Raw genomic sequence first — 1040077 nt, 5'->3', positions numbered from 1 at the left:
GAATCACTTTTCAATAAATGACAAATAACAGGATATGGTAGAAACACGATAAGGATGCTGACATATTTAAAAAATTATGATCAATTGCAAATAAGATCGGATGACAAGCATGCTAGTGACTTAAAAACTGTTACTTACATACTTTATAAATTTCTGTAAATAAAATTTTTATCGCGATAAAAATTCAATCACGATTATTGGAAAAAAAGCTGATTGTGTAACCTTTTGAATTATTTAAAAATATTATATTGTAAAGGAAAATGTAGATAATAAAAGCAAATGCGATGAATGACACGTACAGACGTAAAAGAGAAAAATCAAGTTTTTCTCGCTAAAGATACAAAAAAAGAAGAAACAAAAGAAATTTATATAAAATTCTTTTGCGAACACTATAATATTCGAAAGGCCATAAAATTAAATTTGCAAATCACAAGGTGCAAAAATATCAGAAATGCATAATTTATGGAGAGTACAACAAACTTCAGTGAGATATAGAGATTTTTCGATATCAAATACGTCTAGTGTTCTTATTTCTTCAACATTTTTCTTAAGTTTTACTGAATCGCATGGAGTGTTTTATATGCATGTTTGCTTTTGTGAATATATTAACAGTGTTAAGATAACTAACTTTAATTTATAACACGTTCATATCAATATTTGAGAGAGGAATCGGAAACCGCCTTTTATAGTGTGTTATCGTAAGTCACATCGAGTTATACCATTATGAGGTGATTTCGTGAACTGTTGGAAAGATGATAGCACATTCCTCGCACATAAAAAATGAACTTCCGAGAATGAAGCGAAAAACTGCTGGAGAGAAGAAGAGTCGACAAATTCTTTCGTTCGTAATCACGTAATATATTTAGCTTCGTATTACATTTGCACGTTTGGTACTGACAAGGTAGGGACGAAACAATGGCATGACAAAATGCTCCTCGTGTTTCGCAATTAGCTATCGATAGCTATTCAGCGCTTCCGTTTCCCATATATTACGTCCTATCTTTTATTTCCTCGACACTTTTATATACCACCGTTATTGCAACCTGTGCCACATCGCGAATGCACACGTGCGTCACAAAAGAGAGTAAAAACGCCTGTTATATATACTTACACAAGCACGCACCTTCACCCCCTTTCTCCCTGGGAGAGACAATGGGTGTGTCTATCTCACGTGACGGCCACGTGAGCACCCTCGAAAAGGGCTTTCCCGTTCCCTAGCGTTCATTCATGCAGCAGGTCGGATCGTGTCGTGGGCGGCGGCGATGACCCTAGACTTCTTCGACCGAAAGTCGAGGAGAGCTGGGACTGGTTACGAAAAAAGGGCAGAGAAAACGTGTGGATCAGCCTGATGTACCGTTCAACGAATTAAAAGAGGTTGCCGCATCATTTTTGCGCCAATTCCAAATATGTCCGACGAGATAGTATCCATGCAAGATCGCAGATATAATTAATTCTCGTAAATATACATGTATGTACTGCGTAAAGATAAAATATAATAGAGAAATATTTTTGGGAAAGTGAGAAAGAAACTTTCTATTTAGGAGCATGAAAGATGCCTCAAATATCAAGCGACGAATAAAAATATTATACACTCTTCCTCACGTCGAAACAAAAAATTTTACCTTTTTTTTTAAATCAAAAAATAAATTTAATTTTTCTAAATTTATTTTTGGCTATTAATTTATTTTTAATAAAATATAAATATAAATAATCTGCGATCACGCCTGTCTTGTCTATGTATACATATTCATTTCCCTGTTTCCTTTGATCAAAATCATAAAATCTCTTTATCATGATAGAATGTTACCTATATCGCTGCAATCTTATCCCATCGCACGGCACACGATTCTGAATATTCTTAAGATTGCGATATCTGGCGATGCGATCGAACAAACGTAACTGAACAATAGTTTTTCTGCCCGCTTCTCGAGAGAGTCTAGCTCGGCAATTACTTAATCGTCAATTTATTTCGATAGCGACAGGTCGGATTCGCGACGTGGCGCGGCAATTATTTTACTTTCCGCTTTCGTGGCGATCGTGATCACGCACGGCGAGCAATTGCTGCCCGAGATCGGTCCGCCGCATTAATCGATCTTTCTGTCGGACACAGCATGCGCGCACGTTATAGAGGTACACTTTGGCAGAGTTAAGTAGATGTCAATGCGTTCCCACGTGTCCGTGTCTCGTCCGGCAGCCTGGCCACTTTCGTGCACAGGATAGATACTTATAAAAGAAAACAGACGTCTGTCATTTCGCAATACCGTCTTTCCGTATAACGAGAGCGATAGCCTCGATCGACCGACCGATCCTCGCAAGTCGTAATTACTGTCCAGCGAACATTACGCCTTTGGCGGCCCTGCAGGCTATAAAATACTTTACATTTTAACTATTTTTAAAGTGATCCTTTTTTAAGATTTCCTTTTTCTCGACACTTTTGGCACGTTGCACATGGTCTTTTTTAAGAATGTATGATTCGTATCTCAGAACATTATCAAAAATATAAAAACTTCGTAGAATATTCTAGTACTACGTTATCTACGTTTTAATATTCGTGTAAAATTTGAACACAATTCACTTATTAAAAATTATTTAATTTTTTGGTTGCTCTTATGTTGCGAATTGCATTTTGCAGCACTTATTTGCAAATTTGATGGGAAAATATCATTAGCAATTAAATCCAAATTTTTACGTAAACTAATAAAAACTCTAATCGTAGCATATGAGATAATATACATAATAGTCCTAATCGTATTTTATAGAGCCAGAACGTGTAGAATTAAGAAAACTCTTAATTAAGGAGCAGAATTAAAATGTATCACGAGAAAGATATACCAGCCTCTATCGTTTATGCATCTAACGTATACGTAGATGCATATATGCATGTGCATGTGTATCGAATTGATATCGTAACACGAATCATGAATCATTGACTAAGTTCGTTGAGTAAGAGGGAGGGTTCGCCGCGAACGTGCAACACCACGTATTGACGATAGATAATGCCGGAGAAAGAGATCGTGATCCCGCGATGGACACGGTCGGGTTACCCGAGGTTAATCGAACAGCGTGGTGTGTGTAACGACAACAATTATTATACGATCTAGTGAAATTCTGACATGCATATTGTTAATGCTTGCGAAAGCATTTTTGCGCTCAAAAAATTGCTCATTATTAAATACATCCTATGTCTATCAATTCTGGAGTCACGATCGTTCCATTTCAAATCGATATTTAATCTACAGCCTTTATTTTCTGTGTTTTACTGTTTTACATACGTAATCACTAATAAACCATAGTAATTCAAGAGTCCTGTTCAAAATCATTAAAAATTTAATATCATTAAAAATATTAATCATAAATTATTAAATCGCTAAATTTTTTTTTATTAAAACAAAAAAATTTTATTTTTCTGAAAAAAAATAAGTTCTATGAAAATAATATAGTTTCTTTTTAAATGGAATAATTCATTAATTAAAATTATTATAAAAAATGTGAAGTATAAGTGTCAAATACTAAGAGAGAATGCAATTCGTTAACTCATTCATTGCGTTTTATTCAATTTTAATACACAACAAGCACTTATCTCGATATAATTCAATGAAATGCTCAAGTGCGTATAGATAGACACAATAAGATCAATTTATCGAGCAGCATATATAAACAGTGAACTTGTGAAAAATTTCAATTCCGCAAATTTACGATTCTCACACTGACAATGAGTCCTCTGAGTTATGGCACTTCGTAATCTCTGTCACATTTGCAAACTCGTCGTATGCTACACACGATGTGCAGGTTTTGCCCACGTTACACTTTATACGTGTTCCGAGTCCACGGCCACGGTACTTACCCCTGGTATAAGGTTACAACGAAAATAACGAAGAAACGTTCGCCGCAGACGTACGGCCGGCCTAACAATTAGGATTTACCGTTTGCCTCGTTCTCGTAACGTAAATCTCTCCGAAAACGCGGAGAAACGGCGCGCAGGCTGTAAAATCGTCTTTATCGAATCTTTCGTAAGCGGTATCCCTTTTCCAGCGCGTCGAAATGGCGCGTCGGACTCGCAGGGTGATTTTAAAGAACATACAACGATATGCGGCTCAAATAAAAATAAGATTTTTCCGTCTTATTTAACACATAACTAGATGCATTACTTTTTTCAATTGTTGATTTAATTTATTTTCTTTTTAAGACATGTGATGATAACTGATGTTAGATCAGATTTAAGTGACAAATGACTATTTAATCTTAAGTTTGCTTAAAACAATTTATATAATTTCTATCAGAGTTTAGAATAAAATACTATTTATAATTTTATGTACCATGTAATATAAACAATATTTGAAAAATTAGAATTAAAAAATTTCAACATGGAAATACAACTATATCAAAATATAGTTTAAATTAAAATACACGTTATATCAAAATATACACGCAACATAAACTATAAGTCAAATTTTATCATAAAATTTAGATAATTTTTAGATTGTCTAAAGTATGTTTTAATTTTATGATTAAATATAAAATGCGACTTTTAAATCAAATCGACAAAATTCAAGATTGACCAGAGATAATGTTCCGTAATAAATTCATTTATTTGATCTTTAGCTATTGTTTAAAATACATAATTTTTGTAGTAGAAAAGAGAGTCAATTATACGCATTCAACGTATGCGTAAAATTATGATGAAAGAATATAAAATTGTATCTTTTTAAATCAGTCATGCTCAGTAGAAATTTACCCGGGTCAAATGCACGACGTAAAAAATAACATTTCCGCAATTTACAGTTGCGGTTGCATCCGGAAAGTCACGCGTGCCAGTTTACTAACGTACTAATGCACTTACGCGTTACCAAGGACTGCATGCGCGGAGAAGCGCGGATAAGTTCTACGTAGTTTTACGCATCCATGAGCCGCGATTATCCGCGGAAACGTCTGTGGCTTAATAAATGAAGGATCAAGACGTGTGTGTCACGTTTACAGTAATCTAAGGTTACTGACATTAAGCTTCATAATTATTGTAATAGAATTGAGCGTGGATTGTACGCACTTGTGTATATTTTATATATTAACAGCAGTTGCAAAGCATTGTCGCGTTATCAAATAAATACTGTCCCTTTTATTTATACACTATAAAAAATTAACATTTATATCAATTAACATTTTATATCAAATCCTTAGTTCTCTTTCTGATGTTATAAAAAAACGTGATTATTTTTATCATGTATTTTCTAGTACCTTTTCTATATACCGGTTTGTTAAAATATCTCTTCCGGAATCGTAACGATCCTGCTGCGTTCTTCCTCAGCGGGAAATTGTCGATATTTCGTCGAGTGGATACTAAATGCCGTGTCTCAACGTGTCAAGCCTCTCGCGGATTTCTACGATCGTTTCTATATCGAAGCAACATTTACGGCACGCGTTTTTTCTTGCTTGCACAGCGATGTAATGCTAAGCCGTCAAGAGCCTGTGTATTCAAAGTCTTCGAAAGCCATTGTCCTCCGTTCATTCCTGCTTGCGAAGCCATCTTCTTCGCTTTCTTTGAACGTCGTACATAGAGCTAAAGTAGACGTACCATTTGCCGCGTGAACGCACGCCAACGATGTCACGACAGGACGAAGAGTAGCTCAATGTTCAAAGAGCAGCGGTAAAAGAGAAAAAAAAGCAAGATGAGAAAAAAATTAGCGGAAGAAACTCACAGCCAATGATTCATTGCAAGAAGAAGGCTGCTGGTCAGCTATTCTGATTCAAGATATGCGTACAAATATTCATATAACACATCAATTAAGTTTCTATAAACTCTATATTGAAAAGGTACTTAATTTATTGGTGGGAAGTGTTAATTTCACTGAAATAAACACTTATTTAAATACAACAAAATATAAAATTTTGTTACTAAACCGTCTAATAAGTAAAATAAGATATATTTTATAGAAGTGTGTGTACTATCATCACAATCAAATTTTGTTATAATCAATATTTTTTATAACAAATATCAAAGAAAATTTCACAAATAAATTTGCTTTAAATATTTCTTTTTTTATTTTTTTTAGTGTAGTATAATTCGAAACTATTATACTTAAAAATCAAATCTGTCAATAGCTGATTCGTAAAAGAAAAATAGAAACATTGAAAAATTAAATCCAATATACTACAATACATATTTTTCCTTCGCCGCACAAAAACACACAAAGAATGTGTTATACAAGAATGCTGCAAATCATCTTTAATTATATTTAGATAAATCCTCGTATCATCTTATATATAGTTTTAAAGGCTCGGGAAAAAACCCGTTTTTTTTTTAATTTTTCCGCGGATTTTTTTGGTTTTTTTCCCAAGGGTAGAAAAATTTATCGGAAAAATTCAAAAAGTATCAAAGTTTTACGACATGATTTCTTAATTTTAGTTCGCTATACTTATTTTTGAATCCGTAGTTTACCATACTTCGTGAGATAGCTCAATTTTCCGTCTTATTACTTTCATACTAATTAAAGTTTTTAAACTTGTATTATAAAAATTAAAAGTATGTAGTCTAAATTCAATGTTCATAAGATAATAGCAGGTCGAGAAAATAATTTGAATTTAAAGTAATTACATTTATAACCAAATATGTAGGAAAAAAATAAACTATAAAACGAGACTAATATTAATGTGATAAAAGACATTAAAAATTAAGTAACATGTCATTTATATAGTAAAAGCAGCAATTTTTTGCAAAAAAGCAATTTTTCCGAAAAAAAAACGGGAATTTTTCCGGTTTTTTTCCAGCGATTTGAAAAAAGCGGTTTTTTTAAAACTATAATCTTATACAAATTTTTAAGAATCACTAAAATTTTCCGTGATATAAACGCTGATATATAGTTTAAAGACGAAGATTTTCTATACTACGGAACTAATCGCGATTTTACGTAGCATAAAACTACAGATCGCTATTGGTACTACACAAGTTGCGTTGTTTATTGATGACGAATGAACTGTAGAACAAGGCACATATTCATCTCAAAACTTCAAGAATAGACATATGTATACATTTTTAAAACAGAAAAAAAATAATTTTCTTTTTACCGCAATCACATGTCCATCATACTTCTAAAGAAAGATTATAACAGTATTGTGGCATAGTTTGATAAAACATGATTAAAATAATTAATAATTATTATTAATTCATAATTATTAACAATTGCGCGTTTTAAATTTAAAAGTTATCAAGATAACGAACTTGTAAAAGTTTAGAAAAGTATCTGACTGTTGATATCTAATTTACTATTAATCAATGAATAATATTTTATTAAGTTTTATGATAAAGTTATTTCTCTTCTCACCTCGGAATCAAAAATATTTGTACTGACCTACAATTGAGTCATACTTTCGGTTTCGTTTCGCCGATTTTACTGAATTTTTACGAACCTGCTACGTGGGCGAAGTGGATTGGCGTGTATGTGTCATAGGATGCAAATCGTGGTGCAATGGGATAAAGCTTAATGTCTTTGTCCTTGCGAATCTCGCTGAACGGCGCCACGCCCTCGTCGCAAATTGGCTTTTGCTTTTTGCCCTCGCAGACACACGCATACACATATAAATACACGTGCAACTATACTAGGCGATAAAGACGTAACGTTGCACTCGATTATGGCGTTGCTCGTGGGTGCGATAATGCTCCATGCACCACACGGGCACGAATTCATTCTGCTTCAACTGAGACGAGAGTATCGCGTCGTTCGGTTCTTATAAGGATTGAAGAAAAAAACACTTGCTACCCTATCTTGAATTTCACGATAATAAATGATGAAACATTGACAGTTTCAATCTTGAATGATCCAATGACAATGTAGAGATTCTTGCTTGATTTTGTTAAGATCGACGCATGAGAGGCTCGAAGAACGCGAAAGAGTAAGTACAAATTTATCGATTTAACTTATAAAAAAAAAAAAAATAAACTCTACAAAGGATGCTATCAAATTGAAACGGCTAAATATGATTAAATGTTAATAACATAATATAATAAATTTACGAAATATGAGTTGCATAATTAGGATAAAAATCAACATTTTTTGCGAAAAATCATACCAAATCTAATTTGCAAAACAATATTTTTTAAAAATGATGAGAAACATTTAAACAGACCATTCAAAAGTAACTACTTTTAATTCTCTCTTTATTCCAAAGAATAAATTCTCAGATTTAATGTCACAATTCTGCTATGTCAATATTTAAAAAATTGTAAAATTCAAAATACAACACATTATATTAATTTGTCTTTAAAATTAAATTTCTTGCATTTTTACTAAAATAGCCACACAATCCATACAATTCATTGAATTATTTCAACATCCCATTTCACATAATAACAGATTTCAAGCGGTGGAATATTAATATAATTTTTTTAGTCATGCTTAAATGCTTATTTTGCGCGTCGCGTTTTCCAAATTTTATTCGCCCGCCATCCGCGAGCCCGTCGAGTAATACGTGAATCGTTGGATCGACCAATTAGTATCCAGAAAATGGATTAATGGTACGTTAATAATTTCTCGCCCTCTCGCAGAATTCGTCGTGCATGCGTTGCCGAATATCCGATCGTCGTTTTCGAGTGGATCAAAATTATTAACCGTTAAACTGACTCACGTAGTACAAGGGTGAAGTTTGAACGTGACGTCACGTCAGTTGTTAGTGAAATGGTCGTCGCAGGCACGGAGTAGATCGACTCCGCGGGAGCTTTCCGCTCGGAAGTGTGATATCGACGATATCGTCGCGATCGGCCCCGTATTTCGATGCTCATCAACAGTATTGTGCGAATTTGCGAATCGGCGACATTGCAGGACGCGTACGACACGAAATTTTCTCGAATTGGAGTCGAATTCATATTCTGCCAACAGCAACAAGGCGGCGGTCATGTCCCTCCTTTCGTCCCCCCGCCAGAGTCGTCGTGCCGCGCGAATTGTCGCGAAGGACGACCTCTAGTTTAACTTTGCGCGTTCGGTGGTACCGTCATCTCGTTTCGGGAATCACGCGTTTCGGAGTGCATAGAGTGGTCGTAAGTACACAAGCGCGGCATAGCAACAGGTGCGACACCGCCGCGAAGTTGGCCGCGCGATTCGCGAGTTTCCTTCTCCGCCATTTTGAATTATCCGTTGCTTCTGATCGCGGCCGGGTGTATCGCGCGGATGTTCACGCGAGCAAGTTTTCCGTCTTCGCGATCGTAGCAGTCGTGCACGATCAACGCCGTGGTGGTGCGATGCCGCGAGTGATAGTGGATGGCGTGGATGTGTGTCGATCGCTAATCGCTACCGTAGCGGTCGTGAGCACAATTCAGAGTGGAGTACCGCGAGTGTTATTGTTTTGGTCAGTGATAACGGCTATCATAATCCTGCCGTAGTGAAACGTGCATGTATGTGAGTGTCAGTGCATCGAGCAGTCTGCGAGGGAGCAACCCGCCGCCCTGGAGCGATAGATGACTGAGAGGAGGTGGTGGCCCGGGGATTGGCATCGGGCAACGGCGGAGCAACCCTGGGTGAGTATCTTCCTCTGGTCGAGGATTAGATCTCCGGTGTGATTTCCGAGCTCAGTCCTCAGACTCGCGCATGCCGTACTCAAGCGGAGCGAAAAGTCATTATTATGACTCGTTGTTTTGCTTGAGTTTTGAACACTTAGTTTCCCGTATAGGATGCATAACATAGTGGGCAGCACAACGAGTTGAGCGACGTACTTTGCAAGGGCAGTGCGGCTCAATGGATAATGACATAACTTATCGATCGGTTGATCGCGCGCATTTTTACCGACGTAACTTATCGATCGTACCGTCATAACTTATCAAGTTGATCGCGCGCATTTTTACCGATTCATAATTGGTAAAATATAAGTATGCCATTACCTACTGAACTTACTGTCCCTGCAAAATTTGTTACGCAATCCCAATTCGTACGCGTAGGGGAAAGTAGGGTTATTGTACGCACTGGGTAATTGTACGCTTCGTGGTTTGGCACCTTCCCGATGAATAGAAATTATATCACGACGATATTTGTAGGCTGAAGGCATTTTTTAAATATATAACCATACGTTATATCATTTAAAAACGTAGTTAATTGAAAAAATAAGAAAAAGTAAAATCATGATTTTTCTTGCGATTTTGGCGTTCAGAAAATAAGGCAATAAGTCCGTATTTTTACTTTAGTCATTTAATTTTGTTATACCTAACAAAAGTACGTTTTTTCCTGCGTTCTTTGAGCTATTGTTTATTAAATTTAATTAAATAGTCATCAAGTAATTGTTTTTTTATCAAATCAAGTTCGCCGTCGACAATTTTACGCATCCATCTTGAAAGGCGTGAGACCACGTGAGATCAACTATAGTGCCACTAGTACAGTGTAGTGCAGTGTAGTGTAGTTAAAAGAATGGGCTATAACCTCATTTTTCCTCCGCGTCCATTTATCCAACCGCACGTACAATTACCCAAGGCCCGAGAAATTTTTTCGTTTAACCACTTGCTTCTTTTTGCTGAATATAGCATTACCAAATAAAAAATTGTTCAATATGACAATACATAATGATAAAAAAATGTTTAAAGTTTCTATTTCTGTACTCGTATCGATTTCAACTTTAAAAATCACTTCACTGCGATAAATTTCCCTTAGGTGCGTGCAATTTACCTACTTTCCCCTACTGCTTAATATCAGGATTGTGCTGTAATATTTCAAGATTACATCTACATGCGTTTTTTATGTAAACAATATGCAATGTTTACATGATCTTTTTCACGTAAATGCAAATATATGTTTGCTTTAGGCAGTGTTTAAAAACATTAGTGATACTATTTCGTCCTTGTTGTTTATCAAACATTAAACAAGGCTAAAATGATATCTTCAGCCTTATAGTTCGTGTGTTATATGTTTTTAATGTTTGGATATATTTATATTTTACAGATTAAATGTTATAACTCCGCTGCTGCGCATCGGACTGCAGGTGAGTCTTCATTATTATTTTTATTGCTGCAAGATGCTGTGAACGCGAATATAAAGTTATCGCTTCGTGCCATCGCATGACTATAGAGACATTTACAATGTATTTAAATAATCACTTGATATAATAGGTCGTAGTACAAGATATTGCAAGTACTACTGTCATTATTGCAATGCGCGTACATCATCATTGCAATATGCAATGCGTTACGGATATTAATTGGTATATACTTACCCGCTCTGAAAGAGTTTCTATAAATTAACAAGGTAACGATGAGAGATCATTGTTCTCAGACAATATCCCATGAAACGCACGTTTCCAACAGCTGACAGTCCCACGTGTCGGCTTTGCATAACATATGTTACGCAACAATTGCGGCACAACATGGTAGATCCGCGGATTGCAGTTGCCATCATTGTCTTGCGTAAAATATCGATCATCATTGCGCGTAACCATTTATTATCGTTTTATTTCATTGTTATATGCCTGCGAGCTCTACCTTTTATTCTTCTCTTTGATATTGCGGCGACAAGCATTTGATTAATTCGATATGACATAACAGTATTTAAAGGCCAAATGCTTCAATGGTATTTTTAAGATTAGATGAATTTACATTTCATTGTGTATACATTGTTATGATCAATAAAACATTGCTCAAAGTTTTGTTGATTTTCTTCAATGTACGTTCAAAAAATGAAATATAGATAAAAACTAGTTTTATAAAAACTAAAAAAGAGAAGCATTTAAATTAAACGATTAATTTAACGTAATAAACGGTCAGATAATTAGTCAAAATTGTAAACAAAATTTAGAAAAAAATGATTAAAGAGAGGCCTTGTTAAGAACAAACTAATTTAAATTATTTATAGTAAAATTTAACAAAGAAGACTTTGGCTTCTTACAGAAGCTTACTTTGTTTGCGATAAAATTTGTACAATAAATATATAATTATAATTAAAAATTATGTCAACAATTTATATTTAATTTCTGCAAAAAGTTGTGTTCAATCTTTGAATCTAAAATTTTAAGTTAGCGGCTGAGACAGTATCTGTTATATACGAGATAATGAACGATTAGCTATGTGAGTTTATAAGTTAGCGACGATAATACTCACTGACCGTCACGCATCATGGATGAAATCATTCACGCGGTCAATTAATGCAATAAATCAACAACATCCTGTAATTAAAATGCATGCTCTAGTAATGCATTAGAAGAGTCCTACATTTGAGTTTGATTTTTATATACTGTGAGAAGAACATTATAAAGTATTTGTTGTTAATGTCATTTATATTATATGTTATGTCATCACATTCTGTAAATTTATTTTTATTCTCATATTACTCTAGATAACTAGATGACTAATAATATATTAATAGAGGTATAAGACAGTTTAGCCATCCAGATCGATGTTAAAAATGGATATTATAATTTTTATACAGCAAAACATAGGGAATATTATCAGAATTTTCATTTAATTTGCAAAATCTTCACATATGCATATGTGAAGATACAGCGGCTCGTTACAAATAAGTAAAATCGTGGGAGGCAAAGAGAGTGCATTTGCGTGGGTCTGTAGCCTGTGCCACGTCCATTTGTCTCTGTGTCTGTTCGTTTGTCGAGTACAGTAGTATGCATGTGCTGTTAGGTCGAGATTATTTCTCTGTGGAAAGAGGGATTACCGTAAATCGTTCTTAATATTATGATCCTTTGACCGGCCGACGCGACGGCGACAGCACGCTTTCACTCTTGATCAAAATATTCGCTATTGTAAAATTTTGAATAAAGTTATAATAAAAACAAAATTAATTTAAAAAAATAAAATTATGATAGATTTTTGATAGAAAATCTTAACGTTTTTATGTCTCAAATATTAGATTGAAAAAGTTGAAGATGCATAAAGAATTCTTAACATTGATTTATTTTTGAAATTCTTGTCAATGGACTAACAAACAAAACATGCATACGTCAAAAATAAATTGCAATTTTTTAATTGCATATAATAGAATTTTAGTGTTCAGAATATATTCTTAGAGCACCAAAAAGTATAAAGTCCACAGATTTACTAAATATATTTATTCCAAAGAAAAATAAGAATTTTAGGATAAGATTTTAAAGTTCAAGGTATAAGGAAAATTTAGCACATTGTAATGAAATGTCAAATGAGATGTCATTATGATGTATTTATTATTAATATAAACATTAAAAAAATCAAGAATTTTTCTGTAACTAAAAACTGAATTGTAAAAGTACAGAAAATACAGTCCTAAATATACGGTTGAGTAAAAATCTACCCAAGTTTTGTTTTATAAAAACAAAGAATATATATATTACACACACACACACACACACACACACACACACACACACACACACACACACACACAGAGGAGGTTTAAATATTTAAAAAATTTTAAATATTTTTTCGTACACAGAACTCTTTGAAAAAGACCAGCACCTCACCTACATATGCGAAAAATTGGCTTTTTCGGAAGTCATTAATTTTTTGTTGATTAAGTAATATCGGAATCGAGCGCAACTTTTTGGAAGGCGCTTTAATATGTTGAGAACAGTAAAAAAAATATTTTTTCGTACACAGAACTCTTCGAAAAAGACCAGCATCTCACCCACATTTGCGAAAAATTGTCTTTTTTGGAAGTTATTAATTTTTTGTTGATTAACTAATATCAAAATCGACCGTAACTCTTCGGAAAACGCTTTAATATGTTGAGAACAGTAGGAAAAATATTTTTTCATACACAGAACTCTTCGAAAAAGACCAGCATCTCACCTACATTTGCGAAAAATTGCCTTTTTCGGAAGTTATTAATTTTTTGTTGATTAAGTAATATCGAAATCGACCGCAACTCTTTAGAAGTCGCTTTAATATGTTGAGAACAATAGGAAAAATATTTTTTCATACACAGAACTCTTCGAAAAAGACCAGCATCTCATCTATATATGCGGAAAATCGGCTTTTTCGAAAGTTATTAATTTTTTGTTGATTAACTAATATCGAAATCGACCGCAACTCTTCGGAATGCGTTTTAATACGTTAAGAACTATTGGAAAATTATTTTTTGGTACACAAAACTCTCGAATATACACGAGCGTCTGACCCATATGCGCGAATATACGATTTTCGCGGAAGATAACAATTTTTTTGTTATTAATAAAATATTGAATCGACCAGAACTTTTCGGAAGGCGTTTAGATACATTCAGAACTGAAGGAAAAATATTTTTTTGTACACGGGACTCTATTATGTAATATTATAAAATAAATATTTTTTAATTTTTTTTTTAATTAAATGAGCTGTGTTAAACGCTAGAACTCTTTCTAGAACTCATCTAGAACTATAGATCTTTTAAAATCCTACAAGAATTGTGTCTGTAAAATGACGCAGGACAAACTGAGACGCTGCGTGAACCTGGCGTCTCACTTTGTCCTATGCGTTTTTTCGCTTTAAAGGCCAGAACTATTTGTTTTATCTATCAGAAACTGTAGAACTATTGAAAATAAACCCAGAACTGTCAATGTTTAGTGAGTTTTCACCAAATGATATGCCAGCTTTACACACACTTACAAATGAAATAAAAAATTTCCTGTTTTTTTTTCTTTTTCTCACAGCTCCAAATTTTTTCTTTTGCAGTTATTTCGATCATTGCACTCAGATACAATGCAATAACTCATTGTAAAATATTCAAAAAAGCACGAGAAAATTAATAATCACAAAATGCAACGAAGCTGTACGCAGTTTGAAGTGACAGCTAAGAGCAGCTAAGAGCCGAATGATTTCGAACAATTCTGAATCAAACCGATTTGCTGGTTGTCCCCTCCTTACCGCTAATCTCAACGGCCCCTCCTGTCCTATCTAACGGTATAAGCTCTATCTACTTTAGTCTATGATATGTATTCATTGAATCATGGGTCACGCAATCCATCGCGTGCTTTAGCGCTTTAAATACGTCCCCAAGCAACGAGACGGAATAGATTATAGGGTTGATGACCAAGGATGCACTTTGCGTGGGGTGTGGTCTTTCCTAATAATACTAATAAGGGAGTCAGATATACGTCGGCAAACGTTACAGTTTATTGACAAACTTGAATAAAAAGTAATATCTACAGAAAAAAACTAAATTACAAATTTAAAAGCTCACAATAAATGTTTGAATCCCATTTTCATAGATATAAATTACACATATGTAACACATCGATTTCAAATATAAAATGTAAAGAAAATTAAAAAAACAGGGAGAGAAATTAAAAAATGCATGAATAAATATGCATGCCGAATGGCTGCAACGAATATATTGTCGACAAGATAATGTTTATTATCGAGAGAAGTTACACCATTTTTTTTTTCTTTGGGATAATGTAAGAAAGTGCAGAATTTTAAGTGCGTATAGTAATTGATCACTAAAATTACAATTGTACAATTCGTGTGTGTAAAAAAAATTGTACATACTTTTTACAATGATCATTTCGCCTACCAGATAAGCGGAATAACTTATTTTATGAGCAACATTGTATGGGCATTGTACGTTAATTATACACTTTTCTTCATTCCAGTGTATTCCTGAAGATACATATGTCATACCGCTTTAATACAGCAATGTTATCGATTTTGTTGAAGAAGTATTATCTTTCCAGTTCATAATAAAAAGGCATGAGCCACGCGATTTTTATAAAAAAAAAAATATATATATATCATTAATTCAACAATTTTGTTTAATGCAACTTATCTTTAAAATGTCAAAATATCAAAGACATTTATTTTTGCAAATATAAAATAAAATCATTTATAACGATTTTATTTCGAGTATCATGCCTTAATTAAATTAAACTGGAAATTCTACATGTGAAGTTGTGATTAAACATTTATATGTATTTAGTAAATATCAAAGATTGCTTATATATATAGTACAAGATGTGAAACAACTTCCGATCGTTTTATAATAGCACTGTTGAAGAACACGAATAATGCTATCATAAAACATTCTAAGATAAGTTTTAATAATTAAATATTCTGTATTTAATATACTATTGCATTATTGTAAAATAATGTAAATATACATAAAAGTTTGCCAAAAAATGTTATACGTAAGATATTTTCTAACGCTGTAAACGAAGATATTTTGATCAAAGACTAAAAAATAATTACATTATCCTCTTTTGTTTAAATGTTATTTTTCTATTACAAATGAACACGTTAAATTTCTTTACGTAATGCACTATAAATATGAAACCAACATATTACAACTTAGTACTCACATCTCTACATTACTTCCCGACCTTTTAACATAAAAAAAATGACCATAGTAAACAATATAAAATACTTTTGATAATTAAATTTATCGCTTCCTTTTTAGTAGTTTTTGTTTATGCTGAAACTTTAAAATAATCGAGATATGAAGTTAAACATTTATTTACATTATAATCTTATTCTTATTAGTTTCAGCTTTATTAACTAATCTTAACTTTTCAAGACTCATGTTAGTTGCACACATCTAGTAAAAGTAACAGGCTTTTACATCAAAGTTATAAATTAACTGTTTAAAAATATTATGCCAAGATAATATATTTTTTATAATTAACATATTTAATCTTATCTAACTTTGTTAATGTCATTATTAAGAAGTTCTCATTGACAGTAACGTAAATCATATTTTACACTATAATTGTACATTTGCTTGATACATTGCTAAACCACAAAACTACAATATTTTCATAAATTATTATGTGTATTATATATAACCTAATGCACTAACGGCAAAAAAAGTTCTTGTACCATGCATGTGAATCACACTGCAGCTCCCTACTAGAGCTATGCAAAGTATTTTTAGATGATAATACACTGCATTCAGTTTTATACACAATATATATATATATATATATATATATATATATATATATATATATATATGTATATGTATATATATGTATATATATGTATATATATAGTTTCCTTGACTTTTTAATAATTTTTTGCTTTAAAAACTAATTATAATAAGATATACAATCTAAATAAGGAAAATTATCAAGTGCGCTTATTGGCTCTTATTGTCTAATTTTCCTTATTTTTTAAAGGATATTACTCTAACACTGGGACAGAAGTGAAACATTGGACTATGATTAGGTACATTTCGTCTTTTACACATTATTACGAAATTGTCTGTAACATGTTTATATTATTACCGCTTTCTTCTTCCTCTTCTTCCTAAAAGAATATATATCATGCATTTATAAAAAGAACTCATATTATTTCTTTTCATGTAATATGAATGTTGATTTAAAAAATAATTTTATATTAAAAATCTAAAGTGTCACTTACCTCATCAAACCCGAAACAGGTTTCCATTTCCTTTTGCAATTTAGGATCATTTTGTGAGTTCTGTGTAGATTTTGATGGAGTACTGGGTTCTATCTTTAGATCATGCATTTCTATGTCTTCCTCATCTACTTCGTCAATTTCGTCTCCTGTTCCTGTTACTATACTATTTTCTTGAGTTAAAGGATCTTGCATTACCAACTCTCCATCCTCATTCGCGACAACAGCCATCTGTTATAAGTAATCACATATTTATAAACAATGGTTTTTGATAATATAATGATAATATATTCAATATTATATAATTTACTTTAATAGATAAATTCTGTAAAGTATTTTATTAAATTTATACCTGATCAGTTCCTTGATTATCAGCTAACTGGATCACTTCTAACACAACATATTGTTGGCCATCGCTGCCTTGAACTGCCATCATGTCATCTTCATCTTCTTCTTCTTCTTCGTCTTCATAACCTTTAAGTTTAGAAGCTAAATCACCTGTTGTTATAACATAACACATGGATATTAGTCAATGATCCATATTTAGATCATATCGTAAGTGTCCCTGTGAATATGAATGATTTCGCATACTATGAAGTAACATAAAGAAATCACATTCATAAATGACACAACGCAGATTCAAAATTGATTGTGATTTCTTTAAAATTTCTTATAATTTTTAGATTTACAGTTTTGTATTTTACCTGTCATTACTTCAACACGTTGGCCATCAATAATTTGAATCTTTTTCTGTCTGCCGATTTTAAGAGCTTGCTGTTTTTCTTGCAGAGATGATTCCGGATCGTGAACAGCCATATGACGAATAAGATTACCTTTATGTCTGCGCAATATAAAAATTTTATATTAAGAAAAATTATACTAATAAGTTGGTATTTAATATGTTATCAATAGTTTCAAATGATCAATTACGTATACACACCTAAATGCTCTTTCACACTCGGGACATTGATGTGTTTTTTCTTGTGGCGGTGGAGGAACATAAGAGGGATTATGATAGAGATTGCAATGCCGTTTGAGTAACTGTTTTTGTCTAAATGATTGAAAGCAGTGATCACATTGATACGGCTTTTGATCAGTATGAATAAGCATATGACTTTCCAAATGACGTGCCGATATAGATGCATACGGACATAGATCGCACTTGTAACATTTCTCTCCTTCATGAGTTTTGCTATGTAACTTGTAGCTATATCTGAAATGTAACATATGTATTAAAAATAGAGTTTGTTTAAATGTATGCGTTATAATATTTGTATTTAATACGTTTGTGTCAACAACGCAATATCTCTTAGAAATTTTTCATGTACCTGTCCGGGAATGTTTTTCCACAACGTTTGCATTTTAGTGGTTTATCAGAAGTATGTAACTTTTGCACATGAATTCTAAGATCCGTTTTTCTGCCACATGTAGCTGGGCATAATTCACATTGAAATACTGGTTTATCGCCTACTACAATTTGAGAAAGTAAATTTGTTATTGAGATAAAATGAATACTTGATCTCTTTATACATGAGTAACGTAAGTTATAAAATAGCATGCACACACAATCTATGTTATATTTCTATATATATTTGTAACAAGCACTATCATTTACAAATGTCACACAATCATATATGCAAATTATATCATATTATAAATTATAAATAACGCTTTCTTAGTAAATTTGTTATTATTTTATTTTGAAACTTTTCGAAAAAAATTATTATATATTCTTGACTATATAACTTACCATTATGTATTAATTTATGCGCTTTCAAACTATTGGATTGAGTAAATCTGGCTTGACAAAAATCACATTCATATGGTTTTTCTCCAGTGTGTATGCGAAGATGGCGTTTCAGTTTAAATGTATCAGGACTTGCATATGTACAATGTGGACACTGCAAAAATAATTAAATATTGTATTTATTTAGTTATTGACACAGAATTATAAAACTATATTCTAAAAAAAGGAATCACTTAATAGACTTTCAGTTTTTTATATGTTTGTGTTTTTTATGTGTATTTATGCAACTTATTCTTTATAAATACATGAGACAAATAGCATATCTATATAAAGTTTTTACATGTGTGATGAACTTAATTAAGAAAAAACATGATAATGTATACCTGATAAGGTCGTTCGCCTGTGTGGCATCTAATATGTCTTTTCAGTTTTGACAGCTCAACAGATGCATAATCGCACTCATGACATTTATGTGGTTTTTCATGGGTATGTCTATATCGAACATGTCTTACAAGTTCACCTGTAAGCAAACATATAAAAATAGGAATTATATATACATATAATATGACGTTAACTTGGCAAAATTTAGAAAATACTGTTAATGTAAAAAATATTTTATACAAAATAAGATAATTTTGAATCTTGGAAAATATATTTCATATTTTTTTACATTTATTTCATGTAATTCAATGTATATGTGAGCAGAAAAAATCAACATCATATTACATACCAGAAGTTGTAAATGCACTCTCGCAATATTTGCAATGATGAGGCTTGGTCCCAGTATGAGTGTTAACATGATTCTGAAGCGAGGCCAGAGTTTTAAACCCTCGCTCACAAACACTACATTTATGTGGTCTTTCTTCTGAATGCGATTTCATATGCCGTGATAAAAGATATCTGTTACATAAATGAATAGTTCATTATTTTTCTAATTTAACATGCCACTTCTTTACATACGCGATAATAAAAATAAATTCAAAAATAAATTAAATTGTGATATAATACATATATAAAGAGCATGGAAAAGTAATAATGCATGCTAAAAAGTAATACCGTTTTGGGCTGGTATAATTGCAATAATTGCACATATGAGCTTGCGTCACGGTTTGAGATTTCTTTGGGAGGAACTTAATGATTTTAGTCTTGTCATCTTCCGCCTCAGATTCCACTGGCGCTTCATTGTCTTCATTATCTTGAAAGTCGTATACAGTGAGATCTTGTTCACCTTCTGCTTCTTCTTCCTCAGCTGCAGCTGCTGCCGCTACTGTCGTTGCTTCATCTTCCACAGGTTTACTCTCTTTCTCTTCAGTCTCAGGTTGCTGAACTATTAAAACATAACTTACTTCTCCAGGATTTGTGTCAGATGGTACAATTGTGACAGTTTGATATGCATCGCCAGAATTAATTACAACTTGATTGTTGTCACCGTTGACTTGTGCCTAAAATTTATATTCATAATTACACATGTTTTTTGTTTTGTAAATTTATAGTTGTTGACTATTAGCACTACTTACATCCTCATCGCCCTCGGCATTTTCAAGTTCTTCAATCTCTTGATACTCATCTTGAGCTGTCTCGTCTTCATTTTGTACATCAGTCTCTTCCACTTCTTGTATCTGTACTTGTGTCATTACAGGTGGTTCATCACTATTTGCCTGGTAATAATACTGACCAGACTGATCGACAAAGTATGTCCCACCCTCTTCTCCACCAGATAAGCCCTCCACTTGTTGTACTATAAATAATAAAATATATATAAAATATTGCTCAGGGTAATAGACATGTTTATATAAAAACCACTGTAAGAGATGGTACTAACATTGCACATGTTGTAATTCACCTTGTCCTCCCTCTATCTCTTTATTAAACGTTTCCAAGTAAGTTTGTATTTCGGTGACAGATTCTTGTCCCTCTTCCAATTTTATAGCTGCTACGTTACTCATGATTGAATCATGTAGCTCAAACAATGGCAACTATGTTCATTAATCTAAAACATAAATACATACATATATTACATATCCAGATAACTTGGAAATATATGATTGAGCTATCATTACAGATATATTCTCCAATATCAATCCAATAACACTCTCACGTCAACAATTCTAAAAATAAGTGTAAACTGTGTTAAGTATGCACTATATAAACGAAATGCACATTTTCCTTCATACACGCCCTATTCCCGTTTATAAGACGAAACATACAGCGATTAACTAAGATTTTCAGGACAAAGCAACAATATCCTAGTTTAGTTTTCTATTTTTCATCAGTCCGCGATCTCGAAAGCAAACTTAAAAAGTTGCGAGTCTACATGGCGAGGAAGAGGGAGGGGGCCACAAAAGCGAGCCCGGAAAATAAAGCGTTCTGACCGTCGTCAGGAGCGAAAACATGTTTGTGGGTCAGGATGCGAGTCGCCGTTCCTCCCGGTGCCTCGCTCGAGGGTACGACGAGATCGAGTGCTCGACGGCGGGCATCGCCGCGGTCGAATTAGAGGAAAAGAATCGATAATGCGACGGGGAAGAGCGAGCCGTGCCGTCGCGCCGAGGGCACGGCGGCGCTCGGCGAGCGAAGACAAGCATCCCGAGGTTGTCGGCGTCGCCCGCGACGGCGGGGCGCTCGCTTCTCGGCGTCTCTCGGCGCGCGCGACGATCAAGGGGGCAACGTGCGCCGCGGCGACGGCAGCGGAGCGCCGCCATACGACGACGCGGCCAGCGGCGCTGGAGGAGGCACCGACGTAGTACGACGCCATGGGAAAGCGAGGGAAGCGAAGCCGAGCGCGCCATGACGGGCGACGCCAGCGAGGCGAGGCGAGACAAGGCGAGAAAGGAACGGGTGAGCAACACGGTGGTGGTGATGCGGGCGGGTACCTGGGGCAACACCGTATTTCGCGGACTCTCGTAACACACGACGGGGCCCCACGAGGTCGCGCATTCTGTCGGGGAGCTTTTAAGACAAACGCGGGTGCGCTTTCGCTTTCAGGACACAGGGGGCATTAACGACAAAAATTTCAGAAAATTATCACCGTCGGCGCTGTCATCAATATGGAGGACACCGTGCGACGATGCCGCCGTGCTGTTGCGCCGCGTGCCGTCAGGAACCGAGGAATAGTCTGGCACGGCCCGAGACCGTCCGCCCGTTCGAATATCGTGGAAACTTACCGAACGCCGACGTAGGGTACACGACTGTGAATGCTAGCCAAGCCGATGAGTCGATACCAAGCCACCAAATATACACGTAAACCCACGATCGTCGCGTGAGGGCGTTGTATAAGAGCAAATATGGCCGATCGAACTACGAAGGTTCAAATGCTGCGCGTTGGCAGCTGCGCACTGGCACGTCACGCGTCACGCTCGCGTGTTTATATGCCGCTTGCTCGATCGTCGTTTCGGCTCGTCCAGGCATCTTCCGGACGACGCGACGCTAACCTTCCGTCAACATTCCAGATGTCCCGAACTCTTGAACTGCAATTATTGCAATTTCATTCGAACAAATTTGCATAAATGCGCGATGTAAATGAGAAAATCGATCCGTCGAGTGCGAGGGATAGTAGTGTCACCGCGATGCTTTTATTGAAGACGTAATCGTTATTTATTTTTTTTATTTTTTTTTTATATAATTGATTTAATTTTTTTTTTTTTTTAGATATTTTTAATACGAAGGTACGTCTTCTAAGTAGGCTTTTGTTGCATCCGGTTTCTCTACACGCGTAACTGTACGCAAGTCGATATGGCAGCCAATCAACTTTCCGCTTTTTCCGGAATGGCAGATATGTAGTAAAAGGCGATTGGCCATCGCATTCGCTTCTTATTGTAAAAGATTGATTGGTTGATTTTTCTACGCGTTCGCATTGTGCGAGCCTGTCTTTTCGAGGACGAACTTTAAAATTGATTTAATCAACAGGAATTCAAGCGAAACACAGACTACCATCAATTCGCGTACTTGGTCGCAAATTCTTTTCTATTATTCTAAATTTGTCATCAGTAGATTGCCTGAGATTAACGTCAAGCTTCATATGAACGCAATTGATGCCAATTTTGTTGTAAATGTTATTGTTATTATTGAATATAATTACAATGGAAAATAAATAAAATGACAGAAGTCTTTGAGATTAAACTCGCAATTGTATATCATATATTTTTCAAAACAGTTTAATTATAGAACCGTGTACATTATATACGCAACCTACATTAAAGCCATATAATTAAATATATATAACAATATTAGGAAAATGAAATCAAGGATATATATAACAAAAATTTATGCCTATATATCAATCCACGAGTTTAATATAATCAGGATATTTCATAGAATATGTATAAAAATAGCAGTTTTAATATAATTTTACAATATACTGTACTTCTGCATACCTTGCATTACAAAACACCACATGGTAACTTATTAGATGATAATTACACGTGTATACATGCATATATGTATATACATGTATATTTGTACATATATATATGTATGTATGTACATATAAAAAAATGACATAACATAGTATATAATTAATTTCTAAAGTTACACAAAATAAACATCTATAAATATTTTCTTTTGGAAGAACAGAAAATGTATAAAAACTTTAACATGTTAATTATTATGTAATAGAAGATAATATCTTTGCATGATTATAGATTCAATTTAAAGATTTTTTTAAATATTTTTCTAATATATCAAAGTTGTTCTTATTACAAATACGTACTTTCAAACATGTTTTAATCACGAGAAAACCGACATTCTTGTTGATCCACCAAATTTTTAATATCTACTTGTAAAATATAGCCCATAAACATTGCCATTAAAATGGTCAATATTATGGAAACTAAAAGCATATATTTTACAATAACAATCTCGCTGTATATTTTGCTGTTATATTTTTCTAAATGGTTTATCTGAAATTATTATGATGCATATATTAAAATATTTTAATATATATTTAGAAAATAAGGCTGTGCAATATTAGCTTACGTACCTTAGAAGAAAATGCATCAATACGATCATTTCCTGCTACTGTGGAAGTTAGCGCAGAATGAGATTTTTGTATTTCGTTATTTTCGATAGTACCGTCGCAACATCGCAATCGATGCATCTCTGTCGCCTTTTCAGACTACAGGGGAGACAGTATTAGCATGTGAACAATTTTATGTATGAATATTTAAAATCTGAGGTTAAATATGGAATTAATTTACCTTCCAGAGTGCACTCAATTCCTGCGCTGTAGCAGTTGCATTTTTTAATGGGAGGCACATGACTAGAAATCGATCGTTGTACAATAGACCGCGTACATTATAACCAGGTTGCAGTACAACCGTAACATTTCTTTGTTCAGACGGTTGCAGAACTCCCGAACTTGGCCGTACTCTAAATTTCTCAGGCGACGTTGTCTTTATCTATAAAATCACCACACCTATGTTATTTTAAATTTCTAGTAAATTTCAAGATTATTTCTAGTAAATTTATTTCAAGATATTGTTATAATAGTAAAACAAAATTTATATCATATACCTTATAAGATAGAGACTTGTCAGTTTTAATATTTGTAAGCGTAATTGTCCCAGTGATATCATTCCCATCTCTATTAAATGTAATTACTTCTGAGGGTTCTATGGATAACACTAGAACAAATAGCATTTAATGCATCTCTGCTTTTTATATTACATATTTTAGTGCAATGTAATAAGTTTATGCATAAAGTAAATTTTATACGTACATTGTTCTTCATTAATCTGATCTCCAATACTAGTCGGACTTTGCTCCGTGAGTGGTGAATTGTCTACAAAGTGGACCTAGAAAACATATAGTATGTTTAAAGAAGGTATTGAACAGATTATTAATCAGCATGAGTAATTTCAAATACATCTGCATATTCCATTTTATTTAACATTCCTTTGCTCAGGAAAATAACTAATTTGAAGTGTATGATATGAAAAACAAATTAATGTGATTGACAAAAGAACAGTAACAAAAAAAAAGAAACTCGATGACAAAAAAGCATCCATAATAAGTATAAACATCTTGACATTATTCGTATTACATGTCATACAGTTATTTCAGTTACATAAAAAAAAATATATGTAATACGTAATACCTTTTTATTATCCAGCTTGCCATTCATTACGCCATCTCCACTCGTTTGCTCGTCAGAGACAAACTTAAAGGTATAATCATTATTACCTCCCCAACATTTCATCGCATCGTTTGCATTGACAAAGTCCTTCAAGTTGGATTTATTAACAAACTTAATCTTCGGAATAGCTTTAGCGGGTAACCATGATTTTATTATTTTAAAAGTTGCATTTAAAATCCAGGCCATCTCAAAAATAATGATGTAATTTAAAAAATTTGGGTAATAAGATTTGAATAGACCAATGAGATACTTGGTAAGTTCCATATCCATATTTGAAAGTCCAGCTTCTGCCATATCAAAAAAAAGTGATATCTGATTTCCATTTCCTTCTCTGCAAATACAAATAAAAAATTTTTAAAACAGTATGAATGGATTACAAATAATTTCAATGATATTTAAAATTTCCTTTGTATAAAGATGAGGAAATTATAATATATAAGGAATATATACCTTTCTAATCTTTCAAACCAATAAACTATGCATCTCTGAAGCTCTGGAAAATCTCTTAATCCTTTAACATGCAACTTTGATTTAATTACAAAAAGTTTCTTGCCATCTTTATCTTTACTAAAGCCAAAGACTACGCCTTCTTCTAAATAATCTTTCCTGATATTATCTTCGGTGATATCTGTAACCCAGTTTACAATGAAAGATATATTTATTTACTAATAGAGAAAAACATACTTTATTTTACATTATTCTAACATTAACCCTTTCAGTGCTTTTTGATGAATGGTTCATGTGCACACAGAATATTGCCTATAATACAATTCAATGCTGAACACTTTCATTTATTATTATTAAAGCCAAACATATACTTGCTTACACAGTGCTCACAATATACCATTTGTCAAATATGTTTACATGTTTACACAACACTGAAAGAGTTAGATTACACCTTATTCAAATTAAGACATATATAGATTTGACAAAACAACTTTTACAGTTTTATGTTACCCTATAGAGAGTAGTAGAAACTAAAAACTGTATCACACACAAAATTTGGATATAATATTACCATTTGTTCCAAACTTTCTTCTCCAAGTGCAGGTTTCCCAAAGCATATTGAGTGCCTCCTGTTCGTTGAACTCATGATGTTCTAAAAATCGTCTCAGCCAGTCATCACTATTCTTTATTCTGGTTATATCAGCAGGGTGGAAACCTCCTGTGAAAATGATTATTAATCAGTAGGATCCAGAAAAAAAACAAGTACAGTTTTCTTCTCACATTTCATAATTCTGTAAATAATTAACATAAGCAAACGCATCTTCAATTATACACATCTAGTTCTTTGTCAATTAAAGCGCCAATTGTTTTCAATTGAATACGCGATCGACTGGATACGACCTTTGCACATGTTACATGAGCATCGTTACACACACGTACATACATACACACACATACACATACACACACACAACATATATGTGTAGAATGTATAAATAATTCTTAAAATAGCGATACATTTTTCATCTGTCAAAAACTGCCGTGATTGGTTTACATATGTACGATATTAATACACGTATGCCAGAAATCGCTTTTGATCACAGAGAAAAGGGGAAAAGGAGCCCATGTGTACGTACTGGAATCGGGTGGTCCCTCGTCATCCAGCTTTTTGAAAAACTTCTCGCGCAGCTCCGTGATCGCTTTCGCGTGTGTTTCCATCTTTCTTCGTCAGGCTAACGGCCGGGAGGATGACACTTTGACCGGCCCCAAGAAACTGCCACACGATAGCGAAATGATAATTATTTGTTCGCCCGCCTGGCCTGTGCGTGCCGTGTCGCTCTGCTGCGCGTGCTGAGCAAAATTCCCTTCTACATACGCACAAGTCCGTGCCCACTGGTGCCCACCCCGACCGACCGGCGCAGATGGACACGTCGGAAAGTGAAATAAGGACACTGAAGGACACTTGAGGAGAGAAGGGGAGAAGAAAAAAAACAACACGAGGCACCGAGTGTGCACAATTGAACCAAACGGATTGTTCGCGATTTTATCTAAGCCAGGATATCAGGAGAAATTGCAGACGACGCCGCCCGAGCTCTGACGGTATTCCATTTCGAATTTATCACTTTAGCCTCGAGCCACGATAATTGCAGCTGTGATTAACGGACTCTCGCCTTCCCCACGACGATTCTTGCGTCATGTCATGAGAGAGCAATGTATAATTTTTTTTATGATAATTTATTGTCGGTGCTCGCGGATGATTCTCGGTGAACTCTTCACGTCCATAGTTCACTTTTCGTGCCTGTGAATCAGCTGTGAAAACAGCCATCTTTAGTAATTGTCAGCTGTCGCAATTATCATGTGGAAGCATCCTTATGACAATCTTCGACAATCCTTACAAAGCTTGTTACGTGATGTTTGATTACAAAAGGTCGTAAATTCATCAGGCACGTCGCGATTGCTAAAACGTAATCTACCGTTCGCATACAATCGCAAATTTCTCATAATATTTATGTAATATTTTCGCTTGTTTCTTTCAGAGTTGAAGACAATAACAATTCGTGACAGACGATATGGATGACGAAACGCTGAATAAGTAATTATACGATTTCACCACGCGTTATTACATTTATGTTATAATTTTCAATGTAGTCCATAGGAAAGATTCTTTAAAGTTTAAAATATATGAACGGCTGCTTTTAGTTTTTGCTTCGAGGCTCAGCTGTTTTGCAATGTGATTTATTCGTATGATATCAGAGGCGAGAAATGACACGCAATAAAAGATTTGTTCTTTTCCCACACCCTAGAGAAGGACTTGACTTCTCGCACAGTTTATCTTTTCTCTTTTTTGCCAATGTGAAAAGAAAAAGAAGAAAAATTAACTGCGCTAAAAGTTCAGTTCCAGAGTGTGGAAAAGAAACAAGTTGAAATTAATTGCTACAATTTTATTTTTTAGTTTTCCATTAAAAATATAACAATTTTGTAATCCTAGAACTTGTAAAGTATAGTGCAAATTATTTTGACTATCCATTTGCAACAAATTTACAATTGTCAAAAACCAATCACCAATGATTTTTGAAAGATGAAGATATACCATTATTCTAAAAATTATTTCACACTTCCACGTGACTTATTGAACATATGTCTCACTTTGCTACACATTTTATAGGTTTTAAGATTACAAAACTATATTTTTAAGAGAAAACTTAAAAATAAAGCTATACATATTAAGCTTATAAAGCTGTACGTACAATTAATTTATTTTATGTCACATCAAGTCTTTGACATTATGTAAACAATATTGCAGTATGCAAATTTTGGAACATTGTTGTTTAAGTATAACAAATGTATTTGAAATTGAAATATTACTTTTATAATGTAATATATTCAAACATATAATCATAATGTGTTTAATTTTATCAATTTAAAGCTCGACTTAAATAGACTATTTATTCTGTGAACAAAACACTATTATCTCAAATTGTGACATTAGAAGTGCAAAAAATACATAATAAAAATTCTTGTATAATATAAAATATTAAAATGGAAATTTAGTAAAACATTAATCAATCAAGTTTTATAAAACATAGTAAAAACTTTTATTTCATTTATAATCATAATAAATAAATAATAATCACATAGCTGGAAATGAATTATTCCTAAATAATCCAAAAATTAAATAAACTATATTCACAGCTAAAAATTAATAATTTATATGTATATATATATATATTTTTTTTTTTTATTTAATTTCTTCTCGATACATACAGATAATTTTCAATATATAAGTTTGTTCTGTCATTTACAAATATTGCTATATTGAAATATATTTCCATTTTATTATATTTTGCAAAAATTTTATTATGTATTTTTTCTCTTCTGACGTCTGACATAATGGTAATGAGTAGCCTTAAGGAAGAATCTTGAAATAAAAAACTAACAAGTGAGGCAACTTGGCTATAAAAGTTATATGTGACCTTTGTTATTATCATTCTATATGTCAATATAATAAATACTTACAGAAAAAACTACGCAAAAACAAAGATTTATCATATTATGATTTTATCCTTAGTTATGCAATAGTACTGTCGCTTCGAAATATTAACATGTATTTTTAGACTGGCAGCTGAAGCTTTACTAGAGGAAGCTAAACTTGGTGCACGAAGGGCTGAAATAATGGGTCCCAGTGGATGGGTAAAACCTAAAGAAACCGTTAACAAAAGATTCCTTCATTCAACATTACGAAATGCAGTAATATCAAACAAGCATCGATCACTGAAGAAAGATAAAGTGAATGTTCAACCCCGTAAAGCAGACGCCGTTAAAAAATCGTAATGCTAGTATCATTCTTGCGTATTTCTGGTATTTTTGAACATTTCTCATTTCTCATTAGGAGGGAGAAGAAGAGATGTGATAGATATTGTTATTAAAATAAACAACTGTAGTTTTTTTTTTATTTATTCTATTATAGTACATTCATTCATGTTATAATTAAATATTACATATTTTTGTATGAAATAAAAAAAGAATTCTATAAATATACCAATAAACAGTACAAAATGAATTGTTAATTGATTATTATTATTGTACAAAAATATTTTTAATGTTTTGAAAATGATAGTATTTCTTTTCTTGCCAACATTTAAGTGTATTACATTTTTTTAATAACGTATTTTGAATTTTGGACACGTTATTTTGTCTTAAAACCTTTACCTTTTAAATAATTGCTTATGAAAAACTTAAAAATTATAACTTGAAAATTATATTTTAAGCATTATGTTTATATTATTAAATCCTTCCATAAATCAAAAAAGTTAACTAACATAAATTCCGCTTCATTCCGTGGTTTATAATTAATTACTTTTTCATACGACTGCTACAGGTAATGAACAAATTATATAGATCCGCTCTGATGTATTTTCTTTTTTTGTTCCAGCAAGTTTTCCATATCGCTAAGTGCTTTTTCGATTTGCTTCGCAAATTTGGCGGCATTCTATAAATTTTGAAATTATTTTATTATTACAAAGTATGATTATTGTTATAAAATAAATAACTAAATATTATATTTGATACTATATTGAAATATAATAGAAACAATGTAAATATTTATAATACAAAGCAATTATCATGAAACTGAATTATAATATGTGAGTGTGATAAAACCGAAAACAATTATTTCACCGTTTTTGACGAAGATCGTTTACTAGAAACATGGAAAAATAAAAGGTCTTCTCCCGCAGCCGTATAAGAAACGCCATAACCATCATCGGTCACAGGACCAAATCCACCACCAAATGAAGGGCAGTCAGGGTGCTTTTTAAAATCTACTAATAAACTTAGGCCTTGTGGCGTTTGTGATGTTGACAATAGCCATGGTTCACGTAGAACCTCCTGCAATAAAAAGCATTTATCGTGTTTAATAAGATTACATTTAGTAATCAAATATAATAGGAAATGAAACAGCTACCTTCAAAAATGGTGAATCTATTTCTAAATACTTGGATACTACATATAAACCGAATAAATGCCTATCTATTCCTTTACCACACATAGCATCTAGATAATTTTTTTGATGTCTTTTTACTGCATCCATTAACAATTTGACTCTTTCCTTTACCTATGTTAACAGAAAAATCTGTTAGAAATACATAGAGGAACAGATCTTTGTACCATTCATTTATTATTTCATTTTTGTATACCGTTATCATTTTGTCTTCCATAGCCTTAACCCATCTACAAGATTCAATAGTGCATGATCTGACCGTTTCTGTTCTACCGTTTCGGAACAGTCTCGTTATGGAAGCTTCATAAGTTAAATCAAATTTACCAGCATCGCGGTAATATGCCAATTGCAATGCCATTTGTATATAACCATCTGGTGATATGGAATTAGCTTTTATCAAACCTTTACCATAAGCATCGTGCAGATAAACACGTAATTCGACATCATTTAATATACTGTGCGCTACCTGTTAAATTAAAAATCTATTGTTTTATATACATAGTCATGATATTTGTTAAATGTCGTACATGTATTATATTTAGATAGGAAAAGAGTAATTTTTATTACCTTATAAGATTGCTCAATAGCTTCGATACATTTGGTATTTAAATTCCATTGCAATCGAGTTGGAGCTGGTGGTGTAAATTCCGGAGTACCCACATTATGCCCGTCCTTATATCTGAGAATAATATACCTTTCTTAGACGATAAAGAATTTTAAATTTCTGTATCTTATTTTATTGAAAGTATTGAAATTTATGAACAAAATTATATAGTAACATGTTTATTTGAATAATAAGGACTATATTTACATCATCAGGAATAGATGATAATATATAACAGTTTTTTCAGAAGCGCAAGAGAGAACAAATAAATAAGGATGCACAATAAGTCATGTAAATTACGGATTATATTTCTTACTGTTGATTCAAAAACTCCGAACATACTACGTGTTCTGCCAGATGTTCCATGAGTACACCATCTGCCCTGTTCATTTATACTTATTTTATATATAGTAATTTAATAAATGCATCAATTTGTATACAAAAAATCTTATTTTAATGAAAATATAGATCTAATTGTATTTGTAATATACTATGAATAACAAATTAGCGATTTATATTCGTCTCTGTTAAAAATAGTTGAAAATAGAAAAATTTTCTAAATTTTTTATTTTAAATAATTATTGCTTATATGATAAAAAATGTCAGAAGAATATTAAAGATTTATTATTATTTATACATAAAATATATACTCACCAAGAATGTTCTGCGTTCAAGCCAATCTGTGAACAGAAATTATTTTTGTGAAACATTGAAGTTAATGACAAGTTTCGCTACATAATTATATAAAGATATATTATACATAATTATCTAAAAATATAAAGATACTCACTCTGCCATTGCTTCCAATGCACAGCGTAAAAGATTTATCGAACCATCGATCATGTCCTTTTCCATGTAATAGGATTCTACCATAATTGTCCAACTTTTCTGGATGCTTCTAAAACACGAAATGACAATAATTATATAAATATTGCAAATATAATCTATATTAATATTATTTTAAATATTAGGATTTTATTAGCTAACGTACTGGATCGTATTCATAAGGTACATCGTCCAATGCAACCACAAATGCAGCCTTCTCAATAATATCCAAAGAAGCCTTGTTTACACCTTTCGCGAAGAAGTCTTTCCTGGCCTGCGCCCAGGCAGTTCTTTCGCCAGCTGTTAAAGCAGCCAATTTCTCCTCTCCTTCCGACGGTGTTGAATTATCGTCCAAAATTTGTTGAATCTGACTGTAAGGCAATATTATCACAATACACGTGTGTAATAAAAATGCATATCGATAAAACGATAACTTACAGTTCTATCTCGCAGGCTTGAAGAATTCTATTTCGATAATAAATTAAAACTTTGAAATATCTGCCTTTATGATATACTACAATATGTTTAGCATCTTGATAATGCACGATTTTGTCACATTCAATTCCTGGAATTCGTGTAGTGTTGAATAATCTTTCATACTGCCAAGAACACAATGGTACTAATCCTTGGACTAGAGTCTAAAAATATACATATGTAATGTTTTAAATATAAACCTTTTATTCCTATAAATGAATTTGTACTTGTTACATAAAAGTAATATGCAGCTCTTGTATAACACTTTATGCTTTATATATTTTTTGCAAAGAAAAATGAATAAAAACGGTGATTATTTTTGCCTTTACTGAATGTATGACAATCTATCTATTTTTAATATAATAGTGACTATTAGAAAGAATTACTAACCGGTGCTAACTTTTGCCGTTCGATAAGACGTCTATATTGTAAGCAGTACCATATTGCACCTGCGGTTCGCGCGACTTGCGAGTTTGTAGGAAACCAGATGTTGCTTATTCCATAGTAATTCGAGTTTACTATTAAGGGTGATCTTACGCGCAAATAGACGTACTCCTCCCACCAATCAGTCACATAGTTGGTAGCCCTCCAAGATTTTAAGACCAAGTAACGTTGCAACTTGACTCCGATGCCATTTTGGAACTCGTTGGCCAGCTTTTCCATGCGAGCGTAATTTTCATCATCGAGCAACGGTCGTACGCTCTTCAGATACTAATTAAATGTACAATATTTTCATTTTTCCATTACAATGTTAAAGAAGAAATGCTTACAACAATTATGAACTACAAATTGAACTAGAAACTAAATTAAAATATTTACTCGTCCAACAATAAAAAAAATGTAATTACATATCGAATCCAATTTATGCGTGTGAGAAGCGAGTGCTTATTTATGTCTAATATAAAATCATAAATACATTATTTGTCTAACCCTTTTTATAGTATCGGGTACTGTCGGTAACGGTAATCGTGGCAGTAATCCTTGGAAACTGTAGAGCATGGGCTTATGCCAACTTGAGAATAATTTCACCAGCAATAGCCAGACCTGGGTTAATTTGGACGGCTTGTAACCTTTGCCTCTCGTCTCATACATCCATCCTTTATATAAGAGTAACAGTTTTAACGTATTCCGAATTGCATATATGACTGCCAGCCATAGAAACAGCGCAACCACGAAGGAGCCTGCCAGGTGTGCGAATATCGAGGATCTGCCATAAAAAAAAGGGTTTTAAATTATTGTTAATCCGTGCGCGTGCAATAAACCGTATATAATTTACAATTGATACATGGAATTATAGATTTACCCAGAAATATATTGGGAAATTTTTCCAACGAGGTCATACGGGATTTTGTAACCAGCAAAGTGTATCGCCGTTACTAAAATTACAGCGATCCATAGGCTCTCTAAAGAAGCCGGATAAATACCGTTTTTCAGGTTGTTCTATGAATAGGTTACATATATAAATATGCGTAAATAATATTCGATATTTGTATTGAGAATGTTCAAATCAGCCAAAGCTCCATAACTTACTTGAAACCGAAAGAATCTCTTCTTCCACGGTTGTACACCAGAGAACCAGACCAAGTGACGTACTTCATCTCGATCAAAGTCTTCCATCCTTCGTGTGTTACAAATACTAAATGATTCGGACGAATGAGCTTTCGTTATTCCGCGTTAGCCTTCTTGTAAAATATGTGCATTAAAATTTTTTTTATAATTAACATATTTCGCAACTTAAAATTATAGCTTAGGCTTGCGTTGGTATTAAAGCGATAAGAAAAAGTAAAAAGTAAAAAAGTACAGCGTTTTGAATAATGCTAAAGGAACAGCCATATGATTATAATCCGGAACACAAGATTATTAAGATATATGTCAGTCCAGAAAGCAAATAATATAAGAAAGTTAAAATTAAAAAATCTAGTTTTTACTAAATATAATAGAGTAAAATATCAAACTTTTTCAATAAACGGTAATGAATTGAAAATTTGCAATGCATTTTAATTCATTTGAATACATTTTGGATAAAAAAACAGCATTTATGTCAATTCAATTTTATATCATGGTTTAAATAGATTGGACGATTCACGAGAATTTCTTTTAGATTTAAAAAATAAAAATCACTTTATTTCAATCTAGTTTTATGGATTATATGGTCCGCATAACTGTCTTGGATTGAAAAAATAAAAAATCTTGTAATTTTAATCTCACTTTATGTATTAAAATAGATTCAAGAAATTTTTAAACTTTGATTGGATAGAAATGGATTTGTGTGGTTATTACCGAATCCAAATTCTTGATTTTTTGAATCTATTTCTATCGATTTTAAATATTTTGAATCCATTTTCGTTTCCTAGATCCTTTAGTTTCGAAGAAAGCACGTCGAGAACATCGGTTAAACTACAGAGAAGAGGCAACTTTATCATGAAGAACTACGCGATTGTAATGATGATAACGATGCAAGCTGAACGCAGATGTACGCACCAGTTGAATTTACTTAAACCACAACTGTGATACACACGAATACTTACGTGAATTGCAAAATGTCTCCAAACTTTTATACACGGGCCATCATATGGCAACGAGTTTGGTGTACTTCTATGTGCAAATCACTGTCCACGGTAGACTTACCCAACAAACAGAAATGGATTAAAAAAAAAAAAAAAAATGGATAGAAATGAATTTAAAAAATCAAGAATTTGGATTTGGTAACGACCACACTAATTCATTTCTATCCAATTAAAGTTTATAAAATTCCTTGAATCCATTATAATTCATGAAATAAAATTAAAATTACGGAATTTCTATTTTTTTCAATTCAAAAAAATTATGCGGTTTGTATAATCCATGAAACGGGATTGAAATGAAGTGATTTAATTCTATTCTTTTAATCTAAAAGGAGTTTTCGCGGTTTATTTAATTCATCTTAATCCATGTCATAGGATTAAAATGATTTAATTGCTGTCTTTTAATTCAAGATGCAGTCAAATGAATTAAAATGGATTATAAATTTTCAATCCATTTTTATTTACTGGCTATTGTATAACAAAAGTCAAATATATTCGACTTTCAAAAAAATGCCTGAGACTGCACTCGGCTTAAATGATTGCACATAATTTTTATCATTCCTCTCTCGATCTCCGTTCTGTTTTTTTTTTTTTTTTTTATTAAAAGTATAAATCTATTTGTAGTAACAAAAAAGTTGTAGTAATATTTCTATCCGATAAAACATTTTTCTCGCATAATCATATTTAATCACATAAACTTATAAGAAATGTTTGTCCGTATAACCATGTATAATCCGTTATATAATTATATATATTTTTATATAATGCTGTCTAATTCTTATGCATTGTATATATATAAATTCCTCATTATATATTTTCATCTATAGTAAATACTTAAGCTTTATATATGATTTATACATGATTAATAAAAGATTCCAGTTCATGCATACATTTTTATATATTGATATAAAGTTATTGTGTAAGACATACACCCACATAGCACGGGAAACTGCTGGGGAACTCTTGGGGGAGCTCATCAAATTGTTTTAGTTAATTTTAAGCTTCAAAAGAACTCGCACAAAGTTTCTCGGAAGCTCCTACGTTCGCTTTTGAGAGCTCTCTGTCAAGCTTTATTTAAGCTCCCTGAGATCCTCATTTAAGGGAGCTTAGCAGCCTGAACTCCTAGGAAGCTTATTTCGTCGAATTTTGGAAACTCCCTGTGACTTCCTGGAAGCTCAGCAACCTGAACTCTCTAGGAACTTAATCGGTGCTTTGCGCTGTGTGGGTATATATATCTATTATATTTATATAATTAAATATAAAAAATAAGACTGTAGATATATTTTATTAATATAAATATTTAATACGATATTGTTATTTAATATATTTGTAGTAATAAGGAATTGCGAGCTTGTTCTCCATGCCAAAGATCTGTATTCAAATCCATTCAGAACAAAGAAACTAATGCCCGTCGATTAAAGCGATAAAAACACCATTTAAAAAAATGGAGGGGCCAACTTCACACGAGAGGAAAAGATGTGATATATATTGTTATTAAAATAAACGTTTTTTAGTACACAGAATTCTCGATAATCCTATAAATATAATTATTTATATCAATAATTTTAAATAAAAATTAAATAAACTATGTTCGCCAGAACTCTTTCAAGAACTCATCTAGTCTTTTTATTTATTCTATTATAGTACATTCATTCATGTTATAATTAAATATTACATATTTTTGTATAAAGTAAAAAAGACTTTTATAAATATACCAATAAACAGTACAAAATTAATTATTAATCAAATATTATTATTATACAAAAAATATTTTAAATGCTTTGAAACTGATAGTATTTCTTTTCTTGCCAACATTTAAGTATATTTCATTTTTTTTATAACGTATTTTGAATTTTGGACCCGTTATTTTGTTTTATAACCTTCATCTCCTAAATAATTGCCTATGATAAACTTAAAAAAATTATATTTTAAACTTCTATTAAGCTGGATCCCCCACCAGCAAAAATCGAGTTTGTACTAGGTCAAAAATTTAGTGTTTTTTAGGTGCTAATTTAGTACCCTAGTCCGAATTTTGGTGTTCAAACCGTTTAGCAATAATTAAAAAAAAATGAGGGGGTGCAGCTTAATGGCAAGCTGGACCCCTCTATAATAAAAAATATATATATAGTGGTCACAAACACAAAACAAGTACACTAGAATTTAGTGCTAATTTAGTGCTCAAAGAAACCCCTAAAATAAATTAAAAATATATAATTGTTTAAAAAAATATCACTATATACTAAATGTTTATTAGACATCGTAGTATCAAAATAAATTAATTGCAAATTTGATGCTCGATGCAAACTGCTAAAAAATAAATTGTTTATACGCGGAGAGCACGCGCCGCGCACTAATTTTACTCTCCAGATTGTCGCAGAATTTGGTGCTCGTAAAAATCTTAAAATGTTCTTTAGACATCGTAGTATCAAAATAAATTCGAATTTAGTGCTCGCTACAAACTGTTGTATATAATTAGTTTATGCGCGGCGCGTGCTCTCCGCGCATAAACAATTTATTTTTTAGCAGTTTGCATCGAGCACCAAATTCGCAATTAATTTAATTTGATACTACGATGTCTAATGAACATTTTGGTATAAAATTTTTACGAGCACCAAATTCTCCGACGATCTGGAGAGTAAAGTTAGTGATAGATATTTATTTACTTCGGCTTATTTTACATGCCAAGAAGGGACTTGGTTTACAATGAGTTCCTTACCACACGCATCCATCCATAATCCATTCTTTCGCCTCGCGACCGCTGCCTACTTACCTTATAATACTATTTACATCCTTATTACCTAATATTTACAGTTCTCTTACCCTGCTACATACATTCTTTATCTACTCTAAAATTTACATTGTACTTTATTTACATTTCCATATGCCTATCATCATTTCGCCTTATCCTGTTCTTTGTGTTACCCATTTTTTTACAATCTTTCTTATCTTTACCTCTATTTTACATATATACGCTTATGCCAATATTTATCCTACTTTTACCTAATCTTATACCTCTACCTCTTCTATTGCTATTGCCCCGTTCTGTTTAGCTCCTCTTCCTCTTCCTTATTAATGTCTATTTCATTTCTTAATTTCTCCTTCTGTTCCTTTATTTCTTTCCTCATCTTTTTCATTTTCTTTCTCTTAATCCATATCCTTCCTAAAATTCTTTCTTTAATCCTATCAAGATTATCTTCCCATATTTTTCCCATAATCTCGTCTTTTCCTTTGCCTAATTCCGCCCAATCCTCTTACAAATCCTGACAGTTCCCTATGTAGTGTTCCATATTATCCCAACCTTCTTCGCAGAACACGCATTTCCTTTCCTCTTCTCCTAACTAATATTTATTTGCCTCTTCCATATTCCCACATCTCAAATTTATTAGTGCCCTGATTCCCTCTCTTCCCCTTATCTTGTTGATAATTTTCTAATTTCTAGGTACCTAGGTCCGGATTCCCCACTCTTTACCTCTTATTCTCTGTATTTCTTGTTGTATCTTGACTTTAAAATCCTACTCTTCTCTTCTTGCTTCTGTATATCCCTCTCTCTCAATTATCTCCAGTTCCATCTCTCCCCCTTCCTCCTCCCATGCCACTACTACGCTCACTCCCCAACCATTTTTATTGTAATATTTTTCCCTCTCTTTGCTATATAAATCCTTCCTTCTTTTCCTCTCTTTCTCCATCCAACAGTACTTGACTAAATTACCTGCTACCCCGTTTTTGATCCTATCTTCATATCTTTTGGCCCTAATTCCCCATCCTATACGCAGTTTTTCCATTCCCAATTCCCTGGTTACAATGTATCTTGGTGTGCAAAAATCTAATTCAAACAGCCATCTAACGTAGTCTAACATTATTTTCTCCAACGCTTCTTTTTCTGCTCAGTTCCATATTTCCGCTCCATACGCCATCACACTCTGAATCAGGTGAGAGTAAAGTTAGTGCGCGGTGCGTGCTTTCCGTGCATAAACAATTTATTTTGCAGCAGTTTGCATTGAGCACTAAATTCGAAATTGATTTATTTAGATACTCCGATGTCTAAGGAACATTTTAATATATAATTTTTACAAGCGTCAAATTCGATGATCTGATAATTAATTTTTTGCTATATCGGACAGGAGGAATTAATAATTATTATTATATTAATAACTTTGAATCCTGTTATATTTATATTATTTGTTTTCCATATTATTTTACTACCAAAAACATACAAATTTGATGGTCTGTAAGTATTATTCTCTGAGATCGCAATGCTGCGCTAGATATATAGTGATATTTTTTTAAACAATTATATATTTTTAATTTATTTTTGGAGTTTCTTTGAGCGCTAAATTAGCACTAAATTCTAGTGTACTTGTTTTGTGTTTGTGATCAGTATATACATTTTTTTTATTATGGGGAGTCCAACTTGCCATTAAGCTGTACCCCGCCGATTTTTTTTTTAATTATTGCTAAACGGTTTGAGCGCCAAAATCCGAACTAGGGTACTAAATTAGCACCTAAAAAGCACTAAATTTTTGACCTGCAAACTCGATTTTCGCTGGTGGAAGGTCCAGCTTAATAGAGGTATATTTTTAGCATTAAGTTATGTTTACATTATTATGAAATCCTTCTATAAATCAAAAGAGTTAACGTTATAAATTCCGCTTTATTCCGTAGTTTATAATTAATTACTTTTTCATACGACTGCTACAGGTAATGAATAAGTTATGCAGATTCGCTCTGATGTATTTTCTTGTTTTGTTCCAGCAAATCTTTCATATCGCTAAGTGCTTTTTCGATTTGCTTCACAAATCTCGCGGCATCCTGTAAATTTTGAAATTATTTTTATTACTATAAAGTATGATTATCGTTATAAACTAAATAACTATATATTATATTTGATACTATATTAAAATATAATTGAAACAATGTAAATATTTAAAATACAAAATAATATAAAACAATTATTATGAAACTGAATTATAACATGTGAGTGTGATAAAACCGAAAACAATTATTTCACCGTTTTTGACGAAGATCGTTTACTACAAACATGGAAAAATAAAAGGTCTTCTCCCGCAGCCGTATAAGAAACGCCATAACCATCATCGGTCGCAGGACCAAATCCACCACCAAATGAAAGGCAGTTAGGGTGCTTTTTAAAATCTACTAATAAACTTAGGCCTTGTGGCGTTTGTGATGTTGACAATAGCCATGGTTCACTTAGAACCTCCTGCAATAAAAAGCATTTATCGTGTTTAATAAGATTACATTTAGTAATCAAATATAATAGGAAATGAAACAGCTACCTTCAAAAATGGTGAATCTATTTCTAAATACTTGGATACTACATATAAACCGAATAAATGCCTATCTATTCCTTTACCACACATAGCATCTAGATAATTTTTTTGATGTCTTTTTACTGCATCCATTAACAATTTGACTCTTTCCTTTACCTATGTTAACAGAAAAATCTGTTAGAAATACATAGAGGAACAGATCTTTGTATCATTCATTTATTATTTCATTTTTGTATACCGTTATCATTTTGTCTTCCATAGCCTTAACCCATCTACAAGATTCAATAGTGCATGATCTGACCGTTTCTGTTCTACCGTTTCGGAACAGTCTCGTTATGGAAGCTTCATAAGTTAAATCAAATTTACCAGCATCGCGGTAATATGCCAATTGCAATGCCATTTGTATATAACCATCTGGTGATATGGAATTAGCTTTTATCAAACCTTTACCATAAGCATCGTGCAGATAAACACGTAATTCGACATCATTTAATATACTGTACGCTACCTGTTAAATTAAAAATCTATTGTTTTATATACATAGTCATGATATTTGTTAAATGTCGTACATGTATTATATTTAGATAGGAAAAGAGTAATTTTTATTACCTTATAAGATTGCTCAATAGCTTCGATACATTTGGTATTTAAATTCCATTGCAATCGAGTTGGAGCTGGTGGTGTAAATTCCGGAGTACCCACATTATGCCCGTCCTTATATCTGAGAATAATATACCTTTCTTAGACGATAAAGAATTTTAAATTTCTGTATCTTATTTTATTGAAAGTATTGAAATTTATGAACAAAATTGTATAGTAACTTGTTTATTTGAATAATAAGGACTATATTTACATCATCAGGAATAGATGATAATATATAACAGTTTTTTCAGAAGCGCAAGAGAGAACAAATAAATAAGGATGCACAATAAGTCATGTAAATTACGGATTATATTTCTTACTGTTGATTCAGAAACTCCGAACATGTTATGTAGTCTCCCACGTGTGCCATGATTGTAGCATCTGCCCTGTTCATTTATACTTATTTTATATGTAGTAATTTAATAAATGCATCAATTTGTATACAAAAAATCTTATTTTAATGAAAATATAGATCTAATTGTATTTGTAATATACTATAAATAACAAATTAGCAATTTATATTCGTCTCTGTTAAAAATAATTGAAAACAGAAAAATATTAAAGATTTATTATTACTATATATAAAATTATATACTCACCAAGAATGATTTACGTTAAAGCCAATCTGTGAACAGAAATTATTTTTGTGTAACATTGAAGTTAATGACAATAAATTTTGCTACATAATTATATAAAGATATAATATACATAATTATTAAAAATATAATTAAATAAATTAAAAATATAATGATACTCACTCTGCCATTGTTTCCAGTGCACAGCATAAAAGATTTATCGAACCATCGATCATGTCCTTTTCCATGTAATAGGATTCTACCACAATTGTCTAACTTTTCTGGATGCTTCTAAAACACGAAATGACAATAATTATATAAATATTGCAAATATAATCTATATTTATATTATTTTAAATATTAGGATTTTATTAGCTAACGTACTGGATCGTATTCATAAGGTACATCGTCCAATGCAACCACAAATGCAGCCTTCTCAATAATATCCAAAGAAGCCTTGTTTACACCTTTCGCGAAGAAGTCTTTCCTGGCCTGCGCCCAGGCAGTTCTTTCGCCAGCTGTTAAAGCAGCCAATTTCTCCTCTCCTTCCGACGGTGTTGAATTATCGTCCAAAATTTGTTGAATCTGACTGTAAGGCAATATTATCACAATACACGTGTGTAATAAAAATGCATATCGATAAAACGATAACTTACAGTTCTATCTCGCAGGCTTGAAGAATTCTATTTCGATAATAAATTAAAACTTTGAAATATTTGCCTTTATGATATACTACAATATGTTTAGCATCTTGATAATGCACGATTTTGTCACATTCAATTCCTGGAATTCGTGTAGTGTTGAATACTCTTTCATACTGCCAAGAACACAATGGTACTAATCCTTGGACTAGAATCTAAAAATATACATATGTAATGTTTTAAATATAAACCTTTTATTTCTATAAATGAATTTGTACTTGTTACATAAAAGTAATATGCAGCTCTTGTATAACACTTTATGCTTTATATATTTTTTGCAAAGAAAAATGAATAAAAACGGCGATTATTTTTGCCTTTACTGAATGTATGACAATCTATCTATTTTTAATATAATAGTGACTATTAGAAAGAATTACTAACCGGTGCTAACTTTTGCCGTTCGATAAGACGTCTATATTGTAAGCAGAACCATATTGCACCTGCGGTTCGCGCGACTTGCGAGTTTGTTGGTAACCAGTAGCTATTGTGAATTCCATAGTAATTCGAGCTTACTATTATGGGTGATCTTCCGCGCAAATAGACGTACTCTTCCCACCAATCAGTCACATAGTTGGTAGCCCACCAAGATTTTAAGACCAAGTAACGTTGCAACTTGACTCCGATGCCATTCTGGAACTCGCTGGCCAACTTTTCCATGCGAGCGTAATTTTCGTCATCGAGCAACGGTCGTATGCTCTTCAGATACTATTTAAATGTACAATATTTTTATTTTTTCATTACAACGTTAAAGAAAAAATGTCTAGAACATTTATGGACTATAAACTGAACTAGAAACTAAATTAAAATATTTACTCTAACAATAAAAACAAAAGTAATTACATATCGAATCCAATTTACTCTTGCGAGCAGTGAGTACTGTAAGATACGCAAAAACATAAACCTCGAATCATAAAGGTCAAAGTCAGACTGTTGATATTTAAGAAACAAACACCAAGATGCCAGTGGAGCCTTGGTTTAGCAGTGAGAGTACTAGTTGTTGGAACAAGGGATTTCGAGTTCAAATTCACCCAAGCTCCTTTATTTTTCAACTATCTTGCAGAAAATCTACATTGGCAGCAAAGGTATATGAAGCAGTAATAACGCTATCTTGCAGATCAACAAACAGTATCTTACAGTACTTATTCATGTTCAATATAAAATCATAAATACATTATTTGTCTAACCCTTTTTATTGTATCGGGTACTGTCGGTAACGGTAATCGTGGCAGTAATTCTTGGAAACTGTAGAGCATGGGCTTATGCCAACCTGAGAATAATTTCACCAGCAACAGCCAGACTTGGGTTAATTTGGACGGCTTGCAATCTTTGCCTCTCACCTCATACATCCATCCTTTATATAAGAATAACAGTTTTAACGTATTCCTAATCGCATATACGACTGCCAGCCATAGAAACAGCGCAACCACGAAGGAGCCTACCAGGTGTGCAAGTATCGAAGACCTGTCGTGAAAAACAGAAGGTTTCGAATTACTGTTAATTTGTGCACGCGCAATGAATCGTATATAATTTGCAATTGAGACACGGAATTATATAAACTTACCCAGAAATATATGATGAAACTTTCCCAACGAGGTCATACGGGACTTTGTAACCAGCAAAGTGTATCGCCGTTATTAAAACTACAGCGACCCATAGACTCTCTAAAGTAGCCGGATAAATACTATTTTTCAGGCTGTTCTATGAATAGAATGCATATATAAAGATACGTAAATAATATTCGATATTTGTATTGAGAATGTTCAAATCGATCAAAACGCCATAACGTACTTGACACCAAAAAAATCTCTTCTTCCACAGTCGTGCATCACAAAACCAGTAACATATTTCACTTAGATCGAAGGTTTCCATCTTTCATGTGTTACAAAAGCTAAATACTGCGATCAAATGGGCTTCCGCTATTCTGCGTCAGCACTTTTGTGAACTATGTGCATTGAAATTTTTTGCAATAATTAACATATTGCGTAGCTTAATTATAACTTAGGCTTGCATTGTTATTAAAGCGAGGAGAAACAACGTTTGGTTTTCTGAATAATGTTAAAGGAATAATTATTGTGATTATAATCTGGAACACAAGGTTATCAAGATATATGCCAGTCCAGAATGCAAATAATATAAAAAAGTTAAAATTAAAAACCTAACTTTCATTGAATGTGATAATAGAGCAAACTATCAAAGTTTTTCAATAAAGGGAAATGATGTTGAAGCTAGCAGCGGATTCGCAGCAGCAGATTCGTCAAAGCAGGGATTCTCATTCAAAATAAAATACATAAGAAACTTTGACATATAAAGGCAAACTAGCAAGTAACTGCACGAAATACACTTATACGCTTCTAAATAGATCAGACTATCCAGAACAATTAACAAAAATGCGCAAGTCTACTAAATTGTTTAAATTATATTACGAGTTATTGCAGAAACAAGGGAAGGAAGCCTCGGTCGGGGCTGCAAATTTTTCTAGAACATCTTTATAGCCTTCTAAATCAATCCCGATTAATAAAAAAAATTAAAAAAAATGCGCACGGCTACGAAAAATTATTTAAACAATATAAAATTTATTGCAAAAACAGGAAAACGAAGTCTCGGTCGGGGCTGCAAATTTTTTTAGAACATCTTTATAACCTTCTAAATCAATCCCGATTAGTAAGAAAAATTAAAAAAAATGCGCACGGCTACAAAAAATTATTTAAACAATATAAAATTTATTGCAAAAATGGGAAAACGAAACCTCGGTCGGGGCTGCAAATTTTTTTAGAACGTCACTATAGCCTTTTAAATCAATCCCGACTAATGAGAAAAATTAAAAAAAATGCGCACGGCTACGAAAAATTATTTAAACAATATAAAATTTATTGCAAAAACAGGAAAACGAAATCTCGGTCGGGGCTGCAAATTTTTCTAGAACATCTTTATAGCCTTCTAAATCAATCCCGATTAATAAGAAAAATTAAAAAAAATGCGCACGGCTACAAAAAATTATTTAAACAATATAAAATTTATTGCAAAAATAGGAAAACGAAACCTCGGTCGGGGCTGCAAATTTTTTTAGAACATCACTATAGTCTTTTAAATCAATCCCGACTAATGAGAAAAATTAAAAAAAATGCGCACGACTACGAAAAATTATTTAAACAATATAAAATTTATTGCAAAAACAGGAAAACGAAGTCTCGGTCGGGGCTGCAAATTTTTTTAGAACATCTTTATAGCCTTCTAAATCAATCCCGACTAGTAAGAAAAATTAAAAAAAATGCGCACGGCTACTAAATTGTTTTAATTATATAACGAGTTATTGCAGAAACAAGGGCTTGGTCGGCGCTGGAAATTTATTAGCAATCATATTAAGGTTGCTTGCTAGCGCCGTATAGGAATATAATATTGTCATTATAGAAAAGAAATAGTATGATTTTCCAATTTTCTACTTTGATGTAAATTATAGATCAGAAATATAATTTGACTGCTAAACATACATATTGTTATCTCTCTTTGCGCTACCCAAGACCAACCAACGAGGGGGTGGCGAGAATATGGTCTCTTTTTTTGTTTTGTTCTTACTGTTTGTGAATGTTAAAATTTTTTTGACTTTTTTATATTAAAATTTATTTGCGTTTTTGGTATTAGAATTTTTTTTATTTTTTAGTTTTTGCAATAAATTTTATATTGTTTAAATAATTTTTCGTAGGCGTGCGCATTTTTTTTAATTTTTCTTACTAGTCGGGATTGATTTAGAAGCCTACAATAATGTTCTAAAAAAATTTGCAGCCCCGACCGAGACTTCGTTTTCCTGTTTTTGCAATAAATTTTATATTGTTTAAATAATTTTTCGTAGCCGTGCGCATTTTTTTTTAATTTTTCTTACTAGTCGGGTTTGATTTAGAAGCCTACAATAATGTTCTAAAAAAATTTGCAGCCCCGACCGAGGCTTCCTTCCCTTGTTTCTGCAATAACTCGTTATATAATTTAAACAATTTAGTAGACTTGCGCATTTTTGTTAATTATTCTGGATAGTCTGATCTATTTAGAAGCGTATAAGTGTATTTCGTGCAGTTACTTGCTAGTTTGCCTTTATATGTCAAAGTTTCTTATGTATTTTATTTTGAATGAGAATCCCTGCTTTGACGAATCTGCTGCTGCGAATCCGCTGCTAGCTTCAACATCATGAATTGAAAATTTGTATATTGTATTTTAATTTATTTAAATGTAGTTTGGATTAAAAAACAGCAGTTAAGTCATTTTAATTTTTTATCATGGATTAATATTGATTGAATGACTTGCAAGAACTCCTTTTAAAATAAAAAAATAAAAATCACTTTATTTCAACCCGTTTCATGGATTATATGGTTTGCATAACTGTCTTGGATTGAGAAAAATATAAATTCTGTAATTTCAATATCACTTCATGGATTAAAATAGAGTCAAGAAATTTTTAAACTTTGATTGGATAGAAATGGATTTGTGTGGTTATTACCGAATCCAAATTCTCGATTTTTTGAATTTATTTCTATCGATTTTAAATATTTTGAATCCATTTCCGTTTACTGAATGCTTCAGTCTCAAAAGAGGCACGTCGAGAACGTCGGTTAAACTACAGAGAAGAGGCAACTTCATCACGAAGAGCTATGCGATTGTAATGATAATAACGATGCAAGCTGAACGCAGATGTACGCACCAGTTGAATTTACTTAAACCACAACTGTGATACACACGAATACTTACGTGAATTGTAAAATGTCTCCAAACTTGTATACACGGGATGCCATCATATGGCAACGAGTTTGGTGTACTTCTATGTGCAAATCACTGTCCACGGTAGACTTACCCAACAAACAGAAATGGATTAAAAAAAAAAAAAAAATGGATAGAAATGAATTTAAAAAATCAAGAATTTGGATTCGGTAACGATCACACTAATTCATTTCTATCCAATTAAAGTTTATAAAATTCCTTGAATCCATTGTAATTCATGAAGTGAAATTAAAATTACGGAATTTCTACTTTTTTCAATTCAAAAAAAAGGTGTTTTCGTAGATTATCCAATCTATTCTAATCCATGACATAGGATTGAAATGATTTAATTGCTTTTAATTTAAGATGTAGTCAAATAAATTAAAATGGATTATAAATTTTCAATCCATTTCCGTTTACTGGTTACTTTATAACAAAAGTCAAATATATTCGACTTTCAAAAGAATGTCTGAGACTGCACTCGGCTTAAATAATTGCACATAATTTTTATCGTTCCTCTCTCGATCACCGTTCTGTTTTTTTTTTTTTAAAACTATAAATCCATTTGTAATATTTCTATCCGATAAAACATTTTTGTCACATAATCATATTTAATTACATAAAATTATAAAAAATGTATATAAATATGTATAATCCGTTATATAATTATATGATTTTATGTAATGCTGTCTATTAATGCTGTTTTTATGCATTCTATATATATAAATTCCTCGTTATATAATTTTCATCAATAAATACTTATGCTTTATATATGATTTATACATGATTAATATAAGATTCCAGCTTATGCATACATTTATATATTTATATAAAATAATTGTGTAAAACATATACATTATATTTCTATAATTATATTTAAAAAATAAGACTGTGGATGATACATTTTATTAATGTAAACATTTAATATGATATTGTTATTTAATATGTTGGTTGCAATGTGATACAAGGAATTGCGAGTTTGTTCTCCATGCCAGAGATCCATGTTCAAATTCATCCATAACTAATGCCCATTTCCACCAATGTAAATTAACTTTGATCTCAGTTTAACTTTATCTTTTTTCCAATTCTTAGAACTAAAGAAAAATAAAGACGAAATTAAACCGAGTTTAAAATTTGTTTACAAAATAAGCATAAATTGGTTTTTAATCAATTTAGAAGCAATTTACTTCTCGGAAGGCAAAGGCAAACCACCGAGAATATATTTTTGAATACGTTAAACTTTGTGCTGCATGTAATTTTAAATGCATTAAATTGTTATTGCGTATAAATTTTGGTAATTGCCCTGATTAATTATATATTTATACCCATTTGTACTAATTTATTATTAGATTTTATGTGGTTTTTTGAAATTTTTTTTGTTAGGACTTGGTTAATTATATTGATTCTTATTCCTTTTGACCAAAACTTTTAAAATAAGGTCTAGCAACGTTGACGGTCGACAAGGAATTGGATGGGTGACCGATTTTGTGATCATAAAAGTTAAGCAATACTAAGTATGACTACAGCTTGGTTAATCGATCGAGAACTCTTTGGGGAGTAACCAGAACTGTGCTTGTTTTTTTCAACTACTTTTGAAAAAGTAGGGCCAATTTCACAGAGGTCAAGCACCGATCACTGAAGAAAGATGAAGTGAATGTTCAATCATGTAATGTAGACTCCTACATAGGCGCGAGTCGCACCTCTAGATTCAATCATGTAATGTAGATGCTGTTAAAAAATCATAATGGTCATATAGTATTATTCTTGCGTATTTCTGGTCTTTTTGAAAATTACTCATTTCTTGTTGAGAGAAAGAGAGCGAGAAAGAGAGAGGAAAAGATGATATATACATATATATATATATATATATATATATATATATATATATAATTAAAATAAATGACTGTAGTTTTTTTTATTTATTCTATTATAGTACATTCATTCATGTTATAATTAAATATTACATTTTTTTGTATGAAATAAAAAAAGAATTCTATAAATATACCAATAAACAGTACAAAATGAATTATTAATCGATTATCATTATTGTACAAAAATATTTTGAATGCTTTGAATCTGATAGTATTTCTTTTCCTGCCAATATTTAAATATATTACATTTTTTGTCTTGATTGGTAAGCATATTTTTTAGATCTTTCAGGTTTTTCTCCTGCAAATATCTAATAATGTAATTTCTATAAAAGTTCTATGTACAATGGATGTCAAAGTTACCTAAAGCTAACAAATGAAATTCTATCGTACAATTTCACATCTTTACAATTATCATTATCAGAACTTTCAGTAAATGTACAAAGATGAAATTAAGTGTACAAAAATGTTACGTATATTCCTATCTTGGATTTCATCTCTCTCTTTAAATATCTTAATAATGTTTAATAACACCACCGAAGAATAACAACAAGGTTTAAAAGCACCAGTATTTTTAAATATATCTTTAACAAATATGATAGATAGAAGAATGTAATCATACGCTGCTCTTCCAAGTATAAAATTGCTTACAATTAGTAATTACTTATAATTAAAACATTTTGCATTGATAAGTTGCACATATCAATATATGGCATCGCTTAAACATTTGCTTAAAAAAGAAATCGAAGTAATCACATATTCGTAGTTACTCATCCCTATCTCATTGGATATTAAATTGACAAAACTGATCATACAGATCGAGATGTCTCTTTATATTAAGATACAAACAATACTTATCTACTTGTGTATATTCATGGAGAAAAACATCGTTTCTTATATACGTAAATTGCATTGCATACAAATCACTCCTTGCTGCTAAATTAGGATATAGTACAGATATATATATGCATAATAAAATTATTAAATCGCTTCTATACTTACAGTAGATATGCAATGTGATAATATGCGTTTTATGGTAAATCTTACAAAATTCAGTGTTACCAATATCTAAAGGTTTTAACTTTGATAACATTTTTGTTTATATCACATGTGTGAAAATTGTCAACAGTTTCAATAAGTAATGAGATTTGCAATCAATTTTTAGCTTCCTGTATAGTAATGTCAAGTGTTTTTTTTTTTAAATTTGCATAAGCAATTGAGATTTGGTACTTGTACTTTTGTGCACATTTTCCTGTGCAACATTGTTAATCACGCGTAAATTGTCAGTTTATAAACAGTTATTTAATGATAAAGATGATATTTAAGATAAATGATATGTATATATATATATATATATATATATATATATATATATATATATATATATATATACACACACACATACGACAAATGTGAAATGATTTTATAAAACTCTATTTCTATATGTGCAATGTCTATAACGTATCTTGAATTTTGGGCCCGTTATTTTGTCCTATAACCTTTATCTACTAAAATAATTGCCTATGAAAAACTTAAGAAAATTATATTTTAAGCATTAAATTATGTTTACATTATCAAATCCTTCCATAAGCCAAAAAAGTTATTTGGCGTTATAAATTTCACTTCATTGCGGTCTATAATTAATTATTTTTGCATACGACGACTGCTACAGGTAATGAATAAGTTACGCTGATCCGTTCTGATGTATTTTCTTCTTTTGTTCCAGCAAGTCTTTCATATCGCCAAGTGCTTTTTCGATTTGCTTTGCAAATCTAGCGGCATTCTATAAATATTAAAATTATATTATCTTATTATTAGAAAGAATTGTTATAAAATAAGCACCTATATACATTTGATACTATATTGAAATATAATAAAAACAATATAAATATTTAAAACAATAAATATAAAGCGAATATCATAAAATCAAGTTATGTGATTGTAGTAAAACCGAAAACATTAATTATTTTACCGTTTTTGACGAAGATCGTTTACTAGAAACATGGAAAAATAGAAGGTCTTCTCCCGCAATTATATAAGAAACGCCATAACCATCATCGGCCACAGGACCAAATCCACCACCAGCTGAAATGCAGTTAGGATATTTCTTCAAATCCAATCTTGAAGTTTGACCATGTGGCGTTTGTGATGTTGACAATCTCCATGGTTCACTTAAAACTTCCTGCAATAAAAAGCATTTATATCGTGTTTAATAAAATTACATTTAATAGATTATTATTTGTATAACAATGAAACAATTACCTTCAAAAATGGTGAATCTACTTCTAAGTACTTGGATACTACGTATAAACAGAACAGATGCCTATCTATTCCTTTACCACACATAGCATCTTGGTAACTTCTTTGATGTCTTTCTACTGCATCCATTAACAACCTGACTCTTTCTGATACCTATATTAGAAGTAAAAACTATTAGAAATACACGGAAAAATAAATCTCTCATTTATTATTTCGTTTTTGTATACCGTCATCGTTTTGTCTTCCATAGCTTTAACCCATTTAGAAGATTCAATAGTGCATGGTCTAACTGTTTCTGTTCTACCTTCTCGGAACAGTCTCGTCATAGAAGCTTCATAAGTTAAATTAAATTTGCCAGCATCGCGGTAATATGCCAATTGCAATGCCATTTGTATATAAGCATCTGGTGATATGGAATTAGCTTTCATCAAACCTTTACCATAAGCATCGTGCACATAAACACGTAATTCGACATCATTTAATATACTGTGCGCTACCTGTTAAATTAAAAATCTATTGTTTTATATACATAGTCATATTTGTTAAATGCCGTACATGTATTATATTTAGATAGGAAAAGAGTAATTTTTATTACCTTGTAGGATTGTTCAATTGCTTCGATACATTTAGTATTTAAATCCCATTGCAATCGAGTTGGAGCTGGAGGTGCAAAATCCGGAGTGCCCGCATTATGTCCGTCCTTATATCTAAATAATATACATTTCTCAGAATAAAGAACTTTAAACTTATGTATCTTATTTTATTAAAAGTATTGAAATTTATGAAAAAAAAACTATTTTATTAACATGCTTATTTTGAAAAATAAGGACTATGTTCACAATGATTATTATTTATCAATACTGGACTTGACATAAATTTAAAATCGACAAAACGAATTCGATTCGAGTAGCCCTTACCTTTCAGATAACGTTTTGATATCATGCAAATCTAAATACACACATTTTATTGTATGCATCAATTTAACTAATCAGTTTCATTCAATTATCTTAGTCAAGCAATAATTTTTATTTTTAAATAGTTTTAACTGCACATTGTAAATGCGATCACAATCAAGCAGAAATTTGATATATTAACAAGCATTTGCAAGCAAAACATTTATATACGGAAACGATTATAAAAGTAAAAAAATCATTCTATTATAATTACAATAAAAGTAAACAATTGTTAGAAATTATTAGGAAATTATAAAAATAAGTGATTATTAATTTTTGCCACTAGACTACACTGTGTAACAACACACAACAAAATTACCCAATTTCAATTTCAGCAGCTATAATAAATTCCCAAAGAGTTCCAATCACTGGTGCATCAGCCCTAATAAGCATATCAGAAGGAATCATTAAAGATAAAACGTGAAAGAGAAATGTAAAAAGCATTCATCATCACTATAAGTATCCGGTAGAGGAAGGCAGCATCCAACAAAACGCAATATTTAGGAAACTGAAACATAAGCATAGCAAGAACTCCACAGAACTTTAAAGACGACTGCTGCAAAGAGTACTCAAAGACACTAAAGATTTGTTCAGAGAAGTATCTTTTAAGAGAGTAGCTACTCTTCAGGGCTCAAAAAATCAACTTCTTTTTTGCTTTTTTCGAAAACATAATCTTAAGAATATCCCTGACTAATAGTAAATCCACGAATTTTTATACATAGCAAAAAATGTTTCATAAAACTTTAAACGTATTTTTATCGAAACCATGGTTTTGAATATGGTAATCACGATATCAAATAAACTATTGATTGGAATATTGATGAAAAACGATTGGCTTTTACTTTTACAGTTATACTAATAAAACATGTTATTATACGTATATCGTCTAAAACTTAGTTAACAATCTACGTTGGTTTGTTCTATTTTTTGGAAGATCAAACAAGGAGAAAAAAATGAAAAAAGTTTGAAGAAATATTTTTTCAAACTGTCGCCATATTAACATGTATGCACAAGATATTAATTATTGAGATTCAGGCAAAAATTACAAGTATATTCATTAAGAAAATCATTAAGAAGCATTTTTTGTATTTAACGTCAACAACACGACTTTCATTTTGATCGTATTTGCAATGCAGATTTAACGCCATATTATATTACATTGCAAAAAGAACAAAAAAAAAAAAAAAACAATTTTTACATCTAAAGTATGTATTTTATAAACATATATAATTATTTAATAGATTAAAATTTTTCTATTAAAAACTAGCTTTTTTTATCATTTAAATATGTTAATACACTTTCCAGTCATAATAAGTTATTGATAATTTTTTTTAAATCCGTCTTTATTTTTCCTTATAAAAATTTTTCAAAGGTATTTTTAAATTCGGCTCTAAGAGTAGACTACCCCCTTAAATAAAAGAAAAAGTACATGTATTACAATCCAAATTACTTCTACAGAAGTCCTTGAGAGAAAAGGAATAGACAATAACATACAACAGTTTTTTCAGAAGCACAAAAAGAATAGATAAGTAAGGATGCAGAATAATACAAATTACGAATTGTATTTCTTACTGTCGATCCAGAAATTCCGAACATACTATGTACTCCCACAGGTGTGACATGACTGCAGCATCTGCCCTGCTCATTACTTATCATTATATGCAGTGTTTCAATAAATACATAAATTTTTATACAATAAGTCTTATTTTATATTAATAAAAATATAGATGTAAATGTGTTCGTAATATACTATGTATAACATATTAGCGCTTTACATTAGTTTCTGTTAAAAATAGTTGAAAATAGGAACATTTTCAAAATTTTTTATTTTAAATAATTATTGCTTATATGATAAAAAATGTCAGAAGAATATTAAAGATTTATTATTATTTACACATAAAATATATACTCACCAAGAATGTTCTGCGTTGAAGCCAATCTGTGAACAGAAATTATTTTTGTGAAACATTGAAGTTAATAACAATAAGTTTCGCTACATAATTATATAAAGATATATTATACATAATTATCTAAAAATATAAAGATACTCACTCTGCCATTGCTTCCAATGCACAGCGTAAAAGATTTATCGAACCATCGATCATGTCCTTTTCCATGTAATAGGATTCTACCATAATTGTCCAACTTTTCTGGATGCTTCTAAAACACGAAATGACAATAATTATATAAATATTGCAAATATAATCTATATTTATATTATTTTAAATATTAGGATTTTATTAGCTAACGTACTGGATCGTATTCATAAGGTACATCGTCCAATGCAACCACAAATGCAGCCTTCTCAATAATATCCAAAGAAGCCTTGTTTACACCTTTCGCGAAGAAGTCTTTCCTGGCCTGCGCCCAGGCAGTTCTTTCGCCAGCTGTTAAAGCAGCCAATTTCTCCTCTCCTTCCGACGGTGTTGAATTATCGTCCAAAATTTGTTGAATCTGACTGTAAGGCAATATTATCACAATACACGTGTGTAATAAAAATGCATATCAATAAAACGATAACTTACAGTTCTATCTCGCAGGCTTGAAGAATTCTATTTCGATAATAAATTAAAACTTTGAAATATCTGCCTTTATGATATACTACAATATGTTTAGCATCTTGATAATGCACGATTTTGTCACATTCAATTCCTGGAATTCGTGTAGTGTTGAATACTCTTTCATACTGCCAAGAACACAATGGTACTAATCCTTGTACTAGAATCTAAAAATGTACATATGCAATGTCTTAAATATAAATCTTTCATTCGTGTGATTGAATTTGTATGTTACATAATACTAATGTGCAGCTCTTACTTTATGCTTTATATATATTAAAAATAAATAAATAAATAAAAACAAAAACTTTCCGCTTTTATTAAATGTATGAAAATTTCTCCATTTTTAATATAATAATAATAATAAATTATCAAAAAAGAATGACTAACCGGTTCTAACTCTTGGCGTTCGATAAGACGTCTATATTGTAAGCAGGAACATATTACGGCTGCGGCTCGCGCGGCTTGCAAGTTCGTAGGATGCGAGAGGATGGCGTCGATTCCATAGAAATTTGAGTTGACCATTAGAGGTGATCTTCCGCGCAAATAGACATACTCCTCCCACCAATCAGACACATAGTTGGTGGTCCACCAAGACTTTAAAACCAAGTAACGTTGCAATTTGACTCCGATACCATTCTGGAACTCGTTGGCCAGCTTTTCCATGCGAGCGTAATTCTCGTCATCGAGCAATGGCCGTACACTCTTTAGATACTATTGAAATGTACAATACTTTCATTTTTCAATTACAATGTTACAGAGAAATGCTTGGAACAGTTGTGAAGTATAAACTAAATTAAACTAGAAACTAGATAAAAGTATTTACTCGACGAACGATAAAAAAAAAGGTAATTTCATATCGATTACAATTTATGCGTACGAGGAGCAAATACTTATTTATGTCTAATATAAGATCATAAATACATTATTTGTCTAACCCTCGTCATAGTTTCAGGTACTGTCGGTAGCGGCAATCGTGGCAGTGATCCTTGGAAACTGTAGAGCATAGGCCTATGCCAACCTGAGAACAATTTCACCAGTAACAGCCAGACTTGGGTTAACTTGGACGGCTTGCGACCTTTGCCTCTCGACTCATACATCCATCCTTTGTACAAGAGTAACAGTTTCAACGTATACCGAATCGCGTATATGACTGCCAGCCATAGAAACAGCCCAACCACGAAGGAGCCTGCCAGGTGTGCGAGTATCGAGGACCTGTCGTGAAAAACAAAGATTTGTGAATTACTGTTAATCCGTGCGCGTGCAATGAATCATACATAATTTGTAATTGAAACACGGAATTATATAGACTTACCCAGAAATATATGGCGAAACTTTCCCAACTAGGTCATACGGGACCTTGTAACCAGCAAAGTGTATCGCCGTTACTAAAATTACAGTGACCCATAGACTTTCTAGAGAAGCCGGATAAACGCCACTTTTCAAATTGTTCTGTGAATAGGATACATATATATATAAAGATGCGTTAATGATATACGATATTAGTATTGAAATTATTCAAATGAACCAAAACACCGTGACTTACCTGAAACCGGAAGAATCTCTTCTTCCACGATCGAACACCAGAGAGCCAGACCAAGTGGAGCACTTCTCGATCGAAGTTTACGTCCCATCCTTCGTGTGTTATAGAGAAGCTAAACGCTACGGCCGAATGGGCTTCCGCCATTCTGCGTTAGCCGTCCTGTAAAATATGTACATTGAAATTTTTTCAACAATTAACATTTGTCGCGACTTAATTATAATCTAGGCTTGCATTGTCAATGAAGCGATAAGAAACAACGTATGACGTTCTGAATAATGTTAAAGGAATAACCATTGATTATAATTCGGAACTCAAAATCATCAAGATATGTGTCAGGCACAGGGATAGAGATAGGGCAAAATATCCTTTAATCTTGAAAAAGACACGTCAAGAACGTCTGTTAAACGTCAGAGAAGGAGCAACCTCGTTATAAAGAGCTACGCGATTGTAACGGTGATAACGATGCAGGGTGAACGCAGATGTACCAGTTGACCTTACTTAAAAGCCACAATTGTGGTGCACACGAGTGCGTGCGTGAATTGCAGAACGTCGTCAAGCTGGTAAATACATCATATGGCAACGAGTTCGGTGTACTTTTATGTGAAAATTACCGTGCAATCTGCGGTAGACTTACTTTATAATAAAAGTTAAATATATTCGACTTTCAAAAGAATGCCTAAGATTGTGCTCGGTCTAATCCTTGCACATAACTTTTATCATATCACCGTTCCCTGTCTTTTTACTGAAACTATAAATCCATTCTCAATATTCCTATCTGATAACAAATTGTTGATAGAATCATATTTAATTATATAAAATTATAAAAATGTTTATAAATATGTATAATATATTGTATAATTATATATTTTATATGATACTGTCTCATTCTTATACATAATTATATATAAATTATATATATATTTATCTACAAATACTCATAATGGTTTATATACATTTATATACAATTATGTAATGAGTATTCCCGATGGATCTTGTAAGAAGATCCGTTTTCCCATTATGTATATATATTCTTTAATGTAGGATAACAAAAAAACCAATTTTCAATATCTAATTTATAATTTAATATAGGTGCGAGTAATAAGGAAAAAATCATTTATTTTATAAAATTCATATTTTTAATTGATGTCAATTCAATCTGGATTGATGAGAATCTTAAAGTAAAAGGAAAAAGTCATTACAATTATCCCAAATACAAGGATATCATGACAAATTAAAATGGTAATCGTTAAAAAAATACATTTATTGATTATGATTAATAGCATAGGAAAAAGTCAATTTTGTAAATACTCAGTATATGCATCACTTGTTTAAATGTTTCGTATATGTAATTAATAAAAAGTCCTGAAAGATATTGATAGCTGTGTATTTTTTGCTACAATTAGCAATACATTTTTAAGTCAAACCTATAAATTGTAAAACATTAACATGACGCTATTCACATTTTATAAGACAAAAAATCGTGGTTGCTTAAAAAATGTTACTTTTTTAATGTGAAATATATAAAAGCTTATTTTTTTTTATTTTATTTTGCTAAATTAAGATTATTGCTTTAAGATTAATTTCTATCTTCAGGGATATAGCATTGCGAGAGTTGGCAGTCGACGCAAAGTGAAAGTCCTGAGCAAAAAATTCGTAAAAAAAATACAAATATGTATCACGGGTCGTCACATGTCTGTCAAACGCGAAGCGTTTGAACAGATTGGAGGATGTTACGTGAACATGAGGATGCTGGTAGTTGAAGGTCTTTTTTGTGTTACAATTTTGGTTCGCGCGTACACGCATTATAAGAGCGTACTGCGTGATAGAAAGTCCGTCGGCGTTTCACTCGATTTTCACTCGAGTCATGATGGAGAGGAATATCGAGAGAATGGGAGAGAGGAACGCCTCGATAACGGCATTTGATCGATACAAGATACATAATTAATTTAACTAAATCCGCGCGCGCTCGTGTGTAAGTCGCAAAAATATTTGCAAATATATCACTTAGAGAGAGAAAAGTAATTGACGATAATTCACGGAGGATGTGCGAATGAATGTGGACAGCCCGTCACGCTTTCAGATTGAAGACTTTTTAGCGAGAGTCCATTACTCATTCGAGGATCCTTTTCCTTCTGATTTCACCAGGAAAGCCAGTTTACTAACAATGTAACAAATGTCGAACATTACATGTTGTAAAAGTTTTGTAATGATCTTTTCAACTGTGTACGACTGTGGAAGAATATTTGAATTAAACTTAAGGTTGTCTAGAAAATACACGTTTTCCAAAACTAATGGAAAATGACATGAGATATCTCGTATGTCTGTGTAAGAAAAAAATTTATTTGAATACTTGCAATGAATTACTTACAGTACATAAATATTTATTCAATAAAAAAAATAGTTCAATTACATTAGTGATTTTTGTACTAAAAAAATATTTATTTACATTTTGTAAATATATTCATTGCAAATACTCAAACAAATGTTTATTAAAATTTAATAAATTTTTTTCTCTCAATGTAGATATACGCATTATATGTATTCGTACAATTTTACAATGCTATATGACTTAATAAGACATAATTAATAACTTTGTATACATTTTTATATGACATAAGTATTATAATAACTTTATATAAATATTGTTCAATTTTTTTCATGAGAAGATATTTTCAAGAAAAATCGACGCAGCGAAATCATTCTTGGCTCATGGATTTATTATTGCCTCCTGCAATTTACAGGTAGTAACCGTACCCGTTTGTGAATACACTTAATAACCTTGGACTTTGGACAACGATCCGTCCAGTTAGGAGAGCCGTCATAAACTTAACGAATAATTGAGCATAATCTCTTGACGCGTTCGGATCTATTAAGCTCCGTTGTATCTCTCGATCGTAAAATTGTTCAGTAAGGTGTGTTTGCGACGGCTAATCGATGATCTCAATGAAGGGTATCAGTCTGGTAATCAGTCTGCATTTGTTTTCGGTAGGTGTGCGAGATCTCTTGACAATTTTATTGGCCAACTGTCTTATCGTAATTCTTCAGAATATAGTAATCATTCTTTAACTGTTACGGTTTTTCGATAAGCCGCCTGATAAGAGAAACAATATTTTATGTTGGGAAAATTTTACTTTTTTTAATTCGTCTTTTAGATCAAGTTACAAATTATGTTCGATAATTGTACGTCAGTGTCATCGTGACAAATAAATTACATCGAGCAAATTCTTTCCACGACGTAAGAAGAGGTCATGTGCCCCATTTCATTTGTCTGCTATGTATATGCATTTTGAGTTAGGATTAAAAAAAGAATAGGCAATAAATTTCTTACAGTTTTTTTCAGGGAGGAATGGGTATATAGATGCAAATCAGCATCAATTATTATATTAAATTAATCAATTTAATATAAATAGTGATATTACTAATTTCTATTCGACATGCTGTGTTACGACCGGAATTAATTCGGCGCACATTCTGGTTGAATTCAAAGAAGTATATAAAATCACACGAATAAATATAAGCACTAAGACCTAGCTGCGACCGAAGAAGGCTTTCTTACTATCATTGTGCTGTTACATTATCGGTCCAAAACATATTTGTCATAAAGTTTTTTATAAAACAGATTTTAAAATAGATTTTAAATCGACGATAACACAACCACGCAAAAAGAATGTGTTATGTTCGAGAGATTAGACTCATGTATCCCTATGTATTTTGAGGCTCTGAAACCGAATATATCTTCAGAATGCCCAGGCTGAATAGTATGTAATTTTAAGGAATGTTTGGCAATTTTTTGAGAATAAAAAAAATCCTGATCTGATGGCGCAATTCTGAGGTCATATTCGGTTTCAGAGCCTTAAAATACATAGGGATACATGGGTCTAATCTATCGGACATGACACTTTTTTGTATGGCTGTGTAATTAATGTTGCAAGTGCAATACAACTTTGCGAAAACAATTATACATATATTTCTATTTTACGTAACAAATAATAGAAACTTGCAATTTCAAAATCATTTAGTAAAAGAATAAATATGAACAAAAATTAATCAAGTTTGCATTATAAAATTTTACACAACATTTAAATTAATCCATTAAGCTTTGTGCAATCTAAATTAAATTTAAATTGCACAAAGCTTTACAACTAGTTGTGTGTATAATTTATCTTCAAATTTTAAGTTAAATGAATATTATGCTTCTGAAGAGAAAACCATTATAAAAAAAATATCACTCATTTGCTGCATAACGACATAACTCAAAAAACGATATTTTCTAATTTAAATGTTTTAAACCATTAAAATTTTATATTACTTTTAATGCAATTTTTGTATAATAATTTGATCTACCAATTGTAAAAGTATAAAAGTAAAAGTACTTTAGCTCTTCGTCAGTGTATTGCATTTTTATCGGAATTATTTGTTTTGCAAGCAATTAAAAACAATTGTTTAGTTATGTTGTAGCAGATGAATGATATAATGCGACAAAACGTTATAAAATAAAATATATTTTTAGAACTTCCACAGACGTTGAAGACTATTATTTCCATCGCGAGCGAAATTCTACATTACGACTATTAACATCCATGTATAGTGATACGCTTTATTGTGCATTATCTCTGTCGTTACGATAATACGAAAAATGAAAGATAATAATTAGTGTCTCGACAATGAATATTGTGAAAAGTAAGGATACGTATATATGTGGATACGGGTCCGAGTTTATCGCGTTATGCGTCAGAGATCACTATGGAGTCGCGTAAAGTCCTCTGAAACGTACAAAAAGAGTATCGGAACAATGATAACATTAATAATCAAACCAGAGTCTGTAGAAGTTCAATCTCGATGTTAGTTCAAGTCACGTGCAGAGAGACTCTTCTATTTCTCTTTTAATCGCTCTTTCTCTTTCTTCCTCTCTTGAACCGTGTACTTATGTAGACAATTATCTTTCTTTATCATGTACAACTCCGATAAAGAAGATTAGGAATTAATCAAGAATTCAGATAGGAACTCTAAAATTTGCTCGATAAGCATTATTAAAATAATCTGATTCATTCTTCAAGTTTATTCTCATCCGCCACCACACATGGATTATATTATGTGTGTGTGTGTGTGTGTGTGTGTGTGCGCGCGCGCGCGCGTGCGTGCGTGCGTGCGTAACCAATTTAAACGTTCAATATAACTTTTTTAATGGTTTAACATTTAACATAATTATTTTCAGATCTGTATTTCTGTAGCAAAATTGTCCTTTCCGTGTACATATATATAAATTATCTGAAGATAATTATGTTGAACCATTAAAAAATTTATATCGAATATTGAAATTGATTATTAGAATGTCAAAATTTTTTGTAGAAGTATCATCATGCTTGAACGTCTTACATAATTATTTTGATAGTCCAACATAAAATTATTTTCTGATCTGTATCTAGTTAAATTTTTAGATATTACAATAAAATTGTTTTTTCCGTGTATTATGTATATAATATGTTAAATTTCTGATAAAATTTTTAAGAAAACATATTAAAGAATAAATCAATCAGATATGCTATTAATATAATAGATAATAAAATCTATGACATTCGGTACACAATTTTAAACAGCCTTATTACAATTTCTGCTTGTTGTTCTGATTCTTAAATATTTTTACTATCACGAAAGAAAATCAGACAAAGAAAAAACAGACCACGGTGAAACTGTAATTATCAGTGAAAATCAACTACAATTGCTATTTATGTAGTTTTTTTGCGAATTTAACATTTTTGCTAACATTTAACATTTTCCTATTCTTATTTATGGTACAAAAAATCTTGTGGTACACATTTAAAAAAAATCGTTCTTTAAATATGTATTATTCTGCATTTGAGGAAGCATTATAATGCTTTTTTGACAAAAGGTATTAAAAAACTTCTCTATATTATTTCATGAAAGATAAAATTAATAATAAGCAAACTGAGCAAATATCTAATATCTGCAATAGATATTAGACACATCTTCAATATCAGGGCATGACTTTTCATTGAACTTTACTCGTTGATTAATCTATATTACTTACAATGTGACATTAATTATACTTGCCAATTTCCTTGGCTAACCTTTCTTAATGTAAATCGTATCGCTAAGTCAACGTCTCTGTGAAGTCAGCACCTCATTAAAAAATCGGAAATTTTATCAACAATCAAATCAACGAGATCTTTTACCAGCGAGATGAAAATTGTTAGCACAATCTTGAATAATCTTTGATCTGCTGAATCAACTACGTATGGTTTTTCTTATCATATGCAGCGGTCTAACATGAACTTTGAAATTCCATAAATAAAAATTTTTCTACCACACGCTGTAATCTGTTTCAAACCTTGAAATTCCAAAGAGTTCCACTAAATTTTTTCAAATCTATAATCTATATCCCATTCAATAAAAATTATGCAAATTTTATCATAAATGCTCCTGCCAAAACATTAATATCAAGTAATATCGTTAACGTCGAAAGTCCCAATTATAATACATTAACATTGATGTCTATTGCAAAGTTTCAGTTTCTACTGGTATTGATCTTTACAAGGAAAATAATTGCTATCTCATTGTCTTTTATTAATTCATGCTTAAAACATTGCTATGTACATATTTATATAGTCGATGACTTAGCTACTTATATTCATGATACAGTTAATAATTGCAAAAATGATATAATTTGCAAACGAAATTAGCTGATTACTTTGAGGATTAGACAAGTAGGATATACCCTTCTTTAATAAATAGACAAAGTATAAATATATAAAAAACAACCCATAAAAAAAGTTTATCTGCCTAATTTTCAAATTAATTAGATATACCGAGAAAAAAAAGTTGAAATATTAGCAAGCAAAAATGTTACTTATGACATTGTCTTCAATATTTAATTACAAAAAAATTTGATTGTGATGACGAAATTTCTGTGAAATATATATATATATATATATATATATATATATATAAATTTTTCTTATTAATTGATTTATTTACGAGAAATAACATTTTATTCCGCCAAATTTAAAAATTTATATCCTACAAATAAATATTTTTACTATCTTTTTCTCAGTATGGTTTCGTTCACAGATATTTTATAACTTTTGCGGTTACTTATTGACTGTACCATGTAGTAATCGGTACTAATATATTCGTATCTTTGATTAATGTTTGTTACATAAAAAAAAAAAAAAATACATTTATATTTTCCTTACAATTTTTATTATAATTTAATTTTTCTAAATTTTTTATGTAAATTGAATTTTACTCTCTTTTACTCGCGTACATGCCCCCTTAACCCGGATAGACGAGTAAGTTGATAAAAGATCCGACCAACGTGAATGTAAAATATCTTATGTGTGAGAAACTACGTCAAGATATCTTCATTATGTGTGACTTCTGTCTGGATGATAACGCGTAATATTACTAACAAACGACTTTATCGTTTAAATGCGATACTTGCGATGCAAGCCTATTTTCGGCTGAACACCAAATACTCATTTATTTAGTCAAAAATGTCGTGATAAAAATGGGAATTTTTGCTATCATTATCTCACTGAAAAAATCATTTAATGTAATTTTTTTTTTGAGTGATACCTTAAAACTTTTAAATTTTGAGCTCGTTTGCATATATCTTCATTTGTATATAATTCTCGTTAATAAGCACCAAGTCGCTTATATTATATTTCATTAATATGTAATATAAGTGACACGCAATAAAATATAAAATGTTCTGAATGAAAGGTTAATGGCTTGAAGAATACTTTATAACGATAAAAAAATTTTTTAAATCTTTTTTCGTATGATTTCATAAAATTATAGGAATAAAAATAAAAATGTTTATTTGCCAATTTAATTATAATTTTAAAACTCAAATATACCGTTTAAAAAATAAAATAAAATCGAGTTTTACTGTAGCCACCTTCTATATTTAACGCTAAACGGACACTATAAAATATACAATATTTCATTATATGAAACAGTAATTCTATTTAACGCTATCTATAAGAACTGATTAGTTTTTGCGCGACATGCGATACAAACATCGATATCATATCTAATTAGATATAAAAAAAAGGTTGTTCTTATTCTTCATTACGTACAATACCCAAGATGCATATGCAATGTAGAACTAGTGTTCAATATCAACTGCATCAAATATAAATATAGAAACGACCTTCGCACGAATCAGACGCGATCAAGATGCGCTTTGAAACACGCGCAACGAAATGGTATTATTTCGTACAACATCGCCTTTCTTATCAAACAGCAGCAATACGTAACCATTACCTCTCCATTCACGAGTTTACTCCAAATTCATCTTGTCAGCGGCCTCGAGACTGATTGCACAAACCAGACAAATCGTAAATATCCGCTTTTATTAATGTACACAATTTATCGGCAATCTTTATCGTTGTTCACGACTCTAACAAATTATGTTACTTGAGCATTCAACGTGCAACAGAAATACATGTATTACACGTTTTTTAATTATTTGAGCATAATTAATCTACGAGAATGCAAATATGATATATATATATATTTTTATTTGCCTCATTACAACAAAAAACACATTTCGAGAATTAACTTGTTATCGAATCCACGTTATCGAATCACATATATATTTCGCGAGTATAAGTAATTATGATTGATAGATTGTATAAGATGATTACTTATACAATCTATATTTTATGAAAAAATATGATGTAATTTCCGCCGGAACTATTACGATCTGTTGACAATCAGCAAAATGATCTACAAGACCACTGAAGCGAGGCGATTTGCAAAAAAAATGTTTATTAGAGCAATTTATTATGTTATTTTTTTTAAGTTTTGAAAAGACATATAATATTAATTATTTAGCGTTAGATAACGATCAATTCATTTGAGACTGTGATAATATTCAAGTAGTCAGAAAAAAATAAAGTTCTGTTAAACATTATATTTTAGTATCGTATACTTAATGCTAAGTGTGGTTTTAAACGATCGTTTAAGCACACTTAGAATAAAGCTTGAAATTATTCAGACAAGCAAAAGATATGAGCAAAATTCCAAGTTCTTCTTTAACATTTTTTGTTTGAATCTTTTGAAACTGCGTTACAAGTTGAGCTGATTGCGAGATAAAAAGTGGAGTTACGCGCTCGTAACATCTCTCGAAGCTTCCACACAGCGAAAGTAAATATTCCATAAAAGTCAGTTTTAATTGCGTTTATTTATTGATTTATTGTTTGTTTAATAATGCGTTGTACACAAAACAGAACTTTAAATTACTTTGTAAGGACAGATTATAATATTCCGTAATTTAAAAGTAATTTCAAAGTGCATTACTATCTTGTATAATTAGTGCAGAACATCATCAAAATAAATTTAGATGTTGATAAGAAATAAAAAGAAAATCGTATTGACGTCGTCACGATGAGACTCATTTCTTCTGATTACACAGCGACTATGGAAATGTACATTACGCTCGCTTATCGTGTATAATATATAATCAACATAATATCGTGCATCCGATGGCACCCGTCCATCAAAACAATATATGCTCTTGTTTCTGAAAGTAATTAAATTTCGCAATTTGCTGTAAAAGAACTATTTTGTTGTGAAAGGTTCGTAAAACCTATCGCACTATTAAGAATTAAAATTAAGTTGCAGTTGCGTGTTGAAAGTTGGGACTCTCAAAATGATAACAATATATGCTCTTGTTTCTGAAAGTAATTAAATTTCGCAATTTACTGTAAAAGAATTATTTTGTTGTGAAAGGTTCGTAAAACCGATCGCACTATTAAGAATTAAAATTAAGTTGCAGTTGCGTGTTGAAAGTTGGGACTCTCAAAATGATAACAATAGATAAAGCTCAAAAGTGAAATAAAAGACAAATCTGTTTTTCTTAAAATTGAATCTTAACTTTGTATAATTTGATATTAGCAAAAATTATCATGGGCAACATTTAAATAAAGTTTTACAGATACATTAAATTTTGCTCTTTTAAATCGATTTTAATAATTAATGCGATGAGTATTTTTTTTACATTCGGAGATGTAAATAAATTATTTAAAAAATAACTTGCGCACAAATATGTCATTACTCGAATTTATATTCGCGCAATAAAGTTGAACTGTGTAGTTTACTACTAAATTATTATCTCGATATCCTCGAATAACTAGTAGGAATTAGCATGTATATATATATATATTCGGTCTGAATCGCAATTGAATTTAAATGCATTGTACGATGTGGCCTTCAGGTTTATTACGGAGACGGCGAATAAAGGTATCTCCATAAGAGAAGAAGTATCACGGAGTTACTTTCTACGATAACGCAACACTGATTGCACCCATCGCGATGTATGTTTTTCGAAATAGAATTTCGTTAATAGACACATAATGTAATCGTGATGAAACTAAATTAGTACAATACCACAATTTCTAAACGCAGATATTTGCCGACGATAGTGCTGGTTTTAAATAAATAATAGTAAAAAAAATAGTAAAAAAAATTAGAAATTTTATTTGTTTAACACAAAGCAGGATAAATTGTAGAGATACCATAAAGTATAAAGAGGTACTTAAAAACACACCTCAGTGTTCAGTATACATAGATACAGAGAAATTTGCATTTAATTACCGATACAACTGCTACGTAATTTGCCTAGAACAATACAAGAAAAGATCGCTGAAAAAGATATTGAATCTATGAATTGTCAAAACATCAGCGAAGAGAAAATTTGCAGCTTTAAAATGAAATTAATCGTTCAAGGCACCTGTCCGAGGCCGAATTCCACGTTATAACTGGTATTTCAGCACTTTTGCTGTTATATTGGACTTTGCCCGCCGCATGGATGTGACGCGTATGTTAATCATGTATATAACTAGACTCCGTCGTACTTCACTTAGAACGATAGATTCTAGTGCGAACATATAACTGTGAACAGCAGTACGTCATAATAATAAATTCTAACAAATCATGTAAAAAGCTTTGATAGAATTTAACCATCCTTACATAATTGTTTTTTTTTGCATGTTTGCGTACATTTCAATTGTTTAAAAAGCTATCTCTGTGCTCTAATCGTGCTGGTTATATAAAATTGTATTCATTATATAAAATGCTATAATAGGATTGTGCCATAAATTCCAAGATTACGTCTACATAGATTACTTCCGTTATGTTTACACAAATCTTTTTCATGTAGGATTCAAGCAAATTATAAATTGGATAATACAGAAAAAGTAATTAAATTAAAACATTGTTTATACTTATGACTTTGGTATTAATAAAATAAAAAGATGTAATCAGGAAAATAAAAAAATAAAATATAAATGTCAATATTTTTGATGAAATCTAAATCTTCTATACTTAATTATTGTTTATAGATGTAGTAAAATATAATTTACATAGTTTACCTTGTACACGTAAAGTAAATTATTTATATTTTATGTGTAAACCAACTCAGCACTACATGTAAAAAGAGATTATGATTGTATTGTAATATGTACATAAGTGACCTTTCTCATAATGAATAAATTCATCTGATCTCTATTGAATAAGCAGCATACAATAGGTTATTCAAGAGAATTAACCTATGACTATAATGATATGGCTATATGATAATACTAATTAAATGTATTAATACTAATTACATATTACGATTATTCACGATATTGTCATTATCAACTTTATTGTATTTTCAGGATAAACTGTTAACTTATTCGAATAAATTTATTTAAAGAAATTATCATTTCCAATTATTATTTAGTAACAATTGTCTTATGTTATAAAGAGAATGGTATTAAAATATCGAGATATAGATTGAATATAATTTGGAACAGCGCGATCAAATTTTCAGTCAATTTTATACAAAAGCAAATATCGCATTTAAAAGTCATTTAAACAAAAATACGATCCATTACCTTTTAATTAATTGCACATTTTTTTTACTTGAACTTTTTCTATAAAACCATCATAAATTTTTTTATATCTTAATCGATATTTTCTTCACACTTATATATAGTTTAAAGTTTTACCAACCTGGATTCATAAAAATCATTTTTTTTTAAACGTAATTTTTTGTTTAACATATTTTTAATATTTTAAACATGATTTTTATCAACTCTGGTTCAAACTGTTGCTTCCTTTTTCATGTTTAAAATTCGATGAAATGTTAATCAACTATTTTATCTTTGATTATTGTTATAAAATGCAAAAAATAAATCAAATGAATTATACAAAACTTACAATACTATACGTTTGTTAAACATAGATGAAACGTTTCGTAATACTGTTTGCGGAAAATAACTTGTGTGTAGGAAGCCGATTATTTTTATCCGTGGACTTTCATTTGGCATGTTCATACAAAAAAATAAAATAAGTGGCATTAAGTTAAATATTAAATTAAATATTAATGCAATTATTTAAATTAATATTTAAATATCTAATAATAAATTTTTAATAATAATATTTGTAAGAAAATATCAAACTAATTTAACCATACTAACACCAATAGTGAATTTGTGAAACATGCAAGCTTCCGTGCGACTTTTAATAAGCTGTAATAGAGTAATTGTTATCTTGCTGTTAACGTTTCCATCTGCCATTGATTGTACATTTTATACTTTATTTTATATGTCGTATTTAATCTCACTCGCTCATTGGATAAGTTAATCTGAAATGTCTATGCATATATTCTTGACATTTAAGTGTTTAAAAAAACGCGAACAAACTGCACGATATATATAAAATAAAACAGGAATTTTCGATCATCTGAAAATTATAGGACAAATTCGAGATAAACACAACATCTCAAAAGCAGGAATTTGTATGTGAAATTTATGACTGTAGAATGTTTCATCATTCCTTACACATGTATTACACTATACATTAAGAATGCCCACTATGTATTTATCGTCATCTTTTATCATGAAAATGCATTCTCCAAGCGTACAGAGATCTAAAGAAAACTTTCGGATGTAACTGCTACTTCGTTGTGATTAAGTAATGACAGATTACTTCAAACAAAACGTACAAAATTTTTAAAATATAGACTTGTTATTTTTCCTTTCTCCTCGCAATTTTCATAATTTATTAATTATCAAAAACAATTATGTAACATATTTTAAAATTTTGTTACTTAAAAGCTTTAGAAAAAAAGTTCTTAGTGCCATCTTTTTATGTTTAAATGTCTGATATTTTTTTGTAGTATCATGTTACTTATATTAAAATTTTAAATTTATGAAGTATTTCGTTATTTGTCATTCTAATGAAGCTTTAATAATTCATCATCATAAATATTTAGACAAGTCAAAATGATCGTAACATACAGGAGTAATGTATGGAAGGCGATATCAATCATTGCTATATGATGTCTTACTAATGACAGCGATCGTAGAGGGGGAAACTTATTATGTTGCATTATTATGCATTCCAACATGTTGCGATAGTAGTTACTTCAGACTAAATATTCCTTTGAGACAAAACTCAACAGTTTATCAAAATTCTACAGACATTTCTTTAAATACTTAGAACTTACACGTTACATATTTTTGTAATTCTCAAACGTTACAAACGCAGCATTATGCAATTTAAATAAATAAAGATTAAAATTAGACATCTAATAGATCAATATGTATAACATTATAAATTAATACTACAATATATAATTTGCTATATTTATTTGCTACCTAACATCCACAGAATAAAATAAAGAACAATTAATTTACTAATAAGAAAAGACAGAAATGCAGAAACCACAATGCACAATTTATAAATATATAATTTAATTGCATTGATTAATTCGTGTGTTTATTTCGACTAAAGTTTCATGACTTTGTACAAAATTTTCTTTTACTTATCTATTTACATAAATGTAATTTTTACCACAAGTCTAATAAATATTACGTCACCTCTCTCTTCCCTTTCATTGCCCGAATAGTCACCCTATTTAATTGTACGGCATGAGTGGTTGAGATAATCGCAACAATGGACAATTACTTTTTACGTATGTAACATACAAAAAATTGTACTATGCAATTGTACTTGTAAGGCGCAAATTATGCATCGTGGCGTCTGCATCTTTGCCTTTACTTTTTAGTAAATAAATTGTGCTTGATTTTTATTCCATAGGTTTTATAGGTAGCAAATAAATATAATAAACTATATGTTAATTTAAAATACTACGTATTGGTCTATTAGTTGTCTAATTTTAATCTATTTTATCTTCATCTTAATTTCAATCATTAAATGTTAAATTACGTAATGCTACGTTTCTACGCATGTGTATGCAGACTTTGACCTAGAACAAAAATAACGGTGCTAGCGCCGAATGTGTTTTTTTTCATTTGAATATAAAGTGTTGAGAAAAAAAATGCCGGAAGTATTGGCAACCTTATGAAAAACCAAGCTATTAGTATAGCTGCGCATATTTTCATTGCGTATTTATGAAGATATAATTCGAGACTCTTCTTTGAATCGCTAAGTGACTCTTTCTCTCCATATTTTCTGCCCCTTCTAAGGAAATTTCTCCAAGGACTAATAATTAGAGAAAATATCATCTTTCGTAGCGCGCTACGAATTTACGTATGTTAAAATATAGCTTTGGCGTGTCATTATACTACATTTTGATTTAATAATTTTCAAACATGTCCATTTACAAATTGCGACAACAATTCCTTTTTGCTCCGTATTTTCTGTTTTTTTTTTTTCTGAAGATATTCCACTTAGAGAAAACATCATCATAGTATGTCGCATGTCATTATACTGTAAACACTTGGATACGTTTGATGTAACTCCGTAATGAATTAGCATAACTGTACTGCGCTTTTGTAGAGCGGATATAACCACGTATGTTCATTTATATTTCATGTGCTTAACCGATAGTGTTACGTATTAATATGCGCATTTCTATGGTATACCTTTTGTTAAATAGAAAAGTCCTGTTTGAGTCATTGTGAAGATTATACTTTTCTCTATTTAAATTCTATTTAAAAAAAAGTAACAGAAAATGTCTATTGAAATTTCCTTAAATTGTGTTTTTTAAAAGTTGTTTACCGTGGCTCACACAAGAAACTCAGAAGAAATCAGAAAGTAAAATGACACAAACTTTTATAAAGTTGTAACAGACCTAGCGCTTGACTTACAATTAGTCGTTTTTGCGAAATATTGCGTTTAAACAAAATGGCAGCTGGTTAAAGTCAATATAACGGTTTTTTCTTTACTATAAATATATATTTGCTCATTACTTGGCTGCAACGAAAAAACCAAGTATCACAAAAATTCTTTTCTCCGTTGAGCATTATAGTTTTAAGTGTCGTATAAAACTGCAACTTGATCGATTCCTTATCTAGATCTAGAATATAATCCTTTGAATTCCAATGGAATATGAATAGGCGATTAAATTCATATTTATGAGCATTTATGTCAAATTTTTACAAATTTATCAAGCGCTGTGTTTATTAATTCGGCTGATGAGTTTATCAGTCGAATTAATAAATTTGAAGAGCCTAAAATAATTTTTTTTTAAATCATTACTATCAACGAGAATCTTTGTGTTGCCAGAACAGAATTTAAAAAATTTAAATTAAAGATTGATAATCTTTAAAAAAAAAAAAATTATTTTTAGGCTCTTAAAAAACTCATCAACCAAATTAATGAATTTTAAAAGCATAAAAAAAAATATTTTTTTTAAAGATCATTATTCTTTAGTTTGAATTGTTAAAATTCTGTTCTGGCAACACAAAGTTACTCGTTGATAGTATATTAGTTCGAAAAATAATAATACTAATCTTTAGTGTTAATAATACTTGTGTGTCATCCGTTGATAAACAATTTATACGTACGCTTTGCTGATAGTAGCGCAAATATATATGTAACTTTATAGCTTATCTTTCCTACAGTTGATTTAACGGCGCATTTAAACGTCCCTGTCGTCAGAACAAAAGTGAGCTAGGGCGGAAAAAAACGCCTTTCCTTCAAAGAAACGACGATGAAAAATGTATACTGAATATCTTTTTTTTCCCTTCTTTAATTATTGCCGCTTGAGGTTTTAAGTCGCATTTTAATTCAACTCACGCGGATCCGATTCTATCCGGATTGTCACGAGCAATAATAATTTGTTGATACCTCGTAAATTGTGCAGACGTCGGGAATGGAAAACGACGCAGGCGTGAGCGTGACGCGGAAGCGCGTACAAATGCGTTCGATGATAAAACGCTTATTTAAATCGCCTGTCTTTCGTGAAGCCTCGTATTTCTCGAGATTTTGCTTGACAGCTGACCTTTCTACGACACGATGCACACGTGGCACTGGCAGTCGTGACCGAGCCGCGAGAGTTAGGTCCGTTTGCATCGACATAGAAAAAGAATCATTTTCACATTACAATCATATTCTCATGTATAAGCAAGGGTATAAAATCTTTTTGAAAGAATGTGATAATCTTAAACAGACACTGCTCACAGGAAGAAACAAAATTTTTCAGATAAGACAAAAAGTTTCTTCATACTTAAGCAAGTTATGTCTGTTTAAAAACATTTTAACTATGCAATACGAGCTAAAAGTTATCTTTGAAAACTGAAGGCTTATCTAGGTTTATTCTCTCTGTTTTCTTAATCAGCAACAAAAAATTTTGTTGATGAAGAATTTTGGCTCTGAAACTGCAAAGGAGCTGCAAAGAAGAAAACGATGAAAAATTTGATTTATAATGGTTTTTTGCAACAAAAATAACTATATTGTGTTGCACTTTTAAATAAATAACTTTTAAACGAGTAAGTGGATATAAATGAAATTTTTATACGAATATTAGAGAGTTTTATTAACATATGTAAACATGTTTTATTTAATTGGTAATGCTACTTTCCCCTTAAATTTGCAAAGAAGTACTCTGAAACGCAATTTTATATAAAAAACCAAAAATAAACAAAAAATTTAATTTAATTCAGTGCTCAAATTTTACACTTGTTCTTAAATGTAATAATAGAATATTCTATGAAATTTTTATATATTTCGTAATGTTTTGAGATATGACTCATACGTTCTTAAAATTATCAAATACGTTTAAGAATTTTATACTCTTACTTATATATGAGAATATGATTGTTGGTTTGATACTAATTTTTTTTTCTGTGAATGGAGATTAGCTTCAATTTCAGTTTACTTTTACCTTTGAACTTTTTCTAATTCTCAATGCGAGAAAAAGAGAGAAAGTTTTAAACCGAAATTGAAGTTAATTCACATCGGTGCAAACGGCCCTCAAAGAAACAACAAATCTGCTCTCTTTAAAATGCACTTTCTACGCATTCTTTCTGTATTCTTTCTCTTTCTCTCTCTCTCTCTCTCTCTATCTGCACTTATCTCGTACCGCTTGTACGTAAGGAAAAAAGCTATAGAACAGGTCTAACGATGCAATGGTATGTTGCGCTCGGACACTCGGCAGGCACCGTTAAAGTATTTGCCAAACCGAGGAGAATGGAAATCCCGCGCGAAACATGCGAAATTTCGTACTGCCCTGTCACTGAGCCCGCAGGGAAGTCGCCTTACTCGGTATGCTTTGTGTACCTAGATTGTAAGAAAAAGGATGCAAACAACCGGAACCTAGGTCTAAACAAAAGAAGAAAAAAATGAGATTTCAAGAGGCCGGAAGCTCGCAGAGTTCTTTTCTCGGAAAACGCTTAATCTATTGATGTATTGTGATAATATTATTTATTTATTTTGACGATAAAGAAAAAGGACACGAGAAGCACGATATCAAAGGAAAAAGAGACCTACGAGAAAGTTCTAAAAATAGATACGAAACGTAAATATAAATGCTTAAACTGAGAGAACCAAGGGAGCGTGACTCTTAACACAGTCAAGTATCGAGAGCATCGCTGCGTGACGGGAGCACTTTATCACTCGGAAATCTCGACTTTTTTTTGAAGATTATCTCTCGATGGTTCTCACGTGGACTAGTTTTCTATTAATTGTCTGTTGACGTAATGCGCGCATCGACGCGCCGTTCTCACTGATCAATTATTACGTCGCGGAGGAGTGGCGGCGCAAATAACAGGAGCGGCAGAATCGCGACGGAATTGCGAGTCTCACGCGCGTATATATCCAGAAGTATACATCCCGCGTGGCTGTCACCACGTACGTCACGTTTCGCAACCCGAGAAAGCGTGGCTCTCCCGTTTCAAACATGGACGGAGTAACGACTGCAAGGTCGATCCCCCGCGCCGAGTCCATTTAAGTTTGTCCTCTTCTCTCCCCCCTTCCCCCGAGAGAGAAAAGAACAGGGGCGGAGGGGAGGGGGGGAAAGGAAAGGACAAAGAGAGCTGAAAATGTTATGGGTCTCCAAAGGACTTGGGTAAACGAAGGAGAGAAGCCAAAGCCTCACAGGCGATTGGTCGGAATGTAAAGGCGTGCGACCGCGCCTCCAAGCCGAAATATAAGCCAGATTCTCTCTCTCTCTCTCTCTCTCTCTCTCTCGTCTTTCTCTCTACGGGCTCTAATAATAGAAGCAAATCTCGTTAAGCGAACGATGAATGCGCCTGGCTGCGTAATACTCACCGGCGGAGTGTGTACGCGCGTGCTGTTTCCCCCGAGATTCTACGCGGAAAGAGACGAGACGGCGACGTTCACGGCTGCTGGAATATCACGCACGGTGGTTCTGTGCCTGCGACGACTGCCCGACGACGCGATGCAACGAGGGCCCCGGGGCTCTTGACGAAACGCACTTCCCGTTACCACGATACTGTATAGAAGCGTTTCGCGCACCGTGCACCCGACGAGAGAACGCGACCAAACCTGTCAGAACACTGCTGCGGACTGAGGCGCACGCAGCGAAACGGCGGCGCCAAAGTAAGGTGCCGTGTTCGCGCTGCACGCCTATGCGCATGCGCGATGCACTTCGGCGAATGTCGGCCAGTGTCCTGAGTGGAGGGACAGCTCCGCAATCCGCATATGCGCGGTAGCCTGCGGTAGCCGAGCCTCCTCGCGGCGGGAGGTCGCAAGTTACCTTGAGGAGGTATGGAAAATAACCACGGAAACAATTCAGCTCGCAATGGTAATACTCGTTATTAATAATAATTGTAATAATAAAGATAAATAAAAATTAGGAGAATTATGCTGATAAAGTTGATGAATTGGGTATATGTGTGTACCTAAGGCGTCGAAGCCTTTTTACTTTTTTGCTTCAAGTTAGCTGCCTTCTATATTCCACGTAAGACACGTTGCACGGAAATTCCGGAAAGCAGCTGACTAAACGAAAAGGCATTTTTGACGCATAGCATCTGTAAGGGATGTCTTGTGATTATTATCTCATGGTAATTTTGTAACGATATGACCGATCGTGCATTGGTGTACGAGTCTCGCGAGGTCGACGGGAGATGTCGCTAGCTTGACTCAAATGTGCCGCCTAATCATTTTGGCTTCAACTTTACGGACGTGTATGAGAATTAAAATTTTATAATTAGTTTTCTGAAAAAACATTTTTAAAAATGTTAAAAATAGTAGGTTGTCTCCTTTATTTTATTTTAAAAAATCTTTATTTTAATGAAAGGACAATTTTTAACGTTTATTAGAAAACGTTTGTTTCCACACTTGAAAATAACCTATAGCTATCCATTAATATCAAATCAAATGTTGTGAAATCATTTATTTGATATTAAAGGATATACTTTTTCAAATCAAAAACCTAACTTTCGATTGTGTTGATTGATTCATTTACGTGACAAACGTTACGTTTTAAGCTGCAGAGCACTGTCATTAGATAAAACGGTTTTTTAAAGTGTAGTTCTGTTAATCTTGTTAAAAGGAAAAAAGAAAATTTTTCGAAAAAGAGAGGAACAAAGAGGGAGAAGAAGAAAAAAATGAAGAAGAAGAGGAGAAAGATGAAAAAAAAAGAGAAGAAAGAAGAGGACAAGGAGGAAGAAGAGGAAGAAATCGCTTTTGCTGCGCATAGAGCAACGACAATGGGCGAGTTTAAACTGGCAAATAAGTGGCTAGCTAGGACTGCTCGCCGAACAATTGAACATGATTGATTGAATCCACAGGTAAGAATCAATTACGTTCAATCGCTCGTCGAGCAGATCTAGCTGCTTTGCTAGCTTGAACTCGCTCAATGACGAAAACAGACGATCGACGACCATCAAAAGTAGGTATGTACAAACAGTTGCGTTTATTTGGAACATTTCAGCAAAGAGAACATACATACTTTGCATAAAAAATGTTTTAAGTAGAAACGAAAAATTTCGTGGAATAATTTATTGCGAACATAATAATTCAAGCTCCTAATATATTGCCATCCGACAACAAGCCTGTCAGACGTTCCGATTAACTGCAAGATAGAAAAGATAAGTCGAGGTTCCAAAAATTCTCTATCTTGCAGGTATACGGTGCTCTATCTAAAACAAGGTTATTAGATTTGGTCCTTCTACCGAAGAGATCGATCTCTGCTCCAAATTGTTTACTTTTTTTACTTTCTTACAGTGCCATTTTTTAAAAGAATGTAGATATACAATTATCTTTTCTGATTAACTTGAATTGGGTTGCAATGTTAATTGCAATTTTAAGTGACAATTTATTTCTAGTTTTTTTTGCGAGTTTTAATTAAAATATCTATTTGTAATTATATATTATTATAAAATACTTATTACATGAACAGAGTAGTTTTTAAGTATTTTAAAAAATTTTAAGAAATGATTTCTCATATTAATACAAAAAAACTTTATATGATCAAAACGACTTTAAATTCCAAAGATAGAGAGTCAAAGTTGAAGGAAAAATTTTGTTTTTTCCAAATTTCGAAAACTTGGATTTTATTTTCATAGCCTTCAAACATACACAAAATTTCATTAAAATAATTCGTATTGTTTTCGATATTCTTGGAAAAAAGAAAACGAAATTTTTTCTTCAACCTTCACCTTCATCTTTAAAACTTTAAGCCGTTTTAGACGTACGAAGCAAGAAATTACTTCTAAAAATCTTTTAGAGTACTCGACGATTACCATGTATAATAAGTTCATAAAATTAAATATAAATGCACACGTAAGGCTATTAGATACAATTTTTATTTACAATAACACGTAAGGAAGTAATTTATAAACTTTTGAGAGCACTTTGCACAAGACGTTATAATTCCATTAAATAATTTACATAATTTAAATTCCATTATAAGTATCTAAAATATCACTCACAGATTTTCGATTATACTATTTGCTCTTAAAGACCGCAACATTTTACTCGAGAGCTAAATAACTAGATAATAACACAGCGTTCAAATGTCGTTCGTGCAAGACGTTTAAGTATTCAGCATTGAGAAACAGAATCGGAATTTCCTGATTCCGAGTTAAATGGACATAAATCTTCGTAAAGCACCCGTAATATTTAAACCGCCATTATCTCCCAATCTCAATAGTGAGATCGTCCTATATAACTTTCCTTTGCATACACGATATTCTTTAAGGTAATCTTTCGATCTAGTCGACACAAACGGAGTAAAACGTTCCGCACGCGATACGCAGATCAAGCGGCACGTATCTCATTGATAGTGTCCTCGGGTAGAATTAGTAACGGAAATGACGGATACCACCGAGCCTTATACGCATTGTCTCTTCTAGACTTTCCTGCGAGCGCGTCCCGAGTCGCGGGAACGGTGAAAGCAAAAGCGGAAGTATATCGGCGATAACAATTCTGGGAGAAATCTATCGCCGATAAGCGCGAGTCGCGACAATCGATAAAAATTGTTCGTTCCGGCGCGGCGGTTCGATTTCCTGCGGTCGACCAGGAGGCAGTATTCACGCGAAAGGAAGGTACAACCGTTTTCGTTAATCCCTCTGACAATACCGCGACGAGCGTGGGAAACAGATGGGATTCGATTGCGATCTCGTCGTCATTTCTTATTATCTAGTCATTCTCCAGGCACTCAACGTGTAATCGTGTGTTTTATAATGAAGTCTCGATCTCTCAAGGTTTCGTGGATAATCCGCTCGGAGCTGGTAACTTAGTCTTTCTCATCGGAGAGATGCCTTAGGCATTCCGGAGTGGACACATGCAAAATTATCTTGAAACAGCGCGGTGGATTCTTAATGAGATTTGCATCAGATGCAAATTAAGAATCAGATGTTTACGGCAGAGATTTGACCCGTGAGATAGCGAGGTAACGAAACGTATCTGAAACGGACAATCGAGAATTGAGAATCTATTTGTATTTAATTCATGTTATCGATCGGTGAACGATGAACTATTTTATGAATAATTTTATTTTGAAAATATATTTATTACGCAGTATAAAAGTTTAATAAAATAGTGAATTTGAAGTATAAAGTTTTAGGGAAATTTGTAGTTTAATTAAATTTTACTTTTTTTTTATTCTTTAATTACTCAAATAAACTTCATTTTAACCGAATCATAATTAAAACATTGCTAGTGATATTTAACGCTATTATAATTCTACTAATGAAATTTGGTCACAGTGCTTTAAATTTGCGCATTAAATGTTATAGAAAGAATAACATTAAAAGAAAAAAATTTTTTGCAGAAAATATCATCTACAATAGATATTTCTAATATATATTTTATAAAAAACCTGTTATCACAAGCAACGTTAATAATTAAAGAATTAACAATATTTAGCTAATGTATCTTATAAAGTGAGAATCAAGAAAAGAAAATTTAAATATTACGGATTAATTGACCAATCGACTTCAGTACAGTTTATTATTTCTTTGTGTTTATCGAGTCTAAAATAAAACAAGCTGCATTTGCATTATTAGTATTATTACGTTTATAATATAGGATGAGTTATAAGTATGTTTCAAAATTTTGTGAGTGTATTTCTGGATAAAAAAAAGAACAAATGTTCCTATGAACATTTAGGCCTAAAATGCTTTGTTGTCGAAATAATGAACATAAATACAATAGTGATTAAATAATGATTAAAGCATACGTTCCCATAGGTCCTCTTTATTGTTAACGGATGTTTCATAGACGATGGTCTTCAAATGACCCTACAGATAAAGAAAAAAGTCTCATCCGATGCTCATTACTTCAAATCTATTTGTGTTCATTATTTCGATAATAAAGCATTTTCGACTTAATGTTCATAGGAACGTTTGTTCTTCCTTTCTATCCAGGAACACGTTCACAAAATTTTTACTTGTGCTTTACTCTGTATTTATTACTATATTATTATTACGATATCGCAATCACATTCGATAGCTATCATTTTGTCGCATTTAATATTTTCCGACTAAGAATGAATAAACGATAGTTATAAGAATTGAGGTTCATGCAAGAAAATTCAAGGGAATATAAATCTTGATCATCCTTGATAATTATATCGTGAAATCCATTTCACGACTTGAGAGATATTAACGGTTGCGCTTCCGTATGATGTTATAAAAGCCCATTTTGATTCTGTCGATCACTAGACGAGGGCCGGATCGAGCTAACGCTAAATAAAGTAATCCCGGTGATTGTCGATTATACTGATTTGGTAACATCGCGAAGATATAGCTGTACCTCGCGTCTTTCCGTCCGGCACGCAATCATCTGCGACTAATTGCAAACGCGGCGATCACGTATCTAATGGCAAATCGGGGATGACGTTCCTTAGACGTCCGACCCTTTCTAAGGGGCAGAACTTTCACGGTGCGCTACATTCTTCGGACATTATCCCGTTTCGATCGATTTGATCGGCGCTCGGTTAATTTAACACGGTGAAACTACTTGCTGCATCGCCGTCGCCTCGAGTGTGTTCCTCTTCGCTAGGCGCCGATTTCGAAGTCAGTGACCAACGCTGCTTAGCATTATTAGTCGTTGTCCAAATTAATCGAACGATATCTTCGACGGATCATAGAAAATTATAGGGTATTATAAAATAAATCTTCCTTGCGCTATATAACGAACTTTAACGACGAAGTCTATCAATACTTACATAATAATTTATCGAATAAAATTTTTACGATTGTATTTACACTAACTGATATTTTGTTTCACGTCTACGTCTTTTACAGATATTTTAAACTAAAGTAAAATTGCATTAAAAAAATAAAGAATTAGTAAGTTATTGAAATCATTAACTTTCCATCTTCTTTTATAATAAATTATAATTTAATTTGTATGATTTCGTATATAATTTAAAATTTCTTTGTTTTTATCCCCTGATTTTTTTGCTATACGAAATGTCTTTATTTTGTTTTATGCATTTTAAATTTTTAATTGCATCTTATAGTAACAGTAACCGTAAACCATCAGATTATTTTTTATCTCAGTGGTATCTATTGTGACAGTAAAGAAAGAAAAAAATTATCCCATTTTTTAAAAATATTTTTTAATAGTTTATAATTTCTCTGAGTTTTCTGAATATTTTTTTCATTTATTGTGGCACAATCATACAGTAAAAAAAAATGTTACATAGACGAGAAAAGTTAATCATTATCCACGTAATGTTAAGTAATGGTGATGCGTCTAAAGAGAGATTAAATCATCATAATGTCATATCTTTTTACGATGTAAGCTTGCCTCGTCCCACGTTACGTCGTCCCACCTTAAGATCTTACGATGTGGTTTGGAAAAGACTGCGTCATAGTATATTGTACGATACAGGTTGATCGAATCGGGTCATTGCACCTTCCCTTCGAAACCTACTTTAGCTTTTGGAAGGACAGTGAAACTTTTTCATGCGACTCAGCTCGCGCATCGGTTGCACCTCTCTCCGATGTCGGGTGGATTCTAGCTCTATTCTCATCGCGCGGAATTTCCAACGAAGCGTGAAAATCGCGTCTCTTTTCGCGTGGCGTGAGAAGGCCGCGCGCGAAACGAGGTCGGAGGAAATCGGCGACACGAAGATCTCGGCGATGACGCGATATCCATCCGGACTTCGACGATCGTAGAAGCGGAGAAAGCGATACGTGCCGAGTCAACGGTGTATACCGTGACTCATTTGACATCTTCCTTACAAATCTTCGCGTCTGTGTCTCTCGACACCTCTCCCATTGTGATTCAACAATGACGACATTCCTTCCTCAGAAAATCTTTTGGTCTATTGACCTTATCGAGTTTCACTTCATCACTTCGATCGACTCGGCTTCAGCAATACGAATTAACCAATTTTCAGTGATGAATTCGCTTATCATGTCATTTATGGAATTACAGTTCTACTGGCATAAGTGGAAAACTTAATTGCAGCTTGCGATACTCGATCTTTTACGTGCTCGGACCGACTCTTTCAATATTGACAAATTCTCAAGTTCTCTTCTGTATATGTGTACTCATTATGTCTTATGTCATTCTTAGGTAGACAAATATGCAAATTATACATCTAGAATTTATATTTCTTAATTTTGTTAACAAAGATAGTTAGAATTAGTTTTGCTAACATAACGATTATATAATAATATCTTTTTACTTTAATTTTGGTAATTATAAAGCATTATAAAAATCTTGAATATTTTTTTGCCTAAGATTTTTAAAGGTAGATTTTAGATTATTAAAATAATTATACGAGACGCTCGAACTAGTTGCTGAAATGTTATAATAAAACTTTTACAGCATTGCTCATTATGCTTAAATATCCTTTATAATTATTTTAATAATCCAACAAAATTATTTTTAGATCTGTATTTATAGTTAAATTTTGAGATACGTCAGCAAAATCATTTTTTTCGTATTTATATTAAATTTTAGGTCTGTTTGAAATAATTAGTTATTGATTGTGTTTGCTTGAGGCATCATTTTACTATCCGTTATCCATACAGATGTCTTACCACGTACAAAAGAGAATTTTATACATTGAACAATATTATATACTTTGCTATACTGCGAAGGTGATAACTTGGCTTCCACACTTATGTGTTAAAAAGAAGAGTAGTCCTTCTCGCGTACAGTTATCCGTTTGTTCGCTACGAGAGCCAGTCTCAGATGAATAAGTTCAGCAACAGTGCGGGCAAACTATACGCATTATCTGCCGGGGAATCGAAACCGAGCACGGTAACGGTTTTGCATCTGTTACCTGCATGCTACAGTCTATGCTGCGTTAATGCCCGCGGGTCTTCTCATCGCGTAAAAACACCGTTTTGCGCCATTGCACCGTACCGCTCATAGTTATACTTGGCATTGTACGCGAAGCGAACCGCAATTCAGATGGTACTTCCGCGTGTTTTAATTGTTTTAAGATTCTTGGTACGTTATAACGTTGACAAATCTTAATTTCCTTCCTTTCATAACGACAGAATTGAATATTCGGAAGACGTTGTCGCGGATCGCGTTAGCTTCATTTTCAAAAGTCTTCGAAAGCGTGCCGGTGGAGGCGTACGTCAATCGGCGTAAACCCAGAAGAGAAAGCGACAATTCTCGTAGTCCTGTCGTGTCCGACTGAATTTGTAGAATTATGAAAGCGTCACAGATTTTTTGTGCACTTTGAATGCGCCGACGTCATCTCTTTTTTTAATTGTACCGCTATACATAGCGCGTAAAATCCGGATGCAGCAGTAACGTTTTTTAGAAATTGATATTGACGTAAACGCATTTAATTTACGAGCGATATAACTTCTTGTTCTGGAACTCAAATTAACTGGAGATCCTACGTGAGAGAATTTAGCTCACGATATATATATATTTTTTTTAAACAATTGTGTCATACAAGGGATATAATTATGGCACACCCACAGTACGGTTGATACGTACGTGCAGTTTTTAATTAAATAGTTCTTGTGCTGCGGTTGTTCTGTAAAAAATCATTTACCTCTAATTAGAAAAGCACTTTTCTAATTAACGTCAACTGAAATGAAAGTAAAGCAAATTTCTTTTTGCAAAGAAAAGTTTGTGCACATCTACACGCTTACTTATGCAAATACTTTTATCTCGAAAGTAATCCTTTGGGAACCGACTGCTTTCTAAATTAGTCAGGATTTGTGACGATAAATAAAGTCCTCTTGAGTGACCTTTTTTTGAATGATACAGCTGATTTTTTTTTTTACCAAAAATTGCCAACCAAGAAGAATTTAATCGAGATGATTCCGGTGAGAGCATCCAATTAAGAGGAGAAAGACCGCTCGAACAGAAACTTTTCAATCTTGAATATAACAAAGATTTGTTTGTTACGATGTGACGGGATCGAGACACTAGTTGCGACAGCGACGGGGTTAATGAGAATTTTCAACGGTTAATAGCAACTGTGCTTTGTACTCTAATTACTAGAGAAAGCATGCAATAGGAGAAGATCGACCTTTCCGGCGCGGCGTCTTGCAACCAAACGTGTTATTTTAAACAATTCATCTTAGCATAAATACTTAAGTGTCGTGCGTATGTACATCGCGATTGTAAAGATGCTGTATTATCCTGCAGTCAATCTTCTCTAACAGATACTTGTGAGATTTGTAAAAGAAAGTAGAAACACATGTCTATTAAAACATTTTATATGTATCATTACCATATCCTTTTACATATGCGATATGTTTAACGTCCTTGTACATTTAAACGTTCACTTTGCGCAGATTGTTATCGGTATCGTCTTGGAAATTTATATGTATCATGCTGAACCGGTTGAAAAAAATTACACGGTATTTTGCTACTGTGCGTTTACACGCACACGATTTCATCACTTTGACGTTCGGGTACAGTGAAAGCGGGATAAAGGGCACTATTAAATGAAATAGAGATCGAGCGACACCGTATGCATTACAATACCTTCATTTGCAAGCATTATCTCAACGCGATGCGCACTGATCTGTACATACTCGTTGCAAGTCAGATATCATCGCTATTTAATAGTCACGAAAAATTTTCAACTTGTTTCGTTATGGAGGAAGACGCGATGCAACGAACGCGAATAATTATCAAATAGAATCAGAGAGATTTCGTAAGAAATAAAGATACTAGATATTTTATCGTATAAAAGAAACTAATTTATTGTGCGCAATGAGTAATTAATCATAAACGGACGGTATAATTATTAAAAGACTTTCGTAATTTTTGTAGCAAAAAAAAATTAAAGAATGATAACTGCACTAAATTGTATAGGTAATACTTTAACAAAAATTTATAAAATCTTAATAGAATTAGACTTGTTTCATTATTAAGATTGTTCTTAATAGTTTATAGTATTGTCCAATTTCCTTAATTACGAATAAAATACCTTTTTATTGAAAAAATTCGAAGCTTGCTCAAGAATAAATTATTTCTTATGCAAGCAGGATATAAAAAAAATCCTTTGCTTACTTCCAAAGCTGTAATTTATTTACGATGCAATCGCGAGTTCACCGGAAGGCTCTTAATGGAAAATCGCGCCCTTTCTTCTTGTCCGAATTGAATTAATTGGTCGCTATTGAATTAACTCGTTGCTTGATCAATCGATTAGAATTACACAAGAGTAGAAGATGCACAATGGCAGTGGAAAACGCACGGTCGCGTGAGAAAATTTATGCGTGTTGCGCATGCGAACGGACAACAATATAATCGCAACTATACCGTCTTCCATCTCTTCGCTGCTTTGACTTTCCATAGGCATCGGCTTTCTTAACGAATTTCCTACGGGCTAGATCGGGGTCGTAAGAGACGCGGTAACGACGATGTAGGCGTGTAGTAGTAGGCAGGTTGCGGGAAAAAAAACATCACACACGCGCGAAGAACAATTTGAGTATACCAACAGCGTGCACATGTGCTCTGAGAGAAAAAAGCAAGTACACCACCAGAAATTTTGCAATAGTAAATCTACCTGTCCGTTCGCGGAAAGATCGAATCTTCCCCAGATTCAGCATGTTGAATACAAATCTCTTCTATAATGGAATGTAGTTCCGTATTCAGTTTAGAGATTAAACTTTCTCGATTTAAAACAGACACCAAGAACAGTAGTGAAATCTAGAAAGAAAGAGACAAGTAATTAAATTATAATTAAAAATCACTCGCGGCATCGTTGGCTCTAAGAAGAAAGAAAACGCGGCTATGCACGCGTTGTTTTATTTTTCCGGGAAATTCGAAGACATTAGCTTCTCGTTTCACATGTGCGCGAGATGAAGAAGACTTATCATAGGGCATTAATGGATTTCCCAATGCTAACGGGGAGACACGTTTGGTCCTATTGGATTAGAACAGAACGCGTCGCGTCGGTCAACGAACTCGCCTTCGATACACGTTCGAGTTCTTCGATAATTAATTATTCAACGAACTCTTTTTTAATAATGCGCGCAGAGTCGATGACACAGTAGAGATCTACGGAATTCAGTCGACATTGCGAGGCTTGGCGGTCGAGGTGAAAGGTAAAAGAGAAAAGTTTAAATAGTTCCCACTTGCATGGCAGCTAAGACAATTCTAAATCATGCGGCAAGAAATTCTTTACATGGCGATCGTTCCGCTGGAAGATTAAGGTGATAAAATTCTATCTCGACTTGTTCCGCGATTCACACTGACGAAATATCGAGCGACAAGGATTATTCGTTGCGATTTATATAACAAGGAAGTGTGTAATAAGGAAAATTTCGCGTGCCTCTAATCGATATTTTGTGAGGAAGCGACTAAAATTTGTGATGGCAATGTAACGCAGATATCTTTCTCTCCCTTTCTCCTCGCACATAACCACGCACCGTTTAACTGCATAAGGACGAAATATATCAAGTGCTTAATTTTCTCTCTTTGTAAATCCTGTTGCAGAAAGTACAATAATTGTCCCGGGAACAATACCGCAACTATTTCCAAGTAAACTACGTATCGTACGTACGAAATGCGTGCACTGATGAAAGGAAATTCTTCGCACAAAATTGTGGAAAAGTACCGTACGATAATTCACGCGTAATACTCATTTTGTGCAAATATGTAGTCGGTAATTACTACGAGCAACACGTACGTAGAGTTGTGTGCTCTTTCATCGTCGATTGCTTTGTCAATTTAATTTTTCACACATACACAGAGAACGCGATAAATGCGCGTCTCATGTGAACAACAGCTATGCAACAAATAATCTGATTACTTTTTCTCTGAGCCGCTACGAATGTTTAATTGATAAGGTATCGCGTATCGCTATTGCAGTCTTGATGACACACTTGCCTTTTTAAAACTTCTATTTTATTCCTAATGGAACATTTAATAATTATTCTCTCTCCGTAAAGAGCGCACTCTTAAAGTGGGCGCGCGGTAACTGTACGCCGCGATTTGTTCAACACGAATTTAAGAATCGTTATTTTGTTTTTAAGTCTGAAAGAATTGTCGGGAATGAAAACCCGATCTTACACGACGAAACATTCGCACGGGATGTGCAGCATGCACACGTGTATACGTATATACGCGGATATAGATGTGTTCGGTGCATACATAGTAGCCGGTCCGTGAATATACACGCGCGGCTACAAAGTGTTACGTTTGTTATATGGCGGTCGCGGTATGTGGGTCAGGAAGCCGGCGTTACTAACAAGTGACTCGATTCGAGGTGACTCGTGAAGCGACACACACCGCTAGCTTTCGTCGCGCCGAATTTCCACCTTCTACCAAATCTGGCTTCGTTACTTTTCGATCCAATACCTTCGATCGTACCTCGTAAAGATGACCGCGAAGATAATGCCTTACGCTCAGTTCCGCGACTGGTGCACAAAGTAGTTCGAATCAGCTCCGAGGAGAATCACACGGTTAATCCGATGCGATCCACATTGCAGCGTATACGCATCGGGAAATGACCGGTCAAGGTAAAGTGTTGAATAATTCAGTAATATTTGATAACGGTATTTTTATCAAGTGCGCATCTCTTAGGTAGGAAATAAAATTATGTATAAATGTAATAATAATTAATTATGTAATAATAAGTAATTATTATTACTTTATATCCAACATGTAATTATATTCAGATTTTTTTACACGAAAGTAAATATTCACAAGTTTTTGTAAGAAATATTTAATAACTCATCTTGCATCTGTGAACACTACGAGATCTTGGCTCTTCGGGGAGACTTCAATGCGCGCAAATGCGCGACGCGCGACATTAAATGTGGCGCGAACCTCTGGCGCGAACATGCTTCCTCGCGCGCGTTGCATTTCCTGCATCGAGCATGCGGTCAACGTTTTGATCCTCGTTTTGCTATCGGTCGAGTATGCGCCCTACCGCAAAGTAGAATAAACAAGAGCCAAAGTAATCGAGACTCTCGCGTGGTTGTCTCGGTGCGGCGCGTCGTGAAGCAGCTGGCATGAATACGATGCATACGCGGCGGCGATACGGGCGTGTAGACGATGGTCGCATGCTCGTGTATTTAATTTCTAATTGAATAATCGATCGCGACCTCTCTTCTTGATCGAGTGGCACGGAATGCGGTAGGCAAACTATGCGTCGTTGCAAGAACCCGGTTATGTGGCTTTCGACTTATACATTGCTCTTTTCTCTCATAAGAAAATGATTATGAATATATAAATATAATATAAATTTAATATAAGTTTAATTAGAAATATAAATTTAATCTCTTACAGCTTCATCATGGATATTCCGTGTCTGATTAATTTTTATTCGTGGGAATTTTTCGAATTTTTATAAAGGTAATTAAATTATGTTAAATTTTCTCTTTTCGAAAATGAAGTACAGATATTTGTTTTAGAAACTTGAAAGAATCGTGAATGTTTAGAGATTTTTATGAACCACTTTAAATAGATGGAAGTACCAAAGGTACCAAAAAAGTATCTTTTTTTACATAGTACTTTAAGAGATATTTTACGAATATAAATTACACATAAATTTTGAAAAGTTGCTTGACTTCTTTTCCATGAAATTATTCGAAAAGTAGTAAGTACAGTTGCTTATTAATTCATTTATTTAGGCACTTGGAAATGAAAATAAGTATAATTTATCTCTCTCAGTCCAAAGAGATATCTTCGAATCAAGTAAGAATAATTTTATGTCATACCAACGCATATAGAAAATATACAGGAAATGTTTTTGCAATTTTCCAAAGTTCATAGTGATGCTCGCTGGAGCAGAAACGAATCCGACGTGAAACACTTTTAAAACGCATGTAGACTATTAAATTTCATGGTTGTGTTGATCAGCACGCATACGGCGCTCTACAAAGATAGAATTATGGACGCTCCTCATTGTTAGCATCACGTAGAAACCATAATTAACTCGGATGAGGAAGCGTTGAGGGTTAGGCAAGCGGGTTTAGGGTGACGCGGTTGGGTGATTGCGTTCTTAGTCCTTCCTGCTGAAACGTAAGGAATCTAGTTCTTTCTCACTTGTGTGAAGAAACAAGACACAACGTCTAAATAAAAAATTATATATAATTTTATACATATATATTTTTCTTATTTTTAATTTTATCTTTGAAATAAAAAATTGATTAATAATTATTATATATATATATATATATCTCACACACAAATACAAAAAAAATAAATATATATTGTATTTTTAATTTTTTTTATAGTACAATAGTAGACAATATATAAAGTTTCTATTGATAAAATTTGTTTTCCTTAAACATAATAAATGGTGTTTGATAAATTTAGTTTTCAATCGGTGTGAGGACGTATGGAGATTGTGCTGATTCTGTTGCATTACATATTTTGCGAGAAGTACCTTTCTTCCGTGATTTATATTTATTACTATTTGTCGCGTTACGAAAAAGTTATTTACGCACGTACAAATTATGGCCCCACTTGTGCTTTTCGCAAAATTATGCACATTACTGTTCTCGCGAGTACGTCGCTACAAATTGCCATGGAGTTTCCACGAGTTTTCACAATTGCGTGCACTCGCATGAACTCTGCATGTGTTATTTTCTCCAAGATACTTTGTTTCCATTTCTACGGTCCCATGTCTCAAGCGGTGCACTTCGCCCTGCGAAACTGCAATTATATCCCGTATGACGATTGTGTGCTGATAATTATCAATTATCGTGCGGAATAGAAACTCGAGAATTATGCGAATCTTGGGGATTTATACCTATAATCTTTAGAATTAACTTTGACGTAAAGCGTCGGTTGTAATAACTTAGATTAGACGTTTTCGACATTTTACCGTAACGACAAAACGTATTACGCGATGCATGTAAGCTGTGTGTAATATTTTCAACGTCGTTTGCTAGCTCTTTCATGATTTTTATCGTACAATTACGAATAGTCAAATCTAATTGATTAAATATATCAGACATGTATCAATTCAATTTCTCCTTAACAAACGATTAAATTTCTTAAATACGCGAGCATTGATTGAATTACAAATTCAGTAACTATTATACAAAATTATAGACGAAAAGTGTTTTAAATTATAATTAAAAAAAAATAAGATATACACAATTTTCCGAGTATTGCTTTCAGATTACGTATACTTTTCTTCTACGAGAACTACGAGAAATTTTACCTGATGCAAAATAGTAAATTCTTTCAGATTTGTTTGAGACAGGACCAACCGAAAATTCCTTCTTCGTGAAAAATGACCATAATTCTATTACCCTAAGGGATCGTGTTCTCGCTGCTCAGTGACGTGTTGGCTCGCAGGTTGGCCTGAATTCCGGAGAAGAGGCGCGTAAATGGAAGGGGAGGGGGGTGAACAGTCAGTCAGTCGCACAGGCCAGCCTCGTTCCTGATGGCAACCGGCACAGCGGTCGTTACCTGCCGAGGTGGTGGTAGCAAAGAACGACAGGTGGGAGAGCGGAATACCTGGATGACTTCCTACCGGGGAACAGGCGCCTCAGTCCTCAAGTAAGAACGTCTGACGTCGGTTACAGCGGTCTACGAGAGAAACGTCCACGAGTTCTACGTGGGCGCACGAGCACCATCGTCATCGCCACATTAACCCCGTTCGAAGAATACCCGCGGGGAACAGACTCGCGCGTTTAGTTGACTCTCGCGCTTTGAACTGGCGATCGCGTTCAGTGAAAGAAAACTGAAGAGAGGGTCGTTCGCACCCCAAAATGGCGTTTCGTCTGATGAACATTCGGTGAACTTCCCTAACGGAGTGCGCTCGTTGCGGACGTATTAATTATTGTTCCGAATTGGAGTAACATCGGAACATCCTCCGCAATAGTTTTCTGGAACGAGAGGACGTTCAAGGCCGGAGTTCACGTGAAGATTTACGGTTGCTAACGAAATGGAACGCTGGATGCTTTGCTTGCTTCTCATCGCTCTGGTTGCCAAAGGTGTGTGAATTCTGTTTAATGTTAATTCGGTTATTGGTTATCGATATAGATACGTATTTAATGATTATTGTGTAAAAATTTTCTGAATTATAAGAGGCATATTTGTGACCATTTGGAATAATATTGTTTTCAAAGATACTCAGATGAAAATGTGAGGAATTTTACATGTATATTAAAACACTAAATTAACATCTCAATATAATCGCAGTATCTCTAAACAATACATGTGATAATACTGATAATATAAATGAGTTAATACAAATTTATAATTAAATGGGCAATTTTTAACATATAGATTTTGCATAGATAATAGAACTTTTATTTTAAAAATATATAAAAGCTTTAACATGTAATAAAAATTATAATAACTAAAGTATATAATTTAAATTAATGCATAAAAAAGTGATTTTTTTTTTAATTTGACTAAATACAAATTGACAAATAATTTTATTGGATCCTTAAAATAAATATAAAGGATGTTTAAGCATGGGCAGTGCTACAAAGAATTTTAATATTCTAGCAGCTTGAGCGTTTTACAATTAATTTCGAGGTTTTATTATTATCGAGAGACGCGTGGCTCGCATAAAATGTATTTTTTTTATCTTTTCATAAAAAAGATTTTTATCTTTTCATAAAGAAAGTATATATTTAAAATGTGTGAACAGAACACTTGAATCTCTTATTACTTGCATTGCATAAAATGAAACTCGATATGAAATCGGTCATTTTCATGATTACCTTAATCGCGCTTTTGTGTAACGCTTCGTTATGAATTTTCCATAAAACATAATTGGATATCTTTTTAGAAATCTTTAATATGGCGGATACGTATTTCGTGCAAAGATGGATTAATCTTCCGTGGAAAATATAATGGCTCATTAACGCACTGGGGTGATTATAATAATCATTACTGCACCCCATTCACTTGTCGCTTTCTAAACGCCAAGATATTTAATGAGTCGACTGATTATGAGACAATGCTTACAGTTCGTAACGACATTCTCTATTTTACGTATCATTGAGACACTCTATTTTGCGGAACCGGCGATGAAACTACCGCTAATCAAGCACGCAACATGGCGCTTAATCGAATGTTCGTTATAGATTAATTATACGATTTAAAAATTAACGCCAACTTTCGAATTTCGTTCGAGTGGTTATAGGCGAATTATGACGCTAATATAAATCTAGCTAGGATTTTTATAAAATAGGTAAAATTAACTTTTCAAAATAGAAAAGTTTGCTCGCTTACTTCTTAAAATTAATAACTTTATTCGCATCGGCGGTGAAAAGAAATCAAATTCAAACTAGAGCTACTTAAATAATTGATGTACGATTGCATTTCTCAGAGGTATACGTAATATAAATATAATTTTTCTATGATAATTAATAGAGATATCATGTGCGCAATTCAATGCGGGGTCAAGATCATCCCACGCTCGCAGCGTTATTGAACTTAACAACGGATTACCGAAGCACACTCGTTTACATATGCAATTCGCAGACGAGAAGTATCTGAAAATAAGCGAAGCTTACTCGCTAATTAGCGCATGGTGTATGTAATGCGTGCGCGTCGTAATCTGCGCGTATTTCGTGAGAGGATACACACCGATTCTTCTTTATCAGATCTAAAATTTCACTCGGCGTCAGCGTCCGTGACGACGGACTGGATCTGCGTTAAGGATCACTTAAATGATAACTAGTAACCGGCAAAGTGTATTCGATTTAATTAGCGCTGGATGACAATTAAAAAATTCTTATGTAATCTTATATATAATCTGCATAAATAATATAATTATTCTTTAGAAATTCTCTTATATCTCGATCGCGCGAGATAGTCATCCTGTGAGATAGTCCATCCGTAAATTCAATTTCTGTCTCCCGTCCGGTTAATCGGGATAGTTCTTCAATGTCGTGTTAGCTGCAAGACACCGCTACGCTCGCTCCGGAGGAGCACGTGCTCGTCATTGCACGCATAAACTCGCGTAAATAAGACGTGGCGCATTCACGCAGCACGCGTTCTCATATCCGTCGCGCACGCAGGTAATCGACTTTCCACGATCCTCGCTCGTTTTTCCACGGCGTGGAAAGTGGCTGGCAAAGCAGTTTTATCCGTGCTAAAATAACGCGTGAGAAGCTCGCAAAGATTCATAGCCCAACTATCACTCGGTCGCGGGACGCTGTCGCGAGGAAAGTCGTTTATCCATTTACTTGCAGCACGTTACCGCAAAATGCACAATTTTTATAATAACGCGGATTATATGAATTTCGCAGGACGTACTCAAATAACTGAACCTTCGTTTATCCTCTGTAATTTCAACGGTAAGTTTTATCAAATATGTTTCCATATCGACTTTGATTTACGGCTGGTTCGACAGTGATAATTTTTATAATTCTTCCCCTATAAGCGCTACAATATTATATAGTATTAAATAATATTCCTGAAATATCATTTAATATTAATAAAAAATGATTATATATATCCACTCCTAATAATATGAATATTATACGTATATTATGTGAAAAGTAAATAATATTATTTACTTCAATAGTTGAAATTATTGGGCATATTATAACTTTTAAATGTAATAATTATAAAGTTTATGTTTTATGTATAATAATTTACATTAATTTTTAAAAGAAAAATAATATTTGCATAACATTTTTACAATATTCCACGGATATGAAAATAATCTACCACAAATATTATATAAAGCAAACATATAACATTAATACAACATTTTTATAACATTAAAAAATATTACAAATATGTTATTGGACCAATAGTGTAACAACACAATAATAGTAAGAAAGCCTTCATCGGTCATAGCTAGGTCTTAGTGCTTTTATTTTTATTTATGTGATTTTAATTAAAAAATATATTTTCGAAATAACGTTCTTGGAGTATTATTTTAATATTATTTAAATTTTTGATAATATTTATATAATATTCTAGTAATATTGTAGCGCTTATAAGGTCATGATTGATTTGATATTGCAATAGATACATTAAATCTAAATGTAGTCCACACTTTTGTTATTCTGTTCTAATTCCTCGTTTCTTTTGGTGGGAAGTTCCTGTGCCTTCCTCTTATAGCGAGCAATCGATATAGAAGAAATTGGACACACGATGAAAAGAGCCTCTCGTCATTTCTTGATTTATATTTGACTCGTAGGAGACCATTTCTGTGTGTGTAGGTTAATGACCGAGATTGTCTCGCGATAAAGTGGCGGTTACTTGCATTTCCCAAGTGTCGCCGTGCGCGTCAAACTTTTTTTTTCTTCCGCACGTTCTTCAAACACTTCCTCTAACCGCACGTTCTCGAGCAGCTGCCTTCTTCCAATTGCCGTTGAGTCATATCCAGTTATTGTCCTCTCCGAGTACGTGCCGTTTCCTGTTGAAACTATAAAAGATCAATGCTGTTGTTATCGTTAAATCGATCGGTGTCAGGTGTCACTTAGGACGCGCAGGTTTCATCATTACTCATTGTTTTATCGAATTAATTATACTCATCGTTGACAGATATTCTTCATGTATTTTTATATTCTCGTTCTAACAAAATTTAAATGAATAAGAAAATAATTAAAATTACAAAAGTCAATGCAAAAGAGAGAAACTTTTGCACCCATCTAATAGATTTTCGTATATGCATTTATTAAACAGTGATCAATCCATGTTTCGTAATTCCGTGTTATATAAGTGATATGATGATATTAAAACAAATGTGACATCAACGATATTACCAACCGACTTGCTAAATAATACATCCGACTTGCTAAATAATGTCATCAGCGCTAGACTTAGATATTACCGCAAGTTTAGAAACGCAGTTTGATTTAAACGCTTTTAGAAAATCTTAATTTACTTTGACACAATTTATTTTGTATTAAAGTAAATTAAGATTGTTAAAAAGATTATTAATAATGTTATATGTAAACAGCAGTTTTTTTGTAATTTAATGAAAATATTTATAATTATCGATCTGTCGGAAAGAATTGATAGTAGTGTTGAACGCTAAATCTATTTCTAATTATAATTTCAGAAATGTCTCAATTATTTGCTTTTTAACTATTGTTTGGCGTCTAATATCTCTTAGAAATGCTATGTAATCAGTTTTTGACTCTCAGAATTATTGACAGAATTGCTGGTTCTCGTGACAAGTGCATGCACTTCCGTCGTATTATAGAACTAATCGCAGCTTCGCGCACATATGGGCTCACACGTATCGCACCTTGAAAACAAAAGGCTGGTACGTTTAATTAGCTCGGCTCAGTACCCAATTTCCCACAATTCCGTGAAATAACGGGAGTACCCGGTGAGCAGGCAGGAAAAAGAAGGCGAGTTCGCCGCGTACCTTTTCTCTCCTACTTATGCCCTGATTATCTACTTTTCTTGCGGCGTGGGCGAAACCCCGAACATTGAAAATCATGTGCTGAACTACATACGAACAAAAGCCGATGAGTGCAAGTCGGTAGAATCTGTGAGAAATGAAACTTGGTCACAGTAAAAAGAAAAGTATTTATATAAAGTCATATATTTTGTATACACAGAAAGAGAAACTTTTTGATTGTTAATTATAATTCCAAATTGAATATAACGAATTTTATGTTTTTTTTATAATATAATTTTACGTTATAAAATTATTTTTAAATATTTTTTGCATTTGCAATCGAAGCTTATAAAATTATTAAATATAAAAATATATAGTTTTAAATATAAATATTTAATATCACAGGTAAATAATTTTTTAATAAAACTCGTAACGTGCAATTATGTTTGCTTGTCGGCATGAAATGATTTCTTTCATCAATAATCAATAATTCTACCTCATTGAGTTTTAACGTGATAGATGTTTTATTGTAAAAATGTCATGGAAAAATAACTGTCCAAAATGTTATCTACGTCTTTACACGGTATTTAGATTCAAATATGATCACAATGACTGATCATTTAGAATGTTTCAACCTCCACTTCGAAAGAACTGTAATCGCTCTTTATTGTCATCAAATATAGAGTTTTATATGCAAATAACAAAATTCGAAAATAATACTAGTAATCTGTTAAATGTTTTCTGCTAAATTTGTCACGGTGGCAAGGCAAGATGATAGATCGGTACGACAATCGCTTAGTTTTAAGAATAACGGTGAAATAGCCGTGACCTAATATTTACACCGGAATAACTTTTATTCTTTCCATGCGATTCCAACGCGTTGTCTCCATTCCGCTGTCCTACATAGGCTCATTTAGACGCGAGGCACGTGCCACTTACCATTGTATTTCAAACAACTTATCCAAACGTCCGAAAGATTCTTGTAAAGGAAGAATTGTGATAAGAGGAGAATATGATTACACGCACATGGAACTTGGAAACTGACGATCATAAATTCTATTAAGTGTCACGGTTTTTGATCACTTCCTTTTAATTTTCGCAATCCGCCGGCAGTATCTCGCCCACAATAATTCGCTGCTTAGTGATTCATTTTTCTGCATAAGATGCATAAGATGCAGCTTGTTGTCGGGTTCTAATCGATTCCTCGGTAATTTGCGATCCACGTGGCTGCATACGTTGATGGCAATCATGTATAAATGCCGGTAGAATGAAGTACTTTTCAAATCAACCAGACCTCAGCTCCAAGTTCTGCCCCGGTTTACGGCTTAACAATTACGATGAAGCCAGCTAGCAACCTACATTAGGCGGATATAACGAACAGTTACTGTTCGCATTTATTTCGATAACACGATCAACGGTTATCGTTTCCGCAAACGGTCTAATCTATAATTTAAATTTTTATTTACAGTTAATGCGTTAAAAAAATTAACGCTGTTCGATCATCAATTGTAACAAAACTCTATATAATACGCGTTTTCTCGTCTTCAACAACAATAAATTTGCACTTATTGTTAGACGAAATTTCGATCGCGTAAATTGAATATTTTCGATATAGTATAAACGCGAACAATTTTTTATTTAAAACTTAAACTGCGGAACTGAAATGTATAGCAAGCGGATAACTGGATTCTCAATTAAAAGCACGTTCGCCACTTCACTAGCACAGTATTCGTATCCGCAATTTTTTATTAAAAAAATTAATCACGCGTTACTGAAGCGGATGGGATCCCAGTCGCCGCTCATAAAATGGTTGCATATTTTCCTTGGTGTGTGTTATAAATCTGCTGGTGGTTGCTGCAATCTTTGTTTTTCGTGGCACGTGTGCGTAATGCATCCTGCATTCCCTGTAGGAATATGAACATGTAACGTGCGTATCGCAACGCGAGGCGGATAATATAGCACCTGCTTCGCGCGTGCCTTACATCGCCGCGATCTTTATCGATCGGCTTCCGCCTCCTCGAAGAAGACTATACAACAAAATTGAAGTAGGGAATTTAGTGTTGAAGTAAGAAATTTATGGTGTATTATGAAACAATAGAAAATAATAGTCATAAAAATGATAATAACAATGTGAAACTAACTCAATCTTTATCAGATTGCAATATCTTTTATCTACTTATATCTGTAATCAAAAATAATGTTATTGTGTCTTACGGCATTTAATTTATCTTCTAACTATGATTATGAATAAGAAAATTTCAGCAGAAAACGCTGTTTTATAAAGAAAACTTTTGCTTTTTTTACAAGATGTATACATTGTTTAGTAGTTTGTTAACTATTGTTACGATTGCCCTTCTGTAAGCGTTCTCTTTAGTTTCTCTTTTAAGAATTTTCGTTTATGATTTGTTTCAATAAATGCCTTAATTGTACATCGATAAAATTTATAATGTAAGAATTATTCTAAAGACATTTTAATTTATATTTCTTTATTGCGTTTTCCGATTTCACAGTAGAGCTCGCTATAATAAAAGAAATTTGACGCAATAGTGATATAACAATGAAATTAACGGGGCTCCTTACTCCATCTGCTTCGCTTCCTCTTGATCATTCTTTGCGCGGCTGGCCGGCTGGTTGACCGCTTCGTGAATTCTTGGCGCATCACACGCACGACTATAAGAACGATAAATATGTTAATTGAATAGTGCGAACCGTTACGCACTCAACCCACGAAGCGTCGATTGTGCGTTGTTGGCGATAGCACCGTTTGGTTGCTCGTTCGGGAATGGAATGTTATTCCTAAATCGCCAGGAATACGTCCGAAGTATTAACAGGGATTTATTTCATCGTAGGTGGCAAATGCTCTTATCTTCGAATGCTACACGCATATTTTCTTTATCTGCAGTATACCATTAGGTTTACGTATCAGATCACTTTAGAGTTGGTGATTAGAGAAAGCTATTCTGTAGCTATTATGTGAATTATCCCTGTTCTGAGAAGCTTTTTGCTATTAGAGGGCGTTTTGCTCTTAGGGAGCATTTTATACTTCTCTCTACAATGATATTCTAGAAAGCAATCTGCAATAACAAGAATGGTTTCCCATTATTTTCTCTGATAAACCTTTGATAAGATCTAGGTATGAGATACCTGAACTCCTATAAATGGAGATTTTTAAAAATAAAATATATCAAGTCTCATTCGACTTCTTACGTGGAATAAGGAGCCAAACCCGAGATCCATCGGTTACGAGCCGACCGCTCTCACATGGAGCCTTTCGAATAGATTATCATCCCTAAATCGCTGAGAACACTTTCGAAGCATTAACCCCCCAAGGATTTATCGCGTATTAAGCGGATGACATGTCCTTTTCTTGAAAGATACGTAAGGATAATAGATGTGTTTTTAGTCTTAAATGCGATGGGTAATTTTGAAGTAATGCTCATATCGCACATATCCTTTTTATATACAAAGTCAACGACCCATACTCTCACGCCACAACGTCCGCTTTTGCCAAGCGCGTGCGTTGCGCCGCGGTTTCTACAATTTCGCTACATTCGATGCATCAATCTTACGCTGCCACCAGACAACGCACCGATGCAAGTCGAGATGCGAAGCGATTTCACTGATTTCGAGACCTGCCTAGGTATATACATCCGACGAGAAACGCTCGGGATTTGCGTTTCGCACGCGATTCATGCGCGGTTCTTACGTAACATGGAAATCGTTTCAAAAAGCGACACTATGCTTTGTTAAAAAAAGATACATGAAATAGGCAATGATGAAGAAAAGAAAGAAGCTAAGAGGAAGAAGATATGTTTTAGAGTCAGTATAGACCTATAAATATTTTATTATTCCCATAATGTACGCAGGTATAATCATGATCTTAATACAATTTTTACAATGGTTTAAAATTATTTCAACGAACTATATGAAAAACTCTTTATTAAAGGTTTAAACATTTTTCTTATAAATATTTTACGATCTTAAATAGGTAATAAAAAGAGTACAAAAAATCTTATGGCCATATACAATGATAAAACTACGATAAAGATTAAATTTATTGATTAAATTTAGGCACTTGCAAAAAGAAATTCTTATTTTTTTTACAAATCTTAAGTCAAGATTTACATAAAGAAAAATTTGGTGAGATAGACCAAGCGTTTAATTAAATAGTGCTCAAATGAATTTTATAGTCATTGCAGTAAATTTATTGAAGACGTAGAATGAATAACGCGTGATGAATTAAATCAAATTTCTTATTTCTATTAAAATTTTTAATAAATATTTGCGCAGAACAATTTATTTAGATCTACTAACTCGTTTCCAAGTTATTTATCTAAAACTGCAACAAAATATTATCATTTTTGTTGCATAAGTTATTATAAACCAAATTTTTTGCTGTTTTGTTCTTTATAGCTAGTTTCCGGGCCAAAATTCGGCCATTCGCAATTAAAATTTTTTCTCATTAATTAGAAAAAAAAGAATCAACTTAAGAAATCTGCAGTTTTCAAATTTCGTAAAATTTAATTAGAATTGTCTAGTCAAAATATTCTTGGGAAAAACTTTCTTGCGTCTGCAAAGACGTAGTTGCGGACAATGTGTGCGTGAGTGCGTGCGCATTAAATTCTTGTCAACAAGAGGAAAAGGATGTGTAGCCGGTGAATAAACGACGACGGTCGTTGCACAATGGCGGCGCGACGAGTGAAATTCGTCAGGTAGTTGAAGTTTACTTCCCTCGAACATCGCATTTCGGATTGGCACACACCGGCCGCCGGGTTGGCAACGTGCGTCTGCATAGCCGATGACTTCCTAGACGATTGCGCGATCGCTGCAGGATGCGACCATCGCTTGCTTGCGTTATCGCTTCCGTTACGTCGTCTCACCGGCGCTTTACGTTGTTCGCATCTCCCACTTTTTTTTTCTTTTAACGAAAACTAGCAGCAAACTGCAGTCCGATATGTTGCACTTTGCTCGGGTCGGGACTCTCTAGTAACCGTGTAAACGCACGTGTATGCACGTAAATGACAGGATGGCGATAATGCCGGGTTACCGCCGAGACCGAGCATGTATTTCTGCGTTTATTTCTGTCTGCGTACCCGGTGAAACGTGACGAGATGGAAGGGCGTAACGTGATCAGGAGCGGCTTCGGGCGTTTCTGCATCTACCGGCGCGCGGCGCAAGATTGAAGTATGCATAGCTTTCATCGTAGTTGGTACTCAGTCGGAATCCAGATTGGCAGAAAGTAGGGGCATTGCGAAACTCGTGAAATTCTGGGTTAATCCCGTTACTCATGATAAATTCCTAACAGCAGCTAACTAGCAATTTCTGAATTGTAAGACATTAGAGATGAAGAATTCCGAATGGAATAACTTATAGGTCACGACGACGATCAAAATAACATTAAACTGTGATTGATTGAAAAGTGACTTTTAATAATCATTTTAATAGTCATTTTTAATACCATTTAGATATCTTTTAATATAACTTTTTGTTCTGTCAAACATTTAATTAACAATCAATAAATTAAATAATAATCAAATGATTTTTATAATTATAATTATACTAAATATGTTTTGACTAAATTTTCTGTAGCCTCAACAATTCTTTTCATACAACTTATGATCAAATGTTTCGTTAAATGTACCAGTAATTACAAAATCTTATTTGATCGCTATTTAATTAAACGTTTGATAATTTTTCCTCTCGGTGTGTTGCGAATAGAATTTTAGAGAAACGTGGAAAGAATGATTTTTCTAAAGCATCTGAAAATTTAGATACAAATCTTAAAATATTTTTTTTTAATCAGCAACAATTAAAATAATTATGTACAACGCTCAAACTGGTTAATAAAATTGGTATCAAAGCTTTTTGCAGCATTATTATCATGCTTGAACGTCCTTTATAATTATTTTGATCATCTAACAAAATGATTTTTACACGTATTTAGCTAAACTTGTAGACTTTAGCAAAACAGTTCTTTTCGAAACAATATTCTCTTAACCTTTATTGAGATATCTCAAGAGATTACTAAATCTCGCGAATTAGCTATTTTAACGGTTTTACTGTACCGCAACGTTATATTATGAGGCTATAAACTTACCCCACTTTGCAACACCTTCCGCAATCACTGGGCAGCGGATGTGTATTTAGACCGAACCTATGTTTTTCATCAGTCATAGGAAAAAGCGGAATAATGTAAAACGCCTGAGCGGGAACTAGTTTCCTGTACTCACTTTCGTTGCGCAAAGGACGATACGAGAGTTACATAAATGGAGGCCCTTGCGTTTCGTCCAGGAATAACGTAAACTACTCCTGCTCGGTGATTGGAGCATTTTGTTCAAAAGGAAGGTGACGAGACTCACTCCAACCATTGAAATCATCGGCTTGAAAACGGCAACGGCAATCCGATGAGGCAACGTCCCGCCTTGCGTCGTTCGCCGTGGACGATGGGCCCGGTGCGTAATGATGTGAGGTTGCGTGTCTTCGATACAGCGAAGAGATTGAAAAGCATGTTCACACTCGCGATACCGCTCGCGATGGCCGGCCAGAAAACGCGTTGCATTATTCGTGTAATTAGTCATGAGAGATTGAATCGCATAGATACTATGGATAGCCGAGAGTGTTTATCCTTTGTGTGAGGGATACTTGGGCAGTTCTCGCGCGAGAATTCTTCGCGCGCGGGGCATTCGTGGCAATTTCGTGCCGTGAAATGAACGCGCGCGATTATAATAGACGTGACCGCCGAGGAAAAACGTTTCCGTGCGCGATTGTCACGAAAGAAACTACATCCTTTCGCATCTTTTATATTCTTAGAAAACACCCAGCAAAATCGCCCATTTCATTTACATTCTAACTTCCGTAGACGTGATTGCGAATCGGCAACACGCGATCGAACCGGCGTTAGAAAGGAAAACAGGAACGACTGCATTAATTAGCACGTCGTTCTGGATAACTATCGTCGCCATACGAGGGCAAAAGTGAAAACTTCCAGCGTACAGGAATTAAGTCTCTGCACTTGAATTTCCAGTGCACGAAAAATATACGTTGACATTCTACTAAAGAATAATAATAAAATCGATGGATTAATATTATAGTATTGATATAGATTAATATCAAGTTAATATTATAATACAATCAGACGTAATTAAAATATAAAATTTGCATTAAATTTAAATATATATAAATAAAAAATATACAAACAGATATACATATATGTCTAATTATATGTATGATACATTTCTCATGTGCGTGTGTGCGTGCAGCAAGAGAGAGAAAAGTTTCTCCAAGAATCTATTATATTTTAATTTGCGAAAGAAAGTTATATCTTATTGTTAGTTTAAATGCAGAGATGCTGTGTGACACAATTTTTTATTTTATTATTATCTCTTTCCTTATTTTTAATGCCATATTATTCGTAGAAAATATATGTTGCATCTTTTTTTACGAAACTTACATCTGGGGGTCGATTGTGTATCATGTAACTAGAGTGAAAATGACAAAAGTGAACAAATTTACTAGAGTATTTATAATTTCATTGGTCAACACCTAATGAATTTGGTCACTTTTGCAATTTTCACTTTAGTCACATGATACACAATTGATCCCCAGAATAAATAAACGTATCTATTTATCTATGCACACGCTGTTATCCGCGGAATATTTGATGATAATCGCATTAAAATAACGAGAAACATATTGCTGCAGAATCCAATGGCGCTGGATGCGGTTATCCGGGTGCACCGGCACATAGCAGCGTGCGTTTTTCCACCAGAAATACCGATTTCGTCATAGATGAGGAGGATGCCCTTCTTAACGAAACCATGTTATTGGAGGGCACCATAGCTACATATTCCTGTGAACGAGGATTCGAGCTTCTGGGACCAGCGAGAAGGGAATGCAAACCCGATGGGATGTGGACGCCGGAAAGCGTGCCTTTTTGCGGTAAGTGTACCACCTGTTTCTCGAAACGCTTATAATTATATGAAATATAAACTTACTTCTTTTGATCGGCAATATGTACACTGAAAGAAAACATTTCTAAATTTTAATAAATAGTTATTCAAATAATACTAATGAAATATTTACTTACGGTACATAAATATGTATTTACTTTATAAGAAAAAAGAAAAATACTTTACTTAATGGTTCTTGTAGTAAATAAATATGTGTAAGTACTATTCGAATAAATATTTATTAAAATTTGGTAACTTTTCTCTCAGCGTACGTAATTGAATTTAGACGATACTTTATCGCTAAGCGTAATGCATTTTTACCAAAATATTAGTGTCCGTGATAAGTGAGTAAGAATGAGTGTATAAGAATGATTCTCACTGATTTTGTACATGATTGTGAACAAATAATTTGTTATGATACTTGTATGATGTAATGATGCAATAGCATAATCAAAAATATTTCACGACAAATATTATTATTAATAATCTTTACGTTAAATGTCTCAAACAGTAGTCTTCTTTTTTTCTTTTATTTTTTCTATTTAATTTTGAGTCGATCTTTTTGATAAACTTTTAAATTTTTATCAATAACTTTTAACTTAAAAATCTATTGAAATACATTTTTAAAGTAAAATTAAATTGATTTTATAGAAAATGAGTAAAATCCAAAATTTGATTTTTTTCCAAATAGATGGTTTTTTTCTAATTATCTATAGTTCGGAAGTCATTATGCAGTTCCTAAACATTTTCGGAGAAGGAGAAATCGAGTCCAAGTTGGACAGAGAATCCGTAAGGAAAGTATGACTGGATAAGTCTAGAGCACTTCGCGTATATAGGATAAGACATCTTCATACGGAATAGTCCGCCTTTCTATAATTACATTCGACGCGGACGGTCGCTGACGGCTCGGCTGTATTTGCGTCCACACTGTTTCGGGGAGGCAAGTGACCCGGTTCCCGGTGTCCTTGACCGAGCAGGTCCGACGACGACGACGACGACGACGACAACGACGATGATGACGACAGCTACGACGACGACTGGCATAAGAAGTGCCGTGTCGGAACGTGCCGGTGGGGGCAGTGCACCGTTAACTCTGAACCTGTTACCGCCTAAGAGCGCCCGCGGCCTTCCCAACCTCGCGCACATTCCTCAAACACAGACCTGCCAGACTCTTCGTTGTCCTTGGATCGGCTCGAACCGAATCTACCCCGTTCTTTGCACGACCCCGGAAGCGCCTTCGCGTTTACATCCCGTTTTCACTATCCTGCTTCAATTATCATCGCCTATTGCTTATGCTCCGATCGTAAATTTGTACTCATTTTTTTTTATTTTGGACGAATAATGAGTTAAAGGAAGTACTTGGTTTATTTTACGCCAGGTGGAATGTTAATTTTTTTTTAACGATGTCTATGAAACCCATCGAGCCCGAGACGGCTATCACGATCATTAGCAAGTCGTTTACTTCGCGAAGTATCTTACGCGTTTTCCTATGCACACGTGCGTATGCTAATACCCGCGTTTCTCACTCAGCGAGAGATATCTGATCGGTAATGGATGCTTCGCATATTCCGTGCATACGCTATAAGCAGCTACTTATTGCGCGGAATGCGTTTTCTATCCTTGCGTTCGATCATCTCAAGAATGAGGTGACCGATTCTCATTCCATTGCTTCTCGGATACTTCGAACACAGAGTAGATCAAATGCTATCAAATCGAGCTACATTTTAACAGATTGTAAAATAACATTTATCAAGAAAGAAAATAATTTTTTAAGAAAATTTTTTTATTTTTTTAAAGTTTACAATATTTTTATCTAGAATTTTCATTAAATTTATTGATTAGTTGTTCATATTGTATTTTATTTCGTATTAAAGGAATAAAATTTTTTCAGAATTGTAAATATTTTTTTGAAAGCAATGAACTACATGTGCATATTTATTCAAGTATAAATTTAAATCATTTAAAATTGAAAATATTTTGAAAATTATCATATGAAAATTCATCATTTGAAAAGAAGTGGATACTATTGATATCTGTATATAAAATAGTTATGCACGAATGCAACGTACTCATTAGTATTATAAATCTATTTACGAAGAAATTTTAAGTGAAAAATAATTTGTAAAATAAACAAAAAATTTTTGCATTTATTGTGCTATAAATTATTACACGGCATAGCATTTTCATCTATTTTCTAAGAAAAGCTTTTGAACTTTACATTTCCACCAACACGTTTCAATTTAACTTCCATTTTAGTTTAACTGCCCTTTCATCTTCCTTCAGAAGAACTAGAACTAGAGTCAGAGAAAAAGTAAAGTAAACCGCAAAGTGACCCATTTTTTTGTTTCGTTTAGACAGTCGTGCAATTAACCGACGACTGAATGAAATATGTACGTTCACTTCCGGAAATGCACAGCGTCGTTCTTCCTTTTAAGAATACAATTCTTGCACATGTTCCCGCGCGAAACGTATCGAAGTGAAAGAGCATGGCTCGGAGAGAATTGCTCCTGATGAGATCTCACGGCCACGCTCCGCGAATTCAACGACAGACCGAACTGGTCCAGGATCACGAGAAGTGGCGCCGTGTCGTGGGCGGAAGTGGGTCGCGTGGATTACGAGTACACGCCCCGACGATCGCGAAGACTGTCTCTTCGTGAACCAAGCAGAACGCGAAAATGAAAAAAATGAGAAGAGAAATGCGTTTGTCAGGTGCCGCAAATCTCCCTTCATAATGAGCAATAACATAGTATATTTATATTACGATAAATAATTTAGATTAAGCTACCATTATTTTTATTATTTTATGAATATCTCACGTATAACTTTCACGTACTTTTATCGACTTGAGTCACTGATGAGATCAAGTAGATCTCATCAGAACATTGATACACTCATATAAAAAAGTTATGTTTAACTTAGTTTCTTTTAAGTTAAAGTGAAAATAATTGAACATATAATTTTACAATTCAAAGAACAATACTGACAAAAATGTAAGAAATACTTTAGTTGTTCTGATTTTAAAAATATGTACTTCTTTCATTTAAAAAAGGATTTGCGTCGCACAACCAAACTATTTCTTTGATTCTAATAAAAGGGACAAGAAATTTCTTCAAATTAAAGAAGCTTTTATTTAACCGTATAATAATGCACACATTTCTTTGATTTAAACAAATATTTTTTTAATCGAAGAAACTTCTCTATGGGTCTAATGCTTTGATACTTTTATCTATCAATGAATACCGTACAGATGTTATAATATATTGAAATGATAAAATTCTTACATCAAATTGACGTTCCATTTTATAAGTGAGGAAAGAGAGCGCTGGTACGATAATTAATACAAATTAATCTTTGATAATTAATCTTTTTAATTGACCGTGAAATGTAAGATAGTCGTACAAGTCTCTCAATTATATACGTCAATGCGTATATTGTCGTTAAAGATAAATCATGACTAGGAAAGCATTACTAGATATAGGCGGCCTGATAAAGCAGTCGATGGAGATTAACTGCAGCCATCGACGATGACGATGCACGTAAACGTAGTTTTTGTCAATGCGCGACATCTCGGGCATATCTAAACGGCATATCTTACTGGAACAGGATTATAGGTCACGATTCTCAACCGATTAGAGGAAAAAAGGGACAGGTGTGAGTGAAACTGCCTTGATCAGAAAGGCGGAACATTACCTTTGAAATTATTTTCGAATTACACGGTCTGCGTATAAAAAATCGTTAACGACTTCTTAACTCGAATGTTCTAAGCGCTGAGCTCCATTCTTGAGCGATAATATTGTCAATTATCCTCAGCAAATTTAGGCACTTAAATATGTTTATGATACTGATCCTTCTATTACACGTTTCTTTCTATTTTAACTCTATGTTTACTTAAGTCGTATCAATATTTCATCTATCTTATTTCTTGTTTAAATGTATGCTTGAGAAAAGCAGCAAAATTAACACGAATTAAATGATACTATCTTTTAACCGGTTACGTATATTTTTCGCGTTTAAAAATCAACAATTTTCTCGACAATTATGATAACACGCTTTAGATATTTAATGAAATTCAATTTCTTGGATAACAGTTGAGAAAAAGAATGTTGCGAATATGTTTTATGTGTTGTCATATTTATTTTCATAAAAATATACTTTAATCGTCCATAAATCTGGGAATTGTAGAACGTTAGAATATCCAAGAAATTCCGCGAATATCTATTTTAAATGATACGGTGGAGGTTCAGCAGTTCAGTAGAGCAGAATCTGATATATTCCTACGGTAATCTTTATACCTATTTCTCGAGGCAAAAGGAAATACCGTGCAGATTGATGACGTTGTAATGGTGCTTTTTTGCACGCGGGGCAATAACCGTCGTACATACATTCGCGGGCGTTTCTTCGTTGTTATTTTCGACGATCGCGAGGCATGCGTGCGCGCGAGCAGTGTTTGCACAAAATTGCTCGACTGCCCACCCAAGACGGTCGCAACAGTTTTCTCGTGATCCGCCGACCGCGAGAGCAGGTTGCCACTTGCGCAACTGTGCGTGAACTTGACTTTTCGAACGTGTACCTCTCGTTCGCCTTCCACGATACGTACACGCTATTTCCGCAAAGAATTCATTTGCGACCAGTCTTCCGGGCTTAATGAAGGGGAGGTTACGAACGGGAGGTATACGAAGGACTTCGAGTATCAGGCTTTTAAATTTCAGATTTTGACTCGAAATTTGTCAGGCTCAGGAAGAAAGATGTGTATAAAGTCTCTGATGAATATATACAATACAATATGAAATAATTTTATTCAATGTATTTATAGAATATTTTTAGTAATCTCTAGAATTTGAGAAGTATATTTCTCTCAGTTTGAGTAGCATGAAGCGACGTTTAATTCTTATTACACAAAATAGTTTATTTTATTTCTTTAGCTATCTTTGACAATCCTTAATTATAATTTTATCTGTTTTCATTGTTCGTATTGTGAATGCTCTGAAAAATGAATTATTCTATTTGAGATAAGTTCTACATAAAGAGTTCTATAAAATTTAACGCGCGTTTACATTTGAAAATGTTTCAAGCGAGATAGTTTATACGCCATAATAAAAAAAAAAAAAGAATTGCATTCACCATCCAGGCAAATGGCATAGTAAAACTTTAAGTCAGACATAAAATCGGCGCTTGCCTGTGAAATGTTTCCTGTGTTTTTCGATCTTGAAAATACATAAATACTTGGCATTTTGCGAAAGTAAGATCGCACTTTCTTTTTCAGTACCCAATAAAGAACTTCCTGAATAGTTCAGCTGCTGCAAGTTGTAATAGGTATCGCTAGTTATTATCATAATAAAAGCGGTTCGATGAATTTAGCGTTTTACGGGGGCAAACGTTGTCTTTTGTTGGGTCGTGAATCTCTTCGCGTCATCGGTAATCGGTATTCTCATCATGATAAAAATGACGTACAAGGATACAAGAGCGATTAGTATGCGCAGTACGTGATGTTAGCTTGCCTTGATGATCAAATTAGAAAGATCGTATATGGTCGAAGCCTGGCAATGAAAAATAATGGAATAGTCATAGAAGGGTGACGTAAGCAATAGCAATTGATTTCATGGAGATATAATAATTTTTAAGGCTTGGTTCTCTCGCGATACGATATTGTTTCTATGCTATTAGCGAAATGACAAGAAATGGCATGTAATAAATTATTTACACTATTTACGTAGTTTTCCTTTAAAAATAATAGTAATGCCATAATAGTAATTCTGAAACCTATAAAATAGAAAATATCTATCCAATATATCACGTAGAAGTGTAAAATAATTCTTGAAATAACATTCAAGTATATTATCAGTTGTCAAAACTGCCGTAATAAATTCGTTTGGTTTTACGTAGCAAATAATTTATTGCTCGTCATTTTTTGTCTCTACTGTCATATAAACAATATCACGCCACAAGAAAGAATTTTAATATAATTTTTTATATTTTATAATATTACGTATAAAAAAATTGCATCATATTTGTGAAATATAATAAAATCATATAAGTAATTATTTTAGAGTAATTAAAACTTTATATTATCTTTATTCCTTTCGGCAAAATATTTTTAAAGTTAAGTGAATAATTTAATTTATTGACCTGAATATTTTGCTTTAATATTATTTTTATTTTTCTCGATTTTAATTTTAATAATTTATTTTCATAATTTATTTATTTACTTAATTTTAATTTTATTTTCTGTAACGCTATAGAAATAAGTTTTTGATTATCTTATATTTTATTGAAAAAATTGATTCACGTAAGTAATACGCCTTAAATATTTATATTATTGTACAATAACTTATAAATTGGATTTTATTATTAAAATCGCAAAAGCAATTTAGTGTTACTACTAGAATAAAACATTACTGTACATGATTACAATTATCAGATCGGAAGGACGTACGATCGGACTGTTCTCTATATCTCTCATTATTGGAAATAATAACTTGGAAATAACGACAAGGTAAAAACCTTTCGCGTTTGCGTGTATAAGAAATAACTGTAAATTATGAGGTAGATATGGCGTGCATACGTATACATCTTGTGGGAACGTGCGCGGCATACGCGGACTTTCATGGGGGGCGCTAGCCAGTATGTAGGTTTAGGTCGAGAATGCATCGATTATCGTTTTATGTGCCGAACCGACGCCTACCCGATGGAATCTCGATTGCTTCGTTAGGATGATTAAGTACAATAGGCATGACAGACGTGAACGCGTCTCGATGAAGAATTTAATTTAGCTTTAATTAATTATTTTTATTAAAAACAAATTATTATTCATGTTAAAGAACAAATCACACTTTAACTCACACATAAATAATAAATCTAGTATGTAATTACAATTTATCTCCGTTTAGATTATCTAGAATTTTCACGTGATTGAAAGATTAATTTCATTTGACTTCAATACTAACTTAACGCTAACGTCAACAATTATTTCTGATCCGCGATCGATTGTGTAACTCGACGCTTTCTTATTTTCCAACGGCTCCCGAGTTTTCTTCCGTACAGGCGCGGAATACAATTAAGCCCGAAGATTAGTCTTACAATTAGCGAATAAACCTGACCGCTCTTTCTCAACGCGTTTATCGGAATATCTTGAAGATGCGCTTGATGCATGTACGGGCGGATTTTCAGTCCTTTGTTAGCGCATCGGACTTCTGTATGCGATACGCTCGGCGTCTTGTCTGTGCATCTTTCGATTGTTCCACCTAAGATTCCGAAAGATACTTTGGGGCCGTGGTAACAGATTGCGTACAGAACCACGCGTTTGGTAGCTCAAAACGGCACTACGAAATACCTCGCACCGAGCATTTACGAATTATGTTGATCACGGGAACATTGTGTATGCGTGAAAAATTCGTTAATGTATAAATGATATATAAATGTGTACGACTATCGAAAACAGTTGGCAAGTATTTTGCAATGGTAACTAACGAATTATTATCTATTTTACAAGGATATGAAGTAACGAGTTACAACAAATAACGTACAATAAATACTTTCTTATAATTTGATAATAATGTTATACTTTTCCACAATAGTAATGGTAAGTTAAAGTTGGAACAAGTCACTTTTGATAATCTAACTTGTAACCTTACTCAACGAGTTGCTTGTCAAGTGATTGTTCACTTGGCGTTACCACTACAACCATTATGAAAAATTGTCAAGTCATTATCAAATTGTTATCATAAAAAAATAAAAGTAACGATAAAGTAATGATTTTCTGCTATTTTATATATTGTACGCAATACTTGTTATTATCTTCCAAATGCTATGTATTAAATTTGCATGTCGAACATTTATGATAACGTAAATGGACGAGGTTGCATAATTCGATCGTAAAATAGTACTTAATCTCAAGTGATTATCAAGTAGAGAACGATATCGATTGGCTCATTTACACTCGATTACGATACGAGTATAAATGTCATTATTCTATATAATTCTCTTGCAAAACGCACATAATTGGGCAGTAACCATGAAGTAAAGAACGATACCGGATTAGCTCATTTATACTCGTGATCGAGTATAAATGAGCTAAATGTCATACTATGTAATATCCTTTCATAACGCAAGGGAATTACAGAGAGAGACTCGCTTGATTGCTCGGCCCAGCACAATGAAGGATAATTCCTTCGCTACGGCTGGATTCCGATTAGACACAATTAAGGCCGAGGCGACGCGTAACGCAGGCACGCGGCACGCACCGTCGTCATCGCACCGGCGCGGCGCCGATAAAATTCTCACGTTACGGTACAGTAAAACTACCGCAAGGCCGCCAACGTGTTCGCGAATGCACGGCACTTGCTGCACAAAACTTGGCGATGGCCACGGATGGCCGTGGTCTCCATCTGTGCGTGCCGTACGGCTATTCACCCGTGCGCGGCGGCGGCGACCGACCTTCTTTTTATCAGACAGATATGGCAATGAGTTACAGCGATTTTCTCACAGGGAATTATCGCCGCGTCACTAAGGTATGCGCCGGACATAAAAATAAACAGAAGGCTGTAAAACTTAGCGCGGTTGTATGCACTTGCATACACTTGCGTATGAGTTATCGATGCGATCATCCGCCTTATAATCACGCAGCTACCCTCGCTCGCTTAATTCATGAATCAACTTCGGAACAGGTGGCACGTTATAATCTCTAATGCGCGATGTAATCTCATGCAAGTCTTCTGTCACAATGAGCTCATTAACGGGGACTTTAATCGAGTATCTCGTAGATACCGGGAAGACGACGAGTAGTTGGTGAAGAAAGTAGTTGGAGAGAAAAGAGGATCAGTTTTTATCGTAAATTTGGAGGCGCAAAGGGTGCGAGATCCTCTTTTGTCTTCATCGGATTTATTTACGTAAGAGCTCCATTTTTTTATTCAAAGCTGTAAGATGCTCGCATCATCACCTTATTTCGTAAATGACCTAATAACATTTCGAATATATATTTATTCTTGAAAGAAGAATGTTCCTCTTTCTGTACGTGGAAAGATCTAATTACCTTCCGGTATCTGTGGATACAGTTCATTTCGCATCAATTATCGAGCATGACAATCATAATTGCATTAATTCTCCTTTGCAGTTCTGAACGTGGCAGGCGGCAAAGCGCCGATGCAGTCCAGCACCATGGACGGCGCGACTCCACAGCGCGCGGTCGACGGAAGCAGCAGCCAGGTTTACACGTCGGAAACCTGCACCCTGACGAGGCCCGAGCTCAAACCGTGGTGGTACGTGAACCTGTTGGAACCGTACATGGTGCAGCTGGTGCGACTGGACTTTGGCAAGCCGTGCTGCGGTAAGTAATACCGTATATTTCTTCGCGCTCCGCCGCTTGCGAGGATTTACCGTTTTGCTTAATAAATGAACTTTTGAAAATCACAAGCGATATTTCTGCACCCTCTCGTTTAACATTCAATGAGCTCGTCTAATATGTCCCGTAAATCCCGTAAATGCATTAACCACAGATCGCAAAAATGAAAACAACTTTTTGCGGTTTAAAACGTGTTTAAAGGAGGAAATAAAAGCATTAGGTGGAGGTGGAAAGTCTGAGACATTGAGGCGTGCTAATTTTCGATAATATTTTGGATTATTTATTATATGTTTTATAAATTCCAAATGTGAATTATTAATCGCTTAGACTTATTAAATGAAGAATTTGTACAGGAGAGCTGTTTTAAATATTTTTCGAATGTGATGACAGCTTTAATGTTAAATGCAAGATAGATGTGTTAACGTTCGAAAATATTACTCGGTACTGGCCAAAGCGATGATTAAGAGAGCGAACCGAGGAAAATTGATATTTGCACTGTGGTCTTCAAGCGACGATTCGCTCTGTTTCAAATTATTGTTCCGGACGAAACGGCCGACTGTTTCTTTCTAGCGAGGCAGAGAGCCTCGGCGTTAAAAGATCTGTCATCGGGGTCTAAGAAAAAAAAAAGTAGCAAACGATCGTAAGAAAGCTCGCGATGGCGACGGTAATTGGATCTTTACCGTTCATGCGATGATTTACGAGCGCGTCGAATCGCAGCGTACATTTTCTTCGCAGTATCAATCTTGCGGGTATCGAATCCAACGCCCGTTATGACGTTTCGTGTCTCAACGAAATAAATCGGTAAAAAGCTGCGCGGTTATAAAAGATCGTTTACCGCGCGCTGCAATTCGCCACGAGACGTTCCATTCTGTAACGAGCAAGTTGCTGCTGATAAGCGCGGGCGATAAAGCCTCTCGGTATAAATACTATAAATTCTAATGCGAGCCGCTCTATACACTGTCGAGATAGAATTCCCGCGATACCGTAAATATTCCGTGCGTCGTCCGGCACTTTCGTTTCCATCGCTCGTTTTCTCGACTTTCTATCAATAAATAAGCATGGGATATCCATTACTGGGATAATTACCGCATTAACGTTGCCCGCCAGCGAGATAGATTCGCGATCGCAAAACAAATTCAGCATTTAAGGTTACTCGCCTAAGCTTGAATTATAGTATTTCAGAATGAGTTATACCAAATAATTTCTTGCGTAGGCATATACTTGAAAAGCATATTAATTAATAATTAATAAATAACGCTGATAGCTAGTTGTTTCTTCGTTTTTTTTTCTCCTCTTGTTTATTAAAATTTGTTTTTTATTTAAGAAGTTGTAATAATTGTAATAATTGTATATAATTAGTTCTTCAATAGTACATCAATGCTGCTCTCTAAATTTCGTAGAGTGAAACTCTACTCTAATAGAATGAAAATTGAGCATGTGCAATTTTCGACTGATTTTTCACGAGATTTAGAAAGTGGATTATTATCTATTCAAAAAACTCATTCTGCACTTTACTTTATTAAAGATATTTATACTTGTAATTTATTATTCCATTTTCTATTGCTATTTGCTGCGTGATCTATGTTGCGTAGAGATAACGCGGACAAAAGTGCGACGCAGTTGATCGCGTTCTCTCGGCTCGCTTGAATCTGGACGCGATCCATCTTCGACGCTTCAGCGAGCATTCGTCGATTTAAGATCATGATTATAAATAATCGATCGTTGGGGGCTAGCCAATGGTGCTTTCAACATGAAACAAATGGATCGAGAGTTTTGCGCTCGCGCAACCACAAAAAATTTATCGCTTATATCATACAAGCTATCCGTAAAATCTCACCGTAAAATTCGCACTTCCTTCCCCTCCTAGTAACCCTGTCGAAGGCCCTGTTTGCATACGAGATCATTTAGAAACTTCCACTGACTCTTCCACTGACGAAAGTGAGAGTCTTTCCACTTTCAATTGTTAGAAAACCATTGCAGTACCATCTCCCGCGGTACGCCGCATGCATTTTTCAACAGCGTTTGTGAAACACGAGCTCGATCATCAATCAGCTCAAAGCTATCACGCATATTTAAAACCGGAACTAATAACACATATTTTATCATTTTTTTCCCCTTTAAGGCTTTACATACATATTTAAGTCACTATTTAAGTTTATATGTATGCAATCTCCACAAATATACTGTACATGTAATTTATTATTTATTCGCTGTATTATATAGAGTGGACATATGATATTCCTATAATATTCAAAAATATTATATTCTCGGAATATTATTTGTATTTTTAATAATATTTGTTTAATATTCTAGGAATACTGTAGCGCTTATAAGGGAGATTCAGCGGATGATAAAGCTACGCGTTTCCGGAATTTTAATTGTATCAGACACTCCTCCGTTAATGGACCTCCGCGCGGCGCTAGAAAATTTGCGTTATCGTTTCGAAAGTTCATCCGCTCGAACGGGAGAAACTTTCACCGTTAAACGAGTGATAATAATAGTATTGTTGGTGCTGGGCACGCGCAAGGCGGGAGCAAGAAGCGAGAGCGTTTTGTTGTTCAGGGAAAATGCGTTCTCGGGCCGTTCCTTCCTCGAGTAAAAGTATTTCCATCTTTTCGCGAAGCTAAACCACTCATCAGCGGCAAATTAGCGAGATCGTCCGATTATATATCGGAGAGCTATAAAAGTGAATTCGGAATCATGCGAGCGAGGCGAACGCGAGGCTAATCCCGCGCAGCGGAGTGGATTGCTAACGACTTCCGTGTCGCCGCGTTCGCAGAAAATTCGCTGGATAAATCGCACGCCGCGCCGGAGAGAGAGAGATGAATTATTTAAATGTGATAATCGACGATCGGTCTTTATACACGCGCGAATCGAATTGAATCGCTGCGCCGCGCCGTGCGAGGTGGAGATGAAACAATACCCGGCATAATGCGGCCTGTTTTAAGCAGCTGTTTAGTTACGGCCCAGCACCGAAGAGATACCTCACGATAATTCTCATGCCGGCTCCTCGCAGTCCGCACGACCGCTCATAATTGAACAGACGGCGCATTACAATTACTTGGGCCTCTCTGCGTGAAAGAGCAGCTTTCACGTTACGCCTCAGCGGCGAAGAAGAATCGATTCGTTCAATTTCGTCAATAAATTGCATCGTTAACGCTCACGTATTACATCTTCACTGCTTTTAATTGTCGGGATGCTTGTAACGAGCTGATGAACTAAATAGCATCGCGGCTCTTATTACAGTCGCATTTGTTAATTAAATTGTGTGAATTTTCCATTGAAGCTTGAAGAGTATAAATAATGTAATCCCTCTGGCATTAAGGAGAAAAGTTTTTTTTTAATACTTTTGTGACGTAGGTAAAAAACGAAATCTTATTCACTTGACCCAACTTCATTAAGAATATCTATCTCTCAATATGAAACATGAAAGTTTCCTACTTAAGTTTTATCTTCCTATCATGCAAATTTTAGAAGAAAGAGATTAGTGTCGAACTTGTGAAAAATATTTAACACGACTGTAACAAGTAAAATCGGATAAAACGTAATTAATCGTAATTATTATCAACATTCACGATTAATAGACAACGGTCTTCCTCGCTGTCTTTTTACGCACGCGACACTTGGCGGAAGGCACGAGCGTGTCTCCCGATCCTTTCTCGATACTAGAGTTTCTCCTTTATCTCGTGTTGCTCCTCACTCATGTGCTACATGTCTATGCACTCATTACAGGTGAGAATAGTGGCTCGCACACGTGCAACAGGAAAGTCCCGCGTACTGTACGTACGTACGTGTCGCGTGTATCGTATCTTTTAACGCGATCATTTTACTAGCCGGGAAACTGTCGCGGGAGTTTGAATCCGCGATCATCATTGCGGGGACAGAACGTGGAAAGCATGTAATTGCAACGGTTTGCAACTCCACGGACGGGCGTTTGCGGGCGGTTGTCCATAACCGGTCACACTCGGGATATCATCTGGGTCAGAAGACGTAGCGCTCGAGATGATTTTACCCGTCCAGATAGTTGTAATCGGCGCGCGTTGTATCCTCTCTAACAATAAGCTAAACCGCAAATGAAAGTTTCCATCCAACCACAGTTTTCGATTTACCTTAATCTATCAAAATCCGTGGTAGCGATCTATTTAGCTGCGATCTATTTAGATGACGACAAAGTGTATCGTTTGATTAAGGTTTCGTGATTTTTCAATTAAATGGATCATCGCTGGGCCACATGGAAAAGTATAGAGTTCGATTGAAAATTAATAAGCTTAATTAATTGCGATCCCATTATTGTGTCTTGAATCTGTTGCGGTAATTTTATTATTTGCCCGAAATCGAATCGTGTTCAATTTACGTGCCAGAAAAATTAAAGAGTTTTTTCATGTAGTAACAAGACAAAAAAATTATGTAAGTACAAAATCCATTCTATACCTAATAATATTTGTTACACTTTGAAGAAAATTCCAACGAGATTTGAATTATCAACTATTAATACAAATATTTAACAGGAAGTTGTTTTAACGAACACGTGACATCGTTCAAAGACTTGAAATCTCATTGAAAAAGGAATCCTTCCATTTATACGTATAATTAACTATCAGAGAGCTGCGTGCGATTATTACAGCAGTGACACAAATTAAACTAACGTCTCGTATCATAAATGTATGCCATTAATTACATGCATGAGCGCAGACGAGCGTTTCTTAGGGAACCCGATAATTACCAGTCACCGCTTAAGCCCATAATCTTCTGAGTTTTCCTTTAGTGAAACCTACGTTATTCCGGCACGCAAAATAAACTTTGGATCGACGTATCTTACGACGAGATATTTGCAACGATACTTTTCTGATGATATCGCAAACAGAGATGAGATAAAAATGTTGTAACCAAAGTCGCTCTGTGAATTTTAACAAGCAAATCGTTCGATTTCAGAGGACGGCGCCATCGTCGTTCGAGTTGGTAATAATCGACCAGACTCAGGAACGAATCCTATTTGCAATCAATACACCGGATACGTGGGGGAAGGGCAGCCACTCTTTTTGCCTTGCAATCCGCCGATGCCCGGAGCTTTTGTCTCGGTGCATCTTGAGTTCCCGAGGAGCACGAGTATTAAAGCGCAGCTGTCCTTGTGCGAGGCTTTCGTCTATACCGATCAGGTAGGTTTGATATTGTACAACTAGGTTTTACGCTAGAAAAAAAATAAATCTGTTCTTTCATCTTCCACCGTGCAATGGTGATTGATTGCATAAAAAATGAACGCAGGCCTTGCCGATCGAGAGGTGCCCTCAATTCCGGGACCAACCGCCGGGATCAACGGCGACGTACAACGGCAAGTGCTACATATTTTACAATCGCAATCCGTTGAAGTTTACGGATGCTTTGGCCTTTTGCCGTGCACGAGGTGGTACCCTTGTGGATGAGAGCAATCCTGCTCTGCAGGGATTCATTTCCTGGGAGTTATGGAGACGGCATAGGTACATTCATACGCATGTAATTAATATATAGAGAAAATCTATGAGAACTGGTAATATTAAAAAGAAATATAAAAGAAACTTTAAAAAAATTGTCACGAATGAGACGGGAAGAATGGGAATTTCATCTCTGAATTTTATCAGTAAAATATAACTGAATAAATGGAAATATAAGCTATAAAAAGCTATAAAAAATAATAACATATCAAAATGATAGTCTGTTTAGAAAATAATAAGTGAAAATTTGATTGATTATTGACGAAGGAGCGACACGTCCAGTCAATACTGGATAGGCGCAGTTAGGGATGCTAATGATCGGGCGTTGTGGAAGTGGTCCGGGAGCGGCGAGGAGGTCTCTGTTTCATTTTGGAGTCTACCGCAAGATAGTACCAATGGAAATTGTGCTCGGTATGACGGTAGTAATGGCTGGCTTTGGTCCGATACACCTTGCACAGCCAGACTTAATTTCATCTGTCAACATCGTGAGTATCATTTTGATTGCCGTACATTTGCATCCTTTCTCTTTAAGCGACACTCCAGAAGACATTCGAATGTATTTAAGAGCTTTTTTAATTCTTTATGGTCTGTGAGTCGAAAATAATGTTAAATATACCAAATTATATAAATTTGAATGTAAATCATAAATTTTTCTATTTTATTTTAATATTGTACATATTTTGAAAAATAGAAAATTCTAATGGAGAAATTTTCAACTGCAATATTTTTAAATCTATTTATTACTTGAAATTCTATATTCAATATTCTTTTCTACTATGTTTATAATAAGTGCTACTTAATTACCGAATAACTGTCTTTTCATTGACCAGAGGAATAATAAACGTGATTTTACAATTAAAAATAAAAGAAAGAAAAGCTTGGCTATATAAGCATTAAATTTGTTGTGCTTTATTTTAGATTTATTAAATAGATTAATAAAGGACGTTTAATTTAAACGCTAAAACGCATGATACAAAAATAGCGCAAACGTTTCAACTCGCAAATTGCATTTCAGTGCAAAGATAATTTCGGTGTTCCAGAACCACAAGCTTGCGGTAGACCCGAACAACCACCAAATTCCACGATGATTGTGACCACCGGGTCGTCCAAGGCACCTGTATACGAAGTCGGGGCGACGGTAGAGTACAGTTGTAACGTGGGCAGTCTGCTAATCGGACCGTCGGTCCGCACTTGTCTCGACACCGGTTTCTACAACGAGTTTCCGCCAGTGTGCAAAAGTAAGGAGCACGCGCGTTCGGAGAACTGTACTCGAATGAAATCATTGCGTACGTGACTCGCATCGTAATGCAATATGCGCTTTCGCCGTTTCAGATATCGAGTGCGGCTACCCCGCGAGCATAAAGAACGGCGGTTACACGCTTATCAATAACACCGTCAGTTTCCTGAGTCAGGTGCTTTATTATTGCGACGACGGATACGAGATGACCGGTAAGTATTACAGCTAATCGCGACACGATTATTCACGGCGCATTTGAGACAAAGAACGAACGCATCTGGTATAAACTGTCCGTGAGAAATGATTATAAGCTGATTTTTGCGACCGTAGGACGTGCCCTATTGATGTGCGACGTCGACGAGCGTTGGAACGGACCACCACCGCGATGTGAGCCGATTCGCTGCGCTGCACCGGCCCCGGTCACGCATGGTTATATAGAGAAGATCGACACAGACGAAAGTGCTGCGGCGAAGAATCTCAATCGAAGTCTGCTGGTTAACAGCATCGTCACTTACACGTGCGAGAAGGGCTATCGGCTCGTTGGTTCTCGGCAAATAACGTGTTTGAGTACCGGATTTTACGATCGCGTTGCACCTACCTGCATAGGTATTTATTTACAGTTTTATTTATAATAATAAAAGAGTTTATTATCAATTTTTATAAAGAAATAAGTTTCGAAAAATTATAAAGAATTGAAATTCAAGTTTTTATTTAACTTTTGCACGAAAATTCGACTTGGCGATAATTTGCTAAATTCAACAAATATTTGGAATAATAAATAATTACAGTTTATATATTATATTTCTGACATTTTTATTAAATTCTAAATAATAAAAATTAAATATTATGTTAAGTAATCATTAATACAAAAATAAATTAGTAGTAAATAACTAATATTTGTTTGATAAATTATTAAATAAAATATTTAGTACATGTATTTTTATATATTCAATATATCAACTTTTTTGTACCAGACGACTCACGGGCTACCATGGTCTCGCCTACCCGAGCGACGATACGTCCGTCCACTACAAAAACTCGAACGTATCTTACTCCGAGAGTGAGGACCACGACGAGTAGCAGCACGGGAACTCCCGTCACGACCTCCAATCCATCTAGGATTGTGCCTGGCACCGCGGAACTCCCAGCAACTGTGAGAGAGACCGTCTCGAGGAGGCCGACAATCGGTCTGAGACCCGCGCTTCCTACGTCAGTAGACACCGGTAGTGAGCATCCGCAGGACAACGAGATATCCCAAAGCGTGGACCACGCACAAGCGGGAATCGGCGCGGGCGTGCCGGAACCGTCTGGTCCTTTCCGAGTGGACAACGCTGAGCATCCCAGCGGCACCCATCAAGCCAAACTGAACCTGGGAGCCGTGATCGCCCTGGGAGTGTTCGGCGGTTTTGTGTTCCTCGCCGCGGTGATCACGACGGTCGTTATTCTCATACGCAGGTAAAAAAACGAACGTACTCTTTTAATCCATCTTGAACGATGATTCGATGACTTTGAGGATCATCGCCAAGATCATCCCTCCGTCCCACGAATCTTTTCTGTATTTGATGATATCAGCCCACTCCCGATATATATAGATGACATTTGATCAGATTGTACATTATATCGCTTACTTTGTATTAATTCGATCTACTTTCTGTCCTCTACCGCTCTGTCTTCTTCCTAACTTGTAATACATATATGCTGCATTGTAATCTAGATTTTCTTTTTTATATAAGATGATTTTGCTTACTGAAATCGCGTGTACATGTTTCTCAGAGTCTTGATGTAACAAAAGAGTCTCTAACATGTCAGATAGAATTACGTGGGGATAATAGTACTACTTCTTTACCTTTAGTACTGTACCTTTCATTCATTGATCATAAGCTTCTTGTAATTTAGCCTGTTTTATTTACTTTAAACATAGCCTCAAATTACGCTTTGCAAAGGCGACTTTCTCATTTCTGATCGAGTCGTAATGATTTTTTTTCTTATTTGTATCGTTTACTAACCAATGGTTCTCAACGCGAGTTATACGGCCACCTAAAGACCTGTGGCACATGTAAAAAGTGGAATATCATTAGGGGCTACAATAAATAAGTCAATCGAAATATCTTTCGTCGGGTTGAGGATAACTGTAAGTAAATGCAAACAAAAGTGACGAAGTAAGGTTGAGAAACAGTGGTGTAGACGCATCGCAAGACTCTTGCGTCATCTTAATGTAGCATCAGGGAAACGCGCGAGTCTCGTAGTCTAGTCCGTCGATGACGATGATTAACAACAGAGTCCATTTGTGCATTGCGGTGGTTAGCGGCAGTGGCAGCGTCAGAGGAAGGCGCCGCAGGGGGCTCGGTGGGGTTGGTGCGCTGAGGGGTGGCGGTAGTGGTGGCCTTGGGAGGGGCGACACCGGGATGCCCTCGCGTTGGTATACGCTACTCGCGCTGCCCTTCCCCGACCAGCACCTGGGGCGCCGCGACCTCACGGCACGCCGCGGTAGCGATCATCCTTATTCCTTCAGCCTATCGGCGGCACATCGCGCCGGTTACTTCTCGAATCCCTCTCTGTAGATCGCCATCGACGCCCTTCCCTCTCACCCCGCCGTAAAAAGATAGAGAAAAGAAAGAGAGAGAGAGAGAAAGAGAGAAAACTATTCTACCTTAATAAAGCCTACAACCACCACTACCACCCCAACCCTCCACGCAACCACCGCCCACCACAACAACTATCATCACGTACCAGCTACCACGCGCCACCCTCGCGAGTGATACTAGTCAAGGTAAACGAGAGCAAGGTTTCTACTGAGTACCTTCTTTAATGTTAGATCGGTTCGCTTCACGTTTCACGTCACGCCTAGCAAAAGTAGAAGATGGCTTTGTAGTGCGTTGCACGCACGCTGGATGCACCAATACCCTATTACAGCAGCTGAATCTCCGTTGCGTGTTCAAGAAATCTAGAAAGTGATCATATCCTGAACACAAAGGTATCTAAAGGACATCTAATAGATGCCTGAACAATCAAAACGTCTTGTTGCTTCATATTAATTGTTTGCGAGCTCCGTCATGTCTTACTTTCTTTGTTTTATTTCATTATTGTAAGATGGGAAGAAATTGGCTACAGTAGAAAAAGAAACGACTGCGGTCTAGAAGTTCCAAGTATCACATCGCACAGAAATCGTGGTGGAAGATAATTATGTACATTGCTTCTTATATGTTTTTTCCATGCCTGCAATACTTTGTCATAATTTCTTTAAGATTATTACAGTCGTACGATAATTAGACATTTGCATTATACATACATCATAGTATATATAAATTTTTCAGTATATTAGAATTGTTACTTTAGTGCTTAGATTTTCTTTTCTCTCTTTTATCATCGGTGGCTTGGAAACTGTTTAGGGTTGTAGAAACAAAAATATTCTGGGCTCTCTCTCTTCCATTTACTTTTATGCACTAAGAGCGTAGGAGAAGCACGCGTGAGGAATCCGACTCGACTCTTCTCCCATTGCACGTAACGCTTTGCCTATTTGTCTCATTCGTTTGATGCAAATATAGTTTAATGCTGAGGAATAAAAATTACTTAAAACTGTATGATAACTTGACATAAGAAAGTATTATTTTCTTCCTTTATGTAGAAACCGCGGAAGAAGCAGCAAACACTATCGTCACCGTGCATCGCCCGATTGCAATACTGTCGCCAGTTTCGACAGCAGTTCCTCGGAGAGTCGAGGAGGTCTGAATCGGTACTATCGCCAAGCCTGGGAGAATCTACATGAAACCGCCGGTCACAAAGCCGGCCATCCGCCGCTTCGTCGTAAAGAGACTCTAGATGAGCCAGGATACCGGGAGAATTTCCGCGGTAACAATACCGAGCGTGACGGCTCGGAACTGGTCGTCAGCGATGTCGCTGCGTATCCATCGAGCAAGCACGCCAGCGTCTCCGATAAGAAGCGTCATCATCACCACCACCATCATCATCACGGAAACGCGACGCCCGATTGGAGACAGTCGCAATCCCATCATAGATACTAAGCAGAGAGCGAAGCTGTAAAACGGACGAGAGTTATTCGCTATGTCATCATCCGCGATCATCTGGACGATGATTTGTAAGAGACATAGAGTGTCCGTAGCGAACGTTCGCAACTGTCACGGGTTAAAAGATCTTCCTTCAACGAGGGAGCGAATCTTCCACTAACATAAATTGTACCTTATAGATAACGTCTTACATGAAATAGAGACGGAGAACCGAACATAGATCCTACGTATATTGTTCTGTTACGTTATAAATTATTTTCCGTCAGCCTGTTACAAAATGTAAATATTATACACACTATAGCTTAAAAATAAAAATGACGGATAGTCGCTCGTCGTAAGGAAGGTAGTAGAAGCTGGTCAGATAATGTATGCCAAAAAGCAATGAAATAATATAACAATAACGATCAAACAGAGAGACGCAGTAACGTAATGCTTAAAGATAAGTAATTGTAAGATCAGGGATTTATGTAATTGTTTAACCGTTTACCCGTTCAAAAAGATTTGTCTAAGGAGACACCGGATATCGGCAAACTTACATCTGTTATGGGTACCTTGGCCTCGCTTTAAAAGGATTACTATGTTTCCAGAAAAACAGGATATTGCATACATATATCATTAAGGGAAGGCCGATGTTATCCATTTAGGAATAGAACAAACGTTGTGTTAACTATTGTGCACGGTGTACGAGCTGCACGCAAGTAAATGAGAATTCAAAAAGGCACACTATATATAGCTATAGTATCATATATGAGTGCCTCGTTGATCGCTGTTATATCTTCAATATATTCTACTACCGACTTTGTGTATTATAAGTATGTAACACTTAATTATAGTTATTACTTTTATCAAACATTTCTATCAAGCTCATTGAAATTGACATATATTTAAGAAATAATGTAATTGTTACAATAGATTTTTATTAATTGACTGAGATTGTATGCGAAGTGATTCTGTACATGCGTTTTCCGTGATTTTATTCGTCGTAATAAATTACAATAGTGCCATTTGGGGCAAACTTGTTCGATTTATTGAAGAAACAGTTTTGTCACTCAAACATGGTACATGGTAACGGATACTAGCGCATTCGTAAATTACATATATAAGTATATCACTTATATATAAGTAAGACTTAATTTCACATTTATATGAAATTATAGAAAATAAATATGTATTTATATGATATATAAAAGTTCTTTTATTATCCACAAAAGATAATAAATACAGTCTTCTTGAAACATTTGGAATATTAATAATCACTTGAATAATTAGCATTTTTTTTAATGGCTTGGATATTTAAGATATAACTTATTTATGTATCACATAGAGAGCTCAATTTTGTAACCATTGTTTGATTAAGCCTTGTATCTGTATTCTAGCTTCTTTTAGCTGAGGCATGTCATGCTCCGATGGAGGATACATGTTTGCACAATGCGCAGTGCCTTTAAATAAATTAATGTATATAGGAAATTGAATAAATAATGAAATATCTATAACACACATTCAATTTACCTTTGATGTAAATGGCAGGTGCCTGTGGATTGGCAGATTCTGTGATGCCCAGCACATGCCAAGGATCAATAGAACCATGTACAAATACTACATTTGTCACTTGCAGATTTAATGCACCATACAAGATATTCGTTCGTGTGACACCAGATGTCAATAAATTCAAGTTGTATCTTCAAAAGAAATTTCATGTTATACCATATGTTTTGTTATAATCAGAATATAATTAATAAGTAAAAACAAACCTAGGCCCGAAAATATCGAGGCATTGTTGTACAAAAAATGCCGCTGGAAAAGTATCTCCGTATATATTAGACTGTCCAGTGGAGGTTTGGAAAAATCCAAATTCTGTACAAGTTTGATACATCCATTGACGTCCTACAAAAGATCATTTATGACTTACCCCATTAACGCGGTAATAAAATAATTTTGAAATTAAGTCTATATGCAAAGTTAATGTAAAAACGTTACCTCCTTCCGCTTGCTCACTGGCCCAAGTGACATTTCGAAGCTCATGAATCATCTTGTCATATCTATAATCTAAACACTTCTCCTTGGTAGCGTCCAATATCATATTGCTTACATAAGCAAGTCTATCAATAGATTTTCCTATTTTCTCATCTACTAATATATCACATACGGTCTCAATTGTGATATTGGCAGTCTGGGAACTTTGGCGATTGTCCTTGTTGTATTGCACAATGCCAGCAAAGTTACTCGCCAATGTTTCATACAAATTCGATATATCCACTTTCTTTGTATGTCCAGGATCAATTGGGTCGCATAATCTGTAAAACATAATTTGTAAAAAAACATAAACATATTGCGATCAATATTGTTTGATAAGTGTACTCACTTGAATTTTTTCTGTATTTGCTGTTGGCCAGTGACGTGATGTAATAACATATTAATTTGCGAGTTAGCATCTTGTATTACGTCGACACATTTTTCAGAATATCCTTTTAAAGCATTTGTAACAACAATATAATATTCTGCAATACAAAATCGTTTGTACACTCATGTGGCACACTTGTTAAAGCTATATCAATTACGATTATGTTACCCTCAAAATCAATTTGTGCTAACAGTGGTCCACTAGCAGACACAGCTCCATGCACCAGATGCGGATATTTGGCTCGCATCCAAGCAGCCAGAGATCCACCATATGATCCTCCAAATACAATCCATTTCGCATTATTGGGAAATTTGTATCCAATATTAACGCTCTGGATGAAGTACGCTAAATCTGCTAATGCCTGTTCCGAGCTTAGATAAACCAAGTTCTTTACACTAAGATCCCTGAAAGTATTCGTAACAAATAAAGTTTCTAAAATAACTTTTCCTCTTGCATTCATTTGTATCCTACGTACGAAGTGGGGTGGCTTTTCCCATAAAAACGATGCTCTAGATAGAAACACATTGCTCCAAATTCTTTAGCGTACTCAATCCACTGACCTTCTATCATCCATTTCGGATTTGCTATACCTTCAGCTCCAATCATTAAAAATATTGGGCCATTGGGTTTATAAAAATCAGAATTAACAAAGTATCTCTGTAAAGAAGGAATAAATCATGTGCAATAGTACAGATTAGTTTAAATTATTATACAAAAGGCTCATTTTTGAAATATTTAAATAATAAGTTTAAAGAGCTAAAGAACTGTCTTGTTTTTTTATCTTATTATTTTAATAATAAAATTTTTGATAACATAATAAATGAAATATAATGTGAAATTAAAATTTTGTCTCACATTACCTGCTTCCAAACATGAACATCAGTTGGATTAAAGTGATCCAGATACTGCGTAAACCACTGCTCCTTGGGAAGTGATTTTTTGGAGGACACAACTGGTTCACCTAAATTGCCGCCTTTACTCCGACCTCTCAAGAAGGTACGCCATGCCGTGCTAATACTCAAGATGCTCAATGCAATGGATAATAATAGCAGAAATTGCATCTTGAGATATATTTAAATTATTTTTATCTTTCCCTAGTGTGACTGAGAACAGTCTATAAGCAAATACAAAAATACAGTTAAAAAAAATTTATACAAAAAGATATTAAGAAATTAACAAGAAATTTATGTGGCTGCAAACAGATGGAACACTTTTTCTTTTAACTTTCACTTAATAATACAAAAAAACTACATCTTTCAAGCGTGCAGTTATTATTCATGCAAAATGAATTTATATATTTATTACAAAGATTAATATACGTTACATTCTCTGTTTAGGTTAAACACAGATGACTTTCCACTTGATCTTTATACTATAAAGTTCTCTGAATCTCTGGCAAACATTTCACTGGATATAATACGAGATAAGACTGACGATGATAAGTGAAAAATAATGGTATGTTATTTACAAATGGAGAGAGAGAAATACCCTTTGAACTTGAGAGAAAAGATATGTGTTTACATTTATACCTACTATATATCTCTTGTCGCCTCTCTTTTTCTCTCTTTGACATTTCATTATACGTCTGTCTCCTTTTAAAGGTCAAAAATGTATAACGTACATATACGGTACGAAGAGCGAACTTATTATACCTATCGAATGCGATCTTCCTTGTCATCAGTCGGGTTTTGCAACACAAAAATTCATCAATAATATCTTTTTATTATTTTATTTTTATTATTATATAATTTTCATCAAAAAATTTATTGATATTTATAGCTAAATTTCTAGCTTTGTGACATTCGAATGTTTCTTCACATTTTTTTTTCTGATTGAAATTGTTAACAAATTTTTATTTATCAAATTTATAAATAAATAAGTGATTATTTTTTGTTTATTTTAATCTGTTAATTTTCTTCAAAAGTTCATTTCTTTTTTTTATCAAGTATACGGTTTTTTTATTTCGCAATAAAATGGAATTTAAATACAATGCGATAATAGGTGTTCACATCGCCGCTGTTAAACTTTACAGTGAAAACGAAGGAGAAAATAAAACGCGGGAACAAGAATCAGTGCTTCATCATCAGTCGAACATCCAGTTTTATTCAATCTTTTCCCATCGGGAACGACGAACAATGATAAAAGGTCGACATTGTCGACACGACGACAGCCTTGTGAGCTGGCTTAGCTGGCTATTCCGTGAGATACCGTATGACCACGTGTGACGAATCGACCTACGGAAAGCATTGTGCGTGAAACGTTCCACTCGCATACGCGAGAGGCTCGCACGCGTTTCCAACAATCTCCTGGCTAATCCAATCGGCGATACAACGCGGCTCAATTAATGAGTCGCATGAACAACGCAGCGCGAAAGGATTGGATTCCCGCTTCGACACAGCCGCGAATGCCAAATAATTTTTATCTCGCGGTTGGTTAAATATTTATTGTCGCTCCAAACAATAGAGGACGGGGCGTTTGATCGGCCGCCGCCGACAAAGTTCCTCGGTGCGCTATAAATGCGCATTTATAATCTCGCCCGGGATTTAGATGGGTTTAGGTAAGTACGGGGACGATCCTCTCGCTAAACTTTTTATTTACACACGATATCTTCATCACTTAATGTTTGTTCGTGTTGTATGCTCCAACGCACTCCAATTGCATTTGCGGCAAATGTATTGGAGCACGCTGGAGTGTGTCAGAACATGCGACACGAACAAACTTTTAATATCATCTGTTTCCTTCAATTCTAACTCTAACCGCCTGGGTTCTTGCAGATTAGTGTGACGCTACGCTGTGCATAAGGCAACATGAAGTTCGCGGAGCATCTATCAGCTCACATTACGCCCGAGTGGCGTAAGCAATATATTAGCTATGAGGTATAACATTTAAGTACAAACATTTAGATTTACGCTGTACAAATGTAAAGATAATGATATGAGAAATAAGATTGTAACTTGTGCCCTGCGCATAATAAAGAAATATTACATATTAGGAATTAAAATTTTGGAAGCAATTTCTTCAATGAACGCTATAGATAAACAATAAATCTTGCAGGAAATGAAGGCGATGCTTTACACAGCAGTGGAAGAAGCACCCTCGGATGAAAGCGTAGAGCCAGAAGTGATATCACGCCACTTCGCGTCGTTTGACGAGGTGTTTTTTACATTCTGTGATCGTGAATTAAAGAAAATCAATACATTTTACTCTGGTGAGGATATTTCCATAAGGACAAAAGAGTCACTTATAATTTTTAATCTTTACAGCAGTTATGTTAAGCGTTTTATTTATTGCAGAAAAATTGGCAGAAGCGACGCGCAAGTATGCAGCTCTGCAAAGCGAACTGAAGACTGCTGTGGAGTTGCAACAGGGAAGCGGGAAGAACAAGGGAAAGGCCAGCGCAAAGCCGCTTCTGCCTACCAGAAAGCTCAGGGACTTAAAACTTGCATTTTCAGAATTCTATCTTTCTTTAATCCTCCTTCAGAACTATCAGAACCTTAATCACACTGGATTTCGCAAGATTCTCAAGAAGCACGACAAGGTATCTTATCACATCAGTGATGTAATTGCACTTTTTTTGTAATTTTTCGCTTGTCAGTCATGCTGCTTGTGTCATTTCAGAGGCTACAATTATCCCAATATCATTAGCGTCATGTCTTTCCTCCCGTAGTTGCAAAATAGTGGTGCAAGAAACAACTGCTCTATGTATGACACAATACCTATATTCCCTGTGTACCCAAGTAAAAACCAGTAATGTGTTGTCCTCAACAGTTTGTATTACTTTTAATGCACGGTTGCCTTTAACTCCTATAACGCATTATTAAATGCTTCCAGTTATTATCAGTTGACGCCGGTACAAAATGGAGAGTCGAGTGCGTGGAAACGTCACACTTTTACACGTCCAAAGACATAGACAAATTGATCCAGGAAACGGAAGCTACGGTGACGAACGATCTCGAGGGCGGCGATCGGCAGCGTGCTATGAAGCGTCTTCGGGTGCCGCCACTTGGCGAGCACCAGAGTCCGTGGACTACCTTCAAAGTTGGTTTATTTTCTGGTAGTTTTATTGTTCTATCTGTCGCAGTTGTCCTTTCAGGTATTGTATAATATTTATTTATTAAATTGTGACGTATTTGCAGCTGTGCTATTTAAAATCTTATTACTTTCAGCCGTCTTCCACGATAGCGGGGAGAACCTGAAAATCGCATTTAGACTATATCGAGGACCCTTCCTTATTATCGAGTTCTTATTCCTTATCGGCATTAACGTCTACGGATGGAGATCTTCCGGTGTCAATCACGTTTTGATATTTGAGCTGGACCCGCGAAATCATCTTTCGGAGCAACATCTTATGGAATTGGCCGCAGTCCTTGGAGTCGTCTGGACGCTTAGCTTATTAAGTTTCTTATACAGTACCAGTCTAAGCATTCCGCCATACGTAAATCCATTAGCACTCGTCTGTCTCATGATGATCTTTCTATTAAATCCGGTCAAAATGTTTCGTCACGAAGCTCGTTTTTGGCTGCTAAAGATTATAGTAAATAATTATTATAATTTGCACAACATCGCACCTGTCATATGAATAAAGAATTGAGTACAGTCTTTTGTCTTGTTTCAGGGACGCGTTTTAATATCGCCATTTGCGTATGTCAATTTTGCCGATTTCTGGCTGGCGGACCAGTTCAACAGTTTGGCGACTGCGTTCTTGGACTTTCACTTTTTAATATGCTTCTACATTACAAACGGCGATTGGCTGAAGGCGGGTGACACTATGCAATGCATGTCCGGCTCTCTCATTATCAGGCCTATTGTGAACTGCCTGCCAGCGTGGTTTCGCTTCGCGCAATGCGTTCGTAGATATCGAGATTCTAAAGAAGCGTTCCCACATTTAGTGAATGCTGGAAAGTATTCCACGACGTTTCTCGTTGTTGCAGCCAATACTTTATACGCCTATCATGCATGTAGGTTGAATTACATGAACTCAGGTAGCATGTGTTGGCTCATACGTTTTATGTATGTTTTCTAAACGTATCTAATATTTTATAATGTTTAGGGGACATTTGAACGTTTGAGAAATGTATATAAAGCTAACATGTGCCATTTCTAAAAATGTTATCTTTCTATAATTTGATTCTAATGTTTCAAAAATAGTAAAGAGATAATATACTTTTTCAGCGGAATATAATAATCGATGGGAGAATCCCTGGTTATGGCTATGGGTGTGTAGCTGCCTTATTAATTCAATATATTCGTACACGTGGGATCTTAAGATGGATTGGGGCCTTTTAGACAGTAACGCCGGTGAAAATCGTTTCCTACGCGAGGAAGTGGTTTATTCGGCAGCCGTAAGTAAAATAGTAAAATATTATATAACAATGCAAGAAAAGGGATATTACATATTACATATGTTTTAGTGGTTCTATTATTTCGCAATAATAGAAGATTTTATACTACGATTTATATGGATTGCGAGTTTTATTCTCGTTGAATGTCGATATATCTCTAGCGATTTAATGACTTCTATAGTAGCACCTCTCGAGGTCTTTAGGTAAGCATTTTTTGCAATTTTAAATTTACTTAGAAATTTCCTTGTGTCTTATGTAAAAATTTGCTTATGTTTGTTTATTGCAAAACTGTTTTTAGGCGATTTGTATGGAACTTTTTCCGTTTGGAGAACGAACATTTAAATAACTGTGGTAAATTTCGTGCTGTACGCGATATTTCGATAGCACCTATAGAAAGTTCTGATCAGTCACAGATCATACGTATGATGGATGACGAGAACGGTGTACTTAATAGGGGCAAACGTAAAAGTGGTGGTAAAAAGCAGAACAATACAAAGGAGGAAAAACGAGCACTGCTTAAAGAGGAAACTATCGATGTCGATATATCAAATGCCAGTTGAATATATAGTTCGAGATTTTTGTATTATATTATGTTATCTTTAATTTTTTTCCAATATGGAAAGTCTTCGAAATCTGGTACTTAGAGAAAATAGTTTGCACGATTTTGTAAATGATGCATATCGATTTCACTAGAAGGTAGATGGTTATCATGTGCTTTCCAGCAGATGATTAGAAAACTGAAATTATCATAGTGCCTTTCATGCTTCTCTTATATAAGATACTCTATGATGTAACAATTCAAGATATAGTTTGCACCGAGAGTCTTCCAACACAAAAACGAACAATTGTAGCTTAAATAAGTAATTTCACGAATTTTATAACTCTTGGATACAAGCATATAGTAGAAAGATGCAATGTATTGAAGCGTATGCTTTTGCATGCAAGCTTTATGAATTGTTGATGAGTCAGGTCATTTTGCCTGCTATTTAAATGCTATAACACATCATAATTTTATCAGCTATACTGTTACTAATTATTTTTTTCTAAAAATGTCATTTTTTAATAATGAGTAATCAATACAACGCATAAATATTTATACGTATATTGAAAGTAGAGAAAAAGGAAGTTGATATGAAATAATCTGATACTACGCTCACAACAGAAGTGATACTAAACATGTATTAATATTAGGGAGACTGTTATAATGTGCTTTTTATACATATATATTGAACATAACGTTGTACTTATATCATCATGTATATTGGCCTACACATGTGTTGTTATATAAATTATTTTCTAACAGCAGGAGAAAAGTAAAATATCGAATTTACACATTCGATATTTAATTTATTAATACTGTTTCATTTGGATAGTATAATGTTTTATATGTATTATACTTATCCGACTGTTTTATATGAGTATATTTTGTCAGTATTCTACCCCATATTAATTTTGACGTAATAGCATAATACTTTTTTTTTAATAAAGAACATCTTATTACATACTTAAAGAAACTTTTGCTCAATGAGAAAAGATAAAAGTAATATATATTGTTACATTATACTTATTATTTCAAATGATTAATATACCTGTAACTATTACTAACCATTTACGCAAGTGTGCCACCAAATAAGTTAATAATAAAACATTAAACTGACTACGTATATACACACATATATATATAAAGCAGTATTTTATAGAATCTAAGATGAAGTAATTTTATTACATTGAAATAACAAAAATAATATATTTTAAAAATACATTTGACGTTGCTTTAATAAAGCTGTGTTTATATTTATAAATCATTATTTTAAATGCATGTATTTATTTGCTAATTACATTAAGGTAGAGATAGTAAACAGATTATAATTATATTTCCTAAATTAAAATTTTTTTGTTGAAATCTAAATTTATTTTTATATAATTTATATTTATATATTTTCTTTATATTATTAGGTTTATATTTATAAACCTAAGTCGTCTTTATATATACATAAACATTACATTTTATTTAATATAAAATTTACTTAGTTTAACGATAGTGCCAATGTGTCTAAAGATATGAATTTTACATATTAAATCTTGCATTCCAATAAAATTGTGATGATTTTTTATAAATTTTTTTACATATAAATAATCAGAATTGCAGTTGTCTGGAATGTAGACGTTAAATATTTTTATACTCTATATACAGTAGAATTTCTGACATTTATAATACTCAAAAGGTATGCAAGTATATGCATTACTGCTGTATACGGTAATTTCTTAAGTAAGACTATGTACATAATTTTGAACATTGCTATATATTGATTATACTTTATATTATAACAATAAAATGTTTTAACACATACTGTTATATTCCAATCACAGAAACATACTTAATAATTAAGAAAAATAATATTCCAATCATTAATTTACATGCTTTAAGTTTCCAGTTTAAATTCGGAGGTCTTGCGCCGTAGAACAAAGCCTAACTTCAATAAAGTAAACAGCATTTACGACGATGTTACGTAACAAGATAACGTATAATAACGCGGTAGCAATCGCTTCCTTCTTTATTCTTCCGCTCTTCAAGAACGATGGATCATTGAAACTATTTCTTTGCGAATTTTTATATGAAATTATATTGTTTCTTTTATGTACACAATTTCATATGTTAAATATAAAAAAGTAATGTCGTTGTATTAAATAGATAACTCACATCTATTTATGTCTATAATCATTTAATGTTACAACACTATTCATCTATAATTGCACTATTACTCAGATTTATTAAGAGTTAAATTGAATCTATATAGCTATTTCACATATTATTATTTATCAAGAAATAAACTAAACATATGCATCCTAAATTTTATTTAGAAATCTTCATGAAATATTAAGTTCACACAGGATTTTTATAATAAATCAATTCATTAATAATCACGTTTGTTTCCCTGGAAAATCGATATAAAGAAAAAAATATAGTTGAAGCCCCGGTCGAAGGAAAAATAGAAGAATAAAATTCATACTAATTATGTCTCAATCGACAATTTTAATAAAATGATCCTTATCGTTATATGTATAACATTACGTGTCGGACACAATGATATAATATATTATTAACTATATGTAGCAATAATCTGACGATATAACAATTAATGATTGCAACTATGATCAACGTGTCATCATAATGTACGATAACAATCGAACGCGATAGCATATAATAAAGAAGTGAACATGTAATAATATATACTGTACAATTTGTCGGGCGCATCGATGATAATCGGCGCACGCAATTTCTTCTATAGATTAAAACAACAAACTTAGCAGATACGCTGGATCCCCTTAGCTCATCTAAGGATATGTATAACAACCGCATTCGTGCATATCCAAAAAGTGGCGGATATTCAAGCGATAGATCCGTCCTTTTCCGTCATTCTCCCATGCGTTCATCGTACTTAAAACGAAATAAGTATATGCTCACGTGCTCTAGGGAGATATAGAAGAAGAATCACAGAGCACGAGCGTAAAAAGAACGGATTTAATGATCTTGAATGGATTTCTCTATGGAGAAAAAAAAGGAGAGCGTAACAATATCTGGGGATTGGGCTCTTTCGACGTGCACGAACGTAGTTAAATAAAAATAACAGAAAACAAAAGGCTTACTCGATATATGTAAAGCGACGTCCAGTTGCCCTTTCCGTCCGCGCAATTATATGCCTATGCAATTAATACTAATTGTATATTTACAAATCTCAAATAAGAGCAAAAAGAATGTAAAGACCGGAGTGGTCCCAATGCAGTTGGCCTTAACCAATGAAATCTTTTTCCTTCGCAGATCTCCTAAATAGATATACATATCTTTTTCTCTAAATATACTTCTCAGTAAAATCTAGGAAGTCTAATCTCGCAGACTTAAAATGTATACGTTAAATCGTGGTCCCTATTAAATCATGTCCTCCTCTCGAGGTGTTCGAGGTGCAGGTTCTGTGATTCGTGAATTCTTTTAAAAATTCAGTAAAATAAAAATTGATGCTTCTTCGAGAATTACACAAATACTCCAAATTCTCCATCGTTCGTTCATCCACTTTATATCTCGTGCTCCCCGTAAAGCTATTGAATTGGAATGTTAATACATGCAGCAACCGCGGGTGAATCAGACCGGAGGGCAAATCAGATTTCGAACAAGGCACAGACATGCACACACACACACACACACACACATGCACACACAATTTTCTTTCGATAAAAATTTATCCATACTTCATACTTTCGTTGGTTCCAGCAATTCGATCGCTAATCCTATTCATCCGCCGGCTGCTATACCACGAGCTATTCGAGTTGCTTAAATCTACAATGTTCGCGATGCAACAAAGATCACTGAAAAAAGAGTGTGGTAAATGATAAAAGATGATAGTCACTAAATCTTGGTAAAATAGTTTCAATTATATATTCAGTTAATATAATCTAATATTGTAATTGTTTAATAACCGATTGGTCACTATTATTATATTTGATTACTATTGACATAATTACTAAATATTTAATTATATTAATTAAATATTTAATTAAAATTATTTCACGAAAACTTGATTATTATTACTAAATTCTGTTTTTTCAGTGAAGAGAATAAGATAGAACCCCTTGCAGAAATACTATTAGTATTATTAAATTGGCCAGTAATTATTACTTATTTTGTGTATTAACAGTATTTGTTGGTTAGTACTTTTAATACTCAAAATAACACTCAGAGAAAAGTTGTGTTTAAATTGATGAAATTGTTTTATTAACTTGATGTTTTTAAGTTGGAGTAAAAATATCTTTGAGAAAAATAAGAATTTAGTTGATTTCAAGAAATGACTATAACCCTTTTTAAAGTAAATAAATTATTTAAATAAATAATTTTTTAAGAAAGAAAGTGACTGATAGAAACGTAAGAAATAATTTAATTGTTCTGTTTTTAAAAATATATTTCTTTTATTTAATAAAAGATTTGCATTGCACAACCAAACCATTTCTTTATAATTTTTATAAAAGAAATAATCCAAAAATTTCTTCAAATCAAAGAAACTTTTCTTTAACCGTATAACAATGCACAAATTTCTTTGATTCAAACAAATTTTTTTTTTACTTAGAAGAAATTGTTCTCTGAATGAAATAATAATTACTGGCTAATTTAATATTGTCAGTGTTACGTTTCTGTAAGGGATACAGGCAACATTCATTCTTGATGTGACTACGAAACCAGATATCCTAAAATAACGCGTATATAACGTACATATAAAGATGTGTCGTGTCGATAGAACGTATTGCTTTTTAAGACAAATGTCCCGGATCAAATTGTCATTATCCGAAGCTTGAACGCCTTTGAAAGAGCTTTACTTTCTTCGAAACCCGTTACATATTCTCGGATGAAATAAAAAAAATATGCACAAGAACGTTCATCTCGTCCATTCTCGAACGTGATAAATAAAGCGCTGCTCTTTACGTTATTTCAATGATCATTTCATTCCACTTCGGGCATAGCGCACGCGGAAGAATGAGCGCGATACGCGCAGAAGGAAAGAGAGGAGATCTAACGTTATCGGTCGTCGTTTTATTTCACGCGCGATTAATACCGATCATTTCGTTATTCGTATCGCCGTTCGCGTTTATTCCACTTTCCAGAAGGCGAGCGCGCGGCAGGAATTCACCGCGACGGACGGCGAAGAGGAGGGACGTAACGTAGCGCGGAATTAAAAGCGCGACCCCGCCGAGAGGAGCGTGATACTTTCCGCGGCGCCGCGGCGACGAGAGAAGGCAGGAGGAGGAGAGAAAAGGCTGAGATGAGAGGAAGGTGGAGGAACAAGGCGCGTAAAATCCATCCCGGCAAAAGCGAGCAAAGCGAGCGGCCGTTACGCGGCGCGTTCCGTTCTCGCAGCACTCGTCATTATCGCGAGGAGGACGGAGGCGGCGCGGCGCCGATCGCGCCGATCGCGCCGATCGCGCAGAAAATCGCGACACCGCGCCGCGCCGACGGGACGGGTTCCTCGCCGCATCGGCACGGAAAACGAGCAGAAAAACCGAATAATAAAACGGAAACGAGTCGCGGCACGGTACGGAGCTCTCGCACGAATTGGTACCGCATGGGTGTATATAAATAGGCGGTCGACACCACCGGGGCTTGAATATCCCGTCCGGGGGACAGGATTCCCACGAGTTTCCTGTTCCCAGCTTCACGTCTCCCGTCCCGTTCTGGTCGTCGCCGTGGAAAAAAGTAGTCGGTTCGCTCGCTCGTTTATGGAAACGTGACTAAAATCGCGCGTCCGGTTTATCGCGCGGCTTCGAGTAACACATGAAGCAAACACACGAAGCTGTGCGAAGCCGATAAGCGCCAGATAAGAGCAGCGCGCACGCAATTAATCCGCTGCTGGGCCGCGCGATAATTGTCGGAAATGGGCCAAGTTCGAAATGCTTGGGTTTTACGATTCTAATAATAACACAGTTCTAGTCTCTGCAGCGTTTTATAGAAGCTCCGTTAAATATTTTTTAGATAAAGGGGCGAACAAATTTTTCTAGACGTTATGCTCTTACTTTGTGTGGTTTAAATAATTAATTTCAGGAAATGAATCAATGTTAATTTGCTTCAACCTTACACTGTTAAATATTAAAGAAGCAAATATAAACCAATATCTTAAGTTAAATAACATTTTGTTATTTTTAACTTCTATGTGTGTCGAAATTTATTATTTTAATACAAAATATGTAATTAAAAAAACAATCTTATCTAATCATCCACATTTCTGCGATGAGATTGCTAGTTTCAAAGTAAGAAGTATTAATGCAGCTGGTAAATAATAAATTAAACTTAAGTCAAATTTAACATTTTAGTAGTTAAGTTGTTTAATTTCGTTATTTTAGTTTAAATTGACGACATATTAAGTAGGAGCAATAGCGCTTTACAAAAATGATAAAAAATAATTCAAATTGGATAAAATTTGAATTTAACAGTGTATTGTTATGATGTGTCAGTCGAGCTTCATTCCTAATTGAATTTTGTAAAGATGTAGCCTGTCAACTTCACAATTCAACAAATCACAGGTTCTAAGAAGAGGCGCTCATTCTCAGCGATAGTAAACTTTCTCTCGATCTCCTTCATTCGTCATAATTACGCGGCGGAATGCTCGGAAGGAACTAAGCCGGAGTATTAATTGAAATATTTACAATGTTTGTAACTCTGTGAAATCTGACGCGACGAGTTTTTCATATTTTCACGTACTGATCATCTCTTTTCACGGAATAAGGCATAACGTTTCGCGATGCATGACGTAATCTCCATAATTCTTTCCTCCATGCGTGGAGAAACGTCGAATTGAATTCACGTTTCGCAGACTCTCGCGCTTTCAATTTAAATCGAAGAGATAATCGGCGTTCTATCAACACGACGACTCGCAAGAACAGATCTCGCTAGGACTGCGTAGTCGGTATTCTAAGTTTACGTCGTAGACTCTTGAGTTACGGATTACGACAGGACGGAATAATGCATCCAAGCGGTTTACAATGTTTATAGTAACTTAACTGCTTCTTGCGCCTTTTCCGCCTAGTTCAACGAAAAACGACGCGCGATAAGATTTCCGCGGAAAATAGGTCGTGCCGATAGAAAATCCATTCTTCGAAGTTCTGTTCTTCGAAGTTTTCAATCGCGATGACTCAATGAATATAAAATAAGAAGAAACTTGTTTCGCATTAGGATCGATGAAAAATCTTTAAATCCCGTTTAATTAAAATAAGTTTTCACTTGCACCAAATAAAATAGAGTAAAAGAAGAATTTTCATTCACATATAAATTTATTTGCATATAAGCAGGTCACGAAAGATTAGAAATTCAGTTCTACGAAGAATGAATCTCTATTCATTTCTATTCATTTAAACTTGTTTATTCCTGGCAGGAGAAATACTGTTTTCGCATACAAACCCACATTGATATCTCACGTGCTTCTCTCGCAAGAAAAGGAACGCGAGGAACCGTCAACGTGACCGATAACGACATTCCTTCGATCGAAGAACGTCGTTTCCCGACGTACGATGATTGTTTGAAAGTGATGATTGTCTCTTTTCATTAGAGTATTATAAAAGTTTAAAGAAAAATAATATTATCCACGAATAAACATGACCAGTTTTTGTCAAAACTCCTGTCAACTTTCGTTTACAAACTATACATATGTCTCATAGGCGTTCTTGTTGTTTTACAAAATATGATAAACTTTACAAATTATAATTGATTATATATTTTATAATGAAAAAATTCGTATCAATATTTGTAAAGATCATCGCATTGACGAAATCGGTGCGTTTTTTCGTACGTAACGTCACAAATGTCAAATAAAAATTTATGTCTATTTACACTAATGTAGATTAACTATAATTATCTTATTCTTCGTTTTTTTTAATTTCTAGAAAAGTAAAGTAAGTTAAACCAAGATCAAAGTTAATCTGTTTGATGGAAATGGATATTAAGAGCCTAATAGGACACCAAACTGTTTAATTTAACAAGATTACGGAATCGAAGAGAAATGCATCGAAACATTTAATGTTTCTTTTGAAATGTAATAATTTTTAAGAATTCTAAAGGCAACAATGCTTCTGGCGTTCCTTAATTTTTCTCCTCAATACGCGATGACAAACGATCGCCGGGACATCTCAGTATACAATAAATATGTGATACAAACTGAATAGTTCTAGGATTGACACATTTTTTAATACGCGTCTTGCACAACAACTACGCGCAACAAAATGCATGCACTTTTTGTCTCCGCGCCGCGCGTTATTTTCGTAAACGCGATGATAAGGTCTCGTATCCGCGGATCGAGGATGAGGGTGATTCCTCGTCATGATGGCGTTGATTCGATCAGCGGCGATGCACGTTCCACGTCCCCAACAGCATGGGAGCGAATTTCATATCGCCATGCGTTTCCTCGCCTCACCAAGTATTGATAAGTATATTGCTCATCTATCGTCAACTTGTTCTGGTCCCGCTGAGGAAGGTGGAAGCCAGATTTTAGCTTGGAGAGACGCGTCACATTTGAAGAGAAGCATCTACAAGATGGAATCGACGCCCAACACATCTCCACTTCATCGTGGAAGTCACGAGCATACCCATTGTTCCCTTGAGGCCACGTTTCAACCTTGACCCTCCCGCGACAAAACGCGGTTCCACGTCGTTCCGAAGACAGCGTCGATTTGCCGCCGCCGGAAGCACGCTTTCCTCGTCCGCGTCGTCGACGGAGAAGAGTACCGCGAACTGCTCATTAATCCTAGCGCGACTCTATCTCGGGATAGAGGGACTGATAAGCAAAAACGAGAGGATGACAGGCGGAAGATCTCGGTGGATATAGCGGAGGAGAGGGTACTCGCGAAATCGATCGATCAGATCTTCCGGCCGTCGTTTCGATTCCCCCGTCGACGAAACAAGAAAGCGGACGCGAGGACTTTTAAAGAGGAACGACTATATCGACTGCGCGAATTGTCGCTCACAGGTGTGTGATGATGATCTCGTCGTCGAGATCGTCCTTTTCGTCGTCGGTCTCCTCCGGCTGATTTGCCTCGGCGGCTGCCTGAGCAGCCTTCGGGTCCTCAGCGATTGCCTTGAGTCGTCGTTGCTTGCGTCTGTGCAGTAACTCGACGATGATATAGCCGATGGTCCCGATGATCAACACCGTCAGCATCACATACAGCTTCATGCGAGCGCAAAGATGCGTGCTGTACGCGTAGGCGATCACGAAGCCGGCGCTCTCCCACAGCCTGTAATTCGAGAAGGCCGCCTCCTTGTTGCGCCTGAACAGCGTGCCGTAGAGTCCTGTAACCGTCAGTAAAATGAGTAAAACGCTTGCTCGTCGTGGCAAGCTAAATAGAGAGGAACACGCAAGAATTAATCTAATCTAGTATACAAAAAATTTCTTCGCAAAAACTTCCGCCATTGAAAGCATTAAAATTAAATCTTTCGTATTAATTTCGTGAGCTATAATCTTTCATTCAGCTACTGATTCCGATTTAGCAAGTAAATATATTAATCAAGAAAAAATCGAAAAATAAAGATTAATTCGGAAAATTAATCTTTCTAATATTCATTGGAAAATCTCTTATTGGAATTAAAAATTTGCGCACTTAATTAAAACAATAAACGACTTAAGGATAAACGATCTCGTTTGTTGTGGTTGACAGGTGCTTTTATCGGATTCGCGGCTAGGAATAGTGCATACAGACACCACGTGTATACATCGAGGTCGACCGTTTTGCGCTCATCGTTGCTATGCATTTGACGGCGAGATAACGATCCTACAGGTGGATCGAATCCTTGACTCGCTGACGCTCGTTAGATGCGCTTTCAGAAGACACGTAATAGCGATAATGATAGCGTGGCCGGTGATGCACGATGCCGCGTTAGAGAAGTAAATGATCCAAATGAAGGTGGGAAATTCATAAGAGAGAAGTAGAATATATATCAAGCGTGTACATTAGTCTGTTATGATGATAGTCTTATATTTGCTAAAAGCGTTTTCATTTAAATTAAAGAAAATGTTTTGAAAATTTGAACTTGACAAATGGAATTTTCCAATTCCTAGTCTTCAAGACTGACTAATAATTTAATTCAACACGAAAAGCTTCGAAATTGCCTCGAAGAAAATTTCTATTGTATATTTCGATTATAATTTCTGGGGTTATAATTTCTTCTGTGACACTTTTTGGAAGGTATTTTTAGGTAATAACGTCTATTATTGTCTATTATTTCTGTAGCAGACTAAAATTAAATGTTCTCACAATGCGCAATTAACTGACAAAACCGGATGCGAAGCAAGAATAGTTGTCTACAGTGTGCGTTTTTGTATACACGTAGTTGAAAGAATTTGCATATCGGTTTCTGTACAATCTCATCATGTGATTCGAACAGATCGGCAGGGAGCGATTAATCTCGCAAGAGTTACGCACCGAGGCAAAACAAAAAAAAAGAATGATCGCTCGAAACTCGCTTTTTTGTGCAAAAGCTCTAATTACATACAAAGACAAACCCACTGTACGCGAGCAACACGAAATTGCCGTGTGCAATTCGGTTATTTATTATACAAGCGAACAGCGATTGTAAATACAAAATATTGAAACGTCGCTCGAATATTTTTGTTCGGTTTCGGAAAATTAACCCACGATTATCTTTATTTAATAAACCTAAAAATTTTTAATTCATATTTTTTAACGGGGATATCTCTTTGTGTTAGTCATAGCGTAAAATAAAGATGAGAATATGAAACTGAATGTGAAACGAAATGTCCTTCAGTGTGCATTAAGTCTTGAGGCTAAGTACGAGAAATTAGTATCATAATTTTTTTATGAGAGCATTATCTCTGAATTTTTGGACATGATCCAGTCAACGAAGGCTAGAATCATCGTCTTCCGCTGACGCCGTACACATAATACGTCTGGGTATCTACACAATTTCATGTAAGCAAATTTTTTACGACGCGAGAGTATAAAGAGAACATTTTCTGTGTCTTCATTAAGAGTATAAAAACGCCGACAATATTTCTTATTAAAAAAAATCTAGCATGTAATCATCGTCCAGAATGTTTCACGTACACCAAAACGTTTTACGCGTCACGAAATTAATGTTCAAAATTGCTATCATCTCCTTTGGCGACTCCTCCGAGAGTTCGTCTTGAAATGCACTCTCATTAATCATACGTCGTTTATTAATTCGAGCGATTATAGGACAGCGACATGTGTAAACTGTGAAGAAAATTATGTTATTATCGATCCAGCAGACGATAATTATCGAAGCAATTTATCCACTTATTAATCCGCAATTTATTACTTCCTCCTGGTACGTTCGATTTTTTTCACAAATTACGTCATTAAATTTTCCACCTATCTTATCAATGGCGAGCAATCGCAAAAGGGGGGAACACTTTTTGCGGGCGACATCCACTTGGAAAATTTGCATTTACATAATGCAAATTATCGAAGGCGAGCGATGTTATGGATGGATGCTGTAAAACTCAATAGCGATAAAAACTCGTCTGTTTTCTCTTTTTTAGGACTGTATCGATCACTGACCCTAACTCTCAGTAAGAACTTTATTGATGACAAACGATATATCCTCAGACAAGCATTGCTTGCTGTGAATGTATTAAGGACACCTGTCAAATGTGCGTCTGATCTATCAATATCCATATTGCGAGAAAACAAATGCAAAATGTAACCGGGAATGTAAATCTTGACAGAACCGGTGGCTTATAATCAAAACTCATGAATTCGATTTTTGAAGACGAACTATTGCGTAGTAATAAATCCATACATTTAAGATTACGATTTGCTATCTTTCTTCGTGTTCGAATTTTTCTCAATTTGATAATAGTACATAATTGTTTAGTTTTGCAATACAATGATATCTAGTTTGTTTAATTATGTTTAATTGTGCGACTAATAACATGCGACATTACATGGACTTTTTTATGCTCCCGATATTAAAAATAATAATTTCTTTTTTTTTACTGTGATGTAATGTTATATCGTGTAATATATTTTTTTTACTAATAATTATTCATACTTTTTTAGGTTTAGTTGCATTAAATAAATTAATCGTTAAAAAATTAACATATCGATGGTAAAATGCAAAATCGTTCCAATTAGCACAGTCTCTTTTATTATGTATAAGATTTTTTTATGCCTTTTCTTATCTTGCGCAACATTTTAACTATTTCACATTAGCATGTAAAATGCGATAAACACTCACCGTTAACCTGCGTCTGCCAGACGGCATCGCCCACACCCCACAAGCCTGATACCGAGAAAAAGACATAAGGATTCTCGGGGTGAGGCTTCCACATGAGGAGGACGACCACGAGAGAGGCGTGAACGATGGCGCCGAGAGCCATCAGCGGCTGTCTGCCGACGAATTTCATTATCGAGCCGAATAGCAACGAACAACCGGCATTGACTACTCCGAAGCAGATCATAACGTAGCCTACCCTGTGGACGCCCAGGGCACAGGAGATGTATGCCTGGAAAGCAAATACAAAAGGATTCTCAATTTAGTATCATTTCTTTTATCAATTCACTGAACAGCTTATGATATTCTAAGTTCACTGAACGTGTCACGCAGATTTTTAATATATTAAATGGATAATTAAAACACATACGATATACGCTATTAAAAACTTAAAAAAATTCATAAAAGATAAAGAGCTAATTTTTAGTTTTTTTGTTTCAAATATTGATAATAACAAGGCTAATTTTTGTTACTTTAAAAATAAAGCGAAGAAATGAAAGATCGACATCTTTATGGGAAAGAGTTAATAATTTGTAATAAATTATGATTTTTAAACTTTCTTTTCTCTTTCTTTTTAATATAAAAATATTTCTAAACGTTATAAAACGCTACATGTCTCAAATTTATGACATAGCTAAGCCGCAAGATCCGCAAAGAGTAATCAGTCTCTTTCATTTCTGCCATTGCTTTCACATACACACATTGACAGGATTTGTATGTATGTTAATTTGATTTTCAAAACACGAATAATTATTAGTCAGTCTGAATGGCACGCTATTAAAAACGTTATAAAAGAATCTTTTCTTTGACATGAATTGACGCCCTTATTCTGAAGGAGTTCTGATGTCAACGTCTTTGTATTTAGGGTAATTATAATATCATCAATCAATTACTGACATAGTAAAACAGCCTGAGCTCCAACTTTTTTAACTTCTGGATTTTTTTAAATGTCTTTCATTCTTATTTAAATTCATTATGACGTAAGATCCTGAGAATACATTACACCTAGACTCTGAACGCGCGCAGACATACACGTCCTTGAATCCTGACAGCATACAAGGATACACTTTTTTACTATTATGCTAGGATTATTTAAACATGCCTGATTATGTTTATTTAAAACGAGAATGGCAATCGATAATGCTTTATCGAAGATAAAAGTATATTTTAAAGTTTCTGAAATTAAAGAAAAAATCTGACGTTGAGCGAGATAACATTTGCAGCTGTGTATTCAATCGCGCTAATGACTAATTGTATCGACATATTATTAAAAATTAATAAATCGTTAATCATATGTTGTTCGAGAAACAAAGATATGCGTTAAGAATTAATATAATCGGATATTATTTAACAGTTAAATGTATCATAAAGTTCTAAAGCTGATATATAATTGGCAGAGATTTATACGTTTTCGTAATAATTAAATGTAAAGAAGCGTCATAAAAATGTCCGAATGTGATTATCTTTCGCGGGCGTCGTACCTTTTCAAACGCCTCAAGCTGCCAAACGCAGCTAATCTCGAGACATTCCTTCAATTATCTACATTCGCAATGCTATTTCGAATGACAGAAAGCGCATTAAGTGCATTTATCGCGAGAACATTCCGGACCGATCATTAACGCGTAAATGCCCATTTAAATGCAGGACGCCCTTCATAATTCCGAGCCAGAATTTTTACGGCGGGGTCGCAGTCATGCCGAAGGACATTTAACGTCTTACAATCAAGTGGCGATTCAATTTTAAGTTTAATCAAATAAACCGTCATTTTGGACGTCACGGCCACATTGTTGCATAAAATAATCGTATCCAAACCTTCCTGTGTTATATTAATATGCGGATTGTATAATCTCAAGTAAATGTTAACAAGATCAAAGTGATTTGTTTTTATAATATCACGTGTAATTTTTTTATGCTGCGTACGAAATTTTTTTGCATTTGCAGCAATAATTTCAATATAAGAACTCAACACAAAATGCATCAGGTTGATTTGATCTTTTCTTTTTCTGAAATTAATGTATCTGCATGCGAGCATTTTCTTTTCCATGCATAATACATATTATATTATATCATTCGTGGCGCTCAAATAATTATCTCATTAAGACATAAATAAATAAATGTTTTATAAATAAATGTTCGAAGCATTTTAAAAGAAAAAAATTTAATAAAAATCGAATAGCAAAATTAATTTCTTTTTACACTTGTAATTATTGATTGATTTATTTGAGCCAGAAATACTTTGTATTTTTTTTAATTAAAAAAAAATTTAATTTCACTATTCTGTTCAGTGTTAAATGTACAGTTGATAAATCGGCAAGTCGCTTCTTCTAAATTACTTTTTTTGTTGTTTACTTATCGACATAAATTTTTATGCAAAACTATTTAGCAATGTTAAAAAAAATTTGATCAAGGAAAAGTTAGGACAGTTTACATCTAATTAACTTCTCAGATCCTTCAATTAACATTTCTTTCAACTCGAAGAACGTACAGTTTTATTGAACTCAAAATGTCATATCATCGCATTTTTTTAATATTTCTGTGCGATTCTCCATCAAGCGACATTCACGAACGTTTGAATGGACGTTATGTGTCCCGAGGCGTTCACGAGATCGGACCGGAGCGAGCGGCGCGACGGCCGCGACACGTGCACGCATACGCGTGCACGCACCGGCGCATGTGTGACGTGAAGAAATAATACTGGTACACGAGATTCCAGATATGGAAGTGGTATCACCGGATCGGTGCGAGAATAAGCTTGCGAGGCTATTTATAACAAGTCCAGCGCCACAGCTGACTCACAGCGGAGCCTGTAACCACCACGTTCTCCACATTTTTTCTTCCTCTTTCTCTCTCTCTTCCACTCCATCTCGTTTTTCCTCGATGCGAGTTTAATTGCCCAATTATCCGGCTCCCCGGAGTCGAAAACGTCGTACGACCTGTCGGCGAACCAATTTCAAACGAGTCGCGACTCGCGAACCGGAGGTTGTTTTTGCCATAATGCAGGGTCGCCCTGTAATAATGAGGAGCTTCACCCGATGCGCGACCTTCCTCGATTAATTTCAGTCTCTTACGTGAGATTCAGATTCTTTTTGCAATTTCCATATAGATTGTTAATGAGCAATATCTGACATTTCTGCATAATTTATCAAGTTTTCATGTAAACTTTTACATAGGAAGAATTCACAGAGAATACGATATATTCTTATTATTAGTGCATTTTATTGTGCATTTATATAGAAGAATTATCTCGAATATTATTTTCCAAGTATTATAATAAGGTTTCGCAGAGATAATCCTTATTTGGAAAATATCAATGATCTTGACTATCATGACTACTGTCTCATTATAAAAAATTAATTGTAAAGAAACAGTTGGAACTCGGTAATGTTCGGAGATAAGAAAAGACTGATCCGTTAAAACTGTAGAAGCTTCAATCATAATCGCAAAAAATCGGACTACTCGATGTCGCTCCGAGGCGCGTTTTTGTTCGCAGTCGCGGGATGCCGTACTTATTTGTAACGTCCGAGAAAAAGTACAGATACGGTATATCGTTGGGCGGATCGATTACCGGGTAGACAGCATGCAAATTACGCAAATCCATCTTTCCAATCGCGAATGATTAATTTGACCACGGTCAGTGATTACCGCCGTATTCTTTCTTTCCTTCTCTCACCGACAACTTCTTAGAGCGGTTTTTAATTGCATTCCCTATGCGTGAACAAGTATCTCGCGCTACATCCTGTTTTCAAATATCTTCTTGTTTAATGATGCCTTTGCTCGCATGTCAGATACACATCAGTCCGCTGCAAATGTCTCTTTCTTAAACGTTTATTTATTTTTTTTCACTTAATTTTTCTCTCTTCTGCTCTTGTCGCTTTCATGACAAATATATCTCAATTAAGGTATATTTACTTTCTAAATCTGTCTCGTATAATTATTGTAACACATTTACTCATTTTTCTCTTTCGTAACGTTTATCTTTATTATTATTTTTAGTTAAACATAAGGTTAGCAGGCCTATGTCAGTCACAGCGCACAGTTCTTAGTACTGAATAATAATAATCTTTAATTTTTATAATATCCAGTTTATTTGAAATATTTAATATTAATGATTCCGATAATATTGCGTTTCAAGTTTCAAACATAAAGTCTCTAACTTTATGTTTGATATTGTTGCCAGTCCAAGGATTTAACTTATTATTGTTTATCTTCAGTTAATAACATTTTGATATAGTTTGCTTTACCTTTTATTCTTTAAAAAAGAACTTATTACTATTATTTTTATTATTTATTATATTTTTATTCATTTTTAATATTTTCATTTTATTGAGATCGATCCCATGTGATTCAAAGCTCAGAGATTTCAATGCCCGCATATGATATATACAATTAACATTACGTGGTGTATATACATAGAAAATACATTAATGGATGTACATATATTATCATGTACTGTAATGTATATTCAAATCATGTCTTATCCTGATATATTTCAATCTTTTTTATATTTTAATCTTTTGTCTAATAAAAGATATAAGTGCATCCTATAATACATATTTTTATGCACAAAAATGTTTCTGTGTATCATAATAAATCTTTCAATTTATCTCATTGTGTAAACATATGACACATATAAATATAATATTCCCCAATATAAGTTATAAAGCATAGGGTAAAGTCGGTATTTACGCCGCAGGGGGATGTACGCCGCAGCAGTCAGAAAAAATAGAAGAAATAAAGATAGTTTGCTCAGAACTATTTTGTTATGTGCCTTTATGTTATATTAGTATTATATTGTAATTACAGTTCTTTATTGTTAATATTAACGAAAATATCGTAAATTGAATTAATTTTTTCACGTAGAAGTAGCGCGATCGTGTATTACCGTCTACGTAAAATAATTACTGTAGAAAATATAAAAGGCATAATGATTATTTCATGATATGTAAATGTAGAGCGATAGTAAAGGATAAAATACAAGCAAGATTCAAGTGCATAGCTCTTGTATTCTTTATTTAATTTGATATCTTGTATATTCCATTTGTTTAGGATATACGGCCTTTTCAGCGAATGGGATTTATGCCGTAATACAGACACTGCGTGATTGGAAAGCAGCACTTACTCTATGTTGAGCACTATGTTGAGAACACAATGCGCACTCTGTTGATGTCTGTGCATATTAATTTCTTTAATATTGCATTATTATTACTTTGAATACATATTTACTGTTCTTATTCCCTAATATACTTTATAAACACATTTTGTAAGTTATTATGTTAGTTTATATCATATCTGAAAATATTATTTGTAAATTTCGATGCGCCGTGTATCTTACACATGAGTAGTCGGAAATCCCGCCACTTTTTTTATATGACAAAAATGCAAGGGTTTTTTTAAGTTTTTTTTTCAAGTATAAGAAAAGAAATATTTCATACTTAAAATTTTTTTATAATAGTAAACAGTATGAAGTTTTTATTAGCCTAATTTATTTTCCTTAAACATAGTAAATAATACTTAATAAATTAAATTTTCGATAGCTGCGGCGTATATACCGACTTTACCCTATATGACTTTAGTAAAAGACTTCGTGTGTCCCATTAATATCAAAATTTTTAAAGGTTTACTTTAAAATAATGTAAAAAAAAATAAAACCATTGTTGAAAGGGGCAAGCTTAGTGCTCGCAAGTTCTGTATCTCTAAATCGGCAACACGTGTTTCCGGAGGACGATCATGCGTCCTCGTGTGGCCATCACGCATCGAGAAACCGGCGTTCTACATCTGGCGCGTGTCCAGTTGATCCAGATCGATCTTTCGTTGCATTTTGTTGATCGCGGCTCGCTATTCAAGGCATGCAGCGCATGAAAAGAAATCGAGCGAAAGGCCTCTCATAGAGAAAAAAATGTCTATAAATATACGCGCGCGACTCTAGCGTGATAATGCTTTATTTTCCGTTATAAATAAAATAATGCAAAAAAAATTAACGGTTATAAATACTAAAATATTTGTTGATATTAACGGAAACCAAATTAGAGAGATTTTATTAACAAAAAATGAATTAAACTGCTCCATCGTAATTATAAACTAAACATCTAACACACATGATCATCGTCTATAATTATTTTACTCACGAAGGAAGATTTTCAAATAGATTGTACATAGAAACATGTAAAAGGATATAAATAGACCTGACATGATAAATTACTTATGACGTCAAATGTACAAGACACAAGAGCCAGTTTAGCTATTTATATATATCGAACGGAAATTAGACACTAATTTCATAGAAAGTGGAGCCGGAGTGGTAAATCTCTGCCTCGAAGACGACGATTAAAGCAAATAAAAAAAAAAAGAAAACTAGAAGGATACGACATGTGTTGGCACGTCGTCGGCTTTACGATCCTGGTTGGGAATTTTCGCGCCAAAGAAAAGAAAAGTGTCTATATCGACTTCCATCACGAGTGGGAACTCCTAGTATCGGTGAAGATAACGAAGACTGTCGTCGCGACTCGCGGTAGTTCAAGACCGGATGACAGACTCCGGCGCCAGTTAAAGTGCGCGCAAAAAGAGAAAATCCACGGGGAGACCGACCGGTTGCAGAGCTCGACGATCGACCAGAGACTTCCATTATATATATATATATATTTCTTTGCAGCCTCGGGTTTCCTCGGAAGTAGGTTACCCGCAGATTCTCGGGATCTGATCGGGATGTGTCTCGAAAAGAACAATTCTCGAACAATCGAATGCAAATGGAAAAAAGATTCCATAAGACACGTACGGCACAGTTTAGCAAAAATATTGCAGAATATTGCTATAATGTTTTAGCATTTTTATATTGTAACAAGAATAAAATGTCTGTTTCAGAAATATTGCTACGTAATGTTGTTACAGCAACGTTAATACAATATTATCAGGATTGGATAGTATTGTCATATAAGAAATAATACTTCTTTGTTGTTTCATACAAACATTACAAATAAAATATTAAATTTTTTTGATGATCCATAATTATAATTGTTTTGAATAATATAATTTTAAAAACTTACAAATTTTTTTTTCAATAAGAACAAAACGTTTTACAAAATTTAATTTTAGTCTGACTTAAATTAATTTAATCTTAACGTAACTTTTAATATAACTAAATTAATTTGATAAATCATTAACTTTAATATTATTTAGTTAAAAAATATATTAATTTACCCAACTCTGAATATAATATGTGTTTCTGCAATGTTACTGCAACATTATAATATTTTTGAATATTTCTGGCGTTTTATCACTGCTGCAATGTTATTGAAACATTGCAGCAATATTTTGCAATGCTTTTTCTATGCTGTGCTATAAATAGTCGACTTGATTGTTCTTATTAAAGTATGCTCAAGGACCGATTGACAGATCTGAAATAACGTGTGACGCATCTGAATCATTATGCCAGCTCTGACGTCGCACCGGATGTTCTTTCCGTGTTCTCGCACGGATTACTGGCAGCTTTTGTAGCGACACGTCTGTCGTTGTTATATCCCGTAATGAAATATTCCTCCCGCGGTCGAGATTTTACCGTTCGCGAAGACTGTCGTTCGTCATGACAAATAATTACGTCCGCCGCGGCGGTTTACGTTATCGCGCGGCAGCGTCGATAAATCTTTGAGCGCGGTCTGCAACGCCATAAATACGGTCGGCTCTACGTGCCCGGGAATAAGAAAGGAACGCTATAAACGAGAATACGGAACTCCGCTTTTTTTTTTCATTCGTCTCTCATTTTGTCTCTCTTCGCCGTCCGATGATGGCTCGAGTTCGGATTATAATTACGGAGCCGGACCGAGCTGACATCATTGCTTCGTTAATGTCGGATCCTGGTACGAAGCCAAGGACGACCGTTTCCTTATCAATCGCCTTGGCGAGAACACGTGGACCGAGGGGCAATAAAAGGTCGATACACGATGCGGTCGTGTAGATTGCAAAATAAAATGCCATTGTTTTACCGGCGACCGTAGCTTACAATGTGCGCGAAAGGGAGAGACCGATGTCGATTTATATGCCGGCGATCGAAACTGACATTAGAAAGTAACGTGCGTTTTAACGCACACGATAGGACATTCTTCTACCGTGATAAATTCGTTTATATATTCTATTATACAAATAATCCGTTTCCAAATTTTTCTTGAGAGTAAAAAATGCAAAATTCATTTTTGATTAACAAAAAAATCGTTTCTTTACAATTCTTGTCATAAAAATTGCAAACGTGCATATATCGAAAAAGTATTAAATAAAATCTTTATTAATGATTTCGAATATTGTATCGATTGTTTTAAATATTTATATGTAATATTGCATAGTACATAGTAGAAAACATTTTGTATTTATGTTAAAATCGGCCCTTGTTAAAATTATGTTAAATTTTTAACACATATCCAAGTGTTAATTTAGCATATAAATTTAACGCAAATTTTTTAATTGTGTATATTTTATGTATAGATGGAATTTATCTTCGCAATAAACCCAAACATCAGATCTCATCTAGAAACTGTTTCTCACTGGAAACTATAATTAAGTTTCCAGCATTACTGACGTCGACAGATTTCGAAATGTGGAACGGGCGCTGTTTAAAATTCATTTACGCATTTGAAGAGTCTCACCTGCGTGAAATCGGCGCCGATGAAAGCCTGCTCCATGCCGATCCATATCGTGATGGGTATCAACAGTTGCTGGTAAGGTTTCTTCAACTGGTAAGCTGTGGCAGAGAGCAATTGAATGCCGCTCAATTCTTGGCTATCCGATCGTCGTTGCTTCTCGCCGTACCTGGAAAACAATTAAGAATGACTTTATGAACATTTGTATGCCCCCTTGAGAAGTCAGTTAAAATATAATTGCCTCGTGTTTTATCGACTTATTAACTTAAATTATTGAACAAAATGCATCTCCAGCGTGATTAAATGCAAACGAGTAGAAATAAAGCATGTGCACGTGATAATCTGTCTGATTCCGAGAATACAAAATTGCGAGCCACCGAGCGAATCATCTAATAATACGTTTCAGCGATAATGGAGGATCTCTCATTCACTCGCTTTTCCGCTGTCAGGAAAATCTGTGCAATTTTTATCAATTTTAGATGAATAGTACAAACATCTATATTTGTTAAAATCAATATATATATAGCATTCTGATCACTCTCTCTTCTTTCCTTCCCCTTTCTCTCTCTCTCTCTCTCTCTCTTTGTCAACATGTAAAATTCTTTAAAATTTACTTTGAGTTGACAATGTCACCTGCGTATATACTACCACAACAACCCGCGCAGTTATATTTTACGTCAAACATAATTTCGTACGATACACGTAATGCGATATAAGTCAAGAGTCAGGCGAACAAAAGAGCGGGAAACGCGAATGAACAATGATGATCGGCTGCCGCTTATAACGTATGATTTTCCGGCAGACTTTTGCGCCGCTATTCGCAAAGAGGAAGAGCGCGCTCGCTCGGATGGGGATTAATGACGACCGCGATTAATTATCATCGCGATTGTACCGTCCACGTACTTATTCAGTGTCCGTGCAACGCGAGCCACGCGGAAACGGGTTGCGCAATTAGCAAACTTCCACCGATGCACACTGCCATTGAACGGTGCCGCGTGTCCGAGCCGTATTCATTCATCGTTCTGTGTCACGATTAGATGAACAATTACGGGTGGCGTATGACTCGATATATATTTATATTTTTCGTAATAAATCAGCGATTGAATGTAATAATCACATCTTTTTTATACAAAATCTGATTATGTTGCCGCAGTACGCGGAAAAAATGGTCCTGCTGATGTATCTAACAATTTAGCTAAATGTAGATGTGAAAATTATTTTAGTGGCTCATCAAAATAATTATATGTAATGTTCAAGTATGATGACAATGCTTCAATAAATTTTGACATTCTAGCAATCAATTTGAGCAACCTACATAATTAGTATACTTTGATCCAACAAATTTATTTGCAACATTTAAAAGTTTAGATTGGATCAAAATGGCATATACATAAAACTTGATTTATATAAAAAAATTTATTTTTACTAACATCAACCCGTCTATATGTTAATTCAGCTTCTTAAAAAAAAATCGTTACGTATAGAATTTTTTTCATTAATGAGAGATTTTAATGTATGTAACATGCATTCTTTTGTCGATATGATAAAGAGAGGAAAAAGTCAAAACATTGCATTGCGTTCTCGCGTTGGTTAAAGTGCTAATCTTTAGTGAGATCATAGTCTGGAAGATTTACGCGCAGTAAAAGTTGCATACAAAACGGTACTTCAGTCAATGAAAACTTCGAGATTAACTACGCAGTCAAAACTTGCTTTCATATAACATTTTTACGCAAAAATAATCAATGCCATGTCTAACATCAAATGATAGGTCTGACATTAAAAAAATTTATAAACTGAAAGAAAATTGATTTTGTTCGTATAGTCTGTTGAGTATACAGTTAAAAAATTTGTGTTTAATTTAACATAGATCGCATATGCTCCCAAACAATTCACTCAAATTTTTCTGTTAATTTAACACAAGATAAAATAGTAATATAAATATTATATAAAAATAAAAAAAAATGTAGCACTTTGATACAGTTTGGAAACGAAATATACATACGACAAATATAAGACTAATGTTAAATTTAGCCGACGCAGCAGGCGGACATAATTCGCCCTGAGGGTCCGCGAGAAGTTGGAGCCTGAGGCGGCGCAACGGCTGATACCGCATCGGTGAGAATTCGCGAAATAAATCACTCGACGCCGCTAAACGCTCGGCTTGATAGCAAATGTTCTCCACCCCGAGAGACGGCATTCCTGAGAACACGTTTGCTGGATTTCTGGGCCCGGCCGAAGCCACGGCCACCGCGTCGTCGGCAGCCGCGGCGAGCGCGGTACGCGAATCGACACTTGCGCAAAAACAGGTACACGAGTCTCTTTTCAGACGGAAGAAGACGTTGAAAGGATGTGGGACGGCGTGATCTTCAGCGTGATCCTCGGCGACGTATCGCCCGTAGCGATCTACACCGATTGCTCCATATTGCTTTCGAATCGGGTATTGTCATTAATCGCTCCTAGCGATATTGATGGCCCGATTGAGCGATCGTGACAGGTGATCGTTCGTCTCGATCGTGACCCGGCACTTAAGAATTATTACTGAACGTGTCACGTTTTTTTCGTACGTTGATCTCTTTAATATCACAAACGTGTTACTGTACGCGAACGGCAAAATACAGAGAAATCATCATACTCCTGCCGTAAATAAAGCGAACGAACATCTCGTTGAGCAAAAGCGATTAATATGATAACGATTAAATTATATATCTCGCGCTATACAAATTCCAGAGGAATTCATATTCATTTCCGAGAAGGTTTTCTAGTGATAAAATTGCTTGGCTAACGACTATTTAATTGACGAGAGGCGCCGTCTTGCAATTTCCGCGATTTCTGTGATTCAGATCTATCGATTTTCATTCATTACTTTTAAGCCTTACAATGTCAATCATTAATAGCTGTTTACTAGCTTACTTCTTTCGAGATTCCAGATCAAGTTGGAATATAAATTAGAACCAAGTTGATTTTCAATTTATTTACTGAGCAGAGTTGGATAATAATTAGTTAAAATATTAAAAATTCATTATTTTTAATTTAATTTAGTTTTTTAATTTTAATTAATTATTTTTAAAACACATGAACTTTAATTTATTAACTTTTTTCTTTAATTAAAAATTCATTTATGATATGTAAAAGAAAAAAAATTATAAAAAGAAAAATATATTCTCATATAAATAAAATATTCCTTTATTATTTTATGTAGCCTTAATTTACAAACAAAATATTAAATTTATTTGACAATTTACATTATAATTGTTTGTATAATCCAATTTTAAAAAATTATAAATGTCTAATTTAATATGATTTTAACATGATGCGTTTCAAAATTAATTTTTAATTTAACTTAAGTTGATTTAATCTGATCGTAACTTTTAATTGAATTAATTTCTGTTTGTAATTAAATGTAACTTTAATTAAAATTTAATTTAAAAAGTTATATTAACTTATCCAACCTTGATCTAAAGTAATAATTTCTAAAATAAACAAAGTCATTTTAATTTATTTGTAATATAAATTTTAATATAATTGCTTTTTTTCAATATATGTAATTGCTTGTGGGATTCTCTTATTCTGCTTGAAAAGAGATTGTAAAGAAATTATTTAGGAAAGTTACAGAGTACGGATTGAAGCTACTAGATCCAACTCGTGGTCATTTTATGCCTCACTGTCACTAAGAGAAAAGAACCTTTGCCATCAATAATACGGTGGTAACGCCGCGCCACCGGTATTTCCGCGTAGGTTTGCGGCACGCGCACATTTTTTTTTCTTTCGATCGTCACGTGCGCGAGCAACGCGATGCGGTTACACCGCGTGCCGTTCTGCAGCCCGGAAAATCGGTTTGACTCGTAACTTCTATATATCAATTCACGCGACGCACGCGTCGTTCGAAAATCACAATTTCTTTCTATTCGCCGGTCGAACGGAGAGAACAGAGCGAATCGATGCACGTTGCACGAGTATTATATATACTCGCTTTGCGACAATCGTGAGCGGATTTATGCATGCACGAGTCGCCGCGCGCGTTAATCCAGATACATAATTCAACAGTTTAATGGGCTTCAATACCGATCAGCCTCGACAGCTTTCCTCGATCCGCCCATAGGAAAACGTATTATATTATAAATTTGACGTTGTGACTTATTATTATATTTTTTTCCTTACGTATTTTACCGATTATGCGCAATTTTTTTCGTGTGTTTGGTTGCGGAAACGTTTACGTATTTTTTAGCCTGTGAGAATGTATTCAACCAGAATCGCATTTTCACGAGCGCACATTTCCGCCGTGCTTTCCAACGTACACAGACCAGACCTGAACCGTTACCGAGCAGCCTTGGAAGCAATGCGAATGGAAGATAGCGGCAACGGAGACGTCTCGACCGCGATCTGCGTACGGATTTAATCCACTCTAGGCTCTTACGTAACACTCCTCCCTCTCCCCGTAATGTGCAGGCATCATGGACGATGCCTGTCATTAAGATGAACGACGGTGGGAGGAAAGAGAGCGAGAGATCGACAACGTGCACCCACAACACGCTCGGATCTTTCCACACTTTATAGACAATACGTTCCGAAGAGAAAGTTCAACCGATTTATCTCGTTGCGTAACTAATTTGAACAATGTTAAACGTTTTTTTCTTTCCTTAACAAATTAAATTTTTTAATTGAAAAATATCTTTATCAGTTAACATGTATCTAATTGCAAAAAAAAAGCGAGAGATACGTCGCAATCATAGCAACAAGCTCGTTCCATTATTTATTATTATTTAGTTTGTAAGATGTGTAAGACTAAATTGATTTTCCAAGAGGAAATGTATAAAACTTACATATTTAACACATGGATTTCAATAATTTATGACCGCCGCGGTCTCATTGTGCGGTTCACTTTCCTCAACAATGCGATAAACGTTATGCAGGTCAGGATTGTCTCTCTCTTAATGATGTCGCTTACCATATTGCAGCGATATAGTCACGTTTGCTGTTGTGCGTTAGCAAACTGGCAACTGCACTCGTCAAACAGGTTCACCATTTCTTAAAGTCGTCAGCGTGTCAATGATGCATTTCATTTAAAAGATGATAACTGAGAAGTGCTCGTGTTTTAATTATAATTATTCGATACTTAATTTAATATTAAATACATTCATATCTCGGGGATAACTTTCTATCAATTTTCTATAATTTTAAAGTAATGTAAAATAATAGATTAATAATATTAATTTTAAGTATCGGCTCAATTTAAAAAATGCTTAATTAAATATTTAAATGCATCTCTGCATTAAATGATGTAGGATGTTTGTAGAATTTCACTTTAACCATTTTTTTTTTTTATACACTAATGAAATTATTTTTCTCTCTAAATCTAAACGTTCAATTATTCTAATAATTTAATAAGGATTTCCTAAGAACCATCATCGCTAATAATGTTTTTAATGCATACGGTAGACAGGCGAGCAAACACGCAACGCGTTTAGGACCGCTGGGCATCAAAGCGGTCTGTACCGGAAATCGAAAGTGAGTCAAGTGTTCCTGACACGCGGTATATAATATGTATGTACACACACCTTTGCCTTGATGCCTTGGCGTTCACGTTTATCTATCTATGACCGAGGGCAAATTAGCATGCATATGCACCGAACCGACCGGAAAGGGATACGTGAGCGAGGGAAACGTCAGTTTTTCCTAACTGCATCTGGTATTATGCGCTGTACGCTGCGTTTCATCGTGGGCGATTATCGAACGGCGGCGGGTATCTTCGTAAGCGATCGCATGAATGAAGCGCAGTCAGCGCTCGTGCATCGTGATACATCGGTTCGCGGATTACGCAACGTTCAACGTCGGCGATCGCGAGATTTCAATGCTCGGAGAAGAGAGAGAGAGAGAGAAGCGGAAAGAAACACTGTGATTTAGATACTGGCACAGCCTGTCTCCCAGCAAAATTGTTAATGGAAAAATACGGAAATGCATTAGTGAGAGAGCGTCGAAAAATCGCATGCGTATTGAGTTAATAAATGTACGAAAAAAAAAAATTATTAATAAAATTATAATATAAAATATAATAAAACACTTAATATTTAATATTTTTTTTGTTACATATGTAGCAAAACAAGCAAAATTACAAGAATATAAGTGAGTCAACGCGCGATACTTGGTGCGCAAATAAATTAAACAGGTAAAAGTCAGTGCATTAAGATTTTTTACACGTTTTCTAATTCTTTAAATAGCGCATCGTTACTTTCAATCTTGATGCATGTAATTAGATAAGATGTATATAATTAAAGTAATGTTCCTCTAATTTGAGCAGCGCAAACTTTTGTTATCTTTTTTTTGCAATTTTTTGTTTCTCACGCACGCGATAAGTGTTTGTGCATATAAAGACAAACATATTTCTCGTGCGAAGAAATGTTATTTGGCAGCAGATTTTAAGCGAGCACACGAGTAGCATATGAGAAGTTGTATCGGTACGTGCCGTCGCGCGTCCTAGATACATTCGTTTCGCCGCAAACTATGATAAACGCAATACAGACTGTCTTTCACTGCAATACCTTCTTTTCTATTGCAGATGTTAATGTCAGTTAATTAAAAAAATGACTTTGTCTTTATTTATTAACTTGTTAGGCAATTAAATTTAAAATTAAATAAAAAAAGAATTAATTTTAGAATAAAAAAGTAACAACATGTAATTAAATCTCGTTTTTTAGCTAATTGTGAAATAATTTTATCTCTTTAATAGTTACAATTTTTCTGACTTGATTAAAAGATTAAATGCAAACAATTAGAAAATTGCAATAGATATGACTTTGTATAAAATTTTTCTTTAGGAAACTCAACGTCAAAGACTAAAATCATTGTCGAAAGTAACACAGAACACACTTCTGAATCACCGTACATGTGACGAGAATATTGCGACTATGGAAGTTGCTTTATTGTCGTTTTCTTTTCGTTGAGCTGACACCGTGGGTTTCTCGTTATCGAAAACCTGTGCTGGCACTTGTAAATCAAAGAAGGCGCGACCTTGCGAAAAAACAATTCGCGAATTGCGGCTTCGCAGTCGTAAATTTTCCCAGCAGTTAAGGATGTTTAAGTATAGTTACGGAGTTCCGGATAAATTCGTCATTAGAATGATAAAAGAGCGTAGTCAAAAGGGAAACTACAATAGAAAATCTCCAAGATATTTTTTAGCATATCAAAATCTAGAAAATAATGAAATTAATATACAAAATCTCAAAATAAATTCATGACTATTTATTAATTACGGAACAGGCAAGGTGGTAAATTTATTAGAGCGAGAGAGAAATTTGTTAATCTAAAGATTATATGTTTGTCGTCTGAGTAAAGAAAATTGTATTCGTCAAAACGCGGAAGAATTAAACTAAATAGCATAGGAGACCGCAAAATCTTATACCCAGTGGCGTACAGAAATAATAAAGATCTGTCGTCGCGGAAGTCATGAAATCGTAACACCATAATTACAGCCGCGAATAATTCTAGCATGATAGCATCTGTCAATTACCGAGTAATTGCGAGCGTAATACTTGAACATTTGTATCTTCTCTACGCGAGGAGTACGTGCCAACTGATTTGTAGGGAAGTCGCATTGAACGAAACCTTGATGTTGCGCGACGAAAAAAAAAGTATAGATGCATATTTCAACGCAGCTGTCAATAGAAACAATTTATTAAACGGATCGATTAAATGTACAAACAGGAAACAAGATCTACGCGCGTTTGCTCCGCGATCTCCCCCGCTGCCGTCTTCGACACGATTGTTGTTAATGTCACGTCTACATTAGCAACATTTTTATTGATTTCTATCTCGGCGATAGAAGATCGACTGCATTAATTGTAAACGGGATAGTTAATGTTCGTCGGAGCATCACGAGCACCTGGCCGAAGTATGTATTTTCCAAGACTTTGTAACGTTGAATTGCAATCTAATCTTAGACCCGATAATAATTTGGCGGACAACGTGTCATTAAGAGTTGACTACATCCTGACACGTGTCCTTGAGCATTTCCCCGCGCGATAGGATGAATATACGAGAGAACAATTTCATCGGTTGACAGAAATAAAACAACGAATCCGTAAATAATTTTGAGATATATTCGGCATTATTCAGCATCATATTGTAATATATTTAAAGTGGATTACGTATGCCTGTCCAAATTAACACAATCGTCATATCAGCACATCATTTTGCTATTGATACTTAAACATCTTTCTTTGTCATCCAGCCATTCGCGATTTTAGACTCATATATTATTTATAATTAATTACGAGTACAATAGCTATTTCGTCAGTTTATCGAAAGAGAATTGTTACGATCTCAGTGTCCATGAGGCCATCCTTTTATTCAATGCTAACCATAATATATCTATTTTCCTACGTAATAAATATATCTCTAGAATTATTAATTCTAACATTCAAGGTTGACACTCAATAGTAATCATCGATTTATCAACTTTTTTACATCGATCGCCCCTGGACATTTTTTTGTCACGGTTCCGATAAGCGAGAAGCGACGCTAAATCGCAAGTCTTAATTATCTGTAATCGATGTAAAAAAATACAAAGATTTTTTTCAGTATAGACCAATCGCGTTGCCTCGCAGCATGCATGAAGGATAGCGTTGACGCAACGTGAGCCTCCAGAAACTTACCGACTTTTAATAAGTACGGTTCACGCTACATGTAGCGTTACGCAACCGCCGCACCGGCCGGCGCATCCTGTACGGATGTACGCTATTTCGCAATCATAAGCAGAGCAATGGTTAAAGCTATCCCGAAACGGAGAGGAAAGGGGAGAGGAAATTCGGACTGATGTTTCGCGGATCACGTCTATCAAGCTGTTGAGTTTCGTAATAACTGCAAAAGCTCAACTAGTCTTCTCTATTTTCGTACACCGATGAATCGTCCATAATATATAGTCGCAAATCGGTAATTGCTGATGATGCACCGTGAAAATAGCTACAACTTTAGTTGCTTACAGTCTTTAAAAAAAATGACAGGAAAAAGGCCATTTTAAAACGTAGAACTTTTAGATTTTCCGGATGATCTGATAACCCGTGTAACATTGGTAATGTGATAATCGGGATAAGTGTAACTATAATTGAGTTGTTGCAGAAAGAGAGAGAGGAAGCATGAATGAGTCAACTTTTTCATTAACGTGAATCAGCTGAATTAATTTTCTTTTCCTGGGAAACTGTATATATCGCGTGGCAAATTTAAAAATGGCTGAAAAAATTCAAGTTGCACACGGAAAGAACAATTTTACCGTGGTATCTAAAAATTTAGTTAGCTACAGATCAGAAAATAATTTTATCTTGGACTATCAAAATAATTATGTGAGAGGTTCAAGCATGATAATACTGATGCAAAAAGTTTTGACAGTCTAGCAATCGGTTTAAATGTTCAATATAAATTTTTTACTGGTTTATAATTATTTTCAGATTATTTTAGCAAAATTGGCCTTTCCGTTCATTTTACGAAGCAATTTCTTAGAAACATTTCTTAAACATGAGCTTTTCGCGATTTTGATTACCGTGTGAATTTTGTGGCGAAACGATATATGTTTCTTGGCCGCAGGCAGTCAATGACCGCGCGAAAACAACGTCCCGTTCTTATCAAACTGGGAGAAAAAAGTATTTTATTCTCATACAACCGCGTTTATATTTGGAGCAGCCGGGCGACGAAAATACAACTCGATCGCGTGACACCACCATATATTCATAAAACGACCGTATGGGCGATGACAGTTTGAGCTGCGTAATTCAGTGCAAAATCGCGGATAAAATATATCATTGTCAGCGATCGTGAACGCCGATAAGACACTGCCTGGCACGAATGGCAGAGGCAGCTTCCTTTGTTGCATCCCGCGCATGTCACCTTTCATGCGGCATGTATAATTACAGTATGCTCTGTAAGTAAGCTTTATTGTTGTCTCAACGTGCAATTATAAATCTCGTTGTAACGAATGGATTTCGCATCACATAGACCAATATTACATAGACACAAATGGAAGATATTTGTTTCGTCTCTATCTGAGAAGTGTCAGAGAAACATTCGCTAATTCGCTAACTGCTTTGCAAACTAAAAATAATCCGATGTTTTGCAATCGTGTTGTTTACTAGAACTACCTGTTTTGCAGAATAAATTTATCTGAAAGAGCAATGCAAAACACGAAAGCTATTTAAAAAAAAATAGAAATAAATAAAAATATATAAAAATAGATACAAATAGCTAATAGAATACGCGACATTTAATTTTACTTTGTATTTTATTTTAACAAAAATATGAATAAAGATTATCACTTGTAATTTATAAATTTTTAATAACAGATATTTTAATAATTATAAGTCTTGAATTAAATATATATTAAAATTCTTATTTGGAGGATAAAATTTTGTGATGTAAAATAAAACCTTTATTTACAACGTTGAATAATTCACAAGTTAAATATTCACTTTCTTTAAATTTTCACCAAAAAAATTTGGTACAGAAATACATCCAAAAAATACATCCTTAGTTTCATCTTTTCAAATGCATCATATTCATTTTAGATTTTTAATTTATAATGGTCCAAAAGAAAAAAAATTGATCTCTTTGTCGAGCTTTATTTCTTCTTAAGCGGAACAGAATCAGTATCTCGATAGCAATTTGCGATTAAATATTAATGCCCCAATAGCAGCATGAAGATTTGTCGACGAGCGCAAGTCAATATGGCTCTACTGTGTACATAAATATGTAAATTCGAGCGATTAACATATTCGGCGCGTTATCTTTAATTATCATAAAAGAAGTAGAGAAAAAGTCAGGTTTATCAAGTCAAGACTACTCTCTAACGTTTCAACGACTGTCCTTGCTTGTTTGACGTGCTGTTCTGTCGCGAGATATTACGGCGACGACTCAATACTGGTAAGCAATAAAAACGAGCTACTCTCGAGCGATTAACATCCTGATTGGTGACTTTCGTTCCCGTATATTCGGCACTCACCTGGAGAGAGGATCGACGAACAGAGCGACGATGATGACCGCGACGATGACGCACGTGAGGTAGATCGCGGAGATCTCGTAGATTTCCGATTCCGGTGGTCGCTCCAGGTTCTCGTGGCCTCCGTTGCCAAGGACACAGAAATCCGCACCGCACAACTTGATTTTGTCCCAGCTGTTGATTGTGCTGTTGCCATTCTCACTACCGCCATCGCTCAATACTGTAATTTGAAAGTGAACACTGAATGACCTCTTCGAACATACACGCTTTCTCCGTTTTAAATTTTCTGAATTTAATTCAAAGAGGAAAAACGCAGTAGCGATTGAGGTACATATAGTAAATCAAAAGCGTCAGTGCTTAAAAATATTTTTTAGATATTAGTTTTATTTATTACTGCTAATAAACAACTTAATATCATTTCGATTGAATTTTTCTTTTTTAATTAGAAGAAAAAATCAGATTGCTTTGCTGAAATTTTGTGTTTGAAAAGCATATTATATTCTTAACTGCAATATATTCTGTAACCATTCTACGAGTTCAAGATCTGAGGTTCTTCTCGCGGCGCCAGTTGGTACGGAAACTGTTTTATCGTCGTCGTATACATCACGATCGAGAAATAAAATCGGTAGGAGGATATCAACGCGAGGGGTTTAGCTAGCGAGCAACTGCTATCTGAACTTGGATAACACGTAACAATTTATTACCGAGTCGATTATGCCGGTTCAAAGCGGGTGTTTGGAGAATCGTACACGGCGAACGTGTGTACGCGAGTGGTAAATCGAGAGGTCGACCTGTTACGCCGTATCGGAAACCGGCGAGCCAACCGGGTGCCAGCTCGTCTCGATCGTCGCGCGAGAGAGCCGCGAGGGACGCGAGAAGAAGAAGGCGGTGAAGCGCGCGTGAAGAAGCGAAGAAACTGAACACTTGGTAAATCAATATTTCATGGGCGAGTTTCACCGGCGACGAGACGCTCTTCCCTAATCGGTTTTGCGGACTCGCGGTTTGCGCATTATGCACGCTACACCTCGCCTTTCCACGATCGAAAAATCGATTATGCGCGTCGGCTCGTCCCGGCGCGGCGTGGAGGTAAACGACGAGAGCGCATCGAGGTCACGGTTGCACCCATGGGGGGACATCCATCGCGTAATCCCGTACCCTTATTCACGGCGCGTGGAAGCCGAGGAAGACCTTTGTCGAATGTAAATCAAGGCTGGTTACCTCTGACAGGGATGCAATAGACATCGCAACCTAGCGTGTCCCGATTGCTTTATTATCGCCATTAAGACAGCTGTGATTGCGAAGTCGCGAAGATTCTGCACGCGCTTCACGCGCAAACGCGAAGAAATCTTACGATGAAACGCAACGTACCATTAACGTGCCGCTCTTATCGTATTTGCGTGTGTTTTACGTCGTCGTAAAAAGTTATTTTAATCCCGACAGTAGTCCCGAACAGAAAATTTCATGTTACTCGCTAATAAGCGGGGATCACTGAACTGAACTTCGGCGGTGAAACGCTCGCAAATAATTATCGAAGAGAAAGAGAGAGAGAGAGAGAGAGAGAGAAATTCCCGTGCAGCTGTACAAACGCGCGCTGGCTCACGCACATGTGTGTCGCCAATGAGGAAGCGCACGATATGCGTTCGAATGCGCTCGTTTGCGCGAAACCTTCTCGAAAGATCTCGTTGGTATTCGGCGTGTCGAGTCGAATCGGATACGTGGGCTAGGAATCGCGCTACGCGCGTCCCGATAGTGCAACCGATTCGCCTGAACGCGCTAACGTGCGGCGGCCGCTTCGTACACGTGCTATTATTCGCGCGTGTGATATAATGCGTAACAAAGTATGCGCGTTTACGTGACGATAAAACCTTTCCGAGTGTATCGAGAAATCGCCCGATGCAAATTGCGGCACGCGTCACGGTGCGGCTGCGAAAAATTAACGGCCGTGCGCTTCTCGTCGGTTAAATCATCGACCGGAACTACTGACACGTACGACTTTCATCTTCTATCGCCGTGGCAGCGCGCGGCGACGTGCCAGGAATTTTGCTCGTCGTAACTTCACACGAACGTTTCCGGAAACGGGGAAATTAATCGATAACTCTGGGTAAAACCTATCGGCATTCTGAAATCTACATTGACTGATTCGTGCGCGCCGGCCAGAAGAACTTTCACCGGAGCAGCGCTAATAATATTACGTCGTGTTTTACGATTCTCCCCACTGTCGTCACCAATTGTCGGAAATGTGTCTGTTTTTTAACGCTGTTATCGTGCGAGCATGTACGAAGATATCTATGGAAATCGTTCGATCAAATCATGCGATTGCGAAGTGTACGACTCAATTTACGAAGTATATCTTCGATAAATCTCTTAAAATATAGATATATCTATAGGTTTCTATTCTAGTGTCTTTTCATTTTATGCAAACGATAAAAAATATTTTGTATTTTTGTTATGTTAAAATTCACAAACAGGCGTACTTTAAATCAATTTTATAATTTTGTTTTTTTTAAATTAATAGTTCTATAATCTTAAACAATTTAAATAAAGGTCATCAATTCTTGAAAAAATATAATAAAGCAAAATAAAATAACATTAATGCCCATTTAAAGATTTAAGGTTTAAAAATTTTAGATGAATTTTACTTCCTGTGCACTCAGTTTCAATATCATGATCTGATTATTGAGATATTTAATATTAAAAGGTTGCAAAACGAGTGATGGCCTTCCCCCAAATTTTCTTTGATAAAAAATCAATTCACCAAAAAAGTGCGCAACTGATATTAAGATTGCAGGTTCAGGGACATACTTTGATTATAATATAATTAAAGTCATTAAGACTTAAGTGCTTCAGCAAAAATAAACCGGATCCTTTAAAATAACTACTCACGTTATATAAATGCCGTTGGTGCGTGGCGCATTTAATCGACTTCTTCCACATAATCGATGTCATAATGAAATTCCTTATCTACAAGTATTATCGAGTCATTCCACAAAGATCTCGTCGATTTCGAGGAATTATTCAGTAATACCTGTCCATACAATTTGTAACCTTCATACCACTACCGGTCATTCATTGCTATAATATTGCGCACCTGTCGACCTCGGCAAGGACTCAAAGCGATCTTGACCTTTGTTGTTTATTTGCAAGTGTTGCCTACCGCGCCAATGGCATCGACTTTTCTCTGTCCATCAAATGATTGATGACAATTTAAAATAAACTTTCTTATATAACCATTTAGAGTATCAATTATCTAGAGTAATATTTCTATAAAATGGAACACTATCCTCTTTGACACTTCATTCATTTTTAAATCAATGCATTTCAATAGTATATTTTTTCTTAATATGTCAATATGTTAAATTAATATCAATATTATTTATATTATGCATGTGCATACCATTTGTTTTTATCTCCTTAATTGATTTAGATATAACACAGACATTTATTAACATTAAGTGATACTCTATTTTTATTTATATAGTATAATATAAGATAGCATTTTGTATAAATTTGCTATTAAATTTTATGTTTAACACAAAAAGACCAACAAAATATGCATTTTATTTTTGTTTTATTTTTCTCCTACAAGTCAGTTAATTATGCACAGAAAAAATTTAGTATCAAATCAACAATCTTTGTTTCATATATAAGCAAAAATATAAAATGTTGATTTGATATTAATTTTTTTTTCTATGTGTTTACTTGAATTCTAATTTTTTTCATTAACATTTTATTATAAATCTAATTTCTATATTCCATAGCTCTTTCTGCGCATCCATTTGATGCGTTCCTAACGTATCTATGTTTTATTGCGTAGCTCTTTCTACGCATCAATTTGATAATTAGAACGCCGCGGAGCGTTACCAGATCTCATAAAATGGCGTCGGGCCGAATTCAATCGTCGGGAGCGGCACTCGACGAGCGAAGAAATCGAAGAAACGTTTCTTCACACTTAAGACCGACACACAATGATACACGCGTGTCTGTGTGCGTGTGTAAACACACGCGATATCGGGGAATGCGTACGAGGTAGTACGGAAACCGACCGTCGCGGGTTTATACCGGATAAATCTTGTTTCTTCCCGGCGCGAGCGTACGATTCCCTCTCCGTCTCTCTCGCGGTTTCACTGACCACGTTGTCTCTCACGCATACGTCGGAAGCGTGTTAGTGAAGACGCGAGGATGTATGCGTATAAGGAGAAGCGTCGGGCGTTTAGTCGGACTGTCTGACTATAACGTTTGTCTGACTGCAACGTTTCTACTGCTCGTATACTTTGCGCAAGCTGCTGCGCAGTGTAAAATCTGGTTTAGAGAGATCGAAAAACTTTATCTGGTTATAAGCAGATATTTTCTTTATTTTTATGCCTTTTTTAAAAATTATCTAATTCAATTGACAGTTAGATTTGAAGAGTTTTATACATATAAGATCGTTTATGCTATAGTTAGAATAATTTAAGAATGAAAAATGATTTGTATTAGTGATTTAAGAGTTGTCTGTATAGCACAGAGAACAATATAGTTAATAAATAACATAGTTTAAACTGATAAACTGACATACAATTGTACACATATCCTACTAGAGTATTTGTACGATATTAATGAATACATTGTGAGCTGCTGGTAATTGGATGCGAAAAAACAGATCGCGATAGTATTAAGATGAGCATTATTAAGTTGCGTTATTAAGTGCTCATTATTGAGACTCACGTCTTTGGTATACTCTCGCGAATAAATAAAAAGAATTGCTTTTGAAAGAGTACGCGTATCGGTTTAGCATTGATTTTAATCAACGTGTCCTTATCTTATGTTAGCCAAAAGTTTTCTTATTCGACTCAACTTAGTATTCTGATTTCAAATGCATACGAATTATGACATCTCAAAAATATCAATGGAGCTTTGTAAATTCAAACACTATTTCCAAAAGCGTAAGAAAAAGTAGCAACGTTTGAAAAACTTGAAGCTCGACTTACCAAGCGAAGAGATAAGATTGCCCCACAGCTCAGCCGTCTGCCACGCCAGGAAGAAGAAACCGAAGAACCGTACAACGATAGCGTCGACTGGCTGGTCGGTGATCTTGGCATAGACGCCGCCAACCTGCGTCAGGTACGTGGCCTTAGCGGCCCACATAGGCGCGGCGCCGAGACCTAGAAGTACTCCGGCAGGCACCAGGGTGTAGAATTTGGGGTAGAACTGTGATCCGATGTACGGCGCGTAGCACAGCATGGACAGGCAGAGGGTCCACTTGACGGTGAGCCTCTTGATAAGGAAAGTGGGCACGAAGATGCACGAGAGCACTAGGGCGGCATAGATGGCCGAGAGCGAGACGGTGCCAAGGCCGTCGCTGGCGTTGATCGACGACTGCAGATTCGCCGTGCCCTGGAACGCGGTGAACTGCACCATGAAGGCGATCGAGACGGTACCGATGTTCTTTAGGATACGCCATTTCTCGCCACGCGACAACTTGAATTTCCTCGATTGCGTGTCGTCGTCCGCCGCCGGAAGCTGCGGCGGCTTCTGCGGCTCCGGCGGTATGCCGTCAGTGCCGTCGTCCTTGTACCCTTCGTTTCTGTAACCGACCCCGCTCACGGTCACCGTGTAAACCGTGTCATCACCGCCGCCACCGCCGCCACCGTCACCACCGCCGCCACCCATACTTCTGCCACCGTCATTTTGCGACGCCACCATTTTACGTGTCGGCTACCTAACATACAATTGTGAGTGTTAATTATTTACGTTAAAAATACGTTAAGCACTTCTAATCAGACCTTCATCTAAGGCTAATGTTAAATTTCATTACGCGATGATAATCTCTAGTATTTACAATAAAACATATTGATGTTCACAGCGCGAATAAAGTGTTCTGTATACAGATGACATTTCGATGGAACGTGTAACTAGTTAAAGGACAAGTTGTAGTCTTTTGTCGGCGAAGATTGATGATATAGATTAATCTGTGACATTTACATAATAATTAATAGTGTTTACATCACGTGGAAATATTTTTAAAGCACGTGTCTATCGTTTTCAAATAAAAAATTGTCCCTATACGTATACACAAGTACAAGGCATTGAAAAGTGTTCTAGGTCTATAAATCATCAATACCGTTGCAGCCGACGCTGCAACTACTCAATAAAAACGTTCTTGCGTGAGTACTTGTGATTAACGCGCGTCCGCGCGTCAAATGAGAGTTTCGTCACCGTTCTTGACGCATACAATTATACGAAATCATTCAGGTATACAGAGATGCACGGAGATACATACAGATATACATCAGTATGGCTTTATGCACTGCGTTCGCATACACATTGTTCCCTACACAGCGATATTACGATCGCGTCCATTGCTTCCTGTGTTGCTTCTTTATCAGATTACCGTCTCGGTTTTGCGCATCGCCTGCGTGTCTATTTATGATTTATGCAGTCGCCATTTACTCCTAAATATTACCAAATCAATTTCTACTTTTGGCATGTTTTACTCATCAATCAATAATATTCTTCCTGCTTTTGACGATATTTTATTGCGATTAAGTGATAATCCATTGAAATTAGCACATTAATCAAACATTTCATGGAAATTGTTTCACCATAACTAAATTATTATTACTAAACTTTTTTCTTTAGTGCATACATTTATAAAGAAGGGTAATGTTCCTGTTTAGAAGAAACAAGATTAAAAACCTACAATTTTCCGATCTCAAATGACTTTTGCGCCACCATTGCATAAACTCAAATGATTATAGGTAAATGTAATATTAAAGATAAAGTTGGGAAGACAGAGAAAGAGAGAGAATCGCTTGTCAAAACGATCAACTCGACTAGCTTAACTTTACTACTTGTCTCACGATTTCCCCATTTATTTAATGAACACTTTTAGCGCTATATAACACGCATAGAACACGTAACTAACATTATAGTATAATATTGTAATATTCTATTAGAAACAATTTTTGCGTATTTATGACTTTCTCAGAGCTACCGCTGCGCAAACAAGAATCCACGATCGCGGTGAACACAGCGTGACAAACGGCAACCTTTCGAGAGAGAGAACGGCAAGGCTGCGTAATCCTTACAGCGGGTCGACGCGACGGCGAGGCGCGGGCGCCTCGTTATATGTAATATCCGCGTGAGTGGATACGAAAATATTAATCAGCCGCCAGGTGTGTATGCTAATTGCGAGTGACTGTCGCGAATGACGGACGATCTTTTGCTACGATCGGGAAAAAGTGTGTAATTATGCACGTATTGCGCTATTTTCAAGAAAGATAGATCAGAGTTAACTGTTGTCGACAATTCTATCATATTTACATCTGCTGGATTGCTTAATATAAATTCCATATTAATTTTTACTTTTCAGAAAATAAGTTAAACTTTCACAAAATGGATGACAATAAACAGATTTTTATAAGAATCTGTGCTTATTGGATTATAATACACTCAAATTAAGAAATGAACAGAGTGATATATGGAAATGTGCTGTTTTTGCGATTTTGCATAATTATTATAATTGAATATGTTATAATTACGTATAGCTGAATTATCATAATAATAAATAAATATTATTTAATATTTAAGTTGACATAAGAATATTTTTATTAAAAAATAATATAACGTATATTTTAATTTGCATATACTTTTATTTTATGCTTATTATAATTTTTAACATGTTAAAATTCAAAGATTAAGTCATGGATACTGTGAGAAAGAAATGTATCAAGGCGAATGCAGAATGCAGTCGATTTTACTTCACTTGTACGTGCTCGACGAGTTCTTTATTGAATGTGATTCTCTGAACAATCGCCATATCTCCCGTGCGATAAAAAGCGATTGCTGCTCGCGTCCGTGATAATTTTACCGCCAACGTTTTTACGAATAAAAAGCATGTCCGGCCTGCCTGAGACCTCGCCGACGCAAATCAATTTGCTCGGAAGGAAAAATTGCGTACGTTATGCAAATAATTGAAAAATGTCCAACGTGATTGTTACCATCGTATGACGAAAATAGATATTCCGCAATTAATGCTATTACGTTTGTTAGAAGGTAGATGGTCAAGACGCTTTCGGTCGTAACTTATTTCTTGTACCATGTCATGCATCGACACAAGATGTTTTTAATTGTGTGCCAGATAGTTTTATTAAAATTGCACCGTGCACGCGGGAGGGATTTATTTAAATCGCGAACGTGGCGAATCGCGTGCCTATTTTGTTGCGTCAGTAGCAGCGAAAATTACGCGGCGCAGAGATAGACACGCTTCGTTACAACCGCACGTCAAAATAATCAACGTGACGTTTTTCTACGCTCTTGTTGCGAGCTAGGCATCAGTCGCTACACGCGTGGATATTCTTGTACGGCGATGAGGTAGAGAATAATGATTATTACGAAAGATGAAATAATTGTCAATGTAAGTGGCAAAATAGATGAAATGAGAAACAATGTTTTTCTTGCGTTGTATCTTTTCTGAGAAGTACTTAATGTAATTTTTGAAGCAGTTATAATTTGTGTGTAAATATACTAGAAACAATATTTTTAAAATAGAATTGAAATAAAGCTCTTATTAAAAATAAAACAAAAAAATATATATATATATGTATGCATTAAATATAAAAAAATGTGAAAATATAAAAAAATCAATATTTCAAAATATTATTGTGAGATATATGGAAAAAATATTTTTCTATCTTCGCGTTACTCGATTTTTTCTAAATTAATAAATTTGGTTTTAATTCTATACAAATCACAGAAATTTATTGGAAGAATTTTTTCGCCTAAGAATATAATAACGTGGCTGCGCATGTTCCGTCTTCTATTTTTGCAACATTCAGAAGCACATTTCAGAGACCCACAAATTTTTTTAAACCCGTTGTAACATATGATTAGAAGACATAAAGAAGGGTCAACGATTTGTGTTGTGGCCCAAAATCTTCTCGACAAATCTCAATCTCGAAAATGAATTGATTGACCCAGCACCAGAAACCGGTGGAATTAAGGCGATTCGTCGCTGGTGAAAGCCGGTTTTAATCAGTTAGATCCGTGATATACGTTCAGTGTCAACGACTGAAAGCATTCCGCTCGGGAGCCTAAATATCGGTATAATCGTACAGATCCAAGCCGAACTAGCGGACCATCGTGATCACCGCGATAAAAAGAGATTAAAAAAACACTAATATATGCAAGAGCTCCTGCAAATTAGCGACGACGAATGAATATCGCGAATCTAATATCTCCTTCTTACCGGAGGCGCGCACGAACAGTGAATTTTGTATACAACGCAATAAAACCTATTTTACAGGCTCTACAAGTCCCTCTTCGGATCAGCCAAAGAGAAAGATGCGTATCTCGCGGAGAGATAAGACGGGCGACTGCGGCGATTATTCAATTTCAAGACGATGTCGCGCGCTCGTAGGACGGCGACGTGATGAAACGTCTAATTACCTTGACATGTTTCCCCATGAAAACAGAAGACACGGACGGTGTCTCGATTTTTTCCGCGTGCACAGCGCGACCTGTGCAATTATTATCCGTCAATGACGAAAACCGTGATTGCCACAGGCGTGAGCTCACGAGACAAGACATTTGGTAAGCGTGTCGGCCCGTCTGCTCGTTTTCTTCAGCGTCTTCCGTCATTTTTGCTGAATTTACGTCATCCGTAAAACATCGTAAGTTGCTAATTCGCTACTCTCACTGATCTTCTCGGAAACTTCACAATTATATATGATTAGCTACAGAAATATCCAACAAACTCATATTAAAAAGACGTAACACTGGCTGACAAAAACGACCGTTTTATCCCCGAGTTTCCGTGAGATGGATTTTTAATTATTTTTACCTTGTTATTAAGCGTATCGTTCGCAAATCAAGATTGTCGTAATTACCTAGCGGGATATCTCCGACAATACGGAGCTGTGCATTGTGCAAGCGCACAATGGCCGAGAACGCGTATACAAGTAAACTTGTAAATATTCGCCACAAGGACAGGTAGTATCGCTTTCGATCATCACTTCTCTTACCTCATCGTATCGTAAAGGAAACCATCCGTAAAAAGATTGTAAAGCACACGTGAGATACAATTAGCAAAGTAAGACACAATAAATGATCTCATTTGTTAAATCTAATTGCTTGAGCCTCAGTAATATCACATTAAATTGCGAAAGGTTCTAGATCTTTACAAAATCTAACGATAAGAAATAGAACGCTTAAAAATCCTATGAAAATATGCAGATAAGGATCAAAAGAAGCTTATTTAAATAAATGTTAGCGATAAACGTGAAATGCAAATATGTTTCAAAGTCGATAAATAACAAAAAAACAAATTGCTGACTTAATCTTAAAATATTACATTAATGTCGCTTTACAGTTGCTTATACTGATCTTTTATCTTAAACGATTCGCTAGCGGTTCTTTGGACCCGGAGATGTCATCGCGCGCGATCGCTTAGCTAAACGTCGTCGCGCTTCTCCAAAGAGATTGGGAACACAAATGGATGGAATTTTTTTTTCTCGCACGGTGAAATCGAACGCAGACGGGAGGGTATCGTCGCGAAGAACGGAATGAAAAAAAAATTCCATTCGCTTTGCACTTTCGAATCGCGCGAGCAGACGTGCCAATTGGGTTTAGTTAAAACCGAGCGTGAGAGTATACACACGTGGACGTCCTTGCGAATAATCTCAGAGCCGTTTTGCGCTAACTTTTGCCATCGGCGGTAGCTTTATTGAAACTTGGAGATTTAAATGGTATATTCGGTCAATTTAAAAATTGACTCACGTGTTACTGCCCCTCTCCCCTCCCCCCCTCTCATTGTCCGACGGTTTTTGCTAGGTTGATGTTTTCGCGCAAGTTGTATAACAGTATGATTATGTAAAATCAAATTTACATACAAGCCAAAAAATATTATAGCTTAAATATATTTATGAATAATTTTTTAAAATATGTTTACAAATTTCTCTCCTTTTATTTTTATTCTTATATTGTTTATTTAAATAATTTAAAATTCTAGCGTAAAAAAAACTTTACTCAGCTTTAGAAATATGTATAGGCTAATATTTATCAGTTAATTTATCACTGTCACTATACGAAAACAATGAAAATTGTGCAAAAAAGAAATGTTTCTTTTTTGTATTTTTTTTTTAAGATTCGCTTGATTTAGCACTCAGTCGCCTGTTGGCCGACAGTCGGAATGTATAATAGAGCCATTTTCTTCTCTGTCTAGAGAGCTCTGTAGAGTATAACTAATCTTACTGTCTCGTCAGTGTTCCATTTTCTCATTTACGTAACTCTCATCATACGAGCGAAGCGATTATTTTGTGAGGCCGTGTAGCAAAAATAAATACGAATGCATCTGTGTATCTCCGACATTATAACACATACACGATTCTTCGCGAAACATATTGTACATGCGATCGTGCATGTTATATGAATCCTTTCATGGAAAAGGATGTACACAAGTGCCAGATAAAGCAGTATACTCGGAAAAAATGACTGGTTGTACTATTATCTTTATAGTCGCACCGTAGATCAAGTGAGGGATACAAGGGAATCATAAACTCTAACCATACGAAATAAAAAAAATACATGTGATTAGCACTACAATGATCGATAATATGCATTCCAATTACCATTGACATTTGCGGAATTGAATGTCATATCAATTCTGTGTACCTGCAGGCGTAAAGCAGCACCGCAAATTATCGCGTCTGCGATAATTTTCAATTCCGGTAATTCACGTTTCTTAAGCTGTGATAATTGAAGCGAATTGTTCGTTTGACGATCATATGCGATTAACAGTCCGTGATAATTCTCATTACTACCTCATTGTTACCTCCCCTAAATTAATCATTGAAATAATTATAGGTAAAAATATTTTTCTTGAAAAAATTTTGATGCAAAATAAAACTTTCGAAAAGGCTTTGATATTGAAATATTAAAACAATAAATAAATAAAAATAAATTCTTCACCAATTAAATATATTATGTAATAAAGTATTTTTAAAACTGGATTTTGAAAAATTTTTAATGTTTAAAATTATTATTTATTACTTTATCTGTCAAACATGTCTCAGTATATAATTATTTATAAAAAGAAATAAAAACATCTCACATTAAAAAAGTCACGCGCCTATTTACGGATTAATCCTTACATTCGTCTTTGCAGTCTTATTAACGGTGCTCAGATGACACGTAGAAGGGTTCTTGTAGATTCGTATGTCGTCGATGTAATCAACGTGAATGCGTGACCGGCCGTGCCATGCTGTGACACGTGTCACGACGTGCATTATAATTAAACGGCGCTTACGACAAGTAATCGACCACTCCTACATGCTCCCATGTAGGAGCCGTTTCAAACAACTATTCCCGAACCCTCGTCGTTGGTTTTTCCACCATTCGCGTATTCTATACGAAAATCGCGAAATACGGGGAGAAGAATATTAAGTAGAAGAGAATGTAACGATCTACTGTAGAATGTAAATGGAGGGAAATGATGTGACGGTAAAATGTTACGCGCAATGAATCAGCGATGGAAAAATCTTAAAGATAAGATAAATGGCAGCAGATAATTTAAAAAATTCCACTACCATAAACGAAGCGCCGCCGTTTCAATGGCCGTCGACTATTGGGAGGTGTCGAAGACTCATTAAGCCGGCCTCGATTATGCAACGGTAGAACGCAGCGCACGATCGCCTTCGTCCGGTTTTGCCAAACTGTCATCGACGTACGTCATCAAAAATTCAACGTCAATGATGTATTGATAATTGATAATCGTCTGAGTGGCAAAGCCATGGCGCACGAATGTTATCACATACACGTATCTTATTATTTTCAGGTGCAACAATTATATTGTAGAAAATTGATAAGTTTCTTCCAGTAACATATTAATTTAATGGATTTCGAAAGTTAATTCTGAAAATTAACTTTTTAATTTTATATACAACTTATCTAGAGAGAATCTACACATAAAATTGAAGAAATTTCAATGTAAAATAAAACTTTCGAAAAAGCTTACTATAACAAGCATGGCATGCTATTTCATCTTTTTCAAATGTTATTTTTTCTGATCTCTCTTTTTACAGTAAAATTAAAAAAAATTAATTTCACTAGAAAGTTCAATTACTTTTAAATGTATAAAAGAAATGTTTTGTTAAATAAATAAAAGAAAGTGTTTTCGTCTCACAGCCGAACTCTTCTATACAATCAGTGGCCAGGCTGCAAAATGCACACACCGCTGACTCAGCGCGTTTATCAGTGGATTATTAACGGCTACGAGTGGCATTCGAGAATCGTGAACTTGATATTAAGCGCGGTAGTTAATTATCCAGGAGTATACAAGCTATTCGAAGTCAGTATGTCAAAATGATATCGACGTAAACATTTCTTTCGACAGTATCTTTGCTACTGTTCGGAATGTGAAAAAAAAATGTAATAAAAGAAAAATCAACATGTATTTTTAATTTTATGTGTAGATTTACTCTAGATAAGTTGTATATAAAAATTAATTGAAAAGTTAATTATTAGAATTAAGTTTCACAACTCATTAAATTGATACGTAATTGGAAAAGACTTATCAATTTCCTAAAATATAATATTTTACATTGAATAATGTTTACATATTTTCTGACATGAGTTTGTACTGAACAATAAAAAGAATATAAAAGTGTGGAACATTTTTGCGCATAATGTGGAACGTTTTATATACCGACCTACATAGAATTAGTAGCTCATAAAATTGTACTATTAAATGCATAATGCATACGCATATATTTCAAAATAAAAATAAAAATTTACAAAAATTGAATAATAATGTCTTTGATCATTCATTGCATTCGATAAACAAAGTATAATCTGTAATAATATTAGTACTTTAATAGATTAATTCTGTTAGTACTCAGAAAAACTGTTTGCTTTCTTTAACCAAGAAGACACGTTGTTTTAGCATCATAGAATCTATCGATCAAACTCTCCAAACAAAGGCAATAACCGCGCGTTAGTTGTTTTATCATCTAGTTGTTTTATCATCAAAAAACTTTCGATTTTCGTGCTCTATGAATTTTGCATTATATTCCGTATGTGTGTGCTAACGATAATCACAAGAATTCATCACCTAATAACGGAAATATCACAAAAGGCCATAATAATACATGCAAAGGTCATAATATCACCTTCTCCTCTATCTGTATTTGATTAATTGTCTATTTGATGTACACATCCACGAAACATTAATTCCAACGTATTCGTGAAATATCAAACGTGAAATTATTTTGATACCTAAAAAAAATTACAAAAAACTAATCATACAAATAGATTTAGAGCGAATCGGACCGTGATCAAGGTACCGGCAAAGCCGCTTGATCAGCATTCAAATCTTTTTCCGTTTTCTCCACTTTTCTCTTTTCCTCTTGCTATACTTTTACTAAGGCTTACTCATACTGTATCTGTACTACTGTCAGAGTGCATTTGGATTTCGCGTAAAGCTGCAACTCTTGTAGATATTATACGATTATAAAATAGCTACGCGCTTTTGATATACTTTCTATATTTTTGCATTATAAAAGATAACGTTTTCATGAGACGCTTGAATGCTAATAATTGCATTTGTCCCGACTACACTTAGAAATTAGAAATATCGTTTTCAGAGCACAAGTAATAAAATTTAATTTTCTTAATATTGTGTACAATTAAAGATTTAACTAACGACTACATACAACGTAAATGTATTAGAAACAAATGTATTCTGAGAAATCAAAAGAAACGACGTTCAAATTTTTATATACAACGGGAGTAAAATTCGCTAATGGTACACTTCGCGTCGTTTTGTTGGGAGTCTATGAACGTCTCAATCTGGGAAGGTCGTGGCGACGAATCGAGGTCACAACATTCTCGCGAGCATGCACACGAACGAATCTACCTTTTAGAACGCTATTTACACAGGACGTATGCAATCTGTCCCGAGGCGTTATTAAATTGCCGAGCCAACGTTTTCCCCGTGCGATTCTCCTGGCGGTATCTATATTCTACGATTGCTCAATTCACTATAATAGTGCACGCGTTTCCGGATGGAGCAAAGAAGAATGCGATCCTCAAAGAGAATCTTTAAAATTATTGGCTTTAAATAGCATAATTATTTCAAACAAATTGTTCTGGTTTTTCAGATTTCTTTTTTACAACAGCCTTCCGAATTACGTGTACGCGTTACGATCCAGTTTTACGATACGTACATACGAATCGCCGACAAAAGCAATAAAACGTTACCATCGTGATGCAAACTGTGCCTTTCATAATTCTAATTTGCGCATAAACGACAAAAATTTTTATTATAATATTTCATGGACTTAGTCTTTAGTTCTGTCAAAGTTATTCTGTTACACGTTATATTTATAATATATTCTATATTGTGATATATAAAAATTATACAAAATTGTATGCATCACAATATGATATATGAAATATTAATAATTATTATTTATGTAAACGGAAAAAAACGGAAATTTCAATTTAAATAAGCTAAAATATATATATATAAAATTACTTGATAGTAGCAACATCAAAAAAGATGTGTCAATGATTATCTGTAAAAATAATTTGTAATGAACAATAATAGGGAAACGTAGACCGATAAATGAGCCTTATTTTTATGTAATTTGTAATATTATCGCATCATAGTTTCTTCATATAACATTCATACGTTTTATCTTAACATTTGTTAGATTTCCTCGAAAGGCAGAGGAAATTAACAGGATATGCATCATCTTTGCGCGATTCGCACACGGTAATTTAAGCGATATAGCATTACATAATATCCAACTCGATGAAACAGTTTACTAATGATTCCTGATGACAATAAATACACTGTTATGTTCGTGAAGTAATTAAAAGTATCCGGTACAAATTTTCTATCGACTCTGTATAATTTTTCTTCGGCACTTTAAGCTACATATTATTATATTTACAGGAATTACGTATGTACTTACACCTAATCAAAATGTAAATTAAAATAATAAATGGTACTTTAGTAACCTATTTCAATCTTTATTATTTTAAACATCAACACACAATAATAAGTATAAAATTCTATTAATTGTTAATTGACAGTATTTTGAATCAATAATTTACGATTAAATATAGAAAAGCTGCAGAAACGACTAGTATTACTCATAAATTCACAGTATCTCCTATACCTTTTTATATTTTTTTCTATTTAACTTTTTCATAAATATTTATTTCTATTTGACGTGATTTCTCAAGTTGCACAGAAAATATTAAATAATATTAAAATAAATTTATTATATCAAAATATCGCGTTCAGAGTTATAAGTTCAAGTGAAGAAATCACTAGTTGCTTCATTACATGTTACATCATTGGTCATTAATCGGTATGACAAACGAGATTTCATGCACAAGACCCGAAATGGAAAATACTTTTTTGAATCAAATCAATCAATCAAATGGTGTCACGCATTAGGCGACTCGCAAGAAAGACAAACTGGTTTGTAACGGTAATCGAAACCCGCGGCTATTATCTGTTATCTATTATCGATCAACAAAAAATGTTCCACTTAAGGTTAAAGAACCGAACGTCTCGCTGATCGCTTTAATTGCCGTCATCGTTCCTGAATACAAAAAAAAAAAAAAAATTAATGCTCTTTTTAACGCACGCGATGAAAGATGATTCATTACGAGTATTTTTACGTTTACCGATATCGATGCGTAAACGGAACTCGACCCTTTCAATATTACGCACCGTTACGATAACCGCTAAATCGGCAACGTTATTTTCTTCTTTGAATTCTATTTAAAAAAAAAAGAAAAATGAAAAGAAATTTCTTGTAGCTTTGGTTGACCTTCGACGCGAATTTCTACGGCACGGATATCTTTCTCCTGTCACACCAGGGTCGGAGATGACATCGATCCATTGTACACACGAAGGCGACACGAAAGGTCCTTGCAAAAAGAAAAGATGCCACCGAGCTACGCGCTGCTATGCATGCGTGCGTACGGCATGCATGCGTGAGAAGCGCGCGCCGTACGCGCATGCAAATGCTCGCGGTCGCGAATCTTCCGAGGTTGATATTTGTCAATATTAATTACAACGCGCACTTTTTTTCCTCAACCTTCATCCGTAAATCAACAGAACTTTTATCTTTGCATTTCTCATTTCGATAAACATTACTCACTCCGCGAGAATTTAACAAGAAGCAGATGTCTGACGAGATAACTTACTGACGTGACGTGAGCAACATGATTTTTTTATATATCGCAGAACATCTCAATCATTTGATGATAGCTCAATTGTCAAATGAAAGATTTACTTCGATGTAAAAAATCTTGAAGTTTATTCCTTTATTATACTCGTCATTATATTAATTTTAATTTTTACAAGAACAAGAATTATTACTATAATTAATTACAATTATTACAATAACTAATTATAGTTTATTTATCCATTTAGAGCACCACCAATGAAAAATGAAACGTTTATTATTGCTTTTGCTATTGTCTGTTTAATTCAGCAGATATGTACTAGCAATTTTACAGGCGATTTAAAATTTGATAGCACAACCATATAAAATTTTTTATAATTGCAATATATTACACGATTTACGTGTTACTAAATACTCATTTGTGTATCACGTTCCGGTCGCGGAAGGATTATCCATTATTTATACACATGCAAGACTCAGTTGCGTTGACGTACGTACGCACCGTTGGTCGGCGTCAGCGCATTGTTCTACCTGTTAAATTAGGGTAATGCGGATTATAAACGACGCTCCATTGGTTTTAGCTTTCTCGGCGGCGTTCGCTCGCGACATACCTCAGCGATTTTCGATATACAAAGGACTGTGAAAGGCAAAACTGCTGTTCGATCAGACTAATATCTACTTAGCCAAGTGAAGATGTGATTCATGTTGCTTTTGCATCGTACAATACCGCTGTATTATCACGCAAAGTGTGACTAAACGCGGCGAATCGCGGAATAATACCTGGAAAATATAATTGTGGCTCTGAACGATTTTCAACCATGCGAATCGTAATTATATTCGCATCATGCTAATGCTCAACGCACGTTTCCGCACACGATATAAAACGCGCTCAGAACACGCGATAGCTTCCACTCATTTTCCTACGAAAATAATTTTTATATACTCGCATTTTTATCCTGGAGTAATTTAATTCCGTTATATCTTCACGTGCAATCAAGAATGAAATATAGCAATTGTATGTGTATATATATATATATATATGTGCATCTCGTCCTGTGTATAATATAACGAGATTAAATCAGGCCGTTCTTTTGACGTTCTTTTAGATTGAAACGGGCGAAAAATAATCTCTAACAAAAATCTAGCGAGAGAGCGATTAATCATACCGAACAAAAAATATGCCCGGTATAAATAATCGCTCGGAACTTTTGTCACACGAAACAATTAAAAATCGCGAATTAATTGGTAGTATGAGATTTTATACGAACACGCGCACTCGATAATACGATAATCCTATCGATGTATCGCTATCGGCGCCAATTCGCTCGTACATCTCGCCCACGCCTAAACTTTATTATACCTGCATCTATTCGCGATATACTGATTGAGACGCGCAAGACAATTGCACGCACGTGGCCGGATACTATGTATATTTGCTATGATTTAGAAAGTCCGTGAAACGATTGGCTCGTGAATGTTACAACCGTTTCACAACGAATCATCGTGTAAGGTGTGTCCGCACCGATGTGTAGTCTTCATGTGAAAGAGAACATAATAGATCACATACAAAGATCCCTGGTGCAAGTATCTTTGATTCATTATACACTGGCCGGTAGCCAATCTCACACTCAATCGTGCCTGGAGGAAGATAACTGTCGTTATTAGCACTTCTGCGAGAAATGTGTAAAACTAACTGTAAACGCAATAACCGTTACGCGAGATTTGTGTGCCTACTATTTGCTAATGTGTGTACTTAAAATATCAAGTCTCGATTATCATTGAAACACATTGATAAACGAGACTAACGTTATTTCCTTTCTACAAGTTATATAATATATATATATATATGAAAGATTTTTTCATAAATTTGTGTTTAATCTTGTTAATTTTAATTAATATTTATATATTATTAAAATTTAATCACATAGGAAATTATTTTACATTTAAAAGGTTCTGCTAAAATATTTAAAAATTTAGCTAAATACTGATTTAAAAATAATTTTTTATTGAACCATTAAAATAATTATATAGGATACTAAAGCTGGCTAGAATATTAAAATTTTTTGCAGCGTTACTCATCATGCTTGAGCATCTATATAATTATTTTAATAATTCAATAAAAAATTATTTTCAAATCTGTATTTAGCTAAGTTTTTAGATACTTCAGCGTTTTTTCGTGTTATAATTTACATAATCCTCTTTAATTTAGTTAAAAATACTTATTCTACTTTGTCCGGATTTAACATAATTATAAGACAAGAATTAAAAGTGATTAATTCTTGTCTTATATAATTGAAAAATTATATAAACTGCACATTAAATTTGTAACGTAGTTATGCATTTTGTAATCCGTTTTTGCACTATTAAAATTTTCTGCAATTGTAAACTGTTATCAGCTAAGATAATTTGCATTATTTTTAGGCTTGGAATGCACAGAATCAAATTCGATTGTTTCAATAATATGTGCATAAGCACAGTTTTGTATTTCGAGACAAACTTGCATGGCATGTTAAATAAGCCGGAAAACGTAATGTTATCTCTACTCCTTAACAACGATGTCTTTAAGTACATGGCGCAATTTTATGTCACACTTGACGGTCATAAATGTCTTAACGATTCTGCCGACTCCTTCGCTCCTTTCGAACACATCACTGTTAAAGATTTCGTTACCTGTTTTTCGTAATATCTGAGACATATGAATGAAAAGAGAAGAAATAAAATAAAGCCTGTCAGAGCTATGTGTGATATACTGTGCGATATATTGGAAGGAAGATAAATTATTATCATTTGACGTATATGAACATTGCGCATGGAGTACGTTGAAAATCTTTACATTTCGGTACATTAAGGAACGGGCTTGGAAAACAGGAAGACCAGCACGCATGTGTATATGTGTGATTATACACGTATCCTAAAATTTTGAAAGATCGCTGTGTATTAGGCGATCATTAGATGCTCTCGTAACTCTATTCTGCCTCGTTACATTACCGTGCACCATAGCGCACGTCTCCCCTGCGACTTTTAAAATATTTCATTATTCTTATTGCGGGTTTAATTAGTCATTACCCAGTCTCCACGTCGCTCGATATTATACAGGCCCATACGTAGCCGCGTGATATTAATAGAAGTAATTTATACAGAATGTATTAACGCAATTGGCCTTTTTGTTGATGTTAATACACAGGCGAATACTATATATCTCTTTTTACTGCGAGGTCATTATAAAAATAACCATTTAATGAAAATTGTCCGTGTGCAAAAATAATGCAGTATCGCACCTTATATTGCAATTACGATGTCATGTATCTAATATTTTTTCCCGAGTGAACATTATGAGACGAAAAATTATAATAATAAAGGAGATAGTTCTTTCACTTCTTTCCGAGTTTTTGAATTTCTGCATATTGGAATTTTTGAATTCTCTCATATTTTATTAGCTCTATTAGAAAAACTTTTGCTTAGCTGATAAAAAAATTGTCTTCTCAAATGGCATCGTAATAATCGTGAAAATAAAAAAAATTTAGTGCGCCTTTAACTGTAACATTTTTATCGAAATCCTTGCTGATATTACTGTACAATGTGTCGTACGTTAGAGTAATCATCAATTTCTTTAGATAGAATTACGAGAGCTTTGCTTCTGTTACATCCGGATAAAATATCGATGAAATCGTCGACAAAGTTCAAATCTTACGGTACGCAAAGTGAAATTAGTTAGGTAACAACACTTTCCATAATTCATCTTCAGTGTAGAATTTCTAACGTAATTTAAAAATGGAAAACGCAACTGATATAATCGATCTTTAATACAATCGCACAATATCGATACTATGCAATCAGATCTGTTAACAGATACTTTATTGGGTGTCTTATAATGTGACATGTCGAAGCAAATATTGTAATCTAGCGCATATCGAATATGCAACTGAGCGATCATCCACAAGTCACGTGCAACTCTCTACAGATATGTCTATACGTGGTACCAAAGTGAAAGCATTTACGAACATCTATGGATATATATTACAACATGAGAACCACTAGTTATTTTCTTTTGTATTAGACACATACGTACTAGATTCTCTATCCAATCAAAATTTGGCGACTGATAAAGTATCTTAAAAAAATTAAATCTGTTTTCTTTTTGTACAAATTTGTGGAGATGCACCCTATAAGCACACAATATTTCTAGAATATTATTAAAAATTAAAGTAATATTAAAATAATATTTTGAGACTATTATTCAATATTTTTATTATTATTTTAATATTGTGGGAACGTTGTATTAATATTATATGTCTGTTTTTACATAATATTTGTGGTATATTATTTCACTTTCCGAAGAATATTATAAAAATATTCTACGAATATGAGTGTAATAAAAAATCAATATAAATTATTATGCATAAAATATTCATAAACTTTATAATTATTACATTTAAAAGTTATAATATTTTTAATAATTTAAAATATTGAAGTAAATAGTATTATTTACCTCTTCATTATTTTGATTAATATTTTAAAAATATTATTTAACGTTAAATAATATTCTGCGTTTATAGGATATTTTCTATATAAGCCGCATATTATGCTCTTCTTAAAAAAATATAATTATATATCTTTGTTTTAATTATAGAATTAATATTTAATGTTAAATTTGTAATTAATAATAACATAATTTAAATATAACAATATAACAATATGTAAACGTTATACAACCAACCATTTGTTATGGGATCCTGAATGCAATCATCGTCCGTGTCATGGCGTTAAAAATAAAATAATCTAAATTATGCAACTTGATACAAACGTCGCGATGCTGCACAATCGTAAAGTGAAGAGGGTTTATCTATTCGTTATCAAAAGTCTACTCCTAAACAATCGCGCAGAATAAGTGCAACAGCTATATTACGTTTCCTTACTATCGAGTGTGTGCTATATCTTGGAGCAAACGTAGCTCCACATCATTGAAACGAAGCGCGTCCAAGTATCGCGACCGCTTACAGCGATCGGACGTGCATATAAACCGTCCAAGACATAAAACTACATACGAATTTCTTACTAAAGATTTTTTTAACTCTACAATGCACAATATTTCTCAGAAGATATTACTTTCACGCTTGCAAGAAATAAAACGTGAAATAAACGATCGTACGAAAGTGAAACAAATCTTTTAGATTCATCTCTCACTAATAATAATAAATAATTTATATAATTATTAATTACAAATAAAACATCATAAAAAATTATATATTTGAAAATTACATCACTCATATAAGTGATTTTTTTCTATTTCTCTCCTTTATACAATTATCATACATAATGCAAATGTTACTTGCTATTATTATTTTTTATCGACAAACCGAAAAAGCTATACATCTCATCGGCATGTGATAAATAGCTTCATAAAAAAATGCACTTTCGTATTTTTATCGAATTTACGCGAGCATAATTTTTCGACGTTATCTGAACAAAATAAAATAAAATAACATTATCGGCGCATCGTGTGGTTTGATTCTAGCGAATGGTTTCAATAACCTGATTTTGCACATTCGTGTCGGCCGTAAATGTCTAATAATGGATATCCGCGTTATCCGTACCTATTCTCATTTCCTATCGCGGTGATACGACTCCCTCTACTTTGGCATCTTTACTTTCTAAATGCTTGACAGAATTATCTTTTATTCGGCTAAAATTCATCGGTAGCGATCGCGTGCGTGGCACGAAGAGTCAGTTCACCGCGATCGGCAAAAAACTGACCTCTTCGTGAGCAACCCCGTGAATCTTCTCCGTCACAATACTCACGTCTTAGCAAATCGATCGTTCGAATCAGCGACGATCTCGCTTTCCCCTTCGTCTCGGTGAACAGAGAGACAGGTGGTTGGTTCTCGCGAGGGGTTGCTCTATCGACGCAGCAGAGGGTAGAAGACCCTACGTTGACAGCCGTGGCTAGCCCCGTTCTCGTGACGTTGGACGAACGAATTGTTCCCGCGATCCGATTCGATCTTCGGTCGAATCGAATTCTCACTTTAATCGGTGATGTGTGTGCGCTTGTGTCAAAGCCGGAGAATCGCGAGTCGTACGAGAGGGAATGTGTTCGCGATCGCGTCGTGGAAAACGAAAATCTGCTTTTGGAAAACGCGTCCGAACAGTTCGGGGGTTCGGAGACAACTGAACCTGCCTGACTGTCGGCGGACTTTGGAATCGGTGAGCGGTTCGCCGTTCGGTTCTCGGTTCGCCGATTCTCGGCTCCGCGGGTTCGTACTCGCGCGAGTCGCGGCCGTCGTTTTCTCTCTGTACACGCGGCGCACGGTGCACCTTCGTTTGCTCCTACCCTACCCCCTTTTCTTCTCCTCCTCCACCTCTTCCATTCCGCCTCCTCAAAACCCCTCTCTCTCTCTCTCTCTCTCTCTCTCTCTCTCTCTCTCTCTCTTTCTCTTTCTCGGTTTTGCTGTCTCTTCTGCGTGTCTCTTCTGTGTCACTGGCCGTGTCGTGTCGCCGTCAAGTGAACAGGTAGCCAGCTCCACAGGGCACGCATGCACGTGCGTATTAAATCTTTTGCACACGCACGCGACCAAAATTGCGCGTGCACCTGATGTATTTTCACACCGCTTCTTTCCATTTATCCATTTTTGAGCCCTCTTTTTCCGATTTAATTTAATCTTATAAAATAATTGCTCTCTTCTCAGGATTTAAAATAAAATCATCTAACAGATTATTCAAAGCAATGTATAAAATATGCGTCATAAAAATAATTTCCAATGTTACGTAACTTCGTAATTATTAATTTTTCTCAGCTGTTCGTAGCCATCGCGCGTAGGTTTCCTTAACTTAATTCTGATATTTATTGCTTTGTTATTATACTAATATATTTATCTAATATATAAATAAAAAATACAAACATGTTTGTTAATTATCATGTGCAATTATAAAGTGTCATTTTAGTATTAAATGTACACTGAGAAAAAAAATTCTTAAATTTTAATAAATATTTATTCGAGCACTAATAAATTATTTACTTACGGTACATAAATATATTTACCTCTCATAAGAAAAGATAATACTTAAATTAAATTAATCGCTCTTGTATTAAATAAATACAAGAGCGTTACATTTAGTAAATATTTCATTAATATTATTCAAATAAATATTTATTAAAATTTAGTAATTTTTTTCCTCAGTGCATGCACATAATAAATATATATTAAATAAATACGTAAATAATCCACAATAGTTCAAAATAAGACGATTGATGTAACACATAAATGCCTTATAGTTGCCTTCGGAAACGTCATTACACGAAGCATCAAGCGGAAAATAATAAGTCGTAAGATATACGATTGGATACGTACTTGATTACATCTGCTTGAATGTGAAGTTTACTGTCGCGCGAGTTTAACAAAAGGGGGGGGAGGGAGAAAAGCTTCTATTAATTCTGATAATTAAACGTCATGAGTCACACTTTCACGAACAGAAAAAACGAAAGTTCTACACCGGCAAAATGACTGCATTTCACGTGTCACTGGGTCACTATGTTTCCCAGCGATGGAGAACTTTTTCCTTAGCATATAGCGCCATGTAGATTACTTTCGACAAAGGCGACCGGCATGGCAAAAGACATTGCTCGACTGTCAAGGATAAATAATTAAAATGATCAAGCCGCGTTATTAAAGTGCTCAACCAATTTTAGCAAATCACATATCTGTATTGTCACTTGGGTTGCGTGACTATAAAGGTAATAAAATTAATGATGAAAATGATAATGACATTTTAGCAATTAAAAACCGCCCGAGACGATCTCGTGATAATACATTTCAAACAGATTCTAGAAGATGAGATATTATTTAAAAGTGTAATGTCGCTGAAAAAATTTGCACAAGTTTGTACAATTTTATCGCAATTTATACAAAGTACTTTGGATGTGTAGCAAATATTTTGCATAAATTTTGTATAATTTTGTATTGTAATAAAGTTGCAATTAACGATTGATTCGATCGTGCGCAATGGTACGATAGAAACGCAAAGACATACCGGTCTCTCGAGAAAGAAACGACGGGTCGCCCGGTAAGGTATCTTCTTACTCGATGACTCGAAGGGGGACTGAAGTTCACCCGGTTCTTTGCACAACACTGTAATTCGTTTCTCTTAGTTGGACCGTTTCTTACATCGCCCGCGAAGAGAAGCTTTTCCCGTTATCGGCGATAATGCCGCGACACGAACGTATCTCAGAAGTTGCATTCGCCGATTCGCGAAGTTGCACCGTGTATCGCGGCCGCGCGGACAGGACTCGAAGAATCCTGTCCGAGACAGTACTTGAAGATTCGTTGCCAGATGACGTCACGCGAGACGACCTGAAGTATCGTTAAGTAGTCTTGATCGTTCCCCTCCCTTACTTTCGGATTTGCGAGAGCTTTATTAAGATAGGACGAATGCTTATGAATCAACTGTTTTATCTAAAGGTTATTTTACTAGATATACGATATATTGTTGAAAGAAAAGATGCTGTTATCATTGTATACACAAGCGTGCGAAATTCTTGCACGTTGCTATTAAAGAATTGTACAAATGCAAATATTTGTGAGATAAATACCCCTTTTAATAATGTCATTTTTCCAGTAATTGCTACTTTTAAATAATTATTAATTAATTATTAATCTGAAATAATTGTTAATCTTAATTAATGTTATCAACTATAAATTTCCTAATAAAAAAATTATCATTATTTATTTATAGTTATATGAACCTGCTTCGGATATAATGTTAATGCGCATTTTAATAGGACGTATTTGATAGCTATTCGGTTGTATATCATTAGTCATTATTTTCTGGTAGTTTCGTAACGTTTCCCTTAGCATAGTGATCCGCTGTCAGTCGTACGCATTCATTATCTTCTGCTGGCGTAAGTAGTTATTATTCAATTACGTGACTCCTATGTAAGAATCGAGCCTTTTCATGTTAATCGAACAAGAATCATGCATAAAAGATATTGATTGAACATTCTCTTTTTAATTATCATAAAATTGATGCAGTTGATATAGTAATGCCTATCACGTGTCAAACACATGGAACACGTCAGAAAGAATGGTGAATTTACACTTTGCTGTATATAAAACGCAACGGACAAACGCTATTGGTTTTTTTCCACGAGGCTCGACAATAATCGATATTGATGTACTGTGCCTAAATGCAAGGTGAAAGAGTGACTTATTTCACATGCCGGCTACGTACGCATACACCACTTCTCCTTGATTGTTGTCTTTCTTTGTCCTTTTCTAGTTGTTACCGTGGCATCGTATCAAGAATCGCTACTGCTCTTTAAACGCTTGTAATTCTAATCGATGTAAGACAACCGCGCTCGTCGTTCATGTTACTGCGTCGTCTTTCAATTCCTACTACTAAATTGAGAATCTTGTAATAAAAACTTGTAAAAGGAAAATGTAATAAAAGTCACTTGTATTATAATATGATAATTTTATATAAGTTTATCTAATTTTTATAACATGATAAATTTATATAAGTTTTTTTAGTTATATAAAATTGCTATAAATTCGAATTTTATAAGAATAAGTCCAAGTCTTACAGTTAAAAAGTTTACAACTTAATACTGAGAAAACAGTTAACTAGTATATATTGTCTCTTTATGGGTTATTGTGATACTTATTTTGTTGGTTAATCTCACAAAGCTCTAATCACAAACGGCAACTGTATCCTTAATATTAGCGTGATTGATGACTTTCGTCGAAGCTGAAACGGAGTAAGATTCGCGATTCTATTTCTCGCGCGATTAATCAAACAATGCTTTCCCCACGACATTTTTTAAATTGATCGTCAACAAAATACACGAGATGTTTTAGCTGATGTCTATCTACCCGTACTCATTCTACCCGTACTCATTTATGAGGTGCACTAATTTAATATTTAATTTTGCTACCGTTATCGCCGTGCAAATTGGCATTGTGACTACATGACCCCCTGAAGTCATATCGTGTCACATCAACGTCACAGGACAAGCAAATCATAAAAGAATATCATTGTCGCCAGGTAATCTGCTGCTCAAATAAACAGCTGTTTGAGAATTATCTCGGGTTTATTAGTAGTCAGTTAAAAGTCAGTCAAAGGAAGGACAAGGGCTTAGTGGCAATGAGCGAAATTGGATTCAAGAATTTTTGCATAAATAACATATGTCATAATAATCACATGCTAGCTGAATCACACTCTGCATTGTGCGGTCGAGAGTGCTACCAAATACGTATTTTCATCTTAGTATATCGATCCTTTAAAGTGCGATTTTTAATCAAAATTTAATGACTCGAGAACCGAAGATGGGATTGTAAAGGTCCACGCATGATGGACGTGTGAATGTCCTTGTGATAAATTTTTGACAAACGAGTTCGTCATTCGCATATCCGGTGCGTCCAAGTGCATTACCCGCGATTATCGATCGGTGTTGTACAACTGGATGAGTCAGTTTTTCTCACTTTAACATCGAGTTACAATAAGAAGAAATTTATTTTTATTATTCCCCAGCTGTAATTTTTGTTTTTTATTAAAATATCTCGGTTTTTTGCAAAATCAAGATAACTTAATAAATATGTATATATATGCATACACAAATTAAAGTTTTATAGCGTGTATAGAAAGACTTTAAATTTGTTTCATAAAAACTGAGCATTTACTTTTTGTAATCTCGTAAATCCATAAGTTTTAAAGTCAAGCGTTACAAGTTAAAATGATTTATTTATTTATATTTATTTATAAATATGATTTTAAAAAATATGAAAATTTTCATAGATGCATGTGAGTTCAAATGCAAAATATTTTTATAAAGCATTTTATTGTTTTTATATATTTATATTTTTCAGAAAATAATATGAAATGTACTCTGTAAGAGTTATCAACGTTCAGAGTTATCGTAATAAAGCAAAAAATTTTAAATATTTATATTTAAAAGTATATCACGAATGATACATTACAATGTTAAATCGTCTTTCGTGTTGTACGTTCGATTTTGCTGTAATTTTTTTTACGACGGATTTGCCATTTGACGAGGTAATAAGACACTCCGTTTGGTGAGTTATCGAACAATAGCTGCGTGCCAACAATGAGAGACAACGAAAGTTATGCTCTACGCTCTCAATGCGGTTACAACCACGTGAAGTAGTCGTGCAAAATGGTCGTCGTATCGTTACACTCGTCTGATCTGCGAATAAGCTTCACAACGGAAATATGCAAATTATTTCAAGTGACGTCTTGTTTGCAGTGCGTTTCAAAGTAAATATTTTAAAAATATCTGTGAAAATGTTCTGTATCTCATATCAATTTCGATTGTTCCGCAAATAATCGCTGTTTATTAATTCTTATCAGAATTCGAATAAAAATTGATTAATTTGTTACTATCTGTACTAAAACCAAAATGTTATTAATCAATTTGTTATTGGAATTTAGGATATTATTATTCTGCAATTAGAAAATTTAGTGTTCTAAAGCTACGAGCGATTGATTTTCGAGCACAGTACAAGTATATAGTTTATAATTGAGAATTTCGCGTACAAAAAAAAAACGATGGATAACTGAATCGAGCCATATGCCAACAGCAGAAAGAACTTATTTTTTTCCTTTTCAGTGGGCGCTCAAACTGAGAAACGTAATCGACGATGTTTAGGGAGCACACCTCACGTGCGTCATTTATAGGAAAAACGTCATAATACATATGGAAATCAAGAGTGTTAGACAAAAATGAGGTCGTAATTAAAATATAAGAAATTGTGCTGGCTGGTTGTAACGAAATAAACAGGTTTATATTCCATCATCTATCTATCGTGTGTTAATTTCGTTCTCCAAAACCTGAAATCTGCGTCTGCGTCTTTACGGCGCCTCGAAGAGCAAATATAAAAATTAAAAAGTCCACACGTGGTCCCAGCGTCAACCTGGTCTTATCAAGCCTTATCATCGGCAATGAAAAAGTACGACATATATATGGACAAAGATAATAATAGTGGTAAGGGTCAAGAATTTCCTTTACGAACTTGGCGCTGCAGAAAAAACAATTTTGCGAAATTTTGCAAATATCTAAAAATTTAGATAAATGCAGATCTGAAAATAATTTTATTGGACATCAAAGTAATTATGATAGATATTTAAGCATCACGATACTTATTGTTAGCGTAATGCTGCAAAAAGTTTTAGACGCTCTAGCAACCAGTTTCAACGTCCAATATAATTATTTTGATGATCTAAGCACAAAATTATTTTCAGATCCGTATCCAGCTAAACTTTAAATACTTTAGCAAAAAAAAAACCGTTCTTTTCGTGCATGTATTCAAGCAGATTATAAAAATCCAAGCATATTGTTTCAAGATGGAACGCTGCTCCACTTTTACGTAACTGTTTTTTGTCAATAAGAACGTATTTGCTAAATAGCGTGCTACCGAACAAACGTTTCGATTCACGTGAATGATACAGGGGCGCGAGTGACTCTTCTAATTGATAATTATTTGTATATAAGAATATGTCGCGTGTCGCGCGATAAAACTGAGTGGCGCTTCATTATCGTTATCTCAAATATAAGGCATTATTGGCTTAAAAAAAATTATCATAATTCTCCATTATATGTTATAAATATTACGATTAAATTAGAAATGTTATCATACTGAAGTAATTAAAATTATGATTATCTAACAAATACGTAAAATAAAAAATTTTAACTATATTAAGCGATTTAATTATTAATTAAAAATCATTAATTTTTTATATTGTTAATTTTTCATATATTTTGTAAAAAATGGCTTAATTTTTTATAAAATATAATTTTGAATGTTAAAATCGCTAAGAATATGTAGGTATTTAAAAACTTTGAATTTTTATTTAACAATAATAACAAAATGCGATATAATTTTTTATGACAAAATATATTAAGCGTATGAATATAAAAAGCTTAATATAAGAGTGCAATAGAAAATATTTAGGATGTTGATTGTATTAAAACTATTTGAGATATATCGAGTACAAAAATATTTCTAAATATAATCAGAAGCTGTTAAATTCATTGGGTTGTCAGGTTTTTTTTAAACTTTGTGTATTTTCCGTAACGCGATCGTATCTCGTTCGATACGAATTAGTTCATTCCAGTATAATCCGGTTAAGAATATATATATTGTAATTACCGCGTGTTCCAAAATCATAAAATTTATGTCGCAAAATTCGTGACTGGTAGAATTGCTGTCCCGTTATTTCTTCTAGACTTTCACATCTCTCCAAGCGAACTCTCCGTCAAATTTCTAGTTCGATTGATTGACAAAAAATTCGACTGATGGAAATACGCGGTATCAGAAATAATAAAACATCATGTAAATGTAACGTACGTGTTGATTAATGTTATTAATCGATAATTACTCTTAATAAAATTTTTAAAAAAAGAAAAATTTTATATCTAAAATTTCTTTTTAAAAAATTGTATATGCGAATGAGTGTTGTGTATTAAAAATAGCTGCATTGAACTAGTTATAAATGTATCGGTGCTAAAAAATTCAGGAGTTCCTTAGAAGAATATTATTATTATTTTGATATTCAATAGGTACTTTTGCGATGTGAAATTGTCAACTGCTTTAACGTAACGTCACGCCATATTATTCTGATGGCACGTGCGAGCCAGACTATTGCGTGATACATGATAACATAATCAAGTGCGCCGAAAGCCAACATTGGAAAAATGCTGTAATTGTATTTGAACAGACGCGATGAGAATGGATTACGTATTATAGACGTCGTTCAATTAACGTAGTACATATCACAAATCAAATAGATTAAATTAAACACACGATACGGTGTATTATATTGATGTTTCGAAAGCTTGTTTTAAAAATTGGTTCAAACGAATATCGACAAATACTGTTACTGTTTGAAATAAAAAATATATCTTTAATAAAAATAATAAAATCAAGCTTGTACTATTCCGTAAGTAATGAGAAACAAAAACAAAGTAACTCATATTTAAAACTTTGTGAATGTAAACGGCCAATAATAATGTAAGCCTATAAAAAAAGTGTACATATTTATAAATAATCCAGTTAGAGTATAATTCAAGAATAAAAAAAACTTTTCTTTAATTATGATTAAGTAACAATGACTAAGAAGCAAATACATTTGTCAATATTTATAAAAATATATTTTTAACATTATTCTTTAATTACAAATGTTTTGATATCATCTGTTACCGGACAACAAGTCGGGAATTATCGTGAGCAAATCTTCCTCAACGGGGAGTTCCCGAGCAAATTTGTGCTCGTTAAGAAAGCACGTTTATATGAAATCAACGACGTAAATACCAGAATATTCGCACTAAACTATTAGTTTGCATTAATATAACCTAGTATTTTCCTTCGATTATTTGATTTTAATTTATTAACAATTAAAAGGGACAATCCAGCAAGAACAGAAAAGTTAAAATAACGTCTATTGTTAAAATAACGTGTATTAATTGAGTAAATAATAACTTTAAAATCTAAAGCTAGTAGCTTTATATGATGTCTTGCAATTTTTAATAATTAAAAAAAAGTTATATATTAATTTCTTATAGCTTGAACGTTACTTGGGCTATTAATTGTAGAAAATTATCAATTAACGATAACACTGAACGTAATTCGTGAATTTTTTTTAATGATCATGATATGATCATTAATCGACTAGATACTAATAGTGCGATAAATTGATTATACGTATAATAGCAATCGTTCGCGGTGAACATTAATTATTTCTCTTTCAAGTTTGTAGAAAATCTTACGGCGCATTTCCGGTCGCGCAAATCGGGCGGAAGAATCTCTCGTGATAGCTAGAATCGAAGCTCTCTAACGACGACTTCCGATACATTGCGTAATTCTGATTTATATACGCTTCGACGCTACGTGGAAAATCTATGTAGATAATCGGCCAATCGGCGGAACTTGTCACTTTTACTACTCGTGATGCAACGCGTTTCGTGTTATCACTCGTCGCTTGACCGGAAGTATTACGGTTTATACCGGAAATTCATCCACGTAAATTTTCCTGATATACTCTGCTATTACTATTGTGAACGAAGTTATTGCCGCGAATATAATCAACAAAGAACACGCGAGATTATAATAAATATCCTGGTAATATTACAGTTTCTCGTGTCTTACAATTAGTATCTCAATAACGTAGAAATTTTTACGCGTCTGTTTACACAGGTAAAATTTCCGCTAAGCGTAATCACGTTATTATCGCGTTTGTAAATATAGAAAACCTCTGTTAATGAATATTTATGTATGAAAATGAATATTCATATATGTGCGTATAAAAAGTTGTATCGCAGTAAGAAAATATACAAAATACTCGTGTAAGCAATTTATTGATGTAATGTAACAAATTTTACTTGACTCAACTCTAAATTCGTTACTAAAGAGATATGTACATCTCGTACCCGAATGATCGTGTATTCATATCTCAGTAGAATGTATTCCACATGCATTTATGATAAGCACGAAGGTCGTGCAAGCAGAAATTTGCGTCTGCTGCTTTGCACGTCTGCTATTGTCACGTATTGTGTATGCACGTCGTTGCGAAAAAAGGTGTCAGATAATTATGAATAGATGACGATGACTCACGGAGGCATCAATGGACATTACATCGAGAGACGACGTTTCCCTCATCCCGTAAAAAGCAAAGAGTCTATCTTAGACATCCGTCTGACTAATATTTTTTAGATCGGTAAACTTTATGGAAAGAAGAGTTTTGCTAAAGTATCTGAAAATTGAGTTAGATACAGGTCTGGAAATAATTTTGTTAAATCTTTAAAATAATTATGTAGAATGTACAAACTGGTTACCAGAATGTCATTTATATCTTACTAAATTTTTACACTGAGAAACAGATTTATTTGAATACTTGCAATAAAACATTTATTTACAGTACATAAATATTTACGTATTGCAAATAAATACTTATTCTTTAAAAAAATATAGTGAAATTATACATTAGTGATTCTTTTTACTGAACAAATATTTAATAAATATTTTTATTGCAAGTGTTTAAACAAATATTTATTAAAATTTAGTAATTTTTTCTCTCAATATAATTTTCAACAAAATCATTCTTTTTGTGTACGAATTCTATGATTATTATTATATTATATTTTAAATTTCGTCAACAAAAGATTTGTGGAAATTTTGTTTCTTTGTTGTTATATATCTCCTATAATATTCCTTAGAATCGCAAAAAAATATTTAACTCTAAAATATCTAATCCTTTAACCCCGTAACTTTCCGACACATTGAGATGCAAATTCGGCTTCTAGCTCTTTGGCTAGATAAAGTTTATATAGTGATTAATGATATAAACTTTTATAGCGGAAGTAACGCCATCCATGAATGGAAAGAAGAACGTTATCATTCACGTTGTATGTTAACAGTAAATAGTCGAGTGATGTTTTCCGATGGTACCCTGTTTTCCTTAGCGGTAATCGGTTCGTACTGGTTGAAAGCAGATTTTATATGGCTTACTCAACCTGGTATTTGACAATTTTGAAATCACGATAGTAAATCGTTACGTGCAAGCTTGTTTTTTCCTGTATTAAAGAATCTATCCTTTGGATTCTGATAACTCAGACCATCATGATGCAATCCAAAGAGATTGGAAGTGTAATTACATAAACATACCTACGTTTTATTGATATTAGGATATTGGTGACAGATAATTCTGATCGTAACATAAATCTATTCCCGTGTGTTTAGAATGTGGCTTGTGTAAACTGATTGTAAACACGTGAAATAAAGTATCAGGTAAATTGATACACCGAGCAATTGGCCGTCGATCGCCAACGCGTGATTTGATTTTCACCTTGGAATCGCAAAAAGTGCCAAACGAAGCGCGAACCTGTATAATAATTAACTACACTCACGTATACAAACGTTCTCCCGTACGCATAATAAAGAACTACTTAGTGTATTCTCTGTCCGAGGTGTAATGTAACGAATTCTTCGCGGATACCTCGACCTTGGCCGATATGAAGCGTCAATAATATTATACGTCGTTGTACATACAATTTCGATAAGCCTTAGTCGATTTTACGAATCGATTTTAAGGCTTAAATTAGTTTAGCTATTATTTACGTTTAGATTGATGAATATCGACCAATGAATATATTATCTGTACTTCGAGTCTGTGCTGATTGTTATACAAAACAATGATTATAGCTATCTATACATATATATGTTTGCGATAGAAAAAAGTCCAAATGTTTAAAATAATTAATTTTTGGAATTTTAATATCAATCACATTGAAAGATGAATATTTTTGTGAGATATTTACGTATCATTAGCGGCGCCAACTCTTCTATGTAACGTAATTATATCTTCAATAAATATAATCTTTAACAACGGGAATAGCGTGTACAATAAGTTAAGACCATTTTGTATGGTAACGCGTCATAAATCTATAAAGTGTACTTGACCGACTACTCTATTTATGTTTCGTCCCCGATGATACGCGATGATTGTTTTACATACCTTCGTGGGACTCGCGATAAGCAACGTGACTGACAATAAGACCCTAACTTAATACTCTGGAATTTTTGTGATTGTTATCGGTATTCGCAAACAAGTAAAAAAGACAATTTATGCATAATAATCGTATTAACAAAACGATCTGTATACGTCAGTGTCTTACATTCAACTCTAACATTGTTATGTTATAACATTTATTAAAAACACAAAAAAATAATTTTAAAAAACTAACTTTTTAGAAAAAGAAACAAATTTTGGAAACTCCAATGTATTTGACAATTTTTTCTTAAAATTAAGTTTAATAATTTACAGTGCAAAAAAATAAATTTAATTTGTATAATTTAAATAAATAATTATACCCTATAAATTTGAAAAAGCAAGATTTTAAAGCTATGATATGCACTCACACACTCTCTCTCTTTTTTTCTCTTTTGTAAAATACAATATAATAATTACAATTATATTTTAAATTAAATAGAACTCGTCACAGTATCATAAATTAATTGATTCTGCTTATTCTTCACAATTCTAAATATATGCATGGATAAGCAGCAAACTTGGTTAGACCAAATTTTGAATCAACCAATGTAATGAGAACAAAATCATAAATGTCTAAAAAAATATATGGTATAGCCAGTGCCGCTTAAATAAAACATAGTGACTGTTGACTGCACGGATTTATTCTTGAATTTAAATATTCACATTTTATATGATATTTTTATATTTCCCATTTCTTCATAAATTATTTTATCGTACATAAAGTTATTAAAGTATTAAATAACAGGATTGAGATAAACTTATTAGATAATAATCCCGGATTTGGAATTAATTATCTTTTAAATAACTACTTGGTGATGTTAAGGATTACTCGTGCAAAATAATGAATGGATTTTCCAGATGTTTTTTTTCTTCTTAGTTACGTCTGTACATATTTAAGAGCATGAGAAAACTCAATTTAGATGGCATTGTTTGTCTCTCGGCCAGCATCACCAGCGTCACTTTTACGCGCACAAAAATTATGACCTATCTAGCATCGTCAACTTAGCGTTAACGCAATCAGCGGACAGCTTAATATCTGATGACGTAATCTCTAATATACCTGACAGATGCAATTTGCGATATTGACTAATCAGCCAACAGTCGTGACAACTTAATGTCGTTTCCCTTATTAGTTATTACTGTCATGCATTTGTCATCTAATTCATACTGCAAGTGATAATGAAGACTTTATCACAAGTAGCTACGTTAAATATGCACTATTTTTAGTTAAATACTAATGTCCAAGAGTAAAAAATATATTACTTCTGACTAAACTTTCGCGATTAAAAAGATTGTGATTTTAGATAATCAATATTCAACAACATATTTTATTCCATGTCAGATAATTATTTTAATTCTTTAAATCTGACCAACATGTAATACACTAATCTGTGAAGATCTTTTACATTTGTAATATAAATTAGCAATTGTTTCACATGAGAAAGGTAGTATCGACAAAGCATCGTTAATTCAGGATTGTGCCATACACTTCAACATTACGTTTACATAGATTATTTACGTATTTTTTGTGTTTATGTTATGTTTACACAAATCTTTTTAATTTTTATGCAAAAATAAGTTAAGATTAAGTCAATAGAAATAGTCATTTGCATCGATAATTTGTAATTAGCATTTTACGTTAAACAAATTAAAAAGAAATAAGGTAGATAATATAAACAACGTAAATTATAACGAGTAAAAAGTAATCTATCTCTATATAATATACTCTTATTAAATTTGAAAAACAAATTTTTTAATGTATTAAAACAAGTTATTGTATGCAAAAGATATAACAAAATTGAAATAATTTCGGCATATGCAATCAGTACATAATGCCAAAGAAGTTCTCATGAAATTAATAGAATTGAAATATATAACAAACCTTTCTCTTCTTTGCATAATGCCTATCAATGGAAAATGTTATTGCCGTATTCAACATTCAAATTGCATTAGTATAGCGTGTAATAAAGAGCTACATTGTATTCGTAACAGGTGCGCGTGCATGTCGATCGGCGATTTTATCGCAATCGATGTGCTTTTCCTCATCACTAAAGGTTATTGTTCCCGTCCATGAAATTCAGTATTGCCGTCTGAAGGAAGAGAATGGACTGTGATTACATAATGCGGTCATATGCGTGTTCGTGGACGAAGGTGCGAGAACGCTATGAGCATCGGCAAAACGATATTTCGCAAAAGCGTGCCGCGCAAAATCATGACACGCTTTTAAACATATGCCCTGCACGACAACGGATAATGCTTTTCTAATTCAATTATGTTTTAACAAAATATAATATTTTATAAAAAATTGTCATTTAAATAAATTTTTTCTCAACTTTTTTGACATAGAATGCTAATTATTAAAATTTATCGATGCAAACTTTTCATCGACTTAATTTTAATTCATTTTTGCGTAAAAATGCAAAAAAATATTAGTTATTGTATAAAGTCAGAAAAATATATCAAAAGGTTCATACCTTAAATAATATCCTTAAAAAATTGTTTTTGAAAGATATCTTTTTAAAATTTGATGAAATATATAATTTTTTAATAAATTTTATATCAAATAAATGATAATAAAGAATACTTTAATTTGTTTAATAAAAAATTTTCTTAACTGTTCGAAAAAATTGTTAAACTTTTATAAAATATAAAATTTTTTAATAAGAAATTAAATCATCACAATAGTTAATAACATAAAACTATAATTTAAATTAAGTAATCAATCAGAATAACTTTAATGCTGCAAAGCGAATATTGAAACTTCTGTATATTTTGTTCACCTTATATGATGTAAAACAGATAGTGTCTTTTATAATTTACGACTAAAGAACCATGGCCTACTTAGTTAAATTTATGATAATACTTCGATCAATTGTTTGTATTTTCAACAATAAAAATTTGTATATTATATGTTGTTACGCGCCAATCATTTAGAGACAATATAATACAATTATGATTACAACAAAAACTTTGTTAAAAAACGATAAAATGAGTAATATTCGTTAAAACTTATAATAGGAGACGTGAAAATTATATTGTATAATATTAGCGATAATTAAGAGACTATGAAACAAAAGTGTTCACATAATGTTCAGACATTACTTTAAAAAAAAAAAGAAATGATTAGCGTTATCACTATGTTAGGAAATAATTTATACGACGAAAAGGAAAAGAATCGCACACGTTAGGCAAAACCGATAAAATGGTATACACTAAATTACAGGGAAACTGTTAAATAATAATTATATAAATATGTAGAATATAGATAAAAATGTGTACGATATCTAATTTGAATAATAGATAATTGCACATTTAAGCGTCAAAGCTGCAGTGCTATGTATATTTAACGTTTTGTGCATCTTTACCCAACAGCGAAAAATAGAGAGAAAAAGATTATTAATGTTATATAAATAAGAATTTTATATTTACCCTAAGGTTGCTTCGCCGAGGCTCGATGCTTCTTTCAGGCCTCCTCCTCCTCCTCCTCCTCCTTCTCACGGATCCTCCTGCGACGTTAATCTGTAACACACAAGTATAAGAAAAGTTATAGCAACACTCAAAATGTTTAATATTTTAAAGAACAATTATTTAATTTAATAAATTTTATTTGTTTATTTAATAAATATTAATAGAGAAGAAAATATATAATTTTTTAAAATCTCTTTCTTTTAAGTATAAGAGTTTATAGTTTTACAAGAACAATTTTTTTGTTAAATAATATATAAAAAAGAAATAACTAACCGAAAAGTTGGTATGTCAACCCATAATGCCTTCCAGGCCTCCTTCTCTTCCTCTCGTTGCACTCGCGGTACACTCGCGAATAATTGCGCCCGTGGACTAATTAAGTTCAGTTACTTTAAACGGCACTCCCGGAACAAACGCGCGACGCGACGAACAGGTTCGTTTATTTAAATCGTCGACGAGTGTACATACGTCAGTTTTATAAAAGGAAAGAATAAGTTTGCTGAAGCAAATAAAAAATTAATTAAATCTATGAAACATTCTAATTAGAAGATATCGAGATCTATTATCAAAATCAAAAATTCTGCTAATTTCACCAAAACGCACTAACACAGAAAAAAAATGAGAACAAATAAACAATTCATTATTTCATATATAAGCAAAAATATAAAATCTTTATAAAAGAATTTATAATATTAAACAGACCTAACTTGTTTACATAAAAAATATTTTTTTCTTTAAAAGCAGAATTTCTGGTTATTATAATAGTATTATAATCTGAACATTTAATAGATGTAACTATAATTTGGAAATTCCTACAAGATTTCTGATTCGTCCGTTTTTAAACAGATGTATTAGTTGAATCTAACTTTTAAATGATTTAATAAGACCTTTTCTTCAATGATAGTTCAATTTTTAAAAAATTATTTTATATTTTGCAAGTATCTTCTTCGTGGTATGTGTAAAAGACATTGCTTGCTACTCGATTCGCGAAATAACGATTTAGCAGTTCAGACGCGATGGATACGGGATCGATAATGAGCTCGTTGCGAATGAGTCCTGCCTTTTGCGTCACGTTTAACGCACGTTTAACGTCGACTAAGCTTTTTTAGCCACGATTCGTACGACACTTGTATCTTACAAGCCATAGTCGCCGGCAGCAAGTCACTTAAAGGAGACGCACTTTCTGGGGTGCTTTTGTCAACCCGCGACATGCTCACAAATCGTGGTTAATCCAGCTAATCGGCCGGTTAGACGCCAAGTCCAATGAGAGTCCATGGTCTCACTGAACCGATAACGTGACAAAAAGTCAGAGTGCACATTGCATCGATCTCCGATACCCAATCGTACCCTATAATTTCAGATGTGTTTAATCAAACGCAAAAATTATTTTCTGGACGAATCACAATGTCTAGTGCATTTATCACAAAAACTTAAAATAGAAATAAAAATTATACGTAAAGATAAAAAAAATTTCTGCATTGAAAAAATCATTTTGTAGTGCTGCAAGCATCATCTCGAGGCACCTGCAAGAGACATTGCCTGTTACGCGATTAACGAAATAACAAATTAGCAATTCGGATGCGAAGAATACGGGGTCGATAGTGAGGTCGTTGCGAATGCGTTTTGCTTTTTGTATCACGTTTAACGCACGTCTAACGTCGACTAAGCTTTTTTAACCACGATTCATACGACACTTGTATCTTACAAGCCATAGTCGCAGGCAGCAAGTCACTTAAAGGAGACGCACTTTCTGGGGTGCTTTTGTCAACCCGCGACATGCTCATAAATCGTGGTTAATCCAGCTGATCGGCCGGTTAGACGTTAGGTGCAATGAGACATGGTCTCACTGAACCGATAACGTGACGAAAAGTCAGAGTGCACATTGCAACGGTCTCCGATACCAAATCGTATCCCATATTTGGCACATAAGTATGCTTATGTGAATGCGAAAATTATTTTTTATTAGTTGCAATGTCTTGTACGCATAACACAAAAAAAATGAAATAGAAATTTAAATGCCTTGGAAAAATATAGTCTTGTTGCCATGTTTAAAAATTTGATTTAGTCAACCAATACGTCTGTTCAAAAATAGACGAATCAGAAATATTACCAGAAATAGAAATTATCAGTTTATAATAAAGTCTATCAGCCTTCCAGATTGTATATGATATCGAGTTCTATTATAATAACTAAAAATTCTACTAGGTTCATCAAAATGCACTCACACAGAAAAAAATTAGTGTCAAATCAACAATTTATTATTTCATATATAAGCGAGAATATAAAATCTTTTTGGAAGAATTTATAAACAGACGTAATTTGCTTCCACGAAGAAAAAATATTCTTCATTTAAGCAAGTTATGTTTGTTTAAGATTATAAAATCTTTCAAGAAAATTTTATATTCTTGCTTACACTGAAAAAAATGATCTAATTATATTAACAAGTCTTGTATGATTGAAAGTTTCTGGTGAACACAGAAGCAGAATTTCTGCTTTTATTTTGTTCATTTTGATTATGGGATTATTTCCAAATATTAGACTTATTGAAAGTTTATTTACTGTCTGTATCAAATTAATGCAATTTATCGTTTCGTTTATTAAAGTGTAAACAAATATCTTATTATCTACATATATTCAAGTCCATTATATTTCTTTACAAAAATTTAATATTGATTATACACTTCTGTTTGGATTCTAATGTGTTTTAATAAGAAATATGAATAACCTGTCTGGTTAGAATTTATATATTGCATAGCATAAATCATTTTTGGACAATTTATGTAATAAATTTTTTTTATCACTCACCAATTGATGCGCAACAGTGGAGTTATCAAATACGTCGCTATGATGAATCTGTAACGTATAAATATAAGATTTTTATTAAAATAGCTTTCAAAATAATAAATGATTTAAAAGATGGTTCTTACACGCATAGAATTTTTTAATTGCTTTTAAATTATTGTAAAATATTATAATTATACATTTTCAAAAAGAATAACTTTATAAAAATAAATTTATGAATTCATTTTACGTATGTAAACAATAATGATTACCGCAAAGTTGCTCCACCGAAGCCCGATACTTCCTTTAAGTCTGATCTATTTCTGAGTCATCAGATTTCCTCTTCTAATTATATTCCCATGTGCAATACTAGAATTGTAGTTCATACAATACTATACGATCTGTAACACAACAAAGTATTCAAATACAAAAAAATATTCAAATAGAAATAATATTAAAAATAAATATATGGGAAAATTATTTTTGTATGCAAGTATCGTTTTTTATAATTTCGATAGATATGTAATAAAAGTACCCAAAGTGAAATGATAAGTCGGATCAATATTGATTCAACATCAATGGCGTCAATAACTTTTCCACGTCAAAAAATATCAATCAGAGATCGCTTTTAGCTAACGTGCGCGCTGCCTGCTAATAATTTCTAAAAAAAGGCATGTAAAGAATATATCGAAGTTATTGTAGCCGCTTTTTCGCGATGCTGTTGGTTCTCTCGCATAAAGTTTTAATAAAAATAAATTATTAAAATACAAGAATTGAATGTTATGTCGCAAACGAATATCGAATCTATTTTTCATACGATAATTAGGTGTTGTTTAAAAATAAATGCATTGTTAATGTAAACTTTGCTTACTAATTAGATGAATCGTAATGCCATTCGTTCCAAAATTGATCCTTTCTGCGCCGTGTTCTGCAAATAAAAAATAAATGCAATTAAGAAGACGAAACGGTTTCATCTCCCGCGCGGACAACTTCATAGCGACGCTACACTTGTGACGTAGCGACGCCACACATCCCGCTCTCAACTTCACATTCATGCACTGGTCCGTATCTCAAGCAACAAATGTACAAATGTCTTTTATGACAATTATTATTTTGTGTTATACGTTAGAAGCATATTAATGTTATAAGCTCAACATTCGCGCACGTTACTTGCGATAATATACATATATATCGTCGTTGTCAACAGAAAGCAAGCGCGATAATATCTTCGACCAAGTAATTATCGCGAAATACGCGTTTGTACGAATTGCCGGTATGAGTACAGAATTTGTATTACACGATGATTAAACTTAATATTGACGCGATTGAGATTGAGATTGATTTCGTTTACCTGTTAAACGAGTCGCGACGCCGCTTGCTCCAGTTCCGATGCATCCTGCATCCGCCATGTTCTGCAATCAGACACGTAAATGTGAATCAAGATGGCGAGCCGGCTTCGTTCTCGCACAGTGAATTTTACGCGTCAAACTCGACGCCACGCTCGCGCCGCAACCGCGCAACGAACAAGTATTGAATCTACGTTACGCGATCATTAACTTTTGGCAATAACTATTAATGCGAGGTTTCGCTCACCTGTTAAACGAGCCGCGATGACGCTTCCGTTCCGGAGCCCATCCACCCCGCGCCCGTTGTGTTCTGTAAAAGAAATGTGAATGCAACTGAAGGTGGCAAGAAGCGGATTCGTGTCCGCGCAGTCAACTTCACGCGACAAGACCGACGCAGCGGTCGCGTCACCGCGACAACGCTACTATGTCCCATACTCAACTTAGCGTTTGTGCATTTTTCGCAACATATTATCGAGCAGCAAACTTAAATGATCGCGAGATTAATATAGACTTACCTATTAACGAGTTTACGATGCCACTTGCTCCCGCTCCGACCTGCATCGCGTCCACTGTAATCAGACGTAAATGCGCGTTAAAATGGCGAGCCGGCTTTGTTTTCGTGCGCGGTCAACTTTACACGCGTCAAACTCGACGCCGTGCTCACGCCGCGGCCACGCAACGTACGAGTATCTACGTTACACGAAGATTAATTTGATAATAACTATTAATGTAAGATATCGCTCACCTGTTAAACGAACCGCGATAATGCCTCCGTTTCGGAGCCGATCCGTCTCGCGTCCGCCGCGTTCTGTAAATGAAGTGAATGCAACATCAGATGATGAGAAGCGGCTTCGTTTCCGCGGCACGCGGTTAACTTCACGCGCCAAGATCGACATTACGTATCTCGATCTTAACTTTCCGTTCATTTTTTGCATTCAATGCAAATTATTATTATGTTTAAGATTATAATTACATGTGTCTTAGATTATAATTACTTCTAAATAACGTTAAAAAAATGTAAATAAATTAAAATATGAGTCAAATTATCTCCCTACCCAACATCGATCGATTATCGATTCGACTATTTCGACTATTTCAACTTTCGAGGTGCTATGGAATAGAACCAAAAAATGTAATATATTCTGTTTATAAATATATGACTTTTTTTGTTTCAAATACCCAAAAGACAAAGGAAAAAGGAAGGATCAGTTTACTACTTCCTACTAGACTTTTAAATGACTGAAAGCTTCCAATATTCCGTGGCTACAGATACACGCATGCGCGATTCACCAAAGTTATTTCTCCTGCCGTATTAGCGCTACGGCTGTGTCATCTGTCGTCAAGATTTTCCTCGTCTTTTGTCGAATACTTATAATTAACAAAAAAAAAATGTCAGCGTGGAGACAGGCAGGATTGAAGTAAGGAAATCAATTATTGTCATTATTTTATGTTTCATCTCTCTTATGCACACCATGTGCACAATAGTCTTTGACCAAAAATGGTTATGTAACTGAATTTGTGTTCTGGTCGTTAATACAAAATTTCATTTTAATTTAATATTAATGTTATTTGTTATTTATGGATATATTTTAAAGACTGGAGACTGTACATATATATATAAATATATACATGAATTTTTCCTTTTTTCTCGTTACAGTTACATCAATTATTCTCAGATCGCAGCTAGGTTAGTCAGGCAAGCTTTGAAAGCTGACTTTAGGGCAGAGGCTGTTAAACGTGATGAAGTCAATGTGAGGTTTACTCAATGGAAAGATGGGAAACCTGTCAGTACGTATGCTTTCAGATTTATTATTGCATTCTCGAATTTATTGTTAAGCGGAATGTTAATCTTTACCATTTACTACTCTTATCATTTAAATAATAATTTACCTATCATTTCCGTCATTATTTTTTTCTTGATAAACTTCAGATAGAATACTTTTTTATTTATATTTATGCTTGTTCTATTATCCTTTTATTATAATATATTTGTACAATATATTTTGTTACAGCTGAAAAGATGTGATCGTAATGATCAGTAAGTTAACGTTAGAAATATAGAGAAACATTTTTTGTTTGTCAATAGAATGTCTTTAATACTAATAGCTTTTAATACAGGCGTGACAACTTATTTCAGAAAGTGTTTATTTTAACTTGATTATTGTGTATAATACAATTAGCAGTTCTCTATTACTTCTTATTGTGTATAAAAGGATCTAACAATCATTTATGTCATTATATCTTCATAATTCCAAGCAATATGTTGTATTTCTAACATGAAACCAATGTTTTTATACTTAAGGATAAAGTTTATTTTTTACTCTATACAAGATAGCGTTTGAATATAAAGTTATAAATATAACAATGTTAAAATTTTTGTTTAAGGCCAATTAACATTTTTTCTTTATGTGTGTTTATTAATAAATCTCACCCACTTTAAATTTATAATATTTCTACATTAATATATATACATATACTTTTATTACAGAAAAAGATGCCTAGATGACAATATCACAGATGGATGCAAGAGCCATCCAATATACATTTATAGCCATAAGTATGTATGAGGATCTCTGTCTCTGTATAAAATAAAAACATTCTTCGCACTGTGCTTGTTTCTTTTCTGATTTCACCTACTTGTGATTAATTTTTATAACGTCATCTCCCAACAGGGCAGTGTGTCTTGCAGTGTACTAAAAAATAAGATGTTTTTGTTACAAAAATACTTCTAGCAAATTACTCGCTTTTGAACATTGTACTCACCAATAAATTCAGAAACCAGATCGTTTTCACTTTCTCCACGCATAGTTCCAGTAATCTCTTCGTTTTCTACCATTGGCAAAAATAATTGTACAAATTCACTTGTATATGGAGGGGCTATCGCTTCCAGGACCTAACATCATAAATCTACATTGTAATAATAATCGATATAATAATCCATTGAAAGAACAGTATTATAATTTACCTCGGTAACAAAATATCTAATTAAAGATACATCTGTATCTCCACGTTGCCAACATTGTTTAATATAACACACAACAGGTACTACGCAGCCTCTGCTTAACAAGTTCACCATTCTATCGATCAACATCTTTTTCATCTCCAACTACATGGTAGAAAAATCGTTCGTATAAACTATCGATAATTGTTTATTCTATTAATTAATTTCAAATATATGAAATATGCATACTTGTACAAGTATCTCCAATTCGTCTTGCTTACTTTCAAATAACTGCACAAGTAATCTTAGTATTTTTGGATGTAACAAAGAATGGCAAACTACAACCTCGTCCAGTAAGGCAAGATGCACAGGGCAATGCTCCGTACATAATTTGAAGTATGATGGTTCAGTCACAGTACACTCTACCCATCGTATCACACCTACACTTACAACGGGAAATCTGTAATAAACATATTAATAAAAAATCTTTTTGTTTTTTGACAAAGAAGCTATTCAAAATTAATGTCATACCGTATGCTTTGATACAAAGTGTGCAACTCTGCTATTAGCTCAGTCGATCCTTTGTTTATATTACATATGTTATGTACTTTCTCGATTGCCTGGATAGTCGTTTTCAATTCGTCCTTATTAATTTTGCGAGTGTTGCTTTTTTTAACAGTTGTTTCACATACACTTGCTGCATAAGCCAGTAAATATATGTACTTTGATTTATGTTCAGGATTTATCTTTACACCGGGCTTAAAAAGTGCATCAACCAGTAATTCTGTAAGAAAGAAAATACAAAATTTTATCATAGTTTAATAATTTAATTTCTTAGAGAAACTAGATAACTTAATGATAAACTAAATGCTTAACAAATCGCTAACAGAAAGACTTAGATATTTACTTTTTATTTTATTATTCCAAATATATGAAATGTTAAAAAACTATTATTGTAAAAACTAAATCAAAATTATTGACAAACAATTTCATTATAAATCATAATACTTTGATCTGGTAAAAGTAGAACTCTATGATGGAAAGCAAAAATCTGATTTATTATTGTAAATATCAATTTACCTAAAAATTGTGGATTGCGCAACAGTTCAATAGGAGGTGGCTCTGCTGCAGAATAATTTCTAAATAAGACTGTGATATCAGCAGGATTTAAGGTATTCCTTGATAACATAGAAGCTAGTGCTTGACATGCTCCAGGACTGCTAGCAGCGCCATTCAGGGCCATTGTTATTGGGGTGACATCATGTCGATTTTGTTGTGCACACTTTGTGATTTCTTGGGAAAGTCTTTTCATCATGAAACCGCCGCGAGATTCTTGTGCAAGAATTTGCAACAAGACTTGACTGTACACATAGGTGTGTTGACCGTGGCACACCATTTTTGCACACTCTTGTATGCTGGACTGCCAGTTTTCTGTATTTTGAAGAAATCCAGCTATTGCAGTCTTCAACACACGCGAGAAAACCTCAATTTGCTGAGCTGCAGTTGAAATGCTTGTAATCTCACCTTGAAATCCAGCATCGGATATAAGTTTGATAGTGAAATTTAACATTAAGCAATCTGGGTACTCCTCTGCGAGTCTATAAATAAGGGATCGCCAGGTAGGGTGCTGTATCATTTCCGTCAACCAGGCAGGAGTTTCACCCTCCTCTGTAAAGATCTTGTCTGCTTTCTTAGGATCAAATGTTTTAAGAATCATATCCTTCAAATTGTTTTCCACCATTGCCTGAACATCAGTGACCTTTACGCCAGCAAGAATCAACCATTCTGCAAGTAGATTTGCAGTCTGTGCACAAGCTGTGTAATTTTTGGACAACAATTCTATAACTTGTTCAGGATTTCCTCCAGCTTGAAAGTATCTTTTAAGTTGGGCAAAAATGCCAGGCTCCATTATATAGTCAGCTGTCTTAAACTTATCTAAGCACTCGTTCAAAACTTCCTGTGGATTATCAAATGTATCTTCCCCACTGCATTCATCAATGCTCCGATTCATCTCGTCTCCCCAACCACTACGGTCGTCATCGTAATCGCTCTCCATCTACATTAATTATATTAATTGTTAATATCAGTGTAATATAATGCAGTTTGTAATGCAGTAATTTCAATATAATGCAGTTTTTTTTTTTATTCCAAGATACGCTGCAAACCATAAATTCAATGATACTTTTTATTTAAAATAATAAAAATTTAAATAAAATTATATACGTGAGAATATAATTATTTATCAAGCTTTCTTATAAATAATCATTGTACAAGTAAACTTTAATGTAACACATACTTAAAGATAACATAATAAAATATACAAACATAGGTTAAGATTATAATTTATAAAATAGCAAGCACTTTCACACAAATTTTTTATTTCAAAATATATATTACGATATTCTAAACAAAAGATATATTTCTCCATGTGCCAATAAGTTAAAGATTATTATCTTATTACAAACCTTTCTCAAACAATGCACAGTGCTGCGTTACACAGATTACACTGCGTTACTTGCCAACGGCTGTCCAAAGTGTCCAACGGTATGAAATAATGCGTAATCCACACGCAGTAAACAATCCTCCAATGTCCGATATTCCGGAAAGTTTTCTTGAAACCTTGGAGCCAGTCACTCGGATCGTAATATTTTAGTTTATTTCTAAATTTTCAAATGATTTATTTGACTCCTCGCAATAAAACGAAGCGCAACAGCACAACCATCTGGCAGAATTTATAGTCGGGTCTCCTTGTATACCCTTGTATTTATGTGCTCCTTTTTATCCAGAAATCACAATGGAACGCGATTGGTTGATAGCGCGTCGCTTTCCGTCGCGCGCGGCACACCGAGTCGAACGGAGCAAAAAGTCCAGACTCCAAAGTAGTCCGAAATCGCGCTTTCGATTGGCCGAATGGCACGGCAGCGAGAACGCGCAACGCGCTCAAGTCACGTGATCGGCGCAGGCGCGGTCGGGGGCGATTTAAAGGAAGCCTGCTGGCGCCCCGGTGGCGGTCTTCGTGATCCGAGCGCGGCCATATTTCCTCTCGTGGCTCTCTCTCGTCCGCAGGAGGTAGGAAAGGTGGTGCGCGGTTCCGGCGGTGACCGAATTTTTCCACGGAGGCGATGGTCGCGACGCGCGCGTGCATTTCGTAACGGTCGTCGTGCAGCGACGGTGTCAGGGAGTGAAGATCGGCTAATCATGCCCAGGGAAGGCGGCAATCCGGCCGGCAGGCGGCCGTCGTCGCGCAACGCGAAGCCCTACGACGTGAACAACGTGAGTATCTTCATCACGGCGCGCCACGCCGCGATCGCCGCAGCGGTGACGAGTCGCGCGCGCCCTTCGCGCGCCCCTTCGTTACCTTCATGGCCGGGATAGCACGGGGGCGATCGAATCGACATCGAGCGCCGACCCTTTGCCGCATGGTGTCTCGCGTGCCCGCCCTTTCCCCACGCCAAGACTCCCATGCGATACCTGCGGTGGTCGCGGTTATGTGTGCGAGATCCGATGATAACCTCAATCTCCTGCCTGTGTTGCTCGCGCGCGGGTCGTCGCCCGCGACACGAATCCTCGGCGAAGACGCACGTCTTAAGTCGCAACGCAACTCCGGTTTAAGACTCGCGAAAGACATCTTTATTCGCTCGTTTGCATATGCCTCTGGATTTAAGAAACGCGAATTGCTTTCCTCTGCGTTCCTCCCTCTCTCTCTTTTCCTCTCGCTCTTTCTCGTCCTCGCATCCCCTCCTTGCCGAGCATCGCGCGCTCCGCGTAGGTCTTCGCGCGAATCTTTTCATGGTTACATTACCATACGCACTTAGCTCTCGCACACGAAATCTTAGCATTGTTAAAATCAGAATAGAAATTCATTGTTTTTTGTATTGCACAATGTGACGCAATCTAAAATGGTTTGAAATATATACTTTTGCAACCTAACCCAATAAAAAGTATAAGCATAAAACAGTGAGATGTTATTTTTTATATAAAATTTTCAAGCATTATATTTGATTTTTACGTAGAAGTACTATTATTATTTTTTTTTTTAATTCCCTTATAATAATGATTTGAATATATTTCTTTATATTTTTTTCAACACTACTTGTAGTATTTGAGCTTAGCGTGTAGTGTAAATGTAATTGTGCATTATTATTCTTAAAAATTATTTTTAAGTGCAATAATGCACATGGATACAATCAATATTATATAATACTGATTATTCAAACTTGCATTAATACACATCTAATATATTACATATATTTGTATATTTATATTTTTTAGTCTTTTGTAAGAAAGGTGGCAACCAAGGTAACAGATTTTATACCACAATCCTCATGGATTAGTAAGTGGTTCAATACCTCTCAAGGTAATGAGGATGCGTTAGATGGTACAGAGAACATTGTGGAAACAGAGCTTGAGGATGATGCGCAGCAGCCTCCTCCTAGCAAACGAGCACGTATTCGTATGGATGTGATCCATCCACCTGGCACATTTTCTATACAATCGAGAGTTAAAACCGCATTGAATACAGTTGAGCCCTCTAAAGGGCAGTATCCTGTTAATAATGATATGGTAACTAATTAGTTTAGAGTGATGGTAGAGGTAAATGAACTTTGCTTATTAGAACTTACTTCCAGACAGAAGATTTTTTGGAACCTGCAACAGCTGGTCCAAGTGGAATAAGCCGTTTAATATCCTCAACTCCTGCGGTACAAACGGACATTAGGACTGTAACGTCTCACAGGTCTGACTTAAATTCGCTAACTTCGTCGACTAATAATGGAATAGCAAATGGCATGGATGATAATTCGGAATCCAGTGAAAGTACCAGTGGTTGCAGTTCACTTATCCCACAGATAAATAGGCACGAAGGCTCATCAAACTTGTTGTATAGTTCGACTTTTACTAGTAGAAAGAGGCACGTTGATGATAAATTGACATTTAGTGAGTATAAATCATATATTACATAAAAATTAATCAAAATAATATTATATTAGTACAAATATTAAATTAGTTTATTAAATGTGTTGCTAAAGTTTTGACTGAAATTGCTTCTTTTAAAAATAATGCACTGGCGTATATATTGTTAATACAAATATATTTTCGTTTCAGCTAATCATTTACAATCTCCAAGGTCCTTGTTTCTAGACAGTAATTCTCGTGATACTTTAAGCAGTCGCAGGCCGAGTTTTAACGCATCAATTGTAACAAACGCTGCAGATCGTGCATCTCCACTATCTTCTCCTTTTTATAGTGGTAATATTACTTTCGGGGGTGCAAATGCAGCGGGTCTTTACAAACGAAGTCAAAATATTTTTAACACTTCAAACGATGTACGTACCTTGATCGTTTTTAAAAAGAGATTTAACCTTGTATCTTAAATTATTTTAAATAAAGATTATTTGATACAATTGGTTATATTAATCTATATATTTCAGATACAACTTAAAGTACCAAGGAGAACCAATGTTGAAGTTAAACCTTCCGATGGAGTCGATTCATCGGGTATGAGTCAAACCGCCAAAAAGATACTAGAGGCATTAGAACATTTTTCGTCGCCTGTATCTGACGCGAAGAAAATCCCGTTAAAGAACACGAGTATGTCTTCGGCAACGACTAAAAAAAGAGCGCGAGAAGAAATAGTAAACCCCTCCGCTAGAATTGGTTTGCGTCATTTGACGCGCGAATTAACAGTACCAACCGTCCCTGATATATTGAAGTTGAGGCGAAGGCAAAAGTTACAAGATACAACTCTCATGGCTAGAAAAATCGTTTCTGCTCGTAGCGATCCACCTCCGCCTCCACAGGAGTATCGGTTGAGGTACGTTTTGTATTTTTATTTACACAAATTCGTATTTTTCGAAAATATAAATTATTAAATTTACTTTTTCTAGGAGGGAAGATACCGATAATGAAAAGTACCGCGGCAAGTTGAAGGGCAAGTCTAAAATAAATTTAGAACAAGAAGAAACGGTAGCGCCTGTAAATTTGCCGAACATACCTTTGCCAATAACGACATTACCCAATTTCAATTTTACCCTATCACCTCCAGCTTCACATTCCGCAGGCAAAACTGTAGCAAATAAAGAAAATACTTTTACATTTGCTAGCCCTATCAAGGTGACAGATGCTGGGAGAAGTTTACAATCTGTCAACAATTTCACCTTCAGTAATCCAATCGACGCTGAAGTCTGCACGAATACTAACGCGACTAATTCAAATTTGCCTTCAACAACGGAAAATGAGTTTACTGTTGATTGTGCGATCACATCCGTACCAAATTTCATTTGGAGTGGTTCATCCACAGCACCCAGATTAAAAGCCAAAGTGAAAAACAGTAAAGATGATTCCGTTGGATCCGCAATGTCACAGGAATTGAAATCAGGAAACATTATAGATGCATTCTCTTCCAAATCTAACAAAATGGAATCTAATTTTATTGGACAGCCAAATTCGGGATTGACTTTTGAAACAACTGACAAGACTACCAGTACATTCGCTGGCTCAGATTTTGATATCACCCGCACACAGGGTATGGAGTCTTGGGAGTGTAGTGAATGTATGATTCGGAACAGCGGTGCAGACAAACAGTGTACTGCATGTAAAATTTCTCGGCCTGATCCTAATGAAAAAACTTCGTCGCCAACAACGGATACAATTGTAGAAACAAAGCCGATTGCACAGGATTGCTTTGGTTCTCAATTTAAACTGTCTTCAAATCAATGGGAGTGTGCAACTTGCTCCGTAAGAAACAAACAGAATGACACTACATGTGTAGCGTGTACTGCACCAAAACCAGGAAATAGTTTTACGATGCAACAACCTGTTAAATCTCAAAATTTCAATCTAATGGAGAAGTTTAAACCTACCGAAGGATCATGGGAATGTTCCGGTTGTTTACTAAGCAACGCCGCGAACGTTATTACGTGTCCTTGTTGCAATACATCCAAACCTATTATTGTAAAAACAAAACCGAAGACTGATAATGTCACGGAGTTATCTGTGCAAAAGTTGGATACTAGTACAGAAGTTCGGACAACGCAAGAAATATCTAATAATTCTGAAATAATGAACAAATTTAAACCAAGCAAAGATTCCTGGGAATGTCCAGGATGCCTTGTTAGAAATAACAATTCTGTCACCAGTTGTCCTTGCTGTAGCACCCCTAAACCTAAATTTAAACCAAGCAAAGATTCCTGGGAATGTCCAGGATGCCTTGTTAGAAATAACAATTCTGTCACCAGTTGTCCTTGCTGTAGCACCCCTAAACCTAATTCTACTGGCGAGCCAAGCAAAGCGGAACAGACATCGAGTAATGGATTTGGAGATAAATTTAAAAAACCGGAAGGTGCATGGACTTGCGATACTTGTATGCTACAAAATGATTCAAAGAATATGGAATGTGTGGCTTGTCAAGCTTTGAAACCTGGTACTGTAAAATCAAATGAATCTTCATCGAATACCAGCTCTACCTTGCAGTTTAAATTTGGTGTACCACAAACTTGTACAACAAATTCAAGTGGGCCACACGGATTTAAGTTTGGCATAGATAAGACTGACAGTCAATCTAAATCCGACGCAACATCTCCTTTAAACGGATTCAAATTTGGTAGTGCACAACAGAATAGTGGTATGGCACAATTTACATTTGGTATTCCAAAAGAACAGAATAAAGCTGTAAGTGAAGAGTTTAAAACTGTCACAACATCTTCTAGCAGTACAGGATTTCTATTCAACATGAAAAATCCTGAAAAACCAGAATATACCAATCAAAATCAGGAAACTAAACAGGAAATACTTTTTGGCATGCCAAAAAATGATAATTTAATAACAGCAAGTGAGAAACAAAATATAAACGTTGTGTCCAGCGCTCCACCGACTGCTCCATCGACCGTTCTATCGACTGTTTCTTCTTTCACCTTTGGTGTACAGAAACCAGGATTTAATCAGTCTGATTCAAATAAGGAAGTACAAAAAACTTCCTTTGTAACCACTGTAACAGAAAGCTCCAAGCCAGTGGTAACAACTGATACGGTACCAATTAGCACTAATACGACGTTACCGTCGTTATTGACACAAAAAGATACTACAACAAATATATCAGACGCAAAACCGAAGCCGATATTTTCATTCGGGGTACAAAGCAGTATAAGCACTGTTACTACAACTTCCACGAATGCAACGACTACTTGTCTTCCAACTTTTGCTCAACCTACTTTCACATTTTCCAATTCAAAGACGTCATCTCAGCCAACCACAATACCGTCTTTTGGTCAAATTCCGACGTCATCCGCCTCGTTGTCCACGAATGTGTCGTTTGCAGGAAACAAGGTAACTGAGACTACTCCATCAACTAATAAAACCGTGAATGATACTTCAGCTGCTATTCCACTCTTCCCGAGTGCCACACCGCTATTCAATAATGAATCGAAGGTGATAACATTCGGCACGTACAAACCGTCGTTTACTGCGACGGGAGATAAGCCGTTAGGATATGCTACACCCGAGAACAAAGTTCCAACGTTTGGCAGTAACACCGAAAATAAACCATCGATTTTCGGTACACCGGAAACGAAGTTGCCCGCATTCAATTCACCCGCGGCAAACCCTCTATCAACGTTCGGCACGCCGTCCAACAATGCTACTTCAATACCCTTTGGCTCGGCTAATGCCCCGGCTTTTGGAAGTAATACCACATCCGCTTTCGGCGGTACTACGACAACACCCACTATATTCTCAACCACCAAGCCTAGTGAAACTACTGTTGCAAACCCGTCTTTATTCACGTTCGGTTCGACTTCGTCGCAACAATCGGCAAGCGGTGGATTTAACTTCTCCGCAAATATTAATCCGGCTACGTCGTCGTCCGCGAAATCGCTCTTCACGTTCGGTAACAATTCAAGTACGCCGCAGAGTAATAACAATACGTTTGGTAGTGGTACATTTGGAGCGAACTCCGCTTCAACGAACACTGCCAATTTTACGTTTAATCCACCTAAACAAGAAACACCGGCGGCATTTGGTCAAGGCGCAGTGGCAACTCCGATGTTCGGTACTCCACAAGCAACTCCGCAGACTCAAGCAACATCGTCATTTTCGTCTACTCCTTCATCTAGTACAGGATTCAATTTTGGATCTGCAGCTCCAGGTGCTACGCCATCAGGAGGTTTTAATTTTGGAGGAATGGTAAATATACATGAGTTCTTATATATACACTTTAATGTGTTAAAAACAGATTCATTATAATATTTATTAAACAATTTGTCCTTTTTAATTCCAAATTGATATTGATTGGTATAAATTAAAAAGAAGATTCACACACAGAACATGTCCTTCCTTGTCTAGAAATTTCTTATTTGGTCTTTATTTCTTTTTTTTTTTTTTTTTTTTTTTTAAGATTTATAGAATTTTTCTGTCGTCATTATCAAACGTTGCCTTCAAGTCCGCACTATTTTTATTTATTTCTAAACATCTGCCTCCCTTTTCAATTTTCTCATAATTCCTCCTTTTACTTTTTCCAAACCATTCACTTATCTTATTTTTCTCTTTTATATACTTCTCTCTTCTTCCGTTGTCTCTTTGCTTGTCCGTTGCATCTTTTCTTTGTATTCTACCTTCCTCTTTTTTTTTAGTACGACTTCTATTCCACCGATCTTTGTGTCTTAATTTCCTTTTCTTTATTTTTATTTTCTTTCTAACTAGATCTTAATCATGGTATTGATTGTAATGTTACAGCCGTCTACATCTGCGTCAACCGGAGGATTCAATTTTAATTCTGCTTCTACTCCCGCGGTAGCTTTTGACCCAAATAGTCGGCCTTCATTCAATTTTACCAAAGGAAGTGCACCAACAGCATTTAAGTAAATATCTTGATTTATATTTTCTTGCGTTTATACTTTACAGGATACGTATTAAATAATACATCTTATTTTACAGCGCTCCACCTCAATCGGCAACAGCACCACCACGGAAAATCAAAAAAGCATTTCGAAGATGCGCGCGGTAGAGAGTATATGACAACACGTTCACGCATACACTCAGGTGCGTCCCTACATCTGTCTGTATATCTGAGTGTGTCTATATGTTAGGCGTTATATAAAAAGATGTACAATGAAATTCTCTTATACATCAATCAATTGCAGTGTGGTGGTATATACCAAGCATCTTTGTAATATAGTAATCCGAAGCTACCCGAACATGCTTGTGTACAACCACTTGTGTTCTCTCTCTCTCTGCAGGAAAATGTAAATTATAAATTATTTAAATTATACAAGTTATAACGAAAATAATATCTTGGAGTTGGCATGAAGCCAGTAAATCGTGATGGCGTTGCATTACTGAGACCTTACCAAAAAATTGGACGTAATGTATATGTACCGATATGACGTATTCAAAATAGCATACATATTTGCCGAAATCGAAAAGTATACCTCGACAAAGAAAATTAATACGCACTTAACACGTGCAATTGAAGTACTAAATACTAGTGGGAGTGGGTTTGCCACTTGTTCAGGTAAGTATAAGTCAGTCACAGCTCGTAGCACGCTTTGTAAAAGTCTTGACGTGCAACTTATTGGATTTGATTAAGAAATATTATGTGCGCAGGCATTGTAATTTTTTAATTAAATACAGGTTAAAACATATAAGTGCTAATACCTAATATCTTTGATACATTTGAATTTTAATGAAAAAACTTTTTGAATAAGAAAAGATAAGTTTGAGAAGATTAACATAATTCTCATAATTTAAATTTATATTAATTTTATGTAATATTTCATAATTTCACATTTGATTTTTAAAATGCAATGTTTTCCCGAATATTTTTTCATTTAAAATACAAAATATCAATGTTGAGTCATCTGATTTTGCTTAAATTGTTAAAAAATTAGTAATTTTTATTTATTTTTTTTTCTTTACATACACATGTATGTTATCGTCACATTTTTTAGTTTATATCATTTTAAAATTTTACGTAGTTCTATGTGTAACTAAATTATCATATATGTTGTAATGTTTGTGATGATGCCAGCCTACACTTGTAAAATATCGTGACATTACGAGCATTGTGAACTGGCTATATATCAATAAAATCCCACTATATATATATATAAACGTATAAATATAATTATATTTCAATTAGAATTCCGTGGGCAGCCCTACACAATCTTTGTAGAACTAGTCCAGGAAAAGTGTAATATACAAAAAAATGGCATTCGGATAGTACAAACTGACGATTACTGAACGTTTCCATTGAGTAGTCGAAATTATATATTTTTTTTATATATTGAATGAAATAATCCTATAAGAAAATACTGAATGCCATTTTGATAGGATTATAATGTATGCTTTATCATAGAGTGAGTGAAATAAATTTGAAAGAAGGATAAGTTAAATAATGGAAATAAATTATTATGGGGCTTCTAAAGAGATTTTGTTATTATTTTATTGGGTATAATTTTTGTACATATAAGTATTTAAATATGTACTTATATCTTGGATATATATATATATATATATGTACTTATATCTTGGATATATATATATATATATCCATGGATATACTTCGGATATACATATAAATCTCTGACCAGTTTCTAGATTTTTCGAATTATGTACTAATTTTTATTTATTATTATATGCTTATATAGTGGGATGTAAAAATTCGATTTAATTAAATTTAAACAATGAGATGTCTATTCATTTTAGATATTGTTAAAATAAGATCTCAATTAAAACTTAAATTTCCAAAATCTAACGTCCCGGTTATTATATAAATAAAAATGTTTACTTTAAAAAAAAAAGAGATAAATCTTTTACGCTAATACATTTTGGCATAATTTTCGCAGGTGCAATTCTTAAAATGACATTTAAACAATTTTGAAATTATTTAATAGACATAAATCATTCTTTTTAGAAGTCCCTAAAGTGGAAAGTAGTTAGATGGCGTGTAGTAATGATTGATAAATCATTGAAATCATGCACATCTTATTTAAGAACAGGCTAGTTGTGTATAATGTTGGCTTAGACTTGACAGTAGCCAAGAATAACTCGGCACATGACCTATCTTATGCCATATTAGACACTTAGGTACAAAACATTCTGTTAAACATTGTTTATCCGTTGTTATGTAATATTTACATGTAAACATTAAGTTCTGTACATTGTTAAGAGACAAAAATTCTTATAGTTTCTATATAGACTTATATTTTTAACACTGTCTCAAAATATCCTTTGTAGGTACATTTCTCATTTAAGATGTAAACCATGTTGATTAAATACATAATGCCAGTGTATGGGTGATTTCAAGAAAACTCTGTGATGCAGTATGTGTAAAGTTAATCGAGCGTGTACCAATAAATAGTTAATAACTTAAAAATTCACATAGGTGAAATTATTTTAGTTTTTAAGAGAGCAAACTCCCATACCTAATAACACCTACAAAGGATCTTTTGAACATAAGCAATTGCCAAGACTCTGTGTTTTACACGAATTGCAAAATGAGAATAATATAATTAATGGTAAAAGTAAGGCTGCGCTGAGATATGTCTGTGCTGCTGTCTTACACTGTGAACATTCTCTGTTGAGGCTGTGTCGTCCATTTGTCTATGAGTAGACAAATTTCCAAATTAATTAATATATCGAATATTGTCTGCAGAGGCAATATCTTTGTATTAAATTTCGTATATGGCCTTACAAATACATAATGAACGTGTAACGTAGATGTATTAACGATTATAAAGCATATTGGAATTGTTTTGTAGCACTTTACATACTCTCCATTGTAATATGTTTGCATAAACATCTGAAGAGTACTGCATTAAAAATATTCAACACAATAGATATGTAACGTCCCATATCTGATAGAAATTTTTATTTAATAAAAACTATTTTAGTATATATCATATTATCATATATAAAATTTTTTATTTGCAGATTTATGTAAAATGTATTAGAATCTATATTTCTTTATATATACATAACATTAATATTTTCTTTTTTATGCACATTAATAACAAGGTTTTATGATGATGAATTTTTGTGTAATATTTCTATGAGCTATGGGATGTTATGATATGTCAAATATTCTGAGGCCTTATTATAATCTTAGTCCATTGGAAATTATGCAATTGTACTGAATTTTTCTGAATATCTATCGAAAATGCATTAAGCAGTTATCTAATAAAGTTCAGAAAATGTGGGAGTTTGTTATGAAATAAATCCAATGACTGACTGTAATTAAATAAAATAATACATGGGAGAATGTTCACTGTATGCTTCAGGTGCTATGGGGATGCTGTTACATTCTCATGACATGATGTAACATTAGTTAATACGAAAAACCGCATTGGTGTTTCTCAACCGTTGAATCATAGAACAATTCGAAAGATACTTATTAAAATATGTAATATGCAAGATATAAGAAAAGCCATCTTTATTCGCACAAGCAAAGTCGACGAAATACGCTTATGGATTGAAAATGTTTTTTTTTTTGTATATACGTACATACACACACGCGCGCGCATGTGTATGTGTGTGTGTGGTGTGTGTGTGTGCGCGCTATTTCATCAAAAGTGTATTATATTTTTAAATCTTAAAACTTATACAAGCCACAACTTCTTCCTTTAGGATGATACATTGAATTTATTAAATGCATTTTAATTTGATGCAGAATGTATAGGCATAAGCGATGTCAATAACTCGCAATAATAATAACAGTAAAAAATATATGTAACATGTGAGGAATTTTTTTGCAGAGCAGAAATGTAAAAAACAGTAGCAATTCTCTAAAGATTTACTGCTTCGATTCTTTATCTATAATGAATAAAGGTGACATTGCCTTAATGGATAGCACTTGTAATATTTATATTTAAGAGCTACTCGGAGCTTGTGTTGTGTTGAGAAACACCGTATAAGATACATGAACATTATTACGAGTACTATTCTTAATACTAATCTCCTCTGTTTAGCCATAACGATTATATAATTGTGCATTCGCGCATGTGTGTAATTATATGATCATACGTAAATAATCATATAATTATATACATTATATATAGGATATATAAAAAATACCAAGTAAAATACGATGTTGAATTAATTTGGGTTATATAGTTTTATTTTATATTTAGAGGGAAAAAAGGTATAGGAGGGCATTTAGTGACCATCGATTTGAACTAAAGAATTTTATTATAGCATGTGCACACGCATATAAATATGTTAAAGTAATTTTCCTAATAAGTATATATTATGTAGGAAAAATCATGAGATGTGTGCAAATCCATATCAAAATTCTTTGGGTCAAAAAAATAATCTAACATTAGAACATAAATTCTCTCGATCACAATTCCTGATGTCTAGATAAAGTGTAATATGTTACGAATATATGTTCTTTCATTTTGTTTTAATATTGTAAGTAGTAGAATCGCTCCTCGACAGTTCCTCAAAGAAATATACAAAATAAGAAATACCTACTGTGAATTATTGTATCACATTCGAGGTTTTTCGACATCCTAAATCGTATACATATGATATATATATATATATATATATATATATATATATATATATATATATAAATGCACATACATACATGTATACATATATATCGCTCTACAAACTGTTGTAACAATCTATTTCAAAGGATGATTTTCAACAGTATGATATGTAAACAATTCTTTTGGACATTTTTTTCAGTATATATCGTTTAATATGCTCCTCTTTCCATTATCTCGCAGAATATCATTCAATAAATAAGTTATACAGTGAAAAAAGTTGTTGAAAATACCTCATTAAAGAATTCCTTAACAATATAGTTCTTTAAATAACGATTACAATTCCGCGATATTATCAACTATTTCATATACAGTACTTTATTAAACGCTAGGATTATGGATATAACAAGATCTTATTTGTGTGTTTCTTCATTTGACATAGTTGTATAGGAGATTACGAATAAAGTAAAAACGAGTTATCTGTAATTATAATATAAAAAATGCATATTTTTATTTTAGATCCATAGTTTCAATACAATAATGTCCTTATTAAACTCAAAAAATTTGCCATGCATAAAATTATGTTGTTCGTAAATAATACTCACTCTGATTCTGCTATTTACACACTAGAAATTAAATGGTAATTTGTTATTCTAAAGATTTCGTCAATGCTACTTTTTAATTACACGATGTAAATAGAAGAGCATGTATAATAATATATCAATACTTGCTCAGCGATGATACAATTCTACAAATGTCAAGAAATCCTGTAATAAAACGATTGGAGATCCGAACATAAATTTGAATATAAAATATATAATTCCCCATCTCATATTTAATGTAAATATATTTAATTTAATGCAAGTTCTCTAAAAGCGATTCTCTCCCTCTCTCAACAAAGAATTCAGGAGATTAGGTAAGTGAGACTATGGCTGATAAAGAACTGTATTAAAACTTGTGGCACGAATTTTATTCCGAGATTTACAACAAAAATGTTTCAACTAGTTAAAATGCCGCTTAATCTTGGGATATGAAACATTGACACGTATAACATAGGTAAATACAAGACGATGGTGAACAATTCGGATATACAATTCAGTAGTTTGCATTGAACTGATAAAATTGATTCGTTTTTCTAATCATTTAGTGTTGTGTTTGCAATTTGGATAGGCCTGCTGTGCTTCTCAGAGAGGTGGATTCACTAATAAATTCATTAATTAGTTATTAAGACTCGTTGGCTGATAAATGGAACAGCCGGTCCTCTCTGAGCAGCCCATGTTCATTCGCTATTATATATCACTTCTATTACGATATTATAATTTAGGTACAATCTTAATTATTCAATATTAATGAGAATATTAATAATCATGTTTTATTTTGCTTGAATTAATTATAGATTGTAATTATAATTATTTTATAAAGATTCTTACACTAAGAATCGTCAGACATGAAGGAATTTTGGGATTTTAACTCCTCCAGTGTTTGAATTTGTTGACGGAGGAATAATATCCTAAAATAGCAAGTAAATAAACGAGATAAATTCAAGAATAATTGTTTTATGACATTTATTAAATGTATTGCAATAACAATGGATACTTACCTTTGTTCCTGTAACGTTGCCTGGATTTCTGTCAGCCTCACTATCGATCGTGCCGTCTTCAGCTCTGCGGACACTCTCGTACACTGCAAACTGCCCATTGTATGTGCTTCCTCACTAAGTTTCTGTGCCTGTGTACGTAAATGTAATTATTTAAGAAATCATCTAGTAATAGAAATTACTATCTAAGAAATATCAGATTTTTACCTGTTTTTCAAGAATATCTGCAGGAAAAGCACGCACATGCTGCGTCAAGTCTTCCCGATAATGATTAGCGAGAGATGGTGTTAAGGAAGGTGTTAAAGGAGGTTGCACTCTTGACAATGCTTGTAAACCTCCTGTATTACTCAAATTTCCAAGGGAGCCTAACGTACTGAGACTTTGCAAGGAGCTTAGACCTTGTACTCCGGAATTCGTTCCCCCAGGACTTGTTACTACAATAATAAAATATTTATAAAATATTTATATAATATTTATGTAATAACATCATATAATCTATAATATAATAAAAATAAATCTTCAAAAACAATGCAAACGAAGATGAAAGATATTCAATTATCTGAGATACTTATTTCAATGCTGTTTTAGGAATTAAGCTAATTTTGTTATCTATATTAGTTTGTTTTCCATATTTTAGTATTTCTATATGATATTCTATATTTTAATTATAAGATATATTTTTTTATAACTTTAATGCATTTATAATTTATTGATAAAGTTAATCAGAATCAAAAATTAAATTTATTTTATCAAACAACTTTTTTAAACTCCATTTTAATATTACAAATAAAGTGAAAATTAAGTATGCCAAATAAATCTTGTAATATAAATTTATAATAATTTATTATTAATACATAAGAATGATGATGTGTCCTAATATTTATTCAAATTTAAATTCGATTATGTAATGGAAAATTACTTATGTGTTATAAGGGTATTATAAGTAAACAATTTATTTATAAAATAAGCATTTTCCAGCTTTATACATAACAAATGGAAGACTTACATTTTCGCGCGTCGATACAATCCTGAGTTTCTGAATGTGTGGGAGTAGGTGGACCCTCGCTGGTAATATTGCCACTTGTATCAACTTTTAATGGAACCATCACATCACTTCCAGTATTAGTTCGATCCCCACTAACAGACTGCTGTAATAAAAGACAATCATTTATATACTATAAATATTCGCATTGAGAATAAACTATTCGCATAAAAATTTTATATAAAAATGAGGTAACTAAAATTAATGATATTATCGTTTGCAAACCACTAGATATACTTTTGATTACACGTATTAAAAAAGTAGCAAAAAATCGCCATTGTGTCAATATCTAAACTTTAATAATTTAACGGAATATTCAAAAGCAGTTAAAAATTAAAAGCAACTAAATAATATTTAACTTGACAAATTGACAAAATCTTGTATTTCACATAATTTTGATTGAATTTTATTTTCATAGAAATATAATTTTGTTTTAGTTATATCTAAGCATTAGAAATCTCTGAAAAATAATAGTTTGTTCCAACATTTTTGTTGAAAGAAAATAAATTTGATGTTGATTATTAAGTCGATAAATTATAAAAAGGTATCTAGTAATTATTAGATATATTTTATGTACGAAAAAATGAAGAAAAATAGGAAAACTAAAAGAAAATGTTTTTACATCATGTATATCTGTAAAATTTGTTAATCACAAAAATATGAAATGCTATTTATCTCGTCAAAATTCAAGTGATTTAAATATCACTTACTTGTCGGGATAACAAGATTGCTGTTTGAATTGTTTGTAATGCCTTCTGTGGTGTGATGTCAGGTTGTTCTTTGCTGCCTGTAATTTGTGACAGTAATCTTGGGAGATTTGCCAGTGACACCGGTGGTCCAGGAGCATTACTGCTTCCCTGTTGTTGTGTAGGTGAACTAAGTTTGCCAGTTACTTGCGGTGTCGTTGACGATGGATGTGATGTTAACCGAGGTAATGCTAATAAAGACACAAAAAATTTTATAAAGATTAAGCATATCAAAATGTAAAAAATCAAAATTGTATAAAAGAAAATTAACTTAAGTTGTACAAATTTCAAAAGAAAAGTCAAGTTATAAAAATGTAACAAATTAATATTGTATAAAAGCAAAATTAATTTAAGGTTCCCCTGACTCCTTGCTACAGCCATATTGAAGTCGTGACGTTATAAGCCAGAAATAACACGTAAAAGTTCAATCCGTAGCATTTGTAAATAAAGAGAATTTGGATAAAACAGAATGAGATTGCCTTAAAATATTTGTAAAAATGGGCCTCGATAATTTTTTCCGCCTAACAGTTAGTAAAGTCATAAAAAGCATGAAAAATTCAGTTTATTTAGATAGGAAAATACACAGACAGCTGTTAAAAGGAGTAAAAAAATATGCTTTTATGTATAAAATTCGAAGAAACTTTGCTTGTGGCTCATTTTTACAAATTTGGTAAATACCAGTGGAGACAAGCCACATTTTCACAATAAAACACATAATAACGAAATGACATGCAAGATAAAATTTCATCGTCAACATGTCACGTTTCACGCTTATTAGTTTTTCCGCGATTTGTTGCCATCAACGCGGAGTTTTCGGTTGAGGAGTCAGGAGCTTTAAACTGTACAAATTTCTAAAGAAAAGTCAAGTTCATAATAATTATTGTTATATACAATTTCTTAAGAATAAAATGATTCACGTATAACACAATTATTATTATTAAATAACGTTTTAAAATTAATAGTTTCTATTTGAAACTTTTCTAAAATTAATATAAAATTAATTAATGTTACATTCTCTACATGCTTCATCTTGTGTATAATCAACAAAAGAACGTACCAGCGGCCAGGAGAACAGGGCCTTGTGGCAGTGGATCATGAGCGCAGGATGATGTCAAAGGTTCCGAAGTTGGTGTTGAATCACCTGGAGAGATATCCATATCTTGAGTTTGACGTTCTACGCTAACTTCTTCTCTACATTCTCTAGATTCTCTTTCTCGTTCTCGTTCTCGTTCTCGCTCTCGTTCCCTTTCTCGTTCTTTTTCCCGTTCCCTCTCCCTCGCGGAAACATCATCTCTGCTACTGCCACCGCTTGCACTACATAAACTCCAGTATTCTCGTTTGTCAGACTGTCGCGACGATTTACCATCTCGCATACTGCTACTGCTATTCGATCGCGAGTTGGAATGTTTATCATGACCTGCCCAGAAAAATTTCAGATTTAGCAAAGTCTTATAAATTTCATACAAGGCAAAGTATTTCATCAAAATATCAAAAAATGCTATTAATTATTTACGCAATGTGTGATTTAATGTATAATTGTCTTCTTAATCTTTTTAGAAATGGAAAAAGCAGCATGGATTTTTTAAATTTTAGTTAATGATTACTACAATAAGATAAATTGTACAATATATAAAGTTTTAAGATTGGAAAAGTTAAACATATTTCATCAATTTCATAAAGAGACTTCTGTAACCTAAATATCTGTAAATAATTGTAAATATCTAAACTATAAATATAAAATGCTAATCAAAAAAGTCAAATTACTTCAACAAAAATTTATTTTATTATCCTTTTTCATTCACTATATCTAATATTTTATATTAAATTTAATAATCATAAAAATTTAAACGTACTTGACCTAGAGGAGTAGTCACTAGATTGGCGTTGACGGTTATCTGTTCGACTGATCCACTCCCGTGGTTTTTCCCATTGAGAAACTTCCGTCTTGCAGTTGTAGTAATACTTCTTTCCTGATGAACTCATGTGTTCTGACCAATCACCAAATCTGGCTGTTCGTTCCGTTGCACCTCCTCGCTCATCACCACGTTTATCCTAAACAGACTGTTCTAAAATTTCCGGAAACGATTGAATAGATGGGGAATATTTGCATTGATTCCAAAACTTGTTCGAAAAGTTGAAGTTATATTCGTCCACATTCTTGAGGCTATTAAGATATTGATTTACATGCACATATAGTTATTTAAAATTATGACAATAGGAATGTACAGAAACATTCAGAATATTAATATACAATGTTTAAATCATTGTAAATGTGTTAATTAAATTGCTAATTTTGTTATTTGAACAAATGTATGATTAAATAATATTATTTTATCTTTTGCTTAAAATTTTGAATTTATAGCCTATGTCAATATAACTAAATATAATTATAATACACTAACCTGACAGGAATTGTGTGATGGTTTTCTCTGGGATGAAGACTCTCTTGATGAATTTGATGATAATTTTAAGGGATGTAAGATCTATAGAGATACGAACAAACATTATTATTATATGGGCGCATGCATCCAAGAAAGTATTCAATCTGAGCATTAAAAAAAGGCACACAATAATGTATTAAATGCCTTTTATTTTAGTCAATTTATACATTTGTTGGACTGTGACCATATGCAAATATCTGACAGTCCATCTACACACTGAAGAACGTTTTTAATTAAAATGAGATATTATGACTGACATCCCTAAAATAAATAAATATCTATTTTATATGATACTTGCAATTTATATCATATACATTTAAAATCTTTCCAAAATTGAAAATTTGCAAATTACTTTCCTCTTTCTAATTTAATATCTTTTATAAAAAAAATATTATTTATTTAATTCATATTATATATGTTAAATAAATAAAAATAAACTTATATTTAGTAAAGCTTCACTATATAATAAATATTTTGAAAAAAGAAAGATTGTATCTCTCTGAAGATTATAATGCTACAATTGACATAATTTTTGTCATTATTTATAACAACCATCAAATTAGACAATGATGTTGAATATATATACTCACCTCCCCACTACTCCTATCGTGGTTGGTCCTGTGTTCTGAATCCCTGCTCTCACGGCTTCTCTTGTCTTTTAGGGATCGTGCACAATCTACACATATGCAAGCAAGCATGTTACAGCTGAAAATGTTAAGAGACAATTCTGTTTTTATACTGAAGAAAGGAGAGGGAGAGATGAGACTCTAGATAAATCAAAGAAAAATTGCATTACTTTGTAAATATTACTACATATACGTTAGACGCAATACATAATAATTGATAAATTATATTCAATAATATTCAGATGTATGTATAATATGTTCTCTTATCGGATAATTTTTAAAATATTAAAACTTGCTCTATGCAGAATGCTGAGGAAGACAGGAAACAAAAATTATTTACCGGAATACTTGTCCCTAGAGGAGGATAGTTTATAGTCTCTATTTTCTCTCTCCTTCTTGTAAAGAGGCTTGGATGTGTAATTCCGAGGGCTATCCCGGTCTGTCCCCATGCCCATTCCCAAGCTGCCAGCTGGACTGTAAGAGTTACCATTTGGAGAGTCGCGCATACGTCCCTCGTAGCGACTGTCCGACGACGTAGTCGAAGAGGAATAGCCACCCTTAGAACTGCTGTACTTTGCGTTCTACAATCAGACCGTTAACAATGGATTTGTACATGTATGCATGATTACAGAAGATTGTATAAAAGAGTTAGAGATACGTCAAGATGCTTACTTTTTTCATTCTCAATATATAAGATTATTATTAAAAACGTTATCAAATATTATTAAGCTCGTTAACCCACTTGAGAATAACAGACTGTTAAAAATAACAGTCTTGAACTAGTAGTCATCTGCAAGAATGTATGTATGAGAGCTAAATATTCAATTGACTCTAATGACATTGAAGAGAATTCAAAAGAGCAGTCAAATGTCAAATATTGAATAATGTTATGGTAAAAATAATCACATAATTGTTTAAAATCTCTAGCTCTTCTCTAGCTCTTAGAAATTAATCGAATCAAACTAAAATCAATTGTGACTCTTAAAAACGCCAATCGCTCTTATCATAACTAATTTTCTGTATCAACTACATACGTATTCTATTTCTAAACTAAAGGACAATTTTTTGTCACTGATATAAACATTCTTCATTTTAGTAAAAACTCTATAGGTCTATTCTTCTTATGCTGAATTTTTTACATGATTCATTTTTCCTTTTTTTCGCGTTAGAGAGAAAAGAAAAGAAAACAGTGTAACAGGAATATTTCTCAATATTGTACCATAAAGACAGATGTCTAAATTTTTTCAAGCACAAAGAACCTAAAACTATCATGACTTGAGGGTTATCACAGTTTACAGATATTTTCAACAAAATACAAAGCAAAGTTACATGAAAGTTACATTAAAAAATGAGAAGAAGCTAAAATAAAATGCTCACCGAAGTGAGATCTCGGGTATTTTTGGAGAATTACCTGCCAGAATAAATTATTGATTTTTCGAAAAGTGAGGTTATGTTTACAAGACTGGCAAGAAGTTAATTCGTATAAGACATAAAAATCAGACGATACTGCAATTAATTACTGTTTCAGTCATCCTCCTCGGTCAATTTGAGTACCGAAATCATATTATATTTGATAGTTAGTACACCACCCTGTATAAATGATAAGCTTCAAGAGAGGGCAAACACTACAGTCAATCAACGAGAACAGATGATTTTTACAACTAATTACGGTTATAACGTAAATTTATCTGTAAAATACTTCGATTATTCGCATCGTAATAATGCGTCTAACAAAAGAAACGCAAAAAATATCATCATTGATCGAAATGTCATCTGTCAAAGAGCAAATTCTTAGTCTATATCGGGCTCGTCAAAAGCGTGTTTTCAGAGCACGCAAACCGAGTTTTATGGTTAATATAATAAATTACCGACGATTAAGCTAATCGCAATGATTCTTCGATTTTGACGACGACGACGACGACGACGACGACGACGACGACGACGTGGCACGCCTCGACCTGGGGTATGATCGAATCTATCTTGTCCGCGCAAGACGATGTGAAGAATCGGAGCAAGAAAGCTCGCAGCAACGTGACGATGACAAAGGTGAGCTCGACGCGACAAGGAACGTGCGTGCACGCGTAAAATAATTTAAAAAAAAGAGAAAGAGAGAGGGGAAAAAAGGTAAAGTAATCGCCCGGTGTCGTCTCCGGCTACGAGATCGTCATCGAACGATGCATTATCGATTCCCGACCGCGACCGCGAGTCTTACCCCTGAGAAAGAGCGAGCGGGGCCCTTTCGTGTCGAAGGAATCGGATACGAACTGTGGAACTCCTCGGAGCAGAAGAGAGCTGTCACCGCGGTTGAGTCCCGCGTTCTCCGCGCAAAAACCGGAGCGATCTCATCTTTCTCGATCTCCCGCTTCTTCCCCCTGCCCGCGGACGTGTCGCGCGAGCAACGACGCGGAACCGCGCGGGCGAAAATAATGCGTGCTGCTCGACGAAGAAGACGATGACGGCGACGGCGGTGGTGGCGGTGACGGCGACGGCGGCGACGGCGTCAGCAGCAGCAGTGGCAGGACGGCAACGGCGACGCTGATGAGCGAGCCAGACGACGTGAGGCTGCCGATGAGCGAGCCAGCCGACGTGAGAGAATCTATCTCACACGTACACCCCCCCCTCCCCCGCCCTTATCCTACCTCCACCAATCGTCTCGAATATTTACCTGATAGGGATGGGCCTGATGCTTTTCGAAGTACCTGGAATCATAAGACAGCGGGCCGTGAGTGAGAGAGGTCGTGGCGCGGTGTCCGCCGCTGTCGTCGCGGTTGTTTCCACGGGGAACGGCGCCCGAGCGGATCCCCATCGTGGAAACTGGTTGTGCCGCGGGACGTAGTGCGGCGGGCCGTGGCAGTGAGTGCTGCGATGCGTGTGTACGGTCGAGCGGGTCGTACGGACGAATGGACGGATGTCGGGGTGATGAGAGGTGAGGCGAACTGATGCGAAGAGAGAGAGAGAGAGAGAGAGAAAGAGCGAGCAAGAGACAGAGAGAAAGAGAAACGGGCAGCGAGGGAGAGAAGGATAAAGAGAGACAGAGATTGGCCGTGTGTCAGTATCGGGTATTTGACGGTAGAGCCCTACCCATCGCTGATCCTTTGAGGTTTCCTCGCATGCATTACCATCAATGCCAGTGTCTGTGGGAAATTCGCGGCCTCGGATGTTCCCTTTTCGGTCGGTCAATGTCATAAAAACAACATTAACGCTTATTTAGCAGTTAACTTTCTTTCTACCCGGACGCCATGTCACATACGTGCTCGGCCGCTGCCGGGCGACTTAGACGAAACGCTCGGGCGACGGCGTGCGCGCGCCCCTCTGGTGGGGCTGCTCCGTTCACGTCCAGGGACGACGACGTGCGGCACGGAGGTGCGCGGCGACGGAGTGCGACGGAGCGGATACCGTTCACTTCCATAAATGTTTACATACGTATGTATGTACGTACGTGTCGCGGTGGCACAGAACCGACGATCGTTCTGGCCAATTCGTCACACGAGCTACACGAGCTACACGAGCTAGGGATACCGTAAATAACGTAGCGTATATATGACGATTTGCGTCAATTGTCAACTTCTGGGAATAATCCATACTTTGTAGGGAACGCGTTTTCGAGATTTGCGATTGTCAACGCGAGTACGAATCGAAGGTGTTTAATCGTGTCGATTCGTCGATTTCCCGAAGACATCGTTCCGAGGAAAATTTGTTTCGGAAAAAATTAAATCTTTCAAAGTGTCCTCTGTAATATATTTCCGCACACGTATCTCCGGCACAGTTACGTTCTACCGTCGTCAATCACGTATACATACACGCGCGCGACATGTCGCGAAAATCGGCACTTATCGGCACGCACCTGACGTGACGCGCACGACAAACGGTTCCGCGCGAGGCGTGTGCGCGCGCAATCCGGACGCACGGTTCACGGCGCGGCACGGCGTCGCAGCAGGCGTGCGCGACGCTAGGCGTCGTGCACCTTGTGCACGCGTCTGGCAACCGCGTGCGCGAGGATTGACCGATAGACGGCGCGGCGCGTCGCGAGTCTTGCGCGACGACGCAAGCGACCGAACGACGCAACGAGAACGTAGCGAACGAAGCGTGTGTCATCGTCGTCGACAGCGATTAACGAGAGCGAGCACGAGCGAGCGCGTCCTGTCCTGCGCGTTTAGCGATCGCAAATCATGAAGATGCCGCAGCCTCGCGGAAGAGCGATTTAACTGCACTCTCGGAAGAACACGGACTTGGAATACTTCAACAACCGTTAGTAAGCGCGAGTGCGCTCCACTGCGATACGGATGCGACTCGGAAGAGGCACTCCGCTGCGAAGAGAACCCGCTCAACCGAGAAGAGAGGTCATCGCTTTGACAGGTCGCGACACGCGAAGAGGACACTACGGCGGTGGCGGCGGCAGCGGCAGTGGTGGCGGCGGTGGCACCTCGTCGTCACGTCGCAAATCCGCGATAAACACTGTAAGACGGAGGTCTCTCTCTTTCCCCAATCTCTCTCTCTCTCTCTCTCTCTCTCTCGCTCGCTCGCTCGCTCTCCTCCCTTCGGAGGACTCCGAGACTCGTTTCCCCTTGTTTCTTGCCGCGAAGGAACGAACCACTGCATGGTTTTCTTACGTATCGGCATGTCGCGTAACGTAGCAAAATATTAATGCTCTGTACACGTACCTGTCACATCTGAGACCGGAGAATTGTTGATAGTCTTCTGCGACACCTTCAGATTTATTTCTATCGTTTGCTATTCCAGTTTCGGTTTAGCTCTTCCATTAATTACTATAAATAGTACAAATTCTTGAAACATTAACTATCCTTTTGCAGTTCCAAATGTTTGATTTTACTTTTTTTATGATATATATATATATATATATATATATATATATATATATATATATATATAGAAACTATCTTTGTTTATAAGCTTATTTCTGTACAATTATAATTACAAAATACATAGAAAATTAATTTTTTAAATACATAACATATAATGATAATTTAAAATCAGGATTGAGCATTTTGATACATAAAATATAAATAATTTTTAATATATTCACACAATGTAAATTAGATAAACTATGAGCTATGTGTCATCCAAGTAAACAACAATCAATAATAAGAAGGTTCAGATATTATCACATTAGTTAATACTTATGTGATGTATGAATGGTCTATGCTAAATGATGCTGAATTCCTTAAAGTTCAAGAGATCACAACAATGGATTTTATCAATATTAAAGTCAGATGTATTGATAATTTTACAATTTGATTACTTTTTTTGTTACCAATTTATAATAATAATTTACATTGCTTGTATTGCCTACATGAAAAAGATTCATAAACATAATGTAAACAATATATAAATAATCTATATAGAGGTAATATTAAAAATTATAGCACAACCCTATGTAGAATACCAAAAGAATTAAGAGAACTTTTTAAATTTAATATGACCATTAAACAGAACATTATAAATTTCATTATTATTAAAATGCTGATTTAAAATATTAATAGTTATGTCAATTTTTGCAATTATTATGCCACAAGTATTTATTATTTCAGAGAATTTATGCCATAAGTCACAAAGCTACAGAGGAAAATATCGTTATGGATACAAATTCTAGATGTGAAAGTAGCAAAAATATAAAGGCATGTTCAAAAAGTCAACATCAGGAAGATATTAAATTGGAAGAGAACGACAAGCTCGAAGATGTTTTTCCATGGTTATTGAAATTCAGTGCAGATATATGTTCGTCAACAGGAAGTAGAAATTATCAACACCTCGAACAATTACTTTCATTCTACACCCAGTAAGATTTATCATTCACATCAGTTTTCAAGATCTAATTCAATTATTAAATCTTTTACAAATACAAATTTCACATATGTGTATACAAGTGGCGATTGGATTTGAAAAAGGTATATATAAAAGATATGTAATTTTGCAATTACCATATTTCAGGAATATTCTTTCTAGCATAGCAGAGAGCACTGTCAAATGTAATGATAAAATTAATTTCAAAAATCATATTAATAAAATGTTGATATTCTTTCACTTGTATTGGCTTGATGTAAGACAGGTACTATTAATCACAATTATTTTTTTCTATAGAATCGAGTATAAAGTAATTGTTAACCTTTTACTTTTTTTTCTACTTTTTTTTTCTTTCTTTCAGGACATAGCTGATCATGGTCAATATTTAAATAAAATATCAGCTTTGTTAAATGTGTACATAGACATAGAGCTAAAAACTTCCATGAAAAATAAAATTTCTAGTCGTAATCTTAATGATTCTGATATTGCTGCAAAGATTCTTGCAGCATTGTACATATACTTAAGTGAGTTGATAAAGATTGATTTTACACGAGCTGAGTGTATGCCACATAGATAGTTGTATCTAATATTAAACTATTTACAGATAATTCGGAAGAGCATATTTTTAGGATATTACTTAGAATTGAACATATGACAAACTATACAAATATCTGCAATCATATATTTACGTATGTATTTGTTTAGCTTACAACAAAGACTTATAGATACCTCATAGATAATATTAAGATAATACAGAATATTATATTTATATAGGAAGATCATTACTAATCTCAAAACAAGGACATTTATCACCGATGTAGCTTATATCAGATGTGTGCTCGTCTTTAGAATGTGGAGAAAAATGCAAGAGACAACAAAGAGTTCGATTCCCAGAAATTCAATGTCTTTTGAAAGAAAAAAAGGGATTAGCCCTGACAAATTAGCTATAAAGCTACTAGGACCGCGTATGCCGAAATTACAAGATGAATTATTGAAATTTGTGCCTAGACCACCTATGGATCAAATAATTACGGATCCTGAAACACAATGGTTAATACAATCAAATTTATTTGATGAAAAGCAAGTTCATAAACAATTCCTGCTGTTTGAAGACAAAATGGATAACTGTACAGATTTACAATGTGCTAAAACAATTAATGTTGATCAGAGCTGTTCAAAGATACAGGTAATGTACTTCGATTTGTTAATTTTTTTGTTAATAGTAGGTTTGTTCTTTTTTCACATCCTAGAATTGAACTTCTCGCACGGTTTATCTTTTCTTTTTTTTCTAATGTGAAAAGAGAAAGAAGTACAAAAAGCTCAGTCCCAGGATGAAAAAAAATGAAAGAAGAACAAACCTAGTGTTTTATCTTACACAAATTGTGTGTAAAGGTCTTTGCATTTATTAAAAAATACAAAATGCAATTTTTGACATTTAGAATATTGCTTTTTCAGAAGCATCAGATGAATTTGTTAGACGAAAGTCGGAGCAACTCTAATGGAGATACATCTCAACAGAAAATAAATAAATGCTTAGATGGCCTGCGAAACAATAATGCGTTATCAAATAATGAAAACGTGTTTTTAGATCAAACTTGTTTACAAAAAAGGGGATCAAAACGCCTTAAATCATTGAAAAAAATAAGAAAAAAGCCAAAAGTAATAACAATTGATTTAACTGGAGATGATGACAGAAATATTCCTTACAAAGAAAAAAGAAAAAAGACTAAACGAAATTCGGAATGTTCGTTTCTCAGATATTATGAAAAAAATATTATGAAAAGTAATAAGCGTATTAATCCTTTAAAATATTCTGTCAAGTCTACAAATACCACTGATAAAGAATGTTCTAACAAAAAGAATAAGAGCTTAAAAATAAAAATTCATTCGGAATGTAAACCTGTCGATGACATCAAAATTAGTGATACGGAGAATTGTACTTTAATTAGCACTAGATTATCCTTAAATGATGTCTGTCATATTAACCTTAAAAAGAATGAGCATTCAAATATAATAAAGAATCAAATGAGTAATACATGTCTAGAATTTGCGAAAGAGGATGAAAAACAACATGATTACAATTTACATTACTTGAAATCACCAATGTTTGTCGATCAAAATACTAAAGAGTTTAAAGTTACTTCAAATGTACTGAAAGAAAGTAAATTAGAGAATTGTGTATCATCATATGTGACAATAGGAAATGCAACTAGTTTTTATGACAACTCGATAACACAAAATAAAGAAGCATTGACATCTCAGGAAGAAAGTGCCATGGAGACAATACCTTTATTCAAGACGTGCCAAAACAATATTGCAGATCAACATTCTTTCAAGCAAGAACTACTGACAAGCACGGATTGTAGTGCGATGCAAAAATCACACAAGTGTAATTGTAATACGATGCCTGTTGATATTAAACACCTTATAATAAAAGAATTGAAATCTATAAATGATCATAGCTCACAAATTACGGAAATTATAAAGCAGGAGGTATGTCATCAAGTTAATGAATGTCCAAATTGTTATACAAAAATTGATTGTAAACCGTTTAGATTTACTAACAACGACATTACTTCAGCAAAGGCACAAGAAACTTTGCATAATACATTTAACGATAATGAAAATGATATCAAATTGGCTTGCGACACAAATATAATTTACACTTTAAGAGATTGTAATAAATGTGTTTATGTTGTAAATCATATCGATGAACGTGTTATGCTACACGCTGAAAAGAGAGTACAATGTTTAGATAAATCCAACGACACATGTACTGTTTCAACTACATTTACTGAAGATCAAATTGCGGAGCCACCATTGCATAATCAACATGTCAATTTTGATAATGTGAAAATGAATGATTATGACAGTGTTGCGAAATACTCTGAAACTATGATGAAGGAACAACAAAGCGATTGCGATTCTTCTATATTAAACGATCAATTACATTCTTCAGAATCCTGTATTAGTGACATTAATAATTCTTTCAATATTGGTTCAAATACAGAGGTAGATTACGATTTGAAAAGTTTCCCAAAAGAAGAAGCTGACGAGATAACGAAGACTGATTACGTAGGACTTGAGTCCATAAATTTCTTAAATAATATTCAAAGTGAAACTGTTCTGGAGGATTTCTTCTGGCAATCTTCTGAAAAACAACCCCAAATTAATTATGATAATTTAACGAAAAAATCACTCATGTATACTGACAATGATATTACTACAGTAAAAACACAAGATTCTTTACACAATATATTTAACGATGATGAAAATGAAGTCAAGACACCTTATGATACAAGTATAATCTATATGTTAAACGATCGCGATAAATGCATTTATGTTACAAATACTGGTGAACACATTACGAGCGCTGAAAAGATAATGCAATGCCTAAATAATTCTAATGACACATGTACTGTCTCAACTACGTTTACCGGAGATCAAATTGTAAAAACACCATTGGACAGTCAGCAAGTAAATTTTGATAATAGAAAAAAATATGATTATGAATTCAAATGTTTTGAAGATGATACAATGAAGGAACAAGGAAGAAGCGATTGCGACACTTCGATGTCGAACAAACCGTTACATTCCTCTGAACTTTGTACATTTGATATTGACTCTTTCGAAATAGATTCCAAAGAGGCTAGTGAAATATTGAAAACTGATGGTATAAACGATTTTGAAAATATCAGTTTCTCACATAATTTTCAAACTGAAAGTTTGGAAGCTATATTATCGAATGACACCACTAATTTCCTACCTCTGAAGCAATCTCTGTTCGAATTAGAGAATGTGTATACAGATACATCTTTAAACAAGAAAAACGTCCTGTGCAATAATCAAAATGATACTATTGATAGTAGCGTAGATGTAGTACCTTCTCATTTATATACTGATGACACCCTTCCGAGATTGCCAGCAAAGTCTGATAAATCTATGTCAGTAAATCATAATAAGTTTCACCACAATGCCAAATATCTTTGTTAACTAATTCAAATATCGCTCTTCTAGGTTTCAAGGAGCCATGGAATTTCGATATTCTTCCTGATAAGTTAAATGACGATGCCTTAATTAAATGTTTTTATGTTTGCAAGAAAGAAGATGTTGAAGGCTTTCATATCCTGGAGGATACACTAAACCAATCTTTAAATAAATTTTATATATCCGAGAATATTTCACCAAATTTGATAGCAAATTACCTATTACCTCAAGCAAAGAAAAAATTCTGCCTCAACATCATGTTGCATAAAATATCTATTTTCATCCTTGGATAATTCCGGTGGTCATTCAGTTAGGTTTCAAATGAGATCTTAATTCGAAATATGGATCATATTTGTGAATACCACTAAGTCTAAAGCAAGTAATAAATTATTGAAAACACCATGAAGGAAGATATACAAGAAACTTCTTACGAAGAAGGAAAATACAATAACAAAGTGTTCTGATATTTAGGAAAAAATCCATGTTGGAAAATCTGCAGTCTCAAAAGATGAGAGACTACATCAAGTTTCTGAAGCATTTTACATACTTCTGGGTATATATCCATCTGCCGCCAACAAATCGCTTAATATCCTCAAAGGAATATTCTGCTTGAACATCTATATAAGATATAATTTTATTTTAAATGAATCCTAATAGCAATTTAAGACTAAATCATGATTATAACTGAGATCATAGACCATAAGGTAACAAATATCATTAAGAAGTAGACTGACAAATGTATCAAATTACCACCTACTGAAAAAAGATCTGAAAAGAAAAATAAATCGCATAGTTTTTGCTTCTTAACGCTAACAAAATTGCCTATTCTGGATCAGTATGTGTTTGAGAAAGAGATTTTACTTTCTACAACTAAAAGGTAACTTAATATTTAAATCTGTATATTATTATATTAATTGAGATTATATATTATTTATTTTATTTATAATCGATATATGACAGAACATCAAGATATTACACATCCATGAAGATTATTCTTTTTCTTTAATTTAATATTAAAATTAATCTTCAATATTTGCCGTTGGACAAATTAAATTTTATTTATATATAAAAAAATTCAAAATTTATTACTTATACTTTGTATAAAAATCAATATTTAATGTGTACATGCATATAACTTTGATATTTAAAATATGATATTTGTATATAATATTAACATTATTTTTGAAATCATTGATATAATATCTAAATCATCTGTTTGAAGATAATTAAAAATTATGTAAGAACATAAAACGCTTTATTGGCTTGATAATTACTAATTAACGTGCTGTATGATTATATACTTACTCTTATTGATTTTTTATTTTATTTTCAGAGCTTATATATACAGAAGAACATGAAAAAATAATGCAGTGGGTGAGTATAACATATATCTGTTGTGCAAAACTTCTCATTTCAAAACTCGGGCTATCTCCGTTATAATCAAGTATCTTAAGAAAAAAGACGAAACGAAAAAACGCAATTATCAATTTCTGCTGTAATTACGAAAATTAGTTTAAATTTATAAGAAAATGTTTAAAAATGTAATACATATATTTAACATAAAAGAAAGTACGAGAAATCTATGAAAAAGACGATTGGAAACAATTATAAGTTATTTACGCGTATAACATACAATGAATCCGTATGAAAAGATTGAAATCTCAAGTATCATTTACGTCTATAAAGAAAAAATTACAATATTATTTCAATTTTAAAATTAAAATTTCAAAATTGTAAATAACACATTTTTCTAGATAATTTTTTTTATTAGAGATAACGAGTTTTCAAATGAGATGTTGAATATATTATAGCCTTTTGCGATCCGATTTTCCTAGAATATTCCAAATTCAAATTATTCTCGTATATGATGATAAAAAAGTATTTAACAAATTTAACATACTTTATTAAAATATCAATAAAAAGGATACATAAAGAGCTTGCCGAAACAGCTCTTCTTACAATGTCATTTTCTTTAGATCTTGTTGAATTAGAACATTTGATTATAAATTATTAAATGTAGTAGAATTGGATTACAAAAGCCTAAATATAATAAAAAAATTTATGTTTACCATTTGCATTTGTTTATTACAGCGTGATTGTCGTTTATGATCCTGAAGAAGTCATCAATTTTTAACTACTTGCATAATGCGCTAAGTCTCGTAATTTGATGATTGAAAAATTGGACATACGAAAATCATTATCATCTTAAAAGCTTCCAAGTTGTTAACATACAATGCGACGTAACTCATAACAGTTATTCAGATATAATCTATAAGATTAGAGAGAAGTCTGTATAGAAACAGAATTTTTTAAGTTATGCTTCATTATGATTATAGATTATCGTATCATATAATCAAGAAGCAATTCTGATAGATTTTTTTTTTAAATATGTATTTTATGTATATATACACATTACGCATGTATATTACTTTATAGTTGCATTTAAATATTAAGTAAATATATGACTAATGAAAAGTACGTGTTGAGAAGAGAGAGGAAAAACTAATTAGTAGTAAATCTCATCTATCCTGGTAAAAGTTAAATTTCTGAGGTATATTTCCGAAGTTATTACAGAAGTAGATTTAATAGGAATGACTAGCAAAGAATTTTATTACACGGATTATTATATTTGAAGAAAATACAAGATATTTTACCTTGAATTTTAGGCGAAAATGATTGATGATAGTTATATTAATTATTAGAACTAGTACTCTCTGAATATACCAATACTGAACATAGTCCAGAAAATTTAGTTTGATAAAGCTATATACACACGCGCGCGCGCGCGCGCGCGCACACACACACACACACACACACACACACACACACACACACACACACACACACACAAACTAGAAATAACTTTCATATATTATGTATAACTGGTGTATATCGTCTCTCCTGTTTTTTAGCTTAATTTAAACATTAGCGAAATAATATGACAGTACATGAAACTGAAAACTCGCTAAATATTTTATTGTGCGCGTTTATTGCTATTGGGCAATAAAAAGACATTTAATCTCTTATGTAATTTATTTTTATTGCACTTTTCTCTGACGTATATATATAAAAATCAGAACCAAATCATAACTTGTATGAAGTCTTTTTGCTGTTTAATTATTATAAAATTATTTTAATTAATCTTGGATATATTTAGAAATAACTTTTATAAATATTTTGTGCATAATTATTAGATAAAATTAAGAATTTATTGTAATTTATTCTAGTCGATTGGGTTGATAAATTTTTAAACAAAGAATCCTACGATATTTAGTATTGAAATGTTTAATCTGTTGTATATTTCTTATTATTGATGTAGAAACTGACTTCATAGTACCTTATATTTCGTACACGTAGATAAAAATTCTCTTGATAGAGAACGTACTAAGTACTTATTGCTATTAGTATTGAACCAAGTGTTTTAAAGTTTGACGATGCTGTCATAGATTATGATATCAGAACAATTGTTCAAGCAAACATGGTTTCTCATAGATACGATAAAACAAGTTTAGAAAATGTAATATAAACAGTTTTGAATTCAACAAACCTTTCAAAATTTACTTCATCTCGTTAAAACATTTTGATAGATAAAAATTTATTTATTATCGTGAATCATACAAAATTTGTACGAATATACATCGCCTCACATCTGATATCATAATGCAAGATGCTTAGCAAAGAGTTTTTAAGAAAAGTTACACATTCCTATTTTTTCATATATTTTATTTTTTTAATGTAAATTTTACAAAGTAAAAACAGGGTCTCGATGCTTGCCATATTTACTGCTGTGAAAATAATTTATTCCTCATATTAAAATTCCTGAATGATTAAAATGCATTGCGTATAAGTATTCTCTTAAGACTTTGTACTTTTAGTGAGATAGAAACTAGACAAAACGTAACTGTATGTGTAAATGTTTGCAAAATAGACGCGATAGCTATTTTAAATTGCATGTATATAAGTTGCAGAAGAAAATATTTTATATCTCCAAAGTTACGTACTATAAGAGCATACACAAAATGACCACAAATTTGAGCACATGTTCCGTATACTCTACATACAGTATACGTGGAACTTTATAACTATTCTGTTGTATATCCTCGAAAATTTTATATTTATTATAGAAAACTTCACTGAATGGATCACACTATATTCTAAAATCTATATATATATGTATGTGTGTGTGTGTGTGTGTGTGTGTGTGTATACATACATATATATACATACATAAATATATATATATATATATATATATATACACACACACACACACACACACACATATAATTTGAGAGATTGCATAATTCAAAGTTTACAGCCAGTAGATAATAAATAAATAAGATATATTCTCTAGAATAAAGTTTATCCGAAAGGAAGGGGATGTTTTTTCTAGTTTTATTCTAAATGAATACAGTGCCCTGATAAACGTATATTTAAAAAACTGCATACGAATATATATTTCAATATGGTACATTTCAGTATATTACCAAATAATAGTTACACATAAATAACAAATAAATATCAATTCTTACACAAGCAATAACATTGCTTCGTCATAAAATCAACGATATACCACTTGATGAAGATTTATTTTCTGGGAATAGTGCAATGGAAGCTTTAAAACTGTTTCCTTTATTGCATTATATTGTACATGATTTTTTGTTGAATGTACATGTCAGCGGTTTAAAACGTAATTCTAATCCTCTTCTGCAAACTTTATAGTAAAATGTTATTTATTTACAACTTTATTCTCTAGGCCTAAGAACACAGCTGTATCTTTTTTTTCGTCATTATTATATATACAAAATATTTATGTAATAAATACTGTAGTGTATTGTGTGTGTAAGGAACTTCTATCAAATTTGTTAAAAGAAGTCAGACCTGGTTATGCAGTTTATATGCGTAGTTTTAAAATAATATACAAACTTATACATATACATATACACATATATATATATATATATATATATATATATATATATATATATATATATCAAATTATGCAAGTTGTATTATATTATGTTATATTTCTTTGTAAAATATCAATATGAAAGGCAGAATATGTTTAGACGATGCTTTCACACGGTTTTAAAACAAGTTCATTCGCTCACCGCTCATACTGCATAAAATATTTAAGTATGCATCTAGATTAATAAAGATATAATGATATTTAGTCGAGTACTTTGTGAATCATGTAATTATACATCTCCTAATTTTATCGAATTCAAGTATTATGTACGAACTGTATTAATGCTTTTTACATGAAAGTATTCATAAATCTTCATGTATAAGTTCAATTGTATATATATGTGTAGATTTACGATAAATTAATTTTTCGATATTAATTGCGTTCTATGTGTAAAAAGATCGTATTGTGATAAGTTAAACCCACAATGTACAACAATACAGAGACTGAAAAAAAAAAAGAATAAAAGTTCAATTTTTAATACATTCGAGTTATTCATTTATTACGCGCAATTGTACAAAATCAACTCAATTCTGAGATATTTCGGCAATCTATGTAAAAAGAAATACGCTAGTTACGTTAAAATGCAAAATTTGGTATTCGTATATGCAAGATGGTTAAGTTACTAGTATCATTTTAGAAGCATTCAATACATTGTTTTTCACTATATGTATTTATAATTCGTAAATACTTGTTTTATTATCTAGCATAAGATATATAGAATATATATGTATGGAAACCGATACTGAAATCTCATCTTGTTTGAATGGAAAAGTAATTGCAATATAACGATGTAATAACACATTTAGATGTGACCAAAGTATACCTAAAAATATATTTACAAATCTTGGACGATGTTATTGTACTGGCGTAATAAAAACGCTTAACTAAAAAGAAAAAGTAATGACGATTAGATACACTTGTTAAATAGTTGTGTTGATCAAAAGAGGTACCTGTAATAATTATATGAACTAACGAACGTACAAGCTTGCCGAGTTTTTTTTTCGCTTTTACCCTGTTCAGAGGTATACTATATATTCTATTTTTTTTAGTTAATAAGTATACATACTTATGTAAAATATAATGAACCCGATGCTGCAAGCATCAAAAGCATATTAATGTTTTACCCTGTTGAGAGTGTCTAACATTTCTATTCTTACTTCATAGGTAATAGCGATGAATCTATCGTTTCAGTGAATATAATATAGAGAGAGGTAAATATATTAGTATTTTTATATGTGCAAGTATATTTACCTCGATTTTATGCAGTCGACATTTTATGTAATGCACATAATGTACAAATATAGGTAAATACAGGTTCATTTATCATTTTTATATATATATATATATATGAAAGAGATGTTCTACGCATACACAATACTGAATTTTTTGATGAACACGAATTAATGAGGCATCTGATGTAAAGTACTTTACTATACTAACTTGATTAATGTTTAAGACGTCAGACTTTCCTTAATAAATGCTTTATGCGTTACAATAATTTATTTATGATTAATGATCTATTTATATTCGATCCATATGTATGAAGACTTTTGGCAATTTTGATGAACTAATTATTTATAGCTATAGTAACTTATATAAATTTATTTGTGTTAAACTTAAGCCTATCAGACTTATCGCAATGTAAATTAATAAATAAATAGTAACAATAAGAATCATCGGTAATAAAAAAGATGCGCCTTTCAGTCAAGAGTGTGGGAAATATAGTTTATAAAATATCTAGCTGAAATAGTTGAAAACAAGGGAACAATCTTGTAGTAAATATAAGAGGTACAGCAGTCTAAAATTAAAAAATTCTCTAACTACAATCATTTTTACGAAGACGAATAAATGTACAACAATGACAAGTGTGACAGTGACAAGTAATCTATTGAATAGACTACTTAACAAGGTACATTTCCTTTTTGTACAACAAAATGTTAGCTACTGCTTAGCTAATGATCACAGATATGAGATCAGGTATAGGGATATGGCACTGAAGTTATGCATTACTTGAATAAAAAAAATCTATATGTCAAAATAATTAAACGTAGTTAGGACATTTGTATCAGAATAATATAATGATGCTGACTGGTTCAGGTTTAACACAGGGACTGCAATGTGACTTGATTTGTTCAGATCAGATACATATAACAAAAAAAAGTTTAATAGTAATAGATACTCTGAAATCATTAACATAAGATATAAATATAAAATTGAATCAGCATGAGCAATTTTTTCCATAAGAACCATTTACATTATAACATACAGCATTTATAAAAAATTATATCATTGTTAAAAATTTCTCATTAATTTTTGTTTAATTTAATATAATTTAATTAAATGCCATATATTGATGTTAATCAATTCTTAAAGCAAGATTCCAGACATATGAACTGAAATACTAAATAATTATATAGGAACAAGCTATACGATGCTTGCTAGTTGTAAAGCTTTTCTATCTTGGTAACTATCGATATCTAAATTGTGCATATTTCCTTGCATGCCTCAGTTTCATTTTATTTATCAAGCTCGATTAGGTCATTTTATTTTTTAGAATACGTAGCTCGTGTAGCCCTCGCGTTTTAACGAAAGATGGACATTTGTATTACAAGAAAAATATATGGATTACTTTCAATTACGTAGCATACTATCTCTTCTTTTTTTTTCAACAGGACCTGAAGTTTCTTGTTATCGTACGAATCGGCTGACTAATTACTCTACTTATTTTGATAGGTACCTGTATGCATGTATATAAGTTTATATTAAACAATAGCTTTTTTTCTTGATATAATACAGGACTGTATCTCTATATTTTATATATATATATATATATATATATATATATATATATATATATATATATATATATATATATATGAGGATTATAAAGTGGAAGAAATTAAACATTTCCAGTTTTTATAATTATACGGCAATACAAATAATTTTGCACCATTTGGAGAATTTATTGATATTATGTGCTTGCATGAAACACTTGCCCAAAGTTACTCAAGTATAAACGGGTAATTAATCTGAAATATAAGATATACGCTATGAATGCATGTGTGAAACCGTATGTATCTATAAAATCAGTACATATCGGAAATACTATTATCACAAATAAAAACTGTAACTACACAAAATCTAGTATCTAGATCTTATTATCAGATATTTATGATACAAAACTCTATTTATAAACATAATTACTTTAAAATTACCTATGCAAACATGCTCCTGGTACGTCGTGTATCCTGTTTATGTTCAATGAATTTGGATTTTATACACTTTTAACTTTCAATCGTCAACCTGGTCGTATTACATTTCTGAATCTAATTTTGTATTCTTCAGGAACCTGGAGAAGAATTCATACATATAATTATCATTATAAATAATTCATGCAGAATAAAATACAGTAAATCATTACTGTACGTTTATCGGCTCATTGTCAGTCTCGTCAATAGTCGAGACTTGAAGTTTTTACGCTAATTTTCTTAACGATAATAAATGTCAGTAATTCTTTTAACATCATTTATTTAAATTAACGCGGGATATAAGGCAATCCTTGATTTCATACAAATTTAAATTTTGAATATTGTAAATCGAAACAGACCGTATTTAACTTGCTTATAACTGCGTCGCATGTATGTGTTTCACAAAGGTTCGAATGATACCAAGAGTTAGAATTCTATTCCGAGAATTTGTGCTAGAATTCTCGGAAATCAGCTATGAACCTCCCCTCCGATTCCGGCGACCACTCTCAGCTTCTCGATCCATCAAGTACAACCGCGAGGCCGGGGGAGAGGTCAAAGCGTTAAACACCAGACAAAGAGACAAATGCGGTAATCGTTTTCGGCTATTATTGCCCAACAAATTCGAACGTGAGCTCGAGCATACAAAGCAAAAAATACGTCGACCGTTAGATTAACAAACACTGTATTTTATTAATTTATATTAATCTGCAATATTAAATTTCGATTCTACAATTGCAATAATTAGAGAAATATAACATATGATAACGTTATAATAATTAAAATTAAAAATTTATAAATTTATGAACATGTTTATTATACATGTATTTATATGTCAGCAAACAAATTATTGAATTATACTGTTATATAAAATTACCTTACCTTAAAAATTATATTACTTCAAAATACGTTTTCCCCAAATAAATTTCTGTTTGGCATTGATTATACGTATGTACAGATATATATATATTATATACATATTTATACGGAAAACTTTATCTTGTTTTACAAGAATTTAAAAGAGCTTTATACTTAAGAAACTTATAGTTTGCGACAGACGTCGTTGCAACTATGTAAATAGGAAAACATTAAAATTGAAATATTATCTTACAAAGCTTTTTATCATTTACAGTGTCGCAAGAGTAGAGAGTGACGATGTTTAATCGCAATTTAGATATACCCATACCCAGTTACGACAGTAACTAAGAATATGACAACAGGTCATGTGATTGCATATCACAATTTGCTGTCGCACTTGGATGTATCTAAATTGTGGTTTAACGGAATAAAATTCTCTACAACTTGCTTCTAGCGATATCTAACCAAACATCAAAAATATTTTATGCAGAAATCTTCTAATGTAACTCTTCGCTGATGCTAATCTTGAACACGCTGCTGAACGATCTATCTCTAAAATCTTCCTAGGACGAGTCATTTTCTCTTCCGCTTTGTTCACAAATATATACAAATTTACAGTGCCACAGCTTGAAGAACACATTTGTCCTCTATACAGGTTCCTTTCTTTTTCTCTTTAATTTTTACAGCAGTGACTTCTCGTAATGAAATAGTATTGATCATCGACTAGTCTTCTTACGTCTTCGTTTTGACTCACCGGACGGATTCCATTCTGGATCAACATCGGTGTAACAATAATTTACCTTAGGAACGTTTCTTTTTGAGCTTCTCGTTTGTCTAATAGACGACTGCGTTTTTTTCGCCTTTTTACACGGGCTATCCTGCTCGATCGTCTCCGTTGCTATATGTTTCAGAGATGTTGGATTCGTGACGTCTCTTCGTTGCGCAGGTGTCCTGTCCTGACAACTTTCTAGGCACGCTGCGTTAGGCTGATCACCGTTCGGTCGAAACTGGCGTTCGTGATTTCTTGTACTTTCTTTCGTAAGATTATGATGTGTATTAGAAATGTGCATATCTTTGTAATAATCCCTTCGCACTATATTCGGACTGAAATGATAGTTGTCGTGTGGATTATCCTCTTCGGTAGGAGATAATTCATATGATTTAATGATCTGCGTAGGATGTTTCTGTGTACCATCTATCGTTTCTAAGGCTGCTATGGACATCATGGGAATTGGAGGATAATTATCCAATTTCTCCGTCTTGATGGGTACCTTATCGTACACCATAGACATCATGGCATGATGGGCCTTCAATCTCTTTTTCAGTGGCAACTTGTCCATATCTTTTTTGAATAACTTATCTGGCTCGCGCGGCACATCCAGCTTCTCCAACGTATTATTTTGTAGTCTTTTACGCAATATTTGTTCGTCATACAATTTACTTATTACCGCTTCGCTTTTTGTCCTATCGTGCTCTTGGACGGCGGATGTTTGTACTGATGAATGTGTTGGCAAAAAATAAGAATTACTTTCAATGCAAGACACGTGGGAGTCTGTGGTAGGGAGTATACACTGTCTACAATGCGTGACTATGTCATACCTACAATTTAGACATGAGCAGTGCGATCTCCCGCATGAATTAGCGGATTTCGTGTGGGAATGAAGCGAAGTAGTAGAATTAATCTGTAAACTACACGACACGGAGGTGCAATGCTTGTGATACGGCATACACAGATCTGTGCCGGCAGCGCAGTTTCCGTAAATCGAAGGTATTGTCGTGGGATGGGTGACCGGAATATGTAACGAGTGTGGCGGGTCAATCACTTCGTGTGGATGTGAATGTATCCCGTTGCATCCCTGTATTCCGCAATTCGGCGTAATATGATTGCTGAACTCCTGCTTAATGTTCTGTCTATAAGTGAGAATGGACTTGGATTTTCGTTTATCGATTGACTTACTAATGCTCACGTTCGCAACGTTCGTGTCCTGATAGATCTGCGACGTCGCGGGTAACACGTCAACCGACAACGAACCCTTCTTACCGTAAGATTTCATTTCTGCGATGCTCATTAAGCTAGTCTCCTCCTCAGGCTCAATTTTTATGCTCTTGTTTCTTCCGACGGAATACTTAGTTTCTTGGCACGATAATTCCTTGGTGTATTGCGGCAGATCCAAATTAAACGAAATATGCTCCGATGTATTAACAACTTCGAACGACGCACAATCTTCCGGTGAAACCATCCAGCTCTTTTCTTTAATTGAACAATTTTCGTCGTCGCTATTATGATCCCGTGCATTTTCCACTGCTTTATTTATGATGTATAAATTACTATTAGGAGACTTTTGTAAGAGCACGACTGTTTCACCGTTTAATATAACGTTCGTATTCTCCTTTATTGACTGCACATTGTTTTCCATCATACTTAAATTGTTGGATATTGTGTCTGTTTCGTAATTAATGGTAGTTTCAACTATATGCGAAACGCTATTGCTTGGATCGTTTTCGCGATCGTCAGGATCAGTTGTCGATGTTACTTCAACATGAAGCGCCACTTTGTCTAACGCATCCTCTGGATAAATTCCAACTATTCTATTGATAACTTCAGCGGTTGGATTCTCCAAAATTTGAGAAACGGTATTAGATGAGTCATTGGTGTCAGCTTCATCATCCGTAGTTTGATTATAAGGAGAGCTTCTTAACGACGCGTAATCCTTGACTTTGATTTGTTCGTATTTTAATTCGTGTCCAGTTTTTAGATGAGATACTTGCTGACTTGCAATAACATTGGCTAACAACGAAAGCCCATCTATATTATCATGTAATTCTGAATCTTGAACGATGCTTTTATCCTCCGATGAATCCCGAATGTTTTTCGTATGTGATATCTTGGATGATTCTTTCGGTGATTCGTGATCATGCATTTGATCAACTTTTTTACACAGCACAGAAGATCTTCCTAATTCCTCTATGTTACATTCTCTATCACAATTTTTATTAGATTCAATTTCTGCACTTTCTTTACGATCTGCTTTCAAGTCGATATCTTCCTCACCATTGACTCCCTCCTTTGAACACAGTGACATGTCAAAGATATTAGAAATATTTTTCTTATCAGCTGTGCGATTTTCAAAAATAGTTTCTCTGATTTTATGATTAGAGAATCTGCTATCCCTTATCTCATCGCTTACCTCGATGCAAGTATCAACTTTTAAATCTGTTTGTACATTAGAATGGTCTCCATTCATTAGACTAATGCTTACAGTATTATTTGCAACATCGTGGCTCGTTGATACATATTTATTTTGAGATTTAGGTTCCTGCAATTGCCTTGTATTTTCAGCAATGCACGATTGTTGCAATCGCTCAGATTCTGTTGCATCATTTATTAATATTTCCACGTTACTTACAGTTGTTGTTGTACGAGTTTCAGCTGCTGTCGTAGAAACTGCAAATTTCTCTTTACTTATTTCACTATCAGTTGTGGTTGATTTGAAATATCGTGTTTCATTATTTATCGTTTCACAAGTATCTTTCTGCACATTATTCTCATTGTTACCAAAATCTTCTATTTCATTTCTTTCAATCTTTGTATTATTTCTGCAATGCTTATACTCCAGAGATGAAATTACATGCGGGGATATTTTATCTTTAGTTGTACTAAGATAGTTAGTATTATGATTAGAGCTATCATCTTCATCTTTGGAATCATCTTGGGCACATATCAAAGGAGTATTTACAGTTTTAGAGTGCTCTGTCCCTAAATCACAGATTTTCCTTAAACTTTCAACTCTTTTACAGGTTTCACTTTCAGGCGGAGTGTCTTTTTCTATCAGTCGCTTAATCACAGTCTGTGTATTATGCCTATTGTTCATTTTTTCATTATTTTTTGCTTCCAAAGAATTAACATCGTGACATTTGCTAACTTTATCAGCATCATTTGTAATATCCAATAACAAATTTTTAGAAATTTTAGACTGTGGTCTATCAACGATTACAGAAGAAGAGACTGTACAGTGCGGCAACTCAGTAGTTTCACTTTTGCCATTACTGTCCATGTCCACCAATTGTTTTGTAGATATTGTGTTACCATTGACTGTTTTATGTTTTGTATCAAGATATTGCATGGATTTCATTTTTTCGTTATCCAAATTCATATCCTGTATAGTAGATGCACTCAAATCATTCTTTAAAGTTGTATTTTTTGTGGCATGCACGAGTTGAAGCGAATCTTCCAATTGTTGTTTAGGAATTATCTTTCTCAAAGAATTTACATTTTCCACAATTTGTTGATTCTTGATCTTCTGTGATGCTCTTATCGCCTTTGCGTCTAGTTTCTTTTTAGCTTCTTCGAGCCAGGCAACTTTTCTCGATTTCCTTTTCTTTATACATCGTTCGAAAGCGATGTCAGTTGTAAGATCAATTATTACAATCTTATTGGATCTTTTAGTTTTCTTCCGTGGAAGCACTCTTGGTTTCATTGATGTAGAGATAGTTCGTGTTACAGAAATATTTGTAGAAATTGTGCCTAAAGGTTTAACATTTGTTTGCTCTGTTAAATTTAAAAACTTTAAATTATCTGAAACGGAATTATTTTTTATATCTTTATCTGACGAAACAAATTTATTTTCGACACGCTCCATATTTTTGTTTTCGCGTGATGTAACTTCTTGCTAAAAACATACATAGTTCATTATTTTTTTATCAAAAATTCAATACCGTTACATTTTTTCTCAATGAAAAATTTTAACTATACTTAATAATTTTTTATATTTTATTTTTATTACTTACTATGTACATAAAATTTTACTAATTATGGCACGAAATTAAATAATTCTATGTATTTTCTAATAACTTGCATAAAAACAATCTTCATATTTCTGTATCATATGTTAAGTAAAATTCAACATCATTTGGAAAGAAAACAGTTTCAGAATTACATGAAACTATATACAATATTTATAAGAAATATGATAATATATCTCTCAAACCTATATAACGCTCAACGAGTTAACGGTTCTTAGAATTGTTTTGTTTGAAATATGCGACTGAAATGGCATATTGTACAATAGTGTTTCAAGCATTCCATTTTCAAAATTTATTTAATTCTATGTATACCTTTATTACTACACTGTAGTATATCTAAGCCAAATTTTTATCTCTAAATAATCTCAGGAATGCGTCTTTAAGTATCATGATAAATTTAGAACCACAGTACATACCAGTAAAATAGTCCTCTTAGATGAACTTGGAATAGTAGATGCATTTTCACTTTTTTGCAGCCACGTATGGCCTCTGCTCTCTCTACGGAACTGTATAAATGATTTACAGCATTCTTTTATGTCTGACGATTTCTGCTGCATCAAATATTTTGTTAGGTTTGGTAGACACTTTGGCACTTTCGGTAATACAGTTTCTACGCATGATGGGAAAGCCGCTGGTGGTGCTCCCAGAGAGGCAGTTGCGGTTGTAATAATTTTATTTTTCACGGCTAGATCGGTATTTATATTTTTCCAAAGACAATAAATAAGAAGACAACGAAGGTACATAATATTTGATTCGGGACGCTCTGGAATATTTTTAGTTACTTTTCTGAAATCAAATAAAAGAAATATATATACAAAAGAAATTTTAACATGTATTTTCCAAATTATATTAAAAAATAAGATTAAATATATTTCGCATTTAATATTAATTTTTGAGTGATAAACTAAATCTATTTAAAAGAAATTATATAAAATATTAAAAAAAAAAAAAATTAATAGTTTACAAAACATATAATCATGTAATATAAAATAGTGAATATTGTAGATGTATAAAATTTTTATGTAGCAACTCATTCAATCTCTAATGATAATGTAACAAAATATCAAGAGTTTCAAATTAAATTTCTGTATCTTTCTACATTATATACTTACGTTATTATCGGATCTAAAATACTGTGATACCTCTGGTACATAAATTGTGTCTTTATCAAAGTATCTAACAAATGCTCTGTGGAATGTTCTAAATAAAATAGTAAGAAAAATTTTATTATTATTAATTAAATCAGCAAATTAAGTGACGTTTAAAATACACACCTAAATATATATAAAGACAAGAAATAAGTCTTGTACAAATTCCGCTATGATCTTCTTTACTTTTTTTCGAAGCTTTTAATTCCATATCTATGTACAATGCCAATAAATCGGACATATTATTTAAGTAAATAGATCTATTACGGTCCTGAAAAAAGATAAATCCTGTTTGTTTAAATGTGAATAGTGTCACTACAAAAAGCTATGTACGATGAAAAGCGGATTATACGAGTGTGATACACTATAAGACTGCTAGATAAACTTACCTCAGAAAGCTCGCGATAGATATATAAGAACGAAAGTAAGGTTTCACTAATAGAATCCTTCAACTTTGCTGCTCGTAAAGGCTTTGTAGAACATTCATTCACACTGATACTTACATTTCTGTAATAAAAATATGAAAGATATACATTTGCTGTATAACAAATGTATAACATTAATGTTTCGTATGTAATGTTAAAACGTTTCTATACGTATTAATTATAATTTATATTATACAAAAAATGGATAATAAATATTTTTAACATTCACACTCAAATATATATGTAAGTATATATATTTATACAAAAATTTAAAATTTATAATCCTTTAAACAAAAACAACAAACATTATAATGTTCTATGCGTGATTTTAAAATCTAAATAGCTTGTAATATTGTTTAAAATAGAATCTACTAATAAAAAAATATTTTCAATAATCTATATTAAATCTTCGTACATTTGTAAATTATGCTAGTAACTAAATGATTAAATACTTTCTTTACAATTTTAGCATTGCCTTGTAATAGATAAGACAATATTTCTTTGACCTTCAGACAATCTGATTAAGCAATTGAGAGGGTCATTGTAATAGCGAGATGACCCTCAAGATCAGTTCAATAATGATATCACATAGAGGAAGTTATGTGTGTAATGCATGTAGTCAACGTTTTTCAATTTAATATATAAAAGAAACAACAGTAAATTATTCAAAACAAGATATATTTTTAAAAAACTACACATTATGAAAAAAAAAATTGAAACAATTTAACGTCTTATTGTTAACTCTACATTGCAATTGTTGCCATTTAAATTTTGAATTACACACATCATATTCTGCTTCAAAAATTTATTAAAAGTTTGAGATCATTATTAATTTTCAATAGAAAATTGTTAAATGATATTTAACTGCTTTTAAAATGATCATTTTTAATTTAAAATGTAATTCTCTTTCTTCTACTGCAATTTATTGGGTTGTTACATAAGTTAGTTCAGTTTTTTTATCTTGAAACATACATTTATAATAAAAAAAGTAAAAAAAAATCAAACAAAATTATGTAACAACTAACAACCAAAACATCATATTTATTAAAGTAATTTATCAAAGTATTTATTAAAGTAATCTTTTTTAAAGGATAATTATTTTGAAAGTATGATATTATTTTATCAAATATTACGATTTAATAAAATATTAATGACACAAGAACATTGTTTGTTTGAATATAATTTGATTATAAGTTTTATACTATTCAATAACTCAAATTTCATCTTCTACGCAAATGAATTTGTTACTTATTTTTGGACAGGAATGTCAATTATTGCTACACACCGAACATCATACATTATAACACACATGCAATAATATACTATAACACCAGTGCTCAAGATGATAATACTGGTGAACTGCGCGTATATAGTATTACACGAAATATTTAGCGTATTACCTGATATAATACTGCATAAGCTCTGCCAAAGAAGCCATACTTTTATCTGCGTATATACATTTGCACATTTTCTTAAATTCTGAGACCCATGGAAATAACTCTATAATTGTTGATTTTGCATCGTCACTGTTTAGTTTAGACCCTCCTTCATGGTTAAACATTGCGTTTTTGATATCTAAACATCAATCCAGACATGCGAATCTTTTTACATAATCCAGTCACGAGACACGCGCAAAAGAACGCGCGACGAACAACGCGTTTCCGTCCCGCGGGAGCCGCGAGAAACGTACAAAGATTACACAATAAATACCGATTGACAAAATACCAAATATCTTCATTGCGACTCGAGAGAAGAGCGCGTTTCACCGATTACGAAAACGTTTGACGCTTTTAAGCGAAGAATACCATCGACCCAAAAGATCGTCGATTTTAACGTCATGGAGAAAGCGATTGCCGCCGATCGATGCGGATGATATATTGCGTGTACCCGTATAATAATTCGATTTATTAGAGTTAACGGAATCTATTACTGGAATTTCACTCATCCAATCTTATTTCGTGACGCATCGGAATTTATCGCATCGATTAAAAAAAAAGGGAAAGATAACGTAACGTTCGACGGGGTCCACAAAGATCGACGATAGTCACGTCCTCTTGTAACTCACGCACGTTTCCAAAAACTGCCCATCATTTTCTTACAACCCTGACCATTCTTAACATCTGCTGCGGCAGGTGCCGAGGGAGAGAAAGAGAGAGAGAGACAGAGACAGAGAGAGAGAGAGAGACCCATGCTGACTATAAATTGCCCAAAAGCCGGTAGTATATTTCTGTAACGTTCACAGCTGAATGCCACGTTTTCCGAACCGTTTCACTGCGTATAACTTCGAGCAGCCGCTCGTGGAGTTCCACCATGAAAAACTGGTTTCTAAAACTTGTGAGAGTCGTAAAAACGGCCGCTTTCCGAAAATCCTGAATCGAAGCCGACATCGACCGGCACGAAAGCCAGACAAAAGCGGTTTTCGTCGTCGTCGTCGCGACGAGAAAGCGGACACGCCGATAGTAAATTATCCCCGAGGACGTATCGATTGTCTCGGAAGGACATCGGGCGCCCGGTGAATTCGTGGAAATACTCGCCGGAAAGTCGCGTTTGTGACTCCCCGTCGTAATTATTCTCAGGGAAGAAGGAGCAAAGCACAAACGCCGGATGCGCCTGAGAGACGTGCGTTGATTCGGAGCACGAACACGAGACTGCCATGCACGAACGTTTTTGTTTACCGTCCTTCGAACGAGAACACGCGCACGCGCGCGCGCGCGTGGTCGTTTCCTCCGCCGGTCGACGGATATTCACGCACTTTCGATTTTTTGGTATCACATATCGTTGAACACCCCACGCGCCATACACCGTCGGCGTCGGCGTCGAAAACACCATCGTTGCCGCGCGTGACTCGGTTGTAGGACTAGACGGAGAAAAGCGACGTCACGCGCGTCCGCGGCATGAGTCACGCGCGAACACGAGCGTGGCTGGAGCAGCGGTCCACGCGGATCCTAGCATTTTTTACGTACACGGAACGCGGAAAAGTCCGAATGACGGACAGAATCGATCGCGGCGAGATATCTCTTTCTCTCCCTCTCTCTCTCTCTCTCTCTCTTTCTCTCTCTCCTCTGGCTTGAGCGCGGAGTCGCACGTCGAGACACACTCGTAAACATCGACTCGTCGTCGTCGTCCCTTTCGATCGAGAACACAGCACGGACGAGTAGTGACACGTTGTTCGCACGCTTGGCGGATGGCGGCGTAGAGGATGATGCATCACGTACCTTGTACCGCGCCGATCTGCTCGCCGCTCGCGACGGCTGCCGCAGCCGTCGCGTCTCGGGCGCGGCGCAGTTCATTTTACGGGTACGTGCCGGGTGCGTTCGTTATATCCGGGTATTACGTAAAAGTGTCCCTCCTGGTTGCAGTATACCTCATGGTAGGGGGATCGAATCGAGACTACTATCGCGTCCACGTCTCTGCGCGCACTGCGCTCACGTCAACGGCCATATTGATACTGGCGCTTGATGCAGCTACCGCGAGAGAGCGTGCCTTGCGCCCCACCGCCGCCGTCGTCGCCGCCGCAGCCGCCGCCGCCGTCGCCGTCGTCGTCGTCGTCCGCCGGCCACCACCGCCGCCGCGAGCGGCGGCGCTTCGTTCTTCCGTCTCTCTTTCGCCCCCTTGTTGCGCGTCTGTTTTTTTTTCTTTTTCTTTCTATCAGTTATCCGGCATTTGTCACGACGCGCTCTGTCTCGTAACGATGATATTTCTCTCCCGCTCGCTCTACTATTCCCCTCCCGTCCCTTTCCCGTCTACGTCTGCCTTTTCTCTCTTCGTCCCCCCCCCGCCGCCCCTTATATGCCTGGTAGTGGTGTTGCTGCTTGCGTCTCGTCGCGCTGCGATTTCTGCGACACGCGAGCGCGTCGGCCTCGTACTGCCGCGAGGACGCGCCGCGGCGTTGCCGCAGCGCGGCGACGGCGGCTGGCTATCGATGTCGAGCGCATTCGAAACTTCGATACTCGTCGTTCTCTCTCTTTCTCTGGCGCACGCGCGCGCGTACGCCTCATACTTCGCCGCCGCCGCCGCCGTTAGTCTCTCGCTCCCTCTCCTCCCTCTTTCCTCATTCTCTCTTTCTCTCTCTCTCAGGGTTTACTAGCACCGGTAGTGCGGGGGTTCCAGAAATGAATGGCTGATTCGTCGGCCGCCCAGGTAACCCGGCCAATAGAAGCGCGTTGCACGCGCGACGCGCAAATCACAAACCGAGGACACCGTTATCCCTCCCCCGCGGCGGGCCCAATCAGATACGAGCAATTAAGTAATTGCGGCGCACGAGGCACACGCGCGCTAGCCTGTTATCCGACCGCCTAGCCTAGCCTAGCCTAGCCTAGCCTAGCGCGATGGTACTCAAATCCAATACCCGCTCGCAATTTTCGTGCGAGCACCCCCGAAGTGTGCGGGATGCTCTCCTCCACTCTCAATGGATATCGATACGCACTTCGGGAATATTAACATAGCCGCAAGACTCGCGAGAATTCGGAGCGAGCGTCGCTCTCGGAGCGTCGACTCCGATCGATTCGGAGCCGACGGACCGTGTTTTGAAATCGCGCGCTCTCTCGCATAATCGCGGGACGCATAAGTGTGCGAGAGCGCACGCCGCCGCTTTTCCCACCATCCCACCACCACCACCACCACCACCACTCCCGCCCCTTGTATCTCGCTTGACCATACAGTAATGACTTATGAGTTGGGAAAAATGGAGGGTGGGAAGGTAAAAAGGCGACACTGTTGTCCCAACAGTCACCCTATCGGAGGAGGGAACAAACGATCTCTACACTCTCGTTGACTCGACGCGTCGATTCAAATAACGATGTACCCTCGGACTGAAACAGGTTATTAAAATTAGCGAAAATGACCAATAAACACTGGATCTGAAACTTTTAATACAATTTGCTGCGGTGTTGCTTCTCGGTATCTTTGTAATTGATGTAAACGATATGGAATGACAATATAAAATGGATTTTAACATGCTTTATAAGAATCGTTTAAGGGGATACGATCAAAAAAATCAAAATACTTTAATCTATTTAAAAATTATATAGCATATTATTTAAAGCAAAATCAATATTCTATTTGGAATTTCAAGCCAATTGTATAGTTTCTAATGAAATAAAAATTTAAATTTGAGTTTCATACATAGAAAGAAAGTTATTATCAAATTAACAATCGTATTCTCATATGTAAACAAGAGTATAAAATCTTGAAAGAATTTGATAATTTTAAACAGACATAACTTGCTTACATAAATTTTCTTTCTGAAAATTTTATAATATATTCCTACTTATAAGAAATATGATTGATTTGATAATTTTTTTCTGTTTGCATATCTGATGATAGATGCATCAAACGATTAATATATAATATAGCATGGTACTTTTTAAAATGCCTCGATATATATAAAGGCCCTTTCACGTAGCGCGCTTTGTTGTCATTCCATCCTTGTTCTATGTCTAACGAACGATAAAGAGAGAATGACAACAAAGCGCGCTATCTTTATGAGTACGTTCTGAATACGGACCAAGAATTATATGAATAGAACCTTTTTATACGTCCTTACAAAAATCTATTTCTATTTACTATGTAAATAGAATTAAATTTTTTCATATTTGAATAAAAAGTTAATAAACTAAAGTATAATGAAAAATTTAACATCACGTAAAAACGTAAAAAAACTATTTAAAAAATTGTTACAAGGATGTTAATTAAAAATCAATCTGTTGTAAGATTTCAAAGTGTAGATTAAGCATTGAAATGTCGCAGGTTAGCTAATCATATAATCATGTCCAACATTTTTAACATTAAAATTAAGAATACTTTCTAAATTTCGTAGAGTGAAAAGTCAAAGCTGAGCAATATTTTTCGGGTGATATGTCACTTTAATAAGAGTAAAAATTTACTGCAGAGTGAAAATTGAGCCTGTACAATTTTCCGAGTGATTTTTCCGAGTCTACGCTACAAGACTTACAATTAGAGAGTATATACAACAATGTGTAAAATCTTATTAACGTTATCAAAAACATTTCATTAATTTAATATTACGTAATTAAAACCAACAGTAATCTCATGAAATTCAAGTACACATTAAAATTTAATAATTGTCACATTCCCAATAATATAAGCCTCTTAACCAACATTTTTGAAGATTGTATCGATCGCACATCCTCAAGTTCGATGCAAAACAGAGATCTCGTCTTCCGAGATACAAAATAGAGCTATTAATATCGAGAGCCGTTTGAACTGGGGGGGGGGGGGGAGCTTCGCGTTTGAGGCAAATGTTTAAGCCGTCTTCGGAATCACGTTCGCATTTTGCGGGCATCCCGGTTCAATACTTGACCGGAGCGCGCGGTCTGGACGCGTTCGCCGCGGCGCATTCGGAGTGCGATGCACGCGCGGAATATTCATACGTTTCGCGGGCATCGCCGCGCGGCACGGGTGACGGGCGCAGCGCCGTCGCCGCCTCGCCGCGATTCGCATCGATCCGCCTGCGGATCCTCGCGATTGCGTCTCGTCCGCGGCTCCTGTGCGACACGTGCGCGCGAGATACGCGCGGGACGCGCGCAGGCACGTATAGGACGTTTGATGGATACCGGCGCGGCGGCGAGAAGCGCGTACGCGAGTCGAATACTCGTCCATACGAATATTCGCCGCTGATATGGCCCGTTTGTTGCCGGGCTGCGAATATTGTCATCTGTCATGCCCGCCGATCCTCGCGACTCGCGCGAATACCAAACCGCACGTATCGACGAGGTACACGAAATGATGGGCTCGCACCTGCATTCGCACACCTCGCTACCTCGCGCTACCTCGTCGAACGTGCGTTCGCCTTCATCACGCAATAAGCGAATCTGAATTTCGAGAGAGAATCGTTGATTTGAACGGAACGATTGTGTTCGCTATGGTATCGATTTGTGCATCTACGTTGACTCTATTTTCGAACGCACGTGTGTGAGTACGTGTCCGTGTTCCTGTAGTTGCAATTCTGCCGCTCGAATTTTAAGTTTGTAAATTGATCGGGAATCCAAGTACCCACGTCTGCAGTTTGTTAGCAAAAGTTCCACTTAAAACTGACTACTCGGAAATGGGAGATAATTTCTTTTTTATTACTATTTTATGTTGTTTAGAAAATAACTTTTTGCAGTTAACTGGAATTAGTTAGAAGAATTAGTTAGAAGAAAAGTCAGAAAACGTAAGCGCATCTTATTTCCTTCTCTTTCGCAAGCACTTTCGACGACTCTGGCCGTGTGTTCGCTCGATTTTGACGGTTCCTCGTTTATCATCGAGATCGCATTCGGCGTAAACATGGAATGGGGGTCACAACCGTATTTGGCGCTGGGCGTACGGCCTGCATACGAGATTAAGCCTCTCGATAAAGTCAATGGTCGAATCTCGTTTCCGAGCTCAAGTGCATACTTCGTCTTTAGGTGTACGTTGGACGGGACTCGCATCTCGGATACGTTTTCTCGGAGAGCGAATATAAAAAGGAAACGCCCGTCTTATCTTATCATCTGGATTAAATGTATTCTTCATACTTTACGACTTTACGTCAAGCAAATTTCTCTAGCATTACGTCCGCGTGCGTGTCAAAGGTCGAGGGTCGGTCGACGAGGGAAAGTGAGATACTGGCGCGGGGAGTGCGTTATAAATAGAAATTGAAAAATCGTTCAAGACGCACGAATAATCCTGAATACGATACGTAATAACGGGGAATCCACGCGCGTCTCCTCGCATGTTCGAGCGCCACACATTTTTACGTTCAAACATCCCGATATTGGAGCTTCTACGGCAACGGCAACGGCAACGGCAACGACGGCGTGGCGGCCAGTGCTGCACGAGCGGCAGGCTTTCCCTTTTTTGCTCGTGCACGGCTCTGTACCTCGCTGCAAGATAGACAGGGTAATTGCAGTGCCGCGTCGTACGTACGCCGCGTTGTACGTGTATAAAGAGCTTGTTTACCTGGCGGGCAATGGTACGGGAAAGGAAGGCGGGGGCGAGAGCGGGGACGGGAGAGGTGGAAGGCGGCTAACGTTCCCTCGTTCAGGCCGTGCACTTTGAAAATATCGCTCGAGAGCCATAAGCGTCTCAGACTATCTGCTTTAGGTACCGTCGTCGTTCATATTAAGCGAAACGCCGTGCCGCGCCGCGCCGCGCCGCGCCGCGCCGCGCGCCGGGCGGGCTTTTCATCTCGGATATACGGAGCAATTGAGAAAAGTCGGTCGACGGAACGGTATAATTGCGAAACGTAACCGCGTTATATCAATAGGTTCACGTGGCGTTCTTACTTCGCATGAAGATCCGGCGAGTAACTAGCGACTTTAATTTCTCTTGGGAACAGGAATAAAAATGCATACACATTTTTCGTCACATGTATATTAGGTAAGACGTTCCACTTCTGACTGTGCGCATCCTTGAAATCGCTCTTTCTCGTAATTAAACGCGGCTTTGACGTTGTTTTGCGATTATTAAACGCGGCTACCTTGATCTTCCAGCTGCTTCAGCACGAAATGCAAATTTTCACGATTCTAACGTATTTGATGTGGTATTGAGATAACAAACGCGCTAGTCTCCAAAGTCGAGCGCTAACCGTGCGCTTACGCAGCTCTTTATGCAGCTTTTAACAGCCTTATTTAGTTGGATCGCTTACACGTAATAGTCTAATTAGAATAATTGTTCAATATAATTTAGCCGAGCTTCCAGCGCCTTCTTTGAAAAAATTAACCCTCTTTAAAATATATAACTTTAACCTACTTGCGCGAAATAAAAGTGGCCGGTGGTCTTTCTAAAAGCAATTACTGGAAGCAATTTGCTCGTACTTTCAGGGCGTACTGTAAATTAGCCGCGGCAAGAGTGTACCGGCGTCGCATGTGACGTGCACGGTACACGTAATTTCCTCGTCGATTATGTTCCAGCGGCATAACAGCGCTTCTGTCAGTTTCCTGCCGGCGCAGCGTACACGGTAGGTACGAGAGACCACTCGTGCGGGCCGGTCGAGAGAAGAAGGGCTCCGGAAGCCCCGTGGAAAAGGACCGGAAGTATCCTCGAGGCGGGAAGAGACCAGACCTACGACATTGCTCAAAGGACCATTCCCTTCCTCCCTCCCTTCTCAAGCTCGTTACCGCCGAACCGTGTCCTGAAGTATAGCACCACAAAGCGAAGTACAACTCTCGACCACACGCGGTCCGCTCGACAAGCACGTCCATACAGAGCCGGTCGCCCCCTCCCCCCTCCCCTCAGCCCCAGAGCACCCCCTGTGTGTCATCAAACATCAACGACGTCGACAATCACGACGACATCGACGACGGTCAACAACAGCGACCACCGACCAACGACTCCCACGCCAAATCTCATCGACCTTTCCAAGTTCATAGGAAGCGCGGCGCACGTTCTACGAACGGCGTGTAAAGAAAAAGGTCGATTCGAAAGGTGAAGAGAGAAAGAGAAAGAGAGAGAGAGAGGGCGAAACCGCATTTATCGATACTACCGGATCCAACGATCCCTCCCCAAAGAGCGTACAACGACTTTGGTATATACACACAGAGAGCTCCGGGGGCATTGAGTCAGGATTAAAAGAAACGGCGTATACGGCGCTCGCGTATGAAAGCAGACGAAGGGTGAGATAAAGAGAAAGAAAAAGAGAGGCAAGGAAGAACGAGAAAGAGAGAGAGAGAGAAAGAGAGAGATAACGCGCGGAGAGACGGCAACGGGGACGGAGGAAAAAGGCACACTGCCTCCTGTACGCGGCGGCTGGCCTCTCGTCGTCGCGCCTGCGCTTCCCGTCGGAAAGCTCCGGCTCGTTCTCTCGGTCCTCGTCGGTCGTAACCGTGATCCTCCGTTCCGCCGGTGTCGCCCACCTCGAGCTCAGTGAGCCGGTGTGTGAGCGCCGCGACGCCTAGAACAGCACCTATCGTCGCCGGAGTTTTCGTTGTCGTCATCGTCGTCATTGTCGTCATCGTCATCATCCTCGTCGTCGTCGTCCTCGTTTCCGTCGGCGTGAATTTGACGACGGTTTCACGTATCCCCTCGTCCTTGTCATCATCGTCGTCGTCGTCGTCGTCGTCGTCGTCGTCGTCGTTGTCGTCGTCGTCGTCATCATCGTTGTTGTGGTCGTTGTCGATCGAGCGCCGTCTATCCTCGTCCTCGTCGTTGTCGTCATCGTCATCGCCCTATCGTCTCGTCATCTCGCTGCTCGCAGTGGTGCTGGCGCTATTCGGGAGGCACGCGACTACCCTGAGCGGTTTCCGTGAGCAAGTCGCAGTCGTCGCGAGAAGAGAGAGACGGACGAGTGCAGTACTACTACCTCGTTCCTCCCCTCTTTCTCCTCCACGTCCTCCTGCTCTTGCTCCATCTGTCTCCTCTGCACCTTCGTTTCTCTTTCTCCTCCCACTTTCCCTCTTCGTCCCCTCCCCCCTCTCTCTCTTTCTCTGTATATGCATGCTCTCGCCCTCTGCTGTACCCCTTGCCGCCGCCACCGTTGCCAACGTCGTCGTCGCCGATCTCATCGCTCTCTCTCGTTCCCACGATCACGCTCGCCCTTCGCACAACGACGCTACGCCACCACCGCCGCCACCGCCGCCGCCGCTGCCACCGCCGCCGCCGCTCACCGTACCGTGCACCGTGCTCGGCCACCACCGTACCGCTCGTCGCCGTCTTCTCCTCGTCGCTTTCGGCTCACGTGCTACGACGTTACACGGACCCACGACAGCGCATCTACGAGACAGCATCTCTCGATTTCACGTTCCGCGAGTTCTTCCATCATCGTCGTCCGTCACCCCGAGAACCATCATCTCTCCTCTTTCGACGCCGAGAGACGACAATCGCGCAGCAGCAAGGGCGAGTGCAACGGCGAGCGAGAGCGCGAAGGATAGAGAGGAGGAGTGAGTCCGAAAGAGCGAGAGAGAAGGGAGGAGATACGCGACGCACAGAAGAGGACGAAGGATGGTGTAGACGCCGTGGCGTCTTGTCCGTCGTGCCCGCGGGACCTCCGACGTGGACATTCGTGTAAGAAAATGTACTCGCGTGACGGTCCTTAAACCTCGCCTCAGGCGTGCATTCTCGTGAGAGAGAGAGAGAGAGAGAGTGTGTGTGTGTCAGAGAAAGAGAGAGAGAGAGAGAGAGAGAGAGAGAGAGAGAGAGAGAGAGAGAGAGAGAGCCGGAGCGCCTGTTACCGGCAGGGAGGGCGTTAGAGCGAGAGCGCGGGAAAACGGGAGAGTGTGAGAGAGAGAGGGAGAGAGAGTGCAAACGGAGAGAGATAGAGGGATGGTTAGGAGGAAAACGTACGACAGAGAAGATAATGATGCTCGAACGTGATGCTATGCACGTCCGCGAGGGTTGTTCCGAACGACGACGGTAAACCGAATGATCATTTGATTCCTTTTGGATTGCGTGATATACGTATAACGCGCGGTGCCACGTCCCGCGGTGCGTGTCGCTGCGAGCGCGCCTTGTGCGGACCCTGTGTGACGGCGGTGATCAACGACGCGTTGTCGGCGGCCAACGGCAACCCCGACGAGGGTATGTCGAGTCGACAACACACGCGCTGGTCCCGTCCCGTCTCGTCACGGCCCGCTCGTACTTGCGACTCACAAGTCTTGTTCAATGTTCTGCATAATCGTTCTTACGTACTCGTCACACGCTTGCACGCAATTTACTGTTGGTGTATATTTGCTATTTGAGATGATCGATGTATGCACGTTGGTGGTGTTGTTGTCCGGCGCCGATTTGATATCAATTGATAACACGATAATGACCCATGCTCATGCGTTGCCGATTGATTGCCGTTTAAATTAAGAAAGATCCAAGTTTACATGCCGAGAAAGCAAAGAGACAGATCAAAATTCAAATTTTTAACTAAAAGTTCAATTTTGTATTTATCTTCTATCAATTTTTTTTTTTCTATTTTCGGGTACTTGGATCTTTTCTAATTTACAGTATTCATTTGGCGCCGCGTTCACCGTTGAATGTTGTCGTTCAGTTCCAAGTTTTATGTATAATACGAAGATCATATTCGATGTGTAACGTCGTGGGATGAGCATCAGATAGATTTAACGTTAAATGTGCGATGTGAATACGAATTGATGATGTAACTCTGAAATCCCCGATGTATCCTTGCAATATGAATGCATGTATCTGTATGGATAGCTTTCATATGAAAGGAATCAAGTGCCTTTATGTTAAAACCGAGAAATAGTCTCTTAGACTTGTCTCTAGAGAAAACAATATTTTGTACTATAAGAACGATTTATATGGTAGCAGTGCACGCTTCAACTTATCTAGTAAACTAATCAATAGAATAATAAATGTATGTCTACAAATATATTTGCGTTTATATAAAAAGACATTTACAATTTGAATATTCAAGTAGAAATATATGTGTCACGCATTTTGTAAACTGAATACTTTCTCATCTGTTCGCGAATAATGAATAATAAAGATTTTCGTTACCCTTGATGTTATGTCATTCATCGATTTCAACGAGAGATATAATAAAACATTTGCCATGACCTGTTGAATGTCATAAAAAGAGTCCCCCGTTAAAACTTCAGAAAAGTTCGTGCTCTTCATCAATAATACAGTCGAAAAATGTATAATGAAATGCATCATGCGGAAATAAAAAAAAAGTTATTAATTGTATGAAAGTAGTCGGCACAAAAAAAATGACGGCATCGATTTTAATGATTAGATGCTATTCGCAAAACTCGTATGAATTCGCAGAAATAACAAGTCCAGTACTAATTTATTTGCTTATCTTTTTCACAACGATTGAAAAGATAAGCAAATAACTTGCTACTTAACTCGTCTCTCTATTAACTTAATTGCAATGTTATTACTACAATTATTACTACAATTTAACAATAATTAGTGCTTTCATCATCAATGGAATTAAACTTACCGTGTTTTTGTCCTCCATCCTTGTCAACCTATCCTTTCTTTCTCAGTCACATTGGAATGCCCTATCGAAGTAAACATCGAGCTTTTAGCGTTAATACAGTAAAGAATGATATATGATTATCGTCCATTTTCTGAACGTTCTAGTGTGTACAAACGAACGATAAGAATAAAATGTTGAACTGACAACATCACACGATTGATCTGTTTACCACAATTTTTTCTAGAAAGAAGCAAAATGTTTTATTCATACATATTTACAAATTAGAAAGATGACAAGTTTCAATAATGTTCCATATTTACAGTTTACACAGAAAGAACAATTTTAATGTAGTATTAAAAAATTTAGCTAGATAAAGATCAGAAAATAATTTTACGTTAGATTATCAAAGTTATTATGTAAGACATTCAAACATGATGATACTGTTGCAAAAAATTTTGACATTCTAGTAATCACGTTAAACGTTCAATATAAATTTTTTAATATCTTCAACATAATTATTTTCAAATCTGTATTTTAGCAACATTGTTTTTTTCGTGTATTAACGCTAAAAGGCCGATGGTATCTGAATACATTTCATTCGCAGCTTATATTGCTTCGTATTTTTAATCAGAAAAGAATAGCTGTTTGTGCTAAATTTGTACAAAAACATTCATGTGCATGTAAATTTCTTATGACATAGTGTGGACAAACTATAAGAAGCTGACAGTAAATAATGATGAAGCAGGCGTTTGTGCCGATAAAACGTATAACATGTAATAAAAGAGAAGAATCGGAATCAGAATCGTCATTTATCAGACGCTCTGGGACTACGTTTCCTAAAGCGTAATAAAAACATCGTTGCAAAAAATGAGCAGTACAATTGCTACAATTATATACGTGAGGTACAAAAATAAAACAGATAATAAAATAAAAACGTAGAACAATAGATAAAAGAAGAAAATATCTACAAAATATCCTTAAATTCTTATATTCAGGAAATGATAGCTTCTTATAATTTTCAATTCCACAGGAGTCACAACACGTATAGGAAGGGTAAAAAATGGCTCGAGTGTCAAAATGCAGATACGGAAATAAAATAGAGAAAAATGGTGTAGCAGATAAAAATTGTTAAGACATATCGTATCGCAGAAATCTGAAATACAATACAAAACAAATGTGGGATGGTCACGAAAATGTCTTGAGGCTGTTAATAACGTGAGAGTGGGCGTAACGTATCTGCAAAATGGCATTCACCTCCAATGTAGCGCGCGATGTAACCGGATATAATTCTGCAGCGAGCACTCGCGAATGATTCATCGGCGCGTTTACACGACGTCGGGTGAGGAAAGGCGACTATTTTCGGCGCGGATTCGGATAGCGCTCGTTGCGGATCGCTTTTAACGGCTCTAACGCCGTTAAAACAGGAAGCTGATACCGCCGTATCACCGTTATCGTATAATATGAATTTATATGACAATGCCTTTCTATTACGGCCGACAATAGCGGCGACGGTGGTGGTGTAATATTACCAAGTCGCCCCGTTGTAATGTATAGCCCGTATGCGTTTGGCTCTCTCTCTCTCTCTCTCTCTCTCTCTCTCTCTCTCTCTCCTCTCTCTTTCTCTCTCTCCGCAGACCATAAAGCGAATAATATAGCTCGCACGCAAAATGAAATATTTCAATTGCGGGACTCGCGTTAATTGCGCGCGCGCTCGCTCGCTCGCTCGCTCGCGCGGGTGCGCCGTTTCAATTATCGTAATGAATTACGGCGAACGCGAATTCCGTCGACGCAAGCGCGGCCGAGAGCGCGGAACATGGGTGTGTGGATCTTTCACGCGACGGAGCCGGTCTACTCGATCAATCTCAATCCGGAGCGTGGCGTTCGAAAGCGCGCGTGGAATATAATGAATATGTAAATATTCGACGGGGTGCACGTTGTCGCTTGTAAATAGCGGAGTGCGTGTAACAGGTGGTGTGCTCTCTGTCTCGCCCGCGGTGACGCGTCGGTGTCGTCGCTCGTCGCTCGTCACTCTTGACAATGGCGTACACATGCCGACGGCGGCGGACCGCATGACGATGTGTATACCGCCACGCCGGTGGACGGAGGACGTGGGCCCTCGGCCCTCAGCCCCTCGACCCTCATCGACGACGTACGCGAATGAGTTCCTCGCGCATTCATAGCCGCCGCGTTCACCGGCGCGAATTCGTACATCTGTCCGTTCGCTTGTCCGTGCGTATCGCTCGCGCGCGCGCACGCGCGCGCGTGTATGTGCGTGTCGCCACGAACGAGATACGCACGTATACACGCGGAGCCCACGAACGCGGAATGCGCATAGCGCGGGCAGTAAAAGTAAATGGCGCATTTTCGCGATTGCTCGTTACCGCACGATAAAATTTACGCTCGCAATAAAATAATCGCAACAAATACGGCGTATCATTTCTTCTCGGATGCTCATCGTTTACCCGCTAATAAAATTGTCGCCCGTCGTCTGTCGGCAAATAAAAATGTCGGAATTTTCGGGATCCTCTGGTTGAGAGATTGCCCCGATTTCTTCTTCAGAAACTTCGACGAAGCTCATTATAAAGTCACCCTCACAAAGAAACCTTTCCAAGTCAAAGCGTTGTGCGAAGTTTGATTTTGCGCTCCACGAATGGCATGCGAATTTACGTAATTTATGGGTAAGGTTTCTTTTAGAGGAATTTGTTAGTGAAAACCAAAAGCGCGAGAGACGTAATTAGACGATGCGAGCACAATGAGATGCGTAAAATTGGTCAACTGTACGTAAACGCGATTACATATAAATTTCTTCTACTCGATTCGTCGAATCGCTAGTCTCGCTAGCATTGAATTCGTAAACGTTCACGCTTTGTCGAGGAAAAAATTTATGTAACTTGAATGTTATAATGTTTGAGACGGGATCGAAGGGAAAAGGGAAAAGGAAATGAAACGACACTAAAACCAAGGTGCGGCTCGAAAGTTACATTGGGCAGTAGAGAGTGTTTCCGGTTTGTAGTTCGATGAGGTACAAAAATAACGAGGCTCGGACACGAGTTTGTACTATTTACGTCTCGTGTTGCGATAGACTCGGGGCGAGGAAACGCGCGCGCGCACATCGTGTTTCGAGCTCGCCTAATTACGTCGTCGCGAAGGGCTTCGCGGTTCGCTTTTGAATCACCGTCGCGTTGACCTTCGGGCCTCTCGACGAAACGATCGGCGGCACGTGATATGACGTGGCGATCGATATCTTTATGCCGCCCCGGCATGCATTGTGTGAAAGGCGTGATCTTTCGCAGGGCTCGCTCCACATCCCGCAGGCTACTGTCGACTGCAACGTAATCATACCACGAGCCTGCCCTAAGGCCTCACCGTCTCGTCATCACCGGTCCATCATCGTACCTGCATTGTCGTTCGCGCTGCAAGATGAACGAACGATTCGAGGGACAGTATATAGTGCGTTCGGCGCGCTGTGAGACGACGAGATGAAATCACGCGGTGCTATTAACCGGAAAATTTGAATCGATTTGCGTCGCGTCGCGTCGCGAGTAATCCTCCCGATGGTGGTGCTGGTGCGCACGGCTTAATAATAATGACAAGTGAGCGCGTTCTTATCGCGACGTTGATGAAACACGTGTGCGAGACGCGCGGGTGATTGCGCATCGACTTGACTGGCCGCTCGGATCCACGTGTACGCGTACACGGAACATCCTTCGAGGAACAGCGGATCGCTCTCCAGTGACCGGTGAGTACTATTGCTTCACTCACTATTAAGTGCCCTTTGTCAGTGGCGTCTGCCTAGTTGTGGGCAAACGGACCGACTGGCACTTCTGCAGGCCCGATCGCGAAGGATCCGGTATAGCCTCTCTAAAATTTCTCTTTCTACTTCTCTCTCGCGAAACAATATTGTTGGCCAATTTAGAAACAAATTTATTTTATTTTGTTTAACCCTTCAATTTCCAAGCGGGGCGAGCCATTCGCAGATAAATGAGTAGTTCAACAACTGTAATAATTGTTTAATTATAATTGTAAAGATTCTACATCAATATAAATATAAATAACATTTTATTATGTAGACACTGAACTGTTTATCTACTATACCTTAATATAACTTTTAACATCATAAACTATTATATGGCTGTTATATGGAAAATTTTTTAAGGTTAGCTCGCTCCACTTGGAGAAACTTACATCTGGAAAATTAGTACGCAAATCGAAAGATTAACAACCATCATTTTATGAACAGTTTTATATATAAACAATCATTTCTGTGTATATTGTTTGTTGAGAAAATTTTAATCAAATGTAATCTCGGTACCTTGTGCTTCCAAAGCTTTGCGGATCCTATGCTTTATGTGTATTTTAATAAACGGAATCAATAATCACATTAAGAAAAGTTTGATGGAATACGGATGTAAAAACGCGAATTTTCCCATAATTTTTTTATATTCAAAATTTTATATTCAAAATAAGACTGATTTTCCTTTATAACGTAATCGTATTCTAACTTGTAACCAAAACGATGCTTCCAAACTTATATCCTGATTCCAGCCAACTCTTCAACTAGAAGATGTTATCGAGGATAAAACTTTTTCATTCATTCGTTGAAAACTTCTACTCTCTTATGAATTATTCAGTATAAAATAACACATATACAAATTTATCGCGCGTTATAAAGATATATGGCAACTTCTTTCGTAAAGTATATAATAAAAATATAAATAATGCGCGCGTGAAGGGATTCTAAACATATCTATACAATTCCATATGTATCAAAAATATATCATTTTATATCACGAGTTTGACGATAATATTCTCGTCATGTGTGGCCGGAATAATAAAATGAAATTGTGCTCTGATAAGAGCTCTTCCGACGTTGTTTTGCAAATGTTATCGCAATAAGATTATGTGGGGAGGTCGTCGTTTCTGTTTTTAACATCGTTCGATGCTCCACTCGTTCGTTGATCGCGCAGAAGGTTATTTTCTCTCGTACGAAAAAATGAGTGTTAGCCTTATCGATCGAAGGGTCGAACGTGTCGATGCGATCTTCGATCGGAACGAATCGCCGCAATGGCGATTCGATATGCCGCGGCTCATGTGAAACACCACGCCAGCACAATACCGAATGTAATGCACGTTAACCGCGTTGCGTATATCTTGACGACGGTATGCGATGAATGAAGGCACCGCAATATCCGCTCCTCATGCCGGTGGAAGTCGTAACTGCCGGCGTGCCCGCGCTATTACTCCTCAATGGTCGACCGCGGTTAATTGCGAGGCAATATTCAAAGTAATTCTCGGTCCCCGGCAAGAATACGGCCTAATTGACTTGTAAGCCGACGCGTTCGATCGGGCGGCTGATTGCAGACGGAGAATAAGCGTTTCTCCGTTCGCGAAAGGCCGATATTGCCCGCGCTCACGAGAGCGTCGATTCTCGGTACTCCGAGTACTGCGAGGATCGTAAACCGTCTCTGGTGTTTTCGTGGCATGGAACTACTCCGAAAATCGTCGCGACCATTACGATCGTTAGGTAATAACGTAATATGGCGAAGCGTAAAAAAAGCCGCAAATGTTACGAAACGCACAAACGTACGAAACAGCATTTCTTGCGAATTCGTAAAAAAAAAAAAAAAAATCTGATAATTGTTCGGCGAGACGAGGTATATACTTGCCATTTTGCTACCGGTATTCAATTTCGAGCGGGACTGCAGCGAGAAAGCATAATTAACGCCGTCGGATTGTAAATTCACTCTAGTATAAATATTTGCATCTCGGAACTCCGCGCACAAAGCCTGCATACATTTGAATATATCTTCTTTCCGCGGAGAAATTCCGCGGGCTCACCGCATATCGGCGATACGACTAACATCGGCGGGCTCAGCGGGCTTATTTCAATCTCCGTAACTCGCGACGTTGATCTTCTTGGATCTACAAAATTAAAGCGAATCGACCAAGCGCGCCGGAGCCGAAGAAACGTAATGAAAATGAGGAGTGCCAGGTCTCTAATATTTTTATGAAAGTAGCACAAAACACGTTGAAATCTCATTAAGGCGTATATGAGAGCAAAGCACGAAAAACACGAGAAAACAAGGTAAAATTTTGTACAGAGAGCTTCTCTCTGTAGCTCCCATCCTCCTTCCTCTAAAGTTTTCGTATCCTCATGTTAAAAGGTTGTATTAATGATCTGGCAGTAACTCGATACGATGGATCATTCTCTACAATCACTCTGTAATGTGTCACCTTGTATCAGTGCATCAGTTTGCGTTTCGCTAATTTGTAGATTATTTAATTCTATTGTGATTTAACGTACGCCTTCCGCCATTTTCGAAATAAATGGTTCATTTAATTCCCGTAATTTCTGTAATTGTCGTAATTTTCCAGTGGACCGCACCGTCATTCAATTATCGATGTAACAAATTTGCACACGAATCGACTTTAACCCTTTGTGGTGCGGCGTAATTTCGAGAAACGGCTCGACATTTAAAAATCCCTTTTTATTTTGATGACAGCAGCATTGCCTAATGTAATCATCTTCCGTCAGTTCCAACGTTATGTAAATATTCGCGGAATAATTGGCAGCTCGCGGCTCGTGGTTAGTCACAATGAACGGATTATCATTAAGTACTGAATTGAATTCGTTGCTATACAATATCGCAAAAAGTTCACTCTCTCACCCACAGATTCGCAGCGATTCTATATATTTTCACCTGAAAGCTATCGATCGACAATACGTAGCGAGCGGTAATATGAAACGTTTTACTTCAAACGCCCCTTCTAATTCCTATTATTTTCCAAGAATGAATGTAATTTCGATAGAATTAGATCTCAACGTTATCAAGATCGAAGCTTTGACTTTTTCAAACGACAAAGGAGACGCGACACGACCGACGTCGTCCGTACGTCTTTTCGTATCCGTGGGCGATTGAACTCACCCCGAAATTACATCGATTTCAATACTCGTGAAACTTGAACGAGCGAATAAGACGATTCACAAAGCGCAGATAGATAGGCCCGTGAATCCCGTGGGTTTCGAGCAAACGCGCGGGTCTCGAGCGATGAGCGAACGGAGTCAACGAACTTCTCCTCGCGTTTACGTAACCCCGGTCGTGTAAACATATCGATCCCTGCGGGGGCATGTGCGCATTGTAGCTTTATTTCGTAGTGGAGTCGCTCGGTGTGTACCGGCGATGAGACTACTGGGGAGAGTCAAGTTGACCCTCGTCCTCCTCGCGCGACCCTTTGTCGACCGTCGCGAGCGATCGCATTCCGATTCGCACGTTACGCGTTACGCGTTCCAATTGGACGTGCCGCGTAAAAGAGAAGAGCATCCCAATCGACTGAATATTCTGAAGCGACAAACGCAAACTTTTTTATTCGCGCGAGAGGAATTTCCTTTCGCGATTACGGACGAAAAACATCGCGTCAGGGTGCGCACAGAAAAATACACACTGTTACTTAACAAATTACTTGAATTAAATAAATGTTACTCGTTTCGCAAGTATTTCGTAAGCTGATATATTTATAAAATCACAAGTTCATCGTAAGCATCATTCAAAATACATTTTCAATTTCTTAACAATTCACCCATATTAAGCCAGCCTTTCCACCAGCGCAAAATTAATTTTAAAATATTTTAAAATATTAAATTATTAACCTCTATCAATCTATCTAGATTGATAGAGGTTAATAATTTAATATTTTAATCAAGAATATTTAGTTAAAATAAAAAAAAGATTTGCTTATTATTTTGACTTTTCTTCGACAAAATTTTATATTTTTCAAAAGAGTATAAATTTTTTTAGGGTATATGATAATGAATTATCAACATTTGTGATCAGTATATTTTAAAATTATTATAAAAAAAATATTCTTCGTTAAAGATACCTGATAATTTAAGAGATTATATACATCTAGATGGTTTTTACGTTTTTCATCTTACGTTTGTTCTGATTTCTCAAAATTTACATTTTCGAACTCGGAACATTTCTGGATAACGATTAGATAATGCAATAAACTTTTAAAAATAAAACAGTAGAGTGGGACAAGTGGCAATTCGGTTCATTTAAATAAGTCACATAAAACAATAAATGTGAAAAAAATCGAATTTTTTCTTTAGAAAGATTTCTGATAAATATCTGAAGCTTAAAAGCATTTATTGAAATTGAGAGATGATGAAGTTGCAAATAAACTTGACAAATATAAAACTTGTATTTTCAAAACGTTCTATTAATTCTTTCAGTATGGTATTCATATATTAATAGCTTTTTTTCAAGAAAGAATAGAGAGAAAGAGTTTTCTCTTGAAAACTAAATTTAAACCACCCGAAATTTCGTACTCACTTAGTTCTCTGCTTATAAGCACGTGTTATAGAATTTTCCAAAATTCCGATCGGAGTTATTCAATTATTTCTCAGATTTCTACTGTATTTTATTTTCTAGAGGAAACAGAATAATTTCGAAAACGAACACGTGCCTTAAACTATAGCGTTTCTGACAAACTGTCTTAAATCCTTAAATCATTGTGAAAGATCGAGCTTGTATCGCAAAATCTTTCTCGTAGTGGGTTAGAAAGTTAACAAAGCTGGGAAAGAGTTACTCACCGAGTCCGTGATGCTGCGTAGGCGTCCGATGCGTCGCGGTCGCGGCCAACTGCGTGTTCAGGGATGTGTGAATGCGTAGTCCATTCGCGGATTCGCCGTTGTTCTCACCGTCAGGAAACGAGCAAACTTTTCAAGACTGTCCTCGCGATAGTCATGTTCCTCGAACGTTCATTAACCCGCACATCCGTAATTTTTTTCAACGTCATTCATACCGAATATCGATTCTTCGTAACGGAAGTTCCTCTCGTCCAATGTTCCGTTAATTGTATCAAACACGGCACGGGCACTATGCAAAATTCTTTTCGAACAAAGGTGTCCGTAGCTCGTTGTTGAAATTTGCGCCGAGAGGCGCGACGTGGTGGAGGCTCATCGTCGATCCATTGACGCCGATTCGACGAGCAAACTGCGATTATTACTAATGAGGGCAGCGATGAAAATATTTACGCTCTGAGACGTGAGCTTCGTGCTAACTAATTAAACACGCCACCTGCCATGGCACGGGAGATTATAACTAATTATTAACTTCATTAAGCATTAATCTGCTTTCAGCGATTGGTAGTCATTAACACGAGTTAATTAGTCAACCGCTTTTAGTTGTCAACAAGATAGATACAGCGATATTAAGAGGGGAGACGCACGGATGCGAAATACAACCCCCGTGAATCATCGTCGTTTATTACTTTCGCAATGTCGTCGCATCAGCACGACTCGACGAGACGAAATCTCGTTAAATAGCCGTTGATTCCGCAATTAAGGTTAACTCAGTTACGCGACAATCGCTTGTAATTTAATCAGCGCGCGTAGTTACTCATTTCCATTATTTTACATAATATCAAGTGGCCGTACCCGGAGCACTAATTAACAGTAGTCATGTAATAGTGCCTGTACGCGACCCTCTCCGCACCGCAGTCTACGTAATTGTAGGCAGTTAGGAGGAAAAAAAATTGCGTCACGCGCGCGGAGGAATTCGCGATACATTGCAGCGGGAAGGGCGATAAATTCGCGAAATTCGTTGAGGTGAAAATTTATGCCAAACGTCCACGTGTACCGCGCGATACAGTGTTCCACGCGTACAGGCCGTTTCACAATTGGCGTGCGCGCGCGAGCCTTTAATTCTTATAACAGGTTCCTGGACCCTGGGAACGATCCCTTCGCAGAAGAGATTCGAGAGGCATCGTTATTCGCTCGTTAACATATATTTACGATAGCATCTAGAATCTTTGGGGAGAAAGTGACCGCGCGCGGATTTACTTGCACCGTACTAATGAGATTTAAATGCACGACGACAAAGAGGTCGTCGAGGAAGAGATGCCCTCTTTTTTCTCTCTTTTTCTCGATCATCGACATTTTAGTCACGGAAAAAATGTATTCCGTGTAATGAATTTGCCATTAAAATTAATGGTCGGAGGCTCTGTCGTCTTAATCGTGTTTCATATTAATATTCATCCCGCGACGCGCGCGCGAAACGCGCTCCCTCTTATCGATCTCGCATATCTGGCGATACTACCCACTTTCGGACCCTCGATCGCTCGAGTCCGCTTTATTAACGACGGAAATTAAAGCCGCCGATTCTGGGACGCTCTGTACATACGCGCGCGAGAGCGCGTGGTTCTGGTACACGTGGCTGCTGATATACGGCGGCTCGGCGGAGCACGGGCACGACACCGAATTTAATAACGCGGAACTGCGACGCGGCGAGGTGCGACGCCCGGCCGCCGCCGCCGCCGCCGCCGCCGCCGCCATCGTCGTGGTCCATACAATCGGGACAATCAACGTCGTCGAGCGACCATTAGTCCGCGATTACGGCCGACTTTATTACATGGTCGTGCGCACTCCTAGAGCGAAACGCACAATCGGCGGCATTATCGCCACCGGTAGACGCGGGTGTGCCATGTCGCTCTCGTAACAGAAAGGGAACGACCGACCGCGAGTGTGCTCTATCCCGACCATCGGATTTGCCTCGCAGCGGGCACTCGAGCTCCGAGTCGTCGTTCGAGAACGAGAGCGTTATCGGACCGAGTACCGAAGCACGAAGCGGCAGGGGAGGGGGGAGGGAGGGAGGAGCGAGGGGAGACCTATTCTTAAAACAGCACGTTAATCGACGGGACGTTACTTAAAGGGGAAATGACAATGGGCTAATGAACGTGTCTCTTGCGCGTCCGCCCGTGACGTATCGCTCTCTGCTTTTCGTTTCCCTCTCGATTTGCCTACGTGACGATTGCCAGACATTCGGAGTCGGATTGGAAAAATATAACGCAAAGGGGGAAAAAAAATGCAAACCAATACGGATCGAGGTAGATGATACAATTCTCTCCATTGGAGACCTTAACTACAATCACGAGCGATAATTCCCGAGCGGTCGCGACGTAGGTAAACAGGCGTAACAGGTTCTACTGATTTTATTGCGCTGCGAATAGCTCCTTAAGCGTCGTTTATATGCTCGAGTGTGGCGAGCAAAAAGAGAGAAAGAACCGTATAGCAGATAAACGCTGGCCAGACACGAGAAACGGCGATAAGACGCCGATGGCGCGCGCGCGCACGCGAGTTCCCCTTGTGTTCGGTGCATAAAAACGAACAATGGAGCTCGTTGGCGAAAGCCGCGCACGCAGCCGCCTTCCGCGCAATTATCCACCCGCGCACCCAAGAAAGGGACTTCAGACCCACCTGGCTCGGCAAGACCCGACTCGCCACCCGCTCGACCGCCCGCATCTCGCGCGGGCACGCTCCTCTCGGTGGAATAATAAAAAAAAGAAGGATAACGCGAGAGCCTCTCTGAACCTGTCCTGAAATCGTGTGCCGTCGGATGTAGGAAGAGAATACATATCGACGCGATTGCGCTCTCTCGCCACGGTGAGGTTAGGTTCGCCGGTGGATGCGAGACGAGGAGCTACACGAGATGCGTCATCATCGATCCGTGGATCTCTCTTTCTCTTTCTCTCTCTCTCTCTCGCGCGCGCACGTCGATCGTGGACCCGTGGTGACGACGTACGTGAGCGGCGAGCCGAGCGTGGCTCTGGCTCGCCACCGAAATGACGACGAACGATTCCGCGGGGCGAGAGACGACACTCGCGACGATGAGATTTCGCGCTCACGACGCCGTCGGACGCAACGGCCGCAGCTCCGTCCCGCTTCGCGTTTACCGTTTCGACAATTGGCTCGGGTCGAGCCGTTATCGATTCCCGAGGCCAGATCGCGAGTCGCGGCGACGGCAGTTCGGTCGCCATTTTTGACTGACTGCCGAGCGTGACGGTATAGCACGTAGGCGCAAGAAAAAAAAGACGCGCGAGAAGGAGAGACACGCCCGCGGCGGCAGCGGCGTCGGCGGCGGCGGCGACGGTTCGCGCTCGGACGTTGTAATGGGCCTACGTACTCGCGTCGAGTCTCCCTTATAATAATCCCGCGTCCGCGATGCTGCTTTCACGTCACGTACCGGTTCTACCGTCCCTCGACGAATTTTAGACGATTACGACGCGGGACCGAGAGAATTCTCTACCTACAATTCGACAAATCATAAATATAATCGTGGGGGTGCAATCTTGCGTCAACTATGGATATAATAGTTATGATTTATATTATTATGATCGGGGTTGCGTGGCAAATTTCAAGATTGCGTCTACACGGATTATTTACGTTATGTTTCACACGAATCTTTTTTATACAGACAATACAAGCAATGTAAATTGTTATAATTATAGCAATTTGTAATAATCCAATTTAAATTGAATGATACAATATCGAGAAAAGTAATTAAGGATGTTTTGGTTATACAATAGAGCTAAAGTGATTGAAATTTCAAAACTAAAGATTTCCTAGATTTGTTCTTTTTCTTCTTAATCAACGATAAACAATTTTAAATGCCCAAATTTGGATTCTGAAATCAGCTGCTAAGAAGAAAACAATGAAAAATTTGGTTTATAATGGTTTTTGCAGCAAAAATAACCATATTTTGCTAATATATTTTATTTTAAATAAATGACTTTTAAACAAGTAAATGGATATAAATGTTTCTTTGCACAAATATTTATTAGAATTTCGATGTATGTAAAAATTTTGATTTAATTCGTAATCCTACTTCTTCATCAAATTTATAAATAAGAGGTACTACAAAACACTTTAAACGATTCAAAACTAAATAAAAAATTAAATATATTTTTAAACTAAACAATAAGGGAATTATACTCAAATTTTACAAACATACCTAAACGTAATAATAGAACAATTTAAGAAATTTTTATATTTCTGGTAATGTATGAGATATGACACATAGACCCTTAAATTATAAGATTGTTTTAATATATCTAATTTTAGTATTGATAAAATGAAAATATACTCAATGTTAAAAAATAAAAATGGAGTATAATTTTTATTATTTTTGATAAAATCTGATTCTTCCATGTGAATCCATGTGATCCGTGGATTATTATTTATGTAGACGACATTACGTGTATACAATGTAAAACATGGTTTAAATTGTTTACACGTAGTTTACGCGTAAATGCCCACCCTTGACTATGATAATTAATAAGTTAATTAAATATAAATTTTGATTCACATTTATTTTCACGCTAGCTTGAATTTTCCGAGCAAAATGCCGCCCTTAACCCGAGAGTAATCACCCCATTTGTTTTCTTTGCGTAAACATGATTACCTGGGGTGATTTTTACACCCCAGTTAAAAGTCATTGTTATTAATTACGTATTGTATATTGTTTCATAATTTATTAACATCTAAGAGCAACGCATATAGATTTAGATTTATAATCAATATTTTCTGAAAAAAATAAATAAATAAATAAATAAACAAAGAAAATATTAAAGGAAAAAAGCACGTTAAACAACTTATGACAGTAATTCTAAAAAATTAAGAAGTATTGAAACTAGCTGGATAGAATGAGTGTATGAGTCATAACTTGTTTTCATTGTACTTTGGTCTTGGAATCTTCGAATAAAAGGTAGGTGTGGATTTTGAATCGGTAAAAAAAATTTGCTATGAAACGTGAGTTTCATCTCTCTCCGGTACTGTGAAAAACAACTCTAGATGATTATTCTCGGATTAAAACGTTAAAATGCAAAGTTGTAGAAGTGCTATAAGTTTGCGCCTTTAAAATATTGATAATCGATGCAACCCAACATACACAGCGAGGGAAACGAAAACAAACGCGTGTGTCGCGCACCGACAAGATGCACTCCCGTGTCTGCCGGTTGTCTCTCGCTCGCGCGAACTCGCGCGAAATTGCACGCTCATATCTTTTGTGCTCGCGCGTTCGCGGAAAGAAAGAAAAAGCGAAGTGGAGAGGTCGGCGGGAAAGGGGAACGGAAACACACGCGTGTAATTCTGGCGAATTTTCGTGAAATTGCGCTCACGTCGTTCTCTCGCGGGCACACTGCCATTGCCACACTGCCGCCCGTCCGCCCCGGGTCCATTTTACGGCTGACTCAGCAACGAATTTCACCGACGCGGCAACGAATATTGCTATTGGTAACAGTTTCTGAATACCGTGGGTACCGCCGCAATTTTCGCCCGAGACGAATATACCATGCGCGAGTACGGCGGCGATGGCGGCAGCGGAAGCCCTGGCCAGGTTCACCGCACATGTTTTCGCCTCTGAGGGCAGTCTCTCTCTCTCTCTCTCTCTCTCTCTCTCTCTCTCTCTCTCTCTCTCTCTCTCTCTCTCTCTCTCTCTCTCTCTCTCTCTCGACGGGGTCATTCTCGCCGAGGAAACCGTTCCGGTGCGAAACGAGACGGGTTAACCCTCTTGCGGTTCCGCTCTGTTCCGCGACAGTTGCTTGTCAGGTTCCATTTAGTCTCTTCGCCGCTGTGCGTTTAGTTGCCGCCTTCGGCCCATTCTCGAGGAACAATGCTGCCCAACTAACTGAAAGAATCCCATCTGACGCCGGAGTCATTTTTCAGAAAATCACATTTCACACTCTGTTTCGTACGATCCACATTTCGTATGTTATTTAACTGAAGGATGTCGCTCCTTGATGAGGCACAATTCTATTTAGTATAAGAACGCGAACACTTTATTTTCAAAAAACATTTCATAGATTTCTTAAAATCTAAACACTCTCTCTTCCTTGAAGCGCTTCTGCTTTATAAATATTACCGTGATCAACTGAAACCCGTGTGTGAGTCCGTTTATTAATTATATTGTTTACATATGTTATGACGGAAGAAATTTTCGTGAAACTGAGGCACTGAGTTTCACAGTTTCGAAGAATGCTTTGCAGATAAAATTCCTTCGACTCTTCCTGAAACAAATTCTTTACGATCTGAGTCACCATCTGCGTCCGACCCAAATCTCCGCCCCTTCAGAACCTTTTCCAAAAACATGGAAGTTGCAAGTCGATAGGTCCAGGTTATAGGGAGGATGTTTCGACACCTTCCATCGTATCGCATTCAGTCGTTCCTGAATCGTATGGACCACATGTGGACGAGGATTGTCGTGCAGCAGGATAATACCCGTCCGCATATGGCCCACGATTCAGGAACAATTGAATGCGATCCGATGGGAAGTGCTAAAACATCCCCCCCCCCGTAGCCCGGACCTATCGTCTTACAACTTCCATGTTTTTGGAAAAGACTCTGAAGGGGCGGAGATTTGGATCGAATGCAGGTGGTGACTCAAGTCGTAAAGAATTAGTTTCAGGCACAACCGCAGGAATTCTAGGAACAAAATATCCTTCGAGTTTTGAAACAATAAGACTCGTGCCCCTCCAGTGTCCATAGAAATTTCTTCTGACTGTTGTAGTGTAAATAATGCAATCAATAAACGGATTTTAGTTCCACACAATGGTATATTCTATACAGAAAAAAAATTAGTATCGAACCAACAATTCATTGTTTCATATATAAGCAAAAATATAAAATCTTTTTGGAAGAATTTATAATCTTAAACAGACATAATTTGCTTACATAAAAAGAAAAATTTTCTTCATGTTAAGTAAATTATATCTGTTTAAAATTATAAATTGTTCCAAGATTTTATATTGTTACTTATATATGAAATAATGAATTGTTTCATATATTTAATACTAATTTTAATACTAGATTTAATACTAATTTTTTTTTTGTCTTTTGCGTGTGATTAGTTTTCATTTCTTTAAAACTTCTAGTTCGAAATTAAAATAAACTACATACTCGTAGAGATAACGTATTTTATGTAAATTGATTTCACGAATGTTCTAAAGTCGCAACATTTTTTTATTGCTATATAAAACAATTCAGTTGGAGATGAAAAATTATTTCTCTTTTTGAGAATTTTTCTACTCAAACATCTGTTCTGATGGTAAAATGTATGTTAAACTTCTAAAATTCTAGATTGTCTTTCTCATACGGATAATAAAATATATTTTATATAACACAGATACAGCAATCATATGTCTATTGAGGTGGCACAACCATTTAAGCACAGTCAAATACGACTCATATAGAAATTATGTGCTATTTTTTTGCCAATTTTTTTTCTCTACGATTTTTTTACTGCAGCCGTTTCGTTAAAAACAACAGCTGTGTTAGCATGAGATTAAAGTTAGCACAACAATTAGAAAAAAAGAAGCAAATTAAAAAAAACGCATTTTTGAGGTGCATTTTTTGCTCTTTTGGAATTTTTTTGCTGCAGCTATTTCTCTAAAAACAATGACTGTGATTAAATATTGATATTAATCTAGAGCGCGTCTATTTTAAATAGATCTCTTTCAACGGATCTCTATCAATATATGGAGCAATGGATCTTTATCAATATATTCAACAGATTCATTACTGGATTAAAATATAATATGTCACTCACCGACACACGATGCGCAGCAGCGGAGTTGTAAACGTTAACCTGTAAAATAAAAATTAATATAATTCACATTATAGTACCGTTTGCAGTAATTAATATTACAAAAACTGATTACGTTACAGGCACATTGAGTATTTATTTCTCTTTTCAAAGCACAAATTATTAATAAAATAATTATATTTTAACAAAAATCCTTACCACCTACTATATATACATATATAAACTTTTAAAAAATTCAACGAGAGTCCTCTTAAACTAATTTAATTTATAAATAATGTACTCGTTTACCTCGTGGTTGCTCCGCCGTTGCTTGGTGCCTCCAAAATCCTCTTCCTCCTCTCTTGTTCCTGCTTGTTGGTTTTTTTGGCATTCACGAAAACACTATATTTATGTTAGCAATAATCACTTCGACGATCGCGCGACATCCTGCAATGGACGACATTCCCGTTGACGGTGCACAACGATCATGCGATATCCTGGACGACACTCCGCGAGAACACAACGCACAGTTCATTACATTGCGACAACGGGAAGTTAACGCAAAACGACAAAAGCGTTATCCGCATTCAGTCACCACCCACGACGCCGTCGGGAAGGTTAACGCAGCAGACGACGAATCTCGAACGACAGGGTATTGCTCCGCGCGGCGTAACATAACCTCTTGATTGGTTCACCACCGCGCGTCGCCGCCGCTGCCGCCGCCGCAACGCACACAACACGCGTGTCTCCGATCATTATGTCCACGTTCTTACGTACACTGATAAACATACGAATTGAGACCGTAAACAAACACCCGCGTAGACCAAACACCCGAATCGTAGAATGCGATCGACCGACGTGTGATGGATCACTGACGCCGTCGCTCGCACGAGCTTTGATCGAACGATATCTCACGAACGGTGTCTCGCGAATTAACAAGTTGCTGGTACACTTGTGAGTATGGTGGTAATCACCTTGATAACACTACCGATGCGCAATTTATTACGTCGCGACAACGGGAAATTAACGCGAAACGGCAAGCGAGCTGCGATTGCGTCACTCGGCACCCGACGGCAGTGACGTTGGCCGACTCTCGAACGATAGGGACGCGCGGATACCTTCATGCGACACCTTCACTTCGCCGCGACAAGCGACATAATCTTTGGTCCAGTGGCCGCAAACGTTGCTGACGCACAACACGCACGCACGTCTCCGGACGATTGTTACGTCCGCGTTCTTACGTACACTTACAAACATACGAAATGACATGGAGAACAAACACTCACGGCTCGCGGATCGAAAAATGCGACCGACCGACGGACGATGAATCACTCACGCCGTCGCTTTGATACCGTCGCTCGACGAGCTTCGGTGGAACACAGACTTTCACGAAACTCGCGGTCTAACAACAAATTGTCAGAACATTGGTAAGCACGATAATCACCTTATTGATATAATGATCACACATCTTGCACGATGCTTCCGATGACGACTGACGACAGTTTATTAACGCCATCAGCAATCAGTGTGGCTATCTTCAAGCGACTAGCGCGACCCCTTCTGGCCCTTACTAGCAATAAGTAGGCGCCTAGTTACTATGGGATCGCGCTAGTTGCGTGAAGATGCGAAGATGTCCGCACTGATTGCTAATAGCGTTAATAAACTGCGCGTCAATCGTCACCGGAAGCATCGTGCAAGGTGCCGTGTGATCATTATATCAATAAGGTGATTACCGTCGTGCTTACCAATGTACTGGTAATCTGTTATTAGACCGTGAGTTTCGTGAGAGTCCGTTCAACAAAAGTTTGTCGTGCGAGCGACGGCATTAGTGATTCATTGTCTGTCGGTTGATCGCATTATTCTACGATCCGCGGGTGTTTGTTTATGGTCTCATTCGTATGTTTATCAGAGTACGTAAGAACGCGGACATAATATTTGTCCGGAGACGCGTGTTATGCATTAGCAACAGTTACGGCCAACCGGCCAAACAGTTATGTATCGCGTGAAGGTGTCCGCGGGTTTGAGAGTCGTTCGTCGGCCAACGTCATTGCTGTCGGGTGCCGAATGACGCAATCACAGCTCGCTTGCCTTAATTTCCCGTTGTCGCGACGTAATAAATTGCGCATCGCGTACTTCGGTAGTGTTGTTATCAAGGTGATTACCGTCGTACTCACAAGTGTACTAGCAACTTGTTAATTCGTGAGACACCGTTCGTGACACATCGTACGACTGAAGCTCGTGCGAGCGACGGCGTCAGTGATCCATCACACGTCGGTCAATCGCGTTCTACGATTCGCGGGTATTTGTTTACGATCTCAATTCGTATGTTTATCAGTGTACGTGAGAACGCGGACATAATGATCGTTCGGAGACACGCGTGTCGTGTGCGTTGCGGCGGCGACGGCGGCGCGCGGCAACCAACCGATCGAGAGGTTAGGTTATGTTACGCCGCGCGGTGCAATACCCTGTCGCTTGAGATTCGTCGCCTGCTGTGTTAACCTCCCCGACGACGTCGCGGGTGGCGAGTAAATGCAGATAACGCTTTTGTCGTCTTGCGTTAACTTCCCGTTGTCGCGATGAAATGAACTGTGCGTCGTGCACTCGCGGAGTGTCGTTCAGGATGTCGCGCAATCGTTGTGCACCGTCGACGGGAATTCCATTCATTGCAGGATGTCTCGCAATCGTCAAGGTGATTATTGCTAAGTTTCGTCAATGCAAAAAGCAACAAGCAGGAGCAAGAGAGGAGGAGGATCTTGGTGGCGCCAGGCAACGGCGGAGTAACCACGAGGTAAACGAGTATATTATTTATAAATTAAATTACTTTAAGAGGACTCGTTCGTCGAATTTTTTAAGTCTAAATATATAGAGATAGAGATTGAGTAATAGAGATTTTTGTTAAAATATAGTTATTTTATTAATAATTTGTGCTTGAAAAAGATGAGTAAAAACTCAATGTACATGTAACGTAATCAGTTTTTGCAATATTAATTACTGCAAATGCTATTATAATATGAATTATATTTATTTGTATTTTACAGATCGACGTTGAAAACTCCGCTGCTGCGCATCATGTATCAGTGAGTGACAAATTATATTTTAATTTAGTAATGAATCTCTGCTGTTGAATATATTGATAGAGATCCGTTGATAGAGATCCATTTAAAATAGATGCGTTACGCTAGATTAATATTAATATTTAATCACAGCCATTGTTTTTAGCACAACAGCTGCAGCAAAAAAATCGTAAATAGAGCAAAAAATTATTTAAAAAAGAAATAGCAAATCCTGTATGAGTCACATTTGATTGTGTTAAAATGACTGTGCCAATTTGATACACGAAGGAATCAAATATATAACTTTATACTGCATACATTATTAATATTTCTTTTAAAGTAATATTTGCTTATAATCTTTATTAAAAACATAATTAAAATTTTAAAAAATTAAATTGAAATGAGTATGCCTATTTCGATGACACCAAAATTGAATTTTTATGTTAATTGCTTTAATTAATATTATTTCAGTGTAGAAGTTTCGTCTCTAAAGTTATTATTATCTATTAATGCCAATCATTTCAAGTAAAACATTAATGCAAATTAATTGGCATTATGATATATTTAGTTATTGTTTTCTTGTTTAGAGGGAAGAAATGGAATACGTTTAAAAGATTCGTTAACTTATAATCTCGTTCTTGCTGAACAAGTTCAACTAAAACTAGTTTTGAGACGTGGTATTTAAGAAATGGATGAGAATGCTATATTTATAATCGGTGATTTAACTGGAGAAGTTAAATAAATCTTATCTCGCAACACAGCTTGTTTCTCGAAATATAAGTAATTCTGTTTCTCGCGATTCAATAATAATAAATTAATAATAATTTCTGAATTTTATTAACCAAATATTATTTTTAGAAAAAATTGAGTTGTGTATATTTCGTATAAGATTTGAAATTGCTTTTAAAAAGTTCCAATTTAAATAGTTTAAATAATTTAAATAGTTTAAAATCAGCTAAGAAATGGAACGCAAATATTTATGTGAGAAACCTTGAGATTTAAGAATAGATTTTCAAAGAGTTAAAAAATTAGAAATTATATACTTATCCGCTCTTATCATTTATATAATAACGCCGGATTTTTTTGTATTGCATGTTGATTATACGATATGCATTTTTTTTTTGTTGAGAAAATCTTTTCAATGTATGATATGAAATCCAATGTTCAATCAAGGAATTTTATTTTTCTCTTGAATGAAAAAAATGTTTATAGAAATTAATATTATTACTTTTTTCAATATTTTTCATTTTGAGATAAATGAAATGATTTTGATAAGAAAGAGAAATGAAATTCCATCATTATATTTTTTATGGTTATTTTGATTTTTTTGATTCATGATTCTTAATTTCTAAAACCCCTTGGGTTTAAGCATTTATATTTTATTTAACTTAACTACATATATGTTTAATTTAAATACATAAATACTTGAACTGAAGAAATTTAATCAAGTTGGAGAATTTAGTCAAGTTAATAACTTTTTTCTTAATGTATAAATATTTTGCTTAAAACAAAATTAAATTATTTTTTTATATTTTAATGACATAACCATTTTAAAATAATTAAACTATAATGCACATATATACAATATATACTGCACATTTTTCAAATAAAATTCGTTGCATGTTTGTTGGGACTGACGATTCAAGGAACAATATTTTATTGAATTTCCAAGTATTCCTGAAGTGTTCTTTTATTAGAGAAAGAGAGAGAGAGGGGGGGAGGTGGAGGGAGAAACCAAATTTATTTTAAACGACGATAAGGATAGAACGAAGCATTAAATGTATGATAATATCTTTATTTTACCTTTTTCGGAATATATAAGCGATAACGTATTCAGGGCATCTATTTTATTACACGTCTATTTATTTTTAATACCTTAAGTGTTTCGCAGCAACGAAGAATGGACTGCGAACGCTCGAAGTTTGATGTTCGTGTTTGTAAACAAAACGGGCACGGCGCGGCGTACGCTGCGCGGCTCGTGTTGTGTACAGAGGGTCGCCGCGTTATCATTCGTACGGCGTGGCTGAGCGCGAGAGAATCGCTCCGCGTGTCGTCGCGTTATTACTTCCCGAGACGCACGACCGCAACAAGTTCTAAGAGAGACAAATACCAGAGATACGCGATTATTTCCTAACGATTGTCAACAGGTATAGCAGCGAGAGAACAATCGCTCCATTATTTCCGTCGAAATGCGACTCGCAAGGGAACTTCGCGAAGTATCAAACTCTGATTTTAATGAAACTTTGTATACAAATTTGATTACGTAAGTAGATGGATTTAGAAAATACCAGCTGCGGCCCAGAAACAGTTTTAAATGGTGAAATCACCCTTTTATGTATCAAGCGATTTTTAGCTTTTTTGGTTATATCTTAAAAATTAAAAACATAAAATGTTTGAGATACAAAACTTCTACAGTAAAATTATTTATTCATCGATGTTAGTAATATTTCACAATACCAGTTATTTGAAAAAAATTTTTGAAAATTTGTAAAAATTGATATTTAAAAATATTATTGATGTGAATGAACAGGGATAATTTTACTGTAAATTTTTATTTTTCAACTTTTAGTAAAATCAGAATTTTACACTTTGCAAGGTTCTTATGAAATGAGACGTGAGAGTAAGCACGATCGTTTCCCATTAATGATTATCAGCTCACATGCTCATTTTTCACATTGTAGGATTAATTCGCGTTTGTGAGTTCGCATGTTACACATTGCATGTAAACGGCTTCAAGATATATTTTAATCTTGAAGCATTGGATTTATATGATGAAATTAGAAGTTCATACGTTTTTAAAGTTAGATTATTTAAAATAATTATAATATGAATCATCAAATTTATTTTATTCGTAAATTAAGTTTATATAAAATAACAAAGTAATATTGTTTTTTATGTGAGAATTTATTTTCTTTTTATAATTTTATTCTTGTACATAGATAAATTTTTAACTTACAAAGTTATTGAATTAAATTTCACACACACACGTATTTCAAAAATAACTATTTAAAGTTAAAAAATAACTCGTTTAAAATTAACTTACAAGTTAAAAGTTATTAACTTTTTAACTTTATTATCTAACTTCTAACTTTCTAACTAGTTACTATGCCCAACTCTGCTTATATGTCTATCATGTCTACAAGAGTGTTACACAAGGTATAAATAATGCGCGAAGGTGGAGATAAAAAGAAGCCCAACGGACGGGACGTAGCGAGTGAAGCAGCGTGAAGTTAGTCGCGTAATTTACGAATTCGCTGCGCCATTTTGGATACTATCGTTGCGGTTAGTCGCGAGACACGAGCCGGGCCGGGCGTCAAGCGTGTCGTCCGCGTGCGTTTTCCTCGCGCTATTCACTCGCGAAATGTAATACGGCAGCACGCGTCGCGTCGCATCGGCGGTGCGTAGTGCAAAGTGTCGCGTCGGGTGTTGATTCGTTCCGATAACGAAAGTACGCGCGATCGTAACCGCGCTCCTGCGAGCGAGCACAGTGAGTTAACCTCGAGAGTGTTATTGTGAGAGTTGTGAGCGTCGTAATTACAAAATGAGTGATCGAGAGTGTCGTGCGGGTATCGATTCGCTCCGATAACGAATGCGTGCGCGATCGTAACCGCGTTCCTGCGGGTGAACACAATGAGTTAACCTTGTGAGTGTTGTGTTTATGAAGGTTATGAGCATCGCATCGAAAATGCCAAGTACAATGTGTCGCGCCGGCTGTCGATTCGCCCCGATAACGAAGCACGCGCGACCGTAACCGCGTTTCTGCGTTAACCTCGAAAGTGTCGTTTGTGAGAGTTATGAGCGTCGTATTTAGGAAAATGAGTGAGCGCACGGTCGCGACCGTGTCTTCGTAGACGAGCACGTTTAGCTGCGGGAGTGCCACGCGATCCGATAATTAGTGTCTGATAGTGTGTGATCGTAATTGTGAGTGAATGCCATGAAGCAACGGCGACGAAGGAAATTGAAAGGAGGAGAAGGAGGAGGAGGAGTAGCAGGCCCGGGATGGCATCGGGCGACGACGAAGTAACCGTGGGTGAGTTTATTATCTAGTCTAGTCGATAACAATTAGGTTATAACTTTATATTTACGGAATATTATTTTTCAAAAATTGTAACTAAATTAATTTTCTAATTTTTCATCAACAATGGCTTAATTTAGTTAAAAAAGAATTATTAAAGTACTCAACTCTGCACAAGGTATAAAATATTATTCATATGTATAATGTATGTAAATAAAAATAATTATTTTACTTGCACTTTTTTGGTTTTTATTTCAACTAATTTATCGATTGTATTATCGTAATTAATAGCTTTAACGATATTATATTTAATTAAAATCGTATTCCTGTTATTCCTGCCTAGTTACGGCTCTGTTTGAAAAGATTCAATACATGAAATAATTTTGTTTAATACCTAGCAATTGTTTTATATAGTAATTCTGTTATAATCTCTGGATATATTTGTATTTTACAGATTAACGTAACCGTTCCGCTTCAAATCTACTGCTGCACATCATACGGGTGAGTCCAAGATCTTTTAATCTTGAAGCAATGGATTTATGAAAAAAAAATGGTATTTACGTAAAATGTATATGATTAAAAAATCAAGTTAAAAGCATGAAAATATCACAGATTATAATATTTCATTAGTCCATTGTTTCTTTTTTTTTTTTTTAACAAAAAGAGTAGAATTTAATCATATAATTATCCAACAATTTATTGCGCATACGACGTATACATTGCACATTTATAACGCTCATAAAAAGAGCTTTTATTTGCACATTTTGTCTTGCAATAAATGTAATAAATGCGAGGTTGAACGAGTAATCACGTAATCTATTTGTGCGGATTTTCGAACATATGCGACGATAAATGAAATATTATTGTTTGCCGAGCGAGTTTTAGAAGATTCAAGTTTTTGAAATTAATCTTTATAATAGTGACATTATTTGTTAAATCGATGCACTCTTTTAATACACGCGAGAAAAGAAGGACGACCGATTGATTCTTACGTAAAGAGAAGTAATCTCCACGAAAGTTATCTCGAATTCGAGTTTATTTTCGCATTCGTCCGGTATGGTAAAACTACAAATTATCATATTCCGTCTTATCGCCCCGAGAACGCAACCGCATTTTTAATTCAGCCGACGGCGACGACTCGAGAAACGTATTTCTCCGACGAGATCGGGCGAGCGTGATACCGCGTGTCGCGGTGCGGCGCGACGTTGAGTGCGCCCCGTTATTAAATCACGACGACGGCGTGTGTACATCGCGCGCGGCCGCGTTATAGCAAATACACGCTGCATACGTGCCTCGTGTGGCGTCCCGACGATTGATAGATACCGCCGCGCCGTTCGATATTTCAAAAGCGCATTGTTCAGCACGGACTTTGTCTACGCGCGTCGCAATAGGCGGCTTCCCCCAGTTATCGCGCGTCGTCGCCGACGGCATGCATAATTCCGCGTGTTGCACGTAGAATGCCCGAGTGAGATTAAACCTTGCGAAATGGGTTATTGTGCATCCGCACGTGGCGCAAGTGCTTAAATAGTCATTGCCGGCGCTGCGCCATATACGATTGCGGTGCTCGAGCAAATATACGGCCAATTCTCGTCTTTCACCGTTTCAACGCGAATCGCCGCCCGCGCCGTTGCGGCGCGAGTTATTATCTTTCATTATATTTATGTACGATCGCTCCTCGATTGCTTCTTAAAAATACGTCCTCCACCCATTTGACTGCATCTTAATTTATGAATTTTGCATAATGTTTCGCTAATCTGTTATTTAGTAATTTATTCCGTGTAAAAAGAAACGCTCGCACCCTTTTGTGATTCTTATCCCGACTTATGTATAGCTTTAATCTGAAATTTATATTTAGCTCAGGTGCGACGACTATTGAATTTTATATTGAGGGAGATATCGAGCACGGCGCGCACACGCGATAATGACGTAAAGATCGCCACGATTTTCCGACCGCCGGCCGTCGTCGAGAAAACCTTGCGTATAATTTTGCCGAGGCGAATTTCGTTTTGCGCGCAAACGTTTAAAATACGCGGCAGGCAGTACGAACTCAATTTACCGTATACCGAATGAACTTCCCTATCAGACCGGAGAAGGGAGCTCAGCGGAAATCGTTGCCAAGAAAAATAGTAAGAGCCATTCACTTCGCCGCGTAACGGAGTTAAAGGATTTAGAATTTGGCACGCGCGGGTGGATCGGATCGCGACGGTGGTGGCATTGGTGGTAGTGGTAGTGGTGGTGGTGGTGGTGGCGGTGGTGGTGGCGGCGGTGGTGGTGGCGGCGGCGGCGGCGGCGGCGGCGGCGGCGATGTCCCGATGTCGTAAAAGCATCTTAACCCACGGATTACCAAATCTCGTACATACCACTCGTAGAATGGATCATTGGACGTCGGCCGAGACGATAAAACGCGCCATAAAGGCCGCTAGGTTGCTAATTATCTCGAAAAGCCGTTAAGAAAGAAGAGATGATATCGCCGAGAGATAGAAAGGAAAGAGAGCATTTCGAGTTCTTGGAATGCCTGCACCTGTCGGCACCTGTTTTTAATTGGCTCTCCGTAAAAGATGGAGAGATTGCATGGCGGGGCACTCGATAACGATTTCAGGCGTAAAGTCCTATTGCGATCGTGTTTTCAATTTTACCTCTCGTCGCCTGTTATGCACGCATTATTGCGCGAGTGTTTCCTTTTACAGCATAACACGAGTACGTTTGATCGCGTGATCCGAGTTCGTTGCGCAATGAATCCCGCTCTCGATTATCGCGCAACAACTGTAACACAATTGTTAAGACGCTGGGCACATATTATTATTTTTTGTCGAGTATACTATATATTCTTGTTTCTCCTCGTTGTGCAATACAATTTCGTGCATTTTGAGTCGGGAGAATTCAATACTTGAGTCAATCTTTATTCTCATTTCTTTTTCGCAATAAAACGAGATCAAGAGCGGAAATATTTCTCTAATTAGGAAACTTATTTATTCCGATTATTAAAGTAGCAGTGAAGTATTTTAAAAATCTGTAAAGCAAGATAATGAGACGCTCCTAATTATCTGTTACCTTCTAACTGTGATTGTTTTGTCATGTTTTGAATCGGCGCTTTTGAAGCGTCTTATTATATATTATTTTGCTCTTAGAATCAAGTTCTGATACATGTGGCCATCCTTAAGTCTACCCGCAGCAGTATTAGCATATGAATTTTCATGAGTTTAATATTCATGGACGCTGTTTGTTTTGTGGCAGTGTCATGTATTATATGGGGGGAAAAGTCAAAACAAGTTTAATAACAAAAGCAAACACGGTCAGTTATACAAGCAAACTATACCTAGATATTTGCTGTTACGTGTTTTTCTAAACAATTTATATATAATTCCCTTTTTCGATGCAAATCTGATTGGGCAAATATCCTAATATTGTATAACTTATACAGATTTCCAATATTAAATTTTCCGATATTGTTTATATCTTTTTGAATAAAACTTACGATAAATAAAAGCTCGCGATTGATCAAAGAATAATTTTGTTACTTGCACTTTTCGAGCTTGAATCAGATAGATCTTTAAAATAATGTTAGTATAAATTACAATCAGATTTGAACTTTCTTAGGGAAAATAGTATTTTATATTATACATGTTCCTGAATTTTGATATGCACTGTTGAATATTAAAAAAATCAAATTTAAACCAATTTCATGAGTTAAATAACATTTTGTTATTTTTAACTTCTATGTGTGTCGAAATTATCATTTTAACACTATGATTAAATTACTTAGTTTCAAAGTTAGTTGTGTTCGTATTAACGTATGCATCTAATAAATAATAAATGAAATTTAAATCAAATTTAACATTTTTATAATTAACTTGTTTAACTTCCTTGCTATATTATAGTTAAATTGATGATATATTAAGTAGGAGCAATGACATTTTATAAGAACGATTAAAAATAACTCAAATTGGATAAAATTCGATATTACGAATATAACAGTGTAAAATAAGAAGATATATTTTGTAATTATAGTTGACTTTAATTAAGAGAATACACAGAGAAAAAAATGCTGTTGAATTAACAGTCTAATTGGAAATATTTTGTTAATTTAGTAGCAGTGTCAATGAAACAAAAAGATTAAAAGTAAAGACAATAACACACACACACACACACACACACACACACACAAATATAATTGAATGAATAAAATTTAGTTGAATCAACTACACATATTACTAACAGTTTGTGATTCGATGTTTAATTGGATCAAACTACGTTTTAATTCATATTACAGCATTTTTTTCTCAGTATAATTATAAGCGACTTTAGAAAAAAATTTTAGAAATAGACAGTCCGTTCGATTGTCGGCTGCAATTATCACGATGATTTGCACATTTCTCCCGCAATATGTATAATTTAACTGGGCGAAATTCGCGAGATCGGGCGATGCCTCCTGTTAGTTAGCGGCTCGCGTTGTGATTGTTTGCGACGCGCCGAAAATTTACTCATCTCCATACGCGCGCGATCAGGCTCCGGCGTGATTCGCCGGCATTCATGAACCAGCAATTTTATCGACAAACACCGGACGACGTTCAAATACATATTTAATGCCCGTGTGTGTATGCACTTGTGTGCGTGTGCGTAAACATGATTTTGCGCATCGAATACGGGCCGCGAGGTTTGCACAGCTGATGGATCAATACAGGACATTACCGCGACGAGTAATAAGTTGCCAATACCTGATTCATCACCGTCAATACCGTCGCGAGTACATCGCGATAATTAGCCGGTAATCCTTGAACGTTCGATAACCGTACAAGCGCGAACGGGGCGAACGTACGTTGATGCGTTACACGCGTGGCAGTACAGCACCGTCACTGCCACCGCCGCCACCGCCGCCGCCGCCGTCGCCGTGTGCGTGAACGCTTCTCGTAAATGGTAATTACCGTCCGGGGTGATAACTTTGAAGATATCCGATTAATGCCGGTTCCGTGGTTTAGCATAAGCTAAGATTATAGGAGACAGCCCGTGTTATCGAAGTCAATATCGTCAGGCTAGCTCAGATTGGGGAACGTAGCCGATATACGATGATGATAGTCCTTAGAATGGCACGGCGGTGATAAGCCGTAATTGCAGTCCCTGCGGAAAGCAGTGCTTAGTCTATACATATATTATTGCACCGTAATGCTATATATTTCGTTTATCGGGAGAGCCAAGTCTTTGGAAAAATTATATTGCGTACAGAACAGTCTTCATTTTCTTATCTTGCTAATTTTGCTAATCGATTAAAAAGAATTGTATTCTAATTATTTTATATCTTATTATTATTAATATTTTATTATATTATATTGTAATACAATTTTATTATTATATTATAGCCAGTTGCAATAATTTATGTTAAATATCTACTTTATGTCGACTACCTCTTTTGTATGTAATCTGCGTTTATTGCGTTATTTCGTTGCCCCATAAAATAGACGAATGGCAAGGAGCAGTCATAGCTATTTATTATCTACGCGCTTAGGTTACCAGATAATTTCGCTATTCTACACGTGAAGTACGGCATAGACGACCGGCGCTAGGGTTTTGGCCCTTATGAAATATAAACCATCGCACCGCACGATCGTTTGCGGCATCGTGCGCAACCCTCGAAATGCATCAAGACTGCATGCGAGTTGATGCTAAAGCTCTTCTCTCTCTCTCTCTCCCCCCCTCTCTCTCTCACCGCACTCCCGCATATTTCATCATCGTAGATACCGCGGTGTTGTCGCGGCCTTTCCTGTGTATATTCCACTCTCTTGCGAAGGATATAACGAAATAAAGTCCATCGATACGGTCGGTGCGCGCGGCCGTGGCCGTTTTCGCGATTATGATCCGGGAAAAGTTCACCGTGTGACACCCAGCGTGACTCACCGGCGCAATATTGCGGTAATAAAGACATTTGGCGGATATCCAGCTGCGTGTATGGGATTTTACCCTACTGTAAACAGTCGTTTCGCGAAGACGGACGACGAAACTTTGCAAGCGGTGTGTATACTCTTGGCGGATTTGACGAACTCTCTCTCTCTCTCTCTCTCTTCTCTCCTTCTCCCCATGCAGGGAGGAGAAACCCCCGCATGAGAACGCACGCTACACGCGTTTCAGATTCTTCCACAGAGCGAGCTTCCTCGTTGTCGGGACGCTCCGCTTGCTAGTTTGAAAGAACTCTGCTTTTCTTTCTTTTTTCTCTCTCCACCCCTCCCTCCTCTCACCCCAACCACCACGATCTCGCTCATCGCATACGAATCGCATTACAGCCGCCTTCTCCCCAACGGTAGTTCTCTCGATATTGCGTGCACGACGTATCCGTATCGGCCGCGGTGAAATCACCCGCGACGTCGATAAAACTCGTACGCGAAACGCATACACACTTACTCGAATCATTGACTCACGCATCGCGCCGTTCGGCGTTCAGTTCGGCGCGCGATGTCATGGTCGCGAGCTTTACGAGCCACCCGTTATACCATTCGTCGTACTTGTACCCGGAATCGTTCGGATATTGCACAACCGACAACGCATGCATATTCAAACGAGCGGCGTTGGTTTTCATCGCATGCATTGGAGGACTCTTGTTATACGCATCGCGATTTCGCACGGCTAATGCATTCATGCACGTATCCAAGTCGCGATTCCGAATCGGTAAACACGGCCGGGCACGGTGCGGCGACGCGACATTATTGGAATCACCGTGTTTTTCCCGTCCCTCTTGTCGTGCCGTGCTCGCTATTTTCCTTTTTTTCTTCTTCTCGCGCGACTCTATGTTTTTTTTCTCTTTTTTTCGTACGATTACGACACGTTTCGCACGCCGTTGCGCGAGCTCGAAAATTTTTAATCTCGCCGACCGGAGCGCACTGCCCGGAAATTAAAATGCGTCCACTTCGTTAGGTAAATTTTTAATATGCGCAAGTAGTGCGCGTCCGCACCTGCGTTCTATGCGTGCACCCCTGTGGAAATCCGCACGTAAAGTACGCAAAGCACGATACAATAAAAATCACAAGGTGCAAGGCGAAATTGCGAAAAATCCATACGAGGCGCAATTATGGCGCGCTGTTGGCACTCTCTCCGATACGGCCTTAATTTTTTTACCGGGGACGAATATTGTGTTTTATCGCGTCCGCGTTCGACCCGTGCACTGGAGATGTCCCATTCGTGCCACATTAAGTTTTAATGACATACTTTTTAATGAATTTGGCCGTTATTCGTTAGAGGAAATTTTTAGAGAAAGCCATCATTTGTTGCAACTTTTTAATTACAAAACACCTTCATAAATATTCATCAAACTGACATTTTGTCATGGTCCCTCTTATTATTATCTGTTCGCACCTCTAAACCTTAATTCGCGAAAATTTCTAGGTTTTTAATCGGAGATAATTATAAAATTAAAAAAAACCTGGAATATTCACATTTTTCGATGGAAGATGTATTCCATTTTAACATTTACGTAAGCGCATAATTCGCTGTTCTCCGCTGCGTGACGCAAAAATTCATCGCGGAACTTACCACGCGAAAATATCTCATAATACGAACGTCGGAGGAATAACTGCATAAAAGGTTCGTGCGCTCTTCATTTCATAAAAACGTACGTTCTCATTATCTAATTTCCACCTCTCATTAGCCGGCGGGAGTTTTTTGTACGCTACGCCCTTCCCCTCGGATGCACTTTTGCAAACGTATCACCTGGCCATTTTTCCCCCGGAGCTATATGGACCGTTCCGGTATGCCGGAACAATATCGTCTGCGTATGCCGGTCAAAACTTGGACAAAAGAGCCAAAGGGTGCCACGTTGTCGAACACCACGTGTCTCAACTCAGCCGACGAAGGTCATCTAGGGGCCCTACTTTCACTTAGAGAGCGCGACCGAATTAAAATCGATACGAAAGTCAGTCGCTCTCCTCTCCCTTTCTTTCGTAGTAGATGATATAGTATGATAATAAATTAAAAATTTATGAGAATTCCTCATCGTTAGATGGCAAAGACTCGATAGTCATATATTTCCTTCGTGAATTCATGAAACTCGATGTCCTTTGTGCATTATTGAATTATAGACTCGAATCAAGTAAATGGCATGTATTTATGCATCGATCTTATTTCTTACGCAATCAACATTTTTCATTACGAATATATCGCGCTAACAAAAATACTTATTTTTTTATGCGTGTTGTTGTCAAAGCATTAAAATTGCATTGTGTGAAGAAAATAGGACTATAATATATAATTGCTATTAATAGCATTTAGGGGGGTATAAATTTATTTACGATTGTCATTTAGCTAGAAATTAAAGTAACTTTATTTATCGGAAAAAGAAGTCATTATCAGTTTATGCTTTTAAATATTAAGCTATTCACTTAACGCTAATGGCATTTCAGCTCTTAATCGATTCGTGTGTATCGAAAGTAAAGAGAATATTCGTATTTATCAAGAGAGAAAATTGGCGTTTACTCCCCTAACTAATTTAACAGATGCGAAATATATTCATCTGTAGGAAGAAAAAAGAGTAGAGACGATATTTTACTTTACAGTATCGGATATTATTCTAATATCAGTCCGAGCGAATATATTTCGCAATCACATTCCGCAAACACAGGAACCCTCTACACACTTGTCGCGAAGAAATAGAGTCATACCGTGTATTTGATAGACTGATTGCGCGTGACGTAGCTTAAGCATTACGGTAACGCGATATTTTGCGTATTCCCGTTTGCGCGCGCGCGCGCGCGCGCGTACACACCGAGGATATTTTATTCATATTCTTATAGCTCTCTCTCTCTCTCTCTTGCGGAACGCACACGTTTTCGACGAATATTTCAGCCGTGACACAAAGGTATCCGAATTCGCGGATGTAGAAAACGTCCCGATCGCGGCGCTCATGCATGTATTCATGCACGGTCGCGCGCACGAGTATCTTTAGAAGATGCACGCGTGGTCCGTATTTTCATGCGGTGCCTACTCTCTACCATCCGTACATGTATATGCAGCTAGTCGATGCGATTCAGACTCCCGTGCGTTATGCCCGTCCCTCGATGAGGCAGGTGAACGTCGCCTAGAAATTCGTTAAGGGGGACTTTAGACGCTTGCTCCCGTTTATGCTCGAGCAAGTTCGCCAGGGGGGGGATAAGTCTCCCTTTATGTCTCGTCCGTAGCGTAAGAATTTCAAATGCAGCGAAACGGCGCGCGTAACGACGGCATAACGAATCAAGAAGCTATCTGAACCATATCTCTTCATTTGGATTAGATTTGCGACCGGCTTAACGGCCGTTAGTTTGTATGAGAGTGCGCATTCTTGGATTGCTGCATTTTATATTCTTGCGCCATAATCCTCGGTTTTCTACAGTTGCGGTTCTTCGCCCGTAGTTGCCCGTAAGGGCAAGTGGCGTACTTGGCGGTCCTCTCAACGGCGATCTAATTCCTAACGGCCAATTTCGCTTATAGACCGTGTCGACTTCTTCCCTTAGCTTTGCCCAACTCAATTTCGCAAATGCCGTTTGCGGAAATCGCCACGTAATGCTGCGCGACGTCGGCATCTAAGAAAGCTTAAGATAATTCGATATTATCGAAGTGTCGACATTAAATCTTGAAATTAATATGTCATGTTGTTCATAATTCAGAAATATTTTTGTATATTGAGTTGGTGCAAATGAAATAGCCGTTTTTTAAATTTTAATTTTAGACAACTTGCTTTACTAATCAAAATAGTCTTCACCTACTTCAATGCACTTCTGCCAATGTCACACAAGTGCAATATCAATGCCGTTTTTTAAAAAATTAAAATTGCGTTGTCAGTGACGAAGGATGTGTCATTACATTACTGCGAGTTAAATTGTCGAGGTTTGTGCGTCCACGCCGAAACCTTTCGAGCCAACATCTCGTCGTCCTTTTACTGGCACAACCTTCGTCAAAAGCAGTATTAATGTTTCGCATTGCCTCGGCCGCACTAGGATTGACTTTGAACTCGTACAAGTAAATTAAAACGAATTTCTTTATTTTCCATGTTGACTTAAATGCGAATTTCAACAATTCAAATTATATACATGTACAAATGCACATGCGAGACGTGCATTTTTCACTTGATATGCAATCAACGTTATGCACCAACATAATATTAAACATTTGTTAATTAAATTTGCAATACACACAGGCACACGCGCGCTCATTCATATTTCAAGCAACTTAAGTAACATAAAATTAATCGTACACGTATTCCAACAATTCGCGAACGTCTCGTATCCTTGACATTTATACGTCGGATATATTTCACACGCTTCAACGTGTCGCGGAAATTACGATTTGTTTTACACCTGGGGGCGAATGGCCGCGTATGCGTGAAATTTAAATCGGTTTGCAATGACTCGTAGAAATGTGGGTTTCAGTATAAACGGAAATTGGTAACAAAAAAAAAAAACATTTCCTATATTTCACTTTCATCTTGCCGTTTTCAGATATCAGAAACACTCGATTAAGAATTTTATTGCGATAATATGATTTGTATTATATGAAAATTAAAAGAGTTTAATCAATGCGGAAATATACTTCATACATACGCGAATGCAGAAGAAATACGAACAGGAAAAACACGTTTTATTAAAACTCGTTTAATCTAATTATTTAATCACTATTTTATTTGCTATTATTGCTGTGTTTCTATTATATTCTTTAATGATGTTCTCGATAGATAGACAAAGAAATAATTGTTTTAATTTTTTTACGTACTTTATTTTATTAACCTTTTATTTACCTGCTTATTTATGTCATTTTTTACTGATTGGAAATAAATATCTATGTGAAAAATGTTTAAGAAACAATGAAAAAGATACCAAATAGATAATAATTCATTTTTAATATTTTTAAAATTTTAATGCATTTATTGTTATTTAGCGTTTCCTTTATTTCACTTTGTTCGTATTTCGGTAATTTAAGAAAATCAACAATCGTTCAGTCTTCCGTACGCCAACAACGATAAATCATAAAAATTAGTCTTATCTTTTGTCTTACCTTTCTAATTGGCGGCTTCTGCCCGCGATCATTAATTACCTCATTCCATTACCGCGCTTGATTGCTTGGCTGAAATATTTTCACCTGGAGCCACATTAATTCATCATCCGCATTAAATAATAAGAATTTGGCGAAAACTGCCATCAGACCGTGTGCTCTTCGAGACCACAGTAATTTGCTGTCTGTTGTATCGTCATTTATACAACCCGAAACGTACATCTCGTTCCTATATGTAAAATTTCCACATAAAAGAAAGTAAGACGCCAGAAAACCCCAAACAATCATTTAACGATTAGCGTAAAACGGTTCCTTAACTCTTGTAGCTGTAATTACTAAGTATAAAGTAAGAAAAATAAATTTAAAATTATATTATACAATAAATTATGTAAAGAAAAAGTAAAAAATTAAAAAGTATAACGAAAGATTTAAAACTTTTCATTTTTAATACAGGCTATTTAGGGAACATTCTGTGGAGCATAATATATGATGATAATTAATTTGAAGTAATCTATTTTGATGCAGATAATCAGCGTAAATCTTATCATAATTTCGGAAAGTTTTTCCCAATAATTACGTGATAATAATTTATGGCTCGAGGAACAGTTTGAAAATACGTATTTACTTCGATGATTATGTAAGTCCCATGTTTAACAAACAATTGAGTTTTACACTGGCAAAATTGTCATTGTTTACTCATGTGTTCTTGTCGCCAATTCAGCGATAAATGCAACTGTCCGTGGCCATTGTCCGATCGTATCGAGCGTACACAAATAAACCAACACGCGAAGAGAACTACGTTGACAGATTGCCGATTAATTACATCGTTCAAGGGTGAATCCGCCTTCTTTCCGCACCCCATTCCGGCTCACCCTTTGCGTACTGCCCCGATGGCAGCAAGTCGATAAACACACCCGCTACTCGCGTGCATTCGGCGATGGATTAATGACCACTGCAACGGCTGCACCGCTTATAAATCATGCTTACGCGCCGTCTGCGATGATCGCTGGAATTCGGTAAAAGAGGTAAAGAAATTCCCTTGAAAGTTACATCAAAGATTAACTTTATTCTTACCAATTAACTTTGGTTTTACGAGATATTCCCGCAACATAAAGTTTTTTGCATCTAATTATCGGATATGTAATACCAGACCTTTTATTATACTTTGAGTTTATCGGTTTTCGATTACGCAACCGATATAAAAACGTAATTATAATTATAATTTTTATTATATGGAAAATAAAAAAATTTAATTACGCAACACAAAATATTGCAATAATTGTACGATAGCATATATAACAAACATCCGTAATTTATATTTTGTTCTTTTATATAAAAATTTATATTGATATATTGTATCTTGAAAATTTTTTAATTCCAATGCAAGAGTTACAGCGCGAATATTTATAACGTGATTAATATAAAATCTTATTTTATTAAAAAAATTTTAATAGACACATTTTAAATGTTTATTAAATTTTTCTAGTCACTCATGTAAGAGACAAATATTTCTTATGTAATCTCGACGGTCTTTGTTACGACGTGTACGGTATGTGCGTTGCGCTAATTAAGCTTCGCGGGAATCAAAGTAAACAATTGTACGCGAGCACTGCCACGTTTGCAGTGCTCCAGCATAATTAATACACCTGTGCTCGGCGGAACATGTCGTTGTTCTCGGATGACGAGTGCATTCGTCTTTGAATGAAGTTCTAAGCAAAATGTTCATATTTCTCATAACGTTGGAATCATTTGTACCAGACGCTTTATACATATATGTAATGAGCGGTTTCCTTTAATATTTCATTCAGCATGACACGTGCGTAATATGAATCTTCAGAAGTTTCATCTAGACGGTGCGTCTAAATTACTTCTAATTGTTTAAATCTGATGCGCACGTCAGGACGAATAATGTTTCAAATTAGTCGTGTTGAATAATGGAATAATTATAATAAGTATTTTATTTCTAATAGACATCCATTCTAAAGAAACTTTCATGAAAAGTAATATATTCTCAGATAGGCGAAAGTTTCCGAGAATGCGTACCACTTATTTTTTATTATATTCCCAAGCTGATACAGATTTGTACGCAAATGAACATAGGGAATTGTATAATTTAGCATTTTATATACCTATTACAGTAATGTTTAACTCCCCTTTCACCAATATATTATTATTAATATATTAAATATCACTAATTAATGTTGTTTTTCAATTTATTTTACATGTGAATAATACTTTTTTTTGTTGAGAGACGGATTCTTTTTGTCTCGGCAGCAAAAATGTTTAGTCCGTTTGTTTGAATATATTAAATTCATGAATAAAAATAATAATTAAAGAATTATTAACTAATACTTATTTTATTAATAATATATCGCAAGAAAAAGGATCAAATATTTAATAATAAATAACAAGTGAAAAGATAAGGACGTCGAAGTAAAACTTGAATTTATTTTTGTCAACATTTTTATTCATATCATATTAATTTTATTATTACCAATTATCTTACATTGATATCATTTATTGTAATAAAATTTGTGGTGATACAATTTAAAGGAAGCTTGATAGATTTTATAAAAATATTAATTTAATCTTTACAATAACTGCAAATATATATATGCAATGAATGTAAAATATTCTACGATAAATCTTTTGTGAGAATATAAAAATTTAATATAAAATGATTACATTAGTATCGGTTAAATAAATTGATCAAAAATTAATATCAGTTGTACCTAATTTTTTAAATGTTGTTAGCACAAATAAGAAATAAAGCCTGTTAAATTTTAGTCTCATTTCTCATTTTCATTATATTTTAAATGTTGCTTATATTAAGTAAAAATGTAAAATATTATCGGTGATGTACGATTTAGGTGAGCGGTATGCATTTGGCAACTCTTCCGTAATATTAAAATATTTTTAAAGCTGACTATCTTAATAACGCTTTTTTAAGTATTAATTAGAAACACAGAAATGTAATAACATAAAATTAGACAATTAACGCAAGAAGTATAGTAGGCTGTTGAAAAAGGAGCGATATGTATTTAAATAAATTCACAAGTTTCCGTGCGAGTGGCAGGAAACTGAAATTCGTTACGTGTCCGAAAAGTATTCTACCGACCGCGTGTCCGGGAAAGGGCCATCCTATTATGCGCGCACACTACAATTTACCGTTTCTATTCGCCAGGCCTGCACCGAAAGAGCCCCTTGACTACGGCGCCCGGTCGACCGTGTGTCTCAGACTTTCGTGGAAGGTCGCGTCTCGCTTCGACGGCCGCCTATATACGACGCGTAGTCCCTTTAAAGATCTTATCTCGCACCGTGGATGGATAAAAATAAGGACGTCGTCCTAGAGTCAAAGTGCATTATCGTTCGTTTCCGCGCCATGGTTGCTCGCCTGCTGAGAGAGAAAGCCTGGCTGCTGCTGCTGCCGCTGCCGTCGCCGCCGCTGCTGCTTTCGAGAGAGCCACTGACGCGTTGTCGTTCAACCGCGACCTCTCGACGTGGAAACTTCCGTCCCGACGACCCGTATTGAGCGGACTCTAGGCTCTTTTGAGCGACTCTCGCGCGCGCGTGAGAGAGAGAGAGAGAAGGAGAGAGAAGCGGCACGACGACGACGACGACGACGACGGGTAGGCTGAGTGCGGCGCAAAATTCGTGTTCCTTCGAGAAGCGCGTTTTCCCGTCGCCTAACGCCGATGTCAAGCGAGAATTTATTGCACCCGCCAAGAAGAGAGTCTCCGAGACTTTCTTTCGATTCGAAGAGCCACCGCCACCGGATCCTTCGTGCGAGCGATTCGCGCGGTGAAAAATAGATCGCTCCCACGTCTCTCTTGTTGGAAGTTAAAAAGGCGCTGCTCTCGGCGCCTTGGTTTTTGCTAGGCGTTCCGCCCTGGGCGCTTTTCATTTGCTTGTATATTTCAATGTCTTTGTAATGCCTCTAATACCGTTCTGCCAGTCGTCCATTTGTCGCGTGACCACGTTCGGCTGCGACGGTTCGCGATGGTATAATTTCCTATTACTCACCGAGAAAAAAAGTTGTCGACGAGACACGACGGATTATCGCGGATGGGCATTTGTTTCACGTCGCGGGGACGCGCGGTGTACGTTTCGTAGTTTCAGCAGATAATGAACGAAATCATATAAATGGAACGAAATTTTTAGACGTACATAGATTTTTTTACATCGTACATCATTTTTAATTGCAGCATTTATAAATCTGTTTGTAAATGTTTTTCATATCCATTCGCGAGCGAAGCGGATCCTATACTCTCGCGCTCTTTTCATCTCGAATCCGCTTTCGCTGGTAGACGATTCTTTTCTTTTTTTTTTATTTTTATTTTTTATTACGAATCTTTGGATGTACTCGAGGATATAGCGCAACAGAATTTGTAATGTCGAGTATTATTCTAACAATACCTGGTCATTACGAATTTTATTGCGACGTAAAAATTCTGCCAAGCATATGCATCGGTTTCATGCGTTACCGGGAACTCCGCCTTCCATTATAACATCCGGCGCGCACAATGTGCCTGCTTTTAACGTGAAGAAACGACGACAAACGTAAGATGACAGGTATAACATGCGCTAACATGCGGCACTTAAACTACCTGCCTCGTTCGAGCGGCGGGTTCAATCGACCGCGTTGCGTACTCGACTCAAGTCAAATGCATCATCTCACGCCCACGCGAACCCTCGACACGTGCGACAGGAATACGTCTGCCTTCGTCGTCCCTCAGCCCCCTGTTTTCGTCCTCATCCCTCGAGAGGACACAAAAATCCATTGTGTTTCTCTAACGAGCGCTATTTCTCGTCAACCGTCCATGGTACCGTGAAATTTACCAGATTAACGCCGTTCGCCGGCAAAAATGAATTTTTTAATGCGCGACCTGGACGCATCTCACACTGCTGGTGTTTGCAATCCGCGATGCGCGCGCGCAATCCTCCCGCCGTGAAATGCGTAAAATCCTCAGCATAAAATGTAAATGTGGCTATAAGCTGGCGTGAAAGAAAGAAAGGCGACGGGTCGCATGAAAATTTTCCGGCTGGTAATAATTGGTAATAAAGAGGATTAGCAGCGAATATCGTAACCCGGGGAAGATAGGATCGAGGTGAATGGGATCAGAATTACGGTTATGGAAATGCATTAAATGCATTTCTTTTTCGTTGTTTTCAACACGCATGTCGCGTTTAACCGTGTTCGTAACCTTTATTGCTGCATTGGATTGCACGCAAATTTATTTCGCGATACGCGCAACAAACCCAATTATTTAGTGAGACTGTTTATTTTTGCGATTACGCAATAGCGCGCGAGCAACAGATTCTTCGGAAATAAAAGAGTTCCATTACGTAATTCAATAGGATTAACGAAAAAAGATATACGGTATCTGGAAAGTCGCGCGCGCATTCTCCTAATTACGGATGCAAATTTTTAACAAATTGCAGTTGTTTCGATACTCGAACATTAATTAGCTTCACTCTTAATTTATCGAAGACTTAAACAATTGTGCTGAATTTACCTTTAAAAAAGTGTGATCGCGTAATTTCGCATTAATTTAATATCAGATTTTCTTTATTGTTCGTACAGAATATCGATGCGAAAGTATACAACTTATTAACCGATCAAAGTGTTTATTACGATCTACTATAGATTTTTCGATCGAAAATACATTATCATTAATGCAAGAATTAATACTTAAGTTATAAATCATAGTCCGCGGTACGTAATTTCGTGTATGATAGGTTAATATACAATTCTGAAGATACTTTTTATGTTAGTCTCTTATCTGCTCGCGTGCTCCTTATACGACGATATAAGCTGCGGACATTAGGCGACTTCGCGTGCGACGATTCATTTTCTTGCACGCATCCTGACGTGATACGCCGTACCTTGCCTTCGGCGTGCGTGCGTTCCGGATTATGGATCGACTCGAAGCGCTCTCAGGAATCTCGAGTTATTTTATGAGCCGTTAAGATCGGTGAGGCTTTTTTTCCACTTATGAGATTAAAAAGCCGTCCACGTGCGTGGACGCACAGACGCAGAACGTTACGATGGGTAGCTCAGGAAAATTGAATTTGTCCACTTTATCTTCAACGTGTCATAAATTTTAATTTCCTGATATATATGCATATTTCTTGATACATATGTAGAAAGCATTTAGCGGTGACGTAAATTGCTATCATGACAGTATAATATAAACCATTGTCTATATAATTACAGAGTGTAATAAATTACGTCTACTATAATGATTTACTCTGTGTTTATTCTTGTTGTTTAATTTGCGATCCACAGAAGCTAATTTAATATAATGACTTACCTTATTAAATAATTTTTATTTTAAGAATGCTAATTAAAATGCTACGGTAGTCGGAAGAAGAATAGCTTGAAAGAGAACCGAATTTTCGTTTTGGAGAGAGAATTACATAAAATAGTTATATATTAATTTATCGTTAGACGTAAGAATAAAAACTATGTAATATTGAAAAAAATCGATACGTTAATAAATGCCATAAAATATATTATATACATAGTTTAATGTTCACAATAAATACAATTCTGCTACTAGTACGAAAATGCTTAATGGCAATGTCTATTCGCAATTCTGCATTCGCAAGAGTATGTATGTGAGAAAGCATACGATATCCTTGTACATATTCCGTATATCTTTTCTACCGACTTTATTGATCCGTATTGCGAGAGACACCTTTATTTCCGACTGGTTTGGTATTCATATTCCTACGAAGTTACATGGGATCGTGAAATAAATATATCTGTATTTGATACAAAATAACCGCACGAGAAGTCGTAAAAAAGATGCGATGAGCGCTATAGGGCATTATTATGTAACTGCCTTGCGGAATATGCTTGATCAAATGCACAATTGTACAATATGCAACATCGTAGTTACATAGAAAAACGAGTTATTTTTCTCAGCATATTTGGGGAGGAAGTTTGCCAATTTTTTAGAAATTATTTGTAAATTTAACGTCGCGTCCACATACCGTAGAGAGCGAACAGATAAGAGAAGAGAACGAATTTGTTGTAGATTTGCAGTTTTCGCTTTGAGAGCAAGCATAAGGTATAACGTGAGGTACCGAGCCCGTCAAAAAGGATGAAAGTCCGTCGAAAGAGGACGGTTTTCTCCGACATTTGTTCCAACGAATACATATATACGATTCCGTCCCCTTGCTCGTTCGTCGTATATCCCGAAGCCAGGGACGCCATTAGTGTACATCAAGGGATCGACTTATTCTCTCTCTCTCTCTCTCTCTCTCTCCCTCTCTTTCGAGGTCCTTGTCGATATTCTGAATCACCGAAAGGGGATAGGCGGAAGGGGATAGAGTAACGAGTACGTAGTAGTAGGTACTCATCGAATGGACCGGCCGAACGCGGCTGTGAGGCCGAATGCTCGTTAAAGGCCGCGGGTGCGGCGCATGCAGCCTTATCGCTTTCGATCGACGTGGAATCCTCGTTACAACTCTTTCCCTCGCCCTCATCCTCATGCTCTTCTTCCTCGCCCTCGTCTTCGCCCTGCGGGCCCTTTTCTGCGTCTCTCCTGTTCCTCCTCCTCCTCCTCGCGTTGTCCTTCCGTTCGCGGGCGTAACGGCCTAACGATCGTTTCGAGCTCGTTTGAGATGCAGATCTCAAGCCCGGGCATTGTTGTCGCCGTGCTTGCGACGCGACGCGACGGGACTACGGCTACCTGTTAGCGCCCCGGCCAGTCGGCTGGTCGTGCAATGACGCGCCCACGTATGCGTGCTTGTCACGGGCTAATTAATCGGATGTTCAGTGCACCGCGCCGATAGATAACGAGCGGTCGATGTTATGGTTCATGGAGAACGTAAAAGTCACTTGCGCGCGCGCCCCGTATAAGAGGATTAATGCCGCCTGACGGATCATCAGAATCCGTACACGTAACGTAGGGCGATGCTCATGGGCTTCGACCGACGAGGACTGTTGATCTCGTGCGATAACATCCGCATAATTAATGCATCTTCTTATATTCAACGTGGTTGTCTTGGTTATATACGATATTATTTCTCTCATTAATTAGGTGGATATCAGATATGTACTAGTGACTGTAACTAACTTATTTCTCTAATTTTATTTGAGGATACTTTAGGTCATCTTTTTATTATTAATCGTAATTTAATTTTTACGAATACTTTTAGCTTGAAAAATATGTTGGGCCGTTTAAAATTCTCTCTTCATATAGTCGATAAAGAAATATATTTGCAAATCTTGTGATATCTGAGTATTAATAAACGAGAGAATGCAAAAATTAATAATATACGTCAAGTGATGCAGTTGTACATACGCGTGGTATGTGCAGATAAACTGCAAGCTGGTTATTAAGTTTTATTAAGTCTTATTAAGAACATAAATTTTCAGTGATTCATGCAGCGGAGAAGAATTAATGTTGTAGTCTATGTATAGCATAGTGAGAGAGAACATGTAACATCAAGGGATATGTACGAGGAGGAGGTTGTAACGTTGTTATCTTGACCGCCGTAATCAATGATCGGTTTCTTAATGGATTTTAAAACAATTATTTATGGTCTATTATATTTTTAAAACGTGGAATACTAACGAATGTCCAATTAATCACAACAAACAATGCCAATGGAAAATATATAACAACGCCGTATCGTTACGCCATTTAGAAAACAAAGGCGTCGGGTTATTGTTGTACGTAATTGAAACATAATCATTTTGTATTTTTCCATCGAATTAAAGCGCGCAAAAAGATACCGTTTGTTTCCCGTGACGGTGCCGTTGCCAAAAAAAAGAGTGGCAATGATACGCACATTACACGCACTCGGCCGAATATATACGCGCGACCATATACACATGTCGGTTCAGCGTTCAACGACCGATAAATTAAGAGGCTTCCAAGCGTTCCGTCTATTATCAACAATCCAGAGAGCAAAATGATACGCGCACGTAAATCAAAATCTGCATGCGGGCGGGCGTAGCGTGAAATTTTGTGAACGTGACGGCATATGGGGCGGCAGCATATGCGCTCGTACACACATGTATATCGATCCGCAAGGGCCGGTAACGTCGCGTTATTTATCGTCCAGTGCCATAACGGTCGGATAAATAGCCGGTCGCTGTTAATTACGTTACGTGGGAACGCACTTCGTTCTCTAAGGTAATAACGGTAAAACGTCGACGGGCGGATTAGCATAATGTCACGACGTAAAAGTTAACGCGGTCCGTTAGCCAACGTTTATGAGCCGGTTAAAGACATTTGGATGGCGCAATTATCGCGCTCTATTTGTATTTGTCCTGGCAAATATTTAGGCATAATCGCACACCCTTCTCGCCACCGCTCGTGGATTCGGACTCGTCGCGCGGTTCGTCGAACATTCGTCCGAGCTTAACATTCGTTAACACGAGCGACAGTGCGTGCGCAGAATATCTATGTACGTGCTGCACAGAATGATTGCTAATTTCGCGTACTAATTTCGACCTTTTGATTAATTTTCAGGCTATTTTTTCTTCTAACGAGTCATATCGAGGTATTAATTATTTTTTTATATATTTTATAAATACGTAACAAAAATCTTCTTTTCTCAATTAATTTACGAGAAGCAAAATTAGATTTAATTCGAACTGCTATTACATTAAACGGAATAAAACGGAATTAGGTTTAATGTAATGGGAGTACTGGGAATTAAAGCGAGTATTTAAAAACTGAGAAATAATGATTAAACCATTATGAATAAAAAATAGACTATGAATTAAGCCAAAAATCTCGCTGAATTATAAACACTGAATTATAAACGAATTTTGATACATTCCCCGTAGAGACGCGTGAATTTTCACGGATGACACGCATAAACATTCACGCACCACCATCACCTTGCATTTCTGCACCATAAATCCCCGTGTGCGTGCATGGCTGCAGTTAATTAGCTGAGTTGATTGGTACCTACGGCTAATTACTGATGCACATATGCTAATTAATGCGTAGATGATAGATGATAGTAGTCGTGCATAGAGGCGAAGAGTAATTGGGAAGCCCCTTAAACGCAACGAATATTTAGACGAGTCTTTTGTGATACTTTTGCAAAGTTTTTCCCATTTTTTTTTAATTCACACATTCGCATGTACAACATTATTAAAAATTTATTATATCGAAATTGCAATATATGTTGTTGATATAATTTCGACTGTCTGTAATATATATTTTAATATGTTTCATAATTTCTGTTTTTAATTTACATGTATAATTACATGTTATATGATAATACTACATTTGTAGCTTCAAAGTATTTAAAAGAAAGGGTTTTACAAACTTTACACGCGGGATATTTACATCGCTTCTTCTTGACGTGCGATAGAAGCATCGCTGGTAAACGTAAAATGTTGACATCCTACTAAGGAAATCATGAAACCATGAAACCATGAAACCATTCTCGTTACTAAACAAACGAAATGAAACGCACTGCTCGACTGCTCGCATCTTACAGCACCATTATCGAGCCCCTTATTTTTCCGGGAGATAATAAAGAGGCCGCGCTTCCTCGGTTTAATATACGGTGGAAGCTCTGGAAATCAGGTCGCGCTGCCGGCGGCTTCGTCTCTTGATGGATGTGCGGCGTCGCGTATGGAGCTCACGCGGAAATTCAGTCCTGAGGCATCCTGGCGTATAGCTACCTACCGTGCGCAGTTTTGCGCGCGATAAATAAGTTATATTACACGCCGCGCGATGTTTTTCATGAATCTTTCATCGGCGGTGCGTTACGGCGGGAGACGCGCGTCGATATCTCCCGTGGTTGAATTTATTCACAAGCTGATAAGCCTATCGTCCCGCGTATACGAGACACTGGAAAGTTGCAGCTACTATGCACAATGTGCGATAATCTTAAAATATGCGTGAGCTCGTAATGTTTCAGCCGGAACAGACATTGGCTATAATTTTGTGCGAATGCGTTGCCTGGTTCGTCGTTCAGAAGTGAAACACGATAACCGATGATTTCCGATGTCGTTACTTTTATCTTTAATAGGATCGCTAAATGCGCGAGTATAACTTTATGTCAATGATTTTCCTTATCGTCAATAAACATATTTCAAAATATCATAATAAACGTACAACATACAAGATATTTTAAAGAGGTATTCTAATTTGACAAGTCAAAAAAGTCGTTTTTTTATTTAAATCAGTTTTTCAATCTTTATACTATTATAAGAATAAGTCTATAACATGATTTAATAAAATTCGTGCAGTTTGTCGTTGCTTTCACATTTCGAAGAACGCAGTATGAGTCAAACAATGCGCGATTTTACGCTTTAAATGCGTTTTCCTCGAATCCATATTTTTCAAGCTTGTTCCAAGCTTTTCTTGGAAACTACTGAACCGATCGACTTTTGCCTTACAGCAAAATATTCGTAATACTTGTAGTTATGGTTGGAACAAAGTTATTTTTATCTTGAAAAGCTTTTTTACGGCTTGCAAAAGTTTAAAAAAAAATTGCAAAATTTTGTTCTTTATTTTTATACTGCTCACCATTTTGTTCAATATTGCGATAAATGATTTATTCTAGTTCCAAGAATAACCACATTTGTGTAGATTAAAATAAACCTTGGATTATTGTGGGATTTAAGATCAGTACCGAAGGATGCAATCTCTGGGATATTATAAATATTTTTAAATTACGTCGTATTTATATAAATAATATCTTTATTTTATATTAATAATGACTACAAATTAAATAAAATTCGTAAAATAACCTTTAAAATGGTCGTACAAATTAGAATGCTTCATTACAATCGAGAGATTATACTTAGATTTATGTTATTTTTCTCATCATTATATTTTTAATAAGTTAGATAAGTTTTAATATTTGTCATGGACAGATGCAGACATTTCTCGTTTGATAATGGTTGGGTATTCATATCGCATATTCAGCGTTCAATGTGGCCAAATTGCTAGTCTATGACAGACGAATGCGTTCTGTATATTGATCAAATCAAACAATCATGTTTGAACCGCGTTAGATGCGGTTATCTGATTTTCATTCCATGATTACATCCAGTTGATTCTTCATATTAGACGTTTCAAACGTTAAACATGACAAGAGTCTTATGGTAAATTATATACGCATACATGTATATGTAAAAATAAAACTCGTAAATGGAAAAATAAGCTTTGTTTTCCAGCGACAAATTTCTCTCGAATCTCGACGTGTTCATGAACTTGCGAGTGTATTTTTACTCATACGTGCGATAAATCTTGATGAAATCTGTAATAAATCAGAATGGGTCTCTATAACCTGACAGAATTGGGTTGCATTTTCAATATTTAAATAAAGCGATCGCCGACAAGCAGATAGGAGAAATTCGACAGGGAGTGACGCGCATTCGTATTAGATACGACGACATTACGTTAATGGTATTACCGTGAGAAGTTTTGCTGCGCCATCGAATGTCGATACCGCATTATAGGGATGGACAGCTTTCTGCTACGGCAGACGCAACCTTTGATTTATCTTTGAGCAAAGTCACGAAGATGTCAGTTTTCAGATATTCCATCCGCAATATTGAATCTCAGTTATTTTCATATCTAGTATAAAATAGAGATGCTTCATATTTTTGTGAGCTAGATAATGCGATCTATTTTCTACATATATAATGATGCTGCAGTATTTAAAATAATACAATAAAAAAAAAAGAAATTTTATATATATATTGAATTAAATATAAATATATTAGCAATACATATTATATAGTCAAATTTTAATTTTTAATTAAATAAAAGTGGCACATTTTAAAATTAAAACATTTTGTTTAACAATATGCATTTTAATAAAGCATTTTGAATATAAATAATTGTTTATACAAACTTTATATGAATTAATTTATATATATTATTTACTATGTATAAATAATATATATTTATTATTTAAATAAATTTACATTACGTAAATAAAATAAATTTTTAATAAACGGATAAAAAAATATTACATGTGAAAGAGTGGCGCGCTGAAAGATTGGCTGTGGTCCATTTAGATAAATGGTTAATATAGTCTGGTATGTACACAGTGTGCCAATGTATCCTTTTCGCTCCGCCAAGCAAAACGTTATATCTCGTAGGAAGTACTGGAAAGGGACTCAATTTGGCTAAATCTTGGCGGGCGGTAAATCTGTGCAAATCCGCTGATACGACGCGGGGACTAAAGGCCGTAAATTCGGGCGCGCCAAGCGCGCGACGTACACCGGTGTACCGTAAACGTAAATAATCGTTATCAACGTGCCGCTGTAACGAGGTAATACGACATTAATACCAGAATACTCGACGCGCATTTGCACGGTGCCGATTTTTAATCTATTTGACCGAAACGATTTGGATCGCTCTCGAAGCGAATAAGTCCCATTTTTATGAGTTCTCATTCAATTCGAGACATATGTACAATCCAGTTGGATTTTGAATAAAAATCTGGAAGTTAAATATAAAGCGAAAAAATGTTCGCCAATTGCTTGTTTCGACACGATATATTCAGATCACCGATGTTTATTGCAGGAACATATTTTTTTGACAAATTTAGTGATTGTTTTCTTAAAAAAAAAAAAAAAAGTTTTTCAAAAATTCTATTTAATCATTTATCACAACTTTTTTTATTCATTATTAAATGCAATCGTTTACTGTCGAATATTAAATCCATATTTATTCTTAAATGTCTTCGGAACTAAATTTCAAATCAATAGCCTGCATTAAAATTCGATATGCATATCAGATGCATTTTTAATCAAATATAAGTCCGTGAAATCGCGGATTGATTTAATTGATTTTAATTGCTCCCAGACCGATTCAAATCGCCTCACTCGAACAGGCTATTCATATCTGAATGCACCCCGTGTGTACAACATATGCAATAGGAACAAGATTTTTTCAACGTGGACGCACTCGACGTAGTACATACAATGCAGCGTTCGCGAGATCAATTCCATTATAGGCCGCGGCGGGTAAATAACACTCACGCATAAAACACATCAGACCGACGCTATGGGATTTGCAGAGTACAGTGCATCGAAATCCCATCGCAAATTGCCGCGCCGATCCTCTCGCTTGCTCTCGCTCTCTCTCCCTTCCTCTCTTTTTCTCTCTCTCTCTCTCTCTCTCTCTCTCTCTCGTATCGTGCGCACACGGCAATACGATCAAATCAAGCGCAATCTCCAAATCTGCTAGAGCACTGCCCCGGAGTGCCTATTCGGAGTTAGAGGCCGACGGAACGCGGCTTCGTGCTTATCGCCGATGGAACACGTGGAGTAAAATCCACTGCGTCGCACCGCACGCGCGGGGCAACCCCGTCGGGGTTGCGGAAGAGGGTCGTCGGGGGCCAGGCAGGGGGGTTGGTCGACGGGCTCTCTCTCCCGGCGCAAAGCCTCCAATCGATACAGCTTCCCTCCTCGCCGCCGGCGCGTCTTCCCCACGTCGAGGATGCGTCGCGGAGAGAATGAAAGAGAGAAACAGGAAAAGAGAGAGAGAGAGAGAGAGAGAGAGAGAGACGGATCTACCTGTTAGACTCGTCGTCGATCGCATCGAAAACCAATACCGGATACGCGCGCGCGAGACTCGTATTCCTCCTGCATCGTCGTCGTCGTCGTCGTCGTCGTCACCACCGTTGTTATTGTCGTCGTCGTCGTCGTCATCGACGTCGTCGGCGTCGTCGGCGTCGTCGCCGCCGCCGGCGGCGATGCAACGTCCTTCCTCTACTGCGGCCTCGGCAACGGCTTTGTAATTACCATGCCCCTATCGGCCGAAGGAATCATCCGCGCACATCGGGAGACGTGTATGCGTATATAGCAGCAACTGCGAGAGAAAGCGTGAATGGACTCCGGTAATGGCCGGAAAGTAATTTGCGACTTTTGTGCGCATTGAAATTTCGCGCTTTTCTCTTCCTCTATGTATTTCGTTCTTTTTTTATTTTATTTCGCGCCGGCCATCGACGCTCGTTGGAAAATGCCGAGGCGATTATTGCCACCGCATGAATATCTCTCTCCCCTTCGCTTTCCCATTCTGAAAAATGCATACTTTTTTTCATTTCGTTTTATTTAAAGCAAAAATCAAACGCTTTGATTAACGATAATTCGCCGATTTTACGCGATAAATTCGCTCTTTCCTACGGAGCGTATATTTATGACTCAGTAGGTTTTAAGCTGTATGTACGAATACGCCTCACAAAAAACGATCGAGCCGACAAATGTAACATCTTGAGTACAAATATAATGCTGGGTTTTTTGAAAATATTAGTCAAACGCTTCTTTTTCATTTACGTAGGTATACGTACAATGTAAAACTTTAATTAATTAAATGTATTCGAAAGAAGGGCCGTTACATGGAAAACTATTTTATGTGAAAGTGTACAACTTCGTTGGTCTACCTCTCATTCTGTAACTTCTAAAACTAATTAAGTTAGGGTGGGTCAGTTTAGAACTCTCTTTATAAAGTGCGCAACTTTTCCCGGCCGTGTCTAACTTAACTTATCTCTAATCAAGTTGCGGTTTTAGGTGATATAAAAATACAAGTAAAACATGTACAGCACATTTACCATATTTACGTTCTCTTTGATTACGTTTAGTTTTGTTTTTATTTCTAATCATTTTTTGCGTTAAAATATATAAAAATTAAATTAAAATACGTATCCCACATATCGAATTACACACATTCACAATATATTTTACACAATTAAATCATTTTGCTATTAAAAATATCGATTTCAGATTAAAAAAAAAATATTTAAATATATTCATGTGAGAAAGGACTTTTTTTCTTTTTTAAATCTTTTTTACCTTTACTTATTTCACTAAACTATTATTCATCCGCAACACCCTGAAAAGTAATTTTGAAGCTTAAACACGTTTTGCGGATTAACCTCGTATGTATTCCAATTGCTGCCGGCGGCTGCACCGGCTACGTGCCAAGGAATAACGGCGGAACTACCACCTGTCAGTCAAACGTTGCGACAGTTGGACCGAAGCGATTAGCGCCGCAGTAGGTGCATGTTCGATATCGGTAATTGTTCAGGGCGCTGTACCCGCCGCCGTGTGGGTGAGACAGCAGCAGTCGCACGGATTTTATGTTTTCGTTAATCGTTCCGGGGTCTCGCGCGCGCGCGCGTTCACTCCCGGAGATCCATCGCGTTCATTAACAATCCGTAACGACGGGTTAATTTAACGGACGGCGTCCGTAATCCCGCCGGCGGCGGGCCAGTGCACACGCGATTCGTTAAAAGCGTGATATTTCACAAAGTCATCCGGACGCTCTATATCATCGGATATATGTATGCATAACGAAAGAGCAAAAGGTACGCGAAAGTTCCTCCAATTAATTACGAAGTACGATTTTGGGTATAAGATGTTTACCCCGGCTGCATTCGCAGCAGAAAAAGTCTCTCTCTCTCGACTCGTTCGTCTAAACCGCGCTCTTAAATAATGATGATAAACAAATATTTTTATTCCGCAGTCATTTAACGAGGCGTATTCTTTTTTTTGTCACGAGCATGAGCAAGGGCGTTCCGGTACATTCGAGGAAGCAGGTGTGAATTTATGGATCAATGATAATCAAAAGACCCGAGTGAACTCTCGCATTTAATATCCGAGCACAGCTCGAAGAAGGACATCGGGCATATAAATAACCATTATTTTTTTACGGGTTTTTAAATAACTCATCATTTTTGATAATTTTACAGTTATTAATTTGACGTTATTAATTATACAATATTAATTAATATTATGGTGTAACGCAATTATCTCGACCGTTTCTTGAATTAGATCTTTCTAATTGATATTTTACATAAATGATAAAATAATACAATTGGTCAGAGTGGTCACAATATTACTTCGAATGATAATTAATCAACATGCGGGTGTGGATATTGAATGCAAATGTACGCACAATGTGTACACTCTTCTATTAATTTTACGAACTGTCGCGAAGCTGTAGGTGATTATTTTTCGAAAAAAAAAAGGTTAATTAATTAACTCGATTTAAAAGAATCGGCGTTTAATAGGGAAACGATACGGAACATTTCAAACGGTGCGCATTAAGCCAGGGATCTAGTTGACCTAATGAAAAATCCGACGCTTTATAAACGTACCGCTAGAATCCGTTTGATCAAAAAGTCCAAAAGCGTTCACGAGCGTGTTTAAATACCCTTCCAGTACTCGACGAGCGGATCGCGCGCGAGCCGTACGCGCGCCCGTGCCGCGCGCGCATCTGTGCCATTTGTGTGAGGCATTTGTACGTGTCACACAGCGGCTGTGCACATCATGGAATTAGGGCTATGTTACGCGTGACTGACGTGACTGTCAAACGTAGCGACAACGGGATTATAACCATTAGCGTCACGTATTTCGCCGACGCTGATAATTGCGCTACGCGGCGCGCAAAATTATCGCCACGCGGCTTTGATGCTCTGCCTCAAATCGTTCAATAGATGCACTCGAATCTGCATACGTGCACGAATCGTCGCGTTCACCGTTGCGTGCAGCCGTGTACGACTGAGGGGATTCGATCCGAGGAAGCGATGAGCCCATTTTGCTAAACTTTCTAGGGGAGCCAACAAATGTACTGATTTGGAAATTGTTTTATTGTTTCTCTCGGACATCATAGGATTTTTTAATTGCTTATATGCAACTTTCGATTTGCAACCATATGCTATGCCATATGAATATCGCGAAATTTTATATTTATCTTTCTATGAATAGAAACTACAATTTCATTATTTACAATCGAAAATATTTTTATCAGGTATATATTTTTGTGAGAAGGCCGTATATTTCAAAAGTTATTTTTCCCAGAATATTAATATTGAAACCTATAATTATTCTTTACTGGCAAACTGACAAAATAATTGCGAGAGCATGCGTAAGTACTTGTAAGAGCGTATATTTCCATCGGTCATATTATTTTATAAGGAAATTTCGCAGTAGCATGTCTCATTTTTAGGTATAAAATCATTTAAGAAGTTACATATTTTTTTTTATTCAACACACACAAGTGGCAAGGTCAGCTGCGCTATCGACGTACGGTGAAATAAAACGCACGGCAGTATAAATTTGTAAGCAACGCGTGGGGGTCGGAATTTCTCTTCCTCTCTCGTTGGGAATATTTCGCGGAGAGCAGTGAAAGATTTTTAACCGCCGCGCCGCGCCGCGCCGCATCGGAATAATTCGTCCGAGACGATCGCGCAACGATATCTCGTTAGCGCGCGTTAGGTTCTTTCGCAAACACACGCGCAACACCAGGAAAATATTTATGGTGGTCTATAGATTATCGGGTTATCCCGTAGATCTGAACAGCCGCGGTCGGCGCCGCGGGCAAACAGTTTACCATGCGCCTCGCTATTTTTAGCCTCCCTCCCTGGCCGAAACCGCGCGGTGCGACACATTAAACGGAATCGCCAATGGTCTCGCCGCGGCGCGGCAGCGTTTAGCGTTTACCGACACCGCGCGCTTGTAATTCCGCGCGTTTGTTTACGGTCGAGATTTTGTTTACAATCGTACTAACGAGATCCAGAATGAAAGGCCCCCGATTCCCCGGCGGTGTGATGGCGGTGAATCGCGTTTTGCGCGCGCGAGATGCTCTAAGCGTTTCCGTCCGAAAATCCCCGCTGGGCTTTATTGGAGTGCGCGGTGATATTTAAACGACGAATACTAGCGTACACGCGCGTGTGCTAGCCGGCGAATATTTGTAGGTTACTCCTCGTGCTATTTGCACGTGCGCGCGTATCCGGACGAGGATAGAGGAGTCCCGAGTAGAGACGTGACGAGGGCCCCTAGGGTAAGAGCGACAAGGTGGTTCTCGCTCCTCTTCGGTAGGAAAGCCACGAGTCCAGAGGATCGTAAATATTGCCCATCGACACGCTGACGCGATCGGTTTACGGCACTGCTTCCTGTATACAGCTTGACGGTGTTCTATTTATTTTATTCAACGGACAACCGCGCTTGTACGCGATTGCTTTTGCGCGCGCGGGGCTCGAATCGCGAGAGATGGTATGAATTACAGCGACAAAGAAGGCGCCTGCGTGCAGTAAAATCCAATCGGTACAGATTGCGAAATACGCGTGCAAAAACATTGGAGCGTGATGTATATATGCACCTACACACGCGCCTACATACATATGTATAACGCGGTGGATTCACAACCAATATGCGCAAATATATTTCTTAGCCGTGTTTCATACCACGCGTTCACTCCACAGATATTCGCCAAACTAATACGACCCCCTCACTTTGTGCAGATGAAATAACGAATGACGAAATAACATTGCTTTTATTGTATGTATGGGAGTACGGTGAGATTCGTCAGAAAATTCGATACAAATGCTACATATTTGCGTTCGTCGAATATCTTGACAAAGTGTTATGAATTTATGAGAGAACTCCGCTTTTTATATCTGTGAGTAAAAAGAACATTCCGCGCGTTTTATTACATTACTACAATAGGAGATATTACATTCTCTTATTTAAGTAAAAATCTTTAGACTGCTTTTTTATATAAATATTGCAGATCAATATAGTATGGAAAAATTGAATCTCTCTCTCCCTCTTTCTCTAATTTAATACCAATAAGAGCGATAGGTCATTATTTAATATAATTTTTCTTTCTTTTTTTTTGCTAAATGAATTAGTTGTTATTACATTACTTATAGATTTATCTTTTATTTCCTACTTTCATTCCTGCCGTATCAAGTAAAGTAATATCGTTTCCAACTTATGGTTTCATTAAAAAAATATATCGAGTTTAGGATACAATAATACAGACGTTCTGTTCACAAAGTTCCGTTAAAACCGCGCGAAAATAATATCCTGCGGCGTAAGAGAGTAATTTAAGTAAAACAACATCACTTTTCCGATAGTTACACGCTCGGTTACTCGAAAGCAAGTGAGTATTTTAATAAAGTTTAAATTTTCGAACGCACTTGACTGTAATCGATGAGATATTACATCAAATTAATAATGATCGGGAGTTGTTAAATAGATTAATGAGTACTAGTTTAATAAGCAATTGCTTCGAATTATAAATATTTTTAATAGTTAGAAACTAGGGGAAAGCTTGTACATTATTTTTCTACTATTGAAACAATAAGATGATATTATCTTCGATAACGATAAAAAGAATAGTTGGTATTTTAAAATTTAATTTTTCTTCATTTTAGATGCATAATTATTATTATCGTTGACTATTATTGATCGTAGTACACTCGATTAATAGTGGTTGACGATGCGTGTTTCCGCGTATCGTGAGCGTGCCGTATAAATTTCAGCGACACTGTTCGAGCTTCGAGAGAGAGAGAGGGAGAGAGAGAGAGAGAGAGAGAGAGACTTGTCGAGCCAATTATCGTGAGATAAATCGCGCTGGATCGCGCGCAAAAAGTCTCCGATTTAACGCGCTCGCGTCCTCGCATAGGCACGTATAACTCCGCGATCCTCGCGAGTTTTTGCGACGAGTTTCTTCCGCATTATGCGCACTCGCGCAAAAACCGTCGAGATCCTTCGATGTAGTGCACATTCGTATACGTGTGTGTACGCGCGTGTGTGTTCCGTTGCTAACTCTGTTTGCCGAGCTGTGCTCCACGTCGTCGCGCGGATCTCATTAACGTGCGACGTGCACACGCACGACTGCGGACCGAATATGGATGCGAGGAGCAAGAACGCGAGCAAACACCGACGGGGTTAATAAATACGAGGAGAACGATTCGCTACTGTTGTTTGAAAAAATTATGAGACATAATGGTCATTAATTCATATATATTATAAATATAATATTATATCTTTATATAGACAGTATTTTTCTTTATGATATAATTATGTTTTTTTTATCGAGGATGTAAAAATTGAATTGTAAGTAAAGGGACCGTATTTACATTATCTGATCAAAATGTTTTTCATGCGATAGTAAAATTGTAATACGTAAATTACGATTTATGCAAACACAAGTTATTGATACGAGAAATTATTTTTTCAAGAAAAATTTTCATCAAGTTAATTATTAAGAAATTATTTGTTCACCATCATTATAATGTTATACAAAATGTATTATTAAACGTATATTAGTATTAGATAAAGAATTTCTTTTTATATTATTATAATAAATTAAAAAATTTTATATATGGTTTTACTAAATATATCTACTGTCAGATATAATTTTATTTCATGTTTTTTTAATAGAAAAAAAATTTGATGAAATATTCTGAACTGTTAAATTTTAAAAATTTTTGCAATAAATTACGAGAAATTAAATAATGAAGATAATGTCAAAACTTATCTATGAAAATATTTGAATTTATACAACTTAAACTAATAATAACGCTAAACCATGTTGCATAAATTTTGGTAATTTGATAAACGAGAAAAATTATTAAAATGAAATATAGTATATTTTTAAAAATTAGTGTTTTGAAATTATCTCTGTGCAGAGAATACAATCTTTGGAATAATCGAATCTGTAAATAAATCTTTTTCAAGAGTTTTTCTTTTTTTTATCTTAATTAATTTAGTATATTTGTATGTGTATACAAAATAACGTTGCAATTAAGAAATTTTAATAGACATGTGAAATAATCGTAAATAAATGACAGATAGTATTTTTTTTTACTTTTGTTATGGAACAGAATGAGATCAGAATTATACAGGATTAAATTTTTGTTTTTGTTTTGTTTCGATTTTCATAGCTAGATATAAAATGTAACAGTATCGATCCAATTAAATAAATTAACAGATGTTTCATTATTTATTCTCAACTGGTTATTTGCTTTTACCGAGCGTTGAATTATTTAATTAAATTTCAAATAATTCAGTGTTTATCAAAATTTGAATATAGTTGACATTTTGGTGGATTAATTTATCTGCTGCTATACGGAAAAGTCTCTCTTATAATCAAGCGTAAGCGTCGTACTTTTTCATGATACTTTTCTTATCGAGACCGCGAGCGTATGAATCCTTGCGGACTCGTTAGAGGTCGATTTAGGTCAGTCCCTATAGGATCGATTGCGAGATCTCGTGTATTTCAGTTCGGGCAGACTGATTAATCCCTTCGCACACGATCGCGCAATCTCGCGATCTCGTTACCGATCTCTCTGTCGTGGCGCATACCGTTAAACTCGGAGTCCGAATTAAGATTCAAGAAGGCTTGCCTCCTTGATTCGTCCTTAGATCCCCTTTCTTCCCCCGAGACTTCGTTTAAATCGGAGTTCACGTTCCGCTTAAATTCATGAATGCGAGCGGGCCTCCGGCGCGATTATGCCCGGCGAGACTCGTCGCGCGATCGCGTCGCTGAATCACTACGTGTACGCAACGCGGACAAAGCGACGTTGGGAGTTCAGCGACGAAGGTTCAACAGGTAAGAATACCCGGACGCATACCTGAGTCCGCACGTTCCGGTTCCCAAGCGACTCGGAGAGCGACAATGGCGTATCTACGACGGGGGTGCTTTACGATCGGCACAGGTAGTATGTCTACGGAACGAAAGCGGGGCAGCAACGGTGATAAAAAAAAAAAAGAAAAGAGGAGCGGACCCAAAAAGAGAAGAGAGCAGAGGAAGAGAAAAAGAAGAAGGATCAGGAAATCTGGATGGGACAGGTTCTCTTCTCCGCGTCGGACGACATTTGATATCCACGTGAATTGTTACGTAATTTATTTCTCGCGGATGTTTTGAAGGCGAGTGGTGTGTCTGTTTATCAAAAAAGTATAAAGTTACGCCCGCGACGGTATTTATCAAAGGCTTGAAATCGTATCTATGATTTATATTATGGTTTTTGACATATTCATATCTACACCCGAAGTTGTAACGTTTTCACGTCTCAATATTTATTGACAGAAAGAGGACAATATATACATATATGCTATTAACTTGCTTTACTGTATTTAGTTACCGATAGATTGAAGAGCCTAAAAATATCAAGAGGAACGACAGATAACGGTATATAGTTATCTATGTCCTTGCTCAGTCTATTTCATAATTAAACATTTCGGCAATATATAATAATATCATACTGTGGTTAATAATTAAAAAATGGCGATTTGTCGTTGAATATTTTTATTCCTCGCACTTATTCAATTTGAAACGTTTTCGAGCAAACATTGCGGTATTTCTATTTAGGAAATATATTTTGTGACAAGAGGATTGGCGAAACCCTACCAGGTTTCTACCTTTCCTCTCGGGTTTAAGGACGTTGCCTGCCTTTTTCCCCAGTGCGGCATTCCATGCCCTGAATTTAAGATGGGCAGCGGATGGCGGGGCCAAGAAGGTTAACGCGATTTGTAGTCCTGCTTGTATCTATGGAATTTTAGGGCTTCGTAGATTTCTACACGGGGAATTGCGGGGAGAAAGTAAAACTCGTTTAACGATGTTGCCGAAGAGCGTTTTTATTTATTTTTGCCCGAGGTGTTTTACGTGCTTAGTGTGATTCAGCGTTCAGCTACTGTAATCTCTTGACAATTAATGCAAGTGCATTTAAGTCGATGCGCAATACACACGTCATCAATCGGCTAGCTGTAATATCATTTATATTTAATTAAAATAATTATCAAATTAATTATATTTTGCAATTAGAATATTAATTTTGAAAATTGGCTCAAGTATTAAATACATTTTGTCGCGTAGTTTGTGTACTAATGCTTTGCTGCAATAACGTATATTTTAGGATAGCGCCTAAGTTGGCAGCTCATTTGTTACTACGAAGTTTTTGGCAATTTCGGGTTTCGAATACCTTTACTATACTCGTCGCCGCATGAATCACATCCCCTATCTTTCCAAGTTCTCTTATTCAAATTCCGACTCTTCCGCGTACCGTTTCCTGTTCTGTATTTCGATTCTTGGCCGATTCTCAAGACCGAAATCCGCTTCGTCTAAATCAGACGTAACATATTTCTTGAACGAAAACAAGCTGCCACTTTGTAGAGAGAGAGAGAGAGAGAGAGAGAGAGAGAGAGAGAGAGAGAGAAAGAGAGAACTGTTTCTGCCTTGGCTTTAATAATCCGCGGTAACTTAAGGCGTAAGGTTCAGATGACTGAATTAGAAACGCATATTATTTTTACGTTCCTACGCTCGTAAACGACAAGCGGCGCGGCGTGAATATATTTTGAAACAAGTGTAGGGGATATCGTACGATAACGTTATTTTATGGTTAACAACTGTTCGTGGTAGAAATTCGTCGGGCAGCGATCGTCACGCTTCAGCATTTTGCGACACGTCGTAATCCGATATCGTGCATCGTCTATCGCGAGATAAAATTAAGCGGAATATATTAAAAACCTGTACTGATCACGTATCGATACCAGTTAGTAGAGTAGTCCTTGCTTTACCTTACCATCATATTAATTTTTTCCGATACGTCGGACAGCCGCGGAGGCAAAAATCTTAACCGGTACCCTTACGAGATGTATGCCTGTTACATTGGCAATCTGTCGTTGTGAATCAGAATCTGTCCGTGGTAAAATTCCGTGTGGTAGATCATCTTTCCTGATATCCTAGTTAGTTGCCCCTCTCGAGACAGCTCAAGGAGGCCCACATTTGCTCAAGTCACCCTTCGTTACCGAAATGATACCGTGCTGCTCTCGAATAACGTCGAGACGCGTCTAAGGTACTTTATTTTACATCAAGCGTTAATGAGGCATTTCGAAGTACGAGATTTAGATTTAGATTTCCCTTTTATGAGGAACGTGCGTATGATACACGTAATTATTAATTCGAATACATTACGAGATATCATCAGGATCCTGCGATGTAAATAAGTATATTGTGAAATACAGGCTGCTTGATAAATTGATTAGTAATTGTGTATAAAAAGAATTATTTGATTTTTTTTAAATTATGAAGTCTAACATATTAAATATTTGAAATTGCAATCGATCAAAAATGTAATTACTGAAACTATAAATGCTGCAAAAAAGAAAACCGTGAAACCGAAATCCTTTAATTATTTTATAGGTTTCGAGGAATAGTAAACACACACACATGCGACGCTTGGCCTTTGGCGCTTGCTTATCGTAAACAGAGTTGCGTACGCCATGACGTATTGTTTATACAAGGGCAGCGCACTATCAGCGCTATTGCATCGCTCTGTCTACATCGTTTATTAGACGTAAAACAAAGATAGATTGACGTAATAGCGTTGATATTGCTCTTCCCGAACGCAGCCAAGGTCGCCGCGCTATCATTCATATAGTGAGGTTCGAGTGAACAAGTAGTGTTGAGAACAACTGCTCCGTTATTAGCCTTCGAAGCATCATTGAAATAAAATTGAAAGTAAACGCTTTCCATTAGCGACTATTGACTTATGCATTTTTTAACTTTGATTAACGTTCCATAAATGCATCGTGACATTGACTGTTTCTTAAAATAGATATCTTTCATATATATAATATGTTCATTATGTTATATTTGATGTTATCAAATTAAAGTAACAATAAAATCAAAATAATAGTATTTATTTTATATTTTTACGAGCATAATTATTTCTATGACGTTTGGATTCAAATATTCTTCACATCACGCCTTGAATTGTTCGTTAAATGAACTGAATGCCGTGAATATGAAATGAATTGACTCGAATTTACAATACATTTAAATGATTCACAATACGTTTAATTTATCAATTAACATATTTTACATCTATTGAGCGTGTAGCATAAATTCGGTGCGCATTGATTTGTTAACCACTTTCGCTGTTCGAGTCTGGTCCGTTGCACTAGTTTGCGAGACGTCGTGGATCATAGTTCCGTGCACAGTTGTTTCCTCGCGTTATTTTTTTTAACACACCCGGCGCATTTAATTAATGTTAAGAGTTATCAGGAAAGTGTTGCGCGATAGTAATTAACCGTGAGTGTAAGTGCAATGAAGAAATCTGAAGGAGGCATCGGGCCCCTTAATAGAACAATCATGCTATAAGTTTATTATACATTTATTTATTATTTACTCTCGCGTGTGCAAAAAATTGTTTTTGTTTGATTACATAATTATCCTATTAAATATTATTACTTGAAAAAAGGATAAATAAAAAAGTCAGTGCGTGCCATGCTTACTTTTAAAATATTTATTATTTTGGGCGGTAATTTTTTGAAGAATGTATTTATATTTTAGAGATTAACGCAGTTGTGCTACAATTTCTCTACCGCGTGGCATCTCGTACCGGTGAGTCAAATTATTTTTAATTTTTAATTTGCGGCAATGGACTTGGAAAAACAACAAACATGCATGATACATGTGTTATGTATAATACATATGTTGTGTGAAAAATTGGAGTAAAGAGTATTACTGAGAAATTTTTCTCTTAGAAATCTAAGAGAAAAATTCACCGTAAAATGGATAAACTAACAATAAAACAGATTGATAATAATATTAAAAATAATATTTAACATGGAATTTACGAAATCATCGTATTATAATGATATCACAACTATGAGATTTTTAAAAAAACCAAATGAAAAATATTTTGAAGATATTATTTATTAATAATATTATTTAGACATTTTTATTAAAAAATTTTATAACAAAACTATTCAAACTTTTAAATTTATTGTGTTAGTAAATAAAAAAGAAACAAAAAAATAAAATTATAACAATTACAAAATATTGACATTTCAAAATATAAAAAGTACTGACAGTTTAGAACATTTCTTCATTCATATCTCATGGACGGAGAGAACAGGATATATATTGACAGGATTTATATATTGTATGTATTTATGTAAAAAATAAATATTGATTAATATCTATAAAACTCGGTAGAGAAACATTGTTAAAATATTTGCGTGCGTTTTATTTTTTTTATTTTTTTTCTAAAATATTTTTAAAATAGAATTTGAAGTCTGTGTTTGGCTTCTCTATAATCCTTTCAGGATTAAATATTGTATAAATTGTTATGGAAGAAAACAATAGTCAAAAATTTTTGTATATGCATGTCATTAATGTAAATTAAATAAGAAATATCTTTTTTCACAATCACATAGCGTATTTAAAATAATATATTTATTAGAAAATGTGCTAAAATGATTATCATTTTTATCATTGAAATACTCCGAGTTTTAACGTTATTCTTTATAGTCTGTTTCTTCACATTTATTGGTAACTTATACACCTGAAACAAAATAAAGGCATTTTAATCAATAAATATTTTGTTGTAGGATAAGAAAGATTTTTTTGTATAGTTTATTTAAAATACTATGCACGATAAAATAGTACTCATGTAATGCAATTACGAACTTGAGCGTATGGGCGATATCATCGGCCAACTTTGATTACAATTCAAAAGCTGTTACGATCTCGACACTTTTGTTTAGGATTTTTGATTTTAATTAATTTTCAGAGTATGTTATTAAAATATTATATAGTGCTTTTGAAATATTGTCTATAAAGAGTAATGACAGGATAAGAGAATTAAAAAGAGCTCTATCTTTTTTATCTTCTTGTCGAAAGAGATTGATTATTTTGAAATAACGTGTGTTGAAGTATATAAGGATTGTGATAAAAACTTTTTATATTTCTCTTTCTCTCTCTCTCTCTCTCTTTCTTACTCTCTTTTGTAGTATAATTAAATTAAGAGTAACATAATGGTCATTGTTCTACTTTGATTAATAAATCGATGTAGACGACAGATGATTGCATCTAACTAAGTACAATATTTAATTAGATTTGCAATATTATACCCACTGCGTGAAATCGTGCACGTTGGAATCTTTTGTCAAGGTTACGCAGTAATTTTAGTTTGGCGCGTGCACCGGACGCGTTTTCACACCGGCGTGGAACAATAACACGTTGTTATTACATGCCTGCTCAAAATACATTTAACGAGCTCCAGCTGTTGCAGCGTTTCGTCGAATGACGGGGTTATTCGAGAAATAGGACGAAATCGTTTTCCAGAGTTTTCAACGGTATTGAAATCGGTAGGAACTTTTTGATAACTCAGCTAGGCTGCCCATTACGACGATTATTTCGTCAAGCGATTTGCTTCGAAATGATGTCAATTCGCAAACCCTACCTACGTACACCCGATTATCCAATTGACAGAATACCCCATTAATCCATTAAGCTTTGTAAAAATAGATCGCGTCCGTGAAATCGCGTGACTTGACCCTTTCCGGTCCTGTGATTGCAATTGTAGTCTATTATATCTTTGGCTAATTTGCATCATCAGAACTAATGCAATAACGTTTGCGCTCTTCTCCGATAATTGTGCGTCAGAAAAATTAAAAACAATTATATAAAAATTATATAATATTTCAGCTTACTCGGAATCTCTCTCTCAAGTTTCCGCGCGGTAGAAGTCATATTTCGTCTTTATGCAAATCAATTTTCCAAGATATCACGTGAAACACAACTTTAAGACGGTTGCGTTTACTTTAGTTAAGGGAATACATATACGTAGACTTCATGCAATTTTCATTTGCTTCTGCGGTATAGATACGCTTTCTACGTGCTGCCAACAAACGTGCTGTATAGCGTCTATATGTTCCTTCGTGTGTTTATGGATTACCTAGCTTGTAACGTAACAAAAATGACGAAACTATTAAACTTGTTACGGCGAGAGTAGATAGTAAATAATTGACGATAATCGTCGGAGCAATCACAAGACAACGCGGTCAACGCCATCGTTTCGCGTTATATACGTCCGCATCGTTAAGCTCCATAACGAGCTTTGATTTTATTGATAGACCTTAAACGATTATTATGTCGTTCGATCGTCTTAGGCCGAAGAAAACGGGAGAGATAGAGAGAGGGAAAGAGAGAGGGATCTTAACGGTCCTCAATAAGAGAATTTAAATTGCAGCGCGACCGCGTTCTGGTCGAGCCGAGAGGATCGGGGACCGGATTGATAATGGCGAAGCGAAGCGGGGAACAAGAAGCGGGGACACGAGGGGGAGGAACGGAGATAACCAGTCCGAAGATAGTTTGACATGGATGATTTAACCGGTTTATCTACCGAATGACCGCGTAATTACCTATCCCGAGTCGGGACCAGATGTTTTAGCGCTCGCGGCATGATAATTCGCGCGCTCTCCGAGCTTAGCTCGGCTATTCGAAATACATATTAAGTTATAGCGGAGTGTCAGAGTGAAGATAAAAATACCGTGTTCCGCGAAGGAGAGAAGGAAGGTACGCCGCGGGTCGCGACTCGCGTTCGATTACAGACGTCTACATTTTTTTCGATGTCGCTACGCGGCGCGGCGCGGCGCGCGGTGCGCGGTGCGCGAGATTATATTCATTAGCGTTTAGCTCTCTTCCTAGCTCGTAGCAATCCCGACACCTCGTTCCTCAACACTGAAATTAAAACGTCACGATCGCACCCGTCGAGAGTTCTCGGTAACATCCCTCGGGGTGACGCGCCGCATTGCCAATACCGTCGAGAGAGGACTCACTCGGCCTCTCGATTTTCGGCCCCTCTCGTCGAACGAATCCCCAATAGAATTCACGGACGCTCGGCCAATCGAGCCGATCGCGCGACGCACATCAAAGAGTAGTTCCGGAAGCGCAATTCCTCCACTTTACGTGTCCGACGCCGGCAAAGAGGTTGACTGACGCGAGGAGAAGAGGCCGAATGATCGAATCGGCGCGACTAGGATGCGAAATCAGGCGTATGGCAACGCGCGTCACACGTCGCGTCCGCGTCGTCGTCATCGTCGCGCCTGCCTCCACGACGATTCGCGTCACGTAATTCGCGAAAGATTTAAGAATCCGTCGGAGTATAAAGCCGGGCCCGTATCCCGTCCGGAGTAAAACATCCGTTGACTCGCTCTGTACACCAGGCACGGCTTCAATTAAGCATCCTCGATATTCCTCGTACGTGCGTGCTCGTTTTGCTGCGTTTCCCCGATCGCACATAATTACGGATACTCACGATAGTATCGCAATACCGATCTCGGGACGATCTCTCGCTCAACTTACCTCCGGCAACTTCGTTAGCTTCGATCATGGTTTTTTTTTCACAATAATTAGGTGTCGACGTTGCCATTACCGATGCAATTAGGAATGTGTCATAAAGAAGAGCCAGTATGACGTATCGCGTGCTTCTCTATATTTAAACATTCGCCTCGATAATTAAGCGAGCGCAATAAATATCGAGCGAATAAAAGTATATGTATAAAATCGTATCAAAGTGAAAAACAGTTTTCCACGTAATTGAGAAAGAATAATGTCGCGTTGATATTCGCAGGATCGGCTCCCGCGAAGGGAGAGAAAATCCGTGTTGTGCGTTTTCTCCTGCTGAATTGAAGAATCTGTACACACAATTAATGTGTAATAATGCAGCGACGATCCAGATGTTGCTCTTTTCGGATTTGCCTTTTCATCTCGCGCTCGGAGAACACTCGAGAGTTTTAGCATTGATACGGTTATCGTTACGACCGGCCGTTACGTTGGTACGGCTTACACCCGCGACTCTTCCTACTAACTTTGCGAATGCCGCACGCCTAATGACGCGTATCTTGGCCCGCGGCGCTATTCCGAGACGTTGCCTCATTTTTACGATTATTGGAATAGTCGCGCCCTCCGTCGTAAAAGTATAAAATAGAGGGGAAACTGCCGGCCGAGGTCTGCTGGCGATTTTAAGACGCGATCATTTCGAGTGCTCTTTCTTCAGCGAGCTGTTGTTTCTACTGCCGGTGCTCTATCTGTAGGATCGAGTCGATAACTGCAAGCTTGACAGATGTAATTGCTGTGCAATTTGTTCGTAATGCGTCTTTACGATGATAAAATGTGACTTGAAAAGTTTTCGTAGTAAAAGAGTATTTTTCTTTAATATAATCATACACATGCGTATACACGTGTACGTGTGTACGTACATATGCGTATAAATCAGCGTTTTACTATATCGTTTTTCAAATTTAAAAAGGAAATAGGAATACAAATCGCTAAATAAATCTTTTTATCCACTTATTTATTTGTTTATGATTCTTAAAATGTTGTATTTCATCCGATATTCCTATAAATCATAGACAGGTAAAAGCCGATTAAAATGTTTACCTTGCAATATCAAATTGGATCAAACTGTACCGTTTTGTTTCCAATTCCGGGGATTGTGAATTGTACCATAGTTTACATGACTATTACGTAACAGTACGTAACAGAGTTATATAAATCAACCAAATGTTGCGTAATTTTGCTGTGATCTCTTGTACAAATTCGGCATATAACATTATTGTAATTAAATAATTCGTTTCATGTGGAAACAACAGCTTATCTCGTTAATTAAAATATCGTCTCACGTCAAATAAAAATGTTTAATAATTTAAAGGCGTAATAATGTATAGTGTGTGTAAGATACAGGAAATGGAGCTCTCAGAATTATTTCGAGATTCTGCGCGTATGTATGGATGAGGATTTGCGCGCGATTCACGGCTTCCGTTATACGCGTTGGGATACACAAATCACCGTCGTCATCGTCGTCGTCGTCGTCGTCGTCGTCGTCGTCGTCGTCGCAGAGATACGAGTTTGTTGTATTTGCACGCGGACGATTCTCGTCGTAGCCATCGGAGAAGGGCAGCAGGATGGCGAAAAGAAAGTCGCTAACCAGCTTCTCGCAGACGGCGCGACAACCCCGAGACGGGGATGCAACGTGCCCGGACTTTTAATACCACCGTGAAAATTGTGCCCGGACCTCGCTCTACCCTCGATGAGAGAACGTGAGACTATCTCTCGCGCACGTGAGCCGTGGCTGCGATGATTATTTTCTGATTCGGTGGGATTCCGTGCGCACGATCTGATGTACGCGTGCACCGACAGTGGCTGCTGCTGCTGCTGCTGCTACTGCTGTGGCAGCACAATAATGCCGTGTCCCGTGTTGAAAAGCTCTCACGCGATCACGATCGCGACGCGAGAAGGCCGCGGCGGGAAGAAGGAGGAACGGGGGGAGGATGTCGACGACGACGAAAACGAGGATGACGGGATACGAGGCGCGGCATAAGTTACGACGTGCAAGTTATCGATCCGCGCACGTACGTACCAAGGTACGTGCCTATGTAATGCGTAAGCCGACTCGCCTCCGAAGGGTGCGACTTTATGACGATTTTCACGAGGGTACAAGCTGGAAAGAGAGGGAGAGAGAGAGAGAGAGAGAGAGAATGAGAATAAGGGAATAGGCAGGAAAGTGACGGCGCTGAAATTGACAGGCGTTCCACGACTGAGCTCCCGTCGTCGTCGGAGAGATGTACATGCTGATTTTAATGGCGATAAGATTTATAGCCGATAGAGGTCCGGGAATGCAGTGTGCATTTACGTAACGTTTCAGCGCGTTCCCGACAACGCCATTCGACTAGAGAAACCGCGCGGATGTTCGTTTAAACGGCAGTTTCGTGGCTCACTCGTTCCCTCATTCTCTTCGTCCACGATCGTAGCCGAGACGCGTGGCGGAATTTCGTACTCGACTTTTATGTCCCGCGCGCTGAAGGCTCGCCCGGGACCGTCCGGCGAGACAACGTAATTTCGCGTTATCTGCGTAATTCAAGCTCTAGATTCAATTTGCACGAGACGCGCCGGAATCGCGGCGAAAGAATGGTCTGTCTCGTCGGAGGGAATTACACAGAACGGGATGACACTTTTCGATTAAACAGTGGCTAATCTTACAAATACGTTCTTTGTATGGAGTAAATAATGAATTTTCCCCCGTTACAATACGATAGAGTTAAAAGAATTTTAATTGAATCCCGTTTTAACGTTAAATAATGATGTAATTGAATTTTCCATTTTGCCGTTATCGTCAAAGAAACGTCAATTTCAAATGCATCAAGAAGAAGGATTCGTTATCAACGCGTCATTCAACAATAATTCGCCTCATTCGATTGGATTTATTCAACAGTATTTAATTAAATGCGATTAAATTTAACTAACAAGTTAACTTACATAAGTAATGCTGCTTTTTCAAAACGTGGCGAAAGGCTCGTCACTTTTCGCTGCACTCACACTTGGTCAAACATTATTTTACTTTACTGTCGCTCTAGATGAAGCACGTATTGCTTTATTATTCTTGCGTGAGAGTTTTGTAATAAACTTTCCAACGCGTGAGTGTATTATTTTTCGAAAATCCGCCCGCTGGTTTTCGCATACAATTTTACGTCGTTGCCGCTTAAGAAGTTTTGCAATCAACCGGAGGAACACGTTGCGTGTTCGCGCGATGCGTTCGCGAAACGTAGGCTCCTTCTCGGGTTTTCTTATTGAGCTGTCTCATAATCTTTCGCAATCGTTTTGTAAAGTCGTTCGGTCGGGTCTTGAGGACTCTGATTTTCTTCCTTTAGACAGCGATACAAGTTGCGCGCGAGAATAGCGAGGCTGATTCTGCGAGCGAGCGCCAATTCTGTTCCCAATCGGCGATGAAACTTCCGCGAACTCGTTCGAAATCCCGTGCGAACGAACGGGATGATTTCGAAGTTTGTACTCTCAAACGGTCGGCGATCGGTGCGCGACGCGTAAAACGACTTCTGAATTGAACGTAGTCAGCTCGTGTTGTCGTATCGTACTTTTAGTAACAAAATAGAAGAGTTACAACTGTTAAAAGTTGTTTCTTCTGAAACCGTGATTAAAAAAGAAAGAAGTAAGAGATAAAAGAAAGAAATTACCAAGATAGAAAAATGAGTTTCTTGTTAAATTAGAATCATTTCTTTGTGGCTAAAAATTGATTGTCGGTGACATTTACATAGTTTAAAAAAAAATAAAGAAACATATTTCATATTCGAAACTCTCTAAATCTATAACAGAATTACGCAAATATTATTTTTATTTTTATGTGTGAAAACAATATGCAATATACATTGTAAAAATTTATAGAAATATGTAATAATTTTTTTTCATAAATGTTAGCAGGTTTTGTTTTATTACATAAGTCTTTACTCAAATAGTAACGTCACATAGTAAATAGATATATTATATAATATTTTGAGATAAAAATTAGAAGAAAAGGATAAATTAATACTATTATATAAAAATGCTTTTGACTTTAAATTACATATTGAGAAATAGATCTTTTTTTTTTATACAGGTTTTACTAAAATGCAACATCAGGTCCGAACAGCTTATCCAAGTCCTGTAATTGAACATTGTTCCCTATTGTAGTGGAACAATCCATTGCATGAAATGCCGATGAACGGCGTTCTTTCGCCGGGCAATTTCGCTTCCTCCCCCTCTGATTCAAATTTCACCCCGGGCTAAACGACGCTATTAGCTCCCTTCAAAGCTCCTATTCGCGACATCGACGTTTCTCTATGAACCGAACGGTGTTCTCGTTCGCGAAACAACGCACCACACGGACACGCGCGCACGCTTTGTTCCCTCAAAAATCACAGAAGTTTTTGTGCCTCGTGTTCACGTTGCCGGGGCGCGAGTTCGCACAAAACCATGCGCGACCGCTCTTTTTTCTCTCTCTCTCTTTTTTTTCATCGCTTTTTTTTCGTGTCGCTCGCTCGCGCGCGCGAGACTGCGTCGTAACGTGAAATTCGTCACGTTCCATTATTGCGGTTTACGGTACGGAAACCCGGTAGCGGATGAAAATTCCGCATCGGCCGATCGTCGAGCCTCTGAATCGTGAAAACTTCTATCCTCGCGCGATTGAGTCGTTGCCGGTATGCTCTCTTTCTCTCTCTCTCTCGCTCTCTATCTTTTATTTTTTTTCTTCTCTGTCCGACGAAAGGCGAGAGAGGATATCTCAGCTAGGATCACGTCCGACAGAAGAGGATCGCGGGTGAGAGACACGACGATCGTACCCTCGTCGTCCCATTAAAATCCCCCGGAGAGCGTTGCGCGCGCGTTATCCACGTTCGCGCAGAAAAATCCGCGCTTAATCGCGCCGGTCGAGGAAACGACGCTTAATGGCATTAGCCCCTCGGGCGATTTCCATCGGCGAATCGCGTGACTTGCCATAAGCGAATTTCGCAGCCTTCTGCGAGATTGGGTTAGGTCGGCACGAAGGCATTCTGTCTCTCTCGCTTCCTCTCCGGTAGGGCGATCTTCGATCCCAGATTAAGGTACCGGCCACGCCGGTCGACACGTAAACCGGGTAAACGGCATCTCGTGCGGCCTTTTGTAATTGGCACTTGTTGCCGTGAGTGGCCGAGAGTTCAATTTACAGCCGGAGAAGAGAGGAGAGAGAGAGAGAGAGAGAGCTGACAATTATCGATAATCGTCGCTGGTTATCGGTAACGTCACGGTCGTATCGTCGCTTTGTCGGGATTGTCGATAACTCGCGTTAGCCGGACTGTGCTGGGTCGACTGCAACGTCTATTTCTTGGGATGAGTTGCGGGGACAGCCTTGGTTAAGCTTCATAGCCCCAAGGGAGTGCTAGATGCACTGCGTAGTATTAACACGAATGAATGGTACAGCTATGTTATCAGATTATAGTTAGCGATTCCCTAGTCCCTTCCTAGATTATATCTTTAGACGTAATATCGATGGAGAAAGAAACTTTGGTTAACTATGATCACAAGCACCCGTTGGTGCAATCGGCTTTTATTGATTTATAAGCTATGCTAAGCATTATATGTGTTCCACTGGTATTAGACAATGCTGTAATAAGAAGCGAAAGTTTATTGATGTTAATTGATGAAAGATTTTTGCAAATTTTGTTAATTTTTACAAGCTTAATTACATAAATGTCTAACTTTGCATTTTTGATTTTATTTCTTTGCAGTACCTATACCGTTGCTGTATTTAAATAAAAGTGTGTAATTAATATAATCTAAATTTTAATTAATAATTTTAATAATAAGCTCTTGCTCTCTTTCATTTCTGTCTCATGTTCTTAAACTTACTTTAAGAGAAGAGTTTAAAAACATTTAGATCACTCAAATAAGAAAAAGTGAGAAACTTGGGCGCGCTTAAAAGTTGAAGCTTTAGTGATATAAACGGGTAATGCAACTTTATTTCTCATTCAATTGCAAAAGAACTTTAACAGAATTTAATAAATTTTGCGGCTTATTTAGCGACAGTTCTAATATCGTGAATTTATAAATTATAGAATCCTATGAAATTTTCGCCAAGTCTAAGTAGTCGCCGCTTCGCCGTCGCGTCGCGCCGTCGCCGGTTGCTAATTCGTCAAAGTGTCTGATGGTGGAATATTGCACGATGCCGTATACACGTATACATATGGACGCATCCCTACAAGTGAGAGAAACTCGGATTCGGACAGAACCGACGGACGAGCTTTTCTGACTAGACGTTATTCGCGGGTGGCATATTGTCCACGAGTAAGGCTGGCGAGTTTCGACGACGGAGTTTGGGATGTGGGCTTTGACTTGGGGTAACTCGCACTATAATCTACAACCCGCTCTAACACAATGGCCGGTTGGAGTCCCGCAGGGAATTGCGTCTCGTACCTGCGGCAATGGTCCCCCGGAGTGGTTTCGCGAGTAAATTATTCGCAGCGCGAGCGATCTTCTGGCTTCGCCAGAATAAAATGACGTTTAAACTGTCCGGCCGGCGCGACGCGACGTGGCGGCGGCGCGGCGGTTGGGTTTTCGAGGGTTTTTAAGGAATCTCCGGCATTTCAGACGCGGCGCGCGCGCGAGAGAGAGAAGTTAGTTTTAAAAATTTCCTACAAACTTGGGCGCGCGCGGTTGATTTAAATGCTTAATTGACAGAATACTTCGGCTCGCCGCCGCGCCGGGCGACTCGTAAAAGCATCATGAATATTTAATCCGTCGCGTATCTGGTAATCAAGAAAGTTCGGCTAGTTAGGCCGAGTACACAATCGCAGTGTACGTGACAACGTCGAAAAGTAGGATACTCTTGCTGGCGAGTCTCTAATTTATTGAGACTTTTACGTTTCTTTGAGACGCGCGCGCTCCGAGTGCTACTTTAATTACTCGACGCAAAGTCGTCGTCGTCGTCGTCGTCGTCGTCGTCGTCGTTGTCGTCGTTATATACTTTGGCCGGGATGCAAAGTGTATCGCGAGTAGCATATAACGGCCGTTTAGCTGATGTGTAGCGTTATACTTTACGAGACTTTATTATCACGGTTGATTTAGATAACGTGATCGAACCAAGTAACCACCGCGCCGCAATCTGTTTAACAGGCCATATGTATCCGCATTAGGGGTCCCCCGTATTGCGTTTTGCTATTTGACAATTTATTGCGATTACCTTAATCAAACTAGATGCGGAAATATCAGCGCGCGCGTTTGTACGCGAACGAAATTACTGCCAAAGGGCACGCGCAAAACACGTTTTCGGGATCACCGACGCGATGTATCGGAAGTAGATAACGTCGATGCGATTTATTTTCATCACTATCGATGCGAGACACCCGCGGGCGGTGTATAGTTAGTGGAGTGAAACCGCGCCCGGGTAAAATCCTCGTTTTATCCCCGCGGTTCCGGCGTTTAATGGTTAAAAATAAAGTAATTCACTGCCAATCTAGCAAATCTGGTGATTTAATGACGTCGATTCCATATCAGCGGCAGTTTATACCGGCCCCAATTTTATCGTGTTACTCTGTTACTTTGATATACGCAAGTGGGATTTTACTGTCGGTATAAACCCGATTTATGCGTGGCTTCCGGCCTGGCGACGTGAATTTCGTTCGACCAATCGATAAACCAGTCTACGCAATTGCATGCAGCAGGTTCTGCCATTCTTTACCATCACCGTGCAAACGAAATTATGCTCCCCTGCTTCCTTCTATCTCTCTCACACTCCTTCCCTCGCGCCCTTTTTCCACTCCCCCCCCCTCTCTCTCTCTCTCTCTCTCGTTCCATCCAGTATTGCAATAGGGCAATTCGTTTCCGAATTTAATTCGTCGTATTGGAGAAGAAAAAAAGTGAAAAGAGGACCGACAGTTCGGCAGTTCATACAATAGAATTGCAACGTAAAAAGAATGATTTTTAAGTTATCATTGGATCCCAGCTAAAAAAGCGGGTTTCGAATAACGCTTTATTTGACAAATCGATGAGATAAAGTACGTTCACATGTGATGTTTTAACTGTATACGAAAGTCATATATAATACGATAATAAAATTCGTATGAATGCGACGCATTTGCATTTTGTTGAATGTACATGGAAAATAAATTGCATTGTAATCCTCTTTTTGCCTATATATAGCTGAAAAGCTATTGATGCATCTGAATGTTTCGAGTTATAACTCTTTTTCAGAAAGCCATCGCGACTCGTCGCGGGTAGGAGCGGGAGTAGAAATAGGAACGATCGTTACGGCTTCGGTTACGTCATCGTGGGCGCGCACCGGATATAAAACCGTGAAAATAAAAAGATTTTCCGCGCGAACGTTTCGGCCGCCTGGCTGCCGGCTTATCGATTTACTCCACTTAGAGCCTGTTATGACGATAATTGAATTTATATTGTCAATTTTCCGCCGGCTGTGCTAGATCGGTGAAACGGTAGGTCAATCTGCGCGACCGTGAACCATTTTGCGAAACGATAGCTTATCGCGAATACTTAATAAGAAGGGGAGACGAATATCTACTCGGGAATCGATAGGGCCGCTCCTCTTCACCGTGAAACGCGGTTCGTAAACATTAGCGCACCGTGGTGCTTCTATTACAATCGACTCTCTCTCTGATTGGTTAATCGAATTACGGAAATCTAGATTCAACGCCGGCAAGTATGATTCGACTGGTAAGCATTGTTCCGCATATATACGTGTCTTTGATTGAATCAACGCCAATCTGCGCGATTACCGGTTCAACGAATGCTTGTGGATCGAGGGCAAATGCGTTACGAGAAGCGAAATGCAGTGAAATATTAAAGTAGGATATAAGCGTTGAGAAATAAAATATAACACGAGCAGAATTTCCTAGTAATTTTTATCCAATTCTATATATTTATCTACGTTTTAGAAAATAATCTTGAGGCAAATTCAAATTGTTCAGTTTACTATTAAAAATAACATTATTTTCTTCACCTCTCTTTCCATCAATTAATAAAATATTTAAAATATCTAACAAATAAATTATTTATTATATATAATTATCAATTTTCTGATCTAGAATCTTTGAATCTCTTAACTGTTTAGCTTACTGGAAATTCTACTCTGCTGTCTCATACAGACTTTACCCAATTGTATTTTTTTTTAATATTTGCATTATATTTTAATACATTGTTGATACATTATTGAGGGACTTTTTATTTCCATCTTCATCATTTATTATTATACTTTTATAATCAATGCTGCCTCCAAAATTGCGCTTCCAAATAACTGCGCAACTGTTTGTTCATCTCGCTTTCTGGAGCATTGAAAAGTACGAAAAAATATCTTGAATATGAAAACGTGCTTTATCTTTATTTCACGTATCGATACGTAGAAAAATAGAAATGCACCTGTGGATGTGCATGTTTCATGAGATCTTGTCTCTCGTGTATCGAATTTATTTATTTTTCAATGGCGAGCTCACGAGTTCGTAGCACGCGAATCAATTGCTCGAATGCATTCGCATACTACTATAATGAATAAACAATCGCTTTATATTTTAAGCAAACAAGAGAGGCAATCGCAAGATTTTGAGAAATGAAGTAAGCGGACGAGTTATGTGTATGAAGAAAAATAAAAGAACGAAGTAGTCGTTAAATGATAACAGAAAAATTCATTTCCACGTTAATCTTTTTCATTAATCACAAATATTTATTAGATATTGGTAAACAGTGACGTATATTTATTATTATAGAATGAATGCAATACTTGATATTTGAAAATTAATATCTACATTTACATGATATATTAGTAATGAAAAAAAAAATTTTTTGAACGTTTTAGAGTTATTAGGAAAAACGTAACATGCTGTAATATTGCATTAAGATATTATCTTTATTGACTTACGTCAGCGTTCCTCTTAACGCTCTGCATACTTGCTGTCAACTATCCTAAATCAATGAATAATTTTGTAATGAAGGTTCAACAACGGGGGGGGAGGGCTAGGAAGAGAGCGGAAGAGAGTGAGGGGGGAGGAGGAAGAAACGGGTGGAGAGTTGGAGAAGCTGGGCGCATGTTGGATTAATTAAGTACGGCTCACTTTAGCGCGAGCAGAAACCAGCGCTCGACGAGGAACGCACCAACTCGGCTGTGTCGTAAATTTGCTAACCGAGATCAGAAGATTGGTGCCCGTCCAGAATGGCGAAGCAGAGGGAGAGAGCGACGGCGGCGGAGGCGGTAGCTGATTGGTTTCTCAAGTGCTTGCAAAACATTCACCGTTGAAAGGCTTCCCGGTGGTGTGCTTCCGTCGTCATGGCAATCTCGAGATCGTTCCAGTTTTAAATGCAGATATATCCACCATCCTCCCGCGCTCGCACCAGACAATACGCATTTAATGTCGGAAGTCAAATTTATTTGCACGCCGTCCGGTGGCGATAGTTCGCTAACGATGAATGCCCGTTCGAGGTAATTAATTCGAGATTAAGCAGGCGAGGATACTTGATCCCTGGGAATTAGCGGGCGAAATACAAAACGCGCACTCAATTATTATTTTCGTAATTGAACGCGGTTATTTGGGTAAAATTCTTTCCGAATAAAACCATAGTACAATGGCGCGGCGTTCTTGATATGCGTAGCTAGAAATATAACTGAATTTCTATTACTGTAGACAGAGCCGCAGGTTATAAATACGCGCAACATGAACTTCAAGAACATTTCAAGTTGTAATTATACATAATTTGTTTGAAATTTCAGATTATTGAAACTAATTGATTAAATAATTACTGACACAATTGCGAAAAAGCACCCGTAGTCTCGAGAGCTTTGTAGGATCGATTTTATACGCTATGAACCTATACATCTATACGCATACCAATTAGATGAAAGCAGAACATACATGTATCTTCCATTTAATATTCTTTTTTTTTTTTAATAAAAAAACTTTTCTTCTGTCTATTTTTTAGATAGTAATATATTATGTAGTATAATTACATTTTTATGAAAAAACGTGAAATAACGAAGGTTTTAATACACTTTAATTAAGGTTATAAAAAATTTCAAAATTTTCAGATATGTAAAATGATATAACTCGGTTTTTCATAATTTTTTTATTTCATAATTCAGGTGCTGTAGGTAGTAGTTTCCAGAATGTGAGGAAGGCATTTAGCTCTTTTGACACACATCCACACACACACACATACACACACACACACACACTTCTCTTTCAACTCTTCAATTTTCTCTAGCTTTAAAAAAGCTCGATCATAGGCTTAAGACTGACGCTCGAACGAAGCGATCGGACGAAATGGCGGCTTTTGAAAGAGATTCTAATCGAACACGCGGCGCCAATAAATCCAACAAAAATTTTTGCGTGCATAGGGTGTACACGGGCAGGTCGGTGTGTTAACGAATAGGTTCTGGGGTCAAATGAAAGGACGTAACACAAGCGTGGCGCCATGTGAAATTTGGACGTTTGACGTTTTCCCCTTCGCGCTCGCCTTGCACCGCCCGGAATGATTTGACTGCGTCGGCCAAACCTCGCTTTGAAGTCTTTCGCCCGCAAATTTTTCGCTCGACGGCACCGTTTGATCAGAGCCATCGTATGCGTCGCATCGCATCGCATCGCATCGCATCGCATCGCATCGCATCGCATCGCAGTGCATCGCATCTCATCGCATCGCATCGCATCGCATCGCATCGCATCGAGATGCATCGTCCCATTTTTCGCGGTGTAGAAACGAACCACGATGGAATCACCAATTTAATCGTTGCTTCAATTAAAGCGTATGGTCGCGAGGCCATAGCTTCTTTAGCTTTCGCTGTAATTGGCATAGAAGGGCCTGGACCGATACCTCAACCGATTCTCGTTAATTGAGAAATAGCCCGTTTGCGATCGGCGAAGCCATAATAAAATACAGTGGTAACACGTACGCCACCTGCATTATTCATGCATCGTTGCTTCTTGCCGACGAGACTTTCGAGGAGAACTTCTCAGATTTATATGAATTCTTGAGATGCCGCGAGCGGGTATAAGGGGTATAAGACAGGAAAAGAAAAAAGAGGAGGAAATCGCGAAAAGAGAAACGGGGGGAGGGGGGCGTCGTCGTTCTAAAGATCCGCGCACAACGATGACTTCTATAAATTCAATAGGGTTCCTCTCTTCCCGTCGCGGCCTGCTGCTTGCTTGCTTCTCTCGGCGCGCTTTTGAATTTTATGTGCCATTATATGTGTTGAGAATCGCATTTGTTCTGCGTTGCTGCAACTCACGAGCGGCTCTCCCAGGCCTGAGCTTTGTGAGCCACGAGCCCATTAATTTTTATCAAGTGCGACCACTTCGACCAAGGCTTTCGCGGACATCGATGCCGGCGACTTGTGTCTAGATTGGCGTCCTTATTTCATTTCTCGCGGGAAAAATAGCGTATTTCTTTTCGATAACTGTCACTGCGAAATGATTTGCGGCCGCGACCAGCGAAAACAATTCGCCAACTAGGCGTTATAAAGAACTCTTCGACTATCGATGTTTCGATGATTTCATACAACATGAAACAGTAATTCTCAAGTTATGAGATTTTCATTTACTTCGTGTTCACTCGTGGTTAGGTTGTTTGTTTGTTTATTAGCAATATTTTATCGCGTTTTCTTTTTGCAAAATAATTTTTATATTAATAATCTTTTTTTTTTAAATATGTATTATTATAAAGTTAAGAATTGCACATGATTAATGACAGCATAATATATGGTAAACGTCGATTATTTCAAGATTTTGTTCTAGAATAAAATCAAGATGAATATAAAAAAGTTTTTTTAAATCTGTAAAATCGAAAAATATTTTCTTTTTACTGATGGGTCTTTTTTTACAATTTTTTTTTGTATTGACAATTCTGTATAGATCTACGCACATTCAATTTTGTATATCGTGATATTGATGGTAAATATCGATCATACGAGGGAGGGCTCTTTAGTAAAGCTGGGCTTTAACGAGCGTGCTCGTTCTGTCGGAGTTAAGCGAGTGTGACATGGCCAGCGGCGCTGCACTTAGCGGATTTACATCGCGGCCAGCTTCCTCGTCGGCCTCGCCATCGATTCACTCTCTCGTGATCTCGCGAGGCGAGCTTTGGGTTAGCTCAGAGGTGCACAACTCAAATATTGAAGTAGGCCATATTCAATTTAAATTCAATTTAATCGCATAATTTATAATGTCATCGTCGTTTTGCAACAGTTTGGCGACAAGAATATTTTTTACGACATAAAACTTTATAAGTTTTAGGTAGTCTGAAATTAATAGAAATTTGTTAGGGAAAATGAAAAAAAAATATTGGAATTTTTAGAAAAATAAAAATACAATAAAATGTGCAATAAAAAATAAATAATAGTAACAAACAATAGTAATAAAGTAAAACAAATAATACGTCCTACTTGTAGATAAATATCTTTACTTGATATATTATATTTCGTATAATTTATCAAAGAACTACATATAATATTGAAATATTAGCCGCGACCGATGCAACTTTGCAAATTTAAACAGGAGGAAATTAGAAGGCGGGCATGTTATCAGGTGAAACATCAACGGGGCCTCTCGGCCCGCGGGCCTCGTATTGCGCACCGCTGTGAAAGACTAGCTAGGAACACGAGTGGTTAAATCCACCGGGGCATTATCCGTCGAAGCGGCCGATTGAATGACAGCATCCGGCACGGGGTAGGTCGTGTTGCTCACGGGGTAATTTGAGGGTGTTGCGTCTTACCGTGGATCGACCTGACGTGGACGATTACCTACCTATCTGCGGAGAAAGAACCGCCTGAACCAGAGTATGATAGTCGATCGAATTTCAGGCTTCGACCGCCTGAAGAGCATTTAATGTAATTTAATCCTTCCGATTTTGCCGAGAACGAACATCTTTGTAAACGAGTAAATATATAACGCGCTATTTTGCATTTTTACGACGGCATACATCGGAAATTTGTGGCTTGCTATGCTGAAAGACTTGCACCCTTTATGTTGAAATTATGTATACTTTGATGGAGTATCGACTTTGTAGAGAGAAGTTGTATAAAGTTATATTATTTGATGCTGCGGAAATTTAAAAATTTCCAATTTATGTGAAAAGTATTCAAGGCTGCGAGAGTTAAAAGTTTAAATCTTTTTCTCTCTCCCCCTCTTTCTCTTGCGCGGTTTTATACACGTAGATATTATAAATAATTAGTAAGTTTTTATTTTCTTATAAAAATAATTACTTTGTCGATTTAAAGCCGGTTAGAGCTTGTTGATTTAATATTTATTTTGTCACGATGTATGTGCGGATTCAGGGAGCGCCATTGGAAACATCAATCTATCTCTTTACGAAGTAACTGCCTTTAAGAATTGTAGCGACCTTGATACGCGCAAGAGGGGAACTTTCTGAAACTTAAATTGAAGGCGGTCTCCGCCTTCATAAACAACTATTAGTGGCGCCGCCCGACTCGATTAATTCTCTTTTATATTTCCGCTTCGGTAACATGGTTGAACATTTACGAGGTTCCTCGATGAAGATAGTCGCTTTTTAAAGGATATTACGTACTTAGATAGAATAATCGATGAATAGATTGCTTCATTATTATGATCATTATATCAGGCAATAGCTACGCACAGATTTACGATGGCATAGAAATGGAGCTTTTTCAATGAAGAGATAGAAATGTATTTTGCAAGAAATGTATCTCTCTCTCTCTCTCTCTCTCTCTAATTTAGCATAATAAACATACAAAACTTGAGAGTGTCAAGTTTACAAAATTTCTTAGTTTTATCGCTGTATTTTTTTTAATTACTGACAGTCTTGTCCATCTTTGGTACGACGCCTTGACCTCGCGCATATCCCAACGCTGCAATAAGTTACAATATACACAGGTGCTTGAAGCGAATATCTCAGGAACGCTTTGGATAACTGGATGCCGTGGCACGCTTTTAAGGAGAGCTCTATCGCGACCGTTCACCCCGACCGCTCTCGACCGCAATTTCGCCGTGGCGGCGTAACGACGCCCTCCACATCCCATGGCGTCTACCCGCGACGACATCGTCGCCGACGACCTAGGTGGACGTCGGCGAACCGGGCGAGTCATCGTGTGTACGTACACCGTATCTGACGATCGCACGACCATATTCCACCCGCCTGAGTCAAGTACAGTCCGTAAACACGCCGTAAAAGGCCGTAATCAACGGCCATTCCGCGATGCATCACCGCTGGGACGTTAATCGATTCGTTCGATAGTAATTGCAGATACGATTGGCGTGCTCGCGGGGCCTGTATTATTCATGAGGGATTCGAATAATCGGGCGGAAACGCGTTACCTGGCGGACGCGACGCGGCGCGGCGCGGCCTGGCGTCAACGGGGATTTTCAGCCGCTCGCGCGACTCGTTCTCCACAATGACGCTTGCCAAATGCGCCTCTTGGACGTCGATGAGGAGGAGAGCCCGGAACGGGATAGACAATAATGCGGCGTGCCTCGAATATCGGTGTTTTATCCGATTCCGAAATTGCGGGCAAAAATTGGATCTACTTCCGCGGAATGGGACCAAATAGTTGGTATTGTCCGCGTCGGTCCCTCTCTACGGAATTCGTTTCGATGGAGAGCTCGCGTTGCACCGCTCTGAAATTGCAGATATATTTTAAGTCGGGCTATGTTCGCTGATATTTACATGAATGAATTATAGTATCTCGCTATTTCCTAGCTATTTTCCCATTTCATAATTTGTTCCGATGATACGTCAAGTTTTGCCATCGTGCATGTGTTATCGCTCTTGCTGTGTGATGATAGGAAATCTATTTGGGACTTTTGTCGAATTTGCATGTCTGAGGCTCCTTGTACTTGTTAGGCATTATGATAGTCATTAAATATGCAGTGCTCTATATCTACACCTGTACGCCTTTACTTCGTTATGCCGCTGCATTTCTCTATCAGTCTGGCCTGAAAGCATCTCCGTGTTAGCGATATAACAAGGTATTTCCGATAACTGGATGGAAATATCAATGCCGTCGTGTATTGTACATGTACGGTGACTATATATTCTTAGAGATAATAAAGAACAAATCTGAATATTTTAGGGTTTTGTTCTCACATGTTTCCATGTCAGTTTCTGAATATCAGCAGTTCGTACATTACGAATTTTTCTTCCGCGATATCAAAATGAGATATTGTGAATTTTCTGATAGTTTGAAATTGATTTGATTGTATTTTTTCGAACAAACCTTTAAATCTGAAGTAGGTTTGAGATAATAAAATACGAAAACAAATTTAATTTAAATAATTTTAATTAATAAAATTTTTAATATAATTAACAATAATTATTTTTTATTAAAGTTTTACTAACTATTGACAAATATAAAAACATATTGTTCCATTATAATAAAAAGATTATGAGAATGCTTCTACTGCCTTTTAAAGACAAAAATTTCATCGAGTTATACACAGATTTATAATACGAAAGGTAATTAATATATAAAGAAATGTTAATTTTTATTACTGACAAGTGTCATGGTGTATTGAAAAAGAAAAAGGCATTTGTTCATTTTAATTGTCGGATTATCTGTTTTTAATGAAATAAAGGATGAAAAATAAAAAATTTAATGGCATTTCTATTATAATTGACTCTCTCAGTGGTATTATTATGCAGAGTACGCCAGTTTTCATTCTTGCCAGCGTGCTATATAGGTTGAATATAATTGCACTCCGGAAGGAGAACAAAAATAAAATCTAAGATTATCTTTATTTATGATTCCGCGAATCGGCCATCGAAAGTAAGGACCGGTTTTTCGGCGACCGCTGCTACTTTATTTACGACCGTCCGACGTTTGCGGTTAATTTACAGAGGTTCGATCGAGGCAGGGTAGCGTGTTCTTCTCGGGCGTGTATATCGAATCCGCGACGGTACGATTGGACGCGCGTTGCACGCGTGATATCGCAGAACTCTCGTGGAACAGATCGTTGACGATGGCACGCGGATCCAGCCGTTTTCGACCTGAGTAAGTGTATCCGCCTGTGCTATGCTATCCCGAGGGATATATTTATCCTTTGCCGATACAAACAAACGGTCTCGACCGTGATCGCGCTGGGTCTCTCCGTATTCCGTGGGCGTTGCGTCGCGAACATCGGAGCAGCAAACTCGCCTGCTGTTGTTTCTACGTCTCGAGACACTGTTTCTGAGGGCATTGTTATTTTTAAGCGTCTGAGAGAGAAAGACATGGACAGAGATAAAGGCCTAAAACACTATCTTTTATGCTTCAGGAAAGTTACAGCATTTACCAAAATATCGGCGTTATACAAAATTAGAAAATTCTAATTAATATAATAAAAATATCGCTAATGCAGAATTAACGCAGAAAGTGGTTATATTATCATATATATTTTTCGCGTATACAATACGCCACAGACGTATACAAATTGCTATAAAAATAGTATCTGAAAAATGTTTGAAATATATTTTAACTTCTATTTTAAAAATATTTGCGCGCTTCGTTATTATATTATATAATTCTGACATTTCTTTCTTTAGTTTTAGTCAATAATAGAAAGAATATATTTAATTCTAGATTTTTTAATAATTTTTCTGTTCTAATTCCTCATGTTTATGCTATCCATTACTTTGCTTTGATATTATTGCAACAAGTAGCGAAGGCACGCTATGTTCGCGAGGTTGAATGTTCTCATATCGATCTGCTATCGGCAAATTTTTTCCTTAAATAGATGGATATTTTTATCTTCAACTAGACAGAGGCAAACGAACGAGACGAGATAAATTGGATGAAAATGCGACTTCGATACATGTGAGGGGAAAGCAAATAAACGTATCGGTCGGAGTTTTAAGTTTATTAAAAATTAAATTAAAATTCTAGAAAAGTAATCTACTTGAACCACTTACTTTCTACTTGAACTTTAAATGAACGCGATAAGATATTGTTATTTAATCACAGTTTAGAAGGAATAGGGAGAATTTAGTTGGCAAAGAGCTCTTCATTTTCAATCAACTCAAAAGCTAATTAGTGCCTCGACATTTTAAGAACCTATTAGGAAAATTAACTTGTAGACTAATCAAATAATTTTTCCCTATTTATTATCAAAGAAATTTATTACTTGAAAAGTATTTTTTTACAATTTGCAGCCATCAACAATCGCAGTTTGTTTTTTTTCCTTCCAATAGGATTGATTTAACTCTTCTAATTCTAAAATTGCCTGCCATCGCAGGTATTTTCCAATTGTAATTACCTCGATTCGCGGAATAACATTGGGATATTTCAGTGAGGGTTCGATGTTGCAAATGTACATTAACATCCATCAGTGTCCTCTGGATGGCAATAGCCTTTATTTAACAATGTACTGTGAACTCTCAGCGACTGGGAATTCGCTCCACATTATCCATAGTATCGTCGGGCTCGTCGGGCTCGTCGGGCTCGTCGGGTTCAAAACAAATTTGAGAGCCGTTTCAGAAAGCATTCTTCTCACAAACAGAGGTTCCATGATGCTTCCAATTCGTTGTGGTAGTCCCCTGCTTCGTCGAGTGACCAGAATATCTTGCCGCCCTACCTTTGTTTTTCTACGAGCGCAAACTGCGTACTACCTTTGTCGCTTGCGTCCCTCCGTGAGACTATGCGGCAACCAACCGGTATACCGATCGTAAATGCGAGACGATGTTTCGATTGTAGTTGTTACGATTCGCTCACGCTACGCGAGCATCGTGCTTTATTTGTATTTTGTTTTATACTACTCGCGCATTGTGAGGCGTGTATGCCATGCAGATGACGCAGGTTCCCGATACACCTGTCACAATGTTCTTTACTTTATTATCGTTTTATTTCGCATCGTGATTTATAAAATTTGGAATTTTTATTATGAGCGTGACATTTCTCTCATTTATAATATTCTGCAAAAAATGGAATTTTATAAAAATATTTTATATGTTTCGTGTATATTGGTACAAAAAGTTTAGTATAAAAATGTACTGATGCCACTTAAGAATGACAATTATAGTAATATAGCAAAAGTAATGATCGATACAGTAATAATGTAGTAATTGCAGTAATTATCATTAAGTAACTATGCGTTGAAAGCTAGTTGGAAGGCCTATTCATTGAAATTCGACGTGTGGATTTATGTTCGAGAGAGATTCATTCGCTCTCGAATACGCAGTTTCAAAATGCCGGTTTCGGGCATGAATGGTCGAGTTCGTTCGCTCTTGATGACCGTTCCCATTACAGCGACTGCATTCGTTTGCTCGTGCTCGATCGTCCATGCTCGCATAGTATAAATGCACCTTTGACTGCTGGAATACTTGATGCGCGCACATCTATAATTTCACGCTCGCGTGTCACCGATCCGTTTCATTTCCCATCGAGCTATCATCCGGGAAGAATATTCATCATACTCGACGCTAGTGCCGCGTCAGGAACTCATCATCCAGTTCTGCCACCATAGTTCAATCATTCACACTGTCCATCGAGTTAATGATAATACTCCGTCTCTCACGCGTGGATCTGTCGCGATGTTTGCCCTCGCGAAACCGCATAGTTATACCTCTATGCATGTGCAATAAGGCTATAATCACGAGGTGACCCGAAATCGGCGGGAGCGATATATCACAGAGATTATTTCATTAATATGCATATTTGGTGATTTTGCAATTCGGTATTATTTATTTGCAAATCATATAGAAGCAACGGCAATCTAAATCGAGCAGCGTTATGGAAATCGGTATACATTGATATCTTATTATACGGTTAATTAAAAATTGCTTGCGATGCCTATTCAACAATACATACCTACATATAGCTATCAATATCGCTTGGCTGATACTTTAACGTAACTTACGCACTTATAAGTAATTGGCATCGTTTATGTATATCAATATAAATCAAGTAACATATTGCAGTTTTATAAATGATAAACATTTATTTGACATTTTTTTTTTTTTTAGAGACGGCTTAATTTTGTTGCCGTGAAATTGTTTTTATCGCTCACGCAGTATATTATTTCTTAAGCAACGATGTGCAGAACAAATTATCCTGAAAAATGAAAGCAATACAATTGTAGTCGTCCTCTATTTTCTCTTACGCCCGTCGCGTCGCCCCGTATCTGCGGAAGCTAAAAGTCGAAGTAACGTCTCTAGGTTCATTCGTGTTTTTTGCTCGTAACAATAATTCTTCGCGCTCGCGTCACAGGGAATCCGGATACAAGAAAAAGCACGAATTCCGGCGCGCTCGGTGCACTTTAAGCTACTCTCCGACATGGACGACGGTAAGAAGCGACTCGCGATACGAGTCGACGCGAAAGACCGGTGCGATTCCGTAACGCTCTTCCACGCGCGGCCATTTTTCACCTTCTTCTTTGCCGAAACTGGCCGAAGAAATCAACGGCGAGTGTACACTATCGCGATTCGAAGCTGTGGCGGCGTGACGCGGCGGCGGCGGCGTGCGTGCGAGAGGAAGCATCGAGACTAGAGACCGATCCGCGAACGGCGAAACGGGCGCGCGCGCGCGCGCGCGGGGATGCTGCGCACCGATAAGACGGTCCTCGCTCGTGTATCAAAGTACGACAACTTCATAGCCTCGCCGACCGTAAGTCAGGCCATTATCTCCATTATTGCCATCTTTTTTTCAGACGAGGTATATAAATAGCCCGCTCTCGTACAGATAATAAGCGTATCCCCTTCCCGTCTTTCGTGCGCGGCGCGGCGAGAGGGAAAGAGAGGGCAACCCCATAAGTCGGAGGGGCCATATAATCCGCAAACATCTGAATTTATGCCGTCGACATTGCGGTTGAAGAAGCTTGCAGGAAGGCCGTTTCATCGTCGTTGTCGTTGTCGTTGTCGTTGCCAATGTTAGACCTTTGTGGCACGCGCTTTTTATCCCGCGTCATTGTCTTCCCCTTTCGATAAAACGCACGATATTCGCATGCGAATGCTTGTGAATGTAACGTGATACGGGAGCCGCGCTTTCTCTCCGCGTGTCCATTAAGGTAGATATTGTAATAAACCGGTTTAGTCGTTTGTGTGCCGCACGGAGGCTGGGCACGGATTTAATCGCAGGCATCTTAATTCTATTCCACGAAGCGGACACCCGGTCAGATCGTCGATCAATATTATCGTTGCGATTGCTCGACAAGAACTTATGGAGCTAAGAACGGGATTAATAATATATAATCGTCAGTTTGAGAGATACGTTCCAAACCGATTGTTTCTCTGGGTGTAGCGGATGTAATATTTCTGGCCTCTATCGCCAAATAGACCGTTCTGCTTTTAGTCGATTTTTGTTTCAAACATTTACAAGGGGTCTGCTCGAAACGAATTGCGCGTTAAGTACTTTAACAGCGGGCGAAATCCATTCCGACTAATTGCATTATCTGCGGCGATATATATGGATTAACACAGTTAGCAGCGTTAAATACAGACTGCAGTTATTTTATTCGAAATCGACGGCGGTAGCGCATTTTCACGTATCATGTCTTTAATTAAATAATGAACTCGTTAATCTCAGTTACAGCGATGAAAATTTTAATAGAATTTTTCATGAATCTCGTGAAAGAAAACAAAGCAACAACTGATTTAATAACACAATTGATTTCATAGAAATTTTGATAAAATATAATGTTTACAGTTTTAATGCGTCTGCATTAATCTTATACGAAATATTATAAAATTCTTGTAGAAGTATTAATATCACAAATATAATATCGTTATTGCTCTATTGTTACTGTTGGTAACATGGAAATAGATTAATTATTAGTCGTTGTTATAAAATTATCGAATGTTTACTGCAAACGTTCATACAAATGTGAATAATTTGTATGTATATTTGCACTAGTAACTCAAAATTCTTATAAAAATATCATTTTGCAGTTAATAATAATTTAATAGTATTTATCATCGATGATAAAATATACGTACAAGGAGATTATTATATTTCGACATATTATATTTCGAGTATAAATATCAGGCTCAATCATATCCAAATGGCAATATATTTTCTCCAACAATTCCTCTAATAATGCGTTCTTTTTTTTAAATTGATTGAGATTCGTTACGGTCTCTGCATTCGTTTTATAGTATTCGGTCGATAATAATTCAGGTTGGCCGAGGCGAACTGAAGTAGGTACGCCAAGTGAAGTACGGTCAAGTTTGCGCCGTAAAAATCGGCGACGTGACACGCCAATTGTTTTGATTTCCACGTTTCTTCGTGGCACGTCGCAGTTTTACCAATGCAATCTCCCGCAGTAGCCTCCGTCGTCGTATTCAGCTGATGCCGCAGGCCTCGTCCAACTTCCGAGCCAGCGGACCGCGATGTTGCCTACGTCGCGTCCCGCCAATTATTCAAATTCCGAAGATTTCCGCCTCGCCGGTGGAAGACGGCAAATATTGACGAAAAATATCAAGCGTTCCCTGCCAGCCTGCCGTCGCTCGCGACGGACGGCGGCGTCTCGTCCGTTTCACTGTGGAAACGAGGATCAGCACGTCGCGCATCCCTCGATCCACACACACACACACACACACAGAGAAAGAGAGAGAGAGAGAGAGAAAGGGAAGGAGGGAGAGAGAGACGAATCCCCGGCCGATAAGAGTCCCCCGTGGGCGACGGCGGCGTCAGAATACGCGTTCGAAATTCCAACCAGAGGCTTCTGCTCCTGTCTGTCCGCTTACCCGCTCACCCGTTCACCCGCCTACCGATTTCCTTATTATCGAGGGATTCGCGACACGTGTGGCGCAACGTTAGCGCGGTGCGATGCGGTGCGACGCGACCGCAACCGCGTATGCACATTGCACACGATCGGGAAACGAGACACGGGGGTGAGCTCGTGGGAACGTAGTCGCATGCGGTTCGATCACTCCGCAGTGGACGTGCTGCTATCGGCCTCGTCGTCCACCGCGCGTCGCATCGTCATGGCCGTTTTGCATTCGGCTGGTGCGACGTGGCGCGGCTTAATAGCCCAGCGCTCGACTTTATTCTCATGAGGCTCGCGCGCGTTCCCTCACACGCGATATCTCTCGCGTTATACCTACTACACGCTCCTCTCCACCCGCCTCACCCCCTTCGTCGACGTGAAAGCGCCCCCGATGACTTTTAACGAGGCATCTATATGGCGAATCGGGGCCGAGGCCAGGATGAATCGGACGCTCATGGCTAATTTTAGGAGCTTCGTGTCGCTACCGGCTTTAGGCAATGCGATCCTGCGCAAAATCGATAAGCGTTCATTACAGGAAAAGCACGGAGGGAAGCGAGTTATCGCGCGCGCGTGTGTGTGTTTACATGTGTCTTGAAAATACAGTCTCCAACTTTTCGACGATCGTATCATATTTTCGTACTTGCAATAGCTATATCGTAAACCAAAAATCCAAGTTTCTTTTTGATAAAGAAGAAAGCTGCCAAAAGAGAATCTTCGTCGTCGAATCGCGACTTAAAAAAAATAAAAAAAATAAAAAAAGACGCACTTCTGAATTCCAATCGAGGAGGCTATCGTGGTGATAATATTGCGAACGGTAATAAAATTGTCATGTTGAAATGTCTGGCGAATCACTATTTTGTGATCTTTCTTTGCGGTTTACGTTAGGGTCAGACCGGTTTGCGGTTAAGACGCTTTAACTTGTCCCCGAAATCCGTTTAGGAAATACTTTTTCTCGTTCGTCACGAACAAGTCGCTAAAATGTTTCTTTAGGGTTCTCTCTCTCTCTCTCTCTCTCTCTCTCTCTCTCTCTTTCTTTCTCTCTTCTCGTTGAAAAAGTAGTCGCTGGTTTGTACTGTGCCAAATACTGGCGGAATCAAACGCAGATTAGCAAATATTGAAATGGTCATTTTAATCACTACTGCGCTAATATCGTACACTGCAATTATTCCCTCTTTTCGGTACTATTATCGCATATTTATCCTTTATTAACGTCACGGGATCCTCGCGTTTTACTTACGGCCGCATGTAACATCTGTTACGTACACGTTTCGGTGGGACACGTTGCGGCTGCTGTAACAACCGGCTGTGATCGTAAATCACGCTTGCATGACTCAAAATCACCGATTTGCATGGCGAGTCGATTGCGTGCGAGCATGAGCAGGGGGGGCCCCCTCCGCGCGCGTCGCTAATTTAAAAAGTCGCGGCGGTTGACCGGATCGTAATGCTGGTGCAAGGAACGCGAGCCCCGGCCACAAGATTTCGTTGAGTTATTACGTGCCGAAATGCGACGTGCAAAGCGGCTTTAGAGGGGTCCTATCTCTCCCTCAGAGAGAAAGAGGAAGACCGAAGCGCAATTTGCCGGCGTGGCGGACGAAGGAGCATCGAAAGAAATGAGAGAAAAAGGATGAAGATTGCGAAATCACGGCCACAAATCACCGGTTGCCGATACGAAGGGAACTCATCATAATTTGTGCGAAGAGAAATCCAGCCGTAATGAGTGCTTCCCGGACATGCCTCTTGAGCTTAACGAAAACTTGCGGACGCGCGAAATTCATGCCAGTTTCGCATGCTCGGGAATAAAGTTAACCGCGCGTGAATTTCCCTCGGAATTGGTGGATAAATATTTGCCCTTCTAGACGAAACAGATCGGAGTTTACGAAGGACTCTCTATTTCAATATCAAGGATAAGACGAGGTAACAGTAACTTATCTGTAATGAAACGTCGGACATTTCAGCAAAATAATTGTTCGCATACGCTTTACTTATCGTTAGACGAACTTGATGTTCTTACATCAGGTTTTAGGGATGGTGCACGTTTGTTCCAGGTGTTTCATCTCTCCATCTTGCCATCTCTCTCTCTCTCTTTCTCCCTCTCTTTCTGCCTGTCTATCTGCCTATCTATCTATCTAATTTTCTTTCTGTCCCTACGCGCTATTTTGCCTTTATTTTTCTAAATAGACCGCCGGCAGTCTGTCGGCGATTCACGGAAGCGACGCCCACGGTTAGCATAACAGGAGCGCTGTGTATTTTCCGCAAAAATCGAGCTACCTCCTTGCTATACCTATGTACACGTATATATACATATATCTATATATATCGCGCTCCTTTTCTCTCTCTCTCTTTCGCTCGCTCGGCATCCAAGGTGCTTCTCAAATTTCCTCGAGCCGGTCTCGCGCAAAGTAAATTTGCTCTATGCGCCGTGTGCAAAGCAGATTCGTCCTTTATCCGCGCGCCAGACACGAGATTGCCTGTACCATCGAGCGCGGGCGGCAGAAAAAGGGCTAAGGAGGATGAAAAGCGCGGACATTACAAAAATTTGTTTATGACGGCGCGTTTCAGCCGACACGGTAATTAGCCTCGTAGAAGTTATTTCAGAGGCGTCGTGCCGTTTGACTGGCGTAAGCGAAATATTCCCCGGCTTGTGCCCGACGATGCGCGCGGCTTTTAAGGCCGCCTCTTCTCTCTATAGCCGCTTGGAACCAGCAGCCGCTCGATATCGCGGCGCTGACTTTCGGACCTTCATCGTCACCTTGTCAACGCTCCCTCCGGAGCGCCTACGATATTAAATTTCGCGTCTCTCAGTGAGAGGGAAAGAGGTATAGATAAAGAGTGAGATGGAGTAGAATGCGGCAAGAAAGAGAGAGAGAGAGGGAGGAAAAGCGAGAGATAGGAGAGGAAGAGAGAGAACGCGCGTGGCCTCTTTTCACGCGGGACCGATACATTTACCCCGAGCCCCCGGAGAACGGAAGGAAGGCGTAATGCCGCGGTGCTTTTAAGGCAGCTTAGAAGGGCACGACGAACACCTTACCGTACTCCCACGGCTTACGGCTTACGGAGGGAGCTCGAATGTTATATCAACGGGATTTCGTTTTCAACGTCGCAGCGCAGCGAGCGTAAATAAGAGTTTCTCTCTCCTGCTCTCCGGGAGTCGCGTGGGACCCAAGGAGATGCGGAATCGGGCCGCGTGCGCTTCGTCCGCGCGTTCTCGTCGTCTTTGTCGTCGTCGTCGTCGTCGTCGTCGTCGCCGTCGCCGTCGCCGTCGCCGTCGCTGCTACCGCTGCTGCCGCCGCGCGCTATCGCCGATGCGTACGCTCACAGGAAATGCGGAATTTTCGTGGATATACTGTACTTGGGATACGGTAAACACAAAGTTTGTGTGCATGTTGAATGTTGATACAAGTCCGAACGGAACTGCCGCGACAACTTACAGTTGATTTTGTACCGTACGTGGCACTGTACTGTTTACCGTAACCGAAACACGATATCGCAAAGACTCCCTAATGACGAAAACGTTGTGCGGTGCGTGGTTTTGGCCTGGTGGCGACACGTAGACCTGTGTGTGTATCTGTGCGTATGTATGTGTGTATGTGTAAGGGCAACGATTGAGGTTGTACCACCGACCGAGCATGAACTTCAGTGGGATCGGGAAAAGCTTTCAAGCTGCTTGCGAGAATTTGCGCGCGAAATACGTACGGAAATTAAATCTGTTTCGCAATATAGCGAAATATAGATTTCGATGTATCGCGTAGCAAGGACAAGGAACAAGCGTAGAAGCGCAATCGCTTGTTCAAGTTTTGTTACGTTGTTCGTCTCATCGTTTCTTTCTAACGTTAATTGCTCACGATTAAAACGTTGAAGAGATGCATTTGCTTGTAACGCAGATTTTAATGTACGCCTCCGGTCTTATATATATATATATATATATATATATATATATATATATATATATATATATAATTTATAAAATATATATATTTAATTGTACACCATTTAAATTTATAGCGGTAGCAATAAATTTATGTGATTTCTTACAGTGGCAATTACCATGCTTTTATATGCAAGCAACATCGCATCGGTGCAAAGACGGGTTTCTATACGGCGAAAGCACACTGCATAAATTTCGTCGGTGCTATATATAAGGGCGCGGAATGATATCGTGGCGCTTAATTATTCGCTCCGCTCCCTTTGCTCTTCTCCCTTTAGTAAACGCTAATCAAGTGCCCGTGAAAACTGGTCTGGATAGACGTCACTATTATTGCAGACAGTCGTGCGCCGTGGGCATTATGAGTAAATTGATCGAGTACGTGCTAGCGCACGTAGTGGAATTATAGTAATTATTTCGTCTCTAATGCAGATGATAAGCGAAATAAAGGAGGCTAAGCAATTTAAGCGATATCTATCCTCAGAATCGAAGTAGCAATAATATTCTTTTATATGTACACTTAGCTCGTAATGGAATTATAAATTCTTCACACCTAACCTTGGCTACATGGCACTTTAAAGAAATTGCCAAGTCAAACTAGTTAACTCTCGTTTATTACATAAAAATATACAAATTCTTAAAATATTTTATATTAATATAAAATATTTTAAGAATTTATATTTTTCGTATTTTTTAAATATTTCTATCAATATAATAATTATACTTTATTGTGTTTAATAACTGTATGTGTACCAGTATTTATTACTACATACATTTTATTTATAAATATGAATATCGTATGATCAACACGATGGCGGTAACGCATAGAATTAGTATCAAGTTATTATTTAAATATGGAGATAAATAAACTCCGATTTTTAGTATGACGTTTTCTAGTGATATAAATTTTACTAATAATTATTTATTGATGTTACATTTAATTAAGATGCTGTACATTTAGTAAAGTGACAGAATTGTTCTTAGCAGCGAGGATTAGTTTCTTAATTAATAATTGTAATAAAGTATATACGTGATTAAGCGACTTGACACGAATAAGAGACTCGAATATATTTATTCCACGATTTATGGAGTCGCGAAGTCTTACGGTAACGCTTAATCGATTCTGCCGTCATGATTACCGCGTCCGGAAACGTCACAATGCCTGAGCCGGGCTAATTACACGGTCGAGCAACGTGTCACGAGTCAGCCCTTTCTATCACATAAATCGTCCGCTCTAATTACGAGCAATTGCACGCATCGCGATTCTCTCTCTCTCTCTCTCTCCCTCTCTCTCTCTTTCTCTCGAGCTATCGCTTGGTTTTCGCTGTTTATAACCGGTTTACTTACAAGCACGACATCGGCAGCTGTGAATAACTGTGTTGATATTGTTATTTGTATCGTACGCAAACGTGGAAGCCGATAATTCCAGTTCTTTACCGGAATAGGAAAAATGCATCGTAAACGGAGAAAACGCAATGGTCGTTTAATGGCTCTCATTCACATGCGAAGCCGCGATTTTGCGTCATTACATGACTCATACACGCAATTAATACGTACCTATGGTAAGGTAATAAAGGCTTGAATATTTTGCTTGAGTAAGTAGATCTGTTATTTGAGCGTCGTAATACGAACGTAGCTTTAAATGATCGTGCTGCATTTGGGTTGATTGGGGATAAACGAAATGGCGTAATGCCATTAATTTTCATTTTTAATTTAATTTAATTAATTAATCTGTGCTGTAATTATATCGCACGAGCATTAATTTGTCTCGTTATGATTCTTTGATTTAAATATACGAAGTAACAGCATTGTAATTATGATACACTTGCTGCATTATAATTATCGTGTAATCTCTCGTCTTAACGACCTCTTACTTTTTCTTTGTTTATCTTTGATGCGTGCGGTGGTAAGTTTTTTTTCCTTTTCGAGTTGAGGTAAGAGTATTAAATTGTCGTTGCAATTTTAGCGTTCCGCGGAGATGGATATTCATGTTCGTTTTTCTCTCCAGACCGCAGGTTGCAATGGTTCGCTTAAGTTTGAGGAGAACAGTTCGATAAAGAAACCATCGTTATTTTCTCCGAAGTTACAGTTTAGAGCAAAATCAGCACTTGTGATATACTTTTAATGGCGTCCGTTTATCATGTTGTTTTTTTAAAATGATTTCGAATATAATCCTTATGAGAAAATTCGATGGAATTTACGTATAAAATATTTTTACGTAAATTTCACACAAAAAAATGAATTCTGAAGAAATGCATAAATGTTTCAATCTAAGAATATTTTATGCTTAGAATAGCGCCAAGAATAAATAATCTTTGTTCAAGAATAAATTATTCTTAAAACAAAGCGAAAAAATAATCTCAATTGAAAACAAATTTTACTTTATTGAAAGAATAGAATTGCGCCCATTTAATATTAAATATGTTTGTATTAGGATTATCTTTTCTTCAATGCGGGCGAGTCTGCTGCGGCGGATTCATTGCCCATTTCACTCATGTTGTTTGTGGATAGCAGATCCGCACCTCTATGAAGCTGGTGAAACCAAATTGGCAGAATCAAATAAAACTTATTGGGATATTTAGTACTCATTTTGTACTAATTTTGTACTAATTTGTATTCATATGAAGCCAGCAGGACCACGAGTTTCTTCTAAATGGCAAGGGGTACAAAATTATTTTTTATGGTACAAATTAGTACAAAATGAGTACTGAATATTCCAATAAGTTTTATTTGATTCTGTCAATTTGGTTTCGCTAGCTTTATAGAGGTCAGATCCGCTATGGCAGATCCGCCTGTGTGTATAGGCAACCATCATTTCTTTATCACTGTAACAAAGTCGGCTGTCTAATAATTATGGACATAAGTTAGGTAGGACGAGGTGAAAGTTTTCCTTATCTTTGAAAGTTTGAATCACATTGTAGAGACATGCTCTGTGAATATAATATTTTCTTACGAAACTATATCTTCGCTTATTAGTCTGTTCGAAAATGGATTTGGTTATTAGTCAAAATAATGCAGTTGGCAGAAATAAAAATTACTGGCATTGCGTTTGGTTTCTTCCAGCAGTAAACTAGTAGACGATCCCAAATAGTCCGAAACGTCATAAAGATTTTCAGGTTTAAAATTGAGGACATTTCAACGTTACCGCAAGCTTGTAATAACATTGTAGAAATCTTTTGTAACTTCTATATAATATTACAATATTTCAATGTAAGGTTTATGCAATATTTTTTTAATCTTTCAATCCTGGGTTATGATTCATTTTTTTTGTGTGTTCGACAATTTTTTACACATTTATTTTTATACGAGTTGATAAAAAGGGTAAATTTTAAAATTTTGTGTGAAAATAGCATTTCATGGAAAGCGGTATATGCAGAACTTTCATTTTTACTCGTGACGAATTTACAATATTGTACTGGATATTCATGTATCGATTTATGACTATACATCACGTATATGAACGATAACTATAAATCACAGTTTGCTTGGACGTTTTGTTAAAATAATGACCGTTGTTATTTCGATTTCAATCACGCGGGAGTGCACCATTTGCAAGAACGCGGTTTCACTTATGCCTACACATATCTATTTCGCGTGGTCTGCCAAGCACGCGGGGTTTTATCGAGCGTGTCTGAGAAAGAGAAGCGTGTAGGGTGTATTTGCAGCGGGAACTGCAGCGAAACGATGTTTTGACACGGCTCGTAGATTCAGTCAATTAACACTTTTCCAAGCGTGTGCTTAAGCCATTTCGATCCGACACAGCGAAATAGCGAGCAGCGAGCGCAAATAAACGCCTCCGCGCTCGCGCGCGATCCATCCTTTGGTGGGGCGAAGAAGCTTCGCTTATGACGACGGCTTTTCCAGCTGCCTTCCAACGTGCGAGGAGGCGGTCTTGGAAACAATTCTTTCTTGGACATGTAACGATGAGTCAGGATCAAACGTCGGATAAAATGCGCGGCCCGGCTGTTTTACATACGGATCTGATAACACTTACTTGCGCGTTGATTAATGCGCGTGTACATTAATTGCCGCATTATCTCGTCGCGACGAGAAGTAACTTGAAAAAGCTTTTAATGATTCCATCTTTGAATCGTAGATTGGCGAGAAGGCGTGTACATCGCGAGTGGGCTTGTTGTCCGGTGTGTCCCTCTGCTTACAAATTTGCTATCGTACGTATGCTAATAAATTGACTCATTTTATACCGAACGGACGAAACTCGGACACCGAGAGAGGATTCTGCGAGCATTCAATGCGCTGCGAGGAAACGTAATCTTCTTACGTATGAATACATTGTTCTCGCTTTCTCGCTAATATCTCTCTGCATTTTCGTCATGCGTGTGAACGTGCATTAAAATGGGATAGTAATTTACTGAAGCGATGCAGATAGTGCGTGTTGAGGGATTCGTTTTCGCCTCGTAACATCATAGCCTGACTGCGCATACTGGACGGCATAATTTATTCCAAAAATAAATTCCCGATCCTCTTAGAGAGGATCGTAAAGCGCGCGTCGTAACGGTGCGTCTTATGCAGCAGCACGGATTTGCGTGCGGGCGCGAATGATTGACATGCATATACAGCCAGCTGTGGACTGTTTATGCCGTCTTACGTCGCGGAATACGAAATACGGCGCGCGCGTTTTTGGAATATATGCCGGTACATTATGCACACTCTGAGCGATGACCTCCGTACCCGTGAGGAAGGCTCTAAGTTTACGTAAACCCATCCCGCGCGATCTGAGGGGTCCAGAGATTACCATCGTTGCGCGCATAAGAAAGTCAGTTCTCGCGAAACAAAGGTGAGACGTGATTTACATGTTGGCTCTGGTATATCGCGACATTTGCATCGCCTGTTTGCTTCGAGCCCCGTGATAAATAGCCCTGCTGTTGCCGTAACGCTTAGCCCATCGTACATACCACGTACATACGCGGCATCTTTTCAATTCGCACAACTATGATCTAAATTTACGTACCGAGATTTATCACCGTGAAGATAGAGCCGCTGGCATGCACCGATTTATCATTTCTTTTACAAATCGATTATTCTGCTGACGATATTGCTCACACTGAAAAGAGATTCTGCTTTTTTTATTACGCAAAGCTGTTCCTTCGTCTAGTTTTTTCTGTTTTTTTTTCCGTGTAAAATAAGCTTTTTATTGCGTTAGAAGATTTTTGTAATTTACGACGTATCATGTTACTTATACCTGGTACGTTTATCATCAGCCACTATCTAGAGTCCTTGGTTAAAATTTAAAGATTTGCGTGCAAGATAATTACTAAATTCCTGTAAGACGTGCAGAATCGCAAAAATTAAGATAGCTCGTGTTGTGTACGATCATTAACGATTATCGACACTTGTTAGATGGACGATGCCTTTCGAACATCTCTCTTCTCATTGACATTCACGAGACGAGGGTAAAGGCTGAACGTCAGGAATAAATATCGTCGAGGCGGTGAATCGTAAAGGATTAATGGCGGAAGGTATTGCCTGTCACTTTGCGTATGCATTGTCAATTGGATATTGCTATCAGCAATGAATATAATTAGGAACGAAGAATACAACGATCGTCGAATGTTCGTAATTCGGCGTGCATGGAGATTAATAAATCGCTCTGCTCATGCCGGTGGAAAACGAAGCGCCTTAAAAGTCGCAAGTCACGGATCACGGACTTGGCTGAGTTGGCGGTCGTTAATATCGCAAGAGGGATAAAGAAGATGGGGCGGGGGGGGATGAGCGGCAAGTAAAGAGATCCAAATACTTTACCGTCCAAAAAACGAGGCGGCGCGGCGCGTCGTTGTGCATTCGCCAGTGCATCGCGATGCCAGGAAGCGACGCCGTCGTCGTCGTCCCGTCGTCGCTGTTGCCATTTGCCGTTGCTCAGAATCCATAGGGAAGGTTATTCGCCCGCCCGGAATATTTCTCGTTTTGCGGCGCACACTGCCGCCGCCGCCGCCGCCGCCGTCGCCGCCGTCGCCACCGCTGCCGCCGTAGCGGCCAAACTCATTGCAATTCAGATCGCGTAATTACATGCGCCGCGGAGGACGACATCTTGCCGGCGATGCACGCGCGTTGCCGCGCGATGTGCAGTCGCGGGAAAATATAACAAACGGGAGATTACCGCCGGCTGTTTCGTCGCGCCGCGCGCCTCGAGGGTCTCGTGGGACTTTTGGAACCGACGTATCTCATATTCCGAATTGCATCGCGCAATGGAACGAGAACAAGTCGAGCGACGTTGCTAACTTCTAATCTTTTCGCCATACGGTTTTCGCTTCTATAATTACGTAATGTGTAATTAAGTAATGAGCATGTTTTTAGTTAGCGCGCGATAGGTTCTATGCAAATTCTCTAACGTACATTATTTTACATAGCTTGTAATATTACGTTACGTCACTGTGTATGCGACAATTTAGACTGATGCAAAAGTTTAAATATTCAAGAGATTTTAATTATAATGTAAAAGAATGAAACTTTAATTAATGTTTATAGATTATTCAAAGAGTCACATCTTAAAAAAATAGGGGAAAGTTTCTACAAACAAACCTAACAAAATAGAACTTACAAAAAGAAGCCCATAAATGTATTAATGGTTCCTTACATTTTTAATTTCTTTAATTTATAAATTCAATATTTTTGAAGCAACGATTTAAGAGACCACTACCCTTTAGGCGATCGGTTATTTAAATTACACTTTTCGCAACATGTTACAGAAAAGCTTATAACAAATTAATTTACCGAAAGGTTCAACGTGTAATAATAGATGATTGAAACATCGAGCTGCAATTTAAAATTTTGATTTACATCTGAAGCAGCACCAAATACGAAATATAATAAAAAATAGCTTAAGTAGTACGCATTTGGCAACTCTCCCATAGATTTCGTTCTTATACTATATCTTTGCAGGAAATTATTTTATTTTGTTTTTATAAAGGCTCGTAATGAATTGGTGTATCCCGAATTTTACGGTGCATTAAAAGATACTATAGTAACATAATTCAAGGAGGCTTACATAGGTATCGTAGACCCTTAAAAGAAGCGCGTTCCATTTTTTTGAGCTCAGCTCGTAATAGCATTGCTGATGTCGTGTTGGTAGCAACGACCTTAGGGTTCCTCTGTGTAGCACACGTAGTAGTGTCGCTGAGGCCTGGCTCTAAATTCCGAAGCGTGTGCATTCTAAGCTCTCCAGGGATAATAGAAAGTTAATGGTCCGTCTCGTCGTCGCTCGACTTGGCTAGCGCAGTTCAGAACGTATTGTGTTAGAAGACACGTGCCTGCCCTTTCATTAATAGAGAGTGACTAATTTGGACGGGACGTCTTGGCAACGATATAAAGAGACTGTGGAGTGTAGATATAATTAAAAGGAAAGAGAGGAAAAGAGAAACGGTCCTTTCAGCGAAAACGCTGCTTACGTCGCGGTGTCGCTGCAGATTCTTCAAACGTGAGCACGTGCTAATTTGTACGCGTCAGTCAACGTCTCTTACGCACATTTCCGCCAATCGATACGCACGTTTGCAGAAGAGCTTAATGCGGAGTTTACTTAAATTGGCGCTCGCTTTGCGATAGGCGGACAGACAGACAGACAGACAGACGGTCTGTGTCAAAGACCGTGATCTGCAGAGTTAAGTGTATTCAAATTTCGAACTTCAATACAGCAACCCCCATGGCCTGGTGGTAGAGCCGATGCCACTACCGATCGGCCGTTCCTATAGATTCATCGTTATTCCCTTACAATTCGAGCACAATCGGAGCGCGGTTAAGGGGTGCGCCTGTTACCGCAACCGGCACACCGCGTCTCTGATACCGGAATACTCATCTCACTAATAGTCGGAGCTTTCCTATCTTCCACCTCTGTTCCCAGGCTCGATTGTGAATCGCGGCCTAAGGGCGAACAGATCCCTCTGATCTCCGGCTGCGATATCAAAGTATGCAGGGATAATGCCGTCTCTTTCGTTCCGACTTCTCTTTCTCTCTTTCTCCACGCTCGGATGTTCGCCGCGAGGAGATGGAAACGGCAAAAAATTATAAAACACAACCACGGCGATGGTAAATCGACGTTTTCCTGTTCTCCTGCGGAGAGAGAGCTCGCTTAAGCGTGAAACGTATCTCCGCGTATTTTATATTCCGCACGGCTCTCCATTTATTCCCGCCCGTTCGCGCGAAGGTGGTTGCTAGACATCGATTTTACCTCGATCCCCATCTCGGCGCGCCCGCCGCTCATAAAATGACGCGCGAATAGAGAGGAAACCTGGAACTAAGCTCGGGAAACTGGGTCTCCGCGATATGCCAAGGAATATGATGCCAGCGAGATTGATATTTCTTGCGTGTTTTATTTCACTCTATTGCTTGATCATTATGTGACGTGAAAACAATATCACATAATGTTTCAGTCACAACGTATGATACGAGGTATATACTTTTTTTTTCTGATTTTTTAACGTGCGTGATACGTTACTTTTAGAATTCACGATTTATCACGCGTGCTTGCTTGAATGAAAAAGAATTTTTATTTCGATGTAACGAGCTTCGATGTAACGAATTACGCTTCACATTTTTTAAACTGAATAATTATAAAGAAATACAATATATAACTAAGAAGAGACGCAGTCATGTTGTCTCGCGTGGTCGAGTGGAAGAGAGTATAAATTCAGTGAGCAGTTGCGGTCTGCTAGAGTGTTACGTAACTTGTATTATTGTCTGGAATTAATTCGATCCGCTGCATGCGTGACATCGTTACGGTTGCATTGTCTTGTATTATTCGCGGTGTTGATAAGAGACACTCGTCGCGCGCGTGTAATATTCTCGCTCACTGGAGACGGACGATGACTTCCGAATGTCGCGCTCGTATCTCCTCCGCCTGCGCCAACGTACTCTCCTCGGTACATCCAAGATGCGTTTATTATGAAAATAAGTGTATCCAGGGCGGTCGCGGATGTTCCGCTTGGTAATAGCTGTTCCTACTACTACGTCGCATCCCTCGGAAAGCGCGGCGGCGGCGGTGGCGGTGGCGGGGCGGCTGGTGGCAGCGGGGACGGGGGTGGGGGTGGCGAAGGCGGCGGGGGTGGCTGCGGCGTGAGGAGGTGAGAGAGCGTCACGGGGGGTGTGGGTGTCCGTGAATGCGCTGGCTACAGACACACGGGGAATCGTATGCAGTGGCGTTCACATACGCCCTATCCGGCGCGATGGTGTTGGTGTCCCTTCGACCCGGACGCGCCCGCGCGCATCCCTTCTATTCCATGTCGCGGTGCTCTCGACGTACTTCGACGTTTGGAATGGGCGCGCCCTCGGGCTGTGCCAGCGGGATCGCCAGAGCGGATGAAATCGTCGACTGCGATCCGGCGATGTGTTTCCCGATAACGTTAAATCGTCCAACGCAAGGGATTCCTACGGAATACCGGCGGCGGAAGCAGGCGATGGGTATCGTAAAGCGGGCCGCATGAACGATAGCCCGGTGAGATCTCTCCGCAGAACCGAAGAGACCGCGTCTAGGATGGGAATTCGCGATAGTACCGCCCCGTGGAACCGCGCGCGGTGCTATCAATTTCTGGTTGCTGACCGCAAAGTATTTCAGACGCGTAATACTTATTACTCGTACATTTCCCCTTCTCGCTTAGTTCGACGAGATTAGAGTGGATTACATTTATCGCGTGTCTTTCGAGATGAAAAAGTATCACACAGGGGAATATCGCGAAGAAATACGGAACGAAGATGCAGTAAATAAAGGATTATACAATGAGGAATAAAAGTAGGATCGTGCTGCGAATTGTACTTATTGCTTGTAGACGTTTCGTTGCCGTAATCTGACATAAATTCTAAGAGTCTATTATATTTATTGCATGCTTTAAAATGAGAAAAAAAAATCTTCTCGTGAAAAACCTACGTGTGAGATATATACATAGGGGATAAAATGGGTATAGTAAATAGAGGATTATATACGATCGACAATAAAAGCCAGAGGGAGTTTGCGAGCTTTCGTATTCGGGAACTATACAACTTCTTTCATCCGTCTGTTCTTTGATCAATGTGAAGCTGATTTTAACAAAAGCTCGAGACGATTCTTTGATGAATTCCGTACTTCAATAACAAAGCCTTTATTCTTTCGTTAATTAATTGTAATTTAACAGAACATTATGTCGAAGTTTGATTTTTCAATCAATTCTATAAATTAACATAAATTGAATAAAGACGTACAAAGACGTAAGACGTATAAATTCGAGAAAAGACAAGGAAATTCACAGAAAATAAAATAATGCCGAATACATTGCACATTATGAATTATGACATACACTTTGAATTGTACGACGTGCAATAAATATGTTGTGTAAATATTTGTGAATGATGATAACGGCGTTTTTTTGAGCATTTAATAAGTCGTTTTCGAGGAATGTAACTCTCAGATCAGGATTTTTCGTTCGTCGTTTCTTGGAAGATAACAGGAAATTTGAGATTTGAAGATACGAATTTAGGATCATATATATGCACATCTTGAATATTACGTTTCTCAATTTCATTCTGAATTCTAATACAAACGTTTTAGTATTATTTCTTGTATTTATGATTAATAGAGATTCTTCGAGATTATATTATAAAGAATTACTCGAAGTAGAGTGCGAGAATATCGTTTCGGTTTTCTGTGAACAGTTACGTGCAGAGCGTATACTTTCGACTATACCATTTCGTATTTCGAAAAATAGCATATCGCTGCTGAAGATTTTTATCCTTTACTCCTCGAGAAAATATTTTTACATCTTCGGTGTTTGATAAAAAAATCATTTTTTTTTAATTCTTGATTTATTTTACGGCTTTTATAATATAACATGCATTAGAAATCTATTACATCATGTTTCCAGTTCCTGAGACCTCCAATTTAATTACTACTATAAATCAAGTCTGCAATTGTAGCGTAATATTTTTCTCGAAAAATGTGGTTTCAATTAGTACGAGTGTGCTAATGAGCGGACACGTAAGGCATCTGCTTCTGACGTAAAACTTACGTTTGCGCCATGGCTTCCGGTCGTATTCGACCTCCGCATTCGGCGAATGTCCCGCGAACGTTCTAACGAAGAGCGCGTGTACTTTTTACTCTAATTGCCCCTATAAAAGTGACAAATCCGCACGCCACCCCGAAACTTTCTCTATTGGCCCGCTGCCCTGGCCAATACCCAAATATACCTACTTCGTTTACGAGACGGTCTCTACGTTGCGCGCGTTGAGGGGCTCTTCCTGCTCGGGGTTCGAGTATAATAGATAAACGTCTATTCCCTCCCTCCCCTCCATCCCCTCGGGGGCATGCCGACGACGGAGATACGCTTTACGTTCTAAATGCGGGCCGCTTAGATATGCGCAATATCTGCGACTGGCGCGCGATTTGTCTCTCCGGCGTGGCGGCAGTTCGGAAAAAGAGCTGGGATTGAATGGATATATAGCCGGCTTTCTCGCCGAACCCGGTGCATCTATCTGCATGCGACGCGAGACGAGTAGGACGACGAGACGCGTGGGGCGGGGGTGGCGAGGCGATGCGACGCAATGCGAGGTGGCGCGATCGAAAACTTTTCCGGACTGCATCATGCGAACGGGAAAGGGGGGAAAACCTGGGGAAAGAAAGGAGAAAACAGTTTGCGACCGTATATACCTACTATGGACTACTAGAATCGGCACTTTAACCATCTGCACCAAAATCTACATCCGATATATTTAACATTTGTGACACCTTTTAGTAGTCTCATTTTTCATACGCGCAAAACAAGACGGGAACATATGCGCGATCTTTTTCCGCTGTTAGTTATCGGAAATATCGAAGCGCTGGATGTACAAGAAAAGACGGTTGAAATATACTTTCCACCGTAGGTTTGTGACACGAGACTAAGTCCGTCATTTTTTACGAGTTCTACTACTTTAGATTTCATATTTATAACCAATTTTCTACAAATCGTCAACTTAATCGAGTCGTGCCCCGAGCGTCTTGTACAATTAAAGAAAGAAGCGTAGAGACGAGCCAAGAAAAACCGGAGGCCGCTTATCGACTCTGCAGCATCCCGCTGTCTCGCGAAGAAATATGTTCTCGCGAGGCGACGCGGCACAGAGATTTCGGAGCGTGAGTTTTTTGTGCATCTAGTCGGCCGAGATTTTTTGTAGATTACGGTCACGTTCTCAGATCTCGCTTTCTCCCTCTCTCTTCCTCTCTTTCTCCCTTTTTCCTCCGTGAGTGTAGCGAAGGTTCGCGCCTAGTGAAATGAGAAATGTCGCGCGTGATGACGCCCCTGTATTTTCTCCGATACGATGCGAGCGCGAAATAACTTTCGAAGGGGAAACACGCTGCTGCTCGGCAGGAGCAACACGATCGCGGCAACGAAATTAACGCGCCACGCGATGTTTCTCTATATCCAAATCTAAGATTAGCACATATAGAAGACAGCCACAGTTTTAATCCGGAAGAATTCGCGGCACTAAAAATACGTAGTAAAAATACTTACACTGTATCCTTTCCGAATAATGGATACGTTTTTTCGTTCATATTTTTTGGCATAGGAGATGATTTCTCGAGAGAATATCTTGATAATAGAAAGATAAGAAGAAAACGATAAATAGCCAATTTTGCGACATTAAGTTACATTTGACACGCTTGCTCTTTAAATTTAGAATAAATATGTGCTTGATTAAAACTTGATGAATCTAATTATAAAATTGTTCAACGTGGAAAACTCAACTTTATAACTTGGAAGATTAAGCTCCATATAAATGGAAGAAGCTCGTTCTTTAGTTACTTTCGGGATTATAATGTTATTTATTTCATTAGAGAAATAATGGTTTTGGATTAAGTTGCCGCGGGGTTTAACGCTTACTTATTCAGAATTAATTCTGTAATAGCAAGCCAGTGTTTATAATTATAAATTTCAACATGTGGATTATTTTACACTCGTTGCGCAGTATCTGCTGATATCAAATAATTTTTTACTTTTTGATAATTTATTAAATATCATTGCTATGTTTCAGTAACACAGAATGAAAATTATTGAATAATATTATATCTGTATTTATTTATATCTGACAAAAAGATCATTACACGTGGAAGAAAATAATACAACATTTTTGTTTCTATAAATAAGTTATTTTTTTGACGTCACTAATATATGTATAGGCACATATGTTGCGGCCCTCTCTCCCGTTGCCAATATCCCACGGTAATGTTGGAGTCAATATACGCGATGCATCGTGAAAATGTCGAATCGCGAGAACCGATGTAGACATCGAGCGAGAGCGCCCCAAGCGCTTTTTGCATGTCCTACTGTCAGCATCAGGAAATTCAATTCGCGAAATTCATCCGTCGCGCGAGACGAAGTCGGGGTCGAACGGAAATTCTTACAATTCTCCCGCTGGCAGGGGGTGGGAGGAAGGGAGGGAAGGAGGCGCCAAAGCGACGGATTTGAAAAATCTGTTTTCGCCAACGTGCAGGTGACGCCGGGGCTCCATTCTCCCGGCCTCGGAAGACGTCCTTTCTCGAGCCGAGTGAAAAATCGCCATAGGAAAATCCTCGGGGGATCACCCAGACGTCCGGGAGTTCTTGCAACGACGACGACGACGACGACGACGACGACGACGACGACGACGACGACATGAATCCGTAATATTTACGACGTCAGCACTCTTGCCGTGAATATATGAACTCGTCGATGGCGTATTTACGTTGTAATCAAGCGGAGACGTCACGAATCAGCCGGTTGAATTCCTTTATTCTGTTACATCATCCCTTAGCTACAGGAAGTGTAACAAAAAAAAAGAAAAAGAAAACAAGAAATGGCTGTCTCGCTTATTTCTGATTTGTGCAGAACACATTATTGCCGATACCTAATTACAAACTTTAATTTATACTCCTTTTAACATCGCCGCTGTTCTTCGTTTATCGTGTCGTATATTGAAGTTAAGTTTAATTGACTTTTACGCGCCCTTGGAGGCACAGCGAAAAATTTGGAGAGAAAATGAGAATATCTTTCGAGAAAGTAAAATTTAAGAGTTTCTTGGGAAAAAGGATTCAAGTGCTATTTTTCAGTAATTAAAGCGAGTAATAAATAAATAAAAAAAGTCATTTTAATAAAAATATTTATAAGATATTTACTATACTTAGTAATAACTACATATCTTAATATAAATTAATTCTGTCACTTTTATTTTATTGCTACAATACATAAAATTGTTGTACAAAAATATAGTTATGCTTATCATTGTTTTTACAATATTTCTTTTATTAATATTTTTCTTGGTAAACGTATTGACGCTTACTTCAAAATGTCTCAATAGTATTTTTAATTTTACTTTTTTTTTTACCAGGATTTACCTTTTGTCAATTTTGCTTACGGCTTATCGAAGTGTGCTACGCTTATTCGACGAACGTGATATCGGTATCGTATTAGCCCTATCTTTTTTCGTGGCTCAACGATTTTACTCTCATCTCGGCCGTCATGCGATCTGGTACAGTTTTGCCGAACTTAGGCGTTCCGCGCACACGCTCACCGCCAAGGTTTCCCTTTTTTTCCCGATCCGCTTTTAATCACTCCGCATCGATCTCTGATATTCGATATGACTTTCGCACATAAGCAAATATTTGATCGGGTCTGGTCGGCGAATCTAGCCTATCTGCGCCGTAATTCTCGCGTATTATATCATCCCGCGAATTGGAAATCGGAAATCCCTTCGCGCGGATCAACTTCGGATCGACTTTCCATGATTAGACTTATGCTAACAGTCGTATTGCAAAGGGTGCGGTTGGTCGCCGCGGGCTTCCTCGAGTAAGCTCGAAAACGCGCGAGAGCGCGATAATTATTTCAGTCTCTTTCATCGGCGAGCACTCTCGGTAATGAGAGACGTTCTCCCAGCAGGCACGAATACGCATACGCGTCGTTCTCGCTCCGTCTCACTGTGCGTTTCGGTTGGTCAGCGTTTTAATCCAAGCAGAATCAACGTGACGACATGCACAAATTGTCCCACTATTATCGGTTTTCGATGTTCCATTACGAATTCCGCACTTGACACGTTAGCAATTAATTGGTTATGATCTTGTTTCCCACGTTTTTCTCATAATATAAATTTCTGAAATTATCAGTAATATTTTTTTCTGCATTATTTGAAATTTAAGAAATTATTTTTATGCGATTACGTAAAAACGGAAGGAAGTAATGAAATTGAGTGTAGAATATATTAAAGCTTAAATATATGCTTATTACGTGTCCGCGATTTTAATTCGGAGCAGCGCGTGTGTTTCGTGAGGCGAATATTCGTGAGATATAATGCCTCGGCCGTGCCAACCGGCCCTTTCATGATCGCCCTCCCTTTCTTTCCCTCCCCCTCGTGTACATGCGATCTTTCTTCTGGTTTCTCGGCCTCGCGCGCAGAGCTACCCCCCTGCTCCTATACATCCGCGTTCTCTCCTCTCGATGGCGTGGCGCGGCGTGGCGCGGTGTGGCGCGGCGGCTTGAAAACAGGTTTTGTCACTTCGTGCAAACGCTCGCGTCCGTTCGCGCAGGGGAGCGAGATACATAAGCGCCTTGCAGATTAAACGACACGTTAAGCGCGATAGGCACAAATGGACGTAGTCATGACTCTCTCTCCTGTTTACGTGTACACGCGTACGCGCCGTTGTACGACGTATAATAAGGCGCGATACGGCGGCGCGTGCAAGAAGATGATCGCCGACGCGATGCTTCTTTGCGCGATGTCCTCGCGGGACTTGGTAAATCTGGGCGTGGGGGTTTCGTCGTTGCTGAAAGCGTCGTAATGTGTCTTGCGCTAACTGATTCCCAAGCGTAGGGGGTTGTTCGCTAGATCGCAACGTCGCAATGAGATATTTGTTATTTGCGCGTATATGTATAGGACGAAAACATCCTCTGGTAATAACGCCGCTATCCTCGCTACACGTCGTTCTTTGTGCGGAGAGGTAATAAATTACACGGACCGTTAAATGGAATACTAGGACGTTGGCATAACATAAAATTTTATATGTTTCCCTCTTCCTCAGAGGAGGACTATGATAAATATTACAATAATGTGACTCGATGTACTATATGCAACGCGGAACCGTATTACGAGAATAATTATAGCTTTGTTATCATTCATTCGGGATGATGTCAGAGTCATTAATTGAGAATTGAAATGTCCCAGGCGGCTCCACACCGCATTGCTACGTTGCGTGGATATTTCCTCTGTACTTTCATCAACATTAGCTTTTATACGCCATTTACCTCGGTGCCCTAATCTCCATTTTTATTACTTTATGCATTTCTACCGCGAAGGCTCTTAAAACACTCCGCGCGGCTCTTCAGTATATAACAAATGTACCTTTCTCTTTATTCCATTCCACTTTGATAAAAACGAAAAACGACGCATAAAGCAAACCATATTATTTTTAACTGCGCCCGTGGATAGACATCGTTATAGCGTACAAAGTACACTTATTTAAAGACAATATTCGCGCGTGTACACACAGCGTAAACCTAAATGGCGCGCATGCACTCGGAACTAACGGAAGGTCGGAGAATCCTTAAAGTAAATGCGCTCGCGGGGGTCGAGAACTTACGAGCTTGTTGTTAGTAACTTCAGAGTTGCTGCTTGCCGGTTGTTGTTCCTCGCGGTTTCGCCGCCGCGCCTACCGCGAGCAACGTGCGGCGGGATGCCGCGGGACGTTGCCGCGGGGACTTACGATCCGCGTTAAGAGAATTCGACGTTAATGATCGTGGGGGGAGCGACCATTTCCCATGCTCGCCGCATAATTGCTGCCGTTGCAATCATTGTAACACGGCAATACAAACGGGGCGTTAGCGAGCGGACGTGCCCGCGCGCGCGAGACGCGCGGCAAATGCATGTATGTACAGTCGCAACCGGGCACATAAACGTGCCGTTACGGCTTCGGCCCGGCGGTCGTTGTACCACTACGTTCCAGGGCCACGAATTATGGGAGACATTTGCGCGGTAGTTATCGTTTTCGGGTTATTAAACCATTTATCTAACGCACAGCGAGCTCCTTTAAATTCTCGGCCAATGGTAGTGCCGCGCGCAGCGACGGCGGCGGCGGCGACGGCGGTAGTGGCCTCTCTTCTCTCGTCTCTCGTCTCTCATCGTCATCGCTTGCTTCAAGATTACTTCTATTTATGTTGGTATCGAGCGCGTTTCGCTGCACATTTTGCTTCTCCCCCGATACCATTCGGGAGATATTGGATATACAATTCAAGGTAAACGCAGGAACAGACGATACGCCGACGAAAGATAAGATTCAAACAACTTACGGATGCGCCTGTGTGTATCCACTTTTGAATAAACTCGCGCGAGTCAATCGTCGGCGGTGATTTGAAAATGTAGTCTTTCGTTTGGCAATTGTCCCTCGATTTAAATATATTTGCGAGTAATTTGCTAAAACCTATCGCGAAATATCAACAGATAACGTGAAGCAAATATAGTCTTCAAGAACAAATAGTTGTGTAAAATTTATTCTTAAATATACTGTCAAATTCTACCCAAGTTGAATTATTTTCAATCATGTAATTTATTATTTACCAAGTGATTCTTTAATATTTAACAGTGTGCGAATTAATTTTTACATGAATGAATATTCTTGATATTGTTTCGTGTATTTCGATTACAATTTAAGTAATAATAATAATAATAATAATAATAATACGCGCTTCAAACACAATTACAGTCGACGATTTACAATATTAACGCCGCCATTGCAATAAAATTTGTGATATTTACTTAACGTGTATACTCAGCACGCGCGTTCGGCACAAATATCCATTAACACTCCGCGCTCGTGGAGGAGTCGCATTGAAGGTATCGAAGATTGGTGTGTCGAACCATTAAAGTATTTGCCGTTGCTGCGAGTGAAGTGACATTTGAAAAACGGAATTTCCGCGATTTATATGACTCCCACTCTCTTGGCAATCCCCCCGAATATATTTTCAAATAAAGCTTTCACCACTCTCCGGGCTTCGCTGCCTGCCTGCCTGGCTGCCGTCGAGGAGTAACAAAAGCAACGCGCGTTTCTGCGACGCGCGGCACATGAGAACACGGTCGCGCCGCGGCTGTTCCCGTATTTTTTTCCGCGATAAATCCATCAGCGTCGTGGCACGATGCGCCTCTCGCACGGTGCGTATATACGAGCCGCTCCCAGAAGTCGCGGGACGAGCGATATATTAAGAAGGGGTACGTATACGGCCTGGAGGGCGCGCGAGAGCAGCGGATTGCAAGGTTGGAACTTTCCGCGCGTTAATCTCGCATACGTTGTCCCGGCGCGGCGTTTCTTGTCGCTTCAGCTGGCGCTGCCGCGTCCCCCTCCTCCCCCCAGCTCGGCCGAGAATATTTGACGTTAATGATTATAAAGTAACCGGCACCCTCCGCACTCATCGGCTAATTGCTCCGTTTTAAATGCCTCGCGGCGTATGCCCGCGATGCCCGTCGTCGCACGGTGCGGCGCGTCGCGGCGCGACGGAGCGTCCCGGGCGAAATTTACGAGTCGAACCGAACCGGCGCGGCACAGCGCGCGCGGCGGCGTGCCGAGACCAGCGAGGTTGCTACTACTTTTTATCTCGTAATCTTCGACCGCGATTATTTTTATTTCGAGCTTTAGTCGTCGTCAGCTCCGTGTGTAGAATGATCGGCATGAAAGCCGCGAGGAATTTTTAGCTGCGTCTGATAAAAAAAAAAGTCGAGGACATGGAGCCACCACAAATAACGCTAAAAATCGCGGTTGACCGTCACAGCTACCGTTTTGGTACACGTTTACGTACCGTGCCTGCCTGCATCGCGCTGGCGTTAAAAATGACCGGTAATCTTTCTTTTCGGGTCTCTTCTTCAGAGAAAGAGAAAGAGAAAAAGAGGGTTGTTATTACAGCAGTGATATTTTCTCCTTGTGGTGTAAACGTTCTTACCTAAAGACGGCTGCGAACGGTGCATTGACTTAACAAATATTTACCGAGTCGATACGAGTATGTCGCATTGCGCGGATACGGTAACGCATGTTGCGGTGACAATAATGCTATGCGACGATGTGGTGAGACTTGTCAGTGCAGCACATTTCGATGCGTCCAATATTCGACGGATTTTTAGAAACATATCTAGCTCGCGCGTAAAAATTTATCCGAGAAAATTCATCCAAGAATCATAATAAATATATTTGCGTTACGAAAATAGGAAATATACGTGTATGAATATTTCAATTTCGAGCTCTCCTCGATAGATATAATGGGACATCGTTAATATTTTAACTACGCGCATGTCTATTAAGCTCGTATTCCGCCACATGTTCCGCGATAAATTAAATAACACGTTCTGTAGCATGATACGTTCTGTAATTGATATCAAGATAATTATGGAAAAAGGAAGAAAATAGAAGCGTTTCGTTCTGTTTGCAGTGCTCCGTCTGCACAGTACCGGAATTAAACGAGACGTTAAAAAGGTCCGAATATTTATAAAGCGCGTCGGTTTTTTTATGCGTGTCTCTGTTCCTACTAGAATTGCTTTGTGCACATTTTTCTTTTTTTTTATTCCGGCCTGAGTGTGGTCTTCGGCGTTGCGTTAGGAATTCGCCAAGCCTTTTAGCAGGCAAATTATTTAAAGATAAAAAAAGTCTGGGCATTCCGCGCAAATATGTTTTATCTTCGTGATGCTCCGCCATTACGATACATTATATATTTATTCCGAAAGGAGGAGATACACAGAATGCAACATCAAGTAAATTATTAACGTTATACTTATTGTGTCACTTATATTTCGTACTAATATTCTCAAACATCTTTTTCATACTCCTCATCATAAATGGTACGCGCATTCACGGGTAATAAAGGTTGATTAACTTGATCGTTTCGTTATTGTGACACGTGACCGTCTATTATTTCTCGTTAAGACTACCTTTCTTTATGATCAACAAGCATCGCGGATGCATCTTGGTTCAATTGATCTAATAGGAATTAATTGTTGTTCGTTATTACATTGCCTGCGCGTCGAGGTCCGAAGCGTTTACCCATACGTTTGCACGTGCCCGTACATAAAATTTACAATTCACAAATGTTTTATCCATTATCATACATTACGTATTACAATAAATTCCACGATGGTATGCATAGCATTTAACTCTGACGAGATAGTGTGCGCAGCGATTATTAAGCTTGTCAGATGGCTTGAAATATCCGCTTTGCCACACGAAGAAAACGCACGTTTATATTATCTAAATGCATATCTATGCGTTCGCAATTAAACGGTCTATGTATTTACGCAGGCGAGACCAGGCGAGACTTTATTCTCTCCAATTACTTGCGTCATAATGAAACGCGCGCTGTTGTATACTTAAAGTCGCCAGGATTCTCCCGATATTTAATTTGCCGTCTGGACGAAATGAGAGTGCTTATTTATCTTCGCGAATACTCTCATCCGGTTTCGTGTTCACTCCGCTTTCTCCTTACGTCGACATGTTTATGTCGACTGTGAAAATCTGACCGTTTTTTTTAAAAGGTCGACTTTGTCCGATTATTCCTGCCAGTCGACAGCCGACAGCCGACAGGAGTAATGACGCATTCGATCAAGTAAACTCGCAAAATGTATCTTGCGTCGCTCAACTGGCACGATATCACGTTTTATATCTATATATGTTTCCTATTGATTTTAGTAGATATATTACACGAGCTCGGTTATCTCACAAAATACTTGTTACTCTCACGCGCGTTTACTTTTATTCTATTTATATATTTAGTCACGCGCATCTGGATTATCCCGCCGCTTGTTTGATCACAGCCTTTCTGTTTCAATTTATGCAAATGATAAAATAATGATATTATACATGTTTCTCTCGATGCCTTGGGATTGTCGATGTCAAAACATGTTTCAAAGAATTCTCGGCGGTCGTGTCACGTAACCCTTTGTAAACGAAAGGGCGATATTATTTGCGAAACGTTTTGTCGAGCTCGTAAGTTTAATATAACGTCAAAAGATATACATGAAAGAATTGGAAAGAATTTTTTCGGGTCGCTCTATTAATCTCTTTTCGCACGGGCTATTTATCCTAGAAGGGTCGCCGCTATTTGGAACCCTCGTTGTTAATATTTCTTCGCGCGAGGACACGGGAATGAAAGAGCCGGGTGCGACGAACCGAACTGGTCTAGATCTCAGCATTAGCGATGCGAAGATGCTTACACGTCCGTCTTCCGCGAGAGAGACGTTTCTACTCGACGTGCTCGGCTCTCTCCCTCTCTTTCGTCTCGTTCGATTGCAGAGTTCCATTTAGGTCGTCGCTGTCTGCTCTTCCCGGAGATGGCCTGAGAACCAGTTCCGTAAACGCCCTAGCGTAAACGCGACTAGAGGCTCTGTCGCTCCCTCTTGGGACCGCCGAGCATCCTCCTGGAACGAATAATTAGTTTTACCGTCTTGTGTTCCCCTTAATCCAAACGTTAGCTGAAAACTTTATATTTACATGAACGCGTCTAAATACTTCAAATTGACGGAATCACGGCTGAAGAATTTCCCAATACTACCCTTAGTCATTCTTAGACGTTTCATGCCAGGAAATGTCTTGTGTTAGGAAATGAACTTGTACCTTACTTATTTTTAATTTATGTATTTAAAAAATCGTCAACGCTATTTTACATGTCATATTTTATTAATCGTAAATAGTAGTAAGAAAAATTTGAGTTTTTTTCTAATCTGTAAAATTATAATGTTATAAAAATTATAAATTTATTAGTTTTTTTAATTAACTTTGTTCTTTTACATATTTTATATAGATTGTTTACAAGTTTAAATTAAATTAATGAGTTATTCATTGCTTTTAAGCAGGATTTATTTAATCGTTCTAGAATAAATAGCCCGTGCGCAACAGATTAATAAAAAAATTCTTTTGAATTGTCTAATTTTATTTTATTTCCAATTAATTCAGTTCTTTATATTGTGGTAGTTATTTTTGTAAAAGATAATTCTTTTGCGATATAATATTTAATTAATTATTTATTTTACTTAAAACGTACAGTGAAAAAAGTTATTACGCAGTTTGAAATTTATCTCCTTTTCTCTTGCCTCTTTTTTCACTACGATTCTCTTTGTCTAATTGAAATATATCTCGTTACGCATCACGCACTTTCTATGGTGATTCGCAATCTGCTGTGAGCTAACTCGGCTGAAGGCCTCCATAATCATGGTGAAATAAGCCCGCGCAGCTGGCTCGCTATTGTCCTGTATTACGTAAACTTCACTACTCCCCACCTGCATTATGCACTGACTTGCGAACTCGCGCACTGCAATTCGTGGACTCGTTGCCAGAAGCTTGTGCTCGGCATTCACAAAAATGAAAGCCCTTTCAGAAGTCTCTTGAAGAGTCCTATAATGAACCGTGGAAGGAGATTGCCCGCGTTTACCTTATTTTAGGACGGTGTTTCGAAATGAAAAACAGTTTTCTGCGCAAGCGTTCTCTCGCCTGCTTGTTTTTTTCCTCTTCTTTTATTTTTTACGTTCGTACAACGAGCGTATCTCCACTCCTACCTTCGGCTCGATACGTTGCATTCCGTAATTGCGTGCGAACGAAAGTCTCAAAGTCGATAATTAAACGCCGCTAGTGAGACTCGCTTCCCTCTCCCCCGGGATAGGGCGAGAGAAGTCAAAGGCACATAACGTCCAGGATTTGCCGACTTCGTCGTCCTATTTGCGCAATAATTTCGCGCGTGTAGCTTTTCCGCCGGCTGCATAAATGTCACGCTCGGTGGGTATGTTACGCCTTGGCTCGAGAGTTGGCAAATTGGATTAAGCGGTGTATCCGGGGCTCAAGGAACTAATGGGTACTAGGGCCACCGGCTTCCGCTGACTATAAAGTTCGCTGGCTGGTTGGCTGGCTGGCTGGCTGGTTGGTTGGCTGGCGCCTACGCCGATGCCGGAGGTAACAGCAGGCGGCGGTGTGATTTCGGCTGTAGGGACTAGCTCATGTCGCTTTAAACTGTCACGCGTTGACAGCGGTCTACCGCCGCAGCGGGGATATCTACCAAGTTTATTATCGCCGACGCAAATCCTGGTCGCGGCTTGGGCGCCGCTGCGGTTCTTTTACGCGGATCAGAAATTCTCTCGCAGCTTTAGTGGTGGATCTAGCGCGCGTGGAGTGCAATGCGAAGCGGGAAAACAAGAGTGTATCTAGTACTTCTCTCGAGCGAAAATAATCCGAGGAGGAAAACTTTCAATGAAAAATAAGAGATAAAGAGTCAAGGTGAACATTTCGAAAGTCACTTATTGCTCAACAAGTTCTTCCGGGATTGCGTTTTTCTTTCCAACGTCTCGAGATATTTATTTCATTTTAAATGAATATAATGCGGAAAGAGACTTTTTAAAAATACGCATTATTTCACGTTGATTCTCGCCTTCGAGATAGAGAATTGCATCAAGAGAAGTTGTTTACGCATTAACGTGGATATCGATTTACTATGTTTTTGCGTGTAATATGCGAGTAATCTCATCAACATGTAATAAATCTAGATTAGGTAATAACATGCTTCAGCTAGGAATTGTATATTCTGTCGATTAAACTTCAGATTGTGTTGCTCGCGAGAGGATGGTCAGGTCAAATCGCACGCGAAATACGGGAAATATGGGAAATACGGGAATCGCGCAATGTAGTGTACGTACGCTCCGTCTCCGGTGCTCGTTATGGATTTCTGCGGCTGTTCGGCTTATCTTCTTTAACTTTATCGATTAGTGAGCGAATGTGAGAAATGGGTTAAGCAATGTATTAAGAGATCTCGACAGTCCGGGGATACACACGTGTAGACGATTGGATTTTCGCGAACATACCGCGAATACGTGACGATGGTAAGTGGTACGCTTGTATGCGTCCCGCGTGGCAATCCTACGCGGCAGAATTGTCGACGGTAGGACTCTTTAATGGCGCATTAGAAGCACTCAGCATTTCGCATACGCGCTTTCGCATAGCCCCTTCGGAGACACAATTATTAAATTACATTTAATGATCCCTAATAGCTTGAATTAAAGTTGGTCGGGATTGTTGGCGAGTTATTTCTCCGGAGGGAGAAAAGGAGCTTAAAAATACGAGAGCGACTACGTGCAATGGACAAGTTTCCGAAGAGCAGCAGTTCGTCCAGTTGCTTAAAGTTCGGAACCTCACCTGGGCCGGTAATTCGCAAACTGAAGGCTGGATCTCTCTCTCCTGGAGACGGAGTTGCGTCGAAATCATTCATTGGAAGACGGCCGCTAAGAGGAACGCGGGGCGATAGAAGAGGAAGGGGGAGGAGGCGAAGTGACCGTTTGCTACGAATGAATAAAGTTTCCAAACAAATTTCGCCGGGCGAGAGGACGTCGTTTGCAGCTTGGGATTCGCGGTAAACTACCGCGCGAAGGAACGCGCTGCCGCTATCAAACTCGACTTAGCCCCCTTAACGATGGTGGAAAAGAGGTGGAATTGACGTGGGAAGAGGCGCCGCGCCCGCCGCGTCGTGAGTTTGTGAGGTGCGCGCGGAAAGGAACTGACGAAAAACTTGGACTCGTCGCTAAATGCCGTAACTATCCCCCGCTTAAAACGCGGCAAATGCCCTTCGTGACGGGCATTAGCCGTTCCCGTTCTGTCTGCGGGGACGGCTAACAAAATTGGATTCCGCCCACGGAGCGGTGTTACAACGTCTCGTATGAATAAATTCATTCACTTTGGTCCCACCGCCGCCCCTGCCCCTCACTCTCTATGATCTTCCCTTTATCCTTATGCCCTTTTAGCATTCATGCCGGAATGAGACTGTTCTCGGTGCATTTATTGCGCCGCGCCGCGCCGCGCCGCGCCTCGCCTCGCCTCGCCTCGCCTCGCTTCGCCTCGCCTCGCCTCGCCTCGTCTCGCCGCGGCTAGGAACAAGAGCGCCGTTTAAAGCGTAATTCGAAAAATGGAAAATACGCGGGTAGTCGCCTTTGATAATGTAATAGTTTGAATAATTGTTCCGGTAGTCGTCGCTCTCTCCGGGGTGAAAAGAGGAAGCGTCGCGCGTGAAATTGGCGCCGCGGGCGAACCGCGTCACACACAGATGTGTAACGCGCACATCGTGGCTTTCGGGGAACATTCAACGCGATCGCCTCGCGCATCCGAAGCAGGTATTTAAGCGATCGCAATATTAATATTTCGTCGAGGAAAGACTTACGAAGACTATGGCCAGCTGTAGGGGTGTAGATATGAATATTAATATTACCTTAGATATGAATAGATATGAATATGAATAACTTTTTATTTTACCTCTTGAATCATAATAGAGTTTTACAAGTTTAAAGAGATTTCGAATGATAAAGTGCTAGTATTCTTTTATCTTTTATCATCGTATATCTATATACGTTCAATTGATGACGAAAGGTTTAAGATAATATCAAGAGAATAATGTCTTAACATGCGTGTGTCATTATCTATTTGTCGCGTCTCACGTGACATACTCTACTTCGTGTGTGGTTTTAAATTAGCCGACATTGCTTGCGCAACTTAACGAGATCCGCTAATTAAGATGATGATGACCGCGCGCGTACAGTTGATAAGCACGTAACGACGAGAAGCCTTTGCTAATTATCGCGTGCGCTACACTAGTGATTATCGCTTTTCATATTAGCCGGCATGAACTAGATAATTAATATGCAGGAATACGCTAATATTACGTTAATATTACGTGGAATTTTGTTATAAATCGAGCGTGAGAACTCTCGCAATATAACTCGGTAAATCACGGGGAATTTCGAATACGCTGCATCTAAAATTGCGCGCGCGAGTCCTCAATTAATTCGACGCACGTTTCATCCAAGTAGCTACTGAGAAAAATACCACCACTTTTGACGTCAAATGTTACGTAATAATGGTTATAGTTTAAAAAGTTAAATCCCCCCGTCGCGCCGCGATGTAATTGCGGCGCTATCCGAGTTCCACGACTTTTGTCACGATATCCACATTCCGGGCAGGAAAAACGCGATTCTCGTGCCCGGCCGCAATCATTAAAGGAATTAACGTGCGCAAGAGATAACCAAGCTAAGGAGATTCACATTTCTAATTAGTCGTAGGAACGCGATATCTCCTTTTATATGCCGCCACTTAGGAAGGAAGAGAGAAAGAGAGAGAGAGAGAGAGAGCGACGCGGAGGGCGAGGGCGCATTTGCATGAGAGATGCTCGAGAAATCGGCTGACGGCCAAAGTAGCGAGACTTTGGCGAGGAAACTGGCTTCCGACGGAGCAATATTCCATCCCGATATACCCGCAACGTATTCACGGTCCGCTCGAAAATTGGGTTAACATTTAATTCCGATAAAGGCTTCGTAATTCTCCTGTGGGGACGAGATTGCGGAATTATTTCGTATTTTTTATTCGTTTTTTCGAGAGACCCTATCTACATCTACAGAAACCATACAATCTTTAATTACATTTACTTAGAACAAAGAGCATCGGTTTATGTACGTGGTAAAATGAATACCTTTATTAAAAAATACATTGCAGGATCGTTGAGAGAGAGAGAGAGAGAGAGAGAGAGAGAGAGAGAGAGAGAGAGAGAGAGAGAGAAGTAGCGCTTCCGCAAAACGTACAAAATATTCTTCCAAAGTTTTTTTATATTCATTTAAATAAGAGTTATAACTTGTTTTTACTTCCCCGAAACTAATATACACTTCTTACCTTACATGCACATATGTAGTAATAAGCGACTTTAGCTCTCCGATAATAGATAGACGCCGAGGAAAAAAAAAGTGTTCCTAAATCCTCAGTGTTCTCGCGTTCGCGTGGAAACGTGTTTCCTCGCAGCCGGCGGTCGTTTCGAGATTCTTATTAAAACTTTGCGGCGCAACACTCGTAACTCGTGGTTATGTTGCCCTGACCGTGAGTAGAGCAGTATTATATATACGTACGCGTTATGTAGCATGAAAAAGAAAACGCCGGACAATGCGATGAGAAAAAAGAGCAGGAAGCCTCGCTACGTCGTCGTATTAGGAACATGCGCGTTTGCGATGCGCCTGCCAGAGAGGCAGATATGGTTCGTGATTCGCGATAAGAACGCTCCTCGTCATCCGCAAAAAACCCGACGACCTCTCTCTTTCTCTCTCTCTCTCTCTCTCTCTCTCTCTCTTTTTCTGGTTTTTGCACATCAACTCAGAAAGAGCGACGCCGAAGGCGAAATTTTCATGCAGAAGACACCGCGAGGGGAGGAAAAAGGCGCGGTGATTGAAGCGTGCGGGCCGTTTGTAGTGGCAGGTGCCCGCCATATATCGCGAGGATCAATCCCGACAATCGAGCAGAGGCGGTGCATCGCGTCGTCTCGGACGCGACGGGAAACCGAATGTGATCGATGGTTCGCGGATTGATCCCAGGGTTTGCGAAAGCGGAATGCATCGGATCGTAAGAGGATTTCCCGCATTAGGATCGTTGCCGATATGCCAGCGGGGAAGTATGAAACAACGTGTGTTGTGCGACATGGAATGCAACGTCGAGTTGCTGTTTTTTTTTTATTTTTTTTGTGAGACGATCGAGCCAGGATTCTTGCCGTCGCGCCGTCTCAACCAGCTCAGCCTGAGCAGAGAGCTCGTTGTTATTTAATGCAGAAAAGTTAAGTTCCGAGACGGAACGAGACCGAGCCATTGTCGCATGCGTATTGAAAAGTACCGCATTTGAAGTGCAATGAATTACCTACCCTTTGACGATCCGTGCGCGAATGACGCAGTAATGCCGGGGAACATTCCAAGCAGGGTGAACGTATATCGCTCTTGAGAGACTAAACTTCATTCGTGCGTTTCTAGCTTCGTTTCTGCGCGCGAGCTTTGGAGAGGCCCGTAACACACCCTCCTCCCCCGTAGTCGCGGGCGGTAAGGAACCTTTGAGGCTCCTCCGATAGACTGATTTAATGCATTCGCGCGGGGGTGTGCCGCGTTCGTTCCCCCATTCCCCTTTTTATTCCGAGGGCTTTTAAATGGCTGTCGAGCGGACGCGATTACCAGCAGCGGGTGCCTGCACGTCGTAACTAAAGCGCGCGGCAGCCATTTACACTTTCGCGTCGCCACGCATTTATCGTCGGTTCTCCGATCACGAGAAAAACGGGCACGACGTCGGTTTAATCCGCTTCTCTCTGTCTCCGTTCTTCTGTCAAGGTAGATCCCTCGTGTCGCGCGGCCACAAACGAAGTTGCTGGTTCGAGAAAGTACTTTCAGACGGAAGAATCGTTTTCTCGACGCGCTTCGTCAATGCCGCCGCGTTACGCCCTTCAGACTTTTCTTATAAACCAGTGAAGCGACCCGAATCTTTTGCATGCTCCATTTTATTGGTATTCAATGAATGGAGAATTCCACGTCTCTGTCGTCTGCGAAGTTGGATTTTACGGGAATTTGAAGAAAGGTGGCGAAGAAAGGGACGCAATGTGCCCTCCCTCCCCCCTTGCACGCACGCTGCCACGTTATACCTACATGCGTAATGTTGTTAAGAGCGATATTTCTATTCCCAAGACATCGCCCGGAGCCAATTACGTTGATTATCCACGCGATGCAGCGACATATCCGTAGGCGCTAATCAGCCTCCCGCGCGCTCGCGCGCACACACGCGAGGGAAACGCTCGAATTACTCCGCTCGAACGAATGATTGATCATCGAACGAGCGGGGCACGAGCCGTGTATAACGCGTCATATTTCTCCACATCCAAGCTACATCCGGAACTATACCGGGCATTCCCCCCATCTCGCCCGGCTTAACGACTTTGGCGGGAATTCGCGCCTCGTGTTTAGCGTAACGAGACCCTGTCTGATTCTGACATTTTGTTTGGGCACACACTCGGGTGTCTACGTTCACGAAGCAGGGCAAGACAGACACGCCGAGCATGTCAACAGCGAATATGGGAATATATTTGCCGCATTTAACCACTTAACCACGTGCACGTATTCGCGTGACGTTAAGATGTTAACGCACACGTACGATTTATCATGACGTTTAATATATACGAAATTATTACGACATATATTACGCACGTTGAGATAAGAGACTCGAGATGACGGATCATTACTGATTTTACATTTTACAATTTTCAACATATAAATATTTTATTATATACTGAAAAAAGATTCGACTTCATTAATTCAGTCAAACTAATAATTAATTTTAAGTTTAAATTAAAAAGACTAATTACGTAGAATATCCTAGATCAATCGACTCCAGACTTTAAAGCAGATTTCTTTGATGAATTTTTAATTGATTGAGTTTGCTCAGCAAAAATGTCAAGAAAATTTAATGTTACATCTCTTGGTAAATTTTTTTTTCTCTTCCTCTTTCTTGCAAATGTTATTTAATCCATTGAATGTAATGAGTAACGAAAATTTTCCTAATTGCAAAAGCTTTTGCAGCTAAGTAATATAGCTAACTTTTTCTCAAGGGAAAGAAATTTTAGATTTGTCAAAGTTAACGTTTTTCTGTACGTTTTAGAAAATTCCGTAAGATAAAATAAAAAGAAATATGCAACGTTTCTGTGTAATTTTTTTAAAATGTAAGCAGTTATGAATAATGTTTTCCTAGATGTTTAGTTAATAAAATAGAAAATAACGAATAAATAATTATATTTACAATAAATTATAAAAAAAACAGCAATTATAATTATAAATTGAGAGGTAGCGAAAGATAAAAAATATATTTTACAAGATAGAAACTCTACATTTGGTCAAGTCTACATTTAATGATTCGCCCGTTTTAACGGTATCCTATCGATTTTCAGTCTGCAGGAGTTTCTTGCGAACGTCGCTATCTCGATATAACCTGATGGAAACGAGTTCACCGTCTTGTTCCATGAATAAAAAAAATGTACGTACGAGCAATTAAGGCATGTTACTGAGCACGATCTCGAGCCAAGGTTGATACCAAGGTTGAAGTACCATTTTATGACTGGCGCAAGTATCGCCGGGACGGCGTGGCCTCGTATTAAAAGTGCAGGATTTATCAATGGGATCAACTCCGACGCAATGTTGTTAAATCGAGCACAGATCTTAAGACTGAAAGCGTGTATGAAAACAGGTCGATAATTTCCGCACTATAACGACAGAGCTGATAAGCCGGTAATGAGCAAAGCGGATTCTGTATTGACTTATTAAGCTCTTCGTATAAACCATTGAGTTTATGTACGTAAATTGGCATCATTACCAGTTCGTGCACTGTATACGATCGATTGAATTTGCATTTTACACCTGCATTTTACTTTGTTATGATAATTCTTGTTTTTGATTATTGATTCGCTAAATGAGACTGTATATGTCATGCTTATGATAAAAATTTAACATTCTAATTTTGATGAATAATGTAGAGCGGACCTTTCATTTCTTTTTTTCTCTTCTGTAAAAAGTTTCCTTTCCTTGTGACTGAATATAAATTATTATTAAATAATTTGATGTGCATTTCTTGTATAAATCGACTTTTTAGGAATTGTAACATTTTTGATAAGCTTCACATCAGCCACATAGCGAATCATCTTCTGCTTCTAACACAGACAAATGTCTCAAATACTCAGATTACAATAGATAATTACTAACAACTGCTTAATAGATGGGTATGATGAGGATACAATTAGGGACGCGAATTCGAAGAAATCGCTTTTAATAACACCATCTGTTTTTAATGTATTCGCGCGATGAATAATACTCAGGCATTGGCACAGTCGTGTGTGCACCGAGGGTTATTCAGGACGTTGATATAACTCTCCCTTTAGCCGCGTATCTAATCGCATCTTTCCTAAACAAACCTTTCCCGGCATTTTGAGACACGGTTAATATAGGTATGTTTTAAATAAAGAGCTACGGCTACTAGTAAAGCAATAAATGCTACGTTAAAGTAAATTTTACGAATCTCGCGCTTGCGCCACCCTTTTCCTAGTTACGTCACTGGTCATCTACTTGAAGTTCTACTGCTATATGATTATCTCGAGAATTACCGGACGGTAGCGGGATGCGCGCAGCGTCCAAAACGCATAATTTTGTCCAAATAACAGGGTCAAAGCCGGAGGCGGGTTAAATTGAGTCCGGAACACGGGGGCTAAAGGACAATTAGAATCCACCGTCGGCTGGTCATGCGAGTAGCAACTGAGAGAGCGCAGTGTCTCTCTTTATCTCTATACGTCCCTCTCTCTCTCTCTCTCTCTCTTTCTCTCTTGTTTTCTCTTCCCAAGTTAGATAAAATAAATCCGCCCCCCAACTTTTGCCGCGTCGCGTATTGTGACGCTGCGCGGCGTGGAATTAATTATAGGGCCGGGGAGGGAATTGCTACGAGCCGGTCTGACGACGAGCGTCTGCTGTGATCGAAGACTCTTGGAAACGGGGTTAACTGCCACGATAATTATTATTCCACCCCCGGCTAGCGGCCGCTGCGCGAGCGATTGAATTTCGAGCACGCGCGAGCGCGCGAGATTCGCCGGGTCGGACGTTCCTTGCGCAAGACGAGGACTAATTAATATCGTGCCGGCCGAATAACTTAGCGTACGCCTCGGCACGAAGGGGTTGCACTCCGGGGCCTGAAAATACGACGGCTGTCCTTCCCACGCGGTCACGCGAACGCGGTCGATTCGATCGTCACGCGCGCATTACGCGGCTTTCACAACGCGAGTAGCTCGTGGAAGCTACGAAGAGGAGGAGAAGATAAAAAGTCAGTATGTGAAACCCGGAATAAAAGAAAAACCAATAACGCAATTACATGAGAAAATGAGAGTAGCCGTAAGAGGATAAAAATTCTCTCAAAGTCACCCTAGGATCGCGTTTTCACCTTAAGCAAACAATTTTCACTTCCATATTGACATTTTTTTTCTGCGAGATTAGCGCACGCGAGATAATAACGATGATTATTTACTTGAGATCGAGAATACAATCTATCTCGGATCTTTGATGTCTTTTTGATTATAGGAGGATCGGAAGGAAGCGAAAAATAATGCGAATGGTCGTCGGCTCCATGGGATCCAATTAACTTAAAGATAGGTTTGATAGCAATTTGCATTTTCTATTATTTCGACTACTGGATGCCATAAGGCGATATTGCTTTGAGAAATTTTGTATCCGGCGAACTGGAGATTCCCCTCTTGTATTTTTGTCGTAGGCAAACGAAAATATATTAAAGATCTGCTTGTTCAAGCAGGAGATAAAAATAAACATGACGTTTGGGGAAGCAGCTTAGCCGGAGGACCTTTCGAAGTCAGAATAAATACTTTACTTGCGTGAAAATTCCGCAAGCATCGTCTTTGCTTTCGACGGAAGATGTCGAGTCTGCTCGAGAGAGTTGTGCTCTCCAAACACGATGTTTCACAGAGAGAGAGAGAAAGAGAGAGAGAGAGAGAAAGTATCATAAAACCGATACGCTCGTGTGCGTTTTATCGACTGCGTTTCTACGAAGTGTCCAACGGCGCGGAATACATCGCGGTATATATCTCCCGTCTACCGCAATTAACTTTTTAATAAAGCTTCGCGCGTCCGAACGTTGCGGGCGCATTTTTCGCAGCGAAGCGGCGCGATGGGAAATTGATTTCTGTCGCCGCGCCGGTCGCGCACTTTTTTTTTCCCCCAACACAGTCCAGGTGTGTATCCTGCTTTATCGTTACCTACCGGCTGCCGTCGACGAGAAGCGGCATTCTTCCCTGCTTGCATGCCTGCCGCAAGATAAGATACATCCACGGTCATTAATAGCCACCGAAACGCCGATAAAGCATTGTACAAGCGAGCTCGACGTCGCCGAATTTTCCTCCGGCTTGTTAGCCTGAATAAATCGCGATAGCCACCCCCGTAGTCGTGTTTGTTTACAATTTCGTCGGTGAAAGCAACGAGGAGGTCCCACGGTGCTCCTGTAGCGTCCTAATTGGATAATAATAATTCTGTTATCGCGCGAGATGATAAATAGCGGCCGCGTGCGCCTCTTTAATCTAATTCGTCGATGGCGGCCACGGAGTGCTCCGACCGGAATTAATATAATACGTCCGCGAAATTGCGGACGTGGGCTCGAGTCTTTGGAAATTGAAGAGGAAGAGAATTTTCTGCGGAAAAATATTACAAGCGTCAGAATTATCAAATGTGAAACGTTAACAACCATTTACACCCAAATTAATGCTTCTTTTGATACAATAGCTATTTTACGAAATATTTTTTCAAATTAACCACATTTTTTTTATTAAAACCCACTTTATTTGTGTCCTGAAATAAAATAGGTTTTAACTATAAAGTATCACTCAGCTATTTGACGAAATTTTTTAATCAAGTACACACAGATTAAAAAATAGCTCTTTCACTAATGTTTTCCCGGAAGATCTTCAATTAATTCTGCCAGTATCAAGCTGCTTTTCTAAGAATATGGTAACGAATGCCGCAGAGTTTCTGCAGCTATTGTGGAGAGATGAAATGGCTTGCGACGTAAAGCTTTTAAGTTTCTTACTATCATTATATAAATATAACGAGTACACATATAAATACAAATAAAAGTATAAAGTGGAATTACTTAGTTTCTTATATTGTTATTTTAAATTTTTGACATGCCTTGCGATTAAATAAGTATTATACTTAACTGCTCGACACTAGCTAAACTCTAATATTAAAAATATAAAAATAAAGAATTTTAATATTTATTTATATAACTTTTTAAAATTACTTTGAGACATGTATAATTTTAATACTCGCATGAAACGTATACTACCTATATATATATATATATATATATTTATATTTATATTTATATATATATTTATATTTATATTTATATATATATTTATTTCTATATTCATTTCTATTTATATGGCACATTTCTGTATTGAAGAATTTTTAGCAGGCTTTTCTTCAGGACATTTATAAGGTGTGATATATATTTTTCTTTATTTAAAGCGTCCGAAATTGAATTTCAGTCAGATAACACCGACTTCAATTTCTGGTTAAAGATTAAATATTCCTGATCGCATTATGTCGCATATTTTCTAGAGGCACGGCTCAATACCAGGCGGCTGCTCCGATCGGTCGCGCCAGAGAAGAATAAATACGCGCAGATTGCGACGAAGAAATCCATGCAATTACGCCGCGTTGCGCTTAGCGGCGCTATCGGAAATCCCGATAAACCGCAATCAGGGGTGAGCACCGTGATTAAAGCCCCGTGACGGTAATGGCGCCGATATAGCGCCGTATATAAATAGAATCCGACGTTGAATCGTTAATGGTGGCAATTCGTGTGTTCGAGAGTGGCGGTTGTAACAATATTTATGAATAGCGGCCGGTTAAAACCGCGTATAACAGATAACTTTGATAAATATTTGCGCTGAATCCGAAAATCGCGATAATTTGAATGTTGTTGCTATTGCTCATGCAAAACCGAGAGAACGAATTGCCCGTGTAACGCCGTTTATAGAAATGGTTAAATATGCGTGTGCGCGCGCGCGTGCGTTAACTTTTTTAAATACCTTCAATAAATAATCTAAATAACTTGCCGCAGACTTTGGGGCTCTCTTTCTCTCTCTTTCTCTCTCTTTCTCTTGACATTTTATACCTGCTCGTATATCTCGGTTCAATATCGAAAGGATATCGAAAGCAGTTGGAGAAATGAAGTTACTTGGTTTCGGAATGTCCCCAGAACTGGCCGATAAAATCCGTGGAATTTGCTTTACGGGGGGACATTCGATGTCCTCCTTTGTCTTAAACACCGTTACCTGCAATGTGAGTTTCTAAAGACGGGATTTTTCGAAGAATTCCTCGGGCGGTATTGAAAGAGACGTCGCGGAAACGGAGGTGGAACGAGAGAGCAGGAGAGGAGGATCGGAGAAAACGTGTAAAGGCAGAACGGCAAGTCAGGCAGTCGAACCGCCGTCTTACAAAATAATGCGCCGGCGGATCTGCGCCGTGGCACGGTGTAATTAATTAAGATAATTTATGAGTGCAGCCAAGTCGTAGCGGCGCGGTGGTTAATGTTTATCGCTTACGACGCTCGTATCGGCAGCATAATTTATCTCCGACCGGCCACCGCGTCGCGTCGCGTCGCGTCGCGTCGCGTCGCGTCGCTCGCACGATTTACTACTACACGCTCGCTAATTTATTTGGGAAATAATAATCGTTCGGTGGCAGATGGCGATGGCATTTTTCTCCCCTGTGCCGCAACGGGGATAACGTATTGCGCGCAACCATCACGTGCCTAAAACTTGTCGCCGGTAGCGACGACTGGGACAGCCACCACCGGTGGTGTCGCGCGAGGACAGACGCGCATTTTGCGAAAATTGCTTTGCTTAGCGTTGCGGGGTAAATTCCGACGATACTAGCGGTATTTAACCGCGGATACAGGTGGCAAGCACGTGGTCCGTGAAACAATAAAATTTCTGATAAAATAGCCAATGTGATACCGAGGATAGGGGGAGGAGAGGGCACAGGGGTAACAGGTGCGGTGCATTAACACCAACTGTAAACATTTAATCAGGCAACACTTGGTCGCTTTAATCCTAGGGGGGTTAAAGCGTGGCGAAAAGTTAAAATATTAACCGAAGAGCAAAATGACGATCGAAGCCGCGTCGCGCGCCGCCCGCAGGCGCAATCGTCGCCGTGGCTATTTGACGGAAAAAAAATTAATTAATCGTCGGCGTGCAAGCGTGGACGCCACGCCACGAGGACGAGGCGCCGCCGCCCCGTGGCATTTAACGGCTGATTAATACCGGGTAGTCTAATTCTCGCAATCACGACCATTCGCGTCGCGTAGCGTCGCGTCTCGAGGAGGATTGAATTAAATTGGTCTACTTGTTTCTTATTGCGATTCGCCGTCTTCCCGAGACGGACCATCGCCGCCGTCGCCGTCGCCGTCGCCGCGCGCTGAGAGAAGAAATTGTTTCTCATTTTAAATTTAGAATTCGGAATCGTCGGAACTTCAAAGAGGCCCCTTAATTGCGACTCGAAATGGGCAAAAAATAAGGTCTTTCCTCCGCCTGGGACGAGATGAGAACGCGCGCCCGAGAAGTTGGAGAACACTCGTTCGACACCTGAGACTTCGTTCGCGTCGCGGCGGTCTACAAATGCGTCCGCACGTACGAGCCGCGCTACACGCTATTTCCCTCGCGCAATCAAATACTTCCGCGAATGAATATTCACGCGTTACCGCCGGGCAGCTGTACCAACTGAAAGTTAAAGCCAATTCAGAAACCGGAAAAGTAAAACGACAACATACACGGACGAGCTCCGAGCGCGAGCGACGCACGTCCTGGATAAAATTTACCCTCCTGTTATCCAGTTCGTGCGCGCATACTAAACTGCACGTTGCTGTGCGCCGCCGTAGCAAAGTGCATTCTCTTTCCCGCCGTGCTGCTCTTTCTCTCGCACTTTATTGCCGCCCGCGGCCGTTTAGCGCAATAAATTAGACGCGGCGACGGTAAGCGCCGTGTTATACTGACGATCAAAGGTAATTTGATTTATGTATCTCACCCCTGCTGCGAGAGCGTGGAGGGATCCACGGCGCCTTGGAGATTCGACTTCCCCAAAACACGGCGGATCCGCGGCGCGTTGCACACACACACACACACACACACACACACACACACACACACACGCACGCACGCACACACACACACACACACACACACACACACACCTACAAACTCCGTGTAATTAACGTAAAGACGCGCACGGTTGCCCGAAGTTCCTGCCACATCGACCGTATAACGTGACGTTATAATAGAAACCGTAGACACGCCGTCTCAGACATAGGTCAAATAACGAGAATCACGGGACCGTTTCAGACGTCGTGCGCAAGTTTCCGCAAGTCTCGGCACTAAACCTACGAATTTCCGCGACGCCATTGAATGCACGTCTGAACGACGATGCGATGCACAAGGAGGAGGGCATTCCAGAGGATGATCAAACGATTTTCCTCCGAAAGAAACGGCGCACCGGTCTTAGCTATTTTAAATCGAAGACATTTTATTAGAGAGGACAAAAAACCGATAGTCGGAAAGTTTCATTAAAAATTATGAAAAGTGTCTGCAAAAGTATTAACGTTGTTCATAATAGGAAAACCTGATACTGAATAGTAATGCATATAATTGCCTTTACCGAAATTTAGCGTTTAGATTAATATTAAAAATTATCGTTACACGTCAGTCGACACATATCAATTTTTAAGTGATTGTGTCTAAGAAAAAAACAAAGAAAGTTCAACGTATCATATTTTCACCGAAATAATGCCGACTAAATTTCCCCTAAATTTTTTACGCGTTCTATTCTTAAATCCTCCGAGTCAAGAGTATGAAATTGATACGTTGAACGCGCTTTACGGCGAATTTCAGAAATGCATATTAAAAAAGAAGTAACGCATGTCACTCACGCGACTACTCCAAAGTTAAAATACCCGACACATGTTCCGATAGACGTGAGCTTATCACAATGCACATAAACGAGTCAAAGTTATCCGGAAAGGCAAACTTACGCCGACTGACTGTAACTTTTGTTTCGTAACGCGATAAAATGGCTTTCCATCCGTTTCCGAGGACGAGGACGGCTTGCGTCGTATCTTGAGTGAGCGGCATGCAGATAACATCTTTAAATTTAGAAAAGAATGGCGATGAAGGGATGCCGCGTACCAGCTGGTGCCCCGATACGATTGAACCTGGCCGGAAAACAGGGTTAATCTTGTCAAAGAGCCTGACGCGCGCGCGGCAGGATCTATCGGGATCTCGACGGCTTCAGCGTACACTGCAGAATCTCCCCCCGGTTGCTGCGGATTTCCTTGCTGCGGAGGCAGAACGGTGCGACGTGATTGTCCCCCGCGCCTTCATTTAAATTATTCACCAGGCAGAATACCGAAACGCGCGCGTGGTGCGCCAAGCGGATGGGAGGCGGCACAGACTCCTCGGCACTGTTGGAAACGAAGTGACGTTCGTCCCGAAACTCATTTTCGAGCACAAAGGAGTCACCGCGAATAGGCGAGGAGTTGACGCTTATTAATAAGTACTGATATTGGCTCTGTGCGCGAATGTGCTCTGTGTGGCGAGTGCATATAAACGAGCTCGCGAGAGGAATCGACCGAATTAATACAGAATTCCTTCGCGGAGCCTATTCATCCTCCGCTCGATTTCAGCAGCGACGATAAAAATTTTATGACTCGCTATCATAAGAATACATCTCGCATAATGTTTTCCAAATATTGACTTTAACGTCGATTGTAATAAGAGTCTGGAAATATAATCCCACTTTAGAGTAAAGCCTTCTATGAATTAAAGTAAAAAAAAATCATCTTGTTGAATGTATTATATATAAAAGATTATTTTTAATTAGCGATGGATGTGTGAAATTCCTTAGGTGACAAATAAATAAATAAAAGAGAAGATGTCACGAATCTTGGACCAATAGTTTTACGCTCGCTATTTTTATCGCGCAGCTATTTTTATCCGTCTACTATTGAGCGGCTAATACAATGAAAGCCGTAAATATTCTTTCTCAAGTTGTTGCGGGCGGAAGGTAAGAGCCGAAAAAAGACGTCGTTAGCGACGATGCTCGGTTGTGCATCTCTTATCGCGAACCCATTAAAGCGCGCTATCAAACATAACGTCGCTTTGAAGCCCGGATTAGCTGGCCTTTGCGGAATTTCGATGGCCAGCAAGATCAACCGTTGTAATATCGTTGAGCACCGGGCTGCACCGGCCGGACCTGATTGCTTACCGGGGATTAAAGGGTTTATGTGCGGGTGCGTGTCCGCTAAACGATGCAATTTATCTGCGACGTGTCGCGAAGCTCGACGAGCCGTAATATTGCCGGTGAGTTATTAAAGGGCCGAACTTGAGGGGCCCCGAGAACGCTCCGTCCGGGCGCGGGCGCGATCTATTCGAACTAGCAACATCAAGGGAGGCAACTTGCAGATTCGGCACAAATTGAGATGTTCAGCCGTCTATGAAAATTAATTTAGACGAAGTTCGCGGATATCCCTGTGTTGCCCGTACACGCTTTAATACCCGGGCGTGAGTTTCGCGTGAGGTGCGAGAGTTAGTACTAGGCTAGGACTTTACTTCCACCCTCTCATTCCCACCCGTCCCCCCTCCCCCTGTCCCTTGTTAATAAAACTATGAAGATAGTTAACGCGTCGTGTTCTCGTCGTGCAACTGCGTTATAACAATTTAAGGCTGATAAATTAGAAACTTCATCGTGCACAATAATCTTAAACGTGACACCTAATTACGGCGGGCACGTCATTTGAAGCTAAATGGGTATACCGTATCCTTATACTATGATCGATACACAGTTGCAGCTTGTAATTAAATAGTAAGGCAATCGTGTTGTAAATTATGTCGATGAAAAAGCGCAAGTTTAGAATTATTTTGTCGAATAAGGTATAACCATCTCGGTGAGACTTTTCTTTTTGGAATATGTTAGCGCATAATTTTGGGGCCGCCTGTCCTAAAAGCTACACGGCTAACGAATATCAAAGCGAGCAAGTTGCAAATTTGGCGCAGACTGTTCAACCGTCTATGCAAATTCATTTAGACAAGGTGCGGCTGCTAGTTATATGCCACCGCACGCCGAGAACGCAATATGAAATACGCCTCGCATTGACTGTTATTGCGATTGCGGAGAGCTCGGTCCGTAACCGCATTCAAAATGCAATACACTGTAATTACATCGTGTAATTACTGCTTCAAGTACGCCAAATATGTGTCAAACAATAGCGATATCTCTTTAACTTTATTTCTCTTTCTCTCTCTCTCTCTCTCTCTCTCTCTCTCTCTCTTCGCGCTCCTTCCTTTGTACATCCACCTCGCGGTTAATAAGAGATAAGGAAATAAGAGGAGGATAAAAGACATTTTTATACTTTTATATTTTTAATCTATGACGTAGTCAATGTCGTGTTTTGCATACATTTAAATAAGTTAATTTCTTTTTTACACAAATTTAATTTCTTCGGATGATTCCTCAGGAGATAGCACGTCGACTGGTAGGCTGGAGATAAGTAAAGCTAATATTCCAAATTTTTTTTGGATTAAATTCGCCGAGATAGCGATTTTGTATCTGACGTTGGAAAAAAAAATTTATTTCCGACCACAAACGCGTATAAACTTTATATCTTCGTAAATTAATGTTGATAGTAACAGGTTATCTTGAAAATGTATATCTATAATTTATTCTGGAACGTTAATAAATAACATAGAGAGATATTACACGTGACGTGGACGATCGAAACGAGTGGGATAGAAATCGATAAAAATTATTACCTCCTTTATCGTGCTGTAATCATTTATCTCCAAAAAAAATCGTTCGATGACACCGTAAATAAGACCTTACTCGATAGAACCGCCTGCTGCGTGAAACACGTTTTATAGCAATCATATATTCTGTATTCTTCATTCTTGCGAGGGGGAAGACTCTGTAAGAGGAGACAGAAGAGAAAGTATAAGCATTTGAGCGCGCGGCGCATATTTGTGTAACTACTAAATTCGATCGACACGCCATTAAGATCAGATAGCGATCCCTGTACGCGAATTAAGGAACACGGGAATTAAAGCGGAACAAAATTCATTAGTAGATGCCGTAACGAGATCGAGACAATAATTTCTTAACGAGATTATGTAACGACGCAGCTCTCTCTCTCTCTCTCTCTCTCTCTCTCTCTTTCTCGAGGCCAGTAAATACTTGTGTATTATTATTTCGCGTCTGGATATAATTTGAGATATTTATAGAAGAATGAGAATTTTTTAATGACGTCCGATTAATCTCCGAGATTGCCAAGAGGTTTCTAATAATGCTCCCGTCTTCGATATTACGGAGCGAGAACGAAACAGATCATTTTTCCGCGATCGCGTCCGGACACTTAAAAGAGGCTTCAGGCGTGAAAGAAGTAAACTTCGTTTCCGTCTTATCTCGAGACGGATGCTTTGACTGTCTTCATCTGTGCAAACGAAGTTAGGCGTCAACCTGGACTTCTCTGCGGGAGCGCGCTGAATCGCGATATCGATCGCGATGCAACGCCGGCCCTCTCTCGCCGCCTCTCGAGTTTTCCGCGAGCTGTCTGAAGGATTTCTCAAGTTTCGGATGCCGACGGAGCGAAGTATAAAGTTTTTCAAGTGGATTTCCTCCTACTTTCGGCCTCGCATCAAAGAGCTTCACGGCAGCCCCAACGAGTAATGCATTATGAAATTATCCCCGCGCAAAAGCGGATACGCAATAAATATTTGCCAGCGACTACAGTGAAATATCCTTTGACACAGACGCGCGCGGGGCGTAAAAAATATTAAAGCTTCATGAAGCCCGGCCGATAAAGAATGGGGGAGAGCACGCGTGGTGGTGATGGTGGGTGCGACGAGAGAAACGCAGACGCTCGGCAGACGCGCAATCTGCGCGTGGCGAAAATTGGTTCCGACCAAAAAAGACGTGGTTTATACAAGAGAGTTTCGGGAGCTAGATACGTAGATTTAATTTTCTCTAATTACGAGCCGCGCGGCGCAGCGATGTGTGTCTGATGCGGCGCATATGCATATTCGACGGCATGTGGGTTGCGTTTAATGAGAGGTGCCTGTTGGATGGCGCGGCGCGGCACGGCGCGGCGCGGCGTGCGTCGTCGTGCGGGTTCCGGGGGAAAATAAATTTTACAAACGCTCATCGGAAGCGTTACACACGTGTTTGAACTTTCGGGAATGATTGTTGACCGACGTTGGTTGGCTTATAAACGAATGCCGACGCTCTGCTGCCAGCAGCCGGCGCGGCGCGATTGAATACATGAACGGTTGACTAAACACCATGCAATTTCCATGTCCAATTTGCAGCTTATGCAAATGCATGCCTGGTATTTCGTAATTATATGCGTCAAATGCGTGATGATTCGAACAATTTCTCCGACGGTTTCTGCGACGACGCAGCGATCGACGCGACGCGGCGAACGCGATCATTCCACAGAGAGAGAGAGAGAGAGAGAGAGAGAGAGAGAGAGAGAGAGAGAGAGAGAGAGAGAAAGAGAGAGTCACGATATTCCCCCGTAAAATCCGAATTCAAATGTTACTTACTTTCTGAATTGCTTCTTTGCTTGCTCTGTAGCGGAGTCGAGCACTGAGTACACAGCGTTTTATAACGGACGAATGGAATCACGGATAGAAGTGGCGTACAAACAAGAGCGAGTTTCCCCAGATGGGTCTACGAGAAAGATCGACGGACGAAATTAATTTCGAGAGTAGATGAACGGCGATCGGAGGAGCATGTTTAATTAATGACCGGGAGGTACAGTCATGACGCTCGATGAAAATGCTACCGTATGATACATATCGGTGCGCAGTTATACACACGGTGATGTATGGCATGCATATGCGTTACTTAATTGCATTCACGGAAAAGAGAGTATAGGATGCCGTACTGTAGCGAAGGTTAAAAAAAAATGTAAAATTGATAAATAGCATGTGTCACGGAGTCTAGAGATCGATATGCTGCTTGCCTTTATAGTCTCGGAAAATGAACTCAATATTGGGGACGTGCTTTGATCCTTAACCAGCTCCCGATAGAGGGAAAATCGCTTTCAACTTTGGACGACGATAAAATGTAAAATAAGATTTTTATAAGAACCACGTCATCGTGTTTCGAACGGGATTAATAACGTAATAACGTAACAACGTAGCAGTAATATCTAACAGGTTCATTAAAAAAGTGGGTTTCTTATTCCCGGCTGATAAGAATTGACCTTAAGTTTAGAAAGAACTTCCGTGTCCTTTAATAGGAAGAGAGTTTAAAAATAAGAGGATTAATATCGCTCAAGTATAATAGTCGTGCGCGCGCGCGCGCGTACACACGCACAGGCAGAGCAGTTTTCGTGAAAATTTTATAAACTCTATTCATATATATGTTTTAGTAATAATAAAATAAATTTTATTAACAATGAAACAAATAAATGATTGAATTAATACTAGGATACGCGCGGTTGCTTAATAAAAAAAATGGCCGTATGGAAATTTGAATGAATTGCACAAGCGTAAACTTTCGTTTTAAAACCGTTCGTTTCTTTTTTTTACGAAATCATACTTTCTATTTTGTTACGCCATCAACGCCTACTGTCGTCGACAGACAATTATTCATCGATAGAAAGTAAGTCAAATTGACGCAACTATTAAATAGGATACGCCACGGTTTATACGCGAAATTCTCGAAAAATGTTTTTCCTTTATCGTGGCGTACGGCGCGGCGCACATGATCGATATTGTGTCGTAATATTTCAGTAGCTCGTCTGACGACACACGGGACTCTCGTGAGAGAGGCGCTTGAGCGTCGTAAAGGAAAGCCGGAGGCAGGGTGCGAAAATTGTTTCTTTGTTCCAAGCTAGAGAAGACAGCAAAGAATTCACTTTAATTTTACACTTTGAAGCGCCCTCGGACACAAAGACCGGACGGTGGACCGCTTCAGATCACAGAGTGACCCGGCAGACAATATTTCCGCTAGCAAGAAGACGCGCGCACAGTTTCCTTGGAATTCTTCGAGGTCCCGTAAATGATCTTCACGGTAGATAAAAATAAGAGAGCGCTTTCGCGCGTGACGTCTCGCGCGTTTTCTTCCGACGGTTGCGCTTGTTGCGAATTTATACGCGAGGCGAGGCGAGGCGAGGCGAGACGAGACAGACGGATGAACGGGGCGACGAGTGGCAGAGTTCGCGAAATTTCCCGCGGAGAGAATCGCCCGGCCGTCGTCGACGGGCTCGCCGGACCCGGACAATTTCGCATTCAGAAATTCATTCAGAAATGCATTCTGCAAGTTTTCAGGGGGCCGCGTGTACAGAGACACGTAATAGTCGCGGCCGGCAATTATGCCGCGCGCAAACGGCCGCTGATTACTCCGCATTCACGGATAACGCCGCCGTCGCGCCGTTCCGGGCACCATCGCGTCGTTCTGTTCCGGCGCAATATCGTGGAGGAGTTGCGAGGATAATGACTGACGGGGGAGACGTAATAAACGGTGGCCTTCTCCTCTTTTATCGTCGGACGCGACGAGGTCGGACGTGGACCATTGCGAGGCGAAACCGCCGCCATTCTCGAACCAACTCTAAAACCCCAAGGTGCTACCTAATCCTGAAATTGTCGTGTAAAACGTTACGATTTGAGTCTCACCCTTCCCTTATGTTTCTGGTTAAATGCATTTCTGTAACTCGACTCTTTGAGCCTCACGCTCCGCTCGTAAATGCATCACGAGTTACATCAGCTCTGCTAAGTGCACTTTGTATTCGTGAATATTGTAGCGAACATTACGGGCGTTGACTGCTGATTGCGCGTTCTATGTGATTTCTCGCTAAAGGAATTACTTTTTAATTATTTATGCAATTAGAACCCAGGTTGCGGGATGTCTCTATTAACACATTACGTTTCGCAATATATCATACAAAGTGCATCTACGTTTTATCTAAACTCGTGATTTATATTAAATATTAAAACATTTTAAACTTTATTTTTTAATTAACGTAAATTACACTTGTTACTCGCGATATATCTGTTATATTTTCCTGCAGTTTTTCTTACAAAATAATTTCGAAGGGAGAAATACTTGTATTTAATTCTGCCAAGTTTAGAATTAACGATTGATTCCTCGAGTCGGAGCCTTCGACTTGATTGGAAATTTGAATTCGATGTTTAATTAACGCGGAAAATTTGATGGAAGGCCTAATTGCAAAGCCGGGAAAGTTGACGCTAAGTTTCTTAACGAATCTGTCATTAACAGTTGATTTAATGGTAGAAATTAAGCCTCTTGTATTCGTCGAGAGAAATGTAAAGAGAGTTCCTTATTTCTTACTCAAATTTTTTATGTCTAGAAATTTTTTCAGAAACTGTGTAATTGTACGCTACGACTTTTCGTGATGGCATCTCGAACAACAGGGATGGCAGCGAAGAGAAAGGAAACGAATGCGGGTATATAGACGATATACTTATCTATGTTGCGAATGCATACGCACTTGAAGGAAACGAGCGTGCACTTAATAGTTTCCCTCGGGCGACGGTCACGGCACTGAAAATATCAATTCCAGCTGTGCTCCCGGGAGCAACCTAATCTGGCAGCGTAGCGTGAAACGATTTAAATCCAGTTCCGTAGCGGCGCTACACACTAAGGAGATTTCACTTAAGCCAATTCGCCGTGTGGGATTAAAATTTAATCTCGAAAAGATGTTAACAAATAGCGGGCGGAATTCTCGCCGTCGTTCCGCCGATCGCCCGCGCGCTCGCGCCGCCAGCTCGACGAGTTAAATCCGCGCGTCGCGTCGCGTCGCGTCGCGTCGCGCCACGCCGCGCCGCGCCGTTATCCCGGACGGATAAAGGATCGAGTTAGACGCTTGTCATATGCACGTGGCACATTTTTGTACGCGTCAGATGTTCTGACGGAAATTAACGATGCAGATTTTAAAGGGCGGAATTCTATGCAGATCGCGCGCTCGCGCTCGCGCTCACGTGGACAAAGTCTCGCCGCGCCCCGTCGCATTCCTGCCTCGAATCGTATTAATTAAAAAACCAGGGGGGAACGCCCGTAATGAAAAATCCGTCGTTCCGACAGATCGTACGCATATCTCGATTCGGTATTGTTCGACTGTGACACAGGCCGTTGCTCGCGATATTATGCTCGTAATATATATTGGCGATATTATGAACGCGCGTTTGCTTTAGAGCGCGGAATAAAGAGGCTCCCATTGAGATTCTCCATTTTAATTCTCTTAGCAATATTGCGATACGATATACTACAATGCTGCAGTACCAATCTTGTTTTTCTTCCTCGCGTGGGTGTCTTTTTTTGGGGAGGGGGGGACGTGCAATAAAGAGATCCGTGTACTTGTATTCGCGGCATCAGTTCCTCTATTAATATTTCGAAATTGCCGACCGATTGTGCTCGGTCACAAAAGATCGGGGCCAGGTGGGATCTATACTGTGCTTTACGGCCATTTAATGGATTCTTTCGTCGAGCGCGGTGTATTGTTTAAGGGAATAAATAAAGCAAGTAGGAAGCGCGCGGAAATTTCCTGTGGTGGAAGGTATTAAACGTCTTGCGTCAATGACAGTTTAATCGATTTTATTATTAAACAGAAATATAATGCTACGTACATTAAATACTTGGATACTGTGTGCAACCCAGCGCGTACAGCGATACATAAATGTGCGTTGTTCGCTTTAAAAAAAAGTGTACGCAATCTGATATATCAGGAACGTGTGTGAAAGACGATTTTTCCCGTTACAAAAAATTTAAATTGTTATACCACAATAACTATGTGGAATGTGAGATACGTAGGGTTTCTTTTTCTGTCTCTCTCTTTCTCATGTTTCCTATAATTTCATTAATCAGATTTCTTAATCTAGAGTATTTCCAGAGATACGTATCTCTCGTTTTTACGTAAAAGAACTTTCTACGAATTAAGCATCAGGAATGCAAATACGCGAGAAACTTTATTTTTCTTCTAAATCTTCAAGATTTGCATTAGCTTCCCCTTCAAGTAGATTTCGCTTTAGGCTTTAAATCTGAGACTTGGCTACGGAGATATTTGATGTTAGCAGAGAAAAATAATATCGTACTAAATTTTCATTAAGAGGGTTGAGACGACACGGCGGCAAGTCTGATATATACGTTGATATCATTAATCTTGACTTATAATTTATAATTGTTCTTCTACCGATGCATAATTGCCGGTGCGTGGCGCCTACACCGTAGTAAGCGCGTGACGTATTATCGAGGATCTCGCGGGCAAAAAGCAAGAACTTTAAATGCGACACCGAAGTTCTCGATTTACGAGCGACACCGTCGTCAGAAAGTTATGCGATAAATAAGGCGCTAAAAAAAAAAAAATATGCGGAATACCGGTTCGTAGACCATTCAAGACGATTTGCAGCGGTCGCGCGTAATGGTACGTACGCAGTAATGGCTAACTAAAAAGTCATTTCTGTCCCGGACAGAAATAGTAATCGGTGCGATGTTGTGTTTCACACGATTTAAAATCCATTAGGCAAGACGATACTACAGAGGGCGGGTAAAAAGATAAAGAGGTCGAGATTATGGAGGGATCTACCTGCATGGTGGGTGCGTGCTTTTGGGATTCAGGTTTTTTGCGCGCAAAAAGGAGCTAACAAAAATTTCTTTCGGCTCAAGATCGTGTTACGCAGTCTCGTCGCCGCGCGCCGTTCTCTCCTCTGTTGGTCTTCCATAATATCAAGATTCGGGTAACGTAATTATCACAGCGCAGGTAGCAATTTAAATCATAATAGATAAATGATTTTATTTTTAATTACTCATTTTTTCCACATTAAGAGATAAGCGTGTGTGAAGAAGAAACGGGGAGAAACGATACATAAAATTTCAAATATATAATTTCCTTTGAACTAAACATTTACATAGTAAATAATTTAGGTAAAAAATATAGAAATAAAATTGTATTGATAGGTAGCAAAATAATTAATAATTAAAAAATGATTATTAATTATATATTTTCATTGAAAAATAATAAAGGGCAGAATTGCTATGTTTTTAGACTAAGAGTGTATTGTAAATCGTCATGATTTTCACGTTTCTATTAATTCCGTTCGTTCTGTTTCTCGCGAAAGCATGCCAAAAATGTAGTCGTGAGAAATTATAGCATCTCGCACCAAATATCGACGATGCATTATTTATTAAAAGATGCCGGTGTACGTGACCCGGATGTTAAGGGTTCGGGTATCGTCCATGAAACTTCCGGGCCGTTTCGAGCACTTTTCTAGAGGAATTTTTTGCTTAGCTGTGTACATTCTCACGACCACGCCGTCTCTCTTTCTATAACCCTCTCTTCCTCATAAAGCCTCGCCTCGGTGACTTCTTATCCCGCGGCTGCCTTAAGCCCACTTTACACTCCAGAAACTTTCTCGTAACCTTCCCGGCCGACGCGTCACGTAATCGCGTAACTCCGCCATCCGCGAAATTTGTTGTCGCCTTTATCACACCGGCACGTACGTTTCCCGGTGAAATTTTATTTTCCGCCCTGTAATCGTCCATCGACGGTTTATACGCGGCCGATCGGAGCGCGATGGCTCAAGAATCTACTTTACAACGTCTTTCCCGCTGGATTAAAAGAGTTATAGCGTTATATATCCAATCCATAACTATGGATAAGTCGTATGAAGGTAATGGCGTGTAATTACACGGATCGTTTAACGTTAAAAATTATCATTCGCTTTTACGTTCAATACGCTCCTTCGCGATAGTTTATTAATTATTTAGATTCGGATGGAGAAAGCGCTCAGGATTCAAAAGTAAGGCGAAATCGTATGCTTGTGTTAAATTGGCAGGAAGGCTCATGTTTATTTTGTTCTGTGAGTTTCGACGGTTTACATATATAAATACGGAATGAACATGTTTTGATCGTTACGGACGCGTGAACATTAACTCTTAACTCTGGCCGGCCCGCGTCCCCTTTCACGGTCTTAATGATATGCCGGGTGAATATTCATTTGCGGATTACTTTCATGCAAATTAACGGCGCCACTCCTCGAGCATCGATGGCACTCGCGCTCACGCGGGTGCGCGGAGTTCCGAAAGTCTTAAAATGAAGCAGTTTGCAAACTTGATACGAACCTAATTACTCCTCGCCGGCTTTATCGTCAATAAAACATGGTATATATCGCGACAGCGTAATTTCGATTTTGGCCGCTTTAATGAGTCGTAAAAAAGTCGAAATGCGCGCCGACCGGAACGGTCGTCCCGGAAGATCGTCATACGTTTCTTTCGCGGGAGGGTCGCAAGCTCTCGCGTATGTTGGGGCCGTAAAAATTTTAGCGACTTTCGCCGTAGCGGGCGCGAGCGATCGAAAGGGGGTAGGTGAGTGGGTGAGGGGGAAGGGGGGGCAAGTAGCGAGGTGGCAATTAAATGCGCGAGCGCTATCGTCGCAATTAAACACCTCGCTTTATCCCCGTCCGTCGGATACGAGCACGAGAAACGGACGTGGACTAGACTTGGCGCGGGGTTAACTGTATCCCCGGTGCTATCATCGATCTCACCGAAATCCGATATCAGCGCGTGGAGTTGGTGTTACAGTAGATCTCGCGGGTTTCCTGCCGTCTGTGTTCACGGGTCGAGTCGTATGTAAGACGACTCTTCGCGCCTCCGTCGTCTGTATGAATGGAAATATGAAATTTCCGAGCGCAAGACGTGACGAGAGGACAATGTCGCGTCTACTCGAGAGCTCGGACTAGACTTGGCTCTCCCTTTCTCTCTCTCCTTCCGTCGTGCGCATCTCCAAATAGATAAAGCGACAATCCGCCTGGGAGACGCGGCAATAGCCGAATTTTCTGGATCCTCGTGTATGGAGATTTGTGTGGAGATTTCAATTGTAAAGCGGGAGAGTAGATTCCGTCGTACAGTCGGAATAATTCAAAAGATTGCATTCGTATGTCCGTTAACATCCCAGATTTCTGAGCCAATCCTCCCCTTTTTTTCTCTCCTAGTCGCGCAGACACAATCACATCTTCTTGTAATCTAGCTCATTCAGGATCCACGTCGATGGATCCCGGTGGTTCTTCGTCAACATCCCGTTATAAGCACACCCATCGTTGCGCTTTCGTCGGGATGCGCTCTAGGTTCGAGAGGGCGAACGTGTAACTCGTTTTTTACGCATACATTCGAACGGGATTGGAGGAGACTCGTGAAACGTGAGATGCTCTCTTCCGCCGATGGGACCGTTTGCATCTTTTTGCATCGCGAATGAGATCCACTTTCGCAAGGTGTCGCAATGAGATTGTAATCTATACGTCTCGTCGAGTAGTCAGACAGTCGGAGACACCTCTCGAAATAGATCTACAATTTAAAAGCCGCTTAAAGCGGACGTAAGAGTCGTACCCCCGAATCCGTAAGACGCACAAGTTCCGTGTACAGGGTGTCTCAAAAACTATTATTCGGCTCTGGATTTTTTATCTCTGTATCTTTTGAATTACGAGTAATTAGAAGTGAACCAATTCCCACAAATTACGTAGTAAATAGCAAAAATTTAGTATATTTATATAATTCCAATTGATTTTTGTTTTAACGGGCATCGATGTCAAGATATGTTTAACATCGAACATATATATGTCGAAAATAAAAATGAACAATTAATGAAAAAATAGTGATTAATTCAATTTTATCTATATATTTGATCTATATAAATTGATCTTTAAATTCATCCAAGAAGACCCTACGGTGAGAAACGAGATCGAGTTTTGGGACATCTCGTATACAGCGAACATCGATCATTCCAGCTGATCCTCTTTCGCAAAGACGAAAGTGAGAATTTGCGAGGAGCTACCGCTTTTTCCATGGCGCGAATGGCGTCTCGCTCACTCGCAGAAGTCGTTTTTCAATTAGGAAAAGATACCGCGACGACGTCCACGGGGAAATTGATTCGACATCGATGTGCGTGAAAGGTCACGTAACGGGATTGATGAGATTATTGGCTCGAGGGGCTCGCCATTTCAAGCCCTAATGCAACAAGTGAAAATATTTCTATAAGTAAGGAACGAGGATTCGTCGATCGGAAGAAAGAGTGATGATACAGCTTTATTATTAAACGCAATTTTCGCGATCAATTTCTTCGCGTCCGCCGCCCGACGGAATAGGTCGTGTTAAACATTTAAATGGCCGCCCGAGGCTTCATTTGCTGATGAAAATTTAAGAACCACTTTGGAAACGCTATGGTCACAGCCAAGACACTTTCATTCACGTGTAGTATGGCGAAGTAGATAAGCTTCGTAGATGGATTAATAGTATAATTAATATTAATGTTAATATAAAGTAAAATGTCAAGACATAATTATATAAATTAAAAAACACGCGTAATCAATGCTTTTGTCACTTACATGCTCAATATCGGAAAGAAAAATTCAAAAGTTTATATATAAAACAGATAAATTTCATATTTTGAAAATTAAAAGATTGAAAACTTTTTTTGAGCAATCAGGGTTAGCGTTATAAAATTTAGTATCTTTCTTCATATTTTTCGAAATGTATTCCTCTGAAATTAAAAGCAGAGGCATTGCACTTTCTCCACTTTATTCATGCAAGCGAACATGTCCATGTAACTTTTTCTCGAAGATAAAGGACAGTTTAGGTGAAGTACATGTATTATACGTCCTTAAATTTTAGAACGTGTTTTTTCAACGTTTCGTATGGCGTCAGCTGTTATCTGACTGCGTGCCACGACACTTATATTTGCTAATTACCATGATATTGCGCAGATGTTGTTAGCGACAACGAGGATATTGTGGAAACCTAACATGGACCACGGTCGGAACAGGTGACTATCCCCACACCGTAGTCTGATCGATAATTCACAATTAGGGTGGTCGGTATGGTCTTGTCGGCCCTAATCTTCAAAGGGCCTCTCTCCGTGTAATAGCGTGATATCGAATAGCTTCAGCCTCGTTTCCTCCGTGTTCCAGACTTGCAGACCACCATGAACCGTCCTTTAAATTGGTGAAAGACGGAAGGGATGTGTTGCTCATCGGAGTTAAACTTTGTTGCCTTTGCCACTAATCATCCGTGAGATACTCCCGAGTGAAATATCTAGTTAAACATGTAGGTCCAGCCACACAAATTGCAGTTGTTGTTTGTATTTGAAAATGTTCGTAGATTCTTCAGTTACAATTGTTGTAACTGCTCTGAGTTCAATGATGTGAAGTAGCGTTGACCAACGCGTTTATTCGATATCGCTTTACTGCAGTGTAAAACTGTACGATTAACGAGTTATTTTTTTCTCAGTTTCAGAATGAATACGACGGTGATCTACAACGGTGCGACAAGCACCATGGCTAATATCATCGGTCTGGAAAGCAAGGAGATTACTGGCAATATGACTAGCGACGACATTTCGCCAGTGACCTTATCGTCGGCCTGGTCCAGAGTGGCCCGACTTTTGCTATTGGCCTCCCTTGCCGTCGGCGGAAGCGTGGGGAATGTTTTTATGATATCCGCCGTCGTAGTGGAGGACCAGCTAAACAAGCGAGGTACGCCCGCAATTCTATCTTTACGATTGCAAATAAAAATGATAGCGCACGCAGAATTCGCTCGCAAAGGCAGAGAGAATCGTTCTTGCTATATAAATTTTGAGGCGGAAAATTAAAATAGTAAAGGCGACATTAGGAAGAATTGAAAGGGACGTGGGAGAGGAAAGGTGGGAGGCGGTGGTGTACCTGAAAGAGAATGCTCTCATCGACAAATGCAACGACAAAAGTTTTTATTCTATAGAAGTATATCCGACTAAAAGCCATCCAGGGGGTCGTACATTTCCGACGTGCCTCGCGACAACGTTCTTTCGTATATATCGCTACGGTAAGATCTCTTATCTTTTTCTTTTTTTTTTGCGTCTCTACGGACAAAAGCATCCTCCGTCTGTATCCGGCCGGGAAAGGACGTAACAGTAAAGAACGTCGTCGGCACAATCTGTAGGGAAGATGGGATCTTCAACGTGCCATTATACCTGCGGCAATGACGAGATCGATTTTTCGTATTATTTGCAAACCGTACCTTTCCCATCCTGGCAGATACACGCCGGCGTGATAATAAATAATCCCTAGACACACTATCGTGCGTCGTTGTCTCCGCGTTGGCTCGTGCTTAGACCGACCCGAGATAATTATTATTTGCACGCGAACACTCCGCAATAGAACATAATAACAATGACACTGCGGATAGAATGCAATACAAAGCAATGGGGATGGAAACGTAATTACATTGTCGGCTAAGTATATCGCTCTTCCTCCTTTGTCTTCTTATCTTTATATTCAATTTAAATCCACAAGTTTAATTTGTCATGGTGAAACGCGGACGCTTGAAAATGATCTGTCTACGAATTATCCCGGAACTTTGGCCCTAAAAAAAAATCTTTACTGTGTTAAGTTTAGACAGATTTAAAGGAATTAGTTTCTTAAACGAAAATTTAAAGAAGATGACAATTCTTCGCAAATTTTTAATATTAAGATTAAATATCTTGGTTATTCTTAATTTAAAAATTAAAGATCACAATGTTTCCAATATTTTCTTTTTTTTAACATCTTTGTGTCATAGGTTTTATTTAAATTTTATTTTTATTTATATACAATAATTAATAATATGTAAGACCGTGAAGTGTACAATACAATTAAAATCGAAAAAAGTCCAGGATCGATCGTAGTGGATGTTAATGTTCAAATAATATTTCATATGTGACTTTATGTACATTTTCTATTTCTTCGAATTGCGCGCCGTTCTCGATCTTGAAGCGCAGCTCTTAAATTGAATCAGAATAGTAATATCACAATATTAAATTGACAATCAATCGCGCGTAGTTCGAAGAACTTACAAGATGTATATAAAATCATATATGAAATATTGTTGGAGCACTATAATCCGTTGTGACCATTGTTGGTTTTTTTCTCGATTTTAATTGTATTTATTTACTTATTAAAATTTTTAGTTTTTGTTTTATATATAGTGAATTTGATCACGTGTACATACGCACTTATATATTACATACAGCTTCCTGAGGAGATTTAGTCCCAGAGCAGCAAATCAATTTTACCGTACTGTACTTTCTCCCTCTTTAAATGACTTTTTCTTTCCTTCCTTTTTTCTCGTTCTCCGCTTTTTCTTTTTCTTCTTCTTCTTCTTCTTCTCAGCACTTTAATTTACCGAGTTTCTCGGTTTTATAACTGTGTGCTGTCACACGCTGGCCATCCTCGTAATTCTTATTGAAACGGTCCGAAACATTTTTACCGCTATTTTATTCTGCATGAATCTCGATAGTGGCGCAAATAATACCGGCTTTCGTTCGTCCGGAGCTATTCACCGAGAAAATCTCGTTCCGTTTTCCTCGTTTTCCCAGCTATAAAGTTCTCAGCTCGAGCCGCAACGCGGTCGTCTCTCGAGTCGCGATGACAGCGAGAAACTTGGGTCATTATTATCGCGGTAACGAGGATTAACCTCCGGATCGTCCGTGATTATTTCTCGATTTTAGTGATTTCAAACGCATCCGAATTTGACATGACGAATGTAAATGTTCTCTATAAGACGCTGAAGACGATCTTGAATGGTATTTTCACGTCGAATACGTGCGTTTCTCAAGTAGGACATAAAATCCTGATATCGGCCGCGAATGAGGATACATGAATCCTTAATATACAGCGATGATGGAGGTGCTCGTGCGCTTTAATGGCACGTCTTTGAACGTCGAACGTGAGTCTATAATCGACTAAGTCGTCTTTGTTATCATTCGCTTTCATTTTTTTTTTTTTTTTTTTTATATATGTCTAGCCATATGTTTTCTTGATATTTTAAGAACATATGTGATAAGAATATAAGCTATAAAAGCTATTTTATATTAGCTCTTTTCTTACGAAACTATCTATTTCGTAATGTATATATTGACAAAAATACAATGGAGATATACATAAGCCCATAATTAGACTGCGCCTATAAAGATGTTAGCGTGCTTTTTCGTTATTCTGTCTTTATCATTCATTACATGTTTGATCATAATAAAGATAGAATGACAAAAAATGACACGCTAACATTTTTATAAGCGTGTTCTGAATACAGATCGTTATATTTTAATATATTAATTCAATTTTTTCGTATGATCGCTCTTTAATTATTTTATAATTAATAATTTTAATAATATAATATAATTCTATTGATGATAGCTTCGTATTTGCTACATCTTATAGAATAGCACATATCTTTTCTTAAAGTAAAAAAAAGCTTGGATTAGAGATCTTTATTAATAAAAAAAAAAATAATAATTTTCCTCGAGTACATGTCAGTTTATGCGATAATAATACATCATACAAAAGCATGATACGGGTGGAACATCGTAGGACATCGAATAAAGCTTGTAACGAGATTGAAGTTTTAATGTGCCGATCGCGCGCGCAATTTCGAACTTCACGATGGTCCCTTTCCAATAAATACGTCCGAACGTGACGCGACGGCAACTGGGCTGTCTGTAGCCGGAAATCCGGCCCTAACACGCGATTCCTCCTTTTTCCCCCGCGCCAGCAGGAGGAACGTCTCTTCTCCGGTGTACGGCGCACGACGTATGTACGGGAAAGAGGGAATCGAGGAGAGAGAAATGAAGAGAGAGAGAGAGAGAGAGAAAGGATCGGGAAATGCTCGTGGATGTCCGTTCGTGCCTGACGTAAACCCCATTTCTACTGCGGACGTGAAGTGTCGGACGGACTTCGGCTTCGTTTGCGTGAACTCTGCCGGCGCGGCGAGAACTCGGGAGAAACAAAAAGCCGACACCGCAGCGGATCCGCGATGCCCGGTAACCCGATGGCGCCGTAATGGATTGCGCAGTCGTGGGGTCGCTATAAGGGTGTACACGGATGAGCGAGTCAATTTCGCGGCGCGTAGCCGCACGAGCGGGCCCGGTTGCCGTATAACTCTGCCCGACCTGTATCTAATGCCGCAACGAGAGAGCGCCGTTCCATATCTTTCTCCTTCCCCCTTCTCTCTCTCTCTCTTTCTCTCTGTCGATTCTCCTCGCTCCTGTCCCATCTCGTCTCGTCTGGATGCTCCCCTTGGAAACCCCGATCACGGAGGCGGCGGCCGAACGCGGTGAATCCCCGCCGGTAATGCGAATACTTCGAGTACTCCGCGGTGCGGTTGGCGAATAGTTCGGTTCGGCGCTCGTGAAACGAGGCCCGGCGAGAAGAGAGAGACAGAAAGACAGAGAGAGAGAGAGAGAGAGCACGAGAGCGCGAGCGGCGGGCTGACTCGGTAAATCGATTAAAACAAATTCTGATCAGCGCGGATTCATTCGGTACGTAGAAGAATACCCTTGGTGGAAGGGGAAGGGTGCACGTTCCCATGACGATGCTGCGGCACTGCGGCTAGACAGGGGACCCGGATGAGAGATGGAGATATAGAGAAGGGAGATAGAGAGAATCAATTTCGAAGTGACGCCACGAGCGCTGATGCGGGATAATTTATTCCACGCATCAACCGCTGAATCGATCGGATCTCGTCACGCCGAAACGTACCTCCGGAAAATGCGATCGGCGAATGCGGGCGGGCGGCGCGAATGCGACTACTGCAGGGCTTAATTCGTCGATACCTGAAGAGAGCGGATCTCTCGATCCTCTGTCGACCCTCTGCTTGCCGCGCGACTCTCTCCGGGTTTTCGCCTACCTACCGAGAACCCGCGATATTTCATCCTATTAACCGGGGATGGAGGCGGTGGCGAAAGGCAGAAAGAGGAGCGCCTTCCCTTGCCGAAGCGCGGACGGTGCAATTTGTCGCGTAATCATTTTTATCGCGGTGTAATATCCTCGCCAAAGGCGCGAACACGTTTGCGGCCGTGTTGAGTCGTTGGCGTGTTGGTGCCACTACGTTTCGCGCTTTCCGAAAAGCGACAAGTCCGAGGTCGCCTCGGTAAAAATGTCGCCTCAGCTTTGCCGCGAGAGTGTCGTCTATAGGTATAACGCGATGTAATTTACTTTATCTGCTGAAGCACATTTCCAGATATTTTTTATGTTGTGGCTTTGGAATTATTAATTCTTTAGCTGTGCCACACGTGTATGTTTAAATTATTTCAGAGCTTTGCATAGTAATAAAAATTTTAAATAAATAATTGATTAAAGCTTTGTATCGCGAATATATGTATATATGAACACATGTTACAATTATACCCTATGCTTTAACGTAAAATGTCAGTTTCAAGTATCTCAATATATACGAGATAGCGACGAGACGTCAAGAAAAAAATGTTAAAATTACACGTGCAGGTTGCAATTTATATATAATGCACCGCACTTTGTCCGTAATTTATAGGTGTTGATGACTTCTTAAAAGTGCTTTTGCCGCTCAATTAAGCTGTAAGGTTAGAATCGTGATGCTCGGTAGTTTTAACAACGTACATGTTTTTTTCTTTAAATGTAATTTGAATACTTGATAACCCACTGCGTCGTTTCACGTCGGCGCGGGGCATTATCCCATTGTGCGCGGTATCTATTTACATAAGGAAACCATAGTAAATGAAAATTTATCTTGTAAGGGTGAGTGAAGTCAGACAACAACAACAACGAGCACGGGTAAAGGGCGGCTACGAGGAAATGTATAATTATAATAATTATTTCTCGTACGCGCGCGCATGCATATGCATGCGACGTGGCGATTGACTAATGAAAACTTTGTTCACTCTCGGTGGCGTGCCGAGTATGGTTACGTCTGCTTTTTTCTTCGAGAATAGATCGTTAAACCTGGCGCGAAAGCCCGATGCTCTAACGCACACACACTTGGCAAAAAAAATCTTATTACGCATTTTATTACTCATAGAGCGAGCGAGCGACATACGTTTGTTCTCTCTCGTGCACACGGACGCGTGCAATCTTATTATAGCGTTATACTCCCCTAAGGACGTGACGACGTACGGATATTATTTCCTTTTCTCCGTGTCTTCGTCGGGGTATTGATCTCGGGGAAATCCCCGAGAATCGAGGGAATATATCGTGTCGCGAGAGGGGCAATGCGAGGTAATGCGGATATTACGCCCCTTTCTTTCTTCTGACTTTCTACAATTTGGTATTTCGCTTATCCCGGCTCTACGTATGAACTTATGAAACGCTATAATCGTTGACTCGCAATAACAGCTGCGGCGACACCGCGGCCTTATCCCTCGTTTTTGTCGCCGTCGTCGTCGTCGTCGTCGTCGTCGTCGTCGTCGTCGTCGTCGTCGTCGTCGTCGTCGTCGTCGTCGTTGTCGTCATCATCGTCGTCGTTGCCGCCGTCTGAGTAAAGTTTTACAGCCGGCGTGACTGTTCGTTTCGGCCGACATCGTTTTGCAATTACTATGGCTTTTACGATTCGCCCGAGCAGAAGCTACGACCTCCGATATTATGCCCCTGTGGGCGTGCGTTGATTAAATGTTGGAGATTGGCCGGCCGGGTCTCTCTTCTGAGTTTTCTCTTCGACGGGGCAGGGGGAGGGGGCGAAAATCAAGCGTCTCCACGCTCCTTTAGTTCAGCGTGAAGCTGCAAAAAAATTCAAGATGATAGTCTGCGTAATATAATAGCTTGGCACAAGAATACCCGTTCGAAGGCTGGCACTTCTGCCAACGGAAGAGGAAAAGTGCGGGATGTCTTAGACTCTTGGCAGTACAGGCGAAATCCTGGCGTCGTGCGCGATAGATAGGTACGTGTCCAACACGGTTACCCCGCGAATTTATATCACTGTCCGAAATCCCACTTCGAACGGCGTGCCGCGGCGAAGCGTGCCCGATCGATCGGAAAAGACGAGGTCTAACCCACTGGATTACATTTCGGACGGTAAATTGTAACTATGCTGAATCGCGACAAAACGACCCGCTCGTGCATCAAAGGATATCGAGACAGAGGCAGAAATAAAAAAAAAAGTGAATGAAATTTATACATATTAGCATAATCTACTGCCCAGTTTTCCACCTGCCTCTCGACACAATTTTCGTTAAAATTAAAATTACAGCTAACGTTATTTGTATACAGAGTTTTTCTAAATTTATACAACTTGCGCAAGTATTCATAAACACACTTTTTTTCACAGATGTTAAAAAATTTTATTATATTTTGGTTATTAAATTTGTGCGAAGTGAATTTAAATTATCACCTGTCATGTGATAAAATCCGCTCATCTATCAAGAAATTGGCCAAAATAAAAGTTGTGTAAATGCCGCTCATGTGAAAAGTTTGGACAGATTATGAATTTCGTGTGAAGAAAAAGCGGGTACAAGCGCGGTGTATTGATTTCGGCAAGTTCTTTTCCAGAGCCGAGCTTACTTCGCTTGGAAAATAGACGATTCGCGTATTAATTTAGATATCGTTTCGAGTAATTTTGAGGTTTTCGCGCGCGACACGGGATTATTACTCGAGGCACATCTGCCACGATCGTGCCCACAATGTAATTCGAACGCAAAAAGTGCGGAACGCCGAGTCTCTCGAGCGTTTCCAGATCGCAAGAACTGTTAGAAGCTAATTACTTTAATGAGTTTCACGCCGGTTTTTTTTCCAGGAAACGCATTCCTCGTGAACGTGGCGCTGGCGGACTTGCTGGTGACTGGCCTGGTAATACCGGTCTCGGTGATCGTAATCCTGGCGGGCTACGCCGAGTCCCTGGGTGCCTGCCGATTCGAGTGGACCCTTGAGGCTCTTTGCTTCCTGGTGACCGTACTAACGTTAGCCACAATCGCCGCCGAAAATTACGCACGTCTGTGTCTGCCAGCCGAAAGGTACAGTGGAAATGGAGAGAGACCCGCGTAAAAGGGGTGTTTCCGCAATTTAACGCGTCGACTGCCACGTGACATCATGGTCGCGTTTCGTTCTCCCGTCTATTTTATCCTAGGGATCCTTTTCTAGCTCCGTGATATTCGAGCGTGATATATACATCATGCGAAATTGAGAAGTTCTTTGGAAGGTCAACTTAACTGCAGTTCAGTCATTTTTCTCTTTTTGTATTTCTGATTGCTCGTGCTGTCGGTTTACATTCAGCCAAAATATCCTTTATTGAGAAAGAAAAGAAAGAGAGGAGGAGAAAGAAAGAGAATATTCTTCACAAATTTCTAGATGTAAAATATAACATATTTTAGGACACGATTTCTAATAAAGTTGAGAACGAAAACAAATTGATGTACTCGATTCTTCTAATTTCTAGATGTTTTCAATTTATATGCTTTATAGTTTTTCTTTCACTCTTTCTATATATAATCTGAAACTTATAGCCAAAGAATCATATTTCTCAATAATATCAGAATATTTTTGTGCTAGAAACAGTCAACGCGTTAAATGCGACGCTCAGTTTAATGACATCATGATTTTATGGCTTTATGAGCGAAATGCAGAATATCGCTTTCATAATGCGATGGTTACCCAATATTTTATATATTTATGGCTTTTCCGGACAATACGATTACAGTGCTGTGGTGCGAAAACGCAATTCTAAAGTAATGACACACATTGTGTCTGGCTCGGCACTATTTATATGCAAAACTCCAACTTTCTATGCAAATTCATTTGCTGCGACATTTCCATTTGCGCATAGACACAGTTCTGGATTAAAATGTTTCCTAGTTAGCTTTCATGGCGCAGGCTGAACACGTAATAATGCAATTCGTCGTCCAATCAGCTAAACATCACGTTAATCCATATTATTATCATTCGGGGAGATCTCTCGTACATTACAATTTATACCATTTAAAAGATGTAAAAATGCTTTCTTTTTCCGCGAAAGACTCGATTAATGCACAAATGTACATCTATATCGCTACCGATTACACTCGACAAATATGGCGTTGCAAAAACGACACATGAGTTGGAAAGCGAAAGATTGATCAACTTATTGCGAAAATAGTAGAAAATGGTGCTGACCTTTCGTCTGACCGTCGAAATGGCGCGAATCCAACTCTGGACATGAACGGTGACCCGGTGCCCGATCAATATTACAACCCTGTAACTGCCACCGCTCGGGGAGACGAGTCCGCTATTACCGTTATCGCGTCGTCTCATCCGGAATACTTCTTTTTTTTTATTCTTCATCGGGAGACATCGGCGGACCCGCTCGAGCCCGTGCGTCGACGGACGATGGGTGAAAGAGACGGCGAAACGCGCGTTGTCAGCGACGGAAGGACAGAGGGGAAGGATAAGAGGGAAAGAGAGAGAGAGAGAGAGAGTGAGAGAGGGAGAGAGGGAGAGATAGAGGCCCATCCGCCGTCGAATTAAGTGCCGGCTTCGACGATCGAAAAGATATAGCACACGTGACCGTTGGGGCGATCAATAGCTGCTACATTCCTGCGATTGTCGACGCTTTTTGCCACCGTGCGCTTGCCACCATGCGCGACTACTCCTTTTTCCCCGCGTCCGTCGCGTCAGGAAGAGGACCCTTCAAAGCGTCGCCTTTAACCCACGCGCTTTGTTTACGAGGTGGCGTTTGTCGGATACTAATTGAGCGGTCCGCTTCCGGAACGACGCGACGCGACACACAGGCACGTCCGTCCGTTCTTGCCCACGGCCGCTTTCCCGTCACTCGCTCGGAGGGACGGACGGCCGAACTGATGTACGCGGTGTAATCGTTAACAAAGTTTGTTATTTGTCCCGTAGGGTGGCATGAAAAATGGATCGAACCCCGGGGTGTCTCGATTTGTCGGACCGCCGCAAAAACTAACAAACTCTCGCTCGCGCAAAGGCTCGGGCAAAAAGGGTTTCTCTTTGGTTTGGTAAAAAAAAGCGGGGGGAGGGACGGGTTTTTTTAACGTGAATTTTATCGGCTGGCTGCGGTTTTTCGATAACTAGATAAAGAATATTCACAGTGTGACGCTTGCCGGTTAATCAAACCGAATTGTTTGATATATAATCTAAAACGGAAATGATATTAGTCTCGTTTTATTTCGCCAGTGATACATTGGTGAAAATTTTTATTGGCAGTCGAGTACCCAGGAAAAATTAAATTTTCTATTATTTATAGATCTCCGTCTCTCTCTCTCTCTCTCTCTCTCTCTCTCTCTCTCTCTCTCTCTCTATCTATCTATCTATCTCTATCTCTCTCTTTCTCTCTCTCTTTCAATATATCTTTGATAAAATTTAACAGACGTATTCAAGTCGATCGAGTTTGCGAGGAGTGAAGGGGCTAGAGGTGAGAAGAGGCGCGCGGAAGAAAAGGCGGGAACAATCAATTTTATCCCGCGCGTTATCAGAGCCAATATGTGAAGATGGAGTTAAATCCATTTATGGTTAGCACGTAAACAAGCTTCCGAACTTCATCAAACTGCTGCAACTACCGACTAACAATTTGCCTTAATAAACACTTGCATTATCCTGTGCAGCAGGAGATTGTCTCCATTTCCATGTAAATAATTCACTTCGATCAAAGGCGAGGCTATCTGGTTCTTGCAGGCGGGTCTTCATTTGGCGCGGTCGTAGTAACATATATACCAAAACCTGTGCTTGTAAAGCTCTTTGGTCCCCGGTGGCCTTACCGCCGTCCGCGACAATAGCGGCCGAAAATTACGCCCGCTTGTGTTAACTGTTTGCCAGCCGAAAGATAAAGCGAGTGCACCGGCGATTCCAGCAATCGATACCACGTTCCTGCAATTCCCCACGCATGCACATTCTTGTTCTGCCTCGGGGACGTTTTTCTCGTAACAACTCTCTATTTCCACTAACGATTATCGAGAAATTTATGTAACCATTCCCAGAAAAACATATGTGCTTTCTTCTATTTCAAATCCCCTTTTGTTGCGACGATATCGTGGCGATTTTTTCGCGCAGCAACAACACACCACCGAAACTCGGTATAATAATTTCTAGAAAATAGACGCGTATTTTCTTAAAATATGCGTCTATTCTCTATATCTGACTTTGATATCTCCACTGGGCAAGTGTTTCTAAGGCAACACCCTAAATACAGTAATATAAGCGAGTCGGGTCATCGTTCGGGTCGAAGGTCGGAGTAGAGACAATAAAGGGAAGAAAATTATGACCGCGCCTGTTTATCCACAAAAAGATGAAACTCAATGCATAGAGAAATCGATAGCTAACACTCCTCGAAATTGTGCTTTCTATCCGTCATTATTCCATTTGCCTTATTTATTATATCGCTATCTTGACGCTTTTTCATTCAGTACATGAATATTTTGGGCTAATGCCTCCTATTACAGGCGGATAACATCATTAGAGCTGGAGAGAAAATGATAATGTCGTAATACATGCTCGGATATATCGTATCGCTTGTGGCCTTCGCATGAAAATACCTCGCGATGGTTAACGTCGTTTGTTGGATATGGGTAATGTAAACACAGCGAATGGGGTAGAAATCAAATTACTGTTATCAGTTTAAGCCATCGCGTATAATGGCGTATGGCGACCACTGCTTGGAACTTGGAGTTTGACGTTGAAGTGCTTCCACGGTTCTCTATCAGCGTCACGATCGAGTTCGTAATTTCGCATTCCGGGCGACGTTCTCTTTAGCTTGAATTGCCGGAATTCGTAACCGATAGCAGACGATCTCGGGGGAGAGACGGGCGAGGACGACGACGGCGACGACGGCGACGACAACAACGACGACGACGACGATGACGACGACGACGACGGTGGCGACGACGACGACGACGACGACGACGACGACTGCTGCTTTTCATACGCACGCTGAAAGTTTCGCGACAATACGGCGTTACGGGAAGTATTTTAACCGGTCGCGTCAGAAGAATCACGGCGAACACGTGGACTCGAGGAAGTTTCCTCGCATTGTAAACGAGAAATCGTCCGCCAGCACCGCTAACTCCGTAACTACCGACTCGTTTTTCAAGCCCCTCGTTAATCCACAGACTAGTACGACCAACTCCGTAATTGCAGTCGCAGTGTATCACCGAGGGAAATATTTTCTTTAATTGAATACGCCGTATAAGAAAGCCGGGACTTAAACAAGCTCGTGACGCAATTAAGGGGGAAATATCCATCCGACGAGACAACGTATTATCTCCTGTTATCTCTGTGAGAGTTATTCCTAGGTGTGTCCTCAAGTTATGACGGCAAGCTGAGTTAATGATGCCTTAGCAGTCTATATTCACATTATCTTAAAACGCTTATCGTATCACCACAGATTATATACTCGTATGTATGTACAATTACTCAAAGTTATGAGGAGTTGCGGTGGAGTAGCACTTGTTACAATATTTTCCGTTATGAAGAAGCTAACGCATACACTCTTTTTCCGTTTCATTCATTAATACTCAACAATATATTTCATATTTCTTAGATACGCCAGCTTGACGACGGGTCGTGTAACAGCCACGATCATCGTCGTCTGGCTAATCGCCGTGACTGTGGTGGCCTTGCAATCGTCCTTGGACATAGGTCCCGACTTTTGCCGTCGCAAGCTCAGCGGTATCGCGATGGAACAAGCGATAGGGGCAAGCGTGTTGGTTGGGCTGCCAGCTTTGATAACGTTCTGCCTGTACGTGAAGCTGGTGATATGCGTGCGACGGGCCACGCGGGGCTCGTACAAGCCGCCGGCCGCCTTCTCCTGGGACTACGAGCTCGCGAAGACGAATATGTGCAGCTGCGTGATGTTCGTCGTGTTTTGGTTGCCGTTCGGGCTGGCGGTTTGCGTGAATTCTTTCATTCCAGTTAGCGCGCGCGTGCACTACAACCTGGCCTGGTTTGCCCTCTCCAAGTCCTGCTTCAACAATCTGCTCTACTGCGTGGCGGACCGCCACTTTCGCAGCGCTTACGTCAAGCTCTTCCATTACTGCTGCTGCAAGACCACGGTGAGCTTCTCGAGGAGACCGCGCGGTGGTGAGGGTAGAAATTCTAGCGACGTGCGCCTCCGAGTGCACATCATTCACTCATACGCGAGTCCGTCGTCCTGTCGTCCGGCTGTGGCCAGACCGAACGGACGTGACGTCTACGAGCTTTAGATGCGACGCGATGCGATGCGATGCGACGCACGTACAGGCTGCACAAAGCAAGGGGATGCCGCCGATAAAGATGTCCTCGTCTGTCCAGACGCTCATTACGCAATGAGCAATTCGTTTTTGCGAGATCGGGCAATCATTGCATTGACGCACGATGTTGCACCGGGGGATTGCCTCCGGTATGGCCTTACAAGGAGTTTATTTATTTTTTCCCAAATTTTTACGACTCGTCTTCAACTATTTGTGTTTCAACTATTTTGCATTGTGCAGTTCTTTTCGTTTTTATAAGGATGCCAGGAACGAGATCTTTTAAGCAAAGGTAGTTTCGACATAATTGAAAGCATATACATTATCACATAAATATATGTATATTTACGTAGTACGTTTTTTGTCATCTGACTATATTTACAACACTGGATAGATTTGTTAATAATTTATATAAAAACGCTTTCATTTTTCATTAACATGTAAAACGGCTCCTACGATATTATTTTATTTTGTAAAAAAAAAAATAATGAGGACCTAAAGAATTGGCACTAATGATATACGTGACATAATAATTTGTAATTATTTAACCGTACAGAAGTTTTACATCTTATTGGACCTGATTGTAAAATATAGTCAGTTGAAATTTATAATAATGTATGGCCCAATGTTTTGGGACGCTGATACGAATGGTTGCCGTCCATTGCAGTGGAAATATTCTCCAAATGATAACTTAGGATTTTGTCACAAAACTTTGGTGGATGTGACATATATGTACGGATCGAAAGGCACGTACTCCGATTAATGGGACTAAAGTTCCAAGGCGTTTTCGTCCCAGATGAAATTTCTCGAGGCGAACATAAACGCGTCTGATTATAAAATTCAGCAGCAAGTTCCTGGTATTATCATGCGTCGCATTCTTTTTAGACAGTGCACTTTCTCATTTATCGCGGAACGTCTATTTCTCGGCGGGCGAGAAGCGGGAAGTCTGTTTCTCTCTGCGAGATCCCATCTTGCAACAAGGGAGGGACGAGTGTCTCACTCGCGACAGCATTTTATCTGGCTGCAAGACGAGACGTGAAACGCGGGCGAGAGGGAAAATAAGGTTTTCCCAATCTCGATTAAATTTCTCGACGGGGCTTACTGGCATTCCGAGAGGGAGGATGCCGGCCGCGAAGTTATATACGTGCCCGCTGGAGGGGAGTAATTTACGCTGGTGCACTATAAGTTCGCTATGTGTGAGATTTAAGCTCGACGAACACACGCGAGTAACGTCGCGAACACCACATCCCGAATTATGGCTCTGCCGCGGTAAGTCGGCCGGTAGATGAAAATGCCATAACGTTTAAGGAGGCACTTGGCGGCGCTCATCATCCCCTAAAGTTAATAACATTCCGGTAACGAGGTGAAGTCAAGTGGATCAGATAAGGGCGATTCGATAATAAAGATGGCAATAATATCAGTTAAAACTTTCAGTGCTCCGCTCGCGTCTATCGGCCTCGACGTTCGACAATTTAGCGGGATCGATCTTAAGAAGGCAAGAAAAGAGTCTCTTTAGCCATTTATTATGTAAATCGGGAACGCGGTCTCTTGCGGGAAAGGTTCTTTTGATGGTGATCGAATAAGGATCAAAGTCAAGTACCGTAATGTATTGCTCTATTGGCGAAAATACTGTAAACTTTAAACATTATGAGATATAAATTTGGAGACAAATTGAGCGAGCATAAAATTTTTTCACTGAGGAAACAAAGAACTAGTCGACGAATGTCGACGCTCTAATGCTGTACTAATATACACAACCACGTACACTCGCACAAACTGCTTAACAAACGTCTTTCTCGTCTTGTACTCAGATTGACTCGCTGTTTGTTTTAAAAATCAAAAATCAAAAATCACGTAACGCTGCCATCTCTCTTTTGAGCTATTTAATTTTAAATCTACATATCGCATAAGACGTGATTTGATCTCGATCATTAATTACGTACGTTTCCCCTTAAACATATCTGGTTGCAAATAATTGCTCTTATCCGCCGAAGTACTAATATCCCCTATGAGAAAACGAGTACACTAAGTAATTACACACGGTGCATTAATTACTGCCCCTGTCATCTCGACGCGGAAATAACTAAGCTGCATCCACGCGTACTCGGATTAACGAAGAGTGTAAGAACTTATATCCAACAGCATCATATTGACGCGGAGAACGCGGACGATTTACGACGAAAGAGCCGGGATTAACGCGAAAACACTCTTCGTGTGCGAGTCGATCGCCTCTCGAGGCTCTCCCGTGTATTTCGTGTAAAATCGGTCGGTGAATATTGTCGTGCCAATTATTCTGGAAAACGACGCCATTCTTCACCCCGGCCGGGTAATTCGTTACGTGCCGCGCGGCGATGCGTTCGCTTTGCTGCGTCGCGTTTTCTCGGTACGGACACTGTTTTCAGGGATCGCGATTTATTTAGCAGCGTTTCATTGGAGGACACTCGCTCGCGAGTGACACCGGCATTCGCTCTATTCGCGAGAATGCGCTTGCTCCGTCCACACAAGCCGCACAGCTGCGATCGCGAGTATCAGATTCGCGATGGTACATTCCAGAAAGAGCTTCTTTTCGTAATCCGTTCCAGCGTTCTTGAATGACGTGCCTAAATAATCGTCAACATTCTTTGAATTTCACCTTTTAATATTCTGATATTTTAAACTTTACGTTTACGCACAATTTTATTTCAAACAACAAAGTTATTGCAAGTCTAAATATGCGTGTGTTATTCTGTTGAAAAATCAATCAACTTTTGTTAACTAATTGTTTAACAGCATATGACACATGAAATAATTTAATTTTATTTTTAATGATTTCTATCAAATATACATGGAAACGAATTTTGCACATATTTTTATTTTTTTGTAAAATCATATAAATATAAGATATTGTTGCGGTATTATTTTTTTATTATTTTTTATTTCTCCAAATAAAAATAATATTTTATGTAATTTCAAATTTTGTTACTTGTTGGTAATATTTTATCAGATTCGTGAGGCTGAAAATATTCGCTGCATCTTAAAATCTCGTTTGCAGATTGCACAGTAGCAAATTTATTAAATCTTTTGTACATTCCACGATCGCGGCTTTTTGATTACTGTTAATCGTATATAATTCGAGCACATATCTATCCTGCTTTACATCTAAACATTTATTCTGTTTGTACATATGTATCTTAATAATTAACGATAAGATGCGTTATCGCGCGTGTATTTGTGTAAAGTGGATGTATTAAAACATATTGAAACTGCAATGCTTTCCACTTATAATTCCATATCATTGAATTCAACATTTGAACTGACGCAAGCCAACACGCGTATTATAAAAATGTATTATAAAAAAAAAAAAGAAACACGTATCTATATCCTTCATAATTATGTGACCTTCTCAAAGTACAGTTTAGGATATGTAACTGTATTGAGGAACGTAATCGAATATATTGTATAAATGACAGTCTCACTTCGCGTATATAAGAGAATAGTCAAGTATATGTAGCTAGAAAGAATCTAACACGATTACACTCTGAACACGTATTGAATTGATAACGCGCTGTTACATGATCGATGCTTCGACCTAGACATGTAATAGGGCCATATATTTATGACTGACAAACAATAACGATGATCGCATTACGAGTATAAGCGTCAAATCTTTTTATTCGCATATCGGAGGAGAAGATATAAAAATAGAAGAAGGTGCCTCGCGTGACATAGAACAATGTTATTTCGAAATTTATGGACTTTGCGTGGACTTTAGGTTCAACGATATTTCTTCGAGAAAGGATATTTCTCTATTGCGACTGTTATAGTCCTATCCGGTGAGTTACTCCTTTACTCGACTTTTTTATTGCAATAATCATTTTTATCGGTCACTTCAACACACTTAAACAGATTTTTATTATACATTTTTGAAAGTGGAGAAAATAAAATATACATATTAATTAGCAATGTTTTTTTATCTAACGATGTGTGATTGAAACAATACATTTTTATATACATGATATCAATTTCTAAATTTACAATATCACTACTAAATTAGATTTAAATCCAACTTAATCATTTAGTACTTATACTGGAATTTTCGTTACTGTTTGCAAATAAAAAAACAACATTTTTATACGATTCTATCGTGATTGTTTTAAAAAAACAATAAATAGAGACGAAAGAGAATTACGATAGAATTTCTAATTAAAAAATTTTAATTTTAGCGTATTAATATTGTAATTCTATATATTTTAATCTGGTAACGTGCAAATACGAAAAATTGATTTACGTATTTGTTCCCAATGCAGACAATATTATTTTTTAATTTTAATGTATATGACAATCCAGTTAAAAATTTTGCTGATCGAAGTATAATAGTAACGTTATAACGGACAAAAGTATTTTTTATATCAACCGCACTACACAAACTTTCAAATAAAAAAAATATAATGTATGTAGTACTATTACGTATCATTTTTGCGATCGTATAGACATTTTGTATTGGCGGATCCAGGTATAATTTGTATAAGAAGTAAAATTATATATACAAACATAATCTTTTTTTTTTGCAAAATATGGAAAAATTAAAGGGGCTTGAAAATAATTTCAATTAGTTAAAAATTTTAATTAGTTAAAGGGCAGAGATGAGCTTTACGCGTCCCGACAAAATCAAATATCTCGTCTTTCCTCGCATAAAATTCTGCTCTGGTTCCGCCACTTGCGTTTCGAGATTTATATTTACAAATAAGCTTGCGCATATATGTATATTTACCGTAACTCGTCTTATGACTGTATTTAATTGATAATTACTGCAGTGGCGTATCTCTTATGACTGTGTCTATAATGTATTTTACACGCCTTCTGTCAATCTGTGATGACACTTTTAGGTCTGATTGTTCGGGTAGTACGGTATGAGCGTACATTATATCAAATCATCAAATTTTGCACATTTTATCCGGCTTAGATCAGTCATCTCGATTATCCAGGATAATACTCGCGCGATATATCCTCGTAGACGAAATTAAACGTAGATAAAAAGCAACGTCTTGTCAAATACGGTGAAAACAGTTTGATATTCTAAGCGATGATAATCGCCTTACAAAGTGTGCTAAGTTTGACTACCGATCCTCGCGGACGTTGTGTGCAAAATTTGAAATTGAAATTTAAGCGTCTTTCACGACGAGAACTTTGATAAAACATCCGGTAAGTGGCCGCGCATTGATCAAATATGCGAGAGGAGAAATGCGGAAGAGATTTTATCAAAAGTTCCGTCGCCGAAACCGGGTTTTCGGAAACGCGCGGGCAGGCGTAGCAAGTGCCGCTGGCGATAATGCTTGAGAAATGGGACCAGGAATTTAGCTTCTCATGGACTACCTTTCCCAACTACTTTTGTATCGTTCCGCTTCGTTCATTCCCGGGACGTTCGGAATTAGAAGCGCATTCGGAGATTTCGCGCATTACCTCGTGGTCGCGAAACTTTATGTGCGTTCGAATAGAGAATTCCCATCGGCGTAAACAAATTTGCAAGTTTGAGAGATAGGGAGAATTCGTAGTTAAATGACTTGGCTTTGTCTGTTTCGCGTACTTGCCTTAGCGTTAACTTGCAAGCAAGCATCTAAGTTAAATAAATGTCCTATCTATACCGGTGTATTGTATTTACGAATGTACGTCCGTATGTGTATGTACGTGTATACGGGTGCGCGTGTGAGGCTGTGCGTAGCTGTGCGTAGCTGTGCGTTTGCGAACGTGTCTATTGATATGCATATGAGAGAATATCGACGATGAATGTCGAATACGAATGGGTGGATGGGAAAGATCGACAGGCACTGCATGCTTTCTCGACATACAATCTCGCGCGATTACTATAGTTATCTTAGAAAGTTTCCCCAACTGGAAGTAAATTTTTTTTTTCACTTTAAGCGAGCTCTGGAGATTTCTTTTTCATGCATTTCATGCTGCATATTTTTGCGCTATATCTTTGACGCGTTAAATATCGTAGCTTATGCAGTGTCCGTCCACGAAATAGATTTTTTTACGAAAAAAAAAAGATACAGCGTATTCTTCGTTATGTACTGCATAATTTATATTAAATAATAATGATTTAATATTGTATATCAATTATATAATAATAATGTAGAATTCTTTTTGGGCGACGACTGTAAGCGTATAAAACAGCGCACGGTTTGTAAAAGAAACACGTTGTTTCATTACAAAAGTAGACGATTGTTTCGTCGATTGAAAACAATAAATTATTTATTTATCCGCGATTGAGAGAGCGCGATTAGTTTGCGATCGATATAGTTAGTCGCGCGTAACTGTGATTTTATTCTCTGCATAACGAATGAGTCCTCGATCGATATTTTCTAGTTACGTTAGCAACATTTACCTGTATCTTTTAATTATCGAACAAAAAAAAAATGTTCGCGATTATAAGTTTTATATACTTGGAGTAATTGTGAGATACGTATCAATCCACTCTCTTTCCGTTGTCGTTAACGATAATAAGGGCAATCGACAAATGCTGCTAATTACAGCGCAGAAGGAACGTTCAAGACGCATACGCTTTTTTATGTCCTTGACTTATCGAATTAAGAGCAGGTCAGACTCGTTCGTGCTCATTCGTTCTCATTTGCGTATCTGGCTCTAGCGTGCATTAGACCGTAGCGGTAGACGTAGTAGATCGTGTTAGATGACCAGCAGAGATAGATGTCTTAAATAATAGGGAGACGAAACATTCCCGGTGCGCTCTCCTGGCGGTAATCGCGTGTAGACAGTCGTATCGTCGTGCGAAGCGAACTGTGTCGTTTCGCAATTCTTCCGACTGTCTCAACCTCACCCAAGGATGCGATTAATTCTGACGGGTTTCGTACGAACTCGTCGGAGCGAATTCTCGTCATGGTGGGATGCGTGTCCCGACGGAGCCTCATTCTAACAAATTTGTACCGAGCGTCGGAAATAATCATATATATCGAAGTAAGTGGAGGCGATTATAGCGAGCGCGCCGTGTGATTAGGACCTGTACTGTAATCATCGGGACGCATTTCATTAATACTGACGTTTTCGTGCGAATTCGTTAGAACCAGTTATCGTCCGAACACGCACTCGCTATGATTATACCCTTGGGATATGATCGTGGTGGGTATACGTGTTTCGACAGCGTCAGGTTCTAACGTGCGGGGCATCATTCAAAGGAATTCAAATGCATTGAAATAAGCTTGAGTGGCTGCATTAATATACAATAGGTTGATAGATGCACCAATAGATGATCGAGAACAAGAGGGATATGATTAGATAATACAACTTTTCTCTTGCTACGTCAGGATATTGTTTCTATCACACTTTAGGCATCGATTGAGATTCAAATCTCCCCATACTTTTACGTAAAAATTATTTATATCGAAATGTAACTGCTGATTGAATTGTCGATATGTTTCATAAATTGTACAGAATTCTGTGGCTTATTTTGATGTTTGAATTACATATTCTGACGTTTTTCTATAAATTCGTTGGAACGAACTTTTTATAGGACACGCGACTCTCGCCGTGGCTCTTTCTTCATTCACGTTACTGTTTCAGTCTTCGTTGCCTATACCGAGACAATTGTAACCTTTCTACATACGCAAATCGCGATGTAATTACGTAGATTTGTACTACGTGAAGCAAATTGCAACATCATTTATGAGCACACCATCGAGTGTGCCATACGTTGTTTCTCGATGCACAAATTTAAAAGCGTGCTATCAATGATCGTTGTACGAAATCATCGAGAAGCATGTATTTGAAACTCTGAGGACCACGAACTCACAATAATCATTAGTCATGGACTTACGTATTGTAGATTATTCGCCTTTTTCAACAAATGTAGTTGTCGCGATCAAAATAAACTCGAACGAGAAAAACGTCAAACGCGTTCGAGTTGGAGAGAAAAAGATGTCTTTGTATATCCGGGTCACGTTTATTCGCGCAAGAGTCGTAATATTAATCCAATGTAACGTAAAAACGGGCTGTCAAAAGCCCATTTATCGATGTCGTGTCGTGATAAGTGTCCATAATGTCTCGTAACAAGACTTGCAAACGTAACGGCATTGTCTAACCAATTGATAACCAACTGTTCAGACTCGATTAACACGAGAGTAGCAAAGTAGAAGTCAGGTCGATGTGTTGTGTTAACTGGTAGAGTAGCGTGAGGCTAGTTTGTAGAACGAACACGTAGAACAATCCGCGAACGTTAACACCTGTCCCTCTGGCCGTAGCAGAATCGTAAATCGACGCAAGTTGTACCGGACTATATATAGATGTATTTATTTTCTACTGAATGTATTTCGCATTGATGTACTTTTCGTGTGAGGGTCGACGTAGCGCCGCAGCCACGTCGAGACGGCATTCTGATTTTGTGGACACGTTACCGCGGACTGTGTAAATGTAAATTTTATAATGTTGTAATAAAAGTGCGTTTCTCTCTCTTTCTATTTCTTAATGCTGGGGAACGTTTGACGCAACGACGCTGTAGTTACGTAAACGTGATAAATCGATGAAATCTTTTGATAGAAACTCTTGGACAGGTATCATTAATTTTACAAAATTTCGTAGGTTTCTTAATTTCTTATTAGTCATAATTCCTAGTTAATTTTATTTTTAGATTGTAGTTTTTTTGTCGTAGTTGCCGTAAGGATGTATTACACCTATTTTTCAAAATTATGAAAAAAAATTACAGATTGTTTTATACTGCATTTGAAAGTAAAATTTGGCATTTAATTTTTTATCTGGGTGGAAAATTATTTTAATAAGAAATAGAAATGTGCTCCAATGAAAATGTATTAATGTTATGTACAATGTATGTATAATTAAAAAATAAAATCTGAATTTTTTTTCTGTATAAGTGCTTAAATATTCAAGACGACTTATGTAAAGTTCCATTGCGATATTGAAATTTGTTCTGTAAATAAACAAAATTTAATTATTTATTTTCAGAACAAGCTCAGAATCATAATAAAATTTTGCATAAATTATCTTGAATATTTAAAGTACTTACATGTAAAAATTCAGATTTTTATTAAACTTTTAATAATATAACAATGACAAAATAATAACAAATAAAGTAAATAAGTTATAAGATGTATTGTTTAATAAAAGTATAATGTTACAAACACGACTTTCATACGTATATAGTTTATTTATAAATATAAGATAAATATTAACACATTTGAAAAAATGGTTGTAATATATCCTTAATTTCCTTGCGTCCTAACTACAGATTTTATCAGTGTGATCAATGTCTCATTGTCAATTCAGTCAATAACAATAATAATAATAATATAATTTTATAATTTGTTATTTAAATATATTTATTTCAATGTATTTGCTTATTGCAATATGAAATTTTTATGTGAGCTTTATCGCATTCCATAAATATTTTTTGTATAACTTTACGATTTAATGCAAAATTCCAAAAAATAGAATTTTATTAATTATAATTATTAATTTTGTTAATAATTATAATTTTATCTTATTATATTTCGATATATCTACCTATTTTAATATGAAACTTTTCACGTGTGCTTATATCGCACTCTATAAATATTTTCTGCATTGAATAGCATGTCATGTTATAAACGTAAATATAAAGAACTGAATTTACAATTTATAGTCGTGTTGTCGTCCGAAGTGGGCTTGTAGCCGATAACTCGAGCATGTCATTATTTTTTCCATCTGCACGCTTTTATTTCAGATGGAACGGCTTTGATAAGAAGAAATAAACCCACCTGGATCTCCTTCGTGCATTTTTACTGCTTCGATACGCATATTCTTGCTGGCCGTGACTCGAATCCAAGGAGGTTATACATAACTTCTGTTCGAATCTCAAATTCGAGGTAAACCTGATAACCGAACTGATTACTGAGCAATTAGACCGTGGTTCGGTCCGATTCACGTTTAAAGCACTATTAGCATCACTCTATCTTTTATTATTCATTAGACAAATAAGAATAGTATGAAGCCAATAGAAGTTTAGGCGCGAATCGGATCGCGGCTTTACTGACAATCGAACGTTGTCGCATCCTTCGCCGGTAATGCAGCGACACACTCCGGCGTTTTACTGTTACCTCGCTAAAGTAAGATATCGCACTTACCTGATTGGTGGCGCCATCTGTAGTCACCTGGCGAGAACCCCGATGAACTGCAGCCAGTTCAGTACTCGTCAACCGCGGATTGAATTCGGCGCCGGGACCGCTCGTCTCTTCGTTGGAAACGTGCGATTTGTGGTAATTAGACGATAAAACGCGTCGTACAATCGTTTGTTATATCGGGCGATCGATAACGAGACGGCGGATCGACGATTCGGTGACGAAATCGATTGGGGGAATGTGTTGATCAGCGCGATCACCTTTCTTCTCTCTCGCGCCGCGAACTTCTCCCGGCTTCGCGCCACTCGCGCCGGTTGTTGATTCCGATCCCGGATTTTTCTGATTCGCGTTCTCGGTGTATCGTCCCGCGATTCGCATGGTTTTCGCGCAGTGTCGGTGATTTCGTTTACTCGCGAGTGTTGTGATGATTTTGACTTTCTAGAACTGTACGCGCTCGGAGTTGGAGCCTGCCGGATCGAGGTACACCCCCCCCCCTCTAATCGAAAGAGAAGAGAAGGACGAGACTTGTGTTTTACAAGGTACGTACATATACTTTCTGATCGGTAACACAATGCTTTACTCACGCAATAAAAACTTTACATAGTATGTCGTGTCGCGCGCTGGCGATGATCCCGCGCCGGCATATCGATCTCGCGCACGACACCCTCCTCGCGACCATACTTTGATCTTACGTACACTCGTCGCACGTTAATCCTTATCCCAGACGAGAGGACGCTGAGCAGTGGCGCTCTCGTGCGGAAAGAAATTTTTGTCGCATGCAAATTTACAAGTTGCGCGAGGGAAGACTGTGACATCTCGCGAGCGTAGTGCGGCACTCTCTTTACTCTGTAAATAAAGTCTATTGACTACCAACGGCGTCAGGATAAGGATTAGATTCTGCTTGACGAGTATCACTCCGAATGCGTTTTCAATCGCGCTGACTCAATGCTTTCCGGTTTCGTGAGTTAAGGTAAATGTTCCAGTGGCCGAACGTGTTCTTATATCTGGACACTCTATTACGCCGAAATTTATTATTAATTTTAAAAGTTTTTAAAATTTAATTATAATCTTTACGTACTCAAAGATATTTATAAGGTACACAGAAAAATATAAATTCTATAATATTGTTAAGAAAAGTGTTTATTCAATTTACTTTTCTTCTTGCACCGTTGGTCTTTAAAAAAATAAATGTTTTTTTGATAATTATCTTAAAATATATTCAATACAAATTTTAGAAAAATTTACTATTATATATTGAAAAAAGGAATTTATACTTTTTTGAAGAGTATAAAATTGTATCCAACGTAAAGAAAGTAACCAAATAATTAGACTAATAAGCAAATTTAATTTTTGTTTTAATACAAAGTATTCTTGGTTGAAGTAATAAATTATTACGATTCAGAATATATTTCGAATAAATTTGATACTTGTGAACATGATAGATTTACGTATATATGAACTTATAAAATATTTAAAACAGATAATGCGTACACAGAAGTATATTTTGACTAAATGTGACTTGTTTCAAATAAATGATAAGTGTGTTTTAAAATTGTTGTTATGAAAATATTTTTTGCAAAGATAACCGTTACTTGAAAGAAGAAAATTAAAAATTGAGCAATTTTAATCATTTTTCTTAACAGGAGAATATTTTTCTAAATGTAAGTTGTTTAAATATTATAAAAATTAATGTTAGAATAGTGGTAAATTTGTGTTACGGAACTAAGTTAGTGTTTCTATTTTGATGAGCTTAAAATTTTTTTTGTTTTTATTTTATAAATACAAAAAAAGAAATAGATACAAAGACAAATAAAAATATTTAAGACATTAAAGACAAGCATCTTAGATTGTCCGGATATTGATCCGTTCAAATATTTTACAAGTTTTTTGTTATTTTCGGAATAATTTTAAAATCTTTTATATATTTTTGTATGTTGATAATAACATTTTATATTTCACATTTTAGTTATGTAATTAAATTATTTAATATTGTTTAGCCTATCAAAAATTCAACAATTTTGGTTTTATATCAGTACATGCCCGATTGTTGGAACATTTACCTTACGATTGCACGAAGCGAATCGCTGAGATTCCGCCGAATTGCTGACTTGATCCTCAGTCGACCGAAATGCATTCGGTGAACGCAACCGATCGAGTTCTGTTCGCGACAAAAGGTATCACGTTCGACGCTTTTCTTCGTAAATTTTCGAGATCAGCGATTTTGAAATTGTTTCTTTCGACGAATCGCAGCGATCGGATGTTCCATTTGTGGATACCGCGATGTCTCTTTAATCAGTAGAACGTACGAGCGCGGATAATCGCAAGCACACGCTCGCTCTCGCTGTTGCGAGGATCGTCATTCGTAAGTATGCGAGTATATCGGTGTCTCGCATTCGTTGATTGACGCGGATCGATATCCATCCACCTAATTTGCTTATGTCGCGCCATGTAGAAATCAATGTCATTTTTAATCTCTCGTTAAAAACTAAATATCTCTGTTAAATTACGAACAATTGGAGGCGTGCACGATTGCCGGCGGATGTACGCCGTCTTACTTATATTTGTACGTAGAATTAGTCTGCGTTATAGTGATGCGCATCTAGACTTTCGTTCCCTTAAGCGAACGTTATTTAGAATATTATTTCAATGAGCAAGTAACTAGGAGAGAGCCCTTGTTTCTCATTACGCCGCTTCCCTCTCTTGGCTTTCGTCCTTTTCACCGACCGCTCCGTAAATCGTCGATTTTACGACGTGTTCCTTCGACGTTTCCTTTCTCCGGCAGTCAGAATGAACGATCCAATTACTTCGCACGTAACGAGATAAATTTTTAAACGCAATCCTAATACAACGCGATAATTAAGGTGCATTCTTTCACTCGTACTTTCACCTTTTGCTCCCACGCTCTTTCGCTCTCGCCCTCGTTTCCTGAGATTTATTTACAACGAGTTCTACACGTTCAAGATCGTCGACGGCGATCGTGATTGAAGAAGCCTCCCTTAGCCGAAAAGAGAAATTATTGCTCATGCGTTTTAAGATCTGTAAACTTGGTGAATGTCATTCTGCGTATTCATCTCATTCTCGTCAGCGCTTCTCCACAGTAAATAGTTTTCAGCAAAAGGATAAAAATTGCTTTTTATCTTATATTCTATTTTTAAAATATCGTGTAATTTATAGAAATACATTTGGGTCTCTTTTTGCACGATTGACAATTGAATGTTTTTTTTAACAACGATGAATATTGATTAAAAAGAATTTCTTTTTATTTTTTTCAACACATTATTATTTCTTTTATTTCTTTTATTAAATAAAATGTTTTCAGTGAATGCTGTAAATTTTCATATTTTAAATGCTTTTTGTACATAGTTTGCGTTACTTTAACACAAGTTTATGTTTTTGTTTGTAAATTAATTTTTACACTATTTTTTTGCACAGTACGCATTGTGTAAAAAAAGACCCCAAAAAGTGTACATGAGAAGAACACTTTACTGAAATATTTACAAATTTAGCCAAACACAACGCAGCGTTGTAACTTTTTTTTCTAGGACGAAACGTGAAAAGTGAAAATTTTTTTCATTAACTTTAATAATAAAGATTTTCACTTTTCACGTTTTCGACTTAGAGAACGTATAATCAGTGCTCACAGATCTGAAAGTAAATTTTATTGGACCATTAAAATAATTATATAGGGTTTGTTCAAGCCGTTCTTAGCAACTTTGCTTGATTCTGCTAAAAGTTTCGACATTCTAGCAATGCTTGAACTTGAGCATCTTACAGAATTATTTTGATGGTCTAACAAAATTTTTTTCAGATCTGTATTCAGCAAAATTTTCCGATATTTTAACGAAACTATTCTTTAGACATGTAATTATGTGGTGACGGAGAATTGACGATTACAACACAGTCTTAATGCTTTTACTGTTGAGAATTGCCGTCGAGAGTTCGCAAATCCCCACGTAGAGTTGTAGCCAAACGATAAGCAGCGCACGTCCCGATGATGCTGGCCTGTCGTGAGTTTCGAGTCCCTAAAGGTTGAGTCGTTCGATCGTTAGAGAAAAAGTAAGTTTTCGTACGTCATCATCGACCATGCATTTTATTCGGATATTACAAAAAATGGCCTTAATAGCGCGCGGCTAATCGTAAATGAGGGCGCTTGCCGGGATCTGACCTACTTCCCGTCTCTATTAGCAGATGTCTTCCGCCTTCTCATTTTTACGCGACGGTAATGTTTTTCTTACGTCACAGAGATTACTCAGGCTGATGCACACTCGAAAGTTTTACTCTTTCAAAGCGACATTTCTTCTGCTTCCTTCAAGATGGACGTCTTTATAGGGACACGGTATCACTCTTTTATCTTACCGTGTCGCTTTTTCCGGAGAAAAAAGCGACGATAAGATTCTTTTGTGACAGCTTGTTATACAATTCTTTCGTTCGTTAACGCGAGGAAGTTCGATAGAAATTACGTGTTACTCTCTAATGTCCGATTTTTTTTATATATATTTTCCTATGGTAATCAACTTCTCTTAAATTTGCAACAACTTGAAATGTATGTAATTCTTTTCTTGCCGATATTTATTTGCGTGTTAATAAATGTTATAATTAGCCGTTATTTATGTTGCTAGAAAACATTTGTAATACTTTACTTTAGATACGATTAAACGCTAAAAGGGTCCACGTTCGGTGCGAATCAGTCAAATTTTTACTACGTACATTTTTTTTTTAAACGTGCCGTTAAAATGGAGGAACCGTCGGTAATTGCGATTATTAGTCAGAGTTGAAGGAAGAGTAGTGCTCGATGAAATCGATAATCGCTCTTAGAACGATTCCCGAGATGGTAAAACTGTCAGGTGTATATCCAGCCTTGTGGTTCGCTCGCGAGACTGCATTCGTGCGTCGTACGAAGATGGGATGGGAGATCGGCGTGCTTCGGGCAGATTCTGGCGGCCCCCGCGCGAATCGGATAATATCTACAAAATTTCTCGATAAGTTTGTTTGTTTCATCTTCGTCATCGTTCTCCCCCGTAATCCGCCTCTTCTTCTTTTTGTCGCTGTCTCGAGGAACAGGAACTTCCGCAATACAGGATACAGACCACGGAGATTCTCACGCACGTACTTTCCGTGTACGCAGTAGACACGCGGCATTCTTACACGAACGGGATACACCATGATCCCGATTACGACAGACACTCGGTATTTGTTTTCCGGACCTATTAGTCTATGTCTAGCTATTATGCGTATATTCGCACTATTGCGCGCCGTACAAACGAACGTTACACGTCTCTCCCCCACCGTTTACATCGATTTTTTACGTCAGCCTTTTCGCTTTTCTTTTTCCATCTTTCTCTCTCTTTCACTCTCACTCTCATTCTCTCACTTTCGCTCTCTCACTCTTTTTTTTTACCTCGCACAATCGGCCTCGCAGCCGAGTAGAAAGTTGCAGGTAGTGTAGGTATACTCGGTACGTGTACCTGTCTACCAAGTGCCGGTATATATATAAGTATGTATATATCGTTAATTAATTTATATAATCGCTTCTCGAGATGGTAATCGCCGATCTAGAGGGCTATCTTTAGGTGTTCGTGTCGTGTGTGTGTGTGTGTGTGTGTGTGTGTGTATGTGTATTTTTTTATGTATGCGTGCAATGGCTGCGTGTTCGTGTTTGAGTATGCGTGTGTTTAGGATATCGTGTGTATCTACATTGTCTTTCTTACAGTTTACGTTTCGTAGAATACGTTTCTACAGTATAATGCAGTTAGCGTGTGTCTTTAAATACATTTTAGAATTTGGTACTCTCGTCGAGACGACTCGTCGCGCCACAACTTTCGCCTTCGTTCTTTCATTCAGAGTTTCGTTCGCGTTCGCCGATCCTCGCTTTTTCCGCCCTTCGCGAAGCAGTACATACTCTTACCCGTAAGGGAATGCACCCTTCGTCGTATTTGCATTTGCCGCCGATTTCGAGCGATCGAAATAGTTCACGAAGCGATCTCGATTGCGATGCATGAGAAGTACGCGATCCACCGGAGAGAGAGGAAACGACCTCAATTTCGTGATAACTGAAGATTGCATCCCTGAAATCCGTCGAGCTCGATTCGACGCTGCTCGAAATTCTCGAAACTATCTCGAGTGAATGGCGGTTGCGAGAAATATCGGAAGCAGCTGGTACGAACTGCGGGGATCTCCGGCGACAAGCGAGAGGTGTTTTAGGACTAGTTAAATGCAAACGATCGCTATGCCGTACTTCACGTGTACGTTTCTCGCTTGCGGCACGAGTAAATCGCAATCACATATCTTCTGCTTCTACAACTCTACAAATTTCGCTTTCCCCAATTTCTCCCTAATGCCTTCCGATCAATTTCGTTTCCTCCGTGTCCTCGCAGCACTACGCTCTGCGATTAATACCGATTAGAATGTCTCGCTTCAATCGTTCGCTCACTCATTTCGTAAAGACTACCTCCCGTACTCATACAGACGTTTATGATAAATAATATAATTTAATTCAATATTGCGCAAATAATATAATAAGACAATTGTATTTATCAATATAATCTTCTATATAATCTAATTGTCTATAGTTATATAACGCAAAGTTTGTTATATACAATATGGTACATTTATATTTATACAATACATGTCAAGTGATCGTTTTATAACGTTAACTAATAGATAATTTTAATTCTTTGTCTATATCTTCTTGGCGCAAATTATAACTTTTTAATTTATGGAATTCAAAATAAAAATTGTGGAACTATAAAGTTATACAGAATATACAGAATGTGCGTGCGATCGATTGAACGTATCGCGATTTGCACTTCCCTATCAATGATAAATCAATTGATTCATTACTCGAATATTTCGCGAAGTATTTCGAATTGACCAATCGACGCGATCGGAGATACATCGGCGTTTATTTCTCATTGTTATCCGAAATGATTGCACCGTTCGCGTTCGCTCTATTCCTCGTTTTTTTTTTTTTTTTTACATCGCCACGATTGACTAAAACGTATATTGCAATATGAAGTTGGCAGTTTTCGTTACAACGCGGCTTGAATTGTCGTGGTCTTGTCAGAGAGTGCACACGCCGATGACGATTCAGTCGTGTTGCGTACCGGTCCAGAAGAGTTTCTCGTTCTCGCGGCAAAGATGATCGAACGACGTGAGCGTTCGTACTGTCGATAATTTCTCGTAGTGCTATGATCATCTCGTAGTGAAATGCTATAAGGCTAGCTAGCGATAATGCTAGAGGTAAAATGAGGTAAAGTGTTCCGGTTTGCGAAAGGCTCTCTTCGACGTTTTTACGTTGATACACGTTGATATAAATATAATCTTGCCAATGGACGTTTCTATAAAACTTAAATAAATTACTCGTGATTTCTGTACATTTGCTGGTGACTTGACAACCATGTTTTGAGCAATTTTTTTACGCTTACGTCCGCAGATGAGTAATGATTGCGAATGCATAATACGTGGATGGATTGATAAAAAGCTTGACCACGTAGATATTTTCTCACGTCGTCGTTCTTATCTACGTATAATGATAAAAAGTTTATTTAAGTGTGTGTGTGTGTGTGTTATATGTGTGTATATTATATATGTGTATATATAGTTCAACTCTTCTGGTCTTCGACGGTCGATCGGCGATCGCGGAAGATACTCCGAATCTATCATTACGCAGATGGTCAGCACGTAATCAATTTCGAGCTGTCGATTTTTATGACCTACATTCGCTGCGAATGAACGTACGGACGAACGGACGAACGAACGAACGAACGAACGAACGAACGAACGAATGAACGAATGAACGTACGCACTAACTTTCCGGCCCCCGACGTTCTTCCAGTCTACTTTGGTTTTCTCTTTTTCCTATACTTTAAAAGTGATTTACCTAAATACGTGCGAACAGTCACATTTTCGTGTGCACTACATTTGCGTATATATATATATATATATATATAATATGTATATATATATATGTATGTATAATATATATAATATGTATATATATATGTATGTATAATATATATAATATGTATATATATTACTCCGCAATAGGTACTCTCTTTGTTTAACGAATACAATGCTCTGTATAAAACTCGTATTTACAAAATGTGATCGATTTATATAATATTAATAGTTTGTGTATTTTTCTCTGTATCTCTTCTCATTAAATCCCGAGATGCCTGCGCATCGGTTGCTCTTTGTCTTTATAACGATTTCATCTATTTGGTAATGTTATACGCGATATATATATAAGTGCCCGCCGATAACGCAAGTAGTCATCCTGCCAGAGGATAAAGAACGTCGTAATCTTTAAACGGTCATTTATAATGTTAACGGTAATAAAGATAATAATAAAGGTAATAAAAATTTCATTGTGATTAATAATAATAATGGTCGATCGTGACGTCTGTGGGGAATTGGCGCGTCCCATATGACGTGCGTATGTCGATTTGCGCTTATAATGCACGCGTTTTTTATTTTTATTTTTATTTTTTTTTTAATATTCGGCACAAGGAATCGCATTGAGCGATTGAATTATCGTAGATGAATGCGCTTGGTGATGAGTTTCCTGCTACTAAATTTTTTACGTTGGATCAGCAAACTTTCCTAACTTTCAAATACTTATTTAGATCAAGCAAATGTACATACGTTAGAAATTTATTTGAGCATTATGAATACCTTAAATAATGTAATAATTAACAAAATATTCTCCGTAGTCGTGATGGAGTTAAATGAATAAAGAATGCATCTAAACGATTGTAACGGATGCGCGTTGTACTCATGTGTTCTCAAGAAATTAGTGCGTAATCGATCATTTTGAATCACAATTGCATCGTAATCCATCATCATTAATAAATTGATGAATTGATTTAGTATCGCGCGTTAGAAAGGAATATCGTTCATTCGTGATTTCGAAGCTAACATATTGTATCGCAAGATGCATGCGACGCGTTTTATTACGTTAATTATTTCGTTATCCGTAGAGTTAATTAATTATTACGTTATTTAATTATTTGCTTTACTTTATACCTAACTATATGTCTATCTAAGGAAGAGTTTTTCACCGCCTTTGATCGTGGACACGCCAATTCCCGCCATTTGTCCATCTTAAAGATTCAGCGTAAACAATAGGCACGCGTATATGTCATCATGTACGCGCGAATAAATGCATATAGCTACCATAGAATATATCACAACGATAAAACGAGTTAGATCCTCTTTTTTTTCCCTCACCCTCCCGTTAGTATAGAGACTCCGAGTAGATAACGGATGTACAGTTATATAAATTGCACACAACGCTTCCGGTTGGGGCGGACGTGGAGAAATGTATCGATACTTATATATTATGTACGAGTGCTGTCGAAGAAAGAAACGAACGAGGGCTGGGCACGCGATTTGCGCCTTCTCGCGCACGACAAACTCGCGCCGCCTATTATTTGTATTATCGCGTGACCGCGATTGAGAGCCGGATGCCGAGTGTTCGGCGCGGAAAACGCGAAAGCGAAATAAGTCGCCGAATTAAACGCGCGAACGAAACGCCGCGGTTGATTGTGTCCGTGATGGCGAATCGATCGCATCTGAATCTCGCGAGAGATGTTAAGTCTACGTATCGGGTGTCGTGTAATCGCGCTGGTGCTGGTGTGTCTGGAAAAGTCGAGAGAGCCGGCGGAGCGCGTGCAATCGTCTTCGCGAAAGAGTAAAAGTACGTACAACGATTAATCGGATCGGTATAATCTCGCTAAATGTTGTGAACACGTCGTAAACACTGATAACTCGTCGCTGTTGTTTATTTGCGACGATGGAAACGCGATCGAAGTTGTATCGGTCTCAAATTGTAATCTTAAAGTACAAGTCACACTATGGGAATATAAAATTGACATTGATACTTGAGAATTTTGTGAGTCGCTCCTTATTCACGGACCTAGAATTATTCTTTTTAGAATCAGATTGATATCAATTTGAAGACACTCATTTAAAAAACATCTAAAAACATTTAAATGTTATTAACATTTCTAAGAGATCTATTAATTGTTAGATGCTTTTCTGAATATCTTGTAAACCGTTTTGTGACTTTTTTTTATATTGTTTAGAGAATCATTTAATTGAGTGTATTAAAAAAAATCTATTGATATATAAACTAGTGCTTCTTTACACGGCTTCGACGATTTAGTGAAGATGTACCTTTATATTTTTCTCTTTCGATTTTTGTGTAAAAAATTTAAGTGTTTGCTCAGCGAAAGGACGTTGCCAATTGAATTTCATAATTTTATTACGGTGTATCTTAATAGGTGCTAAAAATGTTGCGTAATTGTTCCTACTGAGAATTCGTAATTCTCTTTTCGATAATAAAATCGATAAGGTTGATCGATGTTATCTAATAAAAATCGCACGGTTCAGCGTTTTCGTATTGGTAAAACGTGACGCTCGAATATGACCATCCCTCTTTCGTTTCTCTCGAATATCTGAGGTGGGTAGTGATCCAAGGCAGAATCCTCGACTACGGATTACCTATTTCCATAAAGAATTCTCGCGGAGCACGCTGTGGCAAGGATCTCCTTATTAAATGCACGACTGACAGTAGCGTCTGGTAAATGGACTATTTGGCGATTGCGAAGTAGAATGGAGGACGAGAATAGGGAGAGGAAGAGTAAGAGCGATGGCGTTAGAAGGGATGAGAAAGAGTCAGAGGGTGGGTTGGGCGTGTCAGCTGGTCGATATCCTGAATGGCAAGCTTCCACGGCCCAGCTTGCAGTCAGCCGCTACGTCCGAGGGGCAAGAGAGAAGGCCAGTAAAAAGAGAGTGCTTGCAAGTATATATGTATATAGAACGTTCCAGAAGTTTTCCGCGCTTCTCTTAAATCATAAACACCAGAAGTCCAACTAAAAAGAACGTCGCTCAATTGTTCTTATATTGCCGGCGCTTGAAGATTGGCAAGTTTTAAAGAATCAAGTTTTCGAAATAAATGTAGGTAAAATTATTTTTCAATCAATTTTAAATCGGATTTAATAAAGTTTTCAGTTGAAGTTTAATTATTGAGATGTATAATCATGAAAATTAGAAAAAAAGCAAAAGATAGCATCCAATCCAATCTTTACCGAGGAAGAATTAGCTACATTTAAAAGAAAGTACTCGGCTACTATGTAGCTTATATATGAAAGGCGTAAAGAAGAAAGTTTCGAGTGTAGGTTTTGGAAACTTCTTGTGTAAGTGATCGATGGTCTGTAATGGCGAACAGGATTTCAGAAAGTACGAGCAGTGAGTGCGCAGCACCCCGAGAGAAGCAAGTAGAACACCATGCAATTAACGTTAATTAAATTGACAAAACATTGGGCAACGAAATACGTTGAAACAAGAAAACCGTTGTAAGCGCGGAGCTAAAAGCAATCCACAAATAAGAGCGATTGTGTTTCACACTGTCTTCCTCATCTCTATATAAATACTTAAACGAATGTCGATGGAATTATCTACAAATTAAATAGTCAAAATCCAGTGCGGCTACGTCGGTTCGCTGTCGTTACGTAGGCGATATAAAGGCATGCGATTTAAGATGCGCGAATAAAATTCCCAAGGAAAATATTTGAGTAATTTAGCAGTCTGTTACTAACAGAGTGATAACCGCGGTTGTATAAATTAATATTTTTATCACATTCTTCGCCACGGTTTTTAAATATATATACAATATAATAAAAGATATGTTCATATTTGCGACATGTGTATTTTATACGTTAATTATATATGTGTGAATTGTTCTCTAACGAAAATCTTTTTCAAACGAAAGTGAATATCACGCAAATACTGGAGCCGCATTCTGCCTTGGTCCATTGTCCCTCTCGAATTTTTCGACTCGGTTGGAGTGTTTTTTACGTCCGATCTATAATCATTATACGTCCCGGGAGTTTCCCTATGTAAACAGTCGCGACTACGTAGTACGAGCTAAGAGTACTCCCGATTGAGCCATGTGCACACGCACGTACACGCGTTTAGAGACGCCCTGGGACGAGTGACGACAGTCAACACCGATTTCATCGTAGCGGCGACGCGAGTCGTACATACAGAAATACAAAAGTCGCGTCGTGAAAAATCGTAAAAAAGTCCTACGAAATGAAAAGAGATCTGGCTCTTACTGGCCGTAATCCAAATAAATGCGGATGCTGAAGTGAGGCCGCTACCCGTGAAACCCGAGCCACTTTCGTCGTGGGCGTTCTGCGTCGCGTTACCACCCCCTTGTACTGTCATATTTGTATGTCTCTCGCTTAGAATGCTCATCGTCTGTACGCGCTCTGCGTACGCACGTGTGCACGCACGTGTCTAATATGCATGTACGCGCGTACCTAACGTGGCCGCGTACGCGCGCGCGTATATATGTTAATATACATATACTTACTGTACTTACTTAGATAATAAGTCGCACCAGTCTCCGATAGTACATTATCTTCGTTCGGAATATGAACTTTCCCGCCGTTTCTTCGTTCCACGCACGCGGCTTCACTCATACATTAACGCTCGCGTTCATTCGTTCTCTCACTCTCTCTCTCTCTCTCTCTCTCTCGTTCGCTCGCATGCACGCGCACACATGCCACCATGCGATTTCCGCTACGTTTCCTCTGCGCGCGAACGCTGCTGACGGCGTCAGAGCGACGATTCATCCTCGACCTCGACGAACGTCGATAATCCTATATTTTTCCGTCCTCAAGCTGCTCTCGATTGAATCGTCGCTTCAAACCGACGAGTCTCGGTGTTGTTCTTAGCGTTAGTTAACGTTACTATGTAATGGTGGCTAAATTGACAAGTGTTTATATCGAAGGTATTTTCTCCGTTTAAGAACTAGAGATACCTAGACTGGCAATGTTTTATGGTATGTATGCTCGTGGATTCGCCTTCGCGATTGAGCTCTTGCTTGCCGTTTCGCTTGTGTCGCGACATATATATTTCTATGTATCGCGCAACGTATCTATATATTTATATTTATGTATTTATATTATATATATATATATATATTGAGTCTTTAACGAAGACGCTTCGTGGACAGCGATGATAGCTGAGGCTTACGCGTGCCCGATCGCTGATTGATGAACGAAAGCCTGCTGCCTGTAGAAATTGCGGTAGCCACAACGCCGCGCGAGTAGTGGGAGCGCGCGTTTGGTAAGCCACGTCGGAGTCTGCGTCGGTCGTCCGTTACTACTTGCTAGTGATGGCAAAGTAGTCCTACTCCATATCTAGGCAACCGCGCGACTGCCCGCGCGTATTTGTCCGCTACTACTTCCAGTAGAGAAGTGGTTACCGTGCTCTCGAGACGAACCTAAGCGCATGTTTTGAGAGCATGTCTCTCTCTCTCTCTTTCTCTCTCTCTCTCTCTCTCTCTGGCTTGCGAGCTGGTACGGCTGTCTCGGATGTCATTCGCTTTTACTACTCGCTTTTACTACTGCCGTCCTAAAGCCGTCACCGAGCGCGTCTTGATTTATCCTCCTCGAATCGTTTTCGCTTCCTCTCTCGTGAATCCGTCCTCGTTCCGTTCTTACACGTAAGAATGCTCGCTTCTGTGCACTCTTTTGCCCTTCTTCTTAGTCGATTCGGAGCACACTGCGATGTCGTCGTCGTTTACTTGGCCTCCTCGAGCAGCACGAGGTCGTCCGCGACCACGTCGCTGATGTGAAGGTAAATGATCCAGTACATCAGATTGAAGCAAACGAAACATACCGGGAATACGATACGGGAGTACTTGTCGATGTCCGACGGCGTTATGCCTATTTAAGAAACGTTAAAGTGACTTAGAATTGTTGCGACGCATAAGATTAAAGGGAGGAGAATTGCATATTTCAGTGAGCTTCCGAGTTCGCGCGGTGCCGTTTATCTCAGGAGGGTACAAGAAGCGTCTAATAGTGCATCGTAATGCTTGAAAAGAAATTATACAAATGTTTCTTAAAATGCAAAAAGCTTTTTATGAGATGATCAGTGACAAGCGTTTTCGGACGGTGTTTCAAGCGTAGAGAGAAATATATATATGTAGAAATATATATATATATTAGTATAATACAACGGCTGGGCGCAGGCGCGTGGTATCATCGGCCATGAATATTGCATAGTCTTCGCGAAGTTCAAAGCACTCGATATCCATACTGCACAATTGACGGCCTTGTCAGGCCCTTTACCCGGTGATGACACCACGCCGGTGGCCTTCCGAGCTCGCTGACGGTTAAACCGTACAGTAATGTTTATTATCCACCGTTCAGAAGCTCGTTGAAATAGACAGCCTGCCAAGCTAAGAACCGAATATTGTTTGATAGCTTGCCAGGCAGGGGGGGGGGTTAAATAGTGATATAAAAGTGCGTACATGGTCTACTCATACCGTAGAGCTTGGTGATGTCCTTGCTAGGATGAATAATATGTTGCGGCGCACCTGCCGATTCTTCATCGGCACGACCGTTTATGGTGTTCTCGAGAGTCCCACCTTTGCTGTGTGCCTTTGGGTCGTGCACCTTGAACCGCACCTCCTGGACAACATGGGACCACTTACAAGAGACACGGCAGTTTGCCGTGGGGTGTCCCTCACCCGAGGTTTACCCCGTACTTTGTCGATTTGGCATGCGACACCGAGGACCGGGCAGTGTATATTTTATCGTTCAGCGCGGTGACGTCCGATTTTACGTAGTTATCGGAGCGATCGGCGTTCGAGAGACTCACCTGCTTTTACGTCGCTGTTGCGACTGTTTGTTTATTTGACAAATGTTTAAGTATGAAATAGGAAAAGTCTCTCGTAAAAGAACCGCGGTTCGTCGAAACGCGCGGTGCGATTGCTCGTGCTCAAGCAAAACGGATTAGTGAAAATTCAATTAAAAGCTAGTGTATGTGATGCTAATTGATATATGTACTGTCGAAATGAGATGTAGGAAAATTGTTATTATTAATATTATTACTTGCTGGCACACAATCATTAGACGATCGTTACAAGAGACTTGTATTTCTTTGATGTAAAATGGAAAGAATTAGATTAGAATTTAATTTCTGTCTATTTAAAGTTAATATCAATGTAGAGACATGAAATGAACTATAGAAAACTATAAGAATATTTTTGATACTTTCATTATTTTTATTATTAATTAGATTTTATTATTGAAATTTATTTGAAAGAATAATGCTAAGAAAATTATCACAGATATTATTATATATATTCAACTTGAGTATTCTTTTCGTATTTCGAAGAAGCAACTGTAAAAGTTTTGAAAGAAAACGTAATTAACGTAGTATGTAATTAAAGGAATCACGTAACGTTATTAGGCATTTACCGCTGTATAGCATGAATAATTAATTTTGTAATAATAATTAATTAAAACGTCTCATTCTCTTATCCGACGCTTTATGACCGTCCTTCGTCGTCCGTCCCGTTCATCTCTGTCGCTCGTTTACTCACTTCTTTCCGCTCTCCCACATTGTCCTCTTTCTTTTCCGGTCTTTTAATATTTTCCGTTTTTCCAGAGAGGAAGGGGGAGAGGGGTCTACAATACCCAAGATTAAAAGAAAATTTATAGTGCGTCGTGTCCGTGTTGGCACGAAGCATGTTGTCCGGCGCGTTGCGCGGCCGAATGGGAAATTCATTTCGCAGAACCTTTTAGCTTTTGACCTTTCGTGTGTCGAGCCTGCCGTTTCTAGATCTCTTTTTTAAGGGGAGAGGGGGGATACAGTGCATATTTACATTGCGCGATGGTACGTGCTGAGCCAGATCGAGGATAATGCTCGGCTTCGTCTTGTTGAGCCTGCCTTTATGATGAGGAAAAAGAGAGCTTAATTAGCTTTAGTATTATCGCTGCTTATTAAAGATTCGTTGACTGTCGCATATTAAAAAGAAATTTTGAATGACGATTATAGCACATCATTCAGTATTATGTCATTGTTTAAATTTTTTGTTGTTTAGTATAAAATTTTTAATTGAGACATTCTTCGTCGTTGACATAGGCAAAACAGATGATATTTGTTGTATGTGTATGCTGATAAAACATCACACGGCTCTCGGGAGCCATAAAATTATGAAACAAGTGCTACGATTATGCATAAATCTGTAATTGTGCCACGATCGGGACATCTGGACATCTTGACAGATCCGATCGTCTACTTGCTGAAAGAAAGCGTGTAAAATCGCCCAGGGGAGCTCTAGTACGTCTGGATCTCCTGGTCATACGCGCGGTGACAAAACGACATTCTGCATGGAAGAAAGAAATTCGTGAACGACGACAATCTGGCCGTCGCTACTCACAGTTTGCTTAGGCGCATGATCGCCATGATCACCGGGCACGCGGGGTCCTGGATTTTCGCTCGCGGCCTTCATGCTCTCGGCTATCTTTTGGAAGCGATTTTTCCGCATCTGAATCCTCTTCGCCATGTAGCCCACCGTAGCGTATTCTGTGAAGAATAAGAATCCACGGGAATGAAAACACGTAACCATTCAATGCCATGACACGTCTGCCACTGTAAAATCCGAGCGGCAAGCCCGGTTCACGGGGCCCACTTCCATCCGTCGAGAATCTCACTCATGCTTGCGCTCCCGGTACTTGTGTAGAGCTCACGTGCAGATGGAAGAAAGCCGTTTCCCTGGAAACCCCGGTCATGCAGAACACCGCGACGGCGAAGTACCTTGGTGTCGTATGTAATGAGGTACTCGCAATCGCAGTCGTGAAAACGTAACAATGTGTGTGTCAAACCGTGTGCAACTAATCGATCGAACAAATCCGCGGGGTTCTCTCACCCGCATTGCCGCATTGATCTTTCCCCGTTTCGCAGTCGAAAAGCATAAATTTCCGAGACGCCGTTCCATCGCGGAACGAAGATTCGGATCGACGAACGTTTACGTACACTGTTAAAAAAGTCATGAAATTCAATGTATTTTTAAGTTACACATAAAATTTAATATATCAATAAGTGTGAAAATCTTGTGTGAAATTAGTGCACTTTTGACAGCATTAAATTTCATTAAATGTACATTAAGTGTTTCTTACCGTAAATGTACCAGCTTGAAATTTGCTTCCGTTAGAAGAATTTCATTAAATTCTGCTGCCGATTTTTAACAGTGTAGTCGTCGATAAAAAACGATTTCGAGGAAAATGGGTCCCTTGCATTTGTCACGTGAGCCCTGCACAAGTATCCGTCTACGATACTCTACGAGCTCGCTACTGGAACGGCACGGCTCCGAGCTATACGGAGTATATGAGAGGACGCAGGATGGAAAGCTTAATGGCAGCGACGTAAAGGCACGGAAGAGTACACGATCGCACTCACCGAGCAACGAGGCAAAGACCATGACGAAGCAGGTGCCCAGATAGACGTCGATGGACTTGACGTAGGAGATCTTTGGTAGCGCCGCGTTCGTCGAGGACATTAGGGTCGTCATAGTGAGCACAGTGGTTACTCCGAGGGCCACCCGAGCGGGGGTCGCGTTTCGGTTTAGCCAAAAGCTCACCCACGATATTATGACAATCAGCCCTGAGGGTATGTAGATCTGGATCAGGTAGTAGCCCATCGACCGTACGAACTGGATCTCGCAGGCCAGCCGCGAGTAATTCCCTACGATTAAAAGATCGAAGGTCAGGACAGGGAGACGGAGAGGCGCTATTTAATGTCTCTTTATCTCCCGTGCTCACTGTCCTTCCTCCTCACTGTTCGTTTATCTCTCTCTCTTTCTCGCTTTCTCTTTCCTCGTTTTATATCTCTCTCTTTCTCTTTCTTTCTCTTTTCCTTTCTCTTCCTCCGTCTCTCCCGTCTCTTCCACTCCATTCGTTGTGCTCTTCTCTCCTTTCGATCTTCCTTCGTTCTTCTCTTGCTCGATCTCCCATTTCGTCGCTGCTGGCTTTTGCCAGGAAAAGCGGTTTCATTGTTCGCGAGTAGCTCTCTCTATTCCTTGTACCGGCCGGAAATACGGCGCGCCAGAGCTGGCTGGATGTTAAGTGAAACTCACATCGTCGTCGTTGCTCGACTCTTCTCGTGCTCGTGTTGTGTACATCTGTCAGTGTGGATTTGCATGCATGCATGTTGCATTGAAGTATGCCGGCGGCGTGTATTGTGCGCCGATCAAGAGGTTCGAGATGTAGTTGCATAAGGAGAAAAATGAGGAATCCAGTAGAATGGAAAATCGAGTTGTCCCTAATGCAATTTGCACCCAATGTGTTTTTTTGTCTGTTTTTAACAGATTGGCGACAGTTTACTTCTTGTGCGACATTATCGCGAAGAGATGTATCGAGAAGAAAGTTTTGCATAAGAATTGATTGTGCAAGAATTAATCGTCTGCGATGCAATCAAAGAGTTGCAGAAGCATATCGAAGGATGAGAAAGGCTGTAAAGGCTGCTCTAATGAGTGCTACAATTGTCTGAATTAGCTCGAGTGTATATTACATCATTGAATATCTCAACGAAATTGCTTGCGCCGCGCAGAAACTGGCGCGAGAAATTGACGTAAAGATTAAAGCACCATGAAAGTAATATGAAGACAATTTCGCCCAAAGTTCCATACGAACCAAGTAGAGGAATGTAGCGATGATTTCTTGAGGAAAATTCATCACTATCGAACGCGAGAAACATTCAAGCCGGCGATCCGTTTAATGCCAGCCAGCTCCGCTATTCGACGGGACTGCATGACGCGCGAGATCGCGAGAAAGAGAGAGATCGATCGATCGATCGACGGCTTTACGTAAATAAGATAGACAGGATTACGACGGTTTTTTTTTCTTACGAGCGACAATTGCGCCTGCGGACATCGGATAGCGCTCACGTGTCTCTCCACCTTACCCATGCCGTTAAAAGCGAGGGTTGAACAATTATTTGTTGGTGGTGGGGGGTGGGGTTGTGTTTATACATTACCGGTGGTAAGACTAATCTCCATGGCGCGTTGACGATGACCGAGGACCTTGAACTGAGGCAGGGAGACCTCGTTGCTGACCCCGACGCTGTTTGGGCCCTCGTTCCACTTGTACCGGATGTCCCTCATCGTGTATCCGACTGAAAAAATAGAGAGACCCCCCGCGGTTGGTACGTACCTTCGCGGAAGCCCTCAACGCATTTCAGCTCCGAGGGGGCCTCCACTTACCTCGCACCCCCATCAAACCTTACGAGTCCGCTCTCTTTCACTTTTTCCCCTTTCTCTTTGTTCACAATTTTCGTTTCTTTCTTTCTTTCTTTCTATCTATCTGTCTCCTCTTAGTTTATTTTACTCTCTGTCCTTCTCTATGAGGGATACCCTTGCGAAGAGAGCTATCGAGAGCCCAAATTAATTTGACTTTAAAGGAGCATGTGGGCGGAATATCTGGCGTGTAATGAGATATCGTAATGGACGATCTTCTCGATTGTTGAGTACGATCGAGAAGCGGAAGGCGGGTATCATCCGTATTTACGAGTTCATTGTGTCGATTATTGTTTTGATGTTGTGGATGGTGGATGTTAGGCTAAAGGTGGACGTCATACTATTCTGAAACTCCATTAGAGTAGAATGTATTCGAGAGTACGTATCTGTTAGAGAGATGTGGAAATCCATTATTTGCGCGCATTGAGAGGAAATCTAAATTTAAAGCTCTGCAGATCGAAACGTGTTTCATGTTCTCTGCAGATTAATATGTAATGACGAATAGTAAAAATAGTACAACGTCCATCTGCAGTGAAGAGGGAACCAAATCTGGGAACGATGGATACGCGTGACTCAACTACAGTCTGCGTCTTCCGTAATGTAGATAAAAACCAATGAGTCGATCAGTCGATCGGTCGAAATGAATGGCCATAGGACTACGTTGTCCCACTGAGCAAGCTCGTTCTTACATAATTAAGTGTGTTCGCGATAAGACAACACAGTGATCGGTGCATATCGATGTGGGTAAAAATAGGAATTATATTATATATATGTATATATGCTCACACACATACACACGATTCGCTCAATTTTTAATGCAACATCATACACACATTGAGAACTGGACAAGTCGTGATTGCCCATGTGAGTATGATGCATATTCGCACATATTCCTGGGACGAAAAAATTTTACTATATCATTTAGTTGGCATTATTTGTCATGATAATATTCGTTAAATTTATCATGATAATTATATAATCATACGATTATTAAATTATATAATTATTTTATATAATAATTATATAATCAACAGTTTAATACCATATATATACATACATATGTTATCCACGCGAACTTCTGGATCAAGTTTAGAAGGAAGAACGAATAAGAGGGGAATATCTACCTGTAGATAGGTGTATGGTTGTCTGTCGTTGCCTGTGACCGAGCACGCGAAACTGCGGTAGTTCCACCTCGTTCGAGATGCCGACCGACTGTAGGCCGGAGTTCCATTTGTACCGAATATCGCGCATTGTGTATCCAACTGCCGGGAGAACAAGAACACAAATATCTTCGCTCTAACATACAATAATTAGACACTGAGGTAGTGTTCGGTTTGGGACGGAAGGGCAGGTTCCTCTGGGAGTACAGTAATTAGAAGCAAAGTTATCGCGCGAGCAACCTAAAACGGTTCCCGTTGTTGCGGTCCAATTCTGTCGCATAAATTTCTCTTGTCGAGAAATCGCTTTAGGATGCCCTCCGTGCCGCTATTTTATCATAAACGTTATTGAGAGAGATATAGTAATCTTAACATAGTCGTCTGTGTTCTTTCAAGCTTGGAAAAGGTTTTCTAAAATTTTATACGAGAGAATGGCTATAAAATTATAGCTATTAGAAGAAGAGCAATCGTGAATTCTGAATCTCTAATATCAAAGTTTAGATTTATGACATAAGTAGAGAGACAATTTCATACATCGTATTGTTCCAGCTTTTGTCCCTGCTCTTAAATTTACATAGAAAATATTGTAATTTTGTAATGATTTATATTAATCTTCTATTCGTAAAGTAATTCATTCTAAAACGTTTATGATATTTACAAAATCGAATTTGCGGTTATTACGTGCAAGACCACGCGGGGATTGGTACTGATCCTTGATATTCTTTGCGCTGCGAAATAAAGATTTGCTAAAGATAAGAGAAAAGTAAGATAAATCTAGCGTGCCGACTTGGCGGCTCATCAGTTGTTCGTTCCTACCAATGAACATCCCGTGATCGAGTTTTGATGATTACCGATCATAATTCGCGCCTATTTGTTCTCTGATTCCTCCGCGCGGCCTCCAGCGTACATACCGCATCGAGAAACATTCCTCCATAACTGAATCTTAGGTGATTACGATCGTTACACCGCATTCCAGGCACCAAAGTGGCATTCCGTCGCGGTGGCGGCTACATTGCGCGAGCATCGGCCAAACATAGATTAAGCGGTACGCCTCCGAATATGCCAAATTAATTGCTTTTGTTTTTGGAATCCGATTTTGAATGCCGTCCCGTTTTATCGTGTTCGGTACTGCGCCGCGATTCCGCACGGCGCGGCGGCGGACTGGCGGACACAGCTGCATGCGACGCAGCATCGCGCAAAATCACAATTTCGGTAATGACATTACGACTCGCAACAGGCGTGTTTTCAACACACTAGCGTTCTGAGGCTCTGGAAACATCAGATTTTGTTTATACGCCGCGTTCAACATAAAAAGTTTACACTTGTCATATTAATAAGAGAAGAGTGATGCTGACGTTTCATAATATTTCAAATGCATTTTATATTTAATCTTTTTTTATTACATTTTTTTTCATTCAATTTTTTAAATTGCATTTTTCATTGCAAGAACATATTATACTTGCAAACAAAACTAAAACAATATTCTAAAACGAAGAAATTGCGCTCGCAATAACGTCTACGCCTTAAAAAAAAAAAGATTTGCAAAATATTACATGCGTACGTTCGTTCTATTTCTGCCGATGATCATCGCATAATTGAGTGCAGCGCAGATAATATTGATACTTTCATAAAGTTTTAATAAAGAGGTCCTGGACTGAGGGCAACATCAAGCATCACGAGAGGTAAAAAACAGTCGGGGGAAAACGGGATAAGGGTGATAGTTGAATACTGCAGGGAGCAGGATTGCGGCAAAATTAGCAAAATACCGAGGACTATGGTAGTGGCAGCAAGTTTAGGTTAAAGACGAAAAGTGGAGAGTGTATAAGTAGATATGGAGAAGCAGAAAGAGAAAAAAAAAAGAGTTTTGTGCTCGGCATGCTGCAGTGATACATACAGGCTCGGGGATTAGGTAGATTTACATATATGTGCTACATGCTTTACACCGTGCATTTCACCTGCTGTGCCTCCATGCTACATGCTCTGTTCTCCATGCTTCGTGTTTTGCGAGAAACGCGAATTTCCATACCGGCTTTACACGGTCCCCTAGCATTAAAATTCAAACGTTATCCTTGAATGATATTATCGAGGCTTCTTTGAATTAGGATTCAGTTAATCCAGGCTCCTTTGGTGTGTATATACAACGAGAAGGAATTGCATTCTTGTGCTGATTCTTTTACTTTTACGTAATGTAATAATCTAGAGTGTGAATTTTATAGAAAAGTGCGATATTTATCTGCCAAGCATTCAATCATGATGCAAATTTTTAAACATTTTTGAATATTGTTCTCATGTAAAAGTTGAATATTTTTCTAGAAAAAAAAAAAACAATCTTTAGAATGATAAGCATTGTCGTCTCGTAAAACATTACGAAAAAGAAAAGTATCTCGCAGGAATTATATATCTTTAAATGTATCACTTACATATTTTTTTTATCTTGCTCTGGAGTAGACCAAAATTAAATAATCATGCCGATACATGCCATTGCCGAATTATATTAGATAATATCTATTGCTCTACTATACGTACAAAAGTTGCTCGAGTGGAGTCGAGGGAGATAGGGGCGTATACCGAAACAAGTCGCAGATCAAAATTAGTTTACAAGCAGATTCATAGGCATACCGATAACGTGACCACAGCGTGGTATACGCCATGGGTACTGTTGCAATTTTTTCTTTCTTACATGCGCTGGGCTAGATGCACAATGCGTTTTAATTCGGTCGGACCATTGTCGATACGTCGTTTCTGGATTTAGCCTCCTTCGGGGCTGGCCGTCGTCGGCCCTTATTACGTCCCCGGACACGAGGCTCAGTGCTATATGTCGGAGGCCCTTCAGGTTCGGAGGAAGAGGGTTGATAAGTGATAGTTAAGTGATGGCGGTGGTGGTCGGTGGTAGTAGTGAGTGGCAAAGTAGTGACAGTGTTTAAACAGCGCGCTTTCGCGTTTTTTTTTTTTTTTTTTATCTCAGGATCGATTTACGGCGACTATGCGCCGAGAGCTCTCGTTTGTATATATTTACAATCGTGCGTGTGCTTCGGTGGTATATCTAGTTCAGCGTGATCTCTCTCCCTGAACGTAGGACCCTTCCGCAGGAAATCGCCGTCGATCTCGTAGACGGAACGGATTCAATTCTTTATATAGTGTTCGTCACGTACGGAGATTACATACGTTCACTCAACGTTTTTGCTATTTTCGAATCATAAAAAGAATGATTCTCGCTTCACGTAGAATAAATAATTATTGCCGATTGCCGTTTTAACGGTTGTTATTATTGCGTGCACGTATGTAATGTCCGCGAGACACATTCATTTGGCGACAGAGCGTAGAAAGAGGATACGTTGTGTGTGTTTGATTATTCATGGCAGGTACGTGCGCACGGTCATTATTCGTATTCATTGTCGAATGACCGAGCGACCTTCGAGAAATCACGCGTTCAGCTAAGACCGACGTGACGACTCACAGTCAGCGGTAGCTTGGTAGAGTGGAGACCCTTCGGAGGATGCTCGTAAATACGTTCGCATACGGTTTTTGCGTAGGATGTGATAAAGCGTGTCCTGTAAACGTATTGGTAGTTGGATTTGATGCGTATCGCTTTTCTCTTTTTTGTTGAAGCTACCTCACGAGAAATGCGGAATTTCTAAATCTTCGTAGTGAAAGTCGTTTCTTGTCGACGAGCATGAATGACGGTATGCGATCTGCTATGTCGGCGATTACTGCAAATTGCACGTCTGTTCTCATCCTCGGTTAGAGTAATGCACAATTGTACGTCCCATGAAATGGATTCCGTGAAACATGAGAGTGAGAGATAAGATGAGAGCAATTTTATTTTGTCCATGCACGTTGAAAGACCGTGAGAAATTGGCGATTGCAAAAATACTCGCAAACTAGTATCCTTGTTCAACATCGTCGAAATACAAAATCGATACGGTGAGAGGTAATAATATCTCGTTTAATGGCTAAGTTAAGAGCGAAACGATGTTCGTGACCCGACACTTCTCTATCCGAAACTAATCAAGAAACTCTCCAGAGTTCTACAAATTTGGCGCCTTTCTGCCCTTTCTTTTTATAGATCGCATCGGCCGCGGGACGTTTCAGGCAGAAATTCGCGCGTAGAAACGTCCATCAAATCGAATTTACGGTTATAAATAGAAATCAGGAGTTTGGGTCAATTATCAAAGTTGAACCACATGAGAGACGTGACCGTAATATTATTAGCTTACATCTTTTGAGTCTAAGCGAAGAAAATATACTAATATTGGTGAATATGCGTGAAATGCCGTTAAAATCTCTTAAGAATAATATTAAATCTAATGACTTATGACACAAAGTGTATATATTTATTTTCCTAACGATTATTGACATTGATTAACTTTAACTGGAGCTCAGTTGTCTGTTTACTTCTTCGTGGAACTTGGAAAATTAGAAAACGACAAAGATTCAGTCGAACTCGAGTAAAAATTAATGGAAGCCTGTAAATCTTTCGAGTCATCTCGAAAGTTTGGCGATTTGCCCGAGCATTCGCCTGTAATTCGTGATAGGAATGTATCGCGACAACTTATAACGATCGTAATAACTCGTATTCGAGCAGTCCGACCAATTAAGGACGAAAGGGCGCCCGCGGAAGTCCGAGCTTTCTACTCAACGAAACTAATCGACTAACTTGGTTGACTCCCTGCGGTATCTCGTATGCCGGACTTCCGGTGACCCTTCGACCCTATTCCACGACCGACTGAGTTTTAATATAGATCTTTTAGCGGGGGCGAGTAAAGTCAAACTTTTTCCATCATCCTGTATAAATTGGTGAGATTGAACGTTTCTGTATGCTTGGAAACGATCGAAGATGTCAAACGAGAAGCACGCAATTATTTACGTTAACTACTTTCGACACACAATCTCGAACTTTTGCTCTTACAAATCTTGCATCTCTGCGAATACATTACGAATGCCGGTCGTTTCCATGTGTGTTTGTTTACACTTGTAATTATTCGTTATGTAACGCTGATTTGAACCTAATCGTATTATGTTGACTTATTCATAGGCAATTTGCATGATTCATGTGTTATCGTGTGTACGAATTATTAATGCCGGTATCAATGAATAACGATAATTATTTCGGAATGTAAACGCATATGAACAAATGGCGAAACGATTCTAAAAGGGAAACGTTGAAACTCTCTTTGCACTTTAACACACCGTGCAATTTGCAGCAGTGACGATAATCAACACGAGCTCGTGACAGTGAAACGTTAACGCTATCACACACATTGACGTACACACACACACACACACACGTCCACATACGCGCACTCTCATTCACACGCTCACACGTTCATACATTCACACGTCCATACGTGATAATCCTCTCGCATGTGTCTTCGCGCATTGGGATGTTCCCACGGCGCATCATAGCTCCTGGTCAACCTACGATCACTATGCTTATAGTCTAACGGAGCGACTCGATTAATCGAGACGTGTCTCGTCGACGATTCAGTTGCGTATACAGTGCGCGCATCGATACAGAGGCCGTTGTTACGGCGCATCGAAGCTCCTTTTTAAGGTGCTTACTGACCGCACACTGTGCTCAGTAGCAGAATCGGGCTTTTATTGTTAAATTACACTTGTGTGGGACAAAAGAAAAGTGATTAGGTACTCCTCGGTTCCGGTATTTGTGAGTGCATCATTAATCGTAGAAAGAATCATCCTCCCTCTCTCGTTCTTTCGTAAGATTTATAGAGGAGAAAAGAATTTGTCGGATCTGCTCGGATTTGATACTTGAACTACCGCGTGTTCATCTTCTTTTCGTTCATCAACTTTCTCGCGCGCTTTGCGAGAGAGAACAACGAAAAGGAAAAGGCTACAATAAATGCCCGACTCTGCAAGTCCATGTTGTTACATACGTACAATCACTGTGTATGGAATAAAAAAAAAGAAACTCAATCAGTGTGTGAGCGAGAGCGGGTGAGTGAGCGAGTGAGTGAACGAGAAGTGAATGAGAGTGATTCTCACTTGTGTGGCTGACTGATCGTGTGAGTGAGCGTGTGAAGTGGCGAGTGACGGACAGACAGACAGACAGATAGACAGATAGAGAGGGAAAGATAGAAAAGAAAGAAGGAAGTAAAACCTGATGTCGGGAAAAAGGCGAGAGGGGAGGCAGAGACCGTTGGTAGTTGAGGGAGGAAGAAGAGAGGAAGGAAAAATGTGGAGAGTGACGAGGGGTTGTGGAAGTTGACAGTATTCTCTGTGTAAACGTGTAATAAAGGGGGAGCACAAAGTTTCCTTTTTTTTTACTGCTCGACGCAAAGTATACACAGTAGAAGCGTCTTTCTATATCTTTATCTGAAAAAAAAGGGTTCAAAGCGATGTACAATTGAATCGCATTGAATCAGCGACAATCGGCTATCGATAAGGATACTTTCTGCGTATCGCTTTCGGCGTTATCCTCGAGTTACGTGCACGAGTTCGCATGCTGGAATTGATCGTTTGTATTTTACAATCTGCTTCAGCGAGTACTGGTGTAGGTACGGCCAATCAGATACGTGGCTAATGTTAACAGTAAACGTCGACTTTTTCAGAGATACAATCGATAGTTGTTCCTCAAAGATATTAATTTTATTTTTATCAAATGATATGTTATTCTATTTAACAGTTTTACTAGATAACGATAAGTTTATCTCATTGAGAAGATTGTATTACACTTTATTACATTGATTTATTTTTTTAACAACAATTTTCTCTTTTTAAAGTTATGTGCACGTGCTCGACGATTGACGTCAAGGGATACGGCGGGTCGATTGTCAGTCTGAGAAGTAATATATATTGTTAAAGTGCATAGGAAAATCTTTGACTTTCGTTATAATATGCGCAAAAGTATGTGTATGTCAGTCTGTTGAGTAGGCGAGGATGTTGAATTTTGTGAAATTGTATTTCGTTCGTTGGTATGCACCTATATAGTACGTATATGTATGTACATACACGCGCGCATGTTGCGTACTTACAGCTCTCGATCTCGATATGGCACAGTTGTCGGTCCATCGGGAAATACTGCAAGTTCATGGGACACGACGCTGTAATCGTTAAGCTGAAACACATTCAAGTAAAGCTCGTTTAACCATCGCTTCTCGACAAAATGTTTTATGATATACGAATGCAGGGATTCGCAGCCGATCCATTTGCACTCGAGTAACGTTGAATCAATGTGCGGGAATTAATTCGTAGTCGACCTCATTATGCCCGAGTCACGTCAGGATTAACGTGTAAGAACCAATCCGTATCGATTCGACGTACCGTTAATACGTGTCTATTCTCGTCTTCGGCGAGACGTATTATATGAAACGGTACAGCGTGTATACGCATGATTGCAGACAGTGATTGATGACTTACGATGAAGCAGAGAAGAATTATTCACGCAAATGAGCGTGCGCACTCGCTGCTTCATCGATATTCTTCCTCCGTTCCCGATAGCGGCTCGATTCGGCACTTCCGATGCGGAAGTCGGGGATGTAATATAATGGAACGATATTGCGCGAGGGAGTGCAAGTTAGGTATGCATGGATTGTCTGAATATAGCCTGCGCGTTAATACCAGAACACTCCCGGGTGCTTGAGAGGGGGATAGATACGAGGAATGATACGAGGCTGTGTCAGGCAAGAAGGGATGGAGAGGCCGCTACAGGGAACAAATTTGTCGCGCCGAGCACAATTGGTCCCAGAAGTGCTACGAATGTTCTATGGTGATGGAGGACAATGAGCTCGATTTACAACCGTGGCAGAAAATACCATCAACGTTTCCTCTCGGACGGCGAAAGTAACAGGTTCAGGATTAAATCTACTTAATTGGCTCAGTGTAGAAAGGAAGACCTTTTAACCTTTATCTATTTTATCTTATTGCTCGCCTAACGTACCATGTTATACATTTTCTCTCTTTTCAATTATCATCTAAATTAAGCCTCTCGTCATTACGACAGAAAAAAGGACTCGCTCAGATGACTTTTAAACTTGGATTCACTATAAAAAAAATCTAACGCTTGAAAAATATTACTGTGTAAGTACATGTAATGTATAATACTACTACTACTACTGCTGACATAAATGTTTTACTCACCGTATACTACGCGTGATGCTTCCCGAGTGGTGAATACGAATGAACTCGTTGCTGGTGGTAGCGATGTGAAAGTACGATTGCTTCTCGTTGACGAAGAAGGTGTCGGGTACCCAAATGTTCTTGATGAATTCTGAACCGACGCTGAGCGTCTCGACGCCCGCTCGGGGCTTGAACGCGAGCCGTGGATCCGTCCAGAATTGTCGGAAGTAAAAATCCAACGTGAAGTCCTGGTACGACACAGGTGACTTATTAGATTGGTAGTCGTTTGTGTTCACAGACGTAGTAGAGAAATACGAGGATTCACGTAAGCCTTTTCGCACTTTATACACATGGTGCTTTTTGTTGTTGCTCCGAAAACTAACATAAAAAAGCAATTTGCTGAGTTATCTAATCGTATCTTTACATATAGCGCTTTTATTACAACAATATGTATTGTTGTATAAATAGAATGATATGAAAATTATGAAAAGAATTTTAGAATTTTATAATAAAAATAGAGAGGTTAAAAATAATAAATTATATAATAGATAATACACTAATAACATACATAAAGATACAAAACATTGAAACTTATTTAATATTAGTAATTATATTTTTTAAGACAGATATTCGAGAATATTATGAAAATATCGATAACTCATAAAGTGCACCTTCCTTGTTAGTCAAATTTAACTTTAACAAAAGTTGTAACGTTGTAAATTAATCGTTGGAAAAGTTGAAAAAAATGTTTTCGACGTTTTTGAGAGCATACGAAAGCCAATTTGAAATGCTACGTTAGTCCTCGCTGTTCTCATAAGTCTGAGCGATTAAAATCTGAAGAGATTGAAAAGGCGTATGCGTTACTACGCGAGGGAACGCAAGATTGTGCGAGGTAAATAACGATCGTGGTATATATTTCGGCCGTCCGCGTTTACGACGCGGCCGTCGTTTTGGACTTTAACGTGTCGATCGAAAGAGATATATTCGTGCAGGGAAAGTTTACAGGAGAGGAAACACGTTCGGGATCGCGAACGTCGACAGGCATCTCCGAAATCCTACACGAGGCGACTCCTCGCGGTTATCGTAATACGTAGACTCGGCCATTTAACGCTTACGTGACCCTCTATCCAGACCTCCTCCGGTGTTCTACTTGACCCCACGCTGTGAAACGAGGCGAGGCTAATTCGGCGCGAGGCGGCTTTAAAGTCCGAAGTTGCCGTCGCAACTTCGAGAGCTTTGTAGAGCGCTCCATCATTGGATCTCACACTCGCAAGAGCGTTTATCCTGGCTTGAGCGACGTGTGAGAGCAACACGAACAAAAGTGATTTCGGATAAACGTGATTGACGATCGCGCGATTCCATTACCGGATCCTCACGGTATTACATTAAATGCGAAGACCTCTCTGACAAATATCTGTTTATTAAATTCAATTTCGTTAGCAAATAGTTTGCTATTTAACCACTGCAAGCCACTGTACAATAATGTATTGTACGATGAGAGAATTTAGTTAGAACGAATAAAACACACGCATATAAAATTACACAATTAAATGAAATTAAGTTGAAAATTTTATAACAATTGATAAATATTAGTTTGCAATGATTCGTATAGAACTTTGATGTGTACGATACTATAGAAACTTTACAATATAATAATAAAAGATAAACTTTAAGTTTTCATAGTTGCGTAGTTGAAAATAATAACGGGAGGTACTTGTATATTGAGAAATATCTTCCATGTGAAGTTGAAGACAATAATTTTGCAGCTAATCTGCAAATAATATGTTTCTGCGTCGATAAACTCGTTGGTAATGTCACGAGCTTTCTAAATTACTCTACTGCCGATTTCGCTGAAACGTTTATTCGTATGGTTGAGGAAGTTTAAGTACTAAACTGAGAAGAGGGAGTTGAGCGGGTTCGACTGAAATAGATGAGCAGATTTATTATCCAAAGAGGAAGTTTCTTAATCGTCCCGCTATTATAGCGCGAAATCCTGAAGGGAATATGTTTAAAACTTGCTTGATGTCTACGAGGTTTCGTTGTCTTACTATATTACCGGATTAAACTGTAACAAAATTTAATAATCATTAAATTATAATTGATTGACTTTAAAAAGGCTTTTTAAAGGCATTTTAGACGCAGAGAATGTAAGGGAAATCAAGATTTACCGCGTTATTATTAAATGTACACACGTAATACACACCTAATGCGGTTGCTTACATTTTTTCCAACAACTTATAATTATAATTTTTAATTAGTTCAAGGTTTTCATATGCTGATTTCTGCAATGATTTTGTTTTATATGTACATGCAACATTATTTGATTTAATACTGTAACGTAATATTTGTTTCACTATCACACAATGTTGCTAATTAGTTTTATATTGCAGAGGCACGTTAAGAATCTAGATACCGAACCCTGCCGTAATAGCGCACAGTTACGACGGTGGATTAATAGTTTATAATTACGATTCTAAGCGCGATTATGACTCATAATCTTGCGCGAGAACATACGCGTGACCTGCACGCCTCGTGAGCATCGAGATTCCTGCCGACGTGGGGTCGATCACAGGACAGGAATTTCGCGACGCGAGTATAATTCGTGTGTACACGCGAACGAGATAAGGGTGTGGAGACCGTGTATGTATAGTGACTACGTATATATACATACATATATAGAACAGGTACTTTACGACGAAATCACTACGTACAGACATGCCACGAAACTGCCATAAAATTCATGCACACCACGCGCTGTATCAGGACAGTGTTTTATGGAGGATAGTGTAGCACCTTTGAAATTTTTCATCATTGTCTTTGCATATTGCTTTTATCAAAAATTAACTCAAATATGAATTTAATATTTACGAACAGTTTTTTCTTTTTCTTCATGGATACGATGCATTTAAATGACAACGGTAATAAAACAGTGCAAAAACTCTCTCCCTACTGTCTCTAAAATAAATTCTTTGAATCTTAATTTACAATTTAAAATGTAAAGGGTTATATTTGTCGCGAAATGTGAAATTCAGGTTTCTTTTTGTATTTAATAGGAATCATATGATTAAATTTTTCCTTTTTTTTTTGCCGTTACTTTGCTCACTTGATCTTTTTTCGATTATAGTCAACAGCGATACTACTACTAGTTACGTATATTTTACAATAATTATTAGTGAAGGTTTTACAAGTATCAGTGGGCATAAAACTGCAAAAAAATTTAGAGAACTTTAGGAATAAAATTCAGGATTTTACTACTATAATAAGATGTCACGGCTCCGTGACAAGAGAGTGAGTTTGACCCAGGGCGATGTTTGTCATCCTCTTCGACGACGTGTGCGCGCAAACGCGAAGACTTTTCCTGCGATTCACATCGCGTCGTCATCAAGAATTCAATGTATGTGGCACGGTTCATTCCATTGCACATTTACTTTAGAAATTTTACCGTCAATTATACTTTTCGATTAATTAAAGTTACAAACAAAGAATTAATTAACTATGATTTTTATTACGCAGATAATCATAAAAGATAAGTGATAATTTATATACTGGTTTAATTGCGTCATATTGTTAACAGCACAGTGTAATCTTTTTGAAGATATGAAATACGCGATAGTTAATTAATCTTGCGGTTTAAACGCACTCAAATGCTCCGACGAATATGAAAGACCTTGAAATATCCCGTAGAGATGCCCTATGGAACAGAAGTTATCATTGTTCGCGTTTCTGGCAACTCTTCAGGCGCACTGCGGTTACATCGTGACGTGTAATTGCCGCGTTAACAAATCTTCGGATATGATTAACTGATCAACGACTCCCACGCGAACATATTTACGAGATTTTTTGATTTATTATAGCTCCTATTTTCCGTTTCTTTCTTCATTTAATTTTTAATTTATAACTATCACGATGTATTGGTTAGTGCGAAACATTTTTTATTCTTTTTTTTTGTTGAAAATAAATAAGGATTTTAAATTACGTTATTATGATACAAAATATCATTTGAGAAGAATTTATTTCTTTTTCGAGAAAATTTGTAGTTACATTTGAAAACGCAAAGCATTTACTTACTAACAAGATGTAGTTAACGTTTCTCGTAAAATACCGAAACATTTAAATGTAATGTTTAAGTTCATTGTTCATTGTTCAATTGCGTGTGAAAATATTTCTCACGCTTATCTTGCTGCACATGAATCTTTCGCGGTGTATTCGGGTGTGAATCGAGCAATCCGAGCGAGTACGCGCGTCTCGTTGCCGGTGAAACATTTCCGGGAGGAATGCGAGCAGGTGTGCGCAAGCATCTCTATCACACGCAAATCGTAGCGTAAAAAAACAAAGAACAAGAGAAAAGCTTTGTGGAAGCGTTTCAGGCAAAAGCTCGCAGGCCAATCGATCTAAAAAAAAGAGAGAGAGAAAAAAATAAAAAATAGAAAAAAAATACGGCGCAGCAGTGTTGTACGACAAGTGATGGAAGCGAGAGGGGCTCGTACGAGGAGGAACGCTCCATTTCGGAGTCCATCGCGCCTCGACGAGCGCGAATTATCGCGATGTGTACGCGCAAGCACATAGACCCGTGGTTATGTGTCACGCATACACATACGCACACACCGAGAAGTACACATAGTACAATAAACGCAGGCTTTTCGCGCGCACAAACGCACGTGTGCACGTACACGCACGCATACACGCACACATACACACATATATACCGCGGACACGCGCGCGCGTGCACGTAACACGCGCTCGCGCTCGGAGAAATCGTATATATATACAATATATAGCGTGACGTGATTCATAGCAACCAGAAGCGCACTGCACACACTGACAATGACACAGCTCATATACGTGTCATAGTATATTTACGATATAATAGCATAGATATATACGAGATATATATGCAAATACAATTATGTATATCGGTATAGTCTCGATGTAGTCGCAACGTCGCACGAGCTATACTCTTCATTTGGTATGCAATCATCGGCTGGCCGAGGGTGGAGAGGAGGTAGAGGGCGAAAGGAAATATCTCGTTCTTCGAGGGCCGCGTTGGGTATCTTCTCTCGATACTTTTTTTCTCTTCATCCTCTCTTGCTCTTGCTCTTTCCACCTCCCGCTTTATCCTTCTTTTCTTGGTCTCCTCCGGTCGAGAGGATACAATCAACGAGCGCATAAAGGCGCTTTCGCTGTATTATTCTCTCTGCCTGTGCTCGTCAATTTTTTTGAAGGCGAACGATGAAAGGGAAGATAAATTGGTAGGAAAATCGCCTCATTGTTCGCGAATATGCCGGCCGGAGAGTCCGAAGAGTGGCCCTCGAGGGATGGACATTGGAAGTCGCTTCGCGACGAGGACAGGCGCTTGGGGCACGACGAGACGAGACAAAGGAGGAGACGGGGAGAGGAATACGTAGAATGGATACTCGCCAGCGGGTGTAAAAACTCGCGCGTCACGTCCCAGGTGACAGTGTCGACTTGATTTGGTTTCCGCACAGGGCTCAACACCTGGGGTCCAGCCTCGTACATTCAGCTCCAAACTCGTACTCTGGATCTTGGGGGCCGAACGGGGAATTCGAATACACAGAATACCGTTTTCTCTCGCGCAATTACGCGTAAATTATGTAGGAGAAAAAGAGAGAGAGAGACGAGTCGATCGCAAGCTCGTAGAATAGAGTCAACGCTTCGGGCTGCGGTAAGTCAACGTTACCGCAGTCCTCAAATTCATCACGAACCGGGAGGCCATTGAAAGTTTTATCGTGCCGAATCTCGTCGACAATGCAAACTGCGTGTTATATTCAATCCTTTTCGGTCGCGTGGATATATTCATCTACGATTTTGGACGATCGACCGATACGACTGCTTACGTCAGAATACTAGAGATTCCGACGGTTTAATTTCTGGTACAATTGTTAGCGAGAGAAACGGGTTAAAGGTCCACAATCCGAAGCGCATACTTCGGAATGTGATAGCCGATAGAGGATGGATCCAGTTTCGTGCCAGTTTGAAACTGATTGCCGACACCGGAACGAAATACCTTCGATTACTACAGGATTATGCGTACACAATACGTTGTACGGTGCCGTACTATATACCTTAAATATTGAGAAACAAATACGAATATAGATATACGTGTACCAATAACGCAGGATACGCGTACGTACACTTTTTATGCATTTCATATATGTATATATATACAGATGTGGAGGCGCATAAAAGTGTACGATCACGCGTATACGAACGTGTCTCAACGTATGTGCGGCCTACGGTGCTCGATCCGAAGCTCAATTTATTGCTGCGCCAATTAATCATATTGAACATAAAATATCGCGTATCGCATTTTAATTTCACATATTATTTCCTTTTTTTTCCTTCTGCTTTTGTACTTGTTAGTTTGAACGACTTTCAATAACGTACACTATCTACATTGTGTTTCAGAGAGAAACCCGATGGGATTTCCGCTTCGTGGATTTTCCGGAAAGATGGTAAGTCGAGCTCGGATTTTTGACTTATTTACGATCCCTTCGAACGGAAAACGGTTCGCAACGACACGATATCGTGAAGAGGATTTAACGTTCCCTCGCGGGATTAAAAGGTCGCGCGCGTTTGCCATCGTCATCACGCTGGCGACGACGGCGTCTCCGTCGGGTCTCTCCCGGACTTTTTCTACTTATTGTTAGGATTTCCGCGCACAACGAACGAAACCGCCGTCGGGTCCTTTATCGTCGGCTCGAGCACCGCGGGTAGGGCCATGCAACAAGAACATCGCAAATCGAATCAAACGACTCAACCATAAACCATAAACGAAGTGGACAAGAATATATCTTGCGAAGACTGTGGAACGTAGCAAGGTTCCCTTGTAACAGTTCAGCCAACCAAACAGCTGTGACGAGCTATAAAAACGTAGGTTAGTAGGCCATCCGTGTGTATACTATTGTCGCTTGTATGTACCGGTATATATTTCCACGTGTACGAACGTACATGGGATGTGTAGGTTTGTGTATGTGTGTGTGTGTGTGTGTGTGTGTGTGTATGTATATATATGTACAGCTTATACTGTGTGTCGATACGTCCCTTGCTGCCGACATAAACATCGCTATACGCGCCGCATGTATTTCCCCTGGTGCACCTTTCCACGACCAGATATCGAGGACTCGAGATTTAAGCAGATGTGAATATATACGCGCAAAGAGGTTTACGTTGCTATTTTATATATGAGACTATACGCGTGCGAATCAATATTCATAAAAATGTAAGTTTCTTACAATCACACGTACGCACGTTCTCTGACTTTTCGATTGACGCACGACTCCGCGAATGTGCGCGATATTTTCGTTACTGTTGAATCATGTTCATATACAGCCGTCGGACAACGAAATTTCAACGGTCTATGTGATTGGCATGGATATTTTTGTGCGAATATCCGTGCCATCGTTACGCGGTAACAAATAAATCGAAACGGATGATATTGCGGACGATAAATCGGAAGCAAGTGGCGCGACTGGTAAGCTGATTCGATCAATGATGGCGTCGATTCCGCGATAGGCACGCTCGACGTATGATGATCGGTCCAATTAAACGCCAGAGTTTAAAAACTCCTTTTAAAGCAGTATCGACACACAATTTTGGTATTACGATCGACCGTGCCATCGCGATGTGAAACAGCGATGTGTCGGACGAGAATGGACGTTTCTGTTTGTCGCTTTTTGATACGATGGATACGTGGGGGAAGGGAGGATGGAAAGGAGGAGCGTGGTCGTTCGAAAAATTGGACGAAATAAATGAACGGGCAATTGTCGATGTGGAGTTTGTATGAGTTTGAATGCAAACTGTACCATCAACACCTCGGACACGGAGCTGATGCTGAGGACATACATGGTGACGCCGACTTCCACGGGCGGACCTGCAATCAACAAAACCATCCGGCCTTGGTCGCTGTGATTACCCGCCAATCTCTAATCAACCGTGTTACCCTATCGTGTATGAGATAAGTAGATATCTAGAGACAATAGTAATAATAACAGTAGTATTGACGAATTATCTTTACCTCTGACTCACGCGCGCCGCACGTCGCACGTTGAAATTTTTAAGCATTCTCTAAAGTAGTTTTCAAACTTACTACGTATACCGTAGCGCGGTGTCTATCAGAGGAATCTAAATCCGCGTCGCGATGCGAATCCACGTCGCGAGCACGTTTGACACGCGCGGACGTACGCGAATCGTTCGACATTCTTTTTCCTTCCCTCTCCCTTTTTCGAATAAATCGAGCAACATCATTCATGTGGAGAATGTGCGCGCGCGCGCGCGCCTATCTGTGTGTGAGCCAGAGGCAAAGCACGAACGGACAAAGTCGAGGAGAGCTCGCACCCTGCACGGAACCAAATCAACAGGACTCGTCGTCGGCCACGTTGCCTTCCAAAGCTAGAAGAAGCATCCATACTTGTCTCGTTACATAGATATTATGCTCTTACGTACATATTACACGTACATATACACATCACAGCCACGTAGCAGTATGACATTACCTTACTACTACTTTTTTTTTCTACCGCGTCGCTTTATAGTAGTTTTGCTTTGTCTCGTTCTGTCACTCTCTCGCTCTCTCTTTCGCTCTCTGTGCACTTTTGCATCTTGTTATTTTTTTTGCCGATCGCTCGTCACGTCGTATTCCAATTAGAATCGTAGTGGCTATACGTGTACGTATCCCGTGAAAATATGACTCGTTTCATATCGTCGTTTTTTTCGCCCTACATTAGACGCCTCTCCGTGATCGAGAGCGACGCATCGCGTCGTCTCGTCGAACGACATCGTTATTTTACACTGAATTGCTGTCATTGTCATTGCGGTTGTCGATTCCGGGCGAAATCCATTTATCTTATTTTTAGCTTCTAGGGGGATGTGAAGGGGGGATTGCCTTGAATACCGAAAGAGAGCTGCTGGAAGGAAATTCGGACGGATAACGATCGAGGCAAATCGATCGCGGAATTATTCTCTCTCGCGTGTTTGTGTACACGGACGCGTGATACGTGCGGTGTTTCGACAGAGAGATAAGACAGAGGTGTCGGGCAAAAGGGGGTTTTCTTTCGGGGGGGTTGGGGGGGTGGTGGGACATAGAATAATAATAATTGTAAGTGGTAGCAGGCGGCAGCCCATTTCAGCAACCGCGGCATAGCAGCTAGAGCGTCTAAGAACGGTCTAACGGGACGGTCGTGCGTGTTTAATATATTGAACAAAATACTATTTTTCCTGAGAGCAGAAAGCAATAAAAAGACGCTCCTCATTCACGTTCTCTCTAACACTACGTGACGTTCGGGGCAGCCCAGGCTCAAAGTCAGGCAGGAAATCAGTGAACTAACTTTTTCCACGCCCGTAGAAAACGAAAACGTAGTCGGAGCAACTGAACAAATTTCTTTCAACTTCTTTGATCTCTCTTCGCAATTTTTACAAGATCCTCTCGTTAGCGTCGAAAATTTTGATGGTGTTTTCGCGTCAATATAACTCGCGCATATAAATCACATCGAAACGTCTAGTTTAGGAGATTACGTCCGAAATAAATCTAATTCCCGCGTGCATTAAACGGAAACTACCTCGCAATAATTTAGAACGACTCGGCTCGTTTCTCTTTTTTTTTCTTTTTTTCGAGATTTTGCTCGATTTGTGACCGCAGCCACGCAGTCTCGCTGCTTCCAGTTGCCAAAACTACAGAACCGTTTTCCGAGCGAGGAACGAGGACAGCCAGTATATATTATCTGAAATATGAAATAGTACTTTGTCCATTTTTTAGTATATATAGTATTTTTGTTTCTTTCTGTTGCTCGCTACTAAAGTGTACGTGTGTACGTGAATGTATGTATGTGTATGGGAGAAATGCGTGTAAGGTCATACACGCGCACACTTATTCCTACGTCAGTGTAAACCTGTACCGCGATAAGCGGACAGGCCACATGGTACTACAATATATCAAGTGAGTTAGGAGACTCTGCTCGGTTAGCTTCATTTCGGTAGTTTCGAAGTGCGAGCGGTAAACCGCGTCGCGTAATCGCCGTCGCGCGCGTCGCGTCTTACCCGCGGATTACTAAATTGACGTTTTTGTGCTGTGATTGCATAGGGTCCTCCTTTCGCGCCTGTACGAACAGTAAAATATCTACGGCTCACGAAATATACGAGCGTAATAATTTTTGTTATTTCGACTAATGCGAAAGAAAAACTTTACGCGAGAAAGTTTGAATAATTGGAGGGAAAATTCGCCAACGAAAACGATGACGATTGTTATTTTTCTTCCTACAAATTACTTAGTTCTCGAGTGTTTCAACGTCACATTCAAAGATGAGAAATCAAAACTAAACGTAAAGTACCGACTCAAGTACCATCAAAATGCCATAAAATCAAACAGATTAATAGCACTCATTTCCTTTCTACAGTTAATTGAGTACTAGAAATTTCGCGTTTTACCACGTGTCTAAAAATCACGAATTTATATTGCGACTAATGAACATGTGTTTTGCCATTCTTTCACAGAGAATCTAAATACGCGTTACAAAGAAACCGAAATATATATGTCCGATCAATGATCCGATTCGAATAAAAATGTAAGAAACTTTTTATGTCACTTGAGAGACGTGCTATTCGTAACATCGGAAAACGAGATACTGCGCATAGCACCGACTAGTTCTCTTCCGCATAGTTTGAGTTCAATTGGCCACGGAACCAACGCGCCAAGAAATTGGACGTCGCCTGGCGGCATGGCGGCTGGCGAGGTCCTCGAAGCGAGCACTGAATCGTTTCGGTAATCGCGTTACCCGATTTTCGCGATTCCAAACGTCGTCGTTAAGTGAACAGCGCACATCAAAGGAGACATAGCCCAGAGCGATGCGGCTCTGCGCGTGGCAAGCTAATTGATTTTACCGTCGGGGTGTCGATCTACAGATACACGATGGTACCGATGCAATGACGACTGGCGAGAATCGTCGAGAAACGTCTCTTGCGTTCCAATCGATGCACCGATGATTGAATTTCTTTCGTTGTACTAAAACAAGGTGAGCCGCGAGCTCACTAGGATTGCAATTAATCAATCGTTATGTGCACGGAGCGAAATAATCGCGACGGCGTCGTTAGACAATGGAGATAATTCACGCCTCAATGAACATATTAAACAACGAGTAGTTTATTGTGGAGAGCCGACTCCACCGCTCTGAAAGTATCGCCCCAATTAGTGCGTGATTAACGACACGAACGAATTATTTGTCGAGGCGACACGAACGGCATGAGAGATGATCCGTATAGATGCAAACGATGTTGATTGTTAATGCAATCAACATTGGAGTCGACTGCTAGAATCAACATGCGTTGCTCTCTCGTTGTCTTTGTTGATTTTCGAAATAAATCGTTTACCCGAATATACGTCGACGCGATGCTCAAGTATCTGTTTCGAGAAGAAAGGGACGATAACAGAATACGTTAACATGTTTTAATAGTTACGAACACACATAACACAAATAGTGAGTGAGAATTGTGTTGCACGAGGTAAAATCTCCTGAGTCTGTACACGTAACTGAATAATTGGACACGATAATTGTTCCATTCGTTGCAAGGGTGATCAAAACAAAAAAAAAACAAAGAGAAAAAAACCGGGAAGAATGCACACTCGTGTGCGCGTGTATGTACAACAGTGTTGAACCGGATATACATCCGCACTCGTGTCGCCGCGTGTGTAAATCTCCCAGGTAAGGGGTGTTTGTGCACGTGTGTCAGTGGGTAAAAAATGCTAATTGCAAATCAGTAACGATCAGCGGCAGTATCGTTGACTTGAAAATACACGGGCACTAAAAAACATTGTGGTCGCTTGGACGAAGAGACCGACGGGCGGGCGGGCGGGTGGAATGGGAGGGCGGATTGTGTTTAGCCGAGAACGATAGTAAATGAGTAATTTTCAGCGGAATTACTGAGTAAGACCTATAGAGGTAGTACCATTTTCACTTCGGATAGGGAGCTGATACTCAAGACGTACATGGTGACGCCCACCTCGACGGGAGGACCTGAAATCGAAGGTTAGTAAAACTGAGTCGCCGGTTTTCGGCCGCGGCCAAGCTACACGGTGAGAGTGACTATGGCATTCGTTCGTTAATTACAAATATCACATATATTTGCTTTCTTTCTTTCGTTCTTTTTTTTTCGGTTCTGTGACTTTACTGTAAATGCAAAATGGTATGTTGGTGAGGTCGCTACGTTGGATGGATCGCTGAAAGTGGTAATCGCTTTCGATTAGACCATGTCCGATTATAATTTATGCGCTAATTTACGTGTGCTCGGTTGTCATCATCGTTACATAACGATGGTTTTGCGGATAGGCTTAATCTCTCTATGTGCAGCGCTGTGACATGCTTCGTGTCGTATGGTTTATGTTATACGCGCTTGGACTTAATCGAGACGAATAAGTCATATATTTAAAGCTACATTTGTATTAAGTTGAAACGTTGTAAAATTATTGGTGTGAGATACTTTTTTCGTTTTTTTTTCAATCTTTTTTAACCGATATCGCGTGATTATTCGGAAATGTATTTTTTTTTGCAGTTACAGTTGCAATTATTTTTAATTTTTGATAAAATTTAATGCATTTCAGTAAGAATATCCGTAAACAATCGCTCAAACTTGCGTAGTTTCAATATGCGATGTGACATAAGCTATTTCTCTTGTAATCTTTGTGAAATTTAAATTCAAAGATCTCTGACGAGGGTACGTGAAAATTTTAGAGCCCGTGCCAGATGTGAGGCACGAAATCGAGGCTGCCGGTCGAATTGATCGGCCGCAAAGACGAAGCGGAAAAATGTAATCACGCCCGATCAGGCGGTACCTCACTGTAGAAAAGTTTATGGGCGAAATTTCGGGCAGAGAGCGAAGGTGGGCGGGAAGTCAGGTGCAGATGGAAAGAACCGGCTCTGCCGAGGGGTGCGAGGCCAAGGGTGCGGTCTCGAAAGGGTTGGGGAATGCGAGGCGCATATACGTGTCCACGTTGGCGTTTTCGCGATAAAGTTGACTCGTAAACAACGACTCTGCCAACGCCATCGCGCGCCACTCGACCGATATATCTTCATTTCCATTTCTAGGATGTTTTTAAAGCCCCTATAGTCGGAGGAACATCCCATATGGGACACATATTTCACAATGACGTTCTCGCGACATGCTGGAAAACGCACGGCCGACGTGGTATCGAGTTAATTGAAACCGCGCCAGTATGCTTCGCCCGCGCAAACCGATCGCCCATGAGAGAGCATGTACTCCGAAAAAAAAAAGATTAAAAAATATTCCAGACACATGTGATACAACTGAGAAAGAACAAAAATTAATAATCGGACCGTCGGATCGAAAATTCGCAGTCATCAACTCCGCGTGAACCGATATATTTGCTAAACTATAAATGTTGTACGTCCGAATCCTTTTTTTCTTTTTTTTTACGCGTTACGTAATATCAAATATTATACGAATTAAATACACTTTATCCAAGGTAAACTTTTAAATAGATGTTTTTCTCGCGAACACGAGAAAAATATTTGATGTAACTATATTAAATATTCGCAACGTATATTTAATGTAAGTACGGAATATATAAGCACGTATAAAGTTTCAGCGTTTTAATTTGATTTGTTTGTTCGCAATTCTATCCGGGTCGACATTGTGTTAGCGTTGTAGGCTTCCTTTTCTAACACGAACGCGAAAAGTTTTTGTTTATCATTACGGCACAGCCAGTTTATGGAGTGCAAACATTTCGAGTTTCCCGTCACGTATTTTGTCATTTTACGTAGGCCTTGGATGGCAGCGTCGCGGAGCTCGTGTTTGAAAATCCGGCCGCGCTCCGGGGAATATCCAATGAAGCACTACGGAATCGAAGAGAGCGGCGCGGCGGCACGGTTTATCCCGTTCGTCCGTTCGCGGTATTCTCGTGTCCGTTTCCGTAATGTCCGCGTACCGATCTAAATTTTAAATGTTAGAAACTCGTATTCCCCGGGGATCGCGTGTATCGATATGCGAGGAGCGGCGAGAGGCGCGGATATCGGCGATTCGAATCTAGACGGTACATTTGGTGCACTTTTTTGCGATCTGCCGATAGCAACCTGTATACGTGATCCCGCTGGAAAATGAAACGATCGTCCTTTATGTCTAACAGTCAACTCGAGTTTACTGCGAATCATTAATGCATATACTCCTAATGCAGCTTGGAAAGTCAAGAAAATATATGTATGTTTTTGCCACGACCTCGATCATTCGCAACGGCAAGGTGTGTTAATTATATTGAAAGCTAGTTAAATAAATTTTCAATTGTTTTAGCGTGTTGAAACAATTCTCGGTTGCAGAATAATAAATTCAATAATATTCATATAATGTAGATATATAATAATATTCGTATAATATAGGTTTGCATGTTTAACAATTGCACGGAATGTAATTAAATGATAATACGCTGAATGTGCGTTTATTTTATTTTGTTGCGCATTTTATTGCGCATTAGCTGAGAATTTATAATTGCAATTCGTAATTTTAACCACCTTCGGAACATACAAATTCGAGCTGTTAATTATTCAGTTAACCGCTTTTTCAATTTTTATATCTGACCCAATAGTTGCAATTATAACTGCGAGCGCAGGAATATCTTTCGGATTAAACGGAATAAATATCGGTTCAAACGTTTTTAGCTTCTTCGGAAATATAAAGAACCGAAATGATTCTCGGTCAATCAAAGCCCCCAATCCTTTTTGGGGGGGAAATATAGAGCAGCTATATGAAATCGAGGCGTTACGTCGTTGTTAGCAATCGCGACACCGAGCCGAAAGTGTGAGGCAGCGCGGTCCCGAAATAGAATCCGGGACAAAGGGGGCCGTCAAGAGACGATGATAAAATCAAAGTCAAAATCGTAATTGAAGGCGAGATACTGCGTCTCTGTGTAGTCGGAGAGAGCGGAGATGCCGTTAACGGTAACCCGTGGCAACCCGTGGGGCGTCCCAGCATCGATCCGAGTTTTATCGAAGCGCTCCAGCCCCGCCCTACCTCCTACCCGAGGCCATCCCCGAAAATGTGACTTTGTCGTGGTAGAATCGTCTGCACATGAATCATAATCGTAGGCTGCTTTGGCATCAATAATCGGCTTCGCGGGCCGAGCTGAACGCGCGCGCGGGCGACTTTTTGGCCGGGCCTAAACCCGCGTAGAGGCCGAAAGTGGGACGACGCGCGACGCGACGGGGGCTGTCCATTGGCAGGCACTAATTGCCTCTAACTGACTCTCTGGTGGCGAGCGTGCTCATTCGAAACTGGACTAATGGCTCTTTAATATCCCTATGTTTTATAAGCATCGCGTTTATTCGACCGCAAAATCGTATTGCGCTCGCAGTCGATAAACGTCTGGCATTTATTTGAAACGACAAAAGTGTAGGTGGCTACAGATTACGGGCAATCTGTACTTTTCCGGATTGCTCAAGGGCTTAAAGAGAGAAGCGCTTTGTGCTTTACACTTTTATCTTCGGGGAGAGTCACGTGCCGTGCGTCCTATCTCCGCGCGATAGAAACGCGCCCTGTCTGCCACATCGTTTTATCGGTATTTCTTTTTCGGTAGTCGCGCGGTTGGGCCGCGTGGTAAACTGCAAATTACTCCTTTGCCGGGAAACAGGATGCGATTCGCGTACACGTGCTGCCGCGCTGTTCCTGTCAGAGTTGTTTTATGGAAGCGGTAGTACGCTCGAAAGCTCGTCGTTTTTGTAGGGTAAAACGTGGGAGATGATAAGCGACGTCAAAAATATTTCCTGGAGCGTTTCGCCGGAGCTTTAGCCGTTGTGTCGCGCCATTGTTACAGCAATCCGAAAGCTTGCGCTTTTATGTTTTGATTTATCCTATCGATTTTGTGTATTAAATGTTTTTAAGCACAAATCCTGCATACGTTTATCTATCGTCTTCTGTTCTTTAGTTTCTTTTATCTCAGCACTGCATTGAAGGATGGAATACGGTATCGGTCTTTTTTCTTTATTTTTTATCCGAGCACACGTAAAAAGCTTTTTTCTCCGCTTGCAGCGAACGAATTGGAATTAAAAGAGTTGTATGCTGGTTTTCTGTTCGTTCGCCAATTGATTGGTTTTGCCGGTGTGTCAATATTTGGTCTCTTTCGTCATCTAACTCCCTCATTTTCGTTAGCTGCAAGGTAACGATTTAGATTCACGTAATAGTGCAACGATCATAAACAATGAGACGGAAGAAGTTTCGTGCCGAACGCAAAACTTGTCACGCCGCGTATTATCTCGCGGCCGCGAATTAATCAAAATTGATCAACGTCAGGCGAGCAAACATGTCGAACGTATCGAATTGACAAGGTTTGCGCATGGTAGAAAATCCACGAATGATCTTGTTTATCGTAAGATGGAGAAAGTCGAGTTTCTACTCACCTCCGTAGTTCGGCCTTACTCTTTTATCGTAACTGATGGAGAAGGAGTCCAATATCGCAGAGATGTTCACGTCGCCCAGCATACTGCCGCCGCCAGTTCTGTAAACAAGTTCATGTTTCATTTCCCTTATAAAAGCCAATATTCTAAAATTATAAAAATTACAATATTTTTATGTTTCTAACATTTATTTATATTTAACCGGTATTTCCAGTTAGGCTAGCTGATATGTGATTGAAAGAATTTTTTCAGACCGCGATTTAATTACGCGGTTTATCCACCAACGTTATAACAACTCGATAACATTTTAAAATCTATTTAATAAATATTAATTAATAAATACATTTTTAAATGTTATCAAGTTAGAGTAATATTAGTGGATAAACATTTTGGTATGCACTAACAATATGATATAGTATTTTTTTTTTAGAATCCTTTTTTGAGAATTTTGCTATAATTGTAATAAATAATCACGAATTATTGCATTTAACGACTTAATTTATAAACGACAGAAGGATTTTAATGGTAACACATTGCATACTTTTTTTCTCTAAGCAAAGAACTTTAAATTAATAATGTGAAAATAGCCTGTTGCAAATTGTGAATTTTAGTTAAAGAACGCCGTCACAAACTCCTGAACTGATGTAGATACTGGGATTAGCATTATTCTCAAAAGACAAGTTTGAGAGAAGATATTGTAACAGCCTATATGACGTACACGACCGTGAGAGGTACGCCCAAGGCTCCGGAGTATAAAGTACAGCCGGTCTGTTCTTGACTTAACGGGTCAGTAGATACGGATGGTCTCGGTCAGCCAAACAAACGGCCCTCGAATCTGGGAGCTGATACGGTTCCGCAGTACCTAGAGTCCGATCTAATGGCTACAACGGCGCAGCAGCCGATTTTGGTCCCGCTAAGTGGAGCAACTCGATCCGAAAACGTTTTCTGCTTGGCTCAGCGAACTGACCAAGATCGTACCGTAATCATTTGACGTGGTGTTGATTCCTGGTTTACACGAAGCCACCAAGTATGATAACGACCTTGGTTAGATCACGCAATATCTTCGCGATCTCTACAGTTATTATCTCAAGTCTCACGAATCGCTGCGCGCTTTAATCGGAACGAAAGAGCCAGTGGAAATCACGTTGCGCGGATGCACGTAATCTTGTTTTACTCGCAATTAGTTGTACTTTGCATTGAAGATAATTTTCCTTCTTTTTAAATTTTTGCGATATGTTATATATTTTACGGTGTATAAATCAAGAACTTCAAGTTTTACGAAACAATTGACAGAGGCATGTTCATAAGTTGATCTGTCTTGGCTGAACAAGATCATCTGAGATTACTGCACCTTTTCTGTTTATCTTTCAAGTAGATGACAGTGCACTAGATAAATAACTAGTGTTAAAATTGTAAAAGAGAGATAATGTTGAGAAGAGATAATAACATGTTGATGCATCAGTGAATTTCGCGAATCTCACGGTCACTTATTGCCCTAGTAAGCATGACTAATTTCCAAATATAAGCGACGTTTGTGATAGATGCCGGTGATAACTTTTGTGGATTAGGTTAATAATAGTGTCGTGCGTGCTTGATCGTTCGTGCGTTACTCCGTATCATTGAACAAAACAGACGTAAGAAAAGCCTTGACCCTAGAGCTGATGTACATATGAGTCAGCAGAATGTTTGAGAGACGTATCGTACATCAGCTTGCGCGCATAGTCCTACAATGGAAGTAAGTAAACCTGGCGAGCTTGTAAAGTGTTGCACGAATTAGACTAATCAAGATCGTGCATGTTTGCCGCGTTCTATTCCACTGACCAAGATTCTAAATGTGAGTTATACGATCTACAATGTGTCCCCGCGATTAAGTTCACGGGATTTTGTAATCAATTATAAATCAAGGAAATAACCGCTAAGTACCCGGTCTACTTTGTGATTCAAAGCATTAAGCTCTTTAGTTGCGAAAGCCCCCAATTGCCATTTTGAGATTGTATCTATTCATTTACGAAACTACTTTGAAAATTAATAATATTAATCTAAAATTATTAAATTAAACTGGCTATTTGCACCTAAGAGGAGAAATTGAAGGACTTTGTAATTAGAGTTTATACTTTATACGGTAGACTGCTTCTACAATCCTTTACTGATAATTTTATTATACAATTAATAACGTACGTGCATATACATACATATGTATATATATAACAAATTATAGTTAATTACATTATTATTTTTGTGAAATATTTTAAAACGAATTTCATTAATCTTAGACCGATATTCATAATTGTAAATAATTTTCAATCTTTGATTGAAAGAAAAAAATGAATGAATTTGTATTTAATTACGCCTTCAATCAAAGATTGAATATTATTTACGACCACGAATATCGGTCTTAGTGAACGAAATGTCTGTCTTTTACACGCGTCTCAGAAAGAGTTTTATCGAATGATTCGCTGCAACTACCATAATCTAAATCTCGCAAAACGATATCTCATAACGAAGAAGAACTTGCTGCCAAGCCGCGATAATAGGTCAGAGGTTAGTCGTATTGATTGGACGCAGATATCTACTCCGGGAACAAGGTGCGAATAATACGCTGTAGATGATATCGTGTAGATACGCGCGCGAAAATATATTTATAGATTGGCACATCACGAGGAGCCGACTTGATTTCCGTGAAATTTCTGTTTAAAATATTTTCTAGCAATAAGATGAATTATTATTACAAAATAATTTTGAAGACAGTTACACGTACGCACGAGATAAAAAGAAATTAATAAATTATCTCGTAAACAAAGTTCAACTTATTTTTTGTTTTTTCTAATTTTTAGAACTAACAAAAGTTAAAAAGTTAGTCAAATCGAAATTACAGTTAATGTATTGTACTTTGCTCGAAATGGATATTAACAGAGAAATACTTTCTGCGTGACGATTTATTTTATTAAGCGTGTGCAATATAGGGACGAACTCTTACCGCTTTAAAAATTTCGGAATTTATCTCTCCTCTCTCTATAATACATTATTTTCCATCACTTTTGTATATGTATTATTTCTGTAAAGACTAAAATTGCCCACAAATTTCTTTAATCAATTTCGATTGGAATGATTTAGGTCTCTCTGTGCTCGCTCATGAAAGAGAATAAAGTGTAGGGTACTTTCCGTGGAGAAATATGACACTTTCGATCGCTTGAAATATATAAAAGGCATCTTTCGAGGTTTGCGAGGCTGGGGAGAGGTTTCGTGGGTGTTCGTATTCCAGACGAAAGGACGCGCATCTCTTTCACGGGTCTTCAGGAAGGCCGTTGGAGAAATGTCACGCCATAGTTAAGCGTTTCATGCTTCATTGCCCCAAAAGCGCCAGACAATGTTTTCAAAAGCTCACCCGTTCTTTGGCTCTCACGAGAAAGTCTCTCTTGTGCTATCGTGGAAATCCATTTTTCTTGCTATTCTGTTTTGTTTCGAATTATGAACTCCGACAGCAAGCTTCGCGTACCGGCGTAACATTAAATTAATGACGATCGAGATGGATAAACATGCCCAATCGAAATTAAGTTGATTAATTATTTTATATCAAATTTGCTATATAATCAGAAATTCTGATCATAAAAATTTATTAATCGTAATTCTCACAACTCCTTAACGCAACTGCGAACGTGTTCCGTCATAATTAATATGCGTATCTTTTTAACCGCGTTATTTATCAAATTATTAACTTGTAATCAATAATATCGCATAAACTTCGCTTGATATCGCTTTGATTTAATAGCGCGAAATAGCATTGGTCGCAGGTTAGGTAGAGGAATGATCGTAGCGCAATTGTACGGACGACTGATTTAATACTATTACCGTGGCACAGTCACGTGGCGCGAGTACCGAAGAAAGATGGAAGACATTACTGTGCCTGGGCCGAGCCGGTGTAATTGAAAGTCTCGTAAATAAGGAGGACCGTCCGAGCGGACGAAGACGACTCGAATTTCAATCTCTCGGATTTCCAAGAACTCTTGACCTCCGACTTCAACATTTCTTCTGCACACGATCTGCGCATCCTCCTACTCTCTCCCAGCTTCCTTTCGTCCATCCAGTCCTTTCTTCCTGTTTCTTTTAGCTTTTCCGACTCGTTGCAATTTCCTTGCCTTTAAAGAACGATGAAAAACCATATAAAGAATTTTTTCTAGGAATTTACGTTTATTTCTAGCTCAGTAAGCTTCAAATCGATGAATATAAGTAGCAAGTTGCTTCTTCCCTGCTCCTTTGCCCTTTCAGCAAACTCGGAATTTTAGTAAACTGAAGCGGATGAAATTTCTTTGCTTGATTATTGTGCTAATACCCAATCTTATTTACTGATGCTCAATTTCTTTCATTTTTTGATTGATTACTGAATCAAACATTTGTTAATAAATTGTTAAATGCATTATGAATGTATATGTGTACCTGAATTTGTTTTTATAATTATATCACTATTTATTTATAGCTAATTACAAATAATATTTTCTGATATGTAATTTCAATACAGATATTCAATATCGTTAAATATTTGCATAAAATTATCTCGCGAGCAAATTCAGTTTTCGTAATATATATAAATTTGTAGATATATATATATATATTTTTTTTTTTTTTGACGTAAAGATAAATATTGATAATAAATGTGCATGAGAAACATATTTCATTTTTCCGAATATTTCAAAGGGATAAATATTTTTGACGTAGCTTCTGTCGACCTCGTTCGCTGACATTTGGATTAGTAACGTTTGTGCAATTTATTTTCAAGCTAATGTCAAACAACTGTCGGCAACTTCCCCGACATTGTCGACCACATCGAGTGGTTGGTGTCTTTGAAAGGCGGAAGTCTCGAAGCTTTTGTAAGAGTCTCCTCGCAATTAAGAAGTTATCGACTACGGAGACGCTGTATCGTTCTCCCATCTTCTCTCACTCTCTCTTTTTTAGTCGATTGTCCCGACTTCTTACATTATATCCTTTTTCATCATGTTCTCAATCCTGGGGCCAATCCTTTCTTGCCAAACATTCAGCGTTTGTGCGAGGATCGTTTATGAATTATTCATGGTAAGCGAGCGAGCGGACTACGGACGAAAAAGCGACTTTATGTACTACCGGTCGCCGGACGCTATATATAATCGGCGAGAGCTGGTTGCACGAGCAGTTACGTTTTTCAGTGTGATTTACGCTAATTTCGGCGCCGAGCCACCGTTGCGGGAGAGTCAGGAAGTCATAAGTATGCGATCGCACCCTTCCGGTTAGTACCACGTGTTTCCTTTTTATCGATATCACAGTTGGAAACTTTAGTCTTCATATTTCTCTATCTATCTAAATTTATCTCTTTTTGCCTTCCTTCCCTCTATTCATTTTCTGGATAAATAATTATGCGCGTTTTGGAATCTGATAAAACTTATCGGCTTTTAATCGCAAATTTATTCGATAGATTAATGACATCAACATTGGAATATGATAATTAGTACGAATATCTGTGGGGATTAATCTGCAAATTATATTGTTAAAAAATTTTGCAGAGATAAAGCTCTTTACGTTATATAACATTTAATTCTTCCTCAACGGATTATGAATTTGATCATTTCTCAAAGTCAAAGTATCACCAAGCCAAGACGCGAGCGTATCGTTACCTTTTTCTTGGATAACTACCCGATGTCCCACACGAAGGCTACACATACACGTACAAACAACAGTATCCATGCGGAAGATGTTATTTTCGTCCTACAGGCGATAATAAATAACGTGCGTAATGATCTCGGAAGATCGGCGCGACGCGGATCGTTTGCGCGGTCAGGCCGGATAACATGGAAAAACCGGCAGAAGAATTCGAAATAGGACGTGCCCGATATGAGCGGACATCCATCCGATCGTAACGCCGTGAGATACATTTGGGACGTGGGATGATGGACCAGCGGATCCATTTGTCACTGTCCGTAAAGCGAACCGTCGCTCATCATCCTCTCTCGCTCCTTCTGCGTGTGTGCAAACTTCTTCCGCGCCACTGAGCTTTTGCTGATACACAAAAATCTTGCGAATCACCGGCGCCCGATCGATCGATCGACACACGTAGACGAGATTGCTAAAATTGTATTCGCGAGAGAAATTTCGACGATCGTTGATCATAAACACTGCTGACTCGATAGGCTTGAGCGTGAAAAAAAGAAAGTAATGCCATCTATGATTTTCTTCATATCAGTTCGATAAGCAGACAGAGTTGCTTTTTCAGCTCCATTAGGACAGACAGACGTGGCGGGATTATGTATCAAGTATGATGTATTTTGAAATATTGTAAAGCCTTGAGTTAATATGATACTATATATCCGAATGAAAGAGATTCGTTATCCTGAAAATAACGTATTAAATCTGCGAATTGAAACAAACTGCAATAAAATAAACCATTTATTTGATATTTAAAATATATAAATTGAATTATGCATTGCAAATATTGCACAAATTTGTACGATTTTCATGCTGTAAATTGATGCTTTTATGATCCAAATTTAGCTATCTGTATGAATTTGTGTAAAATTATTTGCATGCTCACTGCTCAATTCAGCTGTACAGTGCATACGTTCGTCATTTGTTTAATTTGTTCTATCATCAACGTGTCCTATATGATTTAATATGCAATGCGTATTATTTATTAATATGCTCGTGAATTTAAAAGCCTTTAGAAAGGAGCTAATGCGCTCCAGTTAATTCACGAGCTATGTCGGTATAACTGCCTACAAACGATACCTACGCGCATTATGCATGATTCTGACCTTTTCCGCCAATTTCATTTGGCTCATATTAATTCGGCCGCTTTCGGCATTTCATTAATTCTGACCTTTTGACCTTCATACCAATTTTAGCCTTCTGTCAAAGAATGGGATTATCATCTTGTCTTATTCTCGTCTTCATTTTCTTTATCCTCTTTTAAATCTCGATGCTGTTCGAAACTTGCTTTCACAGTCTTTGTCCTGAAATTTAATCCTACCTTCTCGCGGGAGTTGCATACGTTTTCCGAGAATCAGGGCAATCGAATCTACGGTGCGTGTCAGATTTTTCTGATTTTTTCGGTAGAAATGTTCAGATGAACGGATCCAAATGAACATAGACGCGTACACGCGAGACGTGTGATGTATCTGCGAAACGCATGTCGATGGGAAGACAGAGAAACACAGCATCCGCTGGGGTAGGTTATCGACGCATCTGTGTAAGCTCGTGCGCGCGAATCTGACGTCATTGGGCACCCTCCAGCCCCTTTCTACCTCTCGGTGTGATGCCCTCTATGTGGGTTATGACGACGGTGGGGAATACGCGGTCGCTTTAACCCCTCGGCTGTGCATGTGTATTCGGCGTTTATGGGAAACTTCGGCTTATGTCGCGCAAACACACCGTAAAATAGGGTGTATAAGATTATATTAAGATTATATTAAGAAATTACAGGTCGAAAATCTGTTATTAACGTAATATAATTACAGTGTAATATAATTGTCGTTGCAGTATTTATTTTGGTGAATCTTTTTTGCGCTTAAGCACGTAAGTTTTGTTGATTCGTTTTATGGACGATTACTTTCAGTTGTAATTTGATGGAGAAAAGATATCGGTTTTAGACTGAATCTATACAATATTTCGATCCTATTTTCCCCACGGATCCTATTTGCTTCATTTCATTGTACGTCGTGAGCCAACTTAGCTCTCTCGTGAATGTGAGAATGGGAGAGCGATACGAGGCTACTCACCACTGAGCCGTCGTTTACGGTCATTGAACTTTATTGCGAGTATAGGTGGAAGTAGGTTTAATCGAATAAGTTGAGGCTTTTTGCCAGGCTGCCAGAAACGATGCAAGGAGAATGACAACGTGGGTTCAAGAGGCAGCTGTAAAGAAATTAAGTTCTTGAAAGTTGAGTTTCTCTGATCTTGTGGGAAAAAATGTGAATGTCCCTTCTTGATATTTATTTTCTTAAAACAAATTGCTATTTTATGATGTCGCAGAAAATATTTTTAGCCAAAATCTACAAAATAAGTCCAGTAAATATAAAAATAACTATTATTCAGTGTCATTAAAGAAACAGATTATGTATTATGTTATATAATTAGAAAATTTAAAAAAAAATTTTTTTTTTCAATTTAGACATATTCAATATAAATTTGTCAACGTAGCTATTTGCAATAATTACGATAAATTAAATTACGATAAATAAAAATTTAATTTAGGGAGAAGATTTAATTTAATTAGATATAGTACATACTCGCACTATAATAATTTATCTCTGCATAATTTAAAAGAATCAGGAACAGCGCAATTCCTCATATCGTTATATTATTATATCAAGTCATGATATACTTATATCATTTTTCGTCGTTATACAGTTTCTGATTTTTTTTTTTATATTACTTAATAGTAGAATGTTCTTTTTTCTGATAAGAAAAAAACTACTCTGCCTTAGTTTTTTCTGATTAATGATCCCTGTGTATTTAATTTGTCTATTTTACGTGACCGGGGCTTCTTTTTTTAACTGAGAAGCATAACCGTAGTAATCCTCCTTTCATCCGTGTATTTTTTGTTTCTTTGTGCGGTTTGAGAAGGGCCACCGCGAGAGTGTCGACGTTCCCGAGAAAACCACTTCCGATATTTAGGTAAGCGACGGGCGCGGACGTGGTGCGCGAGAGAAACAAGGTGCTCCCATTAAACGCGATGGTACACGGGGTGACGCCTAAATCACTATCAGCGTTTCTTTAGCCACTATTGTACTTTTTTTCTAACAACCGGCAATATCGAAAGAGACGTATTTTCCGTTGGAGCTGCCGAGAGAACTTCCCGTTTTGTCTACTAACGTTCATACGACACGAAGGTTTCGCTCGACGAAAACAATATTCGTTGCACGACACAAAGGTTCTATCGCACGATGGCAGTCATTATCGCACAAATACAGGCGCAATTTCCTGAACGCAATCTACGATAGATGATTGGTTTGAGCCATTTAATGCCGATACCGGGTCGTAATTTCTCTCAAGAAAATATTAAAATTTTTTAAAATATTTTTTAATGTGACATTTTTATGTAAGTTTAAAGCATATTTGTATTTTTTCTTACAAACAAATTCAACAGAAACAGTTATGCAATAAGTATTCAATACGTTGAAAAAATTTATTAGATTTGCTCTCTATGATTTGTATGCAGATTATATTATGAGAAAAATATATCACGAGTAAAATATGTCATCGTAAAATATTTTTATAATAATATTTTTGTCGTATTCACAAATGTCGATTTAGCCTTGCAGCAACGACATTAGATTAGTGTCCTACATACAAAATTCTCGTTAAATGTTAATAGATAATCAAAAGTTATTTATACATGTATACTCTGTATACAAATACACGAATTCTAAAACTATATAGGGTTAAATGTTAAGTGGAACACATTCTGGAAACGAGGACGTGGATAAGGACGAGGATAAGACACGAACTTATTAAACGTCAACCTCTTAGCGGATCTACGGTGCAGGAGTTGCTGTGAAAATTGTTGCACAAGTACGATTACAATGGCATAAGTTGCTTCGCTTCTCTTCTAAGCACATATATTATTCATGCATGAGGAATAAGGCTTGCCCCGTTCTCTTCTCTCTTATTTGATCTCTTGATTTCTCTTCCTTTGCCGCTCTACCTTTTTGCAATCTCGTTCGTTCACTTGATTCCTATCCCCTTCTTTATTTAATAGCTCGAATATTAAACTTACTGGAGATCTCTATAATTAATTAAATTTTGAGAGGCAAATTGCTCCAGGTGTTATTTTGTTTTATTTTTAAAAATAAAATTATTTTATTTGAATATTACATATGGAAGCCGAGAAAATTGATTAATTTCAATTAGCTTTCCGATCTGGGATATATAATATAATATTGATAATATTGTACGTACTAATTGTATGGCAACGCTTCAATATAATTATCATTAATTCCCGATGGGAGAGCAATGTCATGCTTTATTAATACTTCAACATTATAATATTATTATTGCCCTTGGGGCATCAATTATTACATGTTATTGCACAACGATACCTTTTCAGAAAACTTTCAAGTTTTAGAAAAAAGGGAAGGATTTGTCGATAATTCCATAATTAGTTTTTAAATAATAATGTGTATATTATATAAATATTGTAGCAATACTTTTTGTTATTATTTTTCACTTTATTATCGGTGGAAGACACCGTGATACTTGAAGAAAGATTTTCATTAAAAATTATGGCGTAGTAAAAATTAACTGTCCTTCTAAATGAAACCATTATCGGCAATGTGCCCCGTCGTTCCAGGAATGACCTCGGCGTCGATCACGATAAAGACGTTGGCTTCATTGTCTTCGACACTATTCGCCGTGCTTTTCGTCGCGAGCATGCTTCTGGTTATGAATGTAAACAATGAGATTGTAACCCTCGGCGTGAATAATCGAGATCGAAGATACAGGCGGAACACAGTCGACACGACAAAGACGTCGTTCTCCGTCGTCTTTATTGCTACTCGTTGCCCTTTTCGTCTTGTTGCGGCGTGCCCGCGATTACGAATGTCGACGATTAACTAAGATCAGAGATAAAACGCGCCGGTAGATCCGACTATACCTTGCAGACGACGGGGACGACGACATCGTCTCGGCACTTCGGTCAGTTTCCATCGCGTCCCTATTACAGATTCGTTGTAGGCTTATCTACAAAACACGCGATGCTCTTGGGAATTTAGATAACGAGCCATTGAGCTTGATTTCGAGAACAAGATATAAACGTTTTCATGAATAAAAATTATAATTGAGGGTGGCATTTATGAACGATTATCAGCTGTTCAAATTTGTTTTATAAGCTTTATATCTTTCCATTTAGTTTTCGTTGTGATTTAATTGAAACACGGATCACATTTATTTTTACGAAAATATATTATTTTATAAAAGAGATATTTTACATATAAAATTTTTACATTATTTTATTTATACATCTTTTTTTCTTTCTCTTTTTCAGTTCTTTGGAATATTTGAAAGTGTTAATATTCTTTGTATTTATCATGCAAAAACTCACGAGCTAATTGGTACAGCAATATGATATAATTGTCAATCTTAATATCGAAATTTAATTGAAGAGAATTCCAATTGAGAATCTTTAAATTACCGATTAATTTTATCTTGATAATATCCGATAGACGGACGTGCGAGATTTCTACGCCGCGGTGTAATGCCAACGTAAATATAAAATGTACGTAATTATTGATTATGTGCGCTCATACGTACATGGCCATAGATATTTTTAGTGTTAAGTGACACTAACTATAGGCACAGGACTTACTTAATAGTAAGGTTAACTGTGATGAAGAATATTAACGTATGAAAATATCGTGATCCATCTGGTTGGATTAAGCGAAACTTTCCTTATCATTGTCATAAATATTAATCCTCGCAAGATTAATCACCGAAGCTGGCGCACTTGAAAATTCTCTGGGAAGAATAGATTTCATAGATAAATAAAAAGAGAGCGGATGTAATTAAAGTGGATGCCGCAAAATATCACCGCCCGTTAAGTCTTGGCGTATTAAATATGGTCAAAAAGGCCCAATAAATAGCTTGACTTTTATAGAATCGAGAAGGCAATATAGACACGAGGCAATATAGACACAAGAAGCATAAAAATATTAAGGCACATTTGCGCGTACACTCAGCCAGTTGCCGTAATTTGTTAGAGGGCACAAAGAACTTGTTCAGAGTAATATCGTGCATATCCATTTAGATTGATCTTAGATGAAGAACTGAATTACTTTCGAATGGCGAGGCCAAAAAGGACTGCTGTGATTTGGGTGTTGAAGTCTCGGTCCGAAATTAGATCTCGTTAACCCCATTACGATTCGTGGTCGAATTTCTTCAGGCACACGCGATCCCTTACCGGGAAATTCAGATAAGCGTCCCTTGGCCTAGACCGCATCGGCACGAGAAACGGAGATTGCGGATGACCTATCGACTATCATGCACGGCCGCTACTACGGCCAACTAACTGCGGGCTCACTTTTAATAATTAGGGTGCTGCATTCTGATTAGTTTCGGTGACAATAAAATTGCGCTACCGTTACCTGGCCGTTATTACGTAATGGAAATGTCACCGTAACCCGAAGGGGGAGAGCGATAGGGTGGACGGCTAAAAGGGGAGGGGGGGGGAGATATTCTTGCGATTTATGTCGGCCTTTTGCATCCCGCAGCGTGCACCTCCGTTATTAAAGCCATTAAAGGTCGCGACCATAGCTTGCATAATTAACCAAGATCGATGGTACAACCGACAGCAACGTAGCCCAACGGTGGTGCTTTGACAGTGTACAAGTTTCTAATACTTTTTACTTACGAATTACTGTGACGTTTTGCGGACGACGTGTCTCACTCCCGCGATTCCGTCTTTCGCAGGGTTCTTTCAATTCTGAACTTTTTACGCCGGTGCTCTTGTGCCGCTAATAAGTCGCGGGACACGCGAGATCATGTATCTGACAATAAGTGAGGAAAGACAATGTGTTCTTCGCACACTTCGTTTTGGAGCGCAAGAACGGAGAAGCTATGATATATGCTTTTATCTTGGAATTGGAAAGAACTTATGTCACATCCATTAGAGTTTGCATTGTCTTTTCACGGCCCTGCAATAAACTTATGGAGCATCGAATAACTCTTTGTTTTATATTGCATTCTTTCTAAATAAACTTGAGAAAGTGAATAAGCACTTTTATCGAGTTGCACTGCATCAGACTCAATTGGCAGATGATTAATTTACGTTCACGGATTTACGGGCAGTATATATATTCTTCACATGGGTGTTGTGGCACGCAGTTATCCACATCATCTGCTCATAACACGAGCTATCAGCTATAGTCAGGGAACAGATAGTGGCTGTTATCGCTGAATGCTTCATCTATCACAATATGCATATACAACGTTTTCGCTACAGCAGTAAATTTCAGTTTCGATGGCATCCTTTCCCTCCTTCCCTCTCCCCCCTTGCTCCTGTTTTTGGCCATACTAAGTCTTCATCATTTCGCGTGACGGCAAAATGGTATCAGCGTTAATGAGGTATGCGAGATGTATATCTATCATGCCGTTTTATGGGTGCCTTTTTCCCGCTTACTTTATTATCCCGTTATGAACACGGTCTCGAGAGTAATAACTACAAATGCGTCTGCTTAATGGAATAAACGACAATTTTTTCCATTCAGAGGTACATATTATGTCGTATTTATCACGCATGTATTGCGATATTTTTTATCACGCTCCGCATAATACTGCGTATTTCTACGAAGAAAAGCTGCCAGTTAGAAAAGAAACATGACCTTGTTATTCACAATCAGTTGCGTCTCTGACAGAATATGTACTGTGCACGGCGCCTTTAATATCGTTATACCAGCGTTTTATCATTACGCGACTGACGCACGATTTATGGCAACGCGCGACCATAAAATACCATCAACTCGTGTGATACCCTACATTTCCCACACGAGCTTTATAATTCAACGCGCGATTTTTAATCTAGATCTTTTTAATCTAGATCTGCGCCTAGATTGATAATACCGAAGGGGGAGGAGGGGCGGCGAGGAGGGAGTGTGCGGCGGCAAAAAAAGAGCACGCAAGAGAGTCTCGATTACGTGCATATAAACTTGGATTATATCTACGGCGTAACACGCAGAAATCCTAACAAACTTGGATTTTTCATTATTTGCGAATCGCGTTGAGTCGCGACCCAGGTGAAAATTCCTCGACGACGAACGTCGCAATTTTCTGGCAACGAGACACGAGTATGCGGCAGGCCTCTACTATTACGTACATAATGGGTATGCCAACCCCGAATGCAATGAACGTTATTCTTACGCCGCGCCGGCCTCTCACAGCCGACTGAGCGCGCCTCCGTTATTAAGGTCTTTCATGACTGGAAGAGAACAAGCCAAGATTAATCGGCCGTCACTCTTTCTTTATCTACAAATGTGACTTGTACTTTCGTGGTGCGCACGACAAACTTCGTGAAGAGATAAAACGGGATTCCGCTTTCGGATTTCCTCTCGCAATGACTGCTTGCTTATTTATTGGAAAATAAATACGCAAACCGGACCAAATTAATTAATAATATTAATGTTGCAGTAACGATGCTGTAAAACAAACTACGTCATTATTGGAACACGCATTATGTTAATAAATGTCACAATAATAGATATGCATGTTATATATTTAACGTAATGCATTTAGCGAAGAATATTGTGTCAATTTCTCTGGTAGATTATTATTAGAGAATTATTGTATTAAATATTTTTATATCATATCCTTTTGTTAAAATAATTATTAATAAATTAATTTAATAAAAGGATATAATTAAATAACTATTAATTAATAATAATAAAGATATGTAATTTTATATTACGCTATTATACGTGAATTTTTTGCCAAGTAATAATTCAAATTTAATATAATTTTTGTTATTATAATTTTAAAATAACATTTAATAAGATTTTTTTGCATAAAAATAGTATTAATTCAGTTATTCACTTGCAATTTATAAAAAACGTATAAAAGACCTACAGAAACATAAAAAAGTGTAAAAAAAACATTCAATTATTTGAATCCTCAAATTATCCAGAGTGTTAATGTAAGAAAAACATGAGTGGCATTCTAGGATTACAAAATGCCAGTTTTAATACATTATTCTGATAATTGAATAGACAAAAATACACAGTCTAAGAAAAGATATCGAAGATCGTGGTGAGAACTAACGTTTGCTCAACAACGATTTCGACAACAGAGAATTGGGAGCTCGTAAATCTTGTAAAATGTATTGCAGTGAACATTCGAATCGAGTGATATCGAAGTAAGGATAGCACGCGGTAAATCGATGGGTTAAAAGCGGACAACTGTTATCGGCGATAACGATGCACGAAGCTTCGTAACGCAAGCTGGACACGCAAAATTGCGATGATTTTCGCAATGTCGGGAATTGGTAGAGATACGCGATCGATAAGCAATAAGCAGTAAACGGAAATTGTAATTCTTTTTTGCGAAAACTCTGCAATAATTTTACAAAAAGATCAAATTACACGTGTGTTGCGAACATTGTGGCAGGGTAATATAATTTTTATAAATTTTAACATTGTTTAAATATTATTAACAATATTGTTAGCAGGATATTATTATGTTACCAAAAGTGTTATTTTATGAAAACATTTATTCGAAAAATATTATTATCAAAAACTTTGTTGGAACATCAAATGAATATTTTAGTGGTAATTTAAAAAGAGAGAAAAAAGGCGGATAATGTAATGCAAAATTCTATTGTGCAAAATTGATCATAAATTTTTTATTTCTACATAAAATATATTCCCTTGTGATGATCGCAACTATTAAGATTAAAGTTATTGAATATTTAATACATGCAAGTATCTAAATCTTAAATTCTACGGAATGTTTGTCTCAACACTTTTTACTTAAATAATTGCTGAATGTAATTACAAATACTTTTGGAAAAAGAATTTTTTTTTATTGACTGACAAAAAAGTTTGCGAGACCGGGTCAGATTGTTGAAATGCTTCTCGAAAAAAAGCATGCATGGCGCAATGGTCCTTGTAAGGAATTCATTGCTGCTCCCATCATAGAGACATTCGAACGCGTCTTGCAAAGTTCAAGCCATTTGTGAGCTGCAGTTTCACGTGAATGGTGTACCAAGACCTTGTCATAAAGTTACGCTTTATCGTGTTCCACGCCAACGGGGGCGGCCCCGACACGAACGCGGCTTACGTCGATCTGCCAATCACGAGTTCGACTCTTGGAAACGCGATGCCTTTACCTTCGTGCCAGGATGTACTGGCAAAATGAAATCGACTCGAACGATCGCTGCGTCTTCGCTTCGTCTCGAGATATTTCACGTTTGCGATAAGTGAGAGCTTCTCGATATCAATTTATATATCATTGCAACTCAGATATCGAAATATTTAAATCTCTGAATTTCTAAAAAGTTAATAGAATTGCAATTCATATTTTGATATCTTCTTCATGAAAGATAATTAAAGTGATCAAAGATTTTTATCATTGAAATGGATATCTTTTTTATATCCAGATCTTTATATATAATAAATAACAAAATAAAGAAATAAAATTAGAAATTATTTGATTATTAAAATTATATATGTCGTGGAATAATTAAAAGAAATATGGGGCGAGGAAAAAAATAAAGAGGGGAGAGAGAGAGAGAGAGAGAGAGAGAGAAGCATATAAATAATATAAAATTGAATAAAATTGATTAATATGAAACTGAATTTATAAAAATTTAATTTTATAAGAAATATATAATAGCTATTCCTTGGAATTTCTCTTAACATCGCTTTACCATTTAGTAGAAATGTGAGAAGAAAAGGCAAAGCACTACGTATCAGTAGGTTCCCGATAAGTATAGCCCTGCAGTTACTTATAGTTGCCCGCAGTTACTTATAGTGTAAATCTAGCACGCAATGGAGATCTGCGTTCTTGATAGCCGTATAGCTTTAGATCCCCTTTTACCGATTCTTTTATACCGCATTTACTTCTACATCCGTTTTGTACGTTACGAAAAACAGCCATTACGCTGTCCTCGTGTGAAGCCTCGCGCGAAATTTGCGTTATACCTCTCAAGTAAGATATCTGTGATGTTGATCTTTTAATTCGTTTATGGTAAAGAGGCCTTTCTCTCCCTCTTTCTCCTTCTCTCAAGATAGCGTTACGGCAAACATACTTGAAAAGATAATCTCGCCGGAGATGGGTAATATTTAACAACGCTTATTACATAATCTTGATTTTCTTCCTCTACCTCTGCTCGTTCTAATTGTAGAATGACATACGCTTTATGTTTTAAATCTTGCAATTTCTCAATCTGTGAAGTGACTTTAATTTTGTTATCGATTTACAAATGAAACATGTTATATACGATATAAAATTATGTTTATAATTTTACGATAAATTCTTTGTATATAGCCAGTGATTTGATGCCGCGCAAATAGATTTAAGATGCATAAGGTAACTTCGTAGATAAAATATTTATGTTATGGAAGCATCTCCCCCTCGTTAGATTGCACTAACATTAGCGTTCAAGCGTTCAAACGTACATATACAACGAACTTTGCTGTAACTATCTGTAGCTATCTATCTAGCCTGCATCATCGCAACGTCGGCAATACCTTCCGGGCTGTTCTCGTTGAGTCCCGATCAGAAGGTAAGGGGCCGTTTAACGCGCTCATGCTGAGTGCATCTCGCGTACAGGGATAGAGATCCGCGCGAGGGCAGGCGTCAGTAATGCACTTTCCGATAATGCCGCCGCCGACGTAATCGCGGTGCACGCCCGTATACGTGTCTGTGCTCACAGATGAGAGCACTTACACGCCGCGCCGCGTCGAGCCGTCTGCTGAGCACGGAAGGGCGTAACACACACACACACACACACACACGCACATACAGGCAAAACCGAGATTCAGCCGTGTACGTCTACGACCGACTTATTATTCCGGATTACTCCGATTTCTCCGTTGTACCTCCACGGTCACCATCCGGTTCGCGGATGTGGATGAGCCATTAATCGCGTTACTCGAGAAATCTCGTGGCATATGCCAGCGGTTTTTAGTTCGGCGGATTTCAGATTATCGACAGCTTTTAAGTAACGTAGTTCGAAGTTTCCGAGTAACGTCTTGTGTTTGGGAAACTAGAGGTAATTTTTTTTTTTTTTTTATTTGAGAGCGGAAGAGTGATGATGACAAAAAGACAATTACTAATATTGCTACAAGAATATTTATTTTCGAATAAATAATTAAAGATGTCTTATTTTGTGTATCTAAATCGGAAGTGTTTCACGTGCGAGTAGAAACTTGGATAAGCGTCTTTATTATTGCCTTTGCGCATGTGACCGTAAAATTTCAATTTCAATTATCGAAACTTAAATTTCTTTTTCTGCCTTGTTTTAACGAAGTTATATTTAGCATTTTCTAATGTCACGTACCTATTACGACGGTGAACGATCGTTTCGTGTGTTCGTTATTTTATAATTAAAGCATGTGAGGTGGGGCATCTCAAGCGAATCGCTTGCAAGCTATATTATCCAGACATTAATTAAAGAGCTCCGGATATCGATCATGAATATTCGAGCTGTGCTTAATAACACTCCGATTTCGGTATGAGATATATAACCGTCTACGTGCACGTGTGCGGATCGAAGCACACGAGTACGGGAGAGTTCCATACTGCCGGGATTAGTCTGATTTCTCCGTTGTGTCCAACGAGTTCTATCCGGCTACCGGACGTGGATAAGGAATTAACCACGTACAGGATATACTTAGCGAATACGGTGTGTGCGGTTGAGAAGTCATTACTAAGGCACAGATGTTAATGAGATATTAAGATTGAATTATATATTTTGTAGAATTATTTTAATTAATTATTGCGTTAATATTTAATAGCAATACGAACACACACAAATATTCGTAGCTCTTTAATGTAAAATGCCTGTTTTTCTCTGATAAAATTTAATTATACGTATTCAAAATATTACATTGATACTGTACTTATATATGTGTATGTGTCTAGTATGAAAATTTTTATTTTTTTTTGTAATGTACGATTTTAAAATTTTGTTTGTTGTAAACTAAACATCAAACAGATATTACTCATGTAGTCTGACTAATGTGCTAATTTCTAATTAAGCTCAATATTATAAATCTCACACAAAGATTATAAAGTTTAGAAAAAAATTATGATATTATTGCAAACAGTAATTACGATAATGGTTAATCACGATGATATTTATATATCGATTACACTGTTCTGTAGCATGTACTAAGTCTAAGCTCCGATTTATAACACGCTGCAGGCGTATATGAAATACAAGTGCACTAGCACTAATACAAGTACGCAGCTGTTTCACATGCGGAAACTACTGGTGCTTGGATTACTCCGACTTCTCTATCGTATCTAACATCCGCGCAAGTTCGATCCGGTTATCAAAATGGCTTTCGGCTAGATCGCGAATATTGTTGAGAGACTTCGTGAGTTAGAGCTTAGAGCCGTGCAACGAGAATAGTTCTTGACGAACAAGGGACATATCTTAACTTTTCCATGAACTATCTCTAAAATGTCGAACGCAGGTTACGAACGATAAACTAATACTAATATCCAACGTGTATCATACAAGTTGTCATTTTCCGTTTGCTATATTTTTTTTATAGTATAAACAATGCTTATATAAATTATTTAATTAAATTATATTAATTATAATAATATAATTTTTACTTAATAGTAATAATAATGTTATAATGTATCTACGAATCGGTGTCATTCAAAAATAATTGTATGCTGTCACTTTATAGGATTAACAAAAGCAAATATGCTGTATACAAAAGTAGCAGTTTATTTTTAAATTTATATTTATAAGTAAATATATATGATTTGTATTTAAATATTAATTATGATTCAAACATTAATTATATTCTAATTTTGTTGATAACATGCTTTTAGATATTATGAAATATATTGAAGGAACAGTTACAAAAACTCAGTTTTAAGGAAATTTAGTGAAGCGTAAAGTGGTGGTTAGAATACATCTTTCATTAGATAATGAATATCGTATCGTGACGAAAGCGCTTAATACTTTACACACAAACTTAATTCTAAAATTCTAAACATAGTCTTAACCATACCAATTTTCCATTAGCGTAGTGTTTATCTTATAATTACGGTAAATGAAGTTTATGTTAATTCTTGATTCTCCATAGTGCACTTTACGTTTTGTTTGTTTTAAGCAGCAATCATATAATCATTTCTCTCTCTCTCTCTCTCTCTGTTTCATGTTTAAAAGTATTAATGTTAAACGGTAACCATTCAACATTCTAGGAGCGATAAAGAGCTCTCCGTATCCCATTCTCGACTGCAGTTTGTAATATTCAAATGTTAATCATGAATATTCAAGCTTCGTTTGACAAGGCTCGGCTTTTGATTTTCATGTAGACGTGAACTCCCGAGTTTCGTGCAAGGGAATTTAGTCACACGTGCGGCGGTGGCCGACGCGCGGATTACTCTAATTTCTTCGTTGTACTTAATGCCCCTGCGAGATTCGTTCATCTAACGGACGCGAAATTAATCACGTCGACGCGCGAATAGATCCGACGAAAATTGCTTTTAATCGAGCAAGGTGAGGCGGAACGGGGATGTTCTCGTGCATCGTTTGCTTGCTTTGTATTTTTGGGATCAACAGCGGATCTACGACCTGTACGTGCGCTCTTAATCGACCATTTGCATGTATCGATTCGTGGCGACGCGAATGGCATCGATTTAACGTTAACATACATTAGCATTTCGTTCACTGAATTTATGGGAGCGGGAAAAAGTCACGAGAGAGAGAAAATTCAAGCTGCGTGCAGGCGTACTTATGATGGCTGATAATAAAGTAAGGTCGGCACGTCGTCGTCGGTATCGTGCTGTTTCTACTCAAGGTATGCGAGTCAATCTTGGATCAGGTGCACGCGAGCTCTCTTGGCTCGAAAACTGTGCTAAAATCTGGCGTAGGAGATCGAGGAGAATTTTGAGCCTATTCAGAAGTCGCGTATACTGTACAGTGCACTGATGCAAGATTTATGTGGAAAATAAAATGAAGCGTAGAGCTTTAATTACATGTAACAAAAAATTATAGAACTTATTTCAGCAATGAAGTAATTATAAACAATATATAATGCATGTTATATATTTATATTGTGAAGGTAATGTTGTGTTTCTCTGTATTTTATTCAGCTGCAAATATGTGCATTTTTTTCCAACTGTTGTTCGATATTCGCTAATGTTTTTAAAACGTCCTCAACCGGATACGTGCGTAATGTAGATTGGCAGTTTCCATTTATATCTCTTGTTTTACGAACGCTAAAGAAACGCTGACACATTAGAAAATTGATTAGCAAAAAGTGATTTGCAATTTCGTCGACTTTTCATGACGGAGAGCGATGAGGAGAAATTTTTTTTTTTAAGTCCCTCTATTTATATCTATGTATTTATATTTTCTGCTTTACACTGATATGCTGTTTTTGGCGTACTGGGGAGATTACTGCGTACGTATCCTCGAACGTATGCATGGCGCACGTTTCGGATGATGAAAAAGTGAAGTGTGTACTTCTCGTGCTAAAGCCGAGCATATTGCGGATACATACGTCGGAAAATATGAGAAACTCCTGCAAATTTGCGCGCGAAATTCAGTTTAGCCCTTAATTTGGCGTTCTCTCTTTACGCACGTATCCAATTTCTGGAGGTATTTTTCTCTCTCTCGTATATTCTGCTTCTCGATTTTGCCCGGCTTGTGTGCGCTTATGATATCCACTTCCCTCGTCGTCATTATAGACGCGATACTTTCGCCCGATGCGCTCGCTTCGCTCTAGGTTAAATAAAAATACGGCTCTCGCGCGAAGACGTAATGCACATTGACGCAAATCGAGAAGCAGAAATCCGTGAAAATGAGGCGATCGCGTGCGCACGAGCGTGCGCGTGAGCGCCAGCTGCATTTTGCGTGTCTCGTGCACGTAGTGTCTTAGATATCGCGAGCTGCATTTTTTTTTTATTATAAATTATTGGATTCTTGAGCAAATTTAATTTTTTACGTAATTTCATAATTGGCAAAATTGTGTTTAATACAGTCGATTCTTAATAAATAAATCTTAATAATAATATAAATTATGAAGACAACTGAAGAGTTATATAGTTTAGTCGCGATTATTTTTTTTCTTTTTTAAATTGGCTGACTCTCATGAAAAGAAATATTTCATTAAATTGAGTAATTCTTTGATACATTTATCTTGAAAAAGAAACCTTTCAAATTTGGTAGAACTAATTCACTGCGTTCAATCTATCAAATCTCATCAAATTGAAATCATCGATCAATATTAAAAGAGTTAAAAATTCGTGAGATGAATCTAAAATAATGTAATGCAATTAAAAATGTAATTTATCATTTACTTGGTTTCTACATAAATATTGGTTAAAAATGAGTTGATGAAAGTTGAATTTAACCGACTTTAATCCATCTCAGACGTTAATGTGATGTCAGGTTCACCTTTATTCAAGAGAAATACGCGCGATACTTGGAACAGTGTACAACGGAGCTATTTTTGTTCCAGGCATGCGTTCGTAGCGACAGCGACGGCGGCGACGGCGACGGCGGCGGTGGCGGCGGTGGTGGCGGCGGCTCCAGCGACGTCGGGCTCGATAAGAGCGCACAGGTATAGCAGTTAATTATATCAATGCCCCATTAGCGTGCCAGTACACCGCGTGATTGCAATGGCTTTTTATACACGGGAGGGTTCGCCGTCGGTACCGACATCGTCGGTGCTTTTTTCAGCCGGCTATATACGTCTTGGCTCAAGAGAGGCCCGCGTAAATACGGGCCAATAATTGCGTGTTCGCCAGAGGGAAATTACTAGTTTCCCGCAGAGTTTTTATCCAATTACGCGATTGCTCGGACCATCGTAAAGACGACCGGGAAGGTTCTTCCTGCGCGCGAACTATTTTCGACGAACGTTCGTTCCGCTTTTACAAAAAGTAGCAGACGGCGCCAATCGCTGGGTGTAAAAGCGACTCGGGACGCCGCAATAAATTGCGAATTTCTAATTGGTAATTACAAACGATACGCACTTCGTTTGCCGGCCCAATCGCGCATCGCGGAAATGCGGTCGATAACGTTATAAATATTTCTCATCGACTTGGGGGCACGTGTCCCAACGCTGATCAGGAATTCATAATGCGCGTCGGAAGAATAAAAGTAAATAACCTTGACACAGGATGCAATCGATGTGTGAAGTTGCGTGGGATATAATCACCGGCGCTCGAAGATGCGAGATTATGCCGCAATTCTATATTTATAGTTTATGGTTGTTATTGGCACGATGAGTGATATCAGTTAGGGATAACTCGCGGAAAGTCACGAATCTGTTAAGAAGGACGACAGAGCAAACAATGTGGCATGTTGACGATGGGCACGTAGATGTTTTATGACATCATCTTGAAATATTCAGCGCGTTCCATGACCGTGACCGCAAAATATTCTAATAACGAATTCCTTAACATAATATTCCCAAAGATATTTTCTATTAAAATTAAAATTTAATGGAAATAAAAATTTAATTTAATTAAACTGTAACATAGCTAACAACATATATATTTTTAATATCAATTTTATTTGGCCATCTTAATTTAAAATATAAAATTTAAGATTTTATTGTTAAAATATTTTATATGGAATTTAAAAAGCAAATAGTATGAACGGCACGTATTTTTTAAATTCGATATAATCCGCTTTACTGGATAATTTACAACAATTTATTTATGATTTATTACAGAAATGAATGGTTTATTTATATTGTACGAAAGCATAAAATATAAAAATAATTATTATATATACATTATAGAAATAATTTAGTATAAAATTTGTGAAATGTTTACTGTCGATAAGATATTGGTATACAAAAACGTAAAGCGCTTGCAATATCATACGAAAGTTGATTTTCTTGGAATTATTATATGCAGATTATTAGAAGGGGGTTGATGGTGCTCACTAATTTTTTTTTGCTCAAATTCAACTATTCTCGTTGTTTTAGCATTTACTTAACTTTTAGACAAATTTCGACTCGTTAACCGCGATGCATTACCTTAATGTGACCCAGAAAGTTCTTTTATTACGTTTCTACAGCGACACTCACACACACAAAATTCCTTTATTCGTATTCGGCGCTTCGATGCACATTCATTCACGTGCAAACACGCAGACAGGAGCGCTTGATTCTATTCATGCGCTGAATTACAAAACATGTCTCGTTGGTCCGTCGGTTTTTCTAGTTTCTCGTAGTTTTTGTAATTTCACGAGTGCGCACATTGTACGGGACTGTTTAATTCCGATGCCCGTATCATTGCGACGAATTAAACAGTGGCGATGGTTTTATGATGTTGCAAGAAATTCAGAGCATTGCAACGGTTATTTCTACTACGTATTGAAATAAACAGCTATTCGATTAATCAGTCAACCGAGTTGATTAAGAAATTAGTCTAATATTTATCTGACTTTGTTACTGGATCTTATGTACGAAGTGCACGTGAAAGCGCAAACTTTTATTTTTTATTAGAAACACAAAACAAATAATTTATATAGGACTTATCATGAGCTTTTTTTATAATCTTCTGGTCATGTTTTGAACCATCATTAGTCATTGAAATTTTTATTATTAAATATGTAATTGAAAGTACCTTGCATATAATGACAAATATGCATGTATTTCAAGATTATATCTGTCCCTAACTATCGATGTAGATAACTTATTTGTAAAACACATGTGTCTATTTCATGTCAGAAATTATCAATCGATGTCCGCGATTGCATATGACATGATTAATCGGCATGTTCGCATAAAGTATAGGATAGATCGTGCTTGCCTCTACGCGACACTCGCTCGACGTCCTCGAGCTGTTTGGCTCTATCGCGAGTAACGTAGCTCTTTCTCCTTTAAATTCATATACCTGCTGAAGATGCTATTGTACTTTTGTTACCGTTAGTTAGCCCTGGAATTTAGCCCTGACTCGACCTCGGTGCCTCAAGTATTCCGAACGTGTGGTGGCTTTAGTCGCCGCGCTCGACGCGGCGAATGGACGATCAAGGACGCAGACGTTAGTCGTCGAGGGTGATGTCCTCGCCATTGATTGGCAGCCCTGGCCGCGCTCTCGTCAAGGTTCTGGCATGCAGATACACGGCCGCGATTGTGGGTTACGTCGGAGGTCGGCCTCTATTGTCACGACCGTTGTTTCTCATCAATAACGCAATGTCGATGTATGACGAAAACACTTAGTCAATCATCGAATAGATGTGTTGAATTGCCCGATATTTTCGCCCTTTTATCCCACTTAATCACACATTCCCTCTTTTTTCTTTACTGTTTACCCATTACGAACTCGTTTAACGAATTTGAATTTTGAAACGGCTGCTAGCAGTGCATAATTTAAATCGTATATTCTGACGTGGATCCGAAGATGAGGAAAGCTAGGTAGTTTCAAAATGTATAATAATATATCTATCTATTTACCTACCTATCGATACAGCGTCGTTTGCAAAATGTAGACATCTGTTTCGTTACTTGATATCTGATGTAGGGAAATCAAGTGGAGAGAACAGATAGAGCGGTTGTTTCTGATCGGCGAGGCGTGCCTACTGGACTGTTTGACATTTCCTTTGAAATGTCGTTTCATTTCCTGCCCATCGGCACCGATGCCATCATCGCGATAGACAACAGGATGGACGGCGGATCGAGATCGCGACTTTCAGGAATACGATGAATACCACCGATTCCTTTTTTGATACAAGCTGGCTTTGATATCGATAGCGTGAATATTTCTTTCAAAGCGTTTCATTATCCGAGTATACCGCTCCTAAAGATATGATATATTAAAGATAAAATCCGTTAACTTCAAAAAGAAGATATAGAAGCGTTCCTCATAAAAAAAAAAACATTAAACACCCTACAAAGCTGTCTACAGATTACTTGAAATTAATTGATACCGGTCAAAGAGATAATATTTTTAATGGATTTTAAGAAGTGATTTTCATTAAACCATTATTCACGTTTTATTTTATGCTTGTCGGTTTAATCAGATCGCAACTCTGTGACTCGCTTTTTTCACATTTACTTTCATCGTTCATCGCTATTTGATCGTTTCGATCGTCGGTTTATTATTAACAGCACGCCAAGTTGATTGATAGTTCATGTCTAACAATATTTTCATCGGTCGATTCAAGAATATACAAATTCGATGGTTAGCACGAAGACGCTCCCTAGAATAAGATCTCGCATCGATTGCTGGTTGACAGTAGTGTACATCCGTGCGTACTGCACGACATTATGGACGTGGGCCGTTGCGCGGCTTGGTTGACCGAGTTTGCATCAGTGTGTTGGAGGTCCCATTGATTTCCTGGCCCATGTCAAGGCTGCACGCGAGAAACCCCCGCTCTTCTCTGGCCACCCACAACCTCCGACAATCTCCCTTCCCCTTCCTCGGCTCCCTCGCGCAAGCTGTTTTCCCTTCCTTGCCGACTCCGCGCCCCGTCATCTTCGCTCGTCTTCGACCCCACGTATGTACGTCACGCGTGCGACGTACCGCACCGCGAGTAGTCATCGTGTCCATCATTTTGTCGACTCGCGTCATTAAGATAGGCATTTACATCGTCCATCACTTTGTCGTATTTTCAACTCGCTATGCGAAAGAAAGCTTTTCAGATCTTCAATCCCTCTTCGTGAACTCTGCGATGCGTATGCGTGATGATTATCGTGAATAATGAGCGGCGCGATGGTAGAGGCGATGACGGATTACAAGAGAATCTGAATTGCACTTGCATGCCACGTGTACATCTCACTCGGTTGTTTATATAACGCCTTTTTGTCTTATATTTCGTTACTGCTAGTGTCACTTGAGCTTTGCTATTCTTGATAGAACTGACAAGGTGTCTCATACGTATAAGTGCATCTGTTGAGATAGTTAATTGCCACCCGCATGGTTTCATCTAAAGCGTGATATTTGAATCTGCAAGAATTCATTTGCAAGATCTGCAAACCCGTATGAAGTGCGCCTCGTCCAATCTGCGCCCAATTTGTTCTCTAACTGCTTCTTCCTTTTGTTTCAATTGCATTTTTTCAACACCATTTTTTAAGCGTACTTTTCTTTATGATCGGTGCGTTATTTATTGTGCGAGATAAGTTACACATCGCAGATATACATATATATATATATATATATATATATATATATATATATATATATATTAATTTTAAATATATTTTCCACTATTTAACATTATTTTCATTATTTCTGAAATAATATTCATACGCACATTACATTCTATTAATTCTGACGTTTTATTGGAGATCTCGTTTATTTGCTATTATCAAATTGATTGTTTGTTTCCTTTACACGATTTTGCACGCAACAGAAAGAGCAATTTGTTAGTTTACTTGGTTACATTGATTTATTTGCTCATCATCCTCAATGTCTTGCCTGTCTCTTGTGTTTACTACTTGCATGCGGTTTTACGCCGGTATCTAGTATCTAACATTGGTTATAACGTTTGCTTACCGTAATTGTTCTCGGCTATTCTTCGTTTCATTCATCCTTGAAGGCAAATCGATTCAGGTTGAATTTCTTCGCGGTGCACCTTTGTATACCTTGCTATTCATTTATAAATAATTCGATTTCACTTTGATTACTCGCATGTTGCAAAGATACTTCCTGATCATTTACTCTTGGAAACGTATCTAAAAATATCGTTGAAGAATCTACATATGTCTTTTATCTATTATTATTAATATTTTATTTCGATATTATTTTTCACGCGCTATATTTTTTTATAAGTGATGTTATGCTCTAACGATCAGTAATATATAATAAATTATTCAATATATCTTCTTTATCGGTATCAAGTTGAATTATTTCAAAATGCAAGCATATAAATACAAGTTCGCAGAACCGATGACTGTTACATTTTTACAATAGCAAATAAATTTATAATTTTTTTTTATTGCGTCACGCAACTGTGTCGAGTCTTCATCTATCGGCACATCTTCGGTTCAGACAAGAGTACATTATGTGTACGTGTCATAACTTATCCGCTCTTGCGGTCACCGACGACGTAATAATTTGGTTTACTCCATTCCCGTTGCGTGGTAGAATCTTCGTTATTCAGTGAGTGGTAATTTGAAAGTAATTTGAAAGTATGGCGACTGTCACGGCACGGTCGCGAATTTCGCAACGTGGCGGTCGTGTAGATGTAGGCGAGGGGACGCACGGGGCGGAATAACCGCATATTAATCGTGACACTCTGCCGCGCGGCACACAAATTTATGAGCGCAAAAGCCACGAGTTAAAATCCAGAAGCGGACAGGAAAGTCTCCGTATCGCGTGACCGCTCGAGCTGTGCTCGACTCTCCACATCGCGGTTACTGTCCAAGTGCTTTAACTCCGACACTAATAACTCTAACCAGCATATTTGTAGTGTCGCCGCGATATTCGTAGTGGAAAATAGCTGGGGAATCACGAATCGAATTAAATATGCAGAATACGCATGGACAGTCGGAGAGATTGTTGAAAATTGCGATAGAATTTTCACAGATGACAAATACTTGGCAATTGTGTCGCGAAGAATAGCAAAGACGCATAAAAAGTTTGTTCGAAGGCCAACCGCGTCGTATTAAGTATATATGCGATTAGACAAGAAAAAAAGTGCAAGTTTACTTATGCTGTCACATAATGAGGAAAATTTCTGTGAAATAGATTTACGGAAGTGACACGTGCAGTAGCGTTATTTGTTTTACATTATAGAAGGACTCGTGGTAACTCTACCTGCTGTTTAGATTTTTTGTATTAAACATTATTTTTTATTAAACAGATCATTTTTAACTGTATATAAACATAAAATAATTATTTCTAGGTAAATCATTTTTATATAAAAAATACGTATGTTGTTTTATTTAGTTTGATACAAAAATATTATATAATTATATTTTAAATAAATGATCTCAGGTAAACTGTAATCATAGATTATATGTATTATTAAAGTTAATGATTGCAAGGTGTCTGATAATTTATTAGTAACATTTTGTAAAAAAATATATAAGCACTAGAGTTTTAATATTAAATTTATAAACAAATTTATAAACTTGGTTAAATTAAAAATTGATCTAAGATATATTGAGAAACATTTCGAAATTTTGCAGAGCTGTACATTTGGTGAATTATTTACACATTATATGGGAAATTCTCTGTATTTTGCCTTCGCAAAAGTATCTTTTTGAATGATAAATATCCAAATATACATATATATTTACATACACATGAAGAAATATTATGCGGCAAAAGTTGCGTTTTCTTCGTTCGATTGGGGTAATGTCAGCTTTACGTAGCAGCAACTGCTTGAATAAATCGTTGAGTGAGCAAGGGCGAACGAATCCAGCGAGTGGATAAAATTATTAGCATCGAGGCTACGGTTTCCTGTATCATTGCTACGCGGAATATGGCACTCGGTATGCTAGTGATAAAGCAGGAGGAACAGTCAGCCGTTTGAATGCTCGGCGCGGCTTAACCGGATATTACAGTTACCGAAGAATATTCGATTTGCAGCTAACTAGATGGGCTCGCTTGTCGATCTGGATACCGTTCTCTCGTGTCTTCGTTCGCGCCTCTTCACTGTCGAGTTACCGGCCGCCATTCCGATTAAGTTTGAAGTTACTATCGGAAATACGTTTTGTTATGTCACGCTGTTATCTTGCTAAACATCATAATATTGTCAGTAGTGGTGTAGTATAGATCCTAAGGCTGTATATCGGAAATAACTGTTTACTACAACATGAAAAAGAGACTCTTGCTTATTGCAAAATTTAGGAACATGTGTTTTATTTTCGTGATCTTTTTCTTACGGTTTAAATTAGAACAATAGGTATTTTTTAAGCAGATTTTAAAATTATTTGTAAATTTTGTTTTTTTTTGCTCTTACAAAAGCAGTTTAGATTTTTGAAGTTTATTTTTTTTTAATTATTATAAGTAACTTGTTCTTGTTTTTTTCTTTTTTTTGGAAGTATACATGATTAAAAAAAGCTCTTTCGTAAGCATGAAGAGTGCAGTAAAATAGAACAGATCTTACGATCATTACGACACATAAATCGTGACACAAATTGTTCAAGCTTCCGTATGGTTTCATCAATCACCCGCGTAAGCGCGCATTAATAATCGTCTACTATTAAATATGCATTGGTTGTTTGCGAACGAAGCGTCATTCTCTCTCTCTCTCTGTTTGCGTCTCCCTATTCCACTGTGCCCGATTTCTGTCAGCCTTTGTACGTCAACTGCCAGTCATTAATTGTTTATGTAAAATGCTCCGTTTTTTTAAATTGGGACAACTATCGAGTTTCTAGGTTACCTACATCATGAATTTGTATTAATATTTATATACACAATATAAAGGATTAAAAAAAAAATTTAATAAAATTATATTCTCTTTTCTTCATTGTTAAATACTGTTATAAATGCTATGTATACAGAAAAAAATTAGTATCAAATCAACAATTCATTGTTTCATGTATAATCAAGAATATAAAATTTTTTTGAAAGAAGAATTTGCTTACACAAAGAGAAAATATTTCTTTATGTAAGCAAATTATGTCTGTTTAAGATTATAAATTCTTCCAAGATTTTATATTCTTACTTATATATGAAACAATGAATTGTTGATTTAATACTAATTTTCTTCCGTGTATATTTTTTGATAACAACATTGTGCTCTTTGCTGTCATTCTCATGTAAAATTCATATATTTCTTATCTTATTGTTTCTTAAAACGTTTGTAATTACTGCGATTATTTATGATAATTAATAATTGTACTTTGTGTCGGAAATGTCTTTGCGTGGTTGACACTGTTTCTTAAACAGTAACGTATAAAAAATTCAGTAGTTGCTGCCAGACTTCTACCTCATATTGGGATGCATGGTAGCATTTCTAAAAGCGGAAATAAATTTAAAGCTCCATTACGCGAATGCAGGCTGCCAGATATATCCGTGAGACCGCGAGAAAGATAAATCTTTTCTGGCCGAAGCGGTAATGGAAAAACACTCGGTGGCATCGGCTGTCACTGTTATCCTTCCAAACGATGGTGGCACTGCCAACGCAGTTGCACAGACCAGGTTAGAATACGCGAAGGAAAACAACAATCCGTCGCAGAAATACGCGCGTTTGTATACTGTCGCAGAAATAGGTCAGTCGAAGTCCAATGATTTGGCGCGATTTTGCCTGTTTCCGCGGTGGGCGATGCTCTTGCGACGAAAACACGACGATTCTCGACCGGATGATAATCCGCGATGTTTCCAATTCCGGAAAGTTGCCAAGGGATCCTTTTATCTACGAGACTCGCATTCTGACGTGAGATATCACGGATCGATAGATAGCGCTCTTTGCAAAATTCTTGAACGGATATTTTCAACGATAGCCATTAATTACTCGTGATATAATCGCAACCTTTAGCATTTTCCGTAATTTGATTGAAGTCGAGAGAGAAATTTATGATATATTTCTGATAATTGTCGCATATAAGGATGTCTACTTCTACAAATGACATTTATATTTGAGAAAGCTGAAATAAAGATTTATAAATACATAACTAAATTTTGGAGAATAATACAGTATGTGGAAAGGTGGTGTATCCCTAAATTTGAAAATGTTTAAAACATAAACAAATGTTTAAAGCCAGCATATATTTTGCGTTACATGAACTATTTTTATAGTCACGTAAACAGAGGAAAAGAGATACGAAGAATTTTATATTAAATAAGTTTGCACGGGAGAGTTTACAAAGAGTCGTTTTTGTTACTAATTACTATTATTCCGGCCAATATTCTCAGGTATATTTTTTAAGCATCATTTTGATTTTCTTTAACAAAGTTTTGTTACGAGAGAATTTTTTTTACATTCTCGTTACCGTAAAATAATTGCTATTCAATATTACAATTGCTAAGTTCAAGTAATAAGGGATATCTTAAGGATGATGGAAAGTTGAATGAAGACGGCGGCGGCGCAGCGTAATTGGGATACCGGATCAAGCTTAGTCCGGGTAACTGAGTGAAGCAAAAAGAATATTCTTCCTCGCGTTGTGAAGAGGAGGGATCTGGTGTGCACCACCAATCCAAAGAGTAGACGAGAATGGCGACGATTCTAACCGCGATGGGCTGGCAAGGGTGGCGACGTAGGAGGATTTGGAGCTTTGCCACGCTGGGAGCACCCTCTTGCTCAAGAGCTCTACTGCGATCACCGATACCACACTACAGTACCTCCGCGGTTGGTACTCATAGAGGTTTGGAGGAGGCCGGAGAGAAGCGCGGCCCACTCGAGGAGGAAACAGGTGGAACGACCGAGACTCCGCTTGCCGGAAGAGTGTAAATATTGATAATCCTTCTGACTACACGTAACTACTCGTTTGCCACCTTTGTCGCTTCTAATAGCGCAGCGAATCAAAACTGTTCCGATCTGTTACGGATAATATCGCTAGATACTTTGAGAGATTTTCTTTATATCTGAAGAAACAGAATTGATAAGCTACATGTCAAGCATATGTGTCTCGTTAGACAATCTTTAGACGTACGGAAACATCGATAATGTCGCAGTTAGTCAATGCCACTGACTAAGTCCGCTATTCTGTTCTCATTCTTACAATGATACGAGTTAAACTTATGTCACTGGCAATTATTCATAAATCTATATTTATGATTATTGCAATATAAATGCTGTAGATTGTGTGTAGAAAACCTTCACTATCTGTCCTCGAAACAGAGACTGTTTCTCGTATCGCTTATTAGTATTTCTTAAAGAAAACTGTGCGTACAACTTGTCGTTACATTAAGTATAGCTTTCATTCAGAGAATTATAGCCGCGATATGACGACTCAATTTATGATAAAAAATTCATTATTATAAAACGATGGATGTGTTTTTATGCATTGAATAAGAAGTTTCATTTAAATTTATTGGGTGCTTTAATCATCTGAAAAAATCTACTTTCGATGATTATTACTTAAAAACTTGTGCATTATAAAGATTATAAAAGTAAACATCAATTATATCTCAATTGCTTCTAATTTAAAAAGATATGCTCATGTGTGATTGCATATCGCATTCATAGGTTTTAAAAGAGATTATTGAAGATGCTTTGAAATATATTGTCTACAATGGCCGTAGTAAGATTTCAGTAGTCATAACAGAACGCATCGCAGTAGTTAGGGAAAGAGTCTGAGCCGTCTCGGTTGCAAGTACAGCGCGTCGAATGTTTCGTGCAAAGTGATCGATAGTGCTGGCTCGTGCTGCAGATATCTTTGCTGGTTACATTTGCGGATTATTAATACGTACTAGTGAATCGCGATCAAAACGGATGAGCGGGCGTAGCAACGACCAATTTCAATGTCGACATTGTTTGCGCTTTGTTATTATTGCTCGTGTATTATCTGCCTCTGTTCTTTCTATTCGTCACTTTATCGTTTTTTGTTTTTGCTTGAAATAGCATTTTCTAATTAACAGTAAAGCTTGTATGTGTGGGTGTGTGCTTTAAATATTTCTATTAATTATTACAAAAGTTAAAATATCTGAAAAAGTTATTAAGTTGGTAATATAAGTGAATATTTGTAATGAATATTATAATGCATGATTTTATTATTAAATTTAATCTTTTAATTTAATTGTTAAGTGATTTCTGAACGGTAACGGAATGCAGAAAAAGATTTTTTAAATTTATATGTTTTAAATATTGTAATTTTTTATGTATAATTATTTTACAGATTTCAATATTATTTTTAATTTGCTGGCATAAATTATAAGAATCTTTTATTGATTCGACTCAAGCGATATTGCTATAGTAGTTCTGCATTATATTTAAATGCAGTGGTTAAGAATATGTGCTTACTATAGCTTTGCCGATTAATAATTATCGATTAGAAGAGTATAGATAGCTTAAGATGATCAATGCACGATGCAAAATACGCTTATTAAAATATACGCGAGAGGAGAAAGAGAGAGATGGGTGAGAGGGAGAAAGAGAAAGCTCCCTTATCGCCGCTTTGGAGGCACGAGGGATGGTGTCATTGTGATCATGGAAAGAGGCTTGCGTGTGTGGTGGTAAGACGTACACCAAGGCCTGCAACGTTACTGCATGTATCCGCTCATTTACATGCAATCACGGAGGTGCATCCAGACGACGGAGAGAGCTACGCGCCGCTCTCATTGTGGCGCCCGTTATGTCAAAGGCTAAACCTATCTTGTTTGCACTTGATAGTAGGCAGCGGGCGGGTTGACGTCAGACACGATCGCGTAATAAAACTTCGTTATTTCCGTCGAAGTGGCATAATGAATGACGCTTATCGTAATGAAGATGTCATTCGTCACGATTTGCCAAACGCAATATTTTTCCAGCATTAATATGGAAGGGCCTTTATCTGGCAAGAATGCTTCTTCTCATAATTACTAAAAGAGACATATCATTGTTTTTATATGCTGCGTAAAATTGAAATACAAGGGATTGCGTGAAACATTGCTAATTAATTCTATCATAATACTGATAATATTAATATTTTTGATAGCAATAATTTGTGTATGTGAAAAATACTTGAAATCTCTCATTAATAAGCTGTGTTTGAATGTGGCATCGAGCAACATTCTGTGCGAATAAAATCAAGAATTCGACGAATTAGTTATTTCTACAGCTGATGATAGAATTGATGAAACTCGCCGTAATAAGATATTTCATAAATTTCTATAAATCCCATGATGTTTAGATACAAAATATTAATTGCTTTAAATTGGATAGTATTTCTAAGTGAATGACAAATTTCCTTTACAAATTTTACTATTTCTTCAAAGCTTTAAATACATTTACTTTATTTTATTCTTGCACATTGGGCATTTACAGATATAGAGGGATGGTTAAGTTAAACATGGAAAATAGCGATAAGCTTGCTTTGCAAATGTAAAGAAAACATCAACAATTTGTTGCCACGACGTTTCGCAGGGGAGGGGGTGCAACAGAATCCTATTTTCTAACACTCTACTTCGCGTATAATACAATTCAAGGCAATTAGATTCAAGCTATTAGTAAAATGCCAACGATTCTTAAAAATTACCCAATCACATCTTTCATCTTTATCTATGAAAACTACATTTGAAATTATTCTTACGAATTGCGTTACACGTGCCTCTCATATTTTTGTCTGACAATAAGTCTAAGCGTAGAAACAAAAAAAAAACGGCTGACTTACGCGGCGTATGCAAACGGTGTGTGATGCGTGGCGGGTAGCAGGACGACCGTGGCCACGAGGAGAACGAAGCTCCCGGAGACGGCGTGGAAAGACCCCATGGTTGTCGTCCCCCGAAGTCGCCGCGGTTGTCCGCGTTTCTAAAGAGGAGGAATCACGACGACACCACCCCGTCGCTGAGACGACGGCGAGGACGGGAACGGTGACGAAGGGAACGTCGACGGCTGTCCTGAGGCGTTGCTACCTGGCGCGTTGACCCGGCGCCTCTCTGCGTGTCGTCTGCGTCTCACCCTCCCTCCCTCCCTCCCGCCCAGCCCACCCTCCTACCCCCGTCTTGCTTCCTCTTCAGGCTCCTCGCCGTGTACTCTCTGGCCCGTCGCTCTTCCACGATTCTCTCTCAGCTCTCGACGCTCTCGCCCGAGATCTTCTGGCTCACCCTTTTCCTCTGACTTCCCGTCACTATCACTCACAATCGTACTTGTATGAATCTTCGAGCGGCGACATGGATAGTAATATCACGGCACTTGGAGTTCGATTTAGGTAATTCTATCGCGGACGCATTTCTCTTCGTCTCACATTTGCGTTTCACCATTCGCGATGAGATCACAACGGTAGCCTTGACTCGCCGCCGCGCAATAAACGGAGACGTAAAATAGTTTTGCGAAAATTCGTTAGTACCAGAAATCTTTTGCGATTCTTCTTCTCCTTTCTCTTGTTTCTCTTTCGTTCTTTGCTCAACACCGAGATTTCTTCGCGATTCCCGCTACGTTTTCGAGGCGGATGAGGCACCGGGACACGACACTCGGGCGGGGAATAACGGATGTCGGTGGTGAAGGGAGACAAGGATTCTCTTCTCCTGGAGGTTGTGCACCTCCTTCGTTTTGCGTCCTACAGCAGAGCCGGAGCCTCCTGATCACCGACGGCTCTGTCCTGCCACGAGCTCCGCTTTCGCAGGATCCTTCCTCTCGCGATGGACATCTTCTGCTCTTCTGTGTCACCTCCTCTCTCACAGCCTGTTCTCTCCGCACTCTCTTTCTCTCGTTCTCGCCCTCTCACTCTCTCTTGCTCTTCTCGCGGGGACACTCGGTCAGCACCCGCGGTACACCGCTACGCGCTCGGGAGTGGCGGCTCTCGCGTCTAGCCCGGCCGTTTCAGCGCGCAGGCGCAATTCCTTCCTTCCTGCCTGCCAGCCAGCCTGCTTGCTTGCTTGCCTACCTGTCTACCCACCCTCGTCTACTTCTCCTTCCCTCTTTCTCCCATTTCACCCTCTCTCTTTCGCACCCACCCTAACTTGCCTGCTCGCCTCAAGCCAACGACTGCCGTCGTGCCTGCGCTCGCTGTCACCCTGACTGCCTGATTGTTTCATGAACTTAGTAGTTTTCATCACTCTTTCTCTCCCGCCATCCCTCTTGTCAGAGTTTGTTGCTAGGTATATTGATGTATGGTAGAAGAGAGATCATGCTCGTTCAATGGCTTCTTCTTTGGGAAATCAGAATTATATCACACAATGATAATTCGCATGATAATTGCATTCTATGGAAATTCCATAAAGTTAGCTAACTGGTATATGTACGTACAATTTACAGCTTACTATTAAACTGTACTCTTTAATTGAAATAATGACCATTGTGTTGTTTTGTGATGGTATATCATAGAGAAGTATCGCAGAGTCTGAAGCACTTTAACTAGAATTGCCTCCTATCATTGTCATCTTTTCTGATTGTCTCATTAACTTGATTTTCATTTTTGCATCTTTAGCTGTTTCCTTTTCCAGAAATTTTACTGATTACTTTACCAACATGTGTACATTGATACGGCAGAAGTTATATTTACTGGCATCCCTCAGTGTATTGGGATTGCATTAGAGTGAATCAATTCTCGCTTATTTCCGTCACTTATCTTCTGATTAATTCACTTATACTTGTTCGTACGAAGGGACGACCGTGTCTACATCGTCTACTACGCCGTCGCTCGACTTAATAGTTTTCCTTATTCTGTGGTTAATTAAATCATCACATTGACGTCGCAAAAATCGCGTTTTTCTTTCCTTGGACCAAGGTGGTCGCATTCTTATCGCGACTTTGCTCTCTTTTCACATTTTCTCGCGTAACCATGTTATATTCGTTTCTGCTCGTTTTGCTTATACTCCTTTCTTTTCTCTTCTTTGCGTAGCGTAAAACTCGGCTTAACGGCGACGGACGTATCGATACGTTACTCTCCGGATTGCTTTTTTCGCGTCGGAATGTAAAGCGTCGTGAGTGCATACCGGTGATGTAAAAGAGGGAAAAGAAGTGCATCAAAAGACATTCCATTTGCAGATGCGCGCTCGGCGCTGCTTCGTGAAAAATATTCGACTATTGAGTATATTCTCGCTACTCGCACGCTCTACTCGCTCCTCGAAGCGCAGTGATGTTGGTGCACATCAAAGGGCGAACGATGATATGTTTTTTACGCATTCGCGGACGCACACATATGTATAAATGACGACGTGCGCGTACGTGCGTGCGACATTGAGACGCCGCCGCTTCCAATGGCCGCTAGAGCGAAGATAATGCGGATCGTAACGTAACCGGAGCGGTGAGTGTACATTCTTTCCGCCCGCGCGACTTTGAATCAAATTCTCGAGTTGCCGAGTAAACTTTGAATACGCAGTACAAACACGAGTTTGCGCCCTCCATCGAGCCGTGCGATGCGTAGATATACATATAGGGTGTCTCGTGAGGAGGGTACTTCTCAATTATTGTTGCTACGTATGCTTCAGCATTAAGAAGTCATAGGAGCTTTATTAAAAATATTTTAATAGTTTCGAGAATGTAAATATGTACACGTTGCAAAATCTTTTAATTAAGGAATATCAATGAACTTATTTCATTTGAAATATTAAAAATTAAATGCTTGGAAAATAGATTCCAAATGCGTTAAAATATCTGTAGTATAACATTTGCAAGTTTTAGTTTTACACCCCGTCTGTATGGGACATTTGGAGCACCCACGCCAGTGACGGGACAATGAGGGTGAATTTTATGCGTTTTAATTTAACGTCTAGGTTCATTTGTGAAGGGTAGTGTTCACGTTGGCGTATTTTTCATCGCTTTTACATAATCTGTATATGCCATCTGCTTCGAATTTATGATTATAATTTAATTGTCGATGCGAGATCTCCATTAATCCAAGGATATCTTATCGCAATCCCTAATTTGCATAATCCTGACTTTATGAGCGTATAAAATGTATCTTTATGAATACATAATTTACCGGGCGTAGTGATGTATTTAGGAATATTTGTGAAAGTTGCCACATTGAAAAAATATCTTTGTAAATTTACCTCACGCGATCTATATCATTAATTAAACTCCGAACGCTTACGTATATTAAAATATCATGCATTATTCCGCATTATATTTCACTCATTTCCATAGCACGAAATTATATTATTTTTTTTTTGTTTGCACTTCCTTTATCATATACATTTTCTCTGCTTTATATAATTGTATCAAAACATAAAGTTTATCTTTTGTGAGCTATTATAAAATTGATGCAAAAATATCGATACCTTCGATGATATATGCATAAACCTCTTTATACATCGAACGCGGAAAATTTGATTGGATTTTATTTCAATTGCATCCCACGTTCTTTTGCTTCATTTTACCGCTTCAGCTTTCGTTTTGTTTTACAGAATATTGCTCTTTCGTATTTTCAATATTTAGCTACAATCTGACAGTTTCGACAGTAATCGTGCACCAACGCCAGAATTTTTTAAATCTTTCGTCGCCTGTCGCTCTCTAAAATTCTCACTCTAAAATTATACGTTTCGGTGACTTTATATTTCCCAGATTCAGAAAATTACATTTTATCTCAGATAAAATGTATACTACAGCAACGGAAAAAAAGAAATAATATAGGTACAAAGGGTTTTTAAAATAATAAAAATTTAATATATGTGAATAATATTTAATTAAATAAAAATAATTTTAGTAACGTAATACAAATGTTTAAATAATAATAATAATAATAATTTTGTTAACATATTTTAAATAAGCAGGTAGCAAAAAAAGCACAGCATATTTATATCGATTGCTACAATTTATATTTCTCTCTCTCTCTCTCTCTCTCTCTCTCTCTCTCTCTCTGACTTCTCTTGTTTAAGCAACCAAGTTACTAGCTGTTGTTCCTTCTGCACACAATCTATGTGCATGAAGATGTTACTACCAGATGAACGATGTTTGGTCTCGACAGTAGTGCAAGTAAACGTACGAGCCGGCGCACGAATTCCGGCGCTCTCATGGACTGCCAGCGCGATTGTCGCTCACGTCCGAGGCTGCTACCGTTATCGCCAGAGGCAAGGGGGATAGAAAGTACGATGGGGGGTTTGTGGAAGAGGTGAGAGCGCGTGCGCGAGAGATCAAAACCAGCGGGCTCTCTGTCGCCTGGGATAACGGCTCGCGGCCCGTCTATTGATCTTGGCGAACGTTGCGCGTTGGAACGAGCTGCGCTTGAGCCTCTCCTGTACCAGTAGTGTCTGCAACTTCATTTGCTCTAGAGACCGTGCGACCGAGCGACCGAGAGACCGACCGACCGATCGACCGACCGACCAACCGACCGATCGCTACCGACAGGCTGCGTTGGCCCGAATGATCCGACCAAATATGGAAACAAACATGATACATCGCAAGGGACCGTCAACCAAACGCCAAAATGCTCTTAACGCCCCGCGGGACTCGTATGTCGCGGATCGCAGTTCCGTCCGCTTTTAATCAAAACGCGACACAGCGTGGGCCGAATAGTCGCTCATAAAGTCATATATTAGGCCAACTAAGCAACCGAGATGCGCAGGAAGAAGATAAATCATTAATTTAACGTCCGGGGATTGCCGCTGAATTAATGATTTAGCTTCTATTCTGTCAAGCAGCTGAATAAAAAATACAGATGTCCATATAGTTAACATTGATGCTAGGTTGCTATGTAGATTGATATTAAGCAGCTTACGTGGCTAATTAGCTGGTTATATAAGGTAATGTATAAGCTGCTTAATAAGCACGAGAATAGGTTATAAAACATTAGGAGAAAGAAGCGATTAATGCATAATACACCGAGTTTTATGTAATTTAGTTACAATAGTCAATTAGAAGATATTATTCCTAAATAACAGCGAACGTTTGCGTATGCCGTTACTTCATTAATCTCGCGTAAGGGGGAATTAATGCCGTTTAGGGGTGGAATCGCGAATTCTAGAACGCTCACTTTACCTCTCGCAACGCTGTGCTCTCTAAAACTTTCAACGGGGGTGCATTAGAGCGCCTGTGTAACTGCTCGCTGTTTTATCTGGGATAAGCACCTTTCTAAATCGCGTGCCCTCGGTGAAACCCACGACCGCCATAAACGCGGCCTTACGAAGCATTTCTCTCACTCGTATAAATAAGTAACGACGCTCGAATGAAGTCAATTTTACCACCTAACGTCCCAGGGACCTGCTTCCGCGTCTTGAAATTACAGCGGCAAAGATATTACATCGTCGTTCGCAATGTTCTCCTTCGCCAACTTTTTCCAAATACTTTGTTCTCCGCACGTGAAGAGGAGGGTGAGGAGAGGGTTGAGGGGGTGGACAGGGGGATGCGTCGTCGTGCTCGCGCGCGCTTTGTCGTCCCGAGGCTGGTATCAGCACCGAAGATGGATGGAGACTTTTGTTTGCTCGCTACGAAAATCCTCCAGCTACTCCGCGGATATCTCAAAGAACTGCAGGCGTTGTACTTGCTGACGAGTAGAAAAAAATGACATGTCGTTGGCGGCGTAGAACCCGGTGGGATGCCGGACGGTGTAGCAGAGACGGATCATGGAGCGCGCTGACGTCATTACGGTTACATGTAGACCTCGGGAGTGGCTGCAGGCGCATGCGGTCTGTGATTCTTCCGCGCGACATTGCGCTCAAAAGCACTAACTACGGTAGAATTTCATATATCGCGCATTGTACAAAAGCGACAGGGATATCAGCCTAGATTTTACGCGTTATTTTTAATTAAATCTAAAGCAAGAAATACATCACGTTCTATTAAATGTAATTGCACACTCGGGATTAATTTACCGTTTATCGAATACACGAAGAGAATATTGTAACCGCTAAATTGCTGATATATTTAATTATATATATAATTTTTGCTATGATACATCACAATGATATAACGTATCTCGCATTTTTTAATTAACGCGAGCAAATGATCATTTCTAAACAGCACTAATTGATGGATTAATTTGAGATGATTAAGTGTCATGTTGATATTAGGCTTTTTTTTGCGGGATCGATTTTGTTTCAAGTGGAGCAGATAAATTTGCGAACACGTGTCTCCTATTGATTCTTTTTCCCCATCACGATCGAATTCCTGCCGCTCCCGCAACAAACTTTTAACCACATCTATCGTCATCCCCTGATCGAAAGTTAGACCACCGTGTTTCGCTGTGTTCGTGATAGTTGACTCACACGCGTGGTGCTATCTCTCCTTTCATAGCTTCTACGTGCGTATGCATTATAAATTGACGGCGGAATCCGGCGATTTCGAGCGTGCCTCGAAGTACAGCGACCGCGATAAAACTCGCTCGACCGAGCGTCCGTTCTAACTTTGATGGGCTGACCTGCATTATGGGCTTCGTGGACGTTCCGCGCGGATACGACGTCTACTTCAATGGCATTTCGCATTTTGAGTGTTAGAAAGACACCTGCGAGCCAGAAAACAATCGACTCGAGTTGAGCGTGCAGCGCGAATCGTTCGCTCGTGGTTCTTTAAAATCTCATTTTCACCGAGGGTGATACTCGCCACCGGTTTAATGGTCTCCACGGTACGAGTCTAAGTGTATCGTGCGCGCGAATCGTGTTCGGTAACGTGTTATCGAGGAGGTAACTCGGATATCACGTCGGTCACTATTTCGGCCGAGAGGTAGTAAAAACCGAATAACAGACAGAAAACTTGCTGTCGGAAGACACGCGGCCAGATAAGATCGTGCGGTCGAGCAGATATATTATATAGTTCAGCCAAATCTGAATCAGCTATCTAACAGGGGGATGCGTCGGAGACGCACAACAATCTTACTTTTGTATCTGGTTATGTGGATAACTGAATACGTGTTAATAAATAAAGTAGATAAGCTATTTGACCGATACTCGGTGTGCTTAATACGCGTGGACACATGTACCTTAATTATTGACGGTAATACATATCATTGCTTGCCATTTCGCTTGCGAAATATGAGAGTGTATCACGAGGGGCGTTTTGTACGTCACTGTGTGACCGCGTGTAAAGAGCCTCAATTTATGACGATGTAATCCGGGAGTGTCCGGAGAGGATTACAGAGGCGCGGCCGCAAGTAGACGAGACGTGCAGAATTCCTAAATACTCTCGCACGTAGGAACAAATTGTGAACGGCGAATATACACTGGCACGTAGATACTGGATCAACGCGGTGAGCAAAAACAACTAATACCCTCCAAGGGGCGAATATAAGCAGGGATTGAGATAGGTGTAATAACTTTGGTAATTATTAAGATATAGGCTTCCCTGCGTGGCTTTACTTAATTTCTATTTTTAAGAATAACGTGTTAAATTATAATGTAATATGAACAATTCGTTAATTATATTAGCTTTCACTGATAGTCAATAATTATTTTATTGTTTTGTTAAGTGATATCAATAAATTTTGATTTACGATTAATTATTCTGATATCAATTATTGATTACAACGAAATCGGAATTTAATTAATTGTATTACTGAATGATAAAACTTCCAAATATCGCATTTTATTGCACAAACAATTGCACGCGGAAAGGACAGTTTTGCTGAAATACAGATCTGAAAGTAATTATGTTGAACCATTAAAAAGTTTATATTGGATGTTTAAGCTGATTGTTAGAATGTCAAAATTTTTTGCGGCAGTATCATCATGTTTCAACACTTTATATAATTATTTTTATAGTTTAATCGGAGAAAATTATTTTCTGATCTGTATCTAGCTAAATTTTTAGATACTACAATAAAATTGTCCTTTCCATGCATATGTACGTATGTATGCGGATTTATATCCTAAATGCTATTTCAAGCGTAAAACTGGAATACGCGAATATCTACGTCGTAGAGCAGTAACTGTTTATCAAGTCAAACAATCAGGATCTGAATATCAAAGAAGATTTTTGATCGAAGGGGAAGTGTTCGAGACAGGGGATGTGCAACAGGCAGGCAAAGCGAGGGTAAAGTCAAGCTGTTATATCCACATCGGTCGGCTGGTCGGTCAGTCGGTTGGTCGGCACCTGGTCCGAATTGTAGCGATGATTTTCCTCCCTTAGCCAACCTATCACGTATTCCCCCTTTCGTTCGCTATTCTTTCCCCAGGGCGTGGCGTTCAACAGGCCTGGCTGTTCGCCAGCTTTTTCCCTTCTTGCCTTTCGTTAGCTCCCTCGGCCGCCTTTCGCGGTTCTTCTTCCGCCGCCGCGCCGTCCCGTGGACGTGCGACCGACGGCGAGCGAGCTAGAAAAGAATTAAGGCTGCGCTAACACAATCGATGTTCCTTTCCTCTAGCACAGTGGTGCACCGCGGTATTCTATTGTGCCATGTGATATATACGGTACGGCAGCCGTATTGTGCACGGAGCTGATGTGCGGCCGAGTAAGAAATGGGAGAAAATAAGATTACACGAGTGAACGGGGTTCTGGGAAGGATGTTGCGAGAGCCAAATTTCAGATTTGATGTTTTGTTGGAGAAACTTTCTCGAGCTTAGTTCAAGAACAGTCACATATAACAAGAAAAGTTTCGTAACGCGCACTGGACAAGATTATCAACTTTCAAATACGCTTTGGAGTGTTCTTCTATTCTCGGGATCGTGCGTGTATGCTTTATTTTGTTTAAAGAAAAATTGACAATGTAAAAATGCGATTGTTCGCTATATTTCAAAATTATTAATATTTTTTCTCTTTTTTTCTTCATAAAAGAATAAATTTAGAAATTTGATGTTACAGAAGTTATAAAAATGGTACAAGAAGGTTTAAAAAATTACACGACGCACAGTAACGTTGCTGGTTTATTGTTATTCCGTTCAATAAAATCGTATTGTAGGTGATTTGCAAACTTTTTTTCTGATGTGCGATTCTTGTTTAGATTACATTTAATTTCAATGCGTCATTATCTCTCTTTGTATGCTAATTTCAGGTCATCTTGTACGTACCTTTTCAGAATGTATGTATGTATGGTCATATACATGACAGACGATGCACATGCGTCAGAGATATGTGTAACTGGCGGCGGATATTCGCGATTAGGATTCATTTGTGTATATACGTGCCTGCGGAGGCTTAGGCGCGTTTGCGCGAACGAACAAAAGCCAGCTGCAATCCCAGCCCGATACTTGTCCCAAATCTCCCTTTTGCCACTGGCTGCCAGCAAAACGTTTGCTGAACGCGATTAACGATGCACTGTTGAAAGGCGGGAGTTACGTGCCGTTAATGAAAAAAAGGACGAGAGCTTTCAAAGAAGATTTATGCTAGCGAAGCACGCAAAGGGTGTGTGAGCAATAGAAGGAAGATTATTAATTCGGCTTACCGATTATTTATCGAAATCACAGTTTCACGTGACACGCGTAATCCAAGTTTGTCAACGATTTTACACAGAACGCGTGCGTGTTTTCCCTAAGCTATTTACGTGCTCTATCGTTAGATGTATCAACATCATTTGTCAATTTCTCACAAATTTAATGCGATAGATTCTGATGACACTGTGAAATACAAGCTCGGAGCCTTCTCAAGGGTATCGTTGTCTGGCGAAGCTTATCGAAACGCCGTGAAACATCTGATTGTAAACGGTGGTGGCGCCGTGCTATCGCGTCAGCCTATCGAGATGTCTTATCGATGAGGGCTCGCTCGACAGGTAGCGTGCTTCTTACGGCATTATCGAAGTCGCCGCGGCATTATCATCGGAAGTAGATGATCGCAATTTTCTAGACAATCAAGATTTCGAACGATTATCAAGCCTGATTCCTTTCTTTCGCCCATAGCCTCTCTCTTTCTCTTCCCCCCTACCTCCGGAATTCGGGCTTTCGTATAACAGGAAATTGAAAACGCGGCGAACAAATTCCGTACCCTTCCGCGAGCCAATTGAGATTTTATATATAAAATGTTTGCCTCGTTGGAAGCCGAAATATGACGAGGCTCAAGGTTGGATGATATTTGAGAAAACGAACTCTTCGTTCGAGCTTTTCGTTCGAGACGAATAGAATATGAAGAAGTTATCAAACATAAGCTTTTACCCGTCGCCGAGTTAAAATTCCTCTGAGTTTGTAAAAGAGCGAGCGGTAAGTCCTTATGAAAATACTGTTGCCCACTCGAGAAACTCTGGCGTGGTACGCTTGAATTTTTTTATTTGCCATTATCGAGAAACCTTGGATTTTATAATTAACTTTTGTAACAAATTAACTTCCGCTGAAAAGTAATAATTACACTTTTATCACCGTTTCATTACGTGTTCATTTACATATTCGTGATAATCATATGTACAGAAGAATCTGATATCTGTAGAAACATCGAACTAAAATTTTCTGGCTCTAAGAACTACATCGTCGTGTACCTTGCGTAGCGCAAATATTGATGCAGCTAGCTCTTAGAGCCCACGGCAGTTCAATTTCAAGTTGATTTTTTTTCGTTTTTGTAACGATAACTTTATTACGTGCCACATATTTTCGCAACCTTTTAATTTTCATCAAATACCTTAGCGAAACGTAATTTCCATCCATTTGAGTATAGCTTACTTGAAATTATTTAAAGCCTTTGTTATTTATTTACGTTTACAACTTGATTCAGCGGAGCTCTTTAATTTTCAATTTGTTTCCATCTCAAAGACTGTGAATGCCAAGACGTTGAAACAGGCAACTCTCTTTTTCATGAGAATACTGGCGGTTCTACGACCGGTATACCATTGTTGTATCCTTTGCCTGCTTCTGTTTTGTAATATCAGCGCCAAAGCGTTCGCGATGGATCGCGCGCCGACTCTCAGAAAACGCAGAAACTCGTTAGGAAGATTTTACGGTGGAACGAGGCCGTGCGCGACGGCGCAAAGTATCGAGCTATCGATTTCATGGCTCGTCGGTTCGCCCGATAAGGCAAACCAACCCTCCGCACGTCCCGCCGCTTTGCACTTCTCGCCGCAACCTCGTCTTCGACGACTCGACCTTCGTCTGCTTGAACGATCTTAACCGTTTCAGTCATCAATGACAAGGAAGTCAAGCAATAATTTTGTGTAATTTTGGGTAGTTAGATATGTATAAATATGTCAGGACTAACTTGCAATCTTTATCGAAAATTCATTAATTTGTGATTTTGTGTAATGTCTCAGCGATGATTTTTTATTTCCAACAATTAAAGCAGTACAGTTTTATAATTTACGCTTTGACGAAAAGCTAAAATGAAAAAATTGTCGTTAGATTGTTCTGAAGTTTTTAAAATATTTTATATAATTTAGCATTTAAACATTAAAAAAAAAGTAAAAGCAATAATTGTGTGTAATTTTGGGTAGTTAGATATGTATAAATATGTCAGCGGTGATTTTTTTATTTCCAACAATTAAAGCAGTACAGTTTTATAATTTACGCTTTGACGAAAAGGTAAAATGAAAAAATTGTCTTTACAATGTTTCGAAGCTTTTGAAATATTTTATAAAATTTAGTATTTAAAGATTGAAAAAAAAGTAAAAGTAACTAATGTTTGCATATTAGAAGACAAAATCTTCTTTTTAAAAATCTGTTTTTTCATTCATTACATCGTATATTTAGTTAATTTAATTGTCACTTAATAATTCAGTTGTAAACGCTGAAAAGATTTTTTAATTTATTAAGAATTTATTTACAAACTCTTTTCAAGTTTTGTATTATAGTCTTGTATTATAGTTTCGAAAAAATACAGATTTTTTTTTTTTTTTTTTTAATGACAAAAATATAGCCAATTTGATTTACGCGTACCTGTCGCAAAATTGCTTTCTGCGAAAATGCCTGCGGACTATCACAGACACGTTCGTATACCTACGCATACTAACCTCGTTGCGTGCTGCACTGCGGCGTATCCTTGCGTGACTCTTATTTGCCAGGTGACTCCTATACTCGTTTTACGTTACTTCGCGTACGCGATTATGCTATTTTACGTCTCTACGTATTGCCTTTAGCTTCTCCCGAGCCCTTTTCTTCCGCCGATCATCCCAACATTTCACGGTTATTTCCTGCCTTTTGGCCTTTCGTGCAGCTATTAATCGTACTACTTTTATTCTACACAGAAATACTGTACCTTAATAGTTATCGAACTGTCCATTAGATTCTGTGCAATACTGTATTAGGGTATCAAGTGGCACTTGCAATATATTTAAGATATATAAAGATCTACATAAAGCTGATTTATTTCTTCTACAATTGTTTTTAGATGTTTTTTAAAGGTTATTTTTTTATTTAGAAATTTTTTAATCACTTTTTTTATTACATGCTTGCCAATATCAATTATGTTTACATGCAGGTTTTTTTTGTTACAAAATATATTTTTGTTTCTTTAATAGTTATGTTGCGTATGTAATTGGTTGTTATTTTATATTGCTTTTTCAGTACTGAATGGGGGTTAATAATAGGGTGCAGAATAATTGTTACAAATGTAATCGTATACCGTTCGACGCATATAATAGTGTTAGCGAATAGGAATGTTTGGTACAGCCGCATTGCAAGCGTTACGCAAATCCGAATGTATGCGCACAATCGAATGGAGAATGATCGCTTGGGTGCATTTTAAGGGCGAGTTGAATGGCTCGGGCATTCTTACAATGTCCGGGCAACTTCCGGACTGAAAAACGGATCTTTTGACAATTTAAATATTACTTTGATTTATATTTCATATTTTATGATGATTACATTCAAAACGTAAACAAATTGCGTCTCTATTTATGCTGTTATCTTAACTTCAGACCCATAATATTTCAATTTGTCTTTCTTACATTAAGTTTATTTATATTTTAATCAGACTCTGGAATAGATTGATAAAAAAGGAAACTCAGAAAAAAAACTGGTAGATTACAACGCAGACAAATCTTACGTTCCCTTCTGTTCTATTTTTTAAACTGAAATCTCGATTGACTATTGTCTTTACTGTTGCGACTGTTATTGTTGCACTATCGCATTTACCAATCTGCGTAATCAATAAATCACATTCGATAAATTTGCGGCGTGCAACATACGATTAAAAGCAATCGTTCAATCGTACTAAACCGTACCGTCAAGATACACGCCCTGCTTGCGCGCAAATTCGTCACGAAGACTGCGACAAATTATGGGATATCACCGACGTATCGCGGTATGCAAATTGGTGCTTCACGGGCAGAGAGAACGATCGTACTCGACGAGCTGCGTCGCCGTGATCTGTCGAGGTGATCTGAAAAGTCTCGTCTCTCGACACTGTCGCGATATGCGAATTGCGACGACGTCGTCACGTTGGAAACGAAATACTCGAGAGTAAACATTTTATGGCACGTATGCGATATTATGCGTGGCTTAGACGTATGAACACGTGTCGCATCTACGATCGCAGGACCGCAGTGCAGTAAAGTGTATCGTGCGCTTAGCGCATCTGCGACCACTCGCCGATGTCTCGATACTCACTCTCGACATTTATTATTCAATCATTGCGATCCTACGATGCGGCCCGATGTGTTTTTGATGTTCGCATATGGTTCCTTCATCATCTGCAACGAGACATATAGCGACGTTATCGGCGTGCCAAGATTTTAGAAGATAGATTTTAGTTTGCTCTCTGCGCCGTGGAACGCTCCGCGGATTCTGCGTCATTACAACATGCAATTCTGTATTTATCGCTATTAATTATATAAATGAATATACCGGTCAAATTTGTATTTGGCTGGTGCATGCATTTATACGAAAATAATTTGAATGTAATTCTGATAAAGTATAAAATATACCAACATCTATTTGGGAATTTAATATATTTATATGAAAGTAAACTGTCAATATAACTATACGAAGCGCAATGAAGCACGTTAATGCAAATGGGGATTATATGTCTATAAAATTTAATTAAATCTGGACCCGTATGTAATAAAGTTTCATTACGATTCAATAAGATGTAATTCAAATTTCCAACCGGATTATTCGACTCATTTAAACATTAGTTTTCATATATGTATCTCTTTTCACCGTAACAGTCGGTAACGCGAGTGTAATATTAATGACTTGGCGGTCACGCTGCAAACCATTTTTCCCCCTCTGTATCACCGTATAACTTATGTGTGTTATAATTTAACGTTAGCAGATTTCGCTCAGGTCACTCAGTGGCAACCCATTGCGCTTTTTGGCGCGTGTCATTAATATCCTCACGAGGATTCCGCAAAGATCTGATTTACGACTGGTATTTAAGCCCGTCCGCCAATGTCGATGCTATCCCCTTTTTCACATCTTGCGGATGACATTTCAGAATTTTTACTTTTTTTACGAGATTAAATTCCACCTTTTTATCTTATTCAAAAGTAAAAGGGAAAAAAATAAATAAATTCGGAGCTAGAGGATACGCAGAGATAATTCCAGACATCATTAATCTTTTCGATACCAGTAGAAATGTTAGAGTTCATAGATAAATTTATGGGTAAATCTCAAAGATACGATCAGTCAAACTTCTTTTAGATATAGCACTTTCGCTTCAACTTGTAGTTGAATTTATTCAAAGTAGAAATTTGCATGTGATGTATGAGTTTTCTCTACTGTATGATTTTATGAAAGCTTCATCTTTCTAGAATCTGCGTAGGTTTTCCTTCATTTGTGTCACATTTGAATGTATGTTCAAAAAGCGACGTTAAATGCATTATTTACCTTCGCATTAAACCTGATACATGTGATGTATGTTCTCGAGTACATTTATTATTAAGCAAAAGTTACAGTTTTTTTTTAAATTTTGTTTTAATGGAGTAAACAATTAGGTCGACTCCATTATAGCTGCCCTACGTCATAGTGGAATATAACATTTATGATATGCAGAAGCTATTTCTCTTCTGTTGAATATTTCGGTAAATGGTACATGGGAAGCATTAAGATTTCTCGATGTTAGGAAATCCGTGTCAGCGAAGAGGAAGGAAGCAGCATTCTATAACCATGTTGTTGATCATATATCTTTCCATATCTCGGAAAGTGTTTACATTTTCATTTCAACATTCATCTGACTTTTTGTTTACTGCGCGGGTGTATATCCGCCGTGGCACATTATCGCTCGTGGATTTCACTTTTGACGAATGACCCGCCGTCGACTCTTCCGGCTTGATATTTATTAACGCGCCCCTTTTCCGACCGCGCCTAATAATTTTCTACGCGCATGAATTGCATAACTGCGCATTATTCGGGTACGCAACCGAGAGAGTTTTCGCACTTTCGCGCGAATTAGAGCAGCGCGAGGTCGCGTGAACGATGGCAAACAATGGAGTGCTGCAAAAATTAGCTTGCAGACTAAATTTCTGGGTGAACGCGAGCCCGTGAAAATTTATGCAACGAAGGTGGAACGTGGAGTTAACTAACTACTACTCGATTAGGGAAATCGGGCTTCCGCTACCGTTCACGGAGTCGACGATATTCGCGGTGGATTGCCTTTCCTCGATAATAGGTACATAATATACCTACTGGGTATTCCAGCGTGAATGCGCCGAATTGATTTAAGCCTCTTCCCTTCTTCTCCCTTGCGGGTTTCTCTCGATCCGCCACGTTCGTCGGCGGAACCCTTGGGGACGCTTTACTTCCGCCCTGTAGCTGCGGGCGACTTTCCAGACTCAATCGAAAGTTTGCGTTTTGTTCGGCGCTCACGCAGGTGTAGGTATTACTCGATTCCGCAAATTCGTGTTTCTCCGGGATATTGGAGTCCAGTTAGCGACAAATGCGAGTAATTTTTACAACCAACTCGATTAGAGAAATGAAAGAAATTTTTTTTACTAGAAGATTATTCTTTAATTTTGCTTATTACTTAATATATTTTATTCGGATTAAATGTGATTTTTTTTTTTGTTAATTTCAAGTGCTCTTTAGGCATTTAATCCTTTATTTAATCTAGAAGTACTTTTATTCTTTTTGCCTAGAAATTGTACTTCACAGAGTAATTAAAATATTTTAAATAAAAAGTTATTCACCGACATATGTAATATTATATTTATTTTTGCAACAATTTTTATTTTCTGTGAGATATTCTAGTAAAATATTCACAATATTTTTATTTCCACAAAATAAAAGAAAGTTTGTATTTAAAAGCACGAGTTTTATTACCAAGAAGTGGAAATTAAAGTTAAGAGGAGACGAAAAATTAAAATTGTATTAAAATTAATTTATATCTGTATTTCTAATTCCATTTCTGCTAAGAAATTCAGATAAAATAGGTTTTAAGACACGATTTAATTTAAGAGTTCGTTTGATATTCATGACTTACATTTGTAATTGATATTTCAATGTAGTAACTTGAGCACATGTTCTATGATTATCTTGTGCATTGCATATTTTTGTTTAATAATTGATTTTTTAACAAAGATTATACATAAATTGCGAGAAAGGTACGTATCACTAATAAATATATTTTATAATAAAATGTATCGACATTGCTGGTATTAATTAAGAGCAACTGCTATGTTTCTAAATATTTTTGCAAACTTGTGTATTGCTAATATGTTAACATCAATTTTGTAAAAAGGTGTATCCAAACAAAAGTGTATTGCTGCTTCAATTAATATTTGCATTTTAAATTAAGTTTCACGTAAATTAGCTGAGCAGTCTCTGTTCTCTGATCGAAAAATGATTATCGAATCGCCCTGGTTTTAAAACACGAATCCTCATTCTGAATATTTTATTTGATGCGTTTTTAAAACGTCATTCAAGCAACTATATTGTAACTAGAGATTTTAATTCTTCCGCAGGCTATTTCCACTGCGGTTTAAATCGAGAAATATTTTTCGCTACATACATCGTTTTACGTAGTGTAGCAATTAAAGTTAAAATATATGTAATGGTTCTCGTCCTACATAAAAGTAGAATAACGTGACGTCGCCCAACAAAGGGCGCGAACAATCGACGCTGCGAGCGGTCCTGCGAGAAGTGCGGGAAAAAGACATCTCTCGAGCCTTGACCCGGTGTGATTCGCGATACGACTTTATTGCCTCGCGTAAAAATCGTGCTACGTTGAGTTAATTAAAACTTAATTAAAAGTTGTCACACACACGGCAGCGCGCACTTACATCCACGCTCGTGTTGCACGCGCGGAATAGTTTTCTCCGCACTGTATTTTCTTCATATTCGACACGCAGCTTGTCACGAATGTTGGACGAAAGCTGGGCTCGCTCTCACGCGCGGGTATATACGTCGCTTCGTGTCGGCAAGTCGTTCGCATCGTCCGTTTCGCTGCAAATACTAATCTCGAGAGAGAAACAGAGTCGTATAACGATCGTAAAGTCGCGCGGATAATGTCCGTTTTCCGAATTCGACGCAGCTTTTGCGTCACGCGGCTCGTGAGCGAGCCCCGATTCTCGTCTCGCTGTTGTCCGTAACGGGCAAACACGCGGTTTACAGTGGCTCAAGGGGACATTAAGGGGACACGTGCGAGTGAACACGACCTATCGATTGAAACGAGACCCCATCAAAATCCTAGAGATAATCGGGAAATCGTAAACCGTCACTGCGGGCTCGTAAAATTTTCGCCGATCCAGGAACATCCGCAACATCTATGGTCCAATTGCTTATCGTCTCACTCTCGTTAAATTGTAATCTTACTCACGCCCGAGGAATCGAACGAAGGACGCGGATGAACGCCGTGCCGTGTGCGCAATGCGCTTAAGTAATGTCCGTATTCGCGCGATCTTAATCTTTTTTTTTTTTTTTTCACTGCGGCACGCAAAGTTGCATTTTTCAGGTTCCCGACAATCAAGATGAAAGTAGAGTGTAATTGCAACGTGTTACTTGCATTTATTACTTTCGCGTATAGTTATAACGATGTTAGCGCATTTATATGCCGGACGTTTCGTTAATTTGCGTGTATTACGAAGCTCGTTCGCGTACGCGAGCTTCATGTATCGCAAGACGGGCTTCTGTGCATATCAATTAAACGTGTGCATGTGCATGCAATGTTTCTGCATGTATATACACTTGGAGACGTGTAGAGTTTTCAATGGCAGATGAACGAATACGGTCTAGCATCGAAAGCGTAAAGAATTGAGTCGCAAAAAAGTTATAGGAATGGTGCTGTCCGGCATGAGGTCGATTAATTGGAATTTAATCTGGCTTCCGGTGTAGCGTGAAATTGTCAAATCGATCGAGATGAGCTTTGTGCGATCCAGTCGGGAATAGCGTGCAAGTGCATCATACACGTATATGTACGCTCCCCCTCGTATCACGGTGTGACGCGGACGACAGGAACGCACGTAATTAATTAACGGGTCAATTGGTTCTTGAAAAGGCTAATTCGAATATTCAGACTGTCAGCCGCGCGTTCTCATGCGGCCATCCAGATAAATTCTTTGTGATTCACTCGCGAATACCTCGAGCGAAAATATGCCTCATTCAGCCGTAATTGATTAATACTCGAGAGATCTTGAGATTGTCTGTTTAATTGGTAACGTTGTTTATCGTGTGCGCAACCGTTCACCAACCGTAAATTAGATCACATATACCTGCAGTTCTCTGACAGTATAAATCGGAAGTCATAATGCTTATCATCAATTGAATCAGGTTGATCGTGTATGTACAAATACCTTCATTACTCTCTGTTAATGTATATAAATTCGAAGCGTTAAGTTATTTTTTTTTTATATTCTAATTACGTAAATGTATCAAATATGTATCAAGCAAAAAGTAAAAAATATCGTACGATTATATAAAACTGGATGTACGGAATGGTGCAAAAGACAACAAAAAGTACGTGTTACAATTATAAACATAGAAGTAAAAATACATTTTTCATCCATGTTAGAAAAATAGCATTTATTTGCATTTTGCAGAAAGAGGATAAAGAGAGTATCAACAATATAATCACGTATATTTCTACTTCAATTTTGCGCGGAAATCATTTTATTAGAGAAACTGCATTAGTTATTTATTTTATTTTTTTTTTTTTAATTACATTTTTCACATACTGCACATATTTAGGCTGTATTCCGGCTAAACTAAAAATCTATACTTTATATAACGTAAACTATAGATTTTCAGTACCAGCAGTGTATATCGAAACATGGCCTTATATGTTTATTTATATTAACATTTATTTATATTTTATATTTTGTATATCTAATATGACGTAAATATATGTACTCATAATACACTGCCAATGAGTATATATTGTTTGCAATATAGATAAATAGACACAGATATGCTATTTTTTTAATACTTTTTTCTTTTATACTTCCTTAAATGCTACAAATCTCTTTATATACGTAATTTGTTAATGCTAAGAATTTAATTCGAGTCACATACAATGATACAAAATTGAAAAGGATATAACGAGTAGCGATGGAAGTGCTCACAATATTGACAAAAGCTTTGTTGGCGTCCGTTTTCGAGTCCTCTTTGGTTTCTCTGTATTTCCACTTTCAGAAGTTTTCCAGTTTCATTAACGCGAAAATTGTTGCTTTCATTTAATGCAATTAAACATTCGACAAGCTCCGCAGACATTTCTATACAAAATTTACATTTAGCATTTCATGGAGAACGATATTTCGCGTTAATTAGTTGGCGGTTTTTATTGCAATTAATAATACGATGAAATATGAATTGTAATTCAAATATGTTATCGTTGCACAATGGTGCGCAATTTTGCGATACATAGGATAAATATTCAGTTCTCGGCTGTGCAATGCATTCTTATTCTATTCCTGCCATATGCCGAAGCGACGCTATTGCGCGATATTAAATTATGCCGCAAAATGTGAGATACGAGGTGGATCGCGAGCCACGTCAAGTGCACGATCGCGTCCCGCCGAAAATATATTTTCCGCTGCAACGTCATTCCACCGTACTATGAGAAGGCGCAACGAGGTAATTGCCAATTAACTGTAATTAATTCAATGGGCCAAGCGCCATGATCAAACGGGACGTGTGTTCATCCCTTCTTTCATCTCTGACGGTACTTCCGTCACTCGTAATAAACTTCGAGTGTAGTATATTTAAGCGTTTGGACAACAGATAAGTGACGAATTGTTGCTCGCATTTACATAGTGTTGTTATATTAAATTACTGTGTAACATCTTTTTTGTTTTTAGATATACAGAGAAGAGAAATACAAAGGGAAACATTCCTTCTTCGTATTTTTAGTATTTAAGTAAGAATGAAATATAATTTAAATTAAAAGAAAATCTTTTCATTCTTGTGGAGAATAAAAAAATTCAGTCTTTTAAAAAGAAAATAATTTTTAATTGGTATAGAATTATCTTATCTCGAAGCAATTACACGCGTTTATAAAATTTACTAGTAATAAAGCTAACAGTCTTTCAACTTAACTGCGTTTGTCAACTCAATTCCATATTATTTCGTAAGGAATAAATTACAAGTAGGGGGCAAAGAATTGTTAATTTTTCTACGTTAACAATTAATTTTTTTAAGTTAACAAATGACTACTTTAGATAATAATAAATAATCTTTGATAGATAAAGTTTGATTTTAATCTGTTCAAAAGTATATATTATAACAAGAAATGTGTTTTGGCTGCACTCACACGTATGTAATTTTTTATTTATAAGCTTGTTTATGAGAAATGACGTAATTACAGTAAATATTTTCACCTTTTTAATAAAATCACAATCTTATGCGGTTAAAAACATGTACAACAATTCATATTTTTTGTCATACTGTAACATTTTTATTTTTACATTATCACAAAAATTAGAAAAAAATGAATCAACCTTAATGTCACCATCTGACACCCTCTGCCCTTTTTCTTAACTTTTTAGTAGTTGAAAACATTACAATTTCTGCTTTCACATTTGTACGTGATACATGCACTATTATATATTTGATATATACTCTCTTGACATTCTTTAAAAAAGTTTTCTTTATGAAATATTGACATTTTGTATATTACAGTCTTTACTACGCGTTTGAATATGTGTTCGGATACGTGCATTTAAATTGCAAAATGTTTTACAAATTTATACATATCGATAAAATCTTTAATCGATGGCGAATGCTGCGATATCAAAATAGCTCGCGTTTATCAAGTGACTGCTGGACGGGAGAATTAACTTTTTACTCGGCCAGACTCATGCTTTTTACTGAATTTTAATCTAGCATTCATGCCGCGTCCGTAATTGCGCGTATACCGTCGCTCTCTTTTCACCTCACAATACGGCCATTTTATTCAGGCGATAACGAATGATAATTCAATTACAATGTAAATGTTTCCCTAGCTCCCCATTAGTTTTCGTCTTGTTCGCCATTGTCTTTGACTTCGTCTGTCATAAATAACTCGCCTCTCAGACAAGCAGATAGTTGGTCTCTTGAATATTCCATTTGACACTTTACCTCGTAATTGGTCCAGGGAATACCAGCGAATTCAAAGTTTCGTACGTACTTTTGTTCTACCCGCTGCTGTAGCAAGTCGTAAGATGTATTGTATTATAAGAAAAGCGCGGAAGAGAAGAGAATAAAAATTAAACGCGGAAGCAGATCCGCGAATTTTATAAAACTTACTCTTCCTTCCTCCACTTTGTCCTCGCGGCTCTGGACGCGCATTCGTCGTTTTTTCTCACTTGTTCCCTCGACTTGTCCTTATTAAAACCAATAATATGCCAGGCTCACTGCATGCAGCCGGATATTCCGCGCGATCGAGTACTTGGCTCCGGTACTTTAATTGGTTTCTCGGAACTTTCCGCGAACGCAATACTTTTAATTTAATCCGACAAAGATCGCGCGAGGCAAGTAACGACAGTTTGATGCAAATTGAGACAGGGACCTATTGGAATGCATTATTCTTCCGCTATCTCCTCTCATATAAACCTTCTCCCGGTCCTGCGCTCTTGGCGTAGACGCGCCGCTCTTCTCGTGTTCTATTCTTTTTGCGTACTATGCATATCTCTTGTCTCCTTATACCACGTACCGCTCTCCCCATCTTTTCTCTTCTTATTATTTCACGTGAACTTTGCCTTCGTCTTTTCCTTTACCTACTTCTTTTTTTTTATTATACATCTTCCTTTCTTCCTACATAAATATGTTAGAATGACTGATTTCAAAAAGTTTTCCATTAATTTATAATTAATCTTTAGTTAATGAAAATGTATCTTAATATCATGTTTTTTTAATAACTTTTTAATCATTCACAGTTAATCTTTAAATCTTGTTGAGAGAGAGAGAGAGAGAGAGAGAGAGAGAGAGAAAACTAGAGATTTAGTTAATTGAATAATAATGTTCCGCTAAGCTTTCATCTTAAATCTTTCATACAAAAATCCTTTTGTTCCCTATTGCATTTCTAACTGTGCAGTTATCGATTGCATAAAATTATTGTTAAATTGACGTCAGAATTAGCAAGTATTCAGGAATACGACCGCCGCTGTTCTATTCACGTACTTTATTCCTCGTTTTCTTTTCTCTCTGTTTGATCTTTGCTCGGGAAAGATTCAGCGAAGAAACACGTCTTTTGTCTATTTCCTTTGTTTGTCACCATCAAATGTGTGCTTTGAATGCAGACGGCTACACGTATGTGTAAGTACGTATCTCTGCCGTGAAGAGCAGCCGTGTTGGGTTAGGCACGGTGGCAGCCATGTAAATAGGCCACCGGCATAATTTATACCCGTCACAGAGAGGAACGAGCGAGCCGGCGAGCCTGCCGGGGAATCCAAAACTATCTGCGGAAAAGCTACGCGTTATACGCGCGCAATGGGAGATCGCAACTCGCGCTCACCTCCCTCATCCTGCGTCCCGCTTTCCTATCCTCGAGCGTGCGTTAACATTTCACCTCTTGAGATTCCATTACTTTATATACATCGCGACACGTCAACCCCTGCGCGGATCAACTTACTCTTTACTCCTCGTACATGAAATCGCCGAGGGTACGGATGACGAATGATTCGAACACACCACTCACGGTTTATCTCGCTCGGATTGCAGGGCCTGACTAGATCTACGTTCATATTTTAGTAACGTAACACAAGAAGCGACGTGAAAGGGATTATGCGTGAAATTCTTCTGGCATGAAAGTGGCATAAAATGAAATTACACGTGATCCGAGAAGAGGAGAAAGAGTAATCGTTCAATTTTGGATCTTGGCTAAATGAACGCGATACAATCAGCCTTATTTACGTTTATCTGAAATATCCTTTGGGTGGCACAACGAGAACGCGTGAAAAGAGACCGGAGGGTCTCGCCTAAAGAAAAAAAAAAAAAAAAAAAAAAAACACTTTGATGCGGGGTATCGGCGAAGCGAGAAAAGATAGTGAGCGCACGGAAGGCTGGGTATCAGGGCGAGGCAACAAACGGGGCAGTAAGTCGCGGCCCGGCCCAGAGTTGGCGAACAAGAGGGCGCCCGCGGGTAGTCAGAGGGGCTGTTGGAGCAAGCTATGACGTCACTAGGAGCGTCACGTCGCCACCCCTTCCTCCCACGATCAATGACGCGACCTTGCATCCCCTGTCCCGCGCCCTCTCGTCGTTCCCGCAACCCCCCCGGGCTGAACCAACTGGTCCCAGTACTCAAAGGGGCGGCGGCTGTTTCTGCAACCTGGCAACCCTGCCTATATTTAGCATCCACACTGCCTCGTACTCTCGCTACTTCTCCTTTCTCTCTCTTTCTCTCTCTCTCTCTCTCTCGGATCTACTATCCACCATCCGCTTGCATGGTTGATCGACGCCTCTCTCTTCATCCCTTTCTCTCTGTCCATCCCGCGCTTCATACCCTTCCTCTTGCTCGGTGATATAAACAACGCGATTGCGCAAGCGCTGAATTTTCGTGGCGATAGATGGTTCGAACAACGTCTGATCAGCATCGTCGACAAAGGAACTCCGGGTATTGTGCCTTCGTGATCGCCCTGCTGCCAACATGGTATTTGGCGGCTTGGCGATAATCGAGTGAGATTATACGAGCATCTCTGAAGGGAACTATAAGATGTCAGTTGTTTTCGATAGCGTTTCGATCAAGCATTTTCCGTTTACCCCAGAATCCCAGAGCAACATAAGTTGCTTTTTCACACTTGTTATCTAAAGATTTTTATATCGATCTTTAAATTGATTAGATTTTTAGATGAACAATTTTTAAACAATTTCTTTATAATATGAGAATTTATTTTATTTATTTTTTTTATTTTTTTTTAAATTATTTAATAATAAATATTCTGGTGGTATAAATATTCTCTGAGACATAAATTGCTAATTACAAAAATTTGAAATTAAAAAGCCATACTTTAATATTTTATTTTATTTATCTATTTATTTTTTCTCAGATTACTGACAATATGCACTGGCAAAATTATTAATATATAAATATATTAAATGTTTAATGATTTTTTATTTGATAAATGTATATCTATATCTTGATTAATAATATTTTGTCACAAAAAAATTATATAAACATTTCAGTTTTTTGTGTAGAATTTTTTATTGTAATTTATTTTGTTTTATTGCAATCGATATTTGGTATCAAACAAAATGTATTTTATATATAAACATATCTGGTAGTTTGATCTATTTATAGATTTTTATCGCGATAACCATGTCATTTCTTATACTATTACTTACGTATATTTTTAAATTACAATTTCAACTAATTTCTTAAATAATACAGTAAATAATTAGTGATATATCAATATTGCTGTTTAATAACGACAATAAAAAGTGCAGTTTAATATTCACTTAACATGAATTATATTTATAACGCATACAATCTCATTTCTTATAAATGCAGCTTCATAATTAATACCTTTTATTATTCTGCGGTGTGGAAATTCGAGCAGGCGATCGACAAATTACATCCGAGTGATTTAAATTATCGCGACTGATGTTTATCGATGATCGTGTCGTGCAGCGCATATATAAAAAATCTCGAGGGCAGATCCGACTCGCGATTGGTTACCATCGATCGAAAGCGCGATATTAGCATTTGAATGAGGCAGGAGCGAATCAGTTCGTATCCGGTTCAACGATGAAGCGGCGGACCCATCGATCACTAACCATTTTACTGAAATAATTCGAATGCAAATGCATCGAACCGACGACATCGCCGGAATCTTTACTGCCTTCAGTCTCGCGAGCTCGAGCAAAGATCGGGCAAAGAAAATTATCTGGGAAACATGAAGCGGTATTTCTGCGGAATCCTTACCGTAAAGGGTTTGATCGCTTCTGCTGAACTTTTTAGAACGCTTTTCAAGAATAAGGTCACCCGGTTAGCATACCAATGCGACTTGATTTCATAGAAAATATTCAACTTTTTTGAATTTTATAAAAATGATGAATAACGATATTCGATTATACTTGAGATTACATTATAAAAACAATCCTCGTTATTTTATGAAATATATTTACATGTTATAATTCTTTTGCTAAAAAAGACATTGATTTTAGTGACCGATTTACAGCCCTAAGAATTATGAAATTATTATAATGATCAATATCCAAATTTAATTTAGATATCAAGACAGCGAGTAAAATGTTAAAATATAATAGTTTTATACGCATGAATCAAATTAAATGCGATTCTGTAATTAATTTAAGATAGTCGCATAATTATCTATTGCAAATAGAAATCGGAGCCAATCATTGATTAAAAATGATTTGAAATGCGGACTTGCTGATAACTTGAAATTATCATTCAAGTTAATGTTTCTAATTTTGCAATGACGAAACGTAATTGCTATCATGTTAGTTTGTATACTGTGATGAATTGTATAAAGTGCGAAGCCGATTGCGAGACAAGGCTATATGATTAATGGCCGGTATGATAATGCATTATTTCATAAAGCGCTTTGCTGGTGCAGGTCGTAGTGGAATTCTCTGACTTGTCAGAAAATGCCTTTTAATAAATGGCGACACAAGATAAAATACGATATTACTGATTTTATAGCTTATATTTTGTAACGTACACGAATTAATTTTTTTATCTAACAAGGATTAATTATTTTTCTGATTATAGCCTCGTGCAGAACGATTTGTTAGCAAGAGTGAAATTGTAAATGTACAGCACTTACCTTTCGTTTTGTGAAAAGAAAAAAGAAAATATAAACCGGGTTGGGTTTGCATATGTTACATGTTACATTTAAATAAACGATCCTGTATTGTGACAAATTTGATTGGTATACAATGGTTTACAAGGGAGTCGATCGTATCACGCCACGGGATGGCACGGGGGGATAACGAAGGATTGAATCGAAGGTACAAGCGTAAGTGGAATGCAGCGATGAATGAAAGCGCAAACTGGAAGACGCTATTTTTTCTGTTCTCTCCTTCTTTTGCTGTGGAAATACTGATTTTCTCGCGCGGTCTCGTTCCATTTACACGTGTCAACGCTGCGCTTGTCTGTGCAAGTTCAGAAACATGTTTCCTTGTGTGTTACGCGGATATCTACAGACATTCTGCTCGACGTGAAAAATTCATTCTTTGAAATTGGACATTTCGCCCCAAGAAGTTGTCGCAGGAGAGCCATTTTCGCGAAATGGACACTTTGTCGGAATAACGATGAGCATATTGCGGTAAGTACGCCGAGCAAAATGAGATGATTGTTTGGTTGTCGTGACGTATAAAAATGGAGATTAATCGGTTGGGTGTTGCGAAAGGTCCGAAATTTCCCGCTCCCGCTCCGGAGCGACATGTAATCACACAGTTACACATGTAAACGTAAGTAGTTACATACGAAAACGCAAAATTGCCCTCTACACCTTTCCCTCGGACGATAATCCGGCTCAACGTGGGCGTGCAAATGCAGCACTTAAACATCAATTATTAAAGTTCTATTGGATTAGCAGAACTAAATCAGTTCACTTTGACGTATAGTTCACTACGTGATCCAATCGAAATCCAAGATGTTCGGAAACGTAAAACCATCCGTCGGAGAGGTGCATCGAGTTTCTGCGACCGAGGAGGACGAGGGGGATTTTTGCTTCACGGAAAGAACGATTTTGCGCTAAAGTATCTAAAAAATTTAACCAGATGCAAATCTGAAAATATTTTTGTAAAACCATCAGTATAATTATATGGGACCCTCGAGGTAGGTGCTAGAAACTTTTCGCATCATTATTAATCGTGCTTGAGCGTCCTACATAATTATTTTAATCCAACAAAGTTACTTTTAGATCTCGATCCAGCTAAATTTTTAGATACTTCAGCGAAACCGATCTTTTTGCGTTAGATATATCCGTTTTACTAGATATTCTCGCGAGCGGTTGCGTGCGCGCGGATTGTTACATTGCTTCGTCGACTTGTTCGTCGGTTTTTTTCCGTAGTGAGCTCGGGGATAGAAAAAGTGTCACGATGAACATCAACACGAGAAACGTTAACGGTAACGGACGATCGGGACGCGTCGCGTTCGCAAGACGCGTCGACGATTTTGTTCGATTATCTTAAATCACTCGCACGTACGTCGTCGCTCTAACGTGCTATCGATTGCGCGATGTACACTTGTCAGTCAATCACACTGGGTATTTCGACATAGTCTTGGGAAGGTTTTCATTTTCGCTCGACGCTCGATTCCTTCCGAACTTCTCCTCGTAACATTATCATGCACGACGTTTATCATTATTCTTGTGTTTCTTTTTAACGACTTAATACCCGATATACGCATTATCTATCGCTTTATTATCCGGTGATAGATAACAATTATTCGTAATAAGAAAGTCTGACGATATGATAGGTTGATCGCTCTCGACGGCCGCCACGAGTAAAAGTCTTTCCTGCGAGAGTGAAGGACATTATATTTCTATTGTTTCGTGATCGTATTATTTTGTCATACGAAATTACTTTCGAACTCTTGTTGTTTCGCACTGAATTCGTGCTGGACAATTGAGGTCGAGGTAATTGATATCGTCATGTCACAATATTAACGTATAGAATTTACCTTCAAACTTTTTAAGCACATTGTTTTCTCGTTTAAAAAAAATTTGAAATTAATGTTTTGTTGTAGGATTATTTTTATTGAATGCACCAAACGGAACGACGAGTAGGTCGAATGAAAACTTTCAATAGTCGCAAGATGCAACGTGAAAGCACTTTCGTGCTAAATTGGCAATTCAATCTTTGATATTTACAACGGGAAACTGGAAATGCGCGTTGCTTCGCGATTTATCGCATATTTGTATGGGCAAAGCGCACCTTGGAAAAAGGAAATTCAGCTTTACACGTGGCGGCACGTAATTTGGCTACCGATTTCCCCCGCCGTTTCACGTCCGACACTGAGGCGAGATAAAATTGGCGGTCTGCAGTTATTTTTATATGCGGCAAGCGTCCCCGAGTCGTTTTAAAATTCAGCACAGTTCTAATTATCGATTAAGCTTATATCGTATCGACAGTTCGCTTCGTTTATTTCGTGGTTAAAATTTATGCATTAAATTGTTGAGCTTTCGATAAATGTATTGTCCAATGTAACTAACATAAAAATTAATTCGTTAATACAATCTGTGCGGACGCTTGCGTTAATTCGGTCTTTTGCAGGTTTTTTGAATTTTTTAAACGTCCTGGGCTGTTAAAGTACGCGAAACTTTACATAAAAAACATCAATAGGTCAGTATTAATATATTTTAAATATTGAATAACATGATATCAAATCATGACAGCTTTTAATTATTAAATGCTATTTAAACAGCTGTCAATTGTATAAACGTCAATCGTATAAACGTATTTTATAAATTGCTATTAAATTTGTCAACTAATATCTTTTTTCGCGTATAAAGTGGCACGTTGTTTGAAGCGACGCAAGCATCGAACTCCGGTCGATGAAGTTTTAAAGACGGCCCGCGTAATTACAAACTGGCAGTCTCAAGAATGCACATCTGTGCATTTATAATGCGTCTGTCGTGGATAATGATAGCGTCGGACTATACGGGCGGGAGATATCGTCTCTTGGCACGAAAACCATGGCCGTAAACGTCGTTTCACGGGCCAGATCGCGGCGATCCGTCGACGCACGGTAAGTTCCATCGCGAGACGGCTTTGAAGACGGTTAGAAAAAACACGAAACGAGAGAAGCGGGGATACTTGCGTCCATCTATCGATCCAGATCGGCGCGATCTGGCACTATTAGGTACTTATAACGCGTTTACACGATTAACCTAAATCCACACGTTCCACACGCACTTCGCTATGATTCACGCGTCTCGCACACACTCCCACTCAATAAACGTCTATAAGTATGTATATTTATATTTGCATTTATATTTATATATATATTTATATATTATATATACTATTTCGCTCGCAACACATTCACGCATTCGGTGCGACTGCACACCCATTGTTTCAGTTAAAAAACTCATGTGACTCCGCCGTTTGCGGCGCCAGACTCCACTCTCGCATTGCACAAAATAGTTACCCCCTTATACACGGTAATCGGTAAATCGTAATTCATAATAATTAATCATAATAACTAGTAATAATAATAAGAATAATAGTAGTGTCGTCGTCACGATCGACAGTCTTTTTTTTGGCACGTGACGTTTCTAGTGACTCGCGACGGCGGATTTTAGCCACCGCGAATCTTCTACTTCCACCCGGTGAACGCTGTCCTTAATCGCGCGTTCCTCTTATGGCAGTAAGTGTGTTGTTCGATTTGCTGGTTGCACATGCACCCATCCCAGGACCATCATCATACTATCGCAATTGCAGCGAGCTTACCGTCGCCGACTGGTGAAATTCGTTTTTGATTTTTATTTGATTCTTTCACGGTTATTTACAATGTACAAAGGATTCGATCGAAAGGAACTTTCGCCCCCGTTCTTGTCGCCGTCGTTAGCTTCGGAGCTCGAGAAATATTTCGATGTTCTCGGACGACGACGTTCGCCGCGAAAGAACTTTCGCCGATTTATGGAGAATGGGTGGCTGCTCCCTCTTCAAACCTGAAGCCCACGGTAATATATTGTATATGTTCTACACTGATCCACTTTATTCTACGTTTTATTTTACTCTTGATAGTAATTATTAAAGAGTCCAAAGGATGTATATTTTTAATAACATGGGAATAATAATAAAATATAATAAAACACTTTTAGATTCCAATATTAACCTCGGAACGTTATCGTCCTTAAAAAATGGCAGTAGTGTCATTGCTACTTTCCGAAAGAGGAAAGATTCGTGGATAATTTTTCGAATTAAATGCACATTCCTCAAAGCACGTGACCTCAGTGGTGAAGACAGTAGCCGCGGAGAGGAGAATAGGTGGTACGTAAGGTTTTCAATGTGCGGTTTTGCTTCGCATGCTGACTCCGCCTATCGGTCGTCGAATAATTCAAAGACTCGAGTAATGCGACTCTTCGCGATTCGAACGTGTCGATAATCCAATTGCCCTTTGCATAACTCTATTGAGAGATAATCGTATTCTCCAATATTTATTAGAGGAACTAGTCTCTTAACTTCTCCTAAATCTTATAAATATAACGCGTCGTTTATTGAAACCTATACAAAATGTCCGGTGCTGCGTTAAAAGTGTTACAGCGAAGAGACAACTTTTCTTCTTTTAATTCCTTAGAATCTTATAATTATTGCTCTATAAAAATATCGGTGCTTCCATGTTTCAATTGCTTCATTACTCGAGCTCGGATTATTCGACTACTGGACAAAATCGTAAGGGGAAAATTTCTTCGACAGTGTTCGAGCACTGTAGCGATACCCCGACAATTTAAGATTGCCTTCAAGATGAAAGGACGCCGATTGCTTCTTTGTCGGTTTTAGCGTCTAGGTGATGTATTCCGGTTTGTTGTCATTGAGGCCGGACCAGTGTCGCGGGGACGCCGGTGTCCATGGCACCGCTATGTCAAGAGCCGCGATGCTGAGCTTTCGCTGAAATTTGTATTTCGGGCTCTTCGTCTTCTTCGGGCTCTTCTGCGGCGAGTCCGCGAAGGTCACGTTCCTCCGTGGTCTCCTGGATTGCGGGGGTGGCGGCGGGGGTGCCACCATCGGTGGCGGCGGGGGTGTGGGCAGCGAATTAACGGGTGAATCGCTCGAGTCTTCCTGCTGGTAGCAGTTTACACTTGGGTATGTGTGTTGCTGTGTACCTGATCGCCCTCCGTATTCCCAATCGCGTTGGCTGGTGCGTAATACTGGAAATTTCAAAGTTGATAGTTAGATACCGTTAGACCCGCTTGAGCTAATAACCTTCCATAACTATCGCAGTTTCTCAATTATCACGAGGTTTAAGAAAATATTTCGAAGATAAAATAAAATTTAAAAAATCTAAGCTTTCTTTTAATTTTTTGAAACATCATCTTGTTCTTTTGTTGTTGGTTATTTAAATTGTAAACAAATTTTTACTCGAAATAAATATTGAATATGTTGAATTAATTTTTTTCAACATTAAATTTTTTCCCGACAATAATTAGAACGATATATTATCATAAATTAATAAACTTTAATTGATGCAAGTAATAAAATAATTTTGTAAATTGGTAACACATAGACACTTTGAAACTGAACAGTGTATCGGTATACTAGCTCAGGCATGCACATTGATAAGAGACAATAAAAATATTATGTGGCTAAATTTCGTGTGTGATTTATAATAGAATTACGTGAAAATTGCACAATTACAGGTGTGTGATTTTCTAACGTGATTAGGGCTTGTATTATTCCATTTCTTCCCTACGTTTTGCAATATTTTAATTGCGCGATAGATCTCTAATTCAATCAATTATACAGACGTTTTATTCCCGCGTTTGCAAAAGCAATCGTTGCTAATGCAAATTTTCCAACAAAATTTTTTATTTTAACATTTTCTTCTGAATTGATTCGAACGGAGATCGAAAACGTATTAAAAAATTATAACAATATTGTCGTCACAGGGCAGTATTCATAATCCAATCTTATTTTTGAGATTGTTTTAAATATACAATCTCGAGACACCGTGGTCATTTAATTAATTGAATGAAATCTTGAGACTGTCCATGACCAGACTCAAGACGATCTTGAATATGAAATCGGACTATGAATATCGTCCATAACGTTTTGCAACATTAATAATATCAGCAAATAAAGATTTTTGTTTGCCTTGGGCTTCGCGTACCGACGATCGATCGGAGACATGTCCACGTCGACACGAAGGAAACAAAATGAACAAAAACGGCCTCGATATTACGCATGTGTCTGTCGCTTATTTATAAGTTTTGTATAATGAAAAGCGTCACGCAATATGCTGCATCACTCCTCATTTGCCGCGGTGCATTTTTGCTTAAGCCATGCCGAATAAGCGCACGTGAATCACTAAGAGGAAAATAGGAGCATTCTACAGAGGAAGTACGGATTGAATAAATGTGGAGGAAAGTATGGGATAGAGAATGCGAGTTTGACAGTACACACAAGACAAGTCAGTGAAACAGACGCGTAAAAACGGAGATTTTGAATTTATATCTAAAATTTATATCTAAAAGTACTATATAATATTTATTTAACTCGTATTAAAATATTGAAAATTGTTGGTCAATTTTATCAATCTTCCTTAAAATGTTTTCTTCTAAAATCTAAAAATTTATTTTTAAATTATTATTAAAAGTAATTGTATCAATCTAACAAATATGGGCGAGTATTTGCGGAAGATTGCTAAAATCGGAAATTAAATCAAACGTCTTTATTAATTAGCTGCGAGGTGAGAAGAAATTTGAGAGGAAAGCAGCTTTTTGCATATAAATAGATATACTATCCAACTCTGAGAGGAGCGCAAAGGATACACCGTGCAGATATATCCATACATCGACATAGCAATGTACGTAGGAACGTAAGAAAATTAGAGATCTTCAAAAAATTTCCTGTGCGGCTCTTGATGCACCGTGGTCTCTTCAGAATCATACCTTCGGCGCGAACGTAGTCAATGTTGGCACCTCCGCAGCCAGTACTCGTTTCTTCCCGCGCTGTGAAAGGAATCAGTATTACAAAAAACAGGAACTTTGGTGAAGATCTCAAATTTTTCTTAAGTCCCTACGTGTCTTTGTTTCTTTTCCTTTACACGCGTATTTAAGCAAACTTTTATGTGGAAGTCAACAATATTAATGGGACATTCTTAATTGGTCGATATGTTCTGTGCAATTTGTTTAATGTGTCGATATAAATGTATTATAAATTTTATAGATTTTTTTTTTTAAGTATAATTTATATATGTATAGAAAGATATGCAAAGAGAAATTTGTGTATGCGTGTGACAGACATCGGCTTATCCTTCGTCAAAGGACAGAGGTAACATTCCATGTGATGGCATGTGTGAGACAAACCACGGCTATATCGTGCAGAAGCATTTAACACGGAAAGCGAAAGAGAATGAGAAAATGAGGAAGACTGCAATAGAGTTGGGAGAAAGCAAGATAAATGTAAAATGCGATTAAAATTAAGGGCGAGAGTACTCACATATGGTCCCGGGAAAGGCGCATGCATCCTCCGTCTAACTCTGCAGTCCGTACCACTAGAGACAAAAACCCAAAGTAGAACGAAACGCAAACGCGAACGAGCAAATTTGTACGCCCCCTCCGTACGTTCGTCAAGTAAAAAAGAGAGAAAGAGATACGAGAGAAACAGAAAAAAAGAGCGCAATACATCCAGCCAGCCGCACATCGCACGCACGTACGCATATGTAGGTATATACATATATAGAGAATATATGTATGTCAATATATCGAACGGTCTTAGTCCTCTGTGGTCGATCGGTCTCTTCGAGACTGAGGCTGAAACTCTGGGACGTTAAATGCAGCCGAGTTGAGCCGAGTCCGGCCACGTAACTAACGAGAGTGTGTCAAACGTTTACGCTGCTAACTGCATGCCAAGCGTACTCTATATATTGTTCATCTATATGTATGGATATAATGTAGTATATAGGTTTCATGTATATATATGCGTATGTATAATGTACGATGCTCTTGTTGCGAATGTATATATGTTTTATGATACATCGATATCTTTGGTTCGAGACCGAAGTAATTGCACGACGAGACGCACCGCCGCCGACCGAGAACACTATGCACCTGCGTATCTTTTTTACGAAATTAAAAACTTTTTGCCTAATTCAGCGAAGATTTTAATAATTAATCTCCAGAGAACATTCGCAAATGCATGTTAAAGTAGTAATGTTCAGCTAGTTAATAGCAACGTTACAATGTATGTTAAATGCACGACCGTATAAATTAGCGCATTCGATAGACTATGTATGTAATTTTTGTTATTATTATCATAATATGTACAAATATTGTAGTAAACATGCTACTTGTATGTTTAGTTTTCTAAACAGTTTGATACATGCATTTATCATTGAGCAAATTAATTTAAATGATGTTGAACAAGTATCGTTAATCATCATCTATTACTGTATATTTTTGTCTTTGTTGGATCGGCGGTACGTTTGATCGAAGCGTCTCTTGCCAAATAATTTCTACTGATATCGTATGCGAATATGCGTATGCGAACATATTAATGAAAGATTCGATTGCCACTTACCCGTCCATTGTCGAAATCGCGACCACCACCGATGGTAAGTCGTGCTTTCGCCTTCATCGCGTCTGATAGCGGGATCTAAGGAAAAATGACGTTTCATGAATAACGTGCAATTTTTTCCTTGTATTTATAAAAATGTCAGATTATGAAATATCGAATAATTCATTTAAAAAATTAAATTAGCAACTAGACGTTATAAATGCAATTCCATTAATGAAATAATAAGTAATCAAAGTAAAATGAAATTCTGATGTGACATGTTACAAAAAAGTATTATAATTTGATAATGTAATTCAATTAAATTATAACAAAGTACATGTAACAAAATATATCATACATCTTTCGCTATTATTACCTTCGCTCTTGTCGCCTCTGTATGCGATTTGTAGCAGAACTCCAAAAGAGCTACAGCGAGTGCCAGGAGAAGGCCACCGATCAGAATATAAAATATTCCCGCGACGTTGCTCAGCGATAATTCGTTTCCGCTGTCTGGCTTATCACCATGCCTGCATTCCGTTCTTTCGTACCACCATCGTTCGACTAACTTCGCCAATTCTCCGTTTTCCTTCAGAGAGAGCACCGCCAAATTTATAGGATCCCTGTCACATTATCAAATTTATATCATATAAGTAAAAAAAAAATTTTCTATGTCAGTGGTTTTATTATCATCTTTTTTAATCATCAAATCAAATAAAATACTATATAAGATACAGTGTATAATACAAAAAGATATTGGCACGCGTAAGATTTGTAACCGTATTGTTTTATAACAATTTTCTTGGCAAGTAACTTTACGATATATGAAGGTACGATCTAATTATGTGTGAATAAGTAGTCAGAACGTCGAAATATCAGCAACGCGTCTAATCAGATTTGTAAGAAAAAGTTAGGGGAACTTTCTTTAATTAAGCTTCAGGGAATATCGGTATTCTAGGAAGTTTTCTGCTCCGAGCTACGAGGAGAGGAGTTTTCTCGACTTGAGGAAAAAAGATTAATAGGAAATCACGGCGCTATTATTTCCCGGTAAGTGTGTGGGTAGACATAATAAAGCTGCTGTTTGCATACCGCCCCTAATTACCTACCTTGCGAGCAGCGTTCTTGCTTTGGCGATCCAAAGACAGCGCGTGAGTCGCGGATACGAGATCAGAACGTTGCACGAAACGTCAAGGGGGTCGCGCGGTTAAAAAATCAATAACATGCAAATTTGCTCGTATTACCGTCGCAGTACGCTTGCTCTAGTCACATTATGAAGATTAATGGACTAACAAATACTTATTCATAGATTTTTCTAATTTCCTTTACTAGAAGATTGGATTATAAGTATCACTGCAACATGAATTTTATTCCTTAATTATTTTTTTCTTTTATTACGTTGAAAATGATACTGACAAACGTTGAAATTATTTTTGAGTTGGAAGGAGAATAAAAATTTAATTTGGAAAGAATTACTTATTTAAGAAATTATGAATTATTAATTTTTTGTTTTATAAAGTTTAAAGTAATTGAATTAATTTTATTATTGCTTTAAATAAAAATTAAAAAAGATTGTAATAAGATTCTATTTGTTTAGAAAACTTTGAATAAAAGTATAAACAGATCTTGCTTGCATAAATTGAAAAGCAGATGTTAACGCGCTGTCGAAACATGATACGAAATGGCGTTAGTTGATGGTAAACGTGTCCTCTAATGAGTAATGGCATGGAAAAGAGGTACGAGTTTTTCTATGTTAATTGCGTGTAATGATGCGACGACACTCCGAACACAGCGGAACGAGAAGCGAAAGGCCGCAAAAAGATTTAGCGGAAACAAAAACGAAGCGATTGTACGAAAGAGTGATAAAGAAAGAAAGGGAAAGCGTACTGGAATCTCTATTTTGCCTTGATGGCTACAAAACCTCGTTAATTACTCTCTTCTGTTTATTCAACGAAAATGTATAAGTGCCTTCTCTGCTGTTTGAGATATGGAAAGTACAATAATTGTCAACGTAAGTGCGAAATTATTCCGACAAGTCTAATAACATTCTAATTCGTGCCCTGAGAGCAGCTTATTTTTTAGAACGTTAACGTCATTTTAAAGGATAAGCCACTAAAGAGGAGAAGAGGGATAAAAATAATTGCCAACAATTAAAGTTGGATGATAAGTTATGTTAAATATTGCAATATCTTGGGTTTTTGTACTATGCATTATTCTAAAGTCTAAAGAAGTGAAATAACTTTTATCGACTCTATTATGAAGAACTTGCTTTTAATATGTGTAATGAGTACTCACTTGAGTGGGGATCCTAGCGGCGTCGCAACACCAAATCCTTTGGCATCGAGATTCCTCCCGACCTTCATCGTGTCGCAGGGCTCTCTTTCGTTGATGTAGTCGTTCGTTGGGCTCTCTAATAAAAATGCGTACTTGCCCTTACTCGTCCTCACTTTTTCTATTCCTTCCTCGTATGTTCGTACGAATACGTCTTTCCGCGAGTTCATGAATTCCCACATCTTGCTGTAGAGACTAATTTGAGATTTCTGCGGACGAGTGAAAAAAAAACAAATAAATGTGGATCGACAATCAATATGCATGAAGAAGTTTTTTTTTTAATGACTTTTGTAACGTATAATTACGTGTGAAATAGGTTGAACATTTCTCTTGCATACTTACCCGAAAAAAATCCAAAGTGGTACCATTGCTGAGAGTGCCATATTGGACCTCCGTCTGCATTGCTAAATCCTCGGGTGAATTAATTGGCGTGACCATTCTCTCGATGGTTAAAAATGCGGCGAGATTTGCGGTGTAGGAGCATATTAAAATCAACGTGAAGAACCACCAAACGCTGCCGGCTATGCGACCAGATATAGATCTGTAAAATTATTCAGGAATCAATAATTTAGAACAAATAGGATCGTTTTCAACTCCGATTAGCTTGATCGGCCGATTAAATTGAAGAATAGTCAATTGCAAATCTTAAAATTGATCGTATTATATTGTTTTTTGTTGGATATTTTCTACAAATTATGTAAAATGTAATATTTTAAAGAAATAATTAAGTAATTCTTTAATTAAAATAATGGAAAAATTAGGTTAGGGATGATCAATTTTAAATTTTGCAGTTTACAAATTTAATCGACTGATTAAATCAATTGGAATTAGTGAGATCGGTTTATGATAAATGTATTTAGAAACAGACGTGTATATTGTGTAAATACATAACACATAAGTATATAAAATGCAGATAATTGAAATATAAAGATTTTTTCATCATACGCGAATGTCTCGAAGCAAAATATTGTATATTGGAACACAAGTTTACAATTAAATACATTAGCATTCACTTTATCCGTGCGTCGCATATATCAGACAGATCTTTCGCGAGTCGGTACAACCGAAGTCTTACTGCTGGCAAAACAAGAAATCCGATATCGTTAATTATGTGTGTACACATCGGACTTAGATTTCGCGCAGAATGGGCATCGAGAGCGCGCGCGAGGGTGGTCGAAGGAGAAGAGGAAGAGAAGCGTAGAGAAAGAGGATGGAGGGACGGTGGCCGTTTGCGCGGGTTCCACGAAATTTACAATTCATATCGCCACTGCGCGAATATTTAAACCATTAATCAAGGGGGCTACTAGGATGGGGTGGCGCACTGGATACAGCCAAATGTAAATTAATTGAGACCTAGTTTCGGAGTGAGCACGCGGTCTGTTTCGCGTAAACGACAAAACGCGCGCGTACTCGTAACGTTCACTTTTGTTGCAATTCTCTAGCAACGCATGCACTTTTGTGGTTTCCTAAAACTGAATATCAAATTATTATTGTTACTTGTATCGTAAAAAATTGTGGTGGCAAAGAAAACAAATGAAACGTTGTACGAAGATATTTTTAAACTTTAACGAGGAGAAGAAAAAATATTCCATGATGTTTTAATATTTAACGCTTATGTTACAATCGTAATGCATGTCAATGTTGTGTGTATATTACATATTGAATACTTGAAGAAACACGAGAGGATGTGTGATCTGAATTCTATCATACTACTACGTAACGTGCTTTAAAGCACAATATAGCATTGCCACGTGAATATTCTATTCATACTGGACTCCTATCCAACTACAATGTTTTGAATATGCGAGCAAATTATGCTTTGTTTATAGATGTGGCACTTGTCTGCAGCCTGAAGTGTTTGCTTAAAATCATTACCCAACCAGTTATATTCCAAGAAATGTATTATGTAATAAAATACACACATTTCAAAACAGCGTTTGTGCTGTTATCTCCGAAAAAGATAGTTTTTATGTATAGAGAATTACTGTAATGGTTTTGTGATTTAAAGACGTTGTTACACGTCAGAACAAAGATTTCATAATTAAATGTAAAAACGAATTAAAGTTACAGAAATTCTTATTGCGCGAATACTCGCACTGATTTTGAACGACAGTTAATTCAAAAATGCGAAATTTATCAAGTTCGGAGACAGCCGAGAGAAATTTTTCCTTTCCGTTCTTTAATACTCAACTTCTAAAGACCTTCTTCATAATTCATAACTCTTTAATTAAAAGAGAAAAGAATCTTTTTGTATTATTTCTGATATGATCTATTTATTGCCAGAAAAAAAGAAGTTATTATATATATTTTTATATGTTTTTATATATTTTCTTTCATTTAAAATTTGCAAGATTCGTGAAATTTTTTTAAACCCAATTAAAGAGTTATTGTGAGTTTCTTGCAATGTCAATTAAAAAATTTTAATTAACGTAATTTTACAAAATAAAATTTATACTATATGTGAGAAAAAATATACACAATTATACATGATAACATGTGAAATAAAATTAAAGATCACGAATAAAAGTATTACGAAGGCTGTATAAACTAATATATAGTTGGTATATATATCATTGCACGAGTGAAATTTTTGCACGTGCGGCACATTTTATTCAAATGAGTCTAGTCCTCGCGCGACTATAATCATCTGGCGATTACAAAGTCGATCTAAATTACGCGTTGCATAATAAGGCCACCAATTTTATTGCGAATGTCAATCTGATTTTTTTCTCGTAAATTGCAAACTCGCATTTAATTAACTACATAATTTGAATTAGAATTGTTTCGTGTATTATCTAAATCAATCTGTGCTTAGTCGAGTGCTTTATGTCATTAAGAACAAGCACATTTTGATTGCGCTACATTATCAATCTTGACGAATAGAGTAATTTGTAACATGAACACATTTATATAGCACGAGTGAAGCAGTGGGCAAGATAAGAGCGATTGAAATGTTTGCTAACGAGAGTATAATGACGGCACTGATTGTGATAACGCGCGTTTATCGCGAGAATAATGGTGAGGTATGTTTGCAGGTACTCTAAAAACCAAATAACGTATGCTTTATGTATTTGTAGTAATTGTGCACGCCTTTGGAAGAGCGAATGTGTTACAAAGGCTATCAGCAAAAGAAAGATTTTCAACTCAAGATACGTGAATACATATATGGCACGTTCCAGAAACCCGATTTTAATTTTAACAATGGGTATCTTCATGAACGTTCACAACCAAGTTCCTTTATATAGCTTCCTTGTCCTACATAAAAATACCATACGGAATAGTTGAAACTTACAAAAAGAAAATATTATGATCATTTATTTTGGCCATATTTAGCGTGAAAGTGCCTTTCAAAATGCTGTAAAGAGCTTTTTAAGTCAAACGTCCACCCGCGGAGAGGCGCTTTAACAATTTACACGAGAGATTTTAAACGTCAACTGGGAAGCTCTTAGAATCTTACCCGATTCATCCTATTACCGAGCTGTACGCTCGACCTGTCCCGGGTAAAGGGAGCTATTCTCCCTGTGCCTTTATGTACTTACCTGCGCTTATACCGCGGAAACGGAAACGGAGGGAGGCAAGAGTGGGCGGCTATAATTAGCCGAGAAGAACGTGGGAGCCACTTGCGCGCGCCGTTTTCTCCTCTCTCTCTCTCTCTCTCTCCGCTCTTTCTCTTTCATTCTGTCGTAAGCTCACATGCATGAGCCACCCCTCTCAAGATAAATATCTGATCCCACCCGAATCCTAGCTAATAGTGAAATTGCACGGTCTCATATGCTTTGTTTACATGAGCTTCTATGCTAATGCAGTTCGCTTTTCCTCTTTTTTGAATGTCAACATTTTTAATGTGTAGGATTTTTATAAGTATAAATCTGTAAAATATGAAAATTATTATAATAATATATAAACTATACAATAATTTAATAAGAGAAAGGACAGGGAGAGAAAGAAAGAGAGAGAGAGAAATTTTCATTTATTTCAATTTCCGATATTAATTATCTTGATGTAATTGAAGTTTAAATTAAATTTCTGAAATTGCTGAGTTGATGAGATTGACAAAAAACAGATTTCGTAGAATTAATGTTTGACATGTTAACTACACAATCTCAATACGATTTAAAACTGTTTCTAACTAATTGAATAAGTAGAGAAAAGTACGAATTTTAACACGAGTGTGTTAAACCAGATTTGTTTTTGCAATACAAAATAACTACCATGGCAATTTATGCTAATAATCAGAGGGGAAAGACTTCGATGCGCGGGCATCATTTATAAAGGTTAAAATTCAAAACTTAAAATTCAAGATCTGTAGCACGAACGCGAACCGACATTAAATCCGACGATTAGAAAAAAAGTCAACTGCTAAGCTTACAAAAGCCTCTTTTCGACCAGGCATTAATTACTGCCGAAAATTAATAAGAGGGACTTAATGTTTACCTGGGTGAGATATCGCAGCTCTGTTGCATAAACGCTGCGAGTGCGAACCAGAGGCTATTTACGATGCTGAAGTCGTTGGCCATGCTGGAAGTTGGCATATGAGGTGAACCTTGCGGCGTATGCGGATGCTGTAAACCGGGGTCGTTTCGTCCACTAATAGTTGAATCTGCGCTACCACTGATGGTCAAGACCCTCCACTCATACGGCGAAAACCTATATTATTGGAGGGAAATAAAAAAAGAGTTCTCGAGCCAAATGTTTCGTTATTTTACAAACGCGTGAATATGAATAGACAAAAGGGTGTCAAAGAAGCGATTAACAGAATATTTTTAAGTTTGTGATACCTTTCAGATAACTTCTAATTATATTCTGCAATATACGTGATATATTACCAAGCATAGTGATTGAAAAACGAATGTTACCATGAATTTAATAGATAATGTTAATGCTTTATAAAGTGAGATTGCGTATCTCCGCTGATACGTGTGTGTGAATAAATACTTAATAATATGTTGTTTAATAATAGTATGCAATGGACGATTGCCTATCATGCGTGCCTCTACAGTTTTATGGCGAAAGTAATAGGTAATACGTTTCCGAGTTGCATCATGTATCTAAAAGTCGAAGCTAATTTACCTTTCAAAGTTAATGCATCCGTATCTAAAAGTCGCTTTGCAAAAGATAGCGCTTTGAAAATCAAGGCTGATATTTTAGTTCTTCGACGGTCATATTTTCGAGTAATATCACGCACGTATGCATCAACTGATCGTACCAAGATCGTAGAAGATCTCGTTCAAACGACGTTCAAAGAGTCTCATTAATTACGGAGTTATCTAAAAACTTTCTCCCTTCGCTCGTTACATCCTCGTTAAAGACTGAGAGCTTTCGCAAATATCTCGTCGAGATGTCTTGATAGTTGCACGCAATGTCAATTTATACTTGACTGCACTATTTCAGTGCAAAAGTAACGGGCGATTTAAATGCAACCTTTTATCTTTACTTGGATTGACATATCATCGCGCGAGTTTCTATTTTATTTATTATCAACGGAAACCTGCGTTCGATCATGGTGATAAGAAAATATGTAAATATGCAACGTATGATGTAAGAGATGCGTAGTGAATGTACCGCAATACAATTGCTGTTCATATCGCGATAAATACATACTTATAATTATTCTGATATGTAACTGTGGCATTATGTAAAATGCCTATGCAGCCGAGCTAAAAATGGATGACAAGGATTCACTTTTTTCGAATGTTTTGATTAATGTTATTAATATAAGTTCTTCGCTTAATTGTGGAACGAGCAACGCATCGATTATTTTATGATTTTTCATAATTAATACTTGGATTAGCTATAACTACAAATTAATAATGTATAAGGTCTAATAAGATACATTTCATCAATCATATTAGTATGCAGAAGGGTGAAGATAATAAGCTCGCGTCGATCTCTGACTTGAACTGCTATGTATTTAATCTAAAAATATGTATTTTCTCGCCGATATGTACATTTCTCGTGAAAAGATTATAACTGTTGATAAAAAATTTCTTACCTCGAGACAATAAACAGGACAATGGAAACTGCGATGTAAGAGAAAATAACGCACACCCAAATCTCCTTGCTCAGCGGATTTAGAAAGCTGAAGACCCCGGGTTTTTGCTTGATAGGTTTTTTTATCATAATGCTAATGCCGAGAGACATAAACGGTTTACTAAAATCGATCACGCGTTCTCGTTCGGAGGTGATGGTCAGAGGAGCAATCGCTATGTCGGCTTCCTGCGAATCGAATAAGGTATTTGATGTAAATATTAACATTAAAATTATAATTAAATAATAATGCAATGGTGAAAACGTTAATTTTTAAATTATTTTAAGCAAAAAATTTGATAATTATAATTGATCAATATGTGAATATATAATTAATTAAAAATTAGTCTTATTTGATCAGAACTGTATCTTAGGATGAAAAGGAATATTGTAACGCGGAACAAAAGCGGAAATAGTTAATAACAAGCATTTTTCAGTTTTTGAAACAGTATCCAAAAACTGCGGAACTCGTGATTGGTTTCGTTTTGGTGCAAATGTTGAATTTCATTATGTGGCTACTGCTATTTATACATGAATGAGAAATAATATTTTAAATATTTTTACATATGTGTGTGTGTGTGTGTGTGTGTGTGTGTGTGTGTGTGTGTGTGTGTGTTTTTAAACATCTGCACCGTATTGCATTTTTTTGTCCAAAAAAAGCTTGTTTAATGCATTTTTTGCACTTTTTTCTTTGTACGAGTTGGTATGAACGGGACGTGCAAGAGACACTTTTCCACAAAATATTACACTACTAATATTATAAATGTATCAATACACATGTATCTAATACTGAATAATAATAATAAGAAGAAGAAGAAGAACAACTTAAAGAACAACGGTATTTCACTGCGCGATATCTAAGAGGATAGCATCTCTCTTTGAAGTTTTGTTCAAATAAAATCGCGTAACGGAAAAAGTGCAAAAAGTACAATAACTGAGCTTTTTTGAATAAAAAGTACAGCATGGTGCAGCTACAGTTGCATTCTTACATGTTCTAGGAATATCGTACAATTTCTCCATTACTCCCAATGTATGGTGTAGATGTTTGAAAAAAAAATAAATATAAAAATATGTGTAAAAATACTTGAAACAATATAAACCAAGTCTTTTTCTTTAGTAGCTTGAATTTCTGATTATTTCTGATTTATGTGATCGTAGTAGCTATAATGAAATCCAGAGTTTGGACCAAAGCGAATCTAATTACGAACGTTCCGCAGTTTTCAAAAACTGTTTCAAAAACTGAAAAATGCTTATGATTGATTTTGCTTTTTTTCTGCATTACAATATTTCGCTATATGAGTTTGCACCTTTAGTATTTAATATTTCTTGTGCAATTTTATATGTATACTATTATAATTTTATATAATTATTTTTATATAATAATTTGCACACTTTTTAACGTAACAATAAATATAATTTGGAAAACAAAAATGAATAATAAGACAAAAAAGATACAACCGCAAAATTTACTATGCTAATCATGCATAATTTATGTTTTTAGTATTTTTTTCTGCATAACTATATTTCTATTTTTTTAATTATTATTACATTTATGACTAGTTTCCTATTTTTATTCACATAAAATAATTTGGGGAAAAATGTTAGAATTACACAATTTCTCAAATTTTAATGCCTTGTAACGGATTTTTCAATTTTGTATTTTATCATCAGCATTTTCTGAAACCGCGGAAACGTGCATACCTACATACGATGTAGCTGAAAGCTGGAATGCTTTAGACTTATCCTAAATGCCCACCAGATGGAACTTAAAATCGAATCGCGACTAACGAGCTTGCAAGCTCAGGGCATCTAGTGGAGCAGGTTCAAACTCGCTGTCGGGAGATAAAACAGCTCCTTCGTAGAGCACTTGGACTATACGGCTACGCGACGATCAATAGTCCCTCCCCCCTTGCGAGAAGCTGGGTTCAATTACTCGAGGCGTCTTTCCGCGTAAACTTCCGGGGAGACTGGTTTCGGGAGAGAGGAAAAAGCGCCCCGCGTTGAGGATGTAGCGGATACAACGAAATTACTGGAACTTACCTTTCTGATAAGCTCCCCGACCATGCCGTCCCAACCGCCCGGAACGTCCTGGCTCTCGGTGCCGTATTTTCTGTCCTTCACGATCCGCAGCTCGTCTGAAAATTCGTAAGAAAGTACTTTACGGGGCGCGCGAAACAGCATTTCTTCCGCGGAACTTTTTCCATTATCGATTCCGTGCGCGGAAGAGGCTTCGTTACGTCTTTTAGGTACTTGTCAAGGGTGGGGCTGACTTCGGCAAATTTCGCTCATGATAAAAGTAATTCTTGCTTGAATTATTAATTCTTGTGCGAGTTAAATGAGAGTCGTTAGCATTAATAATTAAAAATTACTCGGAAGCGTACGCCGCCGGAGGGAAGCACCGAAACAAAGACTGTGGTCTCTTTCTTCTTTTTCTCTTCGTCATTGTTTTACTATATCTTGTAGACATTAAGTAAATTCCGAGAAAATAAATGTTTCGAATTAAAAATGATAATTTAATAATAGTAATTAGATTGTTTTTGCTTTTGATAAATGTATACATGTATTAAAGTAAATGATGTAAAGTTATATGTATACGCAACATATATTATCGTAATTTTTAAAGAAAGTTACTTGTCATTGTAAACTTACATGATATGCCCAATTTCTTTGCGATAAGATCAGCTAAGTCTTTGCAGTAGCCTTCATAACCGTCATTTCCACTTAATACTTCACCCGTGTCCGAAATTTTTCTCATCATGTACGGATCCTCCTATTAATCGAAATCACCACGTTATTGTTTTATAATTGATCTCAATCGTTTACGAGTTGCATATATAATATATAAACACACAATTATTATCTTACCATTATCGTAGTAATGATGTAAGTTTTATTCTTTTCGATTTCATGCGGACGAAGTCGTACGTATTTCGCAGCTATTGCTTGAAAACCAGCCTCATCGGTCCATTCGGCAACCTATAACAATAAATTTACGTTGTTTCCTTAGTATAAATTTTTTAGGAGAGACACATCGTGCAAAAAGAGAATTTCAAATATATATATAATGAGAAAGTAAGATATAAGTAAATGTATTAGTTAGATGATGTAGTTGTGACAATGACGGATTACTTAAATAATTTACGGATTTTTAATTGTAGAATTGTCAATTATTAGAGAATTAAATATGTTACATATTTTTTAAATACTCACTTTCACCATAGCGCTGTTAACAGTCATCTCGACGACGTGAAGCGTATAATTCTGTCGTCGTCCGTCGTCATTGAACCGTATCTCTCCTGTCAACCCTTCGATCTCGACCTGCAAGTGAATAAATTCTAATAGCACTTTTTGTACCTTGCTATAAAAATTCGATATTTATTTGCTATTACATAGTTTTACGAAAATAAATGTAAAGATACAATAAGCACCATTGTTATACAACATTTTTGGATGTCGAAAAATGACAGAAGTTATATATAAAAAAAAATAAATTATAAATATCAAATACACATAAAAGTAATTACTATTTATTTTAATTTTTAAATTGCCATCAATAAATTTATTACAATAAAAAGTAATATTTTTTATTGAAAATGATTTTTAAGTTTGATAGAAACGTTAGCATTCAACGCAAAAACGACTATTATTATTAGGATTAGCCAAAGTATTATCATCTGTCGGAATTTATTGTACAAATCATTCCGATGTTAAATCTTTTGTCCTTTTTTTTTTCTTGTCACGCAAGTTCCATCTTGACATGATAAATTGTCAAACGGTTGCGGATTAAAAGGCAAAAAAAGTTACGAGAGTAACGGCATGTATACGTAAGGACGGAATGACGGAGGACTATTTGACGCGAACGCAGGAATTCCGTTAGAGTCGGAATAACCGCCAATTACTGTCAAGAGCAGAGATACGTCGAGGAGGGTCCGTGGCAATTTCGGTCGCCACGGTATTTCGCAACACATTGAGTATTCCTGTCCTCTGGATCGTGTCTCGGGAATTTGAAAATAAATTACCTATATTTTCGGCCAATGCGCGATCACGCGTTGTCACACGCATTATTAAAATATAAATTTGAATATAATAAAGTATTTAATGATAATAAATATCCACCGTATCAAAAATTGATGAACAGAAATCTAAAATTTAACGTGCAGCAATTTACGTTTATTCGCGTATTTACTTAATTCGATATACAATGGCAAATAATACATAATTCATTGTAGGATTATAGAAGAAATAAATAATGGTACGTTTATATATTTGGGCTTAATCTATAATAATTGTAGAGTTGTCACATGCATTTGTGTTATTTTTGCTAATTGAATATATTTTTTTACCTTTCTTAAAAGTCTGGAAATTTTGTCACCATGTTCCCACGGAGTAACCCAACCGCGATTATGGTAGCAATCCAAAGGTTTAGTTCCATTTATGGGCTGATTGCTGCTCGACGTTACTCGTCTCATATTATTTTTGTCGGTCCTCTTTCTCAGATACTTGTTGAAGGCTTCAACCAGAACGAACACAGCGTCGTACATCAGAGCGGCTTGTGCCTAATTTCGATACACAATTGCGCAATGAATTAATTCGTACAGTTTTTGCACACAAATGCAAGGAATAAATTCTTTTCTACTTTCACTCTTCTCGTTGTTTGTCGTGACGTACCGATTTTCGAAAAATAAGAATTCTCTCTCTCTCTCTCTCTCTCGATAAAAATGTTCCTTCGACGTTCTACATTCTTGTGATAGAACTCCATCCCTCGATAGGATCAAGAATTTCGCGAGATCGAGAGAGGGATTCATCGTTACGTTGTGGCGTACGTAAATTCACAGAGACAAGAGTACCTCGGGCAATTCGCCAGTGTTGGAAAACCGCGTTTGGTGCTCGCTGAATATAACGATCGGGCACGATAATCGTTGCATTAGATTGCATGCGGCCTGTCTCCGAGAGAGCTTTCAGATCCGTAGATAGTGTCCCACACAACTTTACCCCGAAATCCCGTTAGTAGTATATCCATTTTAGGGATTATATCCTCCGCTTCTTGTAACACAGCGAAAATCATGCAAAACGGTCGAGTACGTTTCTTTGTGTCACGTTTTCGTGAAGGATTAGAAATAAAACTAACAAATAAATATATAATAAAGCAAAGGAGAACGTTATTATAATATAATAATGATTATGTTTAATATATTCAGTATTTTTGGTAATAAAATGTGGCAAATAGAGAAAATTTTATTTTTTATGAAAAATTATAGATTGACATTACTTTTATAAAATTATAATTCCGGCAGCTAATCTACATCTCACATAATTGTTTTGATAATTTAATGAAATTATTTTCGAATTTCTATTTAGCTAAATTTTTAGATTCTTTAATAAAAGATTGTTTCATTTTTTATTTTTTTATTTTGATTCGAAATTCAGTTTTACGTTACCTAACGATCCATTGTATCAAAGTTAGTTTAAATGTCATGTACTAGCGATTATCGGATAGAAAATGGTTCTCTGATAAAGTATTTTATAAAACAGTGTGGTAGTACCAGAGACCTACGTTGTCGTGCATCGTTAAACATCAGTCAGTTTTTGTTAGATTCGTACAAGAAGCTAAGAAAAAAAAAAATGTTAACGCGCGGATGAAGGAAAGGTCATTAAGAAGACGAAACGCGGTCTGCGCACGGACTGGCACGGTCGAGCGAGCGGCACTTTATAAACGCGCTGAAAAGTCCAAGTTTCTACATGCGGGTGCAGTTTAACAAGTTTGGTCTCAAGCCACCGTGCGCACAAAGACACACGGGCGCGAAGGAACGAGACGAGATCGCGCGTGCGAACGAGATCCGCGGCGATTCTTGTTTGATTCTCGTTTCTCGTACGAAACTTTCGTACCGTGTCACCGTCTCCACCCGTCGCGTCGCGTCGTCCACCGGTACGTCGTCGCGTCGTCGACGACGGGTACTCGAGGAAGATGAAGAAACCTAAGAAAGTGTTTGCTCCACCGGGAGGGGAATCGTCGCACTCGGGAGGTATTCCGAGGCTTTCGCACGGAAGGTAGTTTCCCCTCTGGACGCAAGCCGTGAAAGCGCGTGTAGGAGCTGCGCCCCGTGGATGGGGAAGACAGCCGTGAGAAAAAGTGACGACGGGGTCTCGCAGGGGAGGCACTGGTGATACGTGAACATATACGTACGGAAATGGATTCACGACCGGCGCCTTGAGACGTGGCGGGATCCAGACGATGCCAGCCGGCCAGGAAATCCTTGACGTGAGGTCGAGTGGCGTCCACGATGCGAAAGCCCGTGATGTTGATGGCGCCATACTCGATCACCTCGCTCTCCCATCGGTCGTCCATTATCTGATTACAGCGAAATATACGGGAATATTGGTACGTGAGAAGAGAATGCATGGGATCTGCGAGATGCACGCTGCACAGGATATTCTTGTTCGCTCGCGCGACAAAGGTTGCCGTAGGTCTTACACAAGCCTCCATTTCACCTTTCGGCGTTCTAAAGGGGGCAGTCTATAGTTTCGCGAAAAGCGTCTGCCTGACGACGAGGCTCTTGATCTTTCGTCGCGTCTTTAAAGTCTACTCGAGAACAGGCACTCGAGTCACTGTAATATTATTACGGCGCGTTATTACCGCGTTTCCTTTGTTCCCTTGTGAAAAACGTAATAGGACTGACGTCTCGATTCCAACTTAGACCCGCTGTATTTAATTACTCGCGCTCGAATGCAACTACCGTTTCAGTTTTATGCTGATATTGCGTTGTTACTGCGTATTATGCGCGGCGAAACCTCGAAAACGGTGAAAAGCTCGTTGTTCGTGTTAACGCGCGGCAGTTCTTCCGAACGACGAGACGAGAGAAGGAGAGAGGGAGCTAAGAGGAGAGGAAAACGCGTATTACGCTTGCAAAACGATAAGTCCAATTAAAATTGCGATTACTTATTTTCGCGATCGTTAAACTAACGAGCAAAGTATGGAGAATAGATTTGAGTCGAAGGGCGGCCCCGGAAACGGCGGGCGGTATCGGAAGAAACATTTTCGAAAGTGGCATAATAATGATTTCCATTTAAAATTGAATTAATAATATCCAGTATCTAATTGCAATGTGTTATTATTAAGTGTTATTATTAGATTTCGCATCTCGTAGCTCGCGGCTGATCCGTCCGCTACTTTACTACTGCGCGGCCATCCACCATCATCCATCAACCGGCTGGATGGAGATAATACGTGGACGCTGTTAACGTTGTATGCGTGTTTAACTTCGTCGCGAACGAGTTCGCCACGTTACCAGTTTAATTTGCCGGTCTGATATCATCCCGTCCGCCATTGCAGCGTTGACTTTTGAACTTTTACATTTGCGGTCAGAGAGCGGATAAAGTTTTGTAATATCCGACATTGCTAGTTGTTCAACAACTATTAGGTCCGTATTTAGACTCGCGTTTCTACTGACGAACTTGGCTAAAGAGGCCAGAATTTTATGGATACATAAATATGTCGGTGAATTGAAAATTGAGAAATGAAATTAGCTCTCTCTCTCTCTCTCTCTCTCTCTCTCTCTCTCTCTTCTTTCTCTCTACTAGTTAAACGTCGCAATTGTCCTCTCCGGTCGTTGAATTCTCAAGTTGCTCATCGTGGAGGAGAGGAGGCGGAAGTAAAGAGGAGAGAAAGGCGAAGGATGCGAATGGCGGAAAGTGGGAAAATGTGCGAATCGACACGTCTGCGCCCCGGTCGCGCAACCGTTTCGAGAATGACGCGATAAATGACAATGGCGTGTCTCGTAGAGAGACAGAACTAGATGTACATGCAGGTATGTACAACTATCTTCTCCGTCGCCGGAGTGTAATGCCGTCTGCTCTTCCGCAGCAACTCGCTGGAAGCCGCTAAACACAAGCAAACTGTCCTCTAAATTCTAAAGTACGACGGAGACATCACCGGCGAAGATCTCGCCCCCCACAACGGAGCGTTTCGTGTCAGTTTGAGCGACGGTTCTCGCTTGTTTCGAAAATTTCGCCATGCTGCGAATTAATCTCACCATCCTGTTATAACGCAGATGGTGTACAAGTGAGAGCACTTTCGCGCAGTAAAGCGAAAGTCACTGTTTTGCATACCGAATTTTCCGGCTGGAGAAGCGTAGAAATGAGAGTCACCGATGTTTAAGTAAAAAGGGAGAAATTCTCGATTAATTACACAAAATAATAATCATCTTTGTTTTAGTAATGTTACGCTATTGTTTATGAAACATTTAATTGTTATCTCTTTCTTTCTTCTTCTTTTGCAACGCAATTGTGTTAAACAATAACAGAAGGATTGTTGATCGATGAGAAAACACAACTAATTAAAGATAAATATAAAATCACATGAGAAATATCAGTTCCGTTACCATTCAAATATGACTGAAGACTCTTCTTTAATTATGTTTAAGATAAAAATTTCATTTTAATTTAATTTTATTGTTTTAAATTAATGGTTTAATAATAGTTATTTGTCTTAAACGATTGTTATTCATGAAGCGTTAACACGGTATTTCGTTCGCACGCGAAGACGTTCCACAAGCGAGCATTTTATGGAGAAAATATTTTTCGGACAGTATGACTTGGGAAAATTAACTACGAGACAGAACGAGAGCGAGACTTGGTAATGAGCGGTTGAATTAATTAAGTTCTATTTTGTTCGACTCACCAAGCCACTCAGCAGATAATGATACGTCCTCTTTCCCAAGGCTACGTCTCTCACGTGGCTGACGACGATATCCTTCGCCATGTCCGTCGGACAGTCGAGAACGACGTATTTGTTACTCCATCTGCAATATTTTAATGACATTCATTGGGATTCAATTGTCCGAGCGGGAGATGAGAGGGACTCGCGACGTTGAATTCTCCATTGGTAGGGTGACATAAGTCTCGCGCGCTTTGGTTCGCCGCAATTCGCGCGCTGCGTTAACGCGTGGCTTTGTCGCGTTTGATCGATGCACCGCGGAGTTTCCGCGCTCATTTCGTTTGTAATAATTGGATATTGTATGGCAATTTGCAATAACGCCGTTGTTTTCGGTAACTACTACGCCCGGCCAATTCAAACCACCGCGATGGCAATTACTCGCTGTTGTTGATTACTTGCATTGCGCAAATGCGTAGCCGCTGGTGAATTGTACCGCGAATATGCCAACTTGCATGCTGCGACCAGCCTTATCCGTCACGGTTGGTATGCCATTTTGCAAGAAAATAACGGTTATGCAAAATCACCGCGCGAGTGCAGATGTTAAGATTAGTATTCAAATAGCTACATTCTCTTTTACTTCTATTAACGGTAAATAAAAAACGTGAAATTTATTATCCAATAACATTTTAATTGAATATAAACAAAATTGTTTTAATTATTTTAGATTGCGCATTTCAACGCCATGCATTATCGTAACGTATTCCCAAAACTTGAACTTTTTCACATGTATCCGTCGAAATGTTCTTGTGAATATAAAATAATAACTACATTAATTGTGAAATTAATTTTAAATTTTAAATTTATATATCTTTCTGTGTACAGTATCTCAGAGCAAAAATCACATCGAGATATATGGTTGGAACGTGTACTCATAAAAAAGCGTGTTATCATAAAAAAGAACTTAATGTTTGTACTAAGGAATATTGAGTATTGGTTTTGTGATGTATCCGGCGGGAGGGGCTTTTTTATTTGTTTGTATTGTATTCGCTTCAATGAAAAAGACTCACCGATTAAGCTCCTCCAGACTACGTAGAAAATCGATCGCCTCTGACATGTTCTGTATTCTCTTGACGGTTTCGACTTGAAAGGACTCGTTGCCTGGTTTCAACCCCTGATAAATCTGCTGCAGCCTGAGTAGTCCTGAAACCCAAGAGCGTTTAATTAAATTATAGGAAACGCTTATATGCTCACTTCGCTATATGGGTTCGACATAGGCTCGAGTTGCCACTCGTCGTTGTGTGTGTCTTCCGAAAATTACATACGCACGATTGCGCATTACATAGACCATGTCGTAATTCATTGGCAGCCTCTGTTCAGTCTGCGGTTTCTCGCGCAGTGTGAAATATCGCCTGTCTACGGGCAATGCCTCTAAGTTATAGAGAGTGTCGTAGATTGCTCGATTTGACCCGCCTCATATTTTTGGCAACGACAAAATTTAATCGCGTCATAATGCACCTTTGCACTAGTGGCGTCATACATATGTATGTAATTCTATGTTATTGACGTCAAAAGTGTAATACGTTCTTACTTTTATTTCTTATGAATATTTATATAGCATTATATACATATATATGTGTATGTATTTGAATTATAACAGTGTTAGAAAAATGAAGAGAGTTAGAAGAGTTATTATTTATTACTATTTAAAAAGTTAATATTTATACGAACAATTTAAATAATCCATTAGTTTTTGAATTGCTTAAGAGATCAGTTTTTAATTAGCTATATTTCTCTGTAATCCTGTGTCTATCTTTATTTTTTAAATTTTGCACGGTTAAATCTTTACACTATTTAAGAGATAGTCTACATTGAAAATATGAAGGAAAGTAGCCGCTCGAAATATAAAATATTTATACGTTTTATATGTAATAGATCTTGAATTTTTAGTATAGATATTCACATAAATCGCTAAATCCGTGGATCTGTGTACTCTCGCGGTCTTCCACCGACTGAAATATCCACGCATCTCCAAATATATAATCACACAAATATATACACATTGCGTATCTGTAGTTTCTGGCAAATACACTATTCGAATTATATGCAGTATGTTATCGTGAGATACGATCAAATACCAGTATGTGTGCTCACGTGCATGTGCGCGAGGCGCAGCGGGAACGAGAGCTCGAGGCGGGGGTAGATTCTGATCGGACGTCTCGTAAATTCGTGGAGGAATCTATGGCGTTACAAAATAGAGAAGCGCCATTTAATCGCGCTCATTGCACCGCGAGGTCGCGCCAACGTCTTAACCGCCCGCCGTGCACATTTTGGGTCATTCGCCCCGGCATAACAACGCACTTGACCTCCCCCGAACTCGTCGTTACTTTTACGATCGCGGCCAGCCGGCGTAAGTTACGGCGGCGTATTGCACGACGCAGACGTGCGGTGAGTTACGGCGTAAGGAATTTTTGCTGGCGGTTCCGCGTCGCGGTCGCACGATGAAAACATCGGTCAGAAAAAAAATTGGCAAGACGCGGAACGGTGCTTCCGAACATCGCGGAGCAAGCTGGAAGAACAGCTTTGAAAGTGGGGAGGGTTCTCTCAGATGGGAGAGAAATATGAAGGCCCGACTGGTACGCGCTTCTTAAATATATTTAAGAGTGATATTTGCTTACGAGAAAGAAGTGATTGGAATGGAGGCATATTATTTTTTTAAATCTGAAAATTACAAAAACGTTTAATACAAGATTTTTATCCTGATACTCGCGGAAGAAAAAAAGTTGATTAAAAAATACGTTCTTTTAGTTTTTAATAACACAAAAAAACAGATGAAAATAGGACAAAGGCTTTCAATTATTTGTTTTTACATTTTAAACTTCGATACAACTCTCAATTTTCAATATTTAAATAAAAGAATTTGTTCGCGTATATAGAAAAAACAAAACGCGATAGAAAAGGGAACGGAAAGCATTAATACAGCTTAATGGGACGCCGGATGCAGGAAACATGGTGTTAGAACGCGAAACGTATCTGGTCCTATCGCTATATTTTTTCTGCCGTCAGGCACGAGAAAGATGACCAGGTTAACGAGCGCGAATCTGAAACTGCGCGCGTACATACATGTCCGCTCGAGCGTTGCAAAAGAGCTTGACATTTCGATGAGTGCTATTGGTTTCTCGCGAACGCCATTCCCACTTCAATTCCAACCCTTTTACCTCATTTTTCTTGCAACGATGACTCTGACATCAATGTCTAATTCGAAAATCACTTTCTTTCCACCGCCTCTCATCATTACTGAATAGAAACTTTAGAAACTAAAAGGCCATGAATCAGCGATGAAAGAAACATGCTTTCATAATTTATGAATAGAATATTGTACATATATGAGCATGAAAGTGTACGAAGATAAAAATTTCGAAAATAATATTTCGAATTAATTAGCGCTCTTAATTTATTTTTTTGGTGAATTATTTTTCTTTGAATATTCTAACGAGAAACTTTTACAATAAAGCTCCGAAGCAAAAACGATTCTGCAATGTCAAAATTTAATCGCGGCAGATTAACATGACGAACCGTCGCGATGCGCTTGCATCGAGCTTACCATTAGCGAAGTTTTTAATTACGAGTTTACGTTATCTGAAATTTCAGTATCGAATTTCTTTGCATCCCGGAAACCCGCGTTAATCGAACGTACGATTTATCTGCCATATGCCGGAAACACACGTAAACTACCTCGTTATGCCTTCTACGTATACACTATCCCTTTAGTCATTATAGTCGAGTCGCAGCAAGTACAAGAGACGTCGGTAATCGCAAAGTTGCCTTTGAAGTCCCGATGCTCGTTTGTAAAGCGTACGTGTGCACAATATCCATATCATTGAGGGACATGGATATGCGTGCAGGGTAAATAATAATTTTCAAATTTCAGAGAACTCATGTCGAGAGAAGGCTTTGATATGTCGTTCGTTTCGTTAGCGCGAATTGCGATTCCAACAAGCGTATCTGTAAACATGCACGCACTGTGAACTTAGGATGCTTGTGCATTAAGAATCTCTTTGACTTGTTGTATAATCGCAGCGTACAAAACACATGTACAACTCCTGAACCAAAATGACGTACTGACGTTGGTTAAGTTTATTTTCAATTTTTGCGTCAATTCTCCTAGCAACAAATCTTTTATTTTTTGCTCTTTCTCTCTCTCTCTCTCTACAGTTTGCGCTTATCGTTATATCATCGGCGATCTCTCGTACCAATATTCGTAATGGAATATTTTTAAGTTCGTCTTTTTGTACATACGAGATATTAAGCCCTCTATTGTATTCACACCATTTATGTCCCATACACATTCAAGATTTTACGTGAATCAATTCAATGGTACTCTCTGTACCAAGAGCTCTGGTTGGTGGTACGATCAACAACTGAAATATTTCGGTTGTACAAGAGTTCAGTGGTGCACACAGATACGTACACGATACATACACACAATTTCTATTTTTAAAAGATTAAATATATCCGCAAACACAAATAAGTTGTATTAAATGGAATAGTAACGTAAATTTTAATTCTTTTATTTGAATTTGCTTAGAACACAACTTGATTATCTGCAAAAAAAGAGAGAATTTAATTTATCTATAACTTTGATTTATTTTTTATATTAATTATCCACTACTTTATGCGTATAATCGTATTCTTCTTCATTTCGTTTTTCTTTTTTTGAAAAAGTTATAATTTGCATTTTTTGTGCGATAAAAAATTCGATTTTTATAGTTTTAATAAAAGCGTTTGATCGTGTGGAATGCTTATCTCGTACATTCATATGAAAAGAAATTGACTTGATGCTATCGCAGGTGCGCGCGCGTGAAGCCATGGTAAGACACGCGATCCAATTGTGCCCGGTGACGTTCAATATATTTCGAATCACGAAGCGACCTACCGACTTCCATGTCCCATTTGCAACTACGAAACGACTAATTATCGACGCGTCGCCGACGTCGATCGGCAGGCACAGAAAGCTAAAGGAGAATGGACTTGCATGCGTAACGACTGCAATGTTTGCGAGTACGCGCGAACAATTTTCTCTTTCCCTCCCTGTGGATGGAAGATAATCTGAAAATATTCTCCCCAATGCTCTATTACGGAATGTTTTATTGCGTTTTATAAATTGATATTGCAAATAAACAAATTGTAAACTCTGCACGTGAGTTAAAATATTGTTTATTTATTTCTGATATTATATAAATTGGAAATCGATAATTTTGTAATATTTTTTAATTTAATTGAATTCCTTGATGTTATTTCCTTTATAACGTTACGTTTGCGCTTACAGAGTTTGATGCACCTGTTTATTTAAATTAATTTCTTCTGGACAACTCAACGGTTTACTCGCACAAACTGCCAATTGCGAAACTAATTACGAAACACGATCTTCATGAAAGTTCGCATTCGAGTTTTATAAATTGCTACGTTTGGCTTCAGAGCATTTAATAGACTTCATTTGATTTGAATTTTCTAGCATTTACTGATATAACACTCAAGTAATGACATTGTTTATTACGAAACTACGAACACTGCCTATTTCCAGTTGTCCGATAGACAACGAAGCTTAACAACACAAAATTGAAATTCATTTACTAATCAGAGCTTAACGTATGTGCTTAAATCAGCGAAAGCCGATTAAAATTTGAAATTTCTCTTCGTTCTATTGTTAAAATGGGCAATTAAGAGGAATGAGCTGAGTCATAAAGCAAATTAAATGTAGGTACATTATGTCGAAAAAGTTCATCCAAGTGTTATTAATATGCAAAATACATCTATATATTTATCATTAAATACATTTGATGTGTATGCTTAAGGTAGAAAAATCGTAAAATTGAAAGAGTTTCGGAATTTGGAATAACATCAATTAACGTTCTTGTTTATTTTTGTTTACTTTTGTTAATTTCCATTGAGCGTGTTGTTTATTCGTTACGGAATTTTAAAGTTTATCGACGCTTTCAGATCGAGATTTTAATACAAAGAAAAGCTTTCCCTTTGAAAAGGTAACTGGTTAACGTTTTTCCGCGCATCGGATCGCTGTTGAAGGAGCTTGATCGAGGACTTTCTCCTTCGAAGCGCTCCTCCGAGACTGTTGTAGCCAATAAATGCTTCAATAACCTTTTTATTCGATAACTATGTTCGCAGGCGTGATAACTCGATTCTGGCGCCTCGTATCTGTTGTTATGTGCTTAAGTGCGATGTTGCTGGGACAAACACACCGCCGCGTTCCTCTATTTCTCCTAACTTATTTTCGCCCGACTTACACTAAATAGAAGTCGGGAACTGCTTCTGGAGCGGGTGGATGCCTCAAGAAGCAGTTCAGCAACCCGCACTGCTGCACCGCTTCCCAACTTCGACGCAAGCTTCTTTTTGCGCGGTCTTCGGTCCCGTTCTTCGCAATTAGCGCCGTTCTCATCGCATCAACTACGATCGCAGTCTCACTCTTGTATGCGGAAAAACCGCGTCCATGAAATTATACACTTTTGTATGATTCTGTATCAAGTACAACAAAATACAGCACACCAATTTTATAAAAGACTACACAAATAAGTTAACCGTTTCTTCTAATCATTAAATCTTTTTCTCCGAACCGTCAGCATTGTCTTCGTCGCGAAGTATTAGTGATGCACAACGGTGCAGAACGGTGTGTTTCGTGAAAGACGCTAGACTCTCTCTCTTTCTCTCTGATGAAATTTACTTCGTAGACGATCCAACATGTTCTCAATCTCTATTTTTAACATGAAACAGTACATAGAATGTAGGGAGATGTTACCACGCTAATATCTTCGCATTGCGAAGTCGCATGTAACTCGACGACGTCTACGTGCAGACGCGAACGCAACCATCCGCGACCGCATAGACGTCCCCCGGGCAGGCACGCGGGAGTTAGTCTGGTACGGTGTGCGAGCAATCCCGTCTGCATCCCTCGTACTAGCGGATGGCCAGCGGTTTCTCGTGTCGCGTACTTCCAGACGAAAATGCCGTCGAGACTGCCGGAAACTAACGTCGCGATGGCGAAACAAGCAACGCGCCATCCCCGCGACGCGACGGGATCGACCGATGTCTGATTGTATCTATGTATGTACGACGGGGCTGTGCTTAAAGCGGAAGACGTCTTGTTACGCGCCACGAAGGCGGAATAAAAGTCTCCCCCTCCGTACCGGGTGCCCCACGAAATCTGCGCCCTTTTGTCACGGTAATTTCTGCCCTCGCGACAGCTTTATCAAACGTCAAACGACAGCTCTCGCCGTCCTTAATATTCGATTTATTAAATATTCTGTCGATCAAAGTTCAAATGGAAATTCCGTTGAGGCAATTAATGAACGGGTTGGTTATTATCTATCATATTTTCGCTCACTCGCGAAAAATGTTTTATATCCGATATTGTTTACATATCGCGTCAAAGTATTTTTCTTTGTTTAATTTTGTTTACTGTTTCTGAGAAAAGAACGAAAGTCTCTTGCAGTACACCCCGTATAAAGCAGCTCGCGAGGCATAGAAATACCACGCTGCACCTACGTGCAACTCGATTTTATCGAACGATCCTTCGCGATCGTGACTAAAATTTTAAACGAAAACTCGTCTTCCATCGGTGCATTTCAGGCAAGCTGTATCAGAAGTCTCTGTGGGGCGTATAGGTTCTTCTATATGATAAGCTTGAAATATATCGACTGTCATTTAATCGCGTGTAAGTGGAATTGTGGAAATTTCATGACTGCAGAGCGAAGAACTTGTTAGGATCGCTCAGTTAGTTTAAACAGCTACTCTCATTGATATTTTATTCAAGGGTGTTTTTCAAAGGCATAACGAGAGAAGATTACCTATTCTTGCATAAATTCGATATAATATTTTATTATATGATAAAAAGTCACAAAGTTATGGATGCTATAAACAGGAAAACATCTAGTAAATGTTGGCAACTAATAACTCAACGTTAAAATGCGATTATTAAGAAGCATGTTGCATTATCTCAAGGAAAGAGATGTTTATAATGTCAAAGGTAGTAAAAAATCTATGAGAAGTGAAGTGTAGCGAATTTCACATAAAGATAATAATAATCGCGACAAAGTACACGGTCACGATTTTTTATTGCATCGTAATAATTATTAATACGGAACTTGTATTTTATTTTCATCTATTTTTACTGTTTAAATATAATTTTTATTATTTTTTTATCTTTTATCCGTGACATTTGATTTAAAATAGCCATACTGTAGCCTCGCAGAATTTAAATAAAAAATCTTGTGGGAGCAATTGATGCAGCAATAAAAAAAACTCGATAACAACATTTTAACTATTAATTTTAATCGTGTGATTGCATGCGAACGAAGCCATGTAATTATCTAAAATCACTTAGTGCATTAGACGATTTTAACAAATGTCGTCGAGCGTTCAAGTAGATTTTCACCTTGAAACGGACATCTGATTAAGGCCTGTCTCCATATCTTAACCACGACGGACGTTTTGAGGTAACATCTGTGGCAGGCACGTCACCTCAAGAGAGACTCGAAGAGTCCGTCGCACCAGAATAACGGAGGTCTGATTAGCGTGTCCTATCACGTAATCGTCTTCAAGGCAATCCCTAATTCCTTCGTCTGTGTTCTTAATTTCGTGCATTGTTTGTCTTAAAACTGAGCCATTAGTTGCAAGGGCGGAAACTGACGGATGAACGGAAAGAAAGCCAACGGGAGAATCTTCGATTTCTTATTTTTTTTTCCTTTTTTTTCTTCTCTCATACTTTTGTCTCGGTTACGATGGCGAATTCTCGACATCGGTGCAGAAAATAGCGACCGTCAGAACTTTGGGAAAAACAGCGATCATCAGATACCGCTTTCATTCCAGTGTACTGGTTTTCTTTTACTTGAGCCGACATGGCGACATCGGGAAACTATGATGTTGTGAAAGTAAAAATAAATATATATTCGCGTCCTACGTAAAGTAATGATTAAAGCTTTGTAGCCGGAGAGAAAATCTATTTACGTAGTTTAATAAATTGTATAACCTCTAAGATGTTTTTTTATCACATGGATATTATTAATCGTCATTGCCGAGCGCCGCGCGTATCGATACCGAGGTCCATCATTATCGGTGACTAATTTTAACGCATCATGCAGAGCAGAATGCAGGATGCAATATTTTATCGCTTCCCTCCCTCTGACCGAAACATTCTGTCAGCGAAACAGTAAACAAGCGAAAATAGTTTGTTGCATTTAGTCAATGCATGAGGTACACAAGAGAAAAAAAAGAAGGGAATGCACTATTGAAGCGCTTCCTGTATCCAATAGTTTCAATTTCCCGTGTTTCGAATTTTTTGGAAACTTTTCAAAGTTTTCGGAAAGCGAATTTTCGAATAGTCATAAGCTGATTTTTTTTCTCGTTTTCCTCAGGCGCATGCCAAACCTTTTTATCAATCCGACCGAGTGTATTCGAATGGCTGAAAACCGGGCCTCTGTGAAACAACTGGCGGGAAGTGCCGAGCCGGTAGTATCGACGGCTCTTGAACGAGTAGCTGTATTTCGTTCGTTTGAAAATTGCGAGCAGGGGTATCGGTTTGAGTGCCGTCACTGGTTGTCGCGCGACGCGATCGATCACCGGAGCCGTTCGGCTCGTTCGCACCCGCGATAAAGATGCCGCGCGAAGCAAAGTGGTAGCAGGTGTCGCGTGGCGTCCACCTGCACATCTCGCAACCGGCTAGTCGAGCTTATTATCCCGTCGCCCACGCTCGCGTTTCAAACGTGAAGCCGCGCGATAACCGCAAACCGCGCAATACCGTACGTAATTTTCCATCGCCCTTTTAATTAGCATCCGTCGCGGCCGACGCGGCCAACGCGGCGCGACGCGCGGTAATTCTTGCAAACGTCGCGCGGGGAGGAAAGAATAAAAGAAGAATAAAAGTCGTGCGCGAAACCGACGTACGAAATTATTAAGAGAACGAGGGCATAAAGACGCGGCGTTTTTTGCACGCGCAATTTTATCGGCATACCAATCCTGTTTCTCACCTTTCGCGTTGCGGAATCACTTTTCGCGACGGCGGTGTTCGTTATGGAACTTCGCCGTTGATGGCGCGCGGCAAATATTTACGTCCACCGCGTACGCTCTCACCGCAATCGCCGAGTTTGCGGGGTAATTGGAATAGAACCGCGAAAACTTTCGCGCAAATGTTAACGTCGGACTTCGGAGCACGGTCACTCCGCGCCGAGCGTCGGATTGGACGCGGAAATGCGCGCATTATAAATCCCCATGCAAATTTCTCAAATTATAGTTGTTTGTTCGTAGAAATATTCAAGACCGGCTCTACGGTTAGAATTTTGACGTTTTATGCACTGTAATGCGATTTAATTTATATATTACGAAGTTGTATCCATTTTAAATATTTTCAGATTTTTTTCTTTTTTTTTTTAGATATTTTTCAGATGTGTAATGGACCGACTTTGAATTAAACAAGAAATCAAGGTTTTTAGTAAAAATTCTAAAAAAATTCTTTAAAAAAAGGGGTTTTCTGATAAAATATTAACGTTGAGTGTTCATAATGTCGCGTAGTGTTCTCTATACACTGTTTACAATATTATTTTATGGGAATTTTAACATTCTAAAGTTTTTGTAGTTTTTTTTTTAATTTTTTTGCCTAGTAGGATGTATAGGACATTTCTCAAAACGTAAAAAAAAATTGTGAAAAGAGTACAGACTGTTTTATATTTTATTTAAAAGGAATAGAAAAAATTTGACGGCATTTTTCTATCTGGATAAAAATTATTTTAATACGAAAACGTTGTCTCTAGTAGAAATATAATTAATAATAATAAAACGAAATAATAACGAAAAAAAATTTGAATTTTTTATCTAAGTACTTTAAATATTCAAGATGATTTATGCGATTTATGCGAAGTTTCATTGCGATGCAGAGATTAGTTCTGAAAAATACACAAAATTTATTTATTCACAGAATAACAGACAATCACAATAAAACTTTGTATAAATTATTTTGAGTATTTAAAGCACTTGTATAAAAAAAAATTGAGATTTTTCTTAATGTTGAAAAAATAATTCAATTTTTACTAACAAATAGAGTAAACAAATTGTCAAAATGTATTATTAAGTAAAAATATAATTATTCGCACAACTTTTATATTTTGTTTAAAGTGTTACTATAAAACAAATTTCCAAATTTTATTAACTTTGCAGAGACTGATACATCCTTAATCACGAACCCATCAGAAAAGTGATGTCAAATCGTCCGATACGTATCTCTAATACTTGAGAAAAATTGTGTCAAGTTTATTACAGTTTATTTATCTTCTTGAGAATCGAGTTCTTATTATCTGTGAACGTTAGGATGCGCCCATAATCCTTAGTACCAAGGGTTGAACGATAACAAAGTATCTTTCCCAATTCTTCGGCACGACGGGGGATATCCCTTCGCCATTACGTACCTCATTTTATTTACGACCGGCGGCAATCGTCGAGTGTATCGTTCGATTAAGTCTGTCGATTTCTCAGATCGTTTTCCTACTGAGAATGGAGGGGGGAGGGAGAGATGGGGTCGGCTGATCCTCTAGCCACGCAAATTGAGCGTGCCGAAAACTCGATCGACCCTGGAGTTTCGCTCTCGTTTCTGAATCGCTATCTGCTCGCTGCCGGTAATGGAAATTACGGGCAGAATATGCGACGCCTACACGATATCCATTCTGGATATTCGACTATTATATATACCGGTAGCGTATACGCGTGTCCCACGTGCCGAGAATTTTGCGATTCAACGCAACGCCGTCAGTGCTCGATATTTATCGCTGGGCGTTAGCGCCGTACACTTATAAAATAAAATTCCGATACGTTTCGTTCCCTTTTTCTCCTCTCGCATCGCAGGCTGTCCTGAATTCCGTGCATTCCGACAATACTTGAATCCACCTCGTAAACCGGCGGCAACGCCTGACGCAACATTAAACGTCAATTTAGTTCGTAAACTAATTCGCAGCTGCGCGGCGGCGGCAAAATTCGTCGGATGTACGCGGATCTGGATCGCGTCGGAAATGTATGCTGCTTCGTACACGAGAGTCGAGCTTTAAGTTCTCAGATGAATTAGAATTAAATTGAATTTAGTAAGAAATATGAACGAGTATGAGAATCTCCCCTGCGTGTAAAACTCGCGCGTTTTCACGAATGACGTCGCTATGAGGCAGCTCAAAGAGAGACGATTTTCAACACGAAATTCACTTCTCCAAATTTTGCGCAGCTGGCTATAATTGCCGACGGGATAGGGTCGGCTACATCCGCGCGCGGCATTCATCACGCTCTTTTTTCGCGGTTATTTCCACTGGATGGCTTATCCGCTTTCGTTATCGTACAATGAATACCGCACGAATACGTGTGTCTCTCTGCACTTTGTACCCCGTAGCGCCACGCGGAAATTAACCGGACGATCACCCCGGCAATCCCAACGAATGTAAAGCTGCGGCCTGAATTTCAAATGTTAATGATCAACTTTCTCTATTTTCCCGTTGAGCTGCTTGTTAACGGATCATGTTTGTACTATCATCATGTCCACCACTAAATCGCGTTCATATTTGGTTCCCAATTAAATCGCACAAAATCGCATATCGGACATATACGTTAAAAGTTAATCGGGCAAATATGACAATTACATATCAGTTTATATTTGCACACGGTTTCTATTTCTAAAATTAACAACAAACAATAGTTCACATTGTAGTTATATTTAATATATCAAATATAGGTAACGATTGCCGAATACATACCACTCAAACTAGATTTTAATGTATTTCATATTTTGGTTACAAATTAAAGTTCGAAATTGTAGTTTGATGTTTCAGCTATCTATTATTATACGCATTCAGCAATTTTTCCCTATGGCACAAGTTATTCCATTTCAAGTTTGCATCAAATAGAATACAGCCGTACTATCGATTTTTCCGAAGATCTGGTTTTTAAAATATGATTTTCAAAATTGTCTATTACGAAATATTGGTCACTAATTTCTATAATAAATACAAGAATCTCGTTAGATTTATATTATGGATGTCTGAATGTAATTAGAAGATAAAAGGAAGAAGGAATTGAAAAAGAGGAATATAATATTGTTTATTTTATATATATATATATATATATCTTTATATCAATTTATATAATATGTCACTACGAACGGGGTTTGAAACCAATGTCCTGTGTGAAACGTCAGGTGCAACGTCAAACGCGATGGGAACGAAACGCGCCATGACCGGGCAACCTCGTTGCCGCAACCGAACCGCATCCACTCATTCTAATTTTCTTTATGGTCGTTCCGCGATCGGCGGTATGTGGGCGCGCGATTTGATCGGGGCGTGTCGCGCGCCCCGCGCGAAAATTCGCCGTTTTGGGGGCCACGCAGCGGTGGAGCGACGCCGAATTTTCAATGAGTCCCCCTTCCCCCGCGCGAAACGCCCGAAACCGAATTCCGACTATCAGTAATCAGTTTTCCTACTCGCTTTAACGCACGGCTTGCCGACACAACCAACGCGAGCGCGGGCAAGGGGCGTTTGGACGAACGGGGGAAACGCCAAATTACGAGGCTAGTAATTAGTGCCGTTAAGCCGCACGGTGATCAAGGTGTATCGGTGTCACGTTGCAAACGTTGAACATGCGCAGCGCGCGCAAGCGGGACAACAGCACCGCGGAAAAGAATGTAAATTTCGCATCTCGCAACGTTTATAATGTGTTTGTAATTAGATCGGCCGCGACTGGCCGGCGATCGGCGATCGAGTTTGCTGCTTAAAACTATGTACGCACATGCGGCTTCGAATGGCGCATTAACATTTTGTCGTCAGAACTCGCTTGTCCAATTACGAAACAATCGACACATCGAATATCAAATCACCTGCATTCGCGAGAACCTTGTTATCAAGGTATCGGATATCGTTACCTTCAGCGATATTAGCGGGATATTTTTTTTTCTTTGACGGACAACCTTGTAATAAGCTCGTAGAGCATAGCGCTCGCGCGCCAGCGAGAATCGTGTTACGTGAAATGCAATTCGTTGTACGGTAAAGTTGGCGCACGCATGATGAAACGTGAGCCGATATTGCGCGTTTTCTCGCGTGTGTCACCGAATTTTTGTTTATCGCGCCACGTCGTTCGCGATATGGCGGACACGGCGCGACGCGCGCGCGCGACTCTCAAACGGTCGTCATTTTCGAAAATAATTTAATCGACAGGTTGTCGATACGGAAATCGTCGCGATGCAGCTGCGTCGCGTGCCTTGTTTCTCTTGTCACGCGTTTTTGAGCGGCACAATTGTAACGCGAGCGACGGCAAATTGAAACGGGATGGATCGGCATCGATACATCTTTCTCTCTCTCTCTCTCTCTTTCTCTTTCTCTCTCGCTTTCTCACTCTTTGTACAATCCGTCGTCCGTTTCCGGGACCCGGGAAGGACAACCGGAGGCTGAGTTAAATCCCGTTAAGCCTGAGTTAAACGTCATCATAGCTGGCCATTATTGCGGCCCGCTTAGCGTCGCTCATGAAGGTAAATAGAATATTCCGTGCCAGCTGGGATCATTCGACCGTAGAAATTAATTCTGCTCCTGCCGGAGTTTATCGGTATAGGGCACAAAGTCATCGTGCCCGAATGAGTCGCGGCGTCGGTGTCGCCTAGCATCGAAGTTATCTTAATGGAAAAGTTTCGGATCGCTCTCTCTCTTTCTCTCTCTCTCTCTCTCTCGCTTTCTCTCTCTCTACGCCGATTGATGCAACAGTTGAATGTACGACCAATTATGGGGAATATTGCCTTCTGGAAGCGCGCGCGGTCTGTTCGTGAGACAGAAAATAACGGTGAATTATTGAGAAACTGCAGGAGACCGTAATTCTATTGTTGTTCCAAATCGGCGGCTACTATTACCGGACGAATGGCAGACGGAGAACGCGCGCGACACCGCACTATACCTTGGCTAACTCTCTCGTGATCGCTAATCGTTAACAGCTGCAATTACTGTTTTTGCTTACCAGTAATTTTCGGAACGTTTACCGCGATTAATGATCGACACGAAGAATTTACCGCGACACGCAAAAATGTTTGGACATCAAACGTGTTGCGCGCGCGGCAGACAAGCGGTCAAACAAATAATTGCGTATGTCACGGTACAGCGTGGCCATAATTACGGCCGCGCACTCTGCGCTCGCAGTTAACTGACGGCGATATTAATTAAAAATTCATCTGAGGCGGTCACGTCACGTGCAATTAACAAATTCCTGCACAGAACCGCGGCGCGCTTTCCATCCCCCATGGACCTGGTCGAGTAGACTGCAGTCGCAGTTCACTGCGACTGAGATTGGACCTCTGCTCTTGTATGTGTCTCGATGATCGCGTAGAAAATTAATTTAGATGAACGCCGCACGGATTTCCGCTCGCGGTCCGTGCAGCAGAAAGTGCGTGTGTAATGCGATTGTATTTGGGAAAATACGGAAGAGGCAAGCGGATTACATCGCGAAAGCGTTGACCTCTGCCACGCGCGCTCGTTTGTTCGTTCGTTCGTTCGTTCGTTCGTGCGCGCGTGCCGCAATTCTGCAAATCTATTTATCGCGTACATTCGCGATAATTGCAACGCGAGATTATCTGATGCATAATTCCACGCTGTGAATTCCGTAACTGGTGCACGAGTGGTGAATGTCGTGTTCGATTCCCTCGTCCGGTCGTGTCGCGCGTCGCCTCGGCGACTCAGAATGCGAGTCCACGTGGGCTCATGGTCACGTAGGCGACGCACGGAATCTCCTAGTGCGAAATGTCCGAGCAAAGAAAGGCGACGGTCGAGCACGTTGACCCCGGGCAAGCAATTTTTCTGCGCGACTCTTTGTGTTTCCGCTCAATTACCGGCGTTACGTCGCGGCACGAGTCAAACAGAAGAGAGTCGCGGTGAACACACGGATGTGCGGAGACACGCGCGAGACACGCGTAATATTCACTGCCTGTTGTAAGTGGCGCGTGTGTGCAATTTAAAGGGTTACGCGACAGGCACTGGAACTTCCGTGAGTTAGGAAGATGAGAGATGAGACTGGGAGTGGGAAGAGTCATCGTGCGCTGAAGTGGGAAGAATCATCGTGCTCACGATGCAAAAATGGATGGAGCTAACGAGATTAAGCATACTCTTGGAAAAGTGGAACGACGTGTCGAGGACATTTCGAATATTTCCGAGACCATGAAAAATGATTGCTTTAGTCATTTTGCGCTAAAATAAGATAATAATACCAATTGACTTCGTACATACACAGCTTCGGAAGACGCGGATGTAAAATTCGCTTACATGTCTTGTGTCGTGAATGAGCGTGACAGACGTAAAAACTGATGTTACGTAATTTTTTAATACTTTGTTGCGTAATTTTTTTTTAGCGGATGTTAGAAACGATTTGAAAGAAGCCACTTACTTTACCGAGACATACAATTATAATTTTATAAATAAAACAATGAGGTGTACGAACTCTCGAAGTTGAAAAAGAATTACAAATAAATTTGGCAAATGAGAGTTTGTCTGATTTTATAAATAAAATCTGATTTAATTTATTATAAAGTTTAAGGAATCTTTTATCTATTTTGTTTTATATTTTTACGTTTCACGTTATTTACTTTTATTCTGAATATTTAAACAATTACACACACACACACACACACACACACACAATATGCAGACAAATAATTTTAAAAATTATTTGTTTAATAAAAACCTTTTTCTATCTTTATATATCCAATTAGTTACGTTGCTTGTTCGCGCCGCGACGAGCAAAACGTAACAATTTGCTCGTCAACGTGACAGGAATTACCGATGTACGAACGTCGACGGTGTGCGACTAATTTCTAACACGTACACGCGCTCCGTCTTCATTTTTCGTTGTGACTGCAGCAGCGACTCCGAAGGATGCGACTTGTGATAGTCGTAATAGAGCTCGACGTTGATATCTTCGTCGCATTAGTTTCATGCTTTCCGAGTGCGACCATGTGAATATCATATTGTTGAAAAAAATCAATGTATATAATTTGAAAAAAATTTTTAAATTGAATGTTCGTCGGACGTATATAACGTACATTTGCAATATTATATTCCGTTAACACGATGCTATGCTTTATTACGGTCTCTAGGTATGGTATTTAAAACGCAAAAGCAGCCCGTGTCTCTCATCGTGATATTAAATTTTATTTTCAATTTAATATAAAATGGTCTTAATTTGTCACAGAATGTTAGATTGAACTTTTAAAAGCGGGATAAAAATGTTTATACTGATTTTGAAAAATCCACATGTGTGTGTGTGTGTGTGTGTGTGTGTGTGTGTGTGTGTGTGTGTGTTGCGGAACTTAATCCGTTCACTGCAGTAATAACTGCTACGTCGGAATATTTTGCCCGTGTCGACGTGCCCCTTTTTTAGTTAATTCAATTTATTTACTACGTAGAAAATGAACAAAATATCCGTTATATATATCTCTGTGATTAAATTCTTATAGTTTAAACCGAGTGTTTCGGATTAGCTTGGTAAAGTGGTCTTACCCGAAATCCGGTTGTATTCCAGTTGATAATTTATGTAAGCTGAAACCTCGCCCTTAGTTGCTACCTCCAACATATGCCCAGGACTGTTTTCATGAAGTAAATAATGAAACATTCCTTACATAAACAAGCCGTAAGAGCGAAACATACCAAAATACGCGGATTGCGCTCTCTATCAAGATCATATCCTCCTAATGCACTCACAAGCTGTAATTCTATACTTACGTAATACGCTGTATGAAGGTAGCAGAATATTGAGTGCGTTTGAAATTTTATTTCGGAATAATATAAATTAAAAATGCGAACAATGTTACTAACTCTTTCACTCTTTCAATGTTTTAATTAAAGAGATGTACAATAATAACTGCAGAATGTTATTTTTTGATGTCGTAAATTATATAAGTTAATGCCTCAAAATTATGTCAGTTACAAGTAGCGGAAAACAAAATTCCATTTTCCATTTTCATGTTATCTCGAAACACGTCCGAATATTTTGACTCTTTGTCCGGATTAATAATCACTGTACCATGAATGACTTTTATTCTGTTGGAATATACACACAGTTAAAAGTAATGATTAAACTTACAGGTATATACGATATGCTTTATTTGATATTACTCGCAGCTCGTTAGATCAAACAAAAACTTACACTTTCTTTTTGATGTTCCTGTCTTTGGAAAAAAGAAATTTTTTTGTCAATGTCGGATAAAAGATGCAATAAAAAATATGAAATTCAATTTGCTCAGCATTAACACATTATCTATTGCTTGGCATCAAATTATATATTTGAAAAGTTGATGTGTAATGTTGAAAAGTAATGTAAAATTTAAAATTTTAATAGTTTTTTATTTTTTAAAAGATTTCAACGTTATAAAAAAATTGTAAATGCATTTAATATAATATTCATAACGTTTCTTTATTTAAATTACACATTTTCATTCTTAGTAGCCCTTGTGTTGTCGACTCTTCTCATCTGCTAACGATAAATATAATGGTTACAGCGCGATGTGCTGAGAAGATTGTTTTAAGCAAAGTTACACTTTGCGCGGACAGACTATTAGGCTAGACACCGCGAGAGAAGGTGGTCGAACTCACGAATGCCGTGTCTTGCCGGCGGTGGTCACCGATGGGAGATGTTTATGTCCATTTGAATTCCAATTAATGGCACGTCGAGGACACTTTGGAACGCGTGACATATCGCGGCGCATTGTTCCGCTGCCGGACGGAAATGGTGACCGGAGTCGGGCCGTTTAAAGGGCTCGTAGGATCGATCGCTCTCTCGCGGACCTCCCTTCAAAATAGAATCCCGCGGGAGCTTTTTCATTATCTCGTATTTCCACAAAGCCCCGCGGCTAAAAGAAGCGACGTCGGGTCGGTATTTTATAGGAAGCCGCTCCACCCTCATCCTACCCTTCCTATCACGCAAACGTGATACGCCGTCGATAGTCTATTTTATAGCGTATCCGGCAACGGAAGAACAAGTTTTTCAAAATAGATGACATTTGACGACAATCCGGTCGGTCTTAAAAATCTTACTTGACACAAATTGGCACTGCCTTTAAAATCAACGTTTTATCTGTTATAAGATACTTACAATCATTATCTTCCTGAAGATTATTTTTATTTTATTTTTACATGTATTGTATTTTATTCTTATCATTATTTTATTATTGCAGCTATAACAATGACGCAGCAACTTATTTTCTATGATCTAATTAAGCAAATGATATAAAAAAAAGTGTAATATAAATTTAAAATCTTGATAGTATTTTGCTTTCAAAAAATTCTAATTATAAGAAATTAAAATGTAAGTAATGTAAAATATATATGCCATTTTTACTATAATATTTATAATAGTTATTTATAAACTATATATTTGTATTCTCAGTAGTTATATTGTACATAAAGTGCCGGGCGCACAAGATACAAGACTCTTGTTAGAAAGAATATAATACAACTTTACTATTCGCCGTACTCGTCGGAGTATTACGTGACTTCTTTTCTTCAACTTCAAAATACAAATGAAAGAGGTCAACGACTTGATTTCTGATATTCAAAAGGTTTTATTTTAAAATCCATTCCAAAATCTCTGTAATTTGAAGTATTTAAAAAAAGTACTTGAAGCATTTAAAAAATTTTGCAACCATTAACAATTTCAGACTGATTCATTAAAAATTTATTTAGATTAAACAATTATGAGAACTAAAATTTTCGGCACTGTTTTTTTTTCTTCTGATTCGCATAGGACACACTGGTGTATGTATCATTTTCGGTATTAAGTTTAAGGAATAAATAAAATTTTTTTTTATTTTTTCAGTCATTATATGACATAATGCTCCCGCTCGAAAAATTCGATACATTTTCTTTAGCATGTAGAAGCTTGCGCGTAAAGTAAGAACGTTCGAAATTAAGTTGAATCAATATTATCGTCTCTCCAATAGAAACACTGTAGGCAATGACTCTGATGAGTTCGAACAAGTGTGCAGGAAGATTATGACAATGTTAAGAGCGAATCATAAATGAAAGTCATCTCTGAATTTTCACTCGCGGACAGCACCGGGGGACGGTAAAAAACACCGGAAGTCGCAGATATTACGTACGTGTTCCACTGGTCGCGAGTTTGTCCACGCCGAGGGAGAGCCGTGGAGGAAATGTGGAATTTTCGTTAGTCGGCACCCTGGTCACGTGCGTGGTGCAAATTGAAATTCTTGTTTCGCCCGCCGGCATTTATCATGACCGTTCTGCGGCTGATCATTGGATCTTATTTCGCTCGGTTTATATCGATCTGCTTTAGCGACACACACTTTTTATTGTCGTCGTGCTCACAAATGCCGGTGGCGGATATTATCGAGGAGGCTGAGACGGATATCGAGACGATTGCGCCGAGCACACCAATTATTCATCGGTGAAATTCGCCGGTTGTTTTTTGCGCAATTGGATTGTAAATAATGCGCGACGCAGTACGTCTATGCATCATGATAAAACATTACAAATGAATATCGATAACGGCGCCTGTTTGTTTTTGACTGCAATTTATAATGGTACGCGGCATTATTTACGAATGATAACAAAACAAGCTCAGCACAAGTGAGCCATATCCCGCTCTATATACAATATCTCTTTCTCAAGCGGCGCGTACGAATATTCTGTAAAAAAATAACAAAACAAAAAACAAAAATAAAAAATCGAGTATATTTCGTCGGATGGTGATACCTTAGCGAGACATTCCTCCGCCAGGCGTGATCATACATCATGATGATATTATACGCCGTAATATTAGCTTACATACTTTACGTATCGGTTTGAGAAGAGCACTTTAATCCACGGTAATGGCGCGGCTCGCTGTCCGCGGGCGGCGTAACGTACGAGAAGCATAAAAAGAAACACGAAAGAGAAAACGGACGATTAGAATACATGTGTGCGCGGGCGGAATAGCGCGAAATTAGAGGTACCGCGATAGCGCTTTGAATTTTGCAATCTCCGGCTTTCGCGAATGCGGCGCTGGCGAGTTTCACGAAATAACACGCCGATATGAAATACAAAATACTGGTGAAATTACCGGACGCTCTCTCTCTCTCTCTCTTTCTTTTTTTCTCTTTCCCTCTCTCTATTTCTCTCGGGCTGCCTCTCACCAATGTTTGCTATGAAAAAGCATGGCGCGACGGCGATGCTCGTCGAATAGCGTATCGAGAGATTTGTAACACAATAAATACTTCCGAGATTATATGTACCGCGGAACGCACTGCGCTTTTACTCTTCGTTCATTCACTCACTCTCCCTTGTATAGTGAAAAAAAGAAAGGAAAAAAATACGCGTTTCACGAAAAGGCTATTGGAAGGGTTGCTCACAACAGCATCGCGCACAAAAGCGCTAATGAGCGATGCAAGTTGCGTTTATTGCAAAAAAATGCGTCGAAAGTCCGTGGCAATCGATTGACGGTTCCATGGACGGAACTGCGTTTTCTACTTTCGAGAAATATCATATTGTACATACCACGAGTCTTTTCACTTAAGTCAACGTCAGCGCGTGTCTTTCAATTTTTCAATATCTACAAAGAAAATAGTCTCAACATCCAATCTCGCATATTGTAATTTTATGTTAATAGAATTTTATCTTAGAAGTATATTATGTATAAGAAAATGATGTATAAATTGTGATATATGCGGAAATTGCAAAAGAAACTTTCACAATATTTATTCTAATGTATTTTGTTAACGAACTTTTTGTGACGAAATATCAATAATATTGAATTCGTATTACCGATTTTGCGTTTATATGCAAATATCTGAGAAACCTTTGGCGTTTGGTCAAATGACGCATAGCGTCCGCCAGTTCATAAATTTTCGTATAATTCTATGACATATCATTTATCAGTTTCCAAGTCGAAGTCGAACAGCGAAGTCGAATTTACCGTTGAAGTCACGCCGCTTTCTGACACGCGATTAATCCATCGAACGTAGCCCATTTGTATGCCCGAGCGAAAATGGGTTCGCCGAGAGTGATAAAAACGGCGGAATTACTCTCGCGGCGAAATTACTCGCGTGGAATTCGCAGTATCTGCTTAATGGTTTCATGCAAAAATGCGCTTCCGCGCGCGGGCTTTGCACCTGGAATCCTCTTTTGCATTTGACGAGATCAGCGATCACATCTGTTTGCCGTTTTATAAGATTACTTTGGAAAATATATACATACTTTGCGAGATCGATTGCGCCAAGTCGCTCGACAGCTTGACACGCCAAGTCGATGAATATTTCCGGTCAAGCCCGGGCAAGCAAGCGTACGCTATAAAACCATGCGTAAACTTGTTGTCGGATCGTACTATTTGGCAGTATGGCGTAAAGCCCGAGATGAAATTTCATCGTGTATCATGTAGGAAGGGTGAGGCCGGAGGAGAGTGCTGGCCAGACGGCGATCGATCGTAACCTCGCGGAGATGGAGAGAGTGGACGTAGGACGAGAGTAATACGACGAGTTATTAAATTGCCAGAGTCATTAACCTAAATGTCATAATCACATTGTATCGCGCGAGCGGTAAAACGGAAAAACCGGCCAAGAGCCAGCACCTAATCAAACACGTTTTTTTCACTATAATTGTTGCAACTGTTACCGCCTATTACAGATCTCGAAATTCTTATCTCGCAAGTCAAAATAATCACGTCATATGGCTATTACTATATTGTTATTTTCGTCGTACCCGCTCGTGGATGCTATCAGTGGTTATCACAGACAAAAATTTAATTTCACTTGATTTAATTAAAAATTGCTGTGGTGATATATTTGATCCTCTACAAACAAATGATAAAGCAGAGACATTAGAGCAACGATGTAATAGAGGCACAAGCATTGCCTCTAACGATAGCGTTAGAATATTACTTTGGCTAAACTAATAAAAACACGGAAATGTTAATGACTTTCATCAGAATCCGCTGGAATAAGTCTCGCGGAACTTTTTAACGTCGCTTTAAAATGCGGCGCGCGTATTCTCGTCATAATCCATGTCTATGGTATCTCACGCGTACGCATAATGTAATGAAGATTGAAACACGTCTCCGACAAACACGGGATCAGGTATGTTGACAGTAAAGGATTATCTCAATATTGTTCCTTGTTCCTACCGCTGTCTTTTGTCTTCTTCCTCCATTTCTCACCGGTTTTTTTTCCTCTCTAATTTCTTTTTTATAATATTTATAAATTATTTCGGAAGAATTCATATTGTTTTATAATTTACGCTAACATTGTTACGAATTATTGGTACCATATTTCTCATTGCATTCCACTGTTTGCCACTCAGTTATCATTTTGTACTAGTTTGTGATGTGAAACGAATACGCTACGGTATAATTTTTTTGTGGATGATTACTTGCAATCGAGTCGACTGACCGCGTTGGAACAACCGCTTTCAAAATGCTTCAAAAATATCTTTGTTTTCCGTTGCTTCTTTTTCACTTTTTACGAATTGTGTTTCTCGTCATCGATAAGGTCGCGACTTTTGATCTTACGCCTGTCTGCTGACAGACCATTACCCTCGCCCGACGGGGCAACTAAAGCCAGAATCGATCGTCACACGGCGTCAGCAGTCGATCACGAAGGAAATCCAAATCTCCGTACCGCTGCAATTCGATGACACTTGGCCGATTGGTTCTCTCCGCGAGTCGCGTTGTGATTCTCTCGAGAATGTCCCATCGAATCGTAGTCGTCGTAAATGACTCCGGCGCGTTATTATATTATCCTCAATCGTTGGCGCGCCGCTCGCTCTCGCCGTCCCCCTTTTACTTTCTACCGTGAAGATTGTCTCAAAGGAGCTCCACGTAAGGTAAATATAATTTTCCTTCGCGGCCCTCTATTTTTCCGTCCCTTTTTTCCCGGGCGGCCGGCACTTACCTCGAGCCAGCCACCCCTCGCCGACGGCCTCTCGCGTTCCGGAAAGGATGATTGCGATGAGCAGCCAAGCGGACGAAGTCAGACTCGAGCGATTTAACATTGTTTTAACATCGATACGATACCGTGGCCGCGGGAATCCGCTTATCCGCTGGCACTGTAAACCGTATCAATTCAATTTCATGCGAACTCTTTCGAGAACACTTCGTTCACCGCCCCCGTACTTCGGACGTTTATCTTGGCCGTAGATGCTACCCGCGTTTTTCTATTTCGAGATCCCGACTTGTATTAATGTAATGCGAGTAGTATGATTGTGCTATAATCGCAAATTTTATTCCTCGTATCTTCGATTCTCGATTAAATTTCATCACAAGTGCACAGTTACGTTACTGTATTTTTAACAAAATACATTGATAGATGTATAAAATAGTGCGACAAACATTAACGTATCCGTATAAAAAAATATATAAACAAATACAGAAAGGCTCTCCCGCGTCAATCAAAAAAGAAACCACATTATTCTATTTACATTTGACACACGAAGAATTAAAGAATTGGAATTTCCAAATCTATGTAGATAGTAAAAAAATATGACGGATTAATTTCACAATATACTAGAATTATAATAGAACGGACGGCTCTTTGATTTAATACTTTTATCAAATCCGCCACGCACCGATGCATACCGGTCTTTGGTGTCAGGCTGCGTCCGCAGTTTCTCTTCTTATTAACACGTGAGCGCTTTGATTTATACGTCGCCGAGCAGTCAGGTGGACAGTGTCCACGCTCGATCGATTTTAACGTCGTTTCGCCGACGGTACTGGCGCGCTGATCACCGCACCGGGGGGATAAATCCACGACGCTCGAAGGGACAGCAGCGGGGCCTTTTTTAGTCGCACTTTACGGCACGAGCCAAAGGGCCGTGAAGGGCTTCCCGTTTCCCCGAGAGACCGTTTGATCTGCTACAGCGGATAATTCGCCCGCCGACGCGTTTCACGTCACGCGAGGTGCGAGGCACGCGCGCTTTGTCGCCGCCGCATGAGCGGCCTTTTTGCACTGCCGCGTCTCGTCGTCGGCGCCGGACGATTCACATTTCGCGACGAGAGCGAACGAGAATACAAAGGACAGAGCCTGGCGCTTGAATGGAAGAAAGCGACGAAAAACGGTTGAATTTAACCCTACCGTATACCGCAGCGCGACGGGATTAAAACGACCCCTCGCCTCGTTCGCACACGCACTCGGTTTCCACTTCCGTTGAATTAACCAATCGAAATCTGCGCATTGTGAGGATTCTAGAGTTTCCATCGCCCGTTTCAATTTGACTTTTTGACGAATACAGACGGGCGATCCTTTTGCTCCTAGATTTCAAAAGAATCTCTCTTCTTTTTGTTACTAACTTTTGTTACTAATATTTGTCCAATTCGTGCACGGACGCGTTGCATTTTTTATTTCATTTGTTTTTTAATTTTCATCACATCTTACTGAATAATTTTGTTTTTAAAAATTACAAAATTGCGCTTACTAAATTAGAGGCTTCTTAATCTTGACCAGGCTGACGAACAAACTCGAGTGAACGACAAGCTTCAATGAGCACAAACGGTGCTGCCTCGCGGCGGAAGCAAGTTGTTCATTCATGTTTGCTTGCGCTCGCTCGCTTGATCTAGATCCGGCTTTGGATGGCATACACGTTTATGTAACATACACGATCCATATGCTTCCGCCGAAATACGCAAGAACCGTAATTCGTCCGGTGTGCCTTGTTAAGCCACTTCGCCACCACCGACGAAGTTACGTCGTTTTGCGAAACGTACCTACATACCGTATAAGCTTGCAGGACACATTCGACGATAATGAAGAGCGATCGCGGCGATATATCAACCGCGATTACGGTCTTATATCCGACGCACGAAAACGGATGAGACAAGGTGATCCACTTATTCCGCAAGTAGGCGCGAGGATGAGTGAAATCACATGTCACGTTGTCTCTTAACATCAAATTTCTTTCCGTCCGATTACCTCACTTAAGTTTATTTAATATCACATAGAGAAATTGAAAGTTATGGTTCGTATAAAAAGAATAAAAGACGATGCTTGCGTCTGTATTAAAAAAGAAGTCGATTTGTGGACTCAAAAGGAAACATTGAATAAAACCTTGCGCTATTTTGATTTCAAGTTTAATAAAATTTCAAGTTTAATAAAATTTCTGCTAAAATTGCTGATTTTAGCAGAACGATTTTAAATGCTATTGCAGTGTAAGATCATAAATTATATTTTATGGTTTATTAAAAATGATTCACCATACTCATTTGTATTTTAGTAAACGTAATGTTTTGTATTTCATAATAATGTAGTTAAGCAAGTTGTAATAGATCATAAAATTATTGTGACAAAAAATCGGAATGACGCAATCTAAATGTCATTTCGCAATCAAAGAATTTGGATGAATCATATTATTGTGTAAAATTATGTAATAATAATAAACGCTTGCATCAGCAGTAATTTGTTTTTGTTATTACGTGCGTTTGCTTTTGTTGTTAACAACACGCACGTATTAGATCACGCAATAATTGCATAATTTGCGAAAAGCACGCAAATATAAATTCCGCAATCAGATTTTAAATTATTCAACACTGTAATAGATATCGCATGGATATTGGAATACATTAATATTACATAAGAGATGTAATCGCCATGTGTCGCGTCTATTTATCTCGGCGTAAAGTAGCTCCAATCTTATTTCTCATTTTCCTGGTATTTTATGCAACAAAATAAGATAGTATTATTTTAAAAAAGAATTGTACTAAAACAAATCGTACATTTGCAATTTTTATTGGCAAAATTGGCACTATTACGATTAAATTTTTTTTAATTAGTGAAGATCGCATTATTTAATTTTGCAATTAGTGAAAATTATCTTAATTTTTTATGCCACGCTGAAATAATGATAATAATTCCTGGGATATATAAAGCATTTTGCGCACATTTTCGAACATTACTATATGCTATTTATATGAAGATTAATAATAAATGATTTTAATAAAACAAGAATTCTAAATCGATTTTAAACGTAATGCAATATCACGAGGAGGTATTAATATTGTGCACTATTTTGTGTCGGAAAATATTTTTACGCGGTACAGCTCGCGAAGTAACCTTTTCACAAGCATATACTTATGCACACAAGTCGCGTACGCAGCTGCAATTTAATAATAATACCATCCTGAAAAAGCATATAATTTTTTAGTTTCGCGAAGCTGTGCCATTAGCAAAAACGTTTTGCCACATGCCAAAGTGTATGTATTCTCTCTAACGTGTTCTTTCTGGAGAATTCCATTTTACTTCCTCTTCCCTCAATGCTTCGCAGTTCTTTTTTGTCTTCTTTTCTTTATTTTAAACGCGAATTTTTGCCCTAGCGTGCGCTTTTTGAATTGCGCAGCGAGAGACAAAACTCGGACGAGGAAAAGTCGTGCGCTGCAGATTAGAATCTCATTTGCAATTAAATAATGTGGAAAATAACGCGGCTGGACATACAATTTCGATTTACGTAAGCATAAATAGGAGAGACTGATCTCGGCACCTACGCGGTTTTATTCTGTTAATTTCCATCGACGTATCCTTGGCAAGGTCACGAGTGCAACTTCTTCCGCGCCTGTCAGACGGGCGCGAAATAATCGCACGGCGCGCGCTAACTTGGTATACACAGACACACACGCTGCGCGGTGTTATCGATTGGCGAAGATCGCCGCGCGCGACGGCCAAAGCGGTCGCCATTACCGGGATTGCGGGCGTCGCATTAGGTAAGATCCAGCCTGTACACATTCTCATTCGGATAATGCACCGCTAAGTGGATGCCCCGTATGTGTTGCGACTCGTGGCCTATCAATCTTGATCTCAGCTTATACGAGGGGCTGTACCCGCGATACAACGCATACTATCGAAGGATCACTCTCTCTCTCTCTCTCTCTCTCTCTCTCTCTCTCTCTCTCTCTCTCCTCTCCCCCCTCCCTCTTCATATACATACATGCTGGATACCTGTCAGTTATACATGTGTGAGTATATGCATCGGTGTGTGTGTGTGTGTGTGTGTGTGTGTGTGCGTGTGTGTGTGCGTGTGTGTGTGTAGAATGGAGCACTGATACACACGCGTACTACTAATGCACATACTTGGATTGAACGTATATCCTAACACAGGTACCAGTATGTATGGATATATATCAGTAGATATATACGCAGAACAGCCCAACAGGGTCAAGTCATACTGATGGCTCATAAGATCAGGGTATATGGAATGTACGGGGTCAATGGACAACATTTGCACCGACAGCCTTGCTCAATCCCATGGTACTCACCCTTATTATGCTTATTACGTTTACACGCTAATTCGCAATCATATAGACGCTCAAAATGAGAAGTATACATTTTATTTCTTTTTCTTCTGTGATTCATTTTGTAATTCTTCTACCTTTTCCTGTTTACACAGGTGATTTAAATAATGTCTAATTAAGACATTATTTAAATCACCTATGTAAACATAGAAGATGTAGATCCGCGCGTTAATCGCGCAAGGTGTTATTATATTAAAAACGCCAAATTAATAAAAAAAAAACAGATAGAAAAATTATATAAATTTTATTGATTTCTTTATGTTACATTTTTTACTATAAGATTACTATATTTTATAAGGTTACTATGAGTATAAAATGAATTGAAAAAATAATTATTATGAAATAAGATAATTATCTTAGAATTATTTTTACTGTATTTGCTATACATTTATTTATCTATTTATTTTTGACTCATAATAGAGTATATATTACGATGTTACAAAGACGAAATCAGTATTATTAATACTATCGATGTATATTTTTATTTCTTTTTCTGTGCAGAGATATGAGATAGTGGCTCTTACATTGAAATATTAAATCTAATCATGCTCAAATCCGCATTTGTGTATTCGGAACATACATGTTCAGACTAATACATCACACGAGAGGGTATCGGCGAATAAACAATTATACATGTGCACATATAGGCAAATGCATTTCCGCATAATTGTAAATATACGTACGAGCGATATATGTGAACGATACACATGTACAGATGTTCTGTTCGCGAGAAACGCCAACAGGCGTATGCAAGATATGTCGTCCAACGTACACGTCCTACACCAATGTCGTATACCGACACTGACGAGCCATCATCAGCGTAGCCAAGATAATCATTTACGATGAAAGAACCGATTTCGGATAGTATTGCATTTTTTTTATTGGAGGCAAACGTGACGGGTTTCTATATAAGCATAAATTGACCGAAAAATTTATAAGGCACTTTGTCATTTTAGCACTCAATCTCCTTATATTTACATGGATGAAGTGAGCAGTTTATTGAAATATTTCACATGCGTGAAAAGCAAGATATATTACAGGAGTTTGAGGTATTTTTGCTTTTGGATTTCAAAAAGTTCATTAAGTTTTAGTTGGATTGTTTCCGACATTTTTTAATAGTTTGAACTGAGAGAGAGCAAAAGAGAGAAAAAAAGAGAGAGAGAGAGCAGATTATAAGTAAGAAACTTGTTTTATTAGCGTATTTTTATTAACTGTTTGCAAAATGTTTAACGTGAAAAATAACATTTTTGAGAATTGTTGTGTGCCATAAAAACTCATTTAATTTTAATCCTATTGACTCAAAAATTTTTAGGGGATATTTACAACATATTTCTCTTTTATCCAACCTACAATCAAATATCCAATTTTTCGATTTTTTCAATGAGAAAAAATCTTGAAAAAAAAAATCGAATTTTTTTCAAAACTTTGAAAAAACGTTTTTTTGCAAAAAAGCAAACTAATTTTTTTATACATTTATACAGATTTACAAATAATTACGAAAAACATCTTTCTTAATATTTCAAAAAATTTATGAAAAACATTCATATGTATGTCAAAAAATAAATATACCAAGTTTGAAGTTTATGCTTTTATACTTAAAAAAGAAAAACTTAAAAAAGGATATAAAAATAACATCGAAAGAGAATACGTCTTTAAATGATATTTCATAATATTATAATAAGATTTGGATATTGAAATAATTATACGCTGTGTCCAGAACTATACTCGTGTTATTAAGTAAAATAGAGAATATGTGGTCACATGAATGTGATAGAGTTATTTTTTTACTTATACATTGCTAACACGAAATAGTGTTTAGCAGTACGCATAACGAGAAATATTGGACTTTAACATAAAGGATTAAAAAGTAAAGTCAACAAACTCACGTTGCAAATGTGTTTTTAATGAGAACTTAACTTGTCCGATCGAACATACGAATCTCGTCGTACACGATATCGCTACTAAATGATTCTCTTTGCGGAGTTGGAGCTTTACGATCAAACAAGACCAATGATTTTCCCTCGCGTCGTTTCTCCCTAGTGCTTTCACCAGTTCCAAATGCGATTTAACGCCATTATCGATGTTGCGATTTTGTAACTTTATATAAAACACATAAATAGAATAAATGATTAAATGGAAAAAGCTTTTGACATAAAAATGTAATAAAAGAAAAAGACTAATTGGATTTAAAATGCGATTTTAAATCCACACGTATTAACAATTGTAAATATCATTAAAAAATAAACATTTGAGTTAAATATTTCGAATTTTATTCAATTACTCGAAAAAAATTAAATTACGTAAAAGAGTATTATGTTAACGAAATAGCAGTGTGAATTAAAATTTACAGAAATGATAAAGACAATTATATGAGTATTTTGTTTTTCTTATTTTGTATGATTTTACAGAAATATCTAATTTGTTTTTATGATTTCTATAATACTACAATGTTATCTGTACTAGAATCAAATATATATATCTATATACACATATATGTATACATAGAATATAAAAATATAAGTTATCTGCATGTAAAAATATAAATTTAACATACATGTAAAAAACACATACATCTATAGAACTTTTACGCAAAGTTGAAATTTTCTTTCTCAGAATTATTTTGTGATCTATTATAACTATTTATAAATTTTATTCTCTAAATAAAATTTGCTACTTATATTCTGTATCGTGATTTTTTTTACATTAACAAATATTCTATATTTTTCTATGTTAACATTTTCTATATTTGATGGATAATTAGCTGCAATTCCGACTAATTATCCACCTGGCTGTGAATGTATAAGCGTACATTATTATAATGATAGTATATACATATTTTGGGAATGTAAATTTAACTATCATCATAATTTAATGGGAACACGTTATCTTCCTAATCTTTATATAATCAACCCTGAATACCGATATTGATAAAATTAAGTCAAGTCGTATTTCACGTGTTGTAAATGTGAACTTAACGATCTTTGGATTGCTTATAATGCCACGCCTGTTTTTTTTTGTTTTTTTTACAGTTTGTTGATATACGTTACTCTTTATCTCGCAATTCCAATTGTATCTCTTCCAAGGTTTTGCCTTCGGTCTCGGGCACAAATAGGTAAATTAATACCCATATAAGAAACGTTATCGCGGTGAACGTCCATAATGGTGCGAACGTGCCATATAACTCTTGCATGACCTACAAACACAATACAATAATTTCTGTTGTTACATTATTTCCACTACATGATATTAAACAATAGAAAAGAGACGTTTGAAAAAATTATTTCTCGTTATACTTAACGACGCGTTATGAGCCGTTCTGTTTATCAAGGGGTTCTATCTACGTTTATAGATAAAAAGCTTTTTACAAATAACTGGTGTGTTACTAAAATTGCAAATCTAGTTTTAAGAAATACTTCTTATGCAGCTCTTTTTAATATGTAATCTGATATTGATCGCTCATTAAAATCATGTAATTTGCATATTATACACCGTAATGTATTTCTTAACACTATTAAAAGTAGACTCCTTTTTGGCTGGATTATTAACCGATGTTGCATGATACCGTGCTGTATAATACTATTACGAAGCAAAGAATTCTTTTTCGGCTAAACCTCTTAACTGATCGTTGCTGTCAATAACCCGCTTACCGCGCTCTCGTCCGCGAAAACTAAATCAATTTTTACACAGACGTCAACGTACCTGATAAAACTTTACAATGGCGCTGGTGCTTACAGCGTAGTAGAGAGCATTGAGCACCGCAGCGGGTACTTTGACCTCGACGCCGAAGATCTCGCCGATGTACGCCAGCGGTATCGGATTAAGGCCGAATCCGAAGCCGAGCACGTAAATCACCACGAAGACCGTGGGCACCCACTTGAATTGGGAGACGTCGTAGCCGCTGGACTGTAGCTCGAAGAAAACGGCTATTATCGCCAGCGATATCACGCAAATCGGTGCGGCAATCAGCAGTAGCAATCTCTTGCCCGTGAAACGCACCAACGACACGCAGGCGGTGCCAGCCAAAACGATGGCGACGCCTGATAGGATGATACTGGTATTGGTCGAGATCTCGAAACCGGCCTCGTCGTATATGAATGACTGGTACACCAGTATTGGCGCTGCACCCGTTAATGTAAGGCCGCTCAATAGTATCAGAGCGATTCGAAAAGCTCTCCTGTTGTGCGTCTTGGTGAAAATCTCTTTGAACATCTCTCCGAGAGTCATCTTGCTACACTTGTCCTCGGTCTCCACAATTCTTTTGATCTCCTCGAGTTCCTCGTCTACGTTCTCCTTACCTAAGGCCCACTTGAGAGTCCTCTCCGCAGGTTCCAGTCTATTCTTCCGCGTGAGGAACACCGAGCTTTCGGGTAACCATATGAAAGTCAGCAGAAATATCACCGGCGCACACACGCTTATCATCGCCATTGCAAATCGACTGATCCACAGGCCGATTGCATAGGCAAGCAGCATCCCGATGTTGAGTAAAACAGCCATTAAAGTACCTGAAGGCCTCATTCAATGATACCTTTTAAGAATACTAACTAATCGCGAATAACGTCATCCAAGTGTGGTGTAACAACGGTTGCAAAATATATGACGTTAACAATGATCAGATCTATTAATGTAAAATTTAAAAAAATACAAACCAGAGATATCACGTTTAATATTAGTGAAGAAATAGTTAATATTTATATTAATATAACAATACGTCAGTTTATGCAGCGATAAACGTAAGACTAACACTGTACATTGGATGACGTGTCCAAAATAGCTGATATCGCACCTAAAGGACCTCTGGTCCGCTTGCTGCTGATCTCGCCAAGATACATCGGCATTACAGCGTACGTTATACCACATCCAATGCCCGCGAGGATCCGTCCGACATATATGAACGATACGGACGTGGACACTCCAATGAAGATCCACGAGATGATCTTCGGTATCGTAGTAACTAGCAAAGTTCCCTTACGTCCGATATTGTCCATCAATATGAAAGGTACCAACGAGCCGATACCAACTCCAACGTACATAAGATTCACGATCCAAGCGATTTCGTTGGTCGTCACCTCTAAAGGGTCGTTGAGGTTGAATTTCGGTATAGTCGGCGTGCTCCATCCTTCATGGAGGCCGCAATCGATGATTAAAATGCTGCCTGAGAAGCGATTATAAGTAAGAGTTTTCCAGTGGTTAGTCGCGAGAGATTAAGTCCCGACGTTGGCGCGATTCCATTTGAATACTTACATATGAATCCAATCAACGTTTGTCGAAATATACCGCGGTCCATTGCGTCGAATGTTGTTTTTCTTGTTTAATTATCGGAGTTTTGATCGTGCTATAGATTAAACAAAGCGAAAAATAATCGCTGCTACGAAAGTAGAACGCGCACAAAGAATATATAATATGATTACGATGATATCTCACATTTGCCAACGAGTTGCAATTTCTACTGATTACAAATATTTATTATGTAAATGTATATTATTGTTATGATATCGTAAATGATGAACTATAAATTTATATTTGCTTTTGAGATTTTCTTAAAGAAATTTCTTGCATAGGAGTAGTGTTATCAGCACAGTAAACAAGCGATTAAAGTTTACTTCAAGCAGCCTGTGTATACTCCGGTTTGAGGATGAACGCTAGAATGGCACGAAGGTGCAGGGGATTGAAAATACTAAATTCCATCTTTGTTAATTATCGCGATCGCGAGAGCGCACGTGGCTGATCCTTCTAATCTGGCGACACGGCCGACCTCTGAACCAAACGGAGATAACGGAGATAAAGCCAACAAGGGTACTAACTAGATTCCGCGCCACATATCTCCCAACTGAGGGTGCGATACGGTCACACGTGTAAACGGCTACGTCTGCACGCATGACCGCTGCCCGCCGCGGTCGGAGAGCACTTGCTCTTGCTTTGTGGCACGCGATGCGATGCCTCCCAAAGCGACAGTTTATGACCGGCCATACAATACACCTATTAAGAGACACAGGCTGAACCAGGCGCGTTCCTTAACATGAATTTATTGCCGTGAAATTCATACACACTTTGACGATTAGCTGTCTAAAACAGAATATGTGCCTGAGTGGCTACACCAACGTACGACTGGTTAAGAAAGATTAGCCTCATTAGTTATGAAAAAGAACAATATCTACTTCACAACTAGAGAAAGAATATCTATATCTTTTTCTACAAAATTAATAAGCGATTATTATTAGTTTGTATCAATAAAGTTTGTTTATTTGACAAAATCGATTATTTTTATTTATATTTGCATACAATAATCAATTGCAATGACAAAATTTTTAGTATATATATATCTATATAAAAATAATACAAGGTTAATGAGAATATAGTACGTTAACCGTGCGGAAACTATACTCTCATAAGTCTTGTATCATTTTTACGTTATTTGATAATTTTTAAAATGAGAATTTCAATTTTTTTATATTTATGATAAAAGTTTAATTATTTTATATAAATATAGAAATAATCACTCACTGATGCTCTTAATCTAATAAACATGCAATAGTATAAACAACCTTATGTTTGCATTCTATTTCATTTATTGCCATGTTTGATGATCATCTTTAAATAAATTAGATCAAACCTCTTTAAAAAATAAATCAGGTAAACCTCATTAGAAAATAGTTATAATTTCAAATTGTAAAGAATATCATTATTTTACCAACAAAACTATATATATATATATATATGTATGTTGGAAGGTTCAATCGCTCATACTTTTACAAATTTTCGAAAAGTTTTAGCCTATATTTTAATCACTATATGTTTATTGTTTAATTGCCGTCATTTATCATTTATTTATATTCCTGCATTTTCCTTTACTTTTTTGCGTGTATTTAAGCTTGAAACAAAAACAGTATTGATTTTAAATGTATTTTAATAGAATATATTTATTTTGTTTTTCAATAATTTTTTACTAACATTTATTAATGAGAAATTTGAACTGCCGCTTCCGGCGGTACGTGCCAAAAAAGATTCTGATGCTCTTAAAATAGAAGTGCAATAACAATAGCGCTCGTTATAACAATTAAAATTGAACTGTTTTCTTCGACTGTAAGATCTCGTATTCTATAATATTCGTCCCTCTTCGTTTCATAACAATTAGAGAAAACGCTAACACGTTGAATGTACAATGTTGCACAATATGCAACTGGCGCATAACAACGATAATTACGAAGATTTATTGCTTTAATAATACACGGGTCGTAACTACGTTAATTACATGTAATATTCAGTTCTCTTTTTTTCTCTTCATAATGATATTCGGCCGTGAGCTTAGAGCGATGAGAAATATTTCGTAAAAAAAGAAAATAAAAAGTGAAACTTGTTTGTTTGAACTGACCAGACAAAATGGTAAAGAATATTTAATTTAACTTAATCACCAAAGCGATATTTAAAATCCTCTCTGAGCGTCTGGTTCTGGAATCTGGTTCTCTCAACTTATACAGAAATCTTCGATAAAACCGGTCAAATTCTCAAAACCAGTTAGTTTACGTCCTTTTGTCTCTTGTTCAAACAGGTTGCCGAAACGATCGAAATACTCCAAGTCGTTGCATCGGCGGTTTATATCGAGACGTTTGCCGTCGTCCAGCCACTTATCATCACGGAGGTGCAAGAAGAAAGGCGCACAATTACTACCCCAAGGTCGTCACGTCCGAAGGTTCACGGTATTTCATCTTAACTACATAGTCGATGAATAGTTAATCGTAGCATCCCGAATTGAGAGACTCGCTGGCTCTCGAGTTTTGATACACATAATTATTTCCAAATAATTTCCAAATAATAAATATTTATTATTTTTATTAACGTTTTTAATATTTTTCATAATGAAAATTAACTGATTCATCGAACAAAGTTTATTAAATTATAGATTATTAATAAAGAAATGGCTTTTCAGAAATTATTCGTATGTATACTTTTAATTTTGAGCTTATAATTTTAAATAGATTCTACCTTATATTAAAATCAATGAATTAAATATTATTAAAGTGAAAATATTGTTTTAATTTGAAAATATTTGAAACACTGCAAATTAAAATGATGTTCTTCTGTATTTTTATTAAAAATCTAACAAGTTTAGAGTAGAGAGGAAACTTTTAATTGAATTTTCTTAGAAAGTAAATATCGATATATGAACGAATTATCGTATTTTCTTTAAATTGGTAATGTAAAGTAATCGGTGCTTTTCATTGTGCTGATTAAGCTATTGCTTTACCACGATGTTTCATTACTCATAGCAAATATAATAAATCATTTTGTGCGTACGCGTTCCAGGCATTCACTAACGTGAAACTCGAACGAACATCGACCCGATTAATTGACAGATATATACATAAGAGTCATTATGCGAACACGCATATTTTATCTCAATCACGTCGTTACACCTGATTTAACAATGACATGCCATTATCACGCGAGGATTTAATTCGCCTTGATCAGCGAGCTATTACTTAATCATGGAAGGTAGTTAAATGCAATCGGGAATTACTCAATCATGCTATTTGATGGATATCGAACGGGTGATATGAATTATTGGAGCAGAGTTTTCAGATAAGAGATTACAATAGCATAAATATTGTCTCTATTTATTTCCGTATCTTTAATGCTAATTCTCTTACACTAATCTAGTTTTGTGAGACAGATTTTCTTAAGCCCCATTGTCTGGCGATTAGTACTTATGATAATTTTTGTCTATAACCGCATTTGAACTAACGCATTGCGCATATATGCATAATGCATAAATTATTGAATTGCGGCATCGTCTTTCAAAGATGGAATTCTGAAATTAAGATAAATTTTACGTGTTAAAAAAACTTTTTTTTAACAACAGCTATTCACACAGCCGGCTGGTATAAATATTTCAAAATGACACTAATGACATTAATGGCAGAAGAGGACTTTCTGCAGAAAGTCCTTTTAATTATGATTCTGATTAATATATTCCACGACAAATTTGTGTATTTGGATTTGTCGTCTGATTGACTCCAAATGCAGGAGAAGTACTCGGCGAAAGTATACTCGTAGAAATAATTATATCGAGAGTTCACCTTGATAAAGCACCTGTCACTACCACGATAGTCGAGAATGAGATGCCGAGATCTCGACGCGCGTCGGCGACAACGACACCGTTGTCATTCTGAAAGACGCCGGAAAGGAAACTGAGCCTGACTCTGATACGCAGGCACGTCACTGCGATTTTAATCGAATCCCCTCTCCCGTCCCGGGACGAGGAACGACAGCGTGGCCTATAACCGCTAATTACTTTCCCGCGCTATTTCTCGCGCGCGCAAGGCTTTTTCCGTGTAGTTTTTCATATCGTTCTTCTACTCTATCAGTTAGCCGCCTTTTAGTGCCAAGCGTGCGGAACGTGCATGTGTCACGTATTTTGAAAATTGCTTCGTTCGACGGCTCGCGATTTTTTCTATTTTTTAATTTTTTATTTCATGGCGTGACAGTGTGATATAAAATAGTAGATATACCTGGAAAAACTGATATGCTCACTATTAATTTGTTCTTGTTGACTATGCTAGACTATGCTAGACTCAACTTCAGGATAAACGCAATAACACGCATATGTTTCCGCTACCACGTGTAAATGTTTGCTAATTGAAAGCGAGAATGCGATCTATAAACGTTTATTCTACGTCTACGTCATGTTTATTCAACACCTTATCTGAATGAATAGCGAGCGAGGAATGCAAATTGCATATTTTTATTCCAGTCATTATTTTACACTCAGTGATTTTCGTTAAATCTAGGAAATCTTAAGAAGGACAGACGTGGCTGGAATTACGAAATTATTTCTCAAAGACAAAAAAATTATTCACATTGAATTTCAACCTCGGGAGATAAAAACGTGAGCCTTGTTCGGGAAAAAGTTATTTTCATCCTTGAACAACGTCATAACAGGCTGTGGGTTAATTTTATGTTTAATGTGGATAACATTGAAGTGCCAAGCGTTTCTAATATACAATCGCTGAACGTACATAAATTTGCTGCTTCTAAAATTCCAGAAATAGTTATGGAAGCTGTTTCAAATGTCAAAAGCATTATTCCCGTTCAAATACCAACGATTGCTACCGCTGGTACCTAAGGCGTTGAGACTTACAAGACTGATTTAACATTTATTCTTGCCAACAGGAAAATCTAATGGAACGTAATTCGCCAAACTTTCTCTCGATCATTCGCGCAATCGGTTCTACTCCAATGCGAACGGTCGACCTGACCGCCGGCGATCCATTTTACTGGCGCAGCGACGTAATCGAGAGAAAACATCTGACGCGTCTTACTTAACTTTGAAATTACATCAATGATGTTCCTGCCTGGCGGACATTGCGTGCCAGATTGATTTAAGTTAAGGGTGCTATTGTTGTTATGCCGCGTGATTCTTAAGCACATATGTTAAGAATATTGAGAGTAATACGGAATTTTTCCAAGCACGTTGCATTCTTATGTATTCATCTCGACTTGATAATTTTCTCTCTATGTCGTAATCCGTGAAGTCTCTGAATGTTAATGTATAATCTGAATATATTAAAAAGTCTAGCACATTTCAATTACATGATGTCAATTGCTCATGACGTGTCTTTTATACATGTATTTAAAAAGCAAATTTTTACTATTTGAATAACCACACAGATCAAGATTTGATTAGTTCAAGGAATAATTGATGAAACTATAGACACGTGTCATTTAGGTGATGAATATTTAGATGTTTTCTACGAATCTATGAAGTCAGATATTTAGATACAAATATTTAATTAATAATTGATTATCATTGATGTAAATTTTTTAATTTAATTTTTATAATAAACATATAAAAAAAATTTAATTTTTGCTAATTGTTACATTTAAATTATTAAAAATAAATATAATTTTTTTATTTATGTTAACACTACATTTAAAATCATAATAATAAAATTATCTCTTCTATGCTTTCACAAAAATTTATTCATAAACTTGAAAATTTATGCACTATTAAAAATCATTTAAATTTATCAAAATTATATTGATTGTATTAAAAAAAACATTTATTAATATAATGTGTATAAAAAATAATATTAGCACTAGTGCGATAGGTGCATTCATTGAAAGTAAGAATTATTATTTAAATTTCTTTCATTACGTTTATCCATTACGAAGAAATGCGGTGTACATCATTATTAAACATTTTTAGCTACTTAAACATTTTTTAAAATTATTCTAGACTGTGGTGTAATTATTGTTGCGATATTTTTTCGTAAACTACGTTTCATTAACTTAGGTGCGCGAGGTATTACCCGCAAAGTATCAAACTGAGAAAGGCCAAGATAAGTAACAAAGAATTTACCACAAAATTCAAATGATTCTCAGAATGCTCATCTCGCTCCTTTCCTCATACCCGCCTTAATCGGGAAACGGCATGGTTAAACTACGTCAGATAGCGACAACGGGAACAGGCGAGATGAGATGAGGCGGAGGGTAGGAAGGAAAGAGGTCGTTCAGCGCGCGCGGAGACAGCACGATAGTCCCTAAAGTATATTTGCATTTGCATTCGGTAATTAAACTCCCTCCGTTTCCGCGATACTAGACTACCTCAAGCTCGTTCTTATCGGAGTTTGTCGAAGAAGAGCAATTGGTCGGCTCGAGGAATTCCAAATGGCTTTCTCGTGCCCGAGGCACGTGACCAAGTTATAACGGTCGGAAGTCAGCGAGATACAAAACTGTCTAGCGATCCGCGGTGATTAATCGTTTCGTTCAGTCAAAGTTACTCCACGTTCCATTAATTAAGTAATTAAACCGCTGTCGCTTCGCCTCCAGCATCAAGATTGACATGAGATTTCGTACGAAACAGATCGGGGAAGAGATTCTCTCTCTCTCTATCTCTCTCTCTCTCTCTCTCACTTGTTACAATTTGCGTTAGTTACCGTTCTGCCGCCGCGCCGTTTCGAGTTACGTGTGCGAAGCGTATTTGGGAGTCCGATTCGATTGCGGCAATGCCGACAATTTTTACGAAATTCTTAAAAATCAGCGTATATCCTACTTTAAAGTATTATTTGATAAATCGTAGCTTTAAAGTGTTTTTTTTAAACAGCAGAGTTGTTGAGATAACGTTTCAAATGAAATAGATATTTGAACTAATAGCAATTGTATTTTGCTGAAATGTTATGCACGTAAATCCCATAAAAAGGAAAAGCTTACGCGAAACTACTCTCTTTTTTGCGACATTATACATTTGATCATTTTTCCTCTAATGTACAAGTGCATTGACGTAAGTTGACGTTTTGCACACGCGATCACTGATATTATATAAAGATTAAATGAAATTAGTAATAGACGCAATTACATAAAGCATGTGGTACACAGAAATTCATGTCTCATTTCCTCTATTTTACGTTTAAAACCGTGAATGTCAGTCACTGAAGCATGAAATGCACACACGAATGCATATGATTTCATCCGAATCGGTTGTGAAAATGATAATTTCAACGACGGGAAAAGAAAATTTAAGTAATAAAGAAAATTGAAGTAATACAAGTAGTTAATCGACAGTGATATTTTTGTGATGTAATTCACTTTCAAGCGGCAATGCGAGGAGGCGTTAACCGTGACCATATTTCATAATCATACATCATTCCGCTCACATGCTTTCAGTGCATAATTTTAATTCACGATTCATGATTATCATCTTAGAGCGTATTTTAGACGTTCCGTAATTCGTGCTAGAATTCAAAATAAAATTCCATTTATGATTTTATGTATCGTGCAGCATAACAAAAAATATTTGCGAAGAATCAGAATACACGCGTACATAAAATACTCGCGCGTATATTAAAATGTACATACATATATCAAACAGAATTCAGAATTGTATTCTGAAATTTGAAAGTGAATTGTAAATCGACCAGAGCGAACTTTGCGAAAACATTTTCCTTCCGCACTTGTTAATTGGAGAACTCTGATTATTTGCAAAGGTGCATTATGTTTTTAACAATATTTCTCTAACGAACGCCATTTACATTATATCTTTTACATAGACATACAAAGATGTGGTCGCGGTGTCAGGTCGGATACTCGTACTCGCGTTTTTATTCCGCGCAGAAGTCGGGGAATCCACTCGATATCCCATGTCTACGATATCGGCAAAGTTGGCCACGAGAGACCGAGCCTACTTGGCAGATATAATAAAAAGAGAAATATCGCAGGGGCGGAGGCGAAAAGGCGCGAGCTGCAACGAGCGGTATGCGCCGCAGCCCGCGGCTACGCGCTGTAAAATGAGAAATGCATGAGAAAGCCGCAGGGTAAAGGACTTACCATCGTGGGAGTCATAGAGGTAGATGATTTTCTTCCAACCATAGTATCGCACCGTATCGATGATAGCGCGATGGTAATCCGGCCGCATACTTATGGCGAAGTCCAGGAGACCCGAGGAGGGTGTGAGAACCTGGATACACAATAATCCCGTGCATTTTCGGCGTGCCCGTTGTGAAATTTTCAACAGTCGTACGTCATTCGCTTGACGCACTGCCAAAATTAATACTATTTAAGGAAGGAAAGGAAGCGCTCCGTCGAAACTTTAATCTGAGTCGGTGCAATCGAGCTCCTACTACTCGTGAATTCTCTTTGAAACTTAATTCCTCGCGAATGTGCGACTGGTGCATGCGCATAGTGATTTACTACCGAAATATATGCCTTTTGATACTAATTCCAGTTGTCGACTCGGCTTTTTCTCGTAAAACATTTATGCGCTTTAGATATGCACTGCGAGATTTTCGAAGGCGGATTAAATTCTGCGAGATGTAGCAATTTAGAAATATCTTTAAAAAAAAAAAAAAAACGATTCTCTCTTTATTGATCCTTCGGATGATGTTAAAAGGAAATAAATATTGCGTTCATCATTATCGCGTTTTAAAAAATTACTCATTGTCCAGCTAATGGAAAATGATCATATTCACGTATTGAATTTCAAATGGTACCGATAACGTCTCTCTTTCTTGAGAGCGAGACAGCCGCGGCAAACGCAGTGCAGGCAAGGATCTCATGGAAATTGAAAAAGGATTTTCTCTATATAAATGGCCGTTCCTGGCGAACCGTAATTGGCCCAAAAAAAAAGAAGTAGAAAGCCGAGGCGTCGAATCAGCATTACTGCGCGATTACCATTTAAACGACATCGACGTTCGTTACGCGTACATACATATATACTTATACTACACGGAAATATATCGTGGGAAAAATACCCACACAACGGCCGAAATACTCACGAACCCGACGTTCACCCTATAGCGCGGCGCGATATCAGTTTACAACGGCGCGATAAATGCAGCCCCGCAATTCAAGCCGGCGAATAAATTTTCGGTGAGCCAATTCATTTCGAAATTCAAATTGTAATATGTATACCGTATGTATCGCATACATATTTACGTATTTGTATGGATGATCGTATCGACCAAATCCATCATCATGCACCTCGCAGCGTTGCTAATTATCAGTTGCAGCGCGAAACAAAACTATTGATTCTGTACACGACAATTATTGTCAAATTCGCGCATCGTAGCGTGTATTTCCCTTTTTTTTCTCTATGTTAAATTGATAAGTGGTACGGAAAATTTATGCATCGACTATAAGCTGTTCTTGCCATAGACATGTAACTTCAACTTGAACGCGCCAATCTCACAGCTTTTACATATAATCTCCGATGTAATTTACATTTGACAAGATTTGAAATTTAATGGGAATTATTGCGATTATGAAAAACGTTAATGTTACATACTTAAACGAATATCAAATGCGCAAAGCGCAATTCTAAATTTTATATTTTTGTTATTTATTTTAAAGTAGAACCGGTTTGTAAGATCACTCTTTCAGATTTCCTTGTACGTTCCACTTGAGAACACCCGCAAAAAAGAGATATGCGGAGTGTAAACTATAAGATTGAAAAAAGGAAAGACCCATGGAAAACAGGTTCCATGAATATAAATTAGATTCAAATAAAGCATCGATTCATTACCTTGTTCTGAGAAAACATATTGGCTGTGACTAATTGCACAATTCTATTTCGAGCGAAACAAATGATGTAAATCTCATTCTTTGAATCGATGACTGCATTGTTCCAATGAAAAACCCAGAGCAATGACGATATATTACACAAATACGAGTCATATTTAATAAGACACAATTAGATAATTACTCGTGTTGTATTACTTACTTCGATCTGATTTAATTCCAAGAAATTATTTAATATGTTGTGAATAATTAAGAGATAAAAAGTATAAGTTCATAAATTAGTTCGTGCTCTTTTGTGTAAAAACAATCATTAATCATCAAAAGGTCTAATAAGAGCGAGAATAAATAAGATGTCAATAAAATTCTATAATTAGACATTTACATAAATGAAAAACGCTGGACGTTTCGGGCTAACTTGCCCCTTATCAACATAAAATTATTTACATAATTAAAACGTTCGCGGTGCGAATGGGAACGCAATAGTTGGAACGTTGATGTGATGTCGTCCGTATAAGTATCGTCCGTAAAAAGTATAAGATTCTAAAGGTGAGCTGACTCTAATAATATAAATCTGTTAGAAGAAGATATGTAGTTTACCTTTTCGGGGAACCAGGGTGTCACGAATGGCATTTGGAAGGTGTTGCTGTATGAATGCAGCGTATCGAACGAGTCTGGACTCACGGCGCCCAGCATCGAAGACACGCCTCTACTGAACTGGCTGCAGACTGCAAAGTACAAAAGTAACGATCGCTATTATTCGAGAAGAATTGAGACTGAAATAATTGTAGTCAACGTATAAAATGATCTTTTGGAAATGCTTGAAAATATTTGATATCGCAAAGTCTTGAGCGAATGATGTATTTATGTTTAAAAAATTGTGCGCATATAGTGTAATAAAATCTCGTTTGTCGTTTATTTGAAAAAATATCACATTGTATATGAGCATCTATTTACGCAACGCTATTATTTATGGGTTGTTATTATTTAACACCAACAAATACACATATACTCTTTATGAAGATCGAGCGACCATCATATGATGGGTAATCTCGTTGACCATTATGCGTGGTCTTCCACAAAGTACAATAATACCGCAAAAGTGTCAGCTTGCAGGACATACTGAACGCCTGCTGGATAGATCCGTTTTTATTAGCACGGTAGAGACAAAAAGGATTACCAATAAAAACAGCGTATGTGGCGGCCGAGCTACACACAGATCTAAATTTGATTACCACGTTAACAAAGTCGCTTTTAATAACGTAGGATAAACGATTGAGTAGGAAAAATAGCAATGAACGGAAATGTAATATATTTCTTCGTCAACTTTTATTTAATGTTAATAATTGAAAATCCTTTTAGCTTTTTATCAATCTTTCATATTTCTATTTATGAAATTATATAATCATTTCTTTTATTTATAGAAAACACGACATCTTGGTATTTAAAAATTGTTTAAAGCTGTAATCCCTCAGTGCACCAAGCAATAACTTTTTTTTTTATTTATTTTCTATTCAACGTTAAATCAATATTGGAGTTTTAATGAAATTCAAGTGAAAATGGTAACACATAAAAAAATAACAAAGACAGTATATTAATGTGATAGAAAAAAAATAAAAAAATGAAATTGAGTTTATACATATATGCAACCGTGATTATTATGCAGTATAGTTTTGAGTATGATTTGTTATAATATGATAAATTAACTACGATGTATGCTGTTTAACCGCAATTGTTGGTGCGTCAGATAAATGGCAATGACGGACAAACGCGATAAAACATATAGAAGGACGGGTCATCTCGGAATAGGTGGAAGGAAAAAGGGAGAGTGACTGAGATAGGATATCGGCTGCACCGATTGCGAAGGTGAGGGAAGATCCAAACGGTTGGAAGCTATCCAAAGAGAAGGTATGCGGTAGATAAAAGAGTGCTGGTCGAAGAAAAAGAAACGGGAGAAGCTGTGGAAGCTGCAACCCCTACAAGTTAATCGCTAAAGAAGAAACTGACAAGACTCGTGGTCGAAGATTTTTGCAACAGTCGTCTAAATGACTAAGAAACGACGGTATTTTCGATGCTTAATGCGAATAACATTGCGGCCTTGCGCTTACAACAAGCCATCTTAACTCGATAAATATGGTTCGCCACTTTTTACCGTTTGACTTACGTTTCTTGCTCTTCTGTTGAGAAACGCTAGCTGATTATTTTAATTTAATTTAATATCAGACTTTTCTGCATCAGTTATTTAATATTAAGCAATAAAATTTAATTCACGTCTCATTCTTACAGACAAAAAGTTTACTTTAATAAAAAGAAATATTTAAATATTCATTATTTGATAAATAATTACTTAACTTTAACAAGAAAAAGCAGGAAATTTAAAACACAGTCGATTATTCTATACAATGAACTACATTTAGGGCTTCCGCCTTCGATTAAAAAGAAGCAGCTTTTGAGGGCGCTCCATTGAGCCTACAAAGGAAATTAAACATGCTCAGAGGCGGTGGCTTATTAACCATTTTGTTGTTATCATTACAGTACTCGTGTATAATTTCAAGTTACGCGCAGCCTACTTTATTTTAATTATTCTTTTATGCTCGCCCTCACGCTCAGCGTTCGTCCAGGACCTGGGATGAAAAAGGTCGAAAGAAAAAGAGGAGGTAGAGACGGGCGCCGGTTTTATTTTCGTTGTTCCGCGGCTACCACGTGTACGTGCAGTAGAGCAGAATTCAGAGATCCGGCGGCACGGCGGCCAGCATTTATTGTGGCCACCCCGAGGGTGCATTTATATTCATAAGCATAATGGGGCATCGTGATATATGCGCCCGCGCCTTGGTTAAGAATGTCCCTTCGCTCTTTCGTCATTATTAATTCCGCGTACCGTCGCGGCCAACGTTTCCTCACGACCATAAAAATATATACGCGCGAGTCTTATTATTTGGCTAAACGCGCGGCGAGGCACCGCACCGCTCCGATCGTAAGTTGTAACCGACGGATGTTATCCTGAGGAACATCCGCGAACAGTATTTCCCTCAAGGACTCCCGTGCACCTGTGCACTTCGTACTTCGCAACGCACTTGTTACGTTCCTGCCCTATCCTGTTGTATGAGTTATACCGTCGTAGTTTCACGCGTTACTACACATTTCTCATAAAAATATCCAGTACGTTCGTACGCGCATAAATTTTGCATCGAATTTCGCGAGTATATTATTTAAGAAATTTGGAGACAATTTTTGCTTCATGAAAATTTAATTAAATGCAGCTTTCTTTCGTAACTTTTGCAAGTTCCCTATTAAATGGCAATCAAAGTTCCAGCTAAGGTTGAATTGAAATTTATTTTAGTTATGAAAACGTATACTATGTAACTGATTTAAGTTTAACTTTATGTATAATGTAGAACACAATGGCTTATATTCTCAACTCACTTTTCTCGATAAATGCGCCTTTAAGCATACAGTTAGTTTACGTTACATGTACTATAGATTCTCATAAATAAATGTGCGCATGCATCGATAAAAGTAAGTTGAGAATATATGGGCCATTATTTTTTATTTAACTAAACATTATAATTTCATATATATGTATTATTCATAAAATTAATTGAACTTAAAGGTTTTACTAAAGTTTAACAGAATAAGAAGAAAGAAGAGGAATATATAAAATGATTTTTATAGCTCATTACGTACAACTAGAACGATAAAAAATACATTTCTGAATTAATAAATTGTTACATTTTTGGAGAAAATTTCGAAGTTAATCAATTTCGTGAATCACTGCAAGATATATTAAATAAAGTGTAATAACAGCAGCATCTTGTCCGCGTAAATTTCTTTTTAGCATACATAAATTTCACTAAAACTACTAGTTAACGGAATAGCTATAAGGTAACTCGTTAAATTTTAATCAGTTTTCTAAAAACTGTAGCGTAAACTTGAGTAAAAACTTGTAAGTTGAAATAAAGTAATACGTGGCAATTTTTAATAATAAATTTAATAATAGTCATTAATTTTTTTTGATATAGTAAATGTAATAATTTTTTTAGTCATCACATTAAGTCAAAATTTTTCAAATTTACAGAAGATTTTGTGCAAAAACATGGGATATTTATTATTTTGTCTAAATAAATTATCGAAAACGAAAGTTTTAGAAAATTGATATATGACAAATAAAGCAAACGGCAATATAATAGATGTAGAGATTTTTATATCAGCGCCTTGAGATGTATTTTATATGAAATAATCTTTATACGCGAAATATCGTAATCGCGGTGCGTTCATCATCTTATTTGTTTCGATATATTGTGAAAGTTTCGAATCGATACGCAACTCTGCGTATGCCGCACAATGAGCATACTAAAGTTGCGTCAAGTATGCGAAAGGGATGCTCGATCAAGTAGGCGGCAGATGGTCGCAGTATTATCGACTCTATGCATTGGCTCATGACTGAACAAGTTTAGCATCTATTATTATACTAAATATATCTACTCGCTGCGCAACCAGCCTGGGTCAAGCTAATGATGCCGGCAAACTTTGCATACTGCACGGACAGGTGCTACGTACATGCAGATGATACTTCCACTATCTAACTTCGTTATACATATGCGCAGTTGACGGTAAGACACATATTATCCACTGACCAGGCGATAATAAATAGGTGATAATAGCGCGCAATATATAAAATTTAGATTCAGAGATAATGGTTTTAATTATCTAGGCGATAATTATACAGAAACGACATTATTTTCTTCCTCTTGAACTTGAAATCTTTCGCAATAATGAATAATTAAACGATTTATATGAATATTTGATCGACGAATAAATTTTGTAATTTGTTCATTTACTAATGATTCTCAAGTCGCGTATGACTTTTGCGTTAAAAGCATTGTCACACGTAATAAACAAATGCAGTTCAACTTTGTAAAGAGATGAGAAAATTGATCTAAATGAGTGTCAATAGCGCGAAATAAGTTTGTTCTGATTCTGATCTCGACTAGGAAATCCCTTCTTTGCTTTAGTTTATCTTCTGTTCCTTTTAGTCAAAAAGTTCTAGAAGGCCATTTCATAACTTAGAGACAATCAACGGGAACGCTCACCAGAGAGAATACTCGGAGGTAGACTTGAATATCACGGACGAAATTATTTTTTACTCGCAAAGTTTCAAGTGCCCGTCATAATGTAACAGGGCGGGCCTGAACTGGGTCGCGATGATGGTGTCAGCTACCTTCAGCAGGCAACTAGACAAATCTCATGGCTCCACTTGACAGTATGTAAGACTTCTTCCACGACAGAGTAAACTTAGCAAGATTGGTTACGCTGCCGTACTTTAATCTTGGTCGCTATAATTTTCTGCCGCAGAGGCATTTGTATCTTTCAAGAAATATTATTACAGTGGATAACGGAGATTTGGTAATTAGATTACAATAAAGGAATGTAATAATCAGAGTTATTTTACTCAGGCAAAAATACATGGAAAGCACATATATAGTACATGCGTACATTCTTGTTCGTTCTCTCACTATCGGACATCTTATTCCGCTAAACTTGCACGAGTTATATATATATATATATATATATATATATATATATATATATATATATATATATAACTTAAATAATATACGATGGACGCCGGCAATTGTAGGAACGTTTTCGAATCTTGCGACAGGCGCGTGAATACCCCGCAGATAGATACCTGTGCATGTCGCCGGCATTATATTTAACAACTGGAGAACAACTAATTCCAACTAGCGTTTACGAACCATTTAACTTGGTAACTTGTTCTATCACGCATGTTCCTATTTGTCCTTTAGCAGTCGCGGCGCCTGTGTAGATGTATCGGTGCGCGAAGGTGCGATGCAAATACGCGGGCATGCACCGACCTTATCAGAGAATTATCAGAGCACTGTTTCCTGGCCCTCCCGTATCCGTATGAAGTTCGCGTGCACAATAGACAAAGTTTCCGCGACCCAATGATTATCTCGATTTGAGCCGGCGCGCTTGGCGGCGCATACGAATTCTATAGAAATCGCTAAGAGCGAGATACTCCTAAGTGGTCGTAAACTCCGCGGGGAACCGCACGCATGTTATCACATCTAACGGGGTATCTAAGCCACGATAGAACTGTAGATAAAAATGTAGATCGCCGTGCAAAAAGTGTAAGCATATTTTAAACATTTTTTGTTATGCTCAATCTTATGTAAACGCTTATAAATTCAACATAGATCGCGTCAAATATTAAAGTTAATGGCGGTGAAAGCCAGTGCTATAATGATGCTTCCAATTAAAACTTGAAAATGCACGTTAACGAGGAAATGCAGACTTGCGCGTAGAGTTTGGATGGAAAATTGGGTCAGACCACTATAAAGTTTGCCGGGGGATCGCATAAAAATTTCCTATACTTATCCCCTTGTTTTTGCCCCCACATTTTTTTTTCTTTGACACTTTCTTCTACTTTTTTTTCCTGCTAATGTATTCTTGTGGATGATCTTTGTTGCATCCCGCATTCATTCACGAAGAGAACGATTTAATTTAATTTAATTCAACAGCAATTATTAACTAAGCATTACCGCGAAACGAATCAGAACTGGCCGCATTTTCGTTTCTCGGGATCTCTCTGAGCATGGAGTTTTCATTTCAACGGAAGCTAAAAGTCGCGGTAGGAAGTAACCATTATTCTTCTCGGACGATATGTGAGGGCGTAATAACGTCGAGGAATTTTCCGAGGACACACCGTCCGATTTTCCCGCCCTGCGGTCTCTGGTTCCCACAACCCACAACGAATAGTTTTTTCCTCTCGTTTCCCGGCGAGGTGAAACTTTCTCCCCTTTTTTCCGTCTTCAAACACGTACATGCCGGTGTAAGGATTCAGCTGTGCGTGAAAGCAGACGGCGCACGAAGTCGACGAGGAGCTTGGGAGGAATCTTATTGTAGTGGGATTTAAGAGAATTCAACGCGGTACGAAATTCTGAACAGGTCTGGTCTTGCTTAGAAACGCGCACTTCGCGAAACACCTTGCGGGCATCTCGAATAGGGTCTGGCAAAGTGCGTTGACGAAGGTGAAAGCAGCACTTGTATCGACAAACTGGAATAAAGAGCTTGCAATTATTGTGAGTCCTTTGCGCTCACATTACGTATCATGGTACGTACACAAACAATTTATGTCACTTGTATTAATAACACTAGCGTTAGAAATCGTGAAATGTGATTTTCGAGAATTAATGTAAAAAAAAAATATATATATATATATATATATATATTTATATTAAAAGTATGTATCAAGTTTGAGAGTTGTTTAAAAGACTGTTTGTGCAGTTTAATTTCTAAAAAAAATAATTTATTTCACAAAAAGATACCAGACCCGGTAATCGGTTGGCCGTTCACTCTTCTGTCTCGTTTCCCAGCAGATCGAACGCGGTAAGAAGTATTCTGTACCTGACAAGGTTACAATGATAAAAGAAGGATATAAAGTAGCTTATCCAAGGAAGAGTGTCTGCTTAGACAGGTTATCCCGATTTAGATGGAAGACTGTTGTATATGTATATCAAAAACGTCCAAGTTATTTTTCAGCTATGTGGCGAATTATCGATACTGGCGATTAAGCCAGTCGTAATTTCCTTATCCGTATTACCTGCGTCAGCGAGTGAGAGTAAATGGCGCTTTCGTTGCGTTATCATGTAATTAAATTGCCAGTTGGCCCCGCTTGACGACACCAACCCCCTCACGGCTGCGCAAACGAAATTTCTTCAGCCGTCGCGGCTCTTTTATGCGTTATTAAACGAAGTGGAACCGAAAACATCTATTCTCTCTCGCTGAAATTTTCTATTACTTTCCACTTCGCCAGTAACCTCTTAATTAATGTATTCACGGACCATTCATATCCTTTTCTGTAACGCGCGCTATATAAAGCTCAGAGAACTTATGATTCTTCAAGAAAAGAAAGGTACGTTCTCCAAAGAGCAAAGATAATTTCGCATAAAATTAATGCCACTTGTTCTCAAGTGTCCCAACAAATCATTGTTAAGCCGTAATTACGCGACGACCTATAAACGTCATTTATACACCGACACACAGCTTCAAGTATACTTTAGAATTTTAGAGCATTGCCGTCCAACGTAAAATACATTGTCACGTACGCTGTGTCACATGTAGCCGTATAAAGCCGCCATTAAATTTAACAGGATTTTTGGTAGGTCATGCATAAAGTTGTCATAATAAAGTGAGAACTACATGAGAGCAGGCGTGAAAGGGAAATTTCAGTTGAACGCGCAGTCGTCAAATAAACCTAGGAAACATGTATATACCGTAGATACGTAATGAAAATACTATTGTAGACATAAAACATCGCTTTAGATTTTCATTAAAAGTTAATTAAGTCACAGTTACTTTCTAAAGTGCTACTCATTTTTCTAATGTTAATAGTATTCTGAGTGAAAATTTATCCACGTAATTAAAAAATTTTTTATACTTTTTTATATCTACTTTATGGATTGCCAGGTGATGGAATAACTGAACTAACACTATTTTAATAAAATAATGTACAATATATTGAGTACAATATTTAATAATGTTTTATTAAATGTTATTGTAATCTATTATGTTTCAAATTTTAAAATCACTATGAGCATTTTTGTTTTAAATCTTTGTAACTCGGATTCTAATCAAAATTATTATATCGCAATTAATGTCTAAAAATAAATCGAGTTGCTCCTTACAAAAATCTATTTGGCGACGAGATAAAATATATGAAACAAAAAAATATAAATGTGGAGATAAAGAAAGTAAATGATCCTTGCCTAAGGTCTATATCGTATTCTTATTCTTCTTTTGTTTAAAGAGACTGAAGATTCTTATAATTTTTGAATCCTTTATTCTCTTTAACTCCAGAGATAAATGGAGAGAAATTTTTAAGTACATTAGAGAATCTTGTTATGCACGATAACGGTGCCCATGAACAAAACGCAATTCTTTGGCAAGGTGATCGCGTTGAAGATTAATCACACAGTGACACTAGTCGAACTGCACGCGTGTCGCGTTTTCTCGAGACAAACGATTGGTGGTGGCCGTATTCGTAGATTCTATCGCTTCGACGATAAAACCGTCGGGTCTCCTTCGCCATTCTATTTGTAAGGGCGCACCCTCGCTTTTACCCCTTTTCTCAAATCCTCCCTGTTCAATCGGAACTGGCCCTTCCTCCCTCCCCCCATCCTCCATGATGTTTCCTCTCATTCCTCCTTTTCGGTTTCTCCTTTTTTTCGCTTTGCACCTCGAAAAGACCAGTAGTCGGCTTGCTACTACGGCCCGGGGCTGCAATCGGATTTGTAAGCTCGTTCGTGCGAGGAGAAATGCGTCTGCACGTATACATGTATAGGAATATCGACAGTACGCCAAGCGATTATTGAGTCGTAACACACGTCCTCTGTCGCGAGAGAAATGATCATTCGCGTCATACGTCGTTGTCAAATAAATCCTGATTATTGCTTAAATGTGAGTCTCTATTGCTAAATTTAAGATAGAATCAGATCAATTTAGTCACCTCATTTGCGATATTATTCACGACTCAAAACTTACTCCACTTATCGAGACTCTGTCGGTTAAATACGAATAAATTTGCAAAATTTCAAATAACGCGTCCTCATCATAATGGCATTAAATAAATAAACGAACACGAAGGTGAAGCATGGCATTTAAACGCGGCTATCTGCTTTAAGATTAAAAATGGTCATGAATACAGATTAATGTTTATGCGCACACAAACGATGTTATCGACGGTGCATTTTGAAAACTTTTCTGAACGGAACATATCTAAAAAATATATTTGCTTGCAAAAAATTTAATTAAACATTTCTAACAGTATTTTAAATTTTAATGCGGTTTTCAGATTTTTAATTCAGATTAAATTTTTAATGTAAAATGAAAAATTATAGAGCAAAACATTTATGGCAAAGTATACGTAAAATGAGACGTAACCATTTGAGCGCTATCTTTATTTTTTTTTACCTTATTTCTATGAAAAGATTTCTTTTAATTATGAAATTTAATTATGAAATTAAAAGAAGTCTCTTTATAGAAAAATAAAGATAGCATTCAAATAGCTACGTCTTATTTTGCATATATTTTCCTATAAATGCTTTGTTCTACATTCTTTTATTTCTCATGACACATCTGCATAAAGTTAATTAGTCGAGAGAGCTTTATCCACAACTAAAAGCGAGCTAACTATGTACGTGTGAGGAGCATCAAGCTAGATGACCAATTTGATCGTAAATGCGACCAGAAATCAATCTTAGTTGAGTCATGACCGTGTATGCAAACCTTGCTCTACACCTCTTAGCATCGTGAACTCTTTGATGAAAGTTTAATTAGTTTCTTTGAGATGTAGTTAATCGTAATAATCGAGCAAATCCAATTGGCATATTTCTTCGTCCCTCTCTCTCTCTCCTTTGTCGCTTCTCTAATTTTCGCTCTTGCATTGTTCTAATCGCAAGTATCGTTCGTAACCACACAAACAAGATCGGATTTGCAAACTTCGAATAGGGGGAATATGTATGATCCTGTACATAGGCGAACATCAAACGCAGGTAAATCCAGTGAGCCATTTAACTGTGAAGAGCAGGAGCCCGACTTAGGTATCGCGGCTTGAACGCAAATAGATAGCCTAGATATTACCTCATCTTCACAAAGATGCTATTTATTCGCATATAAAATGAAATATAAAGTCAATGATATACAAGTAATACATCGGTGGTATGTGCACGATCAATTTTACAGAAGCGGGCTATATCACTTAATGGCGCGAAATTGAATTGATGAAAAATTAATAAAAAGATATTGCATTGAGAGGGGAAACTAAAATTTTGACCACGTTCCTCTTTGATGTGAGATTTAATTAAACGCGGTCATTAATTTTTGGCTTCACCCCGTATGCGATATCATTTTTCCGTGGTTTCCGTTCTTTTTCTACCAAAGAGGTGAAGAGGTAATATTCCATTTAGTACGCGAGCTCACGCATGGGTTTTCATAAATTCACTTTGTAACGGGAAACATGCGCGTCTCTAATCCCAGACATACCGATGAACATTAAAGTAGTGGAACTCGCCGCGCCGCGCCGTCGTCATTTGATGCTACGCATCATCCTGCTGCAAAGGAACGGGAAAAACGTGGATTCGCATGCAAATGCAACTCTACACTCTTCTTTTGACACTGATTTTCCTCACTCTCCCGTTCTCGTCTCGCACGATCTCCATTTTTCGTATTTGTCTGCATATGTGTGGATATGTTATATACGCATTGCATACGCGTAACGCGAATAGATCTGTCTATACGCATCAAACATATTCCCATTTATCACGCTCGAATCTCATCGCCTTCCGTTTCCATTTCTAAAAGGAGCTAATGCTCCTTCTTCCCGTTCCTTTAGCAGCCTCCAACTATTTTTCTCTTTTTTTTTTCATCTAGTTGACAGGCAGTCGACGCGAGCGGTGAGCGGTGATTAGTATGAAAAAGGTTCTTTCATTTTTGTCATACATGTCACGATACTGGATAATGAGTTCTCCGTTCAGTTAACAAGGAATATTATGTTTACCCCATTGAAATATGTGGAAGTACGTGAAGTGACGTAAAACCGTGAAATATCGATTGAACGCGTCCGAACTCGAGATGACATTATCGCGCGCAGATATATCGTGTGAATACGGCTGAAAACCTGGCTGAAATCGGGTTTTCCAAAAATTATCGGCAGGTCGGGGGGTCAGCGATTCCGAAATCGAATGGCCCGAAATTCTCGATATCGGCGGACATACGTAGAACCCTTATAAGACCGTTATCGGCATCGTTAAACCTTCGAGTCTAATAGCGATTTCGATATACTTGGGATCGTGTCCCGGTCCCCATCGTCGGGATATCCGCCCGCGAATCCGGGTCCAGCAGACACCCTCTTTCGTGACCTGTCGCAGGATTTGCTGCCCCAATAAAAGGATTAACGGAACGAGGGTTAATCCTATTGGAAGGACCGCTCTCACACTCTTCGTGTTCTTCCCCTCCCGACTGCTTCGCTTCATCTCTATCCGTATTACAGTCTCGCTGCTCTACCTATATTGCTGTCTGATTAGTGGCTCTGTCCCCGTACCATTGGTCAGGAACTTCGACGTCGATAACGAACAATTATTTTCGTTTAAACTGTAACCTCGTACTTACCTATCGCTCCAATTTCGATTCGACGTGAGATAATTTGTAATGTAATTTAACAATGGGCGCGAGCTAATTGTAGCAATGGTCAAACGTATGTCAATTACTAATAAAAAATTTGAAAGAATAACCGTTCAAATCATATATAATTGCAAATATGACTTTCAATTGTCAATCTTTTGAATTTTTTATTAAAATCTTCTATTAAAATTTGTTCTGATGGAAGGTGTTAATACACAAAGAAGCAAAGAGAAAATGGATTGCTAATAAAGGAAGAATTCCATCTCTAAAATATCACACGTACATTTAAATGTTAATTTTTTTGAGCTGGAATATAAATAATTGTATTAACATAATAGAAACACAGAGGATATGTAAGTAAAAATACTTTTCCGTCGTGTGCAAATAAAGGAAGGAAAATAGCATACACACATGTATATTCTTACGTTATATATATGCATATTCATATTACAGATATGTAATATGAAGATACAAGATTATCGTCTGACATAGTCAGTGCGGTGCGAAATATATGGCAGCCTAGGGTCGAGGAAGTTTTAGAGAGAATCTATAGGGATAGGATCGTATATCGAAAAACGATTAAGAATAACCAAACCGGGCGAATATGAGCCAGCCGTAAATTTTCCCAGCAGGATTTGTTCCATTAAATGTGGGGATTATTATTATCGAGGAATATTCAGGATTTCGGTCGGTTGATCGATTGTGTCGTATTATGTTTACAATGACAGGAGTCCCACGATACTACGCCGGTTAAACTAACGCTATCATGGTTTAATTCGATTTTAATTGTTGTGATGCAATACACGTAATCCATCTTGATGATGTATGCTGGATAAGGGATATTTGATTTGCACAGATCCGAAAAATTTTTAATAAATTGTGCTTAAAATATTTGATTTTCCTCAACGAAATTGTTTGCGCTGGTAAACAGTTTTTTAATATTTTTTTGATACTGTACCATAAGAACATGCTAAAAAAAAATATTAAATTAAATATGATTGTGGCTAAAATAATGACTTTATCATCGGTCAGCATCAAATCACATTCACTTTTATTCCCGCGGAATAAGCAACGAAGTAAACACTCGCGCCGTGCGCGAGGCAATACCGTTACGTGCAACTCGGTAATCCGTATCGATTGATTCTCGTCGCGCTCGAGGGCTCACGATGCCGATTTTAATTTTGCGCGTTCTCTGAGTCAGTCGTCGAAGAAAAGAAGTCGCATTGGCACGAGGGCTAAGGGCGAAGGTGGAGGAAAAGTGTCACGATATTTTATGGGAGAAACTCTTCGTCCTTTCCCATTTTAAAGCCGCCTTTTTTTTCCTCTTTCAATAGTTTTACTCTCTTTCTCTCTCTCTCTCTCTCTCTCTTTCTCTCTCTCTCTCGCACTCTATTCTATCCCCGTTGCTGTTTCTTTTTATCTACCTTTCTTCCTTTTCTCTTTCTTTCTCTTTCTCCCCTGCATCCCTCGTCGACGCCCTCGAAAGCTCTTTCTGCTCCAGATATTCGGGCCGGGAGAGCGGGCGGTTTCGGTTGTAGGTGGTTTGTGAATTACGAGACGTCGCGGAGAGAACGCGAATAGCGTGGAAATTGTACCGAAGCGATAATCCAACGTTCGGAATGTATGTAGTTACCGCATGCACGGTGATATACACGCGCGCGCACATTCGCCAAGTGTAAGAAGATTATAACTCGCGCCTAGGTGAAAACAAACGACTCGAAGGTACACACGTAATACATTTTAAGTCGCGTAATAGAATCACAGGCGCACATATTGCCGCTCAAGGCTGCCGTTTTGATTTAAGCGTGCACCTAAATCAAATCACTCGAAACGTAAGCAGTCTTCAATTAATGGTAGAATCTATTTGTTGTAAAGAGGAAAACCGCGCGCGTGTGCGTTATCGACAATGTGTCTGACTCAAGTATTTAGCTTAATTCGAAAGCTTTGCATAAGAAATTTATTGAAATATAAATGGACACGCTGTTGAAATTATTGGCATGCGAGAAGCTATTTCACACGTACGATATGTGCTGAAAGTTGAAAGAAACTTATCAAATATATTAGTAGATGTTTTGTGAATCATTTTTATGCAAAAACTCTGATAGAGTTATCGTTAAGGATATAATAAAACGTTTCGTAACTTGAAGAGTATATATTATTAAAGTTTACTCAACTTTAGGACATAAAAGAAAATTCGAAATACGAGAAAGGTTTTCTTCATATATTGTCTCGTATTATCTCTTTCGTAAAAGAAATTTCTCGTAGAAATAATTGTCTATAAACTTTGACTTTTATATCTTCTAAATAAGGGGATTACGGATTGTAAAAGGATACTAAACAAAAAAATAGATAAAAGATAATGCGTATACAACAACCGGATGCAATGTAAACGGGGAGGGATGGGGAGGAAGGGCAAACGCGATCGATCGTGTAAGATAAAGGTAACACGTAACTTTGAAAGATCTAGAAAAGTCGCGTCAAAGTTTGTACGTCGCATTTCAATACTTCTTATCCGGCAAAGAAGCGAAAAATTCCGGACACGCTTCAGCCAGCGCTTTTTTGATGTCCAAGTTTACCGTTGCCGCGGAAAGGGGCAGGTTCATCTTGGAAACGCATTTCCGGTCGGGCCGACAGCCCCTCGACCTTTCTTGCTAAAACTTGGACGTTCGGTCCCTCGTTTCGGCAAGACCGAATTCCAGCGAAAAGTTTTCGTCAGCGTCGCGGTAAATGCGAAACTTCTACGCTTGTTTCTCTCGACAAGAGATTCACATCGTCGGACTTGACGTTCATATCCGTCGTATGTTACAATACATGATTCAGAAACGGTTAGTTTTTAATGGTTACACAATACAGCCATTTGTAGCGGTATATTTATAATTAATGCCGTGTTTTATACATAATATGTAAACTTTAATTTTAATATTAGGATTATATATTTACTTTTGAAATGTTATTTAAATCGTAAAATATATATGAGATTTATCAGAATTATTTAATAAAATTTAATAAATTTGGTACGTAATTTTAGGCATTTCTTTAATTATAATTATTGTTTCTTGATATTTTTTTTATATATTATTATGAGTCAAGTGAGAGCTCAAAATCCTACATTCCGTGCTAGTCTCGTAGGCTTAAAAATCCATTTCAAACAACTTTATGTTCTAGTTACAACAAGATATATTCGACAACTTCGACACACGATAAAATGCAAAAGTTAATGTAAATACTGAATTCCATTTGAACTGCAATTTAATATCTAGTCGGAGAAAAGAAGTCGAGAGCAAGTTTCGCGATTCTTTCCCTTTTCTTCTAAACTTAAAATTACTTGTATACGTCGTATAAAATATGAGAAAAAATACCTAGTTGAATTTAATTTAGAATAATATTATTTAACACGCATTTTCCATCTTTATTCAAGTTGCCCCGACAAATTTTTTAATTTGAAAATAGAATATTTATACACTCCGTTAGGATAGAGATTTTTCTATTGAAGAAATTCACGAGGTAGATGCGCGAGAAGCGTAAATAAGCAATTGCGCGATAACCCGCATTAAATCCGGAACTGCTATAAACTTTTAATCACAGCAAATGACATTTCGTTTTCGAAATATTACGCGACCCGCGCCCTTTCGTCCCCCGCTAAAACTTGAATGTCCCAACGTCGACGTCGCGGTAGAACCGAATTCCAGGGAAAACTTTGCGTCGGCGTCGCCGTAAATGCAGAACTTCCCCGTTCATTTCCATAAAGCCAGTGCCACGTCACTTAACCTCGGCGAGGAGGTATATATATTTAGGTGCACACGTGGTACGTACATACGCGTTTATATATGTGTATCGCATCGCCGTCTCTCGTGCCACGTTTGTCTTCATTCGAGCCGGTAGGTACGACAGGAAAAAATGGTGCGGCAAATGGGCGGAAAAATGGCCGAGAAAATGGTCGTCTTCGCGATTACCGGTAAGAGGAATAAATCGTGCGAGCACGCGCGCCCGCACGCGCGCGCGCGCGAACAGATCGGTCGAATTCCGTTAATTTTTTCGCAAACGCAAATAACGTGCATTCTTCTCTTCGTGAAAACGGTCGTCTCTTGTCTCCGCTCGCGTTCTCGTGTCCACTTACATGTTTTTTCAGCATCAGCTTTGACACAAATTTTAAATCTACCCACCAATATCATAAAATGCTTACAAATTATAAAACTTATAATAAATCTTATCCTATTGTATTTTATTTTATTAAATGCAATGTTGCGGTCACCACGGATCAAAAACTGTTACAGATAACGCTTATGAATTACGAGTACTGGTAAATTTTCTTAACGCATGACGCACGACCTAATCCACGCTGACAGACAATGCGTCGTTATAACGAGATAGAATTGAGCTGCGATACCGTGACGAATGAAATCCATACGGATCGGTGTCAGTACGAAATAATTTTTCCCAATTTTTCATAAAGCAAACTCTCTCTCTCTCTCTCTCTTTCTGTCCTCCCTTTCTTCTTTCTCTCTCTCTCTTTCTCTCTCTGGCCGGGATGATAAGGACTCCCGCATAAATCGCCCTGCAAGAGCGAGACCGCGTTATCGAGCCAGCGACAGTATGGCCGAGCACGAGCGACCCCTGATAAAGTTCTGTCATTTTTATCGGCGAGTCACTCGCAGGTTCGTTAAAAAAAACGAGTCACCGGATCAGGCTCGTCAGGCTGGATTATCAGAACGCGTTGGCTTTGCGACGGCTGCGCGATTATCCGCGCGACGACAAAGCGCGGCACAAATCTCATTTTAGAAAAGTCGCGCGCGACGAGTGTCAACCGTTCTTCCATTGGCGCGTCTCGACAAATTACGATGCCGTGCCGATCAGGCCCTTTGTTTCGGACGCTTCGTTTACAGCGCGTGTCGCTAGTCTCTAACGAGGACAGAAAATAAAATCACCCCAACTCCCGCGAGTCTAATTTCATTGCAGCGTGAATGCGCGAAACTGCATTACCCGTTTGTTTGCTAACGCGCCGTTTTCGGGGACATCCAACGTTTTTGCGAACAATCCGATGAAAAGCTGTCGACGATCGTGAGCGCATATTAATTTGACGTTTACCACAACTAGAAAATTAATTACTTTAATAAAAGGTTATTAAAAAATACTCTTGAAACAAAAAGAAAAAGTAAGAAAGCAAGAGAGAAGAAAAGAGAGAAAGAAATGATTTTATGAACAAGTGCATAATGTAATTAACAGAACTTTTTTAAATGCGCATTTTTCTTAAAATTAAATATTATCTACATATAGTGACATAATAATACGAATATCATAGTTCCCTTTTGTGTTCTGCTTAGCCAACCAGACCGTAGAAATAGCATCCGGTTTGTAGTCTGAGTGACATACTATGAAACCTCACATCAATTAACAGCACCCACCGTCGTTAGCATAGAGGACCACTGTACCGCTCATAAATTAACGAAACAATTAGCCTTAACGCGCCGTCGTCGGAATCTTATGAAAATGCAGGACAAAACGCTTCCCTGGGTATCACACGACTTCCGCGGTATTCGCGTTACGGTGGTCCCCTGCAAATTCCGCCCGCGGAAACGCTCGAGGGTGACGAGGGAGCGGGGGACGAAACTGGCCGGGATTACCGGGCCGTGGATGACGAGGGAAAGCTAAGGAGAGAGTAAGAGAGAGAGAATTGCGGGTGTGGGTAAGGGTCGAACATTAGAATTCATGCGGAGACATTTGCGGTCCGGCTCCTAACGACCGGGTGTAAAAAGCCGGTCGAAGCCGCGAAGTGGAAGGCAAAGCAGGTTGGACGAAGACAGTGAGACAGGGAGCAAAGGACGAAACTAATAGCAGGGGGCACGGTTATGCGGAATGAATAAAAAATGATGTGTTTGAAGGGAAGGAAAACGTGAGGGAAATGAGGGTACGCGTGAAATCACGTGCCTGTTACACTAGCAATGAATCGCCTGCAATCTCGTTGTGAGTAAAAAGAGCGATTCTATCAAATTTCTTTTTTTTTCAGAGTCTTTTTTACTGTTTAATAATATCTGAATTTGAATCATTTATAATCATAATTTATTTAAATTTGTATTTTATCAGAGTTTCATTGATTTAAAATGACATTTTAATTAATATGCATGTATGTTTTATATGTACTTATAATTTTCTAAAAATATAAACTAATATAAGCGTAGAAACATGCATGTAAAAAATTTTGTAGTTATTTTTGCATTTTATCTCAATATATTTTTACGTTATGGTAATATCAGAATTTAAAATGTGAGAATAAATCAATAACAAACAACAAATATTGATCAACAAAACAAACTTATTAATTATTAGATGCCTTTATGCTCGAATAAAACAATGAATGGTGAAATAATAAAATGAATGTAATAATAGCACATATATAATAATGCAAGAAAGCTAGCTGATTATACGGATTAAATAAATAATGTACGACACACGACTAATTAATATGGAAAATCAATGAAAATTGTGGGAGAGCATGTAATCGTATGTTACGAAATTTATTGAATATATATATATATATATATATATATATATATCAATTATCTTGGCTAATATAGGTTTTAAAGATTTATTTTGTTAATTAATCAATAATATAGTATAATTGACAGCCGTGAAAGAATTAAAAATTGTAATAATGAAAAAAATGGCGACATAATATGAATAAAAGATAGCGTAGCTAAAGCGAAATAAAGTGAACAGATGAGTTGTACTTTAAATGCGTTATATACCGCCGGGAAAATTTAATGCAACGTGACCACTATAAACGATTGCCTTTTTAATAAAAATATGTTACATTTGAAATTATTCCTTTATTATTTTATTTGTGTAATTGTGCAAAGCTATTTTTTTTTTTTAACTCGTAATTACTGTGCGCTAAACATGTGCAAAATCGAAAAGGACGAAATACGCTGAGTTACATAAATTTACCGACACGCTGAATTCAATCTGACAAGCGTAGCATACAATAATATCATGTGCAATCACATTAATTATCACGAGCATGCGAAATCGGAAGGCAAAATTAGATATCAAAATGGGATTGAACTATAACCGCGGATTATTATTCCCACATTGCGTTTTCCAAAATTACATCCATTAGTCAAGCGAAGGGACGACACTCTAACGGGAGAGCAATTTTTCACGACGACTCAGCTGTAACAAGATTTGTTTATTTGTGAACTGAACGCGAGACTAAAACGGATGTGACGAAACATCCGTCAAGCTTGGCAGAAAAATGAACGTGCAATGTAGCCGTGGTATTCACAACGAGGGCAAGTGTAGAGAATGAGGACAGCTAGAATATAATATAGGCGGTAGGAGATCCGAGAAGGAGATGCAAATGTACCCATACCTATTTATCCGTGGAACGAACTCTGGACAGAAGTTATACGAGGGGACGAGCGACGGATAGAAGTTATACGAGCTTGCGCCGAGTTAAGGACGAGCTTGAACTTTCCCTAGTCGGAATGCGACTCGGCTTGGTCGCGGGAGCTCGAGCTCGTTAGGTATATCCGCACTCGTAAGTACCTACGATTGCATAGAATCCAAATAAGGATAGAGACTGAGAATACAATTGTAAAATCTCTTCTATTGTAGGATGTATTCTGTCTTTTCACGACGTCTGCACGTCTTCTCCTTTGACGCTGATGGCACTCGTAGCTAATCCACCGTATTGTCGGATTGTTAATCCTGTATGGGTGAATTGTCATTTTTGCGAGAATAGTTAACACGGCGGAATAGTTAATAATAAAATATCTCACGCGTACACATTTGCGCGCGTATATAATCTAATCAATATTCAAATGTTCAAAATATCTAAATATTTTCAATAGCTCTAGTGTTATTAGGGCTACTTATTAGTTTAATAATACTATATAATTCTAATTATTCTAATAATTATTTTTTCTAACGACAATTATTCTACATAATTCTCATTATTATTTCAACAATCAGTTTTTATAAAATATATCTGCGCACGTGTTTATAAATCCAATTAAAATATAAAATAAACTCTAGCAAATATTAATTTATTCCAAATGTTAGAATATTGGATAGTATTATTAAAGCCATTATTCTAACAGTAACCAAAAAAAAATTTTATAATTTATAATATATACTCTATGTATTCTCTTTCTGTAATGTCGACTTCACTGCATGCTCTAATAAACTATCCTGAAATGCGTCGAAGAGTTCTGACAAAAGAGCAGTAAGTGAAATTCGAGTCTCTCGTCAGGAGAAGCCGCGCTTTGTGCGAAACGCCTTCTAATTCTGGCGACAAGAGTTCCTACCGATCCCCCTTCCTGTTGCCGTAGCCATCCCGCCGTAATTAATGTACCACGGTACTCCTTCCATCGAAGAGAGGATCAATTTTAAGTTTAACAAACGAGCTTGTAACGTCGCAGACAGTGAAGCCGACCCTCACCGCTCTCGTTAACTTTCGCACCGCGTTATAATCATAAATTGGCTAGTGAGATGGCAGTATGCCGGATTATCGGTGATTAGCCGTGGACCGTGCTACTTTTCCTCAGTCCTCGGTCGATAGACCCTGCTGAATAATCGAAATAACTTTGAACGGTGGTTTTCATGATTCTGGCTTTAATAATATTTCAAAGGAAATATACAGCGTTACATATAGAATTTTACCAAATTATTCACTCGATTATGTATTTAAATAAAATATGTATATGTATATGCCAAAACATTATAACTCAAAAACGGCAATGCTATTCAAACAGAATACAAAGTATTTTATTCAGAAAAGCGGAAGACAAGTTGCAACTCGTGCCTTTGACCGCCGATGCTCTAGCTAGGAGGACAAGGTACTTGAAGAGGAAATTATGTATATGCACGGAAAAAACAATTTTGTTGAAATACAGCTTTAAAAATAATTATGTTGAGTCATTCAAAAAATTATATTATATGTACCATATAATTTGGTTGCTAAAATGTCAAGATTGTTTGCAGGAACATTATCATGCTTGGGCGTCCTACATAATTATTTTGATAGCTCAACATAAAATTATTTGATAATCTGTATCTAGCTATGTAAATTTTTAGATGCTGCAGTGAAATTGTCTTTCCGTGTGTATATGCATTATATATGTATATGTATTATGTATGTCGTTTATAATTATTTCCTCTTTCCTAAATTTTGTTTCATGTTTCATAATTTTATGGAATATTCGAGCGATTTACGTCTGTTTATCTGAGAAAATTCCGAGATACGATATTACAGCACGGTTATATTCACGAGAAGGAAACAGTACTATGCTGCGTCAACCAAAGTTATTATGTCTGCTTTCTTTGTTGCTCCGAACATTTAACTCGTTGAAGTCGGCAGGCGAGCAAAGTACGGAGTATAATTTACTCCGTTTGATTTATTTTGTCCGATTTATCTTGTTTGCATGGCTTTTTTTTCTTTTGACTAGACTGCTTCGCGCATCACAATATCGCGAAAAAGATCGTTTCACGAAAACATCGGCGAATGTCAAACAACCTTTTCGGGTCTTAAAATACGTTTTTCTGTACATTAATATCGTAAATTATGGATGCTTTTCCATCTCTTTCAGTCTCATCCTTTAGTTTTTTACAAAGATCCGAACCTAGTTTTTAGAATGAAAATCGTTTTGTATTAGTTGCGATTGAATTTAATATATTATCGACCATGAAAATGTACGTGCACCTGGCACGTACACGTACGTCTACTCTTGAATAAAATCACCTCCTATCACGACGCACTTTTCCGACAACTGACAAGCATTTTCATACCATTCAACACGAAGTTCTCGGTAAAGAGACTACTGAAGAGAAGAGCTTTTGGTGGAAAACGCTTCACACGAGAGAAACAGAGGGGGGAGAGAGAGAGAGAGAGAGAGAGAGAGAGAGAAAGAGAGGTTTTCGTAAAAAACTTTTTTCTTCGATGAAATTGAAAAGCTTATCGCTTAGCGGAATAAATGTCGATAAAAATCATTTCTCTTCATAGAGCGGCGATCGACCTTTTTACACGTTCGATTCCTGAACTTCGCTTTAATCAAAATCGCGTGAGTTTTGCTCCTCAAAGACGAGCGACTACTTTTCGATCTGACGATTATTAATACCGATGAAAATTGATCACCTGGCGGAGGCACTTTTCAATCATCAATATTAATTAGCTTGTAAGAAACCGCGCACAAATTAAGAAAGTTTGTCGGACGAGAAGGAAAGCGAGAAAGGAAGGTGGAAAAGGAAGAACGAAGAAGAAGGGTGGAATGTGCCCTGGATGCTAAAGATCGTGGGCACGAAATGCTGCTTCGTTGCTTCTCTAATCGTTGTTACTCAGCTGTCCGTAAAAGTCTGTTTTCAGATTGAACTTCGAATTCCTCTAACTATTTGTTCGCGCGAAGAGCTCGAACGAGTTGTCAGGTGTTAATCAACAATTTCGTGTTTCTTCACGGACAAATAATTATTCACTGTAGATAAAGATATTTATAGTCAATGAAGTTAATAAAATTCTTGTCGATGATCTAATTTTCAACATTTCAATTTTATCAATCACGTCTTATAAATATCGGAGTTTCGATAATTTCACGATTTTCACTCTGTTCGAAAATGAGTTTGGTTATTAATGTATATTATTTTTTTATGTATATTTACTCTCTTATTTTCTGTATTTTCATTCTTTATTTTAAACTCTTTTATTCTTTTCTTTGTTTTTCCTTCTTTTAAATTGTTTTCTTTTATAATCTTTTTTATACAAATAAATTTTTAATTTTGGTAAAAATTTAATAAATGAAAATGCATGTGTGTAAAAAATAATTAGTTAAAGTTAAAAATGAAATTATTCAAAATTAACTAAGTTAAGTTAAAAGTTATTAATTTTATTATTTAACTTTTTTAATTTTTTAATTACCCAATCTTGCAAATGAGAATTTGTAATGCAGTGCGATGCAAAATCTTCCTAAAAGTCATTGCGGTAGTCTCGCGCAGCGAGAGAGACTCCGCTTGCCCAACGCGCGCGTGCACACCGGTCAATGCCTCCCCACTCGGGTCGTTGACCGCTTACGGGCCCCGTCAGACAGGCGCACGTGCTTGCCGTCTGGGCCGCCTCCCCACTCTCCGTCGGCCGAAGAGAGTGGGGAGACGGCCTAGACGGCAAGCACGTGCGCTTGTCTGACGAGACTGTCTGCGGTTAATGACCCGAGTGGGGCTTTAACAGAGACGGCGTATACGCACGCGTTGAGCAAGCGGAGTCTCTCTTGCTGCGTGAAACTACCGCAACGATTTTTAGAGAGATAATATACATTTTTAATAACCGGATTAGATGTATTATTTTGAAATTTTGATATAGAAATAAAAATTTATTTAATAAAATATTAGTTTCTCTTTTGTTTTCTAGGAAAAATTACATGTAATAGACGGATAGATATTATAAAACGTTGGATATAAATAAGAAAAGAAATAAAATAATAAAAAATGAAAGAAGGAAGAAACGAGTTTTTAAATACGAAAAAAAGATAAAGAGAAAAAAGGAAAAAAAGGGGAAGAGTTTACAATAAAAAAATTTATATTTTAATATTATTAATCATTAATAGAACATTTGTTATAAAAAGTAAAAATTAGAGTCATAACCCAGCATTGAAAGATTAAAGAAACATTTTATAAATCTTACATTGATCATTGTAATATTGTATGGAAGTTACAAAAGATTTCTGCAATGTTACTACAAGCTTGCGGTAACGTTGAAATGTCCGTAATTTTAAACTTAAAAACCTTTATGACGTTTCGGTCTATTTGAGATCGTCTATAGGTTTTACTAGTAGAAGAAACGAAATGCAACGCCAGTAATTTTCATTTCTGCCAACTGCATTATTTTTACTAGTAATAAGCAAACCCATTTTTGAACAGAAAGGTTATAAGATTGTTATATTCTTAATTCTATACATATTATATATGTTTCTCTATATATTACTTTTTTGTAAACAATTTTTAATTATTATGAAATATTAATCTATTAATTCATAAAGTTGGGTGGGCGGGCGAGAAATATCGTAACGCGCTTTTCAATTACTCCGGAGAACTTAATTATTCATTTTGCCACGCCGATTACCTTCATTTAATCATCGACGTTTACGGGCAGTGGGGCGTTGCGGCGCAGCGCGGCCCGGCTGAGGGATTATCCGCCAGCCTCCGATAAGATACTTCCCGGCCGATTTTTCTTCGCTTCTGCACCCAATCTGCAGTTCTTATCGATTTCTTATTACTTAGGGAACGGTTCCCTCGTTTCCGCCGGTCGTTTCTTGCGCCTCGCGTGACTTTTGATGGTGTCGGAACCCCGGGAGTGTCATTACTCGCACGTTCCCACCGCCGCCTTCTTTTTTCCTTCGTAATCTTCACCAAAGATATTAAGATAGTATTTGCTGTTGTCAAACATGATTCAATCATTTTGTTCTGATTTGTTCATTTTTGTTTATATCATTAATATTACTGTTATCGCATTATTGCATTTACTGATACGTTACATTGTGTTACTCTTTAAAACAAGAATTTGGTAATAATAATCAAGTCTAGTTGCTAATATTTAGTAATTATATTAATAATAATCAAACGTAATAATAGTGATCAATAGATTATTAAACAGTTACTAAATATTACTAAATATTTGGTTGTATTAATCAAAACATTTAATTGAAATTATATCATCAAAGTATTATTGCTAAACTCTTTTCTTTCAGTGTACTTTTACATGTTGTCTTTTTCAATAATTTAGCACGATATCATGTATGTTAATATATATGTTGCAAATAATTGAACTATTAATATCGAATATAATATTCTTATGTAAAGAATATTATATGAGCTTAAAATTCACCAACATAAACGGGAGTCGATGGAAATTGTTGTGCAATATTATCGCTTTTGTATCGCAAATATTGCAGAATTATACAATAGTTTATTCTATCCCAACTATCTGTGGAAATTAATTATTTTACGAGCTACAGAGTCAAATCATCAATTAATTAAGCATTGCTACTGAATTAAACTCATTTTCAAACGTGTAATCAATCGCACGCATTATACCGTAAATTGGCAAGTGTTGAGTTATCAATTATCAATCAACACGTCAAGTATTATTGCGATTTGGAACAAGAAACCAGTGAGCACATAACGAAGCGTTTCGAATATTTCGGGGTGGATAGAAGTCGATCGTTGTTCGACACGCAGCCAACAGGTTCGTTACGAACCAAAAGCGGATTTCGACGCGACGGAGCAATAGAAAAAACAAGCGTTCGGAAATAATTCCTTGAAGGCAGCTGCAAAGAGCAAGACTCTGTGCGATGAGAACACGATGTCGGTCGCGAGATGGTTTGCTACGAAAGTTTTAAATGGCCGGGGGACACAGCAAAGACTCATGGCGTCTCCCAATCTAATTCGAAAGTTTTAAATCGAAAGCGTAATGACCTGGCGTGTCCGTTGCTGTAACTTGACATCGGGACGCGGACCGTGTCGTCCATGTAGGATTTCTACGGAAACGTTACGCGTACGTTGCGCACCAACGAAATCAAGTCGACGGATGAATAACGGTGAAACGATGCAATATTTACTTTCCACAAGCTACATAATTTATTAATTAAAATCTTTATTAATACTTTCTAAAATCCAATTACAGCGTAGAAAGAAAGGTGTAATTTTGAACAATTCTTAACATATATTTTTATTTTTTAAACATAAAATATTATTAAATATGCAAATTTTATAATGTAAAAAAGTTTGTAATTTAAATTAGTTCACATATAAAAAAGAATTTATTATTGACGTGATTAAAGTTGTTATTTTTTTCCAGAAAAGCGTGTGAAAATGTATTAAGTAAAATTTTGAACATAGTATTTTTGCATCACTGCATATTTCGCAAATAAATCGTTTTACTAGTTTTTTTTTATATTGAATCAAGGAAATATTCAATAGTTATTATTAACTACTCTAATCACATTCTTTGAAATTTGTGCAATTTGCATCAAAATATCCTTCACGTGGAATATTCTGCAGATTTGTAAATATATATTCGGACATTAAGGACATCTTAATTTACTCTGATGAGCTTCGATAACTTGTGCAAGAAATTAGATAAGATAAATCTCTAAGTGCCGCGTGACAGATGTGATATACGAGTGCAAAACTATGCCCGAGTCAATTTCAGCTAAAATTGGACCCGCGTCGGGCGGGTTTCTCAAACTACAGAATAATATACGTTTGCATATTGCGTGTCTGCGCGGATAACTTTGAATGGGCCCTTAACCTGGACAGTCAAGCCACACCACGTCCCTTTCCGTGAGAAATGACAATCGGAAATGACGCGTTCTCAGCTACCCAGAAGCTTGTCTGCTCCCTCAGTGGGAACAAATAGCGTTTCTCCGCGAGTTTACGGAGTTTTCGTGATATCATCGTCACCAAGTAATAGTGTGGCTTAAACATTTTCCGTACCTCCCGTATTTCTCGAAAACTAACGAGGCTAATTCCAGTTTGGTGTAATTTACGTGAGCACTTTGCTGCGATTCACTAGTCTCGGTAATACGATATCAACGATATTAATAAAAATTGTCTTCTTGTAAATTTGATTATTATTTATGGTATGCATACGTTATTGGTTGTTATTCTTGTCATTAACATTATGAATTTATCGTGTTAATTATACAATGCGGGGCTAGCGTATACGCAGAGCTGGTAAACACCGCAAAAACGTCAATAATACTGACAAGTGTAAATCTGATACGTGAGTTCTCATTTTTTTTTACACTTTATTATTGGGTGACGAAACCGATGTATTTTTCATTCTGCGCAGCGTGATATTTTTCCGTGACACACAGAGTCCTTTTCACGCGTCTTCCTACAGTATCCTCGGGTAACTCGGCAGTTTAGAGCGCTTTTATGGCGAACGGTTTCCCGGCGATACTGCATGAAAAATATTCTTCTGCATGAACAGAGGACTCCTCCGAGAGACATTACCATTACCACTCATCTGGTTACTTGAGAACCGGAGAATCCCCTCATCTGTCGTTGTCGCCAGACTAAGTTGCGGGGAATGAAACATTTCTGCGGCAGGTATATATGTAATATATTCATTAAATAAGTTAAACGATAAAGATCTGCAAAAGTAGACGCGGAATAAAGGATTAAAAAAGATGAGATTTTGCGAGATTTGAAGATAAACGTACGCGCGCATAAGATTTTATTATTTGCATATGCATGTGAAACACATATGTGAAATTAAAATAAGTATTTTATCCTCTGCTCATGGATATTTAAATTCAATTAATAAATTCAATTATTGAATGAAATTTTCCGTAATAAATTTCATCACGCTTAAAATTATTTATCGATAAGTACTCACTTATATTCATCAGTGATTAAAATGCTTAAATATTTTCCCATTTATTTTATGAAGAAATGAGCATTATTTGTTGAAACTTTTTTCAAAACAGAATTTTGTCATAGAACAGAGCGTACGAAAATGTTTGCAGATGTAGATTAAGAAAGATTATGCGTGTGTGTATAATGCAACCGAATTAATGATGTTTGATTCAAGTTGTTAATTATGAAGTCTATACACCAAGGTTTACAGATTACGTACATAAAGTTTACCGTAACTACGGAAGCGTCGTGGAAAGAAAGTTTTCCGCCGTCTTGGAACTTCCACGGCATCCTGTTCGCATTTTATAATAAAGATACACTCTTCGCCGACAAGACGGCTTCTCATCGACCTCATCGTATTTGCCAAAGTAATGCATACTTTCGGATAAACCGCGCGGGAATTGAACACAGCATCGCATCTGATATCCCATAAAACTCATCGGAAACGACATCATACGGCAGCAAGGAATGTTTCCTTCTTAAGCGACGCGATCGACGACATCGTCTAGGAATTCTTAAAGTTGAGAATCTCGCGTTCAACGATTAAGACACCTCAGAGTTTTTGAACAGAATATCTTGGCGGTTTAATCAATTCTTTATGTAATATTACGGGTTACATTTTTTTAGAATGCTTGGTAAATTTTTTATTTGCTTGGATCAGTGAAAGAACGTTATAATGATAAAAGCGTGATTTAATTTGTACGGTGGAATACAAATGTATGAAAATATTTTCATGTTTCTCTATTTGACGTAATCCTATTCATGCTATAATCCTGTACAAGCCTATCACAATCCTCAAAGTAATTGTATAGTATTCTGCTTTAGTTTGAAGGTAACTTTTAGGTTCGAGATTTTTTACATAAATAAAAATTGTGAAATTGGATTTGTAATTATTTGTAATATAATTAACAATCTACATCGATAGAAATATTAATTTAAAAAACGAGTTGTTTTTAATCGAAATAATTGTTTGCATTACTAATCTAATTACTCTTATGAAAGTATTAAAAACGCGTTAGAAGGTTACGTTTACTACAATATCTCTGACATTGTGGTAATAAAAGATTGAAAATGAATTGAATTAATAAAATTTCTCATATTGTGCATGATTACCAAATTATTTTGATCTGTAATATGACATATTTTTTTAATTGCAGTTTAACAAAACAAAAGAATACTCGCAAAATGGCATGTAAAGTTTCTGAAATGTAGTTTTGTTTTTCATTTAACAAACAGCGTAATATCGTTGTAGTAATATTACTTACATTTTAATTAGAATGATAATACATGACTTGTATTTAGATTAATAAACGTGTAACTTTTGTAACTGTGTAAATATTGTAACCATCGTTATCTTTCTCCTCGTCACTCATATTCGTGCGAGCCAGTGTTTGCATTCGGATTTGCTATGCGAGGGTATAATCGCAAGAGAGTTTATGTGTCAGTTCGATAAAAAGATGATATTCAATATTTTCAATGTCACGTTAAAAAGTAACGAAGCATATACACAGATTACATATTATTAAAAAAATTGTTGCATGTTTGTATATATATATGTGTGTGTGTGTATGTATGTGTTTGTGTGTGTGTGTACGCTTATTGTATGTTTTTTTAGTATTAAAAACAATGCATGTTTAAGATGAAAACGGGACATAAATGTAATCAGATCAAGAATGTAATTTAACAGTTTGTTTTACGAATCCATAGGATTATCAGACATATCTGATTAACATTTACCCAAACAAAATTATGAGCTTACGTAACATAGGTTTGCATGTTTAGTGTAATCACTACGCATTCAGTGTAATGAGAGTTCGATATATTGTACATCGATTCATCGAGATCACCATCTCACAATACACATCTGATTATTATTCCACATCCACATTTTACGTGGTATTAAATAGCAAATACCAAAATAGATATATGTTACACGGATACGAACCTCATCATAATAACAGACTTTACAACACAAAATTATATTCTGAGAGATATATTCTGTGTACCGAATTTAATATCATATTAATTTTAGAACCTGAGCAAATACTCGTATTATAAGATAAAATCTGATTCAAATAGAGGGTCATCATAATTATTATTCTATCAACACTTAAATCAATATGACGAATACCAACGCGCGGCACCTGTGTGTGTGTGTGTGTGTGTGTGTGTGTTGCCGCGGTAGATGTAAATTGTAAATTTGTAATCGTCGTCGACTTTTGCCCATCTCGTCGACGACGGGCCGGTGTTTGCCTCGGAATAAACCACGCGGGAATAGAACCCTGGGATTCATCTCGCGTCTGGTTCAGGATGCGAGAAGAAGGGCGCGAAAGCGTGGAATAGCGGGCGAAGGCGAGGTGCGCGGAAGGGTATAGGGAAAAAAGGCGGGAAATACCCTCGGGAGCCCTCGGCAGATTTATGCCGGCCCTGGCTGGCTGGTTGGCTCGCTGGCGCCCCGTATACGTTCATCTCTCTCTGGCCGTGGCGAGAGGATGAGAACGGGGGCGGCGGGTGGCGGGAAGGTTATTCCCTCTCCTCCCTCTCCATCCTCCCGCCCCCTCAGGCCAAAGGATCTTGCAGGATATTATACGATATGCACCGAAAGTTGATAGATGGCTATTACGTTCCGCTAAGACGAGCGTACCACGCCACCGCGAAAATTCTCTCCCTCAGGATTCTCGGTTCTACCATGTGATTTCTCAACGGAAAAAACTTCTCCGCCCGCGTTTCGTCGCCCCGTCGTCCCTACGCCCGCAATAATTTTTGGTTCCCTCGATAGCGACCCTTCCGAAAACCCCCCTCCGTCAGAAGCTGACTTCCGCCGCACGCTAACGTCGTCGGTGGCGGTGAAAACGTTATTGAAAATATTAAGGAGCAGATTTATTTAACGATATGTTCTTCCTTCACATTTTAGATTTGACCCGCGCACTCGTCCCGCGGTTGTTCGATATTCCTACCGCTCCCGTTACGTACAATGAGAAATCATTAATGCATCGCGCCTGTGTTTGTATTGACGGTTTGTAAAAAGCGATTTTATATAGAACAGGAATATTCCGTCTTTCTGATGGTGCCTGCTTTTATTCGACGCCTTTCTATTCGAACTTCATACGTAATGCCCAACGAATATGAATGAAGTGTATTGAAATGAAAATATGTGCCTGCGCGCGTGGTAAAGGGAGACGGTCCAGTTCCATAATGATTTTCGCTGTCTGTTATTTCCTAGGCAAACCTATATACCTCTTCGTCGTATCTGTTTAAAATTGAATAAATGTTATGAAAAAGGCAAAAATGGGAGGTCTTTTACGATGATACTACATGATAAATTGTTTCTCTTTTTCTCACTCCGAGAGAGCCGCCTTTCATCTTCTATTCTGCAATGACATTTACTATTCAACAACTCGTTCCACACGTAGTGGATAATTAATAACCACCGATTCATCAAGTGAAATACCAAATGTATGAAATGTAAAATCTCTTTGCATATACATGAATGCTATTGGAGAATTTCCGATATATTAATCCTAAATTTTAGTAACCTAATTATTTTACAGATATTTCTATGTAATTAACATAATTTTTAGGGTTATGCTATTCTGATTAACTACAGAAATATGACTCTATTAATACCGACAGCATTATTAGAACTGAAAAAAATGTTAAGAATAGACTCCTTCTTCGTTATTTTGCCAACAGCTTATATCGCCTTAGTGGACCAAAACATTAAGCGGAGCGCAACGCGGTAATAGATTTGCCGGGCAGAAAGCTGTGGGATTATAACAGGGTCTTCATCCGGGTGAACCGACCAACGTTAATACAATTAACGGAGCTTTACTAAATGCCGTAACATGGCCTCCTTGTCCCTTGGACTTGGCCCAAATATTCGTATTGCCACGACGAATCCCACTATGAACCAGCTTGTGAATTCTATTCACGAATTCTTGAATTAACACAATCGTAACGGTTACCAACATTTCACGTTATAAGCCGTTATGAACATGTGTACAAGAACGCAAGGAAATTAATTCTGTTTTAATTATTATTGCAAATGCAAAATTAATAAATCTTATTCATTGTAATCTCTGCAATTGAAAAATTGAATAATTCACGATGCATAATCTATCAAAGATACTGCTCCGATCTACTTTTCTAAAACAACTAATTAATAAATACGGGGCTCTTATTAAATTGTATTATGGTTCATCTGTATATTTATAATTAAAGAATGTATTTACACGCCAGTTGTGAATTTTGACCGTAACATCTTACGATGATCTAAAATCTCTTTGCGACGTGGCGCAATAACTGCAATTTCGTCGATGATAGGAGACACCGATATCTTTGGCAGCGAGTGCCCTTTGTCCTTCTATCCGTTTACGGTTTAGAACGTTTCCGGTCGACTTCAAAGTTGTAGTTCGATTGGACTGACGTTCCTTGGTTAAAAGCTGTCAAACGGTTCGCGGGTAACCCGGTCGATCAGCTCTTTCAAATTCCGAATGTATGCGGCAGGTGACAAAGCGAGACATTACTATGAATTTCAAAAGGAAAAAAAAATTATTGAAAAGCAAAAATAAAATACGACGTATAATCAATGAAAAAGGTATCTAAAAAATAAGATTTTACCATTTTCATATAAAAAATTTGTATAAATTATTATTTTGTTAATATTGTTGTACTAATTACTTCTCGGTTACAAATAATCAGATGGCAATAATAGATGTCAAGTAAAAAGATGGTAAAATTAAATATTATCTGCAAGATTATTATCGAGATTACTATAAATTTTAATTTTTAAAATTGAATTATATTAATAAAAAATGTCTGCATTACGTCTGCATTACAAGCGTGATAACTGTTATTGTGAAAATTCACGCCTGGCGGGCTTTAGTGTAAATCAGGATAAGTGACATGTAATGGCTCTTCGGATAATTCCGGAACTTCTCACACCGTTGAGTGCTGGATGGCACTATTGAAAGCAAGCGAATGTCGAATCACGTAGTAACATAACAATGAGACAATTCTGCTAACTTAATCGCATGATTGAACGGAGTTTAATCACGAAATTGCGATTCGATAATCGACGAATCCGGCTAAAATCAGATTCCGCAAAATTTCTATCGGAATTATCGAAAGAGATCTCACGAGTAATCGGTTTATCTTGGAAACTTTTCCATTTTTAGGAGAAGGATCGCGAGAAAAAGACGTAGTATTTCCATTGTCATGAGTTACTCTCGCAATCATGAAACTGTATCGGTGTTAATCGACCGGCCATTGTCTGCTTGTACGCTTCCTTAGAAGCGAGCATGTGTAAGTGCAAGAATCGCGTTCTCTCTATCGTCCGCACGTGCCTCATAGCTCCATAGGAAATGGAAGCGTTTCGCCTTCCAGGTAGCGAGATTAGTATCTGCGACGCTATAGAAACGAAACGTTACTTATTTCATATCCGACACGGACCGCTGCGGTGTATTCAATGGCGCGGAGATGTCGCGCTTCCGGCACGTACGCGCCTCAGCATTGTTGATAAGTCACCGTGCCTGACACCGGTACAGATATCGCGGAACAAAACGCGAAATCGATTTCCACCCTCGAGAGACAGAAACGAAATTCCGCGCTATGTTCCTACGGACGTTTCAGACACTTTAAATGTAGTCATGAAAAATTGTCGGTGCAATCCGGAGGAATATTCGCGATGGAATTCTGTTCACTCGATTTCGAATCGACTAGCGTGCGCAAGGCAACGCGCGAGCGCTCGCGCGCGCGAGCGCGCGATCGACATTTGAAGATGTCTATGAAATATTTAACGACCTCTGTGAATGTTGTCTACGATTCAGTTTTTCTTCTCCCGAAGTATGCCGTCGACGTGTGGATATTTACGATTCACGAGGAAGAAAAATGGTGCACGCAGGATGATACGCGAGACGAATAATAATTTTCGTGCGGAAGACATATTTTGTACTTACTGAGGCGGGATAGCTTGTAGGCATCCGCGGTATTAATCACATCCACGAACGCCTGCAGTTCAAACTTGCGGGTCGTAATATTCTGGTTGTGGTTCATCATCGCAAACTTGAAGGCGGACTGTACTTCGTCGGTGCCTTGCTCAAAAATGGCTCCTGTAAGCAGAGGGCAACGCAATTAATTAACTTCTAAGGCGTCTGTACATATACAATGATAAATGAAGAAATTTAATATTATTTATGTTATTCGTGAAAGTCTAGTATCTATAGTATCTTGAGTGGATAAGATAAAAACGGTAGAAGAAAATTGACGCGAAATATAAATATTCGCGGAAAGTGACAGCGATGCACAATTAGTTATGTAGATTTCAGGAGATAGAATTCGCGAGTTTAATAAATGTCTCGAGGCAACGCTATTATCTGCCCGTCGTGAAATCGGATGTGATAATCCGACGCGACACCCTGTATCGGATGTCTGATGTGTGGCGCTCCGTTTACTACTGGCTCACATACGGGCGTAGTGATACAAGCCGGCGTCTGCTCAGGCAGCGTCTGCATACGAGGCCCGTGTAATTACACCGATCCATTCGGCGTTAATAGTCGGTAATACGTACCAATATTAATGCTATCGCTCGTCATGTAATTTACCGTAAACCGCGGCTACATATCCGATAAACCCGCTAAGTATATTTCTCGAACTTAATAAAGCCTGGCATCTTGATTATTACGCGCGCAGATATCCGAGCCAGGCAGACGCAAAGTCAAAAGCCCCATGGAAATGTTTGCGATCCCGATGAAAATATTGACGTCGTCACTGTAGAAATAATATGGCTACACGCATTTATCAAGCTATTTATTTCACGTCAAATGTATCGCATATTCCAGATGCTGCTGTCGATGAAGTGATCGATGATACGCTAACACGCTATGCGTCGTATAATCGAGTAACTGTCAGCGCTGAATACTGCACTTTGTGTCTTCGTTATTCCGAGCATCCGGCGTTACCATTAATATCTAGCTCGGGAAAGCTCGTCCGCGAGCACGCGGATTTTCGTCTATAAAATGTATATACTTCTCCAAGTTAGTTGCGAATGCAGAGAGGGAACGACGAAGAACGGGCAATCGTGCGAATTGACAAACTTGTATCGAAATAATTTTCGTTACGACTTTCAAAGTTGTAACGCCGAACGTCGCTGTGCCCGGGAGCTGTTTTTCCCCGCGCCCCTGCAATGAGAGAACTTTTCACGCGGCGAATAAGATACGCTCCGAAGTGTTACACGATATTATAGCGCACCTTTTCCCGTTTCATTTCTTTCCGCCTTCACCTGCTTCGTCTATCTGTGCCATGCCTCGCCGCTCGACTCTACGCCCGTCACACGTGGATTTTTCTTTGCTTTTATTACAACATCTAATTTCGCAGTTTGCGCCGTGCCACGTGAAATATTGGTGGCAAGTTCAAAACAAAGTAGTATTACGATCCGGCCCGGAATCCCGGCCGACAGTAAACTGGAAGTGGACAGAATGCCGTGCCGCAACGTCGCGCGACGTGATTTCATACTTTACCAGCGGAGAACACAGCGATATTGTTTTACGCATAATCCATACAGTTATTAACTCTTTGGTATTGTACGCGGTGAACAATGCGTCGGACAAAGAATTATTCTCTCCATCAAAATTACACCGTTAAAAGCGCAAACCATAAACGTTTTTGTTCGTCGTTCGTTATGTTCACCATTGTTAAAATATAGAAAATAATTTGCAACAGTTAAAAATTATTGGCATTATTAATTAGCTCACTCTACTCCCTTAGGTCTCATGTGTCAGATTTGATGAATACGAGATGATAGAGAGAGAGAGAGAGAGAGAGAGAGAGAGAGAGAGAATAGATAATATTCGAAGCTGAATATTACTTCATATCTTTTATTAATCGTTCTTTCTGGCACCGATAAATTGAATTCGCGATACTATAGTATTTCAATTAAAACTGTTACTATTAAATATTGAATATTGATCTCACGCGTGACATCCGAGCTCGTATATTTCGTTGAATCCGTGTATAATCTCGCAAACGTTTTCTAAACGATCGCGCACGTGTCAAGACACACGCAGAGGGGCGAGCCGTCGCTTTACGAGGCGCATAATTTTATTATCTCGCTGAACATAGAGAAATCCGCGGACGAGATATCGCGGCGCGGCAATCTGAACCATTATGCTCGCTACACACGGGGAAACCGCCGCAGAAAGAATCCCATTGTAATTCGGACGACACAGCACGATTATACCACAATAGCGTCGCTAATTTCTCGTAATTGATATCATAGAACGTACCGCTTATAATTTGCTTCCACCCTTAATTCGCGGTTTACCTCTAACGGAATTTTTGTCCCTTGAATATCCGACGATATTTAAATCATCGCGTACGAAATTATCAGGGCAACGATAAAAGGAGATTATTATTGCACGCGTGCGCTTAATAATTAGCATACATTGTAGGCGATTAACGCCTTTGAAGCGGTTTTACGCTGTCCAAGCGAGACATGAGATTAAACCGAAAGACGTTCATCGTGTGATATGGTCAGCGTGATATCGGGCGTACCGCTAATATCATTTGATTAAAATACTTGAAAGGGGCGAGAAAGAGAGAAAGGCGAGAGAGAGAGGACGAGCAGGAATTTTGGTCTCGTGCTGTGTTTAATACGCTCTTTCGCTCGTTTTCCCGTCCGCACATTTTCCACAAACACGTCTTCGCCGCACCGATATTTGCTGAATATCTTTGTCGATATTAAAATTGTTTTACATCGCGCGGCCCGAGCGCGGTTACGCTAATCAAGACAAAAATCGGCGTCAGCGAAAATAACATCCGCGTAACTGGATTGTAATTACAATAAAATCCGCAAAGCCGCATTGCCGCCAGCATCGCATTAAGCTAATATTAATTAACCCGCTCTTCGTTTACTGTGTCAAAAGCGCTGGAAATTCGCGCGCAGCAAAAATTTTGCCGACTACGAAGTAATCCTAATGAAATATAAGTAGCGTTAAATTTACGCTTCGATTCAAGTATATATTCGCGAATACCTGGTGCGGATGCGTGGCAATTGATACGCAAATACGCTGTTTAGAAATTGAAAAGAATAATGGCTAACTTTTAGATTAAATGTGCGCACACACACTCACACACTTTTGTTAGGTCGGTAGGGTGGAAGTTTGACGAGTTTTAGCGATAAACCTACATCACTATGATATAGGTATTTATGATGCGTCCTAGGAAACTCGGCGAATATATTGGCTTTCCCTTAAATACGACGTACAAAACTTGGGCGGTAAATCACTGCGTGGAGCGCGCTTATTACAGGCAGCAGTATTCTTATTACCGGCCGACGAGAGCCGACGGATTAATTTAGATCGCAACCGTATAATTAAACGATGAATATTGCCGTTTGTTGTAAAACCAGAATGCCGTTAAACTCGATTTCCTCAACGGGATCGTTTTATATGCAAAATATGGGGGCTATTAGTTCTCTCTTCTGTGGACGCGCGCGTTAATGCATACCGAAGCAAAAAAGCTTCGTTCAAATATTCCAGGTGTTCTTACAAGCGTGGAGAACGTCTGTGTCCGCGCGGCGATACAAGTCCTAGGCAGGGATATACGTAACCCTAGCCGTAAAATACTCGGATAGGTACTTTCGTTTATCTCCAGCGAATGGCGTACGACGACGATGACGACGACGAGGTGCAGGATGGAATAATAAAAGGCAGGAATTTTGAGATTCCCGATTATCGCGACAGGATCTCTTTCTCTCTCTCTTTCTCTACGTAATCCTCGTGCGTAGGCATACGCGCTGGTACGATGATACACCTGATACATCGATCCCTTTAAACATCATTTTAAAGGTACCTGTGTTTATCTCCGCGCGCGTTGACAGGTGGAGCGCCGCCGCGCGTCTATTGATTGGTGCTACCCCACCAGTGTCTCACACTCACATCGATTCCCTCTCTTCGTTACTCGTGCAGCAACCCAGCTGTACCCCTCGCCCTTCAGCATCGTTTCTCTCGTCTCCTCTCGTCTTTCTCTCTTTCTCTCCGCCCTTCGTATCTTCTCTCGTCTCCTCCTCCTCCTCCTCCTCCTCCTCCTCCTCTTCTTCTTCTCCCCTTTCGCCTCTCTCTTCATCGTTATTTTCGTCCTCTCGGTCTCTCCACAGCTGTCTGCCTTCCTATCATTCCTCCCCCGCCCACCCTCTCTCTTTCGTCGCCCCTACAGCGTCCTTCGTTTTTCTCCATGTCGACCAATAATTCGCTCCCTTTTTATCCTTATTTTCTCTTTCGTTTCTCGCCCGCATACTCGAAAACCGCGGAATCTCCACTATTTCCCTCGCGCGTATGTGCTCTCCTCCTTTCCCACTCGTCTTCCGAACTCCGACGCTTTCTTCCTCTCTTTCCCGTGGCGTCTATCAAAGCCGCGGTCTCCAAGCCGATCGCACTCCGTTCCCTCCCTCGCTCGCACGCGTTCGAGATTTTTCCCGCTGCACGGCTTCTCTCCTCGCCCTCCCCCCTTCCCCCGCTCCTGTTATTGTCGATTGAGCAATGCGTTGCAATTCGCAATGGCAGACTTCCGCAACGGACTCTTCAATACTTAATAAGTATCGGAAAGTCCGATGAATGCTATTTATACCGGCATTGCCTGTAAGACCGTGAATGCGGTATTGAAACATGGACTGACAGTAGCTGTGGCACTCCATTATCCGCTATGTCTGACTCATGATGGACTGTGACCACTGAGCCGGTCCGATTCAATTTACAAGACTTAAAGGTCCTTGCTCCTCCCAAGAAAGTATATGCATTTGCATATTTTCTCAAGCCCGAAGGCGATCTCATTTTTAATAAGCGTTACAAGTGCAAAAATTATATTAAAGAATTTCTGTTGATGCGTACATGTAATTAACTGTCGGGCGAGATGGTGGTTTATTCGAATCATACAAATTATGATGGATTAGCGACTATGGAAATTCCGCTGTGCACATATCCATTTTCATTGTACGTCACGCGGGTGTTGCGACCTTTCAACCAGCTTGCTCTATATACTCGCGGGCTATTTCTCCCTCTACGCAATTAAAACGTTTCGCTGTTGGGAGTTCCGAGCTACGTGATTCCAGTCACGGTCGAAATTATATGGAGAAGCTGCAATTGGCGGTGCACACAAGTGACTATTCGCGTAGTCGCGAACAATGCAAAACTTGTGTACGACTTGCAACGATCGCGATCGTTACGCGATTGTATCACTCAATGAGTGCGCAAACTTTGGCAGTTATAATCACGAGGACAGTCAGCGATTTAGATAACAAGTTTTGCGAATTAGCTTTGCGCGCAAAAAAAAAGGAAAGAGAGAGAGAGAGAGAAAGAGAAAGAGATGATTCCCGCGCGTTAGTCGTATACATGTGCAAAGTATCGGAAATTGTATGACATCGTTTAATTTGCGCGTTACGCGGAATCGCATTCGTGTTTTACTACTCGAGTAAAATTGAAATTATTTTATCAGCAACGAATTAAATATCGATCGCTCCCCCCCCCCATGCGATCGAAGTTTTATGTCCTCGGCCAAACATTGGGCCGGGCGATATTCGTTGATGCGCATTGTACGAAGCTAACCGAAAATTCGATTGGCGACCGCGTCTGATCTTTGACTTGAAACCCTCATCGGCATTACAAACCATTAAAACTTCCTTTAACTTCTCTTACGAGAGTTCGCAACCTTGTAATTGAATATCGGGAACAATATAAACGGCCGAGTTGGCAGAGATCGAACTCTGACGACGATGTCTAACATTCCTAGAATCTTCCCCCAAGGAAAGACATTCGATGCAGCGTTCTGTTAATTGTAATTTGTAAAAAAAAGAAGTTTAAAATTATCAGGGATTTTTAAAATCATTCAATCAATTTGATTAATTTTCTAAACTAGAACGTACTCATCAATGTATATGCAAGATGTATAGTCCCTTCCAACAGTTTATACAAATAAAGATATAAAATAAAAACACGGTTTAGTTGCTTTCCCTCTGAGGATATGTTTAAAATAGCATTGAAATGTTCAGCTAACGATCGAGAACGTCGATAACTCGTTTGCACAATTTCAATTACTTTTTAAACAATGCATTTTATTTATAACCGAATTAAATACGGTAAGCGATTTTTATTGCAAGATAATTCGATTGGCGTAGCTTTGCTTCGACGCATTTTGCTTCGAGCTTCGATTACTCATGGAGTAGCTTTGGTATTTACACCGTGCGAGGATTTACGCTGTAGAAATAATAAAAATATAGGAGTGAAGATAATTTGTTCGCAGGCACTCCGTTATATACCTTTATTAGTATTGTACATGATTTCAGTCTTTTATTGTTGATATTAACGGAAGCATTGTGAGTTGAATCAATTTATTATTGCGTAAATAGCGTAGCAATGTGTTATAATCTTCGTAAAATAATTACTTTCCCTTTAAGGCATTTAAAAGATTTAATAATTATTTCATAATATATAAGCGTAGAGAGATAGTAAAGGATGATATATAACAAAATACAAGTAGCACTTGAATTTTTTGTTCAGTTTGATTGTCCCATGTAAAACTCATGAGTGGTCATATGTCTCACCCCTTTTGATATATGGCAAAAATGCAAGGATTTTTTTTTTATTTTTTTCAAATATAAAAAAATAAATATTTTGCTTGTTTTAAATTTTTTTACAGTAGTTGACAGTATAAAGTTTTTATTGGGATAGTTTATTTATCTTTAGAAATAAAGTAAATAATGTTTGTGATAAATTAAGTTTTCGATAGGTGCGGCACATGTACCCGGAGTTACCCTATTGTTATCTACGTTCTGTTATACCAGCGTTATCGATACCAGCACTGCTAGTAGCACTATGGGCTCTTCTATATTTATGATAAGTTGAATCTCCGTGCCTCGATTTCAGCGCATTTATCCTTGAGTTATTTGATAGAGCTAATACAGTATTTTCGCGATTATTCAGTTGTTCGCTGTACAGTATCACTTGTCCTTATCGGCTGTTACAAAGTAATAGCCTACGTGCACCGCTACAATTGCATCGATTCCCGAAGTGAACGCAAATTTGCAAACCAATTTGAAGTCCCGCCACCAGGTCAATAAAAGCCCGCACGGTGTTTTATTTTAAAAAAATTTCTTCTCTCTTAACAACTGCAGCGGGAAAAATACGACACTACTGGGTACCGGCGCTTAAATGCATTTGATAAAATATCATCCTTTTTACGATAACTTTGTTTAGAGATAAGCTCGCGGGCGGGCAAGGACGCGCCCGTACGCTTGTTAGCTGCGCGTTTTAAGCAAAATAATAATGTCGGTGGCGTAATCCCTTGTTGTCCAAGCGGGCGCGGAATGCATCGTCGGTCGGTGGGTCGGGTTCGCAGACGCGAGACGTTTCCGTAAGGTTAGCTAGCTGCGCGCTCCGCCTGGCAAACGCCACAGCTAATCACGAGTCAGCTCCCGCGACAAATCCAATTCAGCGACAATGACCTAACGAGGTAACTTGATTTACATCCATACCAGGTATCCTTCGGAGAAGTCCGAAGGAGTGACAGCGGACGGACCGCGCAGAGACGTCGTCTCGTCTCGCCCTTCTCACCGAGTGATCCGATATTGTATCCCTTAAGATATTCCGGGGATTTAAATTAAGTTCTTATCCGCAGATATTGAATCCGCTTTATGTTAATACGGTACGCTTCTCGGTACCGAGCACGAGAGAGCCCGCCAAGAGCAGTAAGAGAGAGAGAGAGAGAGAAAGAGGGTGTGAGAGAGAAAGAGAGAAAGAGACGGGTGAAAGAGAAGGTTGAATAATTTCCGAAAGCTCCTCGAGTCGGCGACTGGCAGGGAAGTAAGAAGAGCGCCGTCTTGATTCGTTTCTTTCCGCTTCTGGTGGGAAGAAGTTCGAGAATCGATTGCTCGTTCGTTCGCGCTATTTCTGCCGTAGATCTTTCTTCGAGCACGACCCCGGCAGGAACGGAAACTTTTTCGACTCTGCGATATAAAGCGACTGTTTCGTGCCGATTGTTTAATATGAAACTTCTCAATATTGACTTTAATTAGTACAAGTAAGTTAATGTAATTCGCTACTTAGGACGATGAAAAAATTGGAGCAAGCAAATGGAAATACCTGATAATGTGAATGGAGAATGGGGAAACGAGCCTGGCACGCCGTAGCTGAGTTTTTATTCTAATTGCTTGTGTGTGTAGTAAAACGTAAATTGAAAGAGTTCCGGTAATTTAAAATATTACTATTTGTTAATATATATCTCGATAGTACTCCCGGGACGAAAAAGGTCTTGAATTATTATATTACCCTTCGCAAGAGGGAACGGAATCGTCGCATTCACTTCACAAATGCTAATTCAGCTCTTAATTTCAATCGGTCGCAACGTTCGCGAAAGATAAAATGAAGCTCGCCACCATCTTTAGCGTGGTGGTAAACATTTTAATTACCGTCTATCTCCCGCAATTATCCGGCTTGCCAACTCCCCCCCCCCACCCTCCGTCTTCCATCCTCTTGTTACATTCCCCCACGTTACAGATATGAAACGCGTGGCGCGAGATTCCTTTATATTTCCGTTCGTTTCTCTCGCAATGGAATAAACTGAATAAAAGATCGAGTTTTTTCGCTCTCACAATGTCGCATTGGTACGAAGATTCTCATATCAGCGTATCAGTTATTCGCTTTCCCTCGCGCTTCAGTAATGTAAAAAATAGCAAGATTTCTCCCTGTCCGATTACGAGATCAGTTCAAGAAGCTTTTATGCATTCATGATCGATGTAGTGCGTTATCAAAGAATGTCACTATGAATCGCAAGAATGTAGAGGAAATTCCGGCATATTTTTCAATGCGATCGAATAGTCTCTCTTTTCTTCTAAAAGGAGCACAATGTCAATCATGCGAGACAACGATGCATCATTGCAGTAACGTGACAGTACGATAACGACTTAAATGTACGGTAACGGAAAAGCTGCTTTGTAAGAACCGCGTACGAAACATTTATATATAATAGTATATAAGCTGGCTTTCCCATTATTTTCATTTATATCTTGGCAATTGAACAAATTTGAAAAATCTGCGCGCTTGAAAAAGTAATCGAAAGATCAATATACTATTATGCGTCCGAGAGGTGCATAATTTTAACATGTTTTAAAGCTCGGTGCTATTTTTAGCAAAAATAAAGTTATCTCCAAATTTGGCCAATACGTCAGCGCGTAATTCACTTGGACGAGTCAAACATATTTTATTTACTATTCTCGTCTCGTTCGTCAGGTGGTTAGGCCAGATTAAAATCGCGCGTGCGAATTTGCGCGTGCCTTCGCGCACGCTGCCGCCGGTACCGTATAATTTCCTGTTTGTTGTTTGTCGACAGCGCCGGGCGTTCGTTGAATTCTGCAATTCGCGAGGCAGCGTGCACGCAGGCGGACTGGCTCTCTCGTTACGCGGCAGATTGTACCGTGCGAGATGCATCCGGCCGCAGCGTCCTATCAAGATAGCCTATGTCGCGTCGGATAATTAACTAATAGACCGCGATACGTGAGCGAAATACGTATCTCGCTCCAACATCACCCGGACGGCTTGCGTTTGAATCATGTCGCGGCTCGTCCGTAATTATACCGAGGTCGGATCGCGTTGCAACACAATTACATATAAATTTATTTATTGTTAATCGTTTTCCTTGTATATTATGTCTGTATGTATGTACGTTTACGCAATAGCGACGAATTCACGCAGTATCTCGATGGCTCTTGCTTTTACCGCCAAGCACACTCGGCGAATTTCACTCGCGATTAACGTTGAGATATTTTGCCACGCTCGCACCCACTTTCAGTCACGCATTCCGCCAAGCCGCGAAACAATCGCTCACGTTACGCGGTCAAAATGCAACGTCATACGCTACAACACGTAGGTAGCACGCGCCTGATGTGCACGCATTAAATGCGCTTCAACTCGTGTTTACGGCGATCTCGGCTGAGACTTGTAATTTAGTTATATTATATATAATATATATATATAACATATATCATTATTAATGAAATGTAAACGTTGTTATCATTAGATATCATCGTACGTGACACGAGCCAACTGCATAGATTCATAAGGGTGTGGGTAATTATAGCGGCGCAAAGGGTGGAACAGAGGACGTAACAGTTGTTATTAGTACCTCGTAAATACCATATTGTCGGTGATCTAATTAATTTAATTTCTTCGTAGTTACCTCTGTAATTATGCTAGTCGCATCCGGTTCAACTATGCTGTATGAGATAACAAAATAAATGATCGCGTCCCACGTGTGTAATACAAACGAGACTTCTCATCGCAGCAAAGTTCGGGAATTAATCAAAATTTCCGGCTCGTTCAAAATTGCACGACGGCCTCTGTCTATTGCGCATTGTAATTACTAATTTAATTAATTACGAAAAGTGATATCATCACTTTATGCAACGAAAGAAGGTTGATATGGTTGTAAGCAATTACAGTGTACGATTCTCGGTTAATTAATTACACCATATAATTATTATAACGCGCATGTAACATTTCGTTTTATTTCATAACACTTTATGTAGATTTAGTAAAATCAAATCAAGTTACACTGTCACTGGCAAAAATTTACAAATTGAGGAGAAAATAATGTATAATAAAATATCAGAGACTGTGTACATGTGTACATATAAATATAAATATCGGAGAATACTTGCAATTACAGATCCAGTTTTCCATTGTTTTATTAGTTTCATCGTTGTTATTATTATTTTATAACGGAACATTTAAAACGGCAAAATGTGCATTCAACTACTTTTTAACTTGAAAATTATTTTCAACGGCGTCATCATCAAACCGCTACAAGGTAGAAAAACAATTAATCAAATCGAAGTTGTTTGCTGGAAATTAGAAAAGCAACCGTTTAATGGTTTGTATCAACTATTACGTGACAGTCTTTACAGTATATTTACAACATGATTATGCCACGCAGCTCGGGCATACCTCGTATCCATGTAAATTGGCAATCACCGTCGAAATTAGTGTTTCCCCGTTAATGCGAGCTTGGGTCAACACAATTTGCTCCGAGTATCTATCCATCAGAAATCTCAATCCATCCGTCGGTAATTTTATTCGTGTCCAACCTGAATGTTAGCGCACGCTGTCGTATCCATTTCCCTCTCAAGATCAAGCGCATTTGAAATACGTGCATTTTCCCATAACAAAATTTAATCGGTATGACGGACAGACGCTGTAGTAATATGGGTTACGCAGAAATTGATCGATGAAATCTGAATAATTTCGAGTATCGATGTACAAAAATTGTAATGAACGGAAATACGAGTCACAAGGAAGTAACTTTAATTAAAGACACTGTCCAGCCACGTATCTATTACGGATATCATTATTGCATACTGTAAACTTGTTTCTGGCGGAGTGTATAATCGCACTGTCAAATAATATATATTTAATGCGGTCATTACTCGCGCAAAAGATATAACGAACTCTGCAGCTATGGACAGTCGCTACCAAACCCTGGTCGCACCAAGTTATTATGAAGCAGTCACCATTATCCAGGCGGTACAAGGAGCTACTATTTGGCAAAGAAGATTAAGCGCTTTAAGTCCACGAGGAACTTTGCGCTAAGTAAGAGGCGCCCAAGCAAGAACGTTCTTAATCATGTAAAAGGGAGCTTGCCTTAAAAGCTCTTTCAAATAATGGCGATGGTTCCACCAGGCAAAAGATCTCGCCTTGCGCACCGTTCACTCTCTCACCTTTCACCGAAGGTATACATACTCTATTGTTCCACGATTTACGATCGAATAGAGGGAGCCGAACGAACAGTTCCCCGCGTTAAAAGTGATCAATCCGAACGGTATAACCTCCTTTATGGGAGTCAGAAAACGGTGTAGTACCTCTAAGGCAATTCTTGAACAAAGAAGGAACAGCACCTACATATCGGTCAAAGAACTTCATCCGGCTATTTCGTCGTTCGATTGTACAAAAAAGTTTTCAGATGCAAATTTAATAAAACCCAAAGGTAGACAAAGAATCGATTACATACAGTTTACATTGTAATCACAACAGTATAATTTATGTTAAATTTTAATTCTCTTAGGAACAAAGTTACTCAATGAATTTCCGGCAGGGGAATAATATGTTTGAAAAGAGAGAGAGAAATAAGCAGAGCAAGCAAGACTTCCATTTTCTTACAACTCCCTTTGATACAGTCTATTAAGATAAGCGCCAAATTGAGAGGACCTTAGGCAATTTTGCACAAATCACATGAAAATCTCGTACAAGAAAATTTGATTTTTGCGTCCCCAACACGCGATTGTAGATTTTTAACTTCGTTATTATTTCACGTTATTTCACAGGGAAAAGATTGAGTCTGTGCGAAAAAAATCAGGACCCGTTGCGTCTTCACATTACCGTCTTCCTTTCTTTCTCTCTCTCTCTCTTTCTCCCTCTCCCCCTGCCACCCTTTAAGTACCCGCCGTCATTTTCCCCTGGAGCCGATTTTTCAGTACCTAAGTACAGGTGGTGATTTATAAAGTGGGAATGCAGCCCGTGGCCCGTGTGCCCGCTCACGGCGATCCATTACAGTCTCCTGCTGCTTCGAGTCATAATATTTCCCTCCGACCCCACCGCCGCCTCTCGCCACGACTCGTACACCGTCTTCGCTCTTCTTCCAGGATCTCGTATACCATGCCATCACCGCACTTTATGCATACCAGGACTCTCTACACCTCCGCGCTATCCCGGCAAACATTATAACGCCGTGAGATTATGAATTTTGTATACGACTTGGCGGATCTTTCCGCGAACCCTCCGCCGTCTCGTGCCCTCTCCTTCTTAGCTCCCGTCTTCGCGCCCATCTCCTCTCTCCCATCCCCTTTCCTTTCTCTCTCTTTCCTACTCGTAAGCACATCCGGACGCGGTACTGCTAAGATCTAAGCTTATGCAAATGTTCGAAATCTGGTATTGGTAAAACTGCGCATATGCGCGTGTCTGTTTGCACGTCGGTGCTTTTGCCTGAGAATGGAAGAGGATTTTAAACTAAAATATGTATTATCAAGGATCATCCTAGCGTGTTGGAAAATAAATCCTATTAGAAAGCTCCAAGATGTTATTATTATTTCAATCCGATAAGTATGTTTAATTCGGAATTTATTTGAAATCTATTGGTAATTGTGGTAATCATGGTTTATGCTATCAACAGAAAATTATTTAATTTACACTATTGCTCGTAGTTATTTTTATTTTCTACTTATTTTTCAATTTTATTACATAATTTGAATGCAGATCGACCAAAGTGACTTTGTATTATTGAGAATTTCTTTAAGATCTTTCGAAATTTAAACTTTTCAAAACGAAATACGCTTGTATGTACCTGTATAATAAAACTAACATTGCGTTTTAAAGAGAGAATTTCGAAAGACGTTCAACATCTCTGATTTTCTAGTAAATGTTATAAGATTGGGAAATTATAAATTTTGTATACGATGCCGTCTCTCAGTCGTAGCGTTCCAAATATCGCTTGCGCCTTTTCTTTCCGTTTCTCTTTCTTGGCAACAGCAACGCACAAATATTGAACTCGGTAAAGTTATTGTCCCCGCGCAATTCTATTTCCGCTTTAAATAAATGTAAAGACACTCATATATTATTTATTCGGTGTCGTCGCGCGCACAACGTACGCTCTCCCGAATTCATCAATCAAAACGCAGAGACAGAATATAAACACCGTAGCGTATTAGCAACGTAATAAATACGTAATACATTACTTGCAAATTGATATTACAATGTCGCGGCGTAGTTTTTTTTTTTTTTTTTTTTAAAGGACATTTCGCTTTACTTTATACATATAATATCCTCGGTGATGCGATTCAATGCCGTCATCACTTTTTTCTTTTATTTTTTGGTAGGAGCTAACGGAGCACGGTGAGATTGTACATTTTGTATAAGGCCTGACGGATCTTGTCAGGAGTTCCCTTTCATGCCGCTCCTTTCCTTCGCAGGTAACAGGTTCCCTCGGATAAAGCGTCGTGGCAGGCACTCTTATGTAAATACCCGTGGTCCGTTGCTCAGCCCGTGCGCTCGAGTTCGTATACTCACGTGGGGTTTGCAATGGCGTAAGAAGAGGACTCACCGTCTCTATCCTCGACACTCGCCCGCGTCTACATCGCGTACGATCTTGTTTGAGACAAGTATCCGCAGGGCCGTCGCCCGCTCCATTTTCCTTCGTCCGAATGAACTTTGTTTTGTCTCTCGATATACCGCTTTTCACGGTAGCTTGGCCGCCTCTCAAGGAAGACCTCGCCCGGAGATACCCTCTTTGAGATTATAGTGGAACGTAAAACGAGAAATTCGTGGAATACCTCCCGGTATCTATCGCTGCGTGTCCCCGAGCACCGCATATGGGGAGCACTCGATCGAACATCAACCGACGGAAGCTCTACGAGAGATTGAACGGATGCGCTCATACGGCATGCGGAGTCGCTTCGGAATCATATGTTCCGAAATTCGTGCTCGTAAGCGGATTAGTATGAAACGCGCTCCTAGGAGGCGCGCAATAAAACGGCGGATAAAACTCCATGGGGACCGACCGAAGAGTGCTCCGGAATTGCCGGTGAAGGCGAAGGACGAATGCATTTGCATTCCCGCTCGTAATTCATCGGCAACGTCGGATCGCATATGCGTGAAACATATACTGCAGTGTTTCTTACCCGTTTCGGTGGTATGTTAATAAAAACATCGAGAGAGTATGTAAAGTATTTCGTAATAACGGATAGTGGCTCGTGTTACGTTGGCACGGAGCAAAGAAGGTTTATTGCTTCACCGAGCCTTGCTCACAACAACCTTCTTTGTCGACCATGCGAGTTCGATGTGCATACTCACGACAAGTACATCGATTGCAAACTACAAACGGGAAAAGGATAAACGTACGATTAATCGACAATAATATAAAAAGCTCTCGAGCCAGCGAGTAAAAAAAATTGAGTGAAATTGTGTATTCCAATTAAATATCTTTATTAAATAAAGAGAACGAGAGATCTCTCTATCTCTCCAAAATTTGGTCCTTGATTTTCGTAAATACAGAATTCTTTACGTCTATTGTTTACGTTTTTCAGTGCTCGTAAAAGAGAGCTATATTGATTTTAGATGTATTAAATATATTTGTACGTATTCTTCTGCATGTAATTTATTCTCCTGAGATTACTGGCAAACACGTGTTTTCCTTTTAATTTTATATGCAATTTTATATACAGTAACACGAAATCCACACAATGGTGAATTTATTTATATTTATCTTTCTCTAATTCAAATCTTGTGATTTCCCTTATGTCCACACTTGGGGAATTCGCCCAGATCGCTCAATAAATAGTAATAACGCTAACGTTTTCCTACGTTTCCATAAACAACATGTTATCAATTCAGTTGTATCGCTGTTATTATTATTCACTTTTCTCAAAGTTTAACTCGAATAAAATATATATTCAACAAGTAGTATTCTCTCTGTCTTCAATCGAGAAACAGTTACGTTTCGGTTTGTATTAGACTGACGATGGTCGTAAATAGCGGGTGTCGTAAGACGTCGAGTGGCTATCAGTAATCCCATTCATCGCGAGTGTTGTTCCCCTTGGTTAAGCGAGTCTTCGAAGTCGGGACGATGAGACGCAAGAGCGAGGACTCGTAAGTACAGATGTCGGAGGGTCGTGCGCGCCGTGAAGCGTCGATGCGGGTACACGGTGGATTACTGCGGCCATCCGTAGGGCTACGTGAACGACTTGAGTCCTTTTCATGGAAGAATGGCTTTTCCGTGTCGCTGAATTCAGTGGCCGGCATGGCACAATCGCGACGTACTTGGCCTCCGTGAACGGCAACGAGGACCAGCAACGAATGCTCGAATATAGGAGAGAATACAAAGAAGGGAAAAGAAGTCCCGAATGTCCTCCGGAACGGCCTCAAGGGCAAGTATTCCGCTAGCAGGATGCACCTGATTCCACGTCCTGCCCGGGCGCGGAATCTCGATTTTAAAAGGTCTGTAGAGTTGGTCACGATCGAAGCGTATTCCTCCAACTTTTTCGTCTCAACTTCGGCAGTTGCCTCTTGTTCTTCTTCTTTTCTTTTTCTTCTTCTTCTCATTCCTTCTCTTTCTCTTTCTGCTTTCTTTTTTTTTCGTTGCCTTTGCGCTCTCGTCCAACTCTTTCCTCTTTAACCTTCTTCTTTCGCTCTTTCAACGAGCTTTCTGACTTACTCTTTCTCTCGGAAAGTGCAGTACCCGCTGCTGCGGCGATATCACTTTCCGATAAAAGTCAAGTCGTACGCCACCCCGAAAAGAGCTAAAGGCTCTACTATTCCACAACGCGAAAGACGGAGAAAGCACTGCTTCGCACAGCCGCATCGTCGACGTGACGATGTGGGTGAACCGTTATGCACGGCGATCGTCGAAACTTCGGTACCTACGTGAATTTTATTACCGATTGTCGCACCAGTGGATGGCCATTGGTTTAATGTGGCGAACGAAACGTTTCTTTACCACTTTAGTTTGTATCTCTCAGCGAAACGGTAGGTCAACTGCGAAACTGACGTCGAGAGCGAACGACCATTTCTCAGCGTCGTCCTTGAAGACTATGACATTTACGTTTTATCGCAATCTCATAAGAAATAAAAAAAGAGCAATAATGGAGATCTCTTTTTCAAAACGGGATTTTATTATGGTACATGCGTTAAAAATGAAATAAAAATCTCGTTTTCATGATATAACGTTAATACATTACATTAAGATTTTTCTTTTTATCTATTGCATTTTGCTAACACGATTTAGTATAGGAAATTTCTCTTACAAAATTCTATTAATTATGACATTTTTTTAATTAACAGAATTATTAAAATATGCTTAGAAAATAAAATTAATAATCAACTTATTGAAAGTTATACAAACGTAAGCAAGAACGATGTTTATTCTGACGAAAGTTAATGATAATAAACTTACGATAATAAACTTTGATAGTAAGAGTTTCTATCAGTGAAATAATGCGCGATGAGTAACAAAGCGAGGGACGATTTTATCCGATGTGTAACAGATGCGGGCAAGGTTGATCGACCAATGCACAGTGGTTGCGGACAGCCTTAATTACCTGAGCTTCGCTAGATGTAGGGAACTTAATCAAGCAACAGTGGGGTACACGGTGCGACATCGTAACAATGAATTGTCCGATGATGATGACAACTTGAATTCACGTCGGGATCCGATTCCATTCGACTCCGTCGAGCGAGTAGATTATCCAGCATTAAGGTGGCCGAATATTCCGGTAATCCTTTCGTAATCATCCGAAATACATGATTCCGTTCAACGGGTCTGTAGTAATACGACGTAATACGATCATTAAGAAAAGCGGGCGCCTTTGACATTCTTCGACTTACGGACAAGAGACAGTCGGGAAAAGGCGTAATTGACTCGAAAAGATGTACATGAACTCTCGACTTGAGAAAGACGACAGAGAATAGGAGGAAAACGGAGAAAGAAGAGTAAAAGGCAGCACAGGCGTGGATCCTCGAATCGGCTGACTTACGCGATCCCTTTGCTTTCAGCTCGGAGAAAGGAAAAAAAAGAAGGGAGGAAGGAAGAGAGAGGGTGGGATATAAAAAGAGGGAGCTCGGTGCCGGCCTTGCGAGCTCGAAGGCGGAAGGAAAGGAAAGCCGTGGAGGTGGTGGGTTATGGAGGGAGAAAGCAGAGAGGACGGGTCCCAGGCACTATCTTGGAAAATTATGTCAGTCCTATCTCAGGTTGAAAGCAGAGACGAGGATGAGAGGACGAGATATGAAATAACCAGAATAAAAGGGAGAGTGAAATCCCGTGCTCGAACGGGACACCGAAGGAATAGAAATATTACTATTGGGATAAACTCTGTCCCGCGTTCAGTTTCCTTACACCACCTTCTTTTCTGGCCGTATCTTATCGGTGTACCACCTCGTTTTTCCATCCTTTGGCGCATCGGCCCAGCGAAGATTAATCGCCGATGCGCGATAAAAATTTTGTATGAAAACTGCTTCGACCGAAAACTCCCGGCGGCCCCGCGTGACGGAAATAATTACGCGATATCGGAAAATGCTTGCGCCCAGTTGGGGGAGGGATTTTGTCAAGCTATATCTAGCGGATTATAAAAATTTTCCATTGCCGGTACTTGACCGCGTGTCCGCATTGTTCTCGGTCTTGTTTACGGCCACGGTAAATGTAGTAAGACCAAGAATAAAGTCCCATCTATGCGATTATGAGCCATCCGCTTACTTTTACTTCCTTCGCCTCTTTTCCCCGATGCAATATCCGTAAATTCATTTTTTTTTCTTCCGATGTATCCGCGTTGTTGGATCGACAACATGGCGGAGCGATTCCAAGAGAATCGATGTTAACTCGAAACTCCCGTTCGCCGGCTAGAAAAACGGAAGTAAAAACGAAGAACTCGGGGGCATAATCTTGTTTTGTTACGGAGCCAATACAAAACAATTCTAGCATCCAGCAAATAAACGCGGCGAACTACTCGATCATGGGTTCCAAACAATATTACACGCTATGTCGCTAAACGAGATTGAGTGCAATTCATTAAAAGTAAAAATTATAAAATCTATTTTCGATATACACGAAATATCAGCGAAAGAGTCGTTCTCTGATAAAATACATTTCGTTGATGCAGTTTGCACTCGAGTCGTTCCAGAAAATTTAAAGTTACTTTTAATTGCCAATTAATTAAACATGAAAAAATTAAACAATTGCGATAAGTTTAAGTACGCGTAAGTCGAGGATTTATAACGTCGCAATAATCGTAGTTTTACGCGGAAGCTCATTAAAACGAAGCTTGTTCGCCGAACAGCTGCTTGCGCTACGCTCTCTCTATTCCCACTCTAATTAGAATCAATCAATCAATGTACCATATTTCGAAGCGAGCAAGCTTCCCTGTAATGTAATGTAAGTTTTGCTAAGAAAAATTTTCCTGCGGATTAGTTTATGATTAAGGATTAACTTTTGCGAAAAGCTTGCATTTGGAGTACGATGAAGTTGAAAATTCCTCTCTTTGTTTTCCAAGTAATATTCGCGTTTCTTGTCGGGGAGAAAGAGGATATCGAAGTTTATACGGTTATATTACATCCCTGGCTAATATTGAATACGTCCCCAAGCAGCTTGCTTGATAACCCGCACTCGGGAGCAGAGAGAAGAGAGAATCCATTCGACCATCGTTCCTTCGAGATTAGGAGGAGTTTGCGGAGACTTGGAGGAAGATCTGTTTGGTCAAGGACGATCGGGCTATTACCAAAGTCGCGCTCGTCTGAGTTACGATCGCTAAGCTTACACAAACCCCAGTCCAGCTATTGCGGCCATCCAGAAATCGCGAGACGCTTTTCGTACAAACGCCTTAAGTCCACATCTGTGAAAATCGAGCGAAAGCCCCTTCCCGATAAGACGCTTGACAAAAGAGCTGCGAGATAGAATATCGCATAAAATTAGATCGATCCATCACCGACGCGTCGTATAGGTGGAACGGCCACGCCGGAAGAAAAAAATCCCCACTCGATCCATATTCATTTATAGCCGTCACTAACCTATTTGCTAGACCAGCAATAGTACTAATCCAAGCCTATTCGACGCTACTTGGCTCGATTCTCGAGCGGCGTGAAAAACTTGGCATAAAGTAGGGCGAGTGAGATCTTTTGGTAGAAATGAGCTCACGCGAGATTATCCGAAACGCGGTTCCCAAGTTTCAAACGGTAGACCGCAATATCGATTCGATGAGCAAATGGGCGTTCAGCGCGTTCGCCGACGAGCAGAATGCGATCAAAATTTCAAAGGGGACGATCGAAGGAAGAGAGAGAGAGAGAGAGAGACGAGCTCGAGTAAAGATACGAAAGATCCGAGAACCGCTGACGTATAACGCACCATAACTATTATCTCTTTTCTCTCCGCGAAAAGAAAACTTGGCACTCGGCTGATCCTCCGAAGTATCCGGCGAGTTAGCGGATAGAAAGGGCGGGAGGAGGTGTTGGGTTCAGGACGCGCGGGGTGGACGGCGGGGGTGGGAAAGCTCTAAGATTACTGAATGGGCTTCACCCGCGCTCGGTGGCTGCGCTCTCGGGGTCGTGGCTTTATTAACACGTCTTACAGGGTAACGGGATCTCGTGCACGTTAAGAGGTAGGTAGGTAGGTATATGGAGGCAACCGGCAGCTGTTGCTAACGCAATTTTCCCCCTCCGATATAAATCCTCCGGACCCGCGATATTGAATCAAACGATATAGCGGGCGGCTTTATCCGGTCATGGCATCACGAGCGCGCGCGCGCGCGCGCACATACGGGCATACTTCTCTTTCTAGAACATCCGCCATGGCGACTCCCGACTAACTAGGTCCTTGATTCGGTCGGTCGACCGGATAGGGCAGATACGGATATAGGACGGATCGACCGGAATAAGTCGTTCGCCGCCGCTGCCACCGTCGCGACTTTGTACGATCGCGAGAGAGAATAAGAAAGACAGGGGAACGGCGGCGGATGGGCGAGATGGTAGATGGTGGATGGGTAAAGGACCACAAGGAAGCGCTCTCTCTCTCTCTCTCTTTCTCTCTTCCTCCTTGCTCTCTCCCGTTGCATGCTGCGGTAAGGATGGCACATCCATTAAGCGAAGACCAGAAGCAAGTAAAAGGATTTCACAAGGTGGAGGGACGAGCCAAGCTTACGCGGTAATTGCGACGGGACCAATGAACGATGCCGTTTACGATTCCCCGATACTTATCGATCGATCGACTAATTAGTGCGAAGGAAAAACGGGAACGAGCACAGATAAATTCCAAGAGGGATGAATCTGCTAGCAATTACTTTTTCACGTCTGTTCGCTATGAGCTCTTGAAGCGTTAGTTGCGTTACCGCTGAAACAGCTTGCGATGCCGTTGTATTTTATATCGGCGCGATTCTTCAAGGGGTTGGAACGAAAAACGCGATCAGTCATGGATTAGTCTGCCGGATCGGAATGGCATGAAAGATCTTTGGTACAGCGCAGGAGCACGTTCGGCCGAAGCACACAGACAAAGGTGATTGCATGGACAGCGAAACGGAGCAAAGTCCGAAAACTTGAACCAATCGAAAAAAAGAAGAGTAAAATGGACGAGATGGAGAGAGGTGAACTTTTCTTCTCTGTCTTCTTGCGAGCATGCTCTCGTCCAGAAAGCAACGGAACGCCCATTACGCTGCGGACGAACGAGCTCCTGTGATCGGAGATGAGCCGAGGAACGGGGGAAATCGCATGAAGAGGAGTATGGGACGCGGGGACAGAGAGAACGGGGGGACGGGGGTCGGCGAGGAGAGAAAATCGAAAAACCAAACCTTTCCGTAGGAGATTGGGCAACGGTGTACGTCTCTCGATCGACGATGGTTTCGGAATGCGATTTTCTCGCGCATAGAGTTGCTGATTGCGAAGGTGCAACATCAGAACGTCGACTACGTAGACACGCTATACATTTTCCGATTTGGCTGCGGGAATAAAAAGACAATTCGCTCCACGGGATCCGTAGCCCACCACCGACGAATGGATCCCGAGCGAGATAGAAATATCGCCGGGGACAATTTATTACTTCCCTCTCGCTGGGTCTCGTTACAAGGGACCGCCGTAATCTTACGTCGCGCATTATCGGAAGTGTGTTACCTTCTTCGCGATTAACTTTGCATTATTTACGACACTGTGAGACAAGAATTCCGCAAGGACGCGAGTAAACATCACTGTAAATATCTTTTTTATAAAATATACAGGCGCGCCGTGCACTTGCCTTTCTGCCGAGGTTCTCTTTTGCGTCACGTATTATTTATTCCGAATACTTCGTGCGTGATAATTCTGACATGAGTTCGGAAAGAGTCTTTGCAGCCTTCGATTATCCGCCGTGTAGGATGGTGAGCAGCTCGGCAGCTCGGCAGCGGCGGCGGCGGCGGCCGCTTTAAAGCGGCTCAAGGCTATTTCTCATACCTGCATAAACGCCAACGTTATATAGAGAGATTATTTCCGATCGTGCGATAGTTTCACGACCGAAGGAATTGCAACACGGCGCATGATCGGTTTCGGTGCAAACACATCCTCCGATACGTGGCCTGTTTCATGGCCGATGAGGCGCGCAACGGCGAACGCGTGTACACACGTGATACGTGTTCGCGGAAGCCTCAATTACGAGAAGAAACGTAATTTTTGTTAATCGACTCCGTACATCTCCAAAGTGAAAACTCATTTCTAGCTAAAAAATCATACCGTTTCAACGAACAATGGATTTATTTGAAGCAGCGAGTACGCGGAGATTAATTCGTTTGTTGAAATTTACTTATATGATTACACATTCGTATGACATAACTCCGAAAGGAAATACGCTCGAGTGCTGCGTAACGTTTGAGCGCAATATGTTAGCCAGGATTAAATTTTTCCGTTCGAAAAATTCAGGCCGTTATATTGAAAATTGGGCACTGGCGCAAGTTCGTGTCTCGTACCAAAAGGTAAACTTCACCTTTGTACATCGATTCCAGTGATCGCTGCAGCTTGCACACACAGTAAATCTCTTGACTATTATTAGGCTCCACCCTGCAAACTTGGTTCTCTGCTCCTTTGCCGCGACTCGAACCAGTTAGCTACTATGTTTGCTGTTCCACCAAACGATCCAAGGGTATTGGCAACATCTGGCGGTACTTATCGTTCGACAGGAACGTCAACTCGAAGAAGGTAGAGGAGCCGGTCTTAGAGCGCATGTACGCGGAGATGACATTTAGGAGCTTGTGTAACAAGGACTAAACCTGCCATTCAGATTGTCGGAAGGCAGGACTGAGGACGGGTTCTATTAGTTCGTGTAAAGTAAATCCAAATGAGAGTTTCCGGACTTTAAAGATTCCTAGTGAATTAAATATATACGTCACATATTTAATTCGCTAAGCCACTGCCATAGGGAGGCAATGCCATAAAAATAAAAAATAAAAAATCTCATATTCAATTTATTCCGGCATAATTGTAAAATTACATGGAAGAAATATTCATTGTTAAATTTGTAATTTTATACTTTTACGTGTCAATTAATTTAAAATATCGGCTATTTTTTTTTTTATGAATTTCGCACAAATTAATAAAATAAAGAAACTTGCGTTCTGTAAAAAATATCTTTTAACTTTTAAATAACAAGTTTTTTATTCCTTTTGTCTACAAATGTTTTTTTGTCATTGTTAAATTCTTAGTTTCATGGTTTTATGTGTATCCTAAATTTAAAATATCGGCTATTATTTCTTCTTTTTATGGCTTTGGTAAATTAATAAAAAGAAAGACTCACACGTTCTGTGCAAAAAAGCCTTTCTGACTTTCAAATAACAAGTTTTCCATTCTCTTTGTTCCATATGTTTCTTTATCGATACATAGACAGGTTAACGCGGCACAATATGTGAGCTTAAATCCATTTTGGTCTATATATTTCGACAGGAATATTCATTTACGGTCACAGAAGCGACGTCAAAGAGTGCACGAATCTTCAAAGCTTTTACTGTAATTATTATTGCGACGAATTTTCCTTTTTTGTGTGGCACAGCATATGCACTGTTATATACATATAACAATGAAAGTCTCGCGTAATAGTCAATAAACGTTAGTCTCAACTTATTACAAAACGTTTCTAAAATTTGTAAAACTTCAAATATTTGCCGCAATTTTCTCCAAATTTATTCTTTTATCTAAAAAAAAAGAGAGGTAGATGTAACGAGAGATCGAGCGTACAAGTCGCTGTAATTGTTCGTCACTGCGACATTACACAGCGCGACGTTGGCAAAAGCGCGATTGCTTCACATTTTCCGAAATACAAAAAAAATCAGACGACACCGGTTAAGCGCCACGCCTGGTATATAAAATACACACGAATCTCGAGGTACATAACCTTCATATGTGCAATGAGTAATGGCAGGCGTCTATCATTGGACGCGTGTGCCTGACACGGGCCGTGTGTAGCGTGTCCTGACTACTAGCTGCGCAGAAACAATTTTCTTCGTGGGGTAACGAGGACGGCGAGGTAGGGTACGGGGTATACAGCGAGAGTCTGGCCGAACAGGAAGGAGAAGAACCGACGTAGAGAGGGGCCAGTGAAATGCGGCGAAAGTTGAAACAAATATCGAATTTATCGGCTCACGGTCGAAGAAGGCGGAGAGCGGGAAGGAAGGTCAGACGCCAAAGGGGAGCGAGACCTGGCGTGAGTTACGAGTAGAAAGGGGATCGGCTGGAAGGGGAGGAAGTCGACGACGACGACGACGACGACGACGACGACGACGACGATAGCAACGTTCGTTCCTGGGTCGTGTTTGAATTACGAGCTCTGGTAGTCCAGACTGGAAATGGAAGCCGCCGAATGGCGGGAATGACATAAAACCAGTGACGGCGTTGAAATTTGCGCCCCTTCTATTCCAACCCTTCTCTCTTTCTTGTCGTTCGGTTCTCCCGGTTGCTTCTTCCCTTTCGCACCGTCCTCGCGTTGTCTTCCAACGCTGTTCTCGTCTACCGTCTGAACGATTGACTTCGCCGGAATCGCTCGCAGACGGGTGTGCGATGCATGCCTCTCCAATTTTCAGTTCCTAAAAAAAGTCAGTCGACGAGATCTCGTTTTTACGATGACGTTTCACCATCACGAGCGGTTTTTCGCTCGACGCGTTTCCCGATTGACATTCCCGGTTCAAATGCACGAACATGAAACTCTGAAATTATCTTTCCACCAAGCTGAGAAATATTTCACGATTGATTCTCACCTTGAGCTGATTTACTGATCACAGAAACGATTAACTTCTGAAATATTGAATAACTATTTTTTTTTTGCTTTTTCAGGAAAAAAATTAATGTTTTTCTCAGTTTTTTAACTGACAGAGTTAAAAATATTAAATATTATTTGTTCAGTTATTAAAAAATGAAACTTTCAAAACACACGCGCACTAACAGGATTTATATTTTATATTTATAAGAGCCTCTCTTTTAGAATTTAAATAAAGTATTACAGAATAAAAACGTATTTGCATTGATATGTTCTCGCTTTTTATATAAATCAGGACTCTACATATTGTTGGTTTTTTTTATGTAAATCTGTAACTATGTGTATAAATTGGTTAAAATTTTTGCAATTTTACAGTTTGAAGCCCAAAAAGTGGAGTCATATAGAATCGATTTTCGTCACATTGAAGCGGAACGTTCTGTCCTTCTGTCGGCAACATTCGGATTTACAAATTAATGCATCGCCGCATTAAAAACGAGCTTTTAAACGAGAAAAGGGAGAGCTCTTGTTTCTATGGCACTTTTCCGGGAAGTGTTCTCCGCGAAGGTACCCTTTCGTCGTTCCGACGCTTGTTTGTCGCTCTTTATATTTATATTTATAGAGCTTTTATTTATATCCTTCCGGCATCGAGATTTAAGCCCGGAATGGTGCGACTCGTGATGCTCATCCTCGCGACTCTGAGCCGGATAATGCACGAATCGCTCTGCTCGATATAATACATTAAGCCGGGATCAGTGGACGCGCGTAAAATATCCTCGGAAAGATATGGCACGCGAAGTATGACGAGTATCCGTCGCGAAGGGCTCGAAAAACATTCCAGCCGGCAGGTCGGTAATCGACTTCGTGCGCGCAAACACCGTGCGTCCTTTATACTTTAAGCTCCGTAGCGTATGCCGGCCGGTGGTGCTTCGAAACCAATTTGCATGAGGTCGTTTGAGAAATTGAGCTCCACTCGTATCGCCGCGCAAAATGCACGACCAATTCGCGACTTCGAAAATCAACGAGTTAAAAACCGGTCAGATTTATTGTCTAATCGGATATATCGGCAAACTGGCTAACGATCACTTAAATCCGCTCATCATTAATCCGTGCGTGTTTGATTGATTCCGGAGCACTCTCTCTCTCTCTCTCTCTCTCTCTCTCTCTCTCTCTTGAAAATGAAACGAAATTAATAATAATCTAGTTAAGTTGTTATAATCCGGTTCTCTCTCTCTCTCTCTCTCTCTCTCTCTCTCTCTCTCTCACTCTCATAATAGCTGACATTGCTGGAACTTTAGTATCGGAATATAATATATGGACGCCGTTGTGGTTCTTGAAGCATGTTGCGCGAATATCCACTAACAACTAACTTGGAACACACTTTGTGGTCCGTGCTGGTATAGCCAATATATTATCGTCTTATAAGCCATCATCCAAAAGCCATGTCTCTCACAACATTTACACAACTTAAATTCTTCTCGCGCGTTCAATATGATTATGAAATCAGTCTTAACTGTCACTTTGAGTGGATTATCAAGGCACTCTTTTTTTCTCCTTTTACATCTAAAAAATAACAAAACGCACAACTCCACGATATCGTTTATATGTAATTATATTGCACGCAATGTGCGCATGTAATAGCGACAGAGATTTAATTCCGTGGGAGTTGTTTCGCGCGTTTTCCTGTAACGTTACCCGAAAACTCCAACTGGAGTTTGAGTTTTCTGGACATTTCGCACGGCACGTATTCTACGCGAATTAAATGGGTCACCCAAAGTAAAAAACTCGTTGAACCCGCTCCCTTTTTACGTGCCCTCTTTTCTTTCTCCCTTTCTCTCTTTCTCTATGCGCTCTCGGCAAACATTGTTACCTATTACGGGAGTTAGCATCACCAGTACGTTTCTGCTTCCGTAATAAATTAATTCCGTGGAGGCGCGAGCACGGTCCGTCCCGGACTGAAAAAAAAAATCGTTGGATTGTTGAGACCGGGGCACGTTGAGAATAATCGTGGCCGAGGGCGTTAAAAAGCGCCGGATGAGTAAAAGAACGTGTCAGATTCTTCGTCTTTCAGTCGACATTTTTACGTTTAATGTCGCATTCATTTTGCCCATAAATCAACGCGATATCTCTATTTAAAGGCAATAACATGTAAATAGGTAAATTTATATATTATCTATTTATTATTAAAATAGGTAATATAATATTGCAAATAAATGACAGACATTAAATAATAAACACTATCGTTTCAATGTTTGAAGGTTTTGATTGCTCAGTTCGAAAATAAATTATTAATAAAGATATCATGCGGAAAAAATGATTTTACTGAAACAGTCTTGAAAATAATTATCTTGGATCATTAAAATATTTATATTGGACATTTAAGCTGGTGGCTAGAATATCAAAACTTTTTGCAGTAATATTATTGTGTCTTGCTTGAGGGTCTTGCATAATTATTTTAATCCAATAAAATCGTAATTTTCTAATTTATATTTTGTTAATGTTTTACAATACTGTATTAAAAATAATATAAAGAAAAAAAATATAGAAACATGAATATTACATAGGATTAATTACAAGTTCAAAAAATGTATAATAATATAATATCTTGGCAATAAGGCCCGTTCCTCAAAAAGTGTCCATTACCACAATGCGTCAACGTGATATTAATGTAAAATAATAAAGTTACGCCATAAATTACGTTAATGGCCGGCGATAGCCGCTAATTATATTGTAACTTAGTAGCGTAATGGACGTGCCAGATTACGAGGCCGGGTAGGTAAGTTGGCTCATATGGGTAGACGCGGGTCAGACATAATCTCGTACAAGCGCTTTAAAAAGCAGATAAACGTGGGAGCGTTTCATTCTTCTTGCATTCTATCTCTACTTCCTTGCCCGCCTTGGCTCACTGCCGTTATTAATCGTAGGGACGGGGATTACCGCTGGCTGCGCTAATACCAGCAACCAGAAACGACGCTGCTGATGGAGGCGGAAATGGAACGATCGCGGCCGAGACACTCTCGTAGCTTGGGACGTCGGGTGCGCCTCGCCGGCACAGCCCTCGAAAGGGTAATCCACTGTCGAAAATACGATCTCGTGCGCCTAGCACGTTATTCCACGTCCGCGGAAATCGTGTTCCCGGGGGTTGTAACTAACGACCGCTCCGTGGGCGCAACGAGCGATTCTGTCGCTGGACGGTTTTGTGCGCTTTAGCGTCTTCACAAATTAAATCGTCCAAATTAAGCCGCGCGAGTAAGAACGTCATTGTTAACGTATCAAATGCGTACTCTTACAGCTGCCGGGAGTATACGATATGCTTACTGTGTTCCCTTTTGCGCGCGCGTTCTAAAATTTTATGGTCGATAAAAAGAAGTATAAACGCTCTATTATTAAGAAACAGCTTTCGGGCCATTGACAAAGTTCTAGTAATATTTGAGACAATTATTGCTTTTACGTTTGAATAATCGTTACTGTTACTTAAACAATGACTTTGCGACTTGGTCATTCCTTAATACAACTTAATACATTTCATCAAAAATTTTGTGCAGTATTTAATGAAAGCAGCGAACTGAGAACGTTTGATGTTTATTTCTTGCTTGGTTTTGAATCGCAATTAACGAACGATTCCGCGAATCAAAGCGGCGCTTAAATGAAACGACACTTCCGGAAAGTGCTGAATTTATTTAATATCTTAATTTTTTTTAAATCGTCCCTCTGAGTCTATTACTGCGATAGATTGGGTACAACGATAGAATTGCTTCGTAGCAACGGTAATCCACAGAAAAATATACCAATGGGCTGTTCCGAAAAAGGGCGGATCGGATAAATTCACGTACAACGTGCTTTTAGTCTCGGCATTCGGATCTCGTCGAGTCTTTCGCGGAATAATTCACCTTGATGTGCGGAAAGAGTGCGGTCGCAATCAAGGCAATAATGCGCTCTTGCTGCAAAAAAAAAAACGTTGCTGAAAGACCGCGATGATTCGCGCCGCGGAAAACATCGTTACGTTGATTGTAATTGCATTTCATCGCGATGAAATGAATTGAGCGTCGATTTGCCGCGGCGAAAAAATTGGTGATACGAAATCATTTTCATGATACTGTGTGATTTGGGTTCAAAGAGGAAAGATAGTACGATGAGATTGGCAGAGATTATAACATCCGCTGCTGTTGGCTGATATACGTCTCTACCTGTTTTTCGTTAAGTATTTTAGACAATTGGAGAGCATAACGAGGCGGAAAGAAAATAAACCTAGACGATGCAAAATCTGATTAGTTCCACGTAATTTAACGCGTCGCGAAAAATAAAGTGTCTTTCTCATACACGACAGTCGAGTCGAAGTCGCGATAGTACATGGCAAAAATATTTTGCTTTTACCTCGCTATTAAATATGGACTTGAGACATGAACATGTGATAAACTTTGTTTTAATATTATAACAGTTTCTTAAAGAAATGCAACTTAATTGCAAATTGCTCGTCTCTAATAGCTCACTGTTTCGCGAATAAAAAATTCAGCATAAAATTGAAAAATTACAAATTGTCACTCTTCCACGAATTACTCGATTTTCGTGAATATCGAAGTTTTTTTGGTTGCTGCAGCAATGACATGAATGAAGTATAATGCGCAAAGTGCAATAAGTTCATAGGCGCATTTTAAAAATGACGAGCGTCCAGAGTATCTCTGTTCTAAAAGTACCTATACACGTATAACCCGCAGTAAAAACGGACCGAAGTGAAATTGAGGGGACCGGGACTCGAGTATCGAAAGCGCGCGGGATGGCAAAGCGCACGATAAAACGTACAAGATAGAAATGGCAGAGTACAGATATCATGAGATAAAAATACGATACCGCGCATAACACGGAGAGCGAGAAACGCATATCCGGCATGTATAGCAGCGTATCGATTCGTTTGGCATAAAAGTGAGTGCGAATGCGAAAATGCCCCGCCCATCTTTGTCGTTATAGCCGACCTTAAATAGGTGCCATTCGCGCTGCGAATCCTTTGTTTCGCCGCTTTTTATTTCGGCGCGTATTCGCGAGTACTTTAAGTGTAAATTATCTCGATTCCGGTTTTTCAACAAAGGACGTTTCTTTGCCAGGGAGGGATGGACAAAGGCATTTGCAATATATACACAGACCATACGCGTCTCGGTGGATAATTCACGAACTTCCGGAATGCTCGCTCTGTGCGTGCTTTTATATCTCCGCGGGATCGCCGCGGCCTTCTCTCATCTTACAAAATCCTTCGACGCAGGCGCAACGCCTGTCGTAAAGTTACACCAACGCCGGCGATTCGTCGACATAAAGCATTTCCGTCGAAATTATATGTCTGCGAAAAGCTTCATTTTTAACGCCTTAACTCCACTGCGTCGCAAACGACGTAGCTAAAAGAGCTTTAACTGTAAAACAGCGAGTGCCGCGCGGAACGTCGTACATTATTGTCACGCAAAATAAGTACTTAGTGTCGGTGACGAAATACCTCAACTCTTTAATAACTCCGAAATAAAGAAAGCTAAATTCAAAATAAAGCAGTCCTCCATAAACAGGAATGAAACACTAGAGAGCTAAATGATATACATTTTTGGCTAAATGCACTACAGTCTAAAAGTGCATTTCACGTATATTATTTTACTTGCCGCGAGTAACGCTATTATCCTTCATTTTCTCGCTACAACTGGAAAGATTAAGTATCATCCGGTCTTTGTCTCTCTTTCTCCAAGGATACAAGTAAAACAATATGAATTCTGCAAGCTGCCGCAGAAACTACTTAGTGATCTATTTTTTCCAAGGGCCGCGAGGAAAGTGCGTCGTTTTTATGTACAATATTTTTCATCACCGTGTCGCGAAACAACGTATATAACTGTAGAGTCGGACTTTTCGTGCAAGTTTGGTCGTATTACGCCCGCCGCGGACAAAGACACATAGGCATCGGGTTTCAAACGGTCGTGCAAGGCCAGAAGGGTTTTCACCCCCACGGACAAAAAGGTGGCTAAAAGCATATTCCTGTCGTCCTTGGCTTTACGTGGCCGCCGATGGTTTTCCTCGCTTATATTTTTACGGCCCGGGGGTACGAGCGGCACCCCCTCGCGGCATCTATTCTCTCCTCTTTCGACCTTTGGCCTCTACATGAGCGAGCGCGGATGTAGACACTCGCAGGGTCTCTCTTTATGTACGCACCGCCGCGGCAAGGCCGTACATGAAGCGGCGATAAACTTGCCGGTTTATGTGAGAACAGTTCTAAAGTTGAAAGAAGCTGCCCGCGTCTTGTAACCGGCGATGTAGTCGTCGCGCGAGTTTCACGGATGACCGAGCTTACGAGGAACCTGACCGCATTTACAAGTACGAATCTGTTTTTGCTAACTCGATGGTAACTCATCGAGTACTTTGCCTCATTACATTACGTTACTCTGTAATGTAAGGAACCTTTAAGTCTTCTTTTTTCTCATCACGAGACTTTTCTTTTAATAAAAAACAATTACCATACCGAGCTGCGTTATTTTTCTGCACAAATAAAACAGAAAATTTGTTTACTCCAATTTTTTTCTCTCTACTCTAGCGCAACATAATTATAACTTAATGACCTGTGATACTGAGAGAAAAAGAGAGAGAGAGAGAGCAGCATATTACATATTTGTATATACCGATGATACATGTATATTTATTGCATTTTAAATATTGTTAAAATAAATTATACGCTTTTATAATCACGTTTTATTTTCCATTACTTCCAAATAAACAAAAATCTATACGGTTTTCTTCCGTGTGAGAGCGTCTAGAAAACAATATTTACATGTACATTACTCTGGCCTTTACCTCAATTGCGTGTCCACTTCAATGGAGCGGAACTGATTCAGAGGACGAGAAGGTTGATCGGTATAAAATTATTATGGTCGTTGCAAAACCATGACTATAATACGGGAAGGTCGTGGTTATGAAAGCTGCAATGTATTTTTGCACAACCCTGTCTGTTCTCCCGTTAAAACATACACTTGGCCGTAACTAAGGGCAGGGTTATATCTCCTAGGGGTATGACGGTCATAGTCATGCCAGTAAATGGCACCCTCAGTTACGTAGAACTACCTCTGTCCAGGCCGCAACAGCTGGCCAGAGCCCGCGGGATAAACCTTCCAAGATTCTCACAACTTACCCATTTTCTTCCGCTCCCCGCGCAACGGTTTCTACCCTTTATTACCATTTCACGGTTTATGCGGCCTCGCCACCGAAAATGCTTCACTAAACCCGAGCACGAACCTTTCATCTTCTTTTGCAATAAAAAGAGGTCGGCGAGAGAGGTTACATCGCATGATTATTCTGAGAAAGAGAGAATTTTATCTTACCACGTGCGCGTTCAAAAAAATCATTTCATGGCGTAAAATTGGGTAATGAATTCGATATTTTTTTCCTACGATCCTCCGATACATACATTCTGATACGCAGTCTGCAGACGACGAGCCCTCATTAAAAGGCTATTCGTTAGCATTTTATTTTGAGTACACTTAATGAGCGGAGAGCGGAGCTTTAGGCTTTAGGATAAGAAATGCCGCGTCGGAGTTTTCCGCAGTGAAATCCCGAAGTGAGCACTCAGCGCGGCGATTCTCAAAAATCATTTTCCACTGTCCATGTAATATCGTCTCGGCTCTCGCAATAAAGAAGCGCGGATTTACAATAAAAGGTAGTACCTCTCGCAATAAAGGAGATTGGATCTGCAATAAAAAAGGATTCAGCGCTCTGCTTCATAATGAAAAGCTCAAAGCGAATTTTCTCCGGTGGAGGCTACAATCGACGGAAAACATTTCCGCGCCTCCGTCTCGGCGTTGGCATTCCCTGCCTCTCTCTCTCTTTCTCTCTCTCTCTCTCTCTTCGCTACGGGGAAGCTCGTATTCCGGAACAAGTAAGGAAGCTTGGCACAGCCTGGAGTGATCTTGCCTGGGCAAACTTTCGTCTCCCGGTTCGCGATGCTCTTAATAAGCCCCATATTGTTCTCCCTTAAATTTTAATAATGCGTCACGTAATGCGCGACGCGTACACCGTACATACGGCGCGACTCGGATGCAATCTGAAAATATTTGTTGCAACGCAAAGAGTCCCTCCGGGGCGTCTCTCTGTTTATGAAGTTTTATGTCGGCTGGCGGTCGGATAGTGGAGTAACCGAGAGAAAGAGAGGTCGAACAAAAACGAAAAGGGGGAAAAAAATAGAAAACGAGAGAGAAACAAAAAGAAGAAAGAAAACAAGGGTGAGGGTAAGAGCGTTAGGCGACAGGAACTGCAGACGGAGAAAGAAGAGGCAAAAGAGGCGAGACGGAGGAAAAAGAATGCGAGGAGCGTAGGAGGCTTTCAACGTCGTACACGAAGAACAGTTGCCTCGGCACGACGTATCGAAACTATCGGCGTGTTTCCTCGCGAGGATTCAATTGGACTGACTTTCATCTAGAACTCACCGTATCGCCGGATCATCGAATAGCGGGATATTGAACCGAACCGCGAAATTAAAGTGGACATTTATCCGCAATCAACGTGATAATAGTACTTCGCATATCTTTCTCGCATTTGTAATCGGAAGAAGATAGACGTAAAATTATCAATGATTATTTTAGTAAAAAATGCTTGGAGTAGAGTACGTAGAAAATGAATAAGGAGAAATTACCCTGATTTACGAAAAGTACGAAATTTTCAAGTTTACATAAATATTATTTTAATATGCATTATATTATTAACATTATTTTGTTGAAAAAATTTATATTAATAAAGAAATTTTCCCGCTTTCACAAATTTTGTAAAATATTTCATTTATGAAATATTTGTGTAATTACATTATTTTTTACGAATAAGAATTTATGATATGTATCTCACAAACACACGAGAGGAAAGATATAGCAACGAGAACGGATTGTTTAAATAATTCCTCAAGAATTTGCTTGGTCACACTGGAAAGCGGACAAAAGAACTCTTCCGATCGGCCCCGATGTTCCAATCAAAAGTTTCTTCTTTCCGGCAGTTGCACGTGAAAAGTCCATCACGATGCCAAAATTGAAACGTGACGATATCGACCGCTACGCGTACGAATGTGAGCGAATTTTTGTTGATTTTACTTTGTGGATTTGACGCGTCAAAATTGAAACGACAATAGCGAGTAAAGGAGACGTCACACATTCTTATAAAAAATTAAATTATTTTCGATAAACTGTTATTTTCAGTTGCCATCGTATATTGCTAAAAAGTTAAATCGTGCGAATACTGCTCTACGAGAGATGACGAATATAGAAATTATTGAAATAATTATTAGAGTCTTTGCTTCTTTTTTATTCAATGGGATCATTACTTTTTCATAGTATATATTTAAAATTTCAATTTTGTATATTATTATACGGTTTTACGTAAAAATAAATGGTTATAAATTATCAATGTAAGAAGTTATACAAAACTGACACAGCGATAATTAATAATCATTTTAATTTATAATACGATTGTACTGAATAATATATGATCTTGGAACTCTGTTCAGAGATCGAGCAAGTCGATTATATTCAAGAAAAAATAAAGATGAAAAGAGGAAAATACAGGTCGTAGTAAAATTGGAACCAATCTTCCAGCTTCGTTTAAAATTAAAGCATCGAGTAGAAAAGCGCTGGATAATGACTGACGTGAAAAATGGAGAACGAAAGCCAACAGACAGAGCATCGAGAAAATGTCATAATGTATGCGAAGTACTTCAAAGTTGCTATCTTCTCTATTAACTTTTAAATATGTACGAGAAGAGAAATAATTGAATAAAAACGGTGTAATGATATAACACTCGAATTGAGGTGATATTTCTTCGAATGGAAGTCTTCTCCCCTTCAATTAAAAAGATCAAACGGGAAATCATTCATTTACATGTATTTAAAAGGCAGAGAAGACTGACTCTGAATTATTCTGCATGACCGGTACTCAAAACGTTGAGTTGAGGTTGAAACGTTAAGCTGTGCCTATTCGCATAAAGTGAAAGGGAAAGGGACATTGAGGCTGATAAGTGAATGGATAGAATAAGATTAAGGAGGGTTTCGAAGGGTTCGCAGAGGTATGAGGTGCAATAAAACGTGAATACGGGTTCGACGAAGGTCGGCCGGTGAAATTTCCGTGAGTTTATTACTTTACTGATAACTAACGGCCTAGACTAAAACTTACACTTGAGAGTATGGGCGGGGGAGGGGGGGATTGTCAGAGGAAGTGAGGCGGGGAGCACGTCGCATTGCGGCTACCGACCGGACAATGCCATACTGGCCAGGGTAACTGTCCTACGGAATTGGTACTGTGGTCTCCTGGAAGCTCCTGCGTGAGTTTCGCAAACTTTGCCGAGGCCGTATACGCGTCAAATAGTTCCCGTTTTAATGATCACGCTGCTAACTCGATAGCGGAAGGGAAACGCCTCTCTCTCTCACACTCTCTCTCTCTCTCTCTCTCTCTCTCTCTCTCTTGGTTTGCACTGTACTTTATCCGTACGTTTGCATATGGTTTTATTATTTAAAGTGCTAATACAACGTACGATAAAAAGGCAACGCGCAATGTTTGAGAATTTCTATTTCTCTATGATGTGCGTTATTAATTTGTGCTGATCGACTTCAAAAGAGTTTTGAATTATTGATAGTAAATTAGCAATTAAAAATTTAAATATACACGTATATTAAAAATTAAGTGGTCGGGTAAAGATTTCTAATATTTTACTGCACGTGTGTTACGTCAGTGTTTATCAAATACGACGATAACAAGCTGTAGACACTGATATGTGCTGGTAGCAGGTCGTCATAAATTTTCGGATAGTCTTAACGACTTCGAGTCAGTCGCTAAACGTGGAAAAATGGCAAGTACCACCGCACACGGCAGGTACATGAATAATAACCTCGTGACGACGACAGGGCGAGGTAGATTTCGAAAAAAGGCTGAAATCGCGGTGTAAAATGCGTCGCTAAAAGATGGCACCCTTTATCATCGTAATGCCCCTCCTCCCGCGGACGTAACGAGGTGAGTAAAGGCCGGGCTCGTCCTAGCTAGGTGGTGGAAAGCGCGGCCGACGACTTTAACATTCTCTTTCTTTCACGCACGTTTCGTACGCTTGTATTATGCAGGCGCGCCGAAGGAAACCGTCTTCGTCCTTTGCCCTCGGCCTTTTTCTCCGGCAGGCAGCTAGAGCGGCGAGGATATACGCGTGACCACCAAGAAGATGAGGATTTAACGGTCTTCCTCGCGCCCTCGCTCGCTCTCTTGAAAAATCGTAGAGCCATGACGGGCATGCACGCGACGGACGCGATGCGCTGCGGAAGGATATACCGCTCGTACGAGCCGCGCTCTCCCGGCTTCTCTCTCTCTCTTTCTCTATCTATCTTTCCCTCTTCTCTCGCGTTTACCTGCAAAATTTATCCGTCGAGGTGGCACGACGGCGTGGCTTTGTCCACGAGGAATTCCGAATTATGACATCGGGCGAGCATTGTTCTCTGTGCGGTGAACGTGTGGACGGGCCAAGAGATTGTGTGACGTCAACCGGATTGCTTTATTTCCAACGTCTTCTGAACGGCAGCGGCGCGGTTATTCGAAGGAAAAAAAAAAGAGAGAGTATTTTCACTCCCCGGTGCAATCTGTCCGGGATCACACAGGATGAGTTTCCGAGTGTACGGAAACGCGAAACGCGATCTCTGAGAGTGACGAGCGTTCTCTCGTTCAAATCGCCGGATCTGCCCATATAGCTCGATTCCACTCGTGCGCGAACATTTGATATATCTCGTTCAACACGGTCCGGTCATCCGACACGTTTTGACTCGATATTTCCGACGCTTGCAAGACCAACGAGTATCGAATTACAAGGTAGCCAATTAATGACACATCGTGTTTTCGCGACGGGCACACGGTGCGCTACCACGTAGCGCTTAGCTTCCCCGCGCACACGACTAATTTGCTTACCGCACTATTGCATATTCACGCGTTCCAACGTACTCTCGTGGAGAAGCGACGCGACAGGAACTTTTGAATTATGCCCCAGGCACAGAGAATGCCCGTTTAATTAATGAACGAAGGCGGGATGAACGCGTCGACGAGTTCGGCTCGGTCGACAGTGAGACGACCACTCGAGTCGCGTTGTCGAATCAGAGGCGCAACGTGTTTGTAAGAATGAGAGCGAAAGAGGAAGAAAGAGAGAGAGAGAGAGAGAGAGAGAGAGAGAGAGAGACATTGTTACTCTCAAGAGAATACCAAGGGGTTGCATCGTTGCGAGGGATAAACAACCTCAGGTAAATACCGTTCCATTCGTGGCGTCACCCTCTCGCTACGCTGCTACCACTTCAACTCCTTTGTCTCCCGCCAACACCTTCAACTATTGTGGATTATCACCGAATTTCACACATTGTTACGAACGGATACGAAAATTTGTCACGTATAACAATCTGTCTTGTTTTTGCTGCCTTAGGTTATAGTTGATGTTAATAAAAAAAAGTTTAACGCTATACACAAAATCAAAATATGATTGAAAATTATGATAAGATTATTATTTTTTATTAAGTTCCGTTATATAAATAATATATAGAGAATTTAATTATACCATGGAATGATTAATCAGTAATAGAGGTTGAAAAGAGTACGATAAAGTATTAATTTCAAAATATATATAATACATATAGGCTATCCATATAAAATAATATTCGTATTTGATGCGCTGAATATTTGCGAAGTGAACGCGCTTTATAACATATACTGTTGTATTATTCAAAGACTTATAGAACTAATGGAAAATATAATGGATTATACGTTGTATCATTTAATAATAACAATACTAATGGCTGACATATTTATGAACTGCTTTTTGCAAAAATAAGCATGTTGGAAAAGCTAACAATATTATACAGCATGAAAACAAGGATTTTATTAGTAATCCAACATCTAAATTAAAATTCAACCATTCAATGTTATTTGTGGGAAAGATAATTTTCTAAATCCGCATCCTGGTGTCATGCGCGCGCGCGTGTTACGGTGCACCGAGCAAATAAAAAAGCGTTATAAAATCTGAGTTGCGGGAAGAACTCACGATCACGAAAGCTCTCTCTATCCTCGAGTGGCACACACGGACGGAAGCGACCGCGCTTCTAGCAGGAAGCTCACTTGCTTATTTAGTCGCTAGGTGAAACATAGTTTCAGCGTCCTCGTAGCCGGGAACATCCACCTGCTCCCACCTCCTAAGATTTACCGTCCACCTTGGTCAGGCGGAGAAACTACTTTCCTGATGTAATATTGCAGCGCCACGAGCGCATATTCTCGTTCCGCTATACTGGCCCTGAACATGCTTTGAATAACAAAGTAATATACAAGTTCCGTTTGCTTTTCGTCGCCGAGGTAACGCGCTGAAACTTTAGCAATTACCATCACTTCATTAGTCATTGTTTCGTCTCGTTTTCTCCATTATTGTGCATATTATCCTCTCCGACTGACGCAAATTCGAAAATTGATCTTTCATCGATCAGAAACCGCAAGAAACCGAAATGCACTCGGATGATACACGAGCGAGACATAGTTGAGACCCGGGTTCGTACGAATGTAGCACATGGGGATGATAGTTTGTCGTCCTCATAAATCAACCAAGAGAAAACTCGCGATGATCTTTCGACCGGCTTTACAGGAACATGATTCGTCACTCTCGAGTAGACGACTTAACTTTTCCCATAGAAGTTCGATCGACCCTACTTAACGTGTTCAGTGATTCAATTCTCGGCGTATAATACACGCACGCTTTTCGTCTCCATCGTTCCGCCTCATTTTGTCGACATAACGTTCTACATGAAAATCGGGATTATTGCTACTTATTCTATCCTCAGTATTAAACAAGATGAACATTTAAGATTGAACATTTATACCGTCACATTTCGTCAAATAATTTTCGCAAATTTTCATTTTTTGTAATAGACAATACACAAAATGATATTATGTTAATCGCATCATATGATGGTACGCAGACATGTATAATTAATATAAAATTAATTGACATATTAATTTTCAAAAATTATAATGACAGTATAATTGCAATTATACTTTAGATTTGTACGTAATAAGGTTGAAGAACACTGAATAAAACCGTTTTAATTTTTCCGTTAAAAATGAAGAAGAGCAAGAACGCATCTCCAAACAATAAAAAAACAAAACATTGTCCATTTAAAAATATTTATCTAGTTATTTAAATTGTAACCAACTAATGTGTTTGGAACGTTTATATTTAAGTTACACTTCTAATTAGAACATAGATTAATACTGGTAAACGTTGAAACTAAAATTACGTGAATAAATGATGTCCTTCCACATAAAGCTGTCGTTATCCGACCAAATAATGTGCGCGCGGAAATATACAACAAACCGAAACACGTCCGATAATACTCCCGACAACAACAACAGCAACAGCGGCAACGCGCAATTCAATGACGAACGCGTTGCAAATCGAGAAAAAAGAAATATTATCGAATGCGGAAATTAGAGCGTCGGTGGCGTTTAAGCGGAAAATAAATGATTCGCAGCGCGCGCGAGCGAGCCGCCATTCCATTCCTAGATTAAAAACGCGGCCAATGCTTTATTATCCCTACGGATCGACGAGAAAACCGAGGAAAGAGAAAGCGAACACCTTTAATGATTTCGCGAGGTGCAGCCGGAACTTTATGACGATAGCGAGGATTGAATAATAAGCAGACTAGGAGAAAAACCCATCAATAAATCGCATCGGTAGATATATCAGCACTTGACTAACGCGCTGGCCTCTGCTGCATCATAGGCCTCGTTCGGTAGGCTCAGCAGCATTTGCGCCCCTTTCTTTTTACCTCCCCCTCCCGCCCCCCGTTCTTGTCTTCTCGTGTTCACTGTTCTTTATTTCTTTACCTCCCCTCGAAGCTCCGTTTTCGCTTCGCCGGTGAAGAATCGCCATCGCCGCCGCATTCCGAGTCGTCGCACGTTCGGAATTAGCTGTTCGACTTGAGTGCACATTGGATCCATGGTCCGTAGGGCGAAGCAAAACGTCGGGGTGTCCGCGATCGAAGCCCCGGCCCTTTGAGTGGTAGGTATGTTCGAATCGAGCGTTCGCTCTTAGATAAAGCGGCGAATCTTAAATGCGACGCACGACGCGCGAAACTGCCGCTAGAGCGATAATTCGATCAAGTAAATTAGATTCTTCCGATCGGTCCGTGGGGAGTCGCCCGCTCGGTATGTCACGCGGCGCTTGACGCTTGATGTAACCTTCCAAAAATAAATTTACGATGACGTACGTGTCAGAAACGTAATGCACAGTGGAATTACAAAACTGCATCCTCCCATCTGTTCTCCCCCCCCCCTCTCTCTCCTCCTATTTTGCCTTCAAATTATTACACGACGTTAAGTATTATATTCTAAATGGGGAATATGATATCAGCTCAAATGCTTTCACAAAATTGCGGCTGCGAAATCGATTCTCTCGGGAGATTATTTAACGGCGCTTGCGGATCGTTACTTCGTGGTTTCGCGACAATGGGTTCCGATGAAGACACCCGACGCGGAACGAGCCCTGAAAAGGTGAACGAATACCGCAGAGAGGTGTGAGAACGCTGGTGCTATTCAGCGGTCTGGATGAAGGCCATCGGCCATAGCACTGGACAAAGTTCTGAACTCTGGTGTCATGGACTTTTCACAGGCTCTTTCTCGCCGCCAGAGAGTACAACGACACGATGTCTGTATACCGGGAGGGGAAAAAAGGGAAAAGCCGCATTATCGATTGAATTGCTAATTAACGACGATTGAATTGGTCGAATATTATCTGGCATTATGATAACCGGGATTGTCCGGTACGTCGCATATCGCGATTTAATTTACGGCATTACGGCTGCGTTATTTGTCTTCGTATCGTATCCAAATTGCTTCGTGTTAAGGTACAACGGAATTCAACGCCAGAATAATGCGAAATAATAACGGAAAATATAATAAAATGAGCAGGCGTGCTCGCTTTTCCAGGGATTAAAGCGCATTATTCGCTCACTCGTCGAAATACGTCATACGGCTGTACGTACGTGTTAGTTTCGGCAATTAGTACGACGTAATCACGGGGTCTCCGCTGGATCAATTATTTCACGTGCACGATACTAGGCGTCTCGTTCGCTTTATGACTTTGTTAAGCGATCGTCCGAAACGTGCACGCGCCCGCGCGCCCGCGCTCGTGGCAACGGAAATAAAACAAAAATCCATTTAGCGGGCTAATGGACGGTGTGAGCTATTAATGCAAATTCACTTTGACCAGATTTCAGGGTGTTGGGGTCGACGTCAGGTCGACACATGCGTGCTAACACGCATGATTAAAGTTGTCGCGCGTGTGACATAAGCGGTAAAAGTATCGTCGCGCGCGTTTGATGAAAGCGAAATGGTCGCTTAGATATTTTTCATCAAGCACGGGGAATTGTGTGTTTCCTTCGCCAAACATTATTAAACGTATTATTCTTGAGGAATTTTGAACGACATTTAATTAAATATGTATGCCAGATTAAAACTCTACTTTTGTTAAATCTACGCTTTTATACGTCGCTTGCCGCTTGCGTACAACGCAGACGGCGGGCTACATTAAAAATGTAAAATTGCGAATGAGAAATAAATCGCGGCTGATGAATGCGTTCCAGAATCGTCGCGCGCGCCCGCTTCGCGGTAATCTCTCTCCACTGATAGACAGATTTCTGCGTTCCCCTGACACCGAGGTACGATCGATAAATGATAATTACGCTCCGCGTAAGTTTGCTGTCCAACGATACAATATAATACGCGTGCTTTCAACTTCGTCCCGTTGGTATTCCCAAGAGCGCCGGCTTGCTTTCTGAAGCTGCAACGTCGTTTCCTCTCCTCCACGTAGCAATTAAGCGCGTCGCAATTGCGCTCGCCTCTGCACCACAGAGCACCGCAACCGACGGCATCGAGCAATGTGCGTGTCCGGTACTTCGTACATTGTCCAACACAGCCTCGAGCAGAGCACACGTGAACCGAAACCAGAGTGGAGAATTTCAAGGAGATCGAATTATCCGTTACCGTATCCCGAAGGCAAAATGCAGTTGCGTACAATAACTTCGTTTATTTGTATGTTTACAGCACACCTCGAACTCCACTTTCCATTAATCTTGTTGTTTAACAAACCACGTCATTAAATAACAATAATTAATTAACATTAATTATTATATAATTGTATTTATTAAAATGCATAATAAAATATTTAATAAATTATGGAAAATTTATGGGAAATAAATATATTATTTGTAACAATACTTGTTACTAGCACTTGCATTTCATATTCGTAGTACTTGGCCCAATTATAGATGTAATTAATTACTGCACCCTGATAATTAACTAGAGAATTCCGATATCTACCACAGGTAAGAAGTTACGTTCTATGACGATGGCTATCGTTATCTTCGCTGTTTACAATCATTCATTATACCTTGTTGAGTATATAGATATAAGGCTGCAGTGATTAACCTCATGGAACTACAAGGCTACTCGATGCTCTCCTTTATCCCATGTAGCCATTAACCACAGCGCAATTGCGCCACCGAGCTTTAGACTACCTCAGCTAAAGCTAATCAACGTGCGTATACAACACATTGTGCCTATACCTAACATTATTTCACGCACAGAGGTAGAGGCGGACTCACTTCTTTAAAGCGGCCGCGAATAATCTCAAAGAGGATCCGAATTATATATCATCCTCGTCTGTTAGAGCGGCAACTTGAAGACAAGACGCGCGATTCATCGTAGTTCCAGTAGAGATACGAGGTTGCAAGTCACGTCAATTATACATCGGCAATCAATTAATGTCGGTAATAATTACGTTGGCGATAGTTGTGCATTTGCGAAGCAAATTACGCCGCCACGTTATAACGAGAGAGCGCGTAAAAAACTCATCAGATTCCATATAATTCGTCAAGGCGGATGGAGACCTAAACCGTAAAAGCGAAACAGAGCGTGTCGTCTCCTGATCGTCCACAGGGAAGAGTAAGTAGCTTACGTAATCGACACTCTGCCTCCGCGATACACACCGAGGGTGATAATATTTATAGCGGATGACGATGCGTCGCGGGGGATATCGAGCAGATTATAGGCGTCTCGTGTTCCCGCGTCCTTACTCTGCTCTTCTCTACTAACAATAAGTTATTATCTTTATATTCTCGCGGATAATATTCAACATAAATTGTATGACGAGAAACTGATACTAACTCGTCGAGATAATACGATCTATCCCATAACTTTGTTGTAATTTTTTGCAACGATTGCCTATAAGAAATATTAAGGATATTAAATCATATTCGTGATGCATTATTCATTTTTCTGCTACGCATAAAACAAAGCATTATGTACGCAATATTGCTGCAGTAATAATAATTATGTGAACTCTTTTTCCACGTTTCTTTCACGATATAATAATTTATTTTTAATAATTTTATATATTTTTTATATAAATTTATATTAGCAACTTTTACATTTATATAAAATTATATGCTTTATCAATGATAAAAATATTTTAATAAATGGTAATTGAATCTTCACATTGGAAGTTTTGTATTACTATAATTTCAATTTAGTAATAATGCTATAAAATAATAGTAATAAAAAATACTGAAAATTTTGAATTACTCATTAGCTTCTTCTCTTGATAATACGAGACAAGGCAATTATTCATTGATGTCAGGATTTTTGGTACGAAACATGAACGACAGGAGGGAGACGATGGTAAACGCTTTTAAGGGACTGACGGTAATCTCCTGTTATTGTCCCTCATGATAATGATATTACTGGCACACGCAAGTTCCCCTCCCGATTTTGCGAATTTTCCTTAAAGCCCTACTTCTTCCTGTCCACCCCCCTCTGTAGAAAACTCATTTCCTCGACGTACCTGGAGCGGGGTCCTGGTGCGAAGGAATAACGCAGTTTCGTCACGTAACGATTCCCCGCCTTGAAAAGCCAACAAACTTTAAGACGAACGGAACTGTCATCTCCACACCGGACATGACAAACTCCCGACCGTTCCTGTCTTGTATCCTCCCGCTCCTTTGTATTGTCCCATCCCTTCGCAGCCCCGCGGCATCCCCTCGTCATCACCGCGACTTCCCTTTACACGTCATGATAAAGAAAGGGACGTTACGAACAAGGTTTTCCTTCATTTTATTCCCACATCCTGCGATTACGCTGCACGTGCTCGTACAAATTCTATTAGTTCAATTTTCTCATTGACGAAATGTATTTCAATGTCTCTTCTTTTTTTACATTTATCAGGGTTACGTAACATTATCATTGCTCCCAGAGCATAATCTCTTTGAACTTTTCCATGCATGAATATTTAGAAGGCAATTTAGATGTACTGATAAAAGATTAATGTACAATGTTGGCGCGACGATATTACTCGAGAATGACACTCGACGTTTCGCACGATTTCACAAGTTCAACGTGCCTCTCTCGCTTTCTTCGCGCGTTTAATAATTTACCGCGTAACCGATCACGTTCTGCCGCAGCAAGGATGCAGAGGCTCGATCACCTGGTGCTCGCGCGATAGAATTAGATTCGTCAGAAATAAAAGAAATAGCGCGACACACGAAACTGTCATCTCCATTTCGTACGTGACAGGCTTCGCTTCTTTTCCGCCTTTCTGAACCACGCCAACTACCCTGTCCTCCCCCTGCGTCGCGTCGCGTCGCGTCGCGTCGCCCAATGTCTATCCCCCTCATCCCTGTCACCTTCACTCCGCGCGCTCGCTCGTCCCTCAAGACCGATCCGGCCATCGTGCTCGCGTTCTCTGACCCCATCTCGAAGCTCACCATTTCTCTTTTATATTGTCTACTGTTCGCTTCTTGCATATTAAAGCGGTGTCACGCCGGCGAAACGGTAAAGTCTGGAAGAAGAAAGAGAGGCGCGCGCGAGTTGGGCGGGAAGAGGAGGTAAGAGGGCAGAGAACGCGCGGAAAAGAGGACTAGAGGCTCATCGTAATAAAAGTGAAGCGAAAAAGGGAGAGAAACCAAGTATGGCGAGTGGGGTGAGTCGAAATAGAGTGGCGGAAGGGGATAGGACGCCCGAAGGAGAAGGCTAGAGAGAGCTGCGAGCTCGTAACTTTTGTAATTGAGTTTAGTCATCCTGCCTTCTCTATGCTTTCTCCTTCACTTCTCTCTTTGCTCTCCTCTCGCTCGCTCGGCCGATCTCTTTCGCTCGTTCATCGCATTGCCTTTCGTGACTTTTCCTCTTTCTATCTGACGGATCGTACACCGGAACCTCCATCACGATGGCGATGCCATCCGTTCGCCTACCTACCCACCCGTTCGCCGTCCATCGAGAGCATCCTCCAACTTTTTACCTCGACGCTCAGAGCTCGCAGGTAATATCGTCGAAGCGAAAACTGTTAGCGAAAATGCGATGACGCTGAGAAAACACAAGTCCGCTCCGCGTGCGCGCGCGTGTTCTTTCAACCTGCTGGACCTACGTCGCGAAGCCGCAATATGGTATGTTGCCTATTTGTATATGGGCGAAGCTACCCCTTGGAAAAAGAGAGTACGAAATCTTACATTGAAGACTTTCGAGAGGAACTTTGAATGAGGAAAATTCCCTGGTTTTGAAATCAAAGTCTCGTCGCAATTCTAGTTTATTGAAAACAAGATGTAATTTTTTATTAAATTAAAATTTTATAAATTCAAATCTGTGTGGTATAATTTTAATTTATATTCCATGTATAATTTATTTTTCTAATTTAAAATGATTTCTTTATGTTTTTACACAAAACTTGCAATTTACAAATATTTTGCAAACTACAAATATTTTTGTAATTTGTATTTGATAAGTATTATATAAAAATTTTTCAATGGTATAAAATATGATATATTTGTTTCAAATATTATATTTGTTGCAACTCAAAATAATAATTAAAAACTCATAAAAAACAATATTTATTATTTCATGCAAATTTAGAAACAATTTTTATTTTTATTTTTATAACAATTTTATAAAAACTTAATTGTTAACTGTTATTCAATAAATTGTAAAATTGTAACGTAAAATAATTAATTATATATATTATATCTTGCTGACCAATTACAAAGAGCATTTAGTAGGATCATAGAATACTCGCTGTGTCTAGGTTCAGAATCGAAAAACATATCCTCTCTATGCGTCAGCGAGAAACTGTGAACCCTTCAGGGCGTGCGCGCGAGGGTAGTTAATTAAATTAAATCAGTCGTGCGAGGTAATGGCGAATGCCGGACGCCGGCAGCCTTTGTTCGTCCGTATTAAATGGTGCCAAGTGGAAATGGAAATCAATATTTTCCCCGAGCACGGTCACACAAGCGGTGTGATAATACGCGATTTTCGCGTGGCGCATCCCTCGGCTGAAATCCGCGTGCCGGGAAATTTACGGAGATTTTTCAGCGCCGGAAAGATTGGCTGGTAGTACGTAGCTGCGGTGCGACCCGGGACACGGTCGGGACACGGGCTTGAATACGTGGCGAGATACGCGCGGACGGGAGAGCGCGGAGCGGCGTGGAGCAGCGTGGAGAGAGGGCATACCGACTGGAGGATCTGGTATTCGCGGCGAGAAGAAGGCATTACTTCCTGGGAAGATAGTCGGTACCCGCGGGACCTCGTAAATCGTTGCGCTGGTCCGAGAAACTTCAAACCTAGAGCGGATACCTTCGACTCCCGGGCAATATCGAGTGCCAGAAGCGAGCTCGCGGATTCTACGAGCTGACACACTTCATATTTCACGTACGTAATATTTTTCACATGGTCCGCGCGCGAGAAGCATTAAGTAAAACCGTTATTTCCTTTCCACGGGCGGACCGGGACCGTGGCCGCCGCGCAATTTCGCGTCAACTGTCGACTATGACTGTCTCCGAAAGAATAAACATTCGACATTCGCACTTGCGGCTATATTGTTATTCAATTATCGTTATTATTGTTGCGGAAGGTGAGCAATTTAACGCGTCATTTTACATACGCGGCCGTTAATATTTAATTACATTACAACATATCAATTCTCATAAATGCGGCGTATTTTGTAATTAATTAAAATATGAACAAATGGCCGTCCGGGTGTCGTAATGAACCGCGAACCATGCCGCAATTGCAATTTCGTGGTGCCGTAAACTGCAGATATTTTAAAAATTCAATTGCAGCAGCACGGCGACTCGTATCGTTAAAGTAGAAAACTACCTAGGGCTTTATTTTATTTACTTTATTTGCTCGCAGCGGACCGGACGACCTGTGCGACGACTATCCGTACAAGTAATAAACGTGATTCTTAAAGACCGAAATAAATGTACCGTTGTATATCGAGGAACCGCGTATAGACATACGTATAATATATATACATATGTATAGACGCCGTTATATAAATATAGATACAGATATGTAGCCGCGATAGTCGGCGAGTTTCGATCACGACAGTTTGTTCGATAAAAGCCGTTATTGTCACCGACATCACTCCTCTATTACCGGCTCACACGGAGCACTCGAGTCTTCCTCGGTGGAAATTTATGGCCGAACTTTAAGCCCCTTCTCTAAGGACGATCAACCGCATCCAGTGTCAACGATGGATATAAGCGCGTTCACCGCCACCCTACCTTTCTGCCACCAGCCAACCCCCCGTCAGGAATTCCAGATTTTTCTTGCGCTCTGCGCCCCGTTAAGAAAGCCGAGCCGACGTTTTATCGCGTTATACATCCCGGACGCTGGGACGCGGTAGGTCGGAACAATGTTTTATTACTCGCCTACAACCCCCTACGTTCACCCTTCCGCGCCGTTACGTCTTTCTTTTACTTAGAATTTTACGATTCGATTTTATGATCGTAACGCCGCCGAGGTCTTTTGGCCCGTTGTACACCATGTCAAAACGACGTGTCGTATCCTTCCTGCGTAACCCTCTTTTTTCGCATCGCGCCAACTTCTGATGACGAGGATTTATGTGCGACACAATCGTAACGTGAGAAGGTCTAACACACGTACTGTGTAGCACCTAAGTACCTTTAGCAAAGAACTTTCCGTCTCGTGTTTCATTGACGCGACCCAAAGTAGAAGATTCAGAGAGATAAAAGATATATATACATATATATAAAGAATAGGCTAAATATTGGACAAAACATTTTAACAAGAGCTTTCAGGAATTTAAAATTTGGTTTGTAAAAGGAGCAAGAATAATTAAATATTTTTATATTTTATCAATATTCGAATTAAAAACCGATGATAAAAATTAAAATTATGATCGTTTAATATATCGCGCGAAAATTCGAATATCGACGATAAAAAAAACTTTCCAATAGATATTATTTAACGTTTCTTTTCCTTTAATTTTGTCCCTTTTTACATATTCTCCGTCACACGTATGAGAGTCGATGATTTCATCGGCTAAGGAACAGTCTACAAGGGAACGCCTGATGTACCGTCGTCGTGGCTGTCGTTTCACACCAAAGGTGATGGATATACATAGTTACGTGGGTACCTAATGGCTCTCTGGAGAGTTTTCAGTCTCTCACATGTGCCTCCAGGCGGCGATCTAGCCGCTAAAGACTTCCTCGTAACGTACTTCGATCCTCTTCGGCGAGGTCGATTCCGCTGTGAACGAGATCGATCGCGAGCCGTTCGAAACATCAGCGAATTGACTCGTTGCAACGATCTGATTTTCGTCGATGCGGAACGGAATCGGAGGGAAGACCGGTGTTGCGGTACTCTCTCCCTCCCCTCCTCCTCCTCCTCCTCCTCCTTCTCCGGATACAAAGAATAGGAAAGCGAAACCTCTTTGACGAAATCACGTCAGTCGAGAGAGGGTATATTTTCTTGGTGGGCAAACTCCGCTAAAGTTCCTCGCGAGAGGAAACTCTCGTTCGGAGGTTTCGATCGGATCGATGGTGTGGCCCAGTGTACGACGTGATGCCGGTTATAGCCGTAATTCGAAGGTTTACAGCTCGTTGGAACGGCCCGTCGTGCTGACCTGATTTTTATTGAACGAAGCGAACAACTAATTGTAAGTAGCACCGACTACGTCGATTCGGGAGAAATTGGTACATTGTAACGCCGATAACAAATAGAAAAGGAATTGCCCGGCGACCTGGTTTTCGCGCGGCTTGTACTCGGGCAGCTCGGACGGCTTCCCTCGAGAAGTAAGAAGTCTGACATTTGACACATTGCGCCGGTAAAATGAAAGTATACTTCCTACTTATATCTTCCTTTAACGTATCATTGTTTGTATCGCCGAGCTACGATGCCTGCCAACCCGATTGTAACGTCCGTCCGGTTAATGTGATCTTTATTGTCTCTATGAAATGTCATTTTGTAAAAATTGCCGCGATGTCTTTCAATAGCGTCATAGATCTTTGTGTGACATTCGGAGGGAAAAAAACCCGCGGCGGAAGGATCGATAGTACGTGTAACGAGCGTCGGTTCGACGGCTACCGGAAATCGGCTTAGGGTAATAGGTACTTTTCAACGACATTGTGAGGAGCGATTCAGCGGAATCGGTCGTTGAAGAAAAGGTAAAAACGATCATCACAGGCAGGTCGTCAAATGTATTCAGCGTCGTGGGGACTATACCCTCCTCAGGAACGAAGGGTCGCGACTTTTATCTGATCCGCTATAAAGCTGCCATCGACGACTATCCAAAGACGGGAACGCCGCCGTTTGAAATTTCGCCGTTTACACCATCGCGCTCTGCCGTATCTACCGTCCCTGCTTTACAATCACTACCATTAAAGGCTCGTATATCAAGCAGCTTATCCCCTCATACGCGTTTCGCGCGAGAGAAACCTAATATCGTCGATTCTTCGTCGGTGCTCCTAAATCATCGCACGATTCACTGTGCGAGGGTTCAACTTAACTCGCGAGAATAAATCTGTCTTCGCTATCAACAGATTCTCAGCTTGAAAGAATTACTCGTTCAGTGAAATTCTTAATTCATTATTTCCCGTCGGCGAGTGCGCGATAATTTTCGCAATTGTTTTAACTTCGATTAATCGTCGCGCGTTTCTCAAGGGAACGAAAGAAAATTAATCGACGATATGAGATTAAGGGAGGCGAAACGATTCCAGACAATTCAATAGAAATACAGATAACGTCGCGCGAGCGAAATATATCAGAAGAGAAAGCAATTCGAAGCTCGTGACAAAAACTGCCATTAACATCCGCCACGGGGGAGAATTGCTGTGTTTTGCTACCCCGCGTATCGTCACTTTCCCGCATGCAGACGCTACCATTAAATGCTCATAAATCAAAGCACCTTAAAGCCACCTTATTGTGTCAAGCTTTGTGCAGAAGGATCAGCGAATTCTATTTCGACTATTTCTTTTTTTCGTATTCAATTTTTTTTTTTTTTTTTACTTTAGATCACTATCGAAACTTATCTCGGCACATGTGCCGCGCACCCGGTAATCTTTCTTATATCGCGCCTTTTGTAAATCGCATAAAATGACTTAAAAGACTGTAAGTACATCGACGTGAACATTGTATGATAGAACGACGGACTTTCTATAAAAAAGTCATTACTGCGGCACTACTATGGAGACATTACAATTCACAAAGTCAACTTTACCCCAAGGACAACCCAGTAATATCCCTTTAAAAGTATGACCTACGTCCATGACCAGCGAACGAAAAAAGAATTCTCGTTCCATATTTTATGGCGTGCATTATACTTTCACGCTGATAATAATAATGTAATGTTCACAGAGCAATTTTAATAATGATATACGTTAGTATATCATCTATCTGACGATTTTTAACATTTTAATCATACACTATTGACGTTGTGTGCTGTTAACATTAAAATTAAAAGTAGTTGCAAAAGACGTATCAAATCAAACGTTATTCAAAACATAGGTACCTAGTCTGTTGTATAAAACAAATATTTGTGTTATATCTCAAAACATGTTATTAACAGGTATTTTCCCGTCTAAACTGAAATTGTTTCTGCTGAGTATAATCGTAATGTTCCATTCACGTTCGACAAGGAAGACGTTTAACGACGTCTATATAGGGACTATCAAGTGGTCGACTGCACTACCGAGATTACAAGTGTACAGTGCCGTATTCGTACGCCATGAACAGTAGAAGCGAAGTCCCTCTACTTGAGTACCCGACGAGGTACGACGTACCTGCTGGTACTGTAATCTGACGAGGTACCGACCGCGAAGTGAGAGAACCGTTGGTCCATTTCGAACGTACATTGCGTCTCAGAGTCGTAATTTGCAAGTCCGGACGCGGTTCTAACTGGGCCAAAACTCCATCCCGCCAAGTTTAAGCGAGCTTACGCTTTAAAGCTTATGTTTGTTTAAGGAGTTGGCGTGTTGCCGTCGTCGAATACGCAGCTACGTACCTACATCTCCATGGCGGTGGTGTAAGTTAGCGCGCTCAAGATCAACACCTACCAAAAATAGAGCCCTTAATTACGAATCAAACTTCAATCTCGCTTAGTTGCAGATTCGAGTTGGAAATTACTATTCCACGCTACGTTTCAAAAAGTTTCTCCGATTTATATATTTCCCTTATATATATTTGCAAAATGATTCAAATATTTTATTTATAATACGTGAACTTGCAAATGATACAATGGACTCTGTAAAGATGTAGTCAACAAACATTATGATATATATATATATATATATATAGATTATATATATATATATATATATATAGATTATTTTAATCTTTATAAAAAGTGGTAATTACATATATATATATATATATATATATTATATATATATATATGTAATTACCACTTTTTATAAAGATTAAAATAATCTATTCAACACAACGAATTTCATCAAACAACCTTTTTCACATAAATTGAAATTGAAAGCAGTGTTGAAAGTTGCATAGATACATGCGGTTATTCAGCTTCTCTTTGACGATATTTTCCGAGTGAGCGAAATAAAAATAGTTTTAGCAGTAAACTGAAAATAGCAACGTGATATAGAAAATCCGAGGAAAACCAACGATGACGTTGGTCCTTGTGAAAATCAACGATCTGTGTTTGCCTGCCTAGCCACGGTATATCCGTGGATTACGAGTATATGCGATCTTAAACGGCCGTACAAAAGTATTGTTATGCCATGCCAGCATTTCGCGTCAGAAAGTTATCGCAAAGCCACCAAGAGAGGAAAGAAGGATAAAGAAAGAAGCGTCGTCTTATTTCGTTTGGCCTCGCTCCCAGCCCGCTCCCGTCCAGTTACGTCACGATGGGGTTTCCAGTTGAGATATCATCGCGAAAATAATATATCGCATGTACCAAAGAAACGTATCGAGTGTGAATGTACAAAGGACGTCAAAATTGTCCGTGACGGGCATTCGATTCCACCGGCAGTCAAAAGTACAAAGCAAATTGCAATTTTCTTTTCTATTTTGATAAGTGCAATAAATTAGAAAAATTAAGCTCTCGTAAGCTCATGTGGCATAAAAAACTATTTTCTTTCTTTTAAATGATATTAATGATATTACATCTAAAAAATATTTTAAGAATATTAATTTTATTAATTATATTAATTAGTTATTAATATTGTGTTTTACATTTTAATTGTATCTAAATTCCAAGTAACGCGAAAAAATTTCAAATCTCTTTATTTGTAAATATATCGTGCTTCTTTGTTCTTACTTGTTCTTACTCAAATAACAATTTATGCATGGTAGAAATTTAGACTACTTCTCTAAAGAATTTGGATTTTTTGCGATGATTGTATACGATGTAAGAATAATATTCTCTGAAATGCGAGCTGAAATTCTTTTTGGTTTCACGTCGCGAGCAATGCAAGGATCATTCTCTCTGAAATTTAGCAAACTGATATTCTTTTTTGGTTTCAACGCGCAAAACGTCCACACAGCTCCTTCGTCCGATGCTCGTGTCAGAACTTACCGAGAAAACCGCCGGGGAGAAGAAGGAAGGCAAAAGAACGCCGTGTTACTTCGGTCGGATGAGGGGGAGGGGAAGGGAGCTCTGGCTCCCGACACGCTGATTCGACCCAGCGCAGCGTGGCACGTCACGATGGGATTTCCGGCCGAGATATTCCCGTGGAAATAAAATAACACCGGCGCTCCGGCCGTATATTCATAACTGTCGACAGCCCCCGACCTTGCGCAAACGTTTGCGGCTCGAGTCGCGGAATTAAAATATCGCAAGGAATTTTTAATCTTTTATCTATAGAAGCGTGTGTACACGTCCACTTTAGATTGAGAAATCTGCAGTGATAAGTTAATTTATAGCCTGACTGCTTTACGTTAATTTGAGAACAAGGTAGAGAGAGAGAGAGAGAGAGAGAGAGAGAGAAACAATGAAGCTAGGCTTGTATTTCAGTTTATTGGTAATTTCAGAATGACAGTTCAACTCTCTGCTTGGCTTAAGGGTTAAAGGAAGGGTAGATTTCCTGTACATATCGAGTAGCTGTGCGTTTGTCACGATATCGCATGTCGTGCTTTGGGATTTAATCCTACCGTGTGTACACGTACGCGCGTGCACACGTACAGGAGTTACGATCTAAGTAAATCCGCGAAACGATATCTCGCGAAAGAGGAAACCCCTTCTGGGAAGATCGAACAATACCTCGCGGTCGAGTAAGCGTGGACGCAATGCTCTACGAAATAAGGAGGCGATTCTTTTGTGTACCAAAGATCCCTGTTCTTTGAGCGACCGAACGTATCTCGGGTAACCTGAATAAATCGCGGATTTCAGGAGCAATAAACTCGATCCTTTTGCGGTCATCGATGTCTAGATCGTTCTTGTTGATTCGTCGAAATTCCTCTCTTTCTGTAGGTAGCGCGGATTATCATAGAAAGGAGAGCCGGCAAGATTTTAACATTTCAGCTGTATGCCTGGCTTTCGAAATACGTAAATCCGAATAATACACGCGAATTTCGACGAATAAATGTCGATCGAACTCTTCTTCGTGACGGCGCAATAAAAGTCAGCGATTCGATAAATACGAAAACTTTTCTACACCTTTCACTGCACATCCGTACGAAAATATAAATGGAATGTTATTTGCTAATGTGAATACAATTTAGTGCATCTGACTGAAAAAGATGATGCGGATAACTGTCTATTTTGTTATTGAGTAGGAAACGTCGAGTTTCGCAGTCCGAGCCGAATTGTTATTATAAAATTCCTCTGCATCATCCGTCCATCTCCCACGCGTGAAGGATGATGCGCGTTTTGTATCCTACGTGAATTACATGGGCGCGCGAAGGAAACCGGATGGAGTTCCCGTTCGGCTAGGAGGAAAAGACCCTTCGACGCGGTAGTGCTTTCACGTAGGAACGCCTTTTCATTCCCGCAATTTACATCCATTTGTACCGAGAAGACGCGACCGATACACCTGGCTCACGTTAACGGCGGCTGAAAGCACTCGACTAGACCTATTTGGAGCATCCCGCCGCGGATGTAGGTAGCGTTCGAACGTGCGGGAAGATGCCGAATGAAAAGAATCATTCCTTTGTCATAGCGAGCATATACATGTAGCGATATGTAATAAGCGAGGACGCAAGTGGACGGAAGATTCGCCACTGTTGAATAATATTGTCGCGTTCTGGTTTCGCCTTCTTTTACGAACTAATTTATCGGCTGCAGAAGGGGCAAATGAACTCAGCATTTTTGCTTGATAGCAACGAGTGAACAGTCACTTTGGTGCTATCAATTTTGCAAGTGACAATAAACGTTTTTTTTTTTTTTTTTTTTAATATGCAGATGCGAACATTGAAAATTCACGAAATGCTCGCAAACAGAATCTGTCGCGGATTAGCGAAAAATGAGAAGATTTAAAATATCAAGCGTGAACTGCAGACTTGTAAATAATGGTCCGAGTGATTAACGACAAAAAACAAAACGATACCAATCTTAAGAAATGCAGAGCATCATCGTTACCTGACGGATCGCTGCGACGCAGAGTGGTAAGAAACAATTTCCTTTGTTGGAACGAATGTTACGAGACTACGTCTGATGAGGAGATATAAGGAGCGAACGAGAGAAGGAGATGAAGAAAACAAGGAGAAAGATAAAAAGTTTCTCTATCACGAGATAACGTTGTCGAGCTCCAACGTCATCTTTTATGTCCCAATTTACGCCTCGGGGAGGAGGGAAGGTGGCGGGCGGGGTGTCTTCTCGTTGTGTTTCGAAGGGGGTGAGACTGCTTAGATATAAGATGAAAGAGGCTCGTGTAGAAAGAGGGTGCTCCAAGGCAGAAATAGAGGAGGTATCTTGCTCCCGGCATCCCTTACCTATGAAGTTTGATTATGTTTTTAGGACGCCGAGAAGAAGCGGATCAAATTTCGCAGCCACTCAACCCGGCCTCAGTGTCCGAGCACGATCTTTTTCCGTCCGAAGTATATAACCCAATCCCTTCTTATAGCTTCGTTTTCCGTCAACTCCGTGTTATCTCTGATCAAACAAATCGAGTGTAAGCGCGTAGTCCGTACTCCTGCGTTATATCGCAATTTACGTTAGTAATTCGGAAGATCCGTGAATGACAATCGCCGCCCATTCCCCCTTGTGCTCCGCTATTTATTCTAACGCTAGACAAAATTGTTTTCATTCTTACCGCGAGATTTCAACGTGCACGCGAATTATAGAGCTTGCGTCGGCGCAAATTTGTGCCCGCATTTCATTTCGTTACAAAAGCTTCAAATTACAAAACAAACGGCGTTAACATCCGTCCGAATTAATGATCGTGGAAAACCGATGATGACAGGGGACGGGCGTATCAATGGAAAGCTCCCGTGTCAAGCTGCTATGACGAGGTAGAGCTCGAAAACATTTTATGCGATATACGCTGCGGCCAGGAGTCTGCTCCGCATTGTTGGCCCTGTCAACTGCACACACCTACCTACGCACAGTCAGGGCGGACATACGTACACGCCTGTGTGCACGAGCAAACTATCCCGCCTGACCCCAACTGGATTAGGCTCGGACGCCCGCGCAGACACACACACACACACACACATGTCATACACGCATATACGTGTACACTGAGTCACACGCAAGAGGGATAGCCCTATATAGTCGATTGATCACCAATAAAACTTCCCCCTGCCGTCTTCCCATCGGTCGATGTCAAAACCCCTCAAGTTCCCCGGGGCTACCAGTAATTTCTTGTTGCGACTTCTTTCTCCTTCATCCTACACGTGCGTGAGATGTAGTGACGATACCAGATTAATCTCTCAGCGGGCGCGACGTGGTGTGCCAAGAAGTCTTAGTATTACGTACGGTAAGACTGACGAGGCTCTTGTTAATCTTGTTTCGTGACCGCGAAGCATGAAGTAATTTTGACGCGATATCTCGCGGATAATTTTGTCGCCAGCGCTCAACGCGTTAAATAAAATGTATCGCACGAGTATACGCGTATCGCGAAACGAGAATTTGAACATTTAATCTTTCCCGAAAATGACCCTGTAATCGCGATGTGATTGATATCGCTATACGCGAAAACTGACATAACGCGATACGTTTTAAATGTTACTGAATGCTGCTATAGTACGGTGTGAATTGTATTTTATCTGAAATCTACAGATATCACGCAGCGCAGATAGCCCTCCCAACAATTTTCGCTATTTACATTCTACAAAAGTTCCTATGGAAATCGAATCATCGCACGTATTTAAATTTAAATAGTCTACGAATTAGGCAGCTACGAATTAGGCAGCGAGAGCATCGAGTTACCTGCAGTGCACACAGACTACTGAAAACGTTTTACAAGAACACTAGAATTCCCTCCACGAAATAGATCTTTAATTGGATCCTAAGTCAGAGGGAGTATCGCCCTATTTAACGTAATGTGCGTCGAAGCGTGACCAACGACGATCGGTAAGTTCGTCCTCGAGGACGCTACTTCGCGTGCTGATCGCATTACCTCCGGCGTGGCTGTGCCTCCGGGGCACGTTTTCCGCATAGCCAATATCAAGCAGTCCCGGTACGTGCGGGGGTACACAGCCTCTAGCAAATAATCGGAGAATACGCCGAGTGTTCTCGCACCACCGGTTAAAATGCCCACTGCGCATGCTAATGCGTTACATCGAGAAGCGAGTGTCCTGTCGTTCGACTATTTTGCACCGATTTTCGTTAAATTCAATTTTTCTCCGTTTCCGTACACCCGGACGGCGAGATAAGAAAAAGGTCTCTACGTGCCGTGGCGACGCGACAAATTACTATCGCCTCGAAAACACGAAAGGAAACGTAGTTGGGTTAGCCGTGTAGCGTAACGTGAGAGGAATTCAGATTTCAAGTATTAATGACTTGTAATCGGTATCTACGGGGGACCAGATTTCGGTTATAATTACAGCGCTGGGATAATAATATCGATCTCATTATTTCGACATCATTGCCGCGTGCAATGGCGAATGTATAGCGCGTATATAGAGGCGAAATATTACTGAAAATGCGTCACTAAATAGCATTTTCGACGAGATAATTGAGGCTCACGGAGAACAAACAAATCTTATTAGCTAATTTACTCTAGGTGGCGCTCTTTAGATATTAATGATAAACACCATAAGCGACTTATCGTTCGCTTAATTCTCGCGCTGGAATAAGCTCTCCCCCGCAAGCTTTTTCACCCTAACGATGCGTGTTTCGTTTCGAACAACGGACGCTATGCGCTATTCTACGGCTGCTTGAGATAGGGTTCAACGAAAGTCGAGCTAATTTTGAGTAATGAGCGTATATTAAATTCGACCTGAATAACGCCAGAAGCGCAGCAGCGTGCGGTGTTTGTGACGAGTTACCAGCTACTCTTTACCGAGATATACTCGAGCTGTTGCAACCTTTGGAACCGAGCTTTGCGTTGGGACGGGTCCTTAACTGGCTTTAATCAAGTGAAAACTTCTCGGAATGCTGAACATTGCGTTCCACATCTTCCGACGCTTTCGACCAAGTAGAATAAGAACTGTTGCGACGCGCACGATGATTAACTACGATGCTACAGTAATTAACATATTTTTAACTCCTAATTGATGAAATTGTAAAGTTGGCGTCAAGGGAAAAATCCGAACGTTCTTTTAATACGACACGTGTGATTCTGTCGTAGCGACGTTACATGAATTGTTGAAATATCTGTCTTAAGGATGTTATTAAAATGCGCGATACATTAAATATTTTGCTTTCACAGTGTGTATTTGTGTGGCACAAGTGACATAGACAAATCTTGCCAAAATATTTTGCCCAGGAAGTCTACATACTTTTTTGGTGAAAACATTATCGGAGCGATTCGACGGAGCGCAAACTCTTGAAAATGATAAGTGACGCCCTGGCTTTTCGCGAAAGAGACGGAGAGTTGAGTGCCTCCTTCGCGGACTGAGCCAACCAGTAAACAACGATTTGTCATCGAGACTAATAACGGCGTTCTGCTCGGAGCAATATCATACACTGTGCACCTACTTCCGTTACCGCTTTATTTGTCTCGATTCCCCTCGGTACATCGACCGACGGAAATTTCCGCGCGAGGCAATATGAGCCATTGGGATGAAACGAGTCGCGCGGATTGATGCCCGGCTATTAAAAATTCCGTACGCGCGGTATGCCGAAAAATAAATGGCGAGGAACGTATGGAGCTTTCGGTCATGCTTTATTAACGACAATGTCGCGATACGTTTATCCTATTTGCGGAAGTACGGCGAATATCGCATCACTGTCGAGACATTAAATCGCCCGTTTGTTTTACCACATTGCACGTCCTTGCGTTGTTTGTCAAGCGTACACACAATATGTCAAGCGTTTTGAACTTCTAAAATCGTTTCATTCGATCCAACTGGCCGACATTTCAGTCCCAATCTAGTCGTCCAATATCCGAAAAATGTTTTATATTATAACTTTGAACCGAGAGAGAGAGAGAGAGAGAGAGAGAGAGAGAGAGAGAGAGTGTGTGTGTGTGCGTGTGTGTCCAGCTTTGCGCTTTCCGCGATACATCGAAGAGCGTGCATGAACATCGATTTGCTAGGTCTTTTTATATTCCTTGGTGTGCGTATCGGAACAATGACATCATGGAACGATGCGTAAGCTTAATATAGAAGCTCTGTGAAATTTCCATAATCATGGCTCCGTGTCATAATTCCATTGTACATGAACGCTGTACAGAAAAGAGAGAGGAGAGAGAGAGAGAGAGAGAGAGAGAGAGAGAGAGAGAGAGAGTATTGCGGTAACTTTGCAAACAAGTATAAATATAAATTATAGCTTATGAAAAACGTATATATTCGCAAATTTTATACATTATTAGGTAAAACAATATAATATAATATTAAAAAAATGTTTTTTAAAGTTCTTTTTAATTTTAAGTTAATTTGGCGCATGCTAATTATACTTTGCGCAAATTACTCTGGCAATTTTGTACCTATTCATAATTTATTTTAGTGACATTTCCGTAAATATAACAATATGTTCAATATTACAGTCACGTGTAATATCTTGTGTTTAATATAAATATAAATCTCGAAGATTATTGACCAATTACAATTCGTCAGTAAATGCATCGTTGAAACAGAAAAGAAAAGAATGATAATGCTTCCGGGATATCTGTTGTTCATCTGTTTTACGCCGGAAATGTATCTCGTTTCTCCATTTAAGGATTAATTACAGCCAGCAGCGCGTGTTACGTCACGTGCGCCTCCACTGTTCGCCAGCGAAATGCATTCGAAGCCGCGAGATATCTTGCATGCAATCCCGAGCGCTCGCATCGGGAAGAATCGCAACGCGCGCGTTCGTTCGTGCACTAAAGGGGTGAGAGATAGTACATGGGGCGGGAGAGTGGCAAAAAAGAGTTCAATTTACGACGTCAAAGTGGCGCAGGGAAGGACGATATGGCCGAATCGGTAGAATCCGGCGCGCTGTAACGTACGAACGTAGGCGAGATGGTCGGATAAAAAGCGATCTAGGAGAAAGAGAGTGAGACAGGAGTGAGGCAAGACAGTAGTCAAGCTGGCGTATACACGTACACGCGGATCGCAGCTTAACGGGAGGCACGTTCAGAACGTGAGAGACGTGAGGGTGGTCGTTCGGCTATGGGCGGCATTAACGGCAGTAAGCGGCAAAAGCGGGGACTCGATCGAGTCTCGTGCACACACACACACACACACACCTGCATGTCCACGTTCATGCACCTACACATCACGATCTACAACACGCCGTCAGGTCAGGCACCTTTATGCTCATACAATACACGCGCGCCGCGCGCCCTGTGTGTATTCGTGCACGCGTATACGCGCCGAGGCAATTGGGTAATGGGCGATTTAACACGGACCATCAGATAGCGCGACGGGACAAGGAGGTGTGTGCTTCTCCAGGCTTCTACGATTTCCGTGGCTACGAATTCGCGGTAAGAACGAACGCGCGGAGGCGGATAATGCCAACCACGGGGTAAAAGAGGAGGGTCTCGACGGTAAACGGGAGAATCACCGAGACCGTGGAAAAACCCTTCTGATTGCCGCAGCCCGCGGGCTTCTCTCTCTCTCTCTCTCTCTCTCTCTCTCTCTCTCTCTCTCTCTCTCTCTCTCTCTCTCTTTCTTTTGTTCGTTCGACACGCTACCCTGCATCCTTGCAACAGGAGCAGGTGGAAAGAAAAAGCTTGGACCTTCCAAGTTAGACGGAAAAAATTACAACTGTAGACGTCATCGAAATTCTGCCAATCCCGCTATTAACATTTAGTTCGTATTTGGAACACACGCGGCAACTTTTGTACTCTTGTGCTGCTCTTTTTCTCTAGAATTCGATGAAATTTTCAACTTGCAGCAACAAAAGGGATTGAGAAGAAGGCTTTGGAACACAATGCTTCCGAGCGCATAATATCGTTCCTCTTTAATATTGAACAAAGATTGAATAAATCATTTCGAACTTTCCATAATTTATTAATTATATACGCTAAGATAATCGGCGCGACGAAAGGATTAGCATAAATTTGTAAAGAATCAAAGAGCAATCTCATGCGGAGTTTCATGGAGAGTTTCTAAGCGGATTTAAACAAAACAGAAAAAAAGAGCTCGCCGCAGTGCGTATATATCCCGCGTTATGAAAATTGTACAAGTATTTTAAGCTTGTTATATTCGTATGAAAATTTTAAACGCTGGATCCAATCTGTGCGGAATTATACAAACTTTTCGCGCCTTGTATTTAGTTTACGCACGTTAACGTTGAGAAATATTGAGTTCATCACGCATCTGATTATGCACTGCACCGATTACCGTATGCAACAATTTGCCGCACGTGCTATTCAGTTCGTCCGAAAATCCCCCTTTTAAGCGGCAGCGACGGGTGAGATTAAACACAAAAACAATCCGCGTTGCGCCAGATATGTGTTCTGCGTTCGATCATTAATTTCCAATGCGGAACCTGTGTGGGAGAACCGCACGAGTCGACGAACGATATGCGGTCATAGTTATTCAAATTATTACGTATAAAGCGAGCAAATAATGCGCCTGAAATCGATGTTTTTCCTCTGTCGATGAGCAAGCTCGCTTTTCACGTAAGACCGTACTGACCGCGCGTGCAATCCCCTCCCCCCGAAAATGTTAACGCCGTGATGTAAATGACGTTGATGCCTGACGAGATCGGTCTTTTTCTCTCCCCGTGCTGCAGCGGACGCGAAATAACCGTCCGATGGTGGACGCGGAGTGATAAATGTGTCTTAACTTGACCACCTGGTCGGCGTCGTTCGTTCCTGCCCATACGCGTATACGCGTACACGCTACATCCGCGTCGGACTGCGCCGCGGCAATACGACGGCATTATTTTGCATCGATTTACATAACGGATAAAACGCGCGACTGTGGTCGCGCGGTGTTGGTGGCCTTCGCGTTGTTGGATTATATTTTCGGGACTGTGCGCGCACCCTCTCTATTCACATTCAAATATTTTCGCCGATTTCATTTTGTCGGGTGGCGCGTTGTCAGCCAACGTCAGGTATATGTGTACAATACGGCACGGCGCAGCTGCGTTACAACTTATTAAAAATGGTCAATTGCATAGATACCGAGAGGAGAAATTATCTGGCAAAAATTTGTTTCAACATTTTTCTCCGCTGCATATTTTCTTAAAGTCGTGATAAGCGATGGAAGATTTTTGATCTTGCCGCGCCATTTATTATTAAATTAAATAGAAAATGAGATAATTAGCAGCTTTAATTAACTAATTTGATGAATTATTCACTTAACATTTTCCGCTGGTAAAATGGCCGTAGTTTGCATTGTTGAAATAATTTCAGAATCATATTTTCGGAACGACGAGAGCATTGCATTCACATTCAAATTCTCGTCGATTGCATTTTGGCTAATAGGCACCTTGTTGATTAACGCGAGCTATTATGTTTTGAAAAAAAAGATACAGTACATTGAATTCAGAACAAGCAACTGCGAAAATTTAAATGGCAATATAAAGACAAACGCTCAAGTTTACTGTGCAGCGATATTACGTCAAAAAAAACGACTTGCCTTCTAAAAATATTTACCATTACGATAAATAGGAATGTGCAATGGTTACGAGTGACATTAATTAATTGATTTTCGGAGTTATTCAATTATTCAGAGCTTCCAAACATGTTCATGTGCACACAGCTTTCGGAAGTAATCGACTGATAAACCTCATTATTAGCGTACTGCTATGCTATTGGGCAAATTAATTCATTGACTGTTAATAATATTGATTCTACTCTATCAAACAATACCACATGTATCGACAGATATGATAATTAATAGCTGCTACTTACAGACCGTCATAATCCTGCGAATTTAATGAATTTTTAACGTTGTACGACTGTTACATGCGGAACCGCGTCGTAACAATAATCCCATTTTCCGATCGGAATAGCGCAAACCGGATGTAAATGGGAGTTCTAGGATGTGCGCTATGTACAGTCGTATTTCGCCGCAGCTACAATGTGCTTGACTATTCAAACAAGCACCGAACGTAAAATTTAGGTTGCGCGAAAAGGATTTTCATTGCGGCGCGCCGTGCCTTCAATACCGTAGTCGGTCGAGCGCGAATAGAACAGCGGCCATAAGCCCGGATTAATTGTGTTCAAATATTAGCGATGTAGTGGCGGTACAAGAGAAGAGAGGAAGGAAAAGAGAAGGGAGACTAGAGAGAGAAAGAGAGGAAGAAATAGTATCAGGATGCTACGTGGGCTGCGGCTGACCCGAATCCTTGCGTGCGAGCTCACGCCGCGGGCTGAAAACTTGCTGGCGCAGAAAAAGCTTCGCTGATTCAAGGAAATGCGAGAAAATGCCCGTGGAAATTCAGAAAATCATGCCAGCCCACCCTGTACGGCGCGGCGCAGCGCGGCGCGGTCGTAGCAACCGCGGCTCGACGCCGTCGACGGCTGGGGGGGATCGATTGCGAACGGCGTGTACGCGCCTATACCGTTATTACACGCGCCACATGCATTTTCTCAACTTCCCGTTTCCGTCGGCTGTGCATCCCCGCGAGAAAACGTAATTTCCTCCCGATACAATGCGCCGGCCGGAACGATCCCATTTCATCTCGTGGCACGACTCTCGCGTGGACTCGCGCGCTCCTAACGAGTTAAGACGAGAGAAAGAGAGCGCTCGATATATTTGCTCGACATTTTCTTTGGCACGTCAATTCCGGTCTGTCTCACCGCACGTCAACGTGAATTCCTCCGTTCGCGCGACGTATTGATTGCTCGCATTACATGATACCTATTGTTATAGACGGTTACATAGTGAACGCGAGAATAATCGACAAAAGCACTCGACAAAACAAAAATTTCTTGCACGTCGTTATCGTATGGATATTATGGCGTTGATGTATGCGTCCATAATAAGTTGCGTACTCTCGTTCCCGATGCGGCGTCAATAAATTACACGCCAATGAGAGGGCGCGTTTGTTATCGACGTTTAGAAAAATCATCGGCGCTCGAAAGGTACTCCAGCGAATTCCAATACGGGCGACGCTCTGATAGACGAGACGCCTGCCTTCCTATCGCGACGGGTTATTGGCAGTACAGATATACGCCTGTTTTACGAGATAGGCGGTGCAACGGACGAGTTTATTGCCTTAATATTAGATACAATGTTATCGTCGCGCGAGCTTTATACCTCCCGTCGCTGAGATTGCCGCTTACCATAGAGACGCTTAGGGGTCAATAGCTAGATCTTGACGAGCCCGTTTACCGTCAAACGTCGTTTAACGTCTCCGTGAATCAAAATGCAAATGAAGCTTTCACAATCACGGATATCGCATGTGAAGGTGCGCGAGAGCTTCTGGGCATTCCCACGTTTCCAATCCAAATCACGCAGTCATAACGGTCGAGGGGATTTTAGGAAAACAGCAATCCTGAACCTTAGAGGCGATGTGAAAATTCCGGACGGACAAATAGTGTAGCACATAAAGGTGGCAACGGAATAAGAAAATTAAAAAAAAATTTTTTTGCAGTAATAAAAGCGAGTTTGCGTTATTATCATCAATAATTTATGAAACAATTATTTTTCTTAGCGATAGCATTACATCTAACAACTTTGTTGCTTGTAAAATTTTTCCGAATCTTCCCCAATTGCGATATGTAGGGTACACAAACTGGAAACTTTCAGAAGCATATGGTTACGAGGAAGAAGAAGAAAAAGAAATAAGAATATATATACGAACAGCCCGTAAGTAACGTGGTTGATTTCGTTGCAACGTTAGCCACACACCGAAAAGAAACTCTCCTCGCACTTGCGGAAGACGATACATTGGAAAACCAGGATGAGAGGAAGGACAAATAAAAAAAGAACGAAGGAGGAGGAGAAGAAGGAAAGATGCCATTGCGAATTCACACGTATCTACACCCTCTCTTTCTATCACGTGGCAGCAGAAATGTCTAAGTTAAAATTGCTACGAAATATGCGTTTCTTTCTTTCTCAGATGGAATAAAAAGCAAAAGAATGATGCAACGAAAAAAAATTATTCCAGCACAGCGAGAGACAAATTTTGATTTTTAATTTGTGATGAGTTAACCAATTGTTCATTTTATTACAAATGTCAATTTTTGCGTAAAGTTAAGAGGATTTCAAAATTGCCATTTTGTTTAATAATATTTGGAAATATACATTTATTTGATGGAGATAAAAATTTTAATAAATAAGATGAGTTATCGAATCCAGTATCTTTTTCATTGTTGTGTGTACTTTTCTTTTCATATGTTAACATAATAATCATCTTGTGATAGAACTATACAAACATCCAACGTTAAAAGTATTAATTAAACTGAAAGCGTCGTTGGACTCTTTCAACGTCCTTGACCGAAAATGAAAAGAAACGTTGAAAGATAGCAGCTTCATACCCTCGAGAGCCCTGCATAGCTCCGGCGTGAAGTAGCATCTGCATCGCGTTTCTCTTTAATTGTTTGTTTTAAACGTGTCCCAGGACTGTAGCGCCAAATTCGATGCGACCAAAATGTTTCTGCTATTCCTTCGCCTCACGAATACGGGGGGGCTGACCTGGATCCAAAGGCGTGTCCACGTCGACACAAAGAGGGACACAATTGTGTGTCGCGCGTTGTATCGTGTGGACGTGAGAACGGCATGCGAGCGAAAGGACGACCGTGCAGAATTCGCGGTAACTGTTTCCCGCATTCCTCGCGTGCGCTAAGTGATGCGGCGGAAGCACACAATGCAACCACGGGCGGATGATCTTCACGCAAATGCGGATAATGGGCTCGAAGCCAAGCTGGAGAACGAGCAGACCGCGTCCAGATCCCGTAATAGTTTAGTTTCAACAGTTTTTGTTCGATTTCCACGAGTTATACCCGTTAAACGAGGAAACATTATCTCCGGCAGACTCGCTTCGATGACGTCTGTCGCATTGACGTTTCCGCGCCGCTCGAAACACAGGATTGCCGGATATATGCAAGAGGATGGATAGGACGCAACGGCTGCACTGAATTCGCGGTAACTATTTTCCACGTCCGCATACCAACCGAGCGTCTAGTGGCGCACCGAAGGAACGCGCGACGCGGCCATACGCGGTGCATACGCTGCATACGATGCACATATGCGCGTACATCTCTACATTACGCGCTCTCCGAAGGAACGAGAAACACGAGTCATACGTACGCATAAGTCACACTTAAATATTCCAAGCACGTAGCCCGTGAAAAAGCGTACAAGAAAGGTCGGAGATTTTTAAATTTACGAAAATGCTCCTTCGCTGGCTTTCCTCCGTTTTTCGGCGGGCGCCGAAAGAAGAAAAAAGATAATCCGCGCCGAATGCGCGGAACGCGACATCAACGCGAATATCAAGAGGAAACTCGCTCGGATTCATTTTAAAAATTTATCCAAGATTTAACTTAGCGCTCGATACTGCCACGATTTATCGAACTCGCGGTCCCCTCGGTGCATCGCCGGCGCGTCTCCTACGTGTAACTCTGCTTCGTGCGAGTCGGTGCAGCAAGCTTGTAAGAGCGCAGGGCAAGAAAGAGCGTAGCGGGCAAAATTGCCAAAATTTCCGTCACGTAAAGACGCAGAAAGGCTCGTTGGGCTCGTTGATGCAACTCGACGTTGAATCTCGATTTCGATGAAAGAAAAATTCCGTATGTCGCACTTCGATCCTTCGTGGCGACGACGGTTTTACAAGGGACCACCGGACCGGAATGTTAGGTACCGTCATGGTTACGGAGTTGTAATACTCGTGACCGCGCCGAATTCAAGCGTAACCACTTACCACGTCTACGTAGCATTTCAGGCATGCCGTATATCGAGGGCACGATCCGACTACGTATAATGCATGCAGTGCATACAGAGCGCAGAGGTGGATACGTATACGCGGCATTCGCGTATGCATCGCGCGCATGCATTTAAATGCGCAGAAGACAGTAAACGAGAAATGGTCAACTATTCCATATAAGCGACTGTCATATAAGCGACTGTAACCGCGCAAGCGGCACTACGCCGAGTTTTACTAGCAACGATTTGATAGCACTAATTTCATAAGGACGTAAAACAAGGGCGCACCGTCGTCTCGAGGAGCGCAAATGTTTGCAGAGCGGAAAACGCACGACATCCGCTGGCAAATGTTTCTGCCTTCTTGCATGTGCTACCGCTTCAAGTTTCTAACGGCGTGGTGCGCGGCGCTCGCAGAGGATACGAAGCGTATTATCCTCGGAGTAATGCTATTTTATAACTGCTCTCGTTAGGTAGACATTTAGGAAAAATACCAAGATGGAAAAAGATACAGTCGCGAGAAGCGTGTTTCGTAAGAAAACCAATTGCAATACAGTAATGGACTTTTTACCTATAAATTTTGATATAATTAGGAAAATATAATTATATAATATTTCGTGTCTAAAATTATACACAATAAGAATAATTTGAATTGTATATAGACCGCTTAAGTGAATCGCGCACAAATAAGTAGAGAAGCTTCATTAACGATCGATCGAGGCTTGTAATTATACTTATTCTTTTTAACAAACTAATGCAGTAATGCTCACGTTTCAGAGAGCTTTTATACAATTATAAAAATGTTTCCGCGTAAAAAAATTAACTTCGATTAATCGAATAATGAGCTTCGCAATAATCCCAGAAATCGTATCCTTCTCTCTGAGGCGTTGTTATAACGAAGATACTTGAGAGATATGCATTGATTGGAATGCAATACGCTGTGATACGTATCTCTCGAGCGATATTTATGCCTGATTAATCCAGCTTGCAGGAAATTTATCTGGCAGTTAAGTCCATTATAGCAGAACAGCTACATCGTGTCTTGATCGAAAACACGATCCGTAATTGTCCTAGATAGCAATATATTATTGATTTACCAACGAACGACTCTTATCGCTAGTGAAATTTAACGTCCTGATAGATGAAAAATTCGTTTGTAACTTCAACTCTTATAAAAACATCTCTAATCTCATTATTCACTTTGCTGTATATTGCAGAAATTCATATTGAATCGAAACATTTTGAAATAAATGGAATAATGAGAATATTACCGATAAATAGTGATTAAACCATTGTGTCGACTACATAATGATTAATATTTATCTAATAATGTTATCATAATGTTAATAGTACTGTTTCATAGACTTGTAAGTTAACATTTTTATTTATATGATTTTGTCAATTTCATAATGCTCCTTTTCTGTTATTAAACTTTAAGAGTATATTTTTTATATAAACTAATAGTAATTGAAAATTATACTCATTAATATTTAAAACATGTAATAAAAGTAATATTTCTATTTAGCGAAAGCATGAATAACAATATTTTAATCTCGGTTATTTTCCTCGGTTACTTGTCATATAAATTTTTGCAGGTATCGATGGCAACGTATGTATATTCGATACATTCATGCAATCCCCTATATATGTTCCCATTGATCGGGACAATTCCTCGACCGATTGGTCAGAATTTTGCCGCTAAAATAGCTTGGTTGTGGAACATCTTCCGATGCAGACGAGCATCGGAAAGACGTCGGGGGAAAATAGTCGCGATATGTTAAACATCCGCCGTGTCGCGAGGGCAATTTAACGTATGTGCGATACACACGCGTACACACACCTCGCCCGGTATGCACGCCCAGAAACACGAAGAGAGGTACATTCCTGCGAAATCCACGTCATCGATATCGACGGACAGAGTTTTACTATACGAACGGACGATACCGGCTGCCTCGTCTGCATAGATTACAGAATGCACCGATGCGCATTGCGAGAATCGGCGCCGATACCCCGAGTGCTAAAACGAATTGCATGTATGAGAAGCGGTATATACATACATGCGTGCGCAGATCAGGCGTGTACATACACGCGTATGCGTACAATGCGCGCATACGTACACACCGAAATTTTTGTCAAGGATACAACGTACACATACGTTTATCGAGATCCGTCATCGACGATCGTTTCGCCGTCAAGCGGCGAAATCTCGACGTCGAAATAATCGGGTCCGCCGCTTTTTCGATCTGCTCGAAATTGAGTCGATCGCGCGATGGTCGTCCGAAAAATGCATCTACACGGCTATCGAATTCCATCGAGTGGATTGCACGATCGACATCGCGCACTCACTCTCATTTCGACGAACGGCTGGGAGCTTTTAGAAAAATGCGTGTCGTACGGACGAAAGCACGTAATTAAAACGTGGTAAAACTTTGAGTATGCTAAATTTCATTTTCGTAGAATTCCTGCTGCAATATATTTTTCAGGAAACCTTGCATCTGAATAATGTTAAATTGTCTTCTGTTGCATATGTTTTATAAATTTGAATATTTATATATTCACATAAAGCATATGTTTGTATTATAATTAACTAAAATTAATTAAATTTATCTATATAAAAAAATTAATTAAACATTCTGCACGCAGTCTCTTTCTCTTTTTTCTCTCTTTCTAATAAAATGTACATTTTAATTCTAAATATTGTGCTTCACTAAAATAACGAATATAATACCATCAATATGATAATATGGCAGTTTATGGTAATGAGAAATTGCATAAATTCTCGAAATAACAATAATTCGTGGTGATAAGTAGATGCATTATATCGGGAACCGCGGATATCGATTTCTGATTCTCGCAGTTCCGTATTTGCGATATGTAAGCGCTCCTACCTCGGATACTTGTACTGATTATCGGAAGTACCACCGTCAATTATCGAATATGGAGACGACGGTGAGAGCAGTTGTCTAGCAATGATAGCAATCAGCGAGTTGCATATTTGAACAATTATACGTGCAAGTTACTAAAAAGACATCTGCAATTCATTAATTTTTTGCACGGTTTATCAGAAAAAATTTGTATATGTTGAAATAAAAGATATGAGTAACAGTATAAATAATACGTCTTTTACTAGAAGCAAACATATTGCTCAATATATTTAGTAGCATTTATAGTAGTGGCGAATTAACTAAATATTCGAATTAACTAAATTTTTAATTCGCTGTTTTGTAAAATTAAAAGAGTAATTTTTCAAAAAAAGGAATATAATTTCAATATAATTCTATTTGATATATGAAGACAAATGTGTATATGGTATAAGTAACAATAATTAATAATTAATTTTTTGTGCGTAAACATGCGTAACAGTAACTCGAGATTTGACTCAAAACTTGGATCTCGAAAAATATTATCTTTCATTGTTATAGTGTTGTAGTAAAATTTTTGTTACTTGTTTATATATTTTCATACGCAATGCGGAAATATTCGAATACATTATTATTACTTATATTTATTTTATAGATACTCTGTTTAACATATAACTTTCTGGAGTGGAATCATTTGGCCATATCTCAGAATTCTGTATTTTTCATCTGTGTGTGTGTGTGTGTGTGTGTGTAAAATTGTATAAAATATTCCAATAAAAAAACTAAATTTTATATTAAATTCTTCATAAAATTCTTTCATTTTTTAGAATGAACGAAATATGATTCGTACCACTGTCCCATCCAATAGCTCACGGGTGTCACGGGTCAACGTTACATGCGACATTGAATACAAATATCTCTATAACTATTAAACGCGCACAAATCGATGGTTGCGGTTTTATACGTACATTTTGTCACGAGTATATTAATAAATTCCATACCAATTCTAATGTATTATCACGGTTTATACCATTACAGCTTTATATCATTCTGTACTTAAGTTTCCAAGCTCAATCGTTTGCGGTAATTCCCTCCCTTTCGAACGAATATGCAAAGCGGAATCCGAGTTGCAGGACGATTCTGTAACGCGCATATACTGAGCTTTGCTTAATTCGCTCATCGACGAGCGAGCATTATCCAAGTACGGAGATACGGAGGTACCACAATCGACACGAGTAGAGAGAGAGAGAGAGAGAGAGAGAGAGAGATAATGACAAATCGTCTGGCACTGGGTTACCGTGTATAATTCTGCTGTTCACGATCGTACACATATGACGCGCGAATCGTCTCCCCGAGAAATCCGGATGTAGGATTGCGGCTGTCCGATGCTTTGTGAGCCACGCCGAGTCGAAATCTAGTCGAGCCGAGCAGAGCAGAGCAGATCAGAGCAGGCCGGGCAATGACGGCATATATATTCCGTGATCGTCCCAATGTGTCCTGGTGCCAATCTTCGTGCATTAATATCATTCGCCGGCCCATCATTCAATTACATGGCAGAGGGCTCGGTGTACCGTCACGCGTGCATCGGGGCTATATCCGCCCGAAACCATCGAGCCCATTGAATATGGATATTATCGGACGCAGAACACTCGTCCGACTTATCGGTTATGAGAGCTCCACGTGAAATTTCCAAAGATACTTTAGTGACCTCTCTCTCCCCCCTCTCTCTCTCTCTCTCTTTCTCTTTCTCTCTTCTCCTCCTTCTCTTTTTCTCTCTCCGTATACGATGATATAGAGTAGGTTTCGGTCCAAGCTATTCAAAGAGAATTCTCTGATTATACAACGAGACAGACGTTAATTAATAATAAGCTAAAATACGCGTCTCTCTCGCTTCCTATTTCAATTTCATGGAGAGACAGGTTAAAATAATTAATTCGTGTGCTCCCACTAGAAAACATTATAAACAGTGCCGCGTTTTAAATGCTGTCTATCGCTCTGTCGAATTGAAAGTAAGAAACCAAGGAGATCTAGATTAATTGCCAATTCAACGGGACATCGAGATCATCGTTTCTTCTTTCGCCTGACCGCACAAAGGAATGTTATAAGAAGACGCCAGTTTCTTTGTAGCTTTTAATTTAATTGTCTCGATGGTATGGCGATTATTTCGTTTATCCGCGCGCAATCAATGCGTCCTTCGTTGTGCACCATTGGCTCTCAATCGGCAGAGAAATCTGGAAATTTCTCGGGAAGAAATTACACGCGGCACTGCATTATGCAAGAATAGCCGGGTATGCTCTGCATAGAAACGCAAAGAGGAGAATAGGAAGGATTTTACGAGTGCCTCGGGTTTCTCGGAAAGCAGCTTCGCCTTCTTTTCACCGACTAAGCCGGTCCGAAACGTAAACGCTCACGAAAGAGCACTGATACACGCGCGCCTTTACATCCTCATACACACACGCGCGCGCGCGCACACACACACACACACACACACACACACACACACACACACACACACACACACACACACACACACACACACACACATACACGTTTCGCGACATAATAAAGACGTGGCGACCAAAATCAACGCCCACGTATGTTTACGATGTAAATTGGTGTCTCCCGCAATAGCGGAGTTCATGATATCGATAACAGTACACATCGCCGCCCCATCCTTCTTCCAACGATCGAGGAAAATTCGCGAACATTTTTCGAAGAACGTACACCTATCCCACCAGGCATCCCACTTTACTCTTTTGCTCTACGATCGCATGATCAAGGAGTGTACATAGGAGGAAGAGTGGTTGCCCCTCCGAACCAGCAGCATAAACATTTCGTTTTATTTCACTCTCATCGAAGCGTACTTCGGGTGTAAAGCTCCTTGATACGTCCTACGTGAGCTGGATACACTCGCGGCGTGGCGAGAAATTGGGGCAAAGCAGTATAAAGCGCGATATTCCGTTTCCCTTCGTTCTGTTCCAAGCTTTTATCTTGGTACTTGCGCCCAAACATTTTTCGCACGAAGGACTGACGATTGAATTAAAGAAGGCGGACGGAAAGTACTCCCATTCGCCGCGGGGTTAAGGTCGTGACCATGTCACGTGCGCGTCATGTTGATCGTAGAACCAAAGTTATGCTCGACATCGGTAACTCGTTGTAAAATTTATGATGTTTGCAGCTGGTCAACGATTTACGAACATTTATTGTTCCGCATGTAATTGGAATATTTCCTGCCCCTGCCCCTGTCGCATATATAAATTTCATAAAATATTACTTGATTCCGAAATTGCCAACGCGAAATGCTTAACGAGATAAATTTGAAGAAACAATAAAAGAGCGATCTTTCTATAACACTCACGGGAGATATTGCAGTTAACTTCAAATTATGTGCTACTAATCTATTAAAAAATTTGTGACATCATTTTCTCTTTTTCCTTTTATTAGAAAGTATTTATTTTGAAAAACTAGAAAAATGACTGTTTTATGTCTCTGTATCCAACAAACAAAAAAGATGTCTACGGTTATATGATTTTCCCCAATAAAGCCACTTGCAATAAAATCTTGCTTGCGACATATCGAAAGCAATGGCACGAAAGAGCCGAACGTAAAATCATCCCAAAAGTCATGCCGTTTCAAAAAACCAACTAGCGCAAAGATTTCCTGCGCTTCTGTTTCCACTTAAAGAAGCAGTCGTTTCAATCACCATTGACTAGAGTGTCGGTTCTTCCAAAAGCTACGTATACGACCGGTAACCATCGAGGCAGGTCCGATTACGAGCTAACCGCTCTTTCGAGGGGAAGCACTTCGCGAAAAAGCCGAACTTAAATTTCTGTCTGACCACTCGAGCGAGTCACGCGGGCCAGGATCGCTCGAATAAAAGTTCCCCGGTGGTCTTTTCGCGTGGCGCTGCGGCGATGTATATACATATATATACATATCCGCCGGAGCGGATGGCCATTCCGGCTGACGGCGGCAACGGCGGCGGCGGTGGCGAGCGAAGGAGAAACTATACGGACGAGCACAAGTGGAGAGACCTACGAAAGAAACTCTCGGATTAAAGGAGTACGAGTCTGCGTCCGGTCAGTTTCTCGCTCGGGCGATTATACTTTCGCGCCGATAATATATCAGCCGATAATGGCTTTGGATCTCTCGAACCGGGGGCCAATAGGAGAGCCCTTTCAAAAGTTCCTGGACAAATAGGCAGCGCGCCGCTCTACGCCAATTGCTCTTCTCTTTTTTTTTTATTTTATTGAAAAACTTTCGCCGATTTTTCGGAATGGGCAGATCCCAATCATCGCGCCTAACTGCATTAAAATATGATTCGCCATGTGTTAAATTTATGTTCTTAATCGCCTCTCGAATTCCCATAATTCAAGCAGAAAATTATATCTTGAAGTTACCAACTTGTGAACTTCTTCAGTTTTATCGCCAGGATAAATCTCTTCCATTAATTTTTTTCAATATATCTTTGACAATTTATACAATTTTCACATAATTTGAAATAAAACTTTGTACACGTAATTTTATCGTTTTTCCGCATGTCTCCTCCTATCACGAGCACAGCTTCCAATAATTATAACGACTTGTCGCGTCCGAACGTTCGAAATCTGACAGCCAGAAATAATATCCCTCAATCTTTTACCTCATTAACGATGCCATGAAATATCGATACATTATTCACTACTTTTCCCCGTCGTTTTCGTTACATTTGCGTTTAAATTTGTTTGATTTTCATCGCGTTCTGTGCATCATTCGTTGACGCTTACGAGCACTCGGTTCAATGCGAACGCAATGATTAGCAAATACAGAAAATAATTATTCAGAGAATACATTCAGAGATTGCAACATATTAAATGTGAATTTATCCTCCTATTTATTCCGCAAAACCTAAAATTTGCTTCGACTAATTTATTATTTTTACCAACGCTCCACATGTTGACGCGGGAAAAACTTCACATTATACCATCGCATAAAATTATTATTTTCTTAAATTCGCATTTATGCTGATTGATAGCAAAATTATCATATTCACAATAGAGCGAATGCACACGAGCATCAATGAATTATTTTTAATTAAATTATATTCGTTATTTTATATTCACTCAACATTTTAATTATGGAATGATTTCTATAATTCTTCCTGCGTGAACAATATCTATTATATCAATTATTGTTAGAATTTTATTAAGCTTTATTACCATATTATATTTCTTATATATTACACAATATCAAATATGTGTGAAATGGATATTATCGAATATTGTAAAATTAATTAACATTTAATTATAATATTAGTACAAAGTCTAATATCAAAATGTATATTGTATTTGCCACGGAAAGGACTCATAGAGAAGTCTTCGAATCTAAATATATGACATGATGGACTAATAGCGTAATTTCCCGACGTAATAACATACGTCAGGAAAGGGCAACGTTTCCGCTTTGCCTCGCGAAATTTCCCCTCTGACGGCGCGAAACATTTTGCCTGCCATCAGCAGCGCGTCAGACGAACCTTTGACGATAACGTAATTATAAATTATACCCGTGAATCGTCCTTTTTCCCCCGACGAAATTGCGAAACCGCAGTTTGTCTGGCTCACCTGCATTACCGGTGAAACCGGCAGCAAGAACGGGAGGGATTTCGTTGAGCCTCGAATAACGAGGCGAAGTTTTTTCTCGTCACCGGGCTTTCCTTCTGTCGCGGCCATCTTACGTCTTTCTTCGCCCTTGTGTTTTCGCGAGGAGCGACCACTGTTTCGAGAACATTTGTAGCTGACTGCAACCTCCTTCGTAATGCTCTACCAACGAACGCAAGTGTCTGTCCCTTAAGGCGGATCGCAGAAGAGACCACGAACAGAAACTCCCGAGCGGATGTACGGCATGGTTGTAAAACGGAGTATTAAGCGACGGTCTCTTTCCTTACGACAATTTACGGTAATACGGATATACAGCGAGCGAACGGATATACGAGTTACTATCGTAACCATTAGCGTCAGTTCCCGGTAGTAGAATCAGTTTTTTGTTCAGTTTTTCCAGCTACGCGCATTCTATTTTCTTGTTTCCTCAACTGTTTTTACTCGGTAGCTAATGCCTATCTTGTTTTAAAAATTTTATTCGTTCTTTTTGGCCAGAAGTTGGCTTACTCTATCCGAATGGTTGAGGGAAAATTCTGTTGGCATTTGTAATCGTCAAGAGAAGCGAAACAGCAGTAGGAGAACGGACTAGGAGAGTTGGCGCGGTTCAACGATACGTCTTCATCGATTCGAATCATTGGTCCCTGGTTTCCGTTTCTCCTAGGGGGGTATTATACGCGAGAGGATTACTATCCGAGCGAAAGAAGAACCGAAGTCAGGAGGGAGCGGTGTAGCTGCACCTTCGAGATACATGCATTTATTCAACGCGGGCCGAGCAATCCCGCCCGGCAGGAAAAGTGCTACGAGAAATGGATGGGCCAATTTTCTATTTCGCAACGCCTCGGGCCACGCACTGTCGGGATATCCTTTTATTATGCATATACACACATATATTTGTGGCACGTACGACTCTCACGAGCGCGAAAGCGTGAATGCGCGAGCGAAAGAGAGAGTTTCCTTCGAACGGAGAGAGCGTTTCGCGATGTCGCGGTATTCTCCGGCGTGTCGGGACAGCAGTGAGTTGAGAATCATCCGCCGTGATAGGTGCTGGTACATGAAGAAGCCCTTTATTTGAACGAGATGAAATATAACTTACCATTCCTCGAGTGTGGTATTATGAACGCGCACGCGAGGAACTCGCTACACTCGAGAATCTCAGTTTCAACTCGACGCGGACGGGAGAAGATATTTTGTCCTTCGTTAGATAGGCGAGAGAGCGTTGTTCGCACGTCGTTAAAGAAATGTACGCGTTTGCACATTTTCCGCGGTTATAAAGCGCGATTATGAAATTACATTGCATTGTAAGTCCTGATCGGTAATTTTTACACTACGGCTAGCCAGTGTGAAGAGAAATTTCAAAGGGATCGGTCGTTCAACTTACGGCACGTAAAGCTGGCTTGATAACGAAAGCGTTCACTAGCTGACCTGATCATTGGAAGTCCACCCATACTGGCGTCAGGAACATTGCCAGCCTGAACAAACTGTTACTTCAATCGTCGACGAAATTAAATCGTGCAGTTTATAAACTCGAGTGAACATATCGTGCACTGACTTTGGCTCATTAACATTAACATTATTGCATAACGCTCTTTTGATGTCGATACTCGAATTATTTCTTCTAAACGAATTTCTGCACAGATTCTTAATAAATGTAAGAAAACGCTTTAATACAATTTTTTAAAAAGAAATTTTTTTCATATAACAACGTTTGATCGAGACACGGAAAAGCAAGCAAAATTAATTCCAGTTCACCAATATATTTTGTCGCACGACATCAGTCTGTCCAATAGCTGTGCATAAAGTTAGACTTTAATAGTTTCAAAATAAATGTCATGCCGCCATCAAGCCGGCCAGCTACTGAACTTTATTTACTTTACCTTTCGATCCTCGTAGCAGCTCCATTTTACGAGCAATTCCGTTGCAACGTCCGTTAATTTCTGTCGCGCGGTCAAACAATTTTCTCATGGTATTAATTATTTCCAACAAAGTTGCCTCGTAATTTTCGAATGTCTTACGCTGTGAGCCAACTCTCAATATCTAGCCATCAATTTTTTAATGAGCACACAATAATATGCATAGTGCCCAAAGGCCTTTAATAATATCTTCAATCCCTCCGTTATAACGTCATATACAAATGTAATACTATTATTCTATAATATATAATCAAATATCTTATATTTTTTAAATAAACAGATTGTCAAAATAATTGAAATTAGTATAGTATTTATTTTTTAATCATTAAGCCTTTAATTAATTCTAGGATTTAAAAAACTATTAATTAGTAGACTTTTTATATTCTACGATAGTATCTGGACTCATTTTACCTAAATCCGAATCCAAATAGTAAAGCAATGACGATTTCAGAATGGGTTACACACGGCCATTGAAATTGCATCAATTGAGAATTAAATCCTTAACAATGGGGCGCGGCTAGCTTTACGTATGACCGAACAATAGCCGCAGTTATCGCAAATTTCTATTGTTGCACCTGAAATTTCGTACTGCTGTATGGCCATGCACTTAATTGTATTAATTATTATTTTATTTTCGAGCGCGCGCTATAAAAATGCGTTTGTGTCGCCGGTGAAAAATCGGACCGACAATTTCAACTCTTGCGCAAACGGATGGTAGATATATTGTACAGCACCGTATGTCTCCGATTTTCTCGATTAAAAAACCCGACACCATTGTTTTCGATCGCAGTACAGTCGGTTACATTTCATCGGCTTTGAGCGACGTATCTGCGCGTGGCGCTAAATTTCAAAGTAAACAGACTACTGCATCAATCGAAAATTAAATCCTTTGTTACGTACCACGGATTATTATACGTGCAATTGAATGACGAGCACCACGGGCGATATTACGGATGGGCCTTATCGAACCCAGTAACAATGTATAACGCAATGGGCGTTAATCCATTTGTGGTTAATTTACAGATAACCTATCAAATTCCACTCTTTTAAAACTGACTAGTACTTGGCAATGCAACAAGTTTTCCTCAATATTAATTATTGCGTAAAATTATCATAATCGTAAAATTATTATATGCACGTTCCGCTGACCATCGATTACACATATAAATGATGTATGAGCCGAACAATGCTCTAACGCGTGCTTTAGGTTTTCTACAAAAATTGCATGTGTAAATTTCTCTTTGAGAGCCAGATGCTTGCCCTGAGGTTATACGGAAGTCGCGTATATAAAAGAATTCTCTCGCTTTGCGAGACCCAGTTTCTCGAAATAGTGCTACTGTGCGCGAAATCCATTAATCTCTCGCTGCGAATACCGAAAAAACGCTTCTAATCTTGGCACGTTTTTCACAATGATTATATTTTGATTATTCTGTCTATATTACATTATTCACTGTTTAAAATTAGATATTTGCTTAGCTCTGTGAAATTCTTATCATTTAGATAGATACATTTTCAAATTTGGATTAACACAATTTCGATTTTATTATTGAAAAGAATAGGAGAGATAAAATAAAGTGCAAATTTTTCAATTCATCTGCGTACGTTCGTCCATAAGTCTTATAAATAAAGAAAGATCGTATGCATTCAATAATGCTATATTTTCAGTAGAGACTCCGTTTTGATTCCATCATGTGTAGATCCGAAAAGTTGCGACAGCTTGCAAATTTTTCCTTCCCTTTTTTTACGCGGAAGTCGTGCATAAAAGAGTTCTCTCGCTTTTCGGCACTCGCTTTCTCGAAAAAGCACTCTCTCGAGCAAAATCCATTAATTTCACTATCGAAAAAAACACACCTGCCGTACTTTACTCCGAGTTGATGCAAGCCGATACTGCTATCGGTGCGCCATCCGATTTCAAAGTAAACACGCCATTAAAATCGCATCAATCGAAAATTGAATCCTTGACTGTGGCGCGTGAACTGTTTTACATTCAGTCAAACAATGGGCACCGCCACTATGCTACGGTGTGTGCACACGCCGTATGTAAACAAGGATAGAAATATGACGGAGATACCACGGATAGCGGTCACGGGGGGGGAGGAAGGGTAGCTCACGCGGGGAAAAGGGTGGCTCGGCGGGAGCGCAAGTCGGCAATGGTAGGAGGCAAAGCATATAAAGCGAATTTCGATCGATACTAACCGAGTTTCGAGAGGCTCTCTTTTTCTACCAGTAGCTAGAAAAATTCGCGCTTTTCGCCGTTCTACTCGCTATCGTAAAAATAATCGGCCGATCGTGATAGTGGTTCGCGCGCCACGAAACTACGTCCGCAAACTGGACTTCTACGTATTCAAATAATGGAAACGTGCCATGGAAAACCGTGCAGGCGTAAACGCCTAGCTCGCGAGCACTTGGCGGCCGGCGAAACAACGTCGAAAATGTGTTTCCTCTCTCTCTCTTTCTCTCTCTCTCCCTCTTTCCCTCCCTCCCCTATTTTTTAAACGATTTTGAATTGCGTCCGCGGAATGTCCGGCACCATTCGGTGATCCCGCGCGCGACAATGAAAGCGTTGCACCGCAGTAACTTGAAATCTGTCCGGCGATCGTACCGATCGCTAACGAAACGCAATCAAGAATTCATGCGCAAACATTCCGTGAAATGTTAGCGAGTGTAGCATGCAAAAGAAAAATACAGAGTCTTGTAATTGGAAACATACTCGATTAATGATTCTATATAAAAATATAAGACAAATATAAAAAGTTTAGCGTGATGGTTTAGCTTTTTTCACAAAGTTTTCACAAGCCGAGAAAAATTAACTTTAGGATGATTAAAACAAAAAATTAATAATTTTTTTTTGTTAAATTTCTACTTATTTGTCTGCGTAGAATTTTCCCCTTCAGTTATAAGATATTCAGTTACAATATATCCAGAAAGTGTATGTTGAATCAAGTATGCATGAGAGGTAAGGTATATTGCACGGCGACGCTATTAATTGACGTAACTTACGCTTATAAGATATCATGAGTTTCAGGATATTATGAAGTAGCATGATTTAATGCCTGAAGTAGAGCACGAACGAGTTACCTCACGCTGCGCTCGCCATGCCGACGCGGAAAGCGGAGCGAGCGAAGAAAGGGGTGATACAGAGTCAAACAAGAAGACGGAAGAAGAAAGTACGCGGGGGCGAATGGTGCTAAATGAGAGTAATTATGAGACAAGTTTTAACTGCGCCGTTGGTGGACAATGCGTTATCCTTCATTGCGCCCCGCTATCTTTCCCTTTTAAATAACCGCTCTGGAGTAGCCTGCTGCTAGTAAAAGACAGCCGAAAAAGGTAGGAAAGCAACAAAGGTTGGAAGGCAGAGTTGAATCGACGTTTCTCTCTCCTTTTTTTCTTTTTTTTTCGTCAAGCTTCCGTCAAAAGAAGATGGCACGCCGTGTCGCTCGTCGAATCGAGGTACGCAATTCGTTCCGGCAAGAAGAAAGGAATTTTTAACAAATGAATGCTGCGCTATGCTTAATTACTGCAAGCCGGCGCTCATAGTCGTAGTAATTATAACTATTGTAATAATTACTCGCTCTTTCAAAAATCTTTCTAAAATTTGCGATAGCTCAGTTTGCTCACCGCTATCGAGTTACAAAGGCAGAAAAAAATTGTCGGAACATGTGCACCAAGTAATACACTTGTTCTTATCAACGCGTGTGCTTTTCTCTCGAGAAAACGAACAGACCGTACGAATAAATTATTCGTTCTACTTCTCTCAAACAATATTATAGAAATAAAATAAAAGATAAATACGTTAATTGTAAATATTCTTTTACATTTCAATCCTAATTCACCTAACGTTATCACATTGTCCTACATATCTTTTATAATTCCTATTTATGTTTAAAATGCATATCTACACTCATTTTTCTTAGAAATAATGTGTATATATTTTATAAATATTTCGGATAATAAATAAGGATTCAATAAATAAATGGCTTAGCGAAAACTTTTACTGTAGTAACTGATATGTCCACGATATATTCCGAAATAACTGGGAAAGAAAGCATTTGCTGGGATCCATATTCATATGAAAGGTTCTCGTTCCTTTAGTACACAGAAAAGTGCGCACGAAGTTTTACCGAATCTTTTAAGGGTATATTGTACATAACTCGTCTATTTACATTTCCGTATTTTTCTTGCATCGCAATGTCAAGAAGAATACTTTATTCAATTTAAAAGCAATAAATATTACCGTTCTTAATATACCTTTATCAAAACTATTTGATATCTTTTCGAAAAATGCACAATTGCTTCTTAACCCCCTCTCTCTCTCTCTCTCTCTCTTTTCCATAACTTTCACCAAATTATTTCTCGCGCAACGTTGGAACAGAACGACGGAAATTCCGAATACTTCAACATTCTAGCGTCAGATTTCGTCGGATTACCCGATAAATTCGTCGCGAAAGAGGTTGTGAAGTGAGGATTTGACCGGTGTCGGTGGTGCGGGGGGAAACTTTGGAGAAAATGGTAAGTAGGAAAGAGGCGGAGAAATGTCAATTTATTCTGGCTTTGTTTACGAGCGATTCCTCGGGACGCGACAAGGGGGAGTCGACTGCAATTGCAAAACAAGGGCACAAGGGGTGCGACTCGAGCTGCTGGGTGAATCGGCAAGAACCCGTTAATCCGAGCAAAAGACCGGTTGACGACTCGGCGCCCGTCTTTTTGATGAGGAAGCTGGTTGGCTTCAACTTACATCAAAGATGTCGGTGTGTCTAGAAGCGAATGTCAGTCGATGACGGAATATACAGGAGTGAATGGTCGGAGGTAACCTCCACCTCTTACACAAACCAGCGATAAGGGGCGGGTAAACGAAGCTAATGGTCTGGACTGAAAAAAAGAGATCGTCGTCGTTCCCGTATCGTCAACCGACACATCAACCCTGGTGACATTGTTGATCGCCCTGAACCGTGGATGCTCTTGAATTTGTATATAAGATATAAGAAACAGTGTTTAACGATATTCATACATTTGGACTTTTAACATGTGTGCAGCGCATTAATTATCCCTTCTCCATTCTCCCTCATCTTCTTTTATCAAAGCGTGTCACAAAACCTGTGACACGCGATTCGCTAATACTTTCTGTCTTTTGTGAAAGTTAAAGTTAAAGCTAAATTGTGTTACGTGATTAAAAGTGTAGCGTATTAGTTACATGATTAAAAGTGTAGCGTGAATCTTCGTGTATTGATTCGACACTCGCATTTTCCTAATTCTTTTACGAATGAGATAAATGATAAGTTCTAACATATTATCCTTTGCGTAAATGCAATATTTATATTTCAATAAATTCTTTTAAAAAAATTTCCGTTATCTTTTGAACACGCTAGTATACATATATTGAAAAATCCGCTCCTGTGATAGTTTATAAAATACGAAAAGGGGTATAAGTAATTGATGTTCGTGTAAACAAGTAAGTGTTTCCTCGGGCGAAGGATTAAAAGCTCGGTGTTATTCAAAGCATTCGTTGATTAATGTCAATCGAGACGCATTGTCACGTTTTAGAAATTGCATCAAGATCCTCTCGGCCACGTCGGCTGTTGATTTTACGTAACCACCCGTGCGTACCGTTTATTTAATGTCCCACGTCAAACATTAAACGCTCTCCTGCCCATCGACTCGCGTCCGACCGCGAGGAAACATTATCGTTATCTCCGCGAAACCTCGTATATTTTATTGTTCATGTAAAAACAATTAGTAACAAGAATATTCAAAAGTTGGAATAACGAATGAATCGATAAATTTCTGATTATTGAAACTTTCTCTCTCTCTCTCTCCCCCTTTTCCGGAATTAATTAATTAGCTCAATTACATAAGATAATCGTATTTTATATACAATTTTAAATAACTGTCGGAAATCTAATATTTTCCATTAATTGCTCTGATTTTAAAAATAATATTTAATATAACGTTGAATATTTCGAGAAGATAAAATTTTGAAAATGTTCCTCCGAATCCCTATCTACGTTTCAGTCGATAAATATTTGAGTGTTACAATGGCAGGGTGAAAATAATCGTCGCTAACGATAAAATAAAGGAAGCATTGAAACGCATCAGATATTGCCCGAGCTATTTCGTCGCTTTGGCACGTGCGCTCGAACGAGCGCCGAAATTGATATTAGGATTTAAACGTCGGAGCTTCCGAAAATCTTTCTCTATTTATTGCCGCTAAAGGGTAAATCCGGCTAACGTCCGCGCTAATAAATCACGCGGTAATGGATAATCAAGCCTGCTCTCGCCGCGACAAAACAAAAAGAACTTCGCCGCCGATCGTAAGGCGCTGAAAGTCGCGATAAGGGAAATTAAACTCGAAGTAGTTTGGAAGATTAGCTGCAGCAGCGCGGAATTCACTAAACTTTTCTGTGCTCTCTCCTCTCCCCCTCCTCCTCCTCCTCCTCTCCCCATCGTCTCGTTCTCCGCCCCTTCGCCGTCGATCCGCATTAGGTCGACGGCGAGTCACAGTAAAAACACGTGACGGAAAACGTTGACGGAAGATCGTTTGCCGCCATCGTTTTCGGGGCTAAAGAGGGTTACGCCGAGGGAAAACTTTCCATCGGCGGGTTTTTCGAAACTCGCCGGTCAGCACGTGGACGCGACGTGTGAACCAGCCTCGTAGCAAAAAAGAAATCAACTAGATCCGCTGGAACTATTGGGAAAGGTCGGACGTATTTACGGTACAAAACGAAACGGCGCGGCGCGAGCTTTCTCAACGCTCGGCAGTTGGTCCGCCTCAACTCGGTAATTTAATTTCAACCCAGATTTGCGATCGCCAAGAAAAATCTTCGTTCCCACGAAACAATCGATTTAGCGGTTAAGCGAGTTTCGAAACAAAATTCTTCCTCAACAGTCGCAAAATGTAAAAAGACACTTTTAACATATATCGTGATAGAGAAGAAATAAGTTCTGCTTCAAATTCAAGAACAAGATATTCCACTACAAAACTTGTGAAGGCTCTCAGATTCGAGAAAAGTCGAAAACTCGACTGCGATCGACAGACATGAATGATGATCGTGTCATGTATCTACATCGCTTCGAATAAATCGCAAGATTAAGAATGAAGATGCGCATTAATCGTTACTTGATAAATATTCGATATTCACCTTACGCCCGCGCGTAGCTTATATTCGCTCTTCGTATGCGTATAGCTTCGCGAGAAAATCTGAAATGCACGGTAAGTTTAGCCTTTGGATTCATATTACCCTCGCATCGGTGGTCGATGTATGTCCATGGCTTCTCGCATTCAGGTCTTCTCGGACCCTCGCTTCTTGAATAAGTCAAATACTCATGAATAAGCGGAGAAAGAGGAGGCGCGCACCCTCAAGCCTCGGCTCTAAAAATGTTATTTACTGGCGGATTCTTGAAATCACATTTTACGTCCGTGCATGACGCGACTCGCATACATATCCAAAATCATCCTTAGCGAGTTCCCGAAATAGAAAGCGAAGAGGTGCTTTAAAATCATTGCAAAAAATTATTTTGCTTATATTTTCAATTCGTTATTTTTTCGTTTGAATGAAATTGCAATATTTAAACGAAATGTAATAAATTGAATCGTTTTACGTTTACCATCGCAATATCTACTAATATTAATATTAAATAAATATAATATTTACAGTTTTGATCGCGTCTAGATACGTTAGCGTATTTTGCAAATTTGTTCCCCCACCCCCTCCCTCTCCCTCCGCCCCTTTCGTACGTTAATATCCTTCCTCGTTCTCTCTTTCCCGAACGCATCCCGGAAAATACATAGGACCACTCTACAAGGATCAGAACTCTTTGAACGCAGAAACGGAGGACATTTGCAGGAATATTAACCCCTGTGCAAATACATTGGGAACGACTGAAATGCGGCCTTAATTAATTTACGACGCGGTCTGCAAGGAAGGAATGCACCATCTTCGTCCGTGATGTCTGCTCGTTCGAAGGACAATTGCGTGAATTACGTCTGTTTGTTGTGTCGTAAGTCCGTGGAGAAGGGAAGTGCGAGCTGACGCCGTGTTAATTAAGGTTGTATTTACTCGAGCGGAAGTAGGCTGATGCACAAGCGCAGCGTTGCGTCGCTATTGCATACCTGTCTGTTTTCTACCCCAAAATTGTACCTTGAATAAAACAAATAGCACAAAGTTCCTGGTCCGTGTCTCGGAAAAAAAATCATTCCTCTGCAAACTGATGTAAGCATATTATAAATAAATTTAACTGCTTAACAAACTAATATCCACAACCGCGACATATGTATAACTAAATAAAAAAAAAAAGACTGTAATTTTGCCACATATTACTTGGAGACAAAAATTATAATAAAATTATTTGGCTAATATTTACAGGCGTCATCGTATTGTGTTATGATTCTAATAATTTTTAAAATAAAAATTTTTTTATAAATATTTTGTTAAAATGTTATAAATGGATTATACACAAAATTAAATAACCTATTAATAATACTTAATTGTCATTTTTTAAGTATTGGTACATAGTCGTATGTCCATAATAGCAAAGAAATATCTCATTCTCTTGTGTATAAATATCGATACGCGAATTTGTTGGACGAGCGTGTCGACATGCCGAGCGATCGCGGATACTAAACGAGGTACCGAGGGGACCGAAGTTCTTAAACGAGAGCTAAATTCTTTCTTTCGGCGACGAAGAAGTTCCGAAACAAGTGGTAAATCTCCCTCGGAAAAGGGTCACGAGACTCGCCGTCTCCTTCTTCTCGTTTTCCCCCGTCGTCGGATTTCTTTCGCCGCGAATTTAGCATGGAATATTCATCTTGCCCGTTCTCACCCTCGAGCACGGCGTCTCGGTCTCGCAGTCGGATTATCCGCTGACTCCCCGTAAAATCGGCCTTAAATTCGATATGAATCGTTCTTTCCGCGTGATATTGCCGGCTCTCTTCCATTGAATCCGACTCGGTGAATTTATTCGGAACGAATTGAGTCCCCTTTTGTATCGTCGCGATGGATAAAGAGGACGAAAGCTTTTCCATAGAACTCACGTATAGTCATTATTACTCTGTAAACAATTCCATAGCTCTCTCGGCGAACCGAACTTTCATTATCGTCAGAGTGCGAAAAAGGAGAAATAAGAGCGACGTTTCGACGGCGAGAATAAAAGTAATTAAGCCGGAGCGTGATAATAACGGTACAAACAAGCGAAACAATAAACGTATAAAACGATTATTTGGCGAAAAGCATTTTTATCCGAAAGGTAGGACAGCCTAAATTTTTATAGTCTCGAAACGCGGCACTGCGACGGACAGCTTCAAAACGCGCCAGGGAACATTTTTATATCGCGGCGGAGTGCGCTGAAATGACACTCGCCGTGAAATGTGTTTTTTTCAGCCGTGAGAGCGAGAGCCCTTCGCGTGAATCTATTACGCGAAACTCGGAAGACTTTTCATCTATTGCATATTTATAAAAATGTGTATTTTTATCTTCGTTCCTTTTTATCTTAAGATAACAGGAGTATAATTTATTCCGTGACATTTACATATAATAATTAAGTCATTATTGAAACGATCATTTTCATTCGCATGAATATTTGTTATGTATATAATTATTGCAGCAAGTTAATAATAGACAAAATACACTATTCATAGTAATTTTGACTCATATGGCTCGTAGTCATCGTGTCTAGTAATTATTTTATGTATTAATGTTTACTTAAATTCGTATATGTGAATTATGAATTATACGATTCATGTAATTAATAGTTTGCCGCTCTAATAGCTCAAATACTCGCTGGTTTGATGGATATTAATAAATATTAAGTCGCAGCGACTAGTAGAAATTGAAGACGCCCGCGCCGTCAATCGCAATTACTTGGTGCTCCTAATTTTCCGGCCTTCTCATTTGCCGTTACGAATCCATGGTGCAATGGCGGTGCCGATCGGGTTCTAATTAAATATCGTTCGCAGGTATATATACGTCGGACTGGCGCGTGTAATCGCCTCATTTGGCGCTGACAAATAGCGCCGTCTAAACGGATTCCGCTCGTGCGATTCGCCGAATCGATAAGCACTGAAGGGAGATAACGAGAGTCGTTTACGTCCACACCGATTAGCAGGTTCGATTCTACGGAGTGCTCAATCGGCCGCGTTAAATTCGCGATTCGATCGCAAGAAAATGTTCTCGTCATCTCCCGCGGTGCAGCGCCGAGGTGCATTACACCGAGCTGCATAAAAATTCTAAACCGTAAACGCGCGTAAAATGTAACACAATTTATTATTCATAGCATCAAAATAATTCTATCAAAGTGCGCTATGTTACTTAACTGCTGCTTTAATAGTTAAGATTTTATAAGTTCCTCCAAGTTTCAAAATGCCTCTCTTCCAATTTGACTTATACTTATGACCAACATTAAAGATCCGCTTGGAAAGTCTCGTATTACTCCTTCATAATATTAGCTTTACGGATTATCGCGATACGCTCGAACCTCTTTCAAGTGGTTCGGTCAGATAATAATACCCCTTTATACCATGCACCGCGTCCGTATGTGTTGAAGCTGATGGTCCTTATACGCCACGTCTACGGCACATCATTTCTCCGCTATGAACAGTTTAATGGTGTCCCTCCGTTAGAAGTACACGCCGAAGAAGTACACGCCGACATTTACACGCGAAACATCTATACGTGAATCCATCTACAAGCAAAAGTGCGCGAACGGCGCCGCCGGAAGGCTTGCATATACACAACGCAAAGTCGTTGCACGCGTATAAAGTGTATAACCAACACTTGGGCGAGCACTCGCGTAACCGAACCCTGCGCACGATATCCGGGATCCTAGAAACTCGTTAGCGTATAGGTACATTGTTCTGCGCCCCTGGACTTGCAGGCGTTACCGTTTTGCGCCGGAGGTCATGGCGGCTCTACGTTGAGGTGGCATAAGATAGGGTAATTGATTGCCGCGCTCTCCTACGTAGATTAATAATAGTCACCGTTATCATCCCCACGTATATAGGGGTTTCGCCTGCCCCGTATACGTCCGCGCTGTGATACACGATACTTGGTTGCTAGCTACCTACTCGAGACACGTTCTACCCGCGACAGCCGACATTCTCGCCGCGAAACGGCGAGATTTGACGGACGCGTTTTCGTCAGGCAGAACTTTCGCGGTAATTGCAACAGTTTCAACTATGCCGGATGCAACTGGTGTTGCGTTTATAATTTACCACGCGTGCATATGAGAATCGATCGCGTCATACGCGCTGTATGGTTTACCGCTAAGTTGCAGCTAATTGATTTTCTCCGAGGGCAAGTGGCTTGATAAATTTGGATAATCACGTATACTTCTCGGCGAAGATAAAAAGAAATGAATCTGACGAATACAAATTGTAAATACAAATTGTAACACATAGAATCCATATAAAATCCAACTTTAAACTAAACATAAAAATTGCTAACTCAGTTGTCCGGCCAAAACTTGACTTTCACTACTGAAAATATTCATACCGTATTGATCGCAAGAGATATAGCAAAATTTTCAATTTAAAGAAAATAGTAAATAAAAAGTGTCGTAAATAAGAAATAAAAGGAATATCGTAATAAAACAATCAAACGTAAAAAAATTTAACAATAAAACAGAAACGCAGAAAAATGTTAGAGAAATTAGATTTTATGAATAAACGCTAAATGCACTCACTAATACTGAACTTTTACCATTGAAAAGTTTATTATTGAAAACTATATTGCGCAAAGTTCAGACAAAAAAATTGTAGAAATGAAATGTTGTACAATAACGTTAATTATTAAATGTTTGATCTTTTGTACAGAGTTTTCTGATGTGGAGTTATATTGCGTAACATCGATATATTACGCCATTAGATTTCCGCGGTACGCTTTATGTCGCGAACCGCCTCGCGGAATTAGGAATTGCAGTTGCAGTTACACTCGCAGTTACACTCCGTATCGCGTTAATAATAATTCGCGCGCACCTAGAGGATGAACACTAATTTTCAGTCGTTAACTACAATTAAATTTGACCCGCGCACTCGCCCGGTAACAGCCGGCGATAGTTAACAGCCCTCGCAGGCGATACTCGCCTTTTGTCAACTAATCCTGAACCAAAACAACCTTCGTCACACAAAACATCACAGGCCGAAGTAGCGACGTCCCTCTGCAGGGAATTATTTCGACGGCAATTAACAGGAACCTAACAAAGGAACCCAATTATAAAATCTATATAGCTGTACGAAATTGACCTGCGCTGAGTTAAGCCGTATAAAAACGTATTAAAAAACCATATTAAAAGAAAGAATTGCAATTAAATATAAAATAAAATAAAAACATTTTCTTAAATTATCAGAGGATCACAGATTATTTAAAAAGACAAATCTGGAAAATAATAAAAATGTTTGAACGCTCATTTTCTCTTGCGTAAAACACATTAACTTTTGTAAAAAGACATAATTATATAATAATCATTTGCAACAAAAATTGGATGTAATATCTGTTATCGAATCAGCTTTAATTTGTACATTCCTTTTTATATACGTTCGTCTCTGATAAATTTCAATATTTTCTGATATCTAATATACATCATATTGAACCATCAAAATATTTGAATATAATACAATATAAATTTTATTAATACATATGTACTAATAATATTACGTTCAATCGTACGTGACAATAAAAAGAAATACAATAACAACGTTATACCTAACACAATTATGTAGCATTGCGAATTCACGATATTTACTATAGAATATGCTAGAGCAACGGCAAAAAGAGTAGAAGAGTCACAAAGCCCGCTCTTACGAGGAACCTTTCAACGAGTTCACGAATTCAGTCCATTTAACGAAATCCTGCGGAAGTGGATTGTTACTAAATATTGCAAAGGATCTCTCCATTATTGATCGGCCAATACTCATTTCCTACGTGTCGATCGTGGCCACGCGTACTTACGAGGTCGGTCACGTAAGACCACTGTATGCCCACATACGTATGTACCTACTTGTGCTCTCCAGCTCGAGAGTGAAACGCAGCCGTCCGTCCCGACTCCACTTGCCCTATCCTCTCATCCTCTTCCGTTTCGATCGTCTCCGTGCTTCTCCTCGCGCGATTGTGAATAGGAGAAGACGAAGTTAATCAGAGGGAACAGATGCATGTCGCGACACGTATCACGACAGCACACTCAAGAATGATTACATTAACCTGGCGTACTACAAACTGTAGATACCATCAACGTGGACGAGGAGGCTCCGGAGCAGCAAACGCACGCGCGCGCGCGCTCCTGGTTTACTCGAACTTACACGCGTAAACCGTGAACCCTAGCTCGCGAAGCCGGCCGTGCATGTGCACGCTTAACACGACGAGTGTGCCTTCAATTTAGCGAGCTTTTCTGCAATTCGTGCATTCCGCTAGGCGGCTACTTAATTACTTACGCGCCACGGCTGGTAATTACTTTTGCCCTCTCCGGTACGAAGCTTCGAAATGACCTGAGTTTCGAATGACCGCTGACGCTGCAATTAGCACACTAGCGTGTCAAAGAACCGCGGCAGTGTAATTTTTCTACTGCCTTAAATATCTTGGATTTATACACCTCGTCGACGATGCCGAAATTATATATGAGCAGACAATGGTAAATGTAAAAAGTTGTGCGAGTCAAATGACATGGACGAAACTTTTGACTCATCTATGTAGAGCAATTTGTGTAAAGTAAATTTCATAAAAGAGCAATACAAAACTTATGAGTTGTTAAAAGTAAAGTTTTAATATTTTATTTTTTTATTATTTTCTCAGCTTTTGTGTGAATTCTTTAATATTTTTCTCTTCTCTATTATTTAATATTTTGTCAAGAAAAACATTTTTTTACTAAAGATTTTTTTTCTTTCATGGATTCTACTTTAAATAAATACAAGTATAAAACTAATTAATTTATTATTAACTACAAGCTCGTCACAGCAAATACTGTCATCCTATTACGAAAGTGAAATTAAAATTGTAGTTTACTAAGCATGTCCGTTTAAACGGTCGCCCTGACATAATGATAAAGTGGCCTCGTTAACACCATAAGGTATTAAAAGATTAATTCGTAAGTCGATGCGGCGCATAACTGTCGCGTATTTGCAGAAGACAGCATAAGAAGCAGCAGCAGCCCGCAGCTTTATTAATGATCGGCAACAACAACATGCTGGCGACTGTATGGAGCTCCGCAGCGCAGCGCGGCGCGTCGCGGTATTAGAACGCTCGAAAGTTTGCCTTTCCACGGCATCCTACGCTACATTAATTTTGTATGGTGGCTAATTATTACAGGGACCCATGTTGCTTTTGTTACCTCGGCATTCGCAGCACCGAAAAAGATGCAATGTTATATTGCGCGGTATGAATTCCCCGTTTGCCGGCAGTCCTTGGTCGTCGACAAGACGACAACTATTCTGGATTATAATTCCGTTTGGCCAACGTGAATAAAACATATTGAGTTTCATTATCATTCGTAATACTCCACATAATTATTCAGCATTATATAATTGAAACTGATATGATTAATACGCGCATATATGTTTGGCTTCATAATACACCGAGGTTAAACTTTCTAATTGCGCGTTGACTATGAATGAATTTGTAAACGTATAGATAGATATATGCAGTGTGAGAGATTTTGTTAGATTTTAAATAATTAGATTTTGAATACAAGAGTCCGTACATCTTTGTTATATTAAATGTAGAAGATTGCATGATGAATAGTGGGTAGCAACAATCGCGAGTAAAATTGGGATAGCTTAAAGTTAATTGTACGCAGCGTGCGGTTACTTATGTACCGTATAAAATACTATGGCAAAGCAAGCCCTCGAAATGACACGAAGTAATTTCCGCCCCAAAATCTCACATGCATTTCTGCGTAACTACCGGGGCTGCGTACTTAAATTTAATTATAATTCGCAGCGCCGCGACACACGGCGTCATCTGCATCCCTGCATCCCTGCATCCCTGCATCCTCCATCCTTCTCACGTTCTCATCTAGCTTTAACGACTTCCGGAATTTCGGGTTATTCAGCATTTGTTAACCCATATGGCAGAAAACTGTCGATTCCGCAAAACGTCATTTTCAGGCCGGATGGCCGCGCGAAGCGGAACCGTCCGAGAATAGCAATGCAAGCAAACTATATTTTCTTCGTTTTCTCACCGTTACCTTCTTTTTTATTTGCGCCAAAATTTTCAACGTGAAAAAAGAAGTTGGACATGCAAAGAGCATAAAAAGTTTTGGTGTACATTCGCGATAGGCACAAATCACACGTTCACGGACTTAGAAACATCGCGTTAACACGCGACACGTTCAACTCGATTCAGTCAACGGACTTAATTAAAGAGGTCAGCAATTGGTTGTAACGTTTTGTAGTCAACCCGCGTACTTTTTGTTAAACGAACATGAGTCTACGCAATCCTTTCTATTTGCACATAGCGAACCGTTTTTGTTTTCGGCGATGTGGATTTTCCAGTGATTTTCCACGATTTTCCACGTTGAGCAAATACGGGGATTTCAACTTAATGCACAACCACGGTCGGGGCTTCCAATGCCGGGCTTTCATTTCGCCTCGTCGTTGCACTGGTTCCATTTTACCCTGTCGACTATCCAGTCAACAGTCAACACGAATCACAATAGCTGAGAAGAAAACGAGGAGAAAGAAGAAAGACGAGAGAGAGAGAGAGAGACGACAATAAATCGTCTCGACATTTGAACTTCAGGTTTTTTCGATCTTCTGACTTTCTACATTTGCCGAGAAATGCTGAAAAACTCTGCGGGGACAGTTTTGAGAAAATGAAAGTTTCTAAATCTTACGAGAAAAGAGACATTTACATATTAAGAAGATAAAAGAACTGTTACAAGTCATTTGATAAATCTTACTTTTTCAAAGACGCAGTTGTGTTACATCTAATAATATGTTAACTCGTACGCGTGTTTTGCGTCACGTCATATGCTTCAACAAGTAAAACTGTTCTATTTAATAAAGATACTCGTTTTTCAGGAGTATTAATCTTCCTTCAGGCTGCAGTTTTGCGTAATGCAAAACGTAACGCTGTATGCTCAATTATTCGTTATCGCGGGGAATACAGCACGCTTCTTATCATAGAGTCCCGTGTTTATCATCTGAACCAACTCGGATAGCGATTCCTCGGGGGAGCCAAGAGAGTTTCAAGAAGATTGCTTAGCCGGACGACCGAGGTGGAGCAGTCGCGAAAGTTCGAACTAGACTTCGCACTCCGATACCGATTGCTCGGAACGTATTTTCTTAAGAAGTTTCTCCCGAGCACTCGCCCCGAAATCTGTATCCTCTGGAGGCAACACGAACTGTCGCTCGACTGCACATAGGTGTACTAACTTTCCACTCCTAAAAAATGTATTTCATTGAAACTAAATTATATTTCGCGATGACTCGCGCAGGTTCATCGATAGCGTTAGCACTTTTATAGAACATGCTATAAAAAAAGTTTATTTTGGATCTTGCACACCATGGAAAAAAAAGATTGGTTGCAATTAGTTGCAGCAGCAAGAATTTGTGTGCGGTAGCTAAATTTTAGCTGTATGCAACTGTTTAGATTCCACATACAGATTCTTGCTACGGCCTCTAATTTTTTTTTTTTTATGCATATGTATGTACATACTGTTGTAAAGATTATGTGTGCATATTTTACGTGGAAGAAATTAATCCACGTAAATTAATTTATTTTTTGCAAAATAATTTTTTTTTTATATTAATATTACTGAACAAAAAAATCAAGCTTGTATTTTTTCATGAAATGTTTGTTTTACTTTTATATATACATACATTGATATGTATATGAATAGATATGTTTATTTTTCTTTGATTTATGTTCCTTCCTGTCACACAGGAACTGCCAATTAGGTAAACGAGGCAACAAATAAATATGTTCTACAGGTAGACTCCCACGCTACATACTTTTCTTTGTGGAATAGGATATATATATATATATATATATATATATATAATATTATATATATATATATAGCTGAGATAAAGAAAAGGCTTCTACCTATTCGAGTTATATTTGACGTTCGACACAAAACTCTCGATACTGGAATGTTTGGCAAATAAATTCGACAGAAACCTTATTGGCCCTTTCCCAACAGCCCTCTCACCGCAAAATTTTGTTTCTGTCTAGCGCTTTACTCTCTTTGGGGTATTGACTCTCTCAACGTTACAAGAGACACGTCCGTGCTGCAATTTTTGTGTTTACCAAAGAGCGCTACAAAGAGCGCTACAGCACGTTCATGATTTCGCGATGAATGAAATATTTCGTATTTACGGTTTTTAATGTTCTTTGATTAATTCCAAAATTTATCCTTATTTTTTATTGAACGATGTTTATGCCCATACAGCATGATATTTAGTATATAATATTTTTGAACATGGCAATATAATATAAAATATTATAACTTTACTGTAATATTGTTTATTTTTATTAATAAACATCTACAGTGTTAATAATATTAGTATAGTAGTATGAAAACTGCGTATCTGTTCAATAAAATTGAAATAATATCGTAAAATAATTCAAGCAAAAAGTTTTGTAATTAAATTGTAATTTAAATTCATTCACTGTATATAAATTTTAATTTTTCTTTCCATACGTTAATCGCCTACCGATTATTAACTTTTTTATCCAAATGCGGATATAATATGTGTATCGAGTCAACAAATATAAATCATGCAAAACAGAGAGTTGATTTTAATTAGACAATAAAGAGGTGTGATTGTAACCGCGTTATGTCGGACGCTTGATTACATTCACTTTCCGGCACAGAGTGTGCCAGTAAATTCGCACGGATATTAATTTTTGAGTCCAGCGCGTTAAGTATTATCACTAATAATATCGAATTGGAATCATTTTCATAGCCAGGGTGCTATTATCTATACATTTTCGTAACAACGAGCATCACGTATTGTCAATATTCGCCGCTTATTTACATAAGCCTACTGCAGTAATACACGCCGCAACTTTCTCGTAATCATTACAACGCATATCCCATCCCCGATCACGATATTACTTATTTTCTTCCATCGACTGATTATTAACATCACTAATCAATGGCAATGCTCGCCAACATTGCCTGTTAATTCATGCGTACGCTATTCCTTCCGATGCACTAATTACATTAGTTATCATATATGAATTTATCCGATACACAGTTGCCTAGCTCGGAAACTAACGGTTTGATGTAAAAGCAAAATTATTCGTTTCGGACTTTCCATATGCTGCAAATTAAATAGCTAAATAGCTAAATAATTTGTACATGTTGCCATTTTTAGCGCTAATATTTTTAACTTACTACACTGTTAAAAATGTTTGTGAATTTACAATGTCACTGTAATAAAAATGTGCAGTAAATTTACGAATAAAAACATTTCGTATAACGTTTTGATATGATTTGGCATCATATTTGTAAATTTACAATACAAGTTTGCAGTAATTATAAAAACTAAAACACGACGCGGATGCACATTAGAAATGTGCATATCTTAAAGTCCCGAGTATTGTAATTTCGCAACGTAATTGTAATTTAAAGTTACAGTACATTTTTGTTGAATAAAAACTTCCATTTCCATTGTAATTTTACAACGGAAATTTCTAACAGCATATATTTCATACGCTTCTCTATCAACAAAGTACGCGTATTTGATATCTAAATGTTTCAAATTTTTATTATCACCAATGTCGTCGAATCGAGAGAGAAAGAGAAAAGCATAATAAAAAAAACTAAATTAATATTAAATTTTAAAAAGAAATAGTGACATAAATGCACTTCGACTACATGTGCATTAACGCAGAAGTTGACTGGACGTACCCTTGCGTGGTTACGCTCGCATGTAGTATGTTCTAGCAAGCAACAGAATAGCTGCCTTAATGGATGCTGACGCTATTTCGAGGTTAGATTACGGTGGTAGAGTGCCGAGAGACATCGAGCGAGATGTTGGCGTCACTTCCCAAGGGCGTGATCGGAAATTATCATTCAATAATGATAGCGAATTGCCGCTCTTCATGATATAGTCGGAACTACGTGATATGGTAATCTAATCATGAGAACTGTAATTATCCGTTTAAGGAAATTGTATTAAAGTTGTGATTATATATTATATTATATTATATTGTTGAACGAAAATAATAATTCCTCGAAATTCTATTTTATGCATTACCACACTCTATGCTAATGGTAATACGAAATTAAAGCTAACCAATTAATTTAATTTTAGCAACTTTTTTCTACGCAGTGAGTTTCGCAAAAACTTGCAGACTTGTAAGATGGATGGTAAATCGATACTCTGACTGAAAACACATACGAGGAAACGAGTGTCTTGTGTAAAAATCTCGAGTCTCTAAAATGACACGGTGTCCGATTACGGACGGATATCTCTTTTAAAGATACGATAATAGCTCTGGATGTACAACGCTCCTCCTGTTTTGCTTATGTGCGCTAAAATAACTGGTTGGTTTCTATGTATTTTGCACATATGTGATGATGGCTTAGTGGTAGCTTACGGGACAGGTGGCAGCTTTTGCGAATGGCAGCTGAGAGAGCAGAGAGAGAGAGAGAGAGAGAGAGAGAGAGCAGGACTGGGATCCTCCAGACAGGGCTTTTAACGTAGTGTCGACGGACGCGTCATCGAAGCACTCGATTAAGGATTTGCCGTATAGGATATAGCTCGTACGGCCAGATATTACCGGTACTATAAGCCGCCGCGCTTAATACATCTTACTGCCGGGGCTGGCTCCGAGTGACGCGCGCGCACCGGCTCGGCTCGTATGTAGAATACGTACCATATGTACCCGGCGTATCGTAAAATGAGATGTCGCGCTGGCTTTTATGGCGCCTGAATCAAGATTAGATTTACTTTGCTCCGACGTAGGACGTTTTCACCGAGAGAGGCGGAACCTCGTTGAACCTATTTCGCCGTGACGTCGGAGGATCGCGACACGGGTTTCCGCTAGGATGCCGCCGACCGTGGAAAAACTATGGTTTATACAGTAGAAATACAATAAAGGCAGAACCACGGCGCGCAAAAACAAACTCGAACCATACCGCAATTTTGCGAAAATAACACTTTGAGGCTGGTTTTAAATAGCCGCAAACGCGTAACGTTGTGATTTTCGCCAAGTCGATAAGTTTAACGGCGATAAATCTTGTAAAAATATAAATTTACGGTTGCTCGGTACGCCGTGGTAACGATTGATCGTAAATACATGTGTGTTATGAGCTATTGATAAAGCGGAACGGAATAACATCTTTACGTATTTCAGTCGAATGATATGGCAAATGCAAACGGATGCTGAAAGACGTAAAATAGAGTCGTTTGCCATAGGCTTTAACGATTTTAGAATATTTATTTCAATCTTGATGCCATTAAGGGAACCATTACGCGACCGAGTAACGCTCCGTGTCCATTCATGCACGTGTATCGCCATTCTTTATTTCGTATAAAATTTGTATAAAAGCTCCGCGCAACAAAAATGCCGGGACTTATGTCGCGCCTTTAAATCCGCGCAACCGTGGAGTATCGTGTATGTAGTTTCGACTTATCGATCACGAAAGGGGAACGACTTAAATTTATTTACGGTGCCTCGGCGCGCACGCGAAACGATGCAACTTTGGGTATGATGTTTTTGCAAAAAACTCTCAGGGCCAAAAAGTAATTTGCAGCGCGCATACCGCGCCTTTCGCTTTAAAAGCATTTTTAATATACCGTGTACGGGGTCTTTAAAAAAGAAGAACGCAGCTCCTTTTCGCGAAACTAAATTTTGCTCCGCGTATTAAGTGTACATATCTCTTATGCGCAAGAAAATATTTCGCTTATGAGATTGTGCAAAATACATTCTTGTTCGTTGAGAGCTGATCGTCCTTTTTTTCCCTCGTTTCTTCGTTTCTCGTTTTACGTATCTCGCTGAAATCTAAGCTAATTCCACGACGTTAAGCGACTCGAAGTTTGTATCTTTCCCGCGGGAGTCTTCACTTTAGTGCAGTTGCCAGCAACAACTCCCGAAGACTTCCAAACGGTAGACTTTACGTTTCTGCTAAAACGTACATTTCATTACAAAATCCATCCGGCGAACCGAAAAACACACGAGCACTCCGCGATTCCGCGAGAGAGGACGTACACCGATCCCCTCCGGTGCCTCGACGAAAGGTCCACAATTCCATGGAATTACAAAGCCCTGTAACTCGCGTGTCGTTCCGTAAACACAATTACCGCGGAACGAATTCAACGGTCTGCGAGGGTGAGAGGGAGCGAAGAGAGAGAAGGGGTGAAAGAGAAACGTAGAAACGAGCGAACCGTACCGCGGTAAGTGGCGCGATTATAATTTCCAAGGAAAGGGGAGGAAAGGGTGAAGACGTCCCTTCGCGAGCAGTCTGCTGCTTTCTGGACTCCTCTCTGGGTTCCTTCCAACCTGCCTCCTCCACCCATCACCACCACCACCACCACCACCACCACCACCACCACCACCATCACCACTACCACCACCACTACCATCACCAGAAACGCAGACTCGGCAAGTGCTTGGAGACGCGAGCATCCGCAGGAAGTCATTAAAATTTTCATTGTCGCGTTTGCCTGAAAATTTCTGGACCAAATAAACACACAGATTTATTATTTTATCTCGCCGACTTCCGTGATTCGCGACCGCGAGATAGCTGCAGTGCCGCGCCACCAGCGAGCACTGCCAATCGCACTGCGAGATAATACTTCTCGTAATTTCACGCCTTGTTACTTGCTCAAACGAGAAACAGCAAGAACAGTAACGGCATTCTTCCCGATATTGTCATAATATTACCGCCGGTTACAGCGCGATTAGATAAAAACGACAGTCGTGTAACAACACGGTAACATCTCTCGACTCTGCTTTTGTCATGCCTGCACGTGCGTTTCTTAAATCTTAAAACCCTTGCAAAATACAACCGTTCAGCGATTCTTCAAACTCCGGCTTGCTTTCTCTCTTCTTCTCTTTCTTTCTTCCTCTGTATTTCTCTTCTTCCTACTTTGGTGTACCGAGCTTTCTTTCCTCATCGTTTATCCCCTTTCCCAGCGCGGTAAGTATATGTACGTCAGAGGAAAACTTTGCTATCTTGCTGGCGATACAAAACGCGATCCCAAGCACCTCTTTCCTCATACGCGACCTCATCCCCTCGGCATCTTACTCTGTGCCTGCGCATCGCCACCTTTTTATCATCCAGACCTACTTCTGTCGTCCCCTCATTCTTCCGACCTCATCTCGATTTCCTACGCGGCTTCGTGCTTCGCCGCGAATCCAAAACAGCTCTCGGTGTCTACAGCCGCGCGATAGTCAGCTTCTCGCCAGTCATATAGCATGGCCTACTTGGGAATTCATACGAAGAAACTATGCGTATGAATTCGTATTAGAGAGATGAAGTTTTGGGTTGCCGTCTTTCGCGAAAATTTCTTAACGGCTGCTTGGAATTGTTACGACGCCAATGACTTTACGAACCGGAAAGTTCTTATGCGCTCATAAGCATAGTTGTCGTAAAATATAAAGGCTATATCGCTATTTGCATATATAAATAACACAATAGTGAAATTATTAATATTGTCTTTGCAAAGATCAATGTCAGACATTATATTATTAAGTACATAACAACGTGTATGTAATTTTGTAAATATATAATTTTGTTTGCTACATTTTCATACATTGACATTGCATCTTCGTAAATAATGAAGAGTTTTTGCGCCGACAAATTTATAACGTTTATGTAACTGTCCTTTGTGCTGTACGTCATGTATGATATAAAATTAATGACTCGCATTACTATTATTTACACCAAGCAGAATAATACATCGTTAATTCGAATATGCACTGATATCCTATTTTCAGCTCTACTACCGAACATATTTGCCAATATCTGTTAAATCTACTATCTTGGAATCAGATGCCCGATGCTCAAAGCTTGTTGTCCGCAAGTTATTTTCTGAATACAATTTCAAACTGCAGTAAAGTTGTCCTTTACCGCGTATGCGACCCCAGGCGAAGCACGCGTCATATATCGCCATAAAGAGCGTGCCGGATACATATTTCCTGCGGCACTCGTATTTTATTCCGCGACGTGCATTACCGCTCTTTAAATATCACGGCACAATTTCATGCCCGACAAGCGTCCTAACGATGCCCAGTTACGCTTCAATGCACGCACGTTTCCAACTCGAAACGCCATAGAAATTCTCATGCAAAAGCGCACCGACCCAAGAATCGACGCTTACCGGACTCTCCGGAGATTTTTTTCAATCCGCGCGCACCCATCACGCGGATAGAACACGGACAATATTTCCCGGGACATTCGTGCTCATTCGCGCGCTACCTATCGCTCTCCTGCAAGGATCCAGAGAGCTAAGGATAAATTTTACTCTCCTCCTCTCTCCTATCGTCGTTCCCTCAACCTCGCCATCTAGCTCATCCACCCCTCGGAACGGCAATGTACCGAGAGCAATGAAAATGATTAAGCGCCACCCTGAATCCCGGCAAAGCCTCTCTAATCCGGCACCAAAGGCAAAATCAGAGACACCGCCGGTGCTGTAACTCGCGAGTTAACTCGCCACCGTGTGCACGAAACACGGAGGCGGCTGAAACACGCCCGCTTATTACTGGCGTCTCTCAGAAACGATTAACATCTTTTTACAAACCCCTAAGCCTTTCGAGAGATGAAAATTTTTATGTAAACAGGCTTATGTATAAACCAGAAAAGAGTAATACGTTTTCTCAAATGCTACGTCTGTATTATAACGAATGTAGTGTATGACATTCAATTGACGTTATATACGTGCAATAACGCAAGTTAAATATTAATTGACATGTTATGATTTTCTTTTTTCAACTGTAAAATTTCTTTCACAGACTTACATTTTTTTGATTATAAACAATTTATATTTCATCAATAATGTATTCAATAAAGGTAAAAAAAGAGTATTTTATGAAATATTGGGATTTTACCATGTTCCACAAAAAAAAGGATAATCGATAAAGAACGAAGAGAAAAGTCGGAGAGCATTATTATCCGAGCCACCTTTATACCAGTTAAAAAGTTTATATCGTTTTTCTAGCGTCTATGTGATAATTCGATTGCAGAAGCACTTCGTACATCGTCTGTAGACGACGCAGCAGCGACAGACGGCCGTTGAGAGTTTCGGCTTCCCTCTTCAACCCCAACCCCTGCCGCCTAACGCCTCATCCTCCGCGTTCTCGAGATGGCAGCATACCGAGGGCAATGAAAATGATTAAGCGCCGCCGTGAATCCTAGCGAAGCCGCACTAATCCGCCGCTAAAGGCAAAACCGGAGTCAACTTTGGTGCTGTAACTCGCGAGTTAACCTCTCATTACATACGGGGAAACGCAAAACGTGAGACGCGAAACAGCTCGCACGCATCAGCCGGCAATGGGCGAGCACGCGAAACGGTCCTTTCTCCTCATCCGTCTCCATGCAGGCCGCTATAACGCTATCTAATTTTCTCTATTCTAGCCGCTTGATCTTAAATGCCATATCACTCTTATTTAACGCACTTTTGGGTACTCTTTCCGTGCCAAAGAAATATAGTACATCTGAGAATGCTGGTTCTGTGCGCCGGAATTTGTGGAAACAATATGTAAAACCTTCATGCCGCGACTGAATTTGTGGTAACGGTATGCAAAGCTCCGACAGTCCCACAGCTTCAAGATGCCCGGCGCGCGATTTTCAGAAATAGCGTCGCGTAAAAGTGTAATGTCAATTTCCGGACGGAGAATATACATAGGTCGCGCTTATTCGTGATATATTTTTCAGGGCGCTCGATCGAAAAGTTGCGAATGACATTTACGACACGTTATTATATATCGTAAGCGATACGGGAGGGTGAGAGTATATAACCGAAGCCGGTGTGACGGTCGCAAATAAAGCTGTCTCGGATGATTCAGGAAGCGTCTTAGTCTCGGGTTTACTACTCCGAAGGAGAGAAGAGGTTCTTAAAAATATTAACCGTTACGAAAAGCGCGGGGCCCTCCTCTCACCCCCACCCCCACCCCCCTTTCATTTCTCTCTCTCGTTCTCTCTCTCCCTTTCTCTCGCATCGCGCCTTTTTGGTGCCACGTAACAAACTGTTTCTACAGCCCCGTTATCATCTTTCCGGTTGAGGACAGTCACGGAGAGAAGGCGAGAGAAGAAGAGAGGAAGACGATCCGAACGCGCGATGAGGAAGGAGAGACGGCGCGGAATAGAAGGAGAGACGGAGTCCAGGAACAAGAACAGGATTAATGGGCCGTCGTATCACGCACGGTGGGCGATAAAATATCGTAGGAAATATCCTCTGGCCGTGTAGAGAGTCTTGGCCATCCGTGGAATTTACTCCCCGCGCGATATCTACTATCTTAGATAATCTCCGCCATTAAAGGCCACCGGCCGGATACTGCTCACTCTTTATCTCGTTCGCAGCTTTACGATAAAAGCTTATGCGCTACACCAAATTCCGCTATTATTACAAGAATGCTCATTCTGCCCGCGAGAGAGGCACTTACAGTAAATACCGCTCGCTCGGAAGAAACAATGTGGCAATACACGGTATTAATATTGTCTCACATAAGCTTATTGTCGTCGTTTTGTTATAAAAGTGTGTATCAAGTATTTTTCCCGAGCTTTTTGTGTTATTAGTCTTTCGCAATAATATTTACTTTTTAGTTAATATTCTTAACATTTTATTTCACAATATTATACTTTAAATGTGACAAACGAGAAATAAATGTGAGTTATCGCGTAAATTTTTACTTTGCACGATACATTTTATAATCGATGCAAAGTGACGTGACGTTAGAATTTATTCAAAACACGATATTGCAAAAAGCTTCCATCATCACTGTTATTAGCCGCCCCTATGAACGTCATCGTGCCAATACCTTTGGAAGTTATCCTTTAGACGTCGCATTTCTCTCGAGCTTTATCCATCAGACGTCGAATATTCCGCAACGTTCGAGATCGGAAAACCGAAATCGTGTGTACTTGATAAATATTTGCGGATCCCTGGGTAACGGCGTACGCGTGTGGACGTTAAGCCTGCGTGACGGCTCGATCTCGTGTTTCGAAACCTTCCATGGGAGCATGTATCGCGGGCCACTTTGGACGTCCTGACGTATGGCGTGTAAATACGAATATCGCGCGCGGAACAGTAATGTGGTCCGCAAGGGCCTCGCTCCAGGGAGGGTAGCACACCCTTGTCATGTTCCCAAGCCGCAGTGGTCTGCCAAGTGGGATTTTGGTCGTTCTGCCGACCGACCGGGTAACTCGTAACAGAGTCACCAAAGCGGGAAAATTACGAGTGGAGCGCCAGCTTTTGGGATGTTCTTCTTCAGCATGAAGCATGCCACCTCTCAAAAGAGGTGCCCGCGATCTCTTTCCGCACCGCACTTCCCGTTTCCGTTTATTTCTGCTTTCATAGACTCCCGTCTAAACTTGAATGAGAGGAAGAAAGGGGGGGGGGAGTTCACGTCGAGAGTCGGGGAAATGATTTCTGTCGCCGACTATATGTATGTAATAACTACTTCTCGGATTACGACCGCGGTCATAAGTTTATTAACACTTTGGCTATAAAGCGGCTTTCTCAGCGTTCGTGTGCAATAGAGAATATAACGATATTCGAATCTGTTTTTTCTTTTACCAAGAATTAAAATTATCAATCTTGTTTAAACATATAGATGATAAATATTTATGGACAAATAGTTAAACGATTTAATAACGATCGCCGTTAGATCTTAGACTTTGCTCAATTTATTTAGTTTATTATCAATAAGATAATAAAAACCATGAATGAATAAATTAAAAAAAAAAACGCAAGTTTTTTACGAGGCAACGACATATTATACCGGCATATGCTACGCCTATTTCTTGAACAAACGACTATCAGCAACCACGAGAATTCTCAAGGTACGTGACTCGAGTGCAAACAGAAGAAGATAGTACCGGCGCGACAATGCGGTGTTCTTGCACGGACGACGGCGACGTATTACCTCCTCGAGCATTAATCGGTTCGTGATAGCGCGGCAGTGTCGGTAATATAAGCACGATATTATAAAGGCGACAGGTCCGTCGGCCGATCCTCGAAACGACGTTGCGCTCCTTGTCGCGGCCTTAATTAAATTCCGGCAAAGAATCGGAAGTAGGGAAAAGTTCGGCCCTCCTTTCCGGTGACGGGGCACGACTTGGGCCACACGGGTTTTAATAACCATCCCGGATCTGAGCAAGAAGAAGCTGGCAAATGGCCGTGCGGCGTTGGTGGCGGCTCTGGAAGCGGCCGGGAAGCAGAGAGAGCAGAGGAGAAGGGTATAGGTACTAACCCGACCGGAGTCAAGCATCGATCCCCCTATTCCTATCCCATTCCTGCTCTCTCTTCCACCATTTCCTCACGCAACCACCGACGTATTCCCGTCTCGCTACCTCTTCGTCTGCTCGTTTCTCCGTCCTTTTCACTTTTACTCGTATGCCACCGCGTTTCGACATTCTCTCGAAAAGCTCACACGTGCCTTATGTCTCCCTTACCATCGCGGAGGCTCTTTCCGCGTGCTTTTCGCCTCTGCCGGCTCTCACGGTAATTCTTTTTCCCTCTTTCTGCCCGCCTATCTATCTATCTCCCCCTTTTCGTCCTTTTCCATCCTACTTATTCGTCTACCGATCTATTCCTGATTTTTCTCTCGCGGTTCACTTTCATCCTTTCCCTTCCCCGACCCTTCCCGCCCATCGTCCTCTGACTTCCTGTGCAAACGTCCCCAAGTCGATCTATGACATTACTGCTTGCTCCCGCGCTACTTCCTCTCCGACTGATTCCACCAAAGCCGGCGCCTTCTACCTCGTCTTTTATTTCCCACTACCTTTACCGCGCGATATCCCCACCAATCCCACACCGACACCACTAACCCCTCCGCAATCTTCACGGCAGACGGTACGATATCTTACGTAACCACGGCGGAGCTTATCGCTAAGGGAGAATTTTTTCCCCGCCGACCTCGGCACTCGAAAACTTTTTAATCACTCTATTCCGATTGTAAACAAAATGTAAGAATGTTTTCTTACAGCAAAGAATTAATTTTTTATTTCAGATGCCTTCGAGAATGTGAAGAGCAGAATAATGTGTAATAATTGCAAATTATAAATAAACTCATCATGGGAGATGAACTTATAAAGCGATGAATCAAAGTTTTGTACATAATTATTTAACTCTTACGGTACCATGCTCAAAATGATGTCTCATCTCTACAATCCTGGATATCTCAAACCTGTTCATTTTTTTTCACTTATTTAAAATGCTTAAAAAGAATCTCTAAAAATTCACAAACATACTTTCTAAAATAAATATTGAAACTTTACTTTAGAAAATAATAAAATGTAAAATGTAATTTAATAATCAAAATAATCATAAAATTTGTAGAAGAATTCATCAGGCACGAAATACCCAGGATAGTAGGGAAAAAGTTAACAATATGACGTTAGAGAGCTTTGCTTTTTATAAAATGGCACAATTGATTTAACTTTACATTATTTACAAGTATTTAATTTAATTTTCTCTTTTTTAAAAATTGAATGTATTATTTCATTCTACAATCATTACTATTATGTAAAATTGAATACGTCGTGTAGACGTAGCAGCATTTTACGCGTTTGCTACGGACGATTGCTCAGACATTTCCGAAACGTATATATATGTTTATATTTCAGTATCGCAAGGAAGAGCTGTTCGGGTTACATTCGGCGGTCGAGTCACTGACATTTTCCACTGCGAGCTATCATAGATAACGTATATGCGGTATCCACGTATGCGGGGAGAAGACACGTATGCAGTCTTGTACCTAACGGTAACGCTATTTCTATATGCTATACGAAAGATACATGCCACATTGCAAGTAAACATGCACGTGCATATACACAGTCGAAAAATACCCGAGCGAGATGCGTGCGCGACTCTCGTGGAAATAACTACATGGAATTTCGAAACGCAATCAATTGGATGAAAAGTCGATCAGATATCGTATAGCTATCTATTAAATTTAACATGCTTTCATCTCCTAAACGTACTTCGATATTCAACCCCGTTCTCTCTCTTTCTCTCTCTTCCTCTCTCGTTATTTATAAAGAAAAATAAGGTACTTTTAAATAACTGTAATAAATATCCAAGAGTTTAAAACAAGGATATAATATTTAAGCATTAAAAGAAAAATGATATACCTAATAAAAGAATTAGATACTTAATTGTTTTAATATAATATGGCCCGAAGGAAGAAATTTAATATCTCTACAGCGTAAATGTACGCGCAAAGTACACATAATACCGCGAGCGCGTTGTATGGATACAATAGTAAGTACGCTTTTCGTAACAATAAGCTCCTATTGGCTGAAAACCCTTACGATGTCTCCTATGAAGACATATCAGCTCCGTGAGGGAAAGCGGCTCGGTAATATCGGATTACTCGCGGTCGTCTCTGATGCTTCCATGCTTCTGCTATTGCCGCAACGATAGTAATGGCGGGTGCAGTCTATAGTCGTGACACCGTAGGGCGCGTACGTGGCAGCGGAGTAACGTTATTCCCCGACACGAATAGATATGCATTCCATCCACACTGATGCTCAACAACCAGGCCGGCATATATATTGTACGACAAGCGCACAAGGCATCCAGATGCATCAGATGGGCGTTTCGAAGTATTGTTATAAACATCCTATTAGATCGAACATCAAATACGCTACCACCGTGCGATAACATGATAGATCGTCTGTTCACCGGTAATTTTGCAAAGCTTTGCGATTGTTACGAAAATATGTGCGTATTGTCACGTTTTTCAACGTTCGTTGTAGCAAAGTTTTGCGAAGAATATATAGTTTTGCAACGTCTCCTCTAATAGTAGAGATGCAGTCAGGTAAAGAGGATTGCAGAGTAAATTGGATTGAAGTTAAAAACTCGCGATCCAAGTAAATTATAGCCATGGGGCGCAAGAGTAATTGTTTCGTGGCGTCCAAGAGAATTAGTAGACCAAATCGAAGCGAGCGGAAGTAAATCAGTGTTCTTCACTTAAAATCCTATTTACTCGCCATTACAATACGATTTATCAGGTCCTAATAAACCGCATAACGCTCGCATTGTATTCCGAAGAAATAGATAGAATTAATAGAGACGTTGCAAAAATACTCCGCCGAGTACATTCTCACAGATTATCCTTTGACTTTTATTTTTATTCCATAACAAAAGCCACGTAATTTCCTGTTTTACCGGGCAACAAATACGCGAATTCATATTTGAAACAACACAGGCGTTTTTTTTCCTCCGTATTACTTCCGCTCTTATTGTCCAGCCTGACGGTCGGAAAGTACTGCAAATTGACTGTAAGAGCGCCAGCGCTGCTCACCCATCGTCAATAGCTGCGCGGCCTCGAAATATACGCCTGTAAAGCAAATCAACTGAAACACGATTGCGCCGTGGAAATGAAACCGCGGAATCTTCGGCTACGGCGAATTTCGGAAATTCGCGGGCTCGAATTTCTATATTAATAGCTTTAGCACACAGAACGCGGACGCCCTGTGCACCAAGCGCGAATGCCGATGGTGTGCTGGAGGCTGGAGGGCAGGATTCACAGTGAGGGCATACCGTGCAGCGAGCGTCGTGTTCGACCTCGGCGGAATACGCGTCGATGACCGTATACGAGAGCCAGCGGTTTTGTCATTCTAATAGGGAGGGCAATGCATCAATTATAGAAACAGAGCGCAGCTCGGCTTGGCATTACACGGCCGCCGCCGAATAACGCGCCCCGATTGCGCGCGATTATGCGAACAATAAATTGGCAGTCGGATGCACCACGCACGAGACATTCCGACGTTTCAACCGTGCCCGCGTCGAACGCCTTCCCTTTGTGATGATCGCAATAAGGATAATAGGGAAATTCTTGCAACGGAACGTCGGCTTATTCGTTCCTCGTAATTCTGTTTAATTTTCATACCAATGTGCAACTAAATCATTTCACATCTCAAGACATTTACAATTTTAATATCTTGATTATTAACAAAGTTTCCAAAGTCCATTACGGTATTATGCAAACCTTTACGTTGCGTTAGCTTCCCAAGAAAATACGCGTAACAAATGTGACTACGCAATTAAATAACTTTTTTTCCTGACGTGTATCGAGACGTAAGAAAATTACCCGCATAGTTTTGAGAACTCATTTCGGCCGTTTGACCATTAAATCGCTCGTCGTGTTCTCAAACGGCGGTAGCGGATACTTGAACGGTGCAGCAGCGGCAAGAATTTCCTCTCTCTCCGACTCTCTCGTTTTAACTCTCCGCGCGCAATACCTCGGACGCACGAAAATTCGATTTCGCCTTCCTATCTGCTGGCCTCTGGCAACGGGAGGCAAATTCTTCGACAGTGTGCAAGGCAAGGTACGATGGAAAGGCTACGGGCGCACGGTCCTGTCTCCCTTGTCTGGCAGCATCGTGCTATTAATCGCATTAGGCGACCGACGGGTCTGCTTGAGTGGTAGATGCCCTTGCCTTCCTTCACAAAGGCATCGCACGCCAGTATCTTCAACCGTGCATGATACGGCCAGTGGATGCGCATTCTGAGTATATATCAATCACATACCAAGAACGTTTAGAGTTCCCTCGCTGTCACTCGATTAAATCTTTTAATAATCTTTAATCCGAAAGAAAGAAAGAGAGAAAGAGAGAAAGAGGGAGGAGAGTGTGTTAGTCCTTAAGACAAATATTTTTCCCTCTTATCTCATTTGAAAAAACCATAAAAGTTCGTTGGAAAAAATATTAGTTTAATACGCTTCTATCCTTTAATAATTCAGTCTGGTATCAATCGATCTTGAATATCAATAATAACTATGATTCAATGTTTTCAATAAAAAGAAAATAGGAATGTAAATCGCATTTTCTGCAGATCATTTCAAAATCATATAGATTGTGGTCTATAGATCATCAAAGTGTATAAAATACAGAGAAAAAAATTTTTATTTTGAGAATATATTGCATGTGAGTCGATTTCTTTTGAATAGACTTTATCGTTTTTTTATTTTCAAAGCCTATTCTCAAAGCTTTGAAGACATTCAAAAACGAGATCAACTCTGTAAATCTTCTCAAGATTTTTTAACAGTAAGAGACATTAATGATCAGAATTAGCGGAAGAAAAAATATCAGTTGTGACTAAAGAAGTCCCTAATTAGTTGTTTTACACAAAAGTATTGCTTGCCTAACGCGGAAACCTCTTCTTTGAAGATTCTAAAATAAACCGCGGAAAATGTGCTCTGAAAATACTCACAAGGAACATTTGACAACCCGCATTCAAAAAATTCTGAAACTTTATGTATAAATAGAGGAGTTCTTTCGTAATACAAAAATATTTTTTGTTCTTGTCCGTTTACAGTTTTAGGGGATAAAACACCCTTTAAAAAAAATCGGGTTTTTTTTCTTTTCAAGCGAATATTGTTGAAACTATAAGAGATAGAAAAAACTGTTCTAAATAAAAGTTGAATGGATCAAAGAGCATTTTATAACAATAATTAAAACATATTTTGTTTTTAATTATTAATTAAAAAAACTTTTTTTAATTATTGTTATAAAGTACTCTTTGAGCTATTTAACTTTCATTGGCAACATTTCTTTCTATCTCTTATAATTACGACGATATTTGCATGGAAAGAAAAAAAACCGATTTTTTTCAAAAGAAACTCTATTTGTGCACAAAGTTTCAGAGTTTTTCGAATATGGGAGTTGCAAAACGTTCCTTGTCAACTAAATATGAATGCTTCGTATTAAGCTACGTATAAATAAATATTATCAAAAAAAATTTTGTTTATAATTAAAGAACATAAATTTTAAATTCTGTTGCAAATATGTTTTTCTGATTGATCAAAATTCCAATTAATCTACTAATCTACTAATTTATAAGATATTGCTAGAGAAAAATTTTTATTATTATTTATAATCTTTTTATTACTTCGCGTATTTACGCGAAAATTGTGAAAATTATGTTGGATTCACCTTCACTCATTTAAATAACGAAAAACATCATTTATGGAAGCACAATTGCGTGATACTATTTTAATACTACTTTACTGGCACAACTAAAAGCGAAAAACAAAATCTGAAACTCGCTTTTACAAATATACGCTCACCTGCGCATTAATTTTATAGCGCTTTAATGAAAAAACGTGAGCGCGCAGCGCATGTAGATCGCGTTAATATTAACTGGAGCGTTGATATCCGATGCGTCGTAAATCGGGGTCAACCGTCTACCTTCCGCCAATGTTTTCACTATCCCTTTCGCATAATTCCACCAAAAGTATACGCCACGCAGTCTTTGAAGTACGACAGAGCGCGACGAGGAGGAGAAGCGCGACCCGCGCGTGCGGCATAATTTGAGCGAGGCAACGAACCCTCTCCGCGCACCCACATTCAACCCCCGTGTCGACGTTTCTCGTGCCACAACCTTCCTCGTCTTTTCGTCGACTTACCCGGTTTCTCCTCGTTCGCATAACTGTGGGAGAGAGACGCCATCATTTCTATAGACATTCATTATTCACTACTCGCTCAACGTGCTTCTCTCGTACCCTTTCTCTTTCCTCTCATCATCTCTATTTCTCTCGCGCTTTCTTCCTCCCTCCCTCCCTCTCTCTCTCTCTCTCTCTCTCTCTCTCTCTCTCTCTCTCTCTCTCTCTCTCTCTTCTTTTCTCTCTCTCTCTCTCTTCCTTTCTCCGATATCCGACCCGATATGTACCTATTTCTCTTTCAGTTCCTCTAGTTTCTCTATTTCCCAGCCTCGAGTCTACCACCCACGCCCGTTAAAATCGGCAATGGCGATAATCCGCCGAGCTTTTAAACGAGCATCGTTCTACAAGCGATGGACTTTGTCGAAGGATCTCTGATCGACGAAAGAGCCAACGAGAGAAGAAAGGAGGTGAACAAGAGCGTCGGCGAGTCTGGCGAGAGGCGGAATATTTCATGAGAACCGAAGAACGACGGTAAACGTTCGCGCGCGGTAATCCATCGGGGCAGTAATGTTTTGCACAATTCATACGGACCGCGCTAAACGCTTTTTGATGACACGATTTAATTACAATACGCTTCGATTTTCGAACATGTGCGAGCAGGTGCACATTCGTAGAATCGATTAAATCGCCCTGCGATCCATTCGTTAAGGTATTATTTCCATAGCATTATTACCATGCAGCTGTATCATTTAAAAATGTAACGTTGTGAGATACTCGGTTAATATTTAATGACGTCTATATTCATTATGGATTTTGCGATACCGTAGACTTTTTGTTTTTGGCAATTTGGCGATTTACGCCTGATAAGCCACCTGGCATCGCGGTTAATTGCTTCGGCATTATGATATAGAGTAAGCTTATAGATAAGTCGTGTAAATTCTCATTCAGTTGTAATTGCAATGCTGAATAACACATGATGGCTTCGCAATCCAAACTGATCGGTAAACATCGACGGAATTAATTTTCGACTGCAGAAGATAATATATGGTTGCGGTATGTAAGCCGTGCTACAGAGATCTAGAGCGGCATATCGAATTAAAAATATCGAGTATTTATACGTAGCGCTGAAGCGCTTCAAATACAGGCACCCTGGTACAATCAATTGATTAACCGCTATTACTATATTATACATACACGTACTGCAATCTCGACGTGTCGATATATTCCGCTGCAACGTAGCGACCACGTTGAGTACACATCAAATATCGTAATATCATATCCGTCGAAAACAGATGGTCGCGAAAAATACTGTTTGTACCTGTAATATTGGTAATGATGCGAACCTCGACAATATTTACACGGGTCGTGCATTGAAATATAAATAAACGTATCGCAAAAGTGTGTAAAAAGTTAAACATTCAATGATGTTACTAACGATTAAAAAAATATTTTGTAAGCTTCCAATATTTATCAGGATGGAACTCTGTCCAGCAGTATTTATGCCGCCTGTATATTTTTCGAGTATCGTTTTGGTCGTTTGTGAAAACGCTTTACGTTTTTTTGTTTTTTTTTCATAAAATTCGATCGTGTCCCAGAAAAAAGTATCCGTGCGTGAGTTCGAGATCGTTACTGCATGTTAAAGTTCGATTCTCTCAATGAGAAACTTTCACGATAGTTTGCCCTGTCTTTTCTTACGCGCTTTTTGGCTTGTTATTTCCTCGAATCTCTCTCTCTGTTTTCAAATCTTGGAACGAGATTGATAGAAGCCGTACTAGTTAAAGCTAAATTATTTATGTATGAGAAACTCTCGTCTTGTAAAATATGAGATTTTTTTTAAATATCGACCAATCAATTTTCTCTTAATTTTCTTTTTAAGATGGAAAAGAATTTATAACTCCTGACTTGATTCATTGAACATTATTTCTTACATTAATAATTCCTTTGATAAAATTACAGGTACACTAGCAATATACGTATATGAAATAAAATTTCTATATGTAAATCAGAATATATGGAAAATAATATAATTTCAACTCATTAAAAAAATGAGAGAATTGGAAAAATAAATAAAATTTTAAAAATGATGTTATGAAATAATTTGTTCACTAATATCCTGAAGCGTAAACTATAAAAAAAATATTAATATAACTATTAATTAAATTAAACTTACTTATTAAAAGTAAATGAGATTTATGCCATTCTCAATATTTGTTCCAATATTATATAACACAATAATAAAATATAGAAATAAAAAAATATAAAATTTGAATTTTTTGTATAATAATTAGCTTAAAAAAATATTATTTATTTCTAGCTTTGTGAAGAAGTAACAACAATAAAGTTTTTTTTCGAATATTGAAAAAAAAGTTTAGTTATATTTCATTTTACAGAGCGTGCTTTTATACCATAACGATATCGTTACGGAAACAACGTAAACAACATGTGAAATAGGAAACGTTCTTTTGACTTCTACATCGTATGATATCGATAGAATTTTGCTCAGCTTTTTATTATTCTCTTCGTTTTACTAATGTTTCCCCATGTAGGCAGCATCACCCATCACGCGCATAGAAAAATATTATCTCAAATATTAAAATATCGCACAATGGAGCGCGAATTCGAGCGCCGTAATTAAGTGCGCTTCGATCGAAATAATGGCGCTGCGAGGTAGCGATCGCGATGTCATACATTACGAAGCTATTTATTTTGCCGCATTTTTCTATCGGATGGAATGGACGCGATGTTGTCCCGGAGGAGGAGAAGGAAGAGCAGATATTATTACTGGAGCATGCTGCGCCAGTATTTAGAATACATAAGCGAACGGTGTGTTTGCACACGGCGGCTATGTATACCCCCCGAGTTCAGTAACCCTTCTGCCGACGGCAGACGTGCTCGATGAGGTTGAGCCCGGCGAGCACTCGACTCGGCGCGTCTCTCGCAAAATGTCTATAGCTGCTTTAAGTTCGGTACTATTCGGGACTCCTGGCGCCGTGTATACAATGATAACGATGTATAACACACAAACAACACTCACCAATGGGAATCTTCTCGGGGAACGCCGACGGCACCAGGACCAGGAGGACGGTTAAGGCCATGGTCATCATCGTGGCAGTAGATGTTAGTCTGCTGATTCTACCGGCACCAGTATTTCTCGCGTTAATCTCGGCTTTCCCGGAAACGGTCAACGCGGCGGCAACCCGGGGAGAAATCGCGGTGGCGCGACGCCGCCGTCGCGACGAGGGTGGTCCACCCGTCTCGTGAACAACCGGGAGCATCTTCCGAGCTCCGTGGTCTGACACAAACTACCGTACTCTCCACTCGGCGTGAACTCGGTCTCTCTCCTGAACCGCCCCAGCATCCCTCTCGTCCTCTCTTCCCCTGACTCCACCCCCCACCCCCTCTACTCTCGCTGGTCTCTCTCGCTCTCTGGTTCGTGGACCCCTTAACCAGCAGCCACCCTCCCTCGTCAGCCCCGTGTTTCTCGCCCTCCTCTGACGCGTTGCAGCGCTCTCGCTCTCGATCCATCCCCCCTTGGGCCCGTACCCGCCGTCGCGACTTCCGCCACCACCGGCGCGCGAGCATCCTCCGTCCTCCCTCTCCCTACCTCCCTTCCTCCCTTCTAGGCTCTCTATCCTCACTCCCTCTGTCGCGCCCTCGTGCTTCACCACGGTAGTTCGGGGTGGAAGCGTACGTTTAACGCGCATGTTACGATAGTCGCGGCGCGCGTGTTCGTCTCGGAAATATTCCACACACCTGCTGACTGGTGCCACGCCGCTACCGATACCGCCACCGATACCCTACGCCCGCGCCAGGACAACTGTCTATACGCCGAAATTAAAGCGCGAGTACATTTTTGCAAGTTCATTAGCGACTGACTCGATTCGATTTGGCCGCGCACCATCCACGACGCGCAAAGTCCATATACGCGCAAAGTTGCGTTATCCAAATACACAATCGGTATGAATGAAATGAATTTATATGTATATAATATATTATAGCATAGTTAAAAAATCCTGGCAGAGTCAATATATTAAAAGTCAAATGTATTAAAATGCAACATTTAAACTTAATTTAAATCTTTTTCTCTTAGAATCTTATTTATGTATAATACATATGTAGAGCATAACATAAACTATACAAATTGGTAATGTCTTTATTAAATTTTAACAAACTTTTTTTTACACAAACTACGTTATTAACTATTACATTTTTTATCAATTTTACTTTATATTTAAAATCTTTCTCTGATTTTTTAATATTCTAATATTTCCCATCTATAATAAATTCGTAAAATAATATCTATAAAAGATTTTTTTTAATTCTTTACTTTCTGACATATTTCTCATTTATGCAAATATGTATAATCTAATACTTTATCAATTTTCACAAATTCATTATTTTACAAATAAATAATAATTTAACTTATTGTTAGTACAATGCACAGCAGCGAAATAATAAAACAATCATTTAAAAAATATAAATATATTTAAATTACGCCAAAATTAATTAACATAATTAATATTTCAAAATTAATTTACAATACAAATTAAATTTTTCTTCCATTTTTAAACAAAAATATTTAATAAAGTATCTATACAATTAAAAAAAAAAATTATTTCTTTAAAAACAAATTTGTTAAAATTTGCTTTTAAAGAAATAATTTCATTTTTATATAAAAAGTATAAAAAAATATATATACACTTATACATATATTATATAAATATATATATTTTTTTAAACCTTATGTATGATTTGTATTTTTTCATATAAAAATTAAATTATTATTTCTTAACTTTGAGAAAAATTTGTTTTTAGAGAAATAATCTATAAAATACATACAATATATACATATATAGGTATATAAATTTTAGAAAAAGTTATATAAATAATGTATATAGTAACATGTTTAAAGTTGATTCAAATCAAGCAAACGAGAGCAACAAACACGAATGAACAATTCGCTTCAATGAGTGCAAACGGTGCCACCGTACCAGCACTGCTATTCGAAATAATTGAACCGAGTTGTTTATTCGTGTTCGTTCGCCCTAGCTCGCTTAGTCCGGAAGTGGTTTAAGATACACGAACACATATACAAATTTGTATAACACAATGAGTAACATTATGTATGTATATATTGGCGCTCGAAATACATAACGCGACTATCGCGGGAACTGGTTAATTACGCAAGTAACAAGTATAATGAATTATTAAGTTGCTCACCCGGTCATTGTTTCACCGATGCCTGATACCACCCCGGCCTCCTTCCCCTCTCATGCCTTTCGGCTGTTTCTTCATAGCGATCACATAATACTCGCGAAACGCCACTAATCACGATCGCGCCACTGATTATTAAAATATGACGATCGCGCGACACTTTACATTTCGACACTTCCTCTCGGGAGTTAACTGAGCTCATTCGCGAAAACTTTAAGTAACAATGTTTTAAATAGCAAGTGAGTTTTAAGGCACTTTATTGCATCGTGTTACAACGTAATAAGTAAATAAGCTAAATTAAAAATAAATGTCTGCGGAATGCAACATTTGAAAGAATGATTATTTTATCAAATGACAGCGCGACATGTAGATTTCAATCGAACGTACGCGTACGTCTCGAAATATGTAATTTAATAAAGCTGTGACATACGAATACCGAATTTCTGTTAAGCGGTTGATAAATATTGAAATACGACATTAACTATGTTTGTATTTACTGATTAAACGCGTTGCGACACTGTCCGGTTCGAAGTCAATCCATTCCGTTGTCGTGATGTTTTGTTAATAACCGAAAACCTTGATAATTGCATCGACAATTTCATTCTGATACCGCGAAGTGTCACGCGAATCAATTTAATTAAGACCCATCGAATAGTGTATAAGTATACAATCAGAATTTAATATTGCGCGATACGTTCCGAAATAAATACAAAGTACATAAAATATTAATATTCTGTTGCATCAGGTGCATCACAGCGATTACGTAATTACTCTATACAGCGAACGCAATCATGTATTATATTCGCGTTACGCGAACTCTAATTTTTTATAAAGAATGACCGCGTTTTTTTTTCTTAATGCTTGTCATGCACACGTTTCGAGTTTTTTAATTTAGCGATTGATCAAACGCATTATGGGCAAACGTAACTTTTATAGAGCAAAGTTGCATTTGCGCATAATGATATTAATCAATCGATGAATTAAAAAACTCGTCTATAATACACCGTCACGAGTGATTAGCGGTACTACCTGTTTATCCGAGCGTTACCGTACAAATGACAATACAATGACTTGGTGCGGCATAATTAAAATTGCGAGAAAGAACTATTTTGATGAACTTTGCCGTATTATAACTATAATATGTGACCTTCTGAGAAGTTTTATTGCAATTAAAATTAAGTATGTTGTTAAAATTTTCAATCTTCGAAGGAATTTTGTCAAGATATATGATATTAAAAACAAAAAAATTAATATATTAGACAAAAATTAAATCACGTTTGAATTTTATTAAAAATTCTCTCCTAACTGAAAAAGTGGATTGCATCAATACTCGAAATCTCAAAGTTTATTGTTATTACTATTCCGATATGCTGATTGGTTCTTATTTAACGCTTACTTCGTGAACGACTGTCATCGCGAAGATCGTGTATTTTGACTATGTGCATTGAGGGATTAATAACGTAATATTCAATTTGTAATTTGTATGAAAGTCTGTAATATTAGAAATTATTTTTGCGCGCGCCTGTTTGTCTCATAAAAATAAGAATTATACCTAAAAAATAAAAAAAATTTTTGGCATAAAGAAGCATTTTATATCGCTATAAGCATCTTCTTCGTAGCACGTGCAAGACACATTGTTACGCGATTCGCGAAATAATTTAGTAATTTGGACGCAGTGGATACAAGATCGATAGTGAGCTTGTTGCGAATGAGTTCTATCTTTTGTGTCACATTTAACGCACGTCTAACGTTGACTAAGCTTTCTTAGCCTCGATTCGTACGACACTTGTATCTTACAAGCCATAGTCGCCGGCAGCAAGTCACTTAAAGGAGACGCACTTTCTGGGGTGCTTTTGTCAACCCGCGACATGCTCACAAATCGTGGTTAATCTAGCTGATCGACCAGTTAGACGCTAAGTCCAATGAGACATGGTCTCATTGAACCGATAATGTGACGAGAAGTCAGAGTGCATATTGCAACGATCTCCAATATCGAATCGTACTCAGTAATTACACATGTGCTCATGCAAACGCGAAAATTATTTTTCACAAATTGCAATGTCTTTGGCATTTACCATAAAAACTGAAATAGAAATAAAAATTATACATAAAAATAAAAATTAAAATTAAACATTAAAAAATCATTTTGTAGCGCTGCAAGCATCTTTTCGTGGCACCTGCAAGAGACATTGCTTATTACATGATTAATGAAATAATTATTTAGCAATTTGGACGCGATTGATACGGGATCGATAGTGAGCCCGTTGCAAATGAGTTCTGTCTTTTGTGTCGCGTTTAACGCACGTCTAACGTCGACTAAGCTTTCTCAACCACAATTCATACGACACTTGTATTTGTTACAAGCCATAGCCGCAGGCAGCAAGTCACTTAAAGGAGACGCACTTTCTGGGGTGCTTTTGTCAACCCGCGACAAGCTCAAAAAATCATGGTTAATCCAGCTGATCGGTCGGTTAAACGTTAAGTCCAAAGAGACATGGTCTCATTGAACCGATAACGTGACGAGAAGTCAGAGTGCACATTGCAACAATCTCCGATATCGGATCGTACCTCATAATTAATTGCACATGTGCCCAATCGAATGTGAAAATTATTTTTTAGACGAATCGCAATGTTTGATGCATTCACCACGCTGAGAGAAAAATTCCTAAATTTTAATAACTGTTTATTAACATGTAGTAATTTTTCCGCAGTACACAAAAAGCTAAAAAAAATTAAAATTAAAAATTAAACAAAAAAAACAAAAAATTTTAACGTTACAAAAGCATTTTACATTGCTACAAGCATCTTCCACGTGCCACGTGTAAGAAACATTGCTTATTACGCGATTCGCAAAATAACGATTTAGCAATTTGGACGCGATGGATACAGAATCGATAGTGAGCCCGTTGCGAATGAGTTCTGCCTTTTGTGTCACATTTAACGCACGTCTAACGTCGACTAAGCTTTCTCAACCATGATTCGTACGATACTTGTACCTTACAAGCCATAGTCGCACGGCAGCAAGTCACTTAAAGGAGACGCACTTTCTGGGGTGCTTTTGTCAACCCGCGACGTGCTCAAGAAATCATGGTTAATCCAGCTGATCGGCCGGTTAGACGCTAAGTCCAATGAGACATGGTCTCATTGAATCGATAACATGACGAGAAGTCAGATTGCGAATTGCAACGGTCTCCGATACCAAATCGTATCTCGTAATTGCACACGTGGCCATTTGAACGTTAAAATTATTTGTGACAAATTGCAATGCCTTTTACTCTTATCACGAAAAGCTGAAATCCTGCTTTTTGTCTAAAAAAGTGCATTGCATCAATACTCGCAAAATCTCGAATTTTATTATTGTCGCCTTTTTGATGTGCTAATTGGTTCTCATTCAGCGCTTACTTCGTGAACGGCTATCATCGCGGAGATCGCGTATTTTAATTATGTGTATTGAGGGGTTAATAATGTAATATTCAATTTGTAATTTGTATAGAATTACGTAATATTAGAAGCTTTGTAACGCCCGCCTATTTTGTCTACATACACAGTAAAATTTAATGAATCAGAAACAAATTTCAAGCATGTACATTAAATAAATTTAATTGTTGTCAGAACTGCATTAACTTTTATGCATATTCTTGTCACTAACAGATACATTAAATTTAACTTAAATTTAACTTTTCTAACTTAAAAATTAAATTTTATAACATTTCTAACAGTATAATAAAAAATCATATACAGAGATTTTTCACATATATATTTAACCATAAATATTTTATTAACTATAAAAAATTCCTTTTTAGTAGTGAAAATCTCAACAACATACTTAATTTTGATTACAATATGACTTCTCTGGCATGTTACATATAATAGTTACAACAAAGTACAGTGCGGAGCATTAATTCGTGCGGCCAAACAAATAAGTCTAGCATATGCAGTACATGCTATACTTGTTTGTTTACCCGCACAAATTAATGCTCCGCACTGTACACATAGAACTTTTTTGCAGATTTAATTTCTTATTTTGGAATAAAACGCAAAATTAAATTATTGTTGCATTAAGATCTAATACAGCGTTTATACAATTATCGTATATGCAATACACTTTGAATTCATAAATATGAAATATATGTATTGTTACTAATCGGCTTTCTCTTTATTACTTGAGTTATACACGAGTAAATGATTCACCTTATTTTGTTTTTAATTCGGATGAGTCGACAAGAAATGTAATGCAAAAAGTTTTGAATGTAAACATTATTAAAAGACTATATTTATATTTATATTTATATCGCGATTGCATCATGCGATTATATTCTATTTATTTCAGAGAAATAAATTTCCTTAAATATAACATGGAAAATTACTTTATCAAACACGTATCTAAAATAATAAACAATTTTTAGATGTACTCTCAAAGTTATAGTACACAAGTTTAATGTACATATGTACTCAAAACACAAAATACGCATCTCTTAAATGTTTTATAGCTTTTATATGATGTGCAATGTAACAAAAGAACGACTCAACGTCGCCTTGATCCTGATGGAAAGAATATCTGATATTACATCCACATATAGCATACACATCTACACGTATGTATACACATTCTCTTTGCCAGAAATTCATAAGAATAAGGTAGGTATAACTTAGCGGAAAGCGTGCAGCGTCACAAACAGTCTCGTCTAATATATGCGCGACGCGTCTTCGCTCGTTGCTCGGATAACTTTCTTCGTCGAGGTTTTAAGCGGTCGGACGGTCAACTTTATACGTCCGCGCTGGCGAATTATGGAAATCCTTCCTGAAAAAGTTCAAAGTGCGGCGAGACCACGCTAACGTGTCAAAAGGTGCAAGTCGTTGTTAAAGTTCGTCAAAACTTTTCACAAAAAGCATTAATGTTTGTCCTGACGCTATCGCGTTATCATTTTAGCACGCGATTACATATTTGCGATTATATAGCGGAGATCAGCGCCGGAGGTACTAAATATAAATGACGTTATTAATCCGCCTGCTAACGAAAGCTCGTAAATCAGTAATTTACTCTAGGGACACTGAAAGATGGATTTTTCTATTGAATATCAAATGCGTTTCAAAAATTACTAAAAAAGAATCATTAAAAAATTGTTTCATTTTAACAATGATCATTTTTGCTCAAAAAATTTCTAAACAGTAAAATAGCTCTCTTTCTTCTCACGTTTCATTACAAGAATAATAGTTTGATCATTGTTGAATAATGTCGCGCAGATATTGTTGATAAACGTTGCAAACTTATGACGCGAGATAATGGGAAAACGTGCCACATTTATAAGATTATTAGTCCATGTATTCCTGCGATGCAACGTTCGTTGCGACTTGATTTATTCGCGGCAGGAGTAATTTGCCGTTCTAGCAGCTGGTTGTAGTAAATCTCAGGAATTCATGTCCACAAGTCGAAGGTTCTCTCACGCCCTTTCAACGCGCGAAAATCGTAATAATTTGAGTGCAGAATAGAGTCGCGCGTGCCGCGTTGCTTGCAAAACGCCCGACGTAGCGCACGGAGACGCGGAAACACGTCCGAGAACTACGGGCCTTAGACGCGTAAAGCGTGTCCCGCGTGCGAACAAGTGATCGTAAAACGTCGCTCTGGATCATTGGTCGATGACTGTGGGGGGACCGATTTGCAGAAACTTCCTACGTGAACACTCACTCGACATATCGCGTAAAATTCGCGCGTGCTTCACAAGCTCGCGACTATTTAGCTTAGCGCTTCTAAGAGAAGATTAAATAGCTTTCTTATTTAATTAGTTCCTAATTTACATTAATTTGCCGTTAACCAAAATTAATAAGGAGTGCCAAAATGTCTCGTAATAAAGCGTATCTCTTAACTCCTTGAGTGTGTATAAACGTTAATGGACTACGAAGGCTCTGAATGTGTATGACGATTATAAAAATGAATTGATCATCATTTTCTTTTACAAATATTATTAAAATTTCCCAAATAACTTTTAAGATTATAAATTTTTTATCAAAATTATAAAACTTGCTAATATATGTATATAAACTTATTTTATATATAATCATACATGTATAATTATATATAGAAATATATAAACATTATATGATAATTATATATAATTATGTATATTTCAATGTATATCTAGATAACACAAAAAGTTCAACAAGAATTCAGACTTATATATCATTAATTCAGAATTTATTTTTAGATGCAAGAGAAACTCTTTTTAGAAAAAGAATTTTTTTTAAATCTCAAAATAAACTCTGAATTAATAATATAAGTCTGAATTCTTATTTAATTCTTTTTTAATCTGTGAAATATAAAAATTTTTTTCCAGGTAACTATGTATCCATTTATATTTTTAAAAATTTACTTTAAACAAACAGAATAAAATTTGTATAAAATAAATAAACTTTCTTTTGTAGATATAAATTATACCTATTATAAGAAATTCGTCACTCACCATCCCGATGCGCAACGAGCGGAGTTATTCAGCCACGAAGCTGCGACGATACTGTAACACACAAACATAAGAAATAATTAAAATTGTGCTCAAAATAATCAATATTTTAAAAATTAATTCTGACAGCATAGAAAACTTTTAAAATTTGATTTTTAATAAATATTTAGTAATATAATTATATCATGAAAATACCTTTACAAAATTCAATTTATATACAATTTTGTAGGATTCTTCATTATTTAAGTATTTTTTATTATAATTTATTGCGATAAAATTGAATGAAATGGAAAAACTATTAATTTTACGTAAATAAAGAAATATTTACCCCAAGGTTGCTCCACTGGGGCCTAATGCCTTTCCCAGGCCTCCTCCTCCTAACAGATTTGGGTTGTCTAGTCTCCTCTTCCTGTTGCACTCGCAGAACACTCGTGTTAAATACATTAAAATTACGCCCGTGGACTAATTAAGTCTATAAGAGTCTTTCGAATTTATTAGTCCAGTTACTTTAAACGCACTCCCGGAAAAAAACGCGCGACGCGACGAACCGGCTGCGGTTCGTTTATTATATTATAAATCGGCGACGATGGATGTTGTCCTCTTCTCGTTACTTTCCAATTTGAGGAATACATGTAACATATGATATCCATTGGTTAGATTGACTGTTATAAACTTTGCAATAAAAAAAGACTGGTAATAACTATCAAAAGTGTAGTGAAATAGAATCAATTAAATATTTGCTCAATGTAACCAAAAATAATTTTATTTTTCTAAATATTTAGTAATTATATACCAGATTTAATAATACTTACTAAACATTTAGTAGAAAAATAAAATTATTTTTAGTTATTATTTTTGACAAAATATTTAATTGATTCTATATACAATATATGTTTAAATTATTTAATGTTTTTTTCTATAATAAAATTTTTATTTCCAATATGCAATATGAGAATAACTTGAACCAAGTTTCTTTAATTATATTTTTAAATATAACTTAAGTAGATAATTATATTTTTAAAATGACAATGACAAATTTAATTACAATATCTTATTTCTTATATTAATTGTTATTTATTTCAGTAATTTCAACAATCTAATCTACTTTTTCAATAATCTTACTATTAATAATATAACTATTTTAATAATTATTATGTTTGAAACTATATAATTATTAAGATTCAAAATATAAGTATGTTTTTTGATTTACATTATTTCTAGAAGAAAAGAATGATTGACTTTGTTCAATTTTTAAATTTAATTATATTTTAGATAAATAATATTTTGATAGCACAATTTAAATTGAAAAAAAGCTAGTATATGGTCATAGGAAGATTTCAGTGCAGAAAATATTATTTCTTATATGATTTTAACTACACAGACAAAAAAATTTTTATTAAAATTAGTATTCGTATTTGTTTGACTAAAAGTCATTTCATTAAAACAACATATATTTATATTATACAAAACATTATTTAATCGAGTAAAAATGTTATTACCTCATTCAAACATCTATTATTTGACGGAAATTAAATTTACGAGTTTAATTAATCGTCCTTTTAGACAAATAATAGATGTTGTTTAAATAAAATAATAACATTTTTACTCAAAAAAATAATGTTTTGTTTAATACAAACATATATTGTTTCAATGAAATAACTTTGATTATTAGTCATACTTATCAAACATTGTTTTGTTTGGATCATTCCAAATAAATTTGTTTGAATACAATAAAATTTATTAAATCCAAAGAAATCGTTTTTTCTGTGTACATTTTCTAACTTTTTTAAATTGCGCCATTACATTCAATAATATTTTGATAATATAAAAATATATACAGATTTTCTAAAATTTAATCCTATTATTTTAATAACTACATAAATAAATACTAAAATTTATTCTTTCTTTCTGTGTACCAGTGCAAATGTAATCTCAAGCACAATAATACACTAAATTAATAAATGAAAGACGAGTTCAAGATTAAATATCTTTCATATTCTTTTAAAGGTTACTTTATAATTTAATGCATTATTTAATGATTTAATTTATATATATGTATATATTTTTTATAAGTTTGTCAATAAAATTTTTGTTATTTTATTGCTCACCGTCCAATGCCCAACAATGGAGTTGTCAGTAACGTAGATGCAATGATTCTGTAACACAAGATAAATAATAAACACAAGATTCAAATTAAAGTAACGCTTAAAAGAATTAATGATTTATAATGTTTACAGGGACAGAATTTTGAAAATGTTTTCCAATTAAATATCAATTACAATAATTCTATCATTTTCAAAATCTTTATAAAAGTAAAGTTTTATGAAGTTTCAAATAAAAATTTTTTAATTATTATTTTAATTGTTATTTTTAAAACATCGTAATGAAAGTAATGAATGCAAAGAAAAGACTAACTGTACGCAAATAAGCAATAATGCTTACCTACCGCTAAGTTGCTCCATCTTCTTTCTTCTTCCTTCTTCAAGTTGTCAGACTGAATCACGAGCTGGAGCAAATCAGTTTTGCATCAGCCGCGTTCTATAAAAGAAACGCGAATATAATTAAGACAGCTGCTTCATTTCCTGCGGGATTAATTTGACGAGCGCCGTGATTCTACGAACGAGTGTTGCGAAATACGCATTCAAACGAATCAGCGTATAAATCTGTTGCTGGATTTCACGACTGTTATATATTATAATTTGAAACGCAATATTAAGTTTCGTTTACCAGTTAAATGAAACGTGATGTTGTGCATCCGTTCCAGAGCCGATCCGCATCTACAGCGTTTTGCAATCAGACATAAGTGCAAATCAAAATGAACCGGCTTCGTTTCCGCATGGTCAACTTTACATGCCGAGATCGACGCGACGCCGACATCGCGTCCACCGTAGCGATGTTACATATTCCGCTCTTAATGCGCATTTTCACGGATCATCGACATGTAAGCACCGAATCTTTATGATGATTTGCTTGGTAGAAAATATTATTGCGGAATTAGTAGGATTTCGATTATCTGTTTAATGTACTCGTATTTGCGACGCTATTCTCTCCCGCTCCGATCTGCATCTCGCTCGCCGTATTCTGCAATCAGACGAAAAGGCGGATCAAAATGGCGCGTCGGCTTTGTTCCCGCGCGCGGTCAACTTTACGCGTAAAGATCGACGCCGCGCCGCGCACCGCGGCCGGGCTACATACGGCTATCGAATCTACGTTACGCAATGATCGAATTGGCAGTAAATATCAATGCGAGATAAGTTTCGTTCACCTATTAAAGGATCCGCGATGCCACCCGTTGCGGAGACGATCCGTCCCGCGTCCGCCGCGTTCTGGAAAGAACGTGAATGCAAGCGCGAAGCGGCTTCGTCTCTCTCTCTTTCTCTCTCTTACGCGCAGTTAACTTCACGCGCCAAAAGTAACGCCGTGCCGCGGCGCGGCGCGTCGCTACATATCTGTATCGCTTTTGCCGTACATTTTCAGTTGATCGAGTAATTATGATGTAGCGTAAATGTAAGTTTTATTTACCAGTTAAACATCGCGATGACATTCATCCTCAAACCGACCAATCCGCCTCAACATTGCCATGTTCTGCAAATGAAGAAGAAACACAATTAATAATAGAGAAAAGGTTGTCTCTCCCGGGCGATCAATTTCGCACACCGCGATTGACGTGGCACACGATAGCGATGTACCTCGTGATCGTTCGAACGAATATTGAGAAATACGCGTTCGAACGAATTATAATGCGAGGTTTATATATGTTACATTTATCAATTAAGATCCGCGATGCCACTCGTTCCGGAGCCGATCCGCTCTTCGTTTCCCGGACGGTCAATTTCACGGCGACTCGATGCGCCAAAAGTGACGCCATCTGCACGGCGCTGCTTGATATCTGTGCATACGACTGTATATGTATGTGTAATGGTACAACCGCGCGCAACAACGTCACGAACATATGATGAGAGGTTAGGTTTCGTTATAAGATAGAGTATTGGAGTATATCAGTGTACGTTGATCGACTAATTGATTCATTGTTTCCTCGTCGACATTACATTGAATTATGAAATAAAAAATTCATCTATTGATAAAGACACGTTTGAATTTTGGAGAAACTGTACAACCATGGATCCAGCTTTACTTAAAGAGCGAGAGCTCTTTAAAAAACGTGCTCTAACCACACCAATGTGAGTAATTATTATTTCATCTTTTATCTCGTCATTATGCGTCACATGTTTAAAGCAAAATTTTGAAAAGGAACAATAAAAAGTATTTATATGCAGGCATTTAATTTTAAATTGTGTAGGTAGTTTTATTTAATACAAATCTTGCTATGCTTGATATATAACCTAACGTACTAGCAGTTTGTCACAAAAAGGAAAGTAATATATATATATATATATATATATATATATATATATATATAGAGAGAGAGAGAGAGTGTATAAAATAAAGCAAACACAGTAACTAGTGAACTGTTAAGTAACAATTTTAAAATTACATTGGAAACGTCTCACTCTATTGCACCAAGTAGATCTCAAAAAAGCATTGAAATGATAACGTCATATCCATATGTCACAATTTTTAGATTATTTACATGAAAATATAAATATATTTCTAATAATGTTACAGTGTTGACAAAAGAAAACAAGAAAAGGAAGCTACGAAAGATGAACCATCAAAGAAAAAACCTAAAGTATCCATGGTACCTACAGGACCAAAACTGGATATGGTCAATTATAAAACCATGTCTGGTAGTACACAATACAAATTTGGTGTGTTAGCAAAGATAGTAAAACACATGAAAGCGAGACATCAGGAAGGAGATGACCATCCGTTAACATTAGAAGAGATTTTAGATGAAACAAATCAATTAGATGTTGGATCGAAGGTATCGTTTTCTATTATATTTTTATTTTGTATTTATATTTCTTACTGAGGCAAACTACTTGTAATTTTTAATGTATTTTTAGGTCAAACAATGGCTACAGTCTGAAGCTTTAGTACAAAATCCTAAAATTGAAGTAACCGAAGGTAGATTTGTGTTTAAACCTATGTATAAAATTAAAGATAAAAAGTCCTTACTGAGACTTTTAAAACAACATGATTTGAAAGGACTCGGTGGTATATTATTGGAAGATATACAGGAGAGTTTACCACATTGTGATAAACATTTAAAGGTAAGTACTTACAAATAAGTAGAAATTTTTCTTTCTTGTTGCAATTTGAAAAATTTTAATACTCATTATATGTTTTAGAGTTTACAGAACGAAATATTGTACATTATACGACCACTTGATAAGAAAAAGATTGTCTTTTATAATGATAAGACAGCTCAGTTTCCTATTGACGAAGAATTCCAAAAGTTATGGAGAGCTGTTGCAGTAGATGCTATGGATGATCAGAAAATAGATGAATATCTTGAGAAACAAGGAATTAGATCAATGCAAGATCATGGACTCAAAAAACCAGCACCAATCAAACGAAAGAAACCTGTTAATAGAAGGAAACAGTTCAAGAAACCAAGAGACAATGAACATTTGGCAGACGTTTTGGAAACGTACGATGATTAAGTAAGAATTATACGATTATCCTATTATATAAAGTTTTTTAAAAATTACTATGACTGAATGTAAATAAAATAAGAATATTACTAAATTTATTTTGTAAATATTTTAAATAAAAGTATTATGAATTGTACAAAATATTTTTAAACATTTTTCTTTTCTTTGTCTGTACAAATTAATACTAAACGCAATACCACTTACATTCCAAATATTTGTTTACACCTAATAACAGTAATTAAAATTAATTTGTTTAACAATTGTAGTTATAATTTATTTTAAGTATTTAATAAATAAGTAAAACATTTATTGTCATTTCACATTGTAAGTACAAAATAAATAAAGAACTGTGTAAGTTACAACACTTATATAAACTATATATAGATATTGATCACACACTTGCAATCAGTCTTTCAAGATTTTTTAGCTAAAAAACTGATTGTTTAATTTGGTGGAACAATAAAAAAGTTATAAAATATATTACTATTTTGTGATACAAGGATATTACAAAACTATTAAAAATGATTCATTTATATTAAATTCCTAACAGCACATGATATATGAATATTCGTATATGATACAATGAATATTCTAAATTATTCATACATGTGCTATTGCAATTGATATGTGAATTTTATTACATTCTATAGATTGAAAACTGATATTTTCTTTGGTATTTACTGCTTTGCTTTTCTTTCATTCATTATGTAATAAATTATATTTCTGAATACTCCACTTCCTTTTTTTACTTTTCTCCAGACACTGTATTAATTTTTCTGAAGTTTTTTTTTCATATCTGTATAAATACTTAGAGCAACAATATTAATCCTTCGGTAAAGCAGAGTCGCTTTTTCCTCTCGAATAAGCACGTGTTGCTTTACCACCGAGCATTCTGTCCAGCAAAGATTGTTTGTTTCTTCTTCTAGCTGCAAGAACTTCTCTGCATAATTCGTGAAAAGATTCCGCGACTTGAGCGACCTGTATAAATTATTTAATTATTTCAAAAAGATCTATAAAAACCATGCAACGATAAGTTATTAAAAATTGCAATTACTTGTTCAGCTGCAGTTATTTCACTAAACCAGCATTCAAAATCTTTCGCTAATATCTCTCCCTCCTCAGTACTGACTTGTCGTAAATGGACCATATCAGCTTTATTTCCAACAAGAGCAAGAGGCATCGCAGCTTCAGGATCGGCGACTGCGAGAGCTTCTTTCGCTTTTCTCACAAAATTAAAAGAATTTCTATCTGTTATCGAATAGACCAACAGCAAGCCATCTGCCCATTGTAACGTTTCCATCGATGGCAGCTCATCCTCACTCTAAAATGTTATATACAAGTATATAAAGTATTATATGTGAGAAATTATTTATATAGATCAGTATATAAATTGTGACATTTTGTTGTATATAAAAATTACCTTTGGACATGTATCTAAAATCTCAAAAAGAATTGGTTCCCCATCGACTAGTACCTCATGTTTGTATCTGGTTTCTACAAAATAAAAATAAGATTTGCTCTTAATGCAATTATATAATAAAACTATTATTTATAACAGAAGTACAAAATTATGCGATATTTATAACAATGTAATACTTTATAAAACATTAAAAAATTTTTTTTCTCAAGTTTTTTAAAAATTTGATCTGTAAATGTTTAAATAGATCTGTTGCCAGTAATCTGATTTAAATATATATTTTTTTATTTATAATTATTTTTGCTAGTGTAATTGTTAATTGTCAATTTATTTGAAGTTCTACACGAATACAACTGTTTCTTTCAAACATATAATAGAAATTAATTTTGGCATTTTTTAAATTCTTGTTTTATTAGTAAATTTAGCTATCAAACATATTGTTTCTTCTTTCGTTTATAATATATTTTGAGAAGTATTCTACAAGACACAAATTGTTAGCAATGATGGTTCATGATGATTCAAGTAATAGAAAAATAGAAAATAAATTATTCGCATTTATTATGACATTAACATATAAATTTTTTTATATTTTATTCTACATCGCATAAAGAAAAAATCTATATGCTCGCAGATTTATATGAATAAATGAAAAAAATCTAACACGATTATCTGTGTAACTTTCTATCACGCGAATATTTCTAGTATAACAGAACAAATTTGTATATCATTTAAGCAATTTCTTGGATCGGATTTACTTACTTTGAGGCGCTAACGCGGCACGTGCTTTCCTCCCGTTTACGACGGCGTCTGTATTTGTGCAAAACGAAGAGTTTTGTTCGAGTATCAACCTCGCATTAGTACCCGTCCTGTCTAGTGTCAAATTCGTCTTCGATAAATTTAGAACGAACGCGGACTGAACTATGCAGAGGGAGAATATACGCAGCCTTAGAAGCGGATTACAGTTGCTGGCAATTTTTCAAACTGACACGTTATTCTGTTATATACTTTGCCACCCATACGTTAGTTTTATAAAGCATATGAATTAACAAAAAAAATTTGACAAATATAACGTTATGATATATAATGTATTAGAATCTATATTTTTATAATTATAATTTCTATAATACTAAAAAACTTTTGCTAAAATATTATTCTTAAGACCTATCACGATTTTACAAATTTCAAAAATCAATTTAATATTCGTAATATTATCTTTACGAGTTCACTGTAGAGCAAAACGAAACGCTTAACAGAAATTTGGTATTTATATTAGAGCTTTAGTAAATTACATATTTCAATACTTCTGGATGTTCGATCGAAATACAGCGCACTTATAATCTATAAATAATAATTTCTTGAATCTGTACATTACTGCTGACATTTGTTCTTAACTTGTACAATCATTTACTTATTATGTCGTAACATTAAACGATAATTGCAGAAGTATCTATTATTTAATTCGCGCGCGAGAGTGCGCGGAAGTGCAACACGGTGCATCAGTGGGTACCGCGTGAAGTTGACCGCGCGTTTTACGAATTTGTTCCGCCATCTTAACCCGTCCACTACTTTACCCGTTACCTCATGTGATTTCGCGAACATCGAACGCGTCGTAGCATCGTCCGCTCGTTTTTTCTTCGCGCTAATTCTCTATCGAAACGTAACGCAGCACGCGTCGCAGTGTGCAATACGTGTTATCAACCTCGGGAGTGCCCGTGCAAAGTTTCGCGCGAGTGTTTTATTTTGACGACTCTCCCGCGCGCGATCCTAACCATGTTTTCGCGATGATCGAGCTCAGATAACATCGGAGCTTAGATAACCCGTAAGGTGTCTCGCGAATGTCTCTAGTAATCAGTGATCGTAATTAGTAGCGTTTGAGTATATATTTCGCGAGTGAGTACATAGTGTGTGAGTGCCATGAAGAAGCAACCAAAGGGCACGAGAGACGACCAGACGACAGCGTCCTGGGAGGCATCGGGCATCGGCGGAGCATCACCATGGGTGAATAACTTAATTATACTTATTACTTGCCTAATTGACCATTTACTCTCGCGACAGTCGTGTGGCACATTACGAGCGTAAATACATAGTACATATATAATATTGTTCACTCGCCTGTATGTTCGTCCGATTCTGAGTGAGCGAGCGAGCGAGCACGAACCAACACGAATGAACAACTCGCCACAATACAATGAATACGAACCGCACTTCCAGGACAACGGCACTGTTTGCACTCATTGACTGCCGTCCGATATTCACTGTCAGTGCTGAAAACCTGTAGTGCATGTAACGTTTAGATTGGTGCGTTGTTCGCTCGTGTTTGTTCGCGCTCGCTTGCTTGATCCGGTTGCATACATATTATATAAATATACATATATAAATATATACATGAACACGTTTCAAATTTGCATCAAATATTTTGTACTATTGATATGAAAATGAGACTACTGTTTCCAAAATTTGGAAAAACATCTTTACGAAAGTAGTCCTTCTCAAAAATTATTTTATTAAATTTATTTCTATATGAAAAAATAGAAATAAAAGGTCAAACGTATACAGTAATTATATTTTTAATATTAATTATTTGGACACTATTGTAATATGATAATATTTGTGTTTCAGATCTGTGTTCCTGTTGCAATTTCACTGCTGCACATCGTATCTGTGAGTCAATTCACAGATACACATTCTTTTTTGTTTTAGATAATGTTTGAGATAATGGATTTATGAAATAAATCTGAAAATTAATGTAATATATTTAAAAAAAAATTGTATTATACATTTAACATGTTTATGTATGTATAAAATGTCAGGAAAAAATAGTAAAAAATTAATTAAAAATCTTTTTCCAATATCTTTTATTTTATAGATCCATTATTTTAAAGTAAATTAGGACACTAGGACAAATAACAAAAGCGATAGAAAATGTTTTGCAAATACAGTAAATTTGATAAAAAATAATAAAATGTATAAAAATAATAGAAATGTAATGGTTTTTACATGAAAGAGAATTTGTTTCGGATTTCAGTAAATATATTATTAGTTTGTACATTTTTTTATTGAGCATACAACGCATAAATCAGTTGTTTACTAAATGCATTGTATGTTTCTAGATACTTGTTTTGAAAGATTTGCGTTCAGTAATTTAGCTCAATCTTTTTTATCGCAATGTTTACACTGTATCAAAATAGATTTTATTTACTCGAATACTTAATTGTTTAGTAATACGATTTTGCAATATAACGGTTTAGCGCATATACGTGGATTTCTTTTTACACAGTATTTTTTTACATGATTCTTTAATACATTTTATTCATATTTACACCGTTATTTCATGCAATGAATAAAATATCGATTTTAAACAATTTTTTCTCTCAACAAATTAGTTCTTGTTTATTAAATAAAATGTGTCCAATAAATGCATTTCTATATTTTTAATTGCTTTTTATATAGTGTGCTATACTTTAATGTAAGTTTTATTTTGTTGCAAATCAATTTTTTCATGACTTTATACAGCACGCATCCACCGTGTGAAAAGATATCTGAATATATTTAAATCGAGTGATAAGTCGGATTAGTACTTATTAAGTCGTTAACGAAATTACAAACAAAAATATTTGCGAATCAGATCGAATTTAATAAATTGACAGTTATCGAAGTGATCGAAACCACTATTGGTGGCGGTATTGATAGCTGTACATACATATTGGCAGTCATTAGTTAGGTAGATGCGCGTTAAACATATGTTTCCATTTCAATTGTGGTGACGCATGAAAGAGAAAATAGAAAACGTAACTCTATGGATGATGAGAGATGGTAGAACTTTAAAGAGAGAAAATGTCTCGCAACAGATCGTACAATATTCGAATTGTGTCAGATTTCACACGAATAATCGTTTCTCTTCTCAGCTGAGCGTGACTCAATTAATCTTTAATTTAAATGGGATTTTTAAACTGAACTGTTCGCCTCTCAAGATATTTTCAAGTGTCTCACCTGATAGACTTTTGAAACAAATTTTAAGTAACTATAAATACAAGCTTAAGATCTTTCTCACCTGATTGATGATCGTATTCCCCGATGTATCTCCTCGTCAGAAATCTCACTGTCAATGCTGAAACATAATGGAAATATATACTGAGCGCGTACATAGTTCAAGCGTGACATAATTATGTTGTACGTGGTATAATTGAGTTGGCAAACTATAATGACAGGCTACTCTCACAACGTCGCGTCTCGAATTCGTATGCATCGCGGTGATCTACATTTCGTCCGTTTGTTACAGTCACGTCTATTTACGCAAGAGAAAATCAACGCGAAAATACTATCTTTTGATATCACAATTATTGCGTTATATATTATCTGTTTAACCACACCTTGCAAAACAAATTTAAGACGTTAACAATAAGACTTGATAATTGAATCTATATAATTAGCTCCTATGTAATTATTTCCATCTGCGAACCGAAAGTTTATAAATACATTATTAAATTTTATTTATATATTATATATTTTTATACAGAGTATTCCTGTAAATTTGTGAATTAAAATTCTACGGCAAAAAATTCTTGAAAAATTTAATAAAATAGTTATTTGAAAATTTTTATTTTAAGCAGTAACTTTTGATATAGAAGGGTTTAAAACTGTACATTCAGAGATTAGTGTAATGATTACTTGCACATGCTCTTTTAAATGTTTATAATTGGCTAATTTTTTAACTTAGTTTTATATTTTAAAACTACTGTTTTTTTTAAATAGTTTTACAAATAACTATTTTATTTAATTTTTTTAGTATTTTTTTATATTTTTATTCGCGAATTTTGGAATACATTGTACAATATATATAATTTATTTATCAATATAATTATATGCCCCTTTAATTTTTAATTGACTGATATAATTTTTTTATATATGTATAAGAATTAAATCGAAAAGAGAGATTAATATTTCATCGTTGTATGAAATATTTTCTCGTTACTCCAATATTAAACGTAATAGTCTCTCAATTGTAAGAAAACTTGCGTTGAATCTGACGAAATATATCTAGACGAAACGTTCACTATTTCTGCGGCACTTAATCGTCGGCGCGCTATTGAAGCGATGTCCGTTCCATAGTTTCAATATTTTGCGTGAAAGTGATGAAAAGAGGTTGATCTTATGCTGACGTGTGATCTTCTCGATATGATACTGTAACTAAACATATTGCGATTCGATCGGGAGAAACGAGAGCTACAACCTAGTGACACGCTTCGAGGTGTACACCACACTATTTTTACCACATGCATCTACAACGGCGCCACAAAACCTTGCACGATACTTTAACGCCACCGTAGCTTATTTCATTTTTAAACGTTTGCGGTGAATACACTTTTTTTCGAATACGAACAGTTAGTTTACATCGATTCGAGTAGTACCGAGGAGTAATCAATCTGAAGAAAATTTTTTTACAATAAAGTTAACGTTTTGCGAAATTAATAAATTAATAGGAAATAGACGACTTACCGAAAGAAAAGATAAAAAAATAAAAAAAGAGTTTGTGCAAATATATAAGTTAAATGATTATATAACAATTTCATGAATGTAGACATTAAAATTTGTGTAGGGTATATGTATTTTTGTCTAAAATATATGATGTTTATGTATATGCTTAAAATATATATAATGTTTAGAATATAGGACAATTTTTTGATTGACAGGGACACGTGGATATTTCGAAGGCCAGCAAATTTATTAGCAATCGGTTTATTTGTGTTGAAACTAAGATCATTGGGATGCCGCTTCGTTTCTCCTCGATTTAATTCCAATGTCAGTTAAAGAAAGAATTTAAAATTAACTTCAAATTCTTAAACACAATTTTTTTTGTAAAAAAATCTTACTACAACGAATAAATAAAAATTAAATATAAAAAATTGAGTTTTTAACTAAAAGGAGATAACAATTAAAATATCGTGACAAAAAAGAGAGAAATCTGAAAGATTTTCAAAAAAAATTTAAAATGCATCGGTAAAATTAGAATATCTTTTGAATTATTCTAGCACGATATCTTGGACGATATCTATTCAATTTAAAATATATAGTCATTGTTTTCTTCGTCCCGAGTTCAGAACGTGCTTGTAATGTTGGCGCGCTTTTTTTGTTGTTAAATGCTTAGTAGCTTATTTTTCACTAAAAGTAAAACAAGGATTTTATCTACCTACCAAAAAAAATGTTAGAAAAAATGTTTTTTACAAGTTATCATGGTTTTTATTATAGATGTTGCATTGCTTGAAATATGGAAGAAACAATATTTGCCTAATATGAAGTTTTGGCTGCAAAGAAATGTTATGAAAAGCATGACGGAATCAAGACTCAATGATGATCCAAGGCGGATTTTGAAGTAAAATTTTATAAATAGCAAGCACCTATTTTGCGGCCAACAGAAAAGACGCACAGTTCTGGCGAGGACGGACCAATTATTTATTCACCTATGCCTTTACACTTGCCATTACCAAAAATACACGCGGTTAGCTACTCAACGCATATTTCATATATGCATTTTTTATTACGCGGAACATAATTCGTGATACTTGTGCATGTACTTGCACTTGAATTTAGAACGTCGACATTTATTACGAGGTTATTTCTTTTTTGAAGTACATTTCCTATTTTTGTTCTCTCGTTCTTCTCTTTGCAATTGTTTCCTCGCGGAACAATATCGCAACTTTGCTAATTGCACCCTAAGGTCTTTTGATTTATATAGATTTGCAACTGCTGAGTTGCAATTTGTTATTACGTTTGCATGAATGAGAATTAAAATAAAGCGTAACGGCACAAAAGTATTTTTAGAATATTTTCTGATTGGCATAATCAGCTTTTTTACCTTTTATTAATTAGAGCCAGAAAACGTTTGAAAATTTTATTAAGTTGTGTTTAAAAAATCATAAGAAACAGCAAACATAATTTTTCATATAAAAATTTATTGTTTTTTTAAATAAAATTTTTATTATTAATTTGACTATTTTACGAAACATAAATCCGCTTCTTATTATACAGGGATTGCACTTTTATTTCTCGGTGCCTAAGAGAAATGAGTATCTTTCTCGTAACGTTAATTTTAATTCACAATATTTTTATTCTACAATTTTCTTACGTTGATATTAATATTTGCATTAATCCGGAAAGATCAGTTACACTTTATTTTATGGAAGTTTTGTTTTATCAAAATACACTTACCACTTTTGCCAACTCCTGGAGCTCCTATCACAGCTACCTTAACTTCGCACAGCGAACTCTTCTTTCTTCTGATGCCTCTAATCGCATTTGACGTCATGCTATAAGCATTTGTCACTGTAGAAAAATAAATTAAAACTGTATTAAAATTGTCGCAAAATGTCGAACAAATACAGAAGAGTGTTTCCAAACGTATATGAAATTATTCTTTGATTAAAAGAATACTCAAAATTTAAAAATAATACATCTGACAAAATGACAAATATTTTTATAAACAGATAGCTATTTATGTAAACTATAATTATTATTATCAATAATATTTATCATTAATAAATTAGTTATTATTAATTATTATGAATAATTATTAATAATTATTTTCTTTTCTGTTAGTATTAATATTACTATTAAATTTAAAAGTTTACGTGCTTGCTTTAAAAAAATAATTACATTAGAAAGGTAGGATACGCGAGTTTTGCATTTATTGTTAAGCTTCGCTGCGAGAGAGTACTCCGTTGTTCTTTTGGATTATCGAACAATCCATTTACCGGGTGTTCCATTTCCTCTAGAGCGCAATAAAAAAAAAGCAAAAATTTTTACAGCACTTCGTAGCATCCGTCGCTTGTTTCTCTTTGGGCGCATGTTTGAATAAGTCGCGCTACACTTGAAAAGAAGAAGGGAGCGGCATGAGCGTCTGTCTAGAAACGAGAGAAAGAGAGACAAAGCGAGGAGCGGCTTAAGAGGAGAAGGCAAGATGTGACGGGTACATTAATAGAACGGTTTGCACACACATGTTCCATGGAATCTCGGGAATTTCTTCCACTGTCTAACAATGTACCGGGGTTACGAATACCGGGTACGATAGGGACGATAATGTGGTTTGTTACGAAATTTCCGTATAGTCTCGTGCACTATGACATAGATTCGATGCCGTTTTTAATCGAGTTCATTAAAGTCCGCAGTGACTATTTATATATAATAATAACATGCCATCTTAATTTATGATCGGCTGACAGTTAAATAAAAAAGCTCTAAATAGCTATGTAAATGCGAAAATTAGTTCAAATGTTTTTCTTTTAATTTCTAAAATGTTAAAGTATGCGGCGATTTAACGACACACTTTCTTAAATGAATGCACATTAATGGGTCTTGGAACATTTCACCGCATAACGAAGTAACCGCGATCGTGTAGCGTAGATATAAATAAGTGTTATAATGACGTAAAAATATGTAAATGAATATACGTAATACAAGTGGACAATATTTAACACACGTAAATATACTTTTTTTGGCGAGAGATACTTTCTCCCTTCCTTTCATAAGAGCAACTTTTTTCTACCTTTTTTTTCATTTATTTTATAATTTTACAGCATTACTTAATAGCGTACGTGAAAGAAGCTACTTTAAATATATAATTATAAAATAAACCAAATGCAATTATTTTTCAGTACGTTTGGAAAGACTATACAATTAAACTACATTAAAGTTACATTATACTCTTGTATCATATAAAAATATTATTGATATGAGATTATTGATATGAGATGATTTTCATCGATAAAAGTTAGAAATGCAATATTGACTATCTTATGTCAGCAACATAAACAAATATATGCCTATTATGTATAACTATTTAAAATATATTATATAAATTTAAAGTACTTCCATTGAAACTTACCGGGTCAGCTAAAATGCACTTTGCTACAAAACGCTATTGTTTTATTGTTTCACTTTACACGCTCTCTATCGATGCATATCGCGATCAAATTATTTATCGAGTAACAGGATACAACAGCTGTAACTTGAGTTACAGGAAATGCAGAACGTTTCACGGAATTACCTATAGAAAATTAATTTTGCAGTTTTAGATCAAAAGATCGTACGCGCGCGATATAGGCTTTCCACTGGCGATAGAGCATAGCAAATTTGTTTACGATCACGATTAAATCGTAAAGAGACGGAAGATGATAGATCGGCTGGTAATTACGCGTCTGTACACGTGAACGGCAATAATTTTGTTCGATTTCGCAGCTTCATGTACCGCCGCGGCTCTTGGTCTCAGCGCGACTGTCTCGTCCCATTCTCTTCTGGCTGGCTCGCGAGGCCCGCCAGTTCCCTTATTGCTCTTAAGCCATGTACATGCGGTACCCGCTTCCGGTACAGATGTGCGCGCAGACGAAGGTCGAGATTCGAAACGGCCGATGTCCCTCCGAGCCTCGCAAACGCGCTGTCTTCGCGATAGGATAAAATTGGAGTGGGCATACGAGTCGCGGAAAATCGGGATGTAACTAATGTTGCTTAGAAACGCGGAACTTTGCCAAAAACCCGATTGAATCGCGATTAGTAACAATTAAAAAAAGTTTTGTATCAAATTATTCGTAATGAACATGTTGTCTAACTGAATTAGTTAATTTAGCAATTGTGCAACAGTTTCTAAGAATATTATACGTTAATAATTTTTTTTTGCGAGAATAAAAATTTAACATTAGATATAAAGATTTTTTTAAGTTATTAAAAATAACACTTTCTGGACATAAGATTTTCTATTCAATAATAAAGTTGTTAGATATATGTATAAATGCATGTACGAAATAAATATTGCAATACAACTATACTTATATTTTATTATGTCAGTAGAAAAATCAAGAGACAAAGAATAGAAAGAATACATAAATTCACTTCAAGTATTTGCAAATAACATTAAAAAAAAGGTCGATAAAAATTAACGTTGCAAAAATCGACGATAAAGTACTAAAAATCATTGATTAACAATTTACTATAACTTTACAATTATCTCCATGTTACACTGTGTGAGATAAAGACATAGATCTCTGCGTTTATCGACAGCCTTGCACTTTACTACTGCAGATACAATTCGTTCGTTTAGAGGAGCCACGTGTTAGTGGACTCGAAAATTTCTTCCTTTCCGACTTTATCGATCTGTTCCCGATGTCGTCTCGATGCCTCTGGGCAACCACCAAAAATCCAATTTACAACTCGTAACAGGACTGGTTTGACCCGTTCTGAATAACAATTTAATTAATTTCAGAATTTTCCCAAAATTAAATTGCGTCTACTTGCTATAATAATTATTATAACTGATCATCTTTTTAATAAATATTTTCTTTGCATTTTAATGCTATAATTTAACATATCATTTATGAGAAAGTTATAAAACAAATTTACATCTAAATACAAGAACGTATTAAAAATAATCTTTGCTTAAAATTAAAACAATATGTGTTGATTGTAATAGTTGTTTTTTCAGTGAAAAAGAGAAAAAAATGAAAATTTTTTTGAAGTATTGTGTATCAAATATTTTCGCTTGATAATTTGGAAATAAATTATATTATTCTTTATTAAATTCCAAATTACGTACCTTTTGAATTTTTACTACAATCCTGGGTAAAACTATTTATATCATGATGAAAACGACAATTTCTCTTTTGAAGTCCATCAGGTAATTTATTTTTCGTATTTTGTTTTGTGAATAGTTTTGCTATATATAGTAAATTGTACACAATTAATTTTCAATAATGAGAGAATAATTCAATAATCAGAAATTTCTAATTTTTGGAAATTTACGTCATTGAGAGATTATTACTAATATATTTTTATTGTATAACATGCAATGCATAAAATAGTATAAATTACTATAAGGATCCGTTTGCTTGTTCATAATCCTTATCGCGCAATCTTTACTTGACTGATTTTGAAAAGCAACTGCAACTTCCTCGTGCTTTTAAAAATCATAATAGTCTTTTAGCATATTAAATTATAGAGTATAAATACTTTTTTTCAGTTTGAAGATATTAACTTATAGCAATCAATGAGAATTATTGTTTTGTAATTTTTATCTAAGTTCTATTTTATTATAATAGTTTGCAATTTATTAATAATATAAAATTTATATAACAAATATTTACGCAATATGATATTATGATATAATATAATATGCATGCGCATACATATACGTACCATACAATCAAAATTTTGTTTATTTTGCAATTTTTTAATATCAAGTTCAGTATCAATATCTCTTACATCTTTTTGGGATGGAGTCTTGAATGTCCTAAAACATTAAAATGATATTTTGAAACACCGTAAATGAAGCCAGAACTCTCAATATTTTGTGGGTTTCCACGATGATACGCCAACTTTACACACACAAATGAATTGACCTTTGCAAGAAATAATTAATTTTCCTTAAATTATTGCAAACTTTTGCCATTGATAGATTATTACTAATATAACTGTATTCTTATAACTGTATTCTGTTAATCGCTACTTTTGTACGTTAATTTATACCTAGTGTCACTTTTATCAATAATTTCTGGATCAGTGTTGAAATCTGTTTTCTTGTTTAAAGAATTTTCTTGCCTCGAATCAATATTATTTTTTAATTTATTCTCCAACATTGAGTACGTTGCAATTCTTATTTTCGGAGAAGTATCCTGCAGGATTATTACATTGTCGTTTTCGCATTTCTCACCAATTATCGTTGTCTGCTGTGGGTTATTCCTACAAGTATTAATACATTTTTATCCTTATAGCAAATATATTCCATAATAATAATTACATTGTATAATATTACATGAATTTTTATATAAAAATTTAAGTATTTTTAGTCATAAAGAAATTGCATGCACGCTTGGCTATTTGCATCTTCCTGCAACTAAATATTTTAGAGCTAAAGTATAAATGGCACGTGTCTCTCTTGTCGAAAATGTGTAATTTTCGACGTGTTGAATTATTTAATTTTGTAGGAAATCTAATGATGATATAATGATGATATAATTACTTAGGTTAATATGTCAATCGTATTTAATATGATATACATTATATCACATTACATGATTTATATGATATACATACATCATTGCTGCATTAGGTTCTGACAATACATCGTTAGTCACATTTAGATGATGACGATTATGTCGATGACGTTCATGTTTTCTCTCGACAGTGTGCTTTGTACCAAATTTCTTGCTTTTACACTTTCTGCAAGATTAACATGTATTATTTATTGAAACGTTAATATTTGCATAAATATTTATATTAATGATATAATAAACTTGATTAAACAAAGCATAAATAAATCGTGTTTTTATAAGTTACTAACTAATTGAATTTACAAACAGATAGGATAAATGCGCGCGCCAAAAAGGATATAAAATTCAAAAATATAACTGACTTTATTGATTTATGGTTACTGTTGTTGAAGTTCGTTTTATTAATGTATTTTTGTTCATGATCTCTTGTATCTTCTTCATATACTTTTCGATATAGTTCTTGTATTCTTAGCTCTTTATTTTGATTATTTTTGTCTGTCGTTTTTATCTTTTCCTGTTCAGTTTCGTTCGTATCTAATGCATACTTTAATCCATCTGCAACAGTATCTATCAGGATGCAACATGCTCTCCGAGCATCTGAAAAAAACATAATTTAATTGTAATAAGATTTATTTATATATATTATAGATTAAAAGAATTTTTGAGCAGTCATATAAATTCATCGTAATTTATTTTAGTTTTTTTTATTGCAGCTTAATAAATAAGGAAAAATTAATTAAAGCAACTCTGAAAATTCTTTAAACCGTTTTTTTCTACTTAAAATAAAATATATTAGAATGCTTGATGCTGTGGATACTAAAAATATAAACAATACTAATCTCTATTTTAATGAAAATTGCGGAAAATTTAGAAAATGTTCTTGTAATGTGATATTACATAAAATTGAAATTATGGCCGAAAGTCAATCAAAAACTATAAGCCATGATAAAAGATCTTTCTCTTTCCTTCTTTCTTCTCTTTCCTTCCTTTCACTTGAAATTTTTTTCCTTTTCCTACTTACATGAACGTGACTTGGGCACGTAATACAGAACGACGCCACACAACATTAACGCGATTAACGAGAGTCGCTTCAGGTAGATGATCCACTCAAACACGCAGAATTTCTCGTCAAAATAACCTGATGAGTAAAGAAGGAAGTCATTTGGACGACGAGAGAGGACATCACTTTCTCTTACCGTATCCATTCCGCGATTTGGCGTACACGTATTGCGTAGCAAACGCGACGATGAGAACTACAGATTTCACGATAGACGTTAGATGCATTTGTTTAAGTATTATTTTTCATTATTAGGTTTCAATCGTTAACCAAAGTGTTCCGGAAAAAGAGAAAATGAAGAAAAAACTTGAAGTGACACACGCGTGCTGAAGCGATGTCCGTCACAACGTAAGAGGCAATTTCACTTCGTTTCCAGTTATGTCCAGCTTACGCTTTAATTATGCTTGATGATCGTAACGGCTAATATGGCGATAAGGCAATTACGCCAATAGTTATATCACGGGATTTTCACTTTGTAATTATACAGATAATTATACAGATCGCTTAAAAAGGATGACAACACATATAAGATTCATATCTTAATTTTTTATTATGCTCTGAGTACTTTACAATATAATACAAAGGAAACATGTCATATGTATTGACCGTTTTTACTACAATCTAACGAGGGTGGGTTACACGCACGTACACGTACGAGAAAAATATTTCATACGGGTCGATACGGATAGGGATAACGTGCGCAAGCGGGGACTCGCACTACTCGCTAAATAGTATCTCTTTAAAGCAACGTCGCTTCGTGACTTCCGGAACTGTTTGGCAACTACAGTTTCCAAAAAGTTTGATCGAACAAGAAGCAATACAACGTCTAGATAAGGACTATCTAAATAAGAACACAACTTAAAGATATATCTTTACGAAATACTGTTTAATTCGATGCAGGTAAATTGTAAATTAAGTGCGACAAACCGATAAGAACATTCGCTAAACGTTTACTTCTTATCAGCTAGTCCGGAAGAACTGCCCAACGACTTCATATAGCCGCCGTGTAACGATTAATTCGCGAAAGAAGAGAATACTGTACGCTCAAGTTTGAACAACAAATTCTATCGCGATGAGGAATCAATCCCGCGAGTTCTACAAGTTCTACAAGACTACGACAACTCTTAACGACAACCATCTCGCGTTATAACTTTTGCTAAATGTAGACTGCACTACGAAATATCCGGGCAGATGCCAGTGTTTGCTGTTGCCAGTTGAAGCAAATTCATGCGCAATAATATAATATACTAATACAATAATACAATATTATATAATAAAATAGAACGAAATAATAATAATAATTAATAATTATATAATAGTACTGTGAGAATCTTTCATAGGCGTGTGCGCGCAGCTATCGGAGCTAAAAAAAGAAAAAAATAATGCCATTCTGTTTATTCGAAGATAGCCTTGTGATATGTATTTCCGCTCATTTCCGGCGTAAGAACTTCGTAAAAACACCCGACGGCAAAAGAATGAGCTGTCACGAATTACTTAATTCGCAACATGATTCATTTTTCAATTAAGTTGTACGATTTTGACGGAACGCAATACAATAAATATGCAACATGGACTAACATTCGCGATTGTGTCAAAGAAAATTCACTCTTTGCATAACATGCGCGCGTACACGCGTATAACAACGCAAATGAACGACTTTATACACGGAATGACGGACGAATCACGCGATAAAAATAATGACGATGAGATGATATGCTCCACCGAACCTGGAAGCTGAAGCCTCAACGTAATTATAGATGTTTTTCTTATTTAAAACAAATTAATCTTTCGCTTCTTATACAGCTTCCTTAAAATTAGTAGAACGAGCTAGTAAGCTTTCGAAATATATCATTAAAAGACTCATTAAGCTCTGTTACAATTACTAGAATATTTTTTATAGTATGATTATTATAGCTATTATTTGATAGATTGTCAAAAATTATTGTCACCAAAGAGTTCAAGGATTATTTAATTGGCTAAGTGCATGATCGATTTCGAGGTTCGATGGTTCGCAAAAGGAAGAACCGATAAACGACGACGCGAAATTTCTCATTCTTACGCGAATTGTCTCGCTTTCATTTTGTTGACGGCATTCGTAAGGTGGGTCATCTCGGTATTGAGTTGGGAAATCAGACCTTCTAGTCTATCAACACTGTCGAGGACTTCAACGCGTTGCGTATGCGGATTGAACCTGACCTCGAATGGTCGACTCATAGTAGCCACCTGCAAGAAAAACCAAGGTTCGTGACTAAGCTCATCAAAGAAATAACAGACAGCGGAAGCGAATAAGCTACTGTTTTTTATTTACAATAAATAAAAATTTTAAATATTGAAGAAATTCAAAATATAAAAAAGAAAATTACTTTTTGATTCCATTATTTTTGAGTTTATTAATAAGTACACATAGCGAGCATTGAAAGTCTTGGTAAATTTTCCCAAAACATTTATGAATTAATATTAGATGAAGTCCACTTAATTGAACGTGTGATGGAAATAATTAACATTTTCGTACTTACCCAGCGACGGAATTTTTCCTTGGCATCCTCGAAACTCTCGGCCACGTAATATATCGGCTGGTATTCTTGATCTTGATACTTCTGGAGAGCGGTAACTGTCGGATCGAAAGCTCGATGCTCGCACTTGTCGCTCAGTGCGTGCAAGAGTTCGCCGTAGGCTGACAACAAGCCAGCACCGTAAGCCTTGACTTCGGGACCTTCCTTACAAAGACCGAATTCAACCGTGAACCAGTAGATGGTCGATAATTTCTCAATTTCTTCATCCGAGGCGCCGAGAGACGCCAATCCGATTTCTTGCGAAAATTGAGCGAAACTGGGATCAGCCAGAAGCGGCATGTGGCCCAAGAGCTCATGAATGCAATCTCTGCAAACAAATATAGAATAATTTTAAAGAATGATGCCACGTGCTCGTCTTGAAATTTTTAAATATATTCGTTCTATTTATTCGTTTTGTGCTTAAGTTTATCACTTTATTCATTCTAGAGAGGAGAGAGAGATGTGAAGATTCTTAATCAAATCGTTGCAGTCGTCGCTGCAATATTTAAATGCTTAATTTCACGTCAGTAGGATTTTAACCGCATTAAATAAATTGAATATGCTAAAATTATGTAAGATACGTCATCAGATGGCGCGAACTCAAGAAGCCTTTCCATTCTTACAATCTGCAAAGCTATCTGCAGTTCTTGGAAATCGTGGAACTATGACGTGGATCGCTACGCGGAGGAACGAGTTCGCAACTGTGGAACTGAGTTATCAACGCCATCGTGTCGTTAAAAGCCAATTAGAGTTCCATTACGAGCTTAGAGAGGCGCGGTAATTCTATTATCATCGTTCTCTGTGTACCACCGGGGTGCAGGCATCCCATCATAACGCAATATCGATTGCCTTGCAGTTTGACATGAAGGGGCAGCTGTGATGCGAAGCTAGAGCGACCTTTACAATGCCCGATTTTTATGCAAAGATACAGCACTTTGTGCTTTCAATACAATATTTCATCTCATATCCTAGTCCTATGTACAGTATGTACTTTTTGTTTACTAGTTTGAACCGAATCATAAAACTTTCTGGACAAGATTATTTGCAAATAGTATATGTAATAAATTTTATCTTTAACTGCGCAACCTTTAGAATAATACCTGAATTGCGTTACAGGCTCTTTGAAAAAAAAAATTCGATACTTTTGGTCTCGATAGGTTTGAATCAACTAAAGAAAATGAAAAATAATGAAAATTAGAAGCACTTACGGTTCGGGAGTGTGATACGGGCTGTTGATGTGGCGGACGTATTGAGTGCTCTGGAATACCCTGAAGGCAAGGCTGGACAAGAAGTCCCGCGCCGTCAAGAGGCCAGCGGCCGGACGAAGAGTGAATCCCGTGCTCTTCTTCAAGAAATCGCTGACTTCCTGTAACTGCGGTATACGATGAGATTCGAAGATTCTTTCCTCTTGCAATTTCTTGAAAACCCTCTGGTACTCCATGCACGCGTGTTTCGGTACCAGATCCAGCACGGTGTTAAAGACGCGTGACCAAGTTTCGTTTTCCGTCTCGGTGTAAGGAATGCTGGGTATCGGGTCGCCGTACTTGTAGGCGAAAGCGATTTCGGCAATGACCTTGCGACGAGCGCGGTACTCCTTGTCAGCGAAACCCGGGTGATTCATGTCGAGATCCGGCTCGTATTTGGTCATCAGGTGGTTGCAATTGTCGAGGTCGGAAGCATGACGGGGAAACCAGGGATCTTTGATGCTAACGGAATTGTCGGCGAGCAGAGTTACGCCATCCAAGGCCGAGCTCTGTCGTAGATTTCTAATCAACTGCAGCAAGCTCTGTCTGCTCATGTCAATCTTGACCAAGACCTCGAACTGCAGGCCTTCCTTCTTAGAAGGCCGCGACTCGACATGGGTGATCATGCCCTTGAAATTTTCGATTGTCTTTAGGATCCTGCCCAAAGAACCGATCCCCTCTCTCAATGTCAACACCAGCGCCGCTTTTTGCACGCTGTATTCGGTATCCGGAGATTCGGCTATAGTTTTTGCAAGCACTACTTCTTCCTCGGTTAGTCCGGAATCTGCAGAAAATCGATCATTGTCTAGTTTGACTTGATAATAACACCGAAAAGTTTTTTTGAGCTTAAATTATTTGAATTTAAATTATTCATCAAATAATCATTGGAAAGATTTCTCTTGAAAAGAATTTTGTCACCGAGTGACGTCATTCTATGTTAATTTGACATTTGAGAAAATATGAACGTTTTGAATCAAGATTCTTTTTATTTTAACTTGTCAAGGTGGTAAAATAAAAAAGAAGTGCAAATTTAACCTATAAAACTTTCTCAGGAACGATTTTTTTGGGGGCATAACTTCTTGCGAGTACCCTAAGTGACTTCCGCGGACGGTAATAATCGGGCAATTCAAAGTCCATTTTCGCATAGCGCCTTGCCGTCACGTAGGAAACGGCACCGTCTACTTGGTCGCGGGGATGGCGGAAAAGTGGCAAAGTAGCCGTCATTGTCGCGGGCGTGGACGTGCCAGCGAGATGGAAGGTAACGCGAAAAGGAATAACCGTGTTACACATTTACTGCGGCCACGCAGGGTCGCTTGTGAAATCTCTAGAAAGGCTCTGCTCCGGTAATACGATTCTAAATGCACAAAGCGGCTTCGGAGAACGAAGGCGGGCAGGAAAAAGACGGAAATAGCTCGCAGACGTAATTTACCCCAAGTGTCGCCCGAGCGTCCTCGCCCTGGTCGACTGTCGACAATGGCGATCATTTCACCCTCCATTTACCCTCGCCTCCCTATCCTTTCATCGTGCACCACGCGCCCATCTTCTTTGCACGCAATCATCCACTTCCTGTTTCGCTTCTATTGCGCAACATGACATTTCGCGACGCGACAATTGGACAATTATAATCGGGAGGAATAGAAGACGTACTTACCATCATCGTCATCGTCATCCGGTTTTCCATCGCTGTCCGATGAAGCCTCCGCTTTCGCTTCTGAAAGTTTATAAATTTCGTGCTCATGCCATATGCAACATTTATGCATTCTTAGATACTTGGCGGCAGATGCATTTGAGAGGCGTCAATTAAATTTATTTAAGAGTAAACATCGTAAATATTATACATGGCGTATTATTTTACGTTGAATAAAATCACGATATCAATGATAATTAAATCTGCAATTATGTCTTAAATGCATATCACGCCCCAATTATCTAAAAGTCGTTACAAATTTTGCAATATCTATGTACAAACCTTCCTTCTTCGATGCGCAAACTAACGACTCCACCTGCTCGTCGTCACTTGATGAAACGTCGACATAATGCTCTCCCTGACCCTGTTGTTCCTGAGTACAAGTAATTGTCTGATCCGCGTTCGTGTCTATCCAATAACAAAGAAACAAGTCATGCAACATTAACATCTACATGCACATCTCTTGCTTCGCTATGCGCTTGTACATACGACTTGCGTTCGCAAAAAGATGTTTTAATTAAAAAAATTTTTTTTAAATAATAAATAGATTAGTGATAGTAATAAATGTATATATATTTCTACAATACAAGCACACAAATCTCATTTTTTTTATATAATAAAAAATCATGCGTATCTAACAAAAATATTTATTTCTATACAACAAACATATATTGATGGTAATTTAATATTGATAATTGATATTATACACATAATTGATATTATTATATTAAGGTAAATCAATCAATCAATCCAAATAACATTCACAAGACTCACCATTCGCTCGTTGTCGAGCTTCCTCGAGTACGCTTTGCTTCGTTTGTTTGACGACCAGCGTCTCAAAACGGGCATCGTCTACGAGAGAACGTCGTCGCGCTGGATACCCGTTCTGAAAATAAAAATAAAAAAGTGCGATTTATATATATGTCCATAAAGAAGCACAAGTTAAGTTAAAGAGTACTAAAGAATTATCTAATATCTGTACGATTAAATTCCACCGTTTCGTTGCATTCATACGTTTTACGGCTGACGCACACAAGTAATTAGCTATAACTTGGAACTTTAAAGGGCGGATGTCCTGTCGTCTTGACTAGCTAGGTTCCGATTTCCGTGGTCTGGCCACCTTTGACGTGAGACGAAACGGAAATCTAATCCCGCCAGTTCGACCGAGCATCACTTAAATCGGAAAACGAGCAAAAGTCACGGAAATGAATTTTCGCGACTTCCGTCCTGCTGTCGTTGAAGTATCGGAAATGAATTAATTCCGACGGAAGGATAGAAAGGAACTTCACTACTGCTCAATTCTTAGAAGAAGATAAATTTTACTTTTTTTAGCGCTCCCTTAATTAATATACATACTTCTTACCTTCTTTTGCAATTTAATAAAAAATTTTTACTTGAGATATTTAGTCGCTTTAATTACATAAGATTTTCATGTAAAAGTAATATTTGGAATTTCATTTGCAAATGAGGAAATGGGCAAATACGTTCTGAGATATAAAGATTAAAGCAGGCGTTCTCGCTTGGCGAAAACAGACCAGTATGCGCCACCAATCATTCAAATTCCTGGCTGTAGCCGCGTTGGAGACCTAGTTGCATTTTCCAGCAAAGTCATCGGTTGGCATAGTTTAGAGAAAGCGTTTAGCAATCCCTTAACAACACGCGTCGTTAAGTGGGCCAAGTACTTTACCGATGGAATGGATGACTATGTCGGGAAATTGCGACACAACGTGATAACACATCGAAGGAACAACGAATGCGTGACAAATCTCATCCCAATGCATCGATAAAGTCACGAATTAATTAATTCCTATCGTAAAGCTGTCGGGAGTTGACAGCTATCTACGTGAATTGCGACTGTCGTGCAATGCGAAAGTGACGAATATACGTAAATATTCGTCGATTAGACAGCTGATGTACAAGATGGTGATTGGCCGCGTTCGAGGGAAAAAGAATGAAAACCCCGCACGCTAACTCGGCAAATAAATGATGCAAATATCCAATCGAGCGAACGACAGGTACCGTAGGAATGTTGTTTCCGACCTTGTGGAATCACACGAACGTACGGCCGAAGATGCAAAAGAAACGACCTCGAGTTAGCAAGTCGAGTAATTATCCATTGCATGGCGGAGCATTCGTAGATGAACAGGATCTCTCTCTCTCTCTCTCTCTCTCTCTCTCTCTCTCTCTCTCTCTCTCCTTTCATGTGATCGCGATTTTGCTCCGGATATTCGTTGCAACGCTTTTATTTTTCAACATCTGATTAGCTCTTTTCATCCTTAAAATACTACATAATATTGTATAATTCATGTAGTAATGTCTTAATTTAAAATAATTAATTTTAATTAATTTTAACAATTTAAAAAATCATGTGTTATTTTAAGTGTGCTGCTAAGAAGTACTTAAATGATAACTGCAAGTAATAATAATAGTTAAAATTGAGATGCTTACTCCGAATTGTTTAGATACAGATGTATCCGTGATATGCACCGTGTAATTCTATCGATAGAGTTTCAAGTTATCCTATTTGTGTATTATATGAATAAGCATTTCTAATGTATTTCTAATGTAACAAACGTCAAGCAATTACAGTATTAATGCAGCGTAATATCTCGGGGATAATATAACCAAGGTTGATCATTAAAATTGCGCTCACATAACTTAGCTGGTTACTGCTACTGCCTAATAACTCGAGCGGATTTTGCTGTCGTGATTAATTCTTTCACTTATCTATCCAACGATTATAAAAATCATATTTATAATTATTTACAATCTTGTTTTAACGGCAGTAAAAATTGAAGTATTAATAGCAATAAAAAAATTGAGCATACATTATCTACCACACGATATGTAACATTCAATCTACTATTCATATGATTAGCTCAGTCCCAACAAATTTCCTCTCTCGTTACGTTTGAAATCTTGGATTGTTTCTTTAAACTTTAAACCATCAAAAATTGTGTTTCAATATTTTTAGAAATTAGTATGCGAAGGAAAAAGAGTACACAGATAATAACAATTCGAATGCAGCGCAACAAAAGGACGATTAAGAGCGAAAGAAAAATTGTACATCTCGATGAACCTCACTGAACGAATAATTTGTCTTTGAGTACCAATTCGTACGAGAAGCTCGTAAAACTGCAATCAAAGTTGAATGCACAGCAAAGATACGTAATGCGCTGCATACATTGAAATATCTCGCATTAACATGAGTTTTCTCACCCTGGAAGAGAAATAACTGCTGTCCGGGCGAAATAGCCGGCGTTTAAACAAAACAATTAGCATAGCAAATCGCGCTATTAGCGCTGTTATAGATGAACACGTATGCAACACGCGTACGCAAGGATAGTTGCGGTTGCAACGAATGCATGTGCAGAACCTCCGAAGCGAATAACGGGTGCAGCGTTCAGGGCCTCTTTCGCATGTCTCTTTTTCTATCTTTCTTACCCGCTGTACAATCACTCTTATATTTATAACATATTCATAATTATCATGCGCGAGGCCGGAGATTGATTTTGCAACGGCGACGACATAATCCTGCTTAATACGACCGATCAGCGGTAGCCTTGATATCGAGAGGGTGTTATCAGATCTCGTTGCAGAATCGTAAATAAGCCCGCGGTAATTCTGTCACGAATTCACCGATTGCTCTAATGTTCTATAAGTAGAGTTTAAGCAAGTGGCCGCGTGGACGGACGCTTCTAGGGCAAGGTGATTTGGCTTGAGAAAAACAACCTGTAATTGTGTAATTGTGTGCGTAATCATCGGTCGCTGTATCGGAACTCAGGTCTGATCAGATTAGAATTTTTACGAAAAAAAAAAAAACATGACCGGTTTTATTATGATTGAAAAGAAAACTTAACACTTGAGACATGTACAAATTGATTAATTAATTTCAATTTAGATATCTTAATTATTCAGCTAACTTTTTTTCAAACTGATTAAACACCCGGAATGACGAAATTTGAATTAGTATCCGCATTGGCGACGCGATCGTGATAGGAAATTTACTCAAGGTTGGTTCGCTGTTCACCCCGCATCGCCGTTTCTTATGCGATAACTATCGATCACGCATAACCGATTCTAGATTTGATCTGGTCCAGTATCTAGATCCGGCGTGTGTGTGCATGCACGGGTTCCGTTCGAATGAGTCAGACTCGTCATAATCGTCAAATAAATCAAAATCAAAGTTAATACGCGCGTAATTCGAAACAAGTGCAATTGTATCGGTATAATTAAATCGGGAATAATTAAATGTACTATGTGTCCGTTTACTTCCGAGAGTTGCCATTTAGAACGGAACCAAAAGACACTACTCGCCGGAATTGAAATCGCCAGACGCTCCGGCACAGATGCTCTCTGTGAAAGAATATATAAATGTAGGATTTAAAGATTATTTAATCAGAGAGATTATTTAAAGAGATGATTTAATAAAAATGATTTAAGAGAGATTATTTAATAAAGATTATTTAAAGGATCTAGACTTTTTTCATTGTATATATACACTAATTATACATCTGTGTATTACGTAATAATACATAGAATTATCTCTTAGTTTTTCATTTCAGTTTTGAATTTTACTTTTGATTAGTGAGCTACGTGTACCTCCGCACGTCAGCGATTCCATAGAATACGCGGAGAAAGCGTAAGATTGTCCAAGTCGTCACACCAAAGACACGTGCTCTCGTGTTTATACAGACGGATGCAAATAACAAATCATACAACGCTTAGAGGAAGTCTGGGTATCGTCTTAAAAAGAAAGCAGCGAGACCAAATCCAAACTCGTTTAGGTATTAATCTTAAAACCTATTACATTATCAGGGAATATTAATTTCTTACTGATTGTAATAGAACGTGATACGCACAGCATCGCGTGGAATTATGAATGAGGAATGCAGTATTCTAGAAAAAATGTACGAGTTTGTGGTTATTATTCGAACCCACGAACCAATAGCGATTTGTAAGTTATTCTTGCTAATACGTATAGTATTTTTGCATTCATAGATCTCGATCGTTCAGAAAAGTTACATTAGGAGCCGAAAAGATCGAAGCGATTACGATGTGTGTTTAACGCGATGGTTAAAGAGATAAGTACGGTATCACACGTGAGAAATGAGACATAGATCTTACCGGTTATTCTTACACGGTTGCGAAATTTCGCAGCGTTATAAATACGCGTATGAAGAAAAAAAGTGAACCTCGTTAAAAAGCGCCGATTATAAGGTGTCACCTGACTTATTGGACGCGAATTGGCCTTGCTATGGTAATCTATGATGCGTTATACACGTGACGGAAAGAAGGAAAGAAAAACGCGGCAACCTCGAAAAAGTATCGATTAAAATCCATTAGTGTACGATCTTAGGAAAAAAAATATAATTACGTGAGGAAAGACGAGTTCTCGCGAGTTGTAATTTGCAGAACAGACAGAGACGGATACGTGTATGGTATTTATTAAAAAATACTGTTACGCCTTGATTCCAGCTAATATTACGTACTTGAGAATGGCTACGTAAAGATAATCAATAATCGCAAGTCTCAGGTAAAACCGTTTACAATTGTTTGCTTCCAGCTTGTCATCATACTAATCACGGTGGAACATACGCAAATGCAATTTTATGCAAGTAGAAGTGCAAACATTCGCGAGAGAAAGGGGGTGATGCGAAGATGATTTTGCGATTTACGTAACGTTTGGCAAGAAGGAAGGATACTATTTGTCTTTCGACGAGTTTCAAATGACAGAAAAGTAAATTCGCGGCCCATCAAGAGAATCGCCGGGTTTCTCCCAACCGCTGCCGCGTTTTCCTGTTATCGAAAACAGCTGACTCGTGATTGGCTACTTCCTCGTGTAATCTTACTGGACTCACGCTTCTTCAGCAGATATAATTTTTTGCGCTCGCGAGGTGTCATAGGTCTTGCATCAGCTGCTCCGCTCACAAACCGCTTCTCGAGCTAATGCAACTGTGTGCATGCAAAGCGAACCGAACGTTGAACGGATCATTTTTTTCGCGTCTCTCTTATAACATTTTCTGACTCTCTTAATTGAAACAAAAAGAAATACTCTATTGAAAACAGATTTGTAATGACCGAATGACGTCAAAACTTTAATCTTCCTCGATCATTTTTACGCAACTCAAATAAAATGTTTGTATATCTTATAATGGATAGATACTGTGACTACCTCGAAAATATCGAGAATTTGCTCCGAACCGGTTTTTTTATGTTACTATGAAATAAGATACGCATTCGAAAAATTAATTAAACCCATGTAGAATGTGACCTCGACAATTAAATATTCATTAATATTGCGGCAAGGTCAATAACATTGCGTAAAGAGGACAATAACGCAGCGCATTTACTTTCTCTGCGCGAGGACTCTTCTCCGTTTCGCCGGGCCTACGTGAGAATTTCACTTGCGTTGGTCTTCGGTTATTAAGATTGAGAAAGAGCGGAACCGACACACATGCACCTTTAAACGATTTTCTGACGCAATTTTTTCACCCATTTCAAAATGTACCGTTAGCCAAAAAAAATATCGAGAATCTAACTACAAAAGCAAACACTTCTCGCTATGTACAGAAATCGTATAATTAAGTCAGAACGTGCGGCGTAGCAGTCGTGAGACACTCGTGCCTCTGTAATGGATGCAAAGTGCATGTAATTTCATGTAATTCAATAAATAATGTACTGTTGCATATGTACAAGATCAAGTTTTGCAACCTACGTTTGTCGAAATATAGGAATTCGCGTGTTGAGAAATTAGAATGACATTTTTGTCTTAGGAGACATTCCACACGTGTATCGGTGATTTAAACGAACGGCTGAATTCGCGCGCTTACCAAGGTCTTTTTGATTGAACCTGTTGCTCTTGACATGTGCATGAATAGAGAAATAGCATTTTGATAATAAATATAAAAATTTTTCTCATATGAGTTTTAAGCGGCAGATTTATCAAACACGATTTTTTGATTGAGAAACATAAATATACAAACAAAAATAAAATAGTATTTTATATCAAAATATAACATTTTTATGTAACATTGAATTTTTTGCGAAATCTGCGTGTATTTATCTAAAAATTATATTAAATAAAAGTTTATTTATGAATTGACGCTTCCAACATTCTCTCAGATTTTGCAATATTTTTTAATAACTTTTTATTAATATAAATATAAATGAAATAAAAATATTTTTTAATTTGAATTGTATTTCATCGAGTTAAGTTATCAAATCATTATTTAAAAATATGACTTACCTCAATACTGTAAGACTTCTTGATGGCGAACATTTCGCGGTTCTTTTGAGCGGCTGCGACTGCCATCATATCTTCTTTTTCACTCCTCTGTCTGATAGCGATTAATTTAGATGGTCTTTCTTAGCTTGACGGTCGATTGACTTGGGCGTCTTTCAATCGTCGATTTTCGGCCTGATAACGCTCACTGGACAATGCAGTAGAAGGTGATGTGCGTGAGCTCTTCACTGCCGCTTGCGAGAAAATACACGAATGGGGACTTTCCGTTGATTTACGTCGCGCGCTTTTCGACTTTAATATCCCGATGTACTCCGGCTATGTCCTCTTCGGCCTCGATCCGTCCGATCTGCTACGGTTCGACTACGATAAACGACGAGGACGTCGGCGACGACAACGAGCCTCTACTACTTAAGTCCGCTTTGGACGGAGCGTACGAGCGAATGCGTCTACGGGGCGGATTGCCGCCGCATATAAACGTTGCCTCCCTTCACCGCCTGCTAATGCCGGGGTCAGGGGTGCCCCCACCCTATCGGCGTTTCGGGTGGTCCACCAGCAGCAGCCGCCGCTACCACCACCGCCGTCCCTGTCGTCACAGCGCCGCCGGTGCTGCTGCCATTGACGAAGACTATGACGATAATGAGGGGATTCCTCGCCTAGGTGCTGATACTTTTCTCAAATATCATATTTTATCCTGGATTTTATCCTGGATCCTGGACACTATCGCGCACCTTGGATAACGTAAAGATATATCCCGTTACGCAGGCAATTTTTTAATTTTTGCGAATTACATGAAATAGATTCTGATATAATTTCAAGTAATTTTTTTATCCTCCATGCAGATTAATCAAGATCTTTATATGTACGTAATTTATTACACTACGATTCAATCTACTAAATAATAATATCTTTGATATAGTTTTTTTACAGAAAATAATGCACTGTCTATCTTTCTAATTATTCAACAAGGATTATTGGTTCTAAATATGTTATTTCGACGATATGATTAATTATATTTAAAATTAATAATTGTTAAAGTAACTTTAAAGAAATTTAAGCAATAATTCTTGATTCCTCGCTAATTTAAAAATGCCAATGAGCTCTGTTTCACGTGAAAAATGTGCTTTCCAAAATCAATATAGAAACGAATTTGAGCAGGACACGCGAAGGGGGCAAATGATCAAGTTACCAATATCGTTTTCTGGATTCGGTATATTTATAACTTGAACTTAAAATAGGACACTTACCTTGGCGAATTGGTATTTCAATCATTTCCGAGGCATATTTAAAAATATAAATAATTATACTATTGTATAAATTAGAAAGTTATAATTATATGTATAAAAATAGTATTAAAAATATCTTTATAATCTATTTATGTAAAAATAATTTCTTTTTTCAAATTTTTTCTTTGCAAGTGGGAAATGCTACTATTAGCATTAATAAATATTAAATTCGAAAAGTGTACGGCATGGATCGACAGGAAATTTATTGTATAATTGTTTGTAACAGTAAAAAATAATTTTTAAACAACAGTAAAGGAAGAGCTCACGCATGTTTTTATTTATTACGTTGTTTTTCAGTAATCGATATCGAAATATTTAGTTTTATTTTTGTAAATAATTATGTATCTGTTAAGATTATTCTTGAGAGATTTGGTTCAATCTACAAAATGATATAGGGATTTAAGAAAGTAAAAAATAAAAAATAAAAAAAAGACAAATAAAATGTTCTCAATAGCGAATAAAAGTAAAGAAATAGGATAAATATTGAATAAGTATTTCTCAAATGTTAGAAAATGATATCGCACATAAATTCAGGAATAAAACACATGAATTCAGGAATACATAAATCAGAGATTTCTGAAATGTTTCAAGTCTCGCAGCAAATTGAGTTTTAGTTAAGTCTTGGTTCAATCGTACAAATATACGAAGTTCGGCTGGGTAAATTAAATAGCCAGTTTTCTACTTTATTGTTAAAAAAAGTGTATTTTTTTTAACAGATAATTTACCATTTGACGTCGCTTTTCCTCTAGGTTTGCGTAAATTGTGCATTAAAGGTTAAACCATAATCGGTTTTGCGTCCATATCGTCGGAACTAGCTCCTCGCAAATGACGTTCGCGCGATCACGCGTACGCTCGATCCTCGACATCGATCCAGCCGCTCGATCGTCACTTCTCTGCGTCAACGCGTTCACGTGCGTACGCATGTACGCATGCACGTACGCATGCATGAGGCGAACGATCGCGCGTGCAATCGAGTGATCGTTCGGAGAAAGATCTTACGAGAGAGAAAATACACGTGTTAGCTTTTTTACGGCTTTCTAAAGACACGATTGCGAACGGTCCGGCCTCTGTCGTACGTTCGCCTACAATGGTGCATTCGGTAGGCGTGTCAACATTATTATAATGAATATTTAACAGCGGCGCGGCGGCACGATCGCCAATATCATTAAGAACCTGCTCCTTATACATGACTCGATGTATACAGGAGCGTGTACGAAAATAGAAAAATATTGAATTTGCATGCGGTGTTGTGTAACGGAGGCTGAACAGAGACACTTCGGAAATTCGATTATTCTTGATAAATAACCGTGCGAGATCACTCAGATATAACATTCGTAGAAAAACTTATCGATTGACAACGAAGATCGATGAGAAGGAAAACGCATACATGTTATTTAAATCAATAGTCTGAGAAACACGTGTCTAGATATCTGATGTACGTAATGTGCCAAACATTGCACTGAGAGAAAAAAGTTACTAAATTTTAATAAATATTTGTTTAGTACATACAAGAGTCACTAATGTGATTTAACTGTCATTTTTTTTTATTGACTAAATATTTATGTAAATACCGTAAATAAATATTTCATTGCAAGATATTTCATTGCAAAATATTTTATTGCATTATTCAAATTAATTTTTTCTCAGTGTAATTAAAATAGCAATGTTTGATCATGAATATTCGAGAATAATTATACGAGAATAATATAAAAACAATATAAAAACAATTTAATATAAATAAGTAAATTTAGTAAAATTAATGTGGAAGAGATTGTAAAGAACTGACGTTAGTAGCTCGTGTTTTTAACTCGTTAGCAAACCAATATTTATAATTAGGTCTTTCCCGAAAATTGGAAGCGACGCATACTATCGTTGACCGATGAACGCGTGATGCGTTGATAAAATTTTCCTTAGACGTCATTCAGGTGTGGCAGTAGCGCATCATTCGACGTCACGAGTCGCGTTGCTTGGAGGCACGAATAGTCGGGGGACTCCCGAGTGGTCGAGTTGAGGTCTACCTTAGTGACCAATCCGGTTCCGAAGTGTGGATTTCCAGGCTGGGAGTTTCCAAGAGTAATCTTTGCCGAGCAAAAGAACCGTTCGGTCGCAGCGTTCGGTGGTGAATCATGTTTCGAATAACGCGATAATACTTTGAACGCATTATTGCTTTCACTCTGCATCGTTAACGATTTGTCTTTACGATATCAGAAGAAATACATGTGCACTTTACGCTATCTACGCAAAAAAGTTATATAGTTGACGTTCTAGTTTTTGATAAGTAGGTAAACATGTTTATTTCGTTTTATAATTTTTTTTTTTTAGAAAGAAAAATATTTAGAATTTAGATCTAATAACAATTTCAATTCTGTAACGTTTAGAAAAATATTAAAGAAAAGCCAAAAACGTATATATTTTATTTATCTTTGAAAAAAAGTATAGCTGATTACAATAATGTCACAATCTTATATAAATATATAAATTTCGTGGTTTGCAAATTGTTTTATAAGGAAATATATATATATATATATATACGAATACATATATGAATTTTGCGGTTTTATAAATTTTAATCTTACGTTTTACTTAAGCTGGTTTATCCCCATTTATTTGTCACGATTATGCAACTAGACGTCGCATATCGTCTATCGCTTTTCCTGTATAAAAATACTTTGGAATTTATCCTCTTCATTGAGACTAATCAGCAATATCTGCATGTATATTTCTCTCATTAACAGATAGTCTATATCGATTGCTTAGTGACCCTTGGGAGTACAGTGATTAATCTCTAGACATGTTTATCTTATTAAATAACTATATAGTTGCATTTTTTGTTTCTAGAATAATTATACTATCACGATACCGGGAAAAGAACAATAATTAAGCAATTAAGTAAATTACTTTGTATTTAAAAACAAAATATAATAATTACAAACAAAAGAAATTTATTGAAATTCGAAAATGTGAACATTCTGATCATGCATTTTAAATTTCGTCTATGAAAGCTTTCGTTCAACTTCTTTGATCACAGAAATTTGATTAATAACTGATCTCATGTTGAAAATAATTAAACTAGGTAACTCGACCGATACGGATGAGTCACTAATAGCCTTTGGCCGGCAAGTTAAATTATTGTCACGCGGTGCAAACTTTAAATAATTGATTATCCCCAAAATTATACTTTGTATCGCGAAATCCTTACGGAAGCCTTTACGATCCAAAATTCAATATATGTATATTAATGAGTATTTTAACAATACTTTTATTAAATTGTATTATAATAATATATTTTTACTGCATATAGTTTACTTATTCCGCAGAACGTATTAGAATACGGAAATATGAGTATATCAATGCAATCATATTTTATATTATCAATGTATGATCGAATATACACATATATTTACGTGTATACATGCTATACACATATCTGCCTTTGTAATACTAAATGTGAGACGAGATTTTACTTTCATGTATCAAGGCCGCTTTGCGTGTCCGGAGACGGAATGGCACTAGCTCTACGTCAAGACTTAGTGATCGAGATTCAGACCGTAATTAGACATTTCATAAGTTCTGAGCTGATACACTAAATTAGTTCGAGGAAATGTTTAAAAAGACTAAAAATAATCAACTAGCTCGCGTTAACAAGTGCAGTTATTAATTGGTAACACTAAATTTTTTTATTAAGAAAATTTATGATTAATAAATATAAAGACAAATATTATTCTATTACTTTTATACCGTCGTGCAACTTAAATGATTTATTAAACTTGATAATGCATTATGCAAAAATTATAATATTATAATTATATCATACAATTTTAATACAGAATTCAAAATTTAATTTATATAGTAATTGATGCGTTTTATTTGTATCGGATTTATGTAATCATAGCAAGATCATATTAATTAGTAATCTCGTATTATGCATTTTACATTACCTTACATTATGTTTCTAGAACGTGATGAAAATACGCACTGAGTATTGCTTATGTTAAACGAAGGTGTGCGCGAATAAAAAAACTTTTGCGCTCGAAGTGTTTAATTAATTTACCTTTATTTGCGGGATAAATATTGGTTTTATAAACTCAGGCAGACATAAGATTTCGACATCGAGTACGCAATGGATGTGTGTGACCACGAGTATAATTTATTGCATAAACTTATCAAAAATATAATCGCTTAAGAGAGGTTTGTATTATGCGCAACACCAATATGTCATGCGTTAAACAAGATATACGGTTTATAAATTTACAGACGTACGACTTTTATAAATTCTTGCTGCGTAAAGCAGAATGCCAACTGATCTGTCCTTATCATCGATAAAACGCTGCAACGTAATGGATTAGGAATGGAGAAAATCCCGTCATTTGTCATTAAATGCCGACTAAATTATTCGCTAAATTCCTATCGTTCCTATCGTTCCTCGAAATAGAAGAAATCAAGTGCTTCGGTGCATATATTTTTTGCAAAAAAGAATTTCATATTTAATAACTTAGAAAGCATAACTTTTTTAACATTACACAACTCTCAATTATAAATAAGAAAAAGACTTATTTTTTTTAATTTTGCTTTTAAAGAGATAAAGATTAAAAAGATAGCTAGAACTTAAATTCCTTACACCATGGATCTTTTTCGAGCTATTCGAAAAAAATTTAGATATATCAATCTTTCTTTTTTACTTTGTTTGATTTTTCTTTTTTTTACAGAATTTATTTTTTCAGGTTAAATGATTAAATACAGTTCAAGAATTTTCCTTGTGTTTGACGTATTTTTGCACGCATTACCGACGGAAATTTTCAGTCTCTTTAGTACATTAAAATTAATAATACCCTAGTTCCTTTTCTTAATATCAGGAAATCAGATATGTAGGAGAGGTCACATTCTTGGATTTTGAAATAATTCCACTTCATAAATATTACATGGTCAATTAACGAGAAATCTGATTCATTAACTTGGGATTACCATTTTTTTTTTATACGATTCATCGAAATGCTATGATTAAGGACATAATATACACACGTCCTTATTTGAAAAAGTCATAGTCCTAAAGGAAATTTACACGCACATAATAATTCTAATGAAATATGTCTAACAAGATTTTTATTAATATCTGTTTCCGAATTTTTCTGCTATTTTGATTTTAACACATTTTTATAAATAATTTAAAAAAACTTTGAATTTGATTACTTAAATAATACAAAAAATATTAATTGCATTAATTAATAATCGCAAAATCAACAATTTTTTATTTGGGAAATAAAAATATAAAACAGAAGATTTTATACTAATTGTAAAGATTGGTTGGAAAGATTGATTTTTCTGACGAATAACAAAGTAATATATTACGTAGTGTATTAATTGCTACTATGCAAAGTATGATTTTTTTATGCATTGACAACGTAACGGTAATGACTATTTTTCAAAAAGATGATGATTGATAAAGAAACATTTCGCGATAATTATACACATTATTTTTGTAATTGCATTTAACAGCTTTTATCAGTGTCGACAATCAGCGTATGCTAATGCCCAGCTACTATTATACAATAGCTGATAATGGGTTTTTTAATGCATATAGATCGATTATAAAGGAGTCTTGGGAGCGTCTGCGTTTCATCAATGATACAAGAGCTCAATTATGATAATTATTGCAGTAATAAAGTTATCTAATCATTATTTTAATCATATAATATTGAATAATAAATTACGGCATGGGAAATTCACTTTAGCCTGTCCAAGGCGATAGTCTTCTTTAAAATTTAATTTGCCGTTTGGATCATGAATATATCTCACAATTTTGCTTATTGGATATAGCAAACTGAGATAATGCGATATTAGATAATCTTACATTATCATAATATTTTGCTTGAAGTAATATCAGCACACTTGTAATTCTCGTAGCGATAGCTTGCACTTTACACGCTAGAAATTTACATGTTGTTCATGTAACTCTAGTAGACTGATTTATATATGCAGAAAAGACTGATTTACAGTATTATAACGCAGCTGCGTATGCACGCAATAATTATTACACTGCGTAATTATCATGCAGTATTTCGCTTTTATATAATAGCCAGAATTATCATCATGATAGAGATAGCTGTGACATTTATCGTTTATTGAACGTACTCGTAAAATCAATTGTATTATTAAAATCATGTCACACGTAGCATGTGTAAAAATGAAAAGAAATTACACATGATCAAGTGAGGATTAATAAATATGTGTCAAAAGTCTAGCTCGCGTTATATAAATTTTATTTATTTGTTATATAAATGTTTGTGCTCGTGATCTATTTCTCGTATACATCACAAAATAATCGCATGCAGATATAAAAGTATAATTACTTCTTGTTTGGTTGACTCAATAGATATACTTGTTTTGATCGTCGTTATCAGGAATATTCCGTTTTGCTTATAAATCTGTAATGGAATTTACGCGAACAGTTGTATACAATTAAGGAAATAACCACTGAAAACGTTCGATCGGAAATCCCACGGATAAATGAATGTTTAGTTGATCCTCGAGGCAACTAGCATTCTAAATTAATTGAAGGTTATCATAACAGCATAAAAACGTTTCGATGATATTGGCTCATTAATTTCTTTAATAATTATAGCGAATCTAATGCAGTATATATGTAACATATTACATTATAATATGTAATAGTCGAAGTGCATGCTTTTACAATTAACGAAAAATATGTGCAAACGTTTAATTTGTCTAAAATCTAATGAATACAAATAGGAATATAAATAGAAAGTATATATATATAATAGATATAAATAAAAAATTAATATTGATAGACTGAGAAGCAAAGCTAACTTAATTTTTTAATATTTACTGGAATATTAAATATGATTACAACGAGAATTAAGCAAATAATTATCTCGATGTTTAACAAAATAATTTGAGACAATTTAACATGTACATACATCGCCCTGCTAATGAATCGAAGTTATACAAGGCCAATTGAAAGATGCGAAAGGATAAAGCGGACTTCGGTAACATTGCGAGTCGCTGCAAAATTCTAAATAAGAGGGTAAGAGCGATGCTTGAAAGTACGCGCTAACATATCTATGCGGCCAGTCCGCGAAGGGAATGCAAATAATCCACAACTGCAACTTTTCCACAAAAGGAACTTTTTTCTCAATTAAGGTCTGTTGAGTTCAATGCCTGTCCCTCTCTCTTTTCGTCTTAACCGGTGCGTGATCGGTCGATTAGTTCGAAACGCATGCACTGATAAAGTTGACGATTACTCACTCGTGACGATTAGCGGCACCGCGAAACAGAAAGCAATCCAATCTCGGCCGGAACTAGAAAACCAAGGACTAATTATCCGGCGACGGACGGATCGTTTTGTGATCTCGTCTCAACAATTTAAATCCGACAATGATAGAGTCGGTTCCGCTTTACCGGTCAATACTTCTAATTGATTCGTTTCGGACTATAACGCCCGGCAGGGTAAAGCAATTTTTGTCTATAAAATACGTTGACGTGACTCATAGCGATTGTACGAAAAACTTTAGTATAATAGAATAAGCACGTTGATGGAGATACGTGTAGCAGAGAGCCATGCGACTTCAAATACAATAATCATATGTTACAGATTAATTTAAGAAAATTATAATAAAACTTAAATTATAATTTCTGTTATTTCTATAAAAAGATGGACATTAATTTTTTTTAAATGTGTAGAAAATTTTTTCGACATGTTTGTGTTTTAATTTTTGTATAAGGATAAATAAGGAGAATACGAGCACATTTATCCATATCTCTTGTAACAATTTAAAAAGCTATTCGTCATGCGCATGCATACGTGTTTATCACACGCAAGAGTCTAAGTGCAAAGAGGCATTAATGATAAAGGATCGTTGATTTTCTGAAGTCTGTATGCCAGCAGTTAAAGATTAACATTTATATCTATTTTCTAGCTGCTGCTATCAAAGTAGGGATCTTTGAAAAGATTTAACAAGCGCTTATCTTTTCTTTGCATTTGTCTCAGACACATATTAATATTTCTAATTAAATATAAATTACTTTATACAATGCAACACCTGACGTGTTTGCTTTTACAGTAAGAGACGCGAAATAATCTCAGCTATGTATTCGTATATCTTTTCCAAAACAGGATGGGATGTCCTTAAAAATAATTAGCTATATTATTAAATTAAAAATCTGTAATATCTCATTTTATACATTTTAGAAAATAAATATAAAGTTCACATTTTCGATATGTATAGTAACACTTGTATCAGTGACTTATAATTTTTTAGATTACTGGTAAGCTTTTTATGTGTATTTTTTTTAATGATATTTACGTAATGCAAATTTAATTTGAATTTAAAATGCTATAATAGACTGTGATACTTAGTGTTGATTATACTATTCTGGTTAATTGTGTAATAATTATAGTTATTATATCAGCAATTTAGATGCAATAATATAACGTTACTTAGTTAAAAATGATTAAATGTTAGATGAGCTTATACATTTGATTGCACATGCCGCGGTTAAAAGTAATCAACTCGATTCAGGTGATTTCCAAGATTTTGCTCCGAGATTATATTCAGCAATAACGCTTTCCTATCAACATCATCACTGTCGTTTACCTCTTTCGTGATAGTCGTTAATCGTGGGACTAATGGAAAGTAACGACACATAGGTTGATAACCGGATAAACAGCGTGGGTAATCCCTGTAATAGATTGCGATATCATCACAAGCAATTATTATATGTCGTTAACTCACTCAACACTTATAATATGAAACTCAAAGATTTTATTCTGGCAAACTGGAAATACGTTTAGGCATGTATTTTGCGTTCAAGGATAAGATTCCTCCTTTGGTTCTCTTTATCTCGTTTCTGGCAGACCGTATATTAGTGGAGATCCTTCGAAAAGGATCAATACAACGCGTATTTAATTCGTCACATGCTTGCGACTCTGCGAAGAAAATAAAAGAGCATAAAAAATAAACTGGATCTTCTTGTACATAGCCATTTTTTATGCGACTTTTTATTTTATTCCTCTTTCGTGATACACCCGACACTCCTTTACAAACATTCGCTCGCTTATCGAGAACTCTTGTACTTGTATTTTACGCGATACCTAACCTAATCATATGCACGGACGAGTATCTCGTCTCGTGATTCATTTTTATTTGTTTGAAAAAAATGTGTAGGAGATGAATGATACTTCAATAACTAGAAGAATTCTATTTTTGAATATCATAAAATAGTGTAATTATATTACTATATAAATATTAATATCATTGTTTCAAAATGTCGAAATATCTAAATAATATTACTTTTAGAAATCTTATATTAAAATTTTATGATAAACACATCAAGAGTAAAGTATAAAATAGTAATTTGAAAAATATTCTCAAAATAAAATGTTAAATGTTAAATAAATGTTTTTAGAAATTACAAATCTAAATTTCATTCAAATTGTTTATATTATTTTTTAAAAATTGCGATAATTTGAATTTTTAGGAAGGATTTCTTTCTCGTTCAGCAAATAGAAAGAGATTAAATTACATAGGACATGAATATTAATTTTTCATATATGTTTCATATACTTTTTCGAGATTTTTTTAATTAATTTTTTCAGATACAACATATTCAAGTTAAGTTAAAGCTTTATTTTAATGAATAGTATTGAAAGCAAAAGCAATGTTAGAAGGAATAAAATAGCGATAATGGAAACATTTTCACAAAGTTTTGCGGTTTGTGGAAACGTCTTTGCGAACGAAATCGCGCGTACGATCGATAGCTCTTCGATTCTATAACGCGGGAAGTCGCTCTGGGAGTGACGGGCCAACAATGAGCGTGCCAATGGCACGAGAGACACTCTGTCAGGCAACTGAGAGGATTTTAATAATTACGAGGGCTCGCTATCGTCCGGCGCGTACACCGGCGACGGCGCGATATTCGCGAACGAATGACCTGCGATCTGCGGTTGTGCGTATCAGTGCAATTCAACGAGATAACCAACCGAGAATTTGCGCGAGAAACTCGTGCTGTGAAGGGTTTACGCGAGAGCAATCTAGACCCCCTTGTGAATTCGGGCCAGCATTAGCCGCAAGATCTTAATCACGATGTTACGATGTCATCAAAATTCCTGTTTGTTTTCTTTATCTGCGTTCGCACGTGTCTCATGAAAATTAGATGTATTTGGTTTAATTAATGATAAATTGAATTCTCAAGTTTATAAACTTAAGTTACATATATACAGTGTTGCCTTAAAAGTTTGAAACTATATAAAAATTATAGAAACATAAAAGAGATTATAATAAGAAAAATAAATTTTATTTAAAGTATATTAAATTAACAAAAGCTTGTATAACTTTTTAATGTTATATTTTTTATATAAAATTTAATTTAAATTAATTAATCATGGATTAAATTTATCATGAAATAAAATGATATTTATGTATTATATATATTTTTGAATATGATACATGTTTTGGTTTGCTACAAATGAGTATTTTTGAACATTTCCTTAACTCTCTGTTTACTCGATGTGATTCTTTGAAAGGACACCAAACATCGAGGAAGTTCTTTTATTTGTGTACTTTGAATTAACGTTCATCACTGTTGGTGTATGATAATATTCAATTCTGGGTTAAGGATTAGTGATCTGATGCGCATATTTTAGATTTTAGATATACAGGAATATTCGTAGCCCTAAGATACACAGACAATTTCATGATCAATTATCCAGATAATAAATAGTCGTCAATAAATCATTAGCGGTTACGATCGGAACGTAATATGACCTTAGCAATAAATTATGTATTCATGATGATTTTCAAGATAAAATGCAAATAAATCATAATTTGTCCTACCTAAAGAATTTGATTAGAAATAGATTGAAAATAGAATTTATTATATTTCACTATAATAGAATTATTTTATTCTTCTTCTGATGGATAATTTTTTATATCCCACAAATATTATCGTCGGTTTATCGTTTCCATGTAGTAAAACTTTGAAATTGCGACGTTATTGCGTAGACAATGAATATTAGTTGGCGATAATAAAAGAAATCGTAGATCATCCTAGTCGCGGGAAGAGACCCAACGAGTTCAAGGAAAGTTCATCCAAGGAGAGATTCTATTATTTCTTTACGTCGCACGTAATCAGTCAAAAGTCATCGAAGCGTGCCAGCTTTGTCATTACACTGACAATGACGCACCTGATCATGTCTAATTCGCAAGCATGTCTGAGAACATTATCGGATGTGTGTAAGCGATGTCCTTGCGGATACTGGCATTTGTCGCTTTCGAACACATTAGGAATCGCTCCTAATGTTATCAAGTTGTCGCGCAGAGACCATAGTGCTTCGCATTTATATATACATAATTTTTAGATATACATTTTTTATACGATTTAACGAGAAGACGAGACTCCGTCAAATAGTAATGCATCTTTCAAACATTACCGCGATTCGACTATAATTCCGAGAAGGTATGTTGAGCTTGCGGAATGCGACACATTTTATGGTCTGGGAAACCCTCGCTAAGACCCGATATATCTTACACGGATTCACAGTGAAGAATCATCTCTTTACGTGCAGAGAGACGCTTATTTCAGATAAGTGGCCGCGTCCGAGTTTTCTGATGTACAGGGACAGTCATTGCCATTTCCTCCCATCGCTCATCGCAAAATCTCATATTTATAAGGAACTAAAATGAATTTAATTAAGTCGTGTCACTTCTTCGGTAGAATAATCTTTAATCGGGAAAATAAGCGCGAAATAAACGTCCATTATACAAAATAATTAAAATTAATTATTTTTCCAGTGTTCTTTGATTTAGACTTCGAAATGAAATGATGTGCACATACAGGCTACAATAATAACGATGGGTATTTATATATAAAAACTTTGGTTTTGGTTTTTTTGCAACAATATAATTTTGTGTGTTTATACTTATTAAAAATATTTATACTTATTGTGAAAAATATATTTTGTACTTATTATAACAATAGCCTTAAGACATTGACTCGTATATCTTTTTATAAGAATAGACTGGCTAAGTACGCTGTTCGATATCCGGTGACTATAACGATCGATCTGTACATAATATTTTTATTTGGAGCGAAAACTCTTAACGGTTAAAGGCGCAATTATATTGAATCTTGATTTAGAAACAAAAAATCCGATTGCTTCTCATTATTTTATTAATATCATTGCTCCAGTTCGCAAGCGTACGTTACTTCGCAACAATTAAGAGCGATTTACGGAAAATCTTTGTACGTTTATTTTTAACGCAACACGCAGATCGCAAACGATGCGTAAATAATTACTAACGAACATTTAATGAGTGTGACGCAAATGCAAATCTGGTTTGACTACTGGCATAATTTGCTCTGATCAATTAGTGTCAGTCAATTACAGATACACTTCTGTTTACCTATTTGTCTGTCTTGTCTGATTAGCATTATTTTATCGAACTCTAGGATTTTTATCTTGAATGTGCATAGTGACAGAATGGATTACAGTCACGCGATGGTATAACAGAGTGTGGTATATGTTCACAATGATCATGATACAACGATTCATGCGTGATATATGTGCTTGGCGGCCTTGCGAATCGCGGGTGAAACTGTAGACAACGAGAAATGCAAATCAATCTTTAATTATTATAATTATTTCGGATGCATGTAACCATGGGCGTTTGCGATAGAGCCGGTTTTTCTTGTGGAAATTACTAATATAGGGCTGAACGATCAGTTACATCTGATATTAATGTTGCGATTAATGTGTTAGATAAATACTTTTTACACTTAGAACTTAAAATTATATTTCACTTATATAATATTATAATAGAGAATTATTCTCACATATTTAATTTTAATTACAGTCAATTATAACCTGAGGAAGATCGCCAAACATAATCTTCCAGCGCATCCTCCTTTCTAACTCCGTTTATAGTTGTTATTTGTCTTCTCTTTGTTTCAAACCTATTCTCGCCATTCAAAAGCGTAATCAAATTATCTTTGCTATAATAGGAGGATCTATTAAAAGTCTGGGAAGATTAAAATTGGCTTAAGGATCAATGCTCGTGGTATTTACGTCTATGAAGACGAATATACCTGCGGTCTCTCTATATTTTGTGATGGCTATTTTTGCAATATTGCAATACTGCATCAGCGTAATTTTGCGACACATTGATTTTCGTGGAAAGTATGTCGACTGCATGGCATTATGTTCTAAAATCGGATCTAATAAACTTTTATGTTATATGAAAAAGTGAGATCTACTAAATGATGTCGATTACATAACATAATATTATGTAATAGAATTATGAAAATTATTTTCGATAATTTCTTATATTTATAACTTATCTCAATTTATACTTATTTCATTTATGCCAAGATAGATTAAGCTTGGATTTCGAACGTAAGAAATAGTATTATCGGTCGAAAAAAAAAAGATTGTCAGCAGTTGTATCGAGAAACAGATAATTTGTGCAGATGTATAATTGCATTCTTCGTGTATTATTGTTCCAATTCCGCAATTCACGTCAAGGTTTGCCATAAAAATGCGATTGCTTGAGAAAACGAGTGCGCTATGTAGTTTTGATGCCGAGTAAAATCAGGTAAAACGCCACGGTTTCCCTTCTCGATCCGGCGAGTTTTTTGCAACCGCTGGAATACATTTCATAGTCCAAGATCAAGCACGATATCAAAACCGTAGACACTGTGGTCTTTTCCGTTCTCTGTGTACGCGCGCGTTCATTGTTGCGCGACGTTCCATAAATATGTAACAGATGCGTCAGATAGTCATAATAAAAATTAATTTGCGGTTTAAAATTAATTTACGGACGTGATTCGATAGATGGCTATCAAATCAACTGTTCCGAAAATAGCATCAAACGGTTGTTACGTACGCACAACAAAACTTTCCCATTGTAAGATGATTTAAGAAAGAAATTTGTTTTTGTATAGTAAATGTTAAAAATATTCTATATTTGTACTTTTATTTGAAAATATTACATCAAGCACTTTAGAAATAGAAAACATGACAAATTTATTAAATATTATAGTTAATTAGACAGGGATTTTTTTATAATTTGTAGTTAAAAGATATTTGTCGTATTAAAAAAAATATATATATATTTCTTTCTCGCATTATCTGCAATTACTTGAAATAGATTAACTGCGTCTATTTTTCAAGTTTACCTCCTTATTTCTTTTTCTTACGATTGTTTAATGATCACAACTACTTTGTAACCTTCGATCGATAATGCATTGCATCGGATTGTTACTAGGATCGAATATAAGTATCGTTTAGAACATCAATGATCGATGCACATTGTTGCAGGGTCACTCATAAGAAATCACTAACATATCTTTAATCGACAACTCGATTCTCCTTTACGTGCCACGTGCTAGGTTTCAAGGTACTGTGTCGAGGGAAAGTCCGGAATCGATCGACATTATAAGAGGTTCTTTTAACACAACGATGTGACTTTAACCAGCAGTAAAAAAAATGGTTAATTTTATACTAGATTAATGAGAAAAAGAAAAGACATGGAATATTTCTACTTTAGCATATTTATCAGCTATTTTATAAAGATAAGACTTAATTTTATATCAGCTATTAAGCTTTTGCTTCCTCCGTAGAAGCTTCCAGTAGTACATGTAATACTAAATGCGACTGTTATTACAGTACAATTATGGTTGGTATGTCGTTCGGCGCTACGTCAATGGCTCGAGGTGACCGCCCAATTATCAATGCGGAGGAAAAGAAGGAAGGGGATTTCCCTTTAACGAGCGAAAGTCGTTCGACCGTAACTAAAATCGAAGTCTTAGAAATTCTCACTTAATCTTAATGACTATATGTGCTATAACGATTCCAAATATGTCTTTTTCTCTCTGTCTCTTGCATACTAGAAGCCTAATACAAGGGAATTCACAGGACTTATAGATCAAATTGATGCGTAATATAGATATTTTTATCACAAAGACACATGTATAGACAATGATTAATTATGAGTTGTTATGATTGCAGGTACGGTTGAAGTTAATTAGCTTAATAAATAATGTAACAGAGTAGATTCCCATCCGTTGTTGGTTGTCTGGCTAAATATAACACGATTACAATAACAAGTTATAATTATCGTTTGCAAGTTAAGTCAGCATAGTTACAAACGATAAATCGTATTTTGTACGTATATACTAACAAATGTCCTTTCAATGCCAACAGAAATGTGAATCTACGATAAAGTTACATTAACTTTGAGTTTATTTTCATTATTGACTTCTCTCCAGTTTTCAATAACCTATTTTCTCTCAGTTATAAAATTTTAACCCTTTAATACTAAATCGGGGACCAAATATTAATTTAGACTAAAGTTATAACACATTAAGCGGACATTAGCTTTTTCTGAAAAAATTTGTTTATTCTCTATGCGAGTCGACTACCGGTTACGCCGTCGAAGAGTCTGTCGTGAGTTTTTCCAACTTCCTTGACGTATTTGTAAGAGTTACATTTAGCTACAGATTGAATACTCGTTCAAGACAAGAGATAATTCAAGGTCTGCGAGGGGCCCGCCTGCACGGCCGCAGGCCACGCCGATTCACACCCACGATCAACGGACGTGAACGTGGACGTGGACGTCATCCGAGAAGGAAAAGGAAATACCGCGCGCGCCAACTAACGGGGGGTATACATATATGTGTGTGATAGATCACACACTAACGAACGGACATCCTTATCGCCGGGAATCGGTTCATTATGTAACGCGCCGATCGTTAATTACTCGCGAACCCGCAATATGCAAATCACGTGCAGCAACGACGAGCGCGTTGTGCATTCGCACTTTAAGCATAAGCCAATGCATACATAATTCATTAACAGATTCGATACTACGAACGATTTATTACAATCAGTCACTTGAATCGGCCGATAGATTATTTTTGATTTGCAAGACTGTCAGATGTTATTTTATATTTTGACGTACTTGAAAATGTGGGAAACTGCTTCGTGAAAAATTAAAAGAAAAATCGTAGAAAAGAGATAAAAAAAATAACAGCGGATGAAAAAGATTTTATTGTAGATACTAAGGTAGATAATTTGCACACTAATTAAAAAAATCGAAGAAACAACTTTGTTCTACTACCTCGTGCAACTTGCGAAACGTCTTTGCTGGACTCTCGACTCTCGATGACGATAACAACTCTCTATTCTCTTTATTCTGTGCCGATTAAGACACTAAATATAGTTTTTCTTAAATAATGTTTATTGATTATAACGCTAATCCTTATAAAAAAAATTGAATCAAAAATCTTCATTTTACTTAATTACTGCTTTATTAACCTTTAAGTAGATAGGTGGGGTGTACGTAGCACCCTAGGTACAGATTTCTTAAATACTTTTAAGGTGGCAACAGAGCTCATCGATTTATACCTTCCTATTATTAAAGTCTTAAAATTCATTTTTTTTATCTCACAAGGGTATAATTAATATATTTAACTTTAATATACTGTTAAACTATCTACCTACTTAAAGGTTAAGAATTATAGAAAAAATACTAACTTCAAAAAAACAATACTAACTTTATTTAATTGTCACAAAGACTCGAGCAAACGCGGCTGAATGAAACATAAAATAATACCGACTAACTTGATCATTAAACGGATTCGCGGTATTTCATGAGTAACGTCTTTAAGAAATGCATTACTTATCTCACATTATTTATTATTAGTCACTGTTTACTTCTTTTTAATTGTTGCTTATAATGTACGTATAATTGGATGCTAATCGGCGAATCTTAGAATTGATTAAAAAAAAGAAACAGATGCAAACAGATGTTTGTACATTTTATTGTGTTATTTTAATCTTATAATCTTTAAAGTTGTCTCGACGATCTTCGCAATTTAGGTACTCGATCAGAAAGTATGTATCACGTCATAATGCCATATTAACTTGCTCATTGTAGTCAACCCAGACCTACATTCGCGTTACGTCGCATAATGTCATAATGGATTTCACTAAGTTACGATTTTCCAGTCGAGCTAGCTGTTACGTGTCTCGTACAAATATCTTTACTTAATGTCGATTATCTGACTCGATCTGTAGATCGACGTCTCGACGATTTTCGCATTTGATCTCAGAGATCGCAAATAAATCGCGAATAAATCACGTGCCCGGCACCACTTCGAGACAATGATAGATGTTTGTAAGCGTAACTAGTGTCACATGTTGGCACCAACAATTTCCTCTAAGAGGAATAGCGTCTATTAGACACGCGTCACTAGATCGCAAAAGGAAAACTAGCATTACCGCGAAAAGAATGAGAGTTTTTTCTCAGATAGCCTCGAATCAACGAGAAATAATTCCTTTATATATACATTAGGAAGAATACTAATTTCATCACTTGAACGAATTTACGATTGCTTATGAATTCGAACAAAGGAAATTGCATGGAACAGGTAACCGCAATTACAAAGAGAAAATGCCGAAGGTTCTTTAATAATTGCTTTTGGAAAGTTTAAGCACAAAAGTGTGGATACAGTTTTCTATGTTGTCTTTAAATTTTTTATCTCTCACATGCATACATTTTTTTGATATATCAATGTAATTATTTAATCTGAAAATTATAACTAGTAAAAACGTTATAAAAATATAATATTGCTTCAAAGTATATAATTTACGTAGTAAATCAAGAATTAAAAAAAAAATGATGACTGCAGTAGTAATAAAAATCATAATCCTACGCTGTAATAACGCTTACTAATTACAATGCAATTAAGCATTATTACAGATTGCATAAAATAAAAAAAATCTAGCAAGTTTATTAAGAAGTATGTATTGTATCTATCATACTTGATTTTTCATTCTCTTGTTTTATATCTAACGTTAAAGAATTAACTATTTTTCGCGTTAAGAAACACCTGAATGCATTTCTTAATACTGGCTTTTTATTATTGCCACAATTTCACTACACATACTAACATATTTTGCATGAAATAATGTGTGCAAATTATTCATCACAATTTTATTAAATACACATCAAAAGTATCTAGATAAAAAATATGCTTTGTTTTTGTGTATAATTTTATCGGTGATGGATGATATAAATTATTATAATGATGTGTAATTTAGTAGATATTTGCTATGCATTTCGAGCTGTTCACGTTATTTCAATGTTGTTCACGTCGTGCCGCATTTAACGAGTTTCATGAATAAACTCGGTAATTAGTGATAGATTATCATTGTAGATCGATGGGATATTAATGTAGAATACGTGAATACAAATTATATCACAAATCTCGTTTATAATTGTCCACTTCTTTTTTTTTTTAATTTTTAGAGCTTATGTTGAAAATGTTAATACATGCAAATGAAAAATGTATTGTTTTTAATGATATAAAAATATTTTAGTGCATATGGTTCAGTTTTCAAATGTTATATCATATTTAATATCTCTCCGATCTGATATTAACCCTTTAATAAACCATAGCTCAGAAACTATTCTTTATTGAAGTTTATGATAAAATAATTTGTTTACTAGATTATGAGCTATATCATATGTAAAAACTAATACATTTTACTGAGATTTCATTTTTATATAATTGGGGGTTCTTTGTTTAATAATTAAAAATGGAACAGTACCTGTTTTTCATAAAAGAATCAGAAGTATATTAAATGACTTCATATTTAATGTCGATAATTTTATTGATCTATTGAAAATATTTATTTGGATATTATTATTTATTGAGTTTGTAGAATTATTAATACGAATAACTAGTGAACAATCCAAGCTATCGTGATTGCTAAATCCATATTCAAAAAATGAAGTACAATTATTTAAAATAATTGTCTCGCTTGAGTCATCATGCGTAAGGAATCTGTAATTTACTATATCGTTATTGTTTATTTAAAAATTTTATAAAGAAAAATATGTAAAATAGTTGTTTATCTCATTTAATTCTATCACAGTTAGTCATGTTAAATTATCACAGTGTTATATCATTTCTCACTGTAATTAATAAATAAAAATCTAGATAGATAGAGATGGAATTGATTATTCTCACGATATATATGTAAGAGAAATAATTATTAAAAATCAGTAACTTGAAATTAATTAAAAATTAACTCTGAATTACTAATATTAATTACTAATTAAAATTGATAACATGTTATCTGGCTTTTTTTATAATTAAATCACAACTTTATATCTTTTGATTGTACCTAGTGCAATCTTTTATTGCATGGCGATTTTATTGGATTTTTACAACAACAGCGAGTTTCAATTAGATAAACACATTTTAAGATTACTTACGGTCTATGTTTTTCTTTTTTTTTTGTAAATATGCAATATAATAAAACAATATATTAAAACAGCAAATGCTATTGTTGCACAACGAACTATTGTTTTACTGTAACTCCAATCTGCTATTTTACTACCACTATTTGTAAAAGCCAAGTTTGATTTTAGTGTAACATGATGATCACACGAATACTGGTTGAACGAAACGAGTAACAATAATAAACTGTATGAGTTAAGCTATATCAAGCTAAACATTTGAAGGTAAAACGATTTTGACTATGCTTAATATGATTCATACATAAACATTAGATCTTTCATCTTAACATTGTAAATGCAATGTAATACATTTATAAATAATTATGTACTGTTGCGCTGTGATTTATTCTGGAATAGAAATATATTTATAGAATAATATTTTATTATTTATTAATACACAAAATTGTGTGTCTCTGTGTATGTATGTGAAATACATGAAAGCATTATAATTTGTTATAAATTTAGACAAAATCCTATTGAAAAAAATGCAGATTAAAAACAAGACATGAATATTTAATATCATGTAATATGCAATCATTAAATTATAACAAATCATATAAAAAAGGGAATCACGAAAATATTTTGCGCTCAAATGTAATGCAAAAATTATGCGATATTAAACATGAAATACACGGAACAGTTAATATTATTAGTAATATTTTTTGTCGGATTTTCCCAATTAATTCCAGTTCTTTCAAACTATGATAATATTCTGTATTGAATTGTATAAGTATAAAAATTGAATATTTTAAACACATTTTATTTTTGTAAAATTATATATAAACAGTTTGAAGAAATATTATTTAGTCTAATTGTAAGGCAATTATATTTATATATTGATAAATGGTGAGAATAACTAATTTTTAAATACTTTTAAAAATTTTCTTTAAAACTTTTATTAGTTGTAACAAATTGACATTTTACAAAAGTAAATCAATCACACTGATTATAAAACTTTCAAGTTATATTTATAAAATTCGCACTACAAATTTAAGAATTTCTAATAGATTTTTTACATCACACAAACAATTAAAAAATTAAATACAACACATACATTCTGCAATGCGTTTGCGTAACTTTGCAAACGATTGTTCATTTCTTTTCGTCGATGGATTTTTATCCTGTACTTTTTCTGTACAAATTTTGCTTGGCAAATCATTGTACTTCGTTGAATCAGTGCTAAAAATAAAAATGTTACAAATAATTATATAAGTAAGAGTGTAATAATCTTAAAAAAAAAACATTGAAAAATGTACGTAAACATTATTTTTTTCCAAGTATATGAATCCCGTTATATTCAATAAAATTAATCGTGAAAAGTGGGGTATTTTAAATATTTCATTCGAAATATCCCATTTATTCGAAAAAATTACTAAAAATAAAGTATAAACCAATGACAATTTGTTACTTACGACTGTTGCAGCCTTGTTGATTCCGCTATTGCTTTGACTACTTTCTGAGAAATATCATCAGCGCATTTCTTAAATAAAGCTTCGGAAACAGTCAGAATCTTGTACGTGCTATCTAAATTTTCCTGTTGGCTATATTTAAATTATTCCGTAAATTTATTAGCAAAAATTGTTTAAAGATTTATTGTTTTAATATATTTTTGAAATATATACACTAGAAAAAATTTATTGAAAAATTAAAATGTTTAGTTCAACACGTTAAACTAAATATTGCGTTAATTCAATAACATTATATAGTTGCACAAAGAAGATATAATTCATTTATGTTAACCGTTTCTTTTTATTAAGAATTAACTAAATCAACTTAATATTTAATTGAATTGAACTAAATATTTTATTTTTTTAATCAATTTTTTTTTAGTGTACAAATTCTTATATTCACATAGAAGGAAAATCAATAAATTTTGCAAAATAATCTCATACTTTTTAAAAAAATGTTATAAATTTGGTACATAATATCTAACTTTATATAATACAAACGTTTTAGAATTATTTGTATTGCAATAACAATATTTGTTACCTCTTTGAGCTCTCGTTCATTTCCTGATTTGATTGAGAATTTTCGGATACAATTTGTATCTTAATTATCATTTTTGATACGGTAATATCCTCGATAATATCCGTTTTATCTACATTTATATGTAAATGAAAAAATTATCTATTAATTATTTTTGCCTTTTAATGAAATATAAATTATGTAACTTTATATAATAAATGAAATAAATCTCATTAATTAATTACTTGTAGAAAATTTCTTACGGGAAATAAAGACTAGTAGTTAAGATAACATAAATATTACAAAATATAAAGAGATTGCGTGATACCTTTTTTTTCTTCGTTTTTATCTCCGTTCCCAATTGTATTTGTCTCTTCTTCAGTACTTTTTTTCTTTCGACGTACTGTACAACATTGTGTTAATGAAGTACTGTACAATCTATGAAGTACTGTATTAATGAAAACCCATACGGCTCCCAAAACCATTTTTCTTTATTAAACTTTAAACTTGAAATAAACTTAAATATAGTTTTATCTAAATCGCGTGACACTTTTTCAAGACGTCTCTGTAAGAAGCGTCAGTAACATTCAATTCGTCATCGACGACTGTCTAAATCAAACAGACTCGAATACACTTGAGCTTAACCTTGTTTGTAGATATAAATTGTTTACTGAAACAATTTGTATTTGTAAATAGAATGAAAAGTATATATTATTGTGATGTTTTCTATTTCTTTGCTAATGCTTATAAATATAAAATGTAATAAAATAAAATTTTTGTTAATATTTATTAGTATTATTACATATTATTATATTTTAATTCTAACTTTTTATCTGATAATAGTAGAATGTAAAAGTACGAACACTTGAAGAAGGAAAGAAGAAACGCAGTCTTTATTTTGTTTATTGCAATAATATAAAAGCATTGATGCATATAATAATTTTACGCCTACGCATTTTATGAATATAAAGTTTTATGAATATAAAGAGGCGTTTCTATTTTTTATTTTTTGTCAAGAACGAGATGGAAACTGTCGAGACTGCGGAAACAATCAAAGATATTGATATGCATTAAATCAGCATCACACACACACACACAAAATATTCTATTAAGCATATCTTTATTCTAGTTAGCGTGAGAAAAAAGATACAACGTACATAAATGAATATTTAATGATGTATAATAGCGATATTAGAGCAGAAAACAAGTCATGCAAAAAGCTTGGTTACGCAATAACGTCACAATGTACGAACTATAATATAAAAGATAAATAGCTTACATGTACAATAAAAAAGATACTTTTTGTTGAGTTTTTGAATGCAAAATTTTGAATGCCAAATAAATTTAATTATTTTAAGAGTTTCTTATAAAGATTCATATTTAGAAAACATTTTTTATGCAAAAATAAACGTCCAATTTACAGTTGTACGTAACATCCACCAACCGATAATCAGTCAACCATATCGTATGATTTTTCTTGTAAAGCTTGCAACAAAAAGTGCCATTGCGCAATATCCGAAGGACATGAGATCTATATCTGTGATCTATTTCGGTATTGACATTTATATTGTTGGCAAACGAAAATGGAGCAGGCGACTTTCAATAAAATTTTCATATAAATTAATTTGCTATTACACTTAAGTAGTTTAATTCTTGATTCCGAAAAAAAGTCTTTAACATGTAGTACAGTTATAAAAATTCCGTTAGAATGTAACGTATGTGCAACAATATAAGGTTTTTGCGAGGTAATCTGACATATATATGAAAACTTATCAGACTTGTCAATCGATACCGCCAACAGGATTGTTGTATCTACGTTTGAGAACACGCCTATCAAATTACTGGAATTAATTATTGTATGGAATTGTAATTATTTTTTTATACTTACCGCGAAGAACCTTGACGTTTCTTCAAAAGATTAATGATTCTTTAATTGCTACTGACAAATTCGCCTTGCATTTCTAATGCATTAGCGCGTATTAACTGTAAATGAAATAACACATTTTTTACATGTAACCATTATGGTTATATGCAAAAATCTGTGTTAAATATCGAATCCGTTTGAAATAATTAGAGCAATTCGTTTTTGTTTAATCAACAAAAGAACATGTTTGAAATTATCCATTTATCAGCATGTTTGATAATTTAGCTGTTTTCAAAAGGGATTAAACATATTTTTCATGCAGTGACGCATAGTAATATCATACAGTACCAAATAATAGAGTTAGTATAACGTTATACTTACTAAAAAATATCAAAGCTGGTTAATAAGTGTCTAATTAATAACAAACATTTAATTTACCTAATTGTCTTTTATATAGTCTCAACATTTCTATCTCTATTACAAATTAATTTTGCACAAAATTTTATGTTGCATTGTTTGCAATTGCTTATAAATGCAAAAAATATCTTGAAATTTTGATATAAAACATTTTTATTTACGTGTGTATTTGATAATTGCTGTATTTAATAATTATGTAATTAATATACAAATGATGTGAGTCATTAATTAAAAAGTATATATAATATGTCTTGAATTACCAAAAATGTGTGATAACATTAATAATAATTGCCATATAATTAAAAAAAAAAAGATGTAATCTTTTCTAAATGAATTACGTCCTTGACTCGCACTTTCCATGCCTACATCCGTGCTAGAACAACCTTAAGAGAATGCATATCCTGTACGTTTATCCATTTGCTTATACATTACATATTTAGCAATAATATGAAAGAGACGAACGAGAGCCATTAAAAGATGTTACAGGTATTTTCTTTATACGCGAATAAGAATTTATTATCTTATAATAACAACACATTTATAACTTAAATGTACCATGTTAAATTACTCAGCTTTATTCGCACATTTTCTATCGCAATAATCAATGACATAGAAGTTGTATATAATGCAACACTGAAATACCACGTAAATATGGTAAGTTGAATAGCAATTTACATATCACGTAAAAAATAGCCAGTCATAAAATAAAAAAAATTATAATTTACAAAAATTGCCGCCACGTGCTATGTATCTCGGTATGTAGGTAATTGTAAGCTAATAACTATCTGTATTACATTGTGCACTTGTGTAACGAAATCTCTCACGGTCAGCTCTGTTAGCGGAACAGTTACTGCATGCTCACAGCTGTTACTTAGGTAATCATCACGATCGAATGATATCCCTAATCAGCTTGGAACTTATGATTATGAAGGCCCTTCGTTTGTAGACATAATACTTATATCATATTTCATGATGCAAATATTACTTACGCAATACTAGCTTATGCATATGTTGTCATTAAAAAAAAAGTATTATCATTTCAATAAAGTTATTAATATGTAAAATAAAATACAATATATTATTTATACGTAACATACTAAAACCATGAATTATTTGAATAAATTAGAATTATATGTTTCTTAACAAGATCATTATTTGTCGCATAATTTAAATTTTTCATTTTTGTAATTAATACTTAAAGATTATGAATCTCATACAACATTTAAAAAAGTTGACAAACAATAAGCTTTCAATATTTATTTTTATCTCTGAAACTTAATTTTCCTAAAATTCTTTATTTTCAATTATTTATAAAGAATTATTACATATTTTTATTATACAAAAACTTTGTAAATAAAAATAATGATATAGAATACATTGATATTAATCGTATTTCGGTAATCGCGGCACGAGGACAATGGATGAATCATCGAATCATAAAATTCTTTGAAACGTATATTCAAGATTAATATACTTTCAAAAATGTAAAATTGTAACAATATTTATAAAGTCCGTTTATATTATCTTCTACTGCTATTTAATCAAAATATCGAGTAAGCTATCCGTTCCGTAACAACGCAACGCAAGTGATCGTGTACTGACTCTAATATTTGTCTCTAATATTCATTACAAGCGTGTTACGGTTGCATTAAATGGTTACGCTTATGAGTGCTTATGTGCGTTTAAAAATTATGCACGAGCCGTATAATGACCTTGGTCTCTATAACGTACACCATTATTAGCACCATACATGCGTAGGAGGGAATCTATATACCTAAATGTTATGATAAACAACCGGTAACTTGATTAATTATTAATTGAATGATCAAGGATTCCCGTACATGAATTGCGAGCGCAGGCGTTCAGTTTTCTTCGCACAATATAAATCAGCACCTTTGCACGTGCATCTTTTACTGTAATTATCTATTAATAGAAAATTCATGTCAACGGCCAATCGTGTATCAATTCTAGTAATAACAGAAGCTACAGTGCATTAAATTTTTGATAGATAATTTATTTTATATAGCAGTACTTATAATTGTATTTTGTAGGAAACTTTTATAGATCAAATTATATAATAAAATTGCTATTTGATAATATTTTTATTTATTAAATTAAATCTAAATTGAATTGTTATCAAAGATTATTTATCTTTTGATTGATAAACCACTTTATATCTTTAGTTGACAAATGTTATACAACAAATCTATTCTATCAACAGTATGTTAAATATTTCAAATATCTGTATTATCCTTGCGCGATAAATATTTAATTGACAGCATTATGTTAATTAGATTGGTTCCGTTGTAAATAGCTCCATGTGCTAAACCTGTTTTTCACGCCGCTTGATAATCACCGGTGACATTCGCTCGTGTCATTGCATGATAGTTAAAGAACGAGAGCATGCGAAAACACAATGCTGAAAAATGAAATCATTGCCTGTACCAAATATCACGGGCATTGTTTTTGTCAGACGAACAGCCGCCTCGCCGCGCGCCGGTGACATAAAGGCACGATGTGGAACAAGGGCAGGTGGCATTGCGTCACTACACTTCCTACTTCTGAAACACCGTAAAAGCAGAATTGAATAATCTCGCGTAGCGGAAAAGCAACGGCCTCCCGACGAGGCTAATCTAAGGTCGATTACTTCGCCATACGCCTGCATTTATCTGACTCATAACGGCAAAGTAGAAGTCTATCGACCCAGAAAATTTCCCTCCCTTAAACTTCACAGCAAAGCTATGTTGTTCGTAGTCAATTACCGTTGTCAAGTACCGTTGTAAAAGGATTTTTTTTTCTCAGGGGCTGACAATGAGATATGAAAATACGTAAACTGAGAAAGATTTTCATGCGACTTTAAGAACAATCTTGATTGATGTATCTATATAATATTGAAATCAGTATATGTTACGCATTCCGCAGGGTTTTCCGCTTGTCTCTCTCAATCACTTATCATTTACTAGTTTCTCACGAGAATGTATAAAACATCGTGCCGAGAGATAATGTATCTTCGAGCCCATTAATTCGCGATATGCAATTTCAGACTCGATTTTCCATAATGAACGAGAACTGGCCGATAAGTCGTCATTAGCCGTATTGCAACGCGACGTTAAGTTATAAAAATTATTCTGCAGACCACACCTGCGATGCAAGGCCAGATTTTTATCTGGCTGTTAGTATGTCAGCTCGTGGGATTTATTTCGCCACTCCTACGCGATTATGCGTTTTCCATGCACGCGTTGCGTTTTCCGAAATCATATGTTATCACGAATGTACTACGTTCTAGATGTCAAACTGCTGTATCAGTTGTCATGGATGAAACGTACAAATAATTTTAAAACGTATCGACATTTACTATCAATTGAGACTATAAGCTGTAGAACGGAAGAGAGAGAGAGAGAGAGAGAGAGAGAGAGAGAGAGAGAGAGATACGTACACGTTGATATAAAAATAAAATTTTTACATATATCGATTTTAGGTGTATTTATTTAATGTTATATAAGTCTATGTTTCTCTCTTTATAAAATCATAAAAATAAACTGTAACTAATAAAGCAAAGAGTTGAATTTTTAAATAATTTTAGTTTATTATTTCTCTTCATAAAGAAAAATTGTAAGTTAAAATATTATGTGTTTCTTTCTTTTTTTATAGAAATGATAAATATATATTTATACAGAGCAATAACTGAAAATTATGGCTCTTCTTACAATAAATATGGCAATGTCTAAATATTAGTTATTAGCAGTTTTACATGTTAGTAATTGTTAAAGGATATTGGAGTAAGAGTTATTGTTGAGAACGTCCGCAGAAGCTAGATACAGTTTCTACTTTCATGCACATCATACATAGAACAAGGATATGGTTTTAACGACATCCATCATAATACCGTCGTTCTGCCGTTGTGAGCTTGCCAGTAATTTATTGCGACAAGGTTGCTCATATTTTTTCTTTTAACAACATACACACTTCCTTATGTAAAATAATTAAATTTTACACACACACACACACACACACCCACACCCACACAAATATAGACACTCACATTTTACAATTGCAAAAAAAAAGGATTGTTTCTAGTAGCCACAATATAAAATCTATAAAAATGTTAATATCTATATCGAAACCAAGGCTGTCTTCTAAATTGACATGAACTGATTAGAATAGAAAGTTTTTGTTATAGTCCATTAAAAATGTATAGTAACCGACTTGTAACAAATTACAGTTATCATAACGGGTAAAGAACTTTATCCAGAATTAAACGTTCGGCGAACCTTGAAAAAAATGCCAAAAATAAAAAAAAGAGTATTAAAATATATACTTAAAATATTAATATTATAATAATATCCGGAATAAAACGCAAGTTAAAATTATTAAGTAGATAAATTATTCATTATAAAAATTATATGAGATCACACTGTAGGTAATCTTACGCTTACTACGATAATTTTTTTACCTTTGTCACAAGGGAGTCGATATACTTTATCCTAAAGCCTTTATTCAACTAAGCCTGCGGGAGTAGTTTTTGTGGAGACTTAACATCCCTCTTCACCCGCTTATGCCATATTTCGTCCATTTCTTCTAACCCCTTTTCACGAAAGTCAGAGAGCTTTCTAGTCACGCCAGTAACCCATTTCCGGAGCTTTTACGTTGGCCGCGACCTGGTTATTTAAAGACTGCGACGCATTTTTATTGCATCTTTAGTTTCATAAAAAGATAATCTGTCGCGATTGTTGTGGAACAAATAAAACGAAAAAAAGATCTTTGAGCAATGATATAGACAAGTTCAAAAATGTTTAAAGATAAATTTATGTTAGAAAACGGAATAGAGAACAATTGACAAAACTTATTGGCACTATACTTTGAAGTGTAAGAATTGAAAAAAACAACGCTCTGATAATTAACGCAATTTGTAAGATTTAGTAAAAATATCTAAATAATATTAGAGACGAACAAAATGATTAGTCAGTTCTGTCTCTGTACTAACAATAAGTTACGAATAGTGCAGATTCGCGAGAAAAAAAAACCATTTGCACACTGTTTACGCGCTTTTAGCGAGATTTAGAGCGATCCTAAAGTAACAAGGGAGATACCGTGAGAAACGCGGAGGGAGAAAATGGGCGAATGCAAGCGCGTCAGCGAATGCACCGCGTGCGTACCCATTGCCGTTGCACCATTTTTTTTCTTCAGTCGCAATAACATTAACAATTCTAATTCAGATTGCCACAATATCACGTGCCGGAGGCCTGCCGCGACCGCGGCCAATAGTAAAGTCGCATGTAGGAGGAAAATCATCGGCGTGACAATCGATCGAGCAAAAGAGAAAAAAAGATTATCTTTTTTCACAACAATCTCCATTGTAAAAACCATGCTTATCGATATGCATTAATGCGAAAATAACCGTATTGAATTGACTTCGCGTCGTCGTTGTCGTCATCGTTGTGGTCGCAAAATTACATGATCCTTGAGGAACGAAGTAATCCGCTACCGCGTCCCTCTCTACGTGCATCTCCCTCGGGAATTCCGCGAACGAGGAATCCGCGATACGATTTCGCGAAGAAGAAATGGAAGTAAGCGGATTTTCTTATGGATTCGTTCCATTCGCATTCCTAGGTAATTAAGTATCTCCCCTCCTTTCACGTGAACATAACATGATAGTTGTAATAAGAAGTAAAATGAAATTAATTTTTATATCGCTTGCGTCATTGCTGGCTCGTGGTTTTAACCCTAGCTCGTCATATCAGAGTATGGCATACCTTGTGTAATTTTTTACATTGCTGTTTTTTGTAATTGGCCATATGCAAAAAACATCCAACTCACATGAAATCCGTCTCGAGAAAAATGCAAATAATATATAATTGTGTTATTTACAAATGTAGGTAGAAACCGTTTTTTTTTTATTTTAGGTACATATTAGGTTTGGATCTTTTTTGTTTAATGTAGACTGATATATAGACTACCCACAATTGCAATAATTAAAAAATTTAACTTTTTTTTATTCAATGCAATCATTTTTTGCGAATTTTTGAATATAATTTCTTTAAACAATTTTATTTGAAAATAAAATATTTTTAAAATTTAGGTTTTATTTATCATCTTTATCTTACTTTGAGATATCGATTTTAGATATTTTGAGCTACAAAATATGCTTTCTGTTCAAAGATATAGCATGATAAAGTTACAGTGTTTCATCGGTGTGGCGGGAAGTTAACAAAAACAGGCGATCTAAGGTTAAATTTAAAAAATAAACAGTTTAAACAAGCAATTATTTTGTATAAATATCAACGTTATACTTTGTTACACGAAATGCTTGTATATCTTTCTAAACATATTCTCTGGATGTCTATAAAAAGTCTCGATAAAAATAAAAGAATATTTCTTCTTAATTATGTATGATTTTATTTAAAATTATGTATTTTGTTACAATCATATAGTACAAATAAATAAATGTCTGTGGTTCTCATTCAGCGCTTACTTCGGCTGTCATCGCGGAGATTGCGTATTTTGAATATATGTATTGAGAGGTTAACAGTCTAATATTAATTAAATGTAATTTGTATAAAAATATATAATATCAAATATTTGATTTATACATATGTGCTGTAATTACATCTCGTTAAAGTTTTTATTTGCCATATGATTGAAATGCGTATTTAAGCGATCTTAAATGTTTGTAGCGTCATCTATCATCTATCTTCAGTAATATGATGATAAAGAAGTTGTAATTTCAGCAATCGAACATGTAGAAAATAATGTGAAAAAATATCGTCCGCAGAAATTGAAATTTATATGATAAATATTATATAACAATTTTAATAATTATACAGTAGACTAATTTATAGAAATCTTATACATAAGATAAGATGATTAAAATTTTTTAATATATTATTTATTAATGATACGATTTACATATTATAGTCAGTAAATACAGTACATAAATTGATGTTAACATTTATATAAAATTAATCAATAGTAAATTAAGCGAGGGTAGTTTATATAAAATTCTGATTTTCCCCTTCTCCTATGCGCGTGCGCGCGCATATCACAAAATAAATTACCTATTTTAATGTTCGTGACAATCGCGTATATAAAATTAAATTAATGAGAAATTTAATGAGAAATAATTGTTTATAATCAAATATTTTTAGGAGAATTGAATTTTTTTTATTCTTCTTTCATCGATCGCAGATACCAAAAATCTGTAAACGCGAATAAGCTTTTTACTTTATATAGATAAGTAGAAAATACTGAGTTGAATGTGATCGATTGTCGATGATTATGCGACAGTCATCACAACAAAATACATAAAATGTACATCAGTTTAAATTTAAAAATACAAATTAAGTTTAATGCATCTAATTAGTAGATAAAATACTAGAGAGATATTGATACAAGAGATATTAATTGCTTAGAGGCACAACATATAATAAATAATTCAGAAATGTATATATACATATATATATATTTTTTAATTATTTTGAATCTAGAAATGATATATATATATATATATATATATATATATATATATATATATAATTTCTAGATTAAAAAAAATGAAAAAACTTAGGTAAAAGAATAATAAAAATTGAAAGATTCATAAAAACCTTCATACATATATAATTGCTAACAAAATATTAAAAACTCGATTTTCTTATGAAAATTTTCACAAGAAAAATTCGTTGAAAACTTTGTTGTGGGTTATTGTCCTCTCAGCAAGTATTGCGACTAGAATGAGATAAAATAAACTCAAACAGATATAGATGAGAGAAATATATTTATATATCTAAAAAAGGGGAATGTCATATATAAAAAAAAAAATTTTTTTTTAAACATTATTTTGCAGCTATTATATTAATTTTAATATAATATTTACGTACCAAATGTCATGTTTTTTTTATAGATTTTATATTACTTTTGCTTCATTGATGAAATATTGTATTATTCCAATATTCTTAACTGATACAATTCGATTTTTTTCAATATCTACTACCTCAATATCAAAAATTATCTATATAAAGGAATATATTATTGGGAAAGGAAGGGAAATAATTAACATTGTTTCGACTATTTTCCATATATTATTTTTCTTATTTTATTCTTTGAACAATTGCTGCGAGTCGAATCGCTGTTTCGATATCTCGAAAATCGTCTTCGATGCAGATTTCGAATCGTAGTTAGTCGCGAAGCTCGCTGCGGATCGTCGTTCCGCGTTCCTCGCGTTCAGACGCGAATCTCCGCGAGAGATCATATCGCGGGCGCGTCTGGCGATGCGTCGCGCGGTCGTCGCGACGCGTTAAAACACCGTCGACGGTAAACTACTCCCCCGTGATAATTTCACGATTCGCCGCGCGCGGACGACGCCGACCGCGACGTTGTGGACGCTTCCCGTTCAACAATTGACGCGTACGTTTGTAACCGTCTCGCGTGGTCTCGCGTGCGCATCGTGCGCATCGTGCGCATATACCGCGCCGCGCGTTCAGATAGCACGGCGGCCCGCGGGGTGGCAGTCAGCAGGCGCCGAACGCGGCCGAACGCTGCCGAGCGGGCGCGGCGGGTTGGCGATGAGAGACGACGGTGGGGCACAAGGCACAACACAGAAAACATGGCGGCATTGCGCCGCCGCTGCGTCGAACGTGAGATAGGAACTGCGTGAACGCACCGTTCCCTATCGTGGTGTTGCGTAGGCACGCTGCGTACGGTACACACGTATCCGTGGGGTGTGCGTGAGCCGCTCGATAGAAACCCGGGACGGGGGACAAGTTTGAGAGCGCGCGCCGCGCCATGGTGTGACAGCATGTGCAGTGTTTCGTGACGAAAGAAATCGTCCGCCGCTCCGGGCCGACCTGGGGTACATCTATATACGTCTGGATAATATCGCGTCACGCGATTAATCGACATTTTCTCCAGTCCAAAGTGGCAAGTAAGCATCTCTGTGAAATATTTCTTTTTCTCTCTTTCTCTCTCTCACACACACTCACTCACTCACTCACTCTCTCTCTCTCTCTCTCTCTCTCTCTCTCTCTCTCTCTCTCTCTCGTCCGTGTTATTTGCTATTGTTTTATCAAATCGCGCAATATCGAGCTATTCTACTAGTCACGCTCGCGACTCAGCTCCTTACTGTCAAGCCCGTACTATAGCCCATACCATTTCTAAGATTAAGGATTAGACTTCAATTGTATTATCAAATTATCTTAACGATCCGTATCGTTCTAATTGGTTGTACTGTATAATCTCTCGATCAACTCGCTCTGATCTGTAATCTTGAATGCAGCATAAAATCCGATATCGCTTCACGCGACGTCATGTGAGCGTCGTATCTGGCGGAGCTCGCCGAGGTTCGGGTGTGTTCCCCCGCACACCCGAACCTCGCTGTCATCCACAAGAGCATTGACACTTGGAGCGCATCGCCCTCAAAAGGCGGCCCTTATCTTCGGAGGACGCAGTGTTAACGACCCAACGCGTTAATCATCCGGTCGCGTCTGTTCGTATCGAATGAAGGCGGATTGACTGAGAGAGATTGGGGTAGGCCTTACGAGACGCGATTCAGCGCGCAGTGAATTTGTCGTGCGATGGTGATCGCGATAACGAGAGCCGTCCTCGTCGAATCTCGACAATCGAATCTACATTTCGTACAACTGTCTTTCGTGTCGCGTGTCGAGGCGACCTATCCGGTTCCAAGACAGATTCGAATCGATTCGATTCGCATGTGCGGCGCGGCGTCGTTGATACGCGGTGTCGCTCTCGAGGATCTCGTCACGAGTTAGTCTCCCTCCTTTTTCTCCCCGGAAAGACAAGTTTTCGTGAGGACAATTTCGTGATTTTATGGAGCAAGAGAGGGAATTGTAAGACCGACGATCTAGATGCAAAGACGGCGGTAGATTTTACGAATTTAATCGCAAACGTAACCATCGAGATTCCCCGAAAATCACCCCAGTGCAGAAATAATAGATGAGGAAAGGGGAAGAACACACGCAGCACGCACACGTGTGCGCGAGCTTGGATACGTATATGCGTGATAAATAGGTCAGGCGCTCCTCAACTCCTCGGTCATTGACCCGGGACTCGCACCGCCGATAAAGCAGAACATTAATTGTCTGGAATTTTTCATTACCTATATACGCACCAACGATAGAGGTCACCACGTTCCCGTACCTCGTGTCTTTCATTTTTATTTTATTCCTTTGTTTTACCTGTTATATCCTGATCTGATAAACAGCTTTTCAGCAAACTCAGGATCTACTTGACTCCACTTGGTGTCAGCATCCTGGTACGGACATTTGGACTTAGCGCACCTGAACTCAATTCACTATAGACTCTTTCTCTCTCTTTTACACACACACACACACATGTTCGTATTTTTGTGAGCAACAGTACAATGAATACTTAGGAAAAAGTGAAAGCAGGATACAACCTAATTTGAGAATAGTTAAAAGAGAAAGAATAAAAATGAGAGCTTCGTGTAACATAATATAGAACAGAAGATAGAACAGAACAATGAAAACTGAACGTTTATTTATTCCCTAATTTTGAACAATTTTTTTGATAATTGTACCGCTTGTATGGTCAACTTTTAGTTCTAAAGATATACAGATTGAAAATAATAAAAATGAGATGTATTTCTGTTTATAGTTTTGAAGTGATCGCTTCTAAAAAGATTGTTTTCAGTGCCAGCGTCAAATAATTTCTTATTAAGGTTATAAGCAATTATAATGGAGGCTTGGTAAGACTTAAAATCAAAACAATCAATAAATTAAAGCGAAAATAATACGAGCCGCGCTAGGTGTAAATGCGTAATGATAATTAGCAAAGGTAATTGTAATTGATCTTCATAATTACCAAGAATGAATTGCGATTGAGTATATGTAATTGTAATTGAGAAACTAGCATTCACATCCGTGCGACTTGTATTATAATTTTCGCTCTTTATTGACTGTTTTGATTCTTATTAAAGGTTTTCACATTCAGATTAGCATCATTTAGTGTTAAAGTGATTTTTCATCTAATACCGTGATAATATTAATTTTCGTTCTATTTGGAACTGTGTTTATAACCGAAAAATTTATTCGACGTGCAATTTATTAAACTTGAAAAGTTATATAAAATCTGATATACAATCACAATAAATGCAAATCAGCACTAAGTTAGTTACACAGAAAAAAAAATTAGTACGAAAGCAACAATGCATTGTTTTATATATAAACAAGAACATAAAATCTTGGGAGAATTTATAATCTTTAACAGACACAATTTACTTGCATGAAGAAATTTTGTTTCTTTATGTAAATTAAATTTGTTTAAGATTATTTACATTATACATTTTTGTGTAATTCGTAATTGGGCACGTGTAATTTTATATCTCGTTCCTCTGGTGTCATTTACCCTCGCCAGTCGTTAAACTCGCTTACAGCGCGCACTCACATGCGTTCAGGCTATTGGCCTTCAACGTTGTTAAATTTATCATAATTAACTCATAGCATGGCCAATGCTTCGATGTATATTTAAACTGCATCCAGTGATCGCGAGTAGGCAGAGCGCGTCGACTTTGAACCCAAAAATTATATTTGACAACTATATCACGTAGCTAGATTCGCATGCTATTAACTGGAACGCGAACTGTCTGCGCGATTTCAAGGTTAATTTTGCTAAAATGCTAAAATTTAGAGCTAAACATAGAAATGATGGCTGTGTCAACCTTATTGTGCGAGGACAAGCGATGCTTTTATCCGCGCAACGTCAATTTTCAGGTTCGCGTTTTATTAAAGCGAATTCACACGTGCGTGAAAATATCAATTTTTACACACAATTTTCTCATTAATAATTCATCGTTGTTACGTTTATATTAAAATCTGATCTAGAAATGTAAAAACATTATTAATAGATTATTTTTATCATTCTGTCTTAAAAATTTTATTATAACACGACTATTTTATTATACAGCGTTAATCGATGAAGAGTAAAGTCGTGGTTGCGTTTCAACCAAGAAAATTTTATAAAACTGAACTTTAACCTAGTAGTTAGACAACTATAGCTATCGAAAATTAATTACTATATTTCCGTGAGCCACGCCTTTGCAGACTTTGCTGTGCTTTAGCAGAATTATTTGCCCTCGATAAGGTTCTATATTCTGTTATATCCTCTTCTACGAATAGTTCGTGTAATAATTTATAGAAGATGGCGAATATAGACATCTGTTCAAAACATACATGACCGATCAATTGTACGGCAAATTGCAATTGTAAATATAAATAATATAAAATAAATAATATATAAATTTTTTGGGATATTAAGCTGTGACATTTACAATGTGACATTTGATCAATTAGGTTATTGCTTGAACTAAGTTTAACTTCAATAAAGTTCAAATATAAGCCGAAACAGTATGTCGTTTCGTATCTTAAAGTCTTTACTGAAGACAACAATCGTGTACGATACAGACATAGCTCAAACGCGATAAAGAAAAATGTTTTTTTTACGCATGCTTTGAGAAAACTTGGCAGTTCTGTAGTGAGGCGTTTGTACATTGTAAAAGGATCGAAATGAAGATTGGAAGTCGATAAGAAGGTCTTTCCATGTTTATATCGTGAAGCGTTTCTCTTTCTGGTTTGATCCCGTATAACAGTGCGATTATCTATACAGGATACGACAGTTAGGTCGATATTCATAGTCGATTCTTATTTTAAGACCATTTTAAATAATGTCTTAAGATACTAATACGGCTCTTCGATTGGTTGAGGTCATCTTAAGACGATACTTAAGATAGCCTTAAATATAAGGATCGACTATGAATACCGGCCTTAAGTTCTTGTCTCGGATTTCAAAATACGGATAATGTGTAGAATACAATTTAAATTACGTATTTTTAAACATTTACATTTGTTTTAATATTAAAAAATATAAATAATTTAAATAACATAAAATAATTTTATGCGAATTATTCTAAATGTTAAAATATAATTAAACATTAAAAGGTATGTAAATAGTTTCTTTGTCTCTTTTAATTTTAAATATTCTTAAATTTATTATAATATAACATATTGAATTTAATATAATATAAAACCATCGCTGCATCGTAATACATATGTAAGGGATATAGTAATTCCGTGAAACACAAGTGACGTTTCAGTAAAATAAATTTTATATGAAAAATTATGTTTATATATTTTTTGAAATTATGTAAGTGTTTAACACATTTTTTTGGGAGATGCATTTAACAATTGTCGACGAATTGTAGGCCCTAAATTAATAGCGCGATAGTTCGGAGCAATAGAATGCAAGATCTTCAATCTGATAGAATTCGCATCTTTTGTGACGTCAGCGAGGAAATTTTTGCTCCAAAATCATATTTTTATTCGTATTTTCGTATCTCTCGATAGGTTCATTATAATTCTGGATGTGAGCGAACAGTTTGCCTACCAACGTTGTTGTCGATCATCTAACTCTGAAACTCGTTACCTCGTGCCTTGCTCTGGGAAATTAATCGAAACGAACTTATCGAAAAATCTCAAGTATATTTACCTACATCTAAACGATCCGATGTACTTAAGACATCGAAAATGAGCTCTAACACGATCGATGCGAGAAGTAGAGGTACTTCTATTAAGCTGGCGGTCTTTAGTACTTGACAATTATATTAGATATATCTTGATATCATCAATCATTTCTAATCGAATTATATATATTATTAATTTTTATTATTAATTTTTCAATGATCTTAAAAGTAGTTTAATTGTACTAAAATTGTGTCTCTAATAAAAGTAATTGTTTTATACAATAAAAATGTGCACTTTTCTTGCTATGTATTTCTTGTTAAACATCGTGCTACTTTAAAAAAAAAAACATGTTTTTTGACTTTAAAATTTTCGAAGTCTTTTGCTTGTTTCGAAATCGTGTATCTCATGAAAAAGAAATGTATTCCTTTTTATTATATATGAAAGCAACTTTGTGTGCATTGCATCAGCATTCTTTATTTAGATCACATTGTCAAACTGATCTACTTCTTTTCAACTACGTTGTAGACTTCACTGTGTACTTCACTGAAAAAAATTCATCTTCGTTGTTCTTTTCATCGAGGATTTAAAGTAGTACAGCGTACAATGTACCGCTTAAATATACGTTTAAATGCATAATACCTTTCGTTCAAGGGTATCGGCGCGATCGTTGGGTCTTGTTAGAAATCGCGTGGCTTATCGTGCGCGATAAGCGCCTACATTGTAGTTTTAAATTGCTACGGTAAAGTCCGCAGTTATTACCGTACGGTATAAAAAAATGTGCAGGCATAACTATGACGAGCGACTACGTCAGGCAAGATGCACCGGTAATAATGCTTTCGATGTCTCATAAATTTGATGTTGACTAATGGGAAGTGGACGACGCGCAAAAGCGACGGTGTCGTATCATCATCGATCAGCGGTTTATAATGGCTCATCCGCGCGTAACCACACGTAGTAGAGATCTAATAACCGTGGCATGATAACGCTATTCTTCGACGAAACAATAGCCCGCTTTCTCGCATTCAGACCCGCGCAACGCTTACGTGCAATTCCAATTCCCCGGGTTTTTCTCGCGCGTTCTATCATAGATTACGTAAATGCCGTTTATCGTCTTCGTTAAAATGTCACGCTATATCCGTCCCGTCGGTATTAATCGGTTTACCACGACGTTGGTTTAAGAACTCATTAATAATTCCGTCGACCGTAAATCATCTTCCAACTTCCGCTCACAAAAGGTACTTTTGTCTAAGGTTGCGTCTTTCCTGTTTACATTTACTGTTTGTTATATCGTACTGTTTGATTTTCATTTGGTTGGACTTTCCACGTAATATTATATGTTTGTGTGCATGTCTAATATAAGAATTGATTAAATATTACTAGTTGAGTTGGCGAAGTACTATCCAATTTAATAAAGAATGGCAATTGTTTAATCTATTTTATTAAAGTTCTCAATTCATAATGTTACATTTATAATTACAATGTTGAATTGTATTTTACACGTGTTATCTATTTTTTAAAGTTCTGCATTTTTAACATAAATAGTTGTATTAACGATTTGTCCACCGCGAGTAAATTTCTCGCAGCAAAACTAAAGTCTTTAATTGCGATAACAATCGTTGACGCGTATTAATATTAATGTTAGCAACATTTGTTTCGCTCTGTTGCGAAAAATGTTAATTTCTTGTGGTTCACACAAATAATGATGTCTAATAGAAATTTCCAATGAATTTGTTTCTATTATAAGAAGCATTATTTTGTCATGTTCAGTGTTAGAAAAACAATCCATATCAAGTGCGAATGGCATTTCACATTCGAGCTGGCGTCAGCGTGTATACAGAACGGGTTATTATCGAAACAGTAAATTTAGCAGTACGACCAGTACAACGTATATCGAAACAGAAACGCCGGTAAACATTGTCCGCTCATCCTGACCCGGATAGCCGGCAGGCTCCGTTCCGTCGTATTTATAGGAAGAATCTCGGCCCTTTGAATCCGATTTGATCCGAGCGCACTTCTTTTTGCTCAGCGAATGGCGCGCAAAAGGCAACACGCTCGGATGACACGCTGCTTGGAATTTCAATAACAATCACTAACGACCAGTTAAGACAACTTCTGGCAAGTAATCCGATAGCGTTCTATTGATATCCGAGCTACAGCACTTCAGACGTTGCACGAAATCGATCCCATTTGTAGTATCTCAGAGATCATGAAGTTATTATGAGATTTTGTGCTCCTTTTGACATTCCTCAATCCTCCGTTTGACATTACTCCCTTTGATGTTTGCTCGTTAGATTTTCACGAACCTAGCTTCTAGATTATTATGTGCAACGTTTACTCCTTTCAACTGCACTATTGTTGCAAATTAGTATAATTATTACATAATATAATAGTTATAATGATAATTATATTATAATATTATATAATTGTACTGGTTTGTAACAATAATGCAATTAGAAGAAAATAATGATGGAAGAAAGAATGATGCTTAAAACACTGTCGATCAAATATATCGTGATTTCGCGATCGGGAGTTTAAGTAAGCGACTTAATGAGAACAATCAATTATAAGCCAACGAAGAAAAATGAAACACCATTCGTCATACTCGTACGGAAAATTGTACGAAAGTTTTTCTCAAATAAACGCGTTCGTTGAACAAAGCAGGAACACGGTAGATTTTTTATCAGCCAGGCTTGATCTGCTTGCCAGGTTGAACCATGACGTGTCGGATTTACTGTATAAAAACAGATCGTGGCGAATCATCATGAGACGATTGCTGCAAGCGCGCTGCGCAACGCGTCCTTTGATTTTTATTAATACCGGTTTGTGTGGCGGATATGTGCAACAATGTTCGTAGACAATAAATTATCATCGCTGATGTGGTATCGTTAATTTCTCGTTTCTAATGCAATCAAAATGTCCGCGGACCTTGCACATAAATCCAATGTGCACGAGCTATCGTCGACTAAGTTATCTTGGTAACATCGTAATACATCATGTCTTAAACACAAACATTTTTCGTGGAACCACGGACGTCTCTACCGCGTGTCCATTTTCATCCGCGTAGATCAATTTCTGCAATAATTTTTAGTTGTAGTACTTTTATATTTGCGGTTAATGATTTACTTTCAAAACCAGTTATTGCAAACTAAAACAATTTTCTTTCTCTATAGGAAATTAATGTTTATAATTTTTTTGTCATGTATAAAAGGTACGGGTGAAAAAAAGCACAGAAGAAATTTCAATTATTTTGATTTCTTTGAAACGAAAATAATCGGAAATAAATTATTACTTAATAAATTCAATTTGATAGATGTATAAAATATTTCTATATTTATTTCATAAATTGTAGCGACATTGGCGACAATTGACAAATGTCACATTTTTCCATCTATCATTTTACTTTTTGTTTTTATCCTTAATTCTTTTTTTTGAAAAAGAATAATTTATGTATAATTTGTTGCTTTAGAAAGATTTAAAAAAAAGTTAAAGTTAAAAATAATTAAAAGAAATCTTTTTGATACGTGCCGTGCGGTATAAAAGAGAAAACGCTGTGTTATCTTACGGATTTCGATGTGAATAAAAATTGCGCTGTGACATTAAGCTGTTCTCAGCAGGCACCCAGTGTATAGAATGCATAATTTCGTCTCATTACAGATTTGCGCATTTAGTAGCCCGTGACTTTTACAAATGGGAAATTTCTAACCGAGTAGCAATTCTTCGCGTCAAGTAGCGATAATTAACGTTTCCGAATGCTGAATCACGAGGTGCGCAGAGCAGATATTTTAACATCGGGATTCACGATATTAGACATTTCTTACGAACGATGTCCGTCCGGGTTTGCGCAACGGGACGCCATTAGTCTTCGTTAGAAGCAGGATCGCGCGCATCTCGTGGCGCATTTACGGACTAGGCATAAATCTATCATTACATTGGTCACGCCGCGCTGCAACGGCGACAACGTACACTTCTTTGTAATGCATTGTGTGTCGGTTGTATTCTTGTCACATTGTTGACACGCGTCTGCTGGCGATAATTTCGCATTGTCACGCGATGTCACCGTTACCTTGTACATACGTGTATACATACGTACGTATACATATAATTCTACTTAATTGACATAACGATCGAAATTAATTCCTCCGTATTTAGATAGATTTGATCCAAGTCGTTGGTAAAATTTCAAATATTTCGATTCGCTGATTACAATCGCGAGCGATCGAATTACCATTCGTTCTCATGTCCATCGCTTCGTCTTCCGCTTTAAGATCGCTCGTTAAACCCAAACTTCCACTTTGACTTTCGGACTTTAGAACAGAATCCGAGAACTATCAGATTATCTCGTTATTATTTAATATTCTCCTTTTCGTGAGCTTTTCGCGTCGCCTCCGATAAAGAGGGGATCGTTCATATATTATCAGGCATCACCAGCGTCACCAGCGACTTCTAAAGTGGTCGTACATAGTTAATTAGTAGAAGAATGTTCGCCGATTAAAACTAGGTCACGCGACTGACGTCCATCTCCATGCCTGACCGGGTGGTGATAGTTATTCTTAGCTTCCGAGAGGTGCGAGAGAGGGCCGCTGCAAATTGCAGGGGTGCATTGTTGACATCATCTCGCATTCTCGCGTTGTTCACGTGAATGAACGTTATTGCATCCCGACGGCCTGCTCGAGAGCGAGAAGTTCAAGGACATCGGTCCGATCATTTTAATGTTCACGCTAATCGATTAATCGTTTTTCGCCGCCAACGATAGCTGTGTCATATTCACAAGCTGAATTATTATTTCTTAGTTTCTTAAACTGCATTATAAACCGCAACTTAATTATTGTAAATCGCGGTGATATTAAAAGTACATTTGTTTGCAAATTAGATCTCTGATTTGCACACGCATTAAGTACATAATAAGTATTTAAATATTTTTTCTTGTTCCGTTTGTTTAATTTTAAGCAGGGTTGTTCCGATGTATCAGATTCCTGCATCCCTCTACTTAAATCTGCAAATCAACCAGGTCAAGTGTTTTTTTTTCCTGCGGCAGATGCACCTGCCGCAGGTGCAGGTTTCCCGCCAATGGATTGACGTGGTAGGGCAATGGCCAGCGTGCGAGTAATTTTCCATGTAGAGCAATTACGATGATTCGTTTATTAAGCATGTTTCTGCAACATGTTTAATTCACCTAGGTATTAATGCTTAGATATTAATAGAAATTTTAGTTTTTATTGAACGTTTTATTCCTGAACTAAGAACTTTAAAAATTATGGTAAATATGACGGGTATTATTATATATTCTTTAAATATGAAAGAATTGAAAAAAGTATAAGTAACAAGCAAAATTATATTGCAATCCAAATTAAAAACAAAAATAGAAAAAACAACTTGGAATTGACATTTGAAGGACTAACACACGATTTCAAACATTATACTAATGTATCGAATTCTATAGAGAGTAATTAATCAAAAATATATCATTACATATGAGTATTGAATATCAATTTTGGAAGAACAAAAATAAAATGGTTGAAAGCGTAGAAGTCCGTAAAGGCACAATAGATATTCGACTTGTATCACTTATGTGATGTAAGACATATCTGTTTAATTAATCCTATGTGATGTAGGACATAATGTCTACTTAATTAACACTAACTGTATACTATTTTAGTTAAAACATATTTTGTTTGCGATTACTACCGTGCTATTATTATATGCGGAGGTCTTCTATCTTATCGTTTACCGCGTAAAATAAGTGTTGCTCGCAAACGTCGCGTCCTCGACTAAAAAGTCGAGCCCGCGAAAGATTTCATGCTTATCGCGTAAAAAGCGGGAATGTAACTGCGCAGCGATATCCACCGCTCGCTATTTCTGCTGATAGAAAGAGAGAGGATACGAAGTACAAAGTTACCGTCGATATCGACGCGTTTCGCTCACGGATTGCGAAGGTCGGAAGAGCGCGACCATGTGTACCACGCGATTGCTTTTTCAAATTTCCGATAATCATTATTTACCGGATACCATGCTCAGAGATTCACGCGTACAAGTGTAGTCGAATATCACAATTTCCACTCGTGAACTGTTTAGTATCAACTGTTTAGTATCAGTGCTGGTATTCCAAATAAAGCATCCTACGTAATGCTAATCCTCGTTATTAAATTATTAATTTTTTATTTTAGAATTTTAATATGTTATTGTATTTAAAAAAGATCAATTTTTATACATTGTTAAAAATTATTTTTTGGTTTTAATTTACAATAACTTTTCTTGTGTTATCGTAAAGTTTGCATTATCTCAATAACTTTTACCTTTATCTTCAGATTTTTAATCTAACGAGCCGAAAATTTACTCTTTTCTATGTATTGACAAGTTCTTATTGAAATCGATGCATTTTAAATTATTATGTGACACAAATATAAAAATGATAGATTACATAAAGTATATATTTTTAAGACACGTGAGAATTACTTATATTTGTTTTAAATTAAACATAAAGTTATTTTTTAGAAGTTTATTTACAATTTACATTATTTATAGTTTGACAAGAACTCTTCTTTTGTGTTAACCAGTATATACGTTTTATGTATGCGACCATCATACTATTTAACATTTTTATAAATTTAATGGAATATTGTGACATTTAAAGATTTTAATACATCTTTCTAAGTAAAAGCTTCTACTTGTGCTTTTTTTATACCGATAGTAGCACAAAGTAACGATACTTTATCGGATATCGTAACTTTAATACATGAACTTTCGCTTACCTTTTAGCGCTCTGTTTAATTCGCGGGCATGTGCCCAACGTCACGCAGAAAGGATTTGCAAGTATTTAATCGGCGGAATCGGTCACATGTGTAATGCACGATCGTCCGTGTATTTTATTAAAACGTTATTGCCACACCCAGTATATCAATGTCCACCGAGCGAGCAAACACACGAGACTATAAAGCAAACAATTCGGTATATTTCGAAGCTAGTATAAAAACATTGTAAAGTAAATACATGAAGAAAACACAAAATTATTTAAACTTTAAAAATTATGTGTTGCAATTATTTCAAAAAAACTATTTTTAAAAAAGTTTATTATAGCTAAATAGATATTTTATTGGATTAATTATTGCATCTTAATTGCTAGATTTGTTTACTTGAAATTATATTTAATATTAAAAATCAATCACATTCAACTCAAATAAGTTTTATTAATTAAATTTAGTTTTATTAAGTACCCAATCAAATTTTGAAAGAAAACATGATTTTTGTGTGAAGAAATTTAATTAAATTCTACGAAAATTTGAATCTTCTAGATAAAACTTTTATCTTGTACAAGAAATCTAGAAAAATATTTAGAGTAAAATAGAATTTTATCATTAAAACGTTAACGGCTAACATATTTTTAGAAGATACGTGCGCATATAGATGAATGTCTATATGCTTTTATATCCGCGTAGGAAAAACAGAGAAAAAAATAAGAGATTTATCAGAATCGTTTCCTCTGCTCTCGATAAACAGGAACAGTAATGGCGCAAGAAATGTTAGCCATTGGTAATATCAAATTTATTATTACATTGCTATCTTCAATCTTTTCGTCTGACAAGGATTCGTCTGAAAAGCAATCGCTTATTCAGAGAAACTGATATCGTCTGCAACATCGGAATTAATTTATTGCGTAATGTGTCATGCACATTAATAAGTGGCTAATATCGTTCATATTATGAGCTCGCGTCCAATAAGCTCTCATTACTCGATGTGATATGAAGATAAGTGGCTCCTATATCTACTGTGTTCAGTTGCATTAAGGTCATCGCATGCCCTGGTTTATGTTATGGATTGTTATTGCAATGTTAATGCAACACGCAAAGAGCCAATAAAATAATGCTAATGTACAGTGCATCTTGAGACTCGTAGAACGTTAATCTGTTTTTCTCATTTATTTAATTAATTTACTTAATTTATTATACTATGTTATATATCTTTAACATATTAATATACATATAATTTTGATGTATTAAATTTTTATTTATTTGATATAGCTGATTAATTAATTAGAAATTAACAGTTTTTTTTCAGACAAGCAGTACAATTATTCTATCACGAAATATTGTATTATGACTAGAAATATAAGTGCTTGTTTGATTCACGTGTCTTTAGGAACACATCACGAGATCATTTATGCTCGACTCTCGTTTTCCGTGGGTGGCCGTTGAACTTGATACAAGTTCTACGAACTGAAGTGTATCTACGTAGAATCCATGTACCTCAAAGCGTGAAAGGAGGTACACATGTAAAATGTATACGTTAGCCATTTATATACGAGAAAATGTGTGTACGCTTGCTCCATGAGATATTTATCTGTACTTGCTTCTTTAAGAACACTCCTATGTAACATGGTTGTACGATAGAATATCAATAAAATCGGAATCGCGAGATGTTGCATTGCTAAAGCTTATGTATGTAAGCTAGCAAAGCGCATTTACGTGCCTTCCATGACATTGAATATTATGACATGTGTGTGACGACAATATGACCGTGTTAGTTACAGTGACAGGACATTGTTACGGCATTCAATCGCTGCATGGACATGTATCATGAAAGCGCGTGTCTGCAAATGTGACATAATGTGAAATTGGTCTTAATATCGAGCTACAGTGGAATTTATTACTCACTCAGACATATATTCATATAAACAGGACGTATGTAAGGCCATTCACATATCTCTTCATGAATCTTCATATGCAACAAATGTTATATATACGGTCGTATAAAAATCAAAAAGATTATCGTCATTTAAAAATGTTTAAGCTTAATTAGTCTAACAAAAACTTTAGATCTTTTTTTAGAAATTGATAATTTATTAAGTAAAAAATTTTATTACATTAATGATTTAATTAACGTTGATGTCTTTTCATCTGCGTTATTGCACTTTATATGACTATCATGTTATTATCTTAAATTCTTATCTCGAATTAGATCTATTGTATATTCAGACATAGGACGATTATCTTATCTGCAAGTTACAAAGTGATAATTCTTATTCTCTAATTTTAATTATGGGAAGCATTATGTTTAAAAAAACATAATACTTTCCATAATTAAAATTAGAACAAGAAATATTACTTTATAACTTGTAGATAAGATAATTTTTTTAATGAATAAGTTCATCAATAACTTTGGTTGAGGTGTTCTTTTTTTATAACAAATTCTTATAATTTTTAAAGGGAAAAGGAATTTTCTTGTTGGCATCATTGCTGCATTAGATGATTGTTAATAGCATTATTATTAAAATGAATCTTGATTTAATTTAATTTGTAGTATTACTATTTTCATTCAACGTAAAACTGTGTTTAAAAATCAAAGAATTTATTGGTGCGCAATTCAGGGAACTTGAAAATGTATATAAAATTATAAAAGAAATATCAACCCTAAGATCTAGCTGATTGTCAAGTTTCTTTAAAATCACTTTCACATAATTTAAACTATTTCAAATTTTGGCGTGTTCTCTTATTATTACGATTAAATTTACTTGAATATTTAATGAACAATAAAAGTTACCTCAAGTGCATGTAAAATATATAATATAGTATAGTCTATGGCTTTACGAGCCACGTGCCTTTCATCCCGTGTTTCAGGGGCAAAGGACTCTTGACTTCTATTTTGTCTAGATATGTCAGACGTTCAGATGCTCTCTCGCTACGGCGGTATATGATGTCCGGAAGACATCTGTAAAGTTCTCTTGAAACGTGATTACCCTTTCAAGAAAGCACACATCAAAGATTAAAAATAATAACGTGTTTGTCATATCTTCGTATTGTTTGTGCAAACATATCATGACGTCAATGTCATACAATATTTGTATCACGAATTTAAGATGGCAACATTAGTTTCCTAATGAAAGTAATTTCACGAAGTTAAACGAATTTTTAACGATTTAAATCGTTTGGTATTGCCACTGACTTGTTTAAAGCACCGTCATTTTGAAATGTTAAAATTTTAAAAACTTGCGGGTAACGTAATTAGTTTTCTTGCGAGAAAATCGTGAATTTTACAGTGTCTACGATATCAGTGTCTGGTACTATCGTTGCGTGCTTTAAATGTCATGATATTAACGTTGAAAGTTTGAAGTGTTAAAATTTAGATGGCGAACGGGGTACAGATAAAAATGTAGAAGGAAGTAGACAAGCACGAAATCAAATTGGTCCGCGAGCATCGTTAACCGCCATTAAATTGAGAGAAAGAGAGGAGTCGGTAGCAACGGGTGGTCGCGCGTGTGCAGATTTCGTCTGATGACCGACGACGTATTGAGTATGTTCCCGACCGGGAAAACAACAATCCGCGACTGAGAACGTGGGGGTTACCTCTCGTGCACCTGCGTCCCACGCATTCCTCTTGTAAAATTCCCCATGTAACATCGTGGCTTCAACCCTCACGACAATTCCCGAAAATCAGCCCAGGATGAACAAAAGAAGTCTGACGTCTAGACGACTGGATATTATGACGTGAAGCGACGAGGGAGATTCCGTTATTGTCTTACTTCTTCTCTCTCTTTCTTTCTAGCCGTTTTGTATTTGCATTTCTATCATGCAAAATTCTGCTTATTTAATGCTCTTTTAATATTTTACTCATTTTTACTTTATAGTGTGTATTGCATTATATATTATATATAATTACTTCTCTCTAAGATATAAATTCTTTTTTTATACACTATATGATTGAGATGTAGATTTATATTTTAAAAAGTAGACAAAGAGTGAATTCTCAACTAATGAAAGAAATAATCCAAATTAATATATTTATATCTCTGAGATTTATGTAAAATATTATAATAATATTCTGATAGCATGCAAATATGATAATATGTTATCACGAATTTAATTATAATAAGCATTTTAATTAGTTTTCTAAAAAGAAAAATATGTAATTATATATTTACAATTTTTGAGACGAATTTATTTTTTAAACTAATTTAGGAAATCTATCTTAATATTGGAGATAAAATAAAAACGCTTTGTATATTTGATCTGAATTCTAAATGTCTAGAATTGAGTGCATTGTACGTATGTTACCTCTGGCCGTCTTATCAGTGTCGTCGCGTAAACTGTGTATGCAGCAAAACTTAGTGATAGTAATGCAATGTGAACGACCTGATACATCAACGCGGATCTACCTGGCACCAGTTTCTAGATATAGTCACTTACTCGTCATTTCCTTCTCTGAAAAACTCAGAACAAAGATTTTATAGCATTGAATAGATTCACAAAGCCTCGCTTAACTGCGTTACGTATATAAACGCAATATAATATTTTCTTTTCACAATTTTTATTCCAAGTTTTTTAAAGCATTTTTTATATAAAGCCTCTTTGAATAATCAAACACTTTTTTAACGACTTATTAGTATGGAGAATTCAAAGACGTGAAAAAGTTTTCTCTCTTTTTCTCTTTCTTTTTTTCTTATTCTTTTCTTTCGAATATCATGTATAATTTAATTATATTTTAATTTTTTTATTAGGAGAAATAGCAAGCTTAGTCTTACAGGCTTTTTGCTGTACTTTAATCTAAGGTAAACAATTTTTCTTAATGCATTCTCTCTCTCACACGAAGGTATTAGAATAATGCGTGACATGCCAATAAAATTTTTTTAATATTAAAATACAGTGACAAGAGTGGAAAAGCTCTGGGGTAATTTCATTATCTCACTTGATTAATTAAGTTCAATGTGGCAGAAATATTTTAGCATTTTTATTTTCTTTATTCGCATAAATACAAATTAAGTTTTATTTTACACAAGAGGAAATGCTATTGCCGGAACTGTTTTCTCTCAAGACGAAAGACAAATAATACAATATTAATCTGGATACTGTAATAAACATTTAAAATCGCTCTTTGTCAATTTTATTGGAGTAAAAAATATAATCAAAATTTGTTCGAGCTGTTTATAGAAAAATTACTCGTGTTCTAATCTACTAGAAGCAACTGTTTTTATTTCAATGCATATTATGATTTTTTTTTTATATTCTTCTTTATATATCACGAATTGGTATAGTTAAATTTTCTTGAAAAGTGCATCTAAATATTCTTAAAGGCTCGCTTGACCAAACATTTAATTCTCCACAAATATCAAACATTTTAAAATCTCGATATGATGGAGTCCATCAACCCAACAGAATTATTTCAGCATCCGCTGATGCTGAAAACGCAGATCTCTCGCATGTTGTGCGTTCGAGATCACGTACACGCTATAATCTGCAGTTGTGATGGAGAGTTGCATGACCATGAACAAAGACCACCCTTGATCCTGGGCAGCGCCGCGCGATTGTCACGAATTAGCGCTGTTATCCGTGCGCGCGAGATGTGCGACCGTTCTACGCGACGTGGTTTATCTGCGGTTTGAATCGTTTTGATTTTACCGGCTCGCCGAATGTCGGTCAATCCGGCATCGAGTCGGCGTTTTGTGTGCTGCGACAAATCGCAAATTCGATTCGCGTTCACGCTCGCGCGCGTCCGCAGACCAACGAAGCGCGATCGACGATAAATTCTGCCTGTCACGTAGAACTAGCGAATCTATAAAGTTCATTTTGAACGAGATTATATCCAAGGTGGCAGTCGTAGCGGACCTGGCGAGCTTTCAATTTCAACGTTCGGTTCGTCATTTATTTCGATAGTAAATTAAATCGGATTTCACAACTTGTTAAAATAGATACAAAGCAATCTGTGAACTTGTAGTGTACTTAATTTTTATTTACGCTACAAAGCAAATAAATTTTAGTGAATAACAATAAAATAAAAATGTTAAAATAGATACAGTGAACGTGTAGTGTATTTAATTTTTTATTTGCTTTGTAAAACAAATAAAAGTGTAAGTAATTGAAAATAGAAATAAATACAGATATAGAATAAAGTAAAAAAATATTAATATGAAAACAGTGCATAATATGGACAATACATGTTGAAGTGCTGCGCAGTTTTATTTTCTTTGTTTCAAGCCTTAAAAATAACGGTAAAGCTCTTTTGCATATTTAAAATGTTAAATTAACTTTAAAATTAAACCTACGTTACTTGTAAAGCAAATATATTTAAATAAAATTTAAATGGTATTATAATTTTCCTTTAGTGCTTAGATATTCCAATATTTGATGGAATCATTCTCGATATAGCATTCACATTTATGTGTTGTATACATATAATTGTGATTAAACTATCTTGGTATTCTTTGTATGACAAATCAATGTAAAAAAATGTGCGTTTTTCTTTTAATATTCTTTTAATATAACAAATCTACCATATTGAATCAATTTAAAACTCTACGCATCACGATAGATCAGTTATATCATTCAACTGATGGCGATGTGTCACTTATCGTTCTCGCATCAACTCCTTGAAGTAGAATTCATAGTACTAGAATACTATTTTTTCTCTGCTTCCTTCTGTCTCTCTCTCTCTCTCTCTCTCTCTCTCTCTCTCTCTCTCTTTTCTCTCAAATGCTTGAGGAATCACAGTTTTATTCACGCTTCTACAGCGTCAATCCAATTGCATCGAATATGTGAAAGAAAATCATCAAGAAAATCATCAGATGAATATTTAAGAGTGTATGTTCAAATAATTATTTCGCAATTGAACTCTGCTTTATTTGCTCTAATAAATGTTTAAATATAGAAACCCCAGTTGATTCTTTGCGCAATTTAGTCATTGAACATCTAAGATTGCTCGCACGAACAAAATTTTATTATGTAATTCTTTTTCACTACAATGAAAAATATTATAGCATAGCATTGAATATGTAACGATTTTTTTTTCAATTTACGCTTTATTTTTGAAACTTTTTTGGTATGGTACAAAATATCTTGCATCAATGTTATAGCCATCTTAACGTTTATAAATTTTTTGTGCGAAATGTGCGAAAAGATTGAGTTTATACGATAAATTGGATTAGGTACTTTCATCACTCTTGATCTTTATAAAATGTAATTACTCATAAAGGTTGAGTTATTACATTTCGCGCGCGCTTACACGATCTTATCAAAAATATAGCAGTTCTAAACTAACAAAGCATCATCTTGATGTACAGAAAAGCTGTGAAAAATGAAGGATGACGTGGATGAGGATGATTCCGGCGCGTCCTCTTCTGGTAGCGTGCCCGTTAAAAACATCGTCGAAAACACCGGTATAAGGATCAAAAACACTTCATATGGGTAAGTCGAGACTTTCATGTATTTAATTGATGTGCTGATAATATCTTCTCATGGTCGTGATACGGTGAGAGTAATATTTATGCGCAATAGAAGTACATTTTAAATTTTATCTAAATTTTATTCTTCTATTAAAACACAGTTCATCATTGTTATTACATGAATCAGACGTGGATCACTTTTGTCGATTGTTATTAATCGTTGAAATAATATTCATCGCAAATTTAAATTTACATGTACATGAATACAATAATTGAATAATAATATTTTACATATTTTATGGAATGGAATTTGCTATACTCTTCAGTGACAAATATATGATACTATTTACTAAACTTGCAGTATGAGAAAGAAAGATTTGATAAAATTAATAAAATTATTCGATTAGTTAAATGTTAAATTGATTACTTCAAAATCTAAACCAGCCTATTCAGTACTAGCTTATTCAAGAAAAAAATACGAATAGAGATCGCTCTCTAATAAATTGATTGTATGTACATGAAGTGTTCCGTGTATGAGCGTTTTGATTTGAAAATGTGAAGAGCTATTGTATTTCATTTCACAATGATAAAGCTACACTACAAAAGTACTGTAGAGTTTACTGTTAATTCAATTATTGATGCTTACGAATTTAACCTTTCTAGATGATCGCTACTCTTCGGTTAATTAATCAGCCGTAAGTGCAGCGCATTACTGTACTTCTATTTAATCGGTATCATCAACTTGTCGGTATTACGGCATAGCTGATCAAAAGGGTTTCGCTCTTTGAATTGTTTAACGATACCTTGGATCGCATCAGAGCTTTCACATCCATTATTCAAACATAGCATTAAAATCGACGAAAAATATTTTATTTATTTTGTTATTTACTTTTCTTTCTTTTTTTTTTTCATGATAACATTGGACAAATTACAAATCTGTAAAATTATTTTGTGTATCATAATTCTATTGCGATTGAAACATTCAAATTGTGTGTGCATGAGTTCATTTTAATAAAGATTATTTTCTTATTTATCAATAGTTATATTTCAATAATAATATTAAAAGTTGTCTTGATTTCAAAAAAGTATCAAATTATCTAACACTATTGGTTTTCTATATTATCGTAAAACTATTCGTAATTAAATAATTTGAATACAGAAAGACAAAATATTTTTAATTACGACTTAATATTACGCGAAAATATAGATATCTCAATTATTTTTATTTAGTATTTTTAGCAAACATGATAACAAATTTTCGATTTGCATCTAAAATTAGAGCAATAGAATCAACGGGATGTCTGTACACACAATAGAAAAGTTATTTCATTTATTTCGCTAACAATTCACATATAAAATTGTTACATCGTAATCGTAGACTATATCTTATTTGTAGACAAACATAAGAAAAGAACTCAATATCTCGCGCGATCTTTAATTATATACTGCAATAAAAGAGTTATAAATGAATATTTACTTTAAGTGATAAAAAAAAGAGTGCAAAATCGAGTTATGCACAAAGATAGAAATTATTGATGTTCGTAATGACAAATATATGAAATGTCGCGTGGAATAAAACCTTATCGAACATTACGACATGCGCGCGATTATCGCGATTACCGTTTTGAGGATCATATTTGCGAATTTTATTTGTCCATTCGTTTGAAATATGAGCTACATGCAGTTGAAAAAACTCGTGAATATCAGATCGTCGCATCAGGTAGATCGGTTGTCCGGAAATTTAACGCTTTGCTTGTTATACCGTTTCGAGCGAAAATCATTATCGATATTTTTCTGTATTCGTAAAAATTTAACAAACTGCGCAGTTTATTTTTTAATCATCGACCTTAACATTTCTGCGACATCGGTTTAAAGATTTTTTGACTGAGCAATACCAGTTAAAAGTTATCGAAATTTAAAAACTATATGCTTCTTAGGTTTATTTTTTTTTATTCGGCGAAAAAAAATACTCGTGAATACCCGAAGTTTGGCTCTGAACCAGCTACAAAAAACACAATAGCTTAAAATAATTTATGCAGCGAAATTTTGCTGCCGTTTTAAGTAAATATTTTTTAAACGTACAAGCGGACTCAAATAAACTTTTGCGTGAATATTTGTTAGAGTTTTATTAGTATATGTAAAAAATTTGATTAAACTCCACTGAATCGTAATATCACTTCCTCATTAAATTTGCAAATAAGTACAAAACGCAATTTTACATAAGAATCAAGAGCAAAAAATTGACCTTTTAAACCAATGAGAAAATTATGTCCCAAATTCACACATATACTCAAACGTAATACTAGATAAATTTATGAAATTTTTATTTTTTGGTAATATTTTGAAATGTGACACATCCTTTAGTCGCTCATAAAAAAATCAGAGTTCTCTTTAGTACTTTATATTCGCAATTTTATATACATATCACAAAAGTCACATAAAATTCCAACAACAGCTCACAGATCGAAATCATTGAAAACAACTTCTAATAATAAACTATTTGTTTATGAGAAGCGTGATATAAAAATAAACTTACATTGATATGTTTCATTATATGGTATATTAGTACAGCACAAAAGCACATTATATGATTATAAATCGTAATTAATGATGAAATACAATTTTACTCTCTCTTCTCCCCCCCCCCTCTCTTTCTCTCTCTCTAACCATCTATCCGATTAATTACACATTCATTGCAGTTAATTGCTATAATTAAATAATAATATAATATTATAATGTCATACACATTGATATTTTTATATTATACCCATATACTGAGAGAAAATGACTCGTCTATTATGGGAAGTATTTTGTGCGAACGAGTAATGATTCGTAGAACGAAAGAAAATGGAAGAAAGGATACAGCAGCTCTCTTTTTATGTACGCTCTCCAAAACTTCTTTCTTATCACGGGTCTGTCGGTGTGAACGATGCCTAACAACGTATCGTTATCACGCCGGGCGCACGAATAGACGAGCGGCGGGAGTAGACGAGGGGAACGATTGGTCGTCTCCGCGTGGGGGTAAGCGCTGATTGGTTACCGAGAGTGGGGGTAGCGCTCGTCGAACAGTTCACGTCCGACTGCCGTGAGTTGCGGTCTCGCCAGTACGTTCTACTCCCTTTTTCTCTCTCTCTCTCTCTCTCTCTCGCTCGCACTTCCCTCTCATCTCTTCATTCTTACTCTCTCGCGGGTAGAACCGCGTGATATTCACCAGCTGGACAATTCGCGGATATCCGCGCGCTCAAGTGCGTAATAATGTATCGCCGTGTCGTTGCGTAATTCTGTTGCGTGAAAAACGCGTGGTCTTCGTAGCGCGCGCGCTACGCGACCGTGCGTCCTCTCTTGCCTGCGACGTTACGACCGGCAAGTAGTAAACAGGTGACGCCTACGAACGGAGCGGAATAGTAACAGTGGCGGCGCGCGGCAGCGGCGGCGGCGACGACGGCGGCGGCGCGCGGCGTCGCACCGGCAGCAGTTGACCTTTCAAAACGCATAGTGCGTCGCGCGCAAATTGCGCGAAATAGCAGCGGCAGCTGATCGACGGTGTTTGGAATAAATCACCGCTCCGCATTACGGTGGACATCGTTCGGTATATTGTGTCAAGGCCATCGGCGGCGGTGGCGGCGAGTTCGCGCCTCATGTCACTACGTATAACGCATTTCTCTGCGCAATATCAGAAGAAGGATAGACGGAGGGAGAAAAAGAGAAATCGCGCCTTCGATTTCTATGTCGCGATCATTGAACGATTAAACAATCGCGTTCCTCCAAGACGTGCTGCTTCTAATCTGTAAGAGCGGATATCAAGGCCGGTGTCAACTTCCGGCGAGCATTTTACAAGCGGCGGGAAGTGTCGCGACATAGCAGCTCCTCAATTGCAACGATCTCGCGCGCACACGCTTGCGCGCGTTCGTCGAATCGTCATCCGCTCGCGGAAACTTGGTTGGGTCTGATAAAAATCGCACGTAGATGCTCGTGACAATCTAGTCTCTGCTTGACAAGTTTCAATAAAACGACACACTTGTGCACGAAATCTACAGGGAGTCGAGTTTATATGTCGAGGAACGCCGATGTTTGTCGATAAAGACGCGGAACGATATATCGCGATATAGCGGAGTAACCCGCGGGAATAACGAAACGTTCAGCGCCGCCGGTCGCCGCTTCACATCGATCAATCGATCAAGCTCTGGCGACTTCGTCTAACATTCACCAGATAGAGGCAAGGCAAGGATTATCGACGCGCGCGAATAAGTTATCGAGCGACCGCAATTAATCACCGGCTAACCGGCTAATTTTAATTCGGCCGGCAAACAAGCCGTCGCCGTCGCCGTCGCCGTTGCGAGATAAGACGACGGGCCACCGACGACGACGTGTCTTCGGATGCTGCCTGCTGTTGTCCAGTGCAACGAGTGACGCCCGCGGAGACACCTGCTGCGAACTACGACCTATGCCTACCGGTGCAAACGAGTGATTATTGAGTAAAACTGCGGATAAAGATAAGTCGCAATATCAACCAGTCATTGTTACATAAAAATTGCAAGATAATAATATCGGCGGGTAAACAATGGCGAATTGAAAAGATTACTACTTGGAATGGCAAACGATTACTCGATCGGCGAACGTACTTTGTACGAGCAGGCGTATAAAGACACTCTTTTTGTCTTTTAAAAGATATACATACATGTCAATAAATGCACCTCGAAATGTACAACATGCATCAGCAAGCCAGAGTGTGTGGTACGTCAAATATGTGGTACGAGCAGCAAGGAACTCTCCTTCCAGGGATCGGCACAGTCGAACCCCCGCTGTATCAGTCGCAACAAAAAAATCTCCAGCCAAGAATTAGATCGGTCGAACCCTCGCTGTATCATCATCAGTTGCAGCAACAAACTCAGTTGCAGCAATCAAGGATCGGCATGGACGAATCCTCGCTGTATCAGTCGCAGCCAGAAACTCTCCAGCCAAGGATTGGATCGGTCGAACCCTCGCTGTATCATCAGTTGCAGCAACAAACTCAGTTGCAGCAACAAGCTCAGTTGCAGCAGCAAGCTCAGTTGCAGCAGCAAGCTCAGTTGCAGCAGCAAGCTCAGTTGCAGCAGCAAGCTCAGTTGCAGCAGCAAGCTCAGTTGCAGCAACCAGGAATCGGTATGGATGAATCCTCGCTGTATCAGTCGCAGCAAGAAACTGTCCATCCAGGGATCAGTACAGATAAACCCTCGCTATATCAGTCGCAGCAACAAAATCCACAGCCAGGGACGAGTAAATGCACATCGTCAAGGTCAGTCTCGTTGTCTTATTCTGAGATAAAGTCGCTGGGTATAAGCCACGGATCCGGATCCGCGTCAGTTCGTGTTCGAATTTGAATTGAACACTTTGTCAACTCTTAATCAATGTCGCAAAAGTAATGTCTCTCTTATATCCCTTCACCTAAACGCAACTTTTATTATTTCGACAATATAACCTAACAGCATCATCTTATTCCCAACTTTATTAAGATTTAATTTTTTCTTCAAAGAGATACATAACAAACGATATAATTTTATTAGCATTTTACCTTTAGTCTTACCGTACGTGTATATAATAAATAATAATGAGAAAGAGAAAGAGACAGATGTATATTGATCTCACGATACCACTTATGTTCTATGAATTGCTTTCAAATTGAGAATATTTCAGAATCCTGGATCGTTAATTTAATGACGTTAATTTATTCGATCAATTTGAAATTAGTCCTTCTTTAAGAAACTCTTGAGACAGTTCATCATTTATTCTGCAACTGTTTTAGTTTTAATCTTCGTAGCGGTTTAATAAATCACTCTTTCAAATTGAATACCAAAAAATAATAACAATCATGTACATCTATTTTTTTTATCTTTATTATAAGTAGTAGTTTATAACAGATTATAATATTAATATTTTTTAATGAAGAAAAGGATTTAGTCGATACTTATATTTTATATGAAATGACTTGTAAATATAACAATTAATAACAGCAGTAATTAGCTTAATTTAAAAAAAGAAAGTAATAACAAAATTAAAGACGCAGAAGATTTATTACAGAATTTTGTGCATGTGTATGAGTTACACACATTTGTTGGCAAATTTGAAAATCAAAGATATTAACGATATGTTATACTACATACGTATAATGTTGTATATGTATGTATTATATTTTTATATATATGCATAAACACATAGCATATCGGCATTTATGATTTGTGTATTTTAATGGCACATAAGGCCTTGGCTTTTGCTCTAAGTATACAGAGTGTGTTGTCACCATATAAGAGTATTTTATTCATAGATAAATTTATTCATGAATGCATAGTTGCCTTTTCCTAGCGACTAATTATTTCGATTGTAATTTATTTTTACTATAAACGCGACAATATTGAACATCGACTTTTTAAAATATTTTTTTATTATATTTTAATTCCACTATTTATTTGCCTCTTTCAGAATTCTCCAAAAATCTTTATGTTTTACTTCCAAAACCAGTCGCGTTCTCATTCAAATGTTACAACCTGTGCTTCCGTCTTGCACCTTACTGTGGCGTCAACGCGTATATTTATGGTCCGATATTAAATCTGACGTAAACCAACATGAATAATGTAGCAAAAAAACAAATTTTATTGTTTTTTTTTATTTTACAATTTTACACGTAGTTATCTCTTTTTTATTTATTTTTTTGTGACTGCAAGTAATACGAAGTAAAAATTTCTTTAGAAATTGTTAACTGATATCACCTCATTATTCATTTATCATTCGAGGAATATTACAAAGCTTCTTTATGCACAATGATAGCATTGAGAATTAAATATGATTTTGTCATAAAATATCTCTATTAGTGATTCTCATAATCGTATCTAAAACAACTCGTCCTAGTGAACTTTGTGTTTTATTAACGTTGCATTACATTTATACATGGGAAGAACGGTTTTGATAAGGGTCTGAAAATTTAATTAGATCTGAAAATAATTTTATTAGATTATCTTAGAAATTGTTAATCGATTAGATTATGTTAGAAATTGTTAACCAATATCACCTCATTATTTATTTATCATTTGAGCAATATTACAAAGCTCCTTTATTTACAATAGCATTGAGAATTAAATACGCTTTAGATAGCATTGAGAATTAAATACGATTTTGCTATAAGATATCCCTATTGTATTGGTGATTATCATAATCATAAAACAACTCGTCCTAGTGAACTTTGTGTTTTATTAATTTTGCATTACGTTTACACGGGAAGAACGGTTTTGATAAGTGTCTAAAAATTTAACTAGATCTGAAAATAATTTTGTCAAATTATGAAAACAATTATGTCGGCTACTCAAATTGATTGCTAAAAGGTTACAACTTTTTATTACTTTGTTTATTACGTTTGAATGTCTTCAAGCGAAATCGTTCAAAGAATTTATAACACGAGATAAAAAAATGAATTAAAACAGCTGTAAAGATGACATTAAAATAAAAGTTTATTAATACATACAAATTACAAATGAATTAGCTCATTATACAACCGGGAATAAATTTTTATCACTAGAATTTAAGATACATCGTATTTCATTATATACTGGCGTCTCATATTATATACTTAAAGCTTATATAATTTATTCTATTATTAATGACAGTTTGACTTGCAAATGTGGCAATATTATCACACATGGCTACCTTTAGAACTGATAAGTTTGTGAACAAATAACGTTGAAAGTATAAGAACTCACGTGTCACACGTGACGATAATGCTGACTACTGTAGAAATCGGCAACTATTAAAAACGAAACGTGGTTAATGGTCTGAAACTTGAGAAAATTAAGGATTTTATTGTTTTCTAGATTATCTAAAGCGTTTGCTAGTTAAGCTCTTTTGTTCTAATTGTCATATAAATACATGGTTTATGTTGTCAACTATAAAAAAAATTTAGAATTCCTACTCTAAAAAATAACATTTTTTTTATCACCGTAATTGTACTAATGATTACTGATCATTTGAAAATTATCTGGGTAAAAACGAGAAAATATGGATAACATCTAAAAATTGTATCGTTTTCACGATATTTTAAAATATTAGCGACTACATTTTTTTGTTTCAGTCTTCAGATGTGGTTTACATTTATTTTCTGAAACTACAAAAAGAAGTTTTTAAACTTTATCTAAAAATGTCATATATCTATATAAGGTTCTAGTAAAAGAAAACATGTGAGCAACTTTAAATTTGCAACAATAATGCCTTTAATTTTTATAATGTATTTTAATTTTTTAACTTACTATATATACAAGTTGCATGCAGTTACATATATTTGCATATTGGCGAAATTAATTATGTTTCATATTATCGAAGAATAACTTAGAAAGTCATCAGACGAATGATTCATCGCATAAAGACAAATGTGTCTGTACTGTTCCGAATTTACGGTTTGATTTGCATGGCGAATTAATTCAACTCGACGACCTTTATACGACATAATAACGTTAATGATAACCTGCCTCGTTTGCATGCCCTCGAGAGAAATTCTCGCAATATAGAGCCAAAGGCTGTATAGTCATACTAGCCTTAAATTTGACAATTATAGCATATGTCTGTGATTTATTTAATAATTGGTCGTTGTATGTCCCAAGAAAAGATCTAACTGTGAATAACGGATGAACAAGAAACTAATTACGTTCTAGGATATATGAAAGATAATGATGAATAATTATGTGAAATTACATAATTTGTTGATTAATTATCTGTAATAAAAATCAAAATATAAAATTGTACAATGATGTGTACATCTTGAAGATTCTGTAGTTTTTGAATCTTTATTTATTATTATTAATGAATGAGAGTAAAGCAAAAATGTATGTATGTACTGTCGGTTACGATTACGGTTTTTTGTTAACTTTGACGAGGTAATTAGTTGTTTGTCATTTGCTCTTGCTGGCTATCGTTAAATATTTTTCATTTTCTTTTTATAAGTTACAAAGTAACCCAAGACAAATACAGATAATTCGCATACTTATCTGTAATTTATGTTACCGATCGCTATTCTTGACGTATTCTTGACATTGGGGATATTTGCAAATCATACTTTGAGGCTTTTTGGTTTGCAAATCTAAGTCTCCCTGCATTTACGACGCCATTCTGTATACGTTGAAAATAATTTCGATTGCAATGTTCATGTATGATCGCCTGAGTCTTACTTGTTCACTCATTCGTTCCACCTATCGATCCCATGAAATCGATCTAATAAATATAAAACATTACTGCATAATCCGTGTCGTTTGCTGCTTCGTGTATACGCATAAAAATCATTGTAAATAAAATCTTGCAGATTTTTATTTCACTTTTGCGTTGAGTTGTATTTGGATTTTATCATCGGTTTTAATTCAAGTTTCATTATTGATAAGTCCGAATAATTAAAAAAAGTCAGTGTTTGTCAGAGATTAATAAAGTGTTCACAACATTATCTGCTTCATGATAGTGTGGAAGAATAATGACTTAACTAATTCTATGAAGCTCTTTGTAACTAATAACTTTCAACTGATTCGAAATTATTCAGTAGTAACTTTTCGAATCGGACTCGCGCTGCTCTAGTTTGTCAGGATCCGAGTTCGACAGTGTCACGTATTAACATACTTATACAATTTTTCCGACACGTGTTTTGTGACAAACGATGTACCAAAAATACAGTCTTTTTCTGATATTTTGTAAAACACGATTTTTTAATACACTTAACTCGGAAACTCACGATTAATTCTTGTTTTGTCTCCGGCATAATTGATGAAAACTTCGCATACTCATTTCTCCGCTTGTTACGTAACACTCACACAGATGTAAAATATATGTAACTATTCTTTAAAAGCTTATTATTCACTTTATTTGTTATATATTACTCAAACATTAAGCTCGCGAAATTGATATTACTTTGGCGTTCCGTAATTAGAAAGAAAAAAGAAAATGTAGTCTGGTTTAAAAAATAAAAAAGACAACTTGATGTTTTTAACAATAAGAAATGTTTTCCTAAAAAGCTTTCTGAAAATGTACAAAAGATTTCTTATATAATGGCTGTTTTTTGGAGAGCATTTGTTGTTTTAATACTGGCTACAGCTTGTATTTAAAAACAAAGCAATTCTTTATATCAGTACTCCCAAAAACGTTTAACGTCCTTCCATGAATCAAAAAGCGCAAGATGTTACGAAAAACAAACATCAAATATCTCTTTTATCTCAGTTCTACAGTCGGTTGTTCTAAAATATCGATTTATGTAACTGCCTCAAAAATATGATATTTTATCAGATTACTACGGTAAACAAGTAACAACTTTAAGATATCTGACTTGCGTTGTAGAATTTATAACGTCAATAATGTCGAATTCTTCGTTTTTCGCATCAGTACAGAGTCAATCCGAATAAATTATTATTTGATGCTTATGAATCTAAAATTTTTATTTATAATATGCAATTATAATATGCAAATATAAAAATACGAATGTCTCTAAAAAGAAAATTTTTAATAAATTTGGAAATATTAAATTAAAATTCTCTGGCTTTTCAGTGACTTAAATCACAATTTAAGACGTGAGTATGAATTGAAATAGCAATACCTTTCAAAGTACATATTTACATATTACAAATGGAGAAAAAAACATGTCCATAATTGGTAAAGGCTTGGGTGAAAGGGTTATAATGTTGCTTCAAAATTAATTGAATAGCGCTCGAAGCAAAGAGACCTTGAACGATTACCTTGTTTGAAGATCACCGCTTATTCACAGTTTATTCATACTCGGTGTCATTGTACTGTTACCTAGACCGTGCTAGTCAGTTTGAGCTCGCCGAAATTACCTGTAGAGACGAATGACCTTCAGCCGTGGTCATAGTCATCACATTCAGAGGTGAAGACTAAAGCCAACTGCGAGTTTCTACGCGTATAAAAAGGCGCACTACAAGTGTCAAATTCTTGCTAACTACGAAGTAAAAGAATCTCTTTCGTCCAGTTTCAAACATCATATATCATACATCAATATTGCTTAATATTTACGATCAAAACATTATTTTTTAGTGAGAAGTCTAAAAACTTCTGTCTAGACGTAACAAAATCTCTTTAAATAATTTTTAATTGTCCAGATGTTTAATATCGAAAATTGAGAATTGTAATAAATAACAATTTGTCAAGTTTCTCTAAGAAAACAAAAACTAAAATGATTAAATTGATATAACTGTAATTAATTAATGATTAATTGATAAGCGAAACAAGTTTGAGATATAATTCTATTTCTGCACATTAAATTACTTATTGCTAGGTAACTGGATAATAGAATGGGAAGTAATTTTTGCATGATAAAAACAGACGACTTAGCAAAAAGACTTGTGTAGTTTCTCTGTAGCATATATTCAATAGCGTAATTGTCTTTTAATGCTTCTATTTTTGTTTCTGGAATATGACTATTGATCCTTCGGGAAAATAATATTTGATGAAATAATTAGTTTTAATTTGACTAACAAATTTAACGAAGATCGATTTTAATTGTTTTATTTAATACTTGTACATTTTTTTTTGTATTTTTTGTACATTCGCAAGCTTTCGTGATCGAAACTTAAAAAACTTACGGTGAGGAATAATACTTTTTGGCGGTTTAATCTCTTGTTGCTTTTCATATTAACACAATGATTTTTTTAATTTATTCAGATGTATTCAGATTAAGAGAAAAATATCTAATAATTCTTTATAATAGCATTTATGTATAGAAAAATCGGATTAAATTATAAAATAATTATCTTAAAATAATTTCCGACATTTCTCACAATTGTTACGTTTTTCGCCGCATTATGAGATAACACATGTTCTTTTCTTATCAATGTGAAGAGCTTAATTACTTAAAATCACATATTTGTAAAAAATATTTCAGATATTTTATGTTTTTTTAATTATAATTCCGTCTTAATCTTTTTAATTTCACGCTGCATTAAATGATTAAGAGGACTTGCTTCGAGTGAATTTCTGAACAGAACACTTGAGCTGTATTGTCTAAAGTCTTTCATATTTTCTTTTATAAGACTAAAGAAGTATGTGCAAAATCTCCGATTTTTACTTTTATTTTCTATTGAAAGTTGAATAAAAAATGTTTTAATGTATTTATTAATTATTAATAAATAGAAAAGAAATTTACATCACTTATATTAAAACAATTATTTCTTCATTCTTTCACATGAATTCATTGAGTACAAATTATTATATGACTATGCGATTTTTTAATAGTATTTTTAATAGTAATGTATATGTAATGATAGTGAATGGAAAAAGTACAGAATAATAGAAAGTTGTAGATTAGCAAAAAATCTTCGATTATACAAGATTCTCTTGATTTTAATTAGTTTAATCAATAGTAGACGAATATAGCTGTACAGTAAACGGAGCAGGAACTTGTTCATTTGCACGAACTATGTTCTCTCTTTTGCATCGAGTATTTTCCAACGTATGATAATTTATTTAATTAATTACTTGCGGAACTTCGAGAGAACGTAGAGACTAATAATTTCCGCCTTGCTCGTTCAACGATTGAATATAAATTTCATATCGTCGAGGATAGTTTTAATAAATGTAACATTGATACAATATTTTTCTATATTATATTGTATATTATATTGTTACAACAATTGTAATTTCAAAAAGTATCATCAGCAAATTATGATACAGAATGATTAAAGATATCAAAACAAATTGTATAAATAAATGGTATAATATAAATATTTGAAACGTTAATTTTATTTAAATATATTTTTAATATGCTTTTAATAATGTTACTCTTTTTACTTTTAATCATATCTATTATAATTATCGTTCTGTTTCGTGTTTCGATTTAACAACGAGAGGAAAACTGTTCAGGAAGTTTTTCCTCAATTTTATCAAACTTAATTTCCTCTGTATGTTATAATCCGTCGACTTGGTGCGAATAGCCTTGAATATAATTTGTTGGGGCTCAAGTGAATATTTGCTGAATGCCATCACGCACTATTTTCGCCAATCCGCTGTTCTGCATATGCATTCCTGCACGATCGAAGACGATTTGGTAATAAAAGAGAAATACTTAATCTTATAGAAAAGAAAGAATCGAAATCATTTTGAGTTCAGAAAGATACAATTGATGAACAGTATAATAACTGCATAATTCATTTCACGTATACGTAATAAATCATAGTCTCTCTAGCAAATTACAGACAAAAAATGAAGAATTGAAAAAAAATGCAATTGCAAAGTACGATTTTGTAATTCTGAAATCAAAATATTATAAAAAATAACGAAAAATAATATGAAAAAAAAGGAAAAGTGAGTCAGCGTGGAAATTAATGCGTAAACCATTTACGAAAATTGAATGAAATGAATGAACAATTTTGTGTATATATATATATATATATATATATATATATATATATATATATAATTAAAAACTGATAAATAAATTAGAATTTATTTCTTGCCGTATGCATTTACTTTAAAGTCGAATTTAAAAATCGTACTTCACGAAGTGGATTGAAGTACGATTTTTAATCTTCGCAATTGCTATGGAAAATGACTTTAAAGTAAATCAAAAGTATACTTTGAAGTATTAGGTGTGTAAATTAATTCGAGGTGCAAATTAATTTTTTTACATTCTGTGCCTTATAACTCCGTTTTAAAATTAAAAATCCTACTTTGACACACTTTGTCAAGTACGATTTTTAATTTTCGCAATTTAATTGCCGTTGAGAATGAATTTGAAGTAAGTTGAAAATACAGTACTTCAAAGTATTATAGTTGAATGAAATATCTTTCGAAAATTATTCTGAATAAGTATATTTTCAGTCTAGTATTTGATTATTCTCGATAATTAGAGTTTTATTTATTTTAAAATATTTTTAAAAGAAAGATATTTTAAGATTATTACATTTTGGTTAAATTTCGATGTTATATCGCATCAAAAACTCGATTTATCATTTACTATGTTAAAAAAAAATAAACTATACCAATGATAACTTTATATTATCTAATATTGTAAAAATAATTATAAATACAACGTATTTATTTTTTTATATTTAAGAAATACTTCCAAAATCTCTTGCATTTTTGCCATATAAAAAATAATAATGGAATATTGAAAAGATTAATATATACGTGCACATAACAGTAGATTGCAGATTGTGCACTTTGTGTGCTTTGCGCAGGCGTAAATGTCTTTCAATTACAAAGCGTCCGTATTGTGCCATTAATCCCGTGCACTAAAAGTGCCATATATTTCAAACAGTTGAAATGTATTGTACACATCAATCTGAACAAAGAATATAAGCTAAGCACTTCTATTTTGCTGCCCAGTCTTATTATCTTTCTACACTTTCGTATCCTAAAATTACCTTTAAACCTTTTAGACTTCCAACAATAATAATTTTGCCTAGATTACAATATATGATTGCGCCACTCACTACAGTTAACAAATCGATTCAATTCACTATGGTTTCGTATTAGTAGAAAATTGAAATCATAACATAATATTAATATAATATAAAGACATATAACAGATCGGGTACGCGTAAGTTATCTTCTCACTCCTATTTTTTCTGACTTCTGTAGCGTAAATATCTCGAAGAGTTAGCCTATTTCTCAATCTTTCATTTTTTTTTTTTTTTCAATTTTTTTCAGACAATTTTTCAATGCTGCATGCGCGCGTAATTGGCTCGGATTTCTTAAAAGAAAGAAAACTTTATTTTACGATAAAAATACATAGCATGTTATATTGGCGATAAAGTTCTTATAATATATTTTATAATACTTTAATATGTTCAACATCATTAGTGTGGGCGCGTCTGCGTAGCTCGCAACTGCGCTTCAAATGTCATCAGGGCGAACATCTCAATCCCAGCTTTGTACTTAGACCTTAGGCAACGTAAACTCATTACTTAACCACTGCTCAAAGTATCATGGTGCGTCGACGAGGTCCGTAATTGCGTAATACTATTCTGCAAAGTACAGAGCTGCTTTTACTCTGATAAAGTTAAATCTCGAGAAACAACATGTATTTTTACACGTATACTTATTACAAGTATAATTCACACGTTCGCATAAGAAATTTGGTATAATGATTATTAAATTCTTTACATAGATCTAAATTTAATTTTGACGTCAATTGCTTACATGTAGTACAGTCACGTTATACATAGTCACTTTAATTCGATTAAATAGTGACGAGTTTTATTTAAGAGACGACTTATGTATCTGAATACTCTCTCAAAATGCTCTCTCTTTTGGTTTAACAGCGCGTTATAATATTTCTTTGAACTCTCGTGTTATGAAGCTATTACGGTGAGCAACAATCGTGTTTGCATCTTTAGATATAACTAACAAATTTTGAGTTCTAATTTTGTAACACGATGATCGCATGCGTTGTAAGACGTAAAATAGAGCTTTTAACGATAAATGTGTGGTCACTGTATAGACTTCAACATCTTCAATACTGTTATCTGGCAGTAAAACGTTTAACTGCTATATTTACTATAGCGCTTGCGCGCGCGCGCAGTTATTCCGCGGTAGAGAAGTTGTGCAAGGTCGCGATCGAGACCTCCGCAAGGCCGCTGCATTATTTTCAGTCCCGTCGTGTCAGCGCGTTTCGTATTTTAGTTCGCCAAATATCTCCGCGAAAATGCGCCGCGACGAATAGTACATTCGAGTTAACGTCGTAATACGTAATGGCGCTTTCAAATGTACATATTTGTATGTATATCGGATCGAAGAAAATCCATTGGGCAGCATTTATTACATACGTTTGCAAGTGCGTTTCAAAGAGCATTGTGTTGCATAAATTAAATCGGACTTAACTCCACGCGACGGAAATGTAGTCTCCTATTTTATTTCCCTTTTTTTTTTTTTACTCTCATATGCTTCGTCATGACCTTAATAGTTGTCGTTGTCGTCGTCGTCGTCGTCAATCGGAAAATTGTCACTTATTACCAAGCGCGTACATGCGAACGGGAACGTGAAATACGAATGCAGTTGCAGTATTTTCAGATGGCGTATTTGAGCCAAGTTCTTTGAAACTGCAGTCTCGATGTGCCATCACAAAAATTGCCTACGTTTAGAAGATATCAGAATACACTTTATAAATTTGCTTACGGTACAATAGTATTTTGAAATTTCTTATGTAATAAATAACATTATGTTGCACATTAATTCTTTTGTATTACTCAAATTTTATAATAATTTCAGCTTCAATTTTTTTAAGACGCATCAGATATACATATATTTTTAAGATTAAACTGTTTGAAAAATTGAATCTAATTAAATTGTATAATTATATAAGTTTTTTTGTATACGTTTTTGTTTTTAAGAAAGAAGGATTTAAAAGTGAGTAGATTAGATTTTCATATCTTATTGATAATTTATAACTGATTGCATTTTTTTTGCGTTATCAGCGACGTTTTTTAAAACATAATCTTTATTAACTTTATACCATATGAAGTAGTAGATGTGTTAAAAGACTTCTTGAGGAAACAAATAAATAAAAAATAATCTCTGATAGTCTGTTATCGGAGATTTTTTCTGCAAAGAGTTGCCGCGCTGTGAGAATCGAATTCTCGGTGGACGTACACAAGCGGTGGCGCGGCTCAATGACGAACTCTATACTCATTGCGATTGTGATTACACTGTTCTTTACCTAGGACATTGCGTTCTTAGTTATGTTCAATAGAATATTTCTTAGATTGCGTCATTGTCACACTCGCGGAAATTTCATTGGCAATAAAAAAAGATAATGACTACGTGTCATTCTTGCATGTGCATGTGGACGTACAGAGAAACGGATGTACGAAGAAGAAAATATGTCAGTTGAGAGCAATAAAATATATATACGCTGTCACACTATCGCACAGGAGTATTTTCTTGTTAATTAATCTATAGATTAATTATGTATACAGGGTATCCGATATAATAATCGTACCACTTCTCATTGGTAGATAAAGTGAGTTAAGCTGAACAAAAATTGTGAGGGAAATAATGATCGCTTTAAATAGATATGTGATTAAATACACATGCGGCGTAATTGGTTTAACGCAGGTAAAATAAAAAGAACACGTTTTGTTTTTAGTAAACGAAATAAATAATTATCTATTTCCTGCGTGTTCACCTCTCACTATTTCTCAGTCTTCCGGTGATAAGACATAATCTTCGCTTCGCGACAGTGTCTAATGGGCAATTACACATCGGATCGTTTCGCATACTCTTCGATATCTTAACGACACGACGTTCGCTTGTTTTTAACCGTTCGTAATTTGCATCTTAAAATAACCTTGCAACTGTGTTGCGACTTCTTTTTGCGCGGCACTTGCATGCGCGCATCCGTTTGCATGCGCTTGCATATGCACGCGACTTAATTTCATCTGTATCATTGTGTAGAATGATTGCGTAAAGTCGATCGTAGAATTTGCACTTGCCAAAGTTAACAGGCGAGGTATACGAACTATAATTAGAGCGTGCCAATTCATTTGGAAATCATTATTATTTGTCGAAGAAATATTCTCGAACTTTATCAACAATGCTTGTTTTATAAATATATTCGATTATAAAGTTATATAACGCAAGAAGAGGACCTTTTTTACAAGTAACGCATAGTACATAAATTTTTTACAAGTATGAAGCATTGCCTTGAAATTATACAATACTATTGATCGAAGATCGTTACAAAGTACATTCATGCACATATCTTTTCACTTAATTACTTGTTTAATATATGCACATTCAAATGCATTTGCGAGTGACTATATTAATTTTTTGAAATGTATGAATCTGCGGATTCTATGACAGTGTGCGTGAAATTTTCTAGAATGTGAAATATAAATTCTGGCTTAGTCTTTAATTGTTTGTTCGTTATTATACGTGTCATTAATTTCAGTGAAAACATTGTTTTTTTCCAAAAATACGTTATTTTATTTATTTTATTAATGTTCTCTGTACACATCAATGGAGAAAAAGTATTCAAACTAATAAAAAAAATCGGTTTTTCATAAAATATTTATATAAATATCTGAAAAATTCCACGAAATAACTTTAATGAAACTATGTTTTGAGTTTCGTTTTTTAATGTTGGATTAATTTTAAACGTTATTTGACAAAACGCGCGTGAGAGACTTCTGTAATGTGCTCAGCCTCAACGCGCTTGCTCTCCAGATTATTTGTCTTTGTGACGATCGAGAGATGCTTTCTCTTCTTGTGCAACAGGTTTGAGGTCCTACCGCAACTTCCAAGCACACACGCGCTCTCTCTCTCTCTCTCTCTCTGCTCTCTTTCTCTCTCTTGCTCTCCGTCTCTCTTTCGCTCTTCCTCTTTCGTCCTACCACAACGTTTATCCTGGCTTTCTTCGTATCCTCCGCAGCACCATTGCTCTTCGCTTGTACCTGGCAATATTCGTATTTGTCGATATCAGGAATGTCACGCGATAACGTGAACTCTATAACAAGTTTTTAACAATAAACAAAAGGAGTAATTGATAAACACAATAATAAACTTTCAATTTTTAATTAATGGCAAATCTTACACAAATATTATTTTCAAAATTCATATTCCACGAATTGAGTAACAGTATTACGAATATTCTTCAGTTTTTTCAACTTTTCATAATTTTTGTTTATTTTTGTCAATATTTAGTTTTATATTTTTTTATTTTTGTCAAAAATTATTATAATATAGAAAATGCATTTAAGTCGCGTTGAAATTCAATGCTCGAATTTTATTTCATGATTTCGCGAAAAGTTAAGATTCCGATTGAAATAATAAGCGCATATGGTGTCATATGTTTTCCTTATGAAGCTGAATCGCATACACTTTCTCGCAACAAACAAGAATCATTCAACCGCGCAGCAATAAAGTGCGCACGTTAATAAGACTACTGCCTGAATAACTTTTTTAACAAGGGAGTTAAAAAGGCAGGGTATCATGCAGACGCAATGCAATTGATGCTGCAACGTGTTTTCTAGCCTTCAACACGGGCGCCCCTTTGTACACTTCTCATTTTACCCACCAGTGAAATTACCTCCGTGCAATAATCCACCGCGTGTTGTACCGCGAATTCATTTCCGTGATGAGTTATATTTGCACAGCTATCCGCTGCTGCTTCTGGGAAATGTCGAAATTCGAAATAATACTTCGTTGCTAGAATGGCTACTCTTACCTTTGATATTAACTAGATAGAGAGATTAATATACACACGAAACGCTGAATAAAAATACTAACGATTTGTTATGTAATTTTTTTTTTATTTTTTTGCAATAATTTTAGCGATTCTTTGTTACAAAAGCTTTTTTCTGCAGTTATTAGAAGTGAAAATGATATGCTACGTACTCTTCTTCTCTCTCCTCTCGTAGCTTTTTAAATAAAAATATCTAGATTTTATTAATTTTTCCCGAGAAATTTGTTCTCTCTCTCTCTCTCTCTCTCTCTCTCTCTCTCTCTCTCTCTCTCATAACAAAATCTTTTAGCGAAATACTAAATATTATATTTATGATTAAATTTAATATTTTGCTAAAAACGCATTCCATAATTATTTACGTGGCACACTTATTACGTGATATAATTATTAAATATTTGTTATTATTTTAAACTCAAAGTTAAGTTGAGAAGAGAGAAATGTTGAAGTATGTCGCAAAATTTTTTTTTATCATAAACCAAAACTAAAAATAATTTAAAAGAGTCGAATTCCGTCGAATCGAAAGTCACGAGAGATGCATTTTTCTCAAAACGCTGATCTCGCTGTCTAAAAGTCACGTAATGCACGACAAAATCGCACGCTAAAGTGCGATCGTGGAAAAATTCTCGTTCGTGCGTCGCATCGCGCTTGATATCGCTCAGAAAAGGATACTTCTATCGTCTCCCTTTTGCTCGCGTTTCATACTCACTTTTAACCGAGAACAGTTTTGATGACGCCGAACTCGGGCAAAAGTTTTAATTGCCTGCTAGAATTGAGATCTCACTCAAATATTAAGTAGAGGAAGGGAAAACAGGGGCGCAGAAATTACTTGCAAATAGCATGTTACATTCAGTCGCATTACAATTGCGATGCCGGTCAGCGATAATCTTTTCTCTCGGTTTAGATAACGATAAAGTGCACAATACCTTTGCATTTAAATATATGAAAAAATTCTGTTTGAAAATGATAAGACGAACATTATTTATTTAGTGTTGGATACAAAAATGAGTATAATATTTATACCTCATTCGAAAATTGGATAAATTCAGAAATAGAATTGAGATGAAATCTAGTTCTTTAATTAATAACAAGTAGCTTTAACAGAAGTTTATAGAATTAATATATCTTGTTAAGTTTTTATTTTTTTTCCACTTTAGTTTGCTCGCTCGAACTATTTTTAGCATTTTTTTTAACAAGAATGTAAGAAGTTAGCAAAAATTACCGTAATATGCATAACAAAACTCACGCTTAAAATGTAACACGTATTAGTCGTCTCGCAATTCAGCTAGGAACTACGCAAACCGTTTCCATGTTAAGAAATCCTCAGCGTGTATAGCACACATTATTCGCGATACATGTGGTTTATCGGATGGAAATTCTTGCGAATACAGAATCCTTTGGATATTATAACTCTCTTCAGCAGAAACAGATCTCAGTTGGATCACTGATCCAGGAATCAAAGTAATATTCATGGTAATCGCTTGGTCAGATGCTTAGAATGCGTTCGTGATAGAAGATCCTCCAGCGTATCAGCTTTCAGCATACTTGCTGCGAGCTCCTCTATATTCAGATATATCAGTATCCTTTGTACCAATATTGAGTCCGCAATCTCTCCTGGCGCGGAGGAGGAATCAATTGATATTGCGTCGCTTTATATTACACAGTCTACAATTGGCTCATTTGCCGCGTACGCACGGTGTATAATTTATTTTCGTGAAAAGAATACCACTTGAAAACTGATATTGATTAATTAAAGTCAAATGTTACGCTATGCATTGACCAATTGCGAATGCAATTTACGAGATTAAATTGCAACTCGAGTATTCTCTCCGCGCGTTCCTCACTCATAATTAACAAATGCAATCACAGTTATATCGTGCAATGCATTTTGATTAATTCGTAGCCATGTGTGTATTTAATATGCTTACTATCCTGTGTAGATATCCTGTGTCATGTTATTACGCAATGCCTCAATACAATTTCAGCTTTTAACAACTATATAATTGTACGCGAAGCGCAACATACAACATTAAGTTACGCATTCCGTCTTTATTCTATTCGAGCTAATAGAGATCGTATTACGAAACATAGACCTATACATCTACAAGGTTCCTGAAACCAGTCTTTCCGAACTGTAATTTGACATATCTTTTAAACTATTCTCATTTATCTCTTTATTATTTATTCACATTAAAACTCTATAAAACTCGTGATACATTCTTACTTTCAAAGGCCAACTAAAAGATCGTTTTATGACCTAAAGAATTTTTACAAAACTAATTTGTATTTAAAATTTTTTTTAATCTTTTCACCTCGTTTCAGCCTTGAAATATACGTAATACGACAATACATCTTTCAGAATTTTGATAAATATTAAAATGGATATTAAGACTACAATTAAATGAGATTTCCGGCGTAGCGTACTCATCGAAAAATATTACGTCGCTAACGATAAGTGCTGGGCGGTCGGATGCGCGTAAAAGCGCGACAAGGTGTCCGCCACCCCCCGCATGAGGGTAAAGAACCCCGAAAAATCGTCGCACGCGTGGGCGCGTATAACAGCGTTACGTGCGCGCCGCATTAGGCGCGCGCTGAATTATCCGAGCCCGTTGAGAAAATAAAACGAAAAAGAAAAGAACAAGCAGGGCGAAATTACGGGCGTCGTGAACGTTCGGCTGGAAGGACTTCAGAAAAAAGTCTCGACATGAGCAGCGAAAGAGAGACGGGCGCGCGCTCTCGTTTGATCGTACTTTCTCTTTCTCTGTCGCCAAGCAGCGACTGCAGAAAAAAAAAACGCGGTTTCCCGAAAGTTAGTCACCGGTTATTACAGCAGTAGGTGGCGGCGAATTTACCTGTTCTCCAGACGGATCGATACCGCACGAAATACGGATAAATGGAAGAAGAAAGATTGTTAGAAGCATTCGAGCTGCGGAAAATGATAATAGATAAGATTCCAGAATGATGAGATTCTGTAATGTTTTTTTCAATTTCATTGTTTTTACATACACCAAAATTCTATTATATAGTAACGTGTCTTGTGGCAGCACGTTCTTCTCTCGATCACACAATTCTCACAATATTGTAGTCGAAAATAGTCGCACGATCCCTTGTTCTTCGGGACGTTATTTAATGATACCGCGATTATAACGCTGACTGGTTTTGCCGCTGACATTACAAGTGCTTGGACGTCACGTACCGCCGGTTGATTTCCGGCTTTGAGCCCTTTGGCATTCATATTTTTGTTGTATTTGCCAGTGAATATGACAAAATGGATGGTATTTTATAAAGATGTTACAGAACTAGTGTAATCCCGAGATTAATCGAAAAATTCAGAATAACTGAAAAAAGTTTGATATCAGGTATCAAATGTCGAGTGAAATAATGCCAATTAAATATTTGGTTAATATAACCAAAAATACTTTTACTTTTCTCAAATTTTATTATTTCTTTAATATTATTAAATTTAGTTATATAATATTTACTAAATATTTAGAAAAGTAAAATTGTTTTAATGATATTAACAAAACATATTAAATAAAAAATAATTATTATTTCACTCAACATTTGGTAGCGAAACCTTTTTTAATAGAAGAGATTTTTAGCTTTTTTTTTACGTGAAAAGAATTTTTATTTCTTGCAGTTTTTTATTTTATGTTTATGAGTAATTTAGATGAAAAAAGATAATTATTATTTTTTTTATCTAAATGTTATTTTATATAATATATGCTATTAAACAGTACATATTATATAAAATAACATACAAAAATATGTAGCCTTAACGCTTATTTCATCAAAGTTGTTCCAAAATTCCATTTTAATTTTTCAATGTTGCAATGTTATTAAAAACACATTTTATATGTAGGGCTATTAATTGTCATTAATGTATAAAGAAAATTGCTAGGTTTATCAATATTGAAGTGCTTCGCATGTCAATTTTAAATTCTCTAGATGATAATTGAAACATAAATTTAAGTGTGATAAATTGTATTTAATGAAAATTTAATTTTAATTAGAATTGAGCAATAAATTAAATTGTGAAGAATCATTTTCAATCTTAAAGTAGTTTTCGTCGCAGTAAACTGTAATTGCTTTTTTTTTGTACTTAGCTGACGAATGATTATCGCTTGCATTGTGTCGTTTTGCGTAAATCGGCAAAACCATTTGAACGTTTTCTGTGACAGTGGAAAATTTATTCGAAGGCCACATTTTATCTTTGACTACGTGTTTTATGATATTTTATATTACGTTGTATATTGTGTTTACTGTCACGTGCGCACGAATTCTTCAGTGTTTCCAGCGAACAAACGCGTATCTCAACAACATGTAACCCTAAAATTATTTTCGAAAATAAGTTTTTCATAGAAATATAACCATCAATCGTTACCGTGCCGGCAAGCGATATCGCGCGAATGTTGAAGTGCTAACATTCTATAAACCTGCCCATCAATCAAGTTATCAGTTTCGTCGATTACAAGTTTATCCATATTAAGTATTCGAACAAGAGTCGAGTCTTATCAAACTATTCTGATTTAATGTCTTTAGTGTACAGTTACTATCTACTAGCTACTATATTTTACTTTCGTCAAGTTCAATTTATTTATTTGAAATTATGGAACTCTATTTACGTCATTTATAAATATAATCATTGAATTCGCGTGCGGTTATTTAAATAACATTATTGAAATAATGTTATTTAAATAACATTATTTCAATAACATTGAAAATATTTAACATACATACACATCCATATGTCATGAAACGTACAGTTTTATTTTCTGCAATCTAGCTTCTCGGTAGCTTCTCGTCGCTTTATACCTATAGCAGCATTTCCCTTGATAGAACATACGGATGTTTCCACTTTGGATCCTCTTTCTTCATGCGAGAACCAACAAAAGCGAAACTTGCTGTCGCATCCGGAAGAGTGGCTTGCGCTACGAGATAAAAATGTCCACAAATGACGACGAAGGACACACTAAGCGTCTGCATCCCAAGATCGTTTTCAGCCGTCGAGACGTGTCGCTTGTCTGGCGGATGAAGTCTGGGATCTGGTTTACAGACGGCATCACGTCTGATAAGAATTTGGCCGTGTCGTTAGATACGCGCGTCATTCTCGATGAAAGAAGACTATTATATTACAACCAACAATGTTGCGAAAGTTTGTTGAAATTGTACTGCGAAAATTGAAAAAAGAACTCTGTGTTCTGTGTTGAAATATTTTTAATCAAAATTTTTTTGTCAAACGAGGGAAAAAAATGAAAAATTATAGCTTTATAATATGAATTTATTCAATTTTGTAAAATGCATCTAGAGAGATTCTATTGTATGCTATATTCTAGTACATTCTAAAAGTTTATTCAAAATTCTATTAGATTAATAAATGTTCATTTGTTAGTGCTTAAAAGGTACAATGATTTAGAAACAATTTCACAATTTCCATTTTACGCTTTTGTAGGTAAAAGATCTTGCAAAAGATTTAATTACGAGTTCAGTCATATAAAATAATTTATTACAATTTAACTTTTTCTGCAAAATTAATTAAATTTGCAGTTATATCGCATAAGGTAATTTTTGTGTGTATATATGTGTGTATGTGTGTGCCTCTGGTATAAGCGAAATATTTATCATCGGGAAAGAACGGTTACATTTTTAATAGAAACCATTTAATATCGCGCTACTGCAGCACGCGAGGAAAGAGCCAGTAACCGTCGATGTCAGTGTCTAGCAAATAGAGGATGTAAAATGACGTTCAATACAAGCCACGGCGCACGGCAGACGAATCGACATTCTGACGTTTAATTAACTTTGTCGCGTTAATTGAGAGACAGCGTTCGCCGCTCGAAGGTGGATCCATTCGGCGGTCGCGGGATGGTCTCAATGTACATAGTTCAGTTTTCATATTTCCGCGTACTATCAAAGAGAGTACTTCTTTCTACGAAGTTTCCTATCAATTGGAAACGTTAAAAATGTGTTACACATGGGAAAATCCAGTTATAAATGTCACTTGCCGGACATGAAAAATCGATTATCGTTTAACGTCGTGTACGAGCAACTAAATCATATAGTGATTCGATACGAATCCCAAACAAACTCGCTTAATATTGAGGGATTTGATTCTATCAAGTGAAGCGAAGCAGATAGAATAGTTTCATGAGAAATTAAAAGAATTATTTTCTTGAAAATTAATGTTTTACGCTGCGTAACCATTTTGAGCATTAAATAAGAGCTGTACTGAGCTGTAAATAAGGAATATTACGATAGACATATATCTGTAACAAAACTTTTGGTAATATGTAACGCAAAGTTATAACGACGGATACTTTAGTGTCTAATTATTACTGTAATTATAAATTCAATTTATATCTCTATGCTTCTCATTACGCAACGATGCTCGAGTCAGTGAGAGGCCAGGACGCAGAAAATAAAATCTCGTATTTCATAACGCGAGAATTATATGTGTGATTTTAATATTGTTTGAATAATTCTGAATTTAACATAATAGATTACTCTTCGCGATTCCGCTGTTAATAAATTCAAAGGAACAATTTCTCGCGATAAGGCAATAACCTATCTCAAATAAAAATTTACAGATTTACAGATTTTTGAACTTTTGTATCGCGACATTTTCGCTCGTAGAGCACGTAGAAGAAAAGTAATACTTTTATTACATCTATGTAATTTAAACCCAAGTTATCGATTGAACTCAGAATTTGATCTACCGTTATTAAGGTCCGATTATCTCGAGGGCTCACAAATCACCGGCTCACGTAAAAATATATACGGTACGGTTCACTTGGCGCGAGCTACTATCATTTCTTGATATATTACGATATTTTTTTTTATAATTGCGTCATATGTCATGTGCATTGTCATCTATCGTTGTTCATACTTATCTAAAATATTCACTGTCAATAAGACGCGAAATTAAATATTTTGTTGATTGCCGTTTTTCTCATTTATGGAAATTAATGTACGATGTCAGGTTATTATACCTTATTAAACTTTATACGCAGTATTGCCATACGCAATTCAATTATTATAATTTCTTAATGATTAATAGTCTATCCATGTCATTATGACCTATCATAGCTGAATACAGTAATAATTGCCCAAATAGATACTACGTCAATTGATTATGGAACGAATTCGCAGCGTTCATCAACGTTAATTGATCAGCCTACCGCGCACCACCTCTCCAATTATGCGTACGGCTAATAAAACGTTACACTTCGCGGTGCTATCGAGAAATTGAATTTGATACCATAACTCATCCATTGTTTTGGTTCATTATTCGCGGTCAGCGCTTATCACGATTCAGCACGTCGAGTACATGAATTGAATGACTATACAGTAAGAAGAGTCTTTGTGCCGAAATTTGTCGAGAAGAATCACTCGATTAGGTGACTCAGTTTCTAAAGCATCCATAAGCTGCCATAAGAATGTGAACCTAACGACGAGGAGGCAAAACAGGTTCTAGAAATATCGTTAGTAACGTGTTGCAACATCTGGCATCCGTAATAAATTTTCTTTGCATTAATAATTTAAAATAGGGCTTTTAAATTAGAGTTTAATGCGTCGGAAAAATATCTGATGATTGTAGGTATGTTGTTTCACTATCAGTTTACGTCATATGACAGATCATTGACGGCGGAAACTCAGTCTCTACCGTGTATTTTTAGAAGACTTTTCTGACACGTACGAGAAATTACGTTACATAAGATAGATATCCCGTCCTTCAAACGTGAATGATCGGTTACCGGCGACATTTGAGAAAATTACATGCAGTATTCGATAAAAACTCTTGATGCAGCAATCTTGCGCCGGTAGTCGTTACACAAGGTTTATGGAAATCGCAGTACAGCAATTAAACAGACCGCGCTAGAACAATCCAACTCCAACAAAACTCCACGCGATACGAAGTGATTAGATATCAAAATGCTTCGTAGTTAACTGCAGCGTTACAAATGGAATGGTTTATTCGAGCTAAATGATCGTCGACTTTATTATTTGCAGTTCCATCGGCAATTTCAATGAAGCGCAGCCCGCTATAATAATAAGCAACCTTTTATACTGTACTGCGTTATTGATTTCATCGTTGCATCAGAAAATTCCGGCTATTATTTTTAATACAATGGGGAAAATATTGAGAGATGATATAAAGCGAGAGTGATATCTATAATAAATTCCGTGCATTATTCTTATTATTTTTATATTGGAAAATTATCTAGACAACAAATTTCGTCGAATTCTATCAATCTTTTAAATTAATTTTTACTCTTTAATATATTTAAAAAGAGATGCAAATTCGAAATCGAGTCATATGCAGGATTTCTACTTCGCATACTCGCGGAATCGATCTCTCCCAGTGAAAAGAATTATTTAGTGAAAAGAATCATTACTTCTATTAAAACTAATTTGTAGTAACGCATACGACGCAGTACGCGCACTACGTACGTATCTTTGCGTTAAATTTCCATTTTGTTCGACGATGGTCGACGCTTTGTCGTCGTTAATTGCCGCGTCTTTATTCGCGTCGTTGCGTCGTTTATGTCGCGCGACGAACCACGAATCGTGTTACTATATATTGCTAGCACTATATATTACTATCGGCAACTGGCATTGTAACGTAACGTAGAGCGTAATTCAATTACTTAGACCTTGCAGAGAGAGAGGCCGAGGGTCGTCATTGGCAATCGCGTGTGGCGGCCATGCCGCGGCGAATTTTTTTTCGGTGGCGAAAACCGCGTTTTTTCGCGAGCGATTTTCGAAAATTGTATTAGAATCGCGGGGAATTACAAACCACCAACGCCATCGTCGTCTCCGCAACATGCTCGCTCGTGAATGAAGAAAATTGCATCCATTAGCAAATTACTTTTACCTACTTTAACCGCCTCGTCTCCGGTGACGCGAGCGGCGAAGGGCTGTAAAAGGGAACGTCGTTAGTTATATTGGGTAGGACGAAAATAATATTGCGCTCGTGTAGCCGTACACAAAAATAAACCCGATTCGAGCGACTGGCAAACAACAGTTCCTTTTCTTTTACTTCTTTACCATTTTTGCGACGTTTGTCATCGATTCGTCCGAGCGGCGGTTTCGCCGATCAATTTATTGTCTCTTTGCGGGGACACTAACGATGTTAATGATGCAAACGAGCGATCGCTTCCTAACAATTTGCGGGGTAATTAGTTTTTGGAGCGGACGCTCAACGTCAGTGCGCGGTTATAACGCGGTGAACTTTGTTACTCGTGAAATTTATTAATCACTGCCCCGTCGCTTTTCACCAACACAAATTTTACTCTAACAGCCAAAACGAATTTAACCAATGTGAAAACTCCCGGACGATTATTATGAATTTATTTACGCGGTTTTGCTAAAGAATTTTGCTAAAGTATTTAAAAATCTAGCTGCATATAGATCTGAAAATAATTTTTTGTTTGATCATTAAAATAATTTTATTATGCTTGATCATCGTTTATAATCATTTTAATAATCTAATAAAATTATTTTCAGATTTATATGTAGCTAAACTTCTAGAAACTACGGTAAGATAATTCTTTTCGTGTGTTTTTGTTAGATTTATTAGCACGAAATACGAATTTCATACGAATATAAACATGAGTGACACGTGCTGACGAGTTTAAATACGATTATACAATTAAAATATGTACCAATAAAAATTCTTTTCACAAGAAGAAAATTATGATATAAATATTTGGAAATATTTTGTTTGAAATATTTAACAAAAGCATGGATAGCCTAATCGTAGTAAGGTAATTTTTTGTGACCTGAAAAAATTCCAATAAAGTACATATTAAAATAAAAAATAATAAAGCAGAAGATTAAAATGTTTTTTTTATGATTACGATGGAGATCCGCGAGAGAGAGAGAGAGAGAGAGAGAGAGAGAGAGAGAGAGAGCGAGAATAAAGATTTCAAAATTAATTATTAACTGCGTTTTTTTATTTTCTACGAATGATTAATTGTCAGATGGAACATTAAACGATGACGAATTTAATTTATTATATTTTCTCTGGCCGTGATATCTAATATCTTTTCACACAGCCAGTAATAGATTAGCACAAATATTTTGAGTTAGCCTCGATATCCATCAATTAGTCTATTAACTGATAAATGTCCAATTTATTTTAACATTTTTTGCTATTTTAATAGAAAACTTATGTACAATAAGTATAGAAACATTATTCTCTTAGTTTTCCTTTTCTAATATGAAAAATTCGACTCTGATATGATAAAATATACATACATATTTAATACTTATTTTATGATTGAATGTGCCATTAAATAATAGTTGCGATAACGTAATTCTTTTTTCTAGTTCATATTAACTAGTAGTATGTACTATAACGTAACATTTACATATTTACTGTTAACATAGTGACACAGTTTCTTTTTCATTTATTAATTTACATATATGCTAAGAAATTGTTTTAATAGAACAAGTTACTATTTTTGAAGTTAATGATTTCCTTTATTAATTCATTTCTTATTGATATATGATAAATTATCTGATATAAATTGTTAAAAATTATAAAAAATTCTGAGAACTTGTAATTATTACGTCAAAAAATTACAATATAAAGCAATAACAAAATTTTATTAATGTTTAATTGCAAAAAATTAAGAAACTATGATAATACGGATGTACGAATCTCTTTATTGAAACCAAACACCAAAAAATATCAACTAATTTTTTCGAACTGTGCAATTTCCTCTGTCTTTTAGAGTATTTAGTGTATGACGCAATTCGCGAACGATTATTGGATGTTACCAGAAAACAATTGAAATTGGTATTTCCTCCCGAAAGTCGGATATTATAATGGATTTGTATATCATTTGCTCGATGATATAAACATATATGAACGAATGCAACTGACTAAATAATGTCTTGAACTATAGCCGTTAATAAGTTGGCTCTGAACGACAGCTGTCTACACTTTGGCGCACTTGTGACCTTCCTATTAAACCGCACATGGATCACGGTCACGTACGATAGTTCGCGTATAAACTTCCCATTCGTTCCTATTTCTGAACACTCTTCTTCCTCATTCTTCATAACTTCGTATTTTATCCTCTTTTCTTTGTTTAGCACATATCCATGGAAAAAAGTGTGATTACGATTAAGATTTGGATCCAATGATCACAGTCAAGTATTTACTTCAAGTAAATTTAAAAAAAAATAACTTACGATCTGTATAAATTTCGCTATGGATAGTTGGCACACGGAAAGAATGTCTGGCATTTCAAATTTTGGATCTGAATAATTTTTTGTTAGGCCATAAATATAATTTATGTTAAGTATTAGAGTGTCAAAATATTTTACAGCGTTGCTCATCATGCTTAAGCATCTTACGTAATTACTTTGACAGTTCAACAAAAATTATTTTCAGATATCTATATATTGTGTATCTAACACAATTTTTAGATATCAGCAAAATTGTTCTTTTGCGCAGAACTATGTATTATTGATTTTTATTAAAAAAAAAAAGGAAGCGAATGTAAAGACCTTCCTTCCGTAACTGCGAAAAACACAATTTCATTAAGTTTTTCAGTTTAGTTTAAAACATGTGAATTGAGTAAAGAATAACTATTCAGAAGTAATGCATTAAATTTTTCTCATCTGCAATTGATGTTAGATCTTACTATGTTATCACGAAGCATCTGTATTTTACTGGGAACAGGAAGACATTGTATGAATTGATACTCTAAGCATAATAATTTTATGGTATTCTATTTGAATCGTGCGATTAATTAATGTTCCGCAAATAAAAATGTAGACGATAAAAAGCCCGTCGTACCTCTATTTAACAAGCTATATAAAGAATAGATCAAGTTCTATCATTATATTGGACCTTGTCAATTTATAGCAGCAACGTAATTTAATTTTTTGCCCTCACTTTTTTTAACAGATCAAACCTGATTAAAATAAAAAACGGAATCCTTCGATAAAGTTTCAAAAAATATGCAGTTCTTGGTAAGTGCGCACGTAATTACCCGCTCGAGTCCTTCTCTTAATTGCGACGTTAAAATCACGCGTAATGCGATTGCCAGCACGCGAGGGATCTTTCACGAATTACGGTTCGTTGCTGCATCGCGCCGTGCCGTCATGCAGGCTGATATTACGATGTCGGTCTTCTTTCGAGCGTGTAAATACTTACTGCTGTGTGGGAGCGAAGGGGAAACGAAATTTTGCGCGGTTCCCTCTTAATCGAGCCGGGTAATGCAACTACACTACACGTGAGCGTGGCTCCGCGATGTAATTATTTCGGGTATCAATCCGGCAATTTTGCCGCCTGCTCCCAGCTGCAGTACGCAGTGCATTGCAGTTAATACGCATTATTGTGTATAGCGTGCGCTGCATACGTAACGCGCATCGCGGTCTGCCGTAAAAACTGCTTACCTCACTACGCCGATAAAAATTAATCGGTTACACTGTTTATGTAACGCATATATTGTATGGTCGCAGTGCCGATAAGCGTTGGGAATTATGGTAGTGTGAAGTCAATAATGCGCTGCCACATTTCACGGGATTCTAGTCTATTTCTGTACTATGAAATGATTAATTAATGTAACGCATTGAGATTTACATATGCTTATTGTCAGATTATTATTATACCGCTAATAATCAGTGCGTACGTATACGCAGAGAGAGAGAGAGAGAGAGAATGAAATATGATTTGTATTCATGACCAATCACGGACGCGGACGCGAACGCGAACTTTATTTATAGCACGAACGATGTAAACAGTGCATAACAAAAGTACTGTTGCGTAGTGGAATTGACTTCATCTCGCTAATTGACCTCCTAGAGAGAAATCGCTTTCTTTTTTTTTTCTTTTTTATTATATTTAAGAACCAGCTACAAGAAACGAAATAAAACAGATTAGAAGTTTATATCCTTCCACGGGCGACGAATGACGGGTGTTTAGAGATTCACGTCAGGCGTCCTTCGAGTCTTTCCGTCTTTAACGACACGAATGACCACAAATGGTCTCCTTGATGTTTTAATGTAGCCGTTATGCGAAGTCCGTTGTCGTCGTCGTCGAAGTTTACCCCCACGCGACGCATTGCCTCGATCGACAATTAAGATTAATTATTGTCAAGATTTGTCGGACGGACTTTCTTTTCGGCGCCGTTGTGACATAATCATCCCTGGAACGCTTTGATTAGATTCGTCAAGAAGCTTCACGCATAGTTTGGTTAATAAAGATTCGTTAAGAAATCATACATTGATTCGCACTTAAATCGCACGTCAACATGAGAAAAAGTTTCAGAATCCCATTGAGATCTTTTAGTAAAGTTTTTTGCAGTTTAGAAACAAAGAAATTTGAAAAAAGATATCTTTTTTTAAAACAATCATTATGTGACATTTTTGAAATGGTATTTATAAATAAAAGATTTTTGCTATAGCGCTTATCTTTATTTAAATAGATTTATATCACAAAGTATTAATAGAAACATCTAGTGTTTAATAGCAATTTTTTACACAATATTTTTTAGTGCAATTTAATAAAAAAGTAAACGTAACGTACTATTTACGAAGCAATAATTGAATTTTAATATAGATAATTTCGATAATTTCATTTATCTTTAACGTTTTAAATACCTCCTACTTACGTAAATAACTGCTCGAAAATAATAAGCGGACTTCAACATTATAGATGCCGTCATGCAAGGTCTATAAAAATATTCTGTCGTTTATTATTATATCCTAAATAAATCTTTGCTTATTTTTCCTTGAAATGATTGAAATAAATTGGTCAAAAATAGCAAATTTGTTGTCACATTTAAAAATTTGGTGTTAAAAATGGTGATAATCTAAACGGCGAAAGTCGCGAAAAATCGTTATGACTATCATTCTTAATCTTTGTTCAAACTGTACAGTCCATTCGTTATGTGCTATCTGATGTGGAGCACGCACAATCTGACAATTTTACGCTTGCCAAAAATTCTGTTTCTGAAAATTTGCATTTGAAAATAATATCCCCTCCGATGATAATCGTCGCAAATTTAGCATCCATTAACAATCCAAAAAAAGTGTGGAACGTGATTCCGTGTCATATCAGATATCACGAACGTTGTTATTTTCAAGGTAATCAACAAAACACACATAGAAAATATATAAACATTTTATTTGCTTAGCAAAAGAAATTGTACTCGATTTTTGTACTCGAGACGTTGTCGAAAACTTATTTGTGGTTGATTCAGCGAAAACATCACGACCGACTTTGATCAAAACAATGATCTTAATATATAATTGGCTCATTGAACAAAATTTGCATATTAAAAAAAAATCAATAAAGAAGTAAAACTTATTATAATGTTAATAAATATTATAAACTAATGATAATTATTACTATATACAGGGTGTCTTAAGAACTATTACCACTTAAAAAATCTTCTAATCTATTAAAATCCAAAAAAAATTTTTGTACTCAAGATTACATGGTACGAAGGAAATTATTATATAGTGATAATAAATTTTTATCCAATTCTGGATTTTACAGATTAGAAGATATATTTAAAGTGATAATAGTTATTGAGACATTCTATATACAGTATAGATATATATATAAAATTATTATATATATATATAAAACAGATTCTCTTGAATAATAAAAAATTCGTAGAATATAGCTTTACTTTGATATTTGAACAAATTTTTTTTACTTTATTAATACGCTTAACAACCTCCAACGGCGAAAGCATAACACAAATAAACGGCGAGAAATCATCTTTCAATTAATATGAAGTGCACTCGGCAAATAAATTGATCACAACGTGATTGTATAATTAAGTTTGTTTTTCTTTCAATCTCAATTACATAACTGATGCTTCTTCCTACCTAGAATTCTTTGAACCATGTCACGTAATCGATATGTCGATTCGTTGTATCTATATCAATTTTACGCTTGAACAGCCATTATCGTCGTACAAGCTTCACGGAATTTCATATATTGAAAATTATTTGCGCGATATTGATCTTTATGCTCTGTCAAATCAACAATTCGACATTTATGAACCAAGCACACGTACACAAGGAGTAAAATGAGGATTCTGCAATGATAGGACCAAATGAGTTATTGCCGTTAAATAAACTAGCTAGTAGATAAAGCTTTATTATTCGATCCGTTTTCGCAATTTTCACCTCTAAGTCCCATTACGTGCTGCGGCTATACTACTTCGTTGGTGCTACGATATAAGGGATGGTGGTAAACACCCGGCAGGCGTATTAACGTCACCAAGATAGTCTTCTAAGGACTTGGATCGAGAGAAGTTAAATTGCCATCGGTCTTGTTTGTGTATATCGGTCTGCTCTAAAAAGCCAGTTAATTCGTAATAGGATTGTATTCTCAGTGGAATATTGTTGATTTCTTATCGAATATCTGATGTCCCATTTCTGCAGAATTTCTTAAGATTATCATGAAATCTTGTAAAAATTGATGCGTCAAGTATTTTTAAAAGGTTTTAGTAGATAATGGATCTGCTGATAGTAGAGATATCTGATTTTTAGTGGATATTTGTATAAGCGCAATTTTTCCGGAATTATTGGCTGAGTTTCAAATTGATTCAATAGAAATATTCTAAATATATATTTCGAATATGTAACGATTTATATATTTTTATGTTTAATTTAATTAAAAAATTAATCGCACGCGCGGTAACTATAGCAGCGGATTAATTAGATTCTACATTTTATATTCTATGATATTTATTTCCAAAATGAAAAAATACAATGTCGCATAAAATAATTATTATAAATTAGTTTCACATGAGACTCTTAGTAATTAAGGTAATGATAAATTGTTTATTAATGCAATGTAGAGAGAATATCTCGTTGCAGGAGAATTGTATTAATTAATATTAAACATTAAGTATCTTAATAACTGATTCTGAGAAGAAACCTTTATTAAAATGGCTATTTTGAAAATGACTCGAGAACAAGTTCTCGTTACTCTGGAAACCCTGGAAGTTTCGTCTCTAGGGTTTTTAAAAGGCTTGAATAGTCAATGTTAAATGACTCGCCGACTATGCTTTCCGACTACGCTAAATTATATTAAGTATAAGATCTCATTAGGAATACATGTCTCTCTCGGGGCACTTTGTACAGAGCGAGAACGCCTACCACTGTGAAATGGACTCCTTTAGAGAAATCGAGTGAGCAACAAACAAACGGAGAGGAAGGTGGGTCATAATGGAGGTGTGTGGGTTTTACGACCTCTGGCTTGAAACCTTCTTCTTTCTTAGAGCCTTCGTTCCTTTCAATCTTTCATTGCCACCCTTTTCTAGTATCCTTACGCACCTTGCCAAGGAGTGGTCATGGTCGAACTTGATTCAAACTTGGCGGGGAGATACGAAGTTCGATCGGAGAGGCAACTGGGGTGTGTCCGACGCGAAACTCCTAATGGAACCAGACGAACTACGTACATAAGGCACGTAGGATATTGTAGTGTAGAATATATATAAAAATCTTAAATTGATTCTTATCGATAAGATTTGTAATCGTATCATAATGTTTCAACGTCACTTGAAAATTAATTTTGCTAATATTATTAGCATCAACTTTCAAAATATAGAAAGCTAAAATTATATAACCCACTATTTCACGTTGTTATAAATATAGGTAGCATCATCTTTGCACATTTGTATGTGCATAATTTTATTTAAAAAAAATATATATATTATATCTTTAACGAAAGAAATTTAATATGGAAATAGGTGTGGCACTATCGATCTCGTGTGCAATATTATGATAGTTCTGTATTCAGCGATTAAATAACCGTAAAAATGTGATGGCAAAATTAATATGTCATTTGCGCATAGTCACTGTTTACATTCTTGCATCATTCCTAATTACTGAAATTCTGTACAACCAAGATATTAAATCTTTGTAGCGAAAAAAAAGTTATATAACTTGTGTAAAATACCTATTCCTGGCAACTCGACAATGAACGATGGTCGAGTAAAGAACGGAGGGGGAAGAAAGAGAGAGAGAGAAGGAAGGAGAGAGACGGGAACTAAATCACGACGAAGCAGTACGTACGCAAAATAAAACACTAGTTATACAACATTATACAAGTTATACAAGTTACGCATGAGTTTCTTCTATGTCGGAAAATAAATATGAAAAAGGAACGTTGCCAAGTGAGCCACCATTAACTATTCTGTATAAATCATAAACGAAGATAAACGAAACGGAAGAAGGGAAAAATTCGACAGAATTTGAATTACGGTTTATCGTTACATCGATTTTACGCGTTGCTCGCGTATCGTTGTCAAATTTATAACCTGGCACAACGAAGACCTAGGTTATTCCAAAGCACAGTGCGATTGCACACATGGACTGACAACCACTTCCCTCAACATATACCGGTGCAAGGATGGTCATGGTCGATGGTTGGTGGTGGCTCGAGACACAAAGGGCGCGCGAATCCAGCCGAGTCGGAGGACTCGGAGGATGAGTTACGATGGAAGAAACGGGTGAAGGGAAAGGGAAAGAGCGAGAGAGAGAGAGAGAGAGAAAGGGGAGCTCTTCTCGAATAATCCGGGCCGAAATATCGAGCGCCTCGAACTCTCGTGGTTCTCCCCTCCTTGCTGAGGGCTTTCGTCCGAATCGATAAAACGCTTTACACTCCGTAATAAATTATCTACTGCGTTAAAGTCGCTTCCGCCGTTGTGTCACATTGCACGAATTAAATGTTTTCTAAATACGCGATCTGATAGTTGTATACGTAGAGCGCACGACGATAAATGCAAATGTCGGCCAGAGTGAGTGTGCCAAAATAACAGATCCTAAATAGATCCGTATCGTTTCAGTAAAATTCTTGCTAGCCCAGTAGTCATCGTTGGGATATTTCAATGTTGATCGATACGTAACTTATCCTGACCTACGACTGTTTCGAATATTAATAATTCGTTTTCATCAGTCCAGTTGTTGTGATGTAACACGATCACGTATGCGTGAAGATGAATAAATATATCGCCTACGCAATAGAGCTATCTTCCATCCATTACGCAATTACGAAATTACAAAATTTTATATATCATATCAGCGAGTGATAAAAGAAATATTAAAGTGCGCAAAAAATTTAATTAGCGAAACATAGCATAAGGTTTCTTTATCCTATTTTCGTTAAAAATATTGCATTCTACAATTGAATTGATCGATTTAAAGTAAAAATTAATGAAAATTATATACTTTATGGTAAACGTGTTCTATATAAAGTCAGAGGGCTTATGAGCCTATTTCTTCATTCAGCGTATGTCATCGCCATTTTTATTCACGTCAGATTATGAAGTTTATTCCGTGTTATTTATTCATGAGCGCAACGTACGGGACGTAGATTGAAATTATAGTAGAGATAGACGTAAATCGCAGAAGGGTAAATCTCCGATCTGCTTTCGCAAGATAACTACATTGCGTAATTTTCTCAACTAAAAATCGCGGTTTTATTCCAAACGCGCCAATGTGTAGCTTTATCAATGTAAGTTTAGCGAACTCCACTCGAACCCGGACCTGAACCTAACGGAACGAACATTTGGGTGACGAGCAAAAGGACGAGCGGAGCGAAAAATGGGATGAAAGCACGGCGAGAGCGGTAGAGCGAAGGGGAAAAGGGACACCGCCGACGAAATAAAACATCGTCGCAACGGAGTTAAAAGAGGAAAGGAGTTGATGAGAACGGAAGGGCGAAGGAAAGCTTAGAAAGAGAGAAACCTTGAATAGTCGTACGATTCGAGCATCAGGAGTATCGCGATAAAGCAGAGGGCGGAGGAGAGAGAGCTGATTTACGATACTACCGTGAATAAGGGAGAGGAGAGAGGAGCCCAAAGAGCTTGGGTGGCTAAAGAAGAGAGAGGTCAGGGAGGCAGAGGAGATACGCGGGCAGAAGAGATTTGGTTTCGCGTTGATACGAGGAAGAGGGGCAACGGAACTGGATGGGGTGAGGACGAGAGGGACATGGAAGGGGGACAGCGATGTGGTTTCAGGCTGTGCGGGAGACGAAGAGAGGAGAGAATTCGAGGCTGTTGACCGGGCTTCGAAAGGCTTACTTACGCGAGCTCGCAGTGAGGCAGGACGCGGTCCCGCTTGTGTGCTGCGTTGGCAACGCGAACGAGAAGAAGAGAGACCAAACGATACGGCGAGGAGCGTGGAGAGGAAAGAAGGGCGACCACTACACACGCAACCGTCGATACCACCCGATTTTCGCAACAGCGGTGCCCAAACGATTATCGTGCCCCATGAGTTCGACGCGTTTCATATCAGAAGAGATTGCTCAAACAGAAGAAAATCTAGACGTTTATTCATTGTTCCAGAAACTGTTTTGCAGCAAACGATAGAAGTAATTGATCAAGTTTATATTTATATCCAGACGTAAATATTTCGATAACTTTAAGTTTTACGATGAGGATATTAAACATTTAACGTATAATTTATAACGAGCGAGTATAAAACTTAGTTGAGAACAGTTAATTAAAGTATCATTGAATTATTTTTTTTTTTGCACATACATGCGCGCACACACATGAATACTGATTAAGTATATTATTATTATACTTATATATTTATAATTCATATAATTTATATTTATATATCCACGTTAAAAATTGAATTTTTTATAAAATGTTTTTTTTTTATTAAAAATTACGTTAAAGCATAAATCATCTCTGGTGCTTTACACATATAAAGTTGAAGCGCTACAAGAATACTCTATGACGTCATTATATATTTCGATAACACTACGCTATGAAATGTGCATCGTTTTGTGACCTGTGTAGCAACATCGTTGCCTCAGAAATTTAATACGTGTGATGATAAAATAATTCTAAGTAGGATTACAGTTATCTCGTTTCTCTCTCGTGATAACGTTCTTGGCAAGATAAATGAATTATGTAATGAATATAGCAACAATATTAATGAACCAAGATTACATTGTTATATTAATATACGATGTTAACAATATGTACATAAATATGACATGAAATTTCATTTGCGCTAGGTGAATGTTTAGAAGAGCTTTTAAATCTTATAAACTATCTTTTCAATGTTTCTACTCAATTCTTTTTCGCGTAATTGTTAAAGATTTAATTTTTGTAGATTATATGGAGAAAAGGTTTTATTAATTTTATTTTGAGGCAGAGAGGATTTGAAAAATCTCTAAATTCCTTAACATAAATCAGATTATTTTTTTATCTAGAGCCTATTGATGTAATTGATTTTAAATTAGAAGTTAATGTGTAAAATTAGGTCTCTAATCTATAGATAGATTACGGATTTAAAAAATAGCAGATTAGATATCTAATGTAGAATTAGAGATATCTCGTCTAAAAATAGATTTTAAGACTAATGGCTTTTTTTGTAGACCTAAAATTAATTCTAAATATATTCGCTGCTGCAAAAAATAATAGATACGCAGCGAAAAAACATGGTGAAATTGAGCGCGCCTGTTGTCCCATACAATTTTGCTCCGTCGAGCGACCTTGAATGTGTATATCAGTCGACCAACCGTTGTGGGAGGGTAGCAAACCCGTATCGATCCCTCGCAGGAACGTGGACTCCTCTCCGGTCCTGTCCTATTCCCAAAGCCATGCCTACCGAAACCCCTTCCCCATATTGGATCGAAAGTCTCGTGTCCTTGACGATTGAGAAGAGGGCGCGGCGTGCCGAGAATGAGGGTCGTGGAGCGAATGTCCCTCTCAGGATACAAGTCTCTCGGATGAGGGAAGAGATTCTGGCGAGCGTGAAAGGATAGCTCGGAATTCGCTAGCGCGATGCAAATTGCATTGTGAGCATGTAACCAATTGTTTGGCATCTCGTGGCAGATGTCGGAAACTTTACAGTCAATTGTAATATCGGAGTCGAGCTTCCGAATTTCAATTAGAGAATTGGGTAGGACGCCCGAGTATAATGCATTCGTCAAAACACACAGTTGTACGAAGGTGTAATAGCCAAAATTGTTACAGTACAGTTTTCCAATTAGAAACGCATTGTTGAAGGCGACTTGTCGAGCGAAACGTTTTGATCCAAAGGAAAGAATTACTTTTTCCTTGTTTCTTGTTTGATTCCAGAAATAACGGAGAAAAAAATCCTTAAAAATACTTGCTAATTTATAAAAACCAACTTTGAAGAAAATGATAAAAATAAGATAAATTAGTTTGAGGGAAATTTAATAAGAGTCTTAAGAGTCTCTATAATTAAAAAGTTGACTACATGAACGTGTGCTGTTTTTATATATTTCTTGTACACGATGTGTATTACGATAGCAAAAATATATCGTTGGATTTTTAATAAAAAATTTTTAATTATTTATAAAATAAATACATATTTTGTTGTCTATGTTGTTAATTAACTTATTGCTAGATAAAAATCGTAGTTGTATTGGAAAGATCCACAAAGTTTAAAACGTATTATTACGAGAAGTATCTGTTAAATAATTGTATAATTATATAATAAATCATAAAAAGAAATTTTTTTTCCTAATTTCATTTTTTATCAGTATATTTCTCATTGATTTTTTATCAGTATATTTCTCATTGATTTACGCTTGTCTTTCGTAATGATTGATTGAATCATCGGTCATGCGCTGTGAGTAGTCTGTAGATAAAGGCAATAAACTTCTGACCATGAACTCACGGTTGTTGGACTTTAGAAGTCACATACTTCGTTTCCTGAATCAATGAGGAAATGGTCCACCCACGATCGTGATCGTGCATTTGAATGCGCGCTTTGTGTCACCGCGTCTCCAAGCTTATGGCTTACGATTCACGTGGGACGAATACCACCGAGTTTCTTTGACAGAATTAATGAAACACGCGTTAATTACCACGATAATTGCATTCACTCTTGCAACCTGTGGTACCATTTCGTGGTACCTCCGTCATTGCGTGCGGACATTATTTTTCAGACATTAAAGTGCTTTCATTTACTAATCCGGAAACCAGTTTAGAAACATCACGCAATGAAACGTTTAACTAGCGAAATTCGTGATAATTAAAATAATTCGCTTTTTTTTATTATTGAAATGTTCAGTTACATTTTTCCTGGAGTCTTCTTTTAGATATTCTGTTATTTTAAATATGCATACATTGTGCGCGATAATTAGAATGCACATATATTGAACATGTCGCGCGTGTGGACATGTAATAATGTTTATACGTTAATCTTCAAAATATAATTACCATGAAATTTGGCAATTTTCCATGATATATATATATATATATATATATATATATATATATATATATATAATAATAATAATAATAATAATAATAATAATAATAATAATATTTCTCAACTTTATGAATTACCTATCTGTATAATTTTCTATAAATTTTTCGGAAAATCTACATTTACGATATTATTTATTTAATTTTTTCTATATATTCAAGATAAATTTTGAATTTATAAAATCGTATTTTATCACATTTCTTTGATTTAAAAAAATGTCATTCATTAATTCCTCAGAAATGTATAATATTTTTAATTTGTTTAATAAATAGAAAAAGTTTTTTCTTTGAGACCGACAATTGTGCAAACGAGAATTTCACTTACATGAGAATATCCGTCGTGGCGTGTTGCTTTTATCACTTTCGCAATCTATCCAACTTATAATTCAGGGACACTTCTTGAACGGTCTCACTTCTACTATACGAATGTGCGTGCTTAAACACACAAAGAAAAAAAAGCAATATAGGAATGAGGTCTCAAAAATTTCGTCTTTCACTTTAGCTTATATTGTACATGAGATATATGTATATTCGTAGTATATAAAAGATATTTTGGAAAGAAGATAAAAAGTAGTAAAAATCGGTAAGAATTATGAATTATTAAATAAACGAAAATTAATTGTTTAGTTAATTATATAATAGCTGAAATATTATATAAGTAACCTTTGTTTATTGTTGAGCTATATATTTATTTATAACTGTATCAATATTGCTGAAGAATAACTGTACAGCCCGGCTTAGTTGATATTGATGGTTTTTGAAAATCAAATTGGCAAAACCGGTCAATCTACATTATGAGAAGTTAATTCAATCCTGCGTAGACTGATGAATTTATCAAAATTTTACGATAATGAAATAAATTAATAAAATCGAAAATAAAAGATAACTAAATACGATGTGTTATCGATAGCAGTATAATAAAATTTCCATTTGCTGTGGCTTTTTTATTATTTGTTTATATTTTGAAATAAATAAATATTTTAAAATAAAAACTGGTTTTCAAGTTACTTAAAATGATATTATAATTGAAGAATGTCTTTCCATTTGCCGTTATTATAATTTGTCTTTTATCTTCTCTGCGGATTAAATGAATTTTTAACCCACGAAAAAAAATTTTGAACATCTGAATAAATGAAATACGACGGCGAATAAAGAATACGTAAAAATATAGTGTTTTTATTATATTTCTGCCAACAATCTATGACAACTTTTTTTGCTAGCTTTTTATGGCTTTTTCTCTCTCTCCATCTGTCTCTCTTTATCTCTTTGTCTCCACTTTTGAAATAAAATTCTTTTAGTTATTGGATTTTGTCTGTTTGTTGAAAGAGCTGACGAATCAGAAAAGAGAGTACCAAAATTTAATTCTGCGAAAATCATTACAAAAATCCATTATTGTTTCGAAACTCGCTTTCTTCTTTAGTACACATTCTAATGGAAGAACAATTTTCTTATATTTCTTGGAAAGAAATCTAATTTATATTGCATAAGATCGCATACCGCCAACTGCACATACATCATTGTTCATCTCAAATTAAATTAGGTATCCTAATACAATATGCGAAATCGATATATTTCCATTGCTTTTATAGTTCCAGGATCTCTAAATTTTTCATTATTTTTGAAGATACAATTCTCTTAGTAGTTTTAAAGCTTAAAATATTTGCTTCTTGATTTTCGCGAACAGAACTCTGCGAATAATGAAACGAATTTGTATTCCTTCTAAATATATCAGATGGTACTGACTGCTTGAGAAAAGTTTCCTCTAATTACACACTCTTGATACGATCTTGAGGTAAATAACAAAGAAGTTGCTTTCCTAAGAACCATTCACGATGTCTTGAAATTCCATTATATGTCGTAGAAATATTTTTTGTGTATTATCAGTGGGTATCGGTATACTTAAAAAAATATAAAAATTCATTATGAGACTTAATTAAACCTAAGGCAATAAAAAAGTAAATTCTTTTGATGAAGGCTTTTAATGAACGTTCCGCCTTTTTAACTTCTTCCGGTTTAGTGGGTTTTGTACATATTATTTGGACACCGTAAAGAAAAAACGCGGATGATGTAACTTGGAAAAGAAACGTGAGGCAGCTAGAGTGCGTTTATAAGAACCAGCTGGTCTGACATAATTTATCGTGGATATAACGACTCCTAAATTGAGTCCAACTTAAAATTAATGACTTCTGTTTCAATTGCCTCGTCAGCAATGCCGTGGAATAATATCAACGCTTAATGACACACGCAAGTGTATTCTGCATGGCATATCCAATATTTGTATTAAAATTGTGTTTTACACAACAAATTATCGCATTATTATATACTACTGTTCACTAATCGATTAACAATGACACTTTAATTACTGGTCATATCCATTTTACATTGTAGTAGAGTACCAGAGATTACCATCTCCACTGATGACATAATAATATATATATACACATACACACACACATACATACATCTGTGTTCAATCGGTGGTTCATTTTTTGTACAAACATTGTGACATATAATTATTATTTTTAGTCTTACTTGATTAACAACTTTTTCTCATTTTTTTTTAAATAATAGAACCGGTTATTCAGACACTATTAATTGATTTATTATTTAATAAATATGCGATAAAATAAAAGTCAGATTAGGATTCTGCAATTCATTTATGGGCATCGTCCTAAATTCTCTCCGTTTATGACATTGTCGGAATACGAAAATCTTGTTATGCAAATGTGATCTTGTCGAATGTCATCACCTATGTTTTGAATAAAAAGCACACGCACAAACGGGATCAATCAATAAATCAAAAAGAAAATAGGAAAATGTAGAGAAATAAAAAGTTGAACATCATGTCCTAAATATGGTAGATAAACTCTTAACATAGAATTTGATAGATGTATTTACAAATTAACATGGATCTTAAACATTCTGAATATCATGGATATAAATAATCAAATGTTATCTAAACGATTTCCAGTCTCTTGCTTGAAGATCTCTAGGAAGATGTATAGCGAGGACCGCACGTAACGCCTTAATAGATATGCGCGATCGTTTATTGATGCAAACGATTTGCCTTCATTTTCAAGATTTCTTTGACGCTTCTCGGGGTGATAAAGACTTGTTTATTAATGAGTATTATCTCTACCGCTGGCAAATTGGCCTTGATGAAATATTCACAACCGGTTATGTCATCTCCCGAAAAGATTTCTACGACCTTGCTTTCGGCTGAATAAATTTCGTGCGCGTCTTTTTCTTTCGCGATAAAAAAAAGCGCGTGATGTTAGCGTTTTAATTAGGTTTCTAATCGACGGTAGCGAACTTTCGTGACCTCGACCTATCTCGCTACTTTTTTTACGAGAAAGTGAACCGAAAAAATTGATCCGTCGTTTAAACATCCGCTTCTCCGCGAACCGTTACCTCGCGACGAGAAATGTATATTCCTGCGTAAAATTACGCTAAAACTATTATATTCTCATGTATCGTCGCTTCCCGGCGCGGCGGTGGCGTCGTTGAATTTTTATTCTATTGTTTCGTGGCTGGCTTAAATATTTATTGCCTGTCACGTAACGTCGCAGCTTCGAGATATATGTCCTGCCATTTCGCGAGTTGCGTTATTACATTAATATTATGACGCCGGGATATATGTTCGGCAGCTGACATTTACATTGATGGCTCGTTCCCGGAAGATCCGTTATCAAATTCATCTTGTCACTTGAGTGTTTTTTTCAATGTCGTCAATTAATTGCAACAATTTTTGACGGAGAACCTGAAGCAATGATAACTGCTTACTTATCAAAATACATCCGTCGACGAATTTCTATTTTAATTGAGCGCATAATTTCTCGCGTATATTGTCGCCAATCGAAACTCATTGGAAAATAAAAAAAAGCCTATGACGTTCACTTAACCACCGTTATCGCGCGTAGAGACGAGAATAGAATTATGTGCGCAACTTGATAACGCGATACATAGCTAATTGAAAATTCGATGCTTGCTTGCTTTTAGGACAAGATTCAATCAACGAATTGAATTAATTATCACTTTTTCTTATCCTGTTTTGTCTTCTGAAACCGTTATCCGCTGCAACTCTATCAAAATTAAATTTAAGTGAAATCTTGGCCTGCATTATCGACGAGATAACGTAATTCGAGATTACCGCTAATATGATGATTGCCCAAACTAATTGCGACATTTTATAGAAAATTGTCAAATAAACTCCGTACACTGATTTTGAAAATCGTATTGCTACAGTCAGTATCACCATCTCCGGTTAATCTAGAATTATCAACTGTAAAACTTAAAACTGATTGTATTATTTTATTTTTGTCTGTTTTTTGCAAGTTATAATTTATTTATCTAAAATATAATACTTTTAATTAATAACGAAAAAATTACATTAAAAATGATTGCTTTAAAATTTTTCAGTTGGCAATTCTTAAATTAACCAATTAAGTTAACTGGAGATGGTGATACTTAAATCATTAAACTAATGTTTAATATACAATGGAAGAGAAATCTTTGCCAATTTTTATTGGAATCAATGAACTCTTTGCTAATCGCGTTAGCCTTCTGATAAAACTGCATGTCGCAAGAATAATTTTCTTGTATCATAATCTTAAAGTAATTTTTGATAATCGTTTTTACGACAATTTATCTGAATTTCATAAAAATTTATTAACAGTGGAAGCTTTTAATTCAAAACGCTATAAATTGTTCCTACTATTTAACGTAAAGTATTTCGTCAAGTATACAGTCTTTTATTTTAATTTAGAATATTTTTGATACATTAATAATATTAACGATATTCATGCGATTAAAATGAGACACACTGTGTACTGAATGGCATTTCACGTTAGTGTAATCTGCGTCATCGATGCTATAGCACATACTTCAATCAACTGTATAACGCGCGCATCCTCTTCACTTAACAGCGATAATCAACAAAATAGATATTCAATTTCTATAACACTTCCTAAATTGTCAGAAATTGCCATTTATTAAACACCGTGTAACCGTAAATATTAATACTAATGCATAAGTGCATTAATGCATTATCATACCGTGCCGTACCAATTAATATTTACGCTCTTTTATGTCATTATACTTTGCGTAGCAGATGCTAAAATTAATCTAACTCTCCTACCAAGCTCTACTCGCAAGTATAATCAACGTGCAATCTATCTCTTATTTCTTCGGTTTTTATCCTAAGCGAATTAATAATCGCGACAGATCACGGACATGTTATTTGCGCGACGCGCGTGTCCCAAGTAACGTTTTACGCCGTCCTTCATCCATTTCTCGCGCGCTGTCCCCAAGATATCGTTTGTTAACGTTACAGCGCGTTCCATTCCACCGACACGAGATACTCGAAGTTCGTCGAATAGGCACTCAGCCAGATACGCAGCGGATACCAGACGCTACGCCAAAGCGCCGATTATTTATTGCCGGTGACGTATTCCGAAGGAGTGTCGCATGAGATAAATATTTCGGCCGGCGAATTAATTCAGTATGTGTTAAACCAATTAGCCTGACTCGCGGGCGATCGAGAGATTTACCGAAGTCAACTCAGGGAGACATAAATTGACCGCACCGCGGTTCCGGAGAGAGAAGACCTCGGGCGCGCAGATTGTAAATCGAATGAAATCACATGGCCAGCCTTGATCTATAACTGTCTTGTGCCTCTCAGAGCCTCTCCTAACAATCTGCTTGATCCTGTTTAGATGCCACATTGTAACGTTATACATTTGTAACTGTGCATATATAACTATCGTCTATTTGTCGATTGTCCGTCCAAGATCGTCCACACTGCTGCTGGTTTTTTCTTTGTGACAAAAATATATGTCCATGTGACGCGCACGATGCTAAAGAAGTGATTAGTCAACACAATGTAAATGTAAAACAAAGGTTTAAATATCTGACCATAACTTACCTGTGGAAGTTGTCACATAACTTTATATGTTTATGTACAGTCTTTTTCACGATCATAACAAAAAGATTGATTGAGGATTAAGCCATTATGGCTTTAATTCTATTATGTAAGCTGTTTCATCGCGTTAGCAAAAAAAAAAAATTATGGTCATAAATGCACGTTGTGTGCCATAAAGATGTCACGAATACGCGCTTAAACATTTCCTCACTTCGGTCATTTTATACGCGTGTACAGATGAGCAACAGGTCGTCATTTCCAAACAATACAACGCATAAATCAACATTGTTTCGAATAAGCATGTTTACGACTTACGTAAAACAAATGCACTTATTTTTACATTTATAAAAGAATCAATTATTAAAATAATTATCATAAACTACGTTGAATTATATTTATGACTATATGTAACTGATGTAACGAATGGGTATAAATAGTGGATAAAACGGGTTTAACGAATTTAATTTATGTATAGTGATAAATTGTGTGCTTGATGGTATGCTAATTGGTGTGAAGGAAAATATATGCCATGTCAATCTTTCTCGAATATCCGATTATTCAAGCTTATGCCAAAATGTAGTGGCGCATTCATTAAGTGGTATTTAAATTACAGTAATCTATCAATATGTTTATCATTTATCAATGCGGGATTTATCTTGTAATTTATAGCCCTCCCCCCTCCCCAGATATATCTCTCGTATATATTTAACCTTTAGAAACCTAAAAGTCGATTTTTTGAGTCAAGACTGGTTTCAGCTTCTTTCTAAAATATTACTTTATTTACATATATTTATAATTTTTCAAAGAACTCAAAATTTACCTGGTTAAAAAAATTATCATGTAAATTTATTAAAACTATAAAATATAAAACCTCTATGATATATTTCATAATACTTATATACAAATGCGCGCATATATATTCATACGCGTTAGAATGTTTTAATATTAATACACGATACACGATGTTTTTGAAAAAAATATTACTTTGTATAATAATTTCTTGAAAATAACTACTTTATATAGTAAACAAATAATAATTTCAAACGATAATATTAAAAACAAAAAATAAAAATCACGTTACGACTCGACCAGTGAGTCTCGCACGACCGTAACGTGTCTGTTGTCGGTCTAAGACACTCTCCGTCTGCTCATCATTAGGCAGCCTAATTAATACTGCGTCACGGTGAGGCATTGGGCCCTCAATATCGTCGAATACTCTCAATATGACTATACATGGTTATTGCCGAATTCAGCTTAGGCCGGTCGCGGTCGCGCGATTGCTGAATTCCGTAAGCTTGCATTTCCGATACAACAGGCGCTTGTGGTGTGATTGTTGCTAAGCGAAAATGCACGATAATTTAAGTAGCCACTGAGGCTACAACATTTGATTTAAATGTATATTATAAAAAAATGTATATATATTTTTTTATTACTGACATAGTTTAAAGTGGCTGTAATTAAGAAACAGAAGCGTTAGGCTTTGAGATTGATAATCGAAGAATACTAATTATACGTAATTACGATGTATTTAATGACAAATATAGTGTTCATTCAAAAATGTTTATTACGAAACGATATTATTTGTATCGATGGTACATTTAAAAACTGGAATGACTGTCATCGCAACATTAAGAGAACAACATTAATGCTATGTTACAAAAAAAAAGATAACTAAACAGATATAAAATAATTCTGACTCAAATATTATAAATAATTGAAAACTTATTAACACAATGTGAAACTTTATAGTAATGTCAATTAAAATTTAGCAATTTTTATTTGATTTTACAAAATTATGAATATAACATTTGTTGTGTGACGTGACGCTTTTGCAAGCGTCGTCACGCGAAGCGATACGGCCGGGAAGGCTACTCTGGATTGCGCCTCCCTTCCCCGGGGAGAAACGGGGACGCGAATATTTTGATCGTGATCTCTTTTGTATTATTGCTTCATTTTTCTTTGTAAGTTACCGAGGATCAGAAAGCGCGAAAGATATGTTAGTTTTAGCCCGAGTGATCAGTATCAAAAATTGTGTAAAGAAAGGCAGTCATCCGGATGGAAGACATCGTAGGAAGAACCAGAGAAACCGTACGGTGCCGACGACGCGCGTTAAGTCCTCAGCTCATTCTTCTCTTCTATTATCGTTATTGAATATTCCCATGTGCTATCGCAGTTACTCTTCTAGAAAACGCCGTTGGAGGAGCGATTCTCGACCTAGCCATATTCTGCAGGACGCAGGATTGAAGACGGAAGGTCGAAGTCCATCAAGACGTGGCCAGCCAATAACATTTCTCACAAACGCAACGAGGTACTTAATCGCTACCAACGAAGCATAATTCCGCCAAACATTCTTTCGCATGCCGACTTGCCAGCTTGTTGGGAAAGAGAATCCGCTACCGAAGAAATCGGCGGTAGAGAAGCAGGAAGGAGAAGAGAGAATCCGTTGCCGAAAAATTCGGCGATAAAAAGAGACGTACGTCGTGGGAGAGAGAATCCGCTGCCGAAAAAAATCGGCGAGAGAGAGAGACAGAAGGAAGTTCGGCACGATACTATCTACCGATACCACGAGGTGTGCGGGAATTCAGCGGTGCCCAGCGAGCTGGAAGGCGTGAGCCGGCCGGTTACTGTTCGGTGCGCCAGCGACCAGAGAGGATCAACTTTAGGAGCCGACGATCTGTAAGCTCACCGATACTATAAGCTGCCGCTTCGGTAACCGTAGTCAGTAGCATCTGGATGAAGGTTGATCTCCTCCGCTTCCGTCTCGCAGGTATTTCCGCGTTAAGTATCGAGATTAATTACCGACATTAATTGTGTTAATTGACGTGAGATTAGCCGGGGCTCCGATGCCGTCCTGGGTCCTCTTCGGGGTACACGGACGCTGACAGTCGTCAGTAGTAATAAGTGCCGCTATTTTGTTATTTGCTTAAGTAATTTTCGCATACGAAAGTTACGCGATCGCGTCTTACGCGTGGCCGTTGTTCCCGCTCGTTCGCGCTAACGCGAGACCAATTGCTGCGAAATCGTTGCTGCTAAGGAAATTTTATCGTAAATCTTCCGTTTGCCGTACGAGTCCTGTGTCGTTCCGGACATTCGTAGAAGTAGACCGGCACGCGGAATTTGCACGGTTGGATCTCTACGAGATTTGAACTAGCGACCCCGTCGATCTCTGTGAGTGGCGATTACAAAAAAAGTGCGTTGCAGGTGACACTCCAACTTAATGTCTCCATAAGTATCTTCAATTTAACATATCATACAGTGATTTCTTTGGCAATTCTCTCGGAGTTATTGTCATTTTCGTAAACTACGATAAGGTATAAGAAAATGTAAATATTTCCGATTTCCGGTATCAAAATTACAAGTAATAAAACAACAGCAGCGATGGAATATGCAGAGCTTATGACTATTGTTGAAAATATTTTATAAAATTTGATATCTTAGATTTCATAACGCTTATGTACGCAAGATTATATATTTTATAGATATTTATAATAAAATACCTATAAAATATATATTTTGTAATAAAAATAGTTGTATACGTGAACATATATATACATGTAACAGGTATCAAAATACTATACTTCAAAAGTATCGGTACTATAAATATAGATACACACGTGCAAGATATGCACGCGACTGTTTATTGTACACATACATACACATGTATATTTATTATCTCACGGCAGTGCCGTGGTCTTATTTTTGTGCATAGTTACGCAATGGTTTACTATTTACTACGAAAAGCTGTACGATGTAATAAAGATATTACGACTTTTTCATGAGACACAAATACACAATTTAAAATACTTATTGTGAAAAATGAATATGGAAATATAAAATTACGTGTGATTATTTAGGATTGACTTTATATATATCCATCCCTTTTTATATATTTTTTATTATAGGAATAAAACTTGGGTTTTTTTTATATTTAGATTTTAGCAATTGTTATAGAAGCGTAGAGTTATCATTGTTGAAGGAAGAGTATTACTTTCCTTTCTGATTATGATAATAATTTGCATTTTATTACAACTTATAATTAAATTTATATTATTTATAATTAAACTACATGAAAAGGTTCTGCAGATACAGGATGTTCATCGTCATTGCAACTAATAATATCTTCTTTAATAAAACTAAACAACACAGCATTATTTATTGAGCACTATTTATTTCTTGATCCTATTTCTAAAATCAAAAATATCCTACAACGCATATAAAATTTACAATATATTACCTTATAAAAAATATTAAATATCAAATGTACATTTGCGATAAAAAGTACACAATATAAATATGCACATGCGACGCGGCAGCCAGAATTGACGTCGCGTAGTAGAGACAACAATGAATTCGATTATCGATTTATTTTAAAACATTGCTTTTCATGTGGGAAAAGGAGGATTAAAGCTAGACGCACAATGAAAAGCATAGGTAATAAGAACAGAGAATAAGGAACATTTTATACATTTTCCTTATTCAACATGTTGAATTGCTCTTTATTTTTTGTTTCCTGTGCTATCGACTGTGTTTTTCATTGTGCATCCAGCTTTAGAATTAGAGGAATCAAACCAGTTTTCTTCATATGAAATATTGGAAATGATAATACATATGAAATTTTATATGATGAATTATTGTATATGAATTTATTAAAATGTAAATTCGAAACATATTACTTTTGTTGTTAGCATAAGGGAATATATTTGTATAAATAGAAAACATAATTTATTTTATTTTATTGTGTATGCTAATAAGTTATGAATGTCACTGTTTAATTTTGCTTGTCGTTTATATTTTTTGTTACAGCAATAGTTCACGTACGGCGCGGAATTTGGCAGAAAAGCAACGCCGTGACATTATCAACGGACATATAGCAAAGATGGCATCTCTTGTGCCGATGATTGCTAACAGTTCGAGAAAAATGGACAAAATATCTATCCTGAGATTAACTGGGGCCCACCTGAGGTCACGTTACAGTAAGTTAAACTTTGTTAAAATTCGCTTTACATTGAGAAAATAATGAAAAGTTAAAACTTGTAACTAAAATTACATAAAATAATTATAAGGTAAATTAGGATCTCCATTTCTATAATTATTACTACGGTAATATTAGCGAAAATAACTTTATAGTTCTATCATCTATGAAAAATGTTACTAAATCACGATTTAAATATTACTGTTGTGAAGTATCAAGATATGGATGATCAAAATAAAAGAAACATTTTTATGTAGTAAATGAAATAATTATAGTAAATATAATTATTTGTGTTCACATTTTTGCATACTGCTTACCTAGTAATAACTGACAGCTAATTTGCATGATTAAATGAACGATAAATTTATAGTTTGCATTGAAAATGACTATAAATTTATAGTTGTCATCGAAAATGATTATAAATTTTAATCATTGATAGTGACTATAAATTATGATAACTGCAACTATTTTTCTTTTCTCTCAGTGTATTGACATTTTCTCGGAGAATTTTTTTTTAAGAATTGTTATTTTATTATTATTTTGAATTTCTTCTATCTATTTTAATATTATTATTACGAAATTATATTTTATTGTTATTATGAAAAGTGTATCATATTGCATTACATTTTATTATATTTTAATAACTTATGTAATTACAAACTTTGAATACCAAGTTAAATTCGCTGTTGATCATTCATCTGTATTATTAACATTTCGATTATGCAAGTGTGAAAAAACGAAACATTATTCACAACTGTATATCTTGTGCATGCATTATTTACAGCACTCGGAGATCGCAGCAACAGTATCCGTCCCCCGATGTTGAGTCCTGAATTTGATCTGGAGCAATTTCTTCTCAACGTGAGTATACAGTACTCTCTAGATCGATCGAGATGATCAACACTCTAGACTCATTTTTCAAACTTCAACAGAGCGTGGTCGACGGCAAAAATTTCTTCTTCGTAGTCACCACAGCAGGAAAAATCGTCTATATCAGTCGACAAGCGGAGCAATATATCGGTGACCAGGTGAGTTTTTCTCATTGTTACGATATAAAGAATCATTTCCATTAATGTGACTGAAGACTATAATTTTGTCGAGGTTTCTCTCTTGAAGTTTTCTTTTGCCGGAAGCTCTTTATTTTAATCAATTGCACAAAGATTACGGATAATCTTTTTGCTGAGAAAAAATTTATTTCAAAAGAATCTGCAATGTTAAAGGACATCCGGTTGGCTTTAACATTCCGTATATAAATATTAGCGAAAGCGAATAATTTTTATGATCTCGAAAACGTCGGACTTTCGATACAAATAAATTAAATTAGTTTTCAAGAAAATCGTGAATTTCCTATCGCATCGATGTCCTGATACTTTAGAAATTTCAAGTGTTTACATCGCGAACGGAGTTTCTCTCACTCCCGATGCGCACAACAATTGAAAATCCGATTAATTGCGAGTGCCAGAATTTATCCTTGTTTTCAAACGACCACGTGTTCCTCGATATTCATTCTCGATGCCTCGATAAATAGTAGGTAAATACGCAAGCATGTTATACGAAAGAGAGAACCGCACCAACACATTTTCAATATCGTTTACTCTACAGCGAAATGATTAATACGCTTTTTCACGCGTCGATGATAAGGTCAAACTCGTCGGGCGAGGTAGAGCGCTTGAAATGTTCGTCTCGCAACTATTAACGGAAGCTATTTACACATCATCGACATTTCATGGATTTCACCCTCTCTTTTGTGCTACAGACTTTCTTTTTTACAACGTATTTATATTGCGACGGTTGAAATACGCGTCTGTATACAGCATTTTTGCGCCGGCGCGCCGAGAAGATGAGCATGGCCGTGGCAGAAAGGGGAGGATGAGGATGAGGGGTAGGAAGAGGACATAGTGGCGGCAGCGATCGCGATCTCGTGGCTGCAGCTACAACTTCAGCTGCAGCACCGACCTACCCTGTGGCGCGCGGCGTTAGGAATTATCGATCAAATGAATGCGTGCAACGCAAATATGCTTCCATGGCAACCGGCGTGCTCTGTGCCCTCTACTCCTTTTCCCTCACCGTAAAACGTGTATGCCCACCAATATCCGCGTTCGTTTTGCGTATTTGTACGCGGGAATTATCCGCGTGCGCAATTGCTCGCGGAAAGATCGCACATCCGCCACTCGTGCGTTTCGACGAAAAATTCGCCCCGCTGTAGATGAAGCGTGCGATGATCTCGCTTGCTAAATTATTCACCGGATCCACGTGCGACTTTTCCCGGAAATTTACGTGTTTAACCTCGTGCATATATACCTCTCGCTAGATTCAGTTAGTTTCCGCAAAAATCCATATCAATTCACGGAACATGGAACTGAAATATTAAAGAATTTCGTTTACGTTGTTTGGCTATACCTGAATGACTGAGGACACAATTAAATATTTTAAATATAACATATGAATATTTTTGGATAATATATGTGTAAAAATCTTTTTTGTACAGTGTATTAATTATCTTGCATTAAACATGACATGGTTTGTTTTTATTTTATTTTAAATAATGAAGTTTGATTCAACCATGACATAAAACATCATTATAGAAATTATATTACATATAATTTCATTACACTAATTATACAATAATAGTACCTAATACGATTTTATTCACGAAGAAGAGTTATATAAGTTATACGAATTTAAACGAATTACTTATCATTCTGCCTCTGTTTACCAATGTGTGTCCTATATCTATATCTCGCGTTAAAAGAGTGAACGATAACTCCGCAAAACGCGGGTTTGGTTCACCGAAAAATATTAATTTAACCAGACGAGATTGTGGGTTAATCGCCGCGAGAATCAATACGTAAAACGGAGCGTGTGATTAACCGAAGGCAGATTTAAGGATCAACGTTACGGGAATAACGCGCGTGCTCGTTTATATCTTATGTGATAAAAGCAGACCTGCTAACTATCTGCTGCAGATATTAAGCGAGTATTGTACGTGAATAATTAGCGCGATCGATGTCGAGATACATATACGTAAAATGAAAATCGCTCTTTGCTGCCTGCTGTGCTTCTTTGTCCCCGGGCGTAGCCTTTGCTATCCGACAAGATCGGCGTGCAAGCTTTTCCGGATTTCCTATCGTAATTATGCACGTGACGCGCTTCTTCTCTCCCAGCGACAGAAAAATTTTATGTTGCTCAGACTCGGCGCGCGACATGCCTGTGAAAAGACGAACTCAAAGAAACTGAGATAATATATTCTTCATGCAGATATAGAACGGCGCAGCGCACTAAGGAGATATTAAACGATATGCGAAAAAAATAGCATAAAGAAAAAAGTAGAATAATACAAAAAGCATCTTGTATTTTTCTTGGGATTGGAAATCACAAATGCAGAAGCAGGAAAATGTCATACGTTCAGAGATATACTATTGCATATTTTAGAGTCTAACTTTATTGTTAAAGGCAAGGTAAAGGTTCGTTTCTCGAAGCTATTTTTGTCGCAAATGTTGCGCGCGTATCTCGAAATTTTTTTATGTTAGAAAATCTCTAATCTGAATAAGTTTTTAAATTTAGATATTTTTAGATGAATTTTTTTCTTTGTCTCTCATTTCCTTCAAATGTACGAATGCCGTCAAGTGCGAATGTTTATCCTCGTTTTTGACGAAGCATTAAATAATATCATTGCGTCATCGGAATTTACTTTCTAAATTTTTACATTGTTATCAATTTGAACGAAAAATTGTGCTAAATCGCTCCGTTCGTCGGCAGTTTGCGAGGAACCGAGTCAACATTCGACCCATAGATTGGAAACCGAGTCGCGAACCTACATAAGATCCCCGGATAATCGAAATTTAGAAACAACAGAAGTTAATAGCGTACGGTCGGGCGTATTAAAAGCGATATCCAGGGCTTCGAAAACATCTCATAATACCGAGACTCCTCGATTCTTTCTTTCTTCGCAAACGTGAAGCAGCTAACAATGCGATTAATTGTATACGTAAAAGAAAAGCTCAGCCTTTTTTTATTATTATTATAGAGAAATTCTACACGTGTAGAATCATCTCTTCGGAGCTTTATTCGTCCGCCCTCGATTTCGCAAGGTCTTCGGATCCCCACATCGAGTCGCGAGAAGAGAAACAGTTCCTTTCGCAGCGTATCTATACATATAGAATCGTACGAGAGCTAAGAATAGTCGAGCGACTAATTTTGGTTCTTTCGGTAAAGAAAATGTGGGTTTAGGTTTAGGTCACGACCGATGATGCAAAAGAACTTCGAGGTCTTCGAGATAATGCGACGTAGCGAATACTAGGCGGAGAAAATCCCGATTAGAAAACTATACTTGCGACTTAACCGTATATAATCTAATCAATTAGGATATGAGTTACGCGATGAAGAGCAAAAAAAAGAAGTGCTAGCCTCGATTTCTCTTCGATCATCGTGGTGCTTCTATCTCTCAACGACATGGTTATTACAGTATATCTACTCTCTTGAAACTTAGTTTTTAACTCTGGCTCTTTCCTTTTCACTATGATTTTGTAGGAAATTTACTGTCAGCTTCAGACTTTCAGACTTTATAAGAAATTATTAGACGCGCATGTTCTAATAATTGTCATTCCTTTGCGAAACGTCACGGCATTTATTAGGCGACAAACGACAATTTCATCTTCCTATAATAAATTTCGCGAATATATCTTCTTCCGGCTAATCGGTGGTTTTTTTTTTCATTCATTTTCATTTATTTCGAAAAATCGTAAGATTCTATACTTCTCTACATTCGCTCCTCTGATGTGACACTGACTGCTGCTCGTCTGCGATGCACTTATTGAACTGAATTGAGTCATAGAAGATAATCGTTTCAAATAAGTAATGTTAAAGAGGTATTGAAATTCTAACAATTTGAAATCAGGAAAGGCAACGACATTGGGAAAGTCTAGAGACCATCTAATAATTAGAAATCTTGGAAATATTATATCTGCATGCTTCTAAACGCAACGATTATCCCATTTATAGGGTTATCGGCCTTTTATTTGCGTTCATGGTCGCACGTGTTTACGGCGTGGATCCGAGATCGATTCTAGGAAATCACGCACGACGATAAAAACGATATTTGTTCCAAAACAACATGAAGAATACTTCCACGCTGCTGCGCGATGAACGTTCGCTCGATGAGGCGTCAATCGCCCAAGCAAAATTAATCAAAGCCCATCGAGATTCACGCCAAATTAGAAAATCCTCTTCAGAGACTTCAATGCAAGTTTCAAATTCTTACTCGGATTTCGCGAGATTTGCAGTTGGCAACCGGGGGAGGAAGCCCCGCAAATGTACGCTATCGCTTCTCGCGCCGGCTTCCCTAAACAACCCCTAAAAGTTTCCTCCGTGTTTCTGCGAGAAAACAGCGATGAGGCGGCGGCGGTGGGATGAATAAAATGTAAAAAACTGTGTCCCCCGCGCTATATCGATCGCGAACGTTCGCCGGTGGCGCTCCAGATTCAGGCGTAACGATAATTCGCCATTCTGCCGTAACGAACCGGCTCTTGGAAGTCGGCCGAGTATCACTTCTCTCTTTCTTTTTCTTTCTTTTCTTTCTTTCTTCTCCACTTGTGCAAGAGATGCTAGAACTGACGGGCGGCGCTAGAGAAGGAGCTAGCAAAGAAGAGTAGGTGGAAGAAGGTACCAGAGTTGTTTGCGAGCACAGTTTACAGCTTGCTCTCGTTTTTTAAGGCACTCACAATCAGGCTGTATTGTTCTCAAGGAGAAACCTCCTACCGCGAAAACGAGCGTCGTCGTCGCCGACGTCGTCGTCGTCGTCGTCGTCGTCGTCATCGTCGTCGTCGTCGTCGTCGTCGTCCGTCGTCGTCGTCGTCCGTCGTCGTCGTCGTCGTCGTCGTCGTCGTCGTCGTCGTCGTCGTCGTCGTCGTCGTCGTCGTCGTCGTCGTCGTCGTCGTCGTCGTCGTCGTCGTCGTCGTCGTCGTCGTCGTCGTCGTCGTCGTCGTCGTTGTCGTTGACATACCACGACGCAATTCGCTGCTTCGAAAGATATCCGACCTGACGGGCTGTGTAGAGCCCTTCACAGAAGCAGTCTAAGGACTTCGCGAACGGAACTTTCAAGCACCTCTATTCGAGAGCATACACACGAGGTGTGCTTCGTGTGTATGGAAAATTGATAGAATATAAACACGCAAACAATCGCAACACTTTAACTCGAAGGCAAACATTGAGAGATAATGATTTCTGCTGCGATAACGAAAGTTAATTAATGAACGTTGCACAATGAGTTATATTTTTTTAGGCGCTATACATATCTTCATAATTTATATATGTATGGATATGAAATACATAAAGATACTATGTTGTTTGCCAAAGATAATGATAATATCGGTAAACATCGATTCTTCTTGTTCCAAAGTATCGTATTACTCTCTCTTATCCCGAATACGCAAAAAATTTTTTATCAGTCAATAAAAACGAAAAGTTCAACGTTCTTCGCGCGTGTAACTTTCTCCGTATAATTCTAAATTTTTTTTTTCCTCTCTTAATGCAATAGGCAACTGTTACACAACTGTATCAGTGCCGATATATAAGTCACGAAAGTTAACAAAGGTCATCACCAACGGACGGTGCGAGGCGGTTTCATCTAAACTTTGGGATTAAACTTTCTCGTCTGAACTTCGGAATTGTGTTTCACAGATCGATTTGCTGGGTCAGTCCATGTATGATTACGTTCATCCCAACGATCGTAACGATCTCATGCGTAATCTCACGCCCGAGGGGATGCAGCCGATGTCGGCACCGTCGCCGAGGAGCATCACGTCCGAGTTGACGCACGACAACAATTCCAACTCCTCCGAGGATTCCTCGACGACGAATTCTCGGAAAAACGAGGGGATTAAAAATTTTCAGGAGCAGAGGCGCTACTTTACGATTCGCATAGCGCAACGTCTCAAAAATACGAGAAACCCCAAGCGCGACGATCCACCGACGCGGTACGAGTGCTTCGACATTTCGGGTCTTTTTAAGCTCGCAGAAGCCTGCAAAAACATGGACCTTAAAGGGAGAGGTGAGTTTTAATTGTCTTCTTCCGACATTGATACATGAAAAGAATGATTTTGCTAAATCTAAAAATTTAATTAGATATGGATCTGTATGTAAAAATAATTTTGTTGGATCGTCAAAATAATTATGTAGGTCACTCACGATGAGCAATGTTGCAAAAAATTTTGACATTCTAGCAATTAACTCGAGTATCTTTCAATTATTTTTTGTAGTTTAACAAAATTATTTTCAGATTTGCTGAAATTTTTAAATACTTTAACAAAATTGTTTTTTCTTTTTTTTTGTAGGTATAATTATCATCTTGTATTATAATATATGTAATATAATAACTCTTAAAATGTTTAGCTTTGTTGCGTAAATCAAATTTGATACGTCGGTTAAATTAACTTTGAAAGCTAAATCTGGAAGAATTTAACGTTAAGAACGTAGCTAAAATACGAATTTAAATTTCGTATTTTTTTCTCCCTTCCTGTATTAATTTAATCACGATTGTATCACGATTATTTTAATTAGTTTGCTTAATAAAGCTACCCTAAAGCATTTCAAATATAATACCCAAGAAGCGTAACAACCATAATTGAGAGTAACTGATTACAATTTTGACATGCCGTTTTAGATAAGATATAGATTTCAGACCTGAATTTCAGTTATTTGCTATTCTCCTTTACTGTTGTACAATCGTATCAATATCATTATGAGATATTTGAGCCAAGTAAGGCCTAGCACTAATTATAAGTTCCATTTTTTGAATTTACTACTTGAAAACATGCTTAAAAGATATATCATAGGAAGTACAGAAAAATTTAGAACCGGCAGTAATAAATATTTTCTTCTTACTCAGTTTATTTTAAAATATTCTCATAAAAAGAATTTTAAAAAGTAAAATAAATTAAGTGGGTCTTATTCGGTTCAGGTAACCTTATAAATCACGACAACAAAGGCTATTCTGAACGGTACGAGGTATTTTATCTAAACTTCAGAATTTACTACAATTACCTCTTTGACTCGTTGCAATTATGCAAAATATTGAAATATTGGGAAAAAATCCTTGTAAATTCTAAGAAACTACTGTGAGTTAGAAAGTTGATGAAGAAGATAAATCGTTAAGTAATTTAGATCGGGAGAATATTTAATAGCGATTCACGCGAACTGTTTGCGAAGGAGTATTTTTCGTTTGCGTTACTTTACGTGGCGTTTAATTCGATTACGATTCAATCGACAGGTGAGTTTCTCGATTACGCTGTTTTATCGCGCGGCACGGCTAACGGCAAGATCATTCCCATCGCGAATCGAATAATCCTATCATGACTGCTGTGCGTCGCCAACTGCAGACGTCCCTTTCGTATAAATCAGCAATATCGTGCTTCATTATGTATTCCATGTCGAACGGTCCGTGGTGAGCGACTCTCGCTCGCGCGTATTCTTCGGATCGGTGGTCTTGTTTTATCGCGCGACACGACTGAAAACCTGTAGCGCTGGTTTCGAAACGAGCATCGCAAATATTTACGCTACTTTTGTATTTAAATTTAGACCTTCGCCGTCACGGACGAAGACATGTAGGTACTGTTCTGAGCGTTTAGCGTAGACTTATTTTTTTTTTTTCTTTTACTTGTTTCTAAGATGAGAACCGAACGGCGAAAAGTGCAGTTTATAGGGGCGCGCTTAAAAGAGACGGACTCGACGGGGGCGGGCTTCAATATGCGATCCTTATTATACAGGATATCCAAACCTGTCATGCTACTTTTCAGTTCGCAAATTCTTTGATGTATTTTGAATCACTCTCTCTCCTTACTTGAATGTTTAATGGAAAGCCAACATTCGACGTAACTTTCCACTTTTCGGCATTAAATAATCTCGGTGAGCTGGTTTGAAATTATATTTTTGCCTCGATAAAGAGCTCGCTCGGGGAAAGTAAAATTTTATTTACATATTTGCATTTTAAACCTCTTATCTTTCAATAACTTGCGGTTCAGGAGCAATCAATACTCCAAAATTGATACTCGCTCTTCCATTGAGTTAATTTAACAAGATAAGAGTTTAAATATTGCCTCTCGTAATTATTTGTTTTTATATTTTTAGTATTTTTATGATTATCATAATCTAATTTTTCTGAGTTACTTTTCATCTCTGATTTTATCTCGATCATTTGCTAATGATGTATGTGAAATGGTTCTAACAGAGAGAAGAAGCACCAGCAACGACATCATTTTCGCCGCCGTAGCAACCCCGTCGAGGAAGCGGCCTATCACTCAATTGTCAATACTGAACGCCACTAAAGACGAGTACATGACGCGGCATCTGGTCGACGGGCGTATCATTTATTGCGATCACAGGGTGTCGTTCGTTGCCGGATACCTGTCGGAAGAGGTATCGGGCTTGAACGCATTTGCTTTCATGCACAAGGATGATTTCAGGTGGACGATGATCGGCCTACGGCAAAGTAAGCATTCGTATTTTAACAGATAAACCCTCGTAAATATTGCAATATTTTTTGCATCACTTGGCAGCTGTTATATGCCACAACGATATCAATATCTTACTCTTTTTATCTCGAATTTGAAAAAAAAATCTAAATTATTTGAGTAATATTATGTATACTTTTATTACGCTCGGTGTAGTTACAAGTTATTAAAATTATATCACTGTATATTTAACAATTAGATTAATAATGTTATATTATGCATTACACCGACGTTATTTTATTACATTTAAGCTTTACGATACGAGCGCTTATGAGATGTTTTGCATACTATTTCCATAACCAATTGCAATTTAAATATGGCAACAAAGTATATGTAAAATGACCAATTTAGAATTCGACGTAACGGGTCAAATACAATTTTGCTTTTATAATTAATTTTGATTTATTATGCATTTGTAGTGTACGACCATGGGGAAGCGTTTGGCTCATCGTGCTACAGGTTACTTACGAAGACCAATGACTTCATCTACTTACGAACAGCCGGTTATTTGGAATTTGACGAAAAGACGCAAACGGTGGAGTCCTTACTTTGTGTCAACACTCTAGTGTCGTAAGTATTGTTTTGCATCTTAGAGCAGATTGAACAAGTGACAGGGCAATTTTAATTGATCCAAAAAACAATATTAACGAATAACATTAAAAATTTTTTTCAAAAAGAATCAATTTTTTTAATTATTGTAGCTTAATTGCCACAACAAATTCAAAATACCTTTGTTGAATAAATGTTGACGGTAAAACAATTTATAAAACAAAATTTCTATTTTTACACTTGCCCTGTTTTTCCACTTGCTCAAACTCATTCTATTGAAAAAAGCTGTTTCTTTTTTGTTCTTTAAGCACTGAAGCAATCGAATATATTATGCAATGTATATTCAACAACATATTTGCAATGAGGAAATTTTGTGTACAGGGAAGAGGAGGGTATCCGACTGATAAAAGAGATGAAAGAACGGTTCTCTGCGACCTTGTCCTCAACTAGCAGAAATCTGATTCGGCCTGTCGATATTAACGCCTCGATTGAACTGGTAAGCTATAAATGTATCATTATTCGTAGATATAATACAACATTTATATCACATGAGACTTCAGGAAAAAAAGTTGCTTAATGATCTAAAAAAAAATTTGTTTATTAGCCCCAAAACTCCCAGTCACCGGACGAACCCGAAGGCTGCCGCAGTCTCACCGAAGAACCAGAGCAGCTTGAGAAAGCTGTCAACCATTTAATCAGTAATCTACCTTCGCCGATATCGGAGGACAGTTTCTCTCTCTCGCCGCATCTACGATATGTAAAGACCGCTACATTCTCTTCTCATACTCTGTTAAATTATAATGTCAAATTCTACTCAATTTATTTTTAATCATTCTTATTCTTTAATTTTTAACAGTGTTTGTCCCCGATTGCCGCACAAGCTAACAAAATTGGTGTTGATAAGATCGACCGCTGCACCATTACTCAAGACAAAGGCAAAGTAACTCAGAAACAGAAGCCCAAACATACGATCGGAAAATCGATTAATTCCAATAATACAGAGCAAAGCCCAATATCGGATTCAGAAAGTGCGACCGGTAAACCTTTGTCAATGATGGAAATGAATGCTGCCCAGAACAACCACTGCAATGTCCAGAACACCGATGTACTGTCTGTATCTGTACCTGTACAATCGAAAATTCTTGTCGATCAAAAACCTGGTACAAGCTCCTGCGCGCCTCATAATCATACATCATGTTTGGACGTTTCTCAAAACGTGAACGTCTTGAACGCTCAGGAAAGCATGGATCAATGTAATGTGGATATGTTGTCGCCGGGCGCTCTGAATGAAAGCACTACACCTAACATCAAGATGGAACGTTCAATTGTCATTGAGGAAACGTTCAATTGTCCGGAAAAGCAGGAACCAATGTTGCAATACTTTGATGACAACCCGAGCAGCAGTGGCGGCAATTCCATCGTCTCATCGGGGATCGAGATGCACGATCGATGTCCATTGAAGAGAATACGTAGCGATGAAAATCTAACGATGTATAATAAAAAGAAATCCAACGATGTGTATGCATCGACAAATACGAACAACGAACAGCAGCATGCTTCCTATTTGAAATGTAAATCTTTCACAACTGAATATCCGACATCAACATTTTCGTTCAATCAGTACAATGACGTCAATTCACAATCGATGACGATCGTGGAGTCGCATGAAGTCAAAATCGATTATCAACAGTTGGTAGATCCCGTCGTGCCGCTGGCCACAAATCACGATAAGGAGTTTATCGAGTTGCAAGATATGACGGGAGATACATTGCTAAGTTCGGAGCTGGATGCAAATCCAGGTAAATTATAATATAATAATAATTTCTTCGATGATACTGTAGTTCAATTCTTGGTCTCTATATGTAAACTTCTATATGCATTTTGGCCGTTTGATTTTATTATAGTTGCAATTTTTATAGGAATTGTAAATTCCTTGTTCTATTTTAAAAGAACAATTATCGTTGTTATTCGGGTTTTCTATTCATGTAGATGATGCTGTATCATTATTTATTTTTAGTTAAAATTAAGTTTATGTTGAATATACTTTGTTTTTATTACAGTGTAATACTTTCTCACTGTAAATTACTAAACATTATATAATTATATGTGGGGTGGCGATATTATGAATCTTTTACTTGATAATTGCTTTAGTACTGAACTATTCCTCCCTCTCACTCAGCATAACATCATAATAATAATTGTTTACCAAAGAAGTAAAATATCCAATTTTATTTTATAATCTTTGATTAGTACATGATACAAATTATTGAACGTGTATTGCATACACATATTCATAAGTTTCAATTTTTAATTTCTTTTTTCTATTTTTGGTCAGTCACATTACAACGTTATCGAATCAATTGTTTGCAATAAATTAATCAATTAAATGACATATTCTTGATAACGTTTTCATTTTGTTCTGTTGCAGAGATTATGAGGAAAATATTAGACAGTCTGTGTAATGGATCTACAAGTTTCGAAAGTGAGTTTATACAACGCGTTTCAAGACTCATGGGACAAATTTTAAAGGGTGATACATCTCATCAAGATCTCACTCAATTTTTGTCAAGGAACCCGTGTTTGATACATTTTTAAGGAGCTACTCATCCTAGTTTGGATTGCTTGAGGTAGCTCAAATAGCAGGCCGACGTTTTATATTGTCGTTTTGGCGTTAAAATATCATAAAAAAAGTTATTTTGATATTAAAATAACGATAAATAATGTTAGCTTATTACCTGGTAACTACTACGGTAGCACTGCGTGTGACATTTAATAATACTAGTCCACGCTTTTTAATTTTATTTTTGCTTTTTTTGTTTTTTGTTTTTTTGTTTTTGTTTTGTTTTTTTTTTTTTGGAAGTTATTTACACGTTTTATTACAGGAGATGCTTAAAGTGCCTTGCCTTGTACCTGATAACATTCATTACATCTATATTCTTAAGGACACGTTGGAGGACGAGTTTCTTGACAAAAATTGATTCTTTGAAATCTATCACCTTTCGAAGCTTACCCTTGAAATGAATCTTGGAAACAGCTCGTATTTTACATATTATTCATAAATATCTTTGAAACCACATGTTCATCAAATTAATTTTGATTCATGTTGTTTCAGATGTTAACGAACTAAACCTACAGCAAGTAACACCTAATGATGTAAGTATGCAATGATAAATGTGATTTATTGTAAAAATTAAAATAATTTAAAAATGTGGTTTAAAGTGATCAGTTCAGCAGAAACTGAATTATTCAATATGTTTACAGCCAATGATCAATAATGAATTAAATCACACACATTACGAGTTAGCAGACAACATGGCATTGAGGGAGTCCAAAATCAATGTATTGGTGCATGATCTCCAAACCCCAGCTTTCCATGGCCAAAGAGAAGTTAGTTGTTCCTTTTCACAGATACAGGTACATAGATTGATATCAGAAGAAACATCACGCGATATCCTAAGATTACTACTTGTTTGTTATTTTCCAGGCCGAGCATAATAGACAGAAACAAATACTTAAAACTTTACAAAAGGATCATAAAATTTATACACATAAAGTACGAGTGAAAAAACTTGGAATCTGAGAAACTGAATGGACCCCCCAGTTACTTCACGAAAGCCGCTTTTAAGAATGCGAACTTAATACATCCCGAAATTGTTTTAATTAATAAGAAATAAGTTTTAAAAATGATCCTTTCCACGAAGAATTAGAACAAGGTTTTTGGCATTCGTGCACGCGCAATTGGCATAATACTTCTCGATTTGTGTATTATATTGTGATTTCTGGTATCGTGTTCTAAGATTACACCGTTTCAGAATTATCGATATCATCAAGATTTTGTGACAAAGATCTGGGTAGTCATTATTAGTGTTGCAATGAACAGAGATTTGCATCAGTGCGGGCGCTGTCTATAAAACCGCTCAGCTCACGAAGAAGCAAAAGCATTGCTTAAGTTTACTGGAAGTGATTTTTCTATTACTAAAGCAATTTGTGTGTTTGCTTCGATCTGCGATTCCCTCGATTAGTAGAAAAAGAACGAATGAAAACAAGCATTGAAAAAGAAGAATTTGCTCAATCAAGTGATTGATGCATATGAATGATTCTTTTTCTTGACTCAACTCTATGGGATTAAGGATTTCATTGTGCGCTGTCAAAGGTCGCGCGTTTCGCTCACTAACTAATCGCAAAAATCGTACCTAAAAACCGCATTGTATACTGTTATTTAAAACGTTGATACATGATAAATAACAGTCGCTATTCAGGTATATTTCCTGCAGCGATCGAGTGTTATGCAGTTGGCAATTTTCAAATTTTACGGTGTAGTGAACTTGTATATATGATTCGATTTTAATGTAGCACGGGCCGCGTGCGGCACTTTTCTCGTGCTAACTTGCTCGTCGCAAATCGGGTCGAGCTTGAATGCCTACCTCTGCGATTACGTATTTGTATCGGATGGATACGAAACCAGTCTTACTTATTTCTTTATTAAATATTCTATTGGTTACAATTATGAACTTGTAATACTAAATGTTAATATATAATACTCATAGTGCTGACATCTTTTTATAATGATAAAACGTTACTAAAAATGTAAAAAGACAATGTGGTAAGTTTAACGAATGATGTTTTAACTTGTTGCGTCTCGTGTGTAAACTTTATTGCGTATTTATATGAAAGAAAATATTAAATTTAGCGATATGTCTGTAGGGTTACCACACCAGATTTCTTCCACTTTTGTTGGAGCAGTTTTACAACTACACGTACCTGAATTTTATTTGCGTTTAAATGTTCTGTAATGTTTTGAAATTGAAAGTCAAATTATTAAAAAATGAAAACAAATATATAATTAGTCATTAAAAATAAATCTAACTTTTTATTTGGTTATCCCTTTTTTTATGTCGCCTGCTTTATGCATCTGGTTTCATTTTCTACTTTCAATATTTTTAAAATATGGTAACCCTAAATATATCTCTAAATTTTATTAAGTTTTCGTGAGTGCAATACAAAACCTCTGAAAATATATTTTAATTTTGCAACATATAGAAACATCAAACAAAATAATAAAAAAAGTGTAAATTATACATTTAAAATGACTCGTATTATTATTGAATCAAATTTCTTATAAAAACGAATTGATTTATATAAAAGAGTTTTACTGTATGCAAAGTTTTAATGCGTTTATTTTTAATAATTTGCTTAAATAACTTTTTATGTCCCACTGGCCTTGCTATCCATCCAATATCATGTTACTACGCAAATATACATATTAATAACCGATATTTTTATTTCAACGTTGATTAATCTCCGCATTAATGAATAATTGTGTGGAAGTTGGCACGATTGACATATATGTGTGTGTGTCAATTATAGAATACATATTAGCCAATCGTTGCCAGCGATTATTTATGATAATGCGGATCAGCGATTATAAACGTACTGTATATCGTCAGTGTTTAAAGTATAAAAGATATTAATATAAGAGAGTAACGGAAATTGTACACTTGTCAACATATTCAGCACTGGCACTTAACAGATCTACAAATTTATTTGAATCCTACATGTACAGATAATGTAAAGGCTGGTCCTGTAAATAAAGATGTTAAACATGATCTCAGATTGACAACTGTTCTAAGTGTTTCTTTTCTTCGAACAAGAATTACTCATTGAGTATCTAGAATGTGAATGTATATCTGTTACTTGCAGTCATGTGCTGTTCTCTTCATGTATTAGGTTGATAAAATTCATTTTTTCTACTGTTACACTAAAGACGAACACGAATGTTTTGACTAACTTAATACGTATAAATTTTTCATGTTGAGTTCTGTTATCGTATGTCTATTATCTTCATATATAATATATATGAATATATCTTCATATGTAATATATAAGTTTTTCATGCTCCTGCGTTCTGTTATTGCGTACCTACCTGTGGGACTTGGAATTTCATTGTCATTTGTAAAAAATATAATGTAACAACATATATATACATACATATATATACATATATACGCACATTATGTTTATTGTAAAAAGTTTCGTTAACTCGTTTTTAATGTTACATTGGTGTCGAAATGAGGAAATTAAGGTCAGTAAAGGCCTCTATATAATTACAATCGTTACATGTGTATAATGCCAGAATTGTGAAGTTTAGAGCAGCCTATTCTCTCTATTGGCTATTTATTGGTGGAAGAACTTGACTATCCTCACATACCGATTACTCGTCATCGATAACAACCTACGTTTTATGCGGAAATCCACCGCTGAAAAAAAGGAGTATTTAATCCTGTATGTATGAAATTCGCATAATTAATGACCGTGCATAAACCGAGTATCAAGACGGCACAAGATGCTATTGATACCCGAATTTCTCTTGCGGTCTTGTAGTACAAAGGACAAATTTAAACTGTCTGTGTTCAGTGTATCTCATCCTTTTCTCTCGATCTTTCCAACTAACTCTTCATACTGTCATTATTTGTATCGGTGATAACTGGTATTAATGCGTTGGCTTTGAACATGTCAGCTTGGTTGTAAGCATACAAGATGGGGCGTTTAAAACAAAATCTGTTTAAATATATTTATCAATTACGTATGAACTTACAAAAAAGTATAATAGAAATTGATCAATTTAAAGATAACTTTTTATTATTTTTTCGTATGTTTACAATATTTCTATTTGAAATTGTTTATGAGGAATACCGTTCAAAAGAAATTATTGTTGACAAAAAGTTGTTGATAAAAATTGAATATCAGAGTCATTAATTTTTATAAAAAAATGCGTCATTATTTGCGATAAGTTATGAAAAGGCAACCAAGCTTTACATTTGTACGACATATTGTGCATTGTAGTCATAAAAGAATTCATCCAGTCATTGTTACAAAACGGAGTAGAGGCATCTAAACTTTCCGGGATGGGATTATGTGCATAAATTATGTATGCAGAAAATTAGATTACTTGTATTACAGTCACACATGTTAAAAGGTATTGTTAAAGCAGGAATTGAGAAAAAAATGAATAGATCCTCTGAACTCCTTTCTTAAGGTAACTAAGAGAGATATATAAAACGAACGGCTGCTCGATATTTATTGGAAAGAAGTGGATACCAATGCAACACAGACGGCTCTATGGTTCATTATACGCTAAGATAAAGTTCAACTTTATATACTGCTGTAAATATATATATATTACGTTATATTATATTTTATACTCTGCTGATTGCACATAAGTGGCTTTTCGATTTCTTTCTGTAAGAAGCGAGAGCAAAGACGATTAAGTGTGGTTGTGTACTTTCCTCTCATTTATGCCTCCATACATATATACATATATTAAATACAGAATATGACACGCGTTAATTTAGTGCCATTTAAATCTTCGTAGGATCAGTTTGATAATCCGACTATTATTATTATTTTTTAAAAACACAAGAATTTTGAAGATTTTTAATTGGGGTGAGAGGTATTTCTCTCTCCCCCCCCCTCTCTCTCTCTCTCTCTTTTTCTCTCGTAATCAACAATGTTATAAATTACATCGAGAGAATCAAATGTGCTTTTCTACTTTCTTAATTTAGACTAGTTTGCAACGAAACTTGTGTCGAGGCAGGATATGAAAGATGTAAATTGTTCGGTTATTCGCTCGATTACAAAGATGAGTTTGATATCATATTGCAAATGCCAGTAATCATACTTGCGTTAGGTATACCGACGCGAGGATTAATTATAAATTTTCACGACAATGTGTATGGCTCATTGAATATTGTTCACACAATAATAAACAACACAATAAATTGCGTTTTTTGTAAGATAATAAGACGACAAAAATTACAATTTATACTTACCTCTCCTGAGCTGATTGCTCACATGTTATTAGTTAATATTTTTCATTTGCTTTGTCATTTTGAACAAAATGATCGATCCATATGTGAGCACGTAAATTATTTCGAATAAATCTCAGCCGGCCGATAATTACGAGCAAAAATATTTGTAAACAAATTTCTAATGTATAATCTCAGTATTCTTCACTGTTAAGCACTATGTAAATTTCGATAGTTATTGAGGAGCGTCAAAAGTATAATTTGCGTTACAAGCTCTTTTGGTAAAAAATCCACCGTCAAATTATATGTATTTTATAGTTTTATCATCTCCTTCATGCCGCTATTATTTTATCTTTAGTTTTGGATATTTTTGTAATATATGTATATGTATATTAAATAATACATCTCACGCTGATTTCATGGCTCTGTCATGTTAAACTTAGCGTTTTTTATTTTATTGTAGCATATTGCCAGAGAAGACACACAGGTTCAGAATATTTTATTATATTTAGAATTTCTTATCAAGATTTGGAGTAGTGTAAGATGTAAGATGAATATGTAAAGACAAACTTGTTAATGTTCGATTAATTATCGCGTTGATGCTTATGGCGTCATAACAGAGTGTATAATAAATTAAAAACAGCTATGTCGGTATTTTATTTCTTTTTTTTTACGTTAGAAATGGTTAATTCTTGTCAAAAGAACGTAAGATAATGAAAATTACAGAGATACTGCATACATTGTGAACGAGAAAGAAATCACGCAGTGATTTATAAAAATGTTTATTGTACACTTATGACGTTATAGATATTTGGCTCAGGAACTATTGATACGAATAGCGGAACATTTTTAATATTTGTCAAAGAAAATTGTAAATAAGAAACAGTTTATTTTCCAATTATGGATTGAATTTTTTGTTTTTGAAACGAAGAAAATTATTAACTCAACATATAGTTTGCATAAATTCGGCTAACTTATTCTATATTTAATATATGACAAAAAAAAGAAATGTGTATGCATGTATGAAAAAGAGGAAAATATGTAATATAACTAATAAAGAAATACAATGATTGGGGAAGATTGTATACACGTACAGTTATTGTATCAAGGCTGGATTATTAAGACTTTAAGAAGGTAGAACATTTTTGTAAATATTGCCTTGGGAAGAAATATATGTAGAAATTATATGATTATTGTGGAAGTGTCGATCATCATTTGATTTATATTTGACCCTTCTTGACTTCGCTTATAAAAGAAGCATACCGTAATTCTAATGTCACGAGTTCTTTTCTTTTATTAAATTGACAGATTTGCAAAATATAATTGCTGAACCGATTGGTTTACAAACATAAAATAACGAAGATTTCAGATACAATGATACATAATTGTCGAAACAACTTTCTCGATGGATTTAAATTTTTATTACGATTAGAAAATTAGTTAATATTTTTAAAACGTTTCTAATTGCTATCAATAATTGTTTAATGGGCAAAGTGATGTCGAATACAAATTTATTGAAAGTTCTCGCTCGTTTCCATCGCGCAACTTTTCTTATTTTATTTGATTATGTGTCTGAAAAAGATTTGAGAGGAACTATTGTGTCGTTAAAATAATGAAGACTTGTACGCGATGATGAGATATTGTAACTGCATGAGAAAATAATCGAAAAGGCACGACATTTGGAGGCGATCCTAATCAAAGGCACGTGTAAACGTTTCGCCGCGGACATCATAAATGAAATTAATAACCCCGTAAAATGAGAAATCACTGTAATCTGTCTCTCAATTTTTATTCAGTATACCGTATAATTGAGGCGTGTGAATTGTACTTATCTAACATGCACCAAATCCCAAGTAAGACAACGCACAGAGCTCGTATTGTCGAGGAGATGTCTATAAATTGACAAGATTCTCCGGTACAAATAGGATATCCCAGTTACGAAATTGCAAAGATTTCGTCACAAGATGATTTTGATTGTTGTTTTAATTTTTCAATTCAAAATATTGTGGATGTAAAGAAATTAATAGAAGAAATTGAAGGCTTGTAAGGCCTTTTGAACTAACTGAATATTTGCTTCTAAAAAAGATGTTTTAGAGATCATTAATATTAAATTAATGTTAAAACAATTTACACAATGATTTAAAGTCAATTATAATACAATTGTGACGATCGTGGCATAAGAGTTGCGCGTCTATTTTCTGTGTCAAAGATTCAAATTCAAATTCACTCAGAATAATATCAAATTTTTAATTGATTATTTCTTCTAAGGCAAATGACAAACCATCGAGAACAGACAGTCACCATGGAACATGCACAAGCATGCATTAAATGGAAATTATAATCTTTGGTCATGAAAGATCGCCTAAGAGTGAGATAATACAATTATCCATTAATCGAATCCATTTGTCGGTGTGTTATATCTCGACACTAAAAGTTCAAGACCAATGCTGATTTTGATTCAAATAAGTTCCGCTGAGAAAAATTCTTGACTAAATTTTTCAACTTGATTAAATTTCTTTAATTCAAGTATTTATATATAAATTAAATTTTTCAGTTTAAGCATTAATATATTTAACTTAAACACATGAATTCTCTTATTATTATTATTATTAAATTTCATTATGTTATTGTTAAATTTTTTCTTAGTGTGTAAATAATTATTGAATATGAAATCTACTTCTAAGAAGTCAGTATTGCGGTATTTAATTATTTTATCTTCCGCAAATGTAGAATAATAATAAAGAATATATAAAACAGATTAAAATTTATTGCTTTTAATCCTCGCAAAAATAAGAATCAAAAGCGTAAGCGGAACTAGGAAGTGAAAATTGGGATGATGGAACATAAAAGAAATGTTAACAATTTGCACTTTCTAGAAGTTTCATTGACGTTACTGTCACTCTTACATTTAACTCGCACTCTAATTTTGATCAGGAAAATGTATAAAAATTTAGTTAAACAAAATGGAACTTATTTATGAATCAATTTAAATAATTTGCGACTGGGATATCATACACGCGTTCTGCGTACACAACGTCGTGATAAAGGCAGTGTGAAATAGCGAACTGAATAAAAACGGATATCGATAGCGATACACATCGATTGATAATGAGAATTACTCTTCTCAATTGCACGCAGATAGTATCGCATTCCGTCTCTATTTTCCTATCATTTCGCATTTCCGGCAATGAAGCTACGTACGTACTTGCAATTTGGTTCATATTTTATATAAGTCGCTGGAAACGTTGCGATGCAGCGCAATACAATGATACTTCGAATGCGGAGGCCCGTTCGACAATGTTGTTTCTTCTTTTTTTTTATTACTTTTTTTCACGCGGCTCGTGCGTAAATTTGAGTGTACAAACTTCGGGGAAATCTTGCCGTCTCATACAGTGAAACTTATATGATTGGTGAGTCTCTGCCGCAAAGAAAGATAGAAAAATATACGAGTTTCTAAATAGCAGCGCGCCCATGCGCGGGCCGCCGTTCTCTAACAGTGAGAACAGTACAGTTGAAGATCATTCTAGGTACCTATTCGTTGCTACACGGTGAGAAACGCCATCAGCAAGAAGCACATCCGATACGCGCCAAAAATTTAAGCATTACTTCTTCTCCCAAATCGCTCGAACTTTACTATGATTTTTCGCTAAACTCCGAATGATCCAACATTCTTTCATTCTCTATTGTCGTCTCCTCTTTCTATCCGTCACTAAGCGGATTAACTTGGTCATATGGGATTGAAGTTTTGGGAATTAATTCGCTATTGATTACCGAAACTGCTTATTAGAGAATGTTTAACAAAGTCTTCTTCGGGCACATCGTGACTATCACGCTCTCTTCTGATCTTAAACAGGAGTGAAGTCTAGTCAAAAAGGCATATACTACCTTCCGATAATACGATGAGTCATGATATTTAACCGTCTAATTGCCAAATTATTAAAATTAAAAATAATTATTTTTTCTTCTTGAAAAAGAATTATTTTTGAACTTTTTTATGTTTAATTTTAATTGAAAGAAAGTTTTGATAAAATTAAGATTTAAAGAACGTACTTTAAATATCAACATATATTATTCTTATTATTTAAAAAATTAATGTATATTTTTTTAACAAAGAGATATAGCAAAAAATATTTTTTACTTAAAAGTGATATGTTTCTATTTGGAAACATTGGCTGTTAAACGGTTAAAACAATTTGCAGAAGTTGTTCTATTTTCATTTGCGAAGAAATATAATTTCGACAATAAAGCTTCGTAATTGAAAATAGATCACTTCTCAACTATTAAAATGTCAACATTTATCTTCATTCATTCATTGTCAGTCGATTTCATGTACCGTTCTGTCATTGTTTTGTTAACAGAAACTAAGGAAGTATTAAAAATATTTCTTAATTCAATATAAAAATATCGTCAATTTCATCCAAAATAATGTATGTATTATATGTAAAAAGAAAATGATTTTTGAAATTAATAGTATTTAATAAAAATCATTCTTTTCAACTATTTAATATATAGGATTATATTAAATGCCACGTACGAAATTAGGAAAGATCGATAATAAACGACGAATAAAAAGAAAAAATTATAACGAGATAATAAAAATTGTTATAATAACGAGATAATATAATAAATTGTTAACGGAGACTCGAACTCTCGTCGTGATGCTTCCCAAAACGCTCCATGTACAATATACATATATTCAATATATGTATAAATTGGGTATTTGATTCGCGTTTATTATTTTATATCTACAACTAGCGGGCGATATATACAGGGGATAAGGGGGGAAGTGAGATGTATCATTTTTTCCGCAGCCACTATAAGTTAGACTGAGAGCAATTTATTCAATGTAGATGTCCTCTATCGGGAAAGCAGTCTCGATGAATTTCGTGTAGAACCGATGAAAAGCGCGTCTAGAAAAAAAGAATTTCAAATTATCGTCCATCTATGAACTTCGTCTTCCTCGAAATTTTTTTTAGAAAGAGATATTTAAAAAATAATTTTTTTTTTGTAATATATTACATAAATATATTAAGTAATATATATTGAATTTTTAATTATATTACAAATGTTATAATATAGATTTGAATATAATAAAATAATATATATTTATTATAGCGCAATGATATAACTTTAATAATAACAAAAAAATCAATCACAAAATAACCGAAAATTATTAATAATTTTGCACAGAGTGATGTGAGGCCAGGTCAAATTTTTTCTGTGATATTAATTAAAAGATTTTAAACGAAGCTTACCCGACAGCTTCAGCAACAGGTCTTGTGGATTCTTGACCGATGAACACGTGACAAGCGAACCTCTGCAGAGTGGGGTGCTTCGTGATGAAACCGAGGTAGCGATGATCGCGAGGGTGAAACGCACAGAATGATACATTCTTCAGCGAGTAGAAATAATCGTGACAAGGACCCTGACTTTTCTACAAAAACACGTTGGTAATTAGAAACTTTCTATTTCCCTTCCAATGTTCATATATTAATACATAATAAATATTGAATTAGAATCAATTATACATGTGTATTTAATTGTAATTTAATAACGTCTCGTGGATAAAGTAGTAACGTATTATAGAATTAACATAATTCTTTCATAAATTTTTAGTTCTGGCGAATTCACTCCAAACAAATTCTTTGAAAGTTTCAGATTTGAGAGAAGAAATTCTTTCTCTCTGAAAATTAAAACACATAATTTGCACGTGAACGAACTTCAATCAATCGCAAGGAGACACTTACTCGCGGTTTACTTCTATCGACCATTCGAAGACCCTGATCGGATACCTCCAAGATGCAGCTCTGTGAGACAGGCGGATCTTGCAAGGAGTTGCGAAGAATCCTCCGCACTGCCTGACAAACCACTCCCGTACCCTTGTGCGCCAAAGTCTCCACAGAACCCAGGTAACCCAGGAGATATCTCTCTCTCTTAACTTTGGGCGCGGTAGGATCGAAGTCACTGTAGTCCATGTCAACCGCGTAAGCTGATGGAAAGATACCTTGCCGGCCTGTCCTCAGATTCACGCCTAATCAAGAAGAACAAAAGAATAGATTTGTCTATGTGTCTTTTCGATTCTTCTTTACTTTTCTTTTGTTTTTATTTATCTGATGTATTCTCAAAAAATTAACTTTACATTTCTTGAAAAATGACAATGAAACGAAAATAAAATCCGAAATATGTCTAAAAATATTTAAAGAATAATTGAAAAATGAAGACTTCTTCTTTTAAACTTTTTTATATCTTCTAGACATTTGCTGCTCAAGTTATCTTTATTATATTAATTTATTATATTAATCTTAATTGTACTGTTTTAGTTATCTTTATTGTGGAATATGGAATAATAAATATTACATTACGGAATAAATAATTATGTTATTATATATACGTGAAATATATAAATTGTTGTCAGAAATCTAAAGAAATAAGCTCGATTTCATTAAACTGAAAGAAGGAAGTACCATTTACTGTTGACAACGAGTCCGCTATTTTACGAAACGGATATTTCTACGCACCTTCGCACCAAAGATCGTCGGCCTCTTTTTGCACGTATATGGGGTCTCCAATTTCAAGATCAATTTCGTCATGATGCCGCGATATGAACTTGTGCAAGCCTCGATGCGTTGCCTCGAGCAGTTCCAGTTGGGTGAACGGTACGCCTCCGCTTCCTTTGGAGCAAAAAAGCGAGCTAGTATTGATTCTCCGAGAGTTACTCGGATTAGTTCGAAAACCATTTATGACACGGACAACAATTCCTGGCTTTTGTAACTTTTCCGAACTAAGGCAACAAAATTGTCAGACTATCGTGCTTCGCAGATAATTTCAACGAAGCATAAAATTACGAAGCGTATCGTGAAAATATTGTGTGCAAAGGGATGCATCCTCTAGAAGGCCTTATTTTTAAATAATTTTACTTATTACCAGAATAAAGCTTGCCCAATTGTTAAACAACAAAAATTGATGCGCGAATTTATAATTTTAACTACGAGAACTTATTTTATATCCATAATTTCAAAAGAATTTTACATTTATTGGATTTTTATTTGAAATTTTATTATTGCATATTACGTGCACAAAAAGTATAAATAAGCTGCAGACTTAAATTTTAGCAACTAATAGAACTCTAATAAAAGAAGTTTTAACTAATGTCTGAAAATATCTAAAAGTTAAAATTAAATAAATGCTTTATAAATAAATCACAACAGTTTTAGAGATATCAATTTTTATAATTTATAAATTGAAGTAAATTATATTGTATAAGATTACGTTCCCTTTCAAGTATGATGCGCATGATGCATCATTTATCCTTATTTAATATTCAGTGAACTGTAAGGATAAATGAAGCTCCATGCGCATCATGCGTGAAACAGAACGCATCTCATATTACACAGAGCGTTTTTAACGAATGACAAGCACAATTACCTTTATGTTTGTTCTATTTAATTAACGCAATTTATTAGATTTGTAACATAACTTTTTTACATTCTGCAATAGTTGAATAATATTAATACTTTTCTCTTTATAAGAAATATATATTTTTTTTCCATACACCTTGTAATCGCATATGAAAATCAATTTAAACTAATATAAAAGTGGAAATATAATCTCTCGAAGAGGATCATGGTTACCTGGAGTGCTACTGGGTGACGCCGAGTCTGTATTTTGTAGGGTATTACATGGTATAGGCGACACACTCTTGGGGCCATTATCGGGAGAATGAGCAGTGGAATGACCGCTGTCGGTGGCCATCCTCTCGCTGTCGGGCGAGCTGTCCTCGTGACGGAGTCTGGGATGACATTTCCTTAAGATGAGATGAGGCCGGGCCGACGTCGAACCGGTGGCGGCACTCAACTCGTCTGCCAGCGAGGTCGACGTCTGTATAGACGTCTGGCACATGGGCAAAGCTGAAACGAACCACCGGACCACGTCAATGCGCGTTTCACACGCAAAATATTTTTTTTTTTTTTTTCGTGAATTTTATCCTCAATTTTTCGATAGTAATCGATATTGTGTTGTAAAAAAATTTCTATATTAATAATAAATTTTTCATTACTGTTATTAGCACTAGTATCTATTCAAACGTATTGTGACTTCTCTCCTACTATGTTTCATGTTCTTCTCATGTAAAAATGATGGTATTAAGTTACAAATTTAGCTATCAAAATTATTAAGATAAATGTAAGATCGAATGTAAAAGTGCAAACAAGTCCGGGCTAAATCTCTCGCTGTTGCTGTCATTGAAATCGAATGTCGTGCGTTTGTGCGGTGTCTTCCTTACATTTTTTGCTTTTAGGAATTTCCGGCAGTCTTCGACGTCTGCGCTCGGTACCGCCACTTCCGGGTCGATTCGACGGCACGTGCTCCGGCGTAGGCCAGGAGCTCAAACTGGAACATGAATCGCCGACATCACTGACGACACTATCCCGACCACCGTTACCGGATACGATAGTACCACCCCCGCCCGGTCCTGGTCCGCCGCCGCCTACCGATCGACCCCTGCTGCTCAGTCCACCGAACAAGCTAATGTCATCCAAGGTTAAGTATAGTGAGCTAAACTATCATCTTTCATGCTGCCTACTTTAATTCGTCGAGAATGTCAACGAAAAAATGACTCTTATACTCTTCATTGGGGTATAGCGAGAAGATTTATCTCGTCGCACAACACGCGCGATAGCAATCATCAGAAATTGAGAATCGTGAATTTTAATATAAGTGCGCGCGTTGTCGGCATACAGAGTTCTATTGTGTGTTTTTTATGCTGAATAATTAATAGATTAATTAACAATTTAATTTAAAAATTAATAAACAATATTATTTATATTAATGAAGAGAATATAATCAAAAGATATAAATTCTCTCCTAGATGTTAAAGATTGCTCAAGCTTATTGATGTAATAATAGCTAGGAAAGAGGTGCGAAAATTACCCACGTAATTAGAACTCTCGAAAAATTAAGAGTTGAAAAAGTGCAATATTTGCGCATGTGACCATCATTTGCGTTTTCAACCGCCTCGGCGGACGACACTTAATTAATAATTACGAGCGTCGCTGTACGCTGCGAACTCTCCCGGAGACTATTTCTGAAAGCTTCAGTTATTTTTAACAAGATCAGACCGATGAGATTAAAGCATTATGCTGTAGATTACTATAGATGCGATGATGCACGTCACCGTTTACTCCGTGACGCCGTCGTAGATTAAAGTGCAATTGCATCTGAAAACGTAGCACAAGCTGGACGTGGAATAAATTATAACAGCTGTAACACAATTCTTGCTGAACTTGTCATAAAAATATTTTGTGGAGGGAATCCCCCCTCACCTCAGACAGAATGTAATTTTGTTCTTTCTCGTCGCGAGAATTTATATTGTCGCGGATATTCTGTCCTCCACAATAAATCCAAACTCATTTTTTATCTCTCGCTTTAAATCTTTTAAATATTCTTTTACTCTCCGTGTCTCAAATTTTTATGTCTTTTATTAAAATACAACGTTCAATATGTGTTATAAATTTTATCCAAGTCTCAGTACCAATCAAAAGTAAAATTCTTCCCCCGTCTTCTCTTCTCGAGGATCATAAAGAAATATTTTAAAAGTGTACAGAGATAATTAGTAACAAATAAGTGAACACTTACGACGTTACCAACCTAAAATCGCTGTCAGCTATGATCGAGCAGTGATGATCTAGCTCCTCGCTGTCATCGGGAGTAGTGTGCCCGCTTTGATTATCGTGCCGGTGAATGACGACGACTTCCTCATCCTCGGAGTCGCCGGTGACGACGTCGCAGGATCTGCCGACCTCTCCATCGCTTCCTTGCGAAGACGTCGGCGAATCATCGATCATCACATCGTGTACGAGCCTAGCATCCAAATTGATGTTAGACACATCAAAATTACATGAAAGTTATAACCCACATAGATGCTTAAATTCCACATAATTAAAAATAAATGATCTGTATTTGATAACAAATCGTCCAATTTCTCCAATTACGTGAAAAGGTGAAAGTAAAATAATCGGTAATAAATTATTTTCCAAATGTGGTGCAATTATTGCATATAGTGATGTTTTCTTTTTTTCTAATTTTAACTATGTAAAAAGTAATAATAAATCTAAACTTTATTAATAATAATATTGATAGTAATTATAGCACGTAAAATTGATAGCGGTACCTCTGGCAGTTTGTCGACAAAAGCAATATTAAAAGTTATTTAGTAGAATTAAACAAATATCTTTCCGTTTTATGCTTCTTTATTTTCATCGCATTGCGCAGACAATTGTCAAGTAGATAAATATACATGCATATATTCACAAATAATTCTAACATTTGTAATAATTAATTATTAATAAAAATTTTAGGTAATTCTTATACCTTTCTTACAACGGAGAACAAAGTCTCCTTCGTAAAAGAGTGATTCGAGAGTATTTTAAACTCACGTAGAAACTCTTGTTAGAACTTTGTTTATTATACTTTTTAAAGTACGTCTACTTTTTTAAGGCACATTTTCAAATGAAAAAGAATGTTTGCACACAATCGACAAATATGTCTAAATTCAGTTGTAATTGACTTTTGAAAATAATAAAAGTTGCATTTAAAGATTTGTAGATTTAACAGAAATGTTAATTAAGGAAAAACTCTATATACATACATTGTTTCGAAATGCGAGCAAAGGTTGAAAATTAGATCGGAAATAGTTGTAGGTGTGAGACTGTCGCGTATCGATTTTGCTTTATTTTTACAGAATCAGCTGCGGACAGTGACACGTCTGATGCATCTGCAATCTAATTTTGCACTATTTGGTTAGAAACACAATAAAGGTTTCATATAGAATGTGGACAATGTAAAAAAAATCACATTCTACTTAACAGCAATTATGCCATATTTTTCAGAGCGATAGATAAATGAAGTATATATCTTCACTAATTAACTTTGCGCTTAATACGTTCAAAGCACATAACTGCACAAACGGTATGTTCTCTATGCGGTTATGAGAGCAATGTCTATATGTCAAGTTATGCAGTTGCATCTCTGATCGTAGCATTATGATATATGGCCAACTAAACAGGATCATCAGTATTAGTTTACGGTGAAGTAATATACACATATGTGTGTGCATCAACAGAAGATCACATCCATTAAAGTTGTCTATACAAACGTCGCGTTGCAGTCTCACGTCGCATTCGTATCCTTGTGTCACTTATGCTCCAGGATCAATAATTTTAAAGGTATGTTGCCGATGCGACTTGGCGATTTCTCTATGGCTCTCTATCTGGTCGTACATTAGATACATCCGCGAATCCGACATTTTACCATGATATTTTATACGTCCCTTGAATCATGACATGAATGTTGTGCATATCAAAAATATTTTGTGCATTTTGCGACAATATGCGCAATGGTGCATTATTCTGAATAGAAAAGATAGATGGTCAAATGTTAAGGGTACATGGCTTCATTTTTTTTAATTCTTTAGACGTCATACCTATAGATATTTCATCTCTAAAAAAAATTCTAGGCTACTAAATTTATGCCGACATATGATAACTTTCCTTAAATAGAAATTTCTGATGTTACAAAAATAAATTTACCATTAAAAAATGTCACATTAAATTACTCAGTGGCGTAGAAAACTTCTATTAAAATGACTCATCTTCGAACGGTGTCTGACCTATCTGCACCTTAAACTTCAGTTCCGATTGAAGATGTCTTATTATTCCAAAATTATTATTATTATTTAATTTTATTTAAATTATTATTTTAAATGCTGAATATAAATATAAATTATATTTATACTAAAAAGGATTGAAGATAATTCATTAAAAAAAACTATTTTTATATGTATATCCTTATAAAAAATTAATAATATTAGAAATATACAATTTCTTAACATTTTACGTAAAATAAACAACATTTTAATATATATTTGTAAGAATTATGTATATTAATACATATAGATGACAATCCATTAAATAATGTTTCGTCATATTTATTTAATCTCGTCTGTTTGTAGAAATTATAAAATTATGTAGAATGACGTTAAAAATGGAACACCAGCTGTTAATTAAATTATCGTGTTGTAAGCAACTTTATTATTTCAACTTGAATATGGCAATTAAAAGGAATTAAATCATTCGAAAAAGTTTAAGACAGACAGAAACTAAGATTTACATTCATAGCTCTTATTTATCCTTCACTGAAATCTAACTTTTATTTGTATAATGTAGTAAGTCCTGTTCGATGTTGAAATACAAAATATTTTTTTCATACATCAACCTCGTTTCAAACTTATCAATATGGTTTACTGTCTGCAATCTATATTATCGCGATCTGCATGTTCCAGACTAGTCTCGATAACGATATATGTTCCGTAATATATTTTCTGGCTTTTAATGAATTCCTAGATCGATCTCCGTATTTCGTGTTGTGTGTACTCCCTGTTTCCTACCTAAATTATTTTCTGCCTTTGATTTCCAACCACCGTCTCTATCGCCACAACTTATGTGTGTCATCGTCGCGGTCCTTATCGCATTGCACATTGTGTCATCTGTTCTGTCAAGGCAGGTCCGCCAAGGAAGTACTCACGTGTAGTTGGAGAGCGGTGCCTTTAGGTGTTGGGGCAGTCTCTCGAAGTAGTGCCGAAACTCTTCGAACTCGCTGTCGGCCATCGCCGCGACGTTCGCAAGGGTGAGCGAGGTACAGAGCAGGGGTCGGTCCCGAGGACGGCCGTGACGGCCTGAAGTAGAGCTGCTCGTCACAACCCTCAAGAAATGAGATGTCGCTTACGTCGCCGATCGTCGCCGACGTCGCTTCGACGCCGCGCAAACCCGACGCAACCCCTATTGATTCCTGCGTGGCAAACGTCGCGCGCCTGCTCGTTCGCGAGGGTGGACGGGGGTTACTTCTCGGCCAGAAAGAGAGGCAGAAAGAAAGAGAAAAAGAATCAAAGGGTGAACGTTTGGCTGCATATTCTCGTCTCGCATTTACTACTAAATATATCATCCAATAACATCGGACGTGATTTTTACATTAGAGAAACAAAGTTAGAATTCAGTAATTGTTAAATAAGAATTAATGCGCTAGTTTTGATTTTTATCTGCCTCAAACTCTTTCGAATGATTTAATTGCTTTTAATTGCTATGTTTAAGTTAAGATAATTGCTTACGATACAATAATCTAATTAACAGCTGATGTTCCTTTTTTAAGTAGGAATTTTATTACAAAACAATACGATTTTAAAGAAAAAATATATAAACACTTATATGAGCCACCGCAATAAACAAGGTGTGTATTTAAAATTGTAGTTAAACAATAACTTTACAAACAAAAAACGTAGACGTTTCGACTCTGGGTTCGAGTCTTCTTTAGTGCATAATTTTATTTTAGTGTAATAAAATGATCGTCATACTTAATTATCAAATATTTACGAAATGCATTGTTGAAACTATGGGGCGTCTGCATAAATGCGCTCTGAGCAAATGTGGACCAGGTCTCCGTTCAAGCATTTGTGGATCTAGCGAGTCACTGGTCGATATACATTGCGCAATGAAATATTTATCAGCGGGGCGCATAAACTCTCGGGAGTTTACACTCGTATCTTTAGGAGTAGCGTGGAATTTGCAGTGGAGAACGACACGGAGCCACTATATAAAATTCCAGAGAGGCGGCTGTAAATATTTTACAGTCATCTTGCAATTGATGTTTTGCGTCCGCGTATTCGTGCAACAGTAAAGATTTATCTTTCGTCGGCGTCTCGATGATTCATTAAAAATTTTGTGCCAACTACGTCAAACCATACATTTGTGAATCATAAATCGAGTGTAAACGCACCCGTTCAATCAATACTAGGAAATAATGATTTTGATAAAGTATCTAAAAATCTAACTAAATATAGATTTAAAAATAATTTTTTGTTAAATCATCAAAATTTGGTAGGACGTGCTCATACTGCTAGATCAGTTGACAAAATTTTTGATACCATTGTTTGTTATGCTTGAATGTTTTATATAATTATTTTGATGATCCAACAAAATTATTTTCAGATCCAGCTAATTTTTTAGTTTAGCAAAAAAATTGTTCTTTTTCATGTACTATCTTTAATTATATCAATAAATTTGCAATTTTATTTCACGACACTCTAAAATAAAGTATAAAACGCGATTAAAATTAAGTAACATTGAAACCCACGATTAAAAGTATAAGTATAAAATAATAATATAAAATATTTTTTATTTTATGACAGATCTATATAATAACATTTTATGAGCAATTTTAATAGTCGTAACAACGTTTCAATAGCAATAAATTTCCCTGTTGGGATGTTATTAAAATTAAATAGCACCCTAATTATATTTTACGAATGCTGTTTGTGACTTTGCCAACTGCGTATGTGGAGGACATTTTTCATTCTACAATTTTTCGCAACTATTTGTCTCGCATTCGCCCCTCGTTTCTAGAATCACCGATCACCTTTTTCATTCGTGCTAAGAGGTCGCTCAGAAATGATCTTCCTGTTTGCTGTGTTCGATGAATTATCATTATTTTCTTGCGAAAACTTTCTGCGCAATTGGTCGGTTCGATCGATTAAAAAATATCAGCCTATTTTCTCGAGACCACTTGGAGAGCTTTAAAGGAAAACATGTCTCGCGAAAGTGAAGCAACAGGCGAATCTATCGACGTTAAAAGACAACAATATAACACGAAAATGCAATAAAATGTCAATAATAATAAAAAGCACATTAAAAATTTTCAGCATAAAAGTATAATGTGAAAATATAACAAATTGTGTAATAAAAAGTGCACGCGAAACATTTGCGAAATAATGATTTGAACGCGAATACAACTGTATGTCTTTTTAATAAATAATATCTCTATTTGCAGTATGTAACACGATCGTTCGATTGTGAATATTAAAAAGCAAAAATCAATGTATTAAACATATAGATATAATTTGAAACTGTGGTAATTAAACATGTCTTTATTACGGAGACTAGACTGAGTTTCATTTGTGAAATCTCGAGGAAAAATTCAGGCAATACGAAGAAAAGAAATCGACAATATCGACTGCATATGACCTAGTAGCCTTTGCAGCGAGGATAGAAGACAGAGGCTAAATTCGTGCTACCCAGCATATCTCATTTAAAACTCCCTCGTTTGATTTCATAACCGACCTCTTGCCGACGACATATCGTCGCTGATAATTGCGCTATTCCTTTGCAACTTCATCACCATATTGCAGCGAAGGATGTCTCGTGTCACCGACATACGAAATGATGGATCCAGCAATGCGGGTAACGTAAGATTGCGTTACGCTCGCGGTTTCACGAAGAGGATCTCCGAATCTCTCTATTCTCAAACGATTTTGTAGCGTCGTCATCAAAATCGAAAAATTTTACGGCACGCTCGACAACGAGGTTAACGAAATCGGTGGTGAATTAAATTGATTAAATAATAAATAGTTACCAGTGTCCCGAGAACGCTCGTGAGAGGCATCCCCTTGGAACTGGCTGTGCGAACGCCTCCTCTGCGAACGCGTTCCGATAAGGGAGTATCTCCGTCGAGGATCGAACGATACTCTCAATCTCGCTTAATGCCGGTGAAACACTTGGTATAATTTACTGAGGGAACTGCGTTGCGGCAGTTGATAGTGGTAAGTGATAGACCACTCGTAATGTGCTGCATCTACTTTCCTCGAGAGTGGGAGTACCCTTCGGGCGTTCGAGCTTTTATTAAACAGTCTCTTTGTTTCGGAGCAGAATCCGGAGAACGAAGAATCTCCTTGAAGAAACTTCCTTCCCTAGATAGAAAATTGCCTCTCCAACTGACCCCTTCTTTGACGTTTTGATATTTGCAAACTTTTGCGGCCTCTATAATTTTACACAGCGTGAACTAAGCATCTTGTATTACAGAAATGTTGTTTTACGATACTATTGTAATAATTTATATAAAATTAAAAGAAGAAAATCTCTCTCTTGTCGATGTATTCATATTACGAGCTCTATAATTATAATATTATACTTAATAAATATTTCTGAAATGTGCAGACTTTTATCTGATTTTTATAGCAAGTGTGATTAAGCATATAAAAATAAAAGAATAATTTACAAATAGATGTACAAATAAACAGTTTTGGTATCAATATATAATTGAAATTATGTTATCAATTTAATAGTGACAATGTAATTTAAAATAAGTAAAATCCTGTAATTATATTTTATATAAATATTAATAGTTAATAATTGGTAATAAGTATTATAATTATATATATAATTTGTGTTAATTAATTAATTTTTTATTATAATTAAGAAGTATATTTTTCAATATTATAGCTTTTTTCTCTGTCAATTTAGAATATATATCCTCTTTTTTTTACTCGTTTAAACAAATAAAAAGAAATACTGCGCTTTATTTCAGAAATTTATTGCAAAAATAAAAGTGTACAGTGTCGCACCTCATTTATTGGAAACTTTGCAATTCTTGGGTGCGCTTCTCGTTACCGGTGCTCGCATCAACCCCCGTGGGCTCCAATGACGTCACTGAGGAATACATTCGAAGACCAGCGCCACTTGCCGCTAAACGGGGGTGAGCCAACACTTGTCTTCAACCCCATGAGAAGATTTATCCGACCAATGGGAATCGCTGATGTTGCCGTGCGCCGCCCAGCCACGGCGAGATCGTCATTGAAAAGGACAAGCGCAAACGGGGAGACCGAGGTCTTAAAAGGACTTTAAGGATGGTACCGGCACACTGTTGCTCGTCTCCTTAAAGACAGCAAACCGTCAACCGGTTACGAAACCGTCTATTGCGTAGCGCGAGATATTAAAAAATAAATTTTGCCGATAAACGCGTGGAATTAAAAAAAAAACTCATTACTGTTCCGCGAATTCATAAAAGTCATTATGAGTGGGTCAGGAAAAAGTCTTCTCGGAGTGTGGCTGTATAGAAGAGGCGAAAGTTGGGCTGTCAAGGAAGGAAGTCCGCTACATAAATCACGCGACGTATGTTGTACATTTGATTAAAATAAAAAACAGACAGAGATCGACGATGTGATTTCAATTAAACAAACATTATGACGAGTGAAACATTATGAAATCGCGTAGAATAATTTAAAAATTATCTTCAGATCTTTAGCCATTATTAATTCTAAAGAATAATAATCCTTCTGATATTAATTGATTTTATATAATTTTGTAATATTTTAATATTGCAATATCAATTAATTTTATAATTATAATTATATCTATTATAACTGACTATAAATTTAACATATGTCTACTTTTAATCGCCAACGTTTTTCTGTCAGAATAATTAATTCAATTAGAGTAAATAAAAAAATTGAATTTTATAAAAGTAGTGTTTCAAAATCACATTTATATGACTAAACATAAAAGTTTAAGACGAGCGTTTCATTAAGTAGACATGGTCTCTCGTTCATTCAGATCCCCGAGAATGAGAATAATCCGACTAGTGATAACAAGAATTCCGTGATATTTTCTTTGAAGAATCAAGTTGGTGGTTTGGCACGGGCCCTTCAAGTATTCCAGGTACGTTTTATATTCCCCATTTTCCATATGTCCGAATAAAAATCGGACCGAATGAGCAGAAAATCTTAGAAACAGATAACTAATTTGCGATAGAAGACAGTTGATTGTAAAATTCTAAATAATAAAAACCGCGTAATTCAATTTACGAGTACATTTCGAAAATTTCGTGAGAAGAGAATACCTTTTTGTCGCGCGAAGGATTTAGGTATAAACGTCGTGCATATCGAATCGAGGAAGTCACAGCGCCGTGGATCTGAATACGATATCCTTGTGGATGTCGAATGCGACTCGAAGAGGATGGAGCAATTGATGAAGATGCTAAGTCGTGAAGTAGCGGCTATCAATCTTGCCCATTACGAGCAGATCGGAAATATATCACGCGCGCCGTCTCTTTCGACCGCGGCAAGCTTCGGTGAGTCCTTCACACGGAATAAAAATTTTGTGTTAAATTTAATACATATCACGTATCCTAAATTTTTATCTTGTATCAATTTAACATAAGATAAATATGCTTGAAAATAAAATTAAAAAATTAACTAAAAATAATGTGACACAGAAAATTGTATATTTTTTTTCACTAAAGTGAACATTTATAATATGTTAAATGAAATGTTGAAAAATGAAAAATGTTGAATATTAATTTAACTATAGTTTTAAAGTTTTGGAAAAAACTGTTTTTTTCGCGTATACGCAACCATTTTTTTACAGAAAGAAGAAAATGTGACAAGTTTTACGAACACAAGTAAATTTTTTCAATAAATTTTGTACTTATAAAAAACTTTAAAAAATACATGGACAAAAAACCAGTTTTTTCCGAAATTTTAAAACTATAAATTTAATGCAAAATAATCAAATAACACAATCACATTATGTAAAATCAACATTTATTTTAAATATTCAACACAAAAATTTTAATAAGTGTAGGTTTTAATCCAAATACTAAATATTTTTTTATTGTTTAATAATGAATATTAATAAGTTTTTCATTACAAAAAACTGGGTTAAACGCAATTCCGATATCTGTATATATTGTTACTCATACAACTTAATCAATCGTATTCCGCTAATTGCAACTTTGGTCAGGAAAACGCTCTAATTTTAAACACAGTAGTTATAATTTATATTTCATTATAAATTTTAATTCATAAATTAAGAACCGTAAATTCAATTTCAAATAAACATGTAACAATAACTAACATAATTTGTTCATTTATTGCTCAATTGTAAGTCAAATAATTATTTAACAACAATTTAATAATTTTTTAAATAGTTTCATCATTGTTTATTTACTTATTTTTATAATTAACTAAAATGTTATAGAAAATTTTTTTATTTTAAATTCTTGTTTGTTTTAACTTATAAAATAAAGTATACAATCGCTCTATTCATTAAAGAAGAATAAAAAGAAGAGATATCAAATTTTTTCACATACGTCACTGAGTTTATCGTCGTTGTAACTTACACCCAAAGTGTTCTATCCTTTTAGCGAAGACTAAAATTGCAAGTTCGATAGAATTTGTATCAGGCTTTTATCGCCGCACGATTTTTATCACTTACATCTCTCTCAAACCTTTTGTTAATGGAATATTTTACAAGCAACACGCAACGAATTTAAAGATTTTAGTGAGGTAGACATGCCTTGGTTCCCGCGGAAGATATCGGACCTTGATCGGGCGCAGAAAGTTCTCATGTATGGATCTGAATTGGACGCGGACCATCCCGTACGTTTACAGCATGATTTCGTGCATGTTACTACAATTACTTCTTCTCGTGTTCGACCGCATGCTTTAACAAAACTATTCAACGGTTGTAGGGTTTCAAGGATACTGTATATCGTAAACGCCGCGAGGAGTTTGCCGATATTGCTTACAATTACAGGCAGTGAGTAAAGTATAATAAAAGGATTTACCCGCAAGAGTTTTTTTCTTAATTACGAAAGCAACGTGAAATGTTTTAGTGGTCAACCGATACCGAGAGTACAATACACGCCGGAGGAAATTAGAACCTGGTAAGTAGAATCTTCTTCTTCTTTTATACAACTGCGTCGCATTCGTAAAGTTCTTCATAAAAACCCAGATAGCGCTTATTGATCTATATATGTTTTATAATATATATGTTTCCTAAACGTATAAAATGTTTTATTGTTTAAAAAATGCATATAAAACTAATTGTGTACTACTTGAGAAGAAAATACATTTTAATTTTTAGGTTGTAAAAATTCGAAGAAGTATTAGGGTAATCATTCCAACTACCGTTTTGAGTACACAGTGGTAGTTGATATGCCTACTTCGTAATTTTTTTTTAATATTTAATAACATTCTTTTTTTAAATGTTCTGAATATTGTTCTTTGATTATTGCCGCACATGCCGAACATTGCCTTTTAAATACTGTACTCAATATTGCCACTCATTCATTTATGTTTTAATAGTAATCTTAATTTAACGTTAAAACAGTTTTATACATAACTTTTTCACACTTTTTATTCAAACATTATGATTGACAAACGCAGCAGAAATTGAGACAATTACTTTACCAAATGTAAAAAATTTCAAATCTTCAAAAATCGAATTTGCAATATTTTTCAAAATAGAAAAAATTAGAGAAATAGAAGAATTAAGAAGAACGCTTCGCTATTATAAGATTCGTGACGTATCGTAAGTCGCGCAAACTAACTGATGTCCTCTTTCGAAACACGGTATACAACTTTTTCTCATTAAGCTTCGAACAGAACTGCGAACGTGCCTCCGTGTACATGAAGGCAATTGGCATAGATAGAAGAATCATTTTCGTTTCTCTATACTTAAATTATAAATTTGCTTGGTCTTCGATGCAAACTCCCATCTTTCGAAACCGATTCGAAACGAGAAAGTCAGTTTGCTCCTTTTCGCTCCCTGTCTCCTTCTCGTTCCATGTATCTCTTTGTAAAGTACAAATCGAGGTAAGATTGGCACACGTTGAATGCACCCTTAATTGCGTCAATTTGATTTATCCCGGGCGTGGGAAGAGATCGAGGAGCGACTCGGCTAATGCAATCTCTCTGACTTGCAACGACGCATGAAGCAAACATTGCCGCTTCGACAAACTTAATCAAAACGAGAGCTTTTTGGTAAAAGTCAAACGTCTAAATAATTTAATGACTATCAATTCGTCATTTAACGATGCTTTAATAATTGTTAAAAAAAAAATATAGCGAAGTATATAGCAAAGATTAAAAACGCTTTTAACACATAATACGTAAAAAATTAATAAAATATAAAAAACATATAATATAACAATAATACAGCAATATAAATTTTATGTATCTTAGGGGAACCGTTTTTCGCGAATTGCACCAACTCTATCTAAAATACGCGTGCAAGGAATATCTGGAAAATTGGCCAAAGCTAGTCAAGTATTGCGGATACAGGTACATCTAATAAATATATTTAATACGAAATTCGTCCGTAATTTTACTAAAAAATAATTATTATTAATGAACTATCAATTTACAAAAGTAGCATAAAATATTCAACATTTTTATCTTAGAGAAGACAACATACCACAACTGCAGGATATAAACATTTTTCTGAAGCGTGAGTAAGACTGTTACGTAGCAGTTTATCCTTTTGCGGAAATAATAATATGTTTAAATGAGAACCGATATATCCGCAGGAACGACAGGATTTCAACTTCGTCCAGTCGCGGGTTATCTGACACCGCGGGATTTCCTCTCCGGCCTTGCTTTTCGAGTTTTTCACTGCACACAATACATTCGACACTCTTCTGATCCATTTTACACTCCGGAGCCGTAAGCTTTTTCGCAAACGTTCTCTGTAAAAGCGCGAGCAACGCGTTGTAAACCGCAAAACAAATATCGATGACGAAATATATCCAGATAGCGACTGTGTCTGTATTGTCGCTCGCGATCATAACATCAGTATTAAAATCATTGCTGTCAAAATTCGTGCTGTTGTCATTATGTAGTAATTTATAGAATCATACATTGTTGTTTTATCGTCAACAACGCTAATGTAACTTTGATACTGCTAGCTTGCCATTAAATCGCTGATACACATTATACAATATTGCTTGCTTTAATGTCGATATATTCGAAGACAATTCGAAAATTGTTAAAGACAAATATAAAACAAGTTGTCAACATCACTTTGTGCAATTTTGTTTAGACACGTTCGGTTATCTGGGTAATTTTCAGCTGGATTCTTTTCCCTTATGGTGCTATCGGCACGATTTTTAAAGTAACTGCAATTTGTAGAGATTGCTGCCACGAATTACTGGGCCACATGCCGCTGCTTGCGAATCCGAGCTTCGCGCAATTCTCTCAAGAACTCGGTCTGGCTTCTCTCGGCGCGTCGGATGATGATATAGACAAGCTGGCAACCGTAAGTCTTTGAATGTAAAAAAAATATTTCTTTTCTCTTTTGCACGCTCGATTTCTGTCTTTCCAGCTGTATTTCTTCACGGTGGAATTCGGACTGTGCAAACAAGATGGTATGTTGCGCGTTTACGGGGCCGGTCTGCTGTCATCGGTGGCGGAATTGCGACACGCGGTCACCACCCCTGAGAAGACCATGAGATTCGAACCGGATATCACTTGCAAGCAGGAATGCATTATCACTGCGTTCCAAAATGCGTACTATTATACGGACAGCATAGATGAAGCGAAAGAGAAAATGCGGTAATCATCTTCTCTTGTTACGCTTTAGTTTTCGTTCCAAGAAACATCCTCCTTCTCTTCGAATTCGAAGAAGAACGAGCGTCGTCGCTGTTTGTATCTGTTTGCTACTATCTTGCCGTTATTATATTATCATTAATATTTTCTAGTGCGTTCGCTAATCAGATTCAACGACCCTTTGGAATACGCTACAACCCTTACACTCAATCGGTCGAGGTATTGACGGATGCCCAGAAGATCACGGCGGTAGTCAGCGAGCTGCGGGGTGATCTTTGCATAGTGTCAAACGCTCTGAAAAAGATCCATGAGCAGGACGACACAGTCGACGTCGAAAGAATAACGAACCTGCTGACGCACGGCATTGAGCTGCCGCAGGACAACTCGTCATCTTCGGACAGCGATCAGGACAATAGTCCTAACGCTGAGGAGACTCATTCTCAGGGAGGGCAGCAATCGCGTCGTGATAAAGATGTCACCGCAAAGGATTAAATGATATCATCTGTAGTATTGCTCGCCTATTAAATCCTAAAGTGTTTAAAAAATTGGCGTAAAATTTAGAAATAAATTCCTTAACGCAGAAGTGTCTCATTGCTGTCTCATAGTTTTACTGTCGTAAAATCTACAATTCTAGATATGCACAATCTAAAGATATAATTATTGCGAGGAGCAAACCCCCATAAAATATTAAAAAACGCTGTGTAAAATAGAAAAAAATAAATTAGGAAAAATAAAAATTGGAGCATAAGTTGTACGTAAAAGGAGAATGACAGAAGTGTAAATAAAACTGTTAAGAATTGTCAAATTGGAATAATAAAATGTAAAAAAAGCGTTTTAAAAAGTAAATGTCTTTTTTATGTTCCGTTGTTCCAATTTACGCTTTTTAAAAGTATTTCTTATGCTTCTGTCATTTTTTTATCTTTATATTTGACTCACTCTTCAATCTCTATTTTTATCAAAGATAAAGAAGCAAATTATCTCTGTTTATCCGGTTTGCTCGTCTAAGAATAAGAGTATATGGGTAAAATAAATAATCAAAAAAATTCAAATATATGTATAAAAGAAAATAATTAAGAGATATCAATATTACAATCAAATTATGTCATTTAAAAATATACCTTAGAAGGAATAATTAGGAACTAAAATATTAACTGTGGGTATAATGAAGTAAAACGTAATGTTTTGAGCAAAGATTCTCTTTCCAAAGAGCAGAAGAAGATTTTATGAATTTAATTTTCAGCTTTCAGTCATTTCATATACAGTCAACATTTTCGGCTGTAACTTTCAATCCCCCCATATAGTACGTATAAGTACGCTTTGATTCTATTTCTGTTAAATGTATAAACAAAATATTATGTAGAATGTTATCGAGATCTTGAGATGTATTGTAATGGGATTTAAAAATATATGTAAAATAATAAATCTAATTAGTCGTAAAGTTGCACCACATTCACGTATTGTTATTATATTTCTTAAATTTTATTTATTTTTTACTCTATAGAAACAATTGTACAAATTATATAAGATTATATCTAAGATTTTTTTATTCTATAATTTCTGATAAAATGTTAAAAAAATTTTTTAAAGTTAAAAGAAATTTTTAGAAATTATATATAGGGTTACTGCACCAGTCAATAAACAAATAAAAAATTAAACTAATCAATGAACATATAAATAAAATTTTAATATAAGTACATTTTTAAATAAAAAATGATATTTTAATAAAATGTTTATGAAAATTAGATCATAAAAAATACAATTAATTCGTAATTTATTATTTTAAAGTTTTATTATTTTACTACTTTTCTAAACATAGTCATTTACTGGTAATTGTTCAGCGACTGATGAAATGAACCTATGAAGAGAATATTCCAGAATATTTCAGAATTTACATGTATAAAAAATTCTGAGAAAAGATGTAAACTTTCTGATTATATCAGAAAAGTGTTCCATTTCACCTTATTCTTTTTACAGAATTTTTAGTCTTTTCTTCTTATAAATGTAATTCTTTTATGAAATATATTAATTCTTTACAAAATACAATAGCCTGTTAATCAAGTTAATTTTGATAGATTGCAACCTTCATCAATGTGTGTAATTTACAATATTTTTCTATCTGGTTACATTTGTGAAAATTATTTTGAATAACATACTACTGTTGTTTTGTAAAAAATTAATTTTTTTTTATTATTACGCGATTATAAGAAAAACAAGATTTAAGAATATTAAAAATGAAGAAATGTAAAAAATGTGAATAAATAAATAAAAAAGATTTAAGAAATATTAAAAAATAGAAACATTTTAAAATGTAAAACAAAAAATAAAACATATTAATTAAAACAGGAGCAAGTTAGATTGATTGTTTGTGTGCTGTATAACTGGTGATGTAATTATAGATTTTTTGATTCTTTTTGATTTGTAACGTAATAAGATTTTCCCGGTTGTTTCTAAATAACATTTTCTGCAAGTGAAACTGCGTTTCTTAACTATTCTTTTAATATTCTATGTATATATCGAGTTTCAAAAAATCGTGTAGATTTATTCCTATTATCAGGAAATAATATTTTAAACATATGTAAAATTGTGTATTTTACGACAGATGATTTATCGACAGCAAAATGGATGTTAGCATGGATAACAACCCACATCCCACATCCTTTTCACGAAACACGTTTTTAACAACGGATCGCAAAATGGATGTGACTTTTAGTTCACATTCGGGCTAGAATGGATGTGCGTCGCTAGTGTACGGGAGTTTTGTAGCATTATAAGAAAAAGACCGGCATGGCCGTTCTTAGGTTCCACTCTGCTCTGGCTGAACTTTTTGCACGGTTCATGTTTTCTCTTTTTCTTTCCAATGTGAAAGGAAAAAGAGGAAAGATGAACGGTGCAAAAAGTTCAACTAAAAAGAACATACCTATGCCAGAGAGGAACCTGAGAGCGGCCACGGCGGCCTTTTTCCTATAACGCTTCGAAACTCCCGTACACTAGTGACGCACATCTATTCTGGTCAGAATGGGAACTACGTGTCACATCCATTTTGCAACCCGCCGTTAAAAACAGTGTGGATATTAGCACAGACAACAACCTACATCCATCTCTCGAGAAATGGATGTAGGGTTGTCCGTGCTAACATCCATTTTGCTGTAAATAAAATCTGACGCGTATCGCGTGTGTTGCATCCAGGACAGGGATCGAGAATGTGCACAAATGATTAATTACGTCTATTTTCGCGTAATTTTTTATTTATTATAGTCTGAATTATTTACATTAACATTAATATTAATACATATCAATACGTTTATGCCCATATTTTGCACAATCATATTTTTACTTAAAAAAGATGTTTAATAGTAACAGAGAGAATTTGTTCTTTAATAAAGAAACATTCATTTTACGCAGTACTTAAAAAATAATTGTAATTAATATCGCATCATATGATGAAGAAGAAATAAATGTCTTTCCACGAATAAATATACCATCTTTTTATTTTTACATAATTCTTTATTATTTAAATGTCTTCAAATTATGCTTTTGAAAAAATTAGTTTTTTAATTTTTTTAAATCTTGACGCAACTCTCTCTCTCTCTCTCTCACTCTTTCTCTCTTTCTCTTTTAACGTGATTGTCCTTTAATTGTTTAGGCCTTCAGTTAGAGAGAGAAAGCATCGCGGTGATAGACATGGAGCAAGCGGCGATGTTATCTCTATGGATACCCTCCTCTTCACTCCCCTTTCGACCCGTCACGTTTTCCGTGCTATGTTTAGGCCGTAAAATTCAGAAAGAGGATTTCGGACGATTTCTGCGCAGGGACGTAGAGAGACTAGAAAGCGCCCACTCTTTTACATGATTTACAAATGACAATACGCGCGATTAATATGGCACAACAAATAATCATAATAATAATAATAATAATAATAATAATAATAATAATAATAATAATAATAATGTAATAAAAATCAATGAAATATATGGATACTTGAGTATTATTTTTATTCTCTAACTTACAAACGTGAAGATTATTGATCTGATTTTAATACAACCTTTCAACAGTTTTTACGAAATATCACGTAAAGATTAATCAAAACTTAACAAAAAAAATTAATAAAGAATTATATAATAATATACGATATAAGGTATTAAAGTGTTAATCAGTAAAGTAATGGATTTTAATCAAATTCTTCTCGATATTAATCGATGGCAATTGTGGAAATGATGGAAATGGGATGGCAATGGGATGGAAATAATGGAATAAATGCAACGATGTTAATGGAATGGCAATAATGGAAATGATGACAATGACAATATACATATATAGATTGACGGCAATGACGGCAATGGTGGAAATGATGGCAATTATGACAATGTTCTCGATGTTAATGATGGCAATGGAATGTCAATATGGAAATAGAATCGCATAATGAAATGAATGCAATGATGGAAATGTTATCAAAAAAATGGCAATGATGGCAATAATAAAAATGGTGGCAATGTCGGCAGTGGCGGCAATGGCGTAATAATAATGGCAATGATGAAAATGGGATGACAATGATGGCAACGATGGCAATAATGACAATGATAGAAAAGATGAAAAATAGGTCATCCCATTGGATGGCATTGATCTGTATCGCGTCCGTCCGCGCGTCTAGGAGATTTAAGTTTGTATCACGTCCGTCCGCGCGTCTCGTAAATTTAAGTTCTACATGTTTGTATCGCGTTCGTCCTCGCGCTTGGACAGAAGTCTCTGTACCGCATCCGTACAACCGCCGATGTCAATGTAACAACGTCTAGTAGAATAAACACGTTGATATTTTGTACCTTTAAGAAACGTCTAATTCCTTCAAGCGACCTTTCGCGACCGATCCTGTACCGTTGACCGTCCGTGCGCGAAACACGGTCGTTACAAGTTCTAACTTTTATCATAATGGATCAAATCGCTAAAGTCAAAAACGAAAGAGTTATATCAGTCAAAGTACGAAATTTTTGAGTAAAACTATTTTTGCGAATTTCTTTAATATCTCTGTTCTGATAGCCCACCGAAGAATTCTAATTTTTATCATAATGGATCGAATCGTTAAAGTTAAAAACGAAAGAGTTATATAAGTCAAAGCACGAAATTTTGGAGTAAAATTTTTTTTGCGAATTTCTTCAATATTTCTGTGTTCTGATAGGCCCCAGAAGATTTCTAACTTTTACCATGATGGATTGAATCGCTAAAGTGAAAATCGAAAGACTTATATCAGTCAAAGTTCGAAATTTTTGAGTAAAATTGGTTTTTTTCCGAATTTCCCTAATATCTCTGTGTTCTGATAGCCCACAGAAGAGTTGTAACTTTTATTACGATGTATCGAATTGTTGAAGTGACAAAGGGAAGACTTATATCAGTCAAATTTCGAAATTTTTGAGTAAAATTTTTTTTGCGAATTTCTTTAATATCTCTGTGTTCTGATAGCACCGAGAAGAGTTCTAACTTTTATCATAATGGATCAAATCGCTAAAGTCAAAAACGAAAGAGTTATATCAGTCAAAGTACGAAATTTTTGAGTAAAACTATTTATGCGAATTTCTTTAATATCTCTGTTCTGATAGCCCACCGAAGAATTCTAATTTATATCATAATAGATCGAATCGCTAAAGTTAAAAACGAAAGAGTTATATCAGTCAAAGCACGAAATTTTGGAGTAAAATTTTTTTTGCGAATTTCTTCAATATTTCTGTGTTCCGATAGCCACCAGAAGAGTTCTACCTTTTATGATAATGGATCGAATCGCTAAAGTGAAAAACGAAAGACTTATATTAGTCAAAATTCGGAATTATTGAATAAAATTTTTTTTGTTAATTTCTCCAACATGTCTGTGTTCTGATAGCCTCCAGAAGAGTTCTAACTTTTATCATGACGGATTGAATCGCTAAAGTGAAAAACGAAAGACTTATATGAGTCAAAGTTCGAAATATTTGAGTAAAACTTTTTTGCGACTTTCTCCAATGTTTCTGTGTTCTGATAAACCCCAGAAAAGTTTTAACTTTTATCACGATTGATCGAACCGCTAAAGTGAAAAACGAAAGACTTATATCAGTCAAAGTTCGAAATTTTTGAGTAAAACTTTTTTGCGACTTTCTCCAATGTTTCTGTGTTCTGATTGACCCCAGAAAAGTTTTAACTTTTATCACGATTGATCGAATCGCTAAAGTGAAAAACGAAAGACTTATATCAGGCAAAGCACGAAATTTTTGAGTAAAATTTTTTTTGCGATTTTCTTGAATATTTCTGTGTTCTGATAGCCCCCAGAAGAGTTCTAACTTTTATCATAATCGTTCGAATCGCTAAAGTGAAAGACGAAATAATTATATCAGTCAAGTTCGAAATTTTTGATAAAAATTGGTTTTTTTCCGAATTTCTCCAATATCTTTGTGTTCTGATAGCCCACAAAAGAGTTGTAACTTTTATCACGATGTATCGAATTGTTGAAGTGAAAAAGGGAAGACTTATATCAGTCAAATTTCGAAATTTTTGAATAAAATTTTTTTTGCGAATTTCTTTAATATCTCTGTGTTCTGGTAGCCCCGAGAAGAGTTCTAACTTTTATCATTATGGATCAAATCGTTAAAGTGAAAAACGAAAGAGTTATATCAATCAAAGTACGAAATTTTTGAGTAAAACTTTTTTGCGAATTTCTCAAATATCTCTGTGTTTTTATAGCCCCCAGAAGAGTTCTAACTTTTATCATAATCGATCGAATGGCTAAAGTGAAAAACGAAACAGATATATCCGGCAAAGTACGAAATTTTTGAGAAAAACTTTTTAGCGAATTTCTCCAACATCTCTGTGTTCTGACAGTCCCGAGAAGAGTTCTAACTTTTATCATAATTGATCGAATCGCTAAAGTGCCAGACGAAAGAGTTATATCAGTCAAAGTTCGTAATTTTTGATTAAAATTGGTTTTTTTCCGAATTTCTCCAATATCTTTGTGTTCTGATAGCCCACAGAAGAGTTGTAACTTTTATCACGATGTATCGAATTGTTGAAGTGAAAAAGGGAAGACTTATATCAGTCAAATTTCGACATTTTTGAGTAAAATTTTTTTTGCGAATTTCTTTAATATCTCTGTGTTCTGATAGCACCGAGAAGAGGTCTAACTTTTATCATAATGGATCAAATCGCTAAAGTCAAAAACGAAAGAGTTATATCAGTCAAAGTACGAAATTTTTGAGTAAAACTATTTTTGCGAATTTCTTTAATATCTCTGTTCTGATAGCCCACCGAAGAATTCTAATTTTTATCATAATGGATCGAATCTCTAAAGTTAAAAACGAAAGAGTTATATCAGTCAAAGCACGAAATTTTGGAGTAAAATTTTTTTTGCGAATTTCTTCAATATTTCTGTGTTCCGATAGCCACCAGAAAAGTTCTACCTTTTATGATAATGGATCGAATCGCTAAAGTGAAAAACGAAAGACTTATATTAGTCAAAATTCGGAATTATTGAATAAAATTTTTTTTGTTAATTTCTCCAACATGTCTGTGTTCTGATAGCCTCCAGAAGAGTTCTAACTTTTATCATGATGGATTGAATCGCTAAAGTGAAAAACGAAAGACTTATATGAGTCAAAGTTCGAAATATTTGAGTAAAACTTTTTTGCGACTTTCTCCAATGTTTCTGTGTTCTGATAAACCGCAGAAAAGTTTTAACTTTTGTCACGATTGATCGAATCGCTAAAGTGAAAAACGAAAGACTTATATCAGGCAAAGAACGAAATTTTTGAGTAAAATTTTTTTTGCGATTTTCTTGAATATTTCAGTGTTCTGATAGCCCCCAGAAGAGTTCTAACTTTTATCCTAATCGTTCGAATCGCTAAAGTGAAAGACGAAATAGTTATATCAGTCAAAGTTCGAAATTTTTGATTAAAATTGGTTTTTTTCCGAATATCTCCAATATCTTTGTGTTCCGATAGCCCACAGAAGAGTTGTAACTTTTATCACGATGTATCGAATTGTTGGAGTGAAAAAGGGAAGACTTATATCAGTCAAATTTCGAAATTTTTGAGTAAAATTTTTTTGCGAATTTCTTTAATATCTCTGTGTTCTGGTAGCCCCGAGAAGAGTTCTAACTTTTATCATAATCGATCGAATCGCTAAAGTGAAAAACGAAAAAGTTATATCAATCAAAGTCCGAAATATTTAAGTAAATCTTTTTTGCGAATTTCTCAAATATCTCTGTGATTTTATAGTCCACAGAAGAGTTCTAACTTTTATCATAATAGATCGAATCGCTAAAGTGCAAGACGAAAGAGTTATATCAGTCAAAGTTCGAAATTTTTTGTAAAATTGGTTTTTTTCCGAATTTCTCCAATATCTCTGTGTTCTGATAGCCCACAGAAGAGTTGTAACTTTTATCACGATGTATCGAATTGTTGAAGTGAAAAAGGGAAGACTTATATCAGTCAAATTTCGAAATTTTTGAGAAAAATTTTTTTTGCGATTTTCTTTAATATCTCTGTTTTCTGATAGACCCGAGAAGAGTTCTAACTTTTATCATAATAGATCGAATCACTAAAGTGCAAGACGAAAGAGTTATATCAGTCAAAGTTCGAAATTTTTGAGTAAAATTGGTTTTTTTCCGAATTTTTCCAATATCTCTGTGTTCTGATAGCCCACAGAAGAGTAGTAACTTTTATCACGATGTATCGAATTGTTGAAGTGAAAAAGGGAAGACTTATATCAGTCAAATTTCGAAATTTTTGAGTAAAATTTTTTTTGCGAATTTCTTTAATATCTCTGTGTTCTGATAGCCCCGAGAAGAGTTCTAACTTTTATCATTATGGATCAAATCGTTAAAGTGAAAAACGAAAGAGTTATATTAATCAAAGTACGAAATTTTTGTGTAAAACTTTTTTTGCGAATTTCTCAAATATCTCTGTGTTTTTATAACCCCCAGAAGAGTTCTAACTTTTATCATAATAGATCGAATCGCTAAAGTGCCAGACGAAAGAGTTATATCAGTCAAAGTCTGAAATTTTTGAGTAAAATTGGTTTGTGTCCGAATTTCTCCAATATCTCTGTGTTCTGATAGCCCACAGAAGAGTTGTAACTTTTATCACGACGTATCGAATTGTTGAAGTGAAAAAGGGAAGACTTATTTCAGTCAAATTTCAAAATTTTTGACAAAAATTTTTTTTGCGAATTTCTTTAATATCGCTGTTTTCTGATAGCCCCGAGAAGAGTTCTAACTTTTATAATAATTGATCGAATCGCTAAAGTGCCAGACGAAAGTGTTATATCAGTGAAAGTTCGAAATTTTTGAGTAAAATTGGTTTTTTTCCGAATTTCTCCAATATCTCTGTGTTCTGATAGCCCACAGAAGAGTTGTAACTTTTATCACGATGTATCGAATTGTTGAAGTGAAAAAGGGAAGACTTATATCAGTCAAATTTCGAAATTTTTGAGTAAAATTTTTTTTGCGAATTTCTTTAATATCTCTGTGTTCTGATAGCCCCGAGAAGAGTTCTAACTTTTATCATTATGGATCAAATCGTTAAAGTGAAAAACGAAAGAGTTATATTAATCAAAGTACGAAATTTTTGTGTAAAACTTTTTTTGCGAATTTCTCAAATATCTCTGTGTTTTATAACCCCCAGAAGAGTTCTAACTTTTATCATAATAGATCGAATCGCTAAAGTGCCAGACGAAAGAGTTATATCAGTCAAAGTCTGAAATTTTTGAGTAAAATTGGTTTTTGTCCGAATTTCTCCAATATCTCTGTGTTCTGATAGCCCACAGAAGAGTTGTAACTTTTATCACGATGTATCGAATTGTTGAAGTGAAAAAGGGAAGACTTATATCAGTCAAATTCGAAATTTTTGAGTAAAATTTTTTTTGCGAATTTCTTTAATATCGCTGTCTTCTGATAGCCCCGAGAAGAGTTCTAACTTTTATCATAATTGATCGAATCGCTAAAGTGCCAGACGAAAGTGTTATATCAGTCAAAGTTCGAAATTTTTGAGTAAAATTGGTTTTTTTCTGAATTTCTCCAATATCTCTGTGTTCTGATAGCCCACAGAAGAGTTGTAACTTTTATCACGATATATCGAATTGTTGAAGTGAAAAAGGGAAGACTTATATCAGTCAAATTTCGAAATTTTTGAGAAAAATTTTTTTTGCGATTTTCTTTAATATCTCTGTTTTCTGATAGACCCGAGAAGAGTTCTAATTTTTATCATAATAGATCGAATCGCTAAAGTGCAAGACGAAAGAGTTATATCAGTCAAAGTTCGAAATTTTTGAGTAAAATTGGTTTTTTTCTGAATTTCTCCAATATCTCTGTGTTCTGATAGCCCACAGAAGAGTTGTAACTTTTATCACGATGTATCGAATTGTTGAAGTGAAAAAGGGAAGACTTATATCAGTCAATTTTCGAAATTTTTGAGTATAATTTCTTTTGCGAATTTCTTTAATATCTCTGTGTTCTGGTAGCCCCGAGAAGAGTTCTGACTTTTATCATAATCGATCGAATCGCTAAAGTGAAAAACGAAAAAGTTATATCAATCAAAGTCCGAAATATTTAAGTAAAACTTTTTTGCGAATTTCTCAAATATCTCTGTGATTTTATAGTCCACAGAAGAGTTCTAACTTTTATCATAATAGATCGAATTGCTAAAGTGCAAGACGAAAGAGTTATATCAGTCAAAGTCCGAAATTTTTGAGTAAAATTGGTTTTTTTCCGAATTTCTCCAATATCTCTGTGTTCTGATAGCCCACAGAAGAGTTGTAACTTTTATCACGATGTATCGAATTGTTGAAGTGAAAAAGGGAAGACTTATATCAGTCAAATTTCGAAATTTTTGAGTAAAATTTTTTTTGCGAATTTCTTTAATATCTCTGTGTTCTGGAAGCCCCGAGAAGAGTTCTGACTTTTATCATAATCGATCGAATCGCTAAAGTGAAAAACGAAAAAGTTATATCAATCAAAGTCCGAAATTTTTGAGTAAAATTGGTTTTTTTCCGAATTTTTCCAATATCTCTGTGTTCTGATAGCCCACAGAAGAGTAGTAACTTTTATCACGATGTATCGAATTGTTGAAGTGAAAAAGGGAAGACTTATATCAGTCAAATTTCGAAATATTTGAGTAAAATTTTTTTTTTGAATTTCTTTAATATCTCTGTGTTCTGGTAGCCCCGAGAAGAGTTCTAACTTTTATCATAATCGATCGAATCGCTAAAGTGAAAAACGAAAAAGTTATATCAATCAAAGTCCGAAATATTTAAGTAAAACTTTTTTGCGAATTTCTCAAATATCTCTGTGATTTCATAGTCCACAGAAGATTTCTAACTTTTATCATAATAGATCGAATCGCTAAAGTGCAAGACGAAAGAGTTATATCAGTCAAAGTCCGAAATTTTTGAGTAAAATTGGTTTTTTTCCGAATTTCTCCAATATCTCTGTGTTCTGATAGACCACAGAAGAGTTGTAACATTTATGACGATGTATCGAATTGTTGAAGTGAAAAAGGGAAGACTTATATCAGTCAAATTTCGAAATTTTTGAGTAAAATATTTTTTGCGAATTTCTTTAATATCTCTGTGTTCTGGTAGCCCCGAGAAGAGTTCTAACTTTTATCATAATCGATCGAATCGCTAAAGTGAAAAACGAAAAGTTATATCAATCAAAGTCCGAAATATTTAAGTAAAACTTTTTTGCGAATTTCTCAAATATCTCTGTGATTTTATAGTCCACAGAAGAGTTCTAACTTTTATCATAATAGATCGAATTGCTAAAGTGCAAGACGAAAGAGTTATATCAGTCAAAGTCCGAAATTTTTGAGTAAAATTGGTTTTTTTCCGAATTTCTCCAATATCTCTGTGTTCTGATAGCCCACAGAAGAGTTGTAACTTTTATCACGATGTATCGAATTGTTGAAGTGAAAAAGGGAAGACTTATATCTGTCAAATTTCGAAATTTTTGAGTAAAATTTTTTTTGCGAATTTCTTTAATATTGCTGTTTTCTGATAGCCCCGAGAAGAGTTCTAAATTTATCATAATTGATCGAATCGCTAAAGTGCCAGACGAAAGTGTTATATCAGTCAAAGTTCGAAATTTTTGAGTAAAATTGGTTTTTTTCCGAATTTTTCCAATATCTCAGTGTTCTGATAGCCCACAGAAGAGTAGTAACTTTTATCACGATGTATCGAATTGTTGAAGTGAAAAAGGGAAGACTTATATCAGTCAAATTTCGAAATTTTTGAGTAAAATTTTTTTTGCGAATTTCTTTAATATCTCTGTGTTCTGATAGCCCCGAGAAGAGTTCTAACTTTTATCATTATGGATCAAATCGTTAAAGTGAAAAACGAAAGAGTTATATTAATCAAAGTACGAAATTTTTGTGTAAAACTTTTTTTGCGAATTTCTCAAATATCTCTGTGTTTTTATAACCCCCAGAAGAGTTCTAACTTTTATCATAATAGATCGAATCGCTAAAGTGCCAGACGAAAGAGTTATATCAGTCAAAGTCTGAAATTTTTGAGTAAAATTGGTTTGTGTCCGAATTTCTCCAATATCTCTGTGTTCTGATAGCCCACAGAAGAGTTGTAACTTTTATCACGACGTATCGAATTGTTGAAGTGAAAAAGGGAAGACTTATTTCAGTCAAATTTCAAAATTTTTGACAAAAATTTTTTTTGCGAATTTCTTTAATATCGCTGTTTTCTGATAGCCCCGAGAAGAGTTCTAACTTTTATAATAATTGATCGAATCGCTAAAGTGCCAGACGAAAGTGTTATATCAGTGAAAGTTCGAAATTTTTGAGTAAAATTGGTTTTTTTCCGAATTTCTCCAATATCTCTGTGTTCTGATAGCCCACAGAAGAGTTGTAACTTTTATCACGATGTATCGAATTGTTGAAGTGAAAAAGGGAAGACTTATATCAGTCAAATTGCGAAATTTTTGAGTAAAATTTCTTTTGCGAATTTCTTTAATATCTCTGTGTTCTGGTAGCCCCGAGAAGAGTTCTAACTTTTATCATAATCGATCGAATCGCTAAAGTGAAAAACGAAAGAGTTATATCAATCAAAGTCCGAAATTTTTGAGTAAAACTTTTTTGCGAATTTCTCAAATATCTCTGTGATTTTATAGTCCCCAGAAGAGTTCTAACTTTTATCATAATAGATCGAATCGCTAAAGTGCAAGACGAAAGAGTTATATCAGTCAAAGTACGAAATTTTTGAGTAAAATTGGTTTTTTTCCGAATTTCTCCAATATCTCTGTGTTCTGATAGCCCACAGAAGAGTTGTAACTTTTATCACGATGTATCGAATTGTTGAAGTGAAAAAGGGAAGACTTATATCAGTCAAATTTCGAAATTTTTGAGTAAAATTTTTTTTGCGAATTTCTTTAATATCTCTGTGTTCTGATAGCCCCGAGAAGAGTTCTAACTTTTATCATAATCGATCGAATCGCTAAAGTGAAAGACGAAAGTGTTATATCAGTCAAAGTTCGAAATTTTTGAGTAAAATTGGTTTTTTTCCGAATTTCTCCAATATCTCTGTGTTCTGATAGCCCACAGAAGAGTTGTAACTTTTATCACGATGTATCGAATTGTTGAAGTGAAAAAGGGAAGACTTATATCAGTCAAATTTCGAAATATTTGAGTAAAATTTTTTTTTTGAATTTCTTTAATATCTCTGTGTTCTGGTAGCCCCGAGAAGAGTTCTAACTTTTATCATAATCGATCGAATCGCTAAAGTGAAAAACGAAAAAGTTATATCAATCAAAGTCCGAAATATTTAAGTAAAACTTTTTTGCGAATTTCTCAAATATCTCTGTGATTTCATAGTCCACAGAAGATTTCTAACTTTTATCATAATAGATCGAATCGCTAAAGTGCAAGACGAAAGAGTTATATCAGTCAAAGTTCGAAATTTTTGAGTAAAATTGGTTTTTTTCCGAATTTCTCCAATATCTCTGTGTTCTGATAGCCCACAGAAGAGTTGTAACTTTTATCACGATGTATCGAATTGTTGAAGTGAAAAAGGGAAGACTTATATCAGTCAAATTTCGAAATTTTTGAGTAAAATTTTTTTTGCGAATTTCTTTAATATCTCTGTGTTCTGGTAGCCCCGAGAAGAGTTCTAACTTTTATCATAATCGATCGAATCGCTAAAGTGAAAAACGAAAAAGTTATATCAATCAAAGTCCGAAATATTTAAGTAAAACTTTTTTGCGAATTTCTCAAATATCTCTGTGATTTTATAGTCCACAGAAGTGTTCTAACTTTTATCATAATAGATCGAATTGCTAAAGTGCAAGACGAAAGAGTTATATCAGTCAAAGTCCGAAATTTTTGAGTAAAATTGGTTTTTTTCCGAATTTCTCCAATATCTCTGTGTTCTGATAGCCCACAGAAGAGTTGTAACTTTTATCACGATGTATCGAATTGTTGAAGTGAAAAAGGGAAGACTTATATCTGTCAAATTTCGAAATTTTTGAGTAAAATTTTTTTTGCGAATTTCTTTAATATTGCTGTTTTCTGATAGCCCCGAGAAGAGTTCTAAATTTATCATAATTGATCGAATCGCTAAAGTGCCAGACGAAAGTGTTATATCAGTCAAAGTTCGAAATTTTTGAGTAAAATTGGTTTTTTTCCGAATTTTTCCAATATCTCTGTGTTCTGATAGCTCACAGAAGAGTAGTAACTTTTATCACGATGTATCGAATTGTTGAAGTGAAAAAGGGAAGACTTATATCAGTCAAATTTCGAAATTTTTGAGTAAAATTTTTTTTGCGAATTTCTTTAATATCTCTGTGTTCTGGTAGCCCCGAGAAGAGTTCTAACTTTTATCATAATCGATCGAATCGCTAAAGTGAAAAACGAAAAAGTTATATCAATCAAAGTCCGAAATTTTTGAGTAAAACTTTTTTGCGAATTTCTCAAATATCTCTGTGTTTTTATAGCCCACAGAAGAGTTCTAACTTTTATCATAATAGATCGAATCGCTAAAGTGCAAGACGAAAGAGTTATATCAGTCAAAGTATGAAATTTTTGAGTAAAATTGGTTTTTTTCCGAATTTCTCCAATATCTCTGTGTTCTGATAGCCCACAGAAGAGTTGTAACTTTTATCACGATCGTATCGAATTGTTGAAGTGAAAAAGGGAAGACTTATATCAGTCAAATTTCGAAATTTTTGAGAAAAATTTTTTTGCGAATTTCTTTAATATCTCTGTTTTCTGATAGCCCCGAGAAGAGTTCTAACTTTTATCATAATTGATCGAATCGCTAAAGTGCAAGACGAAAGAGTTATATCAGTCAAAGTTCGAAATTTTTGAGTAAAATTGGTTTTTTTCCGAATTTCTCCAATATCTCTGTGTTCTGATAGCCCACAGAAGAGTTGTAACTTTTATCACGATGTATCGAATTGTTGAAGTGAAAAAGGGAAGACTTATATCAGTCAAATTTCGAAATTTTTGAGTAAAATTTTTTTTGCGAATTTCTTTAATATCTCTGTGTTCTGATAGCCCCGAGAAGAGTTCTAACTTTTATCATTATGGATCAAATCGTTAAAGTGAAAAACGAAAGAGTTATATTAATCAAAGTACGAAATTTTTGTGTAAAACTTTTTTTGCGAATTTCTCAAATATCTCTGTGTTTTTATAACCCCCAGAAGAGTTCTAACTTTTATCATAATAGATCGAATCGCTAAAGTGCCAGACGAAAGAGTTATATCAGTCAAAGTCTGAAATTTTTGAGTAAAATTGGTTTTTGTCCGAATTTCTCCAATATCTCTGTGTTCTGATAGCCCACAGAAGAGTTGTAACTTTTATCACGATGTATCGAATTGTTGAAGTGAAAAAGGGAAGACTTATATCAGTCAAATTCGAAATTTTTGAGTAAAATTTTTTTTGCGAATTTCTTTAATATCGCTGTTTTCTGATAGCCCCGAGAAGAGTTCTAACTTTTATCATAATTGATCGAATCGCTAAAGTGCCAGACGAAAGTGTTATATCAGTCAAAGTTCGAAATTTTTGAGTAAAATTGGTTTTTTTCCGAATTTCTCCAATATCTCTGTGTTCTGATAGCCCACAGAAGAGTTGTAACTTTTATCACGATATATCGAATTGTTGAAGTGAAAAAGGGAAGACTTATATCAGTCAAATTTCGAAATTTTTGAGAAAAATTTTTTTTGCGATTTTCTTTAATATCTCTGTTTTCTGATAGCCCCGAGAAGAGTTCTAATTTTTATCATAATAGATCGAATCGCTAAAGTGCAAGACGAAAGAGTTATATCAGTCAAAGTTCGAAATTTTTGAGTAAAATTGGTTTTTTTCTGAATTTCTCCAATATCTCTGTGTTCTGATAGCCCACAGAAGAGTTGTAACTTTTATCACGATGTATCGAATTGTTGAAGTGAAAAAGGGAAGACTTATATCAGTCAAATTTCGAAATTTTTGAGTATAATTTTTTTTGCGAATTTCTTTAATATCTCTGTGTTCTGGTAGCCCCGAGAAGAGTTCTGACTTTTATCATAATCGATCGAATCGCTAAAGTGAAAAACGAAAAAGTTATATCAATCAAAGTCCGAAATATTTAAGTAAAACTTTTTTGCGAATTTCTCAAATATCTCTGTGATTTTATAGTCCACAGAAGAGTTCTAACTTTTATCATAATAGATCGAATTGCTAAAGTGCAAGACGAAAGAGTTATATCAGTCAAAGTCCGAAATTTTTGAGTAAAATTGGTTTTTTTCCGAATTTCTCCAATATCTCTGTGTTCTGATAGCCCACAGAAGAGTTGTAACTTTTATCACGATGTATCGAATTGTTGAAGTGAAAAAGGGAAGACTTATATCTGTCAAATTTCGAAATTTTTGAGTAAAATTTTTTTTGCGAATTTCTTTAATATTGCTGTTTTCTGATAGCCCCGAGAAGAGTTCTAAATTTATCATAATTGATCGAATCGCTAAAGTGCCAGACGAAAGTGTTATATCAGTCAAAGTTCGAAATTTTTGAGTAAAATTGGTTTTTTTCCGAATTTCTCCAATATCTCTGTGTTCTGATAGCCCACAGAAGAGTTGTAACTTTTATCACGATGTATCGAATTGTTGAAGTGAAAAAGGGAAGACTTATATCAGTCAAATTTCGAAATTTTTGAGTAAAATTTTTTTTGCGAATTTCTTTAATATCTCTGTGTTCTGGTAGCCCCGAGAAGAGTTCTGACTTTTATCATAATCGATCGAATCGCTAAAGTGAAAAACGAAAAAGTTATATCAATCAAAGTCCGAAATTTTTGAGTAAAATTGGTTTTTTTCCGAATTTTTCCAATATCTCTGTGTTCTGATAGCCCACAGAAGAGTAGTAACTTTTATCACGATATATCGAATTGTTGAAGTGAAAAAGGGAAGACTTATATCAGTCAAATTTCGAAATATTTGAGTAAAATTTTTTTTTTGAATTTCTTTAATATCTCTGTGTTCTGGTAGCCCCGAGAAGAGTTCTAACTTTTATCATAATCGATCGAATCGCTAAAGTGAAAAACGAAAAAGTTATATCAATCAAAGTCCGAAATATTTAAGTAAAACTTTTTTGCGAATTTCTCAAATATCTCTGTGATTTCATAGTCCACAGAAGATTTCTAACTTTTATCATAATAGATCGAATCGCTAAAGTGCAAGACGAAAGAGTTATATCAGTCAAAGTCCGAAATTTTTGAGTAAAATTGGTTTTTTTCCGAATTTCTCCAATATCTCTGTGTTCTGATAGACCACAGACGAGTTGTAACATTTATGACGATGTATCGAATTGTTGAAGTGAAAAAGGGAAGACTTATATCAGTCAAATTTCGAAATTTTTGAGTAAAATATTTTTTGCGAATTTCTTTAATATCTCTGTGTTCTGGTAGCCCCGAGAAGAGTTCTGACTTTTATCATAATCGATCGAATCGCTAAAGTGAAAAACGAAAAAGTTATATCAATCAAAGTCCGAAATTTTTGAGTAAAATTGGTTTTTTTCCGAATTTTTCCAATATCTCTGTGTTCTGATAGCCCACAGAAGAGTAGTAACTTTTATCACGATGTATCGAATTGTTGAAGTGAAAAAGGGAAGACTTATATCAGTCAAATTTCGAAATTTTTGAGTAAAATTTTTTTTGCGAATTTCTTTAATATCTCTGTGTTCTGATAGCCCCGAGAAGAGTTCTAACTTTTATCATTATGGATCAAATCGTTAAAGTGAAAAACGAAAGAGTTATATTAATCAAAGTACGAAATTTTTGTGTAAAACTTTTTTTGCGAATTTCTCAAATATCTCTGTGTTTTTATAACCCCCAGAAGAGTTCTAACTTTTATCATAATAGATCGAATCGCTAAAGTGCCAGACGAAAGAGTTATATCAGTCAAAGTCTCGAAATTTTTGAGTAAAATTGGTTTTTTTCCGAATTTCTCCAATATCTCTGTGTTCTGATAGCCCACAGAAGAGTTGTAACTTTTATCACGATGTATCGAATTGTTGAAGTGAAAAAGGGAAGACTTATATCAGTCAAATTTCAAAATTTTTGACTAAAATTTTTTTTGCCAATTTCTTTAATATCGCTGTTTTCTGATAGCCCCGAGAAGAGTTCTAACTTTTATCATAATTGATCGAATCGCTAAAGTGCCAGACGAAAGTGTTATATCAGTCAAAGTTCGAAATTTTTGAGTAAAATTGGTTTTTTTCCGAATTTCTCCAATATCTCTGTGTTCTGATAGCCCACAGAAGAGTTGTAACTTTTATCACGATGTATCGAATTGTTGAAGTGAAAAAGGGAAGACTTATATCAGTCAAATTTCGAAATTTTTGAGTAAAATTTTTTTTGCGAATTTCTTTAATATCTCTGTTTTCTGATAGCCCCGAGAAGAGTTCTAACTTTTATCATAATCGATCGAATCGCTAAAGTGAAAAACGAAAAAGTTATATCAATCAAAGTCCGAAATATTTAAGTAAAACTTTTTTGCGAATTTCTCAAATATCTCTGTGATTTTATAGTCCACAGACGAGTTCTAACTTTTATCATAATAGATCGAATCGCTAAAGTGCAAGACGAAAGAGTTATATCAGTCAAAGTCCGAAATTTTTGAGTAAAATTGGTTTTTTTCCGAATTTCTCCAATATCTCTGTGTTCTGATAGACCACAGAAGAGTTGTAACTTTTATCACGATGTATCGAATTGTTGAAGTGAAAAAGGTAAGACTTATATCAGTCAAACTTCGAAATTTTTGAGTAAAATTTTTTTTGCGAATTTCTTTAATATCTCTGTGTTCTGGTAGCCCCGAGAAGAGTTATAACTTTTATCATAATCGATCGAATCGCTAAAGTGAAAAACGAATAAGTTATATCAATCAAAGTCCGAAATATTTAAGTAAAACTTTTTTGCGAATATCTCAAATATCTCTGTGATTTTATAGTCCACAGAAGAGTTATAACTTTTATCATAATAGATCGAATCGCTAAAGTGCATGACGAAAGAGTTATATCAGTCACAGTTCGAAATTTTTGAGTAAAATTGGTTTTTTTCCGAATTTCTCCAATATCTCTGTGTTCTGATAGCCCACAGAAGAGTTGTAACTTTTATCACGATGTATCGAATTGTTGAAGTGAAAAAGGGAAGACTTATATCAGTCAAATTTCGAAATTTTTGAGAAAAATTTTTTTTGCGATTTTCTTTAATATCTCTGTTTTCTGATAGACCCGAGAAGAGTTCTAATTTTTATCATAATAGATCGAATCGCTAAAGTGCAAGACGAAAGAGTTATATCAGTCAAAGTTCGAAATTTTTGAGTAAAATTGGTTTTTTTCCGAATTTTTCCAATATCTCTGTGTTCTGATAGCCCACAGAAGAGTAGTAACTTTTATCACGATGTATCGAATTGTTGAAGTGAAAAAGGGAAGACTTATATCAGTCAAATTTCGAAATTTTTGAGTAAAATTTTTTTTGCGAATTTCTTTAATATCTCTGTGCTCTGATAGCCCCGAGAAGAGTTCTAACTTTTATCAATATGGATCAAATCGTTAAAGTGAAAAACGAAAGAGTTATATTAATCAAAGTACGAAATTTTTGTGTAAAACTTTTTTTGCGAATTTCTCAAATATCTCTGTGTTTTTATAACCCCCAGAAGAGTTCTAACTTTTATCATAATAGATCGAATCGCTAAAGTGCCAGACGAAAGAGTTATATCAGTCAAAGTCCGAAATTTTTGAGTAAAATTGGTTTTTTCCGAATTTCTCTAATATCTCTGTGTTCTGATAGCCCACAGAAGAATTGTAACTTTTATCACGATGTATCGAATTGTTGAAGTGGAAAAGGGAAGACTTATATCAGTCAAATTTCGAAATTTTTGAGTAAAATTTTTTTTGCGAATTTCTTTAATATCGCTGTGTTCTGATAGCCCCGAGAAGAGTTCTAACTTTTATCATAATTGATCGAATCGCTAAAGTGCCAGACGAAAGTGTTATATCAGTCAAAGTTCGAAATTTTTGAGTAAAATTGGTTTTTTTCCGAATTTCTCCAATATCTCTGTGTTCTGATAGCCCACAGAAGAGTTGTAACTTTTATCACGATATATCGAATTGTTGAAGTGAAAAAGGGAAGACTTATATCAGTCAAATTTCGAAATTTTTGAGTAAAATTTTTTTTGCGAATTTCTTTAATATCTCTGTGTTCTGATAGCCCCGAGAAGAGTTCTAACTTTTATCATAATAGATCGAATCGCTAAAGTGCAAGACGAAAGAGTTATATCAGTCAAAGTTCGAAATTTTTGAGTAAAATTGGTTTTTTTCCGAATTTCTCCAATATCTCTGTGTTCTGATAGCCCACAGAAGAGTTGTAACTTTTATCACGATGTATCGAATTGTTGAAGTGAAAAAGGGAAGACTTATATCAGTCAATTTTCGAAATTTTTGAGTATAATTTTTTTTGCGAATTTCTTTAATATCTCTGTGTTCTGGTAGCCCCGAGAAGAGTTCTGACTTTTATCATAATCGATCGAATCGCTAAAGTGAAAAACGAAAAAGTTATATCAATCAAAGTCCGAAATATTTAAGTAAAACTTTTTTGCGAATTTCTCAAATATCTCTGTGATTTTATAGTCCACAGAAGAGTTCTAACTTTTATCATAATAGATCGAATTGCTAAAGTGCAAGACGAAAGAGTTATATCAGTCAAAGTCCGAAATTTTTGAGTAAAATTGGTTTTTTTCCGAATTTCTCCAATATCTCTGTGTTCTGATAGCCCACAGAAGAGTTGTAACTTTTATCACGATGTATCGAATTGTTGAAGTGAAAAAGGGAAGACTTATATCTGTCAAATTTCGAAATTTTTGAGTAAAATTTTTTTTGCGAATTTCTTTAATATTGCTGTTTTCTGATAGCCCCGAGAAGAGTTCTAACTTTATCATAATTGATCGAATCGCTAAAGTGCCAGACGAAAGTGTTATATCAGTCAAAGTTCGAAATTTTTGAGTAAAATTGGTTTTTTTCCGAATTTCTCCAATATCTCTGTGTTCTGATAGCCCACAGAAGAGTTGTAACTTTTATCACGATGTATCGAATTGTTGAAGTGAAAAAGGGAAGACTTATATCAGTCAAATTTCGAAATTTTTGAGTAAAATTTTTTTTGCGAATTTCTTTAATATCTCTGTGTTCTGGTAGCCCCGAGAAGAGTTCTGACTTTTATCATAATCGATCGAATCGCTAAAGTGAAAAACGAAAAAGTTATATCAATCAAAGTCCGAAATTTTTGAGTAAAATTGGTTTTTTTCCGAATTTTTCCAATATCTCTGTGTTCTGATAGCCCACAGAAGAGTAGTAACTTTTATCACGATGTATCGAATTGTTGAAGTGAAAAAGGGAAGACTTATATCAGTCAAATTTCGAAATTGTTGAGTAAAATTTTTTTTGCGAATTTCTTTAATATCTCTGTGTTCTGATAGCCCCGAGTAGAGTTCTAACTTTTATCATAATCGATCGAATCGCTAAAGTGAAAAACGAAAAAGTTATATCAATCAAAGTCCGAAATATTTAAGTAAAACTTTTTTGCGAATTTCTCAAATATCTCTGTGATTTCATAGTCCACAGAAGATTTCTAACTTTTATCATAATAGATCGAATCGCTAAAGTGCAAGACGAAAGAGTTATATCAGTCAAAGTCCGAAATTTTTGAGTAAAATTGGTTTTTTTCCGAATTTCTCCAATATCTCTGTGTTCTGATAGCCAACAGAAGAGTTGTAACATTTATCACGATGTATCGAATTGTTGAAGTGAAAAAGGGAAGACTTATATCAGTCAAATTTCGAAATTTTTGAGTAAAATTTTTTTTGCGAATTTCTTTAATATCTCTGTGTTCTGGTAGCCCCGAGAAGAGTTCTAACTTTTATCATAATCGATCGAATCGCTAAAGTGAAAAACGAAAGAGTTATATCAATCAAAGTCCGAAATTTTTGAGTAAAATTGGTTTTTTTCCGAATTTTTCCAATATCTCTGTGTTCTGATAGCCCACAGAAGAGTAGTAACTTTTATCACGATGTATCGAATTGTTGAAGTGAAAAAGGGAAGACTTATATCAGTCAAATTTCGAAATTTTTGAGTAAAATTTTTTTTGCGAATTTCTTTAATATCTCTGTGTTCTGATAGCCCCGAGAAGAGTTCTAACTTTTATCATTATGGATCAAATCGTTAAAGTGAAAAACGAAAGAGTTATATTAATCAAAGTACGAAATTTTTGTGTAAAACTTTTTTTGCGAATTTCTCAAATATCTCTGTGTTTTTATAACCCCCAGAAGAGTTCTAACTTTTATCATAATAGATCGAATCGCTAAAGTGCCAGACGAAAGAGTTATATCAGTCAAAGTCTGAAATTTTTGAGTAAAATTGGTTTTTTTCCGAATTTCTCCAATATCTCTGTGTTCTGATAGCCCACAGAAGAGTTGTAACTTTTATCACGATGTATCGAATTGTTGAAGTGAAAAAGGGAAGACTTATATCAGTCAAATTTCAAAATTTTTGACAAAAATTTTTTTTGCCAATTTCTTTAATATCGCTGTTTTCTGATAGCCCCGAGAAGAGTTCTAACTTTTATCATAATTGATCGAATCGCTAAAGTGCCAGACGAAAGTGTTATATCAGTCAAAGTTCGAAATTTTTGAGTAAAATTGGTTTTTTTCCGAATTTCTCCAATATCTCTGTGTTCTGATAGCCCACAGAAGAGTTGTAACTTTTATCACGATGTATCGAATTGTTGAAGTGAAAAAGGGAAGACTTATATCAGTCAAATTTCGAAATTTTTGAGTAAAATTTTTTTTGCGAATTTCTTTAATATCGCTGTTTTCTGATAGCCCCGAGAAGAGTTCTAACTTTTATCATAATCGATCGAATCGCTAAAGTGAAAAACGAAAAAGTTATATCAATCAAAGTCCGAAATATTTAAGTAAAACTTTTTTGCGAATTTCTCAAATATCTCTGTGATTTTATAGTCCACAGACGAGTTCTAACTTTTATCATAATAGATCGAATCGCTAAAGTGCAAGACGAAAGAGTTATATCAGTCAAAGTCCGAAATTTTTGAGTAAAATTGGTTTTTTTCCGAATTTCTCCAATATCTCTGTGTTCTGATAGACCACAGAAGAGTTGTAACTTTTATCACGATGTATCGAATTGTTGAAGTGAAAAAGGTAAGACTTATATCAGTCAAACTTCGAAATTTTTGAGTAAAATTTTTTTTGCGAATTTCTTTAATATCTCTGTGTTCTGGTAGCCCCGAGAAGAGTTATAACTTTTATCATAATCGATCGAATCGCTAAAGTGAAAAACGAATAAGTTATATCAATCAAAGTCCGAAATATTTAAGTAAAACTTTTTTGCGAATATCTCAAATATCTCTGTGATTTTATAGTCCACAGAAGAGTTATAACTTTTATCATAATAGATCGAATCGCTAAAGTGCATGACGAAAGAGTTATATCAGTCAAAGTTCGAAATTTTTGAGTAAAATTGGTTTTTTTCCGAATTTCTCCAATATCTCTGTGTTCTGATAGCCCACAGAAGAGTTGTAACTTTTATCACGATGTATCGAATTGTTGAAGTGAAAAAGGGAAGACTTATATCAGTCAAATTTCGAAATTTTTGAGAAAAATTTTTTTTGCGATTTTCTTTAATATCTCTGTTTTCTGATAGACCCGAGAAGAGTTCTAATTTTTATCATAATAGATCGAATCGCTAAAGTGCAAGACGAAAGAGTTATATCAGTCAAAGTTCGAAATTTTTGAGTAAAATTGGTTTTTTTCCGAATTTTTCCAATATCTCTGTGTTCTGATAGCCCACAGAAGAGTAGTAACTTTTATCACGATGTATCGAATTGTTGAAGTGAAAAAGGGAAGACTTATATCAGTCAAATTTCGAAATTTTTGAGTAAAATTTTTTTTGCGAATTTCTTTAATATCTCTGTGTTCTGATAGCCCCGAGAAGAGTTCTAACTTTTATCATTATGGATCAAATCGTTAAAGTGAAAAACGAAAGAGTTATATTAATCAAAGTACGAAATTTTTGTGTAAAACTTTTTTTGCGAATTTCTCAAATATCTCTGTGTTTTTATAACCCCCAGAAGAGTTCTAACTTTTATCATAATAGATCGAATCGCTAAAGTGCCAGACGAAAGAGTTATATCAGTCAAAGTCCGAAATTTTTGAGTAAAATTGGTTTTTTTCCGAATTTTTCCAATATCTCTGTGTTCTGATAGCCCACAGAAGAGTTGTAACTTTTATCACGATGTATCGAATTGTTGAAGTGAAAAAGGGAAGACTTATATCAGTCAAATTTCGAAATTTTTGAGTAAAATTTTTTTTTTTAATTTCTTTAATATCTCTGTGTTCTGGTAGCCCCGAGAAGAGTTCTAACTTTTATCATAATCGATCGAATCGCTAAAGTGAAAAACGAAAAAGTTATATCAATCAAAGTCCGAAATATTTAAGTAAAACTTTTTTGCGAATTTCTCAAATATCTCTGTGATTTTATAGTCCACAGAAGAGTTCTAACTTTTATCATAATAGATCGAATTGCTAAAGTGCAAGACGAAAGAGTTATATCAGTCAAAGTCCGAAATTTTTGAGTAAAATTGGTTTTTTTCCGAATTTCTCCAATATCTCTGTGTTCTGATAGCCCACAGAAGAGTTGTAACTTTTATCACGATGTATCGAATTGTTGAAGTGAAAAAGGGAAGACTTATATCAGTCAAATTTCGAAATTTTTGAGTAAAATTTTTTTTGCGAATTTCTTTAATATCTCTGTTTTCTGATAGCCCCGAGAAGTGTTCTAACTTTTATCATAATTGATCGAATCGCTAAAGTGCCAGACGAAAGTGTTATATCAGTCAAAGTTCGAAATTTTTGAGTAAAATTGGTTTTTTTCCGAATTTCTCCAATATCTCTGTGTTCTGATAGCCCACAGAAGAGTTGTAACTTTTATCACGATGTATCGAATTGTTGAAGTGAAAAAGGGAAGACTTATATCAGTCAAATTTCGAAATTTTTGAGTAAAATTTTTTTTGCGAATTTCTTTAATATCTCTGTGTTCTGGTAGCCCCGAGAAGAGTTCTAACTTTTATCATAATCGATCGAATCGCTAAAGTGAAAAACGAAAAAGTTATATCAATCAAAGTCCGAAATTTTTGAGTAAAATTGGTTTTTTTCCGAATTTTTCCAATATCTCTGTGTTCTGATAGCCCACAGAAGAGTAGTAACTTTTATCACGATGTATCGAATTGTTGAAGTGAAAAAGGGAAGACTTATATCAGTCAAATTTCGAAATTTTTGAGTAAAATTTTTTTTGCGAATTTCTTTAATATCTCTGTGTTCTGGTAGCCCCGAGAAGAGTTCTGACTTTTATCATAATCGATCGAATCGCTAAAGTGCAAGACGAAAGAGTTATATCAGTCAAAGTCCGAAATTTTTGAGTAAAATTGGTTTTTTTCCGAATTTCTCCAATATCTCTGTGTTCGGATAGCCCCGAGAAGAGTTCTAACTTTTATCACGATGTATCGAATTGTTGAAGTGAAAAAGGGAAGACTTATATCAGTCAAATTTCGAAATTTTTGAGTAAAATTTTTTTTGCGAATTTCTTTAATATCTCTGTGTTCTGGTAGCCCCGAGAAGAGTTCTGACTTTTATCATAATCGATCGAATCGCTAAAGTGAAAAACGAAAAAGTTATATCAATCAAAGTCCGAAATTTTTGAGTAAAATTGGTTTTTTTCCGAATTTCTCCAATATCTCTGTGTTCTGATAGCCCACAGAAGAGTTGTAACTTTTATCACGATGTATCGAATTGTTGAAGTGAAAAAGGGAAGACTTATATCAGTCAAATTTCGAAATTTTTGAGTAAAATTTTTTTTGCGAATTTCTTTAATATCGCTGTCTTCTGATAGCCCCGAGAAGAGTTCTAACTTTTATCATAATTGATCGAATCGCTAAAGTGCCAGACGAAAGTGTTATATCAGTCAAAGTTCGAAATTTTTGAGTAAAATTGTTTTTTTTCCGAATTTCTCCAATATCTCTGTGTTCTGATAGCCCACAGAAGAGTTGTAACTTTTATCACGATGTATCGAATTGTTGAAGTGAAAAAGGGAAGACTTATATCAGTCAAATTTCGAAATTTTTGAGAAAAATTTTTTTTGCGATTTTCTTTAATATCTCTGTTTTCTGATAGACCCGAGAAGAGTTCTAATTTTTATCATAATAGATCGAATCGCTAAAGTGCAAGACGAAAGAGTTATATCAGTCAAAGTTCGAAATTTTTGAGTAAAATTGGTTTTTTTCCGAATTTTTCCAATATCTCTGTGTTCTGATAGCCCACAGAAGAGTAGTAACTTTTATCACGATGTATCGAATTGTTGAAGTGAAAAAGGGAAGACTTATATCAGTCAAATTTCGAAATTTTTGAGTAAAATTTTTTTTGCGAATTTCTTTAATATCTCTGTGTTCTGGTAGCCCCGAGAAGAGTTCTAACTTTTATCATAATCGATCGAATCGCTAAAGTGAAAAACGAAAAAGTTATATCAATCAAAGTCCGAAATATTTAAGTAAAACTTTTTTGCGAATTTCTCAAATATCTCTGTGATTTTATAGTCCACAGAAGAGTTCTAACTTTTATCATAATAGATCGAATCGCTAAAGTGCAAGACGAAAGAGTTATATCAGTCAAAGTCCGAAATTTTTGAGTAAAATTGGTTTTTTTCCGAATTTCTCCAATATCTCTGTGTTCTGATAGCCCACAGAAGAGTTGTAACTTTTATCACGATGTATCGAATTGTTGAAGTGAAAAAGGGAAGACTTATATCAGTCAAATTTCGAAATTTTTGAGTAAAATTTTTTTTGCGAATTTCTTTAATATTGCTGTTTTCTGATAGCCCCGAGAAGAGTTCTAACTTTTATCATAATTGATCGAATCGCTAAAGTGCCAGACGAAAGTGTTATATCAGTCAAAGTTCGAAATTTTTGAGTAAAATTGGTTTTTTTCCGAATTTCTCCAATATCTCTGTGTTCTGATAGCCCACAGAAGAGTTGTAACTTTTATCACGATGTATCGAATTGTTGAAGTGAAAAAGGGAAGACTTATATCAGTCAAATTTCGAAATTTTTGAGTAAAATTTTTTTTGCGAATTTCTTTAATATCGCTGTTTTCTGATAGCCCCGAGAAGAGTTCTAACTTTTATCATAATCGATCGAATCGCTAAAGTGAAAAACGAAAAAGTTATATCAATCAAAGTCCGAAATATTTAAGTAAAACTTTTTTGCGAATTTCTCAAATATCTCTGTGATTTTATAGTCCACAGACGAGTTCTAACTTTTATCATAATAGATCGAATCGCTAAAGTGCAAGACGAAAGAGTTATATCAGTCAAAGTCCGAAATTTTTGAGTAAAATTGGTTTTTTTCCGAATTTCTCCAATATCTCTGTGTTCTGATAGACCACAGAAGAGTTGTAACTTTTATCACGATGTATCGAATTGTTGAAGTGAAAAAGGTAAGACTTATATCAGTCAAATTTCGAAATTTTTGAGTAAAATTTTTTTTGCGAATTTCTTTAATATCTCTGTGTTCTGGTAGCCCCGAGAAGAGTTATAACTTTTATCATAATCGATCGAATCGCTAAAGTGAAAAACGAATAAGTTATATCAATCAAAGTCCGAAATATTTAAGTAAAACTTTTTTGCGAATATCTCAAATATCTCTGTGATTTTATAGTCCACAGAAGAGTTATAACTTTTATCATAATAGATCGAATCGCTAAAGTGCATGACGAAAGAGTTATATCAGTCAAAGTTCGAAATTTTTGAGTAAAATTGGTTTTTTTCCGAATTTCTCCAATATCTCTGTGTTCTGATAGCCCACAGAAGAGTTGTAACTTTTATCACGATGTATCGAATTGTTGAAGTGAAAAAGGGAAGACTTATATCAGTCAAATTTCGAAATTTTTGAGAAAAATTTTTTTTGCGATTTTCTTTAATATCTCTGTTTTCTGATAGACCCGAGAAGAGTTCTAATTTTTATCATAATAGATCGAATCGCTAAAGTGCAAGACGAAAGAGTTATATCAGTCAAAGTTCGAAATTTTTGAGTAAAATTGGTTTTTTTCCGAATTTTTCCAATATCTCTGTGTTCTGATAGCCCACAGAAGAGTAGTAACTTTTATCACGATGTATCGAATTGTTGAAGTGAAAAAGGGAAGACTTATATCAGTCAAATTTCGAAATTTTTGAGTAAAATTTTTTTTGCGAATTTCTTTAATATCTCTGTGTTCTGATAGCCCCGAGAAGAGTTCTAACTTTTATCATTATGGATCAAATCGTTAAAGTGAAAAACGAAAGAGTTATATTAATCAAAGTACGAAATTTTTGTGTAAAACTTTTTTTGCGAATTTCTCAAATATCTCTGTGTTTTTATAACCCCCAGAAGAGTTCTAACTTTTATCATAATAGATCGAATCGCTAAAGTGCCAGACGAAAGAGTTATATCAGTCAAAGTCCGAAATTTTTGAGTAAAATTGGTTTTTGTCCGAATTTCTCCAATATCTCTGTGTTCTGATAGCCCACAGAAGAGTTGTAACTTTTATCACGATGTATCGAATTGTTGAAGTGAAAAAGGGAAGACTTATATCAGTCAAATTTCAAAATTTTTGACAAAAATTTTTTTTGCGAATTTCTTTAATATCGCTGTTTTCTGATAGCCCCGAGAAGAGTTCTAACTTTTATCATAATAGATCGAATCGCTAAAGTGCCAGACGAAAGTGTTATATCAGTCAAAGTTCGAAATTTTTGAGTAAAATTGGTTTTTTTCCGAATTTCTCCAATATCTCTGTGTTCTGATAGCCCACAGAAGAGTTGTAACTTTTATCACGATGTATCGAATTGTTGAAGTGAAAAAGGGAAGACTTATATCAGTCAAATTTCGAAATTTTTGAGTAAAATTTTTTTTGCGAATTTCTTTAATATCTCTGTGTTCTGGTAGCCCCGAGAAGAGTTCTGACTTTTATCATAATCGATCGAATCGCTAAAGTGAAAAACGAAAAAGTTATATCAATCAAAGTCCGAAATTTTTGAGTAAAATTGGTTTTTTTCCGAATTTTTCCAATATCTCTGTGTTCTGATAGCCCACAGAAGAGTAGTAACTTTTATCACGATGTATCGAATTGTTGAAGTGAAAAAGGGAAGACCTATATCAGTCAAATTTCGAAATTTTTGAGTAAAATTTTTTTTTTTAATTTCTTTAATATCTCTGTGTTCTGGTAGCTCCGAGAAGAGTTCTAACTTTTATCATAATCGATCGAATCGCTAAAGTGAAAAACGAAAAAGTTATATCAATCAAAGTCCGAAATATTTAAGTAAAACTTTTTTGCGAATTTCTCAAATATCTCTGTGATTTTATAGTCCACAGAAGAGTTCTAACTTTTATCATAATAGATCGAATTGCTAAAGTGCAAGACGAAAGAGTTATATCAGTCAAAGTCCGAAATTTTTGAGTAAAATTGGTTTTTTTCCGAATTTCTCCAATATCTCTGTGTTCTGATAGCCCACAGAAGAGTTGTAACTTTTATCACGATGTATCGAATTGTTGAAGTGAAAAAGGGAAGACTTATATCTGTCAAATTTCGAAATTTTTGAGTAAAATTTTTTTTGCGAATTTCTTTAATATTGCTGTTTTCTGATAGCCCCGAGAAGTGTTCTAACTTTTATCATAATTGATCGAATCGCTAAAGTGCCAGACGAAAGTGTTATATCAGTCAAAGTTCGAAATTTTTGAGTAAAATTGGTTTTTTTCCGAATTTCTCCAATATCTCTGTGTTCTGATAGCCCACAGAAGAGTTGTAACTTTTATCACGATGTATCGAATTGTTGAAGTGAAAAAGGGAAGACTTATATCAGTCAAATTTCGAAATTTTTGAGTAAAATTTTTTTTGCGAATTTCTTTAATATCTCTGTGTTCTGATAGCCCCGAGAAGAGTTCTAACTTTTATCATAATCGATCGAATCGCTAAAGTGAAAAACGAAAGAGTTATATCAGTCAAAGTTCGAAATTTTTGAGTAAAATTGGTTTTTTTCCGAATTTCTCCAATATCTCTGTGTTCTGATAGCCCACAGAAGAGTTGTAACTTTTATCACGATGTATCGAATTGTTGAAGTGAAAAAGGGAAGACTTATATCAGTCAAATTTCGAAATTTTTGAGTAAAATTTTTTTTGCGAATTTCTTTAATATCTCTGTGTTCTGGTAGCCCCGAGAAGAGTTCTAACTTTTATCATAATCGATCGAATCGCTAAAGTGAAAAACGAAAAAGTTATATCAATCAAAGTCCGAAATATTTAAGTAAAACTTTTTTGCGAATTTCTCAAATATCTCTGTGATTTTATAGTCCACAGAAGAGTTCTAACTTTTATCATAATAGATCGAATCGCTAAAGTGCAAGACGAAAGAGTTATATCAGTCAAAGTCCGAAATTTTTGAGTAAAATTGGTTTTTTTCCGAATTTCTCCAATATCTCTGTGTTCTGATAGACCACAGAAGAGTTGTAACTTTTATCACGATGTATCGAATTGTTGAAGTGAAAAAGGTAAGACTTATATCAGTCAAATTTCGAAATTTTTGAGTAAAATTTTTAGTGCCAGACGAAAGAGTTATATCAGTCAAAGTCCGAAATTTTTGAGTAAAATTGGTTTTTTTCCGAATTTCTCCAATATCTCTGTGTTCTGATAGCCCACAGAAGAGTTGTAACTTTTATCACGATGTATCGAATTGTTGAAGTGAAAAAGGGAAGACTTATATCAGTCAAATTTCAAAATTTTTGACAAAAATTTTTTTTGCCAATTTCTTTAATATCGCTGTTTTCTGATAGCCCCGAGAAGAGTTCTAACTTTTATAATAATTGATCGAATCGCTAAAGTGCCAGACGAAAGTGTTGTATCAGTCAAAGTTCGAAATTTTTGAGTAAAATTGGTTTTTTTCCGAATTTCTCCAATATCTCTGTGTTCTGATAGCCCACAGAAGAGTTGTAACTTTTATCACGATGTATCGAATTGTTGAAGTGAAAAAGGGAAGACTTATATCAGTCAAATTTCGAAATTTTTGAGTAAAATTTTTTTTGCGAATTTCTTTAATATCTCTGTGTTCTGGTAGCCCCGAGAAGAGTTCTGACTTTTATCATAATCGATCGAATCGCTAAAGTGAAAAACGAAAAAGTTATATCAATCAAAGTCCGAAATTTTTGAGTAAAATTGGTTTTTTTCCGAATTTTTCCAATATCTCTGTGTTCTGATAGCCCACAGAAGAGTAGTAACTTTTATCACGATGTATCGAATTGTTGAAGTGAAAAGGGAAGACTTATATCAGTCAAATTTCGAAATTTTTGAGTAAAATTTTTTTTGCGAATTTCTTTAATATATCTGTGTTCTGGTAGCCCGGAGAAGAGTTCTAACTTTTATCATAATCGAGCGAATCGCTAAAGTGAAAAACGAAAAAGTTATATCAATAAAAGTCCGAAATATTTAAGTAAAACTTTTTTGCGAATTTCTCAAATATCTCTGTGATTTTATAGTCCACAGAAGAGTTCTAACTTTTATCATAATAGATCCAATTGCTAAAGTGCAAGACGAAAGAGTTATATCAGTCAAAGTCCGAAATTTTTGAGTAAAATTGGTTTTTTTCCGAATTTCTCCAATATCTCTGTGTTCTGATAGCCCACAGAAGAGTTGTAACTTTTATCACGATGTATCGAATTGTTGAAGTGAAAAAGGGAAGACTTATATCAGTCAAATTTCGAAATTTTTGAGTAAAATTTTTTTTGCGAATTTCTTTAATATTGCTGTTTTCTGATAGCCCCGAGAAGAGTTCTAACTTTTATCATAATTGATCGAATCGCTAAAGTGCCAGACGAAAGTGTTATATCAGTCAAAGTTCGAAATTTTTGAGTAAAATTGGTTTTTTTCCGAATTTCTCCAATATCTCTGTGTTCTGATAGCCCACAGAAGAGTTGTAACTTTTATCACGATGTATCGAATTGTTGAAGTGAAAAAGGGAAGACTTATATCAGTCAAATTTCGAAATTTTTGAGTAAAATTTTTTTTGCGAATTTCTTTAATATCGCTGTGTTCTGATAGCCCCGAGAAGAGTTCTAACTTTTATCATAATCGATCGAATCGCTAAAGTGAAAAACGAAAAAGTTATATCAATCAAAGTCCGAAATATTTAAGTAAAACTTTTTTGCGAATTTCTCAAATATCTCTGTGATTTTATAGTCCACAGAAGAGTTCTAACTTTTATCATAATTGATCGAATCGCTAAAGTGCCAGACGAAAGTGTTATATCAGTCAAAGTTCGAAATTTTTGAGTAAAATTGGTTTTTTTTCGAATTTCTCCAATATCTCTGTGTTCTGATAGCCCACAGAAGAGTTGTAACTTTTATCACGATGTATCGAATTGTTGAAGTGAAAAAGGGAAGACTTATATCAGTCAAATTTCGAAATTTTTGAGTAAAATTTTTTTTGCGAATTTCTTTAATATCTCTGTTTTCTGATAGACCCGAGAAGAGTTCTAATTTTATCATAATAGATCGAATCGCTAAAGTGCAAGACGAAAGAGTTATATCAGTCAAAGTTCGAAATTTTTGAGTAAAATTGGTTTTTTTCCGAATTTTTCCAATATCTCTGTGTTCTGATAGCCCACAGAAGAGTAGTAACTTTTATCACGATGTATCGAATTGTTAAAGTGAAAAAGGGAAGACTTATATCAGTCAAATTTCGAAATTTTTGAGTAAAATTTTTTTTGCGAATTTCTTTAATATCTCTGTGTTCTGATAGCCCCGAGAAGAGTTCTAACTTTTATCATTATGGATCAAATCGTTAAAGTGAAAAACGAAAGAGTTATATTAATCAAAGTACGAAATTTTTGTGTAAAACTTTTTTTGCGAATTTCTCAAATATCTCTGTGTTTTTATAACCCCCAGAAGAGTTCTAACTTTTATCATAATAGATCGAATCGTTAAAGTGCCAGACGAAAGAGTTATATCAGTCAAAGTCCGAAATTTTTGAGTAAAATTGGTTTTTGTCCGAATTTTTCCAATATCTCTGTGTTCTGATAGCCCACAGAAGAGTTGTAACTTTTATCACGATGTATCGAATTGTTGAAGTGAAAAAGGGAAGACTTATATCAGTCAAATTTCGAAATTTTTGAGTAAAATTTTATTGCGAATTTCTTTAATATCTCTGTGTTCTGATAGCCCCGAGAAGAGTTCTAACTTTTATCATTATGGATCAAATCGTTAAAGTGAAAAACGAAAGAGTTATATTAATCAAAGTACGAAATTTTTGTGTAAAATTTTTTTGCGAATTTCTCAAATATCTCTGTGTTTTTATAACCCCCAGAAGAGTTCTAACTTTTATCATAATAGATCGAATCGTTAAAGTGCCAGACGAAAGAGTTATATCAGTCAAAGTCCGAAATTTTTGAGTAAAATTGGTTTTTGTCCGAATTTCTCCAATATCTCTGTGTTCTGATAGCCCACAGAAGAGTTGTAACTTTTATCACGATGTATCGAATTGTTGAAGTGAAAAAGGGAAGACTTATATCAGTCAAATTTCAAAATTTTTGACAAAAATTTTTTTTGCGAATTTCTTTAATATCGCTGTTTTCTGATAGCCCCGAGAAGAGTTCTAACTTTTATAATAATTGATCGAATCGCTAAAGTGCCAGACGAAAGTGTTATATCAGTCAAAGTTAGAAATTTTTGAGTAAAATTGTTCTTTTTCCGAATTTTTCCAATATCTCTGTGTTCTGATAGCCCACAGAAGAGTAGTAACTTTTATCACGATGTATCGAATTGTTGAAGTGAAAAAGGGAAGACTTATATCAGTCAAATTTCGAAATTTTTGAGTAAAATTTTTTTTTTGAATTTCTTTTTAATATCTCTGTGTTCTGGTAGCCCCGAGAAGAGTTCTAACTTTTATCATAATCGATCGAATCGCTAAAGTGAAAAACGAAAAAGTTATATCAATCAAAGTCCGAAATATTTAAGTAAAACTTTTTTGCGAATTTCTCAAATATCTCTGTGATTTTATAGTCCACAGAAGAGTTCTAACTTTTATCATAATAGATCGAATTGCTAAAGTGCAAGACGAAAGAGTTATATCAGTCAAAGTCCGAAATTTTTGAGTAAAATTGGTTTTTTTCCGAATTTCTCCAATATCTCTGTGTTCTGATAGCCCACAGAAGAGTTGTAACTTTTATCACGATGTATCGAATTGTTGAAGTGAAAAAGGGAAGACTTATATCTGTCAAATTTCGAAATTTTTGAGTAAAATTTTTTTTGCGAATTTCTTTAATATTGCTGTTTTCTGATAGCCCCGAGAAGTGTTCTAACTTTTATCATAATTGATCGAATCGCTAAAGTGCCAGACGAAAGTGTTATATCAGTCAAAGTTCGAAATTTTTGAGTAAAATTGGTTTTTTTCCGAATTTCTCCAATATCTCTGTGTTCTGATAGCCCACAGAAGAGTTGTAACTTTTATCACGATGTATCGAATTGTTGAAGTGAAAAAGGGAAGACTTATATCAGTCAAATTTCGAAATTTTTGAGTAAAATTTTTTTTGCGAATTTCTTTAATATCTCTGTGTTCTGGTAGCCCCGAGAAGAGTTCTGACTTTTATCATAATCGATCGAATCGCTAAAGTGAAAAACGAAAAAGTTATATCAATCAAAGTCCGAAATTTTTGAGTAAAATTGGTTTTTTTCCGAATTTTTCCAATATCTCTGTGTTCTGATAGCCCACAGAAGAGTAGTAACTTTTATCACGATGTATCGAATTGTTGAAGTGAAAAAGGGAAGACTTATATCAGTCAAATTTCGAAATTTTTGAGTAAAATTTTTTTTTTGAATTTCTTTAATAGCTCTGTGTTCTGGTAGCCCCGAGAAGAGTTCTAACTTTTATCATAATCGATCGAATCGCTAAAGTGAAAAACGAAAAAGTTATATCAATCAAAGTCCGAAATATTTAAGTAAAACTTTTTTGCGAATTTCTCAAATATCTCTGTGATTTCATAGTCCACAGAAGATTTCTAACTTTTATCATAATAGATCGAATCGCTAAAGTGCAAGACGAAAGAGTTATATCAGTCAAAGTCCGAAATTTTTGATTAAAATTGGTTTTTTTCCGAATTTCTCCAATATCTCTGTGTTCTGATAGACCACAGAAGAGTTGTAACTTTTATCACGATGTATCGAATTGTTGAAGTGAAAAAGGGAAGACTTATATCAGTCAAATTCGAAATTTTTGAGTAAAATTTTTTTTGCGAATTTCTTTAATATCGCTGTCTTCTGATAGCCCCGAGAAGAGTTCTAACTTTTATCATAATAGATCGAATTGCTAAAGTGCAAGACGAAAGAGTTATATCAGTCAAAGTCCGAAATTTTTGAGTAAAATTGGTTTTTTTCCGAATTTCTCCAATATCTCTGTGTTCTGATAGCCCTCAGAAGAGTTGTAACTTTTATCACGATGTATCGAATTGTTGAAGTGAAAAAGGTAAGACTAATATCTGTCAAATTTCGAAATTTTTGACTAAAATTTTTTTTGCGTATTTCTTTAATATTGCTGTTTTCTGATAGCCCCGAGAAGAGTTCTAACTTTTATCATAATTGATCGAATCGCTAAAGTGCCAGACGAAAGAGTTATATCAGTCAAAGTCCGAAATTTTTGAGTAAAATTGGTTTTTGTCCGAATTTCTCCAATATCTCTGTGTTCTGATAGCCCACAGAAGAGTTGTAACTTTTATCACGATGTATCGAATTGTTGAAGTGAAAAAGGGAAGACTTATATCAGCCAAATTTCAAAATTTTTGACAAAAATTTTTTTTGCGAATTTCTTTAATATCGCTGTTTTCTGATAGCCCCGAGAAGAGTTCTAACTTTTATAATAATAGATCGAATCGCTAAAGTGCCAGACGAAAGTGTTATATCAGTCAAAGTTCGAAATTTTTGAGTAAAATTGGTTTTTTTCCGAATTTCTCCAATATCTCTGTGTTCTGATAGCCCACAGAAGAGTTGTAACTTTTATCACGATGTATCGAATTGTTGAAGTGAAAAAGGGAAGACTTATATCAGTCAAATTTCGAAATTTTTGAGTAAAATTTTTTTTGCGCATTTCTTTAATATCTCTGTGTTCTGGTAGCCCCGAGAAGAGTACTGACTTTTATCATAATCGATCGAATCGCTAAAGTGAAAAACGAAAAAGTTATATCAATCAAAGTCCGAAATTTTTGAGTAAAATTGGTTTTTTTCCGAATTTTTCCAATATCTCTGTGTTCTGATAGCCCACAGAAGAGTAGTAACTTTTATCACGATGTATCGAATTGTTGAAGTGAAAAAGGGAAGACCTATATCAGTCAAATTTCGAAATTTTTGAGTAAAATTTTTTTTTTTAATTTCTTTAATATCTCTGTGTTCTGGTAGCCCCGAGAAGAGTTCTAACTTTTATCATAATCGATCGAATCGCTAAAGTGAAAAACGAAAAAGTTATATCAATCAAAGTCCGAAATATTTAAGTAAAACTTTTTTGCGAATTTCTCAAATATCTCTGTGATTTTATAGTCCACAGAAGAGTTCTAACTTTTATCATAATAGATCGAATTGCTAAAGTGCAAGACGAAAGAGTTATATCAGTCAAAGTCCGAAATTTTTGAGTAAAATTGGTTTTTTTCCGAATTTCTCCAATATCTCTGTGTTCTGATAGCCCACAGAAGAGTAGTAACTTTTATCACGATGTATCGAATTGTTGAAGTGAAAAAGGGAAGACTTATATCAGTCAAATTTCGAAATTTTTGAGTAAAATTTTTTTTGCGAATTTCTTTAATATATCTGTGTTCTGGTAGCCCGGAGAAGAGTTCTAACTTTTATCATAATCGAGCGAATCGCTAAAGTGAAAAACGAAAAAGTTATATCAATAAAAGTCCGAAATATTTAAGTAAAACTTTTTTGCGAATTTCTCAAATATCTCTGTGATTTTATAGTCCACAGAAGAGTTCTAACTTTTATCATAATAGATCCAATTGCTAAAGTGCAAGACGAAAGAGTTATATCAGTCAAAGTCCGAAATTTTTGAGTAAAATTGGTTTTTTTCCGAATTTCTCCAATATCTCTGTGTTCTGATAGCCCACAGAAGAGTTGTAACTTTTATCACGATGTATCGAATTGTTGAAGTGAAAAAGGGAAGACTTATATCAGTCAAATTTCGAAATTTTTGAGTAAAATTTTTTTTGCGAATTTCTTTAATATCGCTGTTTTCTGATAGCCCCGAGAAGAGTTCTAACTTTTATCATAATCGATCGAATCGCTAAAGTGAAAAACGAAAAAGTTATATCAATCAAAGTCCGAAATATTTAAGTAAAACTTTTTTGCGAATTTCTCAAATATCTCTGTGATTTTATAGTCCACAGACGAGTTCTAACTTTTATCATAATAGATCGAATCGCTAAAGTGCAAGACGAAAGAGTTATATCAGTCAAAGTCCGAAATTTTTGAGTAAAATTGGTTTTTTTCCGAATTTCTCCAATATCTCTGTGTTCTGATAGACCACAGAAGAGTTGTAACTTTTATCACGATGTATCGAATTGTTGAAGTGAAAAAGGTAAGACTTATATCAGTCAAATTTCGAAATTTTTGAGTAAAATTTTTTTTGCGAATTTCTTTAATATCTCTGTGTTCTGGTAGCCCCGAGAAGAGTTATAACTTTTATCATAATCGATCGAATCGCTAAAGTGAAAAACGAATAAGTTATATCAATCAAAGTCCGAAATATTTAAGTAAAACTTTTTTGCGAATATCTCAAATATCTCTGTGATTTTATAGTCCACAGAAGAGTTCTAACTTTTATCATAATTGATCGAATCGCTAAAGTGCCAGACGAAAGTGTTATATCAGTCAAAGTTCGAAATTTTTGAGTAAAATTGGTTTTTTTCCGAATTTCTCCAATATCTCTGTGTTCTGATAGCCCACAGAAGAGTTGTAACTTTTATCACGATGTATCGAATTGTTGAAGTGAAAAAGGGAAGACTTATATCAGTCAAATTTCGAAATTTTTGAGAAAAATTTTTTTTGCGATTTTCTTTAATATCTCTGTTTTCTGATAGACCCGAGAAGAGTTCTAATTTTTATCATAATAGATCGAATCGCTAAAGTGCAAGACGAAAGAGTTATATCAGTCAAAGTTCGAAATTTTTGAGTAAAATTGGTTTTTTTCCGAATTTTTCCAATATCTCTGTGTTCTGATAGCCCACAGAAGAGTAGTAACTTTTATCACGATGTATCGAATTGTTAAAGTGAAAAAGGGAAGACTTATATCAGTCAAATTTAGAAATTTTTGAGTAAAATTTTTTTTGCGAATTTCTTTAATATCTCTGTGTTCTGATAGCCCCGAGAAGAGTTCTAACTTTTATCATTATGGATCAAATCGTTAAAGTGAAAAACGAAAGAGATATATTAATCAAAGTACGAAATTTTTGTGTAAAACTTTTTTTGCGAATTTCTCAAATATCTCTGTGTTTTTATAACCCCCATAAGAGTTCTAACTTTTATCATAATAGATCGAATCGTTAAAGTGCCAGACGAAAGAGTTATATCAGTCAAAGTCCGAAATTTTTGAGTAAAATTGGTTTTTGTCCGAATTTCTCCAATATCTCTGTGTTCTGATAGCCCACAGAAGAGTTGTAACTTTTATCACGATGTATCGAATTGTTGAAGTGAAAAAGGGAAGACTTATATCAGTCAAATTTCGAAATTTTTGAGTAAAATTTTTTTTGCGAATTTCTTTAATATCTCTGTGTTCTGATAGCCCCGAGAAGAGTTCTAACTTTTATCATTATGGATCAAATCGTTAAAGTGAAAAACGAAAGAGTTATATTAATCAAAGTACGAAATTTTTGTGTAAAATTTTTTTGCGAATTTCTCAAATATCTCTGTGTTTTTATAACCCCCAGAAGAGTTCTAACTTTTATCATAATAGATCGAATCGTTAAAGTGCCAGACGAAAGAGTTATATCAGTCAAAGTCCGAAATTTTTGAGTAAAATTGGTTTTTGTCCGAATTTCTCCAATATCTCTGTGTTCTGATAGCCCACAGAAGAGTTGTAACTTTTATCACGATGTATCGAATTGTTGAAGTGAAAAAGGGAAGACTTATATCAGTCAAATTTCAAAATTTTTGACAAAAATTTTTTTTGCGAATTTCTTTAATATCGCTGTTTTCTGATAGCCCCGAGAAGAGTTCTAACTTTTATAATAATTGATCGAATCGCTAAAGTGCCAGACGAAAGTGTTATATCAGTCAAAGTTCGAAATTTTTGAGTAAAATTGGTCTTTTTCCGAATTTTTCCAATATCTCTGTGTTCTGATAGCCCACAGAAGAGTAGTAACTTTTATCACGATGTATCGAATTGTTGAAGTGAAAAAGGGAAGACTTATATCAGTCAAATTTCGAAATTTTTGAGTAAAATTTTTTTTTTGAATTTCTTTAATATCTCTGTGTTCTGGTAGCCCCGAGAAGAGTTCTAACTTTTATCATAATCGATCGAATCGCTAAAGTGAAAAACGAAAAAGTTATATCAATCAAAGTCCGAAATATTTAAGTAAAACTTTTTTGCGAATTTCTCAAATATCTCTGTGATTTCATAGTCCACAGAAGATTTCTAACTTTTATCATAATAGATCGAATCGCTAAAGTGCAAGACGAAAGAGTTATATCAGTCAAAGTCCGAAATTTTTGAGTAAAATTGGTTTTTTTCCGAATTTCTCGAATATCTCTGTGTTCTGATAGACCACAGAAGAGTTGTAACTTTTATCACGATGTATCGAATTGTTGAAGTGAAAAAGGGAAGACTTATATCAGTCAAATTTCGAAATTTTTGAGAAAAATTTTTTTTGCGATTTTCTTTAATATCTCTTTTTTCTGATAGACCCGAGAAGAGTTCTAATTTTTATCATAATAGATCGAATCGCTAAAGTGCAAGACGAAAGAGTTATATCAGTCAAGGTTCGAAATTTTTGAGTAAAATTGGTTTTTTTCCGAATTTTTCCAATATCTCTGTGTTCTGATAGCCCACAGAAGAGTAGTAACTTTTATCACGATGTATCGAATTGTTGAAGTGAAAAAGGGAAGACTTATATCAGTCAAATTTCGAAATTTTTGAGTAAAATTTTTTTTTTGAATTTCTTTAATAGCTCTGTGTTCTGGTAGCCCCGAGAAGAGTTCTAACTTTTATCATAATCGATCGAATCGCTAAAGTGAAAAACGAAAAAGTTATATCAATCAAAGTCCGAAATATTTAATTAAAACTTTTTTGCGAATTTCTCAAATATCTCTGTGATTTCATAGTCCACAGAAGATTTCTAACTTTTATCATAATAGATCGAATCGCTAAATTGCAAGACGAAAGAGTTATATCAGTCAAAGTCCGAAATTTTTGAGTAAAATTGGTTTTTTTCCGAATTTCTCCAATATCTCTGTTTTCTGATAGACCACAGAAGAGTTGTAACTTTTATCACGATGTATCGAATTGTTGAAGTGAAAAGGGGAAGACTTATATCAGTCAAATTCGAAATTTTTGAGTAAAATTTTTTTTGCGAATTTCTTTAATATCGCTGTCTTCTGATAGCCCCGAGAAGAGTTCTAACTTTTATCATAATAGATCGAATTGCTAAAGTGCAAGACGAAAGAGTTATATCAGTCAAAGTCCGAAATTTTTGAGTAAAATTGGTTTTTTTCCGAATTTCTCCAATATCTCTGTGTTCTGATAGCCCACAGAAGAGTTGTAACTTTTATCACGATGTATCGAATTGTTGAAGTGAAAAAGGGAAGACTAATATCTGTCAAATTTCGAAATTTTTGAGTAAAATTTTTTTTGCGTATTTCTTTAATATTGCTGTTTTCTGATAGCCCCGAGAAGAGTTCTAACTTTTATCATAATTGATCGAATCGCTAAAGTGCCAGACGAAAGTGTTATATCAGTCAAAGTTCGAAATTTTTGAGTAAAATTGGTTTTTTTCCGAATTTCTCCAATATCTCTGTGTTCTGATAGCTCACAGAAGAGTTGTAACTTTTATCACGATGTATCGAATTGTTGAAGTGAAAAAGGGAAGACTTATATCAGTCAAATTTCGAAATTTTTGAGAAAAATTTTTTTTGCGATTTTCTTTAATATCTCTGTTTTCTGATAGACCCGAGAAGAGTTCTAATTTTTATCATAATAGATCGAATCGCTAAAGTGCAAGACGAAAGAGTTATATCAGTCAAAGTTCGAAATTTTTGAGTAAAATTGGTTTTTTTCCGAATTTTTCCAATATCTCTGTGTTCTGATAGCCCACAGAAGAGTAGTAACTTTTATCACGATGTATCGAATTGTTAAAGTGAAAAAGGGAAGACTTATATCAGTCAAATTTCGAAATTTTTGAGTAAAATTTTTTTTGCGAATTTCTTTAATATCTCTGTGTTCTGATAGCCCCGAGAAGAGTTCTAACTTTTATCATTATGGATCAAATCGTTAAAGTGAAAAACGAAAGAGTTATATTAATCAAAGTACGAAATTTTTGTGTAAAACTTTTTTTGCGAATTTCTCAAATATCTCTGTGTTTTTATAACCCCCAGAAGAGTTCTAACTTTTATCATAATAGATCGAATCGTTAAAGTGCCAGACGAAAGAGTTATATCAGTCAAAGTCCGAAATTTTTGAGTAAAATTGGTTTTTGTCCGAATTTCTCCAATATCTCTGTGTTCTGATAGCCCACAGAAGAGTTGTAACTTTTATCACGATGTATCGAATTGTTGAAGTGAAAAAGGGAAGACTTATATCAGTCAAATTTCGAAATTTTTGAGTAAAATTTTTTTTGCGAATTTCTTTAATATCTCTGTGTTCTGATAGCCCCGAGAAGAGTTCTAACTTTTATCATTATGGATCAAATCGTTAAAGTGAAAAACGAAAGAGTTATATTAATCAAAGTACGAAATTTTTGTGTAAAATTTTTTTGCGAATTTCTCAAATATCTCTGTGTTTTTATAACCCCCAGAAGAGTTCTAACTTTTATCATAATAGATCGAATCGTTAAAGTGCCAGACGAAAGAGTTATATCAGTCAAAGTCCGAAATTTTTGAGTAAAATTGGTTTTTGTCCGAATTTCTCCAATATCTCTGTGTTCTGATAGCCCACAGAAGAGTTGTAACTTTTATCACGATGTATCGAATTGTTGAAGTGAAAAAGGGAAGACTTATATCAGTCAAATTTCAAAATTTTTGACAAAAATTTTTTTTGCGAATTTCTTTAATATCGCTGTTTTCTGATAGCCCCGAGAAGAGTTCTAACTTTTATAATAATTGATCGAATCGCTAAAGTGCCAGACGAAAGTGTTATATCAGTCAAAGTTCGAAATTTTTGAGTAAAATTGGTCTTTTTCCGAATTTTTCCAATATCTCTGTGTTCTGATAGCCCACAGAAGAGTAGTAACTTTTATCACGATGTATCGAATTGTTGAAGTGAAAAAGGGAAGACTTATATCAGTCAAATTTCGAAATTTTTGAGTAAAATTTTTTTTTTGAATTTCTTTTTAATATCTCTGTGTTCTGGTAGCCCCGAGAAGAGTTCTAACTTTTATCATAATCGATCGAATCGCTAAAGTGAAAAACGAAAAAGTTATATCAATCAAAGTCCGAAATATTTAAGTAAAACTTTTTTGCGAATTTCTCAAATATCTCTGTGATTTCATAGTCCACAGAAGATTTCTAACTTTTATCATAATAGATCGAATCGCTAAAGTGCAAGACGAAAGAGTTATATCAGTCAAAGTCCGAAATTTTTGAGTAAAATTGGTTTTTTTCCGAATTTCTCGAATATCTCTGTGTTCTGATAGACCACAGAAGAGTTGTAACTTTTATCACGATGTATCGAATTGTTGAAGTGAAAAAGGGAAGACTTATATCAGTCAAATTTCGAAATTTTTGAGAAAAATTTTTTTTGCGATTTTCTTTAATATCTCTTTTTTCTGATAGACCCGAGAAGAGTTCTAATTTTTATCATAATAGATCGAATCGCTAAAGTGCAAGACGAAAGAGTTATATCAGTCAAGGTTCGAAATTTTTGAGTAAAATTGGTTTTTTTCCGAATTTTTCCAATATCTCTGTGTTCTGATAGCCCACAGAAGAGTAGTAACTTTTATCACGATGTATCGAATTGTTGAAGTGAAAAAGGGAAGACTTATATCAGTCAAATTTCGAAATTTTTGAGTAAAATTTTTTTTTTGAATTTCTTTAATAGCTCTGTGTTCTGGTAGCCCCGAGAAGAGTTCTAACTTTTATCATAATCGATCGAATCGCTAAAGTGAAAAACGAAAAAGTTATATCAATCAAAGTCCGAAATATTTAAGTAAAACTTTTTTGCGAATTTCTCAAATATCTCTGTGATTTCATAGTCCACAGAAGATTTCTAACTTTTATCATAATAGATCGAATCGCTAAAGTGCAAGACGAAAGAGTTATATCAGTCAAAGTCCGAAATTTTTGAGTAAAATTGGTTTTTTTCCGAATTTCTCCAATATCTCTGTTTTCTGATAGACCACAGAAGAGTTGTAACTTTTATCACGATGTATCGAATTGTTGAAGTGAAAAGGGGAAGACTTATATCAGTCAAATTCGAAATTTTTGAGTAAAATTTTTTTTGCGAATTTCTTTAATATCGCTGTCTTCTGATAGCCCCGAGAAGAGTTCTAACTTTTATCATAATAGATCGAATTGCTAAAGTGCAAGACGAAAGAGTTATATCAGTCAAAGTCCGAAATTTTTGAGTAAAATTGGTTTTTTTCCGAATTTCTCCAATATCTCTGTGTTCTGATAGCCCACAGAAGAGTTGTAACTTTTATCACGATGTATCGAATTGTTGAAGTGAAAAAGGGAAGACTAATATCTGTCAAATTTCGAAATTTTTGAGTAAAATTTTTTTTGCGTATTTCTTTAATATTGCTGTTTTCTGATAGCCCCGAGAAGAGTTCTAACTTTTATCATAATTGATCGAATCGCTAAAGTGCCAGACGAAAGTGTTATATCAGTCAAAGTTCGAAATTTTTGAGTAAAATTGGTTTTTTTCCGAATTTCTCCAATATCTCTGTGTTCTGATAGCCCACAGAAGAGTTGTAACTTTTATCACGATGTATCGAATTGTTGAAGTGAAAAAGGGAAGACTTATATCAGTCAAATTTCGAAATTTTTGAGTAAAATTTTTTTTGCGAATTTTTTTAATATCTCTGTGTTCTGGTAGCCCCGAGAAGAGTTCTGACTTTTATCATAATCGATCGAATCGCTAAAGTGAAAAACGAAAAAGTTATATCAATCAAAGTCCGAAATTTTTGAGTAAAATTGGTTTTTTTCCGAATTTTTCCAATATCTCTGTGTTCTGATAGCCCACAGAAGAGTAGTAACTTTTATCACGATGTATCGAATTGTTGAAGTGAAAAAGGGAAGACCTATATCAGTCAAATTTCGAAATTTTTGAGTAAAATTTTTTTTGCGAATTTCTTTAATATCTCTGTGTTCTGATAGCCCCGAGAAGAGTTCTAACTTTTATCATTATGGATCAAATCGTTAAAGTGAAAAACGAAAGAGTTATATTAATCAAAGTACGAAATTTTTGTGTAAAATTTTTTTGCGAATTTCTCAAATATCTCTGTGTTTTTATAACCCCCAGAAGAGTTCTAACTTTTATCATAATAGATCGAATCGTTAAAGTGTCAGACGAAAGATTTATATCAGTCAAAGTCCGAAATTTTTGAGTAAAATTGGTTTTTGTCCGAATTTCTCCAATATCTCTGTGTTCTGATAGCCCACAGAAGAGTTGTAACTTTTATCACGATGTATAGAATTGATGAAGTGAAAAAGGGAAGACTTATATCAGTCAAATTTCAAAATTTTTGACAAAAATTTTTTTTGCGAATTTCTTTAATATCGCTGTTTTCTGATAGCCCCGAGAAGAGTTCTAACTTTTATAATAATTGATCGAATCGCTAAAGTGCCAGACGAAAGTGTTATATCAGTCAAAGTTCGAAATTTTTGAGTAAAATTGGTTTTTTCCGAATTTTTCCAATATCTCTGTGTTCTGATAGCCCACAGAAGAGTAGTAACTTTTATCACGATGTATCGAATTGTTGAAGTGAAAAAGGGAAGACTTATATCAGTCAAATTTCGAAATTTTTGAGTAAAATTTTTTTTTTGAATTTCTTTAATATCTCTGTGTTCTGGTAGCCCCGAGAAGAGTTCTAACTTTTATCATAATCGATCGAATCGCTAAAGTGAAAAACGAAAAAGTTATATCAATCAAAGTCCGAAATATTTAAGTAAATCTTTTTTGCGAATTTCTCAAATATCTCTGTGATTTCATAGTCCACAGAAGATTTCTAACTTTTATCATAATAGATCGAATCGCTAAAGTGCAAGACGAAAGAGTTATATCAGTCAAAGTCCGAAATTTTTGAGTAAAATTGGTTTTTTTCCGAATTTCTCCAATATCTCTGTGTTCTGATAGACCACAGAAGAGTTGTAACTTTTATCACGATGTATCGAATTGTTGAAGTGAAAAGGGGAAGACTTATATCAGTCAAATTCGAAATTTTTGAGTAAAATTTTTTTTGCGAATTTCTTTAATATCGCTGTCTTCTGATAGCCCCGAGAAGAGTTCTAACTTTTATCATAATAGATCGAATTGCTAAAGTGCAAGACGAAAGAGTTATATCAGTCAAAGTCCGAAATTTTTGAGTAAAATTGGTTTTTTTCCGAATTTCTCCAATATCTCTGTGTTCTGATAGCCCACAGAAGAGTTGTAACTTTTATCACGATGTATCGAATTGTTGAAGTGAAAAAGGGAAGACTAATATCTGTCAAATTTCGAAATTTTTGAGTAAAATTTTTTTTGCGTATTTCTTTAATATTGCTGTTTTCTGATAGCCCCGAGAAGAGTTCTAACTTTTATCATAATTGATCGAATCGCTAAAGTGCCAGACGAAAGTGTTATATCAGTCAAAGTTCGAAATTTTTGAGTAAAATTGGTTTTTTTCCGAATTTCTCCAATATCTCTGTGTTCTGATAGCCCACAGAAGAGTTGTAACTTTTATCACGATGTATCGAATTGTTGAAGTGAAAAAGGGAAGACTTATATCAGTCAAATTTCGAAATTTTTGAGTAAAATTTTTTTTGCGAATTTTTTTAATATCTCTGTGTTCTGGTAGCCCCGAGAAGAGTTCTGACTTTTATCATAATCGATCGAATCGCTAAAGTGAAAAACGAAAAAGTTATATCAATCAAAGTCCGAAATTTTTGAGTAAAATTGGTTTTTTTCCGAATTTTTCCAATATCTCTGTGTTCTGATAGCCCACAGAAGAGTAGTAACTTTTATCACGATGTATCGAATTGTTGAAGTGAAAAAGGGAAGACCTATATCAGTCAAATTTCGAAATTTTTGAGTAAAATTTTTTTTGCGAATTTCTTTAATATCTCTGTGTTCTGATAGCCCCGAGAAGAGTTCTAACTTTTATCATTATGGATCAAATCGTTAAAGTGAAAAACGAAAGAGTTATATTAATCAAAGTACGAAATTTTTGTGTAAAATTTTTTTGCGAATTTCTCAAATATCTCTGTGTTTTTATAACCCCCAGAAGAGTTCTAACTTTTATCATAATAGATCGAATCGTTAAAGTGCCAGACGAAAGAGTTATATCAGTCAAAGTCCGAAATTTTTGAGTAAAATTGGTTTTTGTCCGAATTTCTCCAATATCTCTGTGTTCTGATAGCCCACAGAAGAGTTGTAACTTTTATCACGATGTATCGAATTGTTGAAGTGAAAAAGGGAAGACTTATATCAGTCAAATTTCAAAATTTTTGACAAAAATTTTTTTTGCGAATTTCTTTAATATCGCTGTTTTCTGATAGCCCCGAGAAGAGTTCTAACTTTTATAATAATTGATCGAATCGCTAAAGTGCCAGACGAAAGTGTTATATCAGTCAAAGTTCGAAATTTTTGAGTAAAATTGGTCTTTTTCCGAATTTTTCCAATATCTCTGTGTTCTGATAGCCCACAGAAGAGTAGTAACTTTTATCACGATGTATCGAATTGTTGAAGTGAAAAAGGGAAGACTTATATCAGTCAAATTTCGAAATTTTTGAGTAAAATTTTTTTTTTGAATTTCTTTTTAATATCTCTGTGTTCTGGTAGCCCCGAGAAGAGTTCTAACTTTTATCATAATCGATCGAATCGCTAAAGTGAAAAACGAAAAAGTTATATCAATCAAAGTCCGAAATATTTAAGTAAATCTTTTTTGCGAATTTCTCAAATATCTCTGTGATTTCATAGTCCACAGAAGATTTCTAACTTTTATCATAATAGATCGAATCGCTAAAGTGCAAGACGAAAGAGTTATATCAGTCAAAGTCCGAAATTTTTGAGTAAAATTGGTTTTTTTCCGAATTTCTCCAATATCTCTGTGTTCTGATAGACCACAGAAGAGTTGTAACTTTTATCACGATGTATCGAATTGTTGAAGTGAAAAGGGGAAGACTTATATCAGTCAAATTCGAAATTTTTGAGTAAAATTTTTTTTGCGAATTTCTTTAATATCGCTGTCTTCTGATAGCCCCGAGAAGAGTTCTAACTTTATCATAATAGATCGAATTGCTAAAGTGCAAGACGAAAGAGTTATATCAGTCAAAGTCCGAAATTTTTGAGTAAAATTGGTTTTTTTCCGAATTTCTCCAATATCTCTGTGTTCTGATAGCCCACAGAAGAGTTGTAACTTTTATCACGATGTATCGAATTGTTGAAGTGAAAAAGGGAAGACTAATATCTGTCAAATTTCGAAATTTTTGAGTAAAATTTTTTTTGCGTATTTCTTTAATATTGCTGTTTTCTGATAGCCCCGAGAAGAGTTCTAACTTTTATCATAATTGATCGAATCGCTAAAGTGCCAGACGAAAGTGTTATATCAGTCAAAGTTCGAAATTTTTGAGTAAAATTGGTTTTTTTCCGAATTTCTCCAATATCTCTGTGTTCTGATAGCCCACAGAAGAGTTGTAACTTTTATCACGATGTATCGAATTGTTGAAGTGAAAAAGGGAAGACTTATATCAGTCAAATTTCGAAATTTTTGAGTAAAATTTTTTTTGCGAATTTTTTTAATATCTCTGTGTTCTGGTAGCCCCGAGAAGAGTTCTGACTTTTATCATAATCGATCGAATCGCTAAAGTGAAAAACGAAAAAGTTATATCAATCAAAGTCCGAAATTTTTGAGTAAAATTGGTTTTTTTCCGAATTTTTCCAATATCTCTGTGTTCTGATAGCCCACAGAAGAGTAGTAACTTTTATCACGATGTATCGAATTGTTGAAGTGAAAAAGGGAAGACCTATATCAGTCAAATTTCGAAATTTTTGAGTAAAATTTTTTTTGCGAATTTCTTTAATATCTCTGTGTTCTGATAGCCCCGAGAAGAGTTCTAACTTTTATCATTATGGATCAAATCGTTAAAGTGAAAAACGAAAGAGTTATATTAATCAAAGTACGAAATTTTTGTGTAAAATTTTTTTGCGAATTTCTCAAATATCTCTGTGTTTTTATAACCCCCAGAAGAGTTCTAACTTTTATCATAATAGATCGAATCGTTAAAGTGCCAGACGAAAGAGTTATATCAGTCAAAGTCCGAAATTTTTGAGTAAAATTGGTTTTTGTCCGAATTTCTCCAATATCTATGTGTTCTGATAGCCCACAGAAGAGTTGTAACTTTTATCACGATGTATCGAATTGTTGAAGTGAAAAAGGGAAGACTTATATCAGTCAAATTTCAAAATTTTTGACAAAAATTTTTTTTGCGAATTTCTTTAATATCGCTGTTTTCTGATAGCCCCGAGAAGAGTTCTAACTTTTATAATAATTGATCGAATCGCTAAAGTGCCAGACGAAAGTGTTATATCAGTCAAAGTTCGAAATTTTTGAGTAAAATTGGTCTTTTTCCGAATTTTTCCAATATCTCTGTGTTCTGATAGCCCACAGAAGAGTAGTAAATTTTATCACGATGTATCGAATTGTTGAAGTGAAAAAGGGAAGACTTATATCAGTCAAATTTCGAAATTTTTGAGTAAAATTTTTTTTTTGAATTTCTTTTTAATATCTCTGTGTTCTGGTAGCCCCGAGAAGAGTTCTAATTTTTATCATAATCGATCGAATCGCTAAAGTGAAAAACGAAAAAGTTATATCAATCAAAGTCCGAAATATTTAAGTAAATCTTTTTTGCGAATTTCTCAAATATCTCTGTGATTTCATAGTCCACAGAAGATTTCTAACTTTTATCATAATAGATCGAATCGCTAAAGTGCAAGACGAAAGAGTTATATCAGTCAAAGTCCGAAATTTTTGAGTAAAATTGGTTTTTTTCCGAATTTCTCCAATATCTCTGTGTTCTGATAGACCACAGAAGAGTTGTAACTTTTATCACGATGTATCGAATTGTCGAAGTGAAAAGGGGAAGACTTATATCAGTCAAATTCGAAATTTTTGAGTAAAATTTTTTTTGCGAATTTCTTTAATATCGCTGTCTTCTGATAGCCCCGAGAAGAGTTCTAACTTTTATCATAATAGATCGAATTGCTAAAGTGCAAGACGAAAGAGTTATATCAGTCAAAGTCCGAAATTTTTGAGTAAAATTGGTTTTTTTCCGAATTTCTCCAATATCTCTGTGTTCTGATAGCCCACAGAAGAGTTGTAACTTTTATCACGATGTATCGAATTGTTGAAGTGAAAAAGGGAAGACTAATATCTGTCAAATTTCGAAATTTTTGAGTAAAATTTTTTTTGCGTATTTCTTTAATATTGCTGTTTTCTGATAGCCCCGAGAAGAGTTCTAACTTTTATCATAATTGATCGAATCGCTAAAGTGCCAGACGAAAGTGTTATATCAGTCAAAGTTCGAAATTTTTGAGTAAAATTGGTTTTTTTCCGAATTTCTCCAATATCTCTGTGTTCTGATAGCCCACAGAAGAGTTGTAACTTTTATCACGATGTATCGAATTGTTGAAGTGAAAAAGGGAAGACTTATATCAGTCAAATTTCGAAATTTTTGAGTAAAATTTTTTTTGCGAATTTTTTTAATATCTCTGTGTTCTGGTAGCCCCGAGAAGAGTTCTGACTTTTATCATAATCGATCGAATCGCTAAAGTGAAAAACGAAAAAGTTATATCAATCAAAGTCCGAAATTTTTGAGTAAAATTGGTTTTTTTCCGAATTTTTCCAATATCTCTGTGTTCTGATAGCCCACAGAAGAGTAGTAACTTTTATCACGATGTATCGAATTGTTGAAGTGAAAAAGGGAAGACTTATATCAGTCAAATTTCGAAATTTTTGAGTAAAATTTTTTTTTTGAATTTCTTTAATATCTCTGTGTTCTGGTAGCCCCGAGAAGAGTTCTAACTTTTATCATAATCGATCGAATCGCTAAAGTGAAAAACGAAAAAGTTATATCAATCAAAGTCCGAAATATTTAAGTAAAACTTTTTTGCGAATTTCTCAAATATCTCTGTGATTTCATAGTCCACAGAAGATTTCTAACTTTTATCATAATAGATCGAATCGCTAAAGTGCAAGACGAAAGAGTTATATCAGTCAAAGTCCGAAATTTTTGAGTAAAATTGGTTTTTTTCCGAATTTCTCGAATATCTCTGTGTTCTGATAGACCACAGAAGAGTTGTAACTTTTATCACGATGTATCGAATTGTTGAAGTGAAAAAGGGAAGACTTATATCTGTCAAATTTCGTAATTTTTGAGAAAAATTTTTTTTGCGATTTTCTTTAATATCTCTGTTTTCTGATAGACCCGAGAAGAGTTCTAATTTTTATCATAATAGATCGAATCGCTAAAGTGCAAGACGAAAGAGTTATATCAGTCAAGGTTCGAAATTTTTGAGTAAAATTGGTTTTTTTCCGAATTTTTCCAATATCTCTGTGTTCTGATAGCCCACAGAAGAGTAGTAACTTTTATCACGATGTATCGAATTGTTGAAGTGAAAAAGGGAAGACTTATATCAGTCAAATTTCGAAATTTTTGAGTAAAATTTTTTTTTTGAATTTCTTTAATATCTCTGTGTTCTGGTAGCCCCGAGAAGAGTTCTAACTTTTATCATAATCGATCGAATCGCTAAAGTGAAAAACGAAAAAGTTATATCAATCAAAGTCCGAAATATTTAAGTAAATCTTTTTTGCGAATTTCTCAAATATCTCTGTGATTTCATAGTCCACAGAAGATTTCTAACTTTTATCATAATAGATCGAATCGCTAAAGTGCAAGACGAAAGAGTTATATCAGTCAAAGTCCGAAATTTTTGAGTAAAATTGGTTTTTTTCCGAATTTCTCCAATATCTCTGTGTTCTGATAGACCACAGAAGAGTTGTAACTTTTATCACGATGTATCGAATTGTCGAAGTGAAAAGGGGAAGACTTATATCAGTCAAATTCGAAATTTTTGAGTAAAATTTTTTTTGCGAATTTCTTTAATATCGCTGTCTTCTGATAGCCCCGAGAAGAGTTCTAACTTTTATCATAATAGATCGAATTGCTAAAGTGCAAGACGAAAGAGTTATATCAGTCAAAGTCCGAAATTTTTGAGTAAAATTGGTTTTTTTCCGAATTTCTCCAATATCTCTGTGTTCTGATAGCCCACAGAAGAGTTGTAACTTTTATCACGATGTATCGAATTGTTGAAGTGAAAAAGGGAAGACTAATATCTGTCAAATTTCGAAATTTTTGAGTAAAATTTTTTTTGCGTATTTCTTTAATATTGCTGTTTTCTGATAGCCCCGAGAAGAGTTCTAACTTTTATCATAATTGATCGAATCGCTAAAGTGCCAGACGAAAGTGTTATATCAGTCAAAGTTCGAAATTTTTGAGTAAAATTGGTTTTTTTCCGAATTTCTCCAATATCTCTGTGTTCTGATAGCCCACAGAAGAGTTGTAACTTTTATCACGATGTATCGAATTGTTGAAGTGAAAAAGGGAAGACTTATATCAGTCAAATTTCGAAATTTTTGAGTAAAATTTTTTTTGCGAATTTTTTTAATATCTCTGTGTTCTGGTAGCCCCGAGAAGAGTTCTGACTTTTATCATAATCGATCGAATCGCTAAAGTGAAAAACGAAAAAGTTATATCAATCAAAGTCCGAAATTTTTGAGTAAAATTGGTTTTTTTCCGAATTTTTCCAATATCTCTGTGTTCTGATAGCCCACAGAAGAGTAGTAACTTTTATCACGATGTATCGAATTGTTGAAGTGAAAAAGGGAAGACTTATATCAGTCAAATTTCGAAATTTTTGAGTAAAATTTTTTTTTTGAATTTCTTTAATATCTCTGTGTTCTGGTAGCCCCGAGAAGAGTTCTAACTTTTATCATAATCGATCGAATCGCTAAAGTGAAAAACGAAAAAGTTATATCAATCAAAGTCCGAAATATTTAAGTAAAACTTTTTTGCGAATTTCTCAAATATCTCTGTGATTTCATAGTCCACAGAAGATTTCTAACTTTTATCATAATAGATCGAATCGCTAAAGTGCAAGACGAAAGAGTTATATCAGTCAAAGTCCGAAATTTTTGAGTAAAATTGGTTTTTTTCCGAATTTCTCGAATATCTCTGTGTTCTGATAGACCACAGAAGAGTTGTAACTTTTATCACGATGTATCGAATTGTTGAAGTGAAAAAGGGAAGACTTATATCAGTCAAATTTCGAAATTTTTGAGAAAAATTTTTTTTGCGATTTTCTTTAATATCTCTTTTTTCTGATAGACCCGAGAAGAGTTCTAATTTTTATCATAATAGATCGAATCGCTAAAGTGCAAGACGAAAGAGTTATATCAGTCAAGGTTCGAAATTTTTGAGTAAAATTGGTTTTTTTCCGAATTTTTCCAATATCTCTGTGTTCTGATAGCCCACAGAAGAGTAGTAACTTTTATCACGATGTATCGAATTGTTGAAGTGAAAAAGGGAAGACTTATATCAGTCAAATTTCGAAATTTTTGAGTAAAATTTTTTTTTTGAATTTCTTTAATAGCTCTGTGTTCTGGTAGCCCCGAGAAGAGTTCTAACTTTTATCATAATCGATCGAATCGCTAAAGTGAAAAACGAAAAAGTTATATCAATCAAAGTCCGAAATATTTAATTAAAACTTTTTTGCGAATTTCTCAAATATCTCTGTGATTTCATAGTCCACAGAAGATTTCTAACTTTTATCATAATAGATCGAATCGCTAAAGTGCAAGACGAAAGAGTTATATCAGTCAAAGTCCGAAATTTTTGAGTAAAATTGGTTTTTTTCCGAATTTCTCCAATATCTCTGTGTTCTGATAGACCACAGAAGAGTTGTAACTTTTATCACGATGTATCGAATTGTTGAAGTGAAAAAGGGAAGACTTATATCAGTCAAATTTCGAAATTTTTGAGAAAAATTTTTTTTGCGATTTTCTTTAATATCTCTTTTTTCTGATAGACCCGAGAAGAGTTCTAATTTTTATCATAATAGATCGAATCGCTAAAGTGCAAGACGAAAGAGTTATATCAGTCAAGGTTCGAAATTTTTGAGTAAAATTGGTTTTTTTCCGAATTTTTCCAATATCTCTGTGTTCTGATAGCCCACAGAAGAGTAGTAACTTTTATCACGATGTATCGAATTGTTGAAGTGAAAAAGGGAAGACTTATATCAGTCAAATTTCGAAATTTTTGAGTAAAATTTTTTTTTTGAATTTCTTTAATAGCTCTGTGTTCTGGTAGCCCCGAGAAGAGTTCTAACTTTTATCATAATCGATCGAATCGCTAAAGTGAAAAACGAAAAAGTTATATCAATCAAAGTCCGAAATATTTAAGTAAAACTTTTTTGCGAATTTCTCAAATATCTCTGTGATTTCATAGTCCACAGAAGATTTCTAACTTTTATCATAATAGATCGAATCGCTAAAGTGCAAGACGAAAGAGTTATATCAGTCAAAGTCCGAAATTTTTGAGTAAAATTGGTTTTTTTCCGAATTTCTCCAATATCTCTGTGTTCTGATAGACCACAGAAGAGTTGTAACTTTTATCACGATGTATCGAATTGTTGAAGTGAAAAAGGGAAGTCTTATATCAGTCAAATTCGAAATTTTTGAGTAAAATTTTTTTTGCGAATTTCTTTAATATCGCTGTCTTCTGATAGCCCCGAGAAGAGTTCTAACTTTTATCATAATTGATCGAATCGCTAAAGTGCCAGACGAAAGTGTTATATCAGTCAAAGTTCGAAATTTTTGAGTAAAATTGGTTTTTTTCGAATTTCTCCAATATCTCTGTGTTCTGATAGCCCACAGAAGAGTTGTAACTTTTATCACGATGTATCGAATTGTTGAAGTGAAAAAGGGAAGACTTATATCAGTCAAATTTCGAAATTTTTGAGAAAAATTTTTTTTGCGAATTTCTTTAATATCGCTGTCTTCTGATAGCCCCGAGAAGAGTTCTAACTTTTATCATAATAGATCGAATTGCTAAAGTGCAAGACGAAAGAGTTATATCAGTCAAAGTCCGAAATTTTTGAGTAAAATTGGTTTTTTTCCGAATTTCTCCAATATCTCTGTGTTCTGATAGCCCACAGAAGAGTTGTAACTTTTATCACGATGTATCGAATTGTTGAAGTGAAAAAGGGAAGACTAATATCTGTCAAATTTCGAAATTTTTGAGTAAAATTTTTTTTGCGTATTTCTTTAATATTGCTGTTTTCTGATAGCCCCGAGAAGAGTTCTAACTTTTATCATAATTGATCGAATCGCTAAAGTGCCAGACGAAAGTGTTATATCAGTCAAAGTTCGAAATTTTTGAGTAACATTGGTTTTTTTCCGAATTTCTCCAATATCTCTGTGTTCTGATAGCCCACAGAAGAGTTGTAACTTTTATCACGATGTATCGAATTGTTGAAGTGAAAAAGGGAAGACTTATATCAGTCAAATTTCGAAATTTTTGAGTAAAATTTTTTTTGCGAATTTTTTTAATATCTCTGTGTTCTGGTAGCCCCGAGAAGAGTTCTGACTTTTATCATAATCGATCGAATCGCTAAAGTGAAAAACGAAAAAGTTATATCAATCAAAGTCCGAAATTTTTGAGTAAAATTGGTTTTTTTCCGAATTTTTCCAATATCTCTGTGTTCTGATAGCCCACAGAAGAGTAGTAACTTTTATCACGATGTATCGAATTGTTGAAGTGAAAAAGGGAAGACTTATATCAGTCAAATTTCGAAATTTTTGAGTAAAATTTTTTTTTTGAATTTCTTTAATATCTCTGTGTTCTGGTAGCCCCGAGAAGAGTTCTAACTTTTATCATTATCGATCGAATCGCTAAAGTGAAAAACGAAAAAGTTATATCAATCAAAGTCCGAAATATTTAAGTAAAACTTTTTTGCGAATTTCTCAAATATCTCTGTGATTTCATAGTCCACAGAAGATTTCTAACTTTTATCATAATAGATCGAATCGCTAAAGTGCAAGACGAAAGAGTTATATCAGTCAAAGTCCGAAATTTTTGAGTAAAATTGGTTTTTTTCCGAATTTCTCGAATATCTCTGTGTTCTGATAGACCACAGAAGAGTTGTAACTTTTATCACGATGTATCGAATTGTTGAAGTGAAAAAGGGAAGACTTATATCAGTCAAATTTCGAAATTTTTGAGAAAAATTTTTTTTGCGATTTTCTTTAATATCTCTTTTTTCTGATAGACCCGAGAAGAGTTCTAATTTTTATCATAATAGATCGAATCGCTAAAGTGCAAGACGAAAGAGTTATATCAGTCAAGGTTCGAAATTTTTGAGTAAAATTGGTTTTTTTCCGAATTTTTCCAATATCTCTGTGTTCTGATAGCCCACAGAAGAGTAGTAACTTTTATCACGATGTATCGAATTGTTGAAGTGAAAAAGGGAAGACTTATATCAGTCAAATTTCGAAATTTTTGAGTAAAATTTTTTTTTTGAATTTCTTTAATAGCTCTGTGTTCTGGTAGCCCCGAGAACAGTTCTAACTTTTATCATAATCGATCGAATCGCTAAAGTGAAAAACGAAAAAGTTATATCAATCAAAGTCCGAAATATTTAAGTAAAACTTTTTTGCGAATTTCTCAAATATCTCTGTGATTTCATAGTCCACAGAAGATTTCTAACTTTTATCATAATAGATCGAATCGCTAAAGTGCAAGACGAAAGAGTTATATCAGTCAAAGTCCGAAATTTTTGAGTAAAATTGGTTTTTTTCCGAATTTCTCCAATATCTCTGTGTTCTGATAGACCACAGAAGAGTTGTAACTTTTATCACGATGTATCGAATTGTTGAAGTGAAAAAGGGAAGTCTTATATCAGTCAAATTCGAAATTTTTGAGTAAAATTTTTTTTGCGAATTTCTTTAATATCGCTGTCTTCTGATAGCCCCGAGAAGAGTTCTAACTTTTATCATAATTGATCGAATCGCTAAAGTGCCAGACGAAAGTGTTATATCAGTCAAAGTTCGAAATTTTTGAGTAAAATTGGTTTTTTTCCGAATTTCTCCAATATCTCTGTGTTCTGATAGCCCACAGAAGAGTTGTAACTTTTATCACGATGTATCGAATTGTTGAAGTGAAAAAGGGAAGACTTATATCAGTCAAATTTCGAAATTTTTGAGAAAAATTTTTTTTGCGATTTTCTTTAATATCTCTGTTTTCTGATAGACCCGAGAAGAGTTCTAACTTTTATCATAATAGATCGAATCGCTAAAGTGCAAGACGAAAGTGTTATATCAGTCAAAGTCCGAAATTTTTGAGTAAAATTGGTTTTTTTCCGAATTTCTCCAATATCTCTGTGTTCTGATAGACCACAGAAGAGTTGTAACTTTTATCACGATGTATCGAATTGTTGAAGTGAAAAGGGGAAGACTTATATCAGTCAAATTCGAAATTTTTGAGTAAAATTTTTTTTGCGAATTTCTTTAATATCGCTGTCTTCTGATAGCCCCGAGAAGAGTTCTAACTTTTATCATAATAGATCGAATTGCTAAAGTGCAAGACGAAAGAGTTATATCAGTCAAAGTCCGAAATTTTTGAGTAAAATTGGTTTTTTTCCGAATTTCTCCAATATCTCTGTGTTCTGATAGCCCACAGAAGAGTTGTAACTTTTATCACGATGTATCGAATTGTTGAAGTGAAAAAGGGAAGACTAATATCTGTCAAATTTCGAAATTTTTGAGTAAAATTTTTTTTGCGTATTTCTTTAATATTGCTGTTTTCTGATAGCCCCGAGAAGAGTTCTAACTTTTATCATAATTGATCGAATCGCTAAAGTGCCAGACGAAAGTGTTATATCAGTCAAAGTTCGAAATTTTTGAGTAAAATTGGTTTTTTTCCGAATTTCTCCAATATCTCTGTGTTCTGATAGCCCACAGAAGAGTTGTAACTTTTATCACGATGTATCGAATTGTTGAAGTGAAAAAGGGAAGACTTATATCAGTCAAATTTCGAAATTTTTGAGTAAAATTTTTTTTGCGAATTTTTTTAATATCTCTGTGTTCTGGTAGCCCCGAGAATAGTTCTGACTTTTATCATAATCGATCGAATCGCTAAAGTGAAAAACGAAAAAGTTATATCAATCAAAGTCCGAAATTTTTGAGTAAAATTGGTTTTTTTCCGAATTTTTCCAATATCTCTGTGTTCTGATAGCCCACAGAAGAGTAGTAACTTTTATCACGATGTATCGAATTGTTGAAGTGAAAAAGGGAAGAACTATATCAGTCAAATTTCGAAATTTTTGAGTAAAATTTTTTTTGCGAATTTCTTTAATATCTCTGTGTTCTGATAGCCCCGAGAAGAGTTCTAACTTTTATCATTATGGATCAAATCGTTAAAGTGAAAAACGAAAGAGTTATATTAATCAAAGTACGAAATTTTTGTGTAAAATTTTTTTGCGAATTTCTCAAATATCTCTGTGTTTTTATAACCCCCAGAAGAGTTCTAACTTTTATCATAATAGATCGAATCGTTAAAGTGCCAGACGAAAGAGTTATATCAGTCAAAGTCCGAAATTTTTGAGTAAAATTGGTTTTTGTCCGAATTTCTCCAATATCTCTGTGTTCTGATAGCCCACAGAAGAGTTGTAACTTTTATCACGATGTATCGAATTGTTGAAGTGAAAAAGGGAAGACTTATATCAGTCAAATTTCAAAATTTTTGACAAAAATTTTTTTTGCGAATTTCTTTAATATCGCTGTTTTCTGATAGCCCCGAGAAGAGTTCTAACTTTTATAATAATTGATCGAATCGCTAAAGTGCCAGACGAAAGTGTTATATCAGTCAAAGTTCGAAATTTTTGAGTAAAATTGGTCTTTTTCCGAATTTTTCCAATATCTCTGTGTTCTGATAGCCCACAGAAGAGTAGTAACTTTTATCACGATGTATCGAATTGTTGAAGTGAAAAAGGGAAGACTTATATCAGTCAAATTTCGAAATTTTTGAGTAAAATTTTTTTTTTTAATTTCTTTTTAATATCTCTGTGTTCTGGTAGCCCCGAGAAGAGTTCTAACTTTTATCATAATCGATCGAATCGCTAAAGTGAAAAACGAAAAAGTTATATCAATCAAAGTCCGAAATATTTAAGTAAATCTTTTTTGCGAATTTCTCAAATATCTCTGTGATTTCATAGTCCACAGAAGATTTCTAACTTTTATCATAATAGATCGAATCGCTAAAGTGCAAGACGAAAGAGTTATATCAGTCAAAGTCCGAAATTTTTGAGTAAAATTGGTTTTTTTCCGAATTTCTCCAATATCTCTGTGTTCTGATAGACCACAGAAGAGTTGTAACTTTTATCACGATGTATCGAATTGTCGAAGTGAAAAGGGGAAGACTTATATCAGTCAAATTCGAAATTTTTGAGTAAAATTTTTTTTGCGAATTTCTTTAATATCGCTGTCTTCTGATAGCCCCGAGAAGAGTTCTAACTTTTATCATAATAGATCGAATTGCTAAAGTGCAAGACGAAAGAGTTATATCAGTCAAAGTCCGAAATTTTTGAGTAAAATTGGTTTTTTTCCGAATTTCTCCAATATCTCTGTGTTCTGATAGCCCACAGAAGAGTTGTAACTTTTATCACGATGTATCGAATTGTTGAAGTGAAAAAGGGAAGACTAATATCTGTCAAATTTCGAAATTTTTGAGTAAAATTTTTTTTGCGTATTTCTTTAATATTGCTGTTTTCTGATAGCCCCGAGAAGAGTTCTAACTTTTATCATAATTGATCGAATCGCTAAAGTGCCAGACGAAAGTGTTATATCAGTCAAAGTTCGAAATTTTTGAGTAAAATTGGTTTTTTTCCGAATTTCTCCAATATCTCTGTGTTCTGATAGCCCACAGAAGAGTTGTAACTTTTATCACGATGTATCGAATTGTTGAAGTGAAAAAGGGAAGACTTATATCAGTCAAATTTCGAAATTTTTGAGTAAAATTTTTTTTGCGAATTTCTTTAATATCTCTGTTTTCTGATAGACCCGAGAAGAGTTCTAACTTTTATCATAATAGATCGAATCGCTAAAGTGCAAGACGAAAGTGTTATATCAGTCAAAGTCCGAAATTTTTGAGTAAAATTGGTTTTTTTCCGAATTTCTCCAATATCTCTGTGTTTATGGATCAAATCGTTAAAGTGAAAAACGAAAGAGTTATATTAATCAAAGTACGAAATTTTTGTGTAAAATTTTTTTGCGATTTTCTCAAATATCTCTGTGTTTTTATAACCCCCAGAAGAGTTCTAACTTTTATCATAATAGATCGAATCGTTAAAGTGCCAGACGAAAGAGTTATATCAGTCAAAGTCCGAAATTTTTGAGTAAAATTGGTTTTTGTCCGAATTTCTCCAATATCTCTGTGTTCTGATAGCCCACAGAAGAGTTGTAACTTTTATCACGATGTATCGAATTGTTGAAGTGAAAAAGGGAAGACTTATATCAGTCAAATTTCAAAATTTTTGACAAAAATTTTTTTTGCGAATTTCTTTAATATCGCTGTTTTCTGATAGCCCCGAGAAGAGTTCTAACTTTTATAATAATTGATCGAATCGCTAAAGTGCCAGACGAAAGTGTTATATCAGTCAAAGTTCGAAATTTTTGAGTAAAATTGGTCTTTTTCCGAATTTTTCCAATATCTCTGTGTTCTGATAGCCCACAGAAGAGTAGTAACTTTTATCACGATGTATCGAATTGTTGAAGTGAAAAAGGGAAGACTTATATCAGTCAAATTTCGAAATTTTTGAGTAAAATTTTTTTTGCGAATTTCTTTAATATCTCTGTTTTCTGATAGACCCGAGAAGAGTTCTAACTTTTATCATTATGGATCAAATCGTTAAAGTGAAAAACGAAAGTGTTATATTAATCAAAGTACGAAATTTTTGTGTAAAACTTTTTTGCGAATTTCTCAAATATCTCTGTGTTTTTATAACCCCCAGAAGAGTTCTAACTTTTATCATAATAGATCGAATCGTTAAAGTGCCAGACGAAAGAGTTATATCAGTCAAAGTCCGAAATTTTTGAGTAAAATTGGTTTTTGTCCGAATTTCTCCAATATCTCTGTGTTCTGATAGACCACAGAAGAGTTGTAACTTTTATCACGATGTATCGAATTGTTGTAGTGAAAAAGGGAAGACTTATATCAGTCAAATTTCAAAATTTTTGACAAAAATTTTTTTTGCGAATTTCTTTAATGTCGCTGTTTTCTGATAGCCCCGAGAAGAGTTCTAACTTTTATAATAATTGATCGAATCGCTAAAGTGCCAGACGAAAGTGTTATATCAGTCAAAGTTCGAAATTTTTGAGTAAAATTGGTTTTTTTCCGAATTTTTCCAATATCTCTGTGTTCTGATAGCCCACAGAAGAGTAGTAACTTTTATCACGATGTATCGAATTGTTGAAGTGAAAAAGGGAAGACTTATATCAGTCAAATTTCGAAATTTTTGAGTAAAATTTTTTTTTTGAATTTCTTTAATATCTCTGTGTTCTGGTAGCCCCGAGAAGAGTTCTAACTTTTATCATAATCGATCCAATCGCTAAAGTGAAAAACGAAAAAGTTATATCAATCAAAGTCCGAAATATTTAAGTAAAACTTTTTTGCGTATTTCTCAAATATCTCTGTGATTTTATAGTCCACAGAAGAGTTCTAACTTTTATCATAATAGATCGAATTGCTAAAGTGCAAGACGAAAGAGTTATATCAGTCAAAGTCCGAAATTTTTGTGTAAAATTGGTTTTTTTCCGAATTTCTCCAATATCTCTGTGTTCTGATAGCCCACAGAAGAGTTGTAACTTTTATCACGAAGTATCGAATTGTTGAAGTGAAAAAGGGAAGACTTATATCTGTCAAATTTCGAAATTTTTGAGAAAAATTTTTTTTGCGATTTTCTTTAATATCTCTGTTTTCTGATAGACCCGAGAAGAGTTCTAATTTTTATCATAATATATCGAATCGCTAAAGTGCAAGACGAAAGAGTTATATCAGTCAAAGTTCGAAATTTTTTGAGTAAAATTGGTTTTTTTCCGAATTTTTCCAATATCTCTGTGTTCTGATAGCCCACAGAAGAGTAGTAACTTTTATCACGATGTATCGAATTGTTGAAGTGAAAAAGGGAAGACTTATATCAGTCAAATTTCGAAATTTTTGAGTAAAATTTTTTTTGCGAATTTCTTTAATATCTCTGTGTTCTGATAGCCCCGAGAAGAGTTCTAACTTTTATCATTATGGATCAAATCGTTTAAGTGAAAAACGAAAGAGTTATATTAATCAAAGTACGAAATTTTTGTGTAAAACTTTTTTTGCGAATTTCTCAAATATCTCTGTGTTTTTATAACCCCCAGAAGAGTTCTAACTTTTATCATAATAGATCGAATCGTTAAAGTGCCAGACGAAAGAGTTATATCAGTCAAAGTCCGAAATTTTTGAGTAAAATTGGTTTTTGTCCGAATTTCTCCAATATCTCTGTGTTCTGATAGACCACAGAAGAGTTGTAACTTTTATCACGATGTATCGAATTGTTGAAGTGAAAAAGGGAAGACTTATATCAGTCAAATTTCAAAATTTTTTACAAAAATTTTTTTTGCGAATTTCTTTAATGTCGCTGTTTTCTGATAGCCCCGAGAAGAGTTCTAACTTTTATAATAATTGATCGAATCGCTAAAGTGCCAGACGAAAGTGTTATATCAGTCAAAGTTCGAAATTTTTGAGTAAAATTGGTTTTTTTCCGAATTTTTCCAATATCTCTGTGTTCTGATAGCCCACAGAAGAGTAGTAACTTTTATCACGATGTATCGAATTGTTGAAGTGAAAAAGGGAAGACTTATATCAGTCAAATTTCGAAATTTTTGAGTAAAATTTTTTTTTTGAATTTCTTTAATATCTCTGTGTTCTGGTAGCCCCGAGAAGAGTTCTAACTTTTATCATAATCGATCCAATCGCTAAAGTGAAAAACGAAAAAGTTATATCAATCAAAGTCCGAAATATTTAAGTAAAACTTTTTTGCGTATTTCTCAAATATCTCTGTGATTTTATAGTCCACAGAAGAGTTCTTACTTTTATCATAATAGATCGAATTGCTAAAGTGCAAGACGAAAGAGTTATATCAGTCAAAGTCCGAAATTTTTGAGTAAAATTGGTTTTTGTCCGAATTTCTCCAATATCTCTGTGTTCTGATAGCCCACAGAAGAGTTGTAACTTTTATCACGATGTATCGAATTGTTGAAGTGAAAAAGGGAAGACTTATATCAGTCAAATTTCAATATTTTTGACAAAAATTTTTTTTGCGAATTTCTTTAATATCGCTGTTTTCTGATAGCCCCGAGAAGAGTTCTAACTTTTATAATAATTGATCGAATCGCTAAAGTGCCAGACGAAAGTGTTATATCAGTCAAAGTTCGAAATTTTTGAGTAAAATTGGTTTTTTTCCGAATTTTTCCAATATCTCTGTGTTCTGATAGCCCACAGAAGAGTAGTAACTTTTATCACGATGTATCGAATTGTTGAAGTGAAAAAGGGAAGACTTATATCAGTCAAATTTCGAAATTTTTGAGTAAAATTTTTTTTGCGAATTTCTTTAATATCTCTGTGTTCTGATAGCCCCGAGAAGAGTTCTAACTTTTATCATTATGGATCAAATCGTTTAAGTGAAAAACGAAAGAGTTATATTAATCAAAGTACGAAATTTTTGTGTAAAACTTTTTTTGCGAATTTCTCAAATATCTCTGTGTTTTTATAACCCCCAGAAGAGTTCTAACTTTTATCATAATAGATCGAATCGTTAAAGTGCCAGACGAAAGAGTTATATCAGTCAAAGTCCGAAATTTTTGAGTAAAATTGGTTTTTGTCCGAATTTCTCCAATATCTCTGTGTTCTGATAGACCACAGAAGAGTTGTAACTTTTATCACGATGTATCGAATTGTTGAAGTGAAAAAGGGAAGACTTATATCAGTCAAATTTCAAAATTTTTTACAAAAATTTTTTTTGCGAATTTCTTTAATGTCGCTGTTTTCTGATAGCCCCGAGAAGAGTTCTAACTTTTATAATAATTGATCGAATCGCTAAAGTGCCAGACGAAAGTGTTATATCAGTCAAAGTTCGAAATTTTTGAGTAAAATTGGTTTTTTTCCGAATTTTTCCAATATCTCTGTGTTCTGATAGCCCACAGAAGAGTAGTAACTTTTATCACGATGTATCGAATTGTTGAAGTGAAAAAGGGAAGACTTATATCAGTCAAATTTCGAAATTTTTGAGTAAAATTTTTTTTTTGAATTTCTTTAATATCTCTGTGTTCTGGTAGCCCCGAGAAGAGTTCTAACTTTTATCATAATCGATCCAATCGCTAAAGTGAAAAACGAAAAAGTTATATCAATCAAAGTCCGAAATATTTAAGTAAAACTTTTTTGCGAATTTCTCAAATATCTCTGTGATTTTATAGTCCACAGAAGTGTTCTAACTTTTATCATAATAGATCGAATTGCTAAAGTGCAAGACGAAAGAGTTATATCAGTCAAAGTCCGAAATTTTTGAGTAAAATTGGTTTTTGTCCGAATTTCTCCAATATCTCTGTGTTCTGATAGCCCACAGAAGAGTTGTAACTTTTATCACGATGTATCGAATTGTTGAAGTGAAAAAGGGAAGACTTATATCAGTCAAATTTCAAAATTTTTGACAAAAATTTTTTTTGCGAATTTCTTTAATATCGCTGTTTTCTGATAGCCCCGAGAAGAGTTCTAACTATTATAATAATTGATCGAATCGCTAAAGTGCCAGACGAAAGTGTTATATCAGTCAAAGTTCGAAATTTTTGAGTAAAATTGGTTTTTTTCCGAATTTTTCCAATATCTCTGTGTTCTGATAGCCCACAGAAGAGTAGTAACTTTTATCACGATGTATCGAATTGTTGAAGTGAAAAAGGGAAGACTTATATCAGTCAAATTTCGAAATTTTTGAGTAAAATTTTTTTTTTGAATTTCTTTTAATATCTCTGTGTTCTGGTAGCCCCGAGAAGAGTTCTAACTTTTATCATAATCGATCGAATCGCTAAAGTGAAAAACGAAAAAGTTATATCAATCAAAGTCCGAAATATTTAAGTAAATCTTTTTTGCGAATTTCTCAAATATCTCTGTGATTTCATAGTCCACAGAAGATTTCTAACTTTTATCATAATAGATCGAATCGCTAAAGTGCAAGACGAAAGAGTTATATCAGTCAAAGTCCGAAATTTTTGAGTAAAATTGGTTTTTTTCCGAATTTCTCCAATATCTCTGTGTTCTGATAGACCACAGAAGAGTTGTAACTTTTATCACGATGTATCGAATTGTTGAAGTGAAAAGGGGAAGACTTATATCAGTCAAATTCGAAATTTTTGAGTAAAATTTTTTTTGCGAATTTCTTTAATATCGCTGTCTTCTGATAGCCCCGAGAAGAGTTCTAACTTTTATCATAATAGATCGAATTGCTAAAGTGCAAGACGAAAGAGTTATATCAGTCAAAGTCCGAAATTTTTGAGTAAAATTGGTTTTTTTCCGAATTTCTCCAATATCTCTGTGTTCTGATAGCCCACAGAAGAGTTGTAACTTTTATCACGATGTATCGAATTGTTGAAGTGAAAAAGGGAAGACTAATATCTGTCAAATTTCGAAATTTTTGAGTAAAATTTTTTTTGCGTATTTCTTTAATATTGCTGTTTTCTGATAGCCCCGAGAAGAGTTCTAACTTTTATCATAATTGATCGAATCGCTAAAGTGCCAGACGAAAGTGTTATATCAGTCAAAGTTCGAAATTTTTGAGTAAAATTGGTTTTTTTCCGAATTTCTCCAATATCTCTGTGTTCTGATAGCCCACAGAAGAGTTGTAACTTTTATCACGATGTATCGAATTGTTGAAGTGAAAAAGGGAAGACTTATATCAGTCAAATTTCGAAATTTTTGAGTAAAATTTTTTTTGCGAATTTTTTTAATATCTCTGTGTTCTGGTAGCCCCGAGAAGAGTTCTGACTTTTATCATAATCGATCGAATCGCTAAAGTGAAAAACGAAAAAGTTATATCAATCAAAGTCCGAAATTTTTGAGTAAAATTGGTTTTTTTCCGAATTTTTCCAATATCTCTGTGTTCTGATAGCCCACAGAAGAGTAGTAACTTTTATCACGATGTATCGAATTGTTGAAGTGAAAAAGGGAAGACCTATATCAGTCAAATTTCGAAATTTTTGAGTAAAATTTTTTTTGCGAATTTCTTTAATATCTCTGTGTTCTGATAGCCCCGAGAAGAGTTCTAACTTTTATCATTATGGATCAAATCGTTAAAGTGAAAAACGAAAGAGTTATATTAATCAAAGTACGAAATTTTTGTGTAAAATTTTTTTGCGAATTTCTCAAATATCTCTGTGTTTTTATAACCCCCAGAAGAGTTCTAACTTTTATCATAATAGATCGAATCGTTAAAGTGCCAGACGAAAGAGTTATATCAGTCAAAGTCCGAAATTTTTGAGTAAAATTGGTTTTTGTCCGAATTTCTCCAATATCTCTGTGTTCTGATAGCCCACAGAAGAGTTGTAACTTTTATCACGATGTATCGAATTGTTGAAGTGAAAAAGGGAAGACTTATATCAGTCAAATTTCAAAATTTTTGACAAAAATTTTTTTTGCGAATTTCTTTAATATCGCTGTTTTCTGATAGCCCCGAGAAGAGTTCTAACTTTTATAATAATTGATCGAATCGCTAAAGTGCCAGACGAAAGTGTTATATCAGTCAAAGTTCGAAATTTTTGAGTAAAATTGGTCTTTTTCCGAATTTTTCCAATATCTCTGTGTTCTGATAGCCCACAGAAGAGTAGTAACTTTTATCACGATGTATCGAATTGTTGAAGTGAAAAAGGGAAGACTTATATCAGTCAAATTTCGAAATTTTTGAGTAAAATTTTTTTTTTGAATTTCTTTAATATCTCTGTGTTCTGGTAGCCCCGAGAAGAGTTCTAACTTTTATCATAATCGATCGAATCGCTAAAGTGAAAAACGAAAAAGTTATATCAATCAAAGTCCGAAATATTTAAGTAAATCTTTTTTGCGAATTTCTCAAATATCTCTGTGATTTCATAGTCCACAGAAGATTTCTAACTTTTATCATAATAGATCGAATCGCTAAAGTGCAAGACGAAAGAGTTATATCAGTCAAAGTCCGAAATTTTTGAGTAAAATTGGTTTTTTTCCGAATTTCTCCAATATCTCTGTGTTCTGATAGACCACAGAAGAGTTGTAACTTTTATCACGATGTATCGAATTGTCGAAGTGAAAAGGGGAAGACTTATATCAGTCAAATTCGAAATTTTTGAGTAAAATTTTTTTTGCGAATTTCTTTAATATCGCTGTCTTCTGATAGCCCCGAGAAGAGTTCTAACTTTTATCATAATAGATCGAATTGCTAAAGTGCAAGACGAAAGAGTTATATCAGTCAAAGTCCGAAATTTTTGAGTAAAATTGGTTTTTTTCCGAATTTCTCCAATATCTCTGTGTTCTGATAGCCCACAGAAGAGTTGTAACTTTTATCACGATGTATCGAATTGTTGAAGTGAAAAAGGGAAGACTAATATCTGTCAAATTTCGAAATTTTTGAGTAAAATTTTTTTTGCGTATTTCTTTAATATTGCTGTTTTCTGATAGCCCCGAGAAGAGTTCTAACTTTTATCATAATTGATCGAATCGCTAAAGTGCCAGACGAAAGTGTTATATCAGTCAAAGTTCGAAATTTTTGAGTAAAATTGGTTTTTTTCCGAATTTCTCCAATATCTCTGTGTTCTGATAGCCCACAGAAGAGTTGTAACTTTTATCACGATGTATCGAATTGTTGAAGTGAAAAAGGGAAGACTTATATCAGTCAAATTTCGAAATTTTTGAGTAAAATTTTTTTTGCGAATTTTTTTAATATCTCTGTGTTCTGGTAGCCCCGAGAAGAGTTCTGACTTTTATCATAATCGATCGAATCGCTAAAGTGAAAAACGAAAAAGTTATATCAATCAAAGTCCGAAATTTTTGAGTAAAATTGGTTTTTTTCCGAATTTTTCCAATATCTCTGTGTTCTGATAGCCCACAGAAGAGTAGTAACTTTTATCACGATGTATCGAATTGTTGAAGTGAAAAAGGGAAGACCTATATCAGTCAAATTTCGAAATTTTTGAGTAAAATTTTTTTTGCGAATTTCTTTAATATCTCTGTGTTCTGATAGCCCCGAGAAGAGTTCTAACTTTTATCATTATGGATCAAATCGTTAAAGTGAAAAACGAAAGAGTTATATTAATCAAAGTACGAAATTTTTGTGTAAAATTTTTTTGCGAATTTCTCAAATATCTCTGTGTTTTTATAACCCCCAGAAGAGTTCTAACTTTTATCATAATAGATCGAATCGTTAAAGTGCCAGACGAAAGAGTTATATCAGTCAAAGTCCGAAATTTTTGAGTAAAATTGGTTTTTGTCCGAATTTCTCCAATATCTCTGTGTTCTGATAGCCCACAGAAGAGTTGTAACTTTTATCACGATGTATCGAATTGTTGAAGTGAAAAAGGGAAGACTTATATCAGTCAAATTTCAAAATTTTTGACAAAAATTTTTTTTGCGAATTTCTTTAATATCGCTGTTTTCTGATAGCCCCGAGAAGAGTTCTAACTTTTATAATAATTGATCGAATCGCTAAAGTGCCAGACGAAAGTGTTATATCAGTCAAAGTTCGAAATTTTTGAGTAAAATTGGTTTTTTTCCGAATTTTTCCAATATCTCTGTGTTCTGATAGCCCACAGAAGAGTAGTAACTTTTATCACGATGTATCGAATTGTTGAAGTGAAAAAGGGAAGACTTATATCAGTCAAATTTCGAAATTTTTGAGTAAAATTTTTTTTTTGAATTTCTTTTAATATCTCTGTGTTCTGGTAGCCCCGAGAAGAGTTCTAACTTTTATCATAATCGATCGAATCGCTAAAGTGAAAAACGAAAAAGTTATATCAATCAAAGTCCGAAATATTTAAGTAAATCTTTTTTGCGAATTTCTCAAATATCTCTGTGATTTCATAGTCCACAGAAGATTTCTAACTTTTATCATAATAGATCGAATCGCTAAAGTGCAAGACGAAAGAGTTATATCAGTCAAAGTCCGAAATTTTTGAGTAAAATTGGTTTTTTTCCGAATTTCTCCAATATCTCTGTGTTCTGATAGACCACAGAAGAGTTGTAACTTTTATCACGATGTATCGAATTGTCGAAGTGAAAAGGGGAAGACTTATATCAGTCAAATTCGAAATTTTTGAGTAAAATTTTTTTTGCGAATTTCTTTAATATCGCTGTCTTCTGATAGCCCCGAGAAGAGTTCTAACTTTTATCATAATAGATCGAATTGCTAAAGTGCAAGACGAAAGAGTTATATCAGTCAAAGTCCGAAATTTTTGAGTAAAATTGGTTTTTTTCCGAATTTCTCCAATATCTCTGTGTTCTGATAGCCCACAGAAGAGTTGTAACTTTTATCACGATGTATCGAATTGTTGAAGTGAAAAAGGGAAGACTAATATCTGTCAAATTTCGAAATTTTTGAGTAAAATTTTTTTTGCGTATTTCTTTAATATTGCTGTTTTCTGATAGCCCCGAGAAGAGTTCTAACTTTTATCATAATTGATCGAATCGCTAAAGTGCCAGACGAAAGTGTTATATCAGTCAAAGTTCGAAATTTTTGAGTAAAATTGGTTTTTTTCCGAATTTCTCCAATATTACTGTGTTCTGATAGCCCACAGAAGAGTTGTAACTTTTATCACGATGTATCGAATTGTTGAAGTGAAAAAGGGAAGACTTATATCAGTCAAATTTCGAAATTTTTGAGTAAAATTTTTTTTGCGAATTTTTTTAATATCTCTGTGTTCTGGTAGCCCCGAGAAGAGTTCTGACTTTTATCATAATCGATCGAATCGCTAAAGTGAAAAACGAAAAAGTTATATCAATCAAAGTCCGAAATTTTTGAGTAAAATTGGTTTTTTTCCGAATTTTTCCAATATCTCTGTGTTCTGATAGCCCACAGAAGAGTAGTAACTTTTATCACGATGTATCGAATTGATGAAGTGAAAAAGGGAAGACTTATATCAGTCAAATTTCGAAATTTTGGAGTAAAATTTTTTTTGTGAATTTCTTTAATATCTCTGTGTTCTGGTAGCCCCGAGAAGAGTTCTAACTTTTATCATAATCGATCGAATCGCTAAAGTGAAAAACGAAAAAGTTATATCAATCAAAGTCCGAAATATTTAAGTAAAACTTTTTTGCGAATTTCTCAAATATCTCTGTGATTTCATAGTCCACAGAAGAGTTCTAACTTTTATCATAATAGATCGAATCGCTAAAGTGCAAGACGAAAGAGTTATATCAGTCAAAGTCCGAAATTTTTGAGTAAAATTGGTTTTTTTCCGAATTTCTCGAATATCTCTGTGTTCTGATAGCCCACAGAAGAGTTGTAACTTTTATCACGATGTATCGAATTGTTGAAGTGAAAATGGGAAGACTTATATCAGTCAAATTTCGAAATTTTTGAGAAAAATTTTTTTTGCGATTTTCTTTAATATCGCTGTTTTCTGATAGCCCCGAGAAGAGTTCTAACTTTTATCATAATTGATCGAATCGCTAAAGTGCCAGACGAAAGAGTTATATCAGTCAAAGTTCGAAATTTTTGAGTAAAATTGGTTTTTTTCCGAATTTTTCCAATATCTCTGTGTTCTGATAGCCCACAGAAGAGTAGTAACTTTTATCACGATGTATCGAATTGTTGAAGTGAAAAAGGGAAGACTTATATCAGTCAAATTTCGAAATTTTTGAGTAAAATTTTTTTTTTGAATTTCTTTTAATATCTCTGTGTTCTGGTAGCCCCGAGAAGAGTTCTAACTTTTATCATAATCGATCGAATCGCTAAAGTGAAAAACGAAAAAGTTATATCAATCAAAGTCCGAAATATTTAAGTAAATCTTTTTTGCGAATTTCTCAAATATCTCTGTGATTTCATAGTCCACAGAAGATTTCTAACTTTTATCATAATAGATCGAATCGCTAAAGTGCAAGACGAAAGAGTTATATCAGTCAAAGTCCGAAATTTTTGAGTAAAATTGGTTTTTTTCCGAATTTCTCCAATATCTCTGTGTTCTGATAGACCACAGAAGAGTTGTAACTTTTATCACGATGTATCGAATTGTCGAAGTGAAAAGGGGAAGACTTATATCAGTCAAATTCGAAATTTTTGAGTAAAATTTTTTTTGCGAATTTCTTTAATATCGCTGTCTTCTGATAGCCCCGAGAAGAGTTCTAACTTTTATCATAATAGATCGAATTGCTAAAGTGCAAGACGAAAGAGTTATATCAGTCAAAGTCCGAAATTTTTGAGTAAAATTGGTTTTTTTCCGAATTTCTCCAATATCTCTGTGTTCTGATAGCCCACAGAAGAGTTGTAACTTTTATCACGATGTATCGAATTGTTGAAGTGAAAAAGGGAAGACTAATATCTGTCAAATTTCGAAATTTTTGAGTAAAATTTTTTTTGCGTATTTCTTTAATATTGCTGTTTTCTGATAGCCCCGAGAAGAGTTCTAACTTTTATCATAATTGATCGAATCGCTAAAGTGCCAGACGAAAGTGTTATATCAGTCAAAGTTCGAAATTTTTGAGTAAAATTGGTTTTTTTCCGAATTTCTCCAATATCTCTGTGTTCTGATAGCCCACAGAAGAGTTGTAACTTTTATCACGATGTATCGAATTGTTGAAGTGAAAAAGGGAAGACTTATATCAGTCAAATTTCGAAATTTTTGAGTAAAATTTTTTTTGCGAATTTTTTTAATATCTCTGTGTTCTGGTAGCCCCGAGAAGAGTTCTGACTTTTATCATAATCGATCGAATCGCTAAAGTGAAAAACGAAAAAGTTATATCAATCAAAGTCCGAAATTTTTGAGTAAAATTGGTTTTTTTCCGAATTTTTCCAATATCTCTGTGTTCTGATAGCCCACAGAAGAGTAGTAACTTTTATCACGATGTATCGAATTGTTGAAGTGAAAAAGGGAAGACCTATATCAGTCAAATTTCGAAATTTTTGAGTAAAATTTTTTTTGCGAATTTCTTTAATATCTCTGTGTTCTGATAGCCCCGAGAAGAGTTCTAACTTTTATCATTATGGATCAAATCGTTAAAGTGAAAAACGAAAGAGTTATATTAATCAAAGTACGAAATTTTTGTGTAAAATTTTTTTGCGAATTTCTCAAATATCTCTGTGTTTTTATAACCCCCAGAAGAGTTCTAACTTTTATCATAATAGATCGAATCGTTAAAGTGCCAGACGAAAGAGTTATATCAGTCAAAGTCCGAAATTTTTGAGTAAAATTGGTTTTTGTCCGAATTTCTCCAATATCTCTGTGTTCTGATAGCCCACAGAAGAGTTGTAACTTTTATCACGATGTATCGAATTGTTGAAGTGAAAAAGGGAAGACTTATATCAGTCAAATTTCAAAATTTTTGACAAAAATTTTTTTTGCGAATTTCTTTAATATCGCTGTTTTCTGATAGCCCCGAGAAGAGTTCTAACTTTTATAATAATTGATCGAATCGCTAAAGTGCCAGACGAAAGTGTTATATCAGTCAAAGTTCGAAATTTTTGAGTAAAATTGGTCTTTTTCCGAATTTTTCCAATATCTCTGTGTTCTGATAGCCCACAGAAGAGTAGTAACTTTTATCACGATGTATCGAATTGTTGAAGTGAAAAAGGGAAGACTTATATCAGTCAAATTTCGAAATTTTTGAGTAAAATTTTTTTTTTGAATTTCTTTAATATCTCTGTGTTCTGGTAGCCCCGAGAAGAGTTCTAACTTTTATCATAATCGATCGAATCGCTAAAGTGAAAAACGAAAAAGTTATATCAATCAAAGTCCGAAATATTTAAGTAAATCTTTTTTGCGAATTTCTCAAATATCTCTGTGATTTCATAGTCCACAGAAGATTTCTAACTTTTATCATAATAGATCGAATCGCTAAAGTGCAAGACGAAAGAGTTATATCAGTCAAAGTCCGAAATTTTTGAGTAAAATTGGTTTTTTTCCGAATTTCTCCAATATCTCTGTGTTCTGATAGACCACAGAAGAGTTGTAACTTTTATCACGATGTATCGAATTGTCGAAGTGAAAAGGGGAAGACTTATATCAGTCAAATTCGAAATTTTTGAGTAAAATTTTTTTTGCGAATTTCTTTAATATCGCTGTCTTCTGATAGCCCCGAGAAGAGTTCTAACTTTTATCATAATAGATCGAATTGCTAAAGTGCAAGACGAAAGAGTTATATCAGTCAAAGTCCGAAATTTTTGAGTAAAATTGGTTTTTTTCCGAATTTCTCCAATATCTCTGTGTTCTGATAGCCCACAGAAGAGTTGTAACTTTTATCACGATGTATCGAATTGTTGAAGTGAAAAAGGGAAGACTAATATCTGTCAAATTTCGAAATTTTTGAGTAAAATTTTTTTTGCGTATTTCTTTAATATTGCTGTTTTCTGATAGCCCCGAGAAGAGTTCTAACTTTTATCATAATTGATCGAATCGCTAAAGTGCCAGACGAAAGTGTTATATCAGTCAAAGTTCGAAATTTTTGAGTAAAATTGGTTTTTTTCCGAATTTCTCCAATATCTCTGTGTTCTGATAGCCCACAGAAGAGTTGTAACTTTTATCACGATGTATCGAATTGTTGAAGTGAAAAAGGGAAGACTTATATCAGTCAAATTTCGAAATTTTTGAGTAAAATTTTTTTTGCGAATTTTTTTAATATCTCTGTGTTCTGGTAGCCCCGAGAAGAGTTCTGACTTTTATCATAATCGATCGAATCGCTAAAGTGAAAAACGAAAAAGTTATATCAATCAAAGTCCGAAATTTTTGAGTAAAATTGGTTTTTTTCCGAATTTTTCCAATATCTCTGTGTTCTGATAGCCCACAGAAGAGTAGTAACTTTTATCACGATGTATCGAATTGTTGAAGTGAAAAAGGGAAGACTTATATCAGTCAAATTTCGAAATTTTTGAGTAAAATTTTTTTTTTGAATTTCTTTAATATCTCTGTGTTCTGGTAGCCCCGAGAAGAGTTCTAACTTTTATCATAATCGATCGAATCGCTAAAGTGAAAAACGAAAAAGTTATATCAATCAAAGTCCGAAATATTTAAGTAAAACTTTTTTGCGAATTTCTCAAATATCTCTGTGATTTCATAGTCCACAGAAGATTTCTAACTTTTATCATAATAGATCGAATCGCTAAAGTGCAAGACGAAGGAGTTATATCAGTCAAAGTCCGAAATTTTTGAGTAAAATTGGTTTTTTTCCGAATTTCTCGAATATCTCTGTGTTCTGATAGACCACAGAAGAGTTGTAACTTTTATCACGATGTATCGAATTGTTGAAGTGAAAAAGGGAAGACTTATATCAGTCAAATTTCGAAATTTTTGAGAAAAATTTTTTTTGCGATTTTCTTTAATATCTCTTTTTTCTGATAGACCCGAGAAGAGTTCTAATTTTTATCATAATAGATCGAATCGCTAAAGTGCAAGACGAAAGAGTTATATCAGTCAAGGTTCGAAATTTTTGAGTAAAATTGGTTTTTTTCCGAATTTTTCCAATATCTCTGTGTTCTGATAGCCCACAGAAGAGTAGTAACTTTTATCACGATGTATCGAATTGTTGAAGTGAAAAAGGGAAGACTTATATCAGTCAAATTTCGAAATTTTTGAGTAAAATTTTTTTTTTGAATTTCTTTAATAGCTCTGTGTTCTGGTAGCCCCGAGAAGAGTTCTAACTTTTATCATAATCGATCGAATCGCTAAAGTGAAAAACGAAAAAGTTATATCAATCAAAGTCCGAAATATTTAAGTAAAACTTTTTTGCGAATTTCTCAAATATCTCTGTGATTTCATAGTCCACAGAAGATTTCTAACTTTTATCATAATAGATCGAATCGCTAAAGTGCAAGACGAAAGAGTTATATCAGTCAAAGTCCGAAATTTTTGAGTAAAATTGGTTTTTTTCCGAATTTCTCCAATATCTCTGTGTTCTGATAGACCACAGAAGAGTTGTAACTTTTATCACGATGTATCGAATTGTTGAAGTGAAAAGGGGAAGACTTATATCAGTCAAATTCGAAATTTTTGAGTAAAATTTTTTTTGCGAATTTCTTTAATATCGCTGTCTTCTGATAGCCCCGAGAAGAGTTCTAACTTTTATCATAATTGATCGAATCGCTAAAGTGCCAGACGAAAGTGTTATATCAGTCAAAGTTCGAAATTTTTGAGTAAAATTGGTTTTTTTCCGAATTTCTCCAATATCTCTGTGTTCTGATAGCCCACAGAAGAGTTGTAACTTTTATCACGATGTATCGAATTGTTGAAGTGAAAAAGGGAAGACTTATATCAGTCAAATTTCGAAATTTTTGAGTAAAATTTTTTTTGCGAATTTCTTTAATATCGCTGTCTTCTGATAGCCCCGAGAAGAGTTCTAACTTTTATCATAATAGATCGAATTGCTAAAGTGCAAGACGAAAGAGTTATATCAGTCAAAGTCCGAAATTTTTGAGTAAAATTGGTTTTTTTCCGAATTTCTCCAATATCTCTGTGTTCTGATAGCCCACAGAAGAGTTGTAACTTTTATCACGATGTATCGAATTGTTGAAGTGAAAAAGGGAAGACTAATATCTGTCAAATTTCGAAATTTTTGAGTAAAATTTTTTTTGCGTATTTCTTTAATATTGCTGTTTTCTGATAGCCCCGAGAAGAGTTCTAACTTTTATCATAATTGATCGAATCGCTAAAGTGCCAGACGAAAGTGTTATATCAGTCAAAGTTCGAAATTTTTGAGTAAAATTGGTTTTTTTCCGAATTTCTCCAATATCTCTGTGTTCTGATAGCCCACAGAAGAGTTGTAACTTTTATCACGATGTATCGAATTGTTGAAGTGAAAAAGGGAAGACTTATATCAGTCAAATTTCGAAATTTTTGAGTAAAATTTTTTTTGCGAATTTTTTTAATATCTCTGTGTTCTGGTAGCCCCGAGAAGAGTTCTGACTTTTATCATAATCGATCGAATCGCTAAAGTGAAAAACGAAAAAGTTATATCAATCAAAGTCCGAAATTTTTGAGTAAAATTGGTTTTTTTCCGAATTTTTCCAATATCTCTGTGTTCTGATAGCCCACAGAAGAGTAGTAACTTTTATCACGATGTATCGAATTGTTGAAGTGAAAAAGGGAAGACTTATATCAGTCAAATTTCGAAATTTTTGAGTAAAATTTTTTTTTTGAATTTCTTTAATATCTCTGTGTTCTGGTAGCCCCGAGAAGAGTTCTAACTTTTATCATAATCGATCGAATCGCTAAAGTGAAAAACGAAAAAGTTATATCAATCAAAGTCCGAAATATTTAAGTAAAACTTTTTTGCGAATTTCTCAAATATCTCTGTGATTTCATAGTCCACAGAAGATTTCTAACTTTTATCATAATAGATCGAATCGCTAAAGTGCAAGACGAAGGAGTTATATCAGTCAAAGTCCGAAATTTTTGAGTAAAATTGGTTTTTTTCCGAATTTCTCGAATATCTCTGTGTTCTGATAGACCACAGAAGAGTTGTAACTTTTATCACGATGTATCGAATTGTTGAAGTGAAAAAGGGAAGACTTATATCAGTCAAATTTCGAAATTTTTGAGAAAAATTTTTTTTGCGATTTTCTTTAATATCTCTTTTTTCTGATAGACCCGAGAAGAGTTCTAATTTTTATCATAATAGATCGAATCGCTAAAGTGCAAGACGAAAGAGTTATATCAGTCAAGGTTCGAAATTTTTGAGTAAAATTGGTTTTTTTCCGAATTTTTCCAATATCTCTGTGTTCTGATAGCCCACAGAAGAGTAGTAACTTTTATCACGATGTATCGAATTGTTGAAGTGAAAAAGGGAAGACTTATATCAGTCAAATTTCGAAATTTTTGAGTAAAATTTTTTTTTTGAATTTCTTTAATAGCTCTGTGTTCTGGTAGCCCCGAGAAGAGTTCTAACTTTTATCATAATCGATCGAATCGCTAAAGTGAAAAACGAAAAAGTTATATCAATCAAAGTCCGAAATATTTAAGTAAAACTTTTTTGCGAATTTCTCAAATATCTCTGTGATTTCATAGTCCACAGAAGATTTCTAACTTTTATCATAATAGATCGAATCGCTAAAGTGCAAGACGAAAGAGTTATATCAGTCAAAGTCCGAAATTTTTGAGTAAAATTGGTTTTTTTCCGAATTTCTCCAATATCTCTGTGTTCTGATAGACCACAGAAGAGTTGTAACTTTTATCACGATGTATCGAATTGTTGAAGTGAAAAAGGGAAGACTTATATCAGTCAAATTCGAAATTTTTGAGTAAAATTTTTTTTGCGAATTTCTTTAATATCGCTGTCTTCTGATAGCCCCGAGAAGAGTTCTAACTTTTATCATAATTGATCGAATCGCTAAAGTGCCAGACGAAAGTGTTATATCAGTCAAAGTTCGAAATTTTTGAGTAAAATTGGTTTTTTTCCGAATTTCTCCAATATCTCTGTGTTCTGATAGCCCACAGAAGAGTTGTAACTTTTATCACGATGTATCGAATTGTTGAAGTGAAAAAGGGAAGACTTATATCAGTCAAATTTCGAAATTTTTGAGTAAAATTTTTTTTGCGAATTTCTTTAATATCGCTGTCTTCTGATAGCCCCGAGAAGAGTTCTAACTTTTATCATAATAGATCGAATTGCTAAAGTGCAAGACGAAAGAGTTATATCAGTCAAAGTCCGAAATTTTTGAGTAAAATTGGTTTTTTTCCGAATTTCTCCAATATCTCTGTGTTCTGATAGCCCACAGAAGAGTTGTAACTTTTATCACGATGTATCGAATTGTTGAAGTGAAAAAGGGAAGACTAATATCTGTCAAATTTCGAAATTTTTGAGTAAAATTTTTTTTGCGTATTTCTTTAATATTGCTGTTTTCTGATAGCCCCGAGAAGAGTTCTAACTTTTATCATAATTGATCGAATCGCTAAAGTGCCAGACGAAAGTGTTATATCAGTCAAAGTTCGAAATTTTTGAGTAAAATTGGTTTTTTTCCGAATTTCTCCAATATCTCTGTGTTCTGATAGCCCACAGAAGAGTTGTAACTTTTATCACGATGTATCGAATTGTTGAAGTGAAAAAGGGAAGACTTATATCAGTCAAATTTCGAAATTTTTGAGTAAAATTTTTTTTGCGAATTTTTTTAATATCTCTGTGTTCTGGTAGCCCCGAGAAGAGTTCTGACTTTTATCATAATCGATCGAATCGCTAAAGTGAAAAACGAAAAAGTTATATCAATCAAAGTCCGAAATTTTTGAGTAAAATTGGTTTTTTTCCGAATTTTTCCAATATCTCTGTGTTCTGATAGCCCACAGAAGAGTAGTAACTTTTATCACGATGTATCGAATTGTTGAAGTGAAAAAGGGAAGACTTATATCAGTCAAATTTCGAAATTTTTGAGTAAAATTTTTTTTTTGAATTTCTTTAATATCTCTGTGTTCTGGTAGCCCCGAGAAGAGTTCTAACTTTTATCATAATCGATCGAATCGCTAAAGTGAAAAACGAAAAAGTTATATCAATCAAAGTCCGAAATATTTAAGTAAAACTTTTTTGCGAATTTCTCAAATATCTCTGTGATTTCATAGTCCACAGAAGATTTCTAACTTTTATCATAATAGATCGAATCGCTAAAGTGCAAGACGAAGGAGTTATATCAGTCAAAGTCCGAAATTTTTGAGTAAAATTGGTTTTTTTCCGAATTTCTCGAATATCTCTGTGTTCTGATAGACCACAGAAGAGTTGTAACTTTTATCACGATGTATCGAATTGTTGAAGTGAAAAAGGGAAGACTTATATCAGTCAAATTTCGAAATTTTTGAGAAAAATTTTTTTTGCGATTTTCTTTAATATCTCTTTTTTCTGATAGACCCGAGAAGAGTTCTAATTTTTATCATAATAGATCGAATCGCTAAAGTGCAAGACGAAAGAGTTATATCAGTCAAGGTTCGAAATTTTTGAGTAAAATTGGTTTTTTTCCGAATTTTTCCAATATCTCTGTGTTCTGATAGCCCACAGAAGAGTAGTAACTTTTATCACGATGTATCGAATTGTTGAAGTGAAAAAGGGAAGACTTATATCAGTCAAATTTCGAAATTTTTGAGTAAAATTTTTTTTTTGAATTTCTTTAATAGCTCTGTGTTCTGGTAGCCCCGAGAAGAGTTCTAACTTTTATCATAATCGATCGAATCGCTAAAGTGAAAAACGAAAAAGTTATATCAATCAAAGTCCGAAATATTTAAGTAAAACTTTTTTGCGAATTTCTCAAATATCTCTGTGATTTCATAGTCCACAGAAGATTTCTAACTTTTATCATAATAGATCGAATCGCTAAAGTGCAAGACGAAAGAGTTATATCAGTCAAAGTCCGAAATTTTTGAGTAAAATTGGTTTTTTTCCGAATTTCTCCAATATCTCTGTGTTCTGATAGACCACAGAAGAGTTGTAACTTTTATCACGATGTATCGAATTGTTGAAGTGAAAAAGGGAAGTCTTATATCAGTCAAATTCGAAATTTTTGAGTAAAATTTTTTTTGCGAATTTCTTTAATATCGCTGTCTTCTGATAGCCCCGAGAAGAGTTCTAACTTTTATCATAATTGATCGAATCGCTAAAGTGCCAGACGAAAGTGTTATATCAGTCAAAGTTCGAAATTTTTGAGTAAAATTGGTTTTTTTCCGAATTTCTCCAATATCTCTGTGTTCTGATAGCCCACAGAAGAGTTGTAACTTTTATCACGATGTATCGAATTGTTGAAGTGAAAAAGGGAAGACTTATATCAGTCAAATTCGAAATTTTTGAGAAAAATTTTTTTTGCGAATTTCTTTAATATCGCTGTCTTCTGATAGCCCCGAGAAGAGTTCTAACTTTTATCATAATAGATCGAATTGCTAAAGTGCAAGACGAAAGAGTTATATCAGTCAAAGTCCGAAATTTTTGAGTAAAATTGGTTTTTTTCCGAATTTCTCCAATATCTCTGTGTTCTGATAGCCCACAGAAGAGTTGTAACTTTTATCACGATGTATCGAATTGTTGAAGTGAAAAAGGGAAGACTAATATCTGTCAAATTTCGAAATTTTTGAGTAAAATTTTTTTTGCGTATTTCTTTAATATTGCTGTTTTCTGATAGCCCCGAGAAGAGTTCTAACTTTTATCATAATTGATCGAATCGCTAAAGTGCCAGACGAAAGTGTTATATCAGTCAAAGTTCGAAATTTTTGAGTAAAATTGGTTTTTTTCCGAATTTCTCCAATATCTCTGTGTTCTGATAGCCCACAGAAGAGTTGTAACTTTTATCACGATGTATCGAATTGTTGAAGTGAAAAAGGGAAGACTTATATCAGTCAAATTTCGAAATTTTTGAGTAAAATTTTTCTTGCGAATTTCTTTAATATCTCTGTGTTCTGGTAGCCCCGAGAAGAGTTCTGACTTTTATCATAATCGATCGAATCGCTAAAGTGAAAAACGAAAAAGTTATATCAATCAAAGTCCGAAATTTTTGAGTAAAATTGGTTTTTTTCCGAATTTTTCCAATATCTCTGTGTTCTGATAGCCCACAGAAGAGTAGTAACTTTTATCACGATGTATCGAATTGTTGAAGTGAAAAAGGGAAGACTTATATCAGTCAAATTTCGAAATTTTTGAGTAAAATTTTTTTTTTGAATTTCTTTAATAGCTCTGTGTTCTGGTAGCCCCGAGAAGAGTTCTAACTTTTATCATAATCGATCGAATCGCTAAAGTGAAAAACGAAAAAGTTATATCAATCAAAGTCCGAAATATTTAAGTAAAACTTTTTTGCGAATTTCTCAAATATCTCTGTGATTTCATAGTCCACAGAAGATTTCTAACTTTTATCATAATAGATCGAATCGCTAAAGTGCAAGACGAAAGAGTTATATCAGTCAAAGTCCGAAATTTTTGAGTAAAATTGGTTTTTTTCCGAATTTCTCCAATATCTCTGTGTTCTGATAGACCACAGAAGAGTTGTAACTTTTATCACGATGTATCGAATTGTTGAAGTGAAAAAGGGAAGTCTTATATCAGTCAAATTCGAAATTTTTGAGTAAAATTTTTTTTGCGAATTTCTTTAATATCGCTGTCTTCTGATAGCCCCGAGAAGAGTTCTAACTTTTATCATAATTGATCGAATCGCTAAAGTGCCAGACGAAAGTGTTATATCAGTCAAAGTTCGAAATTTTTGAGTAAAATTGGTTTTTTTCCGAATTTCTCCAATATCTCTGTGTTCTGATAGCCCACAGAAGAGTTGTAACTTTTATCACGATGTATCGAATTGTTGAAGTGAAAAAGGGAAGACTTATATCAGTCAAATTTCGAAATTTTTGAGAAAAATTTTTTTTGCGATTTTCATTAATATCTCTGTTTTCTGATAGACCCGAGAAGAGTTCTAATTTTTATCATAATAGATCGAATCGCTAAAGTGCAAGACGAAAGAGTTATATCAGTCAAAGTTCGAAATTTTTGAGTAAAATTGGTTTTTTTCCGAATTTTTCCAATATCTCTGTGTTCTGATAGCCCACAGAAGAGTAGTAACTTTTATCACGATGTATCGAATTGTTGAAGTGAAAAAGGGAAGACTTATATCAGTCAAATTTCGAAATTTTTGAGTAAAATTTTTTTTGCGAATTTCTTTAATATCTCTGTGTTCTGATAGCCCCGAGAAGAGTTCTAACTTTTATCATTATGGATCAAATCGTTAAAGTGAAAAACGAAAGAGTTATATTAATCAAAGTACGAAATTTTAGTGTAAAACTTTTTTTGCGAATTTCTCAAATATCTCTGTGTTTTTATAACCCCCAGAAGAGTTCTAACTTTTATCATAATAGATCGAATCGTTAAAGTGCCAGACGAAAGAGTTATATCAGTCAAAGTCCGAAATTTTTGAGTAAAATTGGTTTTTGTCCGAATTTCTCCAATATCTCTGTGTTCTGATAGCCCACAGAAGAGTTGTAACTTTTATCACGATGTATCGAATTGTTGAAGTGAAAAAGGGAAGACTTATATCAGTCAAATTTCAAAATTTTTGACAAAAATTTTTTTTGCGAATTTCTTTAATATCGCTGTTTTCTGATAGCCCCGAGAAGAGTTCTAACTTTTATAATAATTGATCGAATCGCTAAAGTGCCAGACGAAAGTGTTATATCAGTCAAAGTTCGAAATTTTTGAGTAAAATTGGTTTTTTTCCGAATTTTTCCAATATCTCTGTGTTCTGATAGCCCACAGAAGAGTAGTAACTTTTATCACGATGTATCGAATTGTTGAAGTGAAAAAGGGAAGACTTATATCAGTCAAATTTCGAAATTTTTGAGTAAAATTTTTTTTTTTAATTTCTTTAATATCTCTGTGTTCTGGTAGCCCCGAGAAGAGTTCTAACTTTTATCATAATCGATCGAATCGCTAAAGTGAAAAACGAAAAAGTTATATCAATCAAAGTCCGAAATATTTAAGTAAAACTTTTTTGCGAATTTCTCAAATATCTCTGTGATTTTATAGTCCACAGAAGAGTTCTAACTTTTATCATAATAGATCGAATTGCTAAAGTGCAAGACGAAAGAGTTATATCAGTCAAAGTCCGAAATTTTTGAGTAAAATTGGTTTTTTTCCGAATTTCTCCATTATCTCTGTGTTCTGATAGCCCACAGAAGAGTTGTAACTTTTATCACGATGTATCGAATTGTTGAAGTGAAAAAGGGAAGACTTATATCTGTCATATTTCGAAATTTTTGAGAAAAATTTTTTTTGCGATTTTCTTTAATATCTCTGTTTTCTGATAGACCCGAGAAGAGTTCTAATTTTTATCATAATAGATCGAATCGCTAAAGTGCAAGACGAAAGGGTTATATCAGTCAAAGTTCGAAATTTTTGAGTAAAATTGGTTTTTTTCCGAATTTTTCCAATATCTCTGTGTTCTGATAGCCCACAGAAGAGTAGTAACTTTTATCACGATGTATCGAATTGTTGAAGTGAAAAAGGGAAGACTTATATCAGTCAAATTTCGAAATTTTTGAGTAAAATTTTTTTTGCGAATTTCTTTAATATCTCTGTGTTCTGATAGCCCCGAGAAGAGTTCTAACTTTTATCATTATGGATCAAATCGTTAAAGTGAAAAACGAAAGAGTTATATTAATCAAAGTACGAAATTTTTGTGTAAAATTTTTTTGCGATTTTCTCAAATATCTCTGTGTTTTTATAACCCCCAGAAGAGTTCTAACTTTTATCATAATAGATCGAATCGTTAAAGTGCCAGACGAAAGAGTTATATCAGTCAAAGTCCGAAATTTTTGAGTAAAATTGGTTTTTGTCCGAATTTCTCCAATATCTCTGTGTTCTGATAGCCCACAGAAGAGTTGTAACTTTTATCACGATGTATCGAATTGTTGAAGTGAAAAAGGGAAGACTTATATCAGTCAAATTTCAAAATTTTTGACAAAAATTTTTTTTGCGAATTTCTTTAATATCGCTGTTTTCTGATAGCCCCGAGAAGAGTTCTAACTTTTATAATAATTGATCGAATCGCTAAAGTGCCAGACGAAAGTGTTATATCAGTCAAAGTTCGAAATTTTTGAGTAAAATTGGTCTTTTTCCGAATTTTTCCAATATCTCTGTGTTCTGATAGCCCACAGAAGAGTAGTAACTTTTATCACGATGTATCGAATTGTTGAAGTGAAAAAGGGAAGACTTATATCAGTCAAATTTCGAAATTTTTGAGTAAAATTTTTTTTGCGAATTTCTTTAATATCTCTGTTTTCTGATAGACCCGAGAAGAGTTCTAACTTTTATCATTATGGATCAAATCGTTAAAGTGAAAAACGAAAGTGTTATATTAATCAAAGTACGAAATTTTTGTGTAAAACTTTTTTTGCGAATTTCTCAAATATCTCTGTGTTTTTATAACCCCCAGAAGAGTTCTAACTTTTATCATAATAGATCGAATCGTTAAAGTGCCAGACGAAAGAGTTATATCAGTCAAAGTCCGAAATTTTTGAGTAAAATTGGTTTTTGTCCGAATTTCTCCAATATCTCTGTGTTCTGATAGACCACAGAAGAGTTGTAACTTTTATCACGATGTATCGAATTGTTGTAGTGAAAAAGGGAAGACTTATATCAGTCAAATTTCAAAATTTTTGACAAAAATTTTTTTTGCGAATTTCTTTAATGTCGCTGTTTTCTGATAGCCCCGAGAAGAGTTCTAACTTTTATAATAATTGATCGAATCGCTAAAGTGCCAGACGAAAGTGTTATATCAGTCAAAGTTCGAAATTTTTGAGTAAAATTGGTTTTTTTCCGAATTTTTCCAATATCTCTGTGTTCTGATAGCCCACAGAAGAGTAGTAACTTTTATCACGATGTATCGAATTGTTGAAGTGAAAAAGGGAAGACTTATATCAGTCAAATTTCGAAATTTTTGAGTAAAATTTTTTTTTTGAATTTCTTTAATATCTCTGTGTTCTGGTAGCCCCGAGAAGAGTTCTAACTTTTATCATAATCGATCCAATCGCTAAAGTGAAAAACGAAAAAGTTATATCAATCAAAGTCCGAAATATTTAAGTAAAACTTTTTTGCGTATTTCTCAAATATCTCTGTGATTTTATAGTCCACAGAAGAGTTCTAACTTTTATCATAATAGATCGAATTGCTAAAGTGCAAGACGAAAGAGTTATATCAGTCAAAGTCCGAAATTTTTGAGTAAAATTGGTTTTTTTCCGAATTTCTCCAATATCTCTGTGTTCTGATAGCCCACAGAAGAGTTGTAACTTTTATCACGAAGTATCGAATTGTTGAAGTGAAAAAGGGAAGACTTATATCTGTCAAATTTCGAAATTTTTGAGAAAAATTTTTTTTGCGATTTTCTTTAATATCTCTGTTTTCTGATAGACCCGAGAAGAGTTCTAATTTTTATCATAATATATCGAATCGCTAAAGTGCAAGACGAAAGAGTTATATCAGTCAAAGTTCGAAATTTTTGAGTAAAATTGGTTTTTTTCCGAATTTTTCCAATATCTCTGTGTTCTGATAGCCCACAGAAGAGTAGTAACTTTTATCACGATGTATCGAATTGTTGAAGTGAAAAAGGGAAGACTTATATCAGTCAAATTTCGAAATTTTTGAGTAAAATTTTTTTTGCGAATTTCTTTAATATCTCTGTGTTCTGATAGCCCCGAGAAGAGTTCTAACTTTTATCATTATGGATCAAATCGTTTAAGTGAAAAACGAAAGAGTTATATTAATCAAAGTACGAAATTTTTGTGTAAAACTTTTTTTGCGAATTTCTCAAATATCTCTGTGTTTTTATAACCCCCAGAAGAGTTCTAACTTTTATCATAATAGATCGAATCGTTAAAGTGCCAGACGAAAGAGTTATATCAGTCAAAGTCCGAAATTTTTGAGTAAAATTGGTTTTTGTCCGAATTTCTCCAATATCTCTGTGTTCTGATAGACCACAGAAGAGTTGTAACTTTTATCACGATGTATCGAATTGTTGAAGTGAAAAAGGGAAGACTTATATCAGTCAAATTTCAAAATTTTTTACAAAAATTTTTTTTGCGAATTTCTTTAATGTCGCTGTTTTCTGATAGCCCCGAGAAGAGTTCTAACTTTTATAATAATTGATCGAATCGCTAAAGTGCCAGACGAAAGTGTTATATCAGTCAAAGTTCGAAATTTTTGAGTAAAATTGGTTTTTTTCCGAATTTTTCCAATATCTCTGTGTTCTGATAGCCCACAGAAGAGTAGTAACTTTTATCACGATGTATCGAATTGTTGAAGTGAAAAAGGGAAGACTTATATCAGTCAAATTTCGAAATTTTTGAGTAAAATTTTTTTTTTGAATTTCTTTAATATCTCTGTGTTCTGGTAGCCCCGAGAAGAGTTCTAACTTTTATCATAATCGATCCAATCGCTAAAGTGAAAAACGAAAAAGTTATATCAATCAAAGTCCGAAATATTTAAGTAAAACTTTTTTGCGTATTTCTCAAATATCTCTGTGATTTTATAGTCCACAGAAGAGTTCTAACTTTTATCATAATAGATCGAATTGCTAAAGTGCAAGACGAAAGAGTTATATCAGTCAAAGTCCGAAATTTTTGAGTAAAATTGGTTTTTTTCCGAATTTCTCCAATATCTCTGTGTTCTGATAGCCCACAGAAGAGTTGTAACTTTTATCACGATGTATCGAATTGTTGAAGTGAAAAAGGGAAGACTTATATCTGTCAAATTTCGAAATTTTTGAGAAAAATTTTTTTTGCGATTTTCTTTAATATCTCTGTTTTCTGATAGACCCGAGAAGAGTTCTAATTTTTATCATAATAGATCGAATCGCTAAAGTGCAAGACGAAAGAGTTATATCAGTCAAAGTTCGAAATTTTTGAGTAAAATTGGTTTTTTTCCGAATTTTTCCAATATCTCTGTGTTCTGATAGCCCACAGAAGAGTAGTAACTTTTATCACGATGTATCGAACTGTTGAAGTGAAAAAGGGAAGACTTATATCAGTCAAATTTCGAAATTTTTGAGTAAAATTTTTTTTGCGAATTTCTTTAATATCTCTGTGTTCTGATAGCCCCGAGAAGAGTTCTAACTTTTATCATTATGGATCAAATCGTTAAAGTGAAAAACGAAAGAGTTATATTAATCAAAGTACGAAATTTTTGTGTAAAACTTTTTTTGCGAATTTCTCAAATATCTCTGTGTTTTTATAACCCCCAGAAGAGTTCTAACTTTTATCATAATAGATCGAATCGTTAAAGTGCCAGACGAAAGAGTTATATCAGTCAAAGTCCGAAATTTTTGAGTAAAATTGGTTTTTGTCCGAATTTCTCCAATATCTCTGTGTTCTGATAGCCCACAGAAGAGTTGTAACTTTTATCACGATGTATCGAATTGTTGAAGTGAAAAAGGGAAGACTTATATCAGTCAAATTTCAAAATTTTTGACAAAAATTTTTTTTGCGAATTTCTTTAATATCGCTGTTTTCTGATAGCCCCGAGAAGAGTTCTAACTTTTATAATAATTGATCGAATCGCTAAAGTGCCAGACGAAAGTGTTATATCAGTCAAAGTTCGAAATTTTTGAGTAAAATTGGTTTTTTTCCGAATTTTTCCAATATCTCTGTGTTCTGATAGCTCACAGAAGAGTAGTAACTTTTATCACGATGTATCGAATTGTTGAAGTGTAAAAGGGAAGACTTATATCAGTCAAATTTCGAAATTTTTGAGTAAAATTTTTTTTTTGAATTTCTTTAATATCTCTGTGTTCTGGTAGCCCCGAGAAGAGTTCTAACTTTTATCATAATCGATCGAATCGCTAAAGTGAAAAACGAAAAAGTTATATCAATCAAAGTCCGAAATATTTAAGTAAAACTTTTTTGCGAATTTCTCAAATATCTCTGTGATTTTATAGTCCACAGAAGAGTTCTAACTTTTATCATAATAGATCGAATTGCTAAAGTGCAAGACGAAAGAGTTATATCAGTCAAAGTCCGAAATTTTTGAGTAAAATTAGTTTTTTTCCGAATTTCTCCAATATCTCTGTGTTCTGATAGCCCACAGAAGAGTTGTAACTTTTATCACGATGTATCGAATTGTTGAAGTGAAAAAGGGAAGACTTATATCAGTCAAATTTCGAAATTTTTGAGTAAAATTTTTTTTGCGAATTTCTTTAATATTGCTGTTTTCTGATAGCCCCGAGAAGAGTTCTAACTTTTATCATAATTGATCGAATCGCTAAAGTGCCAGACGAAAGTGTTATATCAGTCAAAGTTCGAAATTTTTGAGTAAAATTGGTTTTTTTCCGAATTTCTCCAATATCTCTGTGTTCTGATAGCCCACAGAAGAGTTGTAACTTTTATCACGATGTATCGAATTGTTGAAGTGAAAAAGGGAAGACTTATATCAGTCAAATTTCGAAATTTTTGAGTAAAATTTTTTTTTTGAATTTCTTTAATATCTCTGTGTTCTGGTAGCCCCGAGAAGAGTTCTAACTTTTATCATAATCGATCGAATCGCTAAAGTGAAAAACGAAAAAGTTATATCAATCAAAGTCCGAAATATTTAAGTAAAACTTTTTTGAGAATTTCTCAAATATCTCTGTGATTTCATAGTCCACAGAAGATTTCTAACTTTTATCATAATAGATCGAATCGCTAAAGTGCCAGACGAAAGAGTTATATCAGTCAAAGTCCGAAATTTTTGAGTAAAATTGGTTTTTGTCCGAATTTCTGCAATATCTCTGTGTTCTGATAGCCCACAGAAGAGTTGTAACTTTTATCACGATGTATCGAATTGTTGAAGTGAAAAAGGGAAGACTTATATCAGTCAAATTTCAAAATTTTTGACAAAAATTTTTTTTGCGAATTTCTTTAATATCTCTGTTTTCTGATAGCCCCGAGAAGAGTTCTAACTTTTATCATAATTGATCGAATCGCTAAAGTGCCAGACGAAAGTGTTATATCAGTCAAAGTTCGAAATTTTTGAGTAAAATTGGTTTTTTTCCGAATTTTTCCAATATCTCTGTGTTCTGATAGCCCACAGAAGAGTAGTAACTTTTATCACGATGTATCGAATTGTTGAAGTGAAAAAGGGCAGACTTATATCAGTCAAATTTCGAAATTTTTGAGTAAAATTTTTTTTTTGAATTTCTTTAATATCTCTGTGTTCTGGTAGCCCCGAGAAGAGTTCTAACTTTTATCATAATCGATCGAATCTCTAAAGTGAAAAACGAAAAAGTTATATCAATCAAAGTCCGAAATATTTAAGTAAAACTTTTTTGCGAATTTCTCAAATATCTCTGTGATTTTATAGTCCACAGAAGTGTTCTAACTTTTATCATAATAGATCGAATTGCTAAAGTGCAAGACGAAAGAGTTATATCAGTCAAAGTCCGAAATTTTTGAGTAAAATTGGTTTTTTTCCGAATTTCTCCAATATCTCTGTGTTCTGATAGCCCACAGAAGAGTTGTAACTTTTATCACGATGTATCGAATTGTTGAAGTGAAAAAGGGAAGACTTATATCTGTCAAATTTCGTAATTTTTGAGAAAAATTTTTTTTGCGATTTTCTTTAATATCTCTGTTTTCTGATAGACCCGAGAAGAGTTCTAATTTTTATCATAATAGATCGAATCGCTAAAGTGCAAGACGAAAGAGTTATATCAGTCAAAGTTCGAAATTTTTGAGTAAAATTGGTTTTTTTCCGAATTTTTCCAATATCTCTGTGTTCTGATAGCCCACAGAAGAGTAGTAACTTTTATCACGATGTATCGAATTGTTGAAGTGAAAAAGGGAAGACTTATATCAGTCAAATTTCGAAATTTTTGAGTAAAATTTTTTTTGCGAATTTCTTTAATATCTCTGTGTTCTGATAGCCCCGAGAAGAGTTCTAACTTTTATCATTATGGATCAAATCGTTAAAGTGAAAAACGAAAGAGTTATATTAATCAAAGTACGAAATTTTTGTGTAAAATTTTTTTGCGAATTTCTCAAATATCTCTGTGTTTTTATAACCCCCAGAAGAGTTCTAACTTTTATCATAATAGATCGAATCGTTAAAGTGCCAGACGAAAGAGTTATATCAGTCAAAGTCCGAAATTTTTGAGTAAAATTGGTTTTTGTCCGAATTTCTCCAATATCTCTGTGTTCTGATAGCCCACAGAAGAGTTGTAACTTTTATCACGATGTATCGAATTGTTGAAGTGAAAAAGGGAAGACTTATATCAGTCAAATTTCAAAATTTTTGACAAAAATTTTTTTTGCGAATTTCTTTAATATCGCTATTTTCTGATAGCCCCGAGAAGAGTTCTAACTTTTATAATAATTGATCGAATCGCTAAAGTGCCAGACGAAAGTGTTATATCAGTCAAAGTTCGAAATTTTTGAGTAAAATTGGTTTTTTTCCGAATTTTTGCAATATCTCTGTGTTCTGATAGCTCACAGAAGAGTAGTAACTTTTATCACGATGTATCGAATTGTTGAAGTGTAAAAGGGAAGACTTATATCAGTCAAATTTCGAAATTTTTGAGTAAAATTTTTTTTTTGAATTTCTTTAATATCTCTGTGTTCTGGTAGCCCCGAGAAGAGTTCTAACTTTTATCATAATCGATCGAATCGCTAAAGTGAAAAACGAAAAAGTTATATCAATCAAAGTCCGAAATATTTAAGTAAAACTTTTTTGCGAATTTCTCAAATATCTCTGTGATTTTATAGTCCACAGAAGAGTTCTAACTTTTATCATAATAGATCGAATTGCTAAAGTGCAAGACGAAAGAGTTATATCAGTCAAAGTCCGAAATTTTTGAGTAAAATTAGTTTTTTTCCGAATTTCTCCAATATCTCTGTGTTCTGATAGCCCACAGAAGAGTTGTAACTTTTATCACGATGTATCGAATTGTTGAAGTGAAAAAGGGAAGACTTATATCTAGTCAAATTTCGAAATTTTTGAGTAAAATTTTTTTTGCGAATTTCTTTAATATTGCTGTTTTCTGATAGCCCCGAGGAGAGTTCTAACTTTTATCATAATTGATCGAATCGCTAAAGTGCCAGACGAAAGTGTTATATCAGTCAAAGTTCGAAATTTTTGAGTAAAATTGGTTTTTTTCCGAATTTCTCCAATATCTCTGTGTTCTGATAGCCCACAGAAGAGTTGTAACTTTTATCACGATGTATCGAATTGTTGAAGTGAAAAAGGGAAGACTTATATCAGTCAAATTTCGAAATTTTTGAGTAAAATTTTTTTTGCGAATTTCTTTAATATCTCTGTGTTCTGGTAGCCCCGAGAAGAGTTCTGACTTTTATCATAATCGATCGAATCGCTAAAGTGAAAAACGAAAAAGTTATATCAATCAAAGTCCGAAATTTTTGAGTAAAATTGGTTTTTTTCCGAATTTTTCCAATATCTCTGTGTTCTGATAGCCCACAGAAGAGTAGTAACTTTTATCACGATTTATCGAATTGTTGAAGTGAAAAAGGGAAGACTTATATCAGTCAATTTTCGAAATTTTTGAGTAAAATTTTTTTTGCGAATTTCTTTAATATCTCTGTGTTCTGGTAGCCCCGAGAAGAGTTCTGACTTTTATCATAATCGATCGAATCGCTAAAGTGAAAAACGAAAAAGTTATATCAATCAAAGTCCGAAATTTTTGAGTAAAATTGGTTTTTTTCCGAATTTTTCCAATATCTCTGTGTTCTGATAGCCCACAGAAGAGTAGTAACTTTTATCACGATGTATCGAATTTTTGAAGTGAAAAAGGGAAGACTTATATCAGTCAAATTTCGAAATTTTTGAGTAAAATTTTTTTTTTGAATTTCTTTAATATCTCTGTGTTCTGGTAGCCCCGAGAAGAGTTCTAACTTTTATCATAATCGATCGAATCGCTAAAGTGAAAAACGAAAAAGTTATATCAATCAAAGTCCGAAATATTTAAGTAAAACTTTTTTGCGAATTTCTCAAATATCTCTGTGATTTTATAGTCCACAGAAGTGTTCTAACTTTTATCATAATAGATCGAATTGCTAAAGTGCAAGACGAAAGAGTTATATCAGTCAAAGTCCGAAATTTTTGAGTAAAATTGGTTTTTTTCCGAATTTCTCCAATATCTCTGTGTTCTGATAGCCCACAGAAGAGTTGTAACTTTTATCACGATGTATCGAATTGTTGAAGTGAAAAAGGGAAGACTTATATCTGTCAAATTTCGTAATTTTTGAGAAAAATTTTTTTTGCGATTTTCTTTAATATCTCTGTTTTCTGATAGACCCGAGAAGAGTTCTAATTTTTATCATAATAGATCGAATCGCTAAAGTGCAAGACGAAAGAGTTATATCAGTCAAAGTTCGAAATTTTTGAGTAAAATTGGTTTTTTTCCGAATTTTTCCAATATCTCTGTGTTCTGATAGCCCACAGAAGAGTAGTAACTTTTATCACGATGTATCGAATTGTTGAAGTGAAAAAGGGAAGACTTATATCAGTCAAATTTCGAAATTTTTGAGTAAAATTTTTTTTGCGAATTTCTTTAATATCTCCGTGTTCTGATAGCCCCGAGAAGAGTTCTAACTTTTATCATTATGGATCAAATCGTTAAAGTGAAAAACGAAAGAGTTATATTAATCAAAGTACGAAATTTTTGTGTAAAATTTTTTTGCGAATTTCTCAAATATCTCTGTGTTTTTATAACCCCCAGAAGAGTTCTAACTTTTATCATAATAGATCGAATCGTTAAAGTGCCAGACGAAAGAGTTATATCAGTCAAAGTCCGAAATTTTTGAGTAAAATTGGTTTTTGTCCGAATTTCTCCAATATCTCTGTGTTCTGATAGCCCACAGAAGAGTTGTAACTTTTATCACGATGTATCGAATTGTTGAAGTGAAAAAGGGAAGACTTATATCAGTCAAATTTCAAAATTTTTGACAAAAATTTTTTTGCGAATTTCTTTAATATCGCTGTTTTCTGATAGCCCCGAGAAGAGTTCTAACTTTTATAATAATTGATCGAATCGCTAAAGTGCCAGACGAAAGTGTTATATCAGTCAAAGTTCGAAATTTTTGAGTAAAATTGGTTTTTTTCCGAATTTTTGCAATATCTCTGTGTTCTGATAGCTCACAGAAGAGTAGTAACTTTTATCACGATGTATCGAATTGTTGAAGTGTAAAAGGGAAGACTTATATCAGTCAAATTTCGAAATTTTTGAGTAAAATTTTTTTTTTGAATTTCTTTAATATCTCTGTGTTCTGGTAGCCCCGAGAAGAGTTCTAACTTTTATCATAATCGATCGAATCGCTAAAGTGAAAAACGAAAAAGTTATATCAATCAAAGTCCGAAATATTTAAGTAAAACTTTTTTGCGAATTTCTCAAATATCTCTGTGATTTTATAGTCCACAGAAGAGTTCTAACTTTTATCATAATAGATCGAATTGCTAAAGTGCAAGACGAAAGAGTTATATCAGTCAAAGTCCGAAATTTTTGAGTAAAATTAGTTTTTTTCCGAATTTCTCCAATATCTCTGTGTTCTGATAGCCCACAGAAGAGTTGTAACTTTTATCACGATGTATCGAATTGTTGAAGTGAAAAAGGGAAGACTTATATCAGTCAAATTTCGAAATTTTTGAGTAAAATTTTTTTGCGAATTTCTTTAATATCTCTGTTTTCTGATAGCCCCGAGAAGAGATCTAACTTTTATCATAAGCGATCGAATCGCTAAAGTGCAAGACGAAAGAGTTATATCAGTCAAAGTTCGAAATTTTTGAGTAAAATTGGTTTTTTTCCGAATTTTTCCAATATCTCTGTGTTCTGATAGCCCACAGAAGAGTTGTAACTTTTATCACGATGTATCGAATTGTTGAAGTGAAAAAGGGAAGACTTATATCAGTCAAATTTCGAAATTTTTGAGTAAAATTTTTTTTGCGAATTTCTTTAATATCTCTGTGTTCTGGTAGCCCCGAGAAGAGTTCTGACTTTTATCATAATCGATCGAATCGCTAAAGTGAAAAACGAAAAAGTTATATCAATCAAAGTCCGAAATTTTTGAGTAAAATTGGTTTTTTTCCGAATTTTTCCAATATCTCTGTGTTCTGATAGCCCACAGAAGAGTAGTAACTTTTATCACGATGTATCGAATTGTTGAAGTGAAAAAGGGAAGACTTATATCAGTCAAATTTCGAAATTTTTGAGTAAAATTTTTTTTGCGAATTTCTTTAATATCTCTGTGTTCTGGTAGCCCCGAGAAGAGTTCTAACTTTTATCATAATCGATCGAATCGCTAAAGTGAAAAACGAAAAAGTTATATCAATCAAAGTCCGAAATATTTAAGTAAAACTTTTTTGAGAATTTCTCAAATATCTCTGTGATTTCATAGTCCACAGAAGATTTCTAACTTTTATCATAATAGATCGAATCGCTAAAGTGCCAGACGAAAGAGTTATATCAGTCAAAGTCCGAAATTTTTGAGTAAAATTGGTTTTTTTCCGAATTTCTCCAATATCTCTGTGTTCTGATAGCCCACAGAAGAGTTGTAACTTTTATCACGATGTATCGAATTGTTGAAGTGAAAAAGGGAAGACTTATATCAGTCAAATTTCAAAATTTTTGACAAAAATTTTTTTTGCGAATTTCTTTAATATCGCTGTTTTCTGATAGCCCCGAGAAGAGTTCTAACTTTTATAATAATTGATCGAATCGCTAAAGTGCCAGACGAAAGTGTTATATCAGTCAAAGTTCGAAATTTTTGAGTAAAATTGGTTTTTTTCCGAATTTTTCCAATATCTCTGTGTTCTGATAGCCCACAGAAGAGTAGTAACTTTTATCACGATGTATCGAATTGTTGAAGTGAAAAAGGGAAGACTTATATCAGTCAAATTTCGAAATTTTTGAGTAAAATTTTTTTTGTGAATTTCTTTAATATCTCTGTGTTCTGATAGCCCCGAGAAGAGTTCTAACTTTTATCATTATGGATCAAATCGTTAAAGTGAAAAACGAAAGAGTTATATTAATCAAAGTACGAAATTTTTGTGTAAAATTTTTTTGCGAATTTCTCAAATATCTCTGTGTTTTTATAACCCCCAGAAGAGTTCTAACTTTTATCATAATAGATCGAATCGTTAAAGTGCCAGACGAAAGAGTTATATCAGTCAAAGTCCGAAATTTTTGAGTAAAATTGGTTTTTGTCCGAATTTCTCCAATATCTCTGTGTTCTGATAGCCCACAGAAGAGTTGTAACTTTTATCACGATGTATCGAATTGTTGAAGTGAAAAAGGGAAGACTTATATCAGTCAAATTTCGAAATTTTTGAGTAAAAATTTTTTTTGCGAATTTCTTTAATATCGCTGTTTTCTGATAGCCCCGAGAAGAGTTCTAACTTTTATCATAATAGATCGAATTGCTAAAGTGCAAGACGAAAGAGTTATATCAGTCAAAGTCCGAAATTTTTGAGTAAAATTAGTTTTTTTCCGAATTTCTCCAATATCTCTGTGTTCTGATAGCCCACAGATGAGTTGTAACTTTTATCACGATGTATCGAATTGTTGAAGTGAAAAAGGGAAGACTTATATCTGTCAAATTTCGAAATTTTTGAGTAAAATTTTTTTTGCGAATTTCTTTAATATTGCTGTTTTCTGATAGCCCCGAGAAGAGTTCTAACTTTTATCATAATTGATCGAATCGCTAAAGTGCCAGACGAAAGTGTTATATCAGTCAAAGTTCGAAATTTTTGAGTAAAATTGGTTTTTTTCCGAATTTCTGCAATATCTCTGTGTTCTGATAGCCCACAGAAGAGTTGTAACTTTTATCACGATGTATCGAATTGTTGAAGTGAAAAAGGGAAGACTTATATCAGTCAAATTTCGAAATTTTTGAGTAAAATTTTTTTTGCGAATTTCTTTAATATCTCTGTGTTCTGGTAGCCCCGAGAAGAGTTCTAACTTTTATCATAATCGATCGAATCGCTAAAGTGAAAAACGAAAAAGTTATATCAATCAAAGTCCGAAATATTTAAGTAAAACTTTTTTGCGAATTTCTCAAATATCTCTGTGATTTCATAGTCCACAGAAGATTTCTAACTTTTATCATAATAGATCGAATCGCTAAAGTGCAAGACGAAAGAGTTATATCAGTCAAAGTCCGAAATTTTTGAGTAAAATTGGTTTTTTTCCGAATTTCTCCAATATCTCTGTGTTCTGATAGACCACAGAAGAGTTGTAACTTTTATCACGATGTATCGAATTGTTGAAGTGAAAAAGGGAAGACTTATATCAGTCAAATTCGAAATTTTTGAGTAAAATTTTTTTTGCGAATTTCTTTAATATCGCTGTTTTCTGATAGCCCCGAGAAGAGTTCTAACTTTTATCATAATTGATCGAATCGCTAAAGTGCCAGACGAAAGTGTTATATCAGTCAAAGTTCGAAATTTTTGAGTAAAATTGGTTTTTTTCCGAATTTCTCCAATATCTCTGTGTTCTGATAGCCCACAGAAGAGTTGTAACTTTTATCACGATGTATCGAATTGTTGAAGTGATAAAGGGAAGACTTATATCTGTCAAATTTCGAAATTTTTGAGTAAAATTTTTTTTTGCGAATTTCTTTAATATTGCTGTTTTCTGATAGCCCCGAGAAGAGTTCTAACTTTTATCATAATTGATCGAATCGCTAAAGTGCCAGACGAAAGTGTTATATCAGTCAAAGTTCGAAATTTTTGAGTAAAATTGGTTTTTTTCCGAATTTCTCCAATATCTCTGTGTTCTGATAGCCCACAGAAGAGTTGTAACTTTTATCACGATGTATCGAATTGTTGAAGTGAAAAAGGGAAGACTTATATCAGTCAAATTTCGAAATTTTTGAGTAAAATTTTTTTTGCGAATTTCTTTAATATCTCTGTGTTCTGGTAGCCCCGAGAAGAGTTCTGACTTTTATCATAATCGATCGAATCGCTAAAGTGAAAAACGAAAAAGTTATATCAATCAAAGTCCGAAATTTTTGAGTAAAATTGGTTTTTTTCCGAATTTTTCCAATATCTCTGTGTTCTGATAGCCCACAGAAGAGTAGTAACTTTTATCACGATGTATCGAATTGTTGAAGTGAAAAAGGGAAGACTTATATCAGTCAAATTTCGAAATTTTTGAGTAAAATTTTTTTTTTGAATTTCTTTAATATCTCTGTGTTCTGGTAGCCCCGAGAAGAGTTCTAACTTTTATCATAATCGATCGAATCGCTAAAGTGAAAAACGGAAAAGTTATATCAATCAAAGTCCGAAATATTTAAGTAAAACTTTTTTGCGAATTTCTCAAATATCTCTGTGATTTCATAGTCCACAGAAGATTTCTAACTTTTATCATAATAGATCGAATCGCTAAAGTGCAAGACGAAAGAGTTATATCAGTCAAAGTCCGAAATTTTTGAGTAAAATTGGTTTTTTTCCGAATTTCTCCAATATCTCTGTGTTCTGATAGACCACAGAAGAGTTGTAACTTTTATCACGATGTATCGAATTGTTGAAGTGAAAAAGGGAAGACTTATATCAGTCAAATTCGAAATTTTTGAGTAAAATTTTTTTTGCGAATTTCTTTAATATCGCTGTCTTCTGATAGCCCCGAGAAGAGTTCTAACTTTTATCATAATTGATCGAATCGCTAAAGTGCCAGACGAAAGTGTTATATCAGTCAAAGTTCGATATTTTTGAGTAAAATTGGTTTTTTTCCGAATTTCTCCAATATCTCTGTGTTCTGATAGCCCACAGAAGAGTTGTAACTTTTATAACGATGTATCGAATTGTTGAAGTGAAAAAGGGAAGACTTATATCAGTCAAATTTCGAAATTTTTGAGAAAAATTTTTTTTGCGATTTTCTTTAATATCTCTGTTTTCTGATAGACCCGAGAAGAGTTCTAACTTTTATCATAATTGATCGAATCGCTAAAGTGCCAGACGAAAGTGTTATATCAGTCAAAGTTCGAAATTTTTGAGTAAAATTGGTTTTTTTCCGAATTTCTCCAATATCTCTGTGTTCTGATAGCCCACAGAAGAGTTGTAACTTTTATCACGATGTATCGAATTGTTGAAGTGAAAAAGGGAAGACTTATATCAGTCAAATTTCGAAATTTTTGAGTAAAATTTTTTTTGCGAATTTCTTTAATATCTCTGTGTTCTGGTAGCCCCGAGAAGAGTTCTGACTTTTATCATAATCGATCGAATCGCTAAAGTGAAAAACGAAAAAGTTATATCAATCAAAGTTCGAAATTTTTGAGTAAAATTGGTTTTTTTCCGAATTTTTCCAATATCTCTGTGTTCTGATAGCCCACAGAAGAGTAGTAACTTTTATCACGATGTATCGAATTGTTGAAGTGAAAAAGGGAAGACTTATATCAGTCAAATTTCGAAATTTTTGAGTAAAATTTTTTTTTTGAATTTCTTTAATATCTCTGTGTTCTGGTAGCCCCGAGAAGAGTTCTAACTTTTATCATAATCGATCGAATCGCTAAAGTGAAAAACGAAAAAGTTATATCAATCAAAGTCCGAAATATTTAAGTAAAACTTTTTTGCGAATTTCTCAAATATCTCTGTGATTTCATAGTCCACAGAAGATTTCTAACTTTTATCATAATAGATCGAATCGCTAAAGTGCAAGACGAAAGAGTTATATCAGTCAAAGTCCGAAATTTTTGAGTAAAATTGGTTTTTTTCCGAATTTCTCCAATATCTCTGTGTTCTGATAGCCCACAGAAGAGTTGTAACTTTTATCACGATGTATCGAATTGTTGAAGTGAAAAAGGGAAGACTTATATCAGTCAAATTTCGAAATTTTTGAGTAAAATTTTTTTTGCGAATTTCTTTAATATCGCTGTCTTCTGATAGCCCCGAGAAGAGTTCTAACTTTTATCATAATTGATCGAATCGCTAAAGTGCCAGACGAAAGTGTTATATCAGTCAAAGTTCGAAATTTTTGAGTAAAATTGGTTTTTTTCCGAATTTCTCCAATATCTCTGTGTTCTGATAGCCCACAGAAGAGTTGTAACTTTTATAACGATGTATCGAATTGTTGAAGTGAAAAAGGGAAGACTTATATCAGTCAAATTTCGAAATTTTTGAGAAAAATTTTTTTTGCGATTTTCTTTAATATCTCTGTTTTCTGATAGACCCGAGAAGAGTTCTAATTTTTATCATAATAGATCGAATCGCTAAAGTGCAAGACGAAAGTGTTATATCAGTCAAAGTTCGAAATTTTTGAGTAAAATTGGTTTTTTTCCGAATTTTTCCAATATCTCTGTGTTCTGATAGCCCACAGAAGAGTAGTAACTTTTATCACGATGTATCGAATTGTTGAAGTGAAAAAGGGAAGACTTATATCAGTCAATTTTCGAAATTTTTGAGTAAAATTTTTTTTGCGAATTTCTTTAATATCTCTGTGTTCTGGTAGCCCCGAGAAGAGTTCTGACTTTTATCATAATCGATCGAATCGCTAAAGTGAAAAACGAAAAAGTTATATCAATCAAAGTCCGAAATTTTTGAGTAAAATTGGTTTTTTTCCGAATTTTTCCAATATCTCTGTGTTCTGATAGCCCACAGAAGAGTAGTAACTTTTATCACGATGTATCGAATTGTTGAAGTGAAAAAGGGAAGACTTATATCAGTCAAATTTCGAAATTTTTGAGTAAAATTTTTTTTTCGAATTTCTTTAATATCTCTGTGTTCTGGTAGCCCCGAGAAGAGTTCTAACTTTTATCATAATCGATCGAATCGCTAAAGTGAAAAACGAAAAAGTTATATCAATCAAAGTCCGAAATATTTAAGTAAAACTTTTTTGCGAATTTCTCAAATATCTCTGTGATTTTATAGTCCACAGAAGAGTTCTAACTTTTATCATAATAGATCGAATTGCTAAAGTGCAAGACGAAAGAGTTATATCAGTCAAAGTCCGAAATTTTTGAGTAAAATTGGTTTTTTTCCGAATTTCTCCAATATCTCTGTGTTCTGATAGCCCACAGAAGAGTTGTAACTTTTATCACGATGTATCGAATTGTTGAAGTGAAAAAGGGAAGACTTATATCTGTCAAATTTCGAAATTTTTGAGTAAAATTTTTTTTGCGAATTTCTTTAATATTGCTGTTTTCTGATAGCCCCGAGAAGAGTTCTAACTTTTATCATAATTGATCGAATCGCTAAAGTGCCAGACGAAAGTGTTATATCAGTCAAAGTTCGAAATTTTTGAGTAAAATTGGTTTTTTTCCGAATTTCTCCAATATCTCTGTGTTCT

General features: G+C 36.6%; 29 protein-coding genes and 2 long non-coding RNA genes across 87 annotated transcripts; 12 read left to right on the top strand and 19 right to left on the bottom strand.

Moving 5' to 3' along the window:
• Nucleotides 1-15258: 15258 nt before the first annotated feature.
• LOC105201883 (transcriptional repressor CTCFL) lies at nt 15259-22974 on the bottom strand. Of its 5 annotated transcripts, none has more exons than XM_011170154.3 (13): nt 22187-22974; nt 20848-21015; nt 20543-20763; nt 20082-20467; nt 19756-19925; nt 19409-19545; nt 19029-19179; nt 18607-18748; nt 18219-18491; nt 17983-18119; nt 17631-17776; nt 17282-17509; nt 15259-17167 (listed from the first exon to the last, which is right to left on the bottom strand). In XM_011170154.3, the coding sequence occupies exons 2-13, from the start codon at nt 20969-20971 to the stop codon at nt 17111-17113; spliced, it is 2172 nt and encodes a 723-aa protein (XP_011168456.1). In that variant the 5' UTR covers nt 20972-21015; nt 22187-22974; the 3' UTR covers nt 15259-17110. The 5 variants fall into 5 exon arrangements, with proteins under 5 accessions (XP_011168456.1, XP_025989017.1, XP_011168454.1 ...); XM_026133232.2 differs by having other exon boundaries at nt 17631-17752; XM_011170152.3 differs by lacking the exon at nt 22187-22974 and adding an exon at nt 21896-22038.
• On the top strand, nt 21684-23141 carry LOC113003525. Its single transcript, XR_003268527.2, has 2 exons — nt 21684-21860; nt 22040-23141. It is a non-coding gene; the product is annotated as an uncharacterized LOC113003525 (long non-coding RNA).
• Nucleotides 23142-23284: 143 nt separating this feature from the next.
• Nucleotides 23285-26973, bottom strand: LOC105201887 (motile sperm domain-containing protein 2). Of its 2 annotated transcripts, none has more exons than XM_011170164.3 (9): nt 26739-26973; nt 26174-26320; nt 25606-25783; nt 25117-25486; nt 24739-24814; nt 24534-24643; nt 24218-24418; nt 24001-24135; nt 23285-23920 (listed from the first exon to the last, which is right to left on the bottom strand). In XM_011170164.3, the coding sequence occupies exons 1-9, from the start codon at nt 26818-26820 to the stop codon at nt 23744-23746; spliced, it is 1476 nt and encodes a 491-aa protein (XP_011168466.1). In that variant the 5' UTR covers nt 26821-26973; the 3' UTR covers nt 23285-23743. The 2 variants fall into 2 exon arrangements, with proteins under 2 accessions (XP_011168466.1, XP_011168467.1); XM_011170165.3 differs by lacking the exon at nt 26739-26973 and adding an exon at nt 26383-26567.
• On the top strand, nt 26811-29658 carry LOC105201886 (protein POLR1D). Of its 2 annotated transcripts, none has more exons than XM_011170161.3 (3): nt 26811-27201; nt 27639-27694; nt 29217-29658. In XM_011170161.3, the coding sequence occupies exons 2-3, from the start codon at nt 27672-27674 to the stop codon at nt 29431-29433; spliced, it is 240 nt and encodes a 79-aa protein (XP_011168463.1). In that variant the 5' UTR covers nt 26811-27201; nt 27639-27671; the 3' UTR covers nt 29434-29658. The 2 variants fall into 2 exon arrangements, with proteins under 2 accessions (XP_011168463.1, XP_011168464.1); XM_011170162.3 differs by lacking the exon at nt 26811-27201 and adding an exon at nt 27429-27566.
• On the bottom strand, nt 29541-34163 carry LOC105204388 (carnitine O-palmitoyltransferase 1, liver isoform). Its single transcript, XM_039453913.1, has 14 exons — nt 34035-34163; nt 33808-33944; nt 33435-33711; nt 32895-33215; nt 32469-32668; nt 32197-32401; nt 31996-32103; nt 31860-31885; nt 31522-31587; nt 31169-31280; nt 30798-31067; nt 30566-30715; nt 30280-30489; nt 29541-30091 (listed from the first exon to the last, which is right to left on the bottom strand). The coding sequence occupies exons 1-14, from the start codon at nt 34119-34121 to the stop codon at nt 29993-29995; spliced, it is 2268 nt and encodes a 755-aa protein (XP_039309847.1). The 5' UTR covers nt 34122-34163; the 3' UTR covers nt 29541-29992.
• Nucleotides 34164-39217: 5054 nt separating this feature from the next.
• LOC105198984 (carnitine O-palmitoyltransferase 1, liver isoform-like) lies at nt 39218-44209 on the bottom strand. Of its 3 annotated transcripts, none has more exons than XM_039453914.1 (14): nt 44063-44209; nt 43836-43972; nt 43459-43735; nt 42656-42979; nt 42230-42429; nt 41958-42162; nt 41757-41864; nt 41598-41623; nt 41319-41384; nt 40966-41077; nt 40595-40864; nt 40363-40512; nt 40077-40286; nt 39218-39877 (listed from the first exon to the last, which is right to left on the bottom strand). In XM_039453914.1, the coding sequence occupies exons 1-14, from the start codon at nt 44141-44143 to the stop codon at nt 39779-39781; spliced, it is 2265 nt and encodes a 754-aa protein (XP_039309848.1). In that variant the 5' UTR covers nt 44144-44209; the 3' UTR covers nt 39218-39778. The 3 variants fall into 3 exon arrangements, with proteins under 3 accessions (XP_039309848.1, XP_039309849.1, XP_039309850.1); XM_039453915.1 differs by having other exon boundaries at nt 40107-40286; XM_039453916.1 differs by having other exon boundaries at nt 43836-43967; nt 44063-44191.
• Nucleotides 44210-49108: 4899 nt separating this feature from the next.
• Nucleotides 49109-75002, bottom strand: LOC105201884 (carnitine O-palmitoyltransferase 1, muscle isoform). Of its 2 annotated transcripts, none has more exons than XM_039453911.1 (15): nt 74730-75002; nt 56202-56357; nt 55971-56107; nt 55594-55870; nt 55046-55369; nt 54623-54822; nt 54351-54555; nt 54150-54257; nt 54011-54036; nt 53670-53735; nt 51740-51851; nt 51372-51641; nt 51148-51297; nt 50858-51067; nt 49109-50668 (listed from the first exon to the last, which is right to left on the bottom strand). In XM_039453911.1, exons 2-15 carry the CDS (start codon nt 56340-56342, stop codon nt 50570-50572), a joined length of 2325 nt encoding a protein of 774 aa, XP_039309845.1. In that variant the 5' UTR covers nt 56343-56357; nt 74730-75002; the 3' UTR covers nt 49109-50569. The 2 variants fall into 2 exon arrangements, with proteins under 2 accessions (XP_039309845.1, XP_039309846.1); XM_039453912.1 differs by lacking the exon at nt 53670-53735 and adding an exon at nt 52417-52479.
• Nucleotides 75003-89666: 14664 nt separating this feature from the next.
• On the top strand, nt 89667-123473 carry LOC105201889 (CUB and sushi domain-containing protein 3). Of its 2 annotated transcripts, none has more exons than XR_005575621.1 (11): nt 89667-90268; nt 102301-102537; nt 111658-111870; nt 116818-117041; nt 117148-117359; nt 117621-117838; nt 118394-118591; nt 118686-118802; nt 118921-119196; nt 119565-121360; nt 122216-122438. XR_005575621.1 is itself a non-coding variant. In XM_011170167.3 (11 exons), the coding sequence occupies exons 1-11, from the start codon at nt 90220-90222 to the stop codon at nt 122610-122612; spliced, it is 2622 nt and encodes an 873-aa protein (XP_011168469.2). In that variant the 5' UTR covers nt 89680-90219; the 3' UTR covers nt 122613-123473. The 2 variants fall into 2 exon arrangements, 1 of the variants encoding a protein (XP_011168469.2); XM_011170167.3 differs by having other exon boundaries at nt 89680-90268; nt 119565-120045; nt 122216-123473.
• Nucleotides 123474-123786: 313 nt separating this feature from the next.
• On the bottom strand, nt 123787-126598 carry LOC105201888 (putative serine protease K12H4.7). 2 transcript variants are annotated; one of them, XM_011170166.3, is made up of 9 exons: nt 126341-126598; nt 125877-126130; nt 125492-125673; nt 125185-125420; nt 124978-125113; nt 124593-124909; nt 124367-124499; nt 124125-124294; nt 123787-124054 (listed from the first exon to the last, which is right to left on the bottom strand). In XM_011170166.3, the coding sequence occupies exons 2-9, from the start codon at nt 126075-126077 to the stop codon at nt 123945-123947; spliced, it is 1485 nt and encodes a 494-aa protein (XP_011168468.1). In that variant the 5' UTR covers nt 126078-126130; nt 126341-126598; the 3' UTR covers nt 123787-123944. The 2 variants fall into 2 exon arrangements, with proteins under 2 accessions (XP_011168468.1, XP_039309884.1); XM_039453950.1 differs by having other exon boundaries at nt 126550-126568.
• Nucleotides 126599-127015: 417 nt separating this feature from the next.
• Nucleotides 127016-134123, top strand: LOC105201890 (xenotropic and polytropic retrovirus receptor 1). Of its 2 annotated transcripts, none has more exons than XM_039453949.1 (10): nt 127016-127573; nt 127791-127892; nt 128071-128224; nt 128310-128554; nt 128848-129109; nt 129183-129550; nt 129614-129974; nt 130189-130358; nt 130428-130561; nt 130657-134123. In XM_039453949.1, the coding sequence occupies exons 2-10, from the start codon at nt 127824-127826 to the stop codon at nt 130916-130918; spliced, it is 2025 nt and encodes a 674-aa protein (XP_039309883.1). In that variant the 5' UTR covers nt 127016-127573; nt 127791-127823; the 3' UTR covers nt 130919-134123. The 2 variants fall into 2 exon arrangements, with proteins under 2 accessions (XP_039309883.1, XP_011168470.1); XM_011170168.3 differs by having other exon boundaries at nt 127018-127573; nt 129632-129974; nt 130657-130918.
• Nucleotides 134124-137566: 3443 nt separating this feature from the next.
• On the bottom strand, nt 137567-185928 carry LOC105201891 (UNC93-like protein). The gene is made up of 6 exons (XM_026133287.2): nt 185724-185928; nt 167709-168439; nt 162745-162961; nt 151770-151932; nt 143104-143371; nt 137567-140175 (listed from the first exon to the last, which is right to left on the bottom strand). The coding sequence occupies exons 2-6, from the start codon at nt 168421-168423 to the stop codon at nt 139850-139852; spliced, it is 1689 nt and encodes a 562-aa protein (XP_025989072.1). The 5' UTR covers nt 168424-168439; nt 185724-185928; the 3' UTR covers nt 137567-139849.
• Nucleotides 185929-206329: 20401 nt separating this feature from the next.
• Nucleotides 206330-207680, top strand: LOC105201893 (protein stunted). 2 transcript variants are annotated; one of them, XM_026133279.2, is made up of 4 exons: nt 206330-206487; nt 206727-206857; nt 207082-207107; nt 207558-207680. In XM_026133279.2, the coding sequence occupies exons 1-3, from the start codon at nt 206459-206461 to the stop codon at nt 207093-207095; spliced, it is 174 nt and encodes a 57-aa protein (XP_025989064.1). In that variant the 5' UTR covers nt 206330-206458; the 3' UTR covers nt 207096-207107; nt 207558-207680. The 2 variants fall into 2 exon arrangements, with proteins under 2 accessions (XP_025989064.1, XP_011168473.1); XM_011170171.3 differs by lacking the exon at nt 207082-207107.
• Nucleotides 207198-210789, bottom strand: LOC105201892 (negative elongation factor D). 2 transcript variants are annotated; one of them, XM_011170170.3, is made up of 7 exons: nt 210476-210787; nt 209091-210066; nt 208542-208794; nt 208260-208470; nt 208035-208175; nt 207833-207962; nt 207198-207762 (listed from the first exon to the last, which is right to left on the bottom strand). In XM_011170170.3, the coding sequence occupies exons 2-7, from the start codon at nt 210064-210066 to the stop codon at nt 207728-207730; spliced, it is 1746 nt and encodes a 581-aa protein (XP_011168472.1). In that variant the 5' UTR covers nt 210476-210787; the 3' UTR covers nt 207198-207727. The 2 variants fall into 2 exon arrangements, 1 of the variants encoding a protein (XP_011168472.1); XR_005575618.1 differs by lacking the exon at nt 207198-207762 and having other exon boundaries at nt 208292-208470; nt 210476-210789.
• A 253-nt stretch (nt 210790-211042) lies between these two features.
• Nucleotides 211043-218994, top strand: LOC105201895 (nuclear pore complex protein Nup153). Of its 2 annotated transcripts, XM_011170174.3 has the most exons (9): nt 211043-211283; nt 212283-212573; nt 212639-212945; nt 213114-213334; nt 213440-213822; nt 213896-215094; nt 215194-217187; nt 217737-217861; nt 217938-218994. In XM_011170174.3, the coding sequence occupies exons 1-9, from the start codon at nt 211209-211211 to the stop codon at nt 218005-218007; spliced, it is 4665 nt and encodes a 1554-aa protein (XP_011168476.1). In that variant the 5' UTR covers nt 211043-211208; the 3' UTR covers nt 218008-218994. The 2 variants fall into 2 exon arrangements, with proteins under 2 accessions (XP_011168476.1, XP_039309852.1); XM_039453918.1 differs by having other exon boundaries at nt 213896-217187.
• A 1601-nt stretch (nt 218995-220595) lies between these two features.
• LOC105201913 (WW domain-containing adapter protein with coiled-coil homolog) lies at nt 220596-232279 on the bottom strand. 7 transcript variants are annotated; one of them, XM_026133259.2, is made up of 12 exons: nt 232027-232279; nt 231611-231644; nt 229286-229526; nt 228910-228995; nt 228281-228361; nt 227732-227930; nt 226936-227295; nt 225843-226069; nt 225097-225238; nt 224298-224524; nt 224094-224221; nt 222970-224003 (listed from the first exon to the last, which is right to left on the bottom strand). In XM_026133259.2, exons 1-12 carry the CDS (start codon nt 232065-232067, stop codon nt 223925-223927), a joined length of 1845 nt encoding a protein of 614 aa, XP_025989044.1. In that variant the 5' UTR covers nt 232068-232279; the 3' UTR covers nt 222970-223924. The 7 variants fall into 7 exon arrangements, with proteins under 7 accessions (XP_025989045.1, XP_025989046.1, XP_039309854.1 ...); XM_026133260.2 differs by lacking the exons at nt 231611-231644; nt 232027-232279 and adding an exon at nt 231211-231549 and having other exon boundaries at nt 220596-224003; XM_026133261.2 differs by lacking the exons at nt 231611-231644; nt 232027-232279 and adding an exon at nt 230814-231126 and having other exon boundaries at nt 220596-224003.
• Nucleotides 232280-232987: 708 nt separating this feature from the next.
• On the top strand, nt 232988-240802 carry LOC105201896. Its single transcript, XM_039453270.1, has 8 exons — nt 232988-233402; nt 234495-234742; nt 234895-235012; nt 235109-235271; nt 235352-235436; nt 235522-235933; nt 236203-238738; nt 240106-240802. Exons 1-8 carry the CDS (start codon nt 233229-233231, stop codon nt 240231-240233), a joined length of 3864 nt encoding a protein of 1287 aa, XP_039309204.1. The 5' UTR covers nt 232988-233228; the 3' UTR covers nt 240234-240802.
• A 6156-nt stretch (nt 240803-246958) lies between these two features.
• Nucleotides 246959-257472, bottom strand: LOC105201897. The gene is given in 9 exon segments (XM_026133254.2): nt 246959-247052; nt 247831-252476; nt 253026-253395; nt 253722-253809; nt 253884-254028; nt 254147-254264; nt 255583-255757; nt 257398-257451; nt 257454-257472. Coding segments are annotated over 8 exon segments (4923 nt in total). The 3' UTR covers nt 246959-247052; nt 247831-248522.
• Nucleotides 257473-262659: 5187 nt separating this feature from the next.
• LOC105201914 (histamine H2 receptor-like) lies at nt 262660-430686 on the top strand. 2 transcript variants are annotated; one of them, XM_039453946.1, is made up of 6 exons: nt 284131-286181; nt 286432-286470; nt 290916-290962; nt 409567-409811; nt 416827-417043; nt 421561-430686. In XM_039453946.1, the coding sequence occupies exons 1-6, from the start codon at nt 285975-285977 to the stop codon at nt 422219-422221; spliced, it is 1416 nt and encodes a 471-aa protein (XP_039309880.1). In that variant the 5' UTR covers nt 284131-285974; the 3' UTR covers nt 422222-430686. The 2 variants fall into 2 exon arrangements, 1 of the variants encoding a protein (XP_039309880.1); XR_005575619.1 differs by lacking the exons at nt 284131-286181; nt 286432-286470; nt 409567-409811; nt 416827-417043; nt 421561-430686 and adding exons at nt 262660-269713; nt 270329-270774; nt 327553-354738.
• LOC120358724 lies at nt 372231-382590 on the bottom strand. The gene is made up of 2 exons (XR_005575620.1): nt 382043-382590; nt 372231-379284 (listed from the first exon to the last, which is right to left on the bottom strand). It is a non-coding gene; the product is annotated as an uncharacterized LOC120358724 (long non-coding RNA).
• Nucleotides 430687-436412: 5726 nt separating the features above from the next.
• On the bottom strand, nt 436413-513137 carry LOC105194445 (gamma-aminobutyric acid receptor subunit beta). 23 transcript variants are annotated; one of them, XM_039453925.1, is made up of 11 exons: nt 511934-513137; nt 477084-477181; nt 468498-468565; nt 460696-460922; nt 459591-459673; nt 452566-452703; nt 451183-451320; nt 449608-449892; nt 448589-448734; nt 446672-446849; nt 436413-446084 (listed from the first exon to the last, which is right to left on the bottom strand). In XM_039453925.1, exons 1-11 carry the CDS (start codon nt 512029-512031, stop codon nt 445939-445941), a joined length of 1605 nt encoding a protein of 534 aa, XP_039309859.1. In that variant the 5' UTR covers nt 512032-513137; the 3' UTR covers nt 436413-445938. The 23 variants fall into 23 exon arrangements, with proteins under 23 accessions (XP_039309859.1, XP_039309856.1, XP_039309858.1 ...); XM_039453922.1 differs by lacking the exon at nt 468498-468565 and adding an exon at nt 472630-472697 and having other exon boundaries at nt 460696-460940; nt 511934-513135; XM_039453924.1 differs by lacking the exon at nt 468498-468565 and adding an exon at nt 472630-472697 and having other exon boundaries at nt 446672-446831; nt 460696-460940; nt 511934-513134.
• On the top strand, nt 456740-599712 carry LOC120358723 (twist-related protein 1-like). The gene is made up of 4 exons (XM_039453947.1): nt 456740-458152; nt 467101-467147; nt 499238-499339; nt 599381-599712. Exons 2-4 carry the CDS (start codon nt 467112-467114, stop codon nt 599540-599542), a joined length of 300 nt encoding a protein of 99 aa, XP_039309881.1. The 5' UTR covers nt 456740-458152; nt 467101-467111; the 3' UTR covers nt 599543-599712.
• On the bottom strand, nt 542867-754083 carry LOC105194444 (glutamate receptor 1). 4 transcript variants are annotated; one of them, XR_005575617.1, is made up of 21 exons: nt 753778-754082; nt 640398-640550; nt 607441-607568; nt 605155-605284; nt 564588-564720; nt 563545-563665; nt 561052-561216; nt 559211-559423; nt 558078-558185; nt 557733-557843; nt 557517-557637; nt 556908-557002; nt 554833-555056; nt 553275-553487; nt 549183-549381; nt 548805-549049; nt 546892-547135; nt 546540-546614; nt 545460-545514; nt 544910-544969; nt 543070-543169 (listed from the first exon to the last, which is right to left on the bottom strand). XR_005575617.1 is itself a non-coding variant. In XM_039453919.1 (20 exons), exons 1-20 carry the CDS (start codon nt 754016-754018, stop codon nt 543095-543097), a joined length of 3054 nt encoding a protein of 1017 aa, XP_039309853.1. In that variant the 5' UTR covers nt 754019-754083; the 3' UTR covers nt 542867-543094. The 4 variants fall into 4 exon arrangements, 3 of the variants coding, with proteins under 3 accessions (XP_039309853.1, XP_025992993.2, XP_025992994.2); XM_039453919.1 differs by lacking the exon at nt 545460-545514 and having other exon boundaries at nt 542867-543169; nt 753778-754083; XM_026137209.2 differs by lacking the exon at nt 544910-544969 and having other exon boundaries at nt 542930-543169.
• LOC105194443 (facilitated trehalose transporter Tret1) lies at nt 592200-602642 on the bottom strand. Its single transcript, XM_011159341.3, has 6 exons — nt 600909-602642; nt 597076-597166; nt 596618-596986; nt 595534-596336; nt 594882-595027; nt 592200-593931 (listed from the first exon to the last, which is right to left on the bottom strand). Exons 2-6 carry the CDS (start codon nt 597116-597118, stop codon nt 593880-593882), a joined length of 1413 nt encoding a protein of 470 aa, XP_011157643.1. The 5' UTR covers nt 597119-597166; nt 600909-602642; the 3' UTR covers nt 592200-593879.
• A 12263-nt stretch (nt 754084-766346) lies between the features above and the next one.
• LOC105194451 (transcription initiation factor IIE subunit beta) lies at nt 766347-768113 on the top strand. Its single transcript, XM_011159360.3, has 4 exons — nt 766347-766593; nt 767039-767297; nt 767380-767586; nt 767665-768113. Exons 1-4 carry the CDS (start codon nt 766532-766534, stop codon nt 767977-767979), a joined length of 843 nt encoding a protein of 280 aa, XP_011157662.1. The 5' UTR covers nt 766347-766531; the 3' UTR covers nt 767980-768113.
• A 147-nt stretch (nt 768114-768260) lies between these two features.
• Nucleotides 768261-778689, bottom strand: LOC105194450 (ras-related and estrogen-regulated growth inhibitor). Its single transcript, XM_011159359.3, has 6 exons — nt 778266-778689; nt 776594-776707; nt 773439-773495; nt 769391-769464; nt 769025-769291; nt 768261-768948 (listed from the first exon to the last, which is right to left on the bottom strand). The coding sequence occupies exons 2-6, from the start codon at nt 776688-776690 to the stop codon at nt 768793-768795; spliced, it is 651 nt and encodes a 216-aa protein (XP_011157661.1). The 5' UTR covers nt 776691-776707; nt 778266-778689; the 3' UTR covers nt 768261-768792.
• Nucleotides 778690-779144: 455 nt separating this feature from the next.
• LOC105194449 lies at nt 779145-782090 on the bottom strand. The gene is made up of 6 exons (XM_039453577.1): nt 781782-782090; nt 781463-781588; nt 780896-781108; nt 780566-780659; nt 779967-780086; nt 779145-779610 (listed from the first exon to the last, which is right to left on the bottom strand). Exons 1-5 carry the CDS (start codon nt 782027-782029, stop codon nt 780003-780005), a joined length of 765 nt encoding a protein of 254 aa, XP_039309511.1. The 5' UTR covers nt 782030-782090; the 3' UTR covers nt 779145-779610; nt 779967-780002.
• Nucleotides 782091-783002: 912 nt separating this feature from the next.
• On the bottom strand, nt 783003-795437 carry LOC105194448 (tyrosine 3-monooxygenase). 2 transcript variants are annotated; one of them, XM_011159356.3, is made up of 7 exons: nt 795209-795437; nt 788734-788845; nt 788242-788367; nt 787924-787983; nt 786237-787056; nt 784993-785356; nt 783003-784699 (listed from the first exon to the last, which is right to left on the bottom strand). In XM_011159356.3, the coding sequence occupies exons 1-7, from the start codon at nt 795275-795277 to the stop codon at nt 784532-784534; spliced, it is 1719 nt and encodes a 572-aa protein (XP_011157658.1). In that variant the 5' UTR covers nt 795278-795437; the 3' UTR covers nt 783003-784531. The 2 variants fall into 2 exon arrangements, with proteins under 2 accessions (XP_011157658.1, XP_025992973.1); XM_026137188.2 differs by lacking the exons at nt 787924-787983; nt 788242-788367.
• A 21256-nt stretch (nt 795438-816693) lies between these two features.
• Nucleotides 816694-818379, bottom strand: LOC105194447. The gene is made up of 4 exons (XM_011159355.3): nt 818104-818379; nt 817800-817908; nt 817223-817351; nt 816694-816989 (listed from the first exon to the last, which is right to left on the bottom strand). The coding sequence occupies exons 1-4, from the start codon at nt 818258-818260 to the stop codon at nt 816848-816850; spliced, it is 537 nt and encodes a 178-aa protein (XP_011157657.1). The 5' UTR covers nt 818261-818379; the 3' UTR covers nt 816694-816847.
• Nucleotides 818380-828637: 10258 nt separating this feature from the next.
• LOC105194446 lies at nt 828638-919069 on the top strand. 4 transcript variants are annotated; one of them, XM_011159352.3, is made up of 15 exons: nt 828638-828973; nt 847588-847711; nt 899840-900009; nt 900793-900869; nt 900941-901036; nt 906687-907056; nt 909232-909492; nt 909934-910084; nt 910445-910559; nt 910668-910820; nt 910920-911862; nt 912492-912545; nt 913176-913216; nt 913325-913477; nt 913548-919069. In XM_011159352.3, the coding sequence occupies exons 2-15, from the start codon at nt 847602-847604 to the stop codon at nt 913641-913643; spliced, it is 2790 nt and encodes a 929-aa protein (XP_011157654.1). In that variant the 5' UTR covers nt 828638-828973; nt 847588-847601; the 3' UTR covers nt 913644-919069. The 4 variants fall into 4 exon arrangements, with proteins under 4 accessions (XP_011157654.1, XP_025992972.1, XP_039309507.1 ...); XM_026137187.2 differs by having other exon boundaries at nt 828638-828969; nt 913548-917861; XM_011159351.3 differs by lacking the exons at nt 828638-828973; nt 847588-847711 and adding an exon at nt 850441-852964 and having other exon boundaries at nt 913548-917861.
• Nucleotides 919070-919641: 572 nt separating this feature from the next.
• Nucleotides 919642-930663, bottom strand: LOC105194452 (JNK-interacting protein 1). 6 transcript variants are annotated; one of them, XM_026137189.2, is made up of 8 exons: nt 930448-930663; nt 927502-927726; nt 926150-926391; nt 925500-925775; nt 924387-924539; nt 923616-923899; nt 923124-923302; nt 919642-922778 (listed from the first exon to the last, which is right to left on the bottom strand). In XM_026137189.2, the coding sequence occupies exons 1-8, from the start codon at nt 930528-930530 to the stop codon at nt 922706-922708; spliced, it is 1515 nt and encodes a 504-aa protein (XP_025992974.1). In that variant the 5' UTR covers nt 930531-930663; the 3' UTR covers nt 919642-922705. The 6 variants fall into 6 exon arrangements, with proteins under 6 accessions (XP_025992974.1, XP_039309509.1, XP_025992975.1 ...); XM_039453575.1 differs by having other exon boundaries at nt 926150-926370; XM_026137190.2 differs by having other exon boundaries at nt 926150-926370; nt 927514-927726.
• A 3909-nt stretch (nt 930664-934572) lies between these two features.
• LOC105194454 (tryptophan 5-hydroxylase 1) lies at nt 934573-941502 on the top strand. The gene is made up of 12 exons (XM_011159363.3): nt 934573-934859; nt 935301-935405; nt 935604-935817; nt 937023-937126; nt 937219-937286; nt 937363-937413; nt 938714-938812; nt 938932-938978; nt 939058-939193; nt 939659-939785; nt 939852-940081; nt 940228-941502. Exons 1-12 carry the CDS (start codon nt 934761-934763, stop codon nt 940565-940567), a joined length of 1620 nt encoding a protein of 539 aa, XP_011157665.1. The 5' UTR covers nt 934573-934760; the 3' UTR covers nt 940568-941502.
• Nucleotides 941503-1040077: the final 98575 nt, after the last annotated feature.

The sequence above is a fragment of the Solenopsis invicta genome, chromosome 9 (genome assembly GCF_016802725.1).
Source record: "Solenopsis invicta isolate M01_SB chromosome 9, UNIL_Sinv_3.0, whole genome shotgun sequence".
NCBI classification, from domain to species: domain Eukaryota; kingdom Metazoa; phylum Arthropoda; class Insecta; order Hymenoptera; family Formicidae; genus Solenopsis; species Solenopsis invicta.
This window is presented reverse-complemented; position numbering and strand designations above follow the sequence as displayed.

What these genes read in the sequence shown, in the direction of transcription:
- LOC105194443 (XM_011159341.3), bottom strand. Translation starts at nt 597,118, where the DNA reads ATGGACCGCGGTATATTTCGACAAACGTTGATTGGATTCATAT. An exon ending in AACGTTGATTGGATTCATAT is followed by an intron (nt 596,987 to 597,075) that starts GTAAGTATTCAA and finishes ATCGCTTCTCAG; the next exon opens with GCAGCATTTTAATCATCGAT. An exon ending in TTGGAATTGCGAGATAAAGA is followed by an intron (nt 593,932 to 594,881) that starts GTAACGTATATC and finishes TTTTATATAAAG; the next exon opens with TTACAAAATCGCAACATCGA.
- LOC105194451 (XM_011159360.3), top strand. Translation starts at nt 766,532, where the DNA reads ATGGATCCAGCTTTACTTAAAGAGCGAGAGCTCTTTAAAAAACGTGCT. An exon ending in CGTGCTCTAACCACACCAAT is followed by an intron (nt 766,594 to 767,038) that starts GTGAGTAATTAT and finishes ATAATGTTACAG; the next exon opens with TGTTGACAAAAGAAAACAAG. An exon ending in ATTGTGATAAACATTTAAAG is followed by an intron (nt 767,587 to 767,664) that starts GTAAGTACTTAC and finishes TATATGTTTTAG; the next exon opens with AGTTTACAGAACGAAATATT.
- LOC105194448 (XM_011159356.3), bottom strand. Translation starts at nt 795,277, where the DNA reads ATGATGGCAGTCGCAGCCGCTCAAAAGAACCGCGAAATGTTCGCCATC. An exon ending in AGAAGTCTTACAGTATTGAG is followed by an intron (nt 788,846 to 795,208) that starts GTAAGTCATATT and finishes TTTTATTTTCAG; the next exon opens with AACGGGTATCCAGCGCGACG. An exon ending in CCGTATCACACTCCCGAACC is followed by an intron (nt 785,357 to 786,236) that starts GTAAGTGCTTCT and finishes ATTTGTTTGCAG; the next exon opens with AGATTGCATTCATGAGCTCT.
- LOC105194450 (XM_011159359.3), bottom strand. Translation starts at nt 776,690, where the DNA reads ATGACGTCAAATGCGATTAGAGGCATCAGAAGAAAGAAGAGTTCGCTG. An exon ending in TTTTAGATACATGTCCAAAG is followed by an intron (nt 769,292 to 769,390) that starts GTAATTTTTATA and finishes ATAACATTTTAG; the next exon opens with AGTGAGGATGAGCTGCCATC. An exon ending in AAATAACTGCAGCTGAACAA is followed by an intron (nt 768,949 to 769,024) that starts GTAATTGCAATT and finishes TAATTTATACAG; the next exon opens with GTCGCTCAAGTCGCGGAATC.
- LOC105194446 (XM_011159351.3), top strand. Translation starts at nt 852,378, where the DNA reads ATGCACCTCGAAATGTACAACATGCATCAGCAAGCCAGAGTGTGTGGT. An exon ending in AGTAAATGCACATCGTCAAG is followed by an intron (nt 852,965 to 899,839) that starts GTCAGTCTCGTT and finishes TTTTTGTTACAG; the next exon opens with CAATAGTTCACGTACGGCGC. An exon ending in CATGGACCTTAAAGGGAGAG is followed by an intron (nt 907,057 to 909,231) that starts GTGAGTTTTAAT and finishes TGGTTCTAACAG; the next exon opens with AGAGAAGAAGCACCAGCAAC.
- LOC105201913 (XM_026133256.2), bottom strand. Translation starts at nt 231,751, where the DNA reads ATGGGGATCCGCTCGGGCGCCGTTCCCCGTGGAAACAACCGCGACGAC. An exon ending in ATCAGGCCCATCCCTATCAG is followed by an intron (nt 229,527 to 231,610) that starts GTAAATATTCGA and finishes GTCTGATTGTAG; the next exon opens with AACGCAAAGTACAGCAGTTC. An exon ending in GCAACGTTACAGGAACAAAG is followed by an intron (nt 224,004 to 224,093) that starts GTAAGTATCCAT and finishes TTGCTATTTTAG; the next exon opens with GATATTATTCCTCCGTCAAC.
- LOC105194452 (XM_026137189.2), bottom strand. Translation starts at nt 930,530, where the DNA reads ATGGCCGACAGCGAGTTCGAAGAGTTTCGGCACTACTTCGAGAGACTG. An exon ending in CGACGATCTTTGGTGCGAAG is followed by an intron (nt 923,900 to 924,386) that starts GTGCGTAGAAAT and finishes CTTCTTGATTAG; the next exon opens with GCGTGAATCTGAGGACAGGC. An exon ending in TCGATAGAAGTAAACCGCGA is followed by an intron (nt 923,303 to 923,615) that starts GTAAGTGTCTCC and finishes GTGTTTTTGTAG; the next exon opens with AAAAGTCAGGGTCCTTGTCA.
- LOC105198984 (XM_039453914.1), bottom strand. Translation starts at nt 44,143, where the DNA reads ATGGAAACCTTCGATCTAAGTGAAATATGTTACTGGTTTTGTGATGCA. An exon ending in TACCCGATACAATAAAAAGG is followed by an intron (nt 42,980 to 43,458) that starts GTTAGACAAATA and finishes ACATTTAAATAG; the next exon opens with TATCTGAAGAGCATACGACC. An exon ending in TAGATTCACCATTTTTGAAG is followed by an intron (nt 40,287 to 40,362) that starts GTAGCTGTTTCA and finishes TTTTTATTGCAG; the next exon opens with GAGGTTCTAAGTGAACCATG.
- LOC105201884 (XM_039453911.1), bottom strand. Translation starts at nt 56,342, where the DNA reads ATGGCGGAAGCCCATTCGGCCGTAGCGTTTAGCTTCTCTATAACACAC. An exon ending in TACCTGAAACTATGACGAGG is followed by an intron (nt 55,370 to 55,593) that starts GTTAGACAAATA and finishes ACATTTCAATAG; the next exon opens with TATCTAAAGAGTGTACGGCC. An exon ending in TTCAACGCAGAACATTCTTG is followed by an intron (nt 53,736 to 54,010) that starts GTGAGTATATAT and finishes AGTAATGAGCAG; the next exon opens with GGCAGATGCTGCAGTCATGT.
- LOC120358723 (XM_039453947.1), top strand. Translation starts at nt 467,112, where the DNA reads ATGGGATTTCCGCTTCGTGGATTTTCCGGAAAGATG. An exon ending in GTGGATTTTCCGGAAAGATG is followed by an intron (nt 467,148 to 499,237) that starts GTAAGTCGAGCT and finishes TTTTTGTTCCAG; the next exon opens with GCATGCGTTCGTAGCGACAG. An exon ending in GGCTCGATAAGAGCGCACAG is followed by an intron (nt 499,340 to 599,380) that starts GTATAGCAGTTA and finishes TTGTTCAAACAG; the next exon opens with GTTGCCGAAACGATCGAAAT.
- LOC105201891 (XM_026133287.2), bottom strand. Translation starts at nt 168,423, where the DNA reads ATGGTGGCGTCGCAAAATGACGGTGGCAGAAGTATGGGTGGCGGCGGT. An exon ending in TTCGTCGATCCTCTCTCCAG is followed by an intron (nt 151,933 to 162,744) that starts GTGAGTGCCGAA and finishes ATTGTTTTCCAG; the next exon opens with GTACGGCGAGAAGCAACGAC. An exon ending in TCGGCGCCGATTTCACGCAG is followed by an intron (nt 143,372 to 151,769) that starts GTGAGACTCTTC and finishes TTTGCTTTCCAG; the next exon opens with GCATACATCTCCTGTGCCCT.
- LOC105204388 (XM_039453913.1), bottom strand. Translation starts at nt 34,121, where the DNA reads ATGGAAGACTTTGATCGAGATGAAGTACGTCACTTGGTCTGGTTCTCT. An exon ending in AGAGATTCTTTCGGTTTCAA is followed by an intron (nt 33,945 to 34,034) that starts GTAAGTTATGGA and finishes ACCTATTCATAG; the next exon opens with AACAACCTGAAAAACGGTAT. An exon ending in TCGGAGTTTTTGAATCAACA is followed by an intron (nt 31,281 to 31,521) that starts GTAAGAAATATA and finishes TATTATTCTCAG; the next exon opens with ATATAAGGACGGGCATAATG.
- LOC105201893 (XM_011170171.3), top strand. Translation starts at nt 206,459, where the DNA reads ATGTCAGCGTGGAGACAGGCAGGATTGAA. An exon ending in TGGAGACAGGCAGGATTGAA is followed by an intron (nt 206,488 to 206,726) that starts GTAAGGAAATCA and finishes TTCTCGTTACAG; the next exon opens with TTACATCAATTATTCTCAGA.
- LOC105194454 (XM_011159363.3), top strand. Translation starts at nt 934,761, where the DNA reads ATGAGTGGGTCAGGAAAAAGTCTTCTCGGAGTGTGGCTGTATAGAAGA. An exon ending in CCGGAGGAAATTAGAACCTG is followed by an intron (nt 937,414 to 938,713) that starts GTAAGTAGAATC and finishes TATGTATCTTAG; the next exon opens with GGGAACCGTTTTTCGCGAAT. An exon ending in TATAAACATTTTTCTGAAGC is followed by an intron (nt 938,979 to 939,057) that starts GTGAGTAAGACT and finishes ATATATCCGCAG; the next exon opens with GAACGACAGGATTTCAACTT.
- LOC105194447 (XM_011159355.3), bottom strand. Translation starts at nt 818,260, where the DNA reads ATGGTTTTGGGAGCCGTATGGGTTTTCATTAATACAGTACTTCATAGA. An exon ending in TAAAAACGAAGAAAAAAAAG is followed by an intron (nt 817,909 to 818,103) that starts GTATCACGCAAT and finishes ATATAAATGTAG; the next exon opens with ATAAAACGGATATTATCGAG. An exon ending in TCAACAAGGCTGCAACAGTC is followed by an intron (nt 816,990 to 817,222) that starts GTAAGTAACAAA and finishes TTTTATTTTTAG; the next exon opens with CACTGATTCAACGAAGTACA.
- LOC105201890 (XM_039453949.1), top strand. Translation starts at nt 127,824, where the DNA reads ATGAAGTTCGCGGAGCATCTATCAGCTCACATTACGCCCGAGTGGCGT. An exon ending in TGTCGCAGTTGTCCTTTCAG is followed by an intron (nt 129,110 to 129,182) that starts GTATTGTATAAT and finishes TATTACTTTCAG; the next exon opens with CCGTCTTCCACGATAGCGGG. An exon ending in TTTGGCTGCTAAAGATTATA is followed by an intron (nt 129,551 to 129,613) that starts GTAAATAATTAT and finishes AATTGAGTACAG; the next exon opens with TCTTTTGTCTTGTTTCAGGG.
- LOC105194449 (XM_039453577.1), bottom strand. Translation starts at nt 782,029, where the DNA reads ATGTTTTTTTCAGATGCTCGGAGAGCATGTTGCATCCTGATAGATACT. An exon ending in GAACCTAATGCAGCAATGAT is followed by an intron (nt 781,109 to 781,462) that starts GTATGTATATCA and finishes TAATACTTGTAG; the next exon opens with GAATAACCCACAGCAGACAA. An exon ending in AACAAAATTTTGATTGTATG is followed by an intron (nt 780,087 to 780,565) that starts GTACGTATATGT and finishes TACTATATATAG; the next exon opens with CAAAACTATTCACAAAACAA.
- LOC105201888 (XM_011170166.3), bottom strand. Translation starts at nt 126,077, where the DNA reads ATGCAATTTCTGCTATTATTATCCATTGCATTGAGCATCTTGAGTATT. An exon ending in ATGTTCATGTTTGGAAGCAG is followed by an intron (nt 125,674 to 125,876) that starts GTAATGTGAGAC and finishes CCTTCTTTACAG; the next exon opens with AGATACTTTGTTAATTCTGA. An exon ending in CAAATACAGAAAAAATTCAA is followed by an intron (nt 124,910 to 124,977) that starts GTGAGTACACTT and finishes TATGTTTTACAG; the next exon opens with ATTATGCGACCCAATTGATC.
- LOC105201883 (XM_011170154.3), bottom strand. Translation starts at nt 20,971, where the DNA reads ATGAGTAACGTAGCAGCTATAAAATTGGAAGAGGGACAAGAATCTGTC. An exon ending in ACGTGTTGAAGTAATGACAG is followed by an intron (nt 17,777 to 17,982) that starts GTAAAATACAAA and finishes TTATAACAACAG; the next exon opens with GTGATTTAGCTTCTAAACTT. An exon ending in CCTGTTTCGGGTTTGATGAG is followed by an intron (nt 17,168 to 17,281) that starts GTAAGTGACACT and finishes ATATTCTTTTAG; the next exon opens with GAAGAAGAGGAAGAAGAAAG.
- LOC105201887 (XM_011170164.3), bottom strand. Translation starts at nt 26,820, where the DNA reads ATGGAAACACACGCGAAAGCGATCACGGAGCTGCGCGAGAAGTTTTTC. An exon ending in TGGTTTGAAAGATTAGAAAG is followed by an intron (nt 25,487 to 25,605) that starts GTATATATTCCT and finishes TTGTATTTGCAG; the next exon opens with AGAAGGAAATGGAAATCAGA. An exon ending in ACAAGTCTCTATCTTATAAG is followed by an intron (nt 24,419 to 24,533) that starts GTATATGATATA and finishes GTGATTTTATAG; the next exon opens with ATAAAGACAACGTCGCCTGA.
- LOC105201914 (XM_039453946.1), top strand. Translation starts at nt 285,975, where the DNA reads ATGAACTGTGCGTCGTGCACTCGCGGAGTGTCGTTCAGGATGTCGCGC. An exon ending in CTGCTGCGCATCATGTATCA is followed by an intron (nt 286,471 to 290,915) that starts GTGAGTGACAAA and finishes TGTATTTTACAG; the next exon opens with ATTAACGTAACCGTTCCGCT. An exon ending in TACTGCTGCACATCATACGG is followed by an intron (nt 290,963 to 409,566) that starts GTGAGTCCAAGA and finishes TTTTTTTCTCAG; the next exon opens with TTTCAGAATGAATACGACGG.
- LOC105201896 (XM_039453270.1), top strand. Translation starts at nt 233,229, where the DNA reads ATGCGACTCGGAAGAGGCACTCCGCTGCGAAGAGAACCCGCTCAACCG. An exon ending in ATTGGCTTGATGTAAGACAG is followed by an intron (nt 235,013 to 235,108) that starts GTACTATTAATC and finishes TCTTTCTTTCAG; the next exon opens with GACATAGCTGATCATGGTCA. An exon ending in AGAGCTGTTCAAAGATACAG is followed by an intron (nt 235,934 to 236,202) that starts GTAATGTACTTC and finishes TTGCTTTTTCAG; the next exon opens with AAGCATCAGATGAATTTGTT.
- LOC105194444 (XM_039453919.1), bottom strand. Translation starts at nt 754,018, where the DNA reads ATGCTCCCGGTTGTTCACGAGACGGGTGGACCACCCTCGTCGCGACGG. An exon ending in CTACAAGCTATCCCGCCTCA is followed by an intron (nt 607,569 to 640,397) that starts GTAAGTACAAAA and finishes TGTACTTTGCAG; the next exon opens with TCTGCAGCCAGTTCAGTAGA. An exon ending in GCGATTTCGACAATGGACGG is followed by an intron (nt 544,970 to 546,539) that starts GTAAGTGGCAAT and finishes TTCCTTTCACAG; the next exon opens with CGCGGGAAGAAACGAGTACT.
- LOC105194445 (XM_039453922.1), bottom strand. Translation starts at nt 512,031, where the DNA reads ATGGGGTCTTTCCACGCCGTCTCCGGGAGCTTCGTTCTCCTCGTGGCC. An exon ending in AGCATCACGCGTAGTATACG is followed by an intron (nt 459,674 to 460,695) that starts GTGAGTAAAACA and finishes AATGTGTTTCAG; the next exon opens with CTTAACGATTACAGCGTCGT. An exon ending in GGTCTTTGCCTCGTTGCTCG is followed by an intron (nt 448,735 to 449,607) that starts GTGAGTGCGATC and finishes TATTCTTCACAG; the next exon opens with AATACGCTACGGTGGGCTAC.
- LOC105201886 (XM_011170161.3), top strand. Translation starts at nt 27,672, where the DNA reads ATGGATGACGAAACGCTGAATAA. An exon ending in GATGACGAAACGCTGAATAA is followed by an intron (nt 27,695 to 29,216) that starts GTAATTATACGA and finishes ATGTATTTTTAG; the next exon opens with ACTGGCAGCTGAAGCTTTAC.
- LOC105201889 (XM_011170167.3), top strand. Translation starts at nt 90,220, where the DNA reads ATGGAACGCTGGATGCTTTGCTTGCTTCTCATCGCTCTGGTTGCCAAA. An exon ending in TAATTTCATCTGTCAACATC is followed by an intron (nt 117,839 to 118,393) that starts GTGAGTATCATT and finishes TCGGTGTTCCAG; the next exon opens with AACCACAAGCTTGCGGTAGA. An exon ending in CGACGGATACGAGATGACCG is followed by an intron (nt 118,803 to 118,920) that starts GTAAGTATTACA and finishes TTGCGACCGTAG; the next exon opens with GACGTGCCCTATTGATGTGC.
- LOC105201895 (XM_039453918.1), top strand. Translation starts at nt 211,209, where the DNA reads ATGCCCAGGGAAGGCGGCAATCCGGCCGGCAGGCGGCCGTCGTCGCGC. An exon ending in AGCCCTACGACGTGAACAAC is followed by an intron (nt 211,284 to 212,282) that starts GTGAGTATCTTC and finishes TATATTTTTTAG; the next exon opens with TCTTTTGTAAGAAAGGTGGC. An exon ending in AGTGCACCAACAGCATTTAA is followed by an intron (nt 217,862 to 217,937) that starts GTAAATATCTTG and finishes CTTATTTTACAG; the next exon opens with CGCTCCACCTCAATCGGCAA.
- LOC105201892 (XM_011170170.3), bottom strand. Translation starts at nt 210,066, where the DNA reads ATGGAGAGCGATTACGATGACGACCGTAGTGGTTGGGGAGACGAGATG. An exon ending in TTAGATATTTTGTTACCGAG is followed by an intron (nt 207,963 to 208,034) that starts GTAAATTATAAT and finishes TTATGATGTTAG; the next exon opens with GTCCTGGAAGCGATAGCCCC. An exon ending in TCTGGTTTCTGAATTTATTG is followed by an intron (nt 207,763 to 207,832) that starts GTGAGTACAATG and finishes CTTATTTTTTAG; the next exon opens with TACACTGCAAGACACACTGC.